This window comes from Linepithema humile, chromosome 2 (genome assembly GCF_040581485.1).
Source record: "Linepithema humile isolate Giens D197 chromosome 2, Lhum_UNIL_v1.0, whole genome shotgun sequence".
In the NCBI taxonomy this organism is placed as follows: Eukaryota; Metazoa; Arthropoda; class Insecta; order Hymenoptera; family Formicidae; genus Linepithema; species Linepithema humile.
This window is the reverse complement of record NC_090129.1, coordinates 29,530,777-30,558,679: the sequence shown is the minus strand read 5'-3', so window position 1 is coordinate 30,558,679 and position 1,027,903 is coordinate 29,530,777. Positions and strand designations below refer to the sequence as shown.

General features: G+C 42.5%; 30 protein-coding genes and 4 long non-coding RNA genes across 88 annotated transcripts; 17 read left to right on the top strand and 17 right to left on the bottom strand.

Annotated features, from left to right (window-relative positions):
* Positions 1-57,256: 57,256 nt before the first annotated feature.
* Jra (Jun-related antigen) lies at positions 57,257-64,692 on the bottom strand. The gene has a single exon (XM_012365955.2). It carries the CDS (start codon positions 63,877-63,879, stop codon positions 63,055-63,057), a length of 825 nt encoding a protein of 274 aa, XP_012221378.1. The 5' UTR covers positions 63,880-64,692; the 3' UTR covers positions 57,257-63,054.
* A 19-nt stretch (positions 64,693-64,711) lies between these two features.
* On the top strand, positions 64,712-87,938 carry LOC105671640 (leucine-rich repeat and guanylate kinase domain-containing protein-like). Of its 2 annotated transcripts, XM_067350099.1 has the most exons (22): positions 64,712-65,450; positions 66,723-66,843; positions 74,376-74,543; positions 74,631-74,912; positions 75,025-75,323; positions 75,392-75,596; positions 75,669-75,872; positions 75,943-76,158; positions 76,225-76,381; positions 76,463-76,761; positions 76,838-77,053; positions 77,115-77,294; positions 77,518-77,646; positions 77,727-77,893; positions 77,967-78,106; positions 78,551-78,939; positions 79,871-80,013; positions 80,581-81,792; positions 82,161-82,339; positions 82,816-82,940; positions 83,479-83,979; positions 84,057-87,938. In XM_067350099.1, exons 3-15 carry the CDS (start codon positions 74,454-74,456, stop codon positions 77,989-77,991), a joined length of 2,469 nt encoding a protein of 822 aa, XP_067206200.1. In that variant the 5' UTR covers positions 64,712-65,450; positions 66,723-66,843; positions 74,376-74,453; the 3' UTR covers positions 77,992-78,106; positions 78,551-78,939; positions 79,871-80,013; positions 80,581-81,792; positions 82,161-82,339; positions 82,816-82,940; positions 83,479-83,979; positions 84,057-87,938. The 2 variants fall into 2 exon arrangements, with proteins under 2 accessions (XP_067206200.1, XP_067206201.1); XM_067350100.1 differs by lacking the exons at positions 64,712-65,450; positions 74,376-74,543; positions 74,631-74,912; positions 75,025-75,323 and having other exon boundaries at positions 65,980-66,843.
* LOC105671638 (uncharacterized) lies at positions 69,309-73,907 on the bottom strand. Its single transcript, XM_012365940.2, has 10 exons — positions 73,721-73,907; positions 73,287-73,465; positions 73,062-73,204; positions 72,819-72,966; positions 72,538-72,764; positions 72,402-72,462; positions 72,115-72,326; positions 70,838-71,988; positions 70,638-70,754; positions 69,309-70,545 (listed from the first exon to the last, which is right to left on the bottom strand). The coding sequence occupies exons 2-10, from the start codon at positions 73,384-73,386 to the stop codon at positions 70,524-70,526; spliced, it is 2,181 nt and encodes a 726-aa protein (XP_012221363.1). The 5' UTR covers positions 73,387-73,465; positions 73,721-73,907; the 3' UTR covers positions 69,309-70,523.
* A 6,339-nt stretch (positions 87,939-94,277) lies between the features above and the next one.
* LOC136998077 (uncharacterized) lies at positions 94,278-95,683 on the bottom strand. Its single transcript, XR_010888650.1, has 3 exons — positions 95,522-95,683; positions 95,209-95,417; positions 94,278-94,932 (listed from the first exon to the last, which is right to left on the bottom strand). It is a non-coding gene; the product is annotated as an uncharacterized lncRNA (long non-coding RNA).
* Positions 95,684-98,958: 3,275 nt separating this feature from the next.
* mRpS18A (mitochondrial ribosomal protein S18A) lies at positions 98,959-99,832 on the top strand. The gene is made up of 4 exons (XM_012366116.2): positions 98,959-99,132; positions 99,261-99,394; positions 99,452-99,575; positions 99,670-99,832. The coding sequence occupies exons 1-4, from the start codon at positions 99,030-99,032 to the stop codon at positions 99,786-99,788; spliced, it is 480 nt and encodes a 159-aa protein (XP_012221539.1). The 5' UTR covers positions 98,959-99,029; the 3' UTR covers positions 99,789-99,832.
* On the top strand, positions 99,713-101,939 carry Coprox (oxygen-dependent coproporphyrinogen-III oxidase). Of its 4 annotated transcripts, none has more exons than XR_001100664.2 (4): positions 99,713-99,804; positions 100,019-100,065; positions 100,420-101,686; positions 101,787-101,939. XR_001100664.2 is itself a non-coding variant. In XM_012366114.2 (3 exons), exons 2-3 carry the CDS (start codon positions 100,057-100,059, stop codon positions 101,626-101,628), a joined length of 1,218 nt encoding a protein of 405 aa, XP_012221537.2. In that variant the 5' UTR covers positions 99,713-99,804; positions 100,019-100,056; the 3' UTR covers positions 101,629-101,939. The 4 variants fall into 4 exon arrangements, 2 of the variants coding, with proteins under 2 accessions (XP_012221537.2, XP_012221538.2); XR_001100663.2 differs by having other exon boundaries at positions 101,773-101,939; XM_012366114.2 differs by having other exon boundaries at positions 100,420-101,939.
* Positions 101,730-109,535, bottom strand: Remo (Remoulade). 2 transcript variants are annotated; one of them, XM_012366111.2, is made up of 13 exons: positions 109,385-109,535; positions 108,866-109,077; positions 108,644-108,787; positions 108,491-108,562; positions 108,330-108,401; positions 108,130-108,201; positions 107,962-108,045; positions 107,558-107,887; positions 107,353-107,489; positions 106,394-107,248; positions 106,084-106,324; positions 105,705-105,998; positions 101,730-105,594 (listed from the first exon to the last, which is right to left on the bottom strand). In XM_012366111.2, exons 2-13 carry the CDS (start codon positions 109,051-109,053, stop codon positions 103,242-103,244), a joined length of 4,842 nt encoding a protein of 1,613 aa, XP_012221534.1. In that variant the 5' UTR covers positions 109,054-109,077; positions 109,385-109,535; the 3' UTR covers positions 101,730-103,241. The 2 variants fall into 2 exon arrangements, with proteins under 2 accessions (XP_012221534.1, XP_067206199.1); XM_067350098.1 differs by having other exon boundaries at positions 109,273-109,411.
* A 79-nt stretch (positions 109,536-109,614) lies between these two features.
* Smu1 (Smu1 spliceosomal factor) lies at positions 109,615-112,122 on the top strand. The gene is made up of 8 exons (XM_012366112.2): positions 109,615-109,766; positions 109,871-109,937; positions 110,006-110,149; positions 110,321-110,435; positions 110,519-111,161; positions 111,235-111,336; positions 111,407-111,743; positions 111,822-112,122. The coding sequence occupies exons 1-8, from the start codon at positions 109,741-109,743 to the stop codon at positions 111,918-111,920; spliced, it is 1,533 nt and encodes a 510-aa protein (XP_012221535.1). The 5' UTR covers positions 109,615-109,740; the 3' UTR covers positions 111,921-112,122.
* A 27,663-nt stretch (positions 112,123-139,785) lies between these two features.
* Positions 139,786-141,758, top strand: ato (atonal). The gene has a single exon (XM_012366109.2). The coding sequence runs from the start codon at positions 140,058-140,060 to the stop codon at positions 140,904-140,906; it is 849 nt and encodes a 282-aa protein (XP_012221532.2). The 5' UTR covers positions 139,786-140,057; the 3' UTR covers positions 140,907-141,758.
* A 5,174-nt stretch (positions 141,759-146,932) lies between these two features.
* LOC105671710 (microtubule-associated protein futsch) lies at positions 146,933-160,134 on the bottom strand. 2 transcript variants are annotated; one of them, XM_012366107.2, is made up of 13 exons: positions 157,270-160,134; positions 157,047-157,198; positions 155,705-155,974; positions 155,247-155,397; positions 152,680-153,050; positions 152,054-152,367; positions 151,596-151,831; positions 151,353-151,526; positions 150,620-151,178; positions 150,469-150,545; positions 150,281-150,360; positions 149,810-150,035; positions 146,933-149,512 (listed from the first exon to the last, which is right to left on the bottom strand). In XM_012366107.2, the coding sequence occupies exons 1-13, from the start codon at positions 158,285-158,287 to the stop codon at positions 147,480-147,482; spliced, it is 5,661 nt and encodes a 1,886-aa protein (XP_012221530.2). In that variant the 5' UTR covers positions 158,288-160,134; the 3' UTR covers positions 146,933-147,479. The 2 variants fall into 2 exon arrangements, with proteins under 2 accessions (XP_012221530.2, XP_012221531.2); XM_012366108.2 differs by having other exon boundaries at positions 152,680-152,990.
* LOC136998076 (uncharacterized) lies at positions 153,356-155,071 on the top strand. Of its 2 annotated transcripts, XM_067350096.1 has the most exons (3): positions 153,363-153,411; positions 153,474-153,624; positions 153,852-155,071. In XM_067350096.1, the coding sequence occupies exons 1-3, from the start codon at positions 153,386-153,388 to the stop codon at positions 154,503-154,505; spliced, it is 831 nt and encodes a 276-aa protein (XP_067206197.1). In that variant the 5' UTR covers positions 153,363-153,385; the 3' UTR covers positions 154,506-155,071. The 2 variants fall into 2 exon arrangements, with proteins under 2 accessions (XP_067206196.1, XP_067206197.1); XM_067350095.1 differs by having other exon boundaries at positions 153,356-153,624.
* A 207-nt stretch (positions 160,135-160,341) lies between the features above and the next one.
* Positions 160,342-164,203, bottom strand: LOC105671580 (synaptic vesicle 2-related protein-like). The gene is made up of 10 exons (XM_067350094.1): positions 163,925-164,203; positions 163,549-163,710; positions 163,271-163,433; positions 162,834-162,955; positions 162,068-162,306; positions 161,577-161,749; positions 161,245-161,486; positions 160,816-160,975; positions 160,566-160,681; positions 160,342-160,504 (listed from the first exon to the last, which is right to left on the bottom strand). The coding sequence occupies exons 1-10, from the start codon at positions 163,959-163,961 to the stop codon at positions 160,446-160,448; spliced, it is 1,473 nt and encodes a 490-aa protein (XP_067206195.1). The 5' UTR covers positions 163,962-164,203; the 3' UTR covers positions 160,342-160,445.
* A 155-nt stretch (positions 164,204-164,358) lies between these two features.
* On the bottom strand, positions 164,359-168,673 carry Prx2 (Peroxiredoxin 2). Its single transcript, XM_012366110.2, has 4 exons — positions 168,515-168,673; positions 165,745-165,902; positions 164,975-165,283; positions 164,359-164,703 (listed from the first exon to the last, which is right to left on the bottom strand). Exons 1-4 carry the CDS (start codon positions 168,629-168,631, stop codon positions 164,559-164,561), a joined length of 729 nt encoding a protein of 242 aa, XP_012221533.2. The 5' UTR covers positions 168,632-168,673; the 3' UTR covers positions 164,359-164,558.
* Positions 168,674-169,356: 683 nt separating this feature from the next.
* Positions 169,357-304,125, bottom strand: LOC105671696 (collagen alpha chain CG42342-like). 13 transcript variants are annotated; one of them, XM_067350083.1, is made up of 25 exons: positions 302,660-304,111; positions 216,348-216,427; positions 214,852-214,887; positions 213,586-213,621; positions 208,818-208,888; positions 207,145-207,232; positions 200,600-200,779; positions 198,969-199,074; positions 195,513-195,601; positions 189,617-189,743; positions 187,964-188,052; positions 187,155-187,244; positions 187,026-187,070; positions 186,404-186,430; positions 186,185-186,220; positions 185,571-185,675; positions 184,815-184,859; positions 184,081-184,143; positions 177,682-177,708; positions 177,375-177,428; positions 176,751-176,777; positions 175,226-175,252; positions 173,823-173,957; positions 173,062-173,314; positions 169,357-172,216 (listed from the first exon to the last, which is right to left on the bottom strand). In XM_067350083.1, exons 1-24 carry the CDS (start codon positions 303,045-303,047, stop codon positions 173,189-173,191), a joined length of 2,097 nt encoding a protein of 698 aa, XP_067206184.1. In that variant the 5' UTR covers positions 303,048-304,111; the 3' UTR covers positions 169,357-172,216; positions 173,062-173,188. The 13 variants fall into 13 exon arrangements, with proteins under 13 accessions (XP_067206184.1, XP_067206182.1, XP_067206183.1 ...); XM_067350081.1 differs by having other exon boundaries at positions 175,226-175,261; positions 302,660-304,108; XM_067350082.1 differs by having other exon boundaries at positions 173,062-173,311; positions 175,226-175,261; positions 302,660-304,104.
* On the top strand, positions 169,779-170,395 carry LOC105671697 (putative peptidyl-tRNA hydrolase PTRHD1). Its single transcript, XM_012366074.2, has 2 exons — positions 169,779-169,964; positions 170,189-170,395. The coding sequence occupies exons 1-2, from the start codon at positions 169,779-169,781 to the stop codon at positions 170,360-170,362; spliced, it is 360 nt and encodes a 119-aa protein (XP_012221497.1). The 3' UTR covers positions 170,363-170,395.
* A 37,499-nt stretch (positions 304,126-341,624) lies between the features above and the next one.
* On the bottom strand, positions 341,625-344,617 carry LOC105671579 (uncharacterized). Its single transcript, XM_012365862.2, has 3 exons — positions 343,697-344,617; positions 342,956-343,221; positions 341,625-342,518 (listed from the first exon to the last, which is right to left on the bottom strand). The coding sequence occupies exons 1-3, from the start codon at positions 343,727-343,729 to the stop codon at positions 342,017-342,019; spliced, it is 801 nt and encodes a 266-aa protein (XP_012221285.2). The 5' UTR covers positions 343,730-344,617; the 3' UTR covers positions 341,625-342,016.
* A 1,797-nt stretch (positions 344,618-346,414) lies between these two features.
* Positions 346,415-350,298, top strand: Mcm6 (minichromosome maintenance 6). The gene is made up of 11 exons (XM_012366208.2): positions 346,415-346,769; positions 346,920-347,063; positions 347,208-347,472; positions 347,546-347,748; positions 347,821-348,019; positions 348,106-348,636; positions 348,713-349,018; positions 349,103-349,439; positions 349,509-349,631; positions 349,758-349,897; positions 349,965-350,298. Exons 1-11 carry the CDS (start codon positions 346,678-346,680, stop codon positions 350,079-350,081), a joined length of 2,457 nt encoding a protein of 818 aa, XP_012221631.1. The 5' UTR covers positions 346,415-346,677; the 3' UTR covers positions 350,082-350,298.
* A 682-nt stretch (positions 350,299-350,980) lies between these two features.
* On the top strand, positions 350,981-356,786 carry LOC105671773 (urea transporter 1-like). Of its 2 annotated transcripts, none has more exons than XM_067349149.1 (10): positions 350,981-351,302; positions 351,730-351,852; positions 352,333-352,452; positions 352,805-352,956; positions 353,550-353,718; positions 354,855-354,941; positions 355,428-355,575; positions 355,819-356,003; positions 356,069-356,227; positions 356,309-356,786. In XM_067349149.1, the coding sequence occupies exons 1-10, from the start codon at positions 351,264-351,266 to the stop codon at positions 356,408-356,410; spliced, it is 1,284 nt and encodes a 427-aa protein (XP_067205250.1). In that variant the 5' UTR covers positions 350,981-351,263; the 3' UTR covers positions 356,411-356,786. The 2 variants fall into 2 exon arrangements, with proteins under 2 accessions (XP_067205250.1, XP_012221640.2); XM_012366217.2 differs by having other exon boundaries at positions 350,984-351,302; positions 353,571-353,718; positions 356,309-356,785.
* Positions 356,787-356,853: 67 nt separating this feature from the next.
* On the top strand, positions 356,854-384,799 carry LOC105671704 (myotubularin-related protein DDB_G0290005-like). 3 transcript variants are annotated; one of them, XM_067349180.1, is made up of 6 exons: positions 356,854-359,438; positions 361,464-363,215; positions 363,609-363,873; positions 366,880-367,190; positions 378,809-379,111; positions 379,541-384,799. In XM_067349180.1, the coding sequence occupies exons 2-6, from the start codon at positions 362,765-362,767 to the stop codon at positions 379,618-379,620; spliced, it is 1,410 nt and encodes a 469-aa protein (XP_067205281.1). In that variant the 5' UTR covers positions 356,854-359,438; positions 361,464-362,764; the 3' UTR covers positions 379,621-384,799. The 3 variants fall into 3 exon arrangements, with proteins under 3 accessions (XP_067205281.1, XP_067205279.1, XP_067205280.1); XM_067349178.1 differs by lacking the exon at positions 378,809-379,111 and having other exon boundaries at positions 358,685-359,438; XM_067349179.1 differs by lacking the exons at positions 356,854-359,438; positions 378,809-379,111 and adding an exon at positions 359,445-359,788.
* Positions 384,800-387,358: 2,559 nt separating this feature from the next.
* Positions 387,359-392,146, bottom strand: LOC105671703 (facilitated trehalose transporter Tret1-like). 2 transcript variants are annotated; one of them, XM_067349148.1, is made up of 3 exons: positions 392,004-392,146; positions 389,312-389,387; positions 387,359-388,810 (listed from the first exon to the last, which is right to left on the bottom strand). In XM_067349148.1, exons 2-3 carry the CDS (start codon positions 389,361-389,363, stop codon positions 387,417-387,419), a joined length of 1,446 nt encoding a protein of 481 aa, XP_067205249.1. In that variant the 5' UTR covers positions 389,364-389,387; positions 392,004-392,146; the 3' UTR covers positions 387,359-387,416. The 2 variants fall into 2 exon arrangements, with proteins under 2 accessions (XP_067205249.1, XP_012221518.2); XM_012366095.2 differs by lacking the exon at positions 392,004-392,146 and adding an exon at positions 389,628-389,711.
* LOC136997818 (uncharacterized) lies at positions 388,810-392,079 on the top strand. The gene is made up of 3 exons (XR_010888456.1): positions 388,810-388,955; positions 389,630-389,868; positions 392,014-392,079. It is a non-coding gene; the product is annotated as an uncharacterized lncRNA (long non-coding RNA).
* Positions 392,147-393,668: 1,522 nt separating the features above from the next.
* Tsp97E (Tetraspanin 97E) lies at positions 393,669-399,324 on the top strand. Of its 2 annotated transcripts, XM_012366100.2 has the most exons (7): positions 393,675-393,968; positions 394,544-394,711; positions 395,465-395,563; positions 395,640-395,747; positions 395,809-395,949; positions 396,148-396,275; positions 396,534-399,324. In XM_012366100.2, exons 1-6 carry the CDS (start codon positions 393,909-393,911, stop codon positions 396,220-396,222), a joined length of 651 nt encoding a protein of 216 aa, XP_012221523.1. In that variant the 5' UTR covers positions 393,675-393,908; the 3' UTR covers positions 396,223-396,275; positions 396,534-399,324. The 2 variants fall into 2 exon arrangements, with proteins under 2 accessions (XP_012221521.1, XP_012221523.1); XM_012366098.2 differs by lacking the exon at positions 396,148-396,275 and having other exon boundaries at positions 393,669-393,968.
* Positions 399,325-399,611: 287 nt separating this feature from the next.
* LOC105671693 (cyclin-dependent kinase 2-like) lies at positions 399,612-402,523 on the top strand. The gene is made up of 5 exons (XM_012366059.2): positions 399,612-399,949; positions 401,349-401,544; positions 401,621-401,893; positions 401,967-402,170; positions 402,256-402,523. The coding sequence occupies exons 1-5, from the start codon at positions 399,753-399,755 to the stop codon at positions 402,364-402,366; spliced, it is 981 nt and encodes a 326-aa protein (XP_012221482.1). The 5' UTR covers positions 399,612-399,752; the 3' UTR covers positions 402,367-402,523.
* Positions 402,524-403,425: 902 nt separating this feature from the next.
* tau (microtubule-associated protein tau) lies at positions 403,426-416,874 on the bottom strand. Its single transcript, XM_067349329.1, has 9 exons — positions 416,812-416,874; positions 413,589-415,365; positions 413,161-413,201; positions 412,904-413,057; positions 412,380-412,591; positions 412,018-412,203; positions 410,986-411,027; positions 409,932-410,093; positions 403,426-404,104 (listed from the first exon to the last, which is right to left on the bottom strand). The coding sequence occupies exons 1-9, from the start codon at positions 416,872-416,874 to the stop codon at positions 403,544-403,546; spliced, it is 3,198 nt and encodes a 1,065-aa protein (XP_067205430.1). The 3' UTR covers positions 403,426-403,543.
* Positions 416,875-418,888: 2,014 nt separating this feature from the next.
* Positions 418,889-423,036, top strand: LOC136997816 (uncharacterized). Of its 2 annotated transcripts, none has more exons than XR_010888453.1 (4): positions 418,889-420,124; positions 420,277-420,524; positions 422,714-422,804; positions 422,885-423,036. It is a non-coding gene; the product is annotated as an uncharacterized lncRNA (long non-coding RNA). The 2 variants fall into 2 exon arrangements; XR_010888454.1 differs by lacking the exon at positions 418,889-420,124 and adding an exon at positions 420,141-420,151.
* Positions 423,037-436,961: 13,925 nt separating this feature from the next.
* Mlc1 (Myosin light chain alkali) lies at positions 436,962-441,405 on the bottom strand. Of its 2 annotated transcripts, XM_012366061.2 has the most exons (6): positions 441,272-441,405; positions 440,899-440,926; positions 439,451-439,759; positions 439,041-439,127; positions 438,373-438,440; positions 436,962-437,477 (listed from the first exon to the last, which is right to left on the bottom strand). In XM_012366061.2, the coding sequence occupies exons 1-5, from the start codon at positions 441,272-441,274 to the stop codon at positions 438,409-438,411; spliced, it is 459 nt and encodes a 152-aa protein (XP_012221484.1). In that variant the 5' UTR covers positions 441,275-441,405; the 3' UTR covers positions 436,962-437,477; positions 438,373-438,408. The 2 variants fall into 2 exon arrangements, with proteins under 2 accessions (XP_012221484.1, XP_067205287.1); XM_067349186.1 differs by lacking the exon at positions 438,373-438,440.
* On the bottom strand, positions 441,383-443,908 carry LOC105671635 (uncharacterized). Of its 2 annotated transcripts, XR_010888452.1 has the most exons (4): positions 443,741-443,908; positions 443,279-443,493; positions 441,610-442,737; positions 441,383-441,522 (listed from the first exon to the last, which is right to left on the bottom strand). XR_010888452.1 is itself a non-coding variant. In XM_012365932.2 (3 exons), the coding sequence occupies exons 1-3, from the start codon at positions 443,832-443,834 to the stop codon at positions 442,033-442,035; spliced, it is 1,014 nt and encodes a 337-aa protein (XP_012221355.1). In that variant the 5' UTR covers positions 443,835-443,908; the 3' UTR covers positions 441,536-442,032. The 2 variants fall into 2 exon arrangements, 1 of the variants encoding a protein (XP_012221355.1); XM_012365932.2 differs by lacking the exon at positions 441,383-441,522 and having other exon boundaries at positions 441,536-442,737.
* Positions 443,909-444,572: 664 nt separating this feature from the next.
* On the top strand, positions 444,573-447,971 carry LOC136997813 (uncharacterized). The gene is made up of 2 exons (XM_067349147.1): positions 444,573-444,711; positions 444,783-447,971. Exons 1-2 carry the CDS (start codon positions 444,692-444,694, stop codon positions 447,577-447,579), a joined length of 2,817 nt encoding a protein of 938 aa, XP_067205248.1. The 5' UTR covers positions 444,573-444,691; the 3' UTR covers positions 447,580-447,971.
* Positions 447,972-448,191: 220 nt separating this feature from the next.
* Positions 448,192-476,676, top strand: unc80 (unc80, NALCN channel complex subunit). 4 transcript variants are annotated; one of them, XM_067349139.1, is made up of 51 exons: positions 448,192-448,639; positions 448,751-448,853; positions 448,981-449,029; positions 449,916-449,942; positions 450,668-450,688; positions 450,890-451,035; positions 451,117-451,264; positions 451,346-451,583; positions 451,754-451,827; positions 451,903-451,992; positions 452,064-452,141; positions 452,209-452,348; positions 452,550-452,807; positions 453,114-453,289; positions 453,358-453,533; positions 453,901-454,052; positions 455,076-455,105; positions 456,407-456,536; positions 456,678-456,872; positions 456,958-457,099; positions 457,272-457,655; positions 457,816-458,212; positions 458,375-458,495; positions 458,581-458,788; positions 458,867-459,002; positions 459,108-459,217; positions 459,337-459,527; positions 459,604-459,819; positions 459,928-460,063; positions 460,152-460,421; positions 460,527-460,778; positions 460,992-461,433; positions 461,722-462,352; positions 464,866-465,046; positions 465,139-465,305; positions 465,415-465,663; positions 465,732-466,005; positions 466,094-466,398; positions 466,610-467,035; positions 467,243-467,461; positions 467,555-467,700; positions 467,793-468,117; positions 468,407-468,727; positions 468,809-469,067; positions 469,128-469,331; positions 469,444-469,794; positions 469,983-470,261; positions 470,552-470,650; positions 472,481-472,603; positions 474,897-475,045; positions 475,470-476,676. In XM_067349139.1, exons 2-51 carry the CDS (start codon positions 448,768-448,770, stop codon positions 476,088-476,090), a joined length of 10,548 nt encoding a protein of 3,515 aa, XP_067205240.1. In that variant the 5' UTR covers positions 448,192-448,639; positions 448,751-448,767; the 3' UTR covers positions 476,091-476,676. The 4 variants fall into 4 exon arrangements, with proteins under 4 accessions (XP_067205240.1, XP_067205241.1, XP_067205239.1 ...); XM_067349140.1 differs by having other exon boundaries at positions 465,127-465,305; positions 469,983-470,246; XM_067349138.1 differs by having other exon boundaries at positions 465,127-465,305.
* Positions 469,600-470,581, bottom strand: LOC136997817 (uncharacterized). The gene is made up of 2 exons (XR_010888455.1): positions 470,438-470,581; positions 469,600-470,372 (listed from the first exon to the last, which is right to left on the bottom strand). It is a non-coding gene; the product is annotated as an uncharacterized lncRNA (long non-coding RNA).
* LOC105671709 (carboxypeptidase Q) lies at positions 476,602-479,585 on the bottom strand. The gene is made up of 7 exons (XM_012366106.2): positions 479,427-479,585; positions 478,472-478,840; positions 478,198-478,348; positions 477,774-478,023; positions 477,464-477,704; positions 477,174-477,356; positions 476,602-476,997 (listed from the first exon to the last, which is right to left on the bottom strand). Exons 2-7 carry the CDS (start codon positions 478,819-478,821, stop codon positions 476,727-476,729), a joined length of 1,446 nt encoding a protein of 481 aa, XP_012221529.2. The 5' UTR covers positions 478,822-478,840; positions 479,427-479,585; the 3' UTR covers positions 476,602-476,726.
* A 678-nt stretch (positions 479,586-480,263) lies between these two features.
* LOC105671734 (E3 ubiquitin-protein ligase RNF181) lies at positions 480,264-481,375 on the top strand. The gene is made up of 2 exons (XM_012366148.2): positions 480,264-480,794; positions 480,909-481,375. The coding sequence occupies exons 1-2, from the start codon at positions 480,489-480,491 to the stop codon at positions 481,041-481,043; spliced, it is 441 nt and encodes a 146-aa protein (XP_012221571.2). The 5' UTR covers positions 480,264-480,488; the 3' UTR covers positions 481,044-481,375.
* Positions 481,359-1,027,663, bottom strand: bru3 (bruno 3). Of its 24 annotated transcripts, none has more exons than XM_067349155.1 (15): positions 1,025,934-1,027,661; positions 983,160-983,242; positions 772,541-772,583; positions 741,219-741,251; positions 566,697-566,745; positions 557,634-557,759; positions 525,922-526,001; positions 515,555-515,698; positions 514,693-514,822; positions 512,093-512,260; positions 511,178-511,258; positions 507,430-507,507; positions 502,530-502,688; positions 500,496-500,680; positions 481,359-500,294 (listed from the first exon to the last, which is right to left on the bottom strand). In XM_067349155.1, the coding sequence occupies exons 2-14, from the start codon at positions 983,180-983,182 to the stop codon at positions 500,553-500,555; spliced, it is 1,242 nt and encodes a 413-aa protein (XP_067205256.1). In that variant the 5' UTR covers positions 983,183-983,242; positions 1,025,934-1,027,661; the 3' UTR covers positions 481,359-500,294; positions 500,496-500,552. The 24 variants fall into 24 exon arrangements, with proteins under 24 accessions (XP_067205256.1, XP_067205252.1, XP_067205255.1 ...); XM_067349151.1 differs by having other exon boundaries at positions 511,178-511,282; positions 514,693-514,819; XM_067349154.1 differs by having other exon boundaries at positions 502,530-502,673; positions 511,178-511,282; positions 1,025,934-1,027,657.
* Positions 895,672-901,963, bottom strand: LOC105676018 (dopaminechrome tautomerase). Of its 2 annotated transcripts, XM_067349177.1 has the most exons (4): positions 901,699-901,963; positions 896,967-897,464; positions 896,409-896,821; positions 895,672-896,171 (listed from the first exon to the last, which is right to left on the bottom strand). In XM_067349177.1, exons 2-4 carry the CDS (start codon positions 897,312-897,314, stop codon positions 895,688-895,690), a joined length of 1,245 nt encoding a protein of 414 aa, XP_067205278.1. In that variant the 5' UTR covers positions 897,315-897,464; positions 901,699-901,963; the 3' UTR covers positions 895,672-895,687. The 2 variants fall into 2 exon arrangements, with proteins under 2 accessions (XP_067205278.1, XP_067205277.1); XM_067349176.1 differs by lacking the exon at positions 901,699-901,963 and having other exon boundaries at positions 896,967-897,592.
* Positions 1,027,664-1,027,903: the final 240 nt, after the last annotated feature.

The window sequence follows — 1,027,903 nt, the reverse complement described above, 5'->3', positions numbered from 1 at the left end:
TCATACGACATTTTCACCCGGTGCATGCAACTTTTCGAGGCCGTAGGTCGCCCTCTTGTACGTACGAATGTTACAGCGAGTCGACGATCGGTATCTTAATTAAACGCTCGCATGCTCTCCCCAACGAGGTTTTTTAATTACTTTTGTTTATGAGGAAAGGTATTCGCATGGCGAGTTTATAGGCTGTTGCGTTTAAATTAGAACGTACTTTCGACGACACACAGAAAACATTACGCATGCGAGCGCCGTGGAAAAGAAAGATAGACATACGCGATACGTAAAGTGCCCCATAACATTAAATGTTAACGGTAATGACAAACTTAATGGCGGTTCTCAAGGTTTGATTACAAAAACATTTATTAAAAATATTTAAAACTTGTTGAAAAAATATAGTACTATCTTGAAAAAGTTATATTTATTGAAATAAAATATATTATATATATTATTATTACATTATATTAGAATTTAAATATTATATTATTATTTTTGTTAATTTATTACTGATTTATTTATAAAATTACATCTGCATTTTTTTTTTTTTTTTGTAATTGATATTGCATTTCGTGGTTTACGTCTCGCAAATAAATCCGTTCCTGCCGCAAAACGTTACGTGAAGCCGGGCAGTGGGCACGCATCGCATTCTAACGTAACAGCAGTGGGATGCTGTTGGTACGAGCGGATAGTGATGCTCGCGCTCGTCCCTTTCGCCGCTTCTCATCGTCAGGTGACTTACAACAACGGCAAGCGCAACCATTTACGATGACGGTGTTGCCGTTGCCGCGCTTTCATGCAGAACGGTACCGTTCGCGCGAGCCACGTTCATCCTAATGACAGACCGGAAAAAAGTTTATTGTGCACCTTACGTCATATCGCTCTCGCGGTACATATTATATTTGTGGTAGCGCCAAATCCACGATTGCAAAGCTCAAACACGCCGCTCCTTGAAGAGTGCAGTCTCGCAATTTTTCCGCAGAACGCCTTGCGCAACTTTGACCGTAAAGGAAAACTCGATGGGTTACGCTTGCGAGATTTACTTGTTTTGCATAATCGAGTACTCCATATAAGTTCGACGTAAAATAAACGTATATTTTATTATTATTTCTCTATTTTTATAATTAAAGTTGGTTTATCGCGCTCGTAATATTAATCATAAAATATGCAATAAAAATATAAATGATAGTGGGTTTGATTTTTAACTTATTGCTAATATTAATGCAATCGAGCAAGCATGTAGTGGAAAAGAAAAAGGCATTAGTAAGGCTAGATCCATTTGTGTATTCCCAGAGTCTTTTGTTCGGCTAAGAAAAGTTATCCAAGGATATGGATCACGCAAGACATTATACCGTGACATTAACGGAATCGCAATCAACAATACGAGGTAGTTAGGTGAATTATATATGTGCAATTGCCGACGAGAATAAGCCGCAAGAAATAAAACATTAGAATGTCTAAAAGAAATTTCCTTATTCTGTAAAAATCAGATAGCGGTACTTATCTCGGCGAAAGGCAGGGAAAAAGTCTTTTCGCCAAGGATTGATGATCGATCGCTCGTAAATTGTCAAGGATGAAGTTTATTAACACTGGCGTCCACAGGATAATGTTTGCTTAAGCAAATCAAAAAGATTCTGGATATTTGCTCACGCAAGTATTATTGACTTTCATCCGCGTGACCCTGTTTGCAACTCTTGTATGGTCGTAGCTTGAAAGGGAAGTTGCATGTTGCGAACTTTCTTCGCTGAGAAATCGTAAGTAAACCGAAAGCAAAATATCATTGCGAACACGCAACTTTTCTTTCGCATCTTTATTCCGCATCGATGTTAATAAATTTCGGGTATTATTACGAGATCATAAATTTTTTCGCTTCAAACATCGCTGAATAGTATAAGGCTTAAAGTTTCATGAGAAAGGAAAGATGCTACAAACTGTAATGTAATTACTTTATATCAATATAATAACTTTAGAATTTATTCAAAAAATTTTAAATTTATTTATCTAGAATTTTTAATTAAAAAAAAAAATAATTGGATTACGTTTGTTTCTTTATGATTTTACAAATAAGTATTGATTCAATTTCATTTTTGATGCAGTCGCTCTGAGCAAATTATCAGAGACATTGCGAAAAAGTGAGATTCGGCGAAATTCGAGTAGTCTTGCGAGAGTCGAATATTTGCGCAGATCGATGTGTTCACGGTTCGTATCTTAATGAGCGCTCTGGAGGAATCGAGACGCTCGTGTAATGATCCATCGACTAATTTCATTTAATTTGATAATTATCGATACATTATGACCGAGATGTTTCCTCGCTGAAGAGGTTGGCCACATTCGACGCAAGTTAACGCAAATTTCGCAATTTCCGCTCTCTTGTGAAAGCGCTCATCGCACGGTGAAGCGCCAATGAAGTAATAGAGATCTGGTTCAAGACCATTTAATTTAATTAATTCACCCATTTACTATCGAATGCAGTAGCATTGGACGGATACACTATCCTTTATAATTAAGTGCATTAGGCGTTCAGCTAATTGTAAGATGCAATCATTGAATTCTGAAAGCAACTTGTGAAGCAACTTGCTTGTATCGTGTACATATTTTTATTGTCTTATGATTTTTATTTTTCATAAAAATTATATTTTGCAATTTTAAAAGTATATTTCTCCCGTATGAGAAATGTATAAAATGAGTGATGTGAAGATAAATTTATTTCTTAATATTTCTCTGTCGACGACGATGACAAAGAGTTCCAATTACATTTTCTCATAAAGTTACTAATTTTAAACTCCATTTTTCTACCGTTTTACTACCGACCATCTGTACTTTCTATTCTCACTTGTTGATTAGACGCTCCTTGAGAGACACAATTAGCACAGGTGTAATGCCTCGCTGTCAACGTCCGTGAAACGTGTTAAAAAATTAGTCGCGCTCCCGCGTTCTTCCGGATGGAAACTAAACCAAACGTATTGCGGATTGTTCTTTCTAAATAACGCACGAGTGCCGATCGTGAGAACAAATTGGATAAAGATTACGGCGATTAGAGAACGGGAAAAGAACTCATCAGCTCTGCCTTGAATGTGGAAATCTGTTATTATGTTGTCACGATTCTATCAGCGATACGGCCGTCGTTAGACGATAACATCGCACTTACGCGGTGGATCAAAGTACTCCGTACTGCGATTCCGTGTTCTTCACGATTCGCCATAATCGACGGAATGAAGGACCTGACGATACCTGATGTACACAATGAACGATATTATAAGTTACCTTTATACAAGTTATACTTATAATAATTTACAGCTATATATGGATATTGTATCTTAGAATAGTGCTCAATATTCTGCTTTTACAAATTCTGCGATAAATTTAAAGAGAAATTTTTTGTTTTCTACAGCACAGTTTGTTTGCTTAACACATTTTTCAAATTTATTAGGGTTTTATTACTATGGAATCTAAATTTTGCATAAAAATGTTCAACAACGAGGCTTACTTTCACGCGATAAAATTCACTATTCAAAATAATATCAAAATTTCTAATATATTTTACGCATCAATAATATCGAAATTTCTAATCTATTTTACTGGCATTAAATCGTGTGCATTCGCTATATTGTTTATGTTCTTCCATTTCTTCGATTATCTTGGCAGTTTTGTAAGTTTCGTAAGTTCTATTTTCGAACTTGAACGAACTTGAATGTGAACGACTTTCTATCGGACTCACCTTTTTGACCTGTGCTAGTTCTCAACAAACAGCTAAGATAAAAAAATGTTCCTTTAAAATGAAATTCGGCACTTACGACATTTACGGCATAAAAAAAAATTATCTTGACCTGTAAAATTTTTGAAATGATAAAGAGAGATACATAATCTTCACAGAATTTCTCAAACCAGTATCTAACAAAATATGTAGCGAAATAATATTAAAATGGTTAAGAAGATTATTTTTAAAACTGAGAATTTTTTATTTTTTAAGAAATTTTTTTTTAATTTATGAAGAATATAAAATATAGTCTAGATTAGGAATATATCTATTATGACACGTTGCGTAAATTGTTTAGAACCCAACAATGCGGATATAATTAACGTATCCTGTTTAATAACGGATACGTAACAAAGTTGAACAGCTGCGCGCTATATAGAATAATTCATCTCCTTGGAATTTGCCATATTTGCAGTACGGAATGTAGCTAATTTTGTGCCTATCAAGAATAGTAATTATTTGTTACCGCTTGCTTCTGTCTCGAATGAAGCAATAATCATCATCCTTCACATAAGCAAAAAGCGGATCCTTTTTATCAGGATATTAAAAATCAAAAGATGTTAAGAAAGAAGCTAATAAATAAATAACTACCGCTTAAACTTTATATCGATTTCTAACTTTTATAGCTCAATGATTTATTACTATAATAAATTAAAGAGATTTTTATTCGCTTTTCTAGAAAATAGTAAAAATTCGTATATTTTATATTTCTTTAAGTAATATAAATATTATATTTTTTATTAAATTTTATGTATACATTTTATTATTTATTAAATAATATTATTTCATAAACAATATAATGTATACATAAAATAAAGCATCAAATTAAAAATTTAGTAAAAAAGAAACATATAACATTAAATTATTTATCAAATTAATCGAATTTATAGCATTTATTTATTAATTTTACAAGTAACAATTGTAGAAAGTACTTGCTATTTTTCCATTTTTCTATTTAAATATTAATAAATTCTGATAAATTTAAGATACTACAGGAAACTGCAGTTGCTTTATAAAGTTAACGCTCACAACACTAGATGGTGTATTGAGTCTGATACATCCACTGTACATTTAGTATTTTATACTTTATAAATTTTATACTTTATAAATTATTTGAGAAGCCGCACATCTATGCTAATTGTTAGATGCCATTTTTTATACTTTTCGTTCTATACATATTGACGAACAATATTATAGATAACTTTTATCGATTATTCATTTGTATGTTTCATGAAAAAATCTTTGAAAGAAAACACAATAATTCTGAAATTCTTTTGATTAAATGGCATAAATTAATTTTGCAAAATATTTTATAATCTGTTAGCGGATTTTGTGCCATTGAACGCGATTGCTACAATTGTAGAGAAAAACAAATGTGCAAACAAACGATTAGTCCAAAGTTCACGATAGATAGGCAAACGAATAAATTGTTAAATTGTGCTGTAGTGTGTCGATTGCACTTTGTGCATTTGACAAGCACAAAAGCATTCCATAGGAAACGAGAACCGAACCCGATAGGGAAAACTGGTCTCGAACTGTCCCACCCGCCCATCAGTTTTATCTCGAAGGTAAATATTCGACTTTAAACTAGCGATAGGGAAACGAATGCTTGGAACGACGTTCACGCTCCGATGATCGGAAACACTACGATCGGCTTGAACGGCGATTTTCTTCGAATCAAATCGACCACTGTGTGCGCGAGTCGAGCGATACACGATAATACGGGAGCGGCCACGTGCGTTATCTCTCCGCTCGCACTGGGTCACGCGTTTCTTTCTCTTATTCGCAATCAATGCGTGATCAGACGCTATTAATTGCTTATTTAAGAGTCTATGAATAATTCATAAGATATATAGCCAGTTGAATAAATTCTATTTTTTATCTCGTTATAGATGGGTATTAATGAGACGCATTCATATAATATTAAAGCGATTTTGGAACCGATACACTTAAAAAAATTCATAATTTTAAACGCGTATCTAAACAATAGTTTGTTATGACGAGAGAGAGAAAAATTTAATATACATAAAATTAACATAAATTCAGTCTTACATAATTTCTTCAGACTACTATAAAACGTTAAACGTCCTCAGCTTATAGCATAATATTTCATGATATTGATGTACAAAATATTCATAAGCAATAAAAAGGTAATGAAATTGAATATAAGAAGGAATAATATTTATAATGAGAAGTTAGGAACATCGTGAAATAAGAACATTGATTGATGTAAATAATTTTATTAAAATAAATCCGAGCAACTATGTTACAAATTATCGAATCGTACAGTAATTTCGTAAGAATTGCAGATAGCCATTTGATAACTTGAATACGTGCGTGAGTTGGATAAAATTCTTCATGGATTGAATTTATCTCGGAGACAAATAAGCAATTCGGGGAAATCGCGCAAAAAGTTCGTGCAATCTCGTTCGATCGGCGGAGAAGCAATTTGCCATCTATAATTCCCTCCGTATCGTCGAACTTTGTCGCTTTATTGCGTAATTGACGAAGAAGCGAATTCGCTGAACTTGTCGCAGATTACCGCACACGTGGACCAGAATGATGACTCAGATAATTTATGAGTGAGGAAAGCTCTTCTCTTCCGGAAGCTGCCCGGTCCTCCTCCGGCATTGATCGCCGTCTCTCCGCTCTGAAAGTCGCGATCCGCAACATGACTCATAGCGACACTGCGTATACGTATGTGTATGTGTTACGAGATTCAAGGTCATCGATCCGCCCACCAAACGCGCCGTCGCGTGGTCGAGACATTTCTCTCATTGTGAATGGAAAAAGCGAGCGGATGGGAAAGTCGATTGTCGCTAAATTTTTCGAAAGCTCTTTTGCTTACCTTTTTAAATTAAAACTCCTGCTCTGAGATGCGTAAGATATATTTTATATATACTGATAACGGAGCTATATATAATTATAGTAGTAATAAAAATAGGATGAAATAATAATACTGCTCAACATGAAAGAAGGCAAAAAGATTAAATTAAAATATTGCAAATATTTCTCACGATATTATCTCAGTTCTTTAGTTTAAAAGTTTGATCCTTTTCATTTGATCGTACAAATTATTGTAATTTCTTTCGCATTCGAAAGGCGAATGTTTTTAAAGACGACATCCTTGTCACATTCCTTAAACGACATCTGATACTTATGTTACCGAATGGTGAATTAAGTTCACCGTTCCCGGCAGGTAAACGCACGACGTCACGCAGGTTGATTCCGGTGGAGTAAGACGGCAGGTTAAAACTTAAAGGCGACCCAGAAACTGAATGTAGCAACAGGTGGTGGCAGGTAGGCGACTACGGGGGGATGGCGGCGACCCGGTGACTCATGGGGTTGCTCCGAGAATGTTGATCGCTTCTCGTGATCCCCGCCGTCTTTACCTGGGATGACTCACATACCAGCCGACATACACGCATACACACAAACATGTTACGCGCGCATTCTTACCGCCCAAGGAAACGTGTAAATCTACTTTTTTTTTTTTGAAAGTCTGCTCATTCAGAGCCGTCATTTGATAGATCCCTCCTTTGCGGCGACCCTCTCCAGCGTTTTCAATGGAAATCCCCATTGGTCTCCTACTTGGAATATTCCGGCAATCGCTGTGGTCTGCACATTCTTTTGTACCATAGAATGTAGCATCCTGGATCAACTCTTAATTCGTGGAAACTTGTCGAAAAATTATGACACTGTGGTGAAAAGGAAATAATTTATGCAATTTTTCAATCAAAAATACTGAAATACGGATTAAAAAAAAGAATATTTATATAATTTATATAATACATAAATTAGATTATAAATCTCTTCTCTCATGGAAAACTTTATTCTCGCGTTCGAACTTAGTGTTACAAATGTTTCTGTCCGTTGCTAGAGTTACACGTAAATCTGCATATCACTTATGCATTCAAGTTGCAGCGAATGTTTCACGACAGAAGTAATCGAGTACACGTGTGACAGTCACATGCAAGACTGTGTATCGATTGATACTCGGCGATATGCGACTAAATGGTCAGTAGTACGTGTAATGGAAAAGTGGCCAATCGATGAAGTCGTATGACTGCGACATGTTGACGATAGAATAACATAACGGTACATATGTACAGGTAAAAGCAAGCGTAATCTTATTCCGCATCTTGTCGTATGATTTTCCAGCAAAAACACGAGGCAATTAAAATTCTTATTTCAATTTACAATGTAAAGATTCAGACAACTAATTTAAAACGTACATCTCGAGGCTTTCGTTGAATTCTGTCGGAGAGCAGCGAAAAGGAATTTTCGCTACAGTTTACGCGCACGTATGCGGCAATCGGAAATCGCACGGTCCATTGATGGTCGGCGCGTTCACGCAATAATTTTCGTGGAAGTCAGGAAGAGTGAATGAAACACTATCGTAGTATACTACACACGCTATTACTCGTCGCGGCTTCCGAGAAAACTTCATTCAGGATCTGTTCGCGATACCAGGCCGGCAGACCGGTGCCGTAACGCCGCTAGTTCCGGCTTCCAGCGATGATTCACCTGCGCGTACCTGTTCCAATGCGTTCGGGAAATCGATCTTCCACGAAACGCTCGTAAGACGTCTTATCGATGCGGGTCATTCACAAATCATTACTTATTAATATAACTTTAAACTCTGGATAGTCCGGCTTTCACTGAGTGAATAACTTGAAACCGGATCTAGTCTTATTTAATTTGGCGATAAAAGGAAAAATGTTTAATGTTAATTAGATTTCAAATAGTAAATTCGCAGTTTATTCTTGATTTGTCCTTGATTTAAAGTATCCATCAAATTAAAGTTATATTTACTTATTCATCTTGAAATTAATCTACAATGCTAATTAATGGTGATCTAATGATGTAACGGTTGTTTAAGTATTAATATATATTGGCAACGGTATTCTGAAGCTGTGTGGATTATCTGTACGATTTCAGATTACATCATAGTATAAGTCATACAAACATTCTATAAAAAATGGTATAAATAGCCAAACAAACATTTCTTTCATGATTTTATTTTTAAATTGAGCAGGATGACGCTCGTTTTCTTCTTTTTATTAACTACTATTTCATGATAATTTTGCAAAATGTATTTCCTTTAAGCAATCCGTGTCTAACGAGCGCGAGTGCAGACGTGCGGATGAATGAGTCACATATGGTGACCGTGCAAACAAATACTTGCAAATGTTTTGGATAACGTTTGAGCGATATCGAATGGCAGGTATCGGTATGTGCATACCAATCAGCGCGCACCTGTTCCATTTTTTAACACATTAACAGTGATTAAGCGACACTCCGCAGCTGGCATTCCGATAAGAAACGAATCCGCCAGTCAATCTGTCTCCTTACATCGTTCCTCGAATGCATTTAATCGCTTTGTTCACGTGAAGGAATTAAAATCCGCGAATTTTCTAGACGTTCCAATAACCGCAGATATTTTTTTCGCGCGCTGTTGGTGTGACATAGTGTTTATCCTGAAACGAGATTACGGACGATTAAATTCTTTTACGCGCCCATTCGTCATGATAAAATTTTATTATATCAAAGATATAATATCGGCGATGTTGACAGAGATATAATAATGGATTCTTTCGATATCAAATATTTTTCCTATTAATTATTATCGCACTTGTCCTTGTACGTACTTGTACGCCGATTACGCAAAAACTTTTATTCCTATTAATTTCTTGACAAGAAAACAAATGTTAATGTTGCGTGTAAATGTTACGAGCTTTATCAATTTTCCGCGTAATGTTTTATTCATTAATTTGCACGAAGGCGCATTAATTCGCATGAGGAATTGAAAGTCCATTATTGGAGTCGTTTCAAGTTCAAACGCAATTTGTTACGGCGTCATATTAATACGTTTTGAACGTCTTCCGCAATAGATGCATTTGTCATCTCTGCATTACGTAATGTCGCAAGATGGATAACGGCTCTACGTTATCGTGGTAAATATGGCTACGTCATAGTTATTCGAATTCCAGGCGAACTCCCACCTTTCTCCTTTTGGTATTCCGCTACAGCAAACGTCATCGTTATCGATTAAAAGATAGAAAATTATTACGTATACACTCTCATAATATATTCACATGATGCATACGTTTCATTCATCAATTATAAAATGGTTTTATTACAAAAACTGATAAATGAAATATGATTGAAAGAAATTTATGTAAAATTTGCTGAGTTATATAAAAACTTCTGCTTGATGATTATAAATTCTTTTTTCTGCACAAAGACTTGCGGCAATCACGATCTCTGAACTCGCGATCTCTTTAATAATTACCTTCTTTTTTTTTGTTCGAATTGACTCAAGAGAAATAGCATTTCGAATTAACGGTGTAACAAAATGCTCGATCAGCCGGTCGCGGAATTCCGTCATGGTAGGTAAGTTCTCGCATTGCGTAATGACGCACAGTATTCGCGTACGTGGCGTATAACTGATCTACGTCACAGCCGTAAACAGAGTGCAGCGTCATCGCCCTGCAACACCCAGCAGGTTTCGCGCCGCGTTTTGCTCCTTTTTGCGCTCTCCTCTCGCCCTGGTCCGCTCCTATCCTCTCGCCAAGGCTTGCATTTTCTTCTCTTTCTCTCGATATTACGTGCATCTACGAGTGGTGCAACGTATCAACGGGTACGTCATCGCCGTCTCCTCTTGCCGGTCGAGTGACTCACCCGTTGGAAACCGTGATCAGCGTAATGTGGTATATATATATATGGTGCAATGGGAGGATGCGATACGCGAGATGAAAATGTTACTTTAATTTGTGCTAATTTTAAAATTTGTTAGAAGATTATTCTATCTAGTATTTTATCCGATGGGAAATGTATAAAACAAAAAATAATTTCGACGTTTCGCAAATATTTAGAGTTATTTGAAGGAAGGAATATTTGAGGGAATGTGCATTAAAAATTATACACGTATAACAATATCTACTTTAGTTCATAAATTTTTTAATAGTGACAATTACAATATCTTTTAAAATCAAACGATTTTGAAAAATCTACTAGTTTACAAGAAATAGTTTATTGTTCTTGAAAATTTACGAGTTGGAAAGATTGGAAATCGTTGTTTTAAAGAGTAATTCAAGTCACGCGTCTCATAAAATTTTTATCTTTCCGTGATAAGTACTTATTTTGTCTCATGCCTCGACCTTGGACATATATATGCCGTCATAAAATCAGTTCTCACTCACAAATAGTACCATTAAAAAAAAAAAAAAAAAACTAAATCATCGAGGAAGCTTTAAAATATCTTTGCAAAAAGCTTATTGGCGAAATAAATATATTTCATAATCAAATACGTTGCTTTAAGAATTCACTTTTAAAGTTTAGCTTGAGAATTTTCAGACACCTTGTAGACAGAGAAGCGAAACGTTTGTTCCGAATACACGGATTACGACGTCACAACGGTGATGTCAGAAGCTCACGTATCGTCCATGACGTCTTCTTCAATTAAAGAGAAAGAAAGAAAGAGAGGGAGGGAGAGAGTCGCGGCAGGAGGAGACAGACATGAGCACGCACGCCTATAATTGCGTGGGTGGGGCTATAATGAGCTGGTAATTAATCAGAGCATGATGCACACAGCAGTGTCGCTGACGCTGTGTGCGCTATCGATCGGATGATTCAGTTCTGGTGGCAGCTCATCATCAGCTTCCGCGGTCGCTGCAACGCGCATAACGTAACCGCGCCACAGCCGCATTACGTAATGCGCTTAACGATCACTCGCTCACGTCCGTCTCGATGAAAAACCGCGATCGCCGCGATATGCGATCAGGCCGTAATGATGTAAGACGTCTCATTAAAATCGCGCTATTCCGCCGAAGTGCGTATTGATGAATAACGAGTGCGTCCAATGTGAGGTGCAATTTACGAACATTAAAAATTTTTTAAAAATGTCTGAACATCGAGATTTTTATCATTTGGATTTTTACACTTTTTCATAGAATTCTGAACAATTAACTACATCCTGGACCTTGGCAAATTCCAGGAGTTTTAATTTGTGTGTTACTTTTTTAGTCTTTGTCTTATTTCTTTCGAAGAAAAAATTAATTAAATAATAAGAAAAGAAATAAATAATAAGTAATTAAAAAAACAAATACAATAAATAAATTGAATATGCGGCAAGAAATAATTTGATATAAAAATAGAAAAATGCTTTTGATACATGGAATACAATATGCACTTCGAGATTTAACGATAAACGAAAAGAATGGTAATCGTGCAAATATTGAAACTTTTGGACCAGTGAACTGAAAAATCAAATAATCGCAGATATTTTCCAATATGGACATCAAGCGTCAATATAAATGTCCAACAAATAAAGTCATTGCACAAATACTTCCACGAATCGTTCGATTCTCAGAAAGCAAGTGGGCGCGAGAAAATACGTGGGATTGCAACAGAAAGATCAGGATCGCGAGTCGCGCAGAATTGCGCTTTCGTGTGGGAGTCTCGGGATGTGACTGCGACACGGTGGCGGTACCGGGAAACCTCGTGATAATGGAATTGTCGTCGGAAGAACATAACGCGTACAATAAATTTCGCGGCGGGAAAAACACGATTTCATAGTTTCCCGATTCGTGAACACGCGGAAATCATTCGCGAGCGAGCCAACGAGTCGAATTTGGCTAGCGAGATCCGCAGTTTGTCATGTGGGCGAACTGGTATCGGCCAAGTTCAATATTTCGAGTTTCCTTATATACAACAACCGGTGTTTGCCGCCATTTCCTACGCCTTGATCTTTGAAATGTATTGATCGTTCAATCCAACAAACATAACAGCTTTGTTTAAAAAGAAAAGTTATATTGCTGTTTCAGTAAACAAGCTATCGTTCATTGAACTTAACATTTTTAAAAGAGAGAGCGAATGATACTTTTCATGCAGATTTTCATCAACAAAGAATTTAAAGACCGGTAAATCTAAAAAATCTAAAACTTTATAACTCTAAAACAGATTTATAATTAATATCTTGCTCTTTGATTAATTTCTTAATAAAATTTAAAGGTCACAGGAATAAAGTTTAATTTTTTATATGCTGTTTCGTAAACATCTCTTTCCCAAATTTGTGGAATGTAGTTGCAATATATCACGCAAAAATATTCTGCGGTTTAAATAAATTTCAAAAACGTCTGAGCATTAAGATAATTAAGTACGATGCGATAGATTGATGGAGATTGAGAGAATAGTTAAATATATTGATTTGTCGATCGTGAATATCGTTGCGAAATACAGGCGCAAGAAACCGCTCCGATCGCAGTTCGATCCGTGCAATGTCCAATTGTGCAACGGACTGAGACGTCGCGCTCGATTTGGAGCTGATCTAGAAGCGTGATCTAGAAGAGCTAGATTTCGCGGAACGGAGATGGCAGGCGGGTGCTTTGGACCGGGGTAATATCTGTGTCGGTGGCGCGGGTATGAGCCGATTTATAGCGTTCGCAGAATGCGATCCCTTTGGCAGGCGGGACAAGACAATTCTCAGAGGTGCTGGCGCTAAGTCCCGGCCTACATAATAGTCGTGCCAACGGGATCTCCTGCTCATTCGCCAGCTCCGTCACAGGGCGTAGGGTCCCCGTGTTTACGACCGTGAGATAATCCTCATCAACATAGCGATGCATGTAAATTTATGGAATTATTTAAAACATTTATTTTCGGTTGTTTTATTTAGTTATGTTATTATTTTATTTCTTCTCGAATTCTTTAAAATTCTTCAAAATTTGATTAATTTTTATCATATTTTAATTCGAAAATGTTTGATATGAAATTCTCATAAAAAATGATCTTTCCGTCTATCGGAAATGTACTCCGTTTTACGTAAGAAGATTGATCGCAATTTGTCTGATTATTAAGAAACATCGAACCATTTTACTCTATCGAGGGATCCTGGATCTCTGGTTGCACAATCGAATAATTTGCTCGACAAGATTTCGCTCTTAGGCGCACCGTAACCAACGGTGTAATCGCCGCCGCGCGATTTGCCGGCAGCGTTTGCAAATCTATCAAACCGGATGTGTCTTACGTAAAACGCGGCTTGTGGAGTTAGCGCTCGGCGAGCGCTTCGTACGGATTCTCTTTGTTTACATCGAACGAAAGACGATATACGGATTCGCGTGTCGCGACTCGTGTTCGACTCTGAACCAGGAAACAATTACGACAGGCAGGTTTTATCGCGGCCACCGCGCCGATTTGCGTGATCGCTACTTTACTTAACAGTTGTCTCGCACAAAGTATCGAGATAATGAACAATCTAGTGATGCTTTTTATTGCAGCAGCTAGGCTATCTGTTTTTTTCTTACAAACAACGTTACTATTATTATCTCAGTCTCACTAACTTCTCAAAATTGGCGTATGCACTCGAAATAATGCAAAGCTAAACTTTATCGTTCGCGAGGGGGCGGAGCTACTTAATAAAATTTTGATGGCCGTCATGTTTGGAAATTTTCCAAACCCGCCCCTAGGGCATTCGATGTGTTTACACACCGTCGCTCGATTAATCTAGAATGCATCTCACGCGAGATGCCCGACACCGTTGACGATGGTTGCACAACGAGGATTATGGCACCATAATCCTTGAAGAGACTCTATCGAACCGACGAAGAGATTCCGTTGTATCGAGAGCCACCTTGTTCCAATTATAACTTGTTTATAACTTTCGTAAGTGGTCTCACGATTATCCTCGATAAAAGCAGCACGGCGTCCCGTTGCGACGTAGACGTTTCTTCATAAAATTTTATTCGCGCTGGTGCAGTTTCGCATTTGCATGCAAATATATTACCGAATGTTCGGGCGGAGGCAGTCGAATCGTAATCTCGTAATGCAATTCTTTCGGACGACTAATTCGCTGAAGTCAGCGAATGGTCCCCCGCTTTTCGAAGGGTAGATGACGAAAATCAATACGAGACCCCCGTTGGTCTGCAAGGCACAGAGTTAGGGTTCCCCGGCTGCAAGTGCAGGAGCGTGTCGACGATCAACACCTGAATGTGAAAAAATTTTGTAAAATTAAGATGCGTTTCATCGACTGACAAATTTTATTGACTATTGACAGATTTTTTCTTACATATTCACACGCGATTAATTGAATCAGATCTCTCGATATTCACATGCTAGTTTAATAAAAATATAATTCAATAAATTAGTGTTAATAAATTAATATAATGCAGGAAACAATCTTAAAAATATTTCCAAAGCTTAATTATGTGAATAGAATTATAAACTTATAAAAGAAAATATGAAATGAAACTGCGAAATATCGAAGGAAATAACGATTTCGATAGAATTTCTTCTTCTTTTCTTCTTCTTTCGAAAACTTTTTAGCAATCGAAATAAAAGTAAAGCATAAAGTTCTCGAACATGCGACGATAGTCACGAGATATAACGTACATATACCTATATTTGCAACTTGCAGACGCAATAAACGAAATCACCGTACCGAATCGAGTTTCGTGAAGGAAAACATGGGTAGAGGGAATGGAAAATTATTAGCACGAGCAACAGTAAAACCGGCGTTACGACTACCGAAATATCGTTCCAACTTTCCGAAAGGCGACTGCGAATTATTAATGTCGTTCTACGGCGAGACATTGAGGGTAGCCAACATGCAGTTACGGGCCTGAAGAGTACCTTCGGGGGGTGAATCGGCGAAGCGTGGCCCCCCCGCTGAATTACTCGGGCGGCGCCCCTTTGCTGACATTTCGGTTCGCATGAAAAAAAAAGTGCAGAAGAGAAAATATACAGTTCGCTTATATATCGAGGAAGCAATACAGACGTTACGTTAAAATATATTTTTTACAATATAAAATAACGCTAATTTTTTTGCAAAAATCTCACATTGTATTTAAAACATGCATCTCGATGCATTTATATTTTTCTAAAAAAAAACAAATTTTTTTTGCCATTTGCGAAATTCGATATTCATATGCGCGATGTCCTTTCGAATATAGATAAATAAATATGGAAATACACGGAGTTTTATATTGTGATTTAATGCAACGCGCGTGTGTTGTGACGCGTGCAGTCGCGGATTAAGGATGCCCGCGGTGGCAATCTAGCGATCCGAGTGTCGCGATTAATATTTCGCGCACACGCTCGACACGCCGGTGGAATAAAGCGTTCGCGGTGCGTGTGTGTGCAATTTGTCGGAGAGCTTGTCGGTGCTTACGTGATGCTGCACATTATATAAATAGAGATCTTTACCTCGCTTTGTCAGCAATATCTTGTATATTTCGCAAGACTGTTTGATGTATAAAATCTGCTATTTATTAACCCTAAGATAGATATTTATTGAATAGCTGCAAAAAGAAAGGATTGTATAATATATCGAGAAACTCCTCGAAGATTTTGGTAGAAAATTCGAAAATAAAATATGAAAACACGAAAAAAACCTGCTATGATAAATGCACGCTCGAATTCGACGGAAACATATCGTTTTCGACGCTAAAAAATATATTTGCGAAAAATACACAGCGGAAAGATAAAGTGCGGACGAATAAATCGTACGTCGGGTAGTATGCAGAAACATCGTAGAACGACCGGCGCGCTCGTTGATATTCCACGCGTCCGGGCGATGCCGCGTTATTCCCGCTCGCGCGCACGCCGACTGAATAAAAAAAAGATGGAACGGTTTGGTTCGTTTTGCACTCTATCGTCACTCTTTGTCGCGTCTACAACGTGATTTATGTGCAGTTTAATCCTTTGCCATAATTAAAATGTATTTATTTTACTTTATAATGCATATTTATTGATTAATTATTATAATTATTTCGGAAACAAAACATTTAATTGACAGATACATTTTCTCTGAAGATAAAATGTGACAAAAACATGACATCGCGATGCGTGTATTATTTTTATAGTTGTCAGTTATTAAATAATGATAATTTGCTGCCAAAACACAACGCGCTCGTTCGTTTAGTACATTCGCAATCGCGTAAACAAGTCATATGTATCCGAATATTTGAAAGCGGCCCTGGTCGAGAGAGAAAGAGATGCAAAATTCGACCGAGACTCGTCCGTTTGATATTCCGCACGTACGCTCGATCTCGCGGCACCGCATTATTTCGACGAAGTCGTGCAATGCCTATGAAACGTGCCTCGCAACTCATCTGATAAAGCTACCTCGCACATTATTGCACTTTGTAGCTGCGGAAAAATAGTATTGTCGTCCGGTGTTTTTTCGAGCCCCAATCGACCTTCGTTTCATCTTCTCTTATGTTATTAATTCCTTCACGACGAGCGTGTCAGATAACCGGTTTTAAATTTGCGTACGTACGATCTCTCAATTCGGCATTCACGCGTGCTTCGCGAAGAATAAGGCAGAAAGAAGGTATAAAGAATAAAATTTCCGTTCTGTGAAATTGGCGATTAACCATGAAATTTTTAATTTCATTCATGTTTGTCTCTGGCATACCTAATTTTTCGGTGTAATTAATGTGTGAATATGAAATATTCAACATCGAGGAGAATCGGTTATTTACTTAGGAATAACTATAAATCTTGTTCTTTTCCTTCCATCGTTCTTGCGAACAATAATTAGAGAACTAACGAAGGCGTATTCGAAAGTGCTCCCCTCTTCCCCCCCACTCGTTTGTCGAGGAAACGATTAAGATTGATCGCCGCCACGATGGAGCGTTTAAGACGGATCGCGAGTAAGGAAGGATCGAGGGATAGAAGACGGGCATTGAAATTCTTAACCACGCTTCTCACACGTGGGCGTCGGGCCCGAAATTGATGTACATATATTAATGATGCCGATAGCATATAGGGATCCCGTCACGACCTCGGAGACCCGAATCCTTTGTTGCAGGTCTCGTGAGGGGGAGAAAAAAAAAAGAAAATATACCGGGTCTCCGGGCAGCTTCGCCGCGCGTTTCTCTCTTTTTCTCTCGAGGTATGTCAAGCGGCGGCCTTCGGCGCGCGGCGATAAACCGACCGATCGCGTAGGAAGATCTATAATTGTCGTGATTATTTTTCCCTCGCGGCGCACGCTAACGTTTATTAGCTCGTGATTTCGTTTTCACAGTCTGCAACGGAAATCGCGCGAATACTTGTGTTCTAGTATGTTCGAAGCATCGATTCGTTATGCCTGAAATAAAATAGTAAAATACAGAATTGCGAAAAGGAATAAACTTCTAATTTGTTCGAACTAATAACGCTATTAATCAATAAAAATTTCGTATGATTTGTTTTTTTATTGTATATTATATATTATTTATTATTAAACTTACGAAAAAGCCTCTGTGGAACAACCGAGTTTATCGATTATCGGCTCGCGGTTAATATTAATTTCTGGAGCACCCTATAGACACCGAAGCCTGGCTCGGGCAGACATCGTAGACATCGTCATGGGGGTCAGCACGCGACCAGCTGTCTCTTCAATGGGGGTTACACACCGGGCACCGTGAAAAAAGACTGAGAGCAGGGGTGAGACTGCTTAATGAGGGCACGATGGTGGTGATGGGGTCGATGCACTCTAAAGCTTTCAGCTTCTCCGGCACTTGACTTGTAATTTTCGACTTCTTTACGCTAATGACGGTCAAATCGGTCCCATTATCTTTTCATCGTTGAAAGTTATATGTCTCGATATTGCCAACCACGGAAAAATTATGATCCGTTGATAATTTCACTACAACTTGCGATAGTAATAAACTTGAAAGTTTTACCGATAACAATCTTATAATATGGTGATTGATATATGTGTCGTACGATATCGTATCAAATAGGAAAAAGAAAACATACTAAAAGATGTTATGAACAATTAATAATAAAAATATACATATAAATATAGATTAATGTTAGTATTTTAAGACTTATATTGATCATTTATTAGAAATGAAACTTGCTTACACAGGCACGTTTAGTGTGCTATAAAAATATGAGTCTCGTGCATTATGGCATTATTAATAAACACACGTGATCTCTGTATCGGCGCTATTTCCAGAAAATGCAATTTGTCGATCGACGATGACAAGGTTTGACCCTTCTCGGCCGGCCTTGCGCTTTTATCATCGCTAAGCACGAAATCCGGTGACCGCAGTAATGGCCAATAGCTAAAATGGAAGGCCTTCTAGGAACCTATGCAAATGTGCACCGGTAATTGTGACTGCCCGACAATTCCGCCTCATTAGGTCTCAGTTCCTAATGATGGTTTAAGCGCTGCAAAGTGACGGGACAACAAAATAAAATAAGCAAAGCTGTTCCATGACAGTTAAGCAAATTATGACAAAATTTCCAAATACAAAAAAATAACGCATTTCTTAAAAATAGAGCAAAAGACGCGAAATGTCATAAAATCGCCTCGATCTTTATTATTCTAGTCATCCGCGCATTCGAAAGTTACCCTAACGCGGTTTCACCCTTCAGACGCATCTCTTACGTAACTCAGGCGAAAGAGGGATGTGGTGGCGCTTAAAAATAAACCGATGAATAAGACTCGCTACACAATTCCGCGGTGTCAACAGTTGGAAAGGATTTATTACGAACTCGCTGCTTTTCGGGGAAAGTCTGACACAACGTTATGCAATTCGTGATCTCGCACGGGCCAGATGTGAATGCCGCCGCTTTGATGCTTTGTGGAAATGGCGCCAAGAACTAATCAGTAATGAAAGTCACGAGTGTGAAGTCTGTTTATTGAATTAAAGTAACGCTGATAGAATACTGTAGGATTAAATAATACCGATAGAATCGCGTCGCGTTTTACGCTCACTATAGTATGTAAATCTGATTCTCTCCGAAGATCCAGGAGAGAGATTATAGTCGGCCCACGTGAAATCGAGGTAGGAAAGTAGAGATAGGATGCTGCGAGAATCGGGAAGGTGGCGAGAAAAAGCGAGATCGTTGGCGAACGGTGCGAAGCAGAGGAAGAAGACGCAGGGCCACATGAGAACCGCCCACTCGCGCCGTTCTCAGCTTCTTTCGACGTTTCTGCCTGCCTCTGCCTGCGAACCATAAAATCGGTGGAGCCTCGCGAACTTTCGGCCAGATGCTTCTCGAGGGTTATTCGCGGAAGAGCATCGCGCAAAGTCATCCTATTCTCTTTAAGAGAAACTGTTAAAAAAAAAAACCCATTATGAATGATTGATCACATTAAATTTAATTAATGAAATGTAAATGTAATTGATGAATGTAAACAATATATTTGTTAAGGAATTATTCAAATTGCTTTGGAAATGATATGTAACGAGGTATTTGTTTAAATAATCAAAGAGCTACTGGATAGAGCGGAAAGACACAGCGACAGCAAATATTTATCGCGCATTATTTTGTTATTACGCCGTAACGCGTTAATTCGCATCGTGAATACGCAGTATAATGCGGAGTTACGCGCACATACACACCTGTTCTTAGCAATCACGCCGTTCAGGCGATGACTAAAATGATTGATCGGAAATTGTGATATTACGCGCTGCAGATTAGTGGAGATGAATGTCTAGCGAGTGTCGCAACTTTTAGTTCCATATATAGCGCTTATGCAATACTTAGGTAGACGGTAATGCAAGAGCCTTAAATAAGTTCTCCTCGCAAACTTCGCGAATGTGGTAATACTCCTTCTTCGAGGAATAATTTTGCGAGCGACGGCGCGTCCTCCCACGCACCTCTTAACGATATAGTATTGATAGCGAAACGAAGGATTTGAGAGGCAACAATGGACCACTTTCACCATTGTCCCGAGTCGCCGTCATTATTGCGCTCGCCGTTGCACAAATATACATCTTTTCGAGAATACATTATGTCCTGGAGTCAATAGGCTTGTTTCGAAATCGCGAAAATATATGGCCTAAAGTAGAAATTTGTTGATATCATAAATATATATAGTTCGTTAAATTACTATTAAATATTGAAAAAAATAGTTTGCTTTGTTTTCTTCAAATGCTTTCAGGAATAAATCAGACTCTGAATCTTGTAGATATTGTTTTTCGAAAAACAATGATAGATTTTTGGCTTTGTTTTGCCCATTTTGGTGTTCTCGGGCCAATCGATTGTATCGCGTAAGCTCTCAGATTTTGTGGCTAGCGTCTTAGGACAAGTTATTCTCTCTGGGAGAGTCGAGGACTCTCCTTCACGCGATATACATATAACTCGCGGCCTTCTTACAATGCGTATCCGCAATAGGAATAACGCGCGTTCACACGAGCGGTGCGCCATATGGATACGAAACGGTGACCCTGGCTCACTGACCCTTTTAGCCGGAGAGCCTTCGCATCGTGACTCTCGTAAACACTGGACTTGATGTTGCAATCTCGCGTCTCGCGACTGCAGCCTTCGGCTGCTCGTCCTTTTCTTTCTTTGCTCAGTGCGTTAAACGAGATGCGACGCCTAGCGCGACTAAAAGTGATTAAAAATAGATAGCCGGTGTGTGGAAAAACGTCGCAACTGCTTGCACTATGATTATCATTAATTTCATTAACGCTCATTATGGAAGCTGTTGTACCGTTATACAAAGTATCTGTGTGCAATGGAATTCTTTTCGATTTGTAATCGACATTTTATTGAGGGAAATTTCGAAACAATGGTTTTCCAGCTGTAAATATTTGAAGAGAGAAATTTTATATAAAATAGACCTCATATCATTTATACCATTTGAATTTTATCGTCTGAGTTTGGACTTTGAACTGCGTTTGCAAGTAGATTGCGGACAATAATCTCCGCGTATCACTTTATCTTTAGAGCACTTGTTGTGTTTTTAATCAAAGATATATCGCTTCTCTCTTTAGACGTTCAATTATGAAACAAAGACTCTTTATTAACGAAGTCGGAATTTTTATTTGATTTTTATGTTACCTGTCAATTATACCGCGATCGGGAGTCACGTGTTCGCGATAGGTCCCTTCGGCGAAAGGGAAGAGAAAGAGAATGACAGCAAAAAGAGAAGAGGGAAGCCATCGGGCGAAACCCTTCGGGCGAGGGTTTCGGAAATTCGGCACCGCGCCAATTTTCCAAAAGTGGAACGATGACTAAGACTTCGCCGCGTACACGGCCAATCGGCGTCCTGGCTCAATTTTAGCACCGCCAATCGCGTGCCACCTGCTTCGTGGGAATTGCCACCCCGAGCGTCAACAACAACGTCGCGTTTCTTCATCTGTTTGCCTCTCCTTTTCTTCTCCCGTTGAAGAAGCGCCAAAACATCGTGTCCCGTCTCTCTATTATGTTTCGCTGCTTAGATAGCGCGTTAAAAGCACTTTCATCTTTCAATATCTCGAAACGCGAGGAGATTGCGTAACGGAAAACTCGCCGCGAATGACTTTCGAAGTAATCGCGGTTGATGATCGATTGAACGTGGCTAGGCGAGAAGAAACCGGCTATTAACGCGAAGTGGAACTGATATCCAACCGATAAACACGCGTGCCACGCTGTCCGCATAGTTATGAAAATGCTATTTCTCTTATTTTTTCACTCAATTTCCATTTACAAGTTCCTAAGCGAGTTAATATGTTCTCATATATTAAATTAAGTAAACACGATCTCTTTTCTATTTTAATAATATTTTGCACTAAAGATGAAATTGGACAAGCTATTTGCGAGCCATAAAATTTAAATGCATATTACATTATTTTAAATTAAGGTACTGGAGGTTTCTCGATGTCGGAGTTAGCGTAATCCTATCCCGACAGGATTTTGTAATGTAAGGCTTACGAGAGTCGATTGGAAAAGAGGTACGCTTGTTGCACGCGCCGTGAGAGAGGCAAAGAGCAAGAGTATCGACCACGACGATTTTATCGTCGTACTCCTTTTCCCCCCCGGCAGCCGATCGATCTGTCTCTATTAATCTCAAACACCTGGTCTGGCGTGGGTGCCAGCCATGACCCTCCGTACCCGGCTGTTCACATCAGTGATCCCGCTTTCAGAGACCAAAACCACTCTAACATTCGTTTGAAAAGCACCGTTCTAAAAAAAATTATCGGTCTATTCACGAAACTCGATTGCAGAAACTCAGTTTTAATTTAAATGTTTCAAAGAATAAACTGTATCAACGGTCTGCAATATAAAATTAATAATTTATTATTATTATTATTTGTGCTTCACAATTTAAATACTTCAAAACTTTTAATTTTTTATAAACTTTGCACGAAAATTTAGCATACAATAAAAGTTCAGGACGCTGATTTGTGGATATTGCTTTTGATGAAGTTATAAAATGCAGTCTATAATATTTTACGGCGAATGAATATTCCTCCGAGTACAGACATGCGTAGCATAAATATTTAGCCTGTCCAGATGGCAGCGACTGTTTTACCGCGACGATTCTCTCGGCAAATAAACCAACATCGATGACGGATTCGTCAGTGCCGAAACGCAAAATCACGAGTGTAGACGTCTGGGTTGTTCGTATAAATTTTTGCGGATCTCTATACGATTTCTTTTGCCGCTGACAAATAGCCGTTATCGTCAACTAGATGTCCAATATTTTCATAAATATTAAGTAACAAACTAATTGAGGAATATTTAAAGACGAATTCATGAGTGAAAGCATAAAGAATCGATTTTTCAGCAAATATTTTCGGGAAGATCATCATTCACAATTTTTCGGTAAAAATAGAAATAATATGCGAACCGATATCAATCCATTGACTTGCATTCTACGTTATAATTATGTCAAAAATGATGGATGCTCCAGTTTGGAATGATCGACGATCCTCTCTAAGGATCTTTCAAAGTCGAAGCTCGCGCTGGCTCGCGCACTACGCCGAGAAGGACAAAGAGCCCCCATAACGAGACAAGCTGTGTGCATTAAACAATGCATTGTTTTATTGCCGCGGAAACGGTTCATTGTCGTCACGACTCGGCGGGCAAGGCTCTGTCTCTTTTTCCCCTTCTCTCTTTCTCTGTCTCCGCCTTTCTCTAGCGCTATTCCGGGGATAACGAATTTACTGTAAACCCCCCCCCTCCCCCCCAGCAAGACAAATGGATCCTGCTTGTTGAAATTATAATATGAATCGCGCGCCCATCTTTTCGTGGAATAGACTGATCGACGGGCAGGAGAAAAAGGAGGACGAGAGTCGGGGCGTCATTCCTAGCTTCTTAAGCACCGGTCTTTATCTATTCACAAGCCGTACAACAAGCTATTCGGCGGGCGTCTGAATAAATTTCAAGGAAAAAGACGACGTTATAGAGTATTATACGTGGCAGAAACAAATGCGCGTGTTGCTCGAAGATCCCGTTGTAGCCGAAAGCGTGAAATCGCAGCATCCGTTCACGACACAACAAGATTTAAGGGACGCTTCAGGTTTATTTGGGCCACATTTAGTTAGAGCACAGATCTCGATCGTCGTGTTAATACGTGGAAAAACCGAATCTTACAAAGTCGAACCTTGTTCCATTTCTTGATTTATTTTTTTATCGCCGTCTCTCTCTCTTTCTGTATATTTAACAACTGAATGTCACTGAAATGTTACTTTGTGTCTCTGGATTATATTTAAATATATTTTATCATTTTAAATTTAGATGAAAAAGTTTTAAATTTAAAATTCAATTTTATTTCAACTTTGTCTACATTAATATTTTATACGTAGATCGGAAATTGAAATTCACAGATTATCATTGCCGCGATACGCGTGCGGCGATTTTCACGAAAGATATAGGTAAAAAAATACGCCCGACTAGAACTGGTGTGAACTGGTGTAAAATTACACTAACAGATGCTTATCCGGTGACCAAATGGACGGATCGTTTTTGAAAGAAATGTTAAAGAGATGGTTTGTTGGCGAAATTTATGAACGGTATATATATATAACGCGACGTCCGCCCACCCTTTCTTTCCATTTACGCGCGTACGCAAACAAGCCCACGTAACGCAATTAATTCGGCACGTGGACGACACGGGGCGAAGGTCGCGTTCCGTCTCGACTCGTGCGCGAAAGCTCCTTGCATTTTTATCCGGCGAGTTCGTTGTAATTCCGCGCGTTCCACACGAGTGCGTGTATTAATCTCAGACGAGTGACATAAGACGATTATTTATTGTGATAGTACGACGATCTCATACGACAAGCGTTTTTCAACTGCCTCCTAAATAATCCGCCTTGTATCTTACATTTTAAGCGTGTATCTCTTTGCGCGCGTAATCCGACTTCCGCTTTTCTAAAATATTAATAAAAGCTCTCAGCGTAGCAATCGCTCATTCACTTTTTTCCAAATCTAAGAAAATTATAATTAGAAAAATAAAATTTATATTAATTTTTTTTCTAATTAATTAATTTTCTCTTTTTTAAATATTGCGCGTTCAATTTTTATAAATATTATTGCAAGGAAAATATGTAAATTAACATTACAGAAATTATTTCCATCTCGCTGAGCAGAACAGAATATTTATTACTCGAGCACAAAGTTCATCGTGAGCCGCAGAAATAGGATCTTGGAGACCCTACGGTACTCTTTCCTTATGGTATTACTTGTGCCTCCTACATAAATTTATCTTCTTTCTTCGAATTATCCTCACATTAATCCAAAGCCACCTTCATGCTCCTCGTCGTCTTTGCGTGAAATCTTCCGCATCTCATAATTTCACGTCTCGTAATTCAACATCTCGTAATTCCGCGTCGTGGGTCATTTAAGCGGCCGATAAATCTACGGTCGCGGAAGCGAGGATGCGATGGATCACTTTCAAGATATGCGAATGCGCGATCGACAGCTGGCTGCCGATCTAATCGACATTATTTCACGTCTATTTTCACGATCCTAGGTGAGGCGGGCTTACGTCACTTAAACGCCGATCACTCGCGTCGGCTTTCTTCCATCTGGCTACTAATAACAATGCAACGTGCACGGAGAGACGATAATTCCACAATATTTCTTGTGTTCCCCTTCTCGCACCGTCGAGTCGCCTGGCGCACCTTCTGGAGCATTAAATAGCACGGTATGCAAAGCGACTCAGCTATGAAATCATTTCGCCGCTCGACAGGGGTCTTGAATACAGCGACAATCGAGTCATTGGTGTCGCTCGTGATTAGTTAATAATTTATTGATTTTGATCTGACGAAAAAAATTGCGTCCGAGATAAGATATCGATACCCAATGATTATTTATTGTTATTGATTAATTGGACATGTATTTTGTAAAAATGATATAACCGATTTCTTATTAGATTGTAGTCGGATAATTGCATCGCAATCAGTTTAAATCGCGGGTAATCAAAAAGAACGCCGAACGCGGCGGCAGATGTTAGCGTCGAGGATAAATGACTCCGAGATTGATCTCAGAAATCATTTAGCGCTCAGGGACACTTGAATGGTAAGTCGAATAGGTACTCGTCATCGTCGATTTCGAGGCAAGCGGATTTTATGCAAATCGCGCGATAAGATCGCCCATAGATCTTGAAGTAATAATCGCCGCCGGCGTTTCTCTTTGACGATTCCTTCACGTATTTTCTTGAAAATTTATCCTTCGTCTCGAGTATCTTTTTCACAAATTTTTAATGAAACACTCAACATATTTCTCGTATATGTTTGCACTTATAAAAGTAATAAATTATATCTGATGAAAGGAACTATAAAAATAGATAAAATTATATGATCTAGAAGAAAAAATAAGTCATTCGGACGAACTGATCCGTAAAATAATAAATCTGGAAAATCTAACAGATGACCGATTGTCAACTGGCACAAAAAAAATCGCGGAGATTTGCAAGAGGTGTGTCGATTCTAACACGATGATCGAAACAGTCGTCATCGACGATCTTGATTTCTGGGCGTCACTTGTTTATGCAAATCGCCAGGTAGTACATCGATCTTGCGTTTTACATCGATCATTGTGCACCCCTTCGCGATCGGTTGCGCATTCCTTCAGATTGAATCACCACCGGCAACTAACCATTATACGTGTAATCATGTGGTATTGTTTTCACAAGGTGCCGATGACAAAGTAATAGTAGTCATTAACGCAAATAAAATGCTAATACGATAATGATTAATGGCAATTAATGATGCGCAAAATGTTTCGCTTTGTTACAATCTCAGATATGTCCTTTGTTTTCCGAGAACAAAATAATCGCGGGTTTTTATTTGCCTTCTGTTCTTTATTGTGCCAAGTATGGAATGAAGCACAAGTTAATCAATACTTTCTCTTTTTATGTTCCGATTTAAATATAATGAATATGGATTTAAAAAATGTTAAATTATGTTAAATTATGTTAAATGTTAAATTAGAGAAATTATGACATTTTCACTGCTTCTTATCTCTGCATGTGATACGATAAAAAATATGAGAACTTTCTCTCGATACGATACATGTTTTTCTTTACTTGCGATAAAAGAAATTAATTATATAGTAATTTATCTTGTATTTTTACCCTGTCCACCAAATTTGGTTTCGACAAGATCGTAGCCTTTTACGAAATCGCCTCTTTCATCCGTCGTAACGAATTGCATAATTGCTCCGCGAGCGTGATGAACGATCCAGGCGTGTTGCAACCAATTGAAAATAAAAGTAGTTTTATCAAGTATTCTACTTGTTCATGGAAAAACTCGAAACGTTGCGCAATTGAATGCGAGAAGCGGAGAACAGCGGCAGTTGTGGGAAAGAGCAATAATCGTCGAAGAAAATTAATTAATCACATGGGATTTGTAAGAGCAGGACGCGAGCAATGACATTCTTAGCTTCAAAAGGTCGCGGAATCAAAGTTATTTAATATTTTATTACAATTTTTTTTACTGAACATTGATCTACGAATAGAAAAAAATGTTTATTATATATTTTACTGGTCAAATTATTCTTCATTAATTATATTTTAGGATTTTCCTTACTTTCGTCATTATTATCTCAGTCGCACATATAAATACAAATTGCTTTATTAACAATAAAATCAATAATTACCACATTTGCATGATAAATGGAATAATAAATGAAACCCAATAGTTAATTATACAAATCGGTTTTCATTTCGTGTTTTGCATAATAAATAGCCAGCTGTGGCGGAAAACAACACACGTGGCGGCGTTGTCCATCTGGGTGGCGCCTGCAGCTTTGAATCACGGTGCAAATTAATAATACGAGCGGCCGTGCTCGTCGCGCTCGCTATTGAGATCATTCTCGGCCTTGGCACGTTTTCTTTTAAGGACCAACCGATTAAGGTCCGCCGCGAGGTGTTCACGCGCCGCTCGCGCCGTTCTCCTACGAATTCGCGGAACTAGAATGCACATTACGCATTATCAAACAAATCGCGCGCATTATGCAGAAATGCAAATCGACGTTCAGAGGCAGCTGCGAGTCTCAAGGGGAACGCAACGTATGTGCGACTTTTCGCTCTCCCGCGCTATCTCGTGCTATTTTCGAAAGACGCGCGCTACTTGCGTGAAATCGCAAAATTATGTTCTAACGATCTGATTAGAACTGACGCGATAACGATCGAATCGCAATGTCGGACGAAAGTTAATGGAGTTAAAAGCTGACTGCAAAAGCGATTTCTTATCAAATAATTATCAATTATCAATAAAATTCTATTCTTTTATAGTTAATTTCATATAAAAGAATATTAAATCACATTACAGATTTGAATCTACTTTAGGCTTGAGTCCAATTTTAAATCGATTTGTATACTCGTCATTAGTCGAGCTTCCTTTTCAAACGCAATAAACAGAGAATTGAAACCGGTATAATAACGGTAATTTCAACACAAGAAACAAGGACCTTGCATCAATCATCACGTTTCCATTGTACAATCATGCAGACCAGTTTTTCATGGTTATAATACATTAAAATCCAGCTAGATGGATGATAACGGGTTTTCGTCCTTGAGCAAAAACCCGGTGGCGACGAAAAATTCACCGGTTGAGTGCCACTGACAGCCCGGCAGGATGTGGGAGGCGAATGTCAAGGCTAAACAGTCGCAGTGTCCCTCGACCCGCTCCTCCGACTCCTCTCACTCGCCATCTTCCCCTCTGATTCTGTTTGTACCTCGATTTTCGCCTTCTTTTTAACGCTTGTCCTCCCCCCCCCCCCTCCTCGGCCACCGTCGTCGTTGTAAGAGAAGTAGACGGGGGCCGCCTTCAACCCGCAGAAAATAATTTAACGAAACAATCGTTCGTTGTTACGCTCCTGCGGGTTCTCGACCCTCCTCCTTCGCCTCCACCTCCGCGAGCTTTGTAAAAGAATTCGTAAGAAATGCGCCGCATAGTATAAAGATTCCCGCGGTCCACATATGTTCTCTCGAATGTACAAGGTTATTTACAACTGGTGCAACGAGCCGTGACGTGCGATCGCGTGTGTTTAGTCTTAAACGGATTTTATAAGGGGAAGTTTTAAACAAAATATTCCATACGCCCTAATTAAGCGAAAAATATCATACATTTAAAGTTGCTGTGCTCTTGACAAATGTAAAAGACGGTAATTAAAATGGAAATTAAAACTCGATCAAAATTCTTACGAGTTGAAATTTCGTTGCTCTTGTCGCTTTAACTTCTGTATTTATTCATAACAATGAATATATTGACCATATTCTGCATTTATTCATAATAATGATAACATGACGATTAACTTAAGATATACCTTTCTGTTACACGAAAAATTAATTTCAATTACATTATACGTACAATTTCGATCTCTGCATTAAAATTACAAAAATGATGATAAAATCACATTATTTAATGCACGCTGACGATTTTTTTTGCAAAAAATATTCGGAATTAAATATTGCACGAATATTGCTGATATACATACAAGGAATTCTCGCAGTTTGTGGAATCACAAAAAGATTGCTAAAGTGCGAAAGACCATAAAGGCGCAGTAAAAAAGGAAGCGAAAAAAGTGCGACGTCAACTAACGACGGAGCGAGTTTAGTTTGGCTTGAAATTCGCGCGATCGCTAAAAACCACAAGCAATAATTATCATCGTTGCGGCGGCTGGACGTGGCAATTACGGGCTCCCCATATAACGGGTAGTCATGGAAACCCCGCTGTCGGAGTGCAACTTTTTCGAGCCCCCGCAGCATCGTCGGGTGGGCCATCGCTCGGCGTTGGAAATTGCTCTAATAAACTTAGCCGCACTTATACAAGGGCCAAATACGATGTAGGGGCGGGAAAGGGAGGACGAGAGATGGAGAGGAAATTTATCGCTGCCGAGAAATCTCATTGCCGCACGCGTTCCTCGATCGTTTCTTCTTCCGTTTCTTTCGGTGAAGCGGCAGATTGTCAAACGTTAATTGGTCCGAACTTTATTGGAATCGATTGCTGCATTAATTGTAGATTTCACTCGATAAAGAATAATTAATAAATATATATTTACGATGTTATTTATAGATAAATAAATATATATTTGTTCTTGTTAAGAAGAGTTAATTAAATAATGCTTTTAAAACAAAACCTTTGCATTTCGGTAATGTCGGAAAATATATTTATATAAATTAATTGTCGAGAATTAATCTAAAAAATATAAACGAGATCTTGGTAGAGCGACCGAATTTCGCAATCGACAGAATCTTCCTGTCTTCGAGAAAGCGAGACGGATGCCCGCCTACGCCGCGCGGAAAGCGCGCATTGCCGCTCGTAGACTTTAATAGGAATCGCCACCGCATTCATTGTGGATTCCGGGAGATAAAAGAGAGGGGGAGGGAGGGAGGGTGTCTCCGGGCTTACGAACGACCGGGGCTAGATATTAAATTACGTTTAATAACATTCAGAACCGGCGAGACATGCCATCAGGCCGAAAGCCACGGCTGCCCTTTGTCGACGACGATATCGTCTGCCCTCATGCCGCGTTAATTGCACTACCATACACACGAAACCATTTTATGCATCTCACAAACGATCACGAATGTGTATTGTCCTCAAGCATTTTCTACGAGATTCTTTGATTTTCTCATTAAAACATATTGTTATATTTCTTAAAATTCATATCTTAAATAACAATTTTTTTTAAGATAACAGACATAAATATATAAGATTAGAAAATAATTAGTTATCTTTATTGAAAGTTTTAAAGTCCACAAGATAAAAATATCTCAAAAAATCAGCCTTGGAATTTTTGAAACTCATTGATTATTATTGTTATTATCTCGTGTAATATATGAAAAAAATTAAAATAATCTTCCATCTACAAAATGTAAGAATTTCCAGGACATTTAATCTTATCGATTGTTGTCCATATAATGAGAAATCTATAAAATTATGAAAGATATATTGATAAACTCATTAGCTATAGAAGATTTATTATCGAACTCATTAGTGAGCTCGTTATGAACAGACATTTACTGTCGATATTAAACACTTTTCTTTTAATCATTTTGAGCACACAGTGAAAAAAAAGGAAAAAACTATTTATGAATAAGAAATAAAACAAAGAATGAATTTCACAACGTAGTTTCGCTTCCGAGAAAGCTGGATCGTGTCAACATGAACTCAATATCTTTCAGCTTAACCGCGACGTCAATAAGACCGACAAACGAGTTGGTTAATCAACAGCTAATCTCTTTCTAAAAGCTCATTAGAAATGACCATATTTATTGTAGCGATGCACTTTGTACTTACAGATAAATCACTAACGTTTTTAACATAGATATATTATCGATGAATTTACCGATAAGTATATTAATAACTTTTTTGTTGCCACGGATATTCCGGCTTATCTTTCTATCTTTACATGGAAATTGATAAACGTAAAATTTTTGGATTTAGATCAAAAGATGTAGATCAAAATTCAGATTTAAAAAACCTCTTTATTTGTCCGTTTAAATAACGATAATGAGGATTGCTGTCTTTCGTTGCTCTTTATCGAATTCCGTTTACAAAGTTACAAACGTTTGATCGTTCAAAATTGAGAATCAATGTTTTAGAATTTTTTTTTACCCACTTTAGTAGTTTAGTAAATTTTCTATCGAAAGCAACGTATATTTTTAAAAATGATACGCATTTCTGTCATTAAATTACTTATTGTATTTTTTGTTCAAACCCAATCGCGATTTCAAATAAAAAGTCCTTGAAGCGTTTGTAGGCGAACACCCGGTAGATTGTAACATGGTTTAACACACGGCGTAGCTGCTTATACTGCTGGTCGCTGGTCGTGTTGGTCGTCGGCAATCATACGGCATTAGCACTTTAACCTACTCGCGCTCTCCGAGCTCTGGCCATTTTAGTCAGGGAACTCTCGCGCGCGCGCTACTCTGGCAGTCAACAAGGCGTAGTTGTTGAAAACGACGTGTGCGAGAGCAAGAGTCGACCCTAAAATAGAAAATAATCACTATTCAAACTTCGACTATTACTTTACAAAGGACAGATTTTTTGTTTATTTTAGGACGAAATCCAAGAATTTCTTGGACAAAGTAAACTCCAACAGACTTTGTTAAAATTCTTGCTGCGTTTCTGTTTCAAAATAAAATGGAATAAGTTTTAAACTAAATTTGAAAGTTCGAAGCTCTCTATAATTTACATTTACATCTATGCAAAAATTACATTTACACGTGAATAAATGTGTTTATACATAGTCACGCATTTATTCAAAAGTTATTTGTTGTCGTTGATATGATAATCAGATGTAAAATACGCATTTCCGCTTGTCACACACGCGTAATTTGCAATGTGCAAACGCATTTCTTCCAAGATAAAAGCCGTATAATTAGAGGATGTAATTCATACGAGCGCACTCTTATGCGTATTTAAACAGGCCGTCGTCTTCAAAAGTCCCGACTTTCCGAGCGCGTGTTTCGCGAAACAGGACGACACGTTCATCCTGTCTTCGAGTGACAGAGCTGCGACAGCGAATCGCGACTTAATCTCTCGAATGTCCTTCACACGAGCGAAAACAAACTGCTGTGCGAAACTGCGCGGAAAGTTTACTCGCGCGTCGCTAGCCGCCGCAGCAACGAAAAAATGCATTTGGCACGTATTTCGGTTCCGCCGACGATCGATACCCCCGAAGGACGCCCTGCAACTCGATGTACGGTAAAAGTGGGGAATTATGCGAATCGCCAACGAGATACCTATCTCACCGTTGCGTTTTATGCGCTTATTATGCAACGAGGAATGCAATAAAAGAGCGCGCGCTAATAAATAAATATCCATGAAAGGTCAGCGATATGCATACGCGATACATTTTCTTGTGGGCCGACATAGTTTCGTAAGGTCGATTTGCGCGCTGTTTAAGGGGCGTTGTGAAATTAGAATGTGCTAGAATTTTATTGTTGTTTCTATCTGTAATTATTTTCAGTTAATTAATAAAATTACTATATCTATAATGAACAAAATTTGCATACATATTTGCAAACACAAATTTATTATATTAATGAATAAAAATTATAAAAAAGAAAGGTATGCAGACCTTCTAAAAATATATCCATGCAAAAAACTAATGCATATGACAAAATATTTTAACTACGCAAAGTAACACGAATGTATAAGAATAACATTTGAAATAACGTCAGAGCTTTAATTCTTTACGCATTCAATATTTTCATAGATATACTCTTTTTTCTGCAAAAACAACATTTCCCGCCACATACAACTGCTATTTCATGCAAATTAAAACTCGTATTATAAAAGCAGGACAATTACATCTGCATATGACGCAGAAAAAAGTAATTAACGTACGAATAATCGCAAGTCTACATTGACGCAACGCAGTTTTATCAATAAACATAAAGATTCTGTGTCTGCAGCATGTAAAAATTCCAAGTCGCCGACATATTATATCAGTTTGTATAAACTCGGATCGCTAATCAATGCGAGACTGGCTTTGTTCGCCGTCGAGAGGGTATCGATCTCGCGACAGAGAGAAGCCGAATGCGCGAAAAAGTGTAAAATTATGCCGCACCGCGTTTCACCCGGCGCCGATAAGGTAAACGAAACGGGAGAACCCACGTTCCAGAAAATTTATGAGTCTCTGCAGTCGTCGCGGGGGTGCAGGGACGTAGCAGACGTGGCGCCGGGCGTCCCGACGCCCAGACTGGCCGGGGCCGCACGCACGTTGACCGTGAAAACCATAGCGTTGCAGCCGGACTGTACGTATTCGTTATCCGATCATGTTTCAGTTGATTCCGATATCGCATCGAAAGAGAGCCGCTCCTTCGAGTCGTGCCTCTCGAATCGAAAAGCGCGATAAGGATTCAAATCATCCGTTCTTTTCTTATCAAAAGTAAAAATAAAATACAAGTTTCTCGGATATTATTGCGGCGCGTAACGTAATTTGAATCGTGTAAAAAATATTATATAAAATATTTTCTCACATGTCTTGAAGGATAAGTTATTTTTACCTTTTCCGATAATCAGAAATAAGGTAACAGTTAATATATCGCCGAAGGGTAGATACCTCGTGAATGAAATGAACAGCAGGCAATCTCGATCAGTGCAGATAGCTATAAGATTCCGCAAAATAAACGCTCCCCCTAAATGAATGTGCCAATTACACACAATGATGCGTGTCGGATACGAAGGCATGAAGCGCCTTTCGATATTGCGCCGGATTCGTGCACCCTCTTCGCGTTCCGGGGGACGACGGGATCGATAAGATTCGAGGGTTCTACGGGCGCGCACACGAGGTGCCCCCGTTTCTCCCGCTTTCTCCGTCTCTCGCCCCACCGAATTAAGAATTCTTACGTGGAAAGAAGGGTCCCCCGCGAGCGATATTTATCCCGCGGTTCGGGGGTTGGCAGCCTCCCTCCCTTCTTCATTCACCCTTGCCGATATCCGCAGGGGGTCACTGAATCGCCCTGGCAACACAATGGCCGCGGGAGTACACATCGGCCCCCCTTTGCTCGCGCTTCCCTCGGCCGCATTGCCCATTCGATGGCCGTACGTACAACTATGGGGAACAAGAACACGCTGATCAAAACTTCACCCTCGCGCGCTATCGCGCTATCACTTTCGACGCGGACGATAAATCGGTCGCCCCCGCATGCGTAAATATGCGATGGCTATCGCGCGAGGAAGAAAAGGGGGAGCGTCGGTCTGTTTGAAAACAGCATGTCGCGTTTTAGAAACGGCACGCTCGTTGCTATAAATTACGACGGTGAGATGATATCACGTTTTCTCTCCGAGCGCAAGAAATCACTTGTGCGAAAATATGGATACTAAGGGACTAAGCAACATATTTCTTTTTAGGCTGTTTTAGAAAAGAATTTTCGAAAGAAAGACGAGAAGGAAAACTTGGAAGAATAGTATTTCGGAACAGCGGCTTACAATTTCGCTTATGTTTTTTGGCCAAATAACAGCAAAAAATTTACTGTCAAAATTTCTCGTTTGTAGTAATAATCTAAAATAATTAATTGAGAGGTAATGATAGAACCATTATAGATAATTATAATTCCATTATAGATAATTAAAAATAAATCCTTAATTAGCTTTCAAATTAGCCCTTACAAGTCAGTTATGTCAGCGCGTTAATTTCCGCAGAATTTCACCTGCCATTTTATTCCCTGACGGCGCCAGTGACAGGCTTTTAAAAGGAAGAAGTTCGAAGGGCACACGAAGGGTCGAAGGGACGGATTAACCGATAGCCAGATTGCGAGGGATGTCTCTCAGCCTAGCAGGCGCCGTCTTTCACCCTGTTAAGTCGCGCTTAATGCCGTGTAAGAAGTGTAAAACACGTTGACTGACAGCCAGATCGTAAGAATGCGAGCTGTAAAAAACTAAAAGTTTGATTTCCTTCCGAGAAAGCGAACAAAGAGCACAGAAACGTCTCGGTCGTTCTCATAAATAAAGAATAATGAAGCGAAGTCGCAAAGTCACGAAGTCACGAAAGCGTTATTTTAATTGCATTTTAATTATTGATGCCGTTTAATAATGTGTTAAGGTAAACGTGACCGCGCAGTTCATTGTCTTTAATCACTGCGAGTATTAATATCATTGTTTAATTAGTATTTCGAAAAATATCTTTGGTTCAAAATTATGTATAATTGTTCAAAAATACCATTTTATAAAATTTTAAATTGTACCAAGATTACAATGCGATATATGTAGTAACATAAAATCAAATTACAACCATATTTTTTATTATACAAGAAAAACTATGCATCTAATTACTGAAATATTTATAAAACGTATATAACGCATTCAGAACAGAGAAAGGAAAATTTCTCCATCAAATTAAATTGTTGCCAATTAACTGTTATAACACATTCAAACGTTATCAAAAAAATCCGATAGTTCAGAAGTTTTAAAAAGGAAAGAAACGCGAGAACAGGGACAAGCAAAAGTGACAAAAAGGAACGGCAAGCAACGAGCCATGCTTGGCGCCGCCGACGTGAATCACGCGTCACGAAATAAACCGCGCGACGCGTGTCGTTTGTAGACCTCTGACACGAGAAATATGGCGAGAGAGGCCGATCTTTTCGCGGGCTCGTTCCTTCTTTACTCGTGATTACTCGCAGCATACGCGTAACAGAACGCTCCGATTTTAAATAGCTCGCCAGAAAATAGCCCGCAAAAATCGAAAGTCAAACAAGTCGAGAGTTTGTAGAGAGTATAAAAAGAAATTATTTCTGAATATAATACGATAATTCGCCGTTACACAGTTAAAGAAGCAAGTGAGAAACCTGTCATCGGTCAATTTCTAATGAAATAATTCACCGATAACTGACTGTCGAACAACGTAACAAGTCGCGATCGAACATCATGTGTCTAAAGAACACAGGTTCTCGCCTGTCACGTATATTAACTTCTAATTTTCGTCGATGGTGGAACCGGCTCGATTCCCACTGTGCACCCTCGCCTCGGGTGGTGGCCAGCAGGAAGTCGCTGAAAGCATGCCATCGGTGCTGCTGTTTTTATTGGCAATCGACTGATAAACATTTACATCCCCCGTCGAAAACAGCCCGACGTCCCATTTTCTGGACGCCGGAAAACAATCTATCGACTACTCGGCTCCAAATCGCATGTCTCGCAAAGTTGCGCGCGGGCGTCTCGTTTCTCAAAAGAGAGAAGCTTGCCTTGCCAATAACATGTCATGTGTCATGCTATCTAACATCGATACAACAATACGTAATCTCTTTAAAAATAGGCGAATCAAAGAATACCGATATAGAAATTTATTCTGCAAAATAATAATTTTGTATCTTCGAATTTCGAAATTAATTTGATAATTTTATCAAAGATATTTGATAAAAAGATTCTCGGAAGTTGAGTTTAAACAACATAGCTAGAGTAAAAAGCACTATTTCGCTTAACTTAAAGTCTGAAATTTTCCAGAGTGTTCTTGAGTCTTCTTACTTTCATCAAGACTTTGTCTGCAATTTCCTTACCGAGAAAATCTAACGTTGAAAATTGAAGGTTACTCTAAACAGCGAGTAATTTCTATTCGACATTATTTTGAAGGAAAAATCTATATAAAGTAATAAGAATTTCACAATCTGTTTATTGCGTCTAGCTGGCCGATCAACGTTGAAAGTCGCGCGCGTTAAGCTTGATCGATTCGTTATTTTAGGCGCATCTGACGGGAGTTAGACCGTCGGGGCATTGGCAGATATCCAAATGGGATAAGCCCTGACGTATTCGCGTGAAAGCGACCACAGTGTGTATGCGTGTGCGCGCTCTCGTCGCCGCACGCGTGAGTTACGCGCCCGTTAATTCGCATTAGCCGCTCCGCCTGATCCACTCGTTTGATCCGCGCGCGAATCGATCGTCCTACAAATGATGTTAATTTGATCGATCTGCGTCTCGCGCGTCCACGCAAACAGGTTATAAATAAAGAAAAAAAGATACAGCAAACAACGACTAATCTTCTCTGAACACGTCGCAGGTAGCTAAACGGCAAACAAACACCGGAATTGTACCGAGGTCGCCAAAGTTCTACTTGTCCAGTATTTTCACAATTTTAATGTCGCATTTCTTGCTGATAATAAGATGATAATAAGATAATAATAAGGTTGTTTTGTTCTCAGCTGGTGGCTGTATTCTTTCAATTTATTGAATACCGTAAAATTGTCCGTATAATTATTTTATATGTTAACATATCTTTTTGAAACTAAAATACAAATGATGCATTTCGTGAAAATATAGAATATAATAGCGTGTTCCAGTTCTAAATTCTTACATCAATTCTTCGCGCGGAAAATCGCTTCTCGACCTCGAAAAGACTGTTATTAGTTAGCAGACAGCTAAAAAGTGGCGTAACGGTGAGCGTGGGCGTGAGAACGTACAGCAGCCCGAAGGTCCCCGGTTGTTGTCATTAAAAAACCATTATCAGACCGACGATAAAGGCTGCTGCAAACGGATTTCGAGGATAGACCCTTAATGCGTGCGCTCACGGTCGGAGCTCTCTTTTTCCACTTGCGTAACCGCGGTAACCGCGTGAAGGTCCTTGACGGATCTTTGGTGATCGATGGCGGTAGCGGCGAGACGCTGCCCTGGCACACGTCGCGTTTGTATCTTCTAATTGCACGTGATTCTGTAATCGTCTCGAGCGCAATTAATACGCTCTCTTGGCTCGATATCAACTTAATATCTTTAACTTGTCGAGGATCCAATTTAAATTTTTCATTTCGCTATTATGTTTAATTTAATATAAATCGTGTATGGTTTAAATAATTTTAGAAAGATCAAATGTATTTATTTTATTCATGAAAATATTATATAATTAAGTGCTGATCGCCACTGTAGTTGTTGCGATCTTTGCATTCCATTTTTTTTTTTTTTCTTTGTGAGAAATATTTTTTAACGGTTCGCGCTATTAAATCAATACTAATAAATCAAATGTGACAGCCGTATGCGATTTGCTTAGTCACTCGGTCACGCGCTACATACTCCAATAATCCAAAGTATCCTTTGGCCGATGATTCAATTGTCTCACCTTTGTGCGAGAAATAAAGCAAGCGAGCGGCGCTGAAGAAAGGCGCGTTTTTACGAGAGAAAGAGAAGCAGAACGGCGTAGAATTACGAGAAAGAACACAAAGAGAGACGGAGGAAAAAAAGAGCCGACTGGCGCAGAGCAACGACCACCTGAACCAACAATAGTCTCCCGTTTAATCCACTTGATGCACTATCGCGCCGTTATTAACTTTTTATGCGGGTTCTAACTGCGCTCAAATACCCGAGACGAAAATATTCATTATCGCGAGAATAACCGAAGATGCCTTCTCTAGGAAATTTACTAGACATAGATAAGGTTATTGATCAAACAATGATAAAAGACCAGACGCGCGTGACCAGCGTGACGCTTTGTTTTACGAATAAATATTCTAAAGAAGTGAAATTTACCTTCAAGTAAGCAGAAAATAATATTCAATGCGTACATTTCAAGGAAAGGAGTTGCTTTATCGCTTAAAAACTACCTTTTATCTCTTGTAGTATTTTTATCTTAATAATCCGCAAGCGTAAGTTAGTCGAACAGTTTTCTTCTGGAATTTAAATTTATTTTCCGTGCCGTCCGTAAATTCGCGTACCGCGGACTCTTTGATGTCTCATTTTCCGACTGCATCTACGCCGCAACAAGCCGCGATGTATGTACGTACCGCTGGAAGACGGCACGGCGAAATCTCATCATACTTGAGGCGGAGGTAATCTGGCAGGCGCGCGATTCTTGGCACAGTCCGCTCGATTCTGCCCACAATGTAGGTCGAAGATCGTGATTTATAATCGCGCGTTAATGATACATCTGAAACGCATTTATCTAGACGGTACAGATACATGGCTAAAATTAAATCGGGGGATGCCCGAGTTCGTCATCCAGGATGCGATTTGTTTAGTAATATCAGCGGTCGTTGGGTTGACGCCGGATGCAGCGCGACGAATGACGACAATAGAGACAAGATTTCGAAGTTGACGCCAGTCACGCGTGATAATGGCAGCTGTATTTATACGCAATATCAGTTGTTTATTTTAAAAAATATATGAATGATTTATTTATAAAATCGATGATTTCGATGAAAAATCTTAATAATTAAGAATTATTCTTCAATCTGTGTAAATTTTACATTGAATCTTTTGAAGTTTTTTATTTTTATAAAATTTTTATTATTATATGTATATAAATATATATATATATTTTTTCTACAATATTTTCTCTTTCCACAATTTTTGAGCAATATATTGATGTCTGAATTTTCGTTATATAAATTTTTCGCGACACTTTGTACAACGCTGATTAACATCTTGCGGAGCAGCACTGTCTAATAGCTGTTACCGTCGACTCGGAGATCGAGCTTACGCGAGTTTAATTCGATCTGGCAGCCTGCGCGACGCACACACACCGGCCACGTGTACGCCTCGCTCTGGCTGACCACCTGCACCACCGGGAGATCTTTGTCGCGAAACGCAAGCGTAAACGCTCGTCGCGACGCTTGTGTGCGCTCGCCGCGTGTTCTCGCATCGACAACGCGCGTCCCGCGTCTCGGATTGCAAAGAAAACAGCGCGCAAATCGTGCCAACGCGGAGATACTGCCGTGATGCATCGTGCTCCACGAATAGAGCAAACCTCTCGTTTACATCGTCAACGCGACCGAGAATGATCGGATCGAGAGTTTCCGAAATTCGAGTTAATTCCATACGTATTCTGTCAATCAAATTTCTTTTTTGTTGTAAGAGAAGAAATTAGTTCTAAAGAAACAAAAATTTAACCAAAGCAATATAAAAAGTACTAATTTTATAAGTTATTTTCTATTTATTACTGTTATCATTCATTTAGATTTTTATAAGTATAAATTCTATTTTTTATTACAAAAATTATTATACGCTAGTACATATAATAGTTTTCGTGTCAGAAGAGTTAAAGGCTGTTCCAGTTTAACTTAATAATGTCTGGTCGAGTGTGTTACATCGTTTCCACTATGCGTGCTCATGAAGGATTAAGCACAGCGAAGTTTCGTTGCGAAAAAGAAGGGGAATCCCTGATACGTCACGTCTGCCTTCCCTTCTCTTTCTCTCACTTTGTCGCGCGCTTGTTTGCTCTCGTTGCTGGCAAACAGCTCTTCCGCACGAAATCAGCATCGACCGCCTTTTCCTGCCCGAGATACGGAGCTCTGCCCTGATGCGTGACTAATCGTGACAAAAGTCCGGCGTGTGTGTCTCGCGGATCTCGTCGATGCTGGCGTGTCTCGTCGGCTGAGCAGCCGAAGCGGTGACTTTTGACATTTCCGCCGAGAGATAAAAGTTTACGGCGCAAGCTCCAGTGGTCCGGCGGATTCTCATTTCAGGATTAGATTCTTCACACTCTTAACATATCTCTTTGATACATCTTCATAAAATCCCGATAACATTGTTCTATCGAAAACACCATTATTACGTTCGCTTGTAATTATCGCGAGATAATAAGAAGCATCGATGTCAGCCGCGGGTTGCGATGCGCGGTAAGATATAAGCGCGTTAACGCGTTAATTACTAATTAGCGCGTAATGACGGAGTGCAGAGCGCAGAGCGCGTCGCATGAGCATGAAACGCGCAAACGAGCCTCTTTTCTTTTCCCTTTCTTTTCTTCCTCCGGCTAAATAATGGCGTGTGTGGCGATCCCCGCCTCCGCCGCTCCGCTTGTTAAGATTAACGACTGGCCGACGAGCGCCGGGAGCGCACGTCCGGGGACACCGAGAGGAAAATCCGGACGCAAGGGAAATCCTCACGCGACACCCGAGCGTCTCCCCCGCAAACATCTCATGAATTCTCTACAGAAATACAGAATTCTCGCGGGAGCGAAGAAACAATTTTATGCCAGTATTTTATCGCGGGAGGAACGGCATTCTCTATTTTAAGTTAGTTTCTCTTTAAACAGTGCAAAACGGTATGTGCAGAAACGAAAGCACAAACATACTATAGCGATATACTTGATAATAATATTTAGATATAATTAGATTGTGAAATAATTTGATGCGTGTCTATTTCGCTTGAAATACTTTTTTATTTTATCTTTATCAGCGTTAATCTGATGTTATCTTATTGATCTTTTTATCGATAAATGTTATTTGTCTGAATATATCAGTTTCAAACTTGAAAATATCTGTGTAATGTTGACATAAATTATCAAAGAATAACATTTTTAGATAATTAGTGTGCTCCACGAGTTCACTTTCCATAGCTTTCTAAATTACCATGTGCATTTTCGGCCATCGCCGTGCTACTTTTGCAAACCGTAAACCGTGGGCAGCGAAGGCAGGATCGTAAACCTCCGCAAGGATACCTCGCGGCTCGGCTTTATTTCGGTCGTCCCGAAAACCAAGCGCGGACTCGTGGAAGGAGAACCGGTCGTTTCGAAATCCGCCACCGCTGTACCGGATAAAGAAACTGGTCCAGCGGCACGGAACGGCCGACGACGACGACGACGACGACGACGACCGGCGGTGAGGAGAGCCGCCGGTGGTGCTTGGCCGTCGTCCAAAGCTCGTCATGCCCGCGGATTTATCGCGAGGAAATCCTGACTGCGGACGCGTGCAAACAACGTCGCGCGGAAACGAGTGTAAGCCAGCATAAAGACCAATCCACAACGGATAGATTTCACCAATGTCGGTTAAATTAAGTAACTTTTAATTCACCAGGCGATTCCTTATCTCTTCCTAGAAATAAACTTGAGCAAAAACTTGATAAAATTTCAATTGCGGTAACTGATGAAGCGAAGATGATAAATAAAAAAAATGTGGCTAAAGTTAATTTCATAATTACAATTAAAGTTGTTAAAATCGATCGTGTGAATTGAATATAACAGAGAATTTCTCTAAAGTGATTTATCTTCCGTAATCTGCGATTAGTGTAAAACGAGCTTGAAGTGCCAGCGGCGAGAATGATAAGCAACGGGATCGTCGCGCGGCTGATTAACGCGACGGAGGCTCACGTCTCTGACCTGGATTTTGTTTCTTCCAACGCGCGATTAATGAGCAGACATTGCGCCGCGCGCTCGCTTTCTAGCACCCGCGTTTTACACGTGGAGGAGGTCGAAAACGCGAGTGGTGCACGCCGCAATTTTTCCGACTTGTGTAATATCGCGGCTTGCGCGATAGGGATTTCAAAAGCGCGGCCTTTATTTCCCGGATTTGAGTGAAACGCGTGCGTTTGCTGGCGAAATCGTGAAATAAAATTAACAAATCTTATTTTGTATGTCACACGCAAGACGTAAGCGCCGCTTTAAACTCGGAATAAAATTCTGGCGAAAATCGCGTCGGATATCTAGAGCATGCTTGCGAAATACAACTGTTTCGCGGAACACTGCTCGAAAAAAAGCAGCGCCGTAAAGTGTCGCTCTCGAATGAGCGAGTCTGGTCTTTCCTGGCGATCGCGCTCGTGCACGACACAGGGTATAAAAACGATGTCAGCGGCGAGGAGGCTGCCGAAGAGGGATCGTATTCGACGAGCCATTTGACCTCATGGGGTTACGCGTTGCCGTATATAACGATCATACGACCACACATACGCGGCTCCGTCGGATTCTGTATCCTTCCGCGCTTAAGTGCGTACACGTGTAAGAACTGCCAACACACCACGTGCGTGCGAAGGAATGTCGGCGATTATGCCGACCCGATCTCTCTCGCCGGTCAGCCGGCTTGCTTCTGCGAATTCGTCTCGCAAAATTACGATGGAACAAATTCACGCGTGTTGCTCATAGTTGCCAAAACGCCTCACAGCCGGGCAAGAAATTATACGAGCACTCGTTAAGACGGCACAATACTGTCAACACTGCAGCAATGTTGACCAGAGAAAAAGATAGTTGGGCGGAAGTGGAGATAAGATATTCAGAATGCTTGAAAGTAAAATCAATTTAAATAAGTCTAAGATGATGTATTGTACTTTACAGAGGAAAAAAATGGAAGAGATAGATATATTGAAAGATAATCAATTTTAAATTTTATTTTTAAAAATAAAACCAAATTATTTGGTTTTATTATATTAGATTTCTTATTTATTATATTTATTCCAAATATGAAATTTAGAAAACTTAAAATTAGAATGGATGCTTACAAAAATTGTCATGGATATTTAAATAAATATTTAAAGTTAAAATCAAAATTTCAAATATTTATTTCATGATAAAAATGGAATGGAAGCAACATTAAAACATTTTAATTTAGGAACTTATTAAGGATTTAATGAATACTTCAGATTAAAATAATGTGCAAGTAATTGCTATACACGTGAAGTTTTAAAAATATTATGTTATGTAAAGTTATTAGAAAAATTTAGAAATTAGGGAAACAATTACGTAACAAGAGTCGGTAACGAAGCGTTTGCCATTTACGTGAAGAAAAAATGTGGTCTTTGGTTACATGTGTTCTCAGGATGCGGTAGCAAATAAGCTTTCCGTCCATTTTTCGACCATCTATTTCTCGATAGCCTCGCAGTACTTAGCATGCTGTCACGTCACGGACATAAATCTCGCAGCGCTACCGATTTATTACACACGCGACACAACGCGCATGGCGGCTTGATATTCTTCGCTTTACAGAAAGTATGGCATTTCTGAGAAGTGATATTTTTCATCCGATCATTATACGGCAAGATGACAGCAAGAGCCATCAAAAAACGTTTGACACCAATGTTTGTCAAACACTTTTGCTATAATAAATAAATCTTTAGTTACGTGCCTATGTTATTAGAAAAGTTTAGATCAGAGATAAATTTAAACAATATTTCACAAATATTTCGAAAGCATGGAACTTTTTGAAACTTACGCGCAGGACAATACGCCGCTTGATTTTTGCATAAAAGTCGCTCAATTTATACCAATTTTCTGAAAGACATATCACAAAATGAAATTTCTATCAAGATCTCTAGCAGTGCGATTGATCGACCTTGTATGATTTTGTTTTAATCTTTATATCTATTCAACATTCGCACAAAAAAATTAATGTCTTCTTCTCACGCTTAATAGATAAAAAAAAACTTGTTATTGTTCATTAACCTTGAATCAGTCGGCATCAACTACACGTGGCGCTAATAGAAACTGGTAGAAGTGCTTACAACCTTGATTGTCGCGCGTAGATTAAACCAATAACATTCAGCTTGATAATTGATAACGGTCAGAATCAAAATAAATAAATTCTAGAAAGAAAAAAAAACACGTCCATATGTCGCTTTCGCAGAAGTGTGCAATTTTAGGAAAGAGAGGCTTATATAAAATTTTCTCATAGTGCTCTCGAAATACACAAAACAAAAATACACGTGCCGTTGTGGCCTTCTGCAAGATTTACAGATCATCTTTTCAAATATTTCAACGGGACTTAAGATCTTGTAAGTTAAGACACGTGCCTGAAAATAGTCTTGTACCGAAGGTTGTGATATATTCGAAATAAATCTGCTTTGTTATTAAATAACACGCTATGTGGCCGCGCGTGGCACCGATAATCGGATCACGTGAAGTTGAAATATCTTGAATTCTCGCGCGCGGTTAAAAAAATAGTTTTGATTTTAAAGAATTACGAGGAAATCTTACAAATCAACCTAGTTATTTTGCAGTGACTGGCCATTAATTAAATTACAGTATATTTCTAAATATCTTTTTTTAAGACAAAGCTTTTAAAATTAAGTTTGAAATTAATAATGTGTATTCACAATATTATTGCACCTTTGGAAAAAGATTTTATTATCCCTCCATCGTGTTTCTAAAATGTTTACAGTGTCTTGATATCAGGAAAGTATTGATACGCTTGATGATAATCTCGATAAACCAAGGATAAAATCGGCGATAAAATTACGGCAACTCAAGTTAATCGGACGGCGAGAATGAGAGAACATTCGATATGCACCCAAGTCACGTTTCGACGTTGTTGACTACCAGGCAAGCAGGTTTCGATTTCCCGTTTCGTCTGGTACCACCTAGCGCAGCCTAAAATACATCGCGGGTCGGGCAAATAAATAAAAAAATATCGAGGAATACATAACGTCGGTAGAGCGGGCGATTGCGCCCGCTGTGGCATTGCAATAGAAGTATATCGTTATATTACGTATAGTTGTGGGCGCAGGATGCGTTGTGGACCACCTTGAAAAAGCCTCTCCACCGTGTTTCGTAATAAAGGACAGCGTCATAACTGATTTTTATAGCGCGCCGTATTTCAAGGTATCCGGACGAACCTTGAAATGCTCATCACTGTAATTTAACCGGTATTCGTGTTCCAAAGAGTAACAGACTTCGACACCTCGGATAATGATGAGAAATGTGATTTCATGCGAACGCGTTGATATACTAAACGTTTATTCAGCATAAACAATATAAATGTTTATTATAAGAATTTAAAATTCTTTCTGTTTTTTTTTACGACTTTTAGAAATTTATGAGACGATATTTTTCCAGCCATGGCGTTTTAATTTAACTAATCGTGTCATTAAGAAAGATCTATTTATATAAAGCAAATGATCTCTCGTCACGTGCTTTCTTCGCGTATTCGTCCTTTGTTCCTTAGTTCGCTGCGCGACGATGCACGCGAGAAAAGACGCGTACGTGCGAACTGCGCAGCGAGCTAATCTCGGTGGAAGATAAGAGGAACGGGAGCGAGCGAGAGGAGTCGAGTTAAAGAGAGAGGGAGAGGGAGAGAGAAAGTCGCGCGGACAAACAAGAGGGGGAGAAACGAGCACGTGGTGGTGCCTAGGTCAACTGCACACAATGCCCGAAAGCGAATCGAGAGGAGCATCGAACAAGCGCGAGAGAGACTCGAAGACTAGTGAAATACGTCGGGTAATTCCAGACTAACTCCTTGGTTACACTCGTTTAAGATCTTCAAATCACAGTCGTGGTCTTCTTATGAAGTTACTTGGTTTTCCGAGGTTGATGTAGGACATGGGCGATGAAAGTGCGCGTCAAAAGAGAAGAGAGAGAGAGAGAGAGTGATGTATTTCGTTTTTAAGAATTCTTGCCGCCTGCATCATACATCGGATTAGCCATTGTATAGAAAATCAAATTGCAATCAAACAATTATAATTCGATAAGAAATTATTTATACGGAGCTACTCGAGAGACGCGCGTCGATTGTAAATGACTCATGATATCTAAAGATCTCTGATACTCGATATGTACAATAATACTGTTGTTTTTATCATTTTGTGCAAAGGAAATATGTTGTCATGACTAATTGCCGCGATTAAATTATGTAACATTGAGGCAACATTTTTTCTGAATAATAATAACAACAAATTGCAGCGTATCATTATCAACGGCAGTACGCTGCGTATAAAAGACTCACACGTTCGTGACGTATCCGCGCGCGAATGCACTCCGAATATCTTCACAGAAGACTCTCGGAATACTCTCGGAGGGTCGTTCGCGTTGTTGTGCGTTGCAGCGAGGGACTTTCCCGTTAAAACGTCCAAACAAACAGCAGCTTGAATTAAGCACCGCTCCCTCGCAAGGGCGACGAAAGGGGCGTCGAAAGAAAAAGGAAGAGAGACCCGCGCGAAGAGGCGAAAGCGGGCAAGAGATGGAAACAGCGGTCAGAGGAGAGAGGGGGGGGGGAGAGGCATGTACGCGCTAAAGAGTGACACAAGGTGGTTGCGCGCGAGAGTCCCTTTCCTTCCGCGCGTACTCCCGAGATAAAACAAAGCCTCGCGGGATAACGTAAATATAACGGAGAGCAGCAACGCCGCCGTTAAAGAAGGGGACAACGAACTTGCACCGTAATACTGTTCGCCGGCATTCTGGGTTAAGCTCCGCTGCGCGGAACGCGCCACGTGCGCTTGTTCGCGGAGAGAAATTGGCCGCGAGGCACGGCCGCGCGAAATCGAGGGGATTGCTTCCGAAACAAGGCGCGACCTTCGAAAACTAGCACGAGAATAGTCTTCGCGTGAGACTTCTACGCAGATGCAAACTTTTTTACTGACCGAAAGACTTATTTTCAGACCTTCGCCAGGCTGAATTATTTTATCGTCTGCAATGTGAAATTTTTCACTGCAAAGTTGAGAAACACGAGTTCACATAATTTTGCACAACAGCGCTGGGTTGCCGTGACGTTAGATTTTAACAGTCGCATTAATTCCAAGTGGAAACAGAAAAGACCACAGAGCTCGTTTCAGGCGAGGTTCCGCAACCGGACGCTCTTTCTTTCTCTTTCTCTCTCTCTCTCTCTTTCTCGCTCTCTCCTCGACGACAAAGAAAGTTAAAGTTTATGTTAGATAAAGAATTGCGTGCTCGCTGGCCAAACGAAACTCTCGAGCGCTTTGTTGAAAATCGCTGACAAAGATCCAGATTATGCGATGCTGGCACTGAGAATTGCGATAAGAGTACAGTTCGAAGGCCGCGACCAACGCAGATACGCCGCGTCGGTTATAAAATAAGGAAAACGACGTAGAAAAAGAAAACATTGGATATCGCGCCCGGTTTACAAAGATAAGCCGAATACTGCGTTGTTAATGCTAATTAGTGGTTAAATTCGATAATATGATTAATAACTCGAAGAGTTCCGAATCTTCTTTTCAATACAATAAATATAAATAAATATATATAATGCTATATCGAAATCGATAGATCTCGATTATCGTCGTAGTCTCACAGCATTTACTTTCATTCGCTATTATTATCCACAATATTTACTCTTATTATATCTTTAGTTATTTGTTTTCATTTGTTTAATTTAAGTAAGAAAAAAAATAGATAGATTATCTTTCTCTTTTAACAAAACAAGCGATAAGTGTCAAATTGATATAAAAATTCTGTGGATAGAAATTTAGAAAATTAAATAATTCGCTCCAACTTTATTTAAAGGAAACTATTATTATTTGCATTTATTTGCATAAAAAACTATCTTCTCCCAAAATCGCAGTATACAAATTCACCCACGGCACAGTTTTTGATGCGTAGTAAGAAGAGATCTGATTCGAGGAAGTCGACAAGGTCATTCTGACCCTTTTGGACCTGAGGTTCTTAGGCTCGCCTGGAATGTCAGTGATAAAAAAAAAAGGAGCGAAACCGCCAAATATCTTGCTGGAACCACTTCCTCGTTCTAAGTTCTCTCGATGCGGTCAGGGTGTAACACTCGCATTCTTTGCTTTCTTTGTTCGCTCTCTTTTCTCGAGCGACTGTCTTCAATACCGTTCCGTAAAACGATCGAGAAAGAGTGTGTGTTAATACATGAACAGTGAATGCGCGACAAGTATCGGCGTTCAAACAGAAAAGGCCGCTTCAGGTTTCGAGAACCCTTGAACATCGTTAAACGGTAGTTTTTAAAATAATTTGATAGGTGTAAACATTTCAATTATGTGGATGAATCATATTATTACGTGACTATATATAATACATGATTATATATAATCATGTATTATACTGTAAAAAAATTAGTGTAAAAATATAACTTATAGTCAACCCACTTATAGTGGGTAATTTTAGAGACCATTACAGATGTAAATTTCCATATGTAAATTACAACACTCTACTTTATTGCAACACTAGAAATTAATTTTACCCTCAACTTGTACATTTACATATATTATAGATTCGCCTATGGAAATTTGTACCTATAACAGTTTCAAAATTACTCATTATAAATTATAATTTTACTCTAATTCCTTACAGTACAATAATTATTATATTACGCTAATTTTTTTATGATATATTATGTCAAAATATTTTATTGATACTTTCACGGTGGTAAAAGATTAATGATATTTTCAGAAATTTTCTAAGAAGTTTTATGAATTCTTCGTGCGAAAATCGAAAACGCAAGTTTCAGTTTAAACGTTTGCAAGAACTGTTCAAGCGTTAGGAGCTAAACTAAATTTCCAGAAAATAGATATGCAAACTTTCCCAAGTTTATCCAATTAACGTAAACTCATTTCATTGCTTCCTCGATGAATCTATACATTGCCTTCCTCGAAATTTTGTCGATCGATACTATCGCATTCACAACCGAATGCATTCGAGGGAAGCATGTATACCGCAACAAATTTCAAATCCGATCACCGCGGTCGACGAAATTCATGATCGAAAAACGACTCGCAGTGGCTTTCTCGCATACGTTAAAAGGTGCATCCGGCCACGTGGAGACCAACTCGCGAGTGGAGAAAACATCATTCCGATGTAAATGCGACCCAACTGCATAATGTTGTCGCTTATATGTGTACGCCGACACGACCGTTCGCGACCGAAAAATACAAAAGTAGGCTTCCAATTTTCTTATGCTAATCCACGCGATGTCCGTTCTAAAGTATTCAGACGAGATATCTCTGATAAAGTATTTCACCAAGCTTTACCTTATATATCTTATTGTTGTCTTTTAAATATAACTGAAGCGCGTGATATGTTAAGTAGAAGAATATAATGAATAGAAATAAAAGAATATATTATTGCGAATGTGCAATTTCATTATTGATTATAATTGAAATTTAAAATATTCTCCTTTATTCAAAACTGACACTTCTCTATAAAGATTTGAGTAATTCATCTGCCTATTAATTGTGAAATATGTGGTCTTGTAAAAGTTATCTTATCGAGACTTTGAATTTCCGGTTTCCGAGGTCTTTTCTTCGAAAATCGAATTACTAATTGGCGAACCGCGAAAACGCCTTCATACGCGTCATTGCCGTTGATCTTGCGCAATATTTGACGAGTCTCTGGGCTGTCTGCCAATTGCGATCCGACTTAACACATGTTGCGAATAAAGCGATGTGACGAGAACAAACGATATGAATCATAAACTGGCGTCAAGTATTTGTACGACAAAAATATAGTCTAGTCGGAAGTCATAAAAAATTATTAGTTATACGATGTCAATTGGATGTATTAGCACGGTGCAAATTATTTGCCCCCCCCCCTCCCCCCCAAGAAGATATAAAATTTAATATCGTTCTTTAACATATAAAAAATATAAATTTTATCACAAAATTAATATTAATGAAGCATGCTAATGTATTATTAAAAATTATTGTATTCATAAAAAGTAGAATTTTATTTTTAAAATAGCATAAATTATATTATATCCCCGAAAGCAAATGCGACTTAGCTAATTTACAAATTTAGAAAATAACGTGACGCTACTCGAGCCCTCGAATCGTGACGCAAGATCCAAGATGCAACATAAACGAGGATCTAGCGGTAGCATAATGTGTTGGCATCGACTTCGCGTCTGGCACGAGGACGCGATCGAGCACGGGTTCCCTTTGTCCCACGCGTGTTCTTTGTTTACCCGCGCATTCCGCGGTCCCGTCACGCGTGCGGTCGCGCGGCGAGCGCATCACGCTCGTCGCTGCACTCGCCGCTCCGCGCAGCTCATCTACATCACAAAGCGTCAGCGCTTTAGTTTGGCCTACATATTCCACTGCATTTCTCCGCCCGATAGACAAAGTAGTGACACATCGTTGAGATAACAATGTCAGGAGCGAGAGATAAGGCGAAATTTTTGCCTCGGGGTTTCCTCGCGAAGCGACTGCGACGCACAAATTTACATTGAAAGGCGCGAAATGGCTCTTCGCTCTCGATAATCACGCTCCGATAAAACGCTGAGTGTTTGAAAAATAAGAATAAAGATAAAAGCGAAAGAGAAAATTGCTTTTTAATCTAATTTCGCATTAGAATAATTTTTACGCTGCAACTTATTCATGTGAATTGCATGGAAAAACCGGCGTGATAATTAAATATTTCCGCGAGGATTGGTATATATTCTCTATCGGCACTGACATCTGGCTCGAAAGGAGTGCAGATCTCTCATCGGCGGCATTGTGCGAAGGGTAAACAGATGAAATCTATTATCCCACGCGGCGTCGCTTAACAGCATAGAGTACCCGCACATCGCGATAAACTGGTTAAAATACAAAAATCAAGATAACGCCGGAACACGGTTCAACTTTTATACAGTTGCGTAATAGCGGCGACGCATAAATTGAATGACGACCACTTCGTTGGATTTCACACCTACAATAAAAATCGCAGTCGTGCATAAACAACGCAACGTCATTTTTTGTATTGAATTTTATGAATCTTGATAAAGTATCTGGAAATCGATAAGAAAAGCGAAAGATGTTTATGCAGGATAAGATTTTATAATAAACGGCTTGACAAATATTAAAAAAAATATAAGATAAGCGCAAGATAATCATTGTACATATAAAATATTCTAGGAAAATTTTGCGTAATTTTATAGCGTATTTATAAATTAATTGACTGATAACGGAAGTGTTCAGGAAGTCATATTGACGCAGTGAATCACACCGGGCAACGTTGTTTAAACAAAGCGAGTGGTTCGCCGCACCATCAGAGAGCGACGGGATTAATGGGCCGCCATTAATTAAACGATAATTCGCGCGCGCGTAATTAGGCGAATAAAGCGCTCGCGCGCTTACAATTCCGCGTGGAGAACTACGATTAATTCAAGGACACCGCTTTAATGAGACACCGTCGCGCGGACGGAATTCGCGATAATCGCGCGCTCGCCGCGGGTTAAAACACGCGCGCGCTCGTTCGTAACTCTATACGGATATATCGGCGCGATCGCGACCTCGCATTTTTCTCCATCGCGGTGTCGGATCGCTCTCTTAAGGAGATCTAGATGCGCGGAGCAAGCCTCTAAGGCAGCATCAAGCGCGACCTTCGCCTGGAGCTATCCATTTTCAGTGGATTTCGCGGAATCTCGCTCGCGGAATTGCGCTTCATGCTTGCGCGTCCGCTCGTGCTTTGATTCGCGACAACGTTGCCTTCATCGCGCACGATTTGTTGCGATAGCGAGAATTTGCTTTGGCTTTTACGCCGAAACAGTATTCAATCTTGCAGCGTTTAACGGAGTGCAGCGATTCGGATTTAGGCACAGCTAACAATTGAGAACGAGTGTGTTTACCAACACAAATCCTTGAGATTTCATATTTGTGTAATTTACGCTATGCACTGGTGCGCGCTGTTGCACGTTTAAAACCAAAGCGCAGATTTACCAAGTTACATATTGCATAAATATGTCTCGAGCACCGTAACGCATAAAATCTGCGGGGACTTTGAATATTCAATTCCGCGTACGCCACCCATATGCCTTTATAACACTCTGCGGTATGTATAACTCTGTTTAGTATGCAACGGTGCACGTACACTGAAGATGCACCGAGAATGCATACGAATCGAAGGTGCACCGAATTTCCCCGTCAACCCACTCTCGTCTTAAACAATACGGCTTTAAAGAAGGTCTGTCGTGTGACTCGATTTCATAATTTATATTTTAAAAAAAAGTTGTTTCACTATTTCAAAAATTATTTCAATATTTCTAACCGATTGTTTAATATTTATACAAGTTAGGTGTATAAATTTTTTAACTTGTAATATTTTAAGTTATTTAATCCGTGCTAAATGAATAATTCCTTTGCTCTCGTTTTCGCGAAAAATCAAGCGATTGCGGTCGCGAGAGGCTTTATTGTCGCGCCACGCTCCTCCGCATTGTGGCGGAGCGCTCCGGGAATTCTCGGCGATAAAGCGAAATCCGTTCCACATACCATGCGGCGCAAGTCTCTCTGTTTCTTTCTCTCTCTCTCTCTCTCTCCCTCTCCGCCTGTACTTTCAGGAAAGTGATAACGGCGCGCAACTACAATCACAGTTCGCTCGGTACATCGTATCTATGCGCATGCATACACCGCTCGGTTTCGATACACCGCAGTATCATCCCGCGGAGGACACGGAGCGCAGGAATGTCACAATTACGCGGAAAATCTATAAATATATAGTGTGTCCGTTGCGAAACGGCGATATGCGCTTTCAACGTTCGCAAAGCGGCGCGCATTTAAAATCCACGAGCACAATCGCGGCGAATAAAGCACATGATGTAGAGAGTGTTCTCGAAAGCGCCGGCCAGTCGTATAAAAAAAATCTTGTATCTAAATCTTGTATCTAAAAATCTTTTTATCGAACTTTCAATGGCTTTTACTTTCTCAGAATTTTTATTTTAAACCGATTACTGAGGATGAGTATTGATATGATTTGATTGATCGATTTTTATTGTCTAGATTTTCTTTAAATAAAAATAGATAAAAAGTTTAATTTTGGAACACTTTGCACACGATGATATAGCAGCGAAGATATAGTAGAAACAATGAATAATCTTATCTCGAGGACGTGTTCAAACCAGCATAAACGCACACCACGATGACTTTAGAACCCTCGATTCTACAATCGATAAATTATGCGATTTGATTGTTAACTTCGTGCAAAATCAGAACTAGACGAAGTTACGCAAGAAAGAATTAATGCCGATTACCGATTCCAGATTCACGTTTCGTTAAAATTCTTGCGATGGAGTATTTTTATTTCTTTGTACATTTCAAAGGCAATTTAACTTCAACGTGAATAACAGCTGATGTTGTTATCAGCGAATGCCAATCAACGATAATGTAAAGTCAACAATAACAGACGATTTCTGCATTAATTAATTATGAAAACAATTTACATAAAGTGCAAAACTGCATTTTTCAAGATCTCCAGTGTCAATCAATTTATATGATAATGATCAGCCGTCTCATGTAATTCAATTACGCACACTTTTTAAAATAAAATTTCAATTTCTTGTATACCAATAAACCATCGACTTCAAGTTCCTGAAAGATAATGCTGACATTTCTCTGCACGCATAAATTACAGTATATTTAATTGCGCAATTAATCATTTTAATATTTAAAATCATCGAGCAATGATCGAAGGTCAGTCTTGTTCGCAAAATATATTCAGCGACAATGAAGCGTTTAAGCATGTTTAGTGTTGAAGTAATTTTTAAAATTCGCTTGCTTTAATTCATATAATCTTTCTAAATGCCTTAGTTTGAAAAAAATAAAAATGTATCAGTTTACATTCTTAAATAACATCATATGAGATAAGATTAATTATAGAGACTAACAAGCGTGTATACGATATTATATTTTCCAATTTTCAAACATAGATAAATCTAACATTTTTAAAATGTATTATTTTTATTTTCTATAAAATTAATTTCTATTGCGTTATTTGCCTCAGTGTAATATTACTGCCAGTATTATTTTTAATTACAAAAGATGAAAGGCTTTACGCTTAAAATAACCTGATTCAAGTATCGTCTTGCAAGTCTAGTTTGAATAAATTTCCTGGTAACAAGTTTTTCTAGAAATTTTCCATTGAGAGCTTAAGAAAATTTACGATATCTAAGATTGAAGATTACCAAAGGGATCAATAAATAACGCAATACAAAATACCGCTACCGGTCCAGCGACGTAACGTCGTCGTAAGCACATATTACAACGTTTCGTCTTACTCGAATAAGCGAGCCTCTCGTCGTGCGCGTGTACAACTCGCCGCGCGTCCACTTATCTTTTACATTCCACCGAAGCCAAGGTAAAGAAGAAGAAAAGAGAGGAACAGAAACGTCCTCCTCCTCGCCTGCGCGATCGTCTTCAACCTGGCACCAAGGTTCCGCCGAGCCCCCTTTACCCCTCCCTTGCGCTTCTTCTATAATCTGATATAATCGTTGCGATACTCACGATCGCGCAGTTTAATTAGAGATCGATCAATCCGAGAACGGGGTCGGCCGGATCCATGGAACACTGAATCGGGATTGCACGAGAGTGATACCTTTCCAGTGTTGTACAATTTATATTTTATGAACCTAGCTTTTTTTTTTTAATATATTCAAAACAGTAGACTGTGATAGAATGTTTTCATAATATTCCAAATTTTTTCTCTGGCCGGTTTTTCGTTTAAAATTGTCCTGTGTTGAAGCGATCGTCGTTTGTTTCGTAAAAAAAAAAAACCGTCGACCGGTGTAAAGGACGCAGATCAGCGGAACGGTTTGCTGTTTGCTTTTCCCGTGCGATAAGGCGCATTCAATAACTGAACGGACCAAAGCGCGCACTGATAACGGCCGCGATAACGAGGCCGATAACGCGACGATATCTTCCATGCGCACGCGAGCATAAGCGACGCGTCCTCTGAATTTTTATCTGCCGTTTGGACTGCATGAAAAACACACGGCGCGCTGCGTGTTACAAATTGTTTTTTCTGGCGTACATGGTTATTATAACGATATTAAGAATGCAATAATATTTTATCAATCAATAAATTTTTTAAATGCAGAATAATCGCGAATTCTGCTTTACAATTTTTTATTTAGTTCCAGACATTCTGACTTTCTTCTTATCGTTTGATTTTTTTCGGCAATTGTTTTGACAAATTATCTGGACATAGTGTCATTTCACTTCTTGAGTGTAGTTATATGCATCTCAATGTGCATTCCAAGCTCGGTGGAATTTATACCGCATCTTATCGACTCATTCGCGACCGTGAATGCATTTTTTACGATCGTCACTTTTTCCCCGATGACTTTCATAAAGCTTTGCGACGTTCCGATTTGACGAGAAGGTCTTTGTTTCACACGCTCGCGTATGTCCTTCCGACTAAAAATACCACGAATTATTAATGGCCAAGTGCGCTGATCGTAATCTTAAACGCGATAATCGTGCGAACATCGTGCGCACACGTGTTTCCTTAGACCACAGAATCCATATGCCGTGGTTAATTCCCCCGAGTGAGAAGAAGATAACATTCCTCGTGATAATTTAATTCTAATAAGCGTGATTCGCGCTTTCTGTTATTTTCCTCTAAAGTATATTTGTTCGCTAAACGAAGCTGAATTGAAAAAAAAAACACGGCATCATAATATGTTTTGAATTATACTTGCATATCATAAATAAATGTAAAATCTAGGAAAATACCGCCACGTTAAATATTTTGAAGAATCCTCGCGTATCGTACATAAATCATTTCTCTCTACAATTGTAAAATCAGTATTTTTCCTCAGATGTGTATATGAAACGTATCGTTACTATTTGAAGTACGAGCGAAAATTTTATGTCGTAATTTAGGAGTTTGCTAACTATTTCAAAAAGAGTAATTATATGTCGATTTGGGGTATCTAAAAAAAGTAACCTTGCCTTAATGACATTAGGCATTAATGGGCGTGCCAATCAATGAAAGTAAGTTCAAATAAAGTTTTACAGTTGTACGTTCACAATTTGCGCAAACGTAATGACCAAGCGAAAGTAAAAGAGCTGATTAAAGCGTTGCCTGAAACAAGGTTGAAAGTATTATCGCAAATTTGCTGATATTAGTAAAAAGACTATACTCATGTACATACATTTCCATCAGTGAATGACCACTGAATCTATATGTATATACCTGTTTCATAAAGTTACGTAATATTACATAACAGTACATAATAGTTTTTCTTCAATATAAAAACACAGTGTTGTGTATGATCGTTAGTTTTTATATTATATAATTAAATTAAAGAGATTCTTTTCTAGCGATGTTTTTGTTTCAATATAAAACGTTGCTCTTAAGGAAAATAAAACCCAAATTAGCGTTCGTTAAAAAGAGATTCTCGGAATGAAAGGTCGTCCCAATAACTAGAGCACTTTTAAAACCGTGCTCGCCGATTTTAATTTGTACCGAGAACTTTCCCAATTGAGCCAATTAGCCAATTGCAATAATTAACACGGACAGAGGGGAGGGAGTACAGTCTCTTTACATTGGAATTTAGCTTCATTATCCTTCGCTCTTCGGTCTCTGCTTTTAGTCTCCAGAAACGGAAATGTAGCAGTTTATCTTCGCAAATACGATATTCGCAAGTATCGTTATAAGCGCGTTCGAGGATTAAAATGTTTGCAAGTCACGTGGAAGAGTAATTATGACTTAACCATTAAATACTAAATTAAATACTAAAAGAAAAAATATATCAGGGACAGGAAAAGAAGCCACGCAACCTGATTACATTTAATATATTGAAATTTTATTTCGTCGTTCATTCAAAAATAAAATTATTCGTAAAAAAAGATTTCTTCGCTCTGTCGGTAGACAATATATAACATATATATATGTGTATATATATATAATATTATTACATTTTATAATAGCAATATTTATATACTCTCATGTTTAATGTTATACGTAAATCTATTGCGCGCGCGTGTATGAGTGTATGTGTGTATTTCTTCTATCTCTCTTTCACGGGCGTCGTTAACCACCGCACAACACCCCGCCACGCGATATTATACTCTAATGGGGGTTTTTTCGCTTACTGACTAAATCACATGTGGTTTTTATTACTTTCATTGCATTTTGCGCCACCGCTCTCCTCGCCCGCCTTAACGCCCTGAAAAAAGGCGCATGCCCTTGAAAAGTGTCGCTCGCACGATTAACTCGGGGAAAAAAAAGGCACGCCGTGCATATGAACGTCTGGTTCGTACTCGTGAGCCTGTTTCCGTACTTATTTAACGGCACATTTAGATAAAACTCTGTCAGCTATATATTTAACGCTAAATGCGCGACAAAAATACGGACGAAGAATTCCCTTTGATTTTAGCCCTTTGCGATCCCATATCGAGAAACGTGTACATATTTTACATTTGTTCAAATTTTCAACTGCAAACGTTGAAAACAATTTCATCTCTAAAATAGAATATTTTTATGTTTGTCGAATCGAATCACAAAGGGTTAAATTGCAGATGGGCGAGGTAGAGGCACACGCGCTTCTGCCTCGCCCTCGTTCAAAATTTTGCCCGAACAGCTCGAGCACGAGTCGAGATTCTGCGATCGAGAGTACGAAGCGACGATTGGGTGTCATCGCGACGAATAAATACAGTGTGAATTCAAGCGAGAGGAAACAGCGCGTATTTAATCCACCGTTACTCGTCACTAATTTATGTATGTAAGTTTTCACAATAATCATTTATAATAATCCAATGATCCAATATTTGTTTGCACCAGTTCAAAATAAATCTCAAAATTGATAAATTATAATAATCAAATTATCGAATCATAAAATCATTATTATAAAAATTATTTTTATCCGTGAAATCTGTTGAAAACATTTGCTTAATCTATTTTTCCCGCATAATACTATCATCATGATCGTTGCGAGCATCGGAGGATTAATCTTAAGAAATAAATACATCTTAACATTCTTGTGTTACGGGTCAATGTTAAAAAAAAAAAAGTATGAAGAGAGAGAAAACGAGGTCAATAGTAATCGCAAGAATTAAGCAAGCGCGCAGTTTCGCACAGATTTTTTTCAGTGTCCTGCTCCTCTTTCTTCTCGAATCGATAAAATATGCGTTTGAAAATGTAAAAGATCGATCGCAAATTTCGTCGTCAAGAGGGTTGATTCGTCTATCGCTTAATTAATTTGATTGAAGCTCCATTGTCGCGTCTAAAAATTGTCTCGCGTAATATGAAAAACGAAAAATCGAGCATCAGAAAAAAGATTTTTATTCATTTGGAATTGACGCTCGTTTTTATGGTCGTTTATCCTAAAATAGCAATTGCTCGACAATATTCTCAGCGGAATATATTTCCTCCCAATATATCGAAGACAAGAGTCTTAAATCGCGAATAAATCGATAGGTGTGGTCCGCCGTTCGCTCACGCCATGCACACCCGCTAGATTTCGCGACGGCGTTACGCAACGTCCGCACGAAGAAAAATACGTGTGTTTTGTCGAGCGACAAAATCGTGAAAGATTTACATAATTTTTTTACTTTAACCAAATGTCAATTTTATTTCCTCGTATGATTTTAAAATATCTTGTAAAAAATTACAACAAAATATATTTATACAATACATATTCTTTCTATAAATATCATCTCTTTGTCATCAACTTGTTTGTTTTTTTTTTTATAACAATCGTTTCCTTGAGAATTTTACACGTTGACGATTCGCCCGAGAAACTCGGAATTCTCAGGCGAAATTACGGGGACGAGGACATTATTTGCGAAGAATTGCACAACGGCACGGCTGATACAGCGCGATAAATCGTGATTTTTCTCCGTATAAGTTTGTATTTTTCTTCGTGATCGCGCGCAATCCGTCTCATATATCCGCCGCTTACAAGATAATGCGCAAAACGGAGGTAACATTATTTTGTCTTATTGCTCGCTTCCCTCTACAAGGTATTCCACTTTTAATCTTTCCGTTCGATACACATATCTGTGATCTAAAATTCTTTCGAATATAGAATATGCGTTGCGAAAAAAAAGAACTACATTAATAAAGTTTGCTTAAAAAGTCTTACGTTACAAATAACTCTACACGGAATCGAACGGAGAGATTAAGCTGGACATCCGGGGCGGGGAGTTTATTTATTGCCGATATCGAGCTGTCGCGATAACGATAGCTTGCGTGCAGCGAGCATTCTCGGATTAAGCCTACGATCCTCGTATTAAAATATATCATACGGCCGCGTATGTTACAAATGTATAAAGATACAATAGCGAATGTCGGTATACTTGCGTCTTAAGAAAAATGTATATTCGAGCAGTGTGGACGTTTCCAGTGTGGCGGCCAATGCCGCGTAGAACCTACGTCGGGCCACGCGTACCCGTCGCGACGTCTGTCGACGCCGCGCGGCTCGTGTAACACGCGGTGAACGCGGTTGCGGCGACCACCATATGTATAATATACGTGTATTTCGGACCCGTGAGTATCCTGTGTGTATGTATGTGTGTGGTGTGTATGCGACTGCGCGCATACATATTGCGCGCAAATTACAAGGGCATACTGGACAAGACTAGATGCACATATGACGAAATTGTGTTCTACGCGGTAGAACCAAGGAGAACGTGACTACTCCGCTGATCGTCTCCGGCTTAAGAGCTAAGGGAAAGATTCGGGGTTTCCCGGAGAGTCGCGCAAACGGATGCGGTATACCAATCACGGTGATATGGACAAACTGTGCATTTTATTTGAGAAAAGAAACAGTATTAACGTGCTCTGAATTTAAACATAATGAAATATAATTTAATTTTATATATTTTAATATAATTAAATATAATTACACGCAACTATATTAAAACTTGTATTAACATTTGCAATTCTAGTAGATAGAAAGTTTATCGATCGTTTGTCGAATTTTACTGGATGATAAAAACTGCAAAATTTTCACAGATTATATGATTGTTGCATTGCAATTAATATATTTGCGTATGAAGAAAAAGATGGTTCATGTTGAATAAAATAATTTGATTAATTAAAACTAAAGCGAGAAAAATATGAATGCAGAGTGCAAAAATTTTTTAAATCTTGTCGTGACATATATGATCGATCGATCATATAATTATGTGTGACTACTTTTGCCATTACTCTTTTTAAATATGTTGATAATTATGCACAATCAGATTAATTAGCACAGACTGTCCTTCGCCACGAACGTATACCGCGCCCATCCTTTTCGCCCCGGGATGACGATCCTTCGACAAGTTCAACGCGAGCGACTGCTCCCCGAACACTATTCTATTTGTACAGCCTTAATAGCGCTAGTTCTTTCAAAAGCAGGGTTAAAACGAGGCCACTTCGATACATGCAATCAACGCGTTGCTGTCGAAACGACGGAACGAGGCACGTCGGAGAAATATCGATGGATCAATGCGCTAGGTTGTAGTCATAGTGAACGCGTCTTCTGCCGACACTTTTTAAACACACGATAAATATTATCGTTATTCGGATAATCTTTCAATCAATTGATAGACAAAACATAGATAAGATAAAACAATTATTCTTTTATATACTTTTACAATCATAACAATCTAAAAATTTTTTAAATATACAAGTTTGCCGTAAAATTATAAATTGGAAACGTCATTTTTTTTTTCGCTATCCTCAATTAAAAGAATATTTTTATAGTTTTTTCAAAAACTTGGCTTTCTTCAACAGAAAGAAATATATATTTTCATAAAAATTCAATATTAAACAAACTCAATAAATTAAACACATTTTTTGGAAGGAACGCTTAATAGTCATCATCGATCGATTCTATCGTCCAACACAGAAAACGCGTTATTGCAGACTGTCCTGTTTTTTTTTTTTGCGCGGCTATATTACAGCACCGTACTCCTTAGAATTAATTTGTCAATTCGTATGCACCAAAGTCTAGAAAGTTTCCAAAACTAGCGGAATGCTCGAGTCTCTCGACGCTCACGAAATTGCATTCGGGATACAAGGCAAACGTGATCTCCCGGTTTGATTGCGCTTATCACAAGTAGTCCGTCGCGCGGCTGTCGGCATAAAATCGCGCCAGAAAAGGTGATCCCTCTTTTTCTTTATTGATCCACAAGACACACATTTTTGTCTGCGTTCGAAGGACACATTATCTTCCGTTTTCTCAAAAGGAGATAACAAGACCCGATCAGGGCCGTCAATACTCGACAAATGTACAAATACTCGCGACTTGCCCGAGGCGTTCGCTTTGACAAAATGCCGAAAATGGAGAGTGCAAGAAAATTATTATTTCGCGCGTATTCAGCAACGATGGCTGATCTCCGAAAGGAAACGTTCTTGACTCGCGTCATTCGCAAAGCGAATGCCTCTTGCTGAAATGTACAGCAAAATCGATACGAGATCGCAAGTCCGCGATAAACAACAGAGACGGCGTTTGCCGTTCAGCGTCAAGAAAGAAAGGAGTTGCTTTACAAAAGTCAAGTCTACAAATTGTACAATTTTACAAATCGTCAGATTTTACAATGACCGAAATCGGGATGTCGATTTCGTTCGAAAAATACAAAGGGGCGTTCGAGGGTCGTGAAAGCGGGATTACGAGCCGCTCAACGACGATCGCTTCTTCTTACCGATAGCGACGGTAAGAAGAAGAGCAAGAAAAGCTTCAGCCTCCGGTAGATCCGAATCACCCGTCGGCTGTCTCGCGTTCTCCAGAATGGCCGCCGCGGTACTTTCCCCCCTCTCGCGCTACCGCTCCCTCTTTCTCTCTCTTTCTCTTTCACACACGCATACATTCTCTCTCATTCTCTCTCTTTCTCTCTCTCTCGCTCTCTCACGCATACGACGCACGCACTCGCCCGTCGCCGAGCGTGGCCGTGCGTGTAAAGTCCCTCGCATGCGCGCAACACGCAAACGCGCACGCCCGCCACTCTCCCAAACGCATCCTTACGTTTCACGTCTATACGAAGGCACTCCTTCCTCCTTCTCCGCCGCGACTACCACCTCCTTTTCCCTCCCGCTGCGTCTGCTTGCTTGCTCGCCTGCTCGCTCGCCTGCTCGCTCGCCTGCTCGCTGCTCTTTACTGTCGCCTTTGCCCAGACATGTCATAAAAGAACCGAGAAAAAAACCGTTGGACGATTGATTTAATCCTGTTCTTCGTTCTCAAGGTTCTTTCCTTCACAGGGTTTTCCCGGTATGGCGATGGTGGGCACACTTAATCTCCCGACGATAATGCTTCTTTCCGATTAGTTTTTGTAGAGATATTTGGTTCCGGTTTGGTATGCGTAGAGAAAGAATCCTCTCGTAGATATCGTTAAAGTTTAGGCAGGTAGAAAAAGAAAACGTTTCTAAACATTTTCGCGATATCCTTGAAAAACAATAAGTCCACGTAAGTCGTACAAACAAAGATCTTGCCCGAAAAGTTGCGAACGACATGGAGCGACGGGTCCGCAATCGTTGATGAAAGTTCAGTGTTTCTTCGTGGAAATTTATGCAAAGAGGCAAGAAGACGATGAGCACGTTATCAGGAACCTCAGCAAGAGGGCCAGAGGAGGGGGAGGGGGCGGAATCCGAGAGCTTCAGAAGTGGCCGCTGACGGTCACGATTTGGCAGCCGGCTTGCATGTGATCCAACACCTGCTCCTTCAGCCGGCACACGTGCTCCTTGAGCTTGTTCAGGATGCCGCTCAGCTCGGTGTTCTCGCCCTTGAGCAGCTTGACCTTGTCCTCGAGCCTGGAGATGCGCTCGAGCTTGCGCCGTCGGCACTTGGAGGCGGCCACGCGGTTTCTCTGCCGCTTCCTCTCCAGCTTGATCTTCTCTTGGTTCTCCATGTCGATCGGCGACATCGGCGGCGTGTTCGACACGCTCGGCACCGTCTGCGGCTCGTCCTTCACCTGCACCATAGCGCCCGGATTGCTCAGGGTGGATTCTGTCGTACTCTGCGCACTGCCGGGCGGCTCCAGGGTAGTGTAGGTCGCGCCGTGAATGCTGCCGGGTTCCTGCGAGCTGTCGGAGTGGTGCAGCTCGTTGAGCGCGTCGACGAAACCGCGCGCGTACAGTTCCTGCGCCTCGGTAACAACCCTCGGGAACAGGATCTGGTTCGTGGGGGTGGGTATGTTGTTCAAGGTGTCTTGCTGCGCCATAATCAATTTCTCCAGCTCCGGGGAGCCGAGCTTCAGCATGTTGAGATCCGGCGAGGTCAGAATCGGCGTGACGTTGTTGAGCGTCGGCGGTAGCGGGCCGAGCCGCGGCCTTTTCGCCTGCGGACCCTGTCGCTGGCAACCGTTCAAGTCGAGCGTGAGATTCCGCTTCAACTGGCCCATGCTGTTCTCGCGACCGTTCATCGCGCCGTAGATGCTCGCGTCCTCGTAGAACGTCTGCTCCATCGTCAGGCTGCGCACCATCGATGCCGTCGGACTGATTAACTGCCTTTCGATGGAATACCGAGGGTCTCTCCCTCGTGTACCGATCGGACTCGGTCCGTTTCTCGCCTCCGGACGGGAAAGCGGTCCCCCCCGCACTAGTTGCGACCGCTCGCCTGTCGAACCCGAACAGCGAAACGTGGAACGAGATTCCGGAGTTTTCACGTTCAACGCCAAGAATTCTAACGTCGGATTGTGTGCGCGTTATTATAATTGCGCGTGAATTATAATACGAGACGACGTTTTCCTTCTTCTTTTCGTTTCTTTTCCTCCGCTTCGCTTCTCTTGTACTCTCCCTCTCTCTCTCTCTCTCTCTCTCTCTCTTTCCTTCTCTGCTACGTCACGCGCAAACACTTCGCTCCGCGCTACGGCGATTACATAACCGCGCGCGGCTACACGCAAAAAAATTCACCAGCGGCGACTGTTTCTTCGTGTGCGACGCACGTCGCCCCTGTCCGCCGATTCTTCCTCACAAATACACTCGGTATGTTGCGCTAAAGCCGCTGACGACACTGTGTACTCGCGATATCCGCCGCTCGGCCACGTTCAACGCAAAAGACACGTCGCTACGACGTTTAATGCATCGGCGCTGCTCCGACACCGCAATTGCGGAACCGATACGCGACGAGCACGAGCCGCCTGCTTCGACTGTCAACACAACAATGACTCACGACGTGACGGACCGCGTTGCGCGTGTGCCGTCTATCTATCTCTCTCTTTCTGTTACGAAGCACAGCGAGTTCGCGAGTGAGCGAACGCGGATTACCCGTGCGCCACGATGGCCCGACAACTTGTGAACACCCAACTAAACGTACTCGCTTATATCCCGTGAGTCACGTCGGCTAAATATAGCGATGTTCTCACTGCCGAAGGCGACGATTCGCCGGCGATGACGTACTTGGGAGCTCGCCATTGGCCGGCCGATCGGCGCTACTGAGAACTAGCTAACGCACGCGCAACTCCGGACGTTCGCGCCGGTGGAGGGAGTGTTTGAACCGAAGCCGGTACCGAAGGATTAAGGTGCGACTCCAACGAGAGAATTTCGGAACAACGTCGACACGCGAGCTGTCAGGAGCTTGGCGAAGCTGTAGAACGTTAAAAAAAAAGCGATTCGGGACGTAAACAGTAACGATGAAACGTGTTTTGCGTAATAATACATTTTTTTAATACAACGATTCAGATATTTATATATATATAAAGTGGAAATGATGCTTTACATTCGTTATCCTGCTCCCACGTGGCTGTAGATCTATTGCTGTCTCGTTTTATCACACACGACTTTAAACGCGCGTATACGCACTTCATACGAAATATAAAGTTTTCGAAAAGTTTGCAGTGATAATAAAAATGTCTTCAAAAAGAGAAGAAATTTTATTACCTAGAAAATAAACAAATATAATAATCAATAAAAGTTTGATATCATAATTATTGAATTGATAATTGAATTTTGCCCGATATTTTTATCGGACATAGAAAGTTGTTTTCACCACGAAAAATTTCTATGTGCACATTCTTTCAGCATGGAATTTCGAACGTTTTCCCTCCTGATAAATGTAATTTTATACGAGAATTGCTATTTGATTACTCCACTTGGCACATTAATACTAATACCGGTTGCATAAAAGCGTATCAGTGAGCACTAATCTCAATTGTTTCACGCTATCATACGCTTGTACTGCATAACGCTACGTAATTGTCCGTCTACATCTTATGCAATTGCGTCTGCGATGCATCGAACGCCTTTCAGGGCGATCGAAGTCTTCGTCATTATCGTTCTCGGTTAATGTAATCGACCAAACAAGTTTTATGAACGTCTATGACAGTTGCAGATAAATCAACAATTCAGTTTACATATTTATCAAGAATGTTGTTACAGTTTTAAAAAAATTAAAAGCGAGAAATTTCAATTTATTAATATGTGCACATAGGTTTCCTGAAATAAACACGCATATGAATTTACAAATGCTTATCTAATTTTGTATATCAATCTGTGTTAATTAGCACTTTATAACTTGTAAAGATTTTTATGATTAATACTTTTATTATTTAATTAATCTATTTTTTTTATTACTATTTGACATTTTATATGTGTGAGAATTTGTGAGACAAACATTTTTATTATCTATTTATCTTTTTCCTATACTAATTAAGCTGAGCGTATAACAGAAAGTGAATTTATAATAATAAAGACGGAACACTTGTGTACCTGAATTTCGGAGCACAAATTACTCGAATGTGTTTATGAACAAACTCGCATTTTACTGCATTCCACCGGCTGCATGCGCTTTCCCGAGAAAGATCTTTTGATCGTTTCGTGTGACGATTATTCTCTGAATCTTTTCCAGGAAAATCGAGTTACTGTTTCGTTTAGAGCAAGGAACATTTTGGACGTGCGCGCGCTATTTGCTGAGCTATTATATTTCAAGTCATTTGTTTAGAGAAAGGCGATACCGAAAGTCGTAAATGTTATTGCACTCTACGATAAATTTTCCGTTCTTGGATTCTTAGGCTGCGCGTACAAAATATGATAAATATTATATTTATCATAAATGAGAAATATATATATTTACGAAAATAAAATTTAATATTTTTAATAAGAAATTTTGTTTTTAGAAAGAGTTTTGACATCGCTGACGAGAGTCTTTAAAAAGGAATTTTTCTCTGTTAAACACACGATTCAATGTGCAAGTTATTTATTTTTCAAAAATTGACGCGTATGTCAAAGATACATGAGAATAATCTCATATTCTTTGTTGAATAACTCATAGAACGTTGATATACAGCTAATAAGATGCTTACTATACTGATTTCATTCTATTTTCCAGCATGCGCAGGGAAATGCGAGAGCGAAATGCTGATATCCAGCATAAACAGCGAGAGCAACAAACATACTGTGTTGCAATGTGACTGATGGCACGTTGTCGATATCAGGCCGCGCATGCGAGTGTGAGTATAACGATCTATGGTTCATGTTGCACCGGCATGATGTAACGATTGATTATGTCGCGAATATCCTTCCGCAATGTATCGCATTACAAGTGGCTTCGGAGTAAAATAATTGTACACATAATTGCGATGGTCTTGCATTTTCATCTTTAAACCGAAGCATCGATCTCCGAGACTTAACAGTAATTTATGATTTGAAACAGTTTGGATAACGAAATTATTAAAGAATGACAAAAAAATTATATTTAGAATAGGAAGTTATATTTCTTTAAAATTTAATTACATTTTTTTCAAAGCTTTTGAATCCTTTGATGCTTTTATAAATAGAAATATCAACAATAAATGAAACGACAGATTGTCGAAGTTACACTCTTTCAAAATTGAATACGACTGAATTATTCATTAAATGCGAAATTTTGCAATTATCTTTATAAGCTACGTGTATTAATTAATAACATCATTCTTACTTTATTATATTTCAACGAGTAAAAATACTGATAAATCTCAGAGATCATATTTATATTAGCATTTTTGGAAGAGATTTTAGTTAAAGAGTTAATTAAGCACAGAAAAAGGCAATTAAGAAAATAAATTCTGACTTTCATTCTTTCTTTTTCCCGTTATCTTTGTTTTTCTGTTTCTCGAATCAAAGCCGCACGGACGCCGCAAGGGCGAGGCAGAGCCAGCAGCTTTTTTCATCTCGAAATTAAACAAACATAATTAATTTCCGCCCCCGTGCGCGCGCGCTTATTCGCACTCTCGCGTGGAAGTGCGCGGAAGGTTAAATCCATTACATATATAATACTACTCGAGTACACGGAGGCCAAGCCTTTTTATTTGCGCACGAAAGCTGCTGGCTGTTTCCGACGGCGATCAATCATTTCGCGAGCCGAGTGGAACAGTTTCACCTCGCATTTAATTTTGTGTTGCGGTCGGTACTTTTCCAAGCTGCGTTGCGACGTTAAGTATTTTTCCAAACGCCGAGAAAAATAATTCGAAAATACAGAATACATATAGAAAGAGAGAGAAAATAATAATACTTTGGCCATCAAGTCTGTTCTATTGTAAAACAAACGAGTGAACAATATTTGAAATCTGTGTTAACCTAACAATGCATATAGCTGTGAAATAATTTTTATCTGGGAGGTGTATGGTATGATGGGTAAAGGATTAAAGATACATCTGCTCAAAGTTACGACATTCTAGCAAAGTACACACTTTTAAGATATTGGTGAAATGAAAATTTTAACTGAAAAAGAAAAACAATTTTATGAACTCTTAAATAAAACACTCCGCGTATCGTACATCTTTTTTTTTACACGCTACTAAAGCCATCTAGTGGGTATAAATGTTTAAAATTTGCGCAATCGATAAATAGACTATTTATATTATTACATAATGATAAAAAGGATAACTGCAATACCTATTGATAACATAATAATTGCATTGGCTCAAATTTATTGCTAATTGTATAAAACACGATTTGATAAAGAGATTATGTAAAAAATAAATAAGAAAATATATAAAAAAAGATAAAATATAATAATTTATTGTAGAACTAACTTTTAAACAGTAATAATTGTTGAATATACGGAATGATGCAAATGCAATTCGTAGCAAAGTATCAAAATGATTGAAGATTATTGAAAATCCTAAAGTATTAGAATTGTCAACATATAGTAATAATGATACTCTGCCAAAATACACATTTCTGAGATATTGCTAAATGAATATTTCAACCGAAAAAAACAATTTTATGAACTCTTAAATAAAACATAGCAATATAATTGAGAGTGTCAACATATAGCATAATAATTACACAAACATAAAATTTGAATTGCATTTTCCATGTACTTTGATGAAGAGAAAATAACTTGAATTGAAGACGATTCCGGAATGAAGATGAACTCCGGACACACAATAATAGTCGACACATAAATTACAATATAAGTGGTTGTAGACGATGTTTAATGCAATACGGACATTCGAGCACATTTACGCGACACTCAATAATTTTTTTACGCAAGATGTACTTTTAAACAATAACAAAGTCGGAAATATGGAACGATTCGAATGCAGCGATTCACTGCGGTGTGTGAAACATGACTGGTGACGATTCGAAAACTGTAGGGAAACAAATATGATTGGCGAAATAAAAATAATAAATGCAACATACTAATGGCAATATTTCTTTAAAAGATACAAATAAAATTCAGGTTATTTTAACATATATTAGAAATATATATTCACGATTGCAATCGTAAATAAAATTTTTACAGAATAGAGAAAACTAATTTTAGCGCAATTATGTTTATCAAAATCAGTAACACAAAAAATGCAATATTTTACACTATTTTATAAAAAGAAGATATTACATAGATATAATTTGATCTAAATAATTAATTATATCTAATTAATAAATCTAATTAAACTAATCTGAAAAACGAAATAAATAACGCTGAAAATACAGTTAATAATAATAACATTATTATTATTATTACAGTTAATATCATTAATATAGTTAGTATTATTATTACAGTTAGTATTATTATTACAGTTAATATTATTATTAAATAATATTAAATTATAGTTGGTAACGGAAGAATAATTATAAACATACATACTATACATACATAATACATATCACTAATTCTGAGTGCAAGAGACAGTTATTTTTTCTGCATTCTACATGCACAACCATTTTCCTAAATAATTGTGTATATATATATAAAATACAATAATTGTACATACATGTGTGGAAAAAGTGGAATATATATATACTTATGCATCTAACATTAAGTGAAGTTGGTAACAGAAGAATAACGGAAGAAAATATTATTAAAAGCTTTGTCAGATACTTTGCTACTTATTTGTATATAGGGCTCTTTCTTCGGTTTGTGTAGTTGGCAACGGAAGAATAATGAATGATCTCTCTTCCATTTAATATATTATTAATAATATTATTAAATGAGAAGAGACCACATTATTCTTCCGTTACCAACTACACAAATCAGAGAGCCCAATATTCAAACAAGTAGCAAAGTATCTGACTATTATTTAATATTATTAAATGAAGAGAAATCATTCATTATCCTTCCGTTACCAACTACACCACTTAGATACGTAAGTATATATATTTTACTTTTTCTACATATATATGTACAACTATTGTATTTTATATATGTACAATTATTTTAGGAAAATAGTCGTGCATGTAGAATACCAGAAAGAATAATTGTCTCTTCACCCAGAATTAGTGGAATGTATTCTTTTATAATTACTATTAAATAATATTATTTAATAATTATAATTATTATTATAATAATATATATTATATCATATTATAATAATATTATTAAATAATATTATTAAATATTAAAGATTAACTGTGTTATCTGATACACGGTTATACATTAACGGTATTATGCTAGCGACGCAAAGCTTAACATATCGCACATCGATGATTAGTCTTTGTATCATCAGATAACACGGTAATCTTTAATATTTGACAATTATTCTAATAAAATTCGTACATATATTAGATCTATTTATACACATTCCGAAGTTAACTGAAAGTTGAGTTATAGATATAAAAAAGAAAACAGTATTCAGTAGAAGCATCGATATCGATGTACGATTCGAGTAATTTTTTAAAAATTTCTTTATCCACATTAGTATTCTTATTGATTTCGCCTTAATTTCCTAGAAGAAAAAAAAGTACATTATTCAAATGTTTAATTAGATTAAATTTTATTACGTATATTTTATTCGGCCTAAGCAAGATTTTTATTTACTTTTTTAAACTCGGTTCTTTCAAACTTATCGGTGCTTTCCTTCGTTTGGGACAACTTGGGCCATGGCTACTCTCCGATTCTCCTGAGCTTTCTTCTAGATGAGACGTAGCATCTCTCCTGCATTCGAAACATTGAAAGCATGTAATTTACAATTCGCAGAGATTTTACAATAGCTCGTAATAATTTGCAATTATACGTACATATGATTATTGTGGGAGTTTCGAGATTCTGCATCATCGATCTTCGGTTTAACACGAGATTCGTTGAGCTTCTCTAAAACTACTTTTGCTGCGCTTGGATCTCGATTACTTTCCCAATCATTCCATTGCTTTCTCTTGTTCTTAAATGTCGAAACTGAATTTTCAGCGTTATTTATTTCGTCTTTCAGATTCGGTGCTTTCGTCTTTTTACTCTTTTTAATTGAATGACTTTTCTGCTCCAATGTTACGATGGATGCTTTCTCGTGATTATCGATTAGAACTGTTGACGATTTCATTGTAACTTGATCGTTTCTTGAATCGTTTAGATTTACACTCGACACAGACGAGATTGGAGTATTCATTACTGCACTGGTGTCATGGTCAATAGTGGAATTGATTGTGCATTCTTCCTCCGGCAACCGTAGCTCGTTAATGTCGAATTGCATCTTTGATTTCATTGGACGCAACATTAATGTAAAGTCTTCGGTTTCATCTTCTAGCTTGGAATGTCCTCGCCTAATCGTAACAAAGCTTGCCATACTATCTTCCTCATTATTTTCTGTACTAAATTTTTCACGGGTAGATACAGCTGCTGCTGTTACATGAAAATTATCGTCTGCATCATGGTAATCCGAAAACGATTCATATTTGCTGCGACAAACGAATGGTGCGTTTCTCTCTAAACCTTGAGTACTATTCGCAAACTGGGTTAAATTTGGCAGTGATGATTCTTCCACGCTTTCTGCATCGCTCGAGTCGTCATATACTACTTGAGCTGTATTATTGTTGACGTCGGAAATATTTAGATGACCGAGCTCTTCCGGCTCGTTATCTCGCGATGGCATGGTTACAGTGTTGTTAAATAACCAGCTTGGACCTTCTAGTGGGTCTTCTTCCCAATTTCTAGCGCTACTCTGCGGAACTCTTGAGATTTCCATCATGCTCAAACTTCTATTAAAATCTTTGTTAGATCCTTTGCTATTCGTTTGTACGTTGGGCTCTTTCTTCGATTTGTGTGCGTATGTTTCATCATCGTCTAAGTTAATAGATATCTGGGTCTCTGGCAATATTGCATTTTTATTGGGCGTGTTATGAGGCGTTTCATCACTACTCTCTTGAATCTCAATATCTTCAATTTTGCTGTCAATTAGCTGTGGAAACAACAATGCCGTATTAATAATTTAAATTCAATATTTCTAAGTATTCTAAATATTTTACAATATTTCTAAATATTGTATTAGACATGGCAGTCTTATATGTATAGATAAAGCACTCACCCTCCTGATGTTAATAGTATGTGAATCCTTAAGCAATTTTGAAACGTCCTTCAGCTTGACTGTAGGACTACCTATATTTATATGTCCTGAACAGTTTTTCGGAGTTTCATTGATTTCAGACCACCTATTTGATCGCGACCGGGAATAAGATTCTGATAGATTTTTCGAATGACGACTCCTTCTTCTTCTTCTTGGTTCATTAGGAAGCGTATCTAAAAACATTAATAATTACAATAATTAAACGAATGATTTATTAGTTAGACAATTAAACATAAAATAATACGTACCACTAATCCTGGGCGAAGAGACAGTTATTCTTTCTGGCATTCTACATGCACGACTATTTTCCTAAAATAATTATATATATATGTAAAATACAATAATTGTATACATGTGTGGAAAAAATAGAATACATATACTTACACATCTAAGTGGTGTAGTTGGTAATGGAAGAATAATAGGAGATCTCTCTGCATTTATCTCTTGACTGTTATTAGGTGAAATTTCTGAGACTTCTGATATATTACTTAGTCTTGATATATTAACACGGCTCAAATTAATTGTAGGCTTTGTAATAGTGTGTCCACCCACCATAGGTTTCACCACACCTTTAGTTGGCGATTTTGACAGTCTCTTAAAAGATTCTTTTCCTAAAATGTAAAGATGTAATACAAAAATCAGACATAAAATATCTAATTACTTACTTCCATTTGAAGTAGATGACAATCTTGCAGTAGTGTCAGAGCTGGTAAGTTCTTGACACATAGAGATAGTATTTGTTACATAACTAGACATAGTAACTACCATTTTCAACATTTCTTTTGCGTTATTTACCACATTTGAAATTAAACTCTGAAACAAACATAATATATATAAATAAATTTATATTCCATAGAATTATCGTCTTGCAATCTGACTTTTTACTTGTTGATATAAATAATGCTTACATTTCGTTTGTTGCATGCTAGCTTTAAGTTTTGAACTTCTGCAATTAGAGCAAGATTTTGTGAGAATAACGACTGATTATTTTGTTTCTCATTTGCAAGTGCCTTAGCCAGATAGTTATTGTTGCTCTTTAATTTGTCAAATACTAGAAATAAATAATGTTAGTAACATAATAATCTGCTGAGGAAAATATGAAACATATAATTAATAGAAGATTAAACTCTTACATGGTTTGTGCGATCGTTCCTTAAAATATTTTCTCAAGTGCTGTGTCCTTTTAGTAAGCACAGTAACCTTCTTAGCTTTTCGAATTGACACTGGTGGCATTTTGTAGTTTAATTTTTTCTTGAAGATATTTGAGTAACAATACAATCCTCGAAGTTCAAATACAGATTTGCAGGTTTATCTGAAAATTTTTTTTACTTATTTTGATGTTTTATTTATATTTTATGAAGATTATTGTATGATAATCGTTACAGCTCTTCAATGTAATTAATATTACAATTAACAAAGGTAGAAATATACGTTGATACGTCACATGTTATAACGGTCGCTTTCCAGAGCAGATTTGTTGACTTTCTTTTGTGCGATCAATAAGTAAATCAATTGTAAGATCTCTGTGTTAGAAATATAGTTTAAATTGATATTAAATGATATTTACCGTTATTTGACACAACGTTTTCACTCCGCCACTAGGAAGTATGCAAAACACCATAAAAATGTAACGTTTAACACACTGACAATTGTCGAGGCATGCGGCCAGATGAGTGTGTCAGATTTGAGACCAGCAACAAAAAGCAAGACGCAGCATGAACGAAGGGAGTACCGCGCAGTCATGCACGATATGTTTGATTTTTGACAACGACTTTCTAACGGTCTTAAGGCAATATCTCATTTATCCTAGAATTTTCTCTCATGTGCTGATTCGCTTTCTTTCATAGATGGCAGTAGTGGTCAACCTACCCGCCTCTCTAGTGCCAATCATAAACATTTATGTTCATGATGCTTATTAGCAAAATAACGAAGAATATGAAAAGTCGACTTTCACAATTTTATTATTATTATAAAACTAAAAAATATTTTCTATTAAAAGATGTACAATAATGTTATACTTTGATGAGAGATATTGAAATGTGATCTAAGATCAGGAATCAATTTCAGAGTAATTATAATATAAACTAAAATTAAGAAACAAAAAACATAGTATTTTTTATTCAAATTACATTTTATTAATATTAAAGTAATATATTTTTATTTTTTTATTTTAAAAATATTTTATATTAAAATAAAATGCATATATTAATTATGTTTTACAGATATTACAATAAATATATATTTCAACAAAATATAATGAATATATAAGAGATATTGACAGCAATAGTTTATTATCAAAAATGCATAAAAATATTCTAGAAGATATATCATATGACAAGTTAAAAAATTTGTCTGTTGAAAATTCTTCAATAACATTTATTAATTCAATTGTAAGTATATTTTTAATAATAGTTCATTAATTTTTCTAATTAAACTGTAATTCAAAGATTGACTAAATTATTCTATTGTTCACAAAGATCTATTATTCTGAAGCATATGGAGAGAAATTTCTATCGGTTGGTCATGAACAAAAACAGCAAATTATTGATAGCAATTGGGGAGGATATGCCTTGGACCAAGATTTATGGGAAGATTCCAAATCACCCGTAGTGCAAATAAAATCCAGCGAAATATCATTTGATAATAAGGAACGCTATGGTATTTTATCTGACAGAATGATAAGTCTTGGTTCGTCTTTTTTAACAAAATCACCTGAGAATGGCCTCTACGTTCTTAGTAAATGTGTTCTAAAAGATAAGGTATTATTAAAAATTTTGAGAACTAAATTAATAACAATTAACATTAAATTTTTTATAAATTAATAATAGATATAAATGCTATATTTTTCTTCTGCTGCTTTTTTCTTTTCAGAATCTCACAAATATCACCATGTTGCAGTATCATCGATACTTGCAGTACATTGATATCAGCTATAATAACATTACTTGTTTATCACCTTTAAGCCATCTTCCCTATTTAATACATTTAAATGCATCGCATAATCAAATTACACACTTATCAAATTTTACACCTCCTTGGTATCTTGCTTATGTAAACTTATCTTACAATCATATGACGGACATTGGCGATTTAAAAAATTGTTGGAGTATTGTCAAGTTAAATTTATCCCACAATGTTATAAGAAACATCTCTGACTTTGAAAATTTAAAGTAAATGTGTAATATGCCTATTGATTCTATTGATGCATATTTACAATATGCAAATTTTGTTTTTACAGACATTTGCGATATTTGGACTTGTCTTACAATCTAATTGAATGTATCAAAAACTTGGATGATCTAAATATAAAGGAACTGAATTTGGAAGGCAATTGCATAACATCGTTCAAATCTGCAACACCTGGTCGCGGAATAAATACATTGTCTAAACTGCGAACAATATTTTTAGGGTATAATAGATTGTCGAATTTGGAATTCTTCAAGGTAATTATTAATAGCAGATTATGCTCAAAATTTACAAGTTCTCGTTTTTATAAGTAATCAAATTATATTTAGGACGCATACAGTTTACGCTTCATAGATTTGAAATTTAATAAAATAACCGATCTATTGGAAGTATTGAAATTGAAGGGCTCAATATTTGAAGTAGATTTTAAAGGTAACACCTGCACAAAATGGCCTAATTATCGGAATGTACTGATATTTTCCATACCGAGTGTTAAATTTATCGATGGTGTTGAAGTACTTGCGACGGAAAAGGTATTAAACAATTTGAATGAAAGCTGTTAATCACGCATTATAATTACTGTAAAAATCAAAATTTTTTTAGGTAAAATCGGCCATGTTATTCGCATCACCAGTTGATTTGATAACTGCCCGTAAAGTAGCAAAATTAACATTATTGGAACACTTAAATATCAACAAGATGGATGCTCATGTTGAACCTTACGATGAGATCAGTCCTCCTCTCGTAATACTTACAGGACCATCGGCGATGAAGAAAGTGGCATTGGCTTTGCATGTGGCTCGTACAATTTCTGACAAAGTAATCTACAGTATTTTTTTTTGTATTTTAGAATTATTATTAATATAGTGAAATGAAACTTTATAGGTAAAATACTGCCGTTGGCATACTACAAAAGAAATGTACGAAGACGATGACGAGCGTAACGCTTATATTCTCGTAAGCAGGGAAGAGTTTAATGAAATGACGCGATCTGGTGAATTTTTAGTAATTTTAGACATGTTGGGTCATAGTTATGGATTTCGTTAGTATAATATTGCTCATATTAATTTACATAAGAATTTTGCCATGTAAATACATTTATAAATGATGTTCCTTTTTATAGATACAAATCAAATCAGTCCATTGATATCCGAAAACAAAATTGGGCTTACCCAGATGAATCTACATGCAGCTACGGAAATTTCTAAACGATATTCAAATGTGAGGACAATATTGATGTACACACAGAGTGTAGATCTTCATCGAGATTGGATAAGAGAAAAATTTGATGTCCACACATGGATTAAGGACAGTATGGAAAATTTGTTAGTTGTCAAAATCAAGCAATCGGGCAAGCATCGGGAAGATGAAAAAAAAACCGCAAGTGGTATATTAGATTTTATCAAGGAAATTCTAGATGAGGTTTGACACACACATAACTTTTTGTGGTGATTTTGTGATGTAAAATTATATATGTTAAGCGTGTGTATAATTTCAGATACTGTGCCATTTCTCAACTGACAGTATTTATGTCAGACCACAAAATGGAGCAACAACCGATATAATATTGAAAAGTAAAGTAATGTTACCGAATGCTGTAGTAAGGAAAGAAATAAAAGGCACTAAAATAAAAAAAGTACAAACTATAGAACACGTGACAAAATTATTTGATCAACCTGGAGATAAGCAATGGAATAGGATAAAAGAATTAAAAGTATGAAGTACAATTTTGAAGTAGATTTTGAATATCTTATACTATCAGTATTGATGAATAGGTGATACTGGATGAGGAATCAAATATCATTATCGATGATGAAGAAACAAAACGAGAAATACGTAAATCAAAAATATTTCAACGTCGAAGTACGTTAATAATGGGCACTTTTACCGATTTGTATGATGATGATGATGATGATCTTAACGAGACAACATCTTCTAATGAAACGACAGAGACAGTACGTGTTTTAAATATCTTGAACTTCTGTTACTTCTAGATAGATATACATTTTTTATAAAATATATTTATTCATATATTAGGGTAATTAAGAACAATAAATTGTAATATCTGCTATATACAAAAAATATAAAAAGCAACAATAGAAAAGTTGTTGTTAAATTTAAAAAAAAGATATAATGTCAAGTATTAACTTATTGTTGTTTAATCTTATATAAAATTAGGATGAAGAGGAAATGTCGCAGGAGGAAAAAGCAGCAGAATTAAAAAATACGTACGTTGAACTTGTTATAAAAAGTAGAAACTTGTACTTGGACTATCATGAAAATCATCCTGGGTTCTTTGCTTTCGTGGTGAGAATGTATTATTTTCATAAAAATCTTAATTACATTATATTATTCTTCATTATAAATTTTTCATTCTTTTATGTTAGTTACTTATGGATGATTATACAGAAGCCTTTAACATGCTTATTAACTTCATTCACGAGACATGCACAAGTCGATCTTATAGGAAATCAATTTTTTTCTCGGAAATGAAGCACTTTAGACAAACGGCAATTTCTGCCACGCTTGAAAATATTGTTAATGGAATCAGAAAGTTAGTATATAATAAATTTTATACAATGTATTAATTTCTGCTTCTTAGCACTTAAGTAACTCATTTATTGCAGGAATTTATCAATATTAAAATTTTAAAAAAGAAGGAAACAATATTGAAGAATCACACATTTAAATTTAGGCTGTATTCTATACCCAAGATTTAAAAGGATACGTTTTTGAATGCATTACAGAACTAGGCAAACATTTAAAGGTAAATATTCTCAGTAGCTTTATAAAACTTTTAATACTATAAGCTTCTGTTGTGACCAGTTGTGACTGTAATAAAACATCGGTAAAAGTTTGATTCTTTCTGTGCTTGTGTTATGTCTTAGCATCTAGATGTAATTCTTAGTATCTTAACGTGTAATTTTACTACGAACTTGTAATATTAAAATCAAAGTTAAGTAAGTTGTTTATTTCTCACTATTATAAGATTTCTGATTGTTATTCATGAATTATATGTCTTTGAATACTTTTTTATTATCTTTATATATATCTTTTTCTGTGTGGGATCAAATGGAAGAAATTTTTTAAAGAAAGTTTTTGTGAACATTATTTAAGGAAAGGCCATTGAAAAAGCATTGTTGCAAATGTCTTTGTTAGGATGTGGGGTATAAAAGATTTGTAAAAAGCATTTATTAAAGTTTTTTTCTAGAGTGAGGTATAACGTAGAGCTAAGTAGAGAGTATGGCTACTATCCATACATACAGTGATGCAAACTCGAGCCGGGTAGCACCAGGGCACTGTGGTAGGGGAAGCATGCACACAAGCGAGAACCGCTACGTCACACGTACGTGTGCGCACAACCGCGCGGCCCGAGTGCTCACACACGTGTACAGAACGTTTCCGCAAGGATGGCTGAACCGCATAGCCATTTGGGCTTAGCAAACCCACGGACCTTAGCTCATATTTCTAAAAAACCGCTTTTTCTATTGCGCAAGCGCGTACCGACTCGTATTGCCGTAAGCGAAGTCTCCCGAAGCCAATAACTATCAACTAATTAGTGTACGGAACGTTGAAGCGAACGGATCACGACTTGGCAAGGTGAGTAAACTGAAATTAATGTCTACTTTTCTTGAAATAGTTAAATATCGCTTTACATTATTAGTTTGTTTATTTTATGATTTATATTATTCTCATTATTGTTAAACTAGCAAATTTTGCAAATTTCTTCTTTACTGTTTCGTCTTCGTAAATTTTGATATCACTATTTATAAGTTTGGTGTAATAAAATTGTTAATATTGTTATTTAATTAGATCTGCAGTTTTCTTAATTTTATGTTTCAAGATTTTGATTAATTGTTTTGTCGCAATAAAACCGATACGTGGCTATCGTAAAATTTTACTAAATCTTTAAAATTTGTCTTTTTCTTGATTTTTATATTTATCGATATTTAGCGATTATTTATATATCGACCGTTATAATTTATATATTATAATTCGAATGTACTAATCGCATTAATTTAAATTGTGTGATGTATGTTAATGATTTGGCAAATATTTATAATGAGACTGTTAAATATTCAAATTAGCTATTATCAGAAAATACAATATTCTCTTAATTCGTCTAACATTAATTAATTATTATGATTGTAATGAATATTTATATTAAAATGTTCTGCCTTTATTTTTCTAATTGAACCATTAATTTCGGTAAAATTTTGAAATAAAATGTAAACTACTGTGGATTTACATTGCGTGAAATTCTGAGTTCTTCAGTTGCTCCGACCTTCCTAAGAAATTAATATAAACACCATCTTTTTTTTTACACAACATGAATCATATTCCATTTACACAAATATTATTACACGTTCTAGTTCTAAATTCAATTTTAATTCTTTCCTCAGTATTTTTAATTATAATTTGGTCATGAATTGTTATAAAATTATTATCCTCTATTACTTCATAAAATGTATGGATTATCATAAGTATCATATCTCGCATTTCTCAAATCCAAAATACTTATTTATTTCAGACAATTGAAATAATATTACAACCTTGATAACTATCGGTTGGATGAAGAAGTTATCTGGTCTTGTTAAGTTTAGAAGAAAATAGTTCAACAAATTCTTAATATGGATACCGTATATCACATCATTTTCCTCAACGCGCTTTGCAGTATGTATCTACATCGTATATAAACAATTATTTGTTTTATTAACTCTCTCTTAATATTACATTAACAAAAACGCAATGAAAAATAATATTTAATTCTTTATTAAGTTATTTTGTTATCTCTCATTTAATATTAAAGTGAAAAAACAAAACAATATAATTATATAATAAAGTTAAAAAACAATAGCCGCAATATTTGAATTTCACATATCTTGGCGATTGATATATAAAACATAATTTGCTATATTTTACTGTTAGACCTCTACTTGATAAAGCATTAAATATGATAGATAAAAATGATACGAATTTTAATAATAATGCTTTACTTACTTAAATCTTTGCTAATTTTTGATAACTAAAATTTATTGATTAATTTACCAATACAATAAAGTATAGATATTATAAAATAAAAAAAGAAAATAGAATATATACAATTCTTTTTATTTTAATTTAATTTTATATAATTTACATACATAATGTAATCATAAAGATTTGTGCTATTAAATTATATTTTTTGAAAATGACTTAATAAGATAAATGTATTACAAGATAAATGTATTATTTTATTAGGTCCTTGAATAAGTTCTCGCTGTTTCTTAAAAGATGGCGTAGCGGCACTCTGTGCATGGAATTTCGTACGGAAACGCATCAGCTAAGTAGTACTATATGTAACCTCAAATTCTAGTAGATACAGTTTACCACAGTGTCAACCACGTGTTTAATTACCTATTGCGAAAATGTCTATTTTTGTGCCAAATAAAGTGTTTTTGCGGGGAATTTTATTGCACTGCTTTATTCAAAAGAAATCTGCAGCTGAAGCACACAGAATTCTTGTTGAAACATATGGTGACAATGCTCTGTCGAATACGACATGCAGAGACTGGTTTAGGCGCTTTAAAAATAATGACTTTGACCTTGAAGATAAAGAACGTTCTGGAGCACCGACAAAGTTTGAAGACGAAGAATTGGAGGCATTGCTTGATCTAGATCCATGTCAGACGCTAGTAGAGCTCGGGAAAACATTGCAAGTAGATGCGTCAACAGTTTCAAAACGTTTAAAAGCGTTAGGAATGATCCAAAAGCAAGGACATTGGGTGCCGTATGAGTTGAAGCCGAGAGACGTTGAACGACGTTTTCTCATGTGTGAATTGCTGCTTCAACGGCATAAAAGAAAAGGCTTTCTGCACCGTATCATCACTGGAGATGAAAAGTGGATACACTACGATAATCCTAAGCGTAGAAAATCGTGGGGTAAGCTCGGCCATGCATCAACATCGTCGGCAGAGCCGAATATCCATGGTTCGAAACTTCTGCTCTGCATTTGGTGGGATCAGCAGGGCGTAATTTATTATGAGCTGCTTAAACCTAATGAAACTATCACGGGAGCTCGCTATCGACTTCAGATGATGCGTTTGAGTCGAGCTCTAAAAGAAAAGCGGCCACTATACGGGCAGAGACACGACAAAGTCATTTTGTTACATGACAATGCTCGGCCACATGTGGCAAAACCAGTCAAAACTTACCTGGAAACGCTTCAATGGGAAGTTCTACCTCACCCGCCGTATTCACCGGACATAGCCCCCTCGGATTACCACTTGTTTTGGTCGATGGCGCATGGTTTGAGCGAGCAGCGCTTCCATTCTTTCGAAGAAACCGAAAAATGGGTCGATTCATGGATTGCGTCAAAAGATGAATCGTTTTTTCGACGGGGGATTCAATTACTGCCAGAAAGATGGGAGAAAGTGGTCTCTAATGATGGACAATACTTTGAGTAAAGTTATTGTAAGCCTTATATTTTAAATTAATGTTTTTTTTTTAACAAAAAAAACAGCGAGAACTTATTCAAGGTCCTAATATAACGAATTTTTATATTAAATCAGTCAGTATTGTTTATTAATATTGCTTTTTACTATTAATAAGCTTTTCGCTTGTAATTTAGTAATAATCTTTAATTATTATGGACCAATAATAAATTTTAACTGTTAATGAACTTAATTAATTTATTAATAATAAATTTTTGCTTTTAACAAAATAGATTTTTAACTACCAACTTTTTGTCACTAATAAATTTATTTCAGTTATGACAAATTTTTAATACTAATAAAGTTTATTTATTGGTAATGAGTCATAAATTAAATTAATTTTTCTAGTTACTGCGATAGAATATGCCTTGAATCGTTCTATGATACATTCTATACGGGAAGAATTAACTATCAATATATGGCAAGACTTGGCTAAAGCTTCTGAAATTTATTTTTACGGGATGCGTTGTACTCGTAACTGCCATTTTGACTGTAATGATTATAAACTTGTTCCTGACGCCTACAACGTAAGTTGATTTACTTTAATATTTATGTTAATAATTTTGTAATTATTTCTTTACATTTCTAAATACTTACATATCTAAATTATTTAAAATTATCTCGGAGATTTTAAGACACAAGATTAAAATTATTGACAAAATAGTTTTCAATTTGTTTAATAACTGATTTTGTTACATTAAATAAGTGAACAATATTAATTATAGTTATTAAAATAAACAATCCTCCAATTAGGAATAAATCTAGAAGTATATATTTAATTCTAGTAATATGACAAATGTGTCTTAGTTTATTGCAATTCAAAAAGTAAAACTAAAAAAAATAACTGTTGGAAAACTTTTGCAAATTTTTTATTTTGAGTGTTACTAGATTATTTATATATTAATACAAATGACGTTTTGTATTTCATTAAACCAAAAAAAGTTAGCCACGCTATTCTACGCTCTAGTTTTTAATATTAAATGTAAAAGTGTGGCATTTACAGAAAATCACACGGCAAGGCTTTGATTGATACTCGACAACGTGATACAATGCACGGAAAAAGATGAATACGCCTATCACGAGATGATATCGTATTTGCCGCTTTGCAGTCATCCGAATCCTAAGGACGTATGTGCAACAATTGACGCATTAATTTTTAGATTTGTCATGATTATATTAGCTTTTAAACTTACTAAGATTTATCCAGATTTTTTAAGTTTATATCACGCAGTATAAAGAAATATTAAAAAGAAAATTATAATATCAAGGCTCTTACGATAAATATCACACAAAGAAGTAAAGAGCAAATGAGCCAATGTTGGTTGTCCGTACATATATGTTTCAAAATATATGTAGAAATATATGTACAAAATATATATGTGTAATCACATTATTGTGATTACAATCTTAAATTTCAAAATATATGTACGGACAACCAACGTTGGCTCATTTGCCCTTTATTTCTTTGTGAAATATTAAAGAACTTTTTTCTCAATGTAAAATTTATATAATTCTGATTCTCATTAAATTAATTGGCGCTAAAATAAAGTTTTTTATTATTAATTATATATAATAATTAGCATCATTAATGCTCTCTTTTCAAATTCATAAACAAGTGTTGTGTTAAATTAGAGTTTTATGAAAAATATTTTATTTTCTGACACAGGTTTTGATAATTGGAGGTGGCGATGGTGAAGCTGCTCGAGAAGTCGCAAAACATCCGGATGTGAAGCGTGTCACGTTTGTGGACATTGAACAGAGTAATTGAAATATGTAAGGACTATTTGCCTCGTTTGAGCTTGGGTCCTAACAATCCTAAAGTAAGCATTCACGCTTGTGACGGCTTGCAATACCTGAAGGATCACCACGGAAAATTCACGGAAAATTTATGTGAAGTGATTTGCCTGTTTGCATCCGGCGGTACTCGCGTTTGCGCTTGCGGAATGGAATATAAGAAAGTTAGCGATACCAAATGCGAACCATACAAGACCTTTGCGGTGGTAACTCAGCTGGACGTTGCCAGAAGTTACAGTCTCAAGAACTCCAAGGAAGCCAAGGTACCCATTGCCGGAATTGGCCATCACATTCTCCATGTGGACGTGCATTACGCGGGCAATTGGATATATTGGGTGGAATTCAACCGAGGCATCTGGAACGGTATCTTTAGGTGAGAAAAAATACTATTATTGGCAGATATTAAATTCTTCAGAAATTTATTAAAAATAAAATTAATTTATATTTCAGAATACGATCCAACGGCACAGAACTGCAGCAAGTAGGCAGTCAAACAGGGAATTGGCTCCAATGGAATTCCAATGGAAACTTGTATTTTGCCAATGTCTTCCCCCATGACAATTACGTGGAGGTCTGCCGGTTAAACAGCTCGAACCAAAAAGTGCTCGTGAAGACAACGACGCTCCCTGCGAGTTAGCAGTTAATCCGATCAAGCATACCTGTATTGGATCGATTACGGACAGTATCCTCGAATAGGCAAAGCTTTCCTCGACGGCAGCAACTGGTCTCCGATTGTAACGTCCGGTGTCAGCACATCGCGCGATCTCAATCGATCTTGCAACACACGACATTTATTGAGTGGACTCAAAGTTGGATACCATTCAGAAAGTATCGTACACCGGCGGAAATTAGGAAATTATCCGTAGAAATCTGCCAAATCCAATGAACGTCATCATTTTTGGCGAAGATGTCTACTGGGTGGATCGCAATCTGGCCACCGTCTTTAAGGCGAATAAGCTCAGCGGCAATACCAGTCTTCTCATTCCCGTCCGAACGAATCTGCAAAAACTCAGAGACATCGTTATTTTCGATCAAAGAAACCAACCAGCAGAACCTACAAATCCTTGCTCGCAGGTATCAGTTTGTTTCAATATACGCAATTTTTTATCTGAAAAAATAAAACTAAAATAAATTTACGATTACTTTTAACGAAATAATTAACGAAGATAAAGATATCTTTCGAGCATTATAAAATCTTAATTTATATTTACATTATAAAATGACTTAATTGAAAGACATGAAATGTCTTAAAACATACATCTAATGCTCGAAAGATATTATCAACTTTGTACAATGTTTCATACACGCAAACATATATCTCGTTTACTGTGACATCAGGGCCCACAGTGATGATGTATGTTAAATTATCTCCACTAAATTCCATGAAAAGATTTCCATAAGGAAATAGTCGTTTTATCAGCTGTAAATTATTTCAAGTAACCACTAATTGAATCTTGTTTATATTTTTGTATGGCCGCAGTGAGTTTATGCGTAAGTCGGTTTACCGTAGTTTTGTCTGCCGGATATCAAGTTCATTTTCTTCTTGCTTTGCGACTTTTTCCGCTACTTTCTCACGAATCTCCACTGGGTAACTAGTATCCGGAGGCCGCCTCTCATGGATTATTGTGTGTTTCTTTACTGCATTTTGAATAGTCTCAATGAAGTCTTCAGCTTCCAAGATCTATAGAGAGAAGGTTACCTCAGTAAAACCGGTTGAGGGCGAGGGACGATAAAGTAAGGGGGGGCTAGAAACAGCTTGATGGCGAGGAGCGATGAAGGAAGGGGGGAGCTAGAAACAGCTTGATGGCGAGGGGCGATGAAGGAAGGGGAGAGCATGATGATCTCTCATCGACAAACAGTAGCTGTCTGAGATAGCTTCTGTTCGCCGATGAGATCATCATTGCCCCTCTTGCCGCTCGCCCCTATCTGCATTTGCCCCTCTTGCCGTTCGTCCCTCTTTGCGCATGAGGTAACCTCTCTATAGATCTTGTTCAGCTTCTAACTGATACTTAGTTTTTAATTGTATTTTCAGGTTTACCTAAGGCACTATAAACGTGAGTATTCTCACGTCTGCTCACGTCTGCGCCATTTTTGCTCCATTCTTCCACTCCTTGCCCTTTCGCCCGCTGAGCTAAGGGATCTGTTGATCCCTGCTCTTCTAATCACTGCCTCTAGCACTAAGTTAAAAAGAAGAGGGGCCAGACCGTCGCCTTGTTTAACTCCCTTTTCTATCTGTAGGGGTTCCGAGATTCTTCCGTTAACCTTGACTCTCCCTCTTGCCTTCTCGGTGACCAACTTACACATTTGCACCAGTTTGTTTGGGACTTTTAATTCTACTAAGGCTTCCCACATTGCTCTGCGATCTATGTTGTCGTATGCTGTTTTAAAGTCAATGAACAGATGATACGATGCGATATTGTGTTCCCAGAGCTTCTCCAAGAGATGTCTCATGATGAAGAGTTGGTCTGTAGTTGATTTATCTTTCCTGAACCCGTACTTGTATTCGCCTAGCAATTCTTCGTATATTTTCTCTAGTTTTTTACGAATGATATATGTAGGAATCGGAAATCCGTTTACCGTGCGCACGCTGCGCGCCCGCGCCTAGCGGCGATTAGAATAAGGATCCTCCAATCAGGATCTTTGCTAATGTCATTTTTGAAACTATCATCCTCTTTAATTATTATTTTCCTTTCTCTTTTTTCTTTCTTAGGCCACGCCTTTTTACTATTACTGGTTAAATCATTTTTTGTTAAAACCTAGAATGCATAATAACAATAATAGTATCATTTTTTAACAAAAATGGTTTGCAGGCGGAGTGCAATACAACTAATAAAGAAAATAGCAGATTAATTAAAAAAGTATTAACGAAAGAAACAATGATTTCTATTACGGTTTCTTCCTTTATTTTTATTAACAATTGGTTGTTTTTGAATTTCCTGGTACGCCACATCGACATTAATTTGCCTTTTGATATTATTGACTTGTTGTGTATAGAATCTTTTTTCTTAACTGGAGGTAACATATTTCTAGTGCACGAAAGATATTATCAATTTTATATAATGTTTGATACACGGAAACGTATATTTCAGTTACTGTGTCATCAGGACCCACAGTGATGAAACATATAAAATGTATTTTTCTTTTTTTTTTTCTGTTAACCGATAAAATTTCCAATTCACGTTTGCCTTCTCATTTTTTTCATGCAGATAAAAATCCAAATGTTTGTTTTGTAAATGATCCGTAAATTTATCATTTTTTGATGTATGGTTAAATTGTTAAATTTACCATTGCAGCAATTTTTTTTTGTTTTAATCGCATTTGGGTAATACCAGCAGTCTGTAACAAATATATATTTATTGTTAAAAATGATGTATAAAACCAATTTTCATAAAGATAATTGATACTAACATTAACATGCTTAATCATACTTTCTTGCGCTGTTGCAAAGTATTGCAATACAACTAATAAAGAAAATAGAAGATTAATTAAAAAAGTATTAACGAAAGAAACAATGATTTCTATTACGGTTTCTTCCTTTACTTTTATTAACAATTGGTTGTTTTTGAATTTCCTGGTACGCCACATCGACATTAATTTACCTTTTGATATTATTGACTTGGTGTGTATAGAATCTTTTTTCTTAATTGGAGGTACATAATATGTTTCGGCTGTTTTACCTCATCTTCGATTTGTTGCAACTTAGAAGAGTGATTGCTCTGTAATTACTACAGATAGTTAGGTTCCCCTTTTTTGGTATCGGGTTGATTAGGCCGGTTGCCCAGTCTTCCGGGAGTGTGTTCTTATGTCTCCAGATATTCACAATTAGCTTATGCATTATCAATGCAGTTGTGTTGCCTGTGTACTTCAGCATCTCGCCCGTGATAGAGTCAATGCCTCGGGCTTTGTTGTTTTTTAAGGCGATTATGGCCCCTTTTATCTCTTCTATGTCAATATAGAATAGTGGTAATATTTTGAATTTTTCACTATTATTCTTTTGCTTATCAACCGTTTTTTTCACCATAAACTTTTATTTTTATTTTATTTAATAAATTTGCAATGAACGGTATATTGTTATCCTTTTTTGTATCAAAATAAAAAATACTTTTTTGTATCAAATACCATAAATGTTCGTTTTCTGGAGGATAACTTAATTGGAAGACATGAAATGTCTTGAAGCATATTTCTAGTGCACGAAAGATATTATTAATTTTATATAATGTTTGATACACGGAAACGTATATTTCAGTTACTGTGTCATCAGGGCCCACAGTGATGAAACATATAAAATGTATTTTTCTTTTTTTTTTTTTTTTTTTTTAACCGATAATATTTCCAATTCACGTTTGCCTTCTCATTTTTTTCATGCAGATAAAAATCCAAATGTTTGTTTTGTAAATGATCCGTAAATTTATCATTTTTTGATGTATGGTTGAATTGTTAAATTTACCATTGCAGCAATTTTTTTTTTGTTTTAATCGCATTTGGGTAATACCAGCAGTCTGTAACAAATATATATTCATTGTTAAAAATGATGTATAAAACCAATTTTCATAAAGATAATTGATACTAACATTAACATGCTTAATCATACTTTCTTGCGCTGTTGCAAAGTATTGCAATACAACTAATAAAGAAAATAGAAGATTAATTAAAAAAGTATTAACGAAAGAAACAATGATTTCTATTACGGTTTCTTTCTTTACTTTTATTAACAATTGGTTGTTTTTGAATTTCCTGGTACGCCACATCGACATTAATTTGCCTTTTGATATTATTGACTTGTTGTGTATAGAATCTTTTTTCTTAACTGGAGGTACATAATATGTTTCGGCTGTTTCACCTCATCTTTGATTTGTTGCAACTTAGAAGAGTGATTGCTCTGTAATCACTACAGATAGTTTCGGATCTTTCATTTGGAAAAGTTTGAACAATCATTTTAGCTATATGTTCACCCAATTCATTTGTCATACTGCAAAAAATTACATAATTAAATAAATATATACAATTAAAAGTAAAGTAAAATAAAATTAATAAAATAAAATAAAATTTACTTTGCAGGAATGTTTTCAATATAAGAAATAATTATATTGCATAAATTAATTTTTAGTATTTCAGATAAGTTTTCTGTTGAATTATAATACATTAAAATTTCTTTTCCTGTTTTGCTTTTTGAAAGTAATTCCTTGATGCAAATCATAGTTTGTTTGGTTAATTTAACTGATTCTATAGGATTCGATATATTCGAAAGTGAACCCTCAGATACAAAATATAGTAAAAATTTATATTCGAAATTTTATTTGTTTTACACAAAATACGTACACACCTTATAATTTGGTTTCCAAAACGCTAAAAATGTACAGATAGTTAGGTCCCCCTTTTTGGTATCGGATTGATTAGGCCGGTTGCCCAATCTTCCGGGAGTGTGTTCTTATGTCTTCAGATATTCACAATTAGCTTATGCATTATCAATGCAGTTGTGTTGCCTGTGTACTTCAGCATCTCGCCCGTGATAGAGTCAATGCCTGGGGCTTTGTTGTTTTTTTAGGCGATTGTGGCCCTTTTTATCTCTTCTATGTTAATATAGAATAGTGGTAATATTTTGAATTTTTCACTATTATTCTTTTGCTTATCAACCGTTTTTTTCACCATAAACTTTTATTTTTATTTTATTTAATAATTTGCAATGAACGGTATATTGTTATCCTTTTTTGTATCAAAATAAAAAATACTCTTTTGTATCAAATACCATTGAAAGTTTTCCGAGTAGTTTTACTCAACGATATACGGCACGAAACGGCTGGACAAAATCCGACTAGTTCTTTACTGAAATATCTTGTAACGGTCAGAGTTACACCGAGTTCACTCGTTCAAAATGTTCGTTGAGCGTATTTGTTCCAACCTCGTGCTCGGATTGGCTACCGACTATATTTATTACTGTAACCGGGGTGTGTGAATAAATCACTTCTTTGAACAGAATAACAAATGGTCTTTATTTCAAGCTCCGAATACACTTTATCTCGACGATTGTTCGACTGACTAGATTTAATTTCACGGCTTATTCGACTAGAAAACGCGACTGACTTTAATGCCGGTTCTGTACAGTGTTTTTTTTTTTGGTTAGCCGATAATATTTCCAATTCACGTTTGTTTTCTCATTTTTTTTATGTAGATAAAAATCCAAATGTTTGTTTTGTAAATGATCCGTAAATTTATCATTTTTTGATGTATGGTTCAATTGTTAAATTTACCATTGCAGCAATTTTTTTTTGTTTTAATCGCATTTGGGTAATACCAGCAGTCTGTAACAAATATATATTCATTGTTAAAAATGATGTATAAAACCAATTTTCATAAAGATAATTGATACTAACATTAACATGCTTAATCATACGCTTTCTTGCGCTATTGCAAAGTATTGCACTACAACTAATAAAGAAAATAAAAGATTAATTAAAAAAGTATTAACGAAAGAAACAATGATTTCTATTACGGTTTCTTCCTTTACTTTTATTAACAATTGGTTGTTTTTGAATTTCCTGGTACGCCACATCGACATTAATTTGCCTTTTGATATTATTGACTTGGTGTGTATAGAATCTTTTTTCTTAATTGGAGGTACATAATATGTTTCGGCTGTTTCACCTCATCTTCGATTTGTTGCAACTTAGAAGAGTGATTGCTCTGTAATTACTACAGATAGTTAGGTCCCCCTTTTTTGGTATCGGGTTGATTAGGCCGGTTGCCCAATCTTTCGGGAGTGTGTTCTTATGTCTCCAGATATTCACAATTAGCTTATGCATTATCAATGCAGTTGTGTTGCCTGTGTACTTCAGCATCTCGCCCGTGATAGAGTCAATGCCTGGGGCTTTGTTGTTTTTTAAGGCCATTATGGCTCCTTTTATCTCTTCTATGTCAATATAGAATAGTGGTAATATTTTGAATTTTTCACTATTATTCTTTTGCTTATCAACCGTTTGTTTCACCATAAACTTGTATTTTTATTTTATTTAATAAATTTGCAATGAACGGTATATTGTTATCCTTTTTTGTATCAAAATAAAAAATACCCTTTTGTATCAAATACCATAAATGTTCGCTTTCTGGAGGATAACTTAATTGGAAGACATGAAATGTCTTGAAGCATATTTCTAGTGCACGAAAGATATTATCAATTTTATATAATGTTTGATACACGGAAACGTATATTTCAGTTACTGTGTCATCAGGGCCCACAGTGATGAAACATATAAAATGTATTTTTCTTTTTTTTTTTGTTAATTTATAATATTTCCAATTCACGTTTGCCTTCTCATTTTTTTCATGCAGATAAAAATCTAAATGTTTGTTTTGTAAATGATCCGTAAATTTATCATTTTTTAATGTATGGTTGAATTGTTAAATTTACCATTGCAGCAATTTTTTTTGTTTTAATCGCATTTGGGTAATACCAGCAGTCTGTAACAAATATATATTCATTGTTAAAAATGATGTGTAAAACAAATTTTCATAAAGATAATTGATACTAACATTAACATGCTTAATCATACTTTCTTTAATTAAATAATTAAATAATATTAATTTATTATGAATTTTTTGCCGATCTCTGTGACGAAATGTTTGATTCGTATGTAGTCTAAATTTTCAGCAATTGCAATAATATATTGACGCGATATATTGAAGTCAATTTACGGTATTATCACACAAATAATACAAAAAGGAGAGAAATAGCGCAATTGTCTTTGCTTGTCAAGCAGTCATATTACTAGGGAAAGTTTCTCGTAAGTTGCACGTTAGGTGCATATGTAGTTTAATAATGTTCATTTTTGGTCGTTAATAAGGTTCAGATTTTGGTCGTTTATTAGCGTGAGAAGAAAAATTAGTATTTTTTTTTCTATTTTGCTCTATAAGAACTTTTGAATGTCGAACAGGTTGCATAATGTGTGATATATTTTTATCATTCTCGCTTTCTGATCTGTACTGATCATTGTTTACATCTGAATCACATAATACTGTATTTTCAATGACATTTGCTTGAGATATCCATATCAGCCCAGCAAACCATATAATGTTTTATATATGTATTTGCAGGGTTGGGAAAGTTATTTTGTAAAAGTATCTAATTAAAGTTACAGTTCTTTTGATTGAAAAAACAACTAGTTACAGTTACAAGTTACCGATTCTAAAAAGTAACACGTTACAGTTATAGTTATTCAAAAAGTAACAAGTCGTTACTTTTCAGTTACTTTTTTGCAATAAATGCGCACTACTATTTTTAATATACGAATCTTACATTTCAAGATTTATTAACTTATTATATACTACATAAGTACTTAATTTTATGTTATATTATTTTATATGTAATAAATCACAATTGTTTTAAACTTAAAATAAAAATACATTTAAAATATTAAATTAATTAATAATTTAAAATAAATTATTATACACTTAGAATAAAAATTATAAAATTAAGATTTTTCAGTTTAAAAATTCACGAATTTCACACAAACAGTCGTAACTTTCCGAAAAATCGTAGACTAATGTTTCAGTTCTTTTTAAAGTCTCAACTTTATGCTTATATGATAATCATCCTCAAAGATAATTTATTACTAGGTAGCAGTGCATTCTTTAAATGAGAATTTATTTATTTCTGTTGAATTTCATAATTAATATCTATACGGTTATCCGTCTATTTATTTAACAAATATCGAATCTACACCTAATATGACAAATTCCATGACAATTTTGTTCCTTTCCTTATGCATATGTTTATGTGACTATGCAAGTTTGTCTGGATAGGCCCTAATTCTTACAATTAATACAACCATATATAGAATATTAAATTAACTGTTAAATTAGTTATTAGTTACCATAAATATGTAACTAAGTTAAGTTACAGTTATAGATGAAAAAAAAGGAACGAAGTTAAGTTATAGTTACCGAAAAAAAATAACTATAACTGTAACTTCGTTACAAGTAACGAGTTACTTCCCAACCCTGTGTATTTGTAATATTACGAATATTACAAGTAATATTATATGTACAGGTAAAAGATACGTTCATGTATAGCTCTATGTCACCAACTTTAGATATTACATATATGTATCAGATCTTTATATTATGTAATGTAACATGTATATATATTTTATATATATTTTCAAACAAGTTTGTAATATGTATGCTACACCACAATAATAATAATAAGGTATTTAAATATATCGATACGTGTATTACTATACATATATATATATTGCTGTATAATATTGTACTGTGAAGTTTTCATACATGTATCGATATATTATTCATATATGAAATAACAACAAATAAATTTTATAATTATACTGAAATATATTTATTTAATTAATACATTATATATATATATATATATATATATATATATATTTCAATTAATATATAGGTATTGTTAAAAATCTTTATAATATATGTATATATGTGACCTGGACTACGAAAAGATGGTTAACGTGCGAAAATAAAAGTTTGTTAGAAAAAAAGCTATTAATGTAAAACAGCGCTCGGAATTAGTTGCACATTTCGGGCCGATTTCCGAGACGATGCCTCCTGTTCCCCCACTACCGCCCGGCCGCTGGAGCCCGAGCCGTCGATAGCTCTGGCTCAGGAGCGTTTTATATTAGAAATAGGCTGGATTGTTTAGGCATCTTTCAGGAAATCGTAACATTTTCTTCATTACATAAATAATGTTTATTTTTATTAATACATAATATATATATTTAATTATACACATATTATAATTTTTTCGAAGGAAAACATATAAGCATAAATAAACTATATTTTCGAAGGAAAACATAAACAAACTATATATATAAACGTACATATTAGATAATATATATTTTACTTTATCACAGTAGCTTTATATTGTATTCTAAAGACTTTTAGCGTTAAAAATATAACTTTTTGGTTTCCTCTGAATGTTAATTGAAGAGGAAAATAAAAAAGGATAGGTACAAAAATAGGCTTTCAAGATAAACTTTTGCCAGAGCATGTGTAGTATATGTGATGCATAGTGTATCTTTTTATATCAGAAACTTCACTTTTAAAAATTTGGCATTTACCTTTCTTTCTTATTTCCACTCTTCTTATTTAAGACATTCATATTGAATACATAAAATTTAAACATAAAATACGTTGTATATATCCAACAAAACAAAAATTTTGTGGCTGTAATTATGCGCGTATAAGTTTCATCAGAAGTTATGTTTCTCAAGACATACTTAAAATATTGTTCATAATTAAAATTAAAATGTTTTTTGTAACAAAGAAAGTTATCCATTTCTAACGCTATGATTAGGTTCATCGTTAACAAATCACAAAGAGATAATTAATATAATTGTTAATTTCGCTTTGTAATTGCAGCCAAATCTATAAGTCTAGGCAATAATATCGAAACGATTACTCACTGCCCGGTAAAAAATTTCTCATACATAATTGGACAAAAATAGTACATATCTAATTATACAAAATTATATACCGAATTTGTCCATACATAAATAGATACACTTATATATAAATGAATATAAATATATATAAATGAATATAAATATATATAAATATATATAAATATATATAAATATATAAATATATTAATATATATATTTATATATGATCATATAAAAGTGTGTATGAGTAAATATACAGTTTCTTGTTTTATTTTGTTGTGTTTTTATTGCACAAACATAAAGTACATAATCATACATCATATATATATATATATCCACTATAAAATAAAAAGTATATGTATACAAAACAAAACGTTATTAATAATATTTATATATATAGTAAAATATAAAATATGAATTCTTTTTTTTAACACAGAAAATAAAGATTATAACTTAATAGTTATTTGGCTTCGCGCTTAAGTTCTCCAATCCTTTGGGATAACGTTCTCTCAAGATCTTTGGTACGAACATATGGCCACTTTTTAAGTTTTCCTATTGCTTTAGCATATTCTGAAAGAAAATAAAAGATAAATCACATGTTCTACAACATAACAAAATACCAATAAAAATATTTTCAGTAAAATCATAAAATATAATAAAACTTGATAAAATTTACTTATGATTGTAAATCTAGCAATAATATCGATATTATCATATTTTATTTCAGTTTGCTTTCCTATATTACGAGGTGAATAACCAGTAAGAGTGACTTGATGAGGTCCTTTCTTAAAAATCTCTTCTTTAAATACGCCAAGCACCAATTTTCGAACTAAATGCGTTGTCTTTGATGAAGAACCAAGAGCATAATGTAGAACCAAAGATTTACAAAAAATATCATTTCCGAGTAATATCATCTATAAACAATGAAAATAATGTGAATTTAAAAAATTCATGAATTTTTTAATAATTATATTTAATTAGTGTATAATATTATAATAATATAATAATATACACGAATTTATATCTGAGAAAAAAAAGAATTGTTTTATTATTATAGTAAAAGAGAAGCTACTTGCCATAATTATTTATATTTATATAATAAATTTTCTATATATAGTTTCTATTTTATATATACATATGTTTATATATATATATATATATATATATTATAAATGTAAAAATATAAATACCGTTTCTCCGTTAAAATCCTTTCCGTATAATTGATGAAGTTGACGTGGAGTATCTGCCAAAGGTTCTTCTATATCATTTGTTATATTCGGTTCCCGCTCTGACTCTACTTCATTTTGAGAGTGTACAAATGGTGATTCAAGTGAGTTATGTTGCAGTATATTTGAATGCGTATCTTTACAAGATTTTTTTTGCGAAATATTCCTAGGTTCTGTAAAAATAGAATATAGAATTAAATGTACAATCTCAAATTTTAATGTAACATTATTAATGTATATTTGAAAAGGATGATTTAAAAGGAAGATGATAAATGACCTGCTTCAAACGATGCTTTATTTTGTTTGATTTGTTGATAGGTATCTGTTACATCTTTCAACTGTTTCCTGGTTGAATCTGTGCTCACACATGCTAGAAGAAAATATTATGTTAAAATAAAAATTGCATTTATCGTATTTACATATTATACATATACTTCCATTAAAGAAAACATAATAATAATAACAAAATAATAATAATAATAATAATAATAACAGAAAACGATACGATATTACACTTATGCTGAGTGTAGATGGAGCTTGTATTAAAAAAAGCTCGACAGCTTCTTTATGGCCGATATGTTTTACGATAGCAGAAATTCCACCGCATCTGAGACATTCTTTTATTATGTGTGTAGGAATATGGTACGCTGATATCAAACCGGAAATGAATACATATCTGAGACCGTTATGCTTAAAATTGCAATCTTGCTTTAAGCAAGGAGGTCTCACATGGATTCATCCTAGAACTAACAGATCTTATACAACTCAGATAAAAGCTCCTCTTGTAGTCGCTGATGCTCCAGCTAGAGCAATGGTTTTAAATATGCAAAATCACAACAGTAAAAATGGATGTCACACGTGTGAAATTCGAGCGGAAAAAATACGTAATCCTCAGCAAGGGAAGGCACGTCGTCGTGTATACAAATTTCGTTCTAATGAATGGACTCTACGAACAAAGGAAAGAATGCTTACATGTGGCAAACATGCTGAACTTACTCATAACATCAACAAGAGTATAAAAGGACGTACAGTAGTTCATATTTTGCCAGATATTGATGAAAGTACTATTGTTTTCGCAGAATTTATGCATCTTTTGTGTTTAGGTATAATAAAACAGATCCTTATTTTATGGACGGAAAAGCTAGGTGAATGGAACATTAAAGAGCACATAGACTCTATAGATGATTTCTTATCAGAGATTAAACCACCTAATACAATTAGTCGTTTACCTAGAGAATTAAAAAAACATAAATTTTGGAAAGCATACGAAAATTTATATTGGGCACTATTTTATTCTCTTCTTGCTGTAAAAAATTACTTGCCTGACAAATATTTTCAACACTGGATGCTACTTGTAATATCCCTCAATTTATTATTACAAGAACAGATACACATCTCTGAGTTAGAAAAAACAAAAATGTTACTTACACGATTTGTGAGTGAATTTGAAGCTTTGTACGGAGAGGCTGAGCTTACATATAACTTGCATCAGCTGTTGCATGTGACATTAAATGTCCAACGATGGAGTCCGGTATGGAGTAACAGTGCCTTTATTTTTGAATCTTTTATTGGAACTTTAGCTAAAATGATACATGGACCGAAACATATTGGAAAAGAGCTTATTAATAAGTTACAAATCATTCAAGGACTTCAGGTCATGACAAATGAAAAATTCCAGCCAGCTTTTGCTTCTGATTTATGTTTAAGTAAAAGCAATCAATCTTTCAGATTTACTGAACATGAAAAGTATTTATTGGATTCTATAAATATTTCAATAATAAATGTAAACGTTTTTTCTCGAGCCAAAATTAAAGGCCAAATATATATCTCTTTACTTTATAAACAGACAAATACACGAAGTTACTGCGTACGTTGTAGAGTTGCTGAAAATTCTGTAATTTTTGGATCGATAAAATTTTTCCTTACGTCACCAGAACATGGCATTCTCTTTGTACTAGAGCCATTTGAAATAGATCAAGCTAAAATAATGTTTCATCGGATAACACGAGTAAAAGTAGATCACATTTTACCAATTAGGGAAGGAGGGCCTTCTGTATTATTGCAAGTTTCTAATATTATATCAATAATGAAAGTATTCTTAATAAATGATTACATATGTATCGTTCCTAAAACCATTAAAAAATATCTGCTTTAATATTACTTTAATGTAAATAGTAAATAATTTTTAATGTAAATAGTATATTTCAAAATATATGATACATTTATCATCAAACTGTTTTATATAAAGTATGTTAGTCGCATATATACGCATTATATATACAACTAACTTGATAAAGACATTTTTTTTTAAATCTCTTCTTTAAGTACCCTACGCACCAATTTTCGAACTATTTGTATCACTCATAAAATGTATTTATATCTCATGTTATTTATTTTTCTCATATTATTTAGAAATACAATAAATAACATATATCTCATAAATGTAAAATAGTGTTTTTTTATTTTATTTTGTTTATATTCCTCTCTTGCATGCACGCGCGCGATAAAAAAAAGATATAGAAACTTTTAGAAAAGTAAAATATTTTTAAATCAAGGCATTAACGTGAAATTAAGGAAAAAGTGACACAATTAGCCAGAATTTCTCGTTTATACAAAATCATATACAATTGCGTATGACTATATCTGAAATTTGCTTCTTACTTATATATGTTTATACATGATGCAAGACTTATACATAATCATATATTAGACTAACAGAGATTCATATATAATTATATATAAAATATTGTGGACATTATATATAAGTATGTATAAAAAGTACTTACATGTAATTCTATACTGCAGTCGCTCCATTTATATATATATATATATAACGTTTTATTTTTCGTCATGTATAATTATACATATTTTTACACAATTATGTAAAATATTGTATAACTCTATTAAATGCTATATGATTATATATGAGAAATTTTTTACCGGGCATGCTTGATATATGCATGTACATTCATACAAATAATTATAATTGTACACATACAATGCGAATAATTAGAATTTTTTTAAACATACAATCATAATATTAAATAAAAATAATTACAAAGTTAAAAATAAATTAAATTAATTTAAATACCATTTTTCCCATATATTTACCGCGTATGATCAGAATGCATTTCAAATCGCATATCCGCACATTATTTCCTCGACCAAGCCAGGAGCATGCTATGCTGAATTCATTTGTGAATATTCTACTGAGGCATCTTTGGACTAACTGTTTACTATTTTTGCCTCCAATGCATTTAATAAAGTCAATCTTGAAAATAAAGAGTAGATAAATTAGTTATAGATTCAATATTTGAAAATAAACATTTCTGCAATTGAACCGCTGGATCGAAAAAGAGTATGAGCGATTTTTCTGAAATTCTTAACACCGTATGTTCAATAATACATGGTTGAAATATGTGCCACTTAGAATTTCAGAAAAATCGCATACGTACTCTTTCGATCGGGCGGTTCATTGATGAAAGGTTGATTTAGATATGTCTATAATTTTGATGCTTATTCACATTTTATTGCATTTATCAAGAATTACTGCAAATTACAAAGATTTTAAGTGATTTGTTTTGTCACTAATTAATAATTTTCTTTGTGACAAATACGTGTGCGCACACGTACGTGTGACGTAAGCGGTTCTCGCTTGTGTGCATGCTTTCCCTACCACGCTGCCCTGGTGCTGGTTGGTTCGAGTTTGCATCACTGGTTATGACCCATAAACAAGAGATTGAGAATCACTGGATATCAGCAAACACCAGCAAGCTCTTGTAAAGATGACGACTTTATGTCGATTTGTGAAACAATTCAGAAAATGTTCAATTTTATCAGAATCTAATAGAAGTATATCGCTGTCTGCGACAACGCGTTTAAAAGAAAGTGAGTTTATTATCTAACAACACTTGTCAAATTGAATATGCAATTATAATAACCTCTATTGTCACATGTAATGCTTAGCTTGTTTATTTCACTAATTGAAAATTAGTATTAATTACTTTTTATTACAGTAATTGAAAAGAAGGAAGGTGACACTCTAATCATCGAAGCGATAAAAGTGCCACAGCAAAAGGAAAATCTATTAATAAACTTGAAATCCAATGCGTGTTCACTTTGTGCTTTAGGACTGGATGTTAAACATACTGTAAGTTTTGTAGTAAAACCTGTGTTTTAGCATCAAATCTATTTCTACATTTTGTAGGATGTCCTTATTCTAAGTCAGTTTGTAAGATCAAATGGCACTATGCTACCACGCAGAATAACTGGTCTATGCACGGTGCAACAAAAAAGAGTTTCCACTTTAGTAACAATGGCTCATAAAGCAGGTTTGCAAATATATTTTTAAGTATATGCATTATATGCATTTTAAGAAGTAATTTTTATTGCTTATCTTGTTATTATCTTGCTTTGTTTTTCTAGGTTTGATGCCAAATTTAGCTCCAAAAAATGACAGATACAATCCCAATCGTAGATACAATTGGGAAAAGTTTAACACATACTATGATGAAAATACTATTCGATATAAATACAAGAATTAGAGAATGTAGAACAAAAGTAAATAGAAGTTGTTTTGTTAATGTAATTGACTTTATTGAATTTGAATTATCTATCTGAGTGATCATCCCTTTTATAGTAAATTAGAGACATTTAGATATTTTATTAGTATATAAAAGTAATACTCGTTCAGTCCATTTGACAATATAATATTAGTTTCTCAAGTTATATTGACTTTTACATGTTACTTGATTTTCTAAAAATCTTATTACAGTTGTGTTTATTTACATCACAAATTGGGAACTGAGAAAGATGGCGCAGGTGTGTATATATAACGCTGCTTTACCGATAGATCTTTTAACCTCGTCAAGTAATACGTAAACACTTCAAAACTTGATCTTCTCCTTAAATTTTAAATCTTGATAAGAAACATTTGTACTCTTAATGATGTAAAATAATTATTAAATAAGCAATAATAATTGGAATTGTATATACACAAAACAAGGTATGTAATTTTGTAATATTTTTTTTTGCGATCTGTCAATTATGAATATTATTAATTATTAATCTTATCCAATTATGTAACATCTTATCAAAATGTTTTGAGAGTCATTGAATCATAATGATGTCTTCTTAGTGATACTGTATTAAAAAGTATTTTAAATTTAATTACAGATTAAAATAATTAAGAAAAAAATCATGGCTGCAAACTCTGTTCTGAGAAATTGGAGGAACTTACGTTCCATCAGTATTAATTGTTATGCCACATGGATCAGATCCAAGCATCTAAAGCACATTGGGGCAGGAGTCTTAACAGGACTCGCAGCATATAGTGTATCTAGCTTTACAGTCCTGGCGGCACAGAATGACTTGCACAATTATGTTAAAAGTTTTATGGCAGAGCCTATTACAGCTGTTGCAAAATTACAAAAAAGCGAAAATAGTATGAGATCAAAGATGGAATTGCTGGTGATGAAAACACAAGCAGACTTCTGCAGAGCCCTTGAGTCACTGGAAAGCGATGGAGCTTCCTTCACAGTGGATCGCTGGACTAGGAAAGAAGGTGGCGGCGGTATTACTTGCGTGCTGCAGGATGGACAAGTATTCGAAAAGGCTGGCGTTAACGTTTCTGTGGTAACTGGCGTATTACCACCGAGCGCGACTCAACAGATGAGAGCACGCGGCAAAAAGATGGAAGATTCAGTGCCGTTCTTCGCAGCCGGCGTGAGCGCCGTGATTCACCCTCGCAATCCTATGATTCCTACGATTCACTTCAACTACCGCTACTTCGAGACAGAGAATCCGGACGGTACCGTTCAGTGGTGGTTTGGCGGTGGCACAGATCTTACTCCATATTATTTGGACGAGGAAGACGCCAAGCACTTTCACAAGACGCTGAAGACTGCGTGCGACAAGCACAATTCTTCCTATTACACCAAGTTTAAGGAGTGGTGTGATAATTACTTCAACATCGTGCACCGAGGAGAGCGCCGTGGCGTGGGCGGGATATTCTTTGACGATCTCGACACTCCGAGTCAGAATGAGGCGTTTCAATTCGTGACTTCCTGCGCCGAGGCAGTCATTCCGTCATACATTCCTTTGATAGAAAAGCACAAGAACGACGGCTATGGATATAACGAGAGGCAGTGGCAATTGTTACGACGAGGTAGATACGTCGAGTTCAATTTGATCTACGATCGCGGCACCAAGTTTGGCTTGTACACACCTGGCGCGCGATACGAAAGTATACTCATGTCTTTACCCTTAAACGCCAAATGGGAATATATGCACGAGCCAAAGATTGGTTCGAAAGAGTCGCAGCTTCTGGAGGTGCTGAAAAATCCAAAAGACTGGCTGGACGAAGCGAAGTCGGGCAACGTGTAAATGTAAATCTTAATTCTGGAAGTGACTTTGAGTTAAAAAAATTATGGACAGATATAAGGTAATATTGTAAATAGAGATTATTTTGCTACACAATTTTGAGATTTAAAAATGTAATGGAAATATATAAGTCAGTGATATTTTAAGAGTTGAGTTTACAGATATATAAATGCAGATTGTTACGTCATTCAAACTTCAAACGTTTAGGATGTTTAACATGAGTCGATGCAGTGCTTCCATAAAGTATTGAATGTTATAAAGGTATGTTATAAATAATTCTATAGAATAAATACACTCAGATTTTGTACAATATACATATATAATCAGTAACTAGTCTTGTACACAATCATACACATTCATTAAAACTTATAATTTTTAAAAGAATCAGTATATAAAAGTAAAAATAATAAAAAGAGAAATAGGATATAAAATCTTTCAAGCTATTTTAACGCGCTTAATACGAACTGCATTTGTCCTAGAAACTTAACTGAACGTTATTTACAATATAGTATCAGGCATGATAGCCGAGAACGATTTTTCGTACAGTTAAGAGAGAAAGATATATATATATCTGTGTATATATATATACGTACATATTTGCGTGGAAGTCGGTGGTATAATCGCATTTAAAGTTCATAAATTTAATTTCTTTAATATTCAGTCTTCGGTTTATATAGAAACTCGATTCTTATCTTTCAGTTTGTAGTTAGGCAGTTATACAAAGCAAGTATTCATCTTCAAGATGAGAATATTAATATTCATCTTAGAGATCATAAAAATGTGCGCGGGGTTGCGCATGTCACATTATGATAATAAATGCTGTAAAATTTCGCTGTAGTATATAATTATCAAGTTTATTGATGAAAAAGCAATGTTTCACAGCCAAAATGATTTCAAATTCGATGTCACGTTTTTACGTGATAAATCGAAAAGTATTCGTTCAGGGATGAGGAATAATATCATTGATAAAAATTATGAGCACTTTGTCTTCCGTTTCAAAATTGTTCAGCATAATTTCTTCAATGAAATATCGTTGCAAGTTTCAGTGAGTCGTATAATGTTTACATAAGTTAAAATAAAGCATCAAGCTTTGTTGAAGACATCTCATATATGAATACTTAATTTTAATTATGTACAACTCTTAAATATAATCGCTTTGTTAAACGCGGTCATAAATAGTAAAAAGATACAAGTATTTAATATACGAAGAGCGTTGAACACAAATTTTAGCAAAGTTTAATTTCATAAAATACAAAATACTAGTCTCAATCTTATGCAGTTTATGAAATTATGCATAAACTGTTGTTATACATAAACTATACATAAACCGTTTATGAAAGATGTAAACATTTAATATACGAAGAGTGTTGAACACAATTCTAACAAAAACTAATTTCATAAAATACTAAATATCAATTTTATGCAGTTTATGAAAGTAGGCATAAAAGGATACAATATTTAATATACGAGAAATGTTGAACACAATTCTAGTAAAATTAATTTCATAAAAAATAATATACGAATCCTAATCTTATGCAGTTTATGAAATTGTGCATACCAAAAAATATACTGTACTCTTGTACAATAGAAGTACAATAAACAAAATATTACGTATATTAAACGCTCGTTTCTTTCTTAACTGGCAAATGGTTCACCGGCTCATCTAAATAGATCTCGTTAGCCTCGAAATGATGCGTTTCATTCGACTTTGAAGATTCGCACGCACTCATTGTGTCGATTAAATCAAGATTATCAATGTTACGCGAACTGGACTTACTAATTGATGTAATATCAGCAAGAGAGCTGAAGTTCTTCTCCAAAAGGTCCTCCAAAAGGAGATCCCTAGGCTCGGATGCGTTAAATACGTTATGATCCACTTCTGGCAGTTGCGGTTCCTCGTGAAAACTGTTTTCCGCTAAACTCTTGTCGGAGATACAATGAATGTTCGCCAAGGAACAGGCGTACGGGGTTTCTGCGTGCGGCGTCAGCGTGCACGGATTATCGCTGGTCAAGCTATTTATCTCGAAGAGCGAGCGTTCTGAGCGATCGTACGATCCTCGGGACTCAGGAACTTCTTGTCCGCACAAGTTCGAACTGGTCGTACTTTGCGCGTCCATAAGCGACGGCTTTGAGTACGCGCAATGCCTTGCGCTCGTCAGCGACGCGAGGTCGTTGAGCGAGTTGCAGTAGCTGTTCATCAACGGTTTCTCATGCTCCAGAGGCAGGCAATACATGCTACTGGAGAGATACAATCGTCCGGCGGTGTCTCGCGGCAAGTGTTCGCCCGCGACGATCTCAAACTCGTTGACGCTTGGGCATCTCTTCCGCAAGAAACGCTCCTCCTGCACCGTTTCCGCGCCCTCGCAGATCTCTGGCAGATTGTGATCGCTCCGCTCGCTCGTCATCTGCGTGACGGTGTCCATCTCGGAGCTGTATTCCAGACTGCACTGCTGCGAGACATTTCGCAAGTGCCACTCCTCGTCGGTTTTCGAGACGTCCGCGTCCGAATCGTGCGTCCTCTTCGATTGCGCCGCGTCTCTCGTCATATCGGACATCACGGGGTTACCGTGCGAGTTACTTTGCTGCGCGTTGTTGATCTTCTTCACGCTGCGCATCAGGTTCTCCTGACCGATGACAAAGCGTATCGGGATGTTTCGCTCCTCGGAGATGCTGCCGCCGCTGTCCGACAGTATGTTCACGTTTTTAATGTCGTTTATGGGGTTCAGCTCGACGTGTATGTTGGTGTTATTCACTTTAGCGCTGCTACTCAGGATGCTGCGCTCCAGGCTATTGTTGATCTTCGCGGTAGGCCGGGGTACGGAAACGCAGCTGCCGCCGTCGCTGGTGGCTCCACCGTCGCCCTGCTTCCTCGGGCCGAGATTGTTCTTCTTTCCGGTGTGTCTACGTTGCTTCTTGAAGAACTTCCTGGCGACGCCGCTCTGATGGGGGTTGTAGAACATCTCGACGCAGGCCGATGACGGTTCGGTGTACGTTGTGACGGAGTTGTTGGAGCGGTACTGCTGACGATGCAGCACTATCAGATTCGCTGCCTTCGCGTTCGCAGGTACAGCGGGAATGCTGTCGCGATTGATGGCGAAATCCGCGAGTTTCGAGCTGTTGTAGATCTGTTGCGATTGATTGGTGTTCCTCGACGAAGCGACGGAATTCGTGTCGGATATCGCCTGAGTGGCCTGCGAGTTCGACAACGGCGGGACGAAGTTCTGCACCAGCGGCTGCGTCGGGATCGCGGCGTTCGCGTCGCACACGCTTCTGGTGCGGCAGCAACGGGTCTTTCGCTTCTGCAGCCAGCAACGCATCTTCAGCCATTGACTGCGCACGTCGTTGCGGGCGATTCCGTAGAAGAACAGCACGAACAGGCCGAGCGAACTCGCGGTGATGGCGTACATCACGGCGAACGCGGTCTCCTCAAACATGAAGTTGAGCGGCTTGATCGTCACCGCGGCCGCATTGCCCCAGGATATCAAGTAGAGAACTAGCATTATGATCTGACCCTTCCACTGCGTGAACTGCGAGTGTTCCGGATCCTCAATGTCGGAGGATACCGTTTGCGTGCTGTGGACGCTGTTTCTGTCGCCGGAAGTATTCGCGTTCGGCTCCAACAGCTCCAGATCCATGTTCTCCGTGGCCTGAGTGCCTTCGGACAGTTGCGCGTTCGTGTCGACATTTTGAATCGCACGTCGGATGAGCAGCAGGAAGATCAATAAATACGCGATCAAGATACCGGACGGTATGAAGAGCGCAGCGAGCGCCGGCCCCGACGTGAGGAAGCAATGAGAGTAGCCCGCATACTCGTGCAGATTAATTGCGCCGGATATTCCGCAGATTATCAAAGCCACACCCCAGCCAACTAAGTAGAGTCCCAACAAGGGCTTCGGTATCGGCTGATCTGGAAGCTCATCGTCTGGTATCACGTCCAGACCTGGTTTCGTCAGTTTTTTGTGCATGTTGCTGAAACACAAAACGGATTTCTATCAACGTGGCAAGTTCATTCTCTCCACGAAATCTGCATTTATTCTAAAAATAAATGTCAGTATCTATTCATTCGTGTTGCAGTTTACCTAGCGGATACTGCCATCCAAAATAGACAACACAGGGATAAATAGTGTAAGGAAAGACCGACGCCCTGACAGATCTCGATGTGCTCCGTTTGCTGGATGCCGATGCTGTATAAGAACGACAGTAAGGCCATGGCGAACCAAGTGTTGATGACGGAATGCTTCGCCTTCTTAGGCATCGTGATGGATGTGTACGAAATAATGTACGTCACGGACATGATCATCAAACAAGTTATCATCACGAAGCTCCCGACATATATCGCCGGATGTGAGTATCTAAATTTTGCTCCATGCATACTGCAAAAGTTACGTACAAAAGTAGAATGACAATCGGCAAAGAATATTTCATTTTTGAAAAAAAATATGTATAAAAATTCCGTACTTGTTTCCGTCAAGATGTGAAATTTCCTGCAAAAGCCCATAATATCCCAATCTGTCGCAATGGAAGACTATCAGATTATTCAACAAATTCGTTATGCGGCATCCATCGCTGGTCCAGCCGCCCACATTGTTCAACGTCTCGTCCCACACCACCGGTGTCGGCCGTTTTCCATTGTAATGAAACAACGGTGCCTTCAGCATTACGTAAACCGGTTCGGAGAGATTTCGTATCGTCGCGCCAACTGCAAAGAAATACGCAATTTGAGTAAAAAATTTGTGAGGCGTGAAAATTCCCGCGGTTTTCGACTTACTTAATTTACTGCCGACAATGCATGTCGATATGTCCATACTGTCATTAGCAATTATCTTGGGAAATAATCTGCTGTCGCTATACATTGATATCATGAGCTGTTGAGCTATTGCACCATCTTGCGAGTGTTGCAGCAAAGATGCGGGTAATTGAATGGAAGCTTCCACCGTCTTATCCTTCGTGTTGATCGGTGTCGTTCTGTTGATCGTGCAATGCAGGTATCTCGCGTCCGAGTCCGCAGTATCCGCGGCGATGTTCGCGTACCACGTGCACGTTAATCCACCGAAACTATCGCGTTTAACACGAAACTCTTCAAGCGCCATACGTTGCTTGTGAGACTGTATGGACGGAGTGTATTCCGTTATGCGCTCGATCGTTTTGATCAGTCTCGAGCAGGCCTTGAAACTTATTTCCGCTTTTTTCAACATTTCTTTCGGCAAGTTCATCATCGAACCGATGATGTCGACCAACATCACTCCGAGGTCCTTCTCATTTACCAAGAAGGTTAAGTAATTCTCCATCGTTCGCACTATGAAATGGATTTCAACCGGATCTGTCAGCTTTATCGGACCGTTTCCCGTGTAGTTCTTGAATCTCTTTGCTGTCTCCAGTAAGCTGCTCTTCGTCAGGGATAGATTCACTTTCGAGAATTGCTCCAAGATTTTCGTTGTGTGAGACATGTACGGGCATGATTCCGTATTTAGGTCTTCCCACTGACCGCTCATGTTACAATGGTAAAAAGCTTTCAAAGAAGTTTGCATCAAGCCCGATAAACGATTGCCCTCGCAAGGCAGTTCCGCTTTCCAACCCACCACCGTTTTCGGCCATGTGTAAACACCCTTGTTGTTTCTGGTTACTGAAAAGAGATTACACGCATATATTTAGGAGATTAAATGGAAATTATAATTTTGGAACCGATTAGAATTATCGGTTCTCTTGCGCGAGAAGACAATTCATTACCTGCCAGAGAACAGTAACGCGTATGCTCGGATATCACGATGACACTGACAGCCTTCGACTTGTTGCCGTTTACGGAAACCAGTAAACAGTTCCATTGTCCATTGTGTTCCTCTTTAACGGGAACTATATGAAGAGTGCTGGAGAAAAGCAAGAGATGCAGATATTGACGATACGTGATATCCTTTTTGAAATAAGGCTGTATTACCTGTCTACAATACCGTTATTCATGAGATCTTTGTTTTCAATCCTAATATTAGGTAAGCTCTCTTGAGGATTCTTATAATCATTCAAATCCACGATTTCGGCGGTGACATTGGGATACCACAACCAATTCAACCTGGCGCTCTTGTCGACCGTAACACTGGGCGCTCTGCATTTCAAGCTAATCGAATCCCCAGCGAAGACTACTTGATTGTGAACAGGTCGAATTTCGATCGCCGGCGACATCCATTGACACTCGGGCTCTTGTAGAAATCTTAGCTTCTTCACTGGCTGGCCTTTGATAGACACCGGCGCGGCACACTTCGGTGGTGGACTGAAATAAAAAATTAAATGTAAAGGATATCAATGTGATGATTTGCAATTAATCAGATACGCAATATACGTTACTTTAACTTAATTGAAGAGTTGGAGATCCAGTTACTAAACCAATATAAATCACAATTGCATTTCCAGGGATTGTTGGACAGGTCACTGAAAATTATATTTCAAATTTTATATATTAAAATTAATTTTTATATATAATTTGTAAATAATATGTGCAATTGGTTTACTCACAGCTGTTTTAAGGTCTTGAGCCCATGAAATATTCCTTCTTTCAAAGTGGTTAAACTGTTTCCATTTAATTTCCTAAAATATATGCATGTAAATTTATGTAATGCAACATAAACTTATATTTCTATACAATATATGCATATATAGAAAGCTATTAATGAAACTAATATATGCTAGCGCAAATAAATAATGCTTTAACTTACAAGCGATTTAAGGCCAGCAAATCATGAAATAAAGATGACACCAGAGCGGTTATTTTATTTCCAGATAAATCACTAGAGCAAAAAAAAGCAAAAAAGACATAAGATAAAAAGAAATATCTTTACACATTTATATTTGACTCTTTCACAAACTCTAGACTTACAGTCTCTTAAGGTTTACTAATTTTTTGAATGCGTAACTGTCTATCGTTGATATCTGGTTCTGGCTCAAATCTCTAAAACCACACATGAAATATTATCACTATGAGATATAAAAGATTAAGATAGATTTGTAGACAATTTAAACAAGTTCTTACAGTCTCTCCAAATTTTCTAGGCCATTAAAACAACCTTCGCCTATAAAATTAATTTTGTTTTCTGATAAATCAAGTCGTTTGAGATTTGTTAGATTTACAAATGCATCCACTTGAATGACATAAATGGCATTTTTACTCAAGTCTCTGTAATTGATTAAATTATTATTATATTATTGCTACAGACTATATAGAAATATATAGAAATATATAGAACAGCCTTACAATTGTGTAAGCTCCACATGAACTATATTGATATCCACATCCTTGATTTCTTGTAAGTGATCACCACACTTAAGACGCAACCATTCACCTTGAGCACCAACTGATTTACAAGAACAATGTTGTGGACACAATTGAACCGTAAAGGTCCATGTTTGAAGTAAAATTACAAACAAAAGAGTGGCTTTCATGATTAGAGAAAAATGGCCTTCAACCTAAAAGAAGAGAAAATATGAAATTATTTTTCTGACATTGAAAATGAATAAAAAGTAGCAGTTGTCATTCAAAATATTCCAGTTTTTTTCCAAATTGTATCATTGCAGTAAACGTATTAACGAGACATTAGGATTTTTTAAAGAAAATAGGACACATACATAATAAATATAGTACATAAAAAAAAAATATATTACCAATTGTTAACTATGCCTTTTGGCATATGAAAATAATGTGTCACTAAAGTTATCTTTCATAACAGGAACAGTGAGTGCACAGAATAGGAAACGAATGTTCTAAAATACTCACGGCCCGATTAAAGATCGTAACTCTCACATTGTCGAAGAGCAAATTTTAAATAGCCGCATTTTATTTGTGTAGTTTATGTATTATTGACGCTGTTGACCACGGAAAACTAAGTGCGTAGAAAGGAATGCGTTTGTGAACAGCTATTCCATCTAACGGCAGTATAAAATTTACACGACTCCTGAAATCATCGATCGAGCTGCAGCCTGAATACTTGTTGACTACTAGTTGCCGTTAGATGGCCTTTGATATTTAGTCACTAAAAGAATGGTCGAAAGTCTGAATGTGTTATGAGTTATATTATCTAGAAGTGAGAGAAAGTTTGTTTTATGTACATATAAACTATAAGATATTTGAAAATGTCAATTGAAATTGAATCTGCCGAGTGAGTGGAATTACTTTGATTCAATTAATTACATTGATTATTGTCAGTAATATGATTGTCAGACAACAGTGAGCTGTACTAATAATAACCTTATTATATTTCAGTGTGATCAGATTAATACAGCAATATTTGAAAGAATCAAATCTTGTAAAGACACTGCAAACTTTACAGGTATGCCTTTTTTGATATTTCAATATAAGTATTTTGATTCCATGCTTACTGATGCATTTTGTACACAGGAGGAAACAGGTGTGTCACTGAACACTGTCGACAGTGTGGATGGATTTGTTGCTGACATAAATAATGGCCATTGGGACACAGTTTTAAAAGCTATACAATCGTTAAAATTACCTGACAAGAAGCTTATAGATCTGTATGAACAGGTAAATATTTCAAATTTGAGATATGGTTTGAATGCTTATGTAAACTTTTGTAAAATACAATGAATTAAGGTTTTAAGCACAACTCTTAATACTCTTAAATCTTTAACTTTAATGTTTTTTACAAAGTTTCAACACTGCATTTGTTGTGATATTCATGGATTTATTGTTTAGGTTGTTCTAGAATTGATTGAACTAAGAGAATTAGGTGCAGCACGTTCCTTATTAAGACAGACTGATCCTATGATTATGATGAAGCAACAAGAACCTGAGAGATATATTCATTTAGGTATATAACATTATACATTAGAAATCATTTTATAATTACGATATAATACAAATTAATGATATTATATATACACTGCTTTACAGAAAATCTACTTGCGCGTTCGTATTTTGATCCACGCGAAGCATATCCCGATGGAAGCACAAAAGAAAAACGAAGAGCATACATAGCAACTGCTCTTGCTGGCGAAGTGTCAGTGGTACCTTCCAGCAGGTTGCTCGCTCTGTTGGGACAAGCATTGAAGTGGCAGCAACATCAAGGTCTGCTACCGCCAGGAACCACAATAGATTTGTTCAGAGGAAAAGCAGCGGTTCGCGATCAAGAAGACGAGAAATATCCGACACAACTTTCAAAGCAGATCAAATTTGGCCAGAAGTCGCATGTGGAGTGCGCACGTTTCTCGCCAGACGGTCAGTACTTGGTGACCGGTTCGGTGGACGGTTTTATCGAAGTGTGGAACTTTACGACTGGCAAGATTAGGAAAGACTTGAAGTATCAGGCGCAAGACAACTTTATGATGATGGAGCAAGCGGTGCTGTCGATGTCGTTCAGCCGCGACAGCGAGATGTTGGCGGGCGGCGGTCAAGACGGTAAGATCAAGGTCTGGAGAGTGCAGAGCGGTCAGTGCTTAAGAAGATTCGAAAAGGCGCATTCGAAAGGAGTGACCTGTTTACAGTTCAGCAGAGACAATAGTCAAATTCTATCGACTTCATTTGACACAACTATAAGGTAAAACGAGGAAATGATTTCACTGGCATAAATATGTTTCAGCAATCAATAAATATTAACATTTATCCCATAGAATACATGGCCTTAAGTCGGGAAAAACGCTCAAGGAATTCCGCGGTCACGGTTCGTTCGTTAATGAGGTCGTTTTTTCTCCAGACGGCCATAACATAATCAGGTATCACTGCAAACACTGTTCTAAACAGAAAACAATTATTTTCATTTCTACATCATCTTTTATTCTGCAGCGCCTCGTCGGATGGGACTGTAAAAATTTGGAGCTTAAAGACTACCGAATGCATAGGCACTTACAAATCATTAGGAGCCGCCGATCTCACAGTGAACAGCGTACATACTCTTCCACGAAATCCGGAGCACTTTGTCGTGTGCAATCGTTCCAATACCGTAGTAATCATGAACATGCAAGGACAAATAGTGAGATCCTTCTCCAGCGGTAAACGAGAAGGTGGCGACTTTGTATGCACGGTGGTGAGCCCGCGCGGCGAATTTATCTACTGCGTCGGTGAAGATCTCGTGCTGTACTGTTTCTCCACGTCGTCGGGAAAACTCGAGAGAACGCTCAATGTGAGTATTCCTTCATCTTTTGCAGTAGCACATTTCAATTTGCAATATCATTGCTTAACAACGTCTGGTTCTTTTTAGATACACGAAAAGGACGTGATCGGCTTGGCGCATCATCCTCATCAAAATTTATTATGCTCGTACAGTGAGGATGGTTTGTTGAAATTGTGGAAGCCGTAAAATAATCGAGAACTTTTATTTCTTTTTTACTTGAGTGCAGTTTGGAGAACTTGCCTGACTTCAGGACCTGTAATATATACATTTTTGAAAGTGACTATGATAATCGTCTTGTGAATTGGTCAAGAATTTGTGCGGTTTGACGATTCATCTATTCTTTCTAATATTATCTATACCCGTCAATAGAAAATATACGTAATTTCGACACACAAACAAATATAAAAAAAAGACCCTGACCATTACAATTTCCCTGTCGAGATTACAAATCTCTTCTGCAGCCTGCGCGTTTTTCACGCCTCATTCCGCTTCTCGTTACAATCCCGGGCGCGTTAACGAGGAAAGGAAAGGCATGATGTTTTACGGGAAAATCGTCGATATCGCTGAAGCATTGGACGTAACGCGTTCTCGGCGAGCAATAATAGGCATTACGCTCGCTTGTATCTGATCGTGCGAACCTAATCGTTACAGCGTCGCCGACGTTAGTTGAGGCAGGTAGATAGGATGCGGGTTGGGTGGTTGGTCGACTCGGTTCGGGACTAAGTGCACCTCCTCCTTGTATCCTATCCCCCCCTTATACAACGTCACGTAGCGCGGGCCCCTTTCGTCGGCGCGCGCTTGGTCGTAATTGGGCTCGAGTAAATAAGCAATCGCTATATATTTCGGCTCGGCAAATATTATAATAACAGACTGCCGGGGTTAACCGGGTTATCGGTCGTACGATCGGTGGTCGGCTCAGGCGTCTTAGACAGCGCCAAAACCAGCACCGATCTTCTGCTCCTTTTTGCACACGTCCGCTTACAGCTTATGGCCGTTTACCGAAAACGACCCTTCGTTAATATCTTCATAAAACTCTTATGCGCGAAAACGTATCCGGCCGAGAGACGACGATTAATCAAGCCGACGGACGGGATGTCGCTCTAATCGAAGAGCGAAGCGGAGCGAAATCTTCGCTTGTGTATTCGGTATTATATAAAAGTTATTATATTTCTTATATTTATTATATTTTTATTAATTTTTATAGTTTTACTTATTTGGTTTTTTATACTTAAATTATTTTTAGAGATTTTTAATTTTTATGATGAGAGAGAGAAAGGTTGACGTGAAATAAGAATGTTATTTTTATAAATTTCTCAGATCACAAAATTTTTTTATTTTTATTAAATACTTTCGTAATTACATCTTTCTAAAAATTTTTAATAAAAGAAAATTAGTTTTATATTTTAGTTGCGAGAGAACGCTTGTTTCTGTAACGCGTTTTTATTTGGATATATAAAGCAGTATATTTTGTTATTTTTCAACGAAACCTGTCATTTATGATGACACAAGGATGTGAAATCCAAGGGATTTTCTCACGAAACAAAATTATGAGATTGCGTGAAAATTCACTGTCGGCTCTTTTATAATCCATACGTGAAAGCAAATGAACCGGAAAGCCGTTCCGCTTCCTCGTAATTCTGGCTAATGCGACTTTAATGTCACTAGAAGATTTTCACTTTGCTCCAGTTTCCTGTCGGTATCTTCGTGTAGTTAGACCAAGTCGGTCCAATTATTGGTCTCATCCCGTCGATTTTTCTTCTTTGTAGTTATACCTGAAACCGCCGGTAGTCTTTGTGCAACTTTCGATGTGTTTTAATGATGCTTATAATTTATTACACAAAATATAATCAATAATTAAAGTAAATGCAACATCGTTTCTGACAATAGCACAATCACTCAATTGTTGAATTTTTCTAGTTACAATTTATCTACTAGTCTTGTGCTAAATTTAGATAAGACTTAAATTAATTTTTAGCAATAAAGCCAGAAGAAATAAATTTAATTTTTAGTCGCAATAAATACGTAATTAAAAATAAATTTGATTTTTAGTCAATGCTAGGAATAAATTTAATTAAAAAAATTAGATCTACGCATTAGAACAATTAATAAATTGAAGCAACAAACAAAACATAAAAATTTTTATCACTTTTTTATTTTATCTTCTTGGACATGTTATGCTCGGCATAAAGCCAAAAAGAATATTGATCGAAAACCGAAAGAAAGTTGTTTGTGTCGGCGGCCGATGCTAGAATTACCGGATAATCAATGACTTCGTACGTGTTTGTGACCTACCGCGAGGTTGCATGTTCGATGGTCTGGCTTTGGAGACGATTAGACGCAACACGCAGCGTGTCTGCGGGACTGTTTTGTGTCCCGGGTAAAATGCGCGTGTAATCATAAGACGACGTATTCACCGGCCATAAAGGATTTTCAAGCGAACGGCCGGTCGAATTAACTGTACGCGGTCGTTACGCGCAAAACCAGATGCTACTCTTAGCGTTACCGGTACCGTAACCGCTGGCCGTCTCGTAATCGCTATCGCTGCGAGACGTTTGATTAAAACGTGATGTTGTGCTGCAACTTGCAGGAGAAAGAAAACAGACCTATGAATTAGAAAAAGAAGGAGGGACACATAGTTTTTCATACTTGCGTGCGTCGCGTGATAAATAAATCAATAATTTTTTAATTTAATTCGGGGAGGAAATTAAACGATGCAATTATGTAACGAAATGCACGAAAGCGACGGAGGCAGGTGCTCCTGCGGAGTTTCGTGAAAGGGCTATAAGAAAGACGGCGAATCCCCATCGCGAGGGAGGAACTACGAACGGTTGGTCTTCGGGAAGGAAACTCGCTCCACTAATTTCGGCTCTTCCGATGCGATATCGTACGAGTGCCTTCAAACCTTATCGCTTAAAAGACCAACACACGGTCTTTTATCTCTGCATTTATATAGATTTTTAACAGTCAAGTAGTAATAGATGCTTAAGAGCATAGTTTTAAAGCATTTCGTCAGGTATTATGGATGTTAAAAAGTCGCGTAAAGGTGAACCTTTCGGAGAAGGAATGATTTCCGCGGTACTTCGCTGAGATTAGCGATACAGCGGCGACTGTAGATCACGTTCGGCTCTAACTCCTAGCGCTTTCGTTTCCGTATTTCCGGAAGACTCCTCAATTTCGCGATCATAATTTGTTAATAATTGGACATTGGTTGCGGGCCCATGGTGGAAGGGCCTCCGCTAGCCAACTGGCCCCAGGTGTGTGCACGGGGAGCGTGGCGGACGCGTGCTTCTCCCCTCTTTAACCTTCGCTTGCAGCCGAACGCGTTTGCTTGATTCGGTTCGCTCCCTTCTTCTTCTTCCTCTCATCTCCTTCTGCCCTCTTTCACCCGACGATCTTCTCCTCCGCTCGATCTCATCCCCCTTAAAGCATCTAACGCTCCTGTCGCAATTTGACGCGGGCGCGAAATTCGCACTCGTAGATATTAATTCGCAAACGCGTGACAAAAAGGGGGATAAAACTCGGAATCCGAGTGTGACGTTACGTCATAATTTTATATATGAGAAAAATAATGTATTGAAAAAAATCGTTAGATCAATTGATTAATTAATTAAAAGTTTCGCGTACGATTAAAAATTTTACATACTTAGTAAAGAAAGAAATAATAAAGAGTCTCGTTCTTCACTTAACCATTAATTAATCTTGAATTGTTGAGCAATTTTTGATTTTAATAAATTTTTAATTCAGAATTTAGTGTAAAAAATAAGAAATTAAATAACGAATGATTGCAATTGCTCTCATTCAGACATTGGTCCTGAATTGGCCAAAAAACTGATAAAGAAAAGAAATTTAGTACGTTAAATATGATTGCAAATGTATATTGTTTGTCATGCATTAATTTTCTTGTTAATTATTGCACACGAGACGGTAGCACAGACGAGACATTAAAATGGTTAAATAGAATATCGTGTGTAATTGATCAAACGAAAAGCAAGTTTCGATTAATACACAGCGGCGGAGACAGTTTTGCATTCGCGGAAATTAAGAATTGAATCGACAAACTGCATGAAGGTAAACGAAAAAGTTGCTTTTATTCACAAAAGTCGGTTCCAAAAAGTTGATGAAGGAATTTACAAAAGAGAGGAACTTGGAACATTATAGCCTAAATATGATCGCAAAAGTATAAGTGTCCGTCATGAATTAATGACAGATTTTTGTTAATTACCGTCCGACGTACATGAGACCTCAACGAACGAGACAGTAAAATGGTTAAATGGAGTATCGTCGTGTGCAGTTGAGCAGCGAAGGCAAGTTTCGGCCGGTACACCTCCGCAGCGCGGTGGGATTTGCATTCGCGGAAAGGTGGCAATTACTCGCGGAACGGAATATAATGCAATTATCGAATTAACCCTCGCACCCCCACATAATTGCTCGCGACTTCACGATTTAAGTGGATAATCATTGGGAACCGGCCCCGGCCGACCGGGCGAGCGCCGAATTTCTTCGCCGGGCGAGCGTCAGGGAATGTGGGGCGGCAGATCGTGCGATGCATCGTGTAATTTACTTGCGCGTTGCACGTACGTACGCACGCACCGTTTGCTCTAATGGCGAATTTAACGGACGACCTCGCTCCCCTCCGATACACTGCTGCGATCGGCAGCATCGATCTTATCTATTTCCCTTTCCCGTCAATCTCCGCCGGTTAGAAAAATCGTGTGTCAGCGGGAAAAGGGAAAAGGAAGAAAAGAAGACTGGGCATATCCTTCTTATAAAACTTCTTTCAACTGCGATTCGTTATGAAATATCGCCGATAATTTGCCGCGGCGTAACATACTTGCCAGTTTCGATCGGGGAAATTGATCGGCGAGCGGTAGCGTCGCGAACTCGAGAAAAAGCTTCGCTCCCGATTGAAGGGGCCACTCGGTCACACAGGAGGGTGCCGCATTGTTACATTATAGCCTTCATTTTCACCTTCGACTCTCCCGCAGCCGCCCTCGTTCGCGCGGACCTCATTGTTTCGCGGGTTGCCGAAGAACGTCTATTGTACTGTCGATTTCAATGCACGAATCTCAAAATAGGGCGGCCGATTGTTTCACTTTTCTTTGAGTCTATTCATTTCGGTGCCGGCTAATTTGCCGACGTTCACCGACCCGACGACGATTTACGAAGCGTCCGGATAGCCGGTTTCAAGGAATTTTAAACGCTCGGAACGCGCGATGAAGATTATTCTGTAGTTTCGAGGAATCTCGAGTATTCATTATAATTTAATTTACTATTTTAGATTCGGACTTCCGAAAATCTTTATAATTATATATAAAGTTGAAAAATAATAAATGTATACATAAATATCGATCAAAAATACGTGATCTAGGCATTTTTTTATTTTTTTTTAGATAAATGAGTAAATTTTTTATCGTGTAAGATCTCTAGGCGTGTCGCCGCATCGTGTGAAACTCGTCAATTTTTTCGAGCGAGAGCATTCGTAACTGTCTCGTACTTTGAGTGAAAATTCCGATTCACTCATAGGCACCACCCCCTCGTTTCGAAGGGCGCTTCCCCGACCTTAATCACTAGGCTACCGACGCTTCGAGAGCGCTTCGTATTCATTTTACGAAGCCGCGCTTGGGAAAATTCTGCGTCGCAACTGCACCGTTGATTCTCGACGAGCGCGTCCTCCCCTTCCGGTTAGCGTACATTCTTCATGACGTTGAAAAAGTTTGAAGAAAAATTTATCCAACTTTAATCATCAATTTATCAAGTTTTAATCATGTCTTAGAAAAAAAGTATTTTCTTTAAAAAACTTTCTTAATCTATTTTTTTTTAGACAATGCCTAATTTCTCGAAGTATTAGGAATTCTCCCAGCAAATATTGACTTACCTTCTTTATTACAATCTTAGATTTTCTTTCCATTTATTTCTCTTTGACAGACAGTCGCGCACAAACAAGGCCGGCGATTTTCTCAAGCCGTATTACAAATCACCGGAATGGCCCCGGGGGCCACCACGATTCCCGGAGTCCTTTTCTCAACGGCGGTCCCTCGAAAGTTTCGAAAATCAATTTTTTTCCCCCGGGGCGTCAATTAAGCGGAGTTTTTCCGTCTTCGACGTAGGTCCGAGAGCGCAACGACTTCGGTCCTCGGAAGCCTTAATCGTTGCTGCTCCCTGGCTCTTACCACATTTGGACCATTGCAATTTTCAATCTTTCGGCTACTGCAATCGTTCTCTCGAGAGTCATTCGTCTAGGTGTTAATCCCTCTAGAGAGGACGTGACTCGGCATCCAGTTTTCTCAGACGAGCGGCAATCGTAACGACAGGAGAATAAATATTTAGGTATCACCATACTAACCGTCATCTCTTGTACGCACTCTGTCCGCCTAATCGACGATTGTATTCTCACCTGTCATGGAAATATATTGAATTAATATCATCGAAAAGTTTGCGACCGATACGAGTGACATAATGACAAAAGAAAAAATTGAGATACTCTATTTTTAAACACGTATAGTTTTTGAAGAACAAAACAATTTTTAGTTGCCTTAAATAATAAATATCGAATCTTTTCAAGCTTCTCAGAACACATATAAGTTTTTTCTATAATGTATATTTCATAAATATTTGAAGACGACTTTTCTTTCAAAAAATACTAAAGATGGACTATCGTCGAGTTTTTAATATTTTGTATTTCTGCAATCAAATTTTTCATTAAGATCTTATTAAAATGTTTATTTAAAATTAATTACAGAATACAGTTCTTTCATATAAAGAACAATATCTTTAATAATGTGAAAATATTCAGTTTTAAATATTGAAGTTTACAATCGTACTCTTACGGGATGCAAGTTTAGATCGGCGATTAATGTGCGAACCGGTGGTATCGGCGGGAGTTTTGTGGAGTTCTCTATTTCATCTTTTGATTATACACTCCTCCGCAAGTACACATATAATCGGCTTACGCGTGTTCGCGGTTAGCCCGATCGAACAGACGTGAGAGAAGGATCGACCGGGGATCGCTCTCTCACCTCTTCGGCGTCCGAAGGGCGCGCGATGCGAGAAACGCGACGGCGCGAATTAGGCGCGCTTTGACAATCCTAATCTCGTGAAATATACGCGCGAATAACGATGCGACGAGAGACGCGTCGGATTAAAACACACCACAGCCGGAGCCGCTCAAAGGGTGACGCTTGCTAAATGGCGCTAATAGTAATCCTATTCATTGTGACGCGATACTTTAGGCGCGTCGTGTCGTCCTACTTGTGCGGATTACGAGCGGAAAGGCCGACTAACGTCCACGAGTAGCCGGGCAGGTGAAAGAGACGATTCCTCTTCGAGAAACACGATATCTTCCCGCGAGGTGTTGAAATAAGAGCAATATTTATCTTATATATTATATCATCCGTAATATATTTAAATGGAGAAAAGGCAAGTCATGGGATTTTATAGCAAAAGCTCTTACTAAGTCTATTCGCTTCCACATGATTATAATCCAGAGAGAGGTGTCTGATTTATCTAGTGGATAAACATCGTATATGTGCGTATAATGTACGATGCAAAGTGTGAGAAATAGTATAAATACGAAAATCTAATCAAAGACAGATATTTAATCCTTTGTAGTTGAATACCTTTTAGTGTCGATTTTATTCTGATTTCTTAATGAAGAATTAACATATTTGTAATAAATAATTTGAAAAAAAATATTGGAAATTTTTCAACTACAAAAAATTATATTGATCTAATAAAAAATTCTTACAAAATTCCCGAGTTATAAAAGTCACAGATGTCTTTAAGGAAGATTTTGAAAAGGAGGTTCTTTGTGAAGACTAAAATTTATGTGAGACATTCGTATTTTTTCATCTATACGTGCTTTAGTATTGTATCTTTTGAAAATACTGCTTTGACGATAACTGCGAACGGATTTAATCGAACGAAAGGGAAGGTTTTACACTCGTTGTCTCGTCTGCTCTCGCTGTGGACGTTGAGAGCCGCGGGGGTCCGAACCGGTCTATTACATCCGCGTCCTAGTTATTAATTATACTCGTGCCACCACGGTCGCTTCTTGCGATTAAACGCGCGCGCAACCTCGTCGTCTCACACAGAGTGATTCATCTCGGAAGTGTGGCTGTTCGCGGCGGGACGTCAGTGCGCGTCTACATATGTCCGACTCGATCTGTCCAGCTGCTATCTAGCATATTACATTTTAGTCGGGACGTTATAATCTTCTACACAAATAGATCTCAGGCCGCGCTAAGGATACGCTCTTATGAATAATAGGAAAACGTTCAAGCGCTGCATTTATTTGTGCAGGATGTTAACGCGGAATTGTGTCGGTTTATTTTGGATCTATTTTTATATATGGAAAATAATTAATAATTCAAATAATTTGATACGGAAATCAAAATATTCAACTACTTTTCATCCTACGAATTTTTTAGCTCTCCAAATAAAATCCTGCACGTAGAATTTCTCTCCGTGGAAGTCTAATGGACTGACAATTACACGATTGTGACTCCGAATTGCATTATAATTGACAGATTAAGCAATGTTCGACACGCGAAGCGGTTCACGTGCGTCACGATGAGGGAAGCGAGAGTACGGCGGGCTAACGCACGGCCGCGTTGTTTTCTCTACTCTCGTATAATTACGATTATAGGAGCGCGCGCACGTGTGCGTCGGTGGTGCTTTACCTCGCGTTGGAGATCGTGGGAACCGGCGTGAAGGGAGAGAAGGACGTGGAGAGCAGAAGGAGGAAGGAAGGAAGGACGGACGGACGGATCTCGAAGGTGAAGAAACGGACGGGCGGCGGTGGTGAGGCGCGGGGGGAGGACCGAGGGGGGAGGCGAGCCGGGGTGAACGCGGAGGCCGGACCCGAAACTCTCTCCGGACCGGAGTGCCAGAAACGCGAACGCTATAACGATCCGTTGTGCCGGTGGAGTGCGTCGATGGTACTTCCAGCATTATGGGCTCGATCAAAGCGCTATATTGTTTGAAGTCTTATTGCACCGGCCGTGTAAACTCTTCGCGTCCGACGGAGAGGGCCTCGAGCGGAACGACACGTACCAAAACACTTAACCGCTCGCCGCTTATCGATAGCTTGCACCCTTTTGATCTTCGGACCGTAATCTCGCCTCGCGTAAATACGCAATTATGCACGAAGTAATTTCATCGCGTTCGTTCGGAATTAGTGCGATCCCGGTTGAAAATTATTATTGCAACACCTTTCTTTCGCGTCATTTTTCATCTAAACTAAAAATTTCGTGTTGATTAAAATAATTTTTATGAGACCGCTGCCACCGATAACATTCTTCAAGCGACAATCGCGATGAACGAATTTATATATAATTTAATATAATTTTACATTACATCAAGGGTTCGCAGAGCTTGGAACATACATTTACACCGCTTACATTACGCCGATAATTTGCAGTTAAATACAATAGAGATGTTTTTCCGAAGGGAAAGAGAGGAACACGACTGCGCGACGGGCCACGCGTACAAGACGGGACCCCGTCGACGCGCGATAATTGGTGGCTCGGCGGAGAAGTATTCCTAACGTCGGATGGATCTCGCGTCGTCCCTCTCGTCGTTGCAGTCAGTCGTAGTAATTTAGCAGGTAGCCAAAAGGCCCCGGTCTCCCCCGTAGTCCCCCGCGGCCCGGGGATCGCCGTAACCGCCCCATCTCTCACGAGCCTCTCTCCCTTGCACGCGCGCCCTTCTCTCTTCCCCGCGTGCCCACCGTGCGCTCGCACGACCGGGGCCCCCGCCAACCCCCCCCTACCCCCCCTCCCCGGTCGACTCCCCGTCTCCACCCCCCGGTCGCCCCGTTGCAACCCGCGCGTATTTAAAAGCGTTTAAGGGCGCTCTCCAGCGCTCGAGTGCTCTCCTGCTCCGGATCCACAATGGTTCTTGCGTATTATTTGTTGGTGAAATAACATGCTGTCAGTTATGGGGGATATGCTAAATATATAGGCACGCTAGAGAGATTCCCGAAGGAGAATCGATCGAACGCCCGGGTCCGGTCGTCCGTCGTGACGCTCGAGTGTTGTGCTTCGAGTCACGGCGAGCCGACGGCACGCTCGAGGTGGGAATGGGGAAGGCGGGCGGACAGGGGGGGAGGAAGGGTGATCTTTATACGCGCGATGGGATGCCCACCTTCGCGAGACAATTCGTAACAATCGAGGAGGCATCGCCGAATGCAGGTCCGGCTTCGGGGATGGATCGCGCGGATCGGATCGATTCGGCCGCGCGGGCACCCTTCTCGTCTCGCTCGCAGCCCTCCCCCTTCGGTCCGGTCGACGGACGCGCCGGGGAGGCGTGGAGGCACCGTTTATTTTTTTTCCCGTTTTTTTTTTCCCTTCTCCGGACCCCGCCGTCGATATCCGACAATCGTTTTTCTCCTGCCGCGCGCGAGAAAGGCATCGCAAGGATTCCGGATAGAATTCCGAACGGCCGCGCCACGCCGCTCGCTCGCTCGCTACCGACGACGACGGCGGACTTCTACGGTACGCGCGCGGCCGTGTTTCCTTGTAGACAAGCGGATTGCAGGGCTTTGGCAAAATAATATTGATCCTTCCGAACTCCTTCTTCTCTCTTCCTTCTCTGCGAGAAATTACAAAATGGGATAATGAGTGTGAGAGCCGAGGGGCGGCGGGACGTGCAAGCAAACGCATAGTTTTAAGAAAGATAGATCAAAACTGTTTATTTGGGATTTTCCAAGTGAATATGACTCTGGATAATCCTTGAAATAAAATGCCAAAATAAATGTCTAATTGTATTTTGTAGCACACACGTCGCTCGCTAAAGTTATTTTCTGAGATCTCGAAGAGATCTCGAATTAATTACAGCGATAGACGAATTTCTACGAGGAAATGTATACTTTTTGCTTGATATTCGCCCACGGCCTTTACTCTTACTTAATCTAATAAAGCAACTAATAACTAATAATAACTTAATATACTTCGACCTAAGAGCAGGCCGTAATTATGTGCTCTTTAATTATGTGGATCCTGCGCTCGATCGAATCGAACGTTATTTGATTATCGAGCTCGGCCGCGTACATAAAATAACGAAGGGGAGGAGCTGTTTGTTTTTCGGACACTGATGGGCCCCGAGCGGCGAATTTAGGGCCAGATCGGCGTCCGATCGGGTGTACCGAGCTCGTGCAGACACGGCTATGTGAGAAGAAGAATGATGTCAATATTTTTTGCAGTGACGGCGAAGCGGGCGGAATTTATTGCGCGTAAATTGCTGACTTCAAGTCAAGCGTAATTACTCGCCAAGTGCGATATTTATTAGCGAATGTGTTGGCGCGCAATATTTTAATCAATTGTGTCTTTATGCTAGATATATCGGGTAGCTTTATGCTACATATTCTAGGTTTTCTATTAAAAAATAATTTGAATAATAGAATTCAATAGATATCTTACTCGAAATTGGGGATAAGTACAATTAGCGCTTACTTGTGTACTAAATTGAAATAACACGAGGTGCAGCGTCTTCTTTTCCCTCAAGTGCTTAGAATAATAGGATGAATAGGTTAACGGTCGGTCGAGAAAATGAAGTGGACTACGGTGCGTGCGTCCGCAGCACGCAGCTGTGTTACCACAATGCGCGTGCCGTTGAGTTTCGCACGTGCATTGCATGCGCTCGCTATCGTTACGGGAAATGGCACGTGACCCAGTTTTAATCGCGGATCGCTCGAGGAAACATTATCGTAGTGATTAGTTACGAGAAACTGCGTGAAATCTAATCCCTGTCTAGTCGTCGCATACCGTTACCCGCGCAGATGTCAATACCTGCGAGTCATTCTTATTATCATAATCGCGTTCTATGATAAATGATCTGTAATTGCTTGTAGATAAATAAAAAAGGAATTGATTATGCTCTATCGGCCGGAGAAACTCTATTGGAGCACGTAGCACGATGTACTGGAAAATGTGATTAATTAAGGATAATTGCAAGAAAAGGTAGAATCATCAAATGTGTCGCGAGAGATAAAAAAAAAAAATAATTAAACACACTTGTCATATAAAATATTACATTTTGAAATAATTTATTAAAATATAAAAAAATTTTGAAAAGAAAGCAGCGAGCAGTTTCTACAAACAACAGATTCCGCAATATGTTTTCTGCTTCGACTTCCGTCCGCTAGTCGGGCAATTAGCGTCGGGCCGAGGTGCGATATCCGATTACGTTTTTTGCTACGAGAGGCGCGAGTGTGAGTGACAGGCGCGGGTGGATGATGGGGCGTTCGGCCGGCACGACAACACGCACCTCATCGCGGCTTTTCGGTGTGGACCTCGCTATTTCGCGAGGAGAGAAACGAGATCTTGTTAGGATCGCAACCTGGTTAACGTTATGACAACCTCCTCCCGGTCGGCAATTACCGGATTACAATGTAAAGGTGCTAAAGGTGGTAAAACGCTGACAGGGTCACAAGGCGCTTATCGCGGGGTCCCCTTTGAGCCGGCAGGCCCCGTTAACGAGCTGCGAGGTGTGGGCGGACGCGCCGGTGCGTGAGACGCGTCGTCTCGCCTTATATCTTGACGGGATAATTTTCTCCCTCGCAGCTTATCCCTCCTCCCGTCGTTCCGCGTATAATTCGCGCGCTCTTACGTCGCGTCACAGTGAAGCGGTGTTTGGTGGGCCAAAGGGATTCGGCTTATTTGCTACGTAAGTTTTCAGCAACACGCCGCTCGTCCGCTCTTTCTAAAAACAGCTCTTCACGAATGATTATCGTGGCAACATAATTATTATCGCGGACCATTTGCGAGATGAATTATGAAGGAGAAATCGTCTATTTTTCACATTTTTCAGATAGTCCCAAGAAATCATTATAAATAGAAGATTCTTCTTTTATTTCTTTTTATACGAAGTTGACGAAAAATTTATGTGTTTAGTAAGTATTTTAATTTTTAATAGATACGGAAGTATACGTTTTTGTTACTCAAAATAATTCTTCAATGAGAAAAGGATGTGTGTTCCCACGCGAGAAGAGCGGAATGATTTCGCGAGAGCGTTCGCTGCAGGCCTCGTAAAAATTTCGCGCGCGTCACTTACGCGAAGCGCATCTTATGCCAGTGTCATTTACGCGTAAACTGCACTTTAGCCGCTCTTTTATTTCCGCCGGTGTTCTGGCTATCGGTCAAAGTAAAGTGTTATTTGATTTGTGGCCGGCGAGGAAGAGTGGTTTGTAATAAGTTCACCGCCTCTTTCTCAATATATCTGTTTTGATGGCTCAATGCGCGCGTGTAAAAACGTCGTGACATTTACAGCACGCCTACGAAACAGATAAAATTGTATCATGAGCTCTGCGGGTTGCAAAGAATACGCGGAGACCGGAAGAATACTCGAGCTTTTGTTAAGCGGAAGTGGAATTGTTCACTTGGTTCTGGATCTCTTTTTAAATTTCTTATTTAAACAGAAATTATTTTAATTGTAGGAAAAGAAAGGAATAAATTTGCGAATAGAAATATAGTTTTTAAATATAGTTTTATCCAAAAATACGCACACATGTAAAAATATCGAAGAACATCCTGGTTCTAAAATATCTTTCGCGCGCCCGTTTGCGAGACGGAGCATCGGCTTTCATCGTCGATCATCGCGAAGTCAGACTTCTTCTTCAGGCCCGTTAAAGAGACGAAGTTGTTTTTGATACGATCGTAAAGAGAGAGAGAGCGAGAGAGAGACTTGTACGCGCGCGAGCGTAAAAGTACGAATGCAGAGACAGACGAAGCCGTACGAAGTCATAACGCGGGGCCGCAACGCGATAAAAGTCTTTAGGCACCTGTCGTCCGTGCTCAGATCGCCAGAATGAGCCGGCGCAGATGCTGCCGGCTCATTCTTTCCGCCGAGACAACGAACTGACACTCGTCCGAAGATATATTTCCACTATTAGCGCTAACGGGCTTCCTTACCGTTATCTTCTAGTCGTAAATGCGTAATTAATTGTATCTATTTTAGCGAAATGACACGAATTTGCGGTCAAGAAGAGCGGATGTTTTATTGTTGAATGCGCTTATGCAAAATTCTTATTGCAATGAATTGAGATGCTGAAATACTTTCCAAAACACCAATTATTTCTATTATTGATTTATTTAAGCTAGAAGCTACTTATTTAATATATAATCATTCTCTATACACGTTTTTATAGTTTTTTATTTGTCTTACAAATTTTGTTAAGAAAATTATTTTTTATCTTTACTAGTATTATAAAAAAATTGTTTAAAGTCTTCGATAAAGATTTGGCAGCGAAAATCTCTATGCGTCTCGCGGAGACATCAATGCCGTGCGAATGGCGCGGTAAATCCAATTATTTTATAACTACATAACGAAACATTTATAACGCTTGGAAAAAAGATTTAAATTAATATTTTCAAATTTATTTAATTTATTAATGTATCTCAGCAAAAGATTAATACAGCATTAAGATTAATAAGAAATTTACATTTTATGATGTAAATATTTTATTTTTGGGATATTGTAGATATTTTAATTTGACAGTCTCGATAGACCGCAATATGTCGCAGATTTTTTTCCAAGGAGTAAGGTGTCCTATGTTCACACACGCGCGTTTTCGGCACCGGCGAGCATGCTTCGAAGCGTATACAAGCGTGTAATTTTTCGGCGTTATACGCAGACGATTTCACCGCAGTCATTCGCCCCGGTTCGCCACGCACTTTACCTAATGAACGCCAATAACCTTCGGCCGTCGATGTCGAACCGAGATCGTGTACGGATAAGGCTCCGAACAAGCCCGCTGGACCACCCGGGCTATTTGGAGTGACACGCCCGAACGAGAGGCACGACACGGACCCGCGGTGTCCGATGTTTCGGAGAACGTTGACACCTGTAAGCGGTTGTTGGTACACTGAAATCGGTGGCATCACGGCCGTCGTCATCGTCAAGGGAAAGATTGATGCGACGTGTCGTGACGTTGTCGTTATCTACGATTGATCTCTGCGTAGTTAATACAGCGATCGCCGTCCCGTTGCAATCGATAGTTGCTTTCTCGTCGTAACGTTATACTTTCGTATTGCGATGAAAAATATACGTAATTAATCCTTAAAGCGAAACATCGTTCTTTCCGATTCAACGACAATTTAAAAATTAATAGTTGTGATTACTTTTGTACTTTTTAAGATTGAGAAATTTTAGGGAAATCGTACAGATTTAATTGAATATAGAACTTTTCCATCTTATTGGACATTTTGTGTTACATTAATACGATTTGTTTTTAATAATTCGAAAAATCAAATCCGGGAAATTCTTCACGGAATGCGAGCCCAGCTGCCCAAAGTGCATCTCGGTTTAACTTAAGCGTGCGTTTTCTGGAAAAAAAATCGTGCGTGTAATCTGTAGGTATTATCTACTAATCGTATTTCACCGAAACCTTTCTTTTCGCGACCAGCGGGACGAACATTTATTAATGACGAACAACCGGCGAAAGAAAGCCCGTCGGTTCGGATCTTCTGAATCTCATTCACTCATTATGCATTTTGGGAAGATCGAACTTCGCTAGATATTCGGATGTAAAGAAAGTGCTATCCTTGTAAATTTCCGCCCTTCCGTCTTCGGTACCGTTCAAAATATTGTAATCTGATCGTACCCTCGAAAACTGGCGAAAACCAGGAGGGAGAGAAAGAGAGAGAGAGGGAAGCAACGCGCAGTCTGGGTCGAAGCGAGAGGTACGGAGAGATCGAAGCATGGCGGAGGCGACACGATCGCATCGGTGCGATCTTCGGAAGGGTCCCGAAGTCCTTTCTTCGCACCTATTTCAACGCGCGGACTTTATCGCTGATGAAATCAACCATATTTGTCTCCTAAACAAGAGACTCACGATCCTCGCTGTTTTCGAGCCTCCGGTTCTCTCTGCGATCCAGATCTCGAGCTGTTCGTCGCCTCGGGAAACACAACATGGTCCGACAGGACCGTTATATCACGTTGCTTTCCTTAATCATGAGAAAGCTGCAAACGTACGGATTCGATATTTTCCAAATACTTTTACTTATCGTTGAATTTTCTTTAAATTTTTGAAGAAAACGTAAATTTTGATAAAGATATCGGAGAAAGGAAGAAAATAGTTGTCTATCCATATTTAAATTTTCTATTAATATTTTCTTTGTTATTGATTTCTATTTAAACTCGCCTTTGAATCCTTTGACTAAAAATATGATATCGTAAATTAAATATTCAATTATCTTCGCAAAGGTTCTCTTATATTTCTAATATATTTAAATTTTCTATTAATATTTTCTTTGTTATTAATTTCTATTCAAACTCGCTTTTGAATCCTTCGACTAAAAAAAATATGGTATCGTAAATTAAATATTCAATTATCTTCGCAATGGTTCTCTTATATCTCTGTAGAAAATCATAAAAATCGAGTTGGAGAAGAAATTGAGAGATCAATTTCGAAATATAATGTAATTTTATGAAGCGCAGATATATTAATACACCGACGTTTGAAGTTTTTACGGAAACTTGACGGGTTCTCACGAGGACCGCGCGATAACACGTCCGGTCGGGGCCGTCAGCAGAGAACGAAAACCGTCGCCGCCCACATCCGGAGGCATCGGGGGGGCGGCGGGGGTGGCGGCGCCATCGCCTCCGGATCGCTCATAAGGCGTTTGTTGGTTTTACCGGTAATCGTTAATTCGCGCGTTTATCCCGCGCGCGATCTCGGGGCCCCCGTCCCAAAATTGGACCGCTCTCATAAATCTCACCGGACCGTCCGTCCAATTTCAGATAATGTTGCAAGAGCAGTGCCGTTCATCGTGCGGCAGGCGAAGAAATTGCCGTAACGGCGCGTTCTCGCTTCTTCCATGCGAAACAGGACGTTGACGTCTTTCCGCCCGCGCGAGAGAAATTCAATGCAATTACAAGCTGAAAGCTGAAATTATTTTATTCTCACGGAACATATTAGCTAAATATTTACGCGGATCAAGTTTACAGCATGTTCATCGCATTACCAGTATCGATGGTAGACTTCTTTCTAATTTCTTCTTTTACGAGGACGTATTATTATTTTCTAGTCTTTAAATTTTTACTTGCGTAAATTTTGACAGATTTAATTGAAAGACTTTATTGCAAGCAGATCGAACTCCTTTTGAAAGAAAATTTGTTTTCCAAATTTTCCAGATATCCGTTCCGAACAACTGCTTCGACAGAAGCCGGACATTTTACAATATCACGCTATAACATCATTGGAAATACAACAGTCAGCTGCGAAATTTTATATTCTTACCTGGCGTCCGCGGTGTATAAAGAAGGCATCGGCATAAAAGGAAGCGCACCCCTTTCGTTTCATCTCAGCACCGACTGTCGTCGCGAGATGATTTCCGGCGTCATGATTCGGCACGATTCCTTTGGAGGATTGGGTGCGTATATCGCGGTCCCCGCCGGGCCCCCGTCGTCTCTTCGAGGGTAGTGAGAATTAAGGTAAAGCCAAACATATAGAAGGGGGTGAGAGGACGAGGAGGCGCGGGCGCGCGCGCGCGCGGTCCTGCACGGGTTGGCTCCGTCGAGGGAGGACGACAGGGCCATATGGAGAGCATACGGCGAGCAGCAGGCTCTCCGCACCCGCTCCCTTCTTCGAGGGTTTAATCTACCCGCCCGCCAAACCACCGTCGTCTAAAGAAATCAGGTAAGCAACCAAACTTTGGCGCGTCTCCGTTTCCGCTATTAGGCGTTTTTACATATGTGCGCCGCGGCCGCGCACGTGACGTATGGATCCGCTCTCGGATGATTATCTCGATGCACTTCTGGGACAGAAGATGTTACGTCATTTGTTCCAACCGTGTCAGCGTGTTCCGACCCTCTTAATCGTAACTGTAGAAAATGATCCACGGGATGTTAATTGGAATAAAAAAAAAGGGTTTGAATCGACTCTCGAGTCGTTATCTCGATGTGTTTCTACAGCAAAAGAATTATATGATGTCTTGGTTCTTTTAATCGTTCAAAGTATCACAATAAAATTGCAATCAAAGCTTAGTTTATTTATAGCTCAAGTGTTTGAATTTGGTGAAATCGACATTGATGAAATTAAAATATTTATTAGAGACTTTGAACCTTCTCGTCGAAAGTACAATGCAATTTTTCGAAGATATCGGAAATGAGAGATGTTTACCTTATTTTTATTAACATTCTCTTTGTATTGATTATATTTGCTGTTATTATGTGAGTCACAAAGGAAGAATTTATAAAATTTTTGATCAAGTTAAAAAATGTGATATCTATTAAATATTTAATTGTCTTCGTAATGCTTCTCTTATATTTTTATGTTAGAAAAATTTAAAAGACTATTTTTGAACTACAATGAAATGCAATTATGAAGTATAGCTGTGGCTCTTAAGTATCAGTCAATCTACCTATAAAAAAAGGGAAGAAAGAAGAGATTTTTGCTTCGAAAACACAAGTTAGAAAAAGCGGAAGCACTAGAAGGAAGCTGATATCCGAATACCATCGAATTCAGTAACGAGCGACGCGATGATCGTCGGTATTGCGCGGTGCCCGTCGATTCTCGAATTTGTCGATTCCTCGAAGAGAAGGAGCTCGTTCTAGTAGACGATCCCGCGGGCCCTCTTGTCTCCCGCTTGCCAACTGTCCCAGGTGTCCGTGGGCCCAGGGCGGGAGAGGGCCCCGGGAGGACGCGAGGCGTGTGGCTGGCGCGTGCTGCTAGTCCTCGATTCCGATTCCCCGCCCTTAAGTTGCTTCCGATCGTTGCCTTGACTGCCGTCGCCACCACCGCCGAACATCACCGCCACCGCCGCCACGGTTCGCGCCACCGCCGCCGGCACCGTCACGCTTAACGAACACGCGAGGTGAGGCTCTTTCGTGCTTAAAGACACAAAACTCTCTCGTTTTGCCCGTCCTTCTCTCCCTCCCCCTCTCCCCCCTTTCTCTCCTCCCCGACTAATCGCCTTTGGCTTCGGCTTCGGTTACACTCGTCGCGGAAACCCTCTCGTACGGAAAGGTGTGCGTGCGCTCCTTATTCTCGTGAATTGCCTAGAATGTGTAAAGTTCTGCAGGTTAATGGGGTGTGGAGCAACATGTAGCGAAATGGGAAGGAAGGGGGCTGTTGAAATCGGCAACAGTGCGCATTATGCTTGACGTGTCCTGTGGCTTTCCAGGATCATGATAAGACTAGGAGTTTCATTTTCCTTTCAGAGATAGTGAAAGACTTACGAGTAAAATAAATATAGATGACTCGGATCGGCGAACAAAGCGGATCAATTTTCAATATTTTATAACTTTTAAATTTGATACGATTTACCCTTTATTTTTTCAATAAAGTAAGGTAAGTGAGAGTGGATCAATTTTTAAAAATATAAAATATTCAAAGCAATCCGTTGTGCCTCATCGATCCAATTCACTCGTCTTTATTTTATTTGAGATTTCAATTATTAAAATACTGCAATCTATTTTTACATTTATATATTTTTGAAACGTCGAATATATGAGAAATAAGATGAATGAATTAATACATCATTCTACCAGAATTGTTTTCTAATTCTTTTGGCAGCCATACAAATAGTATAACAACTCTTTAACATGCTATCGTAATGAGCTGTTTAATGTAAGCAGTTTGTCAGAATTGAAAAAGAATTGCAGGAGAACAACTTAACTGCAGTTTCGATTATTCAAAACACTTAATTTTCTCGACATTGAACAGTTTGGAGATCTCTCTTTGTTCCAATGCCAAGACGGTCCAATTTCACGGCAATCCTGCTCGACGTCGAGTGATTACTTTACTAAATATCCTTAATATGCTCTTGGCAAAAAGCAAAAGTCGCGTCCTTGCGTCTCGCTAAACTGCCCGGCGATCAATTATGGAAATGCGGGCAACGAATGCATATATATGTACATACCTACGGGGTAGGTTTCGACTCTTCGCGCGGTTCGTGCGGGAACGATTTTCGTGTAGACGTTCCGATCGTAACGCAGCGCTACCAGATTATCGATTTTCGCGGCGTGCGTGCCGACCCCGGGCGATAATTTGATTCGAACAATCGGCCGTAGCTGAGAGTCAGTCACGGTACGCGTCCGGATGACTCCGAGACTCCGAGATTATGCTTATCTCGGACGTGTTATGCATCACACGCCTGTACAAAAGTGTAAAGTCCCGAGATTGGTGATTTGCATCGATTAGCGACGACAAGCGTGTCCGGAAACATGCTTGCACGATCGCTCCACATTGTACTCTTAGACTGTCGCCGCGAATGAATTTCCTCATTCTTTTTTATCGCATTCTACTATTCGTGGACACAAAAGCAGAGACTTGTTAATGAATGTCTGAGAAAAAACAACTTTATACGAATGCACGTTTATCAATGAATACTATCTAACTGACTACTAATTATGATTAATGGCGCAAAACTCACTTTCGAGCATTTTGTTTTCGTTTTCGGATTTCTGCAAAAATAAAATATAAAAGCGAGACGATGCAGACGGCGTTCTGCGTCTCGTTTTAACTTCATTTTACTTCACTTTTCAAGGTCTCTTCGCCGAAGACGACCTTCGGCGATCGGTAGATTCACACGTGGAGGACCGTATGGCGGAATATACTTATCCTTCCCCTTCGTCCTCGTCGGACGACAGCGGCGGCCCCGGGATTTCTTCGGGAATCAAGTTTCTCGTTACTAATTTTGCAATATTATCGAGGTCCGTTGCGCGAGCAAGAGTCGCATGGCACGCGAGGCGTATATACAATGGCTGCATCGTCCGACACGCCGGATCATTGTGGTAAAAGAGCGGGCCGCCTTTGATAGTTCTAAGCTGCGTTAGCATTTCTATGGCGACCGAATTGCATCGGTTCGTCGAAAAAATCGTTGCCGCGCCTGCGGCCGTCATTGTGCAACGCGGTCGACCGACAGGTTGAACCGTTTAGCCATTTATCCCGTCATTGGCGCTAATCAGGAACATTATTGGCGTTGCATCGTCGCGGAGAGAGGAATCTTTGCGTGTAATCCGCGCGCGCACACGCGTGAATCGGCAGAGACGTGTAAATCGTGCCGCGAATTTGCTCGTCATTACAAAAGCACGCAAACGACATTGTCGCAGTATTGGTAACTTACTTCAATGGGTTGAATAACAGGACATTAGCACATAACTGCTGTATCGTGTTCTCTATTTTTCTAGACATATTATATCTTTCTGAACGGTGAATATCATCCTACCATTTTTCTAACTATCACAAGTTACGTATAAATCAAAGCAGTTATTTCACTGAAAGTAGGAAATATTTTTTGATATTGCGAAGCGTTTTTTCTCATCATTTATACACACATACACATGTACATTTAATAATGAAAAAGGGATCCGACTCGTGGGAAGAATATCCCGCCCACAACTCGATCGCGTCCCGATTGAATTAGTCGAAACTTTCCCGAAACCTGGAAACCAGGGCGTTTCGTCCGATATGGCGACGTTAATTTTAGAATTCGGGCTTGTTTATGGCCTTCGTGAACCTTTGCGGGAGGAACTCCGGGATCGCACGACATCGATCCTTGAGCGTTCTAATGTGACCAAGGGTTGAAACTCTTTTGACAGCGCTATCGCCCCCTTCGAGTGGATCGATCGAGATGAACGATCTGGGTCGAAGTTTTTCTTCCCAGCCGATTTTTTCCCCGTTGCGCGCAATCGAAACTAATTTGCGCTGCAGGTAAAGATTCGATCGCACCTGTGATCATTTTTGGAAAACCGAAAGTATCGATGCTACGACTTCCTAAATACGCAAGAGATAAAAAAATCACTTTTTTCTCCCAAATTTTAAATTTATCTTCTCGAGTTAAAGACAACCTCAAATCTTTTATATCCTGTGCAATATTAATATCGCGGAAGGCGAAGTAATTGCACGCCCGAAGGATAAAGTGTACCGTTCGCGTAACTACGATGTAAAGTTAATCCGAGAACAAGCCTGATGATAGGGAGGTATCTTTGTGTGCGGGACCACACAGGTCGGTAGCGCGCATTAAACTTGGCATACAGGTTCCGCGGAACAATCAGCGGTAACTATATATTCAATTTTTATATTTGAATATTAAGCAGTGGCGCATCCTGTTGTCGACGACCTATCCGCCTCGCCGCCCGAACTTCGCGTTCTCACAATCGATGCCACGCATACACAAAATGGATAACGCTTGTTTTTTTTATTCGCTTATTACGATGCTTCACGAATCGCTGAAGGCATGGACCGTATGGTACTTTTGGCGGATCTTATTTCCGCGCTATTGCATTTCTATTAAGTCGAGTAGCGCCTGCATTCGTGGGCTTCGATTTTATACGGATGAATATTCAGCTACTAGAAAAAATTTGTTTCCACTCATCAAAAAATCAGAAGATTAAAATATTTATAAGTCGTAAATCAGCGAGTGCAAAGATTTGAATATCATATTTTGTTATAAATTTAATGTCATTTTTTTCTTCCATTTCTTGCCGATGTATTAATAATATATTATTAGAATTTTTAAATTTTTCGGACGACCGGTTTAATTCACGGACATATATTGTTCGGAAAATTCTCCGACGTTTGCGCTCAGTCAGGCGGGAAAATTCGTCGGAAAAATCGTCGGACCATCCGCCATCGTAATTACCAGCGACGTGTAGCAGTCAGAAAACCCCTTTATTTCTAAACTATGATAAACTAGCGCTCGCCTACGGCCGGGAATTTGCCTCTATGATTTATGCTAATGCGGCGGACCTACCCCAAAGCAGCCTCCACTAAACGCTCTATTAGGCTTAAGTTAATTACGACTACCTTCCTGCGGCGGGCTGCCCGACGCCGATCGTTACCATATTACAATACATATATTACGCCCGATTAACCATGCTAGCGCGCGTTTCGTGAATGTTAAAAAATATAAGGATAGTCGGTTGCGACTGCAAGTGCATCCCGCTTCCCTCTCGGCTTTTGTATCATTCGTAGCGACCGAGAAGAATTATATTTTCCTTTATTGCACCCTTTGTTTCCCCGGTTGCTCATCTTCCCTTCCTACGTCGTCGGCGAGCAGTTTCCTTTAATCAAGCGCGTCTAATTTTACAAAACTGAAAGTATAATTGCTCACAAATGACTTATTCATATGAATTTGTCTATAATTGTACAAGAAATACTGGAATTTGAGATAATATGGAATAAGTGTGTTTTAATGTGTATAATTAAACGAGCAAACAAATATTTTCAGAATTTTTTAAGCACATTTCCAATATGCTTAAGAATCCTTAATTTATTACTTGGTACACGAGAATTTTTTGTAGGACTCGCATAATTTTTACGACGCGCATTATCTTCTATGATTTTCTAAAATAGGAGAGTACGTAATAAATCTGTGTTCTAATTAGATTTATATCAAGCTGACAAATTTTCGAGATTATAGGCATTAAGCGCGCTGGAAAATTGCATCAAGAATAAACAGCGAGAGCGTATCGCTGAAAAAGAACCGATAAACCACATGCGTATCGTTAAACGTCGTCATATCGGGCGACCACGAGTGGACCGAAAAGAGCGGCGACCATCGAGAAGGTGATCTCGGGCAGCGGTCTCTTTCGGATACGACGATTATGGACAATAACTTCATTTCACCCCGGGAACTAGTTTTCCTGGTGGTTTTTAATGTTTCCGATCACGCCGCGACCGGGACACGCCGCCTAGTTATTTGCTCACGCTCCAATACATCATTTCGTCCGGCATAATCGCTAATTGACCCCCGAGATTTCAGGGAAAGACACAAAGTCGCAAACTAGCAGCGGACCCACCCTCACATACCGCGCTGTTACACTTCCTCGTCGCAGTTGACCACGGAAATCTAGCTGCTAGCTGTCGTTAATGGGGAATCTTTACTTTACGGCTTCGACGAACGCACGTTTTACTATTGGAAACCGTGAAATCGTTCTATTCCTTTGTAGGCCATTTATCGTGATTGAAGAAGAGATGTGGAGAAATTTTCTAATTTAAAGAGAAAAAAAGAGAAATACAATTTGAGTTATTTAATAATAAAATATTATTTTACTTTTATTGCTTATTTTGAACGCAAAAGATTAAGCAGTAAACTAAGTGGATCATTCAAATTTTTGTGTTACACAGTAACGAAAATAAAAATTGCAATATGAAACAATACACGATTGAAGAAGGCCATGCGAAATATATACATACGATCGTTAGACAGATCGATTGAGTCGATTAGTGTTGCGAGACGAGAAGAAATCACCGCGGGCCGAGTGTTTTGCAAGGCGTCTCGTCTCGGGCCTTCGTTACGGCGAAGAGGCCTCGTTTGAGAAGCGTTTCACGCGTTCGGGCAGAATAGAGGAGTGCACGTCATGCTTAGAATCGCCGGGCAAACAACACAAACGAAACGAAGCGGCGGCGGCATGGTAGCCTCGCGCTCTCGTAAGGACAAAATGAGGAATCTGAAAAGCGGAACCGTATAATGCGGTGATTGTATTCCCGGAATCTGCGCGGCACGCACTCTCTTAACAAGCCCGGACGAGCTCGTTCTGTCTGGCCGACTGTAGACACGAGAGCTCGAAGAGCAGGCTGCTCGTCGCGGGCGACACCCTGCCAGCCGTCAGCAGACGCGGTAGTCGGCTTAATAATTAAAAAAAAAGGATGTATATGGACGATAAGTCATTTATTAAAACACGAGATGTATATTCGGTTATTGCTCGGTCAACGGAACGATTTTATTTAATTATGTGGACTTGCCACGTAAAAGAAAAATAATTATTTTCAACTGTGCGTAACAGTACGATATTTTTCAATAACGTAATTATTTTTAGTAATTTTCTTCAATATATTTTAAATATATACGCGTCTAGTTTCTGAGAAAAGTTTGCAGAATGTAATATGCGTTCTTATTAAGCTAATTTTTGTTCTCAACATTCCGCCTTTAGGAATTTTAGGAAATATCTAAAACTGAAAGTTTGGTCGAATGAGTGAGTTGCAAGTTATGAAGGACGGCTGTCCGTTCTCGGAAGGCAGCAATAATGATTTTGGGTTAATTGCTCGCTTCTCGATCTAATAGAGAACATATCTATCAGCACGTTGGATTCAATGAATTATTGATGAAATGACGTGGATGAAGGGAAGGTCAATCGGCGAAGGCGGTGGAGGATCGTCGTGGGCAGAAGAGGGTGGAATAAATGACGTTCCTTCGAATATAAGTATCCCGGGCCCGAAATTCCGTCCAGTCCGCGAGAGCTCACATCTTTATTTGTGAATGCATATTCATGCGGACTGGCCGCAAAGGGCGGTATAGCACGGATAGATTTAGAAGAACGCGAAGGGTGGGAAAGAGTCTTCGTGGAGGGCCGACTGGGATCGCCGTCATACGGCGCTCTCATAAATTACCGCTAGTTGCCGGGTAACATGTTATTTGCCACCGAGCTCCACAAATGAGTTCACTTTGTATTTAATTACTCGAATCACGCCCAGGGCGTATCCCGATGGCGGACCCACCCCGCGCCAGACCGCCTCGCGCGCAGTTTCTCTGCCTTCGTTACTTCTCTCTTCCTTCTGCGCCGCTTCTTTTTCCCCTTCGTCGCGCCAACACAGCGATCCGTGCAATCCTCATTCCGTGTGCATCGCTGTGCTTTTTAATTTTATGTTATTAAAGCAGTATGTTTTCCTCCGAAAGTTGACCATTGCTACCTGACTCCTTTACACTTCTCGCATCTTCCGTGATACGCAAGAAAATTGTGTCACATTTCACTTCAACTTTTTTAAATATACTTTCTTGCACCTCTATTGTTATATTTCGGTACATTGCACTTTTTTTCTTCAGATTCTTTAAAAGCATTCACTCGTGACGCTTGCGTGACCTCAGGTCTTCAGATTGCATTTGTAATATTGGATTAAGCACCATGTAATTTCAATTTTCCAGAGGAGCCGTTTTTTTGATAAATGCGTTATCTCGTTCGTTCCGATTGCGTCGGCAAGTTTCTGGCAAGCCGAGAAGTCCAGACGCGGCGGAATGAGTGGGTTGAGCCGCGCAACACTGTTGTTATATGGGCAGGTAGATAGAAAGGTAAAAGGTGGAAGGTATATATATATATCTGTGTATAGATGGATAGGGCAAGGGCAAGAGAGCGCAGGTAGGCCAGACTTGCGCGCTTCGCCGTCCTAATTATTGGTTCCGCCACAATTCCATCCGTGGAACGAGATGATAATAGATGAAAGCGATCAATTTTTAAATTGCGCCTGATGAACGGAAAAAAAGCGAGAATATCGCGCGGGATATTGGAAATCGGGCGGGAGCGCGATGTAAGAAAAAAAATCTTATAACACCTGGAGCGCCGATTACTCACGTAACGAGCTGCTTTTTCAAGAAAAAAAATCTCTTTAAGGTGAAATTCAACCGTAAACACCCCGGCCGCGTCGATATTTCATTATCGCGCTAATTTCTGTCTCTCTCCATCTTCCAATCTCTACATTTTTCCGAAACCTTCACGATGCTCCGCGACACGCGAGGCGAGACCGCGAGTCCGGGACTGTTTTGCGCGGGCGTTCTCGTCGAAAATACAGAAGGTTTTTAAAGTAGAGGATTATCGTTTTCTGCTACTTAGGAAGAATTTTCGGGCGGCTGTGAGGCGATCCCCGAAATCCAACACGGCTGCGCGCTCGGAACGAGGACAGAGATCGGGTTGCCCACGGACCACCGTGTCGCGCGGTGGTCACCGCAAACTTTATCCTACCTGTTTTCGCTAATTGAGCGAGTAAAAATGTAACTGGACCTCACGCCCTTAAAGTATTTGCACCCCTTTGCGCAGATACGATCCGTCTCTCAATCGCGGGAGAGCCGGGCAACCCAAGTCAGGCCGATCTTTCGTGGCGCTCGAGATGCATCGAGATGCATTCCGGAAAGCTCTTGAGAAATTTCTGGTAGACGTGGTTTTCTTTTGGGAAGCGCGTGAGAATGTACTTAAGGGCTAAATATATCTTTAAGCAAACCAGTTTGTGGTATAAGCTAGCATAAATCGAATTCATGTGACATTCACAGAAATCTTTATCTAACAGGATTCAATTATATTAATTTTTTATGCACAAAATATAACGCAATGCGCTCGCGTGTGCGCACAAGATAATAAAAGCAAATCAGATCTGTAATATTTGGCAACGAAGTGAAAATTCTTGAATATTTTTTTATATTAATATTTTCGATTCTGTAATTTATTTACGCCAATAATTTTACGATTCTCAAAACTCTCAAAATTCGCTTTAACTTAGAATCTAATAAAACTTGAAATCGACATGTATCTATTTGCAATCAATTTTTATTACGCATTTTTTTTCATGACGTTTTGGAAAATTGAAAAACATTTCTACAATATTCTAGCATTCAGATAAATTACTTATATATATATATCTTGAAGCGTACTTGTATACCACTCGTTGATCCAATTATTAATATAATGCTTCACCTGCGCTCGTTGGCCAAAACTCGCACCGCTTATATTCTCCCTCGTAAGACAATTAAAGACAATTTTCCGGTATTGTGCTCGGGGTGGCGTAAGAAACGAACGACGAAATATATACGGTGCCTCGACAACGGCTAACGAGCGATTCACATTACGAAGCAGGAGTCTCACAATTATCGTTATCATATATTATTCCGTTGAATAGTCTTTGTACTCATGTGCCGTCTGAAGAATACATAAAAAACATGAAAGAGAAAAACTTGAGCAAGTAGGTCAACGCGAGCAATAGGCAAATTCGAGCATAATTTCGGATAATCAACAACGCCGACTGAATCGACAATTTTGAAAAATATTGTTCACTCGTCCAACGCGCAAGTTCTATTACTCGTTTCTACCTCCTTTTTATGATTTTAATGGCTACACGGCTCCATATGCGAGATCGTACGTGTACGACGGAGGCGCCGGGCCACCTGTTGCGGCCTCTGCTCGCGTACCCCGGACTCGGTCCGGCTCCGGGGCACCGGCTCCCTCCTGTCGAAGTGGGGAGCCGCGCTCGACGATGATTGGCGGCGCGGCACGTGCTACGTTAGGGTGCCTCGTTCCGCGAACGCATAAATATCCCGACGCCGTTCCACCCGACTTCAGAACCACCCCGTGGCTCGACTCGACTCGATTCCACGCATCTACCTACGCGCGAGGAGAAAGTAAATTGCCGATCTTTATATCCATCGATCCCGGACGTCGCGCTCGACAGTTGGAAGTAAAAGGACGGGCTCGAAGGAGCGTTCGAGTGCAGCAGAAGAGCAGATACCTTCGCGATTGGTTGTTGAAGTGCGGTTTCAGTGAAACGATCGGGAGAACGAAAGGGCATCCTTGCACGCGCGGTCGTTTCGCAGAGATCCCGACGATCTCGCAGATCCTGCTATGGAACTGCAGGAGATGTTCCGTTACGGGTACATGTTTCCGCCGCGCGAGGACGAGCCGCTCGCAGCTTGCGCGTACCTGGACTTGCCGAGTTACGGGAAGACGACCGGTAAGACGACGACCGGCGTCGGTCTGCCGCCTGTCAGCACCCTCGCCGTGCCGCAGAGCCTCGTCTACGACGGCAGCAACTGCAGCGACGGCTGGCACACGCCGAGTCCCACGGCCAGTCTGCGATCCGTCAGTCCGGCGACGACACTGTCGATCTCGTCGGAGCCGGAAACAATCAACAGCGCGCCGACGTATCGGCTGTTAGTTTCCACCGCCAGGGACAAGAAGACCGCGAAGAGGAGCTCGATTAGTCTGAGCAGCGTTGGCAGCAAGAGGCTGCGCGTCGACGCGATGGACCACCTCGTGACCGAGGAGATAATTAATCTGGACGGCGAGCGCGACGACGTCGACGAGACGCTCAACCTGGATGTCGACAAGACGTGCCACGGCAGCGTCGTCAGCAACTCGAGCGGCGGCCTGTCCGACAGAACGATGGACGGCGACAGCGAGGAAGACGCAGAGGCCAGCGACGGAGGCGCGGATCATCCGGAAGACGCGCATGCCGCTTCCGGCGGCCGCGACGCTCGCCGACGGGGCAAGTACGTCAACTCGACCATCGTGCGGAAACGCCGGCTGGCCGCAAACGCGCGCGAACGCAGACGGATGCAGAATCTGAATAAGGCCTTCGACAGGCTGCGCGCTTATCTGCCGTCCCTCGGCAACGATAGACAGTTATCGAAATACGAGACGTTGCAAATGGCTCAATCTTACATCACCGCGCTTTACGATCTGCTGCAGTGAGGATGCGCGATGAGCGGATAAAGTTCACAGCGATATCGGAAGCTAACAAGCTCGTTAAGCTTGACGAGACGGAGCCGAGCAAGCGAGAGTCGTCGCGTGCGAGATTCGCGAGTTTTTTTTTCTTCGACGTTACGCAGTCACGGCTGCAACTGGAGATAAAAAAATCGCGAGCATTGACGTGACATTTCTGAACGTGCGCAAAAAATACGGAAAAATGGAAGGCAGAAAATTCAATCCATAATTCAGAGACTTGAAGAATGTTTATGCAGCTAATGTTGTCACATTTGAGAAATGTGCCTTTCGCAGTAAATAAGAATTATTCATATCCGTAATCGATAAATCGATAAGAAATTCTGATTATTTTTCTTCAATTTGGTGATTCGACGGAAAGACGACGAGAAATTATTTTATATTTTCATTTTCTTGAAATTATTTTTGCCAATCATTGTTTGTCATTTATAGTATTTGTTAGTTCTATCTATATGTTTAACATTATTTTTGATACTCGTAGGAACTGCTACTCATAGATACTGGAAAATGTGATAATTACAGATATGCGATCTCGTACAGAATAATTACATGTATATAGACCTTGTAAATTTTGTATTATAGTCCGTTAAGTTAGTCTTAAGCATTGTATCATATCGCCCGCTGAATTGTGTTTATCTATATAATTTATTTTTAATACGAAAATTAGCACGTATTTTTTGCGAGACTGAAAAGCGCGATGTATTTTTGCAGAATAAAATTATTTTACAGTAATCGCACGATTCTATCCGTGATATATTATATCCCAATTTTCGAACAGAAGATTGTATCCCGTCCAATGTATTGTTTTGAAGAACACTCTATACTCCTTTTAAAAGTTATTTCAATTCTAAACCCAACGGATTTCGAATTAATGTTCTTCTTCTTTCAAGTCTTTTCTTATTATCGTCATTTTTCGCCACCGTGCGCCCATACTTGAAAACAGCGGTGTCGATTGTCGATCCAATTTTCGTGCGTACACGCAGCTCCTTGAAGTGAGAATTCGCCAGTGCGTTGGGGTCGATGGATGGATGAATATCCGACGGAGAAGCGAGAGAGACGAGCAACACCACCAACGGTGGTCCGGTCGTTATACGAAACCCGCGCGACGCGTCGGTGCCCGATTTCATCGCAATTTGAGAACCTGCAGACTTCTTCCTTCGGCGATGACTCCTTCCTCCTTTCCTTCCTTCTCGCCCGTCCCACATCCTACTTGTTTTTGGCCGTTCTTCTTCTTTTCGGCGGATAAAATTTTCATTAAATTATTTTAATGATGTATTTTACATAAAGCCGACTCGTATAAAATTTATGATCTATCTTTATACCATGTTATTATCTTATTTGCATTATAATTGATAATAAATATGATATTTATTTCTGTATCACCTGTATTTTGTTTTGAGAATCTCGAAAGAATTTGAAAGCATCGCTTAGACCGCTGAAATAATTAATTAGATCCTAGAATCTTAAGTGGAATGAGTTAATCAAATTGATTCTCGAATTTCTAAAAATTTTAAAATTTTTTCAACAAGAATCTCAATATATCAAAATAATAATTTAATAGAGATATCCTTCAATTTATTATTTTGGTTACAAAATGCGGAAATATTTTTATTACTAGCAACGTGATAAAGCAATGGCTATATTTGCAATAACATGTTCTACAGTGAGCAAAATAATGTTCTTGCAATACTGTTTGAATTTTGCGAATGAAACACTTGAAAGATGTAGGTAACGATCTATAGAACTCTATAAACGTTGGTCATGAGTGCGTGCCGATGAAAATACTTATTTATCGAGGCTGCGCATTTATCGCCGCTGACTTTTTCGATTTTTTTTATACGCACCTATCGTTCCTGGTAAATTACGGCTTGGTGTAAATCTTGGCGTAGCCCGTTACTCTCGAGTGAGGCGCATACAGTTGCAGAAATTTTCCGGAACGTTTAATTGCTCGGGGAATCTCTTGAATCTCTTGGGTTTAGAAAGATAACTGTCTTGCTTGGCGAATTATTCTGACATTCCTCTTTCATCATTCGTAAACCACGCAACTCTCTGATGTAATAATCAATAATGAACGCGAATAGTGTCAGTTAAATAATCGTAGCCAATAAGGAAGTGGCTTACTTTGCAAAATTTTTTCAGTTTCTAAATTTTATTCGATTTTGTTTAAACTGTGATTAACTAATTTTTACATATTTTATACAAGAGCATGATGAACATAATTTTCCGTAGACCACAAAGTTAGATAAATAAATTCTTTTAGGCAACGATGAAAGAAAAGATCGCGGCGTCTAAGTAAATACTGCTGAAGAGTCATAAACCGCTTCGCCTTTCGTGCTCGAGTGACAATAGGCTACAAGAAGTGCCTCCGCTCTTTCGCATTTAACGCTATTTGGGAAAACTTGGGTGTGCAAACCACCACGGGTATTTCTTTCAACCAGAACGGCGAGAAAAGTAGATCCCAAGTGCTAACTTGTACAGCAACTCCACGATCTTTCCTGGAAAATGTAGCAATCGCTTTATCACGTTGCCGATAATAAAAAATATTTCTTGTAACCAAACTGAATGAATTTAATTATATAGATCTTTATTAAATTATTAAGATAATAAAATTCTTTTGGAAAAGAGGTTAAAATTTTCAGAAATTTGAGAATTAATTTCATCAATTCACTCGCTCATTTAAGAAATTCCCGGATTTAATTAATTATTCAAGCGGTCTAATAATGCTTTCAAATTTTTTTCTTATCGCGAAGGTATATTAATATCTTCATAAGGTTAATTATATTTCAGCATGCGTTTCACGCATGTATCGCGCTTCGTCGCGTGGCACTTAATTTTTCTTCGGCTCCGTCATCGCGATAAGATCAAACTACCGTAAGTGGTCGTCGCGAAGCACCGATCGGAGGTCCGCGCGATTCTTGCGACTGGATCTAACCGTGACGATCTCCTCATCGCGGAGGAGGAATACCGGAGGACCCGAGGAGACCGTCTTGGGACCGGGAGGGGGGCGGGCTCCTTTTCGACGAGAGAACGCAAATATTTCCCGAGGCGATTAATTCTACGGAGTCGGCTGCCACCTTCGCTTTGTCAGCAGTCTCCGTTTGTGACAAAGGAGTCCGGCTGCGGATACTTTCGCGGTCAGACAGTAAGGGTTGTACGAGGGGGAGAGGGAAAATAAAGGGACAAACACCGCCGACGTCGTTGTCTGATCTTGGAGATTGCTTTATTTGAAAGACGGTCTAACGCGCGCGCATACGCAGCCAAATATCTCGGTCCTCGGCTACCGCATCGCTCGGGGATCAAGATCTGCGGCGGGGAGGAATCGTAGGGGGAGGGAGACGTAACGCATTATAAGCATCGGGATAATGCAATCTCGCGACCGGATCGAGCGATAACAGCAATCGTCCGGTCGAAATTTGTCGGCGGTGACCGCGCATTCGGCAACCCGCACTTGCGTCCGCAGCACCTGTGTCGTCTCCTCGTCGTCTTCGTTCTGCACTCTTCTTCTTCGCAGCGGCAACCGGACGCTTGTCGACTGAACGGTAATTTATGAGCGGGATACCTTAGTGACCGGAATCGGAGGAACGCAACAGCGGCGGAAACGCGCGTTTCATTGTGTCAAGGTTCGCGTAGTAAAATGACTGTTTAATTTACTGACATCTCATCATATCAATTGAAGACTTCAAAAAGAACCGGTTTTTTTTTATCTTTTAGGAGGCTAAAAAATTTTAATAATTGTAGCTTTGGCATAGATTTTGCATTCCGCATCAAAGGATAAATTTCTTTTAATTTATTTTTCCAATAACATTTCGAAGGTCCTATTTAATTCTGAAATTTTCAATTTGATAACGTATAATTAATTAATTATATCTAATATAAGACAAATATTTGCATGTAATTCTAGATGTTATTAGAAATTATAAAATTTCGTGATTTTTAATCTAATGATCTCATTAGTCGTTATATCAATTACGAAATTTTCATCAATATTTTTAATCCCTTGATTCTTATAATTTCTTGGAGCATTTTTAAAAAGGGTAAAATGTAATCATATTTTTTTCCCTTCAGAAATTTATTCCCCTCACAAATTTATTTAACGTAAATATTTTTGCATCTCTAATCGATTTCGTTTGGAACTGAGACGCGTGGCGAGATGAAATTCGGCCACGTGGGGAAGACAAACAGTGTATGCGTCTACTTATGCACCCGTCGTAGCGGAATTACTCGGACTGCACATAAATCAGCCGCTCTTCGCCGACGGCGAACCCGCTGCTATTCGCTCGCGCGACCAACTCGCGACCAACGTGCCCTCGCTCGTTCAAACTCGAGTCTGCCGCATAATGCATTCAATGAATTCGCTCGAGCTTGTTCTCCTGGAAAAATATTTTTATTTTGCAACTTTGCAATGAAAATATACGATATTTTCAATTGCAGGCAAAAGTCAGCCAAACATCATGTTTTAAATATACGGTCGTAATTGTTTCGAAATTTTGACGCGATGCGAAGCTGATCAACATTGATGAAATATAATTCATTCTTTAATAGGAGCATTTTAAAATCGTTGAATACTTCCATCCGGGTGGTCCGACGGAAGTCGATCGGGGGTATTGTCTAAGAAGAAAGGGAAAAAAAAGAAATCCGGAGCGATGTTTCGCATGTGAAGTATAGGTACGATCATCGCGATCCCACGACACAATATCTTCTCGATGTTACGGCGTGCGTGCTCCCGCGAACGCTTCCGGATTATAGACGCAGGTAGACGGACAGCCTCGATCCTGGGGAAGGCAACGAGCAACACGACCGCCCATTGTGCCGCGCGTCGATGATCCCGCGCTCGCGCGTCTCAAATCGTAAATCGGCGAAGGATCCTGTACCTGCGATCGTTCTTCCCGACACGTTTTCGAAGCCGCACACTCAGCCTCACCCTAAGAGATACATTATCTCGCGGTTTTTTTTTTCAATGTCCTTAATCCTCGATTATTTTTTAGATGTTGAAGGCTATATAAGATTTTGTGAGCGAAACGGCAATATGAATAAACAAAAATAGAATTTCTAGATATTTTCTTTAGCAGCATTTATGTTGCGCGAAATGTAGAGAATATAAAATATTGACGCAATAAAGGTTTTTTTATAGAAATAATTTGATATTAATATTGAAGTATAAACTCACTTAATATTCTTGAAATTAATTGATAAAAATTCTTTCGTTAATTAGAATTGTTATTTTAACATCGTCTTCTGGTCAAATGTAGATTATCACGAAGTGAAAAAGTTGAACATTACGTTTATGCAATGCACATGAAAAAAAATTAAAGTTCAGCGAAACGTGAACGCGAGTTCCCCGCATCTCCGGTGTCCCGAGAGACATCGGTTCGTCGGAGATCAACGTCCTTCCCATGGCACTCGTCGTCGTCAATCGACGTTACGCTGCAAAACAATACGCGCGCCGAAAACGAGTCGCTGATGCCGGTCGAGTGGTTTGTTTGCGCGATCGTTACCAAAATGAAATCCGCTTAATACGATCGAGCGACGGTTCGACGATCCTCTCTCTGTTTCGAAAGGGCTTTCGTGGCGGCGGTGGAAGGGTCGAAGAAGGCAGTGCACGAGAGGGCACGCACGTTGGGGTGGCAAAGGGGAGAGAATCGAGCAGAGGCGACTTCGGGGAGAGGCACGCGCTCTCACGACACGCGCCCACTCTCCCCCTTTCGCCACTCGAAATCGCCCCGGGGACATTAATCCCGTTTAATCAAACACCGGCCGCATCCGTAACCGGCGTCATTGTATTTGCCGTTCGTTGCGCGGGGGCGCAGTGTTTGCGTGCGCATTGTTAAAAAAAAAAAGCGCGACTTCTTTCGAAGACGCGAATTCACTGGCGAGTTAGGTTAGGTTTCTCTCGTGAGATTTCACGTGATGCGTTGGCAGCTGTATTCGCGCTGAAATAAATATGCACGTTTACATCGGCTGTGACACTGATAAGGAACATTCGCCAAACCGTTACGTTGATTTTTCTTATTGAAAGTTTTATTGCAACTTCTGTGTGTTATAAAGATGCGTTATGAATATAAAAATTATCCATTAAAACAGCCTGGAAACTTAGTTCGTGGAGAATCCTTTATTTTCAATTATTTATAAGGACCGCTTAATGTTTCAGTATTTTTGTTAATGATTAATTGAGACATTAGTATATCCAATTGATGAAAGAATTCCTGGAAAACAGAAAATCACAAAGCCTAGACATTTTCTACAGCGATAATGTGTGACTATTTGCATTCCACAAGTTACGATCATAATTGCACATTCTTTGTAAAATTACATATTACTTTTTCTACTGGCGCATATAATTTAATTAACAATTAATAATTGTTTAATTAATTGTAATTCAATAATTATATAGCTCTTATGACATTTAATTAAATGCTACTTCCTAATTCATTCATCTCTTATCTCAGGATTAATATCGTCGCTACAACTGAAGCAAACTTAAAAGGCGAGTTAAAAAATTCACAGACATTTCTGGAATATTGCAAATAATTCTTAATTAAAAATTCATTCGTGAATTCGTTTAGAACGTTCACCAGGCTCGTCATCCTTATTCTCATCTTTCGCAGCCTCTGCCGAATCATTCTCAGCTTTGCGTTCGCCATTTCGTCGATCCGCGGGATCGTTTTGCATATTGATCATCAAACTTTGTCTGCACAATGTCGAGATCGTGCTCATGTTATTGCCGTCGGTGTTCCGGGCGCGAATCAGCCGCGAGATTTTCAGCTTGCCGACGATCTTCGCCAGCGGCCCGGAAGAGTCGCGGCGCTTCGCGATCGTCCTCGGCAAGGACTCGCAGCCGCGATCAGCCGTCACCAGCTGATCGAACATGTCGGGATCGATATTGATCATTCCGGCGCTCGCCGATTTCACCAGCGATTCCGGTCGCGTAGCAACGTCCATCGCAGCCTCTTGGCGTGCATCGACTTTGTCTTCGCTCGAAGACGCAGTTTCGTCCTGCGTGGTGATCGCGTTTGTCCGATTTTCTGTTTCTTCAGATTTCGAGGCGGTCACTGTGACTTCTTGCGATTTTATTGCTTCGGTTTCAGTTGTTGACGTTCGTCTCGAAGGATTTTCATGATCGACGGCGTCCGCCGGTTCCATTGTTGAGCGACAAAAAGGACCGCCCCGACGCGAGAGGAAGTTCTCCTTGGCACGTCGTATTCTGGAAGAACGCGACTCCAAACTGTTCGTTATGGATGATTCTATCACTCGTCCTTCCTTTTTCGCCGCAGCGTCCGAAAGTATCCTGAGCTTGTGCATCAAATCCGACGGTACCGCGTCGCATTTCGCGTGATTTTCATCCTGCTGCTTCGCTTCGTCCTTGCCGAATTTGATCTCCTCTCGCTTTCCTTCGTTCTGCCTTCGGCTGCATTGTTCTTCATTCTGTTTTCCTTCAAACTGCACTTGGTTACGCCTGATTCTACCACGCTCTTCATTATCCTGCGTTTGATTATATTTAATTTCGTCCTTTACTCCGGATATACTTTGATCCTGCTCGATCGACATTGCTCTTAATCGGTCGGAAACTCGCGTGAAAATCGTTCCCTTTGAACACGCATTTGTGTTCGAATGATGATTTTTTCTCTCATTTGCATTAATGGATAATGGTTCTTCCTTAATTAATTGATTTTCGCGTTTTTTATTGTCGACATTATTTTCTTCACAAAGCGAGTTTTTCTCCTGCGCCATATCGTCCGTCTTGCTTCCTGAATTTCTTCTGGATTCAACTTTGGAAGGAATCTCACTTTCCTTTGAGGCAGAGCGCAGAGGCCACGGCAGGGACAACGATACGCGCAACAGGGCGTCCTGCCGACTCAATTTTGGCGACGCCGATCTCGATTTGCTCTTGGACTTCGAACGCAAAAGTCGACTGTCGACGGAACCATCGCTCTCTTTTCTTGACAATGATCGGTCTTCCGACCGGCGAAACGGGCCGAATATCATGCGCTTTGTTTTCACGAAGACATTTTTGGAAAAGCCTGGATTGTCGCGAATCGTCTTCGCGGATGCGTGATTGCAGACGCGCTGCCGATCGTCGATGGCTTCGTCCGGACGATATGCGTTTGTGGAACGATCTCGAATTTTCTCCGCACTTCTCATTCCGCTTTCCGTGCTCGCCGTGGGAACGATTATTTTGTTCAACGTCTCTTCGTTGATCAGGATCCTCTCCAAGCGGCGCGCTTCGTTGTCCCTTGAGACAGTTATCGGGATGGTTCGAATGATAGAATTAGTTAAAAGGCTTCTAGAAGTTTCTAAGTAATTTGACTTTTCCATTCCCGGCAATCTTGATGATAAAAGATTTCCTTTAGCGCAATTATTTCTGCTGTCGTAGGAAAAACTGCGAATTTCGGGGCAATTAATCGGTTCGTATAAACGATTATCAGTCGCATCGCCGCACGTGTCCGTTTTGAACGTGAGAATTTCGTAATGTCGATCGACATCGGCCTGTAACTCGGGTGAACTGCAATTCTCGTAATGTGCTGAAGTCTCGTCTTCGATGTCAACGCCGCAATATTCCGGTATATCTTTATTATCGTCTATGAAAAAAGAATTATATAAGATTTGGGCAAGAAAAAATATAAAACAGTGTGGGTATTATGAAAAAATAAAAGTAGAAGTTAAAACTGAAAAACTTGAAAACAAGAAACCTTTAAAAATATTAAGAATAAGAATTCTTCTACTTTTAACTTCTTAATAAATTTACCTTTGACAAATTAAGATGTCTATATTTAAAATAGATTAATCGAGAAAAATTGTATTATACAATAACATAAAATATAATTTATAAATCTTGATGTACCAAAAAAAATCTTGTTCCTTTTATACGAATTTACCTAAGTTTAAATTCGATAACTTCGGAGAAGCTTCCTTGGAATCGCGGCAGTCTGACGATGACGGCGTTCTTGTTAACTGATAAGTATCGAGAATTATTCTTCTCCTTTCGGTCTTCTCGCCATCTTGGAGATCCTCCACGTCGCTTGTCTGCTCATTACTTGGTTCATCCGCTAGAGTCTCGAGCTTCCTCGTCTCGTTCATCCGCCTACTCGTACGCGGAGAGTCCTGGTTGTACCGACAGGACGCTAATTTCAATTGCGCTATGATAAAACTTACTTTTCCAAAAATTTTGAGCCTCAACAGTGACTCGAGTGTCTTACAAATCTTGACGATTAATAAGAAGTATTTTCCGCAAACAGACAATGCTTTTTTTTATTATACGTTCATGCTTTGAAGAATATTAAAACTAGATAAATAGCAGCGTGCAAAATTAATATGTTAAAATAAAATCAAATTATTTCTAAATGTACCATCAATTCTTCTGCATTTAAAGTCCTCAACGAGGTTTCAAAATTTTCGGCAGAGTTCGCAGATTCGGCCTCGTCACTTTCTGAAATAAAATATCGCTAAATAGTGTAACTTTTATTTTCTTTAATAATAGCTTTAGAAAATCTTAGGGAATAAAAGAAGTAACGTCGACAGTGCTGAATTTTCTTACCAAAAAAATCATGTTTCTTCGTGTCACTCTTACTCTCATAAATCGGCGTAAGAGGCAATTCGAGTCCCGTCGAGTCTCTAAAAACATACCACCAATTTGAAAACCGAGTTTTATCTGATCATAATAACTTTTTCGAGAAATCATTTCTTACCTATTTGCTTCATCGCCCGATTCGTCCCAAGCATCTCGATTCCATCCGATCGACTGATCGGATTTTACAGAGTCGCCGGAGTCCGGGATCGAGTTGCGCGTTTTCTCGGTCCACCCTGTAGAGCCGTCGTCCTCTTTGTTGCTCTCCTTGCGCCATGATTCCCAATTCGATTTATCCTCGTCCAAGGATGTCACTGTTTCGTGCCAGTCCTCGGACACCGGTGAGCGTTCCGGACTCGGACTGTTCTCGCTCGAGCGAGCTTCCGGGCCGATCTGCCACGTTCTGCCGTTCCAACGTTCGCAGCTCTCATTCTCCTCGGCCTCGACCAGGAACACCGGCGACGGCTCGTGGCTGGATGTGACCGTACCGAGAGGAACGGCGATGCTGGTGGTTTCGCTGGCCGCAACGGAATACACCGGCGTCTGATGGGGTTGCACTCCCGTCAACGGGCTGGCAGTTTCCTCGATAACGTCCTCGATGTCGACGATCATCGCCTCCGGCTCGGAGTCTTCCACCGCTATATCCTCCGCGTGATCCTTCATCCCTTGCGAGTTGTTACCTGCAAGTGAAATTTTTGTCAGAATTATTACTCGCGAGATTATTTTAAATGCGTAGAAAAGTAATGAGAAATATACTGTGATTTTGCTGAAATTAAGATTGCGACTAGTTAACGTTTGCAGAGTTGTTAAGCGTGTTGAAATGTTAAAGATGTTTGAAAAGGATCGTTTCTTACTAGAAACTGGTAAAGTTTCCAATCGATTGTCATCTTCGAGCTTGTCCGCGGAACTCAAAGATTGCAGACTCGTGGAGCGACGTAGCGTGAATGATTCGTCACGAAGGCTGCCCTCGAACACGCTACCGTCGGACTTGGATCTCTTCAGGGTCAAGTGGAACGCTCGATTCTTTCCTGTAATTAGTATGTGTAATTAATGTTGTGTATAACGCAAATAATTTATTGAAAATTGTTTAATCCTACCTGGCGTACTTGACGGCTCTGCTAACATCGCTTCGTCCGAATCTTCGGTGAACGGTGTGTAACCTGGTCCTAAAAGACGGAACGTGGAGGATCTCGGTGATATTCCGCGATATTTCTCCCAGTCGTATAATTTTCTCGTGAATTCTCGAGATATGCCCTCGAAACGATAAGAGCCAACAGATGTGCGAATCAACACTTCGTTGCCGCAGTTTACGCCACGCGATGCATTCATGAATCTTGAATCAATTAAAAATAGTTTGTAGCATGCACAGTCAACTTCCGTTATTTTTTATGTAACAAAAATAGAAATTATGAAAAATTTAAGAATCACATTTTTCAAAAAATTGAATTTTTGAAACAAAGGTCCTTTGATAGTACACTAATTTATCTTTTAGATAAATACAAATCAATTTATAGAAATAGAAATAAAAATCTCTGTGTTGTCTGAATTTTTATACCTCGAGTCGCCATCGAAACAATCGTTTAATTGTTTGGCGTCGCTCTCTCGACGTTCCTTCTCGGGTTTCTGTTCAAACAGCAACAGCACTTTTTCCAAAGCGACGAACTCCGTTTCGTCGATATCAGACGCGGTACGACTCACCGGTGATTTTGGTCTCTCGTTATTTTGACACGCGGCCTCGCTCATCCTCCTCCACGCCTCCATCCTCTTGATGAAATCCTCGCAGAGATGCTGTTTTCCATCGCTGCCGAAACTACCCGCGCTGCCGATACTCGCACAGCTTCCACGCGAGCCGACTGAGTTGTGATTTTTCTATTACGTAAAAATGTTGAAGAGACGTTCAAAAATATTGCAAATTAAAATTGAATAATAGTGCATCACTCTTTTAATTTGTGTTTCTGTACTTTTTTTCCAAGTACTGTTCATAAAAATTTTTCTATCTTTTAATTATCACAAGTAGAGCACACATATTTTCGTAATTAAGATAAAAAGGTGAATATTTCCGAATTAAAATAAAATAAGTAGATTGTTTGATAAATTCAAAAATAAAATTTTTTGGCATTTTCTTCCGTTAAATTCCGAAATATTCGTAATTTGACGCGACTGCTCGCAAGATCGACGTACGCCGTGAAATTTGGTCTCGGGCTTCGACGAAGAGGTGCGCCAGAGTTGCCAGTCAGTCAATCGTCGGCGACTGACGCGCTGCTGCTCGACAGCCACGCTGGACCGTCGGCCCTTCTTCGCCCGCTTCCACTCCTGCAGCTTCTTCCTGAACTCGGGTGCCAACCGCTCTTCGCTCCAGGGCAAACTGCTACGCGCGTTTCTCGCGCTCTTCAAGCGCTCCCATTCAACCAGCTTCCGGTGGAATTCGGCGCCGAACTTCTCCCGCAGCGCCTGATAGTCCTTGCTCGCTTCCGCCTGGTTGTTGCTGGTACCTGCAACGGTTTTACCGAGATCCTCGACGCTTTCGCTACAGCTGCGAGCTCGGCGCGTATCTGCATTTACAACGAAGACATTTTATGCGATGAGAAGCGCAGAATGAAAGTGCGTGCAAAGAAGGTGAAGGATTAAAATTAGACAGGAAAGTTTGTGGTAGCTCGTTGACACAGACATTGATTAATTGCGCGTTAAGCATACTTATGGAAATATTAATACCTTCGAGGAATCGGAGAAAGTTTATTGTCCTTTTATTATATCTATAATATTTGATAATTGTATTTACTGCACTTCAATACTTTTTTTTCAATTATACCAATATTTCTTTTGTTTTTCAAATATGTGTGTTCAGTATCTTTATTTCGTCCTGACAAGCAACATGTGACACGTGCAAATGGCATGTTGCTACAAAATTTTAAAGTAGGTTGCCAAATTCTGGATAATGTTGCGAGAAATTTTTCATTCTCCGCTTTTCGCTTCAGTAAGAATGTATCACAAAGTCGCAAGCTCATCGAATGGTCGGAAAATAAAATTTATCTAACCCTCAAACAATACAAAGAAAAGCAATGTCCTAAACCGCCGTTTCAACAACTTTGTAAAAAGTTATTCGAGTCTTCCAAGCCTGAGCCCAAAGTAAATTAATTAAATTTATTTTTAATTAAATGTTCTTAAAACTTTCCAATGAAAAATGTAATTGGTAATTATTACTATAAAAGTTAAAAATTTGAGTAAATATTTTATAGAAATTATTTTTGAAGAAAATATTGCATAAAAATAAAATCTTATGCTTCTGAAACTCTTCTCGTGATATGATTGACTCAAATTATTTGTCGATTATTTCATAAAATAATAAATTTTAGTGCAAAAGAACCACTACTGCCAGTGATGATTATTTGAAAGTACGACAATCCTTGGAGCTACGCGTTAAGAACATAGAGAAATTCGTGGAGGATGAATCGCGATTGATCACAAGCGAGGTGAACAGTTGGCTGGAGAACAATAAAGTCGCTTGTGCGACACAATTAAAGGAATTATTCAATAAAACGACGGCAAAGCTAGACGAACTGATCAAGCTGGACATGTCGTATAGCACTTGGATGCGAAAAGAAACATTGTTACTCAACGATGAAATACGGCGATCTTTCGACGCCTTGGATCGAGCGATCGCTTCGAATGCGAAACGCATAGAATCTATGTTGCAGAATCTACGAAATGATGTGACGACGCACAGTGCATGCGTGAAGAAAGGTCTGATTGTGTGTCGCAAACACGACGCGCCCTGCGAATTTGCAGAATGCGTGAAAGCACAGTCGGAGGAAGCGATAAAAATGCTCGATCGCGTGAACGAGAATGCGCGCGTCAAGCTGGAAGAGATCGCGAAATTTCGCGAGTCGGTTGTGAAAACGCACGAGATGACGGCGCAGGAAACGATAGAAGTAAACCATAAGAAAGCGACCGAGTTGTCGAACTATTTGGACAAATGTATCGTCCAGCTGAAAAGATCGAGCGAGTAACGAACACACCACGATAGCGAAAATGAAACGTAAGCAATTTTTCTCAATAGAATGAAAAGCAAGCAAGCTTTAGAAGAGCGAATGTAATCATTGGAATTGGTAAATGGCAAGCGCTTTAAAAATTCAAGTGATTCAAAAGCAGATCTCAATGTTTCGTGAGTTTACTCGAACTTTGAAAATAAATGCGGGAGGAAACTGTTTATTTCCGCGTGCCTTTGTAATTGGATATGTGTACGTAGCACTTCTTTTGAATAAAGATTTACGGTGAAAAAGAGAAAAAGAGATAGTGTAAAGGTCAGTGATTTACAATTGGACTCTATGTCTATAAAAAACCAAAGAATTTTGATGAAAAATTAAATTATAATAAAATATGTATATTACTAATAAAAATCGGAGCACATTCCGATAATATAAATTCTGGATCCGTAAAGGAAGCTTTACATAATATTAGTAACATTTAAGACACAGAGTTTTATAAATAAATGATTCTTGTACTGCGACATCGTTATCATTTCTTTGTCTTCTCATGCAAAGTTTCACTGTGAGGCTTTGAGATGCGATTATTAATATTTTGTGTTAAAATTCACAATGCTTTATGAGAGAAATGGATGTTATGAGAGAAATGGATGATATGTTTCTGCGATTGATATAAGGTTTTTTGCATTGGCGTTAGAATAACATAAAAAGTGCACAATTTATAAGAAGCGATGTGTTCCGGGAAGCTTCACATTAAGCTCTCACCATCGTTTGGGAATAGTTGCGGCGCGACCATTCTAACCGGGCTTGGAGGAACGCTGAACGTGGCGTTTGTCAGAAAAGCACGTCTGACCTTGTTCCATTTCGAATCTTGCATCTTTGGAGCTGGCGTTACCGCTTCCTCGATCGTCGAATACTGGAATCAAACGTCTCGCATGTCTGTGCATCTCGGCGTAGCTCGTAAGCTCGCGCGCGTTGGCAAGAGAAAGCATCCACATAAAATTTAGAATATTTTGTTCTATTTCCATCGCATTTCTTCGCAGATAAAATACGGTAATCCACGTTTCGAGATAGCAAAATTTTATGTTAACATTTAACAAACATTATACGAGCTAGCTTTCCCCCAGCGTGATGATCGAATTTAAATTCAAGGATAAAATTTGAAAGTTTATAGTTATTCAATAGATCAAAGCAGCAGAATTTTGCCAAGGTATTTGTCTAACCTGTCGCTTGAATTCCCTCGGGCTCGAAATACCCTGGCGCGGTTTGGGTTGCTGCGGTGAGCTTCCGCCGGAATCTTGCGTGCTCGAGAGAAGCGGAGACATCGATTCGGGAGAGGACAAGTTCCTGATTTCCTCCTCGTTCGACGGTATTGTGATCGTGAGAATCGGCGTCGGTTTCTTCGGTGATACTTCCGAATTTTTCCCGTCTGTGCTTGCAATTGCTGCATCCGCGTCCGATATGATACGAATCAGCGGTTTATCGCGACTTGGCTGCCATTCAAAGTAAACAAACGTATCGGAAGTAATAGACATTAAAATTCACAGCGGGTCTTTTCTCAATTAAAAAATATTTATAAATATTAAAATTATTAATAACAGAAATATTATTGTTAATAGATATAATACACGCCAAACAAATAAATCAAAGTCGTAGAAATAAGCAAAAATAAAAAAGGAGAAACAAAGTATATCTTAACGCATCAAATATAGGACACGCGTTTTTCAACCGCGCAACAGACAATGACTCGTTCATGTATCAAGATATTTATTCGCAACGGGAAATGTCAGTTACGTGGATATGTGAGCGCAATTTCAGGTGACAAGCAGTCAAGGGACTGTCACCAAAAAGATTCGACTCGTAGTCAGAATGACGCGGTGCGTCCGTTAATGGATACGCTCGCGATGCGTTGATCAAAGAAATTCAACGGGCGCGGTCGTGCGTAGCACCGTGGATATTTTTAAGTCGACACTCGTACACCGCCACTTGTGTAGCGGAAAAGGAATTTTGCGGAGCGCTTTTGTCGACGCGGCTCTTGTAACGCGAATCCGCCGTCTGGCTTCCCGTCGAGGTCGATCGAAAATTACAAGGCGGAAAAATGTTGGCGGGGGTGGATTGAAAATGTAGAATAAATTTTGCACTATAGAGTGAATCGGGGATGTTTCATCTAAGAATAATAAAAAGTAGAGCTTTAGAAAGCATAATATGATCAGCGATAAGGTGTAAAAATATACTGTTTATCAAAAAAATCGATAAAATAATGTTAAGTGCGTTTGGCTTTATTTGTAACATTAAGTCATAGAATTTCTCAAGTAAATGATCTTTGTATTGTGTATTGTGATATCGTTTCTTTATCTCCTCATCAATATAGTATATGCAACGTATATTATAAATCACTGATTAATTCGTTTTAATTAAATCTGGTTCTCTAACTTATTTTAATCAGAATAATCTTGTGATCGAATTAGCTCCGATTTACTACATTTGTACAGATTTATACAACATTATAGAATATTCAGAACAATTATATGTGTTTCCTTTATATTAATATAAAAGAGACCTCACCTCACTGGGTAATTCAGCAGGATCCGGAATCTCCGCGATGACAGTGTCGAGCAATCGACCGTGCCGATCCGGTTCTTCCTTTCTTCTGTCGTCTTTCACTAATGCCAATTGTCGATCCGCATAATTTACATTAGTAGCATTTTTGCGCGAATCTAGAAGAAGACATTGCGCTAATAAGTTTCTCATAATTTTTTTTCGCACAAAAACGAGAAGATATCCTCACCATCGAACACTTCCTCGTTGGACGACGACGCGGACGAAGCCCTGCCGATCGGCGTGGACGGACTAGAGAGCTCGCTGGTGCACGGCGACAGCGCCGATCCGGTGCTCCAGCTTCCGGTGGTAACCGCGTCCGGGATTCTCAGAAATCTCGTGGTCGGCGTCACCGCCTCCACGATGTCCGCGAGATCGCTCGTGCACGCGCGCTCCCATTTGAAGGCTGCCTTCACTCGGGTCCACTTGCTGACCTTCGGGCCGCCGTTGCGATTCGCATTCCTCGCCGTCCGCTTATCCGCCTCGCCCGCACCCTCAATCAGGTTCAGTCCGAGATTCTGCTCGGTCGATGCGATCGATCGGCTCCGCTGCCTCGAGGGCGATCGCATGCTCGCGCGTTCGTTCCTCCTCGCCGCCGACATAGCGGTGTCGCGGCAGCTCGACAGCATGGCGTCCAGCAGCGATTCCGCGAAACCGGTGTCCTCGTCGAGGAAGTCGTCGGGCAGCTCCTCGCCGTTCGCCACGGCGGCCTCCAGGCGGCGATCGGCGTTCCTCTGCGCCTTGGCGCGCTCCAGATTTCGGACGCGCCGAAAGAGCTTGCAGCTGCGATCGCGCAGCTCCAGGATCTCCTCCGTCAGCGCGTACAGCCGGTCCAGATGCTCGAACACATCGTCGGGCGCGGCGTCGACCCCCATCGCCGAGGCCGTCGAGTTCGGCGTGACGTCGTAATCGAACGAGTGGCCGTCGAAGGGCGACGCGCCCTCGCCCTCGTTGAGGTAAATTGCGAGGTCCTCCTCTTCCTCTTCAACACCGCGAGACATCATCCCCGAACGATCTCGCGTTGCGCCCGACGAGCACTGCGGGTCCGGAGACGGGGTCGGAAGTCGACCCTCCTCGGGCCTGTCCTTGACCCTGAGGGTGCCTCTTTGATCTCCTCGCGGGCGACTCGAGCCGTCCGACCTGTCGAGCTTCCTCTCGATCTCGGGCACGCCGGACTCCTCGGCCTGCCGAGCATTATCCTCCGCCATTCGTTGGCGGTTGGTGAACAGAAAGATGCGGGATTTAGGTATCTGAAGAAACGCAGCGAGCGATATTTAATGGATGACAATTATGGGAAGTTAGTGATGCAGTCATCTTTTACGTTGACATTGAAACGACGTCGTTATGCCGTCATGCGGTTTCAGCATCCGTAAAATTTGAGTGATTTGGATTCGTACCAGAATTTCTGCGATTTCGATATCTTTATTTCTTAAGCGTTCCTTCTTTGTATTTTGTGTTCTTTTATGCTTTGTTGCTCGAGCAAAGTAACAGATAATTGTATACCAAGTTTTTATAATTACTTCCTGATTTCGTTGAGCCGCATCGTGTGCTCTTCTTCTTCGAAGAAATCTTATCATATATTGTTTTTACGCCACTAATAGATCTCGTTTGTTATAGTTCGCTCTAAGTATATCTATGTTTCATAATAAGTGTTCTTTGTCGGATTTGCTTTTCTACGCCTTGGTAAGTGCAAATGTAATCGGCAAATTGATGGCACAAGAGAGAGAAGTGTTGATTCGTCTTATAAACATTCGATCCTATAAATATTATGGGAAGCAAACGCGCGGTAATGCATACGAATGCACCAGCGGGTTCCTTCGACGCACTTTTGCTCCTTACTAGAAGAGCGAAGAAGCACAAAGAAATGTTAATTTCAAAATATTTTTTCTTCGTTCCTTTGATGGAAATCTACCGTTCATTGCACTTTGTATCTTTTTTACTCCTTTTATAATCGCTTCGTCAATTTCTGCAGCAGTCATTTCTATTTGATCAAATGTGGACGCTTCGACGTGTTCACTCAATTACATAATATTTTCTACAATTAATATTCGATCGCCTGTTTACGTGTCCACTTATGTAAATGGAAACTTTCTTTACGGAGCACGACTCCTTTGTTACAATCCACGCAAATTGCTTTATTCAGACACGAAGAAGAGAACGACGTACACTCCAGTCGTCCTCATTTTTAATTTACACTGAAATAGCACTTTGCTAAGTTACAGAACGCTTCTTTCGACTGTTGATGCAAGCTGGAAATCTTTACTCTATTTTCCACCACGTCCACCCACGTACATTAGCGTTACTATGGCACTAAGAGACTCTCGGGCAAGCGTTTCGGTTAATTAGTTACGATGAAATTCGCGAGAACGAAATTTGTTTTATACCTGAGCAGTCGGTTTGAGATCAAAATGAAATTTTTATCCCCGGCAGTCCCGATCGATTTGTCCGGAACGACGAGAATCCGCTCGTTCGACTCCGCGCGAGATCGCGGAAAGCGAGAAGCTCGTCGGACGCCGCGCGTTTTGAGACTTCGGCGATAGCACGCGATTATTTTCGGTGACGAGCTTTCGTCGTTCGTATTTACGACGGATGCGAGCGGCGTGTGTATGTGTGCGCGCTAGATTGCAAAGGCGTCGCGACGCCGAGACGGGAGTCTCGAGAAGCGGGCATGTGCGACTGTTCGCTACACGCGCGAGCGAGCGAGCGAGTGTTCTTCCTGTTCCCGTCGAAAATAGACGGGAAGGCGGCGGGAAGACGCGTCCGTTCGGCCCTTATTTATAAGCGCCGCGGAATGACGTTACCGATCATAAAGCACTGCCGCCGCGCTACTTTCGCCGTGCAATATTTTCCGATGCAGAATTTCGCGGAGAGCCTTCGAACCACGCGAAGAATTCGGCTCGTACATTGTGGTCGTAGCGCATATTGTTAGAATAGAAGAATTCGGCATCTGATGGCAGACTATTAAAGAGAAGTTAAAGATAAGTGACCTACCTTCCTGCTTCCAGTATGATATAAAAATGTAGATACTAAAAAAATAAAATGCGGAAAGAAGATTAAAAATTTGTGTTGAACTATTTTTTCCGACCAAAACTCTCGTTAAAGTAAATCCCACGATATTTATTTCATTCTTGAATCTAACTTTGTAATTAGAAATCTCAAATTTTACAATAAAAGATTTTAAAAATCTGGAAAAAAAATTGTCGAATTAGATAAATTTAGTATAAGAATTAAACAAAATAAATTGTAAAAGATTAATTGGCACTTTTTACAATAAAAGAAGGAAAATAAAATTTTATTCAAGAAATATACAGTCACATTTCCACGCAAACAAGTAAATCATCGTAGATACATAACTGGAAGTGTGAATTATTCCTTCATCGGTGACTTGGTTAAATCGGCTACTGGTAGCATTACGATGGCCGCACCTGCAAGACGTTCAATAATTAATAACAATTAATCAAGTGAATAACATTTGCTTTATCGTACCTATTAGGATAATAGACACTACAATGATGCTCGATAAACAAGTTGTCTTCAGGAAGAGCTGCATCGCAAAGACCGTTAAATGGGGAAGTATTTTCGTCAGGCCTATCATCGTGCCTCTGGAAACCGGTACCAGAAATTACAAGTTTTCACATATGTATACATTGCGTTCACAAATATTTGATTCTTGAAAATGCGTCTGATGATCTAAAATTAGCCGAACATGTTGACCATACCGTTTCACATGACCTACCTCAGAGCGGTGGGATAATTTTCCAGCAGCAAAACGCACGTCGTCGTAACGCCGATAGCGTAAGCGGCTAGAAAAATCGATGCTAAGACCAGACGAATTGTATGGTGCATCCGAACAATTAGCACGATCGAGGCTGCGCCGCCCACTAATGCCGAAAAAACTGACAGCAATCAAAAAGATTTCTGTTACCAATATGAAGTTGTATTTACATTCTTGTTTTAAAAAGAATGTAAATTAATATTTCTTTAAAAAAAAGTGTCTTAATTAAAAGTTGCGCAGTTTAACTTTCATATATATTATTGCTGTACAATGTATCAAAATTTTATTTTAAAAACAAGCATAAAATAGTGTTGCGCAAATCAAAATGAATGTATTTATTACAATTTAAATAATTGTTATCATTATTATAAGAAATATTTAGATATTTACTTAAATACGGCTTTCTGCCGACGACGTCGATTCCAACAATAAGCAGTATTTCTCCTAGCACGTAGCCCAATGATACCAGCAGGAGCAGCTCGAAACGAGCCTCGTTTATCTCGTCGCAGCTCTGCAGAAAACCTAATGCCACGTTCTGGATATTGACGCTGCACGTACCGTTTCCGCTTCCGATGTGATCATTTTCCAATTCCTGGAGTACGTGCGTCTTCCACAGAGCGAGCCCGGCGAATCTTAAACATCGTCCTCGTGATTCTCCTCGCAATTGCGCGGTCGGAGAGATACGGATGCAAGAGAGCTTACGGTAGAACTTCCTTTATTACCCGGGAAAATGTAGCAGGCACGCTAATATTCCACACAATGTTGTCCGCTTGTAAGGAGGCCTGTGCATTTTGTTGATTCGTTCCCAAGTTTTCGTAAAGTACTTTTCAAAACTCGATTCTCTTTCGTCATTGTCTGGTTGCACGCAATCATCTAAGTCTCTTAAGTTCTTCAGCTAAATTGCATGAAACGGTTTTAAGGGAATCAGCGCTAAATAAAATAATTATACACATCAATATACAAAAAATTAAAATACATAGATATAAATTTAAAAAATTTAAATTTTTGCTTCAAACAATTAATAAGATAATTATCAAAATATTCATTCTTTATTTAGTTACAAATACGTGAACTCCTTCTGACGGTGAGATTATTTTTTATTGATCTGTAAATAATTAGTGCTACGGATGTTTCAGGATGCACAGATAGATGAAGATTGAATGGACAGAGAAATGAAAAAAGAAACTGGACGGAGTGCGTTGGATTGCCGTACCGGATAGGTATCGGCGTGTTTCGAATTATTGATGGCATACATCTGTCGGAGCACCGCGAGTGCCTGTCCCGGCCTCCGACGGTATATCGAGTGCCGAGGACTCGGCGGCAGGAGACCTGACATGCAGGCGATCACCAGGCTTGGCATACCGTAGAGAGCGGCGAGGACTCGCCAGGAACTCGGTCGGAATTTCTTGCCCAACATGCGTATGACAGACGGCATCAAAGCCCAGGAGACGCCTTGTCAAATCACATCCAGCAAATGTTAGTTTTTTTTTGTGAAGATTTTTTCACAACAAATCTCTTTTAGACACATCTTATTTTAACGTGTTACTCTAATATTCTTTTTAATGGAGAATTGTACTAAAATATTATATAGCATTTATATATATTAAAAATTAAAATAAGTTTTATGAATAATGAATTATTTTAAAATAGATTTTATGAATAATTTTATGAATTAACTAGATTTTATTACAGTTATTGGATAATTTTGATTGAATAGAATTAATTATAAATTAATTATTTTATTAATATATAACACGATATTATTTCTAAATTATTATTATATGCTTTTAATAAATAAAATTGCAAATTGAAATGAGAGCAACTTGTAAATATAATTAGCAAAAAGAATCTTGCAGATTTTATTTTAATATTAAAAAATTAAAAATATACTTAATAAAGAAATAAATTGCATTATTATCAAAGAACATGGATTTAATTTAATTACGATCCAAGGATTTTCTTGTAGATCATTTTTTTACCTAAAGCCAATGCGTAACCGATCATCCAGAACATATCAATTATCGCTAAGCAAGTTCCTCTCTTTCTCATCGGTAGGCATTCGATGAGGTATACTCTCAGAACAGTATTGTTACCGGCTACTCTACGAATAGCCAGATAACGTAATTACTTCTCATTAATTAAATACGCAATTTTTAATGTTATGCAATAATGAAGGCACGATATGCAAATCATGATGCTTTCGCATAATTTTTATTGCTGCAAATAATATGACAATTGCAAGCAAAAAATATTAATGCTAAATGAAAAAATTTGATAAATAAATGCTATAAAATATAGTGAAAAAAATAAACTATGAGAAACTTTTTTCAAACATATGTGAATACGCTGCAGTTATTTTTATCATAGTAAAGTATCGATTGTTTTCGTTGTGTGTTATGAAAAGATAGAAACTTACCCCAGCCCCAACACAAACACTGATAAGTTTATCAGAAAATTAGTTTGCGCGAAGGATAGGCTGGCAGAGGCGCAAAACACAATGCCCATAGTAACCGGGATCAAATTTTTACGCCCAACAGTGTCCGATATAGATCCAAACACGAAGGCTCCTATCGCCATGCCTAATTTTTTTTATGGATTAAATAAAGATAATCAAGTTAACAGACGTGAAACTTATGTTCAATGAAAATACTTCAATAAAATTTAAGACTAAAATAGAACTAAATCAATATATACCAAGACTGGAAATGGCAATAGGCATGATGGCTTGGTCTTTGCTGAGTTTCAAATCGCATGCTATTATCGGTGCCACGATGGGAACAGTCAAAGAAGTGCTCGCTTCCGCAAGCGATATCAAGCCGCAGAGAATGATTAAGAAGTAATGCCAAAGACCCCATCCTGCACATTGAGCGTTGCCATATGTTAATTTAAAAGTATATGTTTACTTTACGTATTCTTCTGATAAATTAAATTAAAATTTCTTATCCGGAATTAACATAATTACGATATAATATCAACAGAACATGACGTGTCTTATCGTTAATAAGATAATAATGTTTGGAAATGCCAACTGTGACACACAGAGTATAATTCTGTTGAATTTTTGCCCTACCTGTTCCTGCTATTGCAGCTTCGTAGTTATCAGTCATATTACATGGAACGATTTTATCACAGATAATTCGCAAAAAGTAGGTTAATGAATCAAACGTTGAAAACTTAACAAGTACAAAATGAAGTTTGCTCTACAATTCGCTCGATCGAGAAACGCTCACCAAACTATCTACGAAATTATCGTAAAAAGTAATCACAACTGATAATTGCAACTGTTAAAACATATTGAATTAAAAGTGAATTAAAATTTTTGGTGATACAAACTTGAACTTTGTACAGATTCAATGACGATATCGTTGACGCATCGAGATTTCCTTTTCCGCTAAGCTCAGGTGTTTCCTAATCGATAATCGACATCAAGCTGATCTCTATCTCTACGTGCATCAATATAAGTTAATCGTATGCGGCAAGGAATGGCACAAAAATGGAAGCATGTAGAAAATAAACTTGTTTTATATTAAACTAAATATATGAACATTTTAATGGATATTCAATGTTCGTTGCGATATGTACGTCTATGTTAGACAAAGAGTACATAAGTATCAAACTGCAAATGCGGCGAAAGAATATGAAACACACACAAATAAGTGTATTCAATAGGACGTATAAAGAATGTGTTATTTGTATCTTATTGTCTATTGATCTTTGAAATATTCCTTTGAACCCTCGACATCGGGCTTCAGAGTTTTCTTGCCGGGTTTCCAGCCAGCTGGGCACACCTCACCATGTTTGTCGGTATATTGGAACGCTTGAACTAAGCGCAGAGTTTCGTCCACGGATCTGTGATAAGATTATTAATGTAATTTAATTTAGCGAAGAAATGCCACTCGTATCTAATGTTAAATGACCGTAAGTGTTATTAATACAAGGATTTCTTTCAACATTATCATGGGTCGAAGATCACGCGATCACGCTTAGCACATTAATAAAAATGTCGAATCATAATTCTTCGAATTCTTGAAAGTCTGTATGTTGTGTGAAGTTTTATGATATAAAAAAACTTTAATTCGTAAATAAATTAATTCGTAATGATAACGGTAGTGTAACTCACCTTCCGACGGGCAGGTCGTTGATGGTGACCTGACGTAGATTTTGCTTGTTATCGATGATGAAAAGACCACGGAAAGGAATTCCTGTTTCCTCATCAAGCACGCCGTAATCACGAGAAATTTTGAAGCTCTTATCTGCCAACAAAGGGATGTTCATCTCACCAAGACCGCCCTGCTTGCGTGGCGTGTTCACCCATGCAAGATGGCTGAAGTGGGAATCGGTAGAAGCGGCGATCAGTTGGCAGTTGATGTCGCTGAATTCCTTCACTCGGTCGGAGAAAGCGATGATTTCCGTCGGACACACAAAAGTGCTGCGGCAGAATGATTATACGTTAGTTACAGCTCACGACGATTGAAGCGATCTTACAAATCACTACTTGTTTATGCGAAATCTTCAAGATGTAGTTAAAAATGTAATTTTAAAAGTCTTATTCTTTTCTTAGAAATGCAAATCTTTAGAATTTAAATAGTATTTCTTTTTTTGAATTTCTTTGAGTCTTGGTATGGTATTTCTTTGCTTAAATTTCTTTACGATGCAACCCGCAACGTGATTTGGAATATATATATATATAAATCAGCTTTTACAGACGCAATATTTTAAAATGCAAAGCGTATCCTTTTGTTATCATCTCAAATGTATTCCGATTCATAGTTAGACATACGTGATAAAAATGTCGAACGCGATACAATAGAATTTCTCGCGCAACAATTGAAAATTGCGTAACCGTTTCGTTATCTCACACCTACAAAAGTAGCTTTGCAGCATACTTACAAGTCCAATGGATAGAAGAACAGAACGACATATTTGCCCTTGTAGTCTGAGAGTTTGATGTCCTTGAATTGTCCGTTCACAACGGCGGTGCCGGAGAAAGCGGGCGCCGGTTTCTGAAGCTGAGGCACTGACATGATTGCTGCTGTTTCTGTGATTTCCTATAATTAAGAACAGGCAAACGTTATATATCTCACGAATCGTACAGCAAAACTCCTAATTATAATATCTATAAGTATACAACTTATTTCAAAATCATTAATCGGGAATCACAGTCATTAAACGAAGTAATCTATGTCGTGATAAATTCACATATCTCTCATTCCGTCTGTGTATATTTTTCATGATAACATAAATTCGATATGTACGAACGTTTACTACGACGTTTGAATATTCATAACATTACGCCTCTTTGTATTTGTTTTTGTGAAGGAACTTTAAACATTAAATATGTAGCAGCTTCTACGATTTGTAAATAAAAACATATTTATACACATTAATGTTTCAAAAATATTTCAAACAAATTCTCGTCACTTTGGGCGATTTGATGTAAATATTTCGCGATATTCTTTTCGCATTCGTTAATAAACTTTCGCTATAGCGGATATACTATGTTCTGTTAATGAAGGATATGATAACGGTCAAAGGATTTGTAAGTATAATCAGCAGTGTTAATTCAGCACTTAGCGTAAGTATTTGCGCGATAAGCTTTCTACAAAGAATCACCAACAACTAAATATTTATTCAGCGATAACTTATGTAAAGGTTTCTCTGTTTGGTGCATCGACTCGTCATATATTACGAAAGTTTGCATACACGCGTCGTCGTTATCTCCAACGATGACAAACTAATAAATATTGGAATATCAAACCTGTCACAAGTGGGAATCATTCGATGGAAGAAGTATGATAACGCAGAAGTTGATAGAAATTAACGGCACATTCAAAGTTAATGAAGCGTATGAAAAATATTTACAGTTCATAAAATTCACTTAAAAATAAAAAAAGTTATATTTAAAACGAGTAAATTATAAACTCGCACATTTATTTTGATATTGAATTTCTCACTTATCAATTTATTACAAATTGGTAATGTATTTTTATTACATACAAATGCTCGATGCTCATCTTTATTAATTAATAGAGCTTTTCGATGCCGAAATTGATCAATATTGAAAATTAATTAAATCAAACTTCGAGAATATATAGATAACACATTGCATTGAAAATTAGATTCAGCTTCCCAAGAGAAGCGGGGGAATAAACGGGAGGGGGGGATCGCACGATTGAACTAGAGCAGCAGATGGGACCTCGGATTACGCAACGGTCAAGTCAGGTATAAGATTTGTATGAAATGAGATTTTATACGAAAAAATAATCTCGAGAAAGGAAACTGCGTACAAAGAAATCGCGAGAAGCTGCATAACATGCATGAAAAAGATTTCGAATAATCTCACAACGGCCTCGCGACTCTATTGAAGTCTTCCTTTGTTAAACGACTCCATTTCCTAGCTCATAATTCTAGCAATAATATGCACCATTCATCGAGGCGTAGAAGCGGATGATAACATTGCGTTCTTTTCCTTCTTTAGTTTAAAAAAAAAAATAATAATAAAAATCTTATTCCAATTGTTTATTTGAATTCATCACGTACGGGCAAAATTTAAAAAATGACGAAAATAAAGAAATTAAATCAATTTCTTTTTCTCAAATTTCAACAATTTTATAATTATATACAATATCAGAGACCAACTTGTTGCTCTTCAAGTGCCACATATGTATTCGCAATAGACTATCTCGTTAAGATTTCGATTTGGACGATTTTAAAATTAAATGACATAATATTCGTATATATATATATACATTTGCAAAAATATCTCACGAAACAATATAGCTAATTACTTTATAATTGTTCGATAATTTGTTCATTAGCCGATGAATTACCATGAATAAATACATATGTGATATATGTATGTTAAGTGCATGAATAATGCTGTGTTTGCTAAACCAGTCGATGTCAGGTTGCGTTAATTCGCGCAATATTAGATAATCGAACGCGGAATATTTTCTAAAAAAGATCAGGTGTGAATTTGCGATCAATGTCGCGTTGTTATTCTCTATATATTTTTCTGAATAAAAACAAAATTTTAACGAAAGAAAAAATAATATTAATAAAAATTGTTGGAAAAATGGTCTCAGAATAAATGTATATCAGATGTAAATTCATCCACGTATTTTTTTTTTGAAGTGACTGCGCAAAATTATAGATTCTCGAAATTTTCTCTGTAACCATTTCTGCGAAATTACAACAGGATAGTCGCGTGACGATTACTCAGACTCGATTGGCACAAACCGCACGACTTGAAATTCGCCGGCATTGTACGCGACTCGGCCCGCATAGCACGGCGTTCTCGAATTCTCTTTCTCTCCGTCACAGTCGACCTTCATTCTTGCGAAATAGAGCGAAAAAAGAACGACAAAATCGCGCTATTCGTGAAAGAGCCGGTACTACCGAATTATGTAAGAAATCTTTAAAATCGGCTTGTACGTTCCCACACATTCGTGACATTGTAAATAAATTCGTCGGGTCGACAACCGATAAGCTCCATCACCGAATTTCGACCGTTGACGAACGAAACCGCTACAATTTATTAAAGGCATAAATCCCTGCGCGTCTTTTGTTCGTGCAAACTTTATGTATGGCAATTTATCGTATTCGAAGATTACCGAAAGTGACAGAGCGAATGCTCGAGAAGTAGGAAATGAGGGATTACCTTGATTAGCTTCCTCGTAGAGATTCGCTGTGCGAGAGACGCGGCTTTGTTGAGAAAGGAACGAGAACTAGCCGGTGACCGGTTTCGTGGAGAAGCTTTTGGTATCGACCGCTGCATATATATGTTAGATGATGTCGTAGCATCGAGAGAACGTTGAGACATCTAGCTGTCGCTTGCTAAAACCGCGAACTGGGGATATAATTTGGGGGAAGATAAATGTTGGCATTAACAATGCGCAGGGAATTTTCGATCGAGTTTCTTATATTGGTACGAAAGTGAAATAAAATCTAGGATAATACACTTTCTACAGTTGGCCATACTAATATTTACCTACCGGTAGAAGAAGAAAAAAAACAGTGACAGATGTACGTGTAATTCGTAATTTCTGTTAAAGTTTTAGAGTGCACTGAATTATATCAAGATTATATTTTTATCTAAACATTCTGCTATTCGTTACGAATTTTGTATTTATCGCAGTTCAAGAAAATTATGTTTTGCTTGTTGTAGGAACAGTAGTTCGCCTAACCTCTCAATATACACTGTTATTATCTGGAGACATTATTATTCGTAGTCATCGTTATAAAGGTAAATTGTTCTAGTCGTAACTCATTTAAAATTTACTTCGAACGACTGTTCGAATATTTTTCAAAAAAAATGCAATATATTTTGACAAATGCTTCATTAAAATGTCAAGTGTCACATCTTTTTTTCCACATTCTTCTTACGTAACTAATATATTCCGATATCTGATGCCATATTTAGTAAAAAATATGCACAAAAATAAATTCGCTTGAACATGTAGCTTGGGTTGGGAATGAATAAACGTCGTTTCGTAACCCATATAATATGCCGTACATGCTAATTATTTCTGCGTTATTTGTCTTTAATAACAACAATTTGTATAAATAATACATCTTGCGCATGCCGCAACATCGAAGGAACGACGCTATAGCGAACGCGCGTTTCCGCGCGCGATTTGCAGAGCCGTCGCCGAGTCGGGCACGAGATACAATTTTGATATATAAATAATACGCGGAAATGCCCGCGCGTTATATCCTATCTGTACGAATAATAATATATTTTTTGGCACTTACTAATTAAATCGAGACCTGGGCCATCTTAAGAATTAGACGAATGCGGCGAGTTCAATTATTCGAATCGGGACGGGAGATCCCGACGATCCCTCCTTTTCGCTCCTTTTTTCCCGAATTCCTTACGTGAGACGATTCGCAACGAATCTAGGAGAGCGTTCTTTCTCGCCAGGATGTCCGGAATAGTTCAGTACGTGGTGGTGCGGGGAGATCTTTCAAAGACAATGGGATGGCCGTTGGGCGCCGTGGTCGCCCAAGCGTGTCACGCGTGTACCGCCGTAACTCATCTCTTTTATAATGACACCCACACGCAGGCCTACCTCGCCGACTTAGACAATATGCACAAGGTTGTCCTCGAAGTGAGTATGATTCGATGAACTTTACGAGCGCACGCGAGCTTCGGCCGTTAATTTGCGTGTTAACCGCACGGTTAAATGAGTCACGTTGCATGCAAAGAAAATTACTTCGGACTCCTTCGTTTCAAATATGTTGGTCGCTATAAAACGCGAGCTCGCGTACCGAAATACATCCGTTTTCGATAAGAATAAAGTATAACAGCGAGAAATGTGAATATGAATAATAGGCCGCCGATGAAGCCAGTCTGCAAACGCTGTGTTCGAAACTGAAAGAGGACGACGTTCAGCACAAGCTGTGGATAGAACAGCCCGAGAACATCGCGACGTGCCTGGTAACAAAGCCCTACCCTAAGGACAAGGTGCAATCGTATTTCAAGAAGTTTAAATTGCTCAAGACATAAAGGAATAATAAATATTGCTACGATAAACAGAAACGTCTCATGTTACTTTCTACTTCGCGTTGCATCGAAATTAATCCCCTCTGCGTCATTCCGTAAAATCTGGATATTTGCGCCTGAGAAGAAATCTTGGAATATTTTGAATTCCGACGAAGGACGAAGATTCTTGATATATGCACGGATTGCGCAGTCATAATTAAAGAAGACGGTAGGCGAAAATCTGACGACACTGAGAGGATTAATAGGCGCAGCTCTCTAGCGCTCGTACAAAATAAATACAAACTTTGGAGGAACATTTATATTTTACCCTGCTTGAACGCGGAAGATCAATGCGCCGGAGATAAGCCGCGCTCTGCACACGTCTGTCGAGAACGTAGCGTCTGACTGTCGATATTCCGACGGGGTAACACTTTGGCTCTACCTCTCTTATCTTTCTTTTTTTCTCTTTCTCTATTTTTTTCCTTTTTTTTGCGACGTCGCTTCGACATACCGAAAATATTTGCGTGTAGGGGACGGGCTACAAACGTCCGAATGAGATAAAAAGAGAGAATAGCTCGACAAACGGCGGTCCGTTATTTCTGACATCGAGACGATATACACTTACTTGATTTATTGCGCGATACCTTGAAAGTATTGACAAAGTATGTGTATGCATAGGCATGTGTATGTTGTGTAAAGTCGTACTTTTCTTTCTTTGCATTACAGCTAGCGGTAGTACGATGCTAATCTAGACGGGAGTAACGCGGGATGCGCGCCACTAATCAACTAGTCGTATCAAAAAGTGTCTCTCTCTTCGCGAGCGTCTACGCGCGAGTCTACCTTGCCCTATGATTAATAACGGCGAAGATTTCTTCACAGGTACGGTTTAGCGTACGTTTTTTTTTTCTTCTTCTAATAGGATTAGCTAAGAGGCGACCTGACAATTTCGTACGCAAAATTGTTGAGTGTACAATTTTTAAGGAATTTTTGAAGATATATTTGTACACGTATCTCTCTCGCCCTTTGAGTGAATCAACGGCACAGCGACGAATTTTCATGCAAAATATTTGTGAAGGAAAAAGAAATTGGAAATGCACTTCAGGTCGCGACTAAGAGCTAATCCGTCAGATCGCATTGCGACTTTTCCTTCCTCGCCTCTGCGTATCTCATCGCGCTCGCTGCAATCGCTGCGAAAAAAATCCATTCGTTCGCATGGAGACGCATCGAGCGTTCGTGTGTGCCCGGTAAGCGGATATGCGTTTTTCTTCCCAACTCGCGCCATCACGCTCGTCCACGAAATGTCCTACACGCGCACTTCACTGCGACTCTCTCCGGGATCAACTCCGATCGGGGTTTATTCCAATGTCTTCGCAGCGGTCCTAACGACGATCCAAGGACCGCGGTCATACATCCCGGATCGTTCCTCTTTTTCCCACGCGGGGAGCAAGCCGCGCACTTGGAAACCGGTAGTGCCGATCGTACGGCGGATCGGTCACCGTATACTTTGTGTGTGTGACGTTTACAGTATAAATCGTACGGGTCCGACGACACGAACGTCGCCGGGATACGATTGTAGATTCGCAGTAAGCTCTAATTATTTATGTACACGCACTGCGGACGCTAGACACTGTAAGTACACGTATTTACAACACTCGATGGCAAGATGATTATTTTGGTATATATATAATATAATTTTTTTTTTTTTTTTTGTTTCGTAACGCAGTCATAACGAGACGGGTTGGCGGGAACAGGAGGATATACAGAAGTCCTTATGAAAAATGCGCTATTGTCCTTGCAACATCACTGCCGCTCGTGTCCCTCCTCCTCTTCCTCCTCCTCCTCCTCTTCCAGCCATTGACGCAGAATGTTGCTCCTCGGCTGCAAAGCAAAAAAAGCGTCATTGTCTGTTCCGTGAAATGAGGTCGTTCGCGCGAGTTTGCAAGCAAGCTTTTATCATTTACTGCCGATGGGATCTCGATGCGTCCAATGGAGACAGGATACAGGATACTCGCAGAAGCAATCGCGAAATTTTTTCGACTAGCTAGCTTGAGGATAATTAGAGGATGCGAAGGAGACAATAAACGAGCATAAACTGGTGGATAAGCAATAAACGCGGAAAACATATTTTAATACATGATATTTTCATCTGATTTTTCTTCATGAAAAGATCATTGATTTTTTGTCGTAATTTCATATTAATGCGTAATAAAAAAAAATATTTAAAGAAAAAATTCAACGCTGTAATTTAATTGGTTGAATAATTACACATGTGCAAAGGTTTGAAATTAAAATCATTAACAAAATAAAATTATTTTAAATTCAAAGTTTGACAAATTAATCGAAATACGTTATAAATAAGCGATTTTTAATGTCTCCTGTAAAATTTGCCTGTAAAATTTCCGTTTTATATTGAAAAATTGGAAATACGAAATACTTTGAGTGAATTATGGAGATAAATACATGCCATATAAGATTGCAAAAGTATATTGCTAATAGAAAATGTGCAAATCATTTGCAGCTAGATGAATAGATTTCCGAAAAGATTCTCCGATAAACTTTGCTGGAGTTCAATCATGAATGCGGCAACGTCTCGTCTTGGCGACTGCAGCCGATAGATAAACGGCGCGCATCCGGAAGCGGAGAATACGAGCGGGATTACATGCGAGAGATCAAACTGCCGACGGCACATCGTGCGTTAGTATTACTACCGGGTATGCAATTACCGGGACCACGTTAGTTTGGGAGAACGGGGTGAGACGAGTGACGAGGGTGGCGGTGGTGGTGATGGCGGTGATGGTGTCGGTGTTGGTAGTTGTCGGTAGTGATTAGGGCAGCGCACAAAAACGAGCATTATTGCTCGGCTAGGTTCCCGTTCGGGTCCGTATAGTCCTCGTAATCGTCGTCCGGCTCCTCGTAATCCGTCTCCGCGGGCTCGGGACCTTCGATCACCGGCGAGGACGTGCTCGTGATATCCTGCTAAGCACACACGAGAATCCAAGCGTGCACCCGGCACTACACTCCCTCTTATCCCTTTCGATACTCCGCGTTAGTGCTGGTGGATTATTAGTGTCTACGCGATCGCCGCGATAACTAGGACGCACCGGTGGGTTTTTGGTTTCGCAGAATGATGTTTATCGAATTTGTCGATTCGAAACACATGGAATATCCTTCTCTTTCCTTTTTTTTGTTTTTTTTTTTTTATTGTATCGCGAGATAATCGGCGAAACAATACAACAGAATTCTTAGACAATTATGAAAGCAAATTGATATTGTATTTCGTATAAAGTCGATTGATAAATTACTATCGATCGGACATCATTGCGATCTGAAATATTGGCAAAGAATTTGCAGTATCTCTATTTTACATCCCTCGATCGAATATTGCAAGATAATTCGTGCGCGACTACGTACGCGCGATGTAACTCCTATCCCTCGAATCTTTGCTGTCCGCAAACTCCGAAACAAAATAAAGCTATCGGTTTACCTGCGGTGGCCTCCAGCCGCAGCCCGGCAGAGGAAGTCCGTCCGGTCCCAGCGGACACGGCGCGTCGAGTCCTGGTACACCTTGATCCCCCTTGTTGCCTTTGTCGCCTTTTCTGCCGCGTTTACCCGGCGGGCCCTGCGCGCACACGCGAAATGCATCATCCCAACTGACACCGCGCGAAACGCCCGATGCAAGTTTCGCGACGTGCAAGTAAAGGCCAGGCACAATATTGTTGGATTATGCAATTATAATACTTGATCGATCGGTGCACAATACCTCGACGAGCGCGAAGGGGAGCGCGTGTCGCAGGTTTAATTAACGGATTTTAATTACGACGAGGCTCGGCCGAGCGTGCCTTCTGAGACGACCGAGCGCAATTATATCGCCGGCACGACTTTTTCACTGTCGTCGAAAACGTGTCGTTGAAATGATTTCTCAGTGAAAAAATGCGCGACCAACGCTCTCCTCGGCGCGTCGTTCCTCGAGCGTCTAATGTCTCTTCTAACATTACTCGCGCCTCGTGATAATGCGCTTTCACGGCACGGTGGTGGCAGCATATATATATATATATACAAATTTTATACAAGACGCGCAAAGTGTGTTAGTCTCGCGAGGAACCGTGCGGAACTTGGTGGGAGCGGACGTGTATACGTAAGGATGTTCTCCTCGTGTTTCTACAAGCTTTTTCCGCTATTTTTCGTGACCCTGTAGCTCGTCGTTCTGCGAGATCTCGAAGTCTCCTCGTCGTTAACGACGACGACGTCGGCGGCACGAAGGAGTCTCCGACGTGCTTGCAGCAATAATTGCGAAAAAAAAAAAAAAAAAAATAAGTACGGGAATGCGAAAGAGTGAACTGCGAGCGCGTGATTCGATTGCGTAAACAGCAATGAAATTTGGCAGTTTGAAGTCGCCCCGTCAAGTCTTCGCACCGTTCCAACGCAACGTGCTGCTTAACGGCATCGACTCGAGTTAATTAAGTCTCAACGTTGCAGAGTTTAACGACGATAATTAATTTCGGCAGCACATCGTCGATCCGATTTCTCGGATTGATGATTCCGCAATAAGGTAAACTAATCGAGGCTCTAAACGCCCCGGCGTGCGCAAAGAGCCTCGGCAACTCGCCAGAACGCGTATAATTATATCCGTAATAGGAAGCGAGTCTCGCATGCCCGACAGTGCTCTCGCGGTCTGCCGGTTATCGTACGGCAAACAATCTCCGCGCAAGCATCTAATCACGCTCGATATCGCTTTCGCATCCCCGCGAAGAGGACGGTGGGCAGAGGTGATACGTATATTTATATATATATATAAAATGTGGTTCGCTCTCGACCGGCTTGTCGCGGTGGAGCTTGGCGCGTCGTGAAAGAAAACGTGAATTACTCGAATTTTAAGTCAATACTCACAGATTCGCCTTTGGCACCTTTCTCTCCCTTCGGTCCCTGGAATTGGTGAACACGGGTCAAAAGGAATTTATTCGGTAAACGTTGGCCGTCGTTTTGCGCGCGCGGGACGCACGGTCGTTCCAGAAAGCGTTTTCCAGCGAAAGGTGGCTCGAGGCAGGCGGTGTGCCGCGTGTGACCACGATGTTGTATATCGATCAGAGAGCGGCGGCGGCGGCGACGGCAGCGGCGGAAAAGCCGCCGCCGTCAACTACCGAGGGGGCTATCGATTCGCGGCCGGAACCACGGCACGGCATTTCGAGTGGATCACTTGGTTATTGCTCTTGCCTCCGAAGAGAGATACGAGAGATGTCAATAAACCGTGAATGCATCCGATGTCAATAAAGCGGCAGCGTCACGAGAGAGAGAAAGAGAGAGAGAGAGAGAGAGAGATATCTCCGTTTTAAATCCAGTATCGCAGCCTTTTGAGCAATTAGGCGCAATTATCTTTCGCGGAAGCATTACATTAAAAGCATTAAATATTCATATTTTCAACATTGCAAGCTTGAAAGAAAAATATGAATACGCCGTTAAATGTGCGCGCGGCAATTATAATATTAATGATGCAACTTGTTAGAAAGAAGTATGAAAAAATATTTCCCATTTAGATAATTCTTCTCCTAAAGTGAGAAAAAATAACGCTGCGGTCTTAAGAGACTAAGGAAGAAATATCGCGCTGTGGTCCGAAATATAGTTATCGCACGTCGAGAGGTGAAAGGGATTATCCTTCTTCGAATACCTTCCTGCGCATTTGAGAGTACACGCGAGAGAGTCGTTTCATTTATACGCTCTCGCATTGGTGCGCATCGAGCGGTCACACGAGCACTGCTCGAGCATCCTTCCGGACACTCCAGAGAGAAGCACGAGGGAGCTGCGCGTTTCCCCCTCCGTTATAATTCGGCCATAAATTTTGATCGGGCGACCCTCTCCTCCACGTGATTATATGCCGAAGGAGTCGCGTGGGAATCTTACCCCGGCCTTAAAAATCGGTCACACCTGATAACGCGGTATTTTGCAAAAAAATAATTCTTTTTCTTTTTTGCAAAATGCCAAACGTTACTGTAGGTGGACGTATTTATTAAATGACAAAATTGAAACGCAATTAATCACGTGGCGATCCAATCAGATTATCATCATGAGTGAACAATTTAAAAAAATTGTTCAAGATTGACCATTCCAAATTTCGTTTTAAAATGCTCGCATTGAGACGTTTCTTTCTTTCTTTCTTTTTAGAATCGATACACGAAAAAAACAATTTTGCGAGAATGGATTTCGAACGAAAGAGGGAGAAAGGCGCAAGACGCTGCTCCGTTCTCTTTGAAATCGGACGGAGGAGGTGAAAAAAGGTTTTCTTTTTTTTTTTTCTTTCGAGACAGTCCCCGGGGTAGATCAGGCAGAATGTGTCGTCGTTACCCCGGGCTGGTCAGACCGTGTCGGACTGTATCGCAGTCGCGCCGGAGGACGAGCGATAATCGAAAGCCAACTGTACCTCCGCGCCGGGAATCCCGTCGGTACCCTGGGGACAAACACAGATCGTCTCGTTAGCGTGTCTCTCTCGACGACGTCGGGCGCGCGATGTAATCGAGTCAGCGGGCTGACTTGACGCGTTCCACGGGCATGACTCGATTTCGGTACGAGTCCGTAGCGGCGATTTTCGAGAAGCGGAGAGATCGCCGGCGACGGAAAATAGAATCGTAGAGACGGCGATCGACAGATTTGAAATTGAAATTTGATCGCGGAGAGAAGGAAGCGGATTCTCGAAATTTCATTACCCGCCGGATTTTGTTTCAGCCGAAATTCTTTACTTCCAAGACTCTCCGACTCGTTAAGGAACTCATCACGGGAGAAGTTATTAATTTAAACAAAAACGTAAAAAAAAATCTGTCCTCGAGATGGTTGTTGAGAGCGCGCGTTGTGTGCGAGGAAAGCCGAAAACCACTAAACCGGAAAATTATTTTTCCGGCGACGGACAAGATCGCCTCGGGATAACATCGGTAAATCTCCGAGATATCCGAGAGCGTTTCTCGATAAACACGAACAGCACGGACGATATCGCGTGTTAGGCGGATCGGATTCGACGGCGGATAAATACTTGATGAAGCATAGGACTTACAGGCAATCCCGGATCTCCCCTTTCGCCCTTCGTTCCTGGGTCGCCCTGCGCGCCCTGAAAGTACGAAGAAACTTGACGGTCGTTCGGCACTCGACTCGCTGTACATCGAAAGAGGAAGGAAGAAAACCGCGTGCACGCACGCTTTTCTATTGAACTCGGATCAAATTCCGAACGATTGCATTTTCGGAACGCGAGAATCGAAAAGAAGCACCATGATAATATGCGACGCAAACGGAAATAGAGCGCGTCCGAATAAGGAGGAGATAATTTACAGAGTGAAAACGGGGTCATCCCGTGGATCGCTCACCTTCATGCCGTCTAATCCTGGTGGTCCCTGAAAGGTAGAGGAAACCTTCGTCAGATACAGACACGGCGTAGCCCATCGATAATATCGAGCGAGCAATATATTGTCGACAGCGACTTAAAAGCTAAATGTCCGCGGAGGGATCTTTATTATTAGAGACGCCCTTTCAGCGCCGTCGTTGCGCCCTCGAGTGTTTCAGGATCGTCCTCGTTAATTCTCACGATTGATCGATTCGCGTGTGCACGCGCGTCAAAGAGCGCAAAAATGCGCCGCTTATACGAGGAGGAATATTTGCACAGCGCGCGCGCCGCTCTGTTTCGCTACGTAAATACAGCCGCAACTCTCGATCGCGTTATACTTCGCAACTTCCTCCCCGCGTGCCGCGGTCCAAGTTTCGAAACTCTCGCTCTCTCCCGCCCGCTCGGATTTTCAAATTAAGTTATAGTTTCGCTATATCGCGCTTGATGTGCCGGCGCAGATATTGGCCGGGGATATTCGATCGATTCGACTCGTTGTAACGAAATTGCGTTCTATTGGATTCTGCACTCTCGGCGCGTTACGACGAATATCCCATCCTCTGTAAATATTTGAGGTATATAACACAGCGGAGATTTATATATCATCTACAAAATTGGAGAGCCGCTTTGCGCTACTTTCAGCCTTAAAAACGGTGTGCAAACATTTCTTCCTCGCGGCGCAATAATGAATTAGATTCGTTTAGCTGCGAGCTTCTCGCTTTTCCGACATTTTAAACTCCCGAAATTCCCATCTTCGACCCCTCTTCGCGGGATAATCCCCGCTCCCCCTCTCGTATTATCGAAATTAATCCCAAGGACTGAGGCAGACTGACAATCGAGGGCGGGCGGCGTCGTGGAAGGCAGAGCAGGAGCTTGAGCAAAGTTGAAAGAAAAAAAAAATCCAAGCGTGCTTCGTACCGAAGCGTCGACGCTTGTCGCGTCTTTGTATTCATCCTTTTTGTTTTTCCTTTTTTTTTCGATCTTATCTTTAAGGTAGCAAGATTAATCGCCGGCCTGAACGATCCGACGATTAACGCCACCGTCGTGGTCGCAGCAAATTAACACGTGTTAATTTATCGTTGTCCTTTTCCTTTCGCCTTTAATCTTTTTGTCTTTTTTTTTCCATTGCCTTGCAACTTGCACGACGGATGCAAAAATATAAAAGAAAGATAGAGTAACGAAAGTGAGCAGAGTCGTTGTCCGATAACCGGATCGCAAAAAACAGTCGGAGCACAATGCAAAAAGAAGCGGTAATAATGTTACTGGATTACTCGTGTGAAAGCATTAATAAACTGGTAGGCAGTTTAGAAGCAAAGGACACAGGCACATGCACATTCTGTTTATTAATCGGGACAATGTAAAACAAAACTGTTTGTTAGAGTTTCAGTATTCACATACGCATTCAATTAGGTCGCCTTAAGGTTGATCGGCTTAAGAGGAGCGCCGCCTTAACAATTAAACGCACGCACACACACGCCTGGGATTCGCGTGTGTAAATATATATATATACATATATATATACATATGTATATACATATATGTGCACACAGAGTGTCGTCCCTTATGACTACCGAGCATTCCTCCGCGTTATGGATTCCTTCGCGAACTCGCAATCGACCTTTGCCGAGCGGAAATTTGATCAAATATTTGGCAGATAAAGTTTAAATTACATCTTCATCCAAAAGCAAAACTCATTAGAAATTAGCTGCAAAAAAATTAGCCGTTGCTATTTACACTCTTAAGATTAATTCGGGAAAACCCTTTACTCAGACGTCGAGAAACTTCCGTAATTAGATTCCGTCTAATGTTTGTCGAGAAGAAAGGAAGAAAAAAAAAAAAAAAAAAAGAAAAGTAGAGTCGATTCTAGATTCGTCAACGAATCCGCAGCAAAAAGGGCTTTCGACACGGCGTGGACAGCCCGTGTGTACATACCCGCGTACGGTCACGCAGGTACGTGTGTATATATGCATTTCTTACTTGTACTTACATTTACAGACATACACATACAAATTGGTATACAGGACGTTCCCCGAGTTTCGTCGAGAAGCTTTTCGCGATCCTTTCCGCGGGGCGCTAGAACGAACGTTTCTCCCAATGGACACTCTCTCGCCCATCGAGTGAAATTTCAGTGGAGAAATTTCGGGAGCCGTGTCGCGAAACGGTATTAAAATAATTCTTGTGTCGCGGGAATCGATAACTGCCAGACGTTTCCGTGTCAACTTTACGCTCAACGGTTTTCGCCAATATCAAAAGTGACGAGATACACGCGCGAGCGAAGGTATATCTAATAACGGGGAGAAGTTTGTTCTGGCGCCCTGAAGAAACCCTTACTACTCGTTCGATACGATATTTTCGAGAAACACACCCCGTATATTTATATACATATCTCGTTTTACGCATCAACGCGACTGCACTTCACGTTTCTCGCCACGCATACGTTTCTTTTCTTCATATGTATGTGTGTATGTATGTGGCTATGTGTGTATGAGCGTCTGTATACGTATGTGTGTGTGTGTGTTGTGTGTATCCATATGTATATGTAGGCGTCGTACATTTTACACGCACAGGAGAATTGCCACCGAGTAGAGCCGTCGGCGTTGTGTTGACGCTCGGAGCTTTACTCCGCTCTCTCACGCTCTCTCGTCCAGTTATCCTCTTAAGACTACATCTGCGTTAATTTATTGTTTCGAGGGTGTACACAGGAATAAGATGTTAGCGTAGTCCGATACATCGATTGTGACGGCGTCGAGCGTCGCCGTCGCTATTCTACGTTCCCGCGTGTCCTTCTTTCCTGTCTTTCGTCTTTCACTTCGGCCAGTTTAAATATCGAGGGTAATGCGTAAATCGATCGGAAGTTGATCTAAACGACTAACACTACTGTTTGGTACATATTCGAAAATGTAATTTAAGACTGCAACGGTATACGTTTACAAGCATTAAAATTTTTGGAAGTAAACACTCAGCGTTTAATAAAAATTGTTACGATGAAAAATTTACACGTAAAAATTCACACGACTTGCTGGCTCGAGCTTTAAAACTGCAAAGGAAAGTCTTGAGTTATTCAAATCAATTTCCGCGCGATCAGGTACACACCGGTCGCCTGTTCTCCGCAGGGAATTAGTATCTTCAATATTTTCCTAGAGATTGAGATCGCCTTTGAAGACACTTCATTATCGGCATCTCGTTGTACTTCGGATCCTTCTTAGGCCAAATGATTACCCATCAGTAATTACATCTTACACGTATTATACGGATCGATTCGAGGTAATCAAGATCCTTCCGGATTTTCCAGCATTTGCAAAACGCTTTTGCAAAACGACAAGCTTGATTGACTTCAATTTTGTTAAATTCTATCGCCGAGAAACGCTCGTCGAAAATATGGATTTATCGTAAACGTCGAGTCGCGTTTGTAATTACATGTACATTATTAAATCACACTCATTGTCGGTCGATTAATCGCCGATGAAAATGTCACGCTGACTTCGTTAACGAACGACAACAAAAACGCCACACACTCGTGATTCTCAAATTCTATGTTAGAGTTCTGCAGGAAAATATCGCGGGCTATCGAAATAGCGCGTTAGTGTACCCGACGGGATAGCGGCGGAAAAGCCGAAAGCAGACGGAGAGAGAAAGAGACGGGTATTCCTCCTACTTGCTATTCGCGGCGGCCGGCCACGTAAACGGTTTTACTACTGTTCGGTGAACGCGCGAAATTTCGCCGCGACCGATGCTCACGCCCGATATCTCACCGACGTTTCCCATGACTCTCGTAAAAGGAGGTCCCGTCGAATGTAAGCGGGCGAATACACCGGTCTTTCTCGCCACCGTTCTCTCTCGCCACGCCTCGGCGGTTGCTGCTGCTACTGCTGCTTCTTTATGCAAGCTTTATGCAAGCGCTGAGCGATGATTTAAAACGCATCCAGCTGTTCTGCGCGAGAGAAAAGCCGCTTTTAGCGAATTTAATTATTAACCGACGCGTTTTTCTCTCCCCTCTTACTGCGATCCAGATCGAGCAGCGAAGATGAGAAGACATTATCGTCGTTTCCCTCCTGATGGAGAGAAGTCGCATCGACGCCAGCAGACGAGCAATCGTGGAAATCTTTTTATTGCGATACAAATTAGTTTTTATTCACTCCGATTTATACCGCAAGGGAAAAAAATTACGTCCGACTTCTCGCTTCTGACGCCGGAATTTAACGCGATTGCAGCAATCAGGGATCTTAATTTTATTCCCCTTTTGTCTCATTAGTATATCTGACAGAATTTCCCGACGTAACCGTACGGAATTCTTGATGGTTCGCGAAATGCGACTGGAATGCTATGAAGAAATGTAGAACGAAGAGGAATCATGATAAATGGCTGGGTTATTATTAGGTGCCGGCGATGCTGCGAAGAGCGAGCTTTCGTTAAGTACAAGCCGACTGAATTATTCTCAGGAGAGGCACAACGGAAAAGTGGATTTTGCCAGACAAGAGACAGGCTGAAAATTGTTTCTCGAGGCCCGTCAAATTACTTTAAACGAAAATTAAACCTTCAATTCTTGCTGCGCGTTTCTTGATCAGTGCAATTACGCGCCTTCATTTAATATTTAATTTATTATTTCGATAACATTTTATTTTTAATCAAAATTTAATTCCAATTAAAAAAAAAAGGAAAACAATCTTGAAAGCATTTGTTTGCAAATCTGTAGAATACGAGAATAAAATATCGCGCAATTAGCACGCAATTTTTACCAACACTTGGTAAATATTTATATGCGCGATTCGCGATGAAATTCGTGAAACTCTACTCTGATACGCTGCGAATAGTGCGACGACCAAAGCGGCTGTCTTCACGTTTTATTCGATAAGATCGAGAAGCTTTCTCACATGCTTACACTAACAAGACTCCTCCGGTGAGAATGGAATCCGTTTGCTTTCCCGTGCACGCTGACGATACAAAATTTAGTGGGACGGCGAAAATTTCTCCTTCCCAGATCCCACCAAACTCCACGATCGAGATTGCCTATTCTCGGCCGGCGCGGGCAGCTGATTATCAGCCGACACGTAGAGTAAGTCAAGAGGACGGATGGCGATGATGCGATCGTGCGCGAGTTACACGCATCGACCGAGCGAGCAGTTCACTTTGAAAGCGTAAACCAAATCGCGGAGATCTCATTTAAGATAGATCGCGTGGCCTCGCGATCTTTTTCTTCTTCTCGGACAATAATGTTTAAATTCGTTATTTTGTCAAATCTGGTCTAAGTTTCTTGCAAAATAAACGGCTCCGGTATACGTGGCATACGTCGAATATACTGGATGCCTTAGATCTATGAAGAGATAATTTAGGGGTGACTTTTTTTTTGACGAATTTTAATCGCAATTTTTTCAATCGATAATTTCGGAGATGTTTCGTGTCGAAAAGTCTCTGAATTCGTCAAAAGAGAAATCTGCTAAAATATCCTTGAATGGTCAATGGGCAGCCATGTGTAGCTTTATTGCATCGATATTGCCAATTAGCATGATTTGATGACCAACCTCGAAGAATTTTAACACCCTGGAAGACGTTCCTTCCGCGTTCCTGTAATCTTCAACGTTAGGCGTCGACGCGACAGATCACTCGACTCGTTTCCGCGCCTGTGAATTTCTATCCGACCTCTGCGCTTCGTCGTCGAGTGATGACGAATCGCGCGCGCGCGCGCGCGCGCGAACAAACATCGTCGATGTTGAGGACCCGCGTTCCTCGACGTCGAAGCGCATTCTTTCGGAGCAGACAAGGTATACGGCGCTCTTCCGAGGAGACACGATTGACGTACGACGACGTATACATACAACTTTCCGAAAGGGAATATATACGCGCGTTCCGCTGCATCGAAGAAATCGAGCCTCGATTCCGGAGAACATGGACGTTGAGACGCTCGCGCATTAAAACACCTTAACGTTCAATTTCACGTTACAGCGATCTCCCTCGCTGGCGGGAGATCGATCGACGAAATCCGCTTCGAGGGGGATCGCAGAATCCGCGGGGTGTCCAGCAGCCAAATCTCAACGCTTCGTGATCGCGCGTTTTAAATTCATTAACGATAAATCGCGGCGGAAGCGACCGTCTTCGCGCTAAATATCTTACGCGTCCGCTCGCCTCCTCTCGAGTCGCCCCTCTCTCGGCGATGCGACGACCGGTTCTCCTTTCCTCACGTTTCCCTCGTAATCGTATGTACACGCAAAACACGCAGAGACAAGTGCTCGAGGGGCGATCGAGAGGCGCTCGTCAGGCCGCGCTTGCTGCGACTGGCTGCCGCGCGACAATATAAACGCACTTATCGGCTTATCAGCGAATTCCGCGGTGGCGGCGGCGGCGGCGCCAAGTAACGATGACGTTAGGAGCGGGAGATCCGCGTTCTTACCGTGGCGCCAGGTTTCCCGGAATCCCCGGGCTTTCCGGACTCTCCTCTCAGTCCCATGGGCCCCTGAAAGTAGATAGACAGAACGCTCATCAGCACGTCTCGCCGCCGACTTCCGACGCGCGATTCCCGCATTCGGGTCTCGCGCGCTCGCAAGGCGAGGTGGTCGAAGCGCGGACCCCGTCGTTCGGAGAGAACGGTAAATGCAGCTCTACGTATTTTGTAATTGTTTTATCATGCAGAGATATGTGTATACCTTCCATACATTGCGCACACCTCTCTTCTCGTCTTTCTTTCCCGTGTACTTTGTTCTGCCGATAAAGTCCAATTCGTTAATTATATCACGTGCTAAGATATTCTATCCTTTTGGTCCTCAATTTTTTACTTTCGCAAGAGACAATTTTATAAAGAATGTGATTCTTCTGAAAATGTATTGAAAATGATAGATCTATTACAAAGTGCACTGAGAAATTTCCAATTGTATTAAATTAATCGAATAAGCGTCAGGACCGAAAAGGATGACAACAACTACGACGACATTGAAATTTTCGGATCGCGAATTTTGCGGGGAAAGCGAAGGCAAGGTGCAGGACCTTCTTTCCGAGAACGTCCGGAAGTGTTCGCTCGTTCACGTCTCGTCTGTCTTCGCGTTCTAGAGCGTGCTTAAGGCTACACGTGTGTGCGTGTATATTCGTGCGCGCGTGTGTGTGTGTGTAATCTGGAGAGAAAATACGTACGGGCAGTCCCATCGGACCAGGATCCCCTTTGGCACCCTTTTCTCCCTGCAACGTGAAAAAAGAGAGAGCGACGCGTGAGAACGGGCTTGCCTGCATCGCGACGGTGTCGCGCACGCAAAAAGGCGGTCTCAAAGATCACCGACATGAATAGCTTCACGCCTCGAGAGTCACATCGCGAACGCGATCTTTCTTCGCGAAGGGTTCTCAAATGACAACGCACGTCTACAATCATCCGCCGCTTCCTTTCTCGGCTTATTTCGTAATTAAACAAAGGGAGCCTCCTACAATTAATTATTTCCAGCTTTCAATCATATCCACAGCTGGCATCGGAAAAATATAAAAGAATTTGAAATATCAAAAAGAACGAATTTTTTCTATACCGTTGTTTAACCATGCTGTTATTTTTATTTTTGTTTACTGCAGCGTACGGGGTAAACTAATAACGTAAAAAAAATAGTGCTGTTTATTATCGCGCTTATATTATATAACCGAGTTTGCACAGTAATATGCGGCTGCGTTTTTTCCCCTCAACATCATTAATAATATGACAAAGATATAAAGATGCGGAAGTAAAAAGTTTTCGAAACGGTCCCGTGCGCGAAATAGCGACGCAAACAGATCGATTCTGTTATTCAATGTTTGCAGTCCCCGAGAGAGAAATCAACATTCGTTTTCCATTGCGTGAGTACGAGCCGCGTAACTGCGTTTTTATATTTCATACGGTACGCGATCAACAAATAGATAATAGTTACTGACAGGATCGCCCTTGGCGCCGTCGTGTCCTCTGTCACCCTTTATCCCGGGCGGACCCTGCAGTCCGGGAGTACCAGCGGGTCCTGGAGGTCCTGGCGGGCCCATTATCTATGCACGAATAATAGAACGAAAATGTCAAAAATAATTACACGAACGCTCCTTGAAAAAAGAAGCATCTCCGCGGCGAATTAACTTTGAATTCTATCATCTTTGCATTCGTTTCATTAAATGATTATAATTACTAAACGTTACACGTGTAGTTTTTTATTTAAAAAAAAAAAATTTTTTATTCGACTAAATGTACTGTGAAACCGGAAAATATAGAAAAATAGATTTCGTTTTACAATTTGTATAGCTCCGAGCGAATTGCTTTATAATCGCTATAAATCGCAAAAGGGTTACATAACTTCATAAAACGCGACTATAACAAAGCGTAAAGTCGATGTAGCAACACGAACTGCAAATTTAAAATCCGTTCAAACGGGAAACACGAAAGCTATTGTTCTCCATATTTTTTTTACGTATCGAATATTTCCCCGAGTATCGCGTGTATCTCACGCTTACATCTGCTAGTTGCAGATGTAAGCGTGAGATTGCGCGTTCGTGAGATAACTTACCACTTCCCCGGCGTTCATCTCGAACGTGCCGTCTCCCTGCGAACAAATACGCATACGATATGTTCACACGTGCGCTAATATCATGTTACATACATTTCGTGGGCCGCATTAAAACGACCCTTCTACGCGCATTCTTTTCTCGATCGGGCGATTCTTTCATCACGCGATCGAGCTGATAAGCGCAAAGATTTGATATCGGAAATACAAACTTTCACGTACCTGTCTTCGTCTGAGCTTTTTGTACTTCTGTGGATGGAAGGCCGATGTCCCGCCATGAAAAGAGATTTATTTTATCGTTAGATTCTGTTTGACATATGTCCGCGTCGGGACCGCAATTTCGTACTATCGCGATCGATCGCGTGCAGCTTGCTGTGACGATAAAATACGATATAAGAGATGATACAGCGGCTTCGATCGCGAAATTCCGGCAACTGCGTTCATCGAATCATCGTTCATAAAAGATATAACGTTAGAGATATACTAGACGTATTATTCTTCGATAATATAAAAGCCGGTTTGAATTTATTCGATCCTCAGTAAAATTAATTTCCGCGACATTGCTTCGATGAGATCATATTTTCTACGGTTATTGCATACGCGGCTCGTTATCCAACGTGATATTAAAGGTGCGCTCAAGATTATAATAAAAAAAATAATTAAAAATTAATTAAGAAAATTAAATAATGTTAAATTCTATGTATAAAATTCCTCTTTATAATATTCTTTTATTATTTCAATTATATGATTCTCTCTATAAACACTTTCTTGTATCCATCTATTATTCCTTATTTTATAGAATACTATTAAAATAATCGTAAACAGCATTGAAAGACGCACTCACCGATTCGCCTTTCTCTCCTTTCTCGCCTTTCAGTCCAGGATAGCCCTGTCGACAGGCAAAATCGCATAAGACGGAATATTTACGATAAGAGGGGTCATTGGAGCCGTGGCTTTAGGGGCAATTACGTACCGGTGGGCCGGGTAGACCCGGAGGTCCCATAAGGCCAGGAGGACCGATGTCACCGTAATCACCTTTTTCACCTTTGGGTCCGGATATTCCCTGAAGAGAGACAAATGTGAGCGCGACGTATGTAAAATGTTGAAAATTTATCCGCCGCAATTTTTCCGTGGGTTACATAATACTGCGCACACATTTTAATTATATGCAACAATACTTGTGTAATATTATGTCAATTATACGACAAGTTCAACGTGCGGTGAAAAGGTAATGTATAATATGTTGCGAATGTTCTTCTACGCTCGATGAGCCCGATAATGCGCTTATATTTTTCCGATCAATTTCGATAACGCTTATAATATTATAATATTTCAATTACGCATGAATCTAGCAATAATAGTGATATTCAACGACCGATTTCCAAAATACGCAATATCATCTTTCCATTAATGCCAGGAAATCTCGCTAAATTTTACATAATAATAAGCGATTTATTACTGTTCTCTTTATAATATTGAAATACACAAGTGTCAGTTATGTAAGGCATACAATATCGAAAGAAATCCTCGGTTATTAAGAAATAACACGTAACGTATATAAAAATTGATTCCCGTATTACAATATTTTTCCTCCCATTTCTTCGATTCAATGATATTCACAATGTAAAATACACCAGCAATAAAATTATGCAACAATATAACGAAAGGGATATTAAATTCTCGCCATCTTTGCGCGGCGTGTAAAACGTTTCCCGAATATTACGCCCGGGAAGGGCGTGAGAGGAGTTTTGGGGGGAAATTTCTCATTTGCGTCCTACTTACCGGTAATCCAGGAGGTCCTTGAATACCGGGTTCGCCGGCGGTACCGTTGAGCCCCTGGAAGCCCTGCAGTCCCATCTCTCCCTTGGGCCCTGAAAGCGAATTTGCCGGCCGTGAGCCCGCCGGTTTGTTCGACTCTCGGTTCGCCGAAGTTAGATTAATTCGCGCGCGCGGACGCCCACGCGATCGATGACGCCCGCCGCAATTCCGTAAACGCGCGCGTGGCAAGAAAACACCCCTGCCCACCTTCGTCTTCCTTCCGTCGTTCTTCTTCGCTCTCGACTTCTCATTTCGCCCCGGGGCGATTCTCCGTGCCGGGAATACTTCCGGCGTGTTTATCCCGCCCGGCGCGAAAGAATAGTTCCACCCGGGGGGGTCCGCAGACACTTCATTGTCGATCTAACTATCGAGAATCTTTAAATACGCGGAGCGTTCTCTTTATCTTGCCTCTTAAAGACGGGCACGGTGACTTAGAACAAGTGCCGGATTCATCGCGTATATTGAGAGCGGAAAGTCTGGGCGACATTCTTTGTATTGACAAATTAATCTCGTCTGATGACACGCTTAGTATATTTCGCTTTCAAAGCGACAGTCAATGAAATATTGCTCCGATATATCAATACCTTTCGATGCCTTTGATTGACGTTGTGAAAAGCATTCGTTCAAAAGACTTGTCGTGCCGACAATCCTTTAATGTTTGTTGCTAAACGCGCAATAACATTATAACGATGATGAATATCGATCATCTGACGGTCTCTTTGGAAAACGTAAGCGTTTAATTAAATCTTCAATTCAATACGAGGCGGATTAATATTAAATTCTCTCGCCGAACGGTCGGCGTTATTAACTTTTGATTAAACTTTTTAAACGCGGAAGACGAAGTTGGCGTGTTATATTCAAAAGGGATTTGAAGGCCGCCACGATTTTTTCCCCCCCAGGGGCCAACACGGGGATCATTTGCAAGTTTCGCGAGAGAACTTTTCGAATCGTTTTGCCATTACATATCTTCGAAAGTTAAACACGGAATCCTGAATTGAACTTGCGCCCGCGTGCATTCGGACCCGCATCATTTTCTGTATGCTCGCATAATTAAGTGGAAAAACAGAATATAACTTCACGATATTTTGGATATACGATGAAATTTAGGGAGATCCTATTCTTCCATGATTATGCAAGAATGATTAAACATTAATGTATATAGCAGCAGAGTTAAACGATAATCTATTTCTCTGGAAGAAATTTAACGTTAATTTTTCTCATATCGTATATTGAGTATCTTTGCGAGATACAACTTAAAAAAAAACAAATAAAAAAAAAGAAACAGTAGTAAAATAAAAAGTAAATAAAAAGAAAAATTAGCAGCATTGACCACCATCGATCGCGGAACATTTTCTGAAAAATGTGGTTATTACTGCTGACCGTCGTCCTGAAAAAAGTCGGAACGAATCCCCGTAATTTTCGGATTTTGCGCACGGGTGCACGGGGGGGAGGGGAGAGGCGCGGCCGAAGGTACGGTGGACGAAGAAACGCGCGCAAGAGGGACCCACGGGTCCTCCTGATCATGAATAAACGAGGGCGGATCGTTTTTTCGGCGCTTATCCGCCGCTTTTCTCGCCGATTGCCCGCCGCGGTAGGGTGGCTTTCGTGGTAATCTACCTGATGTACCCGCGTCTCCCTTGGCGCCTTTATCGCCCCGGTAACCCCGTTCGCCGGGCTCACCCTTTGTTCCCGACAGGCCGGGGGCACCCCTCGCCACTGCCGCACCGCTCTCACCCTTGAAACCCTACAATGACACTGCAAGGTCAGATCCAACCAGGTCCTCCATGTGCGCTGTCAATTTTTTTTTCTGCTTCTACGACGAAGCGTTAATCTGTCGTCTTTCAGAGAGGAGGGAGAGGAGGAGGGGACGGTGCCTCGAGATCTACGTCAAACATGTCGATCGATCTTGGCACCTCACATTTGTTCGCGTGTAAAGTTAATAATTTTGCGCACACATGGATATTGAATCGGATATTTTTCACGCGACAGTTTCGGCGCCAAGATCGTCCAGCTACTTTTTACACTACACACAATTAAACACATTTCTAATTGAAAACACATTTCTAATATTCACTCTGTAACGTAGACAACGACTACTAAGACTTATGCGACTAGGGAGAATTCGTTAGTGGGTTCAAATTTAGTAGAAAATTGAGGGACTACCGATATCTCTCTTTCTCTTTCGTCGCTTCACGATAACGTCTGTGATTTATAGTCTCTCCTCATAATTACAACCTGTAGAGCCAGTCCAACTGGACGCTTCTAATAAGTTTCTTTCTTGCTCGCAAAATAGAAATCCCATAAAATTTTGATTTATTACATATTGGCAATTCCGTGTATTTTGTGCAACAGCAACTTTCAATTTAAACGCATCGTTAAAGCATAATGTAATGATTTATGCATTTCGTGTAATGTTATTTACTGATACTCAAGAAACTTTATACTAATTTGTTACGTGCGTTTGTAAAATTTTAATTAATAAGCAATACAGATTCAAATTAAATCATACAGATAAATCAAACAGACAAATTAAATATTCTTCATAATACAAATAACAATTATAATTTTAATGGACTGAGAAAGACCGCGCGCGAGAGAAAGAGAGAGAGAGAAAGAGAGAGAGAGAGTGGGGCAAGGAATAGACAGAAATAAAGTATTAAAAAAGTATTAAATAAATATAGACAAAAATTAATATCGCGAGTTATTGAGCGTGAGAGAGTCGCCGTGGTCGCGACAGAGTAAGCTACATACTTTGAATACTTACGCGATAGGCTGCAGGCGCTTGCGATCGCCGGTCGATAGGGTTGCGAGAGCCTCAACACAACAACAAGCCGGGGGTAGAGTGGTTATTAGTGATTAGTGAATCGAACCGACACACAGGGAAGAAGTAGTGGGATGGTGTTACTCGCTACATAAACACAAATTAGTTACACAAGCTACGTACACTACGCCGAGGATCACTACTGACTAACTGTACACACAGACACACGCATACATTGTCAAAAAGCGATCGATATCGTCCCCATCATCCCAAAAGGGACAGTGGCGAACGTGATAGACCTACATGGTGGTCCGGAACAACCAAAAAATATTTTAGGCATCTTTCCGCGAATTTGGAATCTTCATTCTTCCTCGGTAAGAATATTGGAGAAAATCACTCACATTTCAACGAGCTTTCAATCCTCAACGTTAAAGGTTCTGTCAAGAGAAAACTTGGAAATAAATAACATTCACTCAAAAGTTAATGAAATTGACAATCTAAAGTATATTTACGAGCAGAAATCGATTCCAAATTATCAGAAAATTCATCTTTAAAATATTTTTCGATAGATTTAGCGCACCCTGTATACGTTAGCTGTAGTTAGATGTACACTTGGCCGCGGCTTTGCAATCGGGACGCACGCAGCGCATCCGGGGCAAGTCCCGGGTCCGCGTCTCGTTAGAGAGCCAAATCGAGCGGACAAACAAAGTTGCGAGCTTGCTCCGCGGTCGAATGGCGAATTTCACGGTTCGGTGTGTCGGGGGTAAGTATCGCGCACGGACACGTGTATCCGCGAGTTTACCGTCGCGGTTCGGAGCAACGGAACCGCCGAAGTTGCTCCGAAGGGTAATTCTCAGCGCTCGAAACTGCATTTGCAACGGCGTTGCCGAGTTACAAGATTGCGTATATATATATATCTCGCATTTAATTCCGTTCTCTGCAAATACTGTATTGAGCGCGAATTTATTTCCAAATATCGTCGCGAAAATGCTGCAAATCGCAACTGCATTTAATTAAGTAAATTCTCCTTAAAAAATTTTTATTTCGTGCAGTATCAAACATTTTTTTGTTTTACGATAAAATGCATCAAATGTTATTTATTCGATGCATTAGGTGTCTACACTTTTCGTAAGAAATATAGAAAATTTGCGAATATTCCCGTTTTATTTATTAATTTTAATTCTACCACGTTTTTAACATGCGATAAAATTTACCATCAAGAGTACTCAACTTTACGTATTAGTTGTAAAAAGTAGCTGAATGAAAATCTGTGAAAATAAAATACACAAAATTGCGTAAAATTTAATAGCTTCTAAATGGAACAGAGTACTTTCACGAACGCGTAAAATGAACAAGCGAACTTTGTAACATTACGGCAAGGAATACATATTTGAACATTTAATATCCATCAAATGGACGTATTTAAAAATTAATACCGTTGATTTACATATCAAACTTCAGAGAAAAAAATACCGTTTCATAAAACGATAATTTGTTGTATAAAAACAATTTATAATTTATAATTTATATTGTAAAAAAACTTTTATCGCACATTAATTTTTAGAGTTTTCTCAACTTCAATTTCCAATTCTAATATGTTGATTCGGGAAATATTTATTTTATATGTTCTAGCTGTTATATAAAATATCGAAATTGATGTTCATTATAAAATAATTAATTAATCATATAGAATCATACATTTCTTGTTAAATCACAATAAATTTATTCTTTTTATTAATAACGCAAAATTTTAAATTAATAATTCGAAAATATTAAATATTTATCTCTCTACCATATGCAAAGTGATTAAGAAAAAAATGAAATATTAAAATGCAATCACAGTTCAGCTTCTATTCAAGTTTCTTGTAAATAGAAATGACCAATTTCACCAACAGAATTACATTTTTAAATGGATTTAAATGTTCCATTGGATGATTGCAATTACATTTCAATCAGGCTGACGATCCCATTAATTTAAGTGAGGCATGAAAATTTAGGAAGTTGTATATATCGTCGATAAGAAATCAATTAGTAATTTCATTAATGAATATACGTGTTAAAAACTTCTTTTAGCTGCTGTATTATCAAATATATGTTTTTAATTAATTTAAAAAAAAGATTAATAGATATTAGTGCGACATTCAAAGCGCTAAGGAATTAATATCGTAAATAAACCCCTCGGAATACGCGCGTGGTCGCCGTTTGCAGTTAGCCGTCTAGAGTTACGATCGCTCGGCAGATCTACGGAATATACTTACGGTGGACCCGAAAGAGTGGTACTGCCGCAGCACGCCAAGCTCTTAGGCGCAGTAGTTATGGGTGTTAGGCGTGTAGGCGTGTAATTCGGCCGGAAGGAGAGCGCTTAAGCCCGTCACCCCCTGTTTGCCAGCTTGCTCTTTCGCTCGCTCGCTCGCTCGCTTTTGCCAGCCCGGGTTCACACAGCCTGCGGTTCGCGGTGTCGGGGTGGTGCTGCGTACGTGTGTGGAGACGATCGACGTCTCGACATTCGCGAATATACGATGGGTAATAAAGGGTAAAAAAAATGATAGAGAGAGTTAAGGGGTGAGAGGGGATCCGAGGAGAAGCCTCGAATACCACAATATCCGTACGTGTTATTTGCTGCCACCAACGTTTTTTTCTTTTTTTTTTTTCTAACTACTTTCTCTTCCCGTTTTCCTGTCTGCTATTTTGTTCTTTTTTTCTTTTCTTTCTCTTTATTGTTGTTTTTCTCTTATTTTTTTATGGGACGAACGAGTCCCAACAGTCGCTCGAGGTACATATGCAATTCCGAGACCAGATACAAGCGTACGAGGAAAGTTCCGGAAAAAAGCATTGAAAAATATCGTATACAAAAATATATACGAGCCCGTGAATCAAATGGCAACGAGAGTAGCAATTGCAACGTAACGTTATTGAACGTAAATAACTTCCATATGTGAAATATTCTGAAATCAATATTTTCGAATATATTAATTTTTATGTTATATGGAAGATTTAATAAAAAAAAAAACAATTAAACGTAGAATCATCTTCAAAAATCACTTTTCTCATCACTATTCTCTTGTCATAATAAATTTTTTTAATTATTAATTAATTGTTTTATTGAGTTATCGTAATATTGAAATGGCATTTAATCTGCTCTTTTTTGGTGTAAATAGAGGAGTTTTGTTTGCGCTTCTCTTAAATTAAATTTGCGTGTTTATCGCTTCACATTAATATGAAACGACAAGAACGTCAATATTTCCGACGATTATGGATTGCCTTATGGCAAGGAACTTTCCTCGGCTCGTAGCCGTCCGAATGACGATGCTGTTCAACTGCACTTTATTCGACGATGCAAAGTGTGACGGCGTGATGTACGTGCTCATGCTCGCGTGACTGCGTGAAGAGTGGCGCGCGTGCTGCTGCCTCTCGCGCGGCTAAAGCGTATCACAGTGCGACGAAGTCGCTTATTTTTTTTTTCTTCTTTCAGGACCAGAGATCTTGGGATTACAAAATCTAATATTCCGTGGGAAAGCGCGAGATGTCGACGATGCTCGAAAGTGGGACGAAAGAAACCAAGAAGGCGGAAAGGAGAGAAAGGACAAAAAGAAATTGGACATTTTAACGCAGAAGAGAGAGAGAGAGAGAGAGAAAATTATTCCTCGGGACCACGAAGAGTTATTTAATCGGTAAAAATAAAAGATCGAGGAGACTGAAATACGACGAAAGATTCTCAATCGGTTAAATTATATAACTTTCTCGGTGATAATTTTATATCTCGGATATATATTAAAACTGTTGGAAATTCTTCAAGAGATTCAAAGTTTTTTTTTTTTTTTTTTTTTGGACGGTAAAATGTTGAGACATCAATCACGTTCGAGTTATAAAGATTGAATATCGAGTTACAAGAAAATTTTGAATTGAAAGAAGCATTGGCGCAAAAACCGACAAATTAAGCAGCAGTATTCTGTAATTAATCTCCAATAAAATTTAATGCAATTTTAATTTGAAGTTTATTTGCCAAGATAATTTAATGTTAAAAATCGAAATCCGTCAAACTGCGAAAGTGGAGCATCGATTATTTCCAGATTAATTCTATACACCGAGAATTGATTAGTATTCTCAAAATTGAAATATGACTAAACAAGCGATATATGATAAAATCGAAACGTAAACGTTGAGCGACGCGAGATCCGCTACTCCAATTAAAACGCGGAATTAAGGGCGACGTAATCAGGAATATCAAATCAGGCAATCTAGGGCCGCCGCGCGTTGGAGAGACCTCGCTGAGTCCATAAACCCTCGTCCACATATATAGACTGAAGAGAGGCATGTTGTGACACAGGTGTAAAAACAAACTACGTCCACACGAAAGAAAGCCACGATCACGTCATGCTGCTCACACAAGAGATCCGGATAGTGACATTCGAATCAAGAGGCATGCGGTTATCGACGGACGCGGGAGCGCGCGATATGTTTTTCTACGCATGCAAAGCATGCGACACAGCATGCGGGACGTGGGATGTAACGGGATCAATGAAAGGGGGTAGTACAGGATATCGAGAAACAGATTGGATGGACCCCATCTTCTTTTTTTATCCTTTTTTTTTTTTTTTTTTTAATTTCTTTCTGCTTCCTGTACGTTCGGATTCAATCAACGGGGTAACGGGATTGGCGGATGGATGAATGGACGGCCGGATAGACAGGCGGACGGTCGTACGGAGTTACTTTGGTCTCGATGGTCGGTCGGAGGACCTCGCTGAAGCTTACCCTCTTCCCTGGTTTTCCCCGAGCACCCTTCTCGCCGGGCAGGCCGGGCGGTCCCGTCGGGCCCAGTTCTCCCTTCTCGCCCTGTGGCCCTGCGTGCCGTGCATAAGATAAGACCTGGTGCCCGCGTGCCACGTCGGCTCGTTCGCCCGCTCGCACGCATGCGGTTGGCGAACGAGCCGCGCGCGGACAATTTCCGGGATCGGCGGCGTTTATCGAGGATCCTGTTCGGGGCTAAGTGGCGTTTGACGGATCGCGTGATCGATCTTTACGGAAATGTATTTCGACGCGTTAATGTCGAGGAAAACGGTTGGCAATTTTGAAAAACGCATTACGCGAGAAGAACGGAACTCGATGGAAAGTCAAATAACCGGTCGCGTTAAAATGTAAATTCGGATGCAGACAAACGTAATTAATGCGGAACTTTAAACTTGTTAAATTTGACGATATCGATCAAGATTGAATGACTAAGAGTTAGAATTGTAGCCTGTCAAGCGTCGCACGGATTAATAATTCATTTTTCTAGCGGTGTGCTCTCCAATCATCGCCGACATGTTTTCGACCAATGAAATTCTGATTTATCGCGCTTACGCGATTTATTGACAGATAGAACTGACAGCTAACAAAATGATACATGTCGGAACGAGAACGATCAATGTCGCTCACACGACTAAAGAAACAATGTTTTACATTTACATAATATTTTCTTCCTCTTGCTTTTCAACAACGAAATAACATTTTTAGTGCCTTTCTCAAAAAAAATTGATATGTGTAATTTTACAGTAAAAATTTCCGACATTTGAATTTTACATTTATTTATCTTCTTTAACAGTGATGCGCATATGTCAATTTAATGGCGTTTGAGATATTAATAGAGCATAGCGTTAATTTGTAACGTTTCGAAAAATTCCTTTTTTTTTTTTGCGTGTTATTCTACTATTAATTTGCAAATTTTGCAGCTGCAAAAAATATCGGGCAAACAAAAGGAAATTTGAGGATCACGTAAGCGGATAACACGAGCAAAGTAAATATACTCGCTGTACAACGCGCGCGGCTGATTCTAAAATACGACGTTGCCATAGTATCGACAGTAGCGTTTCCGCGCGTCTACACCGTCGCAGTAGTTCGTGCCGTGAAATTGCGAGACGGATTTGTATGTGGGTAAATTAATTCTGTCAGGTGCGCATGTATAATGCCCGGAAACGGCGTTACCGTCCTTAGTTCTCCGCTGTCGTCGCACAACGGTATAAAGACGGATTAGCGTTCACGTAATTTTGTTCCGTCGAATACGTCGCGCGGCCCCGCAGTGCTCGTAATATATTGTCTCCAGAGATATCGACGCAGCTATCTTATCAATGCTAAATTATTTTCTTACGCGAGAAGACGAATCGACGCAAAGCTCCTCATCTAGAATTCCGACGATCTCCAGAAGAAGGGAAGTTAAGCCGGTCTTTTTACCGAATCCCTTTTAAGAGGGGCCCTCATTTTTACTTTGCTCTTAATTAAGATAAAGCTTTACCGTAAAAATATTATTTCATTACGTGATTACAATTCCATTACGCGACTCAACATTGGCTAAATCCGATAAACTTATTTTCTCTGAAAATAGCATGTAATATGCCATATTTCCGTAACTTCGTAATGTTTTAGTCGTAATCTTCTGAGTAGTTATTATACTCTGACAATCTCTCTAAGTTATTGAAAGTTCCGTAGGCGTTTAAAACTCTTCCTACGTTCCCCGGTACCTTGACAAGTCTCTCACTCGATTATAATCACGGAGTTTCTCTCGCGGATCAATCACGTCGCGAGGCAGTAACTAATATCCGCGACGCTTTTGCCAATATCCGTCGTCACGGTCAACACGGCGCGCGCTGTAAACGGTCGTTTACGAGTAGCGCGAGATCGGATTCTGAATACGTCCGCGATCGTAAATCATTTTCTCGCCGGTGCGCGGAACGGCGGCGGCGGCGGCGGCGGGGGGCGTGCGAACGTTGACGAACGACCGAGTCGTGAGATATTGGCGCGTGAGGGTCGGAATTTTTTAAGACCGCGTCTTTTTCCGCGAACTAGATATTCTTTGCAGCTTCCGCCCGCGCATGCCGTACTCCGAGACTGTGCATTTATTACCCTTTGCACTATTTACGAAATGTGTTGCGCGTGATGTCTCGTCTCGTGTAACTTTAAGCAAGGTTGAATCTTTTATGCACAAAGTAGCACGGAATTGTCGTGACAACTCCCTCAGGCTACAGATTCTCGGTTGTGCCCGGAAGTAATTCGTTTTTCTCATATTTCTCAAGTCGAAAAAGCTAATCTTATTAAAAACCAAATATTTGTACTTTAAATTCTCCAAACTCTAAACTTTTAACTCTTGTTAAAAACTGCTTTATCCTTCAAATTATAATAAATATTTTTAGATTATAAAATGCTGCATGTATTATAATTATATTTCAATATAATTACATCGCGCGTTGATCATTTTTTACTTTTTTTTTCACCGTAGAAACAACAGTTGCAAAAATTTAACTTTTCTTTTTAATGTTTCTTCTATTTTCCGTGCAATTTTTCCGCGACAAGTCACGCATGAAATTTCGCGACACGCCGTTATGCGCATAAATGTAGTGAAGTTTTTGGGACAATGCTCCTCGAGGACGCTCAACTCTCGAAGGGTTAATGGCCGATCCGTGCGAGATGAGGTTGCATAGAGAAAAAAAAGGAGGCTCGCGAATGGTAAAGAAAGATTTGCTCACGGCCGCATACATTACTACACACGGCCAGGCGTTCTTCTTCGCGTGTACGCCCACCGCATGACCGCACGATCGTCTCTCTCGATCCTCTCGAGGAACTGCACGATCATTCAAGTCAAGATTTCCTCGTCAAACATTTCCGCGTTTTCTTCGCTCGAGGTCACGCCGAAGATAATCGATTCACGGATGAATGCAATTGCGTTCCGATCCGAATGATCGTACCCGGCCGACTTAATCCCCTCTCGTGGATCGCAAAATTAATGATTTCTCAATCGCGTTTTAATTACGCATCGCGTTGCTCCGAAAAAAAAAAATCTATCCACGAGAGAATCGGAATGGAAAATCAATGAGCTTGATCATAGCATGTCGGAATTAACATTTTATAAAATAATATCATTTAATACTATTTAATAATGAAAAACAAAGTGTTGATTTTAAACAAAATATCTCGATAGAATTATTAATATAGAATATTTCTATGAAAATAAAAAGTAATTACGAATAATAAAATTAATGATGCGTAGCCCACAAAGATTTTCCAGTTAAAGGATTACGATATTCGATTGAAATAAATTTTTAACGAAGCAAATAATTTCCATGAAAAATTTGCAAAGAGTTACCGTGACGCTGCTTTTGTATTCCTCGCGGGAATGCAATTGACGTGTAACATTTAATCATATATCACGTATGCAGATTATCTCGTTTGTATGCTTACCAGGTGGTCCTGGTGGACCAGGTGGGCCTTCGAATACTCCGCTCGGAAACTGTTCGCCCTTCAAGGTCGTCGTGTAGCCTCGATCGCCTTTATCACCCCTGTCACCCTGTCGAAAATAAACTTTTAATGATTTGAATAATTATTACGCAACTTGATGTTCTCGCGTTCTCAAAGGGCATTTCGTTGTGATAATTATTTTCTGAAAATAAAACACTTTGTTTCTCTTTTCTTACCTCGTTCTTTGCGACAATGTAAATGATAAGTTAATTAAGAAAATACTTTTTCCAATGAATAACTTCTGACAGTCTTTTATCACCTCGGTATCAAGCGTCGGTAATTAATGTGCAAGAACGTGCTTTCGAATGTAATTAATTATAGTTGAATTAAATTAACAATGCGCCGGACGTAATTAATACTCTATTGTTCTGTAATCGCTCTGCGTTGTGCTTCATTAATAATTATCGGTTACGTAACCTTTTCAAAGGCATAGCGTTAAGTGCATAATATACGTGTAACTTTACACCAGCTTCAACGAGAGTACTTATACATATACGAGCTAATTTGACCTGATAAAAAAAAATGTTCATCCGGTAAATTCAACGTGGGAAAAGACAGTGCTCTGCACGTTTGTACTAATCAAATTAAAAGATTCATAATTGATCAAGCGAAATTGAAAACGCTGTCGAAATTCAACCAAGGTCCGAATCCCGCGAGATTAGTCGGATTTGTATTAAACCTTGAAAGCGCGTACTTGAAAGCGCGCGGTCCGCAATCATTATACAATTCCACAATAACGTGGTTACCTGCGGTGATACATCCGTAATATTAAATCAACTCCCTGCGGAATTTGAAATCACAGACGTTTGATATTTTCAAATATGCCGGCCGCAATAATACGCGAAATCACGCTTTATAATTACATAAATAAAGTTGAGTGTAAATTCCGCATAATCAAAGGCGAGCCTATCGACAGATCGGTAACATGAACAATTTATTTTACGTATTACCATGTAGTGCAAAACATACTTTTAAAAATAAAATTTATTTACGTTATATCTTGTAAACATGGTTTGTTTACCGCATGTTTTGTTCACACGTGATTGTCGTTTTCAACACGTTATACTTTTTATTTTATTTTTCTTTCTTTAATATAATCAAATTCATTCAACGGCCAAGAATTTTTAATTAATACCAGTGAGAGAAGAAGATCTTTTCATCAATTAAGGTACAATTTAATTTTTAATTAAAGAACAATTATTTTCTTCTATATTTCTTACTTTCAGGCTGCAATTCCAATCTCGCTTAATCTCTTCTCTCTTCGTATGTCCAGAAATTCTCATTTTGCACAAAATTTACAGATCGTAATAAAATTTTTTGCAAACTTTTTAAAACAATAACATTAGAGGAAAGGACTACAATTAGATAGCTAATTTCTATTCTTCTGAAAAAAATGCAGTTTTTATTCCTTCCGTGACGATACACCTGTCAAGAAAAGGAGCGCCGAGAGAAGCTCGACCCTTCGAATCTATGAAAACACGCGACACTCGACACCTCGACGTCCGCAAGAAAAAGGCGGCGTGCGTGTGTAACCGGATGCAGCGCGGTCGCGCAAGTTAATCTCTCGGACTCACCTTGGGACCTGCAAGTCCTGGCGTGCCTGGCGGGCCGACGGGCCCGATCGGCCCTGGCGGACCCTTCTCCCCCGGCGCGCCGACCTCGCCTGGAATCCCCTGTCTGCCCTCGTGCCCAGGAAGACCCTCGGATCCTGGCGGACCGGGTGGTCCCGGCGGCCCGGGTTCACCCGGTTCTCCCTGTTACGTCCCAAGAGCGTTACGTCGTTACGGCTTTTCTCTCCGGCGAGAGCCCTCGACACAAGAGTGTCTCTTGGTACTCGTCGGTTTGTGCCACGGACTGACGGGGGATCGAGATGGAGGAGAGACAGAGAGAGACAGAAAGAGAAAGAGAGAGAGACAGAAAGAGAGAGAGAGCGAGAGAGAGAGAAAAAAAGGGTCAGAGAGAAGGAGAGCCGTATCCACGTGGTGCACGGTCTCCCGGGTGAGTGTGTGAGGGTGACAGAACAGCAAAAAGAAATAGATAGAAGAGCGAAAGAACGAAAGATATATAAATAGAGTAAGAGAGAAAGAGAGAGAAAGAGGCAGACAGTTAGAGAGCTTAGAGAGATAGAGAGGTATATGGATTGGCGGACGCGGGAAAAAGGGAAACACGGGCGAGAAAATTGTGCATGGAAACGAGAGAGAGAGAGAAAGAGAGAGAAAGGCATCTCTCGGCGCGCGCGAAAGTACGGGGGTTGCTTCGCGCGGATTTATAGCTCCGCGATACGGCGGCGAGTAACAACAACGGATGGACTTTTCGCCATATTATCGTTATCGTATTACTGCGCGCAGCTGCTTCGACGATGTAATAAGGCGGATGAAGAGTTTTCGGCGGCGCGAGAGAATTTTTCATTAGGTCTCTCACGCGTAAAGAGATGCCCGGGAGCTCGAACGGGATCCCTCCGTCGGAGAAATACCTCCACGATGGTCTTCAGAATCGTTTCTTTCGTCTATGAACACTTTTATAGCGCTCGTTCGACGTAATGTGGAAAACTTTCCGATGTGCCAGGAGCCATTAAAAGGCGGTATCCGTTGCGCGATCCGAAAGTGAAATCGCGATAAAGCAAGTAATTCCGAGAGGCAATTTCGAAATATTGTTAAACGGACAAGTTTTATCTTTCTTCTGCAATCAATGCACGTTGAGTTAATCAAATGCTCTATTTACATTTATATCCGAGGCAAAATAATTTAATAAAGATTTATGTTTGATAAATTTCATGAAACAGCGAAAAGAAAGACAAATTTTAAATATATCTGCAATTAGTTTTATGTAATAAGCTCTTTTTGAAAATATTTAATTAATTCTCGCGTTCGTAGGCTTCATCGCCATCGGAAAATAATTCAACAGTGAATTCTTCGTCGAGAAAGTTGGACGAAAGCCGCCATATGCTAGAATGTGTCAGTTTTGAAAATCAAATTTCTTGATAATTAAATCACAAATATTTTTCGAATTCCCGTCAAATTAAAATTCCATTAAAATTACCCGAAAACCCCAGAATTTTATTATCGATAATTACACTTGAATTGTTCGATGCGTACGAAAAATATTGCTGTCAGCAGACATATGTGCCGTACGCAGAACGCTATATGTGTGCTCGGGTCAAATATTAATTAGACCCTTCATCAAACGCATTCGGGGAGATGAATGCGGTGTATTCGTCGAAGGCCCGCTATTGAAGCAACATTTTCCGGCGGCGATGAGACACCCCGCACATACGAGCGAGCAATTAATTTCTGTCACGGCCGAGGGACATCAGCGTCGGGCAACCCCGTACATATAAACGCGCGCGGAGAACACGTGTTTATGTGCGTACGCGAGGAACAACGCGAAAGACGATAGGTGTACGGTAATACAACGCGTTGCGACTTGTATTCCGTGCTGCGTGCAGTCGCGACGCATCCCGGCTGAAGGCAAATAATAACGATGGTCTGTCGTTCGTATGCGTACAGCGGGGCAACAAAACACACGCATACCCAGCGCAGGCAGAAACGTACGAGCAACGCATGATTAGAGAAGTCTACGACACGCGGCATGCATGTGCCAGATGTATACATATTTCGAGGGCGCAGGTGCCCCTCGAATGAAAACTCAACCGGAATAGCTCGTTGAGATGCGTTTTCGGAGATATACGCGGCCGTCGCGGGCATTTTGCGCGAGGGCAACATGTTTCACCGTAAAAAAAAAAAAAAAAAAAAACATAGAATAATTTCAGCGCAGCCTATTTTTTAATTTCTCTTTCGCATGCGCCAAAACCAATCAGAGCTTGATTGCACCGAGAGTCATATTTAACTAGTCTCTGAATATTCATAAAAACGCAATACTAGATAGAAAACACTATGATTTCTAAAAATAATATGTTAAATTCTTTAACGTAGAAAAATTCAAAAATTTCTGAGAGAAAACTATTCATATAATAATCATAATAAGGATATATGCTGTAGCATATTTAAAAAAAAAAAAGTATTGTACTAAAAGAATATAATTTTTAATCATTATTAAGCTGTTTAATAATTATTAAGTAATTCGATCAGCGCTTTGCCTCTTTTGTTCACGGCTGAATAAATACTTGAGTTTCAATTTAATTTATCGTTTATCTTCATCTTTGTGTGCACAGAATAAGTGGGTGGAACAAGAGAGAGAGTGTAAAAACGACAAATTCCTCGCACCTACTCTATGTTAATACTTAAACATAATAGGGTTGTCTAACAACGTAATTAACTGCGGTTAGCATCTCATTATCGACTCGATCGTAATTCCACTGTAATGTGGATAGAGAAAGGAAATTTAGCTCATTATGGCTAACCCTACGGTACTCGGGAGCCGCGCTATCGTAATTCATGACCCCTCATTATTTGCGCTACCCTTTTGCATTATCGCTGCCATTGCGGCAGGCATACGCCATTTGTGTATGCTCGTACAAACATATCGTAACACACTGATATCTCCGAAAGTGATGGTGCTTGTAATCACGTATTTTAAAAATTCGCGATATCATTCAAATAGATCGGCTCTTTTTAGCAGCGTCATTTTTAAAATGAAATAAAGATACGCTCACCGGAAAAAAGTGCATGCGATATAATTAAAAACCTGGCGAATTAACAGCAAATCAATACTGTAGAATAAATATGAGAGGTGCTGAGAGCGAAATAAAAATATAATAAAAAACACATCTGTATTGTGCGTCATATGAACGCAAAGGTTGGATTTTATATCGATATTGCGCTATAGCAAAGCGTAATAACTTAATATGAAACATTTGTTATAATTATCGATGCGATTGCAATTCTTTCACAATATCACTAGCAATTTTTTTTTCCTATCTCAAACACTCATCAATTTTGGTGCAATCAGCTGTAATAAATTTTCTAATCCATGTCCTCCACATAATTTGATAGCAGAATTATCGTGAGAATTATGTCACGGCTAACGTTTGAGTGTTCGGGTTCCGGTTGACCAGCGCCCATCGGCGGAATCAGCAGTTACTCATTCATTCCCGACAGCTACATCAATACACCATCATCGTGCGATCATGCGATTGCGATACGATCGCAGGCGAATTCTACGGATACACCTACGCACATAAATCGCCCGCGCATTCATCCTGCGGGTAAACACATACGCGCGCAAGGGGCGGGTATACACATTGCACTATATGCCACAGAAAATAGGATAGACTGCAGATGGCTGGCAAAGTAGTATCATGCAACGCACGCACGCGCCCGGTGTTGTAGGGACGCGTGCGATTTCGCATCGGCATGCGGGACGGGTGCGGGGCGGGGTCGTGCATTTTTTACTCACGCCTTATGTGCGCCGGCATCGCGCGCGGCCGTCGCATTTTTTTTTTCCCTCCCTCGCGCACGTTCCCGTTGGGATTTTTTCGCGGCTACGCGACCACGTAATCCGCGCTTCTCGCGCGAAATTCCCTCTCGCAGAGGCCTTCGTGAATTTTGTATTTTCCAGTCATACATATTTTTTTAGTATTGACACCTTGTACGTGTGTTACGATGAATGCAAAATTCAAGCACCGTGAAGATTTATTCAAAAAATCTTGATACGCTTTCGAACGTTTTTATTTTTGCCGCGATATAAAAAATTCAAGCAAAATTCGAGTCTAAATTTTTTTATGTTTGTTATTTCAAACATTGCCGCCGTGAATATATTATTAGAATAAAAATTCGCGACTCGATATTATCACAAAGATTTATCATGAATACCGCGGACCGAATTTTCAGTACATTTACATTGCAAAAATATCACGCAATATTTAAAATTCAAGTTTACAAAATTTAGACGCGAATTTTCTTTCATCTCAAAATTGAAGTTAAAAATTCCTTCACTGCAACATCCGTCTACAAACTTAACTCTGAAAATTTCCACATCGTGGAACTGTAATTTTAGAAACCATCGGGCTTCAGAATTTGATAAGGTGACGTCTTTCAAACGACGAGGCGATACTCTTTGAAATCCAAACGGCGCTTGACTCCGTGGATGCCGTGCCGAGTCAAAGCGCCAGCACGGAACGGATGTACGAAACGTGCGCGAGGTGAGGAACCGGTTCCATCTTACACTCTGAAAGAGTATAGGGTATCGCGTGCTGCTGGCACTCCGACGTCTCCGATCTTTCGAGGAATACGAATTCGACACCGACAAGCGGCAACAGCAAGCCAAGAGGTTGTATTTGCTTTACGCGAGGGGGATTTGCATTCGCCCGAGCAGATACCGCGAGAGACGGCGATCTTTTCCCGCGGCTTTCCGGGCGGTCTGCTTTCACGGTGTCGGGACAATCGTTGCTGAAGATGGCATACGCGCGCGGTAACGCGGTACACGACCCCGATACACAGAAAGAGAGAAAGAGAGAGGAAAATGGCGAAAGAACGGAAGAGATATCGAACCGTAAAGTAAAAGGGTGTGTTATAGGGTCTGGCGAATCTCACGAATGTCGATACGGCGTGAGCACGGCGGGGTTGATTCGACACGATCGCTGTGTGTTCTTCCCGAGTACGTGGTACAACAAGCTCGTAGCTCTCTCTCCTACCGCCGTGCTCTCGCCGCGTTCGTTTCGCGTCGAGTGAACGGTGCTCGGTGTGGTGCCGCGTCGAAATACGAACGATAAAAGAAACTGCTACGCGGTTAAAGGGACGAGCGCGGCGCGCGCTCGACTCCGTCGCCCGACCGATAAATAAACGTCCCCGGACTCCGGGTTGTCGCGGCGAGAAATAAGTTCGCAATCTCGGAGAAAGGGGGAATTAAATCGCCCTGGGATTCCGCCGAGGTGAGAAAACTTTTGCGACTTCTTTGCCGCACAAGACACTTCGTTTCAGCGGCGCGTTTTCTACTTTCGCCAACAGATTTAGGATGCCTTGAGATATGTATAAATGCTCGGAAATGTATCAATGAGTGAAACATTAGTTACAAAAATATTCGAGATAATTTGCGGTATTCTTTTCTTTTGTGATTTAACGCGTAGCGAAATATATCTCAAAAATAATAAATACTTTCAGTGAACGTACAACACTTGCGGAAATATCTTGAATAACGATAGCGTGAGATTGATAATATAAATGCTATAAAAAGATTTGAAAAATTTATTTTATTTTCCGCAAGCCGATCGTTTCATTTCGTCGTGTTCGTTGATGTGTCGCGAAATTTTCGAACCGAGCACCAATCCTCGAGGAGTCGACGATAGAGGAAGGAAATAGGGGCTCCCGAAGAGCAGGCGCACTTACTTTCAGTGGTATGATGTTCTGCGCTGAGATATTAACCCCTTTCTCCTGAAGTTCCTAAAAGTAGGTCAACACTACGGGTAAAAAACCAAATCGCTACAAGACAAAAACAGAGTTTATGGGTAGAGTCTTTTTCAGTTTCGGGCGGGAAGCGTTTCGGGGGCGGGCTTTTTTTTTCCGGGACAGGGGAGAGGGTGGGTTCTCGTATCTCACTGCTCTTCCGAATCCAAGGCATGCCCAGAGATATACCTAAATACTGTAACTTAAAGTAAACACCATTACCAACCAAAAACCAAAGTGAGAAAGCGCGTCATCGATGACCGTTCGTTCTTAATTCATTTGTCATTCGATCTCTTTAATTTAATTTATCGTTCGATCACAATTGTCTGATGCACAATTATGTGTCGGTAAAATTGCGATACGTAAAGAAGAACCCGATCGGGCATCGACATCGCGCTTCGCTTCGTATAAACCAACGAGAGAACGCTACACCGAAAGCACCGCACGAGGCAACGACTAGCTAGAGAACGACTGGGACGAAATCCGGCCTGTCGCGCATCCCGGGGATGTACGCGACGACGCGCGGATTCCCGCACGCGGGGGGGAGGGGGGGCTACAAAACTGACAGACAGGTGGTGTACAACAGGGGGGAGGCGGATAGTGGCGGGCGGGGAATGAAAAGAAGAAGAGAAGAAGCGACGACGACGATGGTAAATGACGATGGCGACGATAAGGAGCGACGACGGGAAACAGAGGGGAGGAGTGTGTGGAGGACGTCCGTCCGGATCGCGACACTGTGAAGTGTGTCGCGCCTTCCGAGGAGGAGGAGGCCGGTTTACCTTGAGGGCGACGATTTCCGCGTAGCCAAGCGTCCCGCCGCGGAGCGTCGTCACCGACCTCTTTAACCCCAATCCCTGTGCATTGACCCGTAGGCGAAAAAGGCAAGATATATTTATTTACTCTCGTGCTTACGATGTCGTGTGGCTGTGGCTGGCTCGGTCGATGCGTCGAGCGCGGAATGGAGATCGCGTGAAATTCCTTCTCCGGAGTCCGTGCGCGCGCGTGAGAAACCGACGCGTTTCTCGCAACTCGTCCAGATCGGCGAAGGCGATTTCACCTTCGTTTTTACGATCGCCGTCAGCATTTTGACGGATCGTTCGGTGCTCGCTGTCTGTCATTCGACGTGCGAAGCGTCGTAGACGAACTTCGCAACAGCTGGCGCAAATCTTCTCCGCGGAGGATGATTTCCACCTCGCCGTTACTTTCACTCAACCCGTAAAGTTTCTTTTTTTTTCATATAGTTTCTCTCAATTATTAATATTACTGGCTACTTTTGTTTCCAAGAAATTAAAACATTTCAAACAGTTCGAATACCAAACAAATTTTGTAATTTCCAATTATTTACGATTTTTGTACGTCACAAATAACCGAGACGATTTTCGCTCATCGATCGTCTCTGAATTCCGTCGCACACGGACTCCGTGCGTGCATGATCTGCTCGTCGGTGCGCAGCGAGCGCATCGATCGGATGCGCTTGTTGCGCTTGGATCGAGAACGCAGAGCTTCAGTGATTTCGGTCTAGACACAAACAGTATGCATATTCATGTGCACGGGCGGATACGTCCTGCACGCGTCGGCGTTCCTCAATAGAATCGCCGTTTGGTTTCCAGGACGAAGACAGCTGGGTTCTCGAGCCAATGACGAGGCGACAGGAGGAAGTGTCCTCTTATCGTCCAGCTTCGGGAAAGAAATAGCGCGCGATCGACGTGTGCAAGTGCGCTCGAGCGGAATGAAGCGTTCGTTCTCGTCCTCAATAACGACGTTACATAAAACTGGATTCTCGCAGCGCGGAGCAGGATCGCTAGCGCGAAATGTTATTTCAAGCACTTGACGATTTTACAAATTTCGCCTTTGCGAGTCGAAATTTAATTATCGCGAATAAACGCGGAGGCGAATTAGATCGTCCAGGATTATATAATTTCCCGAAGGATTTGTACATAAGAAGCCCTCCCCTTTGACCCGAATCGCGCCGAGAGGAGCTTTCTGCGCGTGACATTAATTTCCTCGCCCCCGATATTTGAAATTCTTCCGGGTTGAAATCTCGAAATCCGTGTAATTTATTCGATTAATCGCCGGTCCTTTGATGCTTGACGGCGATCGAGAAGGCGTTAATAACGTTCCCGCTCGAGTGCACTTTTACCACGTAAAGTGGGATTTGCAGCTTTACGCGCGCGCGCGCGCGCGATGAAAATATCGTTCCACTCTCCTGCCGCCGCGCTCTCCTCTTCTCGCCGTCCTTCAGAATTTATCCCCGTATTCTTCTCGCCTCTCCACTCCGCGCGTCCAACGCGCTTTCGTAGTACACACGGAGCTTTACGAGATTGCTGTCTGAAGGGCGACGACGACGGAGGTACAAGGGTGAGAAATGAGAGAGCGCGGCACGCATTTTCGCGTTACGAGTGCGCCGACGGATATTGCTTTACTCCCGCCAAGATAGCGTGGCTTAGATACCTTCACTGCGGACAAGACGTCAAATCCGGGGCTGCCCAGCTCACCCTTCTGCCCTTTGTCGCCGGGTCGGCCCTGCGAACAAAAGAGATGATGTGTATTACATACAGTAATAACGACGACACGATGAACAGAACAAGCGCGCCGCTTCTTTGTAAACGTAAACGTCTCTCACGATTTGTATTAACTTTAATTCGTATGTCAATTACGAAACTCGGAAACACAGATAAAAATTTTCTCGTATTCTTAAATATAATTCCTTATTTTATGGTGATTTTAGTGATTCCTAAATCAGTTAAATGTAAGATTTTAACGAGGGAAGATTTCACCTGCAATTTCGTACTATCGCGTAAAACGATGATGTAGAGTTCAAAAAGTTTAGAAAATTCCACTAATTTTCTACTATTAAAGTAAATGAGATCTTCTTTCCAACAATTTTCCATTTCTAAAGTCTACAGAAAAGTTAGATACATGTAAATGTTCATATTTTCACCATTATAGTTATTTTTAATAATATGCATGATTAATTCTTAATTATTCTCGTGTGTAATATAATTACTATAATTATAACAATGTTAACTCAATAGATATGAACATTCAATACAATTTATGTATTCGAAAATAATTTCAATTACATTTTCCGTTGTTTTCATAACAAATATTAAAAAATGAGCACAAATAAAATTATTAGATAAATCAGAATACAGAACAAGAGGAGAATTAGAAAGATAGCGCGTTTAAATTGAATCGCATATTTTTTACTGCAATAGAATATTACGCTTAAGTCAGATTTGAATCTATAATTGCCGCACTCGAGAAAATCCTGAGACAGAAAAGCTGAATCATTCCTATTTCGCTATAAGCGGTTTATTCAGATTTACCTCTTCCACTGTATTAATGTACGAAGAATATATTGTTGTATGTGTAGAATACCGTCTGACAATATTTTTTGATAAAGAGAACGCAAGCCCGCGTAAAACTTCATTTCGCAAAAATTGTGAGTACACACACGTAGATCGGTCCGATTACGATTCTCAGTGAGGGTTAAAATTGCGGTCTAAATATTTCGTGAAAACGCGATCGTGAATTTCAAAGGAGATAAAGCGTGTGTTTGTGAGGAATCTTGCCGCCTCCCTTTCGTCCCTTTCTCACTCCGCCCGAGTGGCGTAGAGTAAACTCCGCGATCCCGAGGCAAATTGCGAAGCTTCCGCTGTAACTTGCGCTGCGACTATTTGCACGAAATCCGATATAAACGCCAGATTCGTTATTCGAATCTCGGAAACAGCGACCGACCGACCGTTTCTGTGTCCGGGCGTCGGTCGCCGGCGACTGTGTACACACTCGTTTGCCGCACTCGTTTAAAGAAAACGCCGGTCGGGGCAAAGAGAGGAGCACGGTGGAAGGAGTCGATCGTTCGGGTCCTTTTCTTCCCGACCATCGACAGAACAAATATCTCGCGATATTTGCAATGCACTTATTGCTCTTCTCCAACCCGCCCTCCCCGCCCTCATCCATCTCTCTCTTTTTCACCGTTCCTGCCTTTCCCTCGCGCCACGTTCTCTTCCTCTTGGACACATTCTCCCGCTATCTGTTTGCTCTGTCGTTTGTGCCTTACCGCCACCGAGACCTCGTCCTATCACGCAATACATTTTCATGTATATTCTCCTCGGTCTGTCAGACACTTAAGCATACAGGGTGTCTACGAACGAACTATCGCTATTCTGTGAATATTTTTCTCGACACAAAATCGATAAGTTTGCCGTGAAGATTTTATTGGACATCGGTATATCTCTCTCATATTTCACGTATAAATATGATATATATTTTTAAACGCAATGTACCTCGTTACGCATTTCGAATTACTCGCTACAATTGCTACAATTGAATTAAAATTCATTTGAAACGGAGCAAGAGACAATATTTCATTATCTAGTTGCTTGCATCTCAAAAGCACTTATTAACGTGTCGTCAAGCTTCTTAATTAATCACGTAACGTCTGTAGTTGGGAGAAAATAGCAGTAATTCTGCGACATCCTGTGCATCGAACGCATATACGCGACACGCCGTCGTATACCGGCGTGTATCGTACGTGTATATATATGTACATAGACAGAGGCTGTTCTACCGTAAGGCAAACTAGACGGCCACAAAGGACCACCAACGCGTATGCAAGGGCCTGTCATGCAAAAAGACTTTGCGTGTTGACGAGGACTTGGTATAATCGAGAGTCACGCATGTGCTAGGACCTACGTCGCTTAATCACGGAGCTTCGCGCAAGGATCCTCCCATTTATGCTAGGGCGAATCACAAGCGAATAGATCGCGCAACTTGGATCATAATATGTCGTATGTGAATTCGCGTATTCGCGACGATAGTTCTCGTCATATAGGTATATTTGCGAGTACATACAGAGATTCGTCATTTGCGAGAACTTGGAAAGCGCAACCGACGTCTCGCTCGAGCAGTCGTCTTTGCATGCGTAATAACTAAACACGTCAGAGACAATAATAAGAACGAGACAGTGAATGAGAAATACGGAATATGATATCCGAACTCGTGTCGCTTCGATATTCGTATCCTACGTGTTTGCGCGATCCGCGTCCGCTTCCTCGAACAGACATCTCTTCGCCATTATCCATGTATGACTATTATAATTTATGGATGATAAGCAAAATGAAACGGTGACGACGATGTGGCGCGATGTGTCTGCGACTTCGTATCCGTCGTCCCGACATCGATATACGACGATCGCGACAGCCCGTTCCGCGAGAAAAGAGGATAGCGCGTAATAGCGGGGCAGTTGATGAATAGGTCCGAGCGATGAATCGGACCGGAGTTAAAAGACCGCGTCCCGGAGAAAATATAGCGATTGAGCGCGGACGAGTAACCGCTTCCAGACGAACAGCGGAGTTAATAGAGTAAGTGAGTGCAAGTGAGCGAGCAAATCTTCAATTTAAAATCCGATTCGTCTTCCGATCCGATTCGACCGCCGCTATTACAACCGCGACCAAGTGCGCGGAGTTGTCTTAATAAATCGTGATAAATCGAGCTGCTGAGAGTGCTCGCAAATTAAAGGATACAATAAATTCTTATACTAAATTCTAATAAATTTTTCTCCCATTTCACCGAAAAGCCACCCTTTTTTATTTGCGAACGCCGCAGGTAACTCACTACGATTCATTAACCCGCGATGTGATTTACTGCAATATTAGCGCAATAGCGTCGATTTCATAAAATTCTTTTTACAACGACGTTCTTTTGCTACGTAATATATTCATAGATGTGGAATTAGCTTCACTTAATTTACTCGGGAATCTTTTTCATTAACAAGTCTGTGTAAAGTTTTTCTGTAATTAAAAAGATCAATGTTTGCAAGATCGCAGGCCACGTTGCAAATTTAATACACTTTAATTTCGATTGATGTGTTGATTGATGATACGTATCGTGAATATTGAAGCACTATAAAGGGTACTCGATTCAATCAATTTACGCACTATCAAAATAATGATTTTCTCGACTAGTTGCGTTTTTTTGCAGGGATCTGTGTAAATACTTTTTAGATACAAATAAAACATCTGCGTTGAATACCCATAACATTTCATTTGATTTCCAACTTCGATACGTTTTCACTCACATGGCCTGCGTTTGAACCGCGCACGTCAAAAACCGAGCTCGATAGCGTACCGTGGGATACGATACCGACTGAATCGCCCCTATGATTGATCATCCTACATTTTTGCGGCTAATTCGTAGAGCATATGTCAGCTGTTGCAAACAAAAGGGGAGCAAAAAAAAAGTGACAAGACGAAACAAGTTTTCGGGTCGATTAATACTTCACTGTGTTTCCGGTTCTTGTGTTCAAATTTGTGTGATCGAGTCGTATACTCGAAATATCAACTAAATAACTTATTCTGATTTCTACCAAAATCCGAGAAGTAGACTGGAAAAGTTTCGCTCTTTCGGGAACAGCTGCCTTTGACGGAAACTCGATACCAAGATTTCTCTCTCTCTCTCTCTCTCTTTCTTTCTCTCTCTTTTATCTCATTATCTTTACATCTGTCATTTCAATGTACGCTTTTGAATCTTGATCATCATTTCCGAAGCGATTCACGTCACCCGTGACACGTGACTGTATTTCAGAAAAGCGCCTGTTTAATTAAAACCGAACGAACTGATATGCGATTTAAATAAATTCCCGACTCGGTAACTGAGAATAATGTAACAGGCAGATGCTCCCGAAATGTCTTGCGCGACCTCGTTTCACATTTGTGCAATTAGGGCAGAAGAAAATTGAGATAATGCATATAATTTTGTACGTATCAATTGAAATATGTAAGCGAACGGCCGATATTGACAGTTCGATCAAATAAAGAATTTAAGAGATATCTCGCATTTATCGCCAGGCTGGCTGTTTTAGAAATTCCAATTTTTGTTTTCGCACCGATCGACTTTGCGAAATAAAAATTTCACGAATCAACAACAGCGGCCGACGTATTCGGCCACAATAAAACCTAAAATTAAATTTATTATGATGACACCTCGCGTAAGCATAAATTTCGGCGAAACAGGTTTTCTCGCCGCTGTGCGCGCGGAGATACATTATAATTAAATTCCCTCACGCCCATAAGCATTATACTATTAAATAACGTCATTCATAATGTTAAACGCTGCGAATAAAATATCTTGTCTCGCGTTTTTACGACGCGATTAATTTCCCTCGTGGGCGTCGCGGCGGATTGAGAAAAAAAATGTAAATTATGTAGCGAACTTACCGGATCACCTTTGGGTCCGTCCAAGCCGATGGGTCCCTGAAAGAACACCGGCCAGTCAGTGCTACTCGTCGCTCTCAGGCGTCCGTAACGACGAACGAAGAAAAGTGAAAAATTGCGTGCGGGCTGAGCGCGCCCTTGGAAATATCATTCCTTGTGTATGTAACATGTAATAAACACGGGCGAGCGCGACAAACCAGAATTCGTGATGAGTTCGTTATGCTTCCAGGTACGATAAAAGTGCATTCGCATGATCCTCCCGATGTACGCTTGCTCGCAACTGAGAATCGCGAGGAAGCGCTGATAGAAACTTTATTTCGGCACACGGTGAATTTTTCATTTCGCGCAGCTTCGATATTGACGGGGCAACTTTCATATTTGATGGCCAGGTCATTCCAAAATTGACAACTCGTCGTCGTGCCATTTTATTGAGAATTTCTTTGAATATCGTTGTTGCAGTTGTTAACCAAATTCGACAGCCAAATGTCGGCTATTTTACATTTCGCATCCAATTACTTTTGTAATTACATAAATCTAAATTAAAAAAGACAGCATTTTTCCAATTTCGCAAGACAGCGTTCAATCCAATTTTCTACGATGTAATCCAAATTGTATTAAACAAATTTTTTCTTTCATTGTTATTCGGGATATTAAATTTTATGAAAAAATTTTGTAAAAAAAGTTGCTTACGCGAGATTTTATTTGGCAATTAAAACTGCCTCGGAATGATAACGTGACACTTTTAAGTAAATCAATGCTGGTAGGTGATTCAAGATTGCAAACAATTAAAATGGGAAGTATACGCGACAAGTGGAGAATGCAATTAATCCGTTTGCAAACGTATACAGCTGCACCGTCAGTCATCGAAGCGATGCGCGATGCATCGCGCAGTTGGAAGTGAAAATGCTAGAGTTCGATTTCGCGCTTCGATCCGCGCGTATCGATCGCGCTTGGTATACAGCAAAAAAAAAAAGTTAACAAGTGAACAGCTGTATCAAGAGTCAGAAGAAGAGTCCACATCGAGAGATAGCACGCGGATGAAGCAGGTCAAATGAGCAAAAATCGCACATCAGCGGCTACGTGATACGTAATTAATAGCACTTGATGACTGTTATGTTCGATGTGGTGAGAGTTGTTGTGTTCAAGTACATGACAGTGAGAAAGATATGACAGACAAGTAGAAGAAATGCGTGAGGATGTGAGACAAACAGCATACGTAGTAAGATAGAAGCGAGAGAAGGAGTGGAAAGAAAATAAAAAATAATATACCGGAAAACCGTTCTTGCCCGGCGTCCCGGCCACACCCTGTAAGAAGGGGTATAAAAAATTAAAAACTCGTTTACACGAGAGGCACAGGAGGGGAGTGAGGGGGATTACTCGAAGGGGTACTCACTCGCGCGCATGCAAAAGCGATTATTTTGCGGGCCGGCCGATCGTGCCCGCGATATTATCGGTCTCCGGTTCGCGTATACATACGACGGGTCTGTCGGTCGTAAGGACCTCGTACACACTGCCGTCGCCAATAATTATTCCGGCCAATTAGATATTCCACGGGCGTATAAGCACGCGCGCGCGCGCGCGCGCACACACACACGCGAGCGCGCCGATCTGTCTTTCCCCCACCGCCCGGTGTCCCGTCGATTTGATCTTTGATTACGCGACGATGCGCTCGTTCGATCACTAATCGCGAGGGAAATCCGATCGCACGCTTCTGGAACACCCACGACGCTGGTAACCGACGAGAATCCGCTCGTTGCAATAGGTACAAAATTTCCAAGCCGATAATTAAGATCGCTATTATCGTTCGACAGGTAATGACTCGGCCCTAATTCATATTTATGTCTGTTATTAGCTTTTCGGAATTTAATTACACGAGCGATTTAATGCGGTATAATTATAAAGTAAATATACGTATATTGAAAAATGCGTATAAGTAAATACGAAATTAAAATCAGTTTCGAGTTTTTTTAACAATATTAAAATACAAAAAAAAAATGTACACGTATAACTTTGTTAGTGATTAATTACGGCATGGCGTAACTGAGTTTGTTGAATTAATATCAATTTCTCTTTTTCTATTGGCAACAACACTACACTGTTACTTCATATTTTAATCGCCGAGTCATTCGACAGCGATATATTTCTTTGCGAGAGAAAAGAATCGCGAAAACGTTAATTGCAATAAATAAGTTTGTTACGCCACAAATATACGAGTTTCGCGTTTGGTTTAACGTAATTAGCATCCTTCAAAACGCTAATTTAATCGAAGACATATCCGCGAAAACAATCTAATAAATTTTCACTTTCTCAAAAGACAAACGAAATAAAGTTCCGAATTTAATTAGTCGAGCAGCTTCCGACAATGAATGGAGCTTTCGAAGCACGTGTATCGTGATTGATATAAAATCTCAACTTGTCTCTTAAAGCTCGCGGTTTAGACCGTATTTGCGGGACTGTGCCTTCAAATTTTCTTCGCGCGCGCGTGTCCCGCGGGATGCGCGTGCTTACGCTTAGTCACCACGTGTACTCGCCGTCAGTCTCGAGTCCAGTGAAGGGCAGGGGGGAGGGGTAAAACGCGTACCGTTAACTACTACTTCATGCATGCGGAGTCGCTGCACTCCCTAATAAACATACTCGCACACACAACTGCACGTGCGACGTATCTGTGCACTCTCTACTCTACCGGAGGGTATATATAAGATAATATATGTGTACGGCGTGCCGCTTGCGATACCGATGCGCACCGAAGGCACGGAGGTACTCACCGGCGCACCGGGCTCCCCGGGATCGCCCTTCTTTCCTTTCTTGCCCCTCTTTCCGGGTGGACCTGGTTCACCGGGTGGACCTGAAACACGAACAACAAAAGCACATGAAGTCGCAATATATATATATATCTGAAACTCTCCTAGCGCGAAGAAAGCAAGCACAGTTTCAACTGACAAACAAGAAAAATGCAAGAGATAAGTATTTCACGTGTTTTACAACTGCATCGAAGATTCGAACTTGTTTAGTTCTTTAAACGAGTTGTTTGGCTCTTTTATCCGAGGGTGATATCTACTTGTTTCATGCTTCGAAGTGCGCGACAGGAAAATTTGCTGGCGTCTGAAACTCTGATCGTTCGTTAAATGCTCGACACATTTTACAACCGCACGGCTGAACGCAGTTTCGTATATTCTTTTGAATTCACGCAAGAACGTATAATCGTTCTTCTAGTCGAAATAGCTCTCTTTTCATTTCTAAAGATGAAATAATTTAGGGCAAAATGGAAATGTCCATTTGAAGGTATTGTATTGAAGTTGAAAAAAACTCTTGTCCTACGGCCATTTGGAGAATAAAAAGGACCATCATGAAACGAACACCCTGTAGAGTTCGAACGTTACCGTTAACGAAGCGTTACGACCACGGTGAAAATGAGTTTTCGGAACTGTACCCACCGATAAACTTTGCAGCGGTTATACAGGGTGTCTCAAAGTCACTCGGTATTTATTTGTAAATTATGAAAATGTGTTCGAAGACGACTTTTCGTAAAAATTGAACGGTAAACTATAATCTTTATATTTTTAATTACACGATCTATTTACATTCTATATATTTTGTCTTCGATATATTAAATTTTATCTATTTATTTCTGATTTATTTATATTCTTGAAGCCTAATGCGTTTCAATTTTCAACATTAAATTGTTTCGTAACTGCACGCGGCCCGAGGTTGCGAGCGAATCTATCATTATCCTAACTTTATCCCGCGGTTGCGTGATGAAAGGACATCCGGCAGCGGCGGACCACCCCGTAGAGCGCGAACGCCGGCAGGTCGAAGTGAATGGACGAAAGGACCGATAGATTTGACGCGAAATGAAATTACGTCGTCGTTCCCATCCGTCGGAGGTATTTTCGACAATTCGCGGGGAATGCGAGCGCACAGCAGGCGAAAATCTGGTCGACCAGCATCGTGGCACGCACGTAACGGAGCTAATTTTTTTTTATACGACATTTGATTTTTTCGTTTTATCCGACGTGGACTTCGAACGGTGGACGTTACGCTTCGTAACATGTACGTTTCCACTTTTCGGTTTCATTATTTGGAAAAACGAAAATACGGGTTCTCCACATTTCGACTGGAGTGCAACGAATGAAAATATATTGCGCAGTGCCGCGCCACCCGCGTGCACGATTCATCATGATTAAACAATTTCTATAACAAATTGTAACTGTACGTCCCGCCTAAAAATATGGAGCACCTTTAATAAATTGTTACCGGCCAATCTAGTTCGCCGAATTAAAGTACTCAATCAATTTTTTTTACGATGAATTATAACGCGTTCTAAAGTAAATTGATAAAACAAAGTACTTACAAATTTATTGCATTTTTTAAATGCAATGATTATTTTAACATTGTACAATTTATCGAGAATGTGCTTCCGGTAAAGGCCGTGTAATTTTTCGACAACCAAAATTGAGAAATGTTACCAGTCATAACAAATGGATGCGGTTGGACGTGCATTTCTACGATGATACGAACGGTTCGCCCGAGGGAGGATGCTGCTGCTGCTGCAGCTTGTCTCTCTCTCGTCGCTCGCGTTATTCTAATTTCCGGCAGGGACCTACATGACGTTCAGGGTCGGGGATCCCTCTTCCTCTCTCTCTCTCTCTCTCTCTCACGGGGAACAATTCGAATGTGATTTATTCTCGGTTCTGCTGGCCGCTCGGACAAGGGCGCGACGAGCGGTTCTCCTTTTATTTTCCATTTATCGCCGCCGGCGAGCAGCGCGCAGGGGATGACGTCATATCCTCCGGAGAGCGAAGCCGCGAACTAAAGTCGCCCGCGGGGACGAAGCGCATCGCGTCATAGTAGATGCTAACTTTTGCCAGGTTTTTTCCCTTTTTTACAATTGAAGGACTCGAGGCAATAACATGCGAAGTTAACGTGGAAAAAGTTGCGCGGAAAAAGCGAAAGTTTTTCATCAGACGTGTCGATAAATCTGTAAACAAATGTAAGCTAACAGTTTTTATTTACGCAACCCACTTAAACTTGATTTAAATAGATTTTATCTGCAATCTTTCAACAATTTGTAATTGCTTTCTCCTGTAATAAAAATGTCGGCTTATCAATATGAATGATTAAACATCCACGGTATCCATTGTAACGATTAAACTTTGTAATGTAATTTTGGAATGTAATTTTAACTTTGTCAATAACGCGATGTTTCGGATTTTAAGAGGAACGCGTGAAAGAACGACGCTTTCGAAATAACAAAAATGTGAATAAATCCATGAATAAATAATCAGTTGATTATTAAAAACTGATTATACGAATTCATATTAATGCAGTTTTATTTATTCGTTTCTGTCCTTTTGAACTTACCTCTGAGTACGATCAGAGCTATCGCGTGCGATTGTTTGACCACGAAAACTCGGAATCCAACTCTCGAGGGAGGTTTCGAGCGCGCTCTATTTAATAGACACGAAACTGTCAGTACGATCACCCGTAGCGATTCGCAGCGACTCCAGATAATCCACTCTGACAGTTACACCTCGACCCATAATCCACATCGTGTGTAGAAATAACGACGTACGTGCCGATCGCGCGTATTTCTCGCCGGCAGCTGGCGGACGCGTATAGACGCGTGTACGTCTCCGCGTTCGCGAGAACACACCGGTTTGTATCTCTATCTCTCCGAACAAAAAGTCAAAGGCAGATGGCATAATCCCGCCGCACGTCGAGAAGCGGGGCTCTTTCGAGGATTACGGTGAGAAATGTGGATGCAGCGAAGCTGCTAGATATCTTCGGTCAGACAGCTTTATCAAAACTGTATATAAATAAAGCGTCGATGCGTCACTCTTAAACCCATAAAAAATGTACAAAAAATAAATTTATGTGGGAGGTCATTTATACAGTTAAATTTATTACCGAATAATGTACATAAATAAAACTGGGAGTTAATTTAAATTATATTTAAATAACCTCTGATTTATACAAAAATGTTTCGAGTATCAATTATAAAATGTCACAATTTCATAGTCATAAATTAAAAAATTTTTTAATCAAAGTAAATGTAATTTACAATTTTTTCCTGCCTGTAATTTTCAATTTCAAGTTTTCCTGAAGTTTTCCACTTCTGTAAAAGTGGCACTCTATCTTAAAAAAAAAAAATTAATTTTTTATTGCAGTTCTGAATGCATCCGGAAGAGTTCTAGAATTTTCTATTAAAATAAAAAATAGTTCTGGCGAATTAAGTAAAAAAATCTGTTTATGAAACTTTAGGGTGCCAACTTCACAAAACGTAACTACAAAATTAACATCTTAACTATTAAAATTAATTGAAAATATTATTAAGATTTTTCATAGAACTCTTGAGATGTTATCCAGAAGTCTAGTTAGAACTGCAATAAAAAATTAATTAATTTTAATTTTTCTCAATATAAATCGTTAATAATAAATACATGTTACTTTAGTTTAAAAATTTAATGTGTCATCTTTTAAGCTTGACCATTCGCATTTTTCATCGCAATGTTCAGTTCCTGCGGCGGAATTGTACGCGATAAGAAACGTCCGGCGGTTCGGCAATGCATCGGTATCGGTAAGAAGCTGAAGCAGGCGCAAACGGGACTAAGAAGTTGGCGGCGAAGGGATCGATCGATGTCGATCAGTATCGGGATAAAAAGAGAAGACCCTCTTCGGCGTCTCAGCTGTGCCGCGCGCTGTTCTCTCAGTGCGGCAAGTTTTCGCCTCCCCGCGGTTCTCATCAGACTGCGCAGATGACGGGCACCACCGTCTCGCCGCCCCAAGTACTCGTACTTGTCGCGAATACCGGGGTATAACGAGGAAAGTTTGTGCCGGCGGACATTGCCGATCGCTGCTGCCTGCGGCTCGACAAGAAAAGACCGAAACGAGCTTTGCGGATCGCGACGCGACGCGACGCGATCGTCATGTCGAGCAGATTGTGGAATGTTGAGTGGATATATAAAAAAAGAGAAAAAATAATCGTCACGAGATTTAAAAAAAAAACTTGTTCTAAAATGACTTTTTATGAACGAAATAATTTGAGTGCGTGCCCGTTTTAAAATAAAGTTAATAGATTTTTATATTTCGCTTTTTACTTTTTCATTATAAAGTAAAATTCCAAATAAGATTATAAAAAAGTTCAAACATACAATATTTAATAAAACCTCATTTTATATTTAAATTACTTTATCAAAATTTAAATCATATATTTAAGTATAAAAATATTTGACATTGGTAATTGAATTATCACAGAGACCTATTTTCACGCTTTGGAGTGCGAATCGAATAACACTCGATATTGCAAAGAAAAATATAGAAGAAAATAAATTCCAAATTTTAGGATTTATTTAAATAAAAAATGAATTATTTTGGTTTTAAAACTATTTTTCCTACATTATTCTTTCCTTTTGCTAACAATTATAATTATATTATCTATTTTCTTTGCAGTCTTAAAATGAATTGCAGTTTGTTCGCGGACATTTTCCGCTTCGATCGAGCTTGTAGAATGCCCTGTTCGCGTTTGTACATTTTGGCAAAATAGTCGTGCATTCGTGCGATTCCAGCAACATAGCGACCCAATTACTCGGTAATTCGGTGTATCCGCATCTTTTTCGCTGGACAATTCACGCGAATATGCGAACGAGAGTGCGAGATTGGGCTAGCTGAGGTGGGACGAGGGGCGAAGAACAGAACCGCCAAAGAGAGGAGAGAAAGTAGGGATGGGAAAATAACCGCGCAGTCTAGACACGACTGAAATACTTCGGGACGACGACGTACAACACGAAACTGAGAAACTTTCATCTCTCGTTCCCGCAGGGACCGTCTCTCGCAGCGGGAACACCTCTCTCTCTCTCTCTCTCTCTCTCTTTCGCACTTTCCCTGATGTTGTCAACCCTCTTGGAATCTCTCACGCGAATAAGAATGAGATTAACGCGACATTGCTTTGGCGGTGTTCCGAGAGAAGAGAAAGGAGACCCGCCGTGTATACACGCGCATCGCGCTAACGACACACCGCGCGCTCGTTCCGCAAAATAGAGCCACGCGGCCGGAAAATGATCGCGGCGGTCGCTCAGGTATGCGTGTAACGCCGTTTTCCGACGGGCGCATTTTCCGCGGGATTTCCCCCTTTTCTATTAGGTGCCTGTGAAGCGCGCGACGGTCTTTCTTCGCGAGCGTTCGACGGGAAAAGAAATTCGACCGAATTCCTTTCGACGGAGCATCGCGAGGACTGAGTTTATTGAAGCTAGTTGTACGTCAGCTGACGCTAATTAACTCCGTTTTTTCTTCTTCGTTTGTGTAATAATCGGAGCAATATAATTCAGGAAGGTACGATAGCTCGCTGGAATTAATCATTTCACTCGCAGCGTTTCCAATATCCATTTTTTTTCCCTTCATTTAAAATATGCAAATTTATAGTAACGAGATGATTCAATATCGTCATAATTTATGGAGATGCATAAGTGACGCAAGTCAAGTCTATAAAACCTGAGATTTATATAGAAAGTTTGGATATTTTGTAAAATATCCAAAATATTTTGTAAAATATTTTATGAAAGTGTGCTTTTTATTTTAGTAAATTGTTGTCATATTCGAAAACATGTTTTATGTCGATATCGCACATGATAAAAAATAGATAATATAAACAAATGTAAGCGAAAATAATAAAAATTCTGATTTTTGACAGTCAGTTTTCAGGTCATTTAACGTGCGACGCGCGGCGATTCATCGATTCATAGAAGCACCAGACGCGTTTGGATAACGCGTACGGTGAAAAAGGCAAACGGATTTATCGGCTCCAATTTTCGCCGAAAAAAAAGCCAATACATTCCTGAGTGTGACAGCTATCTACAAAGCTGGAACTTCTGCGCGTGTAATTGAAAAAGCGCTGCATCTTCATTATTCAGCTGTTCTGCGAAACAAAGGAAAATATTTCATAAGATCTCAATATGCTTCGTATGACTTTTTCCGCTGCCCGCGGAATTTATTTTCGCGGAAAACATGGTGACGTTTATTCTCCTCCTTTTTCTCAAAACTTTTCGCGATACATTTCTGTCGGCGGACGGTCGTTACACGTGCTCACCGATGCGACGCATCGTGAAACTTGTCTTCAAAACACTGACAGCCCGAGCGTTTCCGCGGAGTTAATTGCCTTTGTCGGACGCGGGTTGTTAAAAAGCAATTACTCGCCGCGACCGTATTTGCGAACCGCGCCTGCCGGCCTGCGGGGGTGGTGGGCTCCCGGGAGTGTATTTAGCGGAAGCCGTCGGAGAGCCGTCGATAGCCAAAGAAAATAATTACCCTTCCACCGTTTGCGTTTCTTGCAGAGCGCGTTCGATCAAAATCAACATCGGCTTCACTCGCTCCCTCCCCCCCGGCCTCGCCTTTTGTTCGCTTTTATCGGCGCGCACGATCAACTAGCGCATTATGTTCTCGTCTTCGTGAGAGTAAAATTAAGCGAGGATTATCGATCTTTTCTATCAAACTAATTTCTTTCTATTTTTCCCCGGATATTTAAATTACAGATAAGACGGTGTCCAAAATTTAAATTATAGATAAGGCGAAATAAGATCGAAATAAGATGATCGTGACGAGCGAGATAAGAAATAAGCGTTATAAAATAAATCGGATTTTAATAAATATGAGCTTAAGTAAAAACGGTTTTTTTTTCAATCGGGTCACTTGTCACCTGACGTTAGTGTCCAAAAATACATAGTAATACGTTTGAAAGATATATTTTCACAGCATTTTTCAGAGAGTAAATATTACAAAAATTTATGATTCCATAAATTCTACAAAAAATATGCAACGCGACATGCAAAACGCTTTTATACATCTATGATATAAAAAATTACTTTATTATTCCCGATCTGCTTTTGATCACAATGCATACATGAAAGCATCATGCATAAACGCTGCAAATAAAATTAAAATGATATCAAATACGGCGCAGTTTTTGTATTGCGATTTTAATCCAAGCTGGATTAATCGCTTTGCCAAAATATTTAGCCGGGCGGACGGAGAACAAACTTCGCTACCTGATATTTCATTCTCTCCTTTGGCACACGTCCGCGATTGTATCGAGCCACTGTCGACGAGCTTTGACACGACCGGTCGGGAGTTAGTTTCCACTATCTGAGCTTGAACCGGGAAACACTGTCTTCGTAATCGCGTAACCCCATATCGCGTAGTTTCACAACAAGAGGAGTTTATCTACCGGTAATACACAGAGTCGAAACTGAACTGTTGCAGGACTTGATGCCGATGCAGCGCGTCGCGTCACATCGATACGACATCCGAAATATGCCAGATTTATATGCAATGTTTTCACTGTTTTTTTTTCTTTTTTTTTTTTTTTTTTTTTTTTTTTTTTGCGATACAAACGTGCTATACCATACATGCATAGTGCGCGGAAAAACGGGACGCGGCGGTCGTAAAATCCATTATGAACCCCCTCTGGCCGCCTCTCTTTCGTGCCCATCGGAAAACAACTCACCGAACGTGCATTTATCAAGTGCGGCGCGTGGGTCGCGCATAACTCGCGGGGCACCGTAGAAGCTAGACGAGGTGAACGCGGAGAAACGGGCGAGGCTGCTGCTACAATGGGGTAAGAAGCACGCAAAGGGCGCAGTTGCTACCACCATTACAGTCATCGACGCCCCGTCAATAAACGCGCTTTTGTAAGTTTGCCGTCGTAAATATAAAAGAGAGAAAATTTACGTTGGTGAACGCGGAGTGACATTTTCTTGAGAGTGAATTTGCTTTATAGAATGGCCAATCTAATTTATATAATTAAGCTAATTGACGCGGGAGCTTAGTGTTACAATACACGAGCTTGCTTTTAATTTAAAAAGTGGCAAGTATAACAATGTTTGCAATGTTTTTAATATGTTTCTTGTGATATTTTCTAAGAATAAATGAACATTTTTGGACAAAAAAAAATTCATTTAAAGAAAAATATTGAAAAGACATTATTATTTGGAACAAGGTACGATTTGTAGGGCACAAGGTCGCATCTTCTGACTCTTGTAAGGATATAAGATGATTTACGAAGTAAATCGATATGCAGAGCATAGAAGATGTCTCGAATTCGGCAGGATGTAACCGTGGTTCGTATGGGAGTTGGACTTTCTCGTACAACTTCTTCGCTTCGACTGACTCACACAATCGGAAATGTTCGCGTCGGCTAACAATAACAAGAGGAACATTCGCCGAAGTCCCATCTATTCTCTGAATCAACCGTCGCACATCATTCGGAGAATATCTATCGTAAGTACATGCACTTATCAAATCGCTTGCAAATTACACCAGCTATTAGTTTCGTTGTTGAAGGATGTCCCAGCGTGATTTCACTCGGCCACGTGCCGGAATTATACTCCGATCGGCCTTACGTGTTGTTTTTATTTTTAAACTCCCAGCTTGCTCATCAAGACGTGTGGTGTAATCGAACTCTCTACGCTCCCGAGAGATAGTTGAGAGACGCTGCTGTCGGCACGGGAGAGAGCAGGCACGACAGACAGACAGAAAGGCAGGCAGGCAGGCAGGCAAGTCGGCAGGCCGACAAGCAGGCGAAACAGGACGCGAGAGGGAGAATGAAAGAGAGAGAGAGAGAGAGAGAACGTAAGGGACCTCACATGTCGCGGCCGCGGGGCAGCACGGTTATACCGGGCCGCCGAGCTCCGATTCCCGCCCCGGTAGTTTCCCATGATTGAGATACATAATCGGTACTCCCCGATGTATTCTACCCTATCCCCTGCCCGCGCCGACCTACCTATCTCGCGAGTACTCCCCTCCCCGTTTGCGTCCCGCCGGCCTTTCTATGCCGTCTCCGGGTGCATTCTGCATTCGGGAATTCGAGATACATAGATAGATAGGAGAGATATTTATTTCGGTACACTCCGGAATATAGTCTTTAAGAGTTCGATGGGATGCGAGTCATTCATGGTACGACGAAAACTAACTTTGAAGTCCGAGGAGGATGAATCTTACTTACGCCATATTGAAGTTATACATTAGAAAATATCTCCACGATAGATGTAAGCAGCCGTTAAGGTACGGAAGCTATTTTGAGATGAATAGAATCTTTCAGAGATATCTGCGCGCGATTGCTCCTGCCGAGTAAGGAGGTTAAATTTGCCAGCTATCAATCAGATATATATTTCTGCAAATCGCCAATCTAATGTCAGATGTAACGGATAACTATTTATTAGTAAAAAATATAATATGCTGCAGCGAGATTTGAGGATTATTCTTAGGTGTTAATCTCTTCCTATAACATTTGACGAATGCAGAATAACTTTGCGTGATCTAACCGGTAATCTGAGTTAAGTTAAAAACTCGCATGCCAGAAAAAATATAGTAATCAAGCAACGGCTGCTCCCCGATACGGACGTTGTGCCTTAACGTTAACTGCGCTCCAATCAACGCGGCGTATTCTTTCGCTGCCTAGTAGGACAAGATTTCACCGTAGGGAGACGCGTCCTCGGGCCGCGAACGGCCCCGCAGGCGCAGTGGTAGTCCCGCGGCCCTCCCTTTAAATCATACTCGTCGTCCGCTGACGATGAATACCTCCGTGCCAGGATGGGGACCCCCGGGCGCGAGGAAACCAGAGCGTACTCGCAGGACTCGCCGTGATCGTGTCGGCAATCCCGCTACCGAACACTACAAGCTCTTGGCTTATCGCACTTGCGGCTTGAGTGAACTTTGATTAATGCTATGAAAACCTAATTAAAAGCTTCGTGCATTCAAGGGTATGTTAAATAAGTGCACTTTGCAACAAATAAATGTGTATCTAATATTGTTGAATAATTGCGAGAAAATATATTAAAGAAGAATAATTTAGAAAACTATATTTAAAAACATTAAAAGAAATAAAAAGGATAAAAGTGTCTCATCTATTCTTTTACAACTTTGAAAAACAGGAGTTTTCTATGCATTATTTACTGTTGTATTTACGTTCTGTTATTCTTACTTCTACAATTATTCTTATATTTGTTATAATATAATGGCAATCTATTTTTAATCCAGCATGCAGCGGCAAAAATTTTGATTCTGTCAGTAAGCACGACTGCATAAAAATGTGTAACACGTATGTCCGGATGGGAAATTAATAGCAATAAAGCGGACGCATAAAGACTTCCCAGACAACGATTTATGTCCGGGGCGGAGTTTCTGAGGTTAAAGGCTGGACGCGTTCTGCAGCAGACAGGAGCGAAGCAAAGGATCGCCTCCTCGAGCGTATCTCGGCCACGATAAAACGCTTAATGGGCATATCATAGTGACGATATTTGCGACATAAATGGCCGAAAGCTTTCTCGTCGTAATCGCTAGATAATGGTGATGGTGAGTTTAAAAAAAAAAAAAAAAAATAGATTTTTAGAAAACGCCGCGATAAGATTCAAGTTACTTCTCTAGCTGTAAACACGACTGGTTTTGCCTGCTCGCATCATCCAGCGTTTAAGGTCAACGAACGGTGTCCAGAATCCTCGTCGGAAACGGAATTTAAGAAGAACGATGATGGCGCTTTCTCAGAGCAGATATTAGACTTCGCGATATAATCGCGCACTATATGCAGCTCGGAAATATTAGGCGGCAAAATTGTGTGTGCTTACACTCTGACATTCTTTAGCATTAACGACGCGGTATCCGCAAAATTATCTGTGTAGCCGACACTCGGCCGAGAATGTATATATGCATATTCTCTGTGCAACTTAAAAGCTTAATGATCGTATTGTGTGCAAAACATCCGTGACATGAGTGATGAAAAGCTGCGTCAAGCGAGCAGTTGTGCTCGACACTCTACTAGAGACGTGACCGTGACAAACTCGCTAATTGATAATATTCATTACCATATCCCTGTACCTTGGCAAATGGATGAATTGTGTTCTCTATAACACTTGTCCACAACAAGCTGGACAATAAAATCTCGATTGAAATATCACCTTGTTACATGTTGTAACATGCAAAATTGAAAAGTTTTAAATCAAATTATTGCAATATAATTTAAATGTTAAAGGGGACGTTGTATTCTATTTTTGAGTCACTTTCTCGAAACAAAAAATAGATAACACAATAAAGTGGGAAAAAAAAATTTAAATAAACGTAATTATGTTGACATTACGTAATAACGAGAGCGTACAACAATATTCGCACTTTGGTAGACGAGATTATGGGCTCCGCAATTACGGGCGTATCTGTACTCGTCGGTCCATAACGGCTTTGTGTCGAGATATACGATCTTAAAATGAGATATAAAGCCGAAACACATATCGGTCCATAAACCGGCGCTCCTCGGTCGCGGACCCGTTTTTGCATAGCGCCGTAAAACTGCTGACATATTATTCAGGGTATAAGGCGTTATGCGCGATAGAACCGTGAACAAGAACAACCATTGATTTTAGCACTGTGGGATAGCGTAAAGGTAAATTTACGCGGTTCATTTCTGATAAATCAATTCAAAAGTGAGAAAAGTAAATTGTTAAGCATAAGAAAATAATTATTTGCATTAAACAATAAAACAAAATCGTTAAATACTGTAAAAAATTTAATGTAAAACTACGATTAATGTTGCAATCAGCTATTATAGATGCAAATTTCTATATGTATGTAAATTTACAGCTTGCAGGTAAAATTAATTTCTAGTGTTGCGAAGCGCAGATTACATAAGTGAATAAATAGTTATCTTATATACACATAATCACTCTTGTGCAATTTGCATTTTGACATTAGAAATTAATTTTACCTGCAAGCTATAAATTTGCATCTATAATAATTGGTCCCAAAATGATCTACTATATAGTTGCAATTTTACGCTAAATTGTTTACAATGCAAACAAGAAGGTCGAGATTGCAAATTCAAATAATAAAACTGATCGCGCAATTGAACATAACTTATAAACTTAAAATGTTTTTTGCCAACTGTATATTCTTCCTGATGTCATAATTCATGACAATGTACGTCGTAGAAGATCGTCGCGTCTCAAGATCCGGGCTCGAGTGTAAAAGCCGCGCGGAGAAAGAGTGGAGAGGAAACGCGAGCGGAAGCACAACCATCGCGCAGGACCGGATTCACGTCTGCAACATAGCTCATAAACCATAACTTATAATACGAGACACGAATTTCGGGCCTTCTGCTCGGTTCCCTAAGCCGCAGAGTCCGGCGCGGCGCGCAACGGGAGGTCTCCGGTTCGGAGTGCGGGAGGACCGCACGCGGCGCGCTGCACAATGAAGAATCGTCCACCCTGCGTCTTATTATCTGTTTCTCTTCTTTGAATTGTTTCGCTCCACCGTGCTTTCATTCTCGATGGACCATCATCCGTCCGCAACCCGAGACTCAACTCCTCCCGGACGCGACAAGCCGTGCGAACGTGTGTTGCAGCTTTCTTCGAAGAATCGGACTATCATATCGGTATAATTCGCATGAACCTCCACATGAAAAGATATCGACGTGAAATTCGAAACATTTGCTGAGGCTGTCGCCACTTAGGTTTCATCGCGTGAATTCTATTTTAATTCTTACGAGAAGCGTATCGGCTGATGCTCAGTTTTTATTTTTATTAATGCTATCAGCGTTGTATAATATTATGATAAATTTGCGTCGCTTGTAGAATTTGGTGAAGATTTGAAAAAGTATAGTATATACTCTTTAAAATATAATTTATTTATTATAATTAATTTATATTTTTTCTATTTTTTTAATGGTGAAAATTGTTTTTCCAGCTTCATGCACTTAATCATTTTCTACTTACATTCATATTTTCGAGGCTAAAATTACGTGCAATCTTAAAACAAGACAAATCTTCGGATCTCACGTCTTTGCTACGCAATTATCGAAGTTACTCAAAGGCGTCATTATTATTAATAGCCAAACTGTCGAAAATTGCTCCGCCAATCAGTCTTACTGGCGTAACAGTTGGACCCAATTACATCCCAACTACCTTCAATTCTCGGCTCTCTATAGAAATCTCCTTTATATAGAGAATAACTTCCACAGCGAGGGGAACAGATTTTCGAGACCTTCCCCGTGCTCGAACCCTGTTCCGACGAACCCTACACGCCCGTATCGAGATCCGCCCTTCCTGCCTGCACTATCCTTCTGAAATACCAGCTAACGGAATCACGTAGGCGCCTGTAAGTAGTAATAGCCCTCGAGCTGACACGTACTTGCAAAGTTCGAACAAACTAAATGCAAGTTATTTACCATTGTTAATTATTCATCAACACTTGTATTAATATTTGGCTATTATTAATAATAAAAATGCTAAGACTATACCTTTACATATCTATAAAAATTTTACACAATTAAAATTAGAAAATGCACGAAAAATAAATATTTATTTATTATATCTTTGTATTGTAAGTCTGAAATAAGAATCGTCGTGAAATGCTTGTTTTGCATAGAACACCATGTTTTAACGTTGTCTGACGTATGATATTGTACAAACTTCCCAATGGCACGCACGCGGGTATCAATCCCATCGCTGAAGCCGTAGATTCGACCACGTGGGCGGTGCTTTATCGTGTGTTCTTTTCACGCGAGATTTACGCCGCCGACGACAATGAACTCGTTATCCCGTGGATTCCGTGCCGGTGGGATTTCCGATTACACGCGTGTCCGCCCCAAGGCCGATCACATCCTGATTCGTTCGTTCTTGACTATCTCATACGATATCGAGCATCAAGCCCGTGTTGTCAAGATCGATACGATCGCGCGAGGGTTTCAGTTACGCGAGTTCATCGAAATGATCGAACGATAAGTATCTGTAGTAGTTCCAAGAGATTTTTATTGTGCTTCTCTTGGTGACAAATAGAAAAAAAAAAAAATAGATTAACTTATTATGGCAATTCCTCTAATATTATTTTGGCTATTATTAATATTATTTAATTATCACTTAATTAGAATTTTATTATTCTTGTTATTAGCATAACGAGATTAGAAAGCACAGCACAGAGACTAATTGTAAGTACGATACTTCATCAAGTCACTATCGCACTTATTTCTAGACACTAATTTGAAGATTTAATGATATTTCAATGTACAAAGCCGAGCACGTCGACCATCAAATCGCACGCTCGTGTAACACCGAGATTTTCGCTCTCGCGCGGCATAGAACGTCTTATCTGATACGCTTCATCTTAATGCGTCGCGATAAATGTCGGAAATAATCCGCGCCTCGCCTATCACGTAGCGTGAACGCGGCCGCCGCATTTGAAAATTATGCGGAGGTCGTTATATTCGCCCGTCATAAAGCATATCTATTTCATCTGGGCAAATCTCATCGTGGAACCGGTATTTTGCACACATAGGTGTGCTAGTAACTATTTTCTCACCAAATAGAACGAAAATCGAGAACATAAAGTTCTAACCATGGATTTAACCGAGCTCGCGTATATCTGGAAAACAATTCTCTCATCGTGCAGCAATATTTTAAGCAAACGATAAGCCAAGCATTACGCACACAAAACTAGTTACGTTGAATAATAATCAAAACTTCTGATATTCTTCAGCAGTGGTACATCGCGAGATAAATTTCAGAATCACGGGGAGGAATATTCATCTTGGCAATGTTTTATGGTCCTTTCGTTAGCTGGCCTATAATATCCGCTCTATGTAACATAGTATATATAGTACGGTACAGCTGTATTCATGTTCGCTTCCAAGACTCTTTCAATTTCGCAAAATGCATTGTGCGCGGTAATACAATGCCACAGAGGGCTTGCGGATAAATCTTTCCGGCTGGATTATCTTCTCTATCTCGCATTTTCTTTATCCATCCTTTTTGGTGTCTCAACGGTACATCGCGCGATTACATTCTTTGCCACTGATCCATCAAATCTTCATTTCCGTCCCCGACTTCGAGCCGTTCGATACAAATCATCAATCATTTTAACCACGCGTCCAAGTAAATCGGTCAATCGATAAAAATATAATCGGATATATTTAAAATAGTGAAATTGTAGAAATATTCCGCATTAATTATAACGATAAGGAAATCATTTGTTATATAACACACAACGGCAACTACCATTAATTTTCCGAAAATGCTGGACGAGCGATCATCGCTTCGTAGTTTCGTCCTCACATCATAATTCACAGCGATCCAGTTGTACGTGTCCTCTCTCGGTTTCATCGCTCGCCGTTTTCCAGAACAGTCTCGCTCGTCGTCACGGGAACGGACGTCTTCGTGGAAGCAGTTTGCACTGGCTGGTGTCAACGATGATCGCGACAACGAGAAACGGCTTAGGCAGCGCAACGGCCGGGAGGCACGAACGGTACGACGTGCGAAGTTACGGATACATGGAACCCGCCTCGCGCCACGACGCGGGGTGAAAGGCGACATGGTAAAAGGATGTCTCGAGGAGGAAAGAGAAGGCGAGGCGAGGCACAAAGAGGCGGAGGAGAGAAGTCGCTATTTATGCGTCTGACTCGAAACTCAGGTCCCGAGTTTCAGCGGGGGGAACGCGACGGCGGCGGCGGCGGCGGCGGCTAGGTGGATGCGTTTATTAGGCGGAGTGGTCGTAAGACGAGAGGGTTCGAGAGAAAGGAAGAACGCGCGAGCGAGCGCGAGAAGGGGCGTCCACGTGGACCGCCCGGCTGCGCCGCGACGGTAGATAAAGGCTAATTTACACGGCTCAGATTCAACGATCCTTCCAGGACAGTCCGGAATTCAGATAAAGGACGGATACAGGGGGACCCTCCTCGCCTGTCCCTCGACCTCGCTGACCTCAGCGCTTCCCAGCCGTCTCCGCGTCATGGATCACAGAGAGTGATTTGTACGTCGCATCGGGATAAATTGATAGGATTTGGGGATGTCCTATGGGATTCGATGACAATTTTCAGTCTATTTTGAGAAGGCATATCCCCCCATCAATATCTGGGGACGCAAAAGTATCGAATGCTATTCCAGCTTGTTTAATATTTCATAGAATTTTCAGTAGAAATCAGAAATTCAATAGAAATATTTGCATTCGTGAACTCGCAACAGTGTTCAGCTTTTAAGAGTCAAATTTTAAGACTGACATTTTTATTGTGGAGAAACTGCAAGAGAGAGAGAGAGAGAGAGAGAGAGAGAGAGAGAGAGAGAGAGAGAGATCTGTATATTTACTTTAATATTACTTCTGTATTCAGATAATGTATACTTATTTGGCTCGGCGTTGGCTCCCGAGGGATTTAGTCGGGACTTAGAGTCCATAATAAATAGCGGTTCTCTCTCTCTCTCTTCCGTTTCCCTCTCCGCTTTATCTGCCCCTCGTGGTTGTCGCAAACAACGAAAGGTGAATTAACATAGAACTGGTTAATGAGCGGAGCATTTTAACCCAACGTCTGCGACGTGCTGCAGAAGCAGACGCAACTTTGCAAACTACAAAATCATACGAGTCATAAATGAGAGCCGTGTTTAGTTTAAGTGAAACAAGTTTAATATTAAACAAACAAGCGGCAAGAAAAATGTGATTCCTACTCGTGACTTATTGGTAAAATGTTGATATTTTCATAATATATCAAGAGACACGGTAGTGTCAAGAGACACGGTAGTGTCTCACGCCAATTCACGCGCAGCGCAAGACCGACCGTGTATCTTTACGCGAGCCCGAAAGTTGAGACGAGCCGAGATTATCGGATCTCAATAACGGCTGGGCCGATTGAGTTGATAATAGGCTCAATCGATAGCGCATATCCGAATTATATAAGAAAAGTATGCTTGTTTTTACTGCAGGTGCTATAGAAAAAAAGTTATAAGAGTCTAAAGTCGAAATGTTGAAATAATTGTCTTTCCTAGGATGTTCCGCTAAAATGTCCAGTTTCCGATTTCTGACGTTAGGTGCGCTGATGGCGCTGAGAAGCCGCGCGGCGCGCGCTTACGATTAGACATTTTTACATAACCTTTCAGTGTTAAAATAAAAAAGTAATATGATAATAGTGAATTCGGGCACTCGCACTACATTGCTCTGTTACTTTGGTGCACACTCGAGACTGCTTATCATTAATCCAGAGCAGTGTAGTGTGAGTGACCAAATTTGTTAGAAATTCGTATTAAGTAAAATAAGTGTATGTGATTTATGTAAACGTTACTTTGCACACTTTAAGTTTAAGCTCACATTGAAAACTTCCGTTTCCCGAAAAATTTAATAATAGATTTTTTTAAATGAGAAATTTGTCGGAAAATTTCGAAGCTCGGCATATAAAAGAATTAACACTCGATCACTCGGCGAACGCGGGAATACGCTAAAAGACTTAATCGATCAAGAAGCGCGGCTTCTTGAGAAATAAAGAAGAGAATCCGAATTTACATATTTGCCAACCGTCTCCACGGTAGACGTACTATCTACGGTAAACACGGTTTGCGAGCGTTCAAAGATACGCGAGCGCAAACGTGCAACTTCTTAGAGAAGAGGACATCGCCTTAAACGCCTCAGGCGACGCTCGTATGTTGCTGCGGTAAACTCGTCACGGTCGCGCGCGTATACGCAGAAAAAGAAGAAGAAGAAGAAGAAGAAAGAGAAACGGGACGAAGTCCTGAAAGCGTTAAAAAATATATTCGCCGCGTTCGAAGCATTCGGTCGGCGTTTTTGGCTGTTTGCCACGACTGCTGTTCCGCACTCAAGTGCGTACTCGAACGCGTACGCTCATCTGCGTTCGACTGCAAGATACATATAGAGACACATTATCGTCACGGTCAACGCTCTCAAGCCAACTTTGCTTCATTACTGCGCAAAAGTTTGTGCATTAGCGACTCGATTGCATACAAATTAAGTACTTTAACCACTCATTAAGTATTTAGGCTATACCTCGTAGGAATATACGGGTATTCATGAATTTGGGATGCAAGTGTTCTCAAAACGCGAATATCTTACTGAATTTCAGATTTTCGAATTCGGATAGCTTTAAAAACATTCATTCATTTTTAATCGTAGAAGCCGAAGAAATGTTGCAATCATAAAAAATTAAGGAGTATCTGTAATTATTGAATCGGATTAGACTCGAGCGAGTTTTTTAATCATACATCTATCACTCAAAAAAATATTTCGCTGATGTAGTTAGATTTCTAGATATCGCAACAAGAATATATCGCTATTTTTCGTATCTGTAAAAACATTGTTTGTCACATATAGAATTTATAACAGTAATGTTCTAGCAATAGCTTCTGAAAAATTTAGGTACCATTGCTAAATGTTATTCATTGCATGATCTAACACGTGATTGATCTTATATAGATAGGCGCTTTAAAGAAACTTTCTTTTTAAAGTTCACAAACAATACAGATATATATTCTGTTTCTGTCATCTAAACTGATTAAGTAATTACATATGCAATATCACAACAGTTGCTAATCATTTGTCTGTTTTAGTTAATTTTTTACACCTAGAAAATTTTAGCTATTATTGCAAGATCATTTTTTTGAGTGATTCTAACATAACGCGCGCTTAATATAAACTGATAAAATAAGAGCAAACATTTATATACACGTGAAAGTGTGTCATATTTCCTACCGCAATTAGATTCAGATTAGAGTACACGAACGTTCACAACGAAATTGTCGTCGATAATAAAATTAATGTTAGACCTTCATGTATGCTTACTAAACGAATTATTGTCACGAATGAGCGAGCACGGAATCTCGATGGCTACCAATGAGTCGTGACGCGCCCGCAAAGTAGCCATCGCGTGCCAGGCACGCAGCGGAAGAGCTATGAAGAGAGAAGCGACGATATCGCGGTATGCGGTATGTACTCGACATACATACATAGGCGTGCAAAAGCGACTCGCGACATTTCAGCCCGACACGGTCGTCGTGGGCGGAACGGAAGTTTAACGTTACGCTGTTTTTGCTGAATTATCTGCGATGGTTCAATAATGAGTTACTCATCTGGAAAATAGTGTAAGTGATATAAAGCACATCTGTTGACGCCATAAATCTGCGAATGCGGTATGAATATCGCACATTTGAGATAAAATAATGAAAATTGTCTGCGAGAGGATCATCATTTACAAATATCGACTCTGACGGTTATACTAATTTTATCCTACAAAAATAAGTCATCGAGCTTTTCAGCAAAGACACACAAAAATATCAGGATATGAGAATCACTTGTTCTTAGTGAATATTATCGTTCCAGTCTAATTTACATACGCGTCTACTTTTCTTCGCTCAATAAAGAACATGACACATGATGAAAATCAGGGTACGTTAAGAGGCGGAGAAGTCAACAGAAAGACATCGTCAGCTTCGTTACAGGCGGTGCCGCGCGATCGAGAGAGTGGATTGATTCATGACCGCGAGAGCTATTACATGTAATTAGACGGATAGAAAATAAGAGGCGGATGTCTCCTGCGTGCCGCTTATTACACGAGTGAGCCTATCAGAGCGGAGGCTGGCAGCACGCGAAGCGGACTCACGAGATGCGACGGAATTACGGATATTTACCCCTAAAATATATAATTTCATGTGTTTCATACGCTTTAAAGTATTTAATTACCTCCAAACAATAATTCTAAAGTACGTATAATAACATTATAAATATCAATTGTTTCTATTGGCTTCCATCAATTTGTATCCGCAAAAACATTGCAACCGTCGATTTGGAATTCGATAAGATAATGTCGTTATTAAATTCGTATCTAGTATCGAGTATCCCTAGATGGGACGCGTCGCGCTGTGACAAATCGGATTGATCGTGCAACGTGTTTACCGAGTAATTGCTCAATTTTCCTGCGCGTCTCGTCCCGACGAGAGTCCATGAGATTTTTAATGCTCTCTTTACTTTTCTGGTTCTTTACCATTTTGCTGTCGCGATCACGATCGTTTGCAAGGTCTTTAATATTTTTGTTGGCTGTTTGCCGTTTCTCCGTCGCGAGCGCGCTTTGTCGTTTCGAAGCGTGTAATTACGGATACGCGGAGTTTTTAATATCTTTGTTATTTCCTCGTTGCCTTTCCGTCGCGACCGCTCGTACCGTGACAGTGAGGTTTTCAATAATCCTTTTTAACTTTTTTTCCATTCTTTTTCTTTTCTTTGCCGGAGTCTTTTTGTTTGCTAAGAAAAGATGAAATGCATCGCCAAGCAAGCATTCCTGTCGCAGTCATTAACATTTAGTTTGAATTGACAGTGAAAGAATAAAAATACGAGCAAAAACGTACAAAAAGATTTGTCCACGTTTAAACAATTTCTTCGAAAAGTCGTTCACATTTTCCTCTCAAAGTCTGAATTATATATAGAATTTCAAGCGCCATAAATTTATTGTACTTATCTCGCATTTCCTAATGTTTCCTGCGTGACAAAGGATTATTCCACGGAGCAAACATTACCCGGTGAAGTGTCCCTCACTACGTTAATCTCTGCTATGACTTGTCTGACAAACCGACTAATTTTCAGAATATCAATGACTAGAACATCGCTGGTCCGTTATTCGCGACGCGCATTTGGAAAACGTAATTAGGCTGGACAAATACGCAACATCGATACCACAGCGAAAAGCAATTACGTCTCTGTCGCTTCTCGATTTGTAGGTTTAATCGTCTCGACGAGTATGCAAACTGCCGAGTCGCGCGCCGATTACTGTATTTTGCCGTAAATCCATGTAGTTCGAGTGTATACTCATGTGTACATCCATACGATTCGATTAGGACCGGTGGGAAATCTATATCGGTATGCCTCGACATTTATCTAATCGATAAAATATTTGTTTCACGCACAAAATGTAAACTAAATGCTTCACTTGCGACAAATTTTTTTGCGAATTGGCATTATATCGTATTTAATTTATTTTTTAATTATAACCAAATCGCATCATGGATTATTTTTAACGTATAAAGGTATTAAGAATATAAAGTAGCGTACGGGCTTCAAATTTTTATTCGAAAAGATTCGACCACAGATTCATCAGAGAGGATAAAAAAAGTCGCGGTGATCCTGGGAAGAGCTCAGTGTATTAATATCGATCGAAGTATATTGTCGAAGATTTCGTTTTAGCGGAATTTAATCTGCGGTATTTTCTCCGTTTCAATGTATAAGAGTTATCCGTGAAACCATATTTTATCGTTCTAAAAACACACATACCTCGAATTGCGGAATCTTTTTCGAGAACATGTTCGCTTATTGATGATACGGTGTAATGATATACACCATAAATATATATTAAATTCGTATTGAATTTATACATGTGTAATATTTAATTTTTTCCGATCCAAATTATCGAATTAAATACAAGCTTTTAAGTAGAATAATAGAAATTTTAAATAAAACTTCAATATACATTTTTAAAGCCAAATTGCATGGCATAGGATTAACATTAAACCGCCGATGTAACATTCTTTGCCCTCTTTTAAAATTCAAACATGCGCCGGGAACATGTTTCCGATTAAAACACCGGCTTACACGGTTCCGCTAAAAATAAAAAAAAAAACATTCTGTTTGCTACAAGATTTTTTTATCTATAGTAAAAATATTTTGTCATTGCGTGATATTTTTTACTCAGAAATCCAATGGAGCAATCACTCTGGCGATTAATCGCTATGATTACACTTGTTATAGTTAATTACTAGATATTTCTATTTCGCAAAATCGTTAACATCCCTCGCTTCCTCACTTCCTTCGTGCTCCATACTGTTGATTTTACAGCGCATATCTGTGCTCCGAAACAAAACACGCGATATCGAAATTGAATGCATTCCGCTCGAAATTACCACACAGAGTGCAGTAGCCCGATTACTCGCGCAAGTTTACGAACGCTCGAGCATAATAGAACAATTATGCGCGAAATGTGAGAGGGGTAGTCGCGTCAAGGGGAGGCTACGCGATCCGTTTACCTTGACTGCGAGTTTAATTGTACACCGACAGGTACACAGGTAATCTCACGACAGTTTCTTGCCGTGAGATCATATCATAAGCGAGCCCGAGGCCGTTCATGGCGCAGTCGAGTACGTCTCGACATCGCCGTCTTCCTTTTCCGTGTACGTTTCGTTTGTTTCTCTTAGTTCCTACATCGGGCCCTCTGTTTACATAGGATGTTTTGCCTCATCGTACCAAATGTTAATGATATATGCTTTGGGAAACTTAAATTAAATATTCTTGGAGCGATTTAAGCTTCGCAAGTATAAACAAATGGCAGAAATTTCCTTTTCTAAACGTCGAGTAGATTTCACTTTGACATTTAATTTCAGATTTATTTGACGTGATATTTAATCGTCTTACAAAGTGACTCTCGACTATTCAAAATATCAGTCACTTGGAGCTAATGCGATAAAAACAGAGCGCTCTGTACATTTGCTCAAGAGTCACTCTTATTGCTGCCGACCACAACTTTTCATTGAGACGTCAACTCTTGAGTGCGATTTCATATTCCTGTTCTCTTAGACGTGATTTCCCGCAAAATTTTATTACCCGACTTCACCGCCGTTCGGCTAGATGCGTTTATTAATATTCCGAAAGTCAGAAAAATGCAAATTCCGCCAAGTGGAACTTCTCTCAAGGAATTAATAACATCTCGGATGCAGTTCATTACTTATCATATAGCTTTTATAATTACTATTATTCTCAATATGAACTTTCTCGCTAATGCACTAAATGCAGACTACATTACGATCGCAGAAAGTTGTACTCGACGTAACTTAGCATGTCGCTGTGCGCGCGCGTATTTTTGTGAAATTTTCACTTGATAATTTGTCGCCGCGGCAAGTTGTTATTATTATTTCAAGTACGCTGTCTCTCCCGGAGATCAATTATTATTTTAATATCAGCTTCCTGACGATTGCCCGCTCCTGCCCTCGTAAAATATAATTGCGGCATATTCTATTACACGGACAGAGGCACGTCGCGCGCTCACCTACTTATTATCGCATTCGAATTACGGCGGAATAAATAATTTTATTAAATCCATCACAAATTAATTGCATTAGATGGTTGCCTGCGGATATTCAATCAACGACAAAATATTATAATTAATCCTTTTTCGTTTTCTCCCATGCGTGATCTGTTTATCTTGAATGCGAACAGATTTGTAGAGATTATATTGATAAAATCGTCTTTATATATGCCACTGGAAATTCGACGCGCTTTAAAATTTGATTTATATTACTCTCAATGAACAATTCGTTCGTTCTTTCATTTCACGCTTAGTCGTGTTTCGACAAAGAGGATTGGCACTGATCTGCATCAAGTGCCATTAAGACTTCATCTCCGGGGCTTCACGCGGCATTAAGTCGCGCTAAAACGCACAGCACATGACACCGTCTTTAGACACGTGGAACATTCCACGTTCTATATTTAAATCGCGAGTGAAGCTCTCCACGATGCGATATATCAAGCGCGATACTTCGATCGCCCCCGTTCTGTTCGCTCGCGGAAGAAGAATGTTGTTTTTAAGGCGTCCCGACGACGATACGGACGGCGGTCGGACGGCGAAGCGTCCGCGTCGCCGTTGTTTTATGGCTTTATACCAGATCCCGTCGACTGATTAATTTCACGAGCGTAAGAAGATATTTACGAGACGACCACGTGCTATCGCTTATTTCCCCCCCCCTTCCACGCTTTTCAGAGACGAGAATCTTCCGTGATCTTCCTCTTTTTCAGGTCGCTTTCTAGCTCTCTCGTTATTCGCTCGCGCTTGCTCCCGCGACGCGAATATTCTGCATAAGTGCACTTTTGCAAGCGAGATCGTCGCTAACTGTACTTTAGGCAGGTACTTAAACTCCGAATTTGGGCCGCGTTTGGCTAAAGCAGCGGTTCGAGAATAGCTTTGAAATTCTTCATAGCTGCAGGTTACTTCGAGTTTGAGCTCATCCGGGTGTATGGCGAGAGTTAATTGGAATTAGCATAGCTAAAGACACGGCGTGCGTGATGAGGCGATTTGAATTCCTACGATACGTTTCGTCCGTAGTTTGGCCTACTTACGAAGATACGAAGAATCCTGCGTTTCTCGCCCGTGAAAGGAGTAACATTCCTCGACGAGATAACAAATTAAAACTATTGTTTCTCCAAGATAATGATCTGAATCGCTTGTTGTATCAGCAATCGATGCGAACCGCAATCCTCTTTCACTTATAAATAACAGACGCAGTCGCGAAGGGGGCAAAGAATTAAACAAGAATTAACGTCGGTGAAAGTTGTCGTAAAAGCGCTTAATTATTCCGACTCGAAATCAAAGCGGCTTATTTACATCGCGCCGGACGGCTGCAATTGCCGACGAACATTGTCGTCCGGCGGCGTCGACAAATCGCCAAACCAAAATAATCCGCAATGATGATAAATTGGGAATAATGGAGAATAAATTATAACGGTTCGTCGCGCGTTACCCCCCTTCGTTATCGTCCCGCGCCACGGTAAATTTTCCCACATGCCCGGCCACGTTTTGCAGCCGACGCTATCGCGTACACAGCGCCCGCGATCCGCGGTTGTATATCATTTATTCTTATTTTCGCGCTGCCGGCTTTTATCGTAAACCGCGTTACTCGTTCCGTATTCCCTCGAGTCAGCTCGCTCGCTCGCCCGCTCGCCCGTCCGTTCCACGCTGTTCTTTTTTCCAGTATTTTTCTTTCTGCGCGCGCTAACCTCGATCTCAGTTCACTACGGTCTCTCCTGCTACTAGCGCGGAAAACGCTGTTTGCGGAGGGTCCTACCATCCGAGAGTCCGTCGTTGTCTCCGACGACGAAACTACTCTCGCACCATGTCTCTTTCGTTGCTTTCTCTCTCTCTCCCTCTCTCTTCCTCTCTCACTCTTTCTCCCTCGCGTGCTGCCTTCGGAAAGCATCGCATTCTCCGCAAACGACCGTGGAGGCTGCGTCGGGTATCCGGATTGTCTACATAAGCAATTAACAGAATTTCTGTCGTCTGAAGCCGCGAATTCTCCGGAGATCTCGGTTAGACATATTACAATTATTTGGAAGGAAACTCTATTATGTATATATTGTAGTATTCATTTTATATGTAAAGAAAACAATATGATTTTTGCCGAGTTTATTCTGAAACATTTCAGTGACTTTTTTTTGCGTTTGAAGCAAAGACTAAAAGGTACGTTTAGAAAATGGATGAATCTGAATAGATTTTGTCACTTGAGATCGCAGACGTTTTCACATGTTATTCAGTTATTCAATCTCTTGCTTTCACAGCATATGTAATATAGATTTCAGTTATTTTCTTTCCTGTTATATTAAAAAAGGAATTACGTTGCGTGATTTATGGCGATATAGAAAGACAAAAAAAAAATATAATATCTCAATTATTAATATAGTTTCGACAGCGACAGAGTCAGCATCTTTCGCCGGAAGTAATATCATCCACGAGGGATCTCGGAGCCCTCACTTTGGACGTCAAAGCTCAAACACGCGTTTTCTTTCCGATCCATGGTCGTCGACCGTTTATCTTCTCGCGAAGAAACCATCGCACCCTTCGCGAAGAAAGTTCACCCTCCCGACACTCGAGATAGCCATTAACCCCGAAAAAGCCAGATGCGATTTTCTCGGCGGACTGGCAGAAATTAGTTCGCGGTTACTTGAAAAGGCAGCACGCGTCGTGCCGTTTATTAGATCGTCTGGATTACGGATTGCAAATGACGGAACCCGGACAACTTGGCACTTTGGCACTTAGCAAAATACGACCCTCTTTTTGAACGATATTAATTAAACTAATAATACCATTAATTAATATCTATAAAGTAAAGTAACGAGCAAAGTTGTGCGGAGTAATACAGATTCCATCGGCACGTGAAAATTACTCATATTAAAGTTACACTGTTGCAACAATTTCGCGATAAATTGAAAGTTCTTTCATTTCTTATCGTTCGAAATTATTTAACTGTTAACGGCTTAATTGTTCGATAATAAAAATCAATCGATTAACAAGCAATAAGCGCGTTAATTTATTGAACGTGACGGGACGAAGCGCGCGGCGATAAATCACGCGCGCCATATTGTCCGTACTCTCAAGTATTTCTATCCGCTATTACGATGATGCAGGATCGACATCTTAATCAGCGTCGCTAGGCGATATAACACGAGCATGTTGGCGTGGCGGAGGACGCGGCGCGACGCGAATGGAGATGACGGAAGACGAAGAGACGATACACGCTATATAGATGGATGCAATTTATTATGTCCTTGAACGAGCAGCGAGTGCGCGCCGTGCTCGAACGTGGAACGAGTCGCGAAGTTTGCGCGCTTTTAGACAGTACGAAATACAAGGGACAAACTACGGGGAGTAATAAAGTTGCTGCGAGACGTGGCGCGGCTGATTTAATAGAAAATATGCAGATTACGGCGGCGCAAAGGCGAAGTTAAATAAGGCAGGGTCGGGCGCAATGATGTGCCTCCTGTGCCCTCACCGAAGCCGTTCTAAACACTGTCATTAAAGTAATGAAATGCGCGAACGACGTTTCGCGCGCGTCGAGTCTCTCCAGCGCTTTGGATTCTGAATGGAATTACATCTACGGCGTCTTCTGCGTGTTAATTTCGCCTTCAAACCGATAAAAATGATATCTGAGAATTTCTCGTCATTGTAAGACGAAAACTGTTAACAGTTTCGCTCGGCAGATTCTAATATGATTTTTGTCGAGCGACGGGAAAATTGAATAAGGAATTTCAATTTTCAAAAATTCTTCGAAAATATCTGAGACACGATCTGAGATATCGGTGGCGGCACGAATCGAATGGAGAAACCTGCGATTGGAAAAGAGAGAACTCTTCATCTCGGAAAAAAGCAATATCCATGAAACACACACAACTTCGACTAAGCGTACAGCATCCAATTCGCAATAAAGTCGGTCTCTTATTTTTCAGAACGCAAGATTGCAAAAATTCGAAATTAACAATCAAAGCTCCAGTCGTCGCGTCCGTATTACGCACGCATAAGATAATACGCCGTGCTCTTATCGATCGGAACTTCGACAAGGCGGGGAATGGCGGTCGGCGAAAACGCACCGCTGTCTGACAAAGCGCATAATTCACTTCAGAGTGTGCACAGAGAGTAAGCACGCACAGTGCGCGAAGCCAGAAGCCCCGCGACTCGCGGGAAAAAGAACCATTTACTCTCTCATTCCTCCCCTCCCTCTTTTTTTTCTTTCCTCCTTTTAATAAGGCGCCGTCTTTGATGTGCTTACGCCCGCTTACGCCCGCTTACGCTCGCTCTCGACGCTCCGGCTTCCAACCTCGGTCCCGATACGGGGAGAGTTTCGCCAAAGCAGACTTACTTTTCGCGCAGGTCTGGCAAAGGCTTGGCTCAGTGACAATCTTAAATTTCGCAACAAAAAAAAAAAACAATAATCCTATATTTTCTTTCTCTTCTTATTTAAATTATGCGACAAAATTGATGAGACATAAAATTGTAGTAATAAAAATAATAAGAAAACAATTCTCATTTATTAGTCGCAACGCTTAACGACCATTGCGACAAATTATTCTCGATTCCAGGTGACGCAAAACTTGCAATCGAGCGCGAATGAGTTCAGTGAATACGAGCGTGGGTGTACAGTGACGATGGAGGAATTTCAACTCGTCTCTCGTCGAGGAAACGAGTAAGTGCTCTCGTTGTTGCACGGCTCCGCTACGTGGCCGACCTACGAAGCTACACACCGTGTGTCTAGCCTGCAATACGACGCCCGTAGCGGCGTGTTCGCGCTGCACTTTCGCGACGCGCACCGGGTTTAATTTCATTTTAACCTCCCGAGGCACACACGGTGTGCTTTTCAAAACTGCTACTAAAGACCCGGAAATCCACCGCCGAAATAAAAGCTGCAGAGGCATATCCGAGTATATTTTTATCGCTGCCGCATGCGTTTAGTTGTACTACTTGCCTAACGTCATTCCTAATGTTTCGTGTGGAGAAAATCTTATTTCGGCGAGACCGCGTCTCGAGCACGAGTAATATAAAGAAGATAAAGCACGCGTATAGCAACACGCTTGCAGCTTTAAGAGATGCGAGCGCGTTTAATGCTATGCTCACTAAATATCTTTAATGCGACGCACATTACGAGGCGCATCGCATTATTTCACATCCTTTCCCCGCAAGTTCGCACGATAATTCCATCCGCGATAAATTCAAATAAAATCAAATTATAATAAATTACGTAAAATTATATAAAATGTAATAATAAATTGCACGTTAACGAATTTAAATACAAAAATTCTCGCTATAAATTTAAGTAGAAATAATTTTGCTACGCGAATTGACTAAACAATATTTGTAGTCGACCACACGGTCAGATTAGTTCACGCAACTGTGCGCGTTTATTCAAATAAGCTTTACATTTGAGTTCGTGAATTTGGATTGTTCCGTTTCCAATCCATCGAACCAAACGTTATATTATTGCAGTTAACAGGATTTTCTCATTACACATAAACTGTAAACTTTTCACGCTCTATATAACCATGTAGACGTCAATCGAGTGCGAATAATTATCGCACTTTTGCTGCGCGATCAATGGTCAAGCGTACCTTCGATTTTTCTACCCTCGGCATCACGAGCCTCGAACGTTCCGTTAGCCTTGAGTATTCGCTGAAGGATGACTAACACGGTAATAATCGTAGGACGCATTCTCGTGAAAGTGACATTTGCGGTATCGCGGAGCTGCGAAACCCCGAGGCAGCGTGGTAACGCGTATTTCGGGGTTTACGAGCGCGGTTGAGCAGCCGAACAAACGAACGGTGCTTCCCGTGGCGCCACGAGTGTTTCAAGCACAGGCCGATATAATAAAACGCCGCATATGTACGCGTGTATAACGAATGACCGTTGGGCGTGAGAGGATTTGTTTGACACGCTACTGCCGTGGCACCTAATAAAAGATGCTAATATACAGAGTGTCCCAGATCAACCATATCACCCGTTAATAGTAGATTTTCTGAGGCTTCTCATATGATAAGGATAGAAAAATTTGATTTTGAATACTTTGTATTTAAAAATTATTTCAATATTTTCGTATTTTCATCTTCAAATAACTTCAAAAATCTGCTATTAACGAGTAATAAAGTCTGTCTGGAACACCCTGTATCTCTGAAGAAACACACGCATGTTATACATGCACACTCACATTGGCGCGCTCACAAAGATAGATGTATAGACATGAGCGCCCATAATTCAAGCGGTAGAGAAACAGAAATCCAAGATGTTGGAACACCCGGAAAACGCGGGGAAAGAGGAAGGCCAAGAGTTTAGAAAACACGCTCTGTGTTGCGTCTGTCGCGAGACGACGAGAATAATAACGCGAGAAACTGAGAGACAGATCAGATCCAAGTTTGCGTTTCTCTTTAGAACAATCGCGGTGCTAATTAATCCTTATAAGAAAAACGGCGGAGACTTTTATGTTTGCAAATGAAATAAAAAGTCAGTCAATTTACTTTACTCGTTCGTTCACTACGTTTAGTCCACCTAAACTGTTTTCATTTCCATTTGTCTGCGATTTCTATTAAGTAATTGTTTCATGTGTTTTATCAAGTCAAGAAAAATGGCATTTGGTCAAGAGAAAATATTGCAAAAATAACAGTAATTTCCTGGTAGTGTTTCGTTCTACATTATAGAGAAAATCAAACAGGAGAGCGTTTGCGTAACATAATAATGATAAAAGGAATTCAATACTTGTTACTATCACTTGCGCAATAATTCTTCGCGTGTATATAAAATGCTTCAAGATAAACGAGTAAAATTCGGATAATAAATTCTTTGATCATTTTATTAAAACAAAAATTTTATGCAAATAGCATCATTTATCGTAACTGTTCAATTTTGAACATTGATTTTTAGTTTCTATTTCATTTTTAGCAAACCAATTTAAGAATATTCACGTTAAAACAAAGTTGAGTTAAAATTCACAAGCCCAGAAACAATAATCTATTATTTACATTGGCAAAATAATAATTCATAGAATACAATTATCCGCGCTTCTCGCGAGATCAGCAAGTTTGAAGTGTCATTTCGCGAATTATGACAAGCATTGACGATCGACAAGAATCAAAAGGATTGTATAATCCATAAATAAGCCGGATCAACTAAATGGCGCGATATATTCATCAGGATTGGAGCAAGTAGGATTAGCGACAGTGTTGTCGTAACTCGTACGCTCGTAACTCCGACGCGGATTATCTCGATTCTGTGTTACGAGCTCACCCCGTGTCGCGCCTTTTAGAGTCATCGTAACAACTTGCCACCCTCGTGAGCTGTTTCTACACGCAAGCGTTACATTGAAATCCCGCAAAGTCACTTAACGTCGAATGCCGCCGGTTTAAAGTCTTGTAACATCGCCGGAAACCGCGCAATAAATTCCGCAGATAAGCGCCACCGGCACAGCATGCACTCTCTCACTCTCTCCACTCATGTATATGCAAAGAAACCACCTATCCGCATCCCCCGTTTGCCGTGCAACTCGTCGTCCCGTGGGACGATGACTCTGTTCTTATGCCTCGGTCCCCTCGGTTGATAACGTGCCTGCTGGGCTCGGCCGCGATCATTGCTCGCGTGGGCTTTTACAATCTGCGCGTGGTTATGGAGAATTTTGCGCGATACAAATGAACCCATTACTGTGGAGACATAAGTTAGATTCGTGAAATGTGTAATCCGATGTCGAACAGATATAACTATTGTAACCACACATCATCGATTTCTCGCAGCTTGGAATACATTTTCAGAGGAGAAAATAATGTAATTTAAGTCTTACAATGCACTATGATATCAATATGGTAAATTATTGTGAAAATTAGAGTGAATCTAAATGAATACATAGAAAAAAATCAATATTAAATAATAGAGTTGAATCTGTAGCTCAATTCTCGCGAAGATAAATCTTTACCGTTTACTTGTTTCTTTTTAATCCGTGCGCGAGACATGTTCAGTTTTATGTCGTCTCGCTGCACGTTGAAGTTTTCGGAAAGACCGCTTCAACGACGACTATCACCGCAATCATGTGCGCGCTCGGTAACGATCGACCGGGTAGTCGCTCTACGACTCGAAGGAGGTCCTCGTCACGAACCAAACTGATTGTAACACGAGTCGTAATACGCGTACGTGTACGACATCGCGAACGCGACCGGGCGCGACGAACTCGAGCCTCGCCTCCCCTCGCAGAAAATATCCGTACGTGAGCTCTCTCACGTTATGGTCGGTCGCGTGAACTGTTAAACCGCCACCGCATACGGTACCGCAGCATGTTGCTCGCGAGTGCAAAAGTGCCAACGCGCGCCTTTCTTCCCTCCTTTACTAAACCGCTGACATTGCGCTGAAATGCAGCAACGGGTTCAGGCGTCAGCCGGCAATATTTCTCCACGCGCGCGCAAGTTTTGGGAGAAGGTTCGCATTTTCGCAAGCTGTGTGTGATATCGCGAGACCCGATAATTGCATTAACTTCCACGAATTTGCTGGCGGATGAGCAAACCAACCGCATTAAAACCGAAGTAACGATATCGGTTTTTCTGTTTAATTAATTTTTGTTTAAATTAAATATAGTTACAAGCATTTTCAAAAATGGTAAGCCGGGTATTTGAATTAGCGCTGGAATAGTAACATTAATTCCGTTATTCAATTAATTTTCGTTTATATTATTTAATGAATCCGTTTTAAAAGAATCGAGCATAAATACAGAATGCAGAGTGAGAATTAATGCAGCCAAAATAACGTTTTAAAATAATATTAATTCATCCCTCCAATTAATCTTCACTTCACTTGAACTTACAACCATGTAGGTTTGGTCTGAAAACAGCGTATATTCAAATATAGGAAACAAATTAATGCGCTGCTAATTTCAGCAAGATTTGCAAGAACCTAACTCCAAACATTTTCGAGACAAATGTATGCTAAAGGAGCGTTGCATTATTCACAAAAGACACATAAACGCATGTATAATAAACGCATAAACAACGGAAATTATCTCGAGCCGCGTTTGTGCCCCTCGCTGCACACTTGATATTGCGAATTACAAATGTGTGAGACGCATGCATGTGCCCAGCGTACCGGAGAAACTTCCGTGTCCTCCCGCATTTTTGCACACACGGGGAAACTTATAGCCGCGGCGGCGGGCGGAAATTACGCGAACGAAAAAAAAGAAAAGAAGAAAAACAGCAATGCGCTTATACGCAAATAATGAAGCGGCGAACACGGTACCAGCGTTTACCATGCAGAAACGGATGCCGCGCGGAATCGCGATTGCGATGATATAAAGCCGTCTGTATGTACCTATGCAAATGGCCAGCCGGCCGTGCGTCCTTCCCCCCCCCCCCCCCCGTCTCGCAATCGGTTTCTCGGACGCGCCATTATAACGTCTTGAATTTTTCCTACTATCGAATAAGATCGATCGTTATCGATCTATCACACAGTGCATTTTATGCAGCTAGACGAGAAAACGACAATCTACTTATCCGCCGCGTCAGTTTTATCCGTTCTCACAGCCGTTCCCTCCTCTCGTCCTTTTACTGCAAAACGCTTTTCATTTAACGAAGTACAATCGCCTTCGGGGCCTCGTTTTCGCCTGAATTAATCCACGAAAGCTGCTGCACCCAACCGCCCGATATGCCCGACGGCGGTACGTCGCGACGAGAACGAGCGGCGCGCAGCGCCTGCTTAATTAGGTAAATAAATTTTCGTCTCGTCTCGCCGTTTTCCGAGGCGGTCTCCGCTCTTGTACCGAGTGAGGGCCCCGCGTCGCATCGGTCGTCGATACACAAGGCTCGCGCGTAATTAATTCACGCGCCCGTTACTTATCCCTCCGGGAGGATAAATTTCTTCCCCCGGGTGCGGAGCTTAATAGGTCGCGAAGAGACAGGTAACGGCGGAGAAGAGAAGGAAGTAATAATCCTCGACGGAGCGCGGCGCGAAACGAGAGGCGCTTATCGAGGAAAAGCGTCACTCGGGATTTCGCGCCTTGTACAATTATTACTAATATCTCGAATAATATCGTTCCGTACATTTATAACGTCACTGCAGACTTTGTGGATTAAAACTTGCGTGATATCTTAAGAAAATAAATAAAGATAAAAGATAATAACAATGAAAGATGGAAGTGAGCTTTTGTTTTTGGTTTATAGAAATTCAAAGCAAATAAGAGAAAAATTCGAGAAATTAAAGTCACTTCCGCACAAATATTTGTGTTAAATATATTCACAATTTTCGAACGTCACTCATACGTCCAATTACGTAAATAAAGTTCACGTAATCGAAATATCCGCATCTCGACAGTACAACGAGTTTCACTAATTACATCGACTTAGATCATTAATTTTAATCAATCCACGAAGGAGAAATGTACGGAAACTCAACTGGGAAATTTTCAGTTTCCGACCGGCGGAAAAGTAGTTCACGGTTTTTCTTTTTCTCTTTTTTTCACAGGCCCTATCGCGGAAATGTTTGGAAAGCGCTGTATGACGGCGCAACAACAGCCACACAGTTTCAAGTCTCACTGCTAAATGGCCAGCCCGTGCGATAAGGAGGCTGCGGAACAACGGGTGCGCGTCGTTCGTGGAATTACACTCGCGCGAAAGTTTTAATTATCCGGGAGACGAGCAACGGGCGATGTTTCGCGAAGCACCGGAGTTTCCGCGCCCGCCCGCTCGTCCGCGGTATCGCGGCTTCGCGGTAGCGGCGGCAGCAGTAGCAGCAGCAGCAGCACGTGCTACCTCTAACGAAGTTTCGCGCGTGCTAGTTTGCAGTTAGTTTTGCGAGTAAATACAATATCGCCGTGTAAGCGGATGACTTCGCCGCGGCATCGACGCGCGACGAACTCCGAATAAAGCATTGAGAGCTTCCTGGGTCTTTCCGACACCGCCGAATGCATTTCTCTCGCCCTCCGAATGTGCGGGAGAATGCAATCGCATTGGGAGAAGCAGGAAGAAAGTTTACGCGCGATTAAGTCCTCCGATTACACGATTATACAAGTTCGCTTATGTAAATTTTCACGATATCTCGTAACGATAACGATCATTCGATTAAAGATCTTTAAATAGCTAGTACAGGAATCCTTATCGGGAATATTCTCCTCTCGCGTATAAATATAAATTTATTCTTTATCGTTTATTATCATTATAAATTTTATACTTATTTGATATTTTTAATATGTTTCAAATATCTCAATTAATATCTGTCGAACATCGCGGTTGAAATTATTTTAACGGACTTATCGAAGAAAATTGGTTTTTCTTGTCGGCGAAAACGAATTACCACGAGTCTAAAACTGATTTTGGAGTGACAGGTACGCGTTTTCGTGTTTGCTAGTTCCGGGTGGTCGTGAATAATAGTTGGCGAGTAGTCACCTTGATATACCGTCCGTCAACTCGACGTAGGAAGGCTCGTCGTCGACGGAATATTTTGGCGTGCGTCCAGCTATACCCTGCGAAATTCGCAACATGTACGCTATATGAAGGGAAATAGAAAGCATCAACTTGCACCTCGAGATTTTCAGGGATAAAGAATTTATGGCAAATAAAGAAAGTATTTGGAAAAATCAGAATATGAGAAAAATAATTATAGAAGCCAAGGAAATAATGACAAAGAAATTTTATATTTTGATCGGTTTGAGAAACGATTCTAAGCGGTACTAAAAAAAAAAGAGAGAGATTCTAGCGATACTCACGCGGCGGAATAATATTCTGCTCACTATTGTAAAGGCGCGGCAGACTGAATAGCTATATCTACGGATTTAACGAACGCAGATGTATCCGGTTGATTGAGTTACTATCTCGATTCTCGTGTTGAGTTCATCGTAATTGCATTGTGGGCGCGTTCTAATATCTATAGCGATTAAGCGGAAAGATCGTCAGGTAGAAAGGGATTCTAACGTGGAGATAATTAACTTTCTATCGCTTGATTGCTCTGTCCTTACCTCGTTACTGACGACGCCGCTATGACCGATTAAAAATGTTATATCAAATGTGTCTTATAATTTTTATAATTAGGCAATTGTTGAAAAAATTTTTTTTTATTTTTCTTGTATATCTTTATACAAAGATTGTTTTAAGTATGAGTATATTCGCATGCTCATACTTTATTAATCAGTTAAATTGAAATATGTTAAATCCAGTGAGTGGTTTGTTAAACAGACCGAGGCTTAAAATCACTCTTATCGTCCGACATATATGATCCATAATTTTCTTGGGGGAAAACTTTAGGAGGCTATGCCTCGCTTTTGACATATGACCACTTGGTCCTTTTCATATGAAGGCCGTCCAGTTATTCTTGCCGGTATCCCCGCAGCAAACGTCCAGGGTGAATTTCCGCGATCGCGGTAAATCCCCCGAGCGCATAAACGGAAACCTCTCGACGTGTAACGCCTTACAACCTTGCTGCCGCGTTCGTTGGCGGCAACGGCGCGGAACGAATCCGAACATTTGTATGCGCCCGGTTACAATTCGCGAGCGTAACATCCATCTAGCGCCCGGCGGACAACGTTGTTTAACTCCACCCCTTAAAATGACGAGTCGCGTTCGTGCCCGGCGGCGGTGAGCGGTCTAAAAATGGCCAGAGAACCGAGTGACACTCGTGATCCTTTGAAGTGATTTATGCAGTTTGTTCTACATGCCCGTTTTACACGGGAGTTTAGAACCCGTGAATATTCTGTAGCTATTGTACGCTTTACGCTCACAATATGTTAAAAAAAAACTTTCAGTGATCATGCGCAAATAAGATATTTTCAATTATACTTCTTATATTTCCTGCGGGAGAGAAATAAATTACTTTCCCCGAATTAATTGTGCTCCACAGGTATAAGTTATTCGAGGAATTTGTTTCCATTATTTTTTTCCGTGTATCAAACTCGAGACTAATTAGCCGGCTTAGGTCGTTCTCAAAAAGGCGGCAAGTGTCGAGGCGGGAAGTTAACGCGCCAACGGCTGCTCGATCCCTGCGAGAAAGGACCCAGAAACAACTAATCCCCGACATAATTAACTCGCTCGACGTGCACACCGTGCTCTGCTTATTTTCGTTGCGTTAGCTGTTCTGAGAGCTTTAAAGACCGCCGCCGCGGATTTAAAAGAACCGTGGAAGTGCTTCGGGCGAGCAAACACGGGCGTGGGAGGAAATCCTAGCGGCACTATGGCTGCCGACGTGTAGCATCTTCCGGCTAAACATTTGCCTTTTGGAGGACAATGCGATGCGGAGGAATCAACGCGATCCGCATACAGGCCTCTCTTAAGCCGCTTAACGCTACGAACGCTTCCAAGCTGATCAACATATCGCGATATCAAAGCCATCGGGAGAGATGTCGGAGAGAATCGCGATCGGTCGATCGGCGGCGGCGAGAAGACCATGTTTTCCAGCATGCGATTAATCTCCCGCGCAATTAACCCGCGTCGTGCAACCGGTTTATTTTCAGTCTCGCGCCGTTTTATTTTCATCGACCGACGCTTTTACCGATCGCCCCCGTTTTTCCTCATAACAATCTTTTATTTCTAGACACCGAGTATTTTACCAAGGATATCCGCGTGACAATATTTATTTTGCTATTTAGAGAAATCTATTACTAGAGAAATTTATTATTTTTGAAACGAGAAGCAGTCGTCAATCAGCAGTTTATTGTTTCAGCAATTAAATATATCAGATACTGAAGAGTGTGCGAGACGCTCTCTTTTATGACTGCAAAATTTGTAAAACATTTTTGAAATCTACAATTATTTTAACGATAAATGTTTTTATTTCAACTCTGCGTTCTACTTTCGTAAGGAGTATGTGAGATGATATAGACGACCTTTCACCATATTGGTTCAAGTGAAATTGAATACTATCTCATTCCCAGAATAAAATTTGCAAATCAATGTACCATATACTCCCGAAATCACGGAAGCAATATCAAGTTTACGTTCATAAAAGTCGGAGAGTCGTCGCGTGTAAATGTCATTTGGAAACTCCGTTTCGCAAGAAGTTTCCTTAATATCCGCGGAACGCGATCGCACACTTTTCTCAGCGGGACAAGCAACATCTTGCGGCGAGGGGTTTGCGGTTGTCGCGACGACACGACGACGGGAACCCGAGCATTTGCATGCGCCGCTTGCAAGTTGCTGCGGCGTGTACCTGCAGCGGCAGTGTGCGCCGAGGACGACAACGACAACAACAACAACAACGACGACGACGACGACGACGACGTTAAGGTCACCGCACGAAGAAGGCACTAAGCGTAAAGAATGTCGGCACCGCGGAGCGCAGATTCCTTATAAACAACCCGCGTTCGTACTTTAATCTGGGAGGAGAACCGGTCGACTCCGCGGTTAATTTTCCGGAAGTGGCCGCTAGGAGACCTGGCGCGGCGTTAAATAATTCAGAATTTCGGCGGTGCGTGAGACCGCGTCTCATTCTCGGGGGAGTAATCGCGCGGATAACGCAGATAACGCTGTATTTTAGTGTCTTAATACTCGCAGCAGACATGAGATTCACATCGATTGGCTGCTTAACATGTTGGATTATCCCGCAATCTTACGAGCAAACGCTCTTATTTCCTCCTTTCATTCCTATTATCGCTCGAGAGTGGCTTATAGGAAACTTTATTTAGCTTCAAGTCGCCGTCTCTCGGTTCCCGATATTACGAAGATATTTTCACAAGCGTTAAAGATGGAAAAATACTATCGCGAAATACTTGCAGCTGTATAGAAGAAAACTAATGTTTTCTCGGGACACTTATCTTTCCCCCCGTGCTCTTTCCCTTTGTTTCTAACTCGTTGCTAGATATGCGATCTCGGCACTCGCGGCGAAACACCTCGTATAATTGACGCCGACGTGCGGCATTGCGGGACCGCGATGAAAAACATAAATTTTTCGTGAGAACGGTTTTGATAATTGCACGTTACACGATACGTGTAAACAATACGCCCTATCGTCGCAATAGATCCGAATATTGTAACACAACATGGCATATCATGCGCGCTGCTATTCTCCGAAAACATACATATGCCAGCAGCGGCATATGTCTATTTAGGAGCGAGCGCGAGCGTATACGGGCTATTATCTGAATGCTAATTGTCGCGTTTATTACGGCAGCGCGCACGGTCGAATTATTTTCTAAAGAGACCGCGCGGCTGCGGGAGCCGAGATTTAACCGTCTAATTTGGTGGAGTGTAATCTCAATCTGTTGATCCGTGATCTCATTCGTATTGACAGAAATAGCGAGAGCGACGAACCGAATTTTACGCGGTCGCATTCATCGCGGGACGAGGAGTCGCGACAATAACGTTGTCGTGCGCAATTAACGTAATGGCTTGCCGAGAGGCCGCAGCCGATGTCGAAAACCAGCCATTACCCTAACGATTTGCTCTGTAATTCATTCTAAGTAAAATTATTCCCAGGCTCGTTTCCCGTCGCCCAGCCGGCCCGGGAGGAAACACGATAATCGGTCGTTGCGCGCCTACGTGCGATCGCCGATAATACGTCGCGCAACATGAGGCCTGCGCGCGAGCGAAACGAGGGAGGAAGAGCCCGATTCCTCCCCGGTTCGTTGACTTCCGCCGCGTGTTTGTTCGTTTCTCTGGTTTTTTCGCCTCTCCCGAAACTGAAAGCACACGCTGAAATAGCCGCTCCTCTGTGAATATCGGCAACCATGATTTTTGTCCGGATAAATACTGCATGAGTCCCCGGTCGAGGATGCTGCGTGGGTGACGACTTAAGTTCGCGCGATCGCGATCGAGCGTGGAGAGTAAAAACATCGTGAGATATGAAACGCGTCGGCGTAAACGATGCTAACAGCTTTGCACAAGCTAATAAAAAATATTGCAGAAAATGCAGCGGAAGAATAGTGGAAATATAATCGTCTTGTGATAATTTCGAGAAATTTATAATGATATTGCAACGTTTTCTAAACATGATAATACGTTTAAAAAAATATTTTCAAGATATAAATATTATAAATCATATTTTCAGTTTACAAAGATATCGACAATGAGAAAATGATAAAAAACGACATCTACAAACCTTTCTTGAAGAAAATTCAATTTTAAATTCCGCAGATGACATTACTCAGTGGTAACAATCGGATCAATCGCAGGACGAATGATCAATTCATTTGATAAACTTCCCTACGACAGGAATCAGCAGTGCGTGATGATACGCGCTCGTGGCTCAGTAACGAAACGAATTCGATCATCGAGCGTCGACGACGTCGAATCGCTCCGCGAAACCGGAAGCCGATCATTGAGTCGGTGCATGGGGACGATCCCGCTTCCCCGATTTATTATGCTAACCAGCCTGAGTCCCGGGCGTCGAAGCGTGGCGGAAACAGGCAGCGCGTCAATCTCCCGGATCGATATTTTAACTAGATTAATGCCGCCGGCGTGCTTCGTCTAAATCGACGTTAATCCCGCGCGACCTCCTCGCGCCCGAACGCCAAGTCTTTAATCATTCCGGGGGCCTCCGCCAATTCATCGGATGGTCAGCTCATTGCGAGCTTTATTACCAATAAAGAGAAGCGCAGAGGTGAGAGGGAAAATTATCCGCGAACAAAATATCACCGCGCAATGGCGGTCTTTTCACGCGCATCCGGTAGCGCGATTACGTAAACGCGTATCGACATCAATATAAGGAGATTCGCTATTTCCTCGTAGCATTGTATAAACGCGAACGTGAGCTCTCGCTCGCGTTTGCAACCCGTCGGCTTAGCGTGCGCGCGCTTAGTGGCTTATGATTCCAAAGCACATAATGGGTCGAGTATACTGCCTCATGTTAGTACACGTGATTCGCCAGCAACAAATTCTCCGCGCTTATCTCGTCGAGGGGTACAGTATTACTGGGTATTACCAGCAAATAATATCGTATAACTGCTGCAACACGATCGCGGTACGATACGAGCGCGAAGATTTGTTGGAACAGGTCGCGTGTCACGTTTTACGCGCGCAGATATTTACGGTTACGACGAAATGTAACCGACCCGCCATGTCGCGCGGAAAAAGTAAAAAAAAAGTAATCCGATTCCCGAAATAGTTCTGCAAAATCGGAAGAATTATCAAAATTAATCGCTCTCGTCTGATTCACCGACTCGTCGTTCCATTTCGCGCGGCGAGGTAAATTGCAAAAGTTTCGGGTGCGCGCGACGCACCTCGTCAGCTCTCTCTCCCGGCTGTGTGGCTGTCTGGTTCTTCCAAAAAACCGAATTATTCAACGGCGTAATTCGCGAGCGGAGCGCTTCGTCAACGAGTAATTTTCCCGCGCGCGCAATCAGCGCGGTTCGCCCGAACCGTTTTTGCTAATTAACCGTCCGCGAAAAATTCACCGGTCCTTGTTAAATCGCTAAACGCATTACACCCCTGCGTCCCTGACTCTCATTATCGATCGCGCGAACGATTGCGTTCAATGTTAATTTTTAATCAATTTACACACCGCTAGATATAGTCCGTCATTCAGCAATTAGAAAATTAGGAATTAATTTTCTGTTACGGCAAACTGAGTTTTATCATCATGTCCATTTCTACCGGGATTTAAATTGCGGCTTCATTAAACGGAAGCTTTGTTACGATCCCGTCTCGTTCCTTTAACATTACCTTTATCTCCATCGTCCAAGGGGCGAATCCACCGGGACAATATTCTCAGACGATAGTTAAAGGCAGTTTGACTGCTGTACAACTGTCGGTTCAGATCTCGATGAATAGACGGACGGAGTGTATAAAGTCGGATGCGCGAGTAATACTTCCGTTGAAAACTCCTGAACCATCCGCGACAAGTTCCGACCCGGCCGGGCGCGCAAGGGCAGGAGAGCCTGTAGTCGGCGAGAACGAGAGAGAGAGACGTCGGGAGGGGTAGGTACTTTCCGCTCGAGGAATTTCACAAACGAAACCAATTTCCTGCCATGCCGGTCGCGAGCCTTCGACCTTCCTTCTCGTTCGCGCGCGCGACGGGTCAGACCGCCGTGGAATCCGGCATTCTTCGATTCTCGTCTCCGGCGCCTTTTATTCCGACACGGCACGATGCAAGATTGCGCGAAAGACGTATTATTGAACTGGTCGCACGTGAATTCATACGCAGTAGTATATTGTGTATGAACAAACGAGCCTGAACAATGAAATCGAAATACTGCAGACACGCGCAGAATAAAAATTTATAAATTTATTTTACAGTATTGTCGAAATTTGGAAACATTAAATATCCAGATAAAATATCGTATATAGAAATGATGTAAAATTAAATGTATTAATTTAATTATGTATAGTAAATTAAATTTTTGATATATTCAATCGTAGCGCTCTTATATTTACCTACCCCTACATTATCTTCGTTAAAAATATATACAAATTATATGTAAATTTAATATGAATTTCATAATAACTTTAACCTCAATTTAATTAAAGAATTATCGCATATTTCATTAAAATCTCGAGAACCACCTCACATATCTCATTAAAATTAAAAAGAAGAAATGAATCAGACGAATTAAGATTGAATTTAATTTATGTTAATAGAACCGGTTTAATTATCAAGCATCCGTTAATCCTGCAGTAATAGCCCTTTAATTGCGGTAACAGCACGGAATACTAATTTTCACTACACGATGTCGTACGTACGTACGGCGAAGCGCATACTACGGGACACGAAGGCATTGATAGGGCACGACTATGCAGAGCGAGGTGCGTCCTGTAATGTCGACTTCCGAGAAGAAGATTCCGTGTAAAAGGGATTCGACATACCGGAAAAGCTTTCTCGAATTTTCTCACGTCGCATCGGGCGGACGCTGCGATACCGGAGAGAGAGAGAAAAAGCAAACTATACGCGGCGCCTCGCGCGCACTCGACAGCCGTACACACGGACCAGATTAAAGCGGAAATTTCTATTAAAACGTAAATTTCTATTTCTATGCGAATTACGAGTTTGTGCATATATTCTTTCCGACGCTAGGGACATATTAAAAGAGACGCTTGCGCGCTATAAAATTTTCATTTTAATTATCCGTCTCGCGCGAGAAAGTAGCGGTAGTAGTTAACGCTAACAAAGTGTTCCCTTGTACCGAGATAACGCAGCGGCGAGACACATTTTTCGCCTCATCGTGAATAAAAAAAAAATTCACACAAAAAAAAGTAGCCGGAGTAGCGGCAGTTACCGAGTTGAAACTTTTCTGTATCGCGTTACGTGGCATTTTTATTTTAATTACGCGACTCATCGTCTATCGCGAAGTTGAATGAGGCGGACGTTAAATGTCTGTTTCCCCTCGTCATGATATGCGCCGCGCTGAAAAAAATTTAGCTCGCAGAGAGCCACGGCTGTTGCAGTCGGCGAATGAAACGCGTGTACTGTGCAAGAAATTGGATATGCTACAAATTAAAAAAAAAAACACTTTAAACTTTAGAAGAACGCTAAAGGGCGATATATTAAACGTTTGATTTTCATGCACTTCGGAATTCCTCTATTTTTATTGCTTTATTTTCACCACTTATTGTCAATTGTGCCGAATGATCGGATGAGGAAAACAGCTTTTATCCTGTAAATCGCATTCGGATCGCAGCGAAACATCCGGAACGAATTCGATCGCACGAGGATCAAGAGTGACGCGCATCCCCACTCGAATCGCGCGGAGAGGTGTCGCGCGGCAGAAGTAAATTTCCCGACATGCCGGGTAGCACGTCTCCGTTTATATTGAAATTCAGCGGCAGCACATGCGATCGACGAAGCGACTAAAAGCATTCGCCGCGTGAGACGATGAGATATACACTGGCGATGAGGAGAGCCCAAGACGGAGGTCGGCGCGAATCGATATATCGACACGGGCCATTTTTTTCCCTCGCTATAAATAGCCAAACTACCGTCCTCGGATTACGTATATAGGCACCGCTGTGTGTGTCTACCGTCTCGAATAGATTAGAGCGCCGTGCCATCGACGTCTCTGATTTACGATCGCGGATACTTCTTCCCACGCATGGATCCCGACGTTTTATAGGCTGCGCACGTCAAGAAACAATAGCGTTATCCGATATTTTTGCTTCAATATTTTATCAGGTGTGACAAGGTATTGCACATAAAAGAGAATTTTGTATGTACTTAATTTTCACCGCATCGCGCGAGCGATCAACTTCCGAGTAAAACAAAGCGATAGTAATTTTTTATAAAAAAGAAACGATTACTCACACACAAATGTTTTTATTTATCAGAAAAAGAATATTAACACCTTGTAGACACGCGAGAGATTACGAGGGATCGATTAAAACGTTGCTTTTACGCGCGTATTTCCACGAGTTATAAGAGAAAATTTAAACAAGTTGTTAATTCTATTGCTGGAAACGTTACTGCACACGAGAAAGTTGCAGCAATCAGTCGTTTTGCGTAAACGAGAAACAAATGAAGTACGATACACAGATACGAAGAGAGAGAGAGAAAGAGCATGAAACAGATGCATTATTCGTAGAAAAACCAAGCGCGTCCTACTTTATACTTGTTGTCCTCCGTGCACTCCGATGCGCTCACTCGGAAATTTATGAATGATAAGCCGCAAACTTTACAACATCATAACTCAGTCAAAATTGCCCGGGGAAATGAGGGAACTTTCGGCATTTTTCCTACTCGCCGTGTGACACATGTACAAGCTGTCGTTTAAAGGCAAGATTTCTGTGATTACGTTTTTCTAACCGCATTACATAATAAATCGCGCGAGACGTTTAGAATTTTCATGCCGCGCAGAAATTATTCAACACGAACAGTTATTGGCCGTTTACCATATTTATGAACACTGGTAAATGTTGCCGAAGAAATTACCCGTCGAGAAATTACGTTTCACAAAACCCGACTTGCTAAATGTGCCGCGTTAAATAACATTAATGCAAATCGTAGAAGTTAAATTTCAAGGAAGGACAAAAATCAAGATAACTAGATAGAAGATTTCAGTCAACTAATTAATCGGTTAAGTTTTATTCCGCGGCCACTTCTAATTCATTCATTTTATGTAGAAGGTGCAAGCTGCGACTGGATTGTTACCTCCCCGGAACAATAACGTAGGTTTCGAGTCACTCGAGGGGCCCATCATTGTACTCGCTCACACTATCCCGACAAGATGCAAATTTGCAAGCCCCGTTAGGACCCGGCTGCTGCTTTGAATCGCCATACGAGCCCCGACGCTCGTAAATCGCACGGGTGGCGCGCGGTTCTCTGTTTCTATCGCCGTTCAGGTGCACACGGGTGTACAGTATGTACACGGCGCCCACGCCGCCGCCGCCGCCGCCGCCGCCATCGTCGTCGTCGTCGTCGTCTACGCCGCCGAAACCTATTTCAGGAATAATGCTCGCGCTATCTGTCCCTGATAGAAGCGACAGACTATGGCTCGTCGCTGTAATAGGTAGCCCGAGTAATCCCCGTGTCTCCCGAAAGGCATCCGGCGTGACCCGACGAAAATTGAGGTTACGCGGTGGACCATATCGAGGCGGATCGGCTCTGCGTCCGCCCGCTCGCTGCATTGTGTTCTCGGTTAACCACAGAGATATACGAATATCTTAGAAGACGGGGACGCGCGCGCGGTGTTCAATTTAACCACCGATGTGCGTCGTCTGCGACCGCGAGTGCACTCAACATCGCGTAAACTTGACAGATGGCACGATAAAAATATCTCGCAGTTGCGTATAACATATCTATAGCTGGAACATTTTTCCTATAATCGCACGAATAGCACAATGTTTTATTTTAGGAAGGAATAATCTTAAATGTTTATTGCAAGGCGGAACTCAGTCGCTTATCTATTGGAAACACGGCTGAAATATGCGCGTGATATTCGAGAAAAGGCAAGCGCGATATATCCGACTCGTTAAGACGGTAGAAATTTATTCCGCGTTCTCTAGCGCTCGGTCGCCACACATATTACGCGAGGAAGGAGGCGAATATGCCTCGACATCGACGCCTCGCCTCGGGCGGGTAACTCGATCTTCGCTCCTTAAACACTGACCGACGCGATCGCCGCGCGATTAGGTATAGTATCGTCCGCCGCCGACGCGCGCGCGCGCGCACACACGGTCATATAAATGTACGCGAGGAAGGTAACATACGGGCTGTTGAGACGGGGCAATGAGCCACGACATCGACAACGAACATTCCCTTCGGATGGGAACGGTCTTCGACCTGCGCCATACCGCCTACTTACGGAAAGCCGCGGCACCAAATCCCTCGTCGACGACGACGTCGTCGAACGGGCGAAGGCGCAAGAAACGGGGAAGGCAGGAGGCAGGCAAGAACGGAAGAAGCCGAGACGAAAAGCGAGGCGACGATCGTCGCAAGACGACGACGGTAGCGATGGCAGCGAATCTCTCTTGAAATTGCGACGTCGTGAGTCACTTTGCATGAGAATAGTTCTTACATCGTCGAACCAGATGGTACGATCGATTCTACAAAGTGGTTAGACTGTCGAAGGGACAATTTCTTTTGTAAATTCTTATGTCAACTTCTGAATCAGCATCCAACTGACGCTGGTCCAACGGACGCGAACACGATTATGGCGCGTCGTAAATCTTGAAAATTGTCAAAGAGCGCTGAGATTTGCTGTTTTACGACGCATAAATTTTTAAATTGGAAAAATAGTAAAATGACTATCACCTATATAAAATTTCCAAGATCCCTCGATAAGTTCATGTTGTATAACATTTTGTTTCAATCGAAATTATCTCCCTGATCATCTCGCAATTACTTATGTATCATAAAATAAAATAAATATTCTCAATCCAAAGACGTTTTTCGTCTTTTAATCGCATTGATTAATTAAATTAATACGTGTATTATATATATATATATATATATCACAATAATACAGTTTTAAAATAAAATAAAATATTTAATATAATCGATATTATTTCTGAACTATTATATTCAGATATTTACTTTACATTTATTCTGCGTTTTCTCTCTGTTCTGTCTAGCGCATGTCACGAGCGCATATCTTCACACGATACAAAATATTCCTGTCCGATACGTAAGAACGTAAATCATCTCGACGATTTCTGGCGGCTGTAATACTTCCGTTCTCTCAAGGCGACGCGAAACGGCAGTTTCTCAAGCAGGCGAAAACCGCCCGAGTCGGTTCCCGGTAAATCGTCTCGGATTTCCCGGCATATTTTCGTCCCCCTTTATTCGCACTCCATGGTTCCTGTAGCTTTATGTTCCGCGGGACGAACATCGCTCACCACTCGGCCCCGTATTTCTTACGCCGCTCGTATTTTCGCCTTTTATCCGTGTTCTCTTGGGGTCCCCGCAGCTTGCATATTCGTCGCAAAGTCGTTTTCGAGACTTTTGCAAGTAAATCATGACCGTATTCATTACTTGTCCGCCATGCCTTCGCGAAAAAATCACCCGAAAACGCTGCTGACGTCGTATCTATTTATTTTTCGCGTAATTTTGAATAACTAAATCCTTATAAATTTAAATTTATATAAATTAAAAATTTCAGATTAATCTATTTTCTTCAATATTTATCTATTTTATTTAATTTTTCTCTTTACTTTAGTCACAAAACTGATTTATTATTAGATACAAAGATGACATGTAAAAAATCGATTTAATATCTATCAAAAGATTCCAAGATGACTTAAAGGTATGTGAGATTTAGTAGACCCTATTCATGAAGGATTAACCTCGCAGTTGTATTTCTCAGCTGTGAATGCATCGCAGCATACGTGTCAGATATGTTTATAGAGTATAAATGCATTTGTACCTGAATTGTGTCGAAATCGATGCGCGCCATGTCAACGATAAGCTCTGACAGATTGTCGATGATTAACATCCCTGGCAATAATGCCCGAAGGCATTCAATAAAATTCGACACGCAGCTTGAATTATTATTTACCACGGTGTGATCAAAAATAAACAAAAAAATCTCAATCTTGAAAAGATACCCAAATGCCGACAAAGATACAATTTGCGATTCGATGATAGCGAAAAGAAACGGCTGCTATTACCGAGTTATGGCGCGATCGATAGAAAATGATAAACGTTCTTTGAGGAGGGAAACATTCTTCGGGCATCGTCTTTTCCCAGCTACATACTGCGGCGTGGGTGTCGTTAAATATTCCGCGGCTCCGAAGAAACCGTCCCCGCGTCTTAGAATATAAATTACTTTCAACACTCCGCGTTCCTATCGATATTTCACATCGCATTCCCGATGTATATCTCTTCGTTTTATAAATTAATATCGCCACTACAAAAGAAATTATTGAATTACATTCTCGATTAAAGTTAATCCTTTTATCCTCGCAATATAACTAAATTCAAATCGGTTCTCCTCTTATTATCTTAATTATTCTCTTTTATGTAAAGCGTCGACTTGCGCAAGGAACGCAATTTAATTTAGCTCGAATTAATAACGGGTCGTTTCTCGTCGAAACTGCGAGATCAACGTTCTTTGTTGCACACCGGATACAGAATGTGATTATTTAAACCCGCGCGGACCACTTTCGCGTTCTATGTTTGATTTCGTCTACCAAGAAAGGCCATGCTACTTCGACTCGGGCACGTGCGCTCGATCGCGATGCAATTCGTCCGATGATCACTAGGCGGAATCGATTGTCGGACAAACGGTGCTACGTGCGCGGCGTGCCGTAGATGTTTCCTTATATACGGGGTGCTTGATAATTAATAACAACCGAAATGGCATCGGTTTCTTACTACAAGAATAAATCAAATCGAAAAGGACACAATTTCTCTTATTTATCGTCGAAAATGCGAACACACTTGCAATAATGTTTTTACTATCGATTGTGACCAAAATAAAAAAAAAGGTAAATAACTTACAAATATCATCGATCATAAACTCACTTTCGTTAGTATTGTATGTGTGAGATTCGTTCTATTTCGTTACAGCGACTTATTGATTAAAACGAGCGGTATAAAGGTATTATTAGCAGTTAGAAGTGGTTATATATATACATGAGACTTGAACACAATCACTTAGATTGCGAATAGAGTTCGAAATGCACAACTGTTTATTCGAGGGAAGAGATCCCTGTAGATCGGCTTAGTATATCCACTCCGCGAAATGGTGGAATCAACTGTTTCCTTGTTGTGTGCCGCCAATTACCAAACACCCTGTATATATGCATATATCGCTGCGACCCAGGATCGTCGCATTAAGCGGGAACGCGGCCTAGAGCGCGTTACAAAGCGTTCGATCGGATTAAGCGGCTAATAGGCAGTCTATAATAATAATCTCGACGTAATAACGTGGTATTACGCGAAGGATCGGCCCGCGCACCGTATAATTTCGTCGCCCCGTGGTCGCACCCCGCCACCAGAAAGGGCCCACCTTAAATCTGCCTTTCGCACGTTGCCGGCTCGGTGAAAAAAAGGAGCGCGTCGACCGGCGTGTGTGTGTAAAACGGACCCGACACTCTCTTTCGCCGATCTCTCATCGCGATCGCGCGCGCTCGTTCTGTCTCTTCCTGGAGAGAATGCATAATTTTATTTTCTTTTTGGTACGCACAACTTCTTCGAAGTTAAACAACCCCACCTCGTAGCAAGATCGATTTAATTATTGACCGCGGCTGTGCATACACACAGTGCGGTTATGATTGATGAATTATGTAATTATTAATGCCACACGCATCGTGTTTATTTAATGAATCCACACATAGAGCTCGCTTATTATTATAATCGCGATGAAGTATGTTAATACGGATTTCTGAAATTAATAATCCGTTCTCATCAATCATATCGTTTCTTCGATTAAAAAGAAAATCTCGATAAGAAACATGAATTTTACGATGCCGTCGTATAAAAATTCATGCTGTCTCTTTCTAGAATTAGGACTTCTTTTACCTTTTGTCCTCGCCGAGGTGAGCTCACGTTACATCGCATTTTCACTCGTAAAAGAGGAAGTTACTCCCGGCGAGCTGCCATTATAATACCCCGAGATTTAATTCGCTGTTATCGGTTCCGCTGGTAATTCCATGCCTCGCACGATATCTCGATCGTTGCACACATATAGGTATAGAAGAGCCTCTCTCTCCCTCTCCCTTCCTATCTTTCTCACTCGCTCGTACGGTTACGTGTTCCACGATACCTAGATATCTCCCGACCGCGGCCCGCGGGTCGATAGTACCTTCTCTACCACCACGGGACGCTAATTTATTATAGCTTTCGGGGGATTTGATCCCTAAACATTATCCGTTCTCGGCTCTCGCTCGCCGCGCGTTTCCATAATCTCTCTATCTTCGACAGGGCGGCGTGAAAGCCCGTTTCGAAATCCCAGGTAATCGTCGCGGTCTCGCCGGACGATGCCTGCGCGCGATGTTCTAAAAGTGTTTTTCCCAAAGCTATTAAGGGCAATGGACTCGTTTTCGGTGAGGATAGGACACGGTGATGAAAGAATCTAGTTTAAAGTAACGGAGATATTTTCTCGGGATATTTTCTTGTGAGAATGAAATTGAAAACGAGAATTTTATCAATTTATTTCCTCGTTTATTAAGCATAAGATTAAACACTCATAAATTCGTTTAAAGGAATAATTGAATATTACACGATTCGATACGCATATCGAATTAGAATATAAAAGTGGAGGAGGAGCCACTGACGAGAGAAATTGAACTTGTTAGTATATTTTGCCAATTTGCGTATATCCTATTGAGCGCGGAATTTACGTCACAGCTGATTCCGTGGAACGGCAGAGATATCTAAAACGTTTGGTATGCAAACATCTCTCAAAACATTTTTACAATATTCGTCGAGAAGAATATTCCGAAAATATTCCGAGAATATCTTTCTAACTTCGTATTCCCAGCGGGATCGACTTTAGCCGTTCGACGAAAGACGATCTGGAGAACGGTATCAATGACATAGAGTTCTGGCAATTATCCAGACTGGATCGTTCTCGGCTTGAACTAATAACACTATCGGTTCCCCGGACAGGCGTACCAACGGTAGTGAGAGAGGGTTAAAAACGCGCGCATTAACATTATCGCGAATCGACTGATAAATAGCAAGATAAGGGACGAGATCGCGCGACCGTTTCTCGCGTCGCTCGACAGTCGGATCGATGCGAGTGTCTCGCGCGCATTCGCCTCACCGCATTCCCTCTTCACTCCTCGCCTAGATCTCGCGAGCTCCGTCCTTGCCGATCGGTATCTCGATCGGAACGAATTCCGACCGCGAACTCTCGGCGACTCGGTAGGATTTCTCCGTCGAGGCGAAAAATCACTTAACCAGAGATCTTATCGTCGCGCGCCGTTCATCGACGAAACGCCGCGCCGCGCCGCGCCGCCGCCGATGCTACGTCTGGCGCGGATTCGCGCTGCAACCCGTGATAAGGATCCGATTTCCATGAGCCGCAGCAATCGGAAAGGACAAGCCGCTCCTCCCCACCGCCGCGTGAATAACCCTCTTATCGGGTATTTCCGATAGAGCGCCGCGAGGCTCCCTCGACTCATCCGCGCCGAATCAGCTTCGCGGGAAACAATCAAGTCTGTTTTACTGCCTTTCGGATATACCACTCTATTCTTTATCTATTTTGTTTTATTAACTTCTTTCATTTTCGTTTCTATTTTAACTACATTTACTAACATTTTTTTGGTAGAAACTATAAATTGATTAAAAGTAAATTTAATAAAAAAACATTCTCCAATTGTTTACAAATAAAAAACTATCGATGTCGCAGCGTTTTTATCCCAAAAAATTTGCTTCAGTTCTTCAATAAAACGAAAAAAAAACATTGCGTCATGCGTAAAATATGTCTGACATAAGATTTCTATTAATAACGCGTTTATCGCTTCTTTTTTACTTATGATAAAATAGAATAAAATGATTATAAATCGTACGCAAATGCTTCAAGTTTACTGAGATCTTGAACAATGTCAGTTATGAATGCTTCAATTATTCTTAGTACTACGGTTTTCTCTGCAGCCTCTCACTGAGCACTCATCCCATATTTTAATAAAGGATATTATCATTGTTACGGTGTATAAGTAATTGTGTTCGTTGCGCAAATATTTTCCTCGTAATCTCTATGTCTCATTATATGGCATAAGAGACTCGCAACTTGTTAACTCTCGAGAGCACCTAGGGAATACATTTTTCCTTTCGTTCTTTGTACTCGAACCCGCTTCTACCTGCTATTACCCTTCAACCTCTCGAACCTGCCAGCGGCTACCTTGGTTCCTCCGTTTTTGTACTACCCCCCTCCCGCTTTCCATCCCTCAACGTGTCCCTACCTTCGCCTAGCTATTCACTCTCGACTGCCCACATTTCCCTCCGTAGTTTGTCTTCTATACGAGTAAACTCTGCGCCGGGAGACGAGAGGAGGGCGGCTGCCATCTTGTCTCGTTAGGTACAGACCTGTTTCAAGATGACACGCGGGTGGGGTCCTGACCAAGCCTCGAAAATTAGGCGCCAACCTCGTGCCAACCGGCGCGCCCTTCCTAAGGACGTTCGAGTTACTATCGAGTCTATCGCGTAGAAACCCGACACTTTATATATAATCGATGAATAACCCGCACTTTAACGAAACGGACGAAAGGTCTTTTAAAGGTATTTAAGGCTCTCTTAAAGGGTTCTCGGTGACGCCCCCGTGGATAATCCTATAAAATTTTTAATTTCGTTACCCGGGAAAATTTTACCCTCATTGTAACACGATACGATCTACAAGATAAGCGAAAGATGACTATTTATAGATAAAATTTATCCATCGGGAAAGGTGAATAACACTTTGAATATTTCTATAATCTTCTTTTGATAACAGTCGGGCTTTTATGTACTCTCAGGCAAATTTTAGTCCGCTTCGTATATCCTCTTAGCGACAAACTTTTAGGATTTGAGGGGATAATTGCGATTATGGACAGTAGTCGTCGGACCGAATAAATCCGAACACTTCACACCTCTTTCAACACTCTTTCAACAACCAACTCGAGGAAACCGCGCCCAATCCCGAGAGAAAGCGCCACTCGCCTACGCGTTATCATTGATAGATCTCTAGAATGCCATATCACCAAGTCGTTCAAAAAGCTCTTTTCTTCCTGCTATCTTTACTGACTATCTTTAACTTAATTATATTGATTAGCGTAGTAATAGCATTTTTAACGCGCGCCGTATATGTTGTATTCAATTTGTCCGATTAATAACGATTGTGTAGAGTGAACAAAATAAGATAAAGAATGAAAAATGCTTGTACAAGATCTATAAAATTAATTAAAAGATTAATTAGCTAACGACAGAATGCAAACTCAACTTTGCATGTTAAGATTTATGAGATTGTATGCTCGTCCTTATTTTAAGAGAAAGTCATACTTTTCGATGTCAGAAAAAAAGAATACAGGAATGTTAAAACAAGAAACAAGTCGCAAGAAATTTTATGAACAAGCATTAAATTCGCCAAATAAGATGTTAATAAAACGTTATTAAATGTTGCATAAATAAAAAAATGTCACGCATTAGAGGCAATCAACATATTTTACGCATCCAGCCATTTCGTTTAATCTGTTCGAGCGATAAAAAGGTGATTACGGTAAACTAAAGCCGCAGACCCAGTTCTATAAACAGAAATTCAATTGTACCTGTATATGTGACATTTTTCTTAATTAATATTCTTTTAAATTAATAAATGATAATGCAAAATGCCTGATAAATATAACTTTATCCACGCTTTATATTAGCCTTATTTTCGCTCGATCGAAATACGCAGCCGAATACGCGACAACGCTAATGTTTATTTTATACATTTGCCATTTTAATTGAAAGCAATGCACGTGTTGCGTGACGCGACGCTCGCGGGTTAAAGTGAGAAACGGAACCGGTCCCGAGCGCGATTGAGAGCGTTGTCGCGCTTGTTCGGCGCTCGTTGAGTCGCTCGTAACGTCGTGGAATGCGAAATGTAATTACTGAAGTATCGCGCCGGAGGGGTCAATCTCCAATTGAACTTCAATTCAGGACGACCCTGATGGCCGCCCGTGCTGAAACGTCGTACGGCGTATTTTCGGCTCGCCAGACCGAATTTGGTCAAGTTTGACCCTCCAGCACTGCTAAGTGTACAATTTACACGAATGCAAGGCGAAACATTTCGCTCGAGAAACGAATTGAATCTAGAGATAAAATTGTTTAAAGTCTACAAACACTTCATATATTCAGTGAAATACGTAGACCGTTTTTGCCTTTGAATTGGTCTAAAAATAATGTTGATAAACGCAAGCGGTTTAAAATTTGGTTAGTATTTTATCTAAAATAAAAAAAAAATACTACACATTCAATGCCGTTTGCAAGCGTTTCAGCACACAATCAGCAAAAAATATGCCATTTCCGTCTCTTTTTATCGTATCGAAAAACATTTGTTCAGTAAATGTAGATGGTATAAATTTTAGAATCAAACATTTCTCGCGTAAATGTTTGAGCTTTGAATAAATATTAAATACAGAGTTTTATCCATGGAAAGTGTATTTAAAATAAAAAAACTATAATTAAACGTACGACTTTTACGTAAAAGATACAAGTGCGGTTTTTAATTATTTCGTATTAAAAAGACTTTGTCGGATTTCGTAGTATTTTCATCTCTATAAAGAGAGAAAATGATGAAGAACAATATCATTAATCCTTTTTTTATGTATTATAAATGAAATAAAATATAACAGTAATATTATTAATATTATTAATACTTAAATTTCAAATGTAATGCTAATTAAATGGGTAATTCTAAATTAGATAATTAGATAATTATATAGTTGAGATTTATATTACTATAATACATATATCGTCATTTATTTTGAATGACAGTTTTTCTTCTCGAAAATATTTTAGAAGAATATTTTTCAGAATTTTTTGTCGAGACATTTGGTTCTTTAAAAAAAAACCATTTAGATGGGAAATGTGTATATTCAAGAGATCGCAAAAAAGGATTGAGCCATCGTGCACGGCGTGCGAATCGATATGTGTGCTCGCTGCGTGGATTTGCCGTCGATAACACGGCACCGAATTGGAAATGGAAACCAAGTTTTGCCTGAGTGTCAAGTCGCTCGATTCTGTAACGTGCATGCCTCGCGTCCGACCCAATGAAATCGAGTTCGACCAAGTTTAGCAGATTAGGGACGTCGTACTTCTGTCCGTCCGCGTCGGAGAGAGAGAAGGGAACGCGTTGATCGGCGTATATCCGGACGGATGCTGCGCGATATCACGAACCGCAGAGCAAGTTGGCCGCGTAGTGTCCTCTGGAGGATCGACCCGCTTTATCCTTGGGATCTCTTAACGACCGTTCCTGCCCATTCGAATCCAGCTCAAAGGTCGTGTGCACTTTAGCGTCTTTAGCGGAATGCAAGCGAGTCCGGCAAGATACTCGTGATTCGAAGCATTTGAATGCCTCGCCGCGATGTATTCTCTAACTTCCGCGAACAGCGGTTCTCAAACTTCTTTCTTAATCGCACTTGCAAGATTACGTGAACGTAATCTTGTAAAATATTAGCAAAATATTAATTATACGAATTTCTTCTTACAATTGTATGTAAAGTTTAGAAAATATGTAACTTTTTATTATTTTATTCATGATAATTTGATCTTGTTATGGAATTGTGGATCTTGTTATGGAATTTTCTTGAGAAATTCGAGAGCATGTCGAGAGGGCAATTTGGGTATTGCTGTTTTAGATGTAATTCAGAGAGAGTTGTTGAGTAAAGAGGATGGATATTACTAGCTTCTCCGAACTAAAGCATTGCGTTACTAAGGCTGCTTGATATGTATATTCAGCAGCAAAGAAAATATACGTAAATTAATTTTCGTAAAAGTAAATATTATATCACACATCGAAAATGGTCGTCATATTTCAAGGTACATTACGAAAGATGAAATCTAAACGTGTCAAGTGTCTCGAAACAGAAGGGCGAGCTGTTCATAAATAATACATGAAAGCTTATGACTTCACCGCCGAACGCAAGTTACCAAGCAAGGTAGGTTTTCGGTAGATCGTCCTTGTGTGACCAAGCGAAAAATACTGATGTGGGCGTTCGAGTGTGACATTCGCTTCTAGTGCTCACCGCTATGATTCCGAGACTCGATTATTCGCGATCGAGACGATTATGTGTGGAGGCGAGAAGCGGAAAGGAAGGCAAACCGAAGACTTGCGGTAGAGTCGCGACAATATCGATTCACGTTTTGCTCGCGAAGCGAGTAAGCTGATTTTGGCATAGTTTAACATGAAATCGCATCGTTAAGTCGCCTGCCGGACGACAAGGCACGTAAATTATGCACAACAGGTAGTTGCGTAGGTATCTTACCCGATAGTGCCCAGGTTCGAAGTTCCTCCTGCGAGATACAGCAGGAGAAGCTGTCTTTCTCTCTCTCCTTTCCGCTTGCTGCTTTCGCTACTCGCCTCTTACTCTCCTCCTCTCTTCGGGGTTCTGAGGCGCGACGCAAGTTAAATTACGTTTACGATTCGCGGCGAACGATGGCGGAGCCTCGGAGAGCACGTTCGGTGAGCCTTAACGAAGGAAAGGCCGGTTTGCGGAGCCGGTGTAAGCGCGCGCGCGCGCGCATTACGGCAGAACTTCTCAAAGCGGATAAGTTTCGGTAAAAAGGCTGCCGCAAATGCTGATGATCTTCGCCGGTAAAATGGACCAATTTGTTGTTTCCGCTCAAATGACGATCTTCCGTGCGATATTGCAAGGTCGACTAATAAATTGCAGACTTCAATAAATTCTAGTTTTTATCAAAAAAATCGACGCAGATAATTATAAATTTTTTATGCATTAATTTAAAAAATTATTAAATAAATTTCTCAACAATAAATTTCATTAAAAATTATTCAAAAAATGTTAGTAATATAATGGCACATAAAATGTTATACAATTTTATAATAAAATGTAATAAATATAAATTAGACAACAAAAATATATATCGAAAGAATTTGATATAAATCAAAACATGTATATTCAAAAATCGATATAAACAATAAAATAATTCATTCCAATTGACTGATATTTGATTAGACCTCAGCAATGTCACACACAAAACGTGCTATAGAATATTTAAATTTTAGCGCGTACATAAGCAACGCTTGACGAGGATAAGAACCGTCCTGCTACAGTGTAGTTAACAGATACATATGTAACGGTTTTACTTGATACGATGTAACGGCGCGGTAATATATCTCTAATGCCTGTAGTATTATCTGTCGGTGATTTATCGAAGCGCTTTAATTGGAGCCGTAGTACGAACCATTAAAAACTGCGGGACGTACCGATATAAATCGCTACCGCTTAATCATTTATGATAGTCAAACATTAAATGATACACTCTTCATGTACGTGCTTACGTTACAAAAAGACACATAATAAATGTACGGAAAAATCCAAATGGTCAATTAACCAAAACTAATTAAATAAGTACGTGTCTCTAATTATCTCATAAACAGAATCCTGCCGATAACTTGACAACTAATGCAGTACATTCATTTTAGATACATCTAAACAGTTCTAAATATATACATTAGCAAAGAGAAGCGACTTTTCTTCGACGTGTACAAATACTATTATTTTTTTATATCAAAAATATTTTAAGAATCATAATTTTTCGGTTATATCATTAAAATAATTAATGTGTAAAAATTAATTTTTTACAAATATGCAACAGCAGAACATCGAGAGCTATGATAAATTAAAATATCTCAAAGCAAGATAAACAATGATTTTATATTTATTTATTATACCAAAAAAAAGAAGAAAAAAACCGGTTTGCATCACAAAGGATTAAACGGTAATTTATTATTGTCTGCGGCTTGGTTTGAACTGACATTAGCCTAGTCGCTTTGCGCGAGGCGGTTTCCCCCTGAGTTCCTTCAAGCAAAGACGGAGCGCGCGTTTTCGTCGGACGTAATCACCATATTAAATTCAATCCACCGAACCCTGATTCGCTTAATCCGGTCTCTTGGGTGTACTCGCGTTTGTGTATGTGCGCGCGTATGTGTATGTATGCGAGGGCGTGTGCACACCGCAAAAAGGATTGCGCGCGTGAGGAGTGGCGAGACGGACGAAACGAGGAGTCTTGGCGTACGCGATCGATAGTCAAGCTGGATCCCGGCGTGATAACGTCGGGGACGAAGGTCCTCCGAAATAAAGTGCTAGCAATATAACCCGTCCTAGGCGAAGGAAGGCGCGGACTTAAGCCTGGGAGCTTAAGCCCGAGCGAATGATCTCGCTCGCGAGCCTTATCTCGCGTCGATATACCTAACACGCGCGCGCGTGACCGAATACTTTGAGCGACTGTGTCTGTGCGAGCGCACAGGATCTACTCGGGGTACTCGGAAAAACGCGAAGCGCTGAAACAGGGGCGACGTTTTTTCGAACAAGGCGACGAGCAGACCGGCGAGTTTTACAGACTGATATAAATGCCGCTTTAGGAATAAAAGATAAGAGAATAAATCTTTCGTATTCAGCACAAGACATACGTTCTGTTTTTCGAAAATAGAAAAAAATTTCATTATTCCTTATTTGCATTAATATTATTAAGAGCAAAGATACGTTTATATATTAAAGAATCTAAAAAGAAATACAATATAAAATCTTTTCAACTTGCACTGAGAAGAAATGTTCTACATATTATAATCTTAATATTCTGCTATTGCAAAATGACGTTGATTGATCAAGTCTCAAGATTATGTATTACCAATTTATTTCGTTTTAAAAATGTCTCGTTATTCTCTGTCGCGATTATTAATATGATAAGAACTTTTGAAAAATTCTTGCAAGCTGAAATAACAGTATAAAGAAAGTGCGAATGTGTCATTAATATACAACACAAATTGATCCCTCAAAACTATAGCCGCCTGCAAATTACTTCATGAATATAAATCGTAGTAACTGCTTTTGAAGATGTTTGCAAGATTTCATGGCAGCCTGGATGCAAGATGTTATTTTGCGAAAGAGAAGCTACATCCGCGATCTTGTTTCGTATTTGTTCGCCACCCTGTGCGTACGGGAATAGTCACAAGCAGAAGATGTGCACGGGAGTGAACAATAATCGGATTCCTTCTTAGCGATCCTGTAAAATCTACTCGGATATTGGAACGGTTCGTCTGCTATGTTAAAGTCAGGTCGTTCGACCGAAAGGACAGAGGAAGAAGAACGAAAGCGGTATTCCGAGACTGACTCTTTGAAACCACACAATGTGCAACGCATCGTTCAACTATCATTCAGCGATTGATTTCTCAGAAAAGTTCAAGATAAATGAAATTTTGTATCGTAACATGGGTTGATCTTCTCAACAAACTGATCAAACAATACTAAACTGAACAATTGAATTTAAAATGCAAAGTTTGACCTAACTGTGTGTAACTTTTTTCAGCTTTATGAACTCGTGTTTTTATATTTTTTAAATATTTAATTTATATTTTTCGAATATATAGATATATGTAAAATATAAATAATTTCCACAGTATGTAAATAAAAAAAGCGGGAAATTCTGACTCTGTTGTATTTGATATATCATGATTTTTTAATTCAAACAACCGGTTTTGATATAAATGTTGATATGTAGAAAATAATAAATATTCTCCTCTGACTCTTTCTGCAAAATGAATATCATTGATGAATAGAATATCTCTATTCACGCGTATGCAGTAAAGTCTACACATTTACATTTGTATAAATTCGGAATTACTATAAATTTACGACTTTCAACGAACATCAATACAAAATAAAGCAATTTAAAACATCGTAAAAAATTCACAAAAGTATCTCGGGTTTTTCGTAATTACGCGAATTTGCACAAGCGGCTGAATTTAATCTCGAAAAATATCCTCGGAAAAAGGGTGAAACACGAGTCTGCTATTGCAGCGTATGTAGAGAGCCGCATACGCTCCATAGTTCACACTACACTCTTCAACTAGCCCCGAAATATTTCACGCCGCTTAAAGGTTAAAAATGTCCGTAGCCGGCCAGCCGGGCGGAAGTTCTGCGCGCGCGGTTTATAGCCGACTGAATTATACTCTTTCGCGGATCGTTTTGTTCGCGTGACGGCGTCCGTTCGCGTTCGAACGAGCAAAACGGTCTGCGTCGCGCCGTATATCACGTGTCTTTTTCGGCGGAAATCTCGACGCGCGTTCCTTCCCGTATCTCAGAGGGTGTATGGTGGTGTAGGGTCGATGAGAATCCCGGGGGTTCGTTGAGGGGGAGAGAGAGGTCGGGGTGAGACGTAGGTATCCTCGATTCTGTCGCGCTTTTCCCATTCCACTCCACCTTCCTTCCTTCCTCCTTTCCTTCCTTCCTTCCTCCTTTCCTTCCTTCCTTCCTTCCTTCCTTCCTGCGCTTTCACCGTGTGTTCCTTTCTCCATCCATCCCTTTCACCCCGTTTCCCTCTCGAGGCAACAGCAGGTTTATTTTATTTCTACGGATACCATCCGCTGACAGATGCTGCCGCATCGTCGGAAAAAGTCTCGGCTTTAAGCACGTGCTCCACATCACGCGTTTGTGTGCGTGCGTGTCGCGCTTACGGCAGCATGCCACAACGGAAATACGACGCGAAAAGAGACGCCCGTGTGACTCTTGGCAAGCGTGTCTTCGTTAATCGACTACGCGCGTTTATCCTTAACCTTAACATTGCGATGGAATCAGATTTAACACTTCGTGGACTGAGCTCATTAAGCTTCTTTTAAGCAATTCTTTTTTTAGAAATGCAATAGTTGTAAAAAAAAAAGAATAAATTTTTACATAGCTTTTCAAAAAGCATTTTTAAACACTGCTCGTTAATCAATCTATTTATTCATCCATTTATGTATTTCGTTTTTTTTACCCATTTAAAGCCTGAAATTAGTTTTAAATGTCTCGACAAAATTTAAACAAAGTTCTCAAAGATCTTTATGAAAAATGTTTTTTCTGGTAATTTCCCTGACACAATATACCGAAATCTCAGGGAGGACAGACAAACGGACTTGCAAACTCAAGAGTTCTAATATAAACTTTTCTTAATTAAACCGATAAATCGTGCGCAAAGACTCGATAAAAATCTTCGGTATTCCGTGCGCCACAACCTTCTTTGCCGCAACCCTTCTGCCGTGCTCACCATTCTTCTCTCTTTTCTTCTGAGCGACCTTCTTAGTGCGACGTTTATCTTTTAGGCAGCGCCCAGAGAACGCGGCAGATTGCCATCCGCAGCGGAATCGCAGATAAGCTGTGCGCGCGTCGGAGCACGTTTTCATTCGTTTGATCGCGCTCCCCGACGTTCCGCTCAGGAATGGCAATATACCGCGTTGCAAACGTCGACCTTCGTGATTCACCGGAATTCGTTTAAATTAAATCCTGCCGACAGAGAGAGAAAGAGAGAGAAAGAGGAGCAGGGAGGGCGCGCAAACGTACACGAATTACGCGAGCGAATAGAGAAAGTGTGGGTTTCAAATTTGCCCGGTCGCCGCAGCGAAGGGGAAAAAAAATTCGCTGCTCGGCGAGAAGCGGAGAAAGTAAAATGCAAATAAACGCCACGTTAGTGTATTTAGTTAGAACGCCGTAGTCAGCTATAGCGGAATACCGTCGAGTGGCCGCCGATATTCGAGTCAGCTCGACACACCGTTGGTAATAGATACTTGGCAAGAGTACTTCGTGTCGAATCGAAGTATTTTCCCAGACACGCCCGCTATATAAAAGGAAAAGGGCTTGCCTCAAGCGTCATGCGTTCGCTGCACGCATAAATGCGATGTACATAATTTTCTACACTTGATGGTTTAATCAAATCATTTAGTCATATTTGTTTCTACAATTTCATCTTCAATTCATATCTGTATTTTTTGTTTCATTCATTGATATTTATTAGTTGATTTGTACTTTTTTTCTTTCATCAGTTAAAAAACATTAGTATAAATATTATGTAAATATAGTAAATACATATATAAAATGTAAAATATTAAAGCATAACACTGTACACGCACAATATGACGTGTTCTAAAATATATCAATTGTTGGAAAACAAAAGGCGTTACGTAATACCACTCCGGTCACCAATATTGTGCATTTTCGATAAAATGCATTATATGAATCTCCATCAAGCGATTCAAATTGCAAATACAAATTACCTGGTTGCCCAATGTCGATATTTTTATATTAATTTCAAATAATCAATATTAGCGCAGCGTGCAGAACAAAACACGACGTGACAAAGCGCGAGCGAAATGACTGCTTGAAGCGTGTTGTTTTAAAACGGAGGAAATCGTAAGGAAGTGTTTAATCTACACTCGAAAGTTTCACCGCTCAACAGCGATTTGCGATAGTAGAACTTCGACGCGTAAAGTAACTATTAATGAGAGTCTGGTCAAGAGTTTTATTCTTTAAGAACGACTCTCGATAACAAAATTCTTCGGTGACTAAAACAAAAGTAACTTGATAGGACTCCATATTAAAGAGTTCTATTCTCCGAGGAAGGATCTCGATAATAAAACTCGAGCAGATACAGATTCTTAAAGGACGAGACAGCACTCGAAAGTTTCGTCACTTTCCGAAAGTGACTCTCCGCGGTAGAATTTTCCGATGAGAAAAACTTTATTCTAAACATGGCCGGGAATTTCATATAAAATAAATCTCCGCCCTTTCCGTCTCGCCTTGTAATTTCTTGTTCAGAGTTAAAATATGTTTAAACCAACGCGCGCGTTAAAATTATATAAGAATTACTTATATAAGAATATTTTACAATTTATTGTGATATATCTGGAGTAACGACGAATTTGCGATAATTAAATTATGATATCATCTATCAAGATGTAATGTATCTATCGCGATGCATGTATCTCGCAGTAACGTGGTAGTAAGCAAACCTGTTAAAGTAAATCAACTCCAAGGATAGGTTACATTGCCCGAAGGCGGAACATCCATAATAAAACTCGAAATTGTAAACTTAAGAGAAAACATACTCGAGCGAGTCCCCCGATCGATGCGAGATATAACTATCTGTTTGGCGACCTGATTCTGTCTAATTAGGCACATTTTCATTCGACAAGGCGACAGCTATTGCTAATCGCGTGCGTTCCTATCCATCATGCGGGCATATGCCGGAGATATGAAACACGACGAAGTCATTAAAGCGAACGTCGAACGAAAGACGCGATTGCTCACAGCTCGACGACGACGACGTTCCGTAGAAAGCGCGTCCGTCGTGTACAGATTTCTGCCATTTTTCAACCGGTCAAATGGTCCAGATATATTCCGCGCCCTTTGCAAGCTTGATTAGAGTATCCTTGAAAAGACGGGCTGTCGCGATAAAATCGAATTTACATCGATTCACTATACATAATCGTCTGAGCTAAGTTTGAAATAAAATATTCAGACATGTATAAACTTTCTATTTATAGAATTTATATAGAAATAATAAATAAATATATTTATATAAATATAAATATATTTATATTTGTTTATGGAAATGAACATATTTCCAGAAATAAAGCTCTTGACAAATATAACAAAATTTTAATAACAGAATTTTAATAAATACAATGAAATTGATAATAGAATAAAACCGTGTCCCTCGTTTAATTAAAAATAGATTCAATTTTTCATAAATTTTAATTTAATTATTTACATAAATATTTATATCAAAATACAAAAAAGTTACGAAAAAAATATTGAATGAAATTCTCATGTAGCAAAAATACATGCTAAAATATTCAAAGAATCTGTAAATGAATGAATTTTATCTTTACAGAAAGTTATCCTTTATACATATTTTATAAAACGAAGCTAGAAAATGACTCGAGGCTGCGTCTGAATAATCATTTTCATGAAAATACCGTTTATACAAATCGCGTTAAACAATTTATTCAGCACAATTGCCAATAGTGAACCGTGTAAATTCACCTTAAGTTACAAACTCGTACACTTCTCCCTTTCTTCTCGCTCTAATGATCTCTCGCGAGTATAACGATGGACCTGACGTTACATACATTAGTCGCAGGAGCCAAACAGGGGGAAGGGGGCCAGGGAGTATGCATCGAGTCAAGTTGCAGCTCGTTATTCGTTCGTAGCTGTGAGCGAGCTCCGCGAGAATTCCGCTGTTGCAGAATGCTCGGCGATCGGCGAACTCGGTTTAACATCTATCGAGATGTTGAATGTAGCACGTAGACGGAATAAAGAGCCGGTTTTATTTTCCCATCTGCTCGCCGCGGAACGCTGCGGTACGCCGCGCGAATTGAAGCGGCAGTGAAGCTTTTCCATCTGGTCCGCGTGGGAATGTGCAAGATAACGCGAAGAGAAGAGAAACACGCGGATTATGCATATTAATACTTTCCAGATGGGGACTTAAAAAAAAAAAAAAAAAAAAAAGCACCTATTCGCTTTATTAACAACGCCTTTTTCTTTTTCCACGCGAAGGTATATTTAATAATACGTCTTTTCAATTTCGTTCTTGACGATAAAGAGCATTAGAAACAGCGTTCATTGTTTATTTTAATATACTTCACAGCATTTTTATATTTTATAATACGATAGTAACAAAGCGAACGCTATTCATCGCGATAAGTCATAAAATCACTCGCTCGAAAAAAATCTACACGGGAGAAAAAATCTGTTTATCCTATTTCATTGATTGTGCAGGAATTCGCTTTGCGAAATGCACCTACGTAACTTATGGTTTCAATGTAGGCAAGAATTGGTGGCAGCGAGGAGAGAAAGAGGGACAGAGCGAGAGATCGGTGAAAATTCCGTTTTGATACGCGGATCATATCGCGAGCGGCGGCGATGCGCCGAATGTTTGGGTGAATAAATCTCGATAAATGGCGAACGGAGATTTATGAGAGGCTCGCGAAGCCGTGAATGCAATATGTATCGCGTGCGCGCGGTGCATCTTTTACGAGATATCCCGCGCTATCGGAGTCGAATATCCCTATAAAGAACTCGACGGCGCGTCCGCGATATCGGGAGTTAAGCGAACTCTCGGAATTCATAACTCGTAAGCGCTGTCGGAGCGAGGAGTGATCCCAACCTATCCCAGTTTCATAAATTTCGCCCGTTAAATGGCTTCGCGCATCAAGGGCTTTGGCGAGCTTACTCGAAATTATCGCTCTCGATGTTGCAGCGTGATAAGCGTAGCCTGAGGATGTGGTAATTTTATAGACGTGGTTAAAAATTCACTTATCAGTTACTTCGAAGTTTAGATACGGCTGTATTTTTTTCCCGCCGATATTACGGCGTGCATTATTGCTTCAACAGTTGTCACTATTCATCACTGTTTCCCGATCGACACGCACCGTTATCCCCCATGTATTTTTCACGCATATTTTTTCATTATATAAACATTTTTCCAAGCGTAACGTTTATTTTAATCATACGCTACTTAAGTTTCAGCCCCACTTTATTTTCACTCCCACGACAATTTATGCGACACTATTTATCGATTGCTAGATGACGAGTAATTTTATTGGACGGAGCATAAAGCTGCGCGGGTTCACATATATCCAGACGATCAATTCGATTATTATCGTACCGATCCAAGATCGTACGATCGTTCGCAGAGAAGCTGACGTGCAAGCTCGTCACGTTGAACATTTCCCGCGACATGACATCGTAACAAGCCGCGCGGCAATCCGGCGATCGATTACTGCGCGTTACGTTCGTATGTTCATCGAGTGTTAAATCGGCGCGATGTTGCGCAGAAGGACGTCGTGTCGTACGATGTCTGGCGCGATCGAGAAAGACACGACGCGCGTGTACGCATGAATGCGTGCAAACGCGTCTCACAGCAATCCCGGTGCGAGAACGGTCGTTTGTCACGACAGCCGAGCTTTGATGGAATAAAATTGCGCAAACAGGCTGAAAAGACGACCTTAAAAAACAAATCTGATCGTTCTCGCCCTTGTTTAACGCTACGTTTAATATCGAGATATGGTTGTCCGATCGCGTATAAAGAGACGCATCGAATGAGATGAGAATCAGATATGAAACAGATATATTTAGCGCTAAATGCGATTAGGTTTACCAACGATCTATGTTCTCGCTGCGGCATTTATTGCTAAATGCGGCAAACAATCCCTAATTTTATTCGCACAAAGACCACATTCGATGAAACACGACGCGAGAATCAGATAGCATCGCACATATAAATTTGCAATTGAATGTGACTGCTTGACATTTACGAGAATTGATCGCGTGAATTAATTATAAATCGAAGATCGCTTTCGCAACGCACTTTGATATCATAGTCGATGCTAACATCCTACTATAATTTGCTCGCGTTCGCCGAGATGAACGTGAGACGAGAGCGTGTGCAGGCGCGTTTAGCGTTGAACGCACGGTGAGAACCGAGAGACAAAGCTGCGAGGGCGCGAAACGGTGCGGCGCGGCGCGGCAGCTACGCGCTCGCCGTCGATTGCCGATGAATGACGGGGCCGTCATTAGTTCGTCGGCGTAGTCAATGGATTCATTGCTGCCTATTACGACGTCAAATCCTCTTGTACGATAATCTAGCGATAATGAGAGCTCGTTAAAGAAGGCCAGTGCATAACGGGCCGTATATATGCGCTCCGCTACGCTCCGCGTCGCGATACCAAGGAGAATCGATGCGTTCGTACGCATGACGCCTTCTCTATTCGACGTCCCCACGAGACCTCGCCCTTGATTCCCAGTCTCCCCCTTACCGTCGATCTCGACTTTCGACTACTTACGAATTCGTCGTCACGCCGTGGAGTTTTGTCACGAAGCGCGCGACTTCCTGCTGGCATTAAATCGAAAGATATTATTGTACGTTTTTAGCAGCGAAAGTGGCTGCTCGACTCTAATCGTTCATTCGTGCAGCGAAAAGATCTATGCGCTGTGCGTTAGAATTAGTCTCTCAAATAAAATAATAAAAAGAGAAGGGAGTTTTTGTCGCTATAAATCATGTGCCGTATCGGAAGATAAAAATATGTCACAAGTATTTCAGAAGACCCTTCCTTTCTTTCGGTTTCTGCAAAATAAAATTATTCCCCTAAAACTCGAATCGCGAGAATGCCCTTCGATACTTGATTGAGCGCAAGTCGGGAACTAGAAACTTTGTGGATATTCAAGAAATATAAAAATGTATTATAAATATTTCTGAAGATGCTTTCTTTCTTTCAGTTTCTGCGAAGAAAAATTATTCTCTCAAGATTAAATCGTAAAAACCCTCCAATACTCAATTGACTACAAATCGGAAACTAGAAATTTTATGATATTCAAGGAATATAAAAATTTATAATATTATAAATATTTCAGGAGACTCTTCCTTTCTTTTGACTTCTGCAAAATAAAAATATTCCCTTAAAACTTGAATCGCGCAAACTCTTTGATACTGAATTTGCAAGTCAAAAATTAGAAATTTTATAATATTCAAGAAATTTCGCGTTTTTCGTAAACATAATTTTTCGTCGTCAATCCGTAAGAACGACTTTGTCACAACTTTCGAACCTATCTTTCATCTTTATAATTTTTAATAATGCGATTCTGTCGTTTTTGTATGTTAATGTGCCGCATATTCGGGAAACGCATCACGCAACTTTTCGATGCATTCATGAAAGAACGTGGCAGCAGCAGTTTATGTAATCCGAATTGGCAGACACGTTTCCGGAATGCGATGACCGAGTTTTCACCTGTGGACACGCCGGACACGCCGGAGGAATCGCATCGCCGGCTATTTTCCCAGATATAAGCACCCGTGGACCGCTACGTTTCCGCAAAGTGAATTATCCTTCGTAGCGCGTGGTCGGGAATAGTTTTAGTGCCTTCGGCAGGCACCGCTGTCCGCGCTCGGCAACCGTTTTGCAGCTCTCGTCGATTAATCGCCTCGTAGTCCACGGAATCCAGGCGAAAGCGACGACGATAATCGCTTCTGCTCTCCCATTAAACAGCACGCGGGAAATTCCGCTCCCTTCCCTTCCTCGCTCTTTCTGCCGGCCGGAAATCGTCGCGACGCGCGTATATGTAAATCTGATAAATGCGCGATCGCGAGCTCAATGATATTCGCGTTGTATCGGCATTTTCCGATATCCAGCCAGTCCCGCTAGGCTGCCGACGGCCGGATAATATTATCGATATCGTCGAAAAACGAGCGCTACGCGACGCACTGGCGGGCTGTGCTCGTCGACACGGTATTTCGGTTGTTAATGCGAAATATTCAAAACTTGATACCTCGGACCGCTCGCCACTTTTAGGGCCGCGTCCGAATTTCCTGCACAATCGCCGCGATGCGTGTGACAGTGCTCGCAAATTTTATCCTCGATTTACGTCGCGCGTACTCGGCTGATCGACGGGAAATATGTTTCTATTATCGTTCGCGCGGATACGCAACGGGACGCAAGTTAATTCCACATGATTTGACGTTTGCTTCGTTGTTAAAATAACGCAACCGCGTGCGCGAACGCGCCTGAAATTACACGTCCACGCCGTCAACACGATGTTCTCCGAATTTCCGGAGTAATTGGCCGGAGTAATTCCGCCGTAATTGGCAGTTACGCGTACTTTCCACTAATTAGGTATCGTCGCAAGTAATAAACGCATCGATATACGCGCGTTCACGTATGCCTCATTAAGATGGTATTATAAAGTCTTCGAGTATTGGCTTTCAAAGCTTCCAAAGACGTCGTAAAATCTTCCCAAAGTGCATTGTGCGCTTTGGAAAAATATGTAAGGAAAATAGAAGCTCGCGCGTTTTCTCTTGACTAAATTCTTTCAGGAACTTTAGGAACAATCTTTTCTTGGTGAAAAATACGATTAGACGTTGAATTTTTACGCAATTTTTCAATCTTCTACATCTCACCAAGAAAATTACTGTACAGTTTCCTCGATATTACCCTAATAACTCTCTTCCGTAATTGAATGAGATTTTATTTTCACTCGGTGATCAAAGTGAAATATAAGTATACCGATTCCGCACGTGATCGTAAATCTTTTTAATGCACATCGAGGTGGCCACGACATCGCGATGCGTTTTCGCCAAGATTTCTACTCGCGCGCCGCCGACTCAATTCCACGCTCTCGGCTGGATATTCCTCGTCAGCGATCGTACTCGGGCGTCCAATCTGGTCATGCAAATTTGCCGTTGGTTCACGTGGATGTACGACGACCGATCATGATACGTCGTCGAACACGCGATGCGTAGGCGTCGACGCGACGCCGCGCTCAGGTAGTCGCATTATTCGCGCGTCCGCGTCTACGATGATGAGTCATCCGTTGTTCGTAAATTTATTCGACGCGCGCGATATATGTATATACCGGTCCGTGTCGCGGCGTCAACCGGCTGCCGATGCGGTGTACGATAGCGCGCGCAGATGCGCTCGAATACCTGTCGAGTGAGTGACGACGGGGGGATACGCGGCTAAATCGGGAATAGGGGTGAGACGACGACGAGGACGACGAGGACGACGACGACGACGACGACGACGACGACGACGACGACGACGACGACGACGGGATATGAACAAGATAAGGCGCACGTTATGGAACATCTCGTTCCGAAGATAGGAAATCCGCTATCGCTTTTGGTTCGTTTATATAGAATTCATATCTCACTTTTAACATTAAATATTATAGTTGTCTGAATCTGAGATTTATCTCATGTAAGCGTAATTCTTGATCCTAGCAGAGCTAACAAGGCATCTTAACGAGAAATATATTCTGCCATTTCTACTTTCGCTCAATTGATGTCGTAATTATGGATTATGTGTTTTATAAATTTCCTTTATAGCTTTATATGAGTTTTCTCTACAAATTGGACAAATTTGTAAAAATTTGATTTAATTCGACATGATTGATTTAACTTTAATCTAGTTTCTGTTATAAAGATGTATTGTCCAAATATATGTATGTTTCGGATATAATTCAATAATTACATTTCATTTCCAGGAATTCGCATGTCAATGATAAATGATTTTATAACTAAATGTTTACTGTTTAATGTTTACAAATAGAGATTAATTATCGTACAGCACGTAACTATGCAAACTAATGCAATTAATTTATGTCACCAAATTAGTTTGTTATTTGATACAACTGTTATTGTGTTAAATTATCTTGTTATTTAATGCACTATTCGCAACAAATTAAATGGCCTTTTGCATTCTCTCTACCTCAAAAATGTTTTTTTGTGCAGCAAGATAGACGAATGAACGTAACTGAAAGTAAGCTGCCATAAAACAGAGCATTATGCCCCGAAGGGTTAAGACCCCTCGAAGAAAGGGTGTGTTTAAAATAAGGGTGTGTCGCGTAGGATTACTTTGCCATTAACTCCGAGCTATGAGGGTAGAATATTACCGTCGCTTTGTTCTTTCGCAGGTCGACGCACGAGTTAATATAAAACTAACACAGTGTAGATAATACATAAATATATGTGCATCGGTATCTGTGTTAATACCATTCGCGTTAAATTAATGAAAAATTCTGCAGAGAATCCACATACTAAGTATAATTAGTTCTATTTAGCATTTCGTAATATAAAAAAATTGTATTTTACTTTTTGAAAAGCAACCTCATAAAAAATTATCCAACCTTTGTATTCTTAATCTGGTACATTTTGTAGTACTCGTTTCTCTTTCCTTCGTCATATATTTTGAAATCAACAAGGGAGTAGCGAAATTTCGTAAAATTCATAGTAACACAACAAAGCTTTAAACAGCTGCAAGATTTATGGTAACACAATTCTTGATGCCGCAGGCCTGATATTCGCTGATTCGAATACTGGAACTATACATGTGGTATGTTCAAAATTGTGCCTCTGAATCGCGACGTGTACTAATGTGCACAATACCCGAGATATACAACATGAGCGTCATACCTAAGCGCGCGTTTGTGTGCGTTCTGCATGCCGATGCGGTAGCCGCTCATCCCTCTCTGTATCGAGGTATGCGTTTCGCGAACTGCAGCTGCAGAGAGAAGGCGAGTCCCGAACAATGACCGTGAGTCCAACAATCACCGCGAGAGGAATCCTGATGAAATAATACCGCGGCGTGCCGGCAGGCTTGGGCTTGCCTTGATTTTTATCCTCGCCAAACGACGTATCGCCGTCGCGCGCGAAGCCATGTACATCGTGCATTCTAAATATATTCGCGAATATATTTAGTCACTCGCGACTCTGGACGTAGAAAGATTCGGTTTTAGTCTGTTGTTGCCGAACGCCGAGTTAACAATAAACGCAAAGTTCTAGATACTTTTACAGATTAATTTGGATTAGGGTCAGATCCTCTGCATAATTCAGGATTAGAGTTACATCTTTGTTATCAGCACGAACACAGATCTGGAGTTCAACTCATAATCTTCAGGGCGACTAACACAGTTTAATTAGACTTATCTTTTTCAGCGGGAGTACGGGTTTTAGTATAATCCGTGATATAAATTTTATAATATCGCTGACAAAGTACAACCACGTTGATTGAACGAAATGACTCGGCTTCTGACGTCGCGGCCCGCGTTGACTTTTGCAATATGCAAATTAATTGGCCTCGGCACTCGTGACGCTTATCTATAAACTGCGAGTTACAGTTTCAAATTACACGATGTTAGCGTTCGCGTAGAAAGATACTACAAGATCGAACCACGCGAGTCACGCGAGAAACGGCCGCGAACCAAATCACGGTTTTGCGTGAAGCGGTGACGAAATGCGCGGCGACACGTTATTTGCTTTCAACGACTCTTTGTGAAACGCAAATTAATTGATTGCGGCTTGAGATGCTTATATAACCGTTATTTGAGACCTCGAATTATCATAATAACTCTCGAGACCGGCTATCGGGTAACGATCAAACTGCCTTTCCACGCGATCGGGCACAATGAGACGTATTATTTCATTCCCTACGGAGGTTTGTGGCATGCGTATTGATAAATGCATATAACAGTTCTGCTCCCGCTAATTCCCAATTACGCGTGCCATATATTACCGTAAACCGCAAGAATCAAGTTGTCCGACTTACGTAACGACTACTGGTGATACCGCTCGAGTATTACCCCACATATTTTATCAGTTACATAAGTTATACACATGTACGCGATATGCAAAGTATCTTAGATTTATTACACTTTCCTTCACGTATGGAGGATACTCTAACCAATTTAGAGTTGATTTATTCCGAGTAGAAATAGGAGCTACTCTTGGTTTTTGAAAAATACTGAAAATTTTAACATTTTTGCAAATTAAATATAAAAAATACACAATCTCATTCCTCACTTATTTTCAAGTAAATTATTGATAATTATTTTTATAGAAATTAATTAAAATAACGTTAAAAAAATGAGTACCCAAAATTAATTTCTAAATCTTTAAAATAAAGAAAAAAATACATTGAGTATTTTTGTAAAAAAAAATTGTATTTTTTTTCGAGATCTTATTTTTGATTATCGATACTTTGCCCGACCACCTGCGTGTTGTTGTACTAAATACCGTTCAAGACACCGTACGGTCTCATCGATGAATTCCAAGGAACAGTTGTGGCAGGCGGAACGGCAACGGATTCGCGGCGTGCATATAATAGCCGCGCGTCGAACGGCCGATCGATCGATTGCGGCGTAGCCATAGAAACGATCCGGTCGTCCCTGATGATCGATGAATAGTACGCGATTGCACGGACGGTCTATTGCACGCTAGGTCCTGTCAGCGCGCGCAACATCGTGTGTATCTTCGGGACCCGCGCCTCCTCGTCTCGGCTCGTCTCGTCTCGTCTCGTCGTTATCGCGCAGAGGAAACTGTTATGCCTTCGGGGTTGCGTTACTCGAGACAGTGGAAAGATAGCCTGTCTAGATACCGACCGACCGAGGAAACGCGGCCCGAAGGAAACATTTGTCTCCCCAACCCCGATAATAATTCGCGCCGCTGAAATTCGCTGAGCTTTCGGATTCGCCGTCGCGGAATTGAGACGTTCTCGCGAGTATCTCCGGCTTCGATGCTGAATTGCACGATTCTCGGACGCGAAAGAATAATGATTGTTTTGGGATAGGAGTGAGAGGAGGAGGAAAAGGAGGAGGAGGAGGAGGAGGAGGAGGAGTGGGTCGACACGCCGAACGTTTCAGAATCGTTTCTCAATAGAAGCATTAACAGCTGCAGTATCAATAAGAGAATCTCGTCCTTTGGTTCAATCGAACTAGACGCTATTTCTGTAGAAGCTCAAATGACTTAATATAGAATAATTCCACAAAACAGAGCACTAACTCTCTCCACAAATAATCCGTCTCTTAAATTAGATTGAAAGAATTTGTAGATGAAAGAACATCCGGCCGCGGTACGTCGCGTATTACGCCATCGTTTAAACTTTAAATACTCATGCATTGACTTCAGTAAGATCAGGAAGATCCCAATTGGCAGTGACGCATTCACCGACGGTCGAGCCGGGAGTAACTCGAGCGATTACGCCTCGCTTTCACATACGGCTATCATAAATAAACTAATTGCAATGCCGGAATTAACAACAACGCGCATGAAAGCGACCGCGGTGGTTAAACCCTGATTTGACTTCTATGTGTGACAATCCCCACGCGTCCTACGATTTTATGAACCGCAAAACAACGCATCGATATCATATTGTCCCATATACTGGGTGTTGAAAAATTTTCATTTTTCCCTTCAAATCTGAAATCTTTGATCGATCTAAATTCCATAATTTTGTCTTATAATTAAAATAATTAAATATCTCATAATTAATCCGCATACAAAAGTTGTATGTCGTTTTTTTTTTCAAGCAAGATTTTTTAAAATCAATTAAGGCGGCAAAATTTTGTCATCCAATAAAGTTCGGTAATTTCTAACAGCCTTATAACTTTTCCATTTTTCGATTATAATAAAAACAAAATTGTACCTCTTCACAGATTAATTAGAATCCGTGAAAGAAATTCCAATAGTTCCAGAACACGTTGTATTTTAAGCGCGATCGATATCGCACCGCAATTAACGGGAGTACCCCAGCAAACATCATCGGAGCGTCATTATCGCTTTCGTGAAAGGGCATCGCGTCGCCAAGTGCAATGCGCGATTCATTACCTTATTGATTGCATGCTTTCGCAGTAACAGACTGATTTTCGCTGCGGATTGGTTTGCATCAGTCTCAAAGTCATTACCATCACGCGTGCTGCGTGATTGACTTCCGAATCTCGATGTACCCGTTGTACGCGTACAATGTACAGTGGATGTGATGTTCCGAAAAGCCGCCCATCACATTTTCCTATACGCTGTTACGATGATTAAACACTCGCATGAAATACACAGAACAATTACGAAATTATAATTTCTAAAAAGAGTACAGAATAAATTAGCAATAAAATAAAAATCGTATTAAGCTCAATTTTTGCCGTTCGCTTTTGTCGCTATTTACTATATCCGCTTTTATAATACAAAGAATTTCCGAGTATCTGATTTTTAATTTTGCAAAAGTTTCTGCATATCGAAACTCCTCGTTTATTTGATCTGCCTGCTTGATATCACACGAATAACATCTCTCTGAATCGAAATTTCTCGTGGGACGCGCTGTGCGTGTATTTATGGTGTTCCCATCGTGGCGACGTGTTCGATCAGAGAGAAACATCACCGGCGATCGCTCACGCTTCTCGCTCAAATTCGCGTGCGATTCATCTCTAATTATGCCGCGCTCGTTCGATGCATGCCAATGCGCTGCCGCGTAAACATCGCCACGAGACTCTCTCTCTCTCATGTTCGTCCTTTGATCGCCGAGCCGATATCCCTTCTCTTCCGGTAGGCTTGTAAAATAGCGCCTAACCAGCGTTATCGCGGTCGTAATTACACCGTAACTGCGTTTTTTTCTTGTCTATCTCGCCCGTTTAAATTTCTCGCAAAACCGGGAATTCTTATTTTACGCCGCGATGCGCGCGTCGATTTATTTCCGCTCGATTTCACGCACAAGCGTATTCAGCCGCGGGTTTAAAGCGCATATAAAGAGAATAAATTCACGGACTAAATGAGTTTCCGAATTCCGACGAAATGTCGTTTATATCGCGGTGAATTCTCGTTTCGCTTCGTTATCAGGCCGTTTATTTCCTGTCATTCGCGTTTCAAACTCACATAATCCAGCTTAATTGTATTATTAATTATTAATTCGTTTAAGCAACAAATAAATCTATTTCTCGCGGATGGTTGATTGGTGCATTGCTATAGTTTCTAGTTTACGTCAGTATTTTAGCCGGTGTACAATATTAACAAAGAGGAGTACCACATAATGTAGAAATGTCAAAGCGCTATTATCATTGTTATACCCGTTGCAAGAGATAGAATATCAAGTTATTTCCGTTGCAATTCCATTTGTGAATAAATAAAAACTTAAAAAAAAAACTAATGAATCAAATTAACTAATAATTAACTTTGCATATATTCTAGAATAATACAATTTTAGGACATTGATTTATTAAATACACATGTCTCGATTATCTGCGTTGGAAAATACCAGTCCCGGGGAAAGTTATATACATATATATATATATATATATATATAGTTAAATTTCATAACCAATATATAAGAAAAATGATATTCTTTGATTTTAAACATTCAAGTTTAATAATCTTGAAAAGAGAAAGTAACAGAATCGCATATTATATAAAAGCTATGTGAATATTGTCGAGTTCATCTTTTCTCTCTTACGAAGTGCAGGAAACGAGTCGGATCTCGTTAGCACGCACCGCTTACCGATTCTTTCGATCGACTCGAGCAGTCGCATAATTGTCATTAGAGATGCGGTTGCCTTCCCCCGCGGCCACGTACGGCTCGCATCTTCGATGAACTACTCCCGCTCGCGACTCTCGCGGTCCGGCGAGTACCGTCTGCACGCGAATACTGCCGCCTCTCAGCCGTTCCGACTAATTAAACGACATTTAAGCGAGCGGAAGGCAAGCGGGCATTGAAACGTAACGACCGGCCGCGATTCATGCAAATTCAACGACTTCCGAGCCAAGTGTTTCCTCCCAACCACTCCTCCCCCCTTCGGCTCGCTCCCCTTTCTCTTCCGCGATAGGCGTTCTCAAGTATGCAGGGTGAATCGCAGAGATTGGGAATACAGAGAATATGGAAACGCAATCGATTTTTCCAAACAAAAATATCAACCCCGAAAAATAATTCAATCACGATTTTGATTTTGCAAAAACAAAATAATTTGATGAATTAAATTTCGACAAATGTAAATAAGTACAATTTTAACTAAAATTAAGCTCGACAAACATTTCATATAGTGTGTAAAAATAAACATTAAAAGTTGCTAACTAATTATGATTTCCGATTCAATTTTCATCAAAGAGAGATCGACTTCAAATTCAATCGAGAATATATCATCAATTCTTCAGCTTCACGGATCCGCCTTAGTATATAACCACGTTACAATTCTATCTTCCTTCGAGCTCCAATCTTCGCGTATTTTCCCGTTTCCTTCGCAGTTAGAACGTGAGCAGCTCTAGCTTTGTAACGCGCGAACGAAATCACAGTAAATGTATCTCCGGCGAACGACGGTCGACCTCAAGCTAACCCACCGAAGAAGCGATTCGACCGAGAACGGCCTCGACTTAACCTCGGCAAAGCAAACCGAAAGAGCGGTAGTACGAATAGAATAGTCGGAGAAATTAATGTGTATGAAGTTAGCCCTACACTTTAATAAAATTAAAATAATCGAAATTGTACTGCATTGTACTAGTTTTGTACCAAATTGTACCGTAGTTAATTTTTTGAAATCACGCGTGGATTTCCAAAAAATCAAAATTTTTGAATTTTTTAAGTAGCCCCACACTTTTCGAAAAATCATTTTTTCTCGACTGTACTACATTGTACTAGTTGTACCGAACATTGTACCGTTTGAAAAAAATTCCTAACAAATTTGGATTTTGAGAAAAACGAGAAAATCGAAACATTTTTGACATTATTACGTAATTACGGCAAATCGGCTATTTTTTAAGATATCGAAACGCGGCCAACGGGGTTCGAAAGAGAATCGTTTGTACCGGTTATAAATAAAAAAAATTTTCAAAAAAATTAGGCCTGTTGGCCGCGTTTCGATATCTTAAAAAACAGCCGAGTTACCGTATTTACGTATTGTTAAAAATTGGAAAATTCGGTACTTCCGGTCCGGTTGAGATGCAAACGAAATTCAAAGCGGTACAAACCGGTACAAACGATTCTCTTTCGAACCCCGTTGGCCGCGTTTCAATATCTTAAAAAATAGCCGATTTGCCGTAATGTCCAAAATTTTTCGATTTTCTCGTTTTTCTCAAAATCCAAATTTGTTAGGAATTTTTTTCAAACGGTACAATGTTCGGTACAACTAGTACAATGTAGTACAGTCGAGAAAAAATGATTTTTCGAAAAGTGTGGGGCTACTCAAAAAATTCAAAAATTTCGATTTTTTGGAAATTCGCGCGTGATTTCAAAAAATTAACTACGGTACAATTTGGTACAAAACTAGTACAATGCAGTACAGTTTCGATTACTTTAATTTTATTAAAGTGTGGGGCTAACTGCATACACATGAGAAATTAACCAACGGCGAACGAGTTAACCGAAGTCCCATCGATACGATGGAAAGCTCTCGTTCGGACTACGAGAGAGTGGAGAATCTGTTAACCTTTAGTTACTATTATTGCGACCTTTATTCTTATGCGGAACAGTGAATGTAGAGAGGACTCAAATGCACGAGAACGAGCCGGGACGTAACATTATATGTAACGTTAACCGTATGGTTAAACATAATTTGCTCCTCAGATAAATGCGGAATGTGGAATGCGTGTTACGTTATAATATACATTGTAATGTGCATATAATTTACATTTGGTTACGTATAGTACATCTCGCACTTAGGTAGTTACGAATTCTCTCGTGAGGTTTATAATTCGCGGTGCTATTTATCTCATAATGGTGCAAATAAAAAAATGCATGTATGCGAAAAAATGTTGTTAAATAGTTTTTTTGGTCAAATTTTTGTTCTTGATAATTATTAATACTAATTTATTTATTATAATTATATTTAGTATTAATTAAAGAATAAACTATCTATAATATATATTTACCTGCTATCTTTTTGGATATCTTTTTACAAGTTATCTTCTAAAATATATATATACTTTATCATAATAAATGCAATAATGTTTCTTATAAGTTTTAGTAAAATAACTACAGTCAATACTTCTTTCCAAATGAGAAAATTAGATAGTAATGTTACTATCACGCAAATAATTGCAGTAATCGATAATCGAAACTAAAGGAACAGCGAAGCTATTTTTCGTCATAAAGTTTGTATTACCAAGAGAGAAAGAAGGTAGGTCAGTTCGGATTTAGCTCGCGTGAATAGTTAAAGAGACATTCCACTTTCGTGCATTTTTTATCTCTCGAATAATCGGTCAAAGTTGAAATTTGAGTTCTTATCAAGATGTACTCTGCAATACTTTGATATTTCGCGAGCTTGTAATAAACAAAGTTATTATGCAGAGTAAATAAATATCATAAAAGTTAGTAAAAAACTAGCTATTTGAAGCATACAAGTTTAATTAGGTAAATGTTATCAGTATGTCGTAAGATTTCTGCGAAATGTGGTCACGTAAAACCGACTACCGCAACCAAAAAAAATTTGAGAGCAACAGCTATACAGCTGTCCTTATGTCGCGTAGCAAGTTTTATGAGATTAATCTCTGTAAATCCCCATAAGAAGAACAATATATCTAAGAGCTGCTCTTTCATTTATCCGACTGAATGCTAGGCAGATTTATTACATAAATACTTCAAACGAGTATAGACACGATGGTGTGAAATGCGCTCATACATTCAGAACTAGCGTTGCATACAAAATACGTGAAATATTATGTATGAGTATTTTCCGACTTTCCAATGCATTTCATAACTGTCGAAAATAGAACTACGGTAATATCACATATTAGCAAGTGTTTCGCTCGGCCCGATTCCGACCCAGTTTCAGTCATGTGTTTGCGTTTTGTATGAATATTTTGACGGTGATGACGTACTTTTAACGAGAATAGACGTTTAAAATAATTGTAACCAAACGAACGATACGAACAAGTTGTCGCGTGTTTCTGCAACGAAGGCGCGCAACCGTGGCGCGCGAGGTTCAGCAACGCGATATTAAAATTAATTGCAATCATAAAATCCTTGACACGCGTGTATTATTTCTTTCCCCAACTTGTGCGCCCGCGGACTCACGTCGTAAAATCCCGGCGAGACTGGGTGTGGGATGGGAAAGCAGAGGGAGAACCGGGAGCCCGTTCCAATGGTGTGTCATTAGTTAACCGAGGCCGGGTTAATCGGAGGCCGTCCGTTAACCAGAGTTGTCGATACGAGAAACGATAGTACCAATCGTTCGGAGACGAATTCCGCTACGGCCGGAATTCGCTCGTCGCGTCGAGCGATCCGAAGCGTTATTTATCGTGCACTCTGGAATTTATCGGGACTGTTAATTCGGTAAAAGCCCATCCATCTGTATATGCCATTGGCAGAAGCATATTCTCAAACCGACGTATCCGACGTCCAATTACCACATTTTTTTACCGCATCAGTTTCTAACATGGTCTCTAACAATTGTATGAAAAATTACAGGAAATATTTCTCTGCAAATTTCGCGATTAAATTATTGCTAATTATTCGTAAATATTCTTTTATCAAATATTTGATTGAATGTCACTTAAATTTCCGATATTAAAATATCTTGACAGACTCCGTGTTACTGTTAACAAAAAGTGTATTTAAAATTAAGCAAAGAATAAAGTTTTATTAATTAAATCCTTTTTTTTTTTTTTAAAAAAAAAAAAAAAAAAAAAGCGTATTCTCAGTTCGCAATTAATTCTCTTTTTCTCCTCTTTTATTTACCGCTGCCTCTGAGGAACTCGAACAACCAACTGAATTGCTATACCGTCGCAATAGAAATCTTTAATTTCAGTATTTTACACGTTCGAGGCTTCTCATCCTCGTTTCAGTTACGAGCCTTCGCTCGAGACTTCAAAGAAAGCCATTCCTTTCTCATTGTCCAAATATTTAACGGGGACTCGCTCGAATCTATCGATGTTGAGGTGCAAGCTCGTCGGGGAGACACGCCCCGCTCGCGAATCGATCGCGACCTTCGAACGCGGACGCGTTTCGGCCGGGAGCGTTCGGCAGTATGAAATGAAAGAAAAAAAGAAAAGCAAGGACGAACACGCCGGTAAAAGCAACATGCGCCGGAACTGCCGCGAAACAAGGACAACATCCGAGGGGGTGGTAATAAGTTTTGTCGTACGGTGCGAGCGGTTCGCGAGCATAAACTTGCAGTCGGCTCTGACACACGTGCGCCAATCGTAAATCGCGCCCGACCCGCCTGCAACCCGCCGCTGCGAGAGCGACCCAACTTTCGCGAGCCAACGTTACATACCGCTCTCCATGTTGCCGAACGCGAATTCAATTTGTTGCAGTTTCGCCGATAGGAGGGTTTCCCCACTGCGACGTGTCACCTCGCCTAGCAGCGTCGCCCAAGCTCATTGCGGATTAAAGGTGACGGTAATTCGGTCGCGAGATACGAGAGTTTCGGAGAGCAAACAAGAAACAAGTCCGCAATTTGCAAAGTTTGCTCAAGTATCGAGTCATGCATAAAGTATAAGATTGCTCCACTTATATTCCTTTGGGTTTCTCGAGTAATGGTGTTCAGATAAAAGAAAGTTAATGAATAAATAATTTCTTTATTGATGTGAGAAACTATCGAGGACACGAGAGACACGTGCGCAAAGAGAAGTATGTGTACAAAAAGGAGAAGTAATATCAAGAAACAATAAACTACACAGCAGATGTAGCACTCAGTTATAAGCTGTTTCGCAATCTGAGCAAAAACTAATATGATATAACCGTAACTTCTTGTTCCTTTTAAAACATCATAAGCATCGAAAAAGAACTTGAGAAATGCGTTTCATTTAAAAGGTGAAATTATTTCAACAATATTCGATGAAACTTTATAATTGCAAATACAGTTATCGTTGAATAATTATTTATCGAACTGTATTTAGTATTAGATTGTTTCGCAAAGTTGCGAGATTCCAAGATAATTTTAGCAGATATCGGCTTGTCAGCCTTCAATAATCAATCGCCGAAGAACTTTGTGAAAGAGCAGAGCTATTTCCGACGAGCACGCGCGCGTATTATAAACCCCACGGATATAACATGCTAAAAGTTCGTTGTATTACGTAACTCTACCTTCCGTATCCCTTTCTATCTACGTAGGCGCGCGTACGTACAATAATGTCGCCTCCATCCTTACAGCGCGACGCGGAGTCTACTTCCGGAATAGCAGTCGGTAATTTGGCTCTAAGCGGGCAGGTCGCTTATCCGCATCAAAGCGGAAGAAAATATTCTCGCCGACGGAAGTCGCCGGAAGCTCATCAATTTTTCGAGAACCGCCCCCCGATCGACTTCACCTCGCGTTTCTTTGCGGCGCGGCGCGGCGGTGGCGGCGACTTGCATGCTGTACACGTTCGACGGTACATCTGTTCCTCAACGAGGAACGAGACAAGATGCGCTCTTTTCGCGATACACAGACTGACACTTTGAAGATACGAGAAAGGATATTTATGTAAAATACGGGGTGTCGCGCGTGAGACTATCGACATCCTTTCCCTCCACCGGACTGTTCCATCGATTTACGATGGAATTCTGCTCTTGGCGAAAATTCGATTCGCGAGTTTACAGTTAAAATTCTTTTTAATTAAGCCGCAAATTAAGATTCCGCTCAAGCAAAGTTGGCTTGAATGTAACCAGCGAATAAGTTTAAACGCTATCTATTCTCTTTTTCCTCCTAAGAACTTTAATTCGCCTTCAACTCGAAGAACTATAAATTGCTTCGACATTCTTGTCGAGGAAAAATCGACTCCGGCTTCATCGAGCGATAATAATTTATATCGACCGACGGAAGTTGGCGCGATTCCATCGTTTGTCACTGTAATACCACACCCGTTCGGCCTGTAATTATATGCCGGATATTTGCTTTATTTACTCGATAAATGTACAACTTGGCGTTGCCTTATCCGTGAAATACAATGGAGGAGTTAACTCGCGCGCTGCCTCCTCCTTTCTAAAAGGAACATAATTTCACGTCGCGTTTTCTATGATAAACGGTTCGAAGATCTCCGGTCAGCGATATACTGCAAGTTTAATTTCTATTAGGGTAAGCTGCAGGAAGACGTCCATATTCCTGCTGGCTGGTTGGTGCATGCTACCTGTACGCTGCCGGGACAATGCATCATTCTCCTCCTTCCCGTGCATCTACCCAGATAGATGGCAATTTGGTTGAAAGTGGAGAGAGAGAGAGAGAGAGAGAGAGAGACTAGGAGCGCATGCATGAACCGGAGTAGGCGTTTCATCGACGTAGTTTGCAAGCGACCATCAATTTCTCGGGACATCCGAGAACGAGCGATCGGCTAATCGACCTTGATCTTTCCACATGCAACCCCGTAGATCTCCTCGCTCCACTTCGTCCGTGACACGTCGCGCGACGTACGACATCGCGCATCGATTATGTAACGTATACGAGAAATTCCGATGTTCGAGATACGTCAGTTCCCTTGCCTGTGTGAATCTATTTACAGCAATTTCCGAAGACGAACATCTTGACTGAAGTATGGATATTACAAGGTGAATTAAGAAGAATAGTTATTTTAGTTACAAGATATTGATAAAACTTGCATTATAAACGACTAAAGTTTTAATGATATCAGTGAGAGGAGAAAATTATCTTTAAAATCTCTCTCTTTCACTCCTCTTCCTCTCCCCAATTAAGTCTACCCAGATTATTTTACGTTCATGCAATTAATGCACATGATAATTGCACGGTTATCCAAATATATAACATCAAAGATTAAAAAGTTGCGAAAGAAAAAAAGATTGGAGCGTTTGATTTCGCCGGCAACGTACAAGTTTAATATATTCATCGATATTTTCGCGCAGAATAAAGCCTCGATTCTTCGAGAGAAAAATTATTGTACCCACGCAAATTCTGCCTTTCACCTTAACTTCTCAAGCGCCGTCGATACTGCCCTTAATGGACCGGATCGATTCTTAATGAAAAAGAAATCTCATGACCTCGATTTAATGGCTATTCTTCTTCGGCAACAGATTCGAAAATCAAAATTCCCCCCGAAATGCAACAACGATTGCTTCATTCCTGCGTCGCGTGGGACAAAGCGCGCGACGCGTTCGCTCTAACGATTCCATTCCCTTTTATTCGGCGTTCTTTCGAGCGTACGAGCTGCATACGAAGGTAATCTATCTACGGAATAGCTTTCGATTCGATTTCAAATGGAGCGAATTAACGGCAGATCCCCCGACTACGCGCACCGTCACGACGAGGAAGAGGGACGAGAAGTCCTCGGACGTCCATCGATTTCCCCGAGGCGTGGAAAAACGCCCGGATATAACGAGAAGTATGTGGCGTCGTTCGGGACCGCGTCGTTTCTTACGGACGTGTCCTTTTCACGGGGATACGTCTTCTTCCTCCTTCTTCCTTACCCCATTTGCCCTGACGATTCGATCGCGATGGCTCGACCACGCATCGTTTGTCACACGGCCAATCGCATTACCGCGTTCACTCGCAAGCGATAAGTATACCGCGTAAGTGGACAACAACGCTGAGTGAAATCGACGATAAGTACGCCCGGTAAAACGTTCGATCGCGAAAGTTCGTACTTCGTCAGTTATCTATCGAATAAAATTGAAGCTCGTTCGGAACAGTTAATGGCGCTTGTCGCAACACTTGGTAACTTTACGATCATCACGCTATTTTAGTAATATGCCGTTCCGTCGTACGGCGACGCGGTGAAATGTCGATAACGTAAAATTTGCACGGAATTTTATGTGGTATTTTATATGACCCAAATTGCTCTTGCGCGAGAAGAAAATTTCCAACGATAAAAAACTTCGTATTTCAGGACGAGCCGCGGCGCGTTCAAAATTCTTTTGCGTTCTTCGTACGAGTAAAATGTCATAAATAAATCTTTTTAGAGATTTTATTTCCCCTTTAGATTCTGTTCGTCAAAGTTCGGTGATTTCGTCCGCGCATCGAAATTCACGGCAATGGAGACGACTCTATCCGTACAAGTTCCACGTAGTGACGTAGTCGAACAGTATCAGAAGGGGGAGGGCGTATAACACGCGCGCGAGGGACGCGATAGATACGGACGCCCTTGTCTACGAGGGAAGGCAAAGATTTATGATGCCGGTGCGTCAGCTCGCACGTCTCAATTTCGGGACGCCGCCGTGAGAGTCAACGGGAGCCGGAGCCCTCTCTCTCTCTCTCTCTCTCCCCCTTTGTTGCTCGTCGTGCCGAGGACGCGCGATAAGAGAAAGGTACGGCTACCGACGGCACAAAAATAAAAGAAGGAAGAAGAGCCGACGAGATAGCGGCGGATGGGCTGCGAGCAGGAACGAAGCGCGGAATTAATCCGACCGGCGTTTCCCTCTCTCCCTGTATACGCGCTTCCGTTTCCGTCCCGGCCGTACTTCGCCGGAAAATAGTTTCTACCTCGGACTCCGACAATGGAGTAATTATTGCAATTAGCGAGCTCCTACCTGCTCTCTCCGTGGATGCTTTTTCGTGCGGCTGTGTGAAAAGGGCTCCGAGAAAAGGAGGTCGATATTTTCGTGGCGCGCGCTTTGAAAATCTCGCGATTTCGCAAAGAGAACTGACTGCAACCGTTATCGCAAAGTGGCTCTTAATGATGCTCGTAGCTGCATCATTTGCTCCATACGGACGCGCAGTAACTGTGAACGGCTGAAGTTGCATTTATTGGTCGTAAATTCGCCCTGCCGCGAGTGCGATAGTTTCGCGATGCTTGCAAGTTTCAACCCTAAAACGCCAGCGATTTTCCTCGTTTCCGATCCGTTCGTACATACAACGATTGCTCACACAAAGTCGACTGTCTTGTTTACGTAAAATTTTTATACACATTTCCGTAGTGACTTGTTAAACGTAATATTACTAAAAATATTCTTTTGCTATAATATAAAAAATATATAAAACTCTCGATTTCAACATTTATACACATGTATTAATACGCCGTCATCAATCACCATATAATATAAATACCGAAACGCCGAAACGCAGTTATAACGGTAAAATAAACAGTCGAATATATGATGCAAAATAAATACTAGTAGATATTTGCGGCCTTTTTCGTCATCCTAACGCTCACTCAGATTCAACTGACGCGCCTGCGGTATTAGCGTGACGCGAATACACAGTGTGATTACCGTAACAGCTATTGAGTGAAGAGTGCGACTTGATGAAAGCTGCAATGAAGCAATCGCGCATCTGTCTTAATAACAGGAAGAAGTCTCGCGCACAAAGCCGCGTCGATTTCACCGCACGTCGGCACGCAAACGGTCTCTCCCCGGTCGTATTCATTAGTCGATTGACAACGATCGACGGCGATCACGAGACGCATCTCTTCGGTGCAACGATCCTCATCTCGCACGAATGGAATGTGCCGTGCGAGCTGAGGATAAGAGCTCACCGAGAAGGAGTGTCCCGTTCTCTTCGTCGTATAGTCCTTTGAAAGCACGATGACATTTGCTCGGCACCCGAGCGGAATGACACGGGAGCTTAATCTGAAACCGTCATACCGCCAGAAACGAGATTTAGCCATTCCGATCTTTTCGCGGTGAAACATTTTTATTGCGTTCCGCGAAGCGATTCAGCTCGCAGCTTTCTGCGACGTTGAGCTTTTGCGTTTTGCCCCGCTGCTACTTTGTTTTGTCATGAATAAAAGTTGCGAGAGGCGGACAGACTGCGAAGCGTAAAGCGGGAGTTTACGTAGAATCACTTGGTGGAATAAAGTTTCAAACGGAAGATGCGACGGAAAAGCGGCGCAACGCGCTTTGCGTAAATGATATCAGGCGCGATGTCGAGTGGTCAGAATGGAATTATTATCATTGGAATAAAAACACAAATGTGCAATGCATGGAATGTGAAGGAGTCAAGTATTTATCACATAATTACGCATCAAGTTTTTAATTTTGAATACGTTTACAGCAATTTAATAATTGAGCTCTGTTTCATGCACAACATTAGTGCGAAATATGCTATATATTTTTTAGTCTTTAAAACATTATATTTCTCTTTGTTATGAAAAAGAGATAAATATGTACAATCTTTTTAATTAATAATTTCGTAGTTAAAACACATTTTCCTGTTTTTAAAATATTCCCCATTACTATCAAAGAGAGATAAAGTGTATATATATAATGTAAAAATTCATTATCCACAAATTTTAAAATATACGGTTAGGTTTGTTACCGGTCGCGTTTGTTACTGTAATAAAAGACAGACTACTCGTTTTTGCTAATCTTATGAAGTTATTAGAAGAAGAAGCATAATATTTATGAGTCGTGATTACGCCTACGGTATCCTCAACTTGTTCCTATAATCGATAAGATTATATGCTACTTTGTCGGTGATAAATTGAAAGCTCGCGACACGAAGACAAAGTCTGTCTTCGGAGTTGCAGCGAAGAAACTAACAAGCTAACGGTCACAAAAATTCTTTACTCCTCGCTTTCTTTACGGGAAAATGCTTAAGGCTCATAAATAATGCGGTTGGAAATAAGAATACACTACGGCGCATTCAAGTTTGCCGAAACGACAAACTCCGTGTTTCACGGACGCTTCCGCAATTTCGAAGTCGCCGTAAATTACCTGTACAACGCGACCGTTCTCGGATTAACACTTTGCTGACACGTTAATTCGCGCATCCACAACTGTCGCTAAGTGTCGTTCTTCGAATGTGTATCCAAATGAAGATATGATAATTCGCAATGCGTGATATCAAGTTTAGACTGTATGAATATTCATAATCGTTTTAGAGAGAAGATAGCGCTACTGGTTTAGAAATTACATATTTCTCAGTATGCATATAAATTAATTTAACTATTTTACAGCATCCAATGATTTACAGTTAAGTGAGTGACTCTACGGGGATCGGCAATTATTTTCATTAAGAAATAGCGGTTTAGAAATTATGCAATTATTTCACAACCCGCATTTACGCAATTTACAGTATTATAATAATTAGAATGAATATATGAATCTATAATTATCTTCGCTAAGAAATAACCCGCAGATCAGAAATTAAATTCATTTATCTCGTGTATTAATACATTACCACACTCCCAACCATTTTTATACAATACAGCGCTACAATAAATCATAATGACACGATTTAAATTCTATGCAGATTCGTAATTGCTTTCATCGAGAAGTAACTAATATTTCACCAGTTGCGTACAACTGTCCGCGCATTGATATAATATCAGAATCGTGCTTATGAGTAAAGTGAATCATTGAGAACGTTTCCAAACGTTTCTTCAGAATAAGAAGACACTTACCTGGAGGACACATGCATTCGGAGACATCGCGCTTAGGCCTGAAGACCGTGGAATCGGCTGATGCGGACCGTTGCGCCTGCAGCAGGTGCTCCTGTAGCTCCAACTTCATCCTCTGCACGATGACATCCAACGGCGGTGACTGCTCGACACGTAGACACTCGACCTCCAGAGTGACGATTTTGGCCTCCAGGCACCGCTGGCGATAGAAGAGCAGACCATAGCCGGCCAACATGACCAAGCAGACGACGCACATCGTCCAATTGGGGCCCGCGGTTTCCGCGCGGCGGACCTCATCTCGAAACTTCCGCGGCATCGACGCCTCCAGGCAGGACGATTCCTTGCCTGTCGCCGGGCCCGACGACCAGGAGTCGGCCGTCGGGACGGTCATCGTCGTCGCGCACGCACGCACGCACTCGCGATTTTCGGAACTCCGGTTTCGGTACGCGCTCTCAAAAGCGTCCCTAAACGGCGCGGCGCGTCATAACCCGCGTGACGTCGATATACCGTGACCGCGACGATGGATTCGCGTAAACAAACGACAATAATATCTAATAATACCCGACGGCGGCGACTGTTACAGACGTCGCGGCGTCATCGTCCATCCGAAATGCATCTTCGCGCGATCACACGCTCTGTTATCGCGTGGTTCTTCCTACTTCGGGGCTTACCAGTCGCGCGTGTAAAAGCTCTCACGATCTTCGCGGCGAGTCACCACTTCGCGCCAATTATTTTTGTTTTGAATATTCAAAACGATAACAAACAATGACAACCGGTGCACGCGTTTTAATTCGGAACGATGCTTCTCTGTCCCGAATGAGACTGTCGCGCGTTTCGCAGCAGTGTTTAATACAATACGACTGCTTGTTGACTCGCACACTTTCCACACATCGGCCGATGACAACGGGGCGGCGACGGCGTCGATCGTCGTCTGTTTCGCAGAACCACGAGCAGCACGCGCTCTGTCTCCCCCTCTCTTCACTGTTTTACTGTCGCTTTTTTTTCCTTCGCCGACGCGATACGGTCGAACGATAGAAAAACGCGCCGAACTTTGCGGCGATCGTTACCGCTCCTTGAAGATGATTTCGGCGAAAGACAAAATTCACGGCAGAGACAGAAAGAAAGAGAGAACAAGACGCCGGCGAGCGCCGTGTATTTTCAAACGTGATCGTTCGTCTCCGTGTTTTCGGCCCTCAAAAACACATCGCCGTTATGAGGGAGAAACACACGAGGCAGCACGCATACGACGTACACGATATGGCATTCGCGGTAAGACTGGATGTGGTGGGGCGACGCTACGTCGAGAGGACAGAGGGTTCGTCGCTTCGGCAACGCTCGGACGACGCTCGTACGTCTTCGTGGTGCCGCGCCGCGCGATACTCTACCGACGGACGCGCGCGTGGAGGACGCGGATCGCGCGGTCGACCTAATGTCCACTTCCATTCGCACTGATTCGCCCCCTACGCTTCATTCTCTAGGCAGCCGCTTGCGCGCTCGCCACCTCTATCGTCAACCCATCCTACGGACGGATTCGGCTGCCGCGGCGACGAGAGAGAGAGACAGGATATAGCCTCTTTTTGTTTTTCTCCACCTCCCCCCTTTTTTTTCTCCGTTCGTTGTCCATTATCCACTCGGATTACACGCCGGAGGATTCCGCTTTCGTTCGCGCGTTCATACGTACCCACGTAAACGGCTTTAACATCGGCGGGAGATTGTTTTTCGTCCCGAATTGCAAACGCGGCGGCTGCGAATGCTAATGCGTATGCCTGTGCTTCATCGACGAATGTCATCGATGTCTTTTATTGTCTACACATCATTATCCATATATTCTCGTCAAATTTTGTTTCTCTACATTCAACGACACGTTGTACCAAATAATATGAGTCAGAACATGCTCTTTTATGAGTAAAAGCTCAAAAATTTCCTTCTTATAAATTCTTTTTTTATTTCAATTTAAAAATTTAAAATTCTTTCATAAAGTTTGTGTTAACGATAGTTTTCATCAAATAATATTTTGATCAAAATGGAAATAATTAAATAATATGTAATAATCAATATACATAATATCTCATAATTAAAATATATGTATTATTTTCTTCAGGTATAGCTAACAGCGTATTTAGTTAGGGTACAACGATCGATGAGTGATTTCATTCATATTTGCACAATGTTTAGAACTGTACTTTGACAATTATTTTCATCTGCGATTCTTGCAAATAAATAACATACTGGCAGTAATTTATTACTTCAAAAGTGTAAAATTATATAACTGAGAATATTATATCACATATATGTAGAAAAAAATCTTATAACATTGAATTTAAAAATTTTAAACATAAATTTAAAAAATATAATTTTTAATATATCTTTAATGTATATATACAAATATATTTTTCATTTCATGTTATTATATATATATATATATAAGAAGTATAATTATTCAATTTTTTTCAAAAGTGCAAATTTGATACAATATTAAATGTGCATTTTGTTGTGATGAAGAAGCTGTAACTATTGATACAATTGCTTATATATAGTTGTGTCACGATATTTACAAAACAAAAGAATATTAGTTAAACCTTTTTTTCTATTAGTCTTTTTTGTTAATTTGATTGTACTTTGCAGATGTATCACAATTGTATATATTTGAATAATAAGCAATTAATCGTGCGCATGACACTATTATCTTTGTCATTGTCCTTGTTTTTTCATAATCATTTAATAGAGATTTTAACTTGAAAACGTTCAAGTTATTTTCGATTGACATTGACACATCAATTTTTATTAATAATAAAATAGGTATTTTAAGTGACACACACACACATGTCATTTAACAAAATAGGGTATATAATTTTAACTCTGCGCAATTTAAATTGAGTCACAAATTGAACAATAGTTAGAGACAGTTCAGTTAATAAAGGCTACAAATTGCAGTGAGAAAAACTATAATATATTAACAGTTTTTGAACCATTGTGCAAAAGGGGTTTCTACTTTTTTCATGAAGCGTATTTTATTTATAAGACTTGAATTTTATGATATCCAACGAAAGAAGACAATTATTCAGTAAAACGCAAGCTATATATATATATATATAAAATGCGAGTTAATTACTTATATCAATTGCTATATATAAGCAATTGTATCAATAGTTACAGCTTCTTCATCACAACAAAATGCACATTTAATATTGTATCAAATTTGCACTTTTGAAAAAAATTGAATAATTATACTTCTTAATAACATGAAATGAAAAATATATTTGTATATATACATTAAAGATATATTAAAAATTATATTTTTTAAATTTATGTTTAAAATTTTTAAATTCAATGTTATAAGATTTTTTTCTACATATATGTGATATAATATTCTCAGTTATATAATTTTACACTTTTGAAGTAATAAATTACTGCCAGTATGTTATTTATTTGCAAGAATCGCAGATGAAAATAATTGTCAAAGTACAGTTCTAAACATTGTGCAAATATAATGAATGAAATCACTCATCGATCGTTGTACCCTAACTAAATACGCTGTTAGTTATACCTGAAGAAAATAATACATATTTTAATTATGAGATATTATGTATATTGATTATTACATATTATTTAATTATTTCCATTTTGATCAAAATATTATTTGATGAAAACTATATGCAATGCAATGTATGACTAATTATTTAAAAATTTTAATGAATATTTAATAAATGTTTTAATAAATTACATTTAAATAATAAATAAATAATGAATAAATATTCACCAGCTAGGGTATTGTAGTTTGTTCCAACTGCATATTTTGCCTGAGATTCTGCTCCGCATCAGATTCATCAAACAGTCAATAAATACTGGAAAACCGTGCTTGTTAATTATTATTATTATTATCAGACAATAATCAATACTTTATTTTTGAAAGAATGCATAGAAGTTACAGACAGGATTGCATCTCGAAGTTTCTATGCTGTGGTACAAAACAGGCAAATGCGAAATAAAACACACTGTGGCCGCGACGTGTTCATTAACATAACTATTAATGTGTACATTAGATGATCAATTCGATACTTTGGTACATACATATACATTAAAGCAAGCTTCTTTGCAAGATTCTTTTATGAGAACGATTATAGAAAGGAGGTCATCTTTCTCACATGCAATAATCATGTTTTACTTGATTAATTTTGATGAAATTTTCGACATATAATAAATAATGTTTTGATATTTAAACAAACATTTAGATTAACTTTGTATGTTTTTTGCATTGGAATCTATACTCACCGGAACCATTTGCAATCTAGAACAAACTACGACGCCAACAATAAATCGTCGTTGATCGCGTACAATCGAAAATAATACACTCCACTAATCGCCCGTCACTTTAATTGGTACTCCCGACAAAAATTTCATACTTATTGTACACTTTTAATACGAATTGATATGGTAAAATTTACAACCTAAATTCAATTATGACGCCGACGTTCTGATAATTGCCTGTTACTTTAATCGACACTCCCGATAAAAATTTTGCATTGATTGTACATTTTTAATATGAATTGATATAGATAACGTACGTGATTAATCGTGAAGCGTCATTTACCTCCATTTTGATCCAACGGAAAGAAAGTGGCGGGAACGGGATTACTCAGCATCTTTTAGCAAGAGTACCAATAGTTTAATATTTAAATACATCGATATCGATACTATATGCGCCATCTCCGCGGCCGCGAAAAAAGTTTCAATTACGCATTATGTATGTTTCATAACGCAGGGTGCAAGTGCATCATAATTAATCTCTTTATAATAAATCTTAAGTTTTAATTATTATATGTAAAATTCATGAATAAATTTACATAATACATAACACAAAATAGCAGTAGAATATTTAAAAAGATTTTTTTAATTATCGTGAGCAAGGGTAATGTAAAGCAATTGGCAGCAGTTTATCGAGATACAAGTTGCAATTTTCGCGCATTGTTCTATCGAAACTCGAATGAAGGAGTGCAGTTATTTTTCGAACGCAAGGCATATTGTAAGTTATAACATTCCGATTTTCATTATAATTTGCATAATAATACCAATTTCTGAACAATTATGAATATAACGCACTTGGATAATATTGAGTCGTTTCTTTTTATGTATGAATGTGTTTTTTGATATTGAAATATTACATTGTCATTACGGCATAAATTGCTAGAATCGCGATGGATCAAGAATAAAAATTAAATGTTTCTTTATTGCTTTTCATCAAGCTATGGTTATAATTAAGAATGTCTTATTCAACGTTCTTTAAGAAATTTACATTTTTTTGTTAGGAGAGAGACAGAGAGACTAACGTTAATTCTGGTAGTAGTATGCCTTATGTATTTATATGCGAGTCGTCAAATGGAAATATTTTGTATAGCTGACATTTTGTCTAACAATAAGCATTGCCATAATAATGTTTTACGTGCGTCGGTTCGAAACGCGAGGTACGAATATTTTACGTATTTTATCCGTATCAATCCGTATAAAAAAGCATAGATAATAGTCATATGTGACGTAACATAATAAAAACTTTCACCGAAGGATGGCGCACATAGTACGGATATCGATATATTTTGATATTTAACGATTGGTACAATTGTTAAAGTGACACTATGACGTAACTCTCCGCCATGACACTTTCTTTTCGTCGGTTCGGAATGCAGGTAAAGACGCTTCGCAGCTAATTGCATATTTTATTTGTATCAATCTGCATTAAAAATACATGATCAATGTAAAATATTTGTCGGGAGTGCCGATGAAAGTGACGGGCGATTACAGGAATGTATTAAAATGTTTTACTTTTTGTTGTTGACACAATAAAAAAGTTTTCATATCTTATTCTTCATCTAAAAAAAGTGAAATTGCAGACGAAGATGTGATTGTCAAAGAGTAATAACACACACAATGAATATTGACAAATAAAAAGACAGCGGATGATATCAGAACGCTGTGTAATTAATATAATAAAAGAATTCACTCACCGGTCGTTGTACCCCAGCTAAGTATGCTCTCCAATTTTATATTTGTGTATTTATCTGTTATCATATTCATGTACATAATAAAATTATGAATAATTGTACTCACCAGCTAGGGTATTGTAGTGTGCCGCATCCGTTGTATATTCCATCTTAGGCTGCTTTATATTCAGTTATTTAGAACGCATGGAAGTATCAGCTTTATGGAAGAATCGAATACTAGAAACTTGCACATATTGCTAATTATACGCACTTCACTACGAATTTACTACGTCGCGGTATAAAATTCAAATGCGAAATCAAACACTTTTTATCCCGATACGCGTTCACACACACTACAGCACAACTACACGCACAACACTACATACAACTGCAACTAATGTTAATATATGCACTGAGAATGCGAAATAAGCGACTGTCTTTGCGGTTAGAGTGTTTTACTTGACATAATTTTGACGAACTAAATTTTAATGAAAGTACATATAATAGCGCGTATAGATAGTACATACCGTATTTGTAGCATCAAAATCTGCAGTTATTAGACATATACAGATTTTTATTCGCGGTACAATAATCGACAAAACATCATTAATCGCGAACACTCGCGATAAATAATACAACTGAATTTGTATTATTATGTAGTATATGTAGTATATGTAGTTGTGAATTATAATTGTGCGTGTAGTTTATTACTTTGAAATAGTAAAATTATAAAATTTTGGAAATATTACATAAACATACATATAAAAAACAAAATCTCTTATGAAAACATAAATTATCAAAAAAATACATTTAAAAATTAAAATTTTAAAGATATAAATTTTAAGAACATAATATTCAATATAATTTTAATATATGTGAATATATCTTCTTAATAAACATAATTTTAATAAATTTAATTGACCAATATCTTTGTAAATTGAGAAACAGATTGTCAAAGTACAGTTTCAGATGTATACTTTGTTCATGTAACAAAAAGGCTGTGGTTATTGATTTAATCGCTTATAAAACAATTGATATAATTGACTCACTTTTATGTCGCACGTTTTACCAGACTATTCTTTTCTCTCGCCGAGCACCATAAAATTCGAGAGCTTTTAAATACAACGCGCTTTGCAAAAAAAATCTTTTGTACAATAACTAAAATGTTATTTATTGTTACATAATACTTTTTCTCATTGCAATTCTCTTATTATTTTTGTAATTAGAAGAATCAAAAATTGTGTAAGATTTAAATGATGCATTTTTCTACTTTTTAATGAATAATATATTACTTTATTTAAAATAGTTATATTTTTACGTTTGCTACTAACAAAAATTGACGTATCAATATCTGTGCATATTTCACGAATAATTTCACTGAATGATTTTTTTTTATTAACATGAAAAAATCGAGGATTTTTAAATACGAATTTTAAATACTTTCTAAAAAAATTTTATGACAGTTATAATAAAATCAGTATATTATATTATATTATGTTTTTCTCTTTGCAATTTTATTATAGTTTGCAATAATTAATTGAACAATTTCTAGCTGTTGCTTACGTTAGTTTATACTTTATAATTGTGTTTTATCTCGTGTTTGTTTCGTGAAACGCGATAACAAATTGGTAACGTAAATCCATCATTTTCAAAAATGAAATACGCCGGTTGATTTTTACTCGTTAATCCGTGTAAGTGCGGGTTTATAGTGTTCATCGATTTTTCGATAAAGTTAACGCAGAGCGGTCTAGGGCGGAATCCGCAGCGGATGGAGAAAAATCCGTAATACCTTAACTGGTGAATACAATAATTTTATTTGTATGTATATAATTAGAATAACACACACAAACAATTATAATTATCTATTCTTTTCTTGCAATAATTGATTAAATGTAACACAGTAACTAAGAAAAAATGCTAAATTTTAAAATACGTATTTGCATTTAAAAATATTTTCCTTAAAAAGAATTATTTTTTTATATTCTTTGTAACCATTTTTTTTATTTTATTTTTATAATTCTTATATATTTTTTCTTCATTTCTTATCAATTCTTATATATAATTCTAATTTTTATTACAATTTTTTTATATTCTGCATAATAATCATAATTATTAAAATCTATATCACTTTTGTTTTAATAGATGCTTAATATTATCTTAAAAATAATTTCAAGTAAATATTGAAATGTTAATATTTTTGCAAGATGCTTTTTTTATATTATTTATTTATAAAATTAACTGGGAATGCTCTGTATTTATGCAAATGCATTTGTCTATTAAAAATATTTTAACACACTTTGTGTGTATATTTAAACGGCAAAACTTTTATTGTATTAAAATTGTTTATATTTTTCCGCGGTAAAATTAATAATATTATTTTTATATACTTTTAAACATTTCTAATTTATCGCGCGTTTCGTATCGAAATGATTCGAGCGATAAAGGAAAAATAATTGACAATAATTCTACCTTGAATCAGACACATGCAGATAGTGCAAGCAAAAACTCTGCTGTTTTTTCCCATTTAACAGTTATCTAAATGTTGAGAAAACGCTTTTTAATATTGACTTTCTCATTAGTCTAGCTAAATAATTACATCACTATCTTAGTAGAATTTCTCATTATCTTTGCTACTATTTATTTCATAAAAAAATCAACACTGCAAATATATTGCTACGTATTGCAACTTATTTAAAGATAACTCTAAATAACTCGTAATAATTTGCAATATATTTGCAGTGTTAAACTTTTATGAAATAAATAGCAAGCAAAGATAATGAGATATTCTTCTAAGATAGTGATATAATTATTCTTTTTTATACGTCTTCTCGATTTAGATACCTATTAAATGTGAAAAACCAGTGAATGAGAGTTTTTTTGCACTATCATACAGAACATAAAATCAGTTCCTAGACCGTCTCTCTGATTCAATAAAGTAGAATTATTGTCAATTATTTTTTCTTCGTCGTTCGAATCATTTCTATATGATGCGGCGCAATGAATTAGAAATGCTGCTACCACTTATAGTCTCCATATAACCTCAACTTCGATCGTGCAAATTCTAAATAAGAAATAGAGTCTACCCTGTCGGTCTACCTTGCGAGTTTCATCGAATCACAGCACTTATCTTTTAGTATTCTCTAAACAGAAAGACAAGTCAACAAACGCGACAAAAATGGCATTATAAAAAAAGAATTCAGTGCAGTCGTTTAACTCGCGAATAATAAAGTTATCTCTGTGACATTTAATGTATTTCGCAATTTCATAAAATTTTTATTAAAATATTTTTATCCATATGTTTCTATTACATATATATTTGCATATATATTCTGATATATTTATTAAATTTTGGAGGTAAAATTTAGAGCTTAAAATATTGTTTTAAATTTCTTGTATGTCGTTGATCCGATAAAACAAAATATTTGGTTTATCTCGTTATTCTCGAGTTAGAAATTACGAATAAAAAAAATTCTCTCGAATTTTACTCGACGTTTACTTTTTTTATTCGATTTTAGAGTAAGGATATCTATTACCATGCAATTGGTTCGTCATGTCCTAGGACGGGGTAATATCCTTCCAACTCATCCCTCTCAGTAACTATTAATTAGAGGCGGTTCTGAAGGTAGCGCAATGCCTTGGGCTAAGACCGTGTGAATTCTCGTCTAGCGTTCTCCGTTCGAGTCCGTCACACGTATGAGTTCCTCGCACATGCAGAGGCTTAATTCGTTTAATTCGAACGCGAGGGTCTCTCGTGCTGTGAGTCCTTGCACATCTCCCTAAGACCTCAGGCGGTCATTTAATTCAAGCGCATAAATCCGTGGTATAGCGAAGCTGTTATTCGCGCGCAAGGCGCACGAAAGCCTTACACACGCAAAGTCCTTGACAGACTTAAAATATTTTATGCTTAGTTACGCTACTTGGGGGTATATTTTATTTGTCCCCCCCCCCCCCCCCAACTGTAATGTAGATCATATATTAGATGTTTTATTTCGAGTACTTTCGAGGTCGTTGTTCTTCCGTTACACAATTTATACCAATTTGTTTGAATCTGAAACGCGTCTCCGTATTGTACGGAACTCGATAACAGTAGTATTAACGAGTATCTTGAAATCCGGGCAGTTATCCAAGATTATCCGTCGGATATTTGTTCCGTCTGAGGTTGCACCACCGCTACTACCGCTAGCAGCAATTTACCAAACACCCTGTATTAGAGAACATTGATCGGCGGAATCGATCGTATCCCCGTCTGTTGTGTACACATGCGGCGGATACGTACAACGAGAGACGACCCCTCGGTCGCTACCACCCAATCGGTTGGCTAGGCAGAGGAAGCGATTATAGACTACATCCTGGAGCGCTCGCCCCGTGCACGCACGCTAAATCGAATCGAATGCCGGTCGGCGCGGGTCCGGCGTGTGCGAGGAAATCGTCGCGAGAGGCAAATCGATACGATATATGGGCGACCGATATGCCGTTATTTGTACGAATATCTGCGGTAATCATTATCGATGGGTGCCAATCAACGTCGTACAACGAGCGGCAGTTGCTAGACGTTGAGAGTGTTTCGTGCCATTATTCATTTTCGCTGATGAATTAAATGTATGTATACCTAAATTTTATTAAAATTTTATGATAGTAAAATTATGTAATAATGACTAACACGACAATTGCATTTAGGAAAAATTAAAAAAATATCTATAAAAAAATTATTTTAGAAAATTAAACAATTAAAATAATACGCATTTTTCAAATAAGATTGGAGAAATTAATAAAATAAAGATACGCTTCTTTTTTAAATCGACGAGGAATGGACGTGTTTTAGTATACGATTACTCCTGTTAATTGGTTTGTAGTCGAAATAAGTTATTGTGCGAGCATTCTTTACGACCATAACACGAGTCTCATCAAGACGAAGAGAAAGCACCGCGTTTGAAAGACGCTACAGCGTTTCGACGCGCTGCACGCGTCGCATTCCAATCTCCTATCGTCGTCCCGTTCCGAATTCACTCGGGAGACTCCTCGAGCCGCCGAGTCGTTTCTCATTTTCCCAGACATCAGTACAACGCGATCGGTACTCCGGACCACGTACATCACTCCGCGGATAAGGACATTCCCGACACGGATATATTTCTTATACCTTCGCCGCCGCCGTCGCTGCACTTGCTTACACTTAATGCTTCTAGCTTCCTTCTTTTATCTCGCGGGCCAACCAACGGCGAGTCTTAAGTACGGACAAATTGCTCGAAGAGTTATCCTCTTACCGCTCACAGCACTAATCTCTGGATTTCCGAAACGTCTCGTACACACGGCTCCTCGACGGGAAACAGCCAGCGAACATGGAATTCCTCGGCTCTCTCTCCCATTAATTCCCATCTCTCGCTTTCCTGTTCTTGGCTGTTGCTTTCTTATCTCTTACTTTTTGCCACTCTCATATTTTTTAGTTTTTCTGTCTCTTGGACTCTAAAGTTCACACCGGATTACGCGTCTGAGGATCGAGATTGCATTGCGCTCGCACAATGAAAATTGTGAAATAGTATTTGCTAGCAAGATAAAAGAAGAAAGTTGGAAGCATTAAGTGTAAGCAAATTGAGATATAAGGGAAAAATAAGTCTTTTCTAATTTGTCGAATTATATATGCGAAAGTGCGCAAGTGTTAATATTTGAACGATAGAATCATTCATTTATATTCATATCGCGGAATATATATCGTTATACGTTCATTTTACATGATTTTTCATTCCATTACAAAATACTAAGGTCCGCAACAGCGTTTCCATTCAACATGCAAAAATTAGGTTGTAAATTCAAGGGTGAAAAGACCGGTGGGGCGATAAAAACATTGAGAGTCGCTGTCGCGTTTCGTAGGGTGACCAACGTGTGCCGCGCGATTAAAAAATCATCGCGGCCGATGCCCTCTTCACGGCACGCTGGCCATCGCGTTGGGGTGCGGTATGTGTACACATACGAGGTAGAGCGCATTATGTCGCGCGCGTTCGTTCGTTTGTTCGTTCGTTCGTTCGTTCTCCCGCCAGGAAGCTGGCGCAGTCGGTGACGATCTACCCGCGCGCTTCGCTCGCTCGCTCGCTCGCAGAACGTGCCTCTCGTGCGGACGACGAATGCGCCCCGGGGAAGAGACAGAGGACGACGACGACGAGGATGGAGCGACGACGGAAGGGATGATCGAGAGAGGAACGCGGGAATAGCGGCGACGGGGAAGCGGCCGGGTATATACCGGCGAACACGTTCGCCGCGCTTCAAGCAGACTCTCATTTCGAGGGGGGAACGAATCCGAATCCCAGCCCCCGCGAATGTGTCTGCACGTGCCGAAGGGGTAGGGCGCGAGCGGGAGGGCGCGGGGGTCAGAGCCGTGAGGGAACGGGGGTTGGAGTCAATGCGCAGTTTGTATTCCGCTCGACGGAAAAGACTCGTTCGTTACAGCGTACAGCTCGACGCACTCGCCGAAACTCGTCCTCGTCGCCGACGTCCGCGTAGTCTCGTTGGATTCCCCTTGCCGCCTTTATATTCATGACGATGCCGCGCGGAGAAATACGAACTGCGAGCGCGATGTATTAATTCCCCGTTAGAACCGCGACGATTTCCCTTACGTGCCGTTTTATATAAGTTCCCTCGATTGACCTTTGCCTCGGTCGTTATTGCACCTTGGTCTCGTTAGCATCGCGCATACTCCTTTATCTTGCGCTTTTACGTTATTTGTTATTTTTAAAATATTCTGACGCTAATTATCTTTTCTCTCTTGTCAAGATGAAAAATGTATTTCGGAACGTAAACGACATGCGATTATTTTAATCCGATTCGCTTCGAATCCGAAATTACGAAGCCACGATTATCGAAACAGGTATTCCCCTCGAAAATCAGTGACAAAGACAGATTACCGCGCGTTTGCGGTGTTATTGGAATTTTCCCTTCGTTATTTAACAGGTCGTTTAGTTTGTCATTTTACAACGTTGCGGATGTTAAACGTTTCCACACCGGACGCGGTTTACGATCGGCCGCATCATAGCTGGCCTCGCTTTTTTCGACGCTTTTTACTCGCTCCTCAGTCAATGGGCCAGAAAAAAAAAGCCGGCGACAAAACGCGTACGGTATATCGCAGCTGAGACGAGGGAGAATGAAAAAGCGGAGGGAAAAAACGGGATTTCGATAGCTTCATTTGATTTTACGACGGCACCGACGACGTCGATCGCCACGTCGACGTCGTGGACGACGCGCGATTGCGGATCCGACGACGCGGTACCGTGAGTGCCTGAGAGAGTAAATGCAATTTCGTGTTTGATAGCCGAGTTTCCGCGAGTCAGCACCAGATAGCATAATCCTGTCGATGGCAGACATCGTATTGAGAGGTGGGAAAACGAAGAGAAAGAGAACGAGTAGACTAAAAACATAGCGAGGGAAAGGTCATTTATAAAATAACCCTCCAAAGACCGTGACATATAGATTCACATAGTACAGTATCGTTCCATAGTTTCAATACACATTGCTCTTTAACCTTTCATCAGCCTGGATCAATATAAGTTTGAAAAACAATTTATTCTAGGAAATGTTTATCTCTGCAAAATAACCACGTTGCAAATTTTATCGTTTTGATAAAAATGTATTTGCGTCAAATGTAGAATGAAAACGATATACAAACAGAATTACGCATCGTAATCCTAAATTTGAATTTTATTGTACAGTTGTAATGTAAAGAATGAAATCATTGATAAATAACGCATTTATTGACTCAACACGTTTGGGTTATTTTTGAAATCAATGATGCGGAAGAAGAATACTGTACAAACATTATCCGATACATTACGAGCACTATTACAGAAAAAAAGGGACAAAGGGCGAGGAATAAAGACGAGGAAGGAACAGGAGGTGGAAGGGATATTCTCTCTCGGATCAACTCGGATGCGGCGCGAACAGCGCGATTGTTTATTTTCGTGCGAACGATAGCGGCGGGCGATGCGGCTAATGCTAGGGTGACAGGACAAGTGGATACTTCCCTCTCCGCACGACCGGTCGCGGATGAAGAGGCGCAACGAGGGGTCTCGTCATCGTTATTGGCCGGACAAGGAACGTGTGCGTGCGGCGGCGACTTGGTACTTCCGAACTCGGATCGACCAACGAAGAGAGAGAGAGAGAGAGAGAGTGAGACCAGACGCTTCCCGGATAAAGACTGGAGGGACGAGGATAAGCGAATGGCCCCCTCGGAATACCAATGGCGTACTCGCCGGAATCGAGTTTTCGAGAAAAACGGCTTTAAAGTTGAATGCGACGAAACGAGCGAGGCGAGTATCCCTCTCGACGGAAACCACCCTGGAGACACACTGCGGTCCCGATTTTTTTCGCAGATAACGAAGGCACGTCGTCGGGTTAAAAAATGTAATGTACCGCAGTACCGCTTTTCATATTTGATGCTCTCGTATTTTCCAATTTGTTGTTGAACGACAAATAATCTGCATTTGTGAGTATAAAAGGAAGTTATGCTTACAATACTTGATCATTTAATTTAGCTGTTGAATTTGCATTGTTTAAAATTTAAAAAACAGCCTTTATTAAGAAAATTATTATTCTCTCTAATCGCGACAATTATTATCGGTACAATTCGAACAAGAATATAAGTAAGCGTGATAGCGCGGCGCGTACGGCGCCATTGACGTTTTAAGACATTTCGACGAAAATTGTATTCTCGCTATTCTTCCTTTTTTCTCTCTCTCTCTTTCTCTCTCCATCCGTCGAGAGGCAATCTTAGAAACAGCTGACGGCGATTACGAAATTAAGGAGATTACCATCAGCACGTCCCGAATATTTCATTCCGTCTTCGTTCGCCACGGATTATCGGGCTTGCACGAGTGCTTCTCTTCTGGTCGTCGACCGAATGGTCGGTTAGTCATCAAAGCGATCGGTCATCAAGATGATAGATGTTGCACAACGTTAGATGGTCCGCGGAGACTTGACGAAAGCTGAGAGCGTGGTTTCCTCTTCCGAATGTGCGCGTTTTATTATCGGAACTCATCGTTACGGGTCAGAAAACGGATACCGCGAAGCAATTTACGATAATTAGGCGTTTCTCATCCCGCTCTGAGTTTGCTAAAGTCGTAATTGTCCCGCTCCAGTTGTTTTCCTGACAAAGGTGTTTCAGACAGCGCGATTCACATTTAGATTCCTCGAGGAACTTGAGATTGAATTTTCCTTAGCGTAAGCTCGCCGAAAGATTATTATTTCTATTTAATTCATAGAGATATATACGTTTTTAATGGTATGCTCGTTATCGCGTATAACAAATCTCTCCATTTTGCAATATTTTTCGCTTTTGTTTTGCAATTTCTTATTTGCAGTTAAAGCAGGTGAAATTAAGATTTCATTTATTCCGGAGATTCTATCCATGCCGTTAAGGCGCTCTATTCACCCAACCGTAATTTTCAATCACTGACAGCTCGAGAACTATTCACTCCTCGACTGTCGAACAACCGCCATTCTTTTTAACCCGGACTCCATTATCTACCGCTGGAAATTTGCGCGATTGGACGAAGGGGCATCCTTCTGTACAATGCGAGCTTTCTATTGCCCTCACCCCGGGATTTATCGCATCGAAAACGTCTCGAGCGTTCGCGAAAAAGGGGACAAGTGAAATAAACAGTCGGCCATTCGAACGAGGAGCTCGTCGGCGCGAACCGTGGTCGACTCGTGGCAAGTCGAAGTGCCTGTCGATTTGGGTCAAGCACCCAGCCCTGCTTGACGAACTACTTTCATAAACATCTGCGAGATATCGCCTTTTGAACGATAATATTACACCCTGATCCGTCACGCAAGAAAGACTTCGGTCCGCGTCTGACGACGAAACAATAATCAAAGTGTCGCTCCCTCAATACGATAATAACACGATAAAGTATCGCCCGTTTGTCGTTATTCTTTTATTCGACATTTGATAATGAAAACCTATCGAATAATTTTTGTCAGATAACGCGCATATCTCTAAAAAAAACATCTTAAAGATATCGAAAAGATGTTTGAAAAAAGATATAAAATCTTTTTTAGATAATTTTATAATATCTTTCAAATATTGTCTGGGATACCACTCAGTTTTTCATTTTTTTTTATAAAGTAATGCATATATAATACGAGATACCTTATCTTATATTCATAAAAAAGCGTACTATTAAAAATTTATCAAGAGCAATAAAGAGACATATTGCATAGAGAGCCCGCGTATAGAGAGAGTCTGCGTGAGATACTTCAAGTTTAATATTAATAATTAATGCTTTATGAATTTGGAATAAAGTTTTTTTTTAATAAAAAGAGCTTAATAATAACATAATGCATTAATTTTGCATTTTTCTCTCTCTAGCTAAAGTTAAATTAAAATTTTGAAACAATCACGTCCTAAACATGAATAAAAGGAAATTTTGCTTTTTAATCATATGTGGCATTTTTAATATAAAATTGAGCGAGAGATTTCTTACTCTGTTTGTTACTGATATTAATATTTTGTGTTATTTTATACAGAAATGACAGAACAACGTATAATACAATACAATGAAATTGTGCTATAGTTTCATATCTTGCTAGTAATTTCTAAAACACGACTTAACATGCTATAAGTTGTAAAGCTTCTTTGAACAACTACAGTATGTCGCAGGGAAAGGTTTAAATATAAACGTGAGAGCTTCACGGAAGTTTCTTGAAAATGACGCGGACTTCGTGCGAGGAACAATTTCCTGAGTTTAGAAACGTGTCGGAACCAAAAGCGTACGCTGTATAGACATGCACATCCACGATGCGAAAGTAAAAGGGGTGCACTACACTCTATTATGTCTTCAGGAGAAGAAAACTCATTTAAGAGACGCTATTTCTTAATAGGAATTTTACAAGTCAGTTGAATTAAATTCAAATTATATTAATACTGAATTATATATTCGTAATTATATAACAATATATATATAATATATCAATTTTTCAAATTTAGTAATATTTTAAGTAACCGCTAAAGAAACGAAAACCAAATTTTCATATATAAAAAAATATTTAATAATAAACATATAATATCCCATACAGCACAGAATATTGCAGCAACATTGCGGCAATATTGCAACATTCCAGCAACGTTGCAAGAACATTGCAATATTGCCGCAATGTTGCTGCAATATTCTGTGCTGTATGAGATATTTAAAAGTGAGCAAAAACTCGTATTCTACAGAAAAAATAATAAGCCGCGGCTCAGAGTACATGTTGCTCAAGAAGTGAGAAGTTCGTAGTTTTTTTTCGCATTATATAGTACGCGCATAAGGTTTGTCACGCCAGAAATAGAAACTCTTGCGTGGTCTGGTCAAGCCCTATCAGGCGTCGCGTTGTTGTAACGTCGTCGCCTTTCGTCGTGTGTTATCACAATCGCGGGATCTGTGTTTCCCACTGACGAGCGCGACCGGTCGTTAGTTAGTCACCACTTCTATGTGCTACCTACTCGACGGTTAAATCGTCCAATAAACGGTTTCTCTATGTAGGAGTAAAGGACATGGTCACGCGCGAGAAGGACAAAATGATAGAATGCTAACAGTGAAACTTTAGATAAAAATTTTAGATAAAACTAAACGGATCAGCTTGGTATGCTATCGTGGACTTGTTAAATGAGTAATTAAAAGGATTAATTAGTGAGATAAAAGAGATAAATGAGCACTAGATATATTTTCTGACCATGTATAATATGTAATTTTAACTTTAATACCGACATCAAATATTTAAGTAAAAATCTTTCTTTCTCTCTCTTTGTCAATGAAATCAAACTGCTGTTTAAACTTCAAAAGCTTTGAATGTCATTGGAATTTTATCATGAAACCATCTTCTCTCCTTGTAGCAAAGCAGAATAATTTACAAACAACGTTACTTTAAATGTCACGTTATTCGATCTCGATCGGATAAGGAATTCATGTTCTCTTGTCGTTACACGTTTGGCGGAAGAATTGATTAAAAACATTCCGCGCGAGAAAATATGAAAAGCGTATAAGTATTATTTGAACGTCATATTTCACAAGAATTTAAAAAAAATGCATTTTCGTAATCGCTTGCATCCATTCATATCGCTTGACAAGATTCCGCGGGAAACCGAATAGCTTGCACAAAGGTATCGCCGACACGCGATTAATGCTCTCCCGCAGATTGCTGCGTACAGTGAAATTGCGACAAATAGGTCAATTTAACGCGAGCGTATACTTCAATCCGCGCGTTTCATCCATTACCGCAATTTGTCACGCCAATTATTGATACAAGATTATTAACGCCGGAATTAACAATGTAACATATTGGTTTCCAACCTCAGCGTTATTATCCTTTTGACGCAGTAGTATTGAATTATCTCATTCATGTTCAAAATTGTGGGTAGTGTAAAATATTACGTCTTCGAGTTTTTAATAAATAAAAAGAATAAAATTAAATTTCTTAAATCTGATCAAGTCAAATATATACATACATTATTTACGTATATTTTTACATTATATTATTAATTTAAATTGAAAAAAAAGTTATTATTGTTTTAACTTTTTTTTGTGCATATCAAACTAACTGTTTTCCAATTTATAATCTTGAACATATCATCGAGATATACGCACTATTTTATTCGTGTTGCGTATAACCATAGGAGACATCAGAATATTGGAAAACGAGTATTTGCCGATTTACTCAGATTTACTGTCAGATCGAAAAAGAGTTCAGTCATTGCTTATACCAGAGAGAAGTATGAAAACGGATATTTCGACATTTTTCATGGAGTACTTCTGACTTTTGTCCAGTAATATCCGTTTTATTTTAGAGTTACTACTAGCCACATACAGTTATCTGTATTGCTATTTGGTATATATCCATGTTTTATCCACAATTGTGGATCAAAAATAAACTTTACGTACGATTTTAATTATATAATTTAATAGTTTCAATTCTAAAATTGATGCATATATTTTATTATTAATAAACATAAACGCGGATAGGCTAGAAAATATTAGGATAAAATTAAAGCAGAATAAATACAATTATTAATCATTAATAGCAAAGGCATATATCTACATATTATATAAATCAATTAATAATCTATATAAAATATTTCCTATCGATCTTTAATTTTGGTTTATTATATACGTATGTTGAAAAATTCTCCGAACATTGTTTTCCAACTGTGATAAATATGTGATAAATATCTTTGTTCCTCTCTTTGTTATTTATAAAACAGAAACATTATTAAGAAAAGAATTAGGTCCTACGTACAATAGAGAAAATATTAGAAATAAGAATAAATATTAAATATTAGGAAGAGCAATTTTTGGAATTATTTTACTTCAAACAAGGGAACGGAATGGATTAATTATTTCTAATTCTTATTTCCTAATTCATGATACGTTAATCCATTTCATTTTTTTTTTTTTTTTAATGAAATAATATCAATTTCCTACTTCTAATATTTAATATTTATTCTTATTCCTAATATTTTCTCTATTGTGTGTAGGGTCTTAAATGGAAACGTTATATCCCGATAATATCAAGATTTTATTTACGATAATTTTACTTTTATTCTTTTTCCTTATATTTTCTAGTCATAATTTTTCTAGTCAGTCGATAAAATAAATCCAAAATATTAATCAATTAAAGAATGAACCTTTGTTTAATTAAACAATTAAATAACAAATTTCACTAAAATTGTCTAAACAAAATTATTAATATATTGCATCTTTCGAAAAGATTATATGTGGGCAATGTTCTTGGCATATAAGAAATATTTCCTATTCATTTGCATGTTTGTAATTTATTCCGTAAATATCAGACAAACGTTATCTCGTACTTAATATTTTTTTCGCAGTAAACTATTAATATAAATAATGGATCGATGTAATATGCTTTATTCCATAAGTTTTATATGCGTGCATCTTTTATGTATATGTAGGCATAATAAAGCAATAAATAGTCACACATATACCAGAGTTCAATATTTTAGCACTAATCTGATCAAGTCCATTCATTTTAAGGCAATAAATTTATATGAAATGTTGGTATCCATTATAATAATATTCTTGCATTAACAATATTCTTAATATTTTAAGCTATTCTCAATATTTACATTTTTTATGTCTTTAATTCGAGAGTATTTAATATAATATTCATAGATTTATTACCTCAACAGATGAAATTAATGAAGATTAAGATAATTTGATTTTGACTCACCAATACGATGCGCAACAGCGGAGTTGTAGTCTACGGTGTTCTGTAAAATACAAAAGAATATCAAAGATTACAACACTGCTTAAAATAATTGATCTTTCAAAAATAATATTTTTTATTCGTTTCTCAAGCAGCTAATTAATTACATAATGACATAATTACTGAAAAAATCTAATAAATAAGTTATATAAATATTAAAAATTTATAAATGTATTAAAAATACTTGTATTAAGAAGATAAGCAATTAATACAAATATTCTGCAATAATAAATTAATGATATTCACCTTAAAGTTGCTCCGCCGATGCCTGATGCCCCCCGGGCCTCCTCCTCCTCTCAGTGGTCCATCGACAGCTGCTCCTTCACAAGACACTCGCGATAATACGATTAATTAATAAGACAATGTTTCAATTGATTGTTGCGTATAGAAAATAATATTATCTTGTCGCGATAATAATGTTAAAAAAATAATTATCACAAAGAGAAAAGTTAAAGTTATGGTACGAAATTAGTTGAGATAGTAAAAATTGTATAAGGATAATACGAACCGAAACCGAACGATCTACCACGTACGAGTGTCGCCGTGCAAATCAGTAGGGGCAGTAATATCAAGGACAAAGTCGTACCGATTTGAAGGAATGCGGGAAGTGAGAAACACCAGGTGCGCGCGCCGATACTTAGCGCAAGAGAGAATGAGAGCTCTAATATGTAAGAATTTCGAGTATTGCGGCGTTTGGTGGGGGGTTATTGACGTCGCGTGAGTCTACGCATGATCTATATCCCCGTTCTCTCTTGCGCTAGTTGTTTCTCACTTTCCACATTCCTTCAAATAGAAATCGACTTTGTCCTTGATATGTTTACTACCCTCTTATGATTCGCACGGCGACACTCGTGCGAGGTAGACCGTTCGGTCTCGGCGTGTTATCCTTATTCTTATACAATTTTTACTATCTCAACTAATTTCGTATTATACCTTTAACTTCTCTCTTTGTGATAATTATTTTTTAAGATTATTATCGCGATAAGATAATATTATTTTCTATACGCAACAATCAATTGAAAAATTGTCGTAATTAACTTTCGTTTAATGATTCGAATGTTTTCTGCGACTATTTATTCTGTATTTTAACTTTACATATAGTATATTCACACATATTTGCACAATACACTATTAAAATATTTTAAATGTCGCAATTGCGCATAGTATTTCTCGAGTAAGGAGAGCATAGAAAACGTATTGAAACGCATTGAAATCTCATCATAGTTGTAATGATACTACTGCTCAAAAAGTAATTGCTAATCCTTTCGATCCTTTTCCTTTTCTCTCGTCGTTTCTGTTAGTATCGAACGTATCCGTGTGATCATGAACGTATTCGAGTTTTATCTTTGCTTAATGACAAAGTACGCGTCGGATGTGCCGTATAAAACAACGCGCGATAATAATAATGTTGCACATAAAATTTTATGCAATGTAATGCACTTATTTACTAAAATTTGAACTAAAATTTTTACTAAAATTTGAAATGTTCAATAAAAGATTTATAATAATTAATATTTATAATTATTAAGTTTTTTGATATAATTATTATTACGTTACATTTGAATTATTTTTGTAAACTTTCACTTACATGAAAAGTAATATGAAAAATAATGAATACATAATTATTACGAAATAATTATTAATCTCGATCTTTATAAGCTAATAATGAAACGATACGGAGTGTTTAATTTTGCTACCTATTTTCTTCGCGTGTCGCCGCACGAATGATACAAAGAACATAGCGCGTAGGCAACAGCGCACGTATACTCAAGTTACAAAAAAATGTAAACAAATCGACATCGCGATCGAGCGTTGGAATGCCTAACTGTTTTTGTTTTTGTGGCTTGCGATCCTGTGTACACACGTAGTTGTTATTTTCCACGTTATAACTTTGTACTCTATTATTCGCATGACAAACCCCAAGCAGAGCAGGTGGTAGCAAATCTTCGCTTTGTAATCTCACAAATTAAAACGACAAATATTAGATTATTTCCTACTAATGGTTGTGGGTGATTCATTTCATAGTATTTTTCACGTGCAGAAAGCATACAAAACTTAAGAAAGTAAGACTACAAAAATTAAAATAGTATCATTATAGTACTTATATTACAACTAATTTGTAGAAAAGCGGTTTCACAGTTAATAATTATTAATTGTACTTATTTCGCTATTCTTATTTTAATTTTTGTAGTCTATCTATTCATGTTTATGAATAACAAAGTATATACATCAATTTTAGAATTGAAATTACATTGTATTAAATTATATAATTAAAATAATACACATGTTTATTCTTGATCCACAATTTGTGAACATAGCACGGAATACGCACCAAATAACAATATCAAAAATTGAGTACGGACTTATTTTTATATAATTATATTTATATCGTATCCAATTCTAAAATGAAGCAAATAGCAATACCGAACAAAAGTAAGAAACATCCCACAAAAAGCGCTTGGGTTTCTCTCTGCTTGTATCGTATCCGCGCGTTATCGATTCTGCTGTGAATTGGGCGCCATATGGCGGCGCTTTGAAGACGACTTTATATCGGCACGTCGTCGTCCGTCCGGTATGTTACACATACGTACGTCTGTTATACGCGCTCACGATGCATCGCCTTTCCACGTCGCCGCAGTGCCATTAGCCGGGAATTGCCGTGGCGATCGTTCGTCGCTGTGCATCGGCGGCCGCGCGACGCTTTAAGTGGGTGGCACAGACGGCTCCGGCCTGGGTACTTTGTGCGAGAGCAAGGCGGAATTGGTTTAAGCCCCATTACACGTGGACATATACGCGAGAGCCGCGAGAGTACCGTATACACGACACATTGAGAATCGAGCCTCTCTCTGTTGAGATATTCGGCGTTCTTTATTAAAGAGCCGTTCGTCGGATTTTAAGAGTCTTTAAAAGGTATAGCATGTGATAATTACGTAGTGACAGATTAATGCGATTGTATATAAACTTTAGGTAATCGTAAATTATGGTATCAATGGCCACTGCAATTATTTCTTTACGATGCTTTTCAATAAGATATTTTCGATAAATATTCTCTTAACGTTGTTAGAAAAACGGTTGTACGGAATAACCATTAATTTTCACGTCTCATGTTTTTATTATATTTTTGAGTAAGAGTAATAATCTTATCTTACATTTCGTGGTATTTATTTTCTTGAAGGTTATTTATTATTCTTTTTATGCGGTTATCCGTGGACTCTTATCGCGCTTAGCTTTATAAATTTAAATCTTTTATCTCAAGTATGTTTTATAATTTTGTTTGATGTGTTTACTTCCACCATGCACTTTCTTTGCTCTCGGAGATTCTTCCGAGAATGCAATAAATCTGCCTTTTTCTCTGACCCTTTTCCTCTGTGGTGCTTGACCATAGAATGACCGAGAACGGAGGCGGAAGCGCGAGTTTAAAAGATCCGACACGGAGGTCTCGGATTCCCGACATGTAATGCTCGACAATAATACGATTGTTCCAAGTGGCTTTAATGCGCGCTTTGCGTGATGCTGTGGACGACTCTCCAGTGTGAAAGTACGATGGAGATCTCTGCAATATATATATATATAGATAAATATCGGTTAAAGGTAGCATCAGCATTTTAATAGTAATCACTTGGTAAATGCATAATTCAAATACGAGTTGATCGATAAAAATATAATGCAATATAAAGAAACGCGTTATTCGAACATACATTTTGTAACTCGCAACCGGTATTCCTGCTGTCTATTGTTATGCAGATAGGAGTTGGCCAGAATGTATGTTACATCTCTGAAACACAGTAATATATGCAAATAGGGTTTAGTGAGGTCTGTGAGTCTATAAGGCATCCTTTCCTTTACGTTGAGATATGTATGACTCAGAAATGATAATTTCCCACTGAAAAGCAACTTTCGCTTGAAACGTCGAGCATAAGTACTCTGCTACTAATACTCTTTCTCTGCTACACGTATTTTTTTCTCATTTTCTTCTCATTTTAGATAATGGATTTATTGTACTTTTCGAAGTAAGTTTTGATGTATTATTACTGACCGTTAACAAACCTAATGCAATATGCATTTAGAAAGTTGGATTATAAGATGAGTGCCATGAACATTCGTCCTATCATTTCTTTTATGAATTGCGGTAACACGCTATGTTTCTACGATGAAAAAAAATTCGATACCATATACTGTAGTGCGCCGATACTTCAATATATCGTAAAACTTCGAGAAGCATATTTTTTATGTCGATTCTTTCCTAGAAGAAAATCATAGATGTTGTGAGACGTACATACGCGGAACGGCGATATCGGCGATGCTTATACGTCACACATTGTCGAACAATAAGCTAGTAACCAATGAGATCCATACGGTGGGATCACGTGTGTTGTCGCGGGCACGTCACAATGTGCGAGTACTAGTCGACGACGTTTACCGATCGCATCGAGTTACACGTCCCTTAGGTAATGGCGCGTGTTATTCAACACCTCGCGCTCGGTTCTCCGTGTCATTGCGCGTGAAATTCTCTTTCGTCGCTGCACCGTGGTCTCGCCTTTATAATTACGAGACACGCGTAATTAACCCAAAAATAGTATCCAGGACGGTGTATATCATGACTGACAATTTTTTATGGAACGAGTAAAAAAATCATTCCTAAGACAAGTTGTTAGAAATTTTATTTTTACTCAAATTTTTGACGTAATAAAAAATAATTTTTTTCCAATTTATTAAATTTTTTTTGTGAATACGATTTTTTGTTGATTTAGAGATTCCCGAGGCGTAATCCCGAGAAAGGTTAAAGGTTAACTAGCAGAGGCATAGCTGGAATAACTTAAATTGAAGCAGATTATGTTAGAATGCGACAGGGAATAACATAGTATGAAAGTACGGCCAGATTGCGTTGTATTCATGGAACAAATATTCTGCGACACTTCGCTATGACATCTGTGCCATAAACGCGGTAACAAGATCATCAACGAAATCCCGCGAATGACGTGCGAAGTCGAGATTTCTCTGCCTCGGAATACGACAAGCATCTCACTCCCGGTAAGAGCGCATCATCTCAATTTTAATGAATCTGTCGTGTAAATGCAAAACGCTATGCAAGATAGTTCGCAAAATCATGAAGGGTTTGGAGGCAAGACTGTACATGGGGGGAGGGACGGGTCGACCACATCTTCGGTATATCTCGTGCAGCGCTCTAATAAGTTTTAGTTTGTTCTGCCGCGTACATTATACGCGCGGAGTTGGAGATAGTTAAATTAATGCCGTACATGTAAGTTAAGTTGCTAAATTATAATTGTTCTTTTACATCTACGATGTAAATTTCAGTTAATTAATAACTATTGCTCCAATGAGAAAATAATAAGCAATAGCACAAGCTTTAATTTATTTCATCCAAACTTTTTATTGCAATTAACAGACTGTGATGCGGGTAGAATTACACTCTGCAGATTTTATCAATCCGTTTGTTTTTCTTTTTACATACAAATATAGAAGAATAACTGTAATGGAACCATCGAATTAATAAAAAATTTTTTTTTACGACTGTAAATATTCATGCAGTGAATATTCAGTATTCGAGCCTATCGTGCTGTAAAAGCGCGGAAATGTAAACGCAACGTTGTAAACGGGGATTACGAGCTGGCGCTGCGTATGTCTCTCGAAACGAAAATACAAATCGCTCTAACAGTAGCCCGACCGTGTCCGACCCACTTTTGCGGAATGCAAAATAGTTGCCGTCTTTGCGAGTGAACGTGCGAAATCGAGAATCCTCCGATCGATTGCTGCAAACTGTCGGTGCGATAACGATTTTGAACTGCGATTACAACGATTTACGATTCGCGGCCGGCGAGGGGGATTTATTGCGATTTATCGCGGACACTCGCGAAATGGCCTACGGTATTCCACGCCGACAGCATAGGGAAATGAGAGACGGATGGAATTTGCGTTGCGCGCTGTATAAAGTTTGACGCTCGTAAAGTCGTCGTTTCTTTAAGCGAGCGTCTCTTCGCGGCTTCGCGCGAAATCGGAAAGCAAATCCGTTTCATTGATACCGCAAACGCATCATTCAATGTTGACGACGATAAAATATTACGATACTATGTCGTATCTCAGATACCACAGCCGTCAGTTACCCGCGTGCCGTGTTTGCCGAGCGTCCTCCGTCGCTTTTTCAATATTTGCATTTCTACCGCTTGCGCATTCGCTCGTGTGTGCAATATGTCAGGGCTTTAATTCATTCGCAAAACTCTTTCGCGACATTAACAAAATGTATATATTTCCATTTTCAGTAAAGGGTGAATTATTCGAAATATAAACAGTTCGGAAAAATACGTGCGAACGAGCCGCGAAAACACGCGGTGAATACGCGGTGAATACGCGGAGAAAATATTTCGAAATGGATATCGTCGAGCCGTCCACTCTCTCTCGCGTGGACGCTCATAATGCATAAACAGCGGACAGATTTAGACAGCTTCGTCGCGATATCTATCGAGGCTATCGAGAATTCAATTTCCACTCGAATCTCGAATCCGCGGTAGCATTAATCCTCGTAATAGGGTGCCATTTTTCATAACGCGGATTAGCCAGAGATGGAGGATGCTTTATGTCCACTTTACACTCATCACATTAAATTCGCGAATTACGATGTCTTTTATTCATACGAATAAAACTCAATATTTAAATAAGTTGAAAAATATTTATTTTAATGAAACACGTATTATACAAGAAGATAAAAATACACGCATGTGTTTCGGAACATTCGTAATTTTTGAAAAGAGACTGGCAAAATGGCAAAAATAACATTATGAATTATAAAGTGTGTAAAAAAAATGTAGAAAGTTTCACATTTGACATAATTTTATATGCGACGAATGCCATATGAAAGAGTGCAGAGTTACTAATACACAGAGAATAATGTTAACCGAGTCGACGGAGAGTTTTAGTCGCGTCTTTATATTCTACTTTACACTTTGCGCAAATTACTCTTTTACGACTATATTCCCCTCATATGCATCTCATACAACCACCGACAGATTTTGTCTGTTTTATTGCGGCTTGAAGGAACTATCAAGCGGCGAGCTAGCAGCGTTAATTACTACTTTCTTTATTAAAGTGGAGATTAAAAGCGCGTAGCGCGCGAGCATGCAGCGCGTCAAAAGGATTAATAAACAATTTCCTCGAATTTTTAACAGATGCGCGTAATGAAGGCACGTTAAAATAAAAATTAGAACATAAAGTATCTTGTCGGCCTTTAATCCGCGCGGTAAAATCCTGAAGTGCGACCTCGCAAGCGGAAATTACGGAGCGTCCTTTCTGTTGCCGAGCGCGAACGTCGGTCGTCGTCCGAGATAAAGGGAATTCGTTCTACCGTGGGCGAACTATTTTCTAACGCGAGCAAGCTAGAGAAATGAGTTCAACGTCCAACGGCGAGGAAGAGTGGAGGACGAAAGTCGACGAATCGCTCCCGGGACGCAGGACTAAATTGTATTGCAACGTCGCTCGCCCGCCTCCGCTCGCCCCCGCTCGCCCGCCCGCCCCAGGTTCTATCCCTTGCGGATAATCGGCCGCGCTATTAAGAAGTTAACGACGATTACGCCGATCTTGCGAAGCCGCGAACGAGCGACGCGTCCGTCGCGTCCGCGACGCATTAGCATAATCGAATCGCGGCGGCATCGTAATTGGCTATCGCGAGGCGACAACCCGCTTTTCTCGGCGTGCTTCATATTTAATCCCGGATAGCGGATGAAGGCTGTTCTTTTGTGCTGGAGATGCGATTCGCCGGCGAGATGCAATTTATTATATTCCCCTCGATATAATTATTATCAGACATAATTGGCCCAAGCTGGGATGAATCGCGGGATGAACAGTACGTTCTCGTTCTCCGACTAAAGCTGCGTCTGGTCCAGAGCTCGTAATTATCCGCGTAAAATCCGATTGGTGCAAAACTGTTGAGTTAAGCGTGTGTCGGGGAGAAAAGTTTCCGAGTAGTAATCCGGCGGGATGGTAATTCGCCCATTCGTACGCGCGTTTGAGCGGCAACGTGATTAGAGCCACGGAAATTTATTCGCCCGGCACGATTTCGTTTACTCGTTTAGAACGTGGCTCCCCTCTCGTCGTTCGAGAGAAAGACGGGGAGAAGGTTCTCCTCGCTCCTCGTATTCTCTCGTGAAAAGTATAACGGACGCTTTAAATTCGCGCGCATCCCTCCGTCTTTTCGCAACCAGATGTCGGAAGGGAGTCGCGATTCCCGGCACGTTTCGGCCGACCCGAGCTACCTCTTTCTGAGAGTTCACGTCGAGGTTGTAAAGTCCTAATGATGAGAGGCAACCGTTTCAGGAGGAAACGAGAGAGAAAGACGCGAGAATGCTCTGACTCACGGAGGAGCCGACCAGCGGACGTAGGTCAAACTTCACATAATTTCTTCATAAACTCGGTCGTTCAATGAAATTGTATTTTCGAGACTCGCGAGGACGCTCGAGGACGTGCCTCGTCGCGCTGATCGGCTTCGCATCGGGGTGTAATATCCGTGTAATTTCTGCCAGCTCAATTTTCATTGCCATTTGTGCGCGGAAATGAGTCTTGCGGCTAGTCACACGTGACGATTGACACGGACCGCTGCCGCTGGTGATGCCTCTCGCACTGCCTCGCTAATATCGATGGTATCGCTGGAACCGGACGTCCGCGCGCGTCGCGTCGCTTGATAATGCATGAAAAAAAAATAAAAAAAACCTGAAAAAGCGAGAGATGTTATTTGCAGAGGCAATCGGATCTCCGAAAAAGATGATCCTATTTCAAATAGCTGTGCTAACCTCTATTTCCGTGTCATAGATGCGCGAACATAGATGAAATAATCACATTTACAACACAAATCGAACAATAACAATAATAATTATACAGATCGCTCCGAGATTTCCTTTTTTAATGAGATTTAATGAGACACTCTTTGTAAATTTATAATTAATTTTCTTGATATAAAATTTCGAGAAAACAAGACTTTTTAATATTTTCAAAATTTAAGTTCAGATTTCTCGGACAACTTATATTTTTCTCAATGTAAATTTCAAGGAAGAGTATACATATTTAAAGTAGAAAGAATTTGAAATTTTCTTTAGCAGCTTGCGGAAGAAGCACCGCCCGGTTTCCTAGGGTCGAAACGTTATATCTTAACATTTGAGTTTCTAAAAGAGCGTGCTTCCCCGCATTTAACTCTTCCACGACTCTGTCGGAGCGCCTGCTTTACTGCGAGAACTCTAAGCGTGTATTAGCCTTTTCTATCTACACAAAATTACCAGTGTAGCGTTAATTTCGCATTTACATCAAGAAGTGTGTACTAGCGGGCGGCGAACTTAACCGCCGCGCCGGCGTCGAGGTACCGCCACTTCATCTAAACGATGTAGAGAGGATACGACAGGACAGGCGTCTGATAATTAGACGCCTCTACCCGGCTGCAAAGTAATTAAGTAGCGATTAAGCCGACGACTGTCAATTAATAGCGTGAAGCGACACCAAGGCCAAGGATGCAAAAGGACGCGGTAAAGCAAGCATTAGACAATGTTACAGTCGAAGGAGAAAGGAGGAGGATGCGACAGGAAAAAAAGGGAGAGAGAAAGAGAGAGAGAGAGAGAGAGAGAGAGAGAGAGAGAGAGAGAGACAGAGAGAGAGAGAGAGAGAGACAGAGAAACGCGATACACAAGCAGCGAGCGTCTCGTTCCCGTCGGCCGCGTGCAATCCGAGCGGAAGATCTCGTTATGTCGGTCTCGCCCGTTTCTGCATCGAGCCGGGCCGAATCTCGTGCGCGAATGAAACGGAATGGGCGCGAATTTCCGCGCGGGAGCACGTTTCACGGGGTCGCTCTCTCTCCGGTAACTGGTATAACTGGCCGACTAATATCACATGCGGCTTGCACAATGCAATACCGTTCACCGCGTCGCTGCCGCGCCGCGCGGAATGACAATACACGTCGCTCTTTCGGTTTAATTAAAGGCGTAGTTCGCCAAATGTTGCGGCTGCCGCCCGCCACTGCCGACCACCCCCGATATCCCGACTTCGCTCCTGTCTGTTCCGGCGCATACCGTATACGCGAACGCGCGGAACGTACGCCGCTTAATGGAGCGGCGCGCTTACCGCGCTCCGTAATGGTACGACACTTTGCACTCGCGTCAGTATAGCACGTTAAATAGCATTATCGCCGGGCCCAGGAGCCGGATACGACGAGATCAGAGGGTGAATCGGTGATGGAGGTTAAAACCTCGCGTCCCTTAGGAAATATAGTAATTGGATGTGTGTATGTGTGTGTGTGTGTGTGTGAGAGAGTGACTATGATACTTTCCGACAACTAAGAGAGTTAGCGGAGTGTAGAAAAGCGTTAATATAGAAGTAAGCGACAGCGAACCGTAATCCTTGCCGTGAAATCGAAGAAGAGCGCATCATTCTCGTTTAGGAGCCGGAAATTTTTGAAAGCGACAGAGCAGCTCGATACGCTTCGTCGAGATATATCGATTTAACGTTACAAAAATTCTACGAGTTATTCGCGTGAAATCTCTCGGCGAACCAAAGTTAAATTTTAATCTTGAAATCTGGCTCATTCTGCAATCTCATTCAACTATTGTTACTACAGTTACCATTATGTGGATATGGCATGACCTCCATGAATTTCAACAGCTCTAACGTGTCTTAGGCGAAAATTATACTAAGTCCCTGTGGCACAATGTTTGCGGGTCTGCTGAGGCTGTTATATGAGAAGCCATTACAAGTGCGCAAGTTGGTTTGCCCAGGAGGTGAAATGAAGATCATGATTTAGCCCGGGCTCTTCCCGCGCTGTTTCCGGGTAGATTTTCGCGCGCGGAGGAGCCTAAGCGGTCGCCTAATTCGAGAATGAGCGGTCTACCGAGCTTCTCATACGTGCGAGAAACATTTACACTCGCCAGACGCCGGGAGATTATCTAATTATCGGTTTAGCGAAGTGTCTGTGCATGTGCGACCGCGCAGACGCTGTCTAATTCCAACAATAGCAGAGTAGCTCTTCTTTCTCATCTTTGCCGGGCTTTGTGTACGTGGTGTTCCTGGATGCAGCCGCAGGCGATCGCTTCTATGGTTTAGCCGGCTCCGGAGGATGAATACATACGGCGAGTAAGCAGCCGGATACACCCGCACGTCGTGACGAGAAATGATGATGGAGCGACTTTACTATTTTCCTTTTTACGAGTCCGCGCGATTCGATCTCTCCCGGCGGTGGAAATGCATTTACATTTGAAAGAAGAAGACGGAATCGCATCGAGACCAGCGAAGCGGGAGATTATCGGGATCGTGCAGTGTGCCATTTCGCGCCCGTTTCCATCGTATCTGTAAAGAAACCCGCCTTTAAGTTTTACTGTTAGAGTTTCGAAAACTGTATCGCGGAAAAATATTTATCGCTGATTAATGTGTGATCGAATTTTCCGAATTACGGAATGTACAGTGAGGTCTGTAGTGGATTTTCGCATTACAAAGGAACGACAATGAGGAGGAGACATTTCTATACAATATTATTAATATTGTATTTTCATTATTTTATTAACTAGAAATCTTTTTATATAAAATCTTCTTTTTGATATGAAACAGAGGATAGAGATATTAAATCTGATTTAATTGCTTAATGATCTCTCTGCAAAATTGAATAACATTAAAAAATGTAGATATTTGAAATGTAAGATATTTTAGTATTCAGAAATATTCAGGTATTTTGTATAATGTTATATATTTCGATAATGCTCTTCCTCCACTGAATCGTAACGCGGTTGAAGTTGTCGGGCGTTTCGAGAAAGATGTTCCGATCGGACAAAATGAGAGTGCAAAAAGTTACATCGACATCGGAAGAAGGCGAGAGAAAACTGGCGAAGGAAGTGCCCAGTCGTTCTTATGCAAAGTGCGAATCGAGCGACGAATTCGCAGCTCGCCATCTGCGGTTCCGCCCTCTTGTTCCTCCCTGTACATTTCCCCCCCATTCAACGGAAGTCAGCCTGGCGTTTTTCATTCGGCGACATCGGCTTTCGCCCTTCGATTGCCGCCGCGCTCTTTCGAGCCGTCGCTCTTCTCGGTGCTCGAGTCAAAGGCAGTCGGTATCGGGGCTTTCGGACGAAATTCTCAAAGGCGCGCATAAAACGGAGGATAGAGCTTTGCGGGCGGCGAAGAGAGAGAGAGAAAGCGAGGCGTGAGAGGAGGATGAGGATGAAGAGGAAGTGGCGGAAGACCGGAGAGGAAGAGAGGAAGAGAAGCGATGCGCAAATCCATTCGGCTCTATTCAAAGGGGGGAACCACCGACGTCGCCGCCGCCGCTGCGTCTGTGGGATACGATGATGAGGTTATTCCGTCCTCCCTCCCTCAGGAAGTGACGTCACATCTCGATGTAATAAACACGAATATAAGTGATTCCTGCGACCGGTTCCGACGGTAACGCCGGCCGACATGATCGAATCGCGACGGAACAGGAAACTCGAGGCGAGCGGCGGTGGCGGCGGCGACGGCGGCGGCGGCGTCGCCCTTGCACGGCCTTGCCGAATAAATAAGCGCCGACGTCCGATGTCTTCGAGAGAGTTCCCCGACACGACGCCGTTATAAATCTTGATATAACTCACTGCGTCGTGCGCGTCGAGACAGATAAATTCGCGCGCCTCGCAAATTCCACGGGAATGCCGTTAACTCTGGGAGATCCGGAGAGGTGGACTGCGAAATGTCTATCTGTTTTTGTCGCTTCCGTTGAATTATTTATTATAATTTTTGCTCGCCATTTTTGTTAATTTATTTAGTATTTTTTTCAAAGCGATAATTAGAGTAAGCTTTTATTTATTTCAAAGTACCTATATTAAATTTTGATGGAATATATTTTTCTGTTTATAATTACAACTTTACATGAAACGTATAATTCTCAGTTCTAAAGATTCATTCCTGCAAAGAATTTTAATTGTTAATTATAATGATTGAAATACGGACATAATGAATAAATCGAGCACACTACCAGCGGCGTTAATTTTCACCGTACGCTCAGCGTTCGTAAGAAAGAGCGAGCATCGTCTTGAGAAGCATGAAACGCTGCAAGAAGGGAATAAAGTGCAGGCGCACACTTTTCCCTCGGGGCGACTTTTTCGTCGGCGTTAAACCACCCGGTAGAGAAAGCGAGGGTATGGGACCGCCGCTTTACTATCCGCGGACTAATTTTCCGTCTCGCTCCATGTATCTCGGGAATACATCGCTGAAGAGGCTCGGGAGTGGCGGAGTGGCGGTCGGAAGACGAAGGAACGGCTAACCTCGAGAGTCTTTTCTGACAAAGAAGCGAGGGAGGAGAGCGCAACAATTATAAACATGGTACGGGGAGCTCGGAGAAGGAGGAAGGTGCGTGCGTTCTCTTTACGGCTTTTCTCTCTCTCTCTCTCTCTCTTTTACGTGAATCGCGACCGGGTTGTCGTAACCGCGACCGCGAAGGGAGCCGACGGTATTCTCTTCGTTGTTGAACTCCGAACACCTACCCTCGCGCAACATTCCGCGGAGCACTTTTCATTGCCCTCGCAATTGAGCTTGCCGTGCACGAGTGTGCCCGCGCGAAAAACCGAGTGGCTACTCGGCCGCGTCACGTGTGGAATCTCTCGAGTTTATTTCCACTCTTTTTTCTCGACTCGCCTTGGCGTTAAATCACCCCACGAGAATTCCCTCGTTCGCGAGAGAAAGGAAGAGGCGCGATTTAAAGGTCGCGGTGGCGACCGCGCGCGTAAACTTTAACGCGTTCGCGCCGCGTGGCGACCGCGGCACAATTATATTCGTCTCACCGCGACGTGAAGAGTAAGAATCGGTCGATCGCGCTGCTACAACCCGGTTCGCACTTTGTTGAACTCCGGCCGCAATTCAGTTTCGAATTTTACGAGTTTCTTTAGCGCCGATTCCATAGCTTCTATTTACTACCGCCCGTTATCGCACGTAGAGTTTGTTATATCTGCAGTTTGCATCATGCATAACACATTACGTTTATTACGGTTTAATGGTAATTAAATCGTATTATGTAATTATACATGTACGTTGTGTATCGTGCGCGAGGGAATCTCTATTTCGGTGCACGTAATAAATATTTACTACTACATTACCGCGTAATATCTACTTCATCGTACTTCATTTAGCTATGTTACAACTGCAGGGTTTCATAACTTCACTACGCAGTTTGAAATAAATATCTTTTTTTTTTTAAAGCTGAAGCATCAAAGAATAAGCCGCTTTCTGCACAAAAGTGTATTATGTTCCACTAACAATTTATAGCCTTTCAATTTTTTTCATCCATAAAGTTTTGACTTAACGCGTTTGAAGCCCTTCGGTTTAACTGTAAAAGAATTCTGTAATATCGATGAATGAAGAGTCACAGAGTACTGTGGCAAAAGCGACAAACGTTTCAGCCGTTTTTTGACGGGTAACGGACACCGTCGCACCGTTTAGACAGATCTGTTATTCCCCGCGCTGTGCCGATTGGCCGCACGTCGATGCGTCGAGTAAGCCGATACGAATTGTCGAACAGGTACCTACGCGTAGCAGATTGTTCAAAAATCGCTCGGTTCATTCGATGAGTCGCTCTTTGTTCCTCATACATTTATCAGCCACCTCAATTCCTGAAGGCGGATAAAGGCGGATATACGTCAAGAGAGGTTGCGATCGTGTTGGAGCCTTTTGCGAAACGAAGGTTTTTGGTACTTTGAGGTTTTTGCGTAGAGACTCGATTTTGGATAGAGATATATCTCAGAACTATCAGACTTTTTCAACAAATTATTGTAAGAAACATTGAGATAATTTATTAGAATTATATTTTAGTTATAAACGATTAAATAAAGGAATTTTGGCGATATAAATTTTATAGTCGAATATGTGACAAAATATAATTTATTTTCCTGTTTTAGATAAACTTTGTAACAATCTTATCTTAATTTGCAAAGTATAATTACAAAAATATATTGGTAGAAATTAATAACTTATATCAGAAGATTATATCTAATTAAAACATTGTTAAAAAATTGATTTTCTATCGGTCGAAAAAATATATTTAAAAAGAATATTGAAAGTTTTGAAATGTATTCTATATATATGTATGTATATTAATTAATTTATGCATATTAAAAATAACAAGAAAAACATAGAAAGTGTAACGAGAATAATGCCACGTAAAGTTTTTCACGGCTAAACTTTTTACACGTTCTTTTTTTGTCTGCAACTCTTTGTAGCTGCGATGATGGAGGTAGCCTTAAATCAGTTCTGATGGACGCGTGTAACCGCATTCATACACGAGAACTGGCACGATGGACGAGGAAACGTAGAATGAAATGCGCGATTCGGAGACAAATCGGACGTTGGTCCTCTCGGGCTTTGAAAAGCCACCGATGTATCGGAACTGTGCTCGATCGAAATTTCAATAGTTACTGTTCTCCTCTGCTTTTGGCAGAGAGAAGGAGAGAAAGAGAGAGAGAGAGAGAGAGAGAGAGAGAGAGAGAGAGAGGGGAGGGGGGTGAGAGAGCCGATGCGGAGTTGATCGGTATTGGCAGCAGGTAGTACGTATGGATGCGGTGCCCAGAACCCGATACGATATATCTCGCTCAGGACGCTTTGTGCTTCGTCATTCCGCGATTTCCCAGAGTTTCGTACAAGAATTTGATAAGGCGCCAACATGGTGGTGATGCCCGGAATACTGCCCGGGTCCAAAAGTCTACTATTAAAGTATCGTTACTCGCATCGCGAGATAGGGAGAAGAAACTCGAGATTCCATCATAAAATGTCGTGATGGAATACTAAGCGATCCGTTAATTTGCGGTGAAGAAAAGATACGGAAAACAGGGCAAAAATTTTCCAAAAGTTTATCGCATTATTATCACTGCTTGTAATATATAATTGTGTGAAAACATGAATGAAAACATTGTGATGGATAATTTAATTGAGATTAAATTTATATTTTATCTTGATATATATAAAGTGCTGAAAAATATATAAAAATTTTAAGTTTCAGCGACGAGAAGAAAAGAAAATTTAACGTGACGAATTAATACCACGTGCCGTCTCGAGTCTTTTTTCTCCCGCTGCTCCTTTCGTTTTCTTTTTGCAGCCGCGCGAAGGCAGTGGAAGGATCGGTAAAATGAATCGTATGCCTCGAGGAAACGTATTTCTCATATTTTATTCCCACTGCTTTACCGTCGCCTTTTTTCATCACGGGGTTTGATTTGAACCCCGAAGAGTCGCGGGCGCGACGGGGAAAGGGGAACTCGCGTAGCCTATAGCTGTTCTAACGCGAAGTGCCTAAAGCAGAGCGCGGGAATTACAGGGGAGGGAAAGAAACGCGAGAAAATTTGCACGTCTCCCGCCTGGAATGATGAATGAGCCGCTTTATCTATTCTGCTCTCAGATATCATTCTGACTATTAAAGGAAAGAGATGCGCGAAATTCAGCGTGGCGCGAGCGTGACGAGGGCCTCGTTTCACGATTCCGCGCGTGCTTGCCGCTGTTGTTGCGACTTTCGGTATAAAATATTCATCATTGTCGTATGATTTAAATAATGCAAAGACGCTCGCGACGTGATTGTTTAAGGGGGAGGACGAGAAACTGCATTTCGACGTCGCTGTCGCGAATTGTTCACGGATTTATAATAGAATTCGCCCAATGCACACTGCTCTCGCAATACTTTTCTCCAAAGTTCGACGACCTCGTCTCTTTCGCGATATCGATAACGGATAATCCAATACGGATGCAACGTAGTCTCGAAGAGAATCGAAAGATATCGCGGCGGCTATGTGCGTATTATCGGCTAATCTCGAGTATATACAGGATGCCGGTATCTGGCGGTGTTATTAAGGTTTGCCGATTTCGCCTCCGTAAATCTCGATGGCGAGCCGTTACGGAAAACACAATTTTCCGACAATCTGCTTTCCTAGCGGACGAAAGGCAATCAAGCGTCACTTAAGCGCACCGTTGTCCGTTTTATGATCTCGCGGCGAACACCGGCTTCGTGGCGAGATTGAACGACCTGTGGCAACAACACTACCCAAGTTCACGGTGTCCTTATCCTTCTCTGTTAGATCCTGTTGAAACACTTCGTGATTCCGTTAAACATTTGTTCTTGGAGCGCGTTGCGCGCATCGCCGTTGATTTCGCGTTTTCCAACGTCCGAATTTACAATATTGTACATATTATTAATGCAAATGAAAACATATGTAGGGCAATTTGACGTATATGTATGTATTTATAATTATTGACTAAATCGACGATGCAAATGGATATTCGCGTATCCGGATGACATGTGTGTCCGCGTGTACATTATATTCACGGTCTAATTCAACATTTATTCATGGAATAATCTTGTGGTACGAATAGATACGTATCCGGATGGTGTATTTATATTTGAATACATGATAGGTCTAGAATATTAATCGCGATGTGTATTACAACCGAGTTTGCACAATGCTCGTCAAGGGTAAATGTGAAATTTGTGATGTAGGTCGAATCTGTATCACGTATTTATTCCGACGTACATTTACTTCCGCGATAAAAGTTGTTTTCGCAATTGTCACCACGGTGCTGCGGCGCATTTCGTCGAATTAGGTGCAATCGACGATAATTGTTTTATAATTGCGCGTGTACCGCCAAGAAGTACGATTGCAATACGCGGTTAAGATAAATGCTCAAGCAAGGCGAGGGCACCTACTGAGACTGGCGGAGAGACAGGAAGGTGTAATGAGAGTAGTTTACTGCTTAATCGGAGTTTCTCGAGCGGCTTCTCCAACTACTCCAATTAACCCGCTGTAAAATCCGATTGTGAATAGATTCAAGGATAAATTCGGTGCGATATCGATTAACCGTCTAGTTGTCAGACATCTCGACGGCGAGTTAAGGATTCCATTAATAGCGCTTTCTAAAGATTCATTCTGTTAATTACAGTGTGTTCGTTGCAAGACGATTATAATGCTAACGTAATATCGCCGAAGATTATTAAGAAGGTAGGAAAAATAGAAAAGGAACGTGCGCGTGCGCACGTGGGGAAGGATGCTCGGTTATTTGCCAACCAATTCAACGTAGAGTCGGCTGTAAGTTGTTTAAGTTCGATGAAATTTTCTAAAGACATCGATTCTCTTGATCGCGAGCAAATAGAAGCGAGCGTTGGGAATATATACGTACCGTGTCTAAGCACGGTCAGCAGCGTTTAACGCGAGATTGACCGACGGACGCAGTTTGCGCTGCGGAGAACGGCTGCTACGGTCGTTCAGGGTCCCGCGCAGGAAGCGGCCGAGGGCCTTGATGGGCATCGTTATGCCTTTGTGAATGGCTATGGGACAAATTACGCCGTGGGCGAGGATAGGTACGGCTAATATTTTTATAAGTTCGAGTACCGCGGTGTGGGGAAACAAACGCCTGAACGTCGTCCCACGTCTAATAAGCACGATACTCGGAATTGTTGTATTAATTTTCTACCGCGTAAATTTCTCCTTCGACTTCCGCAGCAGAATTTACACTTTACTGGAGTTAAAACTAATCTTTTTATCGATAAATTTATATTTTTCACATTATGAATTTTTTTTTCCGTAAAAAATTGAGATAGAATCAAGAATCAATAATTTTTTTTTTTTTTTTAGATACAACTTGATATTAACTGTATTCTACTAGATGTTATTTACTATTTTATTACACATATTGCGCGCATGCATAAAGCACGTTCTCATAAAGCACATTTCAGAATCTCGGAGCATGACGACAACGGAATATGCATGTAAGAAATATTTCGCTTGCCTGTTATATTTCTTCATACATTGTTATATTTATCACATAGTCGGATATATCTACTCTAATGATGGAAAAATTCCAGCTAAAACTACTTATCATTATTTTTCAGAGTGAGGAAATTACCAAGGAAAACTTTCCACTTCGTTTTTTTTTCGACCGACTAATTTGTGCGAAAAATAGCAAAACGGGTTAATTTTGTTTTCGAGAGGGACGAAATAGATCCCCTCGAGAGCAACCTTTGAGAATTGACCTGTTTTCGGTATTTTTCGTATAAATTAGTCGGTCGCAAAATAGAAAAGATGGAAAATTTTCGCAATTTCTCTTATATATTTTGTCTGCATTAGAGTATTTTTAAACTAAATTTACAAATATTCAATAGGTATAATTGTTATCTCACTACATAAATTGGTTCCTCGTCGTGCTCGTATTTATACTTGCCGAACGGCTGGTGGTTGTGAATATTGTTCACTGCCATGTACGCGTAGACGCGGGGGTTTCGCGTTCCGGGCACGTAGCGCCCGTATCGGGACAGGATGAGGGCTAAAATGGGATTGGGTGGTGGATGTAGCTTGCTGTTGTAGCTGTCGTCATTCAGGGTACGGCTCAAGAAGCGATCGAGGGCCTTGATGGCCGCCGTTAGGTCTTGCGGCCTGCGATGATAGTAGTACGCCGTCGACTCTGCTTTCTCACGATATGGTAGTTTACTGTCATCCAACTCCTCCGTCAGATATTCGTCAAGCACCTCAATATTCTGATATCCCCGGACACCTCGTGGTCCCGATAACATCGTCGTCGTCGTCGTCGTCGTCGTTGGCGGCGGAGGCGATGACGATGTTCTTGGCACTGTCGCCGAAAGCCAAACGTCGTTCTGGTGAATTTCCACGGGGAACCTTGTCAAATGCCGAAAAGAGGATATGTATGTATGAGGATATACATAGTACGTGCAATTTTTACGAGAAAATCCGCGAGATTTCTCATCTTGACTAGTCAATATGTATTATATTTTGTAATCCTGTCAATCTAAAAGATATTTTGCAATCTGACAAAGTATTTTCGGTTATATTTCAAAATTTTATTTATATATTAGATTTATAAATCTTATTTGAGAATTATTGGGAAAGAGATTTATTGCTAAAAGTTTAAAACTTGCGATGATTTCTGGATTGCTTGCTAAGAAAAAATCGAACATTATTTAAAATATTTCGTTGAAGCTTTGTACAAGACTTTCAAAATATCTCTTTATATTTTGCATATAAATACATTTACTAATTTCTTCATCATTCTAAATTTTCACATAATTGTATAACAAATGATAGAGTGTTAATACCTTTGAGGGCTTGTTTGCAACTTTTGCTTGTGATTATTCAAAGTTGATGCAGATTGCAGTCCCATTGGACGTTTTGCCTGTAGATCTCTGGAGGACGCAAGCTTCTCGAGTTCGCTGTCGGTTGCATGATTATCGTACTGATGATTCGGATGTTTCGGAAACGGAGCGCTCGTAGTCGGCAGATAACTATGCCACGGACGCGGTATATTTGGATCCAAAGATGCCTTGCCCACTAATATGGCACTCGTCAGGCAGACGCGTGTCACCTACATTTACACGAGGGGATGTCTGTTAGCGTATTTGTTTGTCTTTCAGAAACGCATTCTTGTCGTGCCGTTATACAGATCAGTGCTTAGAGCAGCGGCACAATGCCAGATTTGTTTTCGGACCAGGGTCGATGCACTCAAGCACTCTGAGCAAAAATATACGACGACCAAGTTCACGATATCAATAATAGTTTTTGAAACTATTAGATCAATTTCGGAATTTTTTGTGGAAGGCTTTACAATCTTTAAATGTTTAATTATTAAAGTTATTAACAAGTTGGGGTACAATATTATAATAATGGAAAAATTTCACATTTTGATTAGCATCGCATTAATACGCATTCTATCATAAAATCGCCGTACTTTATCGTTATTTTATTTAAGCTAAGATTTACACTGATATTATTGTACGTCACCGCGTCACAATGCACCGAGTCGCGAAATGTTCACGGAGATGTTTCGGAACTTTCGTTACCAGGCAGACAATGATTTTGTCGACGACGGCCATCCTCCTTCTACTCCGTAAAAAAGACTAAAACGGCAGCACGCACTTCGCGCACCATTTATACAGCGTGTTGTCGCGTCCGCTTAAGAGCCAAGTCTTGTCTCAGCCAGGAAATGCGTAAAGCGTGTAGTCTCATCTCTTTTCTTTACGGAGATTTCTACGCTTTCCCCCTTTTCTGTGTCAAGACCGTACGCGCTATTCACGAATTGCGAAGTGTTATTAAGAACTTTCCTTTTGTCTCAAAGATACTGGCGCAGGACGAATACTGCATAAAGAATAACTCCCATTTCATTTAAACTTCTTTTGCTAGGTTTTATATTGCTAAAACGGCGGACTTTTTGTCAAGCGAATTGCAAATGTATTTTAAGAACACGATTTACAATCGCAAATATTATTGTTTAAAGAATTAAAGAAATAATTTTTTTATACAAGAGAAAAAAATTTCAACATTTGCATTGCGATAATTAATGCTAATTTTCGATGTGGAAAACAATAAAATATTTACGCAAACATTTGCAATAGCAAATTGTTGAACAATCTCATGCAATTGTGATCATTGTGCGTTGAATTAATTAAAAAATAATTATAAATATTAATTATTAATTTTTAAGTGTCGTTTAAATGATAAAATTAAATTAATTTATTCATTACAGTAACATGATACAAAAGCTGACAACAGGTAGATTTCAAAATATAATTTAATTTATTATTAAACATATTTTTATTTTTGCAGATATAATTTTATAGGCTCTTATTATTTTGTTGCGTTTTAGTTTGCATTCTTTTTCCAGAGTGCACAATGTTCCGGTCTTGGAAGAATAAAGAATGAAGGTTTTAAATACCTCTGAATGACCTCTGTAGCCGTACTATGTAACCTCTTCTCTTTCTTTCTCAAACCGACTATTGGTACCACGGTGTAAGAATATAAGGTAATTTCACGACCATTGTATTCTATCAATAAATCTGTGATCAAGATGTCATAGTTAAGGCATGTCACACAAGATGTCACGTTGGTGCAAGATCCCAAGTAAAAAAGGATAGAAGATGTGGATAGAAAAGGATAGATGATGAATCTCTAAAGCACATCTATATATAATCATAGTCCTAAATAATACAAATTTTTTAAAATAAAACTTTTAACATTGTGTATAAAAATATATATTACTAACAAAATATTTTTTTATTTTTTTATAACAAATTATTCTTAGTTAAATTTGCAGAAAAAATAATTAATAATGTATTTCAGTCTTTATAGAAAATTAAGTTTCTTTAAGAAAATGAATATTTATAATTAAGTTCCGCAGGACAATAAAATTTCTATATATATATATATATATATATATATTTAAAGTCCTTCAATATATACGTAGCCACCTAGCGGTTCAATGTGGAACAATGACAGGAAAATCACAAAAATTTGTTGCCGTGAAATCACCTTATATTCTTACATTGTGATTGGTACGCAAATAATGATAGTTTTATTGATTTTATTAGGTTTAGGGTCTATCTGCATATTTCCAACATGTGACTAGATACATCAAGCAATACACACACGTTTCACCAGAGAGAAACCTGAGAGGGGCCACGGTGCCGTTTTTCGTACGACGCTTTTACTAGGCCATACACTAGCGGCGCGTAAATCCATTTTACAGCCTGCCTGGAACTACATGGCCACATCCATTTTCCGAGATGGTAAAAGAGCCCTGGTTGGTTCATGTCCGTGTTACATCCATTTTCCGGGATGGTAAGAGAGATGCGAACTCGAGCTCCATGCAACAGGCAACGTGAGGGGCAGGGCCCCCACCATACGAGCACCACACAAGCGAGAACGTCACGCGTCCGTGTGTGTTCGGCCGTAAATATATTCAGTATTTTTTTCTAGAGTTATTAATTTAACATATGCAAATATTTTTAATAAATATAAAATAATATTTTTTAGCAAAAAAACATTATCTAATTATTTATTTGATTGTGCACAGTTAGAAAGAAAAGCGGAAATGCGGAAAAAAGTTGCAAAAAGCAGGCCTCGAACGCGTGATGTTTAATATTCTAGCGCGACTCGCCTTACTCGATTAGGGTTGTTTTCCAGCAAAGGACACAAGTTGACACAAATCGACACAAGTATCACTCTGTCTTTGTTCGATATTCAATGAGCAACAGAGAGAATAATACTTTTGTGTCGCTTGTGTCTCTTGGTGGAAAACTACCTAGAAACGCTTGGTTCTTAACATTTATCGTACGCTGTGTCGACCGAACGGCCGAACACACACGGACGCGTGACGTTCTCGCTTGTGTGGTGCTCGTATGGTGGGGACCCTGCCCTTCACGTTGCCTGTTGCATGGAGCTCGAGTTCGCATCTCTCTTACCATTCCGGAAAATGGATGTAACACGGACATGAACCAACCAGTAGCGGGATTCTGTAATGTTGACGATGTCGTTATGGTATCGTTGCGCAGCTATTACATGATACAAAAAACTTGCGCAACGATACCATAACGACATCGTTCAGGTCACAGAATCCCACTACAGGGCTCTTTTACCATCCCGGAAAATGGATGTGGCCATGTAGTTCCAGGCAGGCTGTAAAATGGATTTACGCGCCGCTAGTGTACGGTCTAGTAAAAGCGTCATACGAAAAATGGCAGTATGGCCCTTCTCAGATTTCTCTCTGGTTTCACACAAGACTGCGTTCCGATATTCACAGCCAGCGCTAAAATCTATAGTTGTATAGTTCATCTATAGTTCACGTTACGTACACTGTAGTATTTCGGTACTGGCAGTGAATATCAGAACGCAGCCAAAGAATGGCATCTTAGGTTCTTGAGAACGTGCCTTAAGTGTCACGTTTACCTTCCCGCCAAATTTCCATCTCAGCATGGTTTAATATTGGATACTTTAATTTATCCACGCATCTTATGTACATTGTGTGTTTTTGTAATTAATTAAAGAAATGGAAACTGGTCCTGCACTAGTCAATCGAGCACATGTGCGGGATGAGGTGGGAATTAAATGTCAAAAACTGTTCCAAGATTTTCTTGAGGAGTAAGTAATTATATATTAAGTTAAATCTTCAGCATCATATAGGAGCCTTTAATTTAATTTATTCGAATTAAACGTGAAAATTAATAATATTATTAGTATAGTATTGAAATTTTACATGCTTTATTAGTTATAATTATATCACTACTATAGATTCAAGGAAGATGGAACTGTTAAATACCTGGAACCTGCTAAAGAACTTGTCAGTCCAGAACGATGTACATTGGAAGTATCTTTTGAAGATGCAGAATCATATAACCAAACTTTGGCTACAACCATAATAGAGGAATACTATAGGTATGATCTGTCTTTGTTCTATCAACTTTAATGTGATTGTATTATGTACAAACTACAATACATATGTTTTAAGTATGATATTGTCCTTTGTATCATTGATGCACTTATTTATTTAATTAACTAAATATAAATCTTGTATTTCAGGGTCTTTCCATATTTATGTCAAGCAGTATGTAACTATGTGAAAGATACAGGAGATTTACAAAAAGATAAGGAATGTTATGTCAGCTTTGTGGATGTGCCTACTAGACATAAGTTAAGAGAATTAAACACATCACGATTGGGTACTTTGGCTCGTATATCTGGACAAGTGGTGAGAACACATCCTGTTCATCCAGAGTTAGTTCTTGGCACATTTATTTGTATGGACTGTAACACATATATTAAAAACGTGGAGCAGCAATTTAAGGTAAATAAAAGAATTTTATTCTATATGTTATATAAATTTGAGTAGTTGTAGCTAACTAACTGATTGTTTTCAGTTTACAAATCCGACAATTTGTACTAATCCAGTATGTAACAACAAACGCCGCTTTCTGTTGGATATGGATAATTCAGTATTTATCGATTTTCAAAAAGTAAGAATACAAGAGACACAAGCTGAGCTTCCTAGAGGTTCCATACCTCGCTCTGTGGAAATTATTTTAAGAGCTGAAATGGTTGAGTTGGTGCAGGCTGGAGATAGGTAAGTTTTAAAATAAATAATTTTCTCAACTATTACTCAGTTATTAAAAGTTACGTATTTTTGTTTTTACAGATACGATTTCACAGGTACTCTTATAGTGATACCAGACGTGGGAGCACTGTCTCTACCAAGCGCTAAGGCAGAAATTGGTCCACGAAACAGGAATACAGAACAGAGAGAGGGTGTAAGTGGCCTTAGGGCTCTTGGTGTCAGGGAACTATCATATAAAACAGCATTTCTGGCTTGCAGTGTTACAGCTACTAGCTTAAGGGTGAGAAAAATTAACAAGTACACAGAATAAAATACACTAGTATTAAAAAAGTAAATATTTATTTGATTAATGTTATATTTCTACAGTTTGGAGGTACAGATATGGCAATGGAGGAGATCTCACAGGAAATGATGAAGAAACAAATGTCAGAAGCGGAATGGAATCGCATCTACGAGATGAGTCGCGACAAGAATCTTTACGAGAATCTTGTTACCAGTCTGTTTCCCGCGATACACGGTAATGACGAAATTAAGAAGGGAATCACATTGATGTTCTTTGGTGGTGTACCGAAGACTACTGAGGAGGGCACATCGTTAAGAGGGGACGTCAATGTCTGCATCGTCGGTGACCCCAGTACTGCAAAGTCACAATTTCTGAAATGTGTGGCCGATATCTCACCCAGGGCAGTTTACACGTCTGGAAAAGCGTCGAGCGCAGCTGGTTTAACGGCCGCGGTAGTGCGAGACGAAGAATCTGCGGACTTTGTCATAGAAGCTGGAGCGTTGATGCTCGCGGATCATGGTATCTGTTGCATCGACGAATTCGACAAGATGGATCCGAAAGATCAGGTCGCGATTCACGAAGCTATGGAGCAACAGACGATTTCGATAGCTAAGGTATATAAAGTTTGCGGTAATACAACAAAGAGTTTTATGTTTCATAATTTATGTATTTTTTATGTTTTTTTTTTAGGCTGGTGTGAGAGCGACTTTAAATGCTCGAACGTCTATACTAGCGGCAGCAAATCCTATCAATGGACGGTACGATAGGAGAAAGTCGTTGCAACAAAATGTGCAATTAACTGCACCTATTATGTCAAGATTTGATTTGTTCTTTGTTGTGTTGGATGAATGTAATGAAATCGTCGACAATGCAATTGCCAAGAGAATTATAGATTTGCATTGCGATAATCTGAATGATCTTCAAATGGTGTACAAGCAAGAAGAGATTATTAGATATATCAATTTTGCCAAACACTTTAAACCGATTTTAAGTCAGGTAAAATAATGTAAATTATTTATTATAATAAATTAAATTATTATCGTCAAACTTGTTTGATTAAATTTATCAATTTTTTTTTAGGAAGCTGCCGATCTTTTAGTCGAAAGTTATACGGTTCTCAGACAGAGAACCGGAAGCGGAAGCGGCAAGTGGAGAGTTACCGTAAGGCAGTTAGAGAGCATGGTTCGATTGTCCGAAGCGTTGGCGAAATTGGAATGCGTGGACGAAGTAACAGTGAAACACGTCAGAGAAGCGAAACGATTGTTACAGAAGAGTATAATTACGGTAGAACAGCCGGATGTAGACCTTGAAGAAGGAATGGGCGATGGAAATTTGGAAATGGACGTTGACGAACCACCACCACTCATGGCAGCGTTGAACGCATTAGGCGATAATAATGATGCACCACCTCCAGCACGTAAGTTTATATAATTTCTTTTCTTATTTTTATACAGTGCATGTTGCATACGTTTTTTACATTTTTCAGCGTCTAACGGAACGCAAGAGCTACCGAAAAAGAAACTAACGATGTCCTTTGAGGAGTATAAAAATCTGTCGAACATGTTGATTCTTTACATGAGAAACGAGGAAAATCGTGTCGAGAGCGAAGGTATTTTTCTTACGATATTAAAAACAACAATATCATGTAAATTCAAATTCGAATTGTATATGATTATTATTATTATGTAATAACTTATTTATTAAATTGGCATAATATTTTTTAATTGTATAACAGATGATAATAAGGGAGGTATACGGAAGTCTGAGTTAGTGGCATGGTATCTTGATCAAATACAAGATCAACTAGACTCGGAAGAAGAGTTGTTAGAACGGAAAGGTTTCATTGAAAAGATTATTGATAGATTGACGTACCACGTATGTATTGATATCTTTATATATAATTAGGATTTTATAACAAGTTATTGAACGATTTTAATCTTAGGATCAAATTATAATACCTCTAACAACAACTGACTTGAGAAGCAGAGATAAAGAAGAAGAAGAAGAAGAAGCGGATCCTCTACTCGTTGTTCATCCCAATTATGTTATGGATATTTAATTATATACGCATTGTGCATACATTATATTCCGTCATGATATAATTGCCTTGATGAAAAAGAGTATAATTTACTTTTTCTTGCAGGAAATTGCAGACTAGAAATATTTTTTATCTTAATCTATAGCCGTCATGTTTTTTTTACTTGCGTTCTGTGAATATTATAAACTTTATGCCATGTGACGATGATTAAAATACATTTTTACATTATTTCAGCGAAGTATCTGCTTTTTCTACTCCAACTAAACGCATTAACATGAAAGGTTATGCATAACTCATTTACTGCGTGACTTCACGTATTTATCATTGTTCGTGTGAACTGCATGAAGAAATTAATTTGAATTACATGATATGATGAAATATGAAGATTTTATGAACACAGATCTTTTTTATAATTTTATCAACAGGTTTTTATAAATTTTCCACTATTTTCCACTATTTTTCACTTTTCAAGGATGCAAAACAGGAAACATACTTATTATTTATTTAAACGCAATATTATTTACGCGTGTTATCATAAAAGAAACAATATCCTCGACTTGGGTCTATTTCAATACTATGCTAATTACTATGGCGTAAGTAATGCTAACTAACACGCATTTTAATGTATGCATCAGAAAGTGAAGCGTTCTAGATAGAACGCAGAACTGCAAAAGTCAGTCAGTTGTGCAGCCAGTGATGCTGTTCTTTATCAGCTCGATTGTCACCGTTTTAGTTGTAGCAGTAATATCGAAAGAAACGTTTACATATGCACAGTTTATTTTTATATTTTTAACATAATGAATTTTTACACCCAATAAAAATTCACAAACACTTTTACTTTAGGAACGTTCGTTTAAAAATATAAACGCATACGATCAATCTTTTTCATTTTATTGAATTTTAGAAAATGTTCATTATTTGTTATATGCAATAATTCATGTTGGGATTTGATTATTTGATTAGATTCAAATTGATTGATTGTACGCGATCAGTAAAACGTGCTATATCAGTGCATTTATCAGCAGTTTTAATGTGACGACAGCATAGCACGTGGTTTTATTACTGTTCAAATGTACACAAAGTGTGTCGTAAATGTGCTAATTGTCTATGGTGGGGGTATTCTGTGATTAAGAAGGAAGGAGAAGAAAAAAAGCTACTTTACTATCATATGATTTTAATATTACACATTCGCCAGTTCGCACGATGTCTGCAAGAAAGTTGCCAATAGCTGAATTGCAACAAGTGAGCATAATATAAAATTTAACGTATACATTATTTGAGTCTATATAGTGCAATGTTGATGGTGTATTCGTAATGATCTCCTAGATTACTCTATCTTGATAATTTCTATTTGTACTACAGCTTCTGTTAAAAAGAGAGTATAATGCTAACAGTTGCATTCATTGTTGTTCTTCATCACTAATTTCATATTTTATTACATTCATAGTTTATATATACATATTTTTTTATTGCAAACAAAATATATTTTTTGTGTAGATTGGTTTGTTTGAATATAAATAATGATGTTTTTATAATAAATCGTACTTTTAGCTATAGATTACTCTATTAATGTGATACAAAATTTTGTCGTAAAAAATTTAGCGATATAATCGCCTTTTATTCAACTTTTTTCTAGAAAAAATGTATACATTTATTCACAAATCTGTAGGAAAAAACATGGGTACCATTCGCAGGCGATTTCGCAATTTTGAAGGACTTCTTTGCGCGCAAGGAGCGGCCAATTTGGAGCGTAGTGCAATTATTTGAAATTTTTCTGCGTGGATTCGGACAAGTAAGTAATAAATCTAATTTATTACAGAATATTCAATATAATATTGTGATTTATATAATTTATAATTCAATTTACAGACAAAGCTAATATAAAGATAATTATGTAAGTTTTGTATTATAATTGTGTATTAAATATATTACAATCGCGATAATTCTATAAGAAAATTGCATGAAAAAATAGTTTATTTCTCGCACTAATATCAATAATTCTGTTATTCTTATTTAAAAAAATATAAAATATAAACTATATTAAATTACATTTATATTATATTTATAAAAAATTACTTTGTCATTCTTTTAATATAAAAGAATGTTGCATGCTATTTTATAAAAATTGAAAATAATTTTTATCGAAAAAAAGTATTTGTTATAGCAATAAAAGTGGGTTACTTTTTCGTATGTCGCTCTGTTTCATCGGAAATATCGCGGAATTGCTATGCGTATCTTTAATTAACGTTGATTGGCTTGATTAACGTTGCAGATCGTTTTTTCGAATAATCCTCTCAGCGGGTTGCTGATAATAGTTACCTTGGCTGCGGTAGCGCCAGGTACATTGGCGTTGTCTGCAACCACCGCCGGCCTTGGCCTCCTGCTGTCCGTGGTATGTTTTATTAATTATTAGCCGCAGTGTCAAGCGGATCCGTTCTTGCCGAAAAGGTGTAATACATTTCTTGCCGCACTGCGCAGTCATTTCCGCAGACTCGGACACTCATTTCTACCGTTGCTATTCATACGTGACGGTACATCGTGACGCTTGCGCTATCTTTTTTTCATCTCTTTCGGACCTAATGGACCATTTGCGTGCACACGAGGAAAAATCACTGCAATGCGGTACACTGCCCTTCGCTCGGCAGCGAAGAGAATTCCAACGCGGATCTTTTTTTCACTGCGAGCACGCGCGCGAAATACTTTGCGATACGGCACTTTATTTGTAGCTTTTCGTTCTTTTGCAGCTTATACGAGAGCCTGAGGTTATTGTAGAGAACGGATTAAGCGTATACAATCCCCTGCTGGTCGGTGCAGTATCCTATGTTCTAATACCGCAGATTTACGGTACCTTTGATGCCTTCAGCTTGCTGCTTGTGCTCTTAGCGACGATACTCAGGTATATCCAAGTATTCCATATGGAGTATTTGGTAAACATTCTGATGTGAAATGATAAACCGTTTTTCCTGTTCCATTATGTTACCTTAATGGTCGTAAATTGCGCGATTATATTAACTCGGAATATATACGTACGGGCGCAAATGATGAACGGTTAGTATGCTTTCGACAACTAACAGACAAATTCGTAATTTCGGTTCGATGTAGGTTGCATGAAATATGCAATATATTGTCATATAAGGTAATAAATTATTGATCGTTAAGCAATGTCCTGACGGTGATCTTAACGTTTAATTAAATCAAAATGTGCATTGATTGAACGCAATTTGATAATAATATCGCGCGTGTATTATGAAAGGGAATAATATAGATCTTATACACGTTATAATAATGCCTCGAGCTAGAATATGTATTTAACGCAGACAATTTGTGTAGAAACTAAATGCATTGTGATAGTCTGTTTGAGATTCAAGATACTCTCGAAATAGTTGGCGACGGTGGATTATGCGGCAAACGGAGTTACGAGAGTTAGCCGCAATTCACTCGTCATCCAGTGCAGCTGGCGGCGTTCGCAAATTTCAGCGATGTTTTCAGCTCCTGGTTAATGTTTTCCAGTGTTTATCTCGCACGGTCCCTGAGAAGCGATAAATTCTCGTGCACAACGTGGCCATTTAACCTGGTGGAGTTCGCGTTGATTTTCGTCCTTTCGACGCAGAACGGCGCGGACGTAGTAGCCAAATCTGTGAAACCAATATTTGAGATGGTAAATTAGTTTTACGTTACATATGTGAAACATTTTGCATCTTACATATATACATTTCATTATATAAAATTACCATAAATTTTTCAATGAGAAAAGACGAAATACGGTAGAGATATATGAAATAAGTTTGAAAATCTTATCATTTCGTGATTTATAACATTAATGGAATAAAATTTTTGCTCAAAGGAGTCAAAATGAATAACAAAATCCTTATTTGAAAAGGATAATCTTCTTAAGTATACAATTTCGTGGGAGGAGAAAAGGTTTTGCAAGATTTATAGAAAGTAAATACATCAAAGACATTTTATTTTGACAGTGTTACACTTGTTTAAAACATTAGCAAATGAGCGATTGATCAAAGTCTTAGGGATTCTTAGGGATAAAATGAGGATAAATTGATGAGAAGAGGGCAGACAATTCGGCGCGCGGTAAAATTGGAAAAGCGATCTCAATATTCAGACCATACATATTTGACGTGTACGAGGGAAAACGCTGTAGGGTCGGAGCATGGCTTTTCTCCGTATTGATCAAACTCCTGCCCGAACTCCGATAACTTAGCTCAGCTCGGATTTCATTTCACCCTAACTAGTTACGCTTTGTTTGTTTTAGTTAAATATTAAGGGGATTCTTTTTCGTGTATTTTTCTTCTTTTTGTACGTTAGAGTTGTACGCTATTAGTAAACAGCACTATAACAGAATATTTGAAAATACTGCGCGTTGTGTGGGGCGACCGCGTATGCGTAAATATATTAAATGTTACGACGTACGAACGTGCTATTATGCCAGCCGCGTGTATCCTCGCGATAATGCGAAAAATTAACCATGCTCTCATACGACGTAGATAAACTTCGCGATTTGTACGAATATAACACCCGACCGTAAGCAGCGGAATTTGTGAAAATCCGCAGCTGCGTGGAAAGGTGCCGTCTTTTTTATGAGCAAAGTTTTTGCCTCGCGTAACAAAAATTTACGGCTAGAGTCGATACGAGGCGGAACATAAATTACTTTCCTGTCAAGCATATTTCATCACAAAATAGTTTGAACCTTTGCTTCCTCTTTAGTCTTGTCGAAAGACTACCCTGTGCATTTCTCTATCATATGCAGATTATTGTGCAAGACTCTCTCATTGTTTTCAGCACAATGCAACAAGTGCGACGGCGACGACGGACGGCGTCGATTTCTGTCTACAGAATGCGACCAACGTTTGCGACGACTGGGGAATGGTAGAAATTTATTTGTGTTCTACTTTCGCAACCTTGATTTTGCATATGTTATCATTTCGTAGATCTTTTTAGGAGTATAATAAAGCTTTGTTAGATTTACTAGAGTCACTTTTTAATATACAGACTCTGATTATTTCTCTGAATATTGCAAATATGTCATGTATCGCAATAAAATCTCTCTGCAGTATATGTCGATAAACTTTCAAATGTAATTGTTTGCATTGCGATTTCGTTATATCGAGTTTTCGATATAAATTGGTATAGTCGCTGAGTAGAAGAGCCCGTTGAAACGTGTTTCATTGAATACCGTAACAAATATTGGTGTTTATGGCAGCAGAATTTCCTTAACAACGGCTATTGGAATTATTGGAACGTATAAATAAAATGGAATAAATATATTTGCCTCTGTTAGGGGAAATGTTGCACAAAATATATGAATAAAGATATCAGTTTATTGCTTGCGCTCGAAATTAAATTATGTTTCAGATACTACGAGGTAGCGTTGTTTCCGCATCGCAGTTGTTTGGCGTCGATAATGTGATTCTTGGATCCGTTCTGTATCTGGCAATAATAATATATTCGCCGGTGACAGTCGTGTTTTCGTATTTCGGCGCTTTCTGCGGAACTTTTGCAGGTATTTAGGTTATTTTTTTCTTCTAGAAATATGTATTACACAGAAGGATGCAGACAAGGAGAAACGGGAGAGATCATTAATCTCGTTATACGATTAAAGTGTGTAGTTAACGGAGCGTAGTGAATAAGCGTGAAATTTCTCAGTGCGAATATTCTCAGCAGAAGCTAGCTCCAAGAACATTTGTTTTGAGATAAAAGAGCGTGAAGAGAACATAAATTATCGTCGTCATAAATCTTTCGTTAGGCTGGGATCTCGGGGCGGACTATCGTTTGGTCTACAGTGGAATGTGGGGATACAACAGCCTTCTGACCGGGGCTGCTCTGGGAGGCAACCTGCTGGTGCTAAACGGTTATACGGTCGCTGCCACTATCATGGCGATCATTTTTACTTCGCTCCTGCAATATTCCATACAATCGATATTTATAAAAGTAATTGCCTTTCTTTCTGCACGGCCGATTTATACGTCTTGCGAACTTCTAACATTATGTTGCAGATGCAGTTACCGGTATTGGCACTGCCGTTCGTCATAGCGACTTCGTTATTCATGAAACTGAGTGGCGGCAGCGATGATCCAACGTTTCCGTGGCCTACATCGATTTCCTCCCCCGAGAAAGAGCGTTATCGTTATCTCGCTCGTCGTGCATTTCAAAAAGTATGTTTTTCTAGATTTTTTTTGCACACACACTCTCTTTTTACATAAATGACATTTTAAATGTAAAATTTTTGGTGATAGAGGTCGGAACAAATGACATACTTTATCACTGTGACTTACATCGAATTCCATCGTGGCGAGATGCCCAAACGTGATTTACCGTTGAAACTTCTCTTGCGATAAGATAGCTCTCAGAACCCATCAAAACCACGCCCTACAAGAAGGACAGAAATTGATTTCCGCCCTACTCTTAGCTTATGCGTAGCTATAAGTTGTCTTCCCAACGAGCTGCGAGCTAAAAATTTCAATACTGGAATTTGTAATGTGTCATGCGATTATTATAATGAATAACTGGGACACTACAGAAATTAAATTGAGAAATTCGTTGAAATTGAACACAGACGAAATTATTACATTTATATTTCTTATTATTAGATTTTATTATTTTAATTTTTTAACCATATTTAATTATTTTGATTATTATATTTTTATTAGAAGTAATCTACAAGCGTAGATTAAGTGGCAAATCTAGAGTTATATATGTATGTGAATTTGTGCTTTGTTGTAGGAAGATGTGCCGGAAGAACCTGAACTCGTTATCCAGAATGGAAAGGGCACTTCTGGCGAATAATTAATGGATCATCTCTGAGTGATATAATTACAGTTTAGTGTTACGTAGTAGACGGTAATTTTAAGCGTTTTGTATCGTCTAAATCGTCTAAAATAATCTCCGATTATATTTAAATATTTATACAAATGTATATGTATACTTCGTGAGCCATTGATTATTTATTAACATGACTGAACTCGTTGTATATTTCCAGTAACAGTCTTGGATTGATGTAGCGCTAACCAAGTATCCAATAACCAAGTTTACTATCTATATTTCCTTAAAAAAGGAAAGGAATGTTTTCTCTCGATCCACTCGCTCGAAACAGATAAAAGTATTCTTGCGAAGTTCACGAACATAAATGCCCATATATCTCTCAAACACCATTGAATGCTAAAAACAATCAGGCTTGTAAAAAGTAACATAAGTAGATATAGATATTTTGTTATACCTTAGCATGATTTTAGCAAATAGTAAAACACATTTATAACTTCTAGAAACATCCATAAAAGAAGCTACATATGAAAAAAAACTGCTCTGCATTCAGAAGTAAAAGATTTAAAAATTGCAAAGAACGTGATGAAAATTTGCTAAAACGATTCGATTTCAAAAAGGACCGTATTTGTTAATCTATGCACGTACACTCTCTTTTTCTTATGCAATTGATGTCCGCGGAACATCTCTGATTTTACCTAGATTCTTCGTCACGTTTCCAGATAACGGCGTACGTGCTAATCGCCTTATCTCTTATCGGTGATTCAAAAATACGCCGGGCGAGAGGGTGGTATAAAGGCTTCGTTAGCGGAACAGTTTTCATTCGGCGGATCGTCTTTAATGAACGTACGAAAAGCTACAAGTCGATCGATAAAATTTATTTCCACCACTTCCGTCATCGAAAATCGTAAATTTTACCACTAGATTTTTATCGCGCGTTTCATGACACAAAATTGTAGCGGGCGAGCCGTATGAAGCTTTATCGCTTATCGCTGCTAGATTTCAACTCGTGCTGTTATTCGACGACAAGCAGTCGTGAAATGTAAGACGCGCGTAGAACTTTCCGTATAGAGAAGACTAGTCTGGAAATTTTGCAAAAGCGAATCCACGAGAGATCGTGTCGAGGACGTTTTAACAATGGCGAGGCCAGCCCGAGGCACTGCCTCCGCACCAACCTAATCAAACTAACCGAGAAGAGCGTCTTACTGCTCGCCACACAATTCGCTTCGGTCAGAGAAAGGGCGCTAATGAAAAGAAAGTAGGGCGAGAGTTCTGGTCCCTCGCGCGATCGTTACTTCGAACGTCATTTTTTATTTTAATCCGCAAATCGATATCGAAATTCGCTCAATCTCGGCGTCTCGTATTAACGGGAGAAATGCGCTGTGTAATATGTTTTGATGCTATTACAATGTGGGATTTTACGTTCGTCTGGTATTGCGATCTATTTTTACAACATAACTGCGCCATTGCAGTAAGCAATAAAATGATTTATATCTCGATAAGTTCAGTTTAACACAGATTATTCTAGCTTTCTCAGCAAAATCGGGTCTTCCACCAATGGTGCGGTGAAATTCACTGTGTTTCACTGTGTTATATACGTCATTCTGTTATAATTAACAATATTTAGTAATTTACTGTACACTAAAAAGCAATTTGCTATTTCCGGAGTAATTAAAGGTTAATAATTACTTTTATTTCCGACATTAACATGCTCGCTGACAGAGTGGTGAGAATGTTATATGCATTAATAAGCTTTAAATTTAAATTAAATTTGTTAAATTTAATTGATTAAAGTAAAATTTATACGAAATTAAATAAGTTAGTAAATTTTTTATCATTTATTTGCAATTTTTGAACATTTTTAATACTCAAACGTTTGCGCTGCAAAAGGTATCAATTCTTTGATACTTTAAGAAAACTTTTCTAGTTAATCTTCTTCTGAACATTTTTATTACGGAGAAACCGCGCAAGACCAATTAGCACAGAAACCCATATTTTAAAGCCATTAAAACTGACACATTTGCATATTGAATAAAACTTGTACGAAGAAGTGAGGAATTTGAAGAGTAAACATCTCGGTTCGTTGGCACCCTTAGAGTCCAGCTTAGAGTCGGGAGAAGGGAGAAGAGTCCGTTGGTGTGACGACGGCGCCGACGTCGGTGATGGTGGTGGTAGATGGTGGTGGTGGTGGCGGCGGCGTCGGTGGGAAGGGGTAGGGCTGAACGCATCCCTGCCAGAGCGACTACCTGCCCGCCGCCAACCCTGTCCGCTCCACGACGCGTCCCCAGTATTCGGGCGATCGCTAGCACCCGCGCACGCGACATCCCTTCATCGGGGGTGCGCGCCGCCGTACTTATATGTGTATGTGTGCGTGTTCGCCGTAAGTGCGGGGCCGCGGCAGCCAGCAACGTGGGGTTAGCGTGACGTAACCCCCGCGTGGCACTCTTAATCGCTCGATCAACCCGCGTGCCCGTGCCGTGAGGGTGTACGGGGGTGCCTAGAAGCGTCACGACCTCTCCGCACGAGACCTAGCCGGACCTCCAGTCAGCATCCGCGAGATGGAGAGTAATGTAGCGTCGCAGTAAATGAGCCGAGGGGGTGCGAGTAGTGAGTAGTACATGAGCGGTATTATTGCGGCAAGCAATAGCGCTCGTGTGTGTTGTGTACATCACAAGTTATTCATATTCGCGTGGCACCAGAGAGAGAGAGATTTGTTACGTTTCGCCTCAGCCTTTGGCTTTCTCTCTTTGCTTATCGCATTTGCTCCATTTCTCTCTTCCCCTTTGGAATCTGTCTCTTTTTTTCGAAGAAACAAAATTTAATCATCAAATGCACTCACGCTCGTGACGTTCTCATTACGTGGTCCGAGCTCCATGTCAGATTGTAATCTGCGATTCTTTCGAATACACAAACATACTCTCAAAAGATTTCTTTCACAGAGAAAAAGCATTCTGAAGGTAAAAGAAAGATTTATTTATGATTGCGATGTCTTGTTTTGTAAAAGTTGTGCATCGTCTTTATATTTTATTTCTCTTCATACTTACGTTCGGCTATCCTCTCGTGTACGTTTTGTTTCGGCGTTTCTTCTCACTTACGAGATACCATGTGTACCTTCGGAATAGTTTTATATCTTCTCTTGTTCCCTGGAGAGATGCGGAAAAGGTTCGTCGGCCGTATTTGGGATTTAAAGGATCGCTCGAAAAAACGAAGGCGACGTAAGCAGATTGGATGCTACGTCACGGTGTGACCCTAGCGAATAAATTAGGACAGTGTTCACAGAGACAGTCGAGGGGTAGTTTAAAGTCATCTCTCTTTCTCACTCGCTCTTTTATACTCGCACTTTCAGATATTTCAACTCGTGATATGGACAAAGTTGTGGAATCGTCGGGTGGCTCAAAGCGCGGGACAGTCCGCACGCAGTCCAATATTCTCGGCATAATCACGCAGTATTGACGGTTTTATGGTTAATCGGTTACCAAAGCGTATCGACTGCGCTAGCTGACCGAGTTGTCCAGCTGCTCTGACGCTGAATAGAGCAATTGAAACTAGAGCAATGATGCTCCAACGAGTTATTTCGCTCGCCCCTATCATTTACCGCTCTTTATGAAAAAAGTTATTCGGTGTATTTTCCACATTTAAATTAGAAGGATGTGCGATAATATATTTTAAGACAATAGAGAATACTCTAAAGAATTTTTAAAAATTTTTATTAAATTGAAAAAGACATGAAGAGAATGGATAGAGTTTTATATTTTCAAGATTGTAATTTCTCTCAGATTAATTTGTAATTACTGATAACGAATATTCTTGATACAGTGAGAGTAATATTTTCTTCAAGCTACAATGTAGAAGGAACAATGTGTATGACATAATTAATAGTGTGCTTTCTCGAAATACGCCGGTAAAATCGAGCTCAGTTATTTATCGGTCGTTAAAAATATTCTTAGAACGCTCTTCGGCAATATTTAAAAGAGAGCGAAAAATTATTAGATTTAAGCTATGTAAGAATCAAAGTTTTATCGGATATAAATTCAAATGTCGGTACAATCTCCCGTCGGTACTTTTCGAATATCAATATCCCATCTCAGAAGCCAATAATTTCGACGATAAAATCTTTCCAAGATTCACAATTTGAATCAAAGAATTCCCGTTTTCGCAATAAGCTCTTATTTTATTCCCTTATCTTGTACAGTTCAGAGATTTCGAGGGGTAAAAATCTCTCGCATTAAGTATTCTCGATTACCCGGGATAATTTCCTCACGAACCCCTCATGCTGTGTTCTAGCCGGGTATAGCTGCGTGTTTCGACCGTCCTTCGCATTGCGCCGCACGCAAGAACGGGGTCATTAGCTACGTAGGTAGTCGGAATGGGTCGAGGGAAGTCGCTCGAGTGGAAGCGAGCATTGTCGGTGTGATTTCGATTTCGAATCGGGAGTACGCGCAGCCAGGCCGGTCGATTTACCATTGCTACTCTAGGTTCTGCATGAGTACAGTGACAGCGTGATGCCTGGAGATCTCAGATCGAACCGGCGATTCGACAATTACACCGCGAGCGCGATTTCGTGTTTGCGAAACGCGGTACGCGAGGATTATATATCGCTGAATAATGCTCAAGTGCGCTGATATTTTAAAGGGTCGAAGGGCTTTGGAGTTTCTCGAGGACTCTTGAAGCGGCAGTAGTCAATCGTGAAATTGATGAGCAATTCGAAACTACTTTCCGCGGTAACTTTATCCGCAAAAAGAATGTGATAGACTGCAATAGATTTCACAATGAGAGACTAAGCGTAATGCAACACTAACGGGCAATATCGGGTTGCGGCTGCGTTTGATGCGGTATAAATCTGCACGAACAGTGGAGAGATCCGGCTGATCATCTCGTAAAGCGGATACTTGCGGAATTCGCGTATGATGGAAAGGCGAGCGCCGGCCAAGCCATTGGAAGAAATTTACGGCAACCGCGGAGAATCATTCGTTTCGTCGAGCACGGCGAATCATCTGATATTTGCTATCAGATAATGTACGGCCATCCTCGATAATGGAGCGATAATCCGATTGAGATTCGCATCGCAAAGCTGACCGTTACAATCGTAAACGGTTTGCTGAACATCGATTGTCCCTGGAAAAAAAAGAAGAAGAAGGAATCCAGACTTCTGAGCACGCACAAACGAGCTAATTGAGCGTGCGATTACATTTGCGGGATTCTTTTAACTCGACGAGTTTGCGGAAAAGCAACGACGGAGATGCAAAAATCGGAATAAACAAAAAGAGTTAACAATATTTTATCTTTCACTTAGTAGTAAGTAAAGAGGATCAAGTCAGATACTGCCGGCACGATGCTCATGTGAGTATCGGGATATTTATGTGAAATGCGCCACACTGTGCTTGCCAAGAAATAGAGGGAGAAAAATCTTTCCCGCTCGCGAAAACGCAGAATCACTTTTGGGCGGAAGAAGAACGCGACGAAAGGCAGTTTCGTCGCAGTCGTCGGTGCAAGAAGCCTCGGCTGCTAATGCGGACGAATTGGCAGGGAACATCGGCGACCGGTTTTTATGCGGCTTGTAACTGTTGCTGTTACGTGGGAAGAAGATCGTTAGCGTCGTCGCCCGGAAATCCCGCGGAAGATTAATGAGCGGTGCGGTCGGTGATTCGGCGTGGCGGCGATAGTGCCCGCATAGGATCCGCGCGCTTCCTCCGATACGGTGGTGACGCAGGTCGGTCGGCTTGATGTTGTCGCGCTTCCTGCAGGAACTGTCGTCAGCGGACAACAGGGCCGCCGTCGCGGAGCAACGGAAGAGCGCGGAAGGCTTGTGATCGTTCCGGCAGCGGGCCGATCGCTCCCGCGCCACAACCGATCGTAGCAGCGGCAGCGGCGCGGCGATCATCACGGTCGCCGCCGATGAGGGTAATGTGACGGCGGCGAGGACAGGTGAAGAGATGACGGTGACGGTGACGCCGTCGACTTCCGACGTCGCCGACAAGGCGGTGTCGACGGACGATGGCGGCAGCGGCGGTATGGAAGTGGCGCGTCTCGAGGCCGTCCTCGCCGCCCTGGTGGAGACGAAGGTGGAGGCGATGAAGGCGTCGTCGACGCTGAGCCGACGTTCCGGCAGCGCACCTGCGAGTCCGCGCCGACCTAGATTGACCTCAACCTCGACGGCCTCCTCCTCGTTGAACCATCACCACCATCATCATCACCATCATCATCACCATCACTCGCAGCAACAAAAACAGCAGCAGCTACAGCAACAGCAACAGCACAATAGAAAGAAGGGCCAGCATCACCAGCAACATCATCGTCACCGTCGCAGACGTCACGATTCCGCGCCCTGCAGCAGTGATTACCTTAACAATGCGACGGATCACACCCAGCATAAATTAACTAACGGTGAGTTAAGAGTTGTTATTGGTTTATTTCGTTTGAATAAATATTAAAGTGAATTTTTTTTTTATTGACAAACGTATAAATATGTCTTTTTAAAAAGAAAAACATTTCATATTTTGACATTTTGACATTTTCCATATTTGAAATATTTATAAAGATGCATTAAATCTCGTTTTTGTACAACCATTTCCAATAAAATTTGAATTGACTGGTTTATTGCGAACGTATTTAAAGGATTATAAATTATTTATACTCGATGAAATTTGAACATATTTTAATAAAAGTAGAACAAAACTTATTTCTTTACGCGTAAAAATAATGGAAATGTTACAGTATAAAATATTAATCCGGAATTTGGTATTCGACATTAATTGTGCTTTTTTGTTTTTTGTTTAGGAAAAGGACGGAGAAGAGCTTCCGAAAGTCCTCGCAGCCCTCGAAAGAAGCGCAGGCATTCGAGGAGCCCAAATGTTCTCCAAGGCGTCGTTCAAGACGTTCACGGCGGCCTCGATTCGCGCTTCGAGCTGCTCGGCATTGACGGCGACCAAGACTTGGCCCTAATAAATTTCGAAAGGGCTAAAGAAGTCCTCGGCGATTCCTGCGAATATTCGCGGCTGCAACTCCGAAGTGCCTGCTACTTTTCCCAAAGCGCAGCTCAATTGTAAGTACTCTATGCATTCAACAACAATAATATTTACTTGAGCTTCGATAGATTTTATAAAAAATAATGTACAATAAGTTTTATTAGAATGTCAAGCTATTTTTTCTATACAAAAAATATGACGAATGTGTTGGTGAAAAGCAAACGAACTTTAAATTTTCATCGAATTTGAATTATTCTCTTACTCAATGCGATTTGTAGAAATTTATAACATCTCAGGAGATCTTCACATGTTTTCTGGCATAGTTCTCTAATTTATGATTTCGTGAAACTTGCTCCTCGCGTGCACGTCAGAAGTAAATTCCCTGTGAGCGTAAACTTTCGCTCGCTGTCTTTTCGTTTACGCGGCTGGTGAGTGTTGCCTTCGTCGACTCGTCCTTCCATATTCACCGGGATTCGATCGGTCGGCCACGAGGGTAGAGATAGAGGGAGGAAGAGAGAGTGAGAGAGAGAGAGAAAGACACGGTTTTGGCGTGAGCGCAGCACACTCCGTGGAACTGGGTCAGCGCAGTGCGTGGTCGCGCGCCTTCGTCACATGCCGCTCTCGGCAAATATGGTTTGGCGGCTGAATCACCTGGGTGACAAAGGACGAGCGTGCCGTTGAAGCGTGTAATGAAACTGCGGCCGTCGGCAGATAGCTTGTGGTGATTAGCGTTCACGGGAAGGCGTCATCGGATTACTACGTCTCATGCTTTTTCATTTTTTTTTTCGATTTTTTTTTGATTTGATGAAACAGTTTCTAAAATTACACGGCAGAACATTCGGCAGATGCGCAATGCTATAGTACAATGCTATAGTACAATGCTATAGCACAAAAAGAGGCAATTTAATTGGTTTATGTTGATTAATTCAGCACTGGTATTACGTGATGAGTTACACAGTTTAGCCTAGAAACTTTTATCAATACGTTTTTGAAATAAATTTTTTCGATCGTACATATTTAACTTATGTCTATTAATTTATATTTATACTCATTTTTTATATTTGTTATACGTATTATATTTTTTATATTTAATTAATTCATATTTTTAATAATGCACGGATGAATGTCATAATTTATTAAAAATTCTGAAAATTTTTTAGTTTTTAAACTCCGTTACGCTGTAGCTCGATATAAATCTAGGACGATGTTACTGTCAGATTTAACGTAATGACAAGAGCGTTCTAGATACACGTGAAAGATTGCGGGATAACGTATCTTGACAGTTATCCGTTGACAAATAAGGCACAGTAGAGCAGAGACGATATTAATCGAAACAGAGTTTTTATGTGTGAGAATAGCTGGCGGAGCGACTGATACAACGTCGACGTTTACTACTTGATACGGTCCGCTTTGATACGGCTAAATCTACTGGTATATCAATTTAATTTTCTCTTTATCGAACATCTTCTCCTTAATTAAATATGCTGTCATAGTGGATAAAAGCTTCCATTTATAAGTCTTTTCACGTTTTCCGATAGCCGGTTATTAATAGACGCATTTTAAATGTACACATTGACAGTGCGCGGAAATTAACTCTGTCGCGTAATTGCGAAAATGACGCAGATGAATATTCATATCGCGGAAGATATTATTTCTCCCGACGAATGTGGGACCGAGTGCGTAAACGACGATAGCACCGCGAATCGACAACGGACCATTGTCCGACCTCACGCCGGCTGTTATCACTGGCTCGAATTTCATCCAGACTCTCCACAATGTCCCGACACCTCGCTTATCGTTTTTCCACTTTTCCGTCCTATTCTAGCAGGCGTTTTCTAAAATTATACCCAGAGAGCACGTGACGGCCTTCGTGTGTGTGACGTAGATAGCGCAACGATTGTTCTTTGTTCAGCTCGATATCGGGGTCTACTTCTCCGTCGGCCGTTGTAGATGTATGTATATCGAATTGCTGGATCGCTTTTCCATGCACGTCGCCGAGCTTGAACGTGTAACAGCGAGAGCAAGTTGAGCAGTTTCGCCGCAAACACGGCACGTCGATTTATCATCGCGCTTTGTTTAATGCTCTACATTTATTTTAATACGTCAGTAAAACTATACATAGCTGCCATGCGTAATTTTTATTTTTTCCGGTATATTTTTATCAATTTTTTACGTAGATTGACGTTCACAACGGTTTCATAATACTATATACACTCAGATCTTTTTAAACTTGAAATAGTCTCATCGGAATAGCATATGCAAGAATAATATCACGTTACGGAAATGCAATTGACTTCCGACAATTTTTGTTCTTTTCTTCTCGTTCGTTGATTGGTCGGTCGAAAATGGGATAACATTTCTAATTCGTCTCGATGGTGAAGGTATGTATACATAACAATGGATTGGCTTTTTACCGTCGTCGGTGAAAAGCCGCATACGGCAAACAACTTCTCGAGTTTCACGAACAATACAGGTACCATGATCGATACTCGTTCATTGCTCATCCTTCTTCCAACCTTCACATTCGGTGCCTTAGACTTGCAAGTGTTGTGTTGTCCGGGATGTATATTAGTGTAAGTTTTAATTAACGACGTTGCTGATAGCTTAGGACACCTTATTCGGCGAAAGGACATGTAATATCGATATATATTGACAGCTTGAGAAGAGAGAGACAGAGATTAACTGATTGCTATTCAATCTCTTCGTTGAAGGCATTTGAATATTTTTACACATGTGGTTTATAACTTTATATTCCCATTCGTGATATTGCTGACTAGATCTGTTAATAGGATTTAAATTAGATTTTTAACGGAGCATGAAATATATAAGCAAAATGTCATTTTTCAATTTAAACGTCAGAGGTAGTTGTATACAGGTCAGATCCATTTTCAAAACTGTATTGATTAACAGCGATGCTTCGATCAAAAATAACAATAGCACGTTGTGGAAACAATAGCTTGATATTACTTGTGCGGTGAATTCAGAACCAATTTTTGCTCACTCGGAAGTTTTTGAGACAACCTTTTCCGCGAAAATAATGGAGGAGAAAGCATCTTTTTTTTTTTGTTTAATCTTTTCAACAGAAAAATTCATTACGACGACGACGACTACGTGGCGTTGAACGTAGCCGACGAGCTGGAGGAGGAGGAGACCCTGAGCGGTCCGGAAAAGGTGGATGAGCCTCAGGGAAGGTATCATCGACCGCGAAGAAAGCGCAAACGTAAACGACGCAAGGTCGACCCCGTCGTCAGCCCGGAAGAGGAGCTCGTCGATCCCGAGGAACTCCCGCCTCGTGCACGATGGACGATCGTCGCAACCGCTTGTCTTCTGCTCGCCATGTCCTTGCTCCTAGTCGGCGTCACACTGCGGATGGCGCCTATAATCGACGATATGGGTAAGCGATTACACAACGACGAACACTCAATCTTTAATCGAGTGGCTATCGAATTTACATTAATTTTATTTGATAATTTTTGTTCATATTCTTACATTTTTATTATTTTCTCTTCCACCACTACGGATAAGCGTGGTTAATAATTATATGCCTTTATTGTTCTTTTGGTTAAAAAAAGAATTTATAAAAAGGATTTTCTGAGAGGTTTAGAAAGCGTTCTGTGCTCGACAAGCGCGAATTTACTCCCCGACGATTTTAGCGCGCGATAAAGCGTGCAATTTATTACGCAGTGTAGACCTTTTTACGGGCGATACGACGTTTGAAAGTTGATGCGTCTGAAAATAGTAGCTAAATAGTCGCACAGATTGCGTGGGAGAAAATCATACCGGATTACCAGCGCTGAAATATGTAATACGGTCTCGGGGGGTAGTAACCTCCGGATCAAGTCGCAACGCATTAATGATTTAATTCGTCTTTAGTATGCAATTTTCGTGTACTAAGGGACCGATATTGTCGTTCCGAGCAGATCCGATTAAGTGCAGCGCCAAGTCCTCATAAACTTAAATTAGATTAATTATCTCGTGATCTCTCATTCAAAATTTTATAGAAAACTGCTTTCTTTGCTATACGCCGTCATTAACTCTCGAAAAAAGATATTATCTCAAATTAATATTTGCACACAACGAGCATTTAAAGCAAACGTTAAGTATGCATATTCTCTCAGAACGATTATTTTACGCGAGTCTGTGAATGCAGCCAAACACCAGTACTTTAAAAAGATTAAAATTCTGCATTTACATAAACGTGTTGTGAGCTAATTTAATTATTTTCAACGATGTATTTTACTACTGATATATCTAATGATTTTATTAGATTAACTTAAGCGACATAAAGTTGGTATCTGATAATTACCAAGTTAATGTCAACGCGATAGGTGGTTTATTCATTATTGTTAGCGGTTTTGCGGTGGACGCCGGTGTTTCCTTCCTGAAAGCCACGCAACCGCATTTCCTCGTGAATTAGGGAGCGAGTCGTTGACAGTTCTCTAAACTGAGACTGCTTTGGCGAGATGAAGACAGAGGGTGCGCGGAGGTTTTCGCCAATTAACCTGGATTACGTGCCGTGACGACGGACGACACTCTGGCTGCGCATCCGAACGCGAGAGTACCTCCGCCTCAGGCTTGTATGCCGTGAGACGTTCACACACACACACAAACGTACACAAATACGAACTCTACGAGCACAAACAAGCCGCATGCAGCGTGCGAGGTCGAGGGCGTTCCGCGACTCTAAATTAAAGGCGCGCGTCTGCGAATCCTCCAGTCAGCCGTCGGATTTCCGTAGCTGAGCCACCTTGAAGCTCGCACTCGTCGCTTTACGGTCGGAAAATCTCGGTCGAAAAATCGCTTTCACGAAGTGTGCATTGTCTCGCGACGACGATCGTGCCGATGAAGAAAGATCAAAATGCTCCCTCGCGATGAATGCGATTCTGATCCCGTCGTTCCGTAAAGCTGCAGTACGATCGGGAATTTTACGTGAAAAATGGAATTAAAGTTTCAGTCAGCTTTCACATTTCCGCCATCCCCATCTCTCGCGCGATGTGAAATTGTTGGAGCGATCTGCGGGAGTTAACATTTCTCATTTCTTCTCGAGAGGAAACAATTTCCTGGACATTCGCGGTCGTGAGGGGTGAGGCAAAAATAAAATTGCACTTTCGCAGAATTGCTGGCGAGAAAAGTAACGCGATTTTAACGCCTCGGGATTCTAAGGTTTGTTAATGGCCGTTAAATTGCTGACACCGCGAATAAAAGAACGTGTCGCATGGTGGATATTAGTCAACGTCAAGACAGAATACTCAATCATTGCTGGATTTTCAATGATTGATGAAGTTGAATTAATCTTGATATCGCCGTTCGTAATTATAAATCTTTGCTGAAAGAATTAAGTTATACAAAAGAAACGGAACACCTTTAATAACACGCAGACAATAAAACAATATTTTTTCCGAGATTTTTCGTTGATTTGGAAATTGAATTTGCTTCTGAAATCTGAAAAAATTCACAATTTTAGTGCCACATTCATTGTAACAATTTTCGTGAGCTTATTCAACATTTTTTTTTTTTTGATTCTAGATAAATATATTAAAATTTACATTTAACTAACTAGCCGTCAGCAATATCCGTTTCCGATAGAATACCGTCAAAATGCGAATGACGTTGTATAAATACACCAACGCACGAAATCAACAAGTCAAAGTCGATATTTCCACTTATACGGTGTCACGCGATGCTTTTATGCTGAGAGATTTTCGCGCACGTCATCATGTGCGGTAGGTCGCTATTGCGGTATTATTGATTTAAGAAGATGAGATCATTAATCTTTCATTCGGCGATTATCACCATCATGAACGTTTGATAATATTCAACATCATTCAGAGCTAATAAACGTCCGGAAATAAACCGTCATAGATTGATCAACATCACGCGTGAGATTATTTTTTCGACGCTTCGAGCATCCATACAGAGTTCGGTGAAGATTGAACTTTGCATATCTCATGCTTTCAAATATGTTTTGAAAATAGCTATTTCGTGCTATTTCGAAATTTTTATTTTATTACAGTGGTTATTTTCTTTCGGGCGAGACGTAAATTTTTAAGAGAGTCTTATGAGCGCAAACTGTCACATTAATCATAAAGATTATTAATCTTTCTGAGGTCCTGTCAACTATACACATACGTAGGTCGTGAACAAGAAAGTTATATCGACTTTCATAAATAATATGAGCGATATTGTATTCTATTTCCGTTGAAAGCAAGTCTACTGTAGATTTTAATCGCTTATAAATGCCATTTATACTTACATATTTTTTTTATATATTTGATTTAGAGTTTTTATATATGATTGATTATTTGTGAACCATCAGTTTAGTTTAATAGATGTGTCGGACGATATTTCGGTTCTAAGCGCAGAATTGTTTGCAAATATGTTTCTCCACATCAATCCCACATCAGATGCGACTTTCCACTTTTATTGTTGAAATCTGCAATTTTAAATATTTCTATTTACGAATATATTCTTTTTATCGGAGTCAAAACTTATACATTTCACAGTTTGAAGAGCGATATCTAAAGTTGATATTTTGTAAGAAGTACATTCTTTCCTAGCGAATAGCAAATTATACTTTCAAATTTGACGGTCTCTGAATTTCTTATTCAGTTCTTTTAAAGTGTTTTATATCCTTATGCATTTCAAACTTAGGATATGCATTTTGTATATAATTACAATCTCTTTTAAGACATTTTACAGGGATATTTATTTTGATCATTGAAAGAGAGTGAATTTAAAGTCAGTTTGTTCAGAATCTCAAAAAACCGCTTAAATTCATGAATTTCAGGAAACGGCAAAAAACGGCTCTTAAATGCTTACAATAGTTGTGACGTATTTGCGGGCTAAATTACCGGGTGCGTGTCGTATTAATCTTAAATTCGTAAGACGCCTTCGCGTCTAAATTTCACAGAAAACGTCCCGTTTCGGCGCTTTACAGCATCGCGTTTACATCGTTATGCGGCGGAATCAGGTCAAGCCTGCATGCGGTTGATTTTCGCCGTTCGATTTTGACGTAGCACGTCATTAAAGGCTACGGATATAGAGCAATCGTCATTGTTGACATTTGGTTACACCCACAACTGTTGCAGTTGATTCATTGCGATCATTTATCTGCCAATAGTGCGCTTGACGCGTGTCGGATTGGGCGATCGATAATTTAGTAGCAGTCCTTAATTACTTCCAGCTGCCAATTGTACGTTAAATCCTTTGAGTCAATGCTCGGACTAAAGTTCATAATCCAGCTTTGTGTATTAATCAAGGTCGAAATCCGATGGATATTATGCTAGCCGAATGCAGTCTGGAGTTAAAATCCGCTTGGAAGTTACATATCGGCGAGTAAATTTTTCATTTTTATTTCTCATACAATTGTAGAGGTATTAGAGTCACGAACGTATCGTTGTAACCTCGGGACGCTAATGCCACATTGTTTTTGCATCGTGCCGTCGCGTAAAATTGCGCTAGGAAATACACGAATTATTTATTTCGTGGTCATGAGGGAAAAAAGGTAAAACGGCGAGAATATCCGCGAGAGCTAAAAATTTTAAAGGGCGCCGCCTACCTGTTTCGCAGGAACATAATACAATACAATGTTGGCCATTATGCTGCTTGCGCATACTGCAATATCGTAAAGCAGTATGTATCGATCTTGTTTAGTTAGGAGATGACATTTACTGCGTAAATTATATGTATCCGGTATTTGCATAATTCTAGGCCATAATTTATGTCGCTACATTGTTTCGTATAAGCACTTATCGCAAATCATCGTAAATGTAAAATACGCATACATTAATACGCTAAAAATATTAACATTGCACTTTGTTGCTTAGAAACTATAATTATTTATTTTCTCGCAGCGAAATATTTTACGGATAATTGTTTCGGATAATTACTACACTACTGAATTAAAGCGCAATTATTATTTAAAACTTAATTATTAATTTGGTATTTTGATTAGAAAATTAAGTGAAAAATAAGTATAAGGTTTTAATGCACATAATTCATCTAGTCATACTTATTCTCTGAAATTTTAGAAAATGAAAAAGAAAGTATAGTTGAATTTACTGATTTAAAAAGTAATTATTTATTTCACAAACAATGAATTTTATTCCATACTAATTTGATTCTCAGCATAATAAATCTCACTCTGCATAATTGATATTTTATTTAGGAAGTGAGGGAAATTCAACACAAATATTATGTATTTGCATTATTATATCGCTGGAAAATCAGATTGGGCTTTTATATCGCGCTTCGATTTGACTTATGGACCTCACAGAAGCGAGAATAAGTCACGAAATAGAATCTCTGAGGCGAGTTTGAATTTTCAAAAGCGTATCGCAATAATGGAGAGCAAATCTGTGAAATCGTTTCGACAGAAAGCTTTAATTTCGTTCACGTTTCAGCAGATTAAAAGTGGTAGGCCGTAAATACTGTCATCGTAGTTTGAAAGCTCTCATGTGCCAGCGTTTTTCCAGCGCGCGTACGGACTCTTTAAATTATTGCGCAAAGCTTGCGTCCAGCATATGAAAATTTCATTTATGAGAAACTAGGTGAGTCTCGCACGTCGCAGTGGCGTTATTAGAATAATGCGATTTGTAAATGCGTCACTCGGCGCATCGGTGTCGACAAGTAGTATAATTTTCCGTTTACGGAATAAAATTTGCATATACACATATACATATACATCCACCATCTTGTTTTGACATTCCGCGCACTTGACGTCATGGAATTTTACTCGGGGTTGATTTTAGAATCAGTCGATTTCTTTGTTTTCTTTCTTATTCATTATTAAGCGAAGAATAAATGATTTCTTAGCTTTTTCAGCCGCTTGTGTAGCATTATTGACTGTTTGACACGGAGCCATTAAACGAATGGAAGTTTCGCAGCTTCCAGACTCAGACGATACTTCACACTTTGCCAGTTTATGATTAATCTTCAATAATCCGAAGCGTGACATGTCGACAGCTCATTGTTTCACTATATTTGCTGAGACTTGTTCGTAAATTAAAGCGAAGACGCGATATGTCATTGTAATGGATACTCTTTCCGTAGTTCATTGCTCCGAGATAATTGAAAGAACAAACCTGTGAGATTTATTGCACGAAACAATAAAGATTTGATTTTTACTTCTGCCGCTGAAATGATGTAGTTGTATAATTTGCGCGAAAGGAATCTTTAATTTTTGTTTTCACTACCTTTTCTTAAGATAGAAGGTTAATAATCGTAAAACGTCAATAAAGAATTTTATTGGCCGTAGAACTACGCGTTAGCGTCAATCGTGATTTTCGATTGTTGCCGAAGTGACGGCAAAACGGCCACTTTTGCGAAATTGCATTCCATGCAGTTGTCGTTAATTTCGACAGCTGAACCGAACTTGAAACTCGTGTCGGGATTAGATTCAATAGCGCTTTCATTCTTCGTAACAGGCCAATAAAGTAAACTACAATTGGCAATACGTCAATACGTACGTCATAAATCTCTAATTGAAAAACAGAAGGAATTAAAAAAATCAATCTTCGAGAGAAAATTTGCAACTGGTTCACATTTCTAGTTAATTTTAGTTAAGTTAATTAGCGCAATTAGTCAATTTTAAATTAAATTAAATAAGCGCGAATATCTGTGAAAAAAAAATCAGTCAGATCAAATTTCGTAAAAAGTAATATCAATTTTTGGTATTTTTATTAAAATAATTCTAATTAAAAAAAGAACATTGTTACATCGATTTTTTAATTTGGAAGCTTAGGCTTACTTTATTCTGTAACTTATAGAGCTTGTTCTTTTGATTTTGATGATATATATATATATAAATCCGATAATTTTAGACCTACTTCTTGTGCTTCTCAGAAGGAAATGCTGACGTCCGACGCGTACAGCCGTCATACTACTTTCCGTCTTGCTCTATTCTCTCGTATTCGCGCAGTAAACTTGATATCTCACGCTCTCATCTTCATTCGGCCGCGCGTAAGCACGAGTTGATGGTCGAGCGAAAGGGCAGTTTCATCTCCTACGATGTTACTTCTCTATTAGATCGTAAATTTGCCATTCCACTGCAGCGGTTAGTTTACTTAGACATTACCGGTTCAAGTTCCGAGCCGCTTTTTCTTATCTTGATCTGCAACGCATTTATCGAGGTCTTGGCAATGTTTGCCGTGCGATAATCAAGATTGTTTGACAGTACACCATTTCTGACAGTACGTAGTCTGTAGTTTATTCAGACTTCAATCTTTGCAGTCAAAGCCTTGAATCGCCTTTAATCACGCTTCCGATGTTGAGACTCAGGAAAACGTGTGCATTCTATGTTCGATGGTTACGTAGATATCCTGGTAGTTTAATAGAATGAATATTTTGAAAGATAGGATTCGAGCTTTGTGCAAATAAACAATGAAAATCGGACTGCGCGCGGATGATTTTGTATCTCGTGTTGATATTTGTTTTCGAAAAAAATACAATGGTTATTTTTTTATCAATATTATTGACATACAATTTGCCATATTATTTATAAAACTTTTTCTTCGAGATAATTATCAAGGAAGAGAAGCTAATAGTGTAGCAATAACGATGATTAGGGTAATGTAGGTCAGGAAATTCAACATTTCGCTTCTCAGCGAATATCCGTATTTTTAAAAGCAATTCTCTCGTAGCATTTTTTTCACAGAGCAGATCGCAATATGCTCGAGCCCCATTTATTCGGGCGGGAATCATTTCTTTCGCGAGTATTCCCGCTCTGGTTCGCAGGCTCCAAATATTAGTTCTCAGTTATTGCAAGGTAGAAAGCCGGCTGAGCTCGGATTATTCGTACGTTTCTCATTTGAAAATTGTAAGAGCTTAAAGTCCACGGAATCGAGGGTCTTGTCTGAATTATATTCACGTCTCTTCATTATTAATTTTTCATTTAAAAAATGTAAATATGAAAAATATTATGTATTGTGCGAGAGATAGTATTAATTTTGTAATTAAAATTGTAATTAAAATTGTATTCACAATTGATAGACGTATTTAATTTTTGAAAGATAAAGGAAAAGCGTCTATGATATTTTAATATTTAAAATCAAGCCTTAAAAGATTTTACCGTTGCATTAAAATTATAATAAAATTATTATGATTTCGCTAATAACTTGCAAATCTCGTTCATTAATTACGTAAAAGCCAAATTGCACATTGATTGATCAAGGATGTGTCAGCACTCGATATAAAATATAATATATATATGATTCTTGGTTGCATTCCGGACAGCCATAAAAATAATCCGCAATTCATCCTCTTTCTATACTGACTCAGCATTTTTATCGTTAAAATCATCCGGAAAAGATTGGCACAGCTTTAAGATTAAATCGACTACGAGTACCAAGTTGACAAAGCAACTATACAAATAATTGTGAATTAACTTTTTAATCTAAAGTTTGAAAAAAGTATTTTTGCTTTGCACCAAAGTAGAGAAAAAAATTGATTAGGCATGAATAGATTTGTTAAAAAAAATTGGTTTAGAACTTGTTATAAGAATTCTATTTATTTTTCAATAAAACATATTTATATCTGAATATTGAAATATTCTGACAGCTTGAAGAAAATTTCGGACTCACAGGAAACCGCATTCATATATTACTGTATTTCAAATATTTTATTAGGTCCGAAATGTTCTGCAAGTGGTCCAAAATATGTAGATCTGACATCGATGGTTGCAAGAGTGTGTAGTTGGAAAATTAATGGAGCACTGCCGCTAATAACTAAACACGGATGCGCAGCATCCGCAGTTCGCGCGACATTGCAAGTGCTTGTATCACCTGTTACGCCTGTCATTTGCTTTTCCGCACTTCTCTAACATCCTGGCTGTTATTACGTTCTCCATACCATTGAGAGTTCGTATATGCTAACATTGGTAACCGACACGGTAGCGCCATCGATTACCGATATTTCGCGTAGCGACAGGAGAAGGCCGATCAATGGGGAAAATGCAGCGCGCGCGAAAGTGCCGGAGCCAATTCTGAACGATTCGTAAAACGCTACATTGCGATCGCGCTGCCATATGGCGCGTAAAGCGTCCACCGGATACGACGAATAAAGCGAAATCGCATTTACGGGCTGAAATGTCCGTCGACCCTCAGGTGATTTATCATACACCGCGAAAACTCTTTCGGGTCGATGCACGTCGATATATCTTTGTCATTCGACCTTGCGGCACACTTTTATCCGATTATACAGTCAATCAACATGGATCGCCCGACCCGAGGACCGTTGTCAGGCGTAACAAAAGGAACTCGTCGATTCCATTTCACTTAGTTTCCGTTTCCGGCTGCCAATTTCCCAAGGCACGACCACGTACGGGTATCGGGAACACGGTAAATTGAATCCGCGATCCCCGTTAAGAGCATTTGGCTTGCCGGATAATGTGCTTGGTCGGCGGTTTCTCGGCTCCGCGATAGATTTCCTTTTTCATGAAAAACGGAGAAAAATGGACGGTTCTGGCCTGTCGATGCCATCGTTATCAGCCACTTTACGAAGAGAGTCCATCAAAGTCACTTCGCGAAGATATTTATCAAAGGATAAGGGACTGATCGGTCGTCTTCGTCGATCGATCGCGTTGTGACGCGATATTAAAATAATTTCAGTCGGCCGCCGTGTGTGTGGGTGGCCGAGTTTTCTAAACATTCGGCCGAGTATATTTATCAGCGTGCATGCACGAAATATGTGTGCGTGCGATCGTATACGCGCGCGGGATTTGCGTACAAGCCGGCGGATTTTGGCCGCGCGGGAAAGACATGGAAAGCGGATCTCTGCGGTCTGCTGGATCCGCCGCTAAAAATACACGTCGCAATAAACTCAAGGGTGACGTCCACCACGCGGATCGACGACGTTTTTAGCCGTCCTTCTTCTTCGAAACTTTTGTTTCTTCTCTTTAACTATCCGCCGTACTCCGAGATTACGTTCCGCAATGTTTACGCCATTACTCGCCACCGTAAATGACCGGATGATTTCATCAACAATGCCTGTATTTACGAAGCGTAAAAATAAGCATCGAAGAGAATACACATTTTCGGCGGCATCTAATGGCAAGCAAGATTATTTGGAAGCTTCTCTTCTCACGACTTTGTTTCCTTAATTGAGTAGTTCGTTATACTTGTTAGCTAAGGCTGTAAAAGTTAGAATTAACACGTGGCTCATTGCGTCAACGTTTGCCTTTCTGGCGGGTTTATTATAATAAGACACCTGCACAACGTAACGTTACGTCAAGGATAATTAATAATAACACCGTGTCTTTAAAGTTCAAAGTCCTTGAGAATCAAGGCCAAGTTACATTATTCTCGCCACACACACACACATTCGCCCTATAACTACGCAATTTAATTAACTCGTTAAAAGATTTAAGAGCCATCTCAACATTTTCGAAATTTTACTTTTACGTTGTTCTGCAATTATTATTTTATTAATAATTTCGTTATTTGCATTGAATTTCACTAAACAGGATATGCTTTAATAAATATTGCTAATTATAAACTAAATTTATTTAACATAAATTATTTTCTAAAAATATATCTAGCAGAACAAATAAAACGAATGTGCTGATAATTATTTTTAAATTTGTGCTACATAAGCTTTTACATAAAATCTTGGATAGAATCTAGATAATACTGAGTAATTTGGTGACAAATATGAGGCATTCTATAAGCTTCTCATGCATGAGAAGCGCTTACGGCGTTCTTGAGAGAATATTCGTACGCTGCTGACGTTCATGGAAGACGATGTGGCCCCTTTGTGCTCGTGTGGTGTCATGGCGGCCATTAAACGCGAAAGCGCATAAGAGAGAGAGAGTGTTCTACCTTGTCGATGGCAAACTTGTGAAAACCGCGGTCGATCTACTTTAATCACTCTTTACAACATGATATAAATAACTTTTCAGTTATTTATCACCCGCTTGCCATAAAAATCTTTTCCCGCCAGCGGTAAAATGCGATCGACGTTTTCGTGAAGGTAATTTATTATTCTGACGAATAATTTTATCTTTGAATTAATAATAGGACTTTATAATAGCGAATCTTCGATTTTGCAATGACAAAGTGATGGATAATGTGACCCTTGAAAGCACGATATGCATCAGCGGATAATACGATGGGACATAGATCGATCATTTTATAAATGTCAGAACTATAATTTCCACGGAAAAATTCGTCCTTCGTTGCGGTTAAATGAACGTGAAAATGTTCGACATCGGAATTCTAATGACGAAAAACAATAACCCAGACAACTTCTTGGCGCGTTTGCAAGACCATTAATTCGCCATGAACATTAATCATCGGGACGATCAAAATCGACGATCGAGCGTCGCGTCGTGCGAGAGGATAATTCTTTACGTGGATGACTTCTCGACGGCAACCAGCCAGGACTTGCCGCCGAGATTGTATAACCGCGCCGAAGATATTTACGCATTGTCCGTCGGGTCGGACGGTCCGCGGATGGGTCATCGTTCAAGTTTGTATCCACCCAATCCCGATAGTTTGGTTTTCCAGCTGGGCGATCTTTATCCTTTGAACTCCGCCGAGAGATCGCCTTCTTCTAATTTGCTCTGCTCTCAGACGAGCACGCCGAGACGCTCCAGATGTAATTTAGACGTCGATCAGCGGTCCAGCAGACGCTCAAGTATCACGAGTCACTCGAGAACAAACAGCTGCAGTAGACCGACTCCTTTAGGTAGGATATAATTGGAATCCGGGATAAATTACGGGAGAAAATTTTCTATTTTTTTAATCAATTACAAAGGAATAGAATTAATTTTGAATAAATAACGTAATCATATTGTTTATGATATATATATTTTTCTTTTTTACGATATTAAAATATAATTCGATAAAGTATTTACCCTTTACGACTGTGTGACGTCATTGCTCGAATGCAAGATATATAGGGTATATCGCATTTAGCCCGAGCATCCAAAAGCGATTATCGCTTCTATTGATCAACTTCTGTGGGCGTGAGAAAGACGCTTTAACATTAATACGTGACGATGACGTGAAACTTCAGGGGATGATAGAAGAGCGAGTGTTAGCAAGAAAACCAGGCCACGCAGAGCGAGTACCGCGGCCCCTCGAAAGGATTCCGTGCGTCCTACAAAGGCAGAAGTCAAACAGGCGCAGAAGATAATAGAAGACACCCGCGAACTCGAGCAAGCGAGGCGTCACCGGCGCATCGCCATGATCGTTCTCGGCACCTTTATCTTCCTTCTGACGGCCTCGGTGCTGGTGGTGGTTGTCACATTGACGCACAGCACCTTCCTGAGTCCTGCGACAGGCTCGAAGGAGCTGGCCGAGCACAGAGCGCATTCATGTAAATCGTGATTTTTCCAAAATTTTAGCTACTAACTCTGAACTATAGAATATACACGCTCTTATATTAGAATATAAAAGCTTTTGTAGAATTTAAATTTTTTAACTTTTATTTAAAACTCACCGCGAATTTTTCATCATCATCGTTTTAACTTTTTTTTGTAGTTAATTTATGTTGTATATTTAATTTTTACTTTTTTATTAAACGATAACGTTTATAGGAATAATTTAAGCTTTACGCCGCTTCTCATTTACGGGCGGTAAAGTTAGCCGCGTCATTGAAGTTAAGAAAAATCTGTTTCGAAGAAGCGGCAGGAAAGTGGCATAAATTTACACTCGCTCCATTACACGTGTTGCCATTATATTATACTTCTCTACGGAGATACTTCCAAGTTGCGCACTTCACTCACTGCAGCTCTTATCATTTCAGTACGGAAGGAGAACGAGGAGCTGCTGAATTCCCTGAACAGTAACATTTTCGTGCCCGAGAACGTCACGGCGTCACCTTAAGCGGAGTGATCTTTCCGAACGGAAGGGCATCGCTCGTTCGTCGTTCTCGATTCGCTTCAGTCACGTGACACGAGGTCTCGTGTCGTCCTTACCTCACGAAGCGAACAAGATGAACACGGCGGTTTTGCGATGGCGGACGTCATATGAATCCACGTCGGCGTCATTGTGTTTTGTACGAAACGCGAGACATCCGGGCGATTCAGGGGAGAAATTTCGAGACAATGATGAGAAAAAGAAAAAGGCGGCTCTGGTATCTGTCGTCTCCGATAAATCTTGGGTCGGCGGATCGGATGTTAATTAGGTATCGCAGTTTTAACACGACGCGTCAAAATCGCGTCCTTGTATACGACGCTGCGGAAATGTTGTTGCGACGAGGCCGCGGGAAATCCGATCGCAACGTTCGACACGCCATGTTGCGTCGCTGGTTGTATTGTTGCCGCGTTCGGAAACGTCGCGTTGATACATACATATATATATATATATGTGTATATATATGTATATATATATATATATATCTTGTATCGATGCAGACTAGATGTCCTCGATTCCAGCCAGCTTCGCCCAATAATAAAAGCTCACTTCAATGAGAAGCATCCAAAAAAATGTTCAATCTGAATTTAATAATTAGAGGAGCTTATAGCCAAATTAAAACATTTGTCAGTAAAATTTTTATTAGATTAATGCACTTTACGCCGAAAATTGAAAAATTCTAATGAAACCGCGACAATCGTGTGTCATTGAACGATTGTCTAGTATTACCGCAGCATACGTAATCTGTCATGATAAAACGCGCATCTATGCCAAGTGATTAGGAGTGCCTATTCTGCGTTGAAACGAGTCTTTAATTCTTTAGGCGCGAGATCACGATCTTTGACGAGAGCTCGCGCAATTTGTTGCGGAATTCAATCCGACGTTAGGTCGCACACCGAATGCCAACAACGAAGGAGCGTTTTAGAAGTGACACAGGTGAGATGGCGCGGTGCCACGGACGTGGCATCCGGCCGTCCGTCTGTCGGCCGCGAAGGAATCGGCGTGTGTGCATGAGGCCTCTCGTCTATTCACTTCCTCGGGTACGAGTGGACGTACGTGGCCCGAATCGGGCATGCATGAGTATCGATCCGCGTCATCAGTACGCGAATATGAAGTTTACACGCTGTTGAGAAATCGTGTCGCCAGACAAAGTCGACGTGTAAAGGGATATATAGCTTTCTTGGTGCTTTTTTACATGTCTTCCAGGACGAGAAAGAACGAGTTCGATGAACGAGGACTTTTAGCCGCCGATTCCTCGCGCTGACGACAGGCTGGCAGCGTTTTCATGTAGAAAATTGTATATAAGAGGACTCGTTATTAACAATTGTTTGTAGTTACAAAGTCGAGAGAGTAGTCGAGATAAGGGCCGAATTGTTGTTGTCAAAAGATGAACGGTCGTAGAAGAAACGCTCGTCGAAATCGTGCGATACAGAGAGAAAAAAAGGAAAGAGGAAACGGAGCACATTTGTGATCGGTTATCCAAGTATGCGTACGCATGTGTGCGTAAATTGTTGTACGTGTAAGGAACACGTGTGGAAGTTTTTCGCGTGCTATTCGCACGAAACGGCCAAAGTATTTTTATTCGCTTCACTTCGCTGCTCTCAGTGCAATTTCCCATTTCGCTTTGTGACTAATTGCTTAAAAGTTTTATCGGACGTTTTTCGTCGCGATGATGGTGATTCAGCAGGAACTTTTTCCGATACATTTATTTTGTAAGCCCTCTCCGCGAACGTGGAAAATATTGTTTGCCGGCATAACTCGGGCTTATGAATTGCGTGCTTCGCAATTAAGCAATGTCGATAATTCCGTTGGCGACACGCTGTTCTGTATTTTTACAAAAATTTCTTAAATAATAACCATTAATTTTACGAGGACGTTATTGCTGCTTATAGTCAGAAAGCTTTGCACTGTTATATCGTATATTTCATTTTCCTCGCTTTGCTTGCGACTAAAAGTTGATTTTAATTTGATATGGTAGATCGAATTTGGTATCAAGATCTTTGAAATAAATTACATTCGTGACAGCAAATATATTCCATTCAGTGATATACTGATAAAATAAAATATAGGGCTTGATATATGGACATGGTTTGATAGAATCGGCTTGCGCTGAATAATAATGTTTGACGACAAAATCTCCTGTGGTACGATAATGTCGACATCATTTAAGAAAAAGTCCGTAAGAATTTCATGAAGATCGCATTTGTTTGTTTAGAAAAGTTTTTATTGCGTGATACTCGACAAATTACATCATTTAGATCGAGCATTTTTCTTTCAGAACAGTGGCATTTATTACATTTTTTTCTGAAACGCAAAGTATTGGAATACAGTTCCCTTTATGCATTATTTTTTATGTTCTTTTTCCCCGCGTTTTTGTTATTTTTATTATACAAATATATACAAAATTATACGAATGCAGTGAATAGTATTCTCTAAAGTAATTTTAAGTACTGTATTCGAGAATTTCGGTCGTAATTTCGGATTTTCGTGAGTGTTCACTAGCAATCGCTGCAGTTAACGCAGAGGAAAACTTTTCTATGTGAGGTGATGTGCGATAGCGTCTATAAATACTATCGGAGTTTACACCCGCATATATATAGCGACTAGTCCCTAATGTCGTTTCCGCGACGTAAAGTATACGACGTGGAATATCGAGCGCTTAAAAAAAAAGCAAGGCGGAGAATTTTTGATTACTTGTTACCGGACTCATACGTAAACGATGAGTGTAAAGCTATACACCTTCGAAGCGGTCGTATGATTGATCGACCAGTGAGGAGCGACAGGAACTTTTCTTCCTTTTTCGACCAATCTCTTTCACTCATCGATTTCTCTGTCCTCTATGCCAAATTAACGCACGTTTGCGTTGCTCCGTTTCGCGTTGTCTATTCTAAAACAACCGTCCTGAGTATTATGTTTCACTATAAAAATTTCCGCGCCGATCGCGCTTTGATATATTTTGCTTTGCCTATACGAACGACGTAGGACCGACGATGCAAGATCGATCGACTGATCGCACGTTAGATGACTATTTTATTGTCGAAAAAAAAAAAAAACAGAAGGAGACGATCAGTTTGATAAATTCGCGTCGCACAATCAATCGGCATACGTAATCGCCGATCTCTCGCGATATGCATTATATAAGAACGTATGTAAGTTAACGAATAATCGGTCTTCTGAGCGAATACATCGGGCTTTTTTGTAGGTAAAATCGGCGTAGGAGATTGTAAGTGAAAGAAGTACAGCCGATTTTGCTGATCAGTTTGTTAACATTATAGCGATTCACGGCTGTAAATCTTTCATTTAAATATTTCGGCCATAGTAGTTCTTAGCCGCCGACCGACTCGGCGACGGAAAACGCAATAATTCGCTGTGTTATATGAGGCGCTTTTCTATAAAAGATATTTCCCTTTTCTACCTCTAATTACTAACTTCTAGGGCCACTCGTAGAAAATATTGTATAGCGTACGATATTTTTTTTTTTTCACCACGTTCTTCTCTCTCACGACGAGCTTTCACTTCCGTCTTCGTTTTCGCGTACGCTTGGAGATCACTTGGCCTAACGCGAGGGGGCTCGTTTATGTCTAATAAGCGAGCTAATAAATAGTTTAGTGACCGCGCGCTCGTGGCTTCCTGGATAGTTTCGAAAGGATCCCACGAGGGCACGTCGAGTTCGACGAGTGTTCGAGCATACTTAGTGACGTTAGAAGCTTCGCACGAGAATAAACTATGAGCAAAAAATAAAAAAAAAAAAAGATACTTGCGCTGGTCGCGTCTTTATTTCTTACGACACTATGATACCACCGAAAATGCAATCGCGCCGATTTGGCATCGCGCGCGACGATCAATGACGACGCTTCTCTTTTGTCAAGATTAAACTTAAAACTTAAGCTCACAGATACGAAAATGCGTGTGCCAAACCTGTGCGTGTGTACAATGGTGTGCACTCGAGTTTCTTTCGACAATCATAGTGCCGGTGTGAGTACGATCGCTTGTGTGTGAGTTTTTACGGGAGATAAACGAGCATTTTTTCCCTCTTCGAGAGCACGGCGTGGATCGTTGCGCGAGCGACAAGCTCAACTCAGGAATACAAGCAGATTGTTCTCCGATCATCGATCGTCGAGAATTGTCGAGCAAAGTGTCTCTCGTGTCTCGCATCGTTTCGATATTATCTTCTTATTTTGCAGCTTCGATATCCCGCTGGCGGTGCAATGTAGCTAGCAGAAAAACGAAAGCGGCGTTTGTCGCGAACAATTTCAAGCACCGATAAAATGCTCAAAATATTAGCTTTTAAAAGCCTGGAAACTTAGATATTTCTCGATGCAAACATATTTTGTGTAAGAGAGATGTAACTCAATATATATCAAACTATTTAGAGAAGAGATAAACCGATTTAAAAAATCGATTGGCTTGGAATATATATAGGTATATTTTTTAAATGCTTTCACGTGACTAGACATATGAATGGACGACAATATGCGAATTTATTGCCGACAATTTAAAATTGCAAACAAAAATTCACATTTCTATATTTTTTTAGGAAGATTTTTTTATTTCTATTTTTAGGAGTTTATCTTTCTATTTTTAAAATTCTCTAATTATTAAATGCACACAGTGGGGCTAAGCGAATTCCAAAACGGTCATTTTTCCTCATTTTTCCCATGAGACGAGGCGAATGATAATCCCTTTGTCTCAAAAGACAATGCATATTAAATAAGGAATTCTACGCGGTCTGGACACAACCGTAGACTATGCAAATAAATCCACAGCATTTTTTTTTTTTTTTTCAGAAAAAAATTGGGCGACGCGCGTAACATTGAATAATAAGCAGGATAAAAAGCTACATGTAACTTTCATCTTGTCGCTCTCGTACGCGAGGCACGCGTGTTTTATTCAAGGAACAGAGTCACGCGAGTGGCGTATTCCAGGCACACTGAGAGATATTTTACGCCAGGGATTGCGTAGCAGTAATAATAATCTCGACCACGAGGTGTGTATCATAGCAAGGCGTTGTGAGATATGTTAAAATAGATGAAATATTATAATAAAAAAAATTTATGTTTCTATATTGTAATAAAACGTTTATGTATAACAAGGTTATTATAATGCAAAGAAGGAGAAGAAAGAAAATATACATACTAGTTGTACGGTTTGCGACGGCGTCTTTACTGACTTCCCACCGATCGCGCTGCCTTCCCGAAAAGTCCTGTGAACGAAAAAATTGTAGGACAATTGCAGGTGCACGGGATTGTGGAAAAGGATCTCGCTCGTCGGTTGCAGATTGAACGGTGAGTCATTTTTTTTCTTTACTGTCAACGTTTATTGCAAACTTCTACATCGTAGAAATCTGTGTAATCGAAAATTCGATTAGTCTTTCAACCCTGCCTAAAAGGGACATACATGTAGAGAGTCGTGCAATAGCGCGAACATACTTGACGCTCGAGTTAAGGTGTAGCTTATTAATTATAGCGTGCTGCGCTAACGCAACGTAGCCGTGACAATAGAAACGAATGATCCATGTTACATGAATTACATTTGCAGCGAGCGTAGACGTTGTCCATTCATGCGCCGCCGACTGTTTGCTTGTCAAACATAGCCGCATATATTTCTCAGTTCACGTAACAGGTGGATCGCGTCAGTAGGGGCAAAAATAAAATTCCCCGCCCCGCCCTTTCGTTCGGGGCGCCGTTAACCCGATTATGAAACCAATCGGATTCTTCGTGTCAGTCGAACGACCGCTTTATTATTGGCGGCCACTTACGCACGCGAGCACGCACCCGGTTATTCCGGTAAGTTTATAGCACGCGTTTGAAGCGCGAATGTTTTCTTTAACTCTAATAACGGGCCACAGTTATATTCTACGCCGAAGCTACTTATACTTATATATTTTTTTCTTTTACAACGTATGTCTCACCCTGCCTGAAAGGGAAATATAAGTTAGTCATGCCGCAGTGCTCGTCTAAATCCTTCTTGCATCAGGGCCATAGGCGTGCGCGCGTACCCGTTGCGGATACGCGCGGATCACACGCGCTATATTCTTCAATAACGTTTAATCGTAAGCGTTATATCGTGTTGTTTGTATTGCACCCTGCCTGAAAGGGATAAGGAAGATGTTCCTAATCGCCATGATATCGCGCCGAACAGGATCCTGCCATTCTTTTTTACTTTCAGAGATTTTCCATCTTATTTTAATTCCATGCTATATTATTCTTGCATTCTCAGAGATTCTTTATGGTAAGTTTAAAACCCGAGATATATCAAAAAGATTCTATGTACATAATGCATATTCTTTTGCAGAATTAAAGTGACGGACGTTTCTTGTCGGCATCTGTCAGATGTTTTTTGCCCGTTCGGCGTTTATTCGAGGCGACTAATAAATACTTTACGATTAATTAAAAGCTATCAGTCTCAAACTTCGGTTTAACCCTGCCTAAAAGGGGAAAAAAAGATGGTCATGCGAGATTGCTCTGCCATGCTTGGGGCCCTAGCTATCGCACGTTGGGTGCCCGGTGGATTCCGAAGAAGCGATTTTACAAAAACGGTTTTTCACAATCCACCGAGCACATTGTAAATTCTCATTATTCTCATTATTCTAGGAGATTCTTTTTCCCGATCGAGTTAACATCGTAATTATAAACATTTCAAAATTAAAAGAATAAATAAACAATTATTTGTACGGTTGCTGAGTCAATACTTTGTTTTACATTCGTTTACAGCAAACGTACAGACACACTGTGTGTGTGTTCAAGTGTAACCGATCTTTGGTAAGTTGATTTCATTCCGCGGATAAAAATACACACTAATCACACAGACAACTGCTAAAATTCCGAAATTTCGTCTATTAAACGTCTCGTGCGTAAATAAAGGAACCAATTTTTACGTATTATCAGCATTAAATGCTAATTAATAACGACATTAAATTTACATCGTTATCTTTCTGGCAAGTTCTACGTAGTTTGATAAATTCTATTGAATTAAGATGTTTAAAGAGATTTTTAAGATATTAAGATATATGTTTGCACAAGTGACAAAATGACACGCTGTTCCTGGCACGTATGTTTAAGCATCATTGAAGCAGCTATCTCATTATCATGAAGTGCGGAGTTTCTTTCCAAATATAGTATCATACGATGATATTTCGATCGGGAAATGCTCTTTTAGCGATTTCGTTACTTCGATCGAAGCACCTACTGGAATATAAGGGCCCTTTCTTAAGCACTAAAATCTTATAAGCTAACTTTTATCTGAGGAATTTTTTCCTTCAAACTCTAATGCCTATCGTTTTATCTTCAGCTTGAGTTTCATACTTGAGTTTTATCACATTATGATATAAAATGTGAAAACTAAAAAAATATTTTAGAAATAAACTTCAATCAAAATGCGACATCGATTGAAGAGAGATTTTGTTAATGATGTAGAGATTCTCAAAATTTTCTTTCAAATTTTTCGTAAAAAAGCGCCAATAAATTCATGAAACCTTTGACAGAGAATATTTTTCGGCTGTAGTAAATAATTAGCAAGCAGTAATATCTTGCTTTTATTTTAATTTTGCAAACGGTAATACGTTGTTTTTCCTTATCAAAGCGACAATTTTGTACCGAAATATTACACTTGATTTTAAATGTTGAAAACATTGCTCATTCAATTGATTAAAAAATCGGCTCTCTGTCAAATATTCCATAATCTGAGACCATCGTGTTGCTTATCCCTATTGTTTAGAAATTATCATGTGTAAATTCATGTAAAGCATCTTACTTCCGTCTATCAGCTTAAAGTCTTGTACTTATGTAAATTTGTTCCTTGTTCGTCTCTGCATCCTTGTTGGTCTTCTGCGTCCGATTTTTCTTCTTGCAATTTAACTCCTCCTGGATGTCTAATAGTGACTTGCCTCTGGTCTCGGGCACGATAAACAGGATGAATACAAAACCCAAGAAGCAGCTGGTGGTGAACCAATAGAAAGCCGCGTACACTCCACAGTAATCAGAGATTATCTGATACAATTTGGAGACGATGAAAGCCAGAAAGGAAGACCAGAGATTAGCCAGTGACACAGCGGTGCCTTTGACGTTTGTCGGGAACAGCTCGCCCAACATCATGTACGATAACGGATTCAGTCCGAGAGCGATAATCAGCTCGTAGAATATCACGGAAGAATGGAGTATCCAACCGTATCCTGCTGTATTCCATCCTTGTTGAAATTTGAGGAAGTAGAAAGTGCCGGCGATGGCTAGCGCGATCCCGCCGCTAAAAGTGGTGCCTAGAAGCAGCGGTCTTCTGCCAAGCTTATCGACGAGAATCGCCGCGCCGATACCTGCGATCAGCTGAAACACACTCAGAAGGATGACGGCGGTAGCCGCAGAGATACTTGAGTCGCCCTCCTCAAGGATCTCCTGCGTGTACGACTCGATCGCAGCGATGCCGCTGAACTGGAGGACCAACTGCAGGCCTAAGCTGATGACGATGGCGCGCAAATTGCCACGTGTGCCAACCAAGTCTCGAATGCTACCGCGGTTGCTGATATCGCGGACGACTGTTTTCTGCATCTGCTCCAGCTCTTCATCCAGCTCATTTTTGGTGGCATAGCGCTTCAGCTTCTTCAGGTTTGCCATCGCGTTGTCCGGTTGATTTTTTATCAGTAGATAGTACGGCGACTCGGGCATCCAGACGAAGGCCACTAAGAACAGCAGCGGAATTAATATGCAAATCCCGGCGAGTTTTTCATAGGTGACGTACGGGCCGACTGCGTGGGCGTACAGTTCCCCGAAGGTAACCATTAGTTTAATGAAAGAGCCCAGAGAGCCTCGAATCTCCTTGTCAGCGATCTCACCGATGTACATCGGGCAGACGACGTACACCACGCCCTGACCGATGCCGCTGATGAAACGGGAAGCATAGAGAACGTAGGGATTCCACGCTACATAGACGAGAACGAAACCAATCAACAAAGGGCCGCCGCCTATTAACAAGCTCTTTTTCCGTCCAAGCCAGTCGACGATGAAGGCCGCCAGAATGCATCCAGGTATAGTGCCGAGGAGAAAGAACGAAGCGATCCAGGAAGCGTCGTCGGATGTTATCTGAATGTGGGAATCGGGTGATTTCAGAATTGGTAAGGTGGGTGATGTCCAACCTATGTGAGATCCAGCAGCTGCTAGCGATATGGTAGCTGTAAAAAAAATAGAACGAATAGATAAATCATGATTTGCGCCACTGTTATCTCATGAAGTTTCCTGTATATAAAATATTCAAAAAGACTGAATTAATTGAAAAAATGTAGATAAAGGAAATTAATTATGTACCGTTTATATGAGGTAAGTAGTCAAAATCAAAATTATTACCTATTTATATATTTATTTGCGTGGAAAATACAGATATAAATTTTGAAAACATTTAATCGTATAAAATGAAAACAGAGCTTATATTTAAGATAAACCTTAATTTAATAAATATGTGTTTCATATATTTTAATATTCGAGACATTAAAGTTAAAAGTATTTGCACTTTTGATAAATTTTAAATATGTGCTAAATTAATTAACTTCCAAATGTATTGGATACTTGAAAATGTTTTCAAGATATTTTGCTTAGACATGTTCATCATTTATGCTTTAAGAATTATTTTATCATTTATTTCCTGAGAAATTGAAATAAATTAAAATTTTATTTACCTGTAATCGCTGCTAAGTATTGAGGCCACCGCTTAACAGGTGATTGCTTCATCTTTTATTTCTTCTTATTACAGGACTGAAGAAAGAATCAGTTTGTTATTTAAAAAAATATAAATGATTATATTGGGGTTAAATGTTTTAGAAGAAACGACTAATAATTTAGTAATATTTTTAACGCAATGTTAAAAAAATTTAAATAGAATATATTCTCTTGAATATAACGCTATATTTAAATAAATACTTCCAAATTAAGAACTCAACCCAGTTATTTAAAAAAAATTTCTTGTTATTAAATTTTAATCAATATTATTCTTACAGAGATAACGATGAAACGCGCTAATGCTACCAGAAATTGTGAGGAATCTCCACACCACCGATTTTAATACATTTCAGATGAAATGACACCGTATGTATGGTACCACAGATTTTATATGTTACTTTATCAGCAATTTTGTTATCAGTGATTCGTGCCAAATCTTGTCCCCACCCATATATGTATGTATGTATGAAGATGATGAAGTTTGCTTATTACTACTTTTAATTCTGGTTGAGGAAAGGTGAGTAGGATAGATATCAATATTTTTACGCCTATTTTTGTGCACACATATCTCTATACACTGTTACACATGTTCGACTGTTTTAAAAGATAACAGATATTATGCTTTTATCGCACAAAAATATAAAGGTATAATATAATTCTTACGCAAAATGTACTTTATAAAAATAATATAAAGCATTATTTACTTTATAATAATATAAGTTTATCAAATTTTTATTATTATATAACAAATATAAAATATACTTCGAGCATAATATTTTATTCGACACTTCCGTAAAACATTGAAATGCATAAATATCAACAAAACATTATTTATAGTTATATTATATGTAAAATGTTGACAGTTTATGGTAAAGGAAAATCATGAATGAATTTTGCAAATTTTCTTTTTCTCTTCTCTCTCTTTCTGTTGTTGGTCTGTTTGCCGTTGAAATAATATTAACACCAATTCTGATAATTTCTATTGATATTTAATCGTCATTTTAACTAATTCAAATATTGCAATATTTATTCGAAATATTAAGATTTAATACAAATATTCTATATTATTGAATTGCATTAAATATTAATTGGGTGAAATTTCATAGCGTCTGGGAGAACAGTCATCGCGCCTTTGTTTCCGAATAACGGGATTAATATTTTATATTAATTAAAGAGAAAATCCTATATGGAGTTATTTATAAACACGCCTATCCATTACAAGCCGCTGATTAATAATAACAAACGTGCAAACGTTACACGTATTAGTAATTAATCATTTTACAGCATTACAATTGTGATGTTACAGTCACCCTGGAAAATAGCCTTTGTGAATTATAAACGACAAACGGTGGACAATGAGAGCATAAAGAAGCGCTATTATTATTTTCGTAATGCATATTTATTAAGCAGTTGCTTATATTTTATTGATGCAGAGAGAAAATGAAATCTCTCTGCATAACAACTTGTGTGTTATAAATTATAATGAAAAAATGTCATTGTGTATTTACGTACAATTATCATTTTTATTTTTCCTAATTTTAAAAAATTATTTTTGTTTGGTTTTTCTAAAGGATAAATTTTTGCGCAATTGTAATGATTTTCCACGTGATTTGTACTATCTAAGATTGTTCTAAAATAGGTTTCTGTTTGCAATTATTTCTCGCATCACTTGTTATCGCATAAGGGGATCATAATGATGTGTGATGCGCGTAAATGCGTAATGGAATTTCTGCGTGAATAGGTTACAAGTGCACTGTTAAATGCACTTTTAATGATTGTTTGTAAACTCTTTACTTCAAGGATTTTTTTGATTGTTTTTATAAATCAAATACCTATTCACGATAATTTCTGTCTCGTCTGAAAACATTGATATCTTGTTGCGTGCAAATATGCATGCGATTGGCGCATACATGCGCAAACATGCTGCGTCACAAATTTTTATGAAAACGTGCTTCTTATCGGCCATAATTAGTCTACAGAATTTTGCATGTTTTGCGTCTTTGCAATTACGTTTTATAAATATTCAATAATAGTTTGAAATTTATTACATTGCAAAATAATCGCATAATCTGCGAAAAAATTAAGTTGCAAATTTGCAAATAAAGTATATTATAAAGATAAGAACAACAGAATAAGTTAATTATACATCTGAATACATTTGTATTCACATAGTTTATTTTAATATCGAAAAAATATTCAGATATAGAATATCTTTAATATAAAAAAAGACATTAAGAGATATTATGAATATTGAAATATACTGTTATGTAGAGTGTCGCAATAACCACGACAACATTCGTCAGCGGATAGAGCATAATAAATCAGACAGAAAAATCCTTTACTGTCTTGCAATTTTCGCAATAATTATGGCGAAATTAATTAAAAAGAATTGGCGAAAGTACGCTCTGGTTGTGATAGCGGCAAATGTCGCACGGTAATGAAAAGTTTGTTCGGCCGGTGAAAATAAAAATAACACGCAAGCAACGAGCGGACAGAAGTTTTATTTTTCGTTGCTGTGCGAAAAGAAAAGAGAAATAGATAGAAAAATTGAACGGAATAAATGATGTTGATTGGAAGGAATACCATATTTATGTAACTAGTAATTAAAAATATTATAGTTATCAAGACTTAATTAATCACTTAATAACTAACCGTTTTGCAGGTGCTTTGTGAAGAAAGAGGACTTGGTCTTGGTTTTGTAGTCCGTGCAGAAGTGAACTTGAATGGTATGATGCCGACACTTCACTATCGATTCACTTGTTAATTCATATAAAGTTAAAGATGAATTTATCGATATTAAATTGTATTGTTGAGCGGACGGACAAAGCTAGAGCCTCTGACGCACACGACATGTTCAAGACGATTAACGTAATTCTGTAGGAATACTTTGACCACTTCCATAATCTTTTGCTTTTTTTTCTTATCCTGCTTTTTAGGCGATATCAACTATAATATAGATTTTGAGATTTGCAGTAGGGGCTCGTTTTAGAGTCATTAAATTTGTGGATAGCCACGCTTATCGATCATGATAAAATAAATGCAAATAAATATTCGATCTTTGTGTGGCAAGGTCTTGTGTTGAATGTCCATTATGAGTCGACCTTCAATTTTTGTTTCTTAGAATCTATAGAGGAAATAGACCATTGTCCACTATCTAAGGTTTAGAGATTTGGCTTATCTGCTTAACATTCCAGAGACGCCCAAAATAGAGTCGGCTTATTACATGTTTTTTATATTCAATATTTTTACAGATTACTACGGGTTTTTTTGGTGATATAAATAATTTGGAATATCAATAGATTCTCTTTTATCAGATACAGTTCTTATCGTTTTTTTATCCAAAGCAGCATGAGAAAAGAAAGAATCATAGCTTGGTTAAAACGCAACATAAATAATTAGTCAAAAACTATTATAATTTTGTGTAGATTGTAAACTTCGAAGTTAAATTGGTAATATTTTTATTTTGGATAACGCTATCATTTACATAAATATATCGTCATCTCAGACAGTACGCATGTCTTAAATGCTATATTTTATTTCAATGAAATGAATAAAACTGGAATGTTTAAACAGAATAAGAAGAAATGCTATATGCAAATTGTGGCATGCTATATGCAGTTTTACGGCAGAAAACTGCATTTAAATATGGAAAATGTTTACGCGTTATCTGGGCCAAGCGTTCACGTCGTTAACGTTTAATCCACCGAGCTTCGACGTGACACATTTACGACGTCGACGTTCGTCAGTGGTGAAACTTTGTCTGAAATAAATGCGAATACTTTATACATGCGAAAATATATACATTTGCAAATTCGACAAAATGCAAAACAAGATGAGGAATATTTTCTCATGTTTTTAAAATATATTTTATTAGCAAAGTGAATGGAAACAAATGGAATAGATTATATTTTTGCTGATATCGATAAAATTGGCAATAACATTATATAATGATTTTACTGCAAACTTATTAATTTTACTTTTTGTTTTGTTTTTAAATCAAAGTAGAGATACTAAAAATATATTTAAAATATAATAGAATTGAGATTCATTGGTTGTTATCAGGTGGCATAAATTAATAATACATGCGAGTGGCATTAATGCTTGAAAGCGGTATAATTTTGGAAAGTTATGTTAATTGTTGCGATTCTATTATCAAAAATGAAGGTAAATATTATCTGTATACATTTTAAAAATATAAACTATTACTAATTATAATATAAAATCTCAACTAATGGTGTTGTCTGATTTCTATTTTTAGTTTTTTTTACAGATATGTCATACACGATACGTATTTACATTCGTGTTTCGCGCGTGATAGTCACAATCTATCGAGCGCATCGATCGTTGCCATCGCGCTGGTGCAGGCAGTCGCGAGTCGTCTGCCATCGTGGGGACTGTGACGAGGTTGAAATTCGTGTGCGAATTTAGGAATTTGCAATCGTAGTTCGTATATCACATCTTTTTAACGAAAACTTCGCGTGTTTCGTGGCGAATCGCCGCAATTGCGGCTGTACAGATTCGACGAGAGCAGCTAAGGCTAAACGGGCGCAGCTGAAGATGTGCGGCGGTTTTACGTGCTCTAAAAATGCGCTGACAGCACTCAACATCCTTTACATCGTGAGTAAATCTTGTACATTTTAGACATTTTCTACGAAAAACTTAACAGATCGCTTTTCCGTTCGTAATCGCGCATTTGTCTGCTTTGCTGTTGTTGATTAGGAAGAAATATCTGTACGTTACATAGTTGCATCAGTAGTCAAGTAATTTTGAGCACATATGAACTGATTAGCGGTTTCATACCTCTTCCTGAATTACCCTAATTGTTAATGTACATGATATACGTAGAGAGGGAAAATTGACTTAACCATGTTAGTGGTTTGCTCTCACTGATCATCAGATAATTGCATTAAGGATTGCCATGAATAGTGTAATATCAGTATATTCGTGAAACTATTGATTTTTTTAATTTAATATTACTTTTTTACGTACATAGATGCAATGATTAATTATTAGGATGAACTGTTGCAAATGACAGCTGTGACCTTCAGCAGACAATTGGTATTTAGATTATGCGCAAGTCTAACGTAGCTAATCAGCTTAAGATTATTTAGCATTTTATTACAGTGTGTCAAATTTACATTATGCTTTAGAACACATAATGGATATTTTATTAATGACTACTTTTTTTACAGGTTGTTGCCTTTATATTGATAGGAGTTGCTGTATATGGCAGGGCATCTGCCTTAGTGACAAATCTCCCCATTATCGGTGGTATTTTGGCATGTGGAGTGATACTGTTTCTCATTTCTATTTTGGGTCTGATTGGTGCTGTTAAACACCATCAGGTTTTACTGTTCTTTGTATCCTTTTTTACTTATTATTTAAGGCCAGTTGACAAAATAGGAATCTATGTTTCTTATCTTTGCTATTGTGTTAATATTACAAATATTTAAATCTAATATTAATGTTAAAATGTACATTTTATTTATTTTTATGCCTTAGAATCTTATGTCATATCATTTGGTAGGCCTAGAACTTTATTGTAATACATCTAACCTCACAAATGTTATGATATAACATTATAAAGCTTTTTTTTTATTGTTTTGCTTTAGATCTTATATCGTATCATTTGATAGGCCTAGAACTTTATTATAATACATTAAAATCTTATATTTTAGAATTCTAGACTATTTTTTTGTTTAAAATATAAGATTCACTGTATCGCAGTAAAGAAAATGTACATTCTAAAGTTCTAACCTCACAAATGTTATGATGTAATATTATAAGGCTTTTTTTTATTTGTTTGCTTTAGATCTTATATCGTATCATTTGGTAGGCTTAGAAGATTACTATGATGCATTTAAATCTTATATTTTAGAATTCTAAACCATTTCTTTATTTAAAATTAAGATTTGAATGCATTGTAGTAAAGTCCTAAGCTTACCAAATATGATATAAGATTCTAAAGCATAAAAATGAATGAAATGTACATTTTATATATTTTTATGTGTAATGCGTGTAACACGCACAATATTATGTTTTAGTTTTATTAAATAACATGATAAATACTATTAAAATAAATGTAAGTATCTTTCCTTAATTATATTTTACAGTACATGCTTATCTTATTCCTTTTGTTCCTGATTCAATTCAGCATTGCATGTGCTTGTCTCGCTGTGAATACTAAACAGCAAGAACAACTTGCAGAAGAGGTAATTTTAATCTCTAAAAGATATTGGAATTATATATATTATTTGAAATTGATAAAATATAATAATTACTTTTTAGGGTTGGACACGTGTTGAACTTGATCTAAAAACAAAAGTTGAAAATACTTTCAACTGTTGCGGATTTAACAATACGAATGATGCAAATTTAGCTTGCAAGGATCCCACTGTAAGAACCTCGAGATAAAAGTCATATTTATTCAAATCTAACTGTTGCAATCTTTTTACAGAAGGTTTGCTGTCCAACAACTGATGTCAACCTAATGTCTAATTGTCCACCTTGTCCGACATGTATGCACAAACTGCAATCCACCATTGATTATGCATTCAAATTGTGTGGCAGCATAGGATTATTCTTTAGTTTTACAGAGGTAAGATGTTTCACAAGTAATATCATCATTCCTTACATATACACGTATATTGCACAATTGTACAGCATATGATTGTAGAATACAATTTATTTAACACTTAAAACACTTGTTTATAACTATACTTGCACTATATTTCACACTAGTCACTGATTACAATGAAAGTGCTCTCATTTTGCTAACATGTGTGCCCGATTACAGTTTGTTGGTGTATGGTTGACCGTGCGGTACAGGAACCAGAAAGATCCACGAGCTAATCCTAGTGCTTTCCTCTAGTCTAACACCATCGCCATGTCCTCTGTCACTTCATATGATCCTCCTAACAGATGGTGGGTGGTTTCATAACGTCGGGTTGCGCTCTTTTGATTTTTTTTCGGCGTTGTAGCTTTATCGATTCAGATGTTCATATGCTAATTTTCATTCATAATGTTCTAAAAAAGAATCTAAATTATTGTCTAGTATATAACATACAGCAGTTTACGCGATAGAGATCTCGATTACTTTTGTATTATATTTTTCCGATTTTTTTCCTTATTTGTTCTGGACTTTATGAACATTAAACATCATAAATGTTTAAACATTTTCAGGTGATTGCAGCTTTCTTGGCAAGATATTACCGAAATCAATTAGATCCACAGGAAAAAGCTGCAAGAGCCATTTTTCCGCGACATAATTATTTATATTGATTCGGCAGCACACACATACATGCATTTGAAAAAAAAAATGAACAGTTATTTCACGATAATTTTCTTTAGTATGAAGAAAACAAAATATAAAGTTTATTTTTGATTGCTCATATATGTTATGCAACATAAGGGCTAAATATTTCAATATTTCGTTTTAATATACTGTGACGGTTATGCATGCGCGATGCTCAACGAAAACAGGAGATTACATTTTTCAACTGGGCAATCATAGGTTTTAGAGTGAGTTAGATTAATAATAATTGAAATGTGTGCTCTAGTCATACACTTAGAACACTCATAACAAGCCTCAATGCGCCTTGTAGTCTAGAGACGGAAAACATCACGTGTTTACGTAAGTATTTTTTGATTAAATTTTATTGCATTTATTCCAAAAATTTGATAATTGAACTAAGTGATGAAAATCTATCATATTATTATAATTATATTGTGTAATTTAATGATTTAATCATAATATTTACAACCATTTTAAAATATACAGAACGATGTAAGCATGGAACAAAGGAAAATACGCAATTTTTTTTAAATATTTTTTTATGGAAGAGTATAATCTATCATGATAACAGTGTAGATGATAGCATCCACGATCGTATCATAATCATATTTTTCTTGCATAAATAACATATATATATATATATATAAATAACTATTCAATGATATAATATCTGGAAATTTATATCTTCCCAAATAAGATAAATTCTGTCATATCGTTTTTGAGTACATTTAGATAACTTTATAATACTTTTATGTCTGAAGAGAGAAATTACTTTTTATATTTCAAATTTTCTCTCGTATATCTTTTGTTTTATGAAAAATTTTAATCAAAAGAATCGGGAAAGGTTATAATAATTCTACAAAATTTGTAGTTAATTTAGATAAAACTTGGCTTTACAAATCTATGGTTATCTTTATTTTCACTTTTTCTTTAATTTGACACTTGCTTCTAATTCATACATATAGCATACAAAAATATGAAATTACTTAAAATGATATATTATCGAATTATCCTAGTGCCATCACTGATAATATCAAATTTGTCGTATTTCAAGTTTCACCAAAAAATAATCAATATACGAGTGCTTTGCTTGTGATTAAATTCTGCGCTGATTGTGCACTATGTAATAAAACTTACGCATAAGTGAATGCAAGATGTCTTAAAGAGCCTGGTGGGAAGTTATTGATGAACTTTATAATAGTCTCCCTTTCTCGCATAATATAGAATTTTAATGGATCCTGCAGACTTTTAACCTTTCGCGGTCGTAATAGGGGATGCTTAAATTCTTTCATTGATTATAATTCTATTGACGATTGCATTAATTTAATAATAATGGAAATAAAACATTATTCAACGAAAGATAATATTTATGAAAAGAAGATGTCTTATAAAATAATATCCTTCCAGGTTTTCTCTTGGACAACTTGCATAACGAAACCGTAAAAATACAAGTCTTTATGAGGAACGTAAATTTAATGTGCATGGAAATACTGTACGTTCACATCGTGTCCGTTTTAGTCATTGGGAAATATATCATATTTTCTATCCAATATCCTGTCACGCGAAACGTAGGTGGGACGAATCTCGCTGTATGGTAGTTTTGTTTTTGGGTTTTGCTATTTTTCAGAGGCTATTGAAAAATACCAATCATTGTGTTCACTGTTCAATAGTGAATCGAACTTGTATCTTTTTTGTTGTTGGGTTGAATTCAAATTTTAAGGATATAATTAAACGTATAAAGGGAATTCATGAACATTCAAACGGTATACACGGAATTCGTTATTGAACAGTCAAATCATGTTGTAACATATTTGTTTTGATGAATTGTTTAATATTGTTTAATAATGTTTTAATGAATATGTAATTTTATGTAAATTTTTGGCAGTTATATTTGATGAATTGTAGAAAGTAACTTGTGGGTATATCTTCCGAGCGTAAGAATAAAATATCGTGAACATTCCAATTTTTACGCCCCCCCCTGCCTGGCTTTGGTAGAAACGTGCATATTTTATATGCACGGAGTAGGGCTCGTACACGCGCGAGATATATACGGTAGTGTAATTCCTATATACATATTTTTACTTAATACGTATCAATATATTCGTAATTAGATTTAAACAACTAACATATATATTAAGAATGGAGGGATTCGACGAATCTAGAGCGCATTTAAGAATAATTTGCGCTTCTATGAAAAACGATCAATTAGCTGCGCGCAATTATATTATCTATATGTAATGCATGTGCGAAGGATCTTTTGGAATCAAAATCTAATGTGTATGGGAGGATTTTAATATTGACAATCCTAGGGTCATGTATGTATTTGTTGAAATGGAAATCCTATTGCAATTATACTCAATTTACCTCCTTATATCACATGTCTTAATTCTGTGTGTATCCTTTAGAGATGCGAGGGAATTCGATATATCGTGTTCTATTTTGTTAGAGTTCGAAATAAAAACATCGAATATTTATGTATTTCAAATACAGACGAATAGTTTTAAATATGTTAAATGCGAAATTTAAAAAAAATAGCTACTTGTAATAAAATTAAAAAAACATGTTACTGCACGACGCTGATAAAATATCAAATAGGTTAAACAATTGAGCAATTGAGTCAATTGTTAGAACTCCATATAATAATTGTGATAAATAAATAAAGGATCAGTCTCAAATGTATCTTTTTCAGCGTTGCAAGAAAATATTTCTTAACACATTTTGACACCATAAAATGAAATTTTAGTGCAATATAATTAATATTTTAATTCTTTGCGTAAGAGCTCGATAAAGATAATTTATATTTATTATTCGTAATAATTACAATTTTTTAAACCGGTTTATTATTATGTTAACGCCGGTTGACGACCATCGATCTTGCGACCACCATCCATCGATTTGTACTATCGATTCTTGCATCCCCTCTAAAAACATAAAAATGGCTACAACGGCGCGCTAGAGTTACAACGCTTCCAGAGCATAGTGTCTACAGTGTTGACAAACAAACATTGTAAAACGGCTTTGTTGAGTACGGCTAATCATCCTGGATATCTCGCATGTCGACGATATTTTAGAGAAACGAATCAACGACAGCGTCGACGACGGATTCGATGAGGGAAGGTTCGGCTCCGGCCGAAGAGCAACGTCTACGAGCTCACGGTGGCGGCGGCGAGCGCGCGAACGTTGAGGTTATGGATAATTTCGTGAAGATAGAGAAGATAGGGGAGGGAACGTACGGGGTGGTCTACAAGGCCATGGACAAACTGACCGGAAAGGTGGTGGCACTCAAGAAAATTCGCTTGGAAACGTACGTGACTCTATAAATCTCTCTTGTGTCCAAACGCTTTCTTGACTTTAGGACATATCACTGTGTCTGTAAACATGTTAGCGTGAATCCCTTAATTTTAATCACAAATGGAAATCATTATTTACGACAGTTCCTCTAAGGAGGCATTTTAGCTAGGTGTGTCCTCGGAATTTTTTAATAGTCATCTTGATAAATGTTGGATGCTGTTTGTTCAACCATCATTGTTTCAAAAAATTTGCTGTATTATATCTGTCAATTTTCTTATCACTGATTGTCAAACATATATTAAGAGATAACTAGAGGAATATTACAGAAAGTATTTTCTTCTTTTTTTATACTTTTAATCACAATAAATATAACAGTATTACTAACTTTTAATTTAACTTGCTTTTTAAAGAAAAATACATATCTGTTATAATATTCTTTTATCTATATAATTCACTTATAACTTAATGATGAGATCATTAAGCTTTTATTAATTAGCGTGCAGTGTAATTTCTCAAAATATTTTACCATTTATATCTGTTCTCTTTGATGCTTGATACAATAACATTTTCATAAAGTATTCTACATTCTTCACTTAAAAATAATATGTATATAATAACACTCTAATTGTGAAAATTGTCTAAAGAATATTTGAGAAAGTTTAAATTGTATAAAAAATTATATTTGCCAATTTTTTAAAATTTGTAATTTTTTATAATGTCAGTTTTTCTCAAAATAGGCAAAACCATAAGAACAATATAATAGTGTAATTTTAGAATTTTAACAGTCCACAAAATTATTAGTCACTAATCTGGATAATATCTGATTAATATAAGTGTTAATTGTACTGATTGTACAAACTTAATTTCGGCTATATATGTTGAAAATTATCAGTTTGCAGAACTGCAATATCAGCTGGGCTTTTGCTTGTGCACACTGCTAACACACTGCTAACAACTTGCATATTGGGGTCAGCTGAATCTGTGGGGGCCACGTTACACTAATTTTCGTAGCACCACATTATTCAGCTTGTCCCATTATGCCATGCTCGCCTGGTTTTTGATTTGGTATTTTTTATTTAATACACTATAATTATTAATTTAAAATAAGACAAGTCTCATTAGGATTGTTTTGAAATAAGAACTTGTACATACATGTCTCTTTCAATCATAGTATTTTTACTCAGGATAACATTTTTTCTTGGGTATACAGAAATTATCAATGTTATTTTTATTTTTCTCACCGATGCAATTTTAATGTTATGTTGTTTTATATGTTTGTAGGAAACTTGTAAGTGAATAATTTATGTTAGAAATGTTAAAGAAAGAAATTTTCCTTTAAAAAATTAAGATATCTTTCAGCATATTAATCAATGACAATTTTTGTTTAATTAAATAGTGTTGCTTTGAATTAGGGAAAGAGAAGGCGTGCCATCTACTGCCATTCGAGAGATATCATTATTGAAAGACCTCGCTCATCCAAACATCATACAATTGTTCGATGTCGTAGACGCTGACAAACATCTATTTCTTGTCTTCGAATTTCTGCAACAGGACCTGAAGAAGCTACTAGATTCCGTTAAGGGAGGTTTGGATCCACCCCTTGTCAAGGTATAAAAATCTCTACATTTTGCATGGCGTGATTAATGCGTTCGTCTTAAAAATGAAACGATTTTTGTTGTTACAGAGTTATCTCTACCAATTGCTGAAAGCGATTTCCTTTTGCCATCTTCGTTGTATATTGCACAGAGACTTAAAGCCACAGAATCTGTTAATAGATCGGGAAGGTCACATAAAACTTGCGGATTTTGGATTGGCCAGAATGATTGGTGTTCCCGTGCGCACGTACACACACGAAGTTGTCACGCTCTGGTACCGCGCGCCAGAAGTCCTTCTAGGAACCAAATTGTACACCTGTGCACTAGACATATGGAGTCTCGGTTGCATATTCGCAGAAATGGTACGTGAATATTATGCAAAAGTTTGGTGAGTCTACTATAATTGCAGTTATTAGAGACGATATTTTTTTACAGGCCACTAGAAGAGCTCTGTTCCCCGGAGACTCCGAGATAGATCAGTTGTTTAAGATATTCCGCATGCTCGGCACACCGGATGAAACGGTATGGCCAGGAGTCTCACAACTTACGGACTACACATCCAGATTTCCAAACTGGGAGGCGATTAATTTAAGCGATGTTTTACCCTCTTTTGATGATGATGCCAAAGATTTACTTTCAGTAAGATTTGTTTGTCTCGGGAAAAACTAGCTGCTTTGCAATAGCGCGTTAGTATTTGCATACATATATTTTTTTATGATTTCAGAAACTTTTGACGTACGACCCTAATCAGAGGATAACTGCAAAGAAAGCATTGGGCCATTCCTATTTTAGGGGAGTCAAATTAATTCCACCTCCACTGCCAAAGAAAAATTAACATAAGTTTATGATTCATTGACCATATTTTAACTCGATATAAAACTCGATTTAACGCACAAAATTTCGAATTCTAACTTTATACCGCGCGAGAGAGTGTGTTCATTTATAACGTAATCTATATATAAATATATATCTATATATTTTTACTTCTATAAGTCTTTGTCGTATAAGTTTATGATTTTTTGCAGGTTTTACTTCAATTTCCTGTCTATTTCAGAATGCAATGTGGATAAATTGAATTATATTTTTCAAATATTTTTCTATATTTTATTTATTTTCAGGAATTGTGCTCTTTGTCAAGTAATACGATATAAGCCATTAATTTATAATCAAGTTGTTATAAATGCCTTATAAAAATCTATAGTGTTCAAATTGAAAAATAACAATAACATTTCTTATATAGAGATTTAACAAAATTGAGAAAAGAATATTAGAATCATTCGTAACATAGAACATATAACATTTTCAATGGACGGTATTTTGATTTCCGACACCCGTTAGAGGTCAATCTTCCACACAAAGGAAGACGGGGTTGGTAATTACACGGATTAGCTGGAAAATAGGACTTGCGAGAATCAAGCCCGTATTCCGTATCGCCTCGAATTTTTAGCTTACTGTCGAATCTATTTTTTATACTCGATTAAGATTATTCTTATAATAGAAAAGTATTTACTTGAGGTTATATTCATTAATAAAATGAAGATATTTACTCTACTAAATGTGATTTGTTACGAATTTTCTACCATCATTTTTTCTAAGTCACTAATTCTTTCGCACTTTTATGACATATAGATGTTCCAGATCTCATTTCCTTTTATAATACGAATCTTGAATTAATCTGAAGTAAATTTTTCCTTAATAAAATTATCAAATTTTGATATCGATAAAGGATTAAAAATTATAGATACGTTTTTTCAGATTTGCAAACAGATAATCTTATCCTTATTTAGTTTCAAGTAGACTGATTTGACATTTTAAACGTTCTTCAATGTTGATTACCGTGTAAAAAACTTTAAACACGTTTTAAAGTTAGTCGTAAGAAATTGTAACAAAAGTATACAATTTTTGTTAAGAAAAGATTAACTTCAAATTAGTTAACAAAACCACAAAAGAAAGAATGAACTATTCGAAGCGTGCTATACTAAAAAACTCGTTGCGTTTTTGATTTGACAGTTCTAATATGCCATTCGGGTGGCTTGTGAAGATGGCTCGATTAGTTTCGGTAAAGAGATTTTCACGTGAGTTTCAGGAGTCGCCGGACTTGTTTCTTGAGGTATCGGTGAAGGCGCGAGTTTCGGAAGACGCAACTCTTTCGGAGACGGAGTTTTCCTCGGTGTTCCGGGCGATGTTTTGCTAGGTGTAAGGGGGGATGTTCTAGGAGTGCTCGGGGTAGACTTGTCGCCGGCGGATTTGACGCGCAGGCTGCTGGGTGGACGGGGAGAAATCGGTGACCTCGGTGAGCGATCCTTTGACGTATTTCTATCGTTTATCGCGTCCGGTGAGGGTGTCTTGGACGTGCGTCCGTTCACGAGGGTTGAACCTTCCGTCTCTAGCGCGTGTTGCCTTCTGGGCGTCGTGGCTTCCGGAGATTTGGCCAGTCCACTTCTCACGGCTCGGGGCGTCACGATAGACGAGGGTGGTGTGACACTACGCGTTTTGGTCGGCGTGGTGGGTGGCGGTTGTGGCTCGGGTATATCGTTGTCGTTGGTCTTTGAATTTTCCTCGGGTGTTCGAGCCTGAAATTGCGGCGACAATTTACTTTTAGATGCTAACTCTTCCGGTATAGAAGGTTCAGCTGTATATACGTCTTCTGAAAAACGATCATTAAAACCGGAGGCGTATACACACGAAATTGTTTCGAGTAAAAGCTTATGAGTCTTCTAACCTATAAATTTGACAGGCCGGCCGGTTTCTTGTGCTGCCATATCGAAAAGGTTAATTTTATTTTTTTAATTAATCAATGATGTCTCGCACGAATCAATTATCCGAGATAAATCATTCTCAGTTTATCACAAATATTAGAATAATAGCTTTAAAATGCATTTTTTCCAATCTTTTTATCTGCAAAGATTGATATTGACAGCTGTATTGAACCACGATCATCTGTTCATTCCGAATGATCCCGATACAGAGCGGAACCGTCCGACAAGCGAGCATAAATTTTACTCGATTTCCTGGAAGTCTTACTACTGTCCACTACTGATCAGCTGATCAGCTGAGTCGTAGTACCGTAAGAGTTACGTAACAGCCACGCGACATATACGTACGCAAATGCATACGTCGTGCACATACGTTGATTTTCAAAACGCTATAACTCGGTGAAAAATTAACATAGTGACATCCGGCAAAATGGAATCTTCTTGTCTTTCCGTTCCGCAGATGATTATATTAAATGCATATGTTCTTATTATGACACGCATATATGGATATTTATGTAAAACAGTAGATTAAAAGTATTCAGATGCCTTATTTGATAATTACAGAATTCCTATTTATTCGTGAATATTTATTCAAATTTAGCTTGTGGCGGTTAAAAATTATACAGTTCATTAAAAATATAATACGTTTATATATAGCAAGTCATTTTATAGCAAAGCGCGGAATTATAAATGGATTAAATTTAATTACGAATTTGAAAGCAATGTTATATAATTTTCTTGATTTTAATATTCGCCTTTCGCTCACATTTCAGAAGATGCGATCATTTTATCTCGAATAACCATCCGGCAAACTATATGTTGTTTATTTTTATTCACAGGGTGACTCGATGCAGCACCATATGGGTGCTAAGCAAGTTGTAAAATAAAAGAGAAGAATAGCACGTGCGGAAATAATTATAAAGATACAAGATAAGGGAGGAAAAGGGAAAAATGAAAGAAGGATACTTGTAACAGCATGGAACCAATTGTAAGAAAAAAGCAATTAAAGTATAATAATATTACATATCATTATTAACTCTTTAGGTGCGGAAGGCGTATGCATTTCTAGAGAAAGATTAATCATCTAATTATCGCAACAGGATCTATAGTTATCTACAGTTATCGTTTTAACAATTATTAATTTGGCATGCCAGTCAGTAGCAATTTTGTCACATCTCGTTGTGCCGCTGTACCGAAAGAATTAAGGCTGAAATATAATAAATAACGTACTTGAATGCATTTAGTAGTATTTGATATTCATTGATATTCGACACTAAATGCATTCTTTTTTTTATGAAAAAATTAGCATGTGTAGACTAACCTTGATTGCGGTGTATGGTGGCGATGCTTTGCAGACCTTGGTGAATTGTACGTGAGGGTGAGGCACACGCTGTGCGTATTATTATCCTTTTAAAGTGGCAAATTTTCTAAATACATGATGTCTAGTCGAAATCAGTAAAGGAAGGATTGAGGAGCTATTCGTGTTTGTTGGTACCGTTCGTGCCAAACTGCAGCAGGGATTAGTTTTAGGACCACGTCTACGTTGATGTTAAGTCTGTGTGTGAGCGATGTAGATCTTGCACGAAGTCATTAGATTTAAAAGAACTGACAGGTCTTCATTCTCTGCAAAGTTTCTAACCTTCGAAACCGAGCAGCAATTAAATCTGAATTCATTATAATTCATCGCAAATGTGTCACACGAAAAGAAATTTATTTTAATAAATCTCATTAAAAGATTTTGCTCATTCTTTGAGAATTAAATTTAATTGCCTCATTAGCAAAGCATTAAATTTTATAAATGAAGAACACTTCTGTCAGTTTCTTTTAATTCGTATATTTTTTGCCATTCTTATTACGATTTTGCCACTTGGGTAAAATTAATTAAAAAAAAAATTTTATGAATCAAAAAAAGAAGGGTGACCAAAAAATCTTGCTCCTGGATGTTACCCATCGCGTGACGGGGCGATTATACATGCTTTTGATGGATATTTCAAGTTTTAGTAAATGACATTATGTCATGAAGAGCTAAGTAATTACGTCCGACATATATTTTTATGAAAATAAAAGGGTACGTAGCTATTTCTCTCTTACCGAGAAATTTGGGGAAGGAGGTGTTCGGGTATTGAGTGAGAGACAAAGAACGAATGTAAATTTAAAAACAAAAATATTATTATAATGCCTCTCCAGCGACCCTAATCCAAGATGCGCTGGATAGTCGTTACACTATTGCGTTCGTATGAAGTGGTAACTTGTGACAATTACGAGGGTCTAACGTTAATTACCATTTTGTCTCCGTGAAGTATCGCAATATGTTAATTGGATCGAAGTATCTCTTAATAATCCATATGGAAGCAATACAGTGTAAATAATGTGTTATACATATCTCTCTTTCTAGCGACGTGTAAATTGCACGAGGTACCTAAGGTAGTAGTGTGACGTAAGTGAGAGATTTTTTTTTTTTAGCATTTTTGGCGTGGTCGCACGACTCGGACACTTTCTCCATCACCGATCTCTCGTCTTTCCGATCTTCGTCGACAAACTCTCATCACTCTGTCGCACTAGCGATACGTTACACACTCGCGGTGGTGCGACGAGATGGCATACGTACCGATCACGGTACGCTGCAATAATGTTTGAATAATTCGTACACCCATCCTGTCATCTAATCGCAATCTATAATCAGCCCGATGTATCCGACGTCGGGTGTCGCGCGTGCTGATCACGTCGCGATTCACCCGCGTGTTACACGGCTCTTCTGGCACTTTTCCTTTCGCCCAAGACCCTAATTCGCGCCCGGCCTCGTTGCACCGATACAATCCTCGCTAACCAGTAACTCCGCGTAAAGCTCCGAGACTTCAACAGCTTCCCCCTTCCCATTGCAATCGCGGCTACAACGATAAATGCAGCGCAAAAAAAAAAAACTACCGGGTTATCCACGATTAAACGATATCTGTGCAACTGGTTCCCCAAATATCTGACGATCCGTCGATCGAGATTGTTGTCGCTGATCAGTCTCTCGCCTTTTCAGAAATCATCAGACCGACCACGTCGAACGAAAATACCTATGTGAACGGTAACTACGCGCCGTCGTTCGCGGCTCATTTTATCCGACGTTGCCCGAAATGACGCTCGAAGTGACGGTGAAGTTGCTTGCGACGTACGCGCGGAGTACGCCGAGGACTGTCAGCTGTTGAGATTGCCTCACGCGAAAAGTAATGTATGTATACGCGCGCTTCGTTTGTCTAACGTCTATTCGTCTTCCCCTGAGAGGACTAGAGATGGTTCTTTCCGCATACAACGACGCACGGGTATCTTCCTGCAAATTCTTTTTACGTACAAATGTGTTTTGGAAAGAGATGAAAAATTACAGCAACGTCGTAAATTAAATAATGAAAGTGACAATATTACGCTGACGTTTTCTGCAGTGCCGCGAAACGAATAACAAAGATGGACGAAGTTACACTCGCATTTTCTGCAAAATCAGGTATGATGAGTAATTTGAATTCATTTAATATTAGTTTACTTTGTGTCTTATGTCTTACGTTTGTTATCTTTACGCGCGTTGTCCATTTAACTTCTTAAGCGATTATACATCATGCATTGCGATTGATTAAACGTATCATTGCACATGGCCGCGCACTGCTATACGCGATGCAGCTTGTGATAATGTTATGGCACAATGCGTATCAAAAATCGATAACTTGCAAATATTAACATTTACATAGCGTGAGCGCGTGAAGGATGTCGACACAATGATTTGAAAGATCGCAAAGGGGAGCTGCAACAGGAATGTAACCACCGATAGAAAAGTTATCGCTTAAAAAGGCAAAGGATTTTCTGACGCGTAAGGAGATCGTTTCTCAAATCTCCTTATTTTTCTTTTTATATATATATAAAATGAAATATTTTTCTCAGTCCTTTTTGTTTCTTTTACGTGCTTTGTGATTTACGTATTTACGTGATAGAGGCTGCTTTTACGTGCAGCATAAAGATTTCTAACATAAGGACAACTAAAAGTTCTTTTAAATGCAGGATGTGGAAATACTCAGAGTTCGCGTCCAAACAGCAAATTGGTGCAATAATTCATTCGTTAATTGAGTTCGTCCGTCGTGCAATTTTTGCATAGACGAGATATCGATTGTAATGTTCTTTTTTTTTTCTGTTTCAAGGAGTTCCGTGCGCCGTCCGCCTCAATATTGCTCTCAATCGCGCGCGCGCGCTCGTGAACCGCGCTCGTTCGTCCTCTAAAGGGGGATGGATAGGTAAACGTGATTAATCATATGCAAATGATATAGTTAAAGCGAGTCTATCGGCCGACTTTTCATGACCTAGCATTCCTGGTTCAGGTTCTCGTCCGAGGCTGGCAGGCCGTTCTTGCCGGAGTCGGTGATCGCGCCAGAGGGCACGGGGCTCTGCGGGCACAAGACAAATGTCCCTCTTTTAATGCGCGCGTTAATTTCTTCAAGGGTTGTATGACAAGCAAATATCTTACTGATACAATTATTAATATTAAGAAATTCTCCTATAAAACAAGTTTTCTTATTTTATCTTATAAGATTTATCCTGATCAGTACGCATAATAGTAGACTAATTGCTTGGACATTAATTAATTAAATTTAATCATAATTTATTCATTTCAGATCCTTCCTTTTGTCTCTTTAAAAACAAAATCTCAAAAGACGTACGAAAAAAAAGTTATATTACAGTTAAATTTAATCTACAGGACAAGAAACTGACTCCTATATAATCTGCCTATAATCTAATTAATATAAAGATCATAAAACGCGTAATCACGATAGACGCATTTTTGCGAAGGTAACAACCAGCAGAGATAGTTCAAGTTGACAAGAAAATGACTCGAAAAGTAGGAGAGAAGCATAAAAAAGCGTCACACGCATTTCGCATTCAAACGGATTTTGAGCAGAAAAAATTATATCTAAAGCTAGCACTTTCACTACAAAAAATTGAAATAAAACCTATATTTAAATTTAGTCTCAAAGTTCTGCTAAACGGTTGGAGTGCTAAAATAGAGTACTAAACTAATATCTGAATAGCACTTAATTTTAATATAAGTCCTATTTCAAATTTTTACGGATAAAGGTACTTGCTTCACAGATATAAAAAAATCAGCATAATTAGTGAACGATTTATTTCTCAATATCGTTTTTATGTTTCATTAAAATTTTAGAAAGTATTCTTTTTTAATTCCAAAATATCGCAAAACGTTTGACAAATAATTATTCCTACAATTCGTCGGCCAACGATTTCGAATAATTTTGCAAAATAAATTTTGGCATTTAATCAAGATAAACAAATTACTAATATATAAACATGATGTTTCAAGTGCTGTTTAATTTACATATTTATTTTTAGCGTATTATCAAATGTGCAGGCCAATATCTGAATGGTGCTCTATATGGCATTGCAAAGACGCATGCGACGCGTGTTTAAGCACGTAGGTGCACATGTTAAATGCAAAAAATCTCGAGAAATTTATCGGATTTGAATCTTTCATCTTTGCGATGTGTTCATCTGCAAAGATCGCGAAAAAAGAACACGTCAAAATTGAATTCTGCTGTGCAAAATCGGGAAGTGACGAAGTTCCGTAACAGATATTCTCAAGATTTTTAGTTTGCGAACATACCTGAGACCCACTGCCGTTCACGCTTTCAACGTTTGAACTAGTCTGCCGAAGATAGTCTCTGTCGTTGAAAATCTTTTTGTCACCACCGCCCGGCTTATGCTTTACGTTATCCAACGAGCCAATCTTGCTTTCGGCCTTGATGTCTACCTTTTGCATCGGGATCTGAAAGGACAAATAGCAAACTATATTACTCACCTATTGATAAAATCTTATGTAACAGGCGACTAGAGGAAAATGAAAGTAATGAGCTGAAAAGAGAAATTTTTCTCTTTTCCTTTTATACATATATACTGTTTATGAAAAAAATGTGACGCATCTCAAGGTAAGCCTTCCCATCTAAACTTTGCATATAAAAATAAATAAATAAGTAGATAGAGATACAATAACATTATTACAGTGCATGAGAATCATTTATTTAATAAAATGTCAAATGTCACAGATTAATATTTTTAAAGATAAATGGATTGAAAATTATTTATCGGGATGCGACAATTTTTTTGATGAACAGTGTAATCAGATAAGCAATGATATAATATATTCATTGTTTATCATATTATTCGCTCGTCATTATTTAACAGTTTAAGAGATACTAAACAGAAAATAGTTGTCACGTGGACCTAGAATGAAATTGGAAACATGCGGAAACATGCTTAAATTTCGCATTTAACGTACGTTTTACTTACGTCTATATCCGGCGATATAGATAGAACTTTACCGATTGCAAAGTGGTGATAAGCGCATTTTCGTATCTCGCAAATCGTGGAAGTAGACTGGTCGATTAATCATGCCGATTATAAATAGCGATTTACGGAGCGAGTTATCGATGTACGCGATATATGCAACCGCAATGTAACGTGTAAATATCTTTTGCGCATTTACTTTCACGACGGAATACGATAAATTAATTTCGGCGTGTCATGATATCACGACCAGACGACCGAAGGCCGAACCAGACAAGTAAAGAGTAAGATGAAAAAGAAAGAACAAGAGAAAGCGAGAGACACATGGTATATTGAGTTCGCACGCTATTTCGTTAGCTGCATGACGTACTTACGTCGTTCTTCGTTTCCTGCGGTGTCTTAGGTGGAGTTGCGGACTGAACACCAAGAAATAACAATGACTTGTTAATAATGACAAGAGACGACACATGCGTACGAATTAGCTGCACAAATGGACTTTGTGCCTTCCAATGGCAACGTTTTTCGATTCGGATTTTAACAAAAATTAACGCTGATGCACATACTTAACTAGTATTAGTAAAACATATATTTTCCTGTGTCTTGAAATTGAGACAATTATAGAATTAATAATTCCAAGCCGCACGACTTTGTGGAATTAACATTGTTTAACTTGAAATTATTAATTTTGCTGAAAAATCATCAAGGTTTGTGTGAATACTGTTTTCTTTTGATAAATTATCATTTTTCGAAATTTAATAACTTTACATGTATTGTATTGTATATTTATTTCATTCCGCATGCAACTTATTCACGAAATTTGGAATACGAATTACGGAATAATTTTGGATGTTTTTGTGACGAGAATAAAGCGAGCATTGCGTAGATTCTATTTTGATTAAGCTTCTGCTACTGAATCAGCCATCTGCATGTTATGGACAATATTTACGTGAAGGCAAAAATTGATATGCAATAACTTTCTACTGCAGTAAACATATAAGTATGTTGCTTGTTCGTACAATTATCAAAGATTAATAATAAAATATGATATAATAAATACTGACAATAATGTAATTGTGAATGCATACATGTAATCACATGCATTAGATAGTTAACGATTATTTTCTGGGTTAATTTTTTGAACGTGATGCAAAAAACATGCTAGTACAATTAATTAATTAATTAATTAAAATTAATTAATTAAAGCATTATTAAAATTGGAAATATTTTACATGATACTTTTAACTACAGATTTCAAAATTAAGAATTTCATTAAATAGTTTGTTTTTACATACAAAAAATAAGAAAATTGATTACTATTAATTAGAAACGTTGGTTGTACAACTAGTTATATAACCGGTTTTAAACTACAAAAGTTGCAACATATAAAATCTCGAAACAGGTCTTACCTTAATGGCGCCGCCACCGGGAACGTGTTTCGCGTTATCCTTAGATCCGACTTTTGGCTTCGCCTTGTCCTTAAAGTCGAGTTTTACCGTCTCGATCTTCTTATCACCGCCGCCCGGCTTGTAAGTTGCGTTGTCCAACGAGCCCACTTTGGACTTAGCATTCCATTGAAGTTTCACTTGGGCGATCTAGGAGTGAAATTTTATAACAGTTCTAATACGTGGTGGTAACTTTTCACTTTGTCATTTTTTTTTACATCTAGCTAATATGTCGAAGAGAAAAGTAAAGATGCTCTAAGAATCGTGGAAGTACTATTAATGTTAATAGGGTGATTGATTTAATACCAGGGTCGAAAAGGATCAACCTTTTTGTCGCCACCGCTGGGCATGTATTTGTCGTTCTTGGCAGCAATTTTCGGTTGCGCTTTGCTTCCAAAGTCCAGCTTCCTGTTCTCTATCTTCACCTTGCCGCCGCCCGGCTTGTAACTCGCGTTGTCTAGAGAACCGATCTTTGACCGTACAACCTTCAAGTTCGGCGAAGGCGCAGCGCCGACTTGAACTTTGTTCATCGGCACCTCTGTACGATTAGAAGACACAAGATTGTTTAGACGGATGTTTCGTCTATGTAATGTGGCTTTTTAAATATTGCCCTTACTCTAATTTTTTCTATGGCACTCAGTCCAATTTCTCAGCAATGTAAAAAAGACGCATTTAAATTTATATAAAACTACATATTATTGGAAATATTAGAAAATATTCGTTTATTAGAATATATATATATATAGAATACTAGAATATTGATCAAACATATTATTAATAACGGACATTAGATTTCGCTCGCAAAATAAAGATCAGTCTATTTTTAAATTAGATGACAGGAAATACTCACTCTTTTTTTCTTGGGCAGTCGACGAAGGTGTGTCGGGAGTTCGTGGTAGCGATTTAGCGGATTTGCTAGGCGATTTCGTAGGCGATCCAGCCGTCGACCTCTTGTCGCTATCTTTAGACTTTTTGGTTGGCGAATCCGCGACTCCATTTGTAGTCTGCTTTTAATTATTATTTTAATTCGTCGTAAAGGGATAACGTCGTAATACGTTGGTATTTGAGAAAAAAAAAACAGAGATGGATATAACGTAAGATATTTACCGCATTAGCTTGCGACTCGCTTGTACTACCATTTTGGACCCCTGTGGAAAAAAAGAAAAGAGTACATTAATATATCGTAATAATTTTTAACAATTAGTTAAAGCCATATATAAAATTCGCATTGCACCGAAGCAAAGTCTCAATAGTCTCGAACATACAGTTAAAGTAGTTTAGTTTTTTCTAAATTAATTTGTTTTAAATATGCCTTAATAATAGAATAATAGAAATATAGAAATTCTTTATTGCAAAATTTATTTTACAGTAAACATATAATATATCGGTTTTCCCGAAATTGAAAGTTGTGGAAATAGCGTTTTTGACTTTTTGGAAAGCAATCGGGCATCGACAAATCAAACTAATATTTATTCGTAGAGCAAACAAATTAAGGTTCCGTGAGTATTTCGTTTCGCGCGCGAAAGCGCAAAGACCTTTTTTCTCCGAAGATTTCCTTTCTCCTTTCCCGTCGTCCAGTTTCATCGGTGTTTGCGCGCGTGGTGTTTTAGCTGCGAGAGTCGTAGGCTTCGTCGGCGACGTCGCTGTCTTGTCCGCTATATCCATCGCTTTCTTCGCGTCTTCAACGAAGGACGTTCGCTTCTTTTCACCCTCCGCCGGTTTCGCGCTGACGGCGGGTCTCGGAGATTGAGGGCTGCTAGATGATAACGATCTCTGCTGTCCGTCATCGAAGCCCTTCACGTTCTCGTCGGGTGATCTCGGTGATTTCGGCGACTTGCTGTCTTTTATCGAGCTGGGCGAACCTAACGATGACGCTGGTCTACTGGGTTGCTTCATCTGCAGAGTGCTTTCCACGGAGTGTTTCATCGACTCCGCCTCGTCGCTGCTCGCAGCTGGCGTGCTGGAACGCGACCTGTCCGGCGTTTTCGACGGGGTCTTCAGCGTTTCTCTCTCCGCATTCGGCGACAGCGACAGTCCGCTGGCTGGCGTGCTCGCGCGCGATTTATCCGGAGTCTTCGATTCCGCGTTTCCGGGCGGCTCCAGTCCGGCCGGCGTGCCGGAACGCGACTTGTCTGACGTCTTTAATTCCTGTTCCGCGTCCAGACGGGACGGAGTGGCGGATCGCAAAGTATCCGAAGGCGCGTTCTTGTGATACGGACTTGTGCTAGACATCTTGATCACTTCGGCTGGTTCGGATATCGATATCGCGCTCGGCGGTCGAGACGCTTTGTCGACGAGCGACGAAGCTTTCGTTGCGAATTTTTCCTCCTTATCGTCATTTATCGCGGAGGAAGGTCTGCTTTGAGAAATGACAACTGGCGTTGAGACATGGGCAACTTCCATGGTGGAAATTGGTCTTGAGAGAACATCTTGCTTATCTTCCACTTTCTCTTCCTTATCTTTGATGGTGGCCGTGCCTGGTCGGCTCGCGGGTTTGCTCGTATCGTCGAGTCTCCTCGGCGTGAAGGGCGACTTGGAACCATTCACCAATCCCTCGGCAGCGTTATTGTGTCGCGGCGACTTTTCTCTATCCATCACGACATCGTCGTCGTCGTCGTTTTCTCCATTCTCACGTACATCAGATTTCTTCCTCTGCAGATAGCTCTCCGGTTTATCGATGCTGGTCTCATTTATATCCGCCATCTTCTCAATGACAATGCGTGGTCGCGTCGGCTGCTTGATTTCCTCGTTTGACAAAAGATGCTGCCGCTGCAGGGTCACTAGCGAGTCATTCCTCAGCAATTGTCTCGGTAAAACGGATTCTTGACTAGGTCGCCGCGGCTCGTTTTGAGGCGCGATGTCCGGCGGTCGTTGGAATCGCGGATCGTTGCTGATGCGTTGCTGCTGCTGTTGCTGTTGCTGCTGCTGCTGCTGCTGCGCTTGATAGACTTGTTGGTTGCCGACGAAGGGTGGTCGTTGGCCCGCTGCTACTGCTTGCGGCGGAGGACCTCGAATTCCCGGGGATAACGCGAAACGTGGATTCTGCGGCGGCAGCTGTTGACCGGGTTGCGGCGGCCTTGGAGGAAAAACGGCGCCTCCTGGTGGTCTTGGCGGGCCGTAGGGTCTGAGTTGCACGAACTGACCCGAGGCCGGTGGCGGACCGAGGGTGGAACGACTGTCCAATCGGCGTAGCGGCTGTCCCGGCCTGGGCGCGCCTACGGGACCATTATTTATCGAATTTCTCGGGGACGGAGGAGGACCCTGCGGTCGCACCTGAAAGCCTTGCTGTGGCAAAGGCGCGTTTGGCTTCACCTGCGGAAGAACAGCTCGTGTCGCGTATACTTGCGCGGGAAAGCGCGCTCGCGTCGGTGCTTTGTTATGAAAAGATAGTTTGACGCGGAGTTTTGGAAACAGCTTCAGGTAAGTGTGTATCATTGTGAGTTATATTTGTACTTTCTTCGTTTCTAAATCGTGCTACGCTCAAAGAGCGATGTCGAGTATTTAATATGCGGTAATACAATTCTAATGATAGGTTGAGTTGTATGCTTTTATCAGATATATCGTTTTCGCGGCGATTGCTTTCGTTTGAACGTAGGAATTGAGGTTGGTAGTACTTATAGTTTTGGCGAAATCAATTTTTAATATCGTAGATCCTGTCATCAGCAACTCACGCAAACAGTTTTTATTGTCACGGCGAATATTTTCGTGCCTCTAATACCGAAATTTTATCTCATCGAGATTATACCCGCTCCAATATCTGTTTAAGGATAACCGGAATGATTAAATTTGTAACTGTATATTCTACATTTCTATTAATTGTTAACGATTTTATCTTCCTTTTCAGACAGATTTATGAACGAGCTATAATACTTCTGATACGATATGATTAAATGTATTATATATCGCTTTTTCTGGCAGCAAAAGTGTTCTCTTTTATAATTTGATTCCTAATCTTGAACGATATTGGCACATGAGCAAACGAAACCGAAGGTTATTGGCGCAATGTGGCAAATTGCGATCGGCAGTATCAACCCTGACCTTAAACTCATCGATCTTTCACCGTTGTGCTGCGATTCAAATTGCGAGCCACATTGTCTACAGACATTATCTCAATTTTCCTTGTTGTCCTTAGCCGTTAAACTTCCGGCGCAGACCTACCGTCGATTTTCCATTTCGTTGTTCGTTTTGAATAACGCGTGTGAACGCTGCAACGCTATGGACATTGTCTGCTATCATCATCTCTTATTTTCGACTCAATTTAGTTAATTTGCAACACGGCATTTCATGCCGCGGGCTAATCCGCGACAACAACAACGTATTTCGTACGATGATAGCAATGTAAAAATCGCGAGAGAGCCGGAGAGGCTGACGGCAGTCGAAATTTCGTGATAGTGGCCCTGAGTTTATCGATCTTTTGATAATGCGGGTCGGTGACGTCCCGCCGTGCCGTTACCACCGTGCCTGCCACCGTTTTACTTTCGGCTCGTTATGGGATCGTGCCACGAATGACTAGCGTATCGCCGACTTCCATTCGCTACGAGCGATGCCACGGCGTTACGTTTGCTGGTAAAATCACTCGTTAGCGTCCTCGTTTCAGGAAAGTTATAGTTTTTAACCGTTGTAATTAAGTCCTTTATTGCAATCAGATACCATAAAAAAGTAGAGTGTACTAAAAACCTCGCGTTATCATAGCGATCGGATTCTTTGTTAATAATTATTGAACGTTCGGTGCGTCTAATCTCATTGTTGCTTGCTTACCATAGTTTCTCCATGGCCCGAAGCAGATTCGGCCATGCTGTTCGCGCTTCCCTGCGAGTCCATATCGATTTCTTTCGTGTACTCTTACGGGGTATACCACAAATCGCCTCGGACAATATGGGTTCTCCGTAAACCTGTTGCGTAAACATGTGACCAATAGCTCTTTATGAAGGTGCGCTGGCTGCGCACAAACTAAGCGACATCAACGCGCCGCTGTGTAGTGAATGAATGTCGCAGCGTGTCAAAGAACGTGACGACGAGAACTACCCTTATCGTGTCTTGCACTACTGAAGACACTTTATTACGATGATGTGAAACGGCGAGAAGAACGTCGAAAATACGTGCCAGAAGAATATATTTCCTACTAAAAGCGAGATGATGAAAAATATTTCATAACGTTATACTTTATTTCCAACACAAAGAAGCTATATTTATGAAAAAAATTTTGCTCTTAATCGAAAGAGAGAAATTTTAATTAATAAATTCTCAATAAATTGAATTGTATCTATTTATGAAAATATTTGTGCATTATTTGCTGTTTAGCATAAAATTTTATTAATACGGAAAATTTAAAAGCAAAATGGAAATATTATTTATAATAAATTTATAAATCCATAATTGATATCATATTTATTGATGGAGAAACTACTGTAGAAATTGTCTATTATATGTTATGCTATGTAGATTTTATCAATATATTATGCAAAAGATTTTATCAATTCATAATTCGGAGAATTCTTCTAACTTATGTGAGACAATAATATTTACTCGTATGTATTCTCGTATTGGGATACCGAGAGAGCGGACATTTAAATGGTATGAATAATTCATAGCCAAAATACGATATGCTCGACAGTTGTATTGTCTACTTTGATATGATCCTACTATGCGTGCAACGACGGCAACTTTCAATTATAAATTACCACGCGCACTACGTGCCGCACAGATATTACGTGTCGACGATGACGAGATTACAGCAATCAAATCGACAGCAATTATGAACGGTGTTTTACAAGTGCGAATACTCTACTAGTGAGTATATAGATGTGTGCGCAATCAAATAGATTATTTAACTTAACAATATGGCAACGATATCTAAAAGACGGAAAGATAACGAGCGACGACGATATAGAAGCAGTAAATTTTTCCCAAACGGAAACTAAAACACGAAAAGTACTTCGTCTATTTCTATTTAATACGAAAACAGGTGTTCTTCCCATTTTTAATTAAAATGAAACAAAAATCTATTGAAATTAATTGTGGAATCTTTTAAAAAATTTACAAATCTAGAAGAAAGAAAATTTGTGAAATTAAATGAACTTTCCAAATCACAATATATTTCGTCCAAAAGTTCTACATCTTTGGAATCAACGGAAAATTATGGATTTCTCCAAACAAGCCTTCGAATATTAATTATAAAGATTTGCGTACCACCATAAACGCATTTGTTCTTACATAGCCGACTTTAAGAAGCAGCAGGGAAAAGTGACTGGAAAAATTGAATATAAACGGGAAGCGACACGCGAATGATCATAAGGAGCACGGAACAGCAGATCATATTGCTGTAGACTGCTTGCTATTAACCTTGGGACGAGTATCGTCGAAGAGTTCTCGCAATACAGAAAGTCCGTGTTTTGGAACGATAAACTGAAGGAGCAACGTTTCTTGAGCAAGGCTAACATTACGATTGCCAAACGATCGAAAGCACATCGATTTTGCTCGTTTTTTAGACTATGTAATTTACTCATCTCATTAATCATTGTGTATGACATCACTGTACAACATCAGCATTATAATTTGCAATCGGATTCGGCATTGAACTTTTTCTCGAAGCTGGTATTTCCGTTATCCTTACACATGACTGTGTGACACATTTCTTGTATAGAAAGTGCACTTTATAAATAATATAAACTACCGCAAATAATAGTTTATAATTAAACGTAGAAATATGTAATTTATTATTGTATACAACACAATAATAAATTTAAATAATACTTTTATATTAATATTAACTCTAATAATAATTTTCAATTAAGATAGAAATTCTCACAAGTTTAAACAAAATTGTAACGAGATGGAAGACAAGTTTAAGCAGATCAAATATCAATTAAAAAAAGCTGTCTGATATGAGTCACTAAATTGTAAACACAAATATACTTAACGAAAAATTGTTTTCCAGGGAATTGGCATAATTTGTTGATCGAGATAAAAGCTTTCGCGAAATGTGGCTATGATTTCACTTTCAATTTACGGCATGCGAGTTGGAGGGTGGTTCGAATTACTCGTGGTCGGTCACGTCAACGGCTGCGAGTAATTAAGTCGGTCGGAGACACGAAATAAGCATCATAGAGTAACATTTTGCACGCATAAAAAAGGTGGTGGTCTAACTCGCTAGGTGATATCATATTTAAATAAGTAAGTAAAAGGCAGAATTTTGTCATAAGCTACGTACGCGTAGAATTTTAATCACGCTTAACCTTGCGATAACCTCCAGACATTTTAGCATTAGCTTTCCTTTAATATGCGTATTTATGCGACCTTTTTTTTCACTCTTTACCAAAAAGTACGAAGGTGCTCAAAAGATACTCCGGTTCGCTATATATCTTTCAATATATTTTCACTCCTATCTTCGTTTATATTACTGTCTTGGAATAGATATCTATACGGTGGGAACTTCTCGCAAACTCTATCACAGCGAACACGTGGCCAAAGTAATATCGGATCGTTCGAAATAATTGCACCGACGAAAGCTATTCATTTCGTCGGGTTGTGCATCTTATTTTACGACCGACAATCTTGATTCTGTTCTAAAAATTCAGTCCGGGATGCATTATCAGAGAATGTTTAGTATTTTTGCGAGATACATTACATATTTTTATACAACCATATTTTTTGAAAAGATAAAAACGAAACAATATATTATAATAAGTTATAATAATTTTTTTCTTAATGTATTCACATATTTCTATTTTATTTAAAATATAATTCGTTAAGCTGATTAGCTGCGTTTAAGATTAAGCGCCTAAGAATCATCAAAATGTCGCTTAAATCTTTCTTACAAAGATGTCCACTTTTTGCTGTTCAAACAAAAATAAAACTTAACCTGTTTCTCGAAGCAGAAGCAAGCGTTCCTTTTTCTAGGTTTGCAGGTTTACGCGAAAGGCGTTACAGCAATACGTCTAGAAGAAGTTCTTAAGCATGTCGGCCACTTCCGTTTTCATTTCCGATCAGAAGACCAGAAAACAGGCTGCTCTGTACGTAGCAGCTTTGCCAACCGGCAAGTGCCCATTCCCGGAGTTATTGATCCGACCCGGTAAGCGTGTTTGACTCCGCCGTTCACGTATGTTCACACGGATGCGTCACATAATGATGGCTAAGTTGACGTGTTTAAATGAGCGTCTCCATGCGAAGAGAAGGCAAAACTCATTGTCGACACCCGAATGACCAAATCGATCTCTGTTTCAGGGAGAGCGCAACTTTGGCCAGCTTTTAATTAAAAGAACGATCGTGGATGTGATACGAGGTTGCACGAGATAATCTTCCCATTAACATCGAAGTGGAGGAAAATAGAATTCTATCAAAGGTGGAAGGTTGTGTTTAATGCGCCGCTAGTTGTGCAATTAGTTGTTGAATTGATCAAGGACATGTCGGTCGTATTGATACATGATTCATGACAGTATAATGATTATCCAAGAGATAATTAAAAAAAAAGTGTAAGTATTAATCAAATATAACAAAAAATGAAATCATTATTAATTAAAACTCGTAATAATATTAAAGAGTTTAATTTTTTTAATACTTGCTTTCAATTAATTTATTTCTTATCAAACGATAGATTTTAGAAAAATTAAAATAAATTCTTATTATTTAATGAATAAAATAAATTTTATCACTGTGTGATACTAGAAATAAGCAAATAAGAACAACGTTTGAAAATTCCATCTATTAACAGTTAAAAAAAGTTTATTATGTTTGGTTGAGACATATGAAAGAGATTAGAGAAAGATTTTATATAGTTAATATTGGAATGTGCGACACACATGAAGCAATTCATTTGTTAGCGATATGTCTCTTTTTTCGCGAAGGAGGACGTTTCGCGCGCGAGACATGCATGCGCTAATTTTGATTTTTTGTTGATTGTACGCGATCGATACCAAGCAAGCTCACGCAATGCATGTAATTCTAAGGGACCTACATTCAGGTCATCGAATGGCAAGTAACACAATGCAATTTTCTACCGAGGCTTCCTCACGCCGCGACAAAAAAAAAAGAAGGTCGTATAACTCTGTTCACATCGCTCCCGTCGAACTCACTTTCGAGGCATCGGAACTCATTGCTCTAATTGCTACTAATGATGAGAAAAAGTACTCTTTGTTATCGCGTCGCTATTGCGACGTCTGATATTTATCGATGTTCTATGAATAGAATTTATGATATTGCGAGATCAATGATAAAAAGATGGGAAGAAAATAATTTCAAGTTATCATATCAAATAAAAATATGACGATGATAATTATATCCTAATTTGTCGTTGCAAAATATAGTTATTGATTATTATTTTTTTATTTTAATTTTTACTTAACTGTTATTTTAATTATTGTTTTTTGAATAATGCATCAAATATTTCGAAATATTATGACACATTTGTTACAATAAATTACGTATTATGTTCGCATTTTACAGCGAGTTGTTTTTCACGCTGACTCATACTCATGGGTATAGTTTAATTAATTATAGTCCTTTTGTATCTGATGGTGCAATATTTTGTAACAGAACTAGAACAGTTGGATTCGGTTGTCACGAATATTTCGGCGAGTTGAAATGAACAGTTGCATAAATTTGTCTCTTTTCGTGATAGAAGTCAGCTTTAAGATCGAAATTCGCGTTGCATGCATCGTTGAAGTTTACGAGCGATACCTTGGAAAAACAAAAAGACATATCGAGGGTAACGACAGATAACGATGACGAGGGTGGTGCAGCAGGTATAGTTTAAGCGACGTGAATTTATCGCGCGGCTCATCTTCGAATCACCTGCGGCAGACCGGCGATGTGCAATTGTCACGTGTGTCAGTTTATCAATAATGTGCAGCAACGTTTCCAGGATATTAACCCATTTCCCCGCCTTATGAATGTTTTGCCAACGAGATTCGCGTAGCGGATAGAAGTGTGCGCGAGACGCGTGTTAATATTTAAAGCTGAATTCTGCCAGAAATCACCGCGATAATATGTCATACTTGAAACGTCATACTTTTGAAATATTGGCGAACGGTGACAATAAACATAAAAATAGTATGAAATAAATGCAGTAGTAAAAAGCGGCTCAATCAAGATTTTGCGTGATTAATCGTTTCTAGGCAAGCCTGATATCGTATCGATTCTTTTTGTTTTCGATTCGAACGGTCGAGGAAGCGTGATATAACTTCTTTCTCGGTCAGAAACAAAGAGCGAAAGGATGGCCACGATCTCGAGGCGGCGATAGTGATGATACGCGTGCGTGTCGGCTAAGTCACGAAAGAAGCGTCAGATTGAATAGGGCTCGAGTGCCAACAGAAAGACTGGTACGGTCGATAATCGATGATGTGATCGGCTTACAAAATAAATTCCGCTCGTAGGCACACCTGGTACAGCCCTTCGGTGATACCCCCATAATAGTTTAAGACGCTTTATCGAACAGACTATTTAGTGGGAAAGCGAGAGCTACTTCGAGCGAAAAGTATTAGCTTATCGAATATTAAAGCTCTTGATCGTTTTACATTTTGATCGGTACATGTGTTTCAATATAAATATATTGTTATATTATTTGGTAATGAAATACCAATCATATCTTAGATCTTTGTTATAAAATGTAATTACTAATTATTATTATTTTTATTCAAACATTATTGTAATTATTTTTTTTCAGATGCATGGAATATTATCAGTTATCTGCATCGAATATTTTGAAATATTAATTGCGTCATAAATAACGTTGCTCTACGGATGTAAGAAAGTAGGTGAGTTTTTATCGACTACTTTCAGTTATCATTGACTGCGAACTCTTTCACCATCGCCCAACCCTTCCTTCATTTTCTAGAAACTTCCATCGCTCTGTGCTGAAGTTATCGCAGTTTCCACGGCAATTGTTACATAATTAAGTTACAAGTTTAGGAAGAGAGACATATTGATTGTACATAAAGATGTCTCGTGGAAATTTATCTGTATTCTGAGCTATTTTGGAACGCAATTTTCGTGCATTAATTAGCATATATAAAAATAGATTAATGTATCTTTGAGAATAGTGCTTGCTAATAAACTGATGTTTCTATCGACGACAGCATCTATTGTTCGTTACTTAATGCATAACTGTTCTACGTGCGCAGCATGTCTACAATGATTACCGCTACAGTGGGTGGATTGAACTATTAATTAGAATCCGCATATAGAGCGGCTGATTAGGAACAATTTATCGAACAGCAAATCCTACGAGTTGCACAAGCGGTGCTCTTTCGTTGCTACGTCAGATCGGCGACATCGATAATTACCACGATGATCGAGCAGCGACTGCGAACAGCGGTTCGCGTTACTCCAGCGGGGGCGATTATTTCCTGCCCGCGCACACAATACGAGCTTACGTCACTTTTAATAAGTGTCTATTTAGGGTCTAAAACACCCACGAATGCAACCGAATCAATTTTCGGAGGTCATCTACGTCGTTTAGTTTCATCTACGGGAAGTTACGTATTATACAACGCGTCGTTCCACTTTCGAGTTCTCCACGAAACTTATTAATTGTCGGTTTAATTACAGGCCGCGTGCTGAAACTATTAGATGCTACTCCCATGCGCGGATCAGACACCCGACCAGACAGAAGCGAATCCAGAAAGTTCCGTCAAGAATGAGAGAGAAACAAGGAGAAGCGGCGAGACGAAGCGCGCTTGTCGCGAACGAAGTCCGATTTTATCTCGTCGTCAACGGCGATGATTTTCCGAATAAACGAGTGGAAACTGCCGAATATGGTCGGACACGGCGACGACGAAGAAGGATTCAAAGAATTTACGGTATTTTTTTACGGTGTTTACGGTAGGCTTGCTCGATGACGTCGCGGCCTGATCCCGTCACGAAGAGGTCGACTTACCTGGAGACGTTCTCGGTCTCGCTCTTCGTCGAGCCTCCTCGATGCACGTCGGCTCGTGAGTCACTAAGCTCGCGCGACACTTCGCAGGAGCCTCTTCGGCAAGGCACCGTCGCTCAGCACGGGGTCGGTCGGCACGTTCGAGCCGCTGCCGTCGGTTTGTCCTGCCGTGTCTCTGCTCCTGCGCTCCAACGCCCAGCTGGACTTAACCTTACCCTGCGCACTGCCACTCAGCACGGTGCTGGTCGTACTGATCGTATTGTATATATATATTGTAAACCGGACTCGCGCGAAAGACGATCTACCGATAAATTATGTGTGTTCTCGCGGCACGCTTTCCCGTCGCTTCCTTCTTACGCAGTTTTCTAAAATAACACGATTCTCGCGAAAGGCCCGAGTGTGCGCAGGACTGCAGGTAGATAGTACAGAAGCTTCGCGATGCACGATCGTCTTGAAAAAATTTCACACATCATGCGTACGCAAAAATATCGTGTATGCATGGACGCTATTTATATAAAAATTTTTATACGGATGTCTTTGTTTATGCAGAAGTGTCGCATGCGCAAAGAGCATCGTCAATGCAGCGGCATCATTAGGTATGCAAGAGTTTCGCTCGAGACATTGTCAGTCTTAGGAACATCGTTCGCAGTAATTATGTGCATTTCCGCTTCTTTCGAGAACGTTCTGCACGTCGCACCGCAGATTTGTGCCCGATAAAAGGAGCCAAATGTTTCAGCGATTAGGAAGCGTTCCAAGAATGAAGTTGCTCCCGCGGTTACAAATAAGAAAGTGAAAGCCGCGTTTCAATAAACCATTCAACTTTATGCTGTTCTCGCACTTCTGTATGAAAAAAGAGCTTTTTCAAGAATTTTTCATGTGCTAGAAACGCTTGTCATCTTGCGGAGTCTCTGGAGACTGCATAAATGTTCTTAAAATTCTCGTTTCAATTACCGGCGAGCTTTTCGCACGAAGCAAGTCCGTTTATCACCCTCGCGTAATATAATACGGCTAGTAATATTTGCTGGCGTGAATAAAGTCAGAGAGACGCACCCTCATACGCGACTACTTCAATTCCGATGTTATTATCTTAATGCGTCGGGCACGGTCGCTTTCGTACAGTAGAGATGGGAGGAGCTCGCTTAGGACGGAGAAAACTCGAAAATCGTGCCTATTCCGGCTATTCCGGCGAATGATTTTAGTATTAATGATATCGTCGATGTGATAGTTTCCGCGAACAATTTACCGTTTCATTTGGCGATAAGTAACAATTTTGTGGGAGAGTATCATAAAATAAACCAACATCACGTATTTCGCGAAAGATCTGTTTCGTATTTTAGAGAACAAATTAATTAAAGAGAAAATTAAATACTTTTGTTTCATAAAATAATAATTTTGTTGAGTGAGATGTTTTCTCTAATTAAAAGCACATTTGTGTGTAACATTTCACAATCTAAATTTGTGCCAAATTTCATTAAAACAAATATGTAGAGCTCTTCTCCCCTTGCATTAAATTTTTCATCGGGATGTGAAATTTTTAGTGAGAATACAAGAATATTTGAATATTAATATAATTTTGTATAGTAGATAATTACAGAATTCTATCGGATTTATCATTAATAATATTCTATATTATTAATAATACTTTACTAAATAATTATTCTATCTTTGCGATTTTGCAAAATTAACATTAGAATGCAGTGTACCGTTACTTAAAGGTATGACTATTTAAAAGCTGATTATGACGCGCAGAAGCCTCATTGATCATCAACAATTAACAGTACTTGAAGCCTTCTGACATTCGCGAGACGAATGTTGGCGCAGCTTTCCCGAGTCAATCTATCATCACGCCTTATTACCTCGTCTTAGCGTTATCGCACGACAGGTCGGTATTCGCTCGCGCTTTCCTTCGCTCTGAAGACAGCCCGACCATTCATTCGGCCTTCCGGCTGTTCGCCGTGGATGTCTGAACCACGATGCTATCGGCGGGTAGACTCACGAGTGCAGTCGCGTCTCGGAGTCGCCGCATCTCGTCGGCGGAACGTGGCGTGAGATCGATCGGCGCACTTCCTCTCCGCCCGAGATGCGTTCATCCGCTTTCTCGGGGGAGGCGAAGATGAGATGAGACTTTGCTTCGGTGCTCGCTCGCGCGATCATGTACCCTGAAGGAATTCGGCTGTAACCTTGTTGCGTCCTTACCTGGAACAAGAAATTTTTTTCAGTTTATGCTCAGGGTCACGCAATAGATGGTCGGCGATAACACGAGCGAAAATCGCATATAAGACGAACGGTTACGAATTGCCCTCAGCGTGTAATAAAACCGCCAAGCCGCGTGAGCGTAAAATTTGACGGCTATTAAGCATCGTTCGAAATTAGCGTGATGTTAACGCCGCGGTTAAGGGATCGATGCCGAGCGCACGACAGGAGTGAAAAACGCTGATGCGAAAAAACAACGTTTATCTAGAATGCATATTTTGTCGCGTGTTGTTATATTGACCTAGTGACACATAGGGATCTACACGTTTGTAATTTTCCTATCATACATGTATATATTGTCCGTCATAAGAGCAATATATCATCACCTTTTCAAGTGGCGTTAGGTGCTAAGGTGTTGATAAATAATCGCCTTAAATGCTGTTTCGATGATGTGCGAAGTAAATCAATTTTTTCAATCAAATTAATAAGTTTTTATGTTCTTAGTTTATGTGATATTGGTTTGTAGACGTATTTCAGAGATTTTATGAGATCGTTCTGTTTGACTATTACAATAAATCCGTGCCTGTCGGTGATACACGATCGTGGAAGAAAAGTTTTGCCATATAGATATTTAGTCCTTTGGTTGCATGACAGTCGATGTCGTTAGGATGAACGATCGTTTGGAATTTCCGCTGCCAGTTTGCACTATTCTGTCACGCAGGATCGATCGTTTGCAATTAATAACAGCACGAATCTAGATAAATATGAAGTGGAGTGCAAATATGAGGCGTATGAAAATTTGAGTTGTGATCGTTTTAATAACTGCGCAAATTCTATTATTTTCTATTCACTTTCTTTTATAAATGCTAGGTTTTAAAACAAGTTTTTATGACTTGTAGATATGATGAATGTAATTTATTAAAATAAGTTTATGTAATCCATTTGTTAGAATAAATTTCTACGAGACGTAATTACTTCGACATGCGAAATTTAACTAATTCTTGATTCTGCTAATTGCATTTTCGTGCCCATGTGAGTCGAATGAAAAAGTTTCGTCATTAATTATTCATGTTGTTTGTGAAACTAATTTTGCAATCTCTTCTCTTGTAGGGATTATTGATTTTTGGTGAGTGACCGAACCCACGTACGGTATAATGGCATTAGCATACTGTTGGTGCAAGATAAATAAGAGAATTTCTAACTATTCTTCGGTAAGAAAGGCTCGGCTTGCTGCAAGCTCAAATGTTTAAAAGGCATACCAGTGGAGCAAAGAAGGTGCCACCAATATACCGACAGAGTGTAAAGCTTTCGCTTATCACGAGCTTGATACCTAGTTCATTAGTTTACCTGAAGTTCCAGTATACGCAACACTTGGGTAACTTTTCAGACGAGAATCGAATAGATATACGAATGATTTTATTTTAAATAAAAAATTATGACAGAAATATATAAATTATAATATTTATAAAGTAAGCTTTCTGTGTGTGTGTGTGTGTGTGTGTTATTTAATGTTATTATAAATATAATCTATGTAATATTGTTTGCTCCTATCAATCTTGTTCTAAAATAAAAATTTTCTTTTGCAGTAATTCTCTACATTATGTTGTTTGTGGTTTCGTCGAGGTACACAAACACTTGGAGCGTAACTTGCTTTGAAAAAGAGTAAAGAAAGAAAATAGTTTCTCCATTCGCGTATAAGAGTTCTAAGCAGCCTTGTGTTCACTCGAAGAGCGCTAATCCACCCCGACGGAAGCCTCGCAAGGTCCCCTCTTGAAGCGTACCAGTGGACAGTCTCTCATATTGACGAGAATCGATAGTCTCGCCTGTCTCTTACCCCTACGAAGGCAGTACGGCCACAAAGCTCGCCATTGATATTTATTATATGGTTAGCCAAAGCGGACAGTAAGATTGATATCTCCGTACTTAGGTCTCTTTTAGCGGACCAACAAACGTGAATGTGTTTGTAATTTTTTGTTAATCTTGCAATTTGTGAGAGAAAATTGATTCATCAAATATTTCTAGGCTTTTTTATTACACTTTAACGATTAATATCGTTTGACGCGTGTAGATTTCTTTTTTCGTAAATCATTTAATGTTTTTTTTGATTAAAAAATTAAATCGATTAAATTCTTGATGTCACAGGAGTCACAAATATCTAGCGCGGTAAATTCTTGTGACCGTGATCTTTTTATATTCTCGATTGTAGGCGTCTTCTTTCGAATGAGAACTTTTCGTACGTAATATTAGTATCATATGTTTTAAAAATATAACAAAAATCTTAAGACAATTGATTTTAATTTAGACAGACACTGCATTAATGTTTATCGATTATCTGAAATTTTATATTGCAATTGTGTATTTTAAGTTTTCTCTGTTTTATTAATATCATTGTATTAGTTTATTTATTAGTTCTTATATTAATTGACTTGCTTAATAGCAGTTATATAAAAATATGAGACATGATTGATGCGTTATTAACAATAAAAACAGTAGTTAGAGGCAGAGACACAATGCGTCGTACATTATACGATTAAAGCAAAGAGAACACTATATTTACATTGCATGTCGAGAATTAGTCAGTGAATAACGAAAAGGTGACACGCCACTATTCTTGGCGCGTGGATCGGTAAACCGGTATAGGTACCTGTTTAAAACCGTCGAATTCGACGGGGTATTACGCATTGAGACGCAATCATGCAATCACGCACGCACCGATGCGCGCACGCACGCACGCACTTTTTCCCACTCTCTCTACACGCATATTTAGATTCTTCGCACAGGTAAATTGCTGTGCGCATAAAAATTGTCCACCTAATTACGTTAACACGTAATAATCTTGAAATTATTGTTCTGATTCTAAAATTTCACACATATAATTTTTAAAATATTTCCACAAACAGTGTATTGGAATTTTACTTTTATCTTTAATTACGTTGCATCATATGTAATTTTTCGGTTGAGCTATTTTATAACATTTATAATATTGTTCAGAAATTCTAACACATTTCACAGAAGCGTGACAGACGAAAATAGCCTCGTTGTAATTTCGTCATATTCCCTATAAAGCAATGTGCACACGCTCGTTTACGGGTGCACAAAAAAACGTACCTCGATCGAAGATAGTAACGATCGTTAATTGAGCCGAGAATTTTTTGGCACTGCGAGCAGCTCGCGATCGCCGATTGCGCCAATAAGGCTTGAACAATTAAGCGATCGGGACGACGATCTGGTCCATTAGTCTCCTGTCGTAAAATTATCGGTAAGGCGCAATGGCAATCCTACGCGGACAATCGGTCACGCCTCAGCATCGAGACATACAATAATGACGATTGCCACGGGTGTGCCCCACCGATCGTTTCGAGCAAATTAAAGACGATCACTGTCGCTTTACTGTCTCGTCTCATTAAGCTCATTATAAATGACGTCGAGTCGTTCAATGGTCACAAATAGTCATTCTGCGTGTCACGCGATACCTAACCGAAGTGCAATTCTTTTCGTTCGTCTGATTGCGATGATTGCAAAGATTCCTCCTGCACATCTCACAGGTGAATAGACTGTGAGAAATGTAAGGACATTGCCGATTGCGAATATTGCATCTCGAATTACACATTTTATCTTCTTCGTTTTTTCTTTCAATTTCTGCAACAGCGTTAGAAACTTTTCTATTACGTAATTAAACGTGATTTTGAAGAAACTCGATTTGCAGAATTTTATCATCAATGCGCGTTTCTGCGCCGGCAAATTTGAATTTCTGGGTTGAAATTTTTTGTGTGCATCCCATTCGTCCTATAAAAGGGCGCAATCTAGCATGCATTAAATGTCCAGCACAAACCGGCTTCGCAGTAGCACGGATGCTGCGCGTCGCCGCGCCGTTTTATTATCGATTCCCGCGTCTACTCCGGCAAACCCCTCCTGGGGTTTCTACCCTCGCCCTTTACCCAGCCTTTGTACGACTACGCGCTCCCTTTCCTGGTTTCTCCCTCACCATGTGCGTTATACGGAAGGGCATATCGACGCCAACGTACCGCATACTGAATGCAAGAGAAGTTTGCCTTCCTAAGCTGAATACGCGCTTTTCTCAAGTTTATACGAAGGTTTGTTTGTCAGAAAGGTTTGCTTGTTGAAACTATTTTTCAATAAAACTATTTTTAATGTCCTAAAATAATTACCACTTCCGAAAGATCGAGTAAATCATATTTGTTTAAAATATATGTAAGATATATTTACGCATAAATGTGTAAATTGCATTTAGTCGCGTAAATATGTATAAAAACGTTTATATATTGCTATAAAACATTATATAAGTTCAGCACTTATATAATGAATAAATATTAATGTGGTTTTAAAATAAAATTCGTAAATTTTAGTCTTTGTATTTACTGGATTCTTACATATAAATGATACTCAATTATTTATGCGCTTGAAATATTAATATTCAACAAAATCTGTTTAAAAATATATGAATATGTTCTGTAATAATATATGGTTTCTTCCGGGATATTAGCATATTTACTTTATATGTCGAAGATAAAATATGCAGTTTGATTGCTTCTTTTATAACTTTCTTGTTTTCTACACGGTCGACCAGATGATAAATTTTAAATAAGAATTTATTATATAATCATATGTCCATTAAAACCGTGAAACCTAAATAACCATAATGTCCTGTTCGCAGCCATTTAGAATGTTCACGTTCACGAGATATGACATCATCGATTATCATGACCAAAGTTAGTCTAAATGACGTCAGGTCTACTTGTCGCGACAGCGTGGTAATTCTACATGTTCGTAGATGTGAATGTCCGTAGTATATAATTTCTGTCTGTATTTTCAACTAGATAGCTTTTGCTATCAATGTTGTCTCTATTTTAAAAACGTAAATATTTTATTGCTTTGTTACCACTTGATTTATAATTTTAGTAAATTTTTATCGTAATTAGCGATCATACACGCGCGATATACTGTTTGCTTTTTCCTTGAATAAGATTGTAGACAGATTATAGAGCAGATATTATTTTCTTTACACGCGTATTACTTGGTCAGTAAATATTAGCTCGGAGAAGGTGGCTGTCGTTTTTCTCGAGATAAATAGACTACCTTGTCGCACTCATTGACAGTTCGGTCGGCGTGAATTGCGAGATACTTCGTCGATTGCACTCGCGTTTATCTACACGAACGGTTCCGGCGATTATGTCGCGAGATATAATTTTAAAGCTGACGTAATCGTCGCGTTGCGCGTACGGACTGTTATCGCGATGCGTTTAACGCTTTTATACAGGTAGACAGGTACATTCGATCACATCCTTGACACATATGTAACGACAAATTGTTTTATACAATCGACAATTATTTGTTACAAATGTGGTCATTAGATCGCAGTAGATCAGCGAGTGTACAAGTAAACTATGCAGCTTTTTCCATTTTTTTTTCATCGCAAAATATTTACTTTCCGTGAGTTCAAACTGTTTTACATTATATTGCGAACGTCGTGAGAAGTAAGTAAATTACGTAATCATACATATGCAAATTGATGTTTGCGCTTTCGCGACACATCCCGCGTATTCGTTAATCTGCAATTTAAATGAAACGATCGAGCTGTTCATATTAGTTGCCCGAATGCCTTCCAGTACGGTACGCATAAGTAATCGGCGTCGTAATTTTACGCCGAGCATAGCGCGTAGTCGAAGCCAGATATCGGCACTATTAACTGGAGCGTTGCTTGGCCGAGTTCTCCTGAACGTGACGTTCAACCGATGGGGCTCCGTTGGAAAGTAGGCCCCTTCCTCCCTTCGGCGGGGAATGATCGCTGAATAGGTCGCGCGCGGCGAAAAAAGAGAGTCCGACCGGTCGCTGAACCTTACGTGCGGACGGCTGCCAACGGAGACGATTCCGCTAATGGGACCGACCACATGCCGACGTTTCGCAATTCGCGGCACGTTGTTGCGACAGTGTTATTTCGCGGGGAGTTTGATCGATACCGTGCGCGTTGAACGAGGCATAATCTGTGCGAGTTTGCAACAACTTTTTCGTCTTTGCGTTCTATCGAGGCCGGATAATTATTGGTAGCGTGCACGTAACGCGTGCATCGGCGAACCGGCATGCCTCGCGCTATTCCGAAAGCGTTATCGGAGCGCGGATAAGTTGACCGACGTCGAATTGCGGCGAGGTTCTATCACATTTTTTTCACAACAGGTGCTGTTTCCGTATTTTAATAAAATTTTGTTTGAAGAAATAAACGAACCGTGTACATTAAAAAAACAATGAGTAGGGAGGAGATAAATTGAATTAAACTGGATGTAAAAATGATAATTTTGTATTGCCAACATAAAATACAATGCTTTTATGAACGGGCTGGGGCACGCACATATATATGACGCGTATCGCAATAATGACCAGTGTTAGGGTGCGAAGGGGGACGTGGGTAACGAGCAGAACCTTGGCCTCGTACTCGCATAACGTAAAGTATTCACGCAACTCCGCTAGGTACTCGCGCGTTAACTCCACACATCATGTCGTCCGGTTACGAATCATTAATTCAACGATTAGTGACGAATGCAAAGAACCGATGCCAATGTCAGATTAGCGTCTGTCGTGCAAATTGAGACTGGAGACATTGTTTTTCTATAATATTACTATAGCTTAATTGTTGAAATTAGTTTTTCAAGATTACAGTAATGAATTTGAACAATTGTACTTTTGACAGAGTGAAGCATTATTATCCAATTTTTATACTCGTTATTTTCTGTGATTTAAATACGAGATTGTTATTTTATTTGGAAAAAATGCAAACGTTTCAATTTGATAAAAATAAAACGATTCTAGCGGCACCGTCTGCGTAATAATTGGGACAACTGCGAAACCCCTCCTGGATCTGTCCGTATCCGGAAGTGGCGGACAAACAGCGGATGCCTGTCCGCCCAAAGCGTCGTCCCATTCGAGAATGCGGCGACACGGTCATCCGATTAAAGTCCCGATCGTAACTCCGTCATCGGAGGCGAGTCCTGGCAATTCCGGCAATTACACGCCCACGAAACATCGTTAGCTCATTGACGCTCATCAATTTCCTAATTGGCCGATAAGCGTCATTCTCGTTGCGCCGATTTTTCTGCTCCGTTTGCCGCGAGAAGCGAAGACGCATTCAGAGCTCACGTACGGAGTTCGACGATCCGTGCGACGAGCCTTCGATCACTCATATCGCGACTTTGCATCCACGTTTGCATTGCGATAAAAAGCCGACGAGTTACGACCGGCGTCCGGGAATAAAAATTCACCGCGGCTCACGGAAAGCGGCGCGCGATCGCTCGCGTGATCGTTATTCACCGTCAAGACCTTGAGGACCCATTTAACGTAGGTCGGTTCTGATTTACGGTAAATTGCGGCGTAAGCATCGCCAAGCCGCTTAATAACCGCAGGGTCACGTTACTTCCTCGTTCGCGGAGAAATACAAGAGGCATACAATGCGCTGAATTTTCCGAGCGAATATCTTTCGTTTTAATAATCGTTGCATCATGCATCATTAAGATGTCAAGTCGCGACGTTTCAGACAACGGCGGAAAGAATTGGCGGATTTTGCAGGGTACATTGTGCCAGGCAGCGAGACTGCTGTCGGACGTTTTATCGACAGCGATAAACGAAAGTCTCAGCATTTCTCCCACGGTCGCGCGTGACGATTTTTATATCGCAATTGATTCCGGCAGAAGGTATCAATTGCGCGGTGGAGAGAGCACGATTAAGAGCGTAAGTAGCGGTTAAAAAAGCTTCCCAGTCGTAAGGCCGGCTACATTACACGTTGGATTTTCTCATCGCTTCGAGTATAATGCCCCCAGACGTTGAGGCCATCGTACAGTCTTCCTCATAAATCTATGCAAGAGTCGTAATGATACTTATCCAGGTTCCCATACAACCGCCGCTTTCCGATCCCTTCAATAATTAATGCCTACTTATACACATAAGTGCGCATGCACTTCACATAATACGTTCTCGAGATTCGTGAGCAGCGGTTCGCGTATCACAAATAGATTGAATTGATATAAGCACAATTGACAAAGTATTCACTGTGTTATCGTTCGTGTATTTACATAATCATGTATCTTATATATAATTGCATAGCATATGCAATTCCGGGATAGCATGTTAAATCGGCTCTACATTGTGTATCATATTTCTCTTATCTCTTATCAATAAAAGCGCGTTTTATCTTTTCGTGATAGTCGGTGATACCTCGATATTACGAATCTCCATTTGTGAATTAATGAATGCAAATATGAATTTTTCACAGGCAATTTTGCATGTCGCAGAATGTTTCTCGTGTATCGTTTCATACAAAAATACTCATTCACCGATATGCGCGACACGTTTTCGTCAGACGTTTCGTCAGCGATCAATGGAAGTGCTTGTTGCTGTTCACAAGTGGCGATATTAATTTTCAGTGTGCACTGAAGTAGAGTGACCGCGATAAAAAATCAAAAGTAAGTGATATATATCTTTCCTCGTTCAATGTTTGTAACAGTTATGCGATAAATAAAAATATATGTTTGTATATTTTTTAGAAAAAAAATTTATATTTTTATTCAACCAGGAATCGGGAAACACTGAATTGTGCGTAGTACTTCGAAAGCGAAGTCCTATACGTGACAAATTCACGAGCTATTCCGATGCAACCTTGTAAGCACGATGTAATATGGATGATATGTTGTGATGTAACGAATTGAAGATTATAGCTTGCAGCAAATGATACAGAAGTTAACAAAAAAAGTATAAGAAGTTATTGACAAAAGGTTTAAATAAGTAGGAAAATAATCTTTCTAAATTAATCTGTGTCGATTAATTAAAAAAAATTCAAATATAACTTATTTATTCCACAGAATTTTTTATTCGGATAAATCAATAACGTATCGTAGGAGAAACTGACCATAGATGTTTCTAGAAAGCTAACGGGTGAGGCTGTTCTACAGATTTATAACATTTAATACGAATCTGTTTGTTTTCAGAATAATTCTGCTCTGTGGAAGGAAATTCAATGAACCAGAAATTATTCACATTCAGTTTTAACGAGCGTTTAAGCTCCGAAAGGATGACATCAAGTTATCTGTCAAACGCTGATATTATTGTCCCCAATATCGCAATACACACGCGTTTTCCCAGACCGCACCCGGCAGATCGCACGGCGAATCAGCATCGCGTTTCGTCCTGTCGCGGCTCACGCAGCTCGCGTTAATCGCGTGAGAGGATCAGTGGCGCGCGGAACAATGTGCGAAGCGGAAAAGCGCGATTTTTCCGCCGCGAGATTTCTACCGCGCGTCGGGTCAAAATGGCGGAACGCGCACCGCGGCTGCTCCAATCGGTGGCCTCCGTGGACCACCGTCGACCTCAAGGTTGTCGGTTGCGAAAATAAACGTCGCCGCGAAGGTACCGCGTGCTCGCGCGAGACGGGACCAACCTGTTTGCTGCGCGCCGCTCTGATACAGCCTGCCACCGGCGTCCTGCTTCACCTGGACGTCCGTCATCCTCGCGGCGCAATCTAGGCGGGGTGGTTTGTCTACTCCGGAGATTGATCTTTCCTCTCGGCACTCCGCGTCAAGCACTCCGACTACGACGTCGCGCGCCCGCGCGTTACGCCGACGACTACGTGGTCAGTCCGTGACTACGCGCGCACGTAAATAAATACGCGAGGACGAGGTAAACGAGCTGCGATGACAACCCCGGTGACGGCGATTTCGCTGATGACTCGGAAAAACACGCGACGCTTACGACGTGTTTGAAGCGACTGACTCGACCTCCGCAGCTGCCGTCGCCACCGCCGCCGCTGCCGCCGCCGCCGGCGGCTCGCCGGGACCGGAGCGGAGGCCCCACGCCTGCCTGTATCCCTGTACGCGAAGCCTGCCGAGCGCGTACGAACGTACCGTGCTCGTCCACCCACGACAAGCCATCGTCAGGCGTTCTATCATCGGGCCAGGTATGATGACGACGCACGACAACCGGAGAGATTGTGCGCGATTGAAACCCGCGCCTGGCGGCTGCACGCGAGATTTATCGATCGAACTCTCCCGCTCGCTACTCTCCCGCTCGCTCGGGATGCTGAAGAGATGTGTGTCACGGTAGGCTGCATCGGCTGGATTAGCGACTTTTCTCAATTTGTGAAATTCAGCCAGCAGAAATTATTTGGACTCGATCCAAGCTAATTTATGAATTGTCTCATTACATGTGGACATACAAATTTTTTATCATTTCAGATTTTATCTTATTAAATCTTATAGTTTTACGCAGACGTCATTTTTATTGATTTCAACTTTGTCTTTTAAGTTTAAGAAAACTTTTCAATAGTCTTCGAATACTTATAATTATCTAGCAATAATTTAGATAGTTCTTTTAAAGTTTGAAGTTCTATGCGAATAATTAATGATGCAATTGTATTTCATTGCATTACTGAAATCTACAGAAATAGATGACTATGCTATTATCATGTTTTGTGGAATGCGTGGAAGGACGTGATTCAACATACTAATGCGGTTTTTAAATAGATTTCGACTGTGACAAACTTTATTGTCTGTGTTTCTCACGCGATCATTTAAGTAGAGCAAGAAAATGTCAGTCAGACAAAAATAGCCAGACTTATCTAGCGACGTTGCAAAAAGTCTATATCTGATGGCCTTTAACATTATATTATAACAGTAACCAATATAATATAAGATAATAATAATATACAATATAACAATAACTAGGTCGTCTTACGAAATGTTACGCGGTCTTACGATAAATAACGCGGAAAGAAATTATTATGAAATTTACAAGACGGCTAAAGAGCAGAAAATAGGCGGGTCTGTTTCAAAAATAATAACGCACAATAGACGACTTTTAATCCTCTCCGATAATTCGAGAGGAACGATTTATTACAGTAACAGTAAGAAGTAAATTAACACCGACCGTTTCATTCGACTTTGTACAATGTTGCTACATTATTAGAAGATATTTTACATTCCTGTATATTCAACGTGTATCGCAACAGTGTATGAAACCGAATCAATTAACGATATTGCATGCGTTCGAGATGAAATGTTGAATTTTTTTGTACTCGATATTCGTAGATTTTTTGCTTCTCTTTCGATAAAATGCTGTTGGCGTCTCGACGGTGCTGATATCAGGATCGCGTATTGCGGATTACGTGCAAATTGTCAGGTGGGTCCTCGCGTGGGTGCGCGACGTGATCGAGCGGAGGGACGAAAAGTGTGGCGAATGTGACGAGCGAATATGGCAAGTGTGTCCTTCGTTGATGTGGAGCGGATAGTTGTTGACGGCGATCATCTTACTGTTCATTAATCGTCGGCACCTGCTGCCGCTTTTTCACACAGTCTACGAAGGAACGCTGCGAACAAAGTGTTGTTGTTAGTATATTTTTCACGTAGATAAAATGCAAACATACCGAGACAAATGATTAAGCGTTTTTATAAAGTTGATAAACGTACATTTAAAGGCAGAGATCGAAAATTAGTCTGCATGAAACTGTTTGTAAATGCTAGACAATTTAGTCCTATTATTCAGATATAGGCAGTCAATGTTCCGTTTTGTGCTGCCGTGCTGACTTTTCTTAATAGCTAAGCAAGAGAAGCGACAGACATGTAGATGTATAATAAGCATTAATAATTTGCATATAATGACCAGGATGCAAGGAATTTTGAAAATTAAAAGTTGCTCTTACAGCAAAAGCATACGTGTAGAAAAGAAGATAATTTATATATAAGATATATAATATGAATATAATTATATGTTTTCCATTTTAAATAATTGACAATCGCGAAATTTAAATAAAAAAGTAAATTATAAAAATTTACACAGAATGTATTGTAGATAATCTTTTATTATATAAATTTTTAGTTCTAATATTTAGTTTGCAAGATTCTTTACTTATTTTATTTCAGATAATTTAATGATCTCGTCGAGTCATCGACCTCGTGCGCGAGCAAACCTTCGTACGTGTTTCTGCGCGAGAAGCGGGTTATCGATTTCAGCATCCCTGTTGAGCTGCAGCGTTGCGTCCTATAAATTCTGGAATATGTTCAACGAGAAGAAGCGGATGGAACGATGTTAATAAATACAAAGAGAAAGAGAGAGAGAGAGAGAGAGAGGCAGAGAGAGAGAGAGAGAGAGAAAGAGAGAGAGACAAAGAGATAGAAAGACAAAGAGACGTAGAGGCACAGAGACAGTCGAAGCGAAGAAGTGACGGACAAACATTGGAGTCTCGTACTGGACAATGTACTCACGATGGATGATCATTGTCTCGACAACACCTTGACCGCTTACAACAGCACCATCATCTTCTTCAAGAAGGCTGCGAAACACAAAAATGTGGAAGTGTCAAACAATGGGAAGGGAGTGAATTAAATCCGGAGGAAAGTTCGCGGAGTATGTCGGAGTCGCCTCTTTACGTTGCCGGAAGTAATTAAGGGGCTATACATCACGAATAGGGGATATTACGATGGGGGTCTTTCAACTGTACTTGCAAGATATACGAAAGTGTTTTCAGCTCTAACAAACCAGACTCGGGAACTTACAGAATAGATAGGGGTTTTAACAATATTTTTTACACTAAAGTGTTTTCAGCTCTAGCAAACCAGACTCGGGAACTTGCGGAATAGATAGGGGTTTTAACAATATTTTTTACACTAAAGTGTTTTCAGCTCTAGCAAACCAGACTCGGGGACTTACAGAATAAACAGGGGTTTGAACAATATTTTTTACACTAAAGTGTTTTCAGCTCTAGCAAACCAGACTCGTGGACTTACAGAATAGATGGGGGTTTTAACAATAATTTTTACACTAACTATACTGTTGTATATGTTGTGACTCACGGGTGCAGAGGTGATTTAACACTCTTTGTCTAATTGAGGGGGACGCAATCAATTTCTGGAACTCATGAGTCGATACTTACGGGCATAGGGGATGAAACCGTCTTCGTCTTCGGGGTCCATGCAGTCCCTGATTACTTCGTCGCATTCCGCATCAGTGAGACGCTCACCTGCGATAAGGTTATTTATAATTTCTTGAAAGCAGATGTTTTTAAATTATTATTTTTTGTTTACAGCAAATGCATATAATAAATATGTATAAACGGTTTTCAGGTCATAAAAATAAATATAATTTAAAGATGCTTTTTCATAAAATTGCATATAGAAATGAAAGAAGTTGTCTACCGGAATTCTTTGTAATTAGCGTATAATAAAATTTTTGACAAATAATTTGTCATATTTAGGGAAATAATGATAGAAATGAAGTATGGACACTTGTTGAATTAAAACTCTTTCTTATGTTTCTATAATAATTTGTAAAAGATGATCATACCAAGCGACATAAGCGTGTGAGACAATTCCGCGCCGAGCATAGTTCCGTTTTCCTGTTTGTCGTACAGCTTCAAACACTCCAAGAAGTCCTCGTAACACCCTTGTTCTTTGTCTTTTTTGCACTGGCTGAAGATTGGCAGGAATTCGTCAAGTTTTAGTTTCTTTTCGCCCTTCTTCTTTGTGCCGCCCAACTTCTCAATAGTTGCATTTGTGGGGTTCAAGTTCAACGCGCGGAGAACATTACCAAGGTCAACTGCATCGATGACGTTGGTGCCATCAGTATCGTAAATGGAGAAAGCGAATTCTGCCTCTTTTCAATAAAATAAATAATTTTTTATGTTATTTTTTTCAAGTATACAGCAACAGATATCTTTGCGGATGCGTTTGGCGACGATTAGACGTGCTCATTTTTTACGTTAAATGTAATAACTGAATAAGTAAAAATGTTCGTGATATACTTTTCTACCATCAGCCATAGATATTTGGTTTATGTGTTAAATATGTGAGGTGCGAAATCTGGGTTAATACCAGTCGGCAGGCGCGGAGTATCACGGTGCGTACCTAGTTCAAAAATATTGTTCTATTTTGGGTGGCGGCAACCCCCACTAACCCGCCGATTGAGGAACTCGCTGGTGGAAGTAGTGGGTCAGATTACCCCCGCCGAACCATATAAGAACAGCCTACCAACCTATTTTTGACATGCTACCGAACGGTTGCATCCTTCTATCCGATGAGCCGTTATGTAACGCCGAAAAAATGACGATATTCGCGATCACACGAGCAAATTGAAAATTTGGTAAAGGAAAATTTGCATGTTATGATTTATTTTATTGAATTAATTACTAATATCCGCGAAAATTTAATACAAAAAGTATTATTTTAAAAAATTTTTAATTTTTGTGTTAAATAGATTGTATTTGTTTGTTATAGAAACAGATATTTAATTATTTAATATCAAAACGCGCAAACAATATATGTTTAAAAACCCATCTTTGGTTTTAAAGAAATCAAATGCTTTTTTATCTTCTATAAGTATTTTTTTTTAAATAATCCAACTTAAGTGTAGAATAAAATAAATATTTTTAAAGATAAATGTATTAATCAAATTTTTCTTTTGCAATCATTGATATTGTGATTTTAACGTTGACATTTGGTTTTGGCATTAGCGAGTAATATAATTTGGCACGAAATTTACTATCAATTTTAATAGGAATAAAAGTTTTAGATTTTTCTGTCGAAACTTCTTTCACACTTTCCTCTAGTAGTATCACGCACGAGTTGAAAATTACGAAACTACTAATACAGAGTCACTTATAGTTCGTTTTATAGTTCACTTATAGTTTGCGCGCGTGATTGCGATGTAAATTGGTAAATTTATTTTTGTTAATTATTTCCATATGGTTTGCTCACTGAAATATGAGAAAACTATTTACAGATTGCTTTACTCACTTTCGACGTCTTTGCCGCTGAGGTCTGCCTGAAATATAAAATTTTTCATTAAATTAAAACGTTATACATTTTGGTAAGTTGGTTGTTTATCATTAATTTAATTAATTTATTATTAAACGTAATCTGATTAAAACTGAATTGAAAGATTAATGAATTTATTATTATTTGAAAGCAATCCAGTCGACAATATTAAAAAAATTTTAAACATAAATTATAAGATGATGAAAATATATTGAACTTTATAAAATTGGAATTATATAACTAGAATTATAAAATAATTGTTAGCAAGAAAATTACAGAACACGAATAAAGACTTCAGAAACAAATCTTCAGCCTCAAGAAAGGAAAAATCGGCGAATGTATCGAGACTCACCATTGTCGATCGTCTGGTGCTAGTGGATGCTAACCGAACGAAGCGTGAACCAGAAGTGGTACCGTGTGTTACCAAATTTACTCATTTTATTTCAGCAGATGTCGCTGTGATCAAGATACAGCGGATGCTGAGGTCCAGGTTTCGACAAGAAGTTTCACGGTCCGGATCGGCGCCGGGCATGGCAACGCCGCGGTCCAAAAACAGTTCGAGATGCGACGAGAGGCGAGAGTTGGCCGGTGCGCCTCTTCCTGCTACGATAAATGGGATTACGATATATGTCGACACGACGACATTCTTATGTCAGAGCTGCCAGATCCGCAGTGTGAAAGCAAAAATACCTTCGGCCTTCAGCGTCACATCAAATTCTGCAATTATTGCTCCTTTTATTCCCTGCTGAATCGTTTAAACTATCGCAATAAACACGACACGCAAATATGAGATCGTCAGATGCTATATTTTACAGAATTTTGTGGGTTCTTCAACAATGTGGATGAAACGCTTGGCATGATTATCATCTAGAAATATACAGAGTCTGATTCACACGTTGCGTTTAAGCCGCAAAAGATGCCGAAGTTACGGGAGGCTGGATACGGGTCGGTTATTTTTACCCGCTGGATTTGCGAACAGGCAGCGGAGTGCAGCGGGTAAAAATGAGGGGAGCATGATTCCCTTTTAAAAATGCACGACTTAAAAGGGTGTTCCTTTGTCGTCATTGCGCTTAAAGTAGATCGCGTAAGTAACGTTTCATCCGGAACGCCGCGTCAATTCTTCCGGTGGCCGAAAGTGGTGCGGAGGAATTTTCTCAATCTGTCGCCGAAGCCTCTCTTCTTTTTCCTCGTTATTTCGCTTAACGTCTTTCGTTTCTCCGCGTCGTCCGCGGGTAAAATCTGCTCCATCGCGGCGTCGTCGCGCGGCCGTTTCAACGTCGAGCTCGACTCGCGCTTCTCGATTTGGATCTCTTCAAGACCGGTGTCTCTCGAGGCGGACGCCACGTGCTGACTCGAATGACACCTCAGTTCCTCGTTGTGCTTCAGCTCGACGACGCGGAAGCGACCGATCGATTCGCTGCGAAGCGCCTCCGTCGCGATCTCGCGCGCATTGCCCTCGATAGTCCTGATGAGTTGCTCCTCCTTCTCCTCCCAAACGGCGATGCGATCCTTGCTGGTCGAGTCCAAAGGCGCGTCATTCTTGGAACAGGCCGCCGCCGTCTTGTTTTCCAACTGCTCGATCAGCTGGTGCAGCAGGCCGGCGGACACGCTGGTTGCTTCGCCGACCGTGTCGCTCTCCTTCTCTTTCTGGATCGTTTTCTGCGGCTCCGTTGGCTCGGCCGGAGACTCGTGGATCGCCGCTGGTGTAATCCGGCGCGTGTCGCCTTGACCCTGAGACGCGCGCTGAGTTTCAGCGATGTCGGCCGACGTTGGGTTCGCCGGTGATACGCCGTCGACGTTACACGCGGCGCATTTCACCTGTTCGAGCGAGGACAGGTGAATGTCTCGTGAGTAAACGTCTTCGTATCATAACATACGCAGGGAACAGGCACGCGTGGAATTAATGCGGCGTAGAAGCGACTCTAGAGCAAATTGCGATTATATTGCACACGCGAGACCTTTCGCACGTGATTGTCGTGTAAATGCAACTATCCGGTTTACTTAGAACAGTCTGCATTGAAGTGAGTATTGTAACTTTTAAAAGAATTTTATTTTGCAAAATTTAATTGTAATTGTTTAATTGTAATTTTATTTAATTATTCTTACTCTTGCAGAAGTTTATATAATTATAAACTTATTTCAGAAGTAAAATATTCTACATTTGAAAAATGAGATAGTCGTTTACTTTTTCCATAAAATAAGAAAGCAGTTTTATCTTATTCTGGTTTAACTTATTAAAAGTTTTAGTACCATCTTTCTTGAGCTAAATAAAGATTAATGATTATAACAGTCGCCAGAGATTGTGCTTGAACAACAATGTCTCGAAAAGGTTTTCATTCATACAGCTGCATCCAATTACCTGTTTTTCCAACGCTAACAATGAAGGCGACAGTACGTAACGCGAATCTCCAATCTGTATGTCGCGCAGGTCGCGAACTATTTTCGCAATTAGTTCCATTTCTTCGGCCTTGCTGTAATTTTTGTGTGTGCATTCGTACGCTTGAGATGCGTCGTTTACGAATTCCAATTGGGCATTGTCTGTTTCCTCATCAATGCGCGGTCCCCAGGATTTTTCTATGTACAATGACAGTTTGTACTTGTGTTTAATATTATAATTATTTAAATATCTATATATTTACGCAATTATCTTTATGTGCGATAATTATCAATCACGTGTCACATGTTGCTTGCATTTATCACACAGAAAATCTTGCTATTATGAAGCAACATGCATTTATCGATGAACAACATCGACGTGTACAACACGTTGCTATTCAACGCGCCGTTACATTTACGAAACTCGCAGACGCTTATATCTTACCATCCTGTGTGTCGCGATCTATAACGTCCAGAACTTCTACCATTATCTTGTCTAACAGCCCTCTTGCAAATGCCTCTGCCATGATCTGAGGCATTCTTACAAAGGGCAGCCTCTTTCACGCATCGTCTATGATGGGACGCAAGACAGTCATTTTTTTACATTTCCATGAGCGTAAACTCGATATCGATTATACGCGATTATTTGCGATATGTAGTTATTTCTAGTTTCCACAGAGATTTTATTTTGTTCGTTGTATAAAGAGTGACACTTTTTTATCTGCTCAAATGCTGAATTTTAATTATTTTTTCAAACATTCCAAGCAAATCTTTATGTTTTAAATTATTAATATAATGGAGTAATATAAAAATATTTAAAATTTAATCAAGATAGTTTTATTTTATATATTGACTATAATGTTATAATTGTTATAATTGTATGTTTTATTAATTTAGATAATATATCACAATACTTTAAGTCTAAAATCTCGATTTTAAGTTGTTTTAATAAATAAGTTTTTAAGATTATCTTAAAAAAATTTTGATACATAAAAAGATAAAAATACTATCATAACAGAAAAAGTGAAATTAGTCAAAAATTCGAGATACAGGATTTAGGATTTAAGATATCGATATATTTATATAATTGTATGTTAAAGAGAATATCGATATATTTATATAATTGTATGTTAAAGAGAATGCTTAAGATATAAACGTGAGTAATGCGAGTAGTCGCAAAACCATGCGAGACTTATGAGCGAAATATTTAAATAGCAAATTTCATGTTAATCTTGTGAAACTTTATTTATAACCTACACGCAGTATGTAAATAATTATAACTTTGATAAATGTTTTAAAACTGCATGTCAATAATCTAAATTTAATTAATGCAGATAAGAACGGAATAAATCGATGAAAATGTATTGTTCTCTAGGAACCATTTCGATGGCGACGAATGAATATGAAACGTAATTGGTAATAAAAAATCACTTGTCAGACAAAATCTACATAATAATAAATCCAATAATAATTTATCAAACATTTAGCTCTGCGGAATATGCAAATGATGAACTCGATCTTCTGCTAGAGGTCAACGTAGAAGAGGATGTATCATCGAGAAGATCCTTGAATAAATTTTACGTATCGTCGGACATGGCTCATGGTGATGTATGGAAAATAACGATAGCTCCACCCCAAATTACATCTTCGAATTACACAATAACACCTTCCACGAGAACTTTAAGCACCATAAGCGAATATGAGAGCAAACGAGATTTGTGTGATCCGTTCGATGAAAAAGAGAAAACTGAGAACACGTATCAAAACGTAAAAAGATCGGAAATTGTTTCATCATCTCCTACCTATCAGAAATTGAATCATGATTATTCGGGCCATTCTTGCAGCTTGGATAAACGGTTGATCCCTGCATTATGCGAGGATAGAAAAGAATTGGACGATCGAACGGATGAGAAAATAAGTAAAGAAGATACGCTTTCTAAAATATGTGGAGACACGAGTAACGCGCTTTTCATTGAATTAGGAGCGGCTTGTAAAGTTCTCGAATTTATTACAGATTCGGATTCTAATGTTTCTTCAGTGACTAACAGTCGCTGTAACGAGATTTCGAGAACATTGCGACGTGTGTTAACGCAACGTCGCAGCAAAAAGTTAGAGGATTTTCTCTCAAAGGATTCTTCCTTGTACAAATGCGAACGTTGCGGGGTAATAAGTATGCTGAGATCACGTTTTGCCACTGAAAGAGTTAAAGAAAATAGAACAAAAACCAAACATGATATTGTATCAGCTGAGCGCGACTGCACTAATAATGAACAGAATAATGAAGAACCAGAGATTTCAATAAGCGATGTAGAGAACAATGTGCAATCAAGAATATTTGTTAATGGCTCTGAAATGAATCGCCGGACTAAATACAAAAACGAATCGCACGGAACTGAATCATTGCCAATTAACGAACGCGCTTACGTAATAAAGAGCTGTATTGAAAGTTCAAAAAGAGTTAATAATGTTTCCGAGAGAAAAACCGATGTTAAAATTAAAAATAAATCTCACTTTAATAATAACGTTCTTAAAAGATTATTTATCGATTTTAAAAATAATAAAGAGTACAACAGCACTTCACAAAATAATTATTCGTGTAATTACGAACCTTCAACGGTGATGAAAGCCTACGCTGACAAGGAAGAAATTGTGAGAAAGATTTCGTACGAACCTAAATTGCAAATTGATGATTCACTGGCGGGTGATTGGCGCACAAAGAGTGTACAAAAAATCCAAGGTTTGCAACGATTGTTCGAGAAGCGCAAGGATATGTATTCCACTATCGATACTGTGAAATATTTGGCACGTGGCCAATTTACGTCGCTAGATAAGGAAGAAGATCTCTTTTCCAAGATGCAAGAAGGACGCTGCATTCGTGTAGAAGATGCGAGAAAAAGACAGAGTTCCATTTTATATGGCAGTCGGGACGATTATCCTCAACGCGATTCAGGATTCTGGTTGTTCGACGAGTCGGGACATTTATCTGAAATAGATGAGTACTTACCGATGCTTAAAGTGAACAATAATAGAAAGAACATTATGCGACATTCTGATACGAGAGAGAAGAAAAAGAAAATAGTGGACAGCTGGTCTGATTGTACGGAAAAGGATTCTTTGGAAGATTGCACTGTTTTAGGGCGAAGAAGAGAAAGTAATACAACTTTTAGCTCGTCCTCCGCCGAGAATTTGATACACGAATGGATGGGGTCTCTGGATAAAAAAGATGAGATAAATAACACAGACGGAGACACTCCCCGAGGTCGTAGATTAGTTTCGTCAAGACCCTCTCTAGATATCGCACGACATGTCAGAGCTGAAATTGCAAGGGATAGAATTTCTGATAACGCGCAAAAGTCGATGCGCGAGCCACGAACGCACGAATCGAATTTTCTCGCTCGACTATCGCCAGAAACACGAAGGAAGTTCTATCATGTTATTCAAAAAATGCTGTCATTAAATTCCGCCGAAGATCTCATGTTTTATTGCGAAAGATGTTTAACAACCGATGTGTTGAACGGTAAAAAATTATTGCATTCCAAATCTACGGATGGCACATTTGTTCGTTGTAATAAATTGTTCACGGTAGACAAGGAGAGGACAAATATTTGCGCGGATGATTATATTCCGACTAAATTGTCTGCGGAAGATAAGAATTGTCGGAGGCGAGATAATTCTGTAAACACGCGCAGCCGCGACTCGGACGTATCTAAAGATTCCGTCAAAATTTCTCACGAAAATATGACTACTCCCGCTTCTTTCGACAAATCAAGGCAAGGAAAAATGGAATCCGCGGACAATTTTGCGAGAAAAATCGCACGACGAATTATTTACAGAGATGAATCGTTAAAAGATGTCGTTGGCGATGAGCACACAACGGCGGAAATTTTGCGGATTTACCGCGAAATTCTCGCGAACAGCGGAGATATGGACTGGGACAGTTTCCGGGCGCTGGTCGACATCTTGCATCCTGGACAAAGAGAATTATGGCGCGATGTATGTAGAGCGATCAGCGAAGAAGCGGAAGGAGTGGACGGCAATACGGAAGTTTGTATAGAGATCAGCCCGGTGACAAACCCCGAAGACGCTCCGAAGACAGGCGGCATAATGGCATGTACACGCGAGATGGTGTTCGAGTTGGATATGACGTTGAAGGACGTGGAGGGTTTTCTCAACAAAAGACCGCGTCCTACCCAAGAGCGTCTTGACATACATAAGAACGCCGGCGAAGCTATTACGGATTGGGACCGCGGTGGGCGGGAGGCGATTTCTAAGCAGGCTCGTTAGTTGCGTTCCGATGACATTCGGGTACGTATCGTGCGCTTCAGTATCGATTTTCTTCAAGCATCATTGTCCATCGTTATCTCTCCGACACTCTCTTTTTCTCGTTCCCGTGGCATTTTCATATATAATATTCATACGTTAAACGACCGTAGCCTTTTAGCCGCAGTCTCTTTACTACTCGCCACGAAAGCTAGCGTTATCGCACTCCGCTGCGCTGCAAGAAATGAATTATCGATACACGGTGTCGATCATTTATCATAATTGAATGGTGCACACCCCGGCTCGATACGGGAGGGTAAATTGCGCGTTCTTCGCCAGTCATTGCTCCGCGGAAGATGGCCTCGCCCATCGTCATATCGGGCGAGTAAACGACTACGTTGGGCTAGGTGGGTAAATGGGTTGGTAGGGACGCGACGCGCGGTGCGGCGCGGCGCGGCGCGTCGCGAGGGGTGGGCTGCCACCCGTAGGGGTGGTCCAGCAGCAGCAGATTCCAGGGCTGATCGATGGAACGACCGGCGCATTGGATTTTCCGCACGCGCATTCACCGTCCCACAGTCGCGAGGACGGGGGCGCGTAGAACGCGTTCTCTTCAGTTACACGCTATCCCGGCGCCGGGGTGTATACACAGCTTCGCGTCGCGCGAGGCACCTGCAGGGTATGACGGAAGTGTGTTACTAGGCCGAGTGGCACGTGATACATTTCTTCGCGCGCGGCGCTCTTTACTCCTCGGTGATCTTCGACATGCCCGGCGTCGGTGTCTTCCGGCGGCTGCGTCCGACACGCGAGTGCACCTAAAGCGGACCGGATAATAATCACGCGCGATGACTCGCCCCGCCGCGGCGAGGAATACGCTTCGCTCGTAACACTCGGTTCAAAGTGTGTGAATCTCGCGTGCGGGCAGACGCGAGGTCTTTCCATTCCGGAGTTACTCGCGAGCGTACGCCTTCGATGTTTCCCGATCGGGAATTGATCCACTGGCTGGTGGAGTGCTGCTGGCTCCGCCGAGGGTGTGTGCACGACGTAAACGTATAGTACTTAAAGACGGAAGGATCTGTTTTGCGAGGTGAGACACGTGGCAGCGATGGCAGCACTACCGATATCGGAATAAATCAGTTCTGTGTTTGATTAATTAAGCCACTCGATCGCGTCAATGCGCGATCCTGAAACATTTCAGTGTTGTCTGGAGCAGTCATGGATAAACGACGGTCCTTGGATGGTGGCTTGCAGGAGTATCCTTTGCCTATCCCGGTTCAGATGTTCCTTTGGCGGCATATAAGGTCAGCTGACTGCACGGAACCATTTTCTATTGTTTTTATAGAACACAGTAACGTGCTCATCTGTAAATAAGCGTCTCTCTTCGTCTGCAAATCAGCGTCTCACCCTGTCTTGCTTTTTTTTTTTCAGGCCATTTATTCGAGCTAAGCTAGGAAAACTCCACGAGGCATCTTGCACGGTAACAATTTTGACTCAATCATTATTTTAAATATCTCTTAGACTGAGAGAAAAAGCAAAAGAAAATTGCCTCAGACGTTAGAGATACTTAAATCGTAATTACAAAAATGCGAGAATGCCTTTTTCACACGTTCAATACTGCGAGCAAGATTCGTCGGTCGGATTGAATACTTCGCGACCGCTTGTTCCTGAGAGCCGCGTGTTCCCAATATTATCGATCCCAAGGCACCGATCCGATCGGGCGGCTATTTAAATCGCGGACACACACACGCTTTCGCTCTACCACAGAGGAACTTTTCTTTCTTCCGGTTTCCGCTTTCGTGATCGTCTTCTGTCGAAATTGTTGTGCTTTTTGTCAAGGGCCTGCTTCATATATTCTATGTGAGTCTGCTCTATTTCGTAGTTTCGTTTTACAGTACGTCGTTCGTTAGCGCGCAATTAATTTGTTAAGAAGAACAACATGATTGCGCGGAAGTATGTATATTAATTTACGATTTTGTATACATGTTTTTCTACAAAATTATTTGTAGATAAACCGCAAAGATCTTAGAATTTAAATATACGTATTAATTAATGATTGATGGATGTTTATTTTTTTAAATTAAAAAACCGGAATAATTTCTGACAAATTTAATCAATATGTGATTTATCCTTCTCATTGCTATTCTACGTACATTTTAAATTGTTTTACATAATCTAAATTGTATTTTAAATACTAAAAGCGTTTGTGTCTGTCCCTATTCGCGACGGTTTTATGTAACAATATAACGGCAATGTAACGTATAATTGAGCGTATCGTCCTGTCAGTCCTACGTTACGCAATACCTGCTTTACTCGCATTAACAAAATGTCCTCTCCACGCGGCCGCCTCCACGTGTCACCTGCAGTTCTGTCAACACGCGCCAGGCCATCATGTAAGTTGGCTCGCCCGTTTAATGCCTGCCTGCAAGCTCGCACGCAAGCCTGCTTTTATTATTTTGCGTTCGATGCACTGTTTGTGGTTTTATCATTTTCGCATCTTCCGGAATGCATGATAAACTTGTACAGACGAAAATACAGCGTAACGATCTTTTCAAGAAACTTATATAGTAATGTTTCTATCATCATATATTATTAAAACGACTAGAAACTTAGATTATATTAGATATTTTTTAATTAATTATATAATATCTCTATTATATTTTATATGGTATTTATCTTTCACATAGGACAAAATACTAGTGCAAATTTTCTAACACAAGAATGAAATGCAGTAGAATGTGAATTTAATTAGACGTTCGATATTAAATTATCTCATTTTTAATTTTAATACTCACAATTAGTGATTTCCAATAATTAAGTTTTACAAATTCATAAAATTTTTACGTTATTGTAAATTAGTACACGAACGCACTTCATTATTATAATTGAATCCATTTACGTCAGTATCTTTATTACAAGTAAACAATACATAATTTATTATTCATCAAATTGAACATTTCACTTAGCTTTGCTCGAAGCCTGTTGCAAAAATTGATTATTTTAATTTATTTATCCTGTTGACCTGATTTTTTTGTTCGTTTCGTGTAATATTTTATGAAGATTTATTTTATGAAGATTAATATTGTTCGTTCTTCTCATTCCCGAAATGCTTGCACAGGAAATGAAGGAAGCATGCTCGGTCAGTATAAAAACTCTATAAAAAATATATAAAAGTGTAAAAATCAATATTATTACGTCGATAGCAAGACAAGTTATTTTTTATGTTTATTTCAAGATTATCGATGCGCTCCAAATTCATAGCTACGATAAAGTTACATTGTCGATAATGCTAAAGAGCAACAAAGCTTCTTTTGAAACATTTTTTTGCTTTTTTCTATAGTGCCTTGAGAGGGTTTTGGTGCAGAATCTTCACAATGATCTGACACCCTCGTTGAGCGAGATATTGAGCAGTGTGCCACGCTGGCGTTTAATCCAAGCCGCTCTTCCTTACGTTCTCCATGCTGCGTCCAGTCTCTTGCACAATAGGTGAGCCATAGTGAGTAGCATTTAGTTTTCAGTTTGCTTCCTCGAATTTTCACGCGAAAGTCGTCGTCGTTAATCTTTTAGGAAGGATTTTCAGAGTCTCGGATCGATGGAAACAACGCTTCTTTACATTCTTCACTGGATACTCTTGGATTCGGCCGAAGAATGCGCCGAGAACGAAGCCGACCCTCCAAATCCTTTTTTCTATTTATTTCCAATACCAACTATGACCGTAAGTTGTTGAGATCCTCCGTTTTCATGCGGTTTGATGGAACATAAATCGTCATAATAATGATTCTTTTTCTCGGTCCAGCTCTTCGTTTACTTGTTCGCGCCCCTATGCAATCATTTAAAGGACATCGACTTCAAAACGAATTTACGGTTAGAGAACGGCCTAAAAATATGGTCCGCTATGTACGAATGTCGGCATCCGGATGCATCTTGCTTCACGGCGCATTGTCGTGCCAAGCCACGTCTTTTTTGGAGCAGCCAATCCTTCAAATCAACCGCCAAGCATCACATGTTGTCAGATGACGTTTTCGTTGGAGGAAGTGAGTCCGCTTTGATCATCTAAAATTGTCAAGTTTTCATAGACTAAATCTCTGCAACATTACATTAAAATATTTATCATCGTTTAACAACGTTGCCGTCATATTTAATTCAAAGTCTGTTTCGTTTTTCTTCATTTCGTTGCTTTTCCGTTCAATTGAACATTATTCAGATATCGAAAGTCCACCTAGCCAATCGTTTTCGGATCAGGGCGCCCCACCATCTTCCAAAGTAATTGACGATGATGTGAGTTTAAAAAGTCAAATAAGTGTTATCGGAATTTTTCTACAAGCGTAAATAATTTTGCATAAATATGATCAGCAACAGAGTACGTGGATATCGTCGCCGAAGGACAAAATTTTCCCGGAAACCATTCCCGAAGAAAGTTCAGGCGCCGAGGATGAACATGTGGTAAGTTGTGCGATTGTCATGAATATTAATCACAGATTATACGATAAATAATTTATTTTCCGTTGCGCCAGGTAATATTCAGATTACCATCTTTGAGCGACTCGGAGAGGATGCTTGATGGGGTAAAAGAAGTTTCTACCATATTCGCAGTGAGTTACACGAGGTAATGTCTCGAGACTGGGCGCGGAGCAAATAATATTTTTGTGGCTACCGCAGGGTGAGGCCAGCATCTTTCACGTCGCGATGGGCAGGACGAGCAGCTCGTCGAGGTCTACGCTGACGATAGAGCAGGTCACGGCGATTTCTGGACTGGACACGTGCAAGCAGTATAATGGAAAAAGCACTACAAAAAGCGGGTTGGCTAAATTCCTCAATTTCATATTAATTTCAGTTAATTTTTATGCTAAACGCTTTTCAATTAAAAGAAAATTTTAATAAAATAGGATCCTTTGATTTTCATAGCTTGATAAATGCTACTTTAGTTTCATTTACTTAGATTTTCGACGAAATTACTCGTTACTTAGAGATTCATTAAAGAGAATGACATTCTCGATTAGAGGTACGGACAAAGAGAAGAAGGAGAAAGCTTCCAAGACGGAGAAGGAAGTGCAGGAAACCTCGAAATCGCGTGGCAGCTTCTCAGTTCAACGTCAATCTGGTGATGCAACAGCGACGGAGCACACTACCGGTTCTATAGCCATCGATCCGGACATTCGTGCGGCAACATTTCTGGATGTAGCTACATTGAGATGTCTATTTGTGACTCAATGGCAGGAAGAAGGTGTATTTTGGGCTCTTCAATTCTTGTATCACCGGTTAGTTGTTTCATGCAATTAGAATTAATGCTATTTCGTTAAAATTTAATACATTATTTTAAAATAAACCTTCCCGAGAAAAAATGGTGTAATATGGTCAGATGTAAATATATATAATTAGTTATGAAAAGATCTAATAACATATGTAATTTTATATGATCATATAAAATTCAGATCTTTTCATAATTAATTGTATATATTTACATCTGACCAATTATACCATTTTTTCTCGGGTTAAACATTAAATTGGTTAATTAAATGTTAATTAAACATTGTTAAATTTATTTCTTTTACAATATGCTGTAGACTGCGAAGAATTAACGAGGAAAGTTCGGTGCAACAAATGCCGCGTCGTCGTAGCAACTCTCTGCCCATACCGAAAATTGAGATCTCGATTTATCAAAGTCCCGAGAGCAAGAAGAAGGATGTATTGAAGGACTTTATAGAGGTGCCCGACACGCGCGATGTTTCTCTGCTGACCGGTATGTATTTATTCTAATTTCCGAATTTCTTCTTCTTTTTCTGTGTCTCACATTGGTTACATTTTCAGAAACATCTACAGGCCACGAAGGCGATTCAAGCCATACGAGACGCGCCAGCGAGAAGTCGAAAAAGCGTATGAAGATGGCTGATCTTAAGGCCTTCGTGGAGACAAAACTGCTTTCGAAGTCGGAGAAGGCGCTTGAGAAGATTGGGCAGGACGAACCTAAGATGTTATTTGAGCAGGTTAGCGAGTGCTTTGACTGCTTGAACGTAATGATAAAAAAATAATGAGTTACGATTTTTTTTTGTGGTTTTATTAGCTAATATAATAATATTATTATGTATTTTATATATTTACTAGAACAATACAGACGCGCGCTACGCGCGCGCACTTATTATAGTAATTTAATAATTATAAAATCTAAATATTTTAATCAATTTTTTTTATTTTAAATAACCGTCAAAATAACCTTCGCTCTCAATCTATTAAACTATCAGAATAATCGCGATAACCAGTGTCGCGGAAAAGCATCAACAATACTTTTGATACATTCGAGTATCGGATCTTTCATGCCTTTTTTAAGAGTGGATCTATAACATTTATTTCTAGGAATGTCACAGAAGTCTCGATACCGGAGACGATCATCTGACCAACGTCACGAGACCAACGTCTACTAGTTCAAAGATTTTTGAAGCGAAGGACGTTGATCACATAAAGCATCCTACGAACCTGATCAAAGGGAAGAGTATGCCAAGTTTAAGGTAGGCGTTGCTAAAAGAAAATAGCAGTAGAGAATTTTTACTTTATATGATTTTTTTCTCTAACTTTTGTCTTCTTCGTTCGCACGTGGATACGCGCATTTTCATGACGATCTATTATTAGACTTAATGATTCCAATTTCTATTCTATTATTCTCTTTTTTCAACATTTCTATAATTCGTATTATTATGCTTTTTTAATTCATTGCAGATGAGCATAGTTTTGCTTGATTAAAATTCTCGAATAAGCTTAAAAAACAAATGTATTTACGGCGCTTATTTACGCGCGAACGCTTTTCCGTAGGCTAGTTTAAGAAGCTAAATTATCACATCTATATCTTAATTAATAACAATTATAGCCAGGAGGAACCATAGCTAGTTGTGCTTAGGTTGTACGCAATAACAAATGAACGTTTTCTTAGAGCAAGAATTTCTTACGGGTATAGAACGGGTATAAAACGAGAATGATCATTATTGGGTTGTATACAAATAAACTTCACGATATTTTTATGATTCAATATCATAGTAAACAGATTTTGAGCATGTTCCCAATTTCTGATTGCAGTTTTATATTTGTTAAATACAGAATTATGTATTTAGAAAATATATTTTTGTTAAATATATAATTAAATTCAAAATTGAATTTAATACAAAATTAAATACAGAACTTGATAAAAAATAATTTCTGTCTACAACCCAACACTGATGAGCTTAATGATGTTTCCGACCATAAATTGGGTGTGCAATACAATCTATGTCGCTATTTTTCTCGCTTTATAGCAAACTTCTTAGGATTAAATGTGATTTGATGTTTCTCTGTTAAAGTAGAAATAATTGTTTACTTAAAACAATTTATACTTATTAAACGTTAGACCCAATTGGCCTGATATATGGTCCGACCATAACAATTAATCCAACGCTTAACTATTGATAAGCCTTATCGTAATACTTATGCGTAATGGTCTTTCTCTGTGTGTGTCTCTTTTCTCTCTCTCGTTCGCCCTTTCACCCCGAACTCGTGCTCAGCTGCTTGATTAACGAGCTGACCGCGGGAGGGTAAGTCATCAACGTCACTCGGAGGAAGTTCCGTACTGCAGCTCGGTTCACACGCTTCTTTTACGAGCTTCCTGCTTTCGGTAGGGCGCACATTTACCCTCCCCTTAAATACACACCGAGATTCAGTCGCATCGGCACCTCAATAATCCATGAAGGCACATGAGGCACATCATCGGCCAATCCTTTTTACAATACTTTGTTAACAATTGCTTCTGTTTTCAGTTATATTAACATGTGATTTCATTTTTTGATCATTTGTATTTTATTGATCCTGTTGTGCAGGAAAGTTTCTGCTGCTATAATTTATTTACACATGTGAAAGGATAATTTTCTAACTTTTACATTAATGTATCTCGATCTTAAACGTCAGATTTTAAATAATTATTGTTTTTTGAATAAAATTATTTAACAATTCACTTATTAAGATTATCCAGAATTTAAATTTTTTTCGTTTTTGACATATTGATTCTAATTTCATTATTTATGATAGTCGACCATACGTATTGTACGCTACACTCAATTATAATTATATCATGCACTGATTAAAAATCATAACTAAAGTTAATACATTCCCTCTAGTATTGCTTTTTTAATCTATATATTGCTTTATATTCCATCATAGATTTTCCCATTTATTATATAAATAATAAAAAAAAATTACGTACATTGTAGAATTCGTCGCCGCATTTCGCAAATTTATGCATGTTGTATAATGATATAAATGATAAAAAGTTGAAATGACGTTGCCCTTCACTAATTTAAAGTCTGTAATAAAGATATATTTTTTGTTTTTTAATTTAGAAATAAAATATAATGTTGAATTGATTCAAATCAATTAAATTAACATTTAATTGTGTAATAGTTCAGTATTTTTAAAAGTTTTGTTACCAATAATAAACTAAGGATGCATTTTTTACATAAAAATTTTATCAATTTTAAATAAATATTTGTGCAAATATAAATTATAATATTATCAATATAAATTAGAATAATATTTAATTTTTGACGACTAAAATCTAAATTTTTTATCTGAAGTTTTTTAGAAAATATTTTTTATATTAATTATGTATTAATTTTTAATTTGTGAAATTGGTAATCGTCAATATATTGGGCAACGTTGATACGAAAAATCGTTAAAAATCATTAAGCATGTATTGACGGAATGACAGGCGCACGATCGTAGATCGAGATCATAACGATAAAAGCGTAGTGCTTGATTAGGGCTCTTACATTGGCAAATGGCATGAGGATCTTTAATGGCACTCTATCAAATTGTCTTTCTGATCTACGCTGTTTTATAGGTACATGGGCGACACTCGCATCGAGAGAAAGCAGAGCCGATTTTATAGCCAATCTTACACCGCACCAAATCCTATCATCACCGTCACGGAACATACACCAACTCCATCACCCGATTATATGAAGCGGCAGGTAAGAAACTTGCGATTCTCTAAGGTAAAATTAAATGATAATGGTGTACGCTATAAAAATGTTTGCAATTTTTTAAATCTATTTAATCTATTTAAAATATTAATCAGTTTCTCGAGACATCTGTGATTATTGCTTCTTCAGGGATCCATCGACAGTCAGCTAGATGCCATTAGTGTCCAAGGCGGCGGACGTTTGTGTTCTGAGAGGAAACCCAGTCTTACGAGGTCACAAACGGATTCTAACATTACTTATATGAGTGATGAGGTGCCGGAAGCTCCGGGCTCCGCATGTTACATCACTAAAGAAGGCGATGTTGATCTTCAAGTAGTTTTAAGGGTAAGTACAAGTTACGATCAGATTTTTTAATTTTATATTGTTACGTACGCATTTATTCGATTATATGCGCTTTTTTTTTCTTTAGGCAATACACTCCGTTGTTTTGCGAGATAACACCTCTTGCACACCACGAGTCTGCGAGATTATTTTGAATTTACTAGAACTCCTGATGGACATGGGAGTGATGAGGCATTGTCTTCGGGAAGAAGCCATCGGCAGTAATGCAGGCAATCAAATCAGACTATTCTCCGTATTTTTGTTGCTTTATTTTGTTATTCAAAATGTAATGAAATACTTTTTAACAACAATTCTGCATTTTAAATAATTTTTTCTCTTACATTTTTTTATAACAAAGATGAAACAGTGTTTAATCAGGGGCAATTTTCATTTTTCGTGTAGGATCTGGTACAGGAATCGACAATAAATCGGAAACCGGAAAGAAGCAGGATTCGCCGACAGGAATAAATCAGCAAGAACGCAGGCACGATTCGAACGGAAAGGGCAAACCGACCGCGCACAATCTCATTATGAATTGCGTGATTAGAGTATTGAAGCATCTAGGTTGTCCGCACGGTTGCGTAGACGGGGTGCGCGGGCCGCAGGCCGACATTTGTCGCTCACAGGCTCAGACCATCCTGACGAAACTGCATCGCGCGAGCTCTCGTCAGTTCTCGCGATTTTTTAAAACGATGATGCGAGATCAGCCTCTGCTAGAAATCTTGGACTTTTTTCACGCGTACGTTGGATTCTGCGTCGATCCAAGTTCATTATTATCGCCGCTTAGTAAGTAAATGAAACGCAACTCCTTTATTATGACAAAGAATTTATCTATTAATCCATAAATAACTCTGTTCTCAAGAAAATAAAGAATTTTTTATAACTTATCTATTAACGTAAACTTTTTTCTCGTATTAATTTTTCGTTTTCCTTGGCTCTTTTCTAGATCAGAAACGAATATCGAGCAAGTCACCCGACGCAACGACCGCGAGTGCATACGCGACGAATTTCGGCGCCTGTACTTCGGGCACGGGCGGCACCAGTGGAAACGTGAGCGGCGTCTCGGCGGCATACAACACCGGCGGTTACGGGTCGCGCGGGATCGAGGGGCAGATTATGGGTTGTGTTTTCAAGGTCTTGGTCACGCGTCTCGCCGGTTGCATGAAGCAGCTGAAGGCGCAGGAGAACATCGGCCTCTACTGCGACGTGCGGCAGTTGATGACGTACGTCAAGGAGGCGCACGGTGGCATTTTCCGACGCGTCACCCTCAGCGGCATCCTGGACTCCGCGGATCGGCCGAATAAACGGTGTAACAGCAACGTGCAGACGACACGTGTAATAAGGTTTGTAAATGCATAAAGATACATTTAATGTGTTTTAATACTTTTTCAATAATTATTGAAACGTCATTTTATTTGTAATTTGCTGCAGAGCAAGTGTACGCATTTCACAAACTCATATACTCGCGTATACTTGATTGAACATTTTTCCATTTAATTTCACAGACATATTCTTCAATCGGATTTCGAGGAACACGCGGATATCGGCGGAGACACGTGTTACATCGACGACCGGGGTACGCGGAAGTTCCTTTTCAAAAAGCGGAGCACATCGTCCACCTGTCCTGTAAATAGAAATAATGATGATAATTATACAACAATCACGATTATCGGTGTTATTCTGTATATCATTAAAAGTATTTATTGGGTAGGCGGGATCGAATTTGCAGAGTCTTCTCGAAACGGAGTTAAGCGAGGAGAACACAAAAACTAGTCAAAGCCCGTTAGGTAATCTGCGCAAGAAGCATCACGTGCTGACGCCCAGGCAGAGCGAGCGCAATTTAGGTATCGGTGAGTCTTCTCTGGGATCGGGAAAGATCGGGATGCGGAAGTCGACTCGGTTTCAGATCGGCGGGATCGGTGAGCAGTAGCGGCGAGAATTGCACGTATCATTTGCGGCGAACTGTGAGCCATTATGCTAAACCGTTCTGATTTTAGTTAATTGGTTCCGGAAGGATTACAGCCGAACCGATTCTACCGATAGCCATGAAAGTAGCGAGTCACCCACAGACGGCAGCTTTGTTAGACAACCCAGCTGTCATTATCTTCATCGCAGCGCGTCGCGATCACGCGGGTGAGATGTCTATTTAAAACACTCGTTCGCTACTGCATCTACTTTTTTTTATTTTAATGAGAAATTAAATTAAATTAAATTAAATTACACGCGATTTGTTTGCAGAGTTGGCATAACACTGCAGAAAGCGAAGCGCCGGATGGAGGATCAGTTGAATAAAATCGGCTTTGGAAAGAGCAAAAAGAAAGAAAGCATGGAGGAGACGCCTGGAAGTTGTAAGAAAATAAACTCGCACTTTCGCTTTATATAAATTGATTATCTCTGCAGACAGCACTCTGTATTTAAATTAAATAATGTTTTCTCTCCGTTAAAGTATTATGCACACTCTGATTAGATTTCAGTCGGAGGAATTCACTGGAGCTCGGAGAGACTTGCAGGGAATCTGAATTTGTCGTATTGAAGGAAAGGAGATTGGTGCCCCGCACTGCGGTGTTGGATGGGATGTTACGATTTTCTTTCCTCTTAGAGACATGTCAACCAGGCTCCGTTCCCGATCCTCATCTAATGGCATCTCTCTTGGACCTTGTAATGATTATTCTAACATTTTTTCTTGTGTATGTCTCGATAGACCACAGAGAAATATCTAATAATATAATTCTAGCCGTACGCGCCAATAGTATCTCGCGCTTGCCTGATACTGGAATGCGCGAATTTGGTGCACCAATGCAATAAAGGCCACTGGCCCACGTGGATGAAGCACAACTTTCCCATGTTTCGACCGTCTGTGCCTATAAATAATCGAAATGCCTCCACCGCGCTTAGGCGCGTTCATATACTACAACGTACCGCGGGAAAGTTATTTTATCAATGGGCAGAGGTATATATTAGTTTTATTTTGAATTATCACTGTTTTAATCGGATAAGCTTTTTTTTTATTAAAAGAATTTTTAACGCAATAAAGTATGAGGTGTTGTCATTGAAATAGGCTATAGGAGCGCGCTTGGAAGAGTTCTTAGCTGAGGATAAGCAAAATATGGAGCAGATCAACAGCACAATGTCCGACGAGAGCAAACAGAGAGATTTAGTTTTAGAAGACGAAGAGGAAGATTTTCTCGATGACGGTAATTCTCTTGTAATTCTCTTGTGCAAAATGTCGGAAGATTGTTTCACTAATTAAGTGAAATGTCATTAAAATTTTATAACTTTTAGCTAGCATAAATAGTTACGGATCTCAGTGTCCCTTTGCGTTGCGTCTCGTCGCTTGCATTTTACTGCTGGAGGTGACAGCGTTTCTGCGAGAGACTTATCAAACTTTGCCGAAGTCGAGTAAATTGTTAACAAAGGAACGTCCTCCTCCTTGGGAAAGAATGTACAGTCGAGAGGCAAACCGACGGTGGAGTGTAGCTTTGTCGTCGATGGGCCATTCACAAGCATCCGCGCAAAGTCTTCAATCTATAACCGGTGATCGCGAAGTTGTCGGTTGGTGCAAAAATATATAAAATGGAGCATTATATAATAATATAAAAAAATTATTGTATGCGATGTTTGAATTATTTAAATCGACTATGCATAAATTAATTTCAGCGGAGCGTAAAATCAGTTTTGTTCTCTACGAACCTGATAACGAATCCGAGGGAAGCAGCAAATCGACGGTCACGATCCAAGGAGAAGAGCAGAACGTCGAAAAGGAAAAGGCGAAGAGGGTACCGGCGCCACCAGGTAGACCATTCCTCCTTCGTCGCAGCACCGCAGCACCTACAACTGGCTCGTTTAAAAAGAGAAGCCTTAAACTTCGTCGCAACACTAAAGAGGGCAAAGACACAGAGTGCGAAGCATGTGAGTAAAATTCTAATAAATCAAGAATAATATAACATTATTAATGTTTCCGTGAAAATTAACAAATCTCACTCGCAAATAAATTTTTCACATTTAATAAATTGACAGCATTACAGTATTTATTTTAATTATTAATTAGCTTTGCAATAACAATATTATTTATATAAATTATTATATTGAACAACGTTAGTGATAGCGGCATTTTATTTACAGTTACTGTAAAACGCACAGACTCGATTCAATCCAAGAGGAAAGTGAGCTCGCTTTCTGACAGAAGCGACACATCGGAGCCCGGTGTTTGCGGCGAGGTAAGCGGCGAGGAGTCGCCAGGTATTCTCAGCGACGATCAGCCGCCGGAGAGTCCGAGCGACAGCAACGAAAATGACGAGACCAACAAGAATTTTCCGTGGATGAAAGTCTTGGTGCATTTCGCCAACTCTTTCAACTTCTATTGTTCCCACCGAAACTTCTGCCATCCCTTTTGTCATCGACGACAGATGCGCGCTAGCAGCAGACTGATAAAGTCCGTGAGAAAGATCTACGGCGAGGAATTTGGCTCTCTAAACAGCTCGGGTTTACTGGACATCGACACGGACAAAAAGGATGACAGCAAAAAGGATAAACGTAGCCGCAAAGTGTCCGACCAAACTAGCACGTAAGTGTCACTTGTCCAAAGAAAAGATAGCATGTACAAGTACAAGTAATTCCGAATTTTTATATTCCGAATTCGCATATTTTAGTTTCCTTGTGTTAAATTATTTATTATTTAAATAAATATTTATTTTGTTAAGTATTTAATAAACAGTCGCGATTGAAAAAATATTCTTGATTAATTAAATATTATTATTATGATATAATTTTCTAAAAATCAGCAGTCCCCTCCAAAATTATTGCTCTTTCTAAAATTATGTATGTCACTAATTTATTTAATATGTTTATACAGAATAGAGAAAAATCAGGACGGTTCTCAATCTGGAAGATTAACTCAAAGAGATTCCTCGAAAGATCTCGCAGAACAAGATTCCGAAAGAGGCTCGAAGAAAATCACAGTGAAGCACGGTGCTGACGCTGACGAGACCAAAGAAACACCAGCAATTCTGAAATACATTAAAACTCAAGTGAAGGACGCTTTTCATGCGCCTCTGGCCACTTTAATCAAAGGCGCAGTTATCATGCCCGAAGATTTGTTCGTGGAAGTGTTACCTGTCGCGTGGGAGCTTTTGTTGGAGTCCAACCAGGAAGTCGCTGCGTCCGCTGCGGCGCTTTTCATAATATCAGCCGTGAAAGCGCCAAATCAGGCCAGCGATTTGATGCACAAGGGTCTTCAGCACAGTAACACCACTGTGCGGATTAATGCCATTTTGCGATTTCAAATCCTGTGGAAATTGCGATACCAAGTGTGGCCGCGGATGGAAGAAGCGGCTCATCTCACGTTCAAAGTGCCTCCGCCGGGAATAGAATTTACTCTACCGTCACCAAAGATCGGAATAGAGTCTTTGCCAGTGGTGGATCCGCCTTGGATGCCCCAGGTCAAGACCAAGGTGGAGGAGGTCACTATCAATCAAGAACACCATGTAAGTAATTTCGTAAGTATATACACTAGTCCACAAAAAAATGAGCAACTCTTTTTAAACGCTCAAAATCGAGCAGTTTTCAAATAATTAAAAGTCGGCGAAAAATTATCGTAGACGAAAAATTGAAAAAGTATTTTAAGGCTTTTGGTCTCGTAGTCGTGAACTCCGCGTTGACAGTGGCGACATAATTGTGGTAGGAATAAAAACCCAGTCGATTTATCGTATAAGTAAATAATGTAACAGTTTGACCTAATCAATTGATTCGCCGATGAACTATTAGGCGTGAAAAAATGACATGTTGACTACCCAATTTATTGTGCCATTTTGTTAATATTCGTTAAATGTTAGTGCTGTGATATGTGACGTGTTCATAAAACCTGTAAAATTATCCGAAAACTAAGATTAGCAGGGAAAGCCCAACGTAGAAGGAGTATTTTCTACTCATACAAACAGCTGTCAACCGTGTGTTTCCTCGCATAATTAGGCTTCGTTTCACGGTTGATTTAACGATTGTTTATAACCTGTCAAGGAAAAAGCATAGTTTTCGGACAATTTTACAGGTGTCTTAAAGCGATCCAGAGTGTTACTTTGTTAAATTATCATTTTATTTAGAAATGGCACGCAAGAATTCTCGGCGTGTCATTTCTCGCTTCTGACGTCACGAATCTAATATGGCTGCGGTGGACTACCCAGGAGCCATATTATTATGTGCTTTAGATCATTTATTGAAAATTTGTTATCTTTACACTTCTAAGCTTAGAAAAAAGAATTTGTTTTGTTCTTAAAATTACGTTCGACATTCTGTAACTTGATAAAAAAATTTTTCTCGTAAAATTTATGACAAATGTCAAAAACTACAACATTTTACCTACAAACTGCTTTTTTTTAAGGCTCCTGGGTAGTCACCGCAGCCATATTAGATTCGTGACGTCAGAAGCGAGAAATGACACGCCGAGAATTCTTGCGTGCCATTTCTAAATAAAATGATAATTTAACAAAGTAACACTCTGGATCGCTTTAAGACACCTGTAAAATTGTCCGAAAACTATGCTTTTTCCTTGACAGGTTATAAACAATCGTTAAATCAACAGTGAAACGAAGCCTAATTATGCGAGAAAACACACGGTTGACAGCTGTCTGTATGAGTAGAAAATTCTCCTTCTACGTTGGGCTTTCCCTGCTAATCTTAGTTTTCGGATAATTTTACAGGTTTCATGAACACGTCACATATCACAGTACTAACATTTAACGAATATTAATGAAATGGCACGCAAGAATAAATTGGGTAGTCAACATGTCATTTTTTCACGCCTAATAGTTCATCGATTCTCCACCTAAGACGCTGCATAAGAATTTCTGTCATATGGACATGTCGGTAACGGTACTAAGCTATATATATTCTGTATTTATCGCGTTTATTTTTTTGTAAACAAATTTTTAAATTATAAATTAACATTTTGTATGTTATTCAGTAATTTACTTTTATCGAATCAATTGATTAGGTCAAACTGTTACACTATTTATTTATACGATAAATCGACTGGGTAAATTCGACTAGGTTTTTATTCCTACCACAATTATGTCGCTACTGTCAACGCGGAGTTCACGGCTGCGGGACCAGGAGCCTTAATTTTACTATGATTTCTTTTGGTCGAGTTACACGACTTTGAACTAAATTTGTATTTTTTACGCTAATACTATTGTCAATAGTAAATGTTATTTTTCACAGAATATGGTTGGTTTTGAAGTCACGTAACTCGGTAAAAAAAATCATAGTAAAATTTAAAAACACGCGTTTTTTTTATAGATGTGTATTTTTGACACATGTCATAAATTCTACAAGAAAAATTTTTTTATTGACGATAATATAATGTGTTCTTTCTTCGAGCTCAAAAGTATAAAAATAAAAAATTTTTAGAAAACTATAAAACACGCGAAAGTACAAGTTTCAAGTTTTAAAATGGTTTTTTAGTTTTTTGTCTACGATAATACTTTGATAAGTTTCAATGGTTTGAGAATTGTTCGATTTTGAGCGTTTAAAAAGTGTTCCTTATTTTTTGTAGAGTAGTGTATAAGATTTCAATTCTAAGCAATAAAAATCAGTATCACAAATTAGTAAAAACCTATAATCGGTACGCATGCATAGATACGAGGTTTATAGCGCAAAATGCATATAATTAGTTAACATAAATTATTAATTTTTTTAATTCGGCATTTAAGATCAATTAATTAAAATCAAAAATATAACTCTAGATGGTTCTTGTGATATATATAAAAAAATAAAATGCTCTTAACTTTTTTTTAACATACGAACTGTCAAAATCTTCGCAGTAACAATCACTCACGATATTAACTGACAATGAGCACAATGAAAAAACCAATTGGCATTGCAGAAAAGCGGCAACTTTGATACTATCGAGATATTGATAATATGCCTTTTTAAAAGATTTTTTACGAGTAGAGAGAAGATTTTTAATCTATGACATATTCGTAATATTTGCTTCGCTTTTCAGAGATCTTTGGTGACCGCGACAAAGACGCGAAAGAAGCAGCAAACGGAATTGATCAAGAAAGCCCTTCAGGCGCAAGATGATAAGAAGCGAGAGGAAAGAGAAAACTTTTTGATTACAACGATACCGATCACCGTCCAGGCTGCTTATGAGCCTAGCCCAGCCGGAGATGATCATGATGAAGGTACGTTTTGTAATCAATTCTTTTTTGTGAATGTCAATATATTGGTTTTTTTTTCTTGGTAATATTTTTAAAAAATATAGGTAATGTGGCAGATGAGGATGCAGGTGACACAATCCCGAGGAATATGTCACATCACGGTCAGTCAGCTCTCTCGTTGTTTCCTTCGTCATTATGTTCAGCGATCATTCAAATTATTAATCTCCTAGACGATCCAGCAGTCTCCGACGATGGAAACGCCGTATATGAAGTGGCGTACCAGGTATTCAAAATAAATTCAACTGTGGGAATAATTTTGAAAATTAATTTAAGTAAACTGCACATATTTTTACTTATTTGACATTATTAATCTCTTTTGCGTTTCGTATTAGGTGACTTGGAGTTGCTTGGTGGAAGATAGCGCTTTGTTTCTGCGTTATGTGTTGGAACGTCTTACGAGAGAAAAGCAGGAATTAATGTTCAGGATTTTAAGGCACCTTATCAGATTTGTGCCTAAATTACCGCAGCAGGCTGCGTTCGCGCTGTATAATTATATCATTGGTTATGTCATGTTTTACGTTCGTACTCCGCACGAAGAGGGTCAGAAGCTGATTGGAACCGCACTGTCTATTTTGTGGATGGTAAACTATACATATATATATTTTTTTTTCTAACTTTTCATTATAATATAATTTTTATATTATCTTAGGTGGTGCACAGTGTACACGGCATTATGTTTAAAGACCTGAAACAAATTCTGCGCAAAGAGCAATGTGATGCGTCTATTCTACTCACCGCAAACGTTCCGTCGGCGAAAAAGATCATTGTTCACGGCCCGCAGGATCCGGACGCCGGTGAAATACCCTCGCAGTTTCCGGTGCAAGAGGACACGCAATTTTGTCAGATACTTAGAGAATCCTTGGATTTTTTCGGTGTCGATGAAACGAAACATCACGAGTACTTTCTCGTAGATTATAAGACACGTCAGTATTTTCTACATGCAGTAATTTTTTATCTTATTGTCTTTTATTGAAAACTTTTAAATTAAAGTGGCTTCTTGTCGACTTTCAGATCAAATACACAATCCATCGTCGTACGTTAGAGATTACTATTTCTTTAAGAGATCTCAGTTCCCACAAATCGAGCTTGTTCACATGAAGCCGGAGGATGCGTTCAATGCGTTACAGCGGCAGGAATTGGTGCACAAATTTGTAGAGATAGGAAAAGTGCTGTTGACCTGGGCAATCTTGAAAAATGTCGATATGGTAGTGCAAAGGGTAGTATTTCTTCATGAAGAACTTATGAAGCTACCGTCATTCCCGCGAAAAGCGCTAGAAGCAGATTTGGATTTGTACAAAGGTGGCGAAATTGGAAGAGTATGTATCAAATTATATTACTTATATATATTTTACGCAAAAAATTGCGTAATAAAAAAATGCCTAAACATTATTTTTAACTTTTTTAGCCTGTAATCATTAAAAAACTTTCAATTTTTTTTATTTTTAATGCAAATAAATAAATATCTATAAAAATGTGATGTGTTGATCATAAAATTGGGAAAAATTAAAATTCTTTTTTCGATTTCAGGAGCTTCTTGGGTTGGATGTGATGCACAAATTTATGTGGGTCAGATTAATCGCGCGTATGTTTGAAGCCATGGCCGGTAATTTTGCGTATTCCGGCGACATTCATCTCTTTCTGAACGTCTTGAATGGCGCCTTAATCCTTCACAGCGAGGATTCCTGTATTTTGCGCTACGTCGTAGCAACTTATATAAACGGAGCGCACAATTTCAAAAACATTTTCTCGACAAACGGTTATCTGTTGATTATGCCAACGTTATTGCAATTATATTCGACACACCAAACAAACAAGCTCGTAACGACTACTGTCGAGTACGCAGTCAAGCAGTTTTATCTGATGAATCGTAAACCCTTTATTCTTCAGATGTTCGGTAGCGTGTCGACTATATTGGATACGGATACAATAAGCGTTCACGGCGAGGCTCACAAGGTTTGTTTTTTTCTAATTGCATTTAGTCAATTAAATTGAATTAAATTAAATCCATGTTGACAAAATTATATACATTATATTATATTTTATGCAAGAATCTGTAAAGAGCAGTTAAATATATTTAAAATTTTTCTTTAATTTTGTAAACTTGCAAGAGAACTTTCATATTCTTAATATTTCTTTAAAATAATTGTTTGATTTTTTAAGGTTCCCTCTACGTGCCTGTTCAATTTGTTACTAAGTTTGGAAACTCCATCGCCGGATCCACTGAATATAGGGGAGTTAGTGAAGGAAGAGAAACCGTTGAAAGCGATAGACTTCTGTTATCACGACGAGGAAGAAATGGTTAACGTGCTTGATTGTATATCTCTTTGCGTAATGGTGATCGCTTACGCGCCTGACTCTATCAGAGGACAGCAGATGTTGGTAAGCGATTCTCATATGATGTGCTTTTCTTTTATTATATCGTTAAATTCCTTTATCTGGCATTTATATAAAACGTTGTATTTTATGTTACAGATAATACTGGAAGCAATACTGCCGTGTTATGTTCAGCAGATTCAATTACCCACATACAACAAAGGAGAGAAAACAGAGAAGGAGATAATAAATCAATTGGCCATTGCTGTAAAGACGTTAGTTAACAATTCTGAAGCGCTGACAAAGTATGTATTAAATTTTTTATTTTTTTTATCCGAATAGTCCGCTTTTTCTTTTATATTGTTCAATAATGTCAACTTTTTATTTATTTTTGCAGATATTATAATGGCCCACAAAAATCTAGTCCTGAGCATAAAGGCTCTAGTCAGAGAAATTATGGCAAGGGTCCGTACTCGCCGGGTTTCGATTTCGAGGACGAGGCGCACACGACGAAATACATGGAACACTCGAAGATGCGGATTTTTTACGATCGAGACGAGGATAGTGAGAGTTTCCATAAGAACGAATTTAGAAGGCCGCGCGACACTTTATTAAACATGGTTGGAGATTTTGTGACTCGTTGTTCCGCTCGTTTAATAGAACTCAACAGAAAGTCTCCGGACGGAAAAAACATTGAATTGTTGGATTCAAAATGTCATGTGGTAAGTGTGCGTTTATAGAATTCAGTTTTATTATACGCAATTTAATAAGTATCTAAAACTTTTTAAAAATTCAATAATTAATTAGGATAAACGAGTTTTTTTCGCAATCTATATAATTCACCTTATTTTTTTATATTTATTTTTATTGTTAATAAAATAGAAATTCTTACACACATTTCATTTTTATTACTTACATTTTTGCTAGAAAATAATGTGTAAATCTTGTATTCTAAATATAGAGATATTAAGTGACGAAATCCATACATAATAATCGTCATTTTCCGTTTAGCGTCTAGCCGAAATCGCTCACAGTCTTCTGAAAATTTCGCCGTATGATCCGACCACTATGGCTTGCCGCGGTCTGAGAAGATATATGAACGATATCCTCCCATCGACCGAATGGGCGGCCGACGACATGAGACCGGCGTTGACACTTATTCTCCGAAGATTAGACAAGACATTCAGCAAAATACACAAGAAAGCATCGATCAGAAGGAATACTGATTGGGCTGCCGCCGGCGATCTCTTGAAAGGGATTTACGAGACTCTATCGAGATGTCCATATATTGCGCACTTTCAGTATTTGAAGACATTGCTGAGCACTTGTCAGGTAGATACTGAAATCATTATTCTCGTCAGATTTGCTTTCTTGCTTTAATTTAATCAGTTTTAACTTTCATCAAATCTCCAGGCTTTGATCGTTGGCGATACTCCGCCCGAGGACGTAACTTCGGCTTCGGCAGCCGCTTTAATGAGCAAAATACCACCACCGCACTTCTGCTCGACAGTGTTACGTCTGATTGCGTTGCACGTGATATCCTTCGGCGAGGGATACTCTTTGGAGAACGTTCTTGGTGGTCAGAATATGTTTGCTACTCAGACTCGCACGGAGAATACGCTTCTAAATTTGCTAATACCATTGTTTCTGCGCATTGGAACTGGGAGAAAAGGTATAACTGCATCGCATACATTATGAATTGCTCGTGTTAACTTTGAATTGATATTTTTAGATGTGTCGAAGTTGAGACACTCGGACATCAGTTTCGCCCTAACGGCAGTACTAAACACACTTTGGCCGCCGGGAGTTAAAGCGGTACCGATGACAGTGCAAAAACCACCAACGGATATAAGGACCGGTAGTCTAACGTTTGCCGCGAGAGATCCGAAGACCTTGACGAAAATATCGTTAACGTTGTATCAGGTCGCGTTTCTGGGTAAGATTTACGTCGGAGATATTTGAGCGAATTTTGACAAAAGCTAAAGAATAAATAAAAAATAATTTTAACATTGACTTCCGACGCTTGACACCTGATCGTTTACTTTCAGCGCTGAAAATAATGACGATATGCTTCGAAGCTGAGCTGAAAACGGAATGGCCGAAAATTTTACGCACAATGCGTCTTCTAAACAAGCGCAACGAAGCTTCCATATATCTCTGGAATTTCATAGAATTCGTAGTGACGCACCGCACGGCCTTGTACATTCAGATGCTACCGTTTATCGTTCATAAAATCGGGCAGGCGCCGATATCCGAGCACGAACGAAACATGCATACGATCATACGCGAAAAGATCAGCGGGCGAAGCATTACCGTGCCGAAATCTCGAGGCGCGCTGCTGATGGATCTCATTCATGAGCTGAAGAATCTGAAGGAGGAGATCGAAGACCGAAGATTCGGTGAGCATCTCGAACGCAGTGCGAAATAACTTAGTCAACAATTGTATTTAAACAAAGAAATAATTAATTTTTTTATTATTGTATTCATTCAAAATTATTTTATGGTCAAAATTAAAACTGATTGAGATGGTTTATCTTAATTGAATGTTTTCTGATTAATTTTTTTTTTTTGCAATTTTAATATACAGACGAAATGCAACCGGAACCTAAGAGAAGCGTGGTAGATATGCATCCGATATCCGAGAGTCAACCACGCACGCAAAGGCCGTCTTTGCTGATGGATCTTCTGACCGGCGATCTGGGATCCAGAGCACACGCAAATCGTACGCCCGCTGAGACTCCGGTGTCTCATTCCACAGCACCTCAATCACAGCCTCATTCGACTCATCAATCCAACTCGAGTAGTACTGTTAAATCAACGCTGCCCAGTCAAGTAACAGCACCGCCGAACGGTACTCACATTGGTGGTACTACACTCTTCACTTTTTTCTCTTTTATTGTAAAAAAAAAAAAAAAGAGCGGCTATTGTAATATCTGTTGCAGCAAGCAGTTCGGTGAAAACATAAAAATAAGTCGAACTGAAACATTCAACGTACGCATTAACAAACATGAGACATTTTTCTTTTTGCTTTCATTAACTTACTTCGCTTTCTTCATTAATATCTATTTCATGCGCATTACATGAGAGCACATTCCTGCCACTTCTTCCCCGCAAACGCGGTAATATCGATGGTACTAGGACATTTCTGAATTTCAGGATCTGTCTCGAGCACCAGCGTGACGTCGTCCACCCTGCGCGAAACGAGCGCCGAGACCTGCATCGAGCAGCCGTCGCAGCCGCCGCCGACGTCGACAGGTATTCCATCTTTTTCGAGAATCCTATAAAGAGGGTCCCGAACTTGTCGATTACGATCGATGCGACTGCAAGCCTCTCGCATATGTTTCATTACTGTCGTACGCGCAGTCAGTACGAAATCGCTGACCGCTACCACAGTTGGATCGAGCCATTGTCTATGGACCACTGCCAATAGTCTCTCGTTTTCTTTTTTTCTCTCTTTTTCTCTCTTTCTCGACAATGACGATTCTCTTCTTCCTTCACGATCGCAGTTCTCGCGCGTTTTGCACAACGATCGCATCGTCTTCATTACATTCCCCTTTACAGCGAGGCTTGCAACTTGAAGAGTTTTCTCCCTTCGTTTGCGAACGAGAATTCTCGTCACGAACAGTATAAGCGACGCCATTCCCCGCGCGGGAAAAAGATTCCTCGATTGATCGCATATCATTTAAAGCGTCGCTTTAAGGCATAAATCGTTCGCGCTTCTCTCTTTTTCTCTCTCTCTCCCACTCGCCGGTATGATTGACACATTGATCATTACGTTGCTTCCATTGCTAGCTAGGGAACGGAGGTAAGCGGACCGAATTCTACAACTCAATCAATTCTGACACGATCTATGATATATATCCTGCTGGTTGTGTGCCCCTCTCACGCTTATCACTTTTTTCGTAATTTTGATCATACCTCGATCGCTCTCTTCCTATTTCTTCCGTCGCCCACCTCGGTCTTCGTCTACTTCTTGTTGCCTCCTCAATTCACTTTTACTGTGAAACGAGATTGATAAAATAATGACTCAAAATCAATCAATTTTGATGTCATATGACACAAAATTAAAGAAAAGATCGCAGCGAAATTACCGTAATAAATAATGTGATGAGCTTCTTCGAAAGAATCGTAGAAGCCGCAATCTCATTTCACGGTGTTTTCTCTTAGAACACTGATATTTATTATCGTCTCCTCTATATCACATTTTGTACGCAGAATCATAAGGAACTTACTACATAGCAGTATTTAGACAATGGTAATGTCCAACAGTTGGTAATCCTACTGATCGTTGCGTAGCCACTTTCTATTACGTAGTTGCTTCGATGTTCTATCGCTTTCTCTCTGTACTCGCGAGCACGAGAATTAACTGTCATTGATCGTTTTAGCACGACAGCAACATCGATCGACAATTCTGATACATACTCTGTTTCAACAGTTTGCGTCTCAGCGTTCATAGCGCAAAGATACAATTTTAATGTTGACAGATTCATGCAGAAATCTCTTACATGTTGAAATTTGTTGTCTCATTGTTGCTTGCTGTGGCAATCGCTCTTTGTAACATGATGTACACAAATATACTTAATACATTTCTCTGATCGAAGCAACATCGTACAGATATTTAGAGAAATCCACGTAACTACGTCGTGTATATGTCAATCAATTACTACTTGTGATTCTTTTAGCCAAATTACATTTACAGCGGTAACATCATAACATTATCTCCGGGATCATGCGACATATAATTTCAAAATACATCGAGAAAATGAACATTCCTCATGAGGTCCCGCTGAATCACTCATGAGTTTTTCAAACTAGAATTTCAAAATCAACTCGCTTCGTTTTTAAACTGAAAACGACAGAATCGTTAAGGCATTACACTCTTGATCGCATATCATGTTTACCACAATAAAAAATCATATACACCACAATTGATCGATGTTTTCGAGAACTCTGGCTCAAAGTGCGCAACATCGACACGATGTACGTTCGTGAGCAACATATCGACGTGATTACTATATCGCGGTGTGGTCTGTCTTACTTGTTATCCTTCCCCTCATACTAGACGTTCGATGTGGCATGTTTCAGATAGATTCCAACCATCTTCTACTAGCGATGAACGTAACCATGTTAAGCTTCATCCTCTCTTACCTCACCATAAGGCGCCAAAGCTGCGCTTTGTCTCTTCCGTAGAGTTTAGAAACTCATCAGGTAAATCCCCGATCCCCCTGCTTTAGCTTATACACTCGATATACTTATTGACATATCCTTATTCGGAAGACCCCCATTTCCCTCCTTCAACCATAATATAGCGGTATAGTATTTAAATATAAATATTACTGCCAAAATAGATGAATTAAAGAAATTTGCTGAAATTTGCTCCAGAGATTGAGTTCTTCGTTTCTTATTTCAGAAATTGAAAACATTCTGATGTAATATTTGTCTTGAGATACGAGAGTCGGAATTTTATAATTTTTGCTGAATAAATTTCTAATGACTTCTTTTAATTTATCTATTTTTTGCAGTCAATTGGTAATTGCCAATATATATATATTGTACAAACATAATATATTTTTTTATTAATGTCGGATAAGAATTTAAGGAAAATGCAAGATTGTAGACAACATTTTTTTATCTCATTATGTATCTTATTTGCATTGCTCATTTATTTCGTATCTCCACAAATTGCACAACAATAATTTTTGACTAATATATTAGAAAATCAAACAGATTTTTATATAGAAATTAAAATAAATAGAAATTGAAGTTTGTAGTTTAGACATTCCGTAATAAAGATAGCTGAACTGCTGTGCATGAAATAAAATTGTAATAATATATAATTTTTTATTAAATTTTCAAACTACAATTAAATTTAAGTAGGTCAAAGAGATACAATAAAAATAGATTATACACATTTTATCTAATAAATAATAACATTAGCGTTTATCGTGCCTAAATATACACCTGATTACTACATATGCTCACATTAATCAATACTATCATTCCTATTGTTTAATATTTTTTGTAGAACATAGGGATTTATTAATATGTTTGGAATGATCTAAAAAGAAAACTCTATTTCTATTTCTTTCCACAATTAAATAATTCTATGAGTTTGCAAGAAACTGCTTTACGCTTCTTATGCAATTGTTCTTGTATAAGTCTCTCTGTTCGTCGTTATATAACGCGCGGACACATGTAACACACACATATATATATATATATATATATGTAATCGTATAGATAATTAATTTTTACCGCCTTGCAATGTTCTCACACTATCGCTTTCATTGTGTGAGGATAAAAAAAGTTTGCTTCATAATTTTTTTTTGATAAATACAATCTTGCATGCACGCAATAAGTACGCGTAACGTATAGCAATATCGATATGCTCCGAACTTTCACATGCAACTTACATGTAAAATAGCATGTTGTGTGTACAGAATGTCTCACATCACTCTTTACAATGAGATACTCTGTATATTAATAATTTCTAAATGATATACCTAATTTTCTAATATTTATCCGTGCATTTACGCGGGCATGAAGATATTTCTCGCAAATTTAAATGCAAAATATCAAGCTGTATATATTGTATATACATCTTTTCAGAGTTATGATTAGATTATCTCTCGGTTGTTGAAGAAAAGCACTTTATATATAATTTTGTACATGATTTGTATTATTGAGAATCACACGTCTAAGAATCTTCGGATTCAAAAGTAGCGTATGCAGAGTGACAATTAAGATGTTACTGGAATTATTTGGCTGTCACATAGAAATGAGTGCGTAGAATTGAAAACATCAAACAGTTTTGCGTACGACAAGTCTGTTATTTTTATTAAAGCACAAAAATTATATAAATTTTAATTTTTAATAAAAAAAATTTACATTTTTTTCTAACATTACATCAAAGAAACAAATATTATTTTGAAAAATAAAAGATAATAAAAAAATCTCGCACTGATTATTTAATTAATTTATCTAAAAGATATAAAAATATCAAGAAACGTTTTATCTCGTTTTAAAAAGCGTTTCGAGCGCGCTTTCTTTAATTTCAGAAAGTAATATTTTAAAGATATTCTTTATTATGCATTTTATCTCCAGTATCATTTTTATATTTTTCTTAAAATATAAAATTTTTAATTAAATTATTTTATATAATTTTTATATTGCATGCTAAGAAAAATGACATTTCTTTCACTGCAAATTATTTGATTTTTTCAATCGTATGCACTTGTTTTCCAAATAACAGCCGCATAGTCTCAATGATATCCTAATTATTACTCTGTATTTATAATTTTGAAGTAAGAGCTTATGTTTATACTAGATGTAGTGCCATGTTCCATCGAGCACAGGACGCGGGTGTAAAATACTTCCTGCGCGCTTCGAAAACAATCTCGAACTGTATACACTCTGAAAGAGGAGCATGAGTAGATGGACCGTAGAGTAGAATCCATGAATGAGACGGTAGACGCGACATGATCGTCGACTGTCCCGCCAGGAGAGACGGTGACCAGCCAGCTAAGTCCGAGCAGTCCAACCGAAGACAGTTCCGGAGACTTACGCACCGACAGGCCTCGCTTACAACGTTCTATGGGTCAAAGCAAGAAGACTTTCCGTTTAAGAAGAAGTCGAAAGAGTCATATTGAGGTGACAAAATTTATGTATTAGCGTCTCCGATCTCAAGTTGCAATATTTGCAGCATTTCAAACTAGAATAGAATTCTCAGTAGACAAATGTACATCGACATAATATTGTCTTCTTATTAATATATCTTATTATTACGTTGCAGAGTTTCTCAATCTTGCATATAGCTCCTCGATTTATTAGGATAACGTTTTTATTTTCAGCTGTAACATTTATTTCATTATTTATGATCCATCAATCTTTTGTAACTTCAAATTTTGTTGATATCGATTTTACTTTAAAAAAAGAGCGCTTGCGATATACGCGTAAGTAAAAATTGGATACATCGAAAGAAGATCACAAGATCGAAAATGCTTGGACTTACAATTATGTGAAGTGTTAAACTTGAAATCTATCCGCACTAATGTACAAAAATACTATCTTCTAGATGACTCAAATTAAGCCGGAACAGTCAGGCTCTGCGGAACAGTCAGTTCTTCCGGAGGAAACGACGAGTCAGCCAAAATCAGGGATGCAGACGTCATCGGCGATCGCGGTGGAACCGTCGTTATCGAACATCCCATCCGACTCCTCGTCCATTCGTTCCAGACGCAGCCTGTCTCTTCGCAAATCCGACGGAGATCCGAAAAGCTCCGCTGCGATGTCAGCTGCCGACCAGCAGCAATTTCACGGAGCGGCGTACCAACACCATCACTGTCACCACCACCATCACCATCTGTATCCTCAGGCGTCGGACGTGTCCTGGGACGAGGACACATCCAGCACCTCAGGATACCGTGAGTCGTACAGCATGCAGCTCGTGTCCTTGGACGGTGCCAACGCGCGCTCGGCACACGCACCGCCGCTGGCGTCGCCGGATCTCAACGACATGCCATCCACGAGCAGCACGACGACCAATTACATAGCCTTCGACGGCAGCTCTCCGGATTGTTCGATCAACGGCAGCGGAGGCGAGAAAACCGCCTTATTAACTTCGAGCCAGAGAACGACCTCTCAGCATTCCCTGCTGATGGTCATTCCGAATCAGGACGAAGATACGTTAATATGAAGCACGAGACTCTTTGACATTTACTTGATTGAGACTGATAATTTAATAGGATCAATGAGGATCAAGAGCCTTACGGTAATACTCGGAATAACCTTTAAATATCGGAATTAATTTTCGTGGAGGATTACAAGGTCACTTTCATTTCCGTCATCTTTCGACCCTTTCGCGACTAATGGGACGTATATGTCCCGTTGTGATTCGGCGATCAAAAGCAATGTTTTTATACTAATATAATTTATTTATTTCGCTTTATTGCAAATTGTGAATGGTGCGGCATATATGTCCCAATAGTGAGAAACTTCGTAGGACACACACACATGTTCTACTAATTTTAGAATTTTTGCGAGGTAGTTGATAATAGCACATTTTGAATAGATAATTTTTTAAATAAAATCGTCGCAATGAGAGGAAGAGAGTTAAACGGGGAGATCACATCGAACACGATTTGTGAAATCTTGTTCGTATGATCACGTGCATTTCTATGATGCTTTTAAAGAGTTTAGACTAGGTATTACAGTAGGCCTAATGGTTTATATGCTGCGATTGTATATACAGACACATTTGAAATAAAGACGGTCTATAAACACGCGGTCATTATATTTTGCATGTATCATGTATCACATCAAGCTGATTTTATTAAGGTATATGATTCGTCAGATTGTGTCGAGGCAGATCGACACTGATGTCTGCTAGAACGTACGACACAGCTGCAAATAGGGCTGTGTTCATGTCCAGAGCTTTCGGATTTTCCACCAGCATGGTGTCCGCGTTCGTGTGATGATAATAAAAATATTTCTTGTTACGCGTCCAAAGACTTCCGCCTGGTACGCCAGCGTTCACCCAGCTTTCTATGTCAGGTCCTTGGCAGGGATTTCTCAGTTTCATGTCACCTAACGGCGCTAACAAACTAAAAAACATGCAAAAATTTTTTTATGAAAAATAATCAGTGTTTTTAAAAATTTTGAAGAAAATAAGGATGTTAATTCGAAGATTTATTCGAGTCAAAAATTTAGATTGCAGGAACGAAGGCAACAAAGGAACGGACGGACGAGGGAATGTGAAAGTATAATTTATGAGACTAACCGCATTATTCTCTCGAGTATACACTGAACGAATTCGTTTCCAGTGAATTCAAGACCTTCGGGCTCGAATGTGCCCAAATCGGATTCCATCACGAATTGCAGATTGTCGTTCTCCGCCGTGTGGTTTTGTATATATTTACGAGCTCCGACGATGCCCATTTCTTCGGCGGTCCACATTATCATTCTGTCAAAGTACAATCCATTACACAATGAGTACTTGTATTCGTATGAGAAAATTATTGATTTAACTATTAATCTACAACATTTGATTTTTGACAAATTTCGGAATACCTGATTGTTCTTCGCGCCCGAATGTCAAGTTGTTTCAATAACTTCAGCGCGTTCCAAGATATAAAACTGCCACCTCCGTCGTCCATTGCGCCTTGTCCAACATCCCAACTGTCTATGTGTCCAGAAACAACAACTACCTTTTCAGACGCATTACTGCCGGTGATTTCCGCTATGACATTCCGCGACTGTGTGTCGGGATAGTTTTGCGCTTGCATTTTCAGATTTATCACTATCAATTCTCCTGCAAAATTAACAACATTAGATGTCTATTTGGAATATAATTTAAAAAAAAATTTTTTTTGTCCGTTACCTCGGTCTTCCATTCTTTTGAGAAGACTCGCGTCTTCGGCAGTTATGCAGGCAGCTGGAATTTTGGTCACGTTCTTCCCGTAACTCATCATACCGGTATGCGGAGTGTACAATGAATATGGAGTTACCGATCTAATTAGCGTGGCCACGGCGCCCAATTCCGCCGCTCTCGTTGCTCCGGCGCTTCTATATTCCACGGTTTCCCCATACGAAACAAATTGTTGATTGTACACAACAATCTTTCCTGGAATCTAATACATCCAAAGATTATACGGGTAAAATCGTTGCATCAAATATTATCTTTATAAAAATTCCTTGCATCCCGATACCCGCGTTTTGATTTTTGTAATCTTTTTTCTGCTAGCCTTTTCTTGTTGCTGTAAAGTCGTACATCACATTATTGTCTCTTTATTTATTAAATATACCTCTTTGGCCCTTTTTTTAAGCTCTGCAAAAGAATTCACTACAACGGCGTGAGCTGTGATGCCTTCCTCCGGAGTACCAACGCTGTAACCCAGTCCTAACAACGCTAGATTTTGTTGCCGTGGTTGTAAAAGAGTCGCAGATTCCGAACCTCTAAAAATTCAATACCATCATTCTGGTCATTTTTATATTATTATGATAATATATTTATATATAATTTATTTATCGAGTTGTCTGTGTATATTTTTCTAATGTTTTATTTTAACGCATATATACCTGACCCAACGCGGTACGGTAACTGTTTCACCATGAACGTTCTCTAAGCCTAAACTAATCGATTTGTTTAACACATAATCGATTGCGTTTTCAAGAACTTGGGTACCGGTAAACCTTGGACCAAATTTGTCAACAAAAGTCGCCAGATCTTGCCATGTGACGCCTTTGTAAGAGCCTTGTATAGCTAAGTTGATTATTCGCTGTATTGTCGGCGCGTACGAGTCTATCTCTTTGATTAAGTCATTTGGCAATTGACATGTATCTGTTTTATTTTCTACTGAATTTGTCATTACTATCGGCCGAACGCATAGCAGGAAAACGCAGATAAGTTTCTTCTCTGCGTACCACATTATCGCTGAACACGAGTTCCTGTGTGTTTTAATACAGCAATAAAATTAATCACATGTTATAATTAAAAAGCATCATAATATTTATTCGTTGATTATGAGTGACATTTCCGCAGTAAAATATAAAAAGAATTGTGGAAACAACATAAATACACTCGCTTATCAATAACACACATACGTAATAATATCGATTCATGTTTATAAAAGAATCGTAATTGATGAATGGGTGTGTGTAATTTTAACGTCATATATTCTTATTAATCAATATTCTACAAGTACTATGCAATCACCTTGTAATAATAAAATGCTAATGGCTATCAATACGCTATCAATTGCTATCAAGACGTTTATGACTGCGATAATCATTTGTCTTCATATTGTTTGCGTTCATATATTGACATAAAAATATAAGTTGTATTTAGTATTTAAAAAAATGCAAATTGTTAATTTGCTAAATTAAAAGATAGTTTCTTGAAAATTCCGCAATAAATTATAAAATAAATATTAAAATATAAAAAAATAAAAAAATATTAATTTAATACAGTAATAATTAATATTTTTATTGCTTCCGGTTATTATACATATAATTTTGAATAAAATATTCTTACCTGTGTGATGAGATACTCAATATGTATGTTAGAATCACGCACTTGTAACAGAATAGTTTGTAGATTATTCCGCGGTGCGCAGTAAAATGATGTTAATGCATGGATGGCTGGATGAGTTCTGAACAGTGATGCGAAATATTACAACCACGGCTCCGCGGTCTCGAGCACGCACCAAGCCGGAAGCTTATGGCCGGAGCACAGACTTTTGCATAAAGCATAACGCATAAGCATAAGGAAATTGATTGGTCCATTTCCTTATGCATTTGCTTATGCTTATATATAGACCAATCAATTTCCTTATGCTTATGCGTTATGCTTTATGTAAAAGCTTGTGCTCTCGGCTTTACTATGCTGCGCAGAACGTAAAACTTCTGATAGATGCTCAGGCAAGCTGTTGGTGTAGACGATGATAAAACAGGTTTGCTTTGGAACAGCATACGGTTTGTAAAATATATCTGAACGTATTATACAAATTTAATGTAATTATATTAAAATTGTATTAAAATATAATAAATATAACAATTAATTAAAAAATTTTTATATCAAATAACTGATTTGTGATGCACGTGACAGATGCAGCAATGAAGTTCTTGCTTGCAAGTTGCTTTATCAGACTATGGTCATCACAAGACTATGTAAATCTGAAAAAAATATATATATTCTTTTCGGTAATTAGTGGTCTTTTTTTAGAGTTTTGCACATATCAACAGCCATCGATTTAAAATGCAAAGCAGTCGTTTATATTTACGTTTAATCAATATTACGATATCAAATGTTCAACGTAGTTGCATCGAGTTTCCGCTTTGGTCTTTAGCCACGCGAAGACCCTCTAACATTTTCTTGTTCTCTGCTCCAAACCGATTATTCGCTTTCAGTATGACTCAAGGCTTTTGATAGATCGTGTATGACGTGATAACTCCACAGCAGTATAAACAAGATGTCTGTGGAATGAAGATTGATCGCGAATACCGAAGATAAAAGTGAAGTTATTCGTTGCAATAAAAGCGGACGCCGTGATATTGCTGTTTTATTCGTGACGTATATTTCTGCGACTTTGACGTTATGGCTGGTTATTTTGAAGAAATGGGCTGGAGGCCACTGGATGATGGAGAACCGCCGAATCTTATGATTCAAATGGTGCGGTTTCTGCGGGATTTCGGCACGTGGGACATGCTCGGACAGGATGAGAAACTTCCACCGCCGGCATCGAAGGAGGCGGTGAAAAATTTGCCGGAAATTAAAATCGATTCCAATGAGACCAAGCAGTGTCCGGTTTGCCTGAAGGAATTTCAGACGGGCGATAAAGCGAAGTCGATGCCCTGTGGTCACACGTTTCATCAAGAGTGTATTTTACCGTGGTTGGAAAAAGTATGTCAAATTGCGAAGTAATGCAAAAACAATTTAAAATAATGACAAGACGAACGATATTGAATGTACAAATGTTTATTGTGCATTTTAATCATTGCAACCTTGCATTTGCAGACCAACTCGTGTCCTCTCTGCCGATACGAATTGCCGACGGACGATGAGGACTACGAAATGTACAGGAAGGAAAAGAAACGAGCGGTGGAGAGGGAGAAGGACTTGGCATCTTTGCATAATTCCATGTTTACTTAAAAAATATATCGAGATCTAGCAAAAAATTCTTTTATTTCTTGTTATGTTAGTTAGGGATTATCAATGTTGAAAATGATTATATCAGTCGTCAGCAAGCGGCTTGGATTACTGATGGTCGGAAAGAGAAAGTGCCAGATACACTGATATATTCAACACGCATTTGTATGAGACCTGTAAATTATAATTTTGTAATTGAAAGATATGTGGAAAACATGTGTATAGAACGCATATTTTATATATATATGTATGTATATTAAATAATATTATGTAATGTCCGATTGACGACTGGGAGATTGATAAATAAAGAGACGTGAATTATTAATAGGAAATAATGTTTATTATACAGTGTACATATTTATTAACTTCATTTATTTTATTTCTGTTATAAATTTTATATTAATAATTGTATTATGCTTTTGCCGAGCGACGAATGCCTTGATCAGTGTGCGCTTAGACTATAACAATCTCCGTAAAAAGTATAGAAACTTCTGATTTTTATTTTGTTCGTTTGTTTTATTCTTTTATTCCTCTTTCTCTCCCTCTCTCCGGTTTCGCCATTTCTCTTTCGCTCTCTTTCTCGCTTGCTCTCTTTCTCTCTCTCGCTCTCGCTCTCGTTCTCTCTCTCTCTTTCTCTCTCTCGCTCGCGCTCTTTCTTTCTCTCACCGAAACGCGATCGCTATGAACCATACCACCAAAGAGAATTGCCAAAATATGTTGCGCTGAAAACGGCATAATCGTTCGGCATATACAAATAATAGTACTGTCGAAGTTAAAGTAATTGGCGATTTATTCATTATCTTTTTTTTTTTCACTCTCGTGCCGGTGACATCGTTACGAAAAAAAACGACGCACCGCCGCCGTCGCGTCCACGCGGACGCGACCCTTTCGTAGTTTTCCCCCTTTTCCCATCCCCCTCCCGCTCTCGCAATACTTCACTCTCTCTCTCTCTCTCTCTTTCTCTCTTTTTCTCTCTCTCTCTCTCTCTCTCTCTCTTTCTCTTTAGGGAGGGGGTTAGTATCTGTTATCAATTATTTATATATAATATGCGTAATAATATAAATAATGTCGTTAATATACCTATGATGATTACCGTTTCTTTAATGATAAACTATCTGAATGGTACATTTCTCTGCTAATGGCCATGTCCGTAATAGCTAGTTTATGTAATCAAGTTAAGGATAAGGTACGTCGTACGGAGAACTTTCGGCTCGGCGTTCACGTAAGACAAAAAACGAACGGAGGATACAAATCATCAGAATTACGAATTCGAAATACGGGAACACGTCCGTGGCGCGAAAATGCGTACGTCGGGAAACCTCTTTCCGTCCATAGACACGGGTCAGTCAATTTTCGTCAATTTTTTTTTTAGCATGAGGATGATGTCACTGGGAAAACGAACGAAATGCGAAGTGTCATCTCAACAAAAACGGTACAACCAAACGCGAACGAGGGATTTATGTATAACTTGATAAAGTTCAACGATTCTCGCAGATACTTGATCATTTTGTATCCCATAATTTTTTCGACGAAATGCAGGTACCCGCGACGTTCGCTAAAAACTGTGTTAGTTCATTATAATACGTCCCCGTGTTCTACCTTGATATAGAAATGTACGACGTTAATTTATGTCGCTTAGACTCCTCTTCGTCGAACGCGTGGGTTACTCCATTTTCTCGCTTGCGTCAAATGTATGTATCTAGCTTCCTAACGTAAGTGTTAAGTGTAATTACTTTTATTTTTATATAATGCATTAGCTTCTTTTTTTCTCGTTATAATAATAATCGTCATTCCATAATAATCATAATCAATAACCATAATAATAGCAATAATAATAATATTAACCATCATCATCGTCGCGATCATAAGTCCCGATGATGCTGTTAATTCGTCCATATCGATATATTATATATTATATTTTATATCTTACACGTTCCCCTTATGAAAATAATAATTCAAAATGGCATATCTTCCGTTCGCGCGCTACCCTCACCCCTGCATCGCACCCCTCGCGCCTGCATCCCTCACCCCTAGTCTCGCACTTTACTTCTCTCGCCCTCGATTAGAGTGACTTTATAAATAACTATTTATTCTCTACACATGTCGGCGGAATTTCTCGATATTCGCCGCGTCGTAAACAGCCCGCTGTAATTTTACAGTACACGCTTCGCGTAACGTTCGTTGTAGACGTTACGCGTAGCAGCATCGCAATTTGTCTCTGATTCTCGTTTCCGTGCGCGTGACGAAAAATTCTGCCGATGAAAGCCTCAGTAAAGCTTCGGAGACTTCGGTCGAACGCAAACGTTCCTTTACACACATGTCAAATGCTGTTCGATGCCACTGACACTGTTTTTTACAACGTAATGGGAAAGCAATACTATCGTTACGATGCAGCAATATATCTTGTATGCAAATATCGTGAATTTACTTCACACTATTATGTACGATATCATATTCTTGTATTTAATTATTTTCTAGGTTCGTTCGCGTACGTGACGCATGTTACACGTCGACGTTTGACATTTTTAAATTCTCACGATTTTCATGAAAAGTGCATAGACGTTACATTGCTGATCCAACGTTAATAATTCGCATTAGTGTAATATTTGATACTAATGTTAGTTTCCCTTTTATTACAACATAGTATTTTAATTCAGTATAATCACTTTTGATATATCAATAATCATCTATTTGTGTGCGTGTGTGTTAAAATATAACAGTATCAAGGACATCGCGTTTTTTCAGCACCGAGAAACGTTTCGCACGACCTGTTTTGCTTCTCCGAAACACCTGCCATCATACAACCGTTCGTTCACTGTTTCTCTCTCGTTTGCTCTCTAAACGCACACATACTACTGGTAATATTATTATCACGCGTAGTCTCATTGTGTTCCGCGCGCCTCTCTAAGCTCAACACGCTGATATGCTAATAACGCTCTGTCGCATCTCGCACTACCGTTTTAAATCGATTACTTTTTTGATCTACATGGCGTCGATCGTTTGTCTTCTCGGCGTACGCTCGCAACCGCATCGAATTTCTTAAGTTTTATAGACAGAGTTTTTGCTCTTCCTACACAAAGCACACATCTTACCCAAGTTTTGCTCCCACCTATTTTTACGTCCGATCCAGCCGTCCGACTTTTATACAGTTCATTACGAAATAATTATAATAATCGCCATTTGACGGTAATATCAGTGATACAGCGGTAAAATAGCGACAGTAGCATTAATACAATAATGATCATAAAAGTACAATAATAATCAAACAATAATAATAATAATCTTAATAGTAGTAAATCAACCATGTCGTCGATTCGATCGATTCATAAATTTTGCACACTCGCTTATAACGCATTATCGTCGATTAATACTGTTTCGCACGTAATAAATAGTTATTGTAATGCTACCTCCGTTTCGGGGCATTGCTAACTAAAAAAAGACCTTCCTCACACATCTCGTTTTACAGCGGAATATATCGAAATGGGAAACTAATCTACAGTTGCACGTATGAAACTTATAATACAGCGTGCTTCCACGCTTGTCAGTAACGTCGAAACAACCGAACAATAAAATATAAGAATACTTTGACTAAGGTTTTTTCAATTAAACTATTAATGCACATTCCCTGCATTATCATCGGCAAGAGAGAGTCATTCTTAAACGAGAATAAAAAAAAAAACCTAACTTGTGGATCTTTATAATAAGGGAACGAGCCCAAATACGCTCTCACTATCTTCTTCCTCTTTTCTTTTTTTCGCGCCGTCTTACACGCGTTTCGTTCTGATTTATCGTCATGAAGGTGCGAGCGTAGCGATCGTAAATTGTCAATTACTATGCACCGTTGGGGCGACGGTCTCTCTCTCTCTTTCTCTTTCTCTCTCTCTCTCTCTCTCTCTCTCGTTTCCGAGGGTCTTACCTGCGAGGGCGAGATTCGTCGTGAAGGGGAAAAGAGGCGAAGCTCTTCCGTCATCAAGCGCCCCGGCCTGCTCCGCGAACGTCTTATTATTTTCATACACTATCATAGTTAGTATTTTCCGCTATATAGGACATTACGTGTGCACCGGCATGTACGTACACCCTGTGCTATGTTGCAGTTCTCTATGTACAGATATCTTCCTGCGACGCGTGTTGCGGCGACGTATCGTGGCGCGCCCTCAGGATCGCCGGGGGACGATCCCGTCCCACTTCACGCGGATTTCGGTTTTCCCTGATCCCTGATCGCGCGCCCTCGCGCTCTCGGCGATCCTGACCCGTCCGCGACAGTCGCCCCGGTTCCGGTCGAGGAAAAACTCGCATTGTATATCGGTGTTTGATTATACTACGCAACGTTCTCGGGCCCCAGGCGCGAAAGCGCGGCCCCGGGGCCACCGATTACAAAATTTTATTGTATGCCACGCCGAAATCAACAATAAAACCGATTTCATCTTTTATGACCTGTATAATATCTTTCTCCCTCAAGGCTCGAGGATACTTGTAGTGTCGCGCCCAAGTATGCGTGTGTGTCTGTTTTGTGTTTACGTGTGAGAATTATGCGCGTCCTTATCAAGTTTATAATTAGATTCGTGTGTGTGTGTGTGGGTGTATATGTGTGTATATTCACCTCTATATTCACGCGTGCTTCTTTACTTGTTTTCTTTTTTTAATATACTCGACTCTCACCCGCGCCTTCTCCCGCGCGTCGACCCTCAATTCACTTCCCTATATTCAATATGTAAAAATATACAGGTTAGATTATAGTCGTAAGTACAGTTAAAAAATTCTACACTTTTAGCCTCGAGTACGGGATGCAGTCGGATCGTCCTCAGAGTGATCTACGGCGGTCGAAAGCAAATCCAAATCCGAGAACGCAAGTGAAACGCCCATGCACGACATCGTCGATTGGACATGCCGCGTACGAAGAAGCGGTAATATGCAGCAGGCAATAATTGCGATTGCGAATGCTCTTTTTCCTGTTTCCATAAGCACGGTGATGGTGAAAAACGAAAAGGGACGATGACGCGATCGCGGATCGCGTCGCATGGGTATCGGATATCTTGTGCATCCGCGTCGTGTCCTTTTCTTCTTCTTTTTTTTTTTTTTAATTTCACGCCGCGACAAAGCACCGACCGTCGTCACGAAAGACGCACTCTTTTTCACACACCGACCGCCGCACGATATATATTAGCCGTTCCTTTTGCACTTTCGTAAGGACACCTAAACTATATGTATATATATTTATAGCAATTATTCAAAGATTCGCTCGCGCGGGCGTGTCTAGAATGTCCGATGCAATCGACGTTTCTCCCGAATGGACTCTCAAAAAACGACGTGTGTCCTGACTAGAGATCACTAGAAATTCCCCCATTCTGACTAGATCCACAGACTTTTAAGTCGTAATTGCACTGTTTCCGAAATTCCTGCAAGCGAGTGTTTTAAAGTCAGTCTCGCGGTGCGCGCGACGCGCGCGCACCGTCGTGGTTTTTTTTTTTTTTCGTACGATTAGACTTATATGTCTCCTAACGAACGACAATTGCCGGGGCGGAATCGTCGCCAAATCGTTATCGAGGGCGACGGCGTGATCCGTCGACAACGATAAACGACTAACGCGTGCAAGGAATCGTTCTACATTTTGCTCGCGTTGTCTGTTCGCCCTGGAAACGGTTCATCCATCGACGAGATTTTATCTCCAGAAAATGTTATAAATTAAAATTATACTCCAGAGATAAAAATATGAAATGTCAGCCATTATGGAAAGAATTGAAAAGTAGAATTTTTCAAGAGAAAAATTTAGTAGATTTATAAAAGATAGACATTGAATGGTCGGTGCAGAGTTTGAAAATTATTTTAACGTGTAATATTCAATTTAACCTGATTTTCTGTAATCTTTCTTGATTTTTCGACATTTTCCGTAAGGAAAAAAAAACACAGATAGATAAACCGTCCACTGGAGCGATCAGCGATATTCGAGAAATTACTCTCGCCTGGACGGTACAATCTGGGCCTGAAACGATCCCGTTCTTCAGCGACGATCGACTCGCCACGGGCAACTGTCGTTGATTCGCTTATCACGGAGTCATTTAACAATTATAGTGTATTCGCAACAGTATATATAACATCTCAAGTAAACAGCAAAAGCGCATCGTTACGAGAAATGCGAGAAACTATAAAGCCGATATAATAAATACAACCTGTATATGTAATCAAGCGAAAAAAAAAAAATAATCGCAATAAACAATCATTGTACTAAGTACGGTTTCACTAAACGTCTTCGATTCGACTAGAGTTATCTTTGGGATTCGATACGTAATCGCGCGATCGTGATACAGTGGAAATCTTTTGAGGACAGTTCATGAGAATAGAATGTGTTTATTAAAATTGTAGGATCACAGCGTAGCGGCATGCTTTAGCATCGATCGTGGGAATCTTTTTAACGAGTGGAGAGTGCGCGTATCATGTGCGAGCGTTTGGGTCACCGGGACACTCCGCCGACGCCGCCCGAGACCGTGGTGAAAAATTAAGAGCGAGATTCTAAAGCATCTCTCCTCGTATTGATTTTCGGTCGGATAAACTTTGTGCTCCTTTCCCGCGTGATTATTGTTACTTTTACGTCGTGCTGCTGGAATTCGCTTTTTCCGAAAAGAGCGCAGTAAAGACGAGCTTGAAAGTATGATACGTGAAGTTTGTTTCTTTTTTTTTGCAGTTAAGACGTAATATCCTTTTCCGGTTTTTATAAGTTTGTTCTCTCACACTATTTTTTTTTCTTTCTTATAAAATATGTATCTTTATAAAATTTTATTTTCAAATCGTTAAAAAGTAAGTAAGCTCGCCTTAGTGTAAAATGAGTCTTACACGAACAAAGATCTGCTTTTTCTCTTCGTTCTTTTTAGATTATACCGTTTATAATCCGAAAAGGAAGTTATTGCGGTTAACATTGATCGACATCGGTGCGTGATTTTTTCGCGATTTCAATCAGGACAGATTAACTTAGAATTTTTGAGGGAGGGACAATGAACACCGACAATTGGAGAATTTTGGGTGTCATCTCGAAAGTGTGCCACGCTTTATTTCGTCGACCGTTCGCACGTTATCACACCGGCATCTCGCGCGAAAGAGCCACTTGTTAGCCAACTGTTGCACTCCGAGCAGGCGCCGAAGTAGTTGCATTATAATTTCCACGATCCCGGCCCGGCTTTATTCTCAGTCTTGCTCCTCGAGTTACTTTGCGAGAAAAATATATCGATTCGAAATTCCAATTGTGATCAAGCTGCGCTCTTTGTACGTGATAAAATTATTGCAATAATTAAACGGCGTAATTGAGAGAATCGAATAAGTTACACGGTGACGCGAACGAGCTGCTTGCGTCGCATTAGAAGAAAAAAAAATATGAGAACGCTCGGGTATTCGTCAATGCTTCACAAAGAGTGTCGATTAACGCGACAACGTGTCGCGATGTTTATTTCATTGCTTGCGGCGCGACGCGATGTGCTCGGAGCGGCGGTGATGAATTTGGAAGAATCGATGTTGGCACAATATTATTCTCTTACTCTCACGCTGATCGAAACGAGACCTCGCACGAAAAAGCGGAAGCTAAGTCGCTCATGTCGAACAGTCTCGCGAGTCATCGATGACGAATAGAAATTCGAGGACGTTCTACATTGTCGTGCGCTATTTAAATTGTCAAATTGGCATAATTCCAAGGAACGGATCCGCTTTCGATAACCTCAACATTATCCTCATCGGTATCCGTACAGTTAATTCAGGCGCGCGCTAAAGAAAATGTTCGCTCTCGACCCGACAAATCTCGGCTCTAGGTTTTTCGTCCCTGATACGCAACCTCCCACAGTTGCCGATTCTACTTTTACGTATTGTTCTTCCCGGCGTACGCGTGTTCGTACGATATCAAATGTCCGGTGATGCGCGTGACGATTTTTTTGATTTGAACCCATGGAAAAATATGATGACTGATAAATGAGTATTATCGGAGAGTCTCTCAATACTCTCCAAATCCGTCCACGTCCACCGGACTTCCGATATTCGTTGCGTGTCTATGCATGTGTATCGTCGCGTACGATGAAAGTGCGGACGCGGCGCGCTATGGAATTGCACAAGGATTTTTAGAATTGGAACGAGACGAATATATCCGAATCGTGTGGGCCTTATATCGATCGACGGGAATTTTTGGGACAGCCGGCTTCCAAAACGCGGCCAACGACGACTCTCGATGCTTCTTCACTCACGTCTCCCCTCCCCCTCCCCCCCTCCGTCCCCCGTTCGCTCCCTCTTATGAGATCCGTCGTAACTCGAGTGCCTTGTGTCGTCTTTTTCCTTCTTTTTTTATCCGCACGTGGCCGTTGGCGAGAACCTTTAACGCTCACCCGCGTGCTCTCGATTAAAATTTAATTTTAGAGTCGACTTTCAATCATCATATTATTTATATTATATATATATATATAGTATGTATAATATATACGTTAAATTATATCTTGACCTTACGCGCTACGAGATTAGAGTTAAAAACTTGTCTTTTTTTGGCGATTAATTATTTAAAATATGTTCTGTCTGTATATATTTATATATATATATATAAGTAACCCTTTAATGTCGTATCCCTCTCGCTCATTGTCATGTTCTCCGTTTCGCTCTCGTTCATCCCGAAACACGCATTCGTCGCATACACGCATTCTCACCCACTCGTTCTCTCTCTTCGCGCTTTCCGCGCTGCTCCATCGATTCTTTCTCGCTCGTCTACCGCCGAGTCCTCTCGGGCTAAGCGCATATTCTACTCGAAAGTGTTATTTTGTATGTATTTATACATATGCGCTCGATATATATATACGTATATGCATGTGAGAGTAGCGCTTTTAGCGCTGTGACTTGTGTGACTTGTGTGACGTGTGTAGATTCTGTCCCCGTGACAGGTGATTACAGTGCGTTTTACTCTTAAAAAGTACGCGTTAGCGATAATCATAATAATCATTATGTGTATAACCATTCCCTTATACGCTTAAGGTGGCTCGCTATATAAAACTATGCTATATGCAAATATCTTCTCAAACCGCTATTCGACGTCTCGTAAGAGCTACGTACCACAAGCCCTATTTGCGTTCTCAGTTACGCGTTCCTCGCTCTAACACATCCGTCATTTCTTTCGTCCCGATACGTTCGCTTTTATATACTCTCTAATGCGAGATCTATAACGGTTTCCCTACGGTCGATTCGTGATGCAGTTGTGGCTATATGGCATTTTAATCAATTACTGCTCCGTCAACATCGATCGTCTAATTGCACGCCGAAAATAAATGCAATATTTATTTTTAATTTAGAGGGCCGAATTTTTGTACAAGGCAACAATGCTGTGGTTTAACTGTAATTATTAAATTTGCAAGTTTCTCGCGTTGCAAATCGTCACATCTTCCAATTTTTGTTAGAAATTCATAGATAATCTTGATAAATATTTTTCTTTATTTTCCCTTGCATTAAATGCGAGAAATAGATGGAAAAAAGGACCTCATCCAATTACAATGTCACGAATCGACGTTTTCTTAGCTGTTTATGCTTCGTTCTAACACTCAACGGCGTACTTTAGGGCGTCGTTAGCTTGTCGCGCGTCTGCAAGGTATTGACAACGTTTCGGTCGCGATGTTTCAAAACTCACGAGTACTCAACTCAACTCAAGTTTGCGAAAATAAACCAAGTTCGGAAATAATCAAACAATTCTCACAAATAAGTGTGCTACACATGGAAAAGTCTCGCAGATGAACAACTCGAAAGGTTATTAACGGGGTTTATTCTCTTCGTAATCTTGCAGTTTATATCTTAACGTATCGTTCTTAAGCCTTTCGATACTGATGCCGAATATATATAACAAGAAACATTCATTGCGGTCGCAGACCGCATATAAACGCCGTCTGAAAAACATTCGTTGTAGACAATCTATGTTCTCAACAAATTTGTTGAGAAATCATTAAACTACATTCACCAGCCGATGACTGTTTCGCGTCTTACGCCACCGTATCGAAAGGATTAACGTTATTTTAAGCATTGATTGATGGTACCTTGCGAATCGATTATCTGAGAAGTAAATAACTCCAGGATTATCTAAAAGCTAGAGTTTTAAACAGAAACTTGTGTCAATCTTCCGTGTGAAAACATTGAGATTTCTATCAACTCACGGCGCACCTCGTATTATAGGTATTATATAGATAAGTGATCTCGATCTAAGGCGGAGCCGGCCGACGAGATAATCAAATGCTTCTCGTTCGACTTATTACTGCCAGAAAGCTGATTGCAGTAGAGTAAATATAACGCTGCGCGTGCACACACACGCCACGTGCTTCTTCATGAATAATTCGCGTGCGCTGGATTTTTAAAATGTTAAAACTCGACAAAAAGTTGATATAGAGATATAAATTATGAAATATGGAAGAATCTCTCTTATCCAACACAATTGTAGAATTTTTATTTATTTTAAAATAATATTCGAAAAGTAATAATAAATTTTGTAAGTTATTCGCTGTATAGGAATATAAACGCATTAAATTTAATGAGAAATTCTAAAGCACTGCGATAATCTGTTTCTTTTAATATTCGTTTTTATATTTTAAAAAATTCACGCGCAAAACGTATTTATTAATAATAGATTTTTTGTGAAAACGTACATGACGAATAGCGTGCGTGTGTGTATCGTCGCAGAAGCGTTACAGAAAGGAATATCGAGTGAAGTATGCACAAGAGTGAAGATGGGATTCGTAGAAGAAGAATAAGACAATTCTCAATCACCCTGCAAACGCGAAAAGTGCCTAGAAAGAGCTCAAAGTCATGCTGTTAGCTATCGTCCCGCTGTTCTCGACACAGCAAACCGTACATTGATCAACCGTTGAATTCCATTTGCTGTAAAGGACACGCGCTCGTTGAACAAACGCAGTCGCGCGCCTCATTTTAACGTATCCTATTCGCCTTGCCGTACGTACGAAAGAAAAGACTCTCTGAGAATCGAAAACCTCGTGTTACAAAGAATTTCAGCGCACTACGTTAAGCTCGTTATACGTGGAGTTTCTAGTATTCTAAGATATAGAGTCGCTCCCCGTCGTTAAAAGTCCGTCGCTCGTAAGCGTAGCGCGGAAAAGCCTCGTTTTTTTTTTCTCCCGCACGCTCGTCATCTCGCAGTGGTCGTTGGTCCAAGACGGGCTTGTGTTTTTTTTTTCAAAGAGATGAGTGGGGGAAAAGCGAGAGTGTAAGGAAGGAAATCGTGCCTTCGTGAAGGGGAGGAGATACACTTCGCTGTACAATCCGGACTCGTGCCTAAACGATCTCTCGCGTGCCGAACGGCATAACTGGGAAACGCGCTGTTCTTCGGTGAGGGGGGGGGGGGGGAAGGTGAGAAGGAACGATTGGTCCCGGGTAGTCGATCGAAGTATGGCCGGGTGGAGAAGCACGGGATGATACCGTGTGACTCGGGTCTCTCGCGAGAACGACTTCATGACGACGCGACGAAAATTCGATGGCCAGTTTTTAAGCCGTGCGCACGCGACGTTTTTGTTGTATAAAATGAAAAAAAAAAAAGACGGAAATAGAAGAACGACAAGTGATGGGAAAACATCAGTCGCTCTCGTCGTGTAATAACGCGTAAGCGTACCTGAAGAAATTGACATCGATCGCCCTGAACATGTGTTGAACGGCGAATTGTATAACAGTTAGCAGCTGCGACGTTCTCGCGACTCATCTACACACCCCTTTCTAGGTTATGTTCTCCTTCTAACGGGATTTGTGTGCATCCGAGGGGTGGCGAGGAGACGATCGCGACGTTAAAGCCGAGATGGACAGGGAGGGGGGCGGATGACGGAGAGAAGAGTGACGCGGGGCTGGAAAGGAAGAACGAGCGTTGCGCTCGGAGAACGCTGTGCGTTTTTGCCGATTCTGATTGGCCTCGCGCGGCCCGCAACCGGATGCGTGTTTCGGGCTTGCGAGATCGAACAGATTCGGCGAACGTCTGTCGCGAAGACAAGGAAACCAAAGCTCCGTCAGCGATACGCGATACAAGGGATGGCCCGCTAAAAACCGGCTCCGCTCCTAAACCGTGAACGATGAAGTTCGCTTCCCGAATACGCGACGAGTCTCTAACGTTCGCGCTTAAAGCCTACGACGACACATATTTAGTTTAGTTTACTCGTTATATTTAAGAAGTAGTACGATTAGCGGCCTTAGTTAAGTGTTTCTCTCAGCCTCGCTCGTCTCGTGTCTCTATTTTACTCGTAATGTGGTTTCCTTGTGGCTGGATTGGCGCGCGTGTGTAATACCTTCGTGTACTTCGCGTGATTCTGTGTGCGGTGTGATGCTTGTTGTGTGCGAATGTGTGTGTGTGTGTGTGTAAGTGAAGATGTATTTATTTCTCGTTAACATCATTTTTTTACAAGTTACGCAAATAATTGCAAAAAACATACCCTGTTTCCTAGTATCACCGACACCACGGCTACCGGATCGCGTCGCGGCGCGCGTGACTTGATTCCAATTTACGTTTCTACGTCTAATTGGGACTTGGTAACAACGCGGCGTAGCGGTGTCGTGAGGGTTTTGATAGGTATTTTGGCTGTTCATCGTGTGAGTGCGGTGGCGGGTGCTGTTGCTGCTGCTGCTGCTGGTGTGTCCGATGTTCGTTTCCCTTCTTTCGAAGGGAGAGAGAGAGCGTGGAGTTCTCGTCTTTTAATCGTGTCTCCTCGCGCGCGTGTTGGCGATTAGCCGGTACAGCGATCCACGAACGCGGCTCGCGCGTCTTCCCCGCTTTGCTTTGGCAAGAGGGTCGATGCGATAAATTAGGAAATAGCATGTAAACGCGGATCCGATCGCGCGCTTCTCGTTTGTTCGCGGATCGCGGATCCGGCGTCGCGGCGCAAGATCGATGGACGTTCGTGACAACGACGCGCGCCGATCAATCGAATTCGCGACTCGCGACGCATTTGTGGCTGAATCCCCAGATTTAAGGAACCGGCACGGCGAATTAGACGAATAAGACCAGAGATCGGTAAGAAAAAAATAAGTATGATAATGCGACCAGATGATAAATAATATTTCAACACAAAGTACAGATTTGTTCATGCTATTTACAAGTTAAAGCGTGAAAGAAGAGTAGATCTTCGTCTGATTTCTGTTTCAATTACACCCGCTTTCTAACTGATTTACTTCTTGCAGTTAATATATTTCATTGAAACATCGGTATAACATTATATCTTATTCTTTGCTTCTCATGATTCATTCTTATTTCGTCGTGTCTCCGTCTCCCTCTAATCTGGCTTGATTCACTTGCAAATCAAGGAACCGCGAGAATCTGTTTGCATCCACTTAAACGTACACGCAGATCGTCTGGAGCATCGATCTTCATTTGGCAACCGGCCCGTGTGACCGACAATTTTCATTATGAGATATTGTCCGCGCGTTACGCAGATTACCCCGCATTCGACGAAAGGCGGCGGTATCACGCGATGATGGATATCTTGCGGATGCAAATAAATCCGCGCGACGGATATATCGAGCGCCTCGAATCGTCACGGAGTCGCGAATCCGATTCGCGGACGCGGCGCGTTTTGACGCCTGGGATTTCGCGCGGGCGCGTTTCGCTTCCCAGAATTCGGAACATTAATCGCGAGCATCGAATTCGTCTCAGCATTACAATCACGTCATGTAAAAATAAATTCAAAGCTGATCCTCACAGATTACTATTATCATATTATTATTTCTTCTTAGAGCTAAGAATATCCTTCTTTTTTTTTTATCCCCCTTAAGTCTCATTTATTTCAATAGCAAGATGCACACTACTTCGGTTGTAGCAAAAACTTTGTTTGGATAAAATAGTTGTATTTTTTTTTTGGTTTGTTTACAATCGTCGTTATCTTCGTATTTATATTATATTTATATATGTATATTATTTATATATTTATATGTTATCTATCGTTATTCATTATGATATTTAGTAGGGTAGGTTGTGTTCCTTGATATTTGCTATTAGTACTGTTAGACTTTAAAAAGCTTAATTAGTGGTGGTATTATTGAGTGATGCTTGCGTAGAAGCAAACAATGTCGATATACATGTGTGTATGATGTGTATGTATGTCACTGCACTGAGAAGTGTCGCTCGCAATGGTATGTATATGTCGTGTATGCTATGTATATGTGTGTATGTAAAGATGAGAGAAGGAGAGACGCGCGATGCGTGTATATGTGCGTGTGTCTATACGTATTCATGTTAGCGATCTGGCATCACTTTTTTTTCTCAATTTCCACCTTCGGGCGTTCGTTTCTACGTCGTGTCGCTTTGCGATTTCTTTCAAGTGGACTTTGTCGAGCTTGTCGTCCGAGGATAATCTCATTCCTCTCTTTCTCTTTCTCTCTTTCTCTTTTCCTCTTTCTTTTTCTCTTTGAAATTTGCACGTCCCACGAGAGTAAAGAACGCGTGCGAATAATTATACGGGAGAATCGAATCATCCGCGATCTACGACTCGCGCGAGACACTCGCGTAGCAAAAAGCATCCGATGGAACCCGGATATCGTCGGCGTATCGAAAATCGATGCGCGACACAAAGAACGCATCCTCGGATCCCGGTTGCCGCGAGATGCGGCGAAGATCTTCCCTGCGATCCATCACCCAGTTTTCGCGCGCGTTTCCTAGTCGATTGCGAAGACGATGTAATCGCCGAATGTACGCGATCCAGTTGAAAGAAAACGCGGCAAGTTCGCTGTTTGAGGGCGAGCCTGCGCTACTCTCACGTGATTACGGTCTCGATGAGGAATCGGAGGGATGGAAACCGTCCGACTCAATCTACACGGCCGGATCGACGTATCTGTTCACGGACAAGGAGAATCGTAGACGAGAATCTAATCCATTCCTATTTGATCCGTTCACGTAATCGTATTTGACGCATGTGCGTTGCACTGCTTACTGCATTATAAAGTTCGGGCGATCGTCCGTGAGAAGCAAGATATTTATTCGTGAAAGCGACAATCCTGTTCTACGATGGATACACTCTTACGAGCATGAAAAGATAGTTTGAATGGATTTATGCATGTTTTTGTATAAACATATGTGTCTTCCACGGAGATCGCCGATTGGAGCAGCCACGAGAATAAATCGATATCACGCGAATGACATTTTTGCTAAATTGAAATCTCCGTGTTACATCAAGTTTTCAACTAAACTGCACTGTACGTAATATTATTTAAATAAATTTAATTTTAATTTCTCGTTTCCCCGTGAAAGGTAATATATAATGCATTATTATAAAAATTATTTATTATTTAATTATTATTAATATTATAATTATTATTATCGTGAAAATGCATAATTATTTTAGCCTATAAAAAATTAGGTTTATAAAAAAGCTATTTTGTAATAAAAATATATATTATAATTGCGTAGCAATAGAAAAGTTTTATTATTCTATTATTCTAAATTCTTTTTTTTTAAGAATATTATCCGGAACTTTGAAAAAGATTTATGAATGTTTAACGAGACCGTGGCTGCTCACCTCCACTTTGTATTCGTTCACGAGCTGGAGCGTAAACGTGGCAGAGATTTATCTACGATCTTGCTGATAATATCACGATAAACTTTCGCACGTCCTATGAATATCCGCGAATCTCCTGTCGTTAAGTCAACTACGCCCGACATCGTTAATAGCTCTCGCCCTCTCTTTCTCTTTTTTCACATATGTATATTATATAAATTTAACCTTCTAAAAATGACAAGAATATATGCGTATGTTTACGTTATCGTAGTGTATAAGTTATGTATATGTACCATAAATAATTGTTATCGTTATTATTCCTTCATCTCTTTGTCAGTTTAGCATTATATTTATATATATATATTTGGTTTTATCGTTAAATATATATTAATATTATATATCGTCATTCGTCGGTAACTAGCAAGTCCTTTTTCCAAGCGCTTCTCTCTTCGTCGTATAATTAGCCTCGTACTTACACACGCGATTACGCACGCACACGTGTGCGAGCCGCGTACACTGGGTGTCCGTTAATTGCCGCGTGAAGGTGCGTATCGCGCGCGTTGCACGCCCGGACGAGCAACAAATTTGCGGAGCGGATTGTAAAACGAGAAGGTTTCTGCTCGTCCAAAAACGTAGGTACAATATGTATATATATCTATGTATATATATATATATATATATAATGTATGTGTATAATGCAATATATAAACGTAAAGTAGCCGTGGCAGCGCGACGCGTCGCGCAGGGCCAAGCAATTTCGCGTCTCACTAAACCCGCCCTTTCCCCGTTCCCCTCCGCATGTGTCTCCGCGTAATAATTTATTATACGTTGATTTAGCTAAAAACTAGAATAATTTACTAAGTTCTCTAGTTCTTTTCGATACGTACATACGCACGAACACACGTCACGTACGTAAGTGCGTTGTGTGTGTATTCGTACGCACATATATAATATATATTATATTTTATATTTATAATATTTATATATATATATATATATATATATATATTTATATATATACTTCCTCTTCTCAATAATTCATATTTATATATTTATATATGTATATTTATATGTATATATATATATATTTATATATATATGTGTATATATATATATATATATATATATATATATATATATATATGTCAGTTGTTGGTACTTTGGTTGATTATTTCCGCTAGATCAGAGTTTTCCTCTCCGCTCCATCGCTCGCCTATCCTATCACCTACCCTACGCATATTTTATATATTCGGTTTCTCCATCCCCCATACCTTTTATTCCCCGTTCCCCCTTTCCCCTCCCACCCTCTGTTCACTGTCTTTCTTCCGCGAACGTTCGCACAAATCGCTCGAGACGCTCTGCGTATCCGACCGGGCATCGCACGCGAAATGTTCAATGTTTTGTCTATTTCAGTCACAGGAATTCCGTATGAACACGCACGATTGATCGATAGGCGTACCGAACCTGCACCCGGCAGCGGTCCTTTCCTCTCGAAAAAAAAGGAAAAAAAAATACGCTCCAATCTGGAATCATTACAGGCCTCGCTAACATTCGCGAGAACAAACATAAAAATTCTCTATCAAAAATCATTGCACAGTAAATTATTTTACAATTCGTCCCAAACTCAATTCGTTACACTTAAAAAATAAAGTAGAAATAAAGTAGAACGTAAAAAGACATACCTCTAGTTTATTCCTCTTCTCGTATCGCAGTCTAAGGAAAGCGCTTCTAGGATATATTGCGTTTTATGCAATATGACTATGTTTTCTTTGGTTTTTTCTCGCTCTTTTATCTACTTCTTCCTTTATCTTCGTTCTTCCTCTATTTTTACGACAATAGAAGATAACTTCACTATATATTATACATATATTATTATATATATATTATATATTAATATATAATATTATTATAATATAAATATATAATATATATATATTATTATAATATTCAATTATATATGCCGTCGCGCGGAACAACATCGAAACTTAAAGAGGACCGTCGTTGGCGACATCGTCATCGTCTGGACAATCACAGCCTGGCTGACATTTCCCGGGCGATGCTCACCGATCGGACGGAGCTCACCGATCCGCCGATCGTCGATCTGTAGATCGGATCGCGGATAGTCGCGGAGTCGATCGCAGGACGGGCGGGTCGATCGCGATCGCGCCCGTGCGCGACTCCTCTCCCGCATGTGTTCGCGTAGGAACCGCAACGGAGTAAGTTATACTTTCGGCCGGAAACTCGCGCGTCACTTACTTAGCGATAATTACAATGATAATTCACCATAACCATAGTAGTAATAAGTGCTATTAGTCGGGGAGGACGAGCGCGCCGTGCGAACGCGCGCGAGGATGGAGAATCTCGATACCTCCTCGACGCGCGGCACGCGCGCCCGAACTCCTGTCCATTCTATCTGCGGTATATAAAACCTACAACGCGCCGTATGTTTTAAACCTTAAACGTTAAGGAGAACCGATATCCGGCGGGGATGTCGGATCGGCGCTGAGCCCATGTTCGTCCCTTAATTCTCAGTTTTTTTTCTTTTTTTTATATTTTTTTATCTTTTTCTTTTTTTAAAGTTTTCAGACGCGTTTCGTCAGACGAGCACCCTGTATAGCGTAATGATTGACATTTGTCTTTTTGGGAGAGAGATATTCGACCTCGTCCGCGCCTTCGGGACGAGCAACTGCGTTTTTAATTTTACTTTCGTCAGTCAGCGCGGGGATTATTATCTATCCCGCCGTTGTCGTCGTCGTCGAGGATGACGCGCGCGGGATCTTCATCGCGACGACTGCATTATCGTTCGCTTACGTGCGGTACAAAAGATTCGTCAGCCTTTCGCACTGATGAACGTGCGCTGTGCTGTTCCGTCCGCTCGACGAACACGACGAACACGACGATCCGGTGCGATCGCGTCCTCGCGTCGAGGATCGATCGGACCGGGATGTACAGTCTGGTTGTGGTCTTCCTTTTTCTTTCGTAGCGCGCACACGGCATACCTTCGCGTTGTGCGTCGTCGGACTGGCAACGAGCACGACGAGAGTCCTGGTGACGTTTTTTTTTTTTTTTTTTTTTTTTTTCGACGGGATACCTCGCGATAGCTATTGTCGGTTGGATGCCGGACGAACGTCGCGACGTCACGACGTCGTGACCCGCGTGTGTAAGTGTGTTGAACGGTGCGTCGCCGTACATGTCGGAACGACGAGCTCGGCCGGGACTTCCGGTGCAGACCTCTCTCCGGGATGATCGGATCCTCGCAAATGTTCCGCAAAGCGTTTCCGCTGCACGCTCGTGTCCATTCGCATCCTCGTCCTCGAGCTCGAACGTGATCTCTCACCTGGCAGTAGGGACAGAGGCTAGATTCGCAGAGGACAGAAGGAAGCATGCAGAGATTCGCAGCGGGAGTGGACTGAAAGGGAGAAAAGGGGAGGGAGAATCGATGTTGTTCTATCGACGGAGGATTTCCGGTTATCCGAGCATCCGGGAAAACATTGCGTCCTCTTCTTTCCGGCTCTTCTTCCTCGCGGACTGGGTTCAGCGCAGAACATCCTTCATCGCTTTCGCTTCAGCCTCTTCGCCGCCGCCGCCGCCGCCGCCGTTGCGTCAACTTCAACCACAACGTTGAAGCCGTTGCAGTTCTACTGACCTCTAAATTTTTACCCGCTAATGAATTAACTAGCTAGTATACTAAGTTGTTACGGTGGAGAGCGTTGTAACGGTGATTCAAACTCGTCACTCCTGATCGTCGAGCGTCCGTCGAGCTCACGTTCTCGTACGACATCTGCAATTTAGAGCAAACGTTGCTGTGTAATCTGTGGGATGTGCATGTACAATGAATTTCTTTAGAAATGAATAAAATGTTATATTGTTTAAGGAATTGCATTAAGGAAAAATTGACGCCTATTTTAAAATCATTAATAACTATATCGTAATTGAGAAAGAAAATGTTCGACATATATTTTTCGCAACAAAAGAAACTTACTCTGTAAGTTATGACGTAGGGCGCGACTCGTCCAGATTTTCTAGGCTAGGACGTGGGTTAGTATGGCCGGCTGGCGTCCTTGGGCCTCTTCAACTGGACTTTTAATCGTTTCATCCCTATTTGGAAGCCGTTCATCGCTTGAATCGCTGTTTGCGCGCTCGCTGGATTATCGAACGACACAAAACCTGAAAATACCGAACGTTGAATTCTGCAGCGTGCAATAGGTTTATCGCTCTTGACAAAAATCTTCGTTTTCAATATTATGCAAAGATATTATCTTCACTTATTGGTACATGTAAACGCAATAAGAAGTTGAACAATTGCTCATGTAATAAAAATAAAATCATCACAAATTTTCAAGTAAATTGATGACAGAAGAATATCCCTTAACGAATTCGGTACAACAAATTGAATATAATGAAAGGTCTTTATAGTCGCAGTTTTTATCATAATAATGTCGAATAACAACTTATTTCGAGAACTCAAAAATATCCTTTTAAGTACAGCTAATATATCTCGACAACAGTATTAATTATTTTTAGCAACTAAACAGCAATCCAGATGAATTAGAGCTCCTGTGAGGAATGAAAGTTCTCGTTCGTAGACTTGATATTACCCAAGTTTCACCGGAAGGGCAGGTTACACGATAACGAAGCCCCTCAGCGGGAGCGTTCCCGAAAGATCGTCACGACTTTCTCGGTTTAAGCCAATTTTGACCATTAGCGTCGATTCCATTTTAGTTTCGCCATCACGGCGGCCTAAACCGCCTGGCCGTCTTTCGCGTCTTCCGCCCATCCACGGTTCACTCCGTTCCGCAAATTACTTTTCCTTCGGGGCCGAAGGGCGCCCTGATTATTTTAACTTCTTGTCCTGCGAAAAGAGTTTGTCGCGGGGATGGACTGAGCTATATCGAGTTTTCCGTATCAAATGTACACGCGCGATACGTTTCGCAACTGGCGTAAAAAAAAAATTCTTCCCATCGCGCTGATTATAATTATTCCACAGACTCTTCGGCAGAAATTGTCGCGTCAAAGAGTCCTTTTGCGGAAACTGATCGCAGATGGGGGAAAACGCTTCAAAGCGATACAAACTTGCGCATATTTTTCCGCTGCGGGCATAATTATACGCGCGACAGGACGGGAAAATGAACATAATCAAACGCGAACATAATGATGCGTCGTTATGTATCCGCCTTTTCTTTTTTCTTTTTTTTTTTTGCAAATGACGAGGCTCATCGAGTCTCTCGGAAAGAGGAGGAGACAAGTACGCGCAAAAAAAAATATATATATATATGTGTGAATCGCGCGTGGGCGAAAAATGCGAGCGTAGACCAAGGACCGTACGAGCGGACGCGAATGGGATCGTCCAATTATCCGTATCCTCATACTCTCGGATACGATTAATCAAAGGAACGCCGGCGGCTTTTATCCGCATTCTCTGTTTCGGTCCCCCTCCGCGTATATGTCTCTAAAAAAAAAGAACTGCGCGGTTTGATTTTGGTTCCATTGAAATAGCATTCATATTCAGTCCGCCCGGTCCGTCCGCTAATACGGATGGGACGAATTAAATTTCCATGATTAATCCACCGGTGATTGGAAACGTGTAGAGTCATTTAGAGTGCTGCCGTAGTATGTGACTGATTGAAAGTCATAATAATAATCACAGGATGCATCGTGTACAGCTGCGTCCTGATTATATTTTTACACAGTCGCGTTTTAAAGTAAAAATACTTTGAACTATTTTTACGAGAGAAGCGCGCACATATATCTTTTTAATATTATCCCTTGCTATAAAAAAATTTTTCATCATAATTAAAATCGCACGATAAAAGACCGGACTTATTAAAAATTTCGCGTATTTTTTCAACGGTCTCATATCCGCTCGCATATCATTGTCTTGGCGCCACAAGGCTTGGCGTCCTTCGTCCTACCTTGCGTGGATGCTGTTAAGGATCGATCGCACATCGGGTGGGATGTATTTTTTGCTGTCGCTACGGTGACTCTGAAATTTGATTCGCGATACCGCCGCACTTACCGAAGCATTTACTCTGATTGGTCGCCCGGTCGATGAAGACTTTGGAGGAGATGACATTGCCAAACGGGAGGAACATCTGCATGAGCTCGCCGTCGCCGAACTCCTGGGGCAGGTGGTAGATGAACAGGTTGCAGCCCTCGGGTCCTGAGATAGAGCATCCTACCATATAAATCAGAGCACATCTAAACATCTAAACTTGAAGTATAATACTCAAGTTAGAATGTTAGTTCTGGATGAGTTCTGTTCTTCGCAAATATAAATGATTCCGCGCGATACGAGAGCTCCGACCCGTCGGCGTGGTCGCCGGCGGGTGCTGTTATTTACTTTTTTTTCCTTTCTTTTTGTCTCTGATTACTTTTTATTTTTTTCGTCTGGAGTCGTTTTTTGATGAATGAAGATGAATCTGCGGTCGACTCTCGACGACAATACCGATTTTTCTCTCTCTCTCTCGTCCGCCCGAGTGCGAGATGATGATGGCGCGGTAATATGATTTTGTCTCCCGCAAATGACGCGAAATGACATGAACATGAGTCGAGCGTGAAGTTAAACAGACTGCGAGAGTGAATGACAGAAAATGATGTGAATATGACTGAGAGCGAACGATTAGAAAAGTGGTCACGAGGATTTATGCATTCGTGACTCTTGGTAGAGATCTCCCGCGTTCACGTAACGTTGAGTATTTATACTTTCAAATATACACACACAACACTGGGATTTACAACACAATGGCGGATGAGGTGATGGATACTGAGATGAGTGAATGGGTGAATGGACGTGGTGACGATGATTAGTGAGATGACACTGATTACGATGGTGCGATACTCCCGTATTTTCGCCAGACACGATAATCCGTCGCTTTTTACGCTTGTCGCGCGAATATTCCGATGTGATCCGAGTATATGCCATCATCCTGATAACTTGTCTCATATTTGCATTTACGATATCCGATTATGAACGACGATAAAATAAAGCGATATAAATGTTACAGCTAAATGCGTGAATACAATTATCCCAAGAACTCATGTGTCAAGTTCTAAAATTTCAGCTCCAAAATTATGTTACGTTTTATACTCGCTCGTGTAATTCGATTTTCGCATAATCAAATATCTTATCACGCTTAAATAGGTCTCCTTTTCCGGTGTTACAATGCCGAAGACATCGAGGTTTAATTCGACCGGCGAAGAAAATCCCGAGGGTAGAACCGAGGAGGGAAGAACTGCCCGAACAACGGCAGTCCAAATAAGGATTTAGCTAATTTCACTGAACTTTATAACTCCGACGTCAATTAGCGGCGATTATGACCGTGGAAACTTCTGCTCTCTTGCCCAGAGCTTCTGCCGACTAACGGACGCATTTAAGTAATGAGATGGCTGCCACTCAGCTTTTAGGACGCTACTCATCGCGACCTGTTCGCCACTCCTCGAAAGATCTCTCGCGGAAGGAAGGATTCCCGCGGGAAACCTCGTTGGAATATGCTAGTCAGATCATCGCGAAATATAACCGTCCATTTTCCGCTCGGTTGTGACTTTCGATACGTCAGCGCCCGACGATAGCATCGCATGACTTTCGTTGAACACGCTCGTCGATCGATAAGATTATCATCGCGAATCCCGGCGAGTTTAAGAATTAACGTGACGTAGACGAAATTTTACGACAGTTTTATAAGGATATTTTGATCCGATCTCGAGGTGATTTTCGTCAATCATCCAAGAGTAAAACTCTAATCGCACTTGTTGAAAATAACCCAGTTAATCGAAAGTTAGTCTCGAGTTGTAAAACTCGATCCCGAGATCCGAGGAAGGATAAAAGTTTCCTATCTTCGCATAATACTAAATGTTTTTCTGATAAGTATCGCGTAATTCGCATTCGTGAAATTTGCAAAACAATTTATTCGCGATTTGCAAGTTCTTCGTAGCGGCCAGTTTGATGTAAAAGAGCGATATTCCGCAAGTAAATCACCGATTTGATACAAACTTTCTCGCCAATTATGAATTAATGTTGTCGTGTACCTGTTAGCGCGACGCGAGAAATCGCAAACCTGTCCTGCGATTTACGCAAAGAGTAGCAAACTCTCTCCCTCTCTCGCGCGCGCGGAACGACTTCGTCCCGGTAATAACTCGATCGTGGCTGTCACGCGAAACCCAAATTAGCACGAGTGTCGACGGGTTTCCGGTTCCGACTAGAAAGAGCACGGAGGGGAATTGCGATGGACGACGAAATCACGAAGAACGAGCCATAAATTAAAGCCCGTCGTCGTGCTGCGCGCGTGATCGTTGATCCTGAAATTGGTTTTCGCCTCTCTAATTGGCACACACGCGGTACGTGCACGCGAATTTAATGAGAACGACTACCTTGCGTCTACTTTCATTGAAAAGTAATAACACTGTGCGAAGCATCAAGACGCCTAAATAGATCCACGATCACCTATTTTGCACAATCAAAAGAATCGATCAAATGCATTCGACAATGAATTATTTTCGTGTAAAATATTACATTGTTCTGCACATTTTTTTCTGGAAATATACACATACGTGGATTTTTATTTATTTTTTATGCAGAAGAATAATTTCTTTAAAGCAATCTAAAGGCAGAATTATTATTGAAATGAAATTCTTCGATGAAATTGAATTATTTCGCCTGGCAAATAAATGGGAATAATATCTTCATTTTAGTATAAAAAAAAAGGGGGAAAGTCGGTATTCACGATCGCAAAACGGATTTCTTGTACCGACGATCTCGCCAAGTCTCGCAATGCACGTATCACCGTCTCGTAGCGAAGCAACAACCAACATCGGTCGACAGCGCAACACCGAGAACAGCCACTGACATCGAGTGCAACGGCGAAACACCGAATTAACGACGAACATCCGAGTACTGACGTAAAGAAAAGAAAAGAAAAGAAAAGAACAAAAGAAAATGAAAGAAAACGAAAGGAAAAGGAAGGAAGAAGAGCTATCCGCACAAAACATCGTTAAAAATATCGTGACACAGTCATGGTTTAGAGAGAAGAAATGTATATACGAACACCGAGAACATCGTGTAAGACGTAGAACACCCAGAACAACGATCAAGGAGCTTAAAATAACACGGAGCAAGGGTAAACTCGCGAAGCGACAGTCAATAATAGATCGATACCACTGTCATGCAATGATGACAATAACGTCGATTCCCTTTCGGCTCCCCTGGGTTCCGTCCGATATTGCGGCACGCCTAACGACTTTGACATCTAACATAAGTTTCACCAAAAGATAGAGTGTCTGCGCACACACGTTTCCTTTATTTTTGCAGAACTTGTATCTAACACAGAAGTTCTTCAGGAAGTCGGCGAATATGATAAGCATCGTTCTCTTTTTCTTTTTCTTTTTTTTTTCCCAAAACTTCGGGCAACTATTTGTGTTTCTGACAGTGTATTCTACACGCTCACACGCGGAGAGCGAAACGTGTGTAAGATATTTGTCATTTGTCATTTCGCGTTACTCAATTCACGTTGAAAAAAAAAAAGAAAAAAAAAAGAAGAAAGAAATAGATGTAACGATTAACTATTGGCCGTATAATAAAATGGAAATCCTTCCGCAATAATTTAAAGTACTGATGTACCAGATTGACTGACAAGAGATTGATTGCAGACAGTTATAAACGTTACAGGAAGTTTCGCCTCGCAAAATTTATACCCGTCCGGGAAATGAATTTATTAATGGTTTCCTTCATCCGTGGATCGCGTGGGAGACGCGATTAATAAATACGCGAGGCTCTTTACCGGGGAAATAAAATCGATCGGAGATCTCTCTTGCTCCGCGCAGCGGAGTATCGCGTGTACCGCTTTACGATTTAATCGCGGCGCATGGGAAAATGTCAGAACGCATCGGCGAGACGAAAAGATCAGGTGAGATGAAAACGCGAACTGGTGAGGGTGAGACGGGAGGGGCAGGGGCGGAGGGGCGGGAGGGAGTTGATGTAGCGGTCGGAGGGGAAAGAGCAGAGGGTTGAGACCGGATAAAACGGAGGCGGGGTAGCGCTGTCGCGGTAAACTTTCCATTATCCTGCGATGTAACAACGGATCGCCGGCGGGCGTAGCGGCAAAGTAATTAAAACTTTCGTTTTATTTGCATTATCTCATTGCAAGGCGTCGTATATTCTAATAATGGCGAGTTGTTAATTGCAATTAGGCGCTGGCTCGCTCAACCTCTCTTCTAACCCCGGTCTCGCCAGGTCGACTTTTTCCTCGCCTTTAGCTCTTCTTTTATACCTTCTCCGCAAAAGATGGCGTAATAGATGACTGACCCTCCCATATTTTACTAGGCGAGACCCTGTCTCTTTGACTGATCGCGTTCTTTTTTTTTTTTTTTTTCTTCCTTTCTTTTTCACCGATGGTTTTTAATTAAGCGCGTTTTTGTGCTGCTTCGCGCGATTATAGAAACTAAAATTACGAGAACTATCGAATTGGAGCGTGCGTCTTCGGAGCAGCAATTTCTCTTCATTGAAAAAGAAGCCTGTCAATATCGGCGATGCTCGAAATGACCAAGTTACGAGGCAGCGCGGGATTTCGGCATTTTTAAGTAATCACATCGCGTTACCGCGTCGTAGTTGAACGAGGAATGACGAGCGCGGCAAGCGACATAGAAAGCGGATTGACTTTCGCGGTTTACCTCCCGCGCGTCGCTCTCGCTCGCATAATCGAGCGCGACGTCGCTTTATTTGCGAGATGTGGAGAATGAACGGTACGGCGGGCTGCTGCGACGGCGGCGGGCGAAGTCGAAACTCCGTCTTGCACCTCGTTGGGCACCGACGAGGGATAATTCGTGTCTGGACGTGTGTACGGGACGTGGGTCTACAATCTCGGGTCTACAGTCGTTCGTGTTTACAGTCAACAGTTAAACGTTGATGAGCGTGTTGTACTTACCTTCCCTCTGCGTGGGCGCCACCGCGGTCATCGGCTGAGGAATAGCCTGAGGAAACTGGCCGTAGACGGCGGGGTAAGCTGCGACAATAACAAATAACAAGTACATCATGATCTGTCCACATCTAGATCTGTACGTGCCACTGCCTATCTCTGTCCCCCTCTTTAATTTCTCCCTCTTTTTTCCCCCCTCCCCCCTTTTCGGCTACTGCGATCCGCTGTCGGCCGTCGTTGACAATAAGAGCCAGTGACAGCTCGAAACCGGCAACAAGCCCCGAACGAAATGTAGGCGTCGTAATTCAATGCAGCGATAGCGCATACATAATGGACGATGACAGTAATAAAAGCCGAACAGTCCAATAAACGTCAACAGATTCAACAGAAATTGCGTTGCCATCGCTAGACAGATTACAACGGCGTAATTTATGATCGTGCGTTTCAGGAGCGCGCCGGGACGCGTGACTGGGACGCGAGCGCTCATCCTTGCGATTTACCGAAGACTCGTCGCGAAGTGGGGATAAAGGTCGAAGTATCACAAGGCCGAGACGATATTAAATGTAAAGAATGCGGGAATATTTTTGCATTATTCCGCGGACTATGAGATGCGATTCGAATTATGCAGGCTATCCCAACGATCGCTTTGGAATGGGACGCCTTTTGTGGAACTGAGCTTTTTCTCAGCGCAATTTGAATAACTTTTATTAATTCAAATAAAAAGCTTTATTTATTTAACAATCTTAATTCGCACGGTTTTAATTATCAAGCAAAGTATTTAATTAAATGCAAAAAAGAGATAACAAATATGCGTATGATGATCTCCATTATAACATTTTCCTCGAGAAGCTCTTATTTCTAGGATATCCTGCATAATCTCCTCATTAACGCGAGAATATGGAAATCGCGCTTCCATCTGAGCGGCCTGTTTGCCCTGCTGGCTTAAAAGCGAGCGCGAGAAACGACTCGCGCTGATACAAACGGTCGTCTCGTACAGGCGATTCCGACATTCATCACGGCGCCCTTTCCCCCGACAAGGGTATTCGTCTCTCAACGTTCTCACCGTTCCACGCGACTTTCAACACGATACTTTTGCGCCGGGGAGCCGTCGCGGTCTGCGAAAACGCAGCGTTGCATCCGGCGCGGCATTAGCCGACACTCGATCTCTCTTCAAAGCCGATTCGGCTTGCGAAGCGCGCGCGCGCCTCATTAAAACGGGATACGGGAACGTCTTCTTAGCGCGCGATAGTGTAACGAAAAAGAGAGAGAGAGAGGTAGAGAAGGAGAGAGACAGAGAGAAAGTACGCCTGTACACAGCTGTACAGTGCGTATCCCGTTGCAATTTGCGAAACTAAATATTTGAGCAATTGAGAAAAGCATCCCGATACAAAACGCTAAAATGTGGAGCGTTTCACAGAGGGAGGACATACGACCCGCGTGCGGAATGAGGCTCTGGAATCGGAGACATTATCGTAATAGCGTTTGCTTAATATCGTATTACGAGACGGCGAAAGATGTCATTATTATAACGAGCTTTTTATTACGACGAAATTTGATTACATTCCGCATTAATGTTGACGTCGATACATTAAAAATCGCTCGACGTAATGAGGTTCCAGCGAAATTTAATTCGAACATTTGATAGGATTCGCCGTAATTCACGATTTTTCCGTATCGGTTACAAAAATATAGAAGATGGTCGTCGAATGAATAAATATTAATATCACTTTTGATTGACGAGGATCCAAAAAATATTTTCACGTTAAACAAAATTGTCCGATATAACATATTTTAATTCGCGATGCGATCTCTTCCCTCTCTCTCTTTCTCCCTGCACGATTGATGACAATTGGTTAGTCTGTAAATTCGGATCCGGCTATAAACGTGCGCGAATCAGCATTATACCGTTCGCTACACGCGACGAGGCAGAAAGCAAGTACGTCGTTATTAATTATAGCTTGATAAATATTTAAAACGCTCGTGATTGATAGCTGTTTGTGACGGATAGGCGGAGCGTGTGCGCGAGCTGCGCTCTCAGATCGGCAGAGGCGAATTTTCGCTCTGGAATTAATTATTTCCGTGCAAACATCGCTTTAATATATTCCGATTGACGTTACCCGGAGGCCCCCCCCCCCCTCTCCTCCTTTCCCCCGTCGGTGCGCGATGGATCAACGTTTGGCGTATGAAATAAATACGCCATCATACGTCGGCCGCGTCACGCTCAGATAGAGGTACACCGTTATTCGGGATTGCTTTTTTTCCACTCGCTGATCTCGATGGCGTGTGTGTACACTGGCCGAAAATACATAGAAAAAAATATACCGCTTTTGAGTCCTCGGTAAATACGAGCGAGCGCGCTCGCGTGCGCGCACCGTGTACGCGGATACGTTTGTTATGGCTCGAATTTGTTGAATTTCCGTCGATACGGCGCTGAGAGAGACGCGTTGAGAGACTGCCGGCGTAGGAATTAATTACTAAACGCGGGCGGGAATAAGTAATATCCCGCATCTGTTTTCTTTCGTTACACTCGGCTGTGTATTTTCAGATCCGACGTAGCGACTGGTGTCCCGAATCGACTCTGTCCGCGCCTCGCCCGGTATATTAACGCGCTCGCGGAATTCGTTGAACGCGCTCTCATTACGGGATGAGAGAGTGATTGGAATGTAATAGAAGTATAGGTCCATCGAGACGTTGATTATCCGTGAAACGAGATCATCCATTTTGCTGGGCTTTATTGGATCATAATTTGCGCGGATGCGCTGCATTTTGACGCTGCAGCGCCGCGCACCGCAACGCCGACGGTCGATGGCGGATGCACGTATAATATTCGCCGCTGGTGTTGGTGAGGAGGGTGCATGCACGAGAGGACGTGTAACGTGTAAAACTACAATATAATATGTACACGGAGTACATTTAGAAGGACACCGAAGTACATCGTAGCACCACAGCAGAAGCATTATAGAACGAAACGTTGACGCGTACACGATCATGTATGACGTGTATGTATGGTGTGTATACGCATGCGGCCCATAGTTGCATGCAAACAACCAGCAACGCGATCAGCGAAATCGAATTTTTCGCAGGTAAGTGCACCGACAGCGCCCGGGTAAAAGCACATAAACGCTCGTCGGACGTTCCGACGCATTTTTCCTTTACGTACGAGACGATCTATCCGGCCTCCTCGTCGAAAGCGCGCGCGCGCGTTTTTCCCGACCCGCTCAAAAGATCGCGATAGGCAACATCCGGGCGAGATGAGCACGCCAAGGTATTATCTGACGTGCGTTGAAATACCGGTGCACGGTAGCTCCGTTCTGTTGTTCCAAACATTGCGATTATGTGACGTTTATGAAAAAATTTTCACCGCTCTAAAATACACGCTTTTAAATTTTATATTTATGTAAAAAAAAACTTTTAAAGAAAATTCTTGCAGAAAGAACTCCGTTGTATACTTCGAATCCGTTCGTGCTGTAAAATAGCGATCGATACGAAATCATGATAAATACGATAAGGGATTCGTCGTCCGCGTTAAAATTACTTGCCCGATCCGAGGCGAAGTCTCGCGAATAGAACAATGCATAAATATCTCCGTCTGACGTCGTGTCTATTTTTACGTCGATAATACCCGTCGCTATACCGCTTGGATGGAGCTGGAATGGGCGAGACGCGCTACACGCATTACACGAAAGAACACGGACAGGGTAGACAGGCACCTTGACAAGCCGATAGATATAAAAATTGATGCTGGAGAAACACTTACCGGCCACTCCAGCATAAGCCTGCATTCCAGGATACGCGGCGGCATGCTGAAGTGCCGCCTCCCCGTTGGGCAGCCCCTGCGCTGGAATGGACAGATGGAGGGCATCTACACTTCAGTAAGCTCAGCTCTTATCGGGGAGAGGGCCTAGCCTAGAGGCCCCTGTCGCAATACCTAGTAGGCCAATCGATATCGCTCGATATTTCCGCCGAGACTATACTCGGTAATAAACGATCCGAACGGCGATAAAGGCCAAAGATTAAAGGAAAATTGAGACTATAGAAATAATCATACGTCGCTCCTCGTGAAATTTATTATCTCCGCGATATTGCGATCTATACGCAGTTTAATGATTTGTTGGAGTCGACACGATTTAACATCTGATTAACATCTAGGCGATTTATATTTGCATCGCTCAATTTCTGTCGCCGAGATGCATTTGTCAAAATGCAAAAGGTCGAGGTTCGCGTCGTGGAAGACTCTCTCGGATTATATGAGAAATAATATAAGTAAATCGGAAGAATCTGAAAATTAATATTTGCTCGTTTACTCTGTTAATGAAATAATCGTCGAATGAACAAATGACTTATAAATTCAATTGTTCATTACCGGAGTTGCCGCGGAGCATAAACATAGGAGTACGCAAAGCTCCACGTCGGGATACTAAGTCTTCCACGTACGAACCCCTTCGCGCCGTTAATTCCAGCGCACCTCGCAAATAAACGCCGACGAGTGCAGCGGCGCTTCCTCGGCGAGGCACGGGGAAGTATGACGCCGCGAGTGTACACCCGCCTGGCCGTGCTCGGGGTGCACTTAGCCTGCGCGAAGTTATTTACATCCCCGCGGAATAATAAAGTCCGTCGCCGATTGGCCGGGTGTTGCGCAGGGGCGGCGCGCTGCGCCTGAGTTGATACTCACGTCCCGCATAAGTCTGCGGTATTCCGTTGGTGTAGACACCCGGGTCCGAGCCTGCCGGCTGGCCGTTCGGCGTCTGTGCAGCCATGTTAAAATTCGGCATCGTCGGCGACGGTAACGACGGTATCGCCCCGTTCACCGGTTGCCCTGTGCCGGTACCTACGAGTAAACCTGATCAGTACACACCGATTACCCTTCTGCTCTCTCAACACCGACCTCGATCGTCCGCTGCGCGGTGCGCGGGGCATCGGATCGCCGTATGCGGTTTCCGTTTCTTTACCGCTTCTCCCTCCGTTCTCAATTATATGCATATAATTAGCAGATCCCGCATGCCCCGCGCAGCGTTTGAAGAGTCGGACGAACTACGAACTGTCGGGTTGTTGATTCGCTAAACCGGAACGTCGTTAATATATCGTCAAGTTGTCAATTCGCTCGCAAAAGGCTGCGCATTTTTAACCGGTCGCATATTTCCTCCTCTCTTCCTCCCCGCCGTTCGTTTCACGCAACTTTTACCATAATACTAGAACACGCACAGCTCTGCTGCGACTTGTTTTCGATATGCGACAAAGTTTGCGCAAAAAGGTCGCGTTCGCCGATAATAGTTTGTCTCCCGTCTGCGGTGATGATGTGATTCGGATCAGCGATCAAAGCCCCGGCGTTGCGTTAATAACGCATTTGATCGTACCGGTGATCAACGTTTGGTATCGCGATATTACTCGGCGCTTGTAATGAGATATAACTATGTTTGGGTAATATCTGTTATTTCTATCGAGTTAGCATGCGAGATTACGGTATATATACAAGAGCGCACGATAATATTAATAATAGGGCACGTGATAATATTATGATTTCTATTTATAATTTAATTAAACTCAATCTCTTAAATTTCGTTAATGTTAATGTATAATTCTCCATTATCTCCCGTTTGATGCATGATAAATTCAGAAGCTCCGCAGAGAAACATCGCAATTTGCTGCCGGATAAAACTCGGCTCCGGCACTTTAATACGTCCGAATCGGGTCTACGGCTGTGCGAAAGGTGGAAGATCAGGACGGAGAAGAATCTCAATGCCTCGATAACATCCGGATTACACCGCATCCTCGCTCGTAGCCGGCTCCGTGCATCGGGGATATGATACGATACGTCGTAAACTTAAACTCCTGCGACTGCACGATATGCGTTCCGACATTGTCGATTTACGTAGGCGAGCAGTCAAATGGATCGCATATGGGGTGAAATTTTTACAAGCGAGCACCGATTTCGCTTCAAAATATATCACGTGTGCGATGAAGGCTCCTCGTTAAATTTCGCGTTATATAAACTCCATAAAACGTGACAGTGTGCAATTTTGAGAAACTGTTTCTAAAAAGATTTAACCCAAGTATTTATTCTCGACTTAATTCCGTCTCGACTTTTATATCATCGACGAATCATTAGATTCGTCTGAAATGCGGGCAATCGCTAGAACTATAAAACCACAGAACGATTCCTCGTTACACAGATCTAACTGCAAATGCCACCCTGTACACACAGTTTGCGTTTGCGGCGTCGTTTCGTCGGAAATAAAAGCGCGCTGCTTCGGTAATCTTCAGAGGAAAGCGGATGGACGCGGCGGGGCGAGCCGCGACGGGGAGGGGATTCAACGGAGAAATAAAATATTATTTCCCTATCAAATGGTATTACCTTCCGCTCGACGAGACTCGACGTATAACGGAGCCGATTTCCGCGCTTACTTTACTTTCCTACGGCGCTTCGGCCTCTCTCTGCGCCCCCTTGCATCGCCACGCCGCGAAGGCGTAAGTGAGAAGGATGAAAAGAGAGGTGTGAGCGAGGCAGGGCGAGGAAGAGGCGTTTCTTTGGCTTTTCCTCTTCCCTCGGCAACGAGCTTTCGATAAAGTTTCGCGGTACCGGCAATATCTCTCGCTTGAGTCACGTTCGATGAAAATGTTGTATTGATTTACGAGTCGGTTATAAGGCAACCGACTGTACGCCTCGTCTGTCGCGAGAATCCAGGCAAACTATACGAAGCGCAGAGAGCCGAGAGGAATGGCGATCGAACGGGAGAAATGTTTTATCTGAAATCGGACGCTATCAGGCTGATGGTGGATAATTCGTGCGCCCTCGAGTGTGCTCCCTTATTTTCGTGAAGCGCGAGTTTTATCGGACTGATGCTGTTAGTTGATTAACGGGATTGATTAACTCGGATTGAAAAAATACATTTTGCGCAGCCTTCGCGAATGATTGTTAATACTAACACACCGTGTACCGATAGACGTTCTTCGTCAATATTAACAGAGTGCATTATATTTTCATCGCAGCTCAATATTTTGAATTAACTGCACAACGGATAAATTACAAATATAACCACTTCTCGGTTGAAAAAAGAATATTGTAATATCTACATGTAAAAAAATTCTAAATAATGAAAGCATGTATGTGTGTGAATATTCGCAAGAGAGGTATACAGTTTGTTCAACTAATTCAAATCTCATTTTTACACAAATATCGGGAAAATGAAAAAGAACAAGTGATTTCTTGCTAATATCCACATTCCACAGCGTATCTAATATTATTCTAATTTTATTAGCCAGCTGTAAACTTACCGGAAGTTGGCGGAACTACCGGATTTGGCATGCCATTCAATGCATGAGGCAATTGTCCTGCTGCCAATGCGGTCATTGGATTGATGTACGTTCCTTGTGCAGTCGCGGCTGCCATAAGCGCCGCTTGCTGCTACAATAAGAAAAGTTCTTTCGTCCAAAAGAACGTTCTTTCTTGCGTTGTATTTCTTTCTCAATAAAAAATGGTTCCAAAACAAAGAAAAAAAAAAAAACAACATTATGGTTTGCAAAAATATCTATATAATGAAATGTTGAAAAATCCTTAATAATAAAAAAATCCTTAATAATATTAAAATCTCTGAAATAAAATATAGAATACATTAAAATTGAGTAATATTTTAGAAATATGTTTTCCGAATTAATTTCAAATTCTTTAGCGAAAATATTGAAAAGCTCTCATTTGTCGCAAGTTCTTAATGTTCAATATTTTTGCAATTAAACTTTAAATTCAAATTTTGCTAGAATTAATTTAGAATTAAATGAGAAATGACATTTTATAAATTTCTAAAGGTAAATTTATATAGGTTAAAATTTTAAACGCCTGTAATTGCGGATTAATACTTTGTTGCTTTCGAAATATACTGTATAATGTTAAAAATGAAGTAATTTTTAAAGCAATATTTCTCTTTTAGCAAGCTGGCACAATGCTGGGATAAATTATACCGCGAAAGGTGATTGCGGCGGACCTCTTTGCATGCCGGGCTTAACGCGACGGCATCGAGTTTCGGCCGATCGTTTCCGAGAGTAACGAGGGACGAACCATCGCAGATTGTGAGTCGCGGTAACGAGGACAACAAGGCGGTAATGCGGTAACGCGAGAGCCATTAACGGTAACATGACCCACCTGAGCGTAAGCGCTGTAAGCGCCGAACTGATTGAAGACGAAGGGGTTAAGGAGGCTCATGTTCCCGGCCATTTGCTGCATGCGTCTTAGTTGCCTCTCTTTATCAGTGTCTGCGAATTTCACCACTATGCTGGATGACGCACCCTGCAACAGATAACGCAGATTCTTCATGTCGTTTTCATAACACCAGGATTTTTATGACACGGGAATTTTTTTGTTGCAACTTTACGATGTGCGAGGGTACATTTTTACGATCACGGCAACGAGCTATTATTTAGCACGTGTTATAACCTTCGTGCGAAACAAGCATTTTAATCAAGATTTTATAACCGAAGGAATAATTGAGCATTTCTACATTTGCTACGATAGCGTTTGATTATTTAAAAAAACATAAAAAGCAAAAATAATAAATTTATTAAAACTGTAGAGTCACTAGAATTTTGAAACTAAATGGAGTCCTTTTATTTCATCGCTATTAACAATATTTATAACTAAAATTACAATTAAATTTAAAATTGTAATCGTAATTCTCTAGAAATATTTAATACGAAAAATAACATTAAATACAGCATGTGTTAAATGGATTCGGCGATTATGGTGGACGATGTAAACTATGATACTCGCGAAAGAGCGAAATCTGCGACGGAAAAGTGATTCACAATCCTTTTGCATAAAAAAGGAGCTCTCCTTTTTCGAGATGCTCGCGAGGATATGTAAGGCGATGACGTTCTCACGACGTCTAAAATATAAATGGAAAGGCAACAGGTGGTCAGTGGCCATTGTGGCTGCGGAGAAAAGCTCGGCTTTCGGGCTGCCGGTGATACATTATATTCACGTCATCAATGCAAATGCCGGCTGGGCGTTTCTGAGTTTATATAACGGTTGTAATGTTACAACTTGCGTAACGAGACTTTTGGCTTCGGTCACGCGACTTCGCATGGCGCACCTCGCCATGCTTTTCTCGCGTGCACCTCTTTTTTTCTCCTCTTTCTTTTTTATACAATTCATTTGCTTGTTTTCAACGTCTTTTCTGCAGAAAGTTGTAAAATGTGATCACGAAATAAATCAGAACGTGTTGAGCAAAGTCTGGAGAAAGATATTCATATTCTTTATGATTTTAATCAGTTATAACTTTTATTGATGTAATATTTATTCTAATCGATTTCGTTCTATTCATATATTGACACTAAATCGATATTATCATGATAGACGATTCTTCCTTCTGCACGCGAAGGTCTTGTGCCGCAGAAATTATTGCACGATGAAAAATAAATATTATATATTTGTATATTAAAAGTGTGCTAAATCAACGAGAATGCATTTATTTTTTAAAAATCCTTGACTTATTTATGTAAAAACTTGATAATTAATCGCTCTTAAATTTATAATAGTATTACGTTATAATAGTAGCACGTTAATTGAATGAAATTGTTCAATAAAAGTATTAAAATAATAAATATGTAGATAAAGATAATATTTCAATTTACTAATTAAGAGCATTAAATATATTAAATTGAGATCTTTGAAAAAGATTTTTTTAAATTTAATCGGATAATGGAAAGGAAAGAAAAGGGAGAAATGTTCGCATATAAAATCCTCAAAATCGCAGAGAGATAATTTTAGGATTCTACAGAAGATAAAAATCGCACGGACAATAAGATCAAGAAACCGTGTCGAAAAGTACGATCCGCGGCGCGATTGTTATGCATTGATGACAACTGGGGCGTATATCGATAATCGGTCGACCGTCTTCTCTCCCGCGGGGATTCGCCACAAAAGGCTCGGGGGTCGTTATTCATCAGCGAGGCGCGTATACGCCGGCTGGCGCGATTGCTTGTAATTTAACGACGAGGACATAGTCAGAATCGGACCGGTAACGCGATATATCCGCTCGACAGATTTCCACGGAACGTCACCTTGTGATACATCGCGCGTTCCGTTCCCACCAGATCGATCGAGACATCGCCTCGGTGGCTTCAAAGGCAACCTCGATGAAGCATTTTCAGCGTGTGCGCGCAGCCCCGGCATCCGTTCCGACACCCTCGCGCGATAATGCATATGCTATGCGTCGAGGTCTGTACGCGTTAAATGCTCGCCCCCTGAAATGAAAGAGGGGGCGATTTTACGCGACGCCAATCGACGCTGTCAGAAACACTCGCTCGTGTCGTCGCGCCAAATTTTGCTTTTATTATTTTTGCTGTTTTTTTTCTTTTTTTTTATTTTCCACGTCGTTTTCGCGACTCGAATGTTCGGACGAGTGTTCATCGAATGGGGTGTACGCGCGGCAAACAAAATCACGCAGAAGCGAGTAGTTTTTGTACTTTTTTTTTCTGCAAACTACGTGAGCTTTGCTTTTGAACACGTAATGCAAACGAATCGTCGCGTCGCGTATTTTCCAAAGAGGGAAAATAACTTGCGCTAATTTCGCGGAGATGTTAAGCGAGCGAGAGTGAACACAGTGAGAGAGCAAAGCCGCGCTTTTCACAATTCAAAATGCACGTACCTTGAAACTTGAGCGCAGCGTTATAACGAGCTTTAGTCGATAATTCGCATTGCAAGGTCGGAGACTTGGAAGGTTACTGCGTAATATCCCACGCGGGATCGCGGTTAAAAATCCCCGATTCCCTTTGACTTCTCATCCGCGGTTTCACCTTCGGCAACACGTGCGGCGGACACATCGCTGCATTCGGTATTTTCAAGCGCTGAAAGGCTCGTACTACGCAGGCATCTCGATTATTAAAAGTTTCGCTTGCGGTCGAAGCTCGAACGGGGTCAAACGCGCGTATAACCGCAAGCGTCGCGAGAAAATCAACGGCTAGCTGCAGTTTACAAAGGCATAAAAGTTACGCGAGTGGATGTAACTTTTCGCGTTACAGCAACTACAACTAATATCGGAAGCTTTGCGATACTTTTCCCCTTTCGCCTTTCAGCTATATGCGTTTGAGTTACTCTTTAAAGCTTTAGGAACAAAATTGTGAAACATTACTTTTGCGTTCTCTAAACATCATTTGCTTTCAATGTCTGATTAATTTAAAATTTATTCCCTGAAACACTTTTAAGCACAAACAACGATATCGCAAATTAATTATTTTAATCGGAAAAAAATATTCAATAATATCACACAATTTTTCCATGCGATATTCACTTCAGTTTTCCTTCAATTCCACGGTCTAAACAGCCAGGGGAGTTTCAAATTTAAATTCAACATATTTCGTCAGAACAAATCCACTTAAACGTTTGCTATTTCGCATATTTGAGGTCTGTATATTTTCCATGCAGGTCAAAACACTTTTGGCAAATTAATGAGTAGACGGCAATTACGAGAATTTTTTTGAGTGTACGATAAATATCTGAGCCAGGCACGATACTTCAAGTTCACTGAATACACTGCACGCTCTAAATATTAACGAGTTCGAGGTCAGTGCTGACGCAATAAAAAAATAATTCGGAGCGTCGAATTTGCGAGTGAACCGCCGCGATGCGTGTCAATTCACGTGTGCGTTCCGCTCTTTCGCGCGAGAAAAACTCGTCGAGCTGCGCCGGGTTTACGCGCGCGGTGAACGGCATCGACGCGTGCACCTCGGGAAGATAATTTGTCTCGCGTCGACAGTCTCGAGCCCCGAGGTCTTGTGCGCCACGCAGGTGTAACGTAGGTGTCCGTAAGGTGTATGTGACATTTACAACGAGCACATATGTACGCCGGCGCACACGTGTGCGGCATGGTTGAGAGACTAGGGCTGGGGACGAGGCGCAGCGGGACGCAGGTCGGGGTTGCGAGGGGGCTCGGCGAGGTCGTATCGGAGCCAGTGAAGCTGAAGCCTCATTATTGGGGGATTACGGTTCATTAATTCCGATCCAACGTTCTGAACTGCACGCGAAAAGGAAAAGCCGTCCTCCCGAGAGCCGTGGTATCATGCGGAGAACGTTTGAAGCCGCCGTCGCCGCTCCCCCTTGCTCGTTATGTCTGTCCTACGTGTCGCCCCCGCGTTAAGGTTGCCCCTTTAAAAATGTCGATATTAAAGCACGCGCTCTTTTTTTCCCCCCCCCCCCCCCCTCCCATTATGATTTCATGAGCCGACGACCGTGGGTCGCGTGTTGCGTTTGATGTTTCATCCGCGTCGTATGTCGTTGTCTCGTTGAATTTGAGCTTGTCGGAGACTCGTCCGATGTTTTTTTATATCCGCACTCATCGACGTCTCGTCGTTTTCCCATTGGCCGAATACAGCATCGATCAAGAGCACTAAAGACAAACGTTGGCGCATCCTCCTTCACTACAAGTATTTGGAACAACGTCTCAGCGTCGGAGCTTATGTTAGTTCAGGGGGCCACAATATTGGGCAGACCTTGCCAACGGAATGAAGCAATTACCTGCTGATTGGAGGCTCTCCTGTTAGCCGCACCATCACACTTGCCAATCCGCTAGACGGTAATTTCAATAGATACAACTGGAACCGCAAGATCGGCCGGAACGCCGATTGCCCTTCGTCCGTCTGACTGTCTGTCGGACCGTAATACAAGAGCGAGCGGTCCGATTCGTCGATGTGTTTCAAATTACAAACCGCTTTCTCGCTTTTAAATGTCAATAGGAAAATAGCTAATTGGAAAACCGTACAGCAATATCAAATTAATAACGCTCAAAGATTTCGAGTACGCTTCCGAAAGATCAAACGGTAGCGTAAAAAAGGAAGACAAACAAAGCAATTCTCGGAACAAAAATTGTAGCTATTCACACAAAAAGCACATATTGCGCGTAAAATAATACATTTCACAAGTATTATGCGCGTTACAATAAATTATAATATTACTTTTAATTGTTGCTATTGCGCCTCTGTGTATTTTTATTTAGAAATTAATGCTAAAGTGTATGTATTTTCGCTGCGTTTCCTGCGAGAGGATAGAATAAACATACATCTGCCTCTATCAAGTCTCCATTTAGACTTGTATTATTAGTTATCATAATGAAGACGTAGAACAAACGAGGATCGTAGTCGAAATCCGCTGTGAACCGGCGCGCCTGCTCTCTCTTGAATGTACACGGAAATCAATTATTAACGTTAACATCGCGTCGCTTTGTTGACGGGATGTCTCTATCACAAACGCGCCGCACTCCGTGCCGGATACGTTCGTATCGATTCGACGATACCACCTTGTAAACGGAGGGGGAGTCGGCGCACAATGAGGAATCACGACAAGAGCCTTATCGTACGAATAATCGCCTCGAATCCCGCAGTAAGGACGGGGATCTTGCTGATGGGCCCCGAGACTCTCACGGTCGATCGCGTTTCTTTTCCACGGTCGTCCATTCTCTCTCTCTCTCTCTCTCTCTCTCCCTTTCTCTCATACTCTGCGGAGATTCCGGGCTCCGCAGTCCTTCTGACTCCCGATACACACGAAAGACCCGCCAAACAAGTAACAGTTGTACTGGAGATAAAAGCAATGCAATTACGAGGCCGCCGAGGGAATTACTCAGGGAATGTCTTTAATTAAATGTTGGGAGCAGTTTCCGAGCCTCCGTTAATGCAGAGACAATTTCCTTCCATCCACTTTCCGTGCGCGCGCGCGCGCGAACGCTGCCCGAGAAAGGCAACATCCGGCCGGAGATGGAGAGACCCCCCGTTTCACCTCCCCGCCCCTTGTTTTACTCGTCCGCGTTGCGTCCAGAATCCGCGGGCTTCTCGGCTTAACGAAGTTTTAAAGTTTGCGTGTCTAATCGCGCGCGTCAATGTCCATTCGGAGCCTCTCTTGACAAGTATCGAATTCCATCGTTAAACTTTCCTCGTTCCGATCGAGAACGATGCACATCATGCGAATCGCTCGTAGGCATCCGGCTGGCTGTACTCGCTCAAGTTTCGAATAACTTCGATTGACCGTCGCGTGTATCTTATCATTTCTGCGGAAACTCTGTATAATAAATCTCCATTTCGAATTCAATTTAACGTCGCATTTCAATAAATTTCGCTTTTCTAAAAGATTATGTACTTTTCCCCGAAAAGAAAAACAGCTGTTTTAAAAATATATTAATTATCTCTAATAATATTTAATCGGCTCTGCATTCACGTAACACTCTAAATATTACCGTCTATTTTATAACATTACTCATATTAATTAATAAATTTGTATAACTATAAATAATTACTTTTGTCATCCAAGATTTTAGTTGGCTCTGTACATTCTGAATTGTTTTAAACTTTTATAAAAAAAAAAATGAGACTGTGTCGCGTGTTTCTCGCTTCGTGAGAGAAAATGGCAACAATCAGCGGTATGCCAAAGTTACGCAAATAGGACCAACGGGACGTCGTTCCGCGACTCGTTCTGACGCAACGCGACGAAACACTTCACGCGGTTTTTGCTTTTATTACGAGACATTTCCAGGGAAGATATATGTATGTACGCGAGGGGGAGATTTTTTTCGGTGCGCGAAGAGCGCGGCGTTGGAGGGTTTGCGAGGCGTGACAAGAAATGTCACACGCTTCGGAGGGCATAACTACGTGAGGCCCGACTCACGGCCGCATACCGCCACCGTTGACATCAAAGAGAGAAAGAGACGGAAAGAAAGAGAGAGGAAGAGCGACGGCCACCCCGCGAGAGGCGCGCGGAAATATTGAGCCCCTGGAGAAATATTGCCCGTTGCGTGATGCACGAACGCGCCTCTTGATTCGAGACGTGTAAACACCCTATGGATCGATGCGATCAAACAAAAAAAAAAGGTGCACAAAAAGTTCGCGACTCGAAGTGTAATACTCTTGCGCGGGATTGCGTGACACGTGTGTCCGGAGCGTGGTAGATTATCGTCGCGAGTAAAAAAGAAAAAAATTCAATTCTCTCTATTTGAGAGAGAGTAAAGTCGCGTTATTTCAACATTTCGCATGACAGAGTTGCGATTTGTAATGTCATCATGTGGAAATTTTCTCTCACTTAATATTTCATAAAGCATTACTCCAGGAGAACTTGCACCTGACAATAGGTTTACATGTTCTTTAGCGGTAAAGTTATTTTTTCGCTGAAACATTTGTTTGAAAAAAATAAAGGAAAAAAAAAAAAACGTTTTTGGGTTCAAAGCCACGAGGGAAGAATGGTGGAATCCGGGAATACATTGAGCTGTCGGAGAAATATTGCTCGCCAGGAAAGGCGCGGACGCGTCGTCGCTCCGCGAGAAGTGTAAACCGCATTATACGGACCGTGAAATCGGGAAAAAATGTTTGCGCTACCCCGTGGTCGGTATATAAGCGTCACGGTATTGTTAGAAATTAAAAACTTTCCGCGTATAATATCCGCGAACGACGGATTGTAAAATCGGCTGAAATATTGAGAGCCCGAAGAAATATTGCCTGCCGCGTGACGCGTAAATGCGTCGATCCGAGAAGCATAAATCGCATTACCCCGCCCGTGAAAACGAAATAAAATGCTTATACTAGAGAAGTTTTATGGTAATGTTTTTGCATTGTCAGCGAAAGTGCTGTAATATTAATCTCGTAGATATATACAGCGTATCCCTATTAAAAATATCGCGTTTTCAACGGAAACATGTATAATCTATCATATGCGTTGAAATTGCATATTTACATTACGATAATATAGCGATGATGAAATAATCTTGTTTATTCAACACAGATTAAAAAACAAATTATGTTTGTCATGTTTGCTAATATAATAATGTTCTCCTGACATATGTATGAAATATATGATTTTCGAATGAAGGGAAATCAGAATTTCTCTAAATGACATAAAATCATAATGTTGATAAAATTTCTCTAAATGACATAAAAGCGTGATGCTGAGTTTCTCTGAATGACATAAAAGCGACTTATTTAAAGTTGTCTAATATTAAGTTAGTAATTCCGCCGAAAAAATAATTAGAAAAAATTGGTTTTAACGCATTTGTCAATTTGGGAAGGGAAAAAAAATGGTCAATGTGTTGTGTATCTACATCAATGTGGATTTCATAAGGTGTTACGATTTCACGCTTCCGCTACGAGCCAGTACGTCGTCTGCAGGCCGACAGCGCGTCGTCGCGTATTACAGTATCAGATTGCAAATCAATATCTCATTTCGTAGGTATGAGCCGAGATGTTGCGTTCGTAATGCAGTTTCGTGACCGAGAGTGTCGACGTGTTCGAGTGGCTGAAAGCAGCGGGCACACACGCGAGATGACATACGTGTGCGATCGTACATACATCCGACATTTTTATGCGCGTACATATGTGCCTATATAGATCGGCGCTTCTCCGAGTATGTGAGTGAGTAGATGGGAGGGGAAAATTGGAAGGGGTTGATTTTGTGCCAGCTCAGAGGAAACTGGAACGAACATAGTCAAACCGAATTACTCTTGGGGCTCCATAACACCGCGTCCTTCGCGAAAGCGATTGTTTTCTGCGAAAGATTTATTGATTGGCTAAAAAGAGAACGGGAGAACTTTTTTCTCTCGATCCGCGCTTGTTATTCCCACGATGTTCAGATAAATGTATCCAATTTTTAAGCGTTGTCGGAGGAATGTTAAGCCGGTAGTGAGGATTAAATCGCATTCTTTTTCGCGACACCAACGCAGAACAAATATGGTTATTTTTATCTCCGAGCTAAATTACTCACATGATTCGCCGGCGTTAAATTGCACGACGTGAACGCCCCTCCCTTCCGCCGCGTCGCGCGAAATTTCATAACGCCGAGATCTACATAATTCGCCGCAATAATTAAGCCGTCCGCGCAGCACGCAACCACGTGCCTTTCGTATCTCTTCTGGGTCGAATAGTTCAGGGTCGAAGGTCGGCGTTTCGGCGAAAGCGTTAATCTCGACGCTCGCCGTTGCTCTCGCGCCCCCTTGCTTCCCATCCCTTCGACCACGTCTCTGCCGTGAAATCTCGTAACATCGAGCGTCGAGATTTGCATAATTCGTCGCGATAATTAAGCAATCTGCATATTACGGCCGCGCGCGCGCGCGCGTACGCTGTCAGCGCCTCTTTCGTGGGCAAATAGTCGCGATCCTGAAGTCGGCCCCTACACTCCATCTTCTGTATTCGGCTATTAGATTAGGGCGTTGTAACGAGTAATATTCACGAAACCAGTCCTCGCTTCCACGCCCACGGTTTCACCCCAGCGCGTGACAGATGTGCGCGTATACACGTTTAATGTACAACATGAACCGCGAGTCCCTCGTCAGATACCAAAAATGGCGGTCATAATCTCCCTTCTCGATAATCTCTTCCGTAATATACAAGGACGTGAAATATTGCGGATCCTGTTACTCTTCCGCGGCAGCTCTGATAACGTAAAAAGTCATAAGACGGCGTAGTATCGTGTTTCACATTTATGTCGAGCGCCGGTGGAAAAATAAGCGTTGCACGGCTGAATATATCGATTATCAGGTGTTTACACCATTAATAATATATTACACTTATATTTCACTGTCGGTCTCCCTTTTTCGTGCAATTTTTCAAGCTCTCTTCATTTAATCTTGAGCTCATAAAATGCTATATTAGCTTTTTAATACTACGATAATTTTTCTCTCGCAACACGGCAAATCCGGGACGGGTGCGGGAATTAATAATTGAGTTATAAAATCGCAAACAACGCAGTAGCGATAATACAATCTTCTCCTCGGATCTTAATTGCGCGTTGTAGGGTCTAATAATTGTCTGAGACACAAAGTCCCTTAGGCGCGTCAATGCATGTCAGCGCGGGCGGCGGTCGATAGGCAATAACGCCGACAAGGACGATCGGGGGTCCGGCAAGCGGCTTTGCAAAGTTTCGCCAATCAGCAGGTGGAATCCCGGACGGAACTCACTGACAATTCAATTACAACTGGGAATTCCTGGCCCGACCCTAAGCCGAGAAAGTTCGGCGGTTTGACGGAGACCGAGGGAGACGCTTTCCCGGCGGGGTTGCGGAGAAGGAGGCGAGCCGCGCTTCTCCAAGTGTTATGCAGATTTCTGTTTGGCCAGTCATTACTGGGGTGTTTGCAGGCACGACAGCCATTGCTACGGCTACCCCGTAGTCCGATCTCCGACCACCGGCCACCGGCCACCCTGCCCCCCTTTATAACGGAAGACGGCCATCTACTGCCCGGCCATGGCGCTGCATCCCTATCCTCGATATTCATATCAGCCCCCGCTGCTCCCGCCCGCCCCTATCAGGTGCGACGCTTCTATGAATATTTACCCTCCTTTCCGTTAATATCGCGTACGTGACATTTTCCGAGCGTAAATACACGCCGGCGTCCGTGAACGCGATGACTGGCGGTCATCGGCTGAAGAGGTGGATCAAACGATTAAAAAAAAAAAAAAATAGAAAAAAAGAAAAAAGAAATAATGAGCTGCGATCGAAGAGAGAAGACCGGCCGACGCTCGTTGTAATATTACACGATGGATACTCACCGGCATAGTTTGGCTACCGTGTAGAGAGTTTATCGCCGCCAGTGCTTCTTGGTGCGACGAGAGCTTCACGAATGCACAGCCTGAAACAAAAAGAGAAGCATCGTTAATTCAGTGAAAAGTAGCGAATTTTGCAACTGACATTGTTATATTTAAAACATTGAAGAGATCGATTTTTCTACTCTAACGCCTTTATTTTGCAAAAAATTTTCTACTTTTACATTATTCACGGATTAATTCGAAAGATACGTCTTATACATTGAAATGCACTGTGCAATGCGCTTAGTCTGAAATATGCGGCTTCTCGCAGAAATAAAAGCTATCGCGAAATGAAGGGTTTAATAGAGTCCGTGACGTTCGCTATTCATTCGCTGGAAGGAGCGTCGCGAGGAGTGGCGACCACTCTCTTTCTTTCTTCGCCGTGAAAGTTCCGCGGCGCACTCGAAAACCCGGAAGGAAGTAAAAATAGTTTTATCCGTTTTATCTTCGCGGGAGCGTCGAAAGGAGGGTTCCGTTTCCGCCATTGTCGCAGAGAGCGAGGCCGTCCGCGACGATGATGGAACGATTAATCGCTCTCTCCTACGGCCTGCCACGTGCGCTCATCGCCGGTAGTTAGATGGAGACGCGGCGAAGACAAAGAGCTCGGGGGCTCTTTGAAAAATTGACGCGCCAGCGGAGCGCAACGTGCACTTTAATAAAAGATGTTTACCGCGCGCGGACAAGCGCTTCGTAATCCGGGACGACGACGACGATGACGAGGACGACGACGACGACAACGACGACGACGACGACGACGGTCGCGGTTTCGTGCAATAACTATTTGTATCGTTGCGAGAAAAACGATACTCGCGACAATCGTTGTGACATCTCCTGCGCACGCGCGCGTGCGCCAGCGTGAGTGTCACATAAGCGGGATAATCCACTGGATCGTCGTCGCATCCGATCTATTGAAACAGACTTGTTCGAAAATAAACTTCTCGATGTTACACCGCCGGTGCAGAAACTTCGAGGAGTTTCTCGCCTGTAGCTTGAGATCGTCGTAGGGCGATATCCGAACGATATTTTATGCCAAAGCACCAGGCGATATGGTTGCAGTTCCTTTTTCCTTTTTTTATCGTCGAGTTTTATAAACGGCAAATTTGGTTTGGTCAGTGCCTCGAGTTTTTCGCCTCGTAAAGTATCAATCGAATAGAAGCTGTAATCGAATCTAATGTAATCGCATTAAAAAAGTCAGAGCCGACTGAAAACACACTGCGGCCTAACTGCGCGAGAATTGTGTAACGCGGTAGCGCTTCGAAAAATGAGGTTGAGCTTTGCGAGGATCGAATATCTCTCAATATATATGTATATATATATATATATTGAGTATATATATATACTTGCCAATTTCTGTCGAGCGGGCGTCTCTTGAAAAATAAACGAAACTCGATTGCGATATGCTTCTGGGAGATGGGACGGATCAGGATTGAAGGGAATTAGGGCGAAAAGAGGGCGCCCACCCCCACACCTGCTGGAGTACGGCACGATAACGTTACCCGCCTGTCCCTTTTCTAAGCCCTGGACCTTCCTCTGATCTCAGCAGCCCTCGTCTTCGACATCCAGTTTCGAACTCCCGTCTCTCGCTTGCTTGGACGACATGACGCAGAAAACCGGAACAGGCGGACAATTTTAGGCTTTCGATCGATATATCAAGCCTCAAAACTTTCTGAAGTATTAGATAAGAGTGGCGCGCTAACGTATATTATGCTTATTAAAAGGAAACAGATGCTACTTTTGTAGCGCGTATATCACTCGCATTAGCCGGATCAATTATCAGAAGAGCAAAAGGGAAACACTGTACACATTGCGTGAGGTGCGTTAGATGGAGGGATGGGCGGGGGAGATAATCACGTACAACTGTTCTAAAACGCTAAGTAATTGGAGCACGACAAAAAATGACAAAGCGGTTCTTCCCGCTTTGTTCCCGGCAGCTCATTAAGTGGCGTTGCTTGACGGCATTATACTCCTTGCCCCTCTGGCCCTTCCTGTCTGAAACACCTGGCGTCCATTGTACCGATGATAATGTCGCCATGTCAACCTCATGCCGCTACATTAATCAGCCCTTTGAATCTCGAAAACTCGAATATTTAACCGGGATCGAGATCCGCCGCTAATGCCTGTGTACGCGATTACGCACTCATATTTCACAATCGTTTACAGATTCATGTAACAAATTGATTTTATCAAATTTTGGCAATGGATTTTTTATGGTGTCGATAATTATTTCCTTATGTTTTATATTGATCTGTAAAATCCAAACGGATAGTGTTAATCATGTGCTTTGCGAAAGAATTTACGATGGGATGATGGCCGAAATTTTTGAAGGACCGATATCGGACAAGCGTACGGACGGACTCTTTCGTCGGATCCTACAGATGCTGAAAGCCGTATACAGCAGATGTAAGAATTCGCTCGAGCTTCTAAAGCGTTTCTCCCCCACCTTCCTCTCTTTACGAATCTCTCGAAAACGATGCGCACTTGAGATTTTTCTTCAGCATTTTTCGCATCGACGGGACGCAAGCTCGCACGGGAAATAAAGGACTCGGATTTCGCGAAATTTCACGTATATCCAGCTGACATCGCACATGTATATATATGCGAATACATACGTATGTATAAAAATCGATATATACATATGTACACTATAAAAAAAAATCGATGCATCTCAAAGCAAACCTCCCGTCCATTCAGAGAAAATTTGCATATGCTATGTTGATGAGAAGATAAAGAAACAATATCTCGAAATACGGTAACTATTTAAGAAAATCTGTATTCTACATGTTGTAGACTAATATTTTGTAAAGGCAGATGTTACGGATCTAGCATTATTTTATGGCACGCATCAATTTTTTGTATAAATATATGAGCATCATATGCATGTAAATGATATTATAATGATATGATAAATATTAAAATATTAAAATGTCTCATAAAAGCAACAACATAAATACACTTAGATAGATTTAGACAGCTATACGACTTCCCTGGCGACTCTTTTCCGTCGGCCCGAAAACTATGTTTACTGCCCTCCTTCTGTCTGCCTCTCCCATATGAATAGTGTTCGACAACAAACAGTGGACTTGGCCGGTCGTCGAATCGCCGGCTCTTCGTCGGCGGACAAGTAGTTTCGTGAATTCCCCCTTCTGCCCATTTCGTTCCGATTTCTTTCTGCGATTCAGCCGTCCTTCGCGCGCCATCACGAGGAAGAGGAGACTTTCGATCGATAGCACGAGACTTTCCACTCATATATTTGATTGCTCGGCAAACATGCCTAAGTTAATGCCCGCGGCCATCGTCATCATCGTGCGACCACTACGTCGTGCGAGCGCGACGCCACGACTACTCGCGAGCGGTATCTCGTTCACGTATCCTGCCGAGTCGCTCAGACGTCGTCGCGAGAGTTTATTCGCTCAGGGCGCTGTGCTCAAAGTAATTCGATCCTATTAAGGCTATGATGTAATTCCAGCTACGAACGTTGGGAAGTTTCCAAAGTATTCGAGTCTAGAAGGCGGAACGGCGCGAGCAGCAAACTCACGAAGGGCGATTGACGCGAGCTAGGATCTCTCCTTCCGATAAAATATCTCACTTTACTTGTACGATTTGGTTTATAGACGCACGCTCTACATCTAAGTGTACAATAAGAGAAATATTTAGTGCACACAATGTTGGCAATCGTAGGAACCGAAGAAACTTTTATTCACTCCATTCGTATTCGCTTGTTCAATTATTCTTTAGCGTTGTGTAACTGTGTCGCGCCATTAGCTCCGCTTTTACTATAAACGGTCCGCGGCCTTATAGCGCAAGTATAACTCGTTTGATGAGCCATCGGTCGATAGCGAGTCAAGGCGAGATGTAGCGCGTTTAGCGATCGATCTTCTTATACTCGTTTCCGCGAGTAAAACTTGGCGGAAGTTGCGCGCTTCATTAATCAACACTTGATAATTAAATCAAGCCGCGAACTAAGTTCGAAAAAATGCCGCACTCTCTCGTTTGAGTTCGCCTCGATGTTAGAGGGTCTCATTAGAGAGTAATTATTTTGCGCTACATTACGAAGGCGCTATACCGACCGATCGATAGATCTTTTATCTAGGCGCGCATACTCGATGCGTTCCAAAAGAAACGTCAGTTCAAAAATAGAATCGTCATGATCGATGAGCGACGAACATCTGTTACCGCGCTTGATGAAAGAGAACAATTTGCATATAAATCCGTCGATATACGCGCATCGTGTGTCAACCTTTGCAACTTCGCTGTAAGTCGCTAGTGGAACATCTGTTTTTTTTTTTTGTAACAGCGCTGAAGATGAACAGCACACGTGGGGACCAACAGAATTTAATTATTTCTCGCAAAAGAAATAAAAGTAGGCGATTATTAATTCTCGTATAATTCTCTTGTTCAAAAAGAAAAAAAGAATTAAAAAGTACTCCACGTCTATATTTTGTTGCTGCAAATTGTATTATAAATAATTTAATAATCGCATTACGATGATACTTAATAAATATTTTAATTTTACGTGCTGATATGAAAGAATTGCTAATTGATTTTAATATAATATTCAATAATTTTGTGATATAAAAAATTATATGATTAAAACGCACAAATACATGTCGCTATTATTTACAATAATCTTTATACATATATATTAATGTACGGACAAAAAATCACTTATGGATTTAATTTATTGTTAAGTTAATCTTTTCTACAATTTTTAAATATAACGTCTTTTTGAATACATTTTATGATTAAGGGAAAATATCTTTTAACATTTCAGTTTGGTTGCAGAAAGTAGAAGCATTGGTCTAAATGCATAAATTTGTTTCATGGATGTGAAGAAATACGGGAAACAGGAATCGTCTTGTTGACACAAATAGGTGGAGTTCCGACTATTTCACTAATGGCATTGAAAGAAGAGACTCGCTAAAAAAATGTTATTAACGACTTTGCGAAACGCCTGTTAGGGTGCGACCATGTGGAATAGCTCAGGTGGGATTTGATATCGAGCGCAAGCTCGTAAAATGAAGTTTTCATATACATTACATCGTGTGACGCATTCAATCCATTTTATTCGCTCCACACGATACACGATGAAGTTTGTACTTTTTTTTAGATAAGCACCGCTGGTAATTTAAAAAAGGATTTAAGATTGGAGACAGACATTATTCTATTTTTTACTTTTCCTCAAGTTTCTTGAGGAAAATTATTGCTATGTTATCGTGATCACGAAAGTGCAAGTTTCAGAAAGAGATTGATTTTGTGACTTTTAGCTGTATCGACAATGCATCATGCGAACACTGCCATCGACAGCAGAAATGGACGAATTCATTTCATTAACGAAGCCACTAAATCTGAGGAAATGGAGCACGAATTCGGGTAATTGCTACGGCTGCAGGTTTGACAAAGTGGATGGTCGGCCGGTGTCTATCGAGTCCTAGGTACAAGAGCTGAAACGAGCGCGCCGTACATACATACGCCCGGGCGTGCAGAAGTCGGAACGAAAAAGGGCGAGCATTAAAAACGCTGACAAAGTTACTAAACACTCGTGTGTGCCGACCCTTTTTATATACGCGAGATAGGATCGAGGTTGCGTGGAACGAAACGAACCAGAAGAACGAGAGGACCTTCACAAGAGAGTATATAGAAAGGACTTTATGACAATAAAACTTTTAGACAGCATAGAAATTCGACAAATGACGTGAAAAGTTCGCACATAATCTAATAACGGAAAAATTCTATAAAACAAAAGAAATAGCAGAATAATTTTAATCGATTCCTTTGTAACATGTAAAATTTGAATAGTTAATAAAAGTGACTCGTAAAATAATTTGTAGTTATTAAACTCAAGTGCCAATGATATTTGACTTTTCGAAGAATAAAAGCTTATTCTAAAAAAATACTGTGATTTTAAATAGAAATATTTATGACACTAATATTGTTTTCTCCAAAACATAAAAATGAACTAATACGGTGATTTCATAGAATTTTGCCGGGCAGACGCTATCATAGTACCTGACATTTTATTCGGTTGTGCCGTCTCTAACTCGATTTTTCGATGGTGCTCGCGATACCCTCGCCCGAGGTCCTGTAAATACAGCACAAGCTCCGAATCACGATGTAGGATATCCGGGACGGACGTATCCGAGGAGAAAAAAATAAGAACCGGCGCGTGGGGACGGAACGTGGGGAGAAAACGTGTATTACGAGCTGGGACAGCAAGTGTAATGTGAGGACACGTAATGCCATTATAATGCGGACACGACCGCGTTCCCGGAGGGATGCACGGAGGGCGCGCAGAGAAAGAAGACGGAAGAGACAAAGAGACACGAGCACGTACACGAACGTTACCGGGCGTGACACACCCGGAAAGCGCCGTTGCCACGGTGTTATTACGGGGAGATAAATTTTCGACCGGAAAGTTCCTCGTCCTACATTCGAGAAATGTCGCGGCTCAGTTAGCCGAGTCGCGAGCATAAAATTAGCCGCCTCTCTTTTATCAGGAATCCGGAAAAATATGAATATTCCGGACTTTCAAATTTGAAGTTGAATACGCGCAGTCCAGATTATTCCCCGTGCTTTTCTCATTCTTTGAAAATCATTGTATCGTTCATTTCAAAAGTATGTTCATTTTCTCATTAAGCTTTTCTCATACAATATACTAATACAAAATATAAGTAAAATAGATATTGCGTCGCAATAAAATTGCAAAGAGAGTTGAATCACTTAAACTTATATAAAATAAAAGTAGTACAAGTTTATCACGAGTCGGTCCTAGCGATAGTCTGGCGAAATTTCACTTAAATGATAATATACTCTGAAAATTTTATTTCATTGAGGCTCATACACGCGCGAAGGACTCGAAGGAGCAAGAGTGACTCTTATTTAATACCTAATTTCAATAAAACTATGTCTCAAGAGATGACACGAGAGATGTAATACGATCGGGCGTCTCTAATCGGCGATGAATACGTCTCACATTGCTTTATAAACTTCTTACGAGACTCTTGTACAAAGTTATGCAAAATTGTCGTGGCGATCTTATCTACTCTTCGCACAGAGTATTCGTCGTTATCTTCGTCGTTCTACGTTCTTATTAAGCAGCGACTTAAAGCCGCGGCGGCGAAAGCGACGCCCTTTACGACCGTTTCGTAATTGACGAGGCCTATATACTCTGACGGCAGCCCGGAGCAGCCGGTCTTCCCGCGGCAGATTCATCTAGATTATAGTGCAAAACTACTCTCCCGCGCGCGGCGTATTTACCCGGCATTAAATTACACAGACGGTCGCGCGCGTTGACGAGGGTCGAGCGCCCCGCTCGGGCGCTTTGCCGGTTTACTTTCATCACATCCAATATTGATCACGTTCAGCGTGCGCGGCTTTATTTATGCAACGCGGCGCGCATTGTTGCACGGCCGGTTACGGAAATCGTGTCCCGCTTTGATCAGCGTGTTACATTTACGTCGGATTTTGTCGCAGCTTTTTCCGTCGCAGCTCCCGCTTGCGCTCCCGTGCTTTATCTATCTAGCCGACGGTCTTCCCGTATTTCGATACCGACGTTTCGATTATTCCCTTCCGTTTCGCGACAAAGCACGATCGAGCTTTTTATTTCGATTTTTCAAATTATAAAACAGAAGCGAATACATGCTTACGAATTTACATTGTGTTTAACATTTGAACTGATATTTATGGATCGATTCTTTTCGAAGAGAGAAATTATTACAATGATGTAAAATAAATATAAATACATATTCATTCATTTCATATTCATGACTTCATTTAATATTACATGACTCTGACAAGCTCTTTAGAAAAAAGCATTTTGTTCTGCTTTAATTTAATGCGTTATTAAAATTTCTGTACTTTTTAATGATTAATTATAAATTCGATAACTCTAATTTATCCATCCATATTCCATGTTTCAAAATTGAAATATTATAATAGTCGCTTTGTTGAAAGAAAGATTTTATTCGATAATAAAGATTTTATTTAGATTCAACATAAATTAACATGGTTTATGTGTTTAACCCGCATTATCAAGTGTTTCAATGTAACAAAAGTGTCTATCAGCGATTATGTTGAACATTGTCCGAGTTTTCTCGTGCGTTGTTGCATCTGGTGTCCGCGCCGCGCGAGTCGTCGTTCTTTTCCACTTGTGCCAGATGTCTTGCGGAATTTCTTAAGACAATGTAAAGAAAATACAAATAAACGTGCACGCGTGCAAAAGAGATCTGCAGTGTTCGCGAGAAAATTCCGGACACGTACGGCACTTCCGTTTCGCTCGACGGACGTCTCTCGAGAGCGAACATTTACCCATGCAAATTTTTAGTTATGGCAGAAGCACGCGAAGGGACGCGCTTTTAGTGCTCAGTAATCCCTACTTCGCCGTTAAATAAACAATTTCCCTTCACATCGCGCTCTCGCGAAAATGCGCTCGTGAAAAAGAGGGGCGAAAGCGTATGTAGAGTTCCCGATAACGCGCTACCTCCTATAAAAGGAAAGTATGTATAACGTCGTGGTTATATCCGCGCGAGACTCCTCTTATACGTGGCATAAATTTTAATCTTCGTTGCGAGATACACTTTTGCGAGTAACGCAATTGCGGCGGAATCTCGATAATTGCAGCGCCTTTATATTGGGAAAAAAATTCGCTCATTATTGCGTTTGCTTAGAAAACAATAGAAATTAGAAGTGTGTTTCACAACTTGAAAGCAGATTTTTCTGTTCTTATTCGTGTGTCCTTTCGATGATGGTTTGATAATAGAGATTTCTCGTTATCGCTCTCGCGACATATCCCGCTCTTGATTCGAAACGAGAAAACGTCAAAACAGCTTCACGCGCTTTCGAGAGATTGCTTCGTTTTCAATATTCCGCGGGATTTCCGCTGTATCGCTAGTCGTCCGTACGTAGCATCGACACGACCATTAGAATCCTCGATGTCGCGGCCTTAAGGGACTTAGGAAGGACTTCCGGCGAAGGGGTTAACGCACGATTTTCGCGATATTGCGAGTTCGTTACGGCGTGCAGCGCAATTCGCCCTCGGGTAATTCCGATAATACCAGCAATCATCCTGTCACCGAGTTAAGCCCTCGTAAGCCCCCGCCTTTTCGGTAGCAACTACGGCAGCGGGAACGAGGACGGTGGCAGGGCAAGTATAGGAAAAGGTTGGCGACTTCCCATGGGGAATCTATTCGTTTTCTTCGTCGAAGGACGCAGCCCCTCCTCGTTTCCCGATCTCTCTTCCCCGTGCCGCTTCCTACGCGTATTTAGGATCGAACGCGAGGACGGCTGAACCGAGGGAAGGGGAGAGAACGTTCCTACGGATGGAGGCAGACCGAATGTCGTTATCGAAATGGCCATTTATGGTTTTGTTCCCAATCGCCGTTCGGAAAGTCAGCGGCGAATCGATGATACTTTATTTCACGACGCATTACTTAATTAGAGATCGTAATAATGCGCACGATAATGCGCAAGCTTTACGTGAAAGCAAATTCCACACGTTGAATCTGGATAACGGACACGCCATTACTCGACGACACGGAAGCCCTATTGTACATGGATCGCTGGTTAAAAGAGAACTCGTTGTGCGATAAAAGTCAGCGGGGTCTGAGAAGCAGACTGCGGAGGAACATCAGAAAGGAAAAAGAGCCGAACAGAGAGAGGGGGAAGGTTGACGGGGCCGGGGGCGGGGTGCGGGAGAGCGGTCGAGTAAGGGAGAATCTCCGGACTAATTAAATAACTAGCAAAGTCACCTAGCAACTTGGCACCTCGGCACAGTCCATCCCACTTTCCAAGTCCGCGGGTTTTCTTACCGCTGGCTTCTGTGTTTCTAGCTGTCTCTGTGTCGGTCCCCCTTTCTTCCTCCGCCCTCCCGCATCATCCCCGCCGCGCGCCCTCCTCGCCGACGACGTCACCTCGTTATTTAATTAAACTTCGCGGAAGCAGCCCCGTGGAGTCGCTTGATACCGAAGCACGTACCTTGTCATCGTCCATTTTCGCAGTATCTTACATTTTCAACCGCTCGTTTCGTCTGCCTTTTGCGGCTTGTACCGCCGCCAGTCGTGGAAAATGCGCGGAATTTCGAGATACGCCGCCGATACGAATGTCACGTTACGGGCGTAATTCCTTGGGCAACTGAGTCGCGCGGCTCGCAACGGTCGAGTGAAAGTTGCCCGTGCTGTTAAACGAATTATATTCCACGCTTGAGTTTTCCAGAAAATTCGAAGCCGCTTCGCGGCAAGAATGTAATGCCGCTGGAGTGCTAATTAAATGAGAAGAATAATTTTAGTATCCAACGTCCTCGCTCGACTCGGAATCAATTTTTCAGTTTTTTTCTTCAACATTTCTCGTTCGGGGAAAAAAATACATAACGATACAATTATGTGTTCGTAATAGAATGTTTACGCAGCGCGTTTCCTTTTTTTAATATTTAATTAAAATTGACACGGGAGAAAACGTTCGTCTGCCAACTCGTTGCACGTTGGTCCAAGTGTTCCATCTCTCGCTAATTTCGGTGTAGAATCACCGGGCGCTGTTACTGCGCACGAAATAGTCCCGGGGGTGGCTCTAGCCACGAGCCGTTAATTTACCGCCGCGAAAATAAACCGCGGGGGATCGTCGAAGAAACTCGTCTCATACTTCCCCGTCCTGTTTCTTCCCACCCGCCCCTCCTGCCCTGTCCCTCTCCCTCCCTATGATATACGCTATGGGAAGTTAAGTTTCTCAACCGCACCCCTCGAGCGCGCCGACAATAACTTCCTCCTTTGAGACTACTCCTTTCGTCGCGAGCGGAAACGAATTTCCAGACTGTTGGAAACTGGGCTATTAAACGACTTCCGTAATTGCGAAAACGCGGGGAATTGTCACCTCGCTACTTTGTTACAGAAGTAACCCGACGGCGACGAGGCGAGATCGATGTCCAATGGCGAATTGCTCGCGCACGATAATACTCGTGAAGTAAGCTGGTTTCAAGTAATATTTTTACGTAATTTTACATTTTCAAAATTTGCATTTTTTGCCTTGCAAATTATTACATTCTTCCATCATTTCCATTTGTAAATATATCGATTAAGATTTCTGTAATCCAATCGTGCTCGTCGACTAGATGAATTCTCAAGCTTCTGTGACAATTTTCAAAAATGTTACAAGAACCGAGACAAGTTGAAGCGACAGTGCGAGACGGCAAATCCGCCTTTATCGAGCGACGCGCACAAGCTTACGTCGTCGTATCGAACCGACGGAAAATCACGATCGCTATTGACCCACGCTCTCTCGTTTCACGCAAATTTGTTTAGACTACCCTGAGGGCTGCCACGATGCGCTATCTCGACCAGCAGGAGTTTAATTTTGAGAAACGCAAACATCCCGTAATTAAGCGATCCCGGGAAACAGGGCCGAAGGGTACGCTCGCGGAGACTGGTGAAAAACCACTCATAATTGCTAGTTGAATCAATATTTGAGCATCCTTTATAATGCTGAATGGTCAGTAAGGGCCGACTCGTTCGTTGACCATTCAGGTGACCAAGGAAACACTGTTGTTCAACGAATTGATAAGACATTACAGTAGTATATATACATTTTTCGCAAGAGTCATGCATGTATACTTAGCCATCTAAATTATCGCGTAAAATAAATAAAAGGACGATCTAACTTTTTTGTTTAACGCATAGAGTTTATGCATATACGTAGTTTGTGTGTTTTTAGAATTATTGCGACTTGAAATTCGTTTCCATTTCACATCAAAGTGGAATTTACGCTGCGCAAATTTCATTTTACGTTCTCTAGTTTTTGTCATTAACTGTTCAATTTATAATTATGAGTGAGTTTTTAATTAATGTTCTGATGCGTTTTAAATTGTAAGCTTGGCATCAACAGCGATTTGTACAAACACACATATCGACAAGGGGATTCCCCCTCGACGGGATGAGTCAGCTAAAAGTTTAATGCGATCTTAATAAGCCTGAAGTTTTAATCGATTGTCGCGGCGGAAGTAGTTTCTCGCACTGCCGGTGGACAGAGGATCTAACCTTTAATAACGCCTTCGATAGAGTTCTTTAATCCGGTTGATAGTGCCTGGAAATATCGCGAGTTAAAAAAGAAGGTGCCGGACTTCGGATATCGCGCAAACTTCGAAACCGTCGCCGCGCTCGCGAAACTTCATAACGCCCTGAGCGTAATCCGCTTCGCGCAAAAACCAATTAAAAATCGAGTTACGCCTTAGCCTCCCCCATCCTGGAGATACCATTTAGCTGCCATTTCCGACTCGAAGCTGCGTGTAGCTAACCTGGCGGAAGCGCGAGGAATTATACTTAGCGTAGCACGGACTTTTGATCTTCTTGAACTACTTGTTCAAAGTAGACGCTCTACGTCGCGATTACGATATTACAGTTTTATATATGCAGATAATATTATAAATCATGTACATATTTATATACACGTATAGATATTGATTTTTATAAATAAATTTTGCCCGATGATTGTCGAACCATGAAAATATCATCATGAAAAATATCAGTGATTTACAATAATAGCTCTTGATAATAAAATATTTTGCTACAGAGTAGGATTGTGCTTATTTCGTTAAAGTACTTCAGCTTCGTCGACCGCTTCCACTCCAATCGTCGAAACTTTATTTCAACATCAAGCATATCCGTTACAAGTCCGCCGTACATTTTTATTATCCCTCGATTGCTATCAGTATATTTCGACAGCTATACAAATACAAATATATTCGTTCGATAGTCAGAACGAATATATATACATTCGCCCACGCATCGGGCAAAGTGTCTCTCGAAGTGAAATATCATCGCGAAGCAAAAGCTCTTCCGTGATAAATTTACGATCGACTATAAACGCTGGGAATCAGTCGAAATGGATATCGTGTATCGTCTTCTTTCAGCCCTTCTTTCGCGAACGGAACGAGAATGCGCATTTTCAGCGGGGCTCGTATCTTAGGTGCGAAACCGCCGTCGTTGTTTACGCATGTTTACGAATGCAAAGTGTTTGCGCGTATTGTGTACGGATCCGTGTATGCAGCGCGTGAGCACGGCCGTGTTCAATGGGACCTGGATGCGTGTCGCGAAAGGGTAACGAGGGAGAGAGGAGCCCCTCTTCAGCGCGCGGACGAGAGAGGGTGTTAGCACACTTGGCGAGCTGCCATTTAGAGCTGGAAACAACGGGATGAGGGTCGCCGCGTTCTTCCTTCGCCACGTTACGCGGCGGCGCCCTCACGAACGGATGTGGAAAAGACGGCGGCGGTTTTTTTTCTCCCTCTCTTGGCTGGCTCGCCTCTTTTGTAAATACATTAAAAGGGGAGCAGCGAGCGATGAAGCCGTCTCTGCGCGCGTTTTAAGGTCCACTTTTCAAAAATATTGACACTCTTTTGTGCGATCCCTCTTCAGAGACGACAGTACCCACTAATTTAACCCACGTCTTCTACTCGTTAAACATTACGAAAGGGAGAGCGGCGGATGTCGTATTTAACTATTGAGCCCGTAGTCGATGTAATATACGAAGCAGCGTCGCTCGAGAGTATAAAACAAAAAAAAAGGGGGAAGAACGAAACTTTCATGTTGGCAATTAATATTTTAATTTTGTAATTAACGTGTAATGATAAAATGCAACCAGAAAATGTATCACAAAAGAGCGGAATATTTAATACGTCCGCCAAATATCCACCTACTACATACTGCATAAAATGTATATTACATTTTAAGTCCTTCGTAGTCCGATAAATAACATTATCGGTAATGCAATATGTATAAAAACGTCGGATATATAACGAGACGCTGACGCGAACCGCGGGATTTTGTAATATCAACGTTTTTCGCCCCGCTTTTGTATCTTTTTCCTTCTAACACGAGTGTATATCAGCGAAATCACGGCTGGCGCGCGCTGCAACCGAAGAGCGACACGGTCCAAAATAGTTTTTCGTCGCGTATAATCCAGTGCGATTGTCATCGGCCGCGACACATAGCCGGACGTTGACACATTTCGCTCTTGTGGGACGCAGCACGTGACGTTCCCACAGATGAACGCGTCGGTAACACGCGCGTCCCGGCGCGCTTTATTCCGCCCGACAATGAGGTCCGGTCTTATCGATTCGTTAACGATGTAGCTGACGTTGTCGACAAAGGAACAATACCTGGCGTCGCCACCGTATTGCTAAAGAAAGGCCGACATACATTACAATAACGTTTCGTCGACACTTTGAGATTTCGATGAAAATCTTTACGTACGTTGCTTCTTGATGATTATTAAGTTCTAGTAGTCCACGCATGTTTGGTATCGACATTAAGACTGTATTTTGGGTTCAGTGGACTTCTGTCGTTTAATTATTTCCAATTATCTTGCTATTTTTTTGTTGACCAATAATATTAACCTTAGCACATGAAAAATGAAACATTTTCGCAATGGCGAATACGTAAAATGTCACATCGCGTGTTACGATCCCAGCAAAATGTTTGAATCGTAGAGAAGAAATGTCAAAGTTTATTAGAACTTTTGTTAGAGCAAAGGTTAAAGTTATATATACTCATAATTTTCAGCTTACAAATACCAAAAGCAAATATTTGTGACGAAAATGCATGATAAATTGATCTTTTTTCACGTTATAATAATACATACAGGCTGCTAGAAATGTGTTTATATTAGATCTGGATGCGTCAGTTGACGCAAAGGATACAAATAACACCGTTGATAACATCGTAGCACAGTGAAAATTGCGAAATTGCGGGAGAAGGCACGCGGAAACAAAATACAAAGTTAGACGGTTCCGCTAAAATTTTGCCGGCTAAACCACGCGCGCCACCGCCGCAATCTTCGCCTGTTTCTGCCTGTTTCTTTCTCAGCCGCTCATTTTCTTTACGTCGCCGACAGCTGCTAATGCAATATGTTCGTGCTCGCGAAAACATATGCGGCCGTGGCGTACCGCGAAACAATTTCTGTGGCCACCGATGCAACGAATCCGCCTGTACTTTCGCGCATCTGAAAGCAGCTAGGTGCGACAGTTTTCCTTCCTTCTCTCTCTCTCTCTCTCTCTCTCTCTCTCTCTCTCTCTCTTCACCACGTTATTATTTACGCGAACGCCCGAGAACGTTGCTCGAGACAGGTTTGAAACACAAAAGGCCGCCTGGTTAATAGCAAACATGGCTATAGCAAAACACTATGTGGCGGTGCGTTTCGAGCGATCGATATAAATTACTTTGTAAGCATTTGGTTATGTTGACTGAGGCGGATCAATACGTTGTTAAATTATTTTATTGCCTGCAAATTTGGACAACATCTACGACATCTGCACAATCATATTGACATGTACAAAGATTGGGAACAATTTAAACAATCTCCCATTCCTATAAAATTGATAAAACTCTCTTTCTCTCTCTCTCTCTCTCTCTCTCTCTCTCTCTCTTATTTAATATAAATATAACATCAATGACAACTGAGTATTTTATATGCTATAGATGAAAGACTTTTGAGATAATTTTTTATCTCGTTCTGTAAAGCTTTCTTCTGGTAAAATAACCACGACAAGAAATATTAGTGGCTAAATATATAGAGCAGTTTACATTATGATTTACATTTCCGAGGCACCCGGTATACGCGCTTACGTGGCATGGAATTCACCCTAACGTTAGTCACCCCAACGCGGATAGTGCGGCAGGCAGCTATGTTCGAAGCTCATTCGCCACATTGATTTTCCTTTTGGCGGCCCTTCGTCCTCATGCCTAAAGTCCCATCGACGGGAAACGTGTCATTGACCTCGAAAAATAGCGTTCCTCTATTTTCAACACGGCAAACGGATTAGACACGCTTTTAGCTTCAACGACTCGCATATTCGCGATAGATGACACATGGATTTTATATCTTGTGACGGCGTAATAATTCAATTCCACTCGACTCCAATAAAGTTGTGCTACGAGATAATAATCTTATCCCTAATTTCTAAAACATCTGCTACATTTTACCACCATCAAAGATTAATAATACATAAAATGGAAGAAATTAATTCTTTCTATCTTTCGCATCAAATCGCTCTTTTTTAGGTATTTTTATTACAACAATCAGATCATATTTTTTAGAGAAAATGTATTACTAAAAATACCAATGAAATATTATTGAAAAAATAGTGATGTCGAATACTGACATTGTGAGCAGAATATTGCGCGATATCGCGAGAGTTTTCAAAAATAACGCGAACGTAATTCTTTAGGTTTGCTATGAGAAAAATACTCCGCAGCGGAAATGTTGTTACTTAATCGAGCAGAAACTCTAGTCAATCCGAGTCCCTCTGCCATTTCGTTATTATCGCGGGATTGATATTGTCGAAAAAAGTCCGGCGGCGAAAGAAAAACGAATGAGGCCGTTTTCATCGCAGTGGCGAGATGCGTTCCATGTCGCGCGCGCCTTGAAATCACTGACCCGACATCGGACTTTAACAGGCGATCGCCCGAAGGCCGGATTGTCCGCCCCTCTCAATATTCTCCAGCGACGGCGAAGTATATATATATATATATATATATATATATATATATATATATATACGCGCATACGGATATATATATATATATATATACCGTCCAAAAACGTGATCAATTCGAGGGGTGGCGCGTATTGGAGGGACTCGAATATAGAGACTGCACGAAGTCGTCATAAAATTCTCCGCCGTGCTTGCAAGCGGCGGCTCCGCGACGTAAATCGTGCGCGGAAACCCGAGCGCGAACTCGTAAGAGCGTATACGGGGACCGGGGGAAGAATCGGGGCAGCGGGGGAGGAGAGGCGTTGTCGGGAAGGGCGGCGAGAATTTTCACGGGGGTCGCCCGGGTGGGTCTCGTTAAAATTCGCGGGCGCTACGTCGCGGTTGGGATCGGGGCGGGTAGGGGCGTAAAAGAAAATAAAGAAGCGTTTAGTATTAATGTCGCGATTCGCGAACGCGTCACGTAGTGGACCGTCTCTGTCGTCGGCGGCGGCGGCGCGCCTATTCCCCCCGCGGCAGTGCCGCGGGAGCCTGTCGTTCTATAATGTGAAATAACCGTGATCGCGCCGCACTCCATGCCGTGACAATTTCAATAAACGATAAATCTCTCGGCGCGTACACCGTTATCCGACACCGATAGAAACGCCCTACACCGTTGTCGCGCAACCCCGTTACGACACACATTTCGGTTACGCGTCATACGAGACTTGCTCGCGCCCGGCGTAAAAATGAAAATGGGATTCGCTCGACGGATCATTGTACCAAAGCGAATAACCACGCAAAAGCGTATTTATTGCTAATTAGCGAAATAATAACTAAAAAGTATTCATATGTCGATTACGCAGAGGTATTCAAATCGAAAGTAGCGTTGCATTATGAAATGCGAAATTAAAATACATTGCGAGTTATAATACGAGGAATTTTAACTCTCCCCTCCCCCCTTCTCTCTCTCTCTCTCTCTTTCGTGAATTTACATACGATCGGCTCTTAAATAATTTATTCATCGATTTCCATTTATTTATTTTTCCTTCCCGTTCGATTCTGTCGAATTCGTTAATTTGTCGAGGCGCAGATTCGCGCGGAAATTATTATGCCAATGTAATTATCTAGATTCTTGAATTTCGGTCTTTGAATCTACATTTCAGTAGACATATTCTCGCAAGAATACCGTTTCGAAATTCTCTCATCTCATTAAGTCTTAATTTCGCGTAGATAGGAAACGAATTGCTAATGACGAACATCTGTTGAATGCATACACGAAAATGAGAATTTCCCGAATCAATGGCAAACACATGTGTTGGTGGATTAGATCTTCACTCGAGATACTCATTTCATAGAGCATCCCGCAAACCATTCGCGCTCTGCGCAAGCTACATTTTAATGCGCATCCATTAAACATATTCAATATTTGTGCTTAAACTCGAACACGAGAAACTTCAAGTCAAAATAGAATTTGCTGATAGCGGATGTAATTGCACGCGGTAAATATTGAAGTTTCTCCAAGTCGCGAAGCGTATCGCATTGTACACGCGCGATCTGGCCATTATCGCGATAGCCGTTGCGCGGCAGCGTTATATTTTCGTGTACGCACCTCGATCAAACGCCGATTTCGGCCGTGCCGATTACTATGATAGTGCGATTATCCGGATTTCGAATATTGATCTTTCATCGCGACCCTCGAGGCACTTCGCTCGCGCTTTAGCCCGAAATAATATCGTCCCACCCTCCGACAGACAAATCAAATTTGTCGACGTGCAACGTTCCGACTTGCCCCCTCGCCGAATAAGCGGTGAATATGATTTCTCCCTTTCGCGTGCCTTTGTTACATTGTTCAGGTATGTAGTGACAAGAGGGTGACAGGAGACAGAAAGCGGGAGAAGACGTGGAGAAGCCAGGAGAAAAAAAAACGTTTCTCTGCGAAGAGGCGACACGTCAGTGTTCGCCGAAAGGAACATTTCGATTTAACGTCCGTTAATCGCATTAGAGGTTTCAGCTTTGATCCGTTCTTTCTCCATCCGCCAATCGTCGCCATTCCGTCGTCCTTTTTTTTCGCGGTTCCTCTTTCTCTTTCTTTTTTTTTTTTTTTTTTTTTCGAGTTGCGCTGACCAACCGCAACCGCCGCAAACCGCGGCCGGTCGTCGCGGTTTCGCTACCGGTCACGCGGGAATGTTAATACTTGTTTAGCGCCACGGCTGATTTATCGAGCAGAATTAAAAACACAATTTCCGGACGCGAGAGCCAGCGCGAAAAGCGCGCGTCGGCCTAATAGAATCACGACGCAATCACGGGCCGCGATTTTCATGGCGCGCCGCGATTTCGTTCCGACGGTTTGCCCGGCGTTAAAACGAGAAAAATCCGCGGGGATATTCTCAAGGCTTTATGAGACCAATCCCTGAGCTTTAATATCCCCTCCGGCTCGAAGATAAGATTGCGAGAAAAATGCCCGGGTGTCAATTTCATCGCCGAGTTACGAAACGACGTGGCGCGCGTCTTGTCGCGTATCAATTTCATTTTCGGATCATCGGCGCCGTCGACGTGTATACATACTGCGTCGGTAATATTTGCGTAGCGGGATACTTTATCGGAGCCGGCGCGCAGCCCCCATTTTCGGAGCACACTGATAAATTCGCCTCTCGGTTGATTCTTTCCTTTTTTTTTCGAGCAAACATTGATACCCACCGACACCGCATCCGCGATGCGCGATTAAAGATCACTGTTGACTCGAATCGAAGAACGCAAATCGGGTAACCGGAAGCACGTGGAATGTATTTTCGCGTGTAAATAGAGAGGAAACGTCGAATCCCGCGAAACGGGAAACTGCTCTGCTCGATTTTGTGAGATGAGATTTTCACGATTATAAAAGCAATTTTATTTCTCTACCACACAAAATAAAAAACAAAAATTGTAACTAAAAAAAACTAAGGATGCTTATAACTATACGGGTGATAAATAAAAACACATATACTGGTTTTTGAAAAATCGATTTTCAGAATCCAAATTTAGGATCACTCGATATAGAAAACGTATTGGAATAAATGTAACGCGAATAGACGATGACGAAATGAAAGAAAGACTCGACGAAGGGGACGAGAAGAGAGCGCGAACGTGGCTCTAAAAATATAGGGATGAATAGCGAAGCTCCGGGGCAGTGATTTCAGGGCTCGATCCGAGGGTCGTTCGGCCGGCCGTCGCTTGTAGTTTTATAATTATTGCGAGCCTCGGGGGATTACGAAATCGGCCTTTATCGTATGCGGAACGCATGCGAGCGCACGCGGCCGTGCGGTTGAGATCCGTATCTCTCTCGATCCCCTTATCCCCTGCTGATATGAGAAAGATGAATGACGCGAGTGCTAATTCGACGAACTTTGGTGCGCCGAAACGAGTTTTGCGGATCTCAGGCGCATCCGTCCGCGGTGTGTTTCCCTCGCGTAGTCCGAGTACGATCGCGATAATAAACTTGCTTTACGCACGATTCGCCCTTGGCTTCTCGTCGAGGTCTCGTCGGCGGCCACCGTGAACGCAAGGTAAAGTTCAGGTAAAAGTTAAAATCGCTCCAAGGCTCCGCCGTCGCGTCGGTCGATACGCGTACTCGCGGATCCGCCGCGCGCACACACACAGGCCCTTGTACCGCCATATACATCAGCGGGCAAATATACAATGTACGCTTTCTCGTTGTAAATGGCAAACACACGCCGCGGTCCTGACGGAGGAAACGAAAATTCGATGGTTCGATGGGCGGGTACCGCCGCTGCCGCAAATGTACTCGGTAGGCGGATTAACGCGCATTTACGAAACGCACTGTGCCGCGCGCACACGCGGCATGACGCGTGCGTGCGTGCGTGCGTGCGTGCGTGCGTGCGTGCTCGCACGTACACACATATGTACGACTTTGGCGGCTACCGGCGGCGGCAGCCGGCGTTACCTGTGCGTTACCGTTTCCAACCCCTTACCCCCGTCCGGTCCCCGCGCACCCCCGTCTCCCGCCTCTCGCCGCCGCCACCCTCGTCGCCTCTTCCGCGCGCGCAGTAATCCAATCATCCGCGTCCTACGATTTGTACGTAGTAATTCCGTCTGTTTGATCATCCGGACGGCTCGGCTTTTCCCTACGCGCGATGGCGTTTGTTTCAATACGCTTGCTTATATACGCGCGACAGCGAGCGGGTAACTGCGAGCGATATGCCATTTGTATCGGTAATGGCTGATTGGCGAAACCGCTGACGGAGTAATAGCGACTGCGCAGAGGCGCAATAAATTATTATTGAAATGACTGCGATATTCTTTTTTTTTCATGCAAAACAATAAAATTGTTAGAGTTGAGTTTCGATGGTTTTCAGAGATTGCAATAATTCTTTTACGTACGATATAACGTAAATAATGCAAATAAAATACATTACTGTGATACTATAATAGAATTTAAATGACTTTTATGTATCTGTTAATTACTACATCAAAATGATTGCAATGTCTCTTTTCGCGCGGGGCAATAAAACTGTTAAAGCCGAATTTTGATGGTTTTAGAAATTGCAGTTTTTTTATGGACGATATAACGTAGATATTGAGGATAACATTATTACGATGCTACAGTAGTAGAATTCAAATGACTCTACTTTTAACGTAATTCTTGATTAACTGTATAACTTGGTATAATGACGAATATAGTGAATATCTCTCATTAAGGACGGCCTTTGCAGTTTAACAGTTATTACATCCAGGTCAAATATTTCCTACGTCGCAGAAATAGTTCAGTTATTAGGGGGGGGGGGGGGATACGAAATCGCGGAAAGCAGAAAAGTTCTTTTATCGTCAGAACCTTTATTATTAGGACATATTTCTCACGTCACGCGTGCTGCGGTCTAATTTCCAGATATGAAATAAACACTGGTGCGTGTAGAGCGTATGAATCCCGATTCGATCGGCTCGCCACGGCCAAGTACTACTCCACGCGTCATCTGGCGTGATCGTTAATCCTGGATGTCGAGCAAGACGATAATCCCGAGGGCAACGGGGTTATAAGCCACTACAAAGACCGTTTCCGTCGCGCCTACGAGGTCCTTCATCTATCGCTCTTTACCTGTCGATAATAACGAACACGTCGGAGCCGGCGAAACGCGAGAAAAAAGGAGGAAGAGCAAAACCTCTCTCACTCCCTGTGCATTTCCCCCCTCGGCCGCCCGTGAGCGTAATGATGCGCGTAATGTACCCAGCCGTAGCTGAATCGTTTAACGCGCGGATAAGCAGCGGTATTTCCATTACGTGAGAAACATAGGCTGACTCGTCGTTACGAGTTTCATAGTGCATTACAGCGAGGGTTGGCGGATCGGGCGCGCATCGGTCGCAGCAGAGAAGAAGGGGAGGGAGGGACGAAGGGAACGACGGAAGGGTGCGTCGATACTTTGGCGCGCGCGGGGGGTCGAACGCGGGCGGCCGGATGAAACGAGGGAGACGACGGGTATAAACCGGTCGGCGCGGAGGGTGCGAGAGAGAGAGAGAGAGAGAGGGGGGGGGGGGGGGAGAAAGAGAGAGAAAGAGCGGCTCCGTAAAATTTCTCGTTACGATTACGACGTGGTCGTTGTTGCCGCATACGCCATCCGCCGACGGTCACGTCCCGCGACGCGAAGGATACGAGATGGATTATTAAATTTCTAGTGCCGCGCGCGTGTGCCGCGTTATGAATTTCCGACGGTCCTCACCGCGCTCGAAGGTCTGTACAGATCTTTAAAAAGAAAAAAGTACGCGCGGCTACGATCGTTGTCTATGGATCGCGTAAAAATGCGAGACGAGTGTGGGATCGTTACAACAATGTCCCGGATACTCGTAACTGTGTTACACGATTTCGATAAAGCGTCGTTGCAAGGGATGTGTCTGTATATAAGCAATCTGTATGTAAGCAGCTATAACGAGAGATATTAAATAAGTTAAGGAACACCTCTGTTAAATGAGTCCGTTAAATGACAGATGATCACAAGTAATTATCGATAACTCGGGTATTTTTTTTAAGATAAAATTGTGTCATCCGACGTCGCGACTTCTATTTATTAATAATATAAAAAAGTTTCACATTTCGAAACATGTAACATCGTATCAATCGATCGTATTTTAATTAATTACACTACAAAAATTATGACTAACTTGTCTAGGTACTTTTTTCGTCCGTGAGAAATTTTTTTTTTTTATTTTTCTGTACTTGATTTATTTACGCAGAAAAATCTAGATCGGAAATTGTGCAAAAGTGTAAATCGAAGGACAATAAAATGCTCAGATGACAAAATACGATCTACAATATCGATGTGTCGCATTGTTAAAAAGACCACAGCGGAGACTACGTACAAACGAGAAGTCACAAATCGTGACGATCGGGATCGGATAAAAGAAGCGAAAAATGTAAGAAGATGGAATCGCGCGGCTATTGTCTCGTCATCGAATTTTTGCTTCGCATTCGCGTCGCTCCGCAACGCTGATAGCACATTGTCGCGTTTGCTGTAATGGTATGGCAATAACTGCGACAACGGTATTATCGATAAAACCGCACATTAATGAACATGTACGTTATTCGCGAAAAAAAAACTTGTTTTACAAAACTGCAGCAATTACAGCTACGAATACGGCCGCCCTTGACGTCAATGATCACGACATACCGCGACGACGACGGGGCTAGTAATGGATTATTAAATTTTCAACGTTGCTTTACGACGCGGTCCTGTAATGCCCAGGTCTGTAAAGCCATGAAAATGTCGTTTCCTTCTTAACGGCTGTGCCAGGCTCTCATTCGGTATATGGTACGACAGTTATTATTATTATTATTAATAATACCGTTACACTAATTCTGCGAGACTTAACATTAAGGTCGTCTTTTACTATCCTTCCATTATATCGCAATGTTTTCGCTACCTCAATTTACGACATGGAACTATAATTGTACGTCGCTTATACCTTCGTATTAATATTATCTATCATAAATTCATATCAATGAGTTATTATCCTGCGATCGTTCAGCACATTTCACGTAAATCATTAATAATACTGCGAAGAGTCGTCGTCGTTAGTGAACATTAAGGGAATTTTATACACGTCCCCGTTAAGGGAATTTTATAAACGAAATCAAATGCGGGTCGGATTCAACGTCGAGCGACTTCTGCGATCGAGATGCGGCATCGTAAATTCGACGGGAACCCCATAAACATTCGGCGATAACTCGCGCGGGATTATTTCGCGGCGCGACATCTGCTCGATATATTATTATTGCGAAACTGTATTACTGGCGTGACGTTTTGTAATCGTCGATGCACTGACTGGTAAATCGAGAGATTTACGATTCATGACAGATGTGCAGTCGCGTCGGCGGACTCACGCCGAGTTTTCGAAAACGATTTCAATATTTGAAACGCAGAATCGCGGCGTAGCGTACACGCGCGCGCCCTACGAGGGGGGATTGGACAGAAACGCGGAGAGAAGTCGAGAGAGGGAAGGAGGACGTTGCTTTAGAGCGGCCTGTTAAGCCGCCCACCACCGGTTATTCGATAACACACAACGACGAGCCGCCGTTGCGGAGGGACGAAGCGTCGAATCGGGATGGGTAATGCACGAATGCGAAGGTTTATGGGCAATATGGTGTATTTACGGTTGACGGGCAAAAGCCGTCGTATGGAAGCTAACAGAAGGGGACCAAGAGGTATCCTCTCTCGCGCGCCCTACCCCCCCCCCCACCGCCCCCGCGTCATTTCTACGAGCCACGGTGAAAAGCTCGCGGATATTGACGAAGAACGTGTAATACCGCGGTGGATATTGACGTGGCGAGCAAGGAGCTGCGAGGGGACTGTCAGCGCGGATCTTACGGCGTCCTGCAGTGTGCTTCGCTGTAGCCTTTCGCGAGATGGTAATCGCATTATTATAAAGACGGTAAATCTCGATGCGCACAATAGTGCCTGATGCCGCTTCACGGGCGACGCCAACAAAGACACGCTGCTTCCCGGTGTTGCTTGCAATCTCACAATAGGGATCGCGCCGTGTCACGGTGAGCGGCAACGTGAGCGAGAGCGGCTCGGAAACCCGTCCTCGCGTAATTCGCGTGACCGGATTCAGCGATATTTTTAACCAGTGCGCATTCACGTGCGGATAATGATTTCATTTCGGCAACTATATTTCTAGTTACACGAGAAAAATGACATTTTCTGTTTAATAATGCATGTATTATTTTTATTAAGTAAACGCTAGCGACTTTTATATCAGCGAGCGTTGCTTTTAAGCATATTCAATTTGCTTGCTTTATAAAAATCCTTGAATTTTCTTTCCTGCTCTCGTTCGATTTATTGTTGGCTTAGATATTTATCGCTCTAAAAGCTTTTCCGATACTAATGATGGGATAAAATCGACTCTACCCGTGTAATGGCGGAAAGAAAGCACACGTCGAAAAAAAGACATGCGAGGGTTACGTCCTACAGTATATTACGCATATCTTGCCGAAAGACCCGTTTGATCCTGATCTCGTTGGATTTGACAAAGCGAGGCTGCAGCCGAAGGGAGCGGTTCGGCTGACGCGGTTCGGATCTTTATCGCGTCTCGCACGCCTCGCGTGACCAGGGGGTGCGAGATCTGGTTTGACGATCCCTCAATGAAAAGTCCGTGATATAACGCGCGACTTAAATAAATCTATCAGTCACGCGAGTCGTTATTTATATCGCCATTCCATTCCCACCACCGACGATTCGCGCGCGGGATTTCGGCGCGCTGCCCAGGTCAGAGCCGGATGTCGAAACTCCCAATGCATTAAATACATCATGCAGTCGGCGTGCGGATTTACTTCTTCTCCGACGATGATTGATTTCGACGCTGTTTATCAAACGTGTGCCCAGTAAATCAAAATGATCCTCCGAAAATATTATCCGTGATATGATATCGAAATCGCGGTTGTAGATGCGCTTTTTTTAAGTTTTTCCATATTATTTCCAGCGTGAAGCTATACTGAAAAATTTGACTAAAACGATTTAAAATTTATTTCCTTCTATAATGCTGAAATATTTCAAAAGTTCAATGTATCAAAAAGTTTATATAAAGTATGCGCGTCATGAAAGTATACATTTTGATTGATAAATTATGATAAGAGTAATCCCTCCACATCATTTTCATACAGCATTAATTTTTAGTATTCATTTATTTTTAATATTCTATCAGAAATTAATAAAAATTTGAAAAATGTACCATTATTTCCAGTTTAGAACATTTCAGAAAATGATTAACGTTAATTAAGTGTAAAGATATATTGTACATGAACGATGCACTCATTAGACTAACATTGGACAAGTAATGTTTCTTAAAGAAAACATTGACGAAAATTACTTTTGTAATACGTCTTATTCGTCCGTCAGTCATTCCTTAGGTTGCCGTAAGTTTTCGAACGTTGAAAGAGGAAGACCGATCGTCGTCGATGTTTCAAGCGGGGCGCGGCACTAAATCATAACGATGCCGCGAAATCACCGAAAATCCAGACGAAGCGGCAGGGGGCTTGGATGCAGACACGCGAGTCCGGACGGTAAATCACGGGCAGCCTCCTCGTCGAGTGGCTGTCGGAGAGTCCTGGTGCCAGCTCGTCGTACGGAGCATTTATTAATCGCTCAGCTCCTAAATCCCGTGGCGCAGCTGGGCTCGAAATGTTTGTACGTATTGCAAAGTAAAGCGCGAGAGGGGACGCCGAGTCCTCCGGGAGAGGATTAGGTCGGACATATTGAGAGCTTCCACCCGAGAGTACCCTCCTTCACGGCAAGGTGGCGGCGACGCTTATACCGAGAAGAAGATGCTTTTACCGCTGTAAATATGGCGAAATATTGGTCATCTCTTTCGATTGCGAGCGCCGATAGAAAATATCAAATAAACGTACTCGCTCTAGCTATTGCACAATTAAAATTATAGTCAAACTTCAATATTTGTCTTTCTATTCGCCTCCCTTCCTGCGCTATCTTTCCACCACTCTATATTGATTAAATGATTATATTAGAGAGAGAAAAAATATCATGCAATTATATTAATCACCTAAAATCATACTTCTTTTGATTAATGTTATCAATATTAAAGTTTATTGCATGGTATCTTCCATCTTTCGCCAATACACGAAACTTCTTTTATTTTCGCAAATTTAATATTTGTGCTTGTACAGGGTTTCGTTCAAAATATGGTGGAAAAACATCACGCTTGTATGCTATAATTTGCGTTACGTCGCGAAGTGGAATCGTTAAAATACCGTTTGATAACTGCACAATTGTAACGCGCTGTTCTGCAGGATAATGAGGACGAACAAGTTTATAGCCTCACGATAATGAGAGGTACCTGTGACGGGATGTATTTTTCCCATAATCCGGCGACGGCAATATGCCGTGCCTACAATAATGGTGGCGCGCTCCGTGTGCGTGCCGAAGATAAAGGACGCAAATTGTTGGCGCGTATTAAGGCACGATACATACCGAGTGCGGACGCGCGCCGGTGCAAGTGACAGCCGAACGATTAATCGCCGATAACCATCGCTCGTTTAATGCCCCGTCATAAAATGCTAGGTTGAGGAAATTATTGATTCGTCATATTTCCCGTCAGCAATATCGTTAACGCGACCATCGCAATCTCTTTACGTCGCGCAGTCAAAAACGAAACTCCATCGAAAATCATCGGAAATGATTCGCGAATGCCGCCGCGCCGGTGATGTTTTGACCGGCAGACCGAAGCGGCGATTTAAACGTCGTTGATTAATGCTACAACGATAAATCGCGGTGATAAAACACTGCAATTCCAATTATGGCATTTATTATCATCCACAAAATCATATTGATGTAGAACTTTTAACAAATTGCTCCAACAGCAAAAACTTGGACTGTTTTCAGGCGTCTTTCCAATCGAAAGTTATTTATCGCGCGAGTCATTTAACGCGAGAGAAACTTACGGACTTGCCACCGAATATGTTCGCAGCGACACATCAGACACCTTTAGTTTATAATAACGCGATAGACGATACGTTAGTACTTTGGTGTTAAAACCGAGTAAATTAACATCCGGCGCACTCCTCCTCTCCTCTCCCCGGCTCCACGACCCTTAAGGTAAGATCCCAAAGCGTACGATATAATGTTTCTCGTAATTGCATTGTTCGCGCAGTAACTCGCGAACTCATGATCTATTGTACTTCTGCCGTGCCCGGGGGGTTAAATGTTACATAATGCCACCCCGATAGTTAGCGCGGCCGGAGAGAGCTGCGAGCACCACCAAATACCGTGTTCCGCGAGTCCCGGCGACAAAAGAGGATCGGGAATACCGGCGCGCAATGTTATTACGACTTAATGCACGGAATTGTTTCCCCGGTTTGAATAATCGTATCGCGTTTACGGCACACGGTTGCGCAATCGTGGCGCACACAAGAGTACACGTGGATACACGGTCGTTTGGAGGAGGAGGAGGAGGAGACCTCCCGTAGCGGCGCTATCCCGACGAGCGTGCCCTCCCACGCGTTTCCGCGGTTTATACAGAAGAGGGTCCACGCTCTCCGAGAAATAATACTGCGTTCCATTATTCATAAACATTTTATAATCTTCTTAGCGCGCGGGTGAATTATTGCCGTTCGCGCGCAATTGAAATAATGTGGAAACTTGCGGTCCGCGTTAAGGGGCGGCCCCGGTTGGGATCGGGAGCGCGGGGACGGGGGAGCGGGACGGGGCCCGCAAAACTCCACCGACACAGGAGGGGACGAGGGAGAAACGGGGAAGAAGTGACGCGATGCTGTTCCAGCGGAGGGTTGCGCGGCAACGAGAATAGAACGAGTTTGTTCGTTGAAGTGGCGTTGAAATGTTTCGAAGCGAGGGAAAAATAATTGGACGAAGATCTCCGTCGTCGTTCTCCTCTCTCCCGTGGGAGATGGCGAAGGCGGGGTATTTCAGGGAAAGCTGCGAGGGGGAAACAACGCAGTGCGTCGCTTCGACGACGGCGACGACGACGACGACGACGCCGACGACGATGATGATGACAACAACGACGAACCGACATTGCGTCTCTCTAACTCGACGATCCGAGTTCCATTCTTAAGCTCCTCGTTACCGAGAAATCTTCCGCCACCTTCCGAAATAGGTGGCACCATCCGATAAGAGAAGTTTAGGCGGGCAGAAGCGAAGGGCGGCCGAGGGCTCGCCGATAACTTTTGCTGATAACTTTCAGGCGTCATAACTCATCGGAGGGTCGGGGTCGCGTTGACGAAACTGGCGTTTTGAGTTACGTGCGCGTCGAGGAGGATATATTCCGACCGCGTGCGCTTACACTCCCGACACGTAACTGATCCCTGTGCTTTACTGACGGATGACGCCAGAATAAGAGTTACCAAAACGACATCCTCCCCGCTCTAATTTCGCCGACGGTAGACTCGCAGCGTGACGATACATATATATATATATATATACATATATACACATGTATACATATATATATATATATATACACGGTCGCGCTTTAGGTACAGCTCTCCCTGATCTCTCTATTACGGGTCGGATTAGCTAGTTATGAAACTCGACCGAGGCTCGGCGAGCGGTGATGAAGCGTGTTGAGAAAGTTTCCGTTCGGGATGAGACAGGGGGGAGGGGGGGGGGGGGTGTGCCGCGCGGTTAGAGTTGCGCGGAATAAGCAGTCAGGCTCTTGCCGCGGCAGGCGCATCCATCCCCGCCCGTTATTTTCGTTCTGATACCGATGTCCAAGGACGAATGTCGCGGTCGGGATTGCGGTGGGATTATCTCGTTATTAGAACTCGGCGCGTGCTAAGCGCGAGGAGGATCGGAATTGGAACGCTCGCTCGTTCCGGGGAAGATCCGGCGGAAAACGGATGCAGGCCACGTGTGCTAACGCGGTCGTTCTCGCGATCGACCCGCGCGCTGAAATGATGGGAAGGTCAGACTCGTGAGGCGGAGATTAAGCTCGAGATTGCGTTTCCAGACCCCGTCGTGCTTCATTTTGTCAAAGGTATTGTAATCGGCCCGGGGGCGACATACCTGGCATTTCCCCCCTCTCTCTCTCTCTCTCTCTCTCGGCGAGTAATCGCGAATGCATTCCACGTGATAAACCGACTACCGGTTGGAAACTGTCGCCGCGCTGCGCGCGCTCGCGTAATTTTAATTAAAGAGCTCGGAAAGCTCTCGGCGCAACATCGTCCTGGCTTTCGACAAAGAACCCGGAGCTCTGACGCAACGGAAGAGCGTAGGACGGCGGGAGGAGGGCGGGAGGACGGGGGAGGAGAAGGGGAGAGCGCTTGGTCTTTGCTGGAAGCGAACGAGCACAGACTTCGCACATTGTAAAGCTCTTCTCTCGCGTACTACTTCCGTTTCTTCTTCCCGCCGCCTCCTTCGCGACCGCCATCCCTGTCCCCCTCCGTCGCATCTCTTCCGCTTGTCCCGCCGCCCTGCGCTCCCTTCATCATCGCGAGCGAGCGGCGCCTACCTGCCAAAGACGATGGGCGCGCTGCGTTACGTCACCGACTGCGAATCAAAATCTTATTAACTGCTGAAAGTGAGTTTCACTTCAAAGTGGAATTTAATTACATTCGCGCCTGCCTACCCGCGTTCCCCTCCCCATTTCCTTATTTCTCCCGGTCGCCCTTCGGTTCGCCCTGTTTCTTCCTCTTCTCTCACTCTCTCCCTCTTCCCATTCCTCCGCCGGTCCCACGTCTTACTTCCTCCTATTTCCCTCGATCACTTCTCCCCGCTGTAACTAGTTGCTAGTCCGCTCCTCATTGCTCGCCGACGCATCCCGAGGTCTTCGCTTTCGAATAAAAATATTTAAATTTCGCTGCCACGTTCAGCGGAAATTATTGCTCTCGTCGACTACGACGCAGCTACTTTTCGTTATATCGTCGGTTATCCGCGCACCGAATTACGTCCGTCCCTTGCCTCCCACCCGCCCCCAATACGCTGTTTACAGCGCGAGCGGATATTCAAATGCCGGCGCGATTATATCCTTCCGTCTGGGCTTAGTCGTGCATCATCGTCAGAGGTCGAGACAAGCCTCATCTCTCCCCCTTTTTTTTTTTTGCCTTCTCGTAATGCCCGGTCGAAGCAATTGCCTTCTTTCCTTTGAGATAACCGCTCCCCCTTCCCTTTTGCTGCCTCATCTCGTGATTAATTTCGCGGAGTCCGTTCCCTCCCCTCTTCCGTCCCTTTGGAAAGCAGGTGCTCCGGAGAGTCTCTTTGCTCGCTTCATCGTTCGATGAAAACGTCTGAAGACGCCGCGGATTATGAGCTTCGCGGCTCTCGTAGATGTACAGGGTGTTCAGGGTTATCCACACTTTCCTTTTTTATTTCTTCGATTATTTTAGAATTGACCTTTCTTCAACAAAATGTCAAGCTATCAATGGGTCTTCTGCATGATAAAAATATAAAGAAGACTTTGAAGTGTTTCGTTTCACGGGAGCGAGTAAATAACAAACATGAGTTCCTTGTGTTCAATTTCAGTTAAACTTTGTTCCAATAAATATGTAATTTGCCATTTTGTTGTGATTTAAACATTTAAAGCCAAATGTTGAAACGTTATTAAAAAGTGTGGTAAATACTCGACACACCCTGTGTGTATCGCAAAGTTCGTTTCAGCACGCTAACGAGAAGATGAAACGGCAGCGTTGAAATTACGCAAGCTTTCGCTTTAGATTGTTACACTCGCGGGCTGATTTTCAGGGGATTAAAACTGCACGAATCGGGTGGAAAAAGTAATGCGCGGCGAAGACGTAAAACGATCGTGCGGCAAAAGAGAGACGCGAATATCCCGCCCTGCGGCTAAAAATTACACAGATGCCCGTATTTTTATGGACAATGCGCCTATGCTTTTATCCCGCGACATAAAAATATAACGCGCGCGCCACGTTACGGTACACTTAGCTCCAGAGAGAATATGGTTTTCGTGCTTAATCCCTTAGGGACTGAAGCGTGCTATTTTTAAATTCCTTTATCGGCGATCTTTCAACTTTTTACGCTAGCGAATCGTCGGCCGCGCACAGTGCACCCTCACAATGCTTTCGCCAACCTTTCTCGCATTTCCATCAACGAGTGTAACATCAAAACAAAAAGACTTGAAAGCATTATTGTCGAATGCTTGTTGCGATATTATCTATCGCGAAGAAGATTGGCAAAAAGTCCGATTATCTACATGCCATTGCGTGTAACACATGCGTATTCTAATATGAAAAAAAGCTGTTTTAACGTTAGAAACTCACCTCTGCTGCTTCCGTCGGGTCCACGGAGGATGGTGCACTCCTCTATTGTGCCGAAGGCAGTAAACAACTGTCGGACATCGTCTTCAGTTTGTTGCTTGCTGAGCATACCAACGAACAGCTTTCTGTCTGCGGGTCGATGATGGCGCGTTGCGAAACGGAGGGGACAGAGAAAAAAAAAGAAAGAATGGCGTTAGTCAGTTTCCGTGTGCGGGCCAAGCGTTTGTATAGGCGTTAAAGAGATCTTGCGGCTAACACCGAGAACGACAAAGTTACACGGTTACACCAGCATCCACCATCCTAAAGGGAAGGAGGTTAGGGGTATATATAATATATAGATGTATATAATATATATAAAAACGTAACATATCCGTGTGTGCACGCGTACGGTATCTTCCACGCGCACGATTACACTCGTCAACGTGTACATCTAAACAGCACTGGGAACCGCGCAAGTGTATTGTACATGTACGTATGTATGTTATACTGTGTGTTTTCTGTGCGACGATAGTAACCCGAGAACAATCACGAAAACAAATATTATAACCGATAACAACGTAACATACATATGTAACAGTGGAAATGATATTCCAAGGGGGATGTGGGATGACGAAAATCATAATAACAAAGGTAAGGAAAATAATCCAACGAATGTTGATCTACGACCTGCACCAATGCGGAAAAACGGATGACAAACGGGGGATCGCGATAAATCAGAGAGGATATTAAGCGACCCAATTGTAGCTGATACTCGTCGACGGTGATCCGCGTCGAGTTAATCGTGTCCCTCTGATTTTCTTAACGGACGTAAAAGCAATCCCGCTGAACCGCTAGCTGTTTAGCGAATGTAACGCGCACCCTCGAGATGGATCACCGCCACACGAAGTTTAACATTGAATGCTTACTATGTTCTGCAGCTATTTCTAAGTTTCGCGCGGAAAGATAAATGAGAAGTAACGGGTGGAAGCGCGCGAGAGATGTTTCTTTTAAGTTAAAATATAGTCTTATCGGTAGCTGTAGCGGTATTCAGATCCGATTAAGAATCTTTTGTCATTGTAATCTCTGAAGATAAATTTTTGTATCGCTTGTTTTTAAGCTGGATGCAACGTATTTATCTAAAATCAAGAGTTTTACAATTTAATGTTGCTATGAAAAATATTTTCAATTTTCAGTATAAGTTAAATTTATCACAAAATAATTACAATATTTATACGTCACAAACAAAATTTTGACACATTAACGTAATACACAGTAACGTAACAATTAATATAAGTTTGTTAGAAATATCTGCACTGTGTGTGTGTGTGTGTGTGTGTTTTCAGCGTATGTATGTGTATATGTATGTAATATCCCCGTGTAATATCGATAATATACGATCATGGCTGTGCGAGATTTACAATAAATAGGATAACACGGAAAAATGTAAAGTTAAATGAATCGGAATGATTGCGGAACGGAAGTGATGATTGGTTGGAGAGCAATTTGGTTTGATTGTCGAGAAATAAGGATATATCATAAAACTGTTATATATAGAATCAAATCTAAGTAATACAATAAGATAAATATGTAGCTCACATCATAATCAGAAAATATGTACAGAGGTGATAAAAAACACATCGACAACGAACGAGACAACACATCCAACGAGCGAGCCACTATTGTATGGTCATATATAGCTGTAAAGAGCGGTATATATATATATATGATATATATGATATATATGATATATATAATATATATAATTTATACGATCAAGATGGTCGTCCACACGAATATGGATATGAGGTCAGACGGGGGGGGGGGGGGGGTTCGGGGGGGTAAGACGACGGGGCTTTGGGCTCAGAAACGTACAATATACTCGGCACTTTAGAGCAAGGGGGAGAGGGGGGTGGGGGTTCGTTGCTGTCGTACGGTCGGTAGACGCTCTAAGACCGCGATTCTCTTATGTATTTCTGCATCTCTGCTCGGTCCATTGTGCCGGTGTCTGTAGAATTCTAAGAGCGTCCACACCACGCACGCCCCGTCGTAACGAGGCTTCAATTAAGTGTGATGTAACGGCGGTGCGCAATAAACAGAGCAAAAAAAACACGAAACGACAGGTTTACGGCTACAGGTTTCAGTCACGCACGTGGGTTACGCACAACACTTTGTCTATAATACCTTCTGTATGCGCAAAACGATGCGTGTCGTGCCGGATGAGAGAAACGGATGAGAGGGGAGAATGACGAGACTGATACAGAGGAGCCCAATAGCAAGTTTCATTTTCACGGCACGGATAAGCAGTGCGCGCGATCGAAGAGCGTGCGAATCGTCGTCGTCTTTTGAATTTTCAGCAGAGAAAATTTTGTCAGCGAGGGAATTTTTCACATTTTCCACATCGTACGAGTCCAATCGATCGAACCAATTGTTTCAGCCAATCAAGAGAGTTCACGGATATACATACATTTGAGAATGCTGCATTCTGAGTGTATGATCAGTACACAAGAGTCCTAATGAGTCGCGCGTGTGTACGTAGGAAGCCTCCGAGACGGCCGTGTAGAAGCTCGAAACGTTTTGCGAGAGAATTTGGACGAGCACCGTGCACTTTGTGCGAATTTAGCCTCCTCCGAGGATGGATATATATACCGGCCGCACTAAGTCGGGCTAAGGAATAGCGGTTTCGTGAGGAAATGCTGGGAGTTTGGTGGTTCAAACACTAGCGAGCGGCAAAATGAACTTTGCGGCGGGCTGTGCTGGCTGAATCAGCGGTGACGGCGGTGATTGGGAGGAGAGAGGAGGGAGAGAGGACCGGGTGGGTACAGTGGAGCCGTTTCTTTTTCCATATTCTGTTCTCATCTCTCTTTTCATCGAAGGGGGGAAAGTTTCTCTTTTCTGCCGATTTGCGGAGAAGAAGAATAGAGGTACTGGAAGGAAGCTAGCTATCTCCTGGAAGTCGAAGTTACCTTCAGCGGCCGCCACCGGTGCCTCCTACTTCCAGAAGATGGCACAGGCGCTCCCGTCGTCCATCATGCACTCTGGAATACAGAACAGAAACAAAGAAATGGCATTGGACCCAAAATACACTGTTCGTCGTCTATATGAATCCTCGCAACTTTCAATTCGATCTTAGACTCGCCCCAACTGGGAATCGTACCGATGCGCTTCTTCGCGCAGTCGCACGATACAGGGCATTTCTTTCGATCGGACCTTCTGCGTGATGAATACGACACAACCTATCAGATTATAAAAAAAAAAATTATGATCAGTAACAAGAATATCATTTGTGTAAGAATTTATGCTTGTAAGATATTAATAAGCCAAAACTAGTTTTTTCTTTTTTGCTCATCGACAGTTTGCTTTTTAATGGTTAATAATTTTTCATGTATCACACATTTCTATAGCACAAGATTGATCCCCATTAGAGTGAATATTCCACTCGGTTATTGTTAAATGGCAAGCATGAATATTTTTGAGTTTAATAGCGATGGTGAAATTAGATATTGTAATTACAGTAACCTAATTTTCATAATATGATATTATATTCGTGGATATAATGCAATCAGCTTAATAGACAATAATAATCACAGGAATTAAACTATCACGAAACATCAATGGGAACGGTAACAAGATTTGAAACTCATATTACGCTATTTGAAATAATGAAACCCGGATAATTTTCATAAGCAATACATCGATTTCAGCTAATTGCGAAACCTCGTAAAATTCCGATGATTGACGAACGCGGAATTTATTTCCAATTTCTGCAGGCAGTTTCACTCGGCTCTCTCTCTCTCTCTCACCTCTCTCTTTATTGTCGGTGAATTAAATAAAACAACTTTACAACGCGCCAGACAATGATGTTTTCGCGAACGACACCACGCCGACGTTAGGGGGAGGAGGGTTTACGTTTACGTTTTTCCGGTTAGATCGCAACCGCATCCCGAGCGACGCTCTGTTTTCGATCTACCGCATTTCCCGCGTGAATGAGCTTAATGACGCGTTTCGCGCGGGGGTTATGGAGACGCAAAATTGGCGAGCCGAGTTAAAAGGTCGTTGCCGCGGATGCTAGACGCGAGCTCATTCCGAGAGATGCCCCGGACTTGCACCTTCCAGCCGAGCTCCGGGGCACATTTAAGGATTTGTCTCGGGAAATTAGATTCTCGCCTGACTTGCAGCCTCGTTGCATCCCCGCTTTCCGCAGATTCTTCCCCGTTCCCTGCCTCCCCCTCACTAGGGCGATCCCCCATCCGCCCCGATTCCCTTCGGCGTATCACAACGTTCTCTCCGTCGACGAATATCCACCGTCCGTCTTTAGCCCCGGGTACTTTTCGTCGGGAGTTCGCTCCCATTGTCGCGCGCCAGGACACTTCGTGGGGACCAAGAATTGGACCTTTGTCGTCGGAGCTAAGTGTTAACGCGCCCTTCGTGTCCTCTTTCCTCCGGCTCGCCGTGCGGAAGCAAAGGAAGAATTAACTCTCGGGAAATTATCTTCTCGCCGGACGACGACGGGAACAAAGCGGACGTTTCGTTTGACGCGTAGCACGGCGCGGATGATACTCGAACCGCATTCATTTTTGTGATAACGAGCATTCCGAATTGCCGCGGATTTCAGTCGAACAGCAATTGTCGAATTGTTGTTAATTGCGGTTAATATATTTCTGCTTTTATCAATAAACAACAATTAATAAATCGATATGTATTTGAAAAAATAAATTTAAAATTGAAAATACATCTGTCGCCAATTTTTATAGAAAATATATTGAAAGCAAGATGAAAGTGCTGAAAGATAACTCGAATTAAATCGCCGAAATATTTGACTAAATTTATTTTTCAAACTATTTCTCTTCACTAGTAACTAGATTTAGTTAGGTACTGAAATAAGATCAAGTCAAGCGATGAATATCCAAATAAATTCTTTTCGCGAGATCCATCCCCGAACGAATACCGTAATAAACAAGGTTGTTTCACCAGCGCGCTTGTAATTTTCATGTTTCCCCGTCACGTATCTCGCAAGTGAACTAACTTCACGAATATTCCAGCGCGCCGTAAAATGAAACTGCAGTTACAAATCCAGCGAGTAAGTTCGCGCTTGCTCTACGACGGCGGCGGTACCGTCATCCGTCGTTTCTCCTCCGTAAGAAGAAGCACGAAGACGGACTCTTATAATCCACGAGGATTTCTCTCGGACGGGTTTAAGACCAGTCCACGTCACGTCAGCCGAACTTGGCAGCGACGCGAGAAGAGGCGGCGGCCATGGAAGAGCACTCCTCCCCCGAACCCGATATTCCGGGATACGTTTATCTACGACGAAGAGTCGTAGTAGTAGGGCGAATGATGGCGGTAGGGAGCGAGGTGGCTCGCCGAGGGATCGAAACTTATCTACTTGCTCAACTAGCTCCGGTACAGCGGCAGCACCCACCCTTATCCAGTCGTAGAAACTTCGGCCGCCCCGAGTCGGCGGGCCAACTTCCGCGCGGAGAGATACGCATTTCTCAAATCTGTTCTCGTCGCTGTAAACTTAATTCCGGCTGCTTCGATGCCACTATCGCGCGCGCGCGCGCGCGCGGCGGTCTTACCATCGACGGTGAAAAATGTTTCGAGAAGAAGCTTGGCTTCATCGGCGGGATCTCTTCGCTCGAGCGGCTCTTCCGTCGAGTTACTTTCGCGGTAAGCGTATCTCCGGCGATAAGAGCCGGAAAAGATAAATGCAATCCGTTCATGCGAGTTACGGCGGTGAAATTGCAGTCGACATTGCGAAGGGTACCGCGTTTGTAAACAGACAATTGTTTGTACATTCGATGTGTCAAATTTGTAAACGCCAGCGAAAACAAAAGATAGAGTCAAATTCGATATGAAATACCCTTTGGATCGTTTTTAATGGCTCGCCGCGCAATACGCAGATAGATTTATCGCGCAAACACTATCTCGCGCGCGTAAGTTCCGGGGCACGCGATACGAGGACGCGATACCGCGGGACAAGCTGCGGACGACGGCGCCATTTCCGCAGTTCCAGCGTCGCAGCGCCTCGCAATTAAAGCCTGATTTATCTTTTGTTACCGCTAACAGGACGTTACTTTGCCAAGCCGTCGTCGTCCGCGCGCCAGTCGTTGCAGAAGGAATCTATAAAATGATGTAATTAAGCCGCTCGTCCGGGCTGCGAAATGCAGGCGTAAAGGGCAGTCATTAACGCGGAAAAAGGCGAACGCGAGCCCTCCCTTGGAACAATGAAACCGTTCTCGATGGCTGGAAGCGAGGAGCGGTTATAGGCATCGCTATCTTAAAATGTCACTTTATGAATGTGAAGCGACGAGAAGCGCGTATCCCTGCCTTCGTTCCCGCCCTTTCAATGGAGGCATCCCCGAAGAAGTTATATCGATCTTGCCTGCCTGAACGCAACGCCTTCTCACGTGATAAAATCGGCAAAAAGTGATTATACCAGATATCCGACCTACTTGCAGCGGCTTCACGTGATTCGATTGTATCTAAATCTGTTTCTAGATCGAGTTGAAGTTTTTAGAAACCCATTTGTGTGCGCGAAGAAGAGTTTATTTGCGGACTAAAGCGAAATGAATCGCCGCTGACGAGGTATTCAGGTGACTTAAACGCGCGCACTCTGATTGTTACCGGATAATCCTGTAATATTGTTAATTACGAGAAGAACGCGGTCAGAAGCCCCGGGAGATCGGTAAAATGTAATGACCCGCTGTCTGCGAAATAGTTCGATTCAAATTGAGGTTCGGATGACACGAGGATCGCGTCATACGACGTTGTAAAGCAGATTACGCAACAGCATCGGACTTGTAATTGTGCGACCGAGGATTTGGCCGTGATCCGGAGCCGTTATCCCAGCGAACTACATGACGTCATTAACATCTGTTTCGTGGGAAGGAGCCACGATGAGGGTCATGTCAACGGCCACGAAGGATCGTAAAGATCGCGTCGGGATGGTTGTTAAGGAAGATAGCGGCGGGGGGGACGGAGAGAGCGAGAGCGAGCGAGAGCGAGCGAGAGAGAGTGTGAGACGCGAAGATGAAGTGGCGGAAACTATCTTGCACGACCGTACGCGACGGAGGATAGAGACGCGCGATGCCGACGCCGAGGGAGACGGCGGCTCGACGACGGCGTTGCCGAAGTTCAGTAACCCCCTGATTGAACTCTCTCTGCGACTACGTGGATACAGCGTTTCTACATAGGTATATACGCGCCGCAGAAGCAGCGGCGGCGGCAGCCACGGCGCACCGTGCTCAGGATCACTCCTGCATCCGCGTCAAGCCGAGGCTTTGTGGGGCCACACGGAGGCAGGCGACCGGAGATTACAATGGCATCTCCTCCAGATTAGCATATGAATTACGATCCCCCTCATCTGCTGCTTCCCTTCGCCGCCCCCGTACCCTCGTACCCTTCTTCAACGTATCCCGGTCTAACGCCCAGCCGCCCTGCGCGTATTCCCCCCGCCCTCCCCGCAATTTCTTCCTTCCCGTTTCTATATGTCTCTCTCGCTCTCGCTCTCTTTATCCCCCTTGTTCATTCGTATATGTGTGTGTATATATATATATATATATATATATATATATATGTGTGTGTGTGTGTGTGTGTGTACCACTCTCTCCTCCTTCATCTCGGCGCGCTCCTTGCGCGAGAATCCTGCTCGCCTTCGTCGAAACGGAGGACTATCCGAAGGACTTCGGGAGTAGTTGCCGGTTCGCCGGGAACGTTGTCCCCGGTGTGGCGCGGACTTTGCGAATGGTAACGAAGGGGGCCCCAACGGCTCTTAGCCTTCGGGAATTCCCGGAGCTTCCCTGCTATTTACATGCATCGGAAGCGATGCCGGGAGCTTCGACGATGGCGCTCGCCGAACGGATGGAACGGTATCGATCGGTTACACACACACACACACACACGCGCACACATACACACATACGACCCGCCTCTGAAGATAAATACCATATTTTTAATTAAATCGTGGCTCCGATGGTACGAGCTGATATTTGCCGAGGTGCTTTATAAAAATTAACGCATTTGGACTGAACGAGCGAGCGAGCGAGCGAGCGCGCGAAAGATGAACGAGCGTCAGATTTTTGCACGAGATACAATTTTATAACGCTCGCGTCGTTTGGAGATCGTGTTTTCAAACGATAATACCGACGAAATGGGATAGATACGCAGGATTACAATGTGTGCGCGCGCACGCAATAGTGGGCGAAAATACGAGGCGAGCGTTTAACAGTAGCAACAGCGCGAGCGACGACTCATTAAAAACGATAGTCGATCGACAATTTGTCTCTCGATTATCTGTAGTCTCGTCATACATACGTGAAGCGTCCCCCCGTTATCCTACCGTGACGCGAAATTTATGACCCGCGGCCATCGCGCGGCGATAAGAGAATGTCAACATGACAACCGGGCGCGCGCGCGCGCGCGCCACCACCAGCTGTAAAATTCCACGTAATTAATAAAATTGGCCCTTGGCGAAAGGGGCATGGTTTGCACGGGGGAAGATACGGCGGGCGCGAAGAGCCGTGCGCGACAATTCTGTGGAGAACGAGCCGATGGATATCAGCGCGGCTCGGTGGGAGGTGCCGCGGTGTACATTTTTTATCGTCAAGTCTATCGCGTCGGAGGCGCGAGTATGAATTTTATACGACGGACGTGTTATCGCGACTCACTATTACGGCGAATTATCTGTGTCGTTTATTACATAGTTTTTCTGTACGCGATTGACGTAAAATATAACGCTATTAAAGATATCGAGTACATTTCGCGCAGAATAGAATTGTTTTTTCATATCAAGGATATTTTTAGTACAAAATACGTAATAATTTTATTACTTGTTCGTCGTGAATCGAATTTGCATGTAAAGTATTTAATTTTTTATTACTGTTTATTCTTGAGTTTCTAGAATAATGTGTTTTGATTTTTTTGCATCGTATTAATCCCCCCTTTTTACTTTTCTAATGTAAAAATAAAAATACTGTGGAATAAAAAGTATAAATATTATTTTGAGAGCGTTAAGATTCTTCTAATCATTACTTTGCGATATATAAAATTTCAATAAATGTTGATATTGGATCGATTGTTTGTTCTTACCTCCGCGGTTTTCACTGTCCGCCGGCTTCACTTGAATAGGACGGTTCATCTGTAACAAAAATAAAAATGACACGTTAGTCGTGCTGCAATACGCTGACGTTGATACCTACAATATTTCTTATATTTACACGCAGCCACATATACACACACGCGCACACAGATTTTCGTCTTTCTACCTCTACCTTTTATTCCATCCAAAGAGGATAGAAAATGGAGTAAGAAGAACGAAAGCGCGCGGTGACGAAGAGCGAAACTAGCGGGCAAGAGGCGAAAATATCCAGTTTGCCGAGAAAGCGGAAGTATCGTTATTTGTCCGGCATGTGTGCGCTCGTCCTTCGCGTCACTTCGGCCCGTTCAAACACCATCAGTGGTTGCGAGAGCTACCTCTGCCGTTGACAGTTCTGGCTGTCAGAGTGCGCGTGGACGTTCGCGAGTAAGAGCGCAAGGGACGCGGAATGAGAGGACGGAACGAGAGTGACAGAAGCGCTCGAGAGAAAGGACAAGGCGAAGAGAGGAGCGAAGCCATGGGGCTCTCATCCCACAGTTGTGGGTTACGAAAGCACGGAACCCGTCACTCGTCCTTCCGCCGCGGTCCCGGCAGAAGTCCTTTGGACCGCTGCGGATGGGTCGGGATCCCAACGAACAAATAACATTGTTTATTTCTCGGACGGGTCGCACCGCCGCAGCGCGTTCCAGTTCGCTCCTGGGGGGATGAGGATGCATGATTCATGACGTAGGGGACACAAGACCGTACTTCGATCCCGACTACATCCCCCCCCCCCCCCCGTTCCCCGTCTCTCGCTCTATCACCGTCCGCCACCCCTGTCTTCCATCGACCTCACTCGGTCTTGAACTCTCTTCGCCACAATGCGTCCGCCCCTTCTTCCGCCACTTCCGTGTCTCTGACGACGCGAATGGTGCAGCCAACGGTGGCATTATCCTACTGCTAGCCTTGCAGGTCCTTTCTCTCTGACCAATTTTCCTCCGAGGATCACTGGACTGCCGCAAACGCGAAAGAGCTGCGAGACCTCACCAGGTTTGCCAGTGACACGATTTCGCCTTTCAAATATTTATACAATACGTGCATACGTGTGCTGTGTTGAAGTCCTTGTGCCAGAAAAGAAGACAATGTATGTATATGTGGATGTAATTATTATCGAAGCAAGTTAAAAAAGAATGAAGTTCCGGCATAAAGTCGCGCTATAACATATTGCGGTGATTTCAACGGAAATCTCGATCATAAAACTTTTATTCTATTAAAGTTTCTTTGCGATATATAATGCCTTCAACGCAGTGTCTTCTATTGCACAATGTACAATCCATCGTTTAAAAGTATTAATATCTTGAAAAAATTAACGTTTATTTTTCATACAATTCTAACGTAAAAGTGTCTTTGTATATCCAATTGTGGCGCATGACTAAAAAAAAAAAGAAATATGTAGCGGGATATAGACTGGAAAATCTGGTTTTCCAACGCGAACGTGTACAACTGGACATTGCGACCATCTGTCTTCTGACTTGCTGTTTCCTTTTTTTTTTTCCATTACACGGTTCCATAAGAATCGCAAGGGAAAGGTGCGCGATGCGATGGGATGGAAACGTGCTCGGCAACCCCGAAAGTTTTTTTTTTCTGCGCGCATGCACGCCGGACACAAAGAGGAGCGACATTACACGGTCGGGGTCAGTGCCACGATCACGTAGATATTATACAAAGTGCATGTATGCGCGAGCATGGGTTCCGGGTTCATGGCGCTCTCCTCTTTTCCCCGAGATCGATATAGCGTATCATCGGCGGCCTATACACACCGCCGTTACGTGTGGAAAGAAATATTTCAACGCGGCGTCGCATCACGTCGCGCTCGTGTCAGACGAGTCACGAAGCGGATGGAAAACGCGAGATTGGAAGATCCGAGTAAGAGGGAATGGGGGGAGCGCGCGATTGCACACGTTTCTCTCGAACGTACGGCAATTAACGGCGTCTCGGGGGATCGAAATTCTCCGCGCTATCGATTAATCTGGCGATACGCGACCGCCAGGCGGTAATTACTCGCGACTCTGTGAGGCGGGTCGCCATTAACTCTTTAATATTTCATATAGCGGCGGCTGTACGTCCGGTCGCGATTCCCGAGACCGACGCTACGCGAGGGACGACGGAAGAAGAGAAAGCGGTCGTGACGACAAGCGGGATAGCGCGGAAGGCAAAGGAGGGAGAGGAAGATGGGGACAAAGCGAAAGAGAGGGAGAGAGAGAAAGAGAGAGAGAGAGATAGAGAGAGAGAAAGTAGGAGACAGCGGGAGGGGGAAGGTCACTTTAAGCACTGTCCGCTGGTCAGGAAATTAAACTTTGAGTCGAGAACTGGCCATTAGGCGTTTGTTGTTGCCCCGTTGTCAGGGGAACCCGGCGTCCGTATAGATACCGGAACCGAGATACGACGTTCCGTCTCTCCCGCCTTGTTTCTCCGGACGAGTTTAACGCTGAATGCATCGTGTAAATGTCACTTACGACCCGAGGGATCTTGCACCAGTCAATAACGATCAGCGGGAGCGAGACTTCTCGCTCAGACAAACCGTGCTTCGTGTCGGTTGAGATGCGCCGATTAACATGGTCGGCTATTAACTACCGCGTAACCGCGCTGCGCTCGGCGGTAGTTAGTCGATTGGAGCAGCGGGGCGATGTCAATTAGCAGTGAGTACGGTATCGCGGCGAGATATCGCCCCCGAGATACACTTCAGCTCCGCCGTGCTCTCGGCGCGGCGCGTGTCGCAAGAATTATTGAAAAATAATCCGCGCGATTTGCCGCGCGACGTCGAGTGGCGCGGCGGCGGGACGCGACGGATGCTCCCGGAAGCGAGGCGTTATTAAAATTGAAAAGTTAATACTTTGCGCGTACTAATTGGCTGCGACGCTTGTTGAATACATTGACGCGCGTTATCTTCGGCAAAGGAATTTTAGATTAAAGTTAACACGTGGCAGAACATTGCACGTGCCGCACGCATTATATGCAAAACGGATGAACGAAGGCGGATAGTTCCAGGCTGCCTCATGCATAAAAGTCGTTTTGGGTTCGCGATTAACTCTCGTCCTTTTTCAAACGCCGCTCAGGAGGAAGCTGGATAATTAAGTACGTTTCCAGCGGTACATTGTCGTGCTTTCGTACAGAAAAAGACAAAATGATGCGGCGAGGAGGTGGGGGGGGGGGGAGAGGGGAGAAGGAAAGCACGGAGAAAAAGCCGCACCTCTATTTAACGATCGCGTTACGATCGAGCGTCGACCCTTTGGCAATTTGTGTCATCAGCCGCGTGCACTTGGAAAATCGATCCCCTTGAGAGGCACCGCTCAAGATGGATGGTAATAAGTAAATGTGTTTGCTGAGCCCCGAGCGCGCATCACGAGCAATTAATTAAGCTCGATTATCTATGTACACTGCGGGAAAGTGCGCCGTCTCGCTGCCGGTAGATGCTGAATGATAGCCACGCGCGCGGCAAATGCGCCGAATGATAATGCCGCGGTCTGCTCGCGATGAAACTTTGCGCCACCAAACTGGCGACAGAATTTCTCTACGTGTAATCTAAAATATTTGTTTCCTATTTCTTTTTTCTCTTCATACAATAATCCCCGAGACTCTGAATGTAACGCTGAACGCGATTGAAAACGCCGAGAATACGCTTTGACTAAAAATAGCGCGAGCTCGCTGGCGGAGAATCTCGATTATCTCAATTTATGCCCGTTGATAAACCGAGTCTCTTCTTTTCAGGGTGAGTACACGCGGCTTTCGAGAAAGCCACGCAAAATCCAGATAGAGGATGGGCGCAGGCTGATAACCGCCGAATTGAATGGTGAATGCCGTTTCGGAAATTGAATAAGCTATCGTGCCAGGGCTGAGCTGCCGAGTGGCGCGCTGCCGGTATTTGACCTGGCTGCGTGCAATCAATGTACTGATTGGAGATAAGGGCCCGCCCTGTAGCCCCCGGCATCCTCTCCGGCATGATTTATATACGCATGGTCTTTACCGGCGATGTATTCATTACTTGATTACCCATCGGCAAGTTAATACTGATCGCGATTATGTATCGGGACAAATATTTGTATCTCCTCCGTGAGAAATATTCACGTTTATAATTTTTTTCTATATCCTCGCAAAAATGCTGTTCTAATATCACTAATTAATCCCGTTATTAGCGAATTTAACGAATTTTTTTTTGTTTTGACCATGTTGCATACTTGGAAACTTACAATTAACCCCGTGGATTGTGGATTTTTGTGAATAATTTCATTAGCCGAAGACGTTCGCAAAGTACGTCGAAGACGCGATTGGGCCGCTACAAAGCTCCCGACATTTTCGTTACATAATTCAGTTATTCTAATTAGTATGGTTGCGTTCGTGAGTGCCTGGCTCAAGTTAACTCGAATAATCCTTCGCGTGGATATCAAGCGGGAAACTGCATGCTAATAGCGCGAAATCTGCGCTCGCGGTCGTGCCCGTTAATACGGCTAATTTGTCGACTGCTTCGGAGCGAATGCCAGTCCTCTCCGTGCTTGCTGTCGGATGCTGCGTGGGAGATACCAAAGCGCGGCGGGAAATGCGGAAAGAGGATGAGCTGCCAGCAAGCAGATTACATCTAAATGGATCTCGGCCGAGATCTAATTGGCAAATTAATTGCAACCCGAAATTAATTCCGCCGCTTCGACAATTGATATTTGATGTACCGTTTGTTGCCGAATAACCCTTCGAAAGAGCCATTTCTGTAGCGTCTCATCCATAATCTGCTACAGAATCGGCCGATTCCGCGAGAGCCGATCCCATTGTTCGAGTTATACTGTGTTTCGTCCAATTCCCGTGCGAATTTGTCGGCAATATCGCGCGCTTAGCGCGTTATCGGCGTCACTTTTTGACGCGATCAAACAATGCATCTCCGGACGAGTGATAACTTGCATTGAAGCCCAGGTTGCGATTCACTGTGGGGCGAATAAATGCGCACCTGTGCCCCCGTATGCCTGCCAGTTTGCCTGTTTCGTGATTATAAATAGGATTCGCGTTTTATTGTCGAGAGCAGAGTGCCGCGTGATTGAACGTCATACTCTATAACAGCGCCCGCCTGCGCCCAAACTAATGCCAGTGTGACTCTCTATGCAATTGAAATACTCAATTGTCTATTGAAGGCAACTTCTTATTCTGTTGTTTAGAATACACTAAAATTGAAAAAAAGTGACGTGGGCGAATAATCACATTGCGTAACGTAACGATGATAATTAAAGCGAAAGAATAACTTGAGCAAAAAACTAATATACTAATTGTAAAATATTATTTTTTTCCATTTGTGATAAATTACAAAATAAAAAATTAAAAGATATTATACAATTATTAAATGTGAAATCAAATTCTGTCATTCTTGACTTAAAACAATATTTTTATTGTGCATTCAAAAATGTTTTGTTTGTGTTTAGTGTACAAGCAAAATATTTGTTTTAATCAAGTTACTTTATTTTTTACGCAATTTCTGATCATATTTTTCTATTGTGTATACAATATTATTGCGCGCGGTGTCTTTACGCACGAATTGTTTCATTCAGCTGAACATGCTGCAGGATAAATTTTTACTTTAACAGGTACCATGCATGTAACGTTTTCATTTTGAAGGTTGCACTTTGAACACGGATGATCGCGTTTGCGCCGTGTCCGTTAAATAAAAACGCAAGTTTAGAAAACCAATTCCATGGCAATCGCGTCGGCGTGTTTTTCCGGGACATCGCGCTAAAATTCAGACGCAAGTAGAAATCGAACGATCACCGTATCGCTATCTTGTATCTCTTTACTGCGTGTTGCTGGGTTACGATACTGCGGGCAAAGCAACGTATTCTCTCGAAACGGGAATTACGTTGCGCTTTTTTTCCGTAACCGTACTCCGACGGGTTACGGGTTTCAGGCCGGCAAATTTTTTTACACGATCGTACCTGTACGAGGTATAAAGCATTCGCTTTCCCGCCTATTCAATTTCTCTCTCTTTTTTTCTTCTCTCTTTTTTTTTTTTTATTCAGCTCCATCAGTTTTTTCCCTAACGCTCTACAAATATTTGAGCGTCGACTATACTCCCCCGTCGAAAGAGCATTCGAGTCGAGTGAGCTTTCGCGCTATCCCCCTCCCCCCACGAGCCAATCGCCGTTCACCGATTGTAATCTAAGCCAATGCTTCGGCGCGCATTAAATGTCAAACGTTATACGCTTCTCTATTTCACGGCTCTGCGGTGGCGAGACCGGGGGCGTTGGATGTGGCAGTCGGCTCGACAAACGCTGGAAAATCGCGAGGCGGGATGCGATTGCTCTGACGGTTTACAGTGCTCTTTGACGCGGTGCCGTTGTCACGTACCGCCATTCCGGGCTTCGATCGCCACCCATTTGGCGGCTTACAATCGTAACAACGTCGAGGCTTCATTGCTTCCACATGATTTGCTCCGGTAAATGTTCCTCTAGCCGCGCGTAAGAAACCGACGTCACGGACACCGCCGTCGCGTGAACAGCGTCGGGAAGACGCAATTCGGAAAAATGCCAAGATCTTCAACGAAAATTTCAACTCGAGGGAAGAAGGTCAAAGAGAATCACGAACTTGGGGAAAAGCTAACAATGAACGTGACGTCGGTATCTTTGGATTTCAACACGACTTCGCTACTTCAGATTGCGGTCGATCGATGCGACGTCTCAACGAAATCCCGATTTCGTCGAGATTGATGAACGCAGTTGCCGAAAATGCTGCAACTTTTATCTCAGATAGATGCGAATTATAAAGACATTGTCGATGCGACGATTAAATTGATCAAATTCAATCAAAGTCTCTTTACTCCCTAAGAAATCTTGTCGCGCGCATCTGCTGTTAAAAAATTGAAATCGACATGCACCGCGAACTCGCCCGACCGATCTCAATATTGGCCAGGTGTCCAGTCGCGGCGCGTACGCGAGCCGGTTTATTATCGGCGACGGAGCCGGCATCCGGATTTAGGATTGATGTGCCGTGGCGAAGCGCGCGTCGCGCGGCCATGTGGCGGGACCGCATTACCCAACGGCGTTATGCGCCGGCACATTCACGTGTGCTGCCGCATTAATTGATGCGCGTCTCCGCATCAACACCCCGCCCGGGCGTCTCGTGAGAACTCGTCATGTGTCGCGGAGTTTCCAGAACAATCGTGTATACACACACCGTGGCGTGCGCGAGAAGCAAAGAAAGAAACTGATCGCCAGAAGGACGAACAATCGAACGTCGGGAATATGTGCGGTTGGCTGAACTGTTGTTTCGAAGTGAGATCCACATTGTTCTCCGCGGCAATTGAAACTGCAAAATAGCCTATTAAAAGTACAATCGTATTGTCGTTTTCGCCGTAATTAATATCACCTTCGTCCTCGGTTTTCCGCATTTTTTTAATCTCACACGAAGTGCATTTCGTGCATCGGCGAGCATCACTCTGCTTAATGAATACGCTCTACTTGATACGCGTTCCTGAGAAACACGCGGAGGATCGATCGAGCATTCTTTGAAAGCAACGTCCGTTGTAATATTCGGAGTGACGCGCGGACTGCGAAATAAAAAGCACGCGCGATTAATCGGACTCGAAACGCGACGCGGTACCCCTTCAAACCGCTGAGTAACCGAGCGCAGACACGCCTGCGGTATCGAGACAGCTGCTCGCGTGTCATGTTGCGCTCGCGTGCCGTGCACGCTGCTAACGTATGCAGAGGGACTTAGGCGAGGAGGAAAAACCGGGGGAACCGGGCGCGGCGAGGGTGTTACTGTAAACGCGCGCAGAGGCTGCGCGACATATGGATAGGTGCGTTCGCGTGGACTGCCAGAAATAGTCGCGCGTAAACACAACGAGCGAGAGGATCCTTTACGAGTGCGCGAAAGGGCCGTGATAATGCGCGGGAAAAGGGAACGGAAGGGAGAGGAGTGATCCATAGAAATCGGCAGCCGATCGTAAACTCGCGGGGATCATATGCATTTTCACGTCGAGACGACGACGTCTTCCTCCTCTTTGAGGAGAGGACGTCTCGCTTTTACGATCCTCCGAGACGTACGATTTCCGCGTATGCGAGTCGTACGTCGAAAGCGGCTACGTGACTTGAATCCCGATGCGTGCATCACGAGCGAGTACGAGCATGATGCACGAACGCGCGGAAGAGCTTGGGAAGAAATTCGACAACGCGGGCCTAAATCCCAGCTCGCGATCCGTCGAACGATCGAATCATCCCAACTGAATGACGAGCCGATTTCTCGGCGCGACGCGACAAATGTGTACACACATCTTCGTTCGAACGACAACACGTGCGACGAGAGAGAGAGAGAGAGAGAGAGAGAGAGAGAGAGAGAGAGAGAGAGAGAGAGGGAGAGAGAGAGAGACCTTTCTATTTCTTCGTGGGAGGGAAGGAGCGAGGAGTCGCCGGAAAGATTTAAAACTATTCGCGCAAGCGCACTCACCATCTGCAAGTCGTTCCGACGCGACGATACCACTTCCAGGATATGAACCATTGGTGAACAATTAAGCGCAGATGATCGTAGTACCGGCGGGAGCACGGCCCGCGAACTTTACGAAGGAGAATTCCCGGCTCTGCCCGGCGCACAAACGTGGTCGAGCGATCGCCGATCGCGATCGACGCGCGTCACGTAGTTTTATCACAGCACGAAGAGTTTGAACGTCGATAGCACGCACGGTTGTATTACATATACTTCGCGTCACTTGAAAAATCCGGTTCCGGCGATTGTCGCAGCGATATCGTTCAGCAGTTCGTCGGCAAATAAGTTCCAACGAGAAACACACTTTTCCACGACTCCTCGTCGTTTATCTCTCCGCCACTCTTTCCTCTATCGAAAGCGAGCGACTGCTCCGGATATTGCGTAGGCGCTGGTAGGTAGGTAGGTATACGCGGGGGTATTCGACGTGTGCCACGCGTGTGCGTACGAGGAGGACGAGTGAGCGAGCGAGCGAGCGAGCGAGCGCGACGACGAGAGCGAAAGGGATAGAGGGGACCAGAGCTATAGATAAAACCCCGAACGCAGCTCGCCCGCGACTGATTCCCCAGGCCTACACGCACCCTCTAGTTTTCTCCCTTTCATCCCCCACTACCCACCCTCTCGACCACTATCCCCCTCCTCCTCCTCCTCCACCTCCTCCTCCTCTGTCCTCGCCTGCCCCCGCCCCCTTTACCGCCACCCTCCGTGCTTCTCTTACCCTTCGTAAGTCTCCCTCTTATCCCCTACGAGCGCCCCCCTCTCCGAGCGCTACGCACCCTTTGCGAGAAAGCCCACGCACCCTCGAAGCAGCCGATATATACGTCTCTCTCTCTCTTCCTCTCTCTCTCTCTTTCTCGCTTTTTCCCTCTTTTGCTCCCTTCGTCCCTTTATCTCTCTTCCACCTTACGCATTTTCTCGTCGCACCCTCTCCACCCTCCGCCGCCCGTGGTATCGTACTCTTTCCTCGGTGTCCTTTTCTATCTTTCTGTATCGACGGAACCCCATAACATTCGGCCAATCAAACGAGCGCGCGTGCGTTTCCAGAGTACCCGTGCTTGCGGTCCCCGAAAAAGGAAAAAAAGAGGGCAAAAAAAAAAAAGAAGAGAGAAACGACGAAGAAAACCGGGACACCGGGAGAAGAGAAGCTGGGGCTTCGGAAGGTACTAAGGACCGGGATTCCATCTCTGCGAAGGACGTGTGTATGTGTATACCGTATACACTCACTTACGTTCCACGCATCCTTGAGGAGGCGATGGGGAGCAGGCGGAGATCTGTTCTAGGTCGAAGCCGTAATGGGGAAACGCTCTCCGAGGCTTAGGTCTGTTCTGCGAGATGAGATGAGACGGTATCTATTAACGCAAGATACAAGATGTTGCGTTCCGTTCTTTCCGAGAAAAAGGGAGCAAGTTACATAAAAAAAAAATAAAGAAAAAAACAATGTAAATAAGAAAATTGCAACTCGCACACCGCGAACGTATTCGCGGTATTACGCCGCGGTGCTCGCGCGATTCAACGATGAAATTAGGTCAGCATCGGACGTTATCTCTCTTCTCTCTGAAGAGAGAATCAACGCTTGACGGAACCAGATGAAATGTCCGTGAGCGACGTATAAGATCCGGCTTTTAATTCCGCCATTCATGCGAAAATTTATCTTGCGGAGCGGTGCTTCGAGTGTAAGGAGATGCATTTTCGAAAGTGAGCGCATCGCTGCGAGAGAAAGAAAGCGAAGTAAAACACGCGGATGGAGAGGAGGACGCGCGAAAGGACCCGCAGTTAACCTCTTGACTCCGCTCCCGCCTTTCGCCCCGGGGATTTGTCGGTCCAGAAGGACCACTCGTACGTACATTCGCGAAACTCTCCGCCGAGCCCTCTCTCGCTGTACCTATCCCTCCCCTTCACTCCACCGGCATCATCCGCAGTTCGCGTTTTTAAAGGCCGCACAAAAGCCACCGGAAATTGCTGCCGGCTCTTCCGACGTTACGGCCGGTTCTATATCTGTCTCCTGCTCTTCTCCGAGAGTCGACCGTCTCTTTCTCCATCCCTACACCGTTCACGCGAGTCTCTCTCTCTCTCTCTCTCTCTCTCTCTCTCTCTCTCTCTCTCTCTCTCTCTCTCTCTCTTTCCTCTTTTCATCTGTCTTCCTCTTATTCTGCCATCGACGATTTCACGAGTAGGTACCTACCGAGGCGGCAAGAGTTCCGATAATGGTGGATTTGGATAGCGGCTCGGCCGCTTTTGCACCGGGGAACGAGGCGCGACGACGAATGATCGTCGGCTACGGGCTTGGCTTTAACGAAGTACGCTCGTGGTAGAGTATATCGTGCAAAAGATCTGTCTCTCTCTCGCAGTATTCGTTAAAGGTAAGCGGGCAATAGGCGGGACATCATCGGTCGACCATTTAATGCGCGATTCGCTCTACAGAGGTTGCGTTTCATTTTTATACGTCGATATCGCTGCAATACGCACCAATCGGAAAAAGAACTTTTCATTATCAGTACGATGGCGATGTGCTGAAACGCAGCAAACCGTTTAATATTCGTGCCGTTAATGCAAAGATTATTCTAAAGTAATTTGAGTTCCGCTAAAACGAAAGTAATATTTTCATATATAAATTGTAGATACTTTTAATCTCGCAAATTTCATTTTAATCAAGTATTATACGAATACTTTAATACTTAATCTGAAAATATTTTCACTCCGTAAATTATACGAATCTCTCATAACTTGTGTAACATTTATCATCTTAATAAAGCTGCGTTTGAAAAAAAAAAAACCGCTTCAAAATTTCTATGCGATATGATCACCTGGCAAATTCTTGAAATAAAATTTACTCTGTTAACAATTAGACTTTAAATGTGTCATGTGAGCTGCGTTATATACATTCGATTCGAAATTACGTCGTATTCATCGTGAAAAAAAAGTTGAGTTGCGCCTAAGAGGGCGAGGCAAGAATCTGCAAGACGCAGCGTGCTCGGAGCTGCTGACTAGGCCGAAGTATTTACCTAGCGGCGAAGGGCGAAGATGGACGCGCACGGGGAAAGGGAGTAAGTGAAAGTTCGTAAGGAAAACTCCAACGAACCAGGCCGCGTTGCTTTTTGATGACTTCGGCGAAGTTCGCCCCGGGACGATGAGGTCTGGGAAAGACTTGGAAACTCGAACGTCGATATGGAAAGTGCGGGAGCCCGGATGTTATGGATTACGCGATCAATCTCGTGCGAAAATGGCGAAAAGTTCGCGAGCTATGAAGCGCGAAGAAAAAAAGAAAGTTTCGCCGTTTGATTCGTCTGTTCTGACATCCCTTGCATCCGCGCAATGTTGCGACCACTTTTACGCCTGCCATTGCTGCGAGATTGATTCCATGAATTCGTGATAGGCTCCGCGAGCCGTATGATTTTCTGCCGTGTTACATGCGAAGAGACATCAATTCCACTGCACTTGAATATGTTCGTACACTTCTGTAATGAAAATTCCATCTGCGTGCAATTACGTTTGGACAACTTAGAAATTTGATATATCTACAGCATGGTAAACTACTAATTCATTTCTTATTTGAGAAATGTTCACGTTATATTGAAAAAGAGATATACGGCGGAGATAAACGACCGCTTATGTCGAGGCCCGGTCTCGTGACGCTTTCGTGCCGCGGCACGCAAACTTTATTCGGCGTAATCAATATCCATGGACGCCGCACTCATATTCCCGCATTAATTCAGCAAAATTTCGTGACGTAATCGCACGCGATCCATTACGTCACCTGGCGCCGGCAATTCAAAGTCGATCGATCTCCCATAAATTACGGATGATCCTTGACTAACTACGACGAGACGTCCACTCATCTTCCGTCAAGCGCAGCTCGCACGTGACGACTCCGGCTCTCCATTCTACTTCCGCGTCTCTTTCGTCGCGTAAAATCACACGCATCTTGGGCGAGCACGCGTCCGACGCAATACAAATATCCTTCCGAAACTTTTAACAGCGGCCACGTATCCACGATTCCTTAAATCAATCGCGGAACGATTATCGCGCGGAGACGTACAAGTGGTAATAATGCGGAGATATGAACGCGATGTGGATTTTAATGTTCTCAAGGGTGATATTGATACACCCGCAGAGGTTGAAACAGTGCTCTCGCGAGAATACGGCGAAATCTGATCGCGGACGATATTATCGCGATATGTACATCCGGAACGGCGATATTATTCATACGCGGCGTGCATTTATAAAGAAACCGTGGGCCCGGGCGGAGAGATGCGATCGTGGACTCCGGAGCGACCCTTCCCATAGCAACCCGCCGGAGAAACCTCTTACCCGGCCTCCCAGTTATCCGGGTCCGCGATTAGCGACCCTTTCTACCGACTCGCAGCCATCGTACTCGCTACCGAAGACCCTTCGCTCCGTGACTCTTCAACGTTCTCCGTATTGGCCTTATTACCTTTCGTCTCCTCTCTCACCGATTCTCCGCCGTCTAACAATTTTCCTTTTTACCCAGTGCACAGAAGTTTCCTTCGTCCCACTTTGTATTATTCTTTTCGTCACAATACTTCCGTTCTCATCTTACGATCTTATATAATCACGAACGTTTCTTCGAGTTTATCAGTTCGGTCGGCGGCTCGTTTTGTTCCGGTTATGTAATAAAAAACGATCCCTTACAAATTAAATGTACACATGCAAATATTTCCGACCTCTTATATAATCAAAAAGGCTTTACTGTGAGAAATGGGTTGGTCCGTGATTGATTGATCTTGCGTAAGAAATGAAAAAGCGGCCGAGTTTCAGAAGGGTAACCGATGGCATCAGCGCGCTGCCCCCCTCGTTGCGCTCGGGCTCTTATGCTCGAGCAGGCGCACGCAATCAGCTAGTTATTTTGATAGCTAAAGAAAGAAAAAGAGGGAGAGAGAAAGAGAGAGCCATGCCATCTGTGTCGTTTCCCGGGGAGATAGAAAGTGCAGATGACCGTATAATTTTGGTATACCGTTGCGTCTTATTTAATATTTCAGGTTCGTTCATTGCCGTTAAAATTTCAATATTGTTTGCTTTTGATAAAAAATATAAGTACCTACAGTTAATACAACTTCAAAAAACTCGTTATTAATGATCAGTTATAATTTATACAATGTAAATATTAAATCATAATGGCGGAAAAAATATGAGAGTTATGCATGTATAAACCGACATCGTATATGTACTCATAAAATACAATCGCGAACCAAGTAAACTAATTGTAAGATCGATTGTGATGAATATAATATGAGCTAGATATGTACATGTTGTAAAAGAACCAACGTATGTTCCATAGAATTTGAACTAATAGATCGCACGAAGGGACATCAAATATCGAAGATATTTGATTGTCGGAAAAGACTCTAGAAGTGGCTTTTGCCATTGAGAATTCACAGACAAAGCAATTGAGAATTTGCAGACAAAGACGACAATTACTGTAGCAATTGATGTTGTGCGGAAAGAAACGTGCGCGGTGGAAGTCACACGGTCTATTTCAATAGGGGGAAGGAGCGAAATTACTAGATATCGCACAATTGCAACGAGGGTTGGTCCGAAAGGATGAAGGCAGGAAGGGGAAGAGCAGGCCAGGTGTGTATTGAAAGTCAGCCTAGCTGTACGCCAAGTACAATGACCTCGACTCATATCGATATTCGATCTCCGACATTCATCTTCCTTGTTTTTACAAGCAAGCGAGCTGTAGATCGTACGATTGATACGTTCCATATTAATTTTCATAATAATCAAAAAACTTTCTACATCGATGTCCTATATATTATACATATTATATCCTGTATACCACGCCCTATATATATTTAGTATTTTCACGATAGCGCGCGAGGTCACGCTTGGGACGAGATTTTCAGAAATTCTATTTCCTTCGGCGAAACGATCGGACGCGGATACTTCGTAAATTAATTAGGCTAAGCCGCAGCTTCGTTCTTCTCGTTCCATCCCCCTGTCTCTGCTGGATATTGGCTATAAATAATGGAATTATGTAACTGCTTCTCGCTGTGCGAGGGGAGGACAAAGAACCGTTTCGTTTCGCCTCGACCCTCCTCCCTGCTTCGCTCCCCCTCCGAGAACTTCGCGGCACACGCTATACTCTCACTTCCACTTTTGTATTATCCCACTTTCGTTCCTCGTTGCTCTTTCAATTTTTAAGCTCGAGAAGGCGGCGTGACGACAAAACGAGACACCGAGGGAGTTGCATTAAACGGAAATTCGTGACATTGAACGAGATATTGCTTCTTCGCACTTCCGAAATTGTTCGCCGTGATACCATTTTCAATGTTCAAAGTCGTTTTGCATATTGCATTACGCGCCCTTGTTACTTTTTGATTTTCGCAGTATATCTGCGAATCGGCAGATTTGATAATTTATTTACGCGTCCATTTTTATATTTGATAAACTTGCAGCTAGAGATTCGAGAGCGGGTCCGTGCGAACGGCAAGGTATATATGTACGTTACACACATAAATATAAATACAAAACTCTGTTTATCTATTTCGTGAAATAACGTCCGAACAGTCGGACGTACAGTTAATGTTTGTCTTTTCATTTTTCTTCATTTGAGGCGGACATCGATCGGATGGATAAACTAACGTTACACGATATTGCTTTGTCCACACTCTACGACACAGTTAAGAAAATTGTAGATAAAACAGTAGTGCGCGTTAAATTGGAAGGCGTAGGCTTTGTTTACCACGTTCCGCGGAGTTTACGAAGAGTAATCGCTACTATCGATTCAGTGACGTCAGTATCATCCTATGGAAGGCTTCATGTGATGAACAATTTTATAATCTAGTGTTTTCTTTTAATGCTTATAATCATTTCTGATATAATAATGTTTGACATTATGTAAAACGATGAACAAGGCTAATGGCTACATGCAATTAATTATTTATTAATAATTGCGTACATGTGCATTGATGTAATAATTGATGGCAGCTATTACTGATAATGATGATTGATGATACCAGAAGTTATATGTCGGATTAAGACCAACTGTCCTTTGTTGTCAAGTTGTCCATTCCACGTGAAAAAAAAATGTGTGTGCGCTTTACAAAAGAAATTGCGTCAGGATATTTATTCTAACTAGATCCTTCCATTGCTTTCATCGAAGTGACAAACGAGGCCAATCGATCGGTCACATCCGTGTATATAAATTGCGCAACATGTTACCCCTGCTAACGGTGCGCACTGGCGTATGTGGTTTATTATGTCTCACAGTTCAGCGAGTTAAATGAAAAACCGATAATTTCCAAATTTCTCTCCCTAGCCGTAACGTAAGTTGATCGCGATGTCATACGCGTTGCGTATGTGTCGCATTTGCTTCGGTTCGCTTTCGCTGTGACCTATAGCCTTGGCCAAATATAGTGAGATACATATAGCTGTGTAATGAGAATTAAAGTAGATAGTAAATTAAAACGCACAGCAATTTTTTTACAATGCTTCTTCACTAAACGTGCGTGTTTATTAAAATGTATAAAAATTTACCGTGTGACGTTAAATTTGTGAATAAATGCATTACAATTAATTAAAACTGCGTTATAATTCTGACCAAATTTGAACACGAAATTAAATGTTTATACAATATTTAAGAGAATATCTTCATTTCGCGAAGTAATTATATTAAATGGAAATAATACATCTAATATAATCTATTTTAAAATTGTGCAGAATTCTGAGAGAGCGGTGGTTACTTGAATTATTTCCAGCGTACGCCACTAATAATACCTCCAGCGATTTTCCTCATAAACTCTAATAAGCTTAAGATCACCGGATAATACGCGATAGTAGACTGACAGCGAAATAACCACTATATTACAAAATGACTCATCCAATCATACAGACATACAGTCTTACATCGTTTCGCTATACACTTGGGAATGCGCGGCGAGGAGAAGGAAGACGGGGTGCTTCCGACGGAGGTCCTGACCTCGGCGCGCCGCGTCGCGCCGTTCTCTCGCCTTTTTTTTTTCACTTTGCAGGCAATAGCGCGACGTAATCGCGAAAGAAATGTAGGAGAAACGCGAACGCGCGAGGGAGGGTGCGTTTTTTTTTGTATGTTAGCGCACGAATACACGCGCGCAGGCCACGGGGCAGAAGCGGCCGCGTGCATAATGTATGAGCGACGCGAAAGCCCGTCATTTCAAGCCGCACAGCCGTTTTCCTTTTGTGACATCGATCTGGTGGTGTCTCAATAATTCAACGCGGGAACGGCGCAAGGCGTATACTGCCGCCACCATCGCTACCACCGCCACCATCGCGCCACTGCCTGCTACCACCCGGCTACCGTTACTCGCGATCGCCATCGCCGTCGCCTGCAACAGCGCCGGCGACACCATCCGTGGCTCCTTCCTCTTACTTTCCCCAAGTTCCGGTACACTGACCACCGTTTTCGAAACCGCCCTCCTGTCCTCCTTCTCCTCCTCCTCCTCCTCCTGCTCCCTCTCCCTCCCTTAAGCGTCGCGCGCGCGATTCCGTCCGCGCTACGATCGGACTCGCCGACTCGTCGACATTCCCCTTTTCCGCTCCGCGCCAGCGAGAAAGACGGTACACGCTAGCCTACCTCGTCCCCGGCCACCCTCGCTGTGCGACCCCACGGCCACGCGACCTCGACAATGCCACCCCTGTGTCCGGCTGTCACTGACAAACGTCTGACTGTGAGGTAACGACAAATTAACGCTGTGAGGCACAGCCGCGTGGCAAAGCCGCGATGGAAGTGTTTTATACAGGGAAATCCGGAAACGGGGTGCATTCGGGGTAGCGCGACAGGCGAAAACGAGCTGAAAGAGACTCTGGCGGAAAAAAAAATATGTAGACTGTTTGGGTTTTCCGATTTTAAGCTAATCTGCAGTTAGAATAATGAAACAATTTTGATCAACTTAAAAATAATATTAATTAAGTCTTAATTGGTATGACAATTATTAGTACCACGCGTGCTAATAAATATGTTTGAGATATGTTTATATAGATAAAAGTGTTACAGTTTTTATAAATCTTTGAAAATGATATGCGAATTTCAAGTTCAGAATTACTTTATCTGCAAAACGTATTGATTAAAGCTGAGAAATTGCGAGTTGACATTCTAAGAATAGAATCGACTATAGACGATAATTCCATCAGAATAATTTCATTTCGTTATATCCTCTCATTTGCATTGATTCGATAAAATGATGTTAGTAGATGGCTTAAAAAAAATTGTTGATTTAATGTCATAAGTAAAGTACATAGATATATTTAATCAAGATAATCGAGTCATCTTTTTCTCTTAACACAATTATTTTTATTAAACTGCAGATAAGATCATAATTACAATTATTAATAAATTGCCTCTTTTCATACAGATAATAACTTGCATGCTTTGAATGTTCTCATAAAAAATTAAAACCATTTACGATAGCAATCTTTGAACATCATGTTGCGTAATATCGCACATGAAAAGAAATCAAGTTCGACATGTTTTTTTATAGTCAGGCACATCTTTAGTCCTTTCGGCGCTTCGTAAAATATATCCTTCCACCCTGGCATGAGAATATGAACAAGACTTTTGTGTTTTAACCGCTGTTGTAGCATTTTAATATTGTAAACGGAGAGGCTTGAGCATTAAATGTTCTTTTCACCCTAAGGTCAGAGAGCGCAGAACTTATATATACATAAGTGAGATATATGAAGCTGTGTACTTATCTCTGTGTATATACAGTGTATATATTATAATACATTCTTAAAATTAATATCTGCAGGAAAACTTTTTAGTATTTTTGAAAGAAACGATGTCGTATATTATATAATTCACATGTGCCAAATGTGCAAATTTATTACTCTCGTTAAATACGTGATTACTTTTGTCATTAGAAACTCTCACGAAAAAGACATATGATACTCTCATAAACATCAGCTAGCCTGTGTAACGCGGAGAAGATTATATCGTAGTCGTAGTAATCGTTTCCAAATGTATGTATCATGATACTTACGGGAAAAAAAACATATTCATTCAACGCAACCATATGATATAAACGTTTGTAATACGCGTAGACTTTGAAATTAATCCCTTTACGCGTGTATAGGTTTACAGACTAAGTACAAAGCCAACAACCTTGTATATTAACTTCATGCATGAGCTAGCATAAGTAGATTACAGTTACGCCGACTTTGCAAGTGTTCATATAAAGTCGACCGTATTGCATATTCACGTCATGAATGTGTGCCGACATAATTATAATATATATAAATATATACGTATATATATATATACATATACATATGTATGTATGTATATTGAGTTACGCGTATCAGATATGCTCAAGCGGAAAATTGAAAAAGTTAAGATTCGGTGGGAATTCGCGCGATCTATTGACGTGCCGGCAAAACGACCGCGTTACACACAAAGGATGCAACCTTTTGCGATGTAGTCAGCTTTCAGCTTTCTTGTATTCCGCCGAGTAGGTAGATGCGTCTTCCGACGCGAGCAGATTCTTTTGTAAGCATATTTCGCGCTTTGTGTCTGCCCACGGTCGTAATACGCTCTGTCTCCTCTCCTTCTCTCCCGCTACGTATTGCGCGCCCCGGACTGAAATTAAGGTCTCGCGCGTTGCATCTAATTTTGCGAGCTCGAAAAGCCGAGTTTCAAGTGCGGGAGACAATATTTCGCACAGGCTGTCGCTTTAATTCGCAGGAGACAAATTAAAGTACCCTGGTCGTCTTCTCCCGCTAGGTAGACGGAATACCTCGGCTCGGTATTCGCGATAGTGAGGAGAGAAGAGCGAGAGAAAGAGAAAGAGAAAGAGAGAGAGAGTGCAAGACCGGAATGATAGCCGGGAGGATAGGCTTCGCGGAGGAGGATTATGCGAGAACGCGCTAAAGGGACGGCGCGCAGGGGTTAGAGGTGGGTACGTATCGAGGGCAACTGATATCGACTAGAGGGACACATCCTCGGTCTGAAGAGAAAAGGGAGAGGCACTATCTTATGTAATATTTACCCCTCTTTCCTCCTCATCTGCCCCGCGCTACCTATTCTCTCTTATGCCCTTGCCAGCCCCCCTCTTATGACCTCCCCCCCCCACGTCTCTCGCCGTGCTGCGGGCACGGTACCTATATACCGTTCGACGCTTCTACGCGCGTTTTCCCCCTCATCTACCTCTTGTTCTTTCTATCAGCGCGACCACCTTTTCTTCGTTGCTCTTCGTCTACCGGTCTTACCGGTGTCGGGCGCGCGTATCGGCGTGCAACCCACCGCCGGGGCGGGCGTCCTTTTGTTTACCCCCGCGATAACTATCGCCGATCGTTACGACGTCGCTTCACACCCCGGGGCGGCAATACCCGCGGGTGTAATAGATTCGCGAAATTTCCCGAACGAAAACTGCGACCCCGCAACCGCACCGGCTTCGTCGCGTCGCGTTAGTTCTGGTCGGTTTAGATACCGCCGAATTCCACGGCGGTTATCGCAGCTCGAACTTTATCGTCAAGTAACGGCGACGGTTACTTGCCCGTGGTGCGCGAGTTACGTCGAAGTTGGCCTTCTCGAGAGCGGGGGACGCTTTAAACCATCCCTGCAACAGCGTCGTGTGTGTTAATTACGTCGAACACTCGCGGATTTTAACTATTAATTCGGCGCGACTGTAATCCAAGCGTAATCCGCGCGATTCGCGTTAGATTGATGCAAGTTTTATCGCGAATGAATGCACCCTCCTGATTACATATATATATATAACAGCCGTCGCTGTTAATCGCGCGAAATTCGGTTGAAACATATAATTCGATGCGAGAATGATGGAAGATATAATTATTATGACTACGTTCTCTCTCTCTTTCTCTCTCTCTCTCTCTCTCTCTCTCTCTCTCTCTCCGCTATTCTGTTTTCATAGCCGCGTTCTCATACCCGCATTTCTCTATAATGTTCTTTTTTTCTTCCCTCCCGAGTCACTTTGCCGTTCCATCCACCGCGCGTCCGCGCCGCCGTAATCAGGTTGCCGCTTAATGCCCGTGAAACTGAATAAAAATGCAATAGAGCGTCACGAGGTTATCGAAATCCACTTTTCCGTAGCGCAGTGCGCGCTGCGTGCTGCGATATATCGATTCGTCCACTTTGTGAGCGGACGGGCGACGGCTCGCTCGAAAACACATTGGTCCGCGGGCGGCAGGGGTGAGTGTCGAGGACCGAGCAAACGGCGGGGGGAACGGAGGGACGGGCAACGCCGATGCTGAAGAGGACCGAGAGAGAGAGAGAGAAAGAGAGAAAGATAGAACGAGCGAAGGGTCGTGGCAGGCTGCTTTCTAAACGGGGAGGGCGGGCGGTGGTAGGGCGCTTTCGCGAAGTTCTTCGGGAGAGCTTGACCGGGACGTTGACGCCGGAGAATCGAGGTCGGCGAGAGCGGTTGAACTTTCTGTCAAAGTGTACGTGTTGTACAGCGGGTAGCCCCTCGATCACCCGGGCGAAATCAAAGCGTAAAATCAGCGAAAGCTTTTAATGCCGGAGCGCGGCGGAAAGTCGAGTGATCGAGGTTGGCGGTACGCTATATTTTTCTTCTCTCCGACGTCGCGCTTCGGTCCTCCTCGCCCCCTCTTCGTTCGTCACCGCTCCCCCCGTTCACCCCTTGCACTCTGCCTCAATTTTTTTCCGTGCAGTCAAACGGAGAGCATTTCGGGGGACGAGGCTTTCGATCGCTCGGCCGAGAACAAACGCATACGTGGTATTAATGCAAATTCATGCCGCGCTTATTTGGCGCTATTCCTCGCTAAGAGCGCCGAGAGTACGACGACGTTTTCGGGGATATCAGTTTATCGGGACGACCGGTGCGATGCGGCGAGGAAGTTCGCATTTTGTGGATCTTGCGCTGTTTGTTTTGCGCGATGCAAAACTCGATAAGGCATGAAATTGTCGGTAAACAAGTCGAGCCTGAGTCTTACTTTGATTTACCGAGAGAGCGTAAGATCGTACCGAGATACACCATCCGGCAAGTTTGCAGTTTCGGTCGCCCGTGTTCGCGCGCCAACTTTCTTTCCGTAGAGTTTGCGTGAATAAATTCAACTTTGTACTTCCACATTAAATAATATCACCGCCGCCGTGCTGAATTTCTTTTAAGTTACCAAGCCAAGAAGCGGAATAAATCAAGAGGAACAAAGATGTGTATGTGTATGTGTGTGTGTGTGTGTATTGACGTAAAGGTTCGCCACGGATCTTTCTTATGCCGGAATCGATCGCGATAATCCGGTTAAATCACAGTGGCGCCATGATTCTGAAAATTGACGGTATTAGTCGGCGTTTAACAGCAAACGGACGATGCAGCACGCGCATACCTGCTGTTGCGTAACGCGCGACGCAAGCTGCGGCCATATTTAACTGCGACAACGAGTCGCAACGGTTGTCCGCGGCGTTTATACAGCCGTACGCAAGCTGGTACATGAGCAATTTGCAAACGAACACCGGGACGATAATGGCGGCGTCCGGAGACGTATTAAAGGTGAATTGCGAAAACAACGAGCGGCGGTGAGCGGCGCCATAACTCGCCCGACGGATGACCGACGAGCTCACTAGAGCTCCTTCGGGTGCCGTTGACCCTTGAGTGACCCAACGTGACAGGCCGTAACGACTGGAGGAGACCCCTCGGAGACCCCGCTTGATGAGGGTCCAAGATGGATACCCGGCGATATTTTCGCGCTCGCGCGAGGTGTCGCGGCGACTTTCTCGAAACTTCCCTCGTCCGTTAACTCGTCGTCTCAGCGGTCGTCGTTGTCGTCTTCGCCGTCCTGACCGTCGTCGTCGTGGGAGCACAAACGCGAGAGAAGTGGACGCTGCGGTGCAGAAAACTTTCGAAACGCCAACTATATTCTTTCGTTTCTCGCTACGTGCGCGCATTTCGGGAGCGAACCGATGAATGCTGCTCGCCAGCTGGCTGAGTGCATTTCCCGCGGTGACTCGCTACGTATATTTCCAGCAAATGCATCTGTTCGCGTCATTATTAATAATCCCTCTGTACGTGTCCGCGCACGCGGCGCTCGAAGCATTTTATTTGCCTGCTTGCGGGGGCATTTATGGGAAAAGTGGATTAATCCTTCCTCATATAATCCTTTCGTATATCTTTTCCTGTTACTAGATTTTTCCTCATTTCCCTGCGAATCGCGAATGATTTATTTTCTACCTCCAACTTCTTCTTTATTTCATTTTTTTGCAAGACACGCCTGCTCCGCCGTTTTCAGCATCACCGCGGAAGATGCGTCATATGTGCTCATAGTATCCTCTCCAAGTATTCTTTTCATTTAGGAAAATTTTTATAACGCAATGGATAAGACAAGAAGCAAGAAGCAAAATACTTTCTTGTGCAATGTGTTATAATGCGTCCGACCAATTTGACATTTTCTAAAAAAAATTAACAAAAAAAAACCGGCGGGAAAACAATATATGATATCTAAATATGACAAACAATTTACGGCAAACAATTTTACTGTCGCTCGCTGTAGCTTCTTCGCCTTGTTCGGTATAGTAAAATTGCCCGCATCGTTTCCTGGTGATAGCGACATTTATCTTAAATTAATCTAGGAAAGTGGATTCGTCTCGTATAGTTTTCGACTCGAGTCAGAAGTGATAAACGCGGCTTTCATTTCTTCTGTTTTATAGCGGCTAAGACAAGCGGGTTTTATGCGATGTAGATAGACCACGCTGTGCCGACGCAATCGACGTTATTTTGAAATTTTCTTGAATTCATTTCGTCCAAACATAAATCGTTTAGATAAAAGAAAACAGTCCTTCGTCGAAAATGATGTCATTACTTGTTGTAATAGAACGTATTTGAAAAATACATATGTATTTCTATAAAATAACTCGTTTAATTTTCGACACCGTAAAATATTAGAAAAGCTAGCTTATCTATTGCACATTTTCGGAAACAATTTTTAGAAAATTAATTAGATCATTAAAAAACGTAAAGATGTTAATGCTAGGCTTTCCTCTCGCCAGCAATTCCCGATCGTAAATCGGTTCTAGCATGCGAACACGGCGCGCGTAACTGCATACTGTAAGATAATTCCATCTCTGCTCAATATGCAATCAGGTAATAAGGCACTGCTTGATGACCCGGAGGTGTATCAGTGCCTGGAGCGGGCGCTAACGCAAACGAACTTTGCTTCGTTACCTGCTTGAATATTCAGGAGTTTCGCGCGTGCCCGCGGCCATTTGCCGAGGCTCAATATGTTTGGCAATATGTAGATGGCCCCATAAATATCGATAGCGCATAAGGGACGCCTCGTGGAGGTGAATCGCTGAGGTGTGGGGTGTATCAAGGGATCGTCGTATCGTTTGACGTTGCGATCGTAAACTGGCGAAACCGTCAAACGCTCGTCGACACGGTATCCCAGTATGGTCACAGACGCTTCGTAAAATTCCAAAGATTTCTCTCTCTCTCTCTCTCTTCTCTCACGAATTGAACGAAAAATCAATGCGATACGTCTTGAACATCAAGTCCTCGCGGACTGGTTTAGAAGAAAAATTGAGAAGAATAAATTTCTGTTTAATGAGAGTGTTCAGCTATATTTTCTTCATTTTAGATATTTCATGAATTTTTCATTCATAAATTAATAGCAGAATTTTAATGTAATAGACTAAAATTAATTGTTAAAATATTTCGCGAAAATTCTGTCAAACTAATTTTATTTTTTATTTAACCGAAGAAAATATTCCACGGGAAGGCGTAAAAAAGATATAACTTTTGATATGTTAGGCTGAAAATTTTCAATAACCATTTATCACGGATCTTATGGATACGAATGAATAATAAAGTAAATTTTCCCTGATGTTTTTCCGATGTTACAGGCGAGCGTGTTTGGTGGATACGATAACACGATACATTTGACCCAATATGATAAGGTTCAACCGGTGCATCGTAACTTGAATGCCAACTCGTTCCCCCATTTCTCGAGTCTCGTTTGTTTAGCAATTTCACGGCTTAGTTACCATTTCTAATCCGGTTGAGTCAGCGACAGCAGTTCTCTTTACGAGTGAAGTCCGCGGCAACGACGTATCGTTTGCGGGATAGCGCGACGGTGTATCTTCGATGGCGCGCGCACTCACTCGCTCTTAACGTGGAAACGGTGAACGGTGCGCCGATATGCACAACTGGGGAAGTCCTTGCGAAAGTTGTTACCGCTGTAACATTCAAGCGCGTTTGATGGAAGCATATAAATGTAAATGTAGGCACACGCCCGCGCGACCTATGCATAAATAGAACTTCCGCGCGTATTAGGACGAAAGGAAATGAAAATTCTGCTTGCGCGCAAAATACGAAATGTAATCAAGCGGCGTTATGCCGCGGCGAGCGATTTCCATAAGCAACGCCGTATAAAGCCCGCTAATATTTTCCACACTTTCGCGCAATCTCCGCACGTAGGAAACGAGAATGCGGGACTGTGGCGAAACGCTCTCGCGGTAGAATCAATCGGCAGCCTCATCGACAGCCAGGGATCGTTTCTTCTTCCGTCGCGCAAGGACATCGCGTACTTCAATGATCGAGCGCGGCATCGCGACGTCATACAGGCGTCGCCGGCGACAGACCGATAATCCTAAGTATCGACGTGCCGTCCTCCCACGAGGACACGCCGCCATCGGAAGGCAATTCATATTAAAGTCCCGCACGATCGGGATCGGGATTGGTCCGGCGCGGATCTGGGGCAGGCGGTTGCCACATTGAGACTCGCGAAAGGACTCCCGGCGAGAGGCGATCCCGAAGGTTTTCGTCCTAGGAAAAGCCGAAGGCAGTTGAGAACGGCAGAAGGCAGTTCTATGGGCTGGCTTATCGCACGCGAACAGACGCGCTTTTTCCTCCGGCTCTTTTCTCGCTTTCCCACCCTTCGCTATTTTCCCGAGCGCCAAACGCGACGCTCCGCCATCCATTCTCTCTCGGTTCATCCCCCCCCCCGCTCCACTCTTCGCACCATATTCGCTTCATAATGCTCTCACCTCTCGCGTCACGCACGTATCGAGATGCTATCGCTAAATTATACTTATATTCCGCCCCGCCGTGTACATTTGCCGCCCTCTTACAAGCGCGTTTAACGCGCCGATTATATGACGCCGCGCGTGAATATCGCAAGTGTATATGTTCCGCTCGATTCGTCGCGACGGCGTTCGTACATTACGCTGGTCAGATTACATTATGAAAAAGAGGCTCAATGGCTTGAAGCAAAATGGCGATCAGCGAAATTACGATCGGCTTAAAGGGTTGTCGTGATCTGGCGATACGGCGTTCTTGCCGCTCGAGAAAATCGTATCTGTGCGTTATTATGATCTCCGAAAAGGGGTCGCGCGGCGCGAAAGGCGACGTTTTCCGGAAAAATAACGACTCTAATAATCCCGGTAGGCAGGTCGGTTCGCCGCCACCCCCGTCTTTAAGTCTCTTCCGCAGTCGCTTTTCGGAATCGCACCGGCGAAGGAACTGTTTTTGGGAAGAACACTCATCCTTCTCTCTCTCTCTCTCTTTCCCGTCGCCAAGCTCGTCTCCGTCTCGCCTACGCCGCCGTTATATTTGCCGTCCCTCTCGAATCTACTCTCTTCCACCTGACACGCCAGGGTAGAGATACTCGCGCCCAGATATTTCGAGGGTTTCCCATTTCCACCCCCGGGGGCGAGGAATATAGGAGCGAGTAAAGGGGGATGGAAACGAGCACAATTCGCATGGGGGAGAACCTCGACCTTCCTCCAACCTTCACCCGGAACTGCCGGATAACATCGATCCGAAACATTCACGAGTGTGGGCTGACTGTATCAGCGCGCAAGAACCGGAACAGAGCAAAAGAGGGTCAATTATCATGGTTTGATACCTCGCTCGTCGTTTCTTCCATTTTCCTCTCTGCCTCCTCCATCCATTGCGATTTCACTCGCGCGCGATATTCGAGAATCGTTGAGTTTGCAAGTTGCTGAAAGCCGGACATTTCGGGGATTTAAAGAAGTTATAAGGGTTAAGGGATTTGTCTGGCATACATATAGCCGTCATTTGTAACGCTTAGACCTCACGGAGCTTCATATATTCTTTAATTGTTTGCTTACGATTCTTCGCTGCTCGTTTTAAATATCAAGTACAAACACAAATGCCGACGATAAATTGAATCTACACTAATTAGCTCGAGTGACGATCAATAATATATTCCCTTCCAATTCCATTCTCGTGAATTTTTCATTCATTCCACTTTAGACCACGCACTCGCAGTCTCTTTTATAGTAACGTTCCTTCGCGCTTCACCCGTTTATTCCCTCTCGCGTTACTACGCAATTTCTCTTCTTCCGCGTCTCTGTCAATCTCTCTCTCTCTCTCTCTCTCTCTCTCTCTCTCTTCCTCTTTCGCCCTGGAAACGTACTGGCCCGAGGGGGTCACCGAGTAATTGGTTTCATTCCCGAGGAGACAGGCTCTCGTACCGGGTTCGGTCCGGTACCACGGTATCCCGGAATCTAGGCGCCTCGACGCTCTGTAGCGAGCACGGCCTGCCTGCCGTAGACGGCTAAGTAACGTACTTTCCTCGGATAATTATGCAGATGAAGCCGTTAGTTATGATAACGCCGCTGAGGACCTAGCTGCCTCCTCCTCGTTGCGTCCGTCGGGTATCTCCGGCCGGAATACGTGGCTTCAGTAAATCCGCAACTAGTTTTCTCACAAACACATGCAAGCGCGCGCACATGACGATCTAACAATAAGATATATTGACAATCGATAACGCGGAAGCTAAAAACACGAGAACCTCATCGTCTTGTCGATTAAGAAAGAAGAAAGGTTTTTCTACGTTTGCGTTTAATCTTTTTTTTTTTTTTAATATTTTATTTGGTTCTAAATTATGAAATAATTCGATTCAAACACGAAAGTTCCTAATAAATTCATTATTCATGTTCCATGTCTAAAATTTCAGACGTTGAATTATTAAATAAATGAATTATTAAATTATTGATATTATAGAACGTAAATCTTGGAGCACATCTTGCAAACGTTAGAAAACGTTAACGAAATTATATCAAATGCTCGATATCTTTCAAAATAACTATCGACGTGTTAAATTTACCCGTAACGAACACCTAATCGCCGATTAATTCTCCGGTGAGCGCGGGGAGTCGCGCGTTTATTCAGTGCATATCTTTTGCAGGCAGATGCAATATGTTTACGCGCTCTGTGGCGACGGCATGCACAGAGGTGTTCGTGTATCCATCGATATTCAAAACCGTCATTTGGGAGTCGTTGCCGCTGTTGTCATTTGGAAATAATTATCGCGCTTTTGCATTGCGTTTAACGCCACGGTGCAACACGCCGGGTCGAATCATTTTGTGCCGTAGTGGCTCGGAAAACCAGATAACGTGGCGCGTGATGTGTGCAAGATCGTAAATTTAGATTTTATTAGCGGACCATTGCGCGCGCGCGCGTGTGTGTGTGTGTGTGTGTGTGTAAATATCGTTCGTCCTCTTCGGCGCCGCGGTGTGTGTCGCGTTGCCACGCGTAGGAATTAATTGAACCGGCCGAGCCGTGTTAAAGTTTAACTCTCGAATGCTCCGAGAGACGTTTCATTCTCTCTCTCCGTCCACGCTGACTCACGTCAAGCGAGATTCTCTCACGCCGCTGTTAGACTTTCATATACGCGTTTGAGGCTCGTAAATAGAGCCCGAGCTAAATTCTCGACGGAATTTGTCTCGTGCCAGTGTTGCGGACGTAAAACCCTCCGATCGTTTCCGCATTGTCGATTCGATTACGCCTGTTCAAAATGAAAATGCACGGGAGTAATTATTTTCTCATTTAGTATCGCGCGCACTCATAAATATCCACTCGTACGATGCTAATATCCAAGTATTGATACATTTATCCCGATATCGAGTGCTATTAGCGCGAATATACTGTACCGTTGATATTATCATCAATATACCGTCGATATTAATTAGGTATTGATAATTGAGAGGCAATATGGAATAAAACGTATCAACCAACTCGAAACGCTGAATAAAAGTTTGCAAATATTAACAATATCCCGTGAAGGACACTCCTGGAATATTCTGCATCCCCTATACATTTTTGTAATATTAATCATATATTTGCAACGGTGCTCGATACCGAATGCGCAAGAGTAACATAATAGATTTAAGTATCTCCACTCGTGCATCGCGTTTCGTATCTTTATTCGCGGCGCGCGTATCCATTGTTAATGTATGATTCTCTCTAATTTTACGCCAACTCGCGCTTTTAATAAATAATTTAACAATTTAATCGTATTATAATGCGATTTCACGGAATATCGAACACTAATTAATCATTCATACTTCATCGTAAATGGCAATTTTATCGGCAAAATCAATAATGTTATTAATTACGAAGCGTATTTGGCGACGGAGAGAGAGATCGATCTACATTAATGCGACCGTCAATAATCCCGCTCCTCCTTACGGATCGCCACGGAGGAGGTTTTCTCTGGGAGCCGAGCACGTGAGACGATTCCGACTTAGCCGAGGGCGCTCTTAATTGTGAGCGTGCGGCCCGTAGACTTAAGGGTGTAATATTAAGGGCGGACGTGACTACTGACCGCAGCACATCGGCATTCCCCTTCGGGATCCCGGCATACCGTTATCCCCATACGAGACGTGACGTCATCAACCGCAAACACGTATCTGACAAACGCGCGGGAATAAGCCTTTACGAAGCTTCATTTGCATCCATTGCGCGGCTCCGCCCGCCGAACTTGGGCGCAAACTTCTTCCGCCTGAGTTCCCGAATGGCAGGATTAATCTCGCTAAAATGTTTATTACGTAAATTATTAGTTTATGTCAACGTTCCTCTTGTCGTCTGCATCTGTATGCGCGATAACGCTGCAGCTTCTAAAATAAATCGATTGTTTATTCATGAATTTAAAACAAATAAGGTAACACTTTATATTTACTTTCCGTGATTACGTATAATCTGGACAAATATTGATTATTATTATAAATCGTGTTTGGCGAATTAGAAAATATCAATAAATAAATAAATAAATAAAGCTGAATGACAATACTGAGAATAACTAAAAATTTATGGATATCAAAAATTTCTTTCTTCATTTGTATTATCGTAATTGTCCTTACATCTCATTCAATCTTTGCGAGCTTTGCGAGCGATATTGAGAAACCTGAATCCTGGTAATTAATTCAAGAAACGCGGTTCGTCATAATGATTAACGGTCGACACTCGCATGATATGGCATCGTAATCCACCCGTGCTTATTAATCGCATTACTCTTACATAACTGGCAGTATCATTATAGCGGCAACTCATATACTTGCACGTAAACACCTTGGAATCTTGTTGGTTGCGAGATTTCAATGTGTTTGTATTCTGACATACATTTGGCGCGCGCTAGATATATTTGCATGAATTCGTGACTAGATAGAATAATGCCGAGCGAATGCCGGGGAGTTAAAGAACTTGCGGCATGTACGAGCGAAGAAACGTAATATATTACCATTACATTTCCAGTTAAATTAACTCGATTCAACGCAGTCTTCCATCATCTGGAGAACACCGTAAACATCAAAAGTACTACGCGTAAAACTGCACGCTGTTCTTTTATTCCTCATTGTTACCGCCGACGTATGTTCCATCAAAAGCGAAACGCGGGCGAAGTGCAGAGAGGGTGATACTCGATATTCCGCGCTACTCGAAGCGACAATGCGTATGAGCTCGGTGTAAACGGCACGTAAAAATAGAAACAAGTTTCGTCCACCTGGCCGGAAGTCGCACAGCCGAATGGCTGCGGGAAGAGCGAGCGGCCGACCATAATTGCAGTGACGTGTCACTGCTGAATCGAATGCAGGTATCCTATGCACGCGTTTTCCCAAAATATCATGCAATTTCCCCGCTAGTCGCATATGTAGTGATCCATCCTACACGTGGATTTTCACCAATTCTAAAGGATTAAACGAGAGATAAGAATATATATTTAAATACCGTATCGCAGATTTTCCTGCACTCTTCAATAATTCCGTGCCAGAGATGCATACGCAATATGCGTCAACGGAAATGCAAAACTGACCTTTCAACGAATGCGAATAAATGTTTGATAACGCATATTCGCGAGCGACGCTGCAACGCACAATATCGCGCGTCCTCTCTTCACATCTCGCGATGTTTATTTTTTATAGCTGAACGCTTGGTTTGGTCGGCTTGCCGCCCTTGTTTTTCCTCATTGCTCCACGCGCGCGCGCGCGCGCACCTAGAACTCCCGTAGCAGCTTAATGCGTGGACAAAGGAAGCCTACAAAGACGGCACGAAATTCACTCGCCCGAGCAGTAACATTGTTTTCCCCGGTCGCTCCCGGTCGCGTACCAGCCGTTTTGATTTTCCATTGCTATCCGTGGGCACGTTCGACGCGGCGCGACGTGACGAATCTGGTTGACGTTTCGCGCGGACGGCACGGAGCCTAAACTTTATTAGACCGCGTTCACGCGCCAGCTTTGAAACCAATAGGCCCGCGATTGGCGCCCGATACTCCCCCCACATCTGTCGCGTGAATACACCACGTACGTACGTGCCGTTAGACGGGCGCCGGTAAACGACGCCTATTGTTTGTATTAATTATTGTAAGTCACGTATTCTGCGCTCTGTCCCTCTCTTTCTCTCTCTCTTTCGTAATGCCGCTCGCGCGCAATTTAATCGAGCGCAAGCGGATGACAAAAGCCTATCGTAAGGGTATTCACTCGCAGCGTGTAATAATTTGTTAGCTTTTTGCTCAAATATTTTTGGCTCTACTACAATAAAAGACAGATAAATAATGAACTAATTATTGCTTTTTTTTTCTGTGTTCCATGGACTGCAGTTAATACAGTTCCGGATGAAATTCAGAGATTTATCCCCTCATTTATAATTTTCTTTTCTTATTATCTGTTGGTCTTTCTTTCGGATATTTAGCTTCATACTCTAACATTATCGCTGTGCAATATACAATTTATATATTTTGCCGAGATAAGTTTTTTATACACGTTCACCGCACTCTTATTAGTCGATTATTAATACTTCTGTGAGAACTTTAAATTTTCAATTTATGTATTACGCTGCTCAAATATTCGAGATTACGGAATTCATATTTCGCATTTCGTATTGTAAATGTTATTGAATAAAATTTCCTTCATCTTTCATCTTTATCCGAGATTTTTCCGGAAAAGTACAAGTTCACGCTCTTTTGGAAAAAAATAGGGCAAAATTTATTTAAATCTTCACTCGTCTGGCCGGTCGAGATGCTCTGGTTTCGTCGCAGTAACCCTCGCAATGTTTCTCGAAGAAGGAGAAACGCCTCGCTTCCGACTTTGGCCGGATTTTATAGCGCATTCGATCCTTCTTACTCTAAGGAAATACGAGCTACTTTATCTTGATGTTCGCTCCATTTCACTCGCGCACGCAGTCGTGTCCCTGTTTTATCTTCGGATTAAGAAACAAAGCCCGGAAGGGGGAGGAGGGGAGGAGGGGAGAGGGCGCGGAGTATGGATTCTCTTCATTACTCTCGCCGGCACATGATATACGCCGTATATCGCGTTTATAAAGTTCTCCTCCGTCGCGGTACGGTATTACTACTGCGCGCTAATAATGAACGTTTTGAAAATAACCTTATCGATCGCCTTCCCCGTCCATCCTTTCCACCTTCGACCTTTCCTTCAAAGACGCTCGCGGAGATAATCCTCCGCCGACGTCGCCCCGGATACTCCCGTCATCTCTCATCTCCCCGCGAATGTTTCACTCTTTTCCACCCCGTCTCGCGATTGATGCAAAGCGAAAGCGTGAGACTCCGCGTTCTTCCTTCTCTCTTTGCGCATCCACCGCCTCTTTCCCCTCGGTCAGCTTCCTCGTGCAGTCGCAGTCGGAGGGGGTGGAGCGGAGAAACTTTCGCCGCGTTTCCATCCGAACGTGACCGATCTGACATCTCGAGGGGACGCCGCCAGATTTCCCCGGATAATAATACTTCTCTCTTACAACAGTTTCAACAGTCGCGAGAGTAAGACGAGGGGAAGAGTAATGCCGGGATGCCGGCCGGGCTCTCCCCTCGCATTTGCGCCGGCCGGTGCGTCCGACCGGCGCTTTGCGTTATGCTTTAAATGAAAGGCGCCGCGACGGCCGCCGTCGCCCATGGGAGCGCCGAGATTGGCACATTCTGTCGACGCGATTCGACTACGATTCCCCGCGATAGAAACTCGCGAGAGAGCGCTCCGTCACGTAGCCCGTGACACGGTTTCCGGTTTTCGAGATTCGCGTATTCACTGAGCGCTGAGTGAAACACCGACCGGGTTATCGATAGATTCACGGTGTAAGAGTTAACGCGAAAGCAAATCAGGCTCGCTGACAAGCGCGAGGAGAGAGAAAGAAAGTGTTCCAAGACCTGCCCGGCGTTAATCCGCTGGATTGCAATTTAGTTTCGAAGGATCATTACCGGCACAACTCCGCGTGCACTTTCGCGCCGCGATAAAGAAAAAGAAGGATCGGGGCTTTCCTCGCGCCGATCGGGCGTGAAGCCCGAAACACCGAGCGTAGTAGCCCGGCTACGCCGTAATGACGACGTGATGGATGACCGCAACACGGAAGCCCCGCGGCAAGGCTCTCCAGCCTTCGAAAGCTCGCTACTGCCCGACCAATATGTCGACGGTGTTCTTCGATGGACGCCGCAGGGGTGAGGGCGCGGGGGATGGGGTAGTCTAGTTCAGCGAGGCGTGCCATGAGCGATAGCCGGAACGCGGCGAAGGCGATACCTCGAAACTACGCGGCGGCCTCCATCCGGCGGCGCACAGCCACCGCTCCCGCGATTCAATTCCTTAATACCTCTATCCCGTCCTCCTCCTGTCCTTCCGCCTTTCACTATCTCCTTTTTTCTCCCGTGCCCCATCTCTTTCTCCTCCGCCTTGACCTCCCCCCCCCCCGTTTCCTCACCGCGTCCTCCCGGTGATGGCGGCTGTTACCGTCGACGCTGACGCACACGCGTGCAGTGACTGATTCCGCGGATATATTAGTTCCATCGATTCTGGGTATCAGCCTCCTCTCGAACGTCCGTCCGAGCCGTCGGGAGCCGTCCTGGCCCGCTTTAATGGATGACGAGGGAAAAGAACGAGTAATAGCGGAGAGATTAAGCCTTTCAGACTCGAGGGTATTAAGTTTTGGACGGGAACGAAAGAAAGGAACGGGGGTGAGCGGCAGCAGCGGGAGGAGGGGGGGGGGAAGGGCGGCGGGAAGTATCGCGAGACGCGACGGAAACTGCTGGGGATTTCGAGAGCCCGATAAAGAAGGACATTTATGTCTCGCTCGCCGGTGATCGGTGCTCGACGATTATCGACCTGAGAGACGAACGCGGGCGGAACGCGGGGGAGGAAGGAAAAGGGGGCGAGGGCAAAGTTTTAACAAGGAGTCGCGTCGAGAACTCGGCCTGACAGTGTTGAACACGTGGATCAGGGATGCCCGATCGCGTGATAGAGCGTGCGCTTTTTTTCGATGCACAGTGTCTCGCACGCGAACACCGTTCAAAAGGAGACGAGTACGTACGTTATGTCAGAGGTCATGGACAATATAATATTTATTAGCGCCACGTTATACGCAGGTTGAAAACGTACAAAAAGTTGAGGCAGGGTTCTTGAAATACGTGTGTAGCACGTTTCGTCACGACAAGGTCCGTCGAAACTATAATTGCCATCGTCGATGACGCATACTCGGTAAATTTTCCGAGTCCGTCTACTTTTCACCGATCTTTTTCACGCCTATAATTTGCGAATTTCATTCGCATTGTCATAACTCACTTGTGTTTCAATGCTATTGAATTAATTTCCTCATTTCTATTAAATTCGCTAATCTCGATATGTATCGTAGAATTAACGGCGGCAATATTTTGAAGATAGTACGCAATTTGTGTATTACGCGCTGCTGCATCCTTCACGCCAGTGGGATTCGAAAGACTGTTCCTCGCTCCGAGACAAGAAAGCTTTATGCCTTTACGGTCCAAATGGCGGACTGCCGGCGGATTAACCCATAAACGGCTCGAAGTGACGGTAACTTTGCCCCAAGGTATCGTTACGGAACACCGAAGAGGACCGAAACGCAATGGGAAGCCGCTACGTCGCTGCGTTATCGTCTTAATTGTTCAAACTCGAAAGTTCCCGTCCCCAGAACAGCACCCGTCCATCATGCTTTTATCATACATATGTATATACATGGTTTCATATATACATGTATATAATTTACATACACTTTATGTATTTCAAAGATCCTCGCGATTATAAATTCCTTGACAAATCTGAAGTTGATCTTTCTTCGGTTAGCGTTCGATTGGATATTTTATCTTGTTTCGCAACTTTTTAATATTCAAGTTAAAATACCTTTGTAATCAGCATAAAAATTAAAATTGTATTGAAGTATCGTCCATTTGAAATTTAATGAGAAATGAAATTTTCCGCTACCTGTTTGTAACTTTCAAACTTATTTCGTACGTAATTCATAAATTTAAATTATTTATAACTTCAGGACTATATCGAGATCTCGGAAAGGGACAATGTTCGTCTTAATTTGACCTTTGACATTTATGGTTGATAAAAAAATGCGCTATTTTTGGTCGCTCTGTGAAAACAACCGAAATATCGGTTATCGGAAAGGGCAAAACAGACTATTCTGCAAGTGTAATTACATGCGTGACTCTCTCTCTCTCTCTCTCTCTCTCTCTCTCTCTCTCTCTCTCTCTCCGTCTCTCACCTTTTCCCTTTTTGTTTCTCTCTTCCTCTCCATAAATTTTTAAGCTAATCGACGCGTGCGTCAGATTTCCAACAGAGTTAAATGCATGCATACATTTCAAGATAGCTCCACGAAATTTAATTATCACGCATCCGTTAAATGATTCATATGCATGCGCATTAAATTCAATGCCCACGTTTTTCGTACGTATCCATGTAGCGTCGGCGGGCGAGCGAGCGAGCACGGGAAACGCGATATGTATTGATTCTGCACCAAATATTAAATTTTAATCAGACTGTCGATCTTCTGATCAAAAAATTCTCCCTGTCAGGACGTAAAATAATAAGCGTATGAAACATATGCGAAATATTTTGATTAAAATTTTGTCGTCGAAAAGTTTTTTTACCGAAACGAACTCAGATTATATGGAGAGGGTTACATTACATATAGTGGTTTACGAAAAACGGTCGAAACACAGAGATGTTTTGCGCACTATGTATCTTGCCGTTGTATTACAGCGCATACCATAAAAAAGATTAACGAAGTCGATTCAAACAACGAATTGACCCTATCCATTTCGGATGTATACCATGTTTTTCCGCAATATTTAATCAAACGCGCAATGAATCTTGGATATTTCTAAAATGCACATATCAGGGTTAACGGCGCTGGAGCGCTACAATCGCGAAGGCCGTAGTTATAAGAGCACAATCAATCACAAAGTAAAATTAATAAACATTATATATGTTTCAATAAATTTTGCGTATTCTGTTCGTAATAGAAAATTTAATAGAAACTAGTTGGATCGTTCAGTTGTGATTTCAGATAGCGGCGCGGATGCTCGCGGGTTAAAAGACGCACTATACTATTACGTTTTAATTGTGCCAACTTGTGGGGGGGAGGGGAGAGGTTGGACTTCGTTAACGCGGAGCGGCTGCAATTACGTCGGCAGGTACCACCCTGCTGCGAACCGGGAGGACATTTTTCCATTACGCTGAACCTACGGCACCTGAATTGTAATAACGAGCAGCGGGGAAATAAATTAATGAAAAATATATTAAAAGTTGAGACCGTGACGCAATGGAACGAAGCATTAGAGCTTGTTTCGCAGTTTACGAAGTAACCGGTAAAGACGAGGAGGAAATATATTCGTTAAGTATTTTCCTTTTACTTCAAACGCAGAACCGCCGCGCGCGCGCGCTTAGCGAGTGATGGAATTAACGAAGCGTTCCATTAGCGTAAATCCATCAAGTGCTAATTGCGATACACGCTGTGTTGCCTTTGTAACAATGTGCATAAAAAAAAATTGGTGAACGATATCATAAATGCAAAATTTTATGATTGCACTCTCAAGTATATTACGCGTACAGAGCTAAAGTCATGCGGTGCTTTCGATAGCGAGGCAGCTTCCATTAAAATAGCTGACAGCAAAATTACTTCTTTATATAGCGCATTTTGCGAGTATCGTCGCAGGCAAAAAGATAACAGTAAAATGTCTTATAAATCAATAGATCGATACAAGATATTTTATTAAAACCTATAATGCACTGCGAATATTAACATATTTCATAATATATTATGTTATAAATCGAATAACCCCACACACTCACGCTATTAAACTAAAAGTGAAGAAACTTTCAGACGTTAACCGAGCGAATTTCTTTTAAAAAATATTATGTGTGCCTGTCACTTTAATAATGCCGTTATTTCTTCTCGCTCTTTTTTTTTTAAATCATAATTTTCAACGTTATATATGTGTTGTAGATTATTATTTGTTCACAATTGAATAATGTTGATAGAAATTGTTTTTAAACTCATTAAGAAGCCATAAGATCCGTGTTGCGAATTTATTTTTGACACTGCTCTATACAAAAACTCACTCATTCGACGTATTCGTTTTTAGTGATTTATCCAAGGCAATTATCGAGGGTGAATCGTGTAAATTCGCTCGAACGGACACGCGTCAGCGTGTACACGAATGCGGACCGTCTATTTATTACCGACTACCATTTCTACCGTGGCTTGCGTCAATTATTCTTCGACGTGATAAAAGAGTTGCTGTCTGGCTAATTGCGGTCGAAATTATTCCGCAGATTGTTCGTATCATTGGTACATTGAAAGTAACTTCATTCAAAAAAGACCGCGGCCTACGAATGTCTGTATTGAAATTAATTATAGAGGTGCAGATATTAACGCTCTTGATTTCACGAGAGAATTGAGAGCGATTGAACATTTCATTTCATCGATTAGAATGTATATCCGATTACGCGCGGTTTCTGCTCTATAAAGACATACAAATCACATTTAAATTGCAGAAAGGAAGAGAAAAGCTATAATTATCGCATCATTACGCGTTGGTCTTTCGAAATTTTATTTAACAGATTTATTTTTGTTAGAAATTTTTCCTGAAATTTTGTTTAAAACAAAACTCAAATAACAGGTTCGGTATATTGCGCACAATATTTTCCGAGCATACAATAGCTGCCTTTGAAAGAGAGGCTTGCATTCGTTACATATTGGCATATTGCTGCCGAATTCATTATAACTGTGATTAATTACAGGAGATTGATTTGATGCTGCGAACAATATCATCAAAGCGAAATGCACACATAAAATTTTTCGAAAATACATTCGCTCAGTTGGTGCGCGGAATTTCTTTCCGCCTTTAGTTGAACGGTGTCTGTGTAACCACTCGAACATTACGTAATGGGACCATGTTAACATTTGCAATGTATTTTCGCGATATTTTGATTAATAATAGATTCCGAACATCCACTTCTTTATATTAAAATAGGATATCCATAGCGATGCAATAGATTTAATTATGATGATGAAGCTTGTGACGGTTAATGTTTATATATTATTCAAAATTAATAATAAATCCTGTTTATCGATTACACGAAAGCTGAAATTACTGTTTATTGTATCCTAGCGCTTTTCTGCAAACTATTAACTCTAATGGCTTGCAAAATATTGCGGTTCGGCATTAATTCTACTGTTACATTAACGCTGACGTCATTTCGCGATCCATTACACGCGCGTAATCTCTCCGTGCGTTTCGACGGCTGATCAAAGCGCCGGTTTTCGAGGCGCATTCGCAAGTCTCGAGCGATATTCCGTCTCGTCGGGTTAGCCCCTTGCGGTTTTGACAGCACACACTCGCTTGCAACTAGTTTCCAACGTGTCGTTTTTTCCTTTGATGAGCGTTACCGGTGCGCCAGTCCTTTGCCGTGCGGCGCCCCGGGGCGAAGCTGTCGACGGCCGCGGTGTTGTAGCGACGGCGAATTAGCTTCGTTACGGTATCACGGCGGGTCGGGTACGATTGTGTGTACTCGCGGCGACTGGTCCGCGAAATTCGCGGATAACGGGGGAGTTGCGGGGGATAACGGGGGGGGGGAGAGGGAGGAAGAAAACGCTCGTGTCGCGCAGCGGGGCGAGCGATTTCGCTGGCGAGGAGGAAGAGAAGCCGGCGGGCGAAACCGAAGGGCTGTTTCGACCGAGAGAGCAAAACACCGCCGCGTTCGCCGCGTGGATTAAAGCGTAATTTCGTCGTCGGCTTATGCGACGCGTAATTGCATTGTTACATCCCTCTTATGTACGTATAGACGGCAACGGCGGTTTCGACAGCACGCGTCGTTGACGACGGCGATGTCGACGACGGCGACGGCGACGGCGGCGACGGCGACGACGACGGCGGGGTTTCTGCGAGCGGTGGATTTTAGGGAGGGAATTTGTGTAGTTGGATTGGATATACTACGCGCGGTGTTGACGTGGTCGGGCGTCACCACCGCCTTGTCTCCGTTCCACCGTCGTCGTCGTCGTTCGGCCGGAATTAATTTTAAGTTTTAATGGAACGTATTGCGCGCGCATACCTCTCGCCTTTACCGGGCGACCTCTTACCTACCAGCTAAGGCCGATTGAACGGCACACGGCCGGCCGCGGCCAGACTCGATTCCATTATCGGCGCCGAACTTCGCGATACTCTTTGGCCGCTAACCCGCTTCTCAGTTCGCGCCCACCTTCCACGAGGTTTGCCGTCAAATTCAAAGGTAGTTTGAGTTTCGGCCGAGTTAATCGCGCATGAATACCACAATCAAGGGTGTACCTTATACCGTACGCGCGTTGCCCACCACGAGCCCTTCCACGAACAGGGTGGCACAGTAAACTGAGTTAGTTGAGCTGTGTGTGAAGCTGACGTATCATTTTGTGGAAGCTCATAAACTATTACCACTATATAGTTCTGAATTTATCTTCAATAGTTTTACAGGTTCTGACAGATAAAACTAATAATTCTCTGACTATTAAATCAAAGAAAATAGCTCGGGAAAAACTGAGACGTCAAGTTCACGCTGCGTCTCAAGTTGTCTCGTGAAAATTCATTAATTTTTATCAGATTTTGAGAACTAATTTGCAATTTCACAAACGTCTTACTTCGCTACTTATAGATCTGATTTCCTCAAACAGTATAAATTGTTTAAATATTAAATATTTAATATTTCCTCATTATTTATTCGTGAAATTTTTGTTAAAATGTTAAAGTACATTTCTAGAATTATACGAAAACGCTTTTAATCATTTGTTTTATCTATCAAAACTTATGAAAATAAAGTTAGAACTTTCAAAGTCTACAATTTTTCATCAAATCAAATTTTTCATCACGCTGGCTTCACACGTTCATACATATATTAGCTGACTTTACAATGTGATTTGTCGTGACCGGAATATTGTGCTCGTACATTCGAGTTTGCGTGACCTTTGACTTTTATTTTAGCGTGGTCGTCGCTTTCTTTGCATCCTGGTTACAGCGTGCGAAATACATGGTTTTAATTCACGTAACATTACGTTAATATGTAATACGTAATACCCTGCATAATGCTTTTCGAAAAACGCGCTGTATCGGCACACGTATTAGCGCTGTATTAATGCGCACTGGATATACATTTGTGATGTAGGATTTATTAAATTCATGCCACACCCGTCGCGAATGAAATTTTATCGATCCATCTGCGAATCGTTGAGCTTAGCGGATAAAGCCGTGTAATTAAACCTTAACCCTACGACTACCTAGACGCGCTAAGGGAGTAACGGGGGAAGGATTTAGGCTGTTAATCCCGTTAGCGAAGTTCGTTACACCGATCTCTCCTTTCCGGCGCCTTTTCACCCACGGCCATTTGATTTGCCGACTACGACGTCAAAACTTTTCTCTTTACTCTCTCTCCGTAACACGTTGGACAAAGTCAAAGCCGCTGGCAGGATATCGAAATACTTTGCCGCTTTGATTTTGCCACCTTTATGTCTGCGCGATTTTATTAGAAGTTACACTTTTGCAATTATTTCGCAGAATGATTTTTACAAATTGAGCTTTCTTCTTTCAAAGTTGATAATGAAACTTTAACAAATATTAGATTTAAAATGACACAAATAACTTTTCGCTTTTGATTATTTTTTTTCCATTTTGTTATAAATAAAAAATAGTTTCGCAATGATATTGTCACTTGAAATATATAAGTCATAGATATTCAACCAACTGCACAAGCGTTGGGGCAATTTTAAACGGAGATGGTGCCAAGTGCAATATAAATATCGTTGAAGCGATTATCACCGAGCGACTTAGCATTTCAGATCGCCGACGGTAATTGCTGGACGGCGACGGCGAGAACAATTGGAATGATGACGGCGGCGGATGTTAAACGATTTCTCGTGTTTACCCGTGCCTTCTCTCATCCAATTTAAGGCATCGTGTTCCGCGTCTCAGTAGACGCTCGAAGTAATAAGCTCGAGAATATCTGGAACCGGAGTAGCAATATTTCTCGTAGGAGACCGCGCGCTGGAAATATACCAACTTTCTCGAGGAGCTGTCGCCTCCCTGGAGATTTTCCTTTCGTGATGATAACCTGTTTACTTCTGTATTCGCATCGTTAAAAAGCGCGAGGGACGATATAGCGTATGTTTGTGAGGTCGATATTACATACATGGAATATTTTATATACTGAAATGAGAAGAAACGCGAGTGGAAATTAATCATTCGCTACGACAACTTATTGAAAATTCTTTCTTCTGCTTTCGTGCTGATAATTGCGTAAGAAAAATGTGATAAAAATGATTACGTGTGTCTATGTACTATGTACTGTATATTACTGTTAAGTTAAAGAAAATAATGCGTCGTGGAGGTATAACTTCATTAAATTCCCGTTTAAATATTCGAGAACCAGGAACGTTGATTACATCATTCCGTACAATATTGCCAGCTTGAGGCGCTGTATTTTCTACTACTCCCGCTATCACGGAAGAGGCTTCTCTCGAACGCCTTGACTCACCCTCGGGTGTTTTCGATCAAAGCTTCGCTCTCGACGACAATGGAACGGATATTCACTGTGCGAAAGTGCAAAGAGAGTCCGCGCGCTATATTGCGGATTGCCTTGGGCGTGACTTTGAGAAACCCGTCGATCCGATCGAACGACGTATTCAGATGTTCGCAACGAGGCGTCTCCTCTCGCGTAATAAGGCAAAATTATGGGCGGGTGCGACCTCTCCGAGTTGCGCGTATAATGCGAGCTGCCCGCGAATTAACGCCAACTACATTGCCGCTGCGGCACACGTATTTTGACCGTCCATCTGTACATTTATTAACGATGCAGATTTAATTATACAGTACAGTGACTGCCTCGACATGCTCCGTTACATGCGGGATAATGTCGCGCAGAATAAATTTGTACGCCGTGTTTCCAATTTCGTTAATCCCGGATGCGCGCGATTCGCAACGATATTTTTCGGCTAATTTTCAGACGCGTATTTCAAATAGATACATTTCGCGGGAAAAATAAACTCGCGACGTCGAGAATTATTAAATTAATCGCCTCGATGGACGGCTGGCGAAATTGCTTGTGCGTTCTCGAAAAGGAAAAAAAAGATGTATTTCGTTGGTTGGCAGCGGGTTGCTTCCGTCGCATCCGTCCCGGATGGCCAAAGGGGCGTTCTTCGTGTCTGAGATATTCAGTGAATGTATCGATTCCCGACTAGGTATTCGCAATGGGGTCTTAAGGAATTTAATAATCCGACATCGGCAACTTTCTAGGAAGCCCTTCTTTGCGGGCACCGGCTGCGTCGTAGTATTCCGATTATCGATCGGTAAATAATTCAATCGGACGTGAGTAATTGCTCTCGCAGACTCGCTCCTCTATCCTCGTTCCGCGTTCCGCTCTATCATCGCGTCACACAAATGATTTGCCGCGTCCAGTGGAAAAATGATCTTCTAATGATCGATTTACTTCCGGTCGGTGTCCTGTCGAAAAAACTCGACCTAGAACAACGCTAGGGGGAAGATCTACTTGGGACTTTGAAAAACCTGGACGAAATCTTTTCGCGAAATCGATTTCGAATTAGACGTATAAGACGGGAACACGATGTCGGCGTAAATTATCGTCTTGCTTGACAGAAGGAAATAGAAGCGGGTCAAGTTCGTCAGGAATCGTTTTATCTCGGCGCTCGAAATTAAACGAATCATTTACCATTCTCGACTATATATCGTATTGGTTTCCTCCTCGCGATTCAATTCGAGTCGGATTGGATCGCCACTACGACAATATCGAGAGCCGCATTTTTCCATTTGTCAGGCGGACGTACGATTTGTCCTCGACCGCTGTCCAGAGTAAAATTCCCATTGCCATTTCATGTAGCGCCAACTGGGAGAGCGGTGAGAAAGTTTCGCCGGGTTTCGCAGAAAAGTATATCAGGTACGTTTCGTGACAGCAGTTACAAAATTCTGTTTTCTCTCCGGCGAAATATGTGCAATACTCTCTGGTAAAAATGTCCCCGCTGCCAAGTTTTATTCTTTTAGCAAACGGCACGGACGGGAAAAAATTTTTGATGAAATCCTTGCAGCGCGACGCAAAAGCGCGACATCAGTGTTGAAAGAATAAAAATATGAGCGTAATATTTAGCCGTGGAGAACGGATAACCGCGTGATTACGTTCGCGGTTATGAAAGTCATCATTATTATGCGCTGCTCTCTATTACATTTTCTAAACAACGGTTTGCGCCCAGGATCATCTCGCTTCCACTGTAAATTATTGAGAACGAATTCAACCGCAGAAACATCGCGATAATACAAATGCGACGCGGAGAAGTGAAGAGGTAGACGAGAGTAGGTGTTGGGACTGGCGGAAGTAAGTAGTAAAGACAGAGCTACGATGCGCCGCTGTTTACGCCGCCGTCGCCTAATCCGTTCGTTAAATAAAGATCCCTGCAGAACCGTGCCAAGGAAACTTGTTTACCAGGTCCTCGCGAAACGTTTTCCGTCACTCTACAAAGTCTCGCGCAACCATGCGCGATATAATTATATTTCACCACCACTCGCGTACCTCAAATATATACGCATATATATACCTTCATCCAGCAGGCCACATCACGCGGCTTATTATTCTCATATTTCGCGGGTAACGAAAATCATTATGCGCTGTCGTAAAAGAATAAAAGAAGTCTCTTGCTCGTTATAACTCCGCGTCAGCCTTTCGAATACATGATAAATATGCCGTGGAATTACAAGAGAAACGTATTTGCGGGTCGGACTGAACTCACAATTCTCCTCTCTCTCTCTCTCTCTCTCTCTCTCTCTCTCGTGAAGGGCGTTATTAAAATACATTGTACTGCGGGACCGAGATCGAGGCTCGGGGTGGGAAAGCGGCAGGGTCCGCGGGACACTGATACACCATTTGGGATCCTCTGGGAATACTAATGGCAGATCGTGGATGTTTAGTGCGTTCTTACAGCCGGTGCATTATTGATGCGGTCCTGAGTCGGCCCGGGAGCCGCGGAGCGGCGGGCGACGGCGGCGAAACGGCGGCTGTAGACCGCGGGTGGCCCTTTCGAGAATCCACATTATTTATGCATGTGTACGGGAAGCCTTTTCGGGGATAAGAGGCGGCACACTCGTGGTCCCTTTCGCCTACCTGCGATATATATATAGCCGAAGTTGTCTTCAACTCTAAAGATACGAGAAAATTATTGCTCCGACGCATCCACGCGTCAATTATTCATTCTCCTGCAGATACACACAGATATTTATTACACGTTTGCTTAAAATCGCACTTTGATTACCGGTATAATTTATGTGTCGTAACATCGCTTACTTTTCTCGTTCGGAATAATCTATGGTTATTTGAATGCGCCAGAAAAATGTCTCATTTTTTTCAAGTTAGTGGCCGTATCTTCCGCCCGACTTCCCGACTTCTCTCTCCCGCTCCGGACTGAATGGATTGTCCAAAACGGTGTAGGAATAACGACGTGCAGCCCTTACGCCCTATCGGTGGTAGGAGCCGCAGAATTCGACAAGAGCGGCCTTGGACCGCGGCCAAGGCCGTGCGCTTATCCTCTCGGATTTTCTCTCTATTTGAGAACAAACGGAACGAAACGATGCAAGTGGTGTCGCTGGCACGACACGCCGGTGCAACCACCAGTTGCTACCATGCTACCAGAGCGAGGTCGAGCGGCATAGAGCGAGAGAGATAGGGAGAGCAAAAGAGTAGGTAGAGAGCGAAAGAGCCTTGAATCCGTAACGTGCGCGAGGCGCACAGGCTCACATTTTACATGTACGCGACGGATGTAGGCCTACGCAAATACATAGTTAGTTTCATATCGCCTGTTGCATTCGTAAAGTATTTCTTCGGAAGAAGCGTCCTTCTCGAGCGCACCTTCAGCAGCGCCGGTGGAAGTCTTGATAAATTGCTTTCGCGCGACAGAATGAGTCATCGTTTCCAGCATTGTCGTCCTTTCGCATGTCATAGTACGCGCGTATGTTGCTATGAGCGTAGCATGCTCAAACGCTCGCGGCGGGATCATACGCTGACGTGTAATGATTTATCTAACGTCGTTTCGAATTTTGATGTGTACAAAGTGAACTTTAAAAAATAGACCGTCCATCGCGAGCTACATAACATAGTCGAGGAAAATATGAATTCTTTACGTGGAAAAAAAAAAAAAAAAAAAAAACACAGAAACCATCAATCACGAGAGAACGTAAATAAGCGGGTAAATAAGTAAACGGAATAAAAGAAAATGAGTTGAGCAAGAAGTATGAATATCGACTTGACGCATTGAATCGAAAACATCGAGAGCTGCTCTGTAATAGAATTTTCCAGATGGTACGAACGTTCGCTGCAGGATTTTATGTCACGGATATGATATCGCCGTTTTCGCTTCCTTTTGCAACGTCTCGTTTAATTGCAATCCCGAGCGCAGCTTTTTACGGCCGGTGCACTCGAAGAACCTGACAACGACCCGACCAAGGATTTGCGACGTGCAAGTTGCTCTCTAGTAGTTACCCGGTCTTGAATTCGAAGCACGGTAGCGCGGCGCCAACAAGTGGTCCATATACCAACCGGCAATCCGCGCCTATCCGAGCTACGCCCTGATTCTACGTGCTGTAATTACTAATCAATATTATACCGCTCTCATGCGTCGTATTACGCCGAATGTCCGTGAACGTGTCCTGTAATTTGAACGCCTGAGTCTCGTCGGTTCGTTCGCGCAACACTTCGGCTCTCTCGAATCTGCGAAAAGCAGCAAATTCCAAATTATCGGATGTAATCGCTGTGATAATCGCTATAAACTGTTTACTGCTTGGAAAACCTTCATTTGTGATAACAATGCATATTCCGATATCGCATCGGTCCGCGCGATAAACACCAATAAGTTTTAATGCGAAGTCATTAACATAGGATTTAATTATGGAAAATTTAATCTCGGATTAAACGTATTTGTGCGCGAGCGTATTTTGGAATATTTAAAATACGGGTTTTATTATTTCGCGCTGGGCGAGTGCAATTTTGTCTCGCGTTTAATCTCGGCTAATTCAATAGATGTACGTTCATTTGCATGCGGAAAATAACGGTTGCGCGGCGCGCGTCTTAGATACCTCGGACCGAAGTGGTATTGAACACTGACAGTCGGGTCGTTTCGAAGTGGCTTGAGGTTAGATGTAGAGTGTGGTTAGGTCTCTCTTCTCATTAAGTTGAGTGTTGCGTGTTGCGAGGAGGCTCGAGGGGTACTCACTACCCCGAAGTGCAGCAGACACGCTCACCCCCGAGCTACAGGTTGCTACGGAAGATTGGCAACTTAAAAAGCGCTTTAACCGGAATAACGGGGCGAGCTCCTCCTCGTTAAAGCTTTCGGGGCTGGAAGCGAAAGCTGGGCGAGAGGATCGTCCACAAAGCGACACAAATCCGCTGTTTCATCGGAGGAATGTCTGATCGAACAATTTCAAAAGTCGCAGTTGCTTCCGCACCGAGCGGAAGTGAGTGCTCTCAGTCGACGGAGCAGCTCGCAGTCGTTATCGCGGTGTCCTTTCCGTCCTTCCGCGCAAAAGGAAAGGCAGCAAAATTGCAAAATGTCGGGCGCCGTAAGAGACGACGAGCACCGAGACGGATTGCTAAATCGAATTTCTTCCAAGGGACGGTCGACGGCGCGGCTCTCAAGCTTCGTCTCTACGAAAGGGAGTCGGGAAGGCTTTAGCAGACACATGGGTATTAAGCGCAGTCGGTGAACACCTTCTAAGTGCTGGTAAGTAGAGGCCCGAGAGGCATGAGAGAGAAAAGAGCTCGCCGTGCGAACATTTGCGCACGTGTGCGCGCGGGGACTCCCGGGGTGGGCGAAAGGGGAATGATGGCCTTATTTCATAACAACTCGACCTCGCTCAAAGAAGGAATAGGTAGGAGGCGCCACAAACAGTCAAGCGTGCATACGGCCTTTCCGCGCGCATGCCGTATACGTTTACGGCGTGTATTCTCCGTGCGCACACGCACACACGACAGACGGTTTCCATCTCGCAAAAACCAAAGAGAGGGAAAGAGAGAGAGAGAGAGAGGGAGAGAAAAGGTCACGCTTCGCAAGTGTCTTCGCGGCAAAACGAGGAAATGCAAGGTAGATTCTCTTTACCAAATAAACTTCGCTTCGTAAACGTCACCACGTACCTTCGTCCATTTTCGCGTCTTTTGCAAAAAATATATTTTTCTCTTTCACGCAAGCACGTGTGTCCATTTCATTTCTTACATAGCGACGTCGGAAATGATTAAATTACGACGTACGCGATCATTATTGACATTGACTTCGTGGCTAAATATAAGCGTTTGCTTTATTTCCATGTAATTTTACGAAGGAGCTCGGGAAGTATGAAAGCTACCCCTCCGTTTCGCCCTTTGGTGGCGTTTACCCTTTTGTTATTTTCCCCTTGCAATTTTATTTCGAGGCCACGTTCTTTTCTCTTCCTCCGCCCTGCCGCGCGCACCGCGAAAGTACCGTCATTACAGTTCAATCATGCTGCTTTTCTTTTATACGGGTGCGCTATTCGAAAAGCGCCTCGGCTCGCTTCACCCGTCTCGCTTTTATACGTCCGCAGGTAGGTATATGAATTCTACAACGGCACGGTAAAATTGCTTCTGTGTCTCTGGCACGTCTACTTTATGGGACGCTAACCTGTTTCATATCGTAGTTCATCCTCGAGGTAATAAAGCACCCCCCTCTCCCCTCCCGCGCTCACACCATCTTTATCTCGCAACAATTTCAACGAGACGAAGTTTCGCTTTTGTTATTAAAAATTTTTAAATGTCAGATAAAAAATCGCATCGCGCGTCTGTGATCTCTGTAGCCAGTTGCATTTGTATTTACACGCGCATGATCCAACGACTGTCATTTACATTACGATCGTTGCGGTATTTTCGACGAAAACTTCGGTGAATTTTGTTTGAAAGGTGACCAATATTAAAAATATGTCACGGCATTACGCAAGAACATTACACGCTGTACTTTATGAAAGATAACCGCAATGTGCACAATGCATATCGGACGCGAACAAACACGGTTGTGGCTTCGAGCAACACCACATACAGCGAAAGCCTCGGCGCTTCGGTTTGACGTCACGTAATGGGCCAAAATAATTGAAGACCGCAATTATCCATACGAACAGCTCCACTACTACTAATTCGTTATCATCGTGTTAAATTGATCGATACAAAAAAGCTTTCAATTATCTCGATCTGGCGCAGCCCTTTATTACACGATTGCGATTCGAGTCAAAATCCGAGTTTAAACGGTTTTTCCTTCAGAGGAGCTTTTCGAAAGCATAATCCTTTTTTTCTTTTGTAATCTGCGTGTATCTCGCTCGCTCGGACAACGCTGCGGAGACCGGTTTCGGACGGACGTTGATAGCTGGCTCTAGTTAAACTTCCCAAACCGTCGTCGATTGAGTTAAAGTTCGCTTCCCTGGCAAGCCTGCCGGTGAAACCTGCGTCGCGCTCGTCTTGCTTGCGCCGAGTTCGAGCTCAATTTGGAAATTGCGTCCGATGTGCCAGCCCCTCGAAGCGGTATATACACGAAAATACAAGAGCAAATTTTGTCTGGTATCGTTGAAGGCGCTTTGTAGCGCCGGATTACAAATAAAACATGCATGTACATTTGCGCTTTTAAATACATTGGCCGCTGTTTCGTCGCGATAAATTAAAACTCTCTAGCCGCGCCGAATAAACATTTATGCGAACATTACGCGAATATTGCGCCGTAACATTGCATTTTCGCGGTCCGGGAATCATAAGTCTGTAAATTGATGCACGATTATGTATAATAAGCCGCCAATATTTTCGTATTATTGGCGAACACGTGTAAATGTTAAACCCGTGCAGTTAAAATCGAGATTCTAAAATTTGCGGTGGCATATGACATAACGCACTTGAGTGCGGAATGAATACGAGTGCACGGTGTCGTCCATCAGTAACAATAAAGTCGCTTGCGCGAGAGAAAAGGATCGCTGTCTCGCTGTTAAAAAAGAAACAAAAAATCGGTTGCATTGATTGTGACGTCACACGCACAGATTGAATTGGACACGTTGAAACGCCCTCCAATTTATTATGAACCAATGAGAGCCGCTCTTTTCCGATCGGTTTTATCGAGAGAATTTCGTTTAATTAATCGGTCGACGTGGTTCGATGTCACGTCCCAATTTGGCCAAGTCTGGTCTGAAAAGCCAAATCCGCGACGCGGTCTGGATAATTGGGAAAGAATATTTCTAAATATTCTGTGCCCCGAAGTGACGCGCGCTATCTTCCATGCAGATAAAATCCCTTTCAGCGTTCACGCATTACGTAAGCCGCTTTGTTTTAATCAAACGTTTCGTATTATTGATTAGCACGACAGATCCAATTATCTGCAATTATTTGCATGCGCCGTGCCAATCAATAATATGAAATTTTTATATTTTCCTTTATTAATTTTCGTAAATTATCAACTGCGTAAATTACCAGCCGTGTTCTACAATAATTTTTACTTTGCTTCTACTTTTTTCTCGTAACAAAGATTCGTTACAGCAAAGAGTCTAAAAATATTCAATATATGTATCAAATGTATCGTAAACATTTTGAATTATAATGATGTTTTACTATACGACTCGTAAGAACTCTAATCGATTGTACAGACAAATCGGCGTGTTTTAAATTTCACAAAGACGAGTGAATAGGAAATCAAACTCGGAATATGAATGTTGAATAATGATATTCCGAGAAAGTATCATTAAAATACCGCTCAACAGGTGCACCATAGGTAAGATTCACACGTAGTAACGATAACTCGGCACAGGTTGTTCTTCCGGTGCTGCAGCTAAAAGCGGCTGCGGCGGCGGCTGCTGCTGCTGCTGCCGCTGCAAATCTCGGGGGATCGCTTTGTAAGTCGGAGGCCGCGCGATACATAAGTGATGCGCCGTTAAAGCGGCCTCCGTGGAGTGGAGTTAGTTCTGTATGCAATTGCTCCGTTCCTGCCTATTCTCCAGCGTTTCGATCCTACACCGGTTATATATCGTCGCCATTAGCCACTTCGGACTAAAACGCTCATCTGCGGATAATACACTGTCTCTGTCTCTCGTCGCCTTTTCGAATGACGTATGACTTTAAGTGCCATTTCCTTGACGCGATTCTCCCGCATGTGGCGCGACAACATTCGCGGCTATGTATTCCGCCATCATTCGTTGTTAATTTTTTATCTTTAAACAAGCAAAACTTATTTCAATCGAGGTATCGAAATAAATTATCCGACTAAAAATGCATTATCTATTTCCAAACTGAAGAAACACTAACATTTATTGCAAGTTTCCACCGCCGCCGGGTGTACGCATTATTCATTTAACGTTAACAATGTAATCAATTGATGATTTAATTTTTCAAGATCAACTGTTGCTACCGTGAGTTTGTCGACACTCAGTTTCGTCTAAAATAATTATTCGAGAGGGTGGCTTGAAAAGTTAACCTTTATCGATTCTCGCGCTGTTCCGGCCGCGTCGTGCCACATATCCTATCCTATTAAACCGAACGTTGCGCACGGCGCCGTTATATCGTCACCTATACCCTGAAAAGGTTAGCTGCTCGTTCGCGCTGACGCGGTAATCTCGTTACCATCGAAGCCCGCAGCTGGTGCAAGCTACCTCGTACGACTCGGGCGGAGAGGGCCAGGGCATTTAAACATTCATAGAAGCTACCGCGCTTCCGCCTCCGCCGCCGCCGTCGTCGTCGTCGTCGTCGTCGTCGTCGTCGTCGTCGTCGTCTGGTGGGCTGGCGCGAAAGTTTCCGTTCCGCGTGTGCGGGCGTACATATGTAAAAGCTGCGGTTCGCGTGTGCATCCAGCGCGACGGTAAGACACAGATCGCCCTGAGGTTTAATGAAGCCCATTCAAGCGGCTATTATCGCGGGGACCGCGTAATCGTCTCCTTTCCACGAGGCGGTTCTCACTTAATAATCATACCCCATATTCCAAAACCCGCGATAATGGCTTCCCAGTGCGCGTCGTCGCGTTCGTCGCGTAAGCTGTTTTCCGCGTTCAATCTCGTGGCGCTTTCTCAAAACGAGTTCTGCATTTCGTCGTATAACCGTTGCAATTTCGAGAAAAGTAATAGTCGCCGTTTGTGACTTTTTAAAGAGCTTCGTGCGAATTAACGTTCAATTAGAATTTATTTAATCTTTTGTAGCTCAAAATTGTATTGGAAAATAAATTTGTACAATACGCGAAGGTAAAAAGAGAGTATTTGCAGTCGCAAAAATTGCTAAGTTAATATTTAATTAATCGGATTATGTTTTAATAATAGTTGGAATATTAATAACACGAGAAATAATTGCCATCGCGATTATCTCGGGATTTTCAACGAACCGTTCATTAATCAGCAAGTCATCCCGAATACGCCTCTGCAGCGTCGGTGACTTTGATCCGTCCGCGTACTTTACTTCTTCGTCGCCGGCAGTATCTGCGTTTGTATCGGAAAACAAATTTGTCCTTAGGATAATGGATGAAGCGGTCGCCAAGTCACGGAACGTATTCCGGAAACGTGCGCGAAATTCCTGCACGGCTTTGTAATTAATGAACTTGGGCTAAATGCAGTGTCCCCGGTTGCTAAACTAAACCTATGAAAAGGGTAGTGCTATAATTAAATGCAGCTGCATGAAAAGAACGGCAAAGTGACCGTTATATATCAAGACTAAGACTAGAATAGACTAATATCGCGTATGCCCATCTTATATATGTACATAGTTCGAGTGATTATTATTTAAAGCATGACTTTTGACTTTGACATGTATAAATTAGCACAAGTCATACAAACTGAGAATGGTATATATCGATCTTATGTCTTATACCTCGAAGAGAGAATATTAAACAATTGAAATAAAATAATTCCAGATATTGCGTTAAAATACGGTATAAAAAATACAGTACTCAAACCTTGACAGGACCAATTTCTTTTACACGGTGTCGTTACTTTGATTTCGTCTGACATGACAGTAATCTTGTCACTTACCTGAAACAAACAAATAAAATATATTAGAAAAATGTTTCCAAAAAATCTTTTTTTTTTTTCGTATAATATCATTATACGAAATGGCCGGGTTAATTTAATTCTCCGTTTCCGTCATCGGTATTGATCGCTATTTTGAAAGAGCTAAAACGGTACGATAAACTTCATCGCTGAAGTAAGTAGCACAAAAGAACGTCGCAGAAACTTTCGCCATTAGAATACAGTTTCTCTCGGAACGTTTTGTCTATGTCGGACCTAACACACAGTGTCGAGAAGGACAACGTTCTGCGTCTTCCGATCCCTTCGAAACATTCGGAACTTCGACGCGGGCTATGTTGGCGGATAATGAAGAGACTGCACGTCCCAGATAAACACGACTGTAGCTAGCTGAGTACACGAGGGAAATAGTTTATTGTTTAGTGCCGTGCGGTCGGATGTTTGTGCCATGGGGCTGCAGCTGATGGCGGGGACCGGTCGGTGTATTATAGGGTATAGCGCGCGTTTCGAGATGGAGGGCCGGGCGAGATGGAGTTCCGCGTACTGCGAGCCACTCGAGAACGAGTGCTAAGCACACGGAGCGCCCGTTCCCATTCGAGCCTGCCCGGGCTCTTCGCTACGCAATTGTTGCTACGTCCGCGGTAAATGCAATCGCGCGCGAAACATCCCTCGCTCTCGATTCGTTCTTACGTTACTGCCTGGGTGCACTTGCGCCGCCGGTGGCCTCTAAAAATTAATGAGACCACGGACTCTTCCCGCGCCGGGAGTTCGTGCGCGCTTTAATAATTCAATCGCGTAAAAGGCATACAATCTTAGAAGCACATTCTATAAGGCTCATTAACTCTTCATAGAGAAAAGAGGGATGTTGAGGACTATAATTCACCGTATACACATGTGTCAGCTTTGCATTGAGAGCTCGATCGCCTCGATTTGCAATGTAAAACTTGCAATGAGATACTTTTTATATATAGTTGCTCCAGTAAATCACAAATTATAAGACTAAATCTTCGCTCAAAGTTTAAGCATTAGAGAATAAAGTATCATGTGTAGTATGATAAATCGTGGAAATTTATGTCGCTCGATACCCTTAGCCGGTTAATTTTCAAAAGTATGTGTTGCTCCGTTCCTCGAATCCGTTCCGTGTATAAAGAGACGCGCACGGGGAAACGGTATAAATCCAGATAAGTCGCGGGGTATGTATAGATCGCGCGCATAAAGGTGTAATAACTCAGTCGCGGGCCCTCGCCGTAAGAGTCGATCTCTTCGCGGGTCGCCCGATCCGAATTTCCGAGCGAGACTTACAGCAGGAGCGCGTGATGAGAGGGAGTGATCCACCCACGGTGATTTCGGTACTTCGTGGAATCAGTGCGCGGCACCACTCTCGTAATATTGGAGCCCCATTAGAAGCGACTGGGTTCCTGAATTGGGTTTCGAAAGACGTCACTTTACGGTGGTGGTGGCGCGACGCTATTACAGGCACTGCTAGTTACTGCGATAGTTCGAGAGGGTACCGGAATAGGCAGGGAATGGGGAGTAAGGTGAAGCGTAGTTTCCAGGCATCTTGGATACTCTCTGTCGCCTTGCGGAGGGAGCCAACGGCGAAAGTACGCCGCAGTAAGGGAAAGATGACAGAGGGTGTGCGCGGCCCGCCCCTTCTCATCCCTTCGCCTGCCCCCCCCCCCCCCCTCTAACCTTCACGTGCTCACCACCACCCGCTCTCGTCACCCTCTCCTTTCGGTTTCTCTCGCGCTCACTCTCTGACGAGCGTGGTAACATCTCGATGGTACAACTTCTCCAAGGGCGGAGTATCTCTACTAGCGATGTGCACGTAGCAAGTTTCGTGGCGAGAGTGCACACTCCACGTAAATTAACTCGCTTACTTTGGACTTGATTGCATATCCTTATGGCTCAGCTCTCCTTCCCCCCTCCCCCCCCCCCCTCTGGCCGTCGCCTCGCCCTTCCCTCGACCGTTGATCGGTTTCCGCCGCCGCGCAGGTTTGCGCTCGGAGCGCTCGCGAGAGCATAATTATGGGCGAAGAATGAGTTTTCATTAATTCAACAATGCGTCATTACACGGAGGAAATACGTTTCGCGACTGGTTAGAGCGAATTTCTTGAGGGATGAAATTAACGAACCACAGTTTCACCTTTACATCTCGTCGCGTGTAACATTCGGAAAAAGAAATTATGTTGATAAGCACGGAAATTTCTGCTGAATTTCGCATACGAAAATCTCTTTTTGCGATGATTAAATTTTGCGTTGCAATTATGTGAAATAATAATAATGTAAAATACGAGAGTGTTTAGAACAATGAGAACATCGGAGGGATTACGCGCCGATATCAAATGGCGATTACGCTCATTGCGTTCTAATCTTGGATTATGGTTCTCGGCTGGTGCAATCCACGCGTTCGTCGCGCCACTTCGTCTCTCAGCCCTCCATCTCGATCGTACAATACATCGTCGTCGTCGTCCTCGTCGTCTGCCAGTGTCGAGTGTCGGCATTCGACTGTCGGCAGCTAGGCGCGCTCGACAATGGTCCGCAGACGTTACCAGTTTGACTCTCACCGACACCGACGGCTCTTGTCGCCGCCACCGTGAATTTCCTATAACTTTCCATTGAAATCTCCTTTCCCCTCCCTTTCCCTCCCCCGGATAGGAATAAGGGTTGGTGGCTCGAGCGACTGCTCGGGAGGGAGGCGGAAGAGAGGAGTGGATTGAAATCAACTGCGGCAGCCTCGCGACTGGGTCGGCGAGCGCTCGTCGGGACGCCGACGTCGAACTTACGTGCGAGACGCGCGACGGCTATGCCGCCCTCGGCAAAGAAAGAAATACGCGGCGAACCTTTGTGTGCGTTCAATAATATCGAGAGAGTCGACGGAATCGAGGGAAGGAGCTCGCGATCGCAAGGGCGGACGAGAGGAGTGCACTAGACGTTATGCTCTCGTATTTCGAGGGTGCGAACAAGTGGAAACATTTTTGCCACGTGGAGCAGTCTACAAATTGTTCGGAATAGTCGATTTTCTTTTAATACGGACGTTGGATATAATTTGCTACCGCGACTCGCCTTGATGTCTGACTATTTTTGAAGATTCGATACAACATGGAACGAATATTTTCCATTTCGATTGATGCGGAATGTAATTAAACTGTCGTACATATATATATATATATACAACCGTCGCATCGTCGTAGGGTAGTGAGCTTTTCGTAGAAGTTGATGCTGAAAGGTTCTCGTAGAATCAAAGGATCGAGTCTCACGGGGGCGAGAGACGAAAGGAAACATGATACTTCAGAAATTCGCGAGAAGATCGTATCTCTTGCGAGAAGAGAAAGGTGGCAGGAAGGAGGAGGGTATAGGAGACCGGGCCGGGCGAACTAATCAAGGATTTCTCGCCTTGAGCCGCGGAGACCGAGCTCGTTTCCTTTTAGGTGACGACGACGGCAGCGCGGATGAAAGAAGAGGATAAAAAGGGACGAATGGGTACCTATCTCTCCTTACGGAGATCCGGCTCGAGTTAGTGTAATGAAGAGCTTTATAATACGGTCCACCGACACATAAACCGCTGCCAACTGAGTGGAGAAGATCGCCCGGTAAGACCAGGAGTTCTACGCGAGAAATAAAACTAATGCAGGTTGAATGAATATATAACATTTCGGCTTGATTTTATATATAAAACGGGAGAAGGCAAGCGGAGGGAGAGAGAGAGAGACGCGGCGAATGAGGCGGCAAATTGCTGGATGGGTAGCGAAACTTCGGGACAAAGTGTCCTTAGCTATCTATTCTGCTATCACGCCGCTGCTCGTCCTTTCATGCTTCCGCATCACGGGCTCGAAGATTCGTAGAAGAGGCAGCGAGTGGATGACAAAGTCTTCGCTAATTAACTCGACGCATTCTGCAAACTTGTAATGACGAATAACGTCGCGTATTTTACGGCGGCGCGTATTCGCCCGGCGCCGCGCGAGAACGACGTAGCGGTGTAGCTGCTTATTACGCATTTCGTGCCGTTGCAAAATTACTTATTGCCGGGCACTAATTAAAGGCGCTGGGAATTTTCGTTCGACCCGCAGTGTCGTATTAACAAGCGTGACAAACGTAACGAATAAATTAACAAACTCTGCCGTGCCGATAAAAGTAACGGACGGTTGCGACGATTTCCGACGCGCGGAGAAGCAACGAATGTCCGGCGATATTTTTCGAGAGAGATTGCTGATTCATCCCGAGGCCGAATCAAAAAGAGAGTCTCGTTACTTTAAGCGTGGGACGTCACCGACCCATTTCATGGGCCGAACGTCGCACGTCGCCTTAAGGACCGCTTTTTGTTCGTTAGTGTCAGTCGTGGACATTTACATTATTGAGCGTCGATCGATGCCTCCAATCCTCCTCCATTATTATTTTCAGACGGCGAATCGTCGACGCAATACGGCGCACTCGCGGTGTCTGCATAATAAATGTATTCTTCCATTACTAACATTGCGTATCCCTCACGTGTGCGGATTGCTATAATTATCGTCGTGCAACACGGGATTCCGAGCGACGGAAGTAACTTCGGTCCCATTGGACGGCGAGGCGGATAATTGTTGCACGGAACCGGACGACGGTTAACGACGACGCGTCGCACCGCATCGCGGAATTGCGGATCTCACGATATATATACGGCGTGGTCCTGTTTTCCGTGTTTTTACGGGTGGTCGCTCGCGCACAAAAGTGTTTCGCGGACATTCAGCGGATCGCATTCGCGACGGCTGTTCGCGCTGTTCGGTGGGAAGGGCGGAAGAGCGTGGAAAAGCGCGGAGCGACGAATGGATGAAGCCTGCGGTACCAGAAGCCCGACGCGCCCGACGGGTAATTCTACTCGCTCGAGTACCTACCACCCTCTCTTGCGTATACACACGAGAGCGGTAGATAGGTAGGCAGGCAGACGAGAGTTCGTGCGACGGTTGCGAGGGAGAGGAGAATCCTGCTTTGATAGCTGCGGGGGAAGTAGATTGGTAGGAGTGATGCGCTGGATAGAGTTCATTGGTTCCGCTCTAGATCAGGCGGGTTTACGCTCGGGTATAAAAAAGGGATCGGAATGCTTTCGGGATTGGTCGAACGCTCGCTGGATTGTTTGCGGGAAGCGAGCGAGCGAGCGAGCGACGACGGCAAACGGCGCGCTCTTTCCATTCACTTCTGCTATATCGGAGAAACTCTCGATTCTCCGCTGATCATCGATGTTATCGATTTAAATACAGTAGGCTAAAATGCTTCGAGGATTGAAATTCGACGGTGGTCTTCCATCGTAAGGCTTTGCGCTCGCGGCTTAACACTGCGTCAACATGCGTCAACGCGACGTACGCATGGAGCGTTAATGGATGTAGGTGGATGCCCGGTTGCATCGCAGTTACCACTCTATATGAATGTCCATTTGATCGAGTTTTAGACGGTCGTCCGTTCGCTTTTTACGCGGAAATAACAAGCGAACGCACGGGCGTTCGCAATCCTAATAAAAATTGATGAAGTCGTGAAATGAAGCTATCCCCGGTCGATCGCGAATACCGCGACGCGGCAAAATTCGTGCGCTCGCCGACCGCATTGGCGACTTACACAGCCGTTAATGCGTTTAACGAGCGCGTAACGTCCGGCAATTAAATAAATATCATTCTCGTGTTTTGTCATATTGCCGGCTCGCTTTCGGCTCCGCAACGCCCGGTCATTATGCCTATTTTTTTTCGTGCGTGACTTTTTATCTCGCCCCGTGTATACGCCGGGCAACAGTGCTGTATTTATGCAAATGAGGACCAGCGGCGCGGCGATTTTTGTACGAAACCGCCGCGGCGATGTTGCGTGAGGGTGAGAGAAAAAAGATATAATTACGGGCCGAGTTTTTTTTTTTCTCACCCTATACACGCGGCGCACGCGAGGGGTGCGAGTAGCCAGTGACACCGATTGCGAGTGCGTCGCGCGCCTCGGCGCCCACAGCGATATCATCGCTGAATAAACATGACATTATTAAGCGGACCGCTGCGCGACAAACACTCGCGAATTAACATACAAATTGAGCGACGAGAGTGTTCGGCTCTCGAGATGCCGAAAGGAGAAACGGCCTGTACACGTGTGTCCGTGCCGTGTGTTCGCGACGATGTCTCGATTTAGATGTCGCGACGCGCCCGGTGAAATTTCTTCCTCGAGTCGCATTGAGCGCGAAGTCACTTCTCATCGCGATCTCTCCAGATGATAACGTATTCGTCGCTCGCATGGACGAGCGTAACGCGAATTGAAATGAACATAACTGTGCGTCGAAATCTGTATTTGCATATCTAACAGAAGGAGAGAGAGAGAGAGGGGGGGGGGTGGGAGAGAGAGAGAGAGCGACAGCAGTAGTTACGATAAGCACGGTAAAATTGCATACCATCAACATCAAACGTACAATTTTAAGAGACACGTATTAATTTGTTTGCAAGAAAATTTCAGACACGCGCGTGGAGCTTATCAATTCAAATATCAATATGTAAATACGTTACCCGTTAGCGTGCGACGTCACGTAATACGCGGAAGCGGCCAACATTCGAGTGCAGAGACGCGCGGATGCATTTCCCTCGAATAGCGTCCGGCGCTCGGCTATCTCCCCGTGCGCGTTTATTTAATTCGCCCCTCGATGGACGCGCAGACGTTTCCCGCGTGCGCCGCATTGTCTCGAATGTGAATGGCTAATGAAATTAAAGCTCCTTTCTTTTGCCGGGCAAAGACAGAAAACCGTGGCATATCCCATGCGATCTCCAGATACGATGGAGCGGAAATTTCTTCTTTCTCCCTTCTCCCTTCCACCTTCTATTTCACTTCGTTCCCCGTCTCGCCGCTTCTCGTCCCGTGCTTTTCACACCTCGTTCCCCGCGGACTACTCGAAGGACATCGGTGGATCATTTCTCCTTGAAGCGAACGCACATCGGCGGCGGTCTACGCGTCGGCTGCCCTCTATCGCGCTGCATACAAATGATGAATTACAAATATCGATCCGAGCCGGGAGGCCGTGAGGGAGGAAGAGAGACCGGCGCGGCGCAAAGGGTCGCCGGGAAATTATTCGCGTCACGCCGCGCGCAAAAAGCGAATTTACGAATGAGATGTGCCATCGCACTGATGCCGGTGCGGCCGGCTGGTCCCAGCCTTGATTTCGAGCAAGTTTAATTGAGTGTAGCACTCTTCCGTTGGGAAAACGACGACGACGACGCCGCGCGACCGGTCTGAACTTTATTAGCATTACGAGGTCATTACGGAATTCCGCCTACTATTGAATAATAATGATTAAAACTAATATAATTTCGACAAATTCCAATTTCAACTGGTATATGCAAAAATGATTTCTATTCATGACGATACGAGTGCGACCGTAGATATAAATTTTTACATCGAAAATTACTTGTAAAGTGTTATTAGTTTTGATATTTGCTCCGCGATAGTTGTTATTGGAAATATTTGCTATTCTATTCGAAATTCTTGATCAAATTACTTATAAATATGCGAATCAAATATAAATAAATAAATAAAAATTTAATTCCTTATGTATTCAATGCATAATAATTAATTAAAAATACCGAATGTTTTACGTTGGAGTTATTTCGATATTTTATCGTTGTATTGCATTCTCTCTCCTTCTCTCTCTCTCTCTCTCTCTCTCTCTCTCTCCGAGGGATACGCCTCCGATATTATCCCACGAAATAAAGCGCTGTCCGACTGTTTTTGCTGCTTTTTTTCCGAAGCATCGGATTTGGAAATATGAGGACAAAGACACCGGCGCGCTAGTAGACAGGGGCGCGATGTACAGAGATGGAGTGGAAGTAGCCGCCATCAGCGCGATAATGCGCGTTGGTGAATCCGGGAATCAGCGGACCATGGAAAATGTATGAAGTTTCCGGCGTCGGGCCACGGCTGGCTGGGTCCGCTGGCTGGGATGCAGGAATTTTAACACTTCGGTCGCGACAGCTGGGATATTACATAAGGGATTACGTCGATTTCGCGCGAATCATTATTACAAAGTGCCGGTGATCCTCTTACCGAGCGCCGACGTCTCCGGTGAATATTTATTTTCGTTAACGACGATCACGCCCGGATTTATCCTTCGCGTTTAAGGATTTTCAATTTCGTTATATCTCACGTTACGGTGAAATCGTCAAAGAAATTCTGCGTCGCTTCGCGCGAGCACGATTTACGGGAGCGGCGCGACTAATTGTGCGCCGTTTATTGACGCGTAAAACGACGCCTCTCGCTGAAGATCGTCGTTCTTTGAAATTTACGCGTAAACGGAACGTGTTTAATTTTTGAGTGTCGATTCGTAACGAAATGTTTTCTCCTCGACACCTCTTACAGAGAGCACGGCGCGCTCTCACAGGCCGTCAAGGCGTTAATGAAAGTACGTCTGTTAATGCTCGAGGGTTGCGAGCTCGCTCGATGCTTCCTTCGCCGACTTCTGTAAAGCTTTCCCGCGAATCGTCGAACGTTGTGAAGGGACGAGAAGAGAGAAGATAAGCAGAGGGAGGAGCAGAAAGAACGAAGGGTAGAGAAGCTGCGGATTTTTATGCGCGAGCGTGAAAATGGAAACTGGTTAGCGCGGGATTCTCGCAGCCAAGCCTTTTCCGGAAGAGCAATCGTCAATGAGCGAGCTCGCCGCTTTTACTTAAACGCATCTGATTATTTTCATCAGCTTCGTCTCCGATTACGTTAATTTACGCAAAGTTTCTCGATCATGCAGCAGAAAGATAATGTGTTACTCGGATCGATATCGTCTCTATTGCAAATACTAGTTCTGTACAAAGTCACACGTGAGATCGAAAATACATTTTATTTGCAAACCCGAATAATAATGTAGATTAACTTGAACGGAATATTCCAATTTCTGTGCAAATTAGTACAAAATTACTTTTGTGAACATAATAAAGCGTGTCTATCGTACATCTGAAATTTTGAAAATTGCAATTAAATTATGGATTATTAATGCCAATTCGCAAGATCCACATTCAAATAGCCAATTGTAGGTTCCGCAGTCAAATTAACTCTCCGATGGCCCGGATAATATCCTACAATTTTGCAGAAGGGAGAAACACGTCCTCGCTCGTTGCGAGGAATTGTAACGTTCGTTCTCTCTGAAAGGAACCGGAATACAGAATCGATCCTCCAAATTTTCTGACGTCATTCGACTGCTCGACGACGCTCGGCCCCTCATCGGGGTCTCCTTGGAATGCAAAGTGCGCCTACCGGCCCGAGAAACCGGCGAAGAGCGCGAGAGGTGAGACGCGGCGAAGGTACTTGTCGACTCGTTAAAAGCGACGTTAGGAAGCGGCGTACGGCATATAGAGCAGTCGGCGACGGACGAGTTCTTGCTCCATCCGTTATAGCCGACCGGCCTGAAGCCGGAAAACTTCACCGCTCTCCTTTCGCGCTCGAGTTAAATATTAAATGCTCGAAAGGCGGTGGCGCGAAATTGAAGGGTCCGAGTCCCGGAGCGGCTAAATGGAGGATCAGCGGGGTCGGCAAAAAGGAAGAAAAAAAAAAGGAAAATCATCGACGTGGGCGGAAAAGAGCGGGATCGAGAAACGGATTCGGAGGAGGGGGGGGGGGGGGGGGGGAACGGTACGAGGATGAGAAAAGTCGACAGCGAAGTCTACACCGTTAGGAGAGACTTAATTAATCCGGCGGAGCTCCTCTCCTGGAAGACGGTCCTCCTTCTCTTATACGGAAGGATGCGCTATGTTCGCCGACGACTTTGTGCTCTCGAGGGCGGAGCAAGTTTCAAGTAATGGCCTGTTCCGACCGATGGAAGATCCTTTCTCCCCTTTATCATCGCCAGTCGATATCTCGCGCTTTATTCGTATCGTTCGCCCGGTTAAAACCGTGTCGCGTTAAAAGTACCGGGCATTGTGCGAGTTTCCGTCCCGGAATCCATTATCCATTCGCGATGCGAAAATCCCTGCCAATTCCTGACACGTATTCGCTGACTTTCGTTCGCTGTCGCTAAACGCGTTAGGGAATAATGCCAGCTGCCAATTGATGAAAATCCTCTCTGCCCGTCTGAATTCGCGCGATTTGATATCCCACGTTGCTCATATTTCCTCCTGCAGGAGGGAGAAAGAGAGAGAATCGGAACGCGAGTTCGACACAATCGTAGACTCTCGAGATATATATATATATATATATATCGTTCTGTTATCGCGAGATAGAATCGTTCTTGGGGTTAGCGAGTGTCAGAACGCCGGCATTTCGATTTACCGCACTTTAAGACGCGATATCGTTAACGCGAAGGATTTAACTACGCCTTTTCTTCCCCGAGTTTCTTACTTTATTACGCTTTGAAAGTTTCAACCTCTTTTCTATGGCCGATTTTATAACACTATTTCCGCAATTGCGCGGCCCGATGAGAACTTGGGGAATTTTCAAGCGTGTGCCATGCTTTTATTGATATATTTATATCGCGAGTGTTATTGCGACCGACGGGTGTGTTTACAATTCCGCTCGTTACGCGAAAATTCAAGAATATTTAGAGAAACGCGAGTAACACGCGTGACGTGTTTCCACGAGAGAGCGAAACAACATTTCGTACGCCGCGTTTTACGCGCGCCGCCGTATTTACATATCAAATTATCGCAACAAATGCGATCATTGGAAAAGCCGGCCCGGGGATCACTTAGGCAGATTGCGCTCGCGTTCCTCTCCTTCCCGTTTCGCCGTTTCGGTAGCGGCGGGTTTGATCATCCAGATCGGGATGAAGAAGCTACCGTTTTCAGAGCCACGGTGACGCTGCTACATGAAACCCGTCGGGTGATTAATGACCGCGGTGTCGGAGGGTAAGTCGCGCGATGTGCCGTCTCGCAGGTTCACGCGCGGGATGGCGCGGGACGAGGGTGAAATGTCTCTCCCCGTTGATCCCACGATTCCACAGCGCCCCGTACCCGACTTTCGTGCGAGACGAAACGAGCGACGGACGTGTGGCGCGGCGAGGGTGGCCCCAGATGGAAAAAAAAGAAGGAGCCGGGTTTTACTTCCCGCTCACGAGCGAACGAAAGAGACGATCGTGGAGTACGAGGCCGAGTACAAATTGTCTTCGGGGGACAGGGCCGGGAATCAATCTACTTCTTGCCCGGCGTCTACCCTGCCTTCTCTCGCTCTTTTCCCACCTATCGTCTTCTTTATTCCAAACTTTACCAGACGTCACGCGACGTCTTTTGGATGAGGTCATTGTGCACGGATGTGAGAAAAAAAAACAAAAAACTTGGTCGAATTTAGATTCGCAGTGACGAATGCTTCTTGCTAGTTCGAAACTTTGGCGAATCGAATTTGTCTATGCGCTCGGCGAATAACAACAGCGAAGACAGATCGATGGTTCAAGACGTTGTCTTTTCGTAGTTGTAGTATATTTTAAATGGCCTTCGCGGAAGTATATTTTTCCCTTGTTGGAAGCTAAATTTCGATTAAAGAATCTCCATGGTAAATATAGAAATAAGATCTCTCCTCGCGGATCTAGCCATCGCATGTTTGATAAACATCTATCGTATTATTAAATGAAATACATCATAACAGCGTAACGTTCATAAGGTGCACCGCACGATTTGATCATAACATGAAAGATATATTTGACTTACTCTTATCCCACATCCACTGCGCGCCGGTGAGATGCCTCGCCGAGAACATAGACGTTATTATCGAAGAGAAAGGTAAGAAAAATGAAAACAAGAGCAGACGTTGGCGAAAACATAACATATGGCCGGGCATCACGGTCCGTACACTTATCGATCACTTAGCAACCATATTTCTCGTATACGGACGCACCAACTAGGAGGACGCGATGCTGCACTTATATCAGGCCACCATCTATCTTGTCAGGGATCGACAGCGGAATAATGGTGAAGCTGATACACGTATACATAGCAAGAAGCTTCGATCGACGCGCAGCTAGCTGCAAAGTAAAAAATACCGTTCTCGTGACGAAAACTTTCCGCAATTTCACTTTGCGGCAAGTCATAGAAAATGCACGAAATAAAACGCGCCTCTTTTGTCGTTCAAAATAACAAAAAGAAAAAGATACAATTCAAAGAATGCACGAATCAAAATAAGTCTTGCAATTGTATATAATATTCTCAATTACATTCTCATAATTCTCCGCGCTACGTATTCTTACAGCGATAATTTTTCGTCGCATATCAGATAATTTAACTTTCTCGATTGTGTTCGTAGAAGCGAAAATAAATGGCCGCGGCTCTTGGCGCAAGCCGTTTCGAAGCCCTCGGTAACGTTAGACGCGGCGCAGCCGGCGGTTCATGCATGTTTTGCTATATACGGGATTTATGCAGGGCATCTTATCGCCTTATTCGCGATTGTACAGGCTCGTATGCGGGTACATTGTGAATAAAATGCAGCCGGGGAGGTGACGCGCGGGAACCGGCGGTGAGGCGGGCAGTCGGGTCGCGATTATAATGCAGCGTCCGTAGCTGCGAACGGAAAGGGTCCGTTCCCTCCTCCGTCCTCGCCCGTTCCCGTTTCCTCGCAGAACCTAGATTCTGGATACACTTTAGCGAGTCCATTATAGAGATTGTGGTCGCGACCTCCGTAGCCAGGGTACTATCGTGGCTAGGTTTTCCATCCCCAGAGCCGGCGAAAGCCTCTCCTATCCCGTCCGTGCGCGAACCCGCGGCGACCCGCACGCGCGTCTTCTCTCTCGCGCCTTCTTCCGACGCCGTTCATCACGCGCCGTACAAAGCATATTTTACGGTTGGACGCGGCCCGATGGTAATAGCGTAATAAAAACACGGGCGGGGATGACAGGTACTATTGCGAAGAAAGGAATTCCTCAGCGTTACCGATGGCACTGGTTTAACTCGTGCGCTGGCGAACGTTGCTGCGTAAATTAGGATATAAGAGCCCTCGCCCGCGGGCCGGATTATTCCGCGCAATTTATCCCGTAGTACAAATCTAATAATGGTCAGAAATAACGGGAAGACAAATTCGCCACGTGCCATTGTTACGAAAGCTGCAGCGATAAAAGTGCACGAAGAGAGGCGCTTCTCGAGCCGAAACAATCGGACGGAAGGACCGATTGTTGTATAATTACCTGTCGCGTAGCCTAGGAAATTTTATTTCCGCTATTCTTTAGGCCGCACTGGCGGAATACCTCGGAAGCGATTTTCTTTCTTTAAACAGCTCGCTGACTGGCTGCAGTTGCTTTCGATTACATTCTTTCCGCCGGTGCAGATACAATGCCGTCCAGATCTCGCTGGGCGACGCGTATCCGGATAACGGTCCCTTCGGAGTGAAACTGGCGGCGCGATACCGCTTCGGGAAAACGAAATAATAAGCCGTCTAATGGCGTCCGGAATTGCGGACATTCAACCAGCGATTGGATGCAGTCCTGTTGCGGCAGTTCCGCCAAGCAGTTTCGCCCCTTCCCCTCCCCCGGCGGATCCTGTGGAATACAGTTTCCGTCGCCTCTGACTGGACCCGGCTATTACGATGCAGCTCCCGAATGACTTCTTAATCGATATTCCGCGTTCTTTTTCGCACCCGTGCGAATATTTCGCGACCCCGTTCGAAAAGCAAAGCGAAAATCCACTGGAATAGAATTCAATCGAAACAGCACGACGCGACATTTCCAGAATGGCCACTTCAAGCGCTACCGATTATTTTTATTTTTCATAAGAAGAGAGAGAGAGAGAGAGAGAGAGAGAGAGAGAGAGAGGAAGAGAGAATTGAAATATCATTCGATATACTTATATCTATTTGGCTTTAGTAACTTGAATATCAAAAACTTTCAGCACAGAGCGCGAATACCTTCTCATCGTTCAAGACGTCGGACATGTCTGATCAATATCGATCGTTACTACTTGTTAATCACGCGGGAAACAAATAACATACGGTGTCAGAGGAAGTTACGGTATCTCGCAAAGTGCTCGCCGACTTGTGAGCGATACATGCGAAACTATTACGATCGAGTAATACACGTGCATACTTCTTCTTCTTCATCGATGAAACCTGCGATTGGTGCACGCGCGCTACTCGACGATATAGAACGCATTCTTTGATGAGGTACACGAGGCGGAGACGATACACTTCAAAGGCCGCGCGAGTAATATATATTCTGCAAAATATTCCTCGCCGAAGAGATTCCTTCGACGAAAGCTCCTCCTCCGCTAGAAGTTCGCCGAGTCTTCGGACAAGCGAGAGAAATTATTCGCGCTCGGTCGAAGCTCTCCTTTGACAGACGGCGTGGGGGGGGGGGGAGAGGAAGGGGGGAGGGCGTTCGCAATCGCGCGGAGTCAATCCTTCGAGGACGAGTTCCCGGGGCGACTTTTCTGTCGAACGGAACAATATTCACCCCCCTCCCACCATCTCAGCGAATTCGCAAATCGTAATCGGCGGAAAAATGCGGGAATCAAGGTAGAGGACGGAAGGTTCGCGCGCGACAAAGAGAACGCGAGCTTAGCGCCGAACGACGAGAAAGAAGGAAAAGTGGGAGACGAGCGGCACCGGCGTGTCACAATCCGCACCTGTTCTCGCGCTGGCCGAACAATAGATGCCGTCCCGGTACTCGCGGGATTAAATATCATAATTAATGTCGCCCCGGTACGTCGGGACTCTGCTGTCTGTGTATGTGGAAGAATCGTCACCTTGGAGACGCCGCTGTCGCCGCCACCGCCGCCGCCACCGCCCGACTCCTCTCGCCGCCTTTGCTCCTCTCCGCACATTTTCTCACGGCTCGCCGCATCGCTCGTTACGAGGATCAAATGCGAGCAGACAGAGTGTCTTCTATTGTGTACACGCTCAAGAAGCCCTCTATTATTAACCTCGATCACGATCTACTTCCCTCCGCCTTCGACCCTCCCTCCCGCTCCTTCTCTTTCGGCTCTCCATCTCTTCCCTTTGCTTTCCGAGTCTCTTTGGCTCTTTCGTCAGAAAGGAACTGCCCGCCGTAAAACGGCTTTTATCTCGTCGCGAACGTCGTCGCTCATCAGCGCGAATCGACCGCGCATACCGTTGTTTTTGATTCGACGATTCGAGGCGTGCTCAACTACCGGTAAAGCAAAGTGCAAGTATCATATAAACATCTAGAATTCGATAATTGTAATGGTAATCACATTTAAATCTATTTAGATGTCCAAAGATAAATTATTTCCGCATATATTGCAAATAAAGTATAATAAACACTATCAATTTCATTCTGTTTTATTTGGTTGTACTTTAATTTGCTAATAAGATTATCCTCATTCTTAAAAATGTTTTATATTTGTTATTTGTCTCAAAAATCAGAATCAAGAGAGCTGAGATTAATACGAAGCAATTCAAATATAAATATAACAGTTTTGTATCACCGTCATGAATCCATTCTAACGTTTTTTTTTTTGTAATCTTTCAAGTTATTACAATATTCCAGTGAGATTGCAGAAAGAAGAAAGAAAGAAAGAAGGAGAGCAGACGCGATAATATTTTACTACTCCGCAAGAAATAGAAGCATCTGTAATTAATTACGCCCGACGCGACATCGAGGTTGCCGAGCGATAGCATCGAGCTGCAAGCACAATCGCCAATTCCCTCCAAATGATATTTACTTCCTTTGATTCCTGTCAGACCAGCGGAGTTGCAGGTATTATCGAGCGTAAACCGTCGGCTCTGGACGGTTCCTGTCTCTCTCTCTGACGGTACGTCGGTACACATTAATTAGGCTTAGGCTCGCGAGATAGGTTTAATTACTTTCGCCAGATCAGAGCCGAACTAGATTCCTCCTGTCGGAAGAGAGGCAGGGAGCGGAGGCGGGCAAAGTACCGGAGATACACCGGGGAGAAATATACACGTGTGTATAATGCGTGTGTATAACGCGCAGGAAACGGCGTGTGTGTGCGCGCGCGTACGGCGCTACACGGCGAGAGGATTCGCAGGAGGCGGGGAGTAAGAGAGGCAGAGGAGCGGAGACACGGCGCGGCCAGGGATATGAATCGCATGAGCGGCTGAGCCATTGTAAACACGCGTGTAACAGGGACTGATCCCGGCTCTGACCTGGCTCCGTCCTGGACTCCGACCCCTTGCCGATGCCGGGCGACGCAGGTGCCGGCGGGGTTCAGAATCCCAGTCACAGAGTAGCCGATCTTGCGGCCGGCGTCAGCGCACGGCGCTTGTTACCGCTCGCGACGCGCCACCGACGCTTCCCGTTCTCGAACACACACACTCATCTTCGCCACCATCGCATCGGTCGAGCCCCTCCCCTTCCCTCGCTTCCTCCGCCGGCCGCTGCCTCCCGCGTGCGAGCGAGATCGCACGTTGTAATCGCGTCCGCGTTGGTTACTCACGGTTCGGCAACCGCTGTAATTTGCGTACATTGATTAAATTGACGAGTGGAATGAGAAACGGACGGGCGGATGAGAGTCGGGAGAGAGCGAGAGCGAAAGAGGGAGAGAGCGACGGCAGCGCAGGCCGGCAACAAGCGATAGGGAGAACGAGAGGGACGGCGAGGTGGGTTTTAGAGGCCGGTACCGCGTTACCGGGGGTCCGGTGGCAAATTAAAACTTGCCAATCAAACGCGATACCTGTGCAACTTGATAGTAACTTTAATTAAAATCGCTAGTGATGAAGATCCGTCGAGGCGCGATCGGTATGTGCCGGTTATGCGAGAATTTTATTTCGCACGCTATATCCGACGCAGACCTTGCGCCAACGAAGCGTTGCAGCGCAAAAAGTAACAATCGATAGCACAGCTAATCATTATGCGAATAACGAATGCGAATTAAAAGTTGAATGTGATCCGAATGATATTTCGAAGTCACCGATCGTAATGGTTGGATTGGCACGTATACGGCAGATTATTCCGACAAAAACGACGGAGGAAAGAGTGACATCGATAAGCCGATATCGACGCGATTGCGTTGTCGACCGACTTCGACACGCGATATAACGTCAGTGGCGACGCATGCCGCGGCGCCTGGTCCGTTGCATTTCGGTGAAAATTTCATGCAAACGGCGCACGGCCGGCCAAGTATCGGATGGAAGGCGCGGCGTATTTTATTGCGATATTTCGATACTGGTTAAGGATGCCGTGACGAGAGAATGGCGTATACATTGCGCCACGCTACGCGGTGTTACTTTTATGGATGCGCGTAAACCACGCGCCGCACGACTGCTTCGTGTTAAGAGAATGGTAAGGGAATGCTGGGCGGGGTCTTGGCGTGTGTGCGCCGTGCCGATCGTAAAATGCTTACAGGACATGTTTAGCGTGCTGAGAAAGGCAACGGGAATAATGAAAGTGCACAGAGAGAAAAATGGTAATGGACAGAGACGGCGAAAGAAACGTGCACATCGTCGGCCGTCGTAATTCACACAATTACCAGCGATCGTGGAAACGTACGATAAAACGGCAACGCATAACACGTATTTCAAACAGTAACACGCGATATTTCAGCACCGCAAGGTGTTAACGCGAATAGGCGCCGCATTGCGTTATAATTTTCGGGACGCAATTATCTCCGGACGCGGATACGATGTCGCACCGCCAAGTTTTCGCGCGCACCGAAGGTGTATCGCGTTACGTTTCCTCGCCGTTGCGTTTCGGCAAATCAGATTAATAGAGAGATCTTACGTTTGACGGTGTTATCACCGTCGGATGAGTTTCACTCCATTCCCATCGACGCGTCGATCAATATGACGGAACAGCCCGGTGTCTGTGCGGCTGTAATTATTTCCACCTAAGACGTCGAAGTTTAGTGCAATCATTTCTCAGGAAGGATGTTCCCCCTTTGAAATTGTTAGAGGCGAACAGCTTTCGTCGGGGAAACTTTTGCGAGGCATCTCGCGTCGCGTTTCTCCCGAGTCCCTCCGCCCCCCCGCTCCGTTTTCCTCTCCCCCCCCCCCCTGCTCGGTTACTCTTACCTCGACACGCCTTCGCAGAGAGAGCGTAACTAAATAGAAACTGATGCTGAAGCCGGCAAAGACCCTTATTGTCGCTCGGGAACGCGTGAGAAGAAGTTTCCTCGTCGTCGTGTTCTCTCGCTCGAATAAGACGATTCTTCGTGTCATTCCTGTTCGCGGAAGGGCGGCGCGCGGCGGCAGCGGTAGCGCTCGAGAACGAAAAGTGAACGTCGCGCATCCGCCGAATACCAAAATCCCACCATCGTCGTCGACGACGGCGGCATCGACGACAACGAAAACGACGACGACCGCCTTCGCTGATCTATTGAAGTCTACGTACAGATCCCGGACGTGAATATCCGCTTCCAGGACGTCTCGCAAGCTTTACACTTAGCGGCAGGATAATTGTACGCGATATACGAAACGATTAGGTTTCCCGACCCTTCCAAAGAATTCACGTTTAGGAGAAAGAGAAACGCCATGAAATTAAGTGCCTATTAATTTCGGTGTTGAATAATTCATTTAGAGAATTTCCGTGTTGCGCGGCATGCTGATTGTCGAGAGAACGATCCATTATTATACAAGATCTGTAAGATTGTAAAGACGTTTATGATATTTTTCAATAAAATTTGCGAGAATTATTCGCTTTATTCTTTTATCTCGCGATATCCTTTATTCACGCGATCTTTGATTTCCATTTGCGAGGCGCGGCGGTATTTCTCTCCACGACGACGAATTCATGACCACAGCGTAATAAAAAGAAATAAGAAGTTGAAATTTACAGAAGTGGAACGACGGAACTCTTCTCCGGTATTTTCTATGCTACAATACATACATATTCACATCCATCCTTCATCGTCGATACGCGCGTGGGTACGTTTCCTTTTGTACTTTCGCTAGAGGCCCATCTCCGTTCTTTTCCGGAACGTACAATAAATTCCCGCGGACATTGGTATGCGATCGACGCCTCCGGGGTTCTTGGTCCCTTCGCCTCTTACGTAACGCGAGAGAGAAAAGGGGGAGAGGAAAAGAGAAAATGTGGGATTAAGAGGGGTGCGACTTTGGTGAAAAAAAATTCTTTCGGAGCCAAGGAGACACGATTCGTCGAGGGGTTCTTACGTGTCGTTCCTTAAGAAAGTGTGCGCCGACCCGAGATATTCGTTAGGCCTTTTCATTTCTCATTTCGCGCTTCGCGCGTTCCCTCACGTCAGTATTCCACTCATCGAAGACGATAAAGTACAAAGAACAGAGAAAAGTTACTTCTTCTTCTTCATAAGATTCTGCAATAAAGATTTCTCGAAGAGTATTTTGAGATTAGAAAGATATATAAAGTTACGTTATAAAAATAATAAAGAAAAGAGAAGAAAATTATGCAATTAACAAAATGTTTGCTAAAGAAAAATCAATTTCGGATTAGTCAAAGAGTCGATTAATTAAAAAACATGCTAACAGTTCTCAAGGCATTCGTAAAACATTAATGCGAAAGGCCTAACGCGGTGGAGATAAAAGCAACCTTAACATTTGTCAGAAAAATGTGAATATATTCGTATGAAATATAAGAACTTGATATCTTTCTTTCGATAAATCGATCTGCCGTTACGCATTATAATCTTGCCGGGGCGGCAAGCTTCTACTCGCTCGACAGTTTCTAATTACGCGTTGCGCCAGTCAAGATACTATCTGCGAGGATAATTATATAATACTGCATATTCCATCATGCGTGCAGCGGGTGGCCGGAGTGTGTTTGAGGTGGTGAGGCGTGCTGATGACAGACAGGGTGTGCGGGTCCGATAGCGATAGCATCCCTTGTATCGTGCCGGACGATGGGCCGGGTGCGCCTCTCTTCCTCGTCCTCCCTTCAGGAACCATCGTCGCGCCCGCCCACCTCCTCATCCATCATGTCGACAGCTTCGTTATGACCACACACTGACTGTGCGCCCGTCACCTCTTGGATCCTTTCGCACGGCTGGATCTATGATGCCCTGCTGTTCCGCATAAAGGTTCCCTATCATCGACTATACCCGCTGCGAGATCCGGGCTGTTCCGAAACTCTCTCCCGTGCTCGAGAGCGACGTTAAATTACATCCTCTCCACGCGGCCAAGTTCGTATCTCGCGTTTCGCAGATATGCGAAAACGTTAATCGCGCCGATCCACTTGTGTGATTATATATAATAGGAGCGAGTGTCTATGAATCGGATTAAATAAAATTGCACACGGCAATATATGTATATAGCATGAGAGAAACTGCTTTCAGGCGGTAATAAATAGCAGAAATTTCAAATTGAAATAGATTCGAGTGGATATCGATCCAAGTTACGTAATTCTCCAAGTCCGTTTTAATTCACAATTCCATCCAGCAGCCTTCGCAACCGCGATGCAACATGGACGCTCGATTGCGCGGCGACGACGACGGCGGCGATGTATCGCGTCGCACAAATTGCGACTGTATTACTCGATGGCAACGTCAGCGAGGCGTCAGTATTCCAGAGTCGGCGCGGCACGGCGCGACGTGCGGCGAACAGTCACATCGCGGTGGTTGGAGCGGGAATGCTACGTGCGACATGATGATGCGTTTCGATGCGGACCGGTCGGTGTCGAGGGGTCGCGTGACACGGCGCTGCCTGCCGCTGATATAGTCGAGAATCTGAAGTATTTTTCTCCCATTCCATTCATCCGATCCGTCCCCGCGTCACCGTCCGCCTGCCTCCCCGCGCGCCACCCCAGCCCCGCCGACTATCAAATTAACAAAGGGGAATATCAAATTAAATTACGCTCGTAGCGCGCCGCGTGCTGCGCGTCGGTGGACGATGCGACAGGTGCAACGGGGCGTCAAATATTCAGCGGACAGCTATTTCCCTTAATACACACGCGCCGCGTGCTTCGCACTAATTGTAATAAAGGGGACACCGGCGGCATTAATGCGGAGCAGCGGCGAGTCAAAACTTGAGTGAAATTTCGCCCGCTCGAATATATCGACGACGACGGAGATGACGACGCGCGTTTCGGCATCGCTGCACGCCGCGCGCCTCGTATCGCGCTTCGCCCATTGTCCGTCGCGCGGAATAACGGCACGGATGCACACGCGTATTAAATATAATGAAAAATTGCGGGCATTCATCGCGAGAAATCCCGGCATACTTGGTTGATTAGTCGCGCTTTGATTCGGGAACGCGATTCTCGCAGTGGATTCGCGCGAACATTCCAGTGAAATCGCGTCCGAGGATATGGAAGCGACAAAAAAGCCTTTCGCGGGTATTAATTCAGTCGGCCGACTACATTGGTTCGGCGGCACATTTTTTTCAGTCTTCTTTTTTGCCGGTCCTTTAACATGCGCTTCGCGGCTGTAAATTCTTGCGTGGCGCGCGTCGCGCGTACCTTCCATGCGTGTATTCCCACCATCTCGTTTCGCTCTTCCATTTTTCCCTTTTTCCTCTGTCTTTCCTTTTTCGGCGCAAACATAATGAATATTGACAAACCATCTCTCCTCCTCTGCTTCTCTTTCTCTTTCTCTTTCTCTCTCTCTCTCTCTCTCTCTCTCTCTCTCTCTCTCTCTCTCTCTCTCTCTTTCCCCTTTTTCTCTTCTTCCTTCTTCTCTTCAATTCTCTCTTTCTCTCTTCTTTCAGCGCTGGAGGGTGCGTCGTACACGGGAAGCAGAAACAAATAGGATGAGACGCAGGGACGCGGGGAGAGGGGTGGCCGGTACCCTCCATCCCTTCGCGGTACCAGCTCCACTCGGTACCATTGCCCTGGGCACAATGCGTCCCCGCCACACCTCACTCCTCTCCCCGGCCTTTCCATCCTCTCGTACTCTAATTCTCTCTATCTGTCTATCTTTCTCTGACTCGATGCAATCGAGTTGCTTCGGAAATATATTAGTTCGGATTCGCGGAACGGCGGAAAGCGAGGCGATACGGCGCCCTCCCCTCGCCCGCTTGATGCGATTTTCACGTGCGGCGGTGGCGAGGAAATTACAGTGAAAGCGCGAGAATTCGCTTTCGTCGAAATTTCGAGAATACCCGCCGATACCACTCCACTTTTTCCCTACGTTCCCCGTCCCTATCTACCGTTCCCATCTCTGCTTTCTCTCTTCCGGTTTCAGACACAATTTGTATATCTTCGCGGCCGAATCTCTTCCGCAGATCTCGAATGCTTGTCTAAAACACGTAAGTGTCTTTCTTACGACTCTCTCCCTCTCTCTCTCTCTTTCTTTCATATCTTTGCAGTATTCCAATTTTCGTTCGACGATTGACCCGTGCGCTCATAAACTACTGTTTTTTAATATTCAAAACATTTTTATGCCGCTAAGTAAAAGAGAATTTTGAATAGAGTTCACTTGGAAAATAACGTTAGACTAACACGGAAAAAATTCAATGCTGTGTTCAAAGAGAGAGAAAAGGCCGGTCTCGGCACTCGCGCGCAAAAAACTCGGTACTTTCTTTCGTTCTTTCTTTCGGGACGACGGCGTACTTACTCGCTGCAAAATCACAGACCGCACTTACTGCTTCCTACCCCGGTGCACACACACACACACACACACACACACACACACACACACACACACACACACACACACACACACACACACACACACACTCCTCTGCACGCCAGTTTACACACACGAAGACGCCTCTGCACCAGCACAAACGCGCGTTTCTTGCGGGCGCGAGCAAAAAGTAACGCGCGCGTCAGCTCCTTCCTTTTTACGGCCCTCGGAGGTTAGACTCATTACGAAACGTTACGTGCGCAAACCCGCGCGACCTCGTACGCTGGGGATATATAAGCGGCGACGTACCTACCTACCTACCTACCTGCATTTATATATGTGCTACGTAGAATTTAACGTCTGTGTACACAACGTCGTTCGGAAAGTCGGAGTCCGACGGCTGCCGAGTTCGCCGCCGTTATTCCCGGTTTGCTCTCTTTCGCGCGTTGGAGAACGCGCGTACGGTTGACCTCCCGCTCTTCGTTTTAACGTCGGAAAAGAGTGTGCTCCCGCTTTCCGACGCCCGGACCCGCCGCCGTCTTTTCTTTTCCGTACCGCGCGGCGGCCGTACGAGCCCGTAATCGTTCGACCGGCAATGATGAACGGTCGTGGGGCGGTGGGAGGGGGGAGGGGGGGAGGGCACGCCTGATTCGCAGGACAAAGATTGATTGTACGAGCGGCGTGCGAAGCTTTCCTGCTGTCCCGCGTTTCACGGCAGATGACGAGATACACTCGCGGTTGTGTGATTGAAGAGGGTAGAATCGATCGCACGCGGAGAACCCGTTTCTTGCGCACGTGGACTTTTTTTCTGCGACGAGAGATTTGCTGCGCGCGAATGTTTTGCCCGCGATACGCACATTTGCCTCTAATTATTCATCTACGTGAATCTACGTGAATCTATTATTGGGAGTTACAAGAAATTATTAGAAAAAGAGTTACGAAGAGCCAATTGCTGACTATCGAATTATTCAGCAGTTAAACTATAATTTAAAAGTAAAATGTCTATCCTTCAGTGTCTTTTTTTTTTAATCCAAGGACATGCTCGAAATTCGTTTTGTTCATCCCAAAATTCCTCATCCAAGATAACGTCATTCGTGTAACAGTAATGATTTTGCGAGATTGCCTATTCCATTTCTTTAACTGTAATGCATATATTTCCTTCTTTCTCTTCATTTTGTTCCATCACTTCCGAGAACCCGGCCGACCCTACTTAGACGGAGTCGAACAAGGACGTCGAACAACGGATCCACGGAGGATTCCTCATTACCAGACGCATGGTTTCGGGCTTCCGTTCTCGTCTTTCCTCCCAGGCGGGAATTTTGATTGAACGAAGGCAAAAGGCAGTCGAGCTGAGGGAGCCCTTGTTTCACCGTTGCCTCAATTATTTTATCCCCTTGTTCTTCTTCTTGCCGTGCTCCATTTTCTTCAGAGGCTCGCCCATTCCCTCGATATCGGGTGGCACTTACGTCGTCTGGAAAGTAAGGACTATGTGCGATTGTTCTTGCGCGCGTTTCTCTCAAATCCGACGCGATGCTGTTTCTTTTAGCGGAAGGATTTTAATATAAACGCAAAACGTCTCTTTTCGGAATTATCTACGGTTGGTCGCGCAAAACGCGTAATCTCCTTGCGAGAAATGTTAGCATTTTTGTTCTGTTAAATTTTCATTTACTCGAATCTTCCAAAATCTGTTAGCGACGGAACTCTGGAAAACGAATTATAAAGCGACATTACATCACGCGCTGTTATTACAGCAGCAATCTTGAGATTATTGATTCCAGCCAATTGTATATGTAGCAAATAGCGCGTAATTGCAGCTACGTAATGCGGTAGCGAGGTGTACAAGTGCGAACGGATAAATTATGGCGTTGCATAAGCGACGAGTGGCCGAGTTCGTGACCCCGGAGAGCAGAGGGTCCTTCCTAAGGATTCTCGGAGAGAACCGCAATTAAAATTAAACGTTATCCCACCCAGCATCATTCCCCTCCTCCACCTTCGTCTTCCTTTCGTTACCGTTCGCCCTCTTCAATTCAGTTCGCCGGTCCGTGATGGTGGCAGGGCTTCCTCGGATCCTGGCCGGGGTTACTATGTGGGTTCGAGAAGAGACGAGTTCTCAAAGGAACATTAATTCACAAGCTAATCGCGGGATGTGAGATCAAACATTTTCCGCGATTAGCTCGCCTTTTGTTGCGCGCGTCGGCAGCGGATTGTAAGCATCATCATTGAAGGCGCATGCGAAATATTCTTTATATTTCTACAATTTCTGGGGGAGATAACGTTGAAGCGCGATAAAGGGGTAATTTCGCGTCGGCCGTCTTCTTATCGTCATTCTCTTTAACTGCGAGTCGCAACGAGTTTAACTCGATAAAAATTATGACGCCATGGATTATCGTATTTCCACCAGAAACTTCGTCGTCTCTTCTTCTTGTTTTTACTTTTTCAGTGAAGATTCTAAAATCGAATGAATACCGGCGCGCAACTAAAGTCAAGCCTCCAGGGACGCGGAAAACTCTATAAAAAAAAAAAGTAATAAAAAACGCCGAGCTAGGCCACCGCCGTCATCCCTTGCCCGCTGCGGAGAAACGGAAATCTCGACGTTTAATTCACGTTTAATGTGTGCTGCCCGGCCGGAGTCCTCTCTCCCTCCCTCCCCCCAACCCCTCACTCACTCTTTCTCTCTCTCTCTCTCTCTCTTTTTTTACGCTCTTCCCCGCTTCTCACGCGGGGTGGTATAATTAACCCGACGCTGAAAACGGCCTGCAGGGACCGTGCGCGTTTTCGAAGAGACTTTCGCTCGCTGAAAATTCCTACTCGTTTGCACTTCTCCGTCCATATACACTTTTCTCTCTATTTTTTGTCTGGCTTTACCACCGTCCCCTCCCTCCCCCCTGACCCTTTCCCTCCCGTCTCCTTTCTCTTCTCTTCCTCCTTCCTCTCGCAATCTCTGTACGAATGTAAAATTAACTATATACAGTGTTCGAAACGCAATCGTCTCCTCGTCCATTTTCCGGAGCGCCCTTTCTGTTTCGCAGCGTTTTGATACACGCGTGCATTTCTTTATTGTACGAAAATTGATCAGATTATTAATCGTGGAGATATCGTAACGACAGATGTTTCCCGTTACTCGGTATTTCCCGGCGCAATTTATTATTCATTACATTAGTCGTGCTCGTTCTAGCGCACTTGCCGACTGAAGAATTCGATTAATCGCGAATTGAACCGCTAACACCGTCACCAACGAGTCCCTCCGCGCGAATTCTTTTGTTCAACGAACCTTTCCGCTTGGATCAGCCGCGACGAGATAGGCACTCAAGAACGCTCGTAAAAAGAAGTCTGTAGATTGGATGATGTTACCGGCGAAGGGAACATTGAAATGCTCAGCGATATAAAGAACAAATATGAGCGGTCTTAAGTATTATTTACATCTATTATAGCTTGCAGGGATAATTTTTATGGCCGTTGCAAATATATGCCGTTTTATCCACATTTCGCTAATATATTATCAAAGGATATTTATTATGAATAAAAAAAATCCATAATTGATATCGTCAATATGTATAATAAATGATAAATTTTTCGCTTGTAAATTGCGAATAATTTTACGACTGATTCAGCATAAAATATTTTTGTTCGAATGTCGCTCTATGAATACGTTACGTCATGCTCATTTTTAAAAAGAGGGATCTGGAATACCGGAACCGCTCGAAATTATTCAAATAGCTACGTATCTAACACTGGAATGGATGCGCTTTTTTTTTTTATTGGCGGTGATATAAGCGAACTGCTTCCCCCGGAATGGTCCGGAACGACAATTTCAGAAGACCGGCTAACTTTTACCGATGAAGATAGTCCGCGAAAGGCGGTCTTTATCTAAAGTTTCCTTCCCTCGAAAACACAAACGGCGGCGGGCGCGAGAACACGAGAACTACGCGGCGGCGTAGTGACGTCGCGCGACCAATAAATGATAAGTTTCTTTTTTTCCTCGAGCAAATCTTTATCACACGGAAGGGGGAGGATGCGCGAACAACTGCGACAGAAGTTCCGGGGATAACGGGTGCCGTTGTTGTTGTCGGGATAGGAAGAGGGCAACGCCGAACGGTGCAACACCGAGGACGAGTTGTCGCGGAGTAGTCGGGGACTCGAAACGGAGGAATGACGAAGCCGTCCGGGACATGGAGAGGGGACGGGAATAGCAAGTTGAAAGAGGCGGAGAACGACGGCTGAGATGCCGTGTTCTCCCCGCGCGTTCTTCTGTTTCTGTTTCGTGGAAGGAGCAGCGGCTATCAAATATTTGCAGCGCCTCTAGCCAACAATGCCTCCGCTCGATAAACCTGAAAGTTTGTTTACGATTGCCGGCTATTCCTTTGTCGCCTCCTTCCTGCCGGCTAACGTGGATTCCTTCTGTCGCCGTTTTAACTTACAGCCCTCAATGGCAACCTTTGTTGCCTTTACCCGTTCTTATCCGTGCCTTCTCCCCTACCTACAAACGGATTCGCGTACGGCGAACTGTTTCGCGGAAATGTTACGATTACGATTGCGGACAAGTTTCTTGACCGAGACCGCGTAACGTCGTGCTTCCGGAAGATTAAATTCCCGACGAACGCGGTAGTTGAGAAGTCGCTGTGCGTCTTCGATTAGCGTAACACGTCGAGAGTGATTGATGCTTCTGACAACGAAAGCCTCCGTAATTCTTGAATTTTCTCTCGCAAAAACGACCGGCCGTTTCTCACCCGATTTTTCACCAGCGAATTTTATCCGTCACGCCGGACGTTCGCCGTAGCGGCGCGGAATTCACGGAAGGGCAGTAAATCCAGTTCATCGGCGTGAGGGGGGGGGGGGCGAAAAGAGAAAGTAGGGCCGCGACGACGATTCTGACGAAAGAAATCATCGCAGAAGTTTGGCCGGACCGGCGAAACGACGGAAGCGTCGGGCGCGACCATCTCGCCGGTGATTTGCAACTTCTTTATCGCAGTTTCGCGACGTCCCCCGGGGGAAAAGGACGCGTACGCGCGGGGTGGCGAGAGGGGAAGGCCGTCGGAATGATTCAGTGCGGCCTAGATGCTCCCTGGCGACTCTCCAAATCACTTCCTGCCCCGCTAGTCGCGTATACCTCCAACTTCGGACCGCGGGACTCTGAGAGTTGTTTGTACTTAAGCGGCCAGACGACGCGCAAGACGACCGGGAAAACATTTCGTCCGGAGGCGCTCTCTCGCTTGAAACAATAAACGCTCCGTCCAATCGAGCGTGGAAGATAACGAGCGAGAGAAACGGCCGCGAGGGCGGGGGGAGCGGACCGGGGGAAACGTGAACCGCGACAGTGGGGGGGAAAGAGTTGTTTGTTGGATCGGCGACGATTCCGTAGAATTGCGGGGGACCGACGAAGTTTCGCGTCGCGCCTTTGCCCTCCTCTTTCCGTCGTCGGGCGAGAAATTTCCTGATAGCTCTTAATAATGTACTTCGGGGCGACATTCCTCGCGCCTCTCGGTCTGAGGGACTCTTTTAAGACGGCGGTAAAGAGAGCCGGCTTACTGAACTTTGAGCATTATACGAGAAAGAGAGAGATAGATAGATAGATAGACGGAGACAGAGAAACGTGTTGTGAATTTTCCGTATCCGCGAGCGATTTGCTTAAGAGGAGAATGAATATTATCACGGGATGGAGAATCGTGTCTCCATCAAATGATAGCATCGGTCATGTATGTATGTGTGTGTGTGTGTGTGTGTAAGAACGGTGTTTCAAATGCGCTGGCCGCGTCCCAGAAAGATAGAGAAACTGGAACACAGATTGATAGCGCAAGCTTGGCTGTATAAAGATAAGCCGCAATCTAACGTCGTAATGTTAAAAGCACGCTCGCTCTTTTGGCCACTTTGCCGTTTCTATTATTTTACTCCTGTTCCACTTGCAGCGCGATACTCATTGAACATACTTGCAATAGCTAATAGGGATTTGTCAGCGGTTTCTCCGAACGGCAAAAGTATTCGGCCGGGAAAAAGCTCCGGGCGGAGGAAGGAAATTACGAGGCCCCTAAGTGCCAGACCAGAATGACAAACGGTTTAGGCGGAGACGCGAAATACGCTTTCTGGTTTCGGGATCACAGCCAGCTCGCATTTGCCACGCTCCGACTAACTTGCCTTCCACCTCATCAATCTTAGGCCACTTGGGTAGCACCGGCAATTACAATATCGGCTTGCTCGACGAGGAGTTTGAGGTTGCGGCCAAAAGGGGGCGGGTTCTTGGCACGCTAACCCGAGCCAAAGCTTCTGGGCTCAGCCTGACGGCGGTGCTCCACCTGCTTGGAGAGAACATGTCCCACCTGTTGCGAGCGATCAGTCACTTGAGCCGTGGATTTGTTTAAATCTTGATAACGCGGACCTCGTATCGGCTTAATTTCAATTCTCCCGGCCCCGCCGAGGAGTGCATACGGCGCGCCTAGGTGTCGGATTATCGGCCGATTTAACCCGATTGATCGCGAACCGAGTATACGGAGGACGATGTATATAATTGAAACGTTAGAGCACGGCGCGGCGCGCCGTGTTATATCGCCCGAGCGTCTGTATCTACTGGGGGCGATTAATACGGAAAACACGCGCGGCGTTTAATGGAATTTGCCTCAAACTGCGCCATGAGATACTGTTTAACTGCGCGCGACGCGATAACGCTGGGGCTTATCGCGCGAGCGGGAGCGAGCGATCGGGCACCGCAAGCCTGCGCGACGAATTCGGGAGATCTTGAATGGTAGATCCGGCGATTTTCGTGCCCAGCCAAGCAAAAAGCGAACGGGCTAAAGGGCTAATTTGTACAGGATCGCGAGCTTACTTCATTCGTGTTTTACAGGAACGCTTATCCGGAGCTGCGAGGCGGAAGATGACCGCGGGAATTTATAGCGCCGTTAAAGCATCCCCTTTGGTCCTGTAAGCTTGCGCCCTGCCGCGATGTTTTTTATGACTCTTACGTTAACACGTTCGCCACTGCGTCTCTCGTTGCTTTATTATGTCATGCAGTATTAACGAAATTCTGTGAATCACTGCGTTGCGCGCTCGATAAAATAAATCCTAAACACGCTGTAAATTTAACAAACGTTGTTGCGTGCATATTTCATCTACAGAGAGATTTAAAATGCGCAATAAAAATGTATATAAATAAATATAGATATTTATATAATAATAGTCGTATAATCAACTTGGTTTCCGCCGAAGAATCATTTTTGCAAAGCTCAGTTAACATTTAATTAGTGACGGTAGCTTATGAAGTTTCAAGAAGCTCGAAGTCGTGCATGATCAAGCGTGTCTACGGTATTCACTTGCCAACACACAGAGGCGTGTTCGCTTCGGTAACAATCTACTAGAGTTTAGCCCGAGCGACTGCTTCACGTCCGGCTTATACCCTAGGTGCCAATTAGTTACTGGCATTACCAACGGCTTGTTCCTAATTAACAAAGTTTCGTTTATCGACGATAAAACTAAGAGCAGCAGATGATGGGTCCGCGGGCGAGCGCGCTTTTCAAAACGATAACGCTTAGTTCGACGCAATTTGTCGAATCGATATCCAATTAAGTTTTAATCTGTCAATCGTTGATAACGCCGACGAATGTCGAATTACATTAAGCTACATATGACAGGAATGATTTTTGGAAATCGTACGTGACAACAATGATTCGCGCACCGTCGACGCGCCGTCATTAATTTAATTTTTACTAACAGTTATGTAACGCAAAAGTGATGTAAAATATAAAATAGCAGAGAGCACTTCTATGGGATTTTATACGAATGTCGCTTTAATATCTCATAATTGCAGCTAATATGGAATTTCAACGAACGCTAGAAAATTTATCGTAATGTTTCATATTAAATATCGGATACCGCTGTCATAAAGTTTCTGACGTAATTTTATCTAATATATTGTCCGTTATAATGCGTTCAAAGCGGCGCGTACAGTGTGACAGTGAAACTAATAACTTTGGAACGCGCACGCATCATATTATTACGTTTATTAAATATTATAGAATGTAGCCTTCCTTTGTGAATTTCCATACCACTCTGCATTGGTTGTGTTATTTGATTAACAATGTAATATACGCGACTGAGTGAAACATTAATAATCATCGTTTCATGCGGCACGAACCGCCGCCGCCGCCGCCGCCGCCGCCGCTGCCGCCGCCGCCGCCGCCGCCGGTGCCATCGGCGTATGTAACGCCGAAGGTTAATTTAATTTTGTTTAATTCCTATTAGCCTCGTTCTCCGAGCGAAGCGGCGCTGATCAGTCTGCCGACGAGTCAACGATAATTAAGTTTGATGAAAAGTCTGCTTACACAGAAAGCGCCCTGATGTGGGAAACGCCTCTAATGGAGGCGGTTACTCGCAGCGCCGGTAATCAACTACGACGCTAGTTCGACAAGTTCGATAAAATCCAAACTTCTAAACAATAACGCAATTATAAAGTTGCCGGCGCCCTTGCCGGTGGGTAGGGCTCGCGTGCGCGTTTCGGCGCAGCCAGGTAAGCGAGCGAAGCCGATATCCTGATGCGGAACATATCGGCGGACGAGGAATGCGCGTTCATCAGGTGAGAAAAGGCTTCGTTTCGCAAATTGCATTCCCCGTAGCGTACAATTCGCGATACCTCAAAGCGAATGTTAGCTTAAAGATTATCCCGGACACGCACTATTTATCGGTTAGTCCGTAATGCTCGTTCATCGTATCGTGTTTTTTACGTTGTTCTTTACGACGTCGTCTTTCGTTCGTTCTTTTTCCTTTCTTTTCACTACTCCGCTACATGCACTCACGCTCCAGACGCGATCTCTGTCTTCAATAATACGAGACACACACTCGGAGAAATAGCGCGAAGCAGACGTAGAATCGTAAGATTGCCCGTTCGCTTTATCCAGCAATAAAACAATATCACGTTTAAAAGGGCAAATAAATTTATAGCCAATCTCGTCAATGTCCGAGCGCGAATCCTCTCCACGATCCTGGGAGGATCGCGAACACCGGAGGTGCCGCGCAGTGTCCGAGAGGGCGGGGGATGGGGACAACGAATTGGAACTCGACTCGGCGAACACGTAGCATAAAGTCGTAAAACTCGACTTACGACAAGTCGTAACGCCGGGAACAATGTTCCTTCATGTATTTTTTTTCTCTCTTATAATTGGTGCCATCTAAGCGCGGGAATAAAAGTCGGGAGCTTGTAATAAGAAAAGATCTGAGAGCTTGTCCGCGACGGCGCTCTCCTTACGTTAATGACATAAATTTTATTGAATATATTTGAGGATTCGCTTGATTAACCGATAAAAAAAAAAGGGTGGCAGCGTCAACCCTCGAAACGACCGACGATAAATAGCGCCGAGTGCCATAAGGAAAAACTGTAGGCCGGCTTTAATGACACAATAAAAGTGTCGTGGCTTAATTTCCTTGGCACGACATGACACGGCCAGATGGCGGTTTCGGTTTATTCGTCGGAGGCGGAAACTTAATGTTAAACGATAAATCGACGATAAAGCGCAAACTCTCCGAATCTTTCGCTTAATGTGCAAAGTTGATATTACGAGAATATATAATTTCGTATTAATGTAATATTAATAACTCAAAACTACCTAGCATTTGCTCTAACTATCAAAGAGATATACGCTTGACATTTCATCGGTGCAAGATTCCGAGAGCGCCGCACGCGTTACACGACTTTATGCAAAAAAGATGAATTGCATCGCGACAGTGAAAAATGCATCTCTTTTGTTCTCCGCCGAAGCAATATTAAGTATCGCGGTAGGGAATTATTGGCACCGCGCATTGGCCGAAATTGGAATCACGGTCGAGGTCTCGGCGGCATTATAACAATCTGTCAACCGGCCTGGAAGCGCTCCAGGACAATAAGTCCTGGATATCGATCGCGGAGCGGGATGTGACAATAAATATTACGAGATGATTATTATTGGCCGCGCGCGGTATCACTTGTCGCATACATATATATATATATACATATATATATATATATATATATATATACAATATATATACATACACATATATATCAGGCGACACTCTGATATTCTCGCCGCTACCGCAAGCGCCGGTCGCCACACCGGTATCGATGGGATCGATTGTCGGCATCGTAGACTTCAATTGCAGGACGCGGTTGTAACAATCGCGGAAATTGTATCGCAAATTCTCTTTGTCGCGCTGCGCGTGACCAGCCGCACCGATGCGGCCAAATGCGTTTTCATGAAGCTCTATGACGTGTCCCTAGTTTACAGGATTACAACTTGCGCGATTTGGTAATTCATCGATGGCTGACAGCGGTCCCGAGGGTTTTGAATTGATGAAGCGGGTTGTTTTTGGCGTAGGCGACAACGCGCGGCAATTTGTAGATTGTAGACTCGCGGCAACAAATTACTCGAATTTAAACGTACTCGCGCGGCAACGGATTTTAATTTAGCGCATGATAAGCGTACGTGTTGTGGTGTAAGTAACCGTCCATTATAATCAACGTTGTTGACCTTTTCTTTTTACGCCGGTAAAATAAATCTGCAACTTCTTTCGCTCACGTACTCGCACCCTCTCGGTCTCTCCCTTCCGCTCTCGCCCCTACATTCGCCTTTTTTTCGGAGCAGATCTCGGTTATTGGTAGCGCGCCGGTATCTCTCGACGCAAGCTGCACCACCACCGTTCGTCGCGCGGAGGGGAGTGATATACAACATAAAACCGCGAGAAAAATACTATCTTCATTGTCTAAATGGCTGCCGATAAAGCAGTCCGAGTTTACTGCGCGCAAGATTGTATTTATCATCCGGCAATGGCAGCGAGCAGCGGGCGCGTTATATGCTTTGCCACCCAGTTATCTAAGATGCGTTTGTCTGTCTGCGAAGAAAAATGGATCGCGTTGTTGCGCGAGCTGCTGAAACCGGGGGGGGGAAGGGTAGGGAGGAAAAAAAAACAAATATCGCGCGTTGGTATACATTTGGATGCCTCGTGAATTCCGTGAGCGATACGACTGGTGGCGCAGTGTCGCACTCGTAAAATCGTCGAGTGAAGGTACATAATCGTTATTTCAAATCGCGCTCGCTTTTATTGGACATTTATTGGACCGAGCTTTCGAGGAGTTACGTAAAAGGGCGAGCGAAGAGGGGCTGGTTTGAAATTCGAAAATTGTCGAATACGCTTTCCGTCGCCCCAGGTGCGGAATTGGTCCTCGGCTGAATCGTACCTTCGCGAGTCTCCTTAGCGAGGCGGCGCAAGAGTGCCAAAGAGAATACGCGCGAGCTTAATGTAATATTAAACAGTTAACCGTACGGGAAAGACGGGGGGGGAGGGGGGGAGGGCGGGAGGGGGGCATAAGTACGGGTCCATTTTCCACCTTTCGCGCTGGAAAGAGTGCGGTCACGTGCCGTGGGAAATGCCGGGCACGACCTCCCACGTACGAGGACCTTAAGAAGGGTCGGATCGACCCGCGGCTGCCACGACCGTGTGCAGCGTTGAGCTTTCCATTCCACGTACGAGGAATAGATCTGCAAGCTCTGTTAAATCATGATTTGTCGGGGTAATTCGATTCGTGGCCGAGGTTTGGCGGTACGTGGCGACGAGATTCACTTTCGCAATCCCGGCCGCGATTCGATTTATGTCCCCGCGTCTATATTCCGCGCACGGTCGCGGCGGCCTAATGACGAGGTGACGACATTTACGTAATCAGGCCGCTCCGTTGTAACATCGCGCCCCAGCGTTGTTCACTGCGCAACGAGAGCGGTCGTCCGCCACTAATATTGACTTTCAATTAATACCGCCGGCGCAGGCCAATGGAACTTAAAACCGAGGCCGCGACGTTCATTCACGGCGAGCCATTACTTTTTATGCAATTCGCGTGAAATAGTTTCGCGCACGAAATCGTGCACGATATTTTTAATCCGACCGGAATGCGCTGAGAAATGCGATTTCGATTTCATCGATATAATAAATATCCTTACATTTCTTCGTCTAGCAGCAACACCCGGGCGAATGCATTTACAGAATCGCGCGCGAGGCGCTGATCCGCCGCGCGAGCATAATACGGTCTCTTCATCATTCTTTTAACGTATTCCACGCTCGTCGCGACGTACAGGCCGCGAGGGGGTGACACGGTTGTGTCGTCGAGCCTTTGGGGAAACTACCGAGGTCACGAACCGAGAGCAATGCTATCGTGACGCCCGCACGATGTTCCTACCAGGACTTCTCCTCTTCTCCTCCACACCTACACGCGAGCTCAGCACGTACGTATATCCGCGTCTCTCTCTCTCTCCTCGTCCTTATATTTATCCCGCTCTCTTCTCATCTCTCGACCGTCTCCGCGCGACTCTCTCTATCCATCATATCACCCTCTCACTTCCAGCCTCTCTCACCCGTGCAGAGAGCTCGACGCAGACCAAAGAGACGGAGTCACGTCTCCAGACCGGAGTTGCTCTAATTAAATTACTTAAGCGTACGTGTATCTAGGGATGGTTTTGGGTCGGATGCTTCTACGTACAACCGCGGGAGAGCGACGTCTTGGTGCTCGAAGCGTTTTGCCCGGCCTTCAGAAGTCGAGACCCCATCGTCTCGGTGTCTATGTCGCTTTTTTCATACCTTTCTTGCTCTCACCAAGATCGAACATCACACCGTCGGCGCCTGGCCGCATCTTCGTGCGTACGCGCTGCGAATGTTATTACACGTGCTTCGGATTTCCCGCGGAGACGAACTCATCTCTCTCTTTCTTTGTCGCTGTCGCAATATCATTAAATGTTATTGGAATTTGAAAAAAGTGGTAACTAAGTGGTGAATATTATATTATAGCAACATGAGAACACATTCAATTAAATTGAACTGTATGGTCTGGATATTTAGTGACAAAGAACTATTTAAAAACGTTGAGTTTATACAGATTTTGCGAATCGGACAAGTCTAACGAAAAAAAAAAAAGGGAAACGTTTTGTCAGCGGTTCTAAGATAGTTCTTTCTAAAGAAAAGTGTCATGAAGAGTTCTATTATAACTGGCTTTTTCTTTCTTGGACGACAGTGCATTGTCGCTGTTGTCGTTGACAGCTGGAAAGTTACCAAAGTACTATTTTCACACGCACTTTTTCATCTTTCTTTTCCTAGACATCATCAAAGGATCTGTCACTCTCCATTATCAGCCTGGCGAGTGAACAGTAAAAGCATGAGGCACTAAAGCCATATTATGTGAAGGACGTTGTTCGCACTCGACAGCAAGAGGTCAAAGGAAAAAGAGGAGGAAAGAAGGATTTCTTTTCTTGGCGAAATAACGTAACATAATGAACAAATAAAAATAAATTTCTAATAGCGTGGTTCACAAGGAGTAAAAAAATTGGCTCTAAAGTGGTTATTCGTTTCTAATTACCGGAACAGCGATTAAATTCTTTGATAGCCAATAAAAAAAGCGGAGTGGTTGAATTAGTGTTTAATGATCGTTACGCTCCATTTACTAAGTTTTAATAAAGTTCCTCAAGTTCGTAAACATAAATTAGTATTGCCTTACTCATTTACGAGCCCGACGTAACTATATTTTCAACCAACATTCAAGGAAACACAAAAAAAACCTTCGATTTTACGGAAAGTTGCTCGCGCTTTTATTCCCTTTTCGCATAAACACATGCATACACTATCAACTCAGTCGCATATTGAGAACGTGCAATGTTACTTTGCTTCAATTTTGCCGGAATATCCAGGGTAGCGGAGGAAACACTTAGCATTTGTTATCCGAGGTAATGGCCTCTCGGACGAGACAATCGCTAAGGGGTGACTCGGGACATCGACGGCTTCGCGAAAAGAGGCCAACTTCGTCCCGCGTCGACGTACTGCCATTCTGTAAGCGCGCGTCGTCCATAAATTTCGTCGCCGTTCTCACGGCGCGCATATATCAACCGATATAGCACCGCAAATAAAGCGACGTTGAAAGGTATTTCCCTGCAATTCGCGAGTGGGAAAACAAAATTTACCACTTAACATTGTTAACACCACACGAACAATTTTATTTATTTCTTTTTATTGTCAATTGTTCATTTCTTTCAATTCTCGATTTTAGTTATCGACTATCTTCCGCTTATTAGAATGTGAAAAGAGTATGTTGAGATACAACATTAACGAGAGAGAAAGAGAGTTTTTTACAAAAAAAATAAACTTGTTATCTAAGAATGGCTGATATGAAATATATTGCTAGATTGTGTATTATTTTTTGCAAAATTGATACGATTCTTAATCATCTTTTATTTTTTAAAAACATACTATAAACTTTTATATGAAATTGTAGAATAAATATTGATTATAAACAGTGGCTTTAATTGCCTGTAATAACTACGTGTAGTTTGAGAATCATTGCTTAAACGGATGCTGTAGAAAGCATGAAAGTTCGAGGGATCGGAAAGGCGGGGAGGATAATTCAAAGCAGAACGCATTTGCCGGTAAATTTACGCAAGCCCTATTTGGTTAACTCTAATCAACGCGTCCAAGTAGAAACCTTATTAACACCGTGAATCGTTCCCACGTAATCAAAAGTTAGGCAATGGCAAACGCGATTACTGCGACTGGAGGAGCTGAAAAGGGAGGGATAAAGTTGGAGAACGTTATTGCACAGAGGGCCAACGGGATAATGAGCTTTCGTGAAATTTTTATCAATCACGATACCAAAGTCGCGGGCTCGGCCGCGCAGCGGATCCGGACGCCGCAACGCCGATTGACGACATGGTGTATTATCGAGTTTGCCGGGCGCCGGCGAGTTCTGGGGAGCGCAGAAAAAGCGGATAATTCTCTCGTCAGAAGTAGCCATTAACTTCGTGACTGAGAAATTGGCCCGGGCAACATCGTAATGTCTCGCGACCGAGAGAGCGGACGGAGAGAGCCGGTGCGCTACCTCCGCCGCGAACGTGCAGCCAATTACTGGTGCCCGGGCATGAAATAACTGCATTATCTCTGTGGAAGCGGCTGCTACCACTCTTCACGGCCACCCTCTCTCCCCCTCGTCCAACCTGCATCGACCTACGCCCTGCCTGCTCGCCTTGCCCGGTCTACCCGCTCGTCTGCCTACGCGAACTCGGTGCACGACACAATCCCCCTCGCCTCGCCGCGCTCCCCGCGCGGACCACCGAAAATTATGTTGCCTGAAATTTCGATAAAACGGGATTCGGTTCGAGCCCCGGCATTAGATTGAATTTGTCGAGTTATAGTCGTCGAGGACGGAAAGAAAGTTTCCCCCGTGCCAGGGAACGGCGCACGGCTTGCTCGGGATTCGAAATGACCCGCGTTTACCGTACAGTCTGTCGGCTCGCCTTTCCCTTTTCGGTCCGTTCTCTCTTCTCTCCTTTCCTTTTTTCACACGGCAGTCTATCCCTTTTTCTTTCCCCATCTCTCGCCTCCGCTCGCGCACACTTTTCTGTCTTGATTCGCGTTCCTTCGTTCCGCCGCTCGCTGCCACTGAACTGAATCGGGTCGCCCGAGCCCCGACGGGATTTCGGGCTATACCGTGCGCGACGGTGGTCCTCTCCCTTCACTCTCTCGCCGCGATCTTCCCGAGCAACCAAGTTCGTGTGAACTGAACGGGAAAGGACAGGACGTGGAGGACGAGCAATACCTAGGCGCGTTCGCGTATATACGTGAACGTCAAAGTTTCCGGCGTGCCAAAGGCAACGGGCGATGTCCGATCGCGTCAGCTCCGCCGAAATCGGGAAGATATTTCCCAAGGCGCGAAAAAGGGGGGGAGGGCGAGGGACTGCTCTTTTACGATTGATTTATTTTGACATCTTCGCGGCGTATCCGAAACCAATCACGCGTGACGCGCGCGATTGAGTCGCGCGACCGGGCGAGGGAATTACTCGGAAACCGCAAATCTCCTCGAAGTGGAAGCGGAGCGAGCGCTCGCGCGGCATTACAGGGTAGGAGGCATAGTTACCGTGAAGTTACAGGGTAAAGGCATACAAATGACTATGTTCTACGGTTAGCTACGTGCCGTAGTTATTTCGGGACGGGAATGCGTTAACCGCGCGCGCGTTGTCGTATCGAAATTCGAAGCAAACTACGGAACGAGCGCGTTTGCGAGATTACGCCGTGATTGCTGTCACGTAACTTCCTCGTAACATTACCTTCCAAAACGGACGTCCGGGGACGGCGATGGCGCGATACCGGCGGCGTTTAACGTCATCATCATCGCGGCAGCGCGACATCGACGACGATGTCGGCGGAAGACAGACAGGCGGCGGTGTCGGGCTAAGGGCGGGGGGGAGTGGGAGAGGTGGAGGAGAAGAGTAAAACGCATTCCACGCTCGTAAGCGATGTCAAATAACTTTCGAGGGAGCGAAGGAACGGACGGATGGTTGGGAACGAAGGAAAGTAAATAAAAGGCCATTCCGATTGGGCGATCAATTACATCGGGCCTGCATTATTCATGGGGGGTTGGGTGCAGGCCGCAGAAAGCTCTATCTCTTCTCTCTTCCTCTCCTTCGACGGGTGACGGAATCAGACTGTAGCCCGGCCGAAAGAGAGCGAGCCGGAGAATCGGGCGGGTGGGAAACGGAAGCGAAGAGAGGGAGCGCGTGTATTTGCATCGACAATCACTGCGGAGCCACGGCTATCACTCTGGGGTTTCTACTCCGAGCAGTTACAGGTTTATTCCGAATAATTTGAAAAATTAACCGACGAACCGGTCGACGGACGATCGAACCGTCCGTGGCGTATTGCCGTCTGCAAAAGCGCGCCGCGAATACTCGATAACATCTCAAGTGGAATCCGATGTCTCCGGAGTTTCCGCTAAACTTTGCGGCGTTTCGCTCCGCCAGTCCTCGCATTCAACAGTGCCTTCGAAACTCGCCCCCGGATTTATACGGTCACGCTGAATAAACGTCCTGTTGTTCGCTTCAGATATGAAGGATGCAAATTAATGAGCGGGATGATTTTATATTAATTATCCGCGACCTTAAAAGGGATTTGCCGCAAAATAATGGCGCCTCAGCAAATCTTGACGTCGCCTGTAAAACGGAGCTCGCCTCTGACCTAAATCTCGCGCGGTTCATCTGGATTACGCCCGTGGAAACTAGAGTCCGAGCTATTAAATACGCTAAGCGAGCCGAGCGGTTGATTTACAAAATATATAAGCAGTTGCGAAAGTTCATTTGGCGTTATTAAGCGGCAGGCTCGGCAGGTTGAGATTACGTTTAGTGGCGATTTGGCAGCGGGTAATATCCCGTTATAAAAATACAGACGGCTTAATCCCCCTCGCGCCGTGTCCGGTATATAATACATAGTTACGACGTCTTCGATATTATTCATCCCAGTTATTGAGCTCTCTCAGCCTGTATTCTCGCTTCCCTCCCCCCCCCCCATCTTTGTCGCTCTTGCTCCCTTCCCTCGCCCGGCACCGGAGCTCGCGCGGATATTGTTCGTTGTCGATATTGGAATTCCGCGCTCTATCTTGGCTGGTTCGCTTTATATAACGTTCAAATAAGGAAATTATAGTTCACTTCAAAGGAAGGAAGGAAGTGTTTTCTTAAGAATTTTAAACGTCAGACGTGAAATCTCGGTATCGACAGGAAGCGATTAATGAAAAGGCGGTGCAATTTGCAGTCTCTGTGGAACAGAAACGTTCGTCAAGCAAGCCGATAAAAATATATTATAATTTTTTTTTTTTTTTTTCAACAAATATATACGAAGGATTGATAAAAAAAATATCTAAATTGGGAAATCCATTAACCAAAGAATAAATTTTTGAATCGATATTCCTTTTAAAATAAGTATTAACGAAACGAAATAATACGTCGGTGCGCAAGATTCTTCATGGAAGACTTCACGGTCGGATGCACTTTCAGTTCGCCTGGACGAATCGCCCTTTCGTCGCGGACCTTCAGCAGTATATCATCTGGTAATCAAAGTGGTCCCGACTTCTCTTTCCTCCGCGCAGCAGGGACTATATAAAGTATATCAAAGCAGCGGTTTGGTCACGATTTCAACCATTTCCCCGTATCTGTCCCTATCTCGCTTCGGCCCTCATTTCCCTCTTTCTCTCGGAGGCTCTTTCTCCAGCACGCCGGCTTCCGTCCCCTCCCTCCTTTCTCCTCCGCCCCACCGAACCCCTCGCGCTTCTGCTCTCTGTCTCACTCTCTCTTTACCGACGTTATTACGTTTCTCCACGTCTTTGAAGGTGCTGTCGAGCAGAAATTATGAGTCCCTGTACACTACGAGCTCGCTCGACTACTTTCTGCTCGAATTAAGCACGGGCAAAGGACCGACCGGACGGACGGTCGAATGCAAATGTAAAAGCAAGCTCGAAGGCCGTCGAGCGACGCTCGGTTAACCCCCGACGTTGCTTGAGAAATCGCCGCTGAGTTACCGCGCTTGTTGTCTTCGCAACGCAGTAATCGGTGACCACACAACAATTTCCGAGATTCCTCTCTGCAATGTGCGCCGTTTTAAGATCAATGCAAATTTGTTCGAGTCTTTTGATTTTGCACGTCAATAAATGAAGTTCATAAATTATCGGGGGAGCGAAACTTATATCGCAGCGTGCAAACTCCTTGATCTCATCCGATAGACTCGGTCGCCTCGTCCGCGTCGTTATGGCGCGGGTGTCCGCAGGTCTCGAGAACGACTCGATTCGGGGCGGCGCGCTTTGCCGCAGCAGCGTCGTCGATGCGACGAGGCGTGGCGAGGTTAGTTTAGTTGGAAACATGCCTGGGCGAGCATAGCAAACACGCGCAACTGACACCGGAGGGACGGTCTCTCACGGCGGAGGCGTATACCTACGTGCATATAGATAGAGACGTACATATGTACACAGCATACATATATGTATACATATACGCTTATTCGGTCGCGTGTATACAACGTATACATATACGTATACGATCATGGGGAGGAGGAGGCGGGTGGCCGCGGGGGAGGGTCAGATATCTCGGAGGCCGTGGAGACCGAAGTGGACAAACAGACGTGCCGACGTCCGCGGGGACACCGAAAACACGGCGGCGTCGCCGGCATAGGCGGCGCCGTGAAACGAGAAATCCGCGTACACCCTCGGGCCAGGTTTTCGATTGTCCGGCCTGCGGCCTTCGTCGAGCGGCAGGCGCGGCGGGGTATCGCGATGGAAATTGATCTGTCGGGACGAAAAGTACCGGAGGCGGCGTACGGTCTCGTCATGGAAATACGTCGCGCTACCCGGCATTAGAGAGTCGCGACGTATATCGCGGCCGCCCGACTCGCCGCGTGTTGGTGTGCACCCATTCGATTTGTATAAGTGCGCACGCTCGTACAAAGGGAGTGATTTTAATCGTATCGCGAGAGAATATCGCGCAAAAACATTCGGCGAAAAAATCGCGGTGTACCGGGATTCTCTCGCTATCACGACAGCAATGCCCGAATTTGAATGTACAAAGTTTGAATAATACAGGATGCTCCGGAGTGCAACATCCGTCCCTCCTGACTTTTAAATATGCGCGAATAAATGATTTTTCTTCCGCTCCTTTTTGAGGAGAGAGAGAGAGAGCTCGCTGAAAAATGATGTCTGTAGCTATTTCAGTACAATTATGGATGAATACACGATGTATCTGAATCACGTTGTGCATCAACAGTTAGCAATTTCCGTTTCATCTATGGCAAAAATAAAATTTTATAAAATATTTGCATATGCACCTTTCATAATAATTACTGTGATGCAATGCAGAGGTTTTATTTTAACATCATGACCTAATTCAGACAGCAGCATTTTTTATTTTATCATTATGACCTAATTCGAAGAATATATTTGCATAAATATCGTTTAGTAAAATTTTTTAAATATTGCAATTTCAGCGATATCAATAAAATCTGGAAAAAAAAACGTGAATAATATTTATTCGCGCCGTGATTGAAGTAATGGCATTGTTGCAATAACAAGAGAAATAATGGTCGGAATAATCGCAAATAAAGTTTCGCACATTGCCATAAAAAAGAATGACTAACAATAAGTAATTGTCACATGAATCGCATTAGATGAAACTTTACTCCAGTTCTTTGAGTTTCCGCGTAGCTTAGCGTCGGTACTATGTCCCGATAAAGCTCTTTGATCGCTCTAGGTCTCCTTCGGACCTTTTAGCGTCCTTATTTCACCGCATCGGCGCTTTAAATCATGCACCCGCTATCACGACGGATTTAGTTTACATTCGGACACTAAAACCGCTTTAACCTCCGTCACTCGATCCGACCTAAATTATTTACCAGCGGGCTTGGACGAAGGTCCGATCCAAGAGACCGTAAACCGTTAACCGCCTGCTTAGTTCGTCCCAAACATACGTAAAACGTGCATAAAACCGACGAGCAGCGATTCATCCCATTCTCTCGGTCGCTTTCGGCGACCGAACTGCCGCGTCAGATTTATAATCGATCGTACGTTTCTGTTATTACTACTCGCGTGTCGCGTTATTCTTACTATAATCACCGTGCCTCTCGTCGTCCGCGCTGTAATTTCGGACGCGCAAATGCGCCAGTGCGTCTGTCATCCGCGCCCTCACGAAAACGAAGCGATAAACGGCACGACCGGCGCCGCGTTTATATCGCACCTACTCGACGATTTCATGCGTTTACGTGCCGGCCACGTACGATCCCGCGGATGCCGAGGCGGGATCTTACTTTTATGTCGCGCAGTACACGCGCGTTTCACGACAGTTGGACGTATCAGCGCGTCTCGCGGATGCTCGCTTGCGTGTCGAACTTGCCGCTTTGCGCCGGAGTTAGTGTGGCCCTCAGGCACGAGCGAGAGCTTTACGTTGTAACGCGTAACAGCCGGGACGCGGGAGCCGGAGAATCGTCGAGCAGCGTGCGTTGCCGCTTCTTGATTACGCGTGCATCCATTTCGCCGTGACGGTCGTAAAACGTTTACGCGAGCCGGGTCGAAGGTCGCGCGATATATCCGCTAATTCGTCTATGTTCGCGGAGATACGCAATACGCCAAGGCTCATCCGTTAAAATGGCCGGGCTCGAATTGCGGCGTCGAACGCGGCTCTCGTCTATTTAATTGTCGTCCACTTAATGGCGAGGAATATCGGCGCTTTGTGCGGAACTTTGGCGAGTGAGTCCATCCAATCGCACGATAGCGTTGAATCGGAACGGCACGGTGGACGGGGAAGAATGCTCGTCGGTTTCGTGTAACCGGCGGATCAATAGAGGTTGTATAGGTTTTGTAGACTGAATGGATGAATAAGCGTGTACATTCGCGATTACGCGGGAATTAATTAATACACGTACACGCTTGTGTATCCGCGTGCATTTATCGTACATTAATAATTACACGCGTACATACAGGCGTAATGGTTCTTCTCAATCAATAGCATTATTGCCTGAATTGCGAGCGCTTTGGTTTGGCCCTAATTATCACTATGCAGTCTCGATATTATATTTTACGGCAATTATACGCGCGCGTAACGGCGAGTTGTATGAATCGTGCAAATCATGGAATCACGCTTGTCGCGCGTCAACAAACGCGCACTTTTTTCGATGACAGTAGCGTATTTTGCCGCTCGATCATTGAGCGACCGTTAATAAATAATTCATCGTTGCATCGGTTGCGTCGCGGCGGAGCATCGAACTCTCGCTTGTCCACGCGACGATACCATTCATCGTATTCCGTGTTCTAAATTCGGACTTTGTACATTTTCTCATCTCCTGGCGGAAAAAGGCCGGCGGCATTGTGCGGAATGCCGGAACCGAAACGCCCACCGAGTTCTCTCTCCGCCCGTGTAACGAGTACGAGGAGGGCGTATCCTCTCTCGGAAAATATGTTCGCCGTGGGCTACTAGTTTTAATTAAATCCGCGCTTTCTACCGCCCGAGCATGCCGGGCGTATAACCAAGACGATTAACCGGCGTTTGCAGCGTCTCAACGTCCGCGTGACGCGTCGCCCGCCGCCGCCGCCGTCGCGCTTTAAACCGTCGCCGTCTCACCGGCACCTAAATGTCTACCTAAATCTTCGTCGCGGCTTTCCTAATTATTCCGCCGGGTGAAACCTTTTAGGGTGATGTAAACGGAATACCTCGCTCGATGCGACTCGTAAGCTCCGGATCGCGCTGGAATAGAACGCGGTTAATAGGAAGTAGGAAGTCGAGTGTCAAATTTTACGATTCCTAGATCTCTTTGTAAAATGTAATTAAATCCGTCTCCTAATTGACATAATATTTATGACCGAGAAATAAAATTTTCTTTTACATATGAAGAACACATTCCAATCCTCTTTTCATAAATGAAGCGGAAAAATGACGCTGTGTAATATATTTTCAAGTTTTATAGACAATATTTACGATTATACGCCGGTTGTATTGTGTCGCACGTCGTCTATCGTGATACTTCCGTGCTTTTCACTCTCCGCATCCTGCCAAGTATGTGCTCGTCGCCGGTGCAACAGCGGCAGCAGCTTCCTTATTTAGCGTGAAACCGACGCGAAAGCCCGTAGTCATCCGAGCGCACGGTTGAGCGGTTACCGTTCGGTCCTACGGTATCTCACTGCGGCTTTGCGCCGCGTCGTCTTTCGCTGGAAACACATCCGCTTTACCGTGGTTTAAGACAGGTCGGAGGTCTCACGGGCGGAGCTACCCGAATGGAGTTATCCGAGGATACACGGGGGTGCGGCAAGCAGTTACCTGTTGTGTGTACTGCGTATATTCACCGCATGCTCGCCGAGCAAATTTCGAGGTACGGTCAAGACGGGGGGTCTCGCAACGGTAAGCTTGTGTAATGTTTGCCGGATGAGCGGCTTACATCGACATTTACTTATACCGGACGTTCAGCTCTCTCCTTCGTGACAAATCTGTCTCGCATCGTTCTCGCACGTTTTTCGCGCCACTCCGTTGCTCGCCGCGTCCCGACAAGCCACCCTCTCGCAGCTCTTCTCTCAAATGTTTTATCGCGGAACGCTAGAATAGATAACCAAGAGGACAGCCCGTAAATCGCTTAAATTCGCGCCTGAATATATTTGCGCGTCCTGCTTTAAGGCCATTTGCAACGTATATACTGGTGGCGAGAAGGCTAACGTGCGCGATAAATAAGTAAAAGTGCTGCGATTTCAATTTCAATCTCGCGGTTAAAACGCTTAACTTATCCGAAATATAAATGCATATATTTGCTGAACTTTAATAATGTGCTATATTTCGAGCGGAAAAATAGTTTTAAACATCGGAGAGCACACATAGTTGATTATGTTACGAGCGTAATAGCGTGAATTCTACAAGCTGTATGAAAACTTGATTCCCTGATCAATTTGTCGGAAATACGTCACTTTGCGCAGTGAAAACACAATATTCCGCCGTCATTTCTTGGCGGCTTACGAAATATGCGGATATATATTCCGTGAAATTTCGGTATCGTTCGCGGCCCGGCGTCGCACCGGCGGCACGACGTATTGGTACGTTTCAAACAGTGGCGGCGAGATAACAACCGTCGGCGGCGATGGCGCGAGCAAAATAGGGTACAAGTCGGCGGCACGTTCGCCTTAAAAATTACGGACGATATTTCAGACGCGGTAATACGCGGAGTTTAACTACACCCACCAAATAACAAGAGCAAGACGAATGAAGTACTTTGCCTTACATAATTCATCCTAAACTTTTCACCCTCCACCCCCCCCCCCAAAAAGCGTGCTCGCTATGCGCCACCAGACTGCCTAATCATACGCGTTGAATGTTAAATGTCCACGTCTTCCGACCGTCTCCTCGACTGATGAAACCACAATGTCGAACATCCTAGCGGCCCAACGCCGCGCATTAGTACAAACGATTCTCGTTGTCATTAGGGCGGCAAAGAAACGAGCGTCTAATTGCCCCTGTTACGACAAACCATTATTTTATAAATAGCCGAAAACTATTAACGACTCTAACGATCCGTTCAATCGTACTCGAGTGGGAAAAAAAAATCGCGGCGAGGGGAGAAAAAGAGACGCGCGGTCCAGACAAGGACGGTGGGTGCGATCAAAGCGTCGAATCCGTGAAAATAATTCGAGTAGGTGCTCCGCTTTTCCGTAGCGCCACAGGCTACGAGGGAGTAAGTAATGGCTTCTGTCGTGGCTGTTTAAGCGGCGGCGCTTCGTGGCCAAGATTGGAGGTGGCTCACCCTCCGCCGGATACAAACTATTGCATCGCATCGTCCGCCTCGGGATGTCCGATCGAGTTATCGTCTCGTATCCCTCCCTTCATCCCTCCCCCCTGACCCCTCCGCGTGCGCTTTCTCTCTCTCTCTCTCTCTCTCTCTCTCTCTCTCTCTCTCTATATATATATATATATATATACCTCCGTTTTGCGGATGTACCCGCGGGCTACGAACCACCCCTCGCAGTCAGTCGTTCGCTCTCTCTGGAGCCGATCTACGCTTCTATCCAGCTTTCTCCGCCCCCACCCCCTCGGCGTTGGCAAAAGGTCCCATCCGGTATCAGAATAATTCGCATTTATTTGTCGTACGCCCCACGCGACGTGCTGTGTTCCGAGTCCCGCCGTAATGAAATGTCGTCGAATGCAATAAGATACGAGGCGGATTCTTATTCCGCTGGAATAAGACTTTTATTATGTTGCCTCGTGGACTTCGCTAAAATCACGATTGTATATCCACTTTTGCCGAGAGAGCGCCGTAGTATTCTCGTCTCGCGCATCCGCTCTCTCGGATGAAGCGAGGGGGCAGCGCAGGGGAGGAGAACGGGATAAGTTTTCGTTGATGTACGGAAAATTGCGTTCCGGATTATGCATAAATCGCCATTTCCTTCGTCTGTATTACGTGTCACTTTTGTAAATCACGGGATTTATGTCTCACGAGCGAGGAGAACCCCTTCTCCCCTCCCCCCCCCCGCCGTCCCTCCGTTCGACTTTGACAAACGATTACGCCATTATGCCTGACAACTCGACTGCCGTAAACAGAATGAAAAATATCGCAAGTTACACGACGTTTACTAACTTTTAAACTTTCGCCGTATCTTCGAAAGAGAGTTCGCCTTCATAATGCGATATATGCGTACTTCGCGAGACAGTTTATTAGCTTATTAAACTCAAACATCGTAATTCCTATTTCCATCAGATCACCGAGGATTGTCGCGCGACCGTGATCTACAAAGTGAACACGACATGTAAATCTTTTCTCGTTGCGGTTTCTCCGAAGTCTGGCAGCAGACATCGGCACTACTTTCGAGAGTTACGCTTACCGCTTTCAGGTACCATAAATATGAAGTAGCTGCGTGACGTATGACTCACCTGGAAAGAAACGGAAGAACACGGTTAGTGAATGAAAAGGCAAAGAGTTTATGTGTATATAGATATACGACGGAGCGGTGAAAGTCACTACGAATTAATGCTCGGTGGACGTATTGCTACGCAAAATGCCACGGACAGGATCGATCTGCAGATTAAATTTTCATTTACCGTAACGCGCTCGTGCCTTTGCGTGGCAACGGTGCAAATTCGTCCGTTCGGCCTGGCACGCTCGGGTTCATTAAAGCAATCCAGCTCGCGTTTAATCCCCGCGAACCCGCCGAAATCATGTTCGATAAACATTACCGCAACGCAGCGGTTTTCTTTGGCGGTGGAGTTAAGATCGGAGAGAGAGACGTAGAACATGTACGTCTGTGTGTGTGTGTTTGTGTGTCTCTGTGTGCGTGCGTGTGTGTGTGTGTGTGGGTGGGTAAAATGTGTACCGGTCGTCACGTGGCGAGAATTTTGCTTAACAAACAAACTCACGATCCACGAAGATTGCTCGTGATCGGCCAATGATTAAAGCGCGCGTCATTCGCACGAAGAACGAAAATTCAAAGCCGAAAATATGTCACGCCAGCACGAACGCGCTCTAGGAGATTGACACTAATCCCGCGCATTTTGCTAAAAGCTCGTCTTCTGCGTTGGACTTAGCGAAATGGATATGTCACAAAATATTGTACAAAATATAGATATGTGTTACAGTATAATAGAGAGTTCCACGTTTTCGAGTTTGTTATAATTTTTTAATTTGCGCTACTTACAGCCTGGCCGGCTGTATACGATATTGTTTAGAAATAATTAGAAGCTATTAGCACACTACATTCCAATTTCCAATTGGAGTGCAATGCTAAAAGCTTTCGCAAGGTTTCGTGCTCGGCATTCTTTGTCTTTATTCTGCTTACATGTACTTGCGCGCTTGCATGTGCACTATAGCTTTGCATCTCTACCATTAATTCCTACCAGATCGTGCCGGTCGTATCGTACGGAATCCGGCGTACGGAGAAAGGGGATGAATCGAGTGAGTGGAACTCACAGAAGCAGTTTAATGTCTGTCCCGACCCACCGCGAATTACCTCGTGAAGATTTATTAAAACCGTAAAGCAGAAGAAACGATTTCGCTCGAGCGTGCCTGTATGTGGGTGTTCGCAGTGAAAGCAATGGGAGAAACGAAAGCGCACGGGGCGGAGGCAAGAGAGAATGAAAGCGGGGTGCAGGGAGAGAGAGAGAGAGAGAGAGAGAGTGCGCGTCTGTGCCTGACGTTAGTGACCATGGGGCATTTTCTTGGTCAAGCTCGCCCGGTCCACGTTGGATTAGTTCCCGTTTCCTAACTCGGGGCGATGCGCCCGGCCAATTAAAGCGCCGTTAACCTTTTCTCTGCAGTGCCCGTTGTAGGTACCGGCTTGATTCTCTTATCCGCAGAAACGGACTGCCCGCTCCGTAAAAGAACCATATAATACGAAGAAAAAGTCCGTGGCCAGCTCCCGAGACTGTCGAACCAAAGGATTACACCCTCCGCTTTCTTGTTCCTCCGCCTCTTCTCCCAGCTCGGCGCGATATACACTCCTCTCGTTAAGCTCGGGTCAATACTTATTTTTAAGTAGATCAGGAAGAACAAAAGGTAATTTTAAGCAGTCTACTCTTTCGTCTCAGTTTTCTCTGTAACGAACAGAACTTTCCATATCAATCGCCAATATAGTACACAGACAGCTAATTAATTGAGATCAAGCTGCTTAATTAACAACACTTTCTTTTACGTAAGACATACAAATGTAATATTTCACAATTATTGTAAGCAAATTTTTCTTCTTTTACTTTCTAGAAATTTTACCGTTCTAGATTTTTATTAAGTTTAAAGCAATAAAGCTCTACAAGCAGAAATGCATCATTATTTTATCAACACTCAGAGATTTTAATTAATTTCACTAATTTTTCGGATATTAAAACATCTATAAATCGGTATATTTTTATCGATAAATATGGCATATAAAAGTAGATGATATTCTTACAGGATTACTTTTGCAAGATTGAGGCACGAAATGAAAGTGTCGCGTCGCTCGGCAGAGTGAACTTGGCTGAACGCGTAGCTGTAGTTATGTGGGATATTCGGTGACGCGACAAGTTTTTCGAAGGACGTCAATATATCTGTCCCGGTGTGTACTTTGCCTGGTCGTGGTGCGCATCGCGCAAAGTCGAGTGAAGTAAAGCGGCGCTTGGCCGGCAGCCAAGCACCGAATCTCCAGCCTCTCGTGGCGGCGAGGCGGATCCGAGCATTCGCTGCGCGCGGCGTTACGAACCATTGCACACGCCGAATCGTCTCTAGTACCCGGTGCACGGAGCCAAGTCCGGCCCACCTACCTACCTATCTCTACCCCTAATGTCGCGACATTACCCAGGATGCGCGCGCGCGCGCGAAAGAAAAAGCGGTCGTTCGGACGATAATTATCGGGTCGGAAAAGAGCAGTTTGCTTGCGTTCAAACGGAAAACGACAAACCGGTTGCCGCAACGCTCTTCTTTTCCCCTTGAAACATTCCGTCGAATATGTGCGAATAGGGACCGGTAAAGTTAGTTGTTGAAAATAACAAAGACAGTTTGAGCAAATGCTCCGACAGATGAATGTTGTGCACTCGAGTACGTGTCTTATCCCTCGCACGTGAAGAGTCTTATTATACGAGCTGTATTCAGCGTATATACATTTATGCCAACAGCGGCAGCAGTAGCTTACGGTTCCCCCGGGTGTCTCGTCTCACCGACGAGTACAATAAATACGGGCTATTTTAAATCTACATCCTGCGAAGGGTAGTAAATTGCGAAATAATTACGCCGGGCCGCGCACGCTCGCTTCGGAGGGGTCGGTTACGCGCGAGGTACGGCTGAGGGATACGCGGAGAATATACTTCATGGTTTCAAGGGTACTGCAACGATTCGCTTTCCCTCGGGAGGGATGGTACTTCATTCCGCGTAAAAAAAGAAGCGCAAGCGTGCCCCGTGTAACGTGTTGCACTGACCGTGTACGAGGGAATTGTGTTGTTTGCGCACCCGCGGAGTGCATTCGTATCATTTTCATTCGTAATTGCTCGTATCAAAACGCTTTGCATGCAACAACAGGGAGTGAAAAGAAGACGAACGGTTTAAACGTAATGATGTGTGGCTGTGCGTGCGTTGATATCAGTTAATCAATCCTTCCCTCTTATTAATTCCAATGCAGGATTAATTTATAAAATATAAATAAAAAATTTGCAGCTGGTTTTCAGTTTATAATTAAGTTAATTTGCTTTACCTATTTATAAGTGAAGGAAATATAGTGTTAATTAGGATCAGTTTGTTTACTCAACTAAATTGATTTAAATTGAGTGTAATCGTATTTAATAATTAAAATTTGCGCCCGCGTTTTGTTTGATTATTTTATCCTTGAAATTCGGCTACTTCCACTTCCGTAAATAATTGAGTGAAATACGCGAATGCATAAACTTATTACGTGAGTCGCATTATGCGATCGAGAAAACAGTCGCGCCCATTGATCCTTGCGAAACTTTGCGGGGACTTTGTTCGCGAACATAGTATTCAGCGAAATCTTCGAGCGGAACTTCCTCTCGCGACGCTTTCGTGGGCAAATCTGTTCTCCCTGTGGCGAAGAGAAGACGCGCATAGCGCGGCGAGATAGCGGTGCACGGGGGGGGGGGGGGGGGGGAGAGAGAGAGAGAGAGAGAGAGAAAGAGATCGGAAGAGCAGAAGCTGGAGCACGCCTTCGCCGTACCTTTCAATTTGCGAGGCAATATTTTCGGCGTACGCCGGCTGAGCGCGGTGTTTTATAAGGTCGTTACCAAGGTTGCGCTAATCTTCACCCTAGCCGCAAGCTTCTGGCAAAGTGCCCGCCAGGAAAATATTGTTCCGCCGGTTTTATCTGACTTGTATCTCGGTCGACCCTTAAGTACGCGAAGAAGAGTCAGCCAGTCGACCGTCGTCTGTGCGGCGTGCGAGATGTAGACGCGGGAAATTTCATATTCTCAAAGTGAGGAATTTACTGTATACGCCGGAAATCCGAGTGCGGAAATGCCGTGAGGAGAAACGAGAGTCTCGGGGCACGAAGCGCAAGTACCGTCGCTCACCTCTTTTCGCGAATGCATATTGCGTATCGAGACTCGAAAGCTGACTTCATCGTGCAATATCTCGATTCAGAAAGCACAAATTACATTCACATTTCTCGCCCGAAATGAGTGACACATTTAACGCGATTATTTTTGCTTCCAAAATACTACGCGGATAAAATTGCACTTTGAGACTGTTTTCACAATTTCATTCACTTTGAAATTTTTTCACATAATTTCATTTACTTAATCCTCGTAAAAAAAATAGACAGTTTCTCAACAAATTTTTTTATAACATCTTCTGCGATCTTCGATGATTTTCTATAATTTCTTTTTTCTATCGACAAAGTATGTAATCGGCAAAGTATGTAATACACACGCAATTATTTATGAAAAAAAACAGGATAAAATTACAAAGTCAAACGTAATGACATCGCTGATGTCAAACGTAATGTTCATCTGAGAGCTTTAGGCTGGAAAGAGACAATGAGGATTTAAGGTTCGATGGATGCCTTTTTCTATCCTGGCCTGGTCTCTCGAATCGGTTATACAACCCATGAAAGAAGACTTTATCCCGCCGGCAATTAGTTGCATCCATAATGAGATCCCGTAAAACTCGTAAATCCTAATGGGATTAAAGGCAGCCTCAATAATGTCAGAGTCCACCCATTCTCCGATACGATCTTCAAGATAAATGACAATCTTTTCTTTTTTTTTTTTCGAAATCCGCTTTTTGTTATCCCGCGAGAGAACCCTAAGCCGCGATACTCGATGTCCGATAAATTTGGTATTTCCGCACGTATAATGAAATTTCCGGGCTCCGACGCCCGCTGATCGCGCGCAGCAGGAAGCTTAATGATCGTGGACATCTCACAAACATCACGTACTCCGAAATACGCGAACGTGACCGCAACACCAAACGTGATCGCGATTTCCCCTACGCGTCGGTCAACTCGAGGGAGCAAGTTCGAGAATCGGAGGGGACGGTAAGGGAGATTATCCTCAAACGCAGTTGAATAAAAACTAATGGTCATCTCAGTATTCGTGTTTTACAAAAAAAAAAAAAAAAAAGAAACCAAATACATGGATCAAGCCTTTATATTTGGTTCTCAGGACGAATTTATCTGAGCTCTAACTTCAGCAACTCTTGAAAGAATAAAAAAAAGGGGAAAAAGGACTATAATTGTATGAACGAAGGAAAAAACTCTTCAAATCTCTCTCACAGCGTTTCAGTGGAATCATCGCGAGCGTTTCTCGAGTCTCTGGAAATCGCGATCTCACTTCGAGAAAAAGAGGCGAGCACTCCACCTTCGCGCTCGTAAATGCAACCGCCGCTGTTAGCGCGGGGGGATGGAGAGGAAAATGCAGGATCTGTGAAAGTAGGGACTATGATATCCAGTGCGCGCGGAAACTCATTCCGAGCAAAGAGTAGGATTTACCAGCGGAATAAGGAATATTCCGGGTTCTTACGAGTCTGAAACGGGCGGCTAGACGTAAGGCCAATAAAGAAAATATGGCGTTTGTGCTGGGATCGCTCGCGTTGGACGCGTCTTCGACTGTCCCTTTTCCAGAGGTATACGACTTTCTAAGAAAGAACGATCATTACAGCTAATGTGGCAGATGGATTCATTTGCAGAGAGTTTGTACATTCAAAAATAAATTTCTATAAGAAATGAGAAATTTGTCATGTAATTTTATTCTATAAGAAATGTAGATTGCAATTTATTGTTGTATCGTGATGAAATTACACAACATTCTGGCACAGTCGTGTATCTTCTTGTTCATACGTAATGGAGTTTTCCTAACGCGAATACGAATGATTACGTATTAAAGTGGCGCGGCAGAGATGCGTGCTTAGCACGTGAAGTATTGTACTGCGCTACGTATTTCTTCCGGCATTCCGATGCGCGTACATCGCTGACTGTGTGTAAATTATGCAAGACGTATGCTCAGATGGATGGTGAAGGTATTGTAGGTTGTCGACAAAGTTTAAGCATTGCTCGGGCAAGGGAGCGTCTGGGCGGAGCTGAGACTTCGAAGCCAGCGGCACGCTCGCAGTCGACTTTTTGCACGGCCATTGCAACAGTTGGCCCCTTTAAGGCTATCCGAGAGCACACTCGACCACGACTCCTCCTTTTAACGCGCCTTATAAGCGATTCTCCGATTCCAAGCGACCAATCGCGTTAATTTTTTTACTAATTTTTGTACGCAGCTCTGACGACATATCAATATTATCGAGTAAGTTTTAATGTCGCAAGTAACAGCGCAGCATAGAATTTTTTAGTTCTAATTTTATGTATATTTTATATTTATATTATTTTATATCCGCTAACAAAACGAAGCATATTAGTGACACATCGCGTTAGATAATTGACATCTCAAGCTATCATATTTATGGCTTGCGTGAGAATCGTTACGATTTGGAGCTCGTAAATACCTTGCAGGAATGGTTATTCCTGTTCGACTGCAACTACTTAACTGGTAATCGATATTGCATGCAAAGTACCAGTAATATGCATGCCAGCAAATCGTTGGATATTAGGTATTGATTTGGCGTTAACAACCTTACACGATTTTCTAATAAACGATGCAAAGATAATAATTTCAAATCTATAGTTTAACTGTGAAAATTTCTTCATACTCTTGAAAACAAACGATTGTTATTTTAAAATTTGATTATTAAAAAGAACTGTGGAATAAGAAATACAATTTTATTTAGAGCTATATAAAAACAAATGTTTTTCAAAATAAAAATTTATAAATTATTTTAAAATTAAACTATGAGAGAATTTAATGTATCTCCTATTTTTCAATGATAAAATTTGCGAATATTTCAAATGGCACACTTAAAGCACTTCTTGCTCTTTCTCGCGTTTTCGCCCCTCGTTGCTCTCACGCTTGATGGCGAGAGCTTGGCTCAAGACTAACCGACTCATTCATTGCCTAGTTTAGCAGCAGTTTGCCCTGAATATTCATAGCTGGCCTCTCATCCCAGTGGCCCGTGTAAATATCACTCGAAAAGTTCAACGGGTCTTTAGTTTCGGTAGTAAGAATCGTTCCGCATTTATATCTTGTTAAATTTATTACGAAACAGGTTGCGCGTTGCAAAAAATATAAAGAAAATCAAGAATGTTGTGGATTGTGTAGATTATCATTGGATACACTTGCGATTTCGAACTGAATGTATAAAATGATATGTATAATTACGCGTTTAATCTATCCTAATTGCTGTAACAATATTTATCCTGTAAATCAGGTTACGTCGATTGAAATACACGACAGAGAATACATAAAAGGGAATCACATGAAAGAGACATTTCAAACCGGTCGTCACACATAAAAGAACGATTTTTTATTCAGTTTATCCCCCGACAGCTTGCTTGATAGTTCGATACGGAAAATCATCCGAAATTGTGCGACTTCGGTAACGACGAAACGTGTCATCAGAGAGCCGATAAACAAACCAGCCGTGCGCTAAATTGCTAGCGGCAAATTGTGCTCCAAACTGTGCCCATACCTAGTAATCACGCGTGCAATCGTATCGGAAGTAATTACAATGTGCAACGCGATCGTAGGCAATTTTTGCCGTGTAAAAAAGCCGGGCGGGAGCTCGGAGCGCCCGATGCGACAATTTCCGCTCGCGCCACCTCCGCCACCGCCGCCGTTGCCGCCGCCGCCGCCGCCGCCGCCGCCGCCGCCGTCGCCGCTCGTGTCATTTCACCTCGTCACACTTAGCGCGTTCTCTCTCCGATTCATTTGAGATGCACTGCCGCAAAGCGCGTAGCACGCGCGGCCAATGCGAATCCAATATCGGAAAACAATTTTTCTCGGTGAAGAATTTTAGCGCGGCTTTTCAAGACTTCGGACCTTACCGGCTCGTGCTGCGGCACCCCCGGACCGCGCCCACCTTCCCTCCTTCGTCGCCCTTTATTCTCCATCCGCCAGCGTCTCCCTCCCCTGCTCTTGTTCTGCTTCTGTCGTGCCGGCCCATTTTCTCCGTACCACCTTTAAACCGCGCTCGTTTCTCGCAATAAAAGAGTGCCCGCGGTCTTTCGCCGTGACTTACGGCCGTGCTGGTAATAACGATAAACGTTAATGTCGCTTTGTCGTTGCACTCCCATGCGCGGGCTATCGGGGATTAATCGGTTCGTTAAATTCTTTTTTCCTCGTCCGCGCCGTTTGTATCGACAACGGTATTGTACGGGCGCGACGAAGGGTGTCCCTTTTATCCGTTACGAATCTGAGAATAACAAAGTAGTTGTACTTTCGCGTAGAAATGTGCGAGGCGCGCTAACGGGAACGTGTTACTGGCAACGCTGGCACTGTTATATGAAAATTGCGTGCGGCTTTATTGAAATATAATTAATTAGCGTGCGAATCAAAGGGAACCAACGAGTGCGAGAGGGCGAGTGCGACGCTGCGGCTCGAACGAAGCCGTCTAGTTAGAACGGTCGCTGAAAGTTAACCCGAGTTTCGTTTCGACGCAGGAAGCTGGCCATGAAGCACACTCGTTTATAACGGGCCGGGAAACAAAATTAAATTGTAATTGCACCACGTATACAATGGCGCGGACCATCTAGGTAAGCACCCTGCCGACGACAACTAATTACATTTAGGTACCTCACTTTTACCATGACGCGGAGTAATTGCCTCGGGTAGTCATAATGAAAAAGTATCGATTGTGTCCGCGTTGCCGGAGACTGTACCTTTCGTCACCCGCGTTTAATGCACAACTATTGCAGTCCTTTAGCGGCGTCCGCGTTTTTTTTACGTCCCACGACGCGTATTACAAATTAACGACATCTGCGCCGCGCATCCGTAATGAACGTACTAAATATGCGCAAAAGTGGAAAGTCGGATAGTCGCAAATATTTATTCCTGCATTTAAAAACGTTAACGAGAGCCTGCAGGTCTCTTTTTCAAACTAATTGCATGCAGTTACTAATTGATTGCGTCTTTAAGATTCGCTACTTTTAATTTGGCAACATTTCTGAGAAAATTATATCGTTGGTTGAAACTTGTACATAAAAAATTAAGAGTACTAAATTATAATTTTATTGCCGTCGTTACTACAGTAATGAACAATTTAGTGAAAAGTTGTAATGCGATTTTCAAGAAAATATGTACTTTATATCTAATAGTTGATAAAAGAGACAGAGAAATCTTTACACAACAACACGATTTGATCACAGTTAATATTCAACTATTTCAGTTTGCACAATTTTGTAATAATGTAATTAACGATTTACATAAATTTGCATGTTTGGAATAAATAAAAAATATATTTATGTACAATGACATTACACACCTTTTGAAAACAGCATAAAAGAATATAAAAATGTAGAAAGATCTTTAAATACTGGTAAAACAGAGAATGGATATCTAAAATTCGCGGGAATAAAGAAAGAAATTCCACGTTGCAGCCCTTTCTGAGAGCCGTCACCGACGATGAGAGTAAAAACTGGTACTTGGCAAAGTTAACTAGAGTGCAGTGCCGTTTACGTATGCAAAAAATGGTGGAGTTGTCGGGTTCGCCCGTAGTCGGAAGGAGAGTCCGAGCGGGTGAGGAAAAGAGGCCAAGGGAACGCGAGAGAGTCCGAGTGGAAAAGTGAAAAGGTCGGGAAAGAGGACGAGAGAAAAGCGCAGTTTAAGTGCTCGCTCGAGCGAGAAGGCGTCGGTACAGAGACAAGGCGCTAATGAAATAGTCGGTTATGTTTTAAGTACTGCTGCTTAATGTACATTCCACGTCGTTTCGCGGCAGTGGGCCGAAAGTTCCGGTTTAACTTGCGTCAGCTGCTTCTATTCTGACTATCGCGGAAATTCGAGCTCACGGGCAAGACGGAAGCTTGAATTTTCACGATTAATGTGTCGCAGAAATCTTCCAGCCTCTCCACGGCTCTTCTTTTTTTACATCTCTAAATTAAATATTTGACTGATCAGATAGTACGGTAATCTTATAAGTTCTTACTTTTATCCTATTGTTATTTCAGCAGATAGAGAGAGAGAGAGAAATGTCGATGACCGTTAATTGAAATGAATTCGAGTCAAGCGCGCTCAACTTTAAATCGATTTTCGCTTAATCGCGTTATACCCATCTTCCCGTCATTTAAGTTACACACAGAGGAGCGGATCGAATTAGTCCCATAAGGGCGTTAAACCACCGCGAAAAGTTATGAAGCGCAACGCAAGGCTTAACTCGTGGCAGCTTAAGGGGTTAATAAGATATTTAGTTTACTAACATTTGGACGGAGCCAAGGGTTTATGCGGGGCTAGCGAGAGCCACCCGCGGTCTAAGAGACTTAGAAGCTAGCGGTCACCCCTTGAGTGCATTCTCCTGTTCCGGAGTGTCTACCGACGCTTTAGGCTTTCAAGATCATTAATTTAAGGTGCCGCCGCCGCAGGCACTGCGAGGCACTGAATTCTCGATGCTTTCTCGAGGAAGACTCGGGGCAGCAGAACGGAAAAGAAGCAGACGAGAGGGAAAGAATTCCCAAACTCGCTTAATGTTTATCGATCGTCTCCGATTGGCTGAAAGCATCGCTCGCGACGCAAAAATTAATAAGCGTATCACGATTGATCACGTTGCCTCATGATTACTTGCAACCAAGAAAAGATTAGACTGGATTGTATCACGGAAACAAGTAGGCAGAGCGTAAGTAGATGCCAAGTCGTATAAATGATCGATTCGTATCGACATTCGTATGTTGAAGGATGTAAGAGTCGCAGACTCCGGAAGAATACGAGAGAAGTGGTAAAGACGAGTATCGATCGCAATGCGTCTGGCTGAGCAGCGAGGACAGCCGGACTTTCGGGACGGTCGAGTAGGCGAGCTAGTTGTGGGATAATGCGAGATTGAAGGAATAAGGAAGAAGAGAGAAGAAGAGGGACACGGAAGAAAGACGGCAGACGAAAGAGGTTATATGGTCTAACCGGTGGCTTGGGACGAAGAAGCGGAATGGTAAATGGCGGCCGAGAAGCAGTGGACAAGGCGGGACGGCGAGAGACAAAGTCGCGAAGGACATTTAAGGCCGTCGGTGTTACGAATGCACGCGATGCTTGCTTAGATTCACCTCGCTGAATATTACATAGCAGGTCGCCACGCAATCTTACCTACGACTCAATCTCTCCCGCTGTAAAGTTTCATCAGAACGACCTAATCACGGTAGAAAAATGAAAAAAGTTTCACGGCGGATTCGCCGTGGCGTTCTAAAGATAAAATTAATCAATCAAATTATCGCTCGCGGAATTTTATTCTCGTAATGATGATTCAATCGGGAGTCGCGCTGTTTAACGCGAGGCGTTAAAAGATTATGATCAATCGAGATAGACATTGTGTGGGCGGACACAGCACGGTGACACGTCCGAACCTTTGTATGGAAGGTTAATGGAAAAAGGCGCGTGTTCGTTATACGTCGAATTTGATTGCGCAGTCCACATCAAATTTGGTCGGCAGACTTTCGATCGGTATAACGAAGCCGGGCAATAACGCGATGCGCGCACAACGATGCAATATGTCACACGGTCTGTAAATAACACGATTCGTCCATATTTTTCGGAAAAAATCCAATTTTTTAGTTAACGTAAATACAATCGTGCTGCGAAACGTGCGGAACGTGTAATAAAATAAAATGCGCGTACACCTACATAACACGGCGAGTTCTTAATGCTTTCTTCGAGGGAGTATCGCGGAGAACGATTGCGCGATCGATGTCCTCGCGCTTTTTCTCATTCGCAAAGAACGATCGCGCTCATTCCGGAAGCGAGTCGTTAAGAGACTCGAGACGATACAAACGTAACATTTTCGTTTCGCGCCACGACGCGACAGTCGGCTGGCAAGGAAGTAAATCAATCAATCCGCTGAATGGCCCATTCTTCCCCCCTCCGTCAACCCCCCCAACCGGCAATACCTCCCTTCCGACTGCAGCCATTCATCGAGATACACTCTGGCATTCATGATATTCCGCACGATTGCGGGAGATTGAGGTGACTCGGAGATGGAAGAGCCACACCGTTGCTCTTCCTCTTCTGTCCTCTCTCTCTCTCTCTCCCTCTCTACTCCTCTCCTCTCATCTCTCCGCGCCATCAACCTTCTTGCCGCTTCCAAGGAAGCCGTCGGCGCGGAGACGGAATTAGCATCTCCATTAGTCGCGAGGGCATAATGCGATATTACCGGAGGAGGTACGCGGACTACCGGAGAGGAAGTGAGACAATAGTCCGCCATGCCAGCCGCCGTACCGCGGTAAGACCCGGTATCTATCGGTCGACTTCGGTCCTCGAATCTTCTAATACCCGGTCGGAGGAAGTCCGGGAATATCCACCTACCGTGAGTTGTAATTTCGGACGAATGCCGCGCGTAGTGGAATCTGATCTAATTACGCTCAGCAGGAATGCGTTCATTTCGCTCGAAAAGATATTGCGTGGCCGACGGTTCGGTAATGATGATCTCGGTACAAAGGAAATGAAAAATAATCTTCGCCGATATGCTACTGTACGTGTGTCGCGGAAAACGGATTGCGCGCGCGTATTGCATTATGCAGTCTTTATGACCGAAACAATTAACGTTGCGGCAAGTCGCAAGATCCACTGTTTTTGCAATTTAATTTCCGCCATTGTCCGCGCCCGCCGCCCGTCGTAATTCAGCAAAAGCGCGCATGCGTTTCGCGAAAGCGAGAAGGAAAGAGACGGCAAATCCGAAAAAGAAATTGGAAAAAAGATTTTTAAGGCGTTGTTTGTAAACGGGGTTTGTCCCCGGGATTGCGAAGATACCATATATCTCCCGGGCGCGAGAGTCTCTCAAACGCTCGTAGGGCACGTCTCGGATTTTCCGAGCGTTGCGGAAACGATTCGACGGCGCGCGGCGATGATATTTCCGATTCAGTCTCCATTAACGGAACGTGACGATAAAGCTGCAACTGTTATTATCGCTGTCGTTTACGGTGCCCCGATGGCCCCCGAGAGTGTGCGGGCTCGCTCGTATATCGAACTTGTCTTTTTCCTCCCTCTCTCTCTCTCTCTCTCTCTCTCTCTCTTTCTCTCTCTCTCTCCTTCTCCCTCATCCTCTTGCCTCGCGTCGCGTTTTTATTTTTCCTCCGCCTTGACTTTTCCGCGGAGCTCGAAAACATTTTTGCCGCTCCTCGAATCGCTGCAGAGGCGACGTCCCCGTGACACGAAATGACTTACTAACGACCGCGGCATAATCGCGACGGCGGTACGACGCTCGACGGTCGGCGGAGTTTTATGCCCGCGGATTAGAGCGCGGTTCGCGACGTTAAAGCGGTTACGACGCAGTTGCATCTCGCGGAGATCGCGGATCGTTTATGATCGAGATTAATGGCGGGTGCGATAATGCCAAGGAGGAATTGCGCCTTCGAGAGTACGTACGTCGCGATTTCGCGCTAGACCGTTGTGAGGAATTGCTTCTCCTTGTTTTTCTCGTCTTATCGCATTATCCACGCTTCCTTCCCCTCCTTCGCCCCCCCCCACCCCCCGTTTTATAGCATTAAAAATATTGCGAGACGTTTACGACATTATATTCTGTTTTGTAAGCATTCGCTATCGTCCTGTTCGCTGCTCGCGTAAATACGCGTCATGATTGAAATTCCGCGCGACGGAAGTCACGGCGAAAGTGGATCGAGTTGTCAATGAAATCGCGGCAAGCGCGAGACCGCGTACGACGACTTTGGAACAAATGTCGCTTGCTTGGCGCAAGCGTCGCATAGTGCGCAATGTTATTAGCGCGGCGATATCCACCGCAGCTTCTGACAATAACGCGGTAATGTCATATTGCGAATTTTATTACCTCCATAATTTACGGCATGCACGTAGTTGTCGTCGTCGCGCGTTCTGGATGCGAGGCACGCGCTTTATGCACTATCCAGACAAGCAGTAGTCGCTCGTGCCGTCTGGGAGGCGCGCTAAAGGGTAACTGCCGCTTCTGCGGGTCTCCTTAGGATCTCTCGTCGAACAGGCATCGGCACGCCACCGACTTCGGAATCGCTTGAAAATTCGAAAATAGTTTCTCGACAGCACGTAAAACGGCTTTCTCTCTCTCTCTCTCTCTCTCTCTCTCTCTCTCTCTCTCTCTCTCTCTTTCTCTCTTTCTCCGCGCAAAGAGGGCAAAGAAAAAGACAGCCTCGCTTCCTTAGATTTCGACGTGTCTTTCTTCCTCTTCCTCGCTTGCGCGAGCTACGCCCGAACAAGGCGAGCTTGGAATTCCGAGCTGACTGCAAAGTTTTTAACTAAGTTTGGTGGTTGCCCGCGCGCCGTACCCAGGCTCTCGATGCCGGTTGTCGGCACCGCCTTTCATGCCGATTCTTCTGGGGCTTGCCCGTCGACGTACACTTCTTTGCGAAACTTAGCCGAGGCAACGGCCGAGGCAATGAGGAAACATTTGGAAACGATTGACCCGCTCGTTCACCGAGAAACGAACGGTCTATCGCTCGTTCGTCGCGCGCAGAAACAGAGTCGCCTGTTGCGGACAGACAAGAAATTGCGAACGACAGGCGGCTCTGCATAATGACAGGCTATCGCGGTTGCCCATAGATTGTTCCAAAGGAGGGCAATCTGCAGGTAGATGGCGAGTTTCTTGAATAAAATATTTTTAGCTTATAGTATGTGGAACGTATCACATCTACGAACGCTCCGGTTTGACCCAGTTGGACATACTTGGAATAACACGTACGGCGGAATTTTGACACGTCTGCGCGCCTGTACGTAGTTTACGCAACTAGTCCCGTAACGCTATTCGAAGAATGCACAACATTTCCGAATGTATTTTCGTCACAGTTACCCGCGCGTCTCGCGTCTCGATCACGGTAATTTTGCTCGGTTGCGTCCAAGTTTGTGAAATGTTTCTTTTCGAGGCGACCCAAGGCGTCGGCGTGCCAATCCAATGCGCGAACCCGACAGTCGGTACTCGCTAAGGTGGAATTCGCGGAGGCACGAGAGACGCTCGCGATGAAATGAGATAGGAATTTCATAATTAAGTTATCAGCTGCAGCTATTCCGACAGCCAATTATCGTCAACGCCGAGCGCGGACTACCGTCCCTTTTTACTTTTTAAACGATCGGGCCGGCCCGGCACTCGGCTCCAAGTCGGAAGGATCGCCGTCGATGGACGCGGCGAGAGGGAGGAAGGCACCGCGGGGCTGGGGCGGGCACGGGGGGAGGGGGGGGGGAGGCCGGTCGATCGAGTACTCTTTGAAGTCGAGCCGAAGGAAAAAAGATGGAAATAATTAAAAGCATTGAAAGCTTTCCTGAACGCCATTAGGGGCATTGACACTTGGCAACGCCCGCGCTGGGAATGAAAACGGCGAAACCTCCGCGTAGAATTGCACCCTCTGTCAGAGATGTAAACGCTTTAAAAAGAGTCCCGTTCCTTCCTCTGTCCCCTTCTTTCGCCTCTCTTTCTCTCCTTCCCGCCCTCGTACGTTTGTCAGGACGAATCGCGGGCACGTGCGGTAACACACCTTTTTTGCGCGGCCTGAAGTTTTTAGTGCCAGTTCCATAATTAAACTTGCGTCTCGCTGTTTCTCCGTCTGTCCGTCACTCCTTTCTCACGTACCCGGGAGAGGGGAAAAAAATACGGCGGTGACGTTGACGAGCGTGCACCTCTTTATTTGCGTTACGTGACCGTCTCGTGGATTTCTTAATTCAAACTCGCGAATAGCAACTTTCGCCCGAGTTTCCCCATCGGACGATAATGTTTTGATTGTCGAAAACAAATAAGCCGGTTTTCGATGCGAGTTGAATATGCACGGTCGCGCTGGTATTATGCAAAAGAGCGAGAAGCGTCTGTACCGCGTGTGCCCAATGAATTAACAAAATGCCACGCCAGCGGTATAACATGTGTTTATCGTCGTTAAATTCGCCTCTGACGCGTGACCGGCTTTTTCTCCGATTATACCATTTTGCCATTTAATAATGATTTAACGCGGCTTCGGGCAGAAATAAAATTATTATTACTCTTATTATTATCATCGCCGTAATTATTGTCGCTGCGGTTTGAACAATTCGACGGTTCGTCGAAACATACATTTTATACCATTTTGCATGCGTACACAACATGCAGTCATGATTCGCAAGAAGTGTATCTGCAAGAAAATGATACCAAAAACGCCAAAATCGCCATTTAACATACAGATTCATTAATATTAATTTTATGCGATAATAATATGTGTCATTTTTGTTGGCAAAAATAAACTATTTACAATATTAAATTTATATAATTTTACAAAATTCAAAATATATCATTAAAGCCTGCATATTTATATTCAAAAATATATATTAAATCGAAGGCAACTATTCTGTGCACAGTAATGTGCGTAATGTATACGCGTTTTCGTCGCGCTGTAAACAAAATAATCAGCAAAACGTCATATTTTAGCAACTCCCATTACTAACCCGCTATAACCGCGTAGCGATGTGAATGAATATATACGCCTGGTATTAGTGCTTGCAACCAACAAACGAAGCCCGAGAAAGCTGCTCGTTATTATATAACGAGAGCTCGTTATAACGTTGAAAACCATCGCGAAATTGAGTATAACTTCTGCTCCAACTTGCGAGATAGGCGCCGAAGTTGGTGGAAGCGTTGCATTCCCCAGGACTTCTGATGTTAACAACTGAATCAATTACTATGTAATGCAATATAAATTAAGACGATTTCAAGTCTCAATATTTTATAGAAAAAAATTATAATTGTTACCGCTTGATTAGTTACAATGAATGAGAAATATTGTCACAGTACACTGCGCGTATTTCATCATCATTTACGCAAATCAAGAATTGGCTGTTTATTCGAAAAGAGATTTGACACTTTAATGATTTGACAAAAATCAGATGTGACACTTTAACGGTGGAAAGACACTTTTTCAAAAAATTTAAAAATAACATGAATAAATTAATATAAAATATTTTAATTGCAAACTAAATATTTGTTATCTTTTATAGAAATTGCTCGCTTACAATTGTTGGTATTTTCAAACTTTACGGCAATATATTTTTCCGTCAAAGTGTCACATCTGAAGAATTGACACGCGTGGCATTCTCCGGTAGACTTTTGGGAATATCAACGGTCCGCCTTGTTATCGCGATCCCGATAGAGGAGTCTTATCCGACGCAAGGCCCAGGCTGCCAAACTGAGGACCGTCGAGATCAATTTGCACGGCGTTGCGCGTGACAGCGCTGCCAGCGAGCCAATTCGCGCGGGTACGGTAATTAAACTGCGGTTTAGTGTGACCGGAGCACCTGCCGTTACCAAATTGCAAGTTATGCCGTGTGTCATTCAGCGGCGCCGAGCTCCTGTCAGCACGCTCGCGCTGCAGCCGCGCGTTTCCAACTTTCCAATTTCCTCAAACTCGTTCCCATAATGTACCCTTTCCCCTATTTTTAGAAATAATTGCGTCGAAAGGAAAAATACAAATTCTCTAAACCGCGACAGATTGATTTTATAAAAATCTCGGCATCTCGGCTGTTCGTTAATTTGCTCATCGCAATATCAATAGATTGAAAAATTATCAATCGACTTCTTAGATGCAATTAAATATTCTCCGCGAGCGGTGAACGTATTATCGATTCGTTATTAGTAGAGAGAAATCAGTTCCGCGATATTCATCGCCGCGTTTCTCAATGTAAACTCCGTCTCTGAATAAATCTGTAATTTGTTGGCCATGGGTCGCGCGATTAGGGAAAACCCTTTAATCTCCCCGTTCCATTTTCCGAATATTCCATTAGGTTGCTCTCTCTTCCTTTCTCTCTCTTTCTCTATCTATCCCTCGTTCTCTGTACCCGTCGCCGATTCTCTTTTTTCGTCTCCACTCTCCGTCATGCCTGGAGGCTTCGGCAGCGCCTTCACGCGTCACTCCGTGGCACGAGGATTTGCGGTTGCCACGACAATTGATTTACACGCAGACACTCACGCGAGTTTACACCGACACACGCTCTCACACACGCGCCCCCGATACGCGCGTGTGTGTACGCAGTGTACACAGCGACGTGGCGATGTATCTCCAGCATCTCCGGCCCGGGAATCACCCTCTCCGTCGATCGTATACAATCCGTAATTGTTGTTCCACCCCGTTGCTTTAGCCGAAGATTACAACGCGATCTTTCAGGGAATTGGGATTCCCGGCCTCCGCCACCTCCGCCGTCGCATCCAATGAGAATCGAATCGGGCTGTCGTTGTCGCGCTGGAATCCGATTGGACGACAAGGGAGACCAGGAATAATAGATGTAACCAACGCAATGCGATTTGGTAAGCGGCGATTTCGATTCTGGGCAAACTCGGAAAACTGTAATATCTGAAATCCGGCTGCGGCGTATAAACCGTAGTCGTCGCGCTCGTGTTCCTTAGTGGTCTTTTTGAAACGACGCGTCGCGCCGGTGAAAATAACGAAAATTTCGTAAAGAGGTGCTGGACGCGAGGTTCGCTAATGCAAACGCGCCTATACGAGAGGTAGATGACATACACGTTGGTTCTTGCATAGAAATCGCATCACGTTACACACGTGTTCGATACGAAAGCGTCGAGCGGAAAACGCGTGAGCGGCGAAATACGAAACTTAGCCGAGCGAGAAGCGCCGGAGGCATTGCTATCATTACACCTTGCCTTCCATACGCGCGGGGGGGGGGGGTATATCTATTTCTGGCTACAATCGATTAATCGAACGAGACTTAAGTACGGGTCTGGCCGCACCTGGTGCTCGTCCATCACCGGCGGCGGTGCAATGTTCATTTATGTATACACAGTAGCCGGCCTCGTGAGGAGAAAACTTTCCTTCTTTCAGCGCCGCGGTACCGCGTTCGTTAATAATCGATTATGAAAGATGACGGTTCCTCGTATCGACTCGACGGCGCGCCCGCGCGCACGCTCTCGCAAACTTATTGTTTTAAAGAAACTTTAAATTTATCGCAAACTTCTCGCCGCGGGCGCGGGCGCGGCCGCGTTGGAAATAATCCCTCATTCATCATCCGTGGCGTAAGGCGTAAGGCGAGCGCGCGTCCCGACGGGCGAAGGGGAAAGGGAGAGAACGGCCAGACGAGAATGTACGTGCGCAAAGGGGACGGCAGGAGCGCGGCGCGAAACTAGGAGCTTCTACGTGAGCGCTAAGCCGTGATTAGTTGTTGCGGCTACGAAAGGGTAATCTGTTGTTCCGGGATTTTTATTACTTCGTGCCGAGCTCCCGGCCTGTGCGCGCTTTTGGTAAATACGCGCGTTACTTTTTACGCGGTGGCCAACAACCATAGCCTGAAGTTGCTGCTAACGGATGTTTTTAGGAGAAGATAGATACGCGCCGGGCGCGTATTATGGCTTCGAAACTATGCGGCTCGTAAAGGGCGCGTTACTCGGATGATAACGTTTCGTTGCGGCTAACAGACGCGCGGGATGCATCATCGACGCACTTTGCACCGAGATATCGTATCGGATTTCTCCTCATCCTCCGACCGACGAGAGATAACGAAGTGGAAAAGGCCGCCTCTTTCGATACCGGTTTGTCCTGAAATACAGTCTGTTAGCAGTCTCACGTTTTGCGCGTCCCGGAAGTAAATCACAGTAAGTGGGTGAGAAGGACCCTAGCAAAGGACCTCGAGCAAGAAGGAGGCATCGGGGGTTATCGTCGCTATATCACGGTTGGGTCGTCCGTGAGATACGTAAGCTGCTCGGGTACGGAACTTTATTGCAGAGCGAGCCAATTATAGCTCCGTGGCCGGCGAGTGCGATGTATCGAGTGCTTCCGAGCAAGTACCGGCCTCGATAATAAAGTGAATGAAAATATATAACACCGCTTGAATCGCATTTATTCAGTTAAGAAAGACGGGAAACACGGAAAATATTAATTGACAGCTATGGCGTGAAAATAAATCCAAATAAATATTCCTTCAATTTTTATACTTTGTGCGCAAAAAATAAATTCACAAGAGTAGAATGTCGAATATTTTTAAGCATTATAATCTTATGAGGTGATTCATCTCCCGCGAAACCTTACACTGTTCCACGAAGGAAGTTTGTTTCGGGACCTGTCTACTTTTGGGAATTCATCTCCCGAACAGTTTCGAGCAGCCCTAAGGTTTATGCAGCCCCTAACAGCGAAACTCACCCCGAACTCATCCCTTGTGCTCGGCGAACGCCACAAGAAGCAGCAATAAACGTCAGGCCTTCGTGGTAATTAAAACTAAAGATCCGCGGCGAGAACGAAAAACAACGCTTGCCGAGAGTGCCGGTAAGACAGCGTAGAAAAAATAGCGAAGACTAGAGGTAAGCTGTGCCGGGTGAAACGATTGCAAGCGAAATCGGAATTTAGTTCTTTGAGATGGGATTAGGAACGGAAGGTTACGTAATTGAAAGAAATCTACTTGTGCAGCTTTAACGGTTTCGCGTTAACAAATTTATAGCTTAATATCGGGAAAACGTGCGGAGATGCTGAAAAACTAAAACAAAACGTAAATAACAAAAGAAAAGAAAAAGAAAAAAAAAAAAAAACCAAAACACTAAACAATCTGGTTCTCGGTGTAATTCGTATAAGTTAGTCGTATCACAACGTCGTATCCGACGTCATTTCTCGTCTCTTGTTTCGCAATCCCGCAGATATGTCGCCGGTGGAAAGTTAGTCGCGATCTTTGTTTTAATAAAGGCGGATGGAATGAAAGTGAGTATAAAACTTGGAGAGTTAAGAACTTCGCTCGTTCCCTTTCACAGCGATTTGGTACAAAGAAGCGTTAAATTTTTCTTTTTTTTTTCAACTTCACTTCAAACCGGTCGCTTTTGCGGATTTTAATGGGCTTCTGACTTCGACTCGCTCGGTATCCGTTTTCCTAACGCAGCAATGACGAGAACGATGGAAAGGGAGCGAGCGCAGAAGAAAAGGAGGGGCGGGAGGGGCGATGAGGGGAGAGGCATGGAAGCTACGTTAACAACACGAAAGAGCCGTGGATCCCTTTGCATTTATATGGAGTAACCTTACGGGGCCGAACAGTCAACTCGGGTCTGCCGTGGCTAAAAGGAAACTTAAGAAACATAAAGTAACTTCGCCTTTCCGCTCTTTCCTTTCTTCTACGTGTTTCTCTCCGCTCGTCTGTCAGCGGCCTCTCGTGCTTTACCTACGCGGTAACCATTTGCACAAAGCTTTCCGGATTGCATTATGACGCGGAGAGGTTGCTCGGTGCCGCGCGACATACAAACTTTAAAGACGCGCAATTATTCCGCTTCTGCTATCGTGCATTACACAAATGTTATTTCCACGCCCCTCCACATATGTATACATAAAGTGTGCAAAAACTCCCGATTCTATTGTTAAAGACTGACTTCTTAATCAAATTAAATTCAATTTTTTATTCTTATTTAAATATCGATCTTTTAATTCAGTTTAATTTAATTACTGAGACATTTAATTTTAAATATGAAACAATTGCAATTAATAATCTCTCTAAAAATTTTCTTCATTGACGTCGGATTTATCGAAGAATCTGTTACTAAAAGTAAAGCTAAAAATTAAAAAAGTAAAAGTAGGGATTCTAAGATATTCCGTATTCTAGTGATTATTTTAAATTTTAATATAAAACTCAGCTTCAACCAAATTATCCTCGTTATTGAATGAGACATAAGAGTACCGTAATCGCGGTGGCTCGACTTCGTTGAATTTTGCAGTAAGAAATTCTTACCGCTTCCGGCATCCTTCCGTATCCGAAGAGATCAGAAAGTTACGCTGGGAACACTGATGAACATTTAAGTGGAAACTAGAATCGGGAGACACGAGACAGAAGGTAGATAGAAAGCGCGGGGGCGCGCGACAGACTGGGATGGGAGGGCGAAGAAGGGGGGGGGGGGGGGAGAAGAGTGGAGAAACGCGGGTCGGGATACAAAATCAAGCCTGGTGCGGGAACATGTGATTCGCCGCTGCTAATCTGCATGCCGAGTCGAGAACGTGACGCCATTGAATATTTAAGGCGGCCGAAGCGAGAGAGCATCCTGCAGCGCTGCACAGCAGCTTCTGTCGCCACCGCGAGTGCGCCCTCCGTTCTACTCTCTGCTCCCCGGCACTCGTCGTCCTGGTACCCGGCACACGACCTAACCCCGTTCTTCGCCTGCGCGGGTAAGAGGCAAGCAAGCCTCGAGACTTCCTGGTTTTCATATGCAAATGCGACCCAACGTAGCGAAGCCGTTTGCAACGTCGGCGTTGCGCGCGTGCTCGCGATTACGTTCGTGTGCGTTCTACGAGTATTGCACAGATTTCTATTTGTATACATACGACCCTTGCGTGTGAGATACAGCGCGCGGGGTATCCTCCGACATTACCGGTAAGAGGGGAACTCCACCAGCAAGAGAACTCTTGATGACGAAGACCAGCGTCTCTCGTCCCGGAACCAAAGATAGGAAGAGCGAGAGAGAGAGAGAGAGAGAGAGAGAGAGAGAGAGAGAGAGAGAAAATTGTTCTTGTACAGAAAAGATACGTCGTCCTTAACTCACTTTCGCGGCGATTGTATTTTTAAGTGGCCCGGTAGGTAGCGACGACTCACGCTTTTGCAGATTCTAATTAATTCTTGAACGTGGATAGGCACAAAAGATCCTCCAATCTGTGAAGCGTCATCGTGGCGACTTTCATTGCTCTTTAATTATTGCCATCCGGAAAAAAAAAAAAAACTGATTGTTGAAAGGGAATACGAGGACCCTACAGCAAACAGAAAACATCCTGTGTACACGTGCCCCATATACCGATTGTTCTTATTTAGACGTTCGACGTGGTTGATGAAAAGTAGAGCTTGTTAAAACGCGAAATGCGAAAACACGGCACGACGAAGCAAGATAAAAAAAAAAAACCGATACGACAGATGGTCTCCGGTGGTCTGCGTTCGTCGTGTAATATCGATTCTTCTGTAGTTCACGATATCGTTAATCGAGCCTCAAAGATCAAGAGAGGATCAAGAGACAGTACGGAGACAACCGCGAAGACAGACGTTGTCAAAACAAAAAGGACAAGAGAATAGATCGTAACCGACGACTTTGCAGTCAATTTAAACGCCAATGAAATACCTATTTCCGGGACGAAAAGAAGGGAGAAAAGCTCGGCAGAGCGAATCGGTACGCCGGGCGTTGTTTTCCGTCGATAAATTCGACGGTGGAATCGAACGAGGCGCTCATCGTCGTCGTCTGCACTCAACTCAAGGGTTCGCTGCGCTATCGTAACGCGAACATGATCGTAAAAGCGCTTACGCGACATTACGCGCGGATTGAGTGCAGCGTGCTGATGTAAAAGAAGAAGGAAACGAGGAAGAGACGTCGGGTCCAAGTCTTTCGCGAGTCCCGTTTTCTGCAATTAGCCGCATTCTCTTGCGTATTCGTAATCGATTCTCATAACGCGATCGCTCGGATACCTTCAGCGAATGCTGTGAAAATGGCGATGATAACCGATTTCTGCCTGATCGTGCCCGCTCGATTGCGTCGAAGCCCGTTCATTCGTCGCAAACGAAGATCACCGCAGTCCGGACTGCGCGAGGCACTCGGCCAAAGTCCCGACAAAATTTGTTTTCCCTCTTCGGCATGCCACTACTGCCTACGATAAAACCGCGTTTTCGGCGCGAAAGCTGCCGCGTATACGTTTTATCGGCGAAAATAGCGCTGGACAGCGTCCCGGTCAAACGATCAGGGATTACAGCTGGGAACCGCGGGTGGATTGACGCGATACCATGCGCACGGCGCGATTCGAGCGTGGAATTATACGCGTATGCAAAAGTTCTCGACGTTATAAAAGCGACGCGGATATCACGGTTCATTCTGCATATGTACGCGTTTACCGGGTCATTTTAAGGATACCGCACAATTTCGCGGACTATTCGCTGATGTTTCCTCGGGCGTTTGAACCTGACGAAAACTCCGTCCTCGAAAAGACGGACGTTTACCCGAAAAATAAGCAAACATAAATATAACAACGCATTAATCTTGAATATCATCAAAATATTATGGCTATCAAGTAGAATGCGAGGGTATTGCGACTCGAGCCTGTAACCGTGTTTAGTCCGGATAATGGAACTTCCGGTACTCGTCAAATCAAGCGAGAAGCACCGACCCTACGGAAGTACGTGCATTCTTAAAGACGGGCGGAAGACTCGAAATATGAAATCAGGACGGAGACGAAGGGACGATAAGGAGAGATGGGGGACTCTAATCTGCGCACAGAATATCTGAAAGAGAATTCGCCAAGGACCAAGATGCCACGGAGGAGCATCTCGCGAGCTGCGCGGAAATTTATTAAATATTTCTAGCGTATTTCATTTCATTATCTCTCCCGCCGAGCTCACATTCCTCGAAGGACACTCGAGCGACTACCAAGATATTACCGCTCATGATAAAATTAATATATGTAAACTGACATCGTTTCGGCATATACAAGAGTATATATATCTCTTTTTACATGTACCGTTGCATATCTTCATCACATCTTTGCATTTATGTAACGTATTAAACTTACAATTATATTGATCATATTAAACTATTATAAAGAAATCGTAAATTAGCAGATCGGAGTAAAAGACCGGAAAAATTGTTGACTCTAAGAGTCCATGTAAACTGTAGATATCAATGTATCATTGTCACTGTTCGATTTGAAATCGGAATTCTCGCGTCGGTGAATGAAGGTGGGTCGTTGGGTCGGTGTGCCGATGATCTCGCAGCGCGCTCTACGGAACTCTCGCATGTCACACCCCCGGGCACACAAGGCCTCTGTAACCTCCGTGTAAAATTAAACCTCTCCTTGAAGCCGGAGCCGGATTTATACGATGGCTAAATATGAGCCGGCACCGTCGCCATTCTCAGAGACCGTCACCCCTTTCCGTAGGGGCGGGCGTCGCCGACGACGATGCCGGGCGAGCACCGCCACTTTCGCACGGCGTGCGCGCGAAGGGGATAATTTGTGAACGACGTGGAATTGCCGGGAAATAGGAGACGAGAGACTACTATGGCACACAGTCCCCGTCTCCTCGTGCCCCACCTCGGTTGCGATGTCGGTATCAGCGGGGGGGGGGGGGGAATTGGGGGAAAATGCTAGGTGTGGGCTCGAATGCGCGAGCAGTATGCGGGAGAAAGCGAGAGAGAGAGAGATAGGAAAAAGGAGAAAGGAGAGCATAGAGAATATACGGACGTGGTGGCAGAGAAATCGGAAATCGTGCAGCGAACGATGCGTAAAACGTGAAGGCGGCACGTAGATGCGTGAGAATGCCATTGCTCGCCGATTTGCATCCGATATGTTACAATACACCAGCTTGGCTCGCGCACGAAAGAGACGAGTTTGCGCCGTGCTGGATTCAGTCGTGGTCTGAAACGAATTCTAGAATAATCCGCGAGACCAGATTCGTCCCGTCCGACGCGTAATGATATAAGTCGGGGCGGGGAGGCGTAACGATGCGAAGCGCGAGACGATGCTTATGAATAATTCAGCGGGCGCGGCGCGGCGCGGCGCGGAAGCTCGTAGAGAACTATCGCCGCAAATAGCGGCGGTGTACTATTTGCCGCGCAATTAGCTTCGGAACATCCTGATCATTGCTTTTCGACTATTCCAGGTATTTGTACGCTAATCACGGACGGATACGCCTATATGAGCATTCGCGAAAGGCATACAATCTCGGATACCGGAACTCCGGACTCTCTGATTTATCATCCAATATTTGAGTGCGGAGCTTTTCAATCAAGACCCGGAGTTTACACAACAGCCCGCGGCTCCGTTCGACTTGATTCAATGGCGTAGCCGAAGCCGTGTAGACGGAAGCAGAGACAAACAACCCCCTAACTATCTCTGTCCCTTCTTCCTTTTTCTTCACCGTTCCGCCCGCGGACGCGCACCTTCAATCCGTTCTCCTCTACTACCCGAGACTTACAGAGCTTTTTTAGCACCGAGTCGAATTGCGCAAGCCAAAAAAAAAAAAAAAAACAGAACGCAATCATTATCTTTTGTCGCATGAAATGTGACGCAAAGCCGAAAAATACTTGTGCAAAAAGAAAATACCTTAAAAAAATAAAATATGCGTGATATTTTATGTTTCTCATAAAAATCAGAAAGAGAATATAACGATAAAAAGAGAATATAACGATAAAAAAAATTTGGTAACCGTTAGACTTTTCTGGGATTTTCGGTATTACGTTTTTCATTTGTTAATGGTACTCGCGAGTTTTAATTTCGAAAATGTACGCGTGCACTACACAGCGTGCACGGAAAAATTCTCCGAAGGAAAAGCGTTATGCGTTTTTAAAAAGTGCCAGCGATAACTTGTAGATACGACCGCTCGGACGAGCTGCACCTACACGGTTGACACATGGTGTATCTCATCGCGTATAGGCGCATGGGGGAATAGGGAATATGGACGTCAAAATATATGGCGCCGCGTGACAGCGTCGCAAAAAATAAGGGGGAATATGATAGTTGTGTAGCCTGCTATTTCAGGGACGAGCTGCGGGGCTGCATCGGGGGAGACAACGACGACGACGACGACGACGACGACGATGTCGACGAAGAAACGGGCGTGCACAGGGGGGGTTGATGGGACAGTCACAGCCAGAACGGTGTCGCGTCGTTGTTCTCCGACCGAACAAAGACAGAAGACGCGGGGCGAGAGGGACGTAGACAACAAGGGAGCGAAGCGGGCGACAACAAGGGGCTCTCTCGTTTCTGCGTGTGATGTATCCGCCGCTGTTCTGCAGGATAAGGTCTCCGCGCGCGCATACGTGTACACGTAACACGGCGCAACTACGTCGAACGTCTAGAGATGCACACGTACGCAAATTTCGCAAACAATGTACCTATGCGGAAACACGAAACCGTTCGCGCGAGACGGGCGGCCACCGCTGTTCTGCGAATTTATTCAGTCTATCAATATCTAATAACCTTTAGATTAAAGGGAGAGGAAGGCTATTTTGACGGCGACCAACTCGCAGGTATTAACGCGGCGGGACAAACATTTAATCCGCTCAACGTGCCCGAACCGTGTACTGTAATTAATAATTGCGGTGAATTTACAGAGAGATATAAATTTCGAGGGAAAAAATTATGCAAACATTGGAGCGTTTAAAAAAAAAATAAAAAAAAAATAAATTAAAAACTAAAAACTCATGTTTTTCGAAGATAAAAGAAAGAGTTTTTGATATCTGAATACAAACAATATTGAATATCAACATTACTCGCGCACGGCAAACTGAGAGATATGTTATCGATAGCCTTCGACGAGATGATTTGAACTCTGAGCTTCGCGTCAACGTAACGAGCCTGCCTGTTACGCGTACGTATCCCCGCCGGTTTATCGGCTGCACGGTTTCCATTATAATTCTCATTCCGGGATCGAAAAATTTCATTTTACTCCCGTAAATAATGTTTCAGTAATATAGGCGCTAGCGCCGACGTCGGACTTGCATTATTATCAATCACAGTGGCAGCGCCGGGGCTGGGAGCAGGTCGCACACGTACACGCTCACTCACACGTCGTCCGCGCGTTCTCTATCGCCCGCGCTCGTCGGCGCGTGAATAAGTAATCAGAGCCTGATGAAAAGTGTCGTCGCCGCGGGAATTTATGGGCATCGGGTGCGCGACCCGGAAGTGTCAACTTTCTAGCGTCACACTGCGGAGGTAGTCAGCGCGGTATGATCAAACGCGAAATTTCCGGCGGCGTCCACCGTGAAAAACGCGACTCGACGTGACCGATGACGTTTAACAATGGATTATAAAAACTCCATTACTCATCCACCTGCGCCATCAAAATTTACGACGGTCCTATCCCTACACGGCCTCCGCGGCCCCGAATAAACGTCAAGCACTTGCGGAATGGACTGTAATTAAAAAAGAAAAGGAATTATTAAAAGGAAGGTGAACAGCGAGCTGAAACGACGTTGCCGACATTATTCCGGTATTTGTCCCCGCGGAGAGACGCTGCAATCTCCTGTTGCCGCATCTCGTCCGTAACCATTCTGAGATGCCGTCTCACCGTAGAAATTAAGAAGCGCCATTAAGGTGCGCGCGGATGCTCGCTTGAAACGGACGTCGTCTTGCGACGACGTTACGGAGGCGCGCGTAGCGCAGACCCATCGGCACCGTGGGTCCCTCGCTAAAAAGTACAAAGGTTGACATAGAAATACTCTTAGCCGCGGCAGCGGCTTCAAAGAAAACGGGAGTGACTGGAAGCGGCATCTGAGCGGAAGAGAGCCGACGAACGGGAGAAAGAGAGAAGGGTTGAGATAAAGGGGGGTTCTTTTAATAACGGTCCGGACCGGCATTACCGGGCCTCGCGAAGCTAGTGCTTTCTTAAGGCGGCCGGTAAAGTGCCCTTGGTACAGTGCTGCCGGCAATATCTTCCGATTACGGTTAAGTAAAGACCCAACCTTAACTTTCTACCTAACCAGGGTATTCGCTTCTCTTTCTCCCCCCGCGCTCGGAGTCTAGACCCTGCTAAATCCGATAAAACAACCGGTGCGCGGTGCAGCTACAGTCAAAATTGCAATCAGGCAGCAATCTTAAACGAGGCCAGCGGATTGACGCAAAAAACGATCAGCCGCAGAAGCGTAAATAATGGAGGACGGGAATGCCCAAAGTCAGTTAGTAAGATCGACTAATTCGTGGCTCCAACGAGTCACCGAGATTTCCGTATTGTATTATTCAAGAGAAGCGCTCGACTGTTCGATCCGAACGCGAAATCTTAGATAAATTCGTGCCCTCGTTTCCGGGTTAACGTGCTTAATACATATTGACGCGGCTGGTTAGGAGGAAAAAAGAACAATAGCGGAGAATGTATCGGTAATGTATATTGCGTAACACCGCGATAGCATTTCCATTGAATCGAATTTCTCCCCTCGGCCACTCGAGACGGCGGGACGTGCGGCATCCGAAAGGAGTAACGGTAATTTATTCTAATTGGATGAAGTGCAGCCATTAATAAGCAATCCGCGACGCTACCCGAAAGCTGCACTGGTTAGCAAAGGAACAAGCTATTCTCCCCGTATTCTCTCTGCCACATTGTTTCTTTCCTCCATCTTTTTTCTCCAGCACGCTTCTTCTTCCTTTCCCTGTCCTCGGTTTTCGCGCTAGGTAAAAGGAGAGAAGAAGCGAGAGCGCAGGGTGGCGGATCTTAATGACGCTTATTACTCTCGTCGGAGGCTTTCTGATATATTTCCTCTATTTTTCGTCCGCGGGGAAATCAGGCGCGTAATAGTGTATAATTAGTTATATAGTCCCTCCGTAACTTAGCCGGTGTATTATGCACGATCAAAGTGACAGAGCGACGCGTAGCATGCAAGTGAGTACAGTCATACTTCATTAGCCGCGTACGCAGAAAATTAGGACGATATGTCTGGAATTTCCAAGGGCAGTGCGCGCGGTATCTATCAAAGTTTCGGCGCCCCATTAAATTGTACCCTGCCCCCCTCCCCTCTCGCTCTTCCATCGACGCGGTGTAACGTTCAATATATTACCGTTTTGGAAGCTACATTTCATTACATTAGATTCGTCGAAATATGACTGCGAAATTCGCCAATGGCGCGCGCGCGCGCACGCGCGTATGGTGGAATTACCGTACATCAAAGGAATAAATAATACCGGACGATTGAAGCGCAAAACGAATGGAAACATTCATTAATATATTTCGCAGAGTTATTTATTCAGCTGTTCTTTTTCTGTCAAAGATCACGATTTAAATCATACCAATGCAGTTACGATTTTTATTCCCCGTCATTTTTACTATCGTTTTAAAAACTCTAGTCGGTCATTTTGCTCTCGCGTATTTTTTTCCTCTTCGTTTATAGCTAAACTTTCCAAGCGCGCTATCACGACGGAAAGGAAAAAGGGAAGACACATGGGAGGATTTCGAGACGAAAGTCTCAAGAAGGAGCGAAAATCTGTACGAGGACAAGGGATAATCGCGACTAGACGTTGGAGACCGGGCTGACGCGCGGGATTGGACACGTAATATCATCGTTTTCGGTTATCTGCCGCGAGAGAGAAGATAGAGGCGGTCATGCGGAGGCGACTCAATAGAGGAAAGGGGCATCTTATCGAGAGAGAGAGGCTTGCCGAGGAGAAACGTGTGGACTGAAGGGGTTCGAAGTTGGTGGACGAGGGGAGGAGATGGGAGGGAAGGAGGGGCGGATTTGCGGGAGCCGGGAACCCGGTTCCCGAGGGAGTCCCTCAATTGCCTCGTCCCGCAATTATACGTTTGAGCGGAGCCACTATCTCCGTTAATGTGCCGGACTCCCGAACTCAGAACCCGAGTAGGGCCAACTAGCTAAAGGTATCGCGCGGCGAAAGCACCACCAATACCGTCACCACCAATGCCGCCGCCACCGCGAAATATTGTCCGTTATACTCCGACCCGGAGGACCAAATGTGTATTTAGTTATATAGCCCCTTTGATCCCGCGCTATCTCGATTACCAGCAGGTGTGCGTGCCGCAATTTTCAAGCCGTATCGTGTGCCTCTAAGCGTTGCACGCCGTGCGGAAATACGCCGCCGGAGAGGACGCGTTACAACGGCTACCGCAAATGGAAATGGCTTCTTTCACTGCAAAGCCGCGGTATCTTAGGTCTGAACGGTAATCAGATGTAGCGCCCGCTGAATTATTTCCGTTTGCGACAGTACTGCCCGATAAATCTTGAATTAAGCGGTAGAATGGGAGTAACAACTACTAAACGATGTTCAATAGCTCTTTCCGCGAAGTCAAAAGTGTATCTAGTTATGTAATCCTTTTGAACTCCCTCCCCCCCCCCCCTCCGTGTTTCTTCGCGGTTAGCATTTTAGTACGACGATTATTGAACTCATGTCAACGCGGTAATATCGTATCGTGTAAGCGAACGAGGTGGAATATATATTCCCGCCGAGTTATTATTACCCGGTATATATCTCCGCTAGGAATAAAGCGGAAGGTATAAGTTCCACGAGGGAGTTGATAAAAATTAACGGTCTCCCGTGAGAGAATTAACGACGGAAAGAGAGAAAAAACCGTAAGGCGAGGAAAAAAGGCGCCGCGCTTTAAGCGTTAATTAGGACGGCCAACAGATTATACTAATTCCCCTCCCGTAACGAAGGTTGTTAAAATCGTGACAAAAATGAGAGCTGGGAAAAATAATGCGCGAATTTCCTCGCCGCCCGACCTGAACTCACCCGATACCGGGGGCACGCCCTGCATATGGATACCGCCCTTCTGCCGGATTGAGATAACATAATAACAGCATTTACGGGAGGCGCTAGCTACCTAGGATACATCGGGATTGGAAAGGATAAAATATCATCCTAGTTATACCGCCACCGCGAGGCGTATAACTAATGTACTGTCTGGCGTTCGATAACAACCGCAAGTAAAAAATTGCGATAAGTATGGTAGCTTAATTCTCTCATCCACACTTGAGTTTAAAAAAGTTATATTAAAACTAATTATTTTCGTTTCCGCGTGATAACGTCGTGTTAATATACCATTTGCACAAAATAATAAGGCAACGATTTAACAGCACTTATTATTTAAAAATAATACGTAACAAATTAAGCTGAGCGCTGCAAAAACTTGAGTTCTAAATTTTAAAACTGAATTGTAAACTGTATAAAAAAATCGAGTTTTTTTATCGAATCAAATTTTTTGTAATCAAGCAGTATTTTTTGTTCTTCGATGTACAAAGATAAAGTGTCCCGATACTCGTCCTGATAGTTGTGTACTGTATACCGTACGATAGATGGACGCATTCCGAGTTGACACTTCGAACAACCCCAAAAGCTTTCACCGAGAACACACACTATCTAGCTCTGGTAAATGCAAACATTTCTGCGGTTCGGGGACGCATGGGGGGACGACGATTTCGAGTAGACGGCCAACCGTAGGCTAAATGGATCCATTGTGCTATCGAGCAAAGTTGAAGCATCGAATAATCGACTGCGGTCATCGACTGCCGGTCACACGCATCCAAAGGTAGCGTTAAAGTCGCGAGAAGCGAGTAACCGAGGAGAGGAAGTCGCGCAAGTTATGCTAAATACTAGAGGAAGCTGAATGCGACTTGATCGTTCGCGATGAGAAATACGGCGCGTCGATAAATATTGATTTAGGCTCTTTTGCAAATTATTCCTCGGAAAACAAACATGATATCTGGTCGCGAATAAAAATACGCGCTTATCCTCTTTCTGCTTATTTAAATATCGAGTGTTTAATTCCAGAATAGGAAAATAGAGAATTATTTTTACAGAGACAATTAGCACAATTCTATAAATAACACTAACTCTATTTTGCAATTTTTTTAGCTAAAAAATTTGTATATAATATATTAATAAAAATATTAATTAAAATCTGTATATAGTATATTTGATATTTTAAATATAGAGAAAGAGAGAAGATTGTCAAATGATAATAAAATAGTAAAAATAAATTACATTATGTAGATAGAATTGTGAAATATTGTAATATATTCTAGTATATCCTGCTGCAGAACATAAAAGAAAATAGCTGCGCGCATTCGCGCGCGTGGTAGGCTTCCGTAAGATATACTTTTATCTATTTCAGATCTTTAACAACCATATAAAATTGTTTTATCGCCTCTTTAGCGTATCTGGAATGTATCTTTGCGCTATTCGCAGAGAAAGAAGACATCGAAACTTTACGATATCATTTTTCGGTGTTATTCCGGTTACCGTGAAACTTGCTGTAATTACTTACCGAGGATACAAGCACAAAGATATAATACGTAAATGCACGAAATGTCCTCGTACGGAGATTTCCGCTGAGACTGAGAATTCTAGAAATTCGTCATTAGAATGTCTGTGTTGAATTTCGACCCAGTTACCGAAATTGTGAAATAACATTCTACTTCCATGATTTTATGCAAAGTGATACAAGATGAAACTCAAATTTCAATACCATCCATTCCGAAAGTTTCTTCTAAATTAAGTTTCGCAAGTGGGTCCTTATCTGCCGTTTTCGCGTGTATTTACAGAGAAATCTCCGCGAGTATAAAGGCCTCGGCGATACGTCGTGCAAAAACTCACCCGGTGACGTTAAGGAGACTAAAGTGTCGGAATCCCGAAGGTATTCCCCGTAGCACAATTACCAAACTTACCTGAAACAAAGAACATAAGGCTGAATTAGCGTGATGGTAATGGCACATTCGTTTCAATGCACATTCAGCGATAAACAGTGGCCGTAAATGCTGATAATGCCATAAGGGTGCTTTTACGCGAGATGATATCGCGATATCCCACCCATTTTACTCCTCCAACGCGACGTGCCATCTTACGTAGCTCGCTCGCTGGTTACGCGTGTGAAAGTCCGCGAGTTTAATGTCATTTCCGTCCTCATTTGTGATTCATGAAATCGTCCAAACTTTCGTGCCCCTCTAGCGTGTACCGAGCCACCGTGATCCCATTTCAGCTGTCCCACGGGCTCGGCCCGAATTCCGAAGCTGTCGGATAACCAAATAGCGAAATCGATCTATTCGAAGCCATGTGTGCCCGCATTTCTAGACTGATGTATACATTTCCAGTTTATCGTTGAAAAATGTTATTAAAAATACTATTAAAAAAACTATACAATATTATTTTTAGTTAATATTGTTGCGAGTATTAAAAATATCAAAATAAAGCGCGGTGTTTGATATAAAATTCGTTGTATGTTATACACATGGAAATTTCATGAGTACATTCAACGAGTAAGTTTGACAAATGCTAGATACATTGTATGCTCTCCTCTTGTAGTCTGAGTAAAGTTCGCATATGCTTCAGGACCGCAAAGATGGCAGAGCACTCCGTTGTAATTAGCGGAAGACAAGTGATTTCCAAGTCACATTCTCCATGACGCGAATTCGGCGTTTTACTAATGTTATCTTTAGAAATTCTGACTGCCGTTATTGCTTTGCTCAGAGCGCTTCTCGACATAATATTATGAACAATTTATATCAATCAAAATTATTCTAATCAAAATTATGTAAGTTACGCAAATTAATTATAACGTATAATCAATATTTCAAAAGAAATATTGTAATTATATAAGATGTTCTCGTTTATTAAATAAATATATCTATGTGCGATAAAGGAAAAGAAAGAACAGCGAAAAAAGTGTAACAAGTGCGCAAAATTCGAGAAGAAATTGTCAAAGTTAAAAAATATTGCACTATATGAAAATGCAGAGTCCAGAAAGTGGCACACACAAGAATATACCGCATATAAAGTTGCATGAAAACGTAAATGATGTTATGTAGAATAACCGACGAGGAAAATAAACCTATTATTGTCAATTTCTGGAAAATATTCCACAAGAAGACCCGACTAGAATACAGAGGGTGCACTCTTTCTCTCATAAACTCGCTGTTATTCGTTTCGTTTCAACTTTATTCCGAGTTTTCATTGTCCGCGCAGATGTAGGGCTGAATTTTACACCGGCGGGAAGTCCGGGTAATTGGAATCGCAGGCGGAAATTGATACCACAATAACAATGTTCATGACATGCACTCGATAGTCGACGTCTCCTTGAGGGAGAACGAAACGGAACAAAGAAAAAGAGAGGAAGGGTGAGCGAGGCGAGGTAGAAATGGAGGGCGAAGCATCGACTCCCTCAAAGCCGCATCATTTTAGGAAGGAAGTTGATTTCAGAAGCATCTTGTTCAAAGAATCAATTTGACAGTTTCCAAGTAAGTTGAAAGTTTCATAATATTATAATTATAAATAAAAATTATATATACATCTATCAGCAAATTTTTTTTAACAAATTACTGAATTTAGCGTATTATGTAAACAAACAGAAAAACATGTTTTTAAAATTATTTTTTAAAATAATTCACGAAAATAGATCAAAAATTAATATTTCGATTCAATTAAAATGATATCAAAATATCATGAATAAACAAATAATTAATCACGTAATATAATATTAAAGTTTATTCGCCGTTTTTCAATGAAGCCAATGGGTTCGAAACATACACTTATATCATACTAATTATCTCTTATGATATGACCGCACAATTCATATGGCATTCCTGAATTTTGCAAACGCGAGCAACATTTTCGGTTACAAAATACGATTCTGAAACAATCTCGATCATTACAAGCGCGAAACAATTCTGCCCATTGAAAAATTCGCTAGCGTAACAATGTCCAATGGAGTAATATCGCGATTCAAAAAATGTTAAACGCGAATATTATCAGAAAAGTTAATTATCATCGTTTGCTTTTGTTATCGCACCGATCAGCAATGTTTCATAATTAAACGTTTAGCTTTTATCTTTATTAAAAAAAAAGAATGTATGAAAAGATATAGGTATAACTAAACTTTATTTAATCGTATAAAACGTCAAAAAGCATGATAAAAATAAAGCTATAATATTAAGGTGTAAAATACACTCCGCGCGCGCGAGTAATTACGTTAAAAAAAAAGCCACGAGAGTGGCGGCAAGTTGAAAGTTTGTATCGGGCAGGAAAAGGAGAAGAAAAGATGGGAAGAGGGAAGACACGCTTTTGTGAACGAAAGCGAAAGACGCTGCACAGCTAAATTGTCCGTGAAGAGCTCGAGGGCGAGGAAGAAGTGCCAAAGATTCAGTAATTTATCTGTGATCATCTAGAGTGGGAGGGAAGGAAAAAAATGAGGAATGAATCGAGTCTTAATGAAAAGTCATTCACCGATCTGCCTCGCATCTTTTTCTCCAGGGACGCCTCACCCTTTGCAAAATTTGCCCACCGGACTGAAGAGTTTGCGCGAAGTACCATTCGCAATCACTGAATGGTCCATTCTCTACGCGCCAACAAGTACTTTCATCATCTTGTACGATCATCAAACAGAAAAAAAGAAAAAAAAAGAAAAAAAATGCACACCACCACTGATTGACGATTATCGATAAAATATTCGGCTTGTTTGTCTTATGTCACTTAAGTTAACAAAGAAATAAAAATTTAGGTGTTATCGCGCTGAAAGCTTTCGCAAACACGTAGCCTGTACACAAGCGTTTCACGTTCCAGCTAATTCAATTGAAATCGCGCCAAGTGTGACGCAAACAATGGTAGCGATAGAGCCAATATTTCTCTCTCGGCTTCGTGTAAAAAAGTCAGCAGGTTACCATCGACGACGGACTGTGTTTCCAACGACTCTTAATTACGATATTCCGTGCACGGAAACTATATTGACCCTTTGAAAATCAACAAAATGAACATCTATAGGAAGAAGCCCGCTCTCTCGCGTGTAATTCACAGTCGCGTTCGGCTCTTATTACCGCATGTCCAGTCGGCGCTGGTGAAGAGACGCAATCAAGATTTCTCGCTGCGTGCAACTAAATGCATCGTGACATATGCGTCAGCACACCACATGTCGTTTCATCTTATTTCGTACACTCATTTACATGGCTGTTGTTGCCACTTTATTACCGTAAATTGTACAGCTGATATAATTTACGTCAAAAACGTCGTTTTTATCAAATATTTCAAAAAAATGCAAAACAGTTTTGAAATTATGACAATATAAGTTTGTTGCGTAACTATTTATATAATACTTTATATTATAATTTTGATTATGGACATATATCTTTTAACTGTGTAAAATAAAATCGTTAAATTTATCGAACAATTCTTATCTTTTAGCATCCAAAAAAGAAACTAACAAAACCTAACATCAACAGAATTGCAAGAAAATTCAGAGTTCGACAGAGTTCGTCGTGATTTCATTGTCGACATTCATCTACCGGCGAGCGACTCGCGAGTCAAAATTATGGTCGTACGAGAGAACCATTGATAGATTCGTGCGATCTCGATGAATTTTCAGAAACGGACAGGGTCGGGCTGTGGCCGTCCACAAAGTCTTTCATAACGATGTCGAAGATAGAAGATGTCCGCAAGCTTGTAGGCCGGGCGGTAACGAGAGAAACTGCGGCGTTCATTTAGCCATGTTTGTTCTTGCCCGTCCTTTCCCAGGGGCCACGCGGTTGGGGGACCGCGTCAATGTTGTGACTTAATTATACGCCATTCAGAGGCGTGTCTCTTGCACAAACTGCGCCGGCAGTCCGGTAGCTCCGGCCGCCATAGTGACCATACACCAAAAACCACGTTTGCGAGAAGTATGCGTTTATGTGTTGAATACAGAACGTTTCAGAATTTCCGATTTGCATTTTAATAACACGCTTTTTCAACAGAGTGAAACAGATTTTTTTCTCAACTAAAATGTCGAGCTATCAGCCATTTTCATATACACGCGACTGAGAATAAAATACGACTGGGAATAAAATTCGACGTTATTTTTCTCGTAATTTCTTTGGCATTTTTTGCTTAGAAATCCCCAAATTAGCCAATTATTCCATTTTTATTTAATTATGTATAATAATGAAATTCAAACAACATATTACAGTAATATTATTCGAAGATCATTCAAGATGCCCCTGCGCAAGGTTCTTCACAAGTCATCCATATGTCGCTAAGCACGATAAGGGCAGGACGATGAGCGGCAATTTGAAGGCATCCTTAACGATAAGTATCTCGTTATGTGGGAGTTATGACGGATTTGATACGACGTAGCATTGGATCGACAATGACGCCCACGTCGTTGGCATACGGAATAACGATAATAATAACTGACAAGGAAATCCTATTTGGAGTCTGTATACGTATGTTCCGATAATGATAAGTTGTCGATAACGCTCAAGTAAATTTATGTTGCATCATTTTAACGGAATATAATGATGCGACATATGTTGCCTAAACAAAATTCGATAATAAAATTTTCAAAAAGCTTTCGACGAAAAAGATTGTTTTTAACATTAGAAAATAAAGTTCTATATCAAAATCTAATGTTTTATTTTTAACGATAAATAGTGTATATTATTATTCGCGATAATTATTTTTCTCTTTTCCTGCAATCTTTGCATGTATATTATAATTATTGTGAAATTCGAGGTAAGATGTCTGCGATCTCATCTTGGTAGGAAGATTTGGAAAGTTTGCAGAAGCTTCAAGAATAATTTAGACAGTGAACTGAGTCTAAAGACAAAAGAGTCTAGCGATGATTCAGACAGACGTATTAGCTCTTACAATTTCACTTCGCGAATATTATATGTAGCATCGAAAATCTGGCGCGTGCAGTTGCTATGCAGATAGGCGGTGCCTTACTTCGTACATTAGTCATGCTGAGAACACTTAATTGCTTGCAATTATAAAGACTGGAGAATGTGGAGCATGGCGACTGTAATCGTTTGTAAAAGTCAAAGGTGAAAATGCTCAAAGCGCGAACAATGAACGAACTCAAAGTACGTGTTGCCAAATAGAAAATCTGATTGTTACAGTAGTGACTGGGTAAAAAGACATTTATTAAGCGGGCGGAAAAAAGTTTTAAATATCTCAAATATCAGCGATGCGATGGAATTCTATTCGAGTAAGTAATCGTGAAGCTCTGCCTTGGGTTTCACAAAGTCAACCTATACTGGAGCGGATCAAATTGTTCGAGGCGGACAATAGAACTGAAAGTTTGGTTCTCTACTTCTTTGTCTTCCTTGAAAAAGCTTTCCTCTCCCGACTCCTTTCTTTCTGAGAGGTTTCGTCAATTAGCTAATTCTTTCGGCGCAGCGGCTTTTTTTTTACGACCAACCTTCATTCCTTTCAACCTACCCGAGCACAAAGACCAAAGCCATCGAACTCGGAAAGATACATACGCGCGAATGTCATCGCATGTGAAGAACGCACAAAGGCTTATGTAGTGAGCGAAAAAAGTCTCATGCGTTTCAAGGCTTTGTTCAAGTTTTTATAAATGAATAAATTTCTCTATAAAATAATGTAAATTAATACATCTGATTTAATTTGCTTTATAATAAATTTAGGAAAAAATTGTAAAAGCTTGTTTCCTCTGCATTTTAAATCACAATTTTTTACCTTATTTACCATACATTTCACATTTATACACATTTATACCATGTGTGCGCGTGGTCCGAAAAAAGAACTCGACGAAGAAATATTTAATATCAATAACGATGAGAAACAAACTACCTTTTCTCGTTTAAATATTTTATTCTATGTACATCCGCAATATTGCAACACGCGTTCTTCCTGAAGCAATTTCCAGGTTTACGTATGCAATATGCACAAGCACGCTTCATACGAGCCGTCGACAGTGGCAGTTCTATTCCTCTTAACAAATAAATAAATCACCTTGGGTACAGCTGATTTATGTGGCGGAGTTTCAGCCGTTTTGCTCCGGTAATATTCCATCACGCCGGATGTGGGTGGAAACTCGTATGACCCGCGACAGGAAAGCCGAAAACGTAATCGCACAAATTGCGGTGCTTTGCACGAGCGTACATACGGCCGGGGCTCTGCGGCGAGCTGGCCAGACGTTTTTGCCCGCATGCGTGTTTCGGTGCGAGCGAGTGCGTTTCCGACTTTACCCACGTGTTGATTTTCGTTCATGGGTAAATAAAGGGATTTCGTTCGCGGCACTCGGGCCGCGCGCGCTATTTTGAAGATATTTTTCGCAGTCCGCCCGGCGCGTATTATTTTAACGGAGGAGGACCGCTCGAAACGAGGCGAGGTTACTCATCGCCATACTCCACTGCCTAGTGGCAAATCGGTAGAAACGGTACTATACCCGCGGCACATATATTCCAAATATATAACCGGAAATCGAATCCAGAAGTAACGCCTCATGAATTGCCGCGAACGAATATATTTACCAGCTTCCCGTATGAGCGAGCGTTACACATTCCCAAAACTCCCGAGTCGCAGCGATTGATTTTTCCGCGTGCCATCAAAATTCTAGCAGCGTCGGAATAGCCCCGACTTTACAGAGGTTACACAGAAGATATCGGCTTTCACGAGCAACGTGACGGATCTTTCCTTCGTCTATCGACGGAGGGCGAAAGAAAATCTTGCGATCCGGCGATACGGTGGAATATTTCGACGTAACACGTCCAGAACGGTGTCGGGGTGCAGGAGGAGGAGGAGGAGGAGGAGAAGGTGGAGGAAAGCGGCGGAGGGTGACGCGCGGTAAAGCGGTCTGCCAATAACGCGAGAGAGAGAGAGAGACCTTTGTGTGTGGGCCGAAGGTACGAGGCGTCGAGGCATCGCATAGCTTCGCTCCGAACGCCCCTTACGTCGCGATCGTCTCGGTAACCTCCCCCCTCTGCCGAGGGATGGCTGCAGGCTCTCACTCGACTGCCTTCTCTTCAGCCATGGCGAAGGCTCGAAAGGGCATCAAAGAAAAAGCCCGAACGCCCGCGCCAGAGCCGCCATTTGATTTGCGCGAAAATCGCGAAGAGACTCCAAACGATAATGTCTACCAACAGCTGCGTGCGTGAAACGTTTCGCGGAAATTGCCCGGGTAGAAACGACTCATTCGCACGAGGGCAGATTCCTTAATACAATCCCACGAACGACATGTCTTTTGCGAGACGAATGGCGAAGACGAGACAAATATAGTAAAAGACAATAGTGCGTGACTGTATTTTGATGCAGTTATCAGCATTTCTATCGCTAATGGATGAATCGAGAGAGAAAGAGAGAAAAAGAGAGAGAGAGAGAGAGAGAGAGAGAGAGGAAGAGAGGAAGAGAGGAAGAGAGAGAGAGAGTACAAAGTCTCGAAAGCAATTTAAGGTCCAGGAATTTTCTTTGACCCCCGGACACCGTTCGTCTCGCAGAGGCTCGAGCAGAGACATGCGGCCCATCCAGCCTTCCCTTTTTTTTTTCATTTTCCCAGTAGCCGCGTCGTGGCTGCCAGATTAAAAACTAAAAGTTCGCCGGGTGCGTTAGTGCGGCAAATAATTGAAAGAGTTTTTTAACGGGATATCCCTCCGCCGTGCGTCGCGACGCTGGCGTCGCTCTCGTTTCCACCTTCTGTCTTCCGGTTTCACTATTCGACGAAACGACTGCGGAAAGCGGCAGCCTTAAGCCAGTGCGCAGCTTTTTAAAACAATGTAATTGTTAATTTGGAGACGGAACACAATTTCACGACGCAAAGTTCCCTGGTTCGTTCAAAGGAGAAGAACACGGGGATCGGAGCGACGGGGGCGGGGGGGAGCGAGAGGGACGAAAATGAGCACCAACGACCTGGAAGGGCGAGGACAAGGGAACAGGAGCCCGGCGCAAAGGCGACAAAGACACCGCCATTATTTCGAGAACGATAGTCAATTTAAGTTAACAGTGCTGGAAAGCTCGGAAGACGACCCTTTCTCACGTACCTAAGTAATCTCATTTTGCATTAATGCGCGCGACGAGTGTTAGCAGCGCGACAGTCAGATCCGCGAGAGTCACCTGCATGTTTCTTCGAAAAAGCGACTCGCTATTCGACAATAGTGCAGCACGGGATAACCTTAATTTCTTCGATGAAAAGATGAGTGGACCTTCGTGAATCGTCGTAGTCGTTCCACTTTGGTTGCGCCACCGTTTTATTCGCTCGGACGAGGAGAAAGCCAAGTGTCGCGGCCAAATCAAAAGATACGCCGCTTCTCGTACTCAGCATTCGAAAGCAATTTTGACGATATATCCACATACCGGATACTTTTATCGTACCTCGTTCCGAAATAAACGTCGCGTCTTATTCATAATTCCCCATCTCTCCCGATAGCTCCCGGACACATCCCGGGATTTAAGGCATGCCCACGCCGCGTTCTACTTGGCGTCCGCGCGCGCTGCAAATGCGATCCTGAAAGGAATCGTTTTTAAAGAGGATATTTCTATCGGGGGAGAGAGTATACATAAGCGCCCAGCCGTTTACGTATTCATAGAGGTGGAACGAATGCGTGTAACTTTATTAAAGGCGAGTGGCTCTCGTCGGGTTCGCCCTTGCGAAAAATAAAATTCGGAAAGTTCAACGGGCGTGCAAAGAGCCGGACGACGTCCCTTTCGGAATAAAGAGGGAGAGAAATTGTATATAAACGCGGCGCGGAAATCACTACCGACGACGGCGAGAGAGGAAGCCTTCGGAGCGCGATGGTTCTTAAAACTGACCATATTTCGGTGATATTGTCCATATATGAAAGAGACTCGATCTAGACTCTCTCTCGGCCATCCAGCTGGGGACATTCCATCTTGCGAAGACCTTCCTTTATACCGGCGTAAGCTAGAAATATCCTCAGTTTTATCATTTCAGACCTGGTCTTCATTTTATACGTTCCTGGCTGTCTTTCTCTCCCCCTCTCCCCCCTCCTCCCCCTCCTCCTCCCGCCCCCATCTCTCTCTCGTCGCCGCGTACCCTCCCGGCACTCCCTTAGCCTCTTTACGGACCACGGGAATGAGTCGTAGCCGGGAGCTTTTCCCCAAGAGGGGACCACGCACGAGAGTGTTTGTAGCCGCTCGAGTCCTCGTCCTTCCGAGTATACGACCGATCGCGCTCCTCTTGCCCCGCTCCTTTCTATCCTCCTCAGCGACTTTTTCCGTCTCGCGCTAGCACCGCGTCTAGCCCCTTTTCTCATCTTCCTATCCTTTTCCATTTCTCCGATTCTCTTTCTCGCTCGCACCATTTCACGAGCCTTCCCAATAAATCGAGAACGTAATGTGCTCCGGAGCACTTGCCAATAGGTCGAAATGGGCAGCCGGAAGGCCCGACTGCATACTCGAATCAATATTGTCAGATTGATGCTGTCGATAAGAATGGGGATTACGACTCGTGATTGCGAACGCTCGAATGTGTATTACCACCCCACACCGTTTTCAATAACATTATAGGAACATTATATTATCCCTGCATTATGAATGTCTTAAAACGAAAGAGAGCGTAAAATGATTCAAAGGTTTAAAGCCAATAACTTTATACAATCTTTATAATATAGTGTTGATCGTTTAAAAAAATAATTCTTCCCTTCTTGTTATTTTGCAAGAAAATTTTAAACGTCAAATTTTTATAAAATTGTTACGTGAGCGCTATATTAATTTAAAAAATAAATGCCTCATATACATCCAGTAAGAAGCGAGCTTCCTCCGTAAACTGTAAAAGTATACGTGTAGTACGTTTACTATCCCTTCAGGGTACTTGTCAATACTGTCCAATTTCGCGGGATACTACGTGCTTCCTCTTTCAATATCTGCCACGTCGCACACTGAGAAGTATCTAAAACCGACAGTGAATTGGTATTACCAGACGTCCGACACTTTAACGCTAGCAACACGCTTTGTCTCCTTCGACTCGGTGGTTTCCGAACGATCGATCGTGATCGCCCGCGTATCCAGACATCCGAGGACTTTTGCCAACCTATTCCGGAGCTGCGCGATTGGTCCGGCATGAGACGCAATTACCATACGCCGATCTATAGCCCTTCTATCTGTCTCTCTTCCCATCTCTCTCTAGCCTATTCCGTGGGCGATGGGCCGGATAACTTCCGGTTCGTCCACCGATAGCCTACGGTTAAACGCTGCCGCCTTCCATTACCGTTATTGCCTAACGTCATTCACTAATCCATCTACCGAGCCGGGCCGTCGATCGATCGTCGACCATAAAAATCGTAGTAGCCGTGAACAGGTACGTACTATACTCGATTTTTATTATTTCGAGCCAAGTCGACACTTTTACGGCCCCGACTATTTACAAGCCTCGACTTTCTACACCATATCGCGAATATGACATCACGTCTGGCGGGGAAATATTGAAAGATAGATGGTTTTGATAAATGTTGATGGATAATGATTAGTCATCAGCATTAGCGACAGATTTAAAAAATGCCATTCATACATGTAATTTGCGATAACTTTTTTTTGCTGCGGCGCGACACATTGAGCGGTCGCTGTATTGATTACACAGTGTATATTTATAGTTTTTTTTTTATAGTAAACAACTCTATTGTGTTGTTTAACTTTCAGAAAAGTTTAAACTTGTATTATTTTTGACGTTTTGTTACAGATAATTGCAGATGAGCTGATTGGATTAATATTAGTTAAACAATTCACTGAACGAATCATTTAAAGAATTGTAGATTCATTTTTTTGTCGCTAATTTGTTACTCTATTTCCGATTTTATTGCCTCGCCTGTCTTGAAAAACTCTGCTCAATGTATCGCACACCAGTGTCGAGGTCGGCATTACATGCGGCGTCAGCCGGGTTCGAGAGTGTACACGCGGGAAAACGGAAAACAAATACAAGACGCAACGGCAACGACGGTCGAAAAAAGCAGCGACGGGCGGGTGTAACGGAAGGGTTTACCGGGCGCAGCCAAACGGGGGGGACGAGGTGGAAGAGGTAGCTGCTTTCTCTTTACGCTCCGGCGGTTCAGCATCCGCAACAGTAGCGCGCCGGTCGGATCTTCTTTACGAGTATTGCGGTTGCGCCACGGGCGCGTCACAGAAAAGAGAGATCGCGCCCCGCGTTCACCCTCGTCGGCGGGGGGGAGAATTCGCTCCACTTTTTTAATCCCGGAATTGTATTTATGCGCGTACAATGGCACTTCCCTGTCCCATTACTTCTCTACCGTCCAGCGCCGCGCACCGCCGCTCAACGGTCTGTTCCGTCCACTTCGGAAGGAGATTCCTGCGCGCGAAATTTTCGGCGCGCATTGTTCCAGAATTCTCTCGTCGCGCAACAAAATAAAAGGACTTTATCAATAGTACCGTGCTGCATTGTTCCACACCAATAAAATACTATCGATCGCGAAAAAAAATATTTTTACATGTTTATTCAGAGCTTCGTCACCACATATCTGTCTCTAAGAATAATATGATGTATACAGATGTATGTACATATGATGCGCTAGCTCTTTCTCGCGATACCAATCTTGTTATGAAAGACTACCGCGCGTGATTATTGTACAAAAGTACACGTCGGCACGTTAATCATCATAAATTAACACAATTGCTCACGTATCCTTTCCCAGCAGCTCTAATTACCGTACGTTAAATAGAAACAATGGGACTATTATCCCAAAGTTCAAAATGTGTCACGTAACTTTGTGTAATTTGACATCGTACATATGCAAATTCGCGGCGGTCTTGTCAATATTGTTACAGTGAAAGTCATTATTGTCCCCGTTCTAGCGTGCGACGTTGTAACTGCCAATTTTCACGACCTTGTCACGTGTGGCCATACGCGATGAGTAGAAACACGCGTCGGGTGATACGTCTCGCCGCGTCTGGTGTTAAATCGACTTCAGGAAGCGATGAGGCAGAGACAGGAGAGGCGAAAAGTCGAAGAAGGAGCGCGCGCGCATTCATTTCCCGCAGTCCAATTTCAAGGGAGCTCTAAAGCGCCCGTTTATTTCCCCCCAGCGGCGTCCGAGGTCTGGCGGCGAGAGAGCGACGCTAGAAATGTGCAAGTCAAACAGCTTGACTCAGCGGTTTATTCGGCCCGTGTGTGTACGCATCCACGCTTGCGGAGGAGAGAAAGGAGGAGTACGTTTATAACCGCGTGTTTTATCGATGAGCGACGGTACGACGGCGCGCGCGCTATATCGTCGCTTCGCACAAGATTGGCCTCCGTCTTTCTCGCGTGATGCCGCCGGCCGCGTCATTGATATCGCGTTGCAGCAGACTTCGTCGCTCCCGGTTCTCCTTCGTACGGCGGATGCTAAATAAATTTTCGCCGTAACCGCGCGAAGAAGACGCAGCGGCGTCTTTTCACGGCGTTACGCCCGCCCGAGCGTAACCGTTGATGCGTCGCCGCGCGTAGGAATAACTCTCGCGCGTCACGTTTTCCCCCTGTGCTTCGCCTCACCGTCGTCGTTCGTATCCGTGACGGTACACGTGGAAATCTATTATTAAGGACCACGAGCGGCGCAAAGAGAGAAGTTTACGAGGCGATGTAAAGTACAGAGGAGATTTCGCGCAATCATAAAGGGGCAAAAATACCGTCCTCCCTCCCTCTCTCTCTCTCTCTTCTCCTCTCCGCGCTTGCATCCCGCGAACCTCGTGGCCTTTTCGTTTTTATACTTCTCCGTCTTCTCCTCGCCTTCTCGTCGCTTCCTTTTACCGTGGAATCGCGCGCGCTCGACGTTGAACTAGATAAAACTATAACTTTTGCCGGAGCGTTCGACGCCAGACCATCAGCGAAACCTTTGCGTCGTTTTACGGCTTTAAGGCGAGCAGGCGGGCCTCCCTCGTCGCTATTCGCAGCTTCAAACAGGGAGGCGAGTAGCACGGGACGCGACAGGAAGGGAAACGCGAGAGGGGAGGGTGTTTTAAAAGCGCCTCCTTTAAAAACTCCCACGTAGAATCGCTCCTGGAAAATCCGCCGTAGCGCGGTGCTGTGCGCCAGCCTAATCTGGCCCGGGGCGCAAGATCGTAAATCCTCCTACGTCAAACGCGAATCTGGAAGAGAAGAGGAGCTCGGAGGTACGCAGGTGTGCGGATTGTCTCGATGAATCTTTTGCGATAGGGCCTGCTGCATAAAGCGTCGCAACCTTGGCTACAAATAAAATCGTCTCGCCGCTGCGTGATGTTTTCTTTTACGGTCGCCCGTCGATATACAGCCGGCGCTCGACGATAGACGCGCAAACAGGGGATTTGCATAATGAAAAAGAAAAATCATTATTTTCAAAAGCTACATCCCATATGTAATTATCCACCGGGGTAATATTTATTATTAAATATTATATCGCGCACCTCTCTCTCTCTCTCTCTCTCTCGCTCTCTCTTTCTCTCTTTCGATTAACGCGCCCTGCTTTACGGCTGATCCAGCTCGTAATTATATGTTTACTATTTACGTTGCATTCGTCAATATTTGATAAAAGTGATTGTATGCGCGGTATGCGTAGTCGATAGCGGCGCGGTAAATAGGAAATAATTTCGTCGATGTACGTGTATTCGGCAGCGGGAGCAAACACAGTCGATCCTACACTCCTTGCGGATTTAATAACTTCAAGTTTAATTAACTATCGAAAACTCGACCGATGGGTTTCCCCGGAGTTCTTCCGTCGAGGATACACTCCGCTTTTGATCCCGATCTTCTCCCGTCATCCAACTCGGCTCGGGACTATCGACGAAGGTCCATAATCCCCGGAGACTAAAGATCCCCCTTTCCTCATCGGCCTACGTCACCGGCGACGAGCGAAGAATGGCAAAGGTCGACAAAATTCTTTCGCTTACGCTGTCCACTCCCGATTTATCTTTCGGGATTTTTAACGACGAAAAGCACCGTCGAACGTTGAACCGCTCGACTGGAATTACTTCACCTAATCTCGCATGTCATCGGCACGATGTGTCGGAGAGAACTAAAAGGAAAAGAAGTAAAGAAGAAAGGAAGATAATACGCGATCCGTGTGACTTCTAGAGAAACTTTTTCGCCGAAAGTTTTTGGCATTTTTAGGTACCGCTACACGCTCGCTCGCTCGCTCGCTCGCGCGCGCGCGCGCGTTCGATGTCGTTCGAAATCGCATACCCCGCGGCTTCCTCTACCTGGAGAAACTACTAACGAGAAAGAACGAAGAGGAACGAGCGAAAAAGTGTCAGAAAAGAGTAAGCGAGCATTACCGCCCATCGGAGCATGCTGAGGCTGAAAGTGTCAGAAAGATTTGCTAAAGATTTCTTCTTGAGAAATGCACGGACTGTGTGCATATTTTCGCTGTGAAAGAATGATCTTTCCCTAAAGAGATCTTTCTTTAAAATTAAAGCACACGCTGCAAATCGATCGAGCGTAAGCAAAAATAGAGCAACATTTTTTACTTTTAATTCTTACTTTTTCAAAATGAAACTAAAAAGATTTTTTAAAAGACTAGTAGGAAAATAAAGTTGTAAACATAAAGTGGATTCTTTTATAAGGTAAAAATGTTTATAATAAACTCGCGTGTCGCGAAAATAACGTTATGTTTAATTGTCTTATTAATTGCGCGATACGTTAATCCGTTTTTATCCAAAATATTTCGAAATTGTACTTTTTCTCAGCATCGATGACCGATTACTTTTCGCAAGAAATCACACATAAGTAAATAAATGTCGAGAAGAAAGTTGACTGTAGCCGGAGCTACCGCGGCATGGAGTTTCCTAAGGGAGACATTTTAATTACCGACGGCCCATTCACCGGCAGTATATACCCTGCGCTACACCTGCTCCTAGCACTTGCGCCTTTGCCGTAGTACGACCTCGCGCCATTTGTCTCTCAAGTTTATATATAAAGCCGATCGTCCACCCTCGCCTCCTCTACCGGTGTACCGGTTCAAAGGCTGGACGGTGCGCTTCAGATCGGAAACTACGGGCGACAGAGATTGACTGGACTTCAATAAAGCTCTTGCCGAAGTGCCAGAGAAGATGGTCGCGGAGAGTGATGAGGATGGTACTATGTCGGCGTCGCTAAACTGCCGAGTAGCCCCGAAGCTTTACGGTACATTCGATTCAGGCACCTCGATAAAACGCGCCCACTTTGATCGCGATATATATACGGGCTTAGTTGATTGAGCTATAGTGCGCTGCTACTTTGGTCAACGATAGTATACGAAATTAAAGCGATACGCTATTCCTTTATTTTGCATTTTATTCGCTCATCAATCATTAATTGTTCGCGCAATGTGTAAATAATTGCGCAATATAGCTCAACACTTTCGAAACTAATTAAGCGTGACTGACTTAGAATGTTAATTTTATCTCATAGAAAAATAAAAAATAGAAAGTAAAAATAATTATGGCACATTATTTTATCCTTCCTTTATCTTTTTTTACCAACAACACGTATCATGTGATTGCGTATAATAGGAAGAAAATAATTATATTTTCGGATAAAGATTAGTCTGCGCACGATGCTGGGCACGATGCGTGTAATGGTGTGCTAGATACGGTCCCCCGGGCTAATGAGGGCTTGTCTAATAAAGGACGGCATTTGTACAAATTAATAGCCCCCCAATGAGCACAGAGGACACGGTGACTACGCGGTGGGAAGGACACCATGCGTCTTCCCTCGGATTCGCGCCGACATCGCGAGGGTTCCGGGACGACTGTCCGCGGTAATCAAGACTAACAGCTTCGGCTGATCCTTCAACCTTCTTCGTCACCACCTCCCGAACCTCCGGCACTCTATATCTCAATTTGTATCACAATAACGTCACTTTACCGCGGCGCCAACGTCCGCCATCTGCTCGCTTTCTTTTATTATTGCCGAGTCTCTCTTTCGTCCCTCCCCCTCCCCCCACCCCCCCCGAAGTTAGGGCGGATGTTTTCGCTGTCTGGACGAATTCGTGCTCGTGGCGCGTATCGAAATGTCCAGGCGGGAATGCAGTATCCGCAAAACGACGTATTTTGCCGACCACGACACCCGTGGGAGTAATACGAATCGTTCGGGCAATTGCGAGTATGAAGGCTTCTTCGGAGAGATATAAAAGCGAATCGAGGATCGCCGTGGGATGCGTAAACAGAATGCAGATTCCGAGCCGTTTGTCTTGCGAGAAGACCGAAAGAAGTACACCTGCGCTATTATCAAAATAGATCGCGGACTACAACGAACACGTGCGAGTTGCGCAAACATCGGCTAATAGCATTCTCGGATTGTTGGACGGTGGTTTAGTGTGAAAACCAGACTCTAAGACTTGACGGTGTGCAAGGTGTTATAAATGAAAAGCTTTATGTACCAAGTCTCAAAGTGCCATTAAATTAAACGGTACTTGGAAAGTTCTTATATAAAACCCTCCAACTGCCCACCCCAATTAATAGACACGCATTAGAAACCGCCGTCTTCCACGGGCTCGCTCAGCTATGTGGAAAATGCGGATAGCACGCGCGCGCGCGCGCGCGCGCGTGCAACGGCGCGGTCCGCTGCTAATCTTAGGACGCAAACTGCCGTACGCGAGTGTCATCCAAATCGATTCTGTTCATTAACTCGCAAGGGCGACGCGGTGAAAATCGCGTAACCCTTGATGATAATGAGTCCCGTTGATTAAAAGCCTCGCATTTTCGCGCCCATTCACGAATCACCATGTCGCTAATGGGATTGGAAACAGTGACTGACGCCGAGTTGGGGTGTGGAATTGGTTTGGCCGTCCGTTTGCACGTTGGCCCACCCCCTCGCTTCGCTCGCTCCGCCGTCCCCGCCCACCTCTGCCGAGCGTACGTTTTCAATTTCGTGCTTGAGCCTTAATACCTCGAAACAGTCCTTTCAAAAGCCATCCTTCGCGGCTAACGAAAGTGCTGATTCCATGCGCGCCAAGCTCCGCGCGAAATTTATTTCGCACAAATAATTTATCTGGTAAACCTCTTTAGCATACCCGTGAATTTTATGTCGTTGCAAATGGAAACTTAAGCCAGATTACTTTTCGCGTTTTTACGGAGCTCCACGTCCGCTTATGAGTGTTACACGGCATTAATGACAGCGGCGCAGATGTAAAAGGAAGTACATGGGAAATAGCGCACTAATATTTTCATCAAAATATTGTGCTGCGCAAAATTTTCACCATATCCTTTAATAATAACGAGAAATGCATCGCTTTGGTATTTGCTTTGATATTTCAGTTGACAAACAAATGGACTTTACACTGGTCAAAGAATCTGATATTGGAGTTCAAATTGAAAGTGACTGGAACATCTTGCAAATCAATAACGCAATGCGTTTTGTATTCATGCGATAAATATTATGTACGTTATTGTACATTACATTTTCTGTTAAACAACAGCATTTGTTATCACTGATAATATCGGAACGTAAAATGTCACAAAATGAATAAATATTAGATTTAGCAAGTTGTCAGTTTTAGTAAAAGCAAAACATTGGCTATGTGCTACTTTCGGCTGATCGCGGAAATACGTGGAATCTATCATTTTCATGTACGACGACCCGGCCGATATTAATATGCAGTCGATATGGACCCACGTATATTCTACCGTCATGCCCTCATTACGTTAGTGACGATGTGCTATTCGCCGACTCATATTACGAAATAAACGAGCATGAAACGCTGTGATATGGAATATGGACCACCACCGATATTTACATAATTGTAGTAATTTCGATTCGCGGCATTTTGATCGGAAATTGCGGATACTAGAAAGTTCTAGGTAGAAACAAGGTCCATAAATTTACAATTTCGAATATATTTATTCTACTGAATCTACACGTAAATTTATATATATTTTGCCAAAGCTTATTGCTGATTATATATGCACGAAAAGTTTTCGGTGGTTATTTATGAAAACGCGCGAAGCATGTACATTCACAGAATATTATGCACCGAAATTTTTACGTTGGATATAAAATTTTATTTTTGACAAGAAATAGACTGTGAAAATACAACAAGCGCTCCCCTTACTTGTCTCACTCAGATTGAATTTAATCGAACATTATGCTTCAAATGTGCTTCCAATACGATAAAATAATAATAAATACCGGAGAGTTGGAAGTCGTAAGAAAATCGGGAATGAAATGCTCGCTGAGCTACGCGATACAATGCAGCCCGATATTGAAGTTTCAAGAAGCGTAGCAGCCGCTTCGAGTACTTCACATTCGACGGTAGAGGGGGAGGACTCAAGGAACAATACATGGCTCACTGTCAACAAAACGTCGTCCAGCATTCCCAGGACAATCCCTTCGCTCGCTGGTACCTTCGTCGTTCGTCCCAGCGTAAAATCGATCTCGTTAAAACTTTCCGAGGCGGACGCACCAGTTTCGGAAACTTCTGCGAGATGATGCGGGATAAAGAAGACGAAAGACGTGTCAGGATATAAAGGACAGTGCCGGTAAAGGGATATAAAATTGGGTCCTCGCAATCGACTGATTTGTCTTATCCGAGCGAGTTCTCCGACGATTTTAGTTTGAGCAAGAGAGAAAGAGAACACGGCGGAATTTTCTCATTCCTGTCTTGTACAAACGCGAACGGGATCTCGTTTCTCCTGCCGCGGTAATCATTCGTAAAGTTCCTCGCGTGGCGACTCCATTAACGTAATTGTCACGAGATTTCGCCATGCAGCCGGATATATCGCGATACAAGCAACTATTCCGGTGAAAGCTGGAATGCGCACGAGACGCGAAACTTGGGGCATGCAAGCCGGTATTGAAACGTTGTAACTTGTATGTACTGCGGAGCTTGTAAGATGTAATTTCCTCGGGGATTCGCGGGGTCGAAACTTCACGGCGCGTGGTCGACGTGGGCGTTTTAAATCGCCACGCTGATTCGCGGATCATAATTCGGTCCTGGTCTGTGAATGAAGTTTTATCGGGGCCCGTCAGCTCGCGTGTTGATCGCACGATTGTCACGGAGTGCTGGTTCGCTGCAAAAATTATATGAACGACCCGTCTCGAATAGCGCGCAAACACGCTCACTATAAAATCAGCCGGAACAAAGGGCTCGAGTGGTATTAATATCTGACGGCGACCACTGGGCTGTAAAATCGAAACTCCGATTACAGGCGATCGTAACGCGAATTTCAGCTCGTTTATTGGAATCATGCGGAGTGAACGCGCCATCCCGGCGCATCGAAAAATTCACCGGACTTCACGAGAGAGAGAGCTCGAGTAATTATCTTGACCGAATTATTCGTTGTTTTGCTGAATAATTCGGTCTATACCATTTGTACGAATGACATCGCCACAAATGATGAAAAAATAGATATATAATTACTCCAACAAAAATAATTATCTAAATTATACGATTTCAATTGCGAGGTAATCGTACCGCGTGTGTGCATCAACGAAAACAAAGGTTTAGGAGCGGTAATTGACGCGAAAGAGTGCGCGAACGCGCTGCCGAAGAACGAATTTGATTTGCAAATTTGGATAAATTCCTCACACTTCGTCGCACGGAATCCCCACAGCCGTTCCTACTTCCTTCGCTGGTACTCGCGCGGCGATGTACGGTCGGCCGTGTCCTTCATCGCGCGCACTTCGTCGCGCGGAACGCCCCACGGATCCCGCGAGACACACGGCCGAGAAAAGGCGCGTCGCCGCATGAATTTTAATTTCGCCCCGCCTCGTCGCCGACTGCGCGATGCACTCGGGACGACGTAACGAGCAGCTAAAGTTTTTCGAGGAAAAATTAAAAGTTTCGCCGGCGTTGCCCATTGCGTCGCCCCTGACCGCGCGCCGCCTCTCTCGCCACGACGCGACGTTCCCCTTCGTCAGTTGACAAGCTCTGCTTCTAGCGCAGGTATCTACGTGGGTATCTCACCGTACCTTAATGTTTCGTAAAGTAATTACGTCGACAAAGTCGCCGACAGGAAGGTGATTTCCGGGTGGATGCGAGAAGTCGATTTATCTCTCAGAACGTGGTCCGGCAATCTTGTTGATGTTTACTTATCGCGGAATTTACTTATATAATATATATTCGAATACACATAGCGAGCATTTATAAAATACTATTATTTCTGCTTGCTGTGTATCCTGACATGTTAAATTCTTCGTTATTATTCTCGTATATCTATTTCTCTATTGAATTGCAATAATGCTACAAATTTCAATCCTAAAAATTGTAGTCAACTATCATTCCATCAAATTATTCGCAATAATAATGCTAGAGATTTCAAGTTAAAAAAAAAGATTTGATAAGTCAAATAATCTAACACAAAAATTTTTTTATTTCTAGCTCACAAAGACTATAAGATAATTTACCTTTTAACGAGAAACTATTCTTTTAAGCTTAATAGTTTTATGATGAGATAAAATAACGGTTGTTTTTATACTCGCTAGCTATTAAGTAATTGAAAGTCTATTGGAATCGATGCTAACTGGATTTCATTTTTTGTTCTTCGCCGAGTGAAAACGGAGGAGGATGTTTGCTAGCGCAGGACGTCGCCAGCACGCGTGTTTCCATTCAGCGATGAAATTTTCAATTCGACGACTTTACGCAAGAGCACCAAGAGAAGCGGAGAAGCGGATGGCGAGGCAAGAGCGAGAAGGAGGGCAAGAGAGGAGGTGAGGGGGGAAAAAAGAGCACGCGACGTAAAAGACTTTTGATGTCGGACCCGCGCAATCTGGCTGCGTCTAGGAGGAGGCGGAAGCGCGGTCGTTCGTTCGTGCGGGCGAAAGGAGGAGGACAGATTTGCAAGCCAGATTGAAATTTTGAAATTTAAATCTTGCCGAGACTTAAGCTTAAAAAGTCCGCGGCTCCCTCGCGGCAGAAGACAGTGCCGGGGATAGGGGGGGGGGGGGGGGGGGTGGAGGAAGAGCGGATGTAGGTATTCGAATACGAGCAAGGTCTTGCTAATTGTCGGATAATTTCGTCGGAGCCGGAGAAATTCAGAGAGATCAAACGGCATTTGGCACGACGGAGGTGCGTTGTACGCAATCTCGGATGCCGGGAATGTTTTGTTCCAGATTTATATGCATCACTGTGTATATACGAAAGCGTAATTGTGCTCTCGACTTAAGTACGAGACGGCGGAGCGATAAGGTACAGGAATATCGCAGTTAATTTTCGGCGAAAATGTCTCGCTGTGTTTATTTGCGAACGTCTAACTCTCGAATAAATGCATTTGTTATATGACTTATTCAATTCATGCGTCAAAGTACATTTCCTGAACGAATAATGCCACGAATGTCTCGAGTACATTCAGAGTGATCTTTAGTAAGCAATGCAAGAGAAATTATACAAAATTATAGAATTTGTACAAGAGAAATTACATCTCGGAATTAAATGGAGAATATGAATGTGAATAATTACAAAAATGCGAATAACTAAATTAAATCGCACGAAATTGAGGGCAATTAACGAGAAACGGTTAAAACAGCGAGCGTGGAAAATCTTACATTTCCTGTTTACTAAATATTTATTTCACAAGAATTTTATCCCTTTCGATATTTTGACGAGGACGCGTTTATTCGCGACAAATAAAGCCGCTTTTATTCGTCCGCGATCTTTTGCCGCTCTCATTGCTAATGTTAACAAACAGTGCTATTTTCTCCCCGTTCGCCGTCCCGCCCGAAAGTTTCACAACCCTGTCGGTGTATTCGTGCGGTGGTAAAGTAACTCGTTACTTCACTTTGTTCTTTGAATTGGATAGTTTTCCATTAGCAATCATAACAACGTCCTTTGGCCCGTGCCTTGAGACTGATGGAGACGGCAAAGAGGGTGGCAACCGGCGTAGCAGGGGTGAGTTTGTTTATTCAAGCTTTCGCGTTACCCTCTGAGCTACTGGCGGAGGAGGTTAGCCTTGTTTTCCGTCCACGTAGTTCGTGTTAATTTCCATTTTTATTACAAAGTGAATTGCATTTGCCTCCTCCTTCGCCGTGGCCCACCTGATTATTACCTCTTGTTACACAATGAAATGGTGATTACAAACTAGCGTAACTTTGATAACTTACGTATCGGAGGCGTATTGGAGAGTGCGAATGTGACACTTACCTGTAACAAAAAAATGCATATTGTTAGTTCATTGAATAATAATTAAATTATAACATCAAACGTGATATCTTAATTAATGATGTATTAAACATGTTAAGTAATCGCATTGTTATTTAAGCAATGGCTATAAAAAACAATTTTATTTTTCATTAAAAATTCATAGAATCTGAAAGAATCTTATAGAATCTAGGTCATTATTATGAAATCGTTTCAGCATTTTTAGATGTTTGCAGTGACGGCTGGCGGACAGTTGTACGGCATTCACATATAAGAATGACAGTTTCTAAACACATTCGAACTGACGGAAAGCTTTATAAAATTTGATGAGCACTAAAATCCCCAAGATTCGTATCCACGAGCTCCACACTTCCTTCGAGCGAAGGAACATAGGCCGTAAAGAGGAACCGTGAAATATCAATGCGTGATACTAGCTCGGAAAACGCTTTCGCGAACTGATACGACCGCGAAGAACAATCGAGCGTGAGGAACGATATTAGCAATAAAGAGGCGTAAACACAGCTCGCGGAGTCTCTCCCTCCGTGGTGTTTATGAGCGTTGCGGTATCGAATCGAGCTCGATAATAAAAAGAATCTCGTATAACGCCGGAAAATAACGGATGAAGTCTCGCGGTGAAGCAAACTCGCGATTCTAAGCGCATAAACTGATTCAATTCTACTTTAAATGTGGATGGTTTCTCGCCGGAAACTTCGTACATTTATAAGCTTCCGCGAATGCTTTGCGTTGTAAAAAAAAAAATATAAATATATCGTATCTGATACATATCGACGAGCGTATACACCACAAAGTAGATCTTCCGATTGGAGCTCTATCGGATTAGAGCGTACGCTTAGTGTGCGTGCCGGATATATTGAGTATCAGGGAGTACAGTGTTGCGAGCTCTCCGGTAAGCAGCACCTATAAAGGCAGAACCATAACGGAGTATAATTCAGCCCGGTTCTAGTATCTATAGCTCCTACTCCATTCTCCGGTACTACACGCTCCCTGTCGCAACGCACTAGCGTAATGCATTATGTCTGACTAGGGTATCCTTTGTATAAGCTACCATTAGAGTTAATATTCACTTTTTTTTTCGTACATTTCAGGGCGTTCATGTATCAAACGACTGTCGTCATCAATTATATCTTATGTCATTGCGTCATTTGACATTTTGAAATTTACCCATGCAACATTTATTTCAATCTACTTGAAACTATTCAGGCGAACTCGAAAACATTCGAGTTAATCTAGATACCATCATAGATAAGTTTTATTATGAAACATAGCTAAAAAAAACTTTGATTAAATATTTTCAATCACCAAAATGACACATTTGTTTTAAAAATTTATATAAAAACACTTTGACGGCGTAACACCACGGAACATATTTCAGCAAATGCGCATTTCACGTCTCGCCCTCTTTCTCTCCCGTACTGAAGAAACAATGGTAGCGGGCTTCATTTATCTTGCTCGGAATCGCATTGCATCTCGACAAATGCAACACCGCTGGGAGAATGCACCGCTGGATAAACTTTCGAAGGTATAACGCCGCGCAGGGACACAAACGCCGGACGGGGAGTTTTATACGCGCGATCAAAAAAGCTGCCGGCGACCGTCGAGGAAAGCGAGGAAATTGAGGAAATCGAAAATTCACCGATGGTCGAAGGCCGTTGCCGCACACAGAGGTGTTGCATGGATGCAGCGCGCGTAATTTCGCGGAGAATATAAATCGGAGTGTTGCGCATAAATGCGTGTTATGCGCATCGGTTCTTATGAGACTTTTCAGATATTCAGGACACATAAATAGGAAATAAAAAATGGTGCGATTTAACGATAAAAAAGCGATAAGAAAAATGCCATGCAATTGCCGTGCAGTTTAGGCGAAGGTTTTTAAAAGCTATTCTACAATATGCGACAATCGGTAGAATCTTTACTCAATGTGCGTAAAGGTATACGTGTATACGCGTTGTACACCGCCACCGTCCTTTCAACGTAAATCTTTCCTTCCCTCGCGTCAATCGCGGGACGCAGGACGGAAATTACGGGACGCCGTTGCACGCAGCGCGCCAAGTCGATAGGTATTTCCACGTCGGCGAAAAATACGTTACAAATCCAACTTTAACCTGCTCGGGATTCCGGTCACGTAGCCTCGTCCAAAGATATATATCGTATATCGTGCGGCGCGTCGGTCCTTCTTCACGTACCCCACTTTCCAACCTCATTCCACATTCTTTGGTCCGCCCTCGAAGCTAATGTCACACGCTCGCTGAAAACTTATACGAAACCCTCTCTATCGGGTTAAACCGCATTTAATGAATTTACCGGCGAGGAGTATTATTGACAAATATCTTCACTAGACACTAGATTACATCGCAATACGTGATATTTTCGGAAATAATACACTCTCTTTTTTTCATTACATCGTAATAAATTATTATAATGTCGAGTAAAAAAAACACGTAAAGAAGAAATAATTTGCTTGCTTTTCATAAATGCTATTTAAAGATTAACGCGCTAAGAGTTATATGATATTGTAAAAAGAATCAGATAACACGCTTGTATAGCGTATTGACGTATGTAACATATATTCTATATGTTAGTGCAGTAACTTTGTGAGTTTCACGAACCAATGGTGTCATCTTTCTGTTACTTTGTGCGTGATATCTGCGCGTGAAAAATTTTATTTGTTGGAAATGGCGTAGCGTGGCGTTTACTTTGGTAATAAATATACCTTTTGGTCGAAATGGTGGTGAAAAAGGTCTTTGAAATCTAATTCCTGTATATACAAAGCTCACTGTCACTAACCAAATATACTACAGTGAACATAAAATGCGACAATCCAAAATCAAATATTTTGGAAACTAATACAAGTGTGCGAGATGTTATGCGAAATAGGATTTCGCGAATCATTTCGCGATATTATTTAATATTATTCAAAGCAAGTGTAATTATATGGTACAAATTTGCTCTTTACGTTTGCAATTGTGCAGCTTATGGAGAATACAAATTTTGTTTGTTGAAAACATCCTTATATAATGAATATGACAAAAATAATCAATTTTTGCTGGTTTTTAAAAATAAAATAAATAGAACAGTTGTCGATAAATCTACAGTAATTATCGTAATAATTAAAAAAATCTTTTTGCAGTCATAGATGATTGCGCGACTGTCAACTGTACAATGTTAAAGTTATGCTGAAAGAATTAATTTTTTGTGAAAACTATTCTCATACAATGTAAGAATATATTGGATTTAATAAGTTGATCTTTTAAATTATTTATAAAATGTCAATTAATTTTGTAATTTGTAATTTTTATAATATAATTCAATTTTTTGCACGAACGGCTCTTTTTGCCTTTTTCTTCCAAGATTATTTGTTAATTTATTGGAGCCTAGTATTATTATTAATTTTCAATTAATTTTAATCTCTTTATCAAATAAAATATTAAATTTGTAATTCATTATAATACTATACGAAACACTACGCGTTCACAATGCGTTAATTTGTCGAGGAAGACATGGTTTTATACTGAAAACTATGGCACCCGTATTCGGAGAACTTAATAAGTACGTGAATATGCACGAGAAGGATTCTCGCACCCATGAAATTCGTTATTAATATATTCAAAACAGATATTGAACAAACGAATTCTACGGTATGCAAATGTATTCCAAAGAGCGACGGTACATTTTCCATTTGCAAAAGAACCGCGATAGATGACCTAGATACTCGCGTTCTACCTATCTATCATTTTGCTCTATTGTGGTTTCGTTTACTTATTCATTGATCTGCTTAGTTAAGTGGCTTCAATAAAAGTTGATTGAAAATTAAATATTTTAACTGTTTTGTGGAAGACTAGCAATGAATAGCATAATTGATTGCAACATATTTGTTATTTGTTTCGATTTATATCATTGTGTATTATTATATATGTATATATACGTATACTTTAACGTCTTTAATGAGTTACACATATAAATTATATTAAAATATGTTATTTTATTAGATTTGATATGGGTAGAGAGAATATATAGATGTCAACAGCTTAGAGCTGGGCAAATATTATTTTATGAATTATAAATAAACAAAAGGAGTTTTATTTTCGTCGATACTATATTCTAATGAATAAGTAGATGTTTCTCAATAAACATCTTGTCCGCGGAAGTAAACTTTGTAAAGCGAGCCGGGAAGAAATTCGAGAAGGCAAACGTAACCGTCCCGTTTCTCTAAACTCTCTCCATTACTACTACTATCGTGTTTCCGAAGTGATCCACGCTTTGCGTCCACGTGTCTCTTTAACTCTCATTGACGGACAGAGTCAGTCAATTAGCCTATCGACGCCTATCTCCCAGTCTCCCTATTTACTCCAAAATTTCAGGCGCGCTACAAAATGCATCGAGGCTGAATCCTCGCGAATCCGCACCTACTTATTCGTTAACATAACCGGCGACGTTTGGGGCATATCAAATTTCGTCCTTTAGACAGTCGCGCTTAGTAATATATCCTTAAGCTCGCGATTACCGGCTTCGGGAGTCTCGTTCACGACGGCGGCAACAGGTTACCAGCACGCGCCGCTCGCCGACTCGTTGGTTGAGTCGACCACGGCCGTATCGCACTCTGTGTGCGTGTGCTGCGCGCTCGATCGTCGCATGTCCCTCTTTCACTCGTTCTCACTCTCTCCTTCTTTCTCTCCCTATCTCTCTATTTCTCTCGCTCTGTGCCGCTCTTCCTCACTCTCTCTCTTTCTCTCTCTATTTCTCTCTCGCTCTCACTTTCACTCTTTCTCTCCGCCATTCCAACCGCACGCAACCCTATCGCGGAATCTCTCACGGCGCCACACATCGCGTTATCACGCGCGCGATCTCGCAACACGACGCTAGTATAATATTGTGGCCTGACCTATGATCCATAGACAGTTCTCCGAATAGAGCGTTGCGCCAAAATCCGCTGCGATGCTGCGAACCAGCGGCTCAATCGTTGATACTGCGTCGCCCGGAGCGTCCTGCGTCGCAACCCTCGCTGTCACAGGCACGTGTTAGCGACGATGTCGGTAGCGCGAACCGCTATGCTGCCTCCCTAAGTGTCACCGATGAGCGCCCGCGCACCTGCGCGCGTGCCGTACGCATACGCGTAGCGCGTATCGTCCGCCCTCGCTGCCCGTCCGTCCGGTCCTGTTCTCGGGATTCTCGGAGATGTATGAACAACGCACGCTGCGCGACCGGCAGCCGGACGCAATTTAGCCGTCCGTTCCTTCAAACCTCCGTCTAACCTCCCTTCAACACGTCGTTGATCTCTCTGTCTCTGTCCCTCTGTGATTTCGCTGTCGGTCAACGTGAAATATACAATCGGACAGGCGGCACCCTAAGGGTCGCCACGCGTTCGAAGCGTTCGCGCGGAGATTGCGCTTCGCCGATGATTTTACGATACGAGAATTCGCGCGACCAGGCTTCTCTCGCTCGCAGAGACTTTTAAAACGCGATGCAGAGAAACACACGCAGCGCGCGACGTGGCGTAGCGTGGCGGCGAGTCGGATGGCTGACTGGCGGAGATCCGACGACTCTCGGTCGGTCTCGGCTCTCGGTCGTGGCCGTGGGGATCGCTGCTGGTTGGTAACGTGCGCGGGAGGGTGCTCGGCGGAGGGCGAGGGGTCCTACGGGGGGTTGGTTGCTGGAAACACGGTGGTAGGGCGGGCGGCGGCGGCGGCGGCGATGGTGAACGGGGGGATTTCGTACGACCGCCGAGCGAGTGAGAGGGATGAGAACGGCGGTGCGAGGGAGACCGCGCGCGCTCGTGGATGAGAGAAAGGTGGAGATCGCGAGGGGGGTGGTTACCGCGTGGGGTACGCGAGAGAGAATTCGACTCCGGTGGTGAAATGCGCGCGAGAGGGAGACAGCGCGACCGAGGTGGTTCGAGGGGAGAAGAAGGTTGCCCACCCGACGTGTAGTGAAGTAGCAACAGGCGGCAGCCGTCCTCTCTCTTCTTCGCTAGTACCGGCGAGCGCGGAGCACCACGTTCCTCGTCGGCGGCTGGCGCCGCTGCCGTCGACGCTCTGACGTCACGGCGTCGTGACGTAGGCGTGGTCACGGATGCGCACTAACACCTCGCCTGTCACCGTTGTCATAGTGACTGCTTCGCCGATGCCCGCGTTTCGCTGCCGCCGCTGCGTTCTCCCCGCGCCTCCCGTGCTCACCCCACTACGTGCGCCGAGCAACCATCCACCCCCGTTCTCGCAACCCCCCTCGCTCTCGGTCCGTCTCGTTCTCCCCGCGCGAGTGGCGCTCTTCGCCTACGTCCGATATACGCCGACGGCGTATACAGGCTGCGGGGGTGAAAGCGAGGACGAGCGGGACAGAGAGAATCGCGAAGAGAGAAAGGACGAGGGAGTCGCGAAGGGAGGAAAGATGAGAGAGACGGCGGCACGGGAGCGAAAGGCGGAGGGAAAGGGAACGAATGTACGCGTGTTAGTGTATATACGTGCGTTGTCACGGTAACCGTGCCTCAAAACAAGCCTGCGCGTTTTTCAATTCGAATGCACTCCCTGGGAAGAGATGAGGTTATAATGAAGTCCCTGCCTCTCCCGCCTGCTCGCTCGCCCGCTCGCCCACTCGCCCGTTCGCGTTACCCGCTTGCCCGCTACTTGCCTCTCGTCGCTACGTTGCGTAACGCACGTCGCCGTCATGTCTCACTGCGCCCCCGTCTACTGATATCCGTAGCACTAGTTTCCATTGAAAGCAAGAGAGAGAGAGAAAGAGAGAGAGAGAGAAGAAAAGTGTGCGAATAACGATTTTATTATACGCATCCCTTATTGATAACGCGATTTTACTCTCAGCGATTTTAAACATATTCCGCGGGCACTTTGATCTCATCGACGACAGCGCGGATTCAAATCTGTCTCCAGTTTCTTGCTTCAAAAGGAACCAGCGGGTGATTAGAACCAGATAATTACATTCGGGATTGATTTCATGTTTCTAGAGAAATCAAGCCGAAGCCAGCCGCATGATCAGTCGCGCTAGTTAACGTTAGATCGCGTATTGATTGCGGCAATTTTGTACCGTACCGCAGTTATTATGCATTGAAAGCGTAGCGCATCACGGCTCACGCATTATGAGCATCGACACGATCAAGTTCCGAGTAAAGCGTCTGTCCTACGGCTTGATCCAAACTCAACCATTAGGCATACCGCGGCGTTATATGTATCTGGGACTAATGAGATTTCCATGTACGGTGGATGAATTGCTTTGGATGCATTCGCATACACGACGGACCATTTCTGTATGTCGATAACGTATGCTCCTCTCTCAGCCACGAGGGTTCAGAGACATACCTTATTAATGGACTTATCATCCCTCACGGTACACGCAACTGTGATATCAAAATTACACATGCTAATTATTGCGAGCGTATAAGTAGCTTTGAAAAGGAGGACATTTTTTTTTGATATTTTAAAAGATTAAAAAAGCGTTTTATATACCAAAAAAGATTATTGTTCGACTTTGGCAAATAACATCATTACAACCAAGAAATACTTTAGTATTTGCAGGCATGGTCACGATATCGATCTACCAGTTAATTGCGATATTCCCTCAAAGGAAATTCTCCCCGCAAATGGAAAAACGAAGTAGTTTACGACGACAAAGAAACAGAAAGGTTACAGAATCGATTCCTCCTCCTTCAGGGTTGGAATTTCTCCCCTTGGCATAAATAGGTTCTTAATTATCCTTAATTCGCACCAAATCGAGCTTACAGGCGTGACGAGCAGCGCGATGCACGGTGTCATTAACGAAATAATGGGAATTAATTTTGATTAGTGCTTCGTTTCGGCGAATCAATCGCGCTCTCGGGAAAGCGATTCAATTCCGCCATTATGGATTCCAATGAACAGGCCGCGCACATGCAATAATTTAATTCCGAAACCCAGCCTTTGTGACAATTCGCACGCGTATTCGAAATCAACGCTTCCAGAGACAGCGCGTGCAGGATTTTTCCTAACTTCACAATCGCGTTTGTATTAGGTTAAGAATCATTCTTTAATATTCAGTTACAACAAAGTTAAAGCACACGTACTTATATAATAAAAGCAATTAAAATTATTCAATAAATTTAATATTATAAACATTGTATTTTTGAATGTATTTCTCTCTTTAAAATTTTGTATAAAGAATTAATTCAACAAAAATCAAATAAAACAAACTTAAATTGAATAAATATGTTATTGCAGAAAAGAAAAAATATTATGTTATATATTAGACACACGAATATTACAACACACAAATAAACAATATTGAAAAGTCTAACGGAATGTTATGCAAAATAAAAAAATATATATACATAGCATTAATTTAAGTTTGTTTAATTTTATTTGATTTTTGTTGAACTAATTCTTTATACAAATTTTATATATATATATATATATTATATTTATTATATATATATAGTGACTAGTATATTTGTATTATTAATATTATATAATAAGCATTACTCTGTTGCTATAAATGCACTAGTTACTACACATATATAAATAAAACATTTAATTGCTTCCTTTGAAAAACCGCTTTTGATCCTTTCACATTTTACGCTGGAGAAATTATACCTCGAAAGTATTAGAATACATCCCACTCGCGCCATTCGCTCGAGTGAGTATTTCCTGCGTTAATAGGATCCCATGGCAACAGAGATGAGTATTCCTCGGTATGCTTCCAGCCCACCCTTCACCACCCTTCGAGCCCCCTGCCTCTCTCTTACCCTCGACCTAATTATGTTTATGCCACGTGACCTCCTTCTCTCTGAGGGACGATAGGCGGGACATACCTCGTCGGGCTCGCGCGTCCACAAATTACGTTACAAAGGAACCCTAATTAGTTGCATAATTGTAACATTAGTCGAGCAAGCTCGCAGTAAAAATGTCTATTAAATTAAGGGCTCTAAGATGCGGCTTGCACGCTAGTAACTTTAATATAAAGTGCGTCTGGCTACGCACAACTTACCTCGTTCTGCTGTATTATCCATAGAGCATTCGAGCAATCGGATCAATTCGATTATATGCAATGCGCGTGAATCCGCGCAATAATCGGAAAAAAAACGCGCACGATTACGTTGTCTTTAGAACAACGCATTTAGCAATTTTATTCCGATACATAAAGACACTTTTTTGTCTCTAGTATATTGCATTTTTTCTTTATCGGTTTTCAATATACTCAAAAAAGAAATAGAATTCTATTGTGTCTGATTAAAAAATAACCAAATAAAATATTCAGTTAACTGATTGAAACCATTAAAACCTTAATATAAATTTGCTTTCGAAAGATCTATACGCAAAGATATCTATTCTAATCTCACTCATGTGAAGAGAAAGAGAAAGGAATCGGAGAGAAAGAAAGAGAGAGCAATTACGATGTAACGATCGCCGACTTCGTGCTCGACCGTGTACATTTGCGCGTAATACGAAAACGGAACAGACTCGTTCCGCGGACTACTCGCGGAATAGAGCCCTCGTACTTCTCAAAGCGGTTTCATAACGCAGAAAAAGCAGGAAAATACACGATTGCGCGTACATGAAATTGAGTTTAAAAATGTTTGATGTTGATTGTAGGTAATTCAATCAGAGTGTAGCGAGTAATGAGACGGAAGCGGGGTTAAAATCCAGCTCGCTCGGGCAAACGCTCGCTCGCCCACCGCGCCCTTCGCTTTCCACCGCGCCCCAATCTAGCCATCTCGACCATACCCTTCCGCGCGCGCTCCTGCCGCGTTTCCATCTCCCCCTCGATTCCCGACTTTCCACTCTCAAGTTCGTTCTGTGAATATGAATTAAGTTGATACGATTTGGAGCATCCAGCACGCGGATGCAAGAGTAGGTAAGCAAGAACCATTATATCGAGGCAAATTGTCCGGCGGTGGGTTTGTCTGATACGGATCAGGGTGCAGTGTACCGGAAAGAAGGGGAGTGTAGCTATATAGACTACCAAGCAGTCTATCTCATCGGTGATTGCGATTCGTATAAAAGCGGTTTTATGCGATGCGACTTTTCCTTTTTTTTTTTTTTTTTTTTCTTTTATTTACCTCCCTAGAAACGATCAGAAGTAATCTCTACCATTTTTTTTTTTGATCGCACGAGATTTAGCACGATCGATACAAAGATTGAATTGTCACGCGGCGTTTGTGCTATTCTTTCGCATTTGCGCCGCACGGGAGAGCATTTTTAAATCTAAGTTTCGCACACCCGGCGTCTAATTAAAAACATTTCACGCCCTTCAACGCGAATTTTCCATAGGTATGAAATTATTTTCGCGTTCTCGTCGGCGCACTTTGGCGGGTGGCAAAAAGAGAAACATTGTCGACGGTAGCCGACGTTTCTCACGGTTTTCGTCATGTCACCGGGCATTGTTTTTCGTAACTGAAACTCCGGCGTGGCGGTAACGCCCGTGTGTAGACGGCCTCGTATCCTCGACAGGTGCGAGAGAGCCGCGCGGGCGTCGGGGGACGCGCGATGGAAGCGCGCTGCTGGGAAACAGCCGAGCAATCCTCGCGCAGTTTCGCGGTAACGCCGTAACATTGTTTCATATGGGTGCATTGTTTACGACTCCATACGCGAAGCAATAAAGGGGTAGCCTCCCCGATACGCAGATATATCCGCCTCGCCATTTAGAATCTACCGGACTCGTTCGTGCGCGACACGGTTACAACTGTGCGGTGCGACCATCACCACAATCGCTTCGCTCCGGCGTATCCTCTCTTTCTCATTCCCGAATACAATCTCTATCGTAGTCAGAGTGCGGGAGCGAGATACTAAACGAAGATCGGCGTGGATATCTGCCCGGCTGAATCGGTTTTTCACGGGGCGAAGTTTTACAGACTCGAAGACAACGTTAAGCGCGTTTCATGGCTCGCTGCGCATTCACGCCCACGCGCGATACACGCGAAACGATCTATCTTCGCCTCGTCTACGGAGTTTACGCGACTGGATTTACACGTTCGCGGAAGTAATACCCACATCATGGCAGTAACGCACGTCGAGGTGTGATATTATTATTAATCGAGCGCGAAAGCGTAGACGTTACGTCACCCGTACTAAACCCTATTAGCGCGACGATCGTTGTAATGACATTTTTGATGAGGGTGACGCGCGCTCGATAAAGGCGGCTCTTCGCGAATTCGGCGCGGCGCAAGTATGAATCCCAACACATAGCGTGTCGAACGCCGATATCGAGTGTCAGCCCCACCGACGCGGAAGGAACTGTAGCGTCATCGTCGAAAATTAATGAACCCTTCCGTCGTCCGTGGGACGTCGAACGGGCACGTTACGAGAACGGCGCATTCCGCTTCTGATGACTGACGGACGTGCAATCACGGGAATGACAGCTGACTCGCACGCCCGGTCGGATATTCCCGCATTTTTCTCCTCAGGAATTTCAATTTTTCCGGATCGCGCCGAGCCGGTTTTCGAAATCGAACTGCGCCAGGCCGTGTCCTACTTCGCGATATCTCAGAGATATCGGTATCTCCGAGATTTTTCAACCTCTCCTCCCGCCTTCCATCCGCGCCTGCACGAGCGTTTCTACCGAGCGTTTACGATCCGTTCGGCCTTCTTTACGAGCGTTTGGCTTTTTACGCTTTTCAGCTCGTCTCCTTAACAACTACCGGCTGCCCCGTTCCTTCCCCGTTTCTTATCCCCCTCCCATCTCTCTTCTTCCCATCGTTCCACCGCCATCATCTTCATTGCTCTGCGTTCGTCATCAGATACGGCGCGACCGGGAATACGTATGTGCATCGCGCGCCGCCGTACACGATCATCTCGAATTTCAATTTTTAGATGGACAGAATGCCTCCGTTATTGGCAGTCAGAAGCGCTCGTGGCTGTTCGTCCCGGAATGTCGTACGGAGAGCCTTTCGTGCAGCTGTTCGCATTGTAAACTCGCGCGCAACCGCTCGCTCGCGCCCATAAACGCGATCGATCGTCGGCGTAAAAAATTGAGGAATTTCACAAGTTTAAGGGACAGTTACGAGCGAGCGGGTGATCGGATAAGACATTTCGCCGGGGTCGTTGCTACGCTCGTTTCATCGTATCGATGATGGCGCGCAGCGTGAATCCGGCGGATGATTAAAATTTATTCCTATCAGGAGAAGTTTATCGGGAAGCGAAAACGATCCGGATATAACGATCCGCTCTTTTTATCGTCATACCGTGTTTGAACTTGGAGTGCCGATCGTTCCGTTAATCTATCGGGACATTAGCGATTGGATTCAAGTCCCGATTTTTCGATGACTTTTCACTCTTTCTTCTGCCAAGAATAACAGTCGTAGAATCGAGTCTTATCGCGCGTTTCGCGGCCCGCATAAACGACTTCTAATCGATCGGTGCAAGAGTATTTTTTTCTTAAATCGTTACCGTGGTTTCGAATCGTTTACCTGCTTGCCACGAAACCGGGCGGAAGTGGAAGAGCAGGCCGTACGGTGGGGGGAGGAGGGAACGAGAGGCCTGGTCGTTATTCCGGTACGGCTGAACTTAATTCTGTAACTCGATCGGCCGCACCGGATGAAACGTACCGCTGGTTCTTCCCGGTAAACCCCATTACCTCGTCGAACGACCGCGGATGCTCGTCAGGGCTGAGTTACGAGAGACAAGATCGGGATAGAATGGTGAGGGAGGAAGAGAGAGAAGCGAATACAAGCGGAAAGAGAGGAGAAGGGCGTAAAGAAATACAGTATCCACGAGCGCGCAGAAGGATGCAAGCCGGAGGGAGAAAGGAAGTGGTTACCTTGAAACAGACCTGCCGAGAAAGGAATGGCACACGGACCGCGGAAAATGAAATCCCCTTCGGTCCTTACCCGGCGTAAAGGGAGAGGTTCGCCTCGTCTACGGCACGACATCGGCATCGGATTAGCGTAAAATCGAAGGGCGCTGACTTGGTCGCTCGTAAATTGGCTACAAAGTTTGGAGAGAAGGCGCAGAGGCGACGCACGGTGATGGTAGTGCCGGTAGGGGGAGGGGGAGGGGGGGGGGGGGGCGGCGCGGCACAAAGAGAATCGATTTTGTGTGAATCGCGATCCGCGCACCTTTCTCTTTTTCTTTTTCCTTCTCTTTCTTTCTGTCTCTCGCTCTCTCTCTCTCTCACTCTCTTTCTCTTTCGTTCTCTCTGCCCTTCCATTCTACCCTTTGCTACCACGCGCCATTTTGTCTTCCCGAATCTGTGACCATCAGCATGCAAAGTGGATAAAGTTTCTAGACTACACTTTCCGTCCGTCCTTTCTTTACTCGCTTCCGATTCCTATACTTGCGCTCTCACCCCTCGCGTCCGCACTCGTCGCCGTCCCATATCGCGTCGACCGTATCCCAGATTGTTTCTCCGCACCTACCGAATATCTTGTACCGCATACAGTATCCTCCACCCATGTTTCTGCCCGCTTTCCCTCTTCCCCTCTGCCCCCCTCGCACTATTCGTTTCTTTTTCGTGCTTCCCCTCCCCCCGTCTGCTCTCACCCTTCGCACCCACCCGTAGGCGATCTTTTCGAATCTGGCGGAGGTTTTACAGCGTAAAATGCACTGCTCCAGCTATTCCGAATATATAGATCTTCTTGCGATCGGTTCCGGAGCTTACTCCTAGCGACGCAGGATTTCCTACGTATAGAGTAAGATCCTGGAATAGAGGAATAAGTACTGCGAATCCAATTTGGCAACATGATTTTGGAAGTCGTTGAAAATACCTGATGTCTATGAGTTCGTTCTACTTTCTCTACCATCGCGCTTCGCCATAAGCATTTATCGCCGATCTACATAGTTTCATCGTGTAAATATGTAATCACGAATAAACCGACGTTTTCGTTTATTCTTTCATGAGTAATATTACATTTTTTAACAATTTGCTCGATTATTAGTTGATCGGATTAGAAGATCTATATATTCGGAATAACTCGGAGCAGTGCATTTTACGCTGTAAAGATTAGCATCGCTTGGAATATTAATCAAAAATATTTTTAATTAAATTTTAATAAATAATTTGTAGGTCGTTTTTTTCCGAATACTTAAAAATACACGAGCACGTATTTCCCGTTTCTAACTGGACAGTTAAACGGCGGACTTACTTCAGCTCATCGCCTCGATGACACTTGAAATTTACTATACGACACAAGTGCCAAAGGCGTGACGGCGCTATGATACTTTAAAAAGCCTTTTATGTCATATTGGGAACGGTGCAAAGTTTCCGAGCGTACGCATTATCCGCGCGCGAAATGCTTTTCCGGATCACTTATTCTTAACTACTGAGAAAGTGTGCTTGGCAAAATGTCATATCCGATCACCGAACATTGTGCTCGGCAGTTTTACATTTTTTCACATCGTACATATCGATTTCATATATTCGATATTAAAATACTCACTGATCAAATACACATTGATCAATAAGAAGTATGTGTTAATATTACAGATAATATTTAATTATATGTGTTAGAAACTTCATCGTATAAATTACGATATTAAGAAATGATAGCTCGTCGCCAATTTTAGCCGGTAATAATATAAAAATGATGTCAATATAATAAGTCTGTTTTTTTTTTTTTGCAAGGCATCCGAATTCGAAGGCTTATGAGATGCACGGACACGCCGACATTATTTACGTCGCGAGGGAGAGAGCGCTCTCCGAAATAAAACTTGCGACGTACCGATCTGCCCTTGTTTTTCGGCGGCCTCGTCTGACAACATTAATCCAGCTCGCTTTATCACATCGCATTATTTACTCGCGACAAGTAAGAATGTACGTGTTCCTGACCGACACCGCGAATATTTTAAACGTTCGACTCGCATATATCATCCGGTTTTCGCCCGCGCGCGGATATCATCCCGGCGAAGCGCAGCGCAAAAGCGTACGCGGGACAAAATGATCGGATCGATGTACTTAAGGGCGAGTGACGGCGGAAGGGAAAAGGCGGACAAGAACTAAACGTTCGGAATCCGGCCTACAACGGTGCGGATCTATCGGCCGAGCAATCTTTCATCGCGTATCGGACGGAACGGGAGCGGGAAGAACAAGAAAAAAGTGAAGGAGAAGATTGAAGTCGCCGAGGTGCGGACGAAGGTCGTATCCCACTATATCACGGTATCCAGATCCCGATCGTACCCTGAGACACGTTATTCAATTACAGGCTAAGAGGCGCAGCGCCGATGGAAGCGTTCATCCCCTTCTGCTCCACGACATCCAACGACGACGATCCAACCTCTCTCCCGTCAGAATGGAATCGTGGAAAGACAAAACCGGCGCGGAGCGCTCTCGTTTTGCTTCCTTCCTCCCCTTCGAGATTCTAGTGGAATCACTCCGGTGTGCCATGTGGAGTGGCCAAGGGTTTAGGATGGGGAACGGAGACGGAAAGCACGCAGGTGGGTGGAGTTGTGCCGTCCGGATAAGGGTTCGATATATTGAATTATAGGCCGCGTAGCGCTGATTGAGAGCGACTTTGGAGCGTGGATTACGCGATAACTACAGCTAAGAGGATCACGCGCCTTGACGCACTATGGCGTACTTGCTACCTATGGAATTTCTAGTGGAAGCCCAAAGAATTTAGATTCCCATCAACGCCCAGAAAGGTCTGCCGGCAACTATACGAGAACACAAGCCGTGTAATATACCTTACCCTGCATCGGTTAACAGTTAGTTAGGTGAAGCCTCGAATTTCGATATTAACGCAGATTACGAGTTAATATTGGATACATCGATGTATAAAATTCGGCAAATATTTGCCAGGATTTCATTGGAATTATCAATTTTAATAAACGCGAGGGGTAAGGAGAAAATTAAATACGCAGCGCAACTCGGCGCAAATACGTGTAAATATTTTACAGGGACATTTACATTTGCTTCGACCACGTATATGAATCTGGCACAATGCACTCGGTATCCGCCCGGTAGAGTAAACGTTGCGCGCATAACAGAGATATTTCGAACGTAGCCTCAATTAAACATAGTATTCGTGCAAAGCCGAGAATTTTTAACTCCAACGTACACTCGTAATCGCCAAAATTTTATCTGTGTTCCATCATTCGTTCGTTAATTGGCTTATACGACCATGGGGTTCAAAGTGAATATTTCCAATAAAGTACGGCCGATTCTCGCATCGTTCGTTTATAAAATATATCTCCGAAAGAAGCGAGGCGGAATGTAATTTAAACCTGCCAGACCAGCGCGTGCCGTCGGTTTTGGTGTAATCATTTTTTTTAACTATTCTCTTCAGCGATGCACTAGATATAATTAACGTCGATCAGGTTATTCATCCCGGTTTTACAAATGCGCCGATGATTAAAGCAATATTGATAGGTACGGTCGAAATACCGATGTTAGCGCAAAATATTGCCAATTATCTTTACGCTCCGCGTGTAACAATTAAAAGTCAATAAAATCTTGTTTGTCGGGGCGAGCTAAAAGGTATTTTCGACGAAAATTTGATTGTTCTTAATAGCCAATTCTGCAGCTATACGTTTTCTTTTTTTTTTTTTTTTTTTTTTTGTATGTATCGCGATGTGTTTTCTAGTTCGTCAAGAGAATTAGCCAGCTTGTTCGTCGATCGAGAGGTAAATAGGATCTTTGTCATCTTTTTCCGAGGTACACTCCGTAAGTCGTTACCGAGGAGCCGACTTTCCGGGAATAGAAAGTGGCAAGTTTTAAAATCACCTTCCAATCGGATAAACGCGGAATTACTCTGATTTGCACCGTGATTCCTGCGCCGGCACAACGCCTGCTCTATCTCAACCTGCTGCGGGACCAAGGTCTGAGTAGCTAAGATGGTAAAGTTCCCGATCCGGAAACGATCCTAACGAGAAGCTCCTCCTCTGTTATCTCACGGTGTACTTTTTCTTTCCCAGAAAATAACATTTAATCGGCAGCAAATTGAAGGCTCGCGTTATGTAACCGGCCACTTCGTACAATGAAATATCGTTATAATTTTCGTATGCCCCGGGCATAGTAAAAATTCGTTAACGTTTCGTTGGGAGATAGCGTTAATTATAAATGTGCGATATTTATTAAAGTTCGCTGAAACGAATATGCGAGAATTAAAATATGATGAAACGTAAATTCCCGACGGCGCGATCGATGGAAAATATAATTTTCAGACACACAGACGCACACGCGCTGCCGTATCAATCCGCTCAACAATCGGGAGGGCACAGCAGCGTTTCATGGCACGCGCTATCGCACCTCTTGATACTGTTAGGGGAGCGCCTTCGCTAGTGTAAACTCCAGTGAGCGGCCAGAAACCGCAGGAACCGCCACACATAACTTAAGCAGTTGAGTATGGTACACGGAGGAGTGATAGCCCGGAATCTCGGTGTGGAGTAACTTGGTCGCGTCTCAGTAAGCACGTCCATAATCGTTTACGTTTATAGCTGCCGTATATCTGCCCGAGATAATTATCTTTCGAAAATAACTGTCGAACTGTTACGCCTCTGCAAAAGGCAGTCTTTTATATCGATTGAATTTATTTTTTCAAGACAAGAACTTTTTTTAGATATATTTTTTAAATCTCTCTTTTTAGCCAAAATATTTATCAAATAAAACTGGTAAATAAATAATATGTGTATAAATGTTACACGCGTACGCGGCAGATGGAGGAAAATAGCGGAAATTGAGCGTGATGTCGTATGAGCGTAGGCGCGAAATTATTACGTCATTGCATAAATGCATGGGCTACGAGGGAAGGAAGTGGGGCGTGGATCGAGCACTTTGTCGGGTCCCCTAAAATATGGAGGTAGCGCTGCGTTTTCTTGGTCCTTCGCGGATAAGGAGAGAAGGACTCCTTACATATTGCGTCGGCACTGCATAAATGCATGTTATTCATGCAGCGCATTCGTCGAGCTTCACCCTCCGCTTTCAGTCCCCCTCTTTTCCGACTCGTATTTGTCCTTCTCGCTCTCTTATTCTCTTATTTTTTTCTCTTTCACTTACTCCGCTTTGGTCGCACGCCTGCGAGTTACGTAAGCACCGATGTACAATTCATTAGTTATGTAACGTCCAGTACCTACGTATACATTCGCCGCAGTAAGAAAACTTGAATACCGCCCTTTCACTTGCAGGCAGGCGGACAAACCACGACCTGCACTTAAGCGATTGAACGCACCCATTGTGGCTTTTTCGAGCGAAACGTGGACCCGCTGTACCGCGAAACGTATCTCGCAAGTCCATTTTACAGAAGAAGCACTGGTGCGTAATCGTCGTTAAATTTAAGCGAATTCGGTGGATATGTTGATGAGAAAAAGATTGTAAAATTCGTATTGCTCAAATCAATAAATTATCTATTTGCGCTTTTTTTAAAATCTATATCTCATTGTCTTGTAGATAAAGTCCTTTTCTATCATTTTAAATCACTTTTTGATTTCTATTCATTGTAAACATAAAAATGATTAAAAAAGTAGATAATAATATATGGAATGAAAATGCATTATATTTTGCTTTCAATTTTGCAACATGATGCTTTAAAGCTGCATATTACACAAGCGGTCTCTGTACTATTATATACTTTGATTAATCCCCCGTGACGTTTATACAAATCAAATGGAATTCAAAGCATCACTATTACGCTAAATATATTTCCTTCGTAATGGATGTTTCATTTACAGCGTACTTACATGATGTATTATACAAATTAAATACAGCGCAATATTTTGTTACATTACCAGCGCGATAAATTACACTACTTTCATATGATTAATAGACGCATATTTCACGAAGTTATCTTCCGCAACCTGCTTGTCAAATAAAAAAGCAGAACCTTAAGGTAAATATCAGCATCGATGATGCTGTGTGATTAGGGTAAATATTAATAAGCAACTAAATAAAAATCAAAGAAGCGAATCTTCATCATTCAGTAATGTACGTAACAATTTGAATGCATTTTCAATCAATATCAAAATATCGATTTTAATGACATAGCTATTTTAAATTAAATTATTTATTAGCATAGAAAGGCGGATAAAATTCAATCTCTGTCTCAATTTAAAGTAATTGTTATAAAATAACTAATAGCTAAAAATTATTATTTGATATATTGTAACGATCATATTAAACTGAAAAAAATTTATCAAAAATTTCTTTAACTACTGTAGGTCGAGTTTTTCCACCAATTATGTCATATGTAAAAATTTCTCAAATTATGGAATATCCGCTAAAGAAGAGAATTGTTCGAAAAAATATGTGCCATAAAAGCAAATCGATTATACCAACTGTTACATAAATAATTGTATGAATTATCATGATTATTTTATCGTATCAAAAAACGAATTGCGCATCCTAAATCATACTTTGATAATTTGTCCTTTTATATAATTTTTATATAATAATTTAATGTTTATGTAATTTGGATTTTATACAATTTTGTAAAATTTTAATAAAATATTAAATAATTTAATTAATCAATAAAATTAAATAAAAATTATATTCATGTATATTGAAAATAAATTTGTATTTCTAAAATTTGTCTTCTAATTTTTACTTTCTAAATTTATTTGTTCATAATTAACATGTTAATAAAATTGTTTTTCTACGTACATATATGTATGTTCAAATAATTTATATTTCAAAAATTGTTAAATTTTATGATTTAAAATAAAGCGCGTATATGTACTTTGTGTAAAATTTAATATTTTTCTGCAATAGAGAACTAATATTATATTTTAGAACTTATTTTTAAAAAGTTCAAATTGCAGATGAGAATGTAATAATAAAAAAATGTGATTCGTAGTAATTACATAATAAATCTTGGCAAATAAAAGGACAATAATATTTGTGTTTTTTTATAGTTATTGTAAGTATAATAAATTTACTCACCGGTTGTTGTGTCCTAGCTAAGCAAGTCTTCAGCTGTAATTGGAGAAATTAATATATATTTTAGTTATTATGGATTGTCGTATCATATATATGTTAATTGTTATGTATTATTTAATTATTTCCATTTTTATTAAAACATAACTATATGCAATAAATTGGATAAATAATTATTTAGAAATTTTAATAAATGTTTATTAAATGTCTTAATAAATATTTAATAAATGCAAATTAATTGCATATGTGAGTGTAATTACAATTATGTACGTATTATCAAACAAATAATTTTACTCATCAAATAGGTATGCAATTGCAGTTATTCTATCCGCTGAAGATTTCGTTTGACATTGTTTCGAAGATGCTTCTTAGACTGCTCAGTTCTATCAAATCGATGAATATCGAAGACTATCACTTATGCGCTACCGGAAGAAAATAACCCCGCGCGTCGAAAAAATGTGAAAATTACGGACAAAATTGCGTTATGAATTCATTATATCACAGTATACAGCGCGCGATGAAACATACTTTATACCGCGACGCGTACACGTGTAATTATTATCATTTTATATGTTCGACGATCTATTCGGCACAATATATACATTCGGAGCGAACGAGATAAGCAACAATCTAACCTAGCGGTGGCGCAGAGATTATGAGATACGGAAATCTGCAAAGTAACATTACATGCGCTTCATATGATTTAATTCTGACAAACTATATGTATATTCAATATGCTATATCCAATAAAAAACTTTACTTTATTTTCATTTTCGCGCATTTGTAACATCACTGTTTACACTTACTGTGGTCGCGTACCTATCGGTGTAATGCCGGGTACAACCGACGATAAAATACTGTTGACCGCGAACACACCCGATAAAAAATACGTTTCCGACAATTTCGCGTCACTTTATTCGATACTCCCGACATAATTACACACTTATCATGCACTTTTAATACGTACTGACATAATAAGATATGCGATAAAGAGAGATACATCTGTTGACCGTTTTAATAATTACTATTAGGCAGTGTCACGAAACGCGAAATCATCGTGTTTTTCAATGCAAGAATCGCAAACACTAGTGGTATGTATACATTCTGGAAAACGCCCCTCCCTTTAATTAGCGAATCCGATAAAAATATCCAGTTGTTATTCAATACTTTGCATATAGAAATCTGTACTCACTAAATCTCTGCGTGATTCGGTGCCGCCGGTCTGATATGCCGCCAAAACGATAAATTGCCGTTAGTCGCGAATGACCGTAAAAAGTAATACGTTCCCACAATCGCTCGTCACTTTAATCGACACTCTCGATAAAAATTTGCTTTCATTATCTATTTTTAACATGAATTGACGCGGACAAAGTACCTGATTAATGTCGCATACAGCATCGGCCCCGTACATTGTCTGTCTCACCACTGCGCCTGAACTTGGCGCGAAGCATAGTTCAGTCTTGTACCAATTCATGCACACCGGCAAGATAGATTATCATGTATTCACATGCGGTTGTATCTAATCGAAATAGGAAACGAGTGTATTTTGTTAAGAACAGATTGTCGATTAAAGTGGCAGACAATTATTATCGCCAAACGGCATTTCATCGGTTGTAAGATATTTTTATATTTATATAAGAATTTTAAAAAGTAATCTAAGATTTATTAAATTATTAATAACCTAATCTAATTTTATTAGATATAGCATATTAAAAATTTAACTTGTCAGAATTAAATTAAATGTAAAATGTAATGTTATTTTGCAGGTGGAGTATTTATGTGACCACCAAAATCTATTTTCAACGTAATTTTCAATCCGTAACGTTTGTACTTTTCTTTTGGAACTGCAACACGGATTGACTTTTGCCCGGCAATGTGATTATGTGCAGATCTACGATATTCTTGATTGATTCTTTAAAAAGAAGCTGAAGCAAAGCAGTTTAAAATAGAATCCACAACGGATAGAATAAACTGCAACATCCTAGCTGGTGAGTTCAATTAATTATTCATTATTTAAATAGATACATAATTGTCATAACAAACACACATATACACACACAATAATTACATACATTACAATTTGTATTTATTAACTATTTATTAAAACAGTTATTAAATATTCATTAAAATTTTGAAATAATTATTCATGCAATTTATTGCATATAGTTATATAATCAACATAGAAATAAATATATAATGATGCACGTACATATAAAATATATGATAATCCATATTAATTAAAATATATACTTATTTTTCCAGGTATAGGCCAAAGAAGCTTTTGCTACAATATAACATATAACACAATTGGTGAATCAGTTTCTTTTCCATTATACTTATGCATATTATACTTATGCATATATTACATATAAAACTATATATTGATATAATTCATTATTTTTTCATTCAACAATATTTATTATATAAATATTAAAAATCACTAAAAAATGCTAAAAATTTTGATAATTACATTTGATATATACGGAATCAAGTTAGGAAGTAAAGAGACTTTTTCAAAAAATTCGATTCCTTAAATGTTCCATTACTTTTTTAAAGTATTTCATTACTTTCTTCTAGTATATAAAAAAAAAATTTTGTAAAGACAAAAAATTAAATATAAAAATTTATATTGGGATACACATGGTGTCACAGACCAACCATATCATCTATTAATAACAGATTCCTAAAGTTATTTGGAGACAAAAGTATTTATATCAAAATGTCAGGACTACAATAATTTGTAAATAGAACGTGTGTAAAATTGACCAAACAAGTTGAACAGATTGTCAAAAAATCACGTGCTCAGGCATGTCGCATATTGATTTTTGTATCCTTATGTTTGTATATTTTTGTCCTCAATAAGAAACCTTAGAAATCTATTATTAACAGGTACGGTTAGTCTGAGCCACTTTGTATATTTTACATTATTTTGAAATATATTTTTTTAATGATATTAAAATAAAATTAATTAGATTAATTTACCACCACAATGAGTAGCAGCAGATTTATTTACAAGTTGATCTGCAACATACAAAGTACATCCAAATTATAACTGCGTTTAAAATAATTATTTGAGAAATAATTATTATGTACATTAAACTTTTACTCATTTCTTTTATTAGATATTTGCATAAAAGAGATGAGTAAAAATTTAATGTGTGTAATAATTATTTCTCTGATAATTATTTTAAATACTGCTATAATTGGGATGTACTTTGTATGTTACAGATCAACTTATGTCCCGCTGTTGCGCATCGTGCAGGTAAGCCAATCTAATTAATTTTATTTTAATATCATTAAAATAATAAATTTCATAATAATGTAAAATAAATATAATACAAGGTGTCTCAGACTAACCATATCACTTGTTAATAACAGATTTTTGGAGTTTCTCTTATAGTATGTATAAAAAGTATAATATAAAAATGTGACGTGTACGTGAATTTTTGACAATCTGTTTGATCAACTTTAAATACTTTCTATTTAAAAATTTCTATAGTCTCTACATATTAGTATAAAAATTTTCATCTCTAAATGACCTTAGGAATTTGCTATTAACAGGTGACATAGTTAGTCCGGGATATTCTGTATATTTTAAAAATCTAATGTTCAATATAATTTTAATATACGTGAATGTATTATTTACTTAATTTTCTTAACACATTTAATTCATGTTTGACATGAAAGCAAATTGTGTAAGTACAATTTTGGATGCGTCAAAATACTAATACATCATGATATTCACTATTAACAAAAATGAGTATAATGATTGAAATTGGAAAGTAAACTGGTCATTTAATTTGAAATTTCTATTAAACAATTACGAAATAATTACAAGGCTGCATGGTAATTAAATAACGTGATGCATACGCGGTTATTATTATTATTTGTTATTATTTTAATATATATATAATTTCATAATGATCATAATTGTTTATTTTTCAATATTAACATTACAAATTTGATGCAACTTTAAATTTTATTTCTGTGATAATTAAAATCCAAACATTTTTATTCACAATAAAACACGAAAAAATGATTTATAATGAATCAATCACTGATTTGTAGATATATTGTCGACATTGTCGACATTATATGTCGACATAAATTTCTTTTGATATTTATTATATTGTTGAGAAAAATTTAATGTGTTCACTATATTATACGTATACACGATGTTATTAACAAAAACATTTAATTTTATGCATTAATAATTTTGTAAAATATTCTTATATATATATAATATATATATATATATTAATAATTTTACATATAAAATTAATACCGATAAACATATACATATATATTGAAAGATGAATTAAATTTTATTCTACATTATTTTATTCTACATTATTTAATACGCGAAGTGCAGCGAGTCATTTGTCAAACTATCTGTCAAATGACCATTAAATCGCAATATCAAATCATCGAAAATAAATAAACAATTAGTCATGCACGTGTAATAAATGAATGCTCTCGATGCTACCGCTGGGTTGTAGCTGCGGTTGCATCGGGTACTCCATTTGGTGTCAATTTCTATCTGAAACTGAATCATTTCGATTGCATCAAGAATATTCACTCATGCGAATTTCGCAATTAATTATGGTCGCGCATGCTAAATATCGCGAGAAATACATTCGAGAAATATCTTGAGTACGGTAATGACTGCGGAATACAGTGAAACGTTGACAATTTATCGAACGTGACGTAACGTTCCGACAGTCTCTCTCTCTCTCTATCTTTTTCACTGTCCCGCTCGCTCGTTCGTATGCAGATGAATGACATTTCACGAGTGAGATCAAATTAGATATTGGTAAGGATATATAGGCGCATCATTGCAAATTCGAATCCGGCAAACGAGATATCGAGGGTTGTCGGCAGAATCGGCAGATGGGAGTTTAGGATAGCCGCGTGATCCTTAGAGTAGGCATGAAGGGGGATGAAGGCAAGCAGGTATGAAGGAGGGAGGAAGGGGTAGCAAAAGTCACACGCGACGAGAGGGTGCTCTGCTCTGGAAAATGACCTGTCAGTCGCGATACGTTCTTTTTCTCCTTTCCCGCTCTAGTCCTGTCTCTCTCTCTCTCTCTCTCTCTTTTTTTTTTTTTTTTTTTTTTTTTTTTTTTTTTTTTTTTTTTTTGCTATCTCTTGCTGCCACTACACAACTAAACTGGCATCTCTATCCTTTAGCTTTTATTCAAATCTTCAATAAGTCGACAATCGCTTTAATCATTTACTTATTCTTATATCTTAGTGGAAAAGATATTCAAAAAGTAATTTATTTACTACCAAATTTTTGCTGCGAATTCTTCTAACATTTCTCATAACAAACCACACTTTGTTCAGTATTATGTATCATGTACAGCCAAATTTTCCAAGCAGTAAAAATTGTAACGAATTGTTAGATAAACATAATTAGCAGATGATTTTTGAAATGTGAACGTGTTTAAATATTGAAAAGACAAATTATTCAACATTTTACCTACAAACATCTATTCTCGAGTCCTGTTGCGCAGTTTGTATAGTCCTTCCAACGTACTATATCTCGTGCGTGAATATACAGCGATGTGGTTTAAGGGGAAGCTGCCATATATGTGTCGCAGCAGGTACTGACACGTTGTTTACGTTATACGAGCCCGCACAGATATTGCGTCAAGTTGAACGCGCCACCAAAGTTTTCTCGCAGTATCCACCTCCGTCGCGTGATGGGATGGAGTGGAGTGAGGATGGAAGAACGCGAAAGTGTCGGTGAGGTCGATTCGCAATAGCGTGTACGCCAAAAAAAAAAAAAAAAAAAAAACGAAAAAGAAAACTGAAGGAAGGCAGGTGCAGACGGTTGTAAGCAAATGCAAGCCAAAGGCATATGAGTTCTACGTACGTTGTGCTCGTTACAAACTTTGAGTGAGAATATGCATGCGTGTTATTACATACCGAGGATTTAACCGTAAGCTCTCAAGTCAAACATCGTCTCGTAAGGTGTGTGTTTGCGGGCGATAACACTACCAAGTTTTAAATTACTTTCCAGACGCGTGACATACGTGACTGCGCTGTGGCTATTTGTAATATGCCTCTGAGATTATAGGAATCGGTTAAAATCATGCGTACGCGTTAACATAATTATTAATTCGCGACAAAGTTAAAATGAAAATCTGCAAAAATTTTGAATGCATATTTCTGAGGAGGTAAACTTTAAAAATTTCTAGCAAGAAGCGCGTGAAGCTCATAAATATTTGCAATACGTAGCAAGATTAATTTACTATCCTCCTATTTTTACGTGATGTTTGCATTTTCAAATTAAGCCCCTATGCATCGAGTTACTGTCGAACGAACAGAAAACATAATCATTTGACACCTGACGATGCGTCATCCGTGCTGTTATTCGATTTCACAGTGACGCGTGATTCTCCATAAATGTCATCCGCCATCAAAGTACGGCTTTGCGCGGGGGACTTCTAATGAAATTCAAAAACTTTAATGTATTTCACTTAGAGCCATCAATATTAGCCTACACCGGGAAGAGGGATGAATATACGGTGCGACGAAGTACTTCGTAGGAACGACGTCGCATCTCGACCCCCTTGAGTTCGATATTGGAATATGATGTAGCTGTCAACTTCACCTTGAATAATAATCTTTTTTCCGACGAGATATTTAAATTGCCCACCATCACAGGGCCATTGCTTCTTGCCCGTCGCTGATGCTACCGATGGACGTCGTGATACCGTGGGATTGGGGACAAATCGAGAGACGGAGACGGGAAGAATGCTTGGGAGCTCGGTCTAAGAGACTTTAGTGAATATTGAATGAATGAATGGAACAGGACACGCCGAGATGTTTAAAGAAAACCGCACTTTGTACGCGACTCATTACTGAATCCCAAACATCCTTTCCGCATCATTACAAAAGGCATGCAATTTGTAAAATTACTAGGTGAACTTGGACCCTCGTGAATATTCCAGATTATTTACTAGTAAAACACTCCCATTCACGGAAAGGGAAAATTACTGTTTTAGTACATTATCGTAGAGGTATATATAGACAAAGAAAGGGCACAAAGGAAATCGCGTAATTGAATAATATATATCTGTAATTTCACTGAGAAAAGGGGGAATCGATTGTATATAATTTTATACCATTAAAGAATTGAGAAAACGTGGACTCACGCTGAATATAATGACATAAATAATAGCTTAATAAAGTTATATATATATAAAGCTAGCGATTACATATTTTTAATAATATAAACTCTGAAAGAAAAAGTTATTTATTATGGTTAAACGTATGACAACGAGAAATAGAATACTCAAGCGTAAAATAAATTCGATTCAGCGCGAATTATAAATTATTCAGTCAATGTTAATAACGAGCACGAATAACTACTATTTTTTAATAAAACGTTATTAAAGTGCCATTATATTTACTCGCTTTCATTAAAAGTTGTCCATTAAATATTCATCCGCTTGCACAAACAGTTGAACACTTTCGACAATTACCAAACTGTACGGGACGGGAAGTAATCGTTCCTAGCCGTCGTAAGATCTGCAATGACAATTTAGATTGTCTACGAAAAGACCCTGCCAGCACTTGAGGGTCCGCGTGGCTTTTCATTTCCCTCCGATGTAATGCCGGGTGATAAAGAGACGTTAATAGGAGTAAGTCTACGTTCAGTTCTCGTCCTTTGTCTAATAAAACGGCAATCACGCACCGTAATGTTCCTTTCACTTGCATTCGCAAATACTCGCGCCGGAGAATTTTCCCCCTCTTGACACCACGGCTTTGCTGGAGCTCAACAAAAGCTATTCATTCCTCATTCCAGACTCTTTTTCCGCGTAAACATTGCTTGCAAAAAAGCAAAAAGCAGACTCGCAAATTTCGAACTGTAATGCTCATGTAATGATTCGTGTAATCATTTCTAGTACAATATTTTCTCGGAATAATATTATGATATTGTAAAATACATATTTCACACGATTAATATTGAAAAAAATACATGCAGAGAACGGAAGGAAAATTTTTATTTTTATACTAGAGTTTATTTTTCAAAGTATTTGAAAATTTTAACAATAAATTTTTCCAAGAGCTATGCGGATAGTCGAATATAAAATCAGTTGACGCAAAGCCGTTCTGTAAGAGGGTTTTCAAGACGTTCCAGAAGGTGCGAAATACCAGCCGGTGTCGTCCTTAGAGGTCTCGCGGCCGACTGGTATGTCAGGGCAGATCGATACATTCTTGCGTGCCTCTCCGAAATCGCACGACTCGCGTTTGCCGCTCACTAGATCCACATCGTTTGCGACAGCTTCGCATACGTGTGTACCTTCTCAATAAATTCTTAACCATAATGCAAACAGACTTTCGATTTCACGCCAAGTGTCAGTCGAAAAGCAGATATGGTTTTCAAATGGAATCTACCAGAAATTCATGCGTAAAAAGCTGCACATGCCCATTTTATTTTAAATTTACGGTTGAATGATTTAAGCAAAAGTGCTGAAGATAATTCAATAATACCGTGCAATTTAAATTAATCATATTCTTACAACAGGTTTCCTATTTATTACTATATTAAATTAACAACATGGTTTGTGGCCGTCATACGCAAGTGATTTTTATTACGGGCGCACGTTTTGAGGATATTATTGAAATTTAAAATGAGCTTCGTTAAATTGTGTTATAAGTATTAAGTATTTCGTACACGTTAAGCCGTCGAGTTTGCAATGCTTTAATTATGCTCTGTATCCTGTAATCCATGCTTAATATCGGACGTCGGGGGGGCGGAGAAGTTTAATAATCATGAAATCTCGTTCAACACCATGGCTGTGTTTTCCTGCTTACCCAGGTATTAAGGCGTAACGTCTTCTGGAAGTAATATTACAGGCTGAAAACTTCACGACAGCCTGAAAATTACTTCACGGAGATGTGACTCGCAGGTTACAGCAAATAAAATTGCGTCCCGAGCGAGACGTGATCATCCGCCGACGAGTGACGACGGAGATAAGTAAAACCAATACGCTCTATTTAAAGCGCCGCGTGACGAGGGGGAGGGAAGGGAAAACGCGAGCGTAGCATTCTCTCGAAGGGGAGGGATTCCGAAGGATCTATGACAACCGTATATTCAGCTAGCATTATCGCGCGTCCGTAGTTCATATTGGCGTGCTTCTTGCCCGCAGGTATAGTTGTAAGAACTTGGTATCTAATGTGTATCGCCGCTGGTGAAGCTCACCGCAAGCTTCCATAACCGGAGTTTCCGCACACGCCTTCGTACCCCGCTCGCCTCTGTCTCCCACCTCCCTCCCGAAACTCCCGCTCCTTTCTGCGCTTTATGGCTACGTTCACCCAGAATCTATAGGTCGGTGGGAATATACCCCGGTTAATCCTAATTGTTGGGAAACTTTTCAAATACCTCTCGATGTGTGCTTTGGGTTTAAGTACCGCGGGGCTTTCGAACTGGGGCGAGTTATCCGACCGCCTGAACAAGTACATCGAGAACAAGTCTTACGTTATTAAATCGTGTAAGTTGCGCTAGTGCTTTTGCCGACGCCGATCTTTCTTATCACGATTCTCACGGCAATGTTCTGATTTTTCCTTGATTTCTCACCGACTCCCGACTAGCAATAACAGCGTTGTAATCAACACGTTAAAATTCCTATCACGTTAATTGACTTACAGTTCGGTCTTGGCTGAGACAGAGCTACGAATGAGAGAGAGAGAGAGAGAAGAAAGACCGGATTTAACCGCAGGCAGTAGGTCGTATAATGAAAGCTTATAATTTATTGACCGTAAAATCTTGACTCATTTACCTAGCATTTTATTAACAGCTGCACTTTACGTGCGCAGCTTTAATCACCGCTCTCGAGACAACGATATCGCCGAACTATACGACCGCTACATAAGTAGAGTCGCTCATCCACGAGCTTTAAAGATTTCAAAGTCTTTTAGTGTCTCGATTCCCGCGAGGGGCAATACTGATAACAATTTGATATTGTTATGTTTCGTTCCCTGTATCCGCAATCAGAGTACATATGTAACGTTTACCCCTGAATGTCACGCACGCACTCTTTCTTTTCACTCGGAAGCATTCCCACCCCTCGCTTTTAGCGAGGTACCTTTGTAGGGGCTCCGATACCCTTCATTTTTCACTACAAGAGCCTACACGTTACCGCTGATAACCCTCCGGGGTGCACCGAACAAGGTAAACAGAAGAACACGCAAGGGCTGGAGAGGACAATGACGAAGTGCTGAATAAGTGGCGCGGTTTAAACTCTTCGGTTTCGCCCGCGCACCTTTGATCTCGCTCGTGCGCTTTTGAACGCCGTAACGCCCCCTTCGCGAACGCTTCATTTCGGCTTGCTTTTTGCGATCCGCCCACAAATGGTCCCTATAACTTGCACAATTTGGCACAGCACGTGCTCTCATGAATTTTCATAAAAATTAATTTATTTGCATCGAAGATGGAAGATTGCGCCAGGAAAAAATAATCTAGCACGGCGGATTTACTTCGTGACGTGAAAAAGCAGCGGACAATTAAACTCTTCTCATTCTCTGCTACTTTTTTTTACTGATTACTGATTTTTTTTCTTAAATAAAATGCCGGAAAGCTATCTTCTAATGGCCGAGTTGTAATGACCAAACGGGAACGGCATCCATGCCGCGTTTCACCGAGCACGTACGTAAATGATCGTTCTATTCGTCGAAACGACACCGAAACTCCGACTACGCGGACTCTCAAAAATGCGGCTTGATACGCGACCATGAAATACCGAGAGAAATACCAAGGAGGCTTAAATTTAAACCGTCATGAACAGCCTCACGAATCGCTACGTGCAATAATGTCTTTATTCGGAATGCCGACGGCACGTGTAAGCTCGATTGAACGACGACGTAAGTTGGATTGTAAACCTCGAATGGACCGAAACGAAAAAAAAACCACAAAGATTTGAGAATAAAAGCGACGTACAAGTCGAGAACGGAGAGAAATATAAAGATGGGCATGGAGATAGTAAAAGGGTTGATGAAGGACAGGTAAAAGAAAGAAAGAAAGAAAGACAGACAGACAGGCTGGATGAAAGTAGTAGAGAGAACGAATCGAAGAGAAGAAATCGGCGTAAGCGCAGTAAAATCTATCGAATCAGTTTAACGAGTGTACGAGGGTTATAAATCAGTTCGCGTTGTTGTTTTTTCGTCGAATCAGAGGGCCGGCGGGGCGACGGGCAGAGAGAGCGCAAAGGTACGAGAAGAGCAAGAGGCGACTCCGGTGAATCGAAAGGATGAGGAGAGCGAGAAAGAGAAAAAAGGGGATAGCGGGATGTGACGCAACACAATAAAAGCCGTTGTTGGTGGCGGACGGCGGGGCAGATGCATTTTACGACCCCGTAGTGCACCGACCGTGCAACCCACCATCGGGTCCCACCCGGTCGGTCATCCTGTCGATCCTCCCCCGCCGTGAACACACGCCTGACTACGTGCAGTTGGACGCGCGTCGGGCGCGTCCGGCGAATTGATTTCAGTTATTTCCCGATCATGTAACTTGTCGAGGCTTTTACATGGACAATTGATTATTATTGCTATTCCGATATCCGACGCGATCCGCGCGCCGCGCCGGTTTCAGCATGGAGGACCGTAGGCTAACCCCTGCGGAGAGCGGCCATCCGACGGGCCCGCTTCTCTCCGCCGCGAATGGGATTTCCGGCATCGCGCTCTTTCCAGCTCGAGACACTCGCTTCGGATTCGCAGTTTGAGCGCGCTGTTGGACAGCAGTCGGACAGCTGTTGCTGTGTCATGCGTAATACGCGCCTCATGTCGTATGATATCGCCGGAAGTAAATTCGCACAAATTGGCTTGGATAGATGAAGAAGTTTCAATGTGGCCGTTTCCTTTGTCCAGCCGATTCGGCAAATCGGTTTTTCGTCCGGATTACCGACGAAATCCCCTTTTCGCGTTAGATTTTTCGGTCATTTGAAGTTTGAAACGTCGTACGCGGAATGCTCAACGACCGGTGCCGGTGCTTTGATGTTAAATGTAATGTTGCGAGCATACAAAAGATAGAAATCGTTGGCAGATAGAAGATAGAATCATAATCTCGATTACGCCTTTTGGGCATTCGATCGTTACGGATGAAAAATTTAATTAGCGAAACTGCCGATCGCGAGACCAAAAGCGCTCGTCGCCATGCATATATTTCATCGGGATTTCGCTTGCCGTTGTTAAAAAAAAAAAAAAAAAAAAAAAAAAAAAAAAAAAAAAAACACGGAGAAAAGCGCGTATGAAGGGACGGTCTGAGAAAGAATGAGAGGGAATGTTTCCGCCAAGCAGCATCAATTTATGGATGAACAATTCTATCTCGTTTCGAGGAGACCACGTGCTCCTCTTGTTACTTCGCTACATATATGTACACATATACGTTCGCTCTTTATTCGCATACCAATGCGTCCCCACATCTTTGCACACCCTTGTGCATCTGCGCCACGAACGACATGCAGAAGTCACGTGATACACGTCTACAGACAACGACAGGCAGTGTGAATTATCGGCATGCCATAGATACCGCGCTGGCCGCTAGCCGCGTCGTCTGCACGTTCTCTTTCCATCCCATTTTTTCGTCAATTTGTTCAAACCCCGACATGTCGATTGGGTCCGCCAAAGATTTTATGAATACTGATATATGTGGAATACTACGGTTGTTTGTATGAATATTTTATTCGTAAATATTAGCGAATAAAGACAGCAGAGATTGTTAGTCGATTATTTGTTTGTGAATATCATGATGTTCGATAAAATTAGTTTTTAAATAAAGATTTATTATTCATTACGCATTATTATTATGTCTCTCTACGCGTGTAGCAAAAAGTTTAATATATATCACTATATATACGCTTGTTTTCAATGTAAACTTTTCGTGCACCGATTTGATGCAAAATATGATACACTTGTTTTACGCCACCCAATAACGTATAATTTTCTACTGGCTGTGTACACGTGGATTCCAATAAATAATTTGAATAATTTCAACCAGATGAAATATGCCTTCAAAAATAGTATGTAATTTTCTGCTTATTTAAAATATACATGAATGCATTTACGAGTTTGAAACAAACAAAAGATACACGACAACGCTCAAATACGAATGATCGAATATATCGACGCAACAAAAATATACGCGCGATGCGACCGTCGTCTTTTTGACGCATCGCCGAATTGCAGAAAATCCGTAAAACACATGTTTTCGCGAGAAGTGCAGATAACTAAGCGGAGCGAAGTAGTCGGACGGTTTGTAGCGCGATCGCTACGGGTGTTAAGTTATCCCGACGATCCACGACCGAAAGAAAGATTTACGATATTTCGCACTTTCCGTTGAATACGAAACACCGCAATACCTTTCGGCGGTGGAACGTGAGGGTGCTCGAAAGTGCGGTAACTCGTTCGCCGGGAAAGGTGAGGAATCCGCCCAGAAGAGGGTGCGGGGTCGTGTATTTTCTTACCCCGACACGTTCATACGCGCCCATAGGTCAGAAGACGGTTCGCATTACTCGCGATGATTTATGCCATTCGAATGCGCTCGTCGTCGAATATCACGCGATTTCGTCGGATGTTGGAAACAAAATGGTACGACATTCTTACGCGACATTTACGTCTTCCTCTCTCTCTCTCTCTCTCTCTCTCTCTCTCTCTCTCTCTCTCTTTCTCTCTTTTTTCTCGTTCTCTCAAGGAGTCTCCTGTCGTCCCTATTTTCGCACCAGCAGAATCGCGATTTCATTGGGCTAAAACCCGCGCGCAAAACGGTTGTGGTGTTCCAACATAGGAAGATTCTGACGTTTTGATTATTCGATTTACAACCTTTGCTGGAAATTCAACGCGCGGCCATGACATAAAAGTAACGGCGGGCGTATGGAGGGGCACGTGAGGGGGGTATACGCGAGCGCTAGCAGCTGTAACAGCGGAGAAAAATCAATTTCGGGAGAGCTCGACAGAGTCCGTTATAAAACTGGTTGGCTGTCGCAGTTTTTTTCCCGCGACTTGCGGAGAATAGCTCGACCTGAAATTCAGTTTTGTTACAGTTCCGCGCTTTTTCGTTAATGTCGTTAAGCCGAAAACGTTTCCGCGTTTTCGCCCGCGGAAGGGAAGATACGAATTTGTCGGACGGTACCGCGTTTCGTAGGGAAATTCGGCGGGTCCACCACTTCGGGATTGGCCGCGTATCTGCGATATGTGCAGTCGAAAAGAAAGAAATCCGCACACTCTATTTAGAAACGACGACGCCGTGTGCGTGGAAACTTGGGTGCTCGCGGACGTCTGTGTGCCTCATAAGGCACACCTGCTTCCGGCGCAAGTAGGTAACGCGTGTGTAAAAGAAGGTAATACACATGTAAATGGCAAGGGCTACAACACCTCCGTGAGATCTGAACCGTGTAAGTTGCGGAATAGCCAAAGTATCTCGAATTTTACCTTTCTCGCCAATATTACTGTAAACGAGTAGAAATGTTACGAAAATACTCACTTTTTTCGTTCGTAATTAGCGAACGCAACAGCATAAACTGCGTTGGTACATTATCATGTTTACTTCTAATTATACAAATTGCACCTGTGGCCCTCGTAAACGAATGCGTATGAATTTTAGGCGAACCTTTAAATTTTTAATGCGAAGTAAAAGATTACGGCGTGCTATTTGCGTCATAAAGCACTTCCTCGAAAAATTCTTTATCCCGCCCTTAATCGTGCCGTCGCGACCTGCGAGCACAAGCAACGTGGGAAATTCTCGACATTGCTGCAGCGTGGGTTAAATTATATTAAAAGGCGCGGCGGAAATATCCTTAGTAGATTGCTAATGTAAATTTCAACCTAAATTCTCGCTTGAATTTCATCGCCGGCTTCGCCAACATTGTAATAGCGGTTGAAAAATTTTCAACAGTGTACTTTGTTTCTCTCAAAACTTTCAAGCTAAAGTAACACGCACGCACGGAAAAACACAAACACAAACGCGGAAAAATGAACGCACCATCTCCGTTGCTTTGTGCATTGTTGCTGTTAAAATGCATACCGACTTACAAAAGGATACAGCATTCGTGAGCGCGAAAAAAGATTATGCGTTCATCTCTATCTGTTAAAATTTATACGTTCTCCCGGTATTTTACTTTCCACATTTATCATTAATTTCGATTTTCGTAGTCGCGTCAAGCGTACAAATAACTGTCGTATACACGCGCGCAATTTCGATACAACTGCCTCTGCGGAATATCTTCGAAGCCGTTAATTTTGCGCGACCGCACGGCGAAATCGTGACGAATGTCAGAACGGCCGGTCGCGCTATTACGCAGGCGACAGAGGGACGGCTGAAGTACGAAGGATGCGGATAGGACGGGGGAAATGCAGAATACCATGCGTCCGGATGAACGCGAGACCCGTCATTGGCTTTATTGGTAGTAAAGTCTATACCGACCAACGACTATAGTACACCGGCCACCTGCAGCACGTTTGTGTGGAAATATAGTTAAAGCCTGTGTCGTACGCAGACGCGTTCTATATTATGCATTACACGCTACTTTTTCCCTTTACAAAAAAAGGAGCTTCTCCTTTTTATCGTTATAGTCGACTTGAAATCTAAATTTTTTCTTTGATGTATACTTTTTATAACACTTTATTCTTTATTTTGTTCCTTTATGCAATTAATGTAATGTGTTTATTGCTAAACTGATGGAGAAAGTAAATTTATTACATTTTACGCATCGTGGCATAATTAAAGACAAAAATATGTTTTAATGATTTAACTGATTAATCTTACGCGGCGATTGAAGAATCTTTGGCGGATAACAGCGAGCCGTCACTAGCCATAAAAAGACAGACAACGTTGTCTGATTGAAAGTAACCGGAGGGGTGGGAGCTCGTTAAAACGCTTGCATAACGAATGCTTCGAAGAAAGATTGCGACTCGGTAATTAATTCCGAAACTTGATCGAAGATGAACAGAGCTTCGTTTTCCATTATAATTCCGGTAGTATCTTGAAAATATTAACCAATGTACTTTCAAGACAATTCGATCATGGCAAGCGCTATTACTACTTCCCACTTTGAGCAATATACCAAAGAGCGGTAAATGCAACAACAATAATGAATAATAACGATGATGCGGTTTCGTCTATGAATTCATTTGAATTGAGTGAAAACATAAAGTCAACCAATACCGAATAATGAATCTTTCTCCAAGTACACTCGCACAAATTACACGCGATTTCCTCGGCGCAAATTGCGAGCCGCAAAAATCCATAAGTCAATTTACCGTTTGTAACCTTTTAAACACTTTCGGGGGTTTGTTGGCCGTTCGTGTCCCCACACTGTTCGCAGGCAATATTTTCCCAGCGCCCAGGTCATAACGTTCGCACTGTCGATTGCTGTTTCGAGGTCGGCGGCGTGCACTATCGCGATTCTAAATACAATATCGGACTCCATAAAATAGGTGTAAAGTTGTTTGGCCGTTCGTTCGATCGACCGTTGTTTGAAGGATGTGGTTACGAGGGCCCGAACCGTGAGGATAACGCGGTTGCGAGGAGAAACAGGGAGTGAATCCATAACCGGATCTTCGAGTCGCTGACGGGAGCGCGATTGACCTACACAGTTTCGCAAAGCACGAGCTTTATAGGTTGTAAAGCTGTAAATCCTCGCTCGAGCGCTACGTAAGAGGCGCCCGGATGCCATAGTCATTAGAACAAAACAGTCGAATGTTATCGGAGCTCTAAAGGGCGCCCGGTCGTATAATTGGCGAATAACATGGAATGAATTGTTTTGCAGAATGAAGGGAAGATTTATTGCAACAGCTAAACATCAAAATTGTTTGTGACCAAGAAATTGATCTCAAATAAAAATACGTCTATAAATAAGAGATCTCAGTCATAAAAAGATAGATTTCCTCGTTTAAGAGAAAAGAAAAATTTACGTCGACGCAAAAATGTAACTGTTTAGTTTTACAAGCATCGACGTAAAACGTTAATCTAGTTTACCTACGTCTTCGAGATTTCTCTATTTATGTCACATAGCAACATAAAATTTACAAACAAACAACACATTATTAATTCGAGATCAATCAAGGCAGATCACGGATGCAATCAAATTTTAGAATTAAACAAAGTTGTGCTCGACTGAATTTACTATTATATTTATTATTGACTAAAATTATGTTTAATGAAACAAGTAAAGAAATTTTTATTCACATTGAAAAATATATGTATTGCTATGTGAAGCAGAAGGAGAAAGAACTAATAATACACGTACTACATATAAGAATAGCAAAAGCCTATTGTGGCTAGATACCGACTAGCTCTTCTCTTATTTTTTACAGCGCCTTGCTCGGTGAAGATAAAGCTGCCTAGAGTTAAAAAGCAACGCGAATAAAGAAGAAGGAGCAAGAAGGATGCAGAGAAAACGGAAGCGAGGCGGGAGACGTACAGGAGGTGATGGGGGAGGAACGAGAAAGCCGCGGAGAGGCATCGATAAATCAATGGAATATGGTAATGCCGCAATTTCAATAATTTAAATATGTATGAAGGAAAATGGAACAATCTGTGGAAGGCAGGAATCTGCCGGAGTGTGGTACACTGAATCGCGCCTAATGAGACGCCTCGGGTCCCACGAGAGGGGGTGATTCCGTCTCTCTTCGTCGCGCGTTAGCCCTTCCTCCCCCCTTTATCTTTATTTCCAGCCCGCGCGTCTCGTCGAAACAGACAGCACGCCGAAGGGAACGGGTGTGGCGGGGCATCGTCCCAGTAAATAAAATAAATTCCTACCGAATATACGGCTTGCCGCGAAATGTCGCGGAAAGAGCGCGTCGTGTAGCGCCTCGTTACTTCGCGCCGCGCTGTCGTCGCGACAGACGACGATGACGACGACGACGACGACGACGACGACCTCGCATCTTGACGCTGGAAGACGTTGTCTCCTCCTCGCCGGGATATCTTTGTCGCGAATTGATTTTCCCGCCGAAGCCGCACACGCGGTGTGACGCAGGGACGGAAGACGAGGATTGAAAACAAAGTGCACATTCGAAGAGGTGCGATTACGGTCCGAGAGAGGAAAAGAGAGCTCGCGGGGAATTTCAATTCATATCTACGAAAACGTTTCGCGAGAGCACGAATCCTCTGTCAAAAATAAACGCGTGTCTCGGATATTTCCTCGGTTTCTCATCTCTTTCACATGTGCTCCGCCTTCATTCGGTAAACGCTTGCAGTCGGTATGTGTTTGAAAGCGATATCGCGAAAGTATATCGCGAGGTGTGATCGCGTTATTTTTGACACCTTCAAAGAACGCGTTCTCTTCCCCGAAGCTTTGCGACGGATCCTATATTTCGACGTTCGTGCAATAGGATAAGGCTTATTTCCGATTACACTGGGAAAAGTGTATTCGTGCGAAATAGCACGAGCAAATATGATAGCAGCATCGATGAAAAGAGAACGGAAAAAAAAAAAAAAAAAAAAATAGCATCCCGCCAAGATGAAATAATTGCTTCGCAGCACCCAAAGATAATTGCTTGCGGAGGCACAGGTGTAGATCCCAAAATCACCACCGCCGAAAGCATTTGATCGATTCGGGTCAATCAGAATGAGTGGTCGTCGCCGATGGTGACCGCGAGAAACAGATTTGATTTCCGAAATGGCACAATAGCTTTACAATCAGGTTGCGGTTCTCCAGCCTCACGTGCGCACCGAAAGCCCTTCGTTTCGTACCGAGGTATATGTATACGGCCGCGTATATGGCATCTATAGAAGCGATACGTGCGCAAAACGAGTGGATATCGAATTTTATGAAAATTAAAACCGCAGTCGGGGGCGGAAACTGGGGGATCGTTCTCGCAAAAGTGTAAACTGCGAGAAGAGGGAACTGCGCGATCGTAGCGAGGTAGTTAAAAATAATAGCAGCTGCCGCAACGGCGCTCCATTACGAAGACGTTGATTGCTGCAACGACTTTTTTATCATTTCTACGGACAAATCTCCATTTCTTCAGCGCGGATGTTATTAGTAGAGGAGTTTATCGAATCAGCGCTCCGCGCATTTGCTCGGCCACCGCTGCCCGAATATCAGTTTACTTTAATACACCGGTGCCACATATATCACGTATTTATTTTACGGGCAAACGAATACATATGCTTCCTCGACGTCTTTACATTTTTCTCACAAATAACTTCAGGGACACCTTTCGACTAACATTTTCTCAAGAAGCTTTAATCACAGAGAGTACCGAAAGGCAAAGAGAAGAGCGGCTAGCTTTCGGTGAAGGAGATAAATAGCGGGCAAGAAAGAAAAGAGAGGATTCTCGCGTATGTGTGCATGATGCTTGGTACATATATGTACAAGACGCGATCGACTCGCGGTCGAGTCGTCCAGTCGCACACGCGCACTTTGTTCCTTCATATAATTATTTACAGGTCACGTATTTAAAAGGACGCCCCGTGAGTGCGCCGTGTCGTTGCATCGAGGACGAACGTATACGAGATACGTTTCCGTCCCGGCCTTCATGAGTTTCCGCCGTGGTTGCGGCTTTGCCTTTAATTGCGAACGTGATTCGTCGCAGCCGGAGGGGTACCAGTTAGCTTTGTTCAAAATGAGAACATTTGAAAGTAGTTTTATCTTATGTCAGTGAATCGCGATTTGACGATTAGTATTTTCCGCATTCTACGCTGCAACTTGCGCGTTTCAATTTTACTTCCTGCTCTAAGATGATACAGATAAAAGTTGAATTATAAATTTAAATTATAAATTGAATGCAACGTATACACAAATAGGTCAATCGTCCTGTCTAGCAAAACCGTATAAACATACAAATTATAATATTAATATGCAAATCTAGCAAAAAAATATAAAAGCGCAGTATTTTCTCACTTTGATTAAATACATACTACTTATTGTCTTATAAGTGACAAAATAAGTTGAAAGCGCGACGGTATATTAGGACTTCTTAGAGTAAAAGAGCTTCCTGAGAGTAAAAGAGCCAAGGAAGATATTGACAAATCGAAAGATTAGTTAGATACTTCGCGAGTAAGGAAGACAGCTGTAGGAAGGGGCGAGGCGATTTCTCGACGCGCAAATGGGGTCTGGCTTAAATTAGCATTCCCGGCAGGATTCTTCCGCGTTCTACAAGCTCGCCGACGAATGCGTCATTCTTTTCGACTATCCGAAACTAATTTGAGGGGAGGGGGCTAAGTAATTTAAACGTAGCGTAGAGCAATTAGAAGGGCGCCTCCGCCGCTGGCGGATAGTCGGGGGTGATTTAGGGATACGATCTCGAGCGAAGAATAAGAGAGAGGGTTAACTGTAGCGTGCATACCAGGTGTAAGGTGAATAAGGAAAGAGAAAAGGCGAATGTCGTGTAGCAGGGAAGGAGGGAACGATTGTGGATGAGAGGGGGAGAGGGCGAAGGTGAAGGGGAGCCTAGGCAGGTAACTTCTGGCAAGTTGGCCCGCGCTCGACGAGCAACGAAGGAGAAGAGGGCGATGGGTCTGAAATATACGCGGGAGGATGCGGAATTTATGTGTAGCCACACCTGGTTAGTGCTTACATGCGAAATAGTCTCATAAATTTTCATACGCGAGCCGCCAGGGTTTAAATCCTGCTCGTGCCGAAAGCTCGGAATATTGGTTAACGTATTGGTGCCGAATTCAGTTTTCGTCGAAATCAATGACGAGATCGCGTGCGTGGCTCGCCAAGGCCTTTCTCGCCGCTGACTTGCGAACAAACAGCGCAAATTTTCCATCAGAGACCAGCGGAAAAGTTCTTATGCGGAAATTACAATTTTCTCGATACCTTACAGAAAGAAATTCTCAATCACGAAACGAAGAATTTCCTCTGCGTCTCCTCTAACCAATCGATCAGAATTTTCCGTGTAGTAAGTTTCGCGAGTTTTAGCGATGCGCATAAGTAAACATAATTCGGTATAAACTAGTTGGTTTTGGCACAAGTTTCGCGCGAACTCAAGGAACTGAATGACGTAACTCTCTCTACATGGCCACAGGTGCGCTTAACTGCGTAACATTCTGCATGTTTAATTTTTTCTTGTTTTCTTCGCGCGCGTGTGCGCAAGCTGCAACTCAGCGGTCGAGCGAACGTGATCTGATCCACCACGTGACAACCGCACCTACCTTTTATCCACCACGTAGAACAAACATAAAGATAAAAAAAAAGTCGCAAGGACATCCGCGTATGCAAATTTTACATTGCGTATTCACTAAACGTCCCTTAGTTCTTTTAATATTTGCGCCTAGCAAACTTATGCTTGTGTTACATGAAATAATGGTTAGTTAATTAATTAATTCATTGATTGATATATTTAATCGTAATATAATCATATTATAAAATATTAATTAACTTATTAATGATATTATACAAATAATTTATTATCATTAGTATCACTTCATTACGTACTACAGGAAGAAACATAGAAATAGTTAAAATAATGGCCATTGTTGCTGAACAGAAATATATTTTAATTATTTTATTATTAAATGTTTTTATTAGATAAATTTAGAACTGTTATAAAATTTCAAAAATTTATTTAGATAAAAATTTTTGATATAAAAACTGCTTTTCAAGTAAAAATCAATCATTTCATCAGCTTTCGCTGGTGAGTTAATAGCTTAACTGTAATTTATTAAGCTTGAAGAGAGATTCATTGTTATTGTAAAAAAAAAGGAAATTGATGAAAACAGTTGAACGCAATGAAACATGCAGTGAGGTCTGGGATGGACGTGAGATCTGTCGATCGCTGTCACGGTACGAGGACGCGTCGACGACGAAGAAGAGTTGGAGAGGATAGCGTGATTGTGCGGTCAGCAGCAGCGATCAATGGCTCTGCATATACGGCACGCACGGGAATCCGATAACATTGCCCCCCTTTCAATCGATTTCTCACCCGCAAAGACACTCCGGCCTGATTTTAGCATACAAAAAATATCACATTCAAATTAAAGCAGCAATTTGGTTGTGATATCCGGCGCTAAACCAATTCTATAACAACCATATATTTCAAATATTCTGGCGAAAACACAATTTTTATCCGATATTTTACGACTCTTGTTGTATTTTAAGATAAAATATTTTTGATTAGAATTTGATCCGATACGAAGCTATTTCCTGTGATATAGCGAAAAAAAAAGGTGGAAAAAGATTCGAAATGTATGGATGTAAAATCTCACGGTTTCGCGTGCAAAGACTCTCTCCGCTGTCATCCATACATCAAACGCCGAAATTGCATTACTGTTAAGAACAGTCGGACGTATCTATGTATATACCAAACCGCAAAACAGTGGAACAACCGGCGCGACGACGGTATGGGCATACTCTCAAGCAACGACTGTTCCGGGCGGTAGGAAGGGATCCGCTTTATTGGAGAGTGTTGCTATCGACAGCTTCGCGCCGTTCGGTTGGTAGGTAGGTTGGTAGGTAGGTATACCCCCGGCTCGCTCCGCTGCATTTTCTCTGTTATCGTTGTAGGGGCTCCGAGCGAAGCCACGCGGACAATGGCGGATCCCCGTGGCGGACGGCGAGAGAAAGTAAAAATTAACGAGAATTCAAGCTCGGCCGGAGCCATTGAAAAATTGCCCGGTGCCGCACGCGGTGTGAGGTAGGGTTTGAGACTTGTTGGCGGGAGTATTTTTTTCCACTGGCATCCTACACCCGCCTCTCTCGCCCTTCGCTCACCGTACCTCGATCCCCGTCCCCGCGCCCTTATCCGCTCCCCGACCGCATTCCGCGTTGCGCTCCGCAAAGCTTTCGTTGTGCCAACTTCACCGTAGCACATGCTCCTCTCTTTTCCCGTGCTCACCGCATTCTCTCTCCTTTCCTGTTCACCATCCGACATCGGTTCGCATTGCGTACACACGCTGCAATCTTGCTTCATTGCCGGAAATGTGGGCGCGGCGTGGATATCTCCACGAACGAAGAGCGTTTACAGCTAATGGCGGTGGTATTTTTTTACATAAAGGTCGACTGCGGCGATAAAGTTTGCGGAATTTTTAAATCGTCATGAGAAAGCGCGCCTTTTGATTTTCAAACATAAAACAAGGATGGCTATCATAATCGTGACACGTTGCACGTCGGCTCAAATTGATTAATGATGATTTGGTGGGAAGCGAAGGGGGAATGCGCACGCGTATCATTCGTCATCGAATGCGCGGCGTTAGAATATGTGGAATATTTGCGAGATAAGAATCCGATCGGGTGAACTAATGGAACAAAACCGGGAGTTATTGCTGGACTAGAGGAAAAACCGCGTTAGAATGATTGATGAAGTGGGCGAAGTTAAAATGGAAGTAACTGTCAGAACCTTGAATTCCGCAAAGTTAAAGTGGAAGTTATCGCGGATGATTTTGTTTCGCGCTCACGCGCGGCGCGGAAACTTAAGTGAAATACTTGCCGGAATCTTTCTTGCGAGACCGGAGCCAACAAATTCCCATTAGAGAGCCGCGGCCAGAGTATCATTATTTTACCGCCGCTTCTCTATCGATCGTCGCTACTGGATTTCGCCACTTCTTCAACCATTTCCTCGTTATACCGCACGCTCTCGTCGGAGATAGCACCGTACCACTGAGCTAAGTCATAGTCAAAGACATTTATCCTGATACGACGGGGGAGTCGTAAAATATCGTCGATATAAAAAGCGCACCGCCTTACTAAACATTTATCGAACCGAATTTCGGTTGCCGCAATTTCCTAAGATATTTCGAGAGACGAGTGACGGGGGGGAAGCAAGGAAACACGGAACCGCGCAGCATCCGCTCGAGTGCAGCTCGCCGGTTGATCTTGCATACAATATCGCCTGCCGTTTACTCTTCTTATTATGCCGGCCGATCGATCGTGCCGGCGCTGGTACCCGGGCTCGGGGTAAGACGACTTGCCTGTACGAGGGTAGCGGGTAAGGCGAACGCGAGAGGGCAAAGAAGACGCGGGTAAGGGGACGGTTTGTAGCTCGAAGGGTAAGCCTGTCCGTAGGACTAGCGGCACGTCCTCCCGGGGGAATCCGGCGTATCTGCTCCGCGGCACGGGCAAACACGTCGGGGGATGAAGGAAGTCTGGCTTCCATTTCGCGCAAGGCGCGCCGCAGCGAGGCGAGGTAAATATTGATACAGATCGAACATCTAATCGCTCCGTCCCGCCCGTTTACCAACACAGCATCCATATACGGATGATGCGCTCGCGCGCGCGCGCGCGCGCGCGCGCGTAGTTGCATGCGTGTCGATTCTATTACGTGGAGGGGCCTGAGCTGCGCGTGAAGCGCGGTCATGATTGATGGAACCGAGATACGAGAACGAGATCCACGCTGTGACAATGCGTTCGTCACGCATTGTCAGTCGCGCGATCCCTAAGGACATGATTGGAAACCTCGTTGAATCTAAGGATAGGTGGAGAGGGCAACCATGCAACGGCGTACCTTTTGTTATTGCGTACAGTCGTTAGTAAACGAACGGAATTGACTGTGAATTCGTTTGATGGGAAACTAACATCCAATTGTGTGAAATATCACAGAGCATTGATGACTATTTCGCTAATTACAGACAAAATATCATAAATTTTAATCTCGGTTAAATAATAATTATAATATAGAGAGCGGCATTTAACTCATATATATATTTTCGACTAACGTCGAACGGAATGCGACCAAGGATACGTTGCGGGAAACCAGAAATTACGCGAAAATTCCTACAGTATTAAAAGCAAAATTATCAATGAAGCACGCAGTTGTTTCTACTTACATCCGTTGATTTGCTTGCACGAATATTTAATCGAATATTATTCACGAATATTAATAATGTAATGATAAAATGCTATCGCAAAAGCTGATATTAACAAGCACAACACGCATTTACATTTGAGTTAATTGATACGATCGACAAATGTCAATCAAATCGAAATTGTAACAAAAATCCACCTGTCCAATCCATTATTCATTTGAATCATCGACCTCTGACATCTAATATAGCATTTCCGTTTATTGTTGTTTAATTAATTCCGGCCGTTGTAATTAGACTAGATACGCTTATTGCGTTGAATATTTGCGATTGAATTCTGTATGCGTCCCAATATTACGCGGACAGAAATTTAATCTTCGAACAAGAAAATACGCGACGCGACAGCGCTCTCGTGATAGGTAGGTGCAAGCGGACGCCTTGTCTGGCTAGCGTTCCACTTTTTCCACTAGCCGTATCCTTCTGGTCCGTGAATCTCATAATGCACGCATGATTGGGCAACTTTGTCAGCGAGATACCACGCGGCGGACCGACCGGTGGTCGCGCGCTACGTACGAACGCGCATTGCCCGAAATGCCTCACTTCAGGGACTCGGGGGAAATCATGTATGAAGTTCCTCTGTTTCCACTCCCTTTCTATCTCTACCTCTCGCTCCTCATCCGATTCTCTTGCCGGAAATTTCGTTTCATGACGTACAATTCGGCCGACCGATGAAAAGGCCGAATAGAATAGGAAGAGCGAACGGAGCGAACAACAATCAAATGAAAACGAACCACAGATGTCAGACGGCTCGGAGAGATTCTCCTCCTTCCCCTCCCCCTCCCCCTCCCCCGAATTTGTTCCTCCTTTCATTCCGCTTGGTAAATCCCTCTCTAACCGCTTTCATTGATCGTTAACTAATAGAGATTCGCAGTACCCGTTCGATAATATTCGACATTGGCATGCGAGAATTTCAAAAATTACACGCAACAGAAACTAGCGATGTATAAAAGTTTTATTTGCGTTTTGCAAGCTGCGGATGTTACGCCGATTTGTTTTTACGTTATATTACGGTAACGAGTCCATTAGCAAAGCTGTTAATGGATGCGCTTTCCGGTCCGGATAACGGGGACTAAATCCATTTCACGTCTGTTTCTTTGCAAACGTAAAATAAATTCGCGACAACAACAGTTCGGGAGCACAATTAGTGCATTTTCAACTTTCTTACGGCTTTTCAAAGGGATAATGAAAGTGAGAGAACGTGAGACAAGATGCTGCTAGGGCGGAAAGCTGAGCAAATATAGTTTACAAAAAATTGAAGACTATTAAAAATATATTTTTTTTTTAAACAAAATGGGGCATGTCAAGCTACAATATCAAAGAGACGCGACACCGATATGTCCCGTGGAAGCATCATGAGGTAAGAAAACAGGAAAGGAAATATTGAAAGAGATATGTCACAGCGGGGACACGAGTCAGAGCAAAAGCTAGCGATAAATTGTGATTTACCGTCTCACTAGACGCAGCATATTTATAGCGCGGCGATCAAAGTAAAAGTTCGCTGTCGAAGAAGTACGCGCACTTTATGACGCAACGCCACGGTGATATTCACTCCTTCCTGAAGGATCCTGACTTTTCAGCGTGACAACGAACGTGGCCCACGCGTGTGTTTGTCAGGAGTGATCGGGGCCCCGAGCCCGGTGTCCATCTTTCATTGTTATCGCTAATGGAGGAACTTCTGCTACCGCCACAGCACTCACTCTCAAGTCCGCCTTTACGTACGGAAGAAAGGAGCAAGTCTCGGGGAGAGAGAGAGAGGGAGAGAGAGAAAAGAAGGCGCAACAGAGACGAGACACGTTTACGATGAGAGAAGCTGATAGAAAGAGAAAATCAAAAGACAAGATAGCAGAGAAAAGAGAGAGAGAAAAAGAGAGGAGAGAAGCGGAGGTGGGGAACAGGATCGATGTACGGAGTGGATACGCGACTTTCCCGTAAGTTCGGATCGGAAGATGTGGACTCTGCCGGCGGCTCTTATCTGGCCCACATTTTAAAACTTGGAACTTCAACGATCTACGACTTGGTTCGTGCGGGCAATAGTGACGCGAATCTTTCAGCCCGACTTCGTACATCGTTTCGCACGCACGAAAGAGATTTCCACGCCTATCCTATCGCGTCACGAATACACGCTCCTCGTTCAAACGCGAGAATACTAAATGACTCGTTTCTCCATATCCTTGACATGTTATGACTCTATCCATGGTAGCAAATACGCGCGCAAAAACTACATTGCGTATCGAATAACAGCGTGGATAATAAATAGTCGTTGCGAGCGTGTCTGAGATAAATGATCGAAACTCGCCTTTTTAGTGTACGCCATTTCGGTGAAATATGTGAGGATGTATGCGGAACCGTATAAAATTCTTCGCAGAGTTAGGGATCTATGATTTTAGTTTTCTGACTACGCGTCGATTCCGAACTTGGGAAGGTTCATTGATATGCGCAAAGTTTCCGTTAATAAAGTTAAAGCGAAATACAAATGTTTGACAGTCACTCTCTGATAGCGAGTAATATCTTTTTTAGCAATCACCGCCTTTCCACAAATATTATACTTGTTTCACAATATCTTGTTACATAGTAAAACTCAAAAAGAAAATTATTAATCTATAATTAATATCTCTATTATTTTTTCCTGTATTATTCATTACACTCATATTTCACTATTTCAAGTTATTAAGAATCAAATAAATAAAAAAGTATTTTTGCTTCTACTATTTAAAAATATTATATATTTTATGTATATGTTCAAATTATTATACTACTATAAATACTGCAATTTTCAAATTTATCATATATCGCATAATGAAATATGAGCCTCATCTTCCTAGATATGATACGTTTAAAGAAAGACCGCGTAGCGTGTAGCACAGAGAGATACGAGACTCATCTTGTATACGCGCGCTAGCCAAAGGGCATAATACGTCGGCTTTTGTGCTTTGTGCGTAAATATATCAGAGATACATCAACAAGCTAGTGTTGTTCCAACAGTTCAAGCAGCTTAACCCGGTTTCTCTAAACTTCCCTCTACCCTTTCCTATGCAAGGACGCAAGATTCGCATAATTATTTTTCCATATTCCGGCTTTTACTATATTCCGACAATATCGGACTGTCGGCATTTGGCTACCCTGAAAACCTATTGAAGGTATTATGCCAATTAACGTAATTAGTCCGCCAACATCGACGTTTCATTTTAAGCCTTTTGAAGCGCGAAGAGGATCACTTTCGAGCGATAGTCGTCTTTCATGTCGGCTTGTTACTCGCGCTATAACTCACGATTTCATAGAATCTATGTGGGCGGATATAGCACCGCACTTAAATCCGATTTATCCGATAAATCTCGTATCAGTCGCACTCCTTGCGTAGGTTTCCGTCCTCCTAGCATCCGACCGAACACTCCGTTGATCCTCGCCTTACTTTCGAATTAGCTGGGCGATCCACTGGGACCACAGGCGGATCAGTTTAGATGGCTGTGTAAACTTCGAGCGATGCAAAAGCAGAAAGGATAGCGAGCCGGTTCGAGAGATGCGGGAATATCACGTCTCTTAGCGCCGGATACAGTGCGAAAAATCTTTTGTGAAGCTGCATAAAGCTACGATGGTATCGTTGCTACGGCAACGATTGTAAGACAGTATTCTAGTATCTATTCTAGTATTGCTATGTAATGCTTCTGAGCAAGAATTTTGTTTTATTATACGAAATGTATTTTATAATTGCTGTTAAAAGCTACAAAATGTTTACCTATATCGGATGCATATGCGATGAGAAAAAAATCATTGTATATTATATGCCAATTAACGGACGACGAATAGAAATAATGAGATAGAAATGAAGACAACACGAAGCACGATGGGGAATTTCTCGCTCGGACTGCCTAGGCAATATTGAGCATCTTGAGATGAATCTTCGACATCCCTCGAGAACGTCCATACGGATTAACTATACCGCACTGTATATAATGCTGCGCACGGTTTCGAGGCTAAGGAGTGGTACTGTCCCGAGCATGGATAGGGTACTCAAGATGCTAGGCCACGTCGAGCTCCTTCATATAGCCTCCATAATCAACTGCATACCGCAGTGTTACCAAGCGCCAGCAGAACTACGCTTGCTCTTGGCATATGAATGCCATCCGTAGATACCACGGCATTATCAACTGTTATAGCCAGACTATCGGTTAACGTGAATGCCACTTAATACGTATTTTACTGTATATTAAGGCAGCTCGTGCAGCTATTGCACGTGAATTAATAAATCAGAACATTGGCGATGCATTTGGAAGGCGGCGACTACTTTTCAGCGAATATCTTAAAGTCATCTCGACTATTACTATCATCAATATGATATACGACGCGTATCGTTTCGGAAGTGTGTGCTTTGTCACTAAGTTGCAGAATTCCAATAGCAGCTAGATAAGAGAAAGGCAGAGAAAGCTGCGAGAACGGACAGGAGACGAGTGAACACGGTGCTGAAGCCTGAAAATCAATTACCAATCACGCCTTTGGCCAAAGCCCCAACGCCTCGTGTTCGCCCAACGGTATATAATAGGAGCTACGGTGTCGTGCCCTGACACACCAAGTGAGTACCGGGTTTCTCACGACATCGATCTACTAAAATTTCAGAGATGGCTTGCTGAGCTTAAAGTGATATGAGAAAATCTTTAAGTCATATGTCAATAAGTGGAAGCTATTTTAATTAAATCTTATGAATGTCAAAATATTGAAATAAAATTGATATCCGACGCAAAGATAATTATATTAAATCATATTGATTATAAACGAACGTATGATGCAATGGCAAGAAAACTCTGTATAACTCTGTATAATTTATGAATTATTTTTAATCCACCCGGCTGAATCCGCTTGATTATGCTGTGCTATCATTAATAATTATCGTTATAATATCAATGAAATAACAAAATTCCGTTTTACACGACTTCCGTTTTTCAATACTTTTTTTTATAACATAAATATATAAATTATTCTTAACTTCAAGTGCATAAAAATAGATAACTAAAAAGATTTTCAGGCGTCAGCGTAAAGGTATTAATGTCTCGCAGCTTACGAGACAATTTTACAAATCGATCGTTATGTTCCTTGTCCGTAGAAAGGTTCTCAGATGAATAGTCCGCTTCTTGTCGTGCATAAAAAGTAGGTGGAAGCGGGGAAAGGGAGAACGTATCGGACAGATTTGAAGTGAAAAGGGCGCGAAGGAGGCGTGGATCGGTCGTGATAGAAAGTGACCTACTTCCTTATGAATTTGATTCGCGATATTACGTTTCGCTTGTCACGGGGCAGTGATTAACCCGCTCGCCTCGGGCAATGATTTCAATGAGCAGTTTCACATTCAATTGGCGGAACGAGATTCCCCTTTCCATCTTTCTATTTTTCATAGTTTCTCTATTGAATTAGTGTCATGTCTCGCTGCAATTGTGAGCAAATTGCGATCCACGATTCATTGTACAAATGCATCAACCGGAGTTACACAAAAGCGATAATATAACTATTCAAAGTACTATTTAAAAATATCATTTCATGCGATAGAAAGAAACCGACAACCGTATGATTGATGTTTCCTTATTAAGATTATAGAAAAGCGCATAATAACTGTTCTATTTCGAGCATCTTAATGTTGTTTGGGATGTATTCATGCATTGAAAGAAAGCATATTCTTTCGTGAAATCTTATGATTCGATTTAATTTAAAATTAAAATGTAATTTATATCTTTTAAATGTTTCCTCTAACTATATTGACTTTTATTTTATGTAATCGTCACATATGTTAGATTTAAAATAATTTTTCAATATAATATAATCGGAGCAAATGTCAAGCGATCATATTCAAAATGCTAGCTATATAGCTCAATGACAAAATTAACTAAAATGATACTGGCACAGTGGTTGTAGCTGAAAATGTCAGCTATCAAATTTTACAGGGCATTCAGTACCTCGCGAATTTATTCATCCGCATATTTCATTCTAATAATTAAGTGGTTATCTCTATTGAACACTCTACGGACAACAAATTAAATTTATTTCATTGCTAAATAAAAACTTCATATTCAAAAAATACGAATATTTTACTTATATCAATGATAAAATGGAAACAAGTTTAATTTTATTTTCTTTTTCTTTCTTATATTTTACTATGTATCTAAGCAACAATAAAATAAAATAATTAAATAATTAAATAACATAAGTTTTCTATTGCAATTTGCATTATTATACCTAATTCTTAATTCTGAATACATAGCATTATTTCAAAATCTTGTGTACGTATAGTGTTCTTGACATATAAAATATGCTTTATTTTACACTTTGGATGTATGTATGCATGTATATACGTTCTTATATGCATAGTAAAATAATAAATTACACATAGTAGAGTAAAAATATTGTACTTAATATAAGCCGTAACGTATTCATTTTAAGGCAATGAATCTACGATTGTATTTTATATTTATAACATTTTTACCTATTCAAATCTATACTTTTTTAATTTTTTCAATCTAGAAATATATATCTAATAATTTTTGCAAATCCATTACCTTAATATTGAAATAAGATAAATAATTTGTTTATTACTCACCACACGATGCAGACGACAGCGGAGTTGTAGCTCATATGTTGATCTGTAAAATACAAAAATAGTTATAAATTATAGCAATGCTCGATATAATTAATGTTTGAAAAGAGTTATTGTGCATATTCAAATTTTTTGCTTGTCTTGAAGATATTTGATCAAGAATATAATTATGGAAAAAAATCTAATTCTTATATGAATATCTAAAATAGTTACAAATATAAAATATATAAAAATTTTCATAACAGCAATAAGTGATTAATAAATCTTATCATGACAAATAATAAATAAATTGCAACTTACTTAAAAGTTGCTCCGCTGATGCATGATGCCCCCTGGGCCTCCACCTCCTCTCAGAACTCTATCGACCACTGTTTCTTCGTCAAGTATTTACGAAAATATGGTTAATTACGGTCGCGCGGGATTGTACGGCACTCCCGACGCGCATTTTTTAACAATAAAACAAAAGAATAATTCGTAAAACGCGATCAAACGCGGCACAACGATTCTTTTGATATTTACCACGTTCAGAGCAAGCAGCCGGAGGAAAATCGAAAATTGCGCAACAATTTTATACGCTATCCGTCGCGGCTATGATACGTCTAAACTACTTTTATGAGCTTTGTACGATTTCGCACATAAAAAATAACATGAATGAATAATGAAAATTGGCAATTATTGTTGGAAAATAATCTAATATTGATTGCGATTTCAATTTGTGAGATTATAACGCGGCGATACGAAATAGTTATCGTGACCGCCTGCTCTGCTCGAGGAATGTTGTGCGAATGATATCAAGGATACAGCGCGAAGGCAACAGAGCACGTACGCCGCGCCGTAGATCGTACGAAACCAAAACAATAACATCGTGAGTTAGCACTGAAATATTTGTGACGTCGCGTGACGTAGGTTGTTTTGGTTTTTGCGATCTAGACACAGCGTGTACACATGCGCTGTTATTTCGTACGCAATATCCTTGCTACCATTCGCACGACACCCCTCAACGCACGCGGTGGTGAAACTTATCCCGTATCGTCGCGTTATCTCACACATTAAAATCGTAACAAATATTAGATTATTATTTCTTACTAATAATTATCGACTCATTTTTCATATTATTTTTCGTGTGCGAAAAGCGAACGAAGCTTGTACAAGTAGTTTAGGTAAAACATATCCGTGACAGAGAAGCGTGCAAAAGAGCTACGCAATTTTCGATTTTCCTCCGGCTACCTGCTCTGGACGTGACAAATATTAAACAAATCGTAGTTTCGTGCGATCGCGTTTATCGAATTATTCTTTTGTTTTATTATGACAAAATGCGTGTCGGGAGTGCCGTATAATTTTGCGCGACCATAGTTAACCATATTTTCGCGAATGCTTTGTGAAGGAGCAGCCATCGATAGACTTCTGAGAGGAGGTAGTGGCTTGAGAAGCATCATGCATCGGCGGAGCAACTTTAAGGTGAATAGTTTATCATTTATTCATTATTTGTTACTGTTGAATATATTAATAATTTATTCTTACAACAAAAATATTTTCTATAAATTGAAAATTGATTAATTATTTTAGATAATAATGATCAAATATTTGTTTGAAAAATAAGAAAAAATTTCAATACGCACAATAACTGTTTTTGTATCATTAATTATTTATTTATATAGCGTTGCCATAATTTATAACAATTTTTGTATTTTACAGATCAACGTATGAGCTACAACTCTGCTGCTGCGCATCATGTGCCGGTGAGTAATAAAAAATTATTTTTATTTTAATATTTAAGGTAATAGATCTGTGAAAATTTGTCAGATCTATATTCCCAGATATATATTTGAAAAAAATTGAAATATCCAGATCAAAGCACATAAAAATATTATAAATATAAAATACAATATAATTCCGTAGATAGAAACAACACAATTTTATAGATCTATTATCTTAAAATGGATGGGCTAGAATACAGAATAATTGATGTTTAACTCTGGAATTTATACGATTATTTGGTTTTTTATTGCGTATATAACAACAAATACATATATATTTACAAATTATCGAATAAAATGAGTTTTGTCTCAAGAACACTATGTATGTAAGATGTATTTTTATATTTTTTTAAAGTAAATCATATAAATAAAAATAATTTATATAAAATAAAACTATACAATGTAGTAGCAAAGAGTTATTAATTTTATAAGTATGTTCTTTTATTTCTCTTCACTTCTTTCTTTTTTTTCTCACTGATAAGTGTGGTATAATAATTGATTCAATTTTTTACTTCTCTTCAGAGTTAAATATCATATATGTAATATAGTGCAGAAAGTAAAATATTAAAAAAAATTTTCTCGAATATGCGTATGTCGCATGCATAAATTAAAAATAAACTGAAAATTTTATACACAGCACATATTTCAATTGATTAATTTGATAAAAAAGCGCGTTTTCACTGATTATTGATTGTATTTGTTTTTACAATGCACCAATTTTACTCTAATTTTTCATAGCCTATTCATGCATATTTGACGATAACAGAGTATCTGCATCTATTTTATCCACATCAGCGTTGGAACTATATTGTTCCGTATATTATTGAATTCTCGTACACGTGCGTGTTTTATTCTTGGTTCACAATTTATGAATGCAATACGGTAATACACCAAATTGTCGAATGCATTGTTAAAATAAATGAATATAATCGTAGCAACTCTGAAATGTATTATGATAGCAGTATTATCATAACAAAAATCACGACAAACATTCCGCGTCTTACATGCTATAAAAAAAAAACGCCGAAATAGCTATTCTCAAATATTCCTTAATATTGATATATTACAAATAATTTTTAATATTTAAACAGAATTTATTAATAAAAAATAATTCATTTAATACTTTATCTTTGCGTAAAGCGTTTCGTTATAAATTCGGATTTCGCGACTAATTACGATTTGACAAACAAATAAAACGCTTCAAGTTTTCATTGTCCGTTTCTCACTGACATTTATGATTCTATTATTATTTATATTATATGATTATATCATTTATGATTGTATCACAAATATCAACGAAAAAGGTAGATTTTTAACAAATTTAACGCCGAAGAATCCGGCTACGTAAAATCTTGACGGGTATGTCCAAAGAACTCGACCTCTGATGATCGGTGCGCGTAGGTAGGCAGAGGGAGGGAGGGAGGTAAGGGGGTAGGAAACAGGCGCGCAAGAAGAGGGAGAGATACAGCCCCGGGAAATGATTATAAATGAAGCCATCCGCTCGCTCGGCTCCGACTAGAGACCGCGAGGCAGCGCAGCGGCAGGAATTCGCTCGGCGGGGCGACAAAGTAAGAAGAATTGAAGACGATGTCAAAAATAAGAGAAGCGTATTTACAACGGTGTGAAATTGGACTGCTAGCCCGCGAGAGAAATGAGGGTCGCCGACTGTGCCGGGAAAATGATATTGTGTGTTACGGGGCTGTATCGCGAAGACGACGCGACAGCGCGGGCGAGGTTGCCGGTGGTCTCCCCCTCGCTTGAATTTACAGCGCACGGGACGCGACTGCCACTTGGTATTTATTGTCTGCAGGTCGCTTACCGACCAGCGCGGGCGTAATTAAGCCGCGAGAGTGTTGGCGCTATGCGCACCACGCTCACATATACAACATTATTCACTCCGCGCGTACGCGGTGTTGCGCGCGAAATATCATCTTACAGATAATTCTGTCCACTTTCCTTCGCAATCTGTCTGGCAAGACGAATGCGTATTTATTGTATGCGCAATATTTTAATTCGCGCAGAAACGCGTAGAGCGTGTCGCTTCGTACAGCGGGAAGAAAGACAGGTATTAATTATCGTAGTGAATTGCAATTCGATTTATCTTTCTTTCGTATCGACGCAGGACTATCTCTGCTCCCGTTTCTTAAGACAGATTTGCAAGATTTACGGAAATTAGATGTCAATTCTTCAGAAACGTTCCTTCCTAAATTTCCCTCCAGATGCGACCCCGAAATATATAGCTGCTGCTGTTTCGCTACGAAGCCGTTCCACGCGAATTTAAGCAAAATAATCCCACCGGTCGTAAACCGCATTCTCCGATCAAACTATCGCGACCATTAGTAACTGCACTCCATTTGATAAACGTACAAATGGCTCGCACACAATTTACAAACGCCGTGTTCCATACAAATCGTATCGGTGCTTTACAGTCAGCAGATTACATCGGTTTATATATTATAAACAGTTGGAAACGTGCGATTGAATTTGCAAAATACGCCCACGGACACAGATTACATCCGTCAGCCGGCTGCAGCGGAAAATAGAGCCGCGTGGAGCCGGTTTGCGCTCTGATTATGAAATGATGTGGCCGAAGGGCGGGGTCCCGGCCGCTCGTCGGGATATCTGCGTACGATGGCAACTGCCTACATCCATTGCGGCGTCAGCGCCGGCCACAACAACGCAAATGCAAATTTATTGTTATTCGATTATTCAATTCGTAGCCGCGTACTTCGCTCGGACGTTAATACCATATAATACCGCCGTGGTCTCTATAACTGCGCTATTGCCGGAAACATTGAAATGGTACCCCAACTCCGGTCTTAAGTCTCGCGATCACGTTTGCGAGAGAATAATTTATTACGCCGAAATACGGTGATTCGCGTGCAATGGATGCGCGTATAATGAAACTTATCGCGCTGCACAAAATACACTCGATTAGTATTACCTTGTTATCCTATCTCTCGCCTCATCGCGCACGTTGGAAGTTAGTCGTGATTAATTACCGAAATGACATTGTGGTAAAGCGACACGAGCGCGATATCTTGGTAGCATCGCGTATGGCCGGCGATTCGAAGAAAATCGAGGTGGTCGATCCGCGCGCGCTATCCCACTGTACGCTCCGCCAAACATTTCATCTCTCCGGAACCTCCACTCGTAAAGTACGGAGCTGATAAGAAAAGCGGCTTACGCTACTTCTAATTTTCCCGCCGGCTCGGCAAATATTATGCATACACCGTGAATCTATGTCTCCTGGAGAGGATGATGTATTGCCGACCTCGACCTCCGTTGAAACTTATACTCGATGGTGGATGGCGGGAGAAGAGAGAGAAAGAGAGAGAGAGAGAGAGAGAGAGGGAGAGAGAGAGAGAGAGAGAAGGGGAGAGAGGATAGGAAGAAACACGAAGAGGCGCGCTCTACAGCCGTGCGTCTTCGTGGAGCGCGCCGATGCAAGGGAGAAACGCCGACGTGGAGGGAACGTATTTCGTGTCTGGTTAAATTTCACGGAACGATGGATGGGACGCGTGTAGCTGTATGCAACCTGCAGCCATCTTTTAACCAATACTCCCGATACATGTATAGCTCCGAAAGATTCCCGACTTTAGAGAACTTGATGGGGAGCATCAACGGAATTTTACAAGCGAGTTACGCCGATCGTTCAAAATTGCCGTTGAGCACGTTGGTTGGAACGTTTTTTTTTCCTAGATATATTCCGCGTATCCAAAACAAAATTCTGTATCATCCCCGAAATTCACTCACTTGATAATTCTTCGAAAGTGAAGAAGTGGAAGTTGGTTTTGCATAAAATTTATATTAAGCTCACGGCGCGAGGGGGAAAACAGCGTCGGAAATGAGAAGGCGGAACGCCATTGAAAATTAAGTCTGTGCTGGATCGAAAAATTGGGTGCTTCCAGAAGAAGTCTCCCAAGTATCGCGCTCGTGTATGGATCCCGCCACCCGAATCTCAAGAAAGTCTTTACTAAGTTAGTCGGGGCGCGTTGCGCCCGGAGTATGGGGGCGGAAGTTATGAAGTGCGAGCATCCGTGGCGTGGCGTAGCACTGCTTTATAAACGACTTTTCGTGCGAAGTTTACCGGCATTCATCACCGACGACTTGCCCACACCTTCGTGCCGACCCGCCTCCACCATCCGCCCACGACATCAGCTTCGCGATGGCCGGCCGAAACAGCGTGCGAATAGAAAGATGAGGGGCGAAACGGCGATGGCTAAGTTTCGAGATAGTCTTTTCCGGCAAGTAAAATTACATTCCCAAAATCCTCGACTATAAACTTTGCGGCAACAATTCGACCTCCATAAAGAGGAATATTAATATAACTCTTGATAGGGAATCCGAAGTACAGTTCAGTCTGGAGGTGAATATAATAATACAATATATTCTGCGTGTTTTATACCCGCGGAATTAAATGGAATAAATTTCAACCGTTTATTTGAAACTCGCGAGATATTTATTATCTTTACTTATATTTACTTACATTTATTATCTTTTATCATCTGACATTATTATCTTTTCATTTGTACCTACGTAACGTGCTCGTCGGCGGAAAGAAACGGCTTACTCTCTTTTTGTTTCCCGATGTATCCTCGCTTATTAAGTGCGCGCGGTATGAATGCGATTCTCTACAAAATTTATCGTAAGGAATTCCGCGCGCGCGCGCGCACACGCGAGCGAGACAAAGACAGATTCCTCTCCGTGACTGTTAAACCAGTTGGAGCGGATGACATCGCTTTGGCGTATTTCGCGAACGTAATACGAGCGACGAGCGGGTCTGGCTCGAGTCAAAGTCGCGCGCGTATGATTAAATTAACATCGTTTAGGCTGTTTGTCGAATATGCGTAATATACGCGCGCTCGCGCAGAGGGGCCGCGGTACGCTGGAAACGATACCGCAGGTGGAAATTTGAAGGCAGGTGGCGCGAGGGCGGATTAGCGCTGATGTAACGGGGCGGTGGAGGATGCGAGGGCGGCAGGGCGGTTTGAAAGCACGTACCAAATCTCGGATAATTCGGTCTAATTTGTTCGTAGTTAGATTGGAGCGCCAGGAATTATTCAGAGCCTCAAATTGTTGGCGGTTAAGCGAGGCTCGCAAAACTGGTAACCGGTCCCGTAGATGCAGCATTGCGACTGCGAGGGGTGTGGGCGCGGGGGGAGGGAGATGGCAGTGGGCGAGGGGAAAGGTCGAGTGGAGGTCGAAACGCTGTCGATGAGGTCGTGGGCAGAGACGGAGGGAGGAGCGGCGAAGGGTATGAGGAATCGTCCGGTTAAACTCGATCCAAAATTGACCGTATTATTATATGTCCTAACCAGGCGCGGAGGGTTAGACCACATCGCGCGCCACCGCCGCCGCCGCCGCCGCCGCCGCCCGCGCCGTTCCCCGCGTCGTCGCTCTTGTTACGAAGTGGAGATGGAACACCCGGAGAGGTTTCGACAAACGCGGCCCCCGGCCTCGACATCCGCGGAAACTACATATACGCGAATTGCAGCAGAAAGCTGCCGCGTCGAATTATTTCCGACCGCAGGCCACGACCGTTGATAATTTAATTACCGCGGCAATTCCCGTGGCCTCTTCGGTGCGTGCGGATACGTTGGATACGTTGTCGTCGGTACACTTGCACAACGACACGTGGATCTGAAAATACCCTTTCTCGTCGTCGTTCTTCGAGTGGTATGCGATACCACGGATGCTGCAATTTTGAATCTCTCTCTCTCTCTCTCTCTCTCTCTCACGATGCAACGTTTCGTCCGGGATTAATTAATCCACGAGTGACGATCGTACTCCGGACTCGATTGGTCGAGCGATGGAATTCAAGGTGATGAAGATCATCAGTAGTAAATGGACTCGCATCTTACGCCCGTAGCGGACCATTCCTACCGGCTATTAAATTCGATGGATCGCGTCGACGGTGTACAATGTCCGGCCATGAATCGTGGTCCGTTGAGAACCGAAGATTTTTCATCGGTCATCAATTGCACCGCGGAGTCGTCTCGCCTTTCTGCGCGCGCGTTTCCGTTCAGTGATCCCCGGAAGCGTTATAAATCGCAAACGATCTTCCCTTGCAGCGGCGAGGATACGTCCATGCCTGAAGTCGCACGCGGCATTAGAAATAAAAATTGGGGCCAGCAAAGGCGAACGGGACGATAGGGTAGCCACCGCGTAAAACTTTGAATATAAACCGAGAATCCGAGGGCGTCTCGCGTCGATTTATTCGCGTGTTTGTTCACGGTAGGGAAAGTTTCGCGGTTTGTCAGCGCTTTTAGATTAGGGAGTAAGAGTGGCAAGAAGCGGAGGGAAAGGGGGGAGGGCAGAAGTGAGGGAGCATCCGAAGCCTCATAAAGTGCTTACAAATTCCTTCGCTCGGTATGCTCGCGTTTCATCTTTCAGCGATAAAAGCCACTTCTGACTTACGTTCGGACGGTCGATAGGTGCAACTTTCGACATAAATAAAACTTGGCGGAAACGATGGGATTGTAGTAGATAATTAAGAAATGAGTTTAATGCTTACAGAACGATCAAATATTACAAATTATTCCTATTTAATTTAATTATCGCAGCGATAATTAAACTTCATTGTAAAGATGCTCGCTCGTTTGAGAAAAGCACTGCAGATATAAAGATCTATGACAGAAAGAGCAAGAGGGAATAAATCAACCCGCGCTTTGGTGAATGTAATCCCTTTGTGCTTGAATGCGTTTCAGCCACGTGGAACAGTAGCCATAAAAAAGAGCGGCGCTATCGCAGTGCGCTTTTACGAGTCACGTAACACGGCGATTCTGATTTCCAATCTATCGACTTCACTAAGCAGCGGAGGAATCCGTGCGACGACGATTCTCATTGGCAACGTGATAGCCGAGTGCGGGCTCGCGAATCGACGATGTTTCGAAACTCGACGGGAGTTCGTCCTTCGCCTTTCTTCGACATTGCGCTTCGCAGTCGAGTATTCGACAAAAGAGCCGCACGCGAAAGACGAGAAGGCCTTGTCGCGCAATCCAAGAGAGCGAACATTCCGGGATACTGATTAAACTCCGCGTTTCTGCAAGTTCCCGTCAGAAACAATTTAGAAGCGTCGCGTCTTTCAGCGTACGAGTTCGCGTCCGATTTCGTTCGCACGCGCACGCGTAAATGCGCTTTCGATCTCGAATCGCACGGGCGACGTGCTGCAATGTGTCGCTTTGATCGTAGTGAACTGAGACGCAGCGCGAGCCAATTCAAAGGGACATTCCGTCGAATAAGACAAACGCGCGAACATTGCGATATGAAACACTGGCGATATTTACATCACGCATTTCGCCAGAGTGGACACGCAACTGAAATGAGCACACACGTAAATAACGCGGTTTCTCTCGCTGTGAAGGATCGGATAAAAAAAACCAGGCGCATAAAGAACCACCCCGCCTCGTGTTTTTTTCATAAACCACATTCGACGCTGCTTTTTGATTCAAGTGTTGCGACATTTCCTGTTACTCCGGATGGTCTATCTCTTCCCTCTTTACTTCCATCGTATAACGCCGCGCCGTGGACGATGAATTCACAAACGGAGTAGCGCGAGGGATACGTTTCAATTCGAATTCACGATGCCCCCGGACGTCGGCGCTTTACAGCGCAATACCGCGAGTTCTTGACAGTCGATAAAACCTAAAGTCATAACTCGCCTGCAACGGGCCGCGCGCGAAAATGTGCGGCGAGAGTTTCGTCCCAGAAACGCCCCGGCGCTCACACTATTCTTAATCCCGCTGAAAGCCGACAGTCATTTTGCAAGCGGGCGCCGCAGTAACGCTAGTTCGATTACGGCGGACTACAAACGCGCTTTGTCTTCAATTCTATGCCCCTCTTGTACACGAAAGTCTGCATTGAGGCAATAAAAAAAATACATTCCTTTGTGTACGGCAGCTTTGCAAGAGTGTCTCCAAAATCTGATTCTACGCTAGAAAATAACTTTTCTCAAACTTTTATAATTGCTTCTACCGTTATTTGTTTGACCTAGCAATCAATATAATTTTCGAATCGTATCGCTATGTTTTATCACTAATATTTATGATAATCCCGTGTGTGTAGTGTCGAAGTGTGCCATTAATCGTAGGAAAATGTTGAAACAAAGCCTGAAACGATTCCGCGGTTGTACATATATTCCAAAGCTCCCGAATATACATGAACAGCACTTATATGAACAATACGCGATATGGTTATAACAAGAGATTTGAAGCATATCATTCTTGCATTATCGAATAGAGTGGCGGGCAATAAACCATAATTTGCTGTTGTGTTGCAACAGTATACCACTATCCCCGGAAATCCAATGTTTCCGTTTGATGCGCGCGTAAGAAGTAAATTTCACTAAATTTTCCGGTTTCGCTGGTGCGTCAGTGAGAAGGTGAGGGGAGAGATTTTACAGTCCTCTTTGCCTCCCATTGTTTTCCGCCGCTATTCGCCCGGTCGCTACCCTTACGGTTCACCCATGCCACCATCCTTCTCTCCGACGCCCCCTCCAGCTTTTAGAACAAATACTTAATCCGAATAGCAGGCATTTGCCTAAGTAAGTGCCCGCTATTCAAAGCAGCCCCATTTTTACGTCCGTTGCAACATGGGGCGCTGAGCTCCCCATGTCTAGTCTCTCGCCTTGTTTTTTAGCTTACATCTCATGTATAATCGACAATTACAGATTTTAGAATATTATTAAGATTAGTGTAAAAAGTGCTCGAGAGAATTATTAGCAAAATAAACGTGTATGAAATTGTTCGACGAATGTTGTCTACAGAGAGAATCCTGCAAACATTCATTTCGGCATTTTTCGCGGAACGTTTAGCGATCTCTATTCAATAATGCTATTTGCATTTTTGAGTTGGAACTACATTGTATTGTATTATATGTATAATTAAATCCGTACGCGAAGTGTATTTTTCCGATCCGCAATTTCGATGTACCGCGAATACGCACAAAACGGGCAGTGTTGAAAATGGATGTGGCTATGCAGTTCCAATTTTAAAATGGATGCAGATAGCGGTATTGAACAGGGGTCATAATCCCACGGGAAATGTCGGGGATGGCCCTTTTTTATTCCAGACTTCTCTCTGCTTTTAATAAGCAAGCGAAGAAGATGAAATCTATGTGTATAGCTGTGTTAATTTTCTAGTTAGTATCAATACTTGTCGTCGTACAGACAGTAATTATCGATTATTCGCCCGAGGCATCATCTGATGTTTCGATATAAAACGTAAATAGTATGATACAATTACGAGCGGAGAGCGAGGCTTTTAATATTGGGTGATATTTGAGATCCCCCTATGGGGTCAAGGAGGCACGCTAGTAAGCGAGAACCGTTGCCATAGCGGCATACATGGACGCGAGCCTGAAAGCCGCTTACGCGGGCCTTCATCATTGGCGTACAATACCGTGGATCGTCATTAACTATAATCCTCCGTTTATTCGTTGCGCAGGGCCGTGCATTTGTCGAATCCGGCACGAGAAATACCACGGATCCCCTTGGGATGGAATAATTGCCAACTTGGTACGCGAAACCATAACGAGTCCTTGTTGGTGTTTAGCCGGCCCGTCTGGATCAGACGGTGATGTGCCGGATAGAGATCGCGCCGGAAACTAGCTTCCCTTTAATATATCTACGGACCATTAGCGCAAGAGCACGCTATAAAACAGCATTAGAATTGCCCTACAAAACGGGAGATCCTAAAGACGGAGATAGCTTATCGATTCAGGAATATTTGTCGACAAAATTGGATATTTCAAAAATATTTTGAAGCATTTATGAAGAAAAATAAACTGGTTATATTAAACGTGTTTTCTCCAATTTTAACTTGATACAGCAATATGAAAATTGATTAGAACCTACTCAAAATATTTAAAATATTTAATATTAAAATTTTTATCTAAATTATATCAAATTTTCCAGATGACTCTGTGTGTGTACTCGAATGTATATGTGTACGCCCGTGTGAAATCTTCTTATTTTGAATAAATTTTCTTCAACGAAAAGACATATTTTGAAATAACACTTCCCGGACAATCATAATCAGACAGATTAGAGAATAGGCAAAAGACTTTAGGAAAAAAGGAACAATGAGCAACGGCGTGAGATTTCGAATCTGATAAAAGTCTATTCGTTCTCGGAAGCATCGCACATCCCGACCGGTGAGCGAAAAATAAAGCGCTTTCGATTTTCGGAAAGTTGCGGAGGATCGGGAAATGGAGCATCTCATTTAGCAAGCTGTCCAAACTATCATTTTAGCTCGTCGAGCTGGCGGCTTCAAGTGCGACCATTGTCTGGGAATGACGCTCGGGAATGAGCGGCGCAGCGAAGATAGACTCAGACAGGGGAGCCGCGTCATTACTAAGGTTGTTGATGCCGGCAGTTCATTTCCACCTTCGAATCTCCAGCGAACACTCTCTCTCTCCTCTCCTCCCCTCCTCTCGCCTCGCCTTTCCTTTCCTGTCTTCTCTCCTTCCGTATTCCCGCCAAGGGCTCGGGAACGGAAGTTGGATCCGAGAGTCGGAGACAAAGCGAGGAGCAAGCATCCGGGGTAATCCTGCAGGAGAATGTGACGTAGTCCGGTCCCTTCCTGTCACTCCTACAATAAAGGTAATTGGAATTTTCTGAGGAGATGCGAATGAGGAGCTGCAGGAACAGTTCCGCGATGATATGACGGATTGAAAGCAATCTTTTATCGACATTATCGATCGCGTAGCGCGATATCAAGCCGCTCTGGGCGCAGCTTCAATATGTACATAATGTAATCTTTCTATAAATCCTCGATACGCGACGTTAAGTCGCTTATAAGGATCTGGGAAATCCAGTTATAATAATGGTCCCGATAGGTGTATATGCTTTACTTGGGAGAAGCTACGCTTATTATTGTGGATCTCTGTACGCGCAGCACGGCTACGTCACAATACGCGGGCGTACACATATACATTCGAGTACACACGAAGTCATCTGGAAAATCCTCTTTTCTGAGAATAGTCCATCCTTGCGACGAAGGCGGCATAGGTCGTCTTTGAGAACTTCGAACTTGATCCCGTCTTAAGGATGCATTTTTTCTCTCTTTTTCTCTCCTTCCGCTTATATATCTCCGCATTTTATTCGTACGCACGTAAACAGAGCACTGAGAGCGCGCGCTTATCATTCTTTGCCAGAGACTGCCGCGTGTCGCACATTGACAATCTATAGAGGCGTAAAGCTAGGAGTTTCGAAACGCAACGTATGGAAATTTAAGCAATTTCATTCGTACGATAATTTCATGTTAATTTTGTTGCGAAATTTTCACGTATTAATTAGACAAAAGTTCTCACGGAAACGCTATATTAAACTTGAAAATGTAGTTCGGTGTCGCTTATCAAAGACTTATTTAGATAAATTGATTTCGACACACAAGCGAGTAAACAGCGCTGAAATTAACGCGCAGACGCATATTTCTGAAACAATCTACCTTCCACGATATTGCTCGCGCTATTAATCAGACTCCGTGCTTACAATTAGTGCCATAACTTGCCGCGCTTCATGCCTTACAAGCTATCGCCGTACGTAATCGAGCGCGCTTCCGCGTTAGCCACCGACCGAGGCCGGCATTCTGTCGCGGCACGAAAGCCCCGATTACAAATAACCGACGGTCTTCGAACGGCAGGCTAGACCTGATTCCCGAGGGCTTTTTGCTTTGTGTCCCAGTAGTAGGAAGGTCTTGTTTAACGACGCCCGACGTGCGGGTCCGCCCTGAACGAAACCGTAATTAACCGCAGTGAATAAGCTTCCGAATTTAATTAAGGATATTGAATGGTAGCTCGGTAATAACGGGCGCCCGACTATATTGGCTGCGGTGTCACAAAGCTAGGCAGGGCACGGCGTATCGTGCTCAAAGCTCGTCCAACGGTCGCTTTGATGTGGTCGCGGCCAGTGCGAAAACGCGAAGCACGAACAGACAGTGTACGGGAGAGTAGGGGACAGCCTGCTCCGAAAGCAGGTAGGGCTTGTTGGAGACTTCCTCTGGAACTTGCCGAAGAATTGCCAACTTTGTCCGTCCTGTACATAGTCGGCTCGCTCGCTGGCCGCCCGCTGCAGAACGTACGGGCACACGGTGCGCCCTTGCTACGTATCCCGCAGTTATCAGTGAGGCTCCATACGACCCGATTCCATCACGCTAAATGGACGAGCAAGTCCTTCAGGCGGTGTGCGCAGAATAGTGACACGATACATCTTCGCCAATGTTGCGTTAGTTGAACTAGTTATGATTAACGTTGAAGCGTATAAATGACGTCTTGATGTAGAAGTAATTTATTACTATAATGTACCATGATGGGGTACAGTGCATAAATCAAAATATCGGTGACGGATGATGTAACTTTTTTATACCCGGCGGTTTTCGCGATGTTAAATTATTATCGTATTTTCGTCCAATGACGTGTAAAGTTATATTTTATTCGCTAAGGTGACGTGTGCGCGCGAAAGATTAATATCGCGTCCGGACCGATGCAATTTACTCGCGGATATTGTAAAGCTATTCGTAGTCCTTTTCGTCATACCAACAATGCGCGCGGGTATCATTGTATCCATTAAACTCCGTGGAAAAATTCACATTCGTTGTTGTATTCCGTTACTTTGTGAAATATTCACAATGTCTCGGGTAATACGATTTGCATAATACCATTAACCTTCGCCTTCCCCCCCCTCCCTCCTCCCTTCCCCCCCGCACGCCGATTATACCCTATTCATTCCACGTCGCGTAATTCCTCTTCGCATGTTACGTATTATGCGGCCGCACGACGTCATTATAATACTTCAATGGCATAATCCTCTATTGTGAATGTCCGCGCTCGAGCCCGGTTGCATTTCCACGAAGCGCACGACCCGCAGCTGACATTATTCACGTTTGATACGTTCAGCCAGGTGATCGTCGCGGATGTGGAACTGTTCTCCATTCCGGTGGTAAAGGAAACTTTGGCGCGCGTAACACTCTTATCTGGGTAAAGAAATTTTGCATTGAATTTAGTCACTGCATTACGACGTTGTTTACGACGCGGGTTTACACACACGCGTCGCGAAACATGAGCTCCGCGAGAGCTGCGCCGTACGAAAGCTCCGTATGTATCTCTCTGAAAAATGCAGAACGTAGCCGGCTGCCATTGCTCCGCGAAAATTCCGCTTCTTCATCCCTATTCGTCCGTGCGACGATTCTTTCGGATACAGAAGTATTTCGACCACGAGACGAGGAGCGACCTATTCAGGTATGAAAAATATCTTGTCCCGCGTGAGCTGGAGCGCGATGGGGAATTTTGGTGAATAATTTGATTGATCCGAGACGCAGTCCTCGTTCATTCGTGGCTCGAAAGCGGAAAACCCGCCCGTGTGGATTTCGTTGGAACGGGAGAGACTCGACCGCGGAGACGTATGGGAACAATTTCCGGGTAAAGCGGATTCATCAATGCTGGAGGACTGGATTTAAAATTCCCCTCGCATCACGGAAGAACGGGTGCGGGCTGAAGTAAGTAGGGGCAGAGGCTGAGAGGTGAAGGGTGGAAAGAGGACCGAGGGGGGAATGCACCTTACAGCCCCCCCGCAGACTGACGCTGCCCGTAAAGAGTATAAATGGCACGTATAAGACGTCGTCTCCTTCTTCGTCGTCGGCGACGACGACCCAATACCGCTGGCAAGGTGTGCGGCGCGCAGCTGAAAATTAATTTATCGGAATCGTAATGGAAAATGCTGGCTCCGTGCGAAGACCGGCAAAAAAAAATAGATAGGACGGTACGGCGGAAAGGAGAAGGAAGCCGTTTTCTCCAGAAATGTGTTTTCTTAGCGTTAGCCATATGTGTATACTTTTATATCTGTTGTATCGCTCGTGTGAAAGCGCCTTTAGAGCGCGACAATTGAAGGCACCATTAGTGTACGAATGTGAATATAATTAATAAATCGTTGGCATAAGACGTGAAAAATACGATTAAATTTTTAGTGTCGCTAAATCTACAGTTATTACGAGAAATAATCAAATTATTCGTGAATTAATTCCTGCGAATACCTAGAGAGCAATTAAATTAATTCTGCCTCGGTGTGTATTATCTGAATTTGCTGTAGTTGCGTAATTGCCGCAGAAATGCCTGCCGTCAAACGCGGTGAAAGTGGCTAGTTGTATTCGCAGTTCGCAGTTATCGACAAAAGACAACGAAGTAATTGAGAATGAAGAAGACACGCGGGGATAAAATTATGAGGTACCACCACGGCGGATTCGTACAAAGCGGTATAGGAGCACGAGCAAAGGACAAAGGGACGTGCGGAAGAGTAGAGACTGCTGGAGCTGACACAATCCCGCCTCTTTAGCAAAGGATGTGAGACAATGCGCAACGACTATGAGGGAAATACGATTCCAAAGAACCCCGGTTATTGTATAAGAGGCAACCCTTTCCTTCGTCCCTCAAGCTACAAAGATGTGGAATCTACATTCAAGATTTATTTCGAGATATAAGCTAAATGATGAAATATTATTTGACGAAGAGATCGAATGAATTAGAATATGCGAATTAGTTTTATGAAATTTACTCGCGGTATATATGATGTTTCCGTTACCGTTGTATCAATTTATATTTGCTCGCATTATTCTTGATGACGACTATTGGTCCACGTAGTAGCGAATACAGATCGACCCCAGCAATTAATTGCTAAGGGCGATAAATTCGAGAGAGAAAAGGGGTTAAGATAATAGCGAAAAGATAGCGCAGCCCCGTCGCTAATTTGCGCCCTAGCCTCCCCGCTCTCTCCTCTGTGAGGGTGGATAGTAAGGAATCCACTGATTAAAAGGTTATTTATTGCGTCGAATTCTTAATTTTCCGGAGGGTCTCGGGCGTAATTAAAGGCCGCTCCTGCGTCTACTATAAACGCGAATGATGAAATTAAGTAGTGTCCGGAACGCGTCACGAAATGCCGCAAAATATTGAAAGAGCACGTCATAATCATCAAAGTGTATAATAAGAGTTTCTCGAGCGCGAGGATCTTTAAATATTATATTTCTTAATGAAATAGAAGTGCCGCGTCCCGTTTTTCCGCGAAAACCACCGAGCACGCAAATTCGGAGCCTAGAATTTTAACGCAACGACAACGTTTAACCGGTATTTTACAGTACCCCGAGGCGAGGCTTTGCTAACCCCTGCGCCGCGAAAGGTTACCGACGAGGGGGAACTCCGCGTAAACAACTCCTTCGCAAACTTCTCTCCTTGCGAGTGTCCCCAGCTAGAATTTCGAATTTCCAGGTTCCATCTTACGCCCCGCTTACTACCCACGACACCCAGGCGCTGGCATCAACTTCTATTTTCTCTCGTCTACATCTTGCATGTTGACGGATCTTGTTCACGACTAAATTAAGATCTCGAATAAGTTTTAATGTTCAGTTTCTTTAGACACTCTGTAACTAGTTTTTTACGCGAAAAGCGAATTATCTTCGTTTGACAGTTTGAAAGGAAAGAATAAAAATGTTTTTATCAGGCACAAAGAGGAAAGAGTCACCAATAAAGCACTGTTAATGCGCTATGCAATTTCACGTTTTATTGCTCTATACACTTTGCGCAAATTCTTCAAATCGCGGGAGAACACTCGCAGCTTCAAGTAATTTGCGCGGCTCTTGGCGAGGCAGTAAAGGATTCATTTCGCTCGGCTGATTGTGTAACACGTAATTGCAAATTACAATCTATTTCATGTCGGAGCTGCGCGGGATTCCGATACGATTGTTCGGATAATTCGATGTTAATGTAGGATAAATCCTAATTGCGGACCAAAAAAAAAGCCGGGTGGGTGTCTGCCGGGGGGAAAATCGCGACATACAATTAGAGCGGGTAATGGAGCACAGCGGCGTGGTGTTGGTCGATTCGCAGAATTACGCGGAATACCTTTGTCAATTACGCGGCGCTGCGGTAGTTGGACTGTGGCAAAAAAAAATATGGAAGAACTGGAAATATGACGTGGCACAGATCATGTCGATCAATCGAGGGTTTGGGAGGGGACGTATCAGTCGCGTCCACTTGCGCGACTGGTTTTGCGGTCGGACGTCGGTCGTTTTTCGGAGATACGCGGAAAATACTTCAATCGACGGACGGGGGACACGCGCATACGTCGAGCCGACACACCGACAGATCCGTTTATGCGCGCGGGTATGCGTGGGAGACAGACGTGGATATACGGCGACGTGTGTGTCGTTGCGCCGGTGCAAACCGGCTTTGATATTCCATGTTTGTGCAATTACGTGCGCGACCCGTTTCGGGCCGAACGCTCATCGAATTAAGGTGCATTATGATAATCACATTCGATACTGCGATGCTGGGCGCATTCCGTATTAATTAATCGTCACTGCCGTTTTTCCCGATCCCTTTTAACGCACGATTTTCGGCGAGCGCAAACGTATTGATCGCGCGCGCGCGCGCGCGCGAACCATTTCGGTAATACATTTACGATACAATATTTGGCGCATCTACTTTTCGCCAAATGCGACGTAATTAAATCTCCCTCGTGATTGACTTCTATGTGTATCGACGACGATTTTCGCGCTGCGCGCGCGCGCCACGCGATATACTGGCGTCGAGATATGCGCGATTAAAGATTATCTCGAGCGGTCTCGATTTTTCCGGACGAGCAGCGTCTTGCAAAGGAATCTACCGGATTTTAAATCGAACTATCCTTCAAACAGTGGGGAGATACCTACGGCACCGTCGATGCCACCGTTCCGTACACACGAGGACACGTTCGCTTATCTCATCCGCCTCTATTCGATTCGTGTGGCGCGCGCTGTCGCCACATGGAAACGATTCTAACACAGCGTCGCGACGTTCTGGCGCGGTTGGCTACGCCCGCCAACGCGACACACGCCAGTGAATTTCTATCGAAACACTTTTCGCCGTGAAATGGGCAAATTTCCATTCGCGGCGAAACGACGCGGCGTATCTACATGATATTATGCGCGCGGGCGAAACAAAGTGCTACACGGACGGAGTTTTCTTTTCCGCGGGCCGATGGGCGCGCGGGCGGCCGATAGAAGTTCGGTCGGATATCGCCGTCGTCGGCTCTTGTACCTACCCGGGCCCGCTAATCTAAATTAAATGAGGGGATGCTAATGATCCGTTACTCCGAAAGGATACGCCGCTTCTCCGGCGGCGGCGGCGGCGGCGACACCACCCTTTAATCGATTCAATGGGTCGAGATGGAGTAAAAGAAAGAGAGTCGCTCGCTCTGCTAGGATTCAGCGACAGCTTTACGTAAAAACGTATAGAACACTTGGACGATCCTTTTAATTCAACTATCACCCTTCGCGTTTAACCGTTATGATTTAAGCCGTCGATTTAAGCCGTCGTAGCTTGAGCGCGTGAGTAGATATAGACAGCTACTTTCGCACATGAGCAGCCAGTCAATCGTGGTCGATCGGGATACATGTCTGGCGAAGGCTTAGTTTCGTCTTTTTATTCTCGCTTTTGTCAAACCGAGCTTTTTCTCCGCGAGTTCGGAACGACTTCGTATGTATCCACGACGGTATATAACGCGCCCCGTACAAACCAACTCACATCGACGCATGCGACGCGCGTATCGCGTACAACGTCCAAACAGGCATCCCACGTCGTGCTACACTCGATATACTCAGGACGATATTGTAGAAGTAAAATATCACATTTGCGAATGTTAGAAAACGAGACGGTTAGGTCGAGCGAGACATCGGCGTTTCAAAACATTAGCCGATATAAGGCAGTTGATAAACAATAAACGCCTCTCGATACGAAAGACGAGCTAAATGACTTAGCGAAAAACATGAGGCTGACCGCCGATGCGAGCCACGGAGACAGAGTTCTCGTTCGTCCGTCGGCTAGTGAACACATCCTTGTAATTATTCTAAAATATACTTATACTTTTATTAATTATTTCGCTGTCGTTTCTACCAAGTCCCTACAATTTTGGGGGCTCGTCCGGGATCTGACGTGAATTGACGTTGCGGGGGACGGTGAGCGATAGCGATAATAAAAAAAAAATTACTGAAAACGATATCACAAAGACGGTGAATTTTCGACAAAAACGACGAGTTGAGTTGAGTTGTGACGACGAGTTGAGTTGAGTTGTGACGATATTTTTGACGAGAAGTAGCAAGTGAGAGATGGCGAGTGTGGAGAAAACCCCAAATGAGTTTACAGTCAGCGAATTAAAAGAAATACTGCGAGAGATGGGCCTATCAACAGGAGGTGTAAAAACTGAGCTGATAGCGAGAATTTTAGACAAGGATCCGACGGGCGAATGGATGTTGCGAGTACCGGGAGAAAGGGGAGAGAGACGAATTGAGAATTTTGAGAATACGAGCGAACAGAGTGCGAATACCGACGATTCCGAATATCTTCGACGGGAGATGGAACTTTGTCGAAGGGAGAAGGAAGTGATAGAGCGAGAGCTCTTGGTGGCACGACGAGAGATCGAACTGTTGAAGCGATCGCAAAACGCACGTATTGACGGGTGCGAGTCGGCAAGCGATACGGCAACTAGAAGTCCAATAATTGTAAATGAATCGGGTGCAATGAACGTGAGCGCGATTGCGGGCCTATTGGGATATTTTGAGGGTGACGGTAGCATGTTCGCGGCATGGGAAAACCGAGTAAGATCCCTGCGAAATGCATATAGATTGACGGATGATATGGCAAGAATTATGATTGGATCACGTCTGAAGGGCAAAGCGCAAGAATGGTTCCACTCGAATCCGAGTTATACAGAAATAACTATCGATGAACTTTTAGTCGAGTTGAAGAATATGTTCTTTCACGAACCGAGCAGAGTATACGCGAGAAGGCAATTCGAACAACGCGTGTGGCGAAGAGATGAGACCTTCAATGAGTACCTGCATCAAAAAGTGATAATGGGTAATCGGATCAAGATCGACGAAGTCGAGATGATCGAATACATAATCGAGGGGATTCCCGATCCGATGCTGCGAGATCAGGCGCGAGTTCAGCGACTTAAAACTAGAAGAGCATTATTGGAGGCGTTCGAGAGAATATCATTACGCGGAAGGAGTCAGCAGGGTCCGCAACGGAGTGCGAGGGAGCAACGGACGCAAGGAAGTAGCGAGGGGGAGAGACAGGATGGGACAAAAAGTGTAAGGCGATGTCATAATTGCGGGGCACAGGGTCATCATGCGATGGATTGCCCTTTCAAAGCAAAAGGTATGAAGTGCTTTAATTGCGGAGGATTCGGACACATTGCGGCAAGATGTCAGAGAAAGAACGTTAGCGAAGTTGAAAATATGTGTGATATTTCCAGACAGGATCGCCGTAAATATTATAAAAATGTAAAAATTGATAGTAAAAATCTAATCGCTTTGATCGACACGGGAAGTGATTTGTCGTTGATACGCGAAGAGCAGTATTTAAAATTAGGGTCGCCAAGCTTGACACGTCGAGAGATCATATTTCGCGGTATAGGCGCAGAAAATCATAAAACTATGGGCCAATTTAATGCGGAAATCGAGATTGACGACGAAAACTTTGCGATAAGCCTGTCAGTGGTGCCAAATGACTTGATGCGACACGATTTGCTCTTAGGAACCGATCTCCTTGACCAAGTAAATTTGTATGTTGAAGAAGGGAAAATTACGATGCGAAAACCGCGTTCGGAAATGCAAGCATCGGATAGTCTTCCGGAAATATTTAAAATAAATTGTATTAGCGAAGATAGCGATATCGATTTATCTCACGTGACTACCGAACATAGAGGCATTATAAAAGTTTTAATCGATAAGTATAATCCTAAAAAAAAAAAGCACGAGATAGAAATTAAAATGAATATAGTTCTTAGAGATAATGAACCAGTATATCAGAGACCTCGGCGCTTGTCACCTGGAGAGAAGGAACAGGTAAACGCGCACGTGAACGAGTGGCTGGCCAAGGGTATCATCCAACCATCGCTTTCGGAATACGCGAGTCCAGTGGTTTTAGTCAAAAAAAAGACGGGGGAAACAAGGTTGTGTGTCGATTATAGGCAGTTAAACAAAAGGGTGATAAAAGATCGATACCCACTTCCGTTAATTGACGATCAATTGGACGCTCTTCAAGGAGCTATGGTATTTAGTACAATTGACTTGAAGAACGGATTTTTTCATGTTCCGGTGGAAAGGGAGAGCAGAAGGTATACCTCTTTTATAATTCCAGACGGTCAATATGAATTCCTTTACGTGCCTTTCGGTTTATGTAACTCTCCGGCAATATTCCAGAAGTTCATAAATTGGGTATTTAGGGATTTGATTAGAGACGGCGTGGTTTTGACATACATGGACGATTTAATTATTCCGTCCACGGATTTTGAAATCGCGTTAGTAAATCTTGAGAAAACCTTGTGCGTTGCCGAAGACTTTGGATTAAATATCAACTGGAAAAAGTGTCAATTTCTACAGACTAAAATCGAATTTTTAGGTCATATTATTGAGAAAGGTACGGTGCGCCCTACCGAAAGTAAAACCGAAGCCGTGATAAAATTTCCGCAGCCGGAAAACGCGAAGCAAATACAGAGCTTTTTAGGTCTAACGGGATACTTCCGTAAATTTATTAAAGATTATGCGCTGGTTGCCAGACCTCTGAGTAATTTATTGAAAGCGGATACAAAGTTTGAATTTGGTGTGAAAGAAAAAGAAGCTTTTGATCGATTAAAATTTATATTAAGTACTAAGCCGGTATTGAAATTATATAAACAAAAAGCAGAAACGGAATTACACACGGATGCCTCCATGTACGGTTACGGCGCTATATTATTTCAGAAATGTGACGACGATAATGCACTACATCCGATATATTATGCGAGCGGAAAAACGACCGATGCCGAGATGAAATACACGAGTTACGAATTGGAAATGTTAGCGATAATAAAGGCGCTGCGAAAATTTAGAATTTATTTATTAGGAATTACTTTTAAAATTGTTACTGATTGCCAGGCGTTCTCATTGACATTGAATAAGAAGGATCTCTGTGTTCGCGTCGCCAGATGGGCTTTGCTACTTGAAGAGTTCGATTATAGTATAGTACATCGCCCAGGCAAAAATATGATACATGTAGATGCGCTAAGCCGATTGTATGAAGCCCTGGTTGGGAACAGTCGATTCTCTCGAGGATTCCGACAGCCAAGACGAAATCTGAGGTCAGATTACAGTGTCAGGACGGCCGAGTGTAGAAGTAAAATATCACATTTGCGAATGTTAGAAAACGAGACGGTTAGGTCGAGCGAGACATCGGCGTTTCAAAACATTAGCCGATATAAGGCAGTTGATAAACAATAAACGCCTCTCGATACGAAAGACGAGCTAAATGACTTAGCGAAAAACATGAGGCTGACCGCCGATGCGAGCCACGGAGACAGAGTTCTCGTTCGTCCGTCGGCTAGTGAACACATCCTTGTAATTATTCTAAAATATACTTATACTTTTATTAATTATTTCGCTGTCGTTTCTACCAAGTCCCTACAATATTGGGAATATCTCGATATGGATATCGATATTGCACTTTATATGTATCTTCCCCCCTCGAACGAAAGACGCGGCGGGCGAACGCGAGAGGGAAGTTCGGTATGTGCCTCGTTATGTTTGTCTGGAGGTAGTGAGCCATGAGTAACACGCGGGAAACGGAATAAACTGCGCCGAGGACGAGGCAACGGAAAACGCATGAAACGTAGAACGCGGAGAGATAACGCGGTAGTTTGAAATGAGTGGCATTGAAATCGATCGTGCGATTATTTCGGAAAAGCCGACGGCCTTTCAACGTGCTCGTGACGGAAAGGTTAATTGATGTTAATACACGTCCGAACGATCCGTTCATCATCGTCCTGTTCACGCTGGTTAACCGAGAAAGAAGGGCGGGGAGGGGGAGACAAAACGGACGCGCACAGGCGTGACTTTACATAAACGAAAGAAAGCTACGTGATGAAACGCGGTGCGCGCCGAAGCGGTCACTTTGATATGCAGCATCACGCTTGATTATTTGCTCTTTCTTTATATCCCGCCGTTTCCACGATGCGGCCGTGTTTACGATGGATCGTTCGTGGGTTAGCCGCGGCGAAAGTGCCCTTTTTTTTATGTTTTACGACGCATCCTACCCGAACTCCGATATATCGAAGTGGCTCGGCCACGCGCTGCACTCCCCTCCCCCGCGGAGCCGTTTAAGCCCGGTCGCTGTAGCGCGCCGATAACATACGCGCTCACGCGTGTGTGCCGCGCGGGAAAAAAAGAGAGAAGTTCCGGCTGCCAGCGCTGTCAATTTTAATTGGCTCCAGTGAGCCATGGTAGGGCCCCTATTCATCGGATCAGTGATATGCAAATGCGATTTAATGACGCGATATCCTATGCGTGCCGTCGACCGTTGATGAGGCCGATGCGCTGCCGGGCGCTACATCGGTTTTATTATGTCGCGATTGCGTTGTTCTAAGCTAACTCGATAAACTTTGGAAACTACTTTATTATGTCGCATACATGAAAATTATTTATGAATTTTTGCATAATAATAAATATATCGCTACTGCATTAATGCCGAATTGCAAGCTTCGAACCAGTTGATAAATAACCGCGATATCGCATCAAAATAATTTCGCATCAAAAAATAAAAACAGTACGTAATGTAATTTAATATTATTCGTAAAATGAGATATTCAAAGTGCTTGATTGATTTCGTCCAAAATAAAATTTTAGATACGCCTCATCGCGAATACGCCAATGTAGATCGATTATGGAAGCGCGCTCCTAGCTCTCGCGGCGGGCGGGAGCGGAGGAAAAGCTCTCATTGTAGAATCCGTAGTAATAAATGTCCGACGTCATCCTTGTGCCACCTCGGTCGGGCCGCTGCTCTTCTCTCCTTCACTATCTCTTTCTCTCTCTCTCTCTCCCTCTCTCTCTCTTCTTTCTCGTTCGCCCTCTTTCTCATTTTCTCTTCATACAGCCTCCGCGCCGTCTGTCTCTTTTCCCCTAATTATCCCTTATCTATATCTCGGTCCATTTGGTTCGCAATGACGTTATCTCGCCTGCTCGGACTGAGTAGAGACGCCTCCTAATCTTATTACTCAAAGTGTCGGCCGGGGAGCGAAGGAGGTTGCAATGGCAGTTTCCCTTCATACTGCGTGTACCTTTCGGTCTACCTCTCTCAGTAACTCCCGCCGCGCGTCTCGTCCTCTTGTCATCTCTCTTCCTTCTATTCTCACTTCCGCTCATCCTATCCTCTAACCTTCCCGCTCCGCTCCGTTCTTTCCCCCGCCAAAGCAGGCACTGACATTGAGGGATTAAACCATTGGCAATCCGACTCTAATTACGAGTAACGGATTAGTACGTGTGCACCGGCAAAGTGCCGGGCAAACGAGGAAACTTTTGCGGACGACTACATATGTATAGGACGCTGCAAACATTCATTCCCCGTGCTATGTACCGCTTTGAGAGTTCATAAGGTTCGCCGGTACTTGATCCTGCGTCCATTATTCGGGATTCTCTCGTAATCGTCCATTATCGAGTATCAGTCGAGCGCGCGTTGTCCTCGCGAACAAAAAATGCAAACAATGCGATACTTAAATATGCGCATTTCAGAGCAAAAGAGAAACGCTCAAATTTAGTCCATCCAGATATCAAATGTATTTGAAGATAAAAACTGCTAATTTTATTCGTATCGCACCCCCGCAAGAAAAGTGACACCCCCGCAAGAAAAGTGACACAAGTCACAAATATAAAATTGTTCAGGAGAGAGGAAAGAAAATTGCGTTAATAATAAGCATTTCCTATTAATAATATTATAAATAGATTTTTATCTCAAATTCTGTTGCAAATTACAAATCGTCTGAAGCAAGTTTGATTTTACGAAAAATAATTTCACACGTCTGTGCTCGATTAAACAATAATTTAAAAATTAATTGTTCACGGCAGTATTGAACATAGCGGACTCACGCGGGAAGTATTTGACTTGTGTCGCTTTTCTCGCGAGGATGCGATATGTTAACTGGAATAGTGTACAAAGTGTTATTGCCAGAAGAAAAGCAATAATATTAAAAAATAAATCTAATTCAAGAGTAGATAAGCGAAATAGTATAGATATGGCTCACTATCAATTCGGAAAATGTTGTTTCGCAGTACAGCAGCAAATTGCTAGTGATTGCAGTCGCTTGAGAGTAGAATGGAACGGTTACTATGCTATTGTCCGGATACATGGGCGGACCCACGCCACCTTTCACCGCGACTGCTTTTGCATCGCGACGACGACGGCGCGGCAACGAAGCCGAACATTTTTGACTAATGGTCCGTGAGCGGGAGTGTTTGCCGCTATTACCGTAACGCCGGGGTGCATTGGCGTACAATTTCACCGACTCCCCCGTGTCCACGAATTCTTACGACACCTCTCTTCGCCCTCTCTCTTACCCTCCCCCCTCCCCCTATCAAGATCCTTGATCGTCCGTCCAGTCGCTCGGAATCGTTCCGCCGTATCGAAGATAAGGATCCTCGAACGAGCGATCCCGAGTCGTTCGACCCTTAAAATCTCGACCTTCGAGTGAATCGACGCCGAAGAGCCTCGTACGCTATCGTTCCAAGTGCTCGCGACACTTTCTTACGTCCCTCCGGCAGAGGGTCCGGGTGCCCGCCATGAAACTTTACGACCTAAGAGTACACGGCTAAACGAAAAGCCTCACGTACGAAATTCCGCGTTAAACTCATCTCTGGCTTCTACGTGTAACATTTCGAGGGAGCTCTCAGACGATCGATGCTTATTGTCAATACTTGGATATTGAAAGTTTATTGAATTATTGAACATTTCGTGCCGAGCATCCGCAGTACGCGATTTGCACGCTTTATATGGATTTATATGGATCTGAGATTGAGCGAAAACTCGAAAAAAAAAAAAAAAAAAAAATAACGTTATCTTTATTACACGTACGCACACATACGCACGGATACGCTGCACGCGAGTGTAATACGCGCTACGAGATATCCGTTTTTATTTAAGCTTTCAGATTTATTCGTACTGTAAAATGTTAAGCCCGACCGTTTGCGCGGGGAAAAGAGAATAACCCCGGCCGCATAGAGTCGGGATTTTTCGAGAACATGCGTTTTGGCCGAAAATGAATCGCGCCATAAAATCATTTCAGCGTAGGCATTACGGCATGAAGTAAACTCGTTCCGCGTGATGTATGACCGACGTAACGACTTCGAGCGAGAACTACGAGCAAGGGTTTATCGCGCAGGTATGCGGTGGGACAGTCGCCATTAACCCTTGCACCATCCTACCGTGATTCTCTAAAAAATATGTAAAATGAACGCCATTTTCAATATGCGAGGCATTAAGAAAAAGTTTTTAATTCCGCTCCGTGCTAATGCTCGAAAATCAATCAAATTGAAATTATTATTAAATAATCCGCGTAATTAATAATCTTTGACCGATGACAAAATATGTTTTGTCATCCACGATGAGAAAACTCATACGCTCGACATGTTATTCATTACCGTGCCGCGAAGATGCATATCCATTATAGAAGATAACATGATGGATGGACGTTGCATGTAACCAGCAACCGGTGTGAGAGAGAGAGAGAGAGAGAGAGAGAGACAGAGCGAGATTTCGGAAAGAATGATCCATCATTTACGAATGCCTCCGATCTCGCGTTTCGCATGTTATCGCGTCAACTATCTCGATATGTCGCGCTTGAAAGCCGTAATCACGCGAAATTTCAGTTTGTATCCACGAGCGCGTATCACACAAATGTCACCGCTCGCATTTCCGACGTTACCCCCGTGGATGGATATAAACGCCAGAACGAGTGTCGATCAGCATCAGATTTGAGCGCTCGCACCTCCGAGGATGCGTCTCAAAGAAGGTTGAAAATCCTTCGTAGGCTGTGAATGACGGGTCATTTCCACCGCGGGATACTCTCTCTCTCTCTCTCTCCCTTCGACAAGACTATTCACTCGTCTCCCTAAGGCCGACGCAAAATGCCGGAGCTCAACCTTATCTAAACCTCGAGCAACCCTCGCGATCGTGCGCGAGGCGCGATCCGCCGAGGGTGATTTCACGGACTGACGCGTGGGTTTAATCGGTCGGAGTTTAAGAAAGGCAATTCCGGGCGGACGATGAGTCTCGGATCTCTGGTATCGCGGATATATGCGAAACAGATGAAGCGAAAACGGTTCGTTCGCGGAACGCGATGCGAAGGTGGGAGTTGCAGTCGTATAAGTTGTCGGAGCAATCGGGGTGTACGATTGATCTGCGGAAAATGGAAGCCGCGCTCTTTCTGGAGGGAAGAAATTTTCTTGTCAAAGGGAAGTCGTTTCATGCGAAATAAGAATATACGAGAGACCGCGCGCGGTATATACGCTTGTGTCAATGCGCCTACGTATCGAGTTACTTTCTTAATTTTTTACTTTATTCGATAGTAAAATATCTATTGCGCGATCCATCGAAAAATATTCGTCGCGTCAGTCCGGTGTCGACTATGGCTCACGTCCGTTCGCCCTGTGTTGCGTAAAAGTGGAAAGAATAATAAACGAAAAGTCTGTAAACTCGGGTTTGCTGTAAAGCACGGAGCTGGCAGCGAGCGCGAGACGTCGCGTGATATTTAGACGGCACTTTTACGCAAAGCATAAACGCTGTATATTTAAAAACATGCGTCGCGTGTTTGCGTCGAACATTTTATTCCGCAAGACGGAACCCTGATTCGCGTCGAATCTCCGTCAGGAGCGCGCCGAGAGCGGAGGAGCATCTTTCAATTAATGTTTGTGCAACATCCGATATTTAATATGAAAATTCTTGGATAGTTGGGCGAGTAACAAAAGTACGCGCTAGGTCGACTAAAATTTCTGGACTTTCATAGAACGCCTGCTGAAAGCTGCCGTTATCGATTTTATCTATTGGGTATTTCTCGACAGGTACCACTCAACCCCCCTCCGTACACGCCCCCGCAACCTCTTATGCCACCGTCTGCTCTCCTTTTCAACCTAGGTCCCATCCTGTAAGCCGCATTGTTGTTTCGGAACAACGGCACGGTATTTGCTCTCCATTTTCCGTCGTATTTACATTTAATTTATACTCAACAGCGTTCTTCGCTTGTTATTTCAACATAGTGGAAAACACTTAGGTTACCGATATAAAAGAAGTATTCACAAAAATGCATTCCCGAATTCGATAGGAAACGTTGGGGCAAAATTGCAGAATAAATGCACCTCTCACCGCGCCGCGCCGCAGTAGAGAACCGTCCGCGCGCGTCTTGTTCCGCATTCAGAGAATGTTTCCGCTCCTAAGTGTTCACTGTCGTCGACTAACCGTACCGGATACTCCATCCGAAGGATGATAGAGTTCCGCAACGGCGGGGGATTAGATTTTTCACTTTTTACCGAGCCGCCGTTCGCGGATCGATACGCACTTTAATGAACTCAAAGTGTAACCTCTTTCCGCGCACGCTACAGAGAGAAGCCCCCGGTGCGCGCCTCTCTCGGTTGGTTTTAGAGCCGGCAGCCCCTGGTAGTGGTAGTGGTAGTTCCCGTCAAACTGCTTCTACGGCTAATATTTACATTTATTAACTCTCTCGTCGTAAATGAAATTTTCAGATAACTTTTAGGATATAGCCGGAGGGTTATAATGCTATCCAACCGACCGCCCACGGTCGCCCCGACGTGCTCGGGCGGCGGCGGGGTTTGCGCGTTCACTGTCTCCCACTCCCGGTCTCTTTTTCTCGTTGCTCTTGTTGCATTGTCAGAAGCAGATTAGCCAATAACTACTCCCGGGGTAAACCTCCGCCGTGGGTTTAAAGGACGGCGCTGCCTCTGATTGAGGGCTGCGCAATTTTTCCCCTCTCTATCCGCGTTTCCGCTTCTTTTCGTTGTCCTCTTCATCGCTCGTTTCGTGCTCGCGAGACCTTCCGAGGGATAGAATCCATCAATTTAGGCTGCTGATGCGCCATTGACAAGCGCCGGGCGCGGGACAACTCCGACGTCTTTGTAAAGTAAACAAGCGAGCGTTCTCCCGAAAAGTATGAACGCGTAATTGTGAAAAGCACTTAACAAAATACGGCGCATTCCGATAATTAATCCGATACATCCCGGCGAAATATAAGACTACAAAAGCCACGGTTCATTCACGTGCGCGACTGCAGCGGAATGTGGAACACAATCCGCGAACGGCGAATTGACTGTTAATTGTTTCGTTACATAACTATTGCATATTACGTAGCCGTTACGTATCCGCCCGTGGCTGTGCGCCACGTCAAAGCCACGATATGCATTGTTCTCATATGCATCGTTTTAGACAAGCTGCCCCGAAATGTTACCAAAATTTCACGTCCTGTCGTACTTTTCACGACTCTAACGAGTACGCAAATTCATGTTTTGGCGTGCTGTTCGCGCGACGTGCTATACAAGTTTGAGTTCGGGGATTGAAAATTTCGCTACGTACGCGCCGCGCCCCTCTTTTGACTTTGTCAAAAATTGTGTACACCTAAAAAGTTTGGAATCGAATAAACGTAAGCACGTTGATTGGTATAACGAACTCGTTAACGAGGAAAACATTTCCTGTCGGAGCTCGCGTTCTGATACTCTTGATTACTCGGGAAAGCGGATTCTTTTTACTTTTCTGACTGGATGGTTTTGCGCCTGCGGGTCATCGAGCTGGATAATGAAACATGCAAATGGAAATGAGGCAGTGCTGTGTCAGATAATATTATGACTGTCCACAAGGAAGAGCGAACGCTCGGTCATTTCAGCGTACAGACTTTCAACGATGCTTTTACCATCAGCGTTGAAATTCTCACACTGTACTTTATTATTGCAGCTTTCGAGGCGGATCTTAACATCCGCACCCCTCCCCTCCCTCCCCCACCCCTCTCATTCGCGAAAAATAATACTTGATCGTTATAATCGGCAATTTGTCGGCGAAACGGACGCAATTTTGTTTTGCCTTTGTCAGCGAAACGAAATTTAACAGTTGGATTCGACACGTTGCTTTGGACATTCGATTAGTTTGCTATTGCGTGTCGAAATCTATTTTCTATGGCAATTATTTCCGCCGACAAACGGTTACATCTGTCTGTATTAATATCAAACTGAAATAACGCCGTTGAAAAGATAAAGTGTTTCCATCGTCGAAAATATAAATAACCCATCAACTGCAAAAATGCCTGGCGAATCTGCGAGATTCAAAATCCGAGTCGCGGAGGGTGAAATCCGAGCCATTATGCCATTTCCACGTATTGCCCTGTAGGATTTGTACAACTGTATCGGCATATTCGGAGCGAGAGCACAAATTCGCGGGATCTTCGCCGCAAAAGCGGCGAGCACGCCGGGATATTCTACAGCACGTGAAGCAACAAGCTGCGACAGGGCGCATCTAGAAGCATTCGCCGCAAACTATTTTGCAAGGGGTAATAGAGGAGGATTCAATATTTCCTCGCAGGCATCGCGCGGCTTGGTATCGCCATGGTTACGGGCTTCAGTCATGCGGATTGCTTTTCTCTTTCTTTATATTTTCGTTGTTTGACGTCGTTCCCCTTGGCGGACTTCTCATTCAATCCTCAAGCTCGCTCTCTCGCAATACCGCTCGCAACGTGTATCATTTTACAAATTTTCCCTTTACTCCGGCCGCCGAACGACGAAGGCGCGGGCGCCACGCGCGCATTCCGCCCACGTAAAGCATAAAACTCGGCACGCTCCACGCTCACGGGGAACAAGTAAGAACAGATTGATACGGAAAGTATAATACACGTCCGAAAATTCGCGTGGAGAGGCACCGCGTCGATAGTTTGTTAAACCGAGTTTGGCGCAGCTCGCTTCGGCGGACACTCACGGAATATTTGCATGCGTACTGATATACCCTGGCGTTTCCGCAGAGAGCTCGAACGCGTTGCGAACGGTTTACACGAACTGTCATGCGATACAACGTCGGATATGTGATAAAAACAATCGCGCCACGATTACACGTCTGTATTATACATCGGGATAAATTGTTGCCGGATATCAACGTTCCGCGAATGCATTATATTATATATCAAAGTCATCGCGTAAATACGACGTAATTTAGATCTCTCGGTTTCTCACGTGGCTGACATTACCGTCGTTACTAATTATGAGAGCTATTACGAAATCGTTTACGCGTCTGTGCCGTTAGCACGCGCGCCGTGCACTGCTCGCCGCGTGACGACTTTAGCGTCACTAACAAATTTCCGTTCGCCTCTCGCGGAGTGCTCCTCTTAATTACAGTCTTTGTTGTTTCTGGTTATTTATGTCGGGAAGACCGTTTCTCTCCTAGTTTCTTACTCGCGTTTTGTTTGCAGCGTTCCGCACTAGCTTGCTTTTGTTTAATGGTCCTCCCGTCATATTCTTCGCTACTGAGTCCATGCTATTATCTCTCAACGAGCCGGCATCCCCGGGCTAGAGCTCCTCTCGCCGTTTACTTAAACTTGCTGTATTCATTATTAATGCCGGCGCGATATTTCTGCCATGACGCCCCCCCGATAACGCAACATCTTGATGCATTTTACATTGTGTACGGCGCATTATGCTTTGATTCTCGCACCTGGCTCTTATCAAGGTTGCAACAACGTGAGCGGGTCGATATTCGGCGCAAAGGAGAAGTTGGAAAGCGATGGGATTTCGCGGATAATATTGCAGCCGTATTGAGAGGCCAGTAACACATCTAGAGGAATACGTTGTAGCGTGATATGACCATAGAGATCACGTGTAAGGGGTTCACTGTATCACGTGACGCTCGTATTTCATGACCGACGTAATATTGATTTTATCTTTGGCACCAGACCTCCGTGGCTAGAACCACGTACTCTGGACGATATGACCATTTAATAGCGCCTCGACATCGCAATAAATGGTCAAGGTTACAATGTGAACGAAAACAGATGACTTCCGGTGGCAGAGGTTATCGTATTAGTGGTAAACTTGTCGCCAAGTATCAATTTCTGTCAAGCATTAGCATTTTATTATAGCAAGCGAAATCGCGCAAACAAAATTGACGGAGATGTTTTTGATCTTGAAAAGCTGTGCATTCGCAGAATTTATTGAGACAAAAGCAATCGCGTTACAATTTGGAGGTTGCGCTTGTTTGCGCAACTAATATTAACTCTTGCTCTTACGAGCTATCAAATTCCTAATAAATAACCGAAGAAAGTTGAGCACGCGTACTACCGGAAACAGGCGTATGCGCAACAAAAAACCCTTTGAGCGCGGAAGAGGCAAGCTAGACGAAAGGGAAAAATAAGGCAGCTTGCTCGATTATACTCTTCTTCGCTTCGGGAACTAGCGCGAGAGGTTTATTACGAACTCTTGTTTCACCCTTCCTCCCGCCTCTCTTTGTCTATCTCTCGCTATCCTCCTCTCTTCTGTCTTCGATCCTACGCTTCCTCGTTTGCACCCTCTTTATTGCTCCCAGCTTTCACGTTGTGTACTCCAACGATGTCTAATGCACGCCGTGAACAAAGCTCCGCTTTCGGGAACTCGTCATAATGCTGCTGCAAGTCGATTTACGGGGGATCTCGGGAATACAAGGGCGCATATATCTCTGTCCCGTAATGTGTCGTCTTACCGAGACGGCGATGCTCGTCTCTATAAATCGTACAATAACGTCGACCGATCTAAATCGTCTCGCGCAAATGAGAGTGGAAAATTTAACGGGGGCTCTTCTCGATTACGGGTCTCGCCGTCGCAGAACGGACCGCTGTATACTTTATCACTTGGTCCGAAATCTTCTGGCGCAACGATCCCGGTTGGTTTACGCGCAGATTCGCGAAGCAGCCGAAAAAGCTGGCGGGCACACTTCCAAGAAAAGAAACTGGCGCTCCCGCGCAGCGAGCCCGAACTTGTTCGCGAAAGTAGTTTCGACTTTCGACAGTCACATAACTCGAGTCTTCTCTAATGTAGAAAATAGATAAGGGACGGGTGGTTCGGCGGGCCCGCGTGGGCGCGCGCGAGAGGTAACTGAACTTTTTAATAAACTATATCTATATACGCGACAGTGAAGTTTGTCTCCTTGTATTCTCCCTTTTTTTTTTTAACGCTTCTTGTTTCTCCGTTTTTCCGGCTTCTTCGGTCCTTCGCTAACATGTTGTGAGTGTCTGCGCGAGCGGTAAATCAGTTCATCCCGCTCGCTCCGCAAGCACCTACCGGCATTGTTCGGCAAACAGTAATTCATTACATTCCGTGACTCTATGAGACGTGAATGCATCCCCTTCGATAACTTCGGAACCGTCCCTCCGGTAGCGTCTTCGCGCAAAGTCCCCTTGTCCCGCCACTCGAAGGGCTCGATGCTGTTGTATACACGAGCCTCGTGAGAACTTTGCTGTGGAACTCGAAATGTTCCGCCGACGGAGGCGGCATCGCAATCATGACCCGCTTCTACGCAAATTACTACGGTGCATCGCCGAAGACGGTGCACGTTTCGAGAACGAGCGAGGGAATATCTCCGATGTCCTTGAAACTTCGCCGAAGAGTCATTTCGCTGTCATTTATTATGCAAACGATTATTTACTAAACAATTGTAAGTAAGGTTATTTCTTAAGTAATTTCTCATATTTAAATCTGATGAAATGGCGAGATATATAGATGCGACTTAATGCATATCCTACGCATTTACAACGCGCGTTAAACGCGCTCTTCAACCAACAACCCCGTTGGCCACTGTCTCTGTTCTTGATATTCTACTCGGCTAAACTGCTAGAGGATGCGAAAGCATAGCGAGGCCTACGGAGAAAGGGATGCCTGATACACTCCAAGTGCAATCACATGAGATGCCATTTCTCCACCTATGTGCGCTGCACGTAATGTAAATGACACATATTGCCCAAGGGAAAATTGTGGAAACAGCCGTCTTGGTATGAACGGAGGAACGAGAAGGGAAAAAAGCGCTGATAGCGGTTGGATGGCGAAAGCAAAGAGAATAATAACGAAGAGAAGATGAAAGAGGAGAGGTAAAGAAAACGAGAAGGAGAGAGAAAAAGAGAGAGAGACTATCCTGGAATAGGTATTCATCGCCCTGCAGTAATTGGATCGCGCGCGCGCGCGCGCGGGGTCCTTCCTCTATCTCTGATAAGGATTTATTATTCAAATCAAATGTTTTGAGAAAGCTTCTTATTCGTCGAGATCGTCGCACGGCGAACGCTTCAGCAGCTGCCAATCCTTTCTTCTGAAAGCCTCACACCCCGCGCCCCTCGAGCAGTCGTGAATTTAATGAAGGGTAACCGGGACGATCGGCAAAAATGGAATAGTAATGCGCAAGGTCGAACTCGGTGCACTCGGTAAAGGTCCCGCTAATGGCCTAGTAAGACTGTGTTTCCTCCAACGTTACCTCTAACACGGCGAGCATAATAAAAGTTCGAAAATACGTCGCAGCGGCGCGATTTTCCGCGTAACAGCCATTTCTCTCGCGGCCTTCAATCTTGGAAAAACTCGTCTACATCGGACAGGGACGATCACGTGCGACAAACAGCCTGACAAATTTCATTTCGTCTTGGCGCGCGTAGCCGTGGCGCGGGATGCGTGTGTATCAGCACTTCCCAAAATAAAATGAAATTTGCAGTTGATGGTAATTCAATAACGAAACCATTACTCCGCTGCATAGTGCGCGCATGGCCATACGCAGAAAGAGAAGAGTAAATGCGACGGAGAAAGAGAAAGAGAGCGGGGCGAAAGGGTGGCCGTGCAAATGAAGAGGTAGAAGGGCGGGAGGGGGAGGGGGTAGATGGTGCGGCGCGAGAGAAAGAGACGGACGGGGACTGTGCGGGTGGTATAAAGCCAGCCCGGGAAAGGGTGAGAGATGGGACGAACCAGGGAAATGCGTTATCGTCTGCAGCCAGCTGACAAATCGAAGGTAATAGGGCCGAGCGGAATTCTGCCTGGCAGTACGACCGAGAGCAGTGCATCTAGTAGGTACGCGGCTACATATGTACATATGTACCAGAACCGCGTACGTGACGTGCGCACTCCGGGTATATGTACTCGCACCACCATCATTATGTGCATCGCGCGGATGTGACGCGTATATGTGACGGGGAGGCGCAGAGCGCCCGGCGTAACCCTGGGTAACGTGACGAGAACCGAGTTACGGCCGTGACGTGAGCCAAAAAACCGCGCGAGAACTTTTCGCGCTCGGCGCCTTTAATTAACATACTTCCAGCTTCTTTCACCGAACCGCCATTGTACCGACCGAGATCCGACGAGATCCGACGCGTTCCTGCTTCCTGTTTCAACGTGTTATCCACGCAGCTGCGGAGCAATGGCTATTCTCACGCGCTAGTTCTCCGCGCGAAATCGTTGAAATAATAATAAAAAATGACATGTGGAAATAAAATATTAGTCTAAATATTTTTTCTTCCTTGTCTTGAAAATATAAATAAATTTAGAGATCGCAAAAATATATTCGCAGACAACATCTATCCGTGGATCTCCGATTCATGTCGCTAATATTCTATTTCCATCTCCATTACAATCTGCAACATGTTGCGCGCCAAAGTGTAAATTATGATGCAATGCGTTGGAATATTAATGTCACGCTAAAACACAGTGAAATAGATTTCAGCCTGGTTGATAGTATTGCAGAAAGACCATTTTTCCCCCGGAAAGTAAATAAAGATTTAAGTATCTGTAAGTCCGGGGGAAAACTTTACGAATATTCAAGAGGAGAGTGAATGCCGTAAAATTTATAGACAGACGAGAAGGTCCCAGGGACAAGCCACCTTAGAATAGGTTCCTTTTATACCTTCTTCCGCGAGCAAACAAAGATTTACATGAGAACGAAGACAGGGCATTTTCTTCTTCCAATATGGCACTGTTTCGAACGCAGTAAACGTGCGCTGGAAACAACGAAAGAGGATATTATTATCCATAACGATGGCATGAAAATTCCTCGCGCGTTTCTGCGTTATGCGCGAGACATTCTTTTTTTTTTTTCGTTCTCAAATCGCCCAAAGAAAGCAAGTAATAGACAGGAAATAATCTTTGAAAACTTATGAAATAAAGATGAGGGTTTGCTAATATACATCGATTTTTTAAAAATTTAAAAAAATACATCATAAGATTGCACGACAAAGTTAGTGTAAAATATTCAGAATCCAATCTTCATATTCCCATTACGTCTTTAAGACAAAAATAGAATCGTCGCTGATATCCTTCTTTCGCTTTGCATTACAAATCTACGCAATGACAAACAATCTACCGTGATTCCATTAATTCCGCATACATAGTGTAAACAACTTGTCACGGATAACCAGTAGCGCATAAGCTAATTTAAAATCTAGTTTAAATATAAATTAGCGCAACGTGGAGATAACAACATGAATTACAATGCTATTTGCAATTTTTATACATCTTTTTTCCAGTCTCGTGTCATTCGAGTTACAATGTTGGATACAATTGCATTATAAGACATCGGCGACTCTAATGGATAGAGCCAACCGATGTGTTTGTTTCCTTTCTCGCTAACTCTAAGATAACAAGAGAGTCGCGGCTCGTTATCGTCTAGTTCTACCTCTAGTCGCAACCGAAGTTGCCTGGGTATCGCAGCGCGGAGCGGCGAATAACTGTTGCCTGTACGAGCGCGACGACGCGGCATCGTGCCAGAAATCCGCACTCCGGCACGACCCACGACCCCCGCATTTTCCAACTCGGGTTCTGGTATAGGCCGCGGTACTAGGCCGACGCAGGCCATCGCCAATGAGTGCATGTCTGGGGCGGAGCGTGGTCGTTCCCAAGCAAACGCGATTTCGACTTGCTACATACTACCGGGTGCAGACGGCAGCACTACTCGCGAGAAACTTTGGTCCAGTTAACGAGAACCGCTTTCTTAGGCCATTCTCTTTTGTCTCCATGCGCCTTCCGGTACGCGAGGGCTCCGTTCCCCCGTGCCAATTAGTCGCGCCGACGTTCGCGTTTCGTCACCGAGCGAAGCGTATAATTGGCAAGATCCATCTGTTGTGATCTCAATTATGAGAAGAGATCACCGCCTCATTATAGCACGATGTATTTTATCGGAATATTCGATACTGTTCGAACAGAGTAATGTGCAATTAGACATTGGTGTCTCTCGATTACGTCAACCGTCGATAAATGCGACAATATCGTTCACTTCTGTATTCTATTCACGACGACACGTGTCTCGGATCGTACATTCTCACTCTCTCCTTTGTCTGCTCCTAGAAGACAAGTAGCACCGAGCGCGAAAGTGCATTCGTCGTTGTCGTCGTCGTCGTCGTCGTCGTTCGTCGTCGTCGTCATCGTCGTCGTCGTCGTCGTCGTCGGCGGCGGCAGCGGCGTCGGCGGGTACAGACGTGACCTACTTGCGCTATTGACCTGTTGGCGACGCCTGATAGGCGAAGGACTGAAAGAGGAGGAGGATTGGGGACGGAAGAGGGGTGGGTAGAGTCCAGGTGAAGGAGGTGGAAGGTACCGCGGGGAAAGGATGGATTGGACGGCGCGGAGGGTCGGGGGCGAGATGCACTTGACGCATCAGAACGCGAAGAGAGTGAGGGACTGCCGCATGCGGTCCCAGCGCGCGCAGCCTACCACCCGCTAACCACCCTTTCCTGTATATATCCTACACTCAGGAAGGTCTCAGGATTCCGCGTGTTGCGCTTTCAAAGGACTCATCCCCCCGTCCACTCCCTCCTGGAGCGAGTAGTCGGCTTCTTTTTCTTGCAGCGGAAGAAGAAAGGAAATTTTCGACGTCCAATGTCGTTCATTTTCGTGTATGATGAACCGCGATATCTAATGCATATTCGCGGTGAAGGGTTTTAAATTCAAAAATTACTGTCTTGTTGATTTTGACAAGAGACGCGTGAAGTTGCGTAGAACGTCGCTGACGCAATAATGGGATAATGCAGAGCGGAATGATTCAATCTGCTTTAATGATTTCATCTATTTCATTTCCTCGTTAAAATAATACGATACAGTTGCCAAGATGTCCGAGATCCTAAATACACTTTAATCGTTATTCTATCTCGCCCACTTTGTAAAATGAAGGTCGTTTCATCGTTTAACCGTACAGCACGAGAGTCAACATTGGTTATCTCGGGCTACTATCATTTGCAAGTGGCCCTAACGTGCAATTACGATAAATTAATTTCACTCAACGTCGTTAAATACACTGTACAAAGTAATTAAATCTTCAGGCGGTACGTTATAACATGTAGCGGAGAATCCGTACAACGTTATGGAAGCACGTTTTAGCGAGAAAAGCGAGAAAGAGGAAGGGGGGGAGGGGGAGAAGGAGGAGAGAGAGACTTAGGCAGTAAAGAAACTCGACGCGCTTTACGATGTATATTCTGTCGTAAACACGAAAGCTAATGAATACAGCATGAATCGTACACCTCTTGCCGTCTAACGTGCTATCTAACGCCTGATATAAGAACGAAGAAAAATACTAGCAAGCGTATAAAAAACGACCAAACGATGAATGCACATGTACTATTGAGAGAAATTGTACGCTCAAACGTAATGCAAACGTTACATTAGCGTCTCAGCCAGTGTTGCAAAAGTTCTGGAAGAAACTATATCGTCGAGGAGTGTCGTGGCATTTAAGATTCTCAGAGCAGCTAATAATTTAATGTCTCAGCGGATCGCGGGATCAGGGAGGCATCGTCTTCCCGGAGAGAGAGAAATACTTCAGAAAAATCTCACATCACATCAGTTTCCAGAACGTGCCAGGACGCATCAGCTCCGTGGGATTTCGACGGTGAGTCACTTCCTTAACGTTGGACAAATGTGCCGAGACGTGCGAAGAAGAACGGTGGAGGGAGCTGATCCGGAGACCTGGTACGGAAGGGTAGTCACATCGGTCGGGCGGCGGGGAGGAAGGGTACGAGGACGAAGGGGGACGGGGGACGGCGCCGGAAGATGAAGGTGGTCGATCGGCGAGGAGACGGACGAAGGGGAGGGAACCGGGGGATCTTCAGGACCGGCGTAGAGCCGGCGGGGGGGGGGCGATGGGGAGTGCAGGACTTCTCAATGGAGTGAGGGATAAAAAGCAAATACGTTTCACTCACTCGCGTTTTCCGTTAGCAAATTCAATCTCGTCGGGAGTCCCTTTAACATTGTGCCCGTAATAGGGAGGATGAAGAGGGACTAAAGGAGGAGAGGTTGAGGCGTGAGGAGTGAACCGGTGACGGTGGGAAGGAGGAGGAGGAGGCAGGGGGTGGAATGGGGGTGGCGGATGGGCGCAGGGAGACAGCGGGGGGAGGGGGGGCAGGTGTCGCCTGTATAACGACTTTATCACACCCTCCGATCCTCCTTCCGTCCTCAACCTTTTCCACCTTCCTAACCCAGCGCGCCGCTCACACCTCAGCAGCGACTATTATCGACTTTGACTGAACCCGGAGTCGGTTCACCTTTAAGCTAGCCGACTGAAGCCGTCCGGGGTTTGTTTGAGCGGATAATGCAATATCCATCCTTTAGCTCGAGGGACCAATAAAAGTGGCGTGGGAGGGGGGGGAGGGGGAAGCGCGGCAACCGCTTGGAAATCTAAAGATTTTTACCACCGAAAAGTGGCCTGCATCTCGATTGTCGTTGTGGTCGATTCCCTTCAACTAATTCGCTGATTATACATAGTGCGAGGTGGAGGAAGGGGGGGGGGGCATTTATTTTAGTCAAAACTAACTAATGTTAAATTGATTAATGCTAGTTATTATGGACTTCAGCGATAATTGTGGCATTAATGTTAATAATGAAATGAATTTAATTAAACTGTGATGTAAATTTCCATCACGTTTCCATTATGTTATTATAATTACTATTTAGTATTGCAAATGTTGCACTAGTTATAAAGATAGATGAATTATAAATATCTGAGAAGAGATCCCATTAACTGTAAATTAGGTGCAAGTTCGGGATTGTTTGTAACAAAAAAGACAGCCGCATTCGGCTAACCAGAATCTGTAAAAAGCGAGTGGGAAAATCAAGAGCGCAAAATTCCGGTTGGTCAGGCAGAGGCGGGCTTCGGGCTCGTTAAAACTTGCCTTATTAACATTTTCATGCGCGGATGCCTTACGGAGTGTTGAGAAGTTTATTTAAGTAGGCGAGCGAAGATTGTACCGACCTGAATCTTAGGGCTCGTTTTAGAGGGCGAACTTTGCATGCACGGTGAATTTTACACGTAATAAAACTACGTTTTGTTCTAGATTATTACGGAACCGTGACTAGTAATCAACCGCCAACATCATAAAACGACTTTGTTATGCCATTCATAATGATAATAATAAGAACACAAAAAAAAAAGAAAAATGTATATCGATGCGTTTGCCGTAACTTCTTATTTCTAATTTTCTAAAAGTAAATTTTATATAATGCGAAATGACGGCGAAGAATATTATCAGTGTAATACACATGTCAGGATTAAGAAAACAAATGTGCTGCCATTTACACGTTTGACGCAAACAATCATCCTCCGAAGTGCTTGGAGCTTCGACAAGCAACGTATCTCAACAGTAGTGGTTAACGTTTCCGCGCGGACATTAACACGGACATTTGGTGGACAAACGCGACCCGACTCTAGCATGTTAAACAAGTACGTCCATTAATCAGAAGCGAGTCACAAGTAACTTGACCCATGCGACGGCGGTGCCATAGGGCGAGCTTCCGACAGTGAAGACTGAAACCGTCGTGTTCCCCATCTTTCCCTACACATCTTTCCGCCTCCTCCGCGTCGGGTCCATTTGTTATGTCTAGGTGACACTCAATTATGCCGCGCAAAAGGGTTGCGAGAAGCCCGAGAAAGGCGGCGGCTAACTAGCAAGGAAAGTTTCCCTAACAACGTAGTTTCGTGTTCAACTCGCAACTCCAAAGAGAAGATGCGTCGAAGAGAGACCGCAGTTCGATGCCCCGCCACGAATCCGGTCCCGAATTCGAAACTAAGTTCGAAGGCACGCCTAACGTATCGGTACGTCCTCTGTTTTACGTTCGAATGGAATGCATTTACCGGCGAAACTAGCGATCTGCTCTAAATAAATTACGTGCCTTGATCATGTTAGTATCTTACGACTTTCGCGATTAGTTAATATTTATCGGAAAAATCAATTATATTAATTTCATCATTACATTTTAAATTAAATTGGCTTTTACTGAATTAAATAACCATGATTTTATCGGTGCGGAGGAATATTATCCATGTTATTTCAAGTAAAATAATATAACTGATTCCTACGATCAAATTACCAATAATTCCACTATAAAACGATATTTGAAGAAATAAAAATTGATTTAAATCTCGTACATTGTATCTTGAAATTTGAAACGAAACTACCGCAATCGGAATCGCACATAAATGTAGTTACGCGTCTATTCGATGTGGATCTATATCCTGTAGCGAGAGGATAATCGTAGTATTTTTACACTTTGCCGGGAAAGACCACGGTCGATATTAAATTCCGGCCGGAATATTTACGCGCATAAAGCATTGCGTCCGGGTATCATTTTGGAGTTGTTTCCAATTAATACGCGAAATGAAAGCGGTGCGCGAATGAAAGAGCCGAGTAGCGTGAAACAGCCGAGTCCGGCCGGGATGGAACGGTATGAGCAAAAAGAAAGAAGGGAGACCGATAGAGATGGGAATGTCGAGTGGGCTGTGGAACGAGTATTTGCTCGCTCGCATTTAATATCGAAATCGGCCAATCATGCACGGATGTAACGAAATGCTTGAATTATTCGTGAGCGTGATGAGAAGGATAGAATATGGGAGATGGCGAGAGGAATGGCGAAGAGGATGTATGCTGGACGCGTAACAGAAACGACGAACTATTTTTATTCAATATGTGCGAAAATCATGATTTACACTCGATCACGGACTTCTACGTTGCAAATGTTTTTTAGATTCAAATTTTATTAATTTAATTCATCGAAATTATTTTGTAGGAGAATAAATGAACAAGAGATAAGATTAAAGTGAGTCATTGAGACAAAGGGTAGTAAAAGTAGTCTATTTATAAAATTTCATCAATGTTGACGAATCAATTTTTGATAAAAAATATTACGATCTGTAATAAATACACCTATTACGCAATAGTATTTCACGTCAAATATATACTTTATATATTGTCGAATAATTTGTATAAGTCCTACGATGAGATAATTCGCCGATTAAAATGGTAAAATTTAAAAATAAAATAGCTATGTAATGTTATTTTTAACAGTTTTTTAACACGTTCATAGCGCAAATAGTAATATACAAATACGGTTTTCAAATATCTCATAACTCTTCGTTTGAAAAACCCGATTTTTATTATTTTGCTCAAATCTTCAATTAAAAAATTGCTCGCAAAGGGGAATATAAACTACGAAATGATATTGAGAATCTCTCTCTCTCTCTCTCTCTCTCTCTCTCTCTCTCTCTCTCTTTTTTTTGATAAATGTTGACCCTTCAGGAAATATATGAGAGTGGAGTGTATAAGCGTACGTAAATACCGGAACGCGAATGTTTCAGAGAGGTTGCGTTACATGGAAAATAGCTCGGTAACGGTTTGACGAGAGCCACAGGGTACGGAAGCGAACGGGGAGGGCACTGCGCAGGATGGATGTAATTAAAGTGGTGACACGCTAGCCGTGGGGTATGTCTACCCCAATCCAAATCCCGCGCAACCCCCGGATCCTTGTCCCTCAAGATAATTCGGACACCGTGTAATCGATACGTCCTCTAGGCTAACGTACAGACAATTTCAAAATGGATAATTCGGGGACTTCCACCTCGCGTCTGTCGTGATCGTAAAACCAGTTTTCCGGCTCTGCTGTCATGTCAGAAAGAAAATATCGTCGACGACGAGCAGATATATCTGTACGAATATATCTATGACATCTCGCATAAATATCGTTCACGTAAATAATTGTGTAAACTCGGGTTACGATATAACCGTAATTTTATACACTTTGTGTAAAAAGGCATTTAATCATGGCGCATTTTATATATTATTTGAGACAGAATATTTGTCATTTTGAATAGAGCTATAACTTGCGTCGCGTGTACACATTTATCGTTTATACGCGATGTATGTACTATATCGCATATCCGTTTCAGAACGTGTTGTTTGTAGAAGATACACAAACACGGCATAGAAAAATTCTAATATATCAGCATTCAAATACAGACATCACATTTAAAACTGCATCTGAGCAAACATATTACTAGTGTTTCAAATAATTTACATACAACCGCAAAGCATGCACATACAAATTAAAACTTGAAGAAAAATCTTTTATCTTATCAAGTATAGTAATTAATACTCATATACCTCGATGCTCAACGAACATAAGTTCGTTTATATATGAAAAATGATAATAACGGATTGATGATACGGTATAAACGCTTATGGATATAAGCTCTTTCGCAGGCTATTCAGTAAACTACGAATACAAAAGCAAACGTAAAAACTTGCACATGGGATAAATGTGGTCAATCTTACATAATAATTCCTTGCACACCCAGCATCTCGCTAGAGTGATTAACATGGGGTAGTATTTAAGCCGATCACAGTGAAATCAATCGATTACTGGTGAACAATGTATGTAGGACCACGCGGATTACATCATGATTATTGCTGAACCATCTGTGGAAATGCTTTAATACGCTTTATGCAAATTTCGCGCCTAGTTATCCTCGTACCCAAGATTATAAAAGAATTAAGCTTCAGGAAACTATTATGCATTGATGGACTTCATTGTTAAACTATTCTAATTAATTATACATTTAATAAGGATTCGGTTGTTAAATGCAAATTAATAATTTTGAATCAATTATATTGTATAATATTATTACAGATATAATATCGTATCAATTACATAACATTTTGTAGGAAAACTAATTATTTTTTATATTATCGATAATATTGATACAAATTTTTGTTATCAAAAATTATGCACAAAAAATTCTTCATATTTAAGAATAATTTTTTCCTACTATAAAAAATGTAAATTTTTTATTTAAATATATAAGATTTAGTTTTAATAGTAGAAATTTTTTTGGTATCACATTAATTATCTTAATTTTTCACCATGTACTGTCATTAGCATCGTAGACTCATAGTATTCTTTAATTAGGTAAAATAAAAGTCCATCAAAGCATAAAGTAAAGAGCGTTATTAATATCTAAAAAGTCTATCAGACAATGCAAATGATGTTCATATAGATAATTTTGCATTAAAATTCATGAAGGTAGTAAGTAACTCTGTTCTGGCATTATATATATATTGATATTCTAATTTATACATCTGGTGCATATTTTATAACCTTATACATACGCTGAGCGAAATTATTGATTTATTTATCGCATTCATATTTTTTTTTTTTTCTTTAAACTGTCAAATACGCTTTTAATTAACAAACTAAATAACTGTTTGTCGATCAATACTCACCAGAATAATCTTAACTTCATTAATACGTGCGTTTGCCAAATCCGTAACTATAAGCGTGCACAAACTTGTTGCAAATACTCACCTAAAACAGAGAAATTAAATTAAAATTAGTATATTGTACGTGAAAAATATTTAGAACAAATTTTTATAATAGTAATGAAATGAAGAAAGAAATATGACACAATTATTTGCTAATTAGTTAGATAACATGATACATATTTTAGATGTAGTATTGTTTCATTATGTAAATATACCGCAAATTGTATAAAAAAATATAACTGCTCCGTTGTAGAAAAAATTTCTTTAATGTGCAGGTAATTATCGTGACCTCGATGAAAGATAGTAGCGAGCGAAGAATAAAAGTCGTTTAAAGGAGAAAGGAGCGAGCGCTCTCATTAAGTATTGAAAGAAGATAGTAGACGTAAAGGCGCGATGTTAATCATGGCTCGACATCTCATTATCGTTTTGATTAGCGCGTGTAACCGTCTCGGTCCCCGGCTGCTGTGGTTACGACCTCTCTACTCGAAGACGATCAAAGTTCCGCGCTTAGCTCAGGCACTTCACGGCCGAGAAGTAGTCTTAATGAGCAGGTCAAACGTTCCATTTTAACGGCACAATTATATTGCGACGAATCGAAATGAAACTGATGTCTTCATAAATTAGCACAGAGATTAGATTTTTTTTACCAACCAAGCGCGTAATTCATCAAAAAGTATAATTTCTACATTGTAGTTAATTCGACATTTGCAATAAAATATTAAACATTAATAAAGAAATATCATGCCATATTCTGGACAAAAGATAAAAATAGGTATTGTTTAAATGAATAAAATAATAATAAATATATGAGGAGAAATCAATGAATATTTTTCACAAATATAATAGAATAATAAATAAAAAATTCATACACATTGGAGAAAATTTTAAATAGAATGCACGAGGGGCAGCTTGGGCTTTCTCTATGCTCGCATACCGCTTGCGTGACAAATATTTTCTGCTCGAACAGATAATCCATTCGCACGCATGCCTGACCCAATTCAAGATACGATCGTGGAATTGGAGCTGCGAAGGAGTCAGCGTCGCATTTACCTATAGGGTATCGATGCGTTCCACGTGCACACGGTACAGTGAAACTGTCATATTTCATTTTACACAATACGCAATACACGTCTATTGCGTCTATAGCAGTCTGTGCGGATCCCCTACACAGATTTCCTCGAGAAGCAAAGGGGCTGTTAATTATAATTCTACGTCGATAATAAGACTAAGCCGCTTACGCAGAGTACGCAATGAGTTCGGCAGGATTAGATGTACATGCAGCGAAGCTCTCTCGTCTCTAATCGTCTTTGATCATTTAAAAACATGCATAATAGTAATAGCAGTGTCTCAGTCTTGTCGGTACATGGTTCTCTTTATTTATAAATACATTTTGCGATTGATTTAAATTAAATTCAACAAAGATGGTGCTTTTAATTCTTTATTTGTCAATAATAAAACACCTAAGAATTTTTAATAAATCAAGCTAATAAATAGTAAGAAAATTATAATCACTCTGTACGTAAATGCGACACCGGGTCATTTCAAGTTGCGCTATATTTTTGACTTTAATTACTTAGGGCAAAAATCTGACTTAATTTCTTACTACACACTTCAGCATCATGTTTCTTACGAAGTAGTAGTTGCGGTGCGGTATACTTGAAGCTTCGGTTTTTACACGTCTCTAATTAACGGTACCACGTACGACATTGTACAATGTAACTATAACTAAACTACCATACACGTACCATCGTGTAACTTGGCGATGCAAGAATTTGAGTAGAAATTACGTAGTGAAAAGGCGAGAAAAAACTGACAAACTCGTGAATCCAGACAAGAAAAGCAAAAGAAATAAAAAAGAAAGCAGTAACTTCGAGTTCGTAGCACATAATTATTTTCTTATAATTAACTGTAATTACACGAATAATTAATAATTAAGATTATCCAAGGTAAATGGCTTACGCCTACTGATAGTATTTGTGCGAAGAAATTATTTCTTATTACTAATTTCATTTATGATGCCACTTAGTTTTTTCTCAGTTCTCTTTTTATATATAAAATAATTATTAAATAATTATACTAACTACTTATCGATACATTTGATCAATTAAATCTTGAAATATACAGTACCACTTTTTAAAACTTTAATATAACAAGTAGATGTAGCTATATAGCTATAGGTTTAGATGTTATTAATCACACGTATCAACTCTTTCATAAATTTTCCCTGATTCTGCGGATTTTTTGCTAACACGTGGAAAATGATCTCAGTCCCATTGGTACCTGAGCGTCGATAGGAGGCACTGCGTCCATTAAAGAAGTTTAACCTATTCAAGCGAATGACGATGAAATTGCGCGCGTATCCACTTCGTCGTTCAGGCAGCGTTTAATGGTTAATGGAGTTCCAAATCAAATTATTGCTAATGAGTAAAGTTGCCGAGGGTACCACAGAGCGCGCACGCCACTGAAGCGAATACTGCCTGCAAATTATACAGAGTGCCGAGCACTTACAACGTGTCTTTCGCGAAAATTACACGCAAGTGTGTCGTCGGCGAAACTTTCTGCCGGTCCGCGATGCATTACGAAACCGTTTATATTAGCCAATTGCCAATTGCTCCCCGTTCAAACTAGATAAAAAGCAAATCAAATAATACAAGTCGTGTCAATGGCATTTGTGATTGTATGTGCGTGATTTAAAGTGATTCTTCAATATAATTTAATGCAAGAAAGAGAGAGAGAGAGAGAGAGAGAGAGAGAGAGAGAGAGAGAGAGGAAGAGAGATTGTCGATTGAACCGGATAACGATTCGCTTCGTGTTTTCGCGAAACGCTAAATGATCATCGCGTTGTTTCGCCGGAAGATTCCAGTTAGCTTGCTTTCCTAACGCAATATACAACGCGACAGATTCGCGACCTGGAATTGGCAATTAACGCTGTCACCGGCGTATAATCGTATCTCGAGAAACGCGTAATTTATCGACTCAAACTCCTAATTGGCTGCGGTATACGTCATGTCGTTAGGGAGCCGCGCACAACTAATTCCCGCAGTCTAACTTCGACATGATGTACCAGCTACGTACCCAACTAGACGCCGTACGAACACATCGCCGGTATGCGCGTAGAGAACCTGATTCTCACCTTGCCATATAAACATCTGGCACGGGAGCAGATTCTCCTCATTGTTACTTCCGGGCCAGCAAGCTTCCTCATTAAGAACACGCGTAATTACAGTCTAAGAAAAAAATTGCCAGCGCTATCGTGTCTTACCTAGAGCATCTCTGCTCGTTAATCCTGTCGCTAATGGCGAAATCTGTGCACCGCATTAAAAGCGAGTGCGCCCACAGTAATCTCGATTAATCTTCCAACGTAAAACTACAAGATAATGATTGTTATTTTTTTAAAACAATAATTTGTCAATGGATATTGTTAATAATAATGATTTATCGGCTATTGTTAATTTTAAATACAAGAAATACAACATTTAATAACGTAAATTTAACATATTTTTCTATGTAAATTTAAAATATCAGCCATTTAAACAAAATATCTCTTGTTGATATTTGTGGGAAATGTTATCTTAGAATACACGATGGTATTTTCAAAATTATACGACGTATTTCAAACCTCCTCGATGATTTTTCCGTTCCGGTCCAAATGCATCTCACATAAATCGTGAGTCCGCGACGCGCTTGAGCGTATTCGTGTCAACACACGTGACACAACGCTCCATTCGGGCCGCTACGGACGATCGGTTCATGTCTCTTTCATGAGGCGACGCCGTAATAGGTTCGACGTGCGGCAGGAGTGGAAAAAGAAGCGACGCGTTTACATCGCGTTGTTTATATCCTTTCTTCCAAGGGTGGGTGGAACAACGGCCATCGCGGCAGCGGAATAAAGTTCCGCCGTTGTTTCTTCCGGATGAGTACGTCGCATCGTTAGAAAGGCGTCCAACTGTCTGGAAGAGGAAGAAGAAGAAGCGGAAGAACAAAGACGGCACGAGTGTGACGTTGCTTATGCCCGATGCCGAAGAGGCGATGCCTACTAGCCTTCAGCCGCGTTTTGATCAGGTCGAAGGAGCAAGCGGGATGAGAGGCTAAAGCACGACGGCGAGGTGAGGGTAAGGTGAGCCGAGGTGAGGCTGTGGAGCGAATCCCCATGGCAACGGCTTCACTACGGATTCCATTTACCTATCGCTATGGAAACGTGGGGTGGCGCTCAAAGCTGTGTAGAGAAACGGAAAGAGATGGATGGAGATAGAGAGCGCGCGAGAGGGAGGTAGAGAGCGCGAGAACGCGAGAACGACGTGGGGTGGAAAAGAGAGAGAAAGTGAGAGAGACGCACGGTGCGGTGAAGGAAGACGGAAGATGGAAGAAGGTGAAAGAGAGATGGTTAGGGGAGAACGAGAGTGAGGGATGGTCACCCTACGAGATCAAGGTAGGGTAGGGACCGAAGTGGTCGTCAGAAACGATAACACATCAACAGATATATCGATCATCCATCCGCGCGGTATCCTATGCGCCACTCGATACTTCAAAACTGTCTCGTAACGCGTGCCTGTAAAAATCGATTGGCTCTAAACGTGACTCTCGCGCTTTTACGTGCTCTGTTGAAAGGAAAGAAAAAAAGACATTTCCCGCGAGTAAGAGACTCTTAAAAAGAGTCATACTTATTGTGCGAGTTAGATACAGTACAAGTTCCTGTTATTCATTAATGACTGCGATAAAAAAAAATGCAAAAAAAAGATAAATTTAAAAATAGAGATTTTTTTGTACTTTTATTTAAACTAAATGTTGATTGAGTTTGTGCTAATTCGAAGAGATAGATTCTGTTATTTCACGAATATTATTTGTGAAAAATAAAAAATCTTATAATAAAGTACATTAATATTTTTGCATGTGATCGTGTATAATAGCAGTGGATGTTTGTTTAAGGATCATAACGTTCTTGTCGTTACTCCATACAACGCAAAGCCCTGCGATGTGATTTGGCATTAATTACCTTTACATTGTATACATTCTAAGCATATTGCAGACAGCAAGCATAGCATTATGTGCAACATTTTAAATAACTAACCATTATGTATCATTATATACTTTACCTAAATTATGATCTATAAATTTTCATTTGATGATATTATTTGTAATCTTGTTCAATTAGTTCACATAATATATTATGACCATAAATTGAGGCACAAATATTTTTGCATATTAAATCTACGAACTTGTTTACGTAACCCAGAAATTAATACTTTTATTATCAGTCATAACTCACGGCTTGTATTTGCGTCAACTTCACCGGAATCGATCGTGTACGTAGCTTAATAAATTTCGGTACACACGATCGTTGGTTAGGGTATACGTGACTTGTTACAGGCACAAGGGATTACTTGGGAAGCGTTTTCTGTTATATGGGTCGTGTACACCTAAATTTTACTTGAATTTCAAAGTAATTCCACGTCACGAAAATGGGTTTACGTGTTGTTGAAAAATAATATACTCTCTCTCTCTCTCTCTTTGTTTCTCTCTCGACGAAGACTCGTTCCAACGAATTTAACGCAATGAACTTTTAACTAATGCCACGCAGACTAACTAGACTAGACAGCAATGCGACAGGTATTAAAACGAATATCGAGACTTATTTGAATACTATGGGAATGGAGCGGAATCTCTGTCTATTGACAAAATAATATCGCGGCGTCCAATGGTCGATAAAGGAAAAAGGATCTTCATCGGGCACGATCGAACTGCTGGCACAAATTGTACGATCCTCCGGGGCTTTTCCATGCGGCAGTACTTCATCCCCTTTTACTTCTGTAGCACGAATAGAACCAGCTCTACGTGGGGCCGTAAGCGGATTGCGATGGAATTGAAGTTGGCCTCACTCTATGCTTTGAAGGTCCTGCGAGGGAGCCGCGCCTACGAGCTATATTGCGTAGTGCAGGCGTCCTCGCAGACCTTTTAACCCTTTAATTGCTGCCCGCCGTATTCACTGTCGACAACTGTGGAAAGGTTCTTCAAAGTAAACCGCCCAATCACCGCCGGCAAAACGACTTCACACGCGCTGATTAATCATGAGCGACGGGCATCAAACGGGAGACAACTATCGACTTTGAACGCATGAATGTGCCTCTCATACAAATCTCTCTCCGAAAAATCCGTATTAAAGATAGAAATCTCTCGCGTTTAAGATACATTTTACCAAATTATTTATTGCCGTTGAGAAAAGTTACATTTCGGAAAAAATATTGACGATTATCGTAAATATCACACTGATACAAAAATTGTCAAATTAAGAATGTGTAAATTTACATTTTTTTTACACAACTTAATTTCATTAGCAAAAATGATGTCTTACGCTGTACAAGTATTAGGACGAAATCCCACAAAATTGCGCAGTACTCAGAACGTGACTTTTCACAACGTTTTAAAATAAGAAATAAGAATATAAGAAGAAAAGAGCTTCGCGCAGCTTTCGCAAGAGATTCGATGAGCTTATAAGAGCATTTAAGCTATTGGACTTTCCGGCTTGCCACCTCTCTCCTCCGCACATTTCTGACCAACCTTTCGGCGGACACTGGCGACAACGAGAAGGGTTGAACGTAATTAATTGCGATTTCACTCTTTCCTGCACTTAATGCGGTCCTCGGTTCTGTGGTCGTCCTTTCCCTACCTGCATCCAGTTAAATCGCAATTACTCAGAGACGCGGCAGTTAGATGCTCAGGAAAGGGTTTGCTGAAGAGCGGACAAAGACGAAGTGGCAAGGGAGGGTTATTTGTTTCGGTCGTATGAAACATGACATGCTTGCGTTTCTTTTTTAATGTGGTTAAACGTTTTAATCATTTCGTTTTTTCTTTATCGCTCAATTTCTCAAGTCCATAAAATTAATATAAACTCTTGATAAGATTATTGCGCAGTATATATTAAGCATTTTTCAGAAATATTCATGCCACTTGGAAAATAGACAATCGCACTGGAATATCGACGAGGCAATACTTGGTGTCATTTACTTCTGTAATGGCAAAAGGGGAAAGACAAATTACTTGGTGCTCCTCTCTTGAAACAGTTGCATCCTCGGTATGCCGAATTAATCGCACGGACACCACCTTGCATCCTCGCGATTCGGAAAGTAAGGAATTTCGCTCATTAGTTAGCCGCGTAATTAAAAAGCCTGCGCGTCCGGCCCAAACAGATAACGAAGAAGGAACGGGGCTAGAAGTTCAGCAACCCTTTCTTCCTTTAATTCCCTGCCGTCCCTTCCGTCGCTTCCGCCATCCTACACCGAACGGTTTTCTATCCTCAAGCAATTGCTCGCTCCGCGCTTGTCGTCGCGAAGAAAAGACAGAGACGGAGAGACAAAAAGGGAAGGAAGGGAGAAAAAAAACGAAAGTACTAAGTGGGGAAAGGGTGGTACAGAAGGGGGCAAGAGCGAGGGGAGGATGGACCTTTTTATAATTGCAAAGCGCTCGCCGCTCGAGCAAAGCGGGGTCTTTTGAAGCGTAAGATCAAGGCGATCGGACGGGAGAATAAATGCGAATAAATCTCACCACCCACGTTGTTAAAAGCTGTGTGCTCCGTCCACCGGTGAACGGTTAAAAAGCGGCACAATGTCGAAAAGCGACGGGATTAGAGACGTCGCGTTTAAATGCCGGCTTAAGATCGATATTGCGGATAATTCGTGCAAATTGGAACTTTTTCATCGCGATAACGAGCATCGAAACGTGCGTCACAATCACAAACGTAATCTGAAAGTTACATGTTTTCTTCTATGTGAGATTTTTTTTTGTCATTGATGATATTGAAAAGCATCAGATATCACCACTGTCTCAATGAAAACCGATGAATCGGTTGTTTATTCGTGCCGATTAACTTCACACAAATACGGAAGAATGATTCATCTCGACGGAAGGTAACGCTTATGACGTGGCCGGAAATATTGGTCATTGTTAACCGGAGCTTATTCGGAGAGAGCCACCCTCCTGCGTCCGGTAGACGGCAGCATCTCTGATGCTGAAACCGCGCTTGCAGTAGAAGCTTTCGAGCTTGCATCGCGTGGCGCCACCCCTCAGAAAAGCTCAGAACCCCTTATCATTCAGTGGTCTTCAACTTCAGGCACCACTAAATAATATAAAATTATAGCTTGTATTCACGGATTTTAATAAAATTTCCATACAAAAGTATGTATCAATTTTTGAATAAATAGTAGATTGCATATTCAAATAAAAGACATAATAATAGTTTTAAATTATTATACATATAATTTTCATAATAGAAAATATCGATATAACGAGATCAATGTTGTAAATAATATTAAAATTTAAACAAATTATTCAAAAGATTGTTACAGTCTTCTAACGAATTATATTTGAAATTACTTGATTTCGATAAATTTAAGATAGTTATCAATTTAGATGGTAACACCAGCCAGTATTCCGTTTGTTAATAAAAAAGATAACCCTAAATCTTAGCTGATGATACATATCTTCCGACAAATGATGATGAACTTCTCGTGTATTGCACTTTTAATTATTTTAATCGTTTTTAATTATCTTTTTTCAATTTCTTCTCTGATTTAGTAAAAATACATGACTATAATCGACAAGAAAATATGTTAAAAAATAATTTTAAAAGTATTTACAAAAATTTAAGTGATAAAAATATTTATTAGTCAGACATCAAGTAGTATCAAATGCATCTCGCGTGGCGCACGGTTCTGAAGAAAATATATCCTGAGGTCAACGTCTTTGTCGACGGACGATGACGTTGCGCAGGATATCCGGTCGCGGTTCAAGGCCGTAACTTCCAGCTGAGCACCCCTTCTTGCTCCGTTACCTACCACCGCTTACAGAGGGCGACATGTGGCTCTGGTTTTGCCGCGATCGATTGCGGAGATTACTTTCCGGCGGATTCTGATCACACCACCGCGTTTCTACGACCGTTACGAATCATTTCAAACGTTTTACAACCCGTCGCGCGGCGAACATTCGAAGCCTGTTATAATAACCATAGAGCTTTATGACGTATGAAAATGACGACGTATGAACAATATGGAGGTACAGTAACGCGGCTCTTAAACTAGATAGAGAATACATATGTGCTTGTCAATGTGTTAAGAATATTATGAAAGATGCCTATATTCATCCGTAGTGCTGCATTGAAGTTACTAACGATCTAGAGCAGAACGCGTATTACCAGCTACGTGAATCACTAATATTGAATACAATGTATCAGATTTCATGCCGATTTCAAAAGCGCCACACTACACTTTAATATTTAAAGAAATATACCAACTGTATGAAATATCCTCGTTAAATAATTTGATATAATATATCAGATTCAATGCTAATTTCGAAACCACCCACCATACTTTAATATTAAGCTTTTTACACCAACTGCATGATTCATCCTCGTCGAATACAATGTATCAGATTTGATATCAATTTCAAAACCGCCGCGTTACGTGTTTTTAAGATTTAAAGAAATCAAATATTATAAATCATCAAATATAATAAATCAGATTTAATGCCGGTTTTAAAGCCAATCAGTAGGCTTTAATATTAAGCTCTTTATAGCAGCTACCCGAATCAGCCGTTAAATGTATCAGATTTGCTGCCAATTTCAAAATCGCTACCATGCTTTAATATTTAAAAAACTCAATTAATTAATTCATATATAAATGTGAAATGTAAAATATTATAATTTGCAATTTTTGATCGTTGCATTATTAATTGTGTGATTCTCTGTTATACTAACGCGGTTTATCTTCTTGTTAGGCCAGAAAATATTTATATTTCGTCCGCAAAGATAAGACTTATCGTTTCTCTGTGACAATACTACACATACATTACACATTTGCGCTTATATATATACCCGAAATATAAAACTTTACTATCAAGAAAGATCTTTACGGCACGATGATCGTATAACTGTTTTGCGCGCGATGGTACTAATTTGTACCTACAATGCGGACTTGCAAACAAGGTCGTAGCGATACAGAGTTTTTCAACAAGCGAAAAGAGTCACATGTTCAGAAGAACAGCCGGCCAATACGGGCAAAAAATCGGCAGAGAAAGGTGCTTCAGGAAGCACATTACGAGCGCGCAATGGAATTGACCGGAACGCTTCGCGGCTCCGTGCGATTAAACCGAACGAGAAGCCGTGCCGCCATTATATCCCATTTACACGAGCGAGGCTTTTTAATGAATAATTCAATCGACCTGCTTTTTCGGTGGAGGATCTCATTAGAAATGTACCTCACTTTTTTGCGATGGTGGGAGTCAAAGCCGGCGTGGCGTTGCTGCTCGCGAGGGACTGCGGAATCCCTTTTTCCACGACCCATTTTATATTTCGAGGCTATCCGGAATGATGTTTTACAAGAGTTATTTTTATAACTCGTCTGTATGTGTTGCAGAGGTGTACGCTGTTGCATTGTTGCACGGCTAGTCGGATCGATCGTAGTACACTATCACAACTGCGCTTTCATTGTAATTGCGCAGTTACAATCTGTGAGCGTGAGTATAAATAAGAAATAAAGAACTGGAGAGCTGAAGCAAGTGCGAACAATGCTATTGGATAGTATATCTACTCAGCGTGTCGCTTCCACTCTTCTAAGGGATAAAAAGGGAAAGGACGGAGAGAGGGAGGGAGAGAAAAAACAATTTTATTGTCCCTTTAGAAAGAAAAGTCCACTTGTATTAGTAAGCGATGGATATAGTAACAACGCACACTATAAAAGATAAGGATATACCTAGTAAAAAAGTCGAACAAAAATTTCAATCCGAAATCTAAGAAAAGAAATTTAAGATATTTTATCAGACCAGCCAGCCTTTAATAATTGCAAAAAAGTTAAAAGAAAATAGCAATAGCATTTGTGCAATATTTTAGACTTTGTGTAAGTGTCTGTAAAATTAGAAAATTAATTAATTCTCTCTTTTTACGGTTTAAAAATTCTGAATTTTGAATCTTTATATAAAACTTATTAAATAAATTATTGAATAAACATCTTCCTTTTTTTTCGTATATCCAAATATTTCTGAAAAATTTATTTAAATATTTATATTATTTAAAAAAATTAAAATAATTTTATATAGTCGGATTTGACTAGAAATCGAAGTTGGTTTTGTGTTTCTTTCGCGGTGTTGTTTACAGCCGCTCGCGTTACACATTAATTATGCGGCTCTGATTTACACGACGTAACTTTCAGTACCCACGAGTTGAGATTCAACCGATCTTGTAAAACGGAAAAAATAACAAAACGCTCACGCGCGTTAGCGTTTTAATGCCCATCGAGCGACGTTATTCGTCATAGCGGACACGCGTTAGGGTCAGTCGTAAAATGTCGATCGCCGGATCACGATAACGTCGTTCGTTCTACTTTTTTTTCCTCCTCCCCTCTTCGGGTTCTCGTCTCTGAGCGTCGTTACCGCTCTTCCTCCGTTATGCTCGCGGTAACGACAGACACGCCGACGCCTAAGGGCCGTTCACGTTTACGAGCACGAACGGAGACGGGAGATATCGGCGGAGAAAATGAGTCGGAAAAGTGCGGTGGGAGCACCCCTGGCGATCGTCATTGCTTGACCCTTCTCGCAGTCTTTCACCCTTGCGACAGACACATACACACACACACACACACACACACACACACTCGATATACACGCATAGTAGACACACGCGGGCACAGACGTGTACAAATGTCAATGGCAGTTAGCGACGGTTCAGTCGTGCCGTTCTCCTGCTCTATTCTGCAGGAGCAGCCAGAGCGGACCCAGAAAAGTGTTCAATTTCATTCTCGTTCTCCGGAGAATAGTTACGCGGATTACATTCGCTATGATTCGATAATTTTCTTTGAAAAGTGAACAATGCCGACGATCGACCGTCGACGCTACGTGCTCCGCTGACAACAATGTGAGATTTTACGTTTGCAACGTTTTGATATATTTTATTGCGAAATAAATCGTAGAAATATATCACGCAATAAGCTGGAATCTCTCGTGACATTACGTTTAGATGCACAGCTTCAAGCGCCTTTGATTTATCGGGTGTCATTAGGAGTAGTTACGGGCAAACAACTCGACTTTCTCCCCGAGTTTTATAGAGCTCCGTTACATTGAAATTCGGCGCGAGACGCTCGACAGTCTCCGATGTAAGACGAAATCGATCACTATCTTCCTCAAGCTCTTCGGTGACTCGCCTAATGCGACCCGAAGTTTTCCACTTCGCGATTGCTATATACGACGCCCAAGTTTCGAGCGTTCCGAGACTTGGATATATGAACATCTCTATAGAGATCTTCTAACCGGCTTGAAACAAAGATACAAGTTTATCTCCTTTATCCGTTTCAATTTTTACATCCAAAAACTTAGCGCTGTTTTAAATTATTTGTAAATGAAGCATTAGATTGGATTTAAAAAATTGAAGAACTTTTATCGAAAGACATCTTAATGAAAGAATTCTTAAAGCATCCTGAAGTTTTCTGAGAAATTGTTATTCATCACAACGTTTCAGCTTTCAACATTAAACATCTTGGTAATTACTCTTTAAATTAAATCTGAGTTTAAACAAGATCTATTTAAAATAGCTGTACAGTTTTGTCGCTTTTAGTTACTCTCTTAAAATTAAATTCATTGAAATCTCCTATATTGAACATCGTAATTTCTGTTCATTAATAAAATGTTTAAAGAACATTTCACACACACACACACACACACACACACACACAAACTTTTGAAACATGTAAAAAAATTATTTTTGGTGATGGCAAAAAAAGTTCCTATAATAGATAGAAAAAAATCAATATATCCAATCATGATAAACAAACAGCATCAATTGCCGATAGACTGCGCGAGCGAATCTCTTCATAATTCGAACGTCTCTGGAGAGAAAACACTGCGCCCGCGTTCGATACTTGGCGGAATACGTTAACACATGTTGCTGCGCGACAACCGATACACCCCTCATCCTTCCTCCGTGTTTGGTTCTCATTCATTTTTTACTCGGATTCGCGACACCCCGAGGGTCGCAGCTGCACTCCATTTCGAAGAACAATCTCTGCATATTTGAAATCTATCCGTGACTCTCCGATATGTTGTACGTACATAGCACGCGCGGCGCACACGATGCGATGTATACGAGAAGACACATATGCAGAAATTGGCCGGAACACCATCCCTCGGAACCGGCATCAATATATTATAGAAATTTATAAATTTTCGAGCGCGTGCCGGCGAGGTAGGGATGCAGCGGCGGTGGCGGCAGCGTTGCTCCTTTAAATCGGCGCGCGAGGGCAGAGCGACGACTATTTCTGCCGTTTTGACTGGTGAAATTTTCAAGAGGCCATCATTGATTTTACCCCCCTCGCGCGTCGAGCGCCGCCCTTATTCCACCCTCCGCGCGTCGCGCGCCCTTCTCGGCCCGTACCTCGCATCGATCACCCGTACTGTCCACGCAAAATAACGATTAGCTCGAGAGCACGACGTGTTCCAGAGACGTTGGTCCGATCCGCAACTCTCGAGTCTCTCGCACGCCGCGAGCAAAGATCCGGACACGCGACATTGCGACGATGAAGTTCAGCGCGAGCTTGCTGCAAGCGCAAAAACTATAAGGGAACTAGCCAGATGTACATTTCAGAATTCTGTTAGCAAGAGTTTCGCGCGGAGAATAAGATTCTTAAGTAGATGTCAAGTGAAACACATTTTCCATTCTCTGTAATTAAATTGAGAATCGCTCTCGTAAAGTTGCCACAAAATATTCAATTACTAAGCTAATCTTTTTTTATGCGCGAATGCAGGCTAAATCTTAATCAAATTGCGCGCGTTCTCTCATGGAAAACTCGGCGAAATGTAAAACTATGTTTATTGCCCACCCGGCGAAAGATCGGTCTGTCCATAATTCAATGCACTTCGCCGGCGACTCGGGAAAGCGAATACGTGCAGGCGAACGCACTCGCGTCGTCGGAAAGGGAGAAACGCAGGGACCAAAGGGCGAAGCCAGCAGCCGCGTTAAATATTTAGAATTGTGAGTTATGGTACCGCGTGTATAGGCGTCGCATTATCGGTAAAGACATCGAGTCCCAGGTGCGTCCTATGTGTTTACGAGTCTCCGAACGGCCCAACTTCAGGAACGGCAAAGCCCAGCGGGAACTTCGAAGGTTATGTTTTGCCGGATATATCGCGGGTCTGCACCAGGTGCACGGTGACTCCGAAGGAGAAGTATCCTTTGCGTCTTGGCCAAGACGATTTTTTCGCTCGAATAAGCTAAACTCTTTTTGAACACTTAACCGCATTGCATAATAATGCATATCTCATGACAATTATGCGCGCGAAATAAATGTTTCACAGGACGCTAATGACCGCTCAGCTTGTCGCGTAGATGACATTACACGTGTGATACTAACACACTTACCTTATAGAGTTTATAAAAAAGATATTAAAGAGATATAAGATAATTTCATAAAAATTGCGATGATTCATTAAATCTTTATAAGCAGGACGCTGTTATTGAATTAAATTGAGAGAAATAAAGATTTGAAATAGCGGTGAAATAAAGAAGAAGCGAATAAGATTTTGGCTCTCTCGGAGATCACGTTCTCGTCCAACACGTAAATGGACGATAAAGATTCGTCGACGCACCATAAATATAATTTTTATAACTTCGGTTCTTTATGGTGGTCGCCGCATTTACGCCGAGATGAAGAATGAGGTTGGCTAACAATAAGTCGTTAAAATGACGTTATCCCTTTTTCTTTACGCACGCTGTTTATCGGTAACCAGGCCGCAGAACAACGTCGGAGTTAAACCAAGAAATATGCCTTTTTTTACGAGCTTTGTCTCCGTATAGAGGGTGTCTCGGTATTGTCGTAATTTTTGTCAGCGACAGAAGACCTTTTCTCCTTTTTTCCATTTTCGAGACCGATACTAACATGTAAAGACTATAATATATTTTTGTAACGCAGAGAAATTAGATGTGTAAAAATAAAATTGAAAAAATGTGTATATGCACGGACATAGTAGATTAACACGCGCGTATGGAAAATGGATGATACTTAATTACGCGATTCCGTAGTAAGCCCTATCCATTAATTGCGACAGACTACGAGTATGTCTGACCACCGATGAGGTTGTTCGCTCTGCTTCTCGCTTTATACCTGTCAGATCGGGCCTGAGTAACGATCCGGCAGAATTTCAGTGCCTACAGAAATGGCGTGACTGCGAATGGATCGCGTCAAGAGGGAGAATATAGAAATGTAAATTGCCTCTTATCACCGTAATGACGTACCCGGTCACGAAATTATCCAGAATGCTGTGTCAATCGTCGGCGAATATCGTCGTAACGGCGAGGAAAAGGCCGTCGGTTTAAAAAGCCGAACTACAACTTAATTAAGAACGATAACGCAATATTTATGCGGTGCAACGCTAGAAGAAGAAGAAGGAGAAGAAGTTGGATAAAACTTTAAGTGTTGGAGAGGCGATTTGTTATACTATCAAAGTGTCCACGTACAATGAAGATAAGTTTATCTCAGCGGCGTGATGCAAGCGAGAGGACGTTGCACTGTTCTCGGTTGGTTTATTCCGCCTCTCCCGTACCACGAAGGAGGTTCCGGGAGGACTAGAGCAGTCAAGGGACGAGTGATTTATTCGAAGTCGCGTTTCGCAACAACCAACCTTAGATTAACCGAATTACCGGATTCCTGGGGCCGGCCTCGGGTCGGCCATGCCATGCGGACCGGTGCCACGGCGGTATTCGCCGTCGCAACCGGCGACGTAGCCGAGCTACAAGGTAGGTTTGTCATTGTGCCCTGGTGTTTAATTAGAGGGAGTATCGACCGGGCGGAAAGGGTCGGGACCCCGGTCGGACACGGACGGGCGTAGACGACCCGAGGATCGTGGCGGGCGAAGGCGACGTCGGAGGGCACGTCTCTAGATAGGTCCCTCACCTGCAATTACCCAATCGCGTCACGGTAATGGATTACCGATTGGAGAGGAGCCGGAGGATCCGGTTCCCCTGTTCGATTCGGTCGTGTCGGTGCTGGGCAGCGCCTACGGAGGATTGCGGCGATGTACGGGGTACAGGACGAAGGGGAGTGACCGCCGTCTCGCCGCCCACCGCGCACCAGGGGCAATTTACCTCGCCAATCTATGCCACGTAATTGGGAATTTTATAATATTTTTGGAAGCGAGCCAGTCTCAGCCAAGCGGCAGCCGGGCGCGGGGCGGCGTGGCGGCCGGGGGGCTCGCGACGGGAAAGAAAGGTAGGGAAAGACGGTTGCGGAGGTGGGTTATATGGTTGGGATACGGTGGAGGGCCGGCAGCCTCTAGGGAAGATGGATATCCTCTTTTTGAGAGCCGCAACGCGCCGGATGAAAAATGCACACGGCTAAAATTCACCGCCGCAAAAAGGGTGCGAGCGATTTGGAAGCATACCAAATTGTAATCGTCGGAAATCGACGATTAATTTATCACGGAAATGCCCCCCACCCGTCCCTAAGCATCGCCCCAACTCTTGGGCGCTTTCGACTATTACCATTCCCATTTTTGCGCGAGTGGAACCATGGCCACTGCCACGGAACGTGGCCTCCACCTCCTTGTTCCTTGAAACGGGAGGATTTGCGGTATAACCGCAGAGAAACGTACGCTATCAATCGGCGAATCGAAAACCTTTCACGAGTACTTTTCCCTTTGTAACCGCATATTGTGCAGTCATATTTCTCACAAGCACCGCTTCCGCACACGTAACGTGGAATTAATTCCAACGGTAAAATTTCGGAAATTTATTATGCGCTACAATAACAATCGTTAAATATTAGATACTCCGCCGTTCAATTAATATCATCGGAACGAGTAGAATTCGCTGTATTCTACATGTATATATTCACCACATATAACTTCTTACTGCTATGATTTATTACGAGAAAGCGGGACCGTTTTACGGCGGCAAATCGACGTACAAAAATCGGCGAAACGATCTACCTTGGTGCCGTCGCGAAAGTGGCTTCTGATCGCAGCACTCTCGAGAAATATCTACTGACTCCGAGCGCGATAATAACGGGGCGGTTACCGTACGGGCTGGCGCAGCTGCCAGTGGTGCTGTACCTATTTGGTACGGCCGCCGCGACACTGCACGCTGCCGCACGTGAAACGGGCGCGCCGCCGCGCCGGTCGAGCCACTTTATATTCAAAGCGCAAGCGGACGTCTCTGAAAATGCAATCGCAAAATACAATACCGTGCATTACCTATACCCCCGGTGCGCCCCAGAAAGAGATATCGTAAAAGATGATGTTATACATTATGCGGCGCGAGGCTCCCAACTCACATCCTGCTCGCACTCCCCGCCGGCGCGCGCGGGCTTCTAAATCCGCCACTCCTCTCTCTCCCTTCCCCGTCTACCTTGGTGTGCTACGTTCGTACGGCCGCTGCCGATACGTTAATAAAATTCGAGGGTTGAAAGGGGCGCGCGTGTATGGATATACGTACTCTTCCCAGGATATTGGAGTATCCCCAAGGAAAATCCTATTCGACTTCCGCCCGCCCGCCCGCCCGCCTCTTCGCCCCACGGAATACGAGCGAAGATACGTGAAAAATCGTTCCCGAAGTCTCCGAGCTTTTATTATTTATCGGCCCCGCGCGATTGTTCGCGTGTGCGGCGACGGGTGCGAGGTTTCAGCGCCGTTTCCGCCCGAGCGGGAATCACGCGAAGCAATACCTCTTGCGAGGCATGGGAAATTCGTCAAAGTCTCGCGTCGGAGAGCGTTTTACTTTACTATCCAAAATTTCGCAGCCGCCTCGTCGTGTTTCGATTTTTCAATTATTAACGAAGCGTTATAACGTTTATCGCCGTGAGCGTAATTTATTATAACGCATTATTAGCTCTTCATTTATTATTTATTCGACGTATGAAATTCCATGTGCAGTATGAAATATAATTAAAGCAGACGAACATTATGCGTTACACGATTGTAATATATGATGCAGACGCGAGGTCGAAACGGCACGTGCGTCTGGCTTCAGGTTATAATAATTTATTCATCGATAGAGCACGAGCGAATTTCGTTCCAGAGCCGCGGAAAACGATGCGACTAACACTGCGTTATTCAAGATGCGATGTCTTCGGCACAGATGTTTATTCGCGGTGTTATCTGTTGCGCTATACGCAACGTGGCGTTTTGAGGAGGGAACGCATTACTTTCCGCTGCTATAGATAAATATATCAGAGAGAAGATGCATTCGGCTACAGTTTACCGATATAGAGATCTAAGTTCCTGGAGAGTCCGCGGAGTTCGTCGAAACATGGCTGATAAAGGCGGAACTTAAGTGATTAAGCTGCAGGAAAGGAGCGTTCTAGCAGTTTGGTGGTTTGCATTAACGGCCTTGACTTCGCGAAAGTGGAACGTATTTCTCTGGGAATTGCTGTCTACGTCGCCCATTGAGTAAGAAATAAAGCTGCGGCTATGGCCGGGTATTCCCATGTCTCGCGTTCAATTACACGCTGCTCACCCCATTAACATTTCCGCGCATTTAGTTTAATCATTTCCCGCGTACCATAAGTATCCTTTCTTGTCACCTCTTTTATCTCCTTCCACGAAGGAGTAAAGGTGACATCGGCTCGCATAATCGATCAACGTTGTGCAAAACAAATCTAACGAGATAAACACATAATTTATTAACATGTTCCAAAATGTGTCGTCAAATGGAAAACTATGTAATAATTTCTCGTATAAAATATTATGCTTCTTGAATTATTATCACGTAATATTTTCATCTCTCTATTTTTCATACTTTATACTACAAAAATATCGATCATAGCTGATGATAAAACTTTTGCCTTTCTTAACAATGACAAGGCGATTCTACGTTAACCCGAGTGCTTTTCAAGGATGGGATAACCGAACGAACGTCGAGTTTAAAAGAAGGAATAAGACGCCCGAGGTACGCCGGAGAGAATGTTTCACGGCCGTTCGTTATCAGGATGTGAGAATCGCGCGGGTGGCCGTGGATAAGCTCGGCGCACAATGAGGTAGAATGTAGATCGTGGCGTGTATAGCGAGAGGACGAGCGAAAGGGGACGACGCCGGGGATGCTGCAGCAGGGCGCGTATAGAGCAGGTGGAAGAAGGAAGAGGGCGACCGTAGAGAGGACCTTAGGTAGGAAGGGCCAACGGCGAAGTGCAGTTAGGGGGCGATCAGGATACAGAGAGGTCTGCGGCACCCGCGGCTACTCTTCTCTGTCTGGGCTTCATCCGGGAAGGCTTTGCATGGAAATGCCGCCGCTGAATAACCCACCGCTGCTAACTTCAGCACAATAGTCGTCACATTATGTTGCGTCAGAAAGCACCGACGGCGCAGAGGAGCCTGCTGGCTTCAGGAGCCGCCGTTGTAACGGCCTCTCTGTCTTCCTCTCTGTTTCATCCCGTTTCTTCTTTCTCGCTCTTTCAGTGCCTCGCCCCTTTCATATATCTGCTCGCTATCTATCCGCGGGTGCTGTGGTTTTGTACACGTTAGACATAAATGCGAGTGACAGTGGCTCGACGAGGGCAACCGAGCACGATTATATTTGACCGGATCAAATGCATGGTTGCCTGCGTTGAATAATTTCTAGTGCATACATATAATTAATTAAGAGATGCAATTAGCGCTAAATTTTTAAACGTACCGACGTAACAGTCAATTTCATTCCGTATTTTACGCGCGTCTCGAGCTAAGACAAATTAAATTCAGACACAATTAGCAACCAAACTATTACGTCTGTTGATACTTGCAAATTTATTTATAAATAATACTGGATGTTTAACTCTGTGCTATCTTCTGCAAACAAAAGTCTAGTGATAGAGAGAGAGAGAAAGAGAGTGGCAGCATTATGCGACGAAACGCGCGCGCAGCTGACGACGGTTTCTCGCCGCGAAGCACTTTTCGCAGTAAGACAAACGAATTAGCGGCAATTTCGCGGAGAACCCTTCGAGCGAACGTGTCACGTACAGTCTTGAGCAGGGAAGGAGAGGGGGGGGGGAAATTGTCTAGGAATAACAGCGATTACTCACACGGGGAACGTGCGATTTGATACAAGAGCCACTCTCCCCCCGCTGCCCTTCACGCGATAGTTCGTCTTAACCGCCGCGGGCGCATGGGGGGCTCCGAGAGTTAATTGCGAAGCTTTGTCTGAGTCGCGGTGATACATGCAAGGATGCCCCGTCTTACCCCGTGAGGGATATTCTCAAGGGTCGATAACGCCGTCTCGAGACGAAACTGTCGCACCTGCTGACGTATATTTAAATAGGTCAACCGTGCGGTTGCTCGTACTTTGTGCCTCGTAGTGTTCATCGACGAAATTTTAATGAGAAGCTTCGCACAAGGAGACTCATGCATGCATCGTAAATATGCATCGCAGCGCGTTTACAGCGACGCTTGAAAATTCTCGCGCATGTTGACGAGAATTACATACGAAATATTGTATTAAATATCGTGCAACATTTAATCACTCGTTCGGAGAGCACGCGGTTGCATCTCTGCAAATATATTTTCTTTCTCGATGCAATTGCACGCGAATCGGAAGCAGCGATAACGCGGAAGAAAAGAAACGAATTAACGTTAGAAAATATTGATAAAAACCGCTACCTAATGCGGTTGTGTGCGTGAAGTGACGCAATACCTTTTCTTTGCGGCATAAAGTGTGCTAGACACGACAAGGAACTTAGCATCCCTGAACATGCAAAGTGATGCAAAAACGTTCAGCTGAAGAATATGATGCGAGGTCCGTGTGCCGGCGTGTAACCTGTAAAGAACAGCAAGCGAAACGCGCCCATCCGAAGCTCTCTCGCGCGCCGGGAGAGAGGCGGAACCCATTCGTGACTTTCGTAAGTTAATCAGTACTCTTTTGCAAGAGTTACAGTCCCGCCTGCGCACTCCAGCGTAGGAGTCTGGATCTTAGCGGGCTTGCACAATGGGGCATAACTTTGCATAGGACACGTACAGCGAGCAACAACTAACAACTAAGACGTTTCGCGGAGTCGGCAGAGCCGACCCTCTTCGCCTCTCTCGCGCGCACGCGAAAGCAAGGGAGCGAGCGGTAAGGTCGAGGAGACCTCTCTGAGCGTGCATATGTATCCATTATGCAAATTTTGTAGCCATTATAATAAGCGAAGCCCTTGGCATACCTTAGAGGCTGGCGTCGAGAACTGCCAACATTACCGCAACATGGCGACGCAGTCCAAGAGGACAAATTCAATTAGGACTCGGACGATAAGTTTGGAGTTTAGTTAACCGTTTGGATCGTTCCGACTATTGCTACAAGACGTTATTTTGCGGACAGATTTAGACGAGGCAACAACGTGTGATTGGAGCGTAAATCGTGCGCAATCTTTCGTGCCTTTGTCATTCTTGCCGTACAAGCAACTATTTGCACGAATAGTTATTTATCGATTATTGGGTGCGATGCACGAGCTGCGGCAAACTATGCGAAAAGTTGCTGAGATTTTGTGCGAGGAAATGTCGAGGTGAATCGTTGGTGACCAGGCGCGCGACCCTCCGCTCTGTACTACAGTATCCCCCAAACTCCGACGCCTAAGCTCTCCGTGTCCAAGATTAATCATCCTTGGTCGGGCTTCTCCTCGGGATCTCTACACTCCTCCCGCCGCGACCGCTCGTCCACTTTTCGAAGAGCGTCCCACCTTACGGAGGTTCTCATTACTTAAGGCGCGGCATTAGCATATCGATTTCCTGCGGGAACAGTTTCAGAAATTCGCCCGGTCCCCGTGCTCTTTCGTATTACGGCATAATGAGAGACGTCATCCGCATAACTTTAAATCGCGCGATTCCATTCGGAGCAGCTGATTTAATCATTCCTCTGCGCCAATTGAAATATCAAATATTCATTCATGTAACGTAATTACATTTGTCACATTTGCAAAACACGCTAGAATATATAGAACAAAAATTTTAACTATTTTAATTGTTTTCGCACAATTATATGTAATCTCAAAATTCCATAAATTTAATAATTATAATTACAATTAAAAACATACCTACCAGATTTGGCAATCGTATAAAAAAATCGTATATTTTGTTATAATAAATTTAACAGCATAAATCGAAGAATTTGCCGCCGAATATATTAATGCGAATTAGAAGCGCGATTGCCGAATGAAAAATTCGACTCAGTCATTGATCCGCGAAGCTATTGAATTTTGGAGCCTTAGAACTTCTACAAATCCGGGCAGGGCAGTTTTACATCGGCGTGTTACGAGTTTGCGCTGCTAGCACCCGACTCGTGTAAAGCTCCGTGAAAGCCATTATCGCCTCTCTCTGCCCTCGCCCGGCGTTCATCGTTCTCTTTCTCTGCGGGTGTACCACTATTTCGGTCCAGCGGGTTAAAGAACTTGACGGTCGGAGAACAAGGGGACGAATCGAATCGTGAGGGCCGTTGGGTGAGGGACGAGCTATATAGCGACAAATACTCTGTTCTGACCGGCTTCCTATCCGCCTACTCCCAATAAAAAGAAACAAAAACCCATTGTTGGCCATTCTGTGGGTGGCGGGCTGGCTGGGTGATCCATCAGGGCTCGGACGGGAAAGGCTCCGGGGTAACAGTGGGTGGAACACACTGAAGCCTGCCTGCCTGCCTGCCCTGCCTGACTGGGCTGGGGGGGGTGAGTAATTAACCAGACCTTCCCACACCGCGTGCCCGGCAGTCTGACTGTTTGCACTGGAACCTTATGTATCGTTGAATAACGGTTGAATCGTCACTATCAACTTGACACTGTACGCATTAGGCGTATGCTACAAAACGTTGTTCGGCTTTTCTTAACACGTGAGATTTTTCAATACGCTAAACATTATTTAAATGCAATTTTTTTTTCTATTTATAATTTACAGCAGGAAAAATATAGAGTATAATATGTATCACAGAGAGAAAATGTATTGCAAACTTTTAAGACAAAATGTTCTTTAATTTATCGAGTAAAAATTTATTAAAAATTATTATTATTTAAAAGTAACCTTATAAGTCAATCTTATAAATCAAAAATCAGCAATAATGATCTTGCTAGATTGGTCTCTTCGCTAAAATAATTTCAATTATATGTGCCGTCCGCGTATACGTACGCACGTACTACTTGATTTTTGAAATGCTAATTGATGTAAATCATGGCGCGCCGTCATACGCAAATAGATGGATACAGCAGTTGATACGCGGAATCGACTGCAACAATGGTAAACGCGAATTCGATCCTTCATCACGGACACTAATGTCAAATTACTACCATGCAGTGCCGTTAATCATGGACAGAGGAGGCGCTGTGTGCCCCCGGCCGCTGAGTGTTCCGCCGTCGAGTTATCTGTATTGCACCGACCATTAAATTCAATTTACATATAAATTCGAATTATTCTATCGAAACACTGGTCGCACAATCGTAATTGCAAGACATAATCGTAACGATCGTGCCATCCTCGTGTTCGACACGGGTGTAACAGTTACGTCCGGCAACTTCGCGGTTCGCCATTTGAACGGCCGTAAAAATTAATACTGCTACTCATAAACGATATTTGTGTTATCCCCGTGGCGCTCTTTGCCATTTTCGCGACCATCAATTTCTGGTAGAATTTTAAACACGCACCGCAATACACCAGCGCGGTGATGAAAAATGATCACGGCAATCGTGTTCTATATAATTTTCATCCCGATATTCACAGTGTGTCATCATATCGGTTAAATAAAAGCTTCCATCATCAATAAAAATCACAATATAGCTTGATTTAATCGTTGTAATTTAGATTTTAACGAATAGCCATTACGGCGTTGGCTTAGTGTTAAATTTTTTTTTTTTCATTTCGAGGAATATGATATTGATATTTAAAAATGCTATAGCCCAATGTGTTACCGTGTGGAGCAACAGTTTTCAATTAGCCGACCGAAGTTACACCGAGAGTCTCTTCACCTCAACATCTAAGACCTCGCTATACGGGTAGATGAGCGGGAGCAAGAATGCCCATTATCTCGTAGCGGCGCCGTTCGTCGTTATCAGCGCGGAAGATGGGGAGCTGTTGAGGCCGGGGAGTCGTTGTGTCATGAAAATGGGGGAGGAAAAAGGGGTATCGGCGGGGAGGACGGGAAGGCCAAGAAATGAAGAGCACTCCTCTCTACTCTACGAGGTGTGAAGGTTGCGGAGGCGTGAAGTAGGTTGGGCTGAGTTTCTACAGCCGCGGACCGGGACGCAAGGAGACGACGGCGGCGGCGGCGGCGACGGCGTCGTCGGCTAGCGATGGTGAACGCGTCGGGGGTTGCAGAGTAGGTGGTGGTGATGGATTGTCCTCCGCGTGTAAATATTTCACACTACACTCATCACAATTTTCGTTCCGGCTCGGCGTTTCGCAGAGTCATAACTTCGCGTCTACTACCCCGGCTGGGGTCGGACACTCACCCTTGCTTTCCGCTCTTCGCCTCGTACCTCTTTCAGCGAACACTTAGCCCAGGCGTAGAGTGCACTTGCCTTAACCATCTCGTCCGTTTCGTATTCGGTGCCCATTCATAGGACTTTTTCTTCGCGCGGACATTTCGATGTGCGCGCCCGCGGAGACTGTTCTTTCTCAAATCTTGGCAATGGACGCGAGCGTCCGTAACGCGCATCGTTTCGTTGTTATAGTTTCACCCGGTTAAAATTATTCGCGGCATTTTCCCTGCTTAACGAGACAAGTTTAATAAGGCTATTTTTCGGGATCGCTTTAATCAGCGATAGTACCTATGAGCTCTATGACGGCGAAGCAGTTTTTCGTGCCAACGGGTTCGGTTTAACTGGTAGCGCCAGCACGACGGAGAGACACCCATCCTCAAAGTATTAAGTCCGCGTCTTGTCGCAGCGTGGCTACGTTCCAAGCCGTCTTCTTTCGACGCTTCTCTCTTCCTTCTCGCTCCCTAATCCTCCTCTTCTTCTTTAATCCATCAATGGCACGATGAAAGGCATACGAAGAAATCTAATACCAAAATGGATTTAGCCGTTATAGGATACCGGGCTCGGAAGAAATAAGTACGTCGAATCGCGCGGTGCAATCCGGCTAAATCCATCATCCCCGACTGGCAGTGGCCGTCGCCGTTCCCTCGGCGGTGCATCGAAATGCAGTTTAAAATGTAACACGGACGAACGCTCTAACGCGTGTGATAACGAACGTAGCGCTGGGGAGCCGGAACGCGGAAGTGCCGACGACTGCGCGTAATTATACACGGCAGGCTCGGAATTGCGTTTCCACCGAGTTTTCCCAACTTCCGGCGCGGGAGTTGACCGATATTTCGTGCCATGATGCGCATCGGGCTGTCGCACACTCCAACGATGCGTTGCACGTTGATAACGCTTCAGCATCGGCTTCTTTAAATATCCCGATTAACCGGCGCGCTTCGTTAAATCGCGCAAATAAAATTCGAACGAAATCAGATATTTTTTGAATTGTTCGTGATGATATATGAGATTTATCGCACATGTTCGATACTTTTTCAATAGATCTTTTATCACGTTTTAGTTTATCATAAAAAAAACATTCATGTTTATCAACTGTTTTCAATAATTCTTTATCTAGCCTTTTTATAAATATATATATATATATATATATATATATATATATATATTCCAATATCTTCGGGACAAAAGAAAAAGCAGAAAGCAAGTAGACTCGGCATATTGAAAAGAGAAAATGGAAATTCTTCGGCAGCAAAGATTACGTACAAACCGCAGCGAAAATCAGAATGCCTTTGATACGCCTTTCGCGGACGTACAGACATTCTATTTACATTTATACCCACCTTCGGAGTTGGATGGGGATTTGAGGATGTCACGGTGTTCCGGAATGAAGAGGGACGAGGTTGTATCCGTAGGGCCGAATCTGCGGAACAGAGGGATATATCCAGACACTGAAATTTTCGCTTCGATGCTTTCAACAATAACGCGTCGTACATCTTCCAGGGAGCGACGAGCAATATTTCAAGCGACTGTGCAGGTTACGTACGTATACACAGGCGCGCACACTCGCCTACTTGAGACACACGGAGGGCGAGGGAAAACCGGCTCCGCGCGTTGGCACTCGGAACACCTTCCTAACGCGATCTATTCGCGTGCGTGCACACGCGATAGCGACGATATACAAGTTTTCGCGAAATTCACCGCGCGCCCATACTATTGGGGTGTCACAGCGATGCACAGATAATTGCGGCAAATAAGTGTCACATCAAGTTTCTGTAATCTAATTGTTTTCACGTGTTAGGAGCACTGCATTATCGCTGACAACTTATCTAATCCAGTTGAAAAACATGACATATAATTCAAGTTTACGTGACATGCCACTTTCTAGAACACTGTCATGTCTAAGCTACACGCTATTACAATATCTAACTGCCAATCTGTATGCATTTGCGCGCGGTTGAAGAAATGCGAGCTCGCACTGCAACGAGGATGAGCGTTCAAGATAAGTGATATTTGTTAATTCCGTCGATACCGGGAGAAAGGCGCGGTGACGGAGAGCCTGCGCGTTTTATAAAAACATGAACGTCAGTCGTAAACCCGACCGACGATTTTAGTGCACGGCCTTTCCCTTTAAGAGGCGACCGGCAAGGGGGAAACGCTGCGCGGCAGGGATTATTGGAGATTACCTCTGAACTCCGTCCGATTGTCAATACGCGTTCCCGCTTTACGGTGACGCCGCGCGATAACCCTTAATAAATGTCTCGCGCGGCCGAAAAACCTGCGGGAGCAAAGAAACACGAACGAAGGGATCAGCGCCGAGATATATTGCGCCGCGTAAATCCTCAATAAACCGTTACCGCGAGCCTGGCAATAAAACGACGCAGCCCCGCCGTCACGTTGCGGCAATTATCGTTGCACCGATGTCGCGACGGCACCGTAGTCTCTGATCCGCAGCAGTTGGACAAGTATTACCCGGCTCTGCTACTTGTATAATATAAATGCGCCCGTTACGCCCGCGATAATGATCCTACCTGGAGGCGCCGGCGGTTATGCGCCAGCGGAAACGGCCGCTCCTTTAAACGCGGCATTAGGCCGAACTTTCACGTAAGGAACTTCCCGTAAAAGTTACTCTTATAACAACTTCGTCGTAAGACGTGCACGTATTAATAGCTAACCGTTACTGAGACTCGAGTTAAGTATTAAAGAAAGATTTTGCTCACTTTTTAAATTCAATTAACGATGTAATTGATACATCCACGACCGTTTAAAACAATCGTGTGCCGAAATTTTCCCGGGATACTTTTATCTTGTATAAATAATCGCGAGATACCGAAGGAATAACGGCGGCGCAGCCATCCTCAGCGCTCGTTGAAGAATGTACTTAAAAAAAAAATGTAGCCGCTGGATTATTAAAATCTCTCCCGTCGCCGCGATACCGATACAAACTGTGCGTGCTTGAAAACAACAAGGGCGAGCATTATCGCGAGCGCGGAGAACGGCGAAACCGGCAAATTTATATCGTCGGTGAATGCAAAAAGGTTTTATTAGCTTTTTACGCGCGGATATGTTATGTCTTGCGCCACCTCTCGTCGTTAATCTTTGGAGTTTCGTGAGGATAGCGGGCAGACAAGCAGGGGCGAGCCTGCAGTGTACGTCGGCACGCGACGAGCCCGCCTATCTGGCCCATGTTTCAGTCGGTGTGCTTCTTTCTTTTTCGCTCGTCTCGAGTGAAAAAAAAAGAAGAGAAAGAGAGAGAGAGAGAGAGGGGGGAGAAGAGCGTTACGATAAAGCTCCTAAATAATTGCGGCCGACCTCTCGACTCCGTGCACAGCTAATACGCCTGCCCGCCGGTGCCAAATTGCAAACTTCGAACGGTCGGACCGGCTATCGAGTCCGGCTAATTGTGAGTCGCGGAAGTAATCTTGCTCGCAAAACGCCGCCGGTTGCTTCTTCCTCTGTTTCGCAATTCGCGAAGAGCACCGTCTTTATGCGATTTCATGCATAGTCTAGACAGAACATACTCCAAACTGAGTGAACGTAGGGCGAAACGTAAAGCGATTTTCATAAATCAATGTTAGGTTGTCGTCTAGCGAGAACTTTCGGCCCTGTTTGCAAACGAGCTTCGCAAGGTACACCCGTTAAGTAAGAGTTTAATGCCGTGATGGGAGTCAAGCCGTTTCGACGGACGGAAGGAAAGCGCGCGGAAGAGACGCAATCGCGACCGAAGGGCAGGCTAAGTGCTTTTAACGACAAAAAAGCAAGACAGCCATCCAGCGTAAAAGCCGCGATGTTATCGGCGGAGGTTGCGCAGCGCGAAGGTAGAAAGGTTGAGCATGAATATGCAACTAGCCTCGGCCGTTAAACGCCTCCGTTACTCACGTAGCTCCTTGATGAGTCCACCGGCGTTCGCCATTGTAGGTCTCTCCGTTTGCGAAAGCACCGCGGATGCTGGCCGAGAAAAAAGAAATGTTTCATCAAATGAAGACAAATTGCATCGATGCCGATATTTCCAATATCGTGAATTTACGAAATTAATGAACATTTTTTATTCAATTTCTTGTCTTTAATCATAGATTTTGTATAATTAATCGATCGCGACCGGAAACTATCCGATTAAAATTTTCCATGTGTCATATAAAATGAAACAAAATTCCCCTCTTTCCATATTTATCGTTGTAATTATCGTCCATCATGCAAAATGGATGTGTACATGTCTAATCTATCTCGGTAGAATTTCAATTGACATTTTTGTCGATACGGAGAACGTTAATTAAACCGCCGTGGCGCATCGAAATTCCGTGGAATTTGAGCGATACGCGATCGAGTGCTAATCGCACAGCACATCGGCGCGTATTGGGGGCTACACGCGGCGGCATCTGCGCATACATCAGGCTCGGCCTGACACGACGTCCGCGAATCGCGATGCTCGATTTTCGGCCTGGAATTTGTAAATATTGCGTGTATGCGCGAGAGAGCGGTGCACGGCATCAACACGGCTCCGCATAAACACGACGGCTACGTCATCCGCACGGCTCGCAGCCGGCGAGCCCGTTTGTTCCCATTAACGATTGAAGTTGGTCCGATCGCGACAGATGGGTGCGACGTGACCGTACACCAGCAGCCGCATTCCGCGAAATCCATGAAATATTTAACCGCATTATTGATTCCCTCCGTGGTCCACGAGAGTGCTCCTCGTCGTAAATTCATTAGCCGCGAAGTTCCACTGTTGGCTCGAACACGCGAGCTCGACCCACGTGTTTCCCGACAATTATCGAATTTCTGCGATATATCTTTACGCTACGCCCTCTGTACGTGCATCGCAGCGGAGAAAAATATTTTCGTCGAAATTGTCGAGCTATTTGTAGCAATCTGGTGTAACGTGAAAAGCGCTAACTAATTTCAATCGGAAATTTCGACGCTATTCCAGTATAATCGTCTTCGTCATTTTCGAAAGACATTTGAACATTCGAAGGACATTAGCTTTTTCTCGCCTCAAGTCCGATAAAACGATTAATATCAATAAAGCGTATTATCGTTTTTACCAGAGTTCGTTCACCCTCCGATAGAAGAAAAGACTCGATTTGCGACAAATTATTTATATCGATCTCGGAAAGAATACGCAAAGAACAACCATTCGTTTCTCCTTCTCTGATTTCTCGTGATTAGTGGCGGTAACCAATGGACCTAATTCAGCACCCAAGAAGGCTAATAAAGGGAATGGCGGGACGCGAGGAGAAACGAAAGCCTGAGAGAGGATGGCTGTACCGTGTAGGGTGACGGTAGGGAGCTTCGCTCGCGCAGGACACACATAAAATATCAGCCGGAAGATTACCATCGTCCTGCCCTTTCCCTCGCCGGTTTCCCCGCATCCGCTTTCTGCCGCGGCAGTTTTTACCGAGAATATATGCACCAACCGGCGCTTTGTTATTTTCCCTTCTTTTTTTCCCTTTTTTCGCCGATCCTCCTTTCTCCTTGTGCGCCCCGGACGCGACCAACCGACGACCCTTTTCCCACCTCCCCTTAACTCTTCCCCGAGCCTGCTCCTCCTATCCGATTCCACCCATCCCTGCACGGTTTTACTTCCGGTCACGAGTAGCGGTGCTTGTAACTTACATAATACGGCGCGGAATTATCAATGAGCTCGCGGCGGCGGGCTTATCGCCGCGACCGCGCGCAATCAACGCTCCGACACACGACTTTGTTGCTGCGCCGACCGTTAATTTTTTGCCATTCCAAGAAAGAATGTCGCTGCACGTTACACGTACGCTCGGGCGGGGCGTAATTTATTGCGTGGCGTGCTCCCTATCGTCGTATCTGTTAGCTTCGGAACAAATGCAACATGCGCGCCGCGCGGTACGTTTGCTCGTCTACGAAACTGCACATATACAGTTGGCAGTTGGCAGTTGAAATATGGCGAAGAATCACGTCCGGAAAATTGTCGACAACCCTCACCTAAATCTGTCAAAAATTCACGTGCGATTGCGGCGCGTTCTATATTCCGCAAAAATAGTATATACTTAAGAAACATTTCGTGCTTGGCGAAAGCTTTGAATGCAGAAATAAGTTAAATCTATGATTTTTCGTTCAAAATCGCTATGAAAAATATTTGGTAAAATTTAGAATATCTCGGATCGCGCGGAATCTGAAAAAAGCAGATACGATCGGCCGTTGTATTCACTCCTTTTTCAATTTTGCGAAAGTAAGGTGGGGTCGTAACGAGATGGAAACGTCAATACACATCGTAACTTTTGGCCGCGATAATACTTGGCTGTCTATTCCCCACCCGTCTGGGCTAGGTATCGATTGACCCGTTCCTTCCCTTTCAATCCCTTTGCTTCTCTTGCCAGCCACCCGGTTCCAGCTGGCTCTCGTGATTGACATTTCATAATTCAGTTGATACGACATGCGAAGAGTCGACCGCCGGACCTTCGTAACCGGGATTAGAGACGGCGTGGACTGCGATTGCTCTCTTCTAATTTCTCACACATATTTCTTCGGCTTGACTCGCGACGCGATATCGTCGAAAACGAAAAAGAGAGAAAGCACGCGCGGGAATCATATTTATCACGATCAAAGGGATAAACGTAGGAGCGTTGAAAGAGGGATGGACCGTCGCTACTCTGCAAATCAAGCGCTAACGCGGTAAGCGGATTTATTTCTGCATTCGACAAACGTATCGTCGCCGCGCATTCTTCGCCCGAGGAATACTTTATTCGATTTCGGCCATCGTATTTTCGCGACCCGGCCCGGCGGAGAACGCAAACTTTCTACGTCGTTTGTAACGCGCGGTCCAATTGTCGTTCCGGATAATTCCTTCGGCCGCCGGAAAGTGGTTATTACGTTGTCCACAGAAATGGAACGACCGGTAAGATAGAACTGAGGACGGTGTCTTTGTGATGGTAGAACGGAAGGAGAAAGAAAGAGAAAGAGAGAGCGAGGAAGGATGCTGAATCTTTTCTGGTCAAGCCCCAGGCTTGCTGTCTCTCAAAAGAGCTCTCATCCTTTCCGTTTCTTCTGGCGACCGCCATTCAACGCCATGCCACCTACGAAGTCAAGCCTCCCTCCGGGCCGCCCTAGCGTCCGGGCTTTTACTACTTTCATTACTTTTTATCGTCACTCGCCTCAAGAGCGTCGCGCGCCCATTTTTTAATTCGCTATGGATCGAGCGGCACGACATCGTGCTCTCACGCCGGTGAGACTATATTAAGCTCGTAATTCTTACCAAGTGAAATCTAAGAGAGCCAGAAGCACCCTGGTAGTCGGCTTTTCCTGGATGTGTGTACTTTACGATGATTAGCACGAAGCGGCGGGGCCATGTGCATTAATCTCGCGCCGTGTCGCCGGTGAGGATCGCTCCGGAGCCGCTCGTGCCCGCTCCACTGAAGCTTTAATCTAGTTAGTCGTAATTTTTTACGGCGGTTAATACACAGTTATAAACGCGTAAAAGTCGCCACGGCAAATAAAATTGTCATTACGTACATATTGATAAAATTTAGATTCTCTTAAATTTTTCAATATTTCATCAGAACAAACGTAGTAAAATAAAATAGTCGATTTACGTGGCTTGAGTATGCTTCTCCCGCTCGTATTGCCGTTATACACGACAGTTTACCATACCACGCGAGAGACGTTCATAAAGAAGATCGATGAATCGATCAATTTCCTATTTTCCCCGCACGCTATTGCAGGATGGGAATTCCGACGTGGAGCGGAGTCGCACGAGCTTGCTATTCATCGAATTATCGTGAGCGCGATAGAGGCCTCCCGTTGACACAAAATTACATTACGTGTCAGGCAACTGGAGACCCGCTTGTTTAGATCGGTTTAGTGCGACGAGCGCAATAGGTTGATTATGCTTCAGCCGGGTTTATTTCACGATCGCGCGAAATGCGAGAGAATAAACCGGGCGCGGACGGACTCACGGCGTTAACGCGCGAAGGCACCTTAATGTACGGTTACCGATCGAGGCGTTTCATCGGTCCGTAGTCGTAACGACGCTCGACAACAATACAAATCGAACCAGAGCGGAGCTCGAATGCCGAGTGTAGGCGATACGGCGCGAGAACGAGACGCGAGACATTCCAATAAGTGGATTGACTCCTGCAAGCTCCGTATCCGCATCCCTGCCTTTCGATATCGCTCTAAGCGCAGTGGAGCATACGGCGAGGGCTCGGGAAAGCTTGCATTGTTTATAATATGCTTACAATCAATTTAATTTTTAGATGAATCGCTGAAAATTATTTTTAAACATCATCATCGTGTATACAACTTTTAACATTTTATTAAACATAATTTGATTAATTATATTTTTTACTTAAATTTGTTTGTCGTAATATTTTTGTAATAATATAAATTTTTACAGTAGTAATGGTAAACAAAAAGATATATCTGGAGTGGACAATATAAATCACAAGTTTAAAGCTGAAGTACATCTCACATAAGATAAGCTTTAATTATTAAAGAAAAGAAAAAATCTGTATAATAATATATCAACATTAGTCACTTTTTAAATAAGAAATAATTACAATATTTATATCGTATGAATGTTAGCAAATAAATAATAAGCTTGAGAGTGATGCCGTGCGACTTACGCCAATGCATCGGAGCACAGCTTTGCGCCATCCTCTTTACACGATAAAAAGCAGACTGATAGGCCGAATCCCTATATTCTGCAGTGTTCCGTCCTGCCGAAGGAGCTCCATCGCTCAGGCTTTACGCGCCGCGACGACCTTATTAGACAACCCTGATTTGTGTCCTCTGGCGAATGCTCAGCATTTCCGAGTGGGTCGAGAATTTGCCTCTCAAAGTACGACGCCTCGCCGGGCGACATAGAGCAGATACGTACGTAGGATCTTACGGGCGAACAGCTTCCATGCCCAAAGATAGATCGTTTGAATCATCTGAATTGCAGACCTCAAGCGCAACATGCCGCAATCGAGACGATATTGTGAAACTGACGGGAAATACCCGCGCCAAGGCATCAACGCGAGTGTTAGACGATATGTATTGCGCGGTTCGCGTGCCCGTTCTGATGTATTACTTTCCGTTTCTTTCCGCGCGCGAAACCGCGCGCGTGCGGGCTTCCATTAAACGGCCGCGCGAAACGTCATCAATAATTTTAGCCGCGCGCGCGGAAGATCCGGCGTTCCGTGACCGAAATTCAATCGCGCGAAAACACGGGGGCGGGAGTTTATTACGGTAAATCCGTTCTTTCTCGTTTCGACGGTGCCGGATACAATTTCCGACGTGGCGTTGCAGATCGCCGGCGCCGCGCCGCGTCGCGCCGGGCCGCGCGAGCGCGAGTTTCCGTCAATGAAATATTCACATTATCGGCGCGCCGCGGCGACAAGCTGCACTTCATTATTTTCAGCGGTCGACGTACGCACGAGAGCGCGAATTGCCTCGGTTAGTTCCGTTTGTTATTTGCGTATCTTCGCTCCGCCGATTTTTCTGCTCCTGTGCGCCGAGCGAACAATGCGATTCGATGCGTGAATGCGACAGGGACAGATTTCACGGAGGGAATTTGAATCACGTTAGTATAGGGTACATTAGGGAACAGTTTGTACGTGCAAATTCGTGATTGTTGCCGCGCACCGCGCTTTTTGATGCCGTTCGATCGTTCGCGCAATCCGCAATCCGCAGCAATCCAATCGGTACAGTAGTGCGCAATCGGTAATTCTAATCATCAAATATATCCGCTCTTTGTAATAACAACGATAATGTTTAATTATATTTATCAGTTGCAAAAGGAAGTTATTTCGTATGAGAGATAACTGAGGAAATTATTTATCGTCTCAAAATAATTGCCACTTCCGATTTCCAATATCATCAGCTTATCATTTTACAGCAAAAAATACAAGCGATGTTCATGAGTGTTAATTAGACTGCGTAGATTGTATCTTTTCATTAGCATTTACAGAGCCTTGTTCCTCATCAATCTCACCGACACGTACAACAAGCCCTCTTTCACCCGAATGAAATGCACACGCTTCAACGTGTAATGTGGTTTCGAACTATTCCCGTGGTTTTGGCCGTTGAACAACAAAACCGATGGGACTCCCGGAGTGTTCCGATGCTATTCTCTCGGTCTGCCTATTCCGTTCGTCACAAACTCTTATAATTAATTACGCATGCCAGACTTGTACATATTATCCTGTTTACTATTGGCAATGTTGCTTTGTTCCGTATCGAAACTCAACGCATAAACGTAACAATTTTTATTTTTACGCCGGAGAGTTCTACTTGAATCGCTAAAACCAGCGAACAGATAATCGAGGAATTTATATCTCTAGCGAGCATTCTGTTGCGGAAACAATTTTGATTGTTGCAGCGCTTTTTGTCTATACGCTGCCGAAGACAAAGCCGATGTCGTTTAAAAAAAAAACTTTCCATTAACGACGCATTTCTTCTCTCATTGTTCCGCTTTGCGATTGCCTCGGACTCGCCAAGGTTTTAATTAAAAGTTTCTCATTACCGCCGTTGTTTGGAGGCGAGCCTGTCGTCGGGCTTTTAAGTCCCGGACATTAACGAAACCTGTTTACGATACCGCTTGCCGGCCAAAGTAATTCTTTTACGTATACGAAAAGCGAAGTTCACATGCGGTTGAAGCTCTCCTGTAACGTTGGTAACGTTCTAATAATTGCGCCAACTCTTTGTGACGTTGTTTCGCAACGAACTAGTAAGAGCAGCGGCGCAAGAGGATTAAACACTGAACAAAAACTCAGTTTCGAAGTGCACAAAGACTCGCGGCAAAATTTAAAAAAACAGAAAAAAGAATGCAGCCAGATATATCGCGACTGAATTCTGTTACAAGCTTTTTCCCAAACCGTTCATACGCGTTGACATATTCGATTTGCATACAGACCGAGCGAATTATTGCTCGCTCGCTGGAATAGAAACGGTATCGCGTACGCGGGATCGCCGGTAGATTGGGTTCATTAGCCGGTGGACATCAATTTTTCCAGTAATCAGTAATAAAGCCTGGCTTTAAACGAGCTGCCAGCGCAAACGGTTCGCAAGGCCTGAGGGGAAAACGGTCGACGGTCGGTCTGTTAAATGAAACAAAGCCGTTACAACGAATGGCTATCCACCCTCTGTACCCGCGAGCGAGCGAGCGGTGGATGTACAGGTGGGGAGCGGAGGCGGGCGTCCGCACCGAACGGAAGAGAGTGAGCGCGGAAAAAGTTGGCTAGAGGAAGAGGAGGAGAGAAAGGGAGAGAGAACGAGAACGAGAGATGGTGGCGAGTGGTTGGTAAATTAAAATTGTTTCCCGATTCGGAATGGAAACATTTCGCGGCCGTCCCGGCTGCTGCTGGAGTTTCTTCGTTTCCCGTTACCGCGGTGCATGGCGCTTGTCGCCGAATATGATGGCGCTTTCCAGAAACAGATGTATGTGCAAATTTCAAGCCCGTGCAATCCCAAATGAGCAAACTGATAGTTTGTTTTCAACAGTAAACACTTTCTACCAAGTTTAGCAGCTTGCAAATCTCGACGTCGGTGACAAACATATTGACTGCGCGTACTGCAACCGCCTTTGATTAACAGTTGGAAAATTAGTAAATATCACAGAATTAACAACTTTAAATTTAATAGAAGATTCTTCGACCAATTTTAACTCATTTTCCTTCAACCGATGTCGGTGCACTTGATTTATGAACGGTTAAATATAAAAAGTTTCTTGATAAAATTAAAACGTAAACTTATTATTTAATAATTAAATGGTAAACTTTGTTATTTATTTTTATTTAAAAATAAACTCACTTCTTCGGAATTTTAATTCAAGATTCATCGGATAAGACACGTCAATTTTCAACATTAATTAATTAAAGTAAATGGCTTGTCTCAACATTCTTATCATTAATTCTGAAAATTCATGTTACGAAACAAGATATCAAGTTCATAGCAGAAATTTGTCATTAAAATCATGGTTCTGGGACATCCTGCACGAGCTCCAACCGAGTACTAAGTAAGAGATGGAGTTGAAGTCTTTCTCCTATCACGAAAGTTTAGTAGCTCGAGGGGACAGAGTAGAGAGAGCGAAGGAAGGGATGGAAGGGAAAAAATGGAAAAAAAGTGCTTCGAAATACGTAGAGTGAAATCAAACTTGAATGCCATGTAGCGCATACGTTTCAAGCGCATACTTGTTAAATGGATATCAAAACTTCACGAGCTATCTGTGCATCGCGCATGGTTACTATGTTATGCAATACGTTCCACGTCCAATTAGTATCGACCAATATCACGTGAAATAGACCGCATCCAATTAATTCGCCCAATTAAACATAAAGTGGCGTCCAAAATCTGCATATTATCGCAAGAGCCTCATCTAAAAATAACATTTTCGTAAGAGTCTGCGCGCGCACGGCCGCCCTCTCCGCGTCGAGACAAGAAGAAGCTACTTTCGCGGCAATGGCAGCCTTGCGAATCGAATGGAGCGGCGAGATCAGCGTAAAATAAGTTAGCGAAGCCATCAGGAGCCCTCCACCCCTACGTTCTCCCTTACATTTTCGCTCCAGCTACCCTCGCGTCGGCCCGATCACTCCCCCGCCCTTCCCGCCGGAAAGTTCCATGAGCGCTCGACCGAGGCCGGATCGCCCGCGGTTTTTGCAGAAACGACCTCGGTATTTCTCCTCGAGCGAAATTAACGATCGCAGAACACCGGCGCGCACCTTCGCCGGGATAAAGCGCGGGGTTTACGGTTTGCATGTACACACTCGCGTAGGTAATACGTGTACGCCGTCCCTTTTTCTCGCCGTCGCCGCCGTCTTCCCTTTCCGGTTGCACGCGATATAGTTGCGACTACACGCCTTCGCTGTCAGCGTAAGTAGGTATTCTTTTTCCTTCGATTCGTACACGTGAGAAACTAAATTAATGTCTCTCAAGGTGTAATTATAGTTAATATTATTATTGTCAATTATATATATATATTGTTATTATTATTGTCGCAAGATACTATGCAGTTGAGAAAGAAAGTGATTTTAAATCTTGGAGAATATATTACTGACGAGAGTATACGCCGCTTAAAAATTCCGTTTGCCCGTCAAATAGCTGGAATAAGGAGAAACTGATATTAAGGCATGCTTTCTGCTTTGTAAGCGGACAGTTTGGAAGCGAGTTTGTTAGTGCAAAAGTCTCAAAAGGCTAAAGCACAGAGAGGTACGGTCCTTCCAGTGGTATATACTCCAAGATTTAGGTACGCTCGGTATTCGTGTCTCCGAATGCAGTCGTTTCAAAAGACCGTAGCCAGAATATACGGGTTGTATAAGCAAAACGCGAAGTCTTTGATAGGAATAAAATTGAGGTATCTACTGTCGCAAAAAGGGAGAAGTAAATATATCGTTGCCAAATGCTATAAGAAGCCAATCGCTCAAGGACACTCTTTTAAGGAACACGAACACTGGTAAACGTTCCGAACTGGCTGGAAGCCATCCATGTCTGCGGCGGTCGGTATCTCCTTTTATACATAAGAATATTGAGAGTGGCTTTATCTTACCCACGCATGCACCGTGCAAACGATACTGGAGTGAGCGACTTACCTGAAACAGAAAAACAGAAATATCTTTGGTCAGATCGCGATTCATCGATACTAATGAAGTGAAATTGTGTTGATGTAATGAGCACATTGTTACAACTAAGCGCGTTCTCTCGCCTAAATTATAGCGCACGCGAGAATATTTCTATTTATCATACTATAGATATACCGCCGACGGTGTAACGTGACAGAACCCGGCGCAGCGTTGCCCTATAATAATATACATTTTATCGCGTCAAGGATAATATATGACTTATGCAATTTGCGTAAATAGATATATTATGGGTGTCGGCAATGGCCGTTAACCATAACTCCGAGGCATTAATCACCGTGCCGCGCGCAAACAAAGCGCGGTGAAAAACACGAATCGCTAGCCAGGCAAGGATTTTCAAACGATACTTATAAGCCGCTTATCTCGAGGTCAGACCTCGCTATGAGGCGACGTTAGGCACCCGTCTACGAAGCGACTCCCCCGCTGTCGCAAAGCGGGTTTACATATTCATGGGCGTTGGTGGCGACAGCAAGGTATATTAATTCCCCCGCAATCGCCTCGCAGACGCCTCCTCTCACACGTCGCACCCTTTCAAAACTTTTCGTATCGCTGTCGATCCTTCGCATACCGAATTTCTCCAAATACGCGTCAAACAAATCATTTTGCATAAACGTTAATTAACCGTTTGAATAAACTTCTCTTTTGTGTTCGCAACGACTTTAACTAAACCAGCGAGGAATTCATGAGTTACAAATTAGCGATTCTGAATTCCATTTTCTTCTTTTCATCCACCGTCGACTCCCATCTCTTTGGATGTGCAAACCGGAACGACGAGTTTCGCGAAAATCGCGAAAAAAAGTTTTTATACTGCTAATTAAAATGAACGGGTATTCGCATTAATTCGTGGAAATAATTATTCTGCATGCGGAAACGCTGGGAGAAAACATCATCGTATTAATGCGGTTTTATGGAAGAAAAGACGATGATTCGGGCATACCTATATAACTGTACGTTATTAGCCGACGACGCGAAGATACGCTGGCCATTTGTCGAATGCAGCTGCGATTTTCTTCCTCTCGTTATCGGCGCGAGGTGCTCGCGTAGAAAAATTGCATGTAACGAATCGTAACGGCCGGCCGATCTCGTTTCCGATCACGTTTCCGCGGTATTGAATCATCCAATTAGTGTCGTCGCGTGGCGAGAAACGGGGAGATGACACGCCAGATAGCTGGCGGCCGGCGCCGTACAGGTGCCGATATCGTCCCGAAAGACATGCATATGAAGAGATCGCATTAAAAGGCGCACGGTGGATTTGCTAAAATTTCCAATTAGAGACACGTCCGTCGAAAATGAATTTTCGTCCGCATGAATACGGGATTTTAACGAGGTAAATTCGTCCGCTAAATATTAATCGATTCATCCCTCCGGAGTGATTTTATATACGTCTAATGCATTTCAGTAATCTTCGGGAATCCATCTATTCGTGAGATACGCGACAGCAAAAATTGGCCGATGTGAGTTCTTGGCGTGCGCTTGTATCTTGGACAGTTTTCGAATTGCGCATGATTCCTAGAATCGAGATATCCGCCCGCAAGTGGGTTAACTCGCGGGACTTTTCCGGATTAAGGGAAACGCAGCCAACCCTTCCCGTTGAGCAGGCGGGTCAGACGACGAAACGCTGAAAACGCGGGTCCGCGTTAAATCACGTCGGTGGAAACCCGGCCGGAATTATAGCTAGTTTTATGTAGCACGCGTACACGGTGGAAGAAAGAAGAAGAGATTTCTCCGTGCCGGGGAGTAGTCGGAAAATATTATTGCGCGAGTAGCGCTGCGAATAATACGAGACACGTGGGCCGACTCGACGTGGAATATGGCAGAAGGTCATACGTAAATCCCTATCCGTAGCTCCGCGTAGTGACACGCGCGGGTTATCAAGTAGCAATCGCGGCGACGACGACGGATAACTCACTTTAACGAGCATCTTTGCTCGTTCGAGCTCTCACGAATATTCGTAGCGATTGTGACGAGTCGATATTTGTTTAACAAATATACCGCGCGATAAATTCAATGTGCGCAAAGAGAAACCGTGGGGCCAGTTTCCTGTCGCATAAAATATTCGGCAATTCATTTTAGCTCGCACACATAATTAAAGCGCCATGTGTGCAGGAGGTCCACCATAAATCTCCGGGATCAGCAATAACGTCGGCGACTTGGCCGTTGCCGTCGGTAGTGCGGATGATGGTGATGGTGCAGTAAAAGTGGGTAGTGGCGCGGGGGTGCCTACAATTCGTCGACTAGCCTCGGTGAGGAACGGTCTGGCATCAAGTCGCGAGAAATTATGTGAATGTTCTCGCCCTACACGAAGACGACGGGAGCAGAGCGAAGGGCGGGGGAGCGAGGGAAGAAAGGGCAGAGAGGGCAGAGAGGGGAGAGAAGAGCGGAGGAATCGGAAAGCCATGGCCACGGCTGAGGTGTCTAGACTTGGCTTGGCTCTGCACTTTGCACGCCGTACGTATTCAAACCGATTTGCGAGGATTCGCGCGACAAAAAGTCAGAGAGAGGAGGACCCCGGGATTTACATTGGTAATGCGTGCGCCGGGAGAGAAGGAGCAGAAACGGGGATAACTCCGTTGCGGAAAGTCGAAATCATGGCTGCTCGTGACTGCACCGTCGCTGCCCTTCGTCGTAATTCCTCAAAAGACATCGAATAATTCCATTTCGCCACTTTACGTGCCGACTAAACGTCCGGCGTCGTTCGCGTTAGTTTCATAACTTTATGAGACGCGTCTGTTTGAAAGACAAACATTGACTCACCTCGGCAAGGCTTTTAAGTGTAATATACCGTGCGTGTGTGGCTTAGAGTAGACGCGAAAGTTTCGGGTCAACAAGATGCAGATGCGCGCGGAGCTAAACTTAAGACAATCGGGAACTCGTCGTCATTTGTGGCTCACCCCCGTGTCACGAGGTCGGGCGGAGAGAATGTCCCCGGAGCCGGTGTCCCGGAGCCATGATTATACAGCAACATCGCGCTCGTTTATCATTCCGGCTATGCGCGGCGGCGGGCAACGCGATCTGTCTCTTCGTGGTAAGATAGCCAAACCCTTATTCGAGGGGGGGGGAAGTCGACCGGGGGAGCGTAGCCGCATCTGGACTGCCTCCAAAAGACCAAGACACCCCAGAATCTCCTGGCTCGGTCCAGACCTCTCTTCCCCCGCGCCGACGACTTCATAAATTCAGGCGCTCGCGCGCGCGCGCGCGCGCGCTCGCCCCACCTTAAGCCAGAACCGCGTAACTGTTTCTAACCAATTATTATAAATAAAATGTGGCCAGCCGTAATGACAAACGGCAGGAGAGCGGGAACGTCGCGCGGTATGCCGAGCTCTTCGCCAATGGGCTCGGAGCCATCCGCCCTACCAGGCTATACTAGTCGAAGGATTACGGCGACCTTCTCTTTTCTTCCCATTTTCCCTTCTCCTATAACGGTCGATGCAGTCTGCCCGCGAGATCTATGAGGTAGAAAGTTCGGGTTTTCAGTTCCAAGAACATATTAGACATAATGTGAAATTGCTAAACCGAAATTGACGATATATTTGCGGACTAAGTTGCAGACTTGACAACTGACAGCCCGTCTGGATCGCCGGAAAATTTTATCCGCTTTTTTCTTCTCACAATTTGCAAGCATGATGACGAATGGCGTTAGTGAAAAACATCTTTCAAAGTACTTTAAAGATATTTTGCGAAAAAAATATAATTTTACATCTACAAAACATTGAAGATTTGATTTCATTTTTGTCAATAATATACATCAATATTATTGATATAAATTAAATGCAACTTGTGTATATTTATGGAATTTATTAAATAGATTATTAATATATGCAAGTTGGCTAAAATTGGTCTTTCGTTATTATTTTGTATCACAAAATTTTTTAATTAAAATTAATAACATTTTTAGAGTTTATCTTCTTTATTCAATTTAATGTGTGTTGTGATTTTTTTAAATACGTTTTGTTCTACGCAAAATAAAAAGTGATGCAAGGAAACCCGTACAAGGCTTATGCGAAGATTGAGGAATGATATAGAAAACTAGCTGGCAAGGAGTGAGCAATAAATAAGCCCGCGGGGCTTCTGTATCGCGATTAAAGCGATATAGCCATATTATATTTGTCAAAACGCTCATGATTGTTGTTTACAGTCGAAAAGCAGCTGTCTTATTCTGGCAAACTTTGCTGGCACTCGACACTGATATGAGTTTTACTTTGAGTGCAATTGAAACATCGAGTTTCTTTATGAAATTCAGTTAATGAGTAAACTAAGAATAATGCCTGTTTTAACGAGACAAGATTTAATTCATTACTTGCGCTTTCGTCGGTTCAAAATAAAGTTACATTCTCTTTTATAATAAATGTTTTTAAATATTTCCGGCATACCGAGTAGAATATATTCTTAAATTGATAAAAGAAAATGTGTTAACATTCATAAATTTTTCAATGAGAGAAATAATGCATGTATAAACCCCGCAGGTCGATATTATTTGTCCTCAAATAACTATCTCTCTTACTAAGAGCAGCGCACCGCTCGGATCTAATTTGGTTTTTGCTACGAGGCGCTTTGCATCCATTTGCTTTGCTCTCGCGCTGACTTGAAATAAAAAGTTGAAATTTAACAAATGGATTCGAGCTTTCTCGAATTCAACTCGATTTTTCTTCTCATACAATACGTACAATACGTACATTGTAAAATTATTCTGTACAGCACAAAACGTCTAATAATCATCCTTTTCACGAAAGGAATAAAAGAAAAATGATTGGCACGATAAATCCTCGAGCAGGCATTTCAATTGTAACCAGAGTCATATCGCAGTTACAATGTAGCTGATATACGCGCATCAATCAAATTAAATTGAGGTCGACCACATGCGAAAGTAATTAGTGTCACCTGTCACGATGTCCAAAGGACAATTTCCACAACTTATCGTTAGCCTCACCCACTCGTGGGTGAGAAGGCAGTGGCAGTTGTAGCCCTCACCCTGCTCGTACACGCAGCGGTAAGCCTAGACTCACGTAGAACGTAACTTTGTGACGTCACACCACAAACACGCCAGAGGGCGAGAGCCTAGTTACAAGCATTATACCTAACCGCTCCGCCTCGTTACGACAAGATGTGCTTCTGGTTTTCACTGCACGCGTGCAGCCGGTCTGCGGGTTAATTCGTGCGAGGAAGTTTCGAGGGTAAGAGTAGAGGGAACAAAGCGTGCAAGGGCTGTGGAAAGGTGGTGGCGGGCGAGGCGAAGAGATTGCGTTAGCGTGGCACCAAGGTAAATCCAATCGATCTTCCTCACGCGAGAGGCATTAACGAATTCTGCTATTCGACGAGCTTAATTCGCCCGGCGTTACCGCCCGGCCGGTTTCGTGTGTATGTAATTAATGTACGCACACTGCTGAAGAGAAACTAGTACGTGATGCGTGCCGACGTTGAATACTTGAAGAATATCGGGATGGAGCAGGGCGGAATGGTGCGAATTAAGCTCTCGTATTGTTTCAAGCTCAGACGGCTACGAAAGCTTGCTTCATTATTTCGATCGCCGTCGATAGCGAATAACTCATACACCGCGGGCGAGGTCGAACGCGGTATTTTTCTCGCGCATTATGCAAATTTGCTATTGAGTCGAAAGTGTGTTTGGCTCAGGTACGGGCGAATTGATTCGGGGAATCGCGCTGCATTGCGGCGGGACGGACGGGGGGGAATCCTTCTGAATTATTAGAATGCCGCGGAACACCTCGAGGCTGCAATAAGATCGCCCTTATCGGGTGTTCTCGACTGAATTTCAGGAATAGCAAGTATTAGACTGAGATATTTTGAATAACGATCTCATCAACTCACCGCGCCGGCGCGAACAAATTGCCGGGTGTAATGTGAACTGATGTATTCCCGTCTGCAATAGTTTAGAATGTGTTAGGGAGGCTATCCTCGCGAAATTCTGCTTACATCAGAAGTAGGACGCTAATTACATGGTTGCTAATCGTGGCCTTTCCAAAGTAACTTATACGGGTTGGCTCACAACCTTACGGAGGCGGAAGTTCATGCATAAATTGCTGTATTGCTTGCTTCATCAGGGAAGGAAAAATTCACCGTAAACTCCCGTGAAATTCCGTCTCTCCGCAAATGACTCGCTTCCGACTTTCTAAGTTTGTTCGAGAGCCGAAATCGGTATTTGCCTAGCTTTTCCCCGTCGCAAAACTGTTATAAAGTACGCAAATATTCCGGCGAGCTTCTCGTATTGTTCCGAACGTTGAATTCGTGTACTTTGTGCACATGCCGCGCGTCCATTATTCGCCGGCGTTTTCCCGGTAAGCGGAGCCGAGGAATAAAGAGCGCAAATACTCGCAGAAAATCCACGTCTTCCCGCTTTTCGACCTAGAAGCCAAGCCGCCCGGCGAGCTGCCGGCATCAACCCTCTTCCCGCTAGGAGCCGGTATCTACTTTCGGGCGAAAATAATTAAAATGGAAGACGAGTAAGGAGGGAGAACGCGCGCGCGCGCAAAAGAGAGAGAGAGAAAGAGAGCGCATTTCCGCGACGCAGCGCTAAATATCGACGAGATTACATTGCGCCGGCTGTAATGCGGATGCAAATGCGATGGTAAAATATTCCGAGTGTGCAAATTAAAATGACACTGAAATATATATATATAAATACATATACATATATATACAAATATATAGATGTGTATAGCTTCGCGGCGTTGCGCTGCGCCGGGTTCGTATAAATTGTTTACGTTGCACCCAGTTTGCGATATTATACCGAAAGCACGCGTGTGTGCCGATAGGCGCGCCTACGCGGCGCGCTCACGCACGTACGCACGCACACTGGCTCGAGCACTTTGTGCCCGTCGGTGTATCCCGCGAATGCCGGTTTTCTACCCGGTATACCTTCAATCGCATCGCGCCGAGTAATACAGTGGAACGGCGGAAAAGAGCGGGTGTATCGCCGGAGGGAGGAGAAAATTCGCTGAAAATTCCCAATGTTTATTCATATAATTTGCATGTAATTATTTCTGATACGCCGGCCGGCCGACCGGCCGGTACGATGTATTGTGCGTGCGGATATATATATACCTACACACACACACACACACACACACACACACATGACCGTATGTACAGTTATAGTGGCGGGGCGCAAAGAGAAACGTGAACGGGCAGTTCCAGAATCACCGGGGCGCAGCGCACGTGTGTGCCTCAAACGTCCGTCGCGATTTATCTCGTCCGCATTTTAAAGCGGCCCGCTGTCACGGCATGTCGTCGTGCTCGTTGGAGAACGCGATGTACGAATGTCGTGCGGGCAAAAAACTTTGCGGGCGAACACACCCGATGACACGTTTATGCGCGAGATACTTTTCATATTATCGCGAGCCGGAATTAAACTTAAATCGATACACAAATACAAATGTGGCATCGATTTCAATAACTTTGCAGCTTAATTGCGAGCTATAGCTGAGAGAAGGGTGTGATGTATAAGTGAATTATACACAACGTTTAGCCAACAAAGAAAATTTACATTCATGTCGCTATACATATGTAAAGTTTATAGTTTGACGTAATGGAAGAATATTGTCGCGCGTCGTCTGGAAGTAAACCATGTCCACGTTTTACATAATAACGTACGCTATAATATTACTTGAACGTACGCGACAAGCTACATTGTCGAGAAACACGGTTAATTTTTATCCCAGCTGCAGAATCTAGAGGGAGGAAAGAGGATTTCAACGAGCGACGATATTCCGCTCGCGCCTCCCGTCCCTCCCTCCAGTGGCGATTCTTTTATTTTTTTGCTCTCGGCCTTCTGCCTTTTCTCCGCCGCTCGTACCGGCAAATACCGGGGGAAAAAACGGGGGAATATAGATATAGCGGGGGTGCAATAATTTCACGGGCTGATCGTCGTGGAATCGTCGTTCGCGGGAAAGGGACGATTGGAAGTATAATTGAACCACCGTCTCGCGATTAATATCCATAGGAGTGTGAGGCGCGCCAGGACATTTTTCATTAGAGCCCATCCGCATTGAATTCGTTTAACTCTCGACATTTCTTCGATTCGTTGCTGTGTAGGTCTAGATTTTTTACCGTTATATTTTGCGCAGTCGGATGATTCTATAACGATGTGTATTATATTCCGTTCGTTCAACTTCAATCATCTCTGCATATATTTCACATGTCCTACATAAAACTAACACGGAGAATGATAACAGATTTGCAAAGAGACCTATATTTATTCCGTTGAATAAATTGCTTCGAAATTACTGCTTAAATAAGCATATCATAGTTTATGTTATTCTGAAAGTAATTAGGGTAAACATTTCGCACGGTCTGCTATATTCGCATCAATGTTGCGGTCCTGACGGTGCCGCTGTACGCTTCGTCGTCAGCCGGTGAGTTACCGTCGCCGTGTAGCCAGCTGCGGCGATCTTGTCTCGCCAGACACGTGTACACGGTGCGCAACATCCATTTATACGGTTGGCACTCAACTTGGCACTAGTCACGGTTGATGAGCCCGCGCTGGTAGAGGGAAACGGCTATTAGTCATCGTTATACGTCACCTCAGACCTAGGTTTACCGACTACGAGCTCGCGGGAAATGGCTGGCCCGCGTATCGGTCAGCGTGCCGCACAAAGACGTGGCGTGTTCCGTTATGAATAAGGGCGGGAAAGTTTTTTTTCGCGGACCGCCGCGAAGGAAAAAGCGGCGGACTCGCTCGGGGAGGTCGACTCTCGTCGACGGATCGGCGCGCGACGAGCGGCCACGGGCTCTGGCGAGCAACCCGGCCTGGCTCTCTGTGTGCGAGCGCGGCTGGAAATGTGGGTGTACATACTCGCGGGGACCATTACCACCCCAGAAGCGCTGTAAGGGTAACACGTCTGAATGGGGTATACGCGGTATATAGGTGAGCGCAACACGGGTCTCACATTACTTTTGCGGTAGATTTATTATCGCCCCGACAGCGTCGGATAGAAACGATGGAAGTAGTTGGTGTGCCGCGAAGGAGAAAAAAGTGTATCATCACGTAGAATCTTGGTACGAGGAATCAGGACGGAGAGAGGAAGAGAGAGAGAGAGAGAGAGAGAGAGAGAGAGAGAGAGAGAGAGAGAGAGAGAGAGAGAGAGAGAGAGAGAGAGAGAGAGAAAGCTTCGAAACTATATACGACGCGAGCGTTCGCGTACACGGTTCTTCGCTTACAAAGGAATCGTAATAGATGGGCGACGTTAATGCGATCTTAAACGGTGAAATATTCATTCCTCGCGGAAAGATGAATAGTATCGAGCGCGTCGAACGCGATGCAGAGTGCAAAAGTGGATTACATGAAACCATCCGTATGTCAAGTTCGTCTATTATCGCCGTTCAATTACAGCAGCGATATTATGCATGCGTTTTCTCGTCTTTCCTCATGCAGAAAGACTTCAATCTATGCGAGCTTTATAACTAAATTCGCTGATCTTCAAGATTCCAGACGTCTCAAAAGAAGACGAACTAAGACTAGAAGATTTCCAGGCGGAGATCCCTTCGTACGCGCGTACTCTCATTTATCGTGGTACCGTTTACACGTCGAAATTTTTTATTTGCAGTATATATTCATGGCGAGCGGCAAAATTTAACGAAGGCAAAAAAGAGGGAAAGAGAGCCGGCTGACACGATTAAAAAGTGAATCCCAGAGGGATGCAAGCGGATCCAATTACTCAGAGACGTACTATTCGTGTGCCGGATTCATTCCTCGCGATTTTCCCTCGGAATACGCGATGGCGACGCGCAAAACGAGATGTCAGCTCTCGAAAATTTTATTTGGAAGTCGATATATCGTCATTAATTTTTCTTTAGCTTGCTTTTCTAAAGATTAAAATAAACACTCGAGTCTTTTTCTCTGCGAAATAACGCTTATTTCATACATACGTCTCTGCTAAATGTATCCAACAATATTATTATTAACAGTATTACACTTTAATGTAACAAAATTGCGCACAACCTCATGCTCTCCATTTGCCGTGCTACTGCGTGGAGCTGTTTGTGCGCATATACCAAATGCGCATCAAAAAGCCGATAATAATGCTTTAATTAAATGTGAATAGTTTTTAATTAATTATTGCTAAGCGCCAAGCAGCACTAATTTCGGCGCTTTGTCCCAGTTACCTCTTAAATTTTACCCACGCTCAGTACGGCATCGATTCGCAAGCACCGACCGATCTAAAAGTTTGCCGGGGCTAGGGTTCTTCGCGAAATAGGCCACGAATCGCCCTCCCCCTATCTATTTTTATCGGCTACATCGAAGCCACATAAATTAAGAATTTTAAGTTTGAAAGAAGAACGTGGTTTTATATTACTTCGCGTCCAGTACGTCGACGGTGGCTGTGACATACTTCGAGAATTATTCACGTCCCGCGAAATAGACTTCGAAGTGACTGCGAGCATTTTGCAAACGGAACACGTATCCTTGTAGTATCATACATCTCTCGTTTACCTTCTCGACTCTTTAAGACACGCGTGCATATATATTTTACTTTGCGATAATCGTCCCGATCGCCGCAATCTTTACGCGCGTAATAAACATTGAAATTTGGAAGGAATGGAAGGAAAAACAGAAATAGACACTGACGGGAGTGGATTTGTTAACGAAAAACTGGAGGAGAAAGCGGTATCTCTGATTTGAACTTGAAGCAACTAACTTGAAGTTATCGAGCACGTACTGGACATCCGACGAACGCCGAGAAGCTCAGCGACGCGTGATCGTAGTTATCGCTAATTCCTCGGGGCGCTATTACGAAGAGCAATGGATGGTGCATTACGCGAAGCGACAGGCCTCCGTTGCGGCACATGGCGTAGCCATTCAGCCACACGACCCTTTCGTCCTTACCCGTTCAAAGGGACGGACGACATCGACCGGATCTCTCGTTGACGACGATAACGGCGGCAACGTGACTTCGAGTGGAGACTCGAGAGGAAGAGGAGGAGAGAAAGAGAGAGAGAGAGACGGTCTTTCAGCGCGACGGTCGCAAGTACGTGAGGTGCGCGCTCGCGCTAAACGGAGAATAAATTCGCCCACGGGGCGCTGAGGTCTTATCGACGTAGCGTTGTTTAATATTTGGGTAACCCAGTTTTGCGTCGGCTGACTCAAAGCTATTACAGAGTATCGGAGAAGCGCGGTATAAACCCGCGACGTGACACAAGTCGTCGTTCGCGATAGCGCGTTCCTTAATTAATTAAATTTCGCCGCTGGCGCCCGCTGAGACAGTCTGTTCGACATTCGCGATACGCGAAGTTCGCGATGTACTAAACTTTGTCTCCGCGTTCTAGTTTGTCAGACGATTACGGGGCCTTTAATTAAAACCTCACTCTTTTCCTCTCGGAGCGCGCTCAGTTCCGCGCATTCACATTTCAACGTTAGGAACGCTCTCGAGAGCGTGCCACTGCGTACAGCTCGTTACGTTGTCGTTGGCGCACATAATTCCTTAATGAACGCCGCTGCAATTAAATTAATGAAACAAAAATGACTGTGTTTACGTATTTACTGCACTCCGACGATATACGGTCGGAGAAAGAGAGAAGGAAAGGGAGAGAGAAAGCGGCGAAAAAGCTGCGGCACAGCGAGAGAAGTGCAAGCAAAGGACGTGGATCTCGTTTCCGCGAAATTGGGGTGAAAACCAGCCAAGGTGAGCACGCGGGAGAGGAAGAAAAATATTCAAGAGACCGGGGACAAGTATAGAGACAGGGTGGCAGGATATCAAGGTATCGATCCGGGTAGAACTACGCCGCACGACGACGAGGAGCGACTCTCGAAGCGGCCGTGTCTCTTCACGCTCGGTCGCGCTTTTCGTTAACGCCGAGCTAAGAGCCCGGGGCTCGTGTAACGGGATCCTCGCGGAAAGCGTCTTGGGGTTTTATGGTGCCTTCCCCCCCCCCTCCCTCCCGCCCTTCGACTCGGATCAGAAGAGGCACGGTGGCGACGAAGGACGAGAGGGGGAGAGGAGGATGCGGGAGGTGATGGCGACGGGGAGGGAAGCGGATGGTGTTGGAGGGTAGGACAGTGAACCTGGTATCGACCGACTCGTGGCAAGTTCAGGGTCGCACTGTCGCACCGACTACTCGCTCCCGTCCCTGCGGCCCTCGTGCGTCCCGCAATCTCCACCCCTTTCGTCTCGAATCCGCCGTCAAACCCTTGGAACGAGCCGCCTATCCCTCTCGCGTCGCTCGGTTTTACGAGGGACGGATGGATGAATGGTGTGAGGTGCCCGCCACGCACAGCTGTTTGCATACACCCCCCCCCTCCCCCCCTCCCGCCTCTTTCTCCTCACCGATTCCCTCCTCTCGCGGAGTTCTCTTCGACTACTCGCCTTCCGAAAGACGAGCAAATAATAACCCCGCGATGACTTGCAGCCCGGCCGACCACCTCCGATCTTCCTCTCGCACGTCTCTCGTTGCACTCTTCTCCGGGAAGCCGTAAGAGAACGCACGACGCGCCGAGCGAACGAATATCCGACTTAAAACCGGCTATGTCTTGCGCCCGCTGCTGCATAAGTTTTAACGTCGACGGGCGCTTCATTCATTTTTCAGCCCGGCACGCGAACCTGCCGCATTCACCTCGGCGTCTTCAAGTTTGTTTTTATAATTGTTCCTTTGATTTAATAATCTGGTCGTTGATTAGCATCACGTGATATTTAGGTAAGCTTAAGAAAAAGATGTATCAACTTAGACACGTCAATTTATCTATTTAAAGATATATCAATTTCTAATTTTATTATCAGTAAAATTACAAGGCAAATACCCAGCTCGATCAGACATCAGTTTGTATGAAATTGCAATTACTGTTTCATCATAATTACCAGTCATGTTACAGGTTATTTCTACGTCTCTCGCAACGAAATATTTATTTCTCTCGAACAAAAAAAGCGTCATAACAGTTATTTGATAAAACAATCGACCAGTTCGACATGAAGGTTCTTTTACAACAATTGGCGGCAAGCATGGACGCGATAAATTTTAGGCTTTAATTTTACACGAAAAACAAGTTTGTTTTATCTTTGATGACACAATCTCTATCGATTACTATTATTCTATCGATAATTGTCTCGCGAACGATGAAAAATGCGGTCGGGCATACGAAATAAGTCAAACAGGATATTGGAAACTCTCGCATATCTGGGTTAAAGGATACTCTCCCGTTCGCTCACCTGCAAGGCAGAATTGAATCGAGAGTCACGCTCGCGGGGAATCGTTTAAAGGGAATTACAATCCGGACTATTGGGCGGAAGGAGCAAGGGCGACGGAGGGTTGGGAAGGCGATATTTCGTCGATTCCTATTCGGTGGTCGTGGATAAACTTGGCCGCGAGCACCGGCGGCTGTGTGAGCGCGACTCATCGATGAACACACTCTTTCGCCGGCAAGTTCGGCGGTAGTGAATTGAAATTAACATAAAATCGAAATGCCGAGAAACTTTGCGCATAAAGAGTCAACTGCCCAAGTTCGTTGAATGGCTGCGAACGGGCAACTCCGTTTCGGTATGAAAGGGTCTCTCTTATCCGCGGGCGCAACCCTCCCCCGCCGCGCGCCGCCGATACCGCCCCCGTCGAACGGTCTCTCTTACCTTTTCCAAGTCTCTCCGTCCCGCGAACTGCCGCGCTGTAGGTTGAGACGGCAGGGTGGTATAGAAAAGACCTCGGAATAATTAGACAAGCAGTCCGTTACAGCCGTGACGATAACTGCGATAACCGCCCAGCCGTGGAGTAATAATTCCTTCGCGACTCTCGCGCGCGACCGACACGCGCGCGGTTCTGCACTGTCGCGCGGCGTTCGCTCTCGGTATCTCGGGAATATAAGGCGCGATAACGTGCCGGCTCGATAATAGACGACCCGAATGCAGGATAGCTTTATCGCTGAGGTTTTTCTTCACGTGCGGGGACTGGCCGGCATGGAAATGGAAAGTTTATCGCGGGATCTACGAGCCGAGATAAAACACACGAACGATTCCCCCCTGCCCTCTCCTGTTCTGTGAAGTTTCGAGATATAATATTAATAACATCGAGAGAGAAAGAGAGAGAGAGAGAGAGAGAGAGAGAGAGAGAGAGAGAGAGAACAAAAGCATGAATCAGCCACACCTCGTCGCGTGGCAAGAGATAGTACGCGAGTCAGTCGCTCGTCACGATCGCACACGAAATTCACAAATCTTAACAAGCTCTCCGGCGCGGAAAGATTTTCCCTCCGTGAAATATGCCGTTAATAACCTTAGGCGAGGGCCAATTTCTCATGACTTTTACCCGGGGCCGGATTTACCGGACCACGTCCACGGCATATTTCGGAAATATAAGAACCCGGGCGCGCGACGGTTAAGGAGCACGCTCCGCTCGTACGCCGAAGATCACGTAGCACGATAATGGCTTCCTTTCCGTTCCTTATCGTGCTGGCGACATTCAAAATCCTAGGCCATTACTGCCGAGCGAATGGTACCCTTTTCAGGTGAAGTACGTAGCTACGTATATTACCCGAGAAATTTCCCCGTCGCATTAACGTGACAGATTATACAGTCGTCTTCTCTGATCAGTCGCGTCCGACTATCCGCCGTCCTTTCTCACCGCCGTGCTTTACCTCGTTTTTGTCTTTATCCGCTGTCACCTCGCATCTATTTTTAAGTTTCACTGAAGATTTAATCGCGAATCGAAAATCGATCGCTCGTTTCTCTCCACTGACTCACTTTCACCCCACTTTCGGCGTCCTTTTAATTTATTACTAGCGCGCAAGCGTTTCTTTCTATTTTTTGTATCGGATTCACAATTACCCACATATTTCTGTAATAAAAAAAAAGATGCCGAACAAGAATAGCTGACAAGCTTTTTAATTACGCATAGATTTTACAAAGAAGTTCTTGACAGCATGACGACGTTACGAAGAAAGAGAGCGAGAGAAAGAGATGAACGCATTATTAAAACATAATAATCGCCTATTGTTTCTTACACGAAAAACACGTACAACGATATAGATAGAATCTTGAATGCGAATTGCTGCACAAAACAAATATGAACTAAATTAGCTTAAAAAACGTAAATTTTTTTAGTAACATTTACTTAACATTCGGCACGAAAACGCGCAATTAATTATCGTCGAGCAAAGTCAAACGCAATCTCTCTCCGATAATTTTCTTTCACGCTCGTTCCGGCGATGAGTATAGCGCGCAAGCTTGCAGGAACAAAGACCTGCTTGAAGCAATGGACTACAAGGTAATCAGGCGCCTTCGTGACCATCCCTATAAGGGCGACGCCAGTTCATTAATCCGCCGTGTCGCGGATCGCTCGTCACGGCGGCCAAACAAAGAATGAAGGTTTATCGCGAACGACGTCTAATAAACCGACGACGGTTTCTTGTCGCGCGGAGTAAGGCTCATTCGGCGCCACGCTGACATCCTGTCATCAGTCTTCATTACCGAACAATGGACCGGCACCGCGGTTAACAGCTCATCTGTGCTGTGAACGCGACGCACCTCGTGAGCGATTACGATGTGTCTACTGTAATGGAACTCGTTCGCGGTTAAGGGAACAATAGAGCTAGACGATTAAGTGATATCTAGTAAGAGCTTGTGAGGCGGCGGGCACATCAGAGATTCCAGACGACGGCTCATAATGAAACGACGTCAACTTCGCCCTTTAAGGAGTCTTCCTTTAAAAGGCTCCTCTTAGCACGAAAACAAGAAGATTGTGCGCTGAATCTTACGAAGATTACGACGCCAAGAACGAGTAGGGTAGCGATAAGTAATTGCTGTAAATTCATCGCAATTTCTCTTTTCCTTTTTTTTTCTTCTTCCTCCCCTTACGTACAAAGATAGAGCTTGTCGCGGAATCGTTTCCGGCGTTTATCACGCGCGACTGAAAAGCGTATATGATTAATCAAATTCAACAGAACCAATAAATAATTATATCATCTGACTCCAGCGCAAATAATAAATAATTAATTGGCGCGTACAATTCGACATCATGTTCGTGCCCGTATTCGCGACTGCGGCAAACGATACACAATACGCGCGCTACCCCGATGTCAATCTCCATAAGACTCAATCAAATTAATTTGATTCATTAATGCAAACCGCATTGTAATGTTACAATTATTTTGCCATCATTGCCGCTAATGGCTTTCAATATGTGCGCAACGCGCGGGTGTACATTTTATGGAGTATGCGCATACGTTATGCCGCAATGTAGGAGGCCAACCCTTTTCAAAGTGCCGCAGGTACACAGTGCGGTATGTAACCAATAGTATGAACTCGATGGCGCAGGCTCCATTAGGTGGTTAGGACGCCCGAGGCCTTCTCTCTCGCTCTCCCTCTTCTCCAATCCCCTTCTTCCCGCCGCTCCGTTCTTCCATCTCTCTCTCTCTCTCTCTCTCTTTCTCTCTCCCACGCTCTTGTTCTCGCTCCTCATTTTACCGATTTCTCCTTTATTCCTGTTATACACGCCCTCTCTTTCTCTATCCCACGTTTGCGGTATTAATTAAGGGAAGACAGAACGGGGTTCGGTCGGTGTGCAAGAACCTGAAGGAGGCGGGAGGGGGGGGGGAGGGAGTAATGTAAACAGGTCCAAGTATTATGTTATCCAACAGACTGACAGCCCGGCCCCATTATCTCTAGCAGCAAGAACAACTCGAGGCCTCTCCCTCCCTCCCTCCCTCCCCCCCCCTCCTCCCTGCGCTTCTCTCGTCCCTTCGGCAACTAATCTTCTAAAACACACGAACTGGCGTACCGCACTGCGTTCTCCCCGGGTTATGGGCTCATCCTACTTGCGATTCGTAGCACGCAAGATATTGGGCTGCGAATCCATCTTTGTATTCGCTTGTTACCGTGGAAATTAGCTTCTCGATTATAATTGCGAGATCGCGTTCCGGCATTGTGTATTGCGCCCGGCGATATTGGGCGTAAAGCATTCGTGATGAGGACGTAACGCGGCAATTCAAAGTGCCGATCCATCTAAATTATCACCCGTGCATAAAATATTCAAGCAGCTATGCATCCGCGAACTTCGTATCGCTACCTTCCCTTCCTTCGTTTTTCCTTTTTAATTGAATACCGTCGGATTTTACTTGATGTCTCGATCTGCGCGAACGTAATCAAGTTGTAGCAAATTGCAATCGTTGATGCGCGGTACAGCACGGTGAAATATTGCTACTAGAATTTTCTATCATAATGAAATATGAGGTGCATCCGGCGCGGAGCAAAATAGTTTCGAAGCCGTTGAATCAGAAAACGGCGATTCCCAAGGAAATCCAATTTTTGGCCTATATTCTGATATTACTTTATCAGGATAGAGTCGTAAGCCTGTAATTTTGTCAGTACGCGGCGGCGTTCTAAAAGCAGGCTAACCGGCCCATGAATAATGCAACCCCGTACGTCTTGCTGATAATTATGTTTTACACCGTTATGCCGTGTTTCGTTAACTCAGTGGTGGCCGCGCCCTTTCCATCCGCTTTGGCATTATACCTGCATATTCATTACTTAACGTTAAGTATGACTTCAACCCGGAGGGCTTAAGTTCAAGCAGCTTGTAGAAGCAAAACTGATTATTTACACGCGCGCGAACATCAAACCGCATTAACCGCATTATTAATTTAACATCGAAATCACTATCTATCGAATTCTACGTCATAAACTTTTTGCGTTAGGATTTCGGCGAAATATTGATTTTTGCCGCTCTCATATTTAATTAACTGTAAATTATAAATTATAAATTTGATGTACAGCCTTCTCTCCCTCTCTCTCTCTCTCTCTCTCTCTCGTGCGTGAAAGCATTGTATTGTCCTCGCGGTATACGAACTGACCAACGACGTGTACGCGTACTATCAGCGAAATCGATGTGTACGTTAAAGCCTCGACCGCTCGCACATGATGCCGAAGTATAAGGGGTAGTGCGGGAGTAATTACAGCCCGCGCGCTGTAACTTCCTATCTGCGAGATCGAAATTACCATTGGACGGGCGTATCTTGCGCCGCTTCTTTACGGGGCCAGTTACCGGGCGTACGCTGTTTGCATGTAAACGACGTCTTTACACGTAGCGAAGGTTAGCCGTGCACTCATGTCCGTTTCGTTCACGACAAATTACAAGCGGCACCGTTATACAGGAAAGACACAGGTAACTTATCTTGAGAGTTACGTGATTGCTGCGTTGCACACGGGGACCTATATTAACGCCTTTACCAGGAAAATCACTTAACTTTGTTTGATGGTGTTAATTAAAACGCATGCATAATGTATTTAAAAAATGAACAAGAGCATTAGCGCATATCTCGATATATATTTTAATTTTTTTTTATGCAAAATGCAATCTTTTAAAAATTTGAAAATTATGCGAAAAGTTGGAAAAGTTCCATGCGAGAAATGGTACCTTTTTCTTTTTTGCTATAAGACGTTCAAAAATTTTTCTTTTCTTGAAAAACAGAAGCTCCACCGCCTTTGTATATAATGGTACGCGTAGACACTTAGGGAAAATATAGACTCGACTGCATGGCGTCATGAGCATAACGATATACGTGCTTCGTAGGACAAGGCTGGCTGGAGATTGGCGCCGTACCGCTGATCCGCGCTCGTCTAGGCATAATGCCACCCCTCGTAGGCCAGTCACGTCCCCTGCTACCGTCATTCCCTACAGTCTCGTGCTACAACCCGTTATGGAACGCACTCAAGTCATGATCAGACAGACAGGTCAGTTCTCGACCAGACCCTATTTAGCGCGATAACACTACAGCCTTCCAGATAAGATCAATTATTAATATTCAAATATAATCCTGTATTTTTAAATGCGGGAAAATGTAAAAACTTTGTTTTCTTTCTTTCAAGAAAAGAAGCAAGATTGAAAAATACAGATAATTACTGATGAGTTTGATGTCTTAAGTGCATGTTGTGTACACGTATAGAAGGAGAGAGAAGGAGAAACTGAAAGTTTTTTATTTTAGTATTATATACAAATGTAATTGCAAATCAAATAAATTTTACCGAGCGATTCGATAATTACACGCAAAAAGTAGGAAATTTACATGTTCTTTAAAAGTTAAAAAGTTGATAAAAATTGATAAAATTTATATGCAATATGATCTCTGGTAATGATGCAGTCAAATCAATGATAACATTTCGTTACACTTACGATTTAGCATCCAACTTTTAGCTTTTAAGCTTACGAAAGTGCATCTTTGCTCTTCCTCTCTCTCTCCCTCTCCCTCCCCCCCTCTTTCTTTCTCTCTTGTTTGATTTACCATCGTAAATGTCACGAGGCTCCTTAAGAAAATTGAAAAAAAAAAAAACTGGATGGTTCGCTTCTTTTACGAGGCGTCAAACGTTTCACCTCGTTAAAAGCTGGCAGCCCGCGCCGGCATCGGCATTAAGTAATGCAATACGCTTCGTCGGCGAAAAAGACGAAGGAGATAGCCGGGGGAAAAAGAAAGAGAGAATGCGGTCCGTGAGGCAGGAGAAGCTGTTGAAACTTTCCGTAATTAATACGTTAAACTTTTTTTCCCAACCGCGCGCCGGATCTCATGCGCTCGCTCGTCCATTGAATGTCAATGATCGAAATCGTTCTTTAATATAATTCTTTCACCGGCGCGAAGACGTGAGCGGGAAAACCCGTTGCCGAGCGCGAAGCTACTGCGATCCGCCTAGTCACCCGCGCTGATCTGTTTCCACTCGCGCATTCTATTTGGCGTAGTTGCGCCGCTGGCGTAATTGAGAGACGCATTTCTTTCGTTGATTAGCGACGATTCATTATGTCGGTAATTAGTAGCTTGGGTAATGCATTTAAGTGTTTCCTCGACGGAATTAGCATGCTAACTAACTCCACCCCTCACCTCGCACCCTCCACTCCTTACAGTTCGAGTTCGGTGCTTCCGTTCCTCTCTCTCTCTCTCTCTCTCTTCCTTCTCCTCCGACGAAACTGAATCACAGGTGGCAAACGTCGTGAATTGCGACGCAAATGCAAGTACATAGATGTTCGCACTTACCTCACGAGGGAGCATTCAAATATCACATATGCAATGCAGTTCTCTCGTGTACAACATTATCATTTAGCATGCCAAATATAGTTGAACAATTTCGAGCACCAAATTTATCGTTCAATTAAAATTTCATGTCGCGTCGGAGGCAATAATTCTTCGCCAGATTCATTCGCGATACTTAATCGTTAAAAAAAAGCAATTCGCCTCTCGAGAAGACTGGAGGATATCTTATCAAAACTTATCGACAATGTTTGAGCGGACTGTACGTAATGTCCCGATCATATTCCGATATATCGGCGGCCATATCGATGTTTGCAGGGGTGAAAAGAGGACGCGTGGATAACCGGGCGATAGGTGCAAACAAGAAACGAGAATACCAGTTCCCGATCCGCCTTCCCGTGCTGGCCAGACCAGACCGAATCAGACCCCTTCGGGTCGTAGAGAGGATGCAGAGAAAGGTAGTGGCGCGCACACTGCGCCCGGGCGGAATATACACAGTAGCTAGTCGATGTGATTGGCTTTGTGCCAGCGGCCTCTAACGACGCTTTCGAAAGGAAGAGAATCCTACTTCGTCCTCTTGAGAGCGACGAGCCTCCAAAGATACCCCGGGACCGGTGGTGGTGACGCAATGTTGCCGCAATCACATTTTGGCACGCCTCTGCCTAGCCTATACCCTCCCCCTCGCGCGCCTTCGATATCTCGCACCGTGTTGAATTCGAACGGTATCGACCGTGCGGAACTTGAACGGTCATCTAACGACGGTCCGAGCGAACCCAACCGAGAAGCCTTCACTGCTGTGTAAATTCGGAGCCTGGTTACAGTCGGCCGCGGCTGCTCGCTCCTCGCCGCAGCTCGCGCTGGCTTTTCACTTTTCTCCCATCACCGTTAAATCGATTACACGTAATATCGTATTGAATTCCGACACAGATACAGTATTGAAATGGTAGTTAATTTTATCGTTGAGAAAATCGCAAAACTGAGAAAATCAAATAGCTGCGACGTACATCGATGTCTTGCATTACAGCGAAACTACATACGTTTTCCGTCGTTTAGCATGTTAACCGTTGAGCCCGCCACAATGTGGACACATACGAATAATAAATCTGTCGCGAACAAACAGCAAAACTATTTTATTACGTCCGCTTTAAATCTTTGCTCTCGCTGTATTATACGCAAGTGTCCAGTAGTCCGCGTATATTCTATGCCATTGACAGAAATATATCGATCCAACCGTTGTTGTCACTTCTATGCTAATAGGATATACGCCGACAATGCGGATATTCATGTCAGTACCAGAAAGTGGATGTTATGTAGAAGATATATATATAATAAGTGCTACATTCAGGACATCTCCGCTCGACAACCAAAGAATTAATTATTTTCTCTTAGCGATGCATGTGGAAAAGGTTGTCAGCGTTTGAACATGAAATCTCATCTGAGCACGGAATCTCGTTGAGCCGTCGATAATATCGATTTTTCTACACTCGCGGCGCGTTGGAACTTTCGCGATGGAAACTTGCGGATTCTTTTTAAATACAAAGACGAGCCGCGTGAAGCCGTCGAATAAAGTACCGTGAAATAAAGGAGTATCTCCGAGGTGATTCGGTAGGCGCGGCGCGAGTTTCAGTGGCTGCGGATGGAGAGCGGTTGTATCTAATTTAAATTCCCGACATAAAAAGCTTGCAGAACGCGAGCGGTGGTCGGGATAGCGTGGATCGCGGCCAAGCCACGTGCGGCTGCGAGATTCATTCCGCTTTACATGGCCGGTCTGTACCCATCCACTTCTCCGCATCTCTCCGAAATTCCCTCTCGCCGCCTTCTCTCTCCCGCTCCCATTCTCTATCTCCGTCACGCCCCTTGTGCTGTCTCGCTCCCCCTTGCTCTTCGCTACCAAGTTCTCATCTCCACGCAACCCATTCCGCGCCTCGAGCCAAGGTATGACCGGCAGCTTAATGCTGTAGGGGGTTTCCCTTGGGAAACAGAATTATCCAGCAACGAAGATATTCGGCGTCTTCGGAACGAGATACTTAGCAAAGGAGAAAAAAATTTCAAATTAAAGTCTTGCGTCAAAGCGATAAAGGCGAAAAAGTAGGATGGCCCCTCACAGTTGGATATTTTTTGTATCGATACTTTGAGAGGAATTAATTGTATCTATAACTCTGAAGAAGCAAGTTACTGAAATATGGACTATTTTAATTTTTGTACATTTAATACGCTCGTAATCGTACATATCGTCGTATAATTTCGCACTTTGTTCTTTTTTTAAACAAAGAATTGCTTTAAATTGCGTGAGACAGCTAAGAATTGTACAATTTTCGTAGCATATATAAAGGGATTTGTCTAGAAACCAAAGACTCTAACATCGTGCTTTTGATCCTGATCAAAGACTCACGAAAAACTTAACCAAACTGTCGCAAAGATAGAATTGAAAATCTACTTCCATTTAGAAATAGCGTGGTCTATTCTCGCAACTATTCAGGATCTAGCAGAGAAAGGACATCCAAAGGTTCTGAAGTGGAATCTTTTCGTCCCTGTGTGTCTTTTCGCTTCTAAGGCAGTCGACGTCGTCCTAACTCGGAGTTCCCCGCCCATTACGATAGCAAAAGAACCCTTTTCCCTTTCTTTTCCTACGATTTCCACCTACTTCAAAGGACATCCATTAAGAGACCCCAGCTATAATCTCCCTAGCACTATTCTTCAAATCAAATCACCGAACGCACAGAATCCCTCATAAAAAAGTGTTCAAGAAACTTTTAAAGTCTTGTTTAAATAGAATAATCTTTTCTTTAAAAAGGCATGTTACCGATATATCTCAATAGTATGTTAAAAAAGTATATTTGAATGTTAAAAGATTTATTATTAGCCACTGAAATCTTATACTGCAAAAATTGGTAGCAATTTAGAATTTACATTTTCTTTACTACAATGCATAGAAATGTTATATTTTCAACAAAGAAATGATTTAGAATTTTAAAATATAAAGCATAAAAATTAACAAAATGTTAATTTTAATTATTTTTACGACTTAGAATATCTTAAAATCTTATATCATGTCATCTGATAAGCCTAGAACTTTAGCGCGATGCATTAAAATTTTATATTTTAGAATTCTAGACCATTTGATTGTTTATATTGTAGTGGATTTTAAATAACGCGCAACTAAATATTTATTTTTTCACAAATATTGCCGAATGTAAATGCACATAAAAAAACAATTAAATATTCTGTCAAAAACAGTAAAAAATTCAGTATGATTCAGAGGCAATATATTTTCGCATATATAAACAGAAACCACATATTTCGTAACCATAACAAAAATTGTAAAACTACACCATTCGCATTTTTCTAATGCAGATATATTCAGCTGCCACCGTTAACACAGGGTGTTTCGTGTAAGGTGTCATCTAAAGTTCCAGCCTGAGAAAATAAAAAGTGCCGAATACATGAATAATACGTTATGTTATACTCTTTCTGATATTCAAATCACCCCGACATAAATCTGACACAAGGCTGATAATTATCGTGCGACTTTTCTTTTTTTAGGCTACGTCTCGCGCGAAGTGTCATGCATAATGCTTTTCATTTGCCAAAAATCCGGTGAGCCGGTAATTCACCGTCGTTTACACGTAACTGCTAGTGTGGAATCAGAATTTAGCTCGGCATTGTGTACAATTGAGATATATCAGTTCGCACTGCGAACCTATATTTTGTAACGATCAACGCGATCGAAGCGGCTCTAACAATGACCAAAATGCTGCGCACAAATCCTCCTCCTCCCCTCCGACGAAATCGCTATGCCATCGTGCTACTAGTATTTCCGATAATTCTCGATGCACGCACGTGCGATGCATTTACACTGCTCGTAAAGCCGAATTATGCCCGTCAAATATTAACATGATTCTAGCATCAGAGATCACGATGCTGTTCGGACTCTCTATTCTGGTTCGAAAGACCACTATGCATTTGAGAGCGAATACCAACTATCAATTATCATGTTTATTTCAATGGAAATTCGTCCAATTTTTTGCTCTCGATTATAAATTAATGGCGTTAATGGCCGTTCTGTGTTATCTATTACTACTATTCAATATAATATATACTGTTCGCATATGGATGCGTGAAACTGGAGATTATATTTTTATATTTGAACGCAGCAGACGCTATAAATATTCATATTGTAAATTCGAAAAATCCGATATATTTCTAGCATTTCGACATGCCGGACTTTTCGTATTTAATATCATAGATATGTCAGTATCAATATCAAGTGACAAAGATATGTATATAAATAAAAACAAAAGATGTGTGTGCTTTGCTTGTCCATTGAAATGCCTCGGCAAGATAATACAAGAACGGAATACGGGAACGGAAGCACTTGAATTATTTACAAATTTGGACGTAGTAAACGATCTAGCGCTTAGGATCACGCGAGTTTTGGAAATTCTCGCCGCGGCGGGGTGGGGCGGTCGAGCAGAGCGCGATGGCGATGGCGATGGCGGCGCGGTGGGTAGGTTTACCGCGATAAATCACACGGCGTACCGACAGAAGAGACCTCGACGAAAGGGTCGCCGCCATAAATGTATAAAGTAATTACGCGCCGTATCCGCGCGCGCGGTGCAGCGCAGCGTCGACCGGCCATTCACCGAGGATTCGCCTAAATTTCGCGCCCCGTGCGACCATACGCGTAGCGAACGACAACCGAATGTGATTTTCGTCCCCCGCGAAACCGAAGCGCTTTCGTCTCGCGCCACCGCGACGAGAATTACGTTCCATCGCGTGCATTATCGGAACGTGTATTCTATATGAAGCGCCTATTCGGAAACCTGGCTATCGTCCTCGCCGTCATGAATTTTATCGAATTAAGTTCCCTTTTTACTCTTTTATCCTGAAAAAGAGACGGAAGGATAGAGAGGAATTTGATATATCGCGTAAAAATTCCCTTGGAACAATAGAAATGTACAAAACGCAAGTGATTAGTTTTCCAATACAATTAGCATTTACTTCACTCAACATTAGTCATTTATAAAGTAATTATTGATTTCTCATTATCGCTTATTATCACCTTCGACTCCTAACTTTAAAAACATTAACGTTTCATTCATCTCAATTAATTTTGCTACTTCTATTGCTTTAATTTATCACACTTCAAACGAATTAAATAAATTATTTCCTTTTTCTTCTTATTTCCACAATTTCTCTTTTATATACTCGTACTTTACTAAGCAACGTATCAAGCATGTATCGCATCTATCAAAACGCTCGCTATCGTCGGAAAAAAAGTGCGGGCATTCTGCTCCGTTCTTTCCGGTCAAGAGGTGCCTGCTAACTTCCCCATGAAAGGAGTCTGAATTTATATACCTATAAATTTCTTGGTATACGGCTTGCTACACTGTAACTTGGGAGTTAAGACGCCGGGAGAGACATCGTAACTGTTCTTGGTAAAATTAATTGTTCATGATAAACAAACTTACACGGACGAATCACTGTTTAGGCAGATAAACCCGTCATCGAAGGCATTCATTATTTGTGCGGAAGGAAAATGTCAGCTGTACAATTTCGACCGCGAAATTCTATATAATTCAACATTGTTTAATGTCTACAATTTGATCGAGAAATATTGTACGTGTACGAGCGAGGGTTTTCTTATTAAGGAAGTTCTTCATTAAGAGAGCGTCGAACTGCGCTCAGTTCTTACGAGAACTGTTCTTCCGCCCTTCGTTACGGGCGGAGATTGATGATCGCGAAGAAGCGTTTAAGCATAAAAAGCCCGCGGCTACGCCGAAAAGAGGAGAAGCTTTCGTATATCGCGGCCCGTTAAATCGAGCGAAAAAATAAGAATACCTACGAGCACGACAGGCGATCCGAGGGTCGGAGGGGAGAGGGAGAGAGGGCCATCATGCTTGTTCGCGAAACGATATATTATGTATACGGAATAAATGGAATAGAGAAGAGCGCCTCGAGCCGTGAGTCCTTCGAAACCAATAGAGCAAGCTAACGGCCCCTGCCATCGCACGTATTACCCGATGCGGTCAACGTGTGTGCGCGCGCGCGCGCGCGCTCGGCGACCCCTGTCGCTCTCAACGTCCCCGTGGCAGATAAGTTTTCGGACGGAAGACGTAGCGGGCCGGATAAATCCCCGGTGGCTTCCGGCGAAACTTCCTCGCGGGGCGTACGGCGGCCCGGAGATGCATCGACGACCGCCCCGGAAGTCTGCACACGGCGCTTAACGCGAGGTAACGGCCCGCGAGAGCGGAGTGTTCCTAAATTTTTCCCGAGCATCCTTTATCGCGTATTCCCTCTGAGATCCTCGCATCAAAATCGTCTCGCTCTTTCGCGCATCCTTCGGGAAAACGCGCTCGCGACAGCGTGTCCTCCGTGGCGCGTCGGTGTCGAGAGTCGCGAATCACACGCGAACACTGCTTGTCGATAAGAGATAAGTAATAATAGAAATAGGTGTGCGCGAGCTTCACTGCCGCGGGTTATGACGGTATGAAAATAACAGCGTCCCGCGGGCAAAAATGTTTTCATACGAAAAGCGAGTAATAGCGGGATAAAGCGGAATAATACGACGTAAAATTGGATTTTGCCGTGGAAAATAACGCCGACGGTTGAAACAAAATATTTTACAATTATCCTCCTGCGCGCGCGCGTGTACGCAATGCGTCGAAACGCGGTCATTTCCCACAATTCTCCGGCGAATGTGTAAAACGATCGGATCGGGGCGGAACAACGTTCGGCGGCAATTTTTATAACGCTGATACATCGCATGAGCTCGGAACATTTCTCCGCGCGCCATTGTCACAAGCGTACCGCGTTTCGCAATTGAAACAACGCTGCTTTCAACAAATCTGTGTTTTCCGCGCCATGTTTTATCCCGCGATACCCTCGGGCATTTTTTTCCCTCGATCATGTTGCATCCCGCGGAATAGCAGCGGCTGTGCAACTTGGCGCGCCGACTGTACCTCGCCGGAGTAACGGCTCGCGTTAAGTATCTCAGCATGCACATCTTCGCCCCCTCCACGTCGCACTACACCGAGAAGTCGTCCCTTTTCTCGTCCTACTCTAGAACTCCGCGGAGTGAGCTAAAATCGCGCACTAGGCGGCCGAATGTATTTCTCGGAGGGCTTAATGCTGGCGAAAGTGGAGAAGCGGCACAATGGAGACACGAGGACGCTGAGAAAGTACGAAAGGAGGAGCTCGAGCGTACGTTTGCGTACGAATATGGACGAGGAGATACACAGGCGACGACCCGAACGAAAGGAGATCGGGAGAAGCGAGGGAGAGGAGGCGCGCTGCCATTGTGCACGAATACACTCGGCAGAGAGCGCTCGTCGATTCGGTTGTACGTAAACGATAAACGTCCGCAAAATACAGAAACGAAGAAAATGCGACGGCGGAGTCGCGGGGGAGGGAACTCGTTATCAGAAACGCCCTAAACTCACGGTTCGCTATCTTCGACTCGAAGCGCGCCTCTTTCCGAATATCGCCCGGCGAAACTTCCGCCGCCGCTCGCGCGCGCTTCTTGATTTATTAGATTTCACGACGGACCAACGGTGATAGAACGAAAACAAAAAGGGATAGACGGTCGCGGGAAGAAGGGAAAAGGTAAAAGGAAGCGGCAGAAAGCCAAGAGAAGCCGCGCACCGACGCGGAGGCTGCGGAATCTCTCTCTCGGCCCTTCTCTTCCTCGGCGTTTGCAGCTCTTTTTTCGTTCGATCCTGCAAAGTTTTCCTGGCAGGTATCCTGCCCAGGGATCCTGCCGGGGCTCCCCGGCCCGGACTCGCCCGCAACAGTCCGGTATCATACCCGCCGCTTCGTTGCTTTGTCTTCCGCAGACCTTCTCTTACGTACACTTAGTCGCCCGCCCTCTTTCAACTTGCTCGCCGCTTCCAACGCGCGCTCTCTCTCTCTCTCTCTCTCTCTCTCTCTCTTCTCCTCTCGCCGTTGCATACCGCTGTTTGCGCTGCAGCGGTAGCGGCGGCAGCGGCGACGGTAACAGCAGCAGCAGCAGCTGGTGGCGGCGCGTTCCCGAACTTGGAAACTCTAACGAAATCTCGGGCAAGGTGAATATTTTATGCGTAAATCAAATCCCGACGAGTATACGCGAGAGAGCGAGGATCCGTGGCACGGTGCGGTTAAATTCAATAGTAGCGCAGCGTCTCGCTCTTCACGGCTATACCGCTCTTCTCTCTCTCTCTTTCTCTCTTTTATATATCTCCCGCCTCCTTTCTTCGCGGAATGTCTGGTATCTTCGCTTGCTTTCGCCCACTCTCCCCCTCTCTCTCTCTCTCTCTCTCTCTCTTTCTCTCCGCCCTTCTCTTCTCTTCTTTCTCGCACATACTCAATACCCCACACCAGAGCCCTAGCCCTTACCGGAGATATTCCATCGCGGGTATCTATCGACTATTGAATTTCTGTCGCGCGCGCTGCAACGACGCGCGCGTTATCGAGCCTATTTGCATCGCTGGATTCAATGCCGCGCAACCACTCGACGTCCCGGTCGTTTTCGTGGCACCCACGAGAGGTGCGCGTCGGCATTATTTCGAGGAATCAAGCGTGACGACGCGCAATTATACGCCGCGACGGTGAAGGTCGAGATTCTCGAGATTTGAAAGATCATAGATCGCGACGCGCGAGGCGTAATAACGAGGTGCGCGCCCGTCTTATTCCGGCGTGAGATATTCGCCGGGGAGCTTCGTTCGTCGCGAGAATGGAATTTGCCTCCGGCAAAACGCCTACTGCACAATACAGCAATAAAACTCCACCCCTTTCTTTCCCGTCGCACTTTTCCTACTGGGTTAAGAGGAAAGCGCTCGGCGACCGAGCAACCCCATGACCAGGCACTCGGTCAACACAACACGCCCTGCAGAACGATCAAATATTCAGCAGCCACTTCTGCGACGGACGTTAGCTGCCGCCTTTATTTATTTGTTTGCGACGAGCCTCCGCTATCGGATGGGACAGTCGGGCGGGTCTGCACGCATGGAAGACGCGTGACAGAACGACGGAAGGGGACGGAAAGGGAGATACTTTTTTCTTATCGTTCGGGAACGCCGCCAACAGCCTTTCACCCAAATACGATTCTGACCCAAAAAGTCACGCATTGAATTAATAAATTATCAGAACGCCCGTGTATCCCTCCTTCTCTCTTGTGGGTCTCTCGACTTTCAGCCGAATAGTACGGCTTACACAATCCTAATATTTTTCTCTTATCGATTCTCGCACACCCTCCGCACGAGCGACTGGTGTCTCTATTTATTCGTTGTAAAAAAAATGCTTTCAGAATCATTCAAATGTTTCATCTCATTCGCCGCTCTACATATTCGTTATTTCTAAAAACCACTTTGAAACGTCATAGAAATAACGTATAATTTTGCAACAAACATCGCTAAAATATTCTAAAAATGAGAATTAACATTACGTTCGCGCATAGCTAAAATTTCAGGCAGCGATAAATTATACGGAACGGTCTGATCAAATCACGTTGCGATTGAATCACGCGGCTTAATCGCATTGCATAACTCGAAACAATCAAGTCGCTAGCGACTTTTGATTCTTGATTTTTCCACGACATTGAACGAAACACTCGCTACTTTTTAACGAATTAAATGAAAAGGAAACAATTACGCTTAAACAGAGCAGCGGCAGAGAATAACATTTCGTCCGTTGCATTTCGTCCGTTGAAATATTCCCTGCACGCCGCGGTCGCCTGGGCTACAACCACGGTATTCATACACACGGCATATACACGACATATACACACGTCGTAGGGACTGAAAACGCCGAATGAAAATTAGATACCCTCGAAAGCAGCGGCGGCGGCGGCGGCGGCGGCGGCGGCGGCGGGAACTGTGTGCAAAACCATGCGCGCTAAAATATCACAATGGCACGGCAGGTGCATTTACCGGCTCTCGCCGGTGCTTTGACGACAGTCGCCAGATAGCTCTTTCATCCGGTAATTAGCCGGAGAGCCCGAGAAGTTATCACCTGGCGCGATCGTAGTTGTGCACGCGCGGGTGGCGGCGCCTGTCTAGCTGCCTGCCTATTCGAGCGACTCCGCTCGCGATGAAGCCAATTCTATCTCCCTCTCTCCCCCTCTCTCTCTCTCTCTTTCTCTCTCTCTCTCGCCCACTCGTCGGTGATCTCAGTCTTTAATTAATTAACGCCGAGCCGAATAATAATTATCGAAATGAAAGATGATATCGGCGGGCATATTTATTGGTACACGATGATATCGAGCTAACATATAATCCGCCTCTGCCGCCTAGCACCGCCTCCGTGCCGCAGTATGGCAACCACGGGCCTGTGTTGTACGTGCGAACGTACTATACGTTCACCTCTCGACTGCGCCGTCGGCCGATAGCGATATCTAACGCGACTTCCCTAATTGATTCGTAAATTAATTTGCCCGAGCGAATCTCATATTTATGGCTTTTAATTACAGCTCTTCCAACACTCCGCTAAAACTTGTCGCGAACGCGTGCGACATTTGCGTACGCAAAGCCGATCTCTCGAACGACTTTGCGCTAGTGAAAATAAGCCTGAGAGATTTTCATCCGTTCCGAACTACTCTCTTCGTACGCTTCATTCGCGCAATCTTCGATACGTTACCGTCCATTCGCGCCCAACACACCTACAACGCTTTATTGTTTTATTCACGTTCCTCTCGCCGGCAGCGAGCTCGCAGCGGCAGCTCGAGGGGCATCCAAGACAAATTGCATTCTGCGAGGATTCAATCTAGTCACGGGAATGTTCAAAGTCAAGGGAGATCGCGCGGAGAGAAATAAAAGCGTTTCGACGCGCCGCGCCGAGAGAGAGAGAGAGAGAGAGAGAGAGAGAGAGAGAGAAAGAGAGAGAGAGAGAGAGAGAGAGAGAGAGAGGTGAAAAGGGGAAGGAAACGGCGCGCGGCGTTTGAGAGCGATTTCGGATGAAGGGCAGCTCGATTCCAGACTCGTTAGGCCGGTACAAACCGCAAGCGCCCCCGGACTTGTTCCACCGCGGGCGAAATACGCACGGACGAAATGGAACGTCCCCCTTTCGCATGCGAATTTCCTCGATATTAAAGCCCGAGCAATGGGATTGCGACGATTGGTGGCGATCTGCTTGGTGCCTGGACTCCCGATAATTATGTGCCAATTAAATTTAACGACTGTCCATTATTCCGGCTTGCAAACGCCTGTGCGTCGCTCTCTCTCTCTCTCCCCTCCCAGCCGTCCCTCGCCGCACGTCCCTTCCGATGCCGATTCCCGCCGCCCAACCTACGGCTGTATAACTGCGCGACCGAATCGGCAACAACTATCATCCGGGGTCGCAATCCAATTACTTTTTAATATTATCGGGACGCGCCTGGAATCGAGCTGCCTTTGCGGAACGTCGCGCGACCACATTGTAAAACTACGAGGAACTCCCGCTGGCAAATAAATGCTTCCGGGCTAGCTCCGTCCCTTTCTCACATACGTCGTTGTCAGGAGCCATTTGCTCACCGCGGCTCGCCATCGCTATCAAATGAAATAAAGTGCCAGCGACCGGTTTCCAAAGGAAATTGGAAGTTTGGAACGTAATTTGCTACAATCGATCGCATAATTCGAAGAAAATGGGAAGGAAGTGTAATAAATATTTTTGCCATATCGCACTTTATCGTTTCTTCCTCAGGTTGTTAGTTCTTTCGGAAACTTCAGATAATATTTCATCGTTCCTAATTGTAGCCATATCAGAGCGTATGTCTTTCGCATTGTTATCAAGATAGCATCGTAAAAACGTGAAGCATCTAGCATTCACGTTAAAGCATCCAATTTCATGCTGTCTACTCGTGTAATTGTTTTAAAAAGTATGTCTCTCTTTGCTACCCCTTCCTCTCCCCCCCCCCCTTCCCCCTCCCTTTTCTCGGGTCGTCCTCGTTAAGAATTCAAGCGTTTCAACCACAGATTAACTCGCCATCGGACCAGCGTGCTACCGTTTACCACCGTTTTCCGAGCTCATTAAAAGAATGGACCGAATGTGTAGCGAGCTCTCAGCTTAATTACCATTGCAGATGTAAAACATATTTAGAGAACAATATTTACACGCCGATATAATTATCGACTCATTTACAGTGCAGTGGTGTTTACACATCAGCGTGCCAATTTATTTACCCCGTGGTGCGCTCCTATCACTAAAATTGCTGTTTAACGAATGGATAGGTTAGAGAAGATAATTTATTATTGAAATATGCATTATACGAAACGTAAAGAATAAAATAAAACGTTTCGCAGCGGTGCTCGTGGTCGTGGTCGACGCTCAGAAACGTGTCCGATGAGATGAAGAAAATGTGAAAACGTGCATGCCAGAAGAAAGAGACACGGTGGTACGCACTATTTTCTAATCAAATGCCGGTCATTCCTAAGCTGCGCGTTGCTAAGCGAGAAATGATATTTGAGAAAGAAAACTCTCCTACATATGTAGCATAAAAATCTCATTCGGTTTGATATATGTCTACCTTTCAAATCAATTTGAATTCTACGATGAAGTGAAACGTGCTCACTTTTCAACTCGGTCGCCAATTTGATGAGATATTTTATTCAAAATTTTCTTGCGAACTTTACTGACATTATAATAATCAATATGAACGCTGGTTGAAAATTCGAACGCATTCTAAAGTGCCTAAATCTGCGACTCGCCTTAGTGTCATGCAAATTTAAGACGGTTCTCCGTCTTATAAATAATAACAGCATGCTTATTGAAAGAATGGACATTTAATGGAAATCTTACCATCCCCTATCTATCGATAAATTCAGAGGCCGGCCGTCTGCGGAGAAGATGGCGGCAGGCAAGCTTGATATCATAAGTTCTAACATCAAGTTTAGGAATTCGTGTTGCGGAAAATGGGTGGGGTGCTCGTAGTCGGGGACGGCGAATACAAGGAAGAGTCGGTAGGGTGAGTGAGCACCAACACAGAATGACCACTAAACACCTAACAACCAACAATAGCAGTCAACATCGAACATCGATAAACCAACGAAACTTAACCAACCACAAGTCACATTGTAACGGAATTCAGCGAACAGCGAAGACATAATCCACCAATACATATATATCTGCGAACTGAATATATATGTATACGTAGAATACAAAACGTACAGACAATGTTGAATGGACGGTGTGAATACGTACGTGTACACGAAGAATGCCTCTGCCACAGCGCGTCGTCATGGCGATGCCGTGCGAGATAATTTTGAATTTCGCGAAATGTTCCGCGGACACCGCAATGTGCTCGGACACGTCGAATTGAACGCGATTGCCAATAGACAGAGCACTCTCGAGTTCACGTTCGTTCAGCGGCGGGGGCAAGTTTCCGCCCCGCAGGATTCTCCCGTCAAAGCGTCAAGGAGAAAGTACTAATTGTGAGACACGATAACGTAAAAGTGAGGCATGTTAAAACTTAATGACACATCTTCAGAGACACCGAGTAGGGGTATGATGACGTACCACATCGAGTACATTGAGAACGTGGTTCGCGCGGACGACACTAGTGGTAGTAGTAGTAGTAGTTGTTGTTACATTGTGTGTTGTGGTCGTGGCAAGAAGAAGAAGAGGTGGAGGAGGTGTGCGGCGCCCCCGGCCAGCCGGTCGCCCGTCACACCCTGAAACAGAATAATATTGTCACTCCCCTGCGAAGAAATACCATCTCTACCATCTCTATCTCCTCCGTCAGCACTCTATAAATATAATTCATTCGTTAGCCGTACCTCGTGTTATTCTGCGACGATCGCGGAAGCGTATCTGTAGATAATTAACGTGATATAATCATCTCATACTCTTGTAAGCTTAAGAACCGTTTGCGATAATTCCAATCTACTTTCGAAATTATCGAGAGATCATTATTTTATCTAATAACAAATATTCGTTTCTTGCATAATATCTTTAGAAATGCTGTATCAATTTTCTAAAAAATTTCTCTCGCGTTAAAAAGCAAGATAAATTTCAATAAAATCAATGTGTCGACGAAAATCGATAGATTAAATAGATTTAATTTTGACATTTAAAATTATTGAGACACGTCAAAGTCAAAGTTAGCGTCCTAGTTTGAAATTGAATTCCACTGTTGATGCGCGCTTTCATGTGTGAGAGCCTGACCCGACAGTGTCGATTTCGTTTGTTACAGCTCGGTTTTATCGGTGGCTCCGATACTTTGCTCACACAGGGTAACGGCGCGAAGTCTCGCTATGTTGGAGGGTCGAAGCCGAAAAAAGGGACGAAGCTTTATATCGAGGAAAAGGGGATTTCGGATTTGCTGGACCGTGTCCACCCCCATTGCATCGTTTACGTCTAACACGAGCGAGCAGACGAGAGGGAGAGAGCGCGCGCGCCCATACATGCGAAGAAAAGGCAGAAAGTTGGCGGAATGAGAGGAAGAGAGAAAGAGTGATGATGGTGAATAGAGGGGAGGTTTAGAAACGGGAGCAGCGACCGGGATTTTAACGTCGAGCACACTCGTTTCGAGTCGATAGGTCCACTTCGGCTGGCTTGGGAAGCAGTCGACATGGTCCAACAACTTCCTCCCCGGCTCCCACCTCCCCCCCCCCTCCCGCGCCCTTCATCGCACACCCTTTCGTTCTGTCTAGCCATCATCTTCGTAGCAGGAAACAGGGCGTGAGCGGATGGAAGTTTTCATACGTGGCGCTCGCACGCAACTGATAAAAACACCGATCCTCGAACAACTACCAAGTTTTTTCACCTCACTTGCTAAGAAGTGGCCGCTTGTCGAAGTAACATTAACAATTTTTGCACAAACGGTTCGAGCGATGACGATCAACGGAGCTGCCGTATTTTCTAACATAAATTCGGGAATTATAACGCGATATTCAGTTGAGCGAGAAACGCGCAGAACGATCTCGGCGAATAAGCTGTGCGACGTAAGAGACTCGCTCGCTCGTGAGAACCGTAGCACGTGTCTCATCAAGGATACAGTAAGAAGGATACATAAGGTATATTTAACTCTAAAAGATTTCGCTCTCCGATAAGGTAGATTGTAATGTGCTGATAGCAAAATATCACGATTAAGTACTTAAATATAGCCCGTAACAATTTTTGTAGTATGGAGAAATTAAATATTATCGCAATGTGTTTCCACATGAACTGAATGATAACGACTCGCCGTGCGAACGATAAAAAAAATTCCCAATGGGAAAAAAAACGAAATAAAAATAATTGTCGCGCCAGACGTATACGCATAGTGATTACGCAGCAATACTATTATATCCAGCCTTTCGATACGTTAAATCAATTCTTTTGGTGAAAAACGGGTTTGACGTAATCGAGGAGAATTCTCTCCACTGCGACACGTACTCGATATTATTAAAATCTCGAGTTAAAATCATTGTTTCCGTCTGCCTCGCAAAATTCGTACAGAAATAAATAGGGTGCCTGCTGGAGTAGAGGGTTGTATTACTTTCGAGGGACGCGAAAAATGGATTCGCGCGCGCACGCACACAGCGAGGCAAATGTATGGATACGAATAGGTGGAAATATTACGTGGCGCGCGAGAGAGAAAGTAATATTCGCGAGAGAGAGAGACGCGGCAAGAGAAAAGCGGGTTAGTGAGTGAGGGACAACGTTAGCAAGTTTACTTTGTATGCCACGCAGTGAGGAAGTTCCATGCAGCTGTTAGCCGCGTCTTCCTTAGTTTTCCCCTCGATGAAAACTCGCGCGCGAGTTTAAGCCTCCGTCTTCCATACACGCGAGCGAACGAAAAGCAAATAACCGAATGCGGCTTATTACCATATAAGTGTAAACCAGGGATGTAATCGTAGCGTAATTATGAGAAAAGTAGCGCACGAGTGAATGATCTGACTTGGAAATTACTCGCGAATTGAGGCTAATGCTCTTACTACAGGAAAAGGACGTTACGTCGAGAGCGTGATTCAGTCGACAGAAAAAAAAAGAAAAAAAAAACGGAAACCCCGAGCTGAAAGCGCGAACATTTCGAGCGAGTTTCCTGAACTGATTTCTATTTTGTCACCCGGCCAATCGCTAGGCTCGGTGTATCGCCCAGAAATAAATAACACGGAATACATCATCCCCCTCTCGGATTGCCGTCATACTAGCCGCTTGTTCTCGTCACAAATAGAACCCCCGGGAATTACGCCGCGGAGATCGGCGGCGCGGGATGGGTTGACGCGGTAATACTGGTTATCATCGCGCTGATTGCACCCGTGCCTCCTCCCCTGCGCCTGCACTCGCTACATCCATCGAGCTATCTTCCATTGGTACCCTGCACCTGACCCAGTATATTTCCACCCGAGCTATTCATTACGACCACGAGGTCTACAACGATCGTTCCTTTCACGATACATCGACGTACGAAAATTGGCGAGCAGCACGGTAGCGGTTATGCATTCATACTCGCAGACACGTCATGAATCCTTCCACCGGGAAAGCTCTAAAGCCGTGCCTGAGATTACGGCGCTTTGGCAGGTGAATGTACATACAAGTGATACGCGCTTGATGATCCGGCAATTTTCAAAAGAGAGGAAGTTTTATAACAAAGATATAATTTAAGTGAATAGGCCGTTTTACAAATTAACTCTTCCTCGAACTTCCGCCGGTCGTTACGCTTTCGATTGTAAGTAGCGAAAATTATTTTAATTGCCCGCGAAACCGATTTTCTCCGCCTCGAAAATAAAACAAAAGCGTGACCGATCATAAAAATAACTCGCGTAAGATCGACGGACGTGTCGAAACCGAAAGTTATTCGAGGCCAGTGTGAAACAATGTGAACTAGTTCTTATCACGTAATATTCAGCGAGGCGTGAAATTATTCGCGTATCACGTGAATGATATAATAAAAAAATTAACAAAGCAAAACACGCTATGGCTAGTGCGCAGCTCCTCTATTTGCACGCGTAAACGCCGCCGTACGAGCTCATGCGGCAAAGGTAACGAATGGCAGAAGGCGAAACAGCCACACCTTCCTACGAAATGCGCTCTCCAACCTCTCCACGGCACCGTGCATACGTGTTTACGTTGCGAACGCGCTATGCCAGGCGGAACTAACGGTAACGAACGGTTACGAACGTAAGAGACCGGTTCCCGGAGCAAACGACATTTCGACCGAGCACGTTGCACGGCGGTGCGTGCGGTAAGAGGAAGCGAACTACTCGTGAGACTTCGAAAGAGAGAGTGAATAGAGCTCGCGACGTACTGCTGAAGGCAAATAGATGGATAGATAAATGGATGGGTTAGTTTATCTTGGAACGCGTTCTCGACATAGCGCAGCTTCAAAGGCGGAATGAAGCATCAAAAGAAAGAAAAAAAAATTATTTTTAAATCATTAAAAAATCCTTAAAATAATCGCAACGTTAGTAATAATTAAAAATGGCAGAGATGTAAAAAATTTGTTAAATACAGAAAACTCTAGAAATATACCGCTGACATGACACCATAAACTGCGAACGTTCTTTTGCGACCTGCATGCGGAATACGAAGAGTTGACGCGGAATATAAATGAATTAGGAGAAAGGCCAAGAGAGAAAGACCAGGGAATTCACGCGGAAGCGGAAAGTTTGACGATATTTCGCGGAAAGTGCCTACGCACGAGAGCGGTAGATAATCTTGACGATAATCGACGCGACAGCTCGAAAGTTCCGGCCGTTTCGGGAGACGTAGTGTGTACTCGGCTGGTTTATAGCGGCCTTGCGGTCGTTGAGTTCCGGGCGGTCAGCTCGATGTGGTGCCTGCTGGTGCAGCGGCGTTATCCACTCGCATCGTAACTAGCAGCAGCAGTAACGACGCCCGCTGCTGTTGTTGTTGCTGCCGCTGTTGCTGTTGCGACTGGCCAGACGCCGTTGCACCGACCGAAACCGGCGACTGCATCTGCATCGAGTCGAAGGGGGAGGGAGACGGGCGGACTAGTAAATTACACGTTGACTAGGGCTGACAACCGCAATGCGTGGCACACACGGCCGTGTGCGCGCACGGCAAACCTCCTGCGCGAGACGCCGGTGTGTTTATGCGGCCAGTGAGTCCGGCACTGTCAGCCGGTCTAGGCCACTCCTGTGAATTATAGACGAGCCAGCCTTAATAAAGACGCGGTGGATGCCCGAAATTCTCGCCCGGCGTTCCATCGGTCGGGCCGGAGTACGCGCGATTCCGTCCAATTGCCAACTGCGTTACGTATACTATACGCCGCGTCGCGCTGCACACGTGTTTCGATATGAAATGCCTCACACTTAAATACTGAGTGACGATATGGAGAAGAATACAGAGTATTATTCTTCTATCATAGAACAATTATAATTATTTAACTCCATCAAGTATTTTATTAAAAATTGCAATCAATGATAAAGCAAACATTGCCAATTGTAAACGTGGTATCGTTGTGGATGCAATATTTCAGAACTCTGCGATTTAAACGACGAGTTTATTATTTTTTTTCTTTCAACCAGACATTACACAAATGTGTATTATTCCAGAAATGATAAAAACAACAGAGTGCACGCGCTTTTATTTCAAAGGGAGAGATATAACGTCGACGGTGAGAGCGGAGCGCTGTTGAACCATTTAAATCCGTGTACGCGTGGAATATCAATGCCAAACACCGGTAGTTATGTATATTAGGAGCAGTAAAACTGATGCAAATTTATTTCGAAATTCCGCGCCGTTCTCGTAAAGTCGTTTGAAAACTACCCTCGTAAAACGATTTGAGACATTTTCTTTGCGCGCCGCGGACACACCGGCGGTGAGACCTTAGCGCGCGCGGCGCACTATCGTTCTTTAAGTAATTCCACATCCTGCCCTTAAGGTAACGACTTTGATCGCAGGAGCGTGCTCTCGACTGCGTCTCGGCTGCGCCGCGGAAAATGTGCTTTATCGTACGAACGCTTCGCCCGGAGCCTCGTGCGCGACGTTATTTCAGTATAACCATAACCGATTAGTATTCATACGCGGTATAAAGATAAACACAGCTCGATATGTTTAAAAAGAGGAAAAACGCGCTCCCGCGCACAGACGGGATTTAGAAACGTAACATTTCGCGTTTATTTTATCGAGGGAACAGCTATTCTTCCTGATATCCTTTTTATAAATGTGCTGACACTAGGTCGCTATAAAAATCGATTCGATCTCGCAATAATAATCGTAGAGTTAGCCAAGTTATTCCGGAAAGAAGAGCGTGCTCCCGCACCGCGAGGTGAGATAGGCCGAACGAGCGCGCCGGAGGGGAGCGAAAATTTAAAGGCAGTCGTATATTATCGCGACGAAGGGGTTGTCTGAGGTTAACTGCCAGAGCTTCGTAAGAGGGTGGATCGGACGGTGTCGCGGGGGTGCCGGGACGGGGAAGAGGCAAGGCTGTGCCATGAATATGCCGCCATTAGTCACACGCCGAATCGCGCCGCAGAAAGAGAAGTAGGTGACACGAATTTCCCGGAATTGCGCGCGCCCTATTGGTATCCTGGGAAGTAGTAATGCGAACAATTCCCCGTGAATGCGCATTTATTCCGGGCCCCGTCGCCAACCCGCGTCGGAATCGGCGGCGCAGCCTTAAAAGCTCGGTAAAACTTCGTCGAATCGCCGGCAAGAAACTCGTCGCGCCATTCCTCTCTCGTTCCGTCCGTCTCCCCCCCCCCCCTCCCCTTTATCCTCTTACTCTCGCGGTGTCAAGCCGCCCTGTCGAAACATTCAGGACTCGTGGCGGCTGCCGTGTCACCGACAGACCTCATCGTTACATCTCAAAAGGCAGCAATGAAACGGTTAACTAAATTGCTACACGCTCCGGCTGTCATTCGCAGGGCCCGCTGCCACTCCGTCCTCCAACCCGTCCGTATCCGCGCGCGATCCGTCGCTTTTAGCTGCGAATCCATCTCTGGCCGCAAAATCTGACGGAGTGAAGAGTGTCGAGGAAGTTTTTGTAAAGACGCGCCATCATGCGCGAATTTATTTGGAAACGTTTCGCTAAACACGATACACTCAAGCGTATTCGCTTATTCATACGCTTCTAACGCTTTTCAATAGCGTATACAAAGACAGAGTGTACAGGAACACTTTTAAGGTATTCAAGTGAGGTAATGAAAGGTGTAAAGTCTTGGTGAATTTATATTTGATGCCAATAGACAGTGTCTGGTGTTAGCGTCCTGATGCCGGACGGCTCGCAATTCGTGCCGCGGATGATATCGTCGACTTTTCCTCTAATTAAACGAAAGTTTGTCTCCGTCGGCCTGAGACTCATGTTTATCGTCTTCTGGAGCCGATTGGTGTTGAACCACAATTCTTCCCTGCCGACCTTATTCGCGATCACCTTAATGCCGCTCACGTACTGCAGAGTCTCCTCGTCTTGCGCTATTATCACGACGTTCTCCGGAGTAAATGGTTTCCCGATGTCCCAACAAGCAATGGCGGTTAATTGGACCAATTGGAAAAATATTACGCCTCTTCGAGAGGTCGCCTGCACACCCGCTTGGCTCGCGCGCTTGTAATTTGATTGAAATACCACCGGCTCCCAGTACTCGCTTCGCGTCAACGAAAATGTGTCCGTGAATTTCTGGTAATAGCTGGCGAGCGAGTTAAAATACAGATATCTGAAAGTAGTAAACACATCGTGACAGAGATGGCGGACAACTTTTTCTCAGTCTACGAACAGCAAATTGATGTCCACATAACAAAGTTGAGACAATGTTGAAATTTCACAAAAGTTAATTTGTCCCAATTTTATATATCCGAAAAACGATTCAGATCTCGATTGAATGCAAATAAAGCAATATTTCTTGACTCGAACTGATTAATCCAGAATTGATGACAATAATTAGCGTCGATACCTGTGCTTAAAATATCCCATCGGCGACAGTGACATACCGAGGGTGCCGTCGGTCAGATCAAACGATTCACCGGCGATCGTGATGTACATAGATTTAGCATCCTCATCCGGGCCGAAAGCGTTGCCACGCGTGTTGTTTACTCGCCAGGAATGATCGCGATATAAGTCATAAATCACGAGTCCATTTTGATCCACGTCCGCCACGTAGAGATAAGTATCGAGACACGTTTTTCCGACATCGACGATTGGCGTAACTAATGCTGCCTTCCCGTACAGCACTTGATCATCCGGCACTACGTATTTATGGATCAGCTGATCTGTGGCGAGATCGAAGATCAATATTTTCGTAGGGCATATTGCTCTCCTCATTACCCTGCCAGTGTCGACCACCCACAAACGATTGCACTCGTCAATCTAAAGATCACGCATATCCATCAATTCCACACATTACAAAGTAATATTTAATTAATAACTAATTAATAGCGAAAACATTTTGAGTAGGAAAAATCGTGAGCACTTATATATAAACAATTTTTACTACAACCAACTGTAAGATTACCGCAATTCTGTAAACAGATATGATGCTTTCGCAGCTGTGCGGCGTGTGCCAGGACCAGTGGGGATACGGCACGAGTAAAGGACCGCCGGCTCCGTGCGCCTTAGTAACCAAAGACAAACTAATCGGCACACCGTCCAACCACTGCGGACTCGTCACGAACACGCGACCCCGCCTGTCGATATCCACGTCTTGCGTGAAGGCATTGCCCAGCGTGTAATTTTTCTCTGACAGATGTACATTCGGCCAGGCCCAATCCAAATACTTCCACTGGTAAACCACTTCAAGGTGCGACGGACGGGACGAGCGTGCAAACCCGACGAGCAAAACGAATGTCCAAATCAATTCCATGATGCGTACGAACGAAAGCCCATCGACGGCCTGCGCCGCGACGCCCGATCGACTAACTGTTAATTTACCGGGCGCGTTTTCAGCCGTTTCAGCGAGAGCCTCTCGATCCTTTCACGCTGTCTCTCGATCGTGTCTGCGATCCGGGAACCACTGCATTACAGAGCGGAGCATGATTGCGCTTGACTTCAGACTGTGTCTTTCGACGCAGCCCCACCCCTTTCTATATCTATGATCTCCCCATACCGCGCGCACGATTTTGCTATTTATGATGACGGCGAATGCAGTTCACCTTGAACTGGATAACCGCCAAGCGGCCTATCATATAATATGATTCGTTGTATAATCAGGAAGTAATAAAGAAGTTTGCTCGGAATTCACTACTTCCTACTACGTGACCATGTAAATAATGCGTCGCATCCTTCAGAAAGCGAAAGAAGACCTTCTGTTTTATGTGTGTGTGTGAGATACGCAATTCAGTCCGATAAAAAATTTGCAATTTGTGGAATTTGTATCATATTTAAGAATACCTGATGCTATAAATTTTTAAATTCTTGATTTTCGTGTGCTTAGTTCAATGTGTCAGATAATTAACGCAATAGAGAAGATTAATATTAAATTATATTGCTGCAATACATAATTGCAACACGCAGTCTAGAAAATACGCGCGCGTGTTTCCACATCATATGTCAATATTCTCAAATCATTTGCGTAAAGATGTAGGAATTTATGTTGCGGCGGTGAGATTGAAGAGATACGTAAATACGTCCGTTAACCTCAACATTTCCAATGCACAATGCTAATAGCTCCTGAGGTTAGACCGCACAATATTTTATGAGCATGAAATTCGCTATACATGTTACGTATCCATTTAAACGGCTTGTATACTGATTGTTAGGCAAATCGGTGATATCAAGTCCTCCATATCAATATGAAATACGGAATGTGGTTGAGCGCACACATTATCCACCACGTGATCGGAAACTAGAGCAAGTATTCGCAAACAGTGCACGTCTACCTGATATAGAACCGAGAACCTTTGTTGCATTTCCTCGAACGCGTTGCGAAAGCTATTACGGGCGTATCTATGTAACGAGATTTTCCGTAAATTTCATATCCGAAGTTTATATGTGCTTCGCAAGACAATATACTAGACTTTCACATTATTATCCGCCTAGCAGATCCATAATAAACAGGTCGACACATTTTCGCACGCTATGTACGTACTGTGAATTCGTTGCATTTGTTAACATTACATTTTACTATCCAAGAATCATGCACTTAATTCAATCCTTGCCCACTTGAATATTTATGCACAAATATCCACGTGTATTAGTCATCGTTGTTATTATAGATCGATCAATGTTATGCTAAGCGAGCCTCCTTGCATATTCATGGCGACTGTATAAAAGGACGGTGCTAACTGCAATGCCGCATACCTGCGCAGGAGCAGGCGTCGCCACGTTTACGGCGGTTAATGCCAATTAAAACGCAATAAACTGTTTACGAAGGCGCGAGAATATAAACGCGGCGGCCAGTGTCGCGGTAGGGAGGGGTGATAGAACGCGATGACATTATATCACAGGACGGCCGGCGCGCGTTTAGAATGTAATAAGGAGTTTCGCGAGTTGGGCAAAACTATTTTCCAACAGCTGTTATAACGCGATCACGCAATACGGCTATAAGCGGTATGCTTTTCATCGCGCTCGGCGCCGAAACTTTTTTTTCGCCGCCGGCTTTCGGGTTTGAATTGCATTACGCGTTGCGCCGTATCCGGGAAGGGAAACTACACTCGCGGCGGCAGAAGTGAAAACCATAAATCACCTGGCTAGTCACGATTAAGCCAAACGGGAAGACAAATGGGTGGCTAATTTCAATTTTAATGCGAAGCCCAGAAGGTATCTGTTCCGTCGTGAGTTATAGCCTCACTCTTCGGGCGCGAACCGCTTTAGGGCTTATTAATAAGGAATAGTTTATCGTTTTGATTAATCACGCCGCGCGCGCTTAGCTCCCGACGATGATACCGTCGAATTATAACCGATGCCGTGGCCGCAGTGCATTTGCCGGATTTTCGATTGTGCGCCGCCAGTTCGACTACCACCCGCGAAACTCGCGCACGTAAAATCGGTCGAAATTGCTTCGGGCATGAAACCAAGAGATGGAATGAGAAAGCGCGAGCGGACAGGCGCGCGCGCGCACGCGCTGCTCGACTGCAGTCGAGCGAATCTATTCGGACTAATTAGATCGCCTATAGTCGAGAGTGAGAAGTGCGAGCTCATAAACGCGACGTAACGAGTCTTTTTCAGGCATTGGTAATCACAATGTGGTTGCCGCGTTCCATCGCGCGTGGAATGAGAGCACGGGCGTCATTAAGGCGGTCATTAAACGTGGAAAATATATCGCGCGTAACACGTGAGAAATCCGTTAATGAATTTTCAAGCGAAACGACTATTTAGGACGCGGGCGAGAAGATAGCGAGCGACGCAGCGGTGGCGAGAGGCGGGTGGGACAAAGATTTAGGTACGTCCGTTAAGCCTGAATCGACGGCGGGGAGGAAGAACGTATAACGCGTTACGACTACGATACCGTTCGTTATTCCTGACGGCTCGAACTTCCGAACTGCCATTCCGCCGGAAGCTCGCGTCGCGCGATTTTATATCGACGAGGGGGAGGAAAGAAAGTCCCCCGCAAGATGCGTCTCTCTCTCTACGGCTGAAACAGTTCTTCTTCTTCTTAAACTGAGTTTGGTAAACCCTCGTACAAGTCGAAGTTCTGACCGTGCGGGTGGCGTCGAAGGGGCGTAAGGGCGGAGGCGTCGTAAAAGTTGGACGAAGTCAATTTTGCAGTTGAAGTTGGTAATGCGATTTGTGCCGGAATAAATAGTTTGAGAGAAGAGCACACAGAGCGGAGCGCGCAAGGGCCTTTCTATCTCTCGCCCCTTTCCCGTTCTCTCACTTCTACGCCTGTCGTCTCTCCGGCGGCTGGACCGATCCACTCGAGTTTGATGTCACGAGCACGTCTGTTGGACCTGCCGGACGTGACGTCCTTACCCGAAGGGGAGTTGTACTTAAATCAAAACAGCGAACGGCGACTTGGCGGAATGAATTGCGCCGGTGCCGGCGGAGTCGCGCGAGAACTGCCGATTGAATGGCTCCCATAAACGTTCGCCCGGGAAAAGTGCAGCCAAGTACGGGCGAGCGAGAGTACACGTATAAACAGCCCCGGCTCATTACTCCGACGTGGGAACGAGATTAACGTCAATTACAGTTTTCCGGGGGAAACGAGGCGGCGTTACCTCCGGCGCGCAAATATTCCGCTCGGGGAAAACTTTCGCGGCCGGGATTAAATTACGACGTTCTGTTTGTTCATCTTCAACGGCGATCTCGCGCCGTCCGTGAGCCCGTCGTAAGCCATTTCTTTTCGGGATCCGTAAACCGCGCGCGCGAAATTAATGACGCTCTTCTCGACTCGTTACGTTACACGCAAGCGGCAAATTGCCGCGAGCCCGGTACGTAATCCGCGAAAACGCAATAATAAGCCGGCTACTCCCCCGGTGAAAAACGACGCCGCGCACTCTCCTTCCACCCTCCCGCCGCACACCTCCGACCGGCACGCCGCTGCTCCAACCGTAATCCTGGAGATGAAAACTTACGCTAATTAAATCGTTAATAGCGGCGAGCGCATGCACGTAACGGCCGCGGCGGTTACTTAATCCCGAGAAAATGAAACGCTCGCAGTGTCCACGCGCGTATCTACGGTCGGCGGCCCGCGGTTTGCTTTCCCCGCGCATACGTGTGCGCCGGGAGACACGTAAGTTACGTTGTACTTTAGCACTGCCGTTTCGCAAACGGCGCATTTCTCCCCCTTCCTCGTTTCGCATGGATCGCATTTAATCTCTCTCATTGCCGCGTCCGTCTCGATGCCAAGTCTCATTATATTCCGCGCGCATCCGTTTTGTCGTACGATTCCCGGACGCTAATTCCTCCTGCGGCGCGCACCCCCCCGCGTCCTTAATGCGATCGTCGATAGCGATAAAAATGCGAGAAGTCGTCGAGCACGCTCTCGCGGAGCCGAGCGGTGGCTATAATTTGGCGGATCGCGCGAGAGGCGCTACGATCCGCCTCTTTTCTCCACGCTCTGACGTGTGTTTTCGCGTGAGACGCGTCGGGAAAATAGCACCGCGAATTTGAATAATAACACAATTCAACGAGTCGAGTTCCGAAAGACGATGCAGTGGAATGCCACACAGCTTAGCTAGTCATCGTCGGCGGCCTCGCCGGCGTTGTTGCTCATCGTCGAAGCGCAACCCGAAGCGCTCTCCCGTTGCCCATCCGGCACGACACGCTATACAAGAACGCGAGCCTTTCTGCCAAATAATAACCTCTACCTAGTTTCCATGGAAAAAGTTTTTAATTCACTCTCGAAGCTCCGACCTCGTACCGGCCGTTACCTTCGCCCGGGCGTTTCTCGTCTAAGACTACTCTATCTCGCACACATCGTCCGTGAAGAACGCGGCGAGCGAGGGCTGCGCGGGCGGAGGTGAGGGAAGGTGGGGTTGCATGTCGACAATGCCGCGTTTTCTGCACATTCACCGAGTTCTGCTGTCCACGAAGCTGGCACACATAAAGGTATTTGCAGCTTCTATTGAAAATCGTTACTCGTCCGAGACCCGCGCGAGACTCGCAGTTTCGTAGCGCGCTCGAGTTAAATGTAGAACTTGGAATAGCCGGCCAGAATAAAGTATAGATGTCGATACGGAGGGACGATAAGGGAAGTTTTCCCCCGGGCACGTAGGACGCGCCGATATGAATTCCAGAGCGGAGCAAAAGCCGAGCAATTATGAATCGCGGCACGGAGTCGGGGCGTTTATGTGCCGAAGATTACAATTAATTGTCTCCGATAGTCGAGAACGTTATGCGCGTGCAAATATTATATTTCACGTTTCGACGATCGTCCGATCGTGCGAGCCTCGGCCGTCGTTCGCCGCGCGAGCTCGAGTACGCGCCGAATAATTTATTTCACGGGGCTACTTATCGGACCGTGAACTCGCAGATAGAGGACCGTTTTTGCAGGAGCGATTACCCTCTGATCGGTATTATACGGCCGCCGAATCCCTAAACCCGATTTTCCCTCCGCTCTCTCAAACCGCCACGTTCTCGTTCGATCGCGGCTTAAGTAAACTCATGAGAATAAATAGAGCCGAAGTTGTTAGGACAATCGGGGAAAGGGATTAGAGCCGTTTAGCCTGGCCCGCCTCTTCGCTTGTGCTTCCCTGCCCCCTGCCCCCCCCCCCCCCCCCCCCCCCCCCAGCCCAGATGGACGCTCCTAATACGGCACTTTAATTATCGGGAGTGCTAGGCTGCATGGGCCGCAATTTACTTTTTCGAGGGAAACGGGAAATCCTACGGCGGGGACTTCTACCCGCAATTTTTCTTCCGACCGCCGAGACGCTTAGCTCATGTTAGTCAAGTAGGATTACCGTAACGTCACCTGAATCTTGTAGTGTTTTGTTGCATGCGAAGAACTGCATCTTATCGTCAGGTCGGTGGAACCTATGCCCAAACCTAGCCTCGCTTCTCCCCTTCACTCCCCCTTCCAGCGGCCCCCAGCAGTTTGCTCGTCCGTCCGCGCTTCTCGGGATACCCCGAAGACCGACGTCTCGCTAACAAGAACCTGAAAAGATCTCCCGAGTAAGATCGAGGGTGATTTATCACCGTAACCCGTGGTCCCGCGTATTTTTCCGAGCTCTCTCTCTTCCCCTCCCCTCCCCCCCTGCCGCACGCCACCCCGCCGCACCGCGCTCGTCTGTTCTTTCTTCGCGTCGTATTCTCGTACGTCTAACGCGCATTGTACAGAAGCATCGACCGTCGCGATATTCACTCGAATTGAATCCACGCCGGCGGAAGATATATCGTCGGCGCGATCGGCGCTCACGATCGACGGCGAACCGCGTAAATTCGCGCGACGGTAAGCACGACGGGGATCGCGTGTTGCAACTTACGGACGCGGACCGTGACCGACTCTATCAAGCCGGATTACGTTACCGCTTCGATATACGTCACGCGTCAAATGCAGATGCGCTTTGATCCGCATGGGCAATCAAGTCGCTCCAATTTCGCATACTCGATCAATCACGATATGTTTCGCTCTCGGGGAATGTGTCACCTCCGCCGGATCCGTTACTTTCCGCGACGTTCAATCGCGCACGAGCGCATTTCCTTCGTTCACATCGTGCTCGATTTAATTAGTTTTCGCGATCGTTCCACTTTCACAACGCAGATCCGGTGAACAGGTCTGAATTTATTCAATAAAGAATTCAACGCGCATTTTTCTTCGCGCCTTCGTCCCGCCGTAAACGGTATGTCGATTTTACAATGCGTGCGCGCGAGACATAAAGCCGAGAGCTTACTGTGAAATACTCCTATAGGTAAAAGGGATTCGTTTCAATCGCCCTTAATCGAGTAAGTTGGCATACAGCTGTTTGTTCTCGTCCCACCGACACGACTGTTCCATATGTGACCCACTGGAACACAATGGCCGCTGCTCTTTCCCTCGGCCGTCTGGCTGTCAGTAGTCGCTGCTGGCTGTGTAAATACGATACGTCGCTCGCTTTTCGTGCTTTCAAGCACGGTTCAAAAAAGGGAAAAGGAGACATGTAGGTGAGAAGGAATAGGCGGCCGGCAGTCGCGTCGGTGCGGCGCTTCGCCGTTGGCTCGAAATTGCCCGACTCGGTTTTCAATTTGCAGTTTGTATGATATCTCGACCGCCAACGATGAAGAGCCAGCGAAAAATAATACTTCACATCGGCACGTACCGCCGCCTGCAGCTACGCCAAAACTGATCGGCTAAAAAAACCGATCTTTGTGCCGCAAAGATCAAATGGGAAATCGCTCTGTGTTTCGTAAATAAATAGTAAATAAAATCTTATAAACTTTTATACACCTTCTATTTATAATCGCATTTGCCACACTTCCATTATTTTTCTTTCGTTTATTCCGCGGCGTAACTATAATGAATGCAAGAAAAAATCGATAAAAATCCCTTGATAATTAAAAGTTTAAGTAATTATGTACAAAAGAACAAACAGTTCTATCCGGTAAATTTTCCCGACCGCGGGATTTGATGTGATTTGCAAGTTTCGCGAATTACAGAGAGGCGCGAGTTCTCGCCTGGACATCTCGTTAACGCAATCATCGATTTAAAGTTCGTTATAGGGAGCGACGATCGATAATGAGTTCCGGAGAGGGGGGAGGGAGGGGGGTAACTTATAGTCAGCGACTAGAATCGGCAGGATGGAGAAAAACGGGGTGGCTTGATTGCTAGGCGGATCGCAGTCGGTGATTTGAGGCAATCTACCGGGTTCTTGTTACTCCGGACGACGAGTAATAACCGTAATGGGAATCGGTCTTCGGGGGTAACTATTCTTCTTTCGAACCTCTCCTTCGATCTTATTGTCAAATCCACCGGGGAGAGAGCCTGGGTACTTAAATCAGTCATTCGCGCGCGTGACTTGTAAGAAGATGTGCGTCAGGTAACTTAGATTAGCGATTTGCCGATTAAACTTGGTTCACGCTGATTCGATTTCTTTCAGATAAACTTGGATTAAAATGTTCCTATATGGCTCTAAGTGGGAATTTATCGCCATTGAGAATTCATTATTTTGTAAAAAAATTTTTATACATTTCCATTATTAATCGTGTGATTTTTACAATCGTGCTTGGATAAATTTACCAAAGCTTTTTACAGTGCAGATAAAATGAATGGAAAAAGTAAAAGTGTAATTATAACAATGTTTATATCTTTTCTATATTTTGTATCAATTTATGTAAATATTAATGTAAATATCGTAGTAAAACTGCCACTGCTGCGAAAGCTGCAATAGAGTGATTTAGTCGTTATTCAGAACCTGATTCAGCTTGAAACTGTTTCCAATATAATTCACGTCTCCGAAATGACAGCAGTGAGCCCCTTTACTTCGCCGGGGCTGGTATTTTCATAATGCCAAGCGACATCGTTTGCGCGGATCCCGTCGAGGATACGACAAGCATTTGTATTGTTAAGGGCGTCCCGGAGACGTCCCAGACCTCCTTACCGTAAAGCGGAAATGGACGAGAGGGTCTAAACTCGACTGCGATGGCCCTTGCTTCATCTTCAAAATTCTTTTCCATTAAGTTTTTACGATGTTACATCCCGCCCCACGAAATGAATAACAACACGGTAGCATTGTGCGACACCTGCCTCGTCGAAAATAATAATCATTTTTTCGTGAAAAGATCACGATATCAAGTATCTGTTCACGAGACCCATTGAAATGCATTATGAATAAGCGTCAAATATATGACGGAGGCGCGGGGTCCCTTGACAAATCGTCGTTCGCCGTCGGCGAAGCTCGAATTCGAAGTCGACGTCCCGTGCCCATTAGCTGTGTTTGCGCGAACAAAGAAAGGATCGCAGCGGGAGGAGACATCCGGCGCGAGCGGTAAGAGCCGAGTAGAAGAGACGGCGAGAGAAATATCTGGCAGCTGATAAACAACGGTCTTCTATTCATGGATTCGCACGTCGTGCGACTACCGGCGCGTGAAAGAGAACGAGAGAGAGGGCGAGAGAGAGAGCGAGAGAGAGGGGCGAGCTTGGGAGCCGCGGGAGCTGACTCTAAACAGAGCAATCAATCTTAGCTTAATGAACTCTTAATTATTTCGAGGACACGCCGGAGCGGAGAGGGAAACTGCCCGTATAATGGAGGCGCAAAGTGCGCGCAACCGACTATATGCAAGTGCGGCGAAAGTGCGGTGTAGGGGGGAAACGCAGAACGACTCCGCGGTCCGGGGTGCTATTAGATAAATATAGGGAGAAACAGCGCCACGGGGGAAGCGGCGAAAATGAAAATAAAGGGGCACTCCGGCCTCGTGTGCAGCGGGGCGACGCGAGAAAACCGAGATACGTTTCCGACGCACGCTGCGAGCAGAACTCTCCCAGCGGGGAAAAAGCGGATAGAACGAAGGGAATGACGTGGCGAGAGGGATTGGCGCGGGGAGGTCTTGTATGTGCGCTCGAATTCCTTTAATCGCACTTCCGATTCACGCGATGCCTCAATTTCGCAAAGCGCATCAACAATAATCGCGCACCTATTTTTACTTACCGCCCGAAAATATATTTCAGCAAGGCGAAATTCATCGCGCCATTTCTATCTCCGGTTTTTATTTATATTCCGTTCTTCATTAACCCAATGTCCAGATAGGTCGTATAATTCTCCGCTTTCATCCGGAGGAATATTACTTCATTAACTTTGTTTACAGCTTAGGAGAGAATGACGTAATTTTCGGGCAAACGCCCACCGGTCTCGCACCCCTCAAGTATGAGAAAGAAAAATTAAAAAACATTGCGGGTCGGGTCACGAACGGCTTATAATATACACCGTGGAAATTACGCGGGCAGCCCGACGACGTAACTTGGAAAATTACGCGAGTAGGGTACGAAAAGTTTGTGCGATCTAACTACTACGAAGTCAGTCCACGGTGCGGCCCTTATTCACCGCCCTCGTGGGACTTGGCCGCGGCACCGGTTATTACACGGAGGGTTGGCCTCGGCTTGCCAAACGTGCCGGCAAAAAAAAGTCCCATTTAATACGACGAAATTCACTGTGACGCACCCCGTACACATCGTGAGCCGCTTAATAATGTATTTCGGCTGTCGCGCATCGCTCTTTATTAAAGCTCGACCGGCGCGTGCACGGCTGTTCTCCACCTCTTAATGTAGGAGGAAATAACTTGAACGGTGTGCAGATATAATGAAATTTAACTTATTCTATCACGAGAGACTGTCGCGTCGTGCAAAAACCGTGAAATTTGTATTCAAACGACAGTGCAAGTTGTGAAAAAATGTAGCTATTTTTAATTTCAATCGATTGTCGCGTAGTATCATGAACTTCTGATCATCCGATTTCTAGTGCTGTTTTAAAATCAAAAGTATAATATGAACGAAACGTGTTTATTCAGTGAGCAGGAAATATCCGAAACGACTGCTGATACGCGGCGCTGTAAAAATGTAGCATAAAAAATTTCGATACTCACGGGAAGCGACGGAATACCGCAATGATAAGCGCGAGCCCACGGAATATTCACATGCCAATAATTCTGCTTCAATACGCCGGCCGCCGATATTGACGTTTTCACGAAAGGCTAAACCGCGTGATCGATATATTACGATTAGGTGTCACGATACGTGCACCTTCCCGAGCGTGAAAGCCGAAACGGCGAGTTTGATCATAACGCTGACGTGCTAGTTTAAAGGCAGCGAATATTTATCATCGTTCGGTGGGAAAAACAGGAAAGGCGTTTACGTAATACATGTGAACTAGCGTGTGCAGCGCGGGCAAGTAGTCGGATACTTCTTTCCACATTATCGACGAAGAAAACGAAAGTATCGCGTCGCGAAACACGCACGCCTGGAGGTGAATACGCGTAAAAAAAAGGAGATAAAGTGGAGCGCGTAAAGCGGATATCGCGCTTTCAGGCCGAGTAGTCAGCTAAATAGCCCGGGTCGCAGATGCATTCCTTCGCGGAGTCGTTTTGCAGAAGCCTCCCACGCGCACACATACAAAACTAAAGTGAGATGAGTCAGAAAAAAGAGAGAGAGAAAGAGACCGAGAAATAGAGAACGAGGACGGGGACTTTTGCCATAGTCGATTTCGACCCTTTCGAGGAGGGTTTATGTCGCTCGCTGTGGCAAACGACTTTGCCTTCCCTAACGAGGACATACGGCAAGGCACGATAAGGAAGACGACGTTCGACTCGGCGAAAACAGGGTTCACCGGATCAGGGGAGAGATCCGGGCGGAGCGATGCTGCGAAGAGAAAAAATATTGACGATCGTTTTCGTTCCTTGATGCTGACCCAAATTCACCTCAGGCTTTCCGCATCGTTGACGCAGCAGCGGCGAATGTCGTCGTTGTCGCCGTCATCGTCGTCGTCGTTGACGTCGTCGTCGTCGTCGTCGACTTGAACCGATCCTCTCTTTCACTCGAGCCCACCCTTAACCGTCGTCGTGGCTCTCTTATTCGCGTGCTGATTTGACTACCGATAAAACCGAATATTCCGCCAGACTGTGATTTCTGAATTTAGCGACGACGCGATTATGCTAACGCTCTTTATTGCCAGGTGTCATAAAACTTGGACGTCCCCGAAATCGGGAATTCATAATGCCGGCGCACTTCGACCGGGAACAATGAAAGGCTCGTGTGGCGCAGGAGAGGAATTTAAGTTCTCTTAATGGATGAGAAACGTGTGGAGAGCTATTCGGCCTCGAACTATTCCATAGAAATTTCGTAATAATTTTAAACGATTTATGTCGGTTCGTTAACGATACGTATTTCGAAAGGTAATGAAACTAAAGATCAATATTGCTGGAATGTTTGTTGATTAAGTGGTCTGCTAATTTTATGGTCAAGTTTAATGTCGGAGAAATATTACAACTGAAAAACTAGTCTTCGTCAAGTATTTAGATATTATAAAGTGGTTATACAATTTCGCGTTCGTCGGTGCATTTTTATCTACGTCGAATAAAATGTTACTTCGGCGAGCGAACGTTCATCGGAAACCCGGTCCCGATTGTCTGACGGACACTGCGAGGCTGGCCTGCTGGCCGATAACAAAATTATCTTAATCCGGCTCGATCGATTGACAGTTAGTCGATTGCGCGGCAATGGTAGATGGCTACGAGCTGCGCGCGGACTGACGGAAACACGATGTCCATTGTATGACACATACAGAATCAATGTATATTTTGATACTCAGCAGTCGACAATAATGCAACCATTGAAACGCCGGCGGTCGAGCTTATATCGAGAATGTAACGAGCAGAATGATGCGCATCAATCCGATAAGCACTGCCGATGCGCCGCTCGTTCCCTTCCTGCGCTCAATGCTAACTGTACACGCGCGATTTGCGACGTTATAAAAAGATTAGCGGTTGTTTTGTAAAAATGTCCTGATTTAATATCGCATGAATAAGGTTTGAATTGTCGGCCAACTGAGAATAGAGCAGCAAAGACATTCAATTGAAATGATAAACTAAATGCTACAAGATACATAATTAAATTCAACTTTCTCGTAGATAATTACGCAGACAATTATATAATAGCAAACAGCGCGCGCATGAAAAGATTTGTACGTGTTAATAACTAAATCTGTTTCGTAAGAGAACGCCCGCGTAATAACTTTCAAGGCTTTACGAAAAGCAACGGAGAAACTCCGTTCACGGGTGCCTCCGTAAATTTATGCAACGACCTTGCTCTCGCTTTGGCCAGTTGGTTAATCCTGCATAATGTTTTTGCACTAAGCAGATTTTCATACGAGAACACTATGTAACAATTATGTAATATTATACTAAAATATTTTTAGATAAAAACCTTGTGCAGCATTGTCTATTTTAGAGAAACAGAGTTTATCAAAATATTGGTCAAATTCATTAACAATATAAATGATGTAATTATTAATTAATTAAGAAATATATCTTGACTACAGTTGTACTTTCTTCTCTCATCTGTCGTAACCTACAGAAACAAAATGGGAATAACATGTACGCAAGAATTATAATAAATATGAGACCAAAGAGAATAGCTATATTATTGCGTTAAATTTGTTGAAAGAAAACTTTCATAAACGCGCAAACATGTAGTAAATAAATTTATGGAATCCCGCGTATCACGGCGTGATACGTGACCCCGCGATAGGACGGAAGAAACCAGAAATTTGCGCATTGTGGCAAGCATAAAGCGTTTTCGTGTCAAGCGAGACGCGAAGAAAGTTGAAGGCACGTACGACCTCGGGGAAGATACGAGCGTAATGGCCGCTCCGGATGCGTCAGTTTTGGATCCCGTGGAAAATGGATGTGCGCTGCTATAGGGATTTATTAACGTAATCTGCTTAGCTCACTGGGCGAACATCAGACCGGCCTGGCCCATTTCTTTATGACGTCCACGTGTCAAAGAAAAGACGAAAAGTAACCTTACTTTGTGCCCGAATCGTTGCCGTTCGCGCGCGCGCGTGCGCGCGTGTATTCTTTCACACTGATTCCACTACTTTCTGTAGATAGGACTCTGCCGCTGCAGTGCGGCTGCGAGAAGTAGATACGGCCAGTCGTCGCGGCCCAGTGAAAAGAGACGAGACAACGAAATTAAAAAGGAGCACTTGGCTCGCAAGCCGGCTGTTTGTCTGGCGCAAAATATTCCACGAGTAAGACGTGAAAATGTACAACGGTCGCTTAATTAACAAGTGAATAAGCCAGGAAATTTTTGGTAGATTAAAGAGAATGTTTTCGTAATGCAGATAACAAACGCGAGTAGTTTCGACGAGTTACGTCACGCCTGTCGTTTGAACGCGGGAAAAGGTCTTGGCGTAAATTATATTTCGGACGCGGATAATGAAGTGAATTAATCTTCATGGAAACAGGAACATGATGAACGGCGTAGTATAAGCCGTTCCGAATTTCGGAATTCGATCGGTAGCTGCTACGTGCCGTAATGAGCGAAAAAGATCGTGCCAGCGCGATAACAAATAGCCCAAGTATCAGCGAAGATCGAGGACTTTCCTTCTTTCAGCCGGGAGCAACTGTCGAAGTCCTCAAGAGATTAATGCCTCCACCGACCCGTCACCCTTCCCTTTCTTTCCCGCGCGAACTAATTTCGTAGTCACCGATGGAATTTCAAAAAATGTGAGATATCTATCTCGTCGGTGGGGGCGCGCGGAAGTCTGCCGTTTAATCATGCCGCGTTCGGTCGATGGGCTGTTCGGTGGCGAGACAGCGCGTTGTGGAGAGACTTTTAAACGAGCGAGCGAGGAGGAAGACGGGAGAGAGAACTTGAAGCGGAGAAAAAGGAAGAGAGGCAGGAGGAAGGACCGGGCCGAAATCGATATTTAAGGCTGCTCTCGTTCCTGTGAAAATTTAATAACCCGTTCCCAAGTATGTGCCCTCGAGAAGAGCAGCTATCGTTACCGTGCACACGTGTAAACGTTCCGTCCGTGCGGCGACATTATCGTGCGATATTAAATCTCGGCCTGGAATAATTGAAAGTTTCACGGGAGGGGATGGCGGAGAGATACACGTCAGAGCGGCCGATAAGGGAGGTCGCGTCGAACTTCATTTCGCAGTGGCGCGCGCGTTCGTCGATCGCGCATCAACGGTGAATTGGAATTCCGGTATCGCGGAATGTATGTACGTACGGATGAACAATGTCCAACGACGGCGCATACAGGCAACGTATGTACATGTCAATGAAACGTTTATGTATGCCGTTAAAGAGAAATGCATTCCAACCTTGGTACGTTTATCACGAATGACGCGTATCAAGCAACGCTACTTCGAAGAACTTAATTTATGTTCATTAACGTACTGATTTATTGCGAAATCCACTTTTCCCGCGTTATAAATTACAAGGAGAGCGGAAAAATTCACAGGTGAATCATTGGATGCGTCATGAATCATTGAGAGACGATAATAAATATAAAATAATTGATTTCCTCAGAATTTGTGCGCGCGCGGAATGTGAGGAAATGCCTTATCGTGACATCGTTCTTAAACGTCGCAAACTTTAGCGCTGAATTATTACCGCGCTTCATAAGTACACATGAGAATAATAGAATCATAATAAAAGATCGTTCTTAACTTAATTGTGCAGAATGAATTTTAGATGTAGTTTTGCGCAAGTTACATCTAAAATCCATTTACTTACCATAATCTCATATTATAAAAAATTACTGAGACACAATTATAGAATTATTTAATAGCGGCAATTTTAAAGAATTTTGACAAATAAAATTTTTAAAAGCAAATAGGTAATAAAATCTTGATTTTTTCAATTTATTTAAAGTGATCTTTCTTTCAAAATTAGATCAAATATATATTTGCTGTTAAAACTGCAAACTTGGAAAAAAGAGATCAGGGAAAGCAAATATTTCTGAAGTAAAATTTAAACAAAATTTAAACAAAACACACTTTTAAAATTGAATATAAATTTTGCAAAAAAAATATGAATATCATCGGTAATACAATCAACAGAGAGATTATCTTTCAAAAACGTTGCAAAAATTCGATGGCGTCTGGTCCGCGGAATCAAGGGACTCAACGCGATTTTCTTTTGTCTGCGAGGCGTTTCATGAACAATGCCGCTTAATCCCTACAGTGCGACGGCGAGGAGCTTTATCCCGTTCCTTGGCCTATACACTAACCGGGGGACTCGGGCCGTGTCGATGAACGAACGCTCGAAGAGGTCGGAGATTACGCTTTAGTTGGAAGCGTGATAGAATCTATCTGATGCCTCGCTATCTGATGCTGAGCGATTGTCTAGATCACGATCGATCGATGTTTGTAGCTATTGTCTTTTCGCGATACAATAGAGCAATTATCGCTTCCGATTAATTCTCCACGCCAAACGGGAAACGATTTCAGAGGCAACGAATGTACGCTTTTAAAACCGATTTTGTTGTTCCTTTTTCCGAATCGACAGTTTTTTTAGCAATTTATCTGAAAGAAAAATGTATTTCTCTATATTTTCAACGTGATTATATACCTGCGGAGTGTCTACATAGGATACGTTTACTTAATCAATGTCGTCATTAAAGTGGATCGAGTTCTTGTGGTCGAAGATCACATTGGTCGTAGGAAAGACGTCCGTCCCGCCGAAAAGTAACCATTAGCGAAGATCTATCGTGTCCGATAGAAGATCCGAGAAGTGGCAAAGAACACGAGAGAAACCGAGGACACTCGGCTGTCGTGGGAAGCATTGCCCTGGGCATTCGACCCCCCCCCCCCTTCCCCCCGTACTCCCGTACTTATGGACACAGCGACGATGAGGGGAAACGAAAAGCATAAAATGTCGTATAAGTAAAAGAAAGAAATAAGTTCGGGAAACGAGGAACGCAAAAGGAAAAGAGTTGGAAGAAAAATGGACGACCTAATGAACTTGGAGAAAAAGTTAAACATTGCCGACGAACGAACCTTTAATGAACGCTTTGTGTAGAAAAGTCGATTTTATCGTTAGTCGCTTCTAAATATTGCTCCGTTCGTGCACGAACGCTCACGTGACGCGCGGCTTATCGCCTATCGAAACCACTCAAACGCATCCACTTGAAATGTTTAATTATTATAATTATTACATCAACTCTTTGCGGTAGCTTTTCGACATTTTGGCGCGCAATTTTCCTTCACAATAATAGAAATATCGAACATACGTTTGTGATCTTTTTCGAACTTAGACTGCAGGATCAAACTAAAAGATGCAGAGTGAGTTCTGTTTTAAAAGAAACCGCGCTCAGCGCGCCTTCGCGTGTTAACTTACGATAGTTGCTGGCAATCCCGACGAACAGACATTAGCGCGCAAAGGAAATCCCGGGTAATTTGGACAGTCGGGGTGAAACAGTCCGTGGATCCGCGGTAGCTTTATTGCGAATTTATGCAATGTTTAGCCGCATGACCAATTAGAGACGGGGCGAGCCGCCGTGGCGCTCGTAAGCTGCGCTACGGCCGCCGGAAAAATTATGCTTATGCATAACCGCGCGGCGGCGGCTTTATGGTAATATTGTGGTCCGTGCTGAAATCTTCTATGCGCATACACAGGAACGGCGGCACTCGCGCGTTTCAGTGCGCCTATCCTACCCTCAAAATCCCAGCCAGCCAACATCGCCCGCTCCCCTTCCCTCCACCCCGTTCTATTCGAATACATTACCGGGCATCTCTTCATTTTGCGAGCGACGCCATCGCGTGCGCTTTCGCGCCCGAATGAGGAGCGTGTCGGTGTCTGTTCGGCCGTGAAACGCGGCACGGCGTTCGTACGAATGCACCGCGGACGGCCGTAGCATTACCAGGCGTGAACGATACATTTGCGCCTGAATATTAGATTCGAAGGCGAATTGCAGTGTACACGCGGGGAAACCGGGAAATTTTTTGCGCGCTTGACATTTATTTCTCATTCGCTGCGGCGTCTATTATGAAAATCAGAGGCGGCGAGATTGAATGAAATCGCAAACGGCAAAAATCGCCGCGATTACGTGCGCGTTCATTACCGCGGGGATACTTAAAACCTGAAATGCCACGGGAATCCTCGTAAAACCGCTAGTGGTGATAATTCGAGACGTACGTTTCGAAGGAAACAAAGAGCCCGGGTCAAGACACCGGCTATCTGAGCGGTCTCGCAAAAACCCTGAAGAATATGGCCCTAATTACGGTAAAACAGCGCAGTCTCTAAGTGCACCCCCGCACTGCGTCAACTGTCCCGTTTCCCAAGCCGAGACATTAATCATTCTGCAAAATAAATGTTTCGAGTTTCCGCACGTACCCTCCGCGTTACCACATCTAAAAATATTCCTTGAGTGATGAATGACATTCTTGGCAATAATTCAGTCACGAACACATGCCCTTCGCGTCCCGTCTATCATCGCGCGTGACGTCGCGTAATCGTAATTTAAGTATTGCGCAGATGAATAATATTTACACTAATCGGCCAAGTTATAAGTTCTTTCTTAAATCAGGGGGATTCGTCCGAATGTGGCCAGCTGGAAAAGCACATAAATATTTGTTTCTAGTTGATAAATAACTCTTATAGTGCCCTTCCATTGCTTTACGCGCAAACTCACTCCGAAGAACAAAGTGGGATATAAATAATGCTGAGTACAAATGTAGATTAACGACGTGATATTTTAGCTTGTAATATTCCACGTTGAAATACAGTTTAATAAAACAAATAAGGAAGGACGCTTGAATGCGGGAGCTCGAAGATTCTTACGCTTTTCAATATTCGCAATATTTCCCAGCAACAATAAAATACGCTTAGCTTTCCGGATAGTCACTCGTAAATTAATTTTAGCTCCAATCTCGCTTTTATAAGATTATTTAGATATACTGATGAATAAGCGCACTAGATTTTCCTCCTTCGAATGCACATTTCAATAACGCGCCGAGCGCAATGTCGTCGTCGTCGGCGCGTACGATTTATGCCGGCTAGAGAACGCATCATTACTGAGCACAATGCAATGTCCATCAAGCGCACCCCATCCCACTGTCGGTTTATTCTCAACATCTCCTTGCACGATCATGACGAGAAGGTAAAACGCACGGGAGGAATGAAATGAGGAGGAGAGCATGAAGGATGGCGAGGGAGAAGGAGAGGTAGAGAGAGAGAGAGAGAGAGAGAGAGAGAGAGAGAGAGAGAGAGAGAGAAAGAAAGAAAAGGAGAATGGAAAATAAAGACGGAGTGATGTGGAGGGAACGAGAAAGAGCGCGGCATTACCGTCGCCCACGCCGCAGAACCCGAGCCATAGTCGATCTTGCGGAACATTTTAATGACAGCAGCTTACTGCGCGCATTTACCGCACCCGCAGCCTCTCGTCTCGGTAACCGAGGCGTACGCGTGTGCTCCGGAACAGCTCGAACAGTGTGAGCATCGCGATACCTTCCTACCCAACGTCCGTCCTCAATCCATACGGCACAATTTTCGCTCGCTTCCCCTGCGATCCGCCACCCCTTCTCTAATTATTCCGTATTTCGCGCATAATCTTGCAGCATGCTCTCGGTCTCCCGTTCGCGAAGGCCGCAGGCGCAATTTACCGGCCCCAATTATTTTGTCCGCTGAATCGTATTTGACCGTAGAACTTCAACCAAACGGAAATACGAGTATAGACACAAAGAGAGGAAGAAACTTTTTAACGGGCGGACCTACTTTTAATCTCACCTGCCGCGCTTCTTACGTCGCTGCCGTTGTCGCAGTCGCCGGCGTGTGCTCTTAATTTCTGGCCCTCGGACGTTCGAAGGCAGCCCGCACAACGCTTACCGTGACTTTCTTGCCGCAGTGTCGTAAAGATACCGCCGCCGCCGCCGTGCAAAGTTCCCACCGCAAGAAACGGCAGCCCCGAATTTAACAACCTTTTTCCGAGCGCGCGATTTATATCCTGGTAGGTACACGCTCCTTTCCCGCGCGCATAACATCCTCGACCCGTATCACACAGCGGTCGCTCTTACGCTCTTCCTCCTCCGCCGCGCTCCAAGTTCTCCATGTATCCACGGTCGGGGACCGTGGAAATATTTGCGAAGGTATAGGTCGCTTTACTACAGTCGAACAAAGTGGCCCTAATGGCGCAAAAACAAACTCCGTCTCGCAAAAGTTGCGGCGCAGTCGACGCGAAGTACCGCCCAAGAAGAGGGATAAGTAGGAGGAAGAACGAGTAAGACGAGTGAGAAGAGGAGGAAGAGGACGACGACGTCGTCGACGACGACGACGACGACGACGACAACGACGACGTCGACGGCGGCGGCGGCGGCGGCGGCGGCGGCGGCAGCGGCGGCGACAAGCATTTGTCACCGTGCCCCCCATGCGAGCAACGCCTTCCGTTTATGCAAACGTACAGCCCCGCTGATGTTTACCTCTTTGCAAACCTAATTTCAGTTCCCCCCGGAGGAAGAGGCCGCGGAACTTCTTCGGGGTTCTGTTCGTCGTAAAGGGGATGCCCGCCTCTCCCCCTCCACCCCGTCTCGCCGCCCCTTTCTTGCTCATTCTCTTTCGCTAACTTTTGCCGCGCGGTGGCAATCCTTTACGACGCCGCTGGGAAGCGAAAGGAATGGCAGCCTCACGGTCCTTCTGATAAAGGAGTTTTCTAAAACGGCATGAAAGGGAACGTAGGAGGTGCGCGAGATTTACGGATTTTCCGAGAATACATCGATGAGGCGACGATACACGGCGCTTTGTATCGACGCTTCAGTGGTCGCGTCAGCCTCCTTTGCATTTTATTTCGAATTGACGCGGCTTTACAAGTTCGCTACGCAGAAGCTGCGAATGTAAGAATTTTCATACTGCCTTCCGAAAAAAACTATCTGCAGATAGCTGCAGACGGTAGTGCGATTTATTTGAATAACGTTTGTTACCCGACATATTTCCAGAAAAATTATTTAACAAACGCAATATTTTGCAACTGGTAAATTTAATCGCGATGCAGCTTATAAATGCACACTCGAAACTTGATATTATCATAGTTTTGCAATTTGTGATAAAAATATACGGCGGATGTACCGCGCCGGGGCGCGTAATTTGCATCGAGAAATCGATCATCTAGCGTAGTGAGTATGATTCTCTCGCGGATCATAATTAATTAGCGACTCGCGCGTCCAACAGTCAGCTAACACACGGATCTTTTTGCCACTCTTTTTCCACCAGGGCTGTCCCTCCGAGAAGTACCGCATTATTTATTGCGAGGCGAAGGTTCGGCGGCGGGAAGAAGGGGCTCGGGGGCAGGACGGGGGCTGGTGTATAAATTATGCATTTCCACGACAGCTTTATCGCTCACTTCTTTCCCGTCCTCTCATTGTCGTGTTGTCACAAGCAGACCTCCGCCGTCCTGCTTCTCTTTATAATCCATAAATCCAACAAAGTCGCGTCTCAGGATGGCGCGCGGGCGGCATCTCCTCCACCACACAGTTTCCTCCTATTACGTCCTTTGTCCATATCCATTTCGTCCTTTGTCTCGAGGATCCATCTTATAGCCTTCTCCAGTTTTCTCCTACCTGCTGTCAGTGCAGATACGAGAAAACGGAGACGACGACGACGCCGCGGGCTTTGTCGGTCGTTCTCGTTGAAATTTTTATGCGCGCGGCTCAGGTTTATCAACCGTCAGAAATTTAAATCGAGTATCACGACATACTTTCGCATTTATTACTTATAAAAAGAAACCGTATGACAAGCGTGTTTATAACGAGACGTCATTTAACGCCAGTCACGTGCGATTAGAACATGACGCACTGTAATCGTCGGCGACATTTCCAGCGGACTCGGCAAAGGCATAATTTCTTTTTACGGTGCACTCTGGAAAGCCAATTTCCTTCGCGCGTGCCGCATGACCGTGTAACGCGACGTTATAATTAATGCATGCGGCGTAAAGCGAAGTTCGCGTCGCGGTGGCGGCGGCGACGGCAAGAAGCTGACGTGGTGGAGTAACGGAAAGCGTACGTGTGATTATGTGCCGCGGCTCGGCGCTGGACAGGCGAACCACCACCGTCAGTTTTTCCTCGCACAACGACCGACGCGGCGGCGCGGAGCGCACGAATATCCAGGAACAAAGACATCGCGACCCCAGGAAACGCATCAGCCCTCGACGACGGGATCATAACGCGTTATGAGAGAAGCCCGGCCGGGCTGGACGCGACGAGGTTACAGTTTTAATGGTGTCGCGAAAATGGCAACGGAACGCGCTACACGACTCCCGTCGGGACGCGCGTAGCGAGAGTGCCGGGACGTTCTCGGCCTCCCTGCAATTTTCTTTTTTATTTCCCGTGCGTAAAATCACCAAACCGCTTCTTCCCCTCGCGCCCGCCGACGAGAGATATATAAGACATTTCACGCTACAAATGCGCGTTTTACGCGCCGATTCAGCTTCGCCAAGTTCAGTACAGAATCGCAAGATAAATTATCAATAATAATCATGATAGTTAACGCACCGTTAACACTATTCAATATTTGATTCGCATTGCAAATACGTATGGAAATATTAACAACGCAGAAGGGGGGGGGGGAAAGGTTAATTTTGCGGATACTATTGTCGACATTGCATCATGTAAATTTATAACGATGTATTAAAATGAGCTATATTATTTATTCGGACCACGATTAATTCAGTTCGAGCTACGCTTCGGCCGTGAGTAATATGATTTCCATAACTCAATATAAAATTTAACGTGCTCGAACAACACGGAATTGAAATATTCGCGACTCTTTCCGTTTGGCGGGATTCCTGGTAATGTTCATCAAACCCGGTGCGGGATCAATCGATTCGCGACGATAATCAATCAAGCTCACGGCGCTCCGCCTCGCCAACGAATCCTTTCGGCGAAGGAAGAGTGGGGCGGAAGACCGTCACCGCGGCGACGAAGAAGGCTTGATTAATGAGAGACGGTTGTCGAGGGACAAGGGACGAGGCGGCAACTGGCGGGATAAATAGACGACGATAAAAATGGAGTGGCAATTAATTTCGGACAGCAGCCGTGAAGGGAAAATGTCGTCCGGGCCGGAGGCGCCTACGCGCGTCGAGGACGTCCAGGACATTATGAAGAGGAACTCGTCGCCCGAGCTTCTACGACGGGAAGAACGATGTGACGTGCGGGAAAAGCGGAGGGAAGCGGCAATCGAGGCCGCGCGCTCTCTCGGGAAATGCGGCAAAACCGTGCGCGAGAGAGGAAAGGGGATGGCGGCGCCACGCATTTATGAAGGTTTCGCATTTCCGCTAAAAAATAACATGTCTCGTAATCGCAAGTGCGACATCCTATCGCGCGGAGTGTCTCTTTTACTTCACCGTCGCCGCGCTAACGCGCCTCTGGAAATCATCGCGCGACGAAAGGCGTATCGCGTGGCGCGCGAATATGCGGCCCGACTTCCGAAGAACACGTCGATCGCGAAATCACGATCGTGTCGAGGAAAGAGAGACGGCCGCGTCGCGAGATCGAGCGGGAGGGAGAAGGGGTAGGCAGAAAGGGAGTGATAGAGATATCTCGTGCTATCGATAGATAACTCCACCCTATCCATTCTCTATCCAACTTTCGCATTTCTCTTAAAACTTCCACGGCTACAGCCGTCGGGACGCGGTGGGCCGACGGGGTGCCGCGAGCGCGGGTGGAAAAGAGGGCGTGCCGAAACTTTCTTCCCGCCGTACCTCACCGATTGACGGGCAACACATCACATAGGCGCGGTAGCGCAATGCCGCGATTTCCGCGATTTCTCCTCGCGATCCGTGCCAGTCCGCGAGCAAGATTTTGCCGCGCGTCCTATTATAACGGAGATACACTCGGCGCCATTGTCCGCATCTTTCTCGCGATGCGATGCAGCAGCATTCACGTCTACATGTTCGTTCTATCCTGCTAGACGCACCATCCTCATCTACTCGACTTCGAGTCTCCGCCCATTCCACCAACATTATCTCTTGACCTCCGTATAATTGTTCGGCGAAGCCTTTCATTCGTGTCTATGGATAACTCATTAAAACTGCAGAAAAGATTCGACGAGCACGATGATGAGCGCTTCGCCGGTTCTTCGAGACCATCGAATTTCGGATTTAAATCGAAATATCGGATTCTATTCAAGTTTGATTGCATCTTATGCGCTCCGAATCGTATTTTTATTGATCAAAAATGGAGTACTTGGAAAGCATTAATGAGAGGTAGAACAAGACTGCATTAATAAGAAGTTAAATTATCGCGGTTCGTATTCTACATATTTTTACACGAAATAAACTGAGGCTTTAATTACGAAAGTATTCTCATCAAAGAAAGAAGCCACTGCGTTTCAGTATAATTCATTGTGTAATCAATTAGTTTTAATTGAATTTACTCTATCATTTATTCTGATCGCACGTTAGCTCTAATCCATTCTCTATAAATATTTTTCATTTATTTGCGGATTATTTTAGAGGAAAATGTATGAAAATTTATTAGAAACGTAGTAGCGACACGCAGGAATAATCTGCTTTAACCTTCATCGGTTCTCCATCGAAACCTTGGTGTCTTCACCGCGGAACTGAACAGGTCCTACCCCTCTACATCGTCGCCGTGCATCCCCGCAGGACTCGTTAATATTCACGGCGCGACACGGCCGCTTTTTCGCGGCGTTGTGTTACGAGGAAAAAGATACGGCCGCCCACGGGAATTATTGTATTCCCGCGGCACGTCGTAGTTCGCCGTAAGTGTGCGGGCTGTGAGGAGGATGGCGGTTCGGGATGCGAGACGGGGAGGAGAGGCGCGAGAAGGGTCGTGGTGAGAGGATAACGGGGAGCGGCGGGTTGTCGGGAGCTTCGAGGGTCGAGAAAGAGAGATAGAACGGCTCGAGAACGGAGACGAAGGTGGAGGGAAGGTGGATAGCGCGAGAGAGGCACGCACCCTGCAGACACCGCGGCAGATACTTCAGCGAACCGTAGGTCGGTGGCATCGGTGGGTGAGCTAGCTAGGGTATAGGGCCCGCTATAGGTAGATAGATGGCAAGAAGGGTAGGTTGTAGGAGAGGGCGGATGTACCCGGGGCTCCTCGGTTCGCGTATTAAGCCGGCCCGAGCGAACTCTGCATGCCGATGAGCTTAATATACTTTACTTTGTCATAGTCGTGTGCACCCACCTTTACGAAACGACGGCGCAGCCGGCGGACTTGGCTGGCTGTCGCGTGAGAGTCACCGGAATAAAGGGCTGCGCGCCCCCTTCATACTGAAATCGTACGTTAGGCACCACCGTTTTGTTCCTTTCCGCGCGGTATTAGCGTCAGCGGCAGGCTTTTATCTCGAGCAACAGTATGCTCTATTTCAAATTTCTTCTATCGTGTTTGAAGGAACGGAATATATTGCATCTTGTCACGCGCATTGCAAGTGTGCCTGTTACAATTCGCGATAATGATCGCAGATCGTGAATCATGACTGACTCGCGTGAAGTTCACAGCGATATAAGGATCGAAACGTTGGTGCCAACGCGGTCCGTGCTGGTTTTCGTGCTTACCTGAAACAAAAAAGGAGAAAAATTGTAAGCATATTGTTTTAGGATATTTAGACATGGATTTGTACATGAAATTGTACATAAATAGTAACAAATTTGTAATTATTATTTCAATTTTGTATAAACTTTTCAAGTAACACATGAAATAATATTAACATTCATGCAAAATTTTAGCCAAATCCAAAGTTTCGCGCGTGAAGTGTATCCCATTTTGAACAAAAATAAAATCTCAAAAACGTGATTGCGCTACTCGAACTAGACGAAAATTAAGCCAGGCGCAATTTAAGCCAGACTTTCCACTCAAGCGATGTGGGTGCCACGGCGATATCAACTGCGCCGTCCATCCGCCTTTTACGACAAGCGGGTAAATTTAGTTTCGAGTTACGTCATGGTGTAATATCGGCCAACTTTTAATCAGGAGCCTGAAGACCCGAGAAGAAGGGAAGCGAGGAAGCTTTATTTTCCAGTGACGTCAGGATAACGTCAAAAATCAAGCAAAACAAAATGTAAAGCAGGTCGAGACGTGGAAAAAAATGAAGGGTGAAAGGAATTGAGCACACTACAAAACGGCGGAATATTGCGCCGAGGACCTGGTAATACGAGCGCGATAGGGAGAATGAGTCCCGCTTGAGTCTCAAGAGAAATCTTCGAACTTTTCGTCTGATGTCAGGAGAGAGATTACCGCGCGAGAGATATCACCGAACAATTTTATTATGGCAATGATTACTGCTTTCGTAAAGAAAAAAAAGTATAAAAATCACAAGCAAAAATTTTTCTGTTGTACCTAAAATTACGAAGGCAAGCATATCGATGGTTTACGTTTCTCAATAATTGTCTAAATACTTTATCTACAAGTGTGGAATAACTAAAACTAAATCTTCCAATGAAATATAAACTTCTTGTTTGCAGTTGTAAGACAGAATAAAAAAAATCAGTGCATTGCTTATCCAATTGAAAGTAGTCTGGCAAGAAATCAAGTTAATCAGTTTGCGATAGAATTAAAATATTTCAATATAAAATAAACGTAAATTGCAATCTTATTTCCTTTCAATTTTTATTGAATTATAATTACTATCCTGTCAAACATGTTTTATACTTATTCTCTAGCAATTATGAAACATACTTACATATATGTATAATTTTTTATATTTACACATGTTATTTATATAAAATTTTATACAACTTATTTATATAATATAAGTCATTAATGTAAAAAAATTAATGTGCATGTAAAATCGAATAGAAATAAAAATTCAGTAAAAAATTAATAATCACTCGGGAACTAATTAATTGAATCATTTATCAAACCAGTTTCAATTTCATTGGCACTGCATTTTACTTCGTAACTGGTTAGTATTAATGAGAAATACATTCCGCGAAATACGCATACATTACAATGAAAACCTCGCTCTATGATATTTAATAGATCTTTTCTCTAAAGCATTATAAGAATAGTAATAAGAATGTCCTATATACCGTCCTTTTGATTCGTTTCCCTGTTTAAGCTGACGTTACTAAGATTGATGACGCGTTCAAAGAACACTTTTATTTTACAAGGATTTATTACAATGTAACGACGTTTTCTTTGGCCTGACTGGCCATGATGGATACCAACGTTTCTGCGGGAGATAGTAGATTTATAACTCGCCTAATAAATCTAAAGTTATGACGTCAGTCACAGCCGTTCGCAGATGTACTATTTCCGAATGCATTGCGGAATGCACTCATGAATTATATCACATTTTTTCTTCCGCACTGAAAGCATCAATAGTGTTTATAAATCATAATGATATAATCTTCAATCAAAGCACTCTGTATTAATTTTGCCACTCTGACAATAATCAGATTCCATTTAAATTAATTTTATCTATCACATTATCTATATTTGTCGAAATATCTTGCGTTTCACCTGATAAATCGTATTATAATTTTGTAGAAGATTACAAGTTTATAGCGATTTTTTTTAGCACAACGTTGTAATAATTTCCGATATGTGTAGCTTCCTGCCACACCCTTTGATTATAATACGACGCGTGTTATCTTGGTGCGTGCAACTGTCCCCGGTGCGACTTCGTGCATTTCGCAACTGCCCTACAGGTTTTATAATAATTATACTTATTGTCCTTTCGCACGTTGTGTCAGTGGTAATACCGGTGCATGAAACTCACGCGAGCACGCAACGTAACGCGACCTACGGCGTCTGGTTCGCGCGACCCGACGCGATCGCTCGGGTAATCCGGCGAACGGCGGCACACAGGTGTAACTGCGTGCCGCATACGTCAATTCGAACGGCAAACAATACCGGCGTGGCACGTACTGCCTACGTTACAATCATCACGGCCGGTAAATTACGAACGTGTAACGCGAAAGTACCGTGCACTGAACCGCAAATCACTCGCCAATAACACCAACTCGTGCGACAAGATACGATTTGAAGGCTAATACTGAGAGGAATGCTATTCGTGACCAATCGCATGTTAAAATTTCCGTTTTGCACGGTTGTTCGGTCTTTGGCGTAAAATTTCTGAGGAACATAAAGATATAAAAAAAAAAAAAACTTCCTCGTTATACGTCAGAAATATATTATGCTAATAGAATTAGCTTATAGCCCAAGTCAAGAGAGCGACATAAAAATGTCTATCTATATAATAAATTTAACGAATTTACTTGATAGTGTGCAAATAAAAACAATCTTTACATCAGAGCTAGTTTATATATAAATGTCTTAAATCTCTAGAAACGCAATAAAATTATAAATATCCGCAACGATGAAATAATTTGCACACAGAATAAATAGAACTGCCTATTCGATTAAATGCGCGAGTCCTTTTACTATCAAATATCTATCTTCAATTATTAAATTTGTCTTGAACTAATGACGTATTTCTCGATATTTTACCAATGCAAACTCATTATCTCAAAGACATATTGAATTACGTCGAGAATAAAATTGAATACGTTATAAAAAGATTTATCTACATTCGATCTTCGGCTTTGGACCTTTCAAAGCAATTGTTATAAGAAATTATCTAGCTTCGGTAAAACTAAACTAAATTGGCTTCCCAATTATATGAAGCACAATAATCGCGTTTTGAATAATATAATAGTTTCTTGTCTTAAATAGAAGCCGGCAGACACGTTCTCACACAGAAAGACAGTATCCTTGACTTAAATTTTCGCAGCGCTGCGTGCCTTCGTTGCCGCGAGAATATTGGAAATGTCATTTTAGCTCTGGCATATTTCATATGGCATAAAACCAGCGCGCATACCTGGCGCGGTACTTAAGAGCACTCAGGTAAGTGCATTCAAAAATGTATGATGCCCTTTGGTTTTCGCGGAGAGCCAGTCGCGTACGTGCAGGACGAAGGAAAGGCAGTCTAGAGGAGCTGAAGTCCTTTCGGTGATCATTTACGTACGAGAAACCATAAACCCTGAATTTAAGCCATATCCTGCTGCCGAACAACTCGGATGAACCGGTACGCGATACCAGTACGTGTTCCCGCGATTTGCACGGACATTACCATTGCAAAGGCAACGCCATAAATTAGAAATACCGTAACCGCTGCTTTCATATTCAAGCGGCGATATGAATCGGTAATATCTTTAATCGTCGCTGGTGTAGCCGCGGCGATCGCCAGTTTGACTTGCGTTCGATGAATTTTTACCGCTGAAAATGCCACTCCGATCGGATTCATAAAAAATTGCCCTCCGCTGTCGTTGGAAGTGATATTAATATTCTTAATACGATTCAATTTCAATCTGTGCAAATTTCTGATTGCATTAAGAAACGAGCTTGCCACGGCGAACCTCAATAATCGATTGATATCTCCCGAGTATTAAATTGTATATCGTGACGCTAAGCCCTCAAGCCAGTTATCCATTTGTCAATTAGCTGCCGATAAGTAAATCACATGGCTCGCGGCAATATTTGCGATACCGAAAATACCGTGTCTACACGATGATTGCGTATGCGAATAATTTTAAACTGAATGCTGAATCGCGGATTAGAAGGTGGAATATCAACGCGCTCTAGATACGCAAACTTGATAATCCTACGGCGCGCGGGGCAGAGGTGTAGTAAGCGAAAATGTTTTCCCGATACGGGCTCGCGCGGATATTTATGAATATTTATTCGCGCATTTGCCGGCAACAAGATATAGCCGACGCCTATAATGTGTAATTAAACCGGTGGCGGTCCGATGCATCTGGAGGGGCGAAGTGTGTGCGGTGCACATATCGGGCGAGAATGGTGATGGGCGCAGTGGGGGACGCGCAGCGCCCGTTAACAAAAAGTTATGTAACAGGTCCTCGCGAAAATTGAGTAAAACCGGCCGCTAATTTGAATTTATGGCTCTTTTAATGCCTTTGTCGCTTTCGGCGCGCGATGCGGTTTGAAGCTCTTTGTGAAGTGTATTTACGCTCTTGGGGCGTTACAACGGCCAACGTCCATACATCGACGCGTTCACCCAAAAAAGGAGAGAAATGTGTAACTCCATATAGTTGCGCGTGGGTCCAACTAATGGAAAGGACGTTAATTCACGTTTCGGATCGCAGACAAAAGCAGAGCATTTTCGCTGTTTCACTCTTTGTTCGCAATAAAACTGAAAATTTACAAATAACGTTATACAATAGACAAGGTCTCTTCGCTCAATAATCTGCAAGTTATTGCAGGTTAAATACAATTCGTCAAAAAACGAACACAAATATAGCACATTGTGCAAAACTATTATTTGTTGGATGCCTTATCTGTTTCATCGGAACGATTATATTTGCGCTATATAAATGAGGCTTTTATATAAACTTGGAATGCGGCTGATTTAACTAGTCATAATCCACGTACTGTGTAATTTGGAATGATAATCATCCAGTAACCAAGGCGATGAGGTCTTCTTATCGTATAGTATAATAATAATTGGAAAAAAATGCTTGTTATCGTAAAAACGAAATACCTATGCAAATACCTATGCATGCGCTTAGAATTTCACGCATATAATTATTAAGCATACGTGCCTCACACAATGTATATAAATGCGAACGCGAAGGTTGTGTAGCGTGTTTAATGTATTTTACATTCATCCTGCAAAAAATGACGTACATGCAGCCGATTTGTGATTTCCTTTCTTACTAAAAACACGTTTCTCTTACACGCTAATAAGTCTAACATTACACGTATTAAATCAGTTTTTACCGTGAACTGATAGTGGAATTTATCGCTGTTTATTAAATACGCAATTTCATTTAATTAGCAAAGTATAAGAACGATCCATCTGCTACGCTATATATATATTTGCATAGCAAACAGCATAGCAGAGTCGTTGCTGAATGAATATAAACTCTTGTGTTCTTGGAAAATTTTATACAATTTGAGGCGGATAAAATGGAATACCGCGATGTTCAGAAAGGCCACATACGACCGGCAGATAGCATAAATCTGAGAATACGAATACGTAATGTCCCATAACGATAAGAGATATCAAGGCACTTTTACTTATAGACAAGGAGCGCTGCACGAAGTGCGGCCGTCAGTATGCTTATCATTGAGGGAGGGGTCGTAACGGCGGGGATTAGTATGGCCGGGCACGCAATGCGTCGAGAATGCAAGCGTCCTCGTGAACGAACGAACCGAGAAACACGCACGCTATTCTACACGCACCCTGATCGATCAGCGCGTCATAATGCGCTGAAACCAATCTAGGACGTCCTATCTCTATCATTACTGGATTAGGAAAGGAGATTAGAAAGAGTCACGTGTATCCAAACAAATGCGATGTGCCTTGCTGCGCCGTCATCATGTTTTAATTCGCACGAAACTTGTAAAAACAGAGTTTTAGAGGCATATAAAAGCTTGTGTCGGTTCAAACGTGGCAATAAAAAGATTTGATATCAAGATTAAAATATCGGCAAGCGAAGAAAAAGATTTTCTTCGCGGAAAATGCATCCCCGATGTTTTATTTGCAAACAAATTGAATTGCTCAATGACCGGTTGCTTTCTATAAAGAGGAAGCCGAAAGCCGTATTTTGCTGGAGAGACGTTATAATACTTGGATATACGTATATATCGGGCACAAAGCACTTTTCGTGATACCGTACTATACAAACGCGGCGCGCTCGCGCTACGAGTAGTAACTACTACGATGTTCCCGGCGCAACTTTGTTATCCGCGACAGTGAGGAATCCTCGATCGTGAAAAAAGGTAGAAGTATATGGGACGCGAGCGCGGCGGAAAAACTCTCTCGATGCCGAACACAAAGGGTTCTGCCGGGCATTCCGGACAGCTTTGAACTCGCGACAGAGAGAATAACTCAACGTACCAACGCCGAGCAACGTATTTTTCTTCGCTAACTGCTATTTCGTGTTTTATTCAGTCCTTTTTTGCTCTATTTCATCCGTGCTCTCCCCCCCCCCCTCCCTCCCTCCCCCACTCCTCCGCACACGCGGCCTGTCGGCTCGGGTGCATTACCGTAGGCGGTATCCGGTTTCGCCGGAATCGCGAGCCCTGCGGAAATCTACCGAATAAATAATCCCGAGGAACTGCGCGCGTCGGTTAGGGGAAAGGAGCCGTTACCGTGTATATATAATAAAATACGCAGCCATCATTGGAGCCATGCACTACCTCGAGCAAATATTTTCGTCCATTTGGGCGAGCTGCGGGCAGTGTCAAAGGGCTTTCGCGGATCCGTCGCAACATAAATATTCTACGAGTGGAGAAGTGGTCCGTACGTCCCGCGGACCGTGTTTATTTGTAAATTTCAAATAATTTGAATATTCTGAAGTTTGTATTTTCAGTAAAACTCTCTCTCTCTCTCTCTCCCTCTCCCTCTTTCTCTCTCTCTCTCTCTCTCTCTCTCTCTCTCTCTCTCTCTCGCAGTAACTGTGGTAACTGCTTTTATTTAAAAAAAAATATTATTCACAAAAATAAGCGCAGCGGCATTTCTCTCCGCCGACTACTGGTTCCCAAAGATAGGTGATATTAAAAATATTATAAGTGTACGTGTGCAAAATGTTAAATTTTATAAGAAAAATATCAAGGGTGAGAGAGAGAGCCCACATATTTTTCAGATAGGAGCTTTAATCCGTAATTGGAAAAACTTTTAAAAGAGAGAAGGTCTCCGGGTCATGCGGCGCAGGATGACGTCCCAAGTTCGCTTAAAGAGAAAGCATCCTTTCGCCGGCTCTATAACTTTCGATCTTCCGTTTCGTTTTAATTATTTCATCTCCGTCCCTGGGCGCTAAGAATACTAAGCAGTTTCATTATTCGCTGGCTGATTCCCGTTAAACCGCCGTCGGTTTTTCTCCCGGTTTCATTATCCGCCGCGGACGGAATGTAAATGAGCGGGTCTCGCCGCTAACGCGCGAGATTTTTGAGCAAGACGCAGTCCAATCCCTTCCGAAATAATAGGGGGAGCTTTTAAAATGCATAATGTTATTGTTCCCGCGCGGGTCGTGACGGGTCCGCTAATTGAAATTTGTTAACATCGCGTCCTGCGTGCGGCGCAATAATTGCATGTAGTCATGCACGATATTACGATGATTACATGGAAATAATTATGCGCGATACGAAAATGTCACGTATGCGTATACAAAATCAGGCGCAGCGTCTATTCGAGAACGCGGTGTAATGCGCTTTTTAATCCGGCGCTCTGTTGTCGTTCGCAGTAATAATAATTGTGCTCGTTCCATTGGGAGAGAGGGAGGCCCCGAAAATACAATTCGTATACTACCGTTTATATTACCTTCGGCATAATACATGTCGCGTTACGCAGACAGATCGAATTTATTTAACATGCTTGTATCATCGAATAATTAATGAGGGTTAACGATAGTCGCGTTTTGCGCGACGGCGGGCGCCGCGACGCGACGTTATTTTGAAACGAATGGGCATTCGATGCGACTCGCGGTCGCTGTGTCTAACGAGCTTAATATAAAATGAAAATTGGCTGAATTTCCACTCGATAAACGCTTGAAATTAAGTTTTTCAACTTTGCCTAATTAACGATTTTACACCTTCGACTTTTGGCAAGGTATAAATGCGCAAATCGCATTTATGTCTTATCGAAAATTTCGAGCCACTACATACATTTTGAGCACGAACACATTGGCTTCGCAAAAAGAAAGAAAAAAGTAAAAATTCAGCCAGTTCGTCGATGTATTTTTCGATCGATTTGCAGCGACGATGTTTAACGCTGCATCTCCGGCGATTTCTCAGCCGTTTGGGGCGGCGTCGAGGACGAAAACCCGACCGCCTCGTAGCTTCGGGCGGTAGCAATTTTATTAGGTTCTCTCCAATTGACTCTATATTAAATTTAGAGGATTCCCGCGGGAGCCACCCTCCACCTTACTCGCTACGACCGCCGTCACCGCCGCCGCTCTCTCCTCGTCCTCGCCCGGCTCTTGCCGCTCCTCGATGGTCGTCGCATCCTCTTGACTCTCCTCGGGGACTCCCGTGAGGACGACGCGCGTGTTGAGCCGCGCGAGCACTACGACGCGCAATGTTTTTAGATACCTTATAACCTGACTCTGACGCGTACGGATAACGTATCTGACGTGTATTCACAACAAGATGTCTTTAGATTTTCAAGCCGGGTCGTTCACCTACGAAAAGCGGCCCGCCATCTTGCCAGATGGTGTACACCGGCACTCGGACTAGCAGGTGCAGCCGAACGCGAGGTCTTAATTGGACCAGAGCTTATCCCTGAGACCTGGTCTTCGTCTCTCGTTTGAGCGGAAAATTGCCTCCCGCCTCATATTATTTTCCCACGCCGGATTGCCGGATTGCCGGCGCATTATCGGGACCGTTTGTCGGCGAGAAAATATCGATCATCATTCGTGCGAGAAAGAAGCGTGTCCGAGCTATATACGCGCGCGGCCATCGTTCTCTCTGGCGAGGTGGAGAAGTTTGTAGTGTCAATAAAGTGGGTATCAGCCATGTACCTTACGTGCGGATCAATGACCGAAGCCTTCGGGTAACTGAAAGGCTCTCGAGAGCTTCGCCTCCTCTCTGTCTTTCTTTCGCGTCACCCCTCTTTCTTCCTCCCGTTCGCTTTCTCTCTCGCTCTTTTCTTCCTTCTCTCGAGGTCAAATCAGCAAAGCCCTCACGTCGTAATCTCCGATATCCAATTGATTTTCCAGCTGGTATGCTTCAACATCGCGGGAGAGACGTGGCATCCTACTATTCAATTAAAAGTTTCCCTCTCCCCCGGCCTACACTACATCGCGTCGTTCACGTTTTCTCGCACTAACATTCCCTTCCGCCCTCGTCAAAAGACAACAATCGCAGTGAGAGAGCGAGAACTGCTCTTCCTTTCTCTCTCTCTCTCGCTATGTGTCGAGTGCCACAAAAGCGCTGCCCCAGGAAGGTTTCTCGGAGCAGTACTTTTTTTTATAACAAAAAACACCACGAGCCTCCAAGCGACCAAGTAACCTCTTTCATCCAACCTTCTCATCAGTGCGCCGACCGAATTTCGAGGGTCGGCAACGCCGACAACTCCACGTAGATTTTAATTTCAAATAATAAGAGCGAGGCTTAAAGCCGACTACTCCAAGAAAGAAACTTTAGCATGATTTTCCTTGTTATGCCGCTTCTCCCGGCCCTGCGAATGATTCGTTCCCTCGCGCCGCCTTTTTGCAATTAAAAGTTTAAAGAAGGGATTTTCTCGCTGTCGCTAACAATGGATCGATTCCTGCAGAAGTTCGCTGTAACCTAAGACTTTTACGACAGCGAAGACGCCTCGAAGACTAAAATCAGATATGAAATTTAACTTTCTTGAACGAAGACCTTCATTTTCTTACTATGCAAAATTCCTCTCGTGTACGCTCGTCGCTTTACCGATGGTATGTCTTACGTATGACTCCAAGATCCGAGTTAACAGCTGAAAATTTTCTCGGGCAAAAGTTAGCGAAGCGTACGGGTCTGTAGAAACTGTAAGCGCGACATTTTTCTTCCTTGCGTAATGTCGATGCCAACGGTGGCTATGTGAAACGCGCATCTGAAGGAAAATCCTCAATGATGTGCGCAGAGCCCTATCTCGTGTAAGGGATCTCGCCCAAGTACGACCGAGCTCGAGACGCGACAGCGACAAACCGCCCACTATTTACTGTCTACTTTTACAATTTGTTGCCGCGGAAAACGATAGAGAGGAAGGAATTTATTAGGAAATTAAGAAAGAAGACTAATATAAAACGTGTAAACGGTCATAAATATTGAAAACGTGCTATCTATTTTTAACTGATATATAACGAAACTATTTTGAGTAAAAGAAAATTGGTAAAAGCGCAGAGCGAATTTCTGCATTTCGGAGAACGTACAATGCAGCGTAGGACGATCTCTCGACAAACGTCAGCACAATATAGATTAAGGCGGGCATCAAAATGGAACGAGCTTGGAGAAGCTACCGAGGTATATTGTCAGTGGTGCTTCGTAAATGTCAAAGTGGAGCCGCGGACCAAGGACACTCGGATGACGGCGTTTGGCAAAGGCGATTCCGACTGCGACGACGGAAAAGACCGCCGCTCGCGCAGCGGAGAACAAGGGGGCGAAATGATCGCGTTTTACGTTGCTTCTTTTCGGTCGCGGTGGCTGATTCGACGACGCTTCGGGCGGACGGCGGGGGAGATACCGGGGCTATTAGAATGTATTATGCATGCGAAATGGCGCGGTTTCCTCGAAATCACTGGTGCCGCGCCGCTCCCGGATGAAGGAGTTTTGCGGTGACGACGTGGAAGTCTGCCAACCTTCGTGGGTGGGTGGTCTTTTAGCGGCCGGCGCCCCGCTCCGAAGCTGAAATAGTGACGAAATTATATCTCGCCCGAAAGGCTCGTAACCGTTTAAACAATCATGAGCTCGCGCCGTATTCTTTACGCATACGGGGGCGGCTTTCCAACGGGCGTCATCGTCGCCCGATCGAGACTCATCTTCGTATTGCCGCGGGAAGGCGGTATAGTGCACGGAAGGGAGGCACGTATGCTTCAACTACTTATCGATAAAGGACACCGGCGGTCGTAAAAGTGACAGATCTTCGGGGCGCAGCGGGCTCATCGAGCGCCCTCCATGCGCAACTGGTGATGACTTAATAAACGCGTCGATAGATTTTACCGTGCGATTTCGCTTCCCGCGATTGCTCCCCGCAAAAGCGAGTCGCGCTAATATCCGTGTGCGTTTGCGAGGTGGAGCAGCAGCTACCACGTGCAACCTGCGTCTACCTCGTATGTCTCGACTGTCTCGCAGCGCCGCGCGCCGCTGAAAAAGTACGCGGCGCGCTTTATGCGACGTATATAACTCGAGAGTGATCATAAACAGGATTCTCCGGGGAAATGACTTCTGTACATACTTCTTCGCGGGAATGTTTTACGAGTGTGTTCTACAAGCACGTACGGAGCAACACGTCTTCGCTGGAAATAAAGTGGCGTGGCACCAAATTCCATAACGCGAAATTACTGTATGCATCGATAATCGTATTTGCGCCCCTCCGTGAAACGCCGAAGAAACTTTCTTTTCTACCCTTCCCCCCCCCCCCCTTCTTTTTTTCCATGCGCAATCGTTTGCGACTATTTTTCGTCACTACCGTCACGGTCCGACGATTTAAAATTCCGCACGAATCGCGGCTCCATTCGTGTTCTTTAAGGCAAAGCTGGCTTCAATTCGGAACGAGTCTCCCTCCCACTCTGCAACTACCGTGTCGTCGGTTCCTGACAAATACGAACAATTCCGTACGTCGGCGACGCAACTACACGACAGTACGACAATCTGTTCCGCGACTAACGTATTCCAGGCCGTATAGAAACGGGGCTTTCGGAATACGTGCAACCGGCACACACACATAAGCGTGTAGACTGTACCATGCCTATTGCTAAGAAACGAGGAGACTGTCAAATTTATTCACACCGAATGAAAAGGTATTTTTCTCGTTCAGATTTAATCTCGCGCCTTTCCCAATACGTTTTCCTTACGATGATGCATTTTACATCATCAACATGATGCAAGCACAATATATTTTCTGATCAATTAGTTAATGGAAAAGTTGCAAAGTGAAAAAGTGTCAGAATTGCCGATGTCGGAAGCCGATAACGGAATCAAATTGAATGCGAGCAAAGTTTTCGCATCAGAAAATTGTTGTAGAATTGAATAAAATGCTCTCGGAGAAATACGCCCATAAAGCCACGAGATACGTTTCCTGACTGCTGCTTTAATTTGCGAAAGATTTATCCCTTCGTATATCCCTGCTGAATTTAGTTTGCAAAGGAAATAATCCATTTCATGGGAATAAACGAAGATGTAATATATCCAAGCGCGCGAATGGAACGGCTAAAAGAATTAGCGGCGGAACAGAGCGGCGCGATAAATGCGCGCGAAGAGAGGCTATTTGCGGCTAATACACGTACGTATTACCCTCTGATTATTCCGCGGCGCGAGATAACGACGCTATCGCGAAAACGCGCCCGCGCGCGCGCGCGCGCGCGCACGCGGAACAAAGAGAAATAATCCGTCTCTGCGGCAATTTCGAAACTTGCCGGGCCGGCGGCACCGGCGCGATCGTATCCGTTGTATCGCGGACAAAAAGGATTCCGCTTCTCGTGCACGTATGGGGGTGTATCGACGGCGATTCGTTTCGCTTTAAGCCCCGCTCTCGCCTGATCCCCTCGGGGGCTGAAAATGATCCCCGATAACTGGAACCAGCACGATACGTCCTGAGTAAAGCCCGTGAGGTCGTTTGAGCGAGACTTTAAGGTCGTGCTGTAAGGTTTAAGGCCCGATGGAAAATGCACGATGAATCGCTTCGCTACACGCTCAATCACACGTATCGCCGTCAAAATGATGGTGTTTCTCGTTTCATAGATGAGCAGATTTATTTTTATATAAAATCAAAGTAATCAAAGTTATGTACTAAAAGATATTACACTGCTAAATTCTAATGTATTCATCAAAACAGACACATTAAGATTTCAATAAAATTGTTTTTACTACTTTTAATTTAAACAAAAATAAATCCGTAAAGATTGTGACACAAAGATCTCAATCGTTCTAATGTCAATTTTTAATCTAGCCGCATTTATCATTATTTCAGTCGTCTTAATGAAAAGCATGAAGAAATCTTTATTTTTTGCACTCAAAAAAATTATAAAACTGTTTCATATATAAAATGTGGCAACAAGACTAAAAAGTTTTGAACCAGGTCACCGGTAGATGGTCGGCTTGCTGGATATTCTACTGCTACGGCCTCGCCGTATTTTCGCCATAATTTATATCAGAAGCCTTCCAGCTATGATGAGTTTGTGAGGCTCTATCAATTTCCACGGGGATAACCCAATTCTGCGCGAATTTAGATGCAAAATACGATGCAAAGAAAACAGTAATCAACATGTGCTTCCTTTATTTATACCACGAAGTTCGTATTAGTATGTGGGGCGTAACGTAGTGAATTTCTGCGTCCATATTTCCATTTTTTTCCATTTACATTTCAATCTTCCACCTCTATGCGCAATTTGATTAGGAACCCGCTAAATTATAATCCAGACACATAATACATTTATAAAAAAACATCCGCGACGGGTAATAAAATCTCAAGCATATTTATTTAAGTCGCGCGGCTGACTCGGCTGTACCTGCGACTCGGAACTTTCCCGAAGTCGTCGTTCTATAATTGAAGCACAAGGACTTGGAAAGAAGACCGCGGACATCAAAGCCTCTCGAGACCGCCGTCGTCGGAAGGACAGTAATATCTGGCGCCCGACTTTACAGCCGACCGAGGACAGCATGCCAGGACCACCTTTTAATTATTATCGCCGTAACTCCGGAACCCTCGTAAAATATTTGTTTCAATCTCCAAGCGGCGATGTCGTCGCGGCCGCAGTCACCACCACCGGATGGCAAGAGCCCGGCGGCGAAGGTTGACCGAGGTCAACGCGACACGGCGCGTTAGCATTACGAGGTGGAAGTTGGACGATACGGGCGCCGACCGCCGACGACTTTATGAGTTGTTAAGCACGGCTGCTCTCCCGTTTCGCGCGTCGAACAACCGGGTCGCCGATAAAACCAGAAAAGAGGCGTCGAAATTCCGCGACCCCGTTCGTGCGGATAAATCGACGATGCGTGGATAACGCGTTCACCGGCATTTTCGTGCCGCGGCGATTTGATTTCTCGTGGCTCTTTCGTTGACCGACAAAATTTATTTATCGATACATCAACAAAAATATAAATAAAAAAAATACATTTATCACTCTCTTTTTTACACCGTAATTTGCAATATTCCATGAGCCTGATTCTTGCAAAAATCCTTCGTTAGTTACGCGTTCCTTTGCGCGCAATGTAATAAAATAATGTCCGTCCTTTCGTCCTATCTTAGTGTCAAAGATTAAAAATTTAAATATTCTACGACGGATACCTTTTTGCGGCAATCTACATTAAACGGATTTAATTCAACACGATGTTCTCGGTTGCGTGCGCTTTTCTCGGGTCTACCGTCGTTTCCTGCATTCGCTCTTCTTGGAAAACCGGCGTGTGGCCTCGCGCGCATGTCGATTTTCACGAGCGAACAGCGGGAGAAATCGCCGGATTGTTCTATCGTTCTCGCCGACCCACGCGCCCGCTCCACGAATGAACACTTTATGCAGATCCGCCTAGCATCACGCGAGCCTCGTGAATTTGGCATGGAGGCATCGCCGGGCGAGCACCGGTTCGAGGAAGGATGGGTAACCGGTAATTGTAGGTTGGCAGAGATTCAATGTAGGTAAATACGCCGATCCCAGTCGCCGCAAGGGCCAAGCGATACCCGGCGTTGCACGTAGACACCGGGCCATGTGCTACCGGTTCCCCCCGCATGCCCGACGACCCCCCCCTCCCTCCCCCCGTCTCTTCCATCCGTTCGCTCGCTTCCCTCCCACGCCATCTCCTACGCTAGCGCATCCCGCACCATCGCCGACATCAACGGCAACTGCTACGCTCCCGCCGACGCCGCTACTCTCCGCTTTTCTTCTTTGGTAGAGGGCCAAGAAACTCCAATCTGTCCGGCAGGTTACTCTTAAGCCCGTTCCAGATGGACCCGGCGCGAGCGAGCACTCCAGCCCAATCCACGAGGCGAGGCTGTGTTTCTCCTTCGCCATCTTGCCGCCACTTGATATTTCCTTCGTACCGACACAGCCCTCGTCGACACCTAGCCGGCTCGCGAGGCGGGGGATTCGTAGCGCGTGCCAAATTTTATCTCGCGGCAAGATACAATGGCTCCGGAACCGTTACCGTGTTGCAAATAAAACGCGACGTGGTAGAAGCGAGTGAGATTTTTGTTCCGCAGACTTGCGTGGGAGGCGAGTTAACATTTAAAGATATATACGCGTGATGATGTAGCGCGTGTTCCGTTAACCTGCGCGCTATCAATAAAGTATAGAAGAATCGCGCATAAAAGAATCGAAATAATATACGAGTTACCAGATCAAAGAAGCATCGATCGTTTTTCAGCGCTGTCTTGCCCAACATCTATCCTACATATCATTTTATCGGGCATATACGCAACCGCGTATCCTTCTGCTTGATTCGCGAGGGTCTTTCATTCGAGAGAATCTTCCCCGATCTACTGGCCGCTGCTCTTTTTTCCCCTCTTTCGTCGACGGCATTAAATAAATCAATTGGAAGGGTCGAGGCGCAATCTTGGCCGGACACGTGGACGGCGGAGTTTCAGGATAGCGGAGGTTAGCGCTATCGTATGCAATTTATAAGCCCTTCTCGCATCTCGTATCACCCACCACCGCCGCCGCCGTCGCCGCCACCGCTGCCGCCACCACCACCACCACCATCGTCACAATCGCTACCCCGAGAGATGGAAGTAACAGCGGCCGCGCCCGCCACCCCATTTCGCGGTCCAGTGACGCTCAGGAATTTGCCAATTGGATTTTCTCCGCCTGCCCGCCGTTCCTGGAGGCCGGGATGTACTGTTAGATGGTGCAGAAGGTAACCAACATGGTTATCATAGCGTCGACGGAAAGTCCGTGAAATCCCATCGGCTTCGGTGAATTCGGTTTTGCCGCTTTCGCGATCGCCCCGCGTCACGCTTGAGAGGGCTGAATTCCGCGCGAATCTCAGAAATCTCGTTCGGCGAGTGATCAATATGAAATCAATATGAAAATGTGAAGCATTTAACGCTGTTAAATGCACGTCGCCGTGCACCGTGTCGCGTGAATATATTAATTATGTCTGATTAAGATGGAAGAGCGATGGCGGACTGACAGAATACGCGAACAAGAAAATACTTTTCGAGAGAGCAAGTAATATTACCGGAAAGTAATGCAAAATTTATTTGGTGCATTAGAGCGTATATCATTTATGCATTGCCCATGCGAATAAAACGCCGAGACCGAAATGGCTCTAACAATTTTACTTCAGCGCTGTATCAAATAAGATGAATATAGTTAAGCTCTATGGGAAGCTTTGCCCACTTCTCTCGGTCGCGGTCACGATGTCTCTGGCTCGTAAAATGAGATCCAATGTTTCGCAATGGCTGACCGTAAAAGTCACATGGCTCACGGTCAAACTTTTTACGGGACACCGCGAAAATGAAACTCTTTTTATTATTTTGAGCGCAATCGCGAAACTAAATAAATGAAACAAATATTTCATCTCGATAACATCGATAAATTAATGCTCCAGACGCTCTGCTTTTTTTCCTTGTCCTTCGCCTACATTTTGCTATTTCTAGTGCGTGTGAAATATGTAGCGGAATAAAAATTGTAAGTGGAAGACAATGAGATATCAAATAGAATTGCAATTCTAGCATCACTGTGTCGTGCGTCAAAATTTAAATTATTATCGTACATATCAGCTACATCAAAGAATACCAGATATATAATCACTCTGTATGCGTATGGTATAAATAATTGCCAATTAAGCAACATGATGTCAATTGAAAGCGTCACGATCAAGCATAAAATTCAAATACAATATATATGAGAAATATTCATTAAAACGCGCGAATGATTATCCGTTAATTCGAACGAAACAAAAACTCGCTGATCCGTATGTTCACTGTGAAATAAACACGGGTGAAATTGTACGTACATGCGAGCCGACCATAAGATTATGATGCAACAACGCTGTTATTTATACCCGCACGGAAAAATGTAATATATATTCGTTCGCCAGCGCCGGGGGTTTTTACGTATATTTTTACAGTTAGAAAATATTATTGTGGCGGCGTTCCACGCGCACGTATAAATGTTTCCATTATTTCGGAGCCAGCCGCGCGCGCGGCTTCAAGAGCGCGAATTTTTGGTACTCGGTAGAATTCATTCGCGTGTACGTCAACGAACGTAGGGGTCTTTTTTTCCCGCCCGGGAACGAGCGCGCGCCCGAAAATCCGAAACTCGCCCGCAGCGGCGCAGTCTGTCTCAATAAAAGCAAACGGGTTTCGAAGGTATTCCGCTTTTTATCAGGAACATCGCATATGCATCGTACGATCAACGCGCGCGCGCGCACGCGCGCTATCTCCAACCGAAAAAATTGATGGCGGTGGATTACGAGCGGCAGCGCTAGCTGAAGATAATCCGCCGAGATAAGCCTTAATAAATAAATAACAAAATGCGGGCGACCGGGCGAAGGTGTCTCGAAAAATATTCGTCGATTCATTATATCACTGCGTCACGTCCGCACCGGTCCGGAGAGACTGCTTCGATTTCGAGTCACACTCAATGATATGTGTACACACGCGCTACCCACGGTTTACAAAGCCAGACACAAGGTAAACCGAACGTTCCATATCTATGGCGAGCTTCTCCATTCGGCGAGATGGGGGCGAGATTGCAGACACGCGAAGGACGCAATTGCTCTATTCTTATACGGCAAATATTTGTATACGCGCGGAAACGATAACTTCTCAACCGCGAACTGTGACGTTCGGCGGTAAACGGTAATAAATTCTTAACGATTCGCCTCGATTCTCCACTTCGATATGTTACCGGCTTGTAAGATAAAAATCACGCACGTATCCCAAAGCCGCTATTCGATTCAACATCGAATGCAGCTTGCATTCGCGCATACCGCAGATTCCGGCCTTGTAACTAGGTTTATCTAGTTGCATAGAGAGATGCCTGTTAGTGCGCGCATACGGATTCGATGCATCGCACGTTCCAGAATTATCGAGAGTACTCAGCAGCTTGGGCGAATTACAGCCCGCTGCAGATACTGGCGGGGATGCCTTGCTCGGGTGTTGGTGACCCGGGCTTGAGTCTGCCTGATACACAGGGATGATCGGCAAAATCGAACGCGCGATACTACCCGTCGTAGCGACTGCGGCTGCATCGCAAATGTCCGCAGACGTTCGCAAGAACACGAGATATCTCGATGCAACACGCGCAACCGATGTCGCAATTTATCGCAATTCCTGTGAGCATCTATGTGTATTGCGGGGGGGGGGGTTTCGGAATCTTCGACGTAGCCAAAGGATGAAGAAGAAGAGGAGGAACGTTTTTGGTACGAAGAAGAACGCCTAGCGCAGTGTGACCGATTCGATCCCGAGCGTAACACGCTGATGGCCATTGTTTACCAGCGCCATACATTATTAGCGATAAGCCGAGAGAGCGCCCGGGAATAGGAAATGCTGTGGACGAAGAATGGAGGTAAAAGTTTTAAATAATACGATGCCTTTGTGGAGACCGTGAACCGGCGGCCGGGACCGCTGAGTATATTACAAGCAACACAGGCGGGGACCTACATTATCCAGTTCAGAACCAAAGGCTACTTTCTCAACGCGGGACGCGCTAGCTAGGGTGGTGTTACTAGCTTCTCGAGGATGGAAAAAGGGCGGCGTGGGCAGACGGGTGGACGGAAGAAGAGAGGGCGAGAGGAGCGGGCGTGTCGGGGTGGCTTCTTCCGCCTTTCAAAATATGAGACCATACTTTACGGATATTTACTGTCCGCGGAAGGCTCTCTCTCTCTCTCTTTTTCTTTTTTTTTTGTTGAGGCAACCCACGCGTCAGAAGAAACGGTTGTATACGTTTATGGCACGCTGACCCATAAACATTACTTAGTATCCGTACGACATGAAATTGTTGCTCGCGTGTCTCAGGTGGAAAAGTAGCCTTAAAAACTAGCAACGTAAAAGTAGGTTGAATCACCGTATTTCCGTGTGGCCGTATCGTAACACATATGTCTCTCTGCAATAAAAAGAGAATCAAATAAAGTAAAAAGAGAATAAAATTTTTCTCGAAATACAATACTCAGACGATCGAGGTTAAAAAGAGGTGATTTAATGAATAGAATTTTATCGCTTCCTCTATAAATATCTCGTAAGTTCAAACAGCTCCTTTTTTACAGTCAAATGTAATTGAGGATATCTCGGATGCGCGATTTAAGCGAATTAAAGCAGCAGCGCTAATCGAAGAAATGACAATTAAAACACACGTCTGTGAGAAACTCACACTAATGCAAAGCAATGAAAAGCAGTGCTCGATTCGATTTTAGCCGCGACGAAACGGTATCGGATAATGGACAGTACGAAAAGCGAATTCGACGGCTGATATCGAGTTACGCGAAGATATACCTCCGTCTTCGTCAGTATCGAAATTGACCGCGATGCGCGAGGTTTACGAGGGAAGGGGAGGCGTTCCGTCTGAGAAAAACGATCCTCTAAATTCCCTTGATTTCTCGATTATATTCGCGGCGGTCGTTTCATTTACTCGTTCCACTTAACGTTCTCAATTTCGCGCTTAAGGCAGCAATTAATTCCGAGGCTTTCGTGTTACATTTTTCCTCCCGTGTCTACATGTAGCGTATTAAAACACCGTAGATAAGATCCTCGTTCGTGTAGAGCAAACAACGCGGAGCAACATTCGCGCTCTATTTATTTAAGACTCTTATCCAGGGGGATGAGTTGCAGAGCGCAGCGCAGCGGAACTGGTCTGGTATTTATAGTATTTGGATTATGGAATAATCCTTCGCATAGACGGCGAAAAGGGGAAGGAAAGGCAAGAGTGTACGGTGTTTACCAATATCCTTCACCTCTTTCGCTCCCCGCACCACTTCCGCATTGCCGTCTCTTTTTCTTTCTGAGCACCCTCGCCGGGAACCGCGCGAGAAGCTTCAATCTTTTCTCCCATCTGGATTACTCGTACATCGAGAGTTCTTCGCTACAAATTCCATCTTTTAAAAGCGAAATTCGCTCGATTTGCTCGCGACCTCGATCATCTTCCCGTGAGATCGACCGAAAAATTTCAACGGTTTATCGGCTTAATCACGAACTTGGCAATTTAATTACTTACTCTTATATAAACGCACTGATGTAGAACAAAGTGCAAGCTGCGAAAAAATAGATCGAGTTTGTTAAAATTCCAATTTTTATATATTTTTATTACAGAAAACGAGTATGACTGTAAAACTTTCATCATTAATTATTTAATTTCAGAAAAATGTTAAATACTTTTTGTTACCTCGATAAATAAACACATCTTTAACAAAACAAAGACTAGAGTTCAATACATTCTTCCTTGCAGATAAAACACGGAAGTCCACGTTTGAGAAAAGCGTTTTTTCGCGTTTCCGTGTCTTGCGTCTTTCCGCGGTACACGCGAAGGGAAACAAAAAATCACAGCACATCTCGTGCAGAAGCTGCGAACAGTCCGCCGTCTACAAACATCGTCAGGCAGATTCTTTCCATCCGGCCACAAGGGAGACATCGCTCGCGCAGGTATCTCCCACTGTTACTGTATATTCATACGTATCTTCGACCTAGTCAAACAACGATTTCGACCCAACACAAAGCAGCAGGCGCCAGCGTAGCGTGAAAATTTAACCCGAGACTCGGCGAGATTTGGTTTTTTGACGTCGGTCAAAAGGCAGACGACTCTATATATATATGTATATACATATTCGCGGCGTTATTTGATGCACGGCTACCAGTACAATTGGGCTGAGGTAAATAAGAAAGCAGCAACGACAAAAGACTTGCCTCTCTGTGTGGATGTTAGTCGTACCCTTGGGCGTTGTCTGCCGTCGTATCTCGTAAGTTCGTCGGAGAACGGAGTAAGGTTGGACGAATCCTAGTAGGTAGCACAGCTGTATTAAATAAATAGAGAATCGCCGAGGCTTTCGACGATGTAAGAGGAAAGAATCGTACTCCTTGGAAGTGGAAGAGGTCGAAGTCAAGCCGAAGAGAGAGAGAGAGAGAGAAAGAGAGAACGCTGAGAGCGTTGTAAAGATGGAGAACAAAAGTCTGCAAAGAAATATCTGAAAAGTCAAACTAATATTTGAGATTGTCCATCAATGTCCCTACGCCATTGCGTATCCGGGGAAAAAAAAAACGTGCTTTAAAAATACATTCGTCAATGACGACGCACTGTCCCCGATACACGGATTCCCTTTATCCACGCATTAACATTTCATGTGGGTACGAACGTAATCTCGAAAGAATGACCTCCCATGCACTAAACCACTGACAGGCGTACAGTTGAGCGGAAAGTTTAAGACCACTTTCAGCGCGTTAAACTTTTACACTCTAATTAGAAATTAATAAAGACTAATAGCTTTATCGTCGGTCTATTAAATCCCGCGAAAGAGGTGCGGGAAGTTAGACGGTCGCCGAAGGTGGTCGGTCGGTACACTCGGCAGTAAAAGTTCTTTTTTTCTTTGCAACAAAGATTTTAACTGTAAAATAAAAAGATTCGCGCGGCGGAAAGCGAAAGTCGAAACTATGTTATTTATCTGATGGCAGACACTTTGAGGATTGTTGCGCGGTGTTGACGTAGCGCGCGGACGCTTTCAAGATATTTTCTTTTCGTCTCTTATTTCTCCTGTCGGCGAAAGGAGAGAACGTCGGGACGAAGTGGGAAAGAGCAGACAGGACGGTAGGAGAGAGAAAAAAGAAATCAATGAGCGGAAACGTGATACGATGGGCGAAGGGCCAGGATGGGGGACAGGGTCGGCTGTGCTGTAGTTTCTCTATTTCCTTCATTAACTCTGATTCAACAGCAGCGTAACTTTTAATTGGAAGTGGTGGGGGAGGCGAGTCGCGGCTCATTTCCCGGCGGACTTCCCCATACTGGAATTCGAGCGAGTCCCAAGCGTCTTGGGAGAGGTCACTTCATTCGTTGCAATATTCTCAGATTCTACTTTCGTAGTTACGCGCCGTAATATCCTCCAAATAGTAGCTGAAGTACTTCAAATTAGAAGCGGCAGTGAGTTATTTAATGAAACACGCGTTAAATTAAAATACACAATTTTGCACGAATTGGACGGATAAAGTGCTTCTTTGCTGATGTTGCATCGCGCGAAAGAAACGTGATACATCATAATTATTCACTACAACATTTAACGATGTAATTATCAGCAGTAATAATTATCGGTAAAATAATTTGCACCGCGTGCAATTATCTTCACGCGGTACATTAATCTTCTATCCATGTAGGTCGAGTACGTTGATCGTGAAAGCAGAAATTGCTGATTTAATTCAAGTAAAATCACCGACGCGTCATTCTCCAAAATGGAAAATAACAGGAGCGACAGATGCTTTCGAAAGTGCCATGCCTCCATCTTTCACTCGTATCTAGATAAAAGCGCACGTGACGCTCGTAAGATACCGCCGGAAATAAGAGCGATAAAAAGCAGAGCGAATAGTTGCGCGCCACGCAACGAGGTCCTTCGAAACGCGAAAATGACGAGCTTACGATAAAGGACCGCCGTCGCAAACGGCGACAACGGTAACCCCGTGGAATTTAGTATAATCCTTCGCGCGCGCGCGCGCGCGCACGCGGCACATCGTGATACCATCGGTTTCTCATTACGCGCGATCGGTATATTGTTATTTCAGCAGTTCTCGGGAAAAAGGAGTATGGGCGCTCGATAGCGTAAGGCGCGACCAGAGCTCCTGAAGAATTCAACGTAACTGGCAGATAATCGGCCTCGTAATAGCGGTACGTTTTCCGCAGCGCATCAGACCGCTATCGTCGAAATGACCTTATTTCTATGCATTCGCGCTGTGCACGCCATTGCGTCGCAGTCGTCGCCGCTCAAGTACATCGCGTCGAACTTATTCGACTAATCCCGACGAAACGATTATGAGCGGGCACGTACTAAAGATAGGTAGTGACGGATTGTCCCTTACGATGTAGGATTCGTTCCAGGAGAGTCGAGCGACAAGCGCATAATTGCGTCCCGGTATAAGTACGCTATCTTCGTAGCTATCGCGCGGCAACTCCGCAGGCGGTGACTGATAACATTTCGAGCGCAGATAAGCGGGTGAGTGCTACTTACAACGATGGCACGGAGAGACTTTACGCGATTCTACGAAGCCTCATAAATCCTGTGTTTTACACGACCGGAAAAGTCGGGGTGAAACAAGAAAGGTACGACGGCGGCGCGTCACGTCGTTTCTCCTAAGAACCGTAAAACCGTGAAACGCGAAATGAAGTCGTTCTTATTTCTTGCATTCGCTTATCCGTGGAGAGATGCTCTTTCCTCGTAATTGCGTGTCCCCGACAAAAATCTCCCGATTCCATTTAGTGCTCGCGTGCATTCCGGCCGCGTACGACGCTCTGCAAATCGCCTGCATCGCCGGCGCCGGCGGCAGAAAAACGGAGAACTTTCACGGCGAGTCTCGCGGAGCCTCGCGCGGCAAAACACCGCGACGACGCCTGCCATTTTGGGCTGGCACGGATAGCAGAGGGGGATCAGGACGAAGGGGATGGCAGGGAGCTACAAAAAACAGCGCCTGTAGAGATCCGCGACGCGGCTGTTTAATTCGGGACTTTGCCCGGAGGGAAAAAAAGTGCCGAGGCCGGCGGCTCTCTTCCTCGCGCCGCTCTCATGCATTATGAATAATGGAATTTAAATATACGCGAAACAGATCCCCGTTGGGCGAATTCGGCTTATGTACGCGAGGGGGGGAGGAGTGTGTGCCGTCCGGTGCCACGGTGTCGTGTTCGCATTGTTAATTGGCCGGCCGTTTCGTTTAGCGTCGCGGCGTGAAGCAGCGCAACGAGAAGCGGACCGACATGGCGCGTCGAGCGCGCAGAGAAGTTGAATTATCGTGGGAGAAGAAGGACGCGATGGCGACGAGAAGAGCAGTCGAACGCTGAGAGAGAGAGAGAGAGTGCGGCATCATGCGCCCGTAAATTAATTAGAGACAGCGTAATAGTCGGAAATGGCCGACGGTAGGGCTCGTCCTCGTGACTCACGCTGCGGTTCTGTGCGCTCTCGCAGTTCGCGCGGTCATGCCCCAGGAACTCCATGATACACCTTGTGTATCGTCTTTACAAGAAGCAGCCTGGATACCTGTTTGGAATCCCCCAAGGTATTATAACGACCATACGAGCGAATTCAAAGTACAAACACATAGCTGCGTTTCCCGTGAATGTTACACGCCGCCGAGTTACCATCAACGAAGTACGTAAAAGTTTCTCCCTCGCGTCTCAGCAGCGAATTCTGAGTATTAATCTACGCATCTTTCTGCGATTTACATGTAATTTATGTTATCCATCAATCTATATTTCTATGATCTATCGAGAGACTTTTTCTACATTTATTTCAAATTAATTCATATTAATTGGTGGAAAACAAAGGCTGCCATTAATTTTTTATCTTACAAGTTTCTTGTGTGTGCTTCCGTAGAAATATTTTTTTAATTTTCTTTTCCGATCAAATATTCCTTTCTATTATATTTCAGAGTATGCTAAGTTATGTAAAGTTCAAGGATTCACGGGATACGGAGGAAAACGAGACTTGTTTTAAATTTCTCTTTCCCGCTGAATTGTTTCCTCGAGTGTCACGTAAAAACGGTGAGTTTTTTCGGCACAGTTGGATTCATCTTTCCGCTCGTATCGTCCGTCATTCTGTCCGAGATCGAACGGACATTGTATCCAAGTCTCGATAGAACGAAGGGAGATACAGTTCCCTCCTAAATGTTCATTTTCCCTCTCCCTCGTCTCGGCAAAAGTACACGAGGGTCCGATTTTATGACACTACGAGGCACAATAAAGGTTGATGCCTCCTAAACGTGGAGGGACACGTATACGGTCCGGCGTAAACTTATTTTTCAATTCCGCGGTTCCACCGCTGTCGTTTTGCCTTGACGTGGAAGAAGTCCTTCCCTCCGCTCGGATCGCCCCGTTCCTCTCGTTCCATCAAGTACACTATGGCGCAATGGTGCCATTTTCGACGTAGATCGATCTTCCTCGTTGGCGAGACGAAAGTGTGGAAGAGGCGTATCGTGCGGCGCACAATGCGAGGCAGCCGTACGAGGTACGAGGAGTCCGTTATGCGCCGTAAAACGGAATATGCAATACTACTTTCGCGGCGACGGCGAAACTCGTGCGGAGTAATATCGCAAAACGCGGAACCGTCCTTTTCATGCGGATACGGGCGAAGTTGCCCGCCCCGCGGCGCATACACGGTCGCGTGTAAGCGCCGAGCATTCGGAACTCGGCAATGAAACTCTTCTGTAAGTCGACCGATAGTTGCTGGCAGTCTGGTAAGTCGCCCCGGAGAAGAAGACACAGAGTAATTCCGTCACGAGAAAACCTGATAAGACCCGACTAATGTAATCACGCTCCATATGGTTGATTAATCTCCAGTTGGCTGACAACCTATCGGCGGAGGATCATCTCGATAGAAAAGGGGATAAATTGGCAGAGACTGGAGAGACTAAACAGAGAATAAACGCGAACCACAGTCTTGCCGATTGAACGAGAAGGAGAGAATAGGAAGATGCTGGGAAAAGAAAGGAGGCGAAAAAACGGAGGCGGATAGACGGAGAAAAAGAGACGAACGGAATAGCGGCTCAGGATTCGTATCTCAGGAAAAACCAAGGCTACACCGGGGTTCTGGATTATTCGAGGCACGACGACGATCTTCGAGCCAGCCGACTGTCTGTACCGTGAAAGTAGCACGTATCGATCGCACGGCTGGATTATCTTCCACCACTTGGATTGACGACGATTACTTCCGCCATCGTACATCGCTTTGCGCTACCGAGGACATTTAAAAATCTGCGTCAGGTAATTACTCCAGATTTTTTTATCAGCGCTGATGGTAAAAAAATAACATAAAAATATATAAAATAAAAATCTAGATGAAAAATATATCAAAATGTCAATTTCGCAATTGACAATTAATAAAAACAAATTAACACGCGACCAATTTTTTTTTTTTTAAATGGATAAAAATAAATAGATTTAATTAAATGTAACAGATTAAGCTTAGGGAAATAATTAAATTTATAAAATGTTCTTTGATTGCATCTTCGAGCATATAACAATGGCAATCCTTCGATCCTGACGCGAGCGGTCTATTCCGATCGACGATTATTCAAAGGTCCCGGCAGCGGCGCGTCCGCGGCGCGATAAATTAGAGCGCGAATCGACTTCCACAGCCGCTGTAGAAAGTACTTTGGCAAACGTTATTTCTTCCTGTCTCGAAGGAAGCGCCACTCGAAAACTTGGAAAAGTTCGGCCAGCTGCGTGCACCGTTGGTCGCTGGTCCGTTCTGGCTCGCTGGCGTGCGCAGCATGGTCGTGGGACACGAGCAGGCGCGAGAAAGAGAAAGAAAGCGGCAAGAACGAAAGAAGAGAGGCAGAATCCGCGTGCGTGGTTGTATCGTGGCGTTAATGGCGGCGGGCATAAAGCATTCCCACGCCTGCACACGCTCGACCATGGTCGTTTACAGTGCCACTATTTATGTTGATAACTTCGAAATGGAGTCAGATGCACGGCAACGAGCGGCACCGGCGCGGTTCGGCGGTGGTCCGGCAGCGGTCTGGTAATACTTGCAAAGTATGAAACACGGGGGAGCGGGGGGGAGAGGGAAAAGAGCCGGAGGGTGGGCTAGATTCGCGGATCTTTTTGGTCGTGCAAGGAAGGCGGGTCGGTTAGGATGGGTAGAGAGGAGACGAGCCGAGTCGAGAACAAGATTCAAGCGGAAAGTTTTGCGAGTTAATGGCGCGGAGGTAATGCCGCGGCCGCAACAGCAACAGCCATCCCTCGCTCGCTTGCTCGCTCGCTCCTTCCGTTCCCTCTTCTTTACGCTCGTTCCCGCTTCTCTCTGTCCCGTCTTGTCTACCTCTCGGACTAGTTGGAGGAAAAGAGAGCGTTAAACTCCCCCCTCCCCCCCCCTTGCCACGGATTCTCTCTTCTCCTTAAGCACACTCTCTCTTCCTGCCTATTCCCTTTCTCTTTCGGTGCCTCTCGCTCTCTCGCTTGCGTCACTTCTCGTCCATTTCCCTCTGAAGAACGCGCCACGTTCTCGCTTCCTCGTTTACCGTCGCTCTTTTTCCTGCCCGGCGTTGTCCCCTCTCACACCCTCGAGACGGCCCGATCTTTTCCTCGCGCAGCTTCTATCACGAACAGTCGCTAACAAGTGCATCGAATGCAAGTTGCCGGCGAACTTCTTCCACCGATCCGCGCTTGTTCTCTCCGTGTGCATGCGCGGGTATGTATATCTCTATTAGGCGACATCTGCTCTCAGCTTTTTCATAACGAGGCGGCACGATTCCCGCTCCGAAAGACTTCGCGGAGCATTTCCGGTCTCTCCGTTGTAACACTACGGAAGAATGCGTATTACATTTTCTTATTCCTCGTTCACGCTTTTCTTTCTCCTATCTGGCGAGGATGTTCCCATGACGAACGTATAAGCCAACGATAACGAGAAACAGTGTAACTTCTGTGGTTTCTTCGTATCTAAATTTCTTAGTTATCCGATTCCCTAAAGACTTGTTCGACGTCATATACAATTTTTGCGCGGCAAAAATGTTCCTACGCAGAAGGATATTACGCCGTCGACAAGATGTGCCACATTTCAATCTTTCAATTAATGTAATGTTTTTAATCTTTCAATTATACGTTAACATAAAGTCTTGCACAAAAAGTTCACAAACTGAGAGAATTTATTTTTCTACCGAAAACCGAGATTAAATAACTTTAAGTATATCAGAAACATGGAATATATAATTAAACACAAATTTTCTCAATGCATTTGCAATGTTAATAAATAATTCCTTATTTTTCAGAGAGAATTATAAGTCTGAATAAAAGTTGAGAAAAAAATCTGGAATAAAAGCTAGAATTACTGCTAATTATTCGCGGAAAAAAATACTTTGTTCTTCACGGAGTAATAACTCTAGTCGCATTCGTTGTTGACAGCTTCCCGCGGCGCGTCGCGGTAATATGGCTCCTATTTAATTACCCAGTCCTTTGGGAGCTTAAGGCAGCCAGAGTTGAACTGCGCGGTTATTCCATCCTGGCTCCCTTCGCCTTCTCAAGCAGGCGCATGATCAAGCGTCCTCGCGTAAAAGACAATAGCACTCGGCAGCCGACGATGCGCGGGACAGATCTCGCTGAACGATCATGACTCGTTTCTCTCTAGTTACCGCCGTCAGTCTGCTCTACTTCCAGACGCCGCGCGTAATCTATTCGACATTAGTTGCTTGATTGCACCGTAAAATGCGACGGCGACGAGAACGAGAATGACGACGACGACGACGACGAGGGTGGGCCCCGTCGGTGCTGGATGGCGCCTCTAACCGCAGCACGATGCAAGCCCATTACTATCGCCGGGAGCTAAACGGCACTGGAGCTCGTACCATTAACGGAATCTAGGGTCCGATCCACCTCATTGAATTCCGTTCAATTGCGATTATGATAATGCGTGAACGATCGCCTCGAACGTGAGATACAGATAATGAGAATGTCTCGGCTTGGAAAAGTGAAAATTGTCAATAATGTCTTGAGACGTGTCGTACGACATTTAGATATTTCGAGAGAGAGAGAGAAAGGTAATTGAGTATGCATTATTTAAGGACTCTGTATTGCGTTAAATTTAATAAAATTAAACTATTCGAGCGCGATATTAACTTTTAGATTTTGCTGTTTAAAATCTTTCAACGAAACGCATTTCTAAAGCTTTCGAAAGCGCAGCGTGTCCTGTCAAGTGAAATACGCGCTCAATGCTCTTAGTCAGAGAAATGAAGAAATTGTAGCAGCAGCGCAAATAGCGAATCATTCGCGGAGGAGGCCCGTTGATTATTTGGTCTCCGTGGACTCGAGGTCTGGTTTACTTCTTCCCTTATGTCCGGAGATAATGGACACTATTACCTTAACGAGGCCCCAGTCTCTTAGTCGGTAATTGCTTCGAGATATCCAGGAGAGCTCCAGCGTGCATTGCTGCCTAGTGTTGCACGGAGAACCCAGACGGTGTTATTGCCGCCGAGGCTACTCGCCCGTTTCACGGTGGTTATTGTTATGGGCCTGCGGCATTAAGATGTACACCGCACTCTCATACGGGGATCCCTGCCCCGTATACGGCGCGCGTATACACTTACACGGGGTGGATTTCATTACATCGCTTCATAACCGGCCGGTCTTCACGGTTCGCGATAAATCGGGATTGTTGCCGACCTCCTTGTTAAATCTGTCCCCATTTCTCTCCCCACGTATCAGCGACGAAGCCGACGAGACGAGTTAATCCATGCGATTGAATGGCCTCTATGACGCGAGCGTCGCATCGTTTATTGCACGCTGCTCTTTATCGTCGCGCCGAACGATTTGTCGTAAATATTTTAACAACGCCGCCGCAATATCAGACCGGATGAAAATCGAATCACGGTTCTAAACGCGCAAAGAAAAATGCCCGAGGCAAAATTGGTGTGTTGATGTATTCGTTGATCTCGCTAAGCTGAGATATTTTGAAGGCTGCTCTATGAAGAAAAGACGCGGAGAGCGCGAGTCGGATGAGAGAAAAGTAACGGAAGAACGGCGAAGCGAAACGAGGAAAGAGATCAAATCTGGATATCGGGATTAGGGCGGTAACGTAATCCGCAGGACGATGGGTAAGTACGGATCCGCCGGCGGAGATTCCATCGCGGAGAAACTCTGCGAGCCCCGGCCGAATACGACAAGAGCAGCAGCCTAACTCGGAGTAGAGCCGCCGAGATGGTTTACGGCTCGTCGCAAGTTGGTGAAATTTAAGAGCGCATTTAAAACTGGTTTGGCGCGATGCCCTGCGCCTCCCCCCTGCAGCAGGTACTGCCGGCGAGAGATACCGCCGGGCTCCGACAGGAGTTTATCGCTCCAACATTCTCGGGAAGCCTCGGATGGATTTCCCTCCTCAACCCATTTCTTCCAGCAGCGCCTCGGAACCGTCGCTTCTTCTTCCGTCTGTCCATCCGTTCCTTTCCCCTCGTCACGGCAATCGCCTCGAACAGACTCGCTACCGAATCGTCACGGCGATCATCGGTCAAGATACCCGAGGAAACGTCTCGCCGACGACGTTACCGTCGAACCGGACGCTTTTAGGTTCGCATTCAGGCTTTTTTCTCAAACGTCTCGGGAGAGATTTAACGGACCGACAACAAATGAAAGTCATCCTTCGCGCGAGAAAGCTTTCGCCTCGACTATGTCTCGTTTATTTGGAAACTAGATATCATCTGTACAATCTATCGTAAATAAATAATATGTCTAGTATAGTTAAAAATGATTACAATCGTAATTTCCACAATAATTGGCGCAAAATAAAAAAAGAATTTAACAAAGACGTTCTTTCTAAACGGAGTCGAAACTTTTCAGTTTTGTATAGCGACATTAAGCGTTATCTTCCGCTGACACAGAACGCACCTATCGCGCAATTTCATCGTAAGGTTGTCGCCCAGCGATTATGGCTACTCCATTAAAAATGGATTTTATAAAGGCAATCTTGCCAAGGTGATCGTTGTAGGAAAAAAAGACAAGAGCCGGAGCCAAAGGGGATGAGGCCACTACCTTTGGCTGATCCACTTCGAATGATAATCACCTCTAGGAGACTCAATTTCGCCCCCGCCCCCGTCCCTACAGCCGTTCCTCGAACCCCGGAAGGTTCAACGCCGCAGCGTACTGCATCCTTCACTCCCTTCGTCACCTCCGTCTCCGTCGCTTACCTACTCTATCGCCCTCCGCCACCGCCCCTATCGCCCTCACTCCTAGACTGTTCTGAACGACCTCCCCCTCCCAGCCACCAACGCTCACCCCTAACTGATTGGAGTACCAATCAATGCGGCATTCAGGCGGCCGTGCTGAAACTTTAGGAAATTAACTATTCACTCGCTGGAAATGGTTATTTGGAAGACCGGAAAGACAGTCGCGACTACGTTACGTGGAGCGTGAGCGAAAGGATACGGACAACGGGCGACGGCGAGATAAGACAGTTTAATTTTCAATTACGCGGACACACATAACGAGTGTCGGTTGTTACCTCTCAGCGTGCGTCAGTGGAAATCCGTGCTATTGGTCATACATGCCTTCACGCGAGTTTTACCGCTGGGAAATTTCGCTCGCAATCAGATTATTGTGCTCGCTGGAAAATTCAGATAAATTATTCCGATAACTGTGTGCGACGTCGCCTTCCGGTGTTTCGCAAGCCGATAAGGAACATGGTTAACTGCGGAGAAATTATACGGTCCACATGAGAGAATATATCACCGCGGGGAAGATGTACGCGTCTCTACGCGCGCACAAAGCAGCGGCGCGCGGAAGTATTATCCCGGGCACTCTCTTTCGTTAATGGCATCGCGGTAATCTACAAAGCCGTACGAGGTATTTACAGTTACCTACGGTGCAGCGCAGGGCACGAAACACCCCAGCGGTAGGCGCACGGCGGATTTATGCGATGTTTACACTCGGCACAAGGCTGCTAATACGGCTTTCCGACAACAACCCCGCACACCACATCGCGACTGCTCGACTGTGCCCCGCTGTTTGAAAGTGAAACTTCTGTTTGTACGTTAGTTCCGGCTAATCCCGAATATTACGCCGGCGGATCCCGCCACCGGGAGAACGAGAAAGCGCACAGCCCGGCGCTGAGAGAACGCTCCGCAAGACAGCCGGCGCCTTGAGCGAGACGGAGAAGTTTTCACAAAGGAGAAGCGCTCCTACGAAGGCGAACAGCGCTGAGCGTAGCCAAGTACGCGCACCTTGTGAGCGTTTGTATTAGATAAGAAGCAATCTTCATGCTTGGTAAAGCGTCTTACCCCGGGAAAACCCCGGACAGCTTTGATTCGTTTGCGTTCCGAATCGCACCGCGCAAGAAACGTTCCCGGACGACGTTTCTTTCCCGCGCGTGTGTTAAGCAACGATCGACGTGTCTGGAAAGCTGTGTCGCACAATACACAAGTTGAGAAACGAACGTTCAAAAGATCTCTCAATCCCATGTCGTACGCGCATTCCGCCCGGATTCACCCGGAATACGATCCGCAGTCTCAAACAGCTATTTACCGTAACGTCGGCGGAATCGTTGGTACTTTTGTAGCCAGGAGGGAAAATGGATCGGCGGAATCGCCGAGAATGCTGCTGCAGTATACAAGCAGCCCCCGCCGCTGTAACTCATTCATCGATAAATTTCGGCGGGCGAAGCATCGATCACAATGTTCTATTTTGCTCATTGGTGTTTTTGCCGGCGGCATTCGATTCAATTCGAGGATGCGGTGAGTCGATATATCTCTCGAGGTGTCATGAGCCGCCCGTAATGGATGGCGGCTGTTCCCTTACCCTTACCCTGAAAAGGGAGGCCGTGCCAAGAACCTGCCCTGCACCCGCCACCCTCTGCTTCTGATCCTGATTTTCGTCCGCTGTCTCCTTCTTACCTCACGCGTTATTCTCGCGTTCAATCTCTCGCACGGCATTCGCAATAGAGCTGCCTACACTTCCCCTTATATAATATTTCGTAGCGTTTATTTTCACATTTAATCGAGAGGTAATAAAATTCAAAGTATTTTTCGCAATATTTACCTCATAAATATTATTTGCGCTATAAAAAACAACGTTATTTTGTATTATCAATTTTTCGATTTCATGCACTGCAATATTGTAATAAATGTATATTCTGCTACATGAATTTATCTCCATTCTACAATATGACAAAAGACAAATCGCTGCGACTTCCATAAAAAGTGAGTTAGATTTCGAGGCGGAAAGAAGCAAACACGAGAGCACGCGGAAGGAAATGCACGCGCGATTGGTCCGACGAGGATATTCATAACGTGTGAACGATCACGAGCATTCGAGCGTTTATCGGATGCTAAAACGTGCGAGAACAGAGGTTAAGAAAATGCCAAATCACGCAACTGTAGAAATACAAAATCTCCGAAACTAATTGTTAAACTTAACCAAGGAAATGCACTGTTTTTAAGAATTGCAAGAAAGTCTAAAAAGAAAAAATCACAATTAAAAAGGAATTTTAACGCCACGTTCCTTGCAGAATTGCAGAAATTAATTGCAATAAACACAAAACATGATTTATATGCTATATTTAATATTTGATTAAAATAAACAGGCAATTTTATTGTATCAAAATGATTACTTCAGTGAACATCGTTGCCATAAGTACATATATAGATAGTCATTATGTAGCTTTAGAAACGGCAGTGAATTTCATCAATAGTTTTTCAAGAACTTCATAGATAGCCGTCCATCCGCACCGACGGATTCGAAGAACATCGTACGAGTGACACTACTTGATGCTCGACAGCCCTAATACGAGTTCAGGCCTTTACCCTTCTCCGAAAGTAAGGATCGATAGTCTGGCATCATTGGGCTCCAACGGCTGATGCGGAGGAGTCGAAGGCGGAGGTAGGCGAAGGGGATGGGGAGATAGGTGGATGGCGGACGAGGACTTTCGCATGCGAAGTACCGCCGGCTCCGCTTCGCTCGAGGATTAGCATGAATGGCCATCGTCTGCGCCGGTCGAGATAGCAACACAAGCTCTCGCCTATTATTGTTCAGAGAAATTAATCGCATCCATCTCAAATTACGTCGCGATTGCTTTTCCGAACTGCAACACGTCCCACGTGATTGACGGAGCGGAAACATCGGCAAGTTTCGTGATCGATGTCACACAATTATCAAACGGAACAAAAGGGCACGATTCATTATCTTTGTTTCTTGAATCCATTATCGCTTTACGTAAAATTATAACACTGTATAAATTGCACGTCACGATTATTAATTAATTAATTAAACTAAAAAAAAAAAAACAGTGTTCAACGTGCCGCTTCTCTAACGAATATATATCGAAAATTTTTGTCCCTTTGTTGAAAAGACATCGTCGTTATTCGGTTCGTATCAAGCTGGATTTGGTATAATTACGTAATAGCAGACGCCACCGGGCTTCCCATCAACATTCCTCCCTTTCCGTCGCCCGAGCCCCTTGGTCTCGGGAAACAGGAGCGGCGGTAATTCCACTCCGAATGCAGTCATTATGGAGATTTTATCAAGGCCTGTTGCCAGCTAGCTAGGCTTCACCTTAACTCGCCCATTATGGCGTTTCCTTTGTCTGCGACTTACACATCGTCGTGTCCCTACCGCAGCGCCGCTTCCCCGAACTCCGGGAGAGAACAGTGATGAAAGAGAAACCGGTGGATTAAGATGCGACGGTCCGATGCGCAATGATGTGAATCATACACGCGCAAGAAATAACGAGGACCCGAGAGTATGCAACCGGAAAATAATCACGCGACATGAGCATTGATGCGCCACCGCGCGCAACAGAAACCGCATAAATAAACGAAAAGCGCCCGTTACTCGGGGCGATACTTTAGACGTCGCGCAAGGCGAACGACGTGCTGGAATATAAAATTCCACGGGTCATACGAATAAGTACCGATCACGCGCATACGTGTAGGTAATGCGACTTTAATGCAGCATGTATTATTCAACGATACCTCTTGCCGTGCGTGTCGTCCGATCGCACTGCGTGCCGGCAAGGCGTATGCGTAATTACGAACATAGTTGTTTATTGCGAATCCGGCACTCTCCATATGGAGCGCCTTGGCCGATATATAGTTATAGGTATGCCTGTCTCGACCCTCCTCACCGAACGATTCCGATACCTATCCGCCACCCTCTTCTCTCGCGCCCCTTCTCGCCGCACCCGCTCTTCACCCCGCCCCTCGTGTCGACAACCCGTGAAGAATGATCGTGGAGTTTCCCTGGTTGGACAGTGACAAATAGAGTATATTCTTGCCAGCTCGGAGAAGCGTGTTTTACGCTTTGTTTACCGTTTGTCATGTTATGCAAAAGACCGGGAGAAGGAATTTTTGCCGGTTGCGTATTCGGTGAATCGAATCCCACACGCCTGATATTCCGTGACGGCGTTGCGTTATCGCGATACGCAACCATTACCGCTAACGATCCGAAGAAACTACGAGCGCAGAAAGAGAGAGAGAGAGAGAGAGGGAGAAAGTCAGAGTCGCAACGAATTGCGTCCACTCGCTTCGATTCGCAAAGGTAATCTTCTGAAATTGCGTTACGATTACGCTAGATCGGCAGATGCAAAAATAAGCTCTCCGATATTACCTCGGCAGCACTCTACGCGACACGAGTCACGAACGATCTATCATTTGACAATGCTACACGCGAAATGATTCATAAGCATCCCAAGTCGTGCGCGGCATACGCGACGGCCATTCGGAATCGCGATTGAAACAACTAAACCGGACTTTCAGCCCGGATCAGCGACACACGTCGGCGCGGTTTGGAAAATTGAGGCGAGCCACATAATACGCGTATAGTCGCGTAATACGCATACGGGTGTATGCGTGACGACGGGGCAACGTGACGTCCGAAGCACGGGTCGTTAGCCGTACGGTTGTTTCGCTGGCGAGTCACGCCTAATCACCGATGAATACAACAATCGCGGCATGATGGACGATCGGCAAGCAAGCCGTCCTTTATTAGCGTCGGGGAGGGATGGTCATATAATTAGATTAACGCGCGCCCATCGCGCGCCGTCATCATTTTCCACGGTGATTTTGGGCCGCGCGAGAAATCGGTCCGTCGCGTCGCGCCACATCGCATCCGCTTACTCTTTCTCTCTTTCTCTCTCATCCCCTCTCTCTCTCTCTCTCTCTCTCTCTCTCTCTCTCTTCCTCTCTCCCTCGTTGGGGTTATGGCCTTTGATGTCGCAACGCAGGCAACGTTCTTCCGGCGGACGAAAATCATTTTGGGACATCGTCGCGCACGGCACGGGATTTAATTTGCGCCGGCAACGGTCGCGCTTTAAATCCCCATCTGGCCGCGGTACAAAGCTGACAGTAATATGCAGAAAAAATTGCCACGTTTACGGCAATGTAAAAGAAAAAAAAAGTGTTCGCTGATGGGGGGAGAGAGAGAGAGAGAGAAAGAAAGGGAGGGGGCAGAGAGAAGAGAACGGAAAAAAAAACACACAGGCAAACCTTTATTCCGCGCGGCAACGGTCAATTTTGTTACGGGACTAGCAATTTCAGGCCGATAGATACGGGAACTTAACAGTTACGTTCACGTAAATCTGTTTACCAATCTATTGTGCCGGCGGATTCCGCGCCGCGCACGGCCGAGCGAGCGCGGAGGGCCGAGTTCCTCTAATCTACGAAAACCATTTTGGCGCGCTACCGCGGGATGAAATTTAATTCTTGTGCATGCGCCCGTGCCTGCCGCATGCAGGCGTGCACGAGATGCACGACGCTGATGTGACGAAGGGACGCTGCTCACGGATCGATAACCCACCGCCGCGTAGCTATTATGCAGATGTAATTTGGCCGGCAAACATACTACCGGGTCCTATTCCCATCCGACTGGCAGCGACTGCCATTCTTCTTCCGTCCGCTTCCACGTTTCTCTTCTTCTCCCCGGTTAATTCGGTCTCTTCGTTGTCGCCCGTCGATCAATATCGAATTAATTTCTAAAATGTCAATCGCTACACGAACTCGAAAAAAAATTGCTCGGCAGTTTTTTACAAAGTGACGGCAAAGTTTTTCGGCACGAATATATTATAAGCAAAGGATGTGCAATGATGCATTTTAGAGTCTTCGAAAAAAGAAAGAACAATAGCAGAACTAATCGATCATTCGGACGTGATAGGCATTAGACGCGGCGAAAAACGCGTAGATCCAAAGAGCGAGAGAGAAGTTCAAAGAGTTTAGAAAAGTAGAAAGAAAAAGAGCAAAGCAAAGCAGCTGCTCGTTGATTACGTATGTCGCAAACGCCGCGCCGCATGTTCCTGCTTTCAAAAGAATGTCCGGAAAAAAGTGGCGTGCAGCCGCGTATAATCAGAATAGGATTTCGAGGTGGCCAGTCGTCTGTGATGCTTACATCGCAGGCCGCAGGACGACGACGATGGCGGGTCGATATTTCGATCACAAAGTACTAGCGTTATCTAATAAGAATTTCAAAATTGCCACTATTTATCTCGTTTCTTCTCGCAATATATTGTTATGGAAAATAACGGCTTTGACACATTAGAATTTATTAAAATAAAAATCGGACATGTTTAACGTACATAAATATCGGAAGAAAGTACGAAAAGAAAAATGCGCCTGAAATATATCACGCAGAGATGTAGATTACTCGCACAAGCGCTATAATTCACTTTCGCATTATAAATCGCAACAGCTGGCGGATAATTCTTGAGCTTATACACCGATTATGTCTGCGAGGAGTGTGTAATAGCGATACCATAGTCGAAATCGTAAATTCTAGTAAATATATTAAGTGAGATTTCTAAATTTCATAACACCTTCCTCCTTAATTTTCGCCGACTTTTCAGCAAGAGTGACGAAAGTTACTTGTTGAAAATATATAGCAAGTTCGAAGGAGAACTACATTTAAAAGTTACGCTTTGTTATCGTCGCCGCTGGTAAAAGTACTTGTCTCCGCTCCGCGAATCAATCTTAATCCCAGCTCGTCTCGAAAACGACGCGTTAATCACAAATGATATGTACTTCGCGACGGACAGGAATGAATCTCGGTTATGACGCTCAAGACAATTCTATTCCCCCGTCAATGGAGGACCCTAAGCTCCGGCGACGGCATCACTTAGCGGATAATCGTCGGAGTGGGACGAAGGGCCTACGATGATCTCCGTAATTGCCGGCGCTCTGACCATAATTAGAACGCGCTACTGCGCATGACATCGATCAAGCTCCCGCGGGAGTCAAGTTAGCGTGCTATCAATAACTATCAATTCGCGCTAGCTGTAGCGACGTAGGGCCCCTCAGACGAGCGGTTGCAAAACGAGAGAAGGAAAAGGAGACATCCATCATTTCGAGAAGCTGTCTAACCTTACGTCGCTCGAGGCACTTGCCCCGGGTCAAAGCGAATAAAGAGGCGATAAAGAAGCGTAACCCGTGTCAGCAATGTCAGTCCTCCGTCTTTCATTGCTTTTCAGAAGATCATGGAAACTCCATTAACCCAGCATCGATCCAATAGAACTTAAAAGTAATTCGACTATTCTTCGTCCGTTACAGATACGCCGAGTCTGCGTCACGCATAAGCAACTTGGGTATGCAAGTTGCACGCGAAAATGCATTCGTAACGATATCCGGTTAGAAGAAATCAATTTGTAACACAGAAGGAAGAAATACTATAGTTCAAGATCGTATTTTTAGCGAATCGAGCTCATCGATTCTCCGCGAGTACGCCGTATTTTCTCCCGTCAACCATGACGCGAACGCACGAGCCGCGAGAATAATTAATCATTTAATTATTAGACGATCGAATGTTGCGACGAAAAAGGTTACACGAGACGGAGAATCTTTCTTCGACAAAGCAAATTAACAGCAATTACGTTACACGGTCTTCGACCGCATCGTATTTCTCCCTTTGAATTATGTGGCAACTTTCGCCACGTTTCACGGTCGTTCAAACATTCTACGAAACTACTCGCTCGTGAGTTTTATCGCTTCGTTCAGGATTGAAATGGAGTTTACGATCGTGCAATGACAATCAGCTTTTCTCGCCACTTTCGCTCACGGCCCCCTCAGTTTTTCGATGCCGAGGAGTTAAAAGCTTTCTCAAGTACAATAGTACGGATGAATATCTGGCCCATCGTGTATCGAAAACGAGCGGCAAGTAAACCGTCGTTGCGTTTCGCCTATCTATAACTACGCGCGCACCACACATACATATGTGCACATGAAAAATTTCACGCACAATTATCGTGAGTACGCGGGTACTTGTACATAGCTATGTATATGTATATAACGCCGTGCGCTTTGAAACATCTGCGTGCGGAGTTGTACATGGGCTACATTACATTTCCAGCTAATGGAAGTGGTAGATTGGAATGAGATAGAAGCGCGGGCGGAGGGCTAAAGCATTCCTGATATTTCTGGAGCTCGAAACGCGATGGTTCAGCCGGTTATTCCTGATAATCGACCGAATTTCAGCCGCCGCGGCAAATGTATTAATCCGCGATCGCGCTACACGGCGATTCGCCTTTTACGCAACACTCGGGAATTCGGCGAATGTCGTGCATAACTTTCAGAATCTCCACCAATTTCAATAATGACGTTTGGTATTCGCTGCTCGCAAATTCATCGAAGCTTAGCTACCACAAGACGAGTGATGATAAATCAATGCCTGTCGTGGTGACTCCTTACATTATTTATCATATATAAACAAAATAAAAATTATTCCTTTTACCCTATTTTCACGAATAAAGACATTCTAGAAACATTATATAACATCTTAAAGTAAAATGGAAATACTAATTGTAATTAATATTTATAACGGCAAAAGTTTTATACCATTTATTTCTATTTAGATATGTAATAAGGACAATTATGTATTACAAACAGCGACCGAATGTAGTTTAATTCGTAAATGTCGATAAAACGAAGCTCGAACGAAAACTAATCAACGGTATATATCGAGGAGAATCAAATCGCGATAGCCCGACCAGCATATCGTTCTCAAGATGGGAGATACGAAAGCTTCCACCCAGAGGGTGTTTGAAAGGACTCCGCGCGATAGCGGTTTACAATTTCGCCCGTCTATATAATTATCGGCCAAGACAATCTTTATGGCCGGATCGTAAAGCTTAAAACGACTCGAAAGCTCGCCCCGAATTAATACGAGCTATCTACCGGCCGTAGAAAGTCTGGAAATTACGGCGGAAAGAGACGGCATTAGCAAAGAGGTGAAAGAGAGAGAGAGAGAGAGAGAGAGAGAGAGAGAGAGGGAGGGAGGGAGTGAAAGAGAAGATCTCTTGCAACATATATACATAGGGTGGAAGCCACCGGCCAACTCCCGGTCACCCTAAAACCTCCCCACACACGCTTTTGTTCGCCGGCATATAATAATTATCGTTGCGACCATAACGACGCTTAACGACATTTAACAACTAACCCGTTGTAACTACATCGTCGGCGTGTAATGAAACACGTATTCTGCCGTGCCTCGTGACTCACGCTACTACGGCCGTGGTCGCGCCACGGTTAAAAGGAAAAAAACGCATCGCCGGCTTCCATCGACAATTATGAAGCCTACGAGGGCGCGCCGGGATCAGATTGTGCTCCTCGCGACGGTTCTCGAAATTTTCGTGAAAACTTTCTTTCCGTGTAACAGTGCGAAAAGTCAAAGTTGAAAGCTGAAATTTGTGTCCAACAAAGTTACCGCGATAGCAGAAATATCCGGTAAAAGCCCTCCCGAAGCGCGGCTGCGAGAACCGGGGGCCTCGGTTCAAGAGTACGAAAAGATAGCGCGAAAGCCGACCCTCATATCGCGCCGTTATATCCGCTCTGCAAACCAGAAGCCACATGGCGCCGACGCGCGCGTTTGACCACGGCTCCCATCGAGTTATCCGGCGGCGAGGCGGAGATATTTTCGGACCCCTTGAGCGCCATAAACTTCGGCCCGGGTCACCTTCGAGTCGAAAGTCAAACGTATCCCGATACAAGATCGGCGGCGGTGCCTCGGAAGCCTCGTTTCGCTTCGCCGCCGTACTTCGAGTACGCGACGGCAATTTAATCTTCGTAGGTGCGGGGAGAAACGATAAATTCGTTCGTGCGCGCTCGCCTCGCCGTTACCGGTTCATTTAAAAGAAAGGACGGTGCAGCTGAGTTGAGGCGGCGCGCAGCATTAGCTGAAATTACCATTCGGCAAGTACAAAACTACCGGGAAGCTACACGCCGGACTTGTCGCGGCGGATCCGAGAGAGTTGAAACAGGAGTTGGTCTTATTAGGTTACAGTTACGGAATAAGAACGCGGACGTAGGAACTAGTGAGAAGGGACGCGTGGAAAATATTCCTCGAGATTAACGCTTCTCCCGGATGCCACTGTAATCCGGTATATGCCAGCGTAGTAAGTCGCGGAGCGCCGACAAAAATGAAGAAGAAGCGTTTGCGTTGATGCCAAAACTTGCATTAGCACGCTATCTGTGGATTATCTGGCTTCCTCGAGGAGGCAAATCGTGTGTACAATGGCTAAATCTTGGAAAAGGATGCACGACTTCATTTTATTCGGCGTCTTCTTGGGCCCGTCTCAAGACTGAACGTCCAATAAACAATACTTCGTCTGAAGATCTCTTTCGAAATGCGCGAGAAAACGTGCCACTCTTTATACGTGCGAAATGTTCTGTTAAAATTCATCCTCATTTCTTCTTCGCCTCCTATTTTCCTATTTTCTTTTTGGCGAGAAAATGCGAATGGTAATTTGCATAATAGAGAGATAACAAAACTTTAATTACGTATTGATATAAGCTAAAAGAAAATATCTAAATTAGTAAAAAAAATCGTAATATGATCAAAAACATGAGATCAGCTCATCTAAGAATAATAGTCTTTTTATGTATTAATATAAATTTGATTCATGTTTATCACCTCGTTACATCACATGTAATATTGTCTTCCTCAAGATTTATCTGCGTATAATTTATTTTTATTTATTACAATAAAGTAACCTATTTTCATATTTATGACAATATTGTACATTTAAAGTTAGATTTACGATATAGCACTATGCGTCACTAAATAATAAACTGCGTTCTAGAAAAAATACGTACTTCACGCAACACAATGCCGAGGCGTACTGCATGGTCGATCAGGCATGAATTGCGTCGTATTTTATGCATTATGTAGGCATTCTATCGCACATAATAACAGCAATGTATTAATACCCCGGTTAGCTCGTATGTATAATAATGAAAAGCTGAAATGGATTGTGTACGTTTGTATATGATTGTGCAGAATTAATGTACCGTCTACGCTTAATTTTATATCGCGCACAATCACCACACCGTACAATGAAAACTGTAAATACCTCAACTCGACTACTTTCGACGTGCGGTACGATGTCACAAAAGTAAATACGTCGCGACCACGAAAAAGTTTTTGATCCGCGAGGGACGGCAGGCACGGAAAAAGGGAGACGGTGCAAAGGGTCACGCGGGAAACACAACGACGGTTGGAGGTTTCAGCTTTGACGTTGGAAAGAGGCGTCGCGACGCTGTTTGCGCAGCACTTTCATTAGCCTGCCTCAAATTACTATAGTTCAAACACCGAGAGCGTCGCCGCCATTCGCCGGCATGCAGAGGCGATTCCGTTTTGTCAAAGCAAATATCGATGCTAAACACAGAGCGGGAGGAGCAAAGGAGGAGGCAAATGGCGAAGGACGGGATCGCTTCCCTTCCTCCTCCTCCCGTTTCTTCGCCTTCTGTGCTATCCGCGATCACGGCAACCAAGTGGGTGAAGAACGGGGGACCACCGATGTATGGCGAGGAATAACGGAGCGAGGGGGGAGCGGAGGGGGGGAGCGGAGGACGGTCCGAATGGACAGTCGGACGAACGGTGCGCTATTATTGCTTCTGCGAAGATTGGTAGCCGGCAGGACGCGGCCGGTGGAAATATTACGTTTCGTGGTGGCGCGCAAAAACCCTGAGGACTGGCTGAAAGAAGAGGGACGAAGGCAGAAGGGAGGGGTAGATGGCGCGGGATGAGAGCGACGGTGACGTCTGGATTCACGATGCGACAGCGTACGTGTAGGCCCGCAGCTCCAACACATCCGCAGAAGAGACGAGATCGATATTTCCGATATAACGGTGAGTTTAGTAAAAAAAGAAGGGAAAAAGGGAGAAGGAAAGAGAGAGAGAAAGAGGTAGGTTCGGTGGCCGAATCGCGGAACGCGTAATCTGTCCACGGCTATCAGGCGAATATCGATCGAATATAAATGGCGAAATTTTGTATCAGGTGCGGGCGTGTATGCATCACGCGGCACAGTGTGACAGGCGTGAACTTCACGGATGGCCTCAGGTGCAACCAGAAATCATCCGACATTCGTAACCAAACGCGCGACATTGATCTTCCCGCCACCATGGATGCATACGTGAAGAGAGGGAGGGATATTGAACATTTCGAGGACAGTTTGCGCGGAAACATGTGTACGACAAATCCTTCGGGATTATAGGCCGCACGGTTGAGGACCGACGCTGAAATATGTCCGCGCGCAAGAGATATAACGGCCCTTTGAACTACGTATCCGCGCGAGCATCTAAATATAATGATCGGTGGGGAATTATCGATCGATACGCGCGGGCGATGAGTTGGTGGGTAGCCGGCGTTATTTATGAGAAAAACATTACAGAACTCGCGCTAATGAGATACTACTTAATTAACCTTTCGGCGTGTAAATTATGTACTGCAAAAAATTACCATAATTTCAGAAATACGCGCCTGCATTGTTTTAACGCCACCGCGCATTATTTATCGCGGAAGTAACGGATAAAGGGAATCATTAATCCTGTTCTGAAAATTGAGGTTGGCTGAATAAGCTGAAGTGCGATAACGCTGCCCCAAAAAAAACTACGGTTGGCAGTGATCCAGACGTGTTTACTGCTGAAATTTGTCTTCGTAAAACTAGCTAGAGAACGCGTACACGTGGTAGACGTGTTGTAATACGCACAATATCGAACACGCGTCTGATGCTATCGCCGTTGCAAATTTTTCCTCAACGCTATCTAATGAAACGATGAAAGAAAGTATCAGCGTTATTATAAATTAAAAACGTAATAAGTAGCTGAGATCTTTCTTTCATACTGGTTTTCGAGAGTTTCAATTCATTGTGACAAGTGATAAATTAAATCGCAAAACACTTTTCTATATGCAATAGAATTTTCGTCGCAATAAAGAAGAAATAATCGCGAAGATCTTGCGTCGCAAAATACAGTCTAGAGCGGGAACCGTATGTATGCTAAATAATGTGACGACGAGTCCGACGACGGACGATGAGAGGTGTGAAGTCCTGCAATATTCACATGACCCCTTACCTCGTCGACCTCTCCCACTCGCCATTGCCTCGACGAAGAGGAGATCTACCCTATCCTAGCGAAACACTTCATTTATCAAGCTCCGACATCTCCTCGGGTTGCCTGGATTTAATTACGCGAAACAAGTCGCCGAAGGGGATGCCTTTTGGCGCGTCTGGCATTCCGGGATACCGAGGAGTGCGACGCGATAAAATGCAAGTAAGGAGATATACGTCAGTGCACACTGCGTTAAAGTCAAATGTCTACAGTAGAATTCCAAGTAACACATGATTCTATTGCTGAATTATCGCAATCATTCATTATCCGACACTAAAGAAAACGATAAAATGCAAGCAATAAAAGATACATTGGTACACACACGTTAAAGTCAAATGTCTAAAAGTCTTGTAAAACGTTATCGCTGGATTACAGCAATCGTTAATTTCCAGAATCGAAGAGGATTATGCAATAAGATGCAATTAAAGAAATATACGACACACACACACACACACACCACGTTAAAGTCAAACGTCTGAAATAGAATTCTAGCAATGTATGATTGCGAAATTGTCACAATCGTTAACTTTTAAAATACTTTGCGAAAAACTTCTCTATATGTTATAAATAAATGGTGCAAGAACGTATATTTTTTGCAGATGTACAAAAACCGCAAATATATTTTAAAATCATTTAAAATAGAATATATGACATTTGAATGTATCGCGTGGTCACGACTATACGACCGCGATTAAACCGATTGAACAATCATTGTAACGTCGCTTGTACATCTGACGGCTGGTGTGTAACTCCTCCGCAAGGACAAGTAATTACCCAAGAGCGAGAACTTCGTCAGGAGTTGAAGCGGAATATGCTGAGGCCGCGCGCGGCGCAGTACGCGAGAACTACTCCGCATTGTGTCGTTGTGATTCGACGCCACTACAACGGCAAAACCGGGCACGATTTGTCACATTGTGTCGCGCGAGATAACGCTTATTCACGATATTAACGACCTGCCGCTATATTTCGTAACGGCGAGCTCGCGTTAGACGCTCGCGCCTTATTGCGGAATATAATACTCGCCAATTTTAGCATCCACGGCAAAAAGGATGGTTAACGATCGGAACTAATTATGCGCGTCAAAGAGGCGACCACATAAATCTATTTTGCAGTGATTGATTTACTAGTTATCAGCGCGGATATAATCAAATATTAAAATGTTAAATTTTATTTACAATATTATGAAAATGTAAAGCTGCATCATAAAACCTATTTCATTTTTGATGCGATAAAAACTCGAACAATATTGTAGATAAAATAAAAACAACATTAATTTAAAACAGAAAGGATACATTTTACAGAAGAGTAAAAAAGAATTTGGAAAAGTACGCAGTAAATAAACGGCAGCAAATGACCTGGATTGACCGGCTCGTTGCTGTTAGACTTTAGCTGTACCGTTCGAACAATAGTTACAGAAGTAAGTAGAAGCAATCGGTAGAACTATTGTACTAAGCCACGATTGCACGAACGGTCTAGATTAAGCAAGCCCTGAGATTTAAGGATTTCCTCTTCCTTCCTAAATTATAGTTCTATCTATAATATTTATATATAATTAGAGAAAGGAAATTTACTTAACGAAAATTAGCGTCAAGCGACGTTGCGCCTCACAATGCCATCCATTTCTAATTCATCCCTTTGTTACATAAAGAGTCATACGCCATTCCGGGCGCTTTGCATATATATGACGGTTTAATCGAATCGGTCACAATAAAATTTCGGTGGCGACACTCCCGTCGAGAGCGTCTTTGATTTCCGGTACAGCCGACAGGATTGCAACGACGTTTCATTGTCGCCCGCGCAAGTACGCAATTAATTTCTGCCTGTGCGCGCCGCGGGGGAATGCAAATACGCGGGGAGATTTTGCAGGAGTAATTCGGAAGTGCCGCGGTATACCGCGCGCATTATGTTGCCTCTCCCGACTCTCCCGCCTCTTCCCGTCCGCTCTCATCCGTTCACCCTCTCTCTCTCTCTCTCTCTCTCTCTCTCATCCGCCCCCGCGCGCCTCTCAATCTCGCTCACTCCCTCCCTCTCACACCTGCATCCGTTGCATTCTAAATGTTTCGCTCTCGCCGTCTATCTCTTTCCCTCCACCCATGCACTCAACTCGCGCGCTGGCTTTTCGTGGGGCTGTTTACGTTCACACGCGACGTGCGCGATGCACGCGTTTAGCACGCGTGAGCGGCCGTATCTCCGCGGGCGCGTGTACAGCCATTCTCACACAGGCACACTCGTACGCGGATGAGGGAGCTCGAATGGTCCGCGGGACACAAAGTCGCCATCGATTCGCGTCGCGCATCCGGATGAACCCGTGGTCCTCTGTATCGCTTTTTTGCATCTTGACAGTCGTTCCATCGTGCCTCGGTGTTTTGATTTTTTAATATGTACGTCACTTTATCGTGACGCGCGTGGGTCGATCCGATAAAAAGTCTCGTGACCGTCAAAATCGTTTTTCAAAAGTCGCGCATTGCCAGCGATCCCTGCAATTTTTCCGTGCGCAATTCTAGCGTATTAATAGGATTATGCTAGCGTGTTATTATTCTTTTTAGCTATATCTCTAACTGTATATATTTTCCACACCTTCCGTAAATAAAAACGCGAAAATAAAAGGAAAGGACAAAATGTAGAATGCGACTAAAAAGCACAATTACTAGAATCCACAATAATTGATATGATAAATAAAGAATTAGAAGGATAATTGCAGCAATTATTTTGCTTTGGCCAGAGCCGAAGCCTGGCCACGTTTTTTTGGTCTAATCTTAGTAGTACAGAATACACGATAAAGCGAAGTTGGCTCATGCTCGCATTTAGCGTATGCAATATTGACTGCAGCATACATAAAGGAAAGCCTTATATCGAGGTACAAAGCTCTCCTTTTAGCGGGGCCTTGTGCAACGCGCGTTTTGAGTTTCAATATTAATACCAGCACTTACTTGCTCGTAAGCGTCGCATTACCGCCGGCGCTCCCCGCGTCGCCCCTTTAAAAACCAATGGTTCTTTAAAAAACAATGCGACTATTCCCTTTCTTCTCGACGTTTCTCATTTCCTTGCTGATCTGCGTCACAAAGGAGCCCGTTGCGCAGAGTCGATCGGGAATTTAAAGTCAACTCTGACGACGACGACGGCGACGTACGTACGTACGTACCTAACAGTAGCGTCAATGGGCGTCGATGCGACGCGATTGACTCGATTGAAATTCATGGGGAAAACGAATTCGTGGTTACGCGCCGTGAGAGATAAGGGACAATTCTCGAAATATGCGCGACCTAGTTTCCAGAGGCGCGCGACTGCCTGCTGCGCTCCGAAAGCTCTTTTACATTTCATGTACCGCGCTATTCTCAGTACGCCATAATAACGCGGTCGTCATACACTCGCGCGCGTCCGTGAATTGTGCCACGCGCGGAGGTATATCGTGGTATCTTCGCACGTCATTCTCGCCTTTCGAACGTGCCATCGACTTTATGCCATTTCGATCAAACTCGCGCGATTACGTCACCTTGCCGACTTTCGAAATGAAATTACTCGCGGCATCTGATTCTGTCTCACAAAATAAGCACCAAGATAATTGTAAATATCTCGACAAAATATCATTTTCTGCCAAAGTTTTCAAGCTACATTAAGTAAAAAAAAAAGTATTATGTACTGTTATATTTTCAACAATATGCATGTATGTTCTATTGCATAAAATAAAGAGCTAGTATTGTAGCAAGCCTGCCTTAAATTTGATTGTCATATAAAATATTCGTCCGCGATTTTAGCTGTTATGTAGCAATCGAAGTGAATGCGAGAAAATAGATATTGTAACGGTAATGTCGCTACTTTGGTACAAGCAACACTTTTATTGTAAAGAGATTTACATTTTGCAACAATTCACATTAGCATTTCAACGATAACTAGCGGTATTTCATTCAGTGTAAATAATTCATATCATTATACATAATACATGATGCATAAATAAATAAATAAATAATGTGTTGCCTATTTGCGATAGAGCACATGGCTATATTATATCAAATTTCATTAATCAATATTAGTTTAATATCTATTCATTTTATTTCTAAATTAATTTCGTATATTAATTTCTGTTATATATACAATGTAATTCGTTAAAAATATATCAATCCTTGTTGTATTACATATGATACTTCCTTTTTTTCACCATCTTAATCTAGCACAAAACTTTGTTAAAACAAACAACTAAATGAACATTGCAAGCAAGATAATTTGTCGTCTATAAGCGTAACGACCGATGGCCTAATATCAATGAAAGAGCTCGCCGATTAAAAGTGCTTCAGGCTTGAAGAGCATTAATCGTACACGAAACGGGGAAAATAATTTAATTTGAAAGTAAAAATGCGATCCGCGCTTTGCAAGTCTGATGGTGGCCCATTGTTTCCGCGCGCCTCTAAGACTCTCCGTCTCACTCCGCCATCACGGAATGTGTCCGCGTCTCTCCTCTTTGTCCTCCCGCTCTACCAACGTCTACCGTAGCCTCCTTTGTATAATCAAAACTCTCGAACAAATTTTCATATTGTTTGCGATTCAATTGGACAGGCAATTTCCTGGCCGTCTCCGAAAATATCTCCTCTCCTGCAGCGCCAGCCACGGCTTAAACTCCACCACCCTTGGCCACTTTCCTCATTATCGCATAACCACCTCGCGAGAAGACACGTACCTTGAGGAGGTTGGCGCGCCCCGGGGCATGTCTTAGTCACTATTTATCTTACCCATCGATGCTGCTTCATTATCCTAAATTTCAATCTCTGCTTTATGCGGTAACGGGCTCCTCAGGGCTTATCCGCGAGAACTATCTAAGTTCGCGTAAAGCAAACTCAACGTTACACGATGCCGGGAAATCGTTGAAAATTAGTGGAAAACGTTCGTTGACCTTAAATGCAAACGGAAATGGACTTTAGTGCAAAATTACACAACCGATGAAGCTTACGCAAGCAATGGAGTTGCTTGCAACTCCGCAAATATCCAAGTGATAATGAAACGCTACTAGTCAGACAACGACGGAAATTTAATATCATTTTTCGCGACATTTATCTTTCTTTAATAATAAAATCTGTTTATAGATTCCGGCAGTGTTCAAACAAAAGTCATATTTTCAGATATTAACGTTATTGTAAAATATTTTTAAAACACGAATTAAATAGCATTTTAAACATACGATAACAACATTGAACAATGAAGCAGGTTTCTAAATAAAATTTTAATTATAAGCGCGACTCATTTCATTTTACATTAAAAGTATAACCATTGTTTTTCACAAACACGATGCATGTTCTAAATTTTCAATAAGCATTCGTTGCTTTTAACTCATATAGGACGGTCATAAAGGTTCATGGCGATAGAATCGCAAAAATTACAAAGGCGCATGGAACGATTGTGCGACATTGCTTTCAGCAACGCAAAGGCGCTTGTTTATGCTTCGTCGCCTAATTGCGAGCGATGCCGTAACTCAGTTTTATGACTTGTCACGATTCATTACCGCGATAACGTTCTTTGACGCAGCCGCCAGGACTTTCAGTTAATTTCCTAATTTTTTTACGTATAATGACTCACTGCGAGAGTTTTCCTTTGTGCGAAATACAGTCTCTCTCTCGGTTCTTTCGACGAGAGACTGCCTTTCCTTGATCCATTAGCCGAGCAGACGGTAGCGCGACATGTTGCAGATTAACCCGGTGTTAACCCGAAGGAGGACGTATTACAAATAAGGAAACGGACCAGAAAAGCGGGCCACATTGCTCGTATTTCCCGGACCCTTCTACGCCACTAGCAGCAGGCTGGACACGTCGCGCTCCGACAGGGGGCAGGAGCAGAACCAGATTAGAACCCGACAATCAAGCCAATTATACACTCCGGTGACGCTGACCCAGCTTCTCTCCCGGTCCTCTGTGCCGCCTACTTCACCCTCGCCATCCTCCTCCCTTTCTTCTCTAGAATCTGGAAGGTTCTGCCGGCTCTTCCACGGCGAGTCGCACCGAAACCCTACCCGAGAAACTCATCAGATCTCCTGTAATCCCCGTGGTACGAGACCCGAACGAATTGCCCACGGAATTAAGCAGCTCGCACGAGACATTCAATACGTGTAAGAGCTGCACAAGGGGATCTTTGAAAAGAACAGATAGGTTGTATCGTACACCGCCACAAAATGTCGCGCGCGATGTTTCTCCGTTAAAAAATCCGAAAAAGAACTTAATTATTTGCAGCAAAGTTAATATCCTCTGAATACTAACAATAAAAAAACATTGCCACAATTATTTTTCATGATCGATAAATTGTTAATCAATAAATTTCGCATGCTCCACGCCAAAATATTGCAGCAAAATTTTATCTTTAAATAATTTTATTTTCATTACCGTCCTGCTTGTTTTCGATATAATATTCTTGCAAAGTTTAACATGATATATTTCTTGATAAACAAATCTCACAGATTGTGACACTCTATATCACTTGCAACTCTCTGTTGAAGGGAGGGAAATGCAAGTTGACTGAGCTTTTCATAATACGCATACTTTGGTGCGCATAGGTCGACACAATGGGTGCTGTCTTTTTAACCGCGGATAGAAAGAAAAGGGGGGCTAAGGCGAGAAAGGTGAAGAGGCTCGACGCTTAGCTCGTCGGGACGGGTTCCCTCCGGGCCAGAGCGACGTAGCGAGATCAGCTGAGGTCCGTGTCTGGAGAAGCACGAGCCAAGCGGCAGATTGCAGCCCGGGCCTTTGGAGGATCATCAAATTAGCGAAAGAGTCTTTGAAGGCGTCTCCAGGAGGTGGCCAACTTGGCTGGCTCGTCATAGCCTCTCTACCAGAATTATGCCCCCCGCGACCCTTTCACCCGAATGGAGTTACAAACTTCAGCCTTTCTACCAGAGATAGAAAGGGCTTCCTTCTTCTTTCTCTTTCACGCCCGCTTCTCTTTCTCACGTTCGACTTCCGTCTCCTTTGCCGCTGAGCGTGACGCTAATGTCGGCTGAATGCGACTGAAGAGAACTCTCTTTCTCTCTCTCCCTAGGGTTTTCAGTGCCCAAAACGACTGGACCGACAGCGCTTTCTGCACCGGCTAGATATAAATGAACGAACTTCCAGAAGCTACCAAGAAAAGACGTTAGAAGTGAACACTTCCAGGCGTGGATTAACCGCGCGCGTGTGTGTGTGCGCGCAAGCATGTACCGTTAAAGTAATTTTAGTAATGTTGCGTCAAGATTCATTTAATCTTGCTAATCTATTTAATCAGTAAACTTTGTTAATATACATAAGTGGATCTTATAACCAAGTGCTCACTGACATATCTTATTATTATCTTCACTTTTCCGCGAAACTTAAATTTTTTTAAATACATAGTTATATAGTATGTTTTTTTTAATTAATCAGTTTTCAAATCTATATCTATAATCTCAATTAATTAAATGTGTAAATTTTTCTCTTCCCGTTCACATTTAATAACAAGCGAATAATTAATTTTCCACCGTTAAACATTGAATTTCTTAAACTCCTTTGTTCTTTTATAGTAAAGAAAGAATCAAGAGAAGAGAAATGCTTCTCATTCCGCATCTCGACAGTGGTATTTAATGATTCTCCCACCTCGACGTATTATGGCCGGGCAGGCTCGAGAGAAGAATGTTTCGTGCAACGTTTAGCGTAGGCGCGGGGCGATCGATCAAGGCATGCAGCGGAACACTGCGCACGGATGCTGAAAATCTTGTAAAGCGCAAAACCGCTCGCGCCGCGTTTGTTGCGGCAACGGAAAATCAGTCGTATACAAGCGCGTTAACGCAACGTGCGCGATGTGTACCGGGTATTTTTAACTCAAGGCGCCTAACACGGGCTCGCGTACACATGGGGGTGCGCACCCGGGAAAACGCATGAATGTTTTATCGTCGGCCGTTGCGTCTACCTCGCTGTAATGTACTGCCAAACCGACGTATGCGACCGGCCTGCGCGGAAACTGGAGCAGAAACACAAAGCTCGCTCCGCCCGCGTTGCCCGCGATACCGCCGACAATACCTAAACGCACTAGAGGAAGGACAACCCGTCCCGTGCCCTCGCGCGTAGAAGCGGACTGACCTATCGCTGATAAAACCGCGCTGGAAAAGCGCTCCGGAATATTTTCCCAGCGCTAACCCAAACTCCTCTCGCACGCTCGCTCTCTCTCACTCTCTCTCTCTCTCTGGCGGTTTTTTGCATGCTAGGCTGTGTAAAATCCGATAAGCCCGTGTGCAAATTACGTAACGAAAAAAGTTCTTTCGATATCGACTCGCGTGTGTTGCGATTACAAGACTCTATTGACCCCGTTTTGACTGACAGTTTTCTGCTGCGCGATACGTGAGGTCCATTAAATGAAGTCGAGAACTGCGCCGACGTTCTCATCCCGTTCTCATCTCAAGGAGGGCATGAAACAGAATTTCCACTATGAAGATTCGACACAATATGCTCATAACCCACGATTGTGCGGTTATCTACACGATGACGTTTACTCACGGGATAATTTTAGCCGAGTAAGCCGACGGAAATTGAGAGCGGGCGCGAGTCGATCTTTGTCGGAAAACCTAAAATGAACGTGATGTCAGCCTAGCTGGCTGGGCCGGCGTAAATATTTATATTAGACACGTGCCGACGGAGCAATCGCGAAATGATTTAAGTAAATGGACGGCACGACCGGGGACGGGGAAATCGGTCGGAAATATGGTAACGCCGGTGAGCAAAGAAAGTTAGCCCGGCTGATAAATCTCGCCGATATTTCCTCCAATACTTCTGCTGTTTAAAGAGCAGCTGTCTGGAAATAGTAACGGCTAATGGTGCCTCGAGTGTTTGCACGATCTTCGACTATTTTTAGGTATTCGCTGTGCGAATTCCGTAGCTGCCTATACATCCATATCCGACATGCCGATACATTACGTGCTGTACTAACGTACACAAGTTTTGCCTTTCAAAGCAGTTTTAAGAAGGAAAGATAATATCGTTTCGTAAAGTTTAAGATCACACGTAGTCAAAAAAGTAAAAATAATTACAAATCTATTTTCTTGTTATAAAAATTCACGAGAGAGAGTTGTTTCTCCATTCAATTCAATCTGCTTTCCAACACCCTACGTTCCGAATAATTCCTAGAGAAGTGACGGGAAATTCGTGGTTCTGTCTTTTCTTATTTCGTTTCTCCTCCTTTCTTCGGACTTTTCCTTACTTCTCGCGGAACGGTTTACTATCCTTCGGGTGGCGTTCGCTATCGCGATGTGGAAATAAGTTCGGCACTGGGACTGGCCACGAGGGGCGCGTCCTTGTTCGCCTCGGCAAACGGTAAGGGGTTTGCTCGCGCAATTCCTATTTCCCGCGTTTTCCCGATGTTTTCCACGACCGCGGCGGGGCAAATAAAGTTTTCTCAATTTCCACGGGAGATCGAGCCGCCGCGCTCACGCAAGTGCACGGCGTGGGGCGCGCCGCTCTGCGCCAAGCCGTTCACCGAGGATAGGTCGATCTGCGGTGAACGAGTTACCGAGCTACCGTCGACAACGCGGTCGAGCGTCCTCACGATCCCGCGACGAAACGAGCTCTCCGCCTGATCAAACTTCTAAAAGTGGAACATTATTTTTCTGCCGGAGGGACGCATTCAATTTCCGTTTCGCGCTTGTCCGCGTCTGTCTCTCGAAACTCCGCCGTAGATGTCTCACCGGCAATTTCAGAAATCGCGCCAGGAAGAAAAAGAAGCGAAAAAGTGTCTAAGTCTCCGGTATAATCGTGTAACGGAATAAAGATCTTAATTTCATGATACGTTTTATTTTATTTTTTTTTAATGTCTTGGAAAACATAGAAGAAAATACTGCACAATTATCTGCGAGAATAGACATAACATATTCATTCGCGTTAATGCGCTTTCATTTAAGCTAAATGAGATAACTAACTTAATTCCTCTGTGCAGTGACCGTTTGCATCAGCGTAATTGTTTCAGAATAAAAAATAGCAACCGCATTAACATGAGGACTCCTGGCTGCGCGCTGTTTGAGCGGCCTTGTTTTTCTGTGGAATTAAAAGGGGAACGTCGAGCTCATCCGCCAGCGAAACTGGTTTCCCGACCGAAAGGAATTAAAGGTTCGCAAAATCGCGCGGACGATCCAGCCAGTCCGGCCTGGTTCTTCGCCGTCACGTCGAGTTGTTTCAATTTTCCTATTCCGCTCCGAGGCAGTCGTTCCCTTCTTCTAATTACTAGCTCAGCCCGCTGTAATTATCCGCTACGCTCGGCACCGCCGCGCCGGCGGAAAAGCGCAAGCGGCTCAACTGACGACGGCGCTGTTTCTCCCCCGCTCTTCGGATGCGAACGCAAATCGCGAGCGACGGGGCCGGCCGCGCGAGTCAATAACGGGCCGCTTCGTTCCGTGATTTGCATGACAATCGGTTCGACTCGAATCGTCGACGTCGTCATCAGCGTGACGGATCCGCGCCGTCGTTCTCAAAGCAAAAAGCCTTCTCTTCCCGGGAGCGCGTACGCACCGTCGTTCCATCCGGAGCTTTTACCGACCCCCACGTTCCCCCGTTCCCCGGCGGCCCCCGCCGTTACCGCGACTGTCGCTCGTCTCTGTCGTACGCGCGGGAAACCTGCACGGGATTCCGTCATGCTCTCGACCCGGCAAGTTAAGAGCCCTAATTAAATTCAGTCTGGGTACTCTTACCGAGCTCGGTCCATCGTTCATTAAGCGTCGGATCAAAGTGATATTCCCGTAAAGTAGTTCCACTTGAGGGTGAGGGCTCACCCTTTCCACCGCCCTCGCCTCCCTCGACACGTTCCACGCTCGCTATCACGGCGCGGGGGTGGGAGAACATCGTGACTTTCCTCTGGAGACGTAGGTGAATCTTTTATGCCGCCGTCGTACGAGCGATTAATTACCCGGTAAAGTCATTGCGAGAGATGTTGTCTCACGGCTGAGAATAAAGAACAACGAAAGAGCCGCCTTTCCGATCCACGTGATGGCCATTGATCTCACGCGAACTTTATAGACCGTTTATATAATATTTGTATCACATTACTATCTCCTTCGAAAAGAACGTTTTCCTATTTGTTTGCATTCAGATTGGCTTTTTTAAATTCTATTAATTGAAATAAATAAAATAGCTGAAAGTAACAAAACTAAAATATGTGAAAAAAAACATGTAAAAAGTAAAACTAAATTTTATAAACAATTTGTATCTTTCAAGTGTTTTTCATTCAATTTGTTTCACAATACTTAGCATATTATTGTAAATTGACAATATTAAAAATTTTAATTTAATTCAAGATGTAACTTGGGTCTTGGAAAGCTGTATTTGATGCGATTTTGACGAGTTTGAGAAACAAAAACAACGCTCCATTTCGATTAAGTTAGAAATTAATGGTTACGTTTCTAGATACGTCACGGCTCTATTTGGTACAGTTAGCAATATGTTAGCTTGATAGTTTCATATTAGAACTAGAATAGCCTGGCGCTCTTGTACGATTAATAGCCTCCGAATGAGCCATAGAAAGCAACGACTTGCAGCTGTTACACAGAAGAGGAATGTGAATAATTAGCGGCCGATGTAATTCCCCGATCATTAATAATAATAATATTTCAGATATATAATTAAATAAGGCACGTGCTACTTTACGTTATGTAATGCTTTACAATGTATCGTTATACCCACACTTGTCGTCCTACATCCATTAAATTAAAAAAGAAATTTGTCATACCATCATGAATTCATCGTACAGGTACGAGATCTCCGGGTAGGCGATGAAGTCAACCATGTTGTTGCGATGCAAATGTCAAAATGATTACGGTTAACACGCGTTGCGAACTGAATAGCAAATAATAGCGGCACTAATTCCAAATTGCACGTAGAGATAAAACTTGACAGATAGAAAACGGTCACTAGAACTCAGTACGCGTAATTTTCACAAATTTCTTCTTCTGATATAACTGATCACAATTTTAATGTTACCACGTAAAATCACTGCACTACCACATAGTTTCGCTCAAACATATGTGTATATAACAATTGCTTGATAAAAAAAAAAAATCAAAATGTAAAACTGTTCACTGTAACAAAAAAATACGCGCACAAATGTTTAAAGCATTCTCGTTTTTCGACAATCAACAAGAATGCTCCACGTGGCATTTCAAATTTATCATGACCATCGTGTTGATCGAGAAAACCGATATCGAATCACGAGGTCTGTTAAACGCGCGCAAAATCTCCGAAATTCTTTCCTTCGGAGCAGGCAGAGAAAGATTGCCGTTCGTCGCGGAGTTTCCTGATACGATTGGATATGTAACAATCTAACGCGGAAGTGGGAAGAAAAGAAAGAGCGAGGAGAAAGGCACGGCACCGAAGGGCGCGTGTAACTGCTTCCAGGGCTGTATCGCGGAAGTCGAAAGGGAAGGTCCACGAGGCGGCCACGAGGGTGGAAAACCGACGGCTCTGTGTGCGCGGTACACAGATGAAGAACGGAGGGAAACGCGCGAGTGTCCGTCCGTGCGCACTATAAGGGTGTGAGTGTCTCTGTGTGTGTGTAATACAGAGAAAACGAGAATCTGGCAGGCCGCGCTTGCGAACGAAAGCACAAGGGAGAGTAAGCTCGGTCACTGAGGCGTCGCCACTCGGCTTGCTTCTCTCCTCGGGAGTGACTCCTCCCCCCCCCCCCCCGGCTTCCAATCCCCTACCATTTCCATTCCATCCCTCCTCGGCATCTTCCGTCTTCGTCTACTTTCCTACACGTCTTCGCTCTTTCTTGATACCTTTTCCCCGCGAAAACGACCCTCGTCGCCTCGCTGCAGATCCTCGTAATTGTTTGACGATCGCGACACGGACCTCGTTTCGGACGTCATCCCGGTACGTAATCGTCGACGCGATAATTACGTAACAATCTGATGACACTTTACAAAAGGTATACTGTATACCGGATTTATAGATTCCTTTCCGGAGCAAATATGTGTGTCACTACACACCGCTTTGTTGCGAAACGAGAAAGAGCTTATCACGAGGAAAGATATACGTACGGGGTAAAAAATTAAAGTGACGGTGTATTATCTTTAGCTCGGCAAAAACCAAGGCAGCGATAAGGCGGCAAAAACCGTCGTTTTTATTGCTATACCACCCCTCAGTGAATTATGCATAGTGGACACCCAGAGTGACTGAAATCGTTGAAATGTCATTGGATTCAAGAGCGACGCAGGTGCATACTGCAGTTGCAAAAACTTCGTTAGGAGGGAACGCAAACAATGCTCGGGCTTTTTTCCTTTCTTTGGGCTTTCGCGTACACGAGCGCACCGACCGTCCGTTTTCCTCGTTTTTTCGGCTCCACGTCGAGCTTTGTACGCGCGAGTATCGCTCGCCTTATGCAAATTCACGCGAACTCCGCGTCCCCGCTTCGACCTGCCCGCCCGTTCTTCCGCCTTCTCGCCGCGCCTACGTTTCTTTCCTTCGACGCAAACCTCATGGCGCGACACCGCCAATTACACCCTCGTAAATCGGCACGCCAATTTGTCACCCACAATTCGTCCGTCTGAATTTCAGCGTTCCTTATCGCGTCACCCCGACGTCCTCTCCACTTAAGCTCTCTCTCATGATTTCGACACGGAAAACGAAGGTCTCGGGCGGCAATGGCTGGAAAGCGAGCGTGTGCTTTAATGCATTTTTTCAATTCTTACCAGGGAACCGCTGCCAAGCGATTACGCGCAAAGCGGAACATTACTTTCCACACACAGCGCAATTTGCGAGGCTGTGAAATTGCATTTTTATTCGCCGGATTTATTAAGACATTAATTTGCCATTTTGATCGATCGTTCTCGAAAATGCAATCATTTCTGTTTTTGTGAATTTGGTCGCAATTTCGAGATTAACATCTAATTCGAATTCTTGTCTACAAGCTTCACTCTTGTACACGAATTTTTCTGTCGTTCGCAAGATAGCGGCGAACATCTGGCGATCTGTTAATGTTGGGGCTGCCTAGACCAACACGTCGGCCAAGATTCAGGCGTGGCTTAGCAAGGCAAAGCAAATAAACAAGAATTAAATCTGGAAGGCTTTATCGCAGAGAAAAGATCCGAAGATTTCTATGCGGATTCAGCAAATGAGACCGTGGAAAAAAATACAAGGGATAAAAAGAGTAAAGAAAAAAGTAGTTTAAGAATAAATAACTGCAACGCATTTGGATCCACCAAATAAATTGAATTAAGCCGATTGTCTTCCCTGCGCGAAAAACTCAACTTTCACCATTTCGATCTTTAACTTCGATGATACACAGTGACGCAATTTTTATTCCACACTGTTCGTTTAATAAAGCTGCTGATAAATGTGAGCCTTCACGGCGCGATGTACGAAAGTCGAAACAACGTGTACGCGCCATTAAATATAGCGTTCAAGGAAGGAACGCGGGATCTGAATCATCGGACGTATGTATAGCAACAAGTTTGACACGCCACGTCAAGCTGCGCGAGAGAAGTATTACGGAAACGACCGGAAGCGGGGTGCCCGAATACTTTTCTGTCGCTGTTTCTCGCGCGAACAGGCGCCTGCGCACGTGCAACGATCGCTTCCGCAGTAAGCGTGAGCTAAGTATAGCCGACGTTGGCCGGCGGCATTGTTATTGCTTGCGTAGCAATGCTGGTTCGGCTTTGGGATCCGTGTTTATGAAGGGTTCGCTGCGCGGCCGAGTTATGGCCTTAGGTGTATTCGGATATTACGACTCGAGTAAGGCCGATCGGCAAACGGCCGTCTTCATAAGCGTGCGTACCGTCGGACGTTTAATCGCGTTTATCGAAAGCGATCGACCGGCAAGTGGTGCCAATGAATGAAATCAGCGTCTCGAAGGAAGCTCCGAATGTTCTTAGGACGGCTTGTAAGACCGAATGCATGCACTAGTTTCGGATTTGCATAACCGTTGCATTTTCGACCGGTGTGTTTTAATGCGATCAAACCAACGCGGCCTATGCATATAAAGCTTGCCGACGCGTTGCATAACTTTATGCAAGTTCGTGTTAAGACTCGCAGCGTCTAGGTCGCGCGCGTTAATTACAAGCTCACGGCAACTTCAAATTAACGTAATGCATAGAGAAAACTGGAAGGATCTCGGCTCGATGCGCGCTTCAAAGCGACAACCGTAAACTTTCGACGAGCATCTGTTTAAATAACATTCTAGCTGTCCTATCTTATCAGGATACAGTAAACGTGATAGAAGGATGAATGCCAATAGCTCTGACGAGAATCAAAGGCAGCTGTTCATATATGCGCTACTTAAACATCATATAAGCAAAATTTACATTCCTCCTAAATGATTCACAAATACTCAATTTCACTTCATCACAAATCGCTGCGTTGAAAAGAAATATTATTAATGAAAATAACGCCAGCTTGGAAGATTCTACGCTTTTGATAACATTAGATCGTCGTCTGCTACTTTGAAAACCATCTCTACGTTATACTTATGGCAGCGTCGCGACATTGTCAAATTTCAAACTTCAGCCAGAATTTTAAGTCAGCGCAACAAGAACGATATATATTTCTGTCGTCGGATTGTGGACTAAACCGCGCAATTTCGGACGGAGCGGTTTTACCGCGACGCGTATATCACGGGAATCGGACGTGCAGATTTTTTTCAGATATATCTCGCAGGCAGCCAACACGCGGAAACCGCGTGCATACGAAAAAAAAAAACACAAAAAAAATGTCGGCATACGCGCGTATGTGCGTCTGCCTCTTCATAAAGTCATAACTCAACCGTATCCCCCCCCGGCACACATCCCTCGGCATAACATTTAAAACGATTTCCGCTGGCAGCCGTGCCAAGACCGTAGCAGCGTTGTTTCGGGGATAGATTAACGAAACATAACGCCAGTACTCGCTACGGACTTCCAAGGGGTAGCTCAGATAATGGGAAGGGGCGTGTTGGCACTGCTCTGGCAGTTAAGCAGCATTCAGTGCCGGCTACGACGCGGCTCGGCCTCCGGGGCCGATCGATGGAAAATTTCGGGAGTTTCGGCGAAAGCCTCGCTTTCGGCAGAGGTCTCGCAAACGTGAAGGGACTTGACGGTCTACAAGTTATATTTAAGAAATACATTCAACGTAATTGATTCTGTAATTCGCACACACGTGTTCGCAGGCAGGATAGAACATTGATATAAGGCCGAGCATCTCATACGCCCATGGACGCGATAAATGTCTACCGAATATCCCTCGAACTTCGCCGAAGATATCGTAACTTTCTAACATTGCGCGATGGAGAACTATGTCGAGTTAGCAACTCGGACGGCGAGGATATAACGGCGTGCGCGGCCAGCGTTATTTACGACATTACTCGACATAAATATGGAAAAGCCGGAGCGTACGATATTATGTCGCGCCATTTCTTTCGTCCTTCATCGCGTCCTTTCTCTGCTCGCGCGGACTCTAAGCGAATGTAAATGCGCGAGGACACGTGTTCTCTAATCCTAATAGTCGACCGTGCAAGAGAGATGCGAGATTCTCGTGAGCCCACCGGAGGGGCTATAAGAACGCGCATATCCGGCCCTGGCATTTGCAGAGGGTTTCCGCGCAGAAAGTCTGATGATACATCGCGGACTCGCCGTGTCAGTGCCACCCCCGCGGGGTGCCGCGATCGCGCTCCTTCCCTTCGTCGAGCGTCTCTTTCCCTCGTAAATGGGCTCTCGGCGTTAAGAGATTAACTCGTCACGTCGGGCCATTTTAATATCCCGAATCGCGGACGGCGAATCGCCGAAATTAGAGTCGGAGAAACGGCATACGGCTCCTGACGGCGATAAGTATTTGTTACTGTCGCGCATGTTGGGCGCTTTTCTTCTTCTTCTTCTTTTTTGTGTCTCGATTAAAAATTACAACGCGACTGTCGCGCGTACGCCCGATGGTCGTTCCATGAAGTATAGCGGGAAATCGAGACTAAATAAATCGATGTTTTGAAGCTTCGCCCGCAAACTTGGAGCTCCTCCAACGGTCTCGCGGCAAAACGAACGCAGCGTCGGGTCTCGACAGCTAATTTCCGCGGGCATTAAGACATTCGTAATACCGAACGATTTTGGGTTACGATACCCGTATTCGGAATGTCACGCATACGCCGTACCTCGATAAAACTTGGCGATAACGAGAACGATATATCGTCTCTTCGGTGTTATGTACAAGTTGGCGAGCGCACGTCCGCAGTATGGCGACTAACGAGAGAACCCTTATTAAGCGGGACTGAGATAAGATTTCCACGGTGGAGTGGGCGCGACACGAAATGAGGCGGCATTACTAGGAGTATAATTGGCTGAAAAGTAGGTAAACTGCTACAGTAAACGTTGTAAACACTCACCCCTGGTAAAGTCCGCTTCTCATGCAGAGCGTTCTGGGCGCTGATTGCGCTGTCACGACTGTAGTAGGTGAGGAACGCACAGCCTGCAACAAAGGAAAAAAACAGAACTGTTATCTCGGGTAGATTAAACCGCGATTCGCAGCTACGAGACGATATAGCATCCGAGTGCTCGCATATGCTGGCTTTATCATAAAAAACGCATCGGGAGTCGCGACGCGCGAGCACGCGAATTCGAACGAGGTAATCATTTACAAGGATATTACGACGTGCTTGCGAGCGAGGTCTTATCGGCGGTCGCGCGCGAGTAAAACGAAAAGCTTTTCGCACAGCTGGAAGTTGAGATCCGGCGAAATAAAAGTTTTACCGCCGCTCCCGCATCAACTCGGCGCGGAGCGCGCCGAGCTTAAGGTCGATCGTGGATACGCGATCTCACTCTTGTACTCGGCACACCGCAATTACGTGACGCGAGTCAATGTGTTACCCGTAATTAGACAGGCCGATGGAAAGTTCTCGCTGCGTAATTACCAGCGCGGCATACATTCGCGAAACTTTCACGTTGCAATCTTTATGACGCACGACGCGCGAGGACCGGAGCGGCTACGCGGAGCCGCGCTCGCGCCGGAAATGTACGAACCTCACGCAGTTTTGCATCGACCGGATTCTTTGAAGCCGCGAGCGTGTTGTGTTGCGCGAAAATAAACGTGACGTTTCGCTCGCGCGCCTCGCCTGCCAGGACGCACTCGCGCGCGACTCCGTCTTCTGCGACCGTCAGCCGCCGACCGAGATTTCGGCCATTGATTTTGTCAACAGCGGAAGAATAATTTCTGCAGAGATATTCCCGGGAATTCATCAACCGCGACGCGATTCCCCCGCGCGATACAACGTCACCCGTAAAACACGTCGCTTAATCGCACCCCACGGAACACGTTTATGCGAGTCCACTACGCTATCATCTTCGTCAGATAGTAATATCGATGTAGCGACGGAAACAACCCACCCACACCCTCGAACGTTGGCTCACGCGAGCCGCGCGCAACGTTAAAATCAGCCTGTTATCTGGCGGCTGATATAAATAGCCCTGATTAGTCGCACTTCGAAAGTTCGCTTATCCGCGACCGTAAAATTATATACAAATATATAACTTGTACAGAAAAACTTCTTACCGCGTCAATAATTAATCTCCGTGAAAATCATTGCCGCAAAATAGTATATTTCGCTTTCATAATTTTCAGAAAACAAATATATAAAGATAATAATTAATATTCGTAACAATGAATCATTAATTATTGACCATGTAAAGTAAAGATATCGAAGAATAAATAGCTGTCCTAGAATCAATTCTGTGCGCGACTACATTCGGTTTAAGAAATGGCGTCGATATCGCGGCGGGTTAAAACGATGGTAATTAACCCGAGAATTGGACGGTGCCTGAACCAGACCATTATCGGCTATCGCACTGTCGAGCAAACCCTTTGGGACCGCCTTCCTATCGGTCTGAGAATTTATTCAAAGGGCCTCTCGGTCCTATCTGATCGCCATTTGACTATCTCAACACAACGAGATGGATGTAAGCAAGCACGCGCGGCGCAAGAGCCGCGGACAGAGCCGGAGAGCCGGGTTTGCGCAGGTATTTATGACACGACTCTATCAGCGCGGGCTCTGTCACTTGCGGCATTCATTAAATCTATATACTCACGCGCGGAAAATTTATTCGCGCGCTCGCAATCTCAGTCGTAATTTATGTACAAATGCATTTACATATAAACATCCTATTTTTCAACAATTATCTTGTGAATTAAAAATAAGATTTATCACGTCGTCACAGATAGTTTGTTTCTGTCGTAAATACAATTAGGTTTAGCGCTTAATATCGTAGTAATCTAGACTCTTCGCGTTAAATTGTTGCCGACTATTCAATTAATACAAAATTTCTGAAAAGAATGAACTAATTGATTAGTACCTGACAGTTATCCGCAACTTAAACTCCTAACTTCTGTTTTTCACGACGTGATATCCAGGACGTTTTAATCTCGCATGGAAACTCCAATGACGAGATTTCATGACGATGCGCACCGGTAATCTCGCGACGGCAGTCTCTTTTCTCTCTGAGAAGTTACATCGCGCGGACGAGGAAACGAGGAAGTAAGAGAGACGCGAGGCGCGCTGCGCGCGGACCTGCAATTTTTCATGCGGCACGTCGCGCGCGTCCAGAGCTCGCTCGGTTATCTTCCGGCACCGCAGTACGTCTCATTCGCACGTAGCGCGTCCAACCTAACCCCGGGTAACTCGGTGTAAAAGCTCTCCCGCGGTGGCGGAGAGCGCCGAGGATGGAACGCGTCGCGCAACGGCCGTCGCGTCGATTTACACGAAAGTTCGCGGAGAATCGTGGCCCGCGGCTGGTCACGCCGCGTGTACACGACGTCAGATACGGGCGCCGTGCACGTAGCCCGCCCGCTATTTCGGAAATGCCCGAAAATATTTATAAACATCGCGCGGGCGCGCTTATCTTAATTGCATTGGGACGGCTCGCGTGGCGTGGCTCTCCTATTTGCTCTCTATGTGTGCGGCCGCGGGCACCGGCGGGAATAGAAAACTTCACCGTAGCGGCAAATCGCACGCCCCGCGGGCCTCCCGGGGATGAATTAGCTCCCAGCCACGCGACAAGAACAAGGACAATCGTTTCTGTGCGCTATCGTGAATCTCTGTCGCTTTTTTTTGGTTAAATTCAATCCACAAATGGCGCGGTATATAATTGAGCCGGAGAAATAAGACGCTTCAACTCGCGAGAAAGTGGCCACTCGTGGTGCGGTAAACAGTAGTGAGCGAGTTCGACGTACAAGTTTGACTTCAGAATTTGCTGTTGTTTATCCCGCTGCCAGCGCCGCTTTTGAGGATGCCTATTTTCGAACTGGGACAGCCCGGATGCTGCCCTACTGAATACAAAGAGTTAATTCAAGTAGTTTTCAGATAATTGAGCTTTTATGTAGAATTGGATTCTCCCGCTGGATTATGTACCTATATTTTCATTGCAGTATTGATTTTTTGTGCCTGTAGATGCGCTGTACAAGATTCCATGCGTTTTTCACTTTTATATTGTTTAGCTCTACAATACATAAATGTTTTACCGCCGTAATCTCCTTTTCATTTTTTCCCCAAAATTAACATTTATCTTCCCTGCATTCGTTTAACACAATAGTGCAATATAATTTATTTCATAATGTAAATAGTGTATTAGTTAAAACTCTCGTTGAATTTTTTATGCAAATGTAAACTTCTGCGCTCGTTTCATTAACTTTCTTATCGCATTTTTTTTACTCTTAAAATTTGTAATATTTTAGTGTACCTAATCCAGATAGGGGCAGTCGTTTTAAATTTTCTTTACTTTATTAGAAATATACACAAAGTTAAGGAAAAAGAAATAAATGTAGAAATTTAAGAGATATACATACGCTAAGAATTGTGCAAAATAACAAAAGTTGAAAACACGTCGGTGTGATGGCAATTTCTTATTCAAATATACACCGATTTTGCTATATAGGGCAATTAACGCGACGAGGTAACGATTATGCCGCGACTCCCGCACATCTCGCTCCCGACGCAGTCACCCCGCCTCTAGCGGGCCTGCATCTGCAATTACGATAAGGCTTACGATTAGCTTGACAGCGAAGCGTCGAGTGGCACGGCCTCGTGCAAATTGCAGATGAAGCAGCTATACGTTCGCCGCATCGGTGATGTAGGAACAATTCGCTGATTCCGGATAATGAAACAGCTTGTCATCGGGTATGCGCATAGTCACCCGCGTGCAACGACCAAGTTTCGTCACATTCGACTTTGCGCATACAAATATACGAGACGCGAACGATGTAAACTTGGGCGAATCAGCGTGGAGAGACTCATCTCGTTGCTGTGTTTCTACGACAAAAAAGACGCGATACGCGGGAGAAAACGTGCATCGAATCGGTGCATGGAATAGCTCAATCTCCAACGGGCAAATCTAATTAATTCAATTGAGATTAATTATCCGCGACCACACGGGCTGGTCCACGCGGGCCGGTTGATCCTCGATGTGAGAGATCAATTTGCCGGAATGACCTTCGTGGCGACGCATTTCTCGTGTTCGCTGCATTGATGCGTTCTCGCCGCGGTGCATCATGTAAAACTATGCAGTCTCCAATGACCGCGTCACTAAGTATCGGCGAGCGCGTATGATATGCAAATGAAATGAGGTCGAGTCGGTATAAATATAGAGTGCAATAGGGTGTAAAAAAGGTTCTTTCATACAAAATCACAGTAACGCGATAAAGCAAGTACGATATAAATATATCGCGTGAGATATTGTATTACCTTTTTCGCTTTTAATGCATGCCATGTAAATATTACAAAGCTGAATTTTCACATAATAGTGCAAATTTCTGATTTTGATTGCTGCGATACGGTTATTATTAATGTTTGTAAAGTACGTATGTAAAGTGGAGAAACATATATTAACGAAAACGATCGTTCAAATATACAAGACAAAAAAGTATCGTATATACGCAAAGTTGCCGTTTTACGAATTTGCTACGATCTCGGCTTTTATCCGTCTTGAGAAATGCACGACGAAGACACCCATGCAAATCGAATAAACTGGGTTATAAAGTGCTTCACGCTGATTTGTGTGAGAGCGAATGTGTTGTTCAAACAGGCGTGGAGAGCGTAGGTGGATAATCAAACGGTTCTTTTCTCGCGGCTAAACCGTATGCAAAGACACCGGCAAAACCGAGAGGTATGAGACCGTGAAGGAGACTGTCTAGCTCGTGAGTTTTTGCCTATAAACCTGCCGACGTGTATCGCGAATGGATAAGGGAGAGCAAGAGAGAAAGAGAAAGAGAGAGTGGGACAGGAGAGGAGATACAAACGAGAGTTGATGGCATCGTCCGACGTCGGCGAGGGCCAGGCGAGGTGGTTAAAGGGGGTTCAAGAGTAGAAGAGCATTTTATTTGCGAGGCAATGCGACGGCTAATACACCAGTCACTGGACAGCGTCCAAGTCATAAAATGGATTTTATGACGCCGATCGATACAACGAGATCTCTCTCTCCCACCTTCCGACAGTCCCCCTCGCCCGCCCTTCTGTCGGATGTCCGCCGACGCCTATATCGGTCCGTACCTTTCGAGGGAGGATGGTTTTGCGAGTCCGCTTCGTTCGTTCGAGCAAACTCTGCGCCATGAAAGGGATACAATCGATTTCTTTCTCACGTGTTTCCCTTAAGACGATAATATCACGCTCTCTCGCGTGATATTGATTCTTCAAAATTTCATGTTTCTGCTTTCCGCTATTATGCAATGATAAATAGCAAGCCTTATAAATAATAATTTATGAGTTTGCGAGTGATCTTGGGCGAAAAATTTCAAACGAAAAATAGAATTTATATTGTTTCGAAGCAGGCTCTATCGTTTTAGGCTCGAAATCTCAAGTGGAGTGAAAAAACGACTGTACAGAAAGTCGTACGAGTGTGGTGTCCAAAGTGAACCCTTTCAACCCTTGAATCATCGCGGCACTGCTTGTCGAAAATTGGAAAGTAAAAGCTCCCAAGTGACACGGGGAGAGGAAGAATGAAAAGTTCTCACCGACCACGGAGTCGAAGGAAGAGGCGCGCGTCGCGCCAACCAAATTGCTCTTAACCAGGTACCAGGCAGTCCGCGGGAACGAGGATTTTACGGTTCTCCTAATGAATTGAAACGAAACGAGCCGCCGGTAGACTCACCCACCGACCGCACCCACACATCACCGGTTATAGTATACGGAAGTCGTCGTGTCTCGGCGTCGAGCGGCTCGCCGGGGACCACGCTGAGGTGGAATTTGCATCTTGGGCGAAAATTGAAATGCGCCGGTACAATGGACAGGGAAGAGTGTCCTGCGAAATGACTTTTATAATAGGGACGCAGGTAATATAGCCGCGCGGAACGAGAAGCGTTTCCAACTGATGCTACGTACTCCCATGCACATCGTCCAAGTGTGTGTGCGCGCGCGCGCGCGCACCCAGAAGTACACCGACGCGTTTCGAAAGAGCCCGGCCGTCCGTGTGCGTACGTTCGCGATATCCCGGCGGTGGTAATGGTCGTCCATGACAACGGAATTTTCTCCGTCGGATCCTCGTGACACACCAGCGCGCGCGCACACAGACAATGACACTCGCGCGCGAGCGTGAAATGGGAGAGAAAGAGAGAAAGAGCGGAGCGTGTGCGTGGGTGTGCGAGCGTCTGTGTGTCTCAACCGCGCGTCGACGGCACCCTCGGTGTTGCGCAGAGGAAATTGAAATATGCAAATAACCGCAGCGAGGTGGCGCCGACTCTGCGAAGGTTGATGTTTCGTCCTCCGGAGTATCGGCGTTTATCGTCAACACACCGGACACCCCGCATCGAAAACGGCCTTTTTGAATATCGATAACGGCAAGTTACCCCCCGCTGCATGTATCCCGTGCCCGCTGTATCCGACAGCGGCCGGCGGTGTTGCTATTTCAAGAAGGCGATCGCTCGTTCGATTCGCAGGTGGACTTGCCGGCTGCATTTTGCAGGGAAGCCCGACGTAGCGTTCGAAGCGGCGAACGTACATCGCAAATGCATACATTACGAGACCACACGCTCAGACTTCCGCGTCGCTGAGCGCGAATGAATATTCATCCGTTCCTATTTCGTCTTCGCCGGTCGTTCCCGGCGATTAGCGACCGCGCTATTATCAAACGTCAAGTTAATTCTATTCTCTCCTCGGCACTTTGCAAAAGTTAGCCTCGTAACGTCGGAACGGTTTGAAGTTCTCTCTCGCGAAGACACAGGAAGAGAAGGAAGGAGAAAGAGAGAGAGAGAGAAAGAAGACCGTTGCTATATACCACAATTGCGAGGTCTCGGTCCATGAAGTCGACGAGTGCGCATAAGTGAAGTGGTCGCACGAAACGGAACGACGAACCCACTCTGTGGTATTCTGCGCCATCGACCTTTGCGACAACTGTTTCGTAGTACTCGCGAAGAAACGTGCTGTAGAAGCTGAATTTCGCGGTGGCGAATTTTTCGTGCTAATTGAAGTTCTCGTATGCGCGAAAGTTCAGACGGGCACGTACGATTTCCCGAAATTACGAACGACAAATAAAGATACTTTCTCGTTTATATTTCTTTCTTTTTTTTTTTTATGTTACTTCTTAGAAAGATATATCGATCTTTTTTATCGGATTTTTCCGCCACCATTTGATACTGTTGCATCGAGCTTTTATGATGCAATGTCATATGACCTGTAAAATCGTTCTTGTCGGCAAACCTCTGTTCCCTATCCGATCAAAGGCGGAACTCGATCAAAGATTGTCAGCCTTTGAGAAACGCTTTTGACCCACACTGGCCAGAAATAGAACCGGTCAGTTCAGTCAATCAATAACCAAATCGACGATTCCACTGAATCGTGTCAGAGAGAATTATTAACAGCGCTACAAATGATAACGTCATTTTGTGCGCTGTTATCGTTTTCTTTTCGCGATCGCCTGTGTTTGTCGGTGGAACGTAAACGGAATATATCCCTAAAAGCAATGTGAAATTACGGCTGTCCGATTAATAGACGATTATTAGTGCTCTCTATGAATTGAAAAGTCGATTCAGAGTCCGCGGTACTTCAAACGATGGTTCCATCTAATTGACCCTATTGCAATTATTAATAGACTACGTCTAGGCCTTCGCCTTCCGCAGCGTTTCCGCTCACCTTCTTCGCCCCGTTTTCTTCATTATAAATACGTTTCGCAGAACCAAGCATTAACGTAAATTCCTCCATTGAAGGCAATTTTTATTCAAAGCGCAACCCACGAGCATTGCGACGCTTACTTTAAATCTGGGTTTTGAAAAAGTCACGAATAGGAGAAACGTAAAAATAGTCCACCTGCAAAGTTATTAAGTCTCCGCAAGGTCTACTCTGCTTTTCGTCGCAAAGTAAAACCTCTCTCTTCCCTTCCATCTTTCTCTTATCTTATCCCCATTTCTGCCGGTTTCCCGCTTTTCTCGTATCTCCCCCGTTTTCCTTCCTCTTCACCTTTCCTGCTTTTTCCTACAATGACCAAATTAAATACTGCGCCCCGAAAATCTCCGTGGAAGTTCCTCGGATATTCAGAAGCGTCTCGGATGCACCGCCACGTCCAATTTCAACCACTTGGCCCATACAGTATATCATGGACGAAGAGGAAGGGGATGACAGAATAGAGAAATGAGCGGAGAGATGCATAAAACGGGAGCGTCTTTGACATCGCGATACTCGAATGAAAAAAGGGCATTTTTTCCCGACGAGAGAAATTACGTTGTAGAGCAAATCGAAACTCTTCAATTAAGCTCTTTCAAATTGCATTTATTAATTTTAATGACACCGGGCCGCGTGACACGGCGTTCCACTATATAGAACGGCGAGCACATAGTCTTAAGCCAGATATTTCGCGTATATACCTACGGCCCTTCGCTACCAACGCGTTACCTATGTGCAGACATAAATATGTACTTAGCCGGGATTAAATTATTTGCAGGAAGATGAAACGGGTCCGACCCGCATAGCTTCATTTCCCCAGACATCTTGAGTTGCGCCTACCGTGTGTCGATGGAAATGTACCTTACAGGCAGCTCGCTGGTCTTTCCAGCCAACGCCAACGTTAGATGTAAATGCCAGACTAATTCCAGGGCCGAATCACGGCATTTCACAATATAGTTCTCAATATAGCTCTTAGAGTCATAATTTCGCAGTTTTGTGCAAAGAACATTTCAAATTAAAATTGTATTTAAAAATTCACTACAAAAAATTTAGAGATTGGAAACGTCGAAATTGACCGAGACGGAAAGGAAAGTGATTAGAAATATAGAAAGAATTATCTTCAACTTATAAAGTCCGCTGTGTAAAATATGAATAACGAGTTTTGTCCAAACAAATCGTGAAATCAGTATTAATAAATTTTTCAAATTATTTTAATTATTATATTGCATATTAATCATCGAGCCTCGCCGGACTATCATAGTTGCGCGAGAGAGTTGCTGCAATACACGTTTACACGGTGCAAAATAGCACGGACGATCGAATAAACGGTTGCAGATATAATAGAGTCGCTCGTAATATATTCGTTGCCGTAGAGCTCCGGCTTAATATTTCATCGGCGGCCGCTAGAACGCAAGTGTGACTTATGCTAGTTTAATGACCAGCGCGGCATTTAATTCGAGCATTTAATAATTCACGATGGCCAGAACGAGTCCGTAGGTCGCATATCGTAATGCTCGCGCGGTATAACGGTTCGAAAGCCCAAATGTTAGCTTCCAGTGGGACCATGACAATGCGTTGTATTACACCGGTTCCTACTCAGGTCGCGCGTCTCCCCGGCCGTCCCTCTTTCTCCCGGCAAAGGGTTAATTCATTCTCGGCATAACTCGCAACGGCGAACTACGCCATCCTTCCCCCACGAGATATCTCGTTTCCAGAAGGATGCGTACGAATTTGGCACACGTTTCTCCTATTTGCATCTATATGAATAGGCGCGGATTACGGGATTGGAATAAATTTGGCCAGCTAAGTGAGCTCGGCAATTTATACCGACACACAGGCAACGGACGCGCGTTTCTTTATAGATACGTATATATGTACACTCGTAGAAAAGAGACTCGGTACACACAATGTGCTATAAAACTTTACAACGCTGCAATTTGTCGAAGCGTGAAGATAGATAGAAAATAAATCACGCTTGCGATGTTCGGAGTATCTAACTGAAATCACGAGAAACTACGTTGAGCGCGGTTTTAAGCTTCAATCGAAATTTGTGGATAAAAATAGCGTATATTACAATATGCTATATATATTATATACTAATAATAATCTAGACCTCGACAGAAGACTTAACGACCGAACGATCGAATAATTCGCAAACTCGTTCATCATTTTCGGTCCCGACTGTTTATGATCGTCATCGTCTCGGACTTGGGCGACGCCGTCGCCAGCTGAACTTATTACGATCCGTCATTTTGCCCGTTCGCCGCTCGTAACAAGCATCTTTTACGACACCACGTAAAATAGGAAGAACGATGGCGCGGTGCTATAGACGTTGATTGTCGGGGGACTTGCCTCCCTCGCGCTCCCATTTCTGCGCGTCCCTTTCTTCGTCCACCCGGCCGCTTCTCTCTTTCCTCAGTCTACCGCCCCGAGGAAAGGAATGACGGTACATTCCCTAACGGAGGAAAACCGCCGTCGCGCTGAACGGGCGCCCGGGCGCAGCGGCAGGAAGACGTTGTTAGGGCTATTGCTCTCTGTCCGAATGAAGGACCGCTCATATTTACAAGCGACGGTAGCAAATGGTCGAAACGGCGAAAGGATGGCGGACGGCGCGGGCGGGTGAAACATCAAGGGAACGAACCCGTCAAATCGGCCTGTGGGACCCGGCAACGATTCGCTTCTCTCTATCCGCTCCCCAATCTGCGCCATTTTTATTCTCGCCCCGCTGCTGCGAGGGAGGTTGCATCCTCGGAATTCACTCGGGTGTTCTCGTCGAACGTTTTTCGCTCGTCACGCGATTTGTAGCGGTGGTGATTTTCGACGAGATAAGGTAGAGATAGGTTCGGCGCACTTGGTGGAACAAATGGTCAAATGTTTCTAACAGGATCTATCGTGGCACATCTCACTCAATGTCGATACACTGTGACATATATGTCTGCGAAAAATCGTGCGATTCCAATTTCTTTTGCAAACTTAAAATTGAGATTTTTTTTAGCAAAAGGTTGATTATTCTCTCTTTTAATAACATTTTCAACATAATTGAGTTAAAAATTCAGATAATTATTTCGTCAGTCGAGATCAAAAAGTAATTAAGTCTGTTATCTATCCATCTATTTATTACAGTTGATTTTCCTATAGATTAACTTGTGACAGATAGATAAACTAGTCTGTATGAAAGCCCTTTTCAACATATACCGTCTGCGAAAGATAGAATCTTCAGTAGGTTAAAAGAGAAGTTTAGAGAAACTCCAATATGTTAGAAGTTCACAGAAAAACGAACAGTTAGACTGTGTTGGTAAAACAAAAATTGGAGCGAGTGTGCCTTAGGCGAATACTTTTGAAAAAAGCGCGACCTAAATAAAACGTCACCTAGCAACATGGAACCGTTTAAAGAGCTTGAAAAACGGTGCCATCAAACTACAAGCGATGTCGTAAAAAAAATACCAAAAGTCGCGCGGTTACAGATTTTTTTAGATTTACAATTTTAGATTTGAATTTAGATTCAAAATTTCTTTAGTACAAATTCAATTACTGCCTTTCTTCCTAATATCTTAGTTTTCAATGTAAAATCTCAAAATAACCAAGTTTTAAATTAAAAAAAAAAGTCACTAACTCGGGAGTTAGAAACAACAAAAAAGAATCTATTAACATTATTCAATTACTTATGATTATAAATATTATTTAAATACCTGTATACGCGCTTGCCATAATACTGCAAAATCTTTTAGTTCCGACAGACGTAAAAGTACAACATAAATCAGCATAGAAGCATCGCTATTTTGTAATAGCGAAACGTCTTGGCCTCTCGTAAATTCGTTAGCGGTCAATCCGCGCGAAATGTAACGGGCGGACAGTTTCGCAGCGCCTAAATAATACTTCCACTCACACAGTGCGGCGTTTTCTCTTTCCTCTTTGGCCCGTCCCGACCTCCAGTCTCGTCCCTCTATCCGTGCCCGTGTTCGCATGGATATTTTTATGAATCCATCGATGTATGAACACATGCAATCGTTCGCGTTTATTGTTTTTGTCGGGCCGGCCCCGACGTCGACCGAATTTGCATATTTTGTACCGGGCCGACTGTCCGGTCTATTGTGTCCAACCGACTGCCGAATTGCTCCACATCGAGCATAAGCTCGAACTTTTGCATGACAATAAAAGCCACAATAGTATCGAGCATGTTCGACTCGTATTGCTGACAAAAATTCGTATAGAGACCGCGCTGAGAGAACGGCAAAACTTAGAATTAGAAACTGTAAATTCAATTTGGAAACATATTTTAACAAATCGAAACCTGTCATGTTCCGTAAAGTTATTTAATTATCTAGAGCGTTCTGATCCAATTTTCAATCAATAATAGTTTATTTGTGAAAATAGAAATTCTACGCTCCGATTATGCAATACAAAAAACACGATTATGCAGTACAAAAATAAATAAAATCTTTGCGCTAATCCGGGAAATGAACGGAATTGTCATATTCAATTTAAGACAGCAATATCTTTGCAGTTATTTATTATTATTCTACGGAACATTTTGGCCGTTTGTTCCACGTCACGTTCGTATACACGGATCAATCGCAAAATGATTACGTACGTTTCAATTAAAATAAGTCATCCTGCCACTTTTATCAACTTTACGAGCGCTGTCCGGGCGCACGTGAATTATCTGTCGCGCTTCGCTTTCACCGTTACGATGATGTATAGGCGACCGCATAAAAAATGTGAACGAGAGCCACGTCGGGGAGGCGATATCGTGAAAAACGAGACTTTCGGGATTGCAGCGTGTACGGACGGACAAATAGTTCGATGGATCAAGTTTTAATGACCGGAACAGCCGAGCGCCGACGCCGCTATCGAGCCATTGACAAACCACTGCGGGGTTCTGTTGCTAAAATGAATCGCGCCGTTATTTGCGAATGCATAACATTAAACCGACAGCGCCACCAAGAGTACAACGCCGTTATCGCGATAACAATAAGTTTACCGATACGATTGTATCCTTTGAAACTGATATTGGCAGTGAAATTGATTGGCGACCGTGCGATTCGAGAAAACTTATGTAATTGACGGAGATTTGGCAATGCGCGCTACTAATAGTCATGCCGTTTAAAAGAACATATCTGCCGTTATAAATCTCACAGTTTATTCACCTCGCTCGACGAGGTAAATTCTTTCGCGATAATTTGATTACGTATCTGAAATAGTCTTTTAAAAAGTATACGAAGAAAGTTTTCAATTTTATATCTATATAGCTGTGTGCGTGGAAGATAGTGGCTGAAAACATCCGCTGCTCCTGCAGATCTTATACGAGAGTCGTTCTTTTATACTTCAGAATTTTAGACTTTGGAAAGAGAGTCGTTTAATGGCCATTAAAGATAATCTCGATTCATTCGATTACGGCTCGAAAGCTGAAGAAAAGCTGAGCGAAGCAGTCGCTCCAGTGTTCCAATCTTAAGTACGAGTTTGAGAACGATCAACTGGTTCCGCACATATGAGTTTGTCAACGGGAAACTAACACACAAGCGATCGATGACGCGTGATAAAAATACACTCGAGCCTGCTGCGGCGCGACGTGTCGTTTCGAGCGATAAATCTCGCGATTCTAGCGCAAGGACCAGATAGAGACACGTGTCCGTTAATGGCTGGCACAGTCACCGGGTGGCGATCATTGCCAAGCCAACCTACGGCAAGCCGAGCCTCTATCCCCCGCCCTGGCTACGTGCACGGCTTTCCCAAAGCTCCATTCCGGCGTCTGTCCGCAGGTACCCTCGCGTGGGCGTGTGTGCGCGCCTACACATATACAATTGCGCGACCGCGTCCAACGTATGTATAGTTGTTGTGCGCCCCGAGCCGCCTCGTGTGTGAGTTTAAACCGCCTGGATTCTCTTTTTGCGGCGGCGCGAGATCTCAACAAAGTAAGCGGACACGTTTCCCCGGAATCGCCCGGGCTTCGGCTCACCGTCGAATCAGATTCGACTTAAAGTGCAATTTCGATAATTCACGGTTGAAATACCGCCGCGGAATCTCAAGTCATGCGGCGACCGCCAGCTCGCTGCCCGGGCCTCTTCGCGCGCCGATAACGCCACTTTCTGATAACATACTTGGGCGATTTCGAAATCAACTGTCGTGTGATTGGGGTCACGGCGGGAGGGAAGATGACAAATGCAAAAATAGGGTACCTTGGGCGATATTCGATAAGGTCAAATATATCATATTGTACCTCATCCAAGTAGGTCGCACTTATAAAACGACTTTGGTAATCTCGAAAAGTGGTGGTTCTCTCGACTAGTCGATATCTCCTTTCGATCACATACTCTATATCAATCATACAGTTTGCAGTTGAATAAGTAATCCGCGCAATCTACCAAAATCGCGAAATTACAAAAACGCTATCACGGAGGAAAGGAAGATGAAGGCACTTAAGTCGTCCGCGTCGCGAGATATATCCTTCCCATCGTTCTCGGCAAACTTTTCCGTCGGAGAGAGAGAAAAAAAAAAAAAATAAGCGTCTCGGACGAGGCGATATCCTCCGGGTTTGATTTCTCCCGGGTCGCAATCCCGCTCGGTAGATTCATTGGCTCCGTTTCAATTCCGGCCAGCGGATCAAACGCCGACATGCGGTCGTCGGATCGCTGGCTCGCCAAGCAGGCAGAAGCGAGGAGGCGCGGTGGGTGCTTTGTGCCGTCGAAGGCGACGACGACGCCCGACGTCGACGCCGCCAGCGTCGCCACCGCCACCGCCGCGCCGCGCCGCACCGCGCCGCCGTTGTCGTCGTTGTCGCTCGCAGGAGCGATCGTCACCGTCGCGCAACGTCTAGCTGGCGACGGCTACAAAGGAGAGGGTTGCCACCGTCAACGACGCGACTTGGCAACTCGTCAAGAAGCTTGTAACCCTAACTGTGCCATTGTGCACGAGGCGCTCGCTGGAAACTCCTCTCTGGCCGGTTCTGCTGTTTCGAGCCTTCTTTGTTTCCCCGGAGAGTGAACGCCACCGCCGGAGGCGCGCGCGTGGCACGGTAACGGTTGTCGTCAACCACCGTCCTCACTCACGCGAACGGACCTCGGTACCTTGACACGCGCCGGAGATTGCCGCGGCGCAAGGTTAACTCGTGAAATATTAGAGACGATATCGTTCAAATCGATTTAACGCGTTTAATTATTTTTCAGCAATTTCCGCGCGACGGTAATTACACGTGTTCGATCCACCGATATCGCCGTCGAGCCGTTCAGACCGCGCAATTCGGATTGAAAGAGAAATAAATATTCCTTCGTTCAAAAGCCACGCGAATCCCCGTAGCGCAATCGTGTAACTCGCTCGAAATTTGTAGTCCCCGGAATAGTCGCGACGACAAGTTAATTGTGCTGCGAGACAACTCTTCCCTTCCGCCGACGTGGCGTTTGTCGAAAAATGAGAGAGCGCTGACCTGCGTTCTACCTGACCGAAGCGTAGAAGCGGAATGAGATACGATCGGCAATTTTGTTGTGCCAACTGGTCTGCGCACATCGGGAACGCACGCGAAGTGTACACATTTAGAACAACAAGTCTTTTTCAGCAGATGGTGCGCATCGGCACTCCCATAAACAAGCCGACGCCGCGGTCTATAGTCACCAGCCTCGTTCCTTCGTTCTTTCTCGCTTTATCCCTCCCACTCTTTCCCTCTTTTTCTCTCCGATTCGACCTTCCCGATTTCACCCATTGCCATTTCTCTTCCTCCTTCGTCACCCTTCCGCCCACCGTCGTTTCTCTCTTTTCTCTTCTTCCGCCCGTTGTTCTACCACGTCCAAGGAAAGCCAATAAACCATCGAATTCCTCCGGTATATTGCGGGACTCCGGGCTTGCCGCTTGGAACCAGCAACAAGTCCCGCGCTCTTATATTCCGCGAGTCGTCCCTTCGCCTGTGAGCAGACGTTCGTACTTTCGCAAATTACCGGCCCGTGGTTACGTGCACGCTCACCACCCGCGAAAGTGGAGCGAAGGGAAAATCGAACAGAAAAAGGAAAGTGAAACGATGTATATATATATATATATATATATACACATATACACATATATATACACATAGACGATCGTCGTCGAGCATTACGTTCCCACGCGTACGCAAGAAGTATACAGAATCAACCGAAACGACGTTGCACGAAAAGTTTGCGCGCGAGGGTCGACGATACTATTTCATCTACGTATAGTCAGCAGAATGGTCCCGCTAACGCCAAAGTTTCTCAAGATATTGAAGTATGGCGCTCGGCCATATATATAATAGTATTCTGCGCGCCTTATTTCATTGATTTCATACAATCTCTTTTAAAATTAAAATTGAAAACTTATATTACGCGATTACTTTCTCCTCCCGCAATGATACAGTTCCGATAAAAACATAAATAAAAAGATTAAAATATTAAAACACAAAGTGCTTGTGGCACATTTTTATCCATATATAATTGCACGTGATTATATTGCAACATTATTGAATACAATTAACGTTATAAAATCATGCATCTTCCAACCCGGTGCACTCTGTTGAAATAAATCGAAAACGGTTATCAATGATAATGAACGCCTCGCCGCAAATCGAAAACAACAACGCCCTTCGAAGCGAAGATAGAAGGGTGTTTATGAGAGGGGGGCGCCCGGCCCGGTTATAAAACTTATATAATATCTAGCTGTCCAATCTCCTTCTTTCTCTCCTCCGTCTTTCGCCCGTTATAAGTGGCGAGACATTACGTGAGTGGGGGACCGTTTAACAGTGCCAGCGAACCGTGTTCTATCGCTTGGTGGTCTATTGAATTTTTGCCCATCAGGACCCTTCCGAAGCCCCGCTACGCTCGTAAAGTAAATACGTCTAATGACTGTATCTCGTTAGTGCATCGCGCGTGCTCTATCTTCCGGTCGGCGGCAGTGGCGGCGTTAGACTTCCCGCCTTGTTGATAGAACTTGGAGTGACGATCTTCCTTCGTTCTTTCGCGATTGCAATTCATTTCCATAATAATAGATGTGTTCTGACGCTGCAACGAGCAACGATAATTTCTCGATAGCGAATGATCGCCACAATTGTGCGCAACGAAAGAGCGTCAAGTGCATCTCGCTTCATAAATTATATCGTGAGGAAGAAATAAAAGAACGGTTTTAAAATGAGAGATTATCAGTAGCATAACTGAATATCCGTGTGCAATCTATTCGGAATGCCAATGTTGTTATTTATATGCTACTACACAATAATCAAAATGCGGAAATATCAGCGTATATAGATTATTGTACGCCATACAAACTGTTCATTTAGCGAAATTGATAGATTTTATCGAAATAGCGCCAGTAGGTACAATATATAACAGATCCTATTATAGATATTATATACATGATTAGTTCAGATAAGAATTGAATTGATCATCAATTTCAAATATCAGTGATTCACCACAATCAATCGCAATATCATTAGCAGCAGTAGCAAAAAAGTGAATTATGTAATATAATTTCTGCTAGCATTAATTAACGCTTTATATTTCAAAGAACAAAGTTTAATTTATAGGATAAATTAATCAGAGTAGCATACATTCAATGATTACACAAAATAAGAGAGATATGGTTCATATAATTATTATAAAATTTTATGTAATTATAATATTATATTACAAGGGATATATTAAAATGAGAATAATAAGTATAATTAAAAATGTAGAAAAAAATACTATCAATACAATCGAATCTAATAAACGTCCGAATTGTACTTTCTAAAAGACCAAAGAAATAACTTTAAGACATCCGACGTCGGCAAACCGCGTAAAATTTCTCGCCGCGAACCAACACCTCGCGCTTCGTGCGTCCGCGAAGGTCTTTAATTTGCCGGTAGATTCTCGTCGGAGTCTTTCCACTATCGCGGCACGAGAATAAGAGAAGGAGAGATAGGAGCGAAAGACGGCAGTGTGGTAGTAGATTCGTGAGCAAACTCGCAATCGCGTAAAACGGCGGAAAGCCGGCGTGAGCCGTTATGATAACGCAGGTGCGCGAAAGCGAGTACCATTCGTGCCCTCGTTTTAATTAGGTGTGCATAAATTAACGGAAAACGACGGAGAGGTTAGAGGTTCACGACAAACGTGTTTAACCGTAGCCTTCTCCCTTTCTACGATACTCTACTCTCGTCAGATGGACTCCGCGCGAGATCCAAAGACCGTACGTTTAACGAAAGAGCACGAATATTTGCACCTCCGTCCGATGGAATTTAAATACGTTCCAGACGTCACCGCGGTGCCGTTTGAGTCTCCGTTTACGAGTGTCGCATCGCGAATACACCCTGTTAACCACGCTTCGACGAACGGCTCGCGTACATACTAAGGTGTCTGACGCGGTCGTCTGCGTTAGTCGTAAACGTTTCCCGCAGTCGCACGACTCACGACACACCGTATCTCATGTGTGCGACAAGTGTAAAAAATATACGTCAGACCTTTCCCTTGCTACTCGCCCACTTTTTTACAGCATCTATTCACTTTAAAACTTGGAAAAGTGTAATTAATGCTTTGAGAAACAGCAAGTCATATAAATATGAATAATTAAATTACAATTAGATCAGAGCTACATATTACTATATAATAACTTTTATGCGGATTAAAAATATTATCTTATTTTGAAAACAAACCGTGTTCATTTATTAAAACTCTACAGAATTTGAAAAAATCTGAAAGTCTAATAAGCTGAACATTTATTTGCACACAATTACAAATACGTGCTAAATTATTTTAAAGATAAAGATCCGATGCTCTTCAGAGGTAAAAGCAGCAGAGCCTAATAGTTAATGTAAGTGCTTAATCTTTTATGGTTTCGCGGATGGAAATTAATCATGGCTTATAGCGCTATACATGACAATCTGCTATCTGACTTCCGGTCGAGTAGACATTTAACCACGGTCTGTCTGTTACGGGACTAATGTAACGTTACCAAATGCGGTTGCGATATAACGCAGTGCCTTCCGCAGCTCTTAACGCGCAAAATCGATAGCTAAATGAAACTGGAAATCCACAATTAGAAAGCGGTTATCTTCTGCGCGAAATAACAACTACGCCGGACTGCGGGCTTTAAAAGTTCTTTAGCTATCGTCCGATATGCCAGGAAATGGCGGTAACGATTATGACTCTCATTGGCTCCGCGCTGATGTAATAGTAGAATCGCATGCTACCTCTCGTATTCCGGTGAAAATAGCTTCGTGTATCAGAAAAGACAACAATAGCCAGGGCAAGCTGACTTCAGTTAAGAATTATTACCATCGCGTTACTGGTAATTAGAGAGAGAGAAAGAGGAAGAGAGAGTGAAAGAAAAGAGAAGAGGAGATATTAACATGCACCGTGCTGCTTTCTGTGCTGTTTCTGCTCCCGAGGGATTAGAGATGCGTTCCGTCTATACACCACATACGCGAAGGTGAGGAAAGCGAACGGGAGCGAAAAGAGAAATAAATCCTCGATTCGGTAATTCCGAGGGCTTCGCGGCATAAATCTAAGTTCTGCGGCTGAGGGTCGGCCGACATAGTCCGCAAGATTCAGGGACTTTTGCCAGAGCAACTTTAATCCCCCGGTAGTTCTCCTCTGGTTGAGTTACGTAGAGCACCTCCGCGTAAGCCTGCAACTCCATTAACATGGAACTTGATAACGGCCGAAATCGTCTCTGGGCGCTTTAAACGTCGCGCAAAAATACAGCTTTAATATCTTATTAATCAATTTCGCATCTAACAATTCGTGCGTCAAATTCACGTCTCTTTATCGGGAGATATTTTTCCAGGAAAGATTAAGAATTTTTTCAATTGTCAAAAGTGGGACGAAAATCGCAATTAGCTCTTCATCTTAAAGCGTGGCGGGAGTTTATGCAATTTGCTCGAATTTTCCTCTCGCTCTCCGGATGCGTAGAAGATTACAGTAGACAAGTTTCTTTGTAGCCCGTGAAACTTGCTTCTTGCCGGTCTTACAGGCGGTATAATGCTCTTAGAGACGCAGGAAGATACGTTATTAATATCCATAAGAGGCGAAACAGCGCGCGGCGGCTGGTGACGAAGAAGCAAGAGGTAGAGGCAAGCGGCAGCCAGTGGGGAGCCAAGAGTTACGTGTAGGTAAGTGTTAATCTTGGTGGGTTAACGCAAGTGGCGCCTGCTGCCAAGTCTGCGGATTATCGCGCATCTTGTAATTGCCAACCAATCCCACGGGTGGAACCGGTTGGGAGTGGCTAGAACTGTTTGGCATCAAGCCTGATTGTGCTACCACGCTCGCTCCTATGTAGCGTTTGCCATTCGGCGGACTGCCGACGTTATTTCCTTGGTGGGAAACCCACCCCCTATACCATTCCATCCTCAGATCGTCTAAATCCTATTCGACGTCTCGACCTAGCCTTCCTTCGTTTGTCAACAACGATAGACTACCGGTCTACCGGTCTCCGCGGAAATCACAAATGTCCAATACTGCGCCGTTACATCCGGCCGATATATTATCGCTCGGGTATTTTCTGCAATTCTGACTTTCTTCCATCTGGCAGCAGCTTAATATCTTCGGTTAAGTTAGTTTCGGAGAAGAATCGCTGCCGAACGGCGATCGTATCCTTCATATTCTTTTCAAATTTTAATCAACCGATACGTTTCGCGATCAAGGAATATAAAAAAACATTATTTCGCGCTAGCAAAATCTCTCTTAGAATACGAAATAGCGATCGTATGATGCAAATACATGAATAGACGAATTAAAGCAGCCTACACTCAACGAGTTTGCACAACGAGAGAAACGCCATGGGCCGCATGGCGAATATACTGGGGCGCGAGTAGAAAACATCTAAATTAAACAACAAATACAGGATGACGCGAGGATTTACATGGGTCGTAAAACACGCACTCCCCATTTTGCAGGTCCGAACGTGTCTCTCGGTGTGTCGACCTTTCCACCGCTATGACCCTATAGAACTGAATCTACGCGATGCGCGGTTCGCACGGGCGCGCATCGGATGCGCGTACATCGGAAAACATCTTGAAATATTTAAGCAGTTGACTGCGCGCTTGACCGGTTTCCGCGCTCGTTTCTCTCCTCCTCTATTCGTCCAACTTGTAATTACTCCCCGAAATTGGCGACGGCGGTTGCGCCGACGAAACTTCCTTAGGCTGTCGTCTCGCGTCCTCCATCCTACTTGGTGAAATAACGCGTCCGCGGAAATTGCTTGAACGCAGAGCCGGGAACGGAGCCGGGGATCGTTTCAATTAGCGCGCGAATACGAAGCGGCGGTAATTCCGGCTACGCGTCGCCGGGGCGCGAAGATAATCATCTGGAACTCATCGTAAATCCGCTATTCGGCAGTTAGCCGGATAGTGTTATCGCACGGACGTGAAACGCGCATACGCGTCCAACGCACATAGATCACCGTTCGGCAGGCGGAGTATCTGAAATACGGCGGATTCGAAGGGAGCGCCGGCAATCGAACGCCAAGTTCGACGAAGAACATCGGCAGCGTGTAGCCGTCGACGGGCGAACCGGCTCGGATATAGCGTATTCATGTACCAAAAAAGGTGGTGACAGTGTGGGTGATGTCACGTGTATTTTATAGTTTCGCTCGGTCGCGAGGGCGGCGAGGTGTTGACGGACGGAACGCGGTACAACGACCCAATGTAGCCTGCCTCTCATCTCGCTCCCTCCTCCCCTCTTCCCTTGCCCGCCCCCCATCTGCCTTTCACTCGTTCTCTCTTTCCTCACCCCCTTATTCATTCACTCGGTCCGTCCCTCCCTCGCAGCCTCTCTCACTCTCTCTCTCTCCCTCTCATATTCCCTCATCCCCGGCTCTATCTGTCTTGTATCTGTACACTCCCTCACGTTCACCTACCAACTGCCAGAACCATCCCTCGGACGAAACCCAAACAGTGTTGCCAAACGTCTGTGCGACGCATAGCCTGGCCATTTGCATTTCGTTTGTGTCGCGACACAGAATATTTCGCGAACGCGTTTTATCGGAGGATTTTCGGTCCTCTTGTCGGTAGCGGCAGAGGCAGGCGCCGACCCTGTTTGCGTAGCAAACCTGCGACATCGATCTTCGTTGCATCTATGTCGAGAGCCTTCCACACGGCGTTAATATTCGATGACGATATACTTATTCCGAAGTGTTTGACGTATATATTATTGTAAACTTTTTGCGGCTGTTTAAGAGTTTACGTATCACACAATCAATATATATTGTATTTGGCAGATGTATACACACGTGCTTAATAGATTGTAAACGTACAATTTTCAAAATATCAAATAAGATATGAGAACAAATAATTAATAATTTTTTAAATTTGAAAAACTTTTCAAACAATATGCTTTGTCTGCAAATTCTGAAATATCAATCTTACGTAAATAATATTGTATAAGATGCAACATTAACTCTCAAAGTACTGTACAGAATTATAACTTTAAAGTTTTAATGGACTACATTTTATGCTCAGTCAATCTGCAGTTTGTGTAACCTATTTCGTGTACGATGTATTAATTTCTCTCCCGCTAGTTCTCTATATACATTTTCAAGGCGACCACTACATATACGTATTTCAGCGATATTGCAACCGCAAAATCAATGTTACATTGCCTCACATGAATTCCAGTGAAATCTCAGGAGCTTAACATCGCGGTTAAATTTCTAGTAAGATTAAAAAAACGTGGAAAATAAGCTGCAATAAAATATCGAGCTATTTTTATTATCTGTGAAAAACACGAGTTGAGATAGAATGAACACGACGACGTCTACACCAATCACACGGACGAGCAGTGTATCTTGTCGAGCGCGCATTAAAATTTCAAAACGCGAGTTGAGTCCATGCGAGTCGAATTTCGGAAAGAACGCCGCGGCTCCTTGAATTTCAAAATACCGATAAAATATAGAACGGAAACTATCCGCGCCGGTATCTGCGCGGTCGGAAAGAAAGGCGATACGTCTTGTCGGGCGGGCAGTCGCCTCAGCGAGAGATCGCCGAGAAGTGCAGATGCGGCGTATATATACAGGTATATAACGCGCGCGGCGCGGAGTCGCGTCTACGAAGTTGCGAACGAGGGGTCTCGCGACGGCGGGATCGCACGACCGTGGCAGACACCTCTGATGTAATGCGCCGGAACTTTGCGAACAAACAAATCCGCAGGCCGAGCGCGCGCAGGGCCCGATACACAGAACACTGGGCGAGCAGCATCGGAAAACGAGTGACAGAGCGGTGCCACGGTCTAAAGCAAATTTGGTAAACAATTAAGACAAATGGCAGTTCGGACGTATCGAAACAAACAGGTTGTACTTCATGCGCCCGGGCGCACACTCGGCACGCCACAAATACGTCCTACTAGCTCGCTTTTTTCGCCGCTGCTCTTCTATTTTTTATCAGGGGAAAAAAACGCGCGACCCGACGCTGAGAATTGTGGCCAGTTGCAAAAATATCCTTGATAAATGTATTGACGTGGAAACAAACTTGAGCGTTGACACGCCAGAGTTTCGCGAATCCAGTCGAGCAGCGGTCAGCACTTGCGTCCAAAATATCGGGAGCGATACTTCGTGCAGATTCATGAGGGTTACAAACAACACGAAGTATAGTTGTTATCGCGCCGGTCCGATGTAACATTACAACAACAGCAAGAAAAAAAAAAAAAAAGGTAACGCGTGCTTTGTGTAGGTGCTACGTGCCGGCGATCGCCAGTTAAATCCGCGAGATAAATGGTACTCGCTGTTTAATAAGGAGAGACTTCCGGAGAAAGTTCTTCAGTAATTAGTGATTATTGCTGCTGCGTAATTTCTCGGAGTCGCGCGACTAAGGGAAGAGAGATTTTTCGAAGCTATTACACAAGTAGATTACTGGAGCCCGGCGTCTCCCTCTTCATAAGGAGGATTGGACCGGAGGACGGAAACGGACCTCGAAGCCTGCAACGAGGCCGGAGTTGTGGCGCAGTCTCATATTTTAAGTCTGGTAGAACAATATTAAAAGTACGGCAGCTGCGCTCGCGGCAGCGAGAGAAGGCTAGGACCGAGACGATATTCCACACCCCCTCCGTTGGGACAGCTCCATCCTCGCGCCAGTCTGCTAGGAGCTACTCTCCCGGTTCTTTCCTCTCTTCTTACTTCCCCTTCCCGCAGTCTGCACTTCGCGTAGCCGTAGCTAGTCCCCCCCCCCCCCCCGTGCGAGGGTGCAGCTATGAAATAATGTGCACGTCGCGAAAAATCCGTAAATCAACAACCTTCCCTTTCGTTCCTTAATGCGGCCTTAATGTATGAAGTATTGCAGCGCATGTATAATTCATGCTTAAAGCGGATGTAAGCGTTAAACACGAATTAAAGTCACAATTAAAATGGATTTTTTTGTATCTCTCATTTCTACTAATGTGAAAAGTTAAATATTTAACCTATTTGCAAGTCCCCGTTCTATAAAAACTTGAAATATCCCATTACTATCGTCAGTTTTTATCCACAGACCTTTGACATAAGTTTTTAATTCAATTACTATTATTGCTACAATTTTTCATTTTTAATATTAATATATTAGTGTCATTAAAAATCATTCACACTTCCAGTTTAAAATTGTCACAGATCAGAAGAGGTGAAAGATTTGTATTTTATTGTATTTTAATTGAGAAAAATAAATAGTAAAAATAAATAGTCCAGGAAAATGTGATTATGTGTGATATAACTTGTCTCTCTTTGGTGTACACGTCTCGAAACTGCAGCAAGCTCTTAACTACTCTCAACTGTAACAAGATACATAATCAAATATTCGACCGCGTTAAAAAAGAAATTCGATTTTAACTAGTGTGGAGAGTATTTCTACTGGCGCAGGGTCAGGGGGAGAGAGAGAGAGAGAGAGAGAGAGAGAGAGAAAGAGAGAGAGAGAGAAAGGACGAATGCACAAGTGGAGTGCCTCTCGATCGGTGAAACTACTCGAGCTTCCTTCAAAGTGGAAACTTTCGACTCCGTTGCGAGCGACGAGCGGAGACGCGAAGAATTTCCCTTTCTCCCTTGCTCTTTCGTACTCATACTCCGCCACCGCGAACTACCGTCATCCTCGCCCTCATCTTCCCACCCATTCTGTTTTGCGACGTGGTGGAAAGTATTTATCGTGGCTGCCCCTGCCCTTGGCGCGACCCTCCGCTCGCGCGACTCGTCCTTTTTTCGTCAAGCACGATCCGCACTGCTCGCGGGAGTGGGACCTTATCGGCCGCTTCTTCCAGACTGCGGAAAGATCCGACCCGGCTACGGGAGAGGAGATTTGATAAAGACCGAACGGAACGAACCGAGGAAAACAACTGGAGTGCATTTGTCTGGATCGCGGGGGAGCGCGGACTACTCTTCGTAAGGAGTTTCTTCTATCCCGCTATCTCCGGCCTCCGCTTTGGTCTCATGGAGCAACAGACCCCCGGCGACCACTTTCATCCTATCGTTATGTCGAATATACGGCCGTCCTCTGTCCGACGCATGAACAGTATTGGAAATTTTTACGTCGCTCTTGCGTGTGTATCTTCATGTGAATAAATTAATCGTCATTTTCCGAATAAAATAAAAACATTGATATCACGGTGAAAGATACAGACGCCGCAGCTGACGATTTTACCTATTTTCTTCTTTGTTTTAGTCGAGTCACTCTCTCTCTCTCTCTCTCTCTCTCTCTCTCTCTCTCTCTCTCTCTCTCTCTCTCTCTCTCTCTCTCTCTTTAACGTAATTCTATTAAATAAAAAGCATTTAAAGAAGACAAGAATAAAACGGGAGGTGCGAAAGTGCACGCCATGGAAGGCGGTAAACGATGCGATTTCTTTCAGCTCTCGGCTGGCGAAAAGCGTTGAATGAATAACGCCACAGCTCGGGGCGTGCGTAAGTCGATAAAAACTACATCAATTAGACGTAGCCCGTCGGTTCGCGAGTTTAAGAGCTCAGAGGCAAAAGGAAATTAAACTGAATGCGTGTTCTGACCGAAACTTTCAACGCTTAAACACCGTCGTTCTCGAAACTGGTTTGTTACACCGCACCGCGGTTCAAAGTGAGCCGCTGCAATCTAACGACTCGGCGTCGCACTTTTGAACTCAGGTGTATTCGAAATCGCATAGTTAAAGAGACGGCCAAAATCCCAAAACAAAGAGCGATGAAATATCTTCCGGCTCTTAAATGCATTGTTTTGCCGTTGCGCGGTAGATTAATTGCGTATTGTGTCTAGTATGTAAAACGTTCCGTTTGCGTGCGCACGAAAATACAAAATATATGCCCTATATAGCATTCGCAGCATTTCAATTTGCCTATCTAATTACCGTTTGAAATCACGATGTTACTCATTAATTTCTGTGATATGGGTAGCTAACATTGGATTCTGCAAATTGCTGTTATCTCTATTACAGATTACATCTCCCGCAAAACAGAGTACGGCTGATAGCGCAACTCATCAACGTTGTGGTCATGCAGGTACAACGTTCTCCCGGTTTCCACATTATTCATTCAAGTTAAAAAAGATCCGCACTTTGTTCACGCCATCATGTAATACCACGCAACAATTTTTGTTCGCAGTCGGTCATAATTATTTCGTGTAATCGTCGCGGTTCCGCTCGCAGTGAAAAGGTACTTATAATGTCACGATGAAATAAATTTATTTGAATAAATAGGCGGTATGAAACAATGCGGTGTAAACGTGTAAAATATAAAATAACATATTAACAATTGTTGCAACACATTGTCGGTCGTAAATGTTGGAATTTCCGAAAGCGGTCTGCGAAAAAAAAAAGTCTATAACAACGCGCGCCGAGCGGTCAAGATCATAAGGCGGTGCAATTTGTTCGCGGGTAAATAAATCGCGACGAAAAATACACCGCGAAACGCACCGGCCATCGCGCGGCGTGATTAATTAGCGACGGAAACCAAGCGATTAAAATGCAGGTAGCGTAATGCGCGCGCACGCGTGCGTCGACGTTGCGCGAGGCGCATTACTCAGGAATCGCGCGGAGCCATCCGCTCGCGCGTTTTATTCCGCTGCCGTCAGTGCCGGTAAATCAAGTCACGTGTCATTTACCCGAATACGTAATGTATCGCATAAATATACGAGCCGCGCGCACACCCGCGCATCCACGGACGCGGTGGGCGCGAAATTTTTCCCTCGAACCGAACCCCCGTCCTCGCGATGCGAAGCCTTCTCTCCTCCCTCGATCCCCTCGCCCGGGCTCGGTTCAGCCCGAAAACCGCAATCCCTCATCTTTCCCTACATTTACTCGATCTGCAACGGTTGAAACGTAAACTCGTTCGTTCGCACCCGGACCGGCTACTCGGACGGGATGTCCGTGCGCTTCTTTTTTGCTCCCCTCGCCGCTTACGCCTGCCACGACATCGCGCGAGATAAAATTTTCTGGTATTTCCGCAAAAAAGTTCAACTAAAACCGTGTATCCATATTCATTCGCAGAGCTAACTAAACTGAAACTAGAAATAGCGAAATGTCGAGCGCGTACACTTTAATCATGTTTCATACAGTGGTTTCGACACGTCACGTAGAATACACGTATTACTTCGCGAAAATATCCGTGGATTATAATCGCGGCAGAAAAACGTAAAATATCGTGAAACAGCCGTTTCATTCGCTAGACCGTGTTGAAAGGAAGCAATGTGCGAGCTGAGATATAGCCGAATCCTTCGTGGTTACGAAGTCCTGAGAAAGCCTAGAGAAAAATGAGATACGACGGCGCAAAGAACTGAGCGTAAAATAGTCCTCGGAAAGACCTGAGCTCGCATCAGCTGCTCACTCTATACGCATTTCTCTACACATCATTATTCTTTTAACACTTATACAAATATGAGAATATACATGTATAAAAAATAACCAATATATTTTGGAAAAATTGTAAAATTTATCGTAACCAAAAAAAAATCTAAATTATAGAAGAGGGAAAAGAGCTTGTAAAATATAATTCATAAAACCGATTTTCTTTCTTTTATATGACAAATTGAAAAACTTCAGTCCACTGAGGATGCATCGAACCGTAGATTCTTTATCTGAACAGGTCATCTATAAATAATAGGCTCCTGAAACGGTGCAATGATGCGGAAACATCAAACTTGACTCAAGGACCTAAGCAATCAAACGGAAGGCGCGACTCGGAGAGAAATCGGTACAAAATTATCCGCGTAAATTATTCACGGCATGAATACACGAGAAGGTGAAAAATCGATGACGGGAAAAACAGAGGGGCAAGCGTTGCACTTTCTTCCACGGGCGGTCTGAAAACGAATGGATTTCAGAAGACTGCCGCCGCCACCGCCGCCGCTGATGTTGATCGTGAGAGATTGCCTGCGCTGTACTGTTAGCGCCGGCGATGGTGGCGTATCGCCTCCAGCGCTGGAGGTTGCGGTCAGCACTAAAGAAAAGAAGGGCAGCAGCGTGGAACAAGGGATCGAAGGAACGAGACCCTCCTCCGCGTAGGCGCGAGGAGAGGCAAGAACAGGGCCAACAACGGAAATAGAGGCGTAGGGAGGCTCCGCCGTCCCGCCTCGTCTTGATCAATACAGCCACGGCCTACTGCTATAGGTAACGTTTCGCAAGCCTGTCTGCCTGCCTGCCTGCCTGCCTGCCTGCTTGCTTGCCTGCCTGCCTGCCTGCCTGCCTGCTTGCCTGCCTGCCTGCCTGCCTTGCTTCCTTGCCCGTGCTTGCTTGCTTTCCTCCCTCATCCCAGCCGAGATACCCCCCGCCCGCGCTATAGATCTGTCTCTTATTCGAACCAACACGCCTCACTCCCCCCCCCCCCCCCGTCTCTTCGTGACTGTTCCATCTCGTTCCATCTCCCCCGACGCTCCCGAAAGGAGATAGTAGATATACGCAGCATCAACCTACCCCACGGGACATGGGCGACCGAGAGAACATCTTCCTCCCTCTTCTGCGCACGGCCTGTCGCTCGTCTCATTAAAGAGGAAGGCGTCGGATCGCTGCCCTTAAAAGCGTCGTATTGCCGAAGCGCTTCTAGGTGCAACGACATTTTCGATCACGTCGTTGTGTTTAATGTCACATATGAGATGTAATGGAATTATATGAGTCAAAATTTTCGGCCGCATATTTCCTTATCAGTTTTTTATCAGATCGATCATCACTAGCAAAGATGTAATTGGCTCCCATTTTTCTTTTGCATTTCATTAATTTCTAACATGAAATGTGTTTCAATATCTAATTTCTAAAATTTATTAAAATACAATTTATTTGAAAACAAACATGAAATAAGACTACGTTGTCTACTAAATTTTCAAAATTTACTTTGCAAAGAACAAGTTCAAAAATTATTTAGGTTTTCATAAATTCTCTAAGAAGATATCAGCTTCAAATTGATGTAGGCTGCAAAATTTGGGTTGCTATATCAATTACATCTTGTATAATACATATCTAACAACATCATTAAGATCTACGATAATTTAAATGAATTAATAAATTAACTGATCTCGATATTTTTCTGTTATGTTTATGATATGTAAAAATTTTAATAAAAGCAAAAATATTGTTTAATTTTGAGGACAAAGATAATGATTATTATAATAACGCCGCTGTACTCTGTTTATTTTGAGCTATGGAAAAATATGAAACGCGAATGAAACAACAACAGCTTTCACTTGTTCTCGCGCTGATATGCTATAAGATATGACATTTTCCCATATCGATCTTCGATAAATGAATTAAAAATTACAAAACTCTTTTTTATTAACATGTTTCCGCGTAAAAAAAATATCTACTTTTGTGTTGGATGCGTTTGCGAAAAATTCGAGGTATTCAGCGAGCGATAGAATCCACATCACAGAAACACACAGAAACGAATAGTCCGCAACTGGCATGAAAGCGAAAAAGATTTAGAGAGCAGGAAACGTTCGAAGCTGCCTCGCGTGCCACCGTCGCTCGGCACTCGCGACGGTCGCACGCCACAAAAATTAACAGTTAAACAATAGAAATCCCGTTATACAGTCGTTACTCGCAAATGGACGTAAAAATAATTGGAGAAACCGATTAACGTGCGCACAGTCTGCTCGCGGCCTGACTCTCTTTTCGCCGCCTCTTCCCTCCCGTACTTCAGTTGCCCGCGAGTTGAGAATCAACGCCATCCGTTCTACCCTTAAACAACCCCTTCATCCGAACCCGTTACACCGACGGTCAGACATGAAAAGAGCGTTCGTGCTTTCCCAGACACTCCACGTCCCCTCCTCTCACCTCTTTTTCGAAGCCCGCTCCTCTCCGTCCATCGAATCGCTCCACGTCTGCCGTACGTGAGCTCTCGCCGCTGTTACGTAGCGGCTGACTCTTTATAGTCTTTTAATTAGAGCCACTTTGTAGAACGAGAACGGGAAGGGTTAGGAATGCCGACTGGAAAGTTCTTTAATTTGCCCAATAAATCAGCGGACAGTTCCCTGGCACGGCGGGGAAACGTTTATCTCACGTGCGGTTTGTTCGCGCGCCGCGACTTTACGTCCCCGATCGCACTTCCGCGGGACGGCGTCCCGCTGCATCTCTCCGCCCCATCTTTCCGCTTTTTTTGCTGCCGATCTAGCCAAGCTTGAATAAACTTATATTCTGGCAATCGATAAGAGCTTTTTGCGGCTATGTTTTTCAGTAAATCGTCCACAATTTCTTCTTGCGCGATTAGTTCAAAAAATTTGAAACGTATCATCCATCAATGGTTTCTACAGCGTAGCAACCGACTGCAAGTTCTCCACTCGGTAGATCTCCTATTTCGGTCTTGATTAATACTTGACAGATCGCGACGACGGGACTAGATCTTCGGGTACGATCAATTTCGCGGTGAGGCACGTTTTCGCTCGATAAAGTTCCTGATTAAAGTGCTCGCGTGTAACAAAGTTCCATATAGAGTATCCATATGTTTCCAACTTAATCTAACTCGACCCCGGGAAAACTTCAAGTTTTGCGGGATATTTGATCGCGCCCGCTGTTCTCTTCCAGCGGATTTCTCCTCCCCTCCGTGGCAATAAATTTTTCCCGCGTCTACTCGCAAACCCGTGGCCGGCCGCAAAATAATATGCAGCCGGCTTGGCCCTCATGTTTGGCTGATCGGCGGCTGATTACACGTGTTCCGCGCCAATGGCGGGAGCGCATGATAAAGCTGGCGAACGGCCGGGGCAGAAGGCCAGACACAGCCTCAATCACCGCAACCTGCTGGTCAGCCTAATCCGCCATAGTGGCCACCCATTCAAAATCAATAGATAATTTCGGCCCCTCTGTAGCTGAGCGTACATGCAAGGTGACGTATACGGCACGCGAAGGGTGTCCAATAACACCCGTTCTTTCGGATCAAATAATACAGTTTAGTAGTAATCATTCGTATCTGCATAATATGCGCAAGATATAATAACGCGCCGACGTTGAGATAAAAATAGAACTTCAAATAAATAAAAATATTACACGAGAATTGAAAATATACCCGATACGTCCATCGTCTTCTCAAGAGCTTTTAAGCAAACGTATGCAATAAGTGTCAGGCAAACCGGGGAAAAAAAAAAATTATTAATCAACTCGAACAGCATTGCCTGCATTCCCTTCCCGGCTGGAACAAGGTAAATGCCAAGAGTTATCGCGTATCGCCGTATCGCCGGCCTATGTACGACGTTGTAGAACGCGGATCCTTTGCATCGTATGGGTAGCAACCGCGCGGCGTGTTTTGCTCACATCACCGAGGCATTAAGGCGCGTTTTACTCCTCTATACGGCGGAGGCTAAGTCCGTCTCTCCACCCCGCGTCGTCTTGCAGCCTGACGCCGGCGACGTTCGCCCTACACGGTGGCATGAATATTCAGAACCTGCGCCGCGTTCAATATGAATGCCGTTGATCTTGGCGAACCGCGTCTCCGTGCCGTTTGCGTTAACGCACACTTGCCGAGAGGCGAACGGCTGAGCCGGCCGCGCGTGGTCTGGTCTCCGGATAAATAGTATTAACGATAAAGCTGCGCCATAGTCTCGCTTTCGGCAAATCGGGACCAGCTCCTTCGAGACGGGATCTCTCCATCGTTTCTACAAGCGAGAAGAGAGGGGACGATATGCTCGCTCAATATGCCTCTTCCACACTTCATATGCGGATTACACTTCGTATGCGTGAAGTGTGGAAGTAATATCAAGTAATACCCCGAAGAATCTATCTCTCTGAAGCTTTCGGCGAACTTCATTCCGATCTTATCGCGCGTTATGCGATTCACGTATGGGGGATCGAGAGATCTGGCTGGTCGTGGTGGATGCTACGTGCTCGTAAAAGGCGCTTTGCAATTTCAGACTTTATTTTAGCAGAATGTAATTCCAGATTTTGAAGAATAGAAATAAGGAATGCATTTTGTTACGATATTTTGTTAAAATCGAGCGAAAGTGTCAAATTAATCACATTCTCGTAATTAAGTAAAAATCTCTTCGATAAAATTATAATTTATGTCAAATGCACAGAACGTGTGTATATATTCTATATAGACTATTTTAATACTATAATCCCATCATGTGTCATTTTTCAGAGGTTCAAATTTAAAAGCAAAAGGCTGTGCAATATTAAACGTAATTTTTTAAAGTTTATAATAAAAAAAATTGCAAAAAATATTGCTAGCTTCCTGTATCACTACGGTTTATAATATACAAAAAGGAATTTGTGGCACAAAAAAAAAAGGTTGGGAAACACTGGTGTAATCGATGCTGCAAGGACGTCAAGAGAATTGCGCAGTGGCCGCTGGGGATTTCGACAATGCGCGTGTGACAAAAAAGACTAAGGAAGCGAGACCGGATACACGGCGGACGATGGAAGAGAGGTCAGAGGTTCACGCAGGTAGATAGCTGACGGTACAAACGCGGTATTGCGCGCGTTGCTTTGAGACTCAAACTCCGGCACCGCGAAAGTTCAATCAAGCTAAACAACATTTCTGTCCGGTAGTGCCGGCCAAAAAGCGAACTGCCGTTTACGGACGGCCAACTGCGGCAGGCCGGGCTGGCTGGCCAGCCAACCTTCCCCCTCGACGTCGATCTGGCCTCGCACCAACTTCAAACGCGTATGAAATCGCGCTATCGTGCTAGCGAGCAGCGCGTGGCGGCACTCACGGGACCGGATGAATTTTTATTATCTACCTCGCCCCAAGGGAACACGAACGATTGCATTTCGAAGACATTACGGAAGAATTGCGGACAGTGGAGAATTTTATCGGAAAAACGACATCCTGCGGCTTTAATTATGAATTCATTCCTCTGACACATAGTTCGGAAAGCAGTGTGAAAGAATACTTATTTTGCGAGAGGATTCTTGTCGCGTATTGCAATTGTAAAACATCGTGGTTAAACTGTCAAGGAAAATTAATAAAAAATGCGAATAACGATTAGAAGATCAAACTTCGAATTTCAAACACATGATAGCCTACTGTAACATGCATTATTGCTACAGTTACATCAGACATTGCTCGGACATTGGACGTGACAAATCTGCTACTATTAATAAAGCGCTGTCGAAGATGATTAAGCCGATGTCACCGGTCCTACAACAACCTATCTATATACATCGATCGTTTGGGTACGTCCTTGGTAATATCTTTGACCCACCCTAACTATCCGTCATCGATTTCGCGGACAGACGCTTGCAGATCACCGATTTTGACAGTTGATATCGTAGTAGACTCGAGACACATTGATGTACGACGGCTCCTTGTTTTGATCCTGCACAGAATAGCGCGCGCTAGGAAGCAAAGGCGACGATGGCAGAGTGGACGCCAGATTGATCGAAGCCAAGGGTGGTTATGTCAGTGACGTGAGTGAGGGAGGCGGGGGGAGGCGGAAAGCTTATGGGGTAACCGGGGTCGTCGTCCGGCTTTGCTCCCGCACGTGTCCTTCTCGTTTGTCCCGTCTTCTCGTCCCTGTATGCGATCATCAGGGTCCTTTCAGCTTAACCACGTTGAAATGAAATTTCTTGCTCAAGGATAATGTAGAGTTACGATAAACATCAGTTTGCAAACATCTATCCTTACTGGAATAATAAGATATCCCTACTAGAATAATAAATGGAATAATAAAAAAGATCTGCGCGTACAAAAATCTAATTGTATACAAAGCGTACACAAATTATCCCGCGCACGCAAATAAAAAAAAAAGTAAGAGAAAGGCTCAGGACCGGAAGCAAGCTTCACTCGCGTCTCAATGTGTGCGACAATATTGCAAATACGCGCTGACAATGATAATAACACCGAACGCGTGCGTGCCCGAGAATATCTTCTTGCCGCATTAAAACGTGCCGCACGAATGTCGTGTCCCGTCGAGAAACAAATAGGCGGTTCGGTGCCGTTTGTTTGAGAGCGGCGTGTGGTGGGCGGAAAAGTTTGAAAGTGGAATTGAAAGCAACGCGCCACGGCACGTAAACCGTGTTCGCCACTTGCAGCCGCACACCTTGATTCGTAAGTAATGTTTTGAGGGTTAACGATTCAATCCGTGCGATCGATGCGCCTGTCGTATGACACACCTATTCATTGTAATTCACACAGTAAATTAGAAGAGATCATATGCAACGCGTTGCTATTTGCGCCTCTTTAAAATAATATCTATCTTCTGCGATAAGAGAAAAATAAAAACATAAAGCAAGTGGCTTCGCTTTTTTTCTCTCTCGCTTTTAACTCTCGCCTCTTTCCCCATTTAATTCTTGTCCTTCTCATTTTATCTTGAGTAAAAGTATCGCGTTCTGATTTTCGAGCTCTCTCTTTCTCTCTCTCTCTCTCTCTCTCTCTCTCTCTCTCTCTCTCTCTCTCTCTCTCTCTCTCTCTCTCTCTCTTTCTCACTTTGCCTCCTGCGATCGCTCCCTATCTCGATTCTAAGCTTTATTTTATTTTCTCCATTGTTTCCACTCGTCGCAGGCACCACCCTCGCGCAGTCCTACTCATTTTCCACTCACACGAGCTCGCGCGTTTACCAACACGCGCGTTGCCATCTATAACTATCTACGCGCCCGCACACAATAGCACCAAGATCCCTTTTCTCAGTTAGTTCCTGGTCCCCTGAACGTCGGCATTATTTTGCTCCGGTGGCCCCCTTTGTTTCGGTCCATTCTATTGAACTGCGGGCGAGATAATACGTCCTGCGCGCCCTTGCGCTCGACACGTCGCTTCGAAACAAACCCGCATTTCTCGCTTTCCAATAATTCGCAGTTTTATCCTAACACCCCCTTCCCCTCCCCCCAGCCTACAGGTACAGGACCTATTACATCTCGCGCGCAGTGGAACGGTAATTCCACGCGGGCTCGCGAGGGATCGATATTACACCCTTCACGATACGCATTAAATCCCATGCGACACGTAACGTCGCGACCGGTCACGGAAGACTCCTCGTCGTAAGCCGTTTTCGCTTTGCCAACGTCGAGATCGATTATGCGAGGGATGGTCGAGCATCGAAGGGGGTAAATACGAGCGAGCAACTTCCAGGATGTAAAGGTCGGGGCAGCACCGGTATTAGCTAACCACCGGCTTATGTATCTCGGAGTAAATTCTGAACTGCAAGGCATCTAGGATAATATTATGCTGTGCTGACATCTTTGGTGTTAGCCAGGCCGTCCGTTACACAACATCAGACTACCAACCAAACCCCCCGATCTTCCTTTGCCCTTCTCTCGTGCAAGCGGAGCCCAAGCCAAGTCGATAGCCCGCCCGAGATCCTGCGGTCACCCCTTACGGGAAAGGCCAAAGGAGTTGCTTACTCCGTCCGTCTCCCTCGTTCTCCGAGAGTGTAGGCGGGAGGAAGAGGCGAGCGAGCCGAAGGAAGAAAAGTCGAACAGAGACGGCGTGACCTTGTCAGAGACGACTGAGGAAACCTGGAGAGCGAGCTGACCGAACACTACACCTTACCTTAGGTTCCGCAAGCCCGTTACGAAGCTTTCAAATTACGACACAGTTCCGTTCAAGAAGCCAAAATTCGAATTAACGAGATGAGCAACGGAAATGAGCACACTTGGTATATCTTACTAAACGACGTTGCCAGCAAGCGCACAGCTACATGATATTACAACGCGAGACTCGTCATCCGGTTACAATACTATTGAATTTAACATCCTCGTAACAGTGCTTAGTCATTTTTAAACTTCAGAACAACAATACAAAAATAAATTTTAAATACTAAAATATTTTCAACATAACGCGCGCATTATCAGATTTATTATAGAATATTTCAAAATTACATTTGTTAAAAAAAAAAAAGCAAATAGCTACTTTCAAATTGAAAGAAATAATCAAATGATTTCCACGTGAAGAGAAAAAACGATATGCATGTGAAAACGGTCTCGCGTATTTCTAACCTCATTTTGAGACGTCGTTTGAATTTATGACCGCAACGTAAATACCTCTCGTACTCCACATACCGCGGCCGAGGCTTTCCTACGTAAAGATATCGAGGTATGCCTATTCAAAGATGAAAGACCCATTACCGGCATATTTTGCGTACATAAAATATTCCAGAATTTCTTTAATATCTCTGTAGGGGACCACAAATATTACTTTACAATATAAATTCCAACATAAAATTATACGTCTCTTTTAAGATATTTTATAGATATACATATTAATAATATAACGCAGTACTCCGATATTTATATTTATATCGAATAACACATCCCTCGTACGCTCATTTAAATTGACCGCGTCTCGACGCGAACAGAGAGCACAAAAATACTACAAACAAGCCTCGCTACGAAAGTTGGCAGCGGAGGCTCCCAGAGGATAGTCGGCATACAATATTTGAAATAGAAAACCATCGGGGGTGCCGTGTGCACTGCGCCATGCAGCTATGTGAATGCATCAGCATGTCCCACAGCAGCCGGACTACCATCAAGTATGTATGGAATGATATGATTTTCGTTTAATTAAAACTCTAATAACTATCCGCATTCCGCAGCGTGGGCATTAAAATATATGGAGTATCACGGCCACCGACGTCGCGACTGAGCGAAACAAATGCGAAATACAGAAAAAAAGAGAATATGTACAGTCGAGCGAAGAGATGCATCGGATCGGAGAATATGCTTGCGTGAACACATTTTATACGGCCTTGTTCTCCTTCGTAAGATGTTTTTATCGTCAGCCGCACGCAGCAGATTTCGATCTCGCGAATAATTTTCTTTCGCATAATCGCACGACACACACGCAAAAATCTGTACGAATTATTACATTTCGATAAAATTTAACGATTTTTCGATGAAATATGCAGAATGGTATTTCCTTGGCGTATAAAATATGATTAAGCGACCATCAGAAGTGATATCCGAAAGGAGGATGTTGCTCAACAAAAGGTGTATTCTTCGTGGCTCAATAGCCTAGGACGAAAACGAGGCTTTGTGCTCGGCAGAGGCCGGCGAGTATGTGCCGCGCGGACGGGAGGAAGGAAGGCGACGAGAATGGAAAATAAACGTAGCGATGATGCCCCGAGTTTGAAACAATTAACATAACAAAGCGCGGCGCCGAGAGGAGCGAGGGGAACGGTCGGAAAGGGAGGATACGTCGAGCCAAAGGCAGAGGGGGAGGAACACGGACGCGTTTCTCTTGAGATTTTGGCACCGTTTCCACCGTCGACGGCAGCCTATTCCAACTTGTGGTATTCGAAAACATTTTCCCGGCGTAAACGGATCCGACGTGAACAGCTGAAGGGCCACACGGCGTGAAGAAAACTTTCCTCCGTCACCTGCCGTTGTCACAGTTTTACGGCCGCTTCCGGTATAACACGCGATATGTTATTCCACAAATTCGAGACGTTAATTCATCCTACGCAAATATGTATTTATCGCGACGAGGTAACGATTTATCGCGAACAACGTGTTCGTCTATCGTTCAAATATTGAAAAATATTTAATAAAAACTTCTCTAAAATCCCTTGAAAATTCTTGCGTTCTTTTTTCACACCTAATAATTTGTGTTTTCTGAATAAGAAAAATAAAAAATATTTTATAAATCAAGAGTTGCGGTAAATTCTCGCGGCAAATACTTCTTTATATATTGTTGAATATATCAAGAAATCAATGTAATACTGGCATGTTTTATAACAATAAAATTTTAAAAATAATTTTTAAAAAAATGATAGAATGCAAATACTTGGAAGATGCAATTTTTCGCATTTTCGTAACGTTAAAGAAAAACATAATCTGTTCGTCGCCTTGTATATGCAACACGGATCAAGTGAGAAAAAATTTTTCAGCCAGTGCGTTTAAAAACGGGTCGATTCAAAGCATCTTCAATGTTTCTCGTCATTTTCCGTCGTAGGCAACGCAGTTTCTTTTTTTACATGGTTTATTTGATTAAAGTGCATTCAGAGCGTCATGCATATAATCGTATAAATTGCTTTTGATGTGTGAGAGCTCTCGCGCTCGTGTCTGCGTGGATAAGAGACTCGTACTCTTCGTTCGTTCACTTTTCCATCTCTGCTTGCTTTTCGCAACATCGCCGCGAGTGTAATATCTCTACCACACAATCTTCGTAAGTAAATATTCCTCCCATTAAAAAAAAAAAAATGATACGCATAAAACAGTGGAGATATAAAAAGTTGCAAGTAATATGTTCGCGTATAAAAGATTAATCAACAATTTTCCTAAACATTCGTTTATCTTGTTATTTCTAAATTAAGCCTACTAAAGAAATAACACCATGCCCGGAGGTCTAGCGTGAATAATGCGCTGCGCGTGACTGTGATAAATATTTAACCCCTCCGTTGGTAGGTTACCTTTCCTTCCGTGTGAAACTAAAAGGGTTTATAATGACGCAATCTCGCACTAACATTCGCGATATATTACCGTTCAAGTAACATTTGCGTGATAATTTAGAAATCATATAAAAGAATAGTGCTCGCAATAAACATCTCATTTGTAGCAAAGTCACTCCAAAAATAAACAAAAAAATAACAGTAATATCTCAAAGTCTTGTCTCAAAGACAAGACTTCAAATCCTCGAAGTGTCGTTTCAAAGATATTTCAGAAATACTACAACTTCTTATGACACACCAGAGATGAAAGTTTCACAAAGACAACGTGCTGTAAGCAAGAAAAAAGTTTGCGAGAAAAAAACGTAAAAATAAGACGATGCATTAAAACGTGTGTCGTGTCTGACTATACAGCGTCCTTATCTACTCGCTTTAATATCACGCTCCCTAAGTAGAACGCGGCGTTACGTTCAGACGTCGCTGTTCCCGTAACACACTTCTATGAGAAGTTCCCTCCGAGAACTTTCACCATATTACCCCAATATCAGCCATATGGTTTAGAATCGGGTTAACAACCGTTCAGCGAGATATCTTCTCTTGCGTCGAGAGGCACGGGGATTATCGGCCATCAATCAGATTTAACGTCATTTAACGCAAAATAATAGCACAGAGTCCGATTGATTACACAAACTATCCCGCCTATATGCAAGTAACTCGGATATGTCGTAATTTAGAATAATATGTGTATGTTTAGTTACAATTATACACAATATTAATGTATAGGATATTAAATATCAGTACAAGTACATTCCACAAGTTTTATATTTCGGAGTAATATTTTTTTGTCGACAAATTTGATGTTAAAAAAGCGAATGTCAGATTATTGTATCCTAAAATTACGAGTTTATTCCACCGATCGCGTGTTTTACGACTTTTGTGATCACGGATCCGTAAATTAACGACGTATCGGACACGTCTTCGATCGCGACCGTTCATAAATCTAGCCGCCGTATCGTTCTCGTCCATTAGCATCTCGTCGTGCGTAGAATCGCGGCGAGGACAGCGTATCCTGCAGTTTGTCCCGGTATCGCAGTTTGAGTAACACACCAACATTCGCGGAGGCAACCAGTCAGCGCTGGTGGGAAGTATAAAATGTCAATACGTTTACCGGCGGGCTATTGTTGAGCTTGATCTATGTTTATGGGCGTAACGGCATAGGTCGTCGTCGCGTTGCATACAGAGTAACGGCGCGCAGAAAGCGCGAGTATCTCTTTCTGTAATGTTCCGGCCGTAATAGTACAAAGGCGGTCCTCGGTTCCTACTTGTGCCCGCGGATATATACGCCGGCACTTTGCGAGCATACATGAAACACTTTGACACACGCATGCTGGCGATTGTTCTGCGAGTTTCGACAATTTCTATCTCTGTCTTTCAGCATTGCAGGCGTATTCACTTGCTTGCAAACAAATTTCATTGATATTTACTGTAATCTATATCTTGCTTTACTCTTTATTACATACTTAATATTTTGTCGTTTTTTATTTTTGTTTCATCGAATAAAAAAAAACGATTGATTAGTATAATGATAATATGCAAAAAGATTGTAAAAGATATTCTCTGAAATATTAGTAGTTATCAGAAAATTTATTAATGTATAAAGGATTAACTCCATCTCCTGCAAAGCTGTCGATAAGACCGAGGAAGATCGAGGAAGTTATTTGCACAAGACGAGAAATTGCTTCCCTTCGTTCGTGCAATGTCTCGTATCCGAGCGTGTTCTCGCTATCTTACGCGCGCGTGTCTTTGGATGTGTGGCTGTGTTGGTGTGTGTGTAACCCATGCCTGGGCCACGGCGATATCGTTTGCGATAATGCATGTGCCTAGTACAGAGATCTCCCGGTCGAACGATCATTCCCCGCTACAGCGATGTTCTCATTATCTTCGACTTTGCACATTCGCACGCGAGATAATACTATGACGCGAGAAACTACGTAGCTCGCAGGAGAATGACGTTTCCTTCTCGGTCCATTTCGAAAAATTGAACCGAAATGGAACAAAGCTGATCGCCGGACGTAACGTTTGAGTATTTTCTCATTTCGGATTATTTTCCATTTTACACGCTTAACGCTGCTCGGCACGTTGAGGAAAATTGAACGTAAAAAAGAAAGAAGCTGTAGTGTTCGCTTTGTTCGGTATATCGCAAACAGGTTCAACAAGATATAGAGGGCGAGAGAGAGAGAGAGAGAGAGAACGTTCGAGGTGCCAGAGACTCGCCGGGGGAATGAAACCTGATTTAGGACTGCGGTCCAGAAATCTCCCAAGAGACCCTCCGGGCTGACCACCGCGCACTCGCTTCGCTTTCCAGTGTCCCTCCGAGTGCGATCCTCGCCCTCTACCACTACTACTATCTACCGGCTCTTCGGTGTTCCACGTCCAATGTCCCCGTGTCCCTAGACGCCAACAAGTGCGACTCTTTACCAACATCGCGTCGGAAATGCGTCCGGAATACTGAAGACCCCACCAAGTATTGCGGGCGAATTACAACAAAAAAAAAAAAAAATCGAATTTAACCGCTTCGGTAGAGAGAGCGAAAATAGAGCAAAAGAACGACGCGGTTTAGATTAGATTTTCTTCTGTCGGTGTAGAGCGTATTATTTGATATTTTGTGACTCAGCATTGTAATATCGATATCTTTTTATTTCGTAGAGTTTTTACTTCAAAACGACGATTGCTATTAAATTTCAAACAAATTAATTGAATGTTTCTGTTTCATTTAAACTTTCTTTTTCTCGAGAAAATATTCTAAAGAAAGTGTTTAAAACGAAAAAGAGAGGATTTTAATATAGAAAGACAATTCTCCGGCGAGCGTAGAGAATTTCATTCGATACATTTATTCCATACTTGCTCCAAACTTTCTTTTCGCTTATATAATATCTAGATTCGACTGCTTTTATATCGAGTAGATCCTTGCGAAACATAGAGCGAGGTGCGGGCCGGCCTAAGGCAAAGTTTCAGACGAGGGCCGCAGGAAAGAAGGGAATAAACCGAACGGAGAAAAAGGAGGAAGGAAGGAAGACGCTCCTGGCACAGCCTGGCGTGTAGGTTACTACGTGCCTGCTCGTCGAGGCATCCCGTGACCGTGGTCTGGCTTAAGGATTCGGGTCAGGCTGTAACCTGCCTCGATTGCAAATATAGGGAAACACTCTTAGAAACGCTGCCAAAACCAAAACTCAAGTGGCACCGGGCGTGGGATGCGCGACGTGACGAAAAACGCGAAAATTTAATCGACTTTCGTCGCGATTCCCACGTTCTGTAATTTACACCGCGCGCAAAACTCATTGGAAAAATCCTTGAATCCGCCACACCATATCAAAGCCGAAGAAGATAGCTTACCGCGTTGTTCAGTCTAACCGAAAACTAGTAACCTTTAAACTTTTCCCAGTTCACCCACCAACTATTTCCCTTTCGGAGCACGAATTTGATACGCGGAGAATTATACAGCGAATTGATATATTATTAGGAAATTACTAGAATTTATTTGCCATTAAAGAGAGTAGTTCACTTGTTATATACCATATACCATATATATATGTAATCATTGATAAATTTAATTATCGCCGTGTAAAAGATTGCACGGTGACCCAACTAAAAAATACGTTTTGCTGAAAAACGCCCAAAGTATGCAATGTCACGGAAAAATAGCACACTCTTTGTCACCGGATATGAATCTTATTGAGCATACTTGGAATATGCTCCCACAGACGGCGGTGCAAGAATGCACCCGCGAAGCGGCGAAAGCTCGCAGCTGCAGTCACTGAAGAATGGGCCGACATACCGCGAGAAGTTCTTCGCCATCTTTTTTCGAGGCTCGCGCCGTCATGTAAAATTGTGAAGATAGAAAATGTAAAATTCGTGCGAGCCGGCGGATATTAAAACGAGGCTAGCCCACGGAGCATAAATTGTGTCAAGTATCTACGCAATAACTTATCTCTTTTCATTTCTATCCTTCGCGCTCTTCATAAATAGATATGCAGCAAGCGATGCAAAGTAGCTTTTCTCGCGATGAAATAACGTCCTACTGTCATATTAAGTACACGAATTGAATTATAAGATTAATCCTATAGAGAGTAGTAAAATATTTTACAAATAATTTTAAAATTTGTTACATTGTGAAACGGAAAGTTCAGTAAGTCCCTCTTTGCGCGGAAAGGCACGCACTATTCGTCTCGTTATAAAATAAATATATAGGATAAAAAAACTATACGATAAAAATTCGCCTGTCACATGTTTTCGGCAGTCTGCGATAACGATACATATGTCGCACGCGCATATCGCATACATGATAAGTTATCAATCAAATTGCGGAAGATAAATATTCTCCTATTTGATACCTGGTTGATAGAGATAAAGGTCCGCGGCGCGCGGCCACACGATCGCCGAGCGCTCCACGCTGCCTGCTTGATTCCGCGTGCTTGCGGATCCCGGGAGTCCTACGAAGAATCGCGATAAGCCACAAGTGAGAGCCCCCGTGTCCCGTAGTCGTCACGAGTCGTCGCTCTTCACGAGTTCTCGTCGTCCCCTTCAACGGAATCACGATGGTGATGCGCCATCATCCCTCTCCTTCTATTCGCGGCATGAACGCTCGTCGCGGGAACGTTCGCCGAATGAGAAATGTGTCGTGTCGTCCCGCACAAACGACGCTCTGTCCCTTTTCACAAGCGAACACTCACCGAGTACAGTACACGTACGCACGGACGTCGAGCAAGGTGCCCAGAGGCACCATGAATACCGCGGATATTGCTTACGAGCGCGAGGAAAATCCTCCTGTTGTCGCGTGACCACTCACGACGAATCTAAACTGCGCGCGGAACATACGCGAGGGTCGCAGTCGCGCGACCACGAGCGCCGCCGGTACGCATTCAACGACCACGTGAGCTAAGAGAGCGATCCGATTCCAACTCCACGTGTCTTCGATCTGGATCGCCTGGACCGACTGATTTGCAAGATGGTCGGATTAATTCTCGCGAGACACTACACGGAAAAAAGAAGCCTCGTGTCTTAACGAAAAAACGAAGAAACGACACTAGATCTCGCTCACGGTCTAGAATCAAGAACGTACAGCAACGTGACGCGCGGTCAGTACTCGTTACGTTGAAACACCAGTGACGCGAGCAACAACATTGATAACATCACTCGTGCCAATACGCGGGGAGAATCGTCGTTTCGAATCCGCCACTCCGGCGTCCCCGCAGCGAACGCTCCTCGTGCTAGGTGTCACTCGACTCCGAAACGCTGATACCGCCGGCGAGAACGTCGACCGCGTGACTACCGACCGTCCTCCGCCACGTCGTCGTCGTCGTACACATTAAGGGACGAAAGCCGCGTCACTTCGGAGCGGAGCGGCGCAACGGCGAGCGGAACGGCGAGCCAGAGTCACGGGAGGGAAATCTCGCGAGCGAACGCGTCGAAGAACTGCGGCGAAAACGACGCGCGTCCTCTTCCACCGACACCGAGTGTATCCGTTCGAAATCCTCGTACGTGTCCCGTCACAGTCCCTTCCGAATTACGAACCGACGATTGGAAGGGCGACGACAGCGAGGGGGGGGGGACGAGGGGGGTAGAAGAAAAGGGCACGACGCGCTGCGTCTCCAGCTGATCGTCGTGCGCGTCGTGTACGGCGATGTAACTCGTGTACTCCGGCAACGACGCCGCCTCCTTTGCCAAAACGTGGAGATGGTGTACACTGCGGTCGCTCTCCGCACACTGAGGATAGCTGACGTCATGAGCCCACCACGCGGAGGTGGTCTCGCGAGCGACCGTTTCGCGCCGGCGCCCGCGGCGCTGCAACCCCTATAGGCACACACAGTGCCAGTACAACCCTGCGCGCCGGTGTGCGCTCTTTCTCTCTCTCTGCCGGCTCTCGCTATATATATTCTACTCCCCCCAATACCACCGGCGCGACTCGTTCCACCTACGAACAGCAGCCGAGTAACGGTTTAACCGTCGACGGAGGAGCTAACACCTAATGGGGTTTTACGTTACGTCACGTTGGGCACAGTCAAAGAGAGCAAACCCGTGCTGCTGCTTCCGCATACTGGATCGATTTCGAGACGGAAAAACGGAAACCCGTGACGAGTAATTGATTGTAACACATGTACACGTTACCCTAAATATGTCCGATCTATGTGTGAAAATGAGATATAGTTTGCGGTTTACATGCAACCTGAGAAACGCGATGGAAAAAGGAGAAAATATGTTAAACGCGTTAATACATATTTGATAAAGCATTTGAGATGGAACATTTTCTGAAATTAATAAGCCATATGGCAATGTACGCCATATATCTCTCATAAAGACAATA

What these genes read in the sequence shown, in the direction of transcription:
- Jra (XM_012365955.2), bottom strand. Translation starts at nt 63,879, where the DNA reads ATGGTGCGCAGCCTGACGATGGAGCAGACGTTCTACGAGGACGCGAGC.
- LOC105671638 (XM_012365940.2), bottom strand. Translation starts at nt 73,386, where the DNA reads ATGCCACCAGTGTCAATTCGAAAAGCTAAGAAGGTTACTGTGCTTACT. An exon ending in AACTCCCACAATAATCATAT is followed by an intron (nt 70,755 to 70,837) that starts GTACGTATAATT and finishes TTTCGAATGCAG; the next exon opens with GAGAGATGCTACGTCTCATC. An exon ending in AAAGAACCGAGTTTAAAAAA is followed by an intron (nt 70,546 to 70,637) that starts GTAAATAAAAAT and finishes TTTTTCTTCTAG; the next exon opens with GAAATTAAGGCGAAATCAAT.
- LOC105671640 (XM_067350099.1), top strand. Translation starts at nt 74,454, where the DNA reads ATGCATAAAAATATTCTAGAAGATATATCATATGACAAGTTAAAAAAT. An exon ending in TCAAGGAAATTCTAGATGAG is followed by an intron (nt 76,762 to 76,837) that starts GTTTGACACACA and finishes GTATAATTTCAG; the next exon opens with ATACTGTGCCATTTCTCAAC. An exon ending in ATTGTTAATGGAATCAGAAA is followed by an intron (nt 77,894 to 77,966) that starts GTTAGTATATAA and finishes CATTTATTGCAG; the next exon opens with GAATTTATCAATATTAAAAT.
- mRpS18A (XM_012366116.2), top strand. Translation starts at nt 99,030, where the DNA reads ATGACGACTTTATGTCGATTTGTGAAACAATTCAGAAAATGTTCAATT. An exon ending in GACTGGATGTTAAACATACT is followed by an intron (nt 99,395 to 99,451) that starts GTAAGTTTTGTA and finishes TACATTTTGTAG; the next exon opens with GATGTCCTTATTCTAAGTCA. An exon ending in AACAATGGCTCATAAAGCAG is followed by an intron (nt 99,576 to 99,669) that starts GTTTGCAAATAT and finishes TTGTTTTTCTAG; the next exon opens with GTTTGATGCCAAATTTAGCT.
- Remo (XM_012366111.2), bottom strand. Translation starts at nt 109,053, where the DNA reads ATGAAAGCCACTCTTTTGTTTGTAATTTTACTTCAAACATGGACCTTT. An exon ending in TTGCTGGCCTTAAATCGCTT is followed by an intron (nt 108,202 to 108,329) that starts GTAAGTTAAAGC and finishes CATATATTTTAG; the next exon opens with GAAATTAAATGGAAACAGTT. An exon ending in AACTCTTCAATTAAGTTAAA is followed by an intron (nt 107,888 to 107,961) that starts GTAACGTATATT and finishes TTTTTATTTCAG; the next exon opens with TCCACCACCGAAGTGTGCCG.
- Smu1 (XM_012366112.2), top strand. Translation starts at nt 109,741, where the DNA reads ATGTCAATTGAAATTGAATCTGCCGA. An exon ending in GACGGCCATAACATAATCAG is followed by an intron (nt 111,337 to 111,406) that starts GTATCACTGCAA and finishes TTTATTCTGCAG; the next exon opens with CGCCTCGTCGGATGGGACTG. An exon ending in AACTCGAGAGAACGCTCAAT is followed by an intron (nt 111,744 to 111,821) that starts GTGAGTATTCCT and finishes GGTTCTTTTTAG; the next exon opens with ATACACGAAAAGGACGTGAT.
- ato (XM_012366109.2), top strand. Translation starts at nt 140,058, where the DNA reads ATGGAACTGCAGGAGATGTTCCGTTACGGGTACATGTTTCCGCCGCGC.
- LOC136998076 (XM_067350095.1), top strand. Translation starts at nt 153,391, where the DNA reads ATGTTGCTACAAAATTTTAAAGTAGGTTGCCAAATTCTGGATAATGTT. An exon ending in CTTCCAAGCCTGAGCCCAAA is followed by an intron (nt 153,625 to 153,851) that starts GTAAATTAATTA and finishes AATAAATTTTAG; the next exon opens with TGCAAAAGAACCACTACTGC.
- LOC105671710 (XM_012366107.2), bottom strand. Translation starts at nt 158,287, where the DNA reads ATGGCGGAGGATAATGCTCGGCAGGCCGAGGAGTCCGGCGTGCCCGAG. An exon ending in GCAACTATTCCCAAACGATG is followed by an intron (nt 153,051 to 155,246) that starts GTGAGAGCTTAA and finishes TTGTAAATGCAG; the next exon opens with ATACGCGCCGAGCTCGCAGC. An exon ending in CCGAGACCAAATTTCACGGC is followed by an intron (nt 152,368 to 152,679) that starts GTACGTCGATCT and finishes TTTACGTAATAG; the next exon opens with AAAAATCACAACTCAGTCGG.
- LOC105671580 (XM_067350094.1), bottom strand. Translation starts at nt 163,961, where the DNA reads ATGACTGATAACTACGAAGCTGCAATAGCAGGAACAG. An exon ending in CGGTTACGCATTGGCTTTAG is followed by an intron (nt 162,307 to 162,833) that starts GTAAAAAAATGA and finishes TGATTTGACAAG; the next exon opens with GCGTCTCCTGGGCTTTGATG. An exon ending in CGGCAGAAAGCCGTATTTAA is followed by an intron (nt 160,976 to 161,244) that starts GTAAATATCTAA and finishes GATTGCTGTCAG; the next exon opens with TTTTTTCGGCATTAGTGGGC.
- Prx2 (XM_012366110.2), bottom strand. Translation starts at nt 168,631, where the DNA reads ATGCAGCGGTCGATACCAAAAGCTTCTCCACGAAACCGGTCACCGGCT. An exon ending in CTACGAGGAAGCTAATCAAG is followed by an intron (nt 165,903 to 168,514) that starts GTAATCCCTCAT and finishes TCTTAATTATAG; the next exon opens with GAAATCACAGAAACAGCAGC. An exon ending in TTCTTCTATCCATTGGACTT is followed by an intron (nt 165,284 to 165,744) that starts GTAAGTATGCTG and finishes ATTCTGCCGCAG; the next exon opens with CACTTTTGTGTGTCCGACGG.
- LOC105671697 (XM_012366074.2), top strand. Translation starts at nt 169,779, where the DNA reads ATGTCCGGAATAGTTCAGTACGTGGTGGTGCGGGGAGATCTTTCAAAG. An exon ending in TGCACAAGGTTGTCCTCGAA is followed by an intron (nt 169,965 to 170,188) that starts GTGAGTATGATT and finishes TATGAATAATAG; the next exon opens with GCCGCCGATGAAGCCAGTCT.
- LOC105671696 (XM_067350081.1), bottom strand. Translation starts at nt 303,047, where the DNA reads ATGACCGTCCCGACGGCCGACTCCTGGTCGTCGGGCCCGGCGACAGGC. An exon ending in CCGGGGAGCCCGGTGCGCCG is followed by an intron (nt 214,888 to 216,347) that starts GTGAGTACCTCC and finishes CCCTTCTTACAG; the next exon opens with GGTGTGGCCGGGACGCCGGG. An exon ending in CGGGCAAGAACGGTTTTCCG is followed by an intron (nt 213,622 to 214,851) that starts GTATATTATTTT and finishes GTGTTCTTTCAG; the next exon opens with GGACCCATCGGCTTGGACGG.
- LOC105671579 (XM_012365862.2), bottom strand. Translation starts at nt 343,729, where the DNA reads ATGGCCGTCGTCGACAAAATCATTGTCTGCCTG. An exon ending in ACAAAATCATTGTCTGCCTG is followed by an intron (nt 343,222 to 343,696) that starts GTAACGAAAGTT and finishes GTGTAAATGTAG; the next exon opens with GTGACACGCGTCTGCCTGAC. An exon ending in TTGCAAACAAGCCCTCAAAG is followed by an intron (nt 342,519 to 342,955) that starts GTATTAACACTC and finishes GCATTTGACAAG; the next exon opens with GTTCCCCGTGGAAATTCACC.
- Mcm6 (XM_012366208.2), top strand. Translation starts at nt 346,678, where the DNA reads ATGGAAACTGGTCCTGCACTAGTCAATCGAGCACATGTGCGGGATGAG. An exon ending in TTGGTGCAGGCTGGAGATAG is followed by an intron (nt 347,749 to 347,820) that starts GTAAGTTTTAAA and finishes TTGTTTTTACAG; the next exon opens with ATACGATTTCACAGGTACTC. An exon ending in TTACAGCTACTAGCTTAAGG is followed by an intron (nt 348,020 to 348,105) that starts GTGAGAAAAATT and finishes ATATTTCTACAG; the next exon opens with TTTGGAGGTACAGATATGGC.
- LOC105671773 (XM_067349149.1), top strand. Translation starts at nt 351,264, where the DNA reads ATGTCTGCAAGAAAGTTGCCAATAGCTGAATTGCAACAA. An exon ending in CAATAGCTGAATTGCAACAA is followed by an intron (nt 351,303 to 351,729) that starts GTGAGCATAATA and finishes ACAAATCTGTAG; the next exon opens with GAAAAAACATGGGTACCATT. An exon ending in TTCTGCGTGGATTCGGACAA is followed by an intron (nt 351,853 to 352,332) that starts GTAAGTAATAAA and finishes TTAACGTTGCAG; the next exon opens with ATCGTTTTTTCGAATAATCC.
- LOC105671704 (XM_067349180.1), top strand. Translation starts at nt 362,765, where the DNA reads ATGACGGTGACGGTGACGCCGTCGACTTCCGACGTCGCCGACAAGGCG. An exon ending in CCAGCATAAATTAACTAACG is followed by an intron (nt 363,216 to 363,608) that starts GTGAGTTAAGAG and finishes TTTTTTGTTTAG; the next exon opens with GAAAAGGACGGAGAAGAGCT. An exon ending in CGAGCACAGAGCGCATTCAT is followed by an intron (nt 379,112 to 379,540) that starts GTAAATCGTGAT and finishes TTATCATTTCAG; the next exon opens with TACGGAAGGAGAACGAGGAG.
- LOC105671703 (XM_067349148.1), bottom strand. Translation starts at nt 389,363, where the DNA reads ATGAAGCAATCACCTGTTAAGCGGTGGCCTCAATACTTAGCAGCGATT. An exon ending in ATACTTAGCAGCGATTACAG is followed by an intron (nt 388,811 to 389,311) that starts GTAAATAAAATT and finishes TTTTTTTTACAG; the next exon opens with CTACCATATCGCTAGCAGCT.
- Tsp97E (XM_012366098.2), top strand. Translation starts at nt 393,909, where the DNA reads ATGTGCGGCGGTTTTACGTGCTCTAAAAATGCGCTGACAGCACTCAAC. An exon ending in AAGAACAACTTGCAGAAGAG is followed by an intron (nt 395,564 to 395,639) that starts GTAATTTTAATC and finishes ATTACTTTTTAG; the next exon opens with GGTTGGACACGTGTTGAACT. An exon ending in TAGCTTGCAAGGATCCCACT is followed by an intron (nt 395,748 to 395,808) that starts GTAAGAACCTCG and finishes ATCTTTTTACAG; the next exon opens with AAGGTTTGCTGTCCAACAAC.
- LOC105671693 (XM_012366059.2), top strand. Translation starts at nt 399,753, where the DNA reads ATGAGGGAAGGTTCGGCTCCGGCCGAAGAGCAACGTCTACGAGCTCAC. An exon ending in AAGAAAATTCGCTTGGAAAC is followed by an intron (nt 399,950 to 401,348) that starts GTACGTGACTCT and finishes GCTTTGAATTAG; the next exon opens with GGAAAGAGAAGGCGTGCCAT. An exon ending in TGGATCCACCCCTTGTCAAG is followed by an intron (nt 401,545 to 401,620) that starts GTATAAAAATCT and finishes TTGTTGTTACAG; the next exon opens with AGTTATCTCTACCAATTGCT.
- tau (XM_067349329.1), bottom strand. Translation starts at nt 416,874, where the DNA reads ATGGACTCGCAGGGAAGCGCGAACAGCATGGCCGAATCTGCTTCGGGC. An exon ending in GAAATCTTCGGAGAAAAAAG is followed by an intron (nt 413,202 to 413,588) that starts GTCTTTGCGCTT and finishes TTTTTTCCACAG; the next exon opens with GGGTCCAAAATGGTAGTACA. An exon ending in TGAACGGCAGTGGGTCTCAG is followed by an intron (nt 404,105 to 409,931) that starts GTATGTTCGCAA and finishes CCGCAATTTCAG; the next exon opens with GCTCGAACACCCGAGGAAAA.
- Mlc1 (XM_067349186.1), bottom strand. An exon ending in TCACACGCTTATGTCGCTTG is followed by an intron (nt 439,128 to 439,450) that starts GTATGATCATCT and finishes ACCTTATCGCAG; the next exon opens with GTGAGCGTCTCACTGATGCG. An exon ending in CGGTTTCATCCCCTATGCCC is followed by an intron (nt 437,478 to 439,040) that starts GTAAGTATCGAC and finishes CTTTGTTCGCAG; the next exon opens with CGTTCCTTCGTAGACTGTGT.
- LOC105671635 (XM_012365932.2), bottom strand. Translation starts at nt 443,834, where the DNA reads ATGCCTCAGATCATGGCAGAGGCATTTGCAAGAGGGCTGTTAGACAAG. An exon ending in AGATCGCGACACACAGGATG is followed by an intron (nt 443,494 to 443,740) that starts GTAAGATATAAG and finishes CATTGTACATAG; the next exon opens with AAAAATCCTGGGGACCGCGC. An exon ending in TGTTAGCGTTGGAAAAACAG is followed by an intron (nt 442,738 to 443,278) that starts GTAATTGGATGC and finishes TCGCTCGAACAG; the next exon opens with GTGAAATGCGCCGCGTGTAA.
- LOC136997813 (XM_067349147.1), top strand. Translation starts at nt 444,692, where the DNA reads ATGAATATGAAACGTAATTG. An exon ending in ATGAATATGAAACGTAATTG is followed by an intron (nt 444,712 to 444,782) that starts GTAATAAAAAAT and finishes TCAAACATTTAG; the next exon opens with CTCTGCGGAATATGCAAATG.
- unc80 (XM_067349137.1), top strand. Translation starts at nt 448,768, where the DNA reads ATGGATAAACGACGGTCCTTGGATGGTGGCTTGCAGGAGTATCCTTTG. An exon ending in AAAAGCACTACAAAAAGCGG is followed by an intron (nt 452,349 to 452,549) that starts GTTGGCTAAATT and finishes ATTCTCGATTAG; the next exon opens with AGGTACGGACAAAGAGAAGA. An exon ending in TTCACGGCGAGGCTCACAAG is followed by an intron (nt 467,036 to 467,242) that starts GTTTGTTTTTTT and finishes TGATTTTTTAAG; the next exon opens with GTTCCCTCTACGTGCCTGTT.
- LOC105671709 (XM_012366106.2), bottom strand. Translation starts at nt 478,821, where the DNA reads ATGTGGTACGCAGAGAAGAAACTTATCTGCGTTTTCCTGCTATGCGTT. An exon ending in TTAAAAAAAGGGCCAAAGAG is followed by an intron (nt 478,024 to 478,197) that starts GTATATTTAATA and finishes TGGATGTATTAG; the next exon opens with ATTCCAGGAAAGATTGTTGT. An exon ending in ATACTCGAGAGAATAATGCG is followed by an intron (nt 476,998 to 477,173) that starts GTTAGTCTCATA and finishes CATGTTTTTTAG; the next exon opens with TTTGTTAGCGCCGTTAGGTG.
- LOC105671734 (XM_012366148.2), top strand. Translation starts at nt 480,489, where the DNA reads ATGGCTGGTTATTTTGAAGAAATGGGCTGGAGGCCACTGGATGATGGA. An exon ending in TTTTACCGTGGTTGGAAAAA is followed by an intron (nt 480,795 to 480,908) that starts GTATGTCAAATT and finishes TTGCATTTGCAG; the next exon opens with ACCAACTCGTGTCCTCTCTG.
- LOC105676018 (XM_067349177.1), bottom strand. Translation starts at nt 897,314, where the DNA reads ATGGAATTGATTTGGACATTCGTTTTGCTCGTCGGGTTTGCACGCTCG. An exon ending in TATCTGTTTACAGAATTGCG is followed by an intron (nt 896,822 to 896,966) that starts GTAATCTTACAG and finishes CGTGATCTTTAG; the next exon opens with ATTGACGAGTGCAATCGTTT. An exon ending in ATGGGATATTTTAAGCACAG is followed by an intron (nt 896,172 to 896,408) that starts GTATCGACGCTA and finishes TACTACTTTCAG; the next exon opens with ATATCTGTATTTTAACTCGC.
- bru3 (XM_067349150.1), bottom strand. Translation starts at nt 983,182, where the DNA reads ATGAGAAGCGGACTTTACCAGGG. An exon ending in TAGCTAGGACACAACAACCG is followed by an intron (nt 566,746 to 741,218) that starts GTGAGTAAATTT and finishes TTTTTGTTACAG; the next exon opens with ATGAACCGTCCTATTCAAGT. An exon ending in GGACAGTGAAAACCGCGGAG is followed by an intron (nt 557,760 to 566,696) that starts GTAAGAACAAAC and finishes ATCGACCCGCAG; the next exon opens with ACAGAAAGCTGTTCGTTGGT.